This window comes from Microdochium trichocladiopsis (genome assembly GCF_020744255.1).
Source record: "Microdochium trichocladiopsis strain MPI-CAGE-CH-0230 chromosome Unknown B0I36scaffold_1, whole genome shotgun sequence".
Lineage (NCBI taxonomy): Eukaryota > Fungi > Ascomycota > Sordariomycetes > Xylariales > Microdochiaceae > Microdochium > Microdochium trichocladiopsis.
The window spans coordinates 3,403,338-4,422,885 of NW_025763544.1; the positions used below are offsets into that span (position 1 = coordinate 3,403,338).

Here is a 1,019,548-nt window from a genome sequence, read left to right on the forward strand (position 1 = left end):
AGCAGAAATTTGTGCACATTCGCCGTGCTGCCCTAGTCATATTTGTGTGTTCATTTTGTACAATAGAGAACAAAGAGAAGGTGACCCATGCAGTGTAAAAACGGGACGGTAGGAAAAGTCGCTGTGGGACCTCCTCATTCGTTCCCTTCCTCTACCTTTGCGGCTTTTCTGGGTAAACGTAGAGAGAGAGAGAGAGAGAGAGAGAAGAAAAAGACTTAAATTGACTCAATTCTTACACTCCTCATTCGTCATCGCCCCTGAGTGTCCGTGTCGCCGGCGGAGGAGCAGGCGGAGGAGCGGTGGGCGGTTCACTCCCCGTGTCTGAAGGTGGCGTCGGAGGAGCTGGAAAGTCCCCAGGCGCCGGAAGTTTCGCCGGCAGGGGCACCGTCATAGGGCCACGCGGCGCTGCTATCCTGCCCTCGAGCTTCTCGCCGCGGATGACCTTCTCGACCTCCTCCCTGCTGAGCGTCTCGTACTCGACCAGGGCCTTGGCGAGCAGGTCGAGCTCGTTGCGGTGGTCCGTGAGGAGCTTCCGCGCGCGCTCGTACGCCTCGTCGACCGTCCGCTGGACCTCGGCCTCTATTATCGCTCGGGTCTCGCTGCTCAGGGTGTCGTAGCGCGTCGCATACTCCATGTTGCCCAGCCGCGGGGACATGCCTAGCCTGGCAATCATGGTGAACGCCGTGGATGTGGCGCTCTTAAGATCCTACAAGAGTCAAACGGGGGGTTAGTGGGATGGTTCTGGGCACCCTGTAAAACGGCACAAAGTGTATGAAAAAACGTACGGATGAAGCACCGCCAGTGACCTTGCTGGTGCCGTACACAATCTCCTCGGCGAGCTTGCCGCCTAGGGACATGTCAATCATGGCGAGGTAGTTCTGGACAGTGTACGAGTACTTGTCCATCTCTGGCAAGTAAGCCGTGTGACCCAGAGAGGGGCCGCGAGGCAAGACAGTGACTTTGTAGAGGGTGTTGGCGCCGCCCTTGGTGAGCAGGTTGACCAGGGCATGACCGGCCTCGTGGTACGCAGTCATCTCTTTTTCCTCGGGCGTGATGACCATGGTCTTGCGCTCGGCTCCCATGATGACCTTGTCCTTGGCCCAGTCGAAGTCGGCCTTGGAGACAGAGGTGGCCTTGGCCTTGCTAGCATGGACAGCAGCCTGGTTCACAATGTTCTCCAGCTCGGCACCAGACAGGCCAGAAGTGGTTTGCGCAATGGCAGTGAGGTCGACGTCGGTGGCGGCCTTGATCTTGCGGGTGTGGTGCTTGAGAATGGCGAGGCGGCCGCGGACATCAGGGAGCTCAACGCGGACGTGGCGGTCGAAGCGGCCGGGACGAGTCAGAGCCTTGTCGAGCGATTCGGGGAAGTTGGTGGCGCCAATGATGATGACATTGCTGTTCTGGTCGAAACCGTCAAGCTCAGTCAGGAGCTGGTTGAGCGTCTGGCGGACGTAAGAGGCATCGCGGGACTGGCGGCGGCTGCCAATGGCGTCGAGCTCGTCGATGAAGACGATGGCGGGAGACTTTGCCTTTGCGGCAGCAAACAGATCACGGACACGCTTGGCACCCACACCGACGTAGACCTCGTCGAATTCGCTGCCAGACATGTAGAAGAAAGGTACACCAGCTTCGCCAGCAACGGCGCGAGCCAACAATGTCTTACCGGTTCCCGGGGGGCCAACAAGGAGGATACCCTTTGGGAGCTTTCCACCGAGCTGTGAGAACCTTTCCGGGTTACGCAGAAACTCGACCATCTCTTGCAGCTCCTCCTTGGCCTCGTCGGCGCCGTGGACATCAGTGAAGCGTGCCTTTTGCTGCTCGGCCTTGACCTCGGTGTCGCTCTTGGACGCGCCGGGGCCGCCAGGGCGCTTGATGACGCTCATGGCTTCGATGAGCATAGTGAGGACGATGAGACTGAGGTAGGTGAAGAGGCCGAACCAGAGCAGGAACTTGACCCATCTGAAGATGGTGCCACCGATGGTCTCGTCCACCACGACGTGGAGCGGGCCATCCTTTGTGCCGGTGCCCGTGTTGTTCTTGGAGACGGCGAGGGTGGTACCGCGCGAGCGGGCGGCCAGAGCCTGCGTGACGGCCTGAATCTGAGTCGGCGAGTAGTTACCAGGGATGTTGGCGGCCGCATCGTTGATCGCATTGCTGTCGACGCCGTCCTTGGGAGAGACCATGATCAGGGCCTTGTGGTAGGCGTCGGTTGCGGCGGCGTTGGTGGCGAAGCGGCCGGAAGCGTAGCGTTCGACGATGATGGCAGGCATGTTGGCGCGGAGCAGGGCTTGGTAGAAGGCATTCTGGGCGGTGGCGCTGTTGGGATTGCGATTGGCAGCTTCTTCCATGTGGGCGAGGAGATTCCTAGACGTGCCTCCAGTATTGAAGGCTCGCCATTGTCGGAGCTGAGAGTGGAAATGCGAGGCTTGGAATGGTCGAAGAGTGGACGAGGAGGAGAACGATCGCGCGAGGGACAGGTTGCCAAAGGTGAGGTTGTGCGCGGCCGGGGCGGCAGAGAGCAGCTGGCTCCGGTGCGCGCGGGAGAAGGCCGTTCGGATGTCAAAGGCGGCCGTCCTGCCCGATGCAGCAATGGAGCGCGCCGGCAAAGTGAGGGTGTTGACGATGCCCGTGAGGGCCGGTGTTCGGCACGCCATGGCAGCGATTCGGACGAAGCAGCTACCGCAGGCCTCCGCGGAGGTGCAGAACGAGAGGAAGGACTGCGCGCTATCTGAGGTCGGCGCTGCCGAAAGATTGTCGAAGTCTTCGAGGTGTCGAGCAAGTCGAGACGACGGACCGTGATATGGCGATGGCCAGGTGTGAATGTTCGAGATGTGCCGATGCCGATGCGCCAGAAATATACAGGGATCAGATGATCAGGGACGCTGGGCCGGCAGCTGGGTTGGTACGTGGCCAGGCACGCGCGGCAGCCAGAGTGATGGGCCGCAGTGATGTCGATTATGTCGATGCCGGAAAGGTGATGCGGGTAATTAGCACCTCGCCTGGTCAACCACCACTGGCAGTCAGTCAAGAGGGTTGGTTTGTCGTGCCGGGCGGGATGGGCGGACGGGGACGGGGACGACGGGGGTTGGTGGCGTAGGCGGCGACGACGGACGGGTCCAGGCGGCGGTGGAATGACATGGACCCGAGCGTAGGCCCTGCTGCCCCAACATTCCAGGCGCTTCCCCCACCTCACGACGCCATCTGTGGCTGAGGACCCTGCAAGCACTATCTGGTGTACTTGAAACCGCTGCGGATATCGGCACCAGCCAAAAGTCTCCATGTTAGCACATCCTACAGCCGGCACGTTCTGGCAAACATCGTGGGTGGAGGACCAAACCTGGGACAAACATGTAAGTACGCTTACTTCAAGGAGCCATCTCTTTACGGGCAACAGGTCAACAATGAAATCACTCGTCCTTTTTATCGCTGCAGCCAAATAAAGATTGGCCTCATTTGGTTCGCGTTGCAAGCACACATATGTGCATTCGTATTTGCCAGTCGGCGCTTCAGTTCCTTCTGCCCTTGTGATTCCTGCTTCTGACGCGCACCGTTTTATCTGCCGTGCAAGGGCATTTTCCTCCATTTTATCTCCCGTCGCGCGCGTGTTTCTATTATGCTCGCCTTGCAGTCATACAAGCTGAAAATCCGTCTCAGCAGCTTCATACCTGCTTCATTCAAAATCCTGCTGTTATAGCCGTACGAGCTCACGCTGTCGCCTCGCCGTCGCCCTTGGTGAGCCCGCGGCGAATCGCCAGCACATTGTCCACAATCACCGCATCGATGCCCTCCTTGACTTGGCGCTGCATAATATGTCAGTATATCGTATCGAAACAAAAAGCCACCGTAGACTCGTTGCACTACTGTGAGCGGCCGACGTACCTGTACCAGAGTAGGGTCGTTGTTCTCCTTGCCGTAGCTGACACAGACCAGACCGCTCTGCTTCACAACCTTGACCAGCCGGGGGCTATTGACAAATGGCCTCGCCTCGCTCACTATACCCAGTAGGTTCCACCGGCTGGCAAAGCGAATGGCCTCCTGTAGACTGCTGGCGCGGATGTCGCTCACATCACAGGCGCCGGCGTCGGTGAGAAACAGGATGGGTATGCTGGGCTGCTTGAAGGACAGGCACAGGCAGATGTCCGGGTTGAAGCTGCTGAAGAGGATCTGCCGAGGCCCCGACAGGTCGTACACTTTGGCGAGGACCGTGTCGCAGAACTCGTTGAGCTCGATCGCGTACGTGTCCATGTCATGCTCCTCGCTCTCGTAGAGCATGGGGTATTTCATCTCAATGTTGAAGCCCACCTCGTCCGGCACCTTCTTGAACAAGTCCTCGAGTGTCGCAAAGGGTGCCTGGATAAAGTTGCCCTTGGTATTTGCTTTGTAGCCCTTCTGCTTAAAGTCGAGTGTGTACTTCATCCGCTCCTCTAGGCTGGTGCCCTTGGGATGGTCCAGGTTGACGGACATGGAACGTTGTCTTGGCCCTGGCTCATTGCTCCGTAACCTTCTCGTCTCCAAGTTCGTCGGAGCGTCGCCATTGTTATTCGGCCGAGCATTGTCCTGGTTGATATGCAGGAACTGCTCGAGCGTCAGCGTGTGGACTGGTGCGTCAATGCCTGTCTCGCTGACGAGGAAGTCGTGATAGATGACAGGCACATGATCTTTGGTCAGCTGCACGTCAAACTCGACATAATTGGCACCGAGATTGGCCGCGGCAATAAACGAAGGGACCGTGTTCTCGCCGAGTTGCAGCGACTTGCTGGACAGGAAATTCTTGCCCATGCCACGGTGACCAAAGACCATTGTGGTGGAAAGCTTCTTCCAATATGTCTGCTGGGATGTGATCTCCATGTTGGGATGCGAGAACGGTGTGATGACCAAGAAATTGAAATTGACGACGCCAATCACCTCAAAGTTGGCACCCTGAATAGGCACGCAGACGTCGCCCTGCAGATTCATCCTCTTGGTGCCAAGCGTGGGCCGAACAGCAGACAGTAAAGCGACAGCTCTGCCAATTTTGTTCTTCTCGTTTCCAGAGTATGTCGGGACGAGATCAAATAGGAGTTTGACTTTCGAGGGGTCCGCAGTCGAAAAGACAATGGGCTCTGTCGAAATGTTGTCGTGGGTAGGTAGGTCGATAATAACAGGCTCGCCCTGGGCACCCTGAGCAGAGACGACCACAGAGAGTGCTGTATCGAGCTGATTTGTATGCGCCTCGGCAAGAGGGACGCGGTCAAGCTTCACAGGTTCTATGTTCTTGCGAACATCCATGGAGCCCAAGCTGACCATGACCAGACTACTGTCCTTGAGATATCGGTGCCCAAAAGATTTGACTGGCTCAGCAATCCTAGTGCTTCCCTCAGACCTGCGATCCTCAAGAGACGATGTTTCTGGCGGTGAAGATGACGAGCTGGAGCCGTTTGACTCCGCGACAACCTCGAGTGTGGGTTGATAGGGCGCATGAGCTTCCAGCAGGTCAGCAATGTCCAGATGCCCGCGCAATGCCGCATGCTCTTTGGGAGTCCAGCCGAAAGAATCGGCCTTGTTGATGTCTACGCCAGCCTCAACAAGTAGCTTCGCCACTTCCAAATGTCCATCGACAGCCGCAATGTGCATCGGCGTCCAAGAGAACGACTTCTCGGTCAACTCCAGGTTCGTCTTTTGCTCGGGCGAGCCATTGATCAATACCTTGGCGCAGTCCGTGTGGCCGAATCGTGCGGCGATGTGGAGGGCAGTCTCACCCGCCTCGTCCTGCCAGTTCACGTCGACGCCAGCTTCCACTAGCATCTGCACGATCTTGACAGAGTTGCCCTTGGCCGCCATGGCTAGCACGGCACTGGACCTGGTCACGACCCTGCGGCCTCCATGGCGAATATCAATATCGCCTTGCCAATTTTCGCCCTGGAGCAGACACTGCACTGTCAACGGGTGGCCGCCGATGACTGCAAGATGCAGAGGCGCATTGCCCTCCTTGTCCTGCCACTCGAATGCGTCAATGCCATCGTGTACATCGAACAACGACCACTCTTGCATCTTGGCCATCAGAATTTGGCAGACAGTCCTAACACCAGCCTGGGCAGCGTAGTGAAGCGGCATCCGTCCCAAGGAGTCCTTGCTGGCCAGTGACGGGCGCTGCTCCGGCTTGAGACAGCTCAGAAGATATTCGAGCGTTTGTACCAGCTCATCGTCGGTACCGAGAACACCAAAATCAGGCTCGCCAAAGAGGCCATTTGGTAAGGGACCCTGCCCGATGGTCGCGTTCGGCGTTCGGTAGTGGCTGTTGTAATGCGAGCCCACGGGGAAAGGCACACTCGCAGTGTTGTGTTCGACATGCTTGGCAATTGGTGCTTTCGACCGGCCGATGTGGATCACAAGCCGGTGGATGCAGTTGCGCTCGTTCAGGTCCCCGGATTCCTCCAGAGATTTCGCTTCCCCGACAAGATAAGCAATACATGCCTTCGACCTTGACGAGATCGCTCGCTGGAGCAAGTTGAGTAGCACCTCCTGACCTGGTGGGTATGCGCTGGTCAGATCCTCCTTGACAAGTGTCTTCTCCAACGTAGCCGCATCGTCTTGCCGGATTGCAAGCTCCAGACTGTCCAGCACTGCTTGAGGCACGCTCAGCATCGCCTTGGCGGTGACACGCCCAAGTGAGCGCACAGAACGCGCCGACTTCTCAGACACGGAATCGTCAAAGTTCTGCGCATCGGCAAGCATGGACAGCCACTTGTTGATCTCGTTGACCAGGCGTGCTAACGTTACGTCCTTCGCGAACGGCTTAGGGTCCACTTTCGTCATGATGTACCGCTCCTGCGTCGTGCAGTCGGGCAGCTTCTTGTCGAGCTTCTTGGTGATTTTGACGAATCCTCGCCTGTTGATCTCGCCGAACCACTGCAGATTTCGGAGCTGATTCCGGAGCTCCAAAAGAGCGCCCATGAGCTCTTCTACCTCGTGCTCGTCCAGATCGGCGATGACATCCGCACTGCGGCCATATCGATCCTGGAGCAGCTTGAGGCGGCGATGTGCCTCGCCAAATTTTTTGTTGTAGAAAGAGTCGACATCTTCGAGGTTGCGGTCCAAAGCAAAGAAGAATTCTGGCGTGGAGGATTAGGGGATGCTCGTGGCATCGTCTATCGGGACGCAATGTCCCTTCAAAGGGGTGAGCCCACCTGCAAGATCAACTTCCTCCCCTGCTTGCTGTGCTTTTGCGGCTGACTTGATGAGCCTCTTCAGGCCCTTGTAGTCGATATATGAGGCCGACCACTCTGGGACTTGATTCCGAGGAAGACTAGTGCAAGATGTATCAGTGTCTGTGGAGGTGAACCAGGAGCGCGGAGGTGGACGACTTACTTGCGGCCAAATTTCATCTTGACCGGTACTTTGAGATGAATATCCAACAACCACGAACTGCAAATGTACTCCTTTTCTGCGAATACTATTCGACTTGCCAGCACCGCTTGAGTGAAAGCCAGAAAATCAAAAGGGCCGCGATGACGCTTGGAAACAGTTTATTGGGCCAGCAGCAGTCGAATTTTCCTTCAGTCTCGTGAGCTGTGACGGCTCGGCCGGCGTATAAAGCACCCACAAGAATTGTATGGGCTGGTGGGGCCAGCAGGCGGGAAGTGAGATCCGCGTGAGCGGGCTTCAATTTCACGGTGGCGTGTCACGAGGGCTTGCGCTCAGGGCAGAATGTGAGCACCGAGATGAGGCGAGGGGCCCTCCCGTGTTCCGGAATCCGGGGAAGACCCTGGGCGAAGGGGGCTCTGGAGGTGGCGGGTTGCAACTTTGTGCTTTGTGCTTTCTTGTGCAGCCCAGGCTTGGCGGCCGTGTGCGGTGGGTGAGGGTATCGTGACGGGCGGTGGGTGATGTGGCGCTATCTGGATTCAGGGTCTTGCACTGGTCCTCGGAGGGCGGATTGTTATGACAGGCCGGTGGGCAGGATGGAATGCTGGTGACAACCAAGCTCAGGCGCCATTTAGTAGCAGGAGGAACAGGAGACGGAAAGGGGTTGGAGACGAGACGAGGGGTACGTAGGCTGTGGGAAGATGACGAGACGTGAAGCTATCAATCTCTGCAAAAGAATGGATCAAGAGCGACTCAAGATGCATGTCAATCAATGCCCGGCCGCTGTGCGGGAGGTGCCCTCGTGCCCTGACGGGATCGCCGGGCTGGCTGGCCGGCCGAGCATGCATGGGATGCATCAATCAGCACCACCAGCGGGCGGCGAGGGCCCCTGACAAGCCTCCCCGGGCTGCACTATTACCTACTGCGAGCAACAAGAATCAGCCGAGCCGCCACTCTGCTCGCGTACGCTTAATCAAGCCTGTCCTTTCTTTGTCAGGCCGTCGTGGGCGCATTCCAGCTGCTCCACGTGCCATGACGCACTGTCCCCATTGCTGTCCTTGCTCTGTTCAGCCGATCACCCACGCTGGACCCTTGCCCCGTCTGTCTGGCCCGCGTCACCCACGGGTGTCCCTCGTGTCCCTCTTGTCCCTCTTGTCCCTCTCGTCAATCTCCGCACCGGAGAGACTGGCCTCATCACGGCATTGCGTGACTCGAACAGTGTCTGCGAAACTCGGAACTCGACGTCCTCGCCGCCGCCCCAGCTTCACACCGACTCACCTGCGAGCCGGACGGAGCCCACACTTGCAGTTTGCACACTTGCTTGCAACAGCGCTGGCCTTGCTCCGGAAGCAGGGCTCCACACCACCACGGCTGCTAGTGGCCCCCCTCCTGGCGGGCGGCTCTGCACCAGTCGTGGGCGGTCGTGGCTCCAGCTTCAACCTCTGACTGGATGATGTCTCAGAGGCCATCGGGCCGGCCACTTAAACCATTCCAGCTTCATCTTTGGCATACAAGGTTTGCTTTTCAAGCTTATTACCATCACGGAACTTGGTGCTAACACGGTTGAGCTGATCGTTGTGGCCCCGAACTCTATTCTTTTGATGGTATCATCCCTGTGCTGAATACAAGGTCTTCCTGTATGATTCGCCCGGCCGCCATGCCCAAATGCGACCCATCTCATGCTTCGTCAAAATGCACAGCCGCGGAATCTATAAATGCTTGAAAGTATTGTACAATGGATGCACGCGTACGCAATCCGATTTCGAGTATACATCAGGCCGTAGCAGACATCCTGCCCGAGTCTGTGCTCGTCACAATCCGCGTCGAGTCTGACGACTGGTGCAATGGGTCGATATAGAACTTTCTGTGCGTCCCCGCAGACTCTGTTGGTTGAGCCCATGATTTCCTCGGTGGCGGGTTCCATGTCCTCCGAATGTCAAGTCCTATTGGCGACACCTCAATACCTGCGGGTAGAGGTTTCGGTGTGGGATTTGGCTTCAATCTTGACTCCGTTGCTTTGGCCTTGTCAATATGCCCACCAGCGGCTTCTGCCGGCCTCGAGGTCCTGCCTGGAGCCAGGCCTGCTCCCTTTGGCTTTGGGAGCCTCTGTAGATTCATCTTTACTAGAAGCTTCAAAGGTACGTCATTCCAGTCGCTGTACTTCCAAGTCAAGAGTCTGTGCTGCCTTGAACACAAGGAACCATACAGGAGGGCTTTGACAGATCGCAGCCTGTCGGTGAACGAGGCCTGCAGCGTGGCAACTGCATTATCTTGTGGTGTATATGCCTTTGCAGTGGCGAGATGACGTTGTCGCGGGCCGTAGAACCGGGTCAAGTTGCCAATACTCATTGTTCCTGCAATCCCAGCTTGCTTGAAAGCATCGGCTTGTTGGGCATCTGGAAGTCCTGCTACCAAGTCTTCCTTGACTTCTCTGGCAGTCATTGTGTCTCGGAGGAGCACTTGATCAAGGGCATCAGCAAGAACAAGCTGCCGAGCTCTCTCCCGGACCCTAGTCGAATCGAGATCCCCAAATGGGTCAAAGTCGACCCCGGTCTTGTACTTGATCACCAAGTGCTGCACCTGTGAGCTGAGCCGGATGGTCTTGCTGGTCAAATGATCAAAATGTGACTGCACAGCAGACAGCGTCACTGCTCTTTGCCATAGTGTGCTGTTTTGCGACAAGGTGGCACTTGGGGTTATACACTCCAGCGCCACCTCGACCCGGTTCAGGAGGGGCCGGTCAACAGCAAAAGCGTCGAGGATTGCGTCAGCTTCGGATATTGCCTGTCGGGCTTGGAGTTGCAGTCGTCGAGCGAACACCCAAGGCTTGAATCTGGTTGTGAAGTCGACGAAGCCGTCCATGGTGCGCCCGGATTTGTAGATAGTGGTGTCCCAGCTAAGCTCAAGCAGCTGATACAAGTTATCAAAGATGGCTAGCGATAGCGAGGCTGGCGCATCGAGTACGAGCTGTCGGATCATGACGATGAATGTACTAGTATGCTTCGCGATACCTTGGACGAGTTTTCGTGCCGCTTTCGAGTCCAAGGCCCCAACACAATCCCGCAATAACCGAAGTATTGTTTGCGGATCTATCCGCACGTCGTGCCGTATACACTCCACAAATTTCTTGGCTGCGCGATCGGTATCACTGACTTCAAGCCAAGTACGAATTAAGGTATCGTAGCTCAAGCTCGTGGTTGGAGCAGCCTTCAAGTACATGTTGGATCGCCTTTCGACGGGAGCCTGATCATGAAGCCACCCATCGAAAGTCACAGCACTTGGCTCAGGCTCAGACAGCTCAGCGAGATGGAGGGAAGAGCCGGAAACGCCACGCATGCGCTGAGCTATCCTACGCACGCCTCGACGATTATTGGTGCCGCGGAAATGATTCAGAAGGCAGAGCGTAGTCTGTTGCGTATCTGGTCCGGCCGTGTTCTTCAGCACCGTGTCAACGACGCTCTGAGCAAGATCCGGTCGCTCGAGACGGTTGAAACCAGCAATCAGCGTGTTGTATATCGTGATTGAGGGAGGCGCAGTTGACACCAGGAGGTTATAGCATACCCTGGCAACCATCTCCCTCGGAGTTAAAGCGCCGTCCATTGCCGACACGAGGGACTTTCGCAGGTTTGTGCGAACGTCTGCGGACAACTCAGGATTGCCATGGGGGAATTCGTAGCTGGGATATTTGCTGCTGATCCGCGCGCTTTGCAGTTCTTGCCAGACCTGCTGCTCGTGTGCGTCTGCTAGTATAGTTGACTGCACAGTCTGATCCTGCAACCCCATTTTTGCAGGCCGTTCGACCTTGGCCACGAGCGCTTCCACCAAGTCAATGACCGTAGTGGTAACTTGGAGCAACTGATCCGCAGATGTCGGCTCTATCAGCTTGATTCTAGGATCATGGTGCTCGACGGCGACAGCCTTCTCAATCCCTGCCCAGTCGATGCGAGTTTGACCCGAGGTGGTCGTTCTATTAGACTTCCATTGTTCGCCATAGATGGCAGCACACTGCTGAGATATTGTAAGGCCGTGGATTCTGGACAGGAAGTCGGAGCTGATATCGGTTGAGCTTTGGCGGCTGGACGCCGCGGCCGCGGCGCTTTCGGCGAGGGCGGTGGCATTCTGCGCGGTGAGATTGTTGACAGCGGTCCTTGCCTTTTCCAACTTGTCATCGAGGTCCTGCTTGCGGAATTCCTTGTTTTGGGCGTCTATTATGGCAGCGGTACCGAGGATCGTCGTGTAGCAGGCGGTAAAGAGGTCCGTCGCCGTGACCTTGCGGCGCCTTGTGGCGGCTGTCGTTGAGCGGCGAGCTACCGTCTTCGCCGAATGGATGCAGCCTCTGCAGAGGCAAGAGGATTGCCTCTGACCCGTCCGAGACCACATCGCTCGCAGTAGGTTGCCGGCATGTCGCCGCGTGCGCGAGACGGACTGTGGCTACCGGGTTGGTGCGGCTCGAACGCGGTGCCGATGGGTAGTCGGACGGCAGCGTAGTGGCGGTTGTGCGGGCAATTGGATGATGATGGGCACGATAACTCACGTCCAATCCAATGGTTCGATGATTGGCTGCATGGAGCGGTGCGCCCTCCAGAGCTGGCCGCCGTAGGTTGTCGGTGCGGCTCAAGATGGGTACAGTGCCGGGTAGCCCTCCGGCGGGGTTGTAAGCCTCAGTTCGGCGCCACTGAGGATGCATGGGCTGGCCTTGAGCTCCAGCTTCAACTCATTACCAGTCGTCTTCTATCCGGTGCTCCGCCCGTCATTCACTCGGCCCAGCGGCAGGCAAAGAGCTTTCACGCATCCACGATGTTTTCTTTAGCGCTGACAGCCGAGCTGAACGGGTATGTCCCCTCAACGAGCAACGACAACTCGAGCCTGTACTGAAATGGTGTAAATGCTCACTATGACCAGCGTCACCAATCTTCGCCCTCGAGATACAGAAGACAGCCCTTTTTGGTATACGTTCACCGTACAGTGCACGTCATGCCGGGAAACGCATCCTAAGCCTGTGGCCGTCAACAGATTTGTATGCCCCTACCTGTCGCGGCGGACACCTGATCATGCAGACCTGGGAACTCACATTGCTGGCTAGGAAAACAATGAAATGAGCGGCAGCCGCGGGGAGGCCAACTTTGTGTGGAAGTGCAAGAACTGCAAGGTCAGTCTTTATTCAATCCTCCCAAGGGACACAGCCCAGCTCAACTCTTGGTGCACAGCGCGAATCCACTGCCTCGATAAAACTCGGTCCCAAGCCCTATGAGCACGCCGAGCCCCCCACACGGCAGTCTATAATCGAGTTTGACTGCAGAGGCCTCGAGTTCACAGCCTTTGCTCCAGAAGGCGAGTGGCTCGCGGACGCCATAGACTCTGGGACCAAGTTTGAAGGAATTGACTGTCTTGGTGAGGGCGAGTGGTTTGACTATGATGAGAAGGCCAATGAGGAAGTGAGTATCAAAGACCTCAAGTGGGAGATCAGGAGGGCATAGTTGATCTCGCGGGTTTCTACAAATGAGGTCAATTATTGAATAGAAAGCTGCCAGACCAACATCACCACCCAATTGGTACAAGAATCTCATTTCGCTGTGAATGAACCAAAGGCATTTCGATACCTGCTCTGTCTAGCTGTGCTCGTGGTCAATGTTTGTCCTCAGATCCCCGCCATGGCGGCCCACTCGCAGCCTTGTCCCCTGCCTTGGGGAGTGAGCTGTAGCCACTGTCATTCGCCAGCGAGCTCCTTCCATAGCATGCTGGCTCCAGAAAAAATGCAGCCTTGTCCGCCAATTGCTTCCAGGCTGCGCTCAGCACGCCAGCCAAGCAACTCCCACGATCTTGAACGCTGAGCATTTCACCGCAACATTGCAAGACCAGGCAACGGCGAATCTGGCGCGAATCGCACGACACAAACGGAGACGGTCGCCAACCACCCCTGCAGCTCCTCCCGGCCGCACAACATTCAAAGCAGCCCACCCACCCACCGCCCTCGTCGAATCGATCTCGCGACACACCGCGCTGCATAGCGCTTCAATACAGACAACATGAGTTTCATGCCCATAAACCCGCGGCCTATGCTGCAAGACTTGTTCGTCCACCCTCCCCTCCTCAAGATATCATGTCGCCCCCCCCCCCCCCCCCGAAGTCGCCCGCCGAACCTCGCCCGCCGAACCTCGCCCGCCGAACCTCGCAGTGTTCGTCGACAGAGGTCTACCGGGCCCCTTTGCTCAACTCCCTCGCACGAACCTCTGCCTCAAACATTACACTGGCTAACTACTTTCTTCCCTTCGGGAATACAGGGTCAACAAGGACATCGTGGTGCGGCTCAAGTGGGGCGAGACCGAGTACAAGGGCAGACTCGTGAGCATCGACAGCTACATGAACATCCAGCTCACCAACGCGCAAGAGTTCATTGACCAGAAGTTCACGAGCGACCTCGGCCAGATCCTGATTCGGTGTAATAACGTGCTGTGGATCAAGGGCGCGGACGGCAGCGAAGGCGCCGGCGACGTGAGCATGCAGGGTTAAAGACAAAAAAAGGGGCAACGGGCGGAATCCGGACGTGGGAGCCCAACGATATGGGAGCAGACGTCCGGCTCCCTCAACCAACGTTCTTCATGTATCAGCCGGAGGCAGAAAGTCAACCATAGTGAGCCCACATAATGTGAGCTTTGCGGGACACGGGCAATACGACTCGACTCTTTAGCATTCGTCGTCATGATCGAGGAAGAGATCGGGCTGGCGTTGCAGCCATGGCTAGGAGTAGAGACGGCACGAAAAAAAAGCCAGGCTGTTCGACGGATCAGCGCCCCCAAAAGACCTCAGAGGGCCTTGTCGCCTGTCAGCTACAGGTCCCTGCTCATCTAAACCTCGAACCCGCTATGGTCGCACAGGGATACTGTATTTATCTTAGGGTATATCACCACCTGCGATGTTGGTTACAGAAAGCGACCTGCAGGTCAAATCTAGCAAAGAGACAATCACAACCGGGCTGCTGAATTGATCATTGACACCCACATATGGGATTCCGGGCGCACACGTCAGAAGATGGCAATAAGCTGACGAACGATACAAGCACAACCAACTGAGGTCTCACATCGTGCAACTCGATTTTTTCGGTTGCCTGGCAGGCTAACAATACCACTCACGATTGCATGCTCTCTCAAAGACGACGATTCCGTGGCTCAGTGCTTTCTCTTCCACCCTTCTGCTCACATCTTCATGGACATTTGAGACCCGCGCGCCTCATGCCGACCATCATAGTGTCATTCCTGAACTACAGTTTACATCAAGCAAGCGACCTTGCGACTGCTGCACATGTCCGATCCGCCGACCTTGACCCGCTGGCTCTCGCCCACCCACATGTACGCCTCGACCATCCACTCGTACCAGACCTTGGTATCGTCCGTCTGGCGCCACATGCTAACCTCGAGTTCCGAGTCTGGGGGGAAGTATAAGGGCGTCTATGGATCGGATGAGTTAGCAAAGTTGTTGGTTTATTGATGTTTGCAAAGTAGTGACAATGCTCGCAGATCCAGGTAATGAAACTGGCCCTGATCTGAATGGTAGGAAGAGAGGGCTTGAGGCTTGATCGGAACATACTTTGAGAGGGAAGAAGATGGGAAACCAGGAGATCATGTCTTTGCTCTTGCGATCGATTTGTTCAGGCAAGATGCTCAGCTCAACGGGGGTCGGTGTGCCCTGCTCTGCACTGCTGGTGCCGCCGGCCGCCGAGGAGGCAGTCGTGGTGGGCGCGTACAGGACAGATTCGAAGTAGCCCGCCAGGCCGTGGATCACGCCACGGTTCCTGCAGACAAACGTCTGGTGGCAGTACCGCGAGTTGTGGTCGTTGGCGCCCACGCCACCAGCCATGCTGCCGCCACCGCCGCCTACGACGCCGCCGGACCGCCGTGCCTCGACCATGTCCATGGTCACCTGAGGCAAAGGGTGCGCAAATTCCCAGCACTGCTGGAAGCGCGGCCGGTCGGGCACGCCACGCTGGGCAACAAAATCCAGCTGGAAGAGCCGCACAACCCAGGGGGTGTCGAAAGCATTGGCATCGCCCCCGGCTAGACGCTGACTGATGTCGGCGAAGAGGCGTGGCGTCGAGATCGGGCTCAGGTGGGCGGTATAGGTCTTGGGAATAGAGATGCCGTGCTCGGGAGCCAGGACGTGTTGGATGCCATCGAGGCACTCTGGGGAGAGCTCGTTGTCACCGAAGGAGCCCAGGAGCTCAGAGACAAGAATATCGACCTTTCCATACACGGCGGTGTTGTCGTCTGGTGAACCGGAAAGGAGAGGACCTTTCCATGCGCGCATATCAGTCTTCACGACGGTGACTTTGCCGTCCCAAACCTTCTGGTTCTGGCGGAGTAGGTATACATAAGCATTAGGGTTCTTTTCCACCGCATAGACCTGGACAGGGACACCGGTTGTCTTGCTGGCTTGGAGAGCACGGGTGACCAGCGGTCCACGCCCGGAGCCTGCAACCGCAATCACAACGCCGTTAGGGGACGATGTCGGCTTCTTTTGCTCTGACCACTCTCGAAGGGCTTCAACACATGCCATCTCGTACTGGTGATACTTGACAGGGTCACCCTCAAAGACTTCGTAAGTGACAGACTCGAGGTTGTCGGACAGCGGTTGAAGCGGCGATTGAAGCCAGTCTTGGAAGTTGGTGAGGTTGGGTTGCTCGAGATATCCGAACGGCTCTTGCTGTCTCTGCAAATGCTGCAAGTAGGCAGAGTGAGCGTTTTGACCAGACTGCTTGTTCTCGCCCTTTGCTGAATGAGCAGCCGCCTCGGACAGGCTAGGAAAGTCTGAGGACGAAGACACATCCACACTCTCCCCCTCTTGCGGATCAGGCTTGACTTCCGGCCCGACATCACACAGGAGAAAGTACGGCGCATGCTTCAGGCGCATGTACCAGTCGATCATCTCCTGGTGGTTGCGGCTCAAGGAAGGATGGCCAGCCTTGTTGGCCTGGAAGACCTGCGGCGAAAGGGTCAGGTACTGTACGGGCTCTGAGTACCACCTTGACTGCAGCTCCTTTTCGGGTAGCATCTTGGGTAGTCGCAGTGCTTTTGAAGACAACATGTCAGTGACGCAGTTGGCAGAGGATGGTAATAGAGAAGAAACCTGAGCTCACCAACAACCAGTCTGCTGTCATACTCGCAGGTCGTACGGATAACATGCCAAGAATCCCATGTGCTGAAGATGTCAATGCTGTCCTTGGCCGAGCTATTCTGACTGTCGGATTTGCCATCAGATAAGAGGTCGACCTTTTCCTCGAGCCCGGGCTCACGGTACATGGGCAGATGGATGATGATGTTGATCCTGGTGCCGACCAGAAGCGCCTCCTGAATAGCTCTGGCGTACTGGGCGATTCCTTGGCCATTGCCAGCCTTGACGGCATCTGTACGTGGACCAGGGATGATGATGCTCCTCACGCCGCAAAAGTTGGCATATGCAATCTCGAGATTGAGAACCTGACGGGAAATGCTAGACACGACATGGTTCGTGGAGCAGAGGTCCAGCCACGGGCTTGAGTATGCGACGTAGCCGCTGGTGTAGGTGCTGGGGTAGAGAGCAGTGTCATCGCCCGTCAAGGGCGGCACGATGGGATCAGGCCGAGAGCCTGAGCTGGTGCTGGCTTCCAGATCCTTGATGCTGGATGCCACGAGGGCCTTGATGCGCTCGTGGAAGTGCCTGTTGGTGATTGGCGAGGTCACATAGCTGAACTAGAGTGGCGTACTGTGTAAGTCTTGCAGGCCTTGCGAGAGACAAGAATTTGCGTTGGCGCCGTCGCCCACTTACACCCGAGTTGAGGACCTGGCCGTATTGCAGGTCTGTCAGCGGCTCGGCACGGGCAGAATCATGCTGGCCGATATAAAAGACGGGACGAGCTTCGTCGTAGCTCTCAGTGTCTGTCGACATGGCGACGGACGTTCGACTGGCAAAGCAAGTACTTTACGGTGAAGGAGTGCAATGAGTGAGAGTGAAGGTTGCGCAAATGGGTGAGGAGGCTAGCGGCAAGTACATGCAGGGTCTGCCACGCCGCGGGATGGACGTGCAGCCCTGCGAGCTTTTTCACCCGCGGGGTCCAAGCCCAAGGCAACACTTTCATGGCCGCAAGAGAAGAATGCATGTCAGAAGGTGGTCTCTGGCTTCCTCTCGTACTTGGATACTGGTTTACGGCGTTATACTTCTAGAACACCTGCAGTAATTGTGTTTCTGCACCTGCGGGTGCCTGCGTCAAAAGTCGCGACAAATCTGAGCGCGGATACGACCAGTGGCCTTGATTTGCAAGGATGCACTGGGTAGCTCGTTGGGCAAATCTCAAGTCACACGATAGCGAGCTCTGGTTCACGGCCAGAGCTAGCGATATTGATTTCCTCTTTAGTTATTGAGCCGTGCAGCAGGCATTTGCACATGCTGGGTTTGGTCATTGTGAAGGTGCTCAAGAATTATGCTCCCTAGAAAGACTGTGCGAGGTGCTTCGATGATTGGCGTGCCCCGCCATTCTCCGCCAGGAGCTGGCGTCCCTTTTATTTCTGAAGCCACCCCGCGCCCCACGCGGCAGCTCCTGGTTGCGCGCAAGACATCCAGACATCCGCGACAGCATGAATCGGCGCATGGTGGGTGGCCGGCCTCTGCTTCCGGGGTTGCCTGAACCGCAGGCAGTCCTGATTGTGCGACCATTCTGCTGACTCCGAGTCCGCACATACAGCTTACAAAGGCCGAAGAGGCCACGGCCGGCGACGAGGTCGAGGTCCGGCGCGAGGACCAGGACAAGATCAACAAGTTCAGCCGGCTACACCAGCGCGAGCTCAACATCCAGGATGAGCTCAAGGCCAAGATGGTATGTCCCAAGTGCTTTTCCTCACACTGAGGACTGAAATTCGCTTGCCGCTGCGGCCAGCTGAGAGCACCCGAAGACTGACCCTCTGTGTTCGTCGTGAGCAGAAGGAGAAGGAAGAGCTCGACGATGTGACCATGGAGCTCGAGCTCGCAGACGAAGACGACACGGTGCCGTAAGTTGCGACGACAGACGACCAGATACAAACCCGAGACAAAAGAATAGTTGCCGCCCTTGAAGATCGCAGCCAAGCAGACATCCAATAAGACTGACGCGGGCATCCCGGCTCTAGATACAAGATCGGCGACGCGTTCTTCCACGTCAAGGTTGAACAAGCACAGGAGATGCTCTCAACCGCGACGGAGAAGCTGGAAGAGGAGGTTGAGGAGCTAGAGGAGAAGCTCGGCACAACCAAGGAGGAGATGCAGGAGCTCAAGGTACAACTGTACGCGCGCTTTGGCCGCAGCATCAACCTCGAGACATGAGACACCTCGGAAATAAAGGTGTCGCAACAAATGCGAGCGCCAGAGCGGCATGACCAGAGGGACAAACGATGGCGGGATAGCGGGCAAAGTTGCAGCAAAGGTATCCCCGCCGAATAGTCTTCGGAAAGCGTGGGCAGAAATGGCGCCGAGGGCTGTAGGCACCTCAGGCTATCATTTGTATGCTGGGTCGGTCCAGTATACCAGGCATTACTGCTCGAGCTGAGCCGTCCACTTTCATGTACTAGCTAGCATCGAGTCAAGAGGCTACATTATGTGGTTGGAGGCGGCGAGTGCGCACGTCCGTCCGCGGTCAGGAGGCTCTGGTCGTGTAGTTGGGGAGAGTCATGCATTTGATAACTGCGAATTGAAACAGGAACGGACAATGCGATTGTTGTGTTGCACATGGCAGTGCCGTCTCGAACCCATGCCTACGACAACCCAGGAGAATACCCGTGGCCAGCATCTGCGCTAGTGAAGGATGTGGAGATTGAGGGATCTCAAATGCCACCTCGACCCCCGAGAGCTGACGTCATTACACGCGGCACCGCGGGTTTCAACCCCAGCCATCAACACGGCGCCCCTGGCCGTGCTGTAACCCCAGCCCGGGGATCAAGCTTTCCTGGCGTGGCCGCCATTGTATGGCCGGCGTGCCTTGGGGGTAGAGGATGGTGCCTGGCCTCGCCTGGCCACGTCGAGACAAGCCTTGGATCGACAGGGCGGCCGCTAGCCATGCCAGTAACTACTAGCTATGGCGCCAATGACATCAGCTCGAGGCCGGTTTCCTGCTTTCACTGCCTGCGCCTTTTGCGCGCCTTTCTCAATTCGACCAGGCACGTGTCGCACCTGTGGGAGCAGCCTTCTCTTGTTCTCTCCATGATCTGGCTCTCCCAGTCCTGCTCCATTCTTTGCTCCTCATCCCTCTCCGCACTCGTGGTGGCCCGGTCACGCTGCACTCCCGGTTGAGGCATTGCGGTCGCAATCTCACGACTCCACCCGGCATTACTTGACACCATGGCGTTCAAGAACATCGCGGCAGCCCTGCTGCTGGCTCTCGCCGCCCACGGCGCTGTGGCACTCCCCACGGCCACCGACGACGCTGCTCTCGCCCTCATCACAGCGCCGCCAGACCTCAAGGACCGCGCGGTCCTGGATAGAAGACTCAACCTTGACCCCGGTAGCTTCATCGGTAGCGTCCTCAGCGGCCTCGGCAGCGACGTCAGCAGCTTTGTCGCCTCGGGGGTGCCTCAGTACTTCCAAAACTTGCCTGTGGGCGACGATGTCAAGAGCAAGCTTGGCATCAGCGACCAGGACCTCGAGGCGATCCCTACGCAGGTGCTCAACCTACCCAGCTACGCCAACTGGACCGATCAGGGCTGGAACATGCGCGTGCATGGCAACGTGTACAAGCTGCCAAATGTGTCCCAATCCAAAATCGATGACCTGGCAAACGTGTTCCTGATTGACGTCGACATAGACCAGCTGTCTCCGTCGGAGCAGGCTGAGGCCAGGAACGTGACCCGCTCCATCTTTGTGGTCCAGCAGGGAGACGAGCAGGTTACCATGGATTTTGTCACGGACGTCAGTGTGCGGCCAGATGCCAGTGGCGGTGTGATCAACGCCGTAAGTCGCTTGCCAATGATTCGTGCATGGCATGTGGACGAGATGCTAACTTGAAATCCGTATCACAGAAAGGAGGAAACCAGACAATTATCTTGCCGTACAATACAACCGACGAGGGCGATTTTGACGTGTTTGTCCCGCTCAAAAACACCACTGGTCAAACCGGCGGACACTTGCTGCGTGGCAACGAGACAAGCTCGATCCAGGCGTTGAACATGTACGCAAAGGGTACCACCTCTGGCAACGCCACTGCCTACCTGGTCCCGCCCAAGGGATACACAATTGTTTCGGACATCGACGACATCCTGCGAGTCACCAAGATCTATGTGCCAAAGGAAGGGCTGCTCAACTCTTTTGCGCGTCCCTACACCCCTTGGATGAACATGCCCGACATCTATGCCAACTGGTCCGCGTCGATCCCAGACTTCCACTTCCACTACCTGACTACCACTCCCGAGCAAGTCACACGCAACTACATGGACTTCATATACAAGACTTATCCTCTTGGATCGTTTGACACACGCCCGCTCAACTTCTCGGATGTATCGGCCACCCTGTCCATCCGCAAGTTCCTGCTCATCAAGATCCTCCAGACGTTCCCCGAGCGCAAGTTTGTGCTGGTGGGGGACACGACAAACTCGGACATCATGAGAGACTACCCGCAGCTGGCCAAGGACTACCCGAACCAAGTCCAGTGCATCTTCCTGCGCAACACGACCTCCACGGACGACACTGATCTCTTCCCGTACGACACCGCCGGCTTCCAGGGCCTGGACCAGCGCAAGTACATGTTCTTCAACGTGCCCGACCAGCTCAGGAACACCGACATTGTGGGTGGCAACTGCTACAACCCGGCCGTCATCCAGAACGTCACTTTTGGCTATCAGGGCCGCGGGTTCGGCAACACCAAGAACGATGCCGTGTCCCCGCTTGCAGGCCGGACATCTCTCATGGCGCTGGCTGCGCCCGTGATGATGATGCTGATGGTGCTGCTGTAGGGTGTTGGATCGGGAGGGCCTCGGGGTGGGGAACAATGCAAGATTGTGTAATTGGCTTTTGTTGCATTCTTTTCAGAGCAAGTATCATGTATATAATTTCATCGATAAGTGATGTTCCTGTCTGGCTGAGCCAGATTTTCCGTGAAACGGCAATACATGTTTACAGACCAGTACGTCTGAGAAACCCAACGCACGGCAATGATTATCCTACCCGTGCTTTTGGTGTTTTCAAAGCATTGGTCAGAGTATTCGCGGTCGTCATTCAATTCTTGCTGCGTCTACAATAACGCCCCTAGACATGCTCCTCCCAAAGAAAAAGACAGGCCGCTCGCTTGTATCATTTCAATGTCATGTGATTTCCCAAAAAGAAAAACAGCAACGTGCTACCACCACAGAGTGTTCCAACACTCCAAACCCAAGGACAAGGGAGCACTTGGACGAACCAAACCGCCCACACACGGCACTCGAGTGATGCTCTCCACCTAACCATCAGCCACAACCTCCACCGGCACGCAGCGGACAAGCCTCGTGGTCCCACTCCCGCCAATGTGTAGTCCAATGTATGCAACTCTAGTCGGATTGCTCGTCCGCCGAGTCCCAGATGATCGGCGGCGGGCCGTCGTTGTCATCGTCGTGGCCAAGAAGGCTCTCTGGCAACATCAGGCCGGTGGAGTGGAAGTGCGCGGCCGACGACGAGGGCGGGTACGATTGTGTCCGTCCTGACTCCGACTCGGGCTCCTCCTCTTTCCCTGCATCATCTTGCGCACGCGCTGCTGCTACTGTCGTTGTCGTTGTTCTTATTGTTCTGTACTCTTGCGAGTCCTCTTCACCGTCGCCGGCTGGGACGTGGTCGAGGATGCGTGGTAGCACGGGACTGCTGCTACTTATGATGTCGACAACTGTGTGCTCTCCGTGTGCCACGACGGGGCCAGAGGGTTGGCTGCTGCGCTGGCTTTGCCGCCGTGTGCTCCTCCTGGTCCGCCGCTGCCGAGACGGCGTCTCCTTGGACTTTTGCGACTTTTTCGGCGAGGGAGCCGGGCTCGAGAACAACTGGCTGATTGTGGTGGCTTGTGATGTGCGCACCAGGCTGCTGCTAGTAGCTGCATACCTCGCCCGGCTCGGCCGCGGGGTCTGCAGGTCCGAGTCGACCTTATCGCTCGGCGGCAGAGCTGGCTTCGCGAACATGTTTTCTTGATCCTCCTCATCCGGACGAAGCGGCGACGACTTCTCGCGGCCCTCGTGAGCTGGGTCATGCTCAGAGGGCAAGCTTTGGGTCGAGTAGTGTCCCTCGCTTTGGAGCTGCGCCTTGAGCTCCTGGGATTCGGTCAGTGGCTGACTGCTGGCCGGGAACTCTGGATACTGCTGTGTCTCCTCGTCGCTGCCAAACAGCGCGCAGCGCAGGTTGGCCGTCAGTTCCCCGACCACTGCGGGCGGCACGAATGCGTACTTCTGCGGCGCGCCCCTGATCCAGCCTTTGCGTATCATCTCGGCCAGCGGCACGGGATTGTTGAGCTCGTATATCTGGATGAACTCGTATGCGTACTTTGCAAATCTCTTCTTCCCGCTGTTGAACTCTGCGTTGCCCAGGCCCTTCTCGTTCTCGATCTCGCCAGGCGCCTTGGGAGGTCCCAGGATGCACATGTACCTGAGTTCGCTGTGTGGGTTCGTTGCGTAGAGCCAGACCCTAGAGACCTCGGGAGGGATCTTCCAGGCTCGGAACTCATGGTCTTTGGTGCCCTCGATAATGTGCCGCAGGGGCTCGGGGTGTAGTGACACCATGATATCAGAGCGGTCAGTCTGCGGACCCAGCGCTCGGATGTCATCTAGAGGTACACGCTGGCTTTCCATTCCCTGCGTGTACGGTGTGAACTGCGTCTCGTGGTCCTTTGCTGGACCATCCTTTGTGCGCTTTGGGGTGGCCACTTTTGATGTCTGGGCACTGGATTGTGGCAATCGTGGCGCTCGAGGACTTGGGGAACCCGCAGCACGCGGTCGTCTTGGGGTCAAATTCTCATTAGCACGCTTCTGCGGATGCCTGTTCAGGTCATGACTTGAGGTCAAGTTGGATGAGAGCAGTTGAGCTTGCGTCTCCGCCCCAAGGTCACCATAGCAGCTCTCTGGGTCGGCGGTGGCGTCTGAGTCATCCTCCGCTATTGGACATGGTGTCTCGTCTCGTGTGCCACGATCTTCGACCGCCCCCGACACACTTTCTGCCTCGTCGGTGGTATCGTCGAGTTCTTCATCTGAGTCTGGGACTTCCCGTAGCGGCTTGCGGCCAGACGTGTCCCTGGGGGCCTTGGGGGACTTCGGTTTCTTTCTGCCAGGAGTAATGTTCTCCTTGTCGACCTCAAATTCGAAACGCAGTCTCTTGGCCGTACCCGCTCTTGGCGTCATGGCCACCGACAGAGCTGTGGGTGTCGTGGGCGAGCTCTCCAGAGTGGCAAAGGTGTCTTCAACCTGGAGCCTGGGAGTCTTGCGGGCACTTTTCAGAATGGGAGTTGTTTGCGGTCGAAGCGGCGAGGACTTTCGTCGCAGTGGTGACTCGTGCGGCGCAGCTGGATTGTAGCGGAGCAACATCGGTGTCAATGGTGACTGAGACGATGGGATTTCTGTCCTCCTGTCCCTGCCAGACGGCGTGACAAGCTTCGCTGTCTCAGCTTCCAGGTCTGCGGCACGGAGCTGTTCGGGCACCGCTGCTGCCGCTGTCGGTTTGTTCTTCTGTGGCGTCTCCAGAATGAAACCAGCATCTCCTCCGGCCTCCGAGTCTGTGACGTGCCAGCCCTGGTCCAAAGCTTCTTCCGAGTCGTGGTTTGACAAGAATTGTGTCAAGGTCTGAGTGTGAAAGCTGCTTGATGCGCTTCCGGTGGGTGTATCGCCCATGGTCTTACGTCGTTTGGAGTCCCGCTTGCGCTCTGGCGGCTCCAGGCTCTCTCCAGCTGTCACTCTGCGGGCTGACCTGGCCTTCTTGTTGGCCTTTGTTTCCCGCGGTTGCCTGGTCGAGGGAAGCGGCAGCGGCTCGAGTTCTATGAAGTGGTCATCGTCATCCTGGCTGTCTTCCAGCAGCAGCTCGGGTGCAGACCCAGCCGGCGTGCCCACAAAGTCCATTTGCGTCAGCGTCTCCTGCTTGAGGCTGCGAGTTGTGGCCTTTCCGTAGGTTTTGGCGGATCTCTTGCGGCCGGGGAAAAGCTGCTGTTTTGGTGTAGGCCCGGTGGACCGATACACGGTGGGCGGAGCGGAGGACTCCCCGCGCTTATGGGACGGCGGCATGGCGTTTTGATGAGGTCGTCTTGCTCCCAGCTACCATTTGGATTCTGGCTAGTCCAGGCAGGAGGCGCAAGAGCCGTTCAGTGTCGAATAGTGCCGCCTTGTGGGTTGTCCGGGCCAGTGCAATATGCTGGTGTCGTCATGTCCGTTCCTCGTCGCTGCGCTGCCTAACATGGGGGGGACATGCCAAAGTGGGTGGTGGTGGGACGTGGGACGCGCTCCTGTCGCGTCAAGTGCATAATCCATTAAACTCTGTACCCTGTAGGTGCATGTGTGCTCTCCGTGGGGCCCAGACCCGCTCCCGAGCCGCGCCTGGACCCACTCGCTGGCCCGCCCCTCTGCCTGAGCAGGACGGCAATTGAGCACGGCGATACCCGTTATAGCCTATGTACGTGAACCTGCACTTTGACAAAACACACAAAACACGAACCAAAAGAATGAAGGAAAAGTCTGGTGAACCTGGGTGGTGATCGTGTGCGTGCTCATTTCGTGCTATTGTACGCAGAAGCCGGGTCTTTTATGAGCCTGCAACCAGGACCCCGGAGCAGTGACCACCGGGACCCTGTTTCCCCGGAGCTCCTCTGTTGGCTGGGCGCAAAGCCCCCAAAATTGCCGAGGCATCGGGGCCGCATCCACCAACCACCCCCATCCAGCAAACAGGCATGGAAAAATAACAACGAATACAAACTTGGAACCTTTGCCCACTGAGTCAAATATATCGGGAGAGTCAGCAGCCCGCACACACAAGTTTGCCTCGTAGGCACTGTGACACTCCCAGACAGCAGCAGGCCGCACCGAGACCGGGCCATCTGACCAGTCCTGCCGACCCCGTGCCCGGCATCTTGGCGGACGGCGTTTAGTCCCACCGGCACAAAGCTCCACCGAGATACCCGGAGCCTGGGGATCTGGGGTAGCCGGACGGTTGTACTCAAGCTACGCTACTTAAGGTAAACATGCTCACTTTCCCAGGAGAGACGAGATTCTCATACCAGTCCTTCGCCAGTACTGACCCGTACCACCCACAGGCACCAACCAACATCTGCCTGCCTGCCGCCATGGCGTTCCCGTTCCACGTCAAGGAGCACAAGATTGCCTCGCAGCACGTCCGCGAGTTCCCGCGGGCGACGGCCAACTCGCAGGAGGACGTGCTGTGGCTGTCGGTCAAGCAGTACACGCCCGTCGACAACCCGGAGCCGCAGCCCGGCGACGTTACCATCATCGGCGCCCACGCCAACGGCTTCCCCAAGGAGCTCTACGAGGCCCTCTGGGCCGACCTCCACGCCGCCGCCCGCCGCCACGGCTTCCGCATCCGCGGCATCTGGATCGCAGACGTCACCAACCAGGGCGCCAGTGGCGTCGCCAACGAAGCCGCCCTCGGCAACGACCCTTCCTGGCACGACCACCCCCGCGACCTCCTCCACCTCACAAACGTCTTCCGCCACGACATGCCCCGCCCCATCGTCGGCCTCGGCCACTCCTTTGGCGGCAACTGCCTCACCCAGCTCGCCCTCCTCCACCCCCGCCTCCTCACCTCCCTCGTCCTCCTCGACCCCGTCATCACTAAGTTCACAAACAGGAACGCCGGCGCCGGCGTCAGCCCCGCCCGCTCCTCCACCTGGCGCCGCGACCTCTGGCCCTCGCGCCAGGCCGCCGCAGACTCCTTCCGCAAGTCCCCCTTCTACAATGCGTGGGACCCCCGCGTGCTGCAGTCCTGGATCGACCACGCCATCCGCGACACGCCCACCGCTCTGTTCCCCGAGTCCTCCCAAAGCAGCTCAGGCGCCACCCTGACCACGACAAAGCACCAAGAGGTCTTTACCTTCTTCCGGCCCTTGTGGCCCGCCCTATCTCCCGGAGGAGACGGCAACAACAACGGCGATGTGACAATCTCCCGCGCCGAGGCCCCCGACTTTGACGAGGACGGCCAGCAGGGCAAGATCTCCAGGGACGTCAGCTTCCCCTTCTACCGCAGCGAGGGCGGCTGGGTCCTCAAGCGCCTGCCCCACGTCCGGCCCTCGGTGCTCTGGGTCTTCGGCGAGGACAGCGACCTGAGCACCCCAGAGGCCCAGGAGCTCAAGCTCCGCACGACGGGCGTCGGCCCGGGAGGCAGCGGCGGCAAGCCGGCCGGTAAGGTGTCGAGCGTCGTCATGCCCAAGATGGGCCACCTGTTCCCCATGGAGGTCCCCGGTCAGTGCGCAGAGCACGCCGCCGCGTGGATCGGCACCGAGATGGAGGCCTGGCGCGAGCAGGAGCGCAAGTACCACGAGTGGACGAGGCAGGACCTGCGGGCAAAGTCGACGCTCAGCGACGAGTTTGTCAAACGCGTCGGCCCGTTGCCGGCGAGGAATAAGAAGAAACCCGCAGAGACCAGCTCGAAGCTGTGATTTCGATAATATTCACATCGCGGGGACTATTTCATAGATAAAGATTTCATTTGCGGGTACCAGAGAACCTACAGTCAGCGGATATGATTCAGCCAGCACCGTGAAAGCACCTGGTCGACCATCTATACTGCGCTTCATCAAGAGTTGTCCATAGAGAACCAGTCATATTGCCCCCCAGTTGTCAGTCTATCAGTATCCAGGATCAGAATTTGCCGTAACATCTACAAAGGTCGTCCCAAATCATCGATCGGCGCGACTAATAGGAAGCGTCGTCTATTGCCATATTTCCTCATGTATGAGAATCTGGGCGTTGCCCATCTATTGACTAAAGTCCTTCAACCAAGCTGGCACACCCTAAAATGCTTAAACATGCTGCAATACGCAGTGCTGGGCTTAGTTAGACCCGATGCCGTGACAACTGTCCGACTGTCCTGTTGAGCACTCAAAGCACAACTCCATGGAATGTACAACATGCGTATCCATCCTCATTACTTCGTTAAGATGTCTGTGGTTCAACGGAGCCCCAGGTAGCCTCTTCCAGACTCAACACGGGCTTGTCCACTGTTCCTCAAGACAAATGGAAGGCACCCTGACCTTCTCTAGTCGCAGTGAAAAGCTGCTTCCTCATAATCTCGATGCTGCTGTAGTCTGGCAGCTTCAGGTAGTTGACACAGGTCATTACACTCGGAAGATAATCGTCTGATGTGTACGGCGGTTCACTTGGCTTGCAGACGACGGTGAACATTGGTGTGAGACTTCGGAAGCCTGGGAGAAACAGTTAGCCCATCTCTATCATAAAAAGGCGCTTTCCAAAAGGCACTATCATGCTCACCTCCGATCGGAAGTTTAGGGCTGCCAGTCGTGAACTGCAAGAAGTCGCGACGCTCAGCGGGACCCAGTTCACTCATCGTCTGGAGCAAGTTCCTAACGCTCTTGCTATCCATGTTGTAGCCGTGGTCGGCCTTGATCGAGTCCATGAGAGCTGTGCGGTACATGTCAGCTCATATGGCGAGTTGTAGCTGGGGGGTTACACCATGACTTACTCTCGAGCGTCCAATCCTCCTCTACTCGGCCAAACAGGGAGACTAATTCGTCTGGTGTGAAAGCACTCAACGCAGTGTATGGGAAGACCTGGGAGAAGCCTGCACGGAATGCGTCCACTTGAGCCTTGACGCCGCTTCCCAGGGTCATATCGATGACCTTGTCGAGGTAAGTTTCCACATTGTAGATGTCAACTGCTTGACTCGAGCCGCCTGGGATCAACTCAATCTCGGGATAGCCAGGGAGGGTGAAGTCAAGAGCTAAGTCCTCCAATGACACATTGTCAACCATAATCTTCTCCGTGTCGGCGACCTTCTGCGCGGCAGTGCGGTAAAGGTCCTCGTCGATCGCCTTCTTGGCCAAGGCAAACTTCTTAACGAGTTTCAGCGAACTTGCCAACCCAGGATCAACCACCTTGATAGCGCCAAGTGATGGCTTGACACTGGAAGTGTCATCTCCAATGCGGAAGAAAATTGGGTTGAAGTTGATATCAATAATTCTGGAGTCAATCATGGACCTCGCGACGAATTTGCCAAGTGTTTTGAAGAGGTGGATGATGACTGGGTTTTCTTCACACATTGGTCGTGGGAACAGCCCGTTGGGTCCGCCCGCGTATTCTTCGGCGTCGCTCGTATCTGTGTCTCTGAAGAGCTTGAGTTTCTTCTTCGAGAACTCCCTAGATACTGTGGAGTAGAATTCGAGCGTCGGTCCGAGACCGGTCCCGACTTCCTCAAAGTATTCAACCTCGAGAATACTTTGCGATGCTCCGTATAGCTCCATGACCTTCAGTGCTGATTCGAGGATCTTGCCCCGGGAGATGCGGACTTTCTGTCTCTGGAGGCGACCAAGGAACGGACGGTCATCCCGGCGATCTCGACGCGATGTGTCCTCCTGCTGCGCATTCTGCCAACGGCTCATAGACCGTGCATATCCAAACGATGTTGACTGGAGGAACAAGTGACGCGTCTCAAATGGGAAGAGGAACGGGTATAACCTGGCGAGATCCTCACTCCAGCTTGGGAGGCAGTTGCTAGCCACGATCAGTGGTTCTTCCAGCTGGCGATTCAGCTTGGCTGTGAGCTTCGTGTTCACAAACTGCGCAAGAGGCTCCGCGTTGAGTCGCAGTGCTGCCTTGTCCTCCACCAGAACATCATCAAGGTTGGCGTTCAGGCTGTGGAGGATATTAAGCAGGCGAAGGATGGACGCCGTAGTCGGATGGTGTGCCAGCGAAGCCGGCACGCCGTTGATGTCGGCGGAGCCTTCGGAAACGTGTCCAAAGCCGATCGTCTCCGCTGGGGGAGGTCCTGGCACGCGGCGAAACTTGATCGAGTGCACAGCAGACCATGCACTTCGGCTTGAATGGTCGTCGGAAGCTGACGAACTCTTATGAACCGCGCGATAGATTGTGGTCTCATTTGGAATGACTTTATTGTCCAGGCTGAACTCGATGTGCCAATCCTGAGGTATAGCTTGTATCGCAGCCGCGTAGGATTGAGGCCGAGAGGAGGTGGCAGGTGTCGGGGTCTGCTGGCCGCTGGCCCCTTTGTCACGCTGAGAACTGGAAGCGACTGCTGATCCTGTGCGCTGCGGCGGAGGCTTGGAGGAGGTAGTTTGGGCCGGTGTGGGAACACGGGTACCATCTTCATTCATGGCGGTGACTTTGCCTCCCGCGGCAACCTCGACGCTTACAGCCGATGGGTCTGGCATAGGTTCGTCGTCCAGATCTTCGTCCAGCTCGCCGACAATGGCATCAAGCGCAGAGGTATCTGCAAGCTCGGTGTCCTCCTCATCGTCGTCGTCTGACATTTGCTTCTCGTCTGCACACTCGAGTGCGTTCCGCAGATCATCACTATCATCATGAGGTGCTGAAACAGATGGCCGGGAAGAATCAGGCGGGCCAGACGGGTTCCGTCTTGACGATCTGCGAAGTGTCGTCTTGTCCCGCTCGGTGTCGCTCAAGTTAGAGGTCGATGTCTCGGGCTGCGACTTCTTTTGTTTGGATTGCCTGTCAGAGAATGAGCTGCCGCCAAATGGAGGGCCAGCCAACGCAGAGAGAGAGCCCGCACGCTCAGCCAGTCGGCCTGTAGCAGGGAGACCGGCGGAGCTCGCCATGGCTGCCAGTGCTCTTGACAAGCCATCCCGCGGACGAGCAAGACGGGGTCTCTCGAACAAGCTGATTCTTGGACGCAAATAATCATCAAGAGCCTTGAATGTTGCGATTGCATGGATGGAAACCATAATATTGCGGTAGGAGCGGGGAATATCCGACTCGTCATCAGCCACAAGTCGCAGTCTGATCTGTTTTGCCAGCATCGACGCGGCGCTGCTGCGATTGCCGTCAAAGGTGTTTTGATGAACGGTCAAGACCTCGAAATGCTCCGATCGACTCAGAAGATCCTGCAATTTGTGTACGAGGACACTGAACGGTGTGGCGGGCGACTCTGCGGTAGATGTCTTAGGTTTGACGCGAACAGATCGTCCCATGAAGACCTCGAGGAAAGCCGCTCGTGCCGAGTTGGCAAGAGCCTCGTCCGGATTGCTGAAAATCTCTTCCAGGACTCGTACAAGCCCAGATGCAAGCAGTTCAGCACTAGTGACACTCTCCAGCATCTCGGCATCAAAGTGTGAAGCCAACTGCTCAAATAAAGCCAATCCTTCCTCCGGCACAGAGGCATCTCCTGTGGGCTGAAGATAGAATGTCCTGATTCTCGAGGCCAGTTCTTGCAGGTTCGCAAGAATCTTTTGTGCCTTTTCTTTCATCAGTCTGCCCTGCTGCGCCGTTTCGTGGACTTGGAGGAACATCTTTGCCACGTTCGCGATTCTGGACTCCGTCCCAGGTCCATCGGTAGAAAAGATATGGCTAGGCCCGTCGAGAGACATTGTCGAGCCATCGGAGCTGGCTGGCGATCCGGACCCGTCCTCATCGTGATGACCATTGTCCTGGTCATCTTCGATCTTGTCGTCATCGCCTTCATCGTCCTCATCGTCGTGTTCGTCCTCATCCGCTTCTTCCGGAACATGCTCGTCGTCCCTGGAGGTATGTGTCCCAGGGCTTTCTGCTTTGGAGTCGGTCGTATCGTCCGCAGAGTGCATCACTTGGTCCGTGTCAAGGCCGACCGGCTCACTTGAGGCGTTCTTCGAATCCGACTCACGGTGCCCGGCTGCCAACTTAGACACTTCTGCGATGACACCTTCGCGGTAGACCTGATAGCGATAGATATCACCGAGACGGCTGAGGAGTAGCTCCGTGGAGTGTATGGCCGAGACTACCAATGAAGGATGGTCCTGCTGCGACAAAATGGAAGCCAAAAAAGACGCATACGGGACTGACTTGAGCGCGTCCACAAGGATGTCCTGGTCTAGGTTGGAGAGCATCTTCAGCTGTGCAAGGAGAACTTTCTGACGGACGCTTAGATTCACGGTGCTTGAAAAAGCATCCGTCAAAGTTGGGAACAAGATGAGTGCAAAGCGCCGAACCTCATCTTTGCAACCATTCAACAGGTCAAGACGCTTCTCTGCTGAAGTCTTCTTGCGTTGCCCACCCTGAGCCGGCTGGCCTGCTGACTCGGTTTCGGTGCCTGACGCCTGCATATCCTCGGTGTCTCGCATTCTGATTCCTGGCAACAGCTCGCAGATCACATTCAAAGTCTCGATGATCTGTTCACGTGGACGATGGATGAGCGCTTGCATAATGACCACGCTGTCAAGTTTCGAAGCGACATCATCTGTTTCGCTTGGTGGTGAGACGCCCGTCAGGATCTGGTACAGCGTTTCGACAACGTTGAGCTTGAAGAGTTCCGCGGAGAGCCTTGGACTGGACCTGGCTGTGATGGCAAGCACACGAAGAAACTGTGTGTGAATGTTGGCACTGATCAGGTTGGTAGTGCCTGGAACCAGGAGCCGCAAGACAGCTCGGAGGAGGTCTACGCTGACCAACTCCTCGAGCTTGGCAGACTGATACTTGAAGCTCTCGATGATGCGGGTCACGCACAAGGACGCCTGCTCCACAACTCTCTGGTCGCTGCTTCCAAGTACGTTCAGCAAGATCGGCATTACATCTCTTATGACGCCAAACGAGTCTTCTGGGATATTACGACAACAGTTCGCAGCGGTCGTGACAGCCGTGCGTTGTGTGCTGGTCGCGAAGAAGTCGAGATACGAGAGACAGGCTGTAAGCCCACCTTCGCGAACGATGCTGGTAGGGTACTCGACGGAGATCTTCTCCAGCGTGCTCAGAGCTTGCTCAGCCAAATCGATGAACTGAATCTCGAGCAGCTTTTGGCAGAGGACTGGCACCGCCCCGCCGTAGACCACGTTGGCTGTACTGGCGGGTATGGCTTCCATCAGGTTTGCCAAACTTCGACAGGCGAGGAGCATGATTTCCGGGTTCTCTTCGCCCGTGAATTCGTTTGGCTGCATGAGCGTAACCAGCTCCTTGACGAAAGAGTCCGGGGAAAAGTGACCGGAAAGGTTGTCCTCATTCGACACGAGTAGGATTTCAGACAACTCCTGCAAGGCGATCAGCTGAAGCGATGAGTCTCCTTTCTGGCGCAGGTTGTTGAGGATGTCACGAAGTCGGGAGGAGATCCCAGACATCATCCCGGTGAGAGCTCTGAGGGTGCTTGTTAATCCAGCACCTGGCCCGCCAGGACCGCCGAACCCCCCAAAGGGATCATCATCCTCATCCTCATCATCATCCTCGTCGTAGTTGTGTTGTGAATCGTCATCATCTTCTTCGTCCTCTTCATTGTCACTATCATCTGCTGGACGGCTTGGATCTGACGGGTTTTGCGGCTCGTGTGGCACTTCTTGTTCATTCTCGGGTTCCTCTGTTCCCGTCATGGTCGTATCAAAGTCGCTGCTCTGGGCGTGAGTGGAAGAATCCTCTTTTGTGCGTTGTGAAGACATTGCAGTGCTGGTCGACGCGCCTGGATGGAGCAGCTCCGTTAGTTATGCAGATACCGTGGGGAGAAAGAGTGCACTCTGGACGAACCTGCTTGGCGGCTGCCTCTTTTGCTGCGACTCGATTTCCTGCTAGAAGAGGCTGATGGGGTCTGCTCATTTTGTTCCATTCTCAGCGAGAGACGTGACGGGCTTGAGACCTGTTAGCTTGGGACCCGAATCAGGAGAGTTATCATTGTCATAAAGTGCCTTACTCTTCTGGGCTGGACATGTCTGCAGCCGTCTTGCCTTTCTTGGCACGTGGGGCAGATTGGGCAGTACTCGCAGTCGGTGCCTCTGCCGTCGGCTCAGATACTTTTGCCCTCTTGGAGCGGCGCGACGACGACACAGCCTCTTGACCTTCCTGGGCAGGCGGCTTGTCTGGCTGATGAGCAGGAGGTGAGCGTCTTCTTTTCCGACCTGGCGTCGCCTTGCCAAGTGCCGGAACCTCCTCCGCGATGGTACTTATTGCTGGTGTGGGTGTCGACGCTTGCTCGGAAGCAGCCAACGAGGGGTCGGGAGTCGCGGTCTGGCTCGCGGCTTTCCGAGCCGATGAGCGCGTGTGTCTGCTGGGAGGCATGAGTGTTAATACTGGCACACGTCCTGCAGAGATATGAACAAGTCCAAATGGAAGAGGCGATGATGGCCGGTGAGGTGAAGATGAAGTTGCAAGAACGGCGTATATCTGCAACCCGAATGTCGTGGAGTGGTCGAAGTAACCAAAGACATTCCGTTGTCCAGGAGTTGGTTGCGCAAACGGTGTGCTGTTGCAGTTGCTCGGTGTGATGGAGAAAATGACACAGAGGTGTGGTCGGACGATCGAGATTGCCGTGGACCAGGGAAACCAAATGATGTCGGGAGAAACAATATGGCCAAGGAAAGGCACTATGAGAGACGGGCTGTGACCAGTCCGACTTGGATGCCCCGGGCACTGTTCTTCCAGGCTACCTGGTTGCTACCCTGATAACGACCGATATTCTCTGACCTGTGCTGGTGCAAGCGTGGACGTCGGCAAGACAAGGCTATGCCGAGCATGAGGCCTTTGGTCGTACAACGGTGCCTGGCAAGACTTGCAAGACTGCAAAGACGACGGGTGTTTTATTCAAGTGGTTGGCAGCGGCGTGGCCGGGCAAACGCCGATCCAAGATGGCGGCCAGCGAACGGCGAGAGCTGGCTTTGGCTGGGACCAGAGGGACGTCACGTTGAGGCCTTGCGGAGGACGGGTGGAGAGTGCACACAGAAAGCGGTTGCTCCCAGCATATAATGATGGCAGGAGGAGGAGAAGGAGGTGGTGTTGGTGTTGGTGATAAGCATGCGAGCCGGAGACATGAAACCGTACCTTGGGGAGTTTGCAGAAGGAGCAATCGGGGACCGCAGCTTCGCACTCGAGGGCGAGGTCTTGTCGGCGGAGGGAAGGCGCACAGGAGGATCGTGGTGGACGGCCGATCGGGAGCGCTGCGATGGGATTCGGTCTGCCATTTATTACGCCATGGGGCAAGCGGCTGAGCCAGCGTTGGGCAGAGTCGAGATGGGTGGGCCTGCACCACTATCCGTCGTCGTTGTCGTCGTGGTGATTCGCGGTGCGGGATGCTCGAGCGTGTTGCCGGTCGCAGGTGCAGTGTTGAAGCTCTCCTGCTCGCAGAGTGTCGTCAGGCGCTGGACGGGGCAAGTTGGAAGGAGACGGAACCGACAATCAGAAGCGGCAGGGCAGCTCTGTCATGCGGGAGTCGACGTTGGCTGTTATCAGGCTAGTGCTGGGCTCATTATCGGCATGCCAGCCTGGCGGTGCGGGCAGGCGGGCGGGCAGGCAGGCACTTGGTAGGCTGCCTGTGTGGTGTGTGGTGGTGTGTGCTGGCAGAGACGCTGTCATCGGCCCGAGATCGCACGCCATTGGGGCGGCAGTCTGGAGCACCCGTGGTGCCAGCGCCTACGGAGAACCTTGCTCTGGTTCTCACACCAGCCTTGTGCCACACACACCAAATACTCGAGGGAGCATTCTTCGCTATCCCTAGAACTTTCGCGGGCTGGTCTTCTTAATGACAGCATCCTGAACACCACCGGGGTGCCGCGTTGTTCCTTTGTGGACAGCCACTTTGTGCTTGAACGAACCTGGTGGAGTTCCGTCTCTAAGGTCCCTCAGGGTGTCTCGACCCCCCGGCGATGCCTGTGCTGCCCATCCTGGTGGCGTCTTCAAAAGCCCCTGGGCTGCTGAACGACATGGTCTGCGCAGCACTCTGTCTTGCAGCTGACTCTGGCTCGTCAACGATGCGATGGTGCACAAGAAAATCAACAGCAAACTTGGCAGGTAATGTCTTTACGAGGCCTGATTTGTGAGGTCTACTACTGGTCTAAGCTGCTCTTGGCACCCTCGTACTCTCCGAGATCATACTCGTCGGGATACTTGTCTAGATGCTCGCGCAGCTGGCGCATCTGGTCCTTGAGGTCCGGCGTCAGCTCCTCGTAGATGTCCTCAAACATGGTCCGAATCGGGGGCTTCTTCTCGCGCTCCGCCTCGGCAAAGGCCTTGAGCACGTCCCTCCGTATGCTGTCCCGCGCCTCCTTCTCCTTGGCCTCGTCCCAGAAGCCCCTGGCCTCCATGTACTTGCGGAGCCGGGCGATCGGGTTGTCACGGCGCTTCCAGTCCTCGACCTCGACCCGCGCACGGTACGCAAACGAGTCGTCCGACGTGCTGTGGTGGCTGACGCGGTAGCTCATGGCCTCGATGAGAATGGGCTTGCCGCCGTCCTCGAGCGCCATCTCGCGCGCCTTCTTGGTCACCTCGCGCACCGCCCAGATGTCGTTGCCGTCCACGCGCACCGTGTCAATGCCGTACCCGATGCCGCGGCTGGCAATGCCGTCGCCCCGGTACTGCTCCAGTGTCGGCGTCGAGATGGAGTACCCGTTGTTCCGGCAGATGAAGATGACCGGGCACGCCCGTGTCGCGGCAATGTTGAGTGCTGCGTGGAAGTCGCCCTCACTCGCGGCGCCCTCGCCAAAGTACACGACGGCGACCCGCGGCGGCAGCGATGGGTCATTGACGCGCTGCATCTTGAGCCCGTATGCCGCACCCGCGGCATGTGGTATCTGTGTCGCCAGCGGTGACGAGATAGTATGCTGTAGCATTGTTAGAGGCGTGCTCTTGCTGTATACTCTTTTGCTTGGATGAGACCTACTATGTTCAACTCCTTGCTGCCATAGTGCACAGGCATGTTACGACCCTTGCCAGGGTCCTTCTTGTTTGCAAACAGCTGGTTCATGAAGTCTGCCAGCGTGAATCCGCGCTGCGCAAAGACGCCCTGCTCGCGGTACTGGCAGAATATGACGTCCTCCTTGTCCAGCACTGACGCCGAGCCGACGCTGAGCGCCTCCTCGCCCGCCGAGACTATGTAGAAGCTGACTCGGCCCTGGCGCTGGGCGTCGAACATGATGACGTCCATGATGGATATGCTCAGCATGGTCTTGTACAGCTTGATGACCTCCTCCTCGCTGATGTCGGGCTTGAACGACTCGTCCACAATGGCGCCATCCTGGTCCACGACGCGATACGTCGGCATCGCCGGGCTCTCGGCGCTGAGGTGGAACTTGAGGCTGTCGGTGAAGGCGCTCTTGACGGCGCCGGGAAAGGAGACATGGCTCGCGCCTTGCCGCTGGGACACGCTGCTGGCTGCCCTGGCTGCAGTGCGGCACAACGGCGACGGATGTGTGGTTCGTGGGATGTGCGAAGTGGCCAGTCTCCGCAGAGATGCCCGCGACTGGACGCTGGCTTTCATGTTACTGTGGTTGCTGGCCGAAGCTCGTCTGGTCGGTCGGGTCTGACGCACGTCGCTAGGTAGATGGTGGACGTGGCAATTGCAGGTCGGCCAGAAACAAAACCAAATTGAGTGTTGTTGCACGCAAGCTCTGGGCCGGACACTGGTTGTCCCAAGAGGATTGGAGTTGGACGAGACATGGTCGAATGAGCCTTCCGTGGCCGGGCGGCCGGTGCATGCCGAAGCAAAGCGCGGCCGGGGCAGTGGGTTTAGTGCCGATGGTTTCCTTGCCCGGGCGGCGCTAGAGCACCCTGTCAGTGGCTCCTGAGTGAGACCAGCCCACGCCCCCGGATTGTGGAGTGCGGGGTCTCCGGCAGGGGTTTTCCCCCAAATCCTCACCACCAATGTCGACAATACACATGAAGTACTTAAAGACAGCCTCATACAGGAAGCATGCATGTACCAATGTTAGTGAGAGTCGACGCATGGGCGCGGGCATGGCTTGGTATCCCGTTAAATTTCTCATGTATCATACTTGCATCATGCCACTGTTGAGGCCAATGAACCAAAATCTTGAAAATAAAAACACATCAATAAAATAAATCAATTTGTCGTAGAGGCCGGCCGGCCGTTATAATCCAACCATAACTCTCAGGGTTTCCGTCGCCAATTTTCCATGGTGAAAATAGTGTGTCCAACGTCGAATGAACGGCAGCAGTATTCGGCTTGTCCTTCTAGCATTGGCAACCCAAATCGCCGCTGCAAAAGTCCGCTGTGCAGTATAATCCGTCAGTATGAGGACTTTTGTGACTTGAAGTGAAGAGAGAAACACCAGGGGTGGGACGTGAATGTGTTTTATGTGGAATTAATGGGAGGAGAAAGCATGTAAGCAGACAGAAATATATACAAAGAAAGCAAGAAGCACGGATGGGAACCAAAACAAGGCATAGGAAGGAGGGAGGAACAAAAACAAAAGCAATGAAGACAGACAGCCAACTTACTGCACCAAGCATTACACTCCGTGTTTCCCGGGTTGCAATTGCTCTCGTTGCAAACGCTAACGCATTCGGTGCACAAATCGCACTGCGCGTACACTATGGCCGGGGCCATTGCCGCAAAGGTGAGAAGCATCGTCCTAAACTGCATAATGGTTTGCTGGGTTGCGGTCGGTCTGAATTTGAAATTGTGAAAGGTGAAATGGTTTTCTTCAAAAGTTGAGTTCTCGTGCTGAAACTCGGAACGATGAGGCTCGTCAAGTTGACGGTGGATGAGCTGAAATGCAGTTTGCCTGATACGGTTTCTACCACTTATATACTTGTTCCGATCCTCTTTTATGACCACGGGCATGATCAGACATTCCATATACAAAAGGGTCCCATCGCCATGTGGCGATCGTAGCACGGGGATTTGACTCCGGTGCGTGAGCATTGCCCGCTTGCAACTCATGGCCTTCCGCAAACCGACCATGATTTGCTTCAAGAATATCGGCGAGGCCGAACAGGATTCCATGCCAAGGCCTTAGTCTGGCGGCCAGCGTTAATGGCGAAGTCCAGGAACGCCCGAAGCAGGAGTTGTCGGGGATTTGGTCAAGAACTCCACTAGCAAGCGGGCCGAAAAGTCCGTTCCTGTATGGATGGCGCATATGCTCATCCGGAAACTCTGAGTGGCTGATTGCAAAAGTCCCAATCCGTGAGTTTCCTGTTCAAGTGCTGATCTGCGCTCGAGCACTATTGTCGCTCGGTCGCCAGAAGCACATCAGTCGGTCAGGTATGGATGGATATCAGGTTCGCGGTTGTGTAGACTTTATCAGAATCATCGCCGAGACTGAATTGACGAGTTTGGCAGGTGGCGGCAAAGCCGGCAAAGCGCACATTTCACTTTGCCCACCAGATGGACAGCGAATGCCGAGATCGATGGAGAACAGGGATAGTATGAACAGCAAGCTCAAATACCTGTGTCGGCATATATTCATGCTGGAATCAGTGGTAGCCTGCCAGACCAAAGGGGCAATAATGCACAAAGAACTATGAAACCTACACCCAGCTATTTCTAGTCTGGAGAAAGTCCATGCCCCTGGGCAGGCTGGGCTGCCACACAAAACGCAGTATGCACCTTGGATCGGAACCGGCAGCGAGTGTCGTCCAGAAAGGCACTATCACTCTGATCACGTATTTGTACTTCATCGCTGACGTATTTCTAAATTGGTGTCGCTGTAACCTCCGTGAAAGGCAGGTCTCGAATATGGTCTTCCAACTCACACAATGAGAAAAAAGCCAGCAGTTCCGTAGCTATGAAGAGTAAAACCTCTGTCATGTCTCATTCCAACCCAGAAACTCCAAGCCATGCCAAATAAAATTCGTGCCACGACGTTCGACTGCTGACAACCTAACCCAACCCGGTCAGACTCACACTTGATACGGCGTGCCACACAAATCCTCCAACGCCATATGCCGATCAACCCATAAATGAGAAAGAACCCTCAGCCAAACTGACAGCCATGTAACGCCGATTGCCACGTACAATCTTCTCGTACGTGATACTTTAGAAGAATACACTATCGCGAGTCGCTAAACAGTGCAAGAAAATTGGAAGCAAACTGCAATGGTTTGCGGCGCTGCCTATGCCACCTCGGAGGTGGCCAAATCGCGCCCAGCGGCGAGATCTGAAGCGATGCTTTCCCAGATACTCCCGTGCGCCTCTCGGTCCACTGTACCCACACGACTCATTTCGTCAACGACCTCGCGCACCTTCTCTACGAACTCTGGCAGTCCAAGTCCGGCGAGCTTCTCACCAGCTGTGCCGGTGGCCTTGACCTTCTCACTGGCAGAGCTGGCTTGTAGGCGTGCAAGCATGTGGTTGCGCACGCGGGTCAAGAGCAGTTTCAGTACAGGTTCGCGCGGCTCAGCGTTCTCCTTCTTGGCGTCCAAACTTGCCGTCAGGATTTTGAGGACAAGAGCACGAAGGTGTGCCTTGGTGGCTGCGGGCATAGAACGACCAGCTTCGAGTGCGGCCATGATGCCGTCAACAGCGGCTGACACACTCAGACTCTTGGAGTCGTCGGTCATGGCTTCCAGAACCACGAAGATGCGACCGGCCTCGCCTTTCCAAGGAGCGCGCACGTCGCGTTTGAGAATGTTCTTGCATTGAAGCAAGATGGCACCTGCTGTGGCGACACGCAGAGTCTGTAAGCCCAACCGCGATCGGCGTTTCACATCCAGAGCGAAAGGGGCAGGGACTGATTCGACTGTGGCCGAAGGCTGCGTAAACTCGTCGAGGAGCATCTGCCAATAAATCTTGTCTGATGTTGGTCGGGATCGCGGGTGGCTGACGCCCTCAGGGTCGCGCCTGGCGGCCTCGGCGTGAACCTTGTCGTGGGCGGCGCGCCACGACGCCTTTGCTGTTTCCAGAGTAACCTGGCCACTTTCAAGATCCTCGGCGAATCTTTTCGCCTCGTATGAGCTTGCGTGCTCCGCCAGTTTAGGGGTGGCAACCTGCAACATATAGTTGGCGTAATCGTAGAGCATAATGTCTATGATCGCAATCAATGCTTCTAGACGATCCACGACATGCCCATTCCTCATTTTATTGTCGACGAAATCTTTGACCTGCTCATCTCGAACTGGCGCGCAGAGCTTGGGCAAAAGCGAACCCATTGAAGCAAAAAACTTCTCGTACGAAAAGCTGCCAGCTCGGAACTGTCGTTGTGCTACATCGGCGTCCAGTATCTCGCCGATGAATGTGTGCATCGAGTTGCCGGGTCGCACAAGGTGCTGCAGCCGGTCCTTGATGTAGTGGGTCATGATCAAAAGGTAGCGGAACTCCTTCTCTTTGTCGTTCTCGCTCGCTCGCAGATCTTTCAGTAGAGGATCCATACGGAGCTTGTGCTGCTCCTGGAAGTATTCGTATTCGATCCTGTACTCCCGGTTGATGGCAAGCTCGTGTACAATGATTCTGTTTTCAGGGAGGATAGGAGGATAAGCGGGATGGTCGATTGCCTGCTTCAGCACGCGACTGCTGGGCGGTGTCGGAGGTGGCGTCAGCGTCCGCAATTGTGAGGAGACGACATCCGCTGCAGAGGCTTGTGGCTCCATAATGTTGTCACTGTCTGGGGCCTCAGCAATTCTTGGTCGCCTGTCGCCCGCTGTCTTCTTGGCGGCTCTGGCCTTGCGCGCTTTCTGAACTGCCTCGAACACAAGCTTCTTCCCCCTCTGAGGACCTGCCAACTTCTTGATGCGAACCATGAGCTTGATCTGGTTGTCTTGGATGCTTTCGCGGTATGCGGCGGTGACCGCCTCTTCAGTCATGCCTTTGACTGACTCCAGTATCGCATCGAGCTCGACAAATTGCATCAGCATGATCTCGATAAGAGCATCCGAGTCGCGTGCTTTCCAGGCAATAAATGCATTGTGGAATGTCGCATACGCCTCTGGTAGCGCCTCTCGTAGTGCTGGAGGCGGAGTATAGCCGTTCAGCGTCGTCAACCTCGATAGAATGTTTTCAAAGGTAATTAGAAGATCTCGTGCTTTGCCCACCAGATCTTGCAGTTGAGGATTTGCTGAGTCATTTCTTGGAATATATTGACCTTGAGCCGAGCTGTTTTGGGCCCGTTTTTTTTGTTCCTCACCGTCGTTGTTATTCAGTACCTGGTTCGGATGCCCCAAGATCATGAAGGCGCTCAGAAAAGTTCGGACGGCGGCCATATCTTCCACAGACCCGGTGTCCCCTTCTCGCAGCCCACACAACCGCAATATTGATGCCGTTGTCACCAGCACATCTTCTTGAGCAAGAAGCTCAACGACAGCCTCGAAAGAGGTGTCACGGACGCTGTCGATGCTGAGACCGAGCTTGGCAAAGTCGTGCACAACCTTTTGCCGGCGAGTCGCCCGCCACCACCACTGTATTCGAGAGACAGCTGTATTTTCACTGAGAGGAGCAGCATCCTGCTCCTTCACATCAGGCAGCACTTCCAGACTCGGCTTCTTTGCACCAAGACTCTGGCCCCTAGATCGCCTGGCAGCCTGGGACTTGCGCAGGTTCTCGCGGCGTTTTTCAGCTTCGGCGAGGCGCTGTTCCATCTGCTGGCGTAGTTGGTGCAGTTGCTGCTCTCTGAGGTCCTTGATTGCTTCTGCCCGGGATTTCGCCCTTCGGACCTCTTCAGCACAAGACGCAACAATCTCTGCCAGATTCTTCTCGCGTGCTTGCGCTGCTGCTAAGGCTCGTTCTTCCGAGTTGGAACTTTTCTGTGACGATGCTTTTGCCATCGCAGCCCTTAGACGGACCTTCTCTGCGTGCGCCGCTCGGTCAGCCAACCTCGCCTTGCGATCCTCGAGAATAGAGGCTCGGCGAAGCTGCTGCGCAATATATTTGCTTTGGGGTCCATCCTCCTGAGCGAAGTTGATGGAGGATCTTGAGGACGAGATGGAATTTCGTCGCGATGAGGCAGCCGAGTCCTTGCGACGAATCTGTGATGGACGGTAGAATCTGGCGGCAATATGAGGAGGCGGCGTATAGACACGTGGGTTGTGCTCATCCACAACCTCTGTGGCCAAATCGTCCATGGTCGTGTCGATGGCTCCTGGGTCGGGCGAACCCACTGACTCTTCTAAGTTGCGAGCAGGGTCGCTGAGATCGGCAGAAGCACGACGCATGATTGCGGGCAGCGCGAAACAAGTTGATCTTGTCGCTTGCGCAAACGAGTGTTAGTGTTGTAGTAGATAGGCGCGTTGCGCGATCGTAGGAAAACGCGCCCGATAGGCAAAATTGGTTGCTGTCCTCTGTCGGCAGTCTCGGATATGGTCTGAGGAGATCAGAGGTGTTCAGGCGTGCTGTTGGGCGAGACTGGAGTGCTTTGTAGCGAGAGTGCAGGGGCGTGAAGGAGTGACGGCGTTGCGCAGGTGCGGCGACCGAGGCAGGACAGCAGCAACAACTCTAGAATGAAAGGAGGAAGTCGCTGATCCCTGTTGTCGATGTCATGCGTGTTTCAAGCGATGTCCCCGAGCGCGGCTGGTAAGATCTCACGGTGGCCGTGTCGTCCCTATGTCTGCGCGTGTGAGCGGCCGTGCTTCTGTCGTGTCAAGCAGTCTGTAACCGCAGTTGCATGTCTTTGGGTAGGTCGCCAAGCGGGTGTGTTGATCATAAAGAAGGACGAGGCGGTGCAAGTCGCTGGTCGGCGGGTGGGAGGCCGGGCACGTAGTGTCAGCATGTGTCAGGATGACGACTGCGGCTGGTGCATGCGCGTGGAACTAATTGGATCGTCAGACCCGCCAGGCCGAGCCAAGGTCTGCGTCACGGAACTGGCGAGGACAGAAGGTGCAAGGCGAGGCGTTGGCGATGGAATGAGTCGCTCACGCGGCAGCCCACCAAGCTGAGACAGGCGTGTGTGCGCGGCGCAAGCGATCCGATAGGCGGCGGCAGCGGGGAGCACGGGCAGGCACGTCGCTCGCCCCGGGAAGCACATGGAAGTGCCAGGAATAACTGGGACGGGGCCGCCTGCCGGGGGGGTTGGATTGGTAAGGTTCCTGCTCCTGGCCGGGGCTGGCCTAGCCCCAGATTCCAGCCCTTATCCTCCAGCCTTCGATCTCAGATCACCTGGGCAGCTCGACATCGCCTTGGCCATTGACAGCTTCGAGAAGAACCAAGGGGGCTGGGGGGCTACTGCAGGCTCTCACCTGATCGCCCGGGCATGGGGCTGGTCAGGCTGCATTGGCGCATGCACGACAAAGTCAAGTTGCGTCGAGTCCCCTCATGCCCAAGGCTGGAATGTCTGGTGCTGCTCAATCCGGGTCACAAGCCCCGGCTCTGTTGGCGGACTCTTGTGATACTGCGGCACAGGGTCTGGATGACCAGAGAGATCAAGCAACAAACCCAGTACTCAGCGTTTCACAGGCTTTTGCCCATAGCCACTTCCGCTGTTTCACTACCCTACCGCACTAACAACCTTGAAAGGTTTCACGCTCAGGCAACTTCTTAGCCGATGTTGATACAGTGCCAGTTTTCTGGCGGGTGGCTCCACCCTTAACATCAGTGAAGACTTCCCATGCCCCTAGGCTTAAGCCCTGGAGTCACCAAGCCTTACACACAATGCCTCTCACGATCTCTGCTCACACTTCAGCTCTCAGGGCAGTGCCGAAGATCCACAAGGAGTTGTGCGACCATGGAGTCTGGGCATATCTGGGTTTAGGGGGGTTGAGGCAGAACACCCAGCGTGTCAACGCGACAGTTCACTGTGCCGGTGCCTGATCTGTGGGTGGGGCCGTCTGGCGACTTCAAGTTAGTTCACGCGCGTGCCACCGCGTTTCTTCCATCAACGTGCTGCACAAACGCCGTAATTGTCACCGCCAGCGCACTTCAGGACACGCAGGACATTTTCTCTCCAGGCATCAGGCGATTCCGAATGCGGCATGTCTTGTAGCAGCAGCGTATTCTGAAGCACTCGCTGCCGTGCACATTTACACAAGCCAAAGTCAGATTCCGGGACCATGTCCGCTTCTCAGTTCACGGGTTCGTCACACCTTGGTCACATTCAAGATCGGATGGCCCACTGACATAGATCACAACCTCAGAGGCGGACACGATCCGTATCCTGATTGCCACAGACAACCATGTCGGGTATGAGGAGCGGGACCCTATACGAACAGATGACAGCTGGAGGACATTCGACGAGATTATGAACATCGCCCGGACTGAAGATGTAAGGCCGTCTTGTTTCCAGACGAAGACGCCATACTGACACACAGCCGCACCATGGCAGGTAGACATGGTTCTCTTAGCTGGCGATCTCTTTCATGACAACAAGCCGTCACGAAAGTCCATGTATCAGGTCATGCGGTCACTGCGCAAGAACTGCCTGGGCATGAAACCTTGTGAGCTGCAGTTCATGAGCGACGCGAGTGACGTTTTTGATAGCGCCTTCAGCCATGTCAACTATGAAGACCCGGACATCAACATTTCCATCCCCGTCTTTTCAATACACGGTAACCATGACGATCCAAGCGGTGAGGGCAACTATTGCTCACTCGACCTTCTCCAAGTTGCTGGTCTTGTCAACTACTTTGGCCGTGTGCCGGAAGCGGATAACATCGAGGTCAAACCGGTGCTGCTCCAAAAGGGAGGCACGAAACTGGCCCTGTTTGGGCTGAGCAACGTTCGCGATGAGCGCATGTTCCGAACATTCCGAGATCACAGGGTCAAGTGGTTTCGACCAAATGTGCAGTCATCTGACTGGTTCAATCTGTTGGCTGTCCACCAGAACCACCACGCACACACAGCAACTGGCTATCTTCCCGAAAACATGCTGCCAGAGTGGATGGATCTGGTTGTCTGGGGCCACGAGCACGAATGCTTGATTGATCCTGTCCACAACCCGGAGACGGGTTTCCACGTCATGCAGCCTGGCTCGTCAGTAGCGACCTCACTAGTTCCCGGTGAAGCTGTCGCAAAACACGTGGCAATCATGAGTATTGTCGGCAAGGACTTTACAATAGAAAAGCACAGACTCAAGAGCGTTCGGCCGTTTGTTACGCGCGAAATCATCCTGCACAGTGACAAGCGGTTCAAGGGATTGGAAAAACGCAAGGACAACCGTGGGGAGTTGACGCGGAAGTTGATGGAAGTCGTGGAGGAGATGATTGAGGAAGCTAACACAGAGTGGAACTCGATACAGGAAGAGGAGATAGACCCTCGTGAAAGACCTCTGCCGCTTGTGAGGTTGAAAGTCGAATACACTGCGCCTGATGGCGGCCAATTTGACATTGAGAACCCACAGCGGTTCTCGAATCGCTTCAGCAACAAAGTCGCCAACACCAATGATGTGGTCTATTTCTATCGCAAGAAGAAGGTCGCAAGTGAGTATGCATAGTTCTTTTGGCTGGAAGCATGCTGGCTAACCTGATGTGGTCAAACAGAGAACGAGAAAGCTGCCGATGTCGCCGAGGAGATTCTGGCCAACTTGGACCCGGATGAGATCCAAGTGAGCTCCTTAGTCGAAGAGTTTCTTGCTGCACAGTCATTGAAGATCCTGCCCCAAGCACCCTTCGGAGATGCTGTGACGCAATTCGTGACAAAGGACGACAAACATGCTATGGAGCACTTTGTCAGCGAGTCCTTGTCTGGACAAGTCCGGCAAATGCTGTCATTGGAGGACGATGAGGAAGATCTCGAGAATGCCATGACTCTGTTCAAGCAGAAACTTGAGCAGCAGTTCAAGCTCGGCGGCATAAAGCAGAGCAAGATGCGCAGATACAAACCTCAGCCGGATGGCTGGGACTCGGACCTTGACGGTCATTGGCAAGACCAACCAGAAGCGATAGACACGGGTGGCCCAGCACCCACCGTTAGCACGAAGGCGGCTACTACTGCCTCCAGAACCACAACCCGCGGACGGAAGACCACGCAGGTCGTCGATGACGACGATGAGGACATGGACGATGCTGAGTCTGTTGCGCCAGCACCCAAAACGCGTACTAGAGCGCCAGCCGCCAAAAAAGCTGCACCAAAACCCAAAGCTCCGGCAAAGAAACCTGCGGCTAAAGGACGGGGCAAGAAAGCGCAAGTTTTCGAGCAAAGCGACGACGAAGACGAGGACGACGTTTTCATGGATGACGATGATCATGACCCGCCTGTGCCGGCCCCCAAACGGACGACAGCGACCAGAACCACAACGACGCGCTCACAGCCCACACGTGCAGCTGCAACAGCTACAGCCACGAAGACACGGCAGAGCAAGCTCAACTTCTCGTCGCAGAAGGCCACTCAACAAGAGCCCATGGAGATTAGCGATGACGCTATTTCCGACGACCCCTTCGAGTCCATGCCATCAACAAGGTCGCGTGGGCGTTGATGCCGTCATGAGCAACATCACTTGCCACTCAACCATTTCATTACTGCCTTGTTGCCCAATCATAATCTACAACAGCTCTGATCTCAAGGGACGTCTTGTATGGGGGTCTCGAGGTATGACGAGAGCGTATCAGACCGGACGAGAAATGAATATTGGGCGAAACCACCACCAATCTGAGTGCTGCAGGCCATCTTTGCGGATTCGCTGGATATTCAGCCCTGTTCTGTCGAGAACCTCGATGCTTGGTTGGCATCTGGGCTCAGACAACCAGACTGGCCGCAGATTGATTCCTTCTCTGCCAAAGTATTGTTGATGCCACTCTGCCGGCAGAGACAGGGTTTGTGTAGTTCTGCATCATGGATGAAAGTAATAGCTAGATCCCCTCACTAAGCCCGGCAGCGGGCGACCAGGACACCTGCATAAGTGCTTCGGAGTGTTGATGTCCGCCAGACTGTGTGGTGAGTTTATGGATGCTGCAGGGCTTGACGCTAGTGCTCGCATGGCTGTCTGCGACCCACCACCATGACACAGGCAGGGCCAACTCACATGCCTTGGCCCGGCCCGGAGCAGCAGAGCATATTGACTCGCGATGCCCTCATGGCCACCTATGAGGATGAAGAACTCTGTCGGCGGCCTGCGGAGGGTACCGATGGCGCCCTCTGTGCTCTGGCCAGTACTTGCGGCGGCTAGTCGCTGCGCAATTGCGCCTTAGAGATGGACCTGACGTGCCCGTGATTTCACAGCCCTGAGCCGCACTCGAGGCAAGAGTGGGCACTGTCGGCTCCTGGTTCCCCAGTTCTCCATCTTTTTTTCACTCACCTTGGCCAGGGCCAGCCGACCTCGCCCGACTGCCAATCTGCCCTTTATTTGTATCATTGCTCTCCCACTCTCCTCCGCCAGCAAAGCCCGCAGCCTGTGGACAACAGCCTTTCCCGGAGCCTGCTCACGACTGCCCGTGTGCCACGACCTCACAGCATCCGACAGAAGCCGCTCTTGCCGTGCCGTCAGCCTCGGGGGCCCCGCGTATTTCCGCCGAAGAAAGAACTATTGGGGGCTCACGCAAGCCGGTGTCGCAGCGCAGTCCCAGGCAGCCCAAGACCTCGCTCCGTCCCAGCACGATCCGCGCAGCTTTTTGCTCCTTGCTTTTTGCGCACGTGGGCACACCCTACTGCAAATCAACATCACCAGCCCAGCCCAGTCCAGTCCTACGCACAGGAGGCGCTGTCGCACCTGCAGCAGTGTGTGTGCCCGCCCCGTGGTTGGCTGTCGCTGCCGTGAGAACCCTTACTGATTCACCACAGAGTTTTACCCCCCTGCTCGCCTTATCGGTTATATCTGCGCCTTGCCCGACAGCGGCCCCGCGCCCTAGACTCTCTCCTCCATCATGGGCGACATGGCGAACGAGATCAAGCTGCTCTCTGGCTCAAGCCACCCGAGCCTGGCCAAGTCGGTCGCCGACCGGTACGTCGCTGCTTCATCATATTTTCTCGTCACAACACCCCCTGCACAATCCCTGTCCCTGCCCGACTTCCCTGGGGCGCATCAACGTCCAGCATGCTACGCCAAGCATCAATTGCGCCTCGCGGCAGCATCCCGTGATGGTATCACGGCTCTACCATAATAGTCAAATCACGCGATGGCAGAGCTCATTTGGTGCTGTGAATGTGATAGCTTGGACGTGTTTGATTCTGTGTTGCTGACGATGACCATGTATGAGTAGACTGGGTATCGAGATTGCAAAGACCATGAGTTTGAACTACTCCAACCAGGAGACGAGCGTCACGATTGGAGAATCAGTGCGCGACGAAGATGGTATGGCCACGGCCAGGTCCTCTTGAAGCTGTGTTGCGCACTGGCTTCAGGATTCGAGAGCTAACCTGCGTCTGCTCCTGCAGTCTTCATCCTCCAGTCTACCGCGCCAGGTGACATCAACGACGGCCTCATGGAGCTCCTCATCATGATCCACGCCTGCCGCACCGCCTCGGCTCGCAGAATCACAGCCGTCATTCCCAATTTCCCCTACGCCCGACAGGACAAGAAGGACAAGAGTCGTGCCCCGATCTCAGCCAAGCTCATCGCCAACATGCTGCAAACAGCTGGGTGCAACCACGTCATCACCATGGACCTGCACGCTTCTCAGATCCAGGGCTTCTTCAACGTCCCTGTCGACAACCTCTACGCCGAGCCGAGCGTCCTGCGTTGGATCCGCGAGAACCGGGGTGGAGAGGACACTGTCATTGTCAGTCCCGATGCTGGTGGCGCCAAGAGGGCGACTTCTATTGCCGACCGTCTGGATCGTGCTTTCGCCCTGATCCACAAGGAGCGCCCCCGTCCCAACGTTGTCGGCCGCATGGTCCTCGTTGGCGATGTTGTGGACAAGGTCGCCATCCTTGTTGACGACATGGCAGACACATGTGGTACCCTTGCGTAAGTCATCTCTTGTCAAATCCGCTCTAGACCGTGCGCTGACCCTTCCCTATAGCAAGGCGGCTCAGACAGTCAAGGATCACGGCGCCAAAGAGGTCATCGCCATTGTGACGCACGGTATTCTGAGTGGTAGGTCGGCCTCATTACGTGTATGCTGTTCTCTAGGTTAGAGCTAACCGAGACGTCCAGGTGATGCTATCAACATCCTCAACAACAGTGTGCTGAGCCAGATCGTCGTCACCAACACCGTGCCTCTTGGCGACAAGATCAACAAGTGCAAGAAGCTGCGCGTCATTGACGTCTCGCCCACGCTGGCCGAGGCCATCAGAAGAACTCACAACGGAGAGAGTGTCAGGTAAGTCTCCATATATCAGAGTGGCCATGCTTTACGCTACAAGTTACGTACTGACGTGCAATCGAACAGCTTCCTCTTCTCGCACGCTCCGTTATAATCAACGACTACGAGCCGGCGGAGGGGCTTGTGCTCTATAGCCAGTTCGCAGACGGAGTGCGGTTGAAGTGCGAGTTTAGAAGCATTTGGGATACAAATTTGTCAAAGGACGGATCAAAAATTGTGTGTGGGCGAGGAGTTATTATCATCGTTATTGCTTCAAAGGTCTTCACTACCACCATAAACCAAAACATTGCATTTCTTGGGCCGTCAATCGCGTGTGATCGCTGATACTACCAAAATCTGCCTGCTATATATATCTTCACAATATACAAAACGTACATGTCGGAATACCGTCCTGCTGTCGGTTCTGCCGTATCGAGTCTGGAATTGTTACGATGGGGGGGGCCGCAAGTGCGAGAGATGTGCAATCATGAAGCAAGCACTCTCAAAGTTTCGTCCTCTTTTGTTTGAACAGACCTGCAGGCTAACCTACCTGCCGTGGATGAGCCAGCCTCAACGCAAGGGGGCATACCCATCCAGAAATATCAAGTTCATGCAATTATACAATTGCTCCGTAACCATTTATGGAATTATACAACGGGAGAGCTTCATCTTACTCGCGGCGGAAATGTTCATTATTGCACTGTTGCTGGATGTGACAAGAGGTACAAAGCCTTGATCAGCATTCACATAAGTGGTGTCCAGTAAACACGAGCAAGCAGTACGAGACAAAGTATGCGATCATCGGGCCAGTGTGCTTTCTTTCATAAGTTTTTTGTCTTTTTGGAGGGGAGGCCCCCCAGCCTTGGTAGATGAGGAAGGGGGGCCCAGATGTGTTTTGATGTGGTACAAAAGAAGTTCATGGTATCTCTTTCGTATCTGAACTCTTCTTTTCCTGTACCCTCCCCCGAGTTGTTTGAACAAAAAGAAGCTCTTCCTTGCAGCAGGGAGGTGATGATGTGGCCTGCACAGTGTAGGCGCGCTTATGCCCGTCATGCTGCCTCCCGCGCTTGACCTTCTTTTCGTATCTCCGAGAACCCAGTCATGAATTTTTACTCCCAAATGCAAGAACCAGATGATGAAGACACCGACCCAACAACGCCTGTAATAATTTACTTGCGCATAGAGCTGGCACGTCTCTTGCGAGACTCGGCCTTCTGGGCCTTGGCCTCAGAGACACGCTTGGCCAGGATCTGGGCGTACTCGTTCTGTAGGAAGACATGTTAGTCATTGCACTCATGACTAGGCAGGGTGTTGATTTGACGTACAGCCTCATCCTTGACCTTCTCGGCCTGGCGGCGCTTGAGGGCGATCCGGTGGCGCTTGTGCTGGAGGCGCTGAGGAGTGACGAGTCTCTGGATCTTGGGAGCCTTGGTGTAGGCAGCCTTGCCCTCGCCCTTGGGCTGGACCTCACGTCTGATGACGTACTTGCGGACCTATATGATGGGAGAAGAACCCTTATTAATATCTCGTGTGTTTTTCCTTTCGATCGGTGTTGTACGCTCAGACTCTGCTCCGGCATTGCTCGAGTGGGACTCCGAAAGAACCTCATTCTTTCTTCATCCCACACAAGCAACGACCGGGCAGGCGACGACGATTGTTGTACTTACATCGTCATCCTTGCTGAGACCGAAGAAGCGGCGGATCTTGGTGGCACGCTTGGGGCCGAGGCGCTTGGGGTGGACGACGTCGGTCAGGCCGGGGATCTCGTTCTCGCCCTGCTTGACGACGGAGAGGGCAAGGACGGAAAGGTCCATGGCGACGATGCAGCCACGGACGGACTTCCTCTTGCGCTCGCCGGTGCGGCGGGGGCGGTAGCAGGAGTGACCCTCAGAGAGCAGGAGTCTGACACGGGTAGGGTGCATGACACCCTGCTTCATGGGGAAACCCTGCTTGTCGTTGCCGCCGGTGATGCGGAAGATGTAGCCCTTGAACTCATCGCCGAGGTTGTCGCCGGGAACTTCTTGACCCATCTAAACAAGCAAAGGCATGTTAGTTTGTGTTGCATAGAATCGGCCATTGTGCGGATCGATGGAGCGACAGAAGGCGGTAAAGATCGACTATCGACGAAGCCCGACGAACAGGCCAGGCGTCCGTCTCAAATCCTTCCTTGCGCGCGCTTCGTCGGGTGTCTCGAATTCCGTTCTTTTCGGCCGGTGTGGTGCATGTTTTCCCGGAGTGCCGTGGCAACGTACGCGCTTCTCCATGAAGTCACGGAGCTTTCTCTCATCCTCGATCTCGACGAGCTTCTGGCTGCCATTGGCAGGGTAGGAGATGTTCAACTTCATCTCGGCGGTGTTGGGTGGTCGACTGGTCGTTGGGTGTGCTGGGGAAAGAGAAGTCGTAGGAGTCCACCAAAAATCGCAGAACTTCGCAACACTGGGAGATGGGCCATACGGACAGGGGGGGTTTGTGATTTTGCTCGCCTAAAATTTCACGGCCGTGCCTGCCTTGTGTGGACCCATGCGGGAGCCCCTTCCAGGTTGTAGGGTTGGAGCACGGACCAGGCTGGGAGTCTGCTTATCCGCGTCCTTATCAGAGCCAGTCTGGCCAAGCTCCGCACGAGTGCCCGGAGTCTGGCCGCCTCTGATGCTTGACATCGGCGAGTGCTCATCCGCATGGTGTATGCGCAGCAACCATGCAAAGGGCCTATGCTACGCCGGGCTCCTGATCACACATGCTGTCTGTGAAGCGAACTTCTCAAGCTCACCAAGATGGCATCCTCCGTCAAACTCCATCCTCGACCTCTCGAAAAGTCAACCGAGCCGCTGGACCAGTTTCCTTCTGTAATCCAGACGCCAGCAGGCTTGGCTATTCTTGAGCTACAAGGCACAATCAACTTGCCGGAAACTGATGAGTCGGACAGCACCGCAATCCCTATCGGAAGACTTTCATTCCCGGACTACCATCCAGACACCCAGGACAGCTCGGGCACGGCTTGGATGAAGCGGGTGCACCTTTTCATCGGTCAGAATCAACGGCTGACAGGGGAGGTCAAGAAACTGCCCAAGGCAATTGCTATTCTGCGTAAACGGCATTCTCGGGATGATACCCCCATGAAGGATGGTCCCCTAGGGACGGCCAGCGAAGACCTCGAGGTCTTCGAAATTGTAAAGTACAAGCTCATGTTCAGTCACCGGCCTGAGCCAGTCGGCACGTCTTGAGTCCTGTCAAACGCTCACATGACCTTGCCACCACCTGATGACCGCCTCAACCACCACCAGATTGGGGAATGACAGTCACTCATCCGGGTCATGATCGAGACTGGATCAGCGGTATAAGGACATCCGCAATCTTGTCGCCCATCAGGTCATACCCAGCCGCGGAAAAGTGCACGCCGTCTGTATCCCAGTATTTCGAACGATCTGCGCTGCTCATGGTGTGGTACGGAAACTCTTTGTAAAGGTCCAAAGAGGAACTATGTGGTCGTCAGCGTTGCAACGTACACATATGTATGATTTTGGCCCCGCGCGACTGGTTGGGTTGACTTACAAAGCTGCGTGGTCGTAAGACCTGATTGCATCGTTGACCGCTGCTCTTTTGTCGTCAATCTTCTGGATCTTGGCGCGATATTCTGGAATTGTCATAGCCAGGACACGGCTGCCCTCTGCTATGGGAAATTCCCAAACCTGCTTCAGCGCAGCAATGATTGCATCTGCAGGCTTGTTCCAGTTGATATCACTGGCCTCCGGTCAATTATGAAGGCTGTCAAAGCGCGGTAGTCCGGACTCACTTCGATCCACCCAGAATGATTGCCCAGTCGAACGGACGATCAGCGACGGACCCTATTTGCCGTACGCTTCAGCGACTGCGGAACGAAAAGAATGGTCCGGCACAGATGGGGGAATCATACATGCTGCCTCAAGTCGTTCGTCGAAGCCGCCTTGAGTGACTTGATCTCCATGCTTGCCTTCGACCTGGCACTCGATTTCATGGTCCGGGAATGCCTGTTGGAGCCTGGTTCTTAACTTCAGTGCGTATGGGTGTTCCATCCCTGCCGTTGATCCAGCCGTCAACGAGTCGCCAACACAGAGAATGTTCAGAGTTGTCATTTTGCTGTCCGGACCTGTGAACGCAGTTCGATGGATATTGTACCGGAGATGGATACGTGAATTTCATCTCTGATGTTTCAAGAGGAATATATGACCAGTGACTGGGAGTACACAGTGAAGAATGATGGTTTAGTAAGCCGGGAAGTCGCGAGGCCACGCTGCCTAAGCCTCGTGTGCCGAGTTCACCAGTACCAGGACAGAGACTCAGCGGCCAAACTCTGCAGATTGTCTTGAGAAAAAGCCTATGGTGTTGTTCTAAATGCTGACGGAAAGCAACAAACTGGTTCTTGAGTAGAAGGACCCAGACAGAACACCCGGGCTCAAGCGCCAAACAGTGAGGAAACTGCTAAAACCAATCAGAAAGAAAATTATGTCTCCGAATAGCGGCAGATATCATAATCGCCACTGAAAATAAAGTACAGCTAGCCCAATGCCATCCTCGTCATTGTGATTCCCAGCAGTTACGGCATTCCAGCCGGAGCAAACTGAACGTGAGGCCCCGCACCCGACTCCCCCATGCCGGAAATCTTATGTAATCGCGGATCCGTATCCCGAACTCTCCCTCCGACGGCGCGACCACCACCAAATGCAGCAAGCAGCTATTTGTATTGACCATCGAACGCTGCGCGCAACCATCGATAATATCCACGGCCAGGGATCGACATTTCAAGTACCTCACAAGCGCGCTCGTAGGAACCGTCGCAGCCAGCTTTTCAAACACCAGCGCGAGAGGCTTTGCACAGAAAATCACGTCAAGCCCGCACGCATCGGCGTCGCGACATTCCGCCGTCCTGAGATTCACCTGATCCATCCCACAAGACGAGCGGCATCGGCCTGTCGAACATGCAGACCGACAACGCGGACTCGGCCGCCGCGCCGACGGAATCGCAACAGCAGCAGTCACAACCTCCCGCTTCGCAGCAACAGCAGCAGCAAGCATCAACACAGCAGCCCGCAGCGGCTCCTGCCCAGGATGCGGCGGCGCCGCCGCTGCCAGAATCCAAGATGCCCACGCGCAAGGACACGTCTCTGAAGGAATTCCTCAACAAGATGGATGACTACGCGCCTATCGTATGTGGCCCTAACCCCCTCTCCCCCACCTCTTTACCATTGAGCTCGCTTGTCGTCGTCGTCGTCGTCGTCGTCATCGTCGCAGATCCCATGCTGACTTGCTCCCTCTCTCTTTCCGCAACCGCGCAGATCCCCGACGCAGTCACAAACTACTACATGACCAAAGCCGGCCTCCCGCCCCCGCCACACACGGACCCGCGGCTGGCGCGCCTGATTGCGCTCGCCGTGCAGAAGTTTGTCGCCGACGTCGCCGCCGACGCGTACCAGTACAGCCGCATCCGCGCGTCCAACACCAGCACCAACAACCCCATGGGCAACCTCGGCGCGGCCGCGGGCATTCCCATGCCGGGCCAGGCGCCCGGCGGCTCGAGCAAGGACCAAGGCAAAGGCGGGCCGCTGGGTATCCAGCGCGCGGGCTATGGCGGTGGCGGGCAGGGCGGCAGCCAGAACCGGACGGTGCTGACGATGGAGGACCTCGGCATGGCGGTGGGCGAGTATGGCGTGAATGTCAAGAGGAGCGAGTTCTACCGGTGAGGCAAAGGCAGGTGAGCCCTGCAAGGGGCGCCGGCACACCGCTCTGGGTCGCTGGAGTTGTGGACTGGGAGACAGGAGTGCTTTGTCCCCATTATTAGTGGTGTTTTCGTGCGGAATCTGAGCTCCGCGTGTGCTTTTTTGATACGCATTTTCTAAGAGGCTTGCAATCAGGGGTTAGGCGCATATCATGGCGTTTGGGGCCGCATTATGGCATGAATATATCAGAATTAGGAAACCAACGCGTGCTCTCTGTGCCAGACGACGTCCAGGATGATGCGTATGAGCCTCTGCATGCGCTCACGAAAGCAAAACCACGTCTTTACAACAATCTGCGACTGATCCATGTCTTGGCGTCTTTCATTGACTCGTAAATGTACAGTTCCCCCCATTTCTTGTAATGTACAATATCAAACACAAACTTGTCCATGACTTCCTCTCCTCGTCTATTTATTCCAGATGAATGGCCTCCTCGTCCTAGAAAGACAAGATAGTCAGCAAACTGCTCTTTATACCCCCCCCCCCCCCCCCCCGAAAACCACGACCCCATAACAACAAATGAGATGGGAGGGACCGGGAGAAAAAGAAAGACGTACATTGAAAACTCGCCAAGCTTGTGACCGACCATGTCCTCGGTGATGAACACGTCGGTGTAGTCCTTGCCGTTGTGCACCTGGAACTTGAGCCCGACGAAGCTCGGCAAGATCGTGGCCGAGCGGGCCTGCGTGCGTATCGGCTTGGCCTTGACACCTGGCGCGGGGCGGACGATGGGGAGCCTGTTTTCCGTGGCGTATGATGGTTCTTTGTTAGCTGCGTCCGCTTGTCTGGCGCAATTTCTCTTCTGCTTTTCCTGTCGGTTCTCGTGTGCCGCTCGACGTCTCCCTTTACTATCTGATGTGCTGCATTCCCCGTCCGGATTGAAACGGGTCTGGCTCTTGGGACTGTGTTCGACTTGCGTGCGAAGAGGCTTCCAAGAGCTATGCCCCCCAGCTGTGCCTCTGTTGCCACCCATGCAACCCCCTGTGTGGTGCGGAAGTGTTCATCATAGTCGAGAGTCAAAGGGACGAGAGCGAGGCAGATCGAGACCGGGCGAGGTTGAGATCACGAAAGGGTCAGGTCGCATGCTTACGGGACAATGTGAGGGCCTGCAAGATGATTCAACGGATCAGTCAGCCTGCCTCTATATGTTGTGCACCCGCTCGGGCGGTGGTCGGGAGCAGCGATTGACCATGAGGGGGCTCATGACATACCTTTCCAGACCGAACGGCCCTTGAGAAGGCACCGGGTGGGCTGCATCCTGGCCGTGTGCTATGTGTGTAGGCGTGTGCGCGCGCGAGTACGGTGCGGGACGGGTTTGCAACTGGCGATGCGCGGATACCGCGAGTTTGAGGCGGCTGGAGGGGAGGGCGTGGGGGATCGTGCAGTTGTGGTGAGCGGTTCGTTTGGAGGTGTCTTGTGGGATTCGGGCCTGGCGTGGGTAGTGCTGGGGAAATCCAAAAGTTGAAGATCTGGAAGCCGCGCCGAGACCCTCGAAATGGTTTAGCGCGCCGGGGGCCGACCTGTGGTTATGCTCCACCCACTCACATGAAGCTGGAGGATCTCCGAGCTTCTGGCTGCACTGGCTTGGGAATGACTGGACATTTGTACTGGGTTGCAATTCAACGCATGGGTTTCTGCTAATTGCAGCAATCTCTGCAGGTGCTAAATGCAGCGTTGACGTTTAAAACGGATCGCATGCTGCGCCGTGTAAATGGAATGTTCACTAACTATTATAATGTAACCAGAACGCCGTGCGCCCAGTCTAATCGCTGAAGAATGCCACACGCTCCTGATGCTTGGAAAAACACAAAACCTCACAGACAGCCCGCCCAACGACTACTTTGAAGCCTCGCTGCCATCAGGCGAACGATCTGGTGATCTCCTCGTCTCCGTCATCTTCTTCATACGCTCTTCCGCAGCTTTGGCAATGATCTCGCGCCTACTCAAGGCAATGCCGCTGGAGCTTGGCCCAGCTGCCCCGGTCGCCGTGCCTCCGCCCAGGACGAACTCGCCGCCCGTCCAGCCCCCATGGTCGTATGCTATCTCGTCGCTTTCAACGTCTGCAGGCTCGTAAAAGTCGGACCCGGCCACGTTGCGCCCTCCGCTCTTCCAGTCGGCTTTGGCCACCTCGCGCTCAATCTGGTGGCACAGGTCCCAGAAGTTGCGGTCGTGAGGGCTGTGCACATTGTGCGCCAGCTCGTGGCACAAGGTGTTGCGGATCGTCTTGTAGTCTCGGTACCCGTCATAGGCGTCTGTCCGCAGCCGCAGCTCAATAACCTCGCCCTTGTTGCGGTTGAGCCCCAGAATCCGCGTGGTGCCCTCATGGTTCGACTCTGTGTTGGACAAGGGGTCCATCTCGGTAAGGAGGCCAACAGAGAACTTGTGCTTGCGCATGGCGGCCTTGATGCCCGGGTCGGCCTTGAGCCGCTCCAGAAAAGCCAGCGAGCGGCTGGGGTGTGGCAAGTTTGGAAGCGGCCGGAGCTGCATGAAGGTATACGTGCTGTCTTCTTGCGCTCTGGCTGGATCGCGACGGGAGATGAGCTTTGGTGGGTGGCGACGGACCGCGGCCAGATGAGCTTGGCGGGCAGCCGCAGCCGCAGATGCACGGTTCAGGGAGGCGATCTCATCATTTGGGGTGCCCATGAGTGTGATCTTTTTGTTCTCAAGCTGTTTGAGAGACATGTCGTCGGAGAATGGTGCCTTTAGCGTGCCGACCTTTGGGACGAGCAGCTTCTGGTTTTCAACGGGGACGCGGAGGTCATCCTCGATGGCCGCGCACAGGTGCGCTATCGTGGCCGACTCATCAAAGTGTAGAGAATGCTGCTTGCCGCGGTATGTGAAGGAGACGACGACGACGGCATCGCTGTGAGACGCCTCGTGCTCGTGCACCCCCGGGTCTGCCATGGAGTTGACGCTTTGATACTCAAGGGTTGCCGCCTCGCGGATGTCCAGCGGCCAAGTGGTGGCAAGGAAGAACAAGTGGTGGGTGCAGGTTAGCCTCCGAATCGCTCTCGAGTGTCCAGGATGAGAGAGCAGAAGCTGTGGCTTGTGTGTTGGTGGTCTTGTGTGTGTGTGTGTGTGTGATGGGTTACTGGTGATGATCACTGCTCAAGACCCATCCTTGAGAAGAGCATGGCGACCTGTATATAATCGAGGGTAGGGCTGAGAACCACAGCGGCGCCGGCCGGCGCTGCCGTCGAAGCTTCACGATGATGAGGCGAAGGCAGCTTTGTAATACGTCGGATGCCGCCCTGATGACCTGCAGGGCCCCGGCAGGCCCGCCTCTGGTCTGGACAGGGGTCCTTCCCTGCTGACATAATCCGTCTCTGGGAGCTCCACTTGCACCCGCGGACGTCAGGGCTCCACGACTGCCACTTTGAGGCAGTCGAGCAATGGTGGAGCTGTCAAGCCCAAGGAGGGAATGCAGCACTGGTTGGTCAATCGGCGCGTTTCGTGTCCTTTCCGTTCGCCCTCGACACGTTTCTCCCTCTCATTAATCACGTCGCCCCATCCTCCCCGGCTCGAACGAACGACAAGCCAAACAAAGTCTGCGCAGCGCCCGATCCCTCCGAATCTCGACAACCTCGATTCCTCGCCGACTAGCCCTCGCGAGGCACCCGCGTCAGACCGGAGCCACCAGGACAACGACCTTTCTAGTACAAGCTCGAGCTTGCTGGAGCTAAAGCTCCTTCCTCAGACCACACACACAACCTCGCACCAGCTCGACCCCGGGTAAACTGCGTTGCAGTTGGCCTGCACTCTTCGCCGACATGCCGCTCAACGTATTCAGAGTCCTTGGTACGACCATGAACAGGGGGCCATCATACGCAGCAAGGAACAAGAGCTAACGCTGGCTGTGTAGCGGACTTTTCCCATCTCGCGTCCATCTTCATCCTCCTCCACAAGATGACCGAGCTCAATGTATGATACGACACTGTTCACACAAGTCCCTATGTGACAGCGACGAGGACTCCAGCTGACAGTATGATCTAGGGCTGTGCCGGCATCTCATTCAAATCACAAGCCCTCTACCTCGTAGTCTACGTGACGAGATACCTTGGTATGACCGCCCCGATCGTCTAACGGCCCAGCCAGACATGGCTGCAGCTCTTCCTCTCTCTAACAGCACCCAAAACAGATCTGTTCAATACCGACAGCGTATACAACTTTATATTCAAGGTCCTCTTCATCGCCTCGCAGAGCTACATCATCTACCTCATGACGTCCAAGTACAAGCCCACGCACGACCCCGGGCTCGACACCTTCCGCGTGCAGTACCTGGTCGGCGGCGCCGCGATCCTGGCCATCCTCATCCCTTACAAGTACACCATGTCCGAGATCCTCTGGGCCTTCTCCATCTGGCTCGAGTCCGTCGCCATTCTGCCGCAGCTCTTCATGCTCCAGCGCACCGGCGAGGCCGAGACCATCACCACGCACTACCTCTTCGCCCTGGGCATCTACCGCGGCCTCTACATCCCCAACTGGATCTGGCGCTACTTCTCCGAGCCCAACCACAAGATCGATTGGATCGCCATGGTCGCCGGCATCGTCCAGACCATTCTCTACAGTGACTTCTTCTGGATATACTACACAAAGGTCATGAAGGGCAAGAAGTTCAAGCTCCCGGTCTGAAAATGCCTCCGTCTCGAGGAGCCGCACAGGGTTGCAAAAACAACAACAAAAAATTCCTCTCTAGACCGCACAGGGCGTCATTGGAGGGGCACATGCTTTGAGAGGGATCACTATACCATTATTGGAGTTCGTTCTTGGGCATAGGCGGGGAACCAAGCAGGATTTGTCGGGTTTGTTTAATAGATGTCATTTATCATGACTCGCAGAAAAGCACACGTTGTCGGCGCAAAAGGACAACACTGGCCGGAAAAATAATAAAAACCATGTCAAAAAACACCCCATCATGCCTGTTCTCTTTTTCTATGAAACCAGCATCTATCCCGCGCATGATGCACCGTTGGCCAGCAATCCTCGAAAGCATACACGCCACATGCTGAAATAGCGTCCTTGAAGAACACCGTGCGATGAAACAAATCAAAACCGGCGTGTTGAGTAACCATGTGAGAAACAAGATAGATATGATGCGCGAAACTATTGGAAACATTTCGGGGCTGTCCCCGTCCTATCATGTGCCATGCCCTCACACCCCAGAAAATCTCATTGATTGATCCCGTTAGACTGAGTCTTATGTCTATCGATGGCCTGCACTCCTTCGAATAAACTTGCCTTCAGAATAAGTCCAGCGGCCCAGGTAGTTGTGGGATGGATCCGGCCGACTGCCACTTTCTCTCTCGATTGTGGGGGAAACGGGACCTATCTCCGTTCCAAGGTGACCTCGACTAGGCGAAGCCGAAGTATTCGCTACCAGCAGTAATGGCTTTGAGTAGTTGACTGCGGAGCATGTCGTAGCTGTCATACTCGGGCAAATCCAGTTCTATTGTGGGTCAGAAAGTCAGCTTTGCTATTGCGTCAGGTAACTGGAATGGTGGACTTACGGTTGAAGCACGTGTGCGAGCTGGGCAAGCGATCCTTGTTGCCATAGTCACGGTGGATGTTGAAACGGTTGATGCCATTCATGCCTTCAAGCTCCTTGAAGCCGTTCAGCGGCACTTTACTGGTGCCCGTCACAAATTGCAACAGCTTGGCGAGCTCCTCCTTGTCGAAAGAGCGCAGTGCACGCCAGAACCACTGGATCTGCTGTGACGATGGCGTGTAGTTGTGGTACTCGGTGTTACCCTTCCAGTCGTCGACATCAATGTCAGGCAACCCGGAGATAAGGAGCTCCAGTTCCTGCTCGTTGAAGATTGAGATCAAGTCCGCTGGAATGATTTCATGGAAGCCTGTCAAGTTGTGTCAGTTATGCTTTGTGTCACCTTTTTAAAACTGTCCTTGGGCAGAGTGTAATATACCTTTGAGGAATTGCTCCATTTGCTCACGCACAGAAGAGAGTAGCTTGTGCTCAACCACCAGACGCACATACTCCTGCTTGTTCTCTTCCGTGACGGGAATATTGCGACCATTTTCGCGGAGGTCTTCGACACGAGTGACGCCAAACTCGTCAGTCTCGACCGAGAAGGTCTCAGTGATGATATCAGTGATGTCGTTCTCAAGCATCCAAACAAGTGACTTGTAGTAGTCGGGATCGAATGACTCCATATCCTTGACAGACACCGGCTTGCCCAAAATGCGCTTGTAGACAGCACGGCTAAAGTAGCAATCAAGGACTCTTCCCTCGTACAGAGCCTTGCCTATCACGCGCCCAATGAACTTGAAGTACATCAAGTGCTCATCGTTGATACCGCTGAGCTTGTTGGGGTGGAAGGTTGTGCGATCGCTGGAGACCGGAACGAAGAGCGCGTAGTTGGGGTCGAACATCTGTCGCGAGAGGACTTGGAACCACTCTCGAGTAACACCGCCCGCGTCCACACCCTCTTCGCCGTGGAAACGGATGTTGAGCTTGCCAAACTTCATTTCATCGCCACTCTTGAAGTAGAGAGACTTGAAGGAATCCTGGAAGACCTGGTCACGACGAACCTGGAGCTGGAGAGTGGGGAAGATTCGCCCAGCAGGCACTTGACCCTTGTTGTGGACACTGCGAGTGAACCAGCTACGCTTGTTGTCGAACTCCAGGACCTTCGGGTTCTTGACCAGGTTGGAGAAAGTGCCCTTCATCAGCGAAGGATTGTTCCGCACAAGCTCGTTGAGAATTCGGCGATGCTCCTCGGTGAACGTGAAGAACAGGCTCGCAATGTGCGACTCCGGCGGAGGGCTAGTAAGGAGCATTTCCTTGTCTTGACCACTTTGCAACTCAGTCTGCGCATTGTCCTTGCAGACGACCATCAAGGACTCGATTAGTGGCAACAGGATCGTTGCGACGTTGATAAGGTTCTCTCTCTCCCGGATGGCGCTGAGACAAGCGCTGAGCTTTTCCCAGAGTGCGTTGAAGGTGGGATTACGGTAGAGTTCGGAGAGGAGGTCCTGTTTCCGTGCCTGTTCGGCAGAGGCAGAGGCGTCGTTGGCGTCGACGTCGCTCTTCTTTTGGGCAAACAGATGATCAAGCGCCGTGAGAACACGGAGCAGCTTGTTCTGGTCGGAAGCCCCAGGCGAAAACTTGGCCAAGGCTACGCCTTGAATTTCAGTGCCAGAAGTGGCATTCTCAATGTGCGGCAACAGATCGTCGAGATGCTTCACAATCTTTTCGCTTAGCACCTGTGCTTGTTTGGCGAGTTCTTCGCCAAAAACCAGCATGGCACCTGGAACGGCAGACAAGTTCTTGATAGTCGACAGAGTCTCCTTGAACGTCCTTGAACTGCATTCCCTGGCAATGAAGATGTTGATAATGAGGGTCAGGTTCTGGACAGGAATGACAGGGGGGTGCAAGTGCTTCAGCTTCTTCTGCAGTGCCAGCTTCTTCTCGGCAAGCTGGGTGGGATTGTCATCAGCAGTGGACGTGCTGTCGGCCGCCGCAGCTTGGTCAGTAGAGCCAGAGGTACTGACGTGAGGCTGTTCGTTGGCAGGCTCGGAGTCGCCTATGCGTTCTTCGGCATTTCCTCCTTCCTGAACAGCACCTGTCATGGCAGTTGACTGTGCTGCAGGAGCAGGCGTAGCCTCCAACTTCTGAATAGCCGCGATGGCCTCCTTCTTCTTGCGCTCGAGAGCTAGTAGTGGGAAAGTGACTCGGCTCAGCAGCGACGACAAGCTGTCCATGATAGCAGAGCTCTCCATCACCAGATCTCGGTCGAGGAGTGCGAGGAGAGAGTTGATAGCGTACTTATGAGCCTTGGCATCCTTGTTCTTTCCCTTGCGACTCAGTGTGCGCTTCAAGGGTAATGTGGCCGTTTCATGCTCGGTCAGGAAGAGGGAGGGGACGTGGATATTATATTCGGCAAGGTAGCCAAGAAGATCCAGGCATTGCTGGACAATAAGCAGCGGCGATGTCTCCGAGCTCGGGTGGACAGCTTGAGAAGGCGTGAGACCTGTGCCAGAACGCTTTATGCTTTGTGGTGTCTTTGGGTCCTTTTCTTTCGGTTGCTTGGCCTTTATTGAAAGATGCACAAAGCTTCGTTCTACAGCGTCGATGTCGGTGGTCCCGTCTTGCAGAATCTGCAACAGTGTATTGATGACCTCGGATCGGTTGAACCTATTCTCACACACGTCCTTGAAGACATGCTTGAGTGAGCTCTCCAAAGACCCGCCCTTGACATTGATGAACATGAGGCGCAACAAGGTGGCCACGCCGGGTTTGTCAAGCATCTGAACAACCGCCTTGCGCTGATTCTTGTCGCTCTCGGTTTGCCCAGAAGAGGTCGTCTCGCGTGGACGGCTGGAAGATGCGGCTGTCTCGCGGGCACCGGGTTCGGGACGAGCTAGCCGGCGCGCCTGCGCAGCCATCTCGGGTGGCAGCGTATCCATGAGGTCAGCTCCTTGTTCGATGAGAACTTGTTCTCGCAAATCAGGGGGGAGAGTCATGAGAATGCTGGCCGGATCCATGTCCTGCGCCTCGGACAATTGTCCAGGATTGGCAGTGGAGGCTTGTCTTCGGGCTTCCTGGTGCTCACGCCGACGTTGCTCGGCACGCTCCTGTTGAACAATCTCCATGCGTAGCTCGCGTGGGAGTGCATCGAGGAACTCCTGGAATACTTCCGTCTGTTCTCCAGGACCAGGGCCCTCTCGCGCTTGCGCGCGGCGGGTGCTGATGGTCTGAGCAATGACTTCTTCTCGGAATTCTTCAGGTAGAGCCTCAAGATAATCAGCATCGATACCAAGATCTGTGATATCGACCTGTTCTCCCCTAATCGTTGTGTAGACACGTGGTTGGCTTGGCTGGGCACTGCCTTGGATGGCATCAGGGTCATCATGCGTGGTCTCTATGCCTTCCATCGCCTCTACGTCTGACGCGGCGGATGGCTGTTCCGTAGAACCAGATTCCGACTGGACTTGCGCGGCGAGCTCTGCCGCTTCTGCCGCAGCACGCTCACGCTCCTCAGCCTCTTGCTTCTCGCGAATCGCCCTTTCTTCCGCCTCTTTTGCTTCGCGGGCCTTTCGCTCCTCTTCCTCAATCCGCTTCCGCTCCTCTTCCTGCTTGCGGCGGATTTCTGCTTGCTCTCGCTCATGCTTCATGGCTGGTGGTACCAGATGCGACAGAATGATGGGAACTAGGCGAGCTGACTTGTCTGCATGCTGCTGGCCGAAGATCATCTTCACTTCATCGATCCATCTGAGGATTGTGTTCTCGATGGTGAAGGAGCTGGCTTGGCTGGGTTCTTGGAAATGCTCTCTCCTGTCTGGGCGGGCTTCACGGCCGTGGTGGTCAATAGGTAGGTGAACCTCACGAACCTCGCCGCGCGGTCCTTGCGTGATTTGGAAATGCAGAGCGTGCCCGTTCCTGTTGAACGAGAGTGGCAGCGATGATACGAGCTCATTGATGAAGGCCATGGGGTTGTCCAGGTTGGCGGCCCCAAACAAGTTGCCAGGCAGACCCAGGCGCAACAGGTTGGGATTGAAGCCACGATTGGAACCTTCCTGGGCGGCATCTGTTCGACGCAAAAGTGGATTGGTGCCGTCCTCATTGCTTGGTGTACGAGCATCATGCCGATGAACGCGCCCAAAGCCTCGCCCATCCAGGGCAGCAAGCGGGTCACCCCTTGTGCCCATCATGAACGGAATAGGGGGCAGTCCTGGGTTGCGAACGTTATGGCGGTGACGATGGTGAGGGTGGCCACCGAACATGCCGCCGTTGTCGACAACAAAGGTGGTGTCCCATCCTAGGCTCGGAGCGCCCATGTTAGGAGGCGGAGGATCGTTCGGGTAGTCGTCCTCGTACGCATACTCGTCTTCCAGATCTTCATCGACGTCGTCTTCATCGTCCTCTTCCGCGACAAAACGGTCGTTCAGGTCGTCTATCTGGAAATCCTCGTCAATAGCGCGCATGATGTCGCCGATCCTGGGAGCTCCGTCGCCATCCAGCTCGTGGGTATGAGGCTCGTCGAGCTCCTCATCGTGTTCGCCAAAATCCTCCCCGTCAACATCATCTTCGTCCTCCTCGCTGGAACTCTCCCAGCCAGAACCTCCATCGTCCTCAAGCGGGTTACCTTCCTCGTCGACGATTTCGATACGATCCTCGACATCGTCCATGTCGTCAGAGTCTTCTTCGTCATCGTCATCACTATCTTCGTCGTCGTCTTCATCCATGTCGTCGTCCTCGTCATCGTCGTCATCGTCCATGGTTACTTCGACGACACCAAGGTCTCCAGGGAGTCCCTCAATAGGACCCATCCCCGCCATTTCCTCCTCATCTTCATCGTCCTCGCTGACGTCTTCCTCGGGATCTCTGATCTCGTCATCCTCTTCGTCGTACTCCATTTCGTCGTCATATTCGTCGTCGTACATTTCGTCATCCTCTTCTTCATCATCTTCGGAATAGTCGCCCTCCCGAGCTCGGCCAGGCTCGTTGAGACCAAGAGCAGAGTTGCGATAGAGATCAGGTGTCTCTTCACGGTCGTCCTCAATGTCGGATAGAGATGTCGCTGACGCAATCTCATCGTCGAGTATGTCTTGGTTGGGAGGCATGGAGATGATGTTGGAATGGCTGAGCTGAATGGCGGTACTAGTCAAGATACGGAGGACTCGCAAAATATACTTGATCGTCCGTTTGACAGGGGGAAAAGCCAGATCAATGTCCGCAATGGACGTGGTCAGCGCCGAGAGATATCCTTTCTCGTACATGAGACGACGGATCTGAGCCTGAGAGCGGTCAGGCGACTCTAGCGTTGCGCGCGATGGAAGCGGCGTTTCCTTCTCCTTGTCGCCCATCATGACGTACATGACCTCTGCAAGGGCCAGCATCTTGGCGTATCGGGCCTCGAAGGTCTCGCTAGAGAACGAAGCGTCTTTGTAGGCCTTGAGAGTCGTGTCTAGAACGAACTTGCGTACGAATAGGAGGTCTGGCTCTTCATCGTAGTCATACTTATCGCGGCTTCGGTCGATGGGCTTTTCGCCTGTTTTGCTGACCAACGCCACCAAGAGATTCTGCGCCAAGGTGGCAGTCGCATGCTTCTTCTTCAGAACTAGACTGTCAGCGTGCGGGTCTGCCCAGCTACTCGAACAGAGAAGATCATTGAGGAGGTAGTTCAGAGCGTTTGATCGAGGCTTGATAGGCGTGTTTGTCTGCAGCGGGGCGCTTCGCTTGAAGTTGATAAACTCCATCTTTGTTCTGTTGTAGCTTTGGAGAAGCTCCGCCAAGCAGGACAAGAGGAAGCATCGATACACGAAGATGGGGTGTTCATCAGGCTTGAACGCTGGCTTCGTCTTCTTGTCTTTGGCTTCTGAGTTCCGATCACCCCCTTCACTTGAATCGCCAGTTCGGGCTGTGGTGGACACCGCTTTGTCCTCAGCCTGTGTGGGCTCCTTCTGGCCAGACGATGAATCCACGTCATCGACTGCCCGATAGTTTTGCAACTCGCAGAGAAGGAAGTGCACCACGCCATCGGGGTTTTCCAGCACTGGTCGTTTGTCAGTGGTGGACAGTTTTGCATGGTCTGCAATAGACTTGTCTTTATCCTCCGTAGACTGCTTGACGTCCTGGATGGACAAGTCCTCGGTAGCGCGAACAGTTGGAGCGACATCATCCTTGGCCGCATCTGAGCGTGGCTCTTTCAGAGCAATTGGTTGTCGATGGCCCATGCCTGATTCATGCAGATTCCAACGAGGGAGTTTGATGAGCTCGTTTGCAATTTGTATAAACAGCTTGGGTTCCCTGAGCGCGACATGGGACAATGTGCGAACAAAGTTGGTCATCTCAGGGGAGCCACGGCTCCTCGTCTGCTCAAAGAAGGACCGAATCTCACAGCGCATGAATTGCTTGAGTACCTCCTCATCCTCGACGATGTGGCGAAGGACTATAAGCATGTGCGCTGTGATTCGCTTGTCATTGAGGCGCGCGGAGCCCAGTCCACACAACTGCTTCGCCATGACGAAGAGCCTTTGAAGATTGGCTTGTTTGCCCACCACGCGAGCAAAGCTACGGTCGCGCGTCATGATGACAAGAATCCGCAAGACCGACACTGCTAGAGCTTCCTCTTTGCCAATTCGAGGGAGAATAGCCAGAATCGATTCCAGCAAGACTTTGCGGTCATCATTCTTGATGTTCATGTCTTTAGTGGGCCACAGGAGAGGCTCCACTGTGTCACTTTCGCTCGAAGGCGCCTTCCAACTGATCTCAACAGGCTGCTCGTCGTCACTAAGAAGGATCTCGAGTACCAGCAAGATGTAGGGGATCCAAGGCGGTAGCTCTTCAGACGAAGATGAAGCTCGCAATTCCAAGAAGCGTAGAAGATCGCTCACGTTATCCTTCAGCGATCCAACCGTCGCCTTGAAGAAGTCCTTGTCCTGCAGCAGCAGAGAGAGCAGGTGGGCATATGCTGCAATGCTCCGCCCAATGGGCTTGAAGTCATCTTCAGCAGCGAAAGACATTAGAGCGTTAACAAGGGTCTCGCCGATTTCCTGACGGGAAGAGACATCCTCAGAGCCACGCAGGGACGTGACCCGAATCAGTTCCGATATTTCATGCGTTGAATCGGGATGCTCTCGGATCACGTCGAGGCATCTGTCAATAAGGTCTTCCCGTATCTCAGCCCGCGCCTTGTCCAGGTCGTCTCTGCTGGCCGCGGGACGTTCCTTCTGATCTGCCTCACTGACGACAGCTGACGGCGCAGTTTGTGCTCCAGGTCCCGAAACCACAGCAATCGAGCTTGACTCTGGACGTGAAGGAGGAAGTGAAGTGGTCCCTTGTTCAAGGTCAATGCCTGGCAATATCCCAACGTCTCGAAGCTCATCGAGAAAGTCATTTGCTTGATCGATTCGCATCTGGCCGTCATCTCCACCTGATTCGCTTCTAGCTGACGCATCTTCGGTATCCGGCTCGATGTGTGTTGGCGCATCAATTGGAGGAATAGGATTCCGAGGACCTGCCAATCCCGAGGCATGCGCGGTGCAATACTCGGAACTGAGTTGCGCATTGCCGTTGGCCCTGTAGACTGCTTCCTGGACGAGGTCTTCTGGGTGGCCTGTCTCGATGAGCCCACGTATCTCCCCAGCTACCGATGACCAGGGGAATGGCTCAAGTTTCGGCTGGAGGTAAGTGGGCGGAGGATTCTTCTCAGAGCTCCGATACGCGTGATTCTCGGAGTCAGCATCTGAAATTGCGCGCAGGATGTTGATGATCTTTGTGGTCAAATTCGACGCGGAGGTCTTCTCAACGAGCGGAGAATCCCACAATCTTCGTACGGCTGGAAGGATGGCTACACGCAGCTCGACAACTAGGTTGGGTGCGACTTGAGAATCAGGTCGACGATCCGAGCCACCAGTTCGTGGGATGAGGTTGACCTGCTGTACAGAATCCGTGACCACTTTTCCATTGACAAGCAAGGTGTAGAGGTCCAGTATCTTTTTCATGCCAATGGAAGCGAGTCTCGATAATGACGCGTCCTCGGAATCACTTCTGTCCCGGCAGAGGTCGTTGTTGAAGGTGCCGAGCAACTCATTCAGCTTTTCTATGCCCCCGTGTTTCTTGAACGCCACAAGCACAGGAGCAATGATATGGTGCCCAGTCCGTTCCATGTGTCTCGTGTCCAATCGGCGATCTATCAACATCTCATGGACTGTGTGGAGCATGATGATCCAGTATTGGTAATCCTTGGACGGCTTGCCAGGGCCCAGCGAATGCAGTTGCGACAAAATCGTCAGGGCTAGGCGCTCAGCCATCCGGACATGGTGGGCGCGAGTATATGCGTCACGCTCACGTCGGGGAAGCAAGGCCTTGCCGAATGTCTGCAGTAGGGGAAATGCGGTAGGCATGAGAGAATGGAGTAGCCCCCTGATTGTACGGAAGTTTCGATAGCGCGGCGTAGATTGCTCGCTCTTCGAGGCTTCGTGATTCTTCTCACCCGATGCAGAGGCCTGTGACAGGACATCAGGCAAGCCGTTTTCGTCAATGAATGCACTCATCGAGTCACCCCCAGTTATTCCTGGTGTGACAGGAGTCGTCTGATCTGCCGGCTGTGCATCCCTCTTAGCTGACCAGTGTCCAGGCACACAGTTGTTGATCGCCATCTCTTCAAGGATAACGGTCCTCAGCAGCGGACCGATGGATCCAATTAGACGGTCGTAATAATCGAAGACATTGACGGAGTGGAGAGTAATGGTCTGCGCACGAGAGGAATAGGGGTAACACTGGAAAAGCGTTCTGATAAGGGACTGAGCATTCAGAAGTGCCTTGATCAGTTGTGTTCCGCTCTCGACAACTTGCACGTCCGGTTGATCGACCAATACTGGCGCAAAGAAAGAGGTTTCCCCTCCAGAAGCATGCTGGACAACGGGTTCGAGGGCATCCAGAGCTGACTGAGTGCGTCTCAGCAGAGATGGAAGGCCGATGATGGGAGAGGTCTCGATCAGTTGTGAGATACAGACTTGTAGGTGTTTTGAAGCATGAGTATTGCCGAAATCATGCACTAGACTCGGGGCCGTGCTCAAATCTAGGAGCAATTCTATCCCGCCCTTTGAAATCAGTAATGACTTCAAGCTCGGGTTGCCAATGTATGACAACAGGAAGTTGGCCAGGGCGAAGATATATGGCGAAATCGACTCTCGAGGGGAACTAGGGCGCTGCTGGGCCTCCGAATCTGGCATGAGGGCTGGCACGGTTGCATCTGCCATGTCCACATCCGTGTCTTCGCTCGTACCAAGGGCTGTGTCTTTGCCTTTGCCTTGGTCTTCGGCACCCAAAAGCCGCGCACCCCAACCTGCCTCGCCCTTGACAATCGCAAGTTGGGTGACGCGTGCTATCATGTCCAAGACTGCATTTCCAATGGCAGGCCTGAGTGCAGGATGGTGCCGTGCCAGCTCGTCGAACAGACCACCCACACTCTGCGCGAGATCGGCATCGCTAGCAAGCACTCGAACGTGATTGGGACTTTCGAACACTTCGAAGAAGCTGTCAAGAACGCGAGACTGGACAACCAATTTCATGCCAACATTGTTGAGGGAGATGGCGTTGAGCACAGTCGGTATCGTTGTGATCACATCAGTCGACGGAAGGATACTGTGAGCGAGTGCGTCCGTCGACCTGCCCCGGAGAGATTCCCTCGGTGGTGGATGCGGTCGCGGGTCTTCTGCGAGATCGGTCTGTGTCGACTCGGAATCGTCCGATGCGCCTTCCGCAGACTCCGACTCGAGGATATCCGCGCCGGTGACAGCCTTGAGAAAGCTTTTGACAAGACCGGCCTCGGAAACAGCCGCAAAACTCGTTGGGTCGTTGTTGAGAAAGTCGCTTAAAATGGTGACCGCATTCGTCCAAACCAGAGACCCGAACCTCGGTGCCTTTTCAATTATTGATTTGATGCTGGCAAGGAGCGCGGACTGATCCACGAGGTTGCGCAGTAAGCGGTCTGTATTGCCTCCATGGGCGAAGGCATTCGACATGGAGTGATGAATGAACTTCAGCAGGAATTTGAGGTTCTGCTGCTGGTAAAAAGGGATCTCATAGTCCACAACGAGAGACCGGTGGCTTTCGGGGGTACGGTTGCCATTTGTAGCCAGAGTCTCTGCAAGTCGAACCTCGTGGGTCACCAGCTCTGTGATGGCTTCGAGACCGTTCGCGGCCACCAGAGTCTGGAATGACGTTTGTACATTGTATACTAGGCTGTCCAGGAACCCTACCAAAGTCCCATGAGTGCGCTCGGCGACGTTGGACCGCAGATTCAGAATCTCGACGAGAACATCGAGCAATCCTGCCGATATGATCTCTGGTGTACTTCTGGCTGTGTGCGCCATCGCCATTGTGATGTGTAGCGTGAGTGAGAAGAGGTTCTCACGCCATTCGTCCTCGATCGTCCACTGACTGCCAGTGTCGTCCTCTTTCATCTCCGCAACCGCTTTTCGGATCACATAAAGCAGTATGCCGTGGTTGACGGTCGCGTTCAGGGCAGAGAAAATGTCCGGAATCTTGGACGGATATCCTGAGATGGCCTCTAGAAGCGACAGGGCGATGGCTTGCAGGTCGAGCGGGACGACGGTCGCTCCATCCGAAGGAGGATGGATGAGTTCTGCGAGCTGATAGATTAACTGAAATCTGCGTGGCTCATCCTGATCTTGTCGTAGAACCTTCTCGGCGAAGCTGTTTTCCATGTGGATGTAAGCCAGGTTCTGTATAGCAAGTAGGCGAGCTTTGAGCGCAAGTTGCCGAGTCTCCTGTGATACGAGTAGAGCTTTTGCGACGCGGAGACGGTTGAGAAACTCGTAGCTGGCCTCTTTTGGCATGTCATCAGGGGTGCGCTCGAGCAGGCGAAAGATTGGGGTCGAGACGACAGACGATTGCGGGATCTCCAAAGATTTCTGATTTGGGGGGCTTGCTGTGGTGTCATGTCCTCCTTGGGGCGAGCCACTGTTCGATGCGGGACTATCATCCAAAGCAGTCTGGCGAGCCGATCGTGGAGTGGCATGAGAGCCCAGGGCCGAGCTTGATCGTCTCAAGGGGGTTGGCGTGGCCGGCAAAGCCGATGACGAATGCCGACCCTCCGTTATCGCAGGCTGCTGTGGCTCATGTGCGGTGCTTTGCTTGGGATAGTATGTCACCTTGATGTCGCCCCAACCTGCCCAGCGAGCATCCTGCGTGGTGTCGCCGGTGCTCTCTGGCTTGGCGATTGCACAAAGGTCATTTGCATACATGGCTGCAGAATTGCGTCCTGCACCAGCATGTGGCCTGTCCTTGTCCTTGTTCTTGCTTGAAGCTGGTGTGGAGAACGCTACTGGCCCAGTTGCTTTGACGATTGGCGTCTTGACGAAAGGCTGGGCGAGCTGTTGTACTCTATCAAGATCGATGTTGTAGTGGTTGGATAACAGGGCAGAGTGAACCTGACGAGGTGGTATGCCCATTCGCTTGACCGATGCCTGATAGCGCTGTGCTAGCTCCACGCCGACGTGTAGGGCGGCACAGATCAAGTTCAAGTCTGTACTGTTCAGCAGATGGTTGAGAGAAGAGCTGCTGGCATAGATGCTCCTATTTCCGCAATGGTCCAGCAACATTTGCGTGAACTTGAGCACCGCGATAACGAGCTGCACATCGCCGTCTTCGCGATAGCCAAGCGCGGCAAGTGTCTCTGCATCACGGCCCGTTTCGGAACCTATGAGCTGGGTGCCAGCCTTCAGCAAAACCTCGCAGCCAAAATCTCTTGTCTGCGGGCCTTCGTTGAGCTTGTACGTTGTGCAGAACTCATCCAGTATGTCGTCGAACCTGTTGAGCAGGGGTATCCAGTGGTAAAGATCTCCCCGAGGGAATGGCCAGCGGGAGGGGAACGTCTCGAGCAGTTGTGGCAAGGTGCTTAGCGGGCTCGTGGCCGCATTGTCGACAAACTGCTGGAGCCAAGGAGACTGCAGACAAGGACATGGTCAGCGGCAGGGTCATACTTGGGAGCGGGAAAGATGCGGGCAGAGCTTACCAAAGTCTCCTTGTGCTTCGGCTGTATGGTCTTGGTGATCTTGCCCATTGTGAAGACCAGAGCGGCCAGGCCGCAGAAGGACGTGAGGAAAGGCCCCGCGCTCTCTCCAAGTCACAGTCGAAAAGAACTGGATCGATTATGACCTTTGAGCTGCTGCGGGTTTCCGAGGCAGAATACACTGCCTGGACGACGCCAATATATACGGTCTCGCGTCTTGTTGTGGATAGTCGGGTGGTCGTTTGGTGGGTGATGGTTGATAGAGGATCGGAGGATCGGAGGTCAGCTCCAGGAGGCCAGCTAGTCCAGCCTCGCCGGAGGCTGTTGCGTAATGAGGCGAGGGAATCTTCGTGGGAGGAGTCGATCCGACGGGCTGACACCAGAGAGCCTCTGAGCGAGTGCAGGTCGCTGAGGGGTCTCTTGGTAAGAGCTCTTTGGAGAGAGGCGCCAAGCGCTGTGACCGAGAGGGTCGGGCTGTAGAGGTTGGTGGCGCGTGGTCGAGCAGGCAATCAGCGGCGGGTGTCGGACAGCAGCATCGAGTTGTGGCCGCGGTGAGGGACGAGTGGTGGGAAGGTCAGGGCAGAAAGCGGCTCGACGTCTGCGGTCGTTGGCGCCGTTGCTGCCTCGTGTGCCTGTCGCGCGGCCCGCTTCACAGTCTGCAAAGTGCTGCGGACCAGCGAAGATCAAGAGGTCAGTCGTTGCTAGCGAATCGGCAGCCGTGCACAGTGCTGTCAGAGGCGGAGCTTTGGCAGCCCACCACCCGCCGCCTGCGTCAAGGGTGCACCTGGGCAATGACCAGAGCTCGCCGTCCTAGGCTGCTAGGTACCCCACTCAGGCCACCACACAGACGTCACTTGAGCAGTGCTCGGCTGGCTCCTGTCGCCTTAGGTAATCAGATTCATCCACCCCGCGCCAACGGGCTCGGTCGGCTCAAGGTAATAGAGAGAGAGAGAGTCTCACACAAGCGCGCTGAGACAGCGCGGTGCTGGTGTTCCCGCCGAGCTTATTGCAAATTTTGTAATGGGCGGGGTATGGCGAGATGCTCACTGTGAAGAGCTCCGCGGTCTTCGAATCACCGCCGCAGCTGTTAATCTGCTGCTGGTGAGGGCTCTATATAATTGGGCCATTCGACGCTTGCTAGCCACCAATGCGTTTGTGTGCAACAAACATGACGTTTCCAGCTTTCATCATGACCCCTTCGCAGATACTGCATGCTGCGCAAATTGGTGGAAGAGCTGCTTCCGGGTTCTGTCACACCAGCAGGGGAATTCGAAGTCAGCCTTTGCTGCCTTCCCTTTGTTGTCCGTGCCTATGCCTGCAATTATTCCAAGGGTTGCACCACATGCGCCTGCTCTGATGCGTACTTTTAAGGTAAGCACCCACCGAGGCATCACTTAGGCAGCTGGTGATTGATGCCCAGATGACTTTGAGCCCTGTCTTTTATCATCGGGCGGAAAACACATTTCAGGCTCACAAAATTGTCGGCATACTTGGACTCTATATTGTAGGAGACAGATGCTCAATATGCAGGGAAAAGGATTTCTCAAACCCCATGGTAACAACCAGGGAGCCCGCCAGATCCTGGAGAGAACCACGGACTTAGTTCGAAATGGATGACCGCCAGACCGAAGCCACACCGTTGGTTCCACTTAATTTGCAATCACCATCTTTCAAGGTGTTGATTTCCTAGAGCTGTGTCTAAAGCAAAAAAAAAAAATGGTGAAACATGGCATGGCCATAATCGAGCCATTAGAGAGAAACTCACCGTCTTGGTCATTTTTGGTTTTCAAAGCCAGTCATTTAAGAAGCAGAGATCCCCAGAGCTGACTCCTGACGAGCCAGCACAGCCTGGCCTCGTTTCCAAAGTACAGAGGGCTGCCTAAACCTGCTCGTCCCGAAACTCGATAGAATTGTGGCCGCTTTTCACGATTAAGCAGAGCGTAATCGTGCCTCAGAAGACGGCATGATGATGCCCTCATACACTTTTCATGTCGCCAGAGCAGTATATGTGGTTGAATTCTCTTTTTTTTCATCATACCTAGAAGGCTGCATCCGCTACACATTGACCGTAGGCAGTGCTATTGTCTTCGATACTGGCTCTGCAGTATACCTCAGTGCTGTTAAGAGGCCAAGTACGCTCCGCGCGGCCTCAGCTAGAAGAAACCACCAATACTCGATACCACACAACAAAAGGCAAAGGCAGCAAACTACCTAGGCAGGGTTGAACATAAAAGCCCTAGGCGCGGATGGTTTCGGACAAATGAACGGCAACTGCATCCCGCGATGGAGTTATCCAGGTCAAGTCTCGCTCGTTGTTATAAGCATTAACCTCAGCTCAGGCTTGTTGTGAGTCGGTCTGGACTAAACAGATAGTGTCAGCACCAGCTCAGCTGGGTATCACGGGCCCTGCTTGTTCTTCGCAACCGGTGGGTTGATACCAATCATTCGTAGAAAACAGTTGTCCTGGCGTACGCATGTGTGAGGGGCTTGGCGTTGTGTGTATTGAAGGTGGACAGACCCAACAGATCCCCTCGTATTCAGGCACTCTACCGACAACTATTAGCGAACTTCCCGAGTCCGCTCCCTCTGAACCTGACGATTTCTGGTCGAGGAGAGGCAAGGCTGTGCTATTGATGCCGTAATCACATAGATTAACTATCGATGCCCCACGCATCTGAATTATGTCGTTGGATATTGTCATCACGGATCACAATTTGAGGTCTAGGACTGTGGCACATGGATACGCATGCTGGCAGTCGACGCGTTGTTGCTGCTATTCTCCGAAGGCCTGGACGATTCAAACGCATGGTGCGAGAGTACCAAGACCAAGGACGCCACTACGGACCTCGGATTGCCCGTAGACTGCCTTGGTTTGCTGGAACGACAGCGGGCGGCAAGCTGCGGCTCAAGATGCCCCCCACGAGGAAAACAATTCGGGCTTGTTTATCTTCCGCAGTGTGACTAGGCTTATCCTGTATGGCGAGGAGGTGGAAATCTGCTGCCGCGCCTGCGGGACCATACAGGTATTTATCCTGTGAAGTTTGAGATGCATGGTAGCTGCACAACTCTCAGTTCACTCTTTGCTATCTTGCAGGGCAGTGCGCGATGGTGCGCAACTAAGGTCATGGAAGGACAAAGATATTGACTTTTCGAGTATCCCCAGAAGTCTACTTACCTAAGTACTTGGCGTAAGATAGCTGCGTGCTCTTCTTGAGTTGTTGCCTATCAAAGGAATGCAGCCATGTACATCAAACTTGGAAGGCTTCAGCAGCGCATGTCGTCCACTCCAGCAGGGGGAGAGGGTGGGCCCTCGCAGGTCCAGGAGTGGATCCTTGCAAACTTGGTGGACCCATGAGGTGCTGGGAGGTGCTGGGCAAGCACGGACCACTCTACGCGAGGCGCACCTGCCCACAATTCCACCACGCACAATTTTCGATAACCCCGGCGAACTTTTGGACTGCATCCCGCTCTCCCACTCTTCCCATCTCGACCAACCCCAACGACGACAAACGCCAAACTTGCAACTGGTGACCGCCTCCATCAGGTACGTCGGCCCGCAGTGTGCGCACAGATCAGACAGACGACCAGAATTGTACCTTTGTCCCAATAGTCGAAACGCAATCGCGGCCACTCGCCGTGGGACAAGGAAAAGTTTCGGGAATCTGGCGTCTGTATCTGTCCACGCACAAAGATCCCAAAGAACCGCTTTACTACCCGGATAGTCAGAGCTAACCCTTATCCTCTCTCCTCGCTCAGAATCTGCAGCCATGGGTATCTCTCGCGACTCTCGCCACAAGCGCTCCGCCTCCGGTGCCAAGCGCGCCTACTACCGTACGTCCTGAACAAATACATGCCAGCGGGCGATCCCGCAAGGCAAAATACACATACAAATGCTCGAGAATGAATGCCCGAAGCGACTTTCGACTCCTTCAACATGCCGAGCCGATGTTCTCTTGGAAATCTGAGAGTCATGGGTTTTGTGTGTGTCGCTGGTTCGAGGGTCGCTTCGCATTGATCGAAAGCCCGTATGGCCTTCATACTTTGTTATGAATCATACGTTCTGACCTCCTCAACAGGGAAGAAGCGCGCTTTCGAGGCTGGCCGTCAGGAGGCCAACACCCGTATCGGCCCCAAGCGCATCCACACCGTCCGCACTCGTGGTGGCAACCACAAGTACCGTGCCCTCCGTCTCGACTCTGGCAACTTCGCCTGGGCCTCTGAGGGTATCACCCGCAAGACCCGTGTCATCGTTGTCGCCTACCACCCGTCCAACAACGAGCTGGTCCGCACCAACACCCTGACCAAGTCCGCCGTCGTCCAGATCGATGCTGCTCCCTTCCGTCAGTGGTACGAGGCCCACTACGGCCAGCCCATTGGCCGCAGACGCCAGCAGAAGCAGGGCAAGGAGGAGGAGGTTGTCAAGAAGAGCAAGGCCGTCGAGAAGAAGCAGGCCGAGCGCTACCAGGCCCAGGGCAAGGTCGACCCCGTCCTCGAGAAGCAGTTCGAGGCTGGTCGTCTCTACGCCGTGATTGCCTCCAGACCCGGCCAGAGCGGTCGTGCTGACGGCTACATCCTCGAGGGTGAGGAGCTTGCTTTCTACCAGCGCAAGCTCCACAAGTAAGCGTCTCACATAAACGCGGACGTCGCCTACTTGCAGCTCGGGATGTTGTGGGGATGCATTCAGGGGGGGTTGAAACAAGTAAAAATCAAAGACCATTTCAGCACAAGAAGGGAGTTGAAAAATGTCGTGTGTGCTCATCATACCGCTACACAAAACGACGAGCTATGACTACGATGGTTTTACTGCACTGGGAACGATGTTTACGGAATTCTTTGCCTGCTCATTTCGGCATTGGGATATGGGATGGATCCTTTTTTATCTTTTTTTCCAGACAACGTGAGAGATGAAAGAAAAGAGGGTCAAATGTCATGATCAGAAATAAAAACTTTGATCACCACCAACCAAAATGAAGTAGAAGGATTTCTCTACCAATCTCGGGATGAATCAGCCGCATCTATGACGCTTCCTCAATTGTGAATGCTACATCATGGTCGAGTTGACTCTTCCTCCTCGGACCATCACGTCTGCAATGCGTACTTGGCGACACCGCCAGATCGGCCAATAACATTTCCTCAGGAACCTGGAGATAAAATCTTGTCCCGTTAAAGCACGCAAAGATTATTTCCAGTAGCGTGACTTTGAACCGGTCGTGGGACCATGTTGGACCAATCCATGTCACGCAATGTTCCATACTTGATGACGTTAAGAAGCGTGCTTTGGCCTTTATTACACCATATAGATCATCCGCTCCTTTACTGCCGGCCTTCACTCATTTCTCAAAAGCTTCTCTCGCCAAGGCACGGAATTGTAGCACTCCAGTAAGGCAAGTGCGAACCTGTCTTCTTTTGGTCGTTTGTGGTCACGGGCCTTGTGCCTCAAAACTAGGGTATCGCGTCTGCTGATGCATACAAGCAGGCCATATGATCTTAACTCCAGCTCCAAACAATTTAGTCAACTGCGGTGCAACCACCTGTCTATACCTGTCCAGGACCCGCTTAAAGATGCAATGATCAAGTTTGTCGTGGCTGCGTCACAGCATTAGTTTATACAAGAATGGCAACCGCCTCGCCCGGAGTCGGTGTAAGTGTCCTAAGACGGGCAAAAAGCGGAACCAGATCAAGCGAACTGGCGCCGAAGCTCTTGCCACTTCTTCTGCAGCGTTTCGTGCGAAGCGTTGATCTGGAAAATTGAGTTAGTAAAGGCCGCGTTCTTCAGTGTGCTGGGGGTGATGGCTGAGACGAACCTCGGCATATTGCATCTTGGTTTCCACGAGCCTCTCCTCAAGCTCAGCCATTTCTTTCTCGAGCTTCAAGTTCTCCTCGTGGACAGCTTGATTACGCTTCATGAGGTCTGCCCGCTCAGCTTGCCACGCTTGCTCGAGCTCCTCTGGCTGTTTCTCGATGACATTTCGCAGCTCCTTGACTTGTCCTGTGAGGCTCTCGTTGATGTCGGAGAGTTCCTCATTGCGTACTTTTGTCTGCACAAGATCAGTGGCCATGTCCGCAGCTTCACGGTCGCTTGCCTCGAGTCGCTCCTCCAGCTTGCGCATTCGGATCGCTTGGCTCAAGTTCGTGCTTCTCAACTGCTCGAGCTCCTGCTCTTTGTCCTTCTCGATCCGAGTCTTCTCCTCCCATTCGACTGTGTAAGCCTTGAGAAGTTCAGGAGTGATCTTGACCTCACACGCATCTAGGACGAGCTCGTCCGCCCGGTACACCTCCTTATCAATGCTGGAGGAGCTGCTGCCGAAGAATCCGTTCTCGAGGATGCTGCCAGCACTAGGCGCGTGGTCGATGTACACGTCAAAGATCTTGTCCTTGAGGAATGTCGTCAGCTGAGACATGTCAGACATGCTGAGCAGGTTCGTAGCGTTCTTCTGCATGAGGACCAGCCCAAATTTGAGGATCGCGGAAAGACCTTCCGAGAATATGAGATCGTAGATCCGCAGCACAAGCTGCAAAGGGAAGCGGTACGCAAAGAGCGTCAAGAACCACTGCGTGGCATAGAGATGAGGAGTGATACCACGCCGCCGGAGGTGGCAGTACAGCGCAGGCTCGAAATCCTCGAGAAGGCGCTCAAACTGGTAGAGGTGCATGTGCAGGCCAGGCATGTCCTCGACAAAGAGGTCACGAAGCTTGTACTGATTCATGAGCTTGACGAGGATACAGAATGCTTCTTCCTCGGGCATGTTAAAAAGCAGCGGCATTATCAGAAAGTTCATACCCTGCGCGTAGCCGACGGCCTCGTCGAAAAGAGCATACGCCTTGCATACGCCGAAAAGACCCTCCTGGAGTCCTGCGGCTACAGCATGCTTTGAGTAGCTCGTTCGGGTGCCCATATCGCGTTTGATGACCTTCTCCAGCTTCGACAGGGCAGCGGCATCCTCCTGTTGCTTCTTCTTGGTAGCGGCCTGGAGCTTGGCGACAGCCTCCGCTGATTCCGCTGAGGGAGCAGGCGATTTGGCGCCACTAGCGCCCGACACCTCAGAATGAACTGAAGAAGCAGAAGACGCCACTGTGTCTTTCTCGACGTTGAGAGTACCGTTGCTGGAGCCGCTAATAGACGTGCCGTTACTATTCCGGTCCTTCTTTTCGGCGCCTCTTGTTGAGAGCTCCTTGTATACGACTTCCAGCTCTTCGTTCTTGCTCTGAGCCAACACTTGCCATACGACTCCACGGATTACCGTTGGGATTCCTGTTGCAATTGCACGGTTGAGCTCCTCAGGACTCGTCCTAGCCACGGCAGCAGGGCCTTCATAGACAACTGATTGCCACAAGTCCCAATCAACCTGGGCATCGGCAAGAGAAGACGGCCCCGCAGTAATGCCGGAGACAGTGCCCGGGGCAAGTGAAGGATTCGGGCTGGGAGGGATCGGTGACTTCGGCCCGAGGCTAACGTCCAAGCCGCCCTCTGTCGGAGGTCCGCCAACATCAAGCGTGCCTGTCGAGCCCCGATTCGGTGCGAGACCGCCAGACGGATCCTCGTCGCCAACCGCCATAGAGATACCAGCCTCCTCGCGCATGCGTACCATCTTGAACCGGTCCCTGAGGCTATTGCGCTGACGAGGTGCATTGCTGCCACCATCGCCATTGTCTTCTTCTTCCAACTTACTCAGCATCATTTCCGGGTTGCTTGTGAGAGTTGTGATGGAGCTAGCAGTGTTCCTCCTGGGAGAAGACAACGCGGCGGTGGGCGGAGAGACAGCCGCATCCTTCGAGCTTGAGTTCCTGGACATCCAGGAGAACGGGCTTGTGAACTTTCGAGTGGGTGCAGCAGGCTGCGTGCCACCCGGGGCGGTTGGCAGACCTGCCGTGCCGGCAATCCCTGCTTTGGAAGCTGTGTCGTTAGCCGGAGGCGACCAAGGCATCGCCGGCAGAGAGCTTGCGATGTTGCTCAACGATAGCTTCTTCCTGGGCTGTTTCGCAGGCTGCGCGGCCTCTACTTCCGGAACTATGGGCATTGGCCGTCAGCAAGATTGTCCTCCAACAGCCAAAGGGGTTCGCTCCAAGTTTACTGGCAAGTAGCTTACCTGAGACTTGGCTGGGTGTCCGACTATCTGTCGGTGCCTGTGTTGTTGTCGTGGCCGTGTCTTCGAGATCGACGTTGTCCATGGTGGTCGCCGACAGTCGCTTGGACGACCGCTTAGTGTCCGTGACGGTTCCATTGTCCGAACGACCGTCAATATCTACACCTTCAAAGGACTTGTCGTCCTCATCCTCGTCCTCGTCCTCGTCGTCTCTGTCCTCGTCCTTTGGTCCGGATGCGGCCTCTGGCTTGTCCAAGGAGTCTGGTGTGTCGGCCCTTTCTTGGGTGCTCGTGGGCCTGGAAGCCTGTTCCTGGCGTGATGTCTTTGACGGGGTGCGGGTGCGACCAGTCAGTGACCTGACTGAGCTTGTGTCGACGGCATCCTCAAAGGTGTCCTACGGGATAAGTGATTGGTCAGTCAGTGAGCAATATGTAGTGCAACCGGCAAGCCGCAGCAGGGTGGAAGAGAGCAGTGTCTCTGAGGAGTGCCATACGGTGTCCTTGTCGTTGTCTGAGCCAGCAGGCGACGGGGGGCTCTGAGGCCGGCCGCCTGCATCTCGCAGCTCGTCCTGGAGTGACATGACTGCTTGATCTCGTGCGGTGTGCTTGGTGCTCTAAGGGCCGGGCAAGAGAAGTTGCTGGTGGACAAGTGGTCTGGAGAGGCAGGAGACGGTGAGAAGCCAAGGGGTTGTTGTGATCGTGGGCGAGGGAGGCCAAAGGGAGCGGCTCGAGTCGGGAAAGTAGCGGCGCCGGAGAAAGGGTGTCAAGGGCAGGCCATGAAGGCAGCGGAGACGGCTGGCAGGTAGGAGGCAACGGAGGAGCGACCGGTCAAACTTCTGGACCTGCAGGAGTGGCAAGGTGGTGGTGCGAGACGGCTGCAACGAGAGGGCGCTGTCGTGGTTGGGAGAAGGAGTGACTCTGAGGGGGTTGCGTGTTGTTTGGCAGGCGTGAGAGGGAGTGCGTGCAGCGGTATTCACAAAAATGCCCCAAAGGTTGGAGTGCAGTGCAGTGCAGTGTGGCAGCAGCTGGCTTGCTGGCGCATGATGGCGATTAGGGGATCGCTGGAGCAGGGGGTTCACTGGGAAATGGCGGGCACTAGACACGTCGCCCCGGCTAGGTTGAATAACGCTGTGGCATCCCCCGCGCAGGGGTGAGCCTGCCTGGGCTGGGCCGCCCAATCCTGTGCAGTAGCAGCGTCGTTACAGAACCCGTGCACGGCTGGTTGCCCAGGGACAAGGACATGTGCCGACTTTCCAATCTCGTTTCATCCCATCCATCCTTGGACTCGCCGGGTTTGGGCTTTCGTTTCCAGGACATGCCGCAAACAAAAGGTTTGGTGCTGCATATCCCCAGATGTTGACCTCGGGATAATATGTAGAATTACGCACATACGCTGTCATCTTGCCACATGTCCCCCAACCTTCTTAAGGTACTTGAAGAAGCCTTGCGGCCGCAACGTTCCAGTTGTTGCCCGCAAGCTGCAAACAGCCACGAGCGCGAGCCGCACACACTTGCCCCTTCTGCAGGCATGCCGCCCCAGCAACGGGCCAGCTTGCATCTTCCCACAGGCTCGGGAATCCCACAGATCACCATTGAGACCGACGGAACTCTCTGTCCCCAAACTCCAGACCAATGCCACTACCTTCACTGAGCGTGGCTCTCTTGCTCTTCACGTCATCCACCTCTCTTTACCCGCTTGCCTCTAAACCCCCTAGATACTTCTCAAAGTTTTGGTGGTCCTCCCCCAAGCATCGCACGCCAATGAGATTCCCCATGCTCATGACCTACCATACCTGCCTGCTCAACAACACTGCATGTGCTTGTTTGGCGCCCCCGCCCCCCCTGAAGCTAGCTCCGCAACAGGCAACACGCGCGCCTCCAGAGCGTCTGCCCTCGAATTCTCCTCACCCTAAGCCGCAGCTCCCAAAATAACCCGCCCCCTTCTGCAGTTTGGGTTGGACCAATCGGCACGCCGTCTCGACCCCTCCCCTGGCCCTGAAAGCCAACAAGCAAACCAGTGGAGTCCGGATCCCCCCAATGCGGCTCTAAACTCTCAAACATCCAACTACTCGTGGTAGATCAGATCATCTAAAGCAACCTCTCTCGCTCCACAGAACAGCGGATAGGGGAAAGGGAGAGAGAGGGAGAGGAGCAACCACCAGAAACGCACACCGCGCTCAGGTTTTTGAAATTGTTTGCTCTTAGGACAAAATTGCTGCACCCGGCCTGCTCCCTTTCCTGCTCACCCAGGGTACTGGGTCACCCAATTTTCTACATATTAGATGTACCCGCTCGGAGGGACCGGCCAGCTTGTAATATCGAAACGGCACGTGCCAGTGCACCTTGGCGTATTTGAGCAGCGGCCACAGCTTCCCTGCGTTCCAGCCAGGCTGTGTGGACCGGCACTCCGTCCTGTATCATCAGATCGGCTGAACGCAGAGGACCGATCCGGACTTCCGAGCTCAGCGGTCAGTTGTTAAGGAGTGCTCTCGACCCCAGGAACTCGCGAGGCAACCTGTCGATACACGTGTAGACATTCGAGACTTGGTGGCACAGCCATTAATCATATGTGCTTTGCCAGAACAAAGCAAGCTATGAGACACCCCATACCACAAATCATTTGAGGGGAAGGGCTTCCGGAATACAAGCCGTTCATAGTAAATCAACATCAAAAACAATCGCTGGGATGAATACTGCAAAGCGCCCGACCATATGACACGCCTAGTTACACAAGTGCTGCCACTCCGATATCCTGATACTTTTTCCAGAAGTGCATGACGCCATACCTCTGAGCACCGCGGCGTAGTTTCAAGCTCGGCCTGGTACCATACACCATCACGAGCCAATCTCTGAGGACCACACCCAACCATGCTTCCTCGTACCTAACCCCGGATCACAAGGAAATCGCGTACGAGTGAGGCCCATCCAGCCCAGCCATCAAGCTTATCTTGCACTGTCAACTGGTGGCAGGCCGCGGGCAAGGCCCTGACGTGCCATCTGGTCGCCATAGGCCTTGAGCTGTGCCACTGACGGCCAAGTCTTCTCGTCACGGGCATTGATGTCTCTATGCCAAACCTCAGGGCCGCCGGCTGCATTGGTAGTGATACTGCTGTTGAAGCCGGGGCCATCAATGGCACCATCAAGCCTGCGTCCTTGCCCACCCAAAAATGTGTCACTAGGCACGTTTTCGCCAGACGCAATTCGATCTCGAAGACCATCCCATTCATTCTGTTTATGCTCTAGCTTCTCACGAGCTTCTCGGAGCTGAAGATTGGCTTGATCAACTCGCTGAGTCATGTATTCTGCGAAGTTGGTCGGCAAGTACGGCGAATACGACATGCCTGCATGATATAGGCTGTTTTGAATCTTATTCCAGCGTGCTCGCTCCTTCTCCTCGTTGGCGATCCAGGTGTGCGAGTTGGTCCAGCTAGCTGGCTGCCGTGCTTCGTGGTGTTGGAGGGCTTGAGCGCTCGCATCATGGTGGGTGGACGTGGAGAGTCGGCTATGCTGTTGTCCTTGCCACTCCTCTCGCAGCTGGGCTATATTGCCAGTACCACCACGAAGATCTACTGTAAAGCCATGCGTGGCTCTGGACGCTGGTGTTCTCTCTGGAAGAGGCTTGTTACGAGAGGACTTTGGGGCAGCTGGGGAGTAACTCCTTGGTGGTCGACGAGCCATCTCCTCGAGAGAAACCAGGCCGCCAGGCCAGAGCTGGGCGATCAACTTGCTGTGAACGGTCGAAAGAGTCAAGTTGGTCCAGTTCCTGCAATGCGTATGATTATGCAGGAAAGGCTGAGGGTCGCGCGTGGGCGTACAGCCACCGTTCTCGCCTGCGGTGGAACGATAGTCGCTATCGATGTTCAGTTCGATGCTACGTCTCTCCTCGAGTATCCTGGCAGCGCTGTCGAGCGTTTTCTCCGGGGACTTCTTCAGGCCGTGTCTAACGACGCCCTCACGTGCTGCGGTCTCCACGGCTGCACGGAGTAGCTCGAGACGGTCACTATTGCCCTTGCTATCGGCACCGCAGGTTGGGTGACTGCCGCCGTTGCTGCGAAATTTGGTCTCGGACAAGTCTGAGAATTCCATCCTGGGCACGTCTCGGCGGAATATTCTGGTAGTGTCATCTTTGGAGATTGATGAAGCACAGATCTGCCCATGCTCGTCGCCGCCGTTGATGGCTTTGTCCAAAGCTTCGAGGAGACCGTTGCCGCCATGACTGTCTTGATTATGGTGACTGTCCAAATGACCTCCAGAAATTGGCTGGCTGTTCAAAAAGTGCATGCTCGCATTTTCCGGCAAGACGGAACTAGGGTTATGCGCGTGCCAGCTGTGGTCTGGCTTCGTCGGGATTCTGGGCTGTTGCACGGGTACCCCAGATGTTCCGGTGTTGAGCACGGGATGTGCCTGGCTCATGCTGACTTTTGAGTCGTTTGCCGGAGGCTGATGCTGTGTGGACGTCCCCAGACACGAAGCACTGCTTGTGGCACTGGCCACTGCTGGCGCTGTGGCAGGCACTGCAGGCGTCGCAGCTGCCGCCCGTTTGGCCACAGCCGCATATGCCAGAGGCTTCTGTCCAGCTTGGCCAGCTTGTTCCATGGCAGGCAACGATCTCTGGGTCGACTGACCATCTGGTACTGGTACTGAAGGCATCGTCAAGAATGTCGGGGCGGAAGCGTTGGTTTCTCGCGTGTGAACGCTTGTGTCTCGGCTGTCGTCGTCCGTCTTCTTGCCGTTGCTACTGCTATTGTTGCTGCTACTGTTGTTGTACATCTGACTCGACGCATAATCCACTCTGCGAAAAGTGATGCGTGAGTTGGGCGTGATGGGTCGTCTCATGGAGTAACTGGTGCTTGCGTAGTCGTGCTCCGCGATGATGGCGCTCTGGCGAGCTATCATCTCCGAGTACGACAAAGGAGCGCGGTTTGGGTGTGCCGCCATGATGGTGCAAGGTGCTGGTTTTGTTGTGGTCTGCTTGATGTCATGCCTGAGTCGTGCCTTCCTTCTGCCAGGGCGTCAGTTTGTGGTCGTTGTCGCCGTTGGGGTTCGCTGCTTGGCGGTCGATTTCCCCAGGTGGTTTGGCTTACAAGGTGATTGCACAGGGAGAATTGATTCTGCTCCTGTGACTTGGGAAGGTCTTTCGTCGTCGTGAAACCCCCGAGAAATGGCCCAAGGCAGTTCTGAAAGAAAGGCAAACAATTAAACCTCGGACAAGGTGAAGTTGAGACAGGTGTGATTCCGATAGCCACGAGAATGTAGTGCTGTCGATGTTCGTTCGGTCGATGCAAAAAATAAAACCTCCAAAGCGTGGCGTGCGGGTTCCGCTGACTTGATAGTCGTGATTGATGAATGCAGTGTGACCAGAATGTGGATCTTGAAGGGAGACTGCCCAGGATGAACACAACAAACGATTTGGGAGTGATTGTATGACCTTTGGAGGAGGGCCGAAAGGTCTTGATGTTAATTGGAGCTGTTGCTGGAGTAACAAAGACGTGGAAGCAACCATTGTCCGCATTCGTTGAAGGAGTAGCTACAACATTGCCGTGCACCGTCCAGCGATGAATGGCCTCTGATGGGTGCGTGAAGCACTGACCGAGAACGATCAAACCAACGAGCATTATGTTCATATACAAGCGTTCCAACATGCGACGGGTGCTCAGATGATGTTCTGATATGACGAGACCCTGTGCCCTCGCACACACGAGTACCGGACTTGTCATCTCGGCTGACGTATAATCACGAAGTCTTTCGCCTGGTGCGCACCTTGCTGTTGTTCGCTCGCCAGCATGACACGGCCGTCCGGTCCGTTGACCAGGACAAGATCTGGCTCGTCGTCGTCGTCGGTCGCAAGCCAGGACCCGCGCATGTAGTCCTGAGATGCTCTATGCCGGGATCCGGGTCCTTGCACCGGCAGCTCAACGTCGACAGGCCCTGCGGATGTTGCAGGAGTGTACGGTGCCTCCCTGTGCCCATGTAGCAACACGCGGAATGTCGGGATCGATTGCGCTATGATCGTGATGGCGGCCTCCGCAATCGTTGTAATGGTCATTTTGTCTTCGAGACCTGTCGTAGCGTCCTTGGTCAGTCATGCGGATTTCCTGATAGTAAACTAACATCGCGACTCCTACCACTCAAGTCATTCGTTCTTTGAGCATTGAGATAGATTGCTGGTCTGATGACCACCGTAAGGCCCGCTCTGGAAAACGGCATTGTGTTGTCAGTAAGGGGTGCGCCGGGAAGATCACCTCGACCCGGACAAAACCCACAACACTCCAAGACTCATCGCCACACAGATTCCCAGCTTCTCCGCCTTGCGAAGTTTGAGCTTCCATACGATCGACCACGGGAACAATGCAAGCACCATGTCAAGCACGCCGGATATGGCTGTTCAGAGCGGATCGGATCAGTAATCCAGAAGGCCATGATATCACGGGAGCCAGGCTCAACTCACTGATAGCAATACCTAAACCCGCGGAGCGGCTGGCAGCCGATATGCACTCGATAGGAAGCAGAGCCGGCGCTTCCTCCAGACCCTCGTCACAGTGGCGTGCCCAGCCGAGGACCGTGGCGATGGCGTATGCGACATTGAGGACGATGATGGCTGTCCAGAGAAAGATCTTGCTGCCTTTGCCACGCACGAGCCGTAGCAGGCTTATAGCAAATGCTGTCTTGCTCAGAGTCACGGCCACATGTGCGGTCGTCATGATGATATTGTAGAGTACCCGCAGATGCCATCTTATCGAAGTCGGGTCGCGACGACGGTGCAGAGCGGCGCTAGCTACAGCACAGCTAATAAGCAGGGCCACCTGTCACGACGGTTAGTTCCGTGCCAGGGTCAATGCTCGGGGCAGCGGCATGATGGTTTCGGGAGCTTGGGAGCAAGGCTGATCACGTACATTGGAAATGATGAGGATGTAATCGTCCCAACAAATCCGCCTAAGAGTCTTGCAATAGAGACGAAGGCCGAGGCACAGGGTCGCCAGTAGCGTACACGTCCAGATCGAAGCATAAACAGTTGCGACGAGCTGATCGCTCGGTGGCTCCTGGAGTGTCATCGGGAGGTAGCCTGCTTGCCTAGACCCGAGAAGTAAATTTCTAGAAGTGAAAAAAGCTGCAAAGCATCAACGCCCGGCGAGCGTCCACAAAACCGTCATATTCAGCATTGTCTTTTGACGATGAACCCGAGGACAGATACAAATCTCTTTCGGATCCGAGCGAGACATGGAGAAGATAACGGGGCCTGAAGCGAGACTCGGCCACGGACCCAGTTGAGGGTGCCTGCCGCGGATCCTTCATGTCAGCATTGACAGCTCGGACATATACTGCAACCATGGGCAGGCATCTTGAGCTTGTCCTTGTCGATTTGCTCGTACGGACGGAGGATTTGTGCCAGGGCCGCTCCACAGCTTCGGTAGCGAACAAGGTCTCGCCCGATGAAAAGGAGAGCCCTGCGCATGAACCCCCCACGACATCTGGAGACATGGACCCCGGCAACAGTCACCTTCGGGCACCAAACCAGAATATTGAGCCGATAGGCCCCATTTAGAGTACGACACCACTACCTTGACCCAAACCTGGCAGCCTCCAAGATTGTGACCATCGCAGATGCATTCCTGCTCCGCCAAACTCCACCACGCCTGTGGCAGGCTTTCCGTCAGGTTGGTCCATATGTCTTTCATTATCATCCTGGACTGCTGCGGGCGACTTGGCGATTGGACTCCAAATGGCACTGCTGGTCATTATTTTGTCCAAGAAAACAGGCCAAGGCGGCAACCTGATGCCCCTCCGCGAGCTCGAAGCTTCGAGCATTCACCCTCCATCGTCATCGATCAAAAGGTCCTGACCGTCAATGGTCCTCATCTTGGGGCTCGTGCTGTGGATGAGATTCAACGAGCTCCAGAGCTCCCTGGCCCATGATGCCCGCAGAGTATCGCTCCACGAACTTGTCCACAATCGATTTTGGCTGCATGGCCGCTGGTGTCAGCGACCAGACAAACCCGTGCAACTGCTGCCTCCTCCGGTACTCATCCCAGACATCTTCGACCAAGGACCGTGGACCTCCAGCCTCTGCAAGGTCGTCCAGGTACCCCGCCGAGGATGCCACTTTCATGCTTTGTGCGTTCCTCAATGTCCATAGCACCTGTCACAAACTACGCGATGTCGTGCAGGGCCGAATTGATGAACGTGTTGCGGACGTCAGTGTCGCCACGAGCGAGCGTCTGCAGCCGGGCGTCTGTAGTTCTTCAGAGAGCGTGATAGCCAGCAACAACCTGGGCACGGTTCTTTAGATCCTCGTGCACTGGTGGACAGACAGCATCGTCGCCAAAGAAGCACTCTTACCACCTTTCGGGCGTCCAAACGGACTCGAACACCTCGCGAAGGGCTTGAGGCTCGACTTGCTGGCTTCTTTGGCTGGCATGGGCATGCTAGACAATGCTGGGGAAGGTTCATCTCCACGTTGGGCGGTGTGATGTGAGTATAGAAGCCACCCTCGACGCAGTAAATTGCTGATATCTCCAGGGCATGCTTTGAGGAGGGCTGGGTTGAAGCCGCCTTTGACGCAGAGCCTGGCTGGCAGGCTTGCAGACACAATATCACGATCGTAAATGCAGTGCCGTGGATCTCTTTCATGAAATTTGACACCGATTACTTTGTGACTGAGCGCGCTGGTGAATCATTCCGGTGTCAATTCAGGCACCATTAGGGAAAGAGACTCTGCATGGTCGCGGTGATTTTTGGGTTGCCGGGCCGGGGTCGTGTTCTCCTCGTTGTTGACAGCCATGTTGGCTGAGACTTATGAACTGATGTGACTAGAGCTGTGGTTGATGAGCCAGCGCTCGTTGTTGTGTGCGGTGGGAGAGCGGGTGGACGTTGGCGACATCTTGTCACTGTCCACTCTTATAACTGGAGCTGTCACCACGCTCGAGCTGTGATGTTTGGCTCGACGTGACCAATGCCTTTGACAGGTTGGGTGAGATGATTGTACACGGGCAGTACTGTAGGTGCAAGGGCCACAGCCCACCAATCCTGAATGCAGGCTGCAGGCTGACAGATGACAGACAGGTGTGCAGCAAAGACTGGACGACGCTCTTAAGCATAACGGGATTAAAGGTGGCCCACCCCACAGCCACTAGCCTACGTTAGCCTACTTAGCGTACTCTAATGTCAGCGATGATTCCCGACCTCCCTCAGCCGCACGCCATTCGCCAGAGACAACCCTACCCACGCCTTGGCAGCCCCCTCGTGGACCATACACAGCGCTGCTCGCCTGCTGGGCGTCCCAAGATAGACCATGGGCACTGCCCTAGGAACGGGGCCATGCTTGAGTCGGTCGTCCCCTTCAGCCCTCCCAAGGCTGAACGACTGGGCGGGCGATCGATCCCAAGCCCTTCCTGTCAGCCTATTTCTGACCAAGGAGGGCTCCGACGTCTCTTTCCCCGCCCTCGCTGCTCAGTAGGACTCGGCATACCAAGGATACACCAGGTATATTTGAGCACACACGAGTCCTGTCTCGCAGAAGCCCGCCTGTGTATCCCAGTGTCCTTCAAACCCTTTTCCCACCCACTAAAGGACCCCATCAGCCGTCAACATTCATCAGAAGCCGACTCATGGCCGCAGCCCTCTACAACGCAATGGCGCTCCTGGCACCTCGGCAAGACGACGTCGACCCCATGCAGAAGGGAGGCGGCGGCGGCCACTCATCTGGCGGTGGTGGTGGCCACTCCTCGAGTGGTGGCAGCAGCTCTTCTGGGTCGTCTGGAGGCAGTTCTGGCGGCAGCAGTGGAAGTAGCTCTTCTGGGTCGTCATCGAGCGGCCTCGGTAGCGGCAGCAGCAGTGGCAGTAGTAGTGGTGGCAGCAGCAGCTACTATCCCGGCACGGGCCCAAAGGGATCTTCATACCACGGCGGAGGAGCTGGCGGCGCCGGCGGGAGCAGCCTACATTGGTGGCAGATTCTCATCATCGTCTTGGTCATCGTGTGGCTGATCCTCTTCATATTCGCCCTCGTCTACTACACCCGAAAAGGTATGCGTGCGGCTGCTCAGTTCCTCACAAAGAGGGACAAAAAACAGACAACCCCCAATTCATCCAATCCCGAAATGCCATGACTGACCAGACCTGCAAACGCTTCACAGAGAAGAAAACCGGACAGTCGGGCAAAGACCGCGCGCCACGCATCGTGGGCAAGGCGCTGCTCCTGTCCACCGGCCTGATCCTGCTCGTCAAGCTCTGGCAAGCCGTGGCGCGACGATCCGGCAAAGCTGGCGACGGAAGCCGCAGCCTCAGCGGCGGCCGCACCAAGACCGGCCTCGCTGCCCTGCGCGCATTCTCCTTCAAGCCCGCAGACCGCGGCGGCAAGTACAACAAGATGGAAGAAGGCCGGGCCGGCGTGAACGACCACGACGTTGACGACCTTCCCTGGACCGGCGGCGTGTACGACCACCCCAGAGCTTCTGCTACCGCTTCCGCTTCTGCCGGCGCCGGGCCTACTGCTGCTGCTGTAATCAACGAGAAGCGGCCTACTTCCGCAACGCAGGGATCGGGCGGCGCCGACCCAACAACGGCGGCACCAGCAGGTCACGTCCCTCCGTCATCGTCGCGCGTGAGCAGTGTCGTTTCTGACGACGATGACGACGACGACGAAGACGACGATCGCCGGGGAGGGAGGCGCTTCGAGCCTATAAGAAGACCCGCGGCGGCCTCCTCTCGGACCCCCTCGCCCGCAAGACCTCAAGGTGGTGCGGCAGCAGAGTACTACAGCGCAAGCCTGGATGCGTCTAGAAAACCGTAGGCGAGGGTCGTGATTCCTGTAACAGGGGCGGGAGCGGGATAAGGGGAGGGGGGCAAATGGGAAGGAGCCGCGCGGCAATGAGCAGACCGCAAGCATTATCAAGTCGCGACGGCCGCCTCGAATCGAGAAAGTCGTGGGGGGGCTCACATGGCTGATAAATTGGTCCTAGATTACATACTCTTCGATACCCTGGACAATCCTAAACGAGACATGATCCATAGCATTAAAAGACTTTTGCATATGTGAAAGGTGCATTGAGCGGAAAACTAGAGACCCCGATCCAGTCCGTCGGCAACAGTGAAAGGAGATCACACTGAATAGCCGGGTTTCAGATTTGCCTATTTTATGGTTGAACTCTAGGTAGCATACAAAGTCAATCCAGCCATTCCGATTATTCAGTCATTCAACAATAGCATGAATTAGCCGGGCAACCCCGTGAGCAGAGGAGTTGGCATATGTTCAAGAAAAGAAAAAAAGGCTGGTGCTCGCCAATATTCCATATGCAGATGATTATCTACTACTACGCAACAACTTCTTCCGGATGCCAGCCCCATGCCTTGGGAGAACGTGAGGCCGCACCCGCCACCCTTTCTCAGCCCCGCCTTCGATTGTCGAAGTGTAAAAAGACAAGAAGAGCATTCTATGCAGTGTGGCAAAGGACGAAGTGTCTCCACTCCTTTAGCGCACCACGTCAGTTCAATTATGTGCTGTTGCCCGCCTCTTTCCCCTCAAGATGATGGGCCTATCTCAATTCATGATGAGCTGGCGAGGTAGTTGGCAGCCTGTTCACGCCATCAGCACAATGCTTATCCACACCAAGGACATGGATCATAACTCACTCTCTCCAGGTTATAGTCGTACTTCTCAAGAGCCGTGATGGCGTCCTTCCTTGAATACCCCATCGCAGTGAGATCCTTCACTATAGGGTCGTCATGTGTGCCCTCCTCCGTAAGTGCCCTGCCAATCGGGCTGGGTCTTTCGGTAGTGGCAGAAGACAGGTTCTGGGAGGACGACACGGAATCCTCCGTTGTCGTGGCACCTGGTGCTGTAGCGCCAGTGGCGGCCCCGCCCTCCGCCGGCGTGTCAAGGCCCGCAAAGATGGCATCCCAGTCGTGGTTGTCTGCCGCACTCTTGCCCGCGGCTGGCGCAGCAGTGACTGAACCAGAGGAGGCGCCGTTGGGCGCAGTGTTCGAGGGTTGGGACACGCTCCCAAAGTCGTAGCTGCTGTCTGTCCCGAAGGCGTTGGCCGAGTTGCCAAGCTCACTCTTGGGTTGGCTGGGCGGCGGGCTGCTGTCAAATACAGGATTGAAATCGTCGAGGTTGGATCGAGAGATGCTGGCAAAGTCATCCTCAGTCGATCCTTCTTTGGCGTCTTCCAGTCCTTCGAATTCATCGCTCATGTCATCGAACGCACCCTTTGCCACAGCAGGGGCTATAGCTTGGCTTGCGTTCGTGGGCGTCGCGGCGAATGGGTCGGCGTCCTTGGGTGGAGGGAACGCAGGTGATTTTGGAGGCTCGGGGAAGGCGGATAGATCACTTCACCACACATGTATCAGTCATCTACAGGGAGCGGTATGGCCGGTGTTTCACCCGTTAGACTTACCTAGCCGGCAAAGATGATCCTGTGGGCTCCGCAACGAGTTCCGACTTCTTGAGGGCAGGAGACGACGTGGCCACCGAATCAGCCTTCTGTGACCCTGCTGCAGCGGTCGCCGCCGGAGCAACAGGCGAGAAGTCATCCTCGAATCCATTGCCATCATCGCTGCTGTCCGAGTCGTCGTCTTGCTCAAGCTCCGAGATGGGTGGGAATTCAGAATGGAAGTCCTTGGCGGGCTTATCGGGGACTGCCTTGGACGTTGAGCTGCCAAAGCTGGCAAAGGCAGAATCAAAGTCGTCCTTGGCGTTACGAGTGTCATTCATCTGGCCAAAGGGGTCACTGTCCCGGTGGCCAGCAAAAGCTGGGGCCCCTTGTGCTGGCGTCTCAGGGAAAGCGCCTGGGATGCTGTCGCTACGCTCTAGCTCGTCCAACTTGGGTGACGCAGAGTGCAGGCTTGATGCACTGGGAGTAGCATCTGGCTGGGCAGCCGCTGACAAAATGCTTGGTGCATCTTCCGCGCGGCTTGCGGGCGGCGAGACTTGGCGTGACGAGGACAAAGACTCAGTCGCCCCACCAAATGGCAAGAAGCTCGAGTTGAGTTGCTTGGACTCGGGTGGCGCGGGAGGCTCGCCAGTAAGCGTCGCCTGGCGGCTAACAGTCGGTGTAGAGCCTGCCGGGGTGTTAAAGGAGCCGGAGCCTACACTGACAGATGAGTTGCCCGTGTTCTGCTGCTTGAAAGAGGTCGGGGGAGGTGGAGTTGCCGAGGTGCTTCCAGTTGGGACGCTGCCAAAGATGTCATCGAATGATTTGTCGTTGTAAGACTTGGCTGCCGGGGAGGCAAAAGCCCCCATGATATCTGTGCTACCAGTACGTCTGAAAAACGGGTTGTTGGCGCTCGAAGTCGACAATGCCGGACTAGCGATGTGGGCGTGGGCAGGGACGGGCGAGGCAGGGCTGGCTGCACGCGACAACTCCTCGTTGCTTTTTGTTAGATCCTCAACCTCTGCCTTGTGCTTATCGCGCTCGCCTTCGGTCGTCGAAAGCTGCTTCTTGTTGATGGCCACCAGGCCCTTTTGCTGGCGCGCTTCGGACTTGAGCTTCTCGATCTGCGGCTTTAGCTGGGCAATCTCTGCGTTGACAGCGCTGATCCGCTGCTTCAGGCTTGCGTTTTCCTGCTGGTCAGCCTGCAGAGCAGTCTTCAACTCGTGGTGCTGCTTCTGAAGATCCTGGTAGTTCCCGTCAATGGTCACCATCTCGCCTGTCAGCTTGCGAGTCTCTTCGCGGACCGTCTTCAGCTGTTCTTGCAGAGTGGCAACATCAGCAGCCTCTTTCTCGTACAAAACGCGCAGCTGCGCCAGGCGGTCCTCAAAGTTCTTCTTCTGCTGGCTTGCCTGGCTGAACTCGTTCTGCGTGGTGCTACGCTGACCCTGGACCTGCTGCATCTGCTTAGACAGCGAGCTGACTTGGTTGGAGAGGTTGGCAAGCTCAGTCGTCTCATCAGTGAGCTTCTTGCTAATCTCGGGGTCATTGTCACCCAGGAGGTCATCCGATGCCGTGGCGCGGCTGGCAGATCCGGCGGCGGAGCTGCCCGTGTCGTTCGTGGTGAGTGTCCTGCCAAACGAGGAGGATGGCACGAATGGCTTGAAAGTGTTGGAAGTGGTTGCGGCAGACGGTCTGACTGGCGAAGATGGGCCACCGGCAAAGGGGTCCTGCGCAGCAGATCCTCCAGTAGACATGGGCTGCTGGAGCGAAGCAGGGGCTGGCATAGTGTCGAGGTCGAACAGATCGGCAAGTGCCGAGGTAGGCTGTGGTGGCTTCGCTTGCGCGGGCGCGGGTGCGGGTGCGGGCGCTCCAGGTGCATCAAAGGGCGACGCACCCATGCCACCAAGGGGTCGTGCCTGGCTGCGCATCGACGGAGGCACCAGGTTTGGAGGGATTGAAGTGGGAAGAGGTGCATCACGACGGCTGCGGTGCTGTCGGATCAGGTACATCGCCACCGCGAACGTCTCCTTTGTCAGACGACCCTCGGAATTGATGTCCGCCAGATCCCAGATCTGCGCAAGGGCATCTTCGGTGAGCCCGGACTGGCTAAGGAAAGGCACCGCTTCTTCTCCCGTGATGAATCCTTTGTTCGTCTTATCCAAGTCCACGTAGAATTGGTCGAACCTGGCCTTGTCCACGGGCGTGACGAGCCAATCACTTCCTGTGGTCTGCTGGGCAATACCCGTGCCTTGCGGGCTCATTGGAGGACGACCAAGAGGGCTGCTCGTGCGGACTTGTGCGGTGCCGCTGAGCTGGCGAGGGATGGCCGAGATGGTGCCTGTGGGGGCCGGGCTTTGTCTGGCGGCAGTTGGGCGCCTCGTGGCGGCCTCGTAGAGAGCTGCCGGCAGGATCGTAGGAAGACTCCGGAGCGCGCCGCTCTTCATAGAGGTTAGAAGGTGCATGGCGATCACGAATTCGGCCAGCACAAGTGCGCCCCTCTGCTCCGTGTCAGCAAGCTGCCATATGCGCCCAAGAGCTTCGTTGGGCAGGCCCGACTTCTCGAAAATGTTCTTGGCCTGATCACCGGCCAGCATGCTGCCGTTCTGGAGGGGTTGGCGCTCAAAGAGCCCGGCATACTGGGCGACCTTTTCGGGGGTTAGAGGCGGTATTCTGAGTGGACCACCAGTACCCTGTGCTTGTATGGGGGCTGCCGGTGCTTGTGCCGGCGGAGGAAGCCCACCGCCAATGTTGATGCCTTCGAATCGAGGGAGCTGGCCGGGTTGGAAGGCGAGTTCCGTCGTAGGCTCACGGCCGGCCTGGGCATGTCCGATGAGTCGCAGGACGATGCCAAAGCCAACTGGCGTTAGGAAACCGCGATTCTCCTGGTCCGCGATCTGCCAGATCTGTGTGACAACAAACTGGTCAGCAACTTGCGCACTCGGGCCCAATCCAGAGAACTTTCAATCATGCCCGCCCGTCTCCGCGACAACCCGAATAGAATGACTGACCTCTCCCAGGATTCGCGACTCGAGTTTCGTCCTCTCGAAGAACTTGACGGCGATCTCGCCAGTCACGACGCCCACATTATCGGTGTCGGCTTGTCGGAAGAGCTGACCGTATACACGTTTCTCCTCAGGGGTAAGGTTGAGATTCGGCGCTAGAGTCGCAAGCACGTCAGCAAGGTGGTCCTATACCAATTATTCCAGATAGTCCTGATGGCTAGAATAGTCTCGTAGAGCTCAGGGAAGCTCACCCGGATCGGCGGAACCTTCGACAGACATGTTGCGCGGCCGAGCTCACGATGCTGCAGGGTGGGCGCAGAGCTCGGCTGTCAAGCTACAGTGGGGGGGGAAGGCTGTCGATGTGACGTGTTGTAAACGCAGAGTTGGATGGTGTGCTGTCGCTCGAGGTCTGGAAACGGCAGAATGGAAGCTGGAAGTCAGGTTGACCCAGCAGCTCCCCGGGACCACAGTATCGAGGTTGGAGATCGAGACTGGCCGGTGGTGTGTTACGTTCTTGCGCAAGGCTTCGTGATGCTCGGGTCCGCGGTGGCTGGTGTCTACGTCTGGGTACCGGCGAGCTCGCTGTTGGCCCGTCACTGGGATGGGCTTACCTGGCACCAATGCACTGGAGCTGAGCTCGGCACCCTGGCCTGGGTCACTGGCGCCCCAGCGGATCCGCGAGCTCATTTTAGCCCTGGATTGGGGAGTCCAGTTCCCCAGACCCAACCCCTGCAGATTTCACTGCGCTGAGGTCCTGGTTGCTGCACATGCGAAGCTGGCGCCTGCAGCTCGCGCCAGGCAGTGACGGCATCCGCGTCGTTATGTCTCAAAGGGCTGCATGCTCGCCATGCACGAAGGACCTTGTGTTAGCTCCCCGGCCATCGATGAGATATAGAGAGAGTCACACACCTGTATCAGAGGCATCCGTCACGCACAGCAGTGGACTCACAACAGTCGCATCAGCCCGCCGCTACCTTGCCTAAGTCGGGAGGGGGGAACTGAAATGTGATGTGGGCGTCTAATAGCTAAGGTACCTATACTTAGTGTAGCATCGCATGATCACCTCCGTCCCTGTCTTACTGCCGGCCCACGCAGGTGGATAAATACGCGTAGGATTGGTACGAATGGAAATGCCGTCAAAACGAACAGCAGTCTGGACAGCCTGGTTGCAAATTATGTGATAACGTGATTAAAAAGTCCTAAGACAAATCTACAATGCTGCAACAGCTTCCAGTAGGTCCATACTTGCCGTCGCTAGCATACCGGCATCGAAAACAAAGTAAGCATGCCCAGTCTGCAAGGTAATCAACAGCATCCGAGCCCCGCAACAAAGGGGTATAGTTATGACAATAAAAACTCTGGTTGCCAATAAACACAACCCTGCCGCAATCTAGTCTGTCTAGCCCCTGGGGACTCTGCTCCAGTCCTTGCTGACGCTCTAGTACTCGGCCTCGAGGTCACCCTCAGCCTCGAGAGAGTCGGAAGCAACCTCCTCGTAGTCGCGCTCAAGAGCAGCCAAGTCCTCACGAGCCTCGGAGAACTCACCCTCCTCCATACCCTCACCGACGTACCAGTGGACGAAGGCACGCTTGGAGTACATGAGGTCGAACTTGGCGGACAGGGCAGACCAGGCCTCGGCGATGGCAGTGGTGTTGGAAAGCATGCACCTATTGTCATTGATTAGTTGGCAAATCTCGAAGCGGCACAGAAAAGACCAGACTTACACAGCGCGGTCGACCTTGGCAAGATCGCCGTTGGGCACCAGCTGAGGAGGCTGGAAGCAGATACCGAGCTTGAAACCAGTAGGGCACCAGTCGACGAACTGGATGGTGCGCTTGGTCTTGAGGGTAGCGACGGCGGCATGGGCGTCCTTGGGGACGACGTCACCGCGGTACAGCAAGCACGTGGCCATGTACTTGCCGTGGCGGGGGTCGCACTTGACCATCTGGTTGAAGGGCTCGAAGCAGGCCATGGTCATCTCCTGGACCGTGTTGGCCTCGTGAGCAGCCTTGGCGGCCGAGACGATAGGCGAGTAAGCAACCAGAGGGAAGTGGATGCGAGGGTAAGGAACGAGGTTGGTCTGGAACTCGTTCAGGTCGACGTTGAGGGAGCCATCGAACCGCAGGGAAGCGGTAATGGACGAAACGACTGTGGTCTTGTTAGCGAAATAAACGAGGCAACATATTCCGCTGTGTGGACTCACCCTGGGCGATCAGGCGGTTCAGGTTCTCATAGTTGGGGCGCTCGAGGCCGAGGCTGCGACGGCAGATGTCGTAGATGGCCTCGTTGTCGACCATGAAAGAGCAGTCGGAGTGCTCGAGGGTGGTGTGTGTAGTCAGAATAGAGTTGTAGGGCTCGACGACGGAGGTCGCAGTCGAAGGAGCAGGGTAGACGCAGAACTCGAGCTTGCTCTTCTTGCCATAGTCGACCGAGAGGCGCTCCATGAGGAGAGCACCGAAACCAGAGCCGGTACCACCGCCAAAGGAGTGGAAGACGAGGAAACCCTGGAGACCAGAGCAGGAGTCGGCAACTCTGCGCACCTTGTCCATGACCTGGTCGATGAGCTCCTTGCCCACAGTGTAGTGGCCACGAGCATAGTTGTTGGAAGCATCCTCCTTTCCGGTGATCATCTGCTCGGGGTGGAACAGACTGCGGTAGGTACCGGTGCGGACCTCATCGACGACATTTGGCTCCAAATCCGCGTAAATAGTGCGGGGAACGTACTTGCCCTGTCCTGTTTGTGGTCAAGGGTTGGTCAGTAAGCCGTGACGACGCCCATCATGAGCTTCCCAGATGCGAGTTCTTACCGGTCTCGGAGAAGAAGGTGCTGAAGCCGTGGTCGGGGTCAGCGGCCTTGCGCTCTTCGGTCAGGTATCCATCAGGCTAGATTCGAGGCATTAGTCAACATTCTCAAAGAGCTCCTCTTCGGGACGGAGTGTGCCATACCTGGATACCGTGCTCAAGGCAGTAGAGCTACAATCAGGGTCGTAGGGTTAGTTTGTGTGTTCGGCCAAGTGCCATATGTCTCGTGGTTGGTCGGCTGGGAATCACGCAGGTCGCTGGTCCCGGCGGCAACACGAGCAACTGCATCTTTGTCGTGGTCGTCGGTTGGCGTTCGGGGGAAGAACTCACCTCCCAGCAGGCGTTGGCGATCTGGCAACCGGCCTGGCCGACTATGGGGCACGAAAAGGGTCAGTTTCGGGACGCATGAGAACGATGTGTGGTGTGGTGGTGATTTTGAGCGGACGATGCGGTGAAGGGGCCGGGCGACGCGCGCAGGGGAACGAGGGGCGCGGCGGGACAGAGGCAGACATACCGTTGATGCTGATGATCTCACGCATATTGGCGGTACGAGTAGTCGAGATGGCGTTTGTGTGATGCAAAGAGAGGAGCCGGAGAGAGGAGCAGGAGACCGACGCGGAGGACGGAGGTTAAGGAGGACTTGGTCGGGAGAGGTGCGGTCTGGCGAAGAAGGGGTCTGGGCTGTGGAGGTGTGTTGACAGTGCGGCAGGCCGACGTGAAGGGGTCGAGTGTATTTTCCAAATCACTGGTGGGGCGTCAAATGAATGGGCCGTCCGGGGGGTCCAGAGGAGGAGGGGTGCTTGCCCGAATGGAAGTGCTATCTGCACAGCGGCGTGCTCTGTTGAGCTCCCTCGAGCACCAGCCAGTGAGCAGCCGCCACCAGCACGCGATAAACACGCTAGCACCGCTGCCCCTGGTTGCTGTGCACAATTTCCACGGCGGGCAGCTTGTGATCTGCCCGACTGCCTGACTGCGATGCCAGGCACTGCTGTGAATACCCGCCAAGGCAAGGAACAGTCCCAGTCCGGCTCATGTCAGTATATGCACAAGCAAGTTCTGCAGCAGCAGAACGTCGCACATCATTGCACACTTGCACGCCGCCTCCACAGCTGCGCACACCGCGTTCCTGGCAGGCATAGGGAACAGCCAGGCACGCGGTACAACCAAGAGCTAATAATACTAGCTGCACAGCTGATAAACTTTTTGACACGGCTCAAATGTAAACAACCACACCGGCTCTGCAAGGCAACCACTTTTGAGCGCTCAAAACGTAGCAGCAGCAGCAACGCAGGCAGCCATGTACCGTCCAAGGCAAAAGGCACACAGACATCGCACTGTCTGTCAAGGGCAGGCGAAAGTTTGTCCTGCCTGCTCAGTTCACCTCTCATCCCATGTCGATCGATGTCTGCTCACACTACACAGGGAACATTGGTGAGGTAGTCCCGCACCCCTGTCGCGCTGGTTGGTCCGGGAGCTCGCCGTCGCCAAATTGGATACACGGTTCACCTGACCGTCCTTTCAACCCTGGTGACACTGAGCCGTCCGGGGAGCGGCCCGTGGCAGACTCGGTCACATCTACTTCGCCTTCTAGAACAACGGTTGAGTCGCCGAGTCCAGCGTAAGCCTGAGCACCTTGGATACCTACGCTTTTTAGATATTGCAGCCTTTCAAGCGTCATTTGAGCCGTGGAGTGCTTGAACTCAGCAGTCTCAACGGACTTCCTCGGTCAAGTCGCGACCCAGCGGGCCGTTAAGCTCACTCAGCCCCACATGTGCCACGCTTGCCCCTGCTGACTTAGCGTCAGTACCTCAAGCTCAAGGTACAGTAGGAGATGTGCACCCTGCATAAGGCGGCGACAGCTCATCAGCCAAGCCAACATCCGTCACAGCTTGCCTCTCTGATAGTGAATATCAGTCCGCAAGACGACGAATTCTCAACACGCCTAAAGTATGAGCCATTGCCTGCTACAATCTAGAAGCACAATCCCGCCCAGACCTCGGCCCTCCCCTATACTTATCCACACGCCTGCTTCCTGCTGTGCTCGCCAACATGAAGCTCCATCTCCTCTCACTGGCCGCAATCGCTGGTCTCCTCCCGACATTTGTCAATGCAAACACGGAGAAGACAATCTTCCTCGGCCCGCCAACAGTCAACGTCCCGTCCACCAGCCCCACACTAGGGACCCTTGGGCTCGACGTCCTGACGCCAGAGTCCTCCGCCTCGTCCATCATCAGGACTCAGCTTAATGCCTCTTTCCCCCGGAACTCGCCCTACCTAGCATCATTTCCCTCGTCGAGTACAGGCACCAATGCAGACGGCACGGACAACGAGCGTGGCACGACGTCGTGGTTCATATTGGACAACCTGGTCCCGGGCCAGCGGTATGAAGTGAGGGTATGTTGGGCAGCCACTGTAAGTCTTCGCATTTCTTTGCAGATATCCTCCATTTGGGTTCGTTCTCGGGCTTGGCTCCCTCGTGCGAGGGTTCTCGATCAATACACCTGCTCCCAAGATTGCCAAAAACTAAAACTCCCTCGACAAAAAAGCAACCAACCGCCTTCAAGCTGGAAACGTTTCCCATCGACACAGTATTTGACACCCCAGACCTCATCTCGTCACTTTCAACATACTCGTACGCCCGCCACGCCAGCGGCGGCGGCGGCAGCGACAGCGGCAACACGGCAGCAGCTGCTGCTGTAGTCGGCACAGAGACACAGCGCTCCGTTCTGTTCCTCCGCATAGTTGCTGCTGCAGACTACTTCACGCTCGATAAGGCTCTCATGACGCACGTCCCGCCTGTGCGCGTGGACGTCATCCTCGACCCGTTCCTGCTCAACGTTCTCCCGAGGTCCTTGCTGCCCATCGTCGGGTATATCGTTGTTGTGGCGATTAGTTCCTGGTTCCTGGCCAAGTATATCGCCACGACCATTCGTTTCGTGGCTCTGCAACCGGAGCAAGAAAAGAAGACACTATGATAAAAGCAGGCGGAAGGTTCAAATCACGTATATATATTCACCTCGTCATTTACGTCTGCTTCACGTCTAGAAAGCAGGGGATCGTAATCCAAAGCTGCAGCAAAGTCATAACTCATAAGCACCTTAACGACCAACCCCAAGACCATGCCAGTTCCGGCACTTCTGCCTACGCTCTTAAGTTTTTATATTCATGGGTCATATCGACTTCAGGCCTGGCCCGAATCTACCACTGCCCGGGGTATCCGGAATGTCCGTGCGGTGCATGACCGCCGGGTGGAGGCTGCTGGCTGTTCGCGTAGGGGGAGTGGCTTGGGTAGTTGTGTGGACCCTGTTGGTGCTGGGGAGCGCCACCGCTATATCCAGCGTTGTAGCCCTGCTGTGAAGGAGGGTGATACTGCTGCGGCGCGCCGTAGGAGGGTTGGGTCGGTGTGGACGAGCCATATGGCTGAGATTGCGCTGCCGGGACGTCAGCCGGGATCGACGATATCGTGGCCAACATTTACTTACGATAACCGTGAGCAGAACCTTGCGGAGCTCCGGATACGTGCCCATAAGTTGACTGGGGACCACCCGAATGTTGGCCCGGGGGCGGAGGGTACGACGGCGTGCCTTGTTGTCCTGGGGGTGGCGGGTACGACTGAGTAGGCGTCTGGCCGTGAGGCGGTGGGGAGCTGTATGCCGCTGTCGAGGGAGTCGAACCGTGCTGCGTAGTCGAGGCCTGGTATGATGTGGGGGGCGCCGTGCCCGAGTAGGATCCGGACTGCCCAGCCCCTGAATAACCATAGTTCTGGTTCTGTGGAAGGGAGTATCGCCCGTTAGCAATGCAAAGCACGTCTGGGTCTTGGGCTCCAGAATGCTCACAGATGATGAATGATGACCACCAAAGGCATTGACCACCCCTCCAATCAAGCCACCGTGATGAGGCTGGTTTTGCGGCGTGCCGCCATGGTAGTTTTGCGGTTGCGCCGGCTTGTCCTTGCCACCGCCAGAGGAGAAGAGGTTCGAGGCTAACTGGCCGACCAGCTTGCCAGCAGCACCGTTACCACCGCTGCCGCCGTGGCCTCCAGATTGGCCGCCTCCATGTCCACCACCACCAGTGAGTCCTCCTATCAACTGGCCCGCGAGACCTCCCAACCCACCCGAGCCCCCACTGCCGTGAGAGCCGCCTTGTTTGCCGGAGAATTGGTTCATAAGAGTCTGCGTTGCAAAGCTCTGTGCAAGGTTGTCAGCGCATCTGGTCGAGAACTGGGCTCAACAATGTGCCAAGACTTACGCCGAATCCTCTCTCACCAGTCTGTCCTCCAGGGCCGCCTCGAGTGCCGTCTGAGGGCAGCACTGGCTCCATTCTACCGTCGGGGTGCTTGATTGTCTGGGTGCCATCGGGGTGTGTGATAATCTGCTGCTGGTCCGGTGTGCCGTAGGGGTGCTCGTGACCAGGAGCAGGCGTGCCACCAGGAGCCGCGTGGGTGGGAGTCTCCCATTGCGATACGCCCGTGGACAGCTGGACGAAGTAGTATTTTCTCGAGGCACCATCCCACTGGGCGATCCAGCCGGGAGGCAGTTGAGGAGGCTCGTGGTCCGGACCCTCGTTGGGCGACGCAGGACCGGGCATCGCGAAAGCTGTGGAGCTGTGCTGTTGCTACGAGCACAGGGAACAATAGCAAGGCTGCGCGAGGATGGGTGAAGAGCGTGCGTGGGGTGTTGAAGGTGCGCAGGGCGAGCTGGAGGGGTCGATGACGGATTCGGCTAGGAGAGGAGAGGCGGAGAGACAACAGGCGGAATATAGAAGCCCGGCAGCTTCTATATTGCCTCTATCCTGCGATGGCCAGCAGAAGGGGGGGCAAAGTCAGGACGCAGAGGAAGGGTGCAAGCACCAGGCCAAGGGCGGTCCAAGACTGGAGCGAGCAGACTGGTCGAGCAGGGTCGAGTCGAGGCAGGCGGCGGCGGGTGGTTGCGAGTGGAGGGGTCCAGCGAGATAAAGTGCCACCACCATGAACAGGCGCTCCACTCGATGCTGGGAGTGGGTGGGATCAGCCCCGTGAGGTTCTGGCCCGGCTCGATGTGGCCCTCTCTCTTTTTGCACACTCTGCAAAGTCGCAGCATGACAGCAGCAACGGCAACGACCTTGATGCGCAGACCGCCCCTGCCATGCCGGTCTTCCTTTGGCCACCTTGCCTTATGGCGACTTGATATCCCGCGTGAAGCTTCGCTTGAGGAAATTCAATGTCACCACTGGGCACTGCCTCGCGTGGGCAGCTGAACTTAACACCCTCCGTGCCACAGGACATGACATGGCCATCACGAGCCAGCCGCCACCACCAGTCTATCGCTCGCTCGCTCTACGGCCCATCTTGCGCCTCGGCTTGCCCCATGTGGCTTTTTCGGTCCGCCATCACCAGCCACCTTGCCAGCAGTTGAGAAACACGCAGCATCTTGTCAGCCGGCCCTTCAAGGAGAACAGTAGACCACGCGCGATGGGTCCGGGCATGTCGATGGCAAGTGACAGGCACGACTTACGAGGCCGCCATCATGGCGTGGCTGCCCACCAAGTGTCAAGCTGGTAAGCTAGATGAGCCACCATGGGGATGGACGGACCCCTGGTCGGCTGCCTCCACAAGCCACCTCGCTGGAAAGCCGTGCATCTCACCGATCATGGTCCTTCCTTCACTTCAGGTCGTTAGCCCCTCTTGATGTGCAAATTCCAGCGCAGCCTAATTAAGGTACATACTGGGCAAGCATACGCTGGCTCCAGGACATGGCGATTCTTGATATCACGGCCCTGTGCTACAAGCATGCGAATCCGACACCATCCTCAGGGGGGCATGTTGAAGACCGGCCCACTATTATTAGCACGACACATCACAACGCGCGAAGCCAACCACAATACCCGACTCGTCATTCAAACTACTTTGCTCCCATTTCTCTCCACATGTCCAGCCTCACCTCACTCGCCTTTGACCCACCCTTCCTTCTCGTTCTCAGCCTTGCTCTTCTGGCTCCACTCGGGTGGCTCATCGCGACCTTCGTCCTCTGCACGATCCCCCTCCGCCTTGGTCTTGTGCACGCTTGTCGGGTTGTGCTCGGCCGGGCTGTACACCGTGTACAACAGCAGCGGCGTCGGTCCCGTGTTGAGGAACTGGTGCTTTGTGCCCGCGGGCACAATCACGAGGTCTCCCGCCTTCACATTCTGGTCAACGCCCGCGACCTGTGCAACGCCGGTGCCCGAGGTAAACGTGAGGATCTGGTCAACGGTGTGGATCTGCATATCAAAAACGCCGCGTCAGATCTTTCGTCAGTCAAGATCATTCCCGTGCCAGAAGACACGACTTCATGGCTCACACAGGCTCCCTTAAAAACATTGAACAAAAGGTACTGCGCGAGGCACAACTAACCTCTTCTCCAATTTCTCCACCGACGGGAACATTCATCAGCACAAGCTGGCTGTACAAACCCGTCCACAGCACCCGCCGGAAGTCGCCAGACTGCGAGGGTAGTGACCCCTGCATGTCCGGAAAATACACCATCTCATTCTTCGGGCGGTCGCTCGAAGGTCTGTCAAAGTGCGCCATTGTGCGGGCTGTGCTGGCTTGAGAGGCGGGGGCGAAACAACGGTGAGCGGTTCCGTGCCGGTGAGTTGTCGCGGATCCGATGAGTGGTGATGCGCCACGAAATGTCCTTGCTGCTCTCGTGATGATGGATGCGCTCGCAGTAGTGACGATGGCTGTGCGGTACAGGGATTGTATATGAAGCATTTAGAATTACCGTGTTTTCTGATCTAGAACGTTCAGTTCGGCGTCGTGTAGTATAAAGGGAAGTTAGCATCAATAACGGGGGCCACGAAGAAGGAAGCCCATATGCGTCCAAACAATTGGCATTGGACAGTGGTGCATGGCATGCATCATCGTTATATCATCTTTTTTTCCTCCACAGGTTCCCCTCTTTCTTCCATCCGTTGCTGTGCTCTTGTGTGTGTGTGTGCGTGAGTTTGAAAAGTCACGGACGTCATGATGAGGTCTTACACGTCCTGCTTCTACAGGGCGGCCCTTGCATGACGCCGCGCACCGCCGCGCCGTACCCGCCCGCGGGGTTTAGCAGAGGTGTAAGTCGTACATAGTAGCTCTGAGGAACCACGCAGGGTTCAGTGTGTGGAGGAGGATGGGGGGTTACCAGAGGAAACTTAATTGCATGAGGCTTATTACTGACTGATTTGTCCCGAGCTTGCAGGATGCATCTTATTTCTGGAGCGGCCCCTGGACGCTTTCGCTAAGAAACAATAACAAGGACATGTAAGATCCCGAGGTAAGACTCAATGACGGAATCCGAATACTGCAGTTGAATTCATGCAGCAATCCTGAGTTGCAAGTTAGCAAGGCCTCGTTTAACATTGATCAACATGCATATCAGTCCTATGTCATTCCCCAAACGCCATGGCTATGGAAGAAAACAATACTAGAACAACAAGGCAGCCCGGGTGCACCGGGAACATGGCATCCTACCACAACCCCGTCTCGCCTGGAGCTCAAAAATTCAAAAAAAACAATTGCTCACGCTGGTGCCGGCGAAACTGCCCCATTCTCGTCGTTGTCCGCATCTCCTTCAACAGTCTCTGCACCCTCTTCGCCTTCGACATACTCCTCGCCGATTGGATCGTCTGGGATGATTCCGTTCATTCGCTCCCAGACCTCCTTGCGAATCCGGTCATCCTTGGCTTTCCTGGCGCGCTCGACCTCTTCAAACCCACCACTCTTCTTGAGCTTGCCTTCTTCGACAAAGTTGGACAGCTCCTTCTTGAGCGGGTTGGTCATTCGGCCTGCCAGTTCCTTCTGCCGCAGCTTCTCTGCGCGCTCGATCGCCTCAAGTCTGTCCTCGTGGTTTGGCTGCAGGGCTCGGACTTCTCCGAGCACGCCCTCCTTGGCGGCAGACGGGTTTGAGCTGTTGCCGAGGTTGCTCAAGCCCTTAGAGAATTGTCTGCTGGAAGGCGCGCTGTCCTTCATCTGCTCCTTGGTAGCCTGCTCGACAAGGGCGAATGTCTCTGATGCTTTCTCTAGATCGTCCTGCAGATCGACCATGAGATCTTCCATGAGTCTGAGCTCGTCTCTGCCTTGGCAGACATCCTCGAGCTCCTTTTCCCAGATCTTGGTCCAGATGGGCTTCTCCTTCTTCATATAATCGTCCATTCTCTTGAGCTCTGTCGTCAGCTGCGAAATGTCCTTGGACACACTGTCCAACTGGCGAGGAAGGGGTCGGACACCGCGGAGCACAACGTCTTTCCGGAGGTCTTCGACCAGATCCTGCAGGTCATCAACCTTGGTCACAAGGCGATCCGAATCTGCATTCATCTGCTTGCGACCGTTCTTGACATAACCATAGCCGCTATCTCCGTCCGCGCTTGGGACCGAGGCCTTGGCGGCTGCCACCTTGACATTGTCGGCTTTGGTGCGCAAGGTAGACATAGAGCTCTGGACCTCTGTCTGGAAGTTGGAGTATGTTTGTCGGAGGATAGCGAGATCGCGACGCAAGGTCTGGAGCTCGCGCAGCTGACTCGGGTTGAGCTTCCCAGACGAGCCACTGCCGTTGCTCTTGCCACCGTCGATGACCACGGCGGGGGCCGCAGCCATCCGGGCCATTTCTTTCGAAGTCTCCAACTGCTGATCGGAAACCCGTTGAAGAGCTAGCCCTTGATCTGTGACGTTCTGTTTGACTTCGTCCATGGCCTTCTTCAAAGAGCCGAGCCCATCATCAAAGTGCTTCTTGACTTCATCCAAGGCCTCGACATTCAGAGCGAGCACTGTACGGTCCTTGATGTCCGACAGATCCTCCAGCTCATGACGAACGCCCGAGACAGGATCTTGGATGTAAATCTCGGGCAGATCACTGCCATTGAGTGCCGTGTTCCACGAGAACTTCTCGATGAATGCCAGCTGCAAGCGGCCAAGAGTCAGATCCGCATATCCTTCAGGAAGGACAAACTTCTTGACCCTTGACTTGTACTGCAGGAACAGAGTAAGTTCCTTGTCCAGAGGTGGACTCTGTTCAAGTGCAAATGGTCGCCCCTCCTTGGCTGGCGGTGTCTGCACGCGTTGCTGCGGCGGTTGCTGCTGTTCGGGCTCAACGGCTGGGATTGGAGCGCGGGGCCGGCTCGGATCCTTCTTAGGAGAACCAGGAGCAGATGAAGCCGTAATGGGGAACGCATCGTCCAGTGGCCCAGAGAGAGTTGCGCTCGGCTTGTAGCTGTCCGGCGATGGTGCTGGCGGGGACTGAGCCCGCGACTGGCCCAAGTCAGACTGTGCGGAGCTCTCCTCTGAGACTTTGCTTGGTACTCTAACGGGGGAAGGATCGAAGCCATTACGTGACTGGTTGGACTCGTTCCTGTTGTGCTTTAATGCTTCACGGACTTGCACAGCTCGCATGGACTCCCGAACCTCGCCCCTGCCGCGGTTCGGAATAGGCGTGTTCTGTGTTGGCAGCATAGGCACGCCGTTCGCCGGCGCACCCAAGTGCTTGGAAATCTGGTACGCAGAATACCGGCGTGAAGCTCGCCGCTCGAGGTCTCCTCCCCTTTGTAAAGCTGCAAGCGCACTTTGCTGGGACTTTGGTGGTGGCGGTGGTGGTGGGAAGGAGTCGATATCGATGCTACCGTTGGAAGGCCCAGACGGTATCGTGTTGTCGTCCCCAGGATATGGGGGCAATGATGGGATGTTTTGCATCACCGTGCTGTCAATCGACGACGAATTGTCTCTTGGTTGACCTCGACGGCTGGGCGAACTGTTGATTCCAGAAGGGCCGGCCTGGCTCGACGCGCTGTCGCGTTGCGCCGTACCATATCCCTTGTCGATGCCTTCGTTCAGTAGGCTCGTGAGACCGGTATTTGTGCTCCCCACGGTACTGGAGCTCATCGAGCGTCCTACCCCAGAGCCTTCAGCTTCAGGCGACGCGGCGCCATCTCTGTCTTTGCTCTGCTTTTGCCTGAGGCGTTGCTGCTTGCGCTTGAGGCCGTGAAGCAGGTTGATGATGATGTCTCGAATCTTGGGCAAGTACTTCTCTAAGCTTTCGGTACTAGCTTCTTGACTCAGAGTAGACTCGAGAATGTGTCGCAGGGATTCGGGCACGTTGCCGAGGTCTGAAGTGTCCACGTTGATAGCTGTGAAGGCACGGCAGGCCATGTTGAACTCGTATCCTAGCCTGACATAGACATCAGACACCTGTGTGTCCGTGGCAGCGCCACGGGACCACTGCGTAAGGGTTTCGAGCAGCTGCTTGGTCGCGACCAAGAGGTGCGTGACGCTCTTTTCGATCTGGGAAAGCGGCATGTTGGAACCGCCGGATTGCTATTGTGACAGACACCGCAAGTCAGCCTTGAGAGCCTCACGAACTGGTTGCCAGGCTGAGGCGCGAAGGGGCAACAGGTGAATGCGCCAGCAGCCGTGCGGCCAGTAGCACCTGATGACGTGGTCCAAATGTCAACTCACATTCCGCCTCGACGATCCGAGCGATCTCGAGGATGCCGCAGAAGAGCGTGGCTGCATGCCGGCGGGCGACATGGGCCGCGGCGGTAGATTCGAGGGGCCGTCGGGGCCCGGCGAGCGGCGCTGTATGGAGCGCTGCACCGAGTTGGAAGCTTGCATCGTCTGTGCCGTCAGAGAGAGGTGTTCTGGTATGATGTCGGGGTCGGGAGTGTGTGGTCGCGGTCGCTTCGACGCCGCGGTGGTTCTGGCAGGATTGCGCCTCAGAAGTATCGGGTGTTGTCGTGCTCAGAACCTGGCAAGTGTGCCGTCGGGCTGGCAGCGCTGGGTGAGTTGCGGCGGCGTGGTGATGCCCAGGTGGAGCTGGATGGGGGTGGATGTGTGTGTGTGTGTGTGCTCGCCCGTGGCTTTGGCCCAGCGAGGACCCAGGCAGAACTAGGTACAGTAGCCCACACGGGGGGTCCGTGCCTAGTGGACGGCTTCAAGGTTGTCAAGGTGCGGGCTGAGAGGGACAGGGGGATCGACGCCTGGGCTGTCTTTGTAGCACGCGAGCGATGTTGTGCAGCCAACAGAGACACCCTGTCTGTGGATGAGCTATGAATCAACCTTGCACGGGGTGTGTTTCCGCTAGGCCTTATTATGACGGAAGTCGAGGTTTTGCGGTTTGCATACCATAGGGTAGCGTACGTACAAGTATCTTTGCGATTCCGTCGAGTGCTGGTGGGCAGGCAGTTGCACAAGGGCAAGACCGGACCGTGGGGGTGTGGCTGCCTACATGTGATGTCGAGGCTGCATGTCGAGCTGCAGCCCAGATAAGCCTCCGGGGCCCATCACGAGCTTACCCAGTCTCTAGTGCCACCAATCCCACCAGCTGCTCAGACTGACGCTCGTGTTGGTCCAGCCATGTATGTGCCTTGAGCTGCATGAACCCTTCACACGTGCCCCAAACTTATCTTGGGTGCCTCCCTTAAGAAGGCAGTTTGAACCTGCGAGGCTGTCAGGCGGAGCTGAACATGATTGATAGGACACGCAGCATCTTATGGATTCGGTTTATTTCAACCGCATAGCCTCTAGAGGTAACACCTGTGTTTCAATCTTTCAATTTCATAGCCCTTGGAAGTCTGGGGCTCTAAGCGTTCGAGGTTAACAAGTTGAAATAGTGGCAATGTGACGGGGCCGCATTGCCCGCTTGGGCCGGGTATGGACTGTGCATCGGGAACACCTGCGAATCCCCAAGACAACAATCCCTATGCGGAATGAGCAGTGTCTCTCTTTGGTCGACTTCAAGTTTTGCCAATGTTGGACCGCGTCAGCTTCTCTAAGTTTTGCAGACTCTGTCCTAGTCTAATGCCCTTCAGCTCGCATTCGCATGACCTGAGCTCAGAACCGTAGGCACGATCTAAGACGCGGGACTGAGTTTGGCAACCCGACAATAATTAGAACTGTCGGAACGCTCTCGCCTTTTGGATTGCAATGGTCTGGCATCTGTCTGCAACCACCCTCTGAAGGAATGCCCAAGTCGTTTCTCTAGTTCATCTCGTGATATTTCATTCAAGACAACGTTTCCGGGCGTCCCATAGCCACTGTCCAGCACAGCGATCAACTTCACAACTCAGCATGTCGCACAAACCCAAGATCGCCATTATCGGGCTGGCCCTGCAGGCAGTATGCTTGGCAGGCTACTCACTAAGGCAGGCATCCCTGTCGACATCTTTGAAGGCGAGGAGCACATAATACTCGAACACAAGGCGGCACGCTCGATCTTCATGCTGCCACAGGGCTCGCAGCCATGCATGATGCTGGGCTGGTAGCACAGTTCAAGAGCGCTGCTCGACTTGATGCGGATTACTACCGGATGATAGACAAGCAGCAAAGGACATACTTTGCGTTTGGATCCAGCACGGCAAAGGAGAGGCCAGAGATCGATCGCAACGATCTTCGCCGCATCCTGCTCGACAGTTTACCTGTGGGAAGTGTGAGATGGGGTCAGAGACCCCAGAGGATCGATCCTGGGGGCACCCTGGTGTTTCGTGAGCACACCGAGAAAGGCTACGACCTTGTTGTCGGCTGTGAAGGCACATGGAGCAAGACTCGGGACTACGTGACCGACGTTAAACCACATTTTGCCGGTGTCGAGTACACAAAGCTGACTATACGGGATGCGGGGAACACTGCTTCAGACCTCGTCAAGCTTGTCAACAACGGGAACCTCTTTGCGCACAGCGAGGGTCAGTTTCTGTCAGCACAGCAGCTCGGAGACGACAGCCTCTACATTGGCCGGAGCACTACCACATCTCAAGACCGATCACAAAGGAAGGAGGACGAGATCCGAGATCCGGTGGCAAGGAAGAGAGCCATTCTGGACGAGATGCAGGGCTGGTCGGCCCAGCTTCAGCGATCGATTGAGAAAGCCGAGGTCGAAGGTGAGCCAAAGGACTTGTACGTGCTGCCACCCGATCATCGATGGACACATGTCCGCGGCGTCACATTGATTGGTGATGCAGCGCACGTCATGACGCCCTTTGCCGGCGAGGGCGTCAACACGGCGCTGGATGATGCACGGCGGCTTGCTGCGGTCATTATCGGAGCTGTGGGGTCTGGCGGGGTGCCAGGTCTCAGTGGGTATGATGATTCTCCCGGTTGGGTTCGAAGCCGGACTCGAGGTCTATCAGCCGAATGTCCGGACACACCCATCCATCGTCCCTTGCCCCGAGCCACTTCTTAAATCGAGCTTCGAGAAAGCCTACTTCCCTAGACCACTGACTAAGGCCGCCGTGAGCAACATGTATCTGCAGGCTCTCGAGGTTGTTCATTCTGTCAATTGGGGCTGTGGTTTCTTGGAAGAACTCCCAAACCTCGCTAAAGTGAAGGATCATATGTCGCATAGCGGTACTGTCCTGGTCGCCTAGTTTACTTAAGTAGATGGCATTATCGACGAAGCGTACCGTATCGAGCTCGAAGTTGACCCATATGTAACGTGCGCCTTTACCACCGGAGCCATCGTTGCGGAGGACCACGACGTTACGGAAGGCGCGGACGTAGGGCGCCCATTTGCGCGATTCGTGACAGGTATGTAGCACGGCTGGCACCGAGTCGTAGTAGAAGAAGTAGTCGTCCTTCGGGTCCCGCTGTCTTCGCTGCCACGGTCGGTGGGTGATTGTGAGAATCCGTGGGAAAGCGGCAAGTTGCCAGCCTTTGCACCGCAGCTCGAGAGGTAGACGCGGAAAGGCGTGGAAGGCGTTGGCATCGGGCGGTGCCATCGCGGGGATGAACAGACTGGGATCCTTTGGAATGTAGACCCAACAGGAGATTTGCAAAAGAGAGATGTAATAGACGGGCGACAAACAATCCCATGCTGGCAAAACAAGCCTCTCCAGGGCTGGTGAAGAAGTTGTATCTTGCTGGCCGTCTCCGAGTCGAGCGTGCTGATCCTTTCCTGTCAGCGACTGCTGCTCTCCCGCGCCCTGCTAGGCAGATCCTGGCTTCCCCAGAATCGCAGCCGGACGACTGATTGCGTAGTATCCAAGGATATTCTACGTGTAACTTGAGTAAAGCATGTACGAGCCAAGATGGAATCAACTACCAGCCATCGCAAGCATTGGCGAGGCTCTTGGTATTGGTCCAAAAACCGCCTGCAACCAAATACTTAGGCAACGTGCGTTGGTTACGCTCGCCATGCACGCGTTTACAACAAACGGTGATTGTCGAGCAGCATCCGTTGAGGTATGCATGGTGCCTGAAGACATGTAGAAAGGGTGATTCGACAAAACCCAGCACAAATAGTGCTCAACTTCGGTGAGCGCGCATGTGAGACCTGAGACTTTGTGCCATGGATCCATCCCTCCCTTGATGCGACAGTTGTGCTCCCACCGGCATTAATTCATCCCGAGGTCGTCCTTTGCTACTAGGAAGGCCAAAGTTGGCCATACTGTTCCAAGGGCGACCAGAGCGAGCATTTGGTGGTGCGGCACGCGGCGGCCTACCCGGGAGGATTGCACACCCCACAGTTGCAGAGGGACGGACGGCCAGGCCAGGCTGTGCGTGCCCACCGTACAAAGTGCCACTGTAGGAGCTCTCCCCATCACACCCGTCGACGGTGCCCAGGTCAGGTCGTTTGATGGCGCCTGATTGTGCTGCCGCAGTCGTGCGCTCCCCCCCCCCCCGGAAGCTGGAAGGAAGCCCTTTGGGTGGTGGTCCAGTCCCGCCCACTTTTTTATCCGCTGCTGCCCACCCCCCTTGAATCATCGCCTGCCCACGGTTTCTTTGTGCTCCTGCTTGTCAAGAAGGACCATCTGCGACAGCTACACTCTTTGTCCACCGGCTGTCTTCAGGCCTTCTCTTCGACCTTCTCGTTGACTGGAGCAGCGAGCCGCGTCTGCCTTCTTACACCTACCGGCATCCTCCCCCCCTTCGTGCCTCTCTTCGTGCAGTCCAGCCGTCTCCATGTGCTAGCGAGGAGCCTCATCGACGACGCCCACCACCGCCCAGACGGCCACATACGACAATCCGCTCCGCCCGCCTACCGATTCCCTCCCGCCCCCAGCGACTTCCCTCCCACGCCGGGACTGCGAACCGCACCGACCCACGATCGCGGCAGCATCAACTCCCCATTGCGGCCGACATTATATTCTAACAGACGTCGTCTGTGAGCAGACGTCCTTGGGACAGGGTGAGTTCGACCTAGACCCCGTCAATGGCCAGCCAAGCTCCATCGAACAGAGCTCCCACGCTTCCTCCACCTCCCCCCGTCCCACAACGCCAGCTTTCGCCGTCCACGCCAAGCTGCGTTGAAGAAGCTACGATGCTATCACCAACGAGTCACAATGATTTCCGCTGTTCAGACCGACACCATCTATACCCCTGTCAACACTGTTGAATCCCGTTGATCCGCCGTCCATTTTCCTCCTCGCTGACTCACGTGCAACTTGCAGTCAAGACATATAGGGAGCAGCTTGCGAACTGAGCTGGCCAAGAGGCACCGATCATCGAGCCGAGCCGACTCCATTTTCACCAACTACTGCGAGGCTGTGAAATGGTACAAGCGAGGAAGAATCAACCCTCGTCATCGACCAACGGAACCTCAAAGAAGCAGCAGACAGACGCCAGGACAATGGGGGGTAACACGGGAAGAAGTGACCACAAAGCTAATGGTGAGTCTGCTTGCTGGCACCATCCATGTCAATTTTGGAGCTTCGCCGCTGACGACATCTCTGTTGTCCCTGTCATTAGGTAATTCTGCTGCTTTCCGCACCGATAGCGCCATCTCTGGCGGCCGCTTTGGTGCCGAGAGGCAACTGCAGAGATGGGTCCCTGATGATGCCGACACGTTCGACGTGACATTGGAGAGATCCAAGGATGGCGGTCACTGGGACCAATTCGAAGAGAATGAGCGCCGCTTTGGTATCAAGTCGGACTACGACGAGAACATCTATACTACACAAATCAACAGGAGCCATCCTCAACACAAAGAGCGCATGGCGGCTGCGGACAAGAAGGCTCGCGAGATCGAGCGCAGCGCCGCCGCCACAGCCCACGTTGCGGAGGAGCGGATCATGGATTTTGTCGGAGGCGACAACAAAGATGACGAGGAGGACAAGTAAGTGTCTCGTCCACGTCGACTCCTGTGCTCTTGCTAACAGCCGGAACAGATACAGTGGCGTCAAGCGGCAGGACTTTCCTCCTCTGCCTGGCAGCAGAGAAAACAAGTATACTCCTCCAGCTCGTCGCGCGCCCGCCGGCGCCTCGACTGTGAAAGGGGCCCCGGTCGACCCTGCCATCATCTCATCCCAGCTCAAAGCCCCCGCCAAGACGTCGCCTGCACCCAAGGTGGATGAGAGCAAGAGCAAAGTGCCCAAACCCGAGACTGCTCCTGCGCCGATACCGCCCAAGGCTACAGAGGCAAAGCCGGAGCCGAAGGAGGATGCCCAAGCGAAGCCTACCGACGTCAAAGCTGCAACTCAGGCAGCTGTGCCGCTGAAGACTACGCCTGCAGCTGGTCGTACAGTCTCTCCCCAGGGCAAAGAAGCTGCTCCCAGCGCTACCTCTACCGTGGAGAGAGATGTGCTCAAGGAGTTCAAAACATTTGCAAACCAGCAACGCCTCAACGCGGAGAAGGCTCGCAGTACCAAGGCCAAGGCTGACAAAGAGGTTAAACTGACTGAGCTGAAGAAGTTTGCGGACAGCTTCAAGCTGCCCACCTTGGTCCCTGTTGATTTGATCCCGATCATCGCCAAAGACCCTGCGAAGCAACGCGAAATTCAAGAGAAAGCCCAGCGGGACGTTGACCTGATGGCCAAGCGAAAAGCAGACGAGGTCGCTGCGAAAGAGAAGAAGGCCTCCATCAGTAAGGAGACGCCTGCCGCTACTGCTGTTGCAAGTTCGACGGAGCCCGCCAACACTACCACCAACAATGCAAAGCAGCCAGCTCGGGCTTCAGGTGTACCGAGCAATGCTCAGCCACCTGCGGGACAGCAGCCTCGTCACCAGAACAACCGCGCAAGCTATGCCCCTCCTTACAACCAGTACCAGGGTGGGAACCGACCTGGCCCTCCACACATGCAAGGTGGACGTCAGTCGGGCGGCTTGTCTGCGCGTATTCGCAACATGGAGCAGCAAAAGGCTCAACAATCCATGATGCAAGGGGATTTGCGCATGCCTCCCACCGGACCCTCGAACACTGGCGCTCCCGCATACAACCGCCCAATGCCTTCGATGGCTAACCACATGGGCGGCAAGTTGAATCCCAACAGCCATGAGTTCCGACCTAGTCCATTTGCCGCAAGCTTCAGCCCCAATGGGCATCCAAGTGCCACCTCGAGCCCTCGTTCGGGGCCGAACAACGCGCCTGAGGCCCAATCCGCAACTGGTTCTGCTCCGTCTCTCGTTGTCGTCACGAGAAAGAGGAAGGCTGTCGACTCGAAGAAGTGCGTGATCTTGTCCTTTGTCAAGACCGTTGCCCCTCCAGAGAATAAGAACTGGAACGAGAACGATGGACTACGGCCATCCTACGACACACTCCCTACGTGGCGCACAATTGCGGACAACGAGAAGGCCGACTCGACCATGCACATGACCTACAACGAGTACCTAGAGAAGCAGCCTTTCGCGGCCCAGCCCACTCCAAACACTGGCCATGCCATGCCACAGCTGGCGCATCAGCACCAGCTCCCGTTCCATCTGCAGCACGGAGCCCATAACTATGGCCCGCGACACTCCCCGCATGTTCCGCCTGTACAGATGCACGGCGGCCACCATGGCCCTGGAGCGCATGTCCCGTTCAATGGGAGCGACGATCATCGGATGATGCACTCAAACTCTACGCAGTCATACTCGTCACCTAGAATGGGACAGGTGCCAATGGCCCATCCTCCCAACATGAACTCGCCTGGCCAGATGCCATATAACCAGCCTGGTATGCCGCAATTCATGGGTGGTGGGCAGCCTGGAATGAATCAATTCAGTCGCAGCTTCTCCAACAACGGCTCATACATACCCCAGCCAGGGGCTATGGGTGGGCCTATGATGATGCCAGGCCAGTTTATGAACCCACAGGGGATGGTTGGCCCTCCTCAGATGCACATGTACCAGTCTGGACACCCGCAGTTCATCCCACCAGGCTCTGGACCCCCACAGCAAATGCCTGGTGCGAACGGCTACCCGAGCCCCGGCAGACCGTCGGCACCCATGATGGTCCACCAAGGCTCTCAGCAGGGTCAGCAGGTGTACGGAATGAGCCCTGGCATGCATTACCAGCAGCCGGCCTTTGCGCCGCAACAGCAAGGTCCCAGTAAGTTGCCATCAATGCTTCGTCGATTGCCCTGAGGAACTCAAGGACTAACAGACATTAGTGAATCCTTCACGTGGTTACAACAATCAAGGCCCGCAACATTTCGGCACAAGCCCGTCACAGATGCATCATTATGGACCCCAGCGGGGCTCAAATACCAGCTTCAAGAACTCCCCATCTCATAACTCGCCTGGGACACAGAGTGGACAGCCCACACCGCCGGCACAAAGCCGAGCACCGGAGGCTCCTGGAGAGACGAAGTGAGCCATCGCGGCCCAACATATGTAGCGGCTCATCCACAGCGCTCGCGGTTCGACGAAGCGCAATACGATATTGTTACCAAGTTTCAACACGGGCTCGATGCTAGATGTTCTGCCGGCCAGGCTGTACTGCCTAACATAACGAGGATAGCTGCAGCACCTGTCACATACAAGCGCATCAATGTCAAGCGCTGCCCATTCATGGATAGCGGCGGTTCGCTGTATAGACACAGGAGACGTTCAGCACCCCGTTCAAGCCCGCCGGTGCTTGTGTGCTGCGCCGAGCAGCCAGACGCCATGCGACTATGCTATGAACAAACTCATTGATCATTAGTCGAAGATCGACCGGCCCTTGCAGGCAGTGGAGACTGACAGAGCACATAGGAAAGTCATGATGTTTGAACGAGGCGGGTCGTGTTGGATCTGCCGACTTGCTGATATGTGGATAGCTTGGAGTCTGGGTATTTCGCCTCGCCAATCGCCTAGGGCTCCGTTCTGGATGGATACGGCTGGTCTGTGGATGGCGAAGGCGCTGCGAATGAGACGTATGAGCATGGGGGCTTGAGTGGCCCTGACTGTGAAGGCCTGCGAGGTAGTGGCGTAGGGGCCACCAGGCAATCCAAAAAAAGAAAACTAAAAAAAAACTACGCAAAATTGCAACGTCTGTCCATGTGAACAATTCACTTGTGATGATTGAAATACCCTGCCATTTTCGCCAGCATAATATAACAGCCGCATTCACGAGATGTCGGCCAGCTAATAAGCCTGTCACCAGTGAAGGTCACATTGCGCACCTGGAAAGACACATGCGGATCCCAAAACCCAAGGATGGGAAGGTGGGAAAAGAAGCAGCAAAGGCAACCCGAAGGAGGAGGTAACAACCGCTAATGCGTGATATACAAGTATGATGTTGCCATAATTAACCTCACCAACAAAAAAAAATTAAAAAAAGGCCCTCCGACGCGAGTGTGAGCAGGTTTGCTGTATGGGCGCGGGATTGAGACTTTCAACTTTATGCGGAAAGCGAGTATAGCGAAGCACTTGAGCCTGTCCTAGATGATGCCTGTGCTTCTTCTGTTACACATGACATTTACAGCCAGGTACAATCCTTTTTCAATGCAAGTAATTCATCCGCCCTGTTTAAAATAAGCGCTTTTGTGAATTGGCCTCACAGAACTAGTCCGAGCAATCTCGAACACGGCCGATCGAAGGCTGTTCATAATCCCCATGAAGGACTAATGGATCGCTCTGTTCTGTACTCCCTGGTGGGTCCTGGAAGGTTTACTGGCGGACCCGCAGGCAGAGAGCAAAGAAAGTGTATACCTCAGGAGGAGGACCCTGTGGGGATACTTTCCATGCCCGGAATAGTCCTATGTCGAGCTGAGAACGGGTTTCGGTGTATGCACTATTTCTTGGCTGATGGTAAAGCTTTTCCTCGTAGAGGGAACTAGCGGATATCCCTTCGCAACTATATGAATATATCCATACCTATTTATATCTCAAGCAAGTTGGATAAGAGAAGTGCTTGCATGCGAGTGTGCTTGATCGGACCGCCATATCCACATCCTGGAAGGACCATGGTCCGGTTAACAAAGGATTTGTATTTACCCGCTCTGGCGAAAGCTTCTGACAGACAGGTGTGGATCTCCCAGATAGAGAGGTACAGACTCTTTTGCTGTTTTTTTATTATGGCTTTCCTTTTCATTCTTCCTTTGAATCATTCCTCGGCTTACCGCGGCGTCGCTGCTCCATGTAAAATGAACCTCTCGATTTAGCTTAGAGGTCTGGAGAGTCGTCCGGGCTTGGTCTGGACAACCCAGCTGGGCTGATTGAGCAGATGGATCGACCTGGAGCAATGGGACACTGGTGCATCACGGGAACGGGGCGAGGTCTTTTCGTCAAAAGTGAGTTATCAGGTGTGGCCGGGGCGAACCTGGCCCCAGAGGAGAGGGGGGTGTCTCCGAATGCTCTAATATATCCGAAGCCTCTGGTGGCGGAACGGGATGACAAGAATAGACATTTGTTTCGGGACAAAGACAACCCCATGGCGCTTTTGGCAAGTGAGGTGAACGGATTAGGAAATGGTCAAGTCCGAGCAACATGTGTGCAGAAGGATGTTGGCTACATGAACGTCTCTGCGTTTCAGTCTAGTGTGGCTCGACTCCGCGAGAGGCGGCAGGCAGATACTTGTTTCGTTAGCGAGCGATCAAGGCAAGGCAAGGCTGCTGCCATGTGTGTTTCGTTTCGTCGCGCGAAGGAGCAAACCATGTAGAACAAACCATGTTCAGCAAGGCCTGGTTGGACGAAACAAAGAGTCTTTCGGATGGCAGCTGGGCTGCATGCATACGCTAAGTACTGTAACCGCGGGAAGGAAGGAGTCTCACACCTGCAAGCGAGAGGACGAGCAGCGAGCGACCGCTGGACCGTTTCAGGGCCGGACGATCAGCCGAGCTGGTGGGACCCGACAGAGAGGCCTTGGAGTTTGGAGTGGGCGGGCGAGCGAGCCGAGATCTTCAGTCAGTCAGTCTGTCTGTCTGTGCACGCGCTGGTGGTGGTGGGGCGGCGATCATTGACTGAGGCCTTTGTGGACATGCAACGTCGTGCCGGTATTGATTGTGTATTTGGCAAACAGAGGGGAGCGAGAGGAGGCCTCGATGTGACGACAATAGAATACGCAGTATTAATGATGAGTCGAGAGGCAGGCGGGACGGTGCTCAGCCACAGACCACGGGCTGCCTCTGTCATGCGAGCGGTGGAGCGGGACGGGACCTATTCATGTGGTGCAGCAGACCAGGGCTCGCATGACGGCTGTGGCGATGCGGGCAGGCGGCAGCCACAGTCTGGGCCTGGGCCTGGGCCTGTGCCTGCGTGTGCTGGAGGGCTCCCATTCCACTCAGCATCGTTTGTAGAGGCCGGGACAGATGACTAACAGTATGATACTGTGATGGGAACACGAAAAGGTTGCATTCCAGAGGCGGCGTTGAGGAAAAGGAGGGGGGAACCACATTCCTCCCTGGCCACACAGGTCGCCACTTATTGTCCAGCCTCGCCTGCTAAGGGCACGGAAAGTGCTGCCTCGCACAATGTTTCCTCTGCCTCTGCCTCCGCCTCTCCTCTGCTCTGAAGAAAATGTTTGACTGGTTTCGCAGGATGGAGGCACCACCAGCGACGATAGGCCAGCACGGACAAAAGGTTGAAACACGGACGGTGGTTGGGCGTAGCCAATGGGGAGCCAGCATGCCGTTTCTCCTGGCAGGTGGGCCCGTTTCGATGCCAGGCACGGGCCGCTGCTGATTGGCTGCCTGGCCCAAGGTGTGCTTCCTGCCAGGGGCGGGGCGCCTTCTGGCGTGCCTGCCCCGGGGGGGGGGAATGCACCGGCGGATCGACAAGCGCACCTGCCAGTCTCTGCACTGGACACCTTGAGGCAGTCAGTCAGTGAGTTCTGACCTTGAGGCCTGGGATAGGGAGTAAAGTACGCAATCGTGCGAGTCGCATGCAGCCCGCCGATCAGCAGCCGACGTAATGTGACAGCACATCCCAAAGAGGGCTCAACGGACCGACTGTGGCAGACTCTGGCGGAATGGTCCAACGGCTTCTTCGTGTGCGCCGAACATGTGGAACAAGATGTCATGCTGTGGGACGCCAGCAACACGCACCTCCCCAGACCAGGCAGAGCCCAGCAGTGCTCTGCGAGCGGCCTCGCATCTAGAAGCGGCTGTGGACAGACAGGGCCGCATCTCGGCCTGCAAGATTGCATCGTGACACATATGAGGCTCGAATATACAAGGCCTCCTGCGGCGATCGGCCACGGGATACGCGCGGCTTGGCTCGAGGGCAGGGAGCAACCCAGGGCCTTGGTTCGTCTAGAATCCTCGCATTGATCACGCTGCCCTGGGATGGGATCCCCCGCCTTTTTCTCCCGGGCGGCGTCGTCGTCGAGGCGAGGGCGACGAGGGCGAGAGCATCAAGCCAGGGCACCGGCCGCGCATCGACTGGCTGCGAGCGAGCCGCCCGCCCTCCTGCGCCTGCCAAGGCGGCAGTCGCGACCCAGTCGTCGCCCGTGGCGGGGTGGGGCTCTGCAACCTCACTGGTGGAGGTGCCCCTGAGCGCGCAAACCGAGTCGGCCGGTACGTACCCCCCATCCCCACTCCACCCTGCCAGACCAGTCCCTTCACTCCACTCACTTACACGCACACGCACACGCACAAACGTCTTAGTCCCTGCCCAGCTCGACTTATAAAGACGGCCGCCATCAACCTCCCTCACCTGTCGACCGTCTTTTGAGCCATCGCAAACGCATCCGCCCTTTTGTGTCTTTGTTCTTGACGCTTCCTTTCGCCCTCCTTGTAGAGATCCCCCCTCCTTTGCGGATCTCTTTAGCTTCTTTTCTCGTGCCAGCACACACAGACCCCGGTGGTCTCGGCTCTTCATTCCCAGCGGCAGTGCCCCAGCCTCACACAACCACGCCGAACACTAACAGCGAGGCCATTGTTCTCGTCAACCACCAACCACGGCACCCATTCCACACAACGTCACGCCCACCACGTGCTGGAATCTGTTAGCACCCGCCCGCCCGCTGCTTGCTTCTTGGCTCTCGATAAAGAACAGCACACGACTCACTCCTTCTCGTCCGTGTCTCTGATCAGAGCCCTGTCCATCTTTCCCCTCGAGATATCACACATCTCGCCCACGCCAAGACAAAGAACACCTCACTGTCTCTTCACCAACAACTCACCAAAAGGTCACCACTGCAACCATGCACTTCACATCTCTCCTCGTCGCCGCGCTGGCTGGTTCAGCGTACGGCCACATTGCCATTGTCAAGCCGGCTCCTCTCCGCTCAAAGGAGAACCCCAACTCGGGCAACGCCATTGACTACGACATCAACTCACCTCTAGCCGACATGTCCCAGTTCCCCTGCAAGGGTGCCCTCAAGTACCTCGGCCAACCTGAGGGTGCTTCTGTCGAGACCTACGCTCCTGGCGGTTCTTACGACATGGTCATCGGCAACGGCGCTGCTCATAACGGCGGCTCCTGCCAGATCTCCCTCTCTTATGACCAGGGCAAGACTTTTACCGTCATCAAGTCTATTGAGGGTGGCTGCCCCTCGGCTGGCGCTAGCTACAAGTTCACTGTCCCTTCCGACGCCCCCAAGGGTGAGGCTGTCTTCTCCTGGTCCTGGAACAACAAGTCGGGAAACCGCGAGTTCTACCAGAACTGTGCCGTCGTCACCATCGCAGGTGGTGCCCAGAAGCGCTCCGATGAGCTTGTCAGCCGCGACGTTGCCTTCTCTGCCCGTCCTCAGATCTTCGTCTCCAACCTCGGCGGCGAGTACTGCACTCCCGAAGGAGTCGACGTCATCTATCCCAACCCTGGCCCGGATGTCGAGCGCAACACCAACACACCTGGCAACGCCAAGGTCTGCTCCTCCGGCGCTGATGTCCCAGCTGGTGGCTCCGGTGGCGGCAGCAGCGGCGGCGGCAACGGTGGCTCGGCTCCCGCTCCCAGCTCGGCTGCTCCGTCTGCTGGCCCTACCAGTGCTCCTGCTCAGCCTGCCCCTCAGCCTTCTGCAGTCATCCCTCCCGGTGGTGTCTTCATCACTGTTCCCCCTACAGACACTACCACCCCTGAGCCTACCGCCGCCCCTGAGTCTAGCTCGAGTCCTACGACTCTGCAGACTCAGACCTCGGCAGCCAGCTCTTCTGCCGCTCAAAGCTCAGCCGTCGCCTCCGCAACGCCCACGAGCGGCAGCCCGCCTCCTGCTGCCACTTCTAGCGGTGCTGCTGCTCCCGTTCCGTCCGGCGCTCCCCCTGCTGGTGGTGCTAGTGGCGGTCTCACAGGACCTTGCACTGCTGAGGGTGACTGGAACTGCATCGGTGGTTCCAGCTTCCAGCGCTGTGCTTCGGGCGCTTGGTCTGCCGTCATTCCCATGGCTGCCGGAACCAGCTGCCAGCCGGGCGTCTCTGCCAACTTCATTACCAGTCGTCAAGACCTTGGTGCTCTGCGCCGCCGCCGCGTTGGTGTCTGGTACTAGAGCCGTTGAAATCAGCTAGCCTGATTCTCAGCGTTCAAAAAAATTCTTGTACACAATCTCTTGACAAAACGAGGCGGACAGTGGTTGCAGAGGTCTGCGGCGCAGACACACGGGGTCTTCTTGTACATACGATTTTCTCTTTCTTTGCGACTTGTCATCATGATTCTGACACGTCGTTGCCACCCTTTTCCCCGCACAAATGACCAACACCCGAGCATATATGCAGAAAAGCATAGCATTCAACTCTTTCCTTTTCTGTTCTGCATTGGAGACATGAGGAATGGGGACATACTTGTGTGCCCATAGATGAAGCAAATGACAAACTATCGTTTACCGAATTCTTCTACCTGCCCGCAAGAGTTGTAGTGCCTGCTTTTTGAAATCCGTGTTGAATTGATCCCCTCATCGCGACGTCTCAATGATCAATACGACCGAGGGCGTCTTGCCAAACTCATCAACCCGGCTTTCCTTCAAATAATGCAGACGTAAGGTCATATATACCTGCAGGCGTTGTCACCAATGCCCACCACCCATCAGGCAGTCCGAATCCTTTGCGTCCCAATCAATATAAGTGCGGCTGAACAGCGGCTATCCCCGCGCCGTGTGCCAAGTTCTTCATCTCCCATACTTTATGACTTGTCGGTCTGGAACGTCAATTTAATGTTACTCATGTCTTCGCAAAGTTTGCAACGTGCAGGGGCGAACAAAAAGCATATGGCAGCAGAAAGATGCAGCCAGTGTCCTCGCACACCAGAGGGGATAAGAAATAAGGATGGCGTACAGCCTTAGTAGTTGGTTGTCTTCCACTTCTATCACGGTGAGGAAGGAGGTTCAGGCCAAAGTCAGGATAGAGCAAAGGGTGTAATTGAGAAGAAGAAGAAGAAGAAGAAAAAAGGGGTGGTTTCTGTACATCGTCTTTGTTATCTCTCCTCATATTTCTCGTCTTTCCCCTTTCCCCTCTTAAGATCACCGTGAAATCACGTGGTCCTAATGACAACTACTACAACAATGACAGCAACATCAACACCAATAACAGCAACAAAGGCTCTCTTGACCCTCCTCGACATCAACAAACTCGACGGACAAACCAACTTCCAGAAAACCATTAACAGTTCAACCAGACACGTACAAAGGAAAAGCCTCCGCCTCCGGCTGAACGACCACACGTCCGTAGACTCAACCTCCTCCAAACCCGACATTACGCTCCTCCACCGATGCTTGAACAACCCTTCAAAGGACTAGCGCTAGAGTCAAACAACTATTTTTCTCAAGCCCGCCATCTCCGCTGGACAGGGTGGCCCATCATCGGCGCAGGGGCGGCGGGTGGATGCATTGCCGCTGCTGTTGTTGTTGTCTCTGCCGGGGGCGGCATCATTGGGTGCGCGGCGACGGGAGCGGCCGTGGTGTGGACCATGGCCGGCGCCGACGCGGTAGAGCTGCAGGCGGCGGTCTCGGTAACGTGGACCGTCTCAACGACAGTGTGGACCATGGGCGGGACGGTGACGTGGACCGTCTCCTTGACCGTCTGTGGCGGCAGTGTCACATGGACGGTCTCCTTGACCACGGAGGGCGCCTCCGTGATGTGGACGGTTTGTGTGACTGCGACTGGCGCACCGGTCTCCTTCATCGTCACAGTCTGGGGAGGAAGCGTGACGTGAACGGTCTCCTTGACTGTCTCCTTAACTGTCTGTGGAGGCTGAGTAACGTGGACGGTCTGGGTAACGGCGACGGCGGCGCCCGTCTCCTTCATGGTAACCGTGACGTGGACAGTCTCCTTGACAGTCTGAGGGGGTTGAGTGATGTGAACAGTCTGGGTGACTGCAGCGGGAGCAGCGGTCTCCTTCATGGTCACGGTAACGTGAACAGTCTCCTTGACAGTTTGAGGAGGCTGGGTGACGTGAACGGTCTGAGTAACGGCGACGGCGGCGCCCGTCTCCTTCATAGTAACCGTGACGTGGACAGTTTCCTTGACTGTCTGCGGAGGCTGAGTAACGTGGACAGTCTGAGTCACTGCCATGGGCGCGGCAGTCTCCTTCATCGTCACTGTCTGTGGGGGCAGAGTGACATGAACAGTCTGAGTAACGGCGACGGCGGCGCCCGTCTCCTTCATGGTAACCGTGACGTGGACAGTCTCCTTGACAGTTTGAGGAGGCTGAGTAATGTGGACGGTCTGGGTGACTGCGACTGGAGCGGCAGTCTCCTTCATCGTGACTGTCACAGGCGGCAACGTGACGTGAACAGTCTCCTTGACAGTCTGAGGGGCTTGAGTGACGTGCACAGTCTGGGTGACTGCCACGGGCGCGGCAGTCTCCTTCATCGTCACTGTCTGTGGGGGTAGAGTGACGTGAACAGTCTCCTTGACGGTTTGAGTGACAGGGACGGTAACCTGCACCTTTTCGACCTTCGTGACGGGAACGCTGACGGCAACTGTATGCATGACAGTCTCAACCTTGGTGACAGGAACCGTAACCTGTACCTTTTCGACCTTGGTGACAGGAACGCTGACGGCAACCGTGTGCATGATAGTCTCGACCTTGGTAACAGGGACTGTAACCTGCACCTTTTCGACTTTGGTGACCGGTACACTGACATGTACTGTCTCGACTTTGGTGACGGGAACTGTGACCTGTACCTTCTCAACCTTGGTGACGGGAACGCTGACGTGCACAGTCTCGATCTTGGTGACAGGCTTCTCCACAGCCTTGGTGATGGTCATGTGGACGGTTTCGATCTTCGTAACAGGCTTCTCTACAGCCTTGGTGACAGTGACATGTACTGTCTCAACCTTGGTAACGGGCTTCTCAACAGCCTTGGTAACAGTGACATGTACTGTCTCGACCTTGGTGACAGGCTTCTCGACAGACTTGGTTATAGTCATGTGAACTGTTTCCACCTTTGTCTCAACCTTTGTCTCGACCTTTGTCTCGACCTTGGTTACCGGCACGCTGACGTGTACAGTCTCGACTTTGGTGACGGGCTTTTCGACAGGGACTGTGACGTGGACTGTCTGTGTCTCGGCAGATCCCTTCTCTGTGATGGTGTGAACCATTGTCTCGGTAACGTGAACAGTCTCCTTGACAGTCTCCTTCACTGTCTTCACGCCACTCTCGGAAGCGGGAGTCTCGACAACTGGCATAGCGGGTGCAACCATCATTGGTGGTGGCGAGGGAGCGGCTGCGGCGACTGTCACCAGCGCCAGCAACGTGACGGGCAACGCTCTGAAGGAAACCATGGTTCTCGCTTATCTCGTAGTCGTCGTTTTTCTTGTCGTAATCCTGTCCCGTGAGTGGGAAATTTTTGCGCTGGTGAGAACTACTCCTGCTGACAGACCAGGAGCGACGGCTGGAATATCGAGCTTGTCTGTCGAGATGACAGGGCCGCGGGCTTCGAAGCGAATAGTAACAAAACTGATCAATATATCGGAAAACGAGTAGATGCCGGATCTGGTGCTCGTGTCTCTATAGGATCGAAGGGAATGAAGGACAATGGATTAAGAAAAGACCGTGATGGACCAGCACAACACACGAAAGGGAAAGAGAGAAACAGAACACAGTTCTGTGAGAAGAGAAACAAAGACGTCGGTAGAAGGATAGGATGACGCAAAAGGGAAAGAGCATGGGAGAGAGGAAGGAAGAGGAAATGTTTTGACCGACCTGGCCGGGTCTTTTGCAGGCCAGCCGAGAGCCAAGCTCATCGCTAGCCTGCTCGCCTGCTGGCCAAGCCGGGTAGCCGACGATACTCTGCCAGGGAGGCCATGCAAGCACAAGAAACACGAAGAACATCGAACGAGCCCGCAAGGGGGTGTAGCACAGAGTCAGGCATCGCGACAGTCGACGGCGCCGGTTTTCCACGCCCCTGGCAAGCTAGCAACACAGAGAGGGCCTGGTGCCGAGCCCTACCACCAGACTTGGTGGCGACTGGGAGTGAGGCCCAGCGGCACACGGCTGCGTGAAGAGGAATAGTACTGGGGTCCTTGCTGTGACGGGGGTCGCATTGATGCTATCGGGCCAGCGCCCTCCCTGAAGCCTGCTTGCAGGTCAGCCTGGTTCCTCGGATGATGTTTGAGGTCCCCATGCTGCGGGCGATGGTGATATTAGGGAGTTGGGGCTATACTCCGTGTGGAGCCACGGCCTGGGATCGAATGGCCAAGAGCTGGCCGGCCGTTGGGCGACCTCGACGGCGATCCTTGCGGCTCAAAAAGACGGGGTCCAGGGGCTGTTAGGGCCCGGGGTAGTGAGCCAGGGGCCTGGCTCGTCCAGTCTCGGCACGGCAGGGGCCTCCTTTTGTGTTTTGTGGCTCCAGCTCGCTGTCACAGCGTTGATGTGCACGCGAGTCGGGACGAAGACTGCCTACGGCTAGCGTAGGAGACATATTCCAAGCAAAGAGCTGCAATGCATTTTGTCAGCACTGGTTGACCACTTATTTCATCCACCAGGTAACAGTCATGTGCGTGCCGCTCTGGCTGTCATGGTTTCAGGCCCATCTGAAGTGCTCCTTGATAAGGTATCGCGGCTCACTTCAGATGCATTGTGCTCATTGCCCATGGAATGTGCCTTGGGAGGCATACACATTTCATGCTGCATCATGCTGCAAGAGCAGATTGCGCCGCTGCCGTCATCAAGTTAAGCGACGATGCCTGTGTTGGCCAGGGTCGTCGTCGCCATATGGGTTCGTGCAAGGCTTCCTGTGCCGTGGCATGGGCCTGAGTGACGATTTGTTTCTTTTCTCTTTCTTTCTTTTTCGAGTTTTTTCATTTTCGCAGGCTGGTTCTTCTGTATGTGTAGTGCGCAAGGCAGACCACATCGACGTCGCTGTTGCGAGATGGGAGCCCTGGACCGTGAGTTGTAAGCCAGCTGGGCAGCCAGGCGGAGCTGGCAAGGCCCAGAGTTTCACAAGGGGTTCGAAACGGCTTGGCGCGAGGGGCAGCCACGCTCCTGCCTCCGTCACAACACACACCCAGGCACGCCGTCACGGCGCCCACCGCATGGTGACATGGCCTTCTGCGAATGCTTAAGGTTTGGACTGCCTCCTCCCTCACCGACCCGTCGTCGCGGAACTCGAACACTTCAGGTGGCCCAGAGCGAGACCCCCCACGAGGCGGCCGGCTTCTGGACCTGCCGGACTGTAGCCTTGCGCTCATTGGCGGGTTGCTCTCTTTTCCTCCTCCTCGGCTGCCGTTGTTCCCGGTTGTGTCGTTTCCCTTACCCAGGGCTGCGGGGCGCCTTCAAGTATGACCCCATACAGAACAGGTCATCTTTTCTTGCCCCCGCCATGCTGTCGCAGATCTGCACGTTCACGAGTAATGAGAAACATGGCTCTACAGGACCAAGGCACCCACCATCGCGAGGTTTCGGTGCGCCTGCCGATGCAGTGGGCAGTCAACTTGGGCATCGCTCCTCAGCGCACCTTGCCATGGCTTTATATGACATTGCACGCCCTCTTGTCTTGTATATGACCGCGAATCTAGCACCATCTGGCTCATTGTCCAGGGACAACACCAACTGGTGTTACGCCGCTTTCGGCGGCTGCTTTTATCCCCCTCGTCCTCTTCGCTGTCTTACGCTCATCCTTCGCCTGCTGCTCTGCCAGTTCTTTACACGCCAATTCGTGTTCAGATTCATCAGTGGCATCAGTTGGCTTGGAAGCAAGCGGCGAGGCGTCGCTCTGCGCAAAGATGGACCGGTTGTGCTGCCAGACTAGCCACGCCATGCCTTGACACAGACAATCTGCAAGGTCATCAAGCTTGGTAAAGTCGTCCTGTTGCTTGTCGACCGTCTTTTTGACCCGAGCTCTTCCTGCTCTTCCTGGTTGCAGCAGCTGGCTCGTTGTGATAAATGCGTCCTGCACTTTGCGTACTGCGGGCGTCTCTGGTTGAATGATGGCCGGTCGCTTCAGCCATTCTTTGACAAGATACATTCTCTTGGCCTTTATGTCGGTCTTGGAGTCAGGTTCGGGTGTGAAGGCGGGGAAATCCTCTCTTGACATTCCCGCAGCGGCTGCCCTGCCCTTTGTTTGACGGGCTAGCCTTTCCATTTTCTTGTAATACCTCTCCTTTTTGCCTGCTTCCTTCTCGTCCTTGTGGTGTTTCCATTCCGCTAGAGCCTCGGAGTCCTCCTCAACAGATCCCAGCCAGAACTGAGTGGCACGGCCGGGCGGTACCGACATGATGGCTCCCTGCCACTTGCCAGCGGTTATAAGGACTTTGAGCATGGCGTGCAGCATGGCTTCGAGGACATTGACGCGCAGGGTCCATTCCTGGACCTTGGGGCCGGAGAGGGTGCGCGAGCGTTGGCGCTCCATCACAATGTGTGTCGGTTCCATGGGTAAGAGGCGGTTCTGGAGCAGGTCCCAGGTCATAGCAGCCATCCTGTCCGGAGCGAAGCACGCAGTGTCCGCGTCCGAGGCGACCAGCTCGAGCCGTTCCCACGCATGCAAATGGATGGGAACAGGCTGCCGATGGAATGCGGGCTGCTGTGCTTTGCGTGGAGGTATCTGAGACGTGCCAGCGTCGACCGGGCTCATGAGGGCGAAGCCAAAGTTGCGCAGGCCAAGGTCGATGCTGAGGACACGCGGCGCTTGGGTATCTGCCCGCCAGGAAGCACGAGTGTCGGCCAGACGGTCAAGCAGCTCCTGTCGCCTGCCGGTGTGCGGGAGACCGCATGCTGCCAGGACCTGCCTGAGCTGCGGCGCGATCAGCTGGCTGTATGCCACAGGCAGCCCGGGCGGCACTGGAGGCATTGGCCTTGCCTATGGAGAGCGCCGATGGCTGGTTTTTCTCATAGGTCGTGAGAGGACTTGAGGAACTGGCGAATCTTCGAGCTGCGTTGACCTTTGTTGGTACGTTGTTCGCAGAGTGATGTCTCATAACCCGGCACTTGCTGCAACTACGGACGCGGCCAACCAAAAAGAGTGAGGCAGTCCTTCGGGGCCGGCGGGGCCAGTGGAAGGGCCGTCAGTGTCAGTCCAGGAACGGCAGAAAAGTTAGAGCTAACACCCTGCACCTGCCGTTAGTAAGCCCAGGCCAGGCATCATCCAGAAGAAGAGCACGTCATGCGAGGAGCCAGCTGCACCAGACTTCGGCTCAAGATAAGAGCGTTGCCTCCGGTCGTATCCAGACCGAAGCCGCCCTCGGAGAAAAGGAGCAGCTCGTTGACACCAGATAGGACAGGCTTGTGCGTACCATGTTGCTGGATTTAAGAATAGAAGCAACATGGAAGCTGCAAGAATGGCCTCGGCAGCTTGACAAGCATCTCAGAGCGGCCGCTCGAGCAGGTGGTGGTGGTGGTGGTGGTGGATGCCCCTCCGAGGATGCTAGCCATTCATTAGTGAGCATGCACATTGTCGGCTTCGGCCGCCCCGGCTCAAATCCCAACCGCGCCGCGAACAGCGAAGCTCTGTCATCTCGCCCACCCCTCGCCCAGACGTCATCAAGGCTGCATCAAAGCTGCGCTGCCGCCGTATCTTTTTATATGCCCTCCTCCCACGCAGCACAGCTCTGACCCCGCCATAAAACCCGCCTCGCCGCCCCTCTGTTGCCGGCGTCCTGAACCACGAGCTCCACCCATGCCGCCTTTCGCATCGCTCCTCGGCCGGGTTTCTGCAGCTACAGCCGCTTCCTCCTCCGCATCCCCCGCCGTCTCTCGTATCGCCGTCTCACGCCTCTCCTCTGTCTCCAGGCACTTCTCCTCCACCGCCCGCATCATGGCTCCCATCTCTACCGAGACCGACTACCTCGTCATTGGCGGCGGCAGCGGAGGCCTCGCCTCTGCCCGCATGGCCAGTGGCAAGTTTGGTGTAAAGGCCATGATTGTCGAGGCCGGCCGCCTCGGAGGCACTTGCGTCAACGTTGGGTAAGTTTTGAAAACACCTCCCGTGCCCTCAGGGCTTGCGACAGGAGTTGGATTACTGACAATTCCCCATCTCGCTCACCCAGCTGTGTCCCCAAGAAGGTGACCTTTAACGCCGCCGCCATTGCGGAGGCCCTCCACGACTCCAAGGCCTATGGATTCTCGGTCGAGGAGACCAAGCCTTTCGACTTTACCTCGTTCAAGAACAAGCGTGATGCTTACGTCAAGCGCCTCAACGGCATCTACGAGAAGAACCTCACCAATGACAAGGTCGAGTACGTGCACGGCTGGGCGAAGCTGCTGAGCCGCAACGAGGCCGAGATCACCCAGGACGACGGCACCAAGACGACAGTGCGCGCCAAGAAGATCCTCGTCGCCGTCGGTGGCCAGCCCACGCTAGGCCCTTCCGACATCCCCGGCAACGAGCTGGGCATCAACAGCGACGGCTTCTTCGACATTGACAAGCTGCCCAAGAAGGTCGCTCTCGTCGGTGCGGGCTACATCGCCGTCGAGTTCGCGGGCATGTTCAACGCCCTGGGCAGCGAGACGCACCTGTTCTTCCGCCACGAGACGTTCCTGCGCACCTTTGACCCGATCATCCAGGAGGGCGTCACCAACGAGTACGAGCGCCTCGGCGTCAAGCTGCACAAGAACTCGAGCCAGAGCAAGATCGAAAAGGACCCAAGCACGGGCAAGCTCACGATCCACTACAAGGACAGCAACGGCGAGGGCAAGCTCGAGGACGTGGACCACCTGATCTGGGCGATTGGCCGCACCCCCATGACCAAGAACATTGGTCTCGAGGAGGCGGGCGTCAAGCTCGACGAGAAGGGCCACATTGTCGCCGACGACTACCAGAACACCTCTGTCGACAACATCTTTGCCCTCGGCGACGTCTGCGGCAAGGTCGAGCTGACCCCCGTCGCCATCGCCGCCGGCCGCCGGCTCGCGGAGCGCCTGTTCGGCCCCGAGCAGTTCCGCACCAACCGCATCGACTACTCCAACATCCCGTCGGTCGTGTTCGCGCACCCCGAGGTCGGCAGCATTGGCCTCACCGAGCCCCAGGCCATCGAGAAGTACGGCAAGGAGAACCTTACCATCTACAAGACCAACTTCACCGCCATGTACTACGCCATGATGGACCCGGAGGACAAGGGCCCGACAAAGTACAAGCTCATCTGTGCTGGGCCGGAGCAAAAGGTCGTTGGCCTGCACATCATGGGCCTGGGCAGCGGCGAGATGCTGCAGGGCTTTGGTGTTGCTATCAAAATGGGTGCTACCAAGAAGGACTTTGACTCGTGTATAGCGATTCACCCCACGAGTGCTGAGGAGCTCGTCACGCTCAAGTAGATGAGATAAATGTTTAGAATACAGATTAGACATCTTGTGCAAGACATAATGCTCTCCCCCCGTGTGGACATGCTTGGATTGTTGATCTAATTCATTCTTCGATCCGTAACGACATCTGTGGACAGTTATTCCTATGTGAGGCATTGCCTTTCGATGCGACTACTGCCACAATGTATAAGGACGCAACAGTGGACCAAATCAATCATCCCAGTACACATCATAATGGCCCTCCTCTCGTTGTGTGCTCACCCAGTCCTCGCTCGCGAGACCTTTGCTTATCCTTGTGTGCAGGTCGTCACTGTCCTTGTGCCAGTCACAAGCATAGTCGCACGCCGGGACCTCGGTCTCTCCGAAATACTGACATATCATGCGATGCCGACAGGCTGATGTGCTCTCGCAGTACTGCGCGAGGGCCTGCAAGCTGCGCGCGCGCGCCTGGAAATTCGACCCGGCCACCGCACGGTCCCGCATCACCATACTGCTCACGCGGTCCCGGTCCTCGCGAGAGTAGTACAAGAAGCAGTACGCCGCGTTGCCGTCCCGTCCCGCGCGCCCGGCTTCCTGGTAGTACCCTTCAAACGACTTGGGGAGGCGCCAGTGGCATACGAAGCGCACGTTGTCCTTGTCGATGCCCATGCCGAACGCGGTCGTGGCGACGATGATATCGTAGCCGGGTTCGTTGTTCACCCACCTCGCGAGCGTCTGTTCCTTGGCGTCCTTGGACAGCTTTGCGTGAAACGGCTGCGCGCCGATACCTTCCTGGCGGAGGGCGCTCGCGAGATTCTCGCACTCGTCGCGGGATATGGTATAGATGATGCCTGGCACGTTGTCCACCCTCTCGCCTGCAGCCTCGAGCTCAGTTTTTCGCGTTTCCCCGCCTCTGCGCGCATACACCCCGCGAATCCACTTGATGAAGTTGTCGATTCGCATGTCCTCCTCTTCGTCCCTCGTGAACCGTATTTCAAAGTGCAGGTTGGGCCTGTGGGCGGTCATGGTGAAGCTCCTGAGCCTGTCGCCGTCTGCATCGAGTCCAAGTGTGGCGAGCACGTCGTTTCTCACTTGGCTGTTCGCAGTCGCCGTGAGGCACATGATGGGCACATCCGGGAAGGACTGCCTGAACCATGATAGCTTCTTGAAGTCTTTGCGGAAGTCGTGGCCCCATTCAGAAATGCAGTGAGCCTCGTCAATGGCAATCCGTGCGAGTTCCCGCTGCTCGTGCACTATTTTGAGACGGCCACGGAAATGCTCCTGTGCACATAATTCTGGCGTGACATAGAGCAGTCTCGTCCGCGGGTGGCCAGTCTTGAGGTCACCCAGGATCCGATCCCGCTCGTGTTGCGGCGTGTTGCTGTTGAGGGAGCTGGCGTCGATATCAGCAGCTCGCAATGCTTCCACCTGGTTCATCATGAGGCTGAGCAGTGGAGAGATGACGATGGTGATGCCTGGGTCCACCACGGCTGGCAGTTGGAAGCAGAGGCTCTTGCCAAACGACGTGGCAGCCTGTACGAAGACATCCTTGCCATCGAGGGCGGCGCAAATGATTTCGCGCTGATTCGGCCGGAAGGAAGTCTTCTTGAACTGCTGTCGTAGTGTGAAGTCGATGTCAGGGGTGACGAACGAGCTTGAGCGGACTAGTGCAGGCATTCTCTCAAGCCAGGACGTGTTGTCGACCGAGAGAGGGACGTCGAGGCAACGCGCTAGACTGGTCTGGCAGATGTGCAAGAGATCGACAGGTACGCTCTTCTGCAGGTCCAGTGGCTGTGATCTCTCGGGTGGTTGACTGCATGCTCATCGCAGTGACGATGCTGGCATGGCAAGCAGAAAATTCACAGATCTGCTCAATGTCATTGTGCGCTATCGCACAACCATTCTGGTGCCCGCCCCGGCAAGCTGCAATTCTTGTCGAGGTACGATCCTGTTAGGTCTTTGTGTGCATGCTCAAGGTGTTTGCATGCAACGGAACCTCAGAAGTGTGAAGTGAAGTGCAATCGCAGTTGCAACTAGTGGTCGACACCACGGTGGGCAATGATTTTCAGTGGAGCCTCCACAGGGCTGTTGCCGGCCGTCGCCGTGGCGTGCAAGGGTTCCGCGTGGTGATTGCTTTTAAGTTTAGCTAACTGCGTCTCGCCGCCTCTCAAAGTGCGCAGCCTTTTGTTCCTCGCATTTCACGTCTCGCAGCTCAACACCTGCAGAGGCCCGGAGGTCCGGACGGCCGCCATACCTAGCCTGAGCCTGCCGGATCTGGTGTAGTTAGGCGACCTCGCATGCAATTGCTTGAGGAGTGAACCAGAACTGGCACGATAAGCGCTGGCGTGATGATATGCGTGCCTGGTGCCTGAGCTGGGTTAGATAAGGCTGGGACCACCTCGCGGGAAAGTTTCAAGGCCAGTCAATCACGGATCGCCACCCCGAAGTCTCCTCACGTGGCTCGGATCTACAAAACGCAGTGGAAACCTTGGACCCGGCAGGGTGCTCGCAACGACTGCCAGTGTCTGTGGCTGGCCCGCGATTCACGTTTCGCCTTCCTGTCGAGCCCAGCTGCTGCCGCCTCCCAGGTTTCAGGGGAGCAGAGGAGACACAGCCCAGCCAGAGAGGAGCACCGGGAGCCTGCGACGGCGATGGAGCACGCTCGAGATGCGCACCCCCGCCCTGGCCCCCGGCAACGACGCCACGGGAATTCCTGGAATGCCCCCCGAGTGCTTCTAGGGCCGTCTCCTCCCCTCATCCTTGCCAGGCTAAATTGGGCTGGTTCCTGGCGAGCGTGGGCAGCCTCGTGGGCGGCTGGCAACCACCAGCAATGCAGAGTTTGGAATGTGCAGTAGAGCGGCGTTGCACTGAAGTCTGTATCTTAGGCACAGCTTTTCCCGTGCTGCTGCTGCTGCTGCATGCCGCTGTCGTCACGCCACGGCCGGCCTCCCGTCATCGACTCCCCTAGGGTGGCTGCACGTTGTGTCTCCATTCCCCCCATCCACTGGCCTTTGACTGGCGGGGGCTGATCTGCTTGGCAGTCCTTGCATGCTTGTGCCTGCCCGTCAACCGCTCAGGCACGGCGCTGACTGCCCAATCATCCCGCATCGGCCTTGCAGACAGCTGAACACGAGCTTGCGTGCTGCACCGCGTGCCACACTGCGCAGGCGAGACACGAAGGCTCGTCCTCGTCCAGTCGGAGCGCCGTCGGGTTGTGGACAGGGAGAAGAAAGGATGCGGAGTGGCTGGTGCCAGGAGCACCAGCGTGAGACGGACTGGGTGCGCGCGGGCGTTGTTGTTCCTGCCGAGGGCGGGGCAAGGGTCGAGTCCGCCTGTCCCCATCCCCCTTTTGCAGCAAGCCAGCCGCCTGGCCTGCAAGGAAGGTGCACGAGCGACGACTCCACCCCGACCATGCCTGCTGCCAGTGTCGCCAAACACCACGCCTAGCACCTCGGAGCCTGAGACTCGTCCTTGGGCAGGCCCGGTCTTCGGTCAAGGTTGCGAGCTCCTCCGTCTGGCCTGCTTCTCGCCGTCCCCGGTCGCCATCTCGACAGGCATGCATGCTGCAAATTTGTCTCTCTCCCCCCGGAATCATCACCGCCCGCCAGCGCTCTTCCGCGTGCGAATTTCCCCGTCGCCTTCGACCTCCCTGCGCAAACAACTCTGACGGCGCTCGCTCCACCAGCGCCCGTGCTGCGATCGGCCTCCTCGAGTCCAGGCCGGCACACCCTGGCACGTCCATCGCCTTTCCCCCAACGCCGCTCTCTCATTTCGCCCTTTACTTCCGACAGCATCGACTCCATCTCGCCGACTTCCCCTCGGACTAGCCAGCCAGTCATCGCCTTCCCTGCCTGGATTGGCTCTCCTGCCTTGTGTGCTTACCTCCAATCCTCGTTGGAGGCGGCTTTGCAATCCATCACGATCGACGGCCTGATCATTGGTTGGCGGACACCACAGCCTCGAGTCCTAGCACTCGCCAAGGAGCGTGGGAAAATAACTGGCGAACCGTTGACGGGCTTCATCCAGCGTCAACGGAGGACACTCGAATTCGAACCTTCAAGGAACTGCAAACGATCCCCCCCGCGCGCGGGTCCTCCGATTATGCTGCAACCTCGGCGGTAGATCCAGCCTTGACATATTCCGATCGAGTTCATCCGTCGAGTGGCCACGGGGCCTAGCGTCCTCGAGACTGCCTATCATTCTTGTCTTCTCTGGCAGAACGAAGTACTCCTCGACTTGCAGCCGGTTCAGCAATGATGAACGGGGGCATAGGCTCTGCCGGCACGGCGGTCATGCCACCACCGCCTGGCAGAGGGCTTCCGTTGAATCCTTCTCAAACTCGCCGTGTGGCCGCCCCGCCCGCAACCGCGATTCTCGCCCCCCAGTATCCATCCTTTGCGGACAGGCAACATCATCCCCAGAATAGTTCCGCCTCAAACTTGTCGGCGACATCAATCTCGGCGCCGCTCAGCTCGAACCAGGTCATCAATATCGCGAGGGAAGCGATGAACAACGCACTGCTGGACAACGAGAGCCAAGCTGCCGAAGCCAGCGGTGTCAGTAATGAACTGAAACCTGGTATCACAATTGATTTGTCTCGAAGAAATATTCAGGAACTGCCAGAGGGTGTTGTTGATATTATCAAACACGAGTTGGAAAGGTCAGTCAGAGTGCACAATCTACTCCCCGTTGCCTCACGTCCGATCAGTGGGCTAATGTTCAGGCGTCTCCAGGCTAGCACTATCACACAACCGCCTGTCATCATTCCCGGCGAGGTTTGCAGAATGCACAACCCTGCGCTATCTTAACGTTAGAAACAACCAGATCAAGGAGTTTCCTCAACCTGTATGTGTACCACACTCTTCCCAGACTTGTCTTGTGACAAGTTGTTTAGGACTAACAATGCCACTCGTGATGATCCAGTTGTGTGAACTTCGGTCACTGGAAATTCTTGATCTTGGGAGGAACCGTATCCGCGTCCTGCCTCCTGAGATTGCGAAGCTGACATCCCTCAAAGTTCTTGCCGTCCAGCGAAATCGTATAGAAGAGCTTCCACTATGTCTTGCAGACATGGTATCCTTGCAGGTCCTTAAGCTGGACGGTAACAACATCACATTCCCTCCAAGGGAAGTATTTCAGTTTCAAGCGGCAAGCCCACCAAATGACGGGCAGTCGAAGGAGAGCGAGGTCACAGAGCTCGCCATGACAGCTCACCTCAAACGATACCTCAGACAATGTTCACAAAGTCTTAATGAGAAGGAGCGAGAAATCGAGAACGGTGATGACTTTCTCGACACTGGAGATGCCCCACGAGCACCATTGAAACGGGTTGTCAGCGGGCGATTTCCTGTGAAAGTCAGCGGGAGCAGTGATTCTTCTGAACGGCTAGCTCCCTCAACGGCTCGGTTACCTATGGGTCAGGCTCGCCTTCACTCTCGGGGCTTGTCACAGCAGAGCACAACCATACGGAGACCGGGGGTGATGCCTCTGACCATTGGGAATCCCCATGAACGCCTTCGTTCCAACAGCGAAACAATGTTCCACACGCCAAAGCTCGACAGACCCTCTGAGAGACAACGACGCATGGCCATGGCATCAAAACGTGCCAACGACCTCGGCACCTTGGATGAGACGCAGGCCAACAACCGCTTCAGCCACTACCGAGGCCTCAGCCATGGCTCCTCTATGACTGGACATCTCAATCCAGGGAACAACAACGCCATCTCGAGCTTGAACAGCCCTGCAGATCCGCTCCTGCAGAGGCCGTACTACGTGCGGCGGCTATCTGTGCTTCCCGAGCAACGCCGGGAGTCCAAGATGTTTGATCCGATTATAGAGTCTGCAAAGGGCATCCTTTACTCCATCTTTCAGATCCACCCCATGATTCAGCTCTTCACCCGCCTCACTGGCGACGGCACAGCCAGGCGATCAAGCCTCGAAATTGTGTTTTACAACACCAACATGCACGTAGAGGAACTCGAGGTCGAGATCCAGAAGCACGAGGATGCGACAGAGCGCGGTGTCCAAGCCCCGAGGGAGAACGAGAACATCCAGCGCGCGGTGTTGACTCTCGTGAATGCTTACAGTCATATCTGTTCGTTGCTGGTGAACAACATGGACAACATAGTCGACAACGGAGACCCTCGCTACATCCGCACGATGATGATGCTATTATACAACAGCATCATGGAACTGCGTGTGACTGCGAACGAGGCGACCATCGGGCTCTCGTTGCGCGGATCTCAGGACCGTGCTAATGCGCAGGGCTTCGGTGAGACCATCCGACCCATTTACCGGGAAAGCGCAAGTGCAACACCAACTGCAGACAGGCCAGCGGGCGGCCCCCGCTCAAGAACCGGTACGCTTGTTCAACACCCGAGCAGCAACCTGAGAGTTGCCACGGACGTACCGGTGCCGCACGTCCACCTCAACGGACGCATCCCCCAGATAGCATCCGCCACGCCTCGTTCTGGAGAGTCGTTTGCGTCGATTGACAGCCGTTTTGCTGCCGACTTCAACGGCGAGGAACGAATCTTTGACAAGATCTTCCTCTCACTACAAAAGTCCACAGACCTGGTCATGCGCACTCTGCCCAGCTTCAACATGCAATTCAATGCGGCAAAGACCAAGGCGGAAGCCGAGCGGCAGCCAGAGCATATTGTGCAATGTTGGAGGGGTTTGTCGATCAAGTGCACTGTCGCCATCCGAGAGACGGAGATCCTCAAGAACAGACTGTCACGGATCAAACTCAAGGAGCCTGGCATCCGTACAGATCCAGGATTCTGGACTCTGTGTAAGAGTTTCATTGATGCATGGGCCGAATACGGTAGCAAGCTCAAGAGCTCCATGGATCTGGTGCAGCTCTCTCCAGACATCAGAAGTCGTCTCCGCCCCATCCAAGTTGGTGTCAAGGAGACCAACCAGCTCATCATGGCGTCTCCATGGGCAAACCTGTTCCGACAAGCCGGCAGCTACGCAGACCATTCAAACATGTATTCTCCAGTCAGTACCTCGTCTGGCATGGGCATGGGACCTGGTCAGATGCCCATGACTCCACAGAGCGCTGCGTTGGGGCCTGCGGTCCAGGCTACTGTGCCTGCTACACCACAGAGCGCTTCATTCGCGCATGCTTTCAATGGCAACGTGTTTGAGCGAGCCAATGCCTTCATCTCCATGGGAGGATTGACAATGTCACGCTCGGGAACCATGACGAGTGCGTCGTCGCTCTCATTGACGTCGGCGTCGTCCATGTCTTCCATGTACGATGACAGATACGCGGGGCCTGGTCCAAATGGGTTTCAGGGCAGCAGCGTGACATCGATGCCACAGCGATTCCATGGGGGTAGCAAGCCCTCGTTCTAGAAAAGAGATGTACAACCTTTCAATGTGCTCTACGTGGGGGAGCTCAGGGGTTGGGGAATGACCCAGCCAGAACAGAATGGGGAAGTGACTGGCAAATGGTAGATGGCGCTTGGGAGGAGTTCTGGTCTGCTTGTAAAAACACATGGCATGTTTTGTGGGACGACGGCGTCTGGGCACGATTGCTTTGGCTGCTTGTGATGGGATATGGTCTGTACTCTACATGGGTTGCTTTGTTTCCTCAAGGTCGGGCAAAAGCGATAATTGTAATTCGAAACACAGCGGAACAAACGACCGAGATTATTTGATGACAAGCAAGCCTTGCGACTCCGTTGGCATGATTGCGGGAACAGCAGGAGATGCAAGAGTGAACCGGCTCCGTTGCGCTGTGTGACCTGGGCTTGCATGGATCGGCTGCGACTTTTAGAGTTTCGGTAGTTGACTCCGCAGCCTCCGTGGACAATGCTATTGTGTTGTGATAGTGGGGATCTCACGCATGCGCGACGAAGACCGTGGGCTGACTTCACAAAGAACCGAACCCCTCTGAGCCTTGTCTTGACACCTGAGCGGCTTGACGTGCGGAGTGCCTACTTGGATAATATCAACAACTGGCCAACCAACCAGGATAAATCCTCCCCTAGACAGCTCTGGAGCTCCAAAGGGCGCTTGTTCTGTACTAACTTAGGACCAGTAACAACCACCACCATTCCCCGCACGAGCTCTGGACAAAACAAACCACCGCTTCCCATTTCCAACATCTCGTCGAGAACCAGGGCCAACGCTCGCAGCCAACGCCCGAAGGTGATTTCATGTGTCTGTCTCCACTCGTGCAGACTACTACTTCTTCTAGTTACAGTTTAGTCCGGGGATACGCACCTCGGTGGCCTAATAAGCAGTCCATTCGACCACCGCTCGTCCAGCCATGGCGGACGATGCAGCGGCATCAGCAACAGCAGCAGTGTCGGCGACGAGTGCACCACCAAGTGCCGGAGGACGAGCCGCAACGATGGCTGCTGCCGCCGCCGCCGCCGGGTCGCTGCCAGCGGGTCCAGTCTCCAAGGAGGAGGAGAGCATGGCACCTGCTGCTGAACAACAACATCAACCACAGCTGCAGCAAGCGGTGCCTGCGCCGACAGAGGAGCCACAAGAAGACGTGGGGCTGCCGCCGCCGCCGCCGCCACTGAGGGAAGCGCCATCCACAAACAAAGAAGGACCTGGCACAACAACGGCAGCAGATGTCGCAGTCGGCAGCACAAGCCACATCGACGGGACAGCCATAAGCGGAGGAGGAGGAGGAGGAGGAGGAGGAGGAGGAGGAGGAGGAGGAGGAGGAGGAGGAGGAGGAGCCGAGGCGGCGGCGGGCGTCTCGTCGGAGGTTGTCCCCGGTGCGACGGTGGTTGAGGCTGCTGCTGCTGGAGTCAAGCATTCGGCGGCGACGGCGGCGGCGGCTTTTGCTCCTCAAGAGGTCGCGTCACATGGTAGCGGTAGCAACTCGGCACTGACAGGTGAGGTTGATGGAGGTAGTAGTGGTAGTGGTGGTAGTGCTGGTGGGACTGGTGGCCAACACAACCATCCTGTCTTCTCACAACTGCGGTTTACACCAGGACCACTACTACCGCCGGCGGGGCCGCGGAGCTCTGCCTCGGCACCGGCATTCACCAGCAGACCGGGCCCGGCGTCGCCGACATCCCCTTCTTCACTTGCAAGTGGTGGTGCTGGTGGTGGTAGTATCAGCGGCATTGTTCTCGGTCGAGGAAGAGGAGGAAGCCCGCCCTCGTCCATGCCAGGTCCGAGCAACCTCAACCCCCAGCTGTATCACCACCACCACCACCGCCACCAACAGCAACAACAACAACAACAACCGCTCCCCATCCCCCTCACACCGACCCTCCCCTCCTCGTCCTCCGCCAGCCTTCCCACCGCGGAGGCCCGCGACGCTCTGATTGCCGGCATGTCGAACCTGCTCGACCACAAGCTGCAGACGCGCGCGACGCAGCTGCACGCCAACTCGGCGGCCCTGGAGAGGCAGGAGAGGGACGTGAGTCGGGCGACCGAGTCGCTGCGCAGGGAGACGGCCAAGCTGGAGCGCGTGGCCCGGGACGCGGGGAGGAAGGTGAAGGAGCTGGGGAACGTGCAGAACTGGGCAGAGGTGCTGGAGCGGGATCTGCTGGTCATCGAGGAGACTATCCGGCTGGCGAACCGGCCGAGAAGGCCTAGAGGTGGTGGTGGTGGTGGTGGTGATGATGAAGAGGAGTACGCGACCAGTGACGAAGAAGGTAGTGAGCGATGTAGCGACTGCGAGGGGAGCTGCTGCTGGAGCGGAAGTGGAAGCGGGAGCGGCAGCGAGGATGGTGGTGGTCGTGACGATAATGATGATGAGGACAATGACGCTGATAATCGCGAACGGCTGCGAGATCGACCAAGCGGAGGAGATCCTTCCAACGAAAGCTCGTTTCACGTCAGAAGAGGGGGAGGTGGAGGAGGAGTCAAGGTCGAGATTAATGACGATCTGCTGGCAAGTCTCAGCGAGGCGATGCGACTCGACATCTACGGTAAAGACAACGAGAGTAGTCACGGCGACCCGACGGATAGTGCAATGAGCATGGTGTCAACTTCCGAGCAGCAGACAACGCCGTCTCTGCTGGCCGATACGGAGAGAGGAGGATGCTCGCATTCTCCGAGCAGTATCAGCGTTGACAGTCATCTGGATCCGACCTGAGGAATCCTATGGCCATGTCACGAGGGCTCCTACGTGGGCACGATCGAAACGATACACGAAAGACATACGATTTTGTGGCCGCAGCATGCCGCGTACTATTATGATTTCTGTGTTTCTATTTCTTGTCATTTCCAGCGTGCTAGGCAGCAAATGTATGGCAAGCTCTATATGGTACTCCGGTCACTACCTTACCGTAATCTACATGTGAACGTACAGTATTCGAGGCATCGCCAGAACCCCAGAACCCCTGGTCTCTGAGAAGCCAGAGCCAACGTCGTGCTATGGCTTACAAAAGGCCAGGAAGCATAACGGAGCGCTTCTTCTTGTACTGATCACCAAACTGCTTGCGGTAGGCCTTCTCCTTGCCCCAGCCCCAGGTCCACATGTAGTAGATGCCGATGGAGATGAAGAAGATGAGGCTGGGGCTGCGGGTGGCGATGATGATGCCTGCCCACGCAATGACCTCGAACATGTAGTTGGGGCAGGTGACCAGCTGGAAGGTGAAGCCCTGGGGCAGCTTGCGGTCCGTCTCACCAGGCTTGCGCAAGCCCGAGAGGTACTTGTGGATGCGGAAGTTGCCGACCTGGCCGAACACGAAGAGCGCGATGCCCAGATACGTGGTGATGGGGTCCTTGGCGAGCGCCGCGGGGCTGAAGGGCGCGTAAATCTCAAAGGCGCCGAGGAGACCTGCGGCGGACCAGTAGAAAATCGAGTTCCAGAAAATGTTGGCGACGGGCATGGTCGCAGCCGAGAACTTGTGGACAAAGACTGTCTCGTACTCGCGCTTGAGGAAGTGCAGCATGATCATGGCGAAGCCGGCCTTCTGCGCGAACGAGAGCTCGGTGGCAGGCGCGGGGACGTGGCCCTTGAGCAGCGAGTAGAGCGGGGGGTAGATGTAGTTGCGCAGAGCGAGGATCGGGGGGTGGAAGAGCATTGGACCGAGGTACTCCATGATGAAGACGGTGCGCCAAGAGACTTGGGGTCCTGGAGTTGAGGAAATGTTGTTAGCTTGGGAGCTCTCCAAGGGGTTTTGGCCAGAGTGCCATGCTCAGTATAGCAAAAGTTTCGGAACGTACCCATGTCCTTGACAAGAACTTCGCCATGCTTGACGACGGCCTCGAGGCTCGAGAGAGGGGCCTTTCTGTCCTTGAGGGTCTTCTTTGTGGACGGGTCGTAGATGCCTAGGCGATTGTGGTCGGCGATGCCGGCAGCCTTGGCGAGGGCGAGCTTGACATCCTCGACGGTGGCGTCGCTGCCAAGCTCAATGGATGAAGGGAGCTTCTTGATGGGTCTCTTGGGGACTACAAGTCGTGTTGGGACCCTTGTCAGTACTCTTTGCTGCTTGAGCTCTGGACACGGAGGTGTAGCGGTCGAGGATGTACTTACCCCTGTTGGTCACCTTCAAGGAGATTCCGCCCGCCATTGTGGAATAGATTGGAGAGAGAATAGAGCCACACAAAGAAGGCCGCCGTTGGCTTGTGCGACTGGCTGAAGCAGGCTGGATGGATGTAGAGAGGAGTGAAGGTCGAAGAAGGAGGCACAGAGGGGGGGAGCAAGAGGACTGCGCGGCCCCCGAATACTAATATTTGTTAATTATGGCAGGCTGCGGGCAACGTGGGGCTGCTCAACAGCTGCGGGTCGCCCCGATCTGGAAAGAATGGCATTCCGCGCCTGCGCATCTTCGCATCTAATTACGGCCTTGCGCATAGTAATCAGTCAGGGTCTCCGTAGTCCTGGCTGTGCATACGGCATTGTCTTTACGGCTGGGTCTCTATATCTCGATACTCAGTCGGCCGAGAATAAAACCGTAGTTGTCGGAAGCCACTGCAAGACCAAAGCACTGCTCGAGTTGACAGGACAGGCCTTGGTGGAATCTGTTGAGGGCCGCCGGGGCGGGATGGCTCTTAAAAGAGCCTGCTATAATCTGGCCAGTCGGCATCGGAGTAGTGCCTTGCCATCGTCACTTGGCCACAGGGAATTGGCGCCAAGCAGCCCAAGGATGGTGGTGTGCCTGACTAAGGTGCGAAAGAAAGGGAATCCACCTGGGGAATCGCCGAGGCAAGAGGAGAGCAACCTCGGAAAGTCCAGAAGAGGGCAGAGCAATGCCAGGGTACCTAGTGCTCCACAACCCTCCGTGACATGTGAACTCTGGCCAGCCAACACAACACCACAAATTGTTGCGCCAGCACCCTCGAACGACCATCGCGGGCCTCAAGAGTAGACAGGCACATTGACCTTCACCACTGTCTCCATACACATGATCACACTTCGATGCTGTCCCAGCCCTCACTTAACACCAGCAGCAAGGGCAGCCAGCCACAGCCAAGCTGCATCGTGACCATGGCCTGGCACAGGAGGATGTCCTGGCTGGGTCGCCACAAGAATGTGCGACTGACCAGTCGTGTAGTGAGCAACCCGATCTCGAATCTCTGACACAAGCTCTGACAAGACCAGACGGGACACCAGCCTCACAGTCCTGGGACAGCGATGGGGAAAAGAAGCAGCCATCGAGCTCATCACTGCAGTGCCCCCACACCGATGCGCCTTCCGCCCGCGGCTCGGTCCCCGCCGTCCACTCACGGCAGGCCGTACAGTCCCCTACAGTACGCTAGTTAGCCCCGGCCACCCGCCCAAACCGCTCCGCCGGGACGGCGATGCGCGTCTCCAAATGCCACCGCCACCTGCATCCCCCATCATCCATCATCATCGTCGTCGTCGTCGTCGTCAACAACACGGCACCTTCCTTGCGTCACCACAATCCCTCCTCGTCCCCCGGCCAGCCAGCCCTAGCCATGCCTCTGACCATGCTGTGCCAGCCAGCCTGCGCCATGCACTGAGTCCCGGAATCCCGACCGCTCTGCGCCCCCCACGCCTCTCTCCCCCGCCTCTCCCGCAAGCTCGAGTCCTTCCACCAGTCCACCCAGAGTTCCTAGGTAGTGTCGAACATGCCACCACCAAACACACCTGAGGAGGGCTTGCTACCCTCGGGCAACTCCGTCATTGCGCCTGGCACGGCCACCGCCACCTTGGCCCTGCGTCCTATTGTCCGCAGCGAGGTCCCCGCCGCGCCGCTTGTCGATCTTCGGGCCCTCGAGTACGAGGACGTTGTCGACGAGAACCTCCTCTGCCCCATCTGCCACGTCGCCCTCGTCGAGCCCGTCATCACAGCATGCGACCACGTCTTTTGTCATCAATGTCTGGTCCAGGCTCACGCGCTCAACGCCATCTGTCCGGTTGACCGGTCCCCTCTCAAGCTTGCGTCCGACACTCGCCCGGCCCCCAAGATCGTGCACAACCAGCTTGACAACCTCAATGTCCGATGTCCCAACAGCTGTCGAGGTTGCGACCTCGTCGTCGCGCGGTCCCTGGTGGAGAACCATGTGGCGCGCTACTGCGACAAGACCTTGGTGCCCTGTCCTCACACGGCCTGCGATAAGTCTGTCGTCCGCAAGGACACGAGCAAGGGCTGCCTCCACTTTGACGTCGAGTGCGAGTACTGCCAGCAGGTCCAGCAGAAGGCGGACCTGGAGCATCACCAGGACTCGGAATGCCCAAATCGCACCGCCATCTGCAGTCTCTGCGATGCCGAGTTCGTCCGCCACAAGCAGGAGCTGCACATCAAAGAGTGTCCCGAAGCCGAAGCTCCGTGCAAGTACTCTATTTTTGGCTGCGCAAGAATCATGTGCCGTAAGCACATGGATGCGCACGGCCGAGTCTGCGACTATCGTGTGGTCGGACCCTTGGGCGAGCAGATGGCGGAGTTGCGAGCTGAACTCAGGGCTCTCCAGGAGCGAGACCGTCTCAAGGATCGTCGAATCAAGTTTCTCGAGAACCGTGGCTTCTACATGCCGAGTGGCGGCTCTCCAGAAGCCATCTCGGACATGGCCCTGCCTGGGTCATCCACGACTGCCGATTCGGCTCCATATGAGTCGCGCGATCAGTATTTCCTCTCCCTCTTCGAGACCATGGAGTCCAAAGTGGAGCGTTTGTCGTCTGCCCTGACAGAGGTCGAGGCCAGGCACTCCATGATGCTATTCAACGAGACACTCCAGATCAAGGACCAACTTGCCGAAATACGCAGTACTCAAGGCGTGCTTGGCATGCACGTTCGGTGGTTGATGAACTTCCGGCTCCAAGAGCGTGGCAGGGTTGGCAGCACGACACCCGGGGTACCCGAGACTTTTACAGGGAACCACGAGACAACCGCAATCATCATGAACGTCCCCAGGCGTCTGAGCGATACCTACAGAGAAGACGCACCACGGCTGTGAATGAACTGTAGGACTTACACAGCAAGCCGGGTTCACACGGAGGAGAAGGCGTCATCTCCTGCCGCGTGGCCCCACCATCCGGGGGCTGTCAATTCATCGCCACTTAATCCGTACAGTGGCTTTGAAGTTTGGCACGAAACCTAGGACCGCGACGTGCTCAGCTTTGATGACGATTGCCGGTACGGAGGTGTACCAAGCGCTTCGAGTGGTGATGTCGGCAAGTGCATGGACGCTCAAAGTTATCTTGTCTGACGGTGACAAGTAAGGCAGTGGACTATCAGCACGTGCATTTCCACAGCATACACTGATCCATTGGAAAATCTAGCCCGAGTCTCGCCTGTTCAACACTCGTCAGAAAGTGCCCGCAGACTTGCGAGAGGTGTGCCCGGGTGGAGAGGCGACGGAAACATTGTGTCACATGCAGAGGGTATAAACCTCTCAGGTTAGCAGCCTCGAGAAGAGCAAAGAACTGGCGGCACACCACGAGGTCTGCCCATTTCCGCCTCCGATTATCGCATTTGGCGTAAGACCAACAGAGGCACATGAATGGCGGTCCCATAGTTGTGAAGAGCGTGAAACACTTTTCTCAGACTCCATGGCAGACTTCTGGAGCTGTCCCTGACCGAATTCGGTTCAGCTTCACAGTAAGCGTCATGCCAGAGGGTCACGTCCTCAAGGCAAAGCCATGCGTACCATGGCAACCGAGGGAGGTTGCCTCGCTGACCGGCGTCGTGTGCCATTACCTGCGGGAGGTCAGCTGAGCCCTTTGCGATCCCCATATACCATCACTAGCGCCGCGTTCTGCAGCAATGACTACATGCTGCCTTGGCAGAGCATCGGTGCATCAGGACATCGGCTGAGCCGGTGGCACGCGGAGAACCAGCGAGTCGGGAACAATGGGAAAGCTTTATCATCGAAATCAGCTCGAATCGCTCCTCACTTATCCGCAATCAAAGCTTTTTCAGAATTATATATAGATTTAGTTATCTCAACTGACCGAATATTGGCCGCACCTCACGGTCTCCGTTGTCATGCCACTGGGACCCGAAGCTTCGTGTATGTGAAAGCTTGTGCCAACAACGAGGTGATGATGACCTGCAGATCATCCGGAAGTATGACAGCCCCGCCCGCTTAGATAACCACTTCGAGCTTCATTTCACCATGAGCAACTCCGATGATCACAACTCCTCAATTGTGAATCTGCTGACCGACAGCAGTTGCATCAATATAAAGGTTCTGTGGCACCAAAGAGAACCCACGGCATTCATCAGCAGCAAAGAGAATGGAAGAGCTCTTCAAGCAAGCGGTCGCCCGCAACGAGGCGGCCAGAAAGACGTCGGTCCCGTGGCAGCCGGACGTGCCGTACCCGCAGGCATACTACGCTTACAACGCGGCCGCAGGCCAGTGGGAAGCGCAACAGCCCTCGTCGCATACATCATCATCATCAGCACCATCAGCACCACCATCTGATCTTCAAGGTGGAGGACAAACGGGGACATCGTCGTCGCCATCGTCGTCACCGGCGGGACACATCTCCAAGATCGCCCTGTATGCGTGGAACGTAGACTTTATGCTGCCCTTTGCCGAGGCGCGGATGACGGCGGCGCTGGGCCATCTCGAGACTCTCATCTCTCCGACACTATCGGCGGCGGCGGCGGCGGCAGCGGCGCAGACCCCCACAGGAGGAGGAAGAGGCGTCGTCATCTTCCTCCAGGAGTGCACCGAGCCGGACCTGCTCACCATCGCGGGCAACCCCTGGGTGCGGGACAACTTTGTCGTGACCGACCTGGACAACGCGAACTGGGCGTCTGGCTACTACGGGACCACGACGCTCGTGGACAGGAAGCTGGCTGCCGCCGCCGGACTGGCAGCCTGCTTCCGGGTGCACTACTCCAAGACTCGCATGGAGCGCGACGTCTTGTTCGTGGACATAGACATCAGTGGCGGCGGCGGTAACAGCAGCGGCGGGACGAGAGAAGCGGCAAAGATCCTCCGCGTCGGCAACACGCACCTCGAGTCCATGGCCCTGGAACCCGCCTATCGTCCGCCCCAAGTCGAGCTTGCAGCGCGGTATATGAAGGGCGGCGACGGGGCGGCCGGCACCGAGGCCGACAAGACAGTCCACGCGGCGTTGTTAGCTGGCGATTTCAACGCTGTCCAGGAGTTCGACAGGACGCTGCACGCCGACAACGGCCTGAAGGACGCGTATATCGAGCTCGGCGGGAAAGAGGACACCCAAGACGGGTATACGTGGGGACAACAGGCTGCGACGGTGCTGCGGGAACGGTACGGCTGCTCGCGCATGGACAAGGTGTACTTCCATGGCAATGGCCTGCAGCTGAACAAGTTTGAGAGATTCGGCGCGGACGTGGAGCTACAAGATGAAGAGCAGAGAAGGGAACTGGTTGATCTTGGATTCGATAAGCCCTGGATCACTGATCATCTTGGTGTTGTGGCTGAGTTTGACATCGTTGATTAGGCATGCGTTTATAAGGAGTGCAGTAGTATAGCATACCGATTTGCAGCCAAGTCAATCAAGACACCATGCTGGGAGTGAGCCTGATTGGTGGTTATGACATATTGTATTCATCATCGTTTATCATAAAAGTAATGTGGTATCTCGGGCGTTGCGCAAGTGCTCTCCTGGTTCAATACACTTATAGACGCGCTCATGGTGACGTAGACCACTCATTTCCTGATGATTTTTAGCAGCGGCGCGATCCTAGACTTCTTGCTCAGTCCAACTCGGTACTGAGCTGTGCGCTGCAATCCCATGGGCGTGCTTGATTTTGCCACTGGCTTGGCAGAACTCATCTCTCCAGCATCGCCCTCTGGCTTGGGGACTTCCTTGAGTGAGCCGCCCGTATTGACGTCTTTCGTCTCCAGCGCTGTCCGTTTCGGCGATGGCGAATGTCGCTTCTCCTCATCTGCCGATACCCCTGTGCGATTCTTTTGATCGTCGCCCTCGTTCTTTGTGTTCAGCACAGCATTGTCCTGCCCATCCGCACCAGGCTCAGCGACGCTGGCTATTTTAGCTTTGTCCGACTTTTTTGGACGTCCACGTCGTTTCTTTGGTGCTTCAGGCAGCTCGTTGACAATGTCTTCTGACAGACCAGCCTCGAGATTCTGCTCACTGTGTTGCGCGCCTGCTCCGTCCTCGACAACAGTTGCTTCCACTGGCATCTCTGCAGCAGGTGGCTGCTTCTTCTTCCGACCCCTTTTCTTTGGGACGATGGCTACCTCTGGCGTCTTTTCTTCATCCTCGTGCACTTCGACTCGACGCTTGCGACCCATTGCTGAGGTCTGCTCATCGTTATTCGTGAGTGCCAACTCATCCTCTTCGTGCTTTTCATCTGGCTTGCTCTCGTGGCCGTGCGTCTCATCCTTGTTCGGTGACGCGGCTTTCATTCTACGCCGGCTTGGACGAGGTCTGTATGCCTCTTCGGGTTCATCTTTGCCTTGAAATGCCCACATATCATCCGTGCCAGCAAGCTCGTCTTCGTCTTCGTCGTCTGCGGATTTCTTCACTGATTTCCGCTTTTTGCCAGAGCCTCGTATGCTCGAGCGGACCGGCGACGCAAAGCTTGCTTCAGGCCCTGCTTCAGGCAAGTCTGCCTCCAGCTGAGGTAATATACTTGGGCCTTCCTGTGCAAACACGTCTGGGGAGGAAGGAATCTAGGGATGGTCAGGTCAAATCTTACGCATTGATTCTGCGTCAAAAGTTAAGGCCAACTTACATTGATGACCTCATGATCACCTTCGTCCTCAACCACCACACTAGACTCCCAGGGATATCGACCTCCCGATGACGCATATCGACTCGGTGTCGTGTACGCAATCGTCGTGGCCCCACTAGACTTCAATTGCTGGCTGATTGGCGTGCCCTTGGTTGCCTCCACAGTCAAGCTGTTTTGCGGCACACTGACGCGTTGATACTCGAGTTTCTGCATTGTCGTAAGATGGCTTGGGGCGACGTAGAAGCCTTTGGTCGAGTCTCCGAGTGTATCGTGCAGGGACACCCGCTGCCTCTTTGCTTGCGGGAGGCTTAGATGGCCCGTAAGCTCATCATCCACGGAGTCTGTTGTCACTTTTGAGGCGCCCTCAGTCGCATCTTCGCCAATGCTTTCCAAGCTTTCCCTGGCCCGGCGGGTGGTAGTCGTGCGCCGGGTTTCCGATTTCGTTGGCAAGCGCTCTTCGGCTGCCTCGGGGCTGCTTGGAATGTCCCACTCGTCATGTTTCCGCGCCTGAGCAGGTATAGAGCTCGCTGTACTGTCGAAACCCAAAACCACGTGAGGCTGACCAGACGCACTGCTGCTCTCGTCGGCATTCCAGATTCCATTGACCTCTGCGCCATTGCCATTGCCATTGTCATCAGCACCAACACCAACAACTCTCTGCGACTGGCGAACGATATTCTCAATCAGTCGAGATTGCTGGAGCACCTTCTCCTGCTGAGCAGCCGCGATACGTGCAAATACAGACTGGCTCGTCGAGTCGGACGACTGGTCGCCATGGTTTTCGTTCGAGAACGACGAATCTGCCCCTTGCTCTTCTCGCCGTCGCCGCTCCTCTCGACGGGAGCGAGGCCGGTGCTCTGGGCTCAGTGGCTCTGCCTGGGGCGTGCTAAGCGGTGGCTGTGCTACGTCTGGCACTTTCTGTCGCTGTGATGGACTATGATCCCGCTGCCATTCATCTCCTTGCGTTGCTGCGTCATGGGCGATCAGGTCGACCTCCTCATCCTCATCACGCTCATCGTCGTCATCGTCATCTGAATCCGCAACGACCCTGCGGGGATGTGCCATCGTTGCGCGTCAGCCATGCGGGTAATTTAGCTCCTAGTGCCAACAGGTAAAGATCAGAAAAAGAGGAAAACGTCAAGCAAGAGTGGTAATTGATGTAAACGTTCAGGCATTCCGCAATTGTTGGTGGGGGATGATTTGGGTTGGCCACCAGACAAACCCGGAGACGCGTTCCAGCATTACCACGATACGCGACTGGCACCAGCAACCACTTTAGCCAGTGGGTGCCGAAAAGTGGAGACCGGTCTTGGTACTTAAAGCACACAGATGACATAATCAATATTCCACTCATCCGTCTTTGGGCATCATAATTTAGATTGTTGTCTGGCTTGAGCCACATCTCTCTTATTGTGTTCCTAACGATGGGGTATACAGCAAAACTACAAGTATCGGCACGCTCTCAAAGATATTGGGTGAGAGGTTCGATGCGATTACGTGCATGTGCACGAAGGGCTGGCAACGTCATATGCTTGGTGCTTCCCACATAAAGTCAACCCCTAACTCTGCGCCGCTTGGCATCACCAGGCTGCTCGTCGGCATCGTCTTCTGCTGTGCTGGCCTCGCCGCCGGCCAGACTCATACTCCTGCTCTGGCCTGGACCACCCACAGGCGGCGGTGCGTTGCGGTCCACCTCGTTACGTAGATCGCTCAGCAGCTTCTCGACCTCTCCAAACATGCTGCGTGTGTCCTTGACGATGCCGTCCTCGTCAACCTCGTATCCTAGAACGTCCTCGCTCGAATCCTCTGATCCTTCCCGGTGCCGTTTCTTAAAAGCGGGACCAACGCCTCGGTCAGGATCAGGGGCGTACATGATTGCATTGGCAAACATATGAACGAGCTCTCTTTCCAGCTGCGCAATGTTTATGATGCCTCGGGGCGGAACCAGATCTGCCGAGATAGGCAACCAGATGTTCATAGGCGACGTGCTCGGATCAAAATCTGGTAGGGACTGGGCGGCCTGGTTCGCTGCACGAGACCCTTGATTGATAGCCCGTTTGATACCCATCAGGTCCTGTGGCCGGAGCACGATATTACGGTAGCCCGGTGCGTCACGCTCTTTGACAGCGTGGGCAAACATGTTTGCATGACGATGACTGATGACCTGCTCAAGCGCAGATGCACTAACTTTGTGGAAGGAGCGTGTCCACAACACCTGGGTCGCAAGACCAGAACTCCTTTGCGGGGTGACCGCTGGGCTTTCCTCGCGTTTCCGCTTGTTTGTAGCCTTGACCACAGATGCTTGTGATACGGCCTGAGCCGACTGCGGGGTGGCGGTCTCTTCGACCTCCTCCAGCGCCCGCGGTGTCGCCACCTCGGTTTTGATACTCTGAATCGGATCCTCCTGCATCTCGCCTGTGGGGACTGTCTGTTTGACTGCCGGCTGTGACGGAGTCGTTGCTGGAGGCTTGGGTGGGTTCCGAGGCGGGCGTCCACGAGGCTTCGGAGTGACGACGGGTTCGGCCGCCCGCGGGGTGCTTTCTGGCGCCTTGGTTTTTGCCTCCGCAGCTGATACCGATGGCGGCGCTGCTGAAGGAGGTGCTGTGGGTGGCTGCGGTTGGACCGACGGCTGTGGCTTGGGCAGTTGTGCCTTCGGTAGCGGCGGACTAAGCGGCTCGAATGCCGGGCTAGCTGCATCGAAATAGCTCTTCATGTCTTCCATGCGCGGCGTTGCAGGAGTCGGAGTCGTCACCCATTTGGTTCCGTGACCTCGAATGACATGGGCCGGCACTATGGTGCCACCTGGCGTCCTAGGTATCGATGGCGTCCGAGCTGTATGCGGTAGCAACTGCGGCTGCTGTGCGGAAGGCGGGCGTGAACCGCTTGCGAGCTGGGCATGCTGGCTGTAGGGCGAGCCGAAGGACGCCTTGACGGCCGCTTGTTGATGCTGTTGAGGAGTGCTCGGCGTTTGCGGCTGCAGAGGATGATGTGGTCGCCCAGCTTGAGGTCTTTGCATAATCGGGGTGGCCCCAGTCTTGACAGCACTGCCATGAGGGTGGGCGGCCTGTAAAGGCACAGGAGGTCTGACTGGAGTTTGCGCAGCAGCATTCGGACCCTGAGGCGGCACGTAGCGGCCTGGTGTCTGTCCCGGAGCAGGAGACCGAGCATTGGCCTGCGCTCTTTGGAGAGGTCGTCCTGTAGTGTCCAACCCAGCGCCCGCAGGCACATTCTGCGTCGCGGGCGCGGCTTGGCTGGCTACATGGGGTGACGGCTGTACAGATACACCTTGTTGTACATTTCCTTGTACAGGTGGCCGACCTTGCGGAGCAACTTGTCTTGGGGTAGTAGCTGCGAGCGCGACCTGGCCCTGAACCGGATTGACCTGTGGCGGATATCCTGGCGGCTTCGGTGCGCCAGGAACAAAGGCTGGACGTGGAGAGGGTATGGCTGTCTGTTGCGGCGGCTGATAAGGCGGTTCCCACTGCAAAGGTGTCGCCTGCGCTGTACCGGTCTGCGCTGCTTGGCCGGCCTGGCTGATCGCCGGAGATTGGGTTGACGGCGGCGGTACTGCGGCTGGGACTGATGACGTGTCTGACAACGGTGACTTGGATGGTGTAGGGCTCGGCCTTGATGCTTGCGCCTGGGTCTGAGCTGCTTGAGGGTGCTGCAGGACGGGTGATGGACCTGAACTCGGTGGCCGGCCTTTGACCGGTTGTTTGCTGGCATCGAGCCCGGGTCGTGCGTCCGCTGGCTGGCGTGCTGGCCCAGGAGGTGCTGGAGACGGGCTGTTTTGTGCTGACTTGCGATCCAAGGGCGCAATCGGCGCGGGCGCAGGGCTCGAAGTCGCTGCCCGAAGCTTTTGGATTTCTTGGGCTTTCGTGGCAGTAGTCGAAGGCGGAGGAACCGAGGCCGAATACGGCGGAACCTGCCCATTCAGTTTGGTAGGTTGCTGCTCGGTTGCAGCAGCAACCGCGCTGGGTGCAGCCGCCGTTGCATCCTTTCGTAATTGAGGTTGAAGCTCAGTACCATTCCCGACCTTCTCGAGTTCACTAATCTCGCGTTGTATGCCCTCTAGCCGTGCTTCATCCTCCCTAATCTCCTTGACAATCACTTCTCGGTATCGCGCGTACAGCCTCTCTACGAGAAGGGGCAATCGATCGACATATCTGTGTGCATCCTCGAGGGAGGGCAGAGGTGGGCTTTGCAACTTGCGCTTCTTTGAGTTCGGAGAGAGCCCCGCGGCGTTCTTCTCGGCAATCTCGGCTTCGCGCCTCTGCTCGTCACGCAGCAGCCGCAGAGCGAGCTCCTGAAGAGCCTCGGGGCTCAGTCTCGCCGCATCGTAGGTGACTTGCTCGCGGATCAGAGGTGTGTTGCGGAGCTCGTCGGAGATCCGGCCAAAGGCGCCGTTCAGGAAGCCGTGCTTGGGGAGGAGCTGGAACAGGAACAGAGATTCGAGGTTGGTGTATACTGTCGGATTGGTCATGCCCCAAGATCCGCCTCGCCCGTGGTCGAGGGGACCGTCGCGTCGCTGTGCGAGGTGAATGGGCGCCACGGTCTGTTGCTTGCAGTTAGTAGCCTGGCGAGATCTTGCGTCACAATCCGCATCGCTGCCCAGAGAGGAAGTCCATCACATACGGAGATGGTCAGAGACGCGTGCAGCAATGCGCGAGGCACCTGGCTACAGTGGTGACGCGTCTGAGATGATGCGATGCACGGTCGGGTGGGCGATTGTCGCGACAAAGATTTTCGGATGGTTGATGCAGTATTGGAAGCTGCAGGCGCGCTCAATCGCCAGACTCCTGTGAGATTTGGGGTTGCAGCTACCTGGCATCACCCATGACTGGGCGTGGCGGCCTGCCCAGGTGGTGCAGCACGCGTGACTCCACCAGGCTGGTCCGTCCCAAGTAGCGCTTCTGAATGGCTGCATCAGGCTGGAGCAGAACCCGTCCCAATGAAGGGTCGGCTTTCTGGGTTCTGAAAAGGAACGCTATCAGCCAAATATCCAGTGACAGCAGTAAACTATCAAGAGCTGTCAGACGCGCTATGCGAGGTATAACGAATGCGCGACACCAGACAGGCCGGCTGTCGGTTGATTCACAAAAACAGAAACCACGAAAGGTCAATTTGCAAACTGCTTTGAATGTGCAAAGATGTGCCAGCACGACATGGTGGCAGCACGAACCTTGCCGTACCCCAAATTCCCCAGAGCATACAGGCCGTAATCAGTAACGTCTTGTTCAACATCGATCGCTAGGTAGTATGGAGTCGGGATGGTGATCTACGAGACGATCCGCGGACGATACCACAGGTAGTGCACTTGCTCCCCTGCCTATCCCAAATTTAGCGCGGGCTTTACTCCAGACTGGAGAATTCCGCAGGCATTTCTCGATTCTCCGTGGATGCTCACCAGGCTCTGTATGGCATGAGATTTTATGCAAGGAGAAGCACGGCATCAGCTGTGGGTGCTCACTCCTCCATTAGCAACTTGTATCCAATGCAAATGAACTCGATTTGCACGGCACTCGGCTGGGCCACTGGGCAAGGGCCATAAATGACGGGCCCATGTCATGCGAAATGAAGGCGGATCTGGTCAATTGTCGTGTGGATCAAGTGCTCCATTTGGGCAGCATCCTTCGACCCCCGTCGTGGTTTGTGTCGTGAAAAGCTAAGGGATCCTGGGATAGGGGCGAGAAGGGGCTGGCAGTCAGCATCCGTTCTTAAGGTTCTTGACACTGACCAGTCGTGATAATTAAGTATAACCGGACATGAGCGTCTGAAACGAAACATAATGTATTTCATCTGCTTTTGCTATGGTCAGACAGTATTGGTCCCAGGCTCATGAGCAGCGAAGCCGAGGCTTTGTTCTCTGGCACAGGTAAGGGCGATGCCCGTTGGGAATACAGGAATGGCGTAAAATGGAGAGGCCATCTGGGTGCGTTGAACCTCTCTCACAAGCCCCTGAATCAATCAGCCACCCCACATGGAACTCGTGGAGTGACTCGAGGGGACGCTGGCTAGCGTGAGGTCCACTTGTTCTAGCAACGGCCTCTGCTTGCAAACTGAACTGTGGGATACACTCCAGATGCCGTGTGATACATGCCCAGGTTGGAGATTTGACAGCCGAAAAAACGGACTTCGACGAGGGCTTCGAAAGTCGGGAAAGTGGTGCCAGGCTCAGCAAGGGAGGCCGACCAGGAGTCTCTCTCGCCGGCGCGAGCACTGGCATCACACTGTATTGTAGCAATAATCACAATCATGGCTGGCGGTCGCTCCAGCTCGTCTGTGTGGGAGTGCACCGCCGAGGGTGGCACGGTGGGCATCGCAGTTGGGATGAGACTGGCAAGTCATCTGGGGGGCTGCACAGTTCAGCAGGCATGAAGTCATTCGCAGATGCCCGAGCCGTCACCATGCGGATGGCCAGGGTACCCTGATCCATGCACGTCAAGCGCCCGTCAGGCCGGCCACGCTGGTTAAAGCGGCGGTGGTGGTGATCGTTCAGGCGTGCGTGGGAGCCATGGGAACAACCCACGGAGCTGGGACTCGACTCAAGTGATGCAGTGATGATGATCATGCAGGGCTGGAATGCTGCTAAGAGTGGACATCCGCATCTGGAGCATGATCGGCGCAGCCATGGCGGATACCAAAATCATGTCGTGGCTCGCCTGTGGTGGTCAGGGAACATGATGAGAATAATCGTGGAGCCTCGGGAAAGCAAGTGTTGAACCACCAGGTCGAATGCCCCACGAGGCCAGAGGCACACACAACACTCCTTGACCATGAAAAGCCAAGGGTCCTCCCCACCACACCACACCACACCACGCTGCACAAGCGGTGCTTTACACAGTAATGCGCCCCCCCCTAGCCTTATGACAGCCTCGCGTGCGCGCGTGGTACCTGGTCCGCCTGACAGCCCGCTGTCAGTGACCTTGCTTCCCGCGCATAACCTCGCTCATCACAATGGTGCACATGCGTTGATCAGTATGCCCTCCCTCCCTCACCAGGCGGCGGCCCCCCCTCGATGCCCCTGGCTCCCCTCCCCTGCCGCGCTACTCTGCTAATTAATGCTCGTCGGCGCCAGCGCCAGCTTCCCGTCCCTCACCCTAACTACTAATCCCGCCCTAGAGGCTCGTCCCCTAATCATACAACAACGCCGTCCTGCCCACCGCCATCTGCTCGCCGATCGCCGCGCTGCCCTTCCTCGTCCACCTTCTTCCCTCCCTTTTTTCCCAGTCTCCCATCTACTAGCAACCGCTTCCCTCCGGTCTCACGACACCCGCAACCAGCATCCTCCAGCTAGCTTCATCCATTCTCAGCAGCACAGCTCCATATCGCCATCCAACATGAGCTCCTACAACAAGACCGACGCCGAGCTCGACGCCGACTGGCAGCCCAGTGGCCGTCGTCCCCAGTCGTACGTCTCTGCCACGGTCAAGAAACCCGCGCTGCCAGCGGCTCTATGCTAACTCGCAATGGCCCCCCCGATTATAGCACAATAGCTCGCTCCTTTAGTGCGGAGCTCATGGACATCTTCAAGATCGAGAACAGCATCGATGACCTCGACAACCAGGTCAAGACTCGGTTCGTGCGCGTTCTAGGCCCCGGGGTCGCAGACACCGCCATGCTAACGTCTTTTCTTGTCAACGCATATCAGCCAGCAGCAAGTGCGTGGTCATACCAGCGAGCTCGAATCTCTCGAGGCCCGCATCCGCGAGATGGAGGAGCGCCTCAAGAGCGGAGGTGCTGCCGTGCCCATGGGCTCGCCTCGCGGCCAGCGACCAGCCGTCGACGGCGCTTTCCAGACAGCTTCGGCCGACGACGCCCAGAAGACCCAGACGTCACGCCCCAACACTGCCAAGCCAACCCAGCAGCAGCAGCCGCTCCACGGAGGTGCCATGCCCCCTACCCCCACAGCCAGCGAAGGTGAGTTCCTCTTCAGGGACCCCGTGGCGGCGCGTCCCCCAAGGGAGAGATCCCTGACTTGGAAACCGCCTCCCGTCCTGGATTTGAAATGATTTGTGCTAACGCAGCTTCCTCTGGAAGACGGCGGTGACCGCGACCAATAGATTAGCACCACCAGCAAGTTTACATATCCGCCTGTGCTGTCCGGCCCAGCCCACGATTCCTAATGGGTGGACGTTCGCCGCCTCCGCGCAGTTAATGAGTCGCAATCAAGCCAATCGACTGCGTCTAGCCCGGCATCTGTTCTCGCACTGGTAGCCCGGCATTCTTTCATGCACCAATTGCTGTTAGAGCTGCAGAGTTGCTCTTTGTTGGGAGTTCGGATACTCGTGGCGGCGCTCCTAGTGCGAACCCTTGTTGCACGAGTCAGAGTTGCGGTCCGCCATGACGGGCATGGGCGTCCCAGGCATTTCCCAGCATTCAATTTGAGTTTCCGCATTTGTCGTTCTCTCGAGCCGGCAACATCCAAGATATCCCTCGTTCTACCTCGACAACCATACGAATCGACACATCCACGGCCGACACGGCCGCCGTCCGTGGAAAGGCGTTTTACGGCGTTCACATCACTTTGCTTTGGTGGAGTTTTTGGGTTCTTGCAATCCCTCGGTTTCAGGGGCATTTTGACGTGTCCCGGGAGGGGGGCATTGATGATCTGTTTTGGTCCCTTTCCGTAGCTCATTCGAGCGGCAGAAAGCTCGGCAGCTACGCATAACAATCACGCCGAACTATCTAATCTGTTATGCCTCGATCAAGGGAGAGGAATTTCCGAACAGGCATGACAAGTATGTGTGAAGCCGAGAGCTTGCACATGCGTACCAGTAAGGGTTGGGCACGCTGGAGTTCGGTGGGCAGCTAGGACTTAGTATTATCCTGTCTCGTTCAGCTACAGCTTATGACCAATAGACCAATTTAAAGACACAGTCGACGATCATACCGAACGAATCCGCACAAATGTCCATACGATTGCTCCTGCAAAATGGCAAATGCTGGGCGTGCAACATGTTACGTCTTATTTGAAGAAGCTAGCCTGTGGCGCTAGGGTTTGTTATCAGAGTCTAACACTACTCGGAGAGCACTTCGTCACTCCACACACCACGCAGGCAGTGATGAGTATCTGTGTCCCAAAGACGGCTTGCCACCAACATAATCCTGGAGCCTCCCTCCAAGGTTATTCAGGTGTCGCTGACCTGCCGCTGTGGACTGCCATATCGATTTCACGACCCTCGGGTCTGATTGTGCTCAAGAGTCTGTGTCCAAGGGCTTTGGGGCCATGCCAAACTTTTTCTCTCCGATGTCAAATACCGCGAAGCCGCTTTTAAGGTACATGTCTCCAAGAATACCTTGCAGGTCAGTGAATGATCCAAGCGACTGGATGCCGCCGAAGCACTCGTTGTCGCTGAGATGTGCGTAGATGACGTATTCGCCCGGGATTGTAGTTTCGACCTTGTTCCCGTGTGCATCGGAAAGTTCCACAATGTAATCTGGTGGTGTTGTGTCGCATGGAATCGTGTAGGCGTATTCCTTGTTGGAGAATTTCCCCCCCTGGACCAAGTCATAGTACTTCTTAACAGCAGCCTCTGGCGCAAAGAGCAGTGTTGAGCCAGTATCGACGATGACAGGCTTTGGCTTGGCAAACTCATACTTGATGCTGTCACCAGCAATCCTGAAGCCGTGGTAATCAACTGTCCAAAATCCGTCCTTGGTATCCACATCCACATACTTGATTTCGTCCTTGTACAAGTTCTTGTCGATGAAGCCAAAATTGAATGAGCCAGTGCCGTTGTGAACGAAATCGACGGTGAAGAGTGGCTCGGCCATCATTCTAGGCAAGAAATCGATCAGACAAGGTTGTTTGGGCACCATCTGAGCAAGTGAGCTCCATGCAAGACCAACGAGTCCGGACATGGCAGCTGTCTCTGTGAACATGTACGATGCATGCATCGCCGATTCGATCGTCATTCCCTCGATCTTGATATCACCAAAGGCGAACGTGTCTCGATAGCAAATCCCCGACGACGTCGAGAAGTCGCCATACATGATGGACCAGGTGCAGTCATCAATGAGTTCCGCGGTTGTTGACTTGGCAGGATGATACAAGTCTTGTCCGTTGACGTTGCGCTTGTCGGTGTCGGTCGAGAAAACCCAGCTAACAATAACAGTGAGCAACCCGCCTTCAAACGAAAACAAAAACAAGAACATTATAAGAAAGAAAGAAGAAACTGCAATGAAACAGAACGTACGTGTCCGTAGAGCCAGTGTCTAGGTCCAAATATAATGTCTGTGGTGGAGTGCCAATTTGGACCGGAGCGAGCCAGAGAAGATCACCACCGTGGGCTATGGCGGGGATTGATGATTCTGCAGAAGTTGTCAGCTTTCAAAACCTCGTCTGCATCTTAGAATCCAGGTGGCTATCACTGTAAAAGAAACAGTAACTGACCATTGTTGGACACAAACTTGTGAGGGGAGGTTTCCCGCACGATTTCCTGTAGCCGCCCGGGAATGGGGATGTTGTGCTTCCGAAGGGTGCGGTAGTGCTCCCAGTGGGGGTTGCGGACAGAATCAACATTGTGCCTCAAAGGAATCGAGACGGTGCGCTTGCTAATGTTAGCCTCCTCGGCGGCATGGTTCGTGGCTACGAAGCAGGCGACCAGCGTGACCAGCACTGAGAGCAGGCGGCAGAACGACATTGCCGCCCACATATTCAGACTCGTGATGGGACTGGCAACGGGTAGTCGGAGGTTTGTCTTGCGACTTCTAGTCAGCGGAAGCTTCCCGGAATAAACCAGTACGTGTGCGTATATGAGCGACTCGTGATGTATTCCTGAGCGGACGGCTCTTGCTTGGCTCAAGCCTGGGGCTGCTACATGTGTATGTGGCAAACGTGTTGAAGGTGCTTACAGCTATGGCGACAAAATTGGGGGAAGATGATGGAGATGGCGTGAGCAAGGAGCGTTGCGGTTGGAGGGAAGAGACCACGGCGTTCTGCGTTCAAGTGAACAAGACCCAAAGGGAGGGTTGAGGGACCCAACGAAAAAGGCACGGATGAGACGCCTGATGGCAAGAGAAGCCGGTGGGAATAACTTTGGGTTGTCCAGAGTGGGAACACAAGTGATAGCGAGCGGCGTGAGGTTCGATATGAAAATGATTTCATGGTTGTGGCAGGTCCTGACACAACGTTTTATGTACTGGACTTAGCACGCAGGGGCCTTCCTATTCTTTCCAATACTCGTCCATCCAATGCGGCTTCGGTGCCCAGACTGTGCGTCCCGTAAAGTTGAGGCGAAGGCAAGAACGACCATGCCCAGCACACGGCTGCCAAGACGGCAAGAGGCAGGCAAGTGCCGCCTTCGCAGAGAAGACGTTGCCAGACCTGACGCATTGACGCACTTACTGGAAGAAGCGATTGGTCTTTGTTCCGCGCAGAACGTCGGGAGAAGCAGCGTAGAGTACGTACTTGGTGTAGGCTCTCACAACTCAGGTACAAAGTCTGTAGGTGCGTAGCTGATACCCGAAGCGCAGACATACCACGACAGCTGCAGCGTCAACTCGAAACAGATTATCATGGACCAAAACCCGATGACACATCACTTTATGAGGCCTTACATTACAATCGCGAGTATACATGCTCGAGCCAGGCAGCCGTGTCAAGATGTCGTACTACGCTGGCGGGCGAGCCAGGCTGGCCGCATTGCCACCACGTTACTCGGACGGCCCCGGGGTGATTTCTCGTGCGCTTGTACCATGTCACTCCCGGTTACGCTCGTGACACCCGTGGGCGCTACTGAGCAAACACGTTTCTGCATAGGAGTTCTGACACCGACCGGCGTGGCACTGGACCGCATTGATCGAGCAGTGACAAATAAAGGATGTACACCTAGCAGACGATATACCGAGACAGAAACATTGGATGCATAGCTCAGGGACAGAAGAGACATGAGTTCATCGCTAGATATGGTGCTATGCAAAGCCACATGGCCTGTCTATATATGCTAATTTGTTTACAGCTCGTCGTGACTGGGCTTCTCGGCCTCGGCCTCGGCCTCAGTTTCAGCCTCTGCTTTACCATCCTTGTTCTCCGCCTGGAATTGCTTCATTTTCTGCAGGAGCGCCTCCATATCCTCCTTGTTTATCCTCTCGCCCTTGTCGTTGAACTGGAAAAGGTCCTCGGCCTTCAAGTTATCAAAGTCAAGGGTAGGAGCGGAACCCTCACCAGTCGCCGTCTTGGTGCTGGACTTGGTCTTGGACTTCTTGGTGGAACTAGACTTCTTCTTGTTCTTCTTGTCAAAGTTCTTGACGCTCTTCATGGCAAGATCCATGCCGGCCTTCTCAAGCTGCTTGGTCTTCTCGGTAATATCCTTGATCAGGAGGACAGGGTTCGCAGTGTCAGGCAGCTTGTCTTGAGCCGTCAGCTTCTCTTTAAGCCACTTTGCAGTAGACTCAGCCAGCTCAGTGATCTCCTTGAGGTCATCCAGCGTGTAGAGAGGAGGGATGGGACCACGGTCATCAACGACACTGCTTGCTGTAGTGGTCGAGCTGGAAGCATCGCCTTCGGCACTGCTGGCATCTTCCGATGGCGCAGAGGTGACAGTGGACTCTGCCTCGGATGTGCTGGAAGAGCCTACGCTGGCGCTGACAGAGGAAGCATAGGCCTCAGCCTCGGCAATCTTCTCCTTGATGTTCTCAACGAAGGAATTCGTCCTGCTGAGGGCATCCTGCAATTTCTGGACAAGCTGCGGACGCTCGGCCAGCTCGCCCACGCGCTTCTCGATAGGGTTGACAATATCCTTCAACTGCTTCAGGCGCGCGCGGAGCGTGTCATGGGAGGCATCGGCACCGTCTTCGTAGAGCCACTCGCTAGCGTCGTGGGCTTTCTTCTCCAGTAGGGTGCGCTCCTTATCGGTAGAGGCCGCAATAAAGTCCTCCTTCTCGAGCAGGTCGCGAATCTTGTAGGTGAAGCCTTCAAGCTGGTTCAGAGTCTCTTCACGAAGACGACGTGCCCGGTCAGAAGACTCGAATGCCTTGAGGCGATTCTTTGCAGTGGTAAACTCGGTCTTCGACAACTCGGGAGCTCCAGTCTTCTCAAGGGTGAAGTCGACAGGTATCACAACAGTCACCTTCTTCTTGGCTGCCGGGCTGCTCTCGGCAGCAGCCGCGGTTCCAGAAGAAGTCCCAGTAGTGGAGGAGCTCTCGGTGGAGGAGGACTCGGCAGACTCGGCAGACTCTGTGGCCGATTCCGATTCAACGGCCTCGGCCTTTTCACCCTCCTTGAGAGGCTGCTGGTCCTTCTTACCAAAGCCAAAGAGGTTCTTGACACCGTCCATGATGCCTTCCTTCTCGGCGTCGGCCTCGCACTCTACAGCAGCTCTGACAACTTCGACATCGCCGTCAACCATGTTCAGTTTGAGCTGAACCTTGAATTGAATGTCGGCATCGGCGCAGCCATTCTTCTCGATGAGAGACGCGACTGAGTCGGTGAGGTTCTTTGTCGTCATCACCTGCATCTCCTGATCAACAAGGCCAGAGGAAGAGGTCAGTTGTTGGAAGAAGCTGACAGGGAAGTCGGCGTGATTGGCGAAGGTGACTTCCTTGGGTGCAGCACCCAGAAGTGAGCGCTGGTTCCAGAGACGTTGTTGGTTGGGTCGGCCATGAGGGCTGGACCACTTAATGCCAACTGGGTAGAAAGCACCGTCAAATACACGAATCTCCTTGACACGGAAGCTCGGGCTGATCTCGGCAGCTCTGAATCCGGCACCAAAGACAGCAGCTTCGTCAGAGTTGACGTTGCTGCGCAGCTTGTCGGCTCCAGCAATCTTCTCGAGTTGCTTCTGGACGAAAGGAGTCCTAGAGGCGCCACCGTGGAGAATGATAGAGTCAAGCTGCGAGATGTCCAAGTCGGCAGTTTCTAGGGCCTTCTTGATGACTGCATCCACACGCTCAGCATGTGCCTCGGCCAACTTCTCGAAATCGGCACGGGTGATCTTGTACCGGAAATCGATGTCCTCGTAGAGACCCTCGAAGCTCGCCGACGTCTCGGTGTTGGCGCTCAGGACGTGGCGAATCTTCTCAGCATCCTTGACGAGCTTGGCCATGGCTCTGCCATGAGCCTCCACGTCCTTTACAGCAACGCCGACCTTCTTGGCGGCGGGGGACTCGACGAACTTGGCCAGCATATCCTCCACGATCAGGTAGTTAAGAGAGTCACCACCCAGAGTCCTGTCCCAGCCACTGCCCATAACCTGGATTTCCTGGACAGTCTTGTTGAACTTGCCGACGTCCTTCACGACACGGCCTTGGAACTTCATGATTGTGGCCTTGGCCGAGCCAGCACCCATGTCGAACACCATGTGCTGCTCGGGCTTCTGGCCATCGCTGACTGTGGGGAACGTGCGGCTAGTGGCGTAGTTCAGACCAACAGCCAGACCATCGCTAATCAGGGACAGGACCTTGAGACCGACGAGCTCGGCAGCGAGTTCTACAGCCCTCTTCTCCTGGATGGTGAAGAATGGGGGCACAGTGATGACGACTGAGCGAACAGAAGACCCGGAACCAGCCATGTCCTCGGCATTGCGCTGGATGCTCTGCAGCTCCATGGCCAGCAGCTCCTCGATCATCCAGGCCTCCTCCTCTGTGGAAAAGGCCTTGCTCTTGAAAGCGACGGTGCCCCGTGTCTTGTGTGCCTCGACCTGGAGGGCGGGGTGCTTGGCCAGATATTCGGCGGCGATTTCATGGTCTGTGCTGAGGCCGAGGAGAGTCTTAAGGTTGGGATAGACGTCGCCGGGGAAGCGGGCGGAGAGCGCAACGGCATCGGAGCCGTAGGCTCGCTCGGGGTACTCGTCTTTGCCCAGAGCACTTCTGGACGGCTTGAAGGTGACGGCGGAAATTTCTTTGCGGCGCGAGTCCTTGGTGAGGACAATGTCGAGGGGGATACCTGGTTTGACGAGGGCGGCTTTGATGTATTCTGTTCCGAGGTCGATGCCGAGGACGGCAGCTATCGCGGAGACGTTTGTCGAAAAGCCCAGTAGCACGCAGAGCGCTACAGAGCGCAGGGAGAGGGCGGGCACCATCGTGGGCGGCCCTGGACTGGTTCGTGGACGCCGTTTGCGTGTAGTCCTGGCCACAGATGGATGTGATGTAAGTGGCAGAAGAACAACAGCACAGCCGGTGCTGGCCTGGGTGGGATGGCGGGGTGTAGGTATAAGAGGGTCTATGCGGGCGGGTCGGTGAAGCAAGAACCCTGGGGATCTGTCCTCTACGCTTCGCAGAAGCAGCCGGGAAGAGCAATTGGTCTAGCTGTCCCCTTGAGCCAGCCAGAAGGATTCTAAGTCGAGGGCGTGGCTCGCTCTGCTGCGGTGGAGGGCGACGTTCCGTGTGGCAGAGGACCAGCTTCTGAAGAGGACAACTTTCAACGGCCGTGGGCGCCCACTCTTTGACACCACCGCACAGAGCTGACCCCTGCCCGCGCGGTTCAAGCCACTGGCGGACTCCTGATTGGCTCCGCTCAGGCACACCTCTCCCAAAACAGCCACCGCCAGAAATCCTCGTGCTCCAGCAATCATCCGTGCTCACACACGTCATCCAGAACAGATAATTATGCCAGTCATTCAGTCAGCCTGCCTGCGGTCATGCGCGACGGGCACAGAAGGCGCAGCCATCTGCATATTTTTGTTCGGTATATCATCTCCCTCATCCCATATAGTGAACACGTAGCAGCTCCCACTAGCTACAGAACCAATACCCTGGAACGAGACAGCTTGGTCCCTGCTGTTTGCCCCACTGTCTGGTCTCCCTGGCGTCTCTTGTCTTCGCGGTAGTCCTGTTCAGTTGAAGGCTCTCCTCGGCATGTCCTGGGATTTCAGATCAAGTATCCAGGGCACAGTCAGCTGCATCTTGGCAAGTCCAGCGGTGGCCACCATATATTCACCATTGGGAACATTTGCATCCCTGCTGGCCCATTTGGTCTCGGCCTGTCTGCCCAATGTAATGATCGCTTTCATGTATGATATCTCGGATATATGGCCACCAGTATTGCAGAGCTTATGTCTGTACGTGGATTTGTTCCACTTGAATTCCGTGTGCATTCCGCTTGCAGATCAAAACATTCAGAAACATTTGGCCGACGGCAGGGTTGCACTTGGACGACCAATATAGCCCCCTCAAATTAGGATGGGGGACACCACTAAGGACCAGCTGCGGGCGCTGGTCTCCTTCCCCGCATGAATCAACTTCCTGTCCCACGCAACGCACAACATTTTATAAGCCTTCTCCCCTGGAATATATAGATCTCGGGGCGTCTCGCGTCATACTATTCCCTTGGAATCTTGCTGTACCTCGATCACACGGCAACATGAGTGTCGACAACAGGGTAGCTCGGCGGCTCGCGCTGGTGACTGGTGCTTCGGGAGGGTAAGTCCATCTCATCAGGGATCGCCATAGACTCAAACAGAGAGACGATTCCACTGGTGTTATAATCCACATCCGCTTTAAGACTGACAGATTCTCTAGGATCGGTGCTGCTTGTGCTCGGGCATTATGGGAAGAGGGAGCATCCTTGGCACTCACTTATCTCTCACACCAGGAGTCCGTAGATGCGCTCGCAAAGGAGCTTTCCGCAAGCGGTACCGACAACCGTCGGCGTATCACCAAACATAAGGTTGACACGAGTTCCGTGGAGGCCCTCGAGAAGCTCTTTGCCGAGATCAGAGAGCAGCACGGCCAGGACGCGCCAGACATCCTTGTCTCCAACGCGGGATACGGCAAGAGACTTCCCGGCATACTGGACGTCACCTACGACGAATTCGACTTCACGCTTGACGTGAACCTCAAGGCATCTTTTGTGCTTTCCAAGTTGAGCATACCGTACATGGAGGCACAGGGCTGGGGCAGGATCGTGTTTGTCTCTTCTATTGCTGCCATTGGCGGTGGTATCAACGCCTGTCATTAGTAAGTGCTTCTGGAATGTATTTGGGGTTCTGGCAACCACTTGGCAACTCAGCAATGGCTCTTCACTAACACAGTTGGTTCCCTCTCCACAGCGCGGCATCAAAAGCTGGACTCAGCGGCATGATGAAGAACCTCGCCCGCAAGCACGCCAAGTCCGGTATCACGGTTAATGATGTTGCGCCCGCCATGATCGGCGAGACTGGCATGATCCCCAACGCCGAGTTCGTCGTGGGAACATCAGGCGACGTCAGAAACATCCCGGTGGGCCGCCTTGGCACGCCCGAGGAGTGTGCCAACGTGGTTATGATGTTCTGCAAGACCGGCTACTTGACGGGACAGAGCATCTTGCTAAGTGGTGGATTGACATAGATGATTGACACTGCGGCGGGATCTTGCAGCCCACGGCGAGATTGCAGTGCTTGTAAGGGAAAGACCAATGCTGGATTCTAGACAAGACTGGAAAATCCAGTTTGCCTCCAGCTCAGAATGATCCTCTCCGACCGCATCATAGCATTGTAATAACCAGTGTCTTGTGGATTGCCAGGCTCTCAATGGCCCCGCCATCCCCCGCCATTTCTCCAGTGTTTTGGGAGAAGATGTGGAGGAGCCGCAGCAGTTTGACCTAGTTCGATGGCCGGCATATGGTAACTAAACTGCGACGAGCTTTTGCTAAAACTTACAAAAACAAAAGGCAGACTGTACTAGCGTGGAAGGCAATGGGAGAGGGACAAGGCTGTGTTTAAGTACTTGTCGAATTACTTTGCGCCCTGCTGAGTGACTGAGTGGCCAAAGGAGTCACATCCACTCTGGCCCACACGGCAACTGCCGCATTCAGCGGCCACGTCATAAGCTCTGATCACCGCTGCGAAACATAACATGTAAACTGAGGCGACATCGTACACAGGGGAACAACATATTCCTGTCACCAACTCCCGCCAGTACAGAACGTTCTACATAGAACATGGCACTTTCGCGAACTAGACTCTAGTCACTTTGTCCAAGCAGTAAAGCTACCTGAGTACGCAGAGCTTCCAAGACACCGTGGAATCGAGAGCAATCTTTCGCTTTGGGACGCTTTGCAGCCAGAAGGTCCTCCCGCCAACCAGAAGAGCAGGCTCCAGCGGCAGGCGGGATTTTTTAAGAAACCAAAGGAGAAGCCTCATTCTCCTCCTTCCTCCTTCCTCCTCCTCCTCACCATGGGAACACCATTCATATCCCTCCTTGAGCCGACCCGGCTCGCCGACTACGACCGGCTGAAGCCCCACGACCAGCAGCCCGAGTGCGCGCACATACCCAAGGTCTTCTGCGACGCCATGGAGGTCCGCGAGGCGGTGTTTGTCCGGGAGCAAGGGGTCCCGCTCGAGTACGAGCACGACAGCGACGACGCGCGGTCCTGCCACTGGGTCATGTACGCCTCGGTCAACCGGACGACCCAGCAGCAGCAGCACGACCCGGCCACGGGGCAAGTCACGCAGCGCAAGCAGACCGAGACGGATAGCGTGCCGATCGGGACCATGCGCGTCGTGCCGTTCCCGCACCCGCCGCACCCGCCGCACGGAGGGGTCTATGTGGACAATGAGCTCCAGAACGGCCGCGGGGCGAGTGGTGGGGATAGTAACAGCAGCAGCGATGGGAGCGCTGGGAGCGAGGATGCCAAGACTAAAGACGGCTTCCATGAGCAGCAGGCGGCGCTGCAGGTCGGCCAGGACCAAGAGACGACGTACCACGACGGCAAGGAGCCGTACGTCAAGATAGGCCGGGTCGCGGTGGTCAAGGACTTCCGCGGACACAATGTCTCTGCTCAGCTGTGGCGCGCGGCGAGGACGTGGCTCGAGCAGAACCCATCATACTTCAACCCAAGCGTCAGGGAGCTTGGTCTGGACCAGGTCGGCATCTCCGGCACGGACGAGATTCCTGAATGGAAGGGGCTTGTGTGCTGCCATGCCCAGGAGCAGGTTGTCAAGGTCTACGAGAGATGGGGCTTCAAGGTGGATGAAAAAATGGGCAAGTGGACTGAGGAAGGCATCCCGCATGTTGGCATGTTCATGCGTGTGGACGTCAAGAAAGAGAAGCCGATTATAATATGACGTACAACACGTGTACTGGGTATCGATGAGGACTAGCATTACTGGCGGCATACAGGCAGATATTGTTGCCTCCCGAAGAGCTCAAGAAGGCTCAAGCAGATTCTCAGACGTACAGTTGTGAACGACATTCATAATCGAAACCCTTTAGACAGCTGCGAAGGATGTCGCAGATCTCGGTGCATCAAGTCACATATCGAGGCGATCCCCAGTGGTACGTTTTTTGAATGATTTCATTTGCCATTTCTTTTTGCCCATTCCTCGAGCAGAGCCTTTTTCATCGAGCAGCTCTACGTGACTTGTATGCCATGAAACCACATCCCGCCTGAGCCGTAAACGCGCAAATGCAGTAGTAGTAGTAAAATGCCCAGATCGTCCGCGCCGAAGAAACCCCAGAGAGTGTTGTTTGTTGTTTTTGGAATGAACCTTTCTCCATTGCACGCGCAGAGGCGTGCGATGGAGGTTGAGTGTGTTTTTTCTATTGTCAAGAGGTTGAAACCGTTTATCGGTTGCTCTTGGCGACACGCTCCAGCTCGTCCTTCTTCTTGATGGCGTAAGAGTTGCTGCTGCCCTTGGCGGCGTTGATCAGCTCCTCAGCAAGGCACTCGGCGATGGACTTGACGTTGCGGAAAGAAGCCTCGCGAGCACCGGTGGTGAGGAGGGCGATGGCCTGGTTGACTCTGCGGAGGGGCGAAACATCGACGGCCTGTCTGCGGACGGTACCGGCGGAACCGATACGGGTGCTGTCTTCGCGGGGACCGCAGTTGACAATGGCGTCAACAGCAATCTGGATGGGGTTCTGGTCGGTCATCAGGTGGATCTGTGAAGACTGGTTAGCGACGCCATTCGACGATGTTCGGGTCCCACAAAGATGGGGCCGAGTGACTGGTGACAGGCGGGCTTACGATCTCGAAAGCGTGGGCAACGATGCGGACAGCCATGAGCTTCTTGCCGTTGTTGCGGCCGTGCATCATGAGCGAGTTGGTGAGACGCTCAATGATGGGGCAGTTGGCCTTGCGGAAGCGCTTGGCGGCATAGCGACCAGCAGAGTGAGGAACGTAGACCGGCGAGCGGATCTGGATGTAGTCGCTATTCGCAGCAGTCGTGGTTAGCCAGATGTCCCTCGTCGCATCATCTGAGAAGCCTTTCCCCCTTCCCGAAAGAGTCGTCGTGCCGTGCCGTGCCGTGCCAATTTCCTCCGCGTCGTAGCAAACTGCTTCCCCTTTGTCCTCCATTGTCCCGTTTCCTGTCGTCGTTGACTGTGGTGTCTTCGGGAGATGGCTGGCGGCGACAATCTCGATCGGGTTGGCTGAGAAAGATTCAAGGTTGACTTACGTCAGGGAAATGTCACGGATCTCGACATCCTCGTAGCTCCCTGTTGAAATGATTTAGCATGCACTCTCTCCCGATTGATTCGTGTCTTGGTGTTGTGTGCGACGGATCAAAGGTGTTCGATTCCGGGGTGTCGTGGATGCGTGGGCGAACAACGTACATCGGTTGAACAGCTTGATGCTGCCAATCTCGGCAACCACGTCCTTGGGGAGGACCTGGTACTGGGAAGTCTCGACCTCGACGCCGCCGTCAGACATGCTGGGCAATTGTGATAGGGACCTGGGGTTAGTTGTCGTGTGGTGAGGCCGAATACGGTTGCAGCTCGAGTCTTGGAGGGGATATCGCGAGCCTGTACACTGGTGTCCACTAGGGAAGAGATCTTGCGCGCCTCAGAAAAATTTGTGTGTGCCGAGCAAATTGGGGTTTTCCAAAGAAAGTTCCCAGGTTGTGTGTGAGGGAGTGGGGCCTTATCGATTGGAGGTTAGACCGTGCTCAAGTTAAGGTGGATACGCTGAGCACTGTGCCATGCGTCGCGAAGACTCTGGTTTTGGACTGTGACTACGTTAAGGACAGCCCTGGAGACGTCCCAGACTTTGAGTGTCCCGAGGTCCCCCCTCAGGGATGCCTCAGCACTTGGCAGATCAAACACTTCCAAAGTCTCCAAGGTTGGTGTGAGCCCTGGAGTGCTTTACACGTGTTTGCACGCAGCCATGCTATGGATATGTCTTGGTTCGGGTTTTGTCCCTTGATGATACCCCTGATACCTCTAACTTGAATTCCATATGATACGGGCAAGCGGATGAGCAGCCAGTCCTCCATGGCTTACTGGAGGACATCCAAACATGACCTCCTTTCTCAAGGAGACCGTGGTACCAATGAGCAACGGTGACTTGCCTGTGCCCTCCTGTGCTGCGTGCATGGAGGTGATGCGTACTGCGTGTGAGACCCTGACCTGGCGAGCCTGGCTTCGTGAGAGTCCCCTTTTGTATGCTGCTGGGCCTGATTGGCGCGCGGACCCAAGGTTTCCGAGACAGGACCAGTCCCAACACCAATTCTGGGGTAAGCAACGACGCTCATTGGCTGCTTTCCACAGCTCTCCTCCATTCCCAGAGCTCGAGAGACTTGCTCTCTGGCCTTTCCAGACATCTCGTCTTGCACTTGTCAAGAGCTCAATTGCAGCACGAGCGTCGCGTTACTTCCAATTTCCAATATTCACTCGGTCCTCCAGACCCCCCAGGTTCCAATTGCACCAGCTCCCGCTGCTTCGCTGGCAGCACTCCGGCACCCACTCGAGTCCCCGAGGTCTGGTGCACCAGGATCATCCCCGTCATGGCGTCCGTCCGGCAGCGGAGGGGCAACCCAGCAGATCTCCCGCCTCGGCGCGCAGTCGTCGAGGAGCTGTCCACGTCCGAGGACGAGGCCGACACGGCCAACGAGACCCTCGCCCAGACCAAGACCAACGTCGACAACAAGAATGTCCAGCCCAAGAACAAGAAGAAGACAGTCGCCCAGGCCGAGGATGACGAGGACTCGTACAGCCCCTGGCTGGACATTCTACGCGTGCTGTCGTTCCTCTTCCTCGCCTCGTGCGGCCTCAGCTACCTCGTCTCCGGCGGCGAGACCTTCTTCTGGGGCATGAAGAACCCGCCAAAGTACCTCCAGAAACAATACTGGGCCGCGCAATGGGTACGTTCTCCCCCCCCCCAATCACTTCGCTATCTCTCTCTGTCAAGATCACAAAACCGCTGACACAACAGTCTCCCATCCACCAGGCCGGCCCGACATACCTCACCCTCGAAGAGCTAGCGCAGTACAACGGCAAAGACGAGACCAAGCCCCTCTACATCGCCATCAACGGCACAATCTTTGACGTCAGCTCGAACCGCCGCACCTACGGGCCGGGCGGGTCGTACCAGTACTTTGCGGGCACCGACGCCGCGCGGTCCTTTGTGACGGGCTGCTTCGCCACCGACCAGACGGCCGACATGCGCGGCGTCGAGGACATGTTCCTGCCCCTCGATGACCCGGAGGTCGACAGGCACTGGACCCCGTCGCAGCTCGTGGAGCTCAAGAAGCAGGAGCTCGAGGAGGCCCGGAAGCGCGTGCACGACGGCCTCGCCCACTGGGTCGGGTTCTTCGAGAACAGCCCCCGCTACCACAAGGTCGGCTACGTCAAGCGGCCCAAGAACTGGCTCGACAAGGAGCCCCTCAAGCCCTTGTGCGAGGCGGCAGCAAAGGGCCGCAGGAAGAGGACGATTCCTGGGACCGAGTAGAGTACAAAAGGAAAAAGAAAACGTGTAAAAATAAGTTATGAGGGAAGGACAGGATGCATTGTTTTGGTTCCAAGTCAGGCGGCGTGAGGGATGAACACTTCTATTTTCTGCGGAGGACCACCAGGCAAAGGCCTTTCTAGAGGGTTGCATGGATTGGGAATAACACGTTTCTTGGACGAAAGCTAGAGCCAGCCATGCAGTGACAGACACAGGGCGATATCGTCAGCAAGGCACCTCAGTGAACACAGTGACAAGTTCAGCTCCCCAGGGTGCTATCAAGCAGCGAGGGCGTAAAGACACTGATACGCTCACCTGTCAGAGAAGCAACAAACAGCAAATTGTCACATCAAACTTCATTTTGGCACTTTATCTTGGCATCAGCACTACGAAACACTATGCAATAGTCACTAGCTGGCATCATCACGAGGCTTGGAAGAGAAGAAGTATTTCAGAGTCCACGACCGGGTATAAATTAACTCTCTCTCAACTAAGGATATCCAAAAAATAACGAAGAAAAAAAAATACTGAAGAAGAAAGTAGAATGTCGACAAAGGCATAATTACATTGTATACAATGTCTTCGATGCATCTACCGTTTAAATAACCCCCCTTTCATCCCCGCCCCGGTTGATGGTTGAACCGGAACCTCGACACGCACGAGGCGGAGATGGGTTATAAAAAAGAGATCCCCAAGCCCATTAGAAGCCCCACCGCCCATAACTCCTGGTATGATATAAAACATGATGCCCTTTTTTGTTTTGTTCGTGTGACAAATCCCAGAGATGTATGATGAAAAGATCCAGGAAGGGAAAGATGCTTATAGCACGAGGAAGGCGGCGACGAGGGACAGCAGACCCATAGACGCGGAGACGGCGACGACGTTGCCAGCAGCAGGGGCAATGGTGGGAGTGACAACACCGGCAGAGCCACCAACGGGAGTGCCAGCATCGGAGCCGCTGCCGGTACCAGATCCAGATCCGGTTCCAGAACCAGAGCCGGAGCCAGAACCGGAGCCAGATCCAGAACCAGAGCCGGATCCAGTACCAGATCCAGTACCGTTGCCAGCGCCGGAGCCAGCGCCAGGAGTGCCACCGGGACCGTAGTTGGCAGGAGCAGCCTTAGCAAGAGCCTTGTAACCGGCCAGGCTACGAGTAGAGTTGGCAGCAGTGCTGTGGAAGAGGTTAGTCCGAGGATCATGTGAATATTCGTTGTTTGGAAAGGTATAGAAACTCACTTCTCGTTGATGACCATGCTCATGCCGTTCTGGCAGTGCTTGGCTTGCGAGCAGTAGAGCCACATAGGCTTGGTGTCCTTGATGGCGATGGTGTATGTGGGGATGACACCGGCGGACATGCTGGCAGCGACGGCCTGGTATCCAGAGAAGATGCCAGCGATGGAGGAGTTGTGCTCGTTGATGGGGGTGCAAGGGTTGTCAAAGTTGGACTGGACGACACTGTGGTTGCCAGCGCGGAACTGGAACTGGATCATGTCGCCGGCGTTGGCCTTGATGTTGTCGGGCGTGAAGATGATTTCACCCTTGGTGCCAGCGACGGAAACAACGTGGACCATGGCGGGACTCTGGGCGAGAGCAGTGCTGGCGAAGGCAGCGACGAGGAGAGTGGTGAACTGCATCTTGACTGATTTTGCTTTTTGTGACGTTCTTTAAAAACTTCTTTTTCTTCGTTTTCTTTGGATAAAGAGAGAGGGCGTGATGATGAAGACTGAGAATAAAGTCGACAAGAATGAATGGTCTTGTTGAAGCTGTTGGAAAGGCGACTAGCGCTCTGGGTAGGACTAGCCTGTTAGAAGATTAAAGACGGCAAAGAAAGAACCGAAAGAGGAAATGGACGTGGACAACGAGTATGAGGACTGAGGAAGGAAGAGGAGAAGAAACATGTTCACCACAGAGGGGCAGCCATGGCTCATCATATACCCAGGGCCGTTGCCGTGGACATGAGAGCTTCAAGGAGCTGGGCGGCTCCTCGGGGACCCCTGCTCTACCGGCCGGGCCCCCGGTCAGGATGGGGACGGCCGAAGGGGCTTCCGGCAGGGGTCGTCCTCCCAGGCCGGCGAGGGCAGCGCTGAAACACGTTTTGGCTGCCAGAGACTGGCCGCATGTTTGGAAACGAAGCCAGAGTCGTCTCAAGCCCGCAGCAGCTACATGGCGCTGGCTCCTCGTTGCCGGGTTTGCCATGCTAAGTCCAGGCATCCCTCAACGGCTCCGCACCTGGTCATCTCCCATGCCTGGGACTTTGCTGGAATCCCTGGCTTGGCGGTCCATGACCCAGTATACCATGCTGAGAAGGCCCCGTGCCCAGCTATATCAGGCGTCGTCTAAGCCGGGGATTCGAGAAATTGCAGCACCACAGCACCAGGAGTGTAGTCCGCGTGTGAGCCCGTATTATCGTTCTGGCACGTTGCGCTCAACTTCAGGATCCCATCATCATCATAATGCGCCACGGGTTTCTGCTGCAAGGACGAATAAAACTGAGCCTAACGCTTGCACATATGGTGATTTCTCTGACTCGGCAGCACCTCTAGGACCAAACAGAGACAATATTCAACACAGCCACAGGTGAGCGCCGCCCCCTCGGCTGTGGCCTACATCTGGGTTGAGTCAGGGGCCAGTAGTGTCACCGGACGATCCGTATGCCGGCCTCTTGCAAGCTTGGCTTATACAAAGCCAAGTGCCGGAGGGGCGGTGCCGATTCTCAGAGGTGCTGATCAAGGCTGGAGAATGGCCATGTGCCAGCTGGGCAGCTACCGGTGTGGGCCGTGCTGAAGAAGACTCTAGAGCTGTACGCGTAGCCAGGTCGGCGGCAGCGCTACCGAAGCATTACGCAGCCTCGGCCGTGGCCTATGTATGGGCGGTGCTCTTTGCACGGCGAGGCTGGATGGATGCTGGAGTTCTGGTTGACTGCAATGGGAAAGTGGAAAGTGGAAAGTGGAAAGTGGAAAGTGGGAAGTGGGAAGTGCTGGCGCTGGGCCAGGGGAAATGGCGTGTTGTGCTGGGGGGGTTGCTGGAGGCTGAGGAGCCCCAAGAGCGCCCCCAGCCGCAGTGATGCTTCAGGACCAGGCGTGTGCGACGCCTGCAAAACCACTCCGGTTTCACCCCTGGGCCACCCTCCCCTTGACCCAGTGCCCCTGCAACAACACGACAAAGTCCTTTCTGGCTGCAACGTAGCCACTGACAGAGCGTCGGCGTCGTCGTCGCGTCGCCACGGCTCTCACACAAAGGAGCCTCGCTAAAGTGCGTGCATGCAATACTTCAGATTTCATCGCATTCTCCGGGCCACTTTGAAACCCGGAGGCAGCCCACTCGACAGCACCACCGCTTGACATGTTTCCGAGCGCACGCCGGGGTCTGAGATGTTGGGCATGCGGTTTCGATCGGACGTTTCCTGGGGAGCGAGTCACGTAGGCCGAACCTGTGGCCAGCCTGCCGTGTTTCGGACATTGCGAGAAACATGTGGCAGATCCAACCCCAGATCTCCCAACGGTCGTCCAACACAGTCATCTGAAGTGTTGTTCTTTTTTGTCATCGGGCACAGACCACGCCTCATACCATGAGAGTGACAATGGCCCATCTCCATACAACTGCTGTCTGCATTCGGGCGCTGTTCGAGCACACTTCTCGGCCAGTCTTTGTCCCGAATAACGACCCATATGTGTGCCCATCCAGCTATTCAGCTCTTCCTCTCCTCCCCTGATTATGTTCTACAGTTCATCATGGACTGCCATTCGACTCCATGAATGTGAGGGCACAGCGACGAGTTTGTCATGGCAGCCTTATGATTCGAGGTCGTCACAACCTGAAGCACTCGATTGCTTACATCGTCCCAAGGCGATACGCGACAGACTGATGGCCAATTTGGCTTCTCGGGAGGTTGCGAGTGTGCTGAGAAAAGTGACAGCTTTGCCCAACAGCCAACCGCTCTGAGTGTCAACCATGAATAGCTAGCGCTATAGTCATCCCGCTTGCTGTGACATGGTAAGACCTGGCACAGCTGTGAATGAGATAACCAGGCTCCGCTGGTCCTCTTCGCTAGTTGTACAGTGATTGAGGTATCACACTCTGTGTCTGAACAAAGGCAGCAGAATACGATCGCGCTCTACAAGTCCAGCAGGACTTGAGGCGCAATCTTCTCCAAGTCCTCAACCTATATCCAAAGTAAAAGAAGATGAAGTCATCGTCAGCAGGGCCCATATCTTCTCACTCAACATCAAGAATGCAGAGGAAACTCGTCGCAAGGAGTGCAGACAGGACTAACCTCTACGAACCCGGCCTCCTTCTCGACCGCGGCCCGGGCAATGGTCTCCCGCACAAAGATATCCATGTACTTTGCTGCCGCGGCATTTGCGTCTTTGGATATCCGCGTGCCGTTCTTCTCAAAGAACTCGTGCATGATGCGCGTCAGGAGGTCTGGCGGGATCGACTTGGGCGCGTCTTCATCGTCCTCCTCGCCACCATCATCGTCGTCCCCGCCCCCGTCGACGTCCATGCGCTGCCGCTTATGGCTGTTGCTGCTCTGCTTTCCAGACTGCTTCCCGGTGCTGCTCCGGCGTCTGGCTATCGAAGCCGTGTCCTCCTCCGCGAACGGGTCGTCATCATCGTCCTCGTCAAACTCATCGGCATCTGGTTCCGAGCCCGACGCCGCGTCAGAGTCTGGCTGCTGGAGACGGCTCCGGGACCGCACAGGCTGTTTCCCTTTTGCTGTGCTGGATTTTGCTCTGCTTGTGGCTGATGACGCCGCCGATTTCGCGTTTGCCCGTGGTGGCATGGTTATGATTATGTGTGTTTGTTTCTGGCTCGTGGCTGAGCGAATTCTATTGGAGCAGAACGCTGGAAAAGACCGACGTCCCACAATGCGACGCGTCCAAATGGGATGTTCCTCTCAAAAGGTGCCCGCCTGTGATCCAAATTGTCTGGTTGGTTACGTAGTCAAGCTGTTGTTGTTGATGTACTTGACCAGTATTTTGTGGAGAAGCCTCTCGCGGTCCCTGGCGTAGGTAACCTTGGAAGCCTTGCCTCGAGATGTTTGAGTGCAACGACAGCAGGCACAAATGCGGATTTTCGAATGGTGCCCGGCCACAACGCCAAATAGCAAGCGAGTTGACCACAGTCAGAGAGACAGAATATCTATGTCGGCTGCATGGTAAGGCATGTAGGCAATCGTGTATGCCCTGCACAAACATACCCAGGTGAGGCATGAAAACTAACTGTGGTCTGCCAGTGGCGGGCAGGTGGCCCAGTGGAGGCCGTTTTCTTAGGTACAATTTCACAGGAGCTTTCCCCGGAAAAGCTCGTTGCGCAATCAAATCGCGCATGCCAATCGCGTCAGGCAACAAAATGCGCGTAGTTCATCAATGAGCACAAAAACCACATGCACAGAAGGTTGAATGAGATGGAGGTATCGGACGCAGAAAAAGTACATCAAGGGAACTGCCTGGGATCTAAATTACAGCGGAAAAGGCGGGCTGGCCACCAGCCCATACCGCAAATGACGAGCTGTTCCAGAACGCCACGATCGTGTGCCTGTAACAAAGTTCGGCTGCGACTTTTGCGTGCGCACGCCTTTTACCACCCCTGACCATATCTTACTGAGCCGTGCATCACATCGCCACGCCTCCCAAGTCTATTGAGGGATGAGGGTATATGAGGAGTTCGCGTGGTTGAGCTGTTTAGCCCGAGCCACCCTTGAAGGCCTTGCCGAAGAGGATGACCTGGAGCTGATCGTAGATCGACAGGACACCCGCACCGGCGACACCACGGAGGATGTTGGCACCAGCACCCTTGAAGAGGGACTTGACACCCTCCTTGGCAACGATCTGGCGGGCAGCATCGAGAGTACCGTTGTACTTGACGGCCTCACCAGAGGTCATCATCATGCGACGACGGATGGTGTCAAGAGGGTACGAGGCGATACCGGCACCGGTGGTGACGCACCAACCGAGAGCGAAAGAGGCAAGGAAGTTGTTCTGGAGGGAGCCAGTGAGGAGGACGGGCTTGATGGAGTCGTACATGCCGAAGTACAGACCACGGTAGACGACGATACCAGCGACGGAGGGCATGAAGCCACGGTAGAGACCGGCAACACCGTCGGAGGCGAGGGTCTTCTTGTAGACGTCAATCAGACCGTTGAACTGACGGTCGCCACCCTTCTTGGCGTTCTTGGCGTCGTTGGCCAGACGGGTACGGGCGTAGTCAAGGGAGTAGACGAAGAGGAGGGAGGTGGCACCAGCAGCCTGTAAACCCGTTAGTCACTTTCAATCGGTAGCGCATGTGAGATCAACCGAGACTTACACCACCGGAGGCCAAGTTACCGGCCATCCACCACCAGTATCCGTCACGGTCCTTCTTGAAACCGAACATCTGCTTGAACTTGTCACGGAAAGCGAAGTTCAGAGCCTGGGTGGGGAAGTAACGGATGACGTTGGCAGTGTTACCACGCCACAGGGACATGACACCCTCGTCAGCGGCGGTACGGCGGAAGCAGTCAGCAATGCCGTCGTACTTGCGGTCGAGACGACCGGACTTGAGCATCTCATCCTGTTGTCGTTGTCAGTACACTGGGCATGTGATTGGGTGGACATGAATGGCCGGGGCAATGACATACCTGGTTCTGAATCAGGAGCTTGATACGCTCAATGGGGGCAGCGGCGGTCTTCGAGACGGCGGCAGAGACACCACCCACTGTTGTACTTGTTAGCATTCATTCATGTACCGAGTAGCCGTCGTCGCGGAGTGCCCCGCAGTTGCGGTGCGGGAGGCATGCAAATGATGCTCCCTCAGGTATTGAGGCTTGACATACTCAGGAAGTCGGCCATGAAGGGCTGCGAGAACGGAATCATGTTAGCTCTCTGGTATCATGGTTGTTATGTGGTGATGGTGGCATGAGAAAATCCTGATAAGCCCCCCGCGACAACGAAGCCACACAGAACAACCATTGCCAACATTGCGCAAGAGGTCGTCTCCAACGCGAACGTGTCGGCGGAAACTCCCAATTGATGCCATGATTGCTTGCGTAGTGATGCTGGCTGCGATGCCATGGCTTGTCGCTGCGCGAGGCGGTCACGGATGGACGAGGGAATTTCGTGCGTCGGCGGCGGCGAGGTTCGACGGCGCGCGCAGCCGGGAGAGAGCAGACTTACCGGCATGCCCAGAACCTTGGGTTGTTCCGTAGCCATTTTGACTGATGGTTCCGTAGATGCACTTGATCTTTGGAAAGGAAGGGGTGAGTGGAGATGAGGAAGGGAAAGGGAAGAAGGGGAAGACGGCTGCGTGAAGCCAGCGGGTTATAAAAAAAATTGCCTTGGGAGCCGGCCAGCAGCCAAGGCCAGCTCTCCCCCCGAGCCAGGCGTCCAACCAGTGCAGTCGCCCAATTGTTCCGGGGCCCGCCGCTAGCCTGAAAATCTGAAAGGCACACCTCCCCAATCTCACCCAAGTGCCAGCCATCGTGGTTGCCCCGATACCAGGTCACGTGCTGGGTGGGCCGCTGATAGTCTCTCTGTGGACAGCCGCGGCCGCACGCCAGCAAGAAAACGGCGCATGTCCAGGGCCCCATCGCCGTGCTTCCACTCGGCCGGCGGCTACGGGCGCGCGGGCTATTCCCATCGCAGGCCGCCCCTCGTGAGACCGGCGGCAATTACCACACCCAGCCTGGCCCCCTGCGCAAGGCCTGCGGACGTTTTCGGGACGGCTAAGGGGAAGGCGGTGCCCAGGGTGTGTTGCTGCAAGGTCGCCAAAAGCCTGCGCTACGTCTTCAGATGGCGATCCCCGTCCCCTAACCAAGGCACTTGGTGTTTGACAAGGCCTATCCTGCAGCGAGCCTGGCGACGCAACCGTCAGCGGCATCGCCGTCCTCCTCACTTCGACCCTGCTACCAGACTACATCCTACCATGTAAGCTCTCCTGATCGAGTCACACTGGCCATGCGATGCACCGGCAGGAATCTGTCCGCGGTGGCAAGAAGCTGCTCCTCGCTGCCATGGGCCCAGACCCAGAAAACCTGCGATGCACATGCCAGACGTCCGTACCTGTACCTGTACATATGAGGCACAACCACACAGTCCGCAGTACTGTACTCTCCACAGGCTGCTCCTCCAGGCCGAGATTTGCTTGCTGGGGAGCGAGAGAAAACCCACACATTTCGCCCCTCTGCGTGGGCGGTCCCTGGGAAACAGCGAAGAAACCACGCAGCTCGTGCTGCTGCTGCAACTGTATTGCACCCCGCCCTCCTCCCGCCTCGCCCACACTGCTGCAAACCTTGGACGTCTTGATCCGCCTTGACCTTCCGAGCAACAGCACGGCTCGGGGCCGTGCCGTGTCATTCAGGGGCCTGCATGTGCCAGAGAGGCTACTGTGGGCAGAAAGTTAGCCTTCTGTGGTCGCCATGCGCTCCCGCTTGTGCAGGCAGGACCCCACGCCGAGTCCCTGGACTGCCGCTCCTGGTTGACCAATTGGCAATTGGCGAATCTGTCCAGACCCTCGACACTTATCGGCTCGAGATGTGGGGCTCACGGGGCCGCCGCCTCTGATCTCGGCTCTGCGAGCCCGACGGCTTTGGTTGGAGTCGCTTTTACGATTCAGACTCTGCATTACTGCGAAAAGGGGGCATTCCACCGACATATTCGTCGTGGCCATCTATGAGCATGGGGAGAGGGAATCATCCTCATGATGTTACATTTCCTTGACAATGACAACCAATATCCTGCCGTCGCTCACGTTTCCGCCATGAGATGTCACCTCCGCGCCTGAGAAAATGCAGACTTGAAATTTTGGTTGCTGGCATCGACTTCTCAATTAGCAGACCACAAGATCGGGCTCATAAGCATTCATCCTTCAATACAGCCACGTTTTTTCGCCTGTCCAAAGGCCGTTACATCGATTTACGTGCAGGCAGACACGTTTTAATTGCGCTTTCCTCGTGTCTCGTTGATAATCGGCGGTGCAGCCTTTTAATGATTCCCCAGTTCCTCCTATTCATCGTGAGCCACCCGGTTGCATGGTCCGCATCCGTATATCACGCTCGTGGACGTCACCCCGCAGCTCTAGAGGTCAGGCTGCTCGGCAGCATCCGGGGCTGGGCTCTGCCCACCATGATTTCGCCTGGTCCAGACCGGGCTATTGAGTTGAGGATGTAACTATCAGATTATACCAATCAACAAAATTTGAAAGAAATCCCCCACGAAGTCGACCATGCCATCCCACTTCGTGCTCTGGTGGTTGCTAACTTGTGCTCATTACTTGATTGCACGTGTCCATGCGGAGCAAGATAGTCCGGACAACGATCCCGAAAGGCAGAGTCTTGTTTCGATGCTTTTGGACCTGTCCGGAGTCACCGTTGATGGCACAGGGTTTTTTTTTTTCTCTTTTTTTTTTTTTTTTTTTTTTTTTTTTGGGAAGGTATTCCTAAAGCTACAGGCGCCCGACTTATATTCGACGAATGCCTGACAGGCGTTCAGTATTTTTACACCTCGCGATGTTGTCTTTCCGGGCTCTTTTGGCGTACTCCATCCTCGAGGTTGTTCAGAAACGAAACTCACCTCTGGGTGGGCAGTGCAACTCATTCTTCTGAAGTGGGACCTGTGCCTGAAGGCTGTGAACACCATTGCCGGCACACGAGCAAAACAGATGTTGGATAGCTCTTCCCACTTGTAAGTGCTGTACTGTAGGAATCGTATACCACAACATGCTTCTCTGGACAGAGGACGATGAGAAACACCGGATCAGCTTGCTATTAGCCATGTTGAGGAAGGAATGACTGGGAGAGACCACTGCTATAGCAAACTCCTAGCTACAACAACCAGGACAGCCTCAGACTCGTGGTGTTGATGAAACCCCGAGGGTAGCAAGTCAAAGTCAGAGCGCTTGCCATTCAGACTGGAGTTGTCACATAGTGCCTGCTTAGTTATAGCAGTCCAGAATGCGTATTGATTACCCATCCATCCATTGGTCATGCAAATTCACCATCGTCATACGAGCATCGTCCCAACTAGTGTGATTCGTTCGCGAAACGACCAGGGTCTTATATTCTTCTAACCCTATCTGAATGCGTGATGACTCTTCTTTTGGAGTCGTGAAACCGTGAACCAGTCCCAAATGGTACGCCGTAGATCAAATGCCCCCGACACCTGAGAGTCCCTTCCAGGATCCCTCCATAGTCAGCCGACCGTTTCTGCCGATCGACGTTTTATTTCATTTTTTTGCTTTCGTTATGAGATCGTTATGGGACACATTTACTCGGCAGCGGTAACAGCACGAGCTATAATTATTGTTAGCACAAGTCTCGCGGGGACGCTCGGCGGTCCTGGGGTTCTTGTCGACGTACTGTAGATCTTCATCTTGCTGTGTGTAACGACGGGCTTGATCTGGCCCTTCTCCTCGAGGTCCTTGAGGCACCGGCGAGCGAGGGAGCCGTTGATCTTCATGCGGTCAACGAGGGTGGCGACGGTGACGAGGCGGTAGGACTGGACATCCTTGTAGAGCTTCTCAGAGGTGGTCTTGTCGAGCATGACAGCATGCTGGGCCTTGTCCTTGACTATTCGTTGATGGTCGAGTTAGTCTCTGGTTGTGCGGTGGTGGCGAAGTCGGTTCCCTTCAAAACACATCTTGGCGCTCGCAACAAAAGTCCTCCTCCATTGCCGTGGCCGAAGGAAACGTTTCGTCCGAACAGGATGTCTCTCGCATCGTCGCATCGGGTTCCGACATTCGACTTTGTGTTTGGAAAGCATATCAGGACTTACCCTTGCCCTTGGACCACCTAGTGAGTTGCGCGTTAGCATGCTAAAATTGAGGATGGGTACATTGTTGCAGTCTGGCGTGCTGGACCTACTTCTTCTTCTGCTTCTTAGCACCGGTCGACGCGGGAGCCATGTTGACTATGTTCGTATGACGACGAGATAGTCAAAGGGGGGGATTCGTTGGGTGGATGATGGTCGAGGTTGAAGGTTGCAAAGGTCGGCCAGCCAGACTCAGTCCCAATCCATCACCACTTCCCAGAGGGGCCCACCGAGAGCGCACGGCGCATTTTATTTTTTTGTGCAGCCGAAAAATGGAGGCAAGCGACCTCCGTGGTCCGAGCGCCCCTCCACCTAAAGAAAAGTGGATTTTTCGCCCACACGCAGGCCTGTAGTGGGCGGTGGTGCAGCGACGCCCGCGCTTGCAGCCAGCACCCGTCAAACCCCGTCAAATTTCTCGAGTTCTTTTGAAAGACTCCTTGTTGTTGTCCCTTGCCCATTTCTCTCACGACACGCCAATCCTCGTCCTCGTCAATCACCGACAGACATACTAACCACAGTCAAAATGACCAAGCACGCTGCTTCCGGTAAGCACTCGCTCAGTGCCAAGTATGGCTGCAGCATAGCGTCACGTCGACGTTGCTGCTAGACTTCGACATGAGCGCTGACCATTGTGATGTGCAAACTTCAGGCATTGCCTCCTCCCGGCGCAAGTCGCGGAAGGCTCACTTCTCGGCGCCTTCCAGCATCCGCCGCAACATCATGAGCGCTCCTCTCTCCAAGGAGCTTCGTGAGAAGTACAACGTAAGCCGCCAGCCTTCCATCGCTTTGACAATATTCCCTCCAACGAGCCTCTCCTAACATGCTTCGCCCATCCACAGGTCCGCAGCATCCCCATCCGCAAGGACGACGAGGTCACCATTGTCCGTGGCTCCAACAAAGGCCGTGAGGGCAAGGTCACCTCTGTGTACCGTCTCAAGTACGTCATCCACGTCGAGCGTGTCACCCGCGACAAGGCTTCCGGCCAGAGCGTCCCCCTGGGCATCCACCCCAGCAAGGTCGTCGTCACCAAGCTCAAGCTCGACAAGGACCGTGAGAACATCCTTGAGCGCATCAAGGCCGGCCGCGAGCTCCGCGCCAAGACCCAGAAGAAATAAGTGCACTCATCTCACTCTGGATGACACGGCACTTTGAATTTTTCTTTCCGCGGCAACAACAAAACATCGACCTCCTTTGATATCCTTCCGTGGTTCCCTTGCGTCGATATACCAATTACACCATACGACGGGTCAATTGACTGCCCACTGCGGATACCAAGCAACAACAACCAATATATGCTGTCGGTACCAAAGGACGAGTGGACGGGACTGCTCTGATGGTTGACGAGTATACCCGGTCCCCTCATTCCAACAACACAAGGATAAAGAGGAGTTTCGGTACAACACTTTTCTTGGCGTCATATCACGAGGGACACGAAACGAAAAAAGCATACCGGAGAGCCCTTCTGTGGGAAAAGGCTCAGGATGTCCGGTCTCTGGGACTTCATCAGTGGCATGGGATTTTTTGCGTCCGGATTTCTTTCATAGACGCCCGAGTCTCTCTGACCGACACGACTCGACCAACAAAAAAGAGAAAAAAGTTTCATGCACACAATGGCCGTCTTTTCACCTTGAACCTCCTTTGCGGGTGGGAAAAGGTGAAGAGTTACGTTCCATGGGAGGTTCTTCCCGAAGTCTCACTGGCCTGTCTCGTGTCTTCTAGACAGACGAGCAAGCCAATTGCAGTTCCCCCTGTGCCTGTGACTTGACATGTTTCTACCCCATCCCATCATCCCTCCCGAGGTCTCTGCACCAGTCTGATCCCATATCCTCTTGCATTTCCCAACAGACCCGCCAGTAAATCTCCGCGTCAACCACTTAGTCCCATGGTTTTCGAGGTAAACGAATGGCGCAGAGCAAAGCGGCGAGGGTGCACTTATGAATCACCGCTCCTTCGCTCTCGCCTGCAGACTTTCAACCCAAGGCGTCTTGTGACGTTTGTCTGGGATTGGGAGTTTGATGGTGAGGCACATTCTGCAATTCGTCCTGGTGCATGTTTGATGAGCCGCTCAAAATGTGACACCACAGGATTTAGCATTGGGTGTCATTGTGGTGTTAGAACAAATCTAGATATGTTTGAGCTACAAATAGACTTTCTATCAACTCTGCTGCGCCTGATCTCCACGTACAGTATCGATGTGCTAGAAGTGTCTATGCGAACTCGTCGGTTACAACCACCGAAAGACATCATTTCGTGAACACTCGCCAGAATCCACAACATTCCTGGCCGCGTAATACATGCGGGCCGTCCCAATTACAAGATAATGAATTCGCAAGGCCGCGATAACTTTGCTCATGCGTCCACTGATACACTGGTAATACTTGCCAAAATTGTGAGATCAACGACAACAGGCCCTATCTCATCAAGAACCCCAGCCTGTTGATTCACGTCGGGACACGTGATCATGAGGGCGCGAACCGTGGAGGCCTTTAAAGGCAATGGATCAGATGGCACTGGATTGTACACTGTTTGGAGGACAGTTCTCCCCAGTTCTCTCAAATGCCGAATCAGGAATCTCGGACTCCACGGGCTTGTCACCAGACGAGGAGGGACCAAGAGGACTGACGTTTGGGACAGAAGGCATGAGAGATGCAGAAGCATGGCCAGAGTATTGCGGAAGGTATCCCTTAGCTGTAGCTGATGTGATGGTGCCGGGAGTCACATTGCCCCCTGTTGAGCCATTGCGCATCATGCTGTGCCACAAGTCATTAGTCGATCGATTACTACTCGAAACTATCAGTGTCAGCGGAATCTGAGAACGTTCAGCGTGTCATGATCGCTAACCTTGGTCGGTCCAGGACATGCTGGCTATGTCGTGGCGGGAGTGAGGTCGCCTGACTGTCGCTCGTGCTTGTCCGGAGAGCCCGAAGCTTCATGGCATCCTCCCCGGATCTGCTCGTCATGTCCGCAGGAGCAACAATGGGGATGGCATGGCTTAGCTTCCGATTCGCCCTGTGGCGAGATGTAGCGGGAGCATCAGCAAACAGCTGGGAAACGACGGGCACTGTATTTTCGCTTCGCGCCTCTTGAGTTCCTTTTGTACCGTTTGCCGCCTTGAACTCGCCATTGAAAGTTGTGTTGGCGAGGGAGCTGAACTTGACTGGAGAAGGTGGGTAGAAATCCTTTCCGTCGAACTTGGGCAATCCCATGCCTTTGGTTTGACCATTGCCCCAGTAAACCTCGCGGGCACGTTTCTCATCCGGCGTCAGTTCACGCGGATAATTGTACTCGGAGTAGAACGACCGCTCGCTAGGTTTTGCCGAAGTGTGACTGACGCTGCCCACAAGGTAAGGATGGGCCTGTGATAGTTGGTGATCAGGCTCAACGCGGTGTTGTTGTAGCTGTGCTGGTATCTCAGCATACGGCAAGCCCACATCGGGCGAGAATGGCTGGGCCAAAGCTGCATCGCTTGGAAGTGTAGCACTCATTACATCCAATGCATCTGAGGAAGACCTCTGGTCATCGCCCATCCTGATGGAGTTCATGCCACGCACGTGGCCGGATTTGAGTCTATCAAACCTGTGGCTGAGAAGGTCCGCAGATTTGGGCTGACGAAGAAGGTATTTGTTGTCAGCATCGATGGAACTGAATGAGCCGGCATGTGGCTCACTGCCAGACATGCGCACGCTGCGTGAACCCTGGTGTCTCTGGGACATTTGCGAATCATCACCCGTGATAGAAAAGCTCGGCTCAGGCTCTGAAGTTTGCTTCGGATAGTTGATTGCCTCGAACTCTTCCTGAAGCTTCAAGTTCTGCTCAAATTGCGCGATACTGCGGCGGATCTTGCGAGCCTGCTCTTGGGTCCCCTGCTCATCAATCTGATGCTTATTGTACGCGAGTTGATCTTCGTAGTACTTCAAGGACGAGTGCAACGACTCAAGCTGGCGCCTTGTCACGGAGCTGGGCTTGATTGAGCTTAGCGGAGGTGTTGCTATAGGCCGGGTGGGAAGCGTCTGGTGGGTAGCGTTGTTGCCAACGTTTGCGGGCTGCCCATCAGATGGTACGACATAAGGGCCAGCTGGGGTCGGAATGGGCGGAGCAGAAGCTGTGTGAGCCATGTGTACAAAGCCTGGCGGAAGGAATGGGTGACGACCCAGGCCTGGACCAGGGACATACGGGCTCGGCATGAAGCCAGGAAAGGGGGTCCGCGGGTAGACAAGTTGTCCTTGATATACAAATGGTCTTCCAGCTTCACGGTTCTCGGTTGGCAAGACCAGAATGGGTGGCGGGCGGTCCTTCCTGACGCTTCTGTCACCGTCATTCAAGCCGTCTTGACTAGCCACATCGCTGGTACTGTCAAGGCGTCTTGTACCCTGAGACGGCATGGCTTGTGTTGCCGAATGGCCGGCCAAGTTCGGCATGGACACATTGCCATATGCCATGGGAAAGCCGTTTGCGAGATGGTAGAGAGGCACAGGGCTTGGCATAGGAGCCATCATCTGCGGGAAAAGAAATTGTCCGTACATGCTGGGGGCTACCATCACGGGGTGAGCCGCGCCATTGATGCTTTGTTTGTGATTTGGAATACTTTGTCCAGATTGGTCACCGCACTCGGCAGTGGAAGATTCTTTGTCCCATTTCGCGGTTGGAGAGGTCGACGGTCGGGTGTTCGGTACAATACGGCCCCCTGCTGTGACACGGACGTGCGAAGGCGACACGACTGCTTTGTAGAACCTTTTGAAGCCTTCGGACTGCTGAGCAACAAGCCCGGCTGGGGCTGAGATGGGACCGCCGACCGTGAGGTCTGATCCAGCACGGCCACGATATTGCCATCCAGATGAGTCATTTGTTATGTGCGTGGACTTCTTGCCCTTGAAAAGAATCTGCTCGTCACTATCCGTGGACGTCGCCGTGTCTTCTTTTGTGCTGCGTGAGCGACGGCTGTAGCTGGCAAAGGAGTTGTTGAGCAAACTTGCTACAAGGGAGATTCCGACTGTCAGCCAAAAGCACGAGGGGTGAATGTGCCTATTATACTGGTCGTAGGACTCATGGCACCACCGATATGCTTACCGAACTCGGGGTTTCTTGCAATCTTCCCGACGGCACTCTCTGACGTGGCACGAGTTGCGGAGTCACGAAGCTCTAAGAGCTCCGCGCTCGTGTATTTGTGGGATGCCATGGAGACTTTGAGATAGGCGAAGAGGTAGGCGTGGCGTTGAGCTTCTTGGTCGAACCAGGAAATGAGGGTCGGGAAAGCTGGACCCCGGACAGGATCATCGGCCAGGAAGGCGCAAACCACACAGAGTGCGATAGACAGCTGTACAGATCTTCTTGATCGGTGAGTAAGCTTTTGTGCTTCAAGTTGAGAGTTCAAGAAGGCGGGAGCAGAGAGAAGCTGAAAAGGTATGGAGGCGGAGGTGCAATGTGTCTCATTGACCACAGTGATGTGTCTACACTTGCAATGGAATTTGAGGTGATGCCTGATGGCAAGGACCAAGGGGCCCGTGAGCGGAGCGTCGTCCAACTGGGAGTGTCGAAGCTGCTTGTAGAGACGCTTACGAGCTGCCCTGAGTGTCGATGGCATGGCCGGGGGAGTAGCGGCGAAGCTATGCCATGGGTAGGGTTGAAGTGGGTGATGGTGGTTGAGGTTGAGGACGGAAAAGAAGGATTGGGCAGGACGGGTCTAGGGCTTCTCAGGCTTACCAGGAGACGTGGCGTTGAGCAACAGCAGCGAAGACCAAAACAGTAGGCATATAGGATCGCCGTGTGAGTGGTGGACGCCGGTGGTGGTGAGGTCAAGCTGAGAGAGGAGTGGCTGGTGTTGTGGTTGCTCACGGGGGAAGAGGGCGGAGGGTGACGGAGAGCAGTGAGATGCAGGTCGAGAGTAGCAACCTCGCGAGAAGCGGAGCGTGCAAGACTTGAGCCAACCTAGATGAGGTGCTGACAGTCTGCTGGCGCGAGGCAGGAGAGCATTTACATCTGATGGCAAGGAAGGTGCTGCTGGCAGCTGGGGACTGGGAAGGCACGGTCCGGAGGGCGCGAGGTTGCTGCAACAGCTGCAGCTAGCATCGGCCAAGACAAAGACAAGGACAATCTCCCAGCATGTAGCAGCATTTGGGCAGATCGGGAGTGAAGCTGGCTCTACGAATTCTGTCCTGACACTGGTGGATGAGTGGTGCCTCGGGCATCGTCACACAGAACGAGATGATAACCACGGCAACGAGTACACGCCAGCCTCTCAGCGCCGGTTGAGGACCGCTCGCCACGGCTCACATGGCAGCGAGGGCTTCTCTGGGACAAGCAGAGCGGTCGTGGTTGACATAGTGCCAGATCTGACCTTCTGGAGTTGTGGCCTGGCGAGGTGTGAATGATGGTGCATACGATAAGTCGTGCTCCAAGCATTTTATAAGCGCAGGGCAACAAGCTTTGCTTGTGAGCATGTTGGTTATGGGAAGAAGTGAAAACATGGCGGCGTAGTGTAAGTACCTAGCGCATCCATGGACGCCTTGAGACATTGATACAACCATCTCGCCCCCTCGAACCGCTGAGCTCATAACGATGCAGGAGTAAATGCGCCCACGGCTGCCATCTATAGATCGACCTGGTGTTGCTGCAGGTACCTGGCTCAGTTTCACACCCACTCGCCATGTGCCATTGAGAGAGTCCCTGGAAACCTGCCCACTTGGGCAGCCACGGGTGCAGTGATAGGCTGTCCTGGAGCCTGTCCCCAGGCCCCCCCGGCCAAGTTCCCCGCACCCGGAGCACCACCCTCAGAACGTAACTAAGTCCGCCCCGGAGGGGCTCCACGGGTTTCCAATTGTATTGTGCGTTTCCATTCCCTCTTAGTCTCTGGTCCGCCAGCCCCAGATAGAAGACGCACGGATTGGCTTCTGAGTGACGTGGACTATTTACCCTAGGGTAGTGCCGAGCCGCCTCGAGTCCTGAACCTCGGGACAACCCAAAGGAAGCCACTTGCATCCTCGTCCATGTGGTAGCTTGTCCGTAGACGATTACCTAGACCATAGACTTTCCTCTCCAACAAAGACAGAATTGCTCACCTCCCACCCACTGCAGCCTCGCAAGCCTTGAAATATTACCTCAACACTGACTGACCACACTAGAGCTCCACCCAGAGACTCTTGATACTTCGTAGTTGGCTCGTAAGCTACCAGGACCTCTGAGACTGGAGCAGATACTGACACATGAACACCAGAAACACCGAAGGCAACGTTAACACCTCTTTCTGTCCCCCCCAACAATCCCAGAGACGACCGTTCAAGTCTTCAAAAAATGGCCCCCCTCACCCCCCACTGGCACCGCCCTTCGCACCCGGACGTGCAGGAAGTCATCATCCTCGACGACAAGGAGTTCACCACAAAGAGCATCTCGCGGGTCGACCTCCCGCCCTTCGGCCTCCTGGCCAAGATGTCCTACCCGCCATGCACAGAGGCCGACGCGCCGTCGTACGCCAGCGTCCAGAGCGGCAAGGACAAGCACTTCCTGCTCAACAGCGATCTCATGTACATCAACCACTCGTGCGAGCCTAGCCTGGTGCGTGCGTTCGTGTGTGTTCCGATGTCACCGGGATGACCTCTGTTTCCCTCCTCATCATCAGAACCGCTTGCTAGTGGGCCAAGCCCGTGCGTGGACTGACAACCGCCGTATCCGTCCACCTCCACTAGATCTTTGACACGGGCAACTCAAACATCATTGCCGGGCCGAACGGCCTCAAGAAAGGCGAGGAACTCACCGTAAGTCCTCTCTCCACACAATTAATACCACGCATAGTACCTACTCAGTCATCTTGCATGCCGTCATGTTGCCCTGCCACCCGCCTCCTTTATCAAATCACCCTCTTTCTTCACGGCGCCGTGCCCTACCTTTGGCTTCACCTTGTCTGACAATTGGGAGCAAACACCCCCGCCGCCGCCCAGTTCTTCTACCCCTCCACAGAATGGCACATGGCCCAGCCCTTCGACTGCCTGTGCGGCAAGCCGACCTGCCGCGGCCGGATCAGCGGGGCCAAGGACATGAAGCCCGCCCAGCTCGACGGGCTCTGGCTCAACGGGCACATCCGTGAGCTGCTCGAGGAGCAGCAGCAGCAGCAGCAGCAGCAGGCGCAGCCAGCAACAACAACAACTACGACGACGACGAGCAACGGGGTGGTCGTCAGCGAGGACGACGAGACGGCCACCGCCCTCCGCGAGGCCCTGAGCCACGCGGAAAAGGGCGCCGACGCTGCTCGCAGGGCTCTCGACGCTTACATGGCAGCCAGCGTCTCGGCCAAGAGTGCCCTGTCCTCCTCCGGGGCGACGCGGCGCGGGCCGACGTCGCGCGAGCTGAGCGGCGAGATGGGGGGTGATACGAAGCGCGGCGCTGCTGTTGCTGTCTGAGGAAGGAAAGGAAGGGGTTTGTTTTGAGAAAATGGAGGAGCTGGAGAAGTAAGTAGGTGGGTGGAGTTGGCAGAGAGGTGGTGGAGGGGTTGCGTGGATATGTTTTCCATGGATTTGGTCTTTTCTGTTTTGTTTTGGTTTTGTGTGTACTCTGGTTGCGCAGGCCGTCCTAGGATCGACCGAGATCACTGGTCGTCTCTCTGTTGTGTATGCGAACTGTCATATGCGTGGTCCAACACCTCGCGCTTGGTTTGTTATCGATGGCCTTGTCAACCACGGCTTGCTGCTTGACAGACTCTGTTTCGTGCACGAATAAAGAAGAGATATTTATTGGCTGTTTAAAATGTTCGCAGGTGCTCTACTAGCCTCTATATGCACGACAAAAATGCGTCCATTAATGAGCTTCCAAACGCACCGTCAAATACAACACAAAAAACGCCGTGCTGAAAACATTACGGACCCCCAACGCTCTATCTGCTTTCAAGGCTGGGGATCATCCTTCCAGCGATGGGTCCACCCACTCTTTGCACCAGTCTCAGTGTCCCGTCCGACTCCCTCGGCATACTTGCTCTCCTCTTCCTCCCACTTCAGTCTCTCAACTCGGGACCGGGCCATGAAGGCCTTGGTGAACTTCCACGCCTCCGTATCGGCAAGATTCCACGCTTCAATGGCGTTCCTGATACGGATCTCGTTCTTGTCCTTGGTCTTCCTCATCGCGCGAGCCTTCATCAGAAGCTGTAGCTCTCGTTCATCATCGGTCTCAACGTCTTCCGCCGCGGACGCGGACGCAGGCCCCAGAGGGGCTGCGGGTGTCGCCCCTTCCTTGTCATCGGCTCTCTTCTCCGCCTTGGGCTTCTCCTCAGATTTCGCCTTGGGAGTGCTGGCCGTTTCCTGAGCAGCCTCGGTGCCTATATGGAGATCAAAGCCAAACCACCACTCCAAGTCGCGTGGTGTCTCACGCTCGACAGTCAGCCAAATGGAGCTGTAGCGAGTCTGCTTACCTGCCACGGCTTCCTTGAATCTGAGCAGTCGGGCAGAGCTTGACACCTTCTTGCTGAACAAGTCCTTAGACACCGTCTCGAGCCAGAGATCTCGCGGCGATTCCTCTCTTATCCATGTGAGGTTCAAATAAGCACGCTGGCTGTTCAGTGATTGCAGTGTATATGGGTGTGGCACCGTTCCAATGGTGAAGAGGTCAGTTGTGTTGCGATAGGTTGCGGGGGTTGTGATCTTGACAGGCTTCTTGGGAGAACACGGGGTGCATTTCGGCAGGTTTGGCGGGCAAGAATCGGGCATTGGGGTTGTGGGACAGGTTGACAACGACTTCGCCAGGTCTGACGCCGCCTCGACCATTCTCGTAGTGTGTCGAGGCAGGGGCTTCAAGACCGCGATGCCCTTTTTGAAGCTCCGTTGCCATGAATTGTGCAGATGGGCGTTAATAAGACGGTTCAGGCTCTTGAGACCGCTTGCATGATCCGACGCGAGCTCTGCGGCAACCTTGTCATACTTCTGCTCGACAGTCCTGCTGTCGTAGTATGCCACGGCCGCAGGCTGCTTATCTACCTGGAAGTCTGCGGCCTCAACGGCGGCAATAACGTCCTTGACGCCCTTCGTCTTCTTGCTCCGTAACGCCTTGGTCAGCACCTCGGTGACCTGGGCCTTCGGACCCACGAAAAGACGGCTGCTGAGGCCTTCCCATCGAGTCAGCTTGGGAAAATCTCCTCTCCGCATAAAAGATAATAGGGGATCGTGCGAGTCGCCCATCGGGAACAGCCTGTAGTGTGCCAGAATGCCGCCCCGCATGTTCTCCCAGGCCAGCCACCTCATGAGGTCCTTCTTGAATGTCGACTCGACGTCTAAGCGCTGGACCTCGTCATACAGAGGGTTCTTGGTGGCTTCCGCGTCACTCAGGATGACCGGGCGGAAGCCCTGTGACCACCAAGCGCGTCTCCATGTCAGGAGCAGCTCACTCTCCGCCTCCTTGGTCTTGGCATCACGCTGGATGCTCGTATCGTAGTAGCAGTAGATGGCTGGGCGTTCCTGCAGGGGCGGGAGGAGCGATCGGTTCTCATCGAGAGTGATGGATGAGGAGAAAGCGCTCAGCCAGTTCCAATTCGAGTACCAGGACACTCCGTCGTAAGTAGAGTTCTTCTGGACGGGCGGGGCGTGGGCCGGTGGTCGGAACGGCGCGAGGAGACCAGAGGAGAGCGAATTAGGCAGACTCGGAAGCTTCGGTATGCTTGGCAGAGATAGCTTGTGATCGGCGAGAGTCTTGGACAAGCTTGGTGTCGCTGGTATCGAGCCTGGGAGTGTGAAGAAGAGGGAGAAGAGGGCGAAGACGCCGATTGCGATAAGCAACGGAGCCAGCCTCCGGGGAGACAGCCGAGGCATTGGGGCGAAGCGATCGAATCGTCTATCAGAATCGGGTGGTGCTTGCTGGACAAGGAGGTCGGAGCGTGTGTCAAAGTACGAATGATGCCAGATCAGACACACTCTGAAGCCGAAAAGATGGCAAGACGGGGCTGATTAGGAGAGAGGTCCACGAGCACGAAATTGGTTATCGGTCGCTTGAAGGAAGGTATGAGAGAGCGAATGGCGAAGGTAGAAGAGGATTAGGCAATATGCTGGGATCGACCGATCCTTAGATGGGACTACTGGTCATGGCGAACGCAAGGGAGGTGAACAGTGTTGAATCTTTGGTGTTTTCGGACATCACCAAAAGCAGTTGCAAGCACCAGCCCGGCGTACCCGCAGAAACGCCCTGGCATTTGTAGGGGGCTTGAGCTGCCACGCCAGGGCTGAGGGTCCTGCCCGACAGCCCCTGACAGCCAGGAGGCAATGCAGGGGCAGCTTTCACATGCCCTGTGTGATTGGCTCTCTATTAGTAGTAGGGACTCGACTTCTCCTCAATCAATTCCCAAGCAGCATGTCCTGCCTAAACAGCGTCCACAGAGCTCGTACGCAGCAGTTTTGTTTATAGCCTCTCAAAGACCACTTTCAGGTGGGAGGCGTGCTCATGGGTGTGCTGTTCCGAAAACTGTCTTTGGCGAATGCAAGTCAGCAAGCATTCCGTCAGCAATGAGGTTTCTTGAAAGGTGCTGCCCAACCAACGTCTCGGGCCACTGTATGAGAAATGCCTAGAATGTACTTGATCGATGTGAAAAATAGATTAGAGACCCGTGATGAAGCTTGTTCTCGAATCAGTTTTTAGAAGTTGGCTTTTCGTCACAGAATGTGGGCTGGGCCGGCCAGTTCTTGCACGGCAGAGGAGCATACGGGCAGCAGCCTGCAACGAAGGCCCACCGAGGTGGGATGATCTCTTGGTGGTGACATCCCTGCCGCAGAAAGTTGCTGGAGCTAGCAACTTGTCGCAACCACCCATCAAACAACCACCACCCACCGCTTCCTCGTGTCGATCACAACGCAGCACTTTTGACCGCTGGCCGGCTTTCCGTGCAGTCCCTCTCTGTCAGCAGAGACTCATCAGCAATGTTCTCGAGGATAGCACGGCGCAGCCGGGCATTGCCCGCGCTCCGCGGCGGCGCGAGGTGCACCAACAGCAGCGCGCGCAATCACATCCAACTCCAGCACCGCACGCTCGTCTCAGCCCCGAAACCTGGCGATGGGCCGTTGATGGAGAGGCGGGCAGACCGCGAGCTTCCAGGTACATTGATACTTCCTTGCTCTGCTTGTGATACGCCTCTTTGATCATGAGGCCAAGGGCTGCCACGAGGAAGAACGAACACTGACACCATCCCCTCCCTTCCTTGGGATACAGAAATTCCCGGATCTCGCTGGGCCCGCACAATGCCCATCTTCGTCGTCCTAATCGCTGCCGCGAGCATCGCAATCTTCAACTACCAGAAGTCGTCGAGCCCAATCGTCGGCGCGACCATGTATGCGCTGCGGACGAACCAGAAGGCCCGCGACTACCTCGGCGACGAGGTCTACTTCAAGCACCAGATCCCCTGGATCTCGGGCGAGATGAACCAGGTCCGCGGCCGGATAAACATCAGCTTCGCCGTCAAGGGCACGCGGAACACTGGAGTCATGCGGTTCTCAAGTAACCGCCCCACTCCCCGCAGTGCGTTCGAGACGCTCGAGTGGAGTTTGGTCACGTCGGATGGGCAGGTCATTGATCTGCTTGACGGGGAGGATCCGTTCAAGGCAGTAGAAAGTTTCCCCATGGATGAAGAGGAGCTGGAGGCCATCAGGACCAAGGGCTTCCGGCAGGAACTCAGATAATGTGGAACACGCTTTTGAGGATGAGAGTGTGCTTGGCCACACACAGCGACAGAGCTCCTGGGCACAACTTTAGGAAGGGCGTCTTTGCTGTGCTACCGTGCTGATGCCTTTTAGGCGGGTCAAGCAGGGAGAAAGTAAGCGGGATGGACGGTCAGGACTTAGGTCAAAAGGGAAACAATGCCAATTGCGGCAATGCGGCATCCCGCCAGCAAGTCTGATGATATGTGTACAACATGTAAAATATGATACAATACAACACCGCGATGCTCCAGCGGTGGGAGATACCTTGCTAAAAGTAAGATACAGGGTTGACACTTCACGACTCTCACGCTGTAGCCAGCATCTGGTCAAACGCACCCACCCTGCGCATATCCTTGAGCTCCAAGTGCTTTACCCGTGCCTCCTGCAACCTGGCTTCGTGGCCCTCATTCCGCTCCAGCAAGATCCGTCTCGCCTTGGCAATGAATGTCTCGGCCGGCGGGGGCTTCTTGATGGCGTCTGCAATCTTGACAATACAGCCCTTGGGCCCAGCAACATGGCCCTTGACGACCACGATGCCCATCTCGTTGTCCACCTTGAGTACCTCGAGGTTCTGTACCGTCACCCGCTCGTTGCCCATTCGGCCAGGCATCTTCTTGCCTGGGTGCACACGAGAACCACCACCCTGACTGGGACCGTTGGAACCGATAGTGCGGTGGTTCTTGGAGTTACCGTGGGACGCCTCCTGACCGGCGAAACCGTGCCTCTTCATACCACCGGCAAAGCCCATGCCGCGGCTGTTGCTCCGCGCGTCGACGTACTGGCCGACCTTGAACCAGTCGGGCTGGAGCTGCACACCTACGGGCAGCAGACCCTCCTCGCCGCGAACCTTGAACTCTGCGAGGTGGCGCTTGGGCGCGATGCCCTTGGCCTCGTAGTAGCCGAGCTGAGGGGCCGTCACGTTGCCGGGCGTCTTGTGGCCGCAGCCGACCTGCACGGCCCAGTATCCGTTGGTGGCACGGGTCTTGCTGGCGACGACCTGGACCTGGTCGAGCTGGAGGATGGTGCAGGGGATGCGGCGGCCCTGCGCGAACATGGCCGAGACGCCCTTCTTGACGGCGAGGACGCCTGGCCGTAACGGCGTCGACTGGGCAGTGCGGGCGAGGGCGGCGGCCGGGCCTGTCGTCGGGGCGGGAATGCCCGAGGAGACCTGGTTGAAGCGGTTGGGCTTGCTGCGGGGAGGCGCTGTGGCCCAGCCGTACTGCACGCCGCGCTTGGCCGTGCGTGGCAGCAGCGCATGGTGTTCTGTGATGAGGACTCTGGAGGTGACGGGTGTCGAGCAGCTTCGGACGAGTGCCGCTGCCGCCCACCGCGTGGGCAGAGCAGGGGCCATTGTCGGCTGTGAGGCTGCCCTCTGCCTAGTTGCGGCCGCCGGGCGTGATATGGGAGAGCGAGGCGCTTTCTGGATGCCTCTTTGGTTCGGTCGCGGACGCTGCCTAGTGTGAGGCCGGTCGTTGGTGGTTGCTGGTGCCGTGTCGAGATGTCGTGATTGTCGAATTGGCTCGTCTCGTTCAGACCGTCGTTGGCTCGATGTGCACTTGAGCAGCTGCGAAAAAAACAAGGTGGGGCGCTGGTGCAGTTGTCGCAGGAAAGGACGAGTTATGATTGGCTGTACCGCATCCCATAGGCCTGTCCGGCGATTTAGTGCACCAGGCGTGGCACTGACAAGCTTCCGATTCGGTGACAGCCTCAAATATCATCTTCGTTTTGTCGGCTGCACTGACGCTCCTGCCGTCACACGGTCTGCTGTCCCGTAGTCGCTTTTCTCTTTGTATTTCTCATCAATCTTTGCTGCGGAGACACCCCGGGGAGATGGTTTACTACTTCACTTCGACGGTCGTCGACCCTTCGGCGTTTGTCTATGTGGGAAAGGACAAATTTGAGAGTGAGGGGGCCCGTTCGATGTTTGACAGCAACAGGCCAATGCTGACCCGCGACGTATGACCACCGTAGACGAGGAATTGATCAAATATGGCTGGGAAGAAGATGTCTGGTGAGTTGGCTCAATCTAGATACCCACACAGATATCCAAGACATCATGCTCATCGCACTCCAGGGTACGCAATGCTTCATTCTTCGCAAGACGTCTTGCTGCGAGCGCTTTTAGTGAACTGGCAAAATTGTGAACTTGGGAGATTGAATCCGAGCCACTGACGCAGAATTCCTCACACGAATGCAGTTCCACGTAGACAAGTTGTCCAGTGCTCATATTTACCTTCGGCTCCGCGAGGGTGACAGCTGGGACTCGATACCAGCAGACCTGCTCACCGATCTGGCGCAGCTCACAAAAGCCAACTCAATTGAGGGCAACAAGAAGGACAACATTACCATAATTTACACGCCATGGTCGAACCTGAAGAAAGACGGCAGTATGGTCACCGGCCAAGTGAGCTTCCACGACCCTCGCAAGGTCAAGAAGATCCTCGTGGCCCAGCGGGAGAACCCCATCGTCAATCGCCTCAATAAGACCAAGGTCGAGAAGTACCCGGACCTGAAGCAGGAGAAGGACGACCGCTTACGGGAGCTTCGCAAGAGAGATCAGGCTGCACAGCTAGCACGGGTACGTGATCCAACCGTATTCTGCAGTCCACAGCGGTGTTGCATTTCGACTTAGATATGTAGTTTTCACTAACACACGACGGACGATTTTAGAAGAAGGAGGAAGCGAAAATTATGCAGGAGCGTAAGCAAAAGAAGTACCAGAAAGACCACGCATATGACGACCTGTTCACCGAGGAGAACATGGAGGCATCGAGCAACCAAAACCGGGACGAGAACTGGGAGGACGACTTCATGTAGTCACTTTTCCTTGGGTAGACAATGCACTCGATGAAGAAAGACATGACGTTGCTCAGGACTACATAGCTGAGACCCGCGCAAGGCAACCAGACCTGTCCATTATTTCCGATACACGCTCCCGCTCTTTAGACTCCAGGACCTCTTCCGCCAATACCACTGCCCATCTGATTCAGACTCGTCCCCTTGAGCGCATGATCATTGGGATTCGGCGCCGCCTCGTACAAGATCTGGCTCGGCGCCCTGCCAAGCTGCATCCACTCGCCCTTGAACCCCAGGTAGCTGACGCGAGTGACATCCTCGTCGCCGTCCCCAAAGTTGTCCACAAAGAAGAGCGTCAGGCGCTGAACCTTGCCGAACAGCGCGCGCTTCACGGGTAGCTCCTGCACCTGCGACGTCTGCGAGAGCTCAAACTCCTGCGTGGGCCGCAGCTCCTCGGCGGACTCAAAGTCCATGTCGTCGCGGTTGATGAAGACCTTGAGCGTGCGCGGGGCGCTGTCGGACGAGGACGTGCGCAGCATGATGGCGTGGAGCTTGACTTGCCCGGTGAATCTGGAAGCATTGTAAGTGAGCGTATAGCGGCGCATCTTGCTGTGCGTGAATGGTGTTCCAACGACAAAGTGTTTGAATGACATGACAACCGTCACTTTCCAAAAAAGAAAGTGGTCGGTGCACCTGATCAAAGTCGCCTCGAAAACATTTGGCAGGCACTTGAGGTGACAATAACGAAACCTACGTACGGCACAGTCATGAGGATCTGCTCATCGGCATCACTAGCAAGCTCCGGCTCCTCCTGCAGCCGTTCGGCCCAGGTCTTTTGCACAATGGCCCGCCCGGAGCCGGTGGCCTCCTCGTTCATGGTGTTGATGGCGTCGAAGTTGATGTACTGGTACAAATTGTGCTGCAGCGCAGGCGTGATGTCGTCGCTGTGGTCATGCTCGTGGTCGTGGCCATGATCGTGGCCGTGGTCGCCGTGACCAGCGTGCTCGTCATGGCAGTGGGACATGGCGTTGTCTAGGACGAACGATGCCTGTGGGGATTTGAAGGCAGGCAGGCTGATAGCACGTTATCAATCTGTGTCCTCTGGGTTGAGCGGCAGAGCAATGAGATGGAGCAATGCTTCTTGTTGCTGTTGGATGCCTACCATAGTAGTGTAACAATGCGGCTAGATGCGGAGCGACCCAGAAAAGTCGTGACTATGATGCTAAACACAGCTCATGGGTCAACCAAGCAGCCCTCAATATTCCACTGCCACTATAACCAACGTTTTGTTCTCAGCTAATTGATCACTTTTCGGGCCAGATCTCTAGACGCAATTTTCATTTGCAACTAACCACAAACACTAGAGATTTATTGAATTGTGCGTTACTACAGGCAAGCATGCAACTACAGATTCTGTGATCCACCCGCTAGAAACCGCCTTTCCGCTTCGCCTTCTTCTTCGGTCTTTGTGCAAATGGCCCTGATATGGGTTGGGACATCGTCACTGGCTGTGAAAGCCCTTGGGAGAAGCCCTGCGACACATTCTGCGAAGAGTGCTGGCGGACGGGACTTGACTGGACAAAGGAGATCTCCGGCGCCGGCTGAGTAGCAGGCAGGCTGTCGCTCTGCCCTCTGGTCTGCAGCTGCAGCAACGCATCGGCTCGCTGCCGTTTGCGGGTGGCCCTAGCCAGCTTTTTCTCCCTACGCTGCATGCCCTCCGTCATCTCCTTCTCCTTATCAAGGTCAAATACATATTGATGAGGATCTGTCCCGCGCTCCCACAATGTACGAAGCTCCGTGTCTTTGTTGAGCACGAATCTGCCTGATCCTGTGTAGGACCTAATCAGCTTCATTGCAGGGTCCTCCTCGCTCGTGCTCGTGATGGTCTGAGATGGCCTTGGTTCGATCTGCGAGGAGGGAATATCAATCGACGGCTGGCTGGAACTGTCTACTAGGTAACCCCGATGTGACGTGTCAGTCGGCAGAGCCGAGATCTCCCCGGAGTCTTGCTCCTCTGTGTCACCAAGAATGAGTCCAGTTGAAGCAAGATAAAGATCGCACGCCATTTTCCGAAGGGGTTCTTGTGCACTGTAATCTGTCGAATCGCTGGTGGTCTTCGCTGAGTGTTGGACACTGAAGAGATTTTGCAGCTTGTCGACGAGTCCTTGAAGCGTTGCTGAATTCCCTATACTGTGATCCGGGCGCCGTAAACTGAACACTCTCAGCCGCGAGTCTGCACGCTTCAGCAGCTCCATTTCTGTTTCCCAGTCGTCATCCGCTGTTAGCAGATCAGGTGGCGTATCGAAGCTCTCGACCAGTTCAAGACTTAAAGATTTCGTTAGCACAACAAATCCAAGATTGCCAGTGATAATGGGAATACTAACATCGAAGTAGCAGGGAGACTACCCGCTGCCGCTGCGTCCTCGATTTGACCGTGCACAGGATCGAACGGGTTTGACTCGATCCTGCCGCCCATAGTTGGCTCTTTGGCCTTGTCGAGGAGATCGGCCATGGAACCCAAGAATCTGGACAAAGGCAACAACTCTTCGAAGTAACCTTTTGAGTCCGAATCGTGGAGGTCAACGTCTGCCGCACCCATGAGCTGCATTTCGCCATCTGGGATGACAAAGCGTGTCGCCACGCGCCTGCCTGACTTCGTCGTCTCCTTGATTTGTGGTGGTTCTGATTTCAACTTGTCAAAGCCGGGTGGGCCGAGTCCCGCCACCTGCGATTCTGAGACCATCAACAACAACTGCTGGATGTCGTCGTCCTCGCGAGCTTGCATGAGCTGATAAAAACGGACTTGGGCCGTTGCGACCCTTTGGCCGAAAGACTCTTGTGGCTTCTCATCCCCGAACTCTGCTGCCACTGGCTGCAGCCATGCCAAATCGACTCCAGGAAGACAAGGTATGGTTTCACGGCGCCAGTCGATACGCAGCTGGTCTTGCTTTTCCACCCTTAGACACAGGACATCCATGCATTCACTACCACGCGAATACAGCAAGAGAAGGAGCGCCCTCTTGCCTTCGCTTCTGGGACCTGCTGTCACAGACAGGCGGGTGGAGTTGCTGAGGGGACTTCGAAAGTGAGGTATAGAGCTGACAATGAAGCAGCGCTTGTCCGGCTTGGTGAAGTCATGGCCAACTGAGCTGGTGAGGCGCATAACCACGACTGCCCGCGCCGTGAGCAGGCATACACAGCTAGTGTCGTGGCAAGACACATGTACTTCGAGAATCTGATCCGCCGGGTCGCTGCTGAGTACGTTGAGAGAGGGAAGGAAACTCTGTCTGTTGAGGTCAAAGACCTTGACTGTCTTCCTATTGCACAACAACAAGCTCGTTGAATGTGGCGTCGGTGTGAGGATAGATGGTGCTTTTTCGAGTTCATCTTCATAATCAGAGTCGTCGAAACCAGCCATAATGCCATCTGGGGGGCCGACCCATGCGATAGAATGCCAATCAGAATGAGACGAGGGCAAACGCTGCTCTTCCTTTGATTCTTGCTGCTCGACGGAGCCACGATGAGCAATTCTCGGCTTCAACCTCCGATTCACCCTGGTCCGTAAGCCGGGCAAGTCCCAAACCGTCCAGAACCCTTTGTGATCAATGATCGCCAGCTGGGGGTGCTTCGACTTGGTGCCGGAATTGAAAGTGACGTCGCAATGATTACCACCACCGGTCTCTTCTCTGGATATACTGACTACGCAGTTTGGAGTAATCCTTGAGGCGACAGAATCGAGACCAGTCTCGATGTCGGAGCTTGCCTTCCCAATCTCAGGTATGAACAGCCTGGTTTCGGTGTCCCACTGCGCCAGCAGTATGCGCAGGGGATCATATGGCTTCGAGTCAACAACACATTTGAGAGAGCGCACTGGGCCGACTGCTCGGGAATACTCGACCGACGCCGCGATCTCGAGGTCCATGGGACGAATGAATATGTTCTCGTCTGCCGAACACTGCCAACGCTCTTGCCGAAATGTCATAAGGCGAATGATGTTCCTGCCTACGCCAGTGGCTTGGGCCAAGTACGACACGGGTTTCGGTACAGAAGGCTCAGTGAAGTCCATCATCTCGCCGGCTGCGACCAGGCAAAGCGAGTCCGAGTCCTTCTGGGAACCATTGCGTGGACTGTTCACATCGGAGAGCAGCTGATGTATAAGTGCGGTCTCTCCGACTCGCGCCTCTGGATGGTTCTTCAGGAGCCAGCCTTCTTGTCTTTTGCTGACCTGCCATGCGTCCAAGTGTTCATCTTGCGCTGTGCGCTGCGTTGTGGGCGTTCCGGACGGGACAGCCGTGCTCAGCCGCTTGATTGAGAGTCCTGTCCTCGGGTTAGTGACGGCGCTGGCGGTTTGCCTAGCAGGGACTATGGTCTTACCATTTTGTGAATGGTTCCGCGAAGATCGCCAAACGCAATCCTCCGCCTTGGTGACAAGCTCTACAGGCTTGAGTGAAAGACGTCCTGCGTGTCCAAGGTAAGAGTCCCGGGGAAGACGCTGATCAGTCATCCGGGGGACTTGCACTTGACTCTCGGCAGGCAAATCCAGGTTCGCATAGCTTGTTGGAAGACGCCTATGCTACGTATACCAGTCGCATTCGAACAGGGCCAAAAGCTGAAGAAAGGCTCGATTCTAACAGCATGAAGTAAAGCCGTTGCGCCGTTGAGTGCCTGCACTGAGCTGCCCTCGATGAAGCAGCGCAAGGAAAAAGCCATTTGCTCGCAGACTGCCCACCTGGAATGAATTACTTGCGGATGGGTCCGACTCCCCGGACCGTGCACAGCCGCGACTCCACCGCGCACGGCCTTTGCACACTGTACTGTTCCCAGGCCCCCCCGACCCGGCTTTCAAAGTAAACAGTGCAAAGTAAACAATTGGCCATCTGCTCCACCGCATCTCGAGTTGCCCTCTGCCCCACCACCTTTACAAGACGAGATCACAACCAGAACACGACAACGGCGACGAAGACGACGGCGTGGTGTGGGTTCCAACAGCAAGCATTTGACGACGACTGCACACTTCTATTTGCGACTGCGCCCTCATAGCCGTGATTGCCGGAAGCGAAAACCTCGTCACCATGGCGGCATTCGAACCCTCCCTGTCGCAAAGCCTCAGCCGGCCGCCAATGTCTACGGCCGCGCCCTCGATGGCCGACTCGCTGCCAAACATCAACTTCGGCTTTGATGAGCTGCGCGACCGCATGACAAAGTTCACAGCCAGATTTGATACGTTCATCGAGCAAAGCCGAAAGCGTGTCCTCGAGGAGCGCAACCAGTTTCGCATGAACGTCGCAGAGCTTCAAGGTACGGATTGCCCGCCGAAAAAGCCCAGACTGGATGCACTTGCACAAAAGGCAGCACGCTGATTATCTGACTGTGCCATGAAACAGAGGACCAGCGCATGAAGAAGAAGGACATGGAGATCCTCCAGCTCAAGACCAGCACCCACCAGCAGACCGTCTCGAAAGAGGCGGCCGAGAAACGCGAGATGCAAGCGGCCATCGCCTCGCTCACGGAACAGCGCGACAAGAACATGGCCCAGCGCGATGCGCTGAAACAGCAGATCGCCGAGACGCAGAAGGAGATTGACGCCCGCCTGGCGGCGCAGCGTGCACATGCGGCGCGCATCGATGCGCAGGCACGGTTCAACATACCCGAGCTCGATTTCTGGGTGACGAACCTGTGCTTGAGGATCGAGGGTGCCGGGCAGACGGACCGGCTGCGCTTCATCTACTCACATATCGACGAGAAGGATTGGGAGCGCGAGGCGTGGTTCGAGCTGAGCACGGCGTCGAGAGATTACGACGTGAGGCATTGCAGGCCAAAGCTCGAGCGCGAGAAGGTGGAAAGAGTGCTCGAGCGGGTCAACGAGTCCAGAGAGCTGGTGGCGCTGCTGAAGGGGATGCGGGAGCTGTTTGTTGAGGCGATGAAGTCCTGACGGGTCTTGCGAGCGGGAAGGCAATTGCAATCTGCCGAGTCTGATGACCACATGGCGTCGCGGAGTTCTGGGGTATATACCACATCTTTTTAGCGGTGATTGGAGTGAAATTAATCTGCAGCGTATCGTGGTGCGCCACTGCAATTGATCAAGCGTTGTTCGAAATCCCGATTGCCATGATGCCCTCATCGGAGGTGTGATGGGCGCGCAGCTTGAACCATGAATCTTCTTCGTGAATCTGATGTGTGCAAGTAACCATGCACAGAACACCAAATGCGGCTCCGCGCAACCCACATCTGTGCAGGTCCACACCTCACTCGACCATCTCTCTTCATACAATCGCGTCCTTGATTCCCGCGGTGCCAATTCCAGCCATCGTCGCGTTTTTGCACAAAGAGGTTGTGCATAAGCGGGCTCTTGGGTCATAGCGAGTCTTCATCATTAATTGCAACGCGCGACCTGCCCAGACGGACAGCAGGCCGCCAAACACACAACCAACAACACCACCACCATCTTTCCCATAGGAGAAGCAGACCAGCACGATGCAAAAGTCCCAAGTATCTTCCAAGGAGAGTGAGAAGCAAGAGGCGGCCCAGCAGGCCGTCGACATCCTGCACGAGATCTCAACGATCCTCGTAAGTTGCTCTCCTCTCACCCTTTTCAGCCCAAACATTTCCCTCGTCGCTGCGCGCCCCACCAAGACAGACCACGGCCATTCCGCGCTCAGGCAGTGAGGCCGTGTCCGGCAAATTCTGAACACATGCTCCGTCGCACACAAGGCAAGACACAAAACCTTGCGGAGGCGACGAGGCGGACATTGAAACCCAGCCAGAGAAGAAGAGGGAACGAAGGGTGTTGCTGACAATCTTCCCACAACAGAACTGCCACCTCGATCGCCGCACCCTATCCATATGTATCTCTATGATCGAGAATGGCGTCAACCCAGAGGCCTTGGCGGTACGTCCTTTGCTTCGTTTCTTCACTTTCTTTCCCCCCCAAATAGCCCTCAGCCCATTCTGCGCTTGGATCTTGACTTCCGTTTTCCGCCGTCTTTACTTCATCAACATTCCTCCTTGCTTGATCTCAAGCCATGCTCCACCACGTAAACGCTCGGCGAGCTCAGCCAACTGACCGTGCACCTCCCACTTGTGTGTGTGAAAAACAAACAGAACGTCGTGCAGTTCATGAGGAAAGAACTCCAAAAGTCACAGTTCGCCGCCAACGACTCCTCACGAGCAAACGAGGGCGGTAACGCCGGCAGCGGTGGTGGTAGGGCAGAGTGGAAGTAATTTGGTAATCGGGAGTGTTTTATGGTCTCATGCGACACTTTCAAGGCCACACTGCCTGGCATGCTGGTTATGATGAGCTTCGTCTTTGGCGCCCCCTTCTCTCGATTCGTGGTTTGTTTCATGTCAGGCGGGCGTTATCCAGGTGTTCTTTGGTGGCCAGGCTTAGTATGTGTCATGTAGGTTCCTGCCTTGGTTTTCGCTTAGTGTAGTCGATCTGAGATGCAATTTTCTTCACAATGGCAAAACTGCAAGCCCTTGTGCTTATGGACTATATTTTAGCTATGTGTCACCTCTGCGTATAACACTACCAACACCATCGGAAAACATTTCCAACGCCGACGCCCGCTTTCAACCAAATTGAGAATGCAATGCCCACCAGACTGCCTCCCTGTTGTAGATGACAGCCGTTCTTGAACCCATGTACCTCACTATGCTTCCCAGAAACCCTGTGCTCCCGACGAAGCGGCCCAGCCGGATATGTACCAGTATGCAAAATGTTCGAAGCGATGAGATAACGCCGTTGGGACTCATGCCCGTGTCAAATAGCCTGCACCGAGCCCTATCGATGTCCCGGCATGAAGAAACCAAGTCGTGTTCCTTCATCTTCATCTTCATCGTCATCGTCTTCATCATCAAGATTCTCATCGTCGTCATCGGTCTCCTCTTCTGACTCTTCATCAGTGTCATCTGGTGCTTCTTGGTCACCAGCCTCGTCGTCTGATGTTATGCTGCGAGGGATCCGGCTCCACAGTCCCAGCATATCCTCCTCGTCTTCTTCCTCAATATCCATTGGATGGGCGCGACCTAGGTGACGCGCGGCGAAGGCAGTCGGCGACTCTGACCGTGCAAGCCGATTTTGGACGCGACGATCTGTATCGGTCTCGGGGACCGGGGGGCCTGTGTAACTTGAAGAATGGCGGCGTCTTCTGAGCGTTTCTCGAGAGTTGGGGATTTCTACAGGACTGGCAGCAGGTGCGTCGGCAAATGTGACATTATGGACCGCGGTATTGAGAGACGTTGTGGCTGGCGTCTGCATTGCTGCCGGCGCCGGAGTGGAAGTGTCGGTTGACCCAGTGATCTGTAGCTGTGCCGTGTTATAGGACTGACAGACGCCGCATTTGAGGCCAAGCCAGTGATACTGAACAGAGCTTTTCGCAGAACAATCGTTACACAAGACAACGGCTTGCGTGTCCCGGAGCTCCGGGGGCATCGGCTGGGCCGCAATGGCCAGGTCGAGGTTGCGGAATTGTATTTCCATGTTGACAACACTCTTGTTGCAAATGGGACACTTGTACGAAGTGTGCATGTAGTCGTCGAAGCAATTGCGGTGAATGCTGTGTCCACATTTCATGAAGACAACCGGCTTTGGTGACGTGAACATGTACTCGCCGCAGATGGGACAATCACAGTCTGTAGCCCGCTCGAAACACTTGTGATCGTGAACTGTCGAGATGGCGATGCAGGCCACACATCTCTGCTCATCAGGTCAGCAGGCGGATCCCAGTACAACGAGCACCATGGACTTACCTTGCAGTGGAAGAAATCTTTCCCAATGCCTCTTCCCACCCGGCAAATGCCACAATCATCGCAATGATAGACATTCTTGTCGGGGTCATTGTTCCAGAGCTTGCAGACACTACAGTAGTACCTTGCAGCAGACACGCCACAAGCCACGCACACCTCGCCGGCCTTTTGCGCGGTTCCGCAGTACATGCAGAGCATGTTCTTGGTCTCTTTCCGAATCAACTCGTGATCCTCGGCCTCATTATGGCAAAACCGACAAGTGTACCACCGCTCGCAGGTTGAGCATTGGAGCTTAACATTTCGCATGTAGTGCTGGCATCCCAATGGGCGATCGCTTGGATCGTCGTCAGGGCCTGCAGGCACATATGTAGGTCTCGTGTCGTCCTCTGTCAACGTGAACTCTTCCTGTGTGCTGGACTCGCCCAGGACATTCTGCCAAAACTTCAGCGAGTCTAGGGAGCCCCCAGTGATTCGCTGCTGCCACGACGAGCCATCGGTCGATGTCGTTGGTCGTTCTACGGCCGCCAAAAGTTCCGAGCGTGCATTATTCGAGATTTGTGCTTTAGCGTACTTCTCGATAAACAGGCGGTGCATCAGCTGCGCTTTCTCGTTGGCAGGAAGGTCCTGCGCCTGAATTGCGAGAATCCGTCTGCGCAATAGCCCCATTCCGTCATCTTCAGGGATAGGCTTAGGGGCTCTGGGCGACCTTGAGGTGGTGGGCGCTTCCGAAACGTGTTGCACGTCCTCTTCGGTTTCCTCTACAGTCATCGTCCTTGGTTGTGACTCGTTGTCGTGGGCGGCTTCCCTTATGGGCAGGGAAGCTCGCGCTGGCGTATGGTCGAGATCATCCGTAGCGACGGCGCACTCGTCTGCGTGTAACGGGTCATCCATGTCGTCCGAGCTGGCGAGGGTGGCAGATTGAACATGGAAGTATTGTACATCATCGTCCCTCGAGCTTGTGACGTCGGCTGACGAATCTGAAGGACCCAAGTCCTGGGCTGGAAGACCTAAATTGGCCAGCGAGCCAGTGTCGCTGTCCAGACGAGTTTGTCTTTGGGGCCCGGAAATGGTGGGATCCGCCAGCTGGGTGTCGGGGACACCAGAGAGACGACGGGCGTGGCGGATGACGGGATTGACGAGGAAGTCGGCGACCAGAGACGTCATGGGCCCAGCAAGCTCTTGGAATTTGGAGACGTATACTAGATAGGGCTTCTGCTGGGCATTGTTGCTGAGGTGGTTGAGTCGGTGTGCAACGGAGGCGTAGAAACTGGCCCAGGCGGCGGTTGGCGACAGTGGAGGGAGGGCAGCGGCCGCCGAGGTGAAGTGTGAAGTCATGGCCTGGCCTAGGTGGGAGGGAGTGGGCGGGTGGGTGAGGTAACCATCTGCAGCTCGCTAAGCACCGAGCCGGCAGAGCTAGCCAGGGCTGTGGGGATGCGGCCAGCAAGCGTACGTATTTGAGCTTCAGGCGAGGGAGCCAGAGACCGAGGCGTGCGGCCGTGGAATTAGACGCAAAACCACCCTGCAGTGTTTCAATCGCGCAAGATGCCGTGTTTGACTATGGTCTCGGCATACACTTGCTGTCCTGCGTATAAGCCATTCGAATCTCGGATGAGTTGACAGTCGAGGCCGATGTCGAGGGCGTTGGGTCGTTTTCGGGCCTGAAGGGAGCACGCTCTTGAAGGTACCGGAGCAGTGAAAGACTGGACTGGTAACGTTGCGAGGCTACACGAAGCAGCGCACGGGGGCCAGCAGCCGCCCGCAGTATATATGTATGCCGCCATCACATGCTGGCGCGTGACCTCCTAAAGGGGACAGACCAGCTTCGGAGCACTTGACGATCCGCCACACCGGCCTAGGCCTGTCCACTCAGCTGGGTCGGTCCAGTGTTAAGGTGTGAGGCTCATCACTCCACGGCTGCGCCCTGGACCCCCGAGGGCCGCATGTCAGTGGTGCTCGGGCGGCCAGTCATGCCCTGCAGCCACTATACTTTATTCCCAGGATGGCGCCTGCCGCTCAATGCGGGGCTGTGGGGTGACATTTAGGCGCTTCTTCTTCCATTTCGGACTGAAGTCTTAGCTGTTGCCACTGTCCCTGCCCCATGACAGCTTTCGACGGGAGGGCCTCCGCAATCAAGCGATGACTTGCAGACCTCGACAAGATGCCGCCAGTTATGTCATTATTCTCTCCTCGCAAGATTTTTACTGCCCAGGAAAGTGAGGGGGGCTCGGTGTAGAAACAAGCGTTCAAGCTTGACGTTGGCTCTGTGCCCACTCGTGAAATGGTAGCGCGGAATGGCCGCAATCCTTGGCTTCGAGCCTCCACTCAAGATCCACGTCTTTGGGTCGGCTCACCCTTGTGCTGCTTGCCTCCGAAATGAAACAGCATGGCCAACCCTGCCGCAGATGACTACTCTCAGTCAACCTCATCCTGCAAAAGACCGCTCCAAAGACCAGCTACCGGGGTTGCTTCGCTCAGCATTGCCGTTTCACGCATCCAACTCGACTCTGCAACAGTCAGCTGAGTCCACGTCGCGACGTCATCCGCTTTTGATCCGCCACGCCTAGACGAGCCTGAGACACTGTAGTAAGCATCGCGAACACTCCAAGGCGAGCGCCGGCCATCACGGCCTCGTCCCGGGGCACCCGCAATGTCAACCGAGCAGGTGCTACACGCCTACCGGCATCTCTATCGGGGACTCTTGCACGCCGTCCAATTCTCCAAGCCAGCACGCTATGTCGCTCGCGATCGTCTGAGAGTGGCCTTTCGCGAGGAGGGTGCCGTTCTTGAGCCGCGCAGCATCGCCAGAACGCTACGCTTTCTGGAAGCCGCCACCCGGGAGCGCGGCCTCGAGCACAAGGTGCTCAAGAATCTGCTGGCGACACAATTCTTCAGAGCTCAACAAGAGCATCTGACATGGAAGCATGTCAAGCTAAATCAGTCGCTGAAGCACACAAAGTGGGCATCACCTCTCGAAGGACGACAGGAGGGAGCAAACGAAAATTTGGCTAACAACATTGCAGGAACGATCTTACAAACCATTTACACAGTACCGCATTTCGTCACTACGACATGACTGTAGCCATGCTGAACAAGTCTCTCGGGCTATGTCTACGATGAGCAGAATACATTGTTCTCAAGCAGGCAAGACAATACAAAATTTCCCCTTCAAAGCCACAACTCCAGAGGTCATTAGTGAGGTCAGAGTTCATGATTTGATGGACGAGACACAAGAAGAGCCTGGTATACACACAACAATATTGTATCCTGCACTTGCAACAAGTCAATGGTAGCGGATCCCTTCATGAAGATCAGTCTGGAATACTTTGCACACGCGGCCACCGTTTGATGAATCCATTGACTGGTATAGACAATGAATGCGCACTGGGTCTGGCAAGACGGAATTCGACGTAGGCCTGTCCTCAGACCCGCGCGTCTTCGCAGATGCACGCATGCATTCGATCTCGATTCAAAACGACATGACACTATGCTCTCGAAACGCATTGTTTCTAGCCTCCTTACCCTAAGCACACTGTGCATTTGTGATGTGCATCACAAAGACGAATACTTGTCCTCCCGAATCACGAGTGACGTGCACGGAGACACTACCGGCCGAGTCATTTGCTCCGCGACAAAGCTAAAACCATGCCGACTAGGAATGGCGTGTTTTGTGAAGAATGCGCAGGGCGAGAGATTCACATTGAGCGAGTCAGTCTTCAGTGCTCAGTTGAGGGATGATGCGTGCGTCCTTCAACCCAAGACGCCATGTTTGATGTGGTCACGAAGATACATGAAAAATTGAGTGCATATCGGCTCGGATTTGCCGCTGCTTCTCGCGTTCCAGAAACATGATCGACCACGTGGGACTAATCTCACTTGGTCTTGGTTATGCTCTGCAGAGCAAATGCAAGGTTGAAGGCACTTGAGCAGTGGAGACCAACCCGAACGATTGCCAGAATGTTCATCGCGGGCTTTCTGGGGATGTCTTCATCTTTGTGACGCGTGCAGAGCATATGAAAGAAAATAATACTTGATTAAGCACTTGGTGCATCTAGATGCTTGAGATTCTCGGGCGATGATGCGTCCAGAGCTCATCTATGAGCGATGACACCAAAAAATGAATAGAAGGACAACCCTGAGGGGGACGATTTGGGGTGCAGCAAGCTCCAGCTCCAACCCCGCATCCACACAGCTGCTGGAGCAACATGCTTGCTCGAAGCGTCAAGGGCCGGCCACATGGGCACGCTGCTCCAAACCTCTCTCCACCACGCCACCATCATCGCCTCCCAACGCCCAGAAACCTGCCATTGAACCCTCGCCTCGGTACGCTCTGAATGGCACAGCTCAGACTGGCCGCCATTGACGCCACTCTATAGCGACGACGCCGACGACTCTGGTCCTCCTCGGAGGCCACTGTCGGAAGCGCTTCCAGCCCGTATGCGCGCAACACCAGCTCGTTGCCACGCCCGCGTCCCAGTCTAAGGGTCCGCCATGCCAGCAGAGTCCAATGTTCAAGATGTCACCAGCCCGGCCTCACCTCGGACTCGCACCATGCCTCAGCCCAGCACAAACCCAACCACGGCCGCTGGTAGCAGCAGCAGCAGCGCAGCGACAGAGAAGCCCCGACGCTGGGTGAAGCGATACCGGACAGAGGTCTCGGCCAGCTCTGCCAGTGTCCTGTCGACCATCACCGCTTTCCCACTCGACAGCGTAAAGACTCGCCTGCAGACATATCCGTACAAAGGGTTTCTCGACTGCGTCAACACTACATACAAAGCCGAAGGCATGCGAGGTTTCTTCCGAGGTAAGGCTAAGCCCCCAAACCACTCACACCGGGTGACGCTGTCCCCTGCATACGCTCTTTTCGAAGCGCTAGACACTTGACTGATTACAACATTTCCCCCCCCCCGTCTTTCTGTAGGCGTCACCGCTCCACTTGCCAGCGTAACTCTTGTCCGGACCGTGTCTTTCTCGATATACCAGCGCTCCAAGTACACCTACTCCGACTGGATGGGCAAGAACTTGGGTTTCTGTCCCCTCGATCATGTCAACAAAACCGGTGCCTACCCGACACTTGGTACTTTGGCCTGTTTTGGCCTTGCCGGAGCCACAGCAGGCTCCGGGATCACCTTCATTGCCTGTGAGTCGGAGCTTCTGGATGGATCCAAGTGCTGTGCCCATGCTGATTAGGTTAACAAATGATAGGTCCATTCGAATTGACCAAGCTCAGCGCTCAAGTGTCAGTTCTCATGGCCAACCAGAAGAACGCGGATCCAAAACGGCAGGCTATTGCGCTGAGCTACCACAACAAGGGAACATTCCAGACCCTGGCCAACATCGTAAAACATCGAGGAATAAGTGGAATGTACACAGGTCTCAACCTGCATTTGTGTAAGCACCCTTGAATTGGTGGTGCTGGACGTTTGCTGTCGAGACCACGTGCTCACAAAGAACTGCAGTGAGAGACACGCTCGGCACTGGTATATATTTCGCCACATACGAGAGCAGCAAGCAGATTCTCACCACTGTAAGCGGCAAGGACGCCCACAAAAATCCAATCGCAGTCCTGGTTGCTGGCGCGTTATGTGGCATTGTGTCGTGGGCACTGATATGTAAGTACTTCAAGTACCGAAAACGAGGTGCCTCCTATTCACTAGCCCACACTGACGCGTGCCTTTTTCAGACCCAATTGACTCCGTCAAGAGCATATACCAACGCAACGCGCTCATGTACTCACGGAAGGAGAAGGTCCCGCTGCCAAAGATCCGCTGGTTCCGACGAGACATGTATCGGGGCCTCGGAGTGTCAATGGGGCGCTCCGCGGCTGTCAATGCCGTCTTCTTCTCCGCATTCGAGTTCTTCAAGAAGAAGATCAATGCCCTGGAAGACACGGAGCCAGGCCGGAGTCTATGAGGGGGGAGAGAGAAAGGGGGGGGGGCATAAACCCCATTTTATCGCAGCACGACGACGCGGCAGATTGTGCCACTTTATTGTTGTTTTTCATCAGGCGGGCCCCATGACAGGCCGAGAAGCATCATTTTCAGGACCGGCGTTTTTACTATGAGGGATTGTTTTTTTTGGCGAGTGACATCGCGATGCACTCCACCAACGTCTGCGCCCACGCAGTCTACCTTTGGCAGGCGACATGTTTGAAAGGTTCAAGATCGTGTTAGGACAGTCAATGATACCACGACTAGTTGCGAGTTTCTGTTTTGGTCGCGATGACAGCTGTGTTGATGATGCATGTTGTTGATCTACGGCCTCGCAACCCCTATGAGATGGGTGCCAAGAAGGATAGGTATGCCGGGACATGCAGCAAGGGTCTCAATGCACAAACTCTACCTTGGGCATCTCTCGGCAATGCTTGTGCGAAGCAGTAAGACAGCTTCAAGGCTATGGATATACTCCTGGAATTTTCTATCCTTCATGACCGTATGATATTATCGCCTTCTGCGCTGCAAGCTTCTGGAAATTTCAAGAAGCGCATGGACACAAGTATTTCCCGTTGAACGCCTGCTGAGAAACCCCTTTTGAAAAGCCCAATCAACAAGAATGCAGAACGAAACCCAAAACCACAGCGCTACAGAAACCCCAAGCCACATCCTCGGGATTTGCACGCACGCGCACGCATACGCACCCGAAACAGTATATGCAAGTCTCCCTTTCAGTCGCTGCGAAGCATGCTGTCCACGAGATCGCCGAGGGGCCCCCAAAAGTCCTTGCCGCTAGCAAGGTTGTGCTCGTCGATGAAGAGGACGTACTGCTTGAAGCTCGTGTTGAGGTGGGGCTCGAGGCCGAGCTCGCGGATGACCGGGTAGTGGTGGCAGTAGATGTGCGCGTAGACGCGGTACATGCGCTTGAAGATCTGGCGGACGAGGGCCGGGAACGACTTTGGGAACGGCACGCCGATACGGCTGGGCAGGACGGCCTCGTTGTCGATGCTGCTCTGGACCCAGCTCATGAGCTGCTCGATGTAGGCCGGCGCGGTCATCTTGGTCGGCCGCTTGTACGTGTCGTTGTCTTGCCAGAGGTATTCGAACCTAAAAATAAACGACATTTGTGGTTGGCAACTGTCCCGTCGTCTTTGTCTTTTCCCCGGGTCGATTTGTGTAGAGTAGGTTTGTGTGCGGAGGAGCCAAGGTCAAAAATTGCCAAACTTACTCGTCTGTGGCCTTCATCTCCGGGCATGACTGGGGAGAGCAGAACTCTGTGATGGCGCCGTAGATGAGGTTTATCTGGTTGTAGAAGTCGACCATGTTGACGGCAAGCCACTCGTTCTCATCCTCGCCCTCAGGCAACTTGACGACCTTGCGCAGGCTGCCGCCGCCGAGTGTAGCCTCGGCATACTGGCGGAGCTGGTGACTGGAGCTGCCGCCTTTGCCTGGCCTGGAGCGAAACTGATTGCGCCGGGCATTTCTGTTCGTGGACAGCGTGTTAGACGACGAGGTGTACATCGCGGAGGCTGGTCTGGCAGTGGTGTTGGGCAGGGGAAAGGGCCCATTGGGAGCGCGCCCCTGGGTGGTGCGAAAAGACGTACACGGTGGTCATGAACGAGGTCATCTCTGCGGTGAGGGCGGCGACGGCGATGCTGGGCTGACTTGTCTCGGGCTGGGGTCTGTCTCGCGCGCTGCTTGTCGTTGATGGCTCTTGTGTGTCTTGGAGGCGGCTCTGCGATTGAGGTGTTAGCGGGGTGCTGGCTGTCCCACCCGATTGAGCAGACCCTGGTTTCCCCTACGCCCCCTGGCCTTCAAACGCCGAATTGGAGTTACAGGCGGGCATCTGCGGCAACGGCTATGTCACATACCAGGCAGCGATTGGTGTTTTGTGCAGCGGAATTCCAGAGATGCCTCTGCGAGTTGTGGTCGGTGACCCCGTCGGTGGAAAAATGGGCGGGTGTTTTGTTGAAGATTGCCCGTCAATGCGAGCGGGAGGGCTGGCAATGTTTACCTTTGTCTGATGTTGAGCTCGTGCAGCGTTGCCGGGATGCCAGGCAGGTGTGGGGGGTGCCTCACCCTTGCTACCTAAGGCACGGCCCGGCGCTCATCTCGGGCGAGAGAGAGTAGTGTGTCAGGTGTGTGTGTGTGTGTGTGTGTTGAGCCTCTGACATCTGACAGCTCCCCACATTTCCGCAGCCATCATCCGATCAAACCTTGGAGCTCCCAACCGCAGACTCATGCCTAAGGTACCTTAGGCTGCTTACTCACTCAATTGACAGAGGGTTGTGGTTTCTGTGGAAAGTGTGTTCAAACAGACCTTGAATGATCATGGTGTCCAAGAGTGGCTCCTCCAGACGGGCGCACAAACCCTGCCGCTCGACGAAGAGTGTGCGTACGCGTACAAGACACTAAAGAGTGACCATTAGACCAAGCAAGGTAGCTGTTCCCATGCATCCTCCGTTTTCGTCACGTCCTTGACGGGCTTTTTGCAAAGCCGTGCAGCAGGGTGGACTTTTCTAGCAACAATGCTCATCACGATGCCCGTATGTCGACGGCAACACACCCATGACACTGGGCCACGCAACAGGCTCACCTCCCCAGTGCTCGCAGTGCCCAGACTCCTATGACGGCATCATGATCGCGAACCAGACGCGCAAACGTCACAAACCCTCACTCCTTCAGAGTGCCTCCCAAGCGGCCGAGTCATCCGCGTTGGTTGAACGCAAGCGACAGTCATGGTGACGGGCTCGTATATATGCGCTTTTCGCAGAGTTCAAGTCCTCGGTGCCCTTGATGTGGCCTCTCTCTCCCAGTCCACGTTTCTGGGAGCCCTTGGACGCAGCTTACCTCCACGATCACGACCAGCACGAGCGACCGCAAGAGTCGTGGCAGCTTTCACGACAACAACCAGGACAGCAAGGACAGACTCGTCACCAAGCACCATGAAGATTGCCATCACCGGCGCCCGCGGCAGCGTGGGCCGCGAGGTTGTCCGCGTCTGCGCCGAGGCCGGCCACGACACGATCCATATCAACCGGTCGCCCGAGGAGCCAGACGGCACCCCGCGCAGCGAGGTGCGCACGGCCGACGTGGCCGGCGACTACGACGCCTTCGTCAGGGCCCTGAAGGGCTGCGACGCCCTCATCCACCTGGCCGCGCTGCCGGACCCGGTGGGCAAGGCCGATCACGTGGTCTTCAGCAACAACGTCCTCGCGGCCTTCAACGGCTTCCGCGCCGCCGCAGAGGTGGGCATCACGCGCGTGTGCTACGCCAGCTCCGTCAACGCCATCGGCCTCGCCTTTGCCACCCAGCCCCTCAAGTTCCCCTACTTCCCCATCGAGGAGGAATCTTACCCGTGCAACCCGACCGACTCGTACGCGCTGTCCAAGCAGGAGGCCGAGGTCGCGGCCAAGGCATTTGTCAACTGGTTCCCGGGGATGCGCATCGCGTGCATGCGCATCCACAACGTCGGGGCCCGCAAGGACGTTGCAGAAGAGCACGCCAAGGACTGGGAGGGCACCGCGGTCAAGGAGCTCTGGGGCTGGGTCAACCCGACGGCAACGGCCCGGGCGTGCCTCATGTCCGTCTGGGACGACGAGTCGGTGGCCAAGGGCGAGAAGTGGGCGGGCTGCGAGATCTTCAACATTGTCGCCCCGACGACCACGCAGGACGACAAGTCGAGCGAGCAGCTTGCAAAGAAGTACTACCCGGATGCCGAGCTCAGAGGGGATTTCAAGGGGCACCGCGGTTTCTGGGCCACCGACAAGGCCAGGAAGTTGCTGGGGTGGACGCACCATGAGAAGGAGTAGAATGTCGTCTCTTCACTAGGCATAGATGGCGAGCTCACAGTGATGGGAGTTCGAAATTGGCAAAAATCACAAACCTTGCCAATAGTGAGGGCCTGGTCAAGCGAGACTATGAGTTGTGATGTTGTCCTACCTATTATAGTGAAGACCTAACACAGTCGGCTCAATAATTCTGCCCATGGTAATCGAAGTATTCATGGCAGTCTCCACTCTTGCGGCTACCTTGGAGTGTCATAGTTTTGTTGCTATAGGTTTTCGATGCGAGCTGCCCGCGACCAAGACGACATGTACTTGGACGACTAGTCTACACTTGATCAATTGTCAGACATCTCCTTGGAAATGCGAGGCTCCAAACCATCGATGACTCTGGTTACTGCGCCGTTTTCGCGAGATTGTGGGCATTTCACAATATTCTGCCCACAACCCGCCGCTGTACCTGCTTGGAAGCCGCATCTGCTGCAATTCCTAAGCGTACACGTGATGACATATTTCGCCGGTGCGTATCTTGGGCGGCGCATGAGCATGCTGCAGACAGCAATTTCCCCCCAACGGATTATGAGCGAGTCGTTATCCTGCACTCATAGGATGATCTCGCCCATGTTCTCTCCCTCAAACCCGAGAGAGGCGAGCTTCTTGAGCCGTCCCTTCTCGCGGGCCTTCTCGGCCGCTTTCCTCTCCTTGGCGAGCTTCTGCACCGTCTTGAACTCGCCCTTCTCGAAGCCGGCGGGGATGTCGTCGTCCTTGTCGAGGTCAATCTCGCCCAGCAGCAGCACGTTCTCGCCGCGCACAAGGTAGATGCCGTGTGTCTCGTCGGCGTAATATCCTCTGGGCTGGGGGTCGTCGGGCTCCGAGGTGTGCGCAAAGACGCGCTCGACGGTCGACTGGAGGACAAGGTTTGCTGCAAGACGGAACAGAGGTTGAGACAAGTCAGCTAGCTGGGCCTGGCTGGGGGTGGTGGGTGGCAGCAGCGAGAGTGGTGCAAGAAGATGGGTGTCAAAGACCCAGGGGGGACCTACCGAACTGATCCCAGCTTCGTAATATGCCAGTCAACTTGCGGCCGTCGCGGAGGATGACGAGGAGCTTCTCTGGAAGGGATGTACGCGCGTCAGAATTCGTGGTGATTATATGATGACGAGGTGGAATGGCGCGGCCAGGAGTCAGGGAGACTTGCTGTCAGTCAGGTCGAGCAGCTGGGCGGCAGTCGTAAACATCTGGGGAGGCAGCTGCTGCGGTTGAGGCGGCGGCGCGGCGCGGCCAAGGACATGTGGCATGGGACCTCCTCCGGCAGGCGGCGGAGGGCCGTCGTGATGGTGGGATTGCTGGTTGTCCATCGCGGGGCTATATCATTTGGCTGGTGGTTTGTGCTTGATGGGGGACGGCGGCGGCGGGCGTGGCAAGTCTGCGCCAATCCATGTGGCAGCAGCAGCGAGGTGTCGAGGAGCCTAGCTAGCACAGCGCCGAATGATGTGACGAGGCAAATGGATGATGGCCCGACACAGACAGCGCGCCGTGGTGGGCTGGCGGGCTCAACCACGATGGTCTGGAATCGGAGTGGGTCCGCAGGCGGCCTGGAGGTCTGCACTTTCCGCCCGCCATGTTTTTTCCTTTGCTCAATTCTGCTCTTCAGGCGGGAGGCATGCATGTGATCACCACTACGAACTCATTGTTCATAAAACACAAAAACCTGGTTGGTAGGTTTCATCATGGCGCATATTGAGAGCGAAAACCCCGCTACGACACTCCTGATTTCTGCTCGACATCTCCAGCTGGTAATGAATGCGACAGCTCAAGAGGTGCTGGTGGATTATGTAAGCCCACACCTCAGGCCTGGGAACTTTCGAGGTTGCAGCCACGCAGCCATGGGCCAGTCTGTCGGATGCACAATTCTGGACGTGTTTAGCAAGCCCACTCTTCCTGACCTGTCGCTTTCCTCTGGCCCTTGACAACCTACTGACGTTTCGATCTGATATCACTTTGGCGGAACCACCCACCCGGATTGAAGGAGCAGCTTGGCCGAGACTGAGGCAGTCTCGCGGCAGCAGACAGCGACCGCCCTTGGACGTTTCCAGGTGTCATTTCACCGCAGCACCGCCGGGCGTTGTGCTCTCGCACACGGGGCAAAGAGCGGGCTGCTGTCGTTTATCTTGGTGCTGGCTTGGATATTGTTCGAGCTCATGGCGAATTTTGTCACACAAATGAAGCGACAGAGGATCCCAGGCGGTCGGCCTTTTAGGGACTGTTCATTATAAGGCTGAGAGGAAGGCGACGATAATACGGCACGGCACGGAAGTGGTGATGGCCGACAAGTGCGTGCTGCGGATCCCGGAGCCGGAGTGGGGAGGTCGCCTGGCCACTCCGGCAGCGTTCCGGGACTTGACGAAGGCTTGCTTGCGAAGGCCACTCGAGCAGGACTCGTCACACTGCGCGGGCGCCCTCGACGCGTCCGGTAAAGTGCTTGCCCGATGTGACGATGGGAATGCCACGGTGACGGCGAATGGCACCAGGCACGCACGCAAATGTGACTGCTCTGCCGTGACGACGCACCCCTGTCGAGTCTGCGGCTCTGAGAGCTTCACACCCTGGTCCTCACACCTTGCAGCCAGATCCAGGGGCTGCCACCCTCCCAAACAAGCCAGCGGCCACCCAAGACAGGACGGGCCTCGCTGACGACATGCTGCTGCCCGTCGGAGCGAGCCGAGCCAGTGCAGTGCCAATCTCTCAGCTCAGCCTCGAGGGGCCACGCCCACGACTCGAGGCCGTGGAGCCCACCGTCCCTAGCTCCGGACGACGTCGTCCCGGGGGCGGACCCCGGCCCTCCAAGACTGAGGCGGCCGCAACCTAGCAGGCATACTGGAAACACTTCAATCATGCCATGTCCACACCGGACGGCTGGGTGCCATCTTTCCTCCTCCTCCTCCTCCACTGCGCGCAAGACCTGTTGACGGCTCCCTACCAGCGTCGCCTACTTTGTTTCTGTTTACTTCTCTTCACAATCCCGCCGAGTCGTCCCTGGAGGATGCTCGACGTTTTATTGTACTAATTGGCTTTTCTTTCTATTCGTCGCTCGCTTACCACCATTCTATTCTTCACGCCGCTTCACGAACAAACGGTCGTCGCTTTCTACTTTGACTGTCCCTACTTGGACTCAAGCGGCTGGTGTCTCACGCGGGCTCCGCAACCCTCGGCGGCGGTCAGCAGGACAAGGAAGGGCAGGCCTGATGATTCTGGATTATGTTGGCAACAGCGGTATCGCGGTTGAGCGGAGAGGTCTTGCCAGTTCAGCACCGTACATTGTTAAGCACTCGATCAATACCACGGCCGTAACAGGGCTCAAGATGGCCGGGAGCGTCCGCGCAGACGCCGGTTCTGCCACAACAGCACTTCCAGCGGCGGCAGCAGTATGTACTCACACAATCTGTTTCCTTCCAGAGCTGGTCTTGCTTGACCTGGGTGTACTTATAACTAACCCTTACGTTCCTCACGTAGCCGGCACTGAGCGACGAACTGAGTGCCTGCACCTCCATGTCGATGACGACCGCACTCATTATATTACTGGCATCCATCGTTGGGACAGCACTCATCTCATCGACGGCCACATGGGTGTTCTTCCGGCGCCGCTACGCCAGGTATCTGCCGGGAAAGAAGCAGAAGAGAGAAAAGGAGGGAGAACCACCGACTACTCCCGGCTCGCCCCATTGGGAGACCTGGGCTCGCGGCACACCAAAGGAACCCAACGTACCCGACGGGCAGCCCTCAGCGCCTGCTCAACTAGAACTGGCTGTCCAGATCACAGCGGCTCCGCAGTCAGGAAGCGAGACGGATGTCTCGCAATCCTCCCGCCCAGAGTCGGGTGCGCTTCCGCTGCGCAGGCGACCCGAGTATGCCAGTGGGCTGTCGAGCACTTTCATGTTCCCTCGGCGCGAGACCGGGGTCACAGTGACAATCATGAGCGACGCCATTACAAAGAAGAAGAGCGAGCGGAGGAGAAAACTCCAGCGCCGGGAATCACCTGAGATGACGACAACGACCGCCACGATGACCAAGACGAAGACGACGACAGATCCTGCTCCAGAGGAGGCTTCAGAGGCTCCAGAGGCTCCGGCAACTGCTCCGCAGACTCCGGGCATGCCGTCACCCGCCGCCACAGAGAACGCCCTAGATATTGGTTCCACGGAAAGATTGGTTCTCATGCCCGACGAACCGCAGCAGCCCGCCCGCACACGACCGTCACAATCCCGACGAGCACAGAGAGGGAGGGACCGTGCCGCCTCGGGCTCTGCCAGCTCCAGTCAACCTCCTCCTCAGGCGAAATCGGCCATCGAGGCCCTGCGGGAGCGCCTGCAAGCTTCCCACGCCGCGGCCGCTGCTGCCGCTGCTGCGACCACAAGCTCCGAGAGCCGTACGGAACCGCCAGTTTCGATCAGTCGGGCGCCCAGCATTCCAAAGCGGTCATCCATGCGTGCGAGCACCGTCCCGCCGCCAGCAAAGGAAGCAACTGCTAGGACAGCGTCACCTGACGACGAACCCTCCGGGTTCCCTGAGAATAGCATCCACATTCGCAGCCGGCAACAGCCCTTTGCGTCCCTCATCCAGCCACAGCCACAGCCTCGACAGCCGCCGCCAGTCTTACAACGGCCCCAGCAGCGGGAACAGTCGCAAGATCCAGAAAGGCCAGTGACTCGCGACAATGACGAAGATGAGCCCCAACGTCGGCCATCCACCTCTGACACCATGCGCAGCCTGGAGCGGACGGGCTCCAAGCGGACGCCGCGACGTGCTCGCAAGGGCACGCTGGTCATGTTCCCCAAGATCCAAGACGGACCGCCCGCGTCTATCGCGGCGGGACTCTCCATCTCTCTTCCGAGCGGTGGGGTGGGAAAGACGGATCCCACAGCGCCGCAGTCCCTTGAACCATCCGAGCAGCAGCAGGAGCAGGAGCAACAGCAGCAACAACAACAACAACAAGAAGGACAAGAACAAGAACAAGAAGGCCTTGACCAGCGTGGCAGGCAAGACGACGGCCGCGAGGACGCCGTACTGCCTCCACGCAGGTCTTACGGCCCCAACTGGCCGTTCAAGCCAGCGTAGCATAGCATGGGTAGATAGCACAGCGTAATTTCGTGTAATCTCTAAATAATGATGATGACGAAGTTTTTTCTCTTTATACCACAATAAACAAGATCACAGCCGCGTGTTCTTTCTTTTTCGTTTGCCATCTCGGAGATCCCGTGAGCTCATGGGGAAAAAGCCCTTTGGGGTGACTGCGCTGCTAGAGTTTGCGTATTGTAAGATTGCCGTCGTCAAGTTTATAGCTGGCGAAACAGCCTTCTGTCTGCACATCTATTCCAATACGTGAACGTTGTTCCCAGTGCCGCACGTAGTCGTGCTGCTGCAAGTGAGACAAAAGCATCAAGCCTTCTTCTTCCCCGTACGGCAAACCAGGTTGCTACGAATCCTCGCCATTGCAGTGGCTGTTTGCGTACGTAGTGAGCGGTTTGACTTGCTGGTTCACACAAATAGCTGCCAAGGCCGCTCGCGCTTGCAGTGCGATCATGGCTTCAGCATAGCCTTTTGACATTCTTGCACAGTCGATTTCACCAGTGTGTGATTCATGAGAGACAACTCCATGGATGATGCTGTGACCTTTCATCCATCTCGTGTGCTGAAGCAGACTTGCCTGCGCTCGGCCCCTTTGACACTAGATTTCAGTGCAAGCGCACCGATGAGGGTTCGAGGCGCAAGCGCTCGTGTCTTTTTTTGTTTGCGTAGCGATCTAGTCGTAAATGCAATCAAGAAACTACAATTCGGCCATTTGGTGCCAAATAATTCACTTTTCCTGGTGGCCAGAGAGTCATTCCTGCATCTGCATGGTATGGCTACGGCGATGGGCCAGTGACTGCGGTTGGTCTGGGTGGCCGAGCCAGATAGGAACTGCAGGAGCGTCGTAGTGTAAAAGTGTAGGGGTGGTGTTGCCCAGGACGCCAATAACTCCATACCCAAGCCCAGTCTATACAATCCCTTTTTAAAATGCGATGCAGATACGGGCACGTCTGCCTTGACTCCAGGAGCATACTTGAGTCTGTTGAACTCGGTCGCACCTTCATTTTTGGGGGGACCTCTCAAGCATGATTCATGCCCGAACGATTCAAGGCTTCCAGCAGCTCCGGCCGATGCGCCAGAGCCTCTTGGGCCTCTGTGAATGTGAACCATTGCCGCTGCCTCTTGTGCTTCTCGGGCCAGTCCTCCTCTTCTGTGAGCACTGTCACCTGGTAGAAGCGGTACAGCGACTTTGGTGATTCTTTCGAGAGCTTCTTCGGGGGCCGGTTGTCGAGGATGTCGCCAAGGTCGTAATCGATGGTGATTGTGATTCCTGCCTCTTCCCAGGCCTCGCGAGTCGCCGCCTGCATACAGTCTTCATCTGATTCCCAACCGCCCTTGGGCAGCACCCAGCCTTTCCTGCGCGTGGATTGTATGAGCAGAACATAGTATTTGTCCGCCGACAGAGGGACCACACCCGCGACAAGCCGTTCGCCGTTCGAGTTGTAGCCTGGCGTTATGACAGGAGGTCAGTTTGCCACTCGAGCAGTCGGGACAAGCGACGGCGGAACAAGCAGGAGGGAGGCAAGCTACTGGCACAGCCAGGATGCCGTTGGATTTGTGGGAGTAGCCCACTTACGCTGCTTGGCACGCCCAGTCCGGGACTCCATCGACCGACCATTTGATCCTGATGCCATGGTAAGGGGTGGTTTGACGTTGACGAGCGGAGGTACCAGTGGTGAGGCAGAAAGGGTTCGAGACGCCAGGTTTCCAGGGTAAGACGGGAGTGGTCTCGTCTTGGATGGCAGCTCGACGGGGAGTGTGCAGATGGGTTGAAGTCGGCAATTGAGCACTGCGATGGCGTCGAGAACAGAATGCTGTTACCGGCCTTGTAAAGGTGGGAAGGAATGGGATTCTACCGACTAGTAGAGAACAGCATGGTCGTAGAAAGGTAGACTAGGGGATTGCTACGATTATTCGAACCAAAGCTGCGTGGCGGACGGACGGCTCGACGGTGGTTCCTGACCGCGGGACCTGGTGGTAGGTGGTAGTTTCTAGGTGATCCGAGTCTTGTATAAAGTTGGATAGAGGGGCGCACGTGCAGACACGACAGCTAGAGCACCGCTGACGTGACAGAGGCTCCCGAGGAGGCCGACGAGTTGGGGGACGAGGGAGAAAGATGAGGGCAGCGACACAAGCCTTCACCGCGTCGGCCCGGCAGAGTGAGAGCTGGCGAGCAAGAGGAGAGAAAGGCAGGGCAGAGGGGACGCCTCTCGCGGCGAGAGCTGGTGGAGGGGACGGAGGGCGGAACGATGGATGAGGGCATGAGGTGGATCGCAAGGGCACGGAAGCTTAGCGCAGGTCCAGAGGGCCGGCTTAATTTTTTGGCCTGCCCTGCCTGGCCAAGCAAAGCCAGGCGGTGCAAGTGGTGCTATGCTGGGGTGGGCCGCTGCAGCTCCTGCAGCAGCACTTGCAGCTCTCGCAGTCGAATTGCAGGGCAGGGCAAAGCAGGGCGCACACCACGCGGGCGACTCGACTCGAGCCGGCAGGGGCGGGGGGGCCACCACCGTATCGTATCCATGGATGGATGTCTCGAGGGTGTGACGAGTGCGTGCGTGCGTGCCTCGAGGTACCAGAGTCAGGTCCCACAACTCCTGGGGCGGCATTACTTCTGAGCAGTTCCAGGAGGGGGGGCAGATTCTCTGTCGATATCTTTTTCTCGGGCACTCGGACGGTCTTGTGTCTGCCGTGGCACAAACATCTGGCCCCCTCTACCCGACTTCCTGCCGCGTCCAAGAAGTGATGTGCTTAAGTAAGGTTGTCTCCAGTTGTCTTTGAGCATGTCCCAGACCTGTGGGCACTGAGACAGCGCCGCCTGCCCTGGCCGTGTCTGCTGCTGCAGAAAGGTCTGGCAGCCGTTGGACATGCCACTGGCACCTAACCAACAGGCCCTTCACTCACCCAGCCAGACATGACGCTGACAGGAGTTGCACACGTGCGCATCAACACGCCCCCAGGCCTGGGCCTGAGGCTACGACATGGGCAGTGGCGGCATCGCTGAGTTGCCATCGCCGATGCAATGGCTGTTGTCGCTAGACTGCCACTGCATCAAGCGCGTCAAGGAGAACAAGACACGGCCAGCCCCCCACGCCGGCCCATGCACAGGATGGGGGGGAATAGAGGGAGATGCGGTCCCGAGAATGGCACGGCCGGGGAATGCGAAAATCTGCATCTCCAACCCCCCTTTCAGCCTACAAGCCATTTTATGAGTAACAGATTGGACCCCGAATCTGCTGGCTGGCGATCGCCTCGCAGCCCCGCCAAATGCTGCCCCTCTGCTCCGATTGCCGGCGGGCCAGCCAGAGGGCGCCCTCAACATGCGGCTCTACGCTTAAAACCTCGCCCGACTTCTGGAACCCCACCACTGGCGTCTTTGCAACAGCCAGAGACTCTCTCTCTGCCTCCCGACTTCAGCATTGCCCCTTGAGCTAGTCGCCTGATCGCGTGCTCCCGTGGCCTCCCAGCACGACTTGAAAGCGCCCCCAGACACTCGTTCTTGTCCAGAGAACCCTAGGCACCGCTTCCAAACAAACCTCCACCGCCAGCCAAGGCACGCCCGGCGACAAAGCAAGGCCACGATCGGCCCCTTCTCCCCGCGGACGGAACAGCTTCCCGCGGAGCTGCTGGACCAAAACAGCTGGGGCTCCGTGTTACACCGTCGCTGCACGCCGCAAGGCTCTCTCGTCATGGACTCGCCCGGCACCACGCACACGACCCCTGGCGCTGCGCTGTCCTACATCACCCCCATTGGTAGGTTCGCCCTCTAGCTGTCCGCTCGCCCCCATCAAGTCTTCTTTCCGTCCCAGCTCTGTCTCAATTCGCTTTCCCCAGTCTTTGCCTACCCGCCGTCCTGGGCCAACCATTCCCACCCCGTGCAGCAATGGCTGTCTCTTGTTGGCTGGTCAGCGCGACGCGGGCCTTGGCTGACGGCGTCTCACTACCGCCATGTGCTTCCCCATACTCCGCTCGGCTCTACCCGTACGCCATCGTGACTTGTACGGGCCTGACATTGCTCCTTCGATGACCCTGACCAGCCTACCTACTCGCGTCATGTCTTTCCCACGGGCTTTTGGGCGCGGTAGTCTGCATGTCCTCTGCATCAGGCCTACAGCTCGTCTGATGTCCTGTATGGTCGCACAAAACCCAGCCAGCAGGTCATCGTGCTTGTGCCCCCCATGTGTAGTTACATCATGAGGGCCCTCAACAGACGTCGCCGATGCCACTGGACAATGACGGTTTTGTCAGGTGAAGTGTATGTTGCCTCTGTCAGTGTCATGTGTCGAGCCCTATTTGTTGTGACTCAGCTTGCCATGCCTCGAATGATGCGAAGAGCACATGCTCCTCTGTGTAGCTGAAACGCTCCCAAACTAACACAAGGAATAGGCTACAGGCGATCAACGCATTGCGGATACTGCAAGGACAGCAATCGTCCCGATAAGCCAATTCAGATATGTGAGTCGCGATCTTGGCCAGCCTTGCTGCGCGGTTGTCGATCTTGTGAACATTCAGAAAGCCGTCGTGGTGACCTTCAATTCCGCGCAGGCAAATCTTGGAACCCCACACTCCAGGACGTGCTCCATCAGACTGATGGCAGAATACCTGCCCGTCGATCATGCTCCTCTGGAAGATGCAGCAGCAACTGACAGGTCTGGTCGACTTCAGCTCACTCATATTACATCCGGGCACGGTCCCTTGAACCTCACTTATACCAAACTCTGGTAGACCGGTGCTGGAGACGGTCCGGCAATCTGCTGTATCGCCCGAATCAGAAGGACTGCTGCTGCCCGCACTATACAATACGGCTAGATGCAAACGAGTTCAGGCCTTCACGGGACCACCGACAGGCACTGAACCGTTTCAACAAGCATGTACTGGGCGAGAGCTATCTGGCTGACCTGGCCCGCCTCCACCCCAGGTCTCGAGAGGAGGCGAGGCGGCGGGCAACTGAATTTGATCTGCTCGAGAGACTGCACGAGAGCGAGACTTCCCTCACAAAGCAGCCTCCAAGACCTGCCCACTCTCTCACGGTGACGCTGGAGACAAACGAATTTACCGAGGAGAAGTATGAATGCTATGAGAACTACCAGAGGTTAGTACACCATGACAAGCCCGACGATATCAGTCGTGATGGGTTCAAGCGCTTTTTGTGCGACTCGCCACTGCAGACGAGATCGATGAAGTCCCCAACAGGCCAAGAGAGCCCTCTCGGCTCGTATCACCAATGCTACCGCCTCGACGGCAAGCTCGTGGCGGTCGGTGTGCTTGATCTTCTCCCCTCGTGTGTTAGCGGCGTCTATTTTTTCTATCATGATTCCATATCGAAGTGGGCACCGGGCAAGCTGAGCGCGCTGCGAGAGATTGGCCTTGCCCAGGAAAACGGGTACCGGTATTGGTATCCTGGCTACTACATCCACACGTGTCCCAAGATGAAGTACAAAAGAGACTTCAAGCCGCAGACGATACTTGACCCAGAGAGTCTCTCGTGGGTTCCATTCGACGATGAATTCACACGGCATTTCGACGAGCAGGGATATCTCGACTTGTCGAGGCAGCATGAGTCAGCGGACAACTCGGAGTCAGGAATATTGTCTGGGGACGATGGGGCCAGTCAGCCACGCCTGCAGCCTCAGTCCGAGGACGATTTGCCTGAGTTTGACGACGCGTTATTCCGGAGTGATATGCCGGGGTTGACCCCGCTGGCGATGCTGGACATGGAAGTCCTAGACAACCTCATTGTGCAAACCAAGTTCGGCAACCTGGCAGCGGTGGACTTGTTCCGTTGGCAGGACGAGGACATCACCACCACTGGGAGCGAGGCAGGAGAGGACATGACGAGCCCGAAGGTACTGGTTGCAGAGATGGTGGCGATGCTGGGCGAGGATCTGGCTGGGCATGTTTGTCTAGATCTGACCAAGTCATGATTGGTACTGTACTGTAATCCATCCTAGGAGGGAGGTATAGTCATACCAAACACATATCATCTTGGGGAAATTCCGAACCCCTTTATTCTTTGTTTCTGGGTATGAAGCAGAACTAAGCACTATTTGCCCTGCGTGTCTTCTGTCTTAGTCGACCCACAACCACATTTACGCCGTTGCCGCGCCCGCAAGTTTCTTGCTAACAAACCCATCGATCCCCTCGGCAACCTCGGTAGGCATCTCCAGTGGACACCAGTGTCCACAGTCGAGCACCAGCGAGTCAAAATCCGGCAGCATCCCCTTGTCCAGCGGGGTTCCGATCATCTCGGGCCGACAGACGGCGTCCTTGGTGCACGCGATGTAGAACGCGGGCACGTTGACGACGAACCTGTCCGGGGTGAGTTCCTGGATCTCGTCGAGGCGCTGCGTGTCGGCGTGGAACACGCGGTAGTAGTTGACGGGGCCGTCGAACCCGTCGCGCTGGAGGCGCTGCACGAAGCGGTCTCGCACCTCGGCGTTCTGCGCGTAGGGCTTGACGGCCGAGAGGTCTGACGACGAGTCGTCGTCGGTGCTGAGGAGGAACTTCTCGATCGCGCCGGGGACGCAGAAAATGTCCCTCATGCTGTTGTCCCCCTTCAGGTGGGAGCCCAGGTACACCCTGTCGGCGTGCTCTCTCAGGATCTTGGGTCCGCGCTCGGAGGCGAGGAACTCTTGGTACGCCATGATCGGGTACCCAAAGATCTGCTCCATCATCTTGTTGACCTTGGCGAGGTCGAAGGGGTTCTCCGGGTCGGGCAGCATGTAGGCCACGTTGAGCATGACGAGGGCGAGCACGCGCTCCGGGTGCCAGAGATACAGCCGCTGGGCGACGGCCGAGCCCCAGTCGTGGCCGATGGAGACGACCTTGCCGACAGCCTCGGCGTCGAGGATGTCGACGAGGTCGGCGGCAATGTGCTTGAACCGGTATGCCGAAGGGTCGGTGGGCTTCGAGGTCCCCGCGTAGCCGAGCATGTCCGGGACGATGAGGCGGTAGCCCTTGGGTGCGAGCTGGGCGACCACAGCATCCCACATGTAGGCCTCGTCGGGGAAGCCGTGGACCAGGAGCAGGGTGGGCTGGGAGGGGTTGACGGTGGACGGGTCCGAGGTGTAGTACGTGTAGGTCATGCCGCGCGAGTTCTCGGCGATGGTCTTCTTGGTGAGGGACTCCATGGCGGGCGAGCAGGTGCTATCGTGCGGCTGAGATATCAAAGGGTGTGTTTGCGAGGATGCTTGAGGGTCTGGATTGCAAGTGTGGGCACAGTCGAGGTGCGGGCACAAAGGGTTATATGGCGTCCACTGAACAATTGCCGTGGGACCATTGTCACGAGTGGGCATGACATGCACCGCCGAAAGTGCCGGGTGGATCGGGCTTGGAAACTCCCCGCACAGGCGGAACCTCGGCGTGTCAGCTGCGCCGCGCTGGAGCCCGTAGGTGATCTGATCCTTGCTTGCGATAGGCAGAGCCTGTGTCTTCTACCTAATTACACGATTAAGCGAGTGCGAGACAGGAAGCGTACATGCTGAGGACATCAACAAGAACTCAATTGACGTGGATTCCCAAGGCAATTGGCCTGTTCGCATCCACGGGCCACTCGGGGCCAACGATAAGCTGACCGCAGGGTCCAGAGTCCTGGACGGTGCATGGCCAAAGCTGCTGAGTGGCGGCGACAGCTTCGACCGGCCGGGGCTTGGTGGGGTCCCGAGATGTTACCCCACCCGGCGCCGGCCACTTCGGTGCCGTCTAAGGTATGTAGCCTACCTACTCTCACAAGCGTGATACCCGCTGCCCTGGATCCGAACGTCGACGTTCGCCGCAGCCCGTCACGACCTGCAGATGTCTTGAAGACGCCGCGGCGACGGCTGACATGCCTGAATATTGCTCTCAAATTACCTGAGCTGGCAGGCAGTGTCGGTGGCCCAAGAAACCGCCATAGTCAAGGCGCGGTCGCCCCGGACTGGGTCACATCCTTCAGCTCCGAGGACCGGCAGTCCTCTCTGATGACTCCGTCCTAGAACATCCACGGCAGTGGTCGAATTGATTTGGTGCTGCAACGGGACTGCGAGAGCTGCACGCTGCAAGGCAAGGGCAAGGCTGCACTTGCCCCACCACCACCAGGCCCCCACCTTGCGTATGCGCCAATCAGCTTAATCGATAGAGCTAAGCTAAGAATTTCATCCTTGCAGCCTTGCCATACTTTGCCGGGCCTCTGCAGCAACCATCACGTTTGCCAGAATCACTCAGCAAACAGCAGCACGGATCTATAGATAGATCTACATTCACCAGCTCGCCAAGATTAGAGATTTCCCGGCCTGCAGTTGCTTGCGCTTGTTGTTGTCCGCCTCCCGAGCCGCAAAGCAGCCAATTTAACCAAGCAGACCCCGCCGCTCTGAAGGCGCACACCACCCACCACCTTCGCCCGCCATGGCGAGCTCGCAACACCTCCTCCTCTCGCCGGCCGAGCTCGCATACCTCCACAGCTCCCTCAGCCATACCCCGCCAATCAGACCAGACGGCCGCTCAGCGACACAGTTTCGTCCCCTCACCGCCGAAACAGCCATCCTGCCCGGCACAAATGGCAGCGCCAGAGTCTGCTTCGCGGACGGCACAGAGGCCATCGTCGGCGTCAAGGCCGAGGTCGAGCGCACGCCCAGGCGGCATGTGTACACGAACGAGCAGGACGACGGCGCCGATGGTAACGGGGCGACACGGCAGGAAGCAAAAGGCCAGAACGACTGGGTCGAGGTCACCGTCGAGATCCCCGGCCACAGAGACGACGACTCAAGCACGATTTTCCTGTCCACCATGCTCAGCGAGGCGCTGCTCGCCGATGGAGAGCTCACCAAGAAGCTCTGGATAAACCGGCGGTTCCACTGGAAGCTGTACCTTGATGTAAGTTCACCAGGCTGGTGCGGTTGTGGCCGCTTATTTATTTCCCTTGTCAATGTTCCTGGGCTAATTCTTGGGGTTTCTTTCCAATTTCCCCCCAAAACAGATCATACTGATCTCGCCGCCACTTTCATATCCCCTGCCGCTACTCAGCCTGACCACACACCTGGCACTTCTCTCGACACGCCTGCCAAGATTAAAATCCGAGGCCGATGAAGATCCCATGTTTGACGATGACTGGGCGGCTAGCGTGTACCTGTACTCCTCGTCCACCTCCTCGTCGACGGGTTCACCACCACCATCAACACTGCAAAAACCGCCAATCACCCTCCTCGTCATGGCGGTCGGGGACAATATCATCTTCGACCCGTCCAAGGAGGAGCTCGCGGTCGCGGATGCCGCGCTGGCCGTGTCCGTCGTCGAGGCACCATCCAGTGGGTCTACGACGATTACGACAACAGCAGCAGCAGCAGGTGGGGAGAGCATGGACGTTGACGACGACAATGGCAAAAAGAGCGCCGCCGCCGCCGCCAGCACGGGGGTTCCGGCTGCGAGACAGAGAAACCTGAGCCTGCTCGCGGTCCGGACGATAGACCCGCCCTCCCGGCTAACGGGGCCTGGCGTGCCCAACGCCGTCAACGCCGCGGCCTGGGGCCACACCGAGGGTAAGGCAGCGGCGGACGCCACATCCGCGTCGGCCAAGTCTGCCGCCGGCGGGGGTGGTGGAGCCACGGCAAAGGGCAATTACGAGGGCGAGGACGTCGAGGGCGTGTGGAAGGCTCCTAGGGGTGGCGCGCGGGTCGGCGTCCTGGCCGCCATGGTGGCCAAGGTGTTGGAACGGGGCGGCATGGCGGATGAGGTGCTCGACGGCCTTGAGGGTGTTGAGCTGGGCTGAAGATCTGATTTAAAGCACAGCGATCAGGCTCAGGATAATTGCTACAGATTAGAGACGGAGACATCACAAGACGATCACACCCGAGCGTATTAAGCAAGCTCATTCGGGCCCTGTGCCGGACTTGCAGAATCATCGACTTAGAAAGTGACATTTTATTTCTGAGTATGAACCCTTGTTTATAACCCTTTTCTTGAAAGGAAAGAAGAGGGGAGAGGAATTGCTTCTAAGCTGGGTTACAGAAAGCCTGCCGTAGTATCGGTCTATGCATGGTTTCTTGGTATATTTCTCATATGATACATGATTACACATTGTCCCATTTTCTCCTCATCAATAGTTCGGCATGATCGTGTACAACTATATCACTCTGCCCGATGACTGCAGACATACGAGGGCAAAAGAAAATCAGAAGATGCCAAGGAACTTCTTGCGCTTCCCTTCTTCGGTGAACTCGCCCGTCTCTGCCAGCGAGCTTGGGCCGGCCTTGTCAGCCCTAGCTGGCGCTTCTTGCTGCGAGACCGCGTCTGTGGTCGTCGCGGCTTGGCTTTCCACAGCCGCAACATCATCACCAGCAGCTGGAGCAGGAGACTTGGCGGCCCAGGGCGCGACCCCCGACGCGGGCTCCAGGCCGTGCGCCTTGCGGAACTCGTTGCGCTTGGCGACGTCCTCGACCTTTTGGCGACGCTTCTCGGCCGTGATGGCCGACTCGTGCTCCTCGTGCAGCTTGAGCACGTCAATGCACACGCCAATGTACTGGAACGGGTGCCGCGGGAACTCGGAGATGGGCGGCACCATGTCGGCAAACTGCGAGTTGGCCTGGAAGTTTGTGGCGAAAGTATAGATGGCCAGGCTGGACAGCGTGCCCTGTTTTTTTGACAATCATTTTTGTGTTAGCTATGATGCCTCCTGCGGGTTGTGTAATTCATTCTGTGTGCCTTGCAGGGACTCGGCTGCTACTCACCAGGGTGATGAACAGGTGGATGCCCCGGCTGTTGATGAACCAGTGCGACCATGTATTCTCCGGCGGCGGCATGCCCGGGTACTGCTTTGTGCGCTGTGCCTGCACCTCCTCGGCCGTCGGCCCGCCTCCATAGTGCTTCGGCATCGCACGCGGCAGCCTCTTGCCGTGTGACGGCGGTCTGAAGGCATCTGGCTGCTCTAGGATGATCGGGCCAGCCCGGTCAGCCGCCAGGGACGCCGGCAGGGAACCTGACGCATCTGCGGCTGGTGAGGATGTGGGCGCTGCAGTAGTTGCCGGACTTGGTGGCGGGGTTGCTGCCGCTACTGGCCGAGATGTACTCGTCGCTGCAGGAGCAGTCTTGACAGGATTCGCGGGCGAGGAGGCGGCAGGAGACGGCGGCGTGTATGTTGTCTTTGCTGTGACAGGCTTCGTGGTCAGGACTGGCTTGGAGGCTGGCGTCTTTGGTGTAGCTGTAGTTGTCTTCGCCGTGGCCGCAGCTGTCTTGGTGGCTGCCTTGGTTGTGGTCGCTGTCGCCGTCGCCTTTGGCGCAGGCCTTGATGCTGCCTTGGTCGTCGTCGTCGTCGCTTTGGGAGGGGTGGCCTTCGGCGCGGCCTTTGTGGTGATCTTGGCCGTCGTGACCTTTGCTGTGGTGACCTTTGTCGTGGTCTTTGGGGCAGCCTTGCTCACGGGCTTGGCCGCCGCCTTTGGCGCTGAGGCTGTCGTCGCATAGCGGAGGAGAAGCCGAGTCTGTTCTGGCGTGAAAGTCCTGGGAAAGCTGCCAGGTCGACCCGCGGCAGCCCGCCAGGCAGGGCTGCTTTGCGGGAGGAGGAAGCGAGGGATCTGGGCTGATCGAGACGCCATGCTGAGCTGGCTGTGGTCCAGGTGCTGTCGGCCTGAGCCGGTCGGTGCGCAGTTCTTGAGCAACGGCCCCGCGAAGTTTGGCGGGCGAGGGCGGCAGGATCCTGGCTTGGATCTGCGGGCTTAGCGTCACGATGGTGAATTCGGCAGTCACGACGGGGAGAAAAAGTGGCAAGGCAGAAGGCCTTGTCGAGCACTTTTAAAGAACTCCTCGACGCAGAAACTGACTGCTTGGACTCTCTGGGCCGGCCTCAAAGATCAAGAAGGCTCCCTCGACTCATTGGAGCGCGTGGTGCTCGAGAGCCAATGGACGCGTCTCTTTAGATTTTCGGAGCAAGGGTCCAACATTATGCACACAGCACTAAGACACGCCTAGCCAAAATGTGCCTGGGAGCACACCAGCAGATCCCAGAGAAGACGGCACTCGCATGAATCTACAAAGAGGCGCCCAGTCATGCACCAGACAGTATAAGTGGGCGGGAAGGGGAACAAGGACCATACCCGGGGCAGCTGTCTCCTGGCAGCATCTGGAGTGGGTGGCCACATGGTTTGATGTTTCGACGGGATGCAAACGAAACAATCTTGCGGGAACCGTCATGACCGGTTGGTGTCTGGACATGTGCTGGATACAATTATGGATGATACCATAGACTGCAAATCGGGCAAGACAGCCTGTGCTTGAATGAGAAGCAGTCTCTCATGGGTATCAACCATGAAGTTGATGCTCCAGGTCTGCTGGGCAGTCCGGGGCTGTTGGCGTCTCGGCTCCAGGGACGTCACGTTGTAGCCAGGGGACCGACAAGCGCTGAGAATGCCTGCCCACCTCAGTAAATGTGAGCAGACTTGTCGTAGGCCTGTACTGTCTTGCTGCTGCTTCTGCTGTATAGTAGCTGCCGCGACGCCAGATGCCTGGCAGAATGACGCCACAGGGCAGGGCCCTGCCTGCAGTTCCTGTGCGTCACGAGGCCATCACCAGCGACTCGTGCTGTCATGCAGAGCCCAGCCCAGACCAGCCCTGGAGAGTGCAAGAGGCGACAGCGGGCTGCCCCGGACCAAAGGGAGCGTGGCGTGGCGTGGGCGGGCGGTCTGCGCCGGGGAAAACCGCGATGGATTTTCCAGCCCGCCGGTCCCGCCCTGACCATCGACCGATCTGCCATTGGCTCGGCCCATGGCGGGTCGCTGCGCGAGTGGGCGCCGTCCCTCGCTCTTGCCAGGTTGCGCCTGCCCTGTCCAGCGCCGCCCAGGGCCTGCGCTCCCGGCGTCATCGCTGCCACGGCGCAACCCCGAGACCTCCCAAGCGCCCTCCTGGTACCTTGCCGCCCACCCAGCATCGGCGCTGGGGTCCATGTACCTTTTGCTGCCGTGCCTGGTCACGGAAATTCCTGGACGGCGCAAACCTGGAAGGGAGCCTAGGTCAAGTCAGGTCATTGGCCGCTCATCGATGTCAGTCCTTTTTTTATTTCTCGCGCTCACCAGCCGGCCCTCCTCGCACTCCCTTCCTCCTCTTCCCATCCTCTCACCGTCTGTCACCTCTGCACGACGACAACGTCCTCACACCAACGTCTAATACCTAATCCTCTCCACATCCACCACATCAACCGCCACAATGGGATTCAAGGAAGGTCAGTCTCATCCTGCTTCATCCGCACGCAGCGCACTCGCTCCTCCCGTCTTGGTGAACCCGCGCACCACTCGATTCTCTGCCGACACACCTGCATACTTCCTGCGCTGTGTGACTGCACTATCTTTGACGCCGCTGAAGCCTTGGCGACGGGTAATGCCGTGGCCACCGTCCATGATGCCGTCGTGATTCACGCGGTCATCGTGGTACGAGGAACCATACTTGGCCCCCTGCGCCATTTTGCGACGGTCTTTGCGAACCGTGCAGGCCCCATTGGCACCGAGTCGACATGGCAGCATTACCACGAGCCGAGGTTTGCCAGGAAATGTGACAGCAGAGATCGAGAACGGCTCCGACGAGACCTTGCGGAACAGCTCATCCAAACCAGAACGCTAGCTGACTCAATCCAACAGGTGACTCCAAGAAGGGTGCCAACCTCTTCAAGACTCGCTGCGCTCAGTGCCACACCCTCAAGGATGGCGAGGGCAACAAGGTCGGCCCTGCTCTCCACGGTCTCTTCGGCCGCAAGACTGGCTCCGTCGACGGCTTCTCCTACACCGACGCCAACAAGGCCAAGGGTATCACCTGGGACGAGAACACTCTGGTAAGCAACAGTCTTAACAATAACTTGCTACTGTGCAGTGACTGACCGCCTTCGCAGTTCGAGTACCTCGAGAACCCCAAGAAGTACATCCCTGGCACCAAGATGGCCTTCGGTGGTCTCAAGAAGGACAAGGACAGGAACGACCTGATCACGTAAGTCCTTTTGATGCACTCGCCTCTCACAGTGGACGGCTGCTAACAACTCCCTACAGCTTCATGAAGGAGGCTACTGCCTAAACGATTGTTCGACACGACTTGTAACGATAAGAAATGCGTAGAATGGGACCAGCTAGTTCTGTACATATAGAATAGACACTCTGGCGGTGCCCCTGCCTTGCGACCTCATTACGACGCCGCCAGGGTGGGCGTGTGCAACAACAAGCACCACGGCGGATAACGACAGTATTACCTTCGTCTACCTTCGCCGGCGCAAAGAATATCTCCCCTTTTTGTAACCTTTTTGAAAAAGCGGGGAGGTCTGGGCTGGAGTTTTCAAGCGGTGGTTTGGATTCTCGCATTAGATCTGTATACCAATAACGAAACATGTTTCTGCATCGCCGTTAAGGGGCGAAAAAGATCAACATCTTTTCCCAATATCATTGATTGGTTATTTGTGAGATAAACCTATGTGACTTGGTAATGTGTCTCATAGATGGCCTAGAGTATATGCTCTCGAGATAAGCATGCGCGGGCGCCCCGTTTGAGGAAAAGAGCAAACACCGGCAGAGCGCAGTCACGATAAAGTTTGTGACTATCCGCATGGCCTGTCCCTCTAGCGTCCGATGCCATCTCGCGTGGCCTAGGCCTTTCAAGGGTCCAGGATCGGTAAACTCAAAAAGCACGTGCAGGTAACGGCTCATCTTTGGAATATTCTTGACGGAAACTGCATCGTGTCATTTGTATAAACAAATGGTGTATGACTCTTTTCCGTTCCGCTCACGAGAGACAGTGTGATCAGGGCGAAGATGGCTACGACACCATAGGCGAACCATACAGCAGAAGCAAAGATCGCGGGTTTGTTTATTTATTGATTTCTCATGTCCACGTTGCTCCCTTTGCAGTAACCAAAAGGGAATCTGACCACTCAAGTTGTGACGTAATCTGCGCAGTCGAGCCAAGACTCTGACCACACATGACACACTTGACCTCCCAGCTTTTTTACTCCCACCCAGTCTCCTTGAGGTTCCTAAACTTCTCTGCGTGCATATGCGACACGCTCGGCCGTACTCTCTGCAGCGCGGCATCCCAATCCTCCTCGGTGAGCGAGTCCGAGACCGAGGAGCCGCTCTCCTCGCGCTGGACCGAGGCGTTGCCCGCCGCGACGTGCAGGTTGTCCAGGTCGGCGCCGCTGAAGCCGTCGCAGCGCGAGTCGCGCGCCACGCGCTCCAGGAGCTCCATGTTGTTGTAGCTCGGCAGGAGGCGGCGCATGCGCGTCTGCAGGATGTCCACGCGGCCGTCCGGGTCGGGCAGGTCCACAAAGATGTTGGTGCCCAGGCGGCCCGGCCGGAGGATCGCCGGGTCGATCATGTCGGGTCGGTTCGTGGCGCCGACGACGTAGACGCCCGCGCGGCTGCCCATCCCGTCGAGCTCGGTGAGGAGCTGGTTGACCACGCGGGCCGAGGCGTCGACCGAGGTGCCGTCGCGGCGCGGGACGAGGGCGTCGAGCTCGTCGAAGAAGAGGATGCACGGCGCTGACGCGCGCGCGCGGCTGAAGACCTGCCGGACGGACCGCTCGGACTCGCCCACGTACTTGTTGAGAAGCTCGGGGCCCTTGACCGAGATGAAGTTGGCCTTGGATTCGTTGGCGACGGCTTTGGCGAGCAGTGTCTTTCCGCATCCCGGCGGCCCCCACAGGAGAACGCCCGAGGGCGCCTCGAGACCGCGCTTGGCAAACATCTCGGGTTTCTGGATGGGCTTGACGATTGCAAGCTCGAGCTGCTCGCGGACATCGTGGAGCGAGCCCACGTGCGCCCAGGTCGTGTCTGGTATCGTTGTGAAGCCTTCTCGCTTGGAAGATGGCTGTACCTTGGACACCGCGCTCATGATGTACTCCATGGTTAGGATCATCTTGTCCTCAGGTATCAGCGTGCCCTTGGAAGCGGCCAATGACCGAATCAGTCGGATCGGCGCTGATAATTGTTCTTGTTGCTGATCGTCCCCGTCGACGTCCATATCTGTCGATGGTGTTTGTGAAATGATTTCGGACATGAGGTCTCGCATGAGGTCGCTCTGGGCTGTAGAGACGACATCTTTCAGATCGGCTCCGACGAATCCAGGTGTCCTCCGCGCAATCTGCTTGTAGTCCATGCCCTCTACCACTCTGCACTTCTGTAACAGCTTCTTGAGAATGGCCTCTCTCGCCTTCTCATTCGGTATGCCCAAGCTGACTTCCCTGTTGAAACGGCCCGCTCGCCGCAGTGCCGGGTCGATGCTATCCGGCCGATTTGTGGCGGCAATTGTCGCAACCACTTTGCCTCCCATGCTCTCCGGATCCAGATCGTCCATGCATGTCAGCATCTGTGCCACTATCCGCTTCTCCATCTCTCTCTGTGCGTTCTCGCGCTTGCCCATGATCGCGTCAATCTCGTCGATGAAAATCAAGCACGGAGCGAGCTTCTTAGCCTCCTCGTACAGCTCGCGGATCTTCTTCTCTGACTCGCCGGACATGCCAGCGACCAGTGAAGGAGCAGACACCGGAATGAAGGCGACACCGAGATCCGCCGCGAAGGCCTTGGCCAGCATCGTTTTTCCGCATCCAGGAGGCCCGTGGAGGAGCACGCCGCGCGCAGGTTCGATGCCAGCTGCCGCAATCTGGGGGTGGTGCATGGGCAGGGCGATGGTCTCGGCCAGCACCTGGATCGCCTCGTCCATACCGCCCAGATCGACTAGGGAGATGTCCGAGGGCGGGCTGCGGTCCTCCTTGGGCTTCTCGGCCCTCCGGCGCTTCAGCTTCGGCTCGCCATTGGGTTGCCGCTCAGCGGTCGTGGACTCTGCCCCGGTCTCGGTTGCCTGGGCCTCTGGTGACGAGGGCCTTTCCCTCCTCGCTACGTTCCAGTTCTTGGTCATCTGCTTGTTGAGCAGTCGGGAGTAGTCCTTGCCGTCCTGCTTGGCGGGTTCGGCTGATGCCTCCTCGAGCGCGGCCTCCTCGTCCTTCTCGAGACGCTCGGCCTTGCGCAGCCGCAGGACCTTCTCGATGGAGTCCTCCAGCGGTCTCTTCTTCTGCCGGGCTAGGCTCGAGTTTGACCTCTTGATGGCATCGTACACGCCCGATACCGTGAACTTGGGCTGTTTCTTGTTTGTGAGGCCCTCGTTGTCCCTCTCAATCTCGTCCTCGAACTTGCGGATGATCTGGTACACGTCCCGGTCCAGGCCTTGGAGCATTTGGGGCGGCATTACGATCTGCGAGTCTCCAGATGCGGCTTTGCCTCTGGGCTTCTGGCGTGTATGGTGCAGATTGTTCTGATATCTGACAGCCCGGGGTCACGATATCAAGATGTACCTTGCAGGCTGAAGGTGCGAAATAAATTCTGCCAGAACTTTAAAGTGGGTCTTCGATCTGCGACTGCCGTGTTAGTCGAGACTGATTGGAGACGTCACAGAGCTGGTGGCCAACAGTGCTGAGAAGCTCGACATGTAAGCAGCAATGTTGCAACTTGAATTACAGTCATGCTGAAATTATGGCATCTCTTGGAGCTGCAATGATCGACATTCATGACTGGTGACATTGCGCACCCCGTTCTGAGAAGTACTGCAGGTTAGAAGTACCCTATGCAGGATGCACACCTTGGTTAAGCGTAAGTATCTCTGGATGGGCCGGTGCTTTACTCCCAGTTAGCTAGACATCGAAGGCTCTCTGCCAGATTTTCGTGGCAGGATGAGAGAGAACTTGCCATTATTCAAGACACCACAGGTCTTGCCTCAGAAGTGCTGTACAATGTTAGCACAGGGCTATCATGGAGTCCCAACAAAATTGGGGGCATTGGTGTGGGGACTCTTCCCCACCAGGCTGATAGGTTAGCGGCTTGTGCATCCCCTGGCACATGGGAATCCGCGCACCTGACGCACGCCAGAGCATGGCATGCGGGGGGGTTGGCTCCCGGTTCCGATGACGATAGTGGGCACCACCAGCACCACCGCGTGCTCTCCCGCATCTTGAATCCCCAGCTCCGGCTTCAGGGCACTCCCCTCCACGCGACCACCAACTTGAATCTTCTTCGGCCCTACGTTCCAGTTCGAATCGACGACTCCCGTTTCCCCTGTCAAATCCTCTTCACGACTGTCCCCTACCTCAGCTCTGACGACTGCTGAAGCTGTCGCTGTCGCTGTCGGCGTCGTCGTCGTCGCTCCCTGACCAAGCCCCCTCCAGACCATGCCACTGGAGTGGTCGTCGCCAGCAGCAACAGCACGGGCAAGATGGGCAACAACCCCAGCAAAGTGACGGCCCAGGACAAGGCGATCCTCGACCTCAAGATCCAGCGCGACAAGCTGCACCAGTACCAGCGGCGCATCACCGTCCTGACCGACAAGGAGACCGACATTGCGCGGCAGATGCTCGCCGCGGGGGACAAGAAGCGCGCGCTGCTGGCCCTGCGCCGCAAAAAGTACCAGGAGTCGCTCCTCGCCAAGACGGACGCCCAGCTGGACCAGCTCGAGCAGCTCACCCGCAACGTCGAGTTCGCCCTCATACAAAAGGACATTGTGTTTGGCCTGCAGCAGGGCACAAAGGTCCTCCAGGAGATCCACGCCGAGATGGGCGGCATCGAGCACGTAGAGAAGCTCATGGGCGAGACGGCCGACGCGGTGGCGTATCAACAGGTATGGACGCAGATTTCCCCCCATCTGCACCTGGCGTTGGCTGCAGCTCCAGACACACTCCGTTTATAATAACCCTTGAACTGACGTAATGTTACCCCGAAATCCAGGAAGTCAGCGAGATGCTCGGCGGCCGGATATCCAACCAGGACGAGGAGGAAGTCGAGGACGAGCTGGCCGCCCTCGAGGCCGAGGTCAATGGGCCCAGCCCCGTTGCGGTCCTGCCTAATGCGCCAGACACTGTTCTGCCCGCGTCACAGGCTGCCGAAGATGAGCAGCTCGTCAAGGCGAAGCAGAGACAGCCAGAAAGACAAGCCATGCTGGCTTAATATTCATGTGAATTGAGGCACAGCTTTCATTTGTGCCAGAGCGGAAGCATTTATAGATCCCAAGGCGTTTCCCGTTGATTTCTCCTTGCTTCATCATTTCTTTTTTGCTCCTTTGGTGTTTCTCCTTATTATCCTGGGTTGGCTTCGTCCATCGATATATGCATCTATTTCCACAGGCGAGAATAGAGACACATAGGTTGGCGTTCTTTAGTGTCCAACGCTACGAGCACAAGCTAGAAACTGGGTACAATCAAGTGTTGTTCAGGAGACATGGTCTTGATGACAGTCCAGGATATTTTTTTATCATCTACCAGATCCAATCACTCTAGTGCAACGCTGCGTCGTGCTAATCTACAGGTGAAACAGAACGCCATTTCTAAACCACATGCGAAGCAAACAATTACGCCGGGGTATCTCAATGCCATGATTGTTCCAAAGGAAGAAGGTCCCCACGTCAACAACCGCCATTCCCGCAGCTGTCTATATCTTCATCGTCATACTGGACCGCACTCGTGATATCAAGCGGGGAAGTTTGCCGTTGGTTCTTTAGTCGTCTACCCATATCACTTCGCGAGGAACTGAATCGTGGGGCAGGTGCACTGGTTGCAATGCCTGATGTATTTGGACGGGTCGATTCTGCACGGGGACTCGTCCTACATAGAATGGCTCTTGCGCAGGTTGGGTTTCGGATGGGCGAGGCTGAACCATGACGTTCCTGTGGGGACGCAAGCCTTGTCCACTCTGCATCGGCTCGTAGTGGACAATAGAATGACGGCTGTATACGTTTGTCAGTACCAGGATTCGAAAGACGACCCGTGTTCCTATAACTTACGAATCAACATATACAGGACCAGAAGCAGGTCCTGGATGCTCAGGAGCCCGTGCAAAGCCACTCACGGCTTCAGCCTGTAGCTTTTCATACGCCAATGAGCCGTGTCCCTGTGGTACATGGTCGCCAAAGTGATGATCACCGAAATGTGACTTCGTTTCTGCCGTGGAAACTTCTGTGCGGTGCTGCTCGTGTGTAGGGCCCGCGCGGTTGGTATAGGAAGCGAGAACAACTGGCTCGTTCCGTTGCGTCGGTTCGTGGACATATCCTGCTGACGACGCAGACGGCAGATCGTGGTAGCCACGGCGTTCGACGAGGTAATGTCGTTCCGAGTTCATAGCGTGTCCCTGACGCACAGGAACATAGCGGGCACCTTCTCGCTCAATGTAACGGGGTGCATCGTCATTTACGACGATTGGGTTGGCCTGGCTACTAACGAGGCCAGAGCCGAAGTGCTCACGCTCGCCTGAGTGCTGTCCATAATACTCCGTGATGCGTGGTCGCATCGACTCAGTTGTGATGACCGTCCTTGCTGGCTCGCTTTGTTGATACGAGTATCCTGCCGCCACTCGGTCATGGGCAGTATCTGAAGTGGGAAGAGGGACCAACGTAGGTCGAGATGGCCGCTCGTAATCCTCTGGAAAGAAAGTCACTGCCGGGCGATGATCACGGTGGCTTCCATTGTGAGCCGTAAACTGGGGTTGAGTTATAGCAGACGCTGCATGACCGCCGGATGAGTGGTCATCAGGCGGCGGTAATGCGGACTCATGCAGGTGCCCATGCCTTTCCCTTAACGGGTAGAACGCTGGAGGAGGGCCTTGAGGTGAAGCAGGCTCAACGGACGGGACGAGGAGGTCTTGCAAGGCCGTTCTTGAATAAGTCATGAGCGGTTCCTGCTGCGCTCTTGTGACATGGATCGCCCGCGGCGGAGCTCGCTCGGACAGTTGTTCGAACCCTACTGAGGCAGGGACAACCCGCTGCACGAAGAATGGTGCGTCATGCCTGAGCGGGTCAGACTGCGCGATGACAGCATGGCCGGGCTGGTTCGATATCCGGTCAGTATACTCGGCCGGATAGCCACTACGGCCAACCGGTAGGATCGAACTGCTGCTGCCACTGCCCTCCTGACGAAAGGCCTTTGACACTGACGCATCGCCCATCCGAGGGCTGTCCAAGAGTCTGTGCGGAGCTGGGTGCAAAGAAGATAGAGCTCTCTCGTCCGCAATTGCATCAGCTGCGGCAGCGTACCGCTTAAAACGCTGAGCGGCTTTCGCTGCCTTGCGCGCGGTCCTTCTCTCAGACCTTGGAACCATAGCCTTGTGCCTGGGAGGCGTCGCCGGATCGTGGCAATTGAGCATGGCAGGCGCAGGGAAAGGTGCCATCGACGAGGGCTGAGCCGGCCGGGACGGCGTGTGCGAGGTCGATGTCACCATTGGCGAAGCAGCCGCAGATCGGTCGGTAAATCCATAGTCAGGGCTCTGAAGTCCAGAGCTCTCGTCTTCGGAATCGTCGTCAGTGTCAGAGATCTCGATCACTTCTCTCAGGATCTCGTCTAGCTGATCCCTGCCGGTCTCTTCGTCGCCTCGCCATTTGACGATAATGTCGAGACACGGCTTCTCCACAGCTTTCCGGGCATTTGCCCAATCAGTCTCTTTCAGCAGCTCATCATATCTGGTCATCGTGTGGCGGATGTGGGCAAGCGCTGCAAGCTGAACACGTCGAGCCAGTGTCAAGTCTTTTGCCATGCCGACCTTGTACTCGCCATGAAATTTGCCATCCTGTAGAAGTGTCAGTGACCAGGCCGGCAGGATGGCAAGATTGCTAGGGTGCTGAGAAAGTTCACCGAAGCCATTTACCTTCTTAAATGCATGAGCAATGATCTCATGTCTGTCAGTGTTTGGAATTCGTGGGAAGAAGTCTCTCAAGACCGCATCGGCCTGTCTGTTGATCTCGGTCTGGCTTTTTGGAATGGGCTCTGGTTGGCCCGGCAAGCCTGGTACGGAAGGTTGGTAGAGGATCCCTGCGCTCTGGAGGTTTTGCCTGGCTTCATCAACAATAGTCTGTCGAAAGTGGCAACCAACACGGTTCATGTGATGATCGAGAATCGTTGTATCTTTGGAATCCTTGGAAGAGTAAGGTTAGTACCGGAAGACGGCGTGGAAGCGCGAGAGCCCGTACGGATACAATGAAGAAGAGAGCATCTTGCTCCCGAGACAGTTCTTTGCAGGCATTGGTCAACTCGGGATGTCCTGTTGGCACGAACTCAAAACCAGGAGGTGGCTCCCGGTCCGTCAAGATCTGATACACTCGTTAGTTGGCGCGGCCGACTTCGAACGGATTGCTGAGAGAGTACCTCAAAGTCGAGCTTCTTCTTCTTTTCCGTGTTTTGCATCGATTCGTAATAAGACTTGTGCTTGAGCGTGGGAGCTGGGTTCACTGCCGTGAGATTCTGCCAGACGCCGTCTTTGTAGCCTTTGGCTCGCTCATGTTTAGCCCGGCGAGCCTGAGCAGCCAGCATCCGGGGGGCGGCCGGTGCCTTCTTCTTCTCTCTGCCCATCTTTTCACGAGTGATGTCCGGGCCCTACCATGATGGGTCAGAGAAGTATACCCGGTGTCAGGCTGCTCCAGTGGCCAAGCAGAATGAAAGAGAGAGTGGCGGAACAATAAAAGAAACGCAAATTGCTGGGACAGGGAACGAGAGGTCACTTCCTCGGAGCAGAGGCACGCGAGCGGTTTTTGTCCAGGAGAGGAACAGGTCCTGTGGTAGGATGCCACAGTCTGCCCACATGCAGGTCAGCCTGCGTTCCTGGGACCGCGCGATGAAAGCTTTTGTGCCTGTGCTTGACTTGCTGTCTCGGTGGTCGCAGACGACAACACCAGATCACCAACAAGGACACAAGCAGCCAGATAATGCAAGACAGGCCACGGCAGATCCAGGCAAGAAAACTCTCCAGGTTTGGACAAGAAGGAGCGACTGCGCACAGATACTGTGACGGACGACAGACATGCGAGGTCCAGCAGGAGTTGACACGCGCGCAGAGCCAGACGCGACTGCAACAAGAGACGAGTGAGGCCACGCTATTGAGAAGCGCAAACAGGATCTCCGGGCTGTACTCCGTCGTCCGGGGATGGGTGATGATGCCCAACGCAGCACGTGCAGAGGTGGATCTCGCTGTAAAGCTCACGAACTGCTGCACAGGTCGAGGCTGGGGCCAGGGGAGACCGTCCAGAGGGAGGCGCGAGTGGTCTGCTTGACTGTGAGGAAGCGGTCACCAGTGCGCCTTGCAGCAGGTTCAGGATGCTCCCATTCGCGGACGCGGGCGTGAGAAGGCAAACAAGGCAACCTTGGACCCACGGTTGAGCAATGAGAACAGTGGAGAGAGCGTGGTCAGGTATCTCTGGGCCATGGCCTGCAGGGCGTTTGGGCAGCCATGCCGCTGGGTCTGATGTAGGCATATACATAAAACCGCGTTGTGCAGCTGACTGTAAAGCGTGCACAACTCTTGAGCCACATTCTGTGCATCGGGTGTTCTCGCGCTGGCAGCACCGCCACAACGAGGCTTGCGCCTGGGTGCCGCCCGCCTCCATTGCTGTCCTGGGCAGGTTGAGTGCAGCAGCGCTGGCTGCCCGCCCGCCCGCCGAGTCACCTGATCCGCCGGCCCGGAAATTTGTCGAGGCGCTCTGCAAGACGACGCAGGCTAGTCAAACCCGTAGTGAAGCTTGGTCTCTACGAACATCTGCAACCTCTCCTCCGTCCCTCTCCACGCATCTCGACATCCGCCTGCATCGCCATGTTGTCCCGACAAGCCTTCCGCTCGATCAGAGCTGCTGCTCCCAAGCGGGCTATCGCCCCTCGCGCTCCCGTCCGCTCCTATGCCGCCGCCGCCGCTGCTCAGGACGTCAAGCCCCCGATTGCCGTCTTTGGCCTTGACGGCACCTACGCCTCTGCTCTGGTACGCAACCACACTCAACCCGAAAGCAACGTCACGACATGCCACGCGCCAATTCAGCCTACTCAAGTGGCTTCCGAGGGCTTCTTGAGATGGCTCAATTGGCTCTGCAATTGGCCTGCGCGACTTGCTGGTGGGGGGGAGCTAGGATCACGAAAAGCATCATCGTCTAACGCACATGAGTGATTTAGTACACTGCCGCCGTCAAGTCCTCCGCCATCGACCCCACGGCCCGCGCCCTGACCAACCTCGGCCAGGTCCTCGCCAAGGATGCTAAGCTCACCTCCATCCTCAGCACCCCTACTCTCAGCGATGCCGACAAGAGCGCCATTGTCGGCGAGCTGCAGAAGCAGGCCGGCGTCTCGAACGAGACCGTCAAGAACTTCCTCGAGACCCTCGCCGAGAACAACCGCCTCGGCATACTGCCCGGCATCGTCGACAAGTTCAGCCAGATCATGAGCGCCGCCCGCGGCGAGGTCGAGCTGAAGATCACCAGCGCCCAGGTATGCTCCAAAGTCCAGTCACTCGGTTCCAAATGATATTTGGCACACATGCTGACGTCTACTGTTCTCCCCCCAATCAGCAACTCGACAGCAAGACCCTTAGCCGCCTCGAGACCGCCGTCTCCAAGTCCCAGTACGTCGGCGCCGGCAAGAAGCTCAAGGTCACCAACGAGGTCAACCCCGACGTCCTTGGCGGACTTGTCGTCGAGATTGGCGACCGGACGATCGACCTCTCCGTCTCCTCCAAGATCGCCAAGCTCAACAAGCTCCTCACTGACACCCTGTAAATTATCAAACTCCAATATAATCTCTTTTGTACTTTGTCGTCGTGTCCCGAACCAAGGGACGAGGAAAAGCAACCAAGAGCGATGCGGACTGGCGAATGGGGACGTCCTGCGCAGGGATTGGAGACGTACTGTCGGCAGGACCGGAGGAGATGTGAGAGAGGTCTATTTCAAAGGGTGCTCTTTTCTCGTGAGATGCTGCTTCTAGCGAGTTCAGACCAACCGTGTATAGATGTTGTCGAAATATGAAATAGATGATTACTATCCTCGGCACTGCCTTGCTCTATGACGTGCTCGGCCCAACACAATGCCGCTGGGAAACAGGCACACAAGGGAATAGCGGTACCCCGTTGTCGTCTTCCTAGGGTCTAGGGGCAAGAGTCCCGCCTATATCTAGGTTGTCCCGGGGGCCGCGTCCCGAACGTTGCAATTCTTTCCCTCAAATGGTACACCTTGTGCCGCCGACCTCGACTCGGATTTGGTTTTTATCCGTTTCTTTGAGCTCACGTGAACCTGCAACTTCCGCAAACACTATCTCGCACTTTCCACGGTGGTTCTGAGTCGAGTCGCGCTGGTGGTCAGTCGCGACGCAGCGACATTGACCACTGTCGCTCCCAATCCGAACCGAAAAAAGGTACATGCAGTCTGCCTCGAACACCCAGAAGACGTGCGGCAAGAAATACTTGATCCAAACGGTAGTGCTGACAGATCACAGCAGGATTTTGATATTGAGCGGAATGGGCTGATTTCGGATGTTGCACCTTCCCGAGCTGGGCCTTGAATTATCCCAGGCACAACCAGTCATACAAGTCTGTCTGGAAATGCCTCTCTTCTTGATTGTTTGGCCGCTTTCCGCATGTGAGAATCACGGATAACAATTCCTTGGGGCCATTGTCAGGATCTGTGTCGGATTGTATATCTTTTGGGTCTGAACTTTGATCTGAGCGTGTCCTGCTATGCTGGTTTCTATCTACTGTAAATTTGTTTGAGACTGTTTTAAGTATGTATGGCAAGAAGCTCCTTTTATGCTTGCAAGTACTCCCTTTTCCAAAATGCCTCCTCTCCATGATGATGTGGGATACCTAGGAACACACCAACTACTCTAGTCTGAAGCGTGTGCCTCGAACTCGTCGCCAGCAATCATGCCTTCGCGGTCCTGCTTCGACTTGACACGCTCCAGCTGATCCGAGATGTACTGGTGCATGTGCGAGTTGGCCTCCTGCAGCTCGGCCTCGCGCTCTGCCTTTTGTTCGTAGCTCTCGGGCTCATCAACTATGCTCCTAGTCTCATCCTCGTCCTCCACATCAAAATCGCTACGGGCACCAATAGACCTGGCAGTCGACGACCGACGCATGCGCGGCTTCTCTTGCTTAGGGCTATCAAGGTTCACGGATCGGCTGAGCATGTCATCAAAGTAGTGCGACATGCCCACACCTGGCGTCCTGGGAGTCTGAGGGAGACGACAGCTGATTCTGTTGAAACTATTAGCATCGGGCCCTTGTGGATGCGTGGAATGGGATGATACTTACCCCGTATCATGAATCATACGAGCAATCAGTCCGGTCCAGCCACATTGATGTGTAGCTCCGAGTCCGCGGCCAGTGTCGCCGTCGAAGAACTCATGGAACCACATGTGATCCTTCCAGTGAGGGTCAAAGTCCAGCATATCGTTGCCCGCATTGATGCTACGACGGCCATCGTCACCGCGAGCGAACAAGTGTTGTAGACGGTGTTGAATCTCCTCGGAAACATGACCCAAGTGCATGTAGTCACCAGATCCTGTCGGGCACTCAACCTGGAAATCTCGTCCGTAGAAGAGGTAGAAACGCTGGAGCGACTCGACCAGGAGGAAATTCACAGCGAGCCAGATGGGGCCTCGCCAGTTGCTGTTGCCGCCAAAGAGTCCGCTGTCCGAGTCGCCAGGTACGTACCCGACGCAGAATTTCTGGCCGTGAACATCCATAGAGAAGGGGTGCTCCTTGTGGTACCTCGAGAGCGAGCGTATTCCGTGATCGGAAAAGAACTCGTTCTCGTCGAGCATACGCTTCAGAATCTTCTCCAGTCTGTCCTTACTGACCATTGCCAGCAGGATACGGTTGCCTTTACCCCTCTTTCTGATACTGGCCATGTTCCGCTCCGCCAGATCGCAGCGGTTCTCCATAAACCACTCTACCCGCTTCTTGAAAGATGGCAATTTGTTGATAAGCTCCGGCTCCAGCGTCAAAGTCGCGTAGAGCGGAATCAGACCGACCAAGGACCGCACAGGGAGCTGTTGACTCCACGGGCCACCCCAAGAGATGGCGTCGTAGTAGAAGCCATCCTCCTCGTTCCAGAGGGACTTCTCGTCCTTGCTGCCAGCCTTGAAGGTCATGGCGTCGCTAATGAAGATGAAATGCTCAAAGAACTTTGAGGCGATATCCTCATATGTCCGGCGGTGCTTGGCCAGCTCAAGCGCAATGTTGAGCATGCAAAGGCAGTAGAATGCCATCCAGCCAGTGCTGTCAGCCTGTTCGAGGACACCACCAGTGGGGAGAGGCTCGGAACGATTGAAAAGGCCGATGTTGTCGAGTCCCAAGAAGCCACCCTCGAAGACATTCTTGCCGTCCATATCCTTTCGGTTCACCCACCACGTGAAATTGAGAAGCAGCTTCTGGAAAACACGCTCCAGGAAATCAAGATCTTGCCTGCCATAAAGTTTCCGCTCAATCTTGAAGACCCGGAAAGTAGCCCAAGCATGTACCGGGGGGTTGACGTCCGAGAAGTTCCATTCGTAGCTATGTGATAGAATTAGCACGAGCTTTCCCGAGAGACTTTACACTTGACACTTACGCAGGAAGTTGCCCATTAGGGTGAAGGTACCACTCTCTTGTAAAGAGGTCGATCTGCTTCTTGGCAAAGTCGGGATCAATCATGGCCAGAGGAATACAGTGAAAGGCACTGTCCCAAGCGGCGAAGAATGGATACTCCCAGGAATCCGGCATCGAGAGAATGTCGTCAATGTGCAGGTGCTTCCACTGCGCATTTCGGATTGCCTTTCTTTCTGGCGGCGGAGGAGGTTGCGCGGGATCGCCATTGGCCCATTGGTCCCAGATGAACTGGTAGTATTGCTTACACCACATCATGCCGGAAAAAGCCTGACGCTGGATGTTGCGGAGGTCGTCGGTCATGGGCAGAGGGCTGAGGCGGTAGTAGAAGTCGTCGGCTTCTTCACGGCGCTTCTCAATGATGTCGTCGAAAACCTCTTCGTCCAGGTAGTTGTCGTTCTTCTTAGAAAAGCGAAAGCGCACGACTGCCGCAAATGTTAGCTTCAACTGCGAAAGTCACAAGAGTCTGGCTTCCGTAACAACTCACCGGCGCATTCACCGGGCCCGACACCACCCGACTCATTGAACGAGAACCAGGCTGCAGCCTTTGTGCCTGTCTGAGCTGGGTTCACAGCCTCCTTTTTCCCGCCAACGATGTAGTTGTGGAAGGCGTCCTTGACGTACGGAACCTTGTTGGGCTGGTCGTACAAGAATTCGGTGTTGGTGTCATTGTCGGTGAAGATCAGCTCTGGCTGCACATCTTCGCCGCTGGTGCCGACACCTGGGGATGGTGACAAAAGGACATAACGGTCTCCGAGAGAGTGATGGGTCGATTTGGCCATGTTCTCGCCATGAGCGCTGATTGAAGGCTTGCGGTCTTCGGGCTCACGACCCCACGCCCAAGTGTTTCGGAACCAGACGTGAGGAATGATGTGCAATGGGGCTGGGTCGGGGCCTCTGTTCCAGGCAGTGACTCGGAAAAGGATCTCGTCGGGCTCGTCATCGTCCTTGGCGGTCTCAATGAAGATGTCCCAGTAGCGGTCCTCATCGAAGATGCCGGTATCGGTGAGCTGATACTCGGGCTCTTGTTTGCTACGCGAGCCGTTGGTCTTGAGCAGATCTTCGTACGGGAAAGCTTTCTGCGGGTATTTGTAGAGGAATTTCATGTAGGAATGCTGGGCTGTGTCAGTGTGGAGGTCCAAATCCGAGAATCAATCCGAATTGGGCTTACAGTCTGGTCAAAAAATAAGTTAGTTGGTGTTCTCTCATCCGTAATTGTACACAAGAAAGCTTACCGGGGTATTGTCGAGGTGGAAGTGGGCTTCTTTGATGCTCTCGCCATGGTTACCCTGGGGATTTGAGAGCCCGAAAAGCCGCTCTTTCAGGAATGGACTTCAAAAACGATCATGTAAGCACGAGTTCCTCAAGTCTTCACCTGGCCGGGTGACATACTCTTCTTCGTTCCAGAATGCGAATGCAATGTTCTGAAGACCATGTGTGTCGCAGACACCAGCAATGCCATCTTCTCCCCAACGGTATGCGCGAGATCGGGCGTGGTCGTGCGAAAAGTCTGGCAAGCGGACAGCTGTTAAAGAATGATCTGAGGAATCGGAGGATCTCGCATTGTGAAGACTCACGACTCCAAGCATCGCCATCACCGCTGTAGTCCTCTCGAACTATGGTTCAAACGTGGTTGGTTAGTTGAATTGGCCCGTAAACTGGGGATCCAGAAGCCAAGCCTGGCTGTGACCGGAGAAGACAGGCGAGGTCTCACCAGTGGCCCATTGGCGCTCTGCGAGGTAGGAACCCCATTTCTTCCAGTACTTGACGCGGTCGCGATCCTCCTTGAGGCGCTTCTCCTCCTCGGTGAGGAACGTGTGGCCGTCAAAGACAACCATTGCTGCGGCGGCGGCGGAGACTGCGGGCGTGCGTGGGGGTGTGCGGAGTATCCCCAGTGATAGACGCTCGCGGGGTTTTTAGAGCTGTCGGACCGTGCCCTGGGGTGGTAATCGAGCAGCGCGGGCCTGGATTCTAAAGAGAAGAGCCAGAGGGGAAGAGGGCGTCAGGAAGGAGAGGGAAGACGAGCGGGTGGAGGAGGATAGAGCAGACGTCGCACGCTGACACCAGCACACGAGCCTGCGGATGAAATCGTCAGTGGCATGCGTCAGGTACCGGAGCAGGAGCAGCACTGGCAGAGAGGGGCTAGCGGGTGCCTTTCTCGTTCCGGCATGGCCTGGGATCTGCTCGACACAAAGCTTCGGGCGACAAGGGCCTTCCCCCCTTCGGCCAGGAACCGACCTGGCTCTGCGACAACAGCCAATCGACACTCGCTTTCGCTGCACGGCTTGCTATCTCTTCGAGTGTCGCTTGTGCCTGTCAAGAGCATGCCACGACGAATGACAAGAGCTACAATCACAGGATTGCGACCGGCGCCCCGAATCTCCCTTGAGCTCAGAACAAGGTACCCTAGTCGGACACATCTCTTGATCGAGCTCCCAATTCCCTCAAGAGCTTGTCTACACGGCGGTGTTTCCCCTCTCAAGTCTCGCGAGCCCCCCAGGTGCTCTCGCGATATGGAGCAGACCACGACCGGGGGCCGTCAACCAGCAGAATTTCCCCCACCAACCGTGCCCCCCAAGGCGCGGACAGCTACGTCATTATCTTGAGATAGACACGTTCCAGACCGGCCCCCCGGACCAATCCTCAGCCTCCTCCATCACCGATCCCACGTCCGCAATGTCTTACCGCGTTTTTCAGTCTGCACAGAGTTCCTGCGCCATTCGGGTGCTGACCCAGCGACGGTACCTAGCACCAGCCGCAGCCACTAGGAACGCGCCCGCATCAAGTTCAAGAACCATGCAAAGTTCCTGACTGGCCTGGCGCCAACCGAGCCGACGCCATTGTCCTGTCTGCCCAGCAACACCCGCCGCCGCCGCCCCCGGCTCGACGTGCGATCTCCCTTCTGCGTTAAGCTGCATGCATGCATGCAGCCATACATACGACCTCGTGCAAGGTTTCAGACCGCTTGCTCCAATATTTCAAAGCATGGCAGCCACGGTCTACACTTTTTCTAGGCTAGGCAGAACTGATGGTGGAGTGCTGCACTTGAGCTTTGCGAGCAACGGCTCCCAAGTGTCACACTAGCTCCTTTTGTTCCTGTCATGTCATATGTCATTCATCCGTTGCACGCCAGAGTGAACACGACATTCAGTCGGACCTTTTGGTCCCCGCCACCTCTCAGAGCCTGCAGAGCCGCTAGTCTCGGCCATGGGACCAGGCGGTGTCTTGACGCCTCAAAATCTCACAGAGATTCAGAGTGTCCACCACTCTCCTAGGCTCCCCGCTCTGGACTAGAATCAGCGAGCAATGAAACGGGACAATGCAGCTTGTGCAGGGTCTGCTACGGGCCAATCACAGATGAAAACATTCTGGTCAGTCAGGCACGATTGGGTGCAATCTGCAATCCTGATTTGCATGGGTGCCGTCCGCAAAAACAACCATAATGGTATGCATATCTTCATAAGCTGTGTCATGCGATAGAGTCTATACTACTGAGGGTGTATATGGTGAACGCAGGCTATTTCCGGCTGACTATGGTGAGAAGCGGATCATATTATGGCATGTCTCTCTGGAGGGGCAAGGCCCCCCTTCATATGCGTCGTAGCATTGCTGCTCGTAACGGATCTTCTTGTGTCGATTATTTGTTTGAGTGCATGAGAGCGCCTCAAGCTTGTTGCTGAGACTGCTCTGCCGTGTGTCCTTCCGGTGTGATCACCTCCTTACTTACTCATGATGCCCAGGACATCGCTGCCGCACTGCTGTGCAGGGACTTTATTAGCCCGTTCCCATTGCCAGACCAAGCAGGCTAGTGCAGAAATTCTTGAAGAGATTGTGATACGCCTCCTGCCAACTTATTTGGCGAACCAAGGAAACTTCTTCTTCGATGAATCGAGCGCGGCACCTGCAGAGCTTTCAACCTGCATACTACGCTGGTATATTTCCTGTTCATTGTACGCGTTAGTCATCTTCGAGGCGCAGGGTGCACTTCACAAGTCGAAGCTTACCTCCTCATCTGTCGGCATTAGACAGTCCAGGATGAGCTCCCTTGCGGTATCATGCTTGGTCAGATTAGGGTATGGGAAACCCTGGCTCTTCATGATAGGTAGCAGCACTTCGCCCAAAACCTCGAACTTCTTCCAGTTGATCCGGTCACCTTGTGGGCCAACGAAGGTCATGCCACCTTCCTCGGCCGAAACCAGATCCCGTCTATGTAGCGGCATGAATGGAATTCTTGGTAGTGGTGAGTTTTCCCACGCTAACCGGTATGCAAAATGACTCTTCTGCGTACCCATGAGTAGAACGAGTCTCGCAAATCGCTTCTGCACTGCTTCGGAGACCAGCTGCCTTGTCTGCACCAGCCGGTGTACTGCCGCGCCATTGATACCAGCAATGACGGCCGCCAGGCTGTTGTAGTTGTTGAGCTGCCGTAGCTTGAGCGCGATGTTCATGAACTTCTCAAGCATCTGTGCACGATGCTTCGCCTTGTCCCTCATGAGAATAAGGTTAGAAACCCACTGCGCAATGTGGTTGAAATGCGCGATCATGCGGTTGACGTTTCGGGCACTCTTGCACTTTCCCTTTTGTTCTGTGGAAAGGCTCACATGCCGGACAAGGTCCCGTATGCGAATAGACGAGAACATTACCCAGTCGATCTTCGTCAGTTCGTCGGCGATATCGTCGTCGGATGTCTCCATGAGCATATGGTAACGCAGCTTTGTGAGTGGCACGTGATACGTTGGCTCCATTGTCGCAGCCTCCCTTTCGTAGTCCTCAGGAGTGTGGAACTGGAAATGTTGATTCTTGCCAGCAGCATCGGCATCCGTGTAGAGCGACGAGCTTGCAGACGGCCGGCGCTCTGCACCATCGTCCACAGCCAGCGCACCCATGCCGTCCACAACAGACAGGTTGTGAGAAGCCTCCGGACTGATGTATGCCTCATCTCCGTCGTTGGACGGCATCCAGCCGGTCTCATCGTCCTCGAGCACGCTTTGGCTCAGGGTTCGTCTCATCTGCTGTGCTGCCGCTGCAAATATAGGTTCTGTTGAGAGATGCCGGATAAAATCCTCTAGACTTCTCCTCATTCTCGGACGCGCAAAGTCCCCAGGATATGCCGAGACCCACTTCGCCACGACTTCAATGATTCTCAATTGGTTTGAAACCTTGGTCAGGTAGTGAACGGACTTGTCATCTTTGGCTCGGTCCAAACGAGACAGAATAGCCGAGAACAGCATGTTCGGAGTCGAGAATTTGCGATACAGACAATGAAAGACATCCATGAAGTTGCTGTCTGCCCTTGAGAATTTCGGCGCAATCAGTCTATCGACAAGCTCATCGAAGGTCACGCCAGTCTTCTTTGCTGGCTGGTTGAAAACCATCTCGTCATTACGTTGCAGTATCGGAATATCGTCAGAGTATCGTAGTGAATCCGCATCAGAATCCTCGACATCCAAGAAGGAGTTTACATGTCGGGTGCTGTCTAGCCTCACGCCAGGCGAGCGCAGCATGTGAGAGACTGACGGCACGGGAACCTCGTCCACGCTCTCTGTTGACTGGTTTGAGGACTGTGAAGCCAGATATTCGACACGAGGTGATTTTGAAAGGCTGCGATACTCCATGCCTGACGGCAGCGGAATGCCCTTTAACAGTGACATGTCTGAGCTCGCACGACTGTGTCTGCTGTGCTGACTTAATGGACGATTGTTAACAGCTTCAACGGGTGTATCGAGATGAGCCGCAGAAGCAGCTCGGCGGCGCTGCCCTCCAGGTAAATCCGTATTGTCAGGATCTGAACCACCCACTGTTAGCTTCGCACGAACAATGCAGATGCAGTTCAGCTCTGTTGGCTTGGGAGTGCAGGGAGGGAAGTGGCGAGTGAAAAAGCATACCCTGGCGCCCGGCGGAGAGAGCTCGAATTAGAGTAGAAAGTGCGAGTCTCGCACTCTCCGGCTTGTGAGCTGATGTCCCAAAAGTCGCAAGGCAGCTTGGGCATGCAGCTGCAACGGATTCGATCTCCATTTGCCTCTCGTCTTCAGGGCTGTCACACTTAGTGGCAACGAGAACTGTTGGCAGAGATGAATTCACGAGAGCACCTGTGGACGCGGTGTCAGTCAATCCCATGTTCAGAGGGCGTGAGAGCACAATATTTCCTTTCATCGAGCAACGTACTTGAGGTTTGAGGTAGTTCAGCAATGCTGTCGCTGCTGGTGACATCAAAAAGAAGGAGCACCCCGTCAACACGAGGCATGATGGAACCACCAATCTGCTTTGGCCATTTGATCTGCCTCTCCGGGTCAACATCGAAGTATTCGAGGTCCAGCTCGAATAGCAGGACGGCGAACGACATGTTGTCGATCTGAATTCGAGCCGTGGTAGGATGTGGTCCTGGAACACGCGGCAGGGACATTGCCCTCTGAATGAAATGGGACTTGCCCACGCCATTGGAGCCAATTACGGCAATGTTGATTTCCTCCATGTTGTCCGCGGATGGTCTCGCCGGCTAGGTGATCTAGCAAGTGGTTCCTGACACTACCAAGATTGGCGTTTGCTGTTCATAATCCTCAGCGACCGTGTATTCTTCAAGAGCTCTTGCACAGAGAATGCCGATGGCACGAGCTCAAGCTGACATCGCGTTCCAGCTAGCTCAACGTAGTAAGTCGCAAGCAATTCCTCGTTACTTTTGTAGCCTCTGGAATCAAGGTTCTACTCGGTGTCGGCGAAATCAAAGGTTGACACTAGCCCACGTTCGCGTGAGGGATGTCGCCTTAGTATGGCTGAACTTGTGCATGTGCTAATGTGCGAGCCGTCCGAAAATCCTGAGATATTTGATGAGAAGTGTTCTTGAGACACATAGGTCATATGAGCTCAAGATAGGCCGCGTATGTTCGTATGTTCGTTTGTCGCGAACACCAGCACCCAGCTTCAGATGTGAGGTATTCCGCTGTCGTTGCTGGTCTGGCAGAGCCGTCAAAGTATGGACTATATTTGCGCGAGATCCTGGTGATATCTCAGAAGCTGAAATGCTAGGGCTTCGAGTGGATTGAACGGGAGCGGATGATGTCGCAGCGAATTCGGCGGACGTCGTGACGTTGGCGTATCTGGCGCGCACCACCTGGGGAGCTCGGCTGTATTGTTGATAGAGAGAGCAGTAGGTAGAGGAGGCCTTGGTCAGTCGAGAGGCGTGGCGAGGAATGTTTGGCTGGTGGCAGAGTTGGCTAGAGCAGAGCAGAGGCGTCTGGGGAGCGGGAGCGAACTGTCGCAGGTGGAGGTAGCACCGATGAAGCCCACGAGCATGGTCAAAAGAGGGGTCTCAGGGGACTGCAATCGTGGAACGGCGGCGTTGCGAGCTAGGCTCCGGCATGGCGCGTGAGTCCGGTCCAGTCCGGGGCACGTCCAGCATAAGCGGGTCACCACACTGAGCAGTCATTGAGCACGTCCGAACCCATGCCTCAAAGTGGATCCCTAACCCCTGCGCCTGACCAGAGGCACGCTGCAGTGCCCAGTTTGCACTCTTCCACCAACATACTGCTGTTTGGCTCTTATTGGCAATCCTGACAACTCCTCAATCGACTTCAATTGTGAAAACTTGCTGCCGTCAAACATTCCATGCGTATCACTGTGCACGGCGAACGGAATGATGCCTGTGTTTTCAGCTTCATCAACGCCAATCAGCTGAATGGCTGTTTATCAAAGCTTGGCTGGTGCTCGACGTCTACGAAAACATGATGGTGGAAGCACACATGCGGATGCACTTCAACCTAACACCATTATCGAGGTTGCTCGAGGGGCTGAGTAGGATGCACTGGCTGTCCTCGCGCCGCGCAGGGCATTTTGATGCTCAGCATCGGACCTCTCTCAAGTCAAGCCTACTTCAGTGATAAGCAGTACTCATTGAGTCTATTGGCCACCTTCGGACAGGGCACGGTCAGCTACACCAAATCAGAGCCCTGCTTGTTTGCTGAAAACTTTCTTGTTTTTTTTTCTTTCTTTCTTTTTTGTTTTTTTTTTGGAAAAGAGAGCGATATGCCATGGCATCCTGACTGGCACAGACGCGCGGGCAATTTCACCCATTCAGCTGCAACCCAGTGCCATTCGTGGTCTTCTATGGAAATATTCGGCATGCCGTCCCAATGTGAGCTCCGCCTAAATGTATGAAATGTGCCGGACGGAAGCGCGAGAAGCACCATTCAGACATCCCCCATTGGCGGCCGCCTGTGAAAACTGGCCTACGAAGACTCATTGCTTGACCATGCTTACCACTACTTCCAAGTTCGGACGTTGATGCTTCCTGCGGAGTGTCGTGTGAGTGAGGGCAGCTGGGAAAACTAATCTCAAACTGAGCGGGATGAAGAAACCCTCGTGTTACCATGTATGGAAGAGGCGGCCCTTCCCAAGCAGGGACTCGCACGACCGCCCTGCATATATCAAACATCCTGTGCAACAGAACACACATGCACATCAAGAAGAGGGCTCCGCATGGACATTCCGCCTACTATGCTCTCTTTCGCTTTGTTTGGATGTTTTCAAAGATTGCTCATTGCCAGTTTGTACTGGTGGCTCGCCCTTTCCGCAAACAAGAGCACCGCTCCCTCAAAGCAGTTGCCCAGTGGTGGTGCTTCTTTCCTCAGGCCGCCTGCAAGCCGACTGAAAAGCAGCCTTCGGCTGCAGCCCACCACCATGTCCTCTACAACCTCATCATGTGACTCTTCAACCGACGAGGACGTTGTGAGCATGGGACGCACCACCACCAAAGCGACTCCTGTGAAGCGAGTCGAGCTCGACCTCACGTGCGTCTTGAGCTCTGAGCAGCTCATGCATCTGAGCTCGTTGACCAGTGCAATTCTCAACGCCATAGAGGCTCAGACTTGGCAGAGCCTCGATACGCTCGGCCATGGTGTGACGGACAGTTCCGGCATCCAGCCACCAATGGCTATGTGCTTCATGGTTCCCAACCCTCGAAATGATGAGCACAAAGCATCAAACGGCGATGATGAAGTCGGCTCGACAACATCTCAGCAAGTCGTTGGTACGACGCAAGCTGGCATCGGCCCATCTCTCAAGTCCGCTCAACCAGTCGAGCATGCCACATCTAGCTGCTGCAACTCGGAGCAAGAGATACTTGCCGAGTCCGTCCGAGAGTTGCAAAAGGACCTGGCCAGCTACTTCGCCAAGTTTCGAGCTGGTATCGAAAGACGAATTCGAGATATAGTTGTTCGTAACGGAGGCACCCCAGGAGATCCCGGAACTGGCACATTGCTGCGACGTCCTGCAGCTTTCACGAAGCAGCGGTCTGCGCAAGGCAGTTGTAAGTAGGATCACTGGAGCTATGGCTGCTGTCACTACAAACTCACCTCCTTTCTCACGACCCCTTCAGCTTCACATTACTGTATTGTCAAATACACACAGCTGCTCGCTAACTATTAGCAGATCCCAGTGTCACTGAAACCACGCCGCCGTCGTTGCTTGAGCTGTCAGACTATGTGTTGGGGACCGAATATGCAAAACTGTCCTCCTCGAGCCAGTATAAACGCGGCCTCATCCTCCACTGCATGCTTTTATTGGTCCTTGGACTTGAACAGTACGCATCATACTCGAAAGTGTTTCTCGAGCACCTAGCCTCTGCGCTCAAAGTGCCTAAGACCGTACTCGTGGACGATGAGATCAGAATCGCTGCAGGGCTTTCAGAGATTGTCGAGAGCATTCCCGCGGAGGAACTCAACCAAAAGCGACTCGAGGAGTGCACCAAGCCGACCCGAAAATCAAGAGCTGGCAACCTTGATCGATTGGCAGCAGGCCCTACCGCAGCATCCTCCACGCTCGCCCCATGCCTCGCAAAACAAGGTATTGGCAGCATGTTTCTTGGCAGGGCGCGCATTCCGCCAAGCACGGCAGCAGCCTTGCTCGGAAATGTGAATGAGAGCACGGTGGCCGTTGGTACTATCTTTGGCCTGTACGGAGGCCGGCTGGGCGGCAAGGCGATCGATAGTTATGCGAGGGATGTGCAGGACTTTGGCTTGCTTTCCCTGAGGGGAGACACATACTCGGAGCTTCTTGACCCAAAGGACGTTCCTGCTCAACATCGGCGTCTTCGAATGTGTATCGCTGTATCGGGTTGGATCACGGGCGCGACAAGTCCTTTTGGCAATAGCTGGAAGGCAATCGGTGATCGCAACGAGAGCTACACCCTACAATGGGAGATGGACGCTGTCGCCAAAATGGGACTTGCCCTGGAGACAGTCATGAAGAGCAGAGCTTGGAGCCTGGCGCGCAAAGACGCCATCTCTAAGGACGGTTCGTTTTTTGTGTTATTGCCGCTGCTTATCTTGTCATTTTCGAGGCTGACACGTTATACCCTTTACAGTTTTCACATGTCTGAGAGCCTCCTTGTGGCCTGCCAGCCTTATCAAGATCAGCAAGGTCATTGAAAACCCCTGGATCGTCGGGATTGTCCGAGCAGAAAAGGCGGGACAGGTGTTGGCCGAAACATTATTGAACAGAGTACAAGGAGAGAGAGGCGTGAGCCTGGTGGGCTTCAGTCTTGGCGCCCGAGTCATCTACTCCTGTCTCATGTCGCTAGCCGAAAAGCGAGCTTTCGGCCTAGTTCACGATGTCGTCCTCATGGGCTCCCCAATACCGACCGAGATCCGAGTCTGGGCCGCAATCCGGAGTGTTGTCACTGGTCGTGTGATAAATGCTTACTCAAAGGAGGACTTCATCCTCGGGTTCTTGTCTCGAGGCACGAATTGGCAGTATGGAGTTGCCGGTCTCCAAAGCATACAAGGAGTGGCCAATGTCGAAAACATAGATCTCGGTGGTCTCGCAAGCAATCATTTCCGATATCAATGCCTCACGTCTCACATCCTACAGAAGTCAGGTTGGGATGATATGAAGCCTGAGCAAATTGCCTCCGACAAACGGGAGTTCGAGGCACTGCTTGAGTCGGAAAGAATCCTTGATATTGAGCGAGAGGTCGACTTGGACACCGAAGTACGGATGAGTCGTGCAAGCATTGAAGAACGGGAGAAAACCGCTGCTGGCCATCGAAAAGCAGGTCGGGCAGGGCCAAGGAGTAAAGGTCACAGGTCGCGTCGATCAGGACCTTACCATAGCAACGAGAACGGAAGCGTCCCCGAGAGGGAGAAGCCTCAAATTTCTACTCGACTTGACGAAAACCGACCACTCAAGGACGTCCGCGGTGGTGGTTTGCCAGGCAAAAGTCACGGACTCGAGAAGGGAGGTAAGCCTGGACGCTTGAGAGCAAGAGATCTCCCCATCCGCCATGCACAGGGTGGAGGCGCCAAGGTTCATCAAAAGTAGGTCAGTGTCCCCTGCATGCCATACAGCATGGCGGAAAGCGCTGTAATTTCAATGTTTTGCAGCCGTCTTCAGAGCGACAACATCGATGGCCGCGGTCGTATTTCGGACGGCGAATGACCCTTATCTCCAATATCGATGTTTGATCGCAGGCTCCGGTGCTCTCACATAGACGTAGGCGAAAGCACATTTCTACAGCCGTCGAGTTATACATAGCAAACGTATGTAATTAATCCAATATGCCATGAGCTGGGAGTTTGAGACAGGGAGCAGGCGTCGTCACGTCTCGAGCGATCCAGTAGTCTTGACCTTATTGCTTGTCGTTGCAGTTTTCGGTGTCAGAAGCGCCACTGCGCACGACGAAGTATGGCCCCACGGTTTCACTTGCGTTTGCTTGCACATTCCAGTCCTCAACACCAGGTTCCACGGTTGGCGCTCTCTTCCTTCTTGGACGGCGCCCATGACCCACGATATCCTCGTTGCTCAAGGCTTCTTTTAGCTCCTGCAATCCTATGGTCTGCTGCTTGAGTCCCTCGACGGTCTCGTCCCGTATGGATCGTAAAGGTTCAACTCCCGTGGTGTCGACCTGCTGTATTGCACGCACAAAATGCAATTGTGAAGACAACGTCTTGAGCATGTCTTCTTCCTCCGCTGGAGAAGCTGGAGGCGGAAGCGCCGAGAGTCGCAACAGGTGGTGTAGAGTTTTGGAGCTGATCTCGCCGTCATGCAAAGGGTGCGACGAGTCAGACGGGGGCGGCAACAGTGATCTCACCGACCATGTCGGTTTAGAGAGGATTGCGCCAATGGCGCTGTCTCCCCGCTCTGGCAGGGCACTGCTCTTCTTGAAGTTCGAATATGAGAGGTTTCGTTTCGAGTTGCGGTAGCTCGTAGGCGCGAGATGGGGAGAGGCCCTCGGACGCGTCGATCGGCGCAAGGCGAGGCGGCAGAACTGATAGACGCTTGACACCATTGCGGTGTTTTGCATGGGTGCGCTGCCGATATCGACTCGTAGAAGCTGGCGCGATGGGGTGTATATAGAAGATGCCGTTTCGCCAACGCAAGAGATGTCTGGAGTTTCTGGACACCCGGGGAGAAATTCGTCTGGACTAGTGTCTGTTGACAAGTAATGCGAAGTTCGAGGTCCAAGTTGAAGTTCCTGGATGCCCCAGCAGCAAGCAGGCTCCGAGGCTGTCCCCACTTTGCCAGCAAGCAGCGTGCTCACGCAACCCTGGATAGGGCTGGCAGTACTTCTTATGCCACGTTTTCAAGGTGGGCGAGCAAGTACCCCATCCACTTGTTTCAAGTACTGCCTCAGGCTGAAGCTTCTTGTACCCTCCGGGCGGGCTGGCTCAGGTGGTGCAAGTGAGCTGGCTCGCAATTACGTAGGGGCACCAGTGGACGGGCGATAGCTGAGCCACTCACCAACACGTCGCCATCTTCTTTGTAACACCAGGCACCGTCCCGAAGACACCACCTTCCACTTGGACAAGACAACACCAAGTCCTTGTCTCTCTACAACACATTTCGGTCCTCCAACTCCCAGAACCACTGCGCACGATGGCTGGAGATCCCCGTGCGCTGCTCTCCAAGGTGAGGATTACCCCCACCTTTGCCATCCATATCTGCCACGAACCACAATCGTATTCTGACCATACCAACGAAACCAGGCGGACAAGACCATCGCCAGCGCTGGCGGTGGCTTCAGCTTCTTCGGCAACAAGGAGCAGAAGTACCAAGATGCTGCCGACCTCTACATCGAGGCGGCCAACGCCTTTCGCATGCAACATATGAGTATGCCCGCCTCAGATCATGACCGGTAGCATACAGGCAGGCGCAATCAAGACTGACCCTTCCGACCGCGAACAGACCGCGAAGCTGGTATGGCTTTCGAGAAGGCAGCCGCTGTGCAGACAAACAACCTCAAAGAGCCCGATGACGCCGCGAACACATACGTCGACGCCTTCAAGGTCTACCGTAAAGAGAACCCCGAGGATGCGATCCGATGCCTTGACGTGGCTATCAACCAGTACTGCAAGAAGGGCAATTTCCGGCGAGCGGCGCAACACAAGGAGAACATGGGCGAGGTTCTGGAGAACGACATTGGTGACATCAAGAGAGCCCTCGAGGCGTACGAACTGGCCGCTGGCTGGTACGAGGGCGACAACGCCGCAGCGTAAGTCGCATGCTGGATCTCAATTAAGGCCTAGACTTTCTGTGTTTACTCACACAATCGTGCATAGACTTGCGAACAAGCTCTGGCTCAAGGTAGCAGACATTGCTGCACTTGATGAAAACTACCAGAAGGCGATCCAGAACTACGAGAAGGTCGCGAGCGCGGCGATCCAAAACAATCTTATGCGCTTCTCCGTCAAGGACTACTTCCTCAAGGCAGGCATCTGCCACCTCGCGACGGGCGATATGGCCTCGATCAACCGTGCTTTTGAGGTCTACAACGACATGGACCCCACGTTTGGAACTACGCGCGAGGCGTTGCTGCTGCGGGATCTGGCGGCCGCGATCGAGGCGGGTGATCCCGACGGGTTCACAGACAAGCTCTTCCAGTTTGACCAGATGAGCAAGTTGGACAAGTGGAAGACAACACTTCTGCTCAGGATCAAGGGCAAGATCGAGCAACAGGGCGAGGACTTTTCTTAGTTGTCAGTTTGTAGGGAGGTGTCAGGTTGGGAGAGAGAATACATGCGATAGCTTCCTCTAGACACGTTGAGCAGCATGTCACCACGTCGAGCTTATTATTGCCTAACTATAAGTAGATACCATGTCAGACACTGCCCAGGTTCTTCTTGGGCTGCCAAGATCATCCCCGGACAAAGACCTGTGAAGGGAATCCACTGCAATGGGGAGGGAGGCACCACGGAGCAGTGACAAAATCAGTCTCACTGCCTAGAAAGGGCCGTTGGTTGCTGGAATCGCTCCAAGGGTGGTCCTGCTCTCTTTGATCAACCGCACCACGGCATGAGAAACTGCGGGTCCGCCGCTCTCAATAGCCCGAGGCCTCAAGCAGAACGCTTGCGCGCAAGGCGACTTAGTGGGGTGAAGTGCGATAAGATAAGCAAAAAAGTTATGGATAGAGGACCCTCGATTCTGCTGCAAAACAATAGAGAACCTGCCGACTGCTTCCTGTACCCCGTCGTGCAAGCTTTGAAAGTCAGCTCACGACGTTCAAGATGGCTACTTTAGAAGAGAAGCTGGATAAGATTCGGTCGCCGAATCTCCAGAGCCAGCAACAGGTACGATCATCCCGTCTTTGTTTGCCACCAGAGAGAGGTCTGCAGACTGACCATTTCACCGCGAACCCGCAGACCGTCGTCATTTTGAAGGCGGTCGATGAGACCCTCGCCGAAGAAAAAACACAACCCACGTCGACAGCCTACTTTGCGGCCCTTCTCGCCCTGCTTAACCAGTCGATATCGAGCGGTCAAATCAACAAAGACCTCACGCCGTCTGTCGTATATCTGCTCGACGTTGTCACGCCCTTTGCGCCGCAGCCCCTCCTCCGATCAAAATTCACACAGATTCTTACGCTTCTCGCGCCAGTGCTCCTATTGCAGGATGCTGAAGCGCCGCTGCTCAAGCCCTGCATTGGCTGCCTCGAGTCCCTGTTGATTGCTCAGGACTCGGCGGCATGGAAGCTACCTACCAGCGAGATCGGCCCACGCCGGGCTGTCGCCGGATTGTTGCACCTTTCCTTGGACCCTCGGCCGAAGGTGCGGAAGCGGGCGCAAGAGGCGCTGCGCAATGTCCTCAAGAACCCGCCCCCCAGTCCATCGCTAGATCATCCTGCGGCTGATCTGTGTGCGGAGACGGCTATGCGTGGCCTGGTCGACTTGGCGAACAAGTCTGCCGAAGCTCGCAAGCAGAAGAAGAACTCGGGCGGAGAACACGATCCTGCGCTCATTCACGCTCTGCAGCTCGTCAAGACCATTGCCTCCGCCAGCGGCGGCTGGCCAAGCAAGAATATCGAGGCGCTCTGCGAGCTTCTGCTCAGAATTGCCAAGAGCGGCAACGAGCACATGACCATGGCTGTGTTTGACATCTTCGAGATGATCTTCGAGGGCATGGCAGCCAACGAGGTCGCTTCGGCCAAGCTGCCCCGTCTCCTCGAGATCATTTCTGAAATGCGCCCCTCCTCAAACGACACACAGCTTCTGCCTCCCTGGATCGCCATCCTGTCTCGCGGCTACGATGTCTCAGCGCAGATGGAGCCGGAGGACACCTTCCAGAAGCTACCCGAGCTGTTCACCATGATCGCGGGCTTTATGGAGTCATCATCACACAACATTCGTGTATCAGCATCCGAGTGCTTGATCTCATTTATGGCCAACTGTATCCCAGATCAGGTCATTCTTGAGCCTTCGATTTACGACGAGAAGATCCTCGACAAGATCGCCAAGGTTGCAGAGAGCTTCCTGAGCGTCAAGTTTCAGGCTGCATGGATGGAGACCTTCAACGTCCTAGGCGCCATGTTTGACGCTCTGAGGTGGAGGGCGAACCCCATGCTCCTGAATGTTGCCAGGAACGTCGGCGATATCCGTGGCAATGATTCATTCATGGGAAAGAAGGAGGCCGACGAAGTGATCGGCAAAGCTATTCGCGCAATGGGCCCCGAGGCTGTGCTACAAGTCCTGCCGCTCAACCTCAGCAAGCCAGTAAAGGGTGAGCCGGGCAGAGCCTGGATGCTCCCCATCCTCCGCGATTACACCACAAATACCGACCTGCAACACTTCAAGTCTGAATTCGTCCCTCTTAGCCAGGCCATGTTCCAGAGAGTCCTTGACAACGGAGCGGCGGCAAAGACGATGGAAATCAAGATCTACGAGACGCTCGTACACCAAATCTGGTCAGTACTGCCTGGATACTGCGATCTTCCCTTGGATTTGAGCACGGCATTCGATCAATCTTTCGCCGAGATGCTGGCAAACCTGCTCTATCAGCAAGTAGACCTGCGCCTAGACATCTGCCGTGGTCTGAAGACTCTGGTAGAGTCGAACCAGGCAGTTGCCGCCTTGGAAGGCGACGATAACCTCCTCGAGCAGAGCAGGATCTCCCAGAAAGACGCAAAGAAGAACCTTGCCTACCTTGGAGGATTCGCCGGCAACTTGCTTGCTGTTCTGTTCAATGTCTACAGCCAGACCCTGCCCCAATCGAGAGGCCCTATTTTGCAAACCATTAACGCCTACCTGAGCATCACACCGGATGCGGAGCTGGTCGAGACCTTTGACCGTGTCAGCCAGATGCTGTCCGAGTCGTTGACGCAAGCCAGCAACGAAGAAGAAAAGAAGGCCGCGAAGGCCAAGGATTCAGCACCGTCAACAAGTCAGACCCTGATGGACCTGGTCATCACCATGTCGATCTATCTGCCCCGTGAGAGTTTCAGCCCGCTGTTCAACATAGCGGCTCTTATCATTGTCAGAGATGACGATCCGCAGCTGCAGAAGAAGGCTTACAAGCTCATCCCGCGATTGGCCGAATCTGAGACCGGCAAGATCGCACTGCTGGACAGGCACACTGAGCTCCAGGCTCTGCTCTTGTCAAGTGCTGACAAGGTGTCGGTTCCCGCCAGACGTGAGCGTCTTGCTGCTCTTGCGGCACTCGTCCCTTTTATTCCCGACGACGCGTTGCACTTCATTCCGGCCGTCCTTTCCGAGGTGGTCATTTGCTGCAAGGAACATAACGAGCGCGCGAGGATGACTGCTTTCGACCTGCTTGTCTTGATGGGCCAGAGACTAAACGACGCCAAGGGCAACCTCATCGACAACAGCAAAGTACCACACATGTCCGAGGACGCGCCCTCGGTCATCGCCAGCATCGAGGAGTACTTCACAATGGTCAGCGCCGGTCTTGCCGGGAGCACGCCGCACATGATCTCCGCGACAATCACAGCCATCACGCGCATTCTCTATGAGTTCCGCGAGGCTGTGAGCGACGAGGTCCTCAGCGATCTGGTGCAGACCATGGACCTCTTTCTGACTTCGAACAACCGCGAGATTGTCGCGAGTGTCCTCGGTTTCGTCAAGGTGTGCGTCATCAGTCTCCCCGTCGACATGATGCTGCCCAGGCTCCCGTCCATGATCCCCAACCTCATGGTCTGGTCGCACGAGCACAAGGGCCACTTCCGGTCCAAGGTCAAGCACATTCTCGAGAGGCTGGTCCGCCGGTTCGGCTTCGACGCCGTCAACAAGCACTGCCCCGAGGCGGACCGCAAGGTGCTCACCAACATCCGCAAGACCAAGGAGCGCAGCAAGCGGAAGAAGGAGGCGGCCAGGAACGGCGGCGAGGACGGCGAGGACGACGAGCAGGCCGGCGGCAAGCGCCGCAACCGCTTCGAGAGCGAGTACGACGAGGCGCTGTACAGCAGCGACGACTCCGAGGGCTCCGGCGACGACGAGGACGACGAGCACACCCCTCACCGCAAGGCCCAGAAGGGCGGCAGCACATACATCATGGAGGACGAGGACGAGCCCTTGGATCTCCTTGACCGCCGGGCGCTGGCGAGCATCTCGTCGACCAAGCCCGGCAAGCTGCGCAAGTCGGGCCCCGGCGGAAGCAAGACCAAGGCCAAGACGGACCTGGACGGCAAGCTCATCCTGGGCCAGGACAGCGACGAGGATGGCGACGACGCCATGGTCCTCGACACCCCCCGGGAAGGAGGAGAGGAGAGCGGCGTTGGCGCCTATGTCGCTGCTCTGCGCGGCAAGGACGTCGGCCGCAGAGGTCAGCGTGGCCGCCTAAAGTTCTCCAACAGGCGCGGCCGGGGCGGCGATGGCGACGACGAGGACGAGGACGACGGCAACAGCATGGCTGTCGACTCGAAGGACGCGTCGGCCATCAAGTCCCAGCTCGCGAGGAGCCCCAGAGGCGGCAGCAGCGGTCGCGGCGGCGGTGGCGGTTTCCGTGGCGGGCGTGGCAGTGGACCTCCCCGTGGCGGTGGTAGCCGTGGTGGTTTTGGTGGTGGCCGTGGTGGCGGCGGTGGTTTCGGTGGTGGTGGTCGTGGACGTGGGGGCCAGTCTGGCCGCGGAGGCATCTCTGCTGGTCGCCGCGGACTGGGCGAGGACAAGAGGCGGACTTCTGGAGGAGGTCCCGGCGGCAGGGTTGGCAAGCCGCAGTTTGGTTCGAGACGGTAAAGATGCAAAGCAGACTTTGGGCGAGTTTATACCATGACGTAAAAGAAGGACCGAAGGGGGAGAGTGAAAGGGGGGGTTGAGTCCAAATAGAAGAGCTGGTAACTGGCCACACTCCGTTTTCTATACCACTTATATGGGCAGTTTCAGTTTCTTTCATGTGTCGCTTGGAGTTTTACAAATAGATAAAATTGCACGGTTATGATTATGCACGCCATCATCATTCGTAACAGCGCAGGGAGGGCGCACCGGTGACTTATAGCCTTGATACTTGTGTGTGTCTGTCTGTGCTTGAGCTCGTGGTGCTTCATCACATGAGCTTCGTGTCTGTCTACTTGTGAAAGTCTGTATATTTACTCCATCTGGGCTGATTTCGGGGACTAACATGACAAACGACCGCAACGAAAGGGACTGTGTGCAACAAAAATCTTCCGCCACGAAAAAGAAACTTGACTACGCCGCTTAACGCCTTCCTTGGAAATTCGATGATGATGATGATGGGGAAAACATGTCCTGGCCCAAATTAGGCACGGGGATTGATATGAGTGCTTCATTTGAACTTGCTGTAAATGACTGCGAGGATGAGAAGGACGAGAATGGTGATGATGGCAATGGTGATTATCCGATTCGTAGCCATCCTATCAAAACACACCCACACGGCGTCAGCGTGAACAGCTCCTTTAGCAGTAAAGCAAGGTGATATAGGAGTCAAAGGAGAGTGAGTTGGGAGGGGGGGAGGAAAGTCCTACCTACGCGCCATCCCGCGCAACGTCTTGACACTGCGGTCGACATAGCCCTCGCTCTCGTTGAGCATGTCGCTCGTGTGCATGATGCGCTCGCGCTGCTGGTGCAGGTCGGCGAGCGTGTTGGCGCCGATGCTCTCCGTCTCGTTGGCGAGGCGCTGCGACTCGCGCAGGCGCTGAGTGCTGCGGTCCAGGCGGTCCGAGCCGGCCAGCAGCTGCTGCCGCTGCTCGTAGTGCGCATCGTTGCCGCCGGACGGGTTGTCCGTGTACCGGCCGCCGAAGAGCGCGGCGCGGTCGTCGGCGAGGTTGCGCAGCTTGGTCTTGTACTGGTCGACGTCGGTCTCGAAGTTGCGGAAGCGCTGGTTCACCTTGCCGCGCGAGGAGGAAGGGATATTTTGCTTCTCGAGGCGCATTTGGCCGAGCTAGAAAAGAGAAAGAATGGTGTCAGCCTGGGTTGTGCATGTCCACCCTTTGAAAACAGGAGGCAGCGTACCAGTTCGTCGGCCTCCTCGAGGGCGCGCTCGGCCTGGCTGATGGCAGCCTTGCGGGGCTCGCCGTTGAGCTCTGGGATCTGGTCGAGCTTCTGGGTCAGGTCGGCCTGAACAAGCTTGAATTCGGCCTCGTAGCTGCTGAAGAGCTCGGAGCCGGCATCGGTGTCGAGCGGGTTCGCCATGGTTGCGGGTGGCGTGGGCTGCCGTGTAGAAGTGGGCGGCCGGCGCAGAGGTGGATTGCGCTTGTGTGGGATAGGCGACGATTAGGAGCTCGACAGAGGATGCGGCGAGTCGGTCGGTGGTGGTGGTGGTGTTGGTGGTGGTGAATGAGACGAACGGGGAACGGAGGCTGTCGTCGTCGGGGCTGTAAGGATGGGATGCCTGGGCTGAGGCTGGCGTGGGCGGGCCGGCGATGCCACTCAAGCAAGGCAAGGGACATGCAAGTGCACGCTGCACCTGGGCGGGCTCATGCCGCACGCACGCCCGGGCACTACTGTCGCCCTGCCTGCAGGCGGCGGCCCAGCTGGGGTTGCTACGCAGAGCTCGCAGCACAGAGTGCTGTTCAAGGGTGTGTCTAGTTAATTGACAGGAGCAGCGGACCACTCTGCTCGAGCCGATGGCTCTCAGGACTGGCTTCGAATCACTTGCGCAGTGCGGAAGCAGACGTTTCTTCCCGTCATTGTAATGGCGTGGACGACATATGGCTAGCCAGAAATGGCGCTTCAAGTCCATGCCAGTCTCATGGTCACGGTTGCCAACACTTAGGCGAATTGCCAATGAGGCTTTGGACTATCATTACGAGTCATGATCTTGTGCCTGCGTATGCTGAGGCTCTCATGGTCCTGAGGCGACGCAGTACGCAGCGTATGATTGCACATTCGCCATGGAACCAGAGTGAGGTTGCCCTGGAGAGAAAGAGAGAGACAGAGAGCTCGGCGCTGGGATGGTCCGTGCGCATCTCTTTGCACTGTGGCACTCCACCTCCTCGCGACGCCCATAAAATCCTGCACGACCGCTCTGCTGCTTTGGCTTTTCCTCTTCTTTCCCTCTCCATGAAAGTTGAACCACCCCCGGAAGCAGATAATTAGGCTCTGCGTCCTCGATCTCGTCACGGACGCCGAGTTGTATTAGCCGGGCAGACCAACATTGGAGCTTTAAAGAACTGGATATTAGACGGTGCCTCCGGGTGCCGCCCCTGAGTATTTGGTCCCGTTGAGCCTCGACATTTTCTTGCTTCGCCCGTGCCCTTGAATGTGTGGACTACCTACACCGCGCGCTTTGACGCGGCCATCCAGCCAAGGTGGCTGTCGTCGTCGGCCATGGTTGACTGCCGAGTCGTGCTGTGTGCCGTTTCGAGGCTGTCTGTCGCAGCCTCCCTTTGGTGGCGGGCTTGTCCGGCTGGTGTCTCAACAGGGTCCTCGTGGCACCGCAACTCAAATGCGGCTTCGGCCCAGGAACGAGCTCCCTCCATCTCGCGTGCCTGGCGCTTCGGGTCTTTCACAAGTATACGCACGCATTAAGCCGTTCGAGGCCGTTGCCCGTCCACCACCCTGACCTGAGGTGCTCGTGACTCGGCGAGGCTGCTCGGGCACAAAAACGGATGACGAGGGTGGAGCCGGCAGGGGACCTGCTTGGCTTTGCCGAGAAGTTGCCCACCCGCCGCTCTCAACAACCAACAATCCGGGGCTGTCAATGGCGCCTGTCAGTCCAGGAGCTTGCTCAAGTGACCTGCCCCATGGCTCCACGACGCCTGCCTGCTTGCCTCCTCGAGTGACGAGCACATACTTACGTACCTTACACTCCTCTTTCCTTCTGCATCTTTGTCGCCGTCGTCGTCTTCGTAGGAAGAGCACACATCTTTTGTCGTCGTTATCGTTGTTGCTGCATTCTCGAGGCCCCCTCCCGCCTCTCCTCTGTGGTATTTCCACCCTTGCACCAGACCCTCTGTGCTGGATACCGTCTGCACACGCCAGCCACTCGTGCAGCGCCGCAGCCCGCCCGCCGGTGACGTCCTCTCCCATGGCCGACCGAACGCACCTGTAAGTGGCCGCCAGCAGAGCAACTTATGGGCCTCTCTGCAGGCTCCTGCACCACCAGCCATCTCACCGTCACTCCCCTCGCACGAGCCAGGCACACGTTATCTAGACATGCACCTCTCGTTCCTCCTTTCGTCTATGCTTTACAAACAATGGCTAGATGAAGTGGCGGGCTTGCTGTGTGTGGCAGTCCCAAGCCTGCTTGGTGCACACCAAGTGTGCCTTCATGACGCATCACCTGCAACCAGCAACCCTATCCCGCTTTCCTTCCAGCCCGATCTGTCTCACCTTCGCAAACTTCCGCCCGCGGCCCGTCCTGCAGGCCTGTTTCATCATCTTCACATGCCAATCTCCCTGGACGCTCTTGGGTTCTCCATCATGTATAACTGCCCTGGTTGAGGTCATCTCAGCTGCTCCACCGCCTGCCCCCTGTCCCGTTCTTGATATATCCTGCCGGCCAGCAACAGTCTCTTCACGGCTTTCCAAGTCTCCCTACACGTCGTCCCGAATGCCAATGGCCGTGGTTAACGTGATACCCAGGAAGAAGATTGCCATTGTGGGCAGTGGCTCGGCAGGCGTCGCCGCGCTCTGGGCTCTCAACCGCACTCACCACGATGTCTATCTCTACGAGGCCTCTGACCGCCTGGGTGGGCACGTCAACACGGTAGAGTGGAAGCAGGGCAAATTCAGGACTTTGCTCGACACCGGCTTCGTCGTCTTCAACAAGGCTGCATCTCGTTCGTCTTCCTTGGCCTGCTGACCACCACGCCGAGCAGCAGCAGCAGCTAACCTGCGCAACAGCCAATTTCATGAGCTTTCTCAACAAGCTGAGCCTCGGGACAGTACACACTCCTGTAACCTCGAGTGTGTCTAGGGACCGCGGCGCATTCGAATGGGCGGGAGCGGGAGCGGGTTTTAGGGCCATCTTCTCTCAGAGGTTGAACCTACTGTCACTTCGCATGTGGAGGATGCTCTTCGATATAGTGCGGTTCAGCCAGTTTGCGTCGGACCTGCTGAGAGAGGACGATCACCGCAAGGGCAGTGCAAGCTATGACGAGACGATCGGGCAGTATCTGGACCGCGAAGGGTACTCAGACGCCTTCCGCGACGAATATCTGCTGCCCCTCGCGGCCGGTTTGTGGAGTACAAGTCCCGAGAAGTGTGCTTTTGAGCTTCCAGTCGTCATGCTGGTTCGTTACATGTGAGTATCGGTCGCCCGTCAGGCCTACTGTTTCGGCATTCTGACACTGCTGGCAGGTGGAACCATGGCCTCCTCGACGTCTCTGGCAACTCCACTCAATGGGCGACCCTCGAAAACGGCTCGCGATCATATGTGGATGCTGTGCTCAAAGGCTTCCCGCCGAACCACCTGTTCCTGAAAACGGCAGTGAAACACGTCAGCAACACGGATGACGGTCGCGTCAATCTGCACCTGGAAAATGGGCGGACAGACATGTACGATCACGTCATTCTGGCCACGCATGGCGACCAGGCATATCAAATCATCTCGCCCTCGGCTACCGAGGAGGAAAAGTCCATCTTGTCCAGGCTCAAGACGCAGGAGACCATCTGTGTACTTCATGCGGACACATCGCTCATGCCGAAGCGGCGGAGAGCTTGGGCCGCGCTGAACCACTCGACAATGACGTCGCGCTGGTCAAGCAGGGAGATTGAAAAGGTGTCATTGACGTATGACATGAACCAGCTGCAGCGAGTCCCGCGGGAGGCGTTCGGCAATGTATTTGTCACTGTCAATCCGTTGCACGAGCCCAAAGCTGCGTTAGTTCAGGGACGGTGTTCCTATTCGAACCCCGTGTATGACCAGGCGACACTCCGAGCACTCGATCTGTTGCCGAGGATCCAGAACAAGCGCGGAATCAGCTACGTCGGTGCGTGGACTAGACACGGCTTCCACGAGGACGGCTTCACCAGCGGGCTGCACGTGGCCAAGACTCATCTGGGTGCGAGGCTGCCATTTGATCTGATCGACCCGGCATATGTGCGCGGGAGATACCCGCGAATTGGCATCGTGGACTACATCATAAGGATACTCCTTTTGATTGTGCAAGTCTTTGTGATAGACTTGGTGGAGAGAGTGTCACGGAAATATCGGACGACCAAGCCCATGCTGAATGGTCGGGGGAGGCACAAACGAGGTATTAGCGAAAAGCTTGCCTGAACAAAAGCGATAATTATGTTGAATAAGGACCAAGAGAAAGTAGAGGAGCATCTTGACATATTGAATGTGGTTGGATGGTGTATTCTTGTATCTAATTTTTTTTTTTTTTTTTTTTTTGCATCTTGGCATATAGCACTGGAAATGTTGCACAAGCATGGAAGAGCACTCGATTACAAATTTTGAAGCAACCTCGAAGGACGTCTGGTTGCTTGGCGGTGTTGCATCCCTCAATTGGCCTGAGGCTGTTCAGGAACCCCCCCCTGCAACCGTCACTTGTGATGGGCAGGGTCCCGCAAATCCCGGGCGACATGCGGAGCGGGCCCCGCAAAAATATCCAACCAGTCCCCGGTGATGACCTCGACTGAGTGAGTGAGACAGCTCCGTCGAACCACTACATCCTATTACCTCCACAAACCAACAACGCTCGACCGCCCACCACGGGCATAGCACGCACAATTGCAGCACGTATTCTGGAGCGGTAGCCGTAGTACAAGAACCCGGAGCTGCCTAGCTCTCCCGGCAGGTGCCAACGGGGGACACTGGGACCGAATCCTTTTCTCAGCGCTTTTCCACCACCACCACCACCGAAACCAGCCTTCTGAGCGCGGAAAACAAGAACGGCCAGGCGTGTGTGTTTTATGTGCACCGCGCAAACAGGCATACTCAACCCGATATGAACACCGCCGCGTTGACCACGCTGCTCCGGCCGAGCACCACCACCATGCTGCTGTGCAGAGCCTGCTGGCGGAGCTCACGCACCGCCGCCGTCAGCGCAAGTCGGCGGGGTATGGCCACCACCAACATCGGCTCGACGACCAGCAACCCAGCGGGAAGGGCACTCAGGTCTAGAGCTTCTGCTGCTCCGACGGCGACGATGACGACCAAGATCAATACGGCGCGGACGACCAGCCGGGCCAGCAGCGTGCGGAGCGCGAGCACGACTAGCAGCGGCAGCGGCAGCGGAAATACGCCGCCGCCGCCGCCGTCAGGAGGCAAGACTACCATGTCGCGGCAGCAGCAGCAGCACGCGCTGCATGCCGAGTCGATGGAGCGCGTGCGGGCGCACTACAAGATAAAGAACAGGACGACTATGTAGGTTTCTTCCTTTCTCGAGAATTTCCTGTTGGGGCCACGCGCCCGCGTTTGGCTAGACCTACAGAAACACACTCCGCTCAACCTCACCTCGCATGAGCTCTGCCGGGAAGTTGCAAAACGAGAGACCTCATGGAGAGAACTTAACCAAGGGGGAGGTGCTTAATGTGGTCACGGATGGTGTCGCAGCGAGAGAGAGGAGAGAGGGCGGACGCGGGGGGAAAGGGCGCCCATGGCCCCTTTTCTCACATTAGGAGAATCAATACGCGATGGCTAACGTTGGGCGGTTCTGTCGCAACCGGGACAGGTTTTACACGCTGAGCATCATCCTCGGTACCGTTGCGCTGTCCTACGGGTCGGTGCCCTTCTACAAGATGGTATGTTCAACTGGCACAATACGCATAACGGCTCCCTCTATGCCCTCATTGTCTACCCCCACAAAAGATAAATAAGGACGTGACTGAATCTAACCAACCTCTTCCAGATCTGCCAAACAACCGGCTACGGCGGCCAGCCCGTCCGCGCCCCAGGCCACGGCGGCGCCGGCGCAGATCCCAACGACCAGGATTACGACCCGTCGGTGCGCCTGAAGCCCGTGACCTCGGCGCCGCGCATCCGGGTCACCTTCAACGCCTCCGTGTCCGACAGCCTGCCGTGGAAGTTCACCCCGCAGCAGCGCGAGGTCCGCGTGCTGCCCGGGGAGACGGCGCTGGCGTTCTACACGGCGACCAACAAGTCGGACCACGACATCATCGGCGTCGCCACGTACAGCGTCACCCCCGCCCAGACGGCCGCGTACTTTAGCAAGATCCAGTGCTTCTGCTTTGAGGAGCAGCGGCTAAACGCCGGCGAGACGGTCGACATGCCCGTCTTCTTCTACCTGGACCCGGACTTGCTGAACGATCTCAACATGCGGGGCGTCAATGAGGTCACGCTGAGTTATACCTTCTTCAGTATGTCGATTCTGGTCTTTCATTCTTTGTCTCTCATCCATCCATCCTGTCGTCACCCCGCCACACCCCGACCGACCGCCCTTGACTCTAGTGGCATTGCTTCGCCCGCGCTTCGTCTCAGTCTCCTCTGCAAAGGGCTAAGCGCCTCTATCTCCCCGTACCGTATATGCTGACAATATCACTCCACAGAGGCCAAGTACGACAACAACGGCGAGTTCAAGGCCATTCCGATGCCACAGACAGCATAGAATTGTCGTATCATGACGCCTAGCTCGAGAGAGCTCGTGCGGCTGTACACTATATATATAATTGTATCATATGTTGAAAGATAGACTAAGAGTTTCGGCGCCTGCGGGGGTCTGACGATTATTATTGTAGTGTCGTCATGGGGACAATGAAAGACATTCAAGGGGTGGCCGCCGCAACTTTTGCCAGGCACACTGGAAGAAAGAAAAAGAAAAATCCATTCTCGCTATGCTCGCACAGAACGACAAAACTTGCTATATCTGTGATGCCAGCTGCACGGCGAGGGAACTGCTAGACCCGGCTCGGTTCTTCTCGAGGGCCCAGTAGTCTGCTCCTGTGTCGCTTGTCGCTGAGCTACTCTGGCCGCTGGCCCCACACAACGTGTCTGCGTGGTGTTAGTTGGAACTTGATGTCATCACCAGCAATGCTGCTTGCACAACTTACAGACTAAGCCCAATATGAATCTGCAACTCTTCTCTGTCAGCACAAGCAACTCGACTTTGTCTCATCCTTCGAGCAAAAAATCGTCAAGACTCACCGCAGGATCAAGCAACTCCTCCCTGCACCGCGCTAGGAAGAGGTCGACCTCCTCCTCGCTATCCCCTCCCAGTATGAAGAGCCGTTTGCTGATGGCGTCAATGCCCTCGTACAAGTCCTTGCGGGCCATGTACCCCAGTCGCTTCTCCCTCTGGCCCTTCGCCCAGGGCCCAAGTGGGCAGAGAAGCTCCACGTGGTTGACGTCCTGGAAGCCCCTATCCCGCAGACGGTCGGCGTGCTTGGTCGCGGCCATCGAGTCGATCCCCAGCTTTGCGCAGACCTCGCGCACCTTGCGGCCCCAGGTCCACAGCGCAGAGCCCTCGGCCACGCTGTCGTCCGGGCTGTCGAGCGGGATCGAGAACTCTTGCAGCTCCAGGAACCCCCCCGGCTGGAGGACCTTGTATGCCTGGTCGACAAAGTGGTCCCAGTTGGCGATGCCCATGGTCAGGGCGCGGCCGTGGACGTAGTCGAAGCGCTCGTGGAAGGCCCACTCCATGGCGGCGTCGTCCACAAAGAATTCGCAGTTGCTGGGCACCCAGTCGGGCTGGATGGGGCTGAGATCGGTGCCGATGACCTTTACTTTGGGGTGCAGATTCGCAAACTCGATTGCCCAGTCTGTGTTTCTTGTTTAGCTGAGCTGGCGCAAAGAGAGGGCGATGCCGACTCTGTCCAGAGCCTCATCCACACAGAGATTGAATTCAAAAGTGAATGGACATACTCCCCGTGCCAGTGCCGACATCCAGGACATGGGTCAGCCGTGCATCTTTGAGCGGCGCCAGATGATACCGACCGCCAGCGATCTCGATCCAGATGAGATGCTGTAACTCGAGCCGGTCCATTTCTTGCTAGAGCGACCAGGTCAGTCGCTGTCGCGATCGCATAGAGAACTCTACCCAAGAAGTCCACTTGCAACATCGTTTGGCAAATGGTAAGTGCCATTCGCACTCTGATACCGCCGCCCATTTTCGTAGCGGAACTCGTAGCCCTCGCTGCGGAGCGACGTCGTGACGCTTGCATGACTAGTCAGTATGGAAGGTATGTAGCACATGCGGGCTCGCACGCACCGGGGAAAAAACCTACGATGATACCTCTGAGCCCATGGTTGAGTCGTCGTCTGGGTTATCAGAGTCAACGTCCAGGTGATCTATGATCTCCTGCGGCTGCGGCGACCGCGACTCGGCAGCTGTCGAGCCACGAGGTTGGTGGTCGTGGGCCAAGCCGGCACTGTCGGACTCCATGATGTTTTACTTAAGAGCTCGGCTGGGGGAACAAGAAACGAGAGTGGAAGCAGAGAGACAAAGGAGTGACGGCGAAGACAATGAATCTTAGATTGGGGTCCAGACGGTTGAAGCCGGATCGGCTGGCTGGGCAGCCCTCAAGGGAGGAGCTCTACATTGTGCCACTCGTGACAACAACAAGCTTCACCTAGTGGTGAGAGCTAGGGCGACGGCCTGTCTCGCCCGCAGCAACCAATGAGAGAAACACCAGCAGCCTCGAGGACCGGGTTTGAGACAATAGGACGCGGGTTTGGGTGGTCTAGAGCCAGATTGCCTCTGGCAAGGCACCAACCGTGGGCCGCCTCATCTGCCGGCCGCCATGGACCGATCGCCGCCCCCAGGGGGCACATAGGGCTGGCTGCCACGGCTCAACCCTGCTCCACCACCAATCGCGGCGGCTGATCCGTCGTCCTAGCCGGGGTCTTGTGTAGTTCATGCAAAGACTGTGCAGCATGCTAAGCGTCTTCTACGGCTGAGTCTCAATTATTCTCGCGCCCTGTGCAGGATGCAGCTTCCGAGGTCCACAGGTAAGTACCTATGAACTTTATGCAACCATGGAAAGTGCGACTTGCCCGCCCGAGTGCGTGCCTGCCTGGAGGAGGATCCGGCTGGCTCGAGCCCCACCCGTGACGCAATCCAGATTCCCCATACAGTAGTACTGTGCCCCACCACAACGAGCTTCCTCGAGGCTGCAGGGTCCAGCCCCAAGCTACACACTCCCACGTGCTTCAGACAAACAACAAGAGATCCAACCTCACCGCACCTCAAACCACCATCATGGACGTCTCGAGCAGCACAACCGCCCGCCTGCGGCGCACCTTTGCCTATCCCGACGACGCCACAACATCCACCGACGACGACGACTCCCGCGAAGCTCTGGACGAGCAGGAGCAGGAAGACCTCATCCTGACCCTCGCCGAGCAGAACGAGGCCCGCAACGCCCAGTTCACCACCGCCCTCCTCGCGCTACCCGTCCTCGCGACCCTGCCTTACCTTGTCGTCCTGCTCGTCCGCGGCTCAACCCTGTCAGATCGCCTCATCGCCCTCCTGAGCCTCTCCAGCCTCGGATCGACCGCGTACATGCTCCGCACGCAGGCGCCCGGAGTCACAGGGATATGGCACATCGATGCGTGGACGGCGGGGGTCTATTCCTTGTCCTCTCCAACCACCACCACAGCAACAACAACAACAACAACATCGCAACCTTCCTCGTCCGCGGTCTTCGACCCCCGCGACAATAACAGCAATAGCGCTGCCACAACCTCATCGGCAACGGGCCTGGGCCCAGACTACGCCGCCATGGGCGGCCTCGGGTCCGCCGCCCGCCGCAAGCGCAGACGCAGCAGTGCCAGTAGCTTTGGGGTCTGGTTCCCGGCCCAGAGGACGCCGCTCGAGCTGTACCTGCCCTATCTCAACGTGGGCCTGTGCCTGGTGCTCGTGCTCATGAGTGCGGCCAAGGCGTGGGCTAGTGGCGGTGGTGGGAATGGTGGAGGATCTTCATCGCCGTCGTCATCAATGTCTTGGGGCGACTTTGGCCTGGGCAACCTGCCTGCTATCGTCTATGCCGTGGTTCTGGTGTCCAAGGTAGTCATGGGTAGTGTCGACCCGGAGAAGGAATTAAGCGCGCTGAGGTATCAGTATAAGGGTGCATAAGGACCACATGAGCACATCAGCACTTGTTCACTATCAAACACGCTCCCGCGCCTACATTGCGTCGTTGACCAAGATGCTATCCCAATTTATCCAACTCCTGTGTGTCGTGTAGTCTTCTTGTACACATGGCCATCATAAATCGGTCTGGCTCTATACATCTAACGATTCGTTGAAACGCAACACGCCATTGCTCTTGAGGAGTCCATCAATGCCCTTGGGCAGCCTTGGGAACGGATCTGCTAATGGGTGAGGGTCGACTGCCTTTTCACCTGTCTTGTCAACCACCAGCGCGAGTCCATGCGACTTGATGGCGTCAACCAAGGCCGGTACCATGTCCTGTATTACGGTTAGCCTGTGAACAGCACAATTTGTTGCAAAGGGGCAGTTTGTCCATATCGCGCATACCAATAGTCTGGAGCAGCAAATTAGCCCCATAAAGTTGTTGTTCTGTGCGACCCGCACTGCCTCCTTGATCGAGAGCGAGTTGCGTCCGCTGATCTGGATCACACTGGGCGACGGCATGGCCTCCTCGCGGCCTAAGTCGTTGCAGAGAAATACGGGGAAATTGGGCTGCTTCCAGTTGAGAGTCGTGCACAGGGTCGGGTTGTATGAGCTGAAGACGACAGACCGCACCGCCTCGGGCGCCTGCATACGCGCGGATCGCTGTTTGCGCGCGTGGTCAAAAACGATGGCGAGGATCGAGTCGACAAAGACATTAATGTCGGCCGACGGTCCCAACCCAAATGCTTGCTCCTCCCTCTCGGTCGGGTACAGAATCTGGATGTTGACATGCATAGAGTTGGGCAGCTGCGCGAGGGCGTGTTCCAGAGAGACACCGGCCGTTGCGAGGATGCGATAAATGTCGGCGATGCTGTCCCGACCAAATGTGGTCAATTCAGACACCTGGCTTCGGCTGCTATTCGAGGCAGTCACGGTCCCGAACTGCTCGAAGCTCAATCGAGACACGGGTATCTCGACGCCACCGCAGTTGACAGTCCATCTAGGCCAGACTACCGGTACCCCGTCATTCGTGTGCTGCACATTGATCTGGACGAAATCACCGGACAAACTTGATCCAGTGACGAACATGTTCGGCGCCTGGTCCAGCTGGCTTGTGGCTTTCCAGTACGTCTCAAAGTCGGCTATCTCAAGTGGCGTACCCCGGAATGGCTTGATGACTTGTGTGTTGAAGCTTATTTGCCCAATCGCACGTAGGCGAGGATCAAAGAGTGGAAGACAACACCTGCCGGCAGTTTGCATGCGGGCCTTGAAGGTATTCGGCAACGCTACAGTCTTGGCGATGACCTTGGCTCCATATGTCGGAAACACATCAAAATCAAGGGTGAAGCTGTCCAGGTTGTCAACCTGGAATGACACCAGGCGAGTATCCTCCTGGAATGGGAGAATAATGTTCTTGGGGATGAGATCAGCCACTTTGGACGATATCGTGAGGCGTGCCGCAGGATATTTGCTGTCGTGGAAGAAGACGAGTGGCTGCTCTGAACGCTCTTCAAAGGTAAGCTGGACAACGGTCTTGGTGTCCAGGAAGTTGTGACCATAACGACGTAAGGGAATGATTGGCGGTGGCAGCTCCAGGACTGGAATGGCGTCGACGTCGAGAGACATGGGCATCGGCCCATTGCTGGTCATGGGTGTTAGATGTGCCTGCATGGTCAGTGGGCTTCTCGTGACGCCTTTCTGGAAAGGAACGAGTAGCCTCATGCAGGCCAAGTGCCCTTCCCACGCAGCGTAATAGACGGCTGGCAGATCTTTCTCGTCGGCAATGTTGGCGTCCACCCCAACATTCAGGAGCTCTTGCAAGCATGGGACATTGCCCTCACTTGCAGCGTGGAACAATGGCGTCCACCCATACAGTTTGTCGCATTGGTCGAGGTCAGCATTATATTGCTGAAGCAGCCGCAGGAGCTGTGGCGTCTGGCCCGACCTTGCAACGAGGTGCTGTGGGTAAAGGCCTTCAGCATCGGGTAAGATCTTCGCTCCATGCCGGAGTATCAACTCGACGATCTCCACGCTACCATGCTCGCAAGCAAGGTTCAGAGGAATGTGTTCGGCTTCGGAAGCCGGGTCTATCCTCGCTGATGCTGCAAGCAGTCTCTGAACACATGACAGGTGGCCATGAATAATGGAATGTATCAATGGCGTGAAGTTGTCGTGATCGATAAGATCAATAGTCCTAGGATCAGCTGTTTGTTCTGGTTAATTACAGTCATGGTGATCAACTGCCAGTACGGATATCATACCTTCCAACAACTCATTGAGCATATCCAGCCTCCCATGCATACTCGCGTAGTGAAGTGGTACCCTGCCGTAGACATCCGTCCGGTTGACAGCTACCCCGCCAGATACTCCGATGCCAAGGACAAAGTTGTTGCCGTAGATGGTCGCCTGGTGCAGACAATTCCTCTCGTTGATGTCGTCCTCTGACTGTATGTCGACCAAGCCTGTTTGCAGAAGTACTTCAAGCGATGCCTGAGGTGCTTCGTGTATGGCTGCGAGGAAGGTCCTGGTGATTCTCTCCATCAGCGTCATGTCAGTCGTGGACGATGTCGCCGCTGTGCTCTGCATCCGCGTAAGAAGGTCACGCAGAGAATCCAGGTTACCAGTGATGGCAGTGTCGAGCAGCAGAGAATCGACATCGCCCTCGTCGGTGCCGAGCAGATGTTGACTGCTGACAATGTGATCAGGCTTCCCCTCGAAGCTGACATGGTCTCCCTCAGCCCATGCTCCAAGCTCCTGTAAGCTGGTAGTGGCTTGGTCGGAGAGCTCACTGATGACCGTGGCGTTGAAAAAGGGCTGCACCTCAACAGCTCGGGATAGATACAGCTCTTTAGTTTTCGACTTGGATGTCTTGTCCCATTTCTTCAGAATCTTTGAAAAGGCAGTTCCGTTGATTTCCACAAACTGCTGGAGCTTGTTGAGATCATTGGCGAATTGCTGGAATCCTTCTTCGAGTGTGGTGAACTTGGCTGAACGGCGAGATATGCCTTGGCGGGCTTTTAGTACTCTCTTCTTGTCGAGCAATGTTTTCAAGCGAATTTTGAGCTGCGCTTGGGGTTAGCGCCGGATTCTGAGGATGAAACATTTGAAATCATCATCACCAACCTCAGCCTCTTTTTGCAGGTACAGTGCATTGACTTTCTCGAGTTCTCGTTCCTGAGACAGGTTAGTTGAGGCGGACATTCAACGAGCGAATCTAACGAGGGCTTTGTGCCTACTAGTTGGAAAAAGAAAGCTGCTTTGTTGGCTTGTAATGCAGCTTGGGTATCGACTGGTGTGTGCGACCTGTTCGGGTCGAGTTGAGCGTGCAAGACAGGAGTAGCGGAGAGTTTTTTGATGAGCTGTTGCCAGTTCTAGTTAGAGAAGTTCGCAGCCATGACTGCTATGGTAAATATGGGATGTACCTTCTTGAGCGCTTTGTAGTTGACAAAACTGGCAGCATACTCGGGCACTTCAAGCTGCCGCTTCTGGATATGCTTGCCGAACTTCCTGAAGGAGTGTCAGCTACTAACAACAACTCAATGACATGCCCGATGCCAACCAGGTGGATAAGAGAGAGATTTACATGGCGCTCTGAGCTTACGGGCAGTGAGCTTAAGCTGACGGCCAAATTATCCTAGTGTGTGACTTGGCAAGCTCCTGAAATTGCCTTGCAGGTCCTGGGCAATATAGCGATCAGATTAGCTGTCCATGCAATCATGTCGAGAAAGTCTTTGGGTGTATTGTAATGCGCAAGGCAACCGCCATTGGCGGTCATTCGGCTGTGTGGTGATGAACGGAGAGGGCGGGACCATCACGAATGGCGATGAGGCAGTACTTGCGTCTAAGGACCCCAATGCCCGTCGGAGCCCTGGCCAGAGGCGAGTGGTGTGTATCCAGGGAGAGAAGCGTATGGGTTGGGGTCAAGGGACCCTGTTGGACGGACGCACTGCATGTGTGGCCATGCAATGGCAGGTGACTAGAAGGCTTGCGGGTGTTCGACGAATAAGGTGCCGGTGCATGGTGCCGCGCACTTGAGGGCAACCCTGAGGCTTTGACCTTACGGTTCGTTGGCAGGAGTGGGATTGTGTTGCCCAGTACAATGGCGAGGGCCGTGGAAGCTGTAGTGAAGAGTGACCAGAAGAACAATTGGAACTTACAGCTGACAACCTAGCCTCGTCCAAGACTGAGTATTTCGATATACCCAGTTGTAGGGATGAGATGGCGTCTTCGGGCAATGGTTCGTACAGCACCTGACCACGCTTGCCTCTGACGGACGTGCGGGATGTCTCTCTGCGATCCTGGCGAACTGGGCCAGGGGTGTATCAGGACCCGGGAACCTGGAGTGGGCGCTCAGAAAAAGAAGCAAGTGCCGGTGGATGATATAAAAGATACAAGCTACACAGGGCGTGTACTGGTAAGATGTGCCAGCAACGGCTGCCGAGGGGTAGAAGAAATGGGAATGACAGTTGGCCCAAACCCAGGAGAGGTGCTTGTCGTGGGCCGAGAACAGCCACTTTGGTCGAGTTGTCACCGGGCAAAATTGCGTCGGGGGCGACCGATGAGATGGCTGTTGGCGGGGTCTTTGAGGGGAGATCAGAGGCGCCTTGCTTGATCCGCCAGCATCGTGAGTATGAGCAGCGCGAAATCACCCAGTGCCTGGGTCGTCGTGGTGCTTTCCGGCTTGCAGACGGACCATGTGGTCGAGCGGCGTGCCTGTAAAAGACCAATCACAGGCCTTGCTTCCTGGCAGGGTCTGCCTCCGTGACGAGCCAACACCGAAGCACAGCAGACGTTGAAGGCGGCTTGTCGTGTGGCGGCCGCGATCCCGGTGGACAGTTGACATGTACCAGTCCCGCTATGTGCGGCCGGAGTGGTCCCTCGAGGCTGGCGCTGTGATGGCGTCGCGAGTCCCGGTTCGCATGTGCGATGTTTGACAGACCAATGAGATGCCGTAGGTCACCCTCGTGCTCGCTCGACATGTCAATCGGCAACAACTGCGGTCCATGAACCCTGCCCGGGAGCTTTCCCAACTTGGCAAGCGCCCCTCTCTCCGTGGTGCCTTTTTGCAGGGCCCTGCCGCCAGAGCCCCCGGTCCTCCCAGGTAGCCACCAGCAGACTGAGCCGACGGAGCATGGCTCGCTTACACGTACTTGAGACAAAAGCATGATGAGGTAATCGATGAAATGACGTATGCACGAGCTGGCTCATAGTCCATGCGCAGCAATGGACGGTGTATTTCCACAATATAGGCACCGCCTAGATTCTTCACATTCGAGCAAGGTTGAGCATGACACGGTTGGCGCATGTGCTGCAGTGGACAGATGGGGAGCCGAAGCATGCATTAAATGCAAGAAGACCCAGGCACAACCAAAGATGCGACAGTGCTGCAACTACAAACTTGAATCAATCGGCGACTCTGAAGATGTGGTATCGAAAATTCGAAATAGAAAGCCTCCAATCTAGCCGACTTCAGCTCCAGTATCCGCTGCCGGTCCGCGCTCTATCTTGTCGTGCTCTAACCAAAGGCCTTGCTCATTTCTTGTCCTTTGGCTTGCTGTCGACGAGGCTGTCAGCCATGGCATCGGCTGTTGCTTGTTGGAGCCTTTCACTGTCCTCCATCTTGATCCCTTTGTCCTTGGTGTCCTTTTCATCCTCGCTGTCGCCAAGACTAAAGGGATCATTCTCAGTAACCGGGTTGTGCTCCTGCGTAGACAGAGGCTGCCACTTGCTCTGTCTACCAGAAGGCGCGGGAGAGACATTGTCCTTGGGTGGAACTCTGGGGGATGCATCATAGGCATCAATGTCCTCAGCTCCATCCTTAAAAGCAACCTTGCGGCCCTCGGGCCGGGGCGAAACCGACGCAGATGTTCGGTTGACGTTTTGTGTGCTTGATGTCCGGTTCGGAATTGGCGCTATTCCACCTTGGTTAGCACCTGACCTGTCACATCGAGAGCACGCTCATCACTTACTTCCATCGGGGTGAAGTCTGATGCCGGCAAAGTCATCACTCAGAACCTGAGGGTCGGCATCATAGCGATCGTAGTCGTTACTGCGGCGACTTGCCTCGCCTTCTCGCCTTCCGTATGTGCCCATACGATCCTGCTGTCTTGCGCGCTCGTGTTCTGCGGCCTCCTCGTCCATGGCATCGTCAATCTTCTTCTTGATCGAAGTGAACCATGTATTGACTGTCTTTTGAGTCTCCTGGAAGCCTTTGCGCAGGTTGTCGCGGATCACTGGAAGATCGTCATCGAGGAAACTGTGCTCGCGATCGTACATTTCGTTGGGTTTGAGGCCAGTCGCCTGACGACGAGGCGCCTGTCCGCGGCTGGAGGTCCTGGCTTCGTATGCGCCAACGTTGTCATAGTGCTCGGCGAGCTGACGTGCGTATCGCTCATCGGCTTCCAGCTGGCTCACAGCCTCTCCGCGAGCAGGGCGTGGGGGTTGCGGCGGGGGTGCAGGTTCGAAGGACGCTTCTTGCTGAACCGCATCTGGATCGCTCATCCCTAAGGGGGGCGTTAGCAACGCGCTATACAGCCAATACTGACGTGCTGCAATAGTGAGTACATACCAAGCAGAGCATTAAAGGCAGGGTCGATGCGGCCGCCACTGGCGGTCAGGACTGCGCGGATGACGGAAAGGTCGATCGTGGGGAATGCCTCTCTGAGGGTCTGCTCGTTCTTCTGCTGCTGGCTCACGGGCCGCGGTGGCTTGCTTGGTGGCGCCTCGTCCGCCGTTGTCTGAGCCGAGGGCTTGCTGGTCGATCCAGGTTGTGCGTTGTCGTTGTCCAGGGGGACGGTGTCCTGAACATCGTCGTCGTCCATGTCGAATGGTTTTACTGTCGTGGGGGATTCGGGAGTAGATGAGGATTGGGTCGTCTTGGACTACAAGGCACGTGGGTCAGATTGGCGCAACGATGAGGAGTATAGTATTGGAAATGGACAAGAAGCTTGTAGCTCGAGCTCGGGGGTGGTCGAGCCCGTTGCCACAGCAGGACGGAGCCTGGGCGGGTTGGTAGCTCAGGGGTTCCTGGCGCAGGGGACTGACCGCATCGGTGGGCGCAGATGCCGCCATCTCTGGTGCAAAGGTGTGAAGAACACTTGTCTTGGGGGTTTTGTTATGGACAACAACGTCGGTGATGGCCAGAAGAACCTTGGAAGCTTGTCAGTTGCAAGGATAGAGTAAATACGCTTGCTGCCTGTCAGATGATGGCGAGGTCCAGACTCCAAACGTACCCCAGCCCCGCGAGCCCCGCACCGTTCCAGCTTGGTGGCCCGAAGCCTACATACGTACCTTAAAGAGCGGGCGATACATGCAATCAAGAATTTGAGGCACCGACAAAAGCCATGCAGGCAGCCATGCAAGGTGCAGCTACCCTTATTTCACGCAAGTCTCAGTGTGGCCAGCTCCGGGCTCCAGAATACCTCATCCGCGCATCACCCAGCTTGATTGCGTCATCCGGCACCGCCACCAGAGCAGACGTGTAGGCAGGAGCAGGTCTACCTCAAGCACCTGCGGTGGCCTTGAGCTCCCGCTTTGATGACCACGACGACTTCTCCGAGCTGAGGACTCAGAACCATGACTGGCAGGGAGACCTAAGCTCAACACCTGGCTCTCTTGTGACTGTGAGTCTCGGACGGTGACTTCGAGACGGCTCCCGAGCCTGCGAACCAGTCACGTTGGGTCACAGCAAGGAGCTCAGTCAGCCCCACTTTGTGTGCATGTTTCGGCTCAATAGCCACTTCGACAAATTGTAGCTGCATGCAGGCCTCGCCTGTGTTAGTGACAGACTACCATAGTAAGGACGACCAACATGCCAATGACCTGCACCCGTGTCACTTGAGGTCTTGGGCTGGACTGTCGAGGCAAGACGTGTCAACACTGCGAAACAACAGCTCCAAGGACCCACGGGCCTTTCTGTTGGCTTTCCTGTCATGGCGGACTTCGATCTTAATTCGTCCTATATTCCTGCCTTGCACAAACCCTCGGCACTGCTGCCTGTTGCCAAGCATCGGGAGAGCCTGCTGTTCCTCATAGAGACAAATCCAGTCACAATTGTCGTCGGTCAGACTGGCTCCGGCAAGACTACACAGATCCCTCAGTTCCTCGAAGCCGCCGGCTGGTGCAGCGACGGCAAGATCATTGGTATCACACAGGTATGTCCTCTCACAAGCATCCAGCCCAGGCTCGCATTATCCAGGTACTGATCCCTTCTTGCAGCCAAGACGCGTAGCTGCTACTACTGTCGCAGTCCGTGTCGCCGAAGAATATGGCTGCGAACTCGGCAAGCAAGTCGGCTACTCAATCCGCTTCGAAGATGTCACATCAGCAGTAACAAGTATCAAGTTCATGACAGACGGATTGCTGATCCGAGAAGCGCTCGTCGATCCCCTCCTTTCCCGGTATTCCGTGATCATGGTCGATGAAGCCCATGAGAGATCGATAAGCACCGACATACTTCTGGGATTGCTGAAAAAGATTTTACGTCGAAGGCCGGAGCTGCGTATTATCATTAGCAGCGCCACCCTGCAGGCTGACGAGTTCTTGCGCTTCTTTGCTGATGGCGACGCGACTGGAAGCCAACCAGGAGCAATCATCACTTTAGAGGGCAGAACATATCCAATCGATGTGCTATATCTGGAACAAGCCACCGAGGACTATGTAGAGTCTGCGGTTTCTACTGTGTTCCAAATCCACCAAAAAGAAGCTGCTGGTGATATCCTTGTGTTTCTTACTGGCCGCGAGGAGATAGACTCGGCAGTGCAAGCGATTGAAGAGCGATCGGCCCAGCTCTCGCAGGGCTCTAGCAGGATCGTCCCGCTCCCACTCTACGCGGGACTGACCACGGAGCAACAGATGTATGTGTTTGAACCGGCAGCGGCGAACACAAGAAAGGTCATCCTCTCGACGAATATCGCGGAGGCATCAGTCACGATCGACGGCGTCGTCTACGTCGTTGACTGCGGATTCGTCAAGCTTCGTGCCTTCAATCCCCAGACAAGCATTGAGAGCCTGACGGTTACACCGGTATCGAAGGCATCTGCCCAGCAAAGAGCTGGTCGGGCTGGCCGGACCAGACCCGGCAAGTGCTTCCGGCTTTACAGCGAAGATGCTTACCAGTCGCTGCCCGACATCACTGCACCCGAAATCCAACGCTCGAACCTGGCACCTTTCATTCTCCAGCTCAAGGCTCTCGGCATAGACAACGTTGTGCGATTTGATTATTTCACTCCACCGCCAGCAGAACTTATGCTGAGAGCCACTGAACTGCTGTTCTCACTTGGCGCACTCGACGAATATGCCAAACTGACTCGGCCACTAGGCATGCGCATGGCGGAACTTGCCGTCGAACCGATGATGGCGAAAACACTGCTCTCTTCTCCCGCCTTTGGCTGTCTCGAGGAGATGCTGTCTATTGCTGCCATGACGGCTTTAGGCGGCTCTGTGTTCTATGCAGACGGCAATAAAAAGCAGCTAGACGGTGCACGCCGTCGTTTTGCAGCGGAAGAAGGTGACCACTTGACCCTTTTGAATATCTATCAAGCTTTTGTCACCAAGGGCAAAAAGGAGTCCAAATTCTGCCATGAAAATCACCTCAATTACAAGTCTCTGCTGCGCGCTGTGAGCATTCGAGGGCAGCTCCGCCGTTATCTGGAGCGCTTCGGCTTGACAGCCGAGATAGCATCCCAGAATCCTGCAATCCCCAAAGCAGAGTCGATTCGGCGGTGCTTGACAACCGGATTCTTTGCGCATGCGGCGAGAATGCAGCCTGATGGCACATTTCTCAATGTCGCTGGAGGCACAGTGCTATACGCTCACCCCAGCTCTCTCATGTTCAACAGGAAGGCGGACTGGGTCATATTTCACGAGGTCATCGAGTCAGGGAAGAAAACGTTCATCCGAGATGTCACCAAGATTGAGAAAGCATGGCTGTTGGAGTACGCCGCAGACTTCTACCAGCTCAAGACCTAGCTGAGGTAGCCGCAGTACTTGGAGAGTCAGAATCCATGGAGTATGTTCTTGACACGCAATGACTCCAGAGATATCACTACCTGAATCCCATGGTCGTAGGCAACGCCAGTAGCCCTGGTTCCGATTTGCTCAGGATTTCGTCGATCTCGTCGATCTGCCCTTTCATGCATGGACAATCTGTATGACAAGACCCGGGCGACCTTTTGCAAACTTTGATTACACCCAGCCTGCCTTTTTTGAAACCAGGCAACTTCATATCTCGACCATGAGCGAGATTAACCGCTTCTAACTTCAAGACTGGCATTGACCTACGTCACCGCTGCCCACAACTGGATGAGGCCGAGAGCTGTTAATTCAGCCAAACAAGGTACTCGAGTCAGATCCGTCGTAGTTTCCGGAGTCAGCCAGGGTCCGGGCCTGGAACCCGAGCAGGGAACCCATGGAGTACTAACGTGGGGCCATGCCTACAGTATTCTAGGCTAGTACGCGTATGTACTACGTACGTACCTCTGGTCGAGTTGCTGTGGAACTTTCTTGATGGGCCCACGCCAGCCCGGCCCAACTCCACCGGGAGAACATGCACCACCAACTTATTGAAAACCACCAGCTGGCTTGGCTCGCTTCTGTCGTCCCGTAATCTTGGTGGCGATGCCCTCTCTGCTGCACATGACTTTTTGTATGCCCTCCATGCCCATATCGCAGCAGGCGAGAGACAAGACTCACAAGGCGGACTAACCAGATCTCGGGTGCGGCGTGGAAGGCCGGGTGCCATCTTTGAGCAGGGCAGCACCACTTGCGGCAGTCAGCCGTGTTCTGCATAATTACCTACCTACCTAGGTAGACAGGTAGTGGTCTCAAGCGCGCCAGATTTTCCAACAGCACGCGTCTGCTTACTGTCACGATATCGGTTAGGCTGGTGCGACTTCAGACGATGGATGGGCCCTTGTCCGAGGGTGATTACATCGTTCAATTCAATTTGTGTGATCTCCTAGCATATGAAGCGCGTTTCAGATAAATCGAGATTCACCGCTGTGTAAGCGGCTGAGTGCGAAGCCCGATGCTAAATCATCACAACCCGGCATACGTACGCCAACGTAGTAAGTAGCGTGGTATACCTTGACGTTAAGTCCTGCCTCTCCGGCTTCTGAACGCGAACGATGGAAAAACGTATAACACCTTCAGCTCATTATCCATTTATCAAAGAGGAAACACATGGATGTCCTCGCCGCCTGTTCGACGACTCTTAGTATCCTTTGAGTCGAGACACTGCGACTGCGAACGATAGTCCACCACTAACTGTCCACTTGACAACGCCATGCACAAAGAAAAAGAACAAAAAACTCAAGACAAAATAAACATGGCCGGCACAAGCGGGTATGCACGACCGGTGGAGCGAGAGGCTACGCCGTACCCACCAGCAGCACCCGCCCGCCGAGAAGGAAGGGGGTTCTGCCTGTGATGATGGTGGCGCTGCGAGAATTGCTGGCGCCGTCCCGTGGTGGCTGGCTCGCGTGACGGCAGTCGATGTTGTGCAGGTCGACATGCAGACCGGGTATGCACCATTTCTGAAGCTTGTCTTGTGCGTGTGCCACTGATGGGGAGAGATGTCGGGACACGCGCACAATTTCCCGACAATGGCAACAAGACTGGGCACACGGCTGAAGTGACGATGAACAGGTGAAAGGCCTCTAGATCTGGCGATCTGCCAGGGGTAGCAGGGAGAACGGCGATGCTCTGGCAAGTCGAGATGCCTGGACGGTGCGCGGGCAGGGCTGCAATAGGGGGCCGGTGGGACAAAAGTTGGCTGGCGGCCCTTGCTGGCGCACACGCCAAGAGCGGCTGGCCAGGCCTGAGTGGGCGAGGGGCCCTGCTTGGCCAAGCTGTTCCTGCATTAGCCCCGGTGCCTTCGCACATGTTGGCCAGGGGTCCTGGACACCATCGACGCCCAGGTGCTGGACTGTGGCTCGCTGGCTGCGGAAGGCCTTGTCAGCGATCAATGCTGCCCTTACACAGCGTACGGGGCACCTGCTCCTCATCACCGAGCTGTTTATGCAATGAGCAAGTCGTGCCTGCACGGAGACAGATGCCGCCACGACCAAGCCTAATCTGACCCGGACAAGCCAGACAAGCAAGGGAGAGAGGTCTGAGAGGGAAAAAGCTTGTCTGGACTGTCGTTGTCGCTTCGCAGCCGATGGATGCCTCTGCCTTGGACTGGGACACTGTGCTGGGAAACCAGAAGCAGGCCCTTGCCTTCGCGCCCTTTGCGTGAAGCAAGGCAAGCCAGTGAGCATGGCTGCAAAACAGGCCCAGCATCAGAGACGGGCGGCAAGTCACTCACTAGAGCCTTGCAGGCAGGGCTTGCTTGTCAGCCGGGGCCACACACACAATGCTTCGTTGTGGCTGAGGAGCCCAAGTGGGCGATTGTGCCGGACGGATGCTGCGCCGGGGGACCCACCACCCCTCTATTCATTTCCCGCAAGATGAGCTGCTACTGGTCCGTCCCCTGACCCCGGCGCCAGGGCAGCGCGCCCATTCGCAGCAAGACGCATCCTGCCCAGGCACAGGCCCACTGGAGCACCCGCGCCGTTGCTTTGCTTGCTCGCCAGTGCTTGTCTCGATGGCCACTTGCGTGGAGGGTCCCGCAAGAGGAGAGGAGAGGAGAGCTCCCAGTGTCTCCTCCTGTTGCGGTGCCCTTCTCCTGACGGCGGTCTGCGGTCTGCGCGCGCTGGCCCTGGCGCTGGCCCTAGCCCGTTCCTGGCCTGGCCTCGCCGCTTCTTCGCTATCTCAGTCTCGACGCCGCCTCTCCTTCCCTCCTGATTGATCACCTCCAACTCCTTTGACAGCTCTAGTCGCTTTGAAGCAGCCGCAGTCTCGACGACAACCAGGTCATTCGCAGACCAGACTGCCTGCCCCCGAGTTGCAAGCCAACTTCTCGTCACTCCTTTCCCGCATACAGCACTCGTTTATACGCATCCTTGCCGTCGTCGCTCCTTAAGCCACCACAGTCATTACATACATCCTCGCTTCGGTACATACTTCTGGATTCTGGTGCAGGAAGCCGACCCCCTTCTCGACAGGACTCTGGCCCTCTGCTCCTGCTCTCCGCACGATAGAACACCCCATTCGACTCGCCGGTCCAGATCACTGTTCCCGCACTCTTCATGATCATCATCACGACTCCGCTTGTATAGATCATAGAGCCTCCGCTGGAAATCATCGAGCCAGTGTTTAGTCATCACTGCCGAAGCCACACTCCACGATAGGAACTTCTCGTGGACAACAACCACCACCTAATTCTGTCATCGGAAACCGACGACTCCATAATCATGGCTGGCCCTCACCATCACGGTCATGCCCATTTCCACCGGCACGTCGATGCTGGCCATCGGGTCTCAGTCGAGCACGTTGCGAGAGCAGTGCCTGTGACTGAGGCCCGTATGGCAAGCCCGGCTCAGGGCATTGAGCAGCCTACCGGACCGCTCACAGCTCGTGGCGTTGGGGACAAGCCCATCGGTCCCGACGTCACAAATATCGCCATCGCTTGTGGCATCGCGTAAGTTTGAAACGTCTGGCATATGAGCAAACGTGGATGGACGTTGATGACATGCTAATACTCGTGAAGTATCCCTATGGTGCTTGCCATTAGTGTTCTCCTCTTCCTTCATCGTCGGTCGGTCAAGCGACAGCGGTTAGAGGATGCCGACGACAAGTACAAGTCCATGGACTTTGGCCTTGGAGAGGGTGTTGGAGGTTCAAAGAACGGCAAACGCCGAAGCAACTTCTTTGGCAAAGAGAAGGACTCGGCACACAAGACCCAGCTTTCTATGGACATGAACCTCTCGAGCCCTTATCTTCTCCCGCCAACCCTGCAGCACTCGCGCGAATCTCTTGCCAGGTCACTCAACAAGGATGAGAGTGACCCTTACCGACTTGTACCTGATTACGCCAGCGAGGTCGGTTCCATGAGGTCGTTCCCGAACAAACGCCCAGACCGTGGGTCATCCATCTACTCTGGAAAGACTGGTGCTACCCGCCCCAGCACGGACGCGCCGCAGAGCAATTTCCCTCTTCGTCAGAATTCGCTCCCTCCTCCTACATCGCCTTTGCCACAGCTGCCAGCTGCTGCTCAGCGCGCAGAAATCGTTGGCTCCGCCACTGCCCCTGAGCTTCCTGCGAAGAATGAGTTCCGCTTCAACGACGATGAGTCTTCGCGCCCCCAAGGCGCGTCTCAAACTATTCCGGAGGAGGGTGTGCCAGAGATTCAACAGCCTCCTCAAGCTGCTACCAAATCGTCTGCAAGAGTTGTGTCCGGCCAATCGGCGTCCAGCGTCCAGCAGCAATACGAATCTAGAGCTGCGTACGACCGCGAGTCTGGACCCCTGCCTCCTCGCGATCCTTCCCGTGGCCAAGGACTGGGTATCACAGATGCTACGCCGTACCCGAGTGACAACAACATGCCGGTCATTGTGACCGAAACTCAGCCCGCGTCTTCTGGCTTTGACTTCAATCTCAACACATCTTCCCCCCAACTTGGTGGCGGTCTTCGCTCACAGGAGCAGGATGAGGCGTACCCTCAGGAGCACGACTACCCCCACTCTGCTGGTCTCGCTGTTCCGGAGCAGGCCAACAAGCGTCTGTCTGTCGGGTTCCGTCCTCTCCCACCGGATGACTACCTCGAGTCTGAGGATCCTGAGTTCAGAGCCAACAGAATTCGATCGTTCTACAAGGAGTACTTTGATGACTCGATCAAGCAGGACAGCGGTAAGCCACCGCCTTTGCCGAACCAGAATGGCGGACCCGCACATGGTAGTCAGGAACCTGCCTACTATGAGGACTACGACGCCAACTACATGGGTGGCGAGGCGGCTTACTTTGATCCCGAGACCAATGCCTTTGTCATGCCTTATGCCCAGCCCGTCACACGACGAGCCATGACACCGCCCCCGAACAACAGACGCCCTATGCCAGGACCCAGAGGTGGTGGCCCACACCGTGGACCGCCCATGATGCCTGGTGGCGGCCCTGGCCGGCCCAGAGCAGGATCGACCATGTCTGGCGCCATGGGCCGCCCTAGGGCTGGCTCCACGATGTCGGGTGGACGATTTGGACCTAACGGCTCGGGATACATGAGCCCGCGCCCTGGCTCTTCTGCCTCGCAGCAGCGATCTGTCAACGGAGGCAAGCCTCGCAAGCCAATGCCCCCGCCCGCTGCCCTGACGACACTTCCTACTCCCTCAAAGCTCAAGGATGACTCCTTCAGCATCTTCAACGCCGCCGACTTTGCGCCTCCCCCCAACATCAGGGATCAGGCTCGTGGTCGCTCCCAGAGTCCTCTTGGCGAGCGCAGACCTTACCACAGCCCATCAGTGCCTGTGCACTCACCTCTCGTAAGCTCTTACGATGAGGTTGCTGCACTTCCCAGCCCGTAAGTTGAAACTCGATCAAGTTCATGTTGTACTGGTTCGCTAACTAACAATGTGTGTAGGCATCTTCTGCGCAAGTCTAGCACCTTCACCGGATTGGATTTCGCGCCACCTCGCCGGTTCAAGGACCCTGACACGATGAGCGATGCCGGATCGATCCGCTCCAACAACAGTGGCATAAGCTCCAAGAACGCCATCGCTCTTCGGAACGGCGCTGGCCGAGTCAGCCGGCTGCCCGGCGACACTGTCTTCACTCAGCATGAGATGGCCGCGACCCTTAGGCCACAGATGGACATGATCAACAGGTCATAAGCGATTGCCACTACAGAGGAAGGTTGCACACAAGATGTTGTACATATGTCTTTTTGATAGCGCTGCATTGGAAGAGTCTTGTGCCATGGGCTTGTATGGATTGTCATTTTCACGATGGCTCTTCTCGTCATGGCTTGGCACATGCACGATCCATCTTTGGGGGCCCCCTTGGCTGGGCACCACACAAAAGCATCACGACCTAGCGTATTTTACCATTGTCATTTACTGCGCTTTGTCCTTTTCACCCAAAGCCGACAATATTTACGCTTCTCTACAGGGACTCTGCGATTTATTTTTCTGTCGTCACACATGGCATGGCGGGCATCGCTTCAAGTAGCCACTCTTTTTGCGGATAGAGGCGTAGACATGCGTAGTCGTTTTCTGGGTAACTGGTGCACATATACACCTTTATATACATATATATATACACACAGTTCGAATTATAGACAGGAAACAATAGGGACAAGTGAATTTCTTCTCTTTAATCTCCATTTTGCGCGCAGTGCCTCTGGCTGTCTTGTTGGAGATATGGATGTGCTTGGCAGAGGCCGTGTGGGTTCAAGTTGTGCTCCGTGTACGAAGGACTGGCTGACACGTGAATTTCCTTGGTGTTGGGCTAGTCTAGTCAGGCGGCTTCTTCGGCACATGATCGCAGTGAGGTCAGGCGATGGTTCTTCCTCCCTGCTTTTCTTGTTTTCTTTACGGTTGTAACTCATCGGAGACCCTGCTCCGTGGTTCGACCAGGATGTGAGCGTTGCTCAGGGAGAAGATTCATCGTGAATGAATGGGCAGCTTTTGTGTCCACCACTCGCCCTGTCCTGTTCACTTCGCTAGATGTGCGAACAGCAAGATGTGTATTAGTGTGTGTGTGTGTGTGTGTGTGTGTGTGTGCGTATGTGGTGCAAGAGTTGTGCCAATTCAGAGCATATAATTGTATACCCTGGGGTGCAGACGGAGAGTTTTATGTGCTACATTTATATATCTAGCAACCGTTTCTGGTTTGTTCTGTCCCGTAATCCTCTTCTGCGTGCTCGAGGGTGAACACACACTCACCTACCTACTACGTCTTGACGTCCTTGGTAAATGTTCGCTTAGCTTTTGTATCTCCTTCCACGAGCGGGCGTTGTGCGGGTTGGAACACAACGTGATTCACTCACTCAGCCTTGGGATTTTGGAAGTTCAGCAATAGCCCTTCCTGGCGCATGGAGACTAAGGACTGAGGAGAGAACTCCGTGTGCAGTGGTGCCCCCAGCTTGGGAACAAGCTACGCTCATATAAATTCGGTCTCTAACGGGACTGCTTCTGGGTACTCTCTATACATCATGAACAACTCCTGGGCCGACTGGTGAACAGGTAGGAGAAGTTGAAATTCTCTTGGCGATGTGGCAGAGAAACCATTCGCTGAATCCACACTAAATGGAAGCTTTGGTAAAGATGCTTTGATTAAACGTGCTTAGGCACGCGCAAATGAGGAGTTTCTGCAAGTAAGTACGCATGCTTGTATGGGGTTTGACCCACGGTTGGGCACTCAGTCTGTCTAGCTGACTGGGCAAAGCATGGAAAGAGGCATTTTCCATAGCACTACATGAGATCAGGGCGATCTCTTATTACTGACCAGTGCACAGTGTATCGTGGATAAGAAATGCAAGGAATGCCAGTGCCTGCCATTGCTGAGTGCTCACGACCAGCAGATAGTCATCGTCTACTTCATTTCTCTCTCTCCAAAGCTCCAGGAGTGCAAGGACTAGACAACAACGTCCTCTCCTGTATAAGTTAAAGCCCCGGGAATAAGCGAGGTTCCTCATACCAAGCACCCTAAGGTAAGCTGAGATTTGCTTACAGAAACGAAAAATGACAGGTTGCTCCAAGGGCTCGGTTTCCAGCTGTCTCTGCGTTGCTAGTTGTATTGTCAGGTATGCTCTGGACTGTTCAGCATCTTCCAGCTGTGCACCGATCATGCCGGCATCGTTCACCGAGTTTGGAGGCAGCTGAGCATAGGCGAGTAACAAGCAGATAACCTGTGTGAATGATGAGCGGCCGAATTTCGGGTGCAACTCTCGATATCCTGCGAGTATTCTGTGGCCAGACGCAACTTCCATGGTCTCATTGAAACAGCTTTGATAGTCATGGTTGCATTCCCAGTGAAAGTGTGTCATGGTCCTCAAGTGATGATCGTCCCCATAGGACATGTTATATGACCGGCGCTGCCCTGTTTTCTCACACGCGGAGCTTGTATGGTGGCTCTTTCCGTCTGAAACATGGCCCCGTAGCAGGGACTGATGTACGATGCGACCTTGCTTACCCTCCCCCCAGTTGGGATGACGATGACACGACTACGGCCCGTTCAGCAAGCGCAGGGATGACTGGCATCTTTACGGCTGACCGGAGCAATCTGTGCAGTCCCACTTTTCTGCTGACGCTGCAAAGAGCCATCTGGATGCTTTAAACGAGAGTGCAAGGCACGACGAGCCCCGGGTCAGATCTGATTACACCAAGAGAACGAATCGACGTAACAGTGCTGATGGTAGTGTAGAATATCCCACTCTGTACGAAGCCGCATCTTCGTGGCTACTGAACCAGAATCGTTCTTAACAGTTCCTCTCAAAGAAAAGCTTGATTGTCTCCGCTTGCTCAAAGGAGCTGCTGGTCGAGTGTGCGTGACGTGAGCGCCAACCCACTCGACAAGGCCCCAGTTGAGGTTTGGCCGGGGCGGACCACCGAAAAAAGGCAGATCCGTGCATGAAAAAGCGTGATGGCGGTTAATATTAGCCAACACCACAATTTCATTATGGACCGGGTATGCCCGGTCACAAGCCAGTCCTTCGACGTCTGGATCGCCCGCGCGCACAATTGCCCGTGCTTATGGTCTTGACCCTTCCTGGTCAATGCTCGCGCAGGAATTATGTCATTGACGGCCAGCGGCAACCGGCGCGCGGGCGGCGTCACGGGCTGATTCAAGTCATTCGCCATTGGTGTCACCGAATTAACCCAGACAGCTGGTCCCGGCATGTCTGTGCACCTGAACCATTCGTCATTGTGGGCTGGGGGTCTGCGACGGATATGTGACCATTGGGGAGGCGGCTCAGTCCGGGGATCCAGCAGAGGTCTCCAGCCGGGCCGATTTTGAACGGAGTTGGACGGCGAGGAATACGGCTCGTTGTGCAGATTCAGATCAGCGTGCTGCCGATGGGAGACGCCGACGCGCGCTAAGGGTGAAGGCGGCGGGCTATGCGGCTCCGGCTGGGCGGGATGATGAGGACCGAGGCGATGGCGGCTGGGTCATTTTGTGCTTGCCGGAACGAACTTGGGACCTGCATGTATGCCAGATGGATGGATGGATGGGGAAGGAGGGCTCGTATTGGTTGTCCTATTAAGTTAGGCCAGTGAGAAAGCCACCCTTGGGCGGCGGGCCCGGCTGGGCTGTCCAGTTAATTAGTGAGTGCTGTGGAGCGAACTCTGTTTTGGCAGTGTTCCAAATTTGGGCAGCCCGTCGACTCGGCAGGCTTGACTCTGCAAATCCCGTCACGACTGCGCGAGGCCTTTTGTGGACTGGCCGAGAGGAGAATGGCCATCTGTCGTGAATGCTGGTCAGCTGCGGGTGCAGGGAATGGAAGGGATGCATCCTTCCTTCGAGCGGCAGTCTGGAGGAAGGAACTGCGGAACAAGCCCAATTTCGCAGCCTGGGGAGTCACGTGTGCATGCACAGGGACCACACTGTGCAGGGCCTGCGTCGGGACAGACAGCCAACGACCTGCCTCAACGAGCCCCTACGAGCCCCTACTGACTGGGCTGGGCAGGGTCTCCAGGGCGGTTTTGTGGGGTCCGCCTGCGCGGGCGCGGCCATGCTCGCTGCAATCCCGTCCAATCCAGTCCGCCAGTCGGGCACAGTGCCGCTGGCCCCGTTTCGACGCGCTGCTCCTCTCGTGTGCCCGGGTGGTTCCCTCTTGCTCTGATCCTTCGCAGCGGCTCGTGTTGCTCCCAGTGCACATACGCACGCCTCACCGCGCCGGCGCTCTTTGTTCTCCTCTTTTTCCCTCCTCTCTGCTTGTCCAGTGCGCCCCGGTGAGACTTGTCTCAACCACACGACTGCCCGCCTGCCGTCATTGCTGTCGCATCTCTGGCATCTCCATTGTTGATCTCGCCATTGCCCGATCCCTCTGCGCGCCGGGACAACACGAGCCCATCCATCCCCAGCTCTTCTCCTCTCCTGGCCAATCGCCCGCGACACAGCCACCTCCCCGTTTATTACTCACTCACTCGCAGCTGCCGCTCGTCGCCTATCGCTTCCATCTCAAACCATAACTTGTTCAGCCCTCGTGCTCCTCCGTCGACGCGCCGCCATCCCCTCTCCCATTAGCGTTTCTCTCATTGCACCACAGCGCAAAACTCTCTGTCCCTCGCCGCGCCTCTGGTCCACCGGCTCCGGCTCCCGCGAGCTGTCGTTGTTCTCTGTGCGGCAGAGAACCGCTCCCGCCTCTGCTGCTACCCCAGGTACGTTTTGGTGCACATTTGCCTCCCGTCTCTCTTTGCGTCATTCCCTCGAGAGAAACCCTCCTTCCGGCTGCACTCTCCGTGCGCGCGAGACCGTGTGGCTCGAAGGCACAGGTCGATGATGCGATCGCGACCGGGCCGGGCTGCGTAGGGGATCATCGCCACGCCGTGGTGCTCCGATGCTACCTACCTGGCTGCTGCTGCTGCTGCTTGTTGCCACGACCCGGCCATGGGCATGGCAGTGCCTGCGCATAGTGTGTGGGCCAGCCGGCTGCCTTGGTTCCGCTGGCCTCGCATAGCTTTGGCATGGCTCCTCCACCCAGCTGCATGCCAATGCCCACTTGCTCCGTCGATTCGCCCGCACCCGTAACCTTGGCCTTGGCCTGCCCGGTTTTCTCATACATGCCTCGCTGCTGCCGCTGCCTCAAAGAAAACAGCCCTCCCCCATCCTTGGTCCGTATCGGATCATTGCCCGCGGCCCTACATGTCGTGCTTCGCTCTCCATCGCCGCCCTCACTGACATGGCCACATCCAACAGCACGCAGCAATTGTCGCTGACACTCACCTCACCAACGCTGCCGCCGTCATCATCAGACTCACCGTCACCCTCCGACTCCACCCCGTCAGCCCTGGATTCCTCATCCTCGCCCTCACAAGACACGGACACGGCCACGGCCACCTCGCCGTCGTCTCCCGCCGCCACCATGTCTACTCCCGCAAACACGTCGACCCCGGTGATTCCGCCTTCGAGCGATCCCGTCACCAGCCCTTCCAATTCGCCTTCGCAGCCCTCCACTCCTACTGCTGAGCCTACGCCAACTACTACACCACCCACAACGCCAACAACGCCTACTCCCACTCCCACCCCAACTGAGCCATCTACGCAGCCGACTCCCACAACGCCAACCAGCACGCCCGTTGAGCCGTCGAGCACACCGGCACCGACTACGCCCACGACGACCACTCCGACGTCAGTGAGCACCCTCACAACACAGATCACCACCGATGGCAGCACGGTTACCGTCGTCGAAACAAAGACGGCGACCCCGACACCAGATCCGTCGTTGCCATCCACGAGCTCCACTCCGGCTCCGGGGCTTACTCAACCAAACGGAGGCGCTGGTGGCAGCGGGCTGGATCAGAAGGGTGTGATTGCTGTGGCTGTCGTAGTCCCAGTCGTCGGAGTCGCCCTCATCGTAGTTGCGGCCTTGTTCTTCTGGAGACGACGACGTCAGCGTCGTGATGCGGAGGAGGAGAGAAGGAAGGAGGTCGAAGACTACAGCTACAACCCCAACAATGACCCCACGCTCCCAGATGTCGGCAGCTCTGCCGGTGCATACGAGCTCAAGGACGACACTACATCCGGCTATCGCGGCTGGGGCTCGACCACTGTGGGTTCGACAGGACGTAAAGCCTCGACCACCATGTCTGGCGGCGTCGGCGGGGTCGCTTACTCTGATGTTTCACACTCAAGGCGTGATCCCTCGGAAGGCTACTCAGAGGGTCCACTCATGGGCGATGGCTCACGATCACCTGAAGGAGAGATCCTTGGCGCCATGGGCCCTTCTGCTGCCGAGAACCGAAGCAATGTCCACCGTGGACCCTCCAACGCATCGTCTTCTTACAGTGCTGCTGGACGCTCCGATGCGTCAGGCGACAATGCCCCTGGTGTAGCATATGGCAACTACTACGACGGTTACGGGAACCCCTATGGCAACAACGCGTCGGGCCAGCAGGGCCCCGTCGAGGTTCCTGGCCAGCCTGTCATTCGCGACAACCCGGCTCGCCGCAATACTCGCATTGAGAATCCCTCCCATTTCCCGCAACAAAGCGCTGGCATCTCACAAAACTTCTAAGCCACCACACTCGCTGAATGTTCTCTTCGGACGATACCCTTCCAGGCTCGATCGCTCTGGATTTATCCACTTGAACTGCCGATCTTTTCCTCTTTTTACGAATACTGGAGAAGATATCGCAGTCTGCCCCTTCAGGTCGCCAGAGAAAAGATTTATATCTCTCTTCGATATGGCGCAAGCTCACTTAATTTTGAGACGACGAATTCCACGGCTCCCTTTGGTCTCCATGAATGGCATACACGAGCCATTGTATATACCCCACTTTCATAATTCGCATGTAAATAGGTACAAGTAGTTCTTGACATCACGCGCCCATCTGTCAATAAGATTGTCAATTTCTGAAGCGTTCGCACCTCTACGGAAGGGACATTCTCGGGGCCGCACGCACATTCACGTATATAAAGGGTCGTTCGTTACCGATCCGCGACGCTTCACATAGGGACGGCTCCTTGTCCTTCATTTTCTTCCTTATCATTCAGTCTCTCTGGGCATCTTCATATTCCTGGGCAAAAGAAAAAGAAAAAAAAGCAAGATAAAACCCAAGTAATACGAAACAAATACAAATCGAGTTCAAACATAAAGCTAGAGGCTCGTTTGTGGTCCAGCTGCGTGATGACAATATATATCATGGTGCCGTGACTAACAAATACAACTGAGAACTACACAACACAGACAGACAACTGAGTACCCACGAGTGAGTGTATGGAAACAAGCAGCGGGCGTACTTATACCCCTCCCCTCTCTGGTGCTTCAATAATTGCGACAATAAGATGGTTTCGCATCTATACGAAGTTTCAATTTTTATTCATTCTTTGGTGGCGACGTGGTATAGAGTTTGTATGTATGTGTCTGTGCATGTGTCTGGCTTAGACTCCTTGTTTTTATTTTATCGCTCTCCGCCATCATGTGCTGCTGACTGACTGACTGACTGACTGACTGACTGACTGACTGACTAATTGACTAGACGCTCCTTTGCAGTCGTCTTCTTTCAGGAAAACAAATCTGGGAATATTCTGACACAACCACATTCGTCTATCGGTATGAGGCATAGGGACTTGATCGATGTACCTGTACCCTTGTCTTGACAGGGCCAGCTAAGAGTACTCGCTGTGTTTCCACCAGCATGGGAACGAAAGCAGGTCTGTAGGAATGCTAGACCGCAACGGAGCAGTCCAGCAGCCAGACAAAACCCAGCGACCGGCCCATGTATTCAATCGACAACATCCAGTCACCCTTCTATCATAAGCCATACAGATCCCAACCATCAAAGGTGGCCGTGGTGATCTTCTCGCTGGCGTTCATCGTGACCTGACTGGGAGCGAATTCGTTCCGGAACTCCTCATTCAGTCATAGCTCCTCATCCTCAATCTCAGACGGCTTCAGCAAACCGCCAACCTTCGATCTCCGTTCGTGGTCGGCAGCGAGCTTATCCCGCGCCTCTTGCTCCTTCTCGACGACATAGAGCTCGGCGTTGTCGTCGGCGAACTCTTTGAGCGAGATGAGAAAGTCGCGAACCTGGAGACGGAACTTCTCGTACGAGGCATTCATGGTGAAGAGCACCTCAAGGAAGTTGTTGATTTGGCCACTGCAGAAAAAGCAATGTTAGCTTGCACAGGCTTGGGCATAAGGCAGACATGATACATACACTTGAAGGTTGGGGAAGGCGTTGCGTAAGAGACCACCAACGTAGTTAGCGAGGTAGTCCTTGTTGCTCGTTCCGCTTGGTGTTCCATCAGAGTAGACGGGGCCCTGGATCTTTGGTGTCGTGCCGTCCGCAGGGTGGACAAAGTAGAACATGCGCATCAGCAGCATACTCTGTGTCTTGAAACCAGCCTTGTGATCGGGATCGCACAGGACAAAGAAAACGTCCTGCAGAATTGTCGAGAAAAACTGTTGGAAGAACGCGTTGGCGGTCTGCACATCCGTCTTCTCGGCAATATTGGTGACGAGCTCCAAGCACATGTTGAGACCAGCACCTTCAACGTCGCGGTTGTCGTGCTTGCTGGCCCACATACAAGCATCGATGACGAACTTGAACTGGCGGTTGTCAAGCTTGAGCAGTGCCGGGAAGCAGTGCAGGTTGATGGCTCGAAGAAGATTGAAAAACTCCACACGGTGCTCGGGGAACTCGGAGAAGTCCTTGTTGATCATCTCCAACGTGCACTCGAACACGTTCTGCATGATGGTCGGCACTTGGTCCTCCATCAATCCCTGCAAGAAGTCAGTTTTAGGACTCGCGCCAAAGGCAAGGGTACAACACATACCGTGAGTTTCGTGATGACCACGGACATGGCACGAAGAACCTCGGCGTCACGAGCACCGGGGACGTTGCGGTTGTAATCAACCAAGACGGAGTCGAGCAGCTGAGGCACCATTTGTGCCCGCACGGCTTGCAAGTCCTCGGCTTTCTCCACGTAGGTCTCGATCAACTTCAAGATCTCCTTCTTGATGGTTCTCAGGCCGCGAACTTTGGGCATGCGTGGTGCGATTTCACCTGGAACATGTCAGCTGAGTTTGAATGGCTTCGAAGCCAAGTGACAAATTGTCCAACTTACCATCACGAGCGACGGCTTCAGAGATCAGCTGACTCGTAGCACGGTACATTTGCAACATGTCCATGTAGATTCGACCAATCTGCGGGCCGAAGTAGCCACCGATTGACGAGCACGCTGAGACATTCGTCTTCATGATGTTGCCAATGATCTTGATAGTCTCGGCATCCTGAAGGATTTCGGGGTTCTGGGTGGCAGCCCGGATGATTTCATCCCAAGCAGCATTGGGAGCAGACATGAGCTCAGCCAGCAGACGCTCCTGCTGGTGCTTGTTGCCTTGGGCGGCGACCATGTAGCCACAGGCCTCGTAGAATGTGTGAATCTGTTGAGGGGTGAGGTCGCAGGTGATGCGCTGCAAGTTGCGAACAATCTCTTCGATGAAGGGCTCGCTCTCACTAGGCTGCAGAGCCACAAAGTGCCGCCTACACTGCCTCGCAATCTTGATGAAGGTATCGCATGCCATGTCCTGGACGCCTATTCAGATGTCAGTTTCGGCTCGGTGGTGCTGTTTGTGCATCGGAGGGGTGCTTACCTTCGTGGGACTCGTGCATGAACTCGAACAATTTGTTGACAACAGTCTTCAAGAACTTCCAGTGGGCCTTGAGGAATCGCGGGTACTGGCCAACAATGTACATGATGTTGGACGCGACAACGGCCTTGTTGTCTTTGCCACGCTTCATCTCGGTCAAGCCAAGCAAATCCTTGATGACTGTGACGAGGAATCGCTTCTCAGTCTCCTCGTTCATGGCAAGGGAGATCGAGCCGATGGCCCAGCAGAGAACGTTGCAGTTGTGCCATGACCATTCCGAGCCGTCCACCTGCTTCGACAGCTTATCCGTCATGATTTGCTCGGTATCGACCACGTCGAGATGTGTAAGGTACACCAGGCACTCGCGAATTGTCTTGTACAGCTGCACTGTGTCACTCTCCTTGACGAACTCGCGCACAATCTCGCCTTCATCGTTTTCGACAATGAGCACCTCCTCTGGCCGGACCATGTTCTCGATCATGACGACCCGCAGATTCGACAAGACCTCCTTGTACTTGTGCATGCGCAAGTTCGGCATGCTCTCAAGAAGAGCTGGATTGACTGCACCGCTGGTCGAGCCGGCAGCCATCATCAAGGGGTTCATCTCCTGCATTGGTGCTGTCTGCATTTCCTCGTACAGCTCTTGGACAAGCTTGAGCCAGTAGTCCAGGCAGATCTTGAAGATTTCGCGGTCCTCGATTTGCGATATCCGAATAAGGTAGAAATGACCGTGTGTAAGGTAGTCGCGGTTGGGAAGTTTCTCGACAAGCTATAGACATGACCTATCAGTAGCCGCAATGCCAGGACGGGAGCAAAAAGGTCGCAGAAGTACCACGACTCAACTTACGTCAACGTGCGCGCCGAAGGTGTTGCAGAGGAATAGAGCTAGCTGCTGAATAAACTGTTGGTCACGCGAGTTGCTCTGAGGATAGGTGGTCTTGAGATCGAGCTCGAGAGGAATGATGTTGGCGATGACCGAAAGTGTGTCGACAAACATCTTGACGAGCTCCTCGCTGTAGGCATTCGGTTGGCCCGGTCCACCCAAGGCAAGGCCACCGATCTCAGTCAAGACCTGGAGAGTGACGTTGCGGAATTCAGGAACCTCCAAGAAACGTGTGCGGAGCGTCTCGATGAGGTTGGTCTCGAAGATGTAGCCGAGTGGGATCCAGTTGCAGAACTTGAGCAGCGTTTCGAGGGTTGCCTTGACGAGGCTCTCCTGGTCGGCCGTAGTGAGAATCTCCTGGCAAAGCTGGAAGATCTGCGAGAACTCGTTGCACATCGTCGTCTTGAGGTTTCGTGTCTTTGTGGATGTCATCTGTTCGGCAGAATAGTCGAAGACTTCCTCGGAGAGGAGTCGGAGGATGATCATGTTGTTCTCGCATATCGACAGGTTAGATCGGCAGGCGGAGATGATCTCGTTGATGAATGTGGGCCAGTTGTGTGGCCACTCCTGCTTGAGGACGGAGATGAGGACGAGGTTGAGCTTGTTCAGGAGGACGCGCTGGGCTTTCAGTGACTCGGGAGTGTTGGAGCACTGAATGATGTAGTTGACGACAAAGTTGCGGATGCCTGGCATGTGGTAAGTTTGAATGTAAACGTTTGTGAGAAGAGCATGGTCAGTCGGTCGCACCTAAGCACTGATCCCGTGGAAGGACCTTCCATCTCGTCGCGATGACGCTGTCAAGAATCTGAAGACCAAGGACTAATGGTGGCAGCTCAGGTTAGCACAAATGTGAATAGGGAGCAAAGGGGATGCCGGCAGCATGACTTACACTTGGTCTGCTCATATTGGGCCTCGGAGAGGATCTGATCGACGAGGAGCCAGGCGTCGGGGTCCTCCTTGAACTATCAGGCAGAGTACTGTCAGAGAACTGTCCCAGCTATTTGTGCTGAGCTGTGCGCATTGCTCGGGTGAGGAGGACAGCCTACCTGGTTGAGTGCGGTCTGGGCAGCTTTTTGCTAGAAGCGGGGAAGATGCACGGATCAGCAAACGCTTCGTCAAGACCGGCGACAAAAGCTCAAAAAGGGCCAGCAGAAGTGCTGCCGATGATAATCTGGTGAGAGTAGCCATTCGTACCTGTTCACCGCGAGCTTCGTAAAAGGACTTGACCATAAGGTCAAGCTCGGGAATGGTGGGCGCCATGGTGAAGGGCGTCGCTGGTGGCGGGGAACAGTCGAGGTAGAGGACGGGTCGGCTACGCGCCCAGGATGCCCACGGGACAGGCTCTCTTGCGCGGGGTGGGTGAGGGAACTGGGCGATGAGGCCGTGCCGGGAGCTGGTGACCGATAGGAAAGCGAACCGGAGAGATGGTTGCTTGGGGACGAGGCGAGGGCGAGGGGGATGTGCGGAAAAGAGCGAACCGGTCAAGAAGAGATGGCGGAGGCAGTTTGGAGGTGGACAGCCCGCCTCGCGAAGACGCAAAAGGCGGCCGCCGGGCGGGGCGTGGAGCAGGCAGCGTGCGCGGTGGTGGAGTGACTGACAGCTCCTGCTGCTGTAGATGCGGTGGCAGCTCCTCGTTGCTGGGGCGGCCAACAGTACCTTAGGTAGCTGTCTGCAACACGTTGTGCCCACTCCCGCTGCAAGTGCCGCCGCGAGGCACACCTCAGGCCGCCCAGCACCGGCACGCCGGGTGCCACCACCGCCGCCGCGTAGCTTATTAATTTCCAACTTCCCATGCTCCCAGCGCCACCAATCACGCCTCCCCTCGCATGGCTTGGTGTCAAGCTTCGGCTGCTGCGGCCTTGTTTGCCTGGTCTGCACCTTGCCGTCATCTGGTGCTCGACTCCAAGGCCGCCTCTCCGCCCAGCCTACTGGAGACGCCTTTGGTTGAAGCAAACGATTAGTACAATGGGTTTGTCACATCCTGGTCACAACGATGCAAACAATTTTCTCATATGGAATTGGAGATAACCGCTACCGAGGGACCCTTCGATAGTCTCGTTGAAGGTTGCAACACGGAGCCGTTGGAGCCCAGACATGGCCAGAAGCAGCAGCAGCAGCATCATCATGTCACTCTCTCTTCACACACTCTCAAAGTTGGAGAGTCAACACTTGCGAGAACGCAGCCGCAGCGGAGGGGGAGCTCGGGGCAACCTGGAACCTTCTGGTACAGTAGCGTCTTGGCCCTGGCTCAATGTCACCAACCTCAATACCCGCCCAGGTCCAACTCTTACATAAGTCGAGAAGATAGTTCCGGCCTCGAGGTCAAGACTGATGCGAACCGTGTGGGGCGGTGACTGCTGCCGGAGCTGAATCAAACACAGAGCGTACAGTTGCAGCCATCTCTAAGTGGCACCCAACTGTTTACTGCCAACAATGTCGTCTCGGTGTGCATTTGCTATATACTGCGTGTTCTAGAATCTTCGTGTACAGTAATCTGCACGGCCATATAATCTAAAGCCGCCTTGTCTACAACTCGAACTGTGTCATGCGTCTTGAGATATTTGGGACAACGTCTAAACCTTTTGGTAGCCAAGATCGGAAAGACCATCCTTCAGCGCGTTGATAGCCTTCTGGATATCGGTTCGGTTGGGGTCGGTCTGTAGTAGCGTTAGCCAGTGAACATGGTGAGAGTCGCCATTACATGGCTCCAGATACTTATGCTTACCACGCTGACGCCCATGTGTCCAAATCGCACGTACTTGGTGGCAATCTCCTTGTGAATGCCACCAGCAAAGACAACGCCGCTCTTGGCCAGCTTGGGCAGGATATCTGGCGGTGTGATGGCCTCTGGCAGGTAGATAGCAGTCATGGCGTGGGCCTGGTCCTCGGGGCTGGACGCAACCTGCTTGAGGCCCAAGTCGGCAACGGCCTTCTTGATCTGGTCCGAGACTTCCTTATGCCTGGCGAAACGCTCGGACAGAGGCTTGGCGAGGATCTGGGTCAATGACGTGTGGAGTGCGTGGATGAGCTGTGGTGACGGCGTAGCAAAGTACGAAGGCTTCTTAGCCTCGTAGTTTTGCATTACTAGAAAAATGTTGTTAGCCATGCACCGGCCGTGAATCTACTACCGTGTCCACGGCACACTTACTCGGCAGCCAGTTTCTGATGTTCGCAAAGTATGTCGCCGGTGGTGTCTTGCGCGCATTGACGGCAGCAATGGCTCTACCGCTGAACATTGAGATAGACAGGCCGGCAGGACAGCCAATAGCCTTTTGGCTGGCCGTCACGACGCCGTCCAGCTTCCAGTCGTCGAACGCAATCTCTTCACACGCAACACTGCAGACGCCGTCAACGATGACAAGCGTATCCGGAGACACGCTGTTTACAGCTTTGGTGAAGTCCTTGAGCTCGCTGAGGACGCCAGTCGAGGTGTCGACATGGGTCACGGTAATGACCTTGTACTGCTTACTCTTGAGGGCCTTCTCAATCTCAGGGAGCTGAGGGCGGGTACCGACGGCAGTTCCTTTGAGGATATCGACATTGGCCCCGTATGCCTTGAAACAGTCGGCGAAGCCGTCACCAAAGTAGCCGGTGCTCAGGACGAGGACGTTCTCGCCAGGTTCGACCAGGTTGGCAGCCACGATATCCCAACCCAGGGTGCCGGAGCCGGAGAGGATGAAGGGCTGGGCATCGGAAGCGGTAGTCTGGAAGAGCTTGCGGGTCATGGACAAGGTCTCGCCAAAGGTGTTGACGAATCCGGGGCCGACATGTGACTCGGAGTAGTGGCTCATGGACTGGAGGACGGCATCATCGAACTCGATGGGGCCTGGGATGAGCAGGGTGGGGTGCTCGGGCTGGGAAGACATGTTGGAGGCTGTGGTCGTGAAGCTGCGGCCGCCAGGAGATGATGGAGATGGGGAGGAGAGCGACAAGCTTTGAGGACTGCTGCCGGCAAGGTGCTGGCTTAAGAGCATGACGCGGGAGGACGAGGAGGAGGGGTTGGATTGCCGGAGTGGGGCCATTGCCGCACGCAGGAGCGGGCTGCTCCGCAAGATGGAAGCCAGGTTGGCGGCGACGGGGGACACTTGGACCGAGACACGCGGGGGAGGGCGGCAGCAGCCGGCTGAGAGGGTTTGTCCAACCTAGGGCGGCGGGCGGCGGGCGAGCTTGCGGGCTGGGACAGCTGGACGGAGAGCCTCAAGGGACCAGGTTCGACCAAGTCAAGACCAAGGACCAATGAGAGCCGGCGCGGGGGAAGGTGGCAGCCCAATTAGAGTGCAGCCAAGGCAACCTTGGGGCATGCAGAGAAGAAGGTAGCTCTCACAGGGGCGATGGTCGGGGGAGAAAAGTTGGAGATGATGGGATTCACCCGCTCTCGGCGCGACTGAATCCAGAGAGACGTGGCTCGGGCTGGGAAGGCCCTGACTAAGTGCCGGCTCAGCTTCCGGGGGTCGCTTCCGATCTCGCAGGTCTGTCCCCGTCTGTCTCAAAGACGGGGCCAGTGCTCCGCCGGGTCGGTCGTGCAGGATCGACTGGTCCATGCAATGCCGCCGGGACGGCACTCCCCTCCGAGCTTCTGAAGTTGAACCTGTGTGCCAAGCAACAGGTTCGGCGGCAAGTCTCCTTGCCGATAAGCCGCACGCCATAAGAGCACCAGGATCGTTGTTGACAGCGAAAATTCTCCCTCGGTGGTTGGGCAATGGTGTAGAAAGCAAGCTCAAGCGTTGGATCTGAAATTACATTGGTCATGTTGCACTCATCCGATTTCTTCTGGCCTCATGGCGAGCAGTGAAGGGTTGCCCATATATGTCCCTGGAGTTCCATGCCGTTCAGCGGCTGAGCTGATGAGTTGTTGAGGCCGGACGGTGGGATAAGTCCTGCCTGGAGCACCCAGGACTTGATAATACTGGACATCATCTACCTCGAACCAGTCCATATCGCATCCAGAGGTAGACTTCATGCAGCACACACACCAAAGAGACATGCTCAGTCGGCTCCAAACCCGTGGGATTACGGCCTGCTCGCTGGGCTGCACCCTTTCCCGCCTTGGCCGTTGCATGCAGGGGCACCAGAGCTCCCCACAGCTCATTGGGTCTAGCGCGGCGACCTGGGCAATGAGCTCACTCCTCCAACAACGTGAGGGGCCTGCTGCGCCTGCGCATCCTGGACAGCATCATAACTCAGCCCCCTTCAGCACCTAGCTTCCCCAGGTCCGACTCGCCCACAGCCGGCAGAGAGCACATCCGTACCCAAGTGAGATAGCTGCGAGCGACATATCTCCTCCTGTCTTCCTCACCTCAAGGCTGCTCACTCTTCACCGCACTCACACGGTCGCCACGGCAGCTCACTGCACATCCGAAGCCATTGGAGTTACTAGGAGAAGCTTATACGAATCGCCGACAAGATGGCGTTCCTGATTTTGGTCATTGGTGACCTGCACATACCCGACCGTGCCCTCGACATCCCCGCAAAGGTAAGTCAGTCGAGATTTCCCTCCTCACTATCCTGTACGATACAACAGGCGGCCGACGAATGCCCCCAGGTCCATACCTCTTCGCTCTCAAGACAGAGGCCATTACAGTGACGCCATGGGCGCGCATGAGCGCGTCTTGCCAGATTTACATCGCTAACACTCTTTGACTCCCTCCCACCAGTTCAAGAAGCTCCTGACGCCCGGCAAGATCGGCCAGACGCTGTGCCTGGGCAACCTGACCGACAAGCACACATACGAGTACCTGCGGTCGATTTCGCCAGACCTCAAGATCGTAAAGGGCCGCTTCGACGTCGAGGCCTCGTCGCTGCCCATCTCGCAGGTCGTGACTCACGGGTCCCTTCGCATCGGCTTCATCGAGGGCTTCACGCTGGTCTCCAACGAGCCCGACCTCCTCCTCGCCGAGGCGCACAAGCTCGACGTCGACGTCCTCTGCGTCGGCGGTACCCACCGCTTCGACGCGTTCGAGTACATGGACAAGTTCTTCGTCAACCCAGGCTCCGCGACAGGGGCGTACACGACCGGCTGGACGCAGGAAGGGGAGGAGATGGTGCCGAGCTTCTGCTTGATGGACGTAGGTCATTTTGTTTGCCCCCCCCCCCCCCGGGACCGCGCCGCCCTGCATGGCTTGTCTGCAATCGCTCGCATCGATGCGCAAAACTGCGGCGCATAACGAGAGTGGTCAACTAACCCTTTGGGTCTTCACGAATTCTAGGTTCAAGGCATATCACTCACGCTTTACGTCTATCAGCTGCGGAAAGACGCAAGCGGTGTTGAGAATGTGGCGGTGGAGAAAGTGACATATACGAAACCAGTCGAGCCGACGGGGGGCTCATCATAATTGCTTGGGTGGTAGCCCGGGAAGGGCCAGGTGCAGCTTGCCAACGTGTTCAGCACGTTAGTGGGTGTGCACAGACATAGCGAATTGAGCCGTCTTTTTATGCAGACAGTCAGAAGTCGACATGCCACTACATGACGCTTCCCTCCAAGCTAGCACGATCAGGTGCTGCGTCACATACTGTCGAGTGATTGTGAAAAACCATAAAGATTCTGCTTCAGGTATTCCTGGTTGCAAGTCAGACATCGACAGAGCTGGCATGCTTCGTGTTACTTTGGCGATATCTACGCAGCAGCTTCACGAGGGGATAGAGATGAAAATAGTCAAGTAAAGGGTATTCAATGCTACATATAAAACTCAACGCCTAAAAGTCTCTCGAGGAGCATCCTAGTGACTTTTTCGCGGCAGTCGCTGGGGCGAACGCTAATGCAAACAACAGAATAGAGAAACTCGCTTCGTCAGAAATGGAGCGCAAAATGACAAAGTGCGAACCAACGGGTAACGTCGTAAGCGGTCGTGAAGAGTCGTGTCATGTCCAAAAATGCCTCTGCTGCACATATCCCCTTACAACATCATGCTTCTTCGCCGCAAGGCACCGCGGTCCTTCAGCGCGGAATCGGCGGCTTCATTTGAGGACGTGCTGAGGATGCTAGCCTGGCTGTCACCGTCTGTTTGGGAGTCTTGGTCCGACGATCCAAGGCTCATCTTGGACTTCTTGGGGGCTGCCATAGATGCTCTCTTGCGTGCGGCGGCCTTGCCGTCGCTGGCCTTTGCAGATCTTGTGTCGTCGGAACCAGAGTTGGTCGATTCTTCCCCAGGAATCGAGGAGAGGCGCCGCGCTCGCGAGTGCCGACTGCCTCCGGTCTTCTTGGCGACTTCGCGGTCGTGCCCAACATATTTGCCATCGTCCTCGGGGGTGGTGGCCGGGAAGTCATATACGTCTTGTCCGTTCTCTTCCGCGCGCTGAGCACCAGATTTCGTTTTTGATTCCGACATCGACTGCGGCCCGACGGCCCCTTCAGAAGCGCGCATTTTCCTCTCCGTTGCAAGTGAGATAGGTAATCCATCAGCTGCAACCCCCTTCGCCACCTTTGTGGCGAGAGGGCTTGCCGCAATACCAGCAGCCGGGTTTGCATCTGTCGCATCAGTGATGTGGCTTTGTGGGAAGTCCCTCCAAATTTGGCTCTTCTCGGTTGATGCCGAGATCGAAATCGCTCCAAGGGCGGACGGCAGGTCATCTCGCTTCGACTGGCTGTGTCGGCGGATGTTCTTGCCCTCTCCCGAGACAGCGTCAAAAAGTTCCTTCGTCGGTCGTCGCATCTTGTCCCTCAGGTTCGGTTCGGCATAACTGACTGCAGGGCGCGCTCTTCGGCTTGCCCGCGCTGTCTCGCCCAGGCACGATATGTGAGCTGGGGGCGGCGTGTCCTTCGCGTCCTCTCGCGAAGCAGCCGACTCGGGAGAAAACGGCGTGTTCAGATTTGGTTCGGTGTTGAGCAGCGTCGACGAATCAACAGACACACTTACAACCGGCGCTTCGTGAAGGGCTGGGGCTGGGATCTGAATTGGTGTGCTCATTGAAGCGTCTCTCTTGGCTTTCGGTCGTGGCTTGCCAGATTCGGACCATTTCGCATCTGCCTTCGCCTTCGTAATCTCGTCCAAAGCCGCTGGCTTTCCCATCTTCTTTGGAGACTTGAGAGAATCATTGCTGTTCTTCGCGCCCAAGGGTTTTCGCTGGCTTCCGGCGGTCGTAGCGGGCAAGACCTGCGACTTGTTGTCTTTCTTGCCCAGGGGGAGACTCTTAATGGGCCGGCTGGGTTGGCTATTGCCAATGTAAGAATCCTTCAGGCCTGTAGAGTTCAGCAAAGCAGGCGTCGCTTCGAGTGGTTGTTGAGACTCCACGAGCTCTCGCTCCTCGTCTGTCCTGGCTTTCCTCTTCAGTGTCGACTTCGATTCGTCTGCCTCGGCAAGGCGTACAGTGGCGCCAGATTCCGATTTCTTCACGGTGGGACCCGTGATTTGAGAGACACCACGTTCGATCATCTTTGTAACGCTTGGTTCGCCCATGGATTCGTCAACCAAAGCTGCCTCCATCGCGGTCTGGACTGATCGTGTAGGTAGGTCGAGCTTTACGGGGTCCTGCTGCGTGTATCTCGAGGTTGGGGGCGGACCAAGGTCCGGTTCGCTGGTCTCGTCGGTAACGTCGCATAAAGCTAGGATCTCCTCACGACTGTATTGCAGGCTCGCGTCAGTAATCAGCCTACCAGAGCATTGCAACAAGTTCGACGTACTTGAGGGTCCCTCGCGGGCAAGGCTTGTTTTCCCAGATTGGTGCCAGCCTACCCTCTTGGTGGGCGGCATCCTCCATTTCTCGCATCACTTCAGCTGTCGGCTCGCGTCGCTGCCACTGGAACCCGCTGCTCCGCCTAGGGCTGGGCTGCAGTCTTGGCTTCTTGTGTGCGCGTGGCGATCTGTTCCGTGGCAGAGGCTCGCTGCCCAGGCTGGCGAGCATGGTGCCCCATTCGAGGAGCTGCGCCTCCATCTTCTCTTTGATTTCCATCGCATGGTCGGCGATTCGTTGCGCGCTACTCTCGCGAATCTCTGACTCAAGATGCAGTATCCGTCCACGAAGCTGGAGGTTCTCTGATAGCATGCGGGCACACTCGTTCTCCAAGCTACGTATTCTCAGCGACTGGGTAGAATTGATTCGCGCGATGTCTCTATTCTGGCGGAGAAACCTCCGTCGCACTACGCTTATGATCAGCAGGCATACCCAAAGTTGTAGCATTCAAAAGGTGGCAATTTGTCTCATCAAGTGTGGGATCACTTACGTATCTCGAGGCCATCAGGAGCCACGAGAGGCTCGTTGAGGCGCGCCATGGGACGGGTGCGATGAGCGCAGGAATTTCCGGGAGTGATATTGTTCGCAGAAGAGATTGTTCACTTCGGTGGCCTTGTAAGCTGGCGTTCGAAATAGCGAGCTGCAAGCAATGCGCGGGAGTCGTGTCGCTGTGGTTGTTGTGGTGTGAGAATTCACGTGGTGGATCAAGCAAGCGTGACGTTTTGGCCCGCTCCCCAATTTGGGCGCCCCGGTGTTGACACGCCGCTGAAAGTTTTGAGAGGCTGGGCCGTGAAGTCAACAAAGTACCGAAAGAAGTTTAGCGCAGATAGCTCTCCTCTTGGAGGAGCTCGATGTGGGGCTCCAACGAAGGACTTGTGCCGTCATTTGCTGCGAAGGCTTACAGGACCCACCATGCAGTTCAGAGCGACCCGCCGTCACTGCTGCATGCAGGCGTACCCGTTGCTGGCTGAACCCCTCCACGTCACTGTATGCCGCAATACAATCACCCGAGTGCGATTGACAGAACAATCCGACGAAACACTAGCACCTTCATCCGCGTCCAGAAATCCTGCTGTTCGATCGATCGACCCTTGAAAGCAACCCCGGCGCAACTGGTTCGCTCATACGAGCACAACATTATGGCATTCTCATCACGGGCCACGATGTCGGGACATATGCGGTCAGGCTCCGGTGCTGCCCATGCCGGGTCGCAAGGCGGGCAATCAGCGTCGTTAGTGGCGCGGGTCAACGAGAAAAAAGCCGAACTTGAAAGTCTCAAAGAGCTGCGAGATCTTAGTGCGGAAATGGCAACTCAAATGGAGGCCCTGGAGCAGAAGCTGGCAACCCTCTCGGACGGCACGGAAGGTAAGATGTCCAATGTGCTTCTACTCTGGAGTCTTGGCTGATCGAGGCCTTCGAGCAGCAATGGCCACTGTCATGAGCAACTGGCACAATGTCCTCCGTGCTATAAACATGGCGTCAGGTATGTAGTTATAGTCGCATCACCGCGTTGAGCGCGCTGAACTGATGGCCCAATTCGTGATAGCGAAACTACCACAACCCAAAATGAACGACGAAGAAGACGAGGGCGAGCCGAAGGACGAGCAAGAGCCGCTACCGCTTCCGCAGACATTGGTTCGCATCCCGACAGAGCATGCGCCGTCACTACAGGCACATGCCGACGAAGCTCTGGAGAACGAGCACAACACATCGGCGACTTGAGCAATAAGTGTGGTCACCTATTACCTGGTTTAATTGTTGCACGCATGTCTATACGACTTTTGCCCAACACAGAGGGTCCAGCGTCTGCAAGCCTAGCTGGTCATATACGGCGGTCAAACCTGGGTCATGGCCCGGCAATGTTGAATGATGCCGCCGAGCTGAGCGCTTGAAGCGACGCTACACTAACGAAGCCACGACGCGGCCACAAAGATCAGACCCCGAAGAAGCACGTGCAAGGCGAGCAGATGTCCATCTACAACTGTGGCTTGTGAACATGGCTTTTCCGAGGACTTTGAAATGGCAGCTGGAGATGCCGTGGCTCATTCAAAAGCGTCTCCAAGCATCAGACTGGCTCAAGGTCCATGACAAGATGCGGGGTGGGGGACCAGGGGCAAGACGCACGCGTCTCCTCCCGCGCGCAAACGCGTCAGTGCTATCCTAAGGCAATGCGCATATTTGACCTCTCCCCGTCCAGTAAATAATGTTGGAAGCCAACCCGGTGGCTTGTCATGAACGAAACTGGCGCCTATCGCTGTTCACTTTTGGGGAGGCAGTTTCGGAGCTTTTTGGCGCACGACCAGTTGAGGCAGGTGCGCTGCAACCTTCTCGCTCTGCAGCTTCTAGGCCTTGCACCACGTCGCGCCTTTTGTTATTGTCTAGCTCGTGTTGTTGCTATGGGAGCCTTGCATTTGACGCCCCTCACCAGGCTTTCCACAAAACATGCAGTCTACACGTCAACTTGCTCATCATCTCTTGCACGCTACATGTTCATTATCGCAAGTCCTGCTCTAGTCTGCGGAGTACTCTTTTTGTCCATCCATCACGTATAACCACGCCACAGAGCCACCAAAGACCAGAGTGCCTCCACGGCCTGCCAAGGGTCCGCCCATCCCGGCTCCCGAAATTACACGCCAAACCTCAATCAAACCCCCGGCCGACATTGGCACGGCCTAGACCCCTAAGTGAACGGACGGCCCCATATTGACCACTGGTAGCCCTCAAAGGAGAGGCCGTGCTCTCTTGCCATGGCCCTGTCCGTCCACGGCAGGCCTCACTTTGAGATCCATGTTGATCACCACGCCAGCGACACTGACAGCGCCCTTCAAGCCGCTTTCGCTTCTTCTCAAGTAGCTCCCTTGCAAAGCCTCTCGCCAGCGCAATTGCAGAATCGCCATCGTGATGTGCCTTCAGCTACCCACGACCCAGCTTGTTCAGACACGGCTCATGTCATAGCTTCAGACGAAACAGGCACTTTAGGTAGCGGGCATCACTGCAGCATCAAGCCTTCACGGCCTGGGAAACAGCAGCAGCACCGTAGGCCCAACCCAAGATCGTCGAGTGCCCTGGAAACAGTCCCAGAGAACAAGTCAACAAGCTTCGGCGCGCCAGCATTGGAGCTTGAACACGCATATCGGTGCCTTGAACTGCCAGGTAAGCTTCAGGCATTTCCAGCGCCGAACAACACAGCTTGAAGCGGCTGGTTTTGTGTCTAACGCGAGATCCCAGCTCACCTGTTTCCTGGACATCCTGTCCTCACTGCGACTGGCAACATACCATCTGCAGAGTCTCAGCGCCGGAAACATCAGAACGGAGATTTTGAATGGGTTCTGGCCATCAACCAGCCTCCTAATCAATCAGCCACAGAGCCAACAAGGGACCACGATCGTCCCAGGAGGCTTTTGTTGGGCTGTAACTTATACCCACAAGCCCAGAAGCCCAAGTCTGGCATTTCGGAGCCGCAGCGAGTCTTACTGCTCGCGACGCCCTTGGAAGACCAGGAAAACAGTCTCGAGCACGTCAGCCTTGGTGCTGCTCAAGTGGCCGAGATTATGGCCGCCACAGACGCGGAGAACAAGTCGCTGGTATCGTCGCCACTCCAGCAAAGTCAGGCACCGGGCCCGCCAAGGTTTATCATCACTGTCAGTGATGCCGAGGAGAGCCAAGTTAAGGACACAAACGTCGAGGCCTCTGAGCCCGATTCCGTCGCACGCATCGAGGACTCATTCGAGGCTCTCGACAAGTTAGAGGACCAGCTTGAAGCCTTTGACAAAGCAGCCATCTTTAAAAGAGTCACAATCTCGGAGCCACCGGCAAGCAAACCCACGGAACCATTGACTACAACTCCGACAAGAGATGTCCCTGCCTTAAAGCATGGCTCAGCTTCAGTTAGGGTAAAGTCAGTCGCGAAAGCTGGCCAAGGTGGTCTTCGCAAGTCCGTGTCCATGGTGTTTGATTCTCCGAAAGTGAAGAAGGAGGAAAAGCCACTCATTCAGATCGCCTCCAAAGTCTCTCCGGCGCGCCCGCCGAACACCTTGGTAGCGTCAAAACCACTGGTCAAATCAACGAAGCCGCTCACCATCCCCTCCTTTGAGCTCCCTGGTGAAGCCACGGCTCGTCGCCTGAAGGAACAGCGTGAAGCTCGCACTGCAGCTCAATTGGCTGAAGAGGAGGCGTTAAAAGCGTCTGCAAAAAGTGCCACGTTACGTCGTTCCAAATCTGCGAGATTGACCAGCCTACCGACTTTTGAGCTGCCGGGGGAGGCCATATCGCGACGGAAACGTGAAGAACGAGCACGGCAGCTGAAGGCACAAGAAGAGGAAGAGCGTAAGAGACGGGAGTTCAAAGCTAGGCCTGTCGGGCTCGCCACCGTGCCTACATTTGTACCAAGGGACACTGCGGCAAGCCGTGCTCGTCAGCAAATCAAGGGAGCAACCTCTGAGAATGACTCTCTCCGCCCTATCACACAGGTCAACGGCAAACGCAACTCGATCGGGCTAGCCATGTCCGCAAGAGGACCCCTGGAAGCGTCGAGTAATCAAGGCACACCACGAGGACGTGCACTGTCGAGTGAAACGCGGCACAATACTCGCGCAGTCTCACACGCAAGCTCAACTGGGAGCGTTGGACATTCAAGCACGGTTTCAGCCGAGGATATCCAGCAACAGCGGCGCAAGGGTGAAGGCATCTACCGTCGCGATAGCTCTTATGCCAAGGATCGGGAGGTCGAGAAGCGGGAACGAGAAGAGCTGGCCAAAGCTGCACGGGCAGAGGCAGCCGAGCGTTCAAGGCTACAGAGCCGTGAGTGGGCACTCAAGCAGGCTCGCAAGCGTATGACCATCGGTTCTATAAGGGATCTTCAGGCCTGAAGCCAGTTCGATGCTTGTTCGCGTATTTATGTTGGTGCTCTACAAGCCTTGTCACTTTCAACAGTTTTTTCTTTTGTTGGCAGGCGTTCAGATCAGGGAGTTAGTATTATCTGTTTTCCAAAGCACGGCGGCCCTTCCCTTGTGGAGACACCAGCTTCCGGCACGAGTTTCGGTCGGTCGTTGTCTGGTAAGGGTTCACAAAGGGCATGCTTGGGTGTAGGAGTATTGTACAGCCTTTGCTTCCTTATAGCGTTCACTGAGATTTTGGTAGCCAGACAGCAGAGACTGTATACTTTAAACGCGCTTCAAGTTCTTTGTATCATGCGCATGATAGTCGCTGCTGGGTTCCTTGATTTAGACGGGACATGCTCCGAGCTGGAGGCGAGGAAATGGGCAGCTGCCATGATGCTCCGAGGCTGTCCTTCGTTGCCAGGAAAACCCGCAGACTCATGACGATTGATGATATCACGGCATGTGCTTCGATTTGTCGATGGAAACGAAATGATTCCAAGGCGGGCCGGCCGTGTTGCACACCATCAAGTGTATTTGTCACAATTGTCACAGTTGTCCCAATAACGAGCAACCGTGTACCGCTAATTACGCTGAGGCTTGCCGTGAATTGGATACGCTAGGTTCGGAGGAATTTTGAAACTGATTATTTTTTTGGGGATGGAATCAATTTTGCGTGTTAGGACGTATCGATAGTGAATAGAGATACTTGTTGATAGTATTGCGTGGTTGGTTTATTATTATAACACAAATCTGGATCAGGGCTGCCGTGCAGCCTCGAATATAACTTGGGTTAACAAATATCACTTGGGCTAACATGGCATGGTCTTTGAGCTCTCGACTCGACTGGGATGTATGGAGCGGGTTCCTACAGCACTGGAGGAACTATTACAGTATGATAGGTGAGGCCCTTTATGTGCAAGGAAGGGCAGGCGGCTTTGGATAGCACTTCACGACATTTGCGAGACAGGAAATAGGTGCAGGCAAAAGGGATGAAAGGGCACGAGCTTGATTGTGCGACGCGCTTGGGAGGCGGGAGACTGAGCTGAATTCATCGAGACGCGGTTTCTTTTTGGCCGCCTTGATAGAATGGTCTGGCGTGGATGCAAAGATTACAAACACAATGTGTCACCGGATACTGGCGGTTGCGTTGTGCGTGAGTTGGAATACACGAGAGGCCTCATATTGGATTTGGGATTTCAGGCGGCCATCGAGATGCATATTGGCGTGACCAGTCACTGCCGTGAGCCTATTGATGAACGGTAGCTTGTGCTTAAGGTAATAGATATAATGTGAAAGGGATGCATGATTGAACGACCGCCTTGCGGAAGTAACCGCAGGACCAGAGTTTTCTGGCTGCCACTAGCTAGGCGACCCAATATTGTGCTGGTCATGGCCTGTTGTTGTCGTCGTCGTCGTCGTCGTTGTCTGGGTTAATTCAAAGGCATCAGCTGATATGCCGGAGAAACAGTTACTTGGAGGGCTTTTGGTGTCACAATCGTTCCACTGGGCGTGCTGTTCAGCCAGCCACCACGGCAATTTCCACAAACCTGCATGGCATTGCCTTGCCACGGACAGAACAGCATAGTGGGGGCCAGCTATTGAGTCTTTCTGTCCATGATCCGGAATGCAGCAATGCCCGCGGACCACGAGAGACGTACGAGTCTGCGTCGCGGGTATTGGGCTGGTCTACAGAGCATGCCGCAGCAGTCGGAAACCGCCGCCGACGTTTGCCTCTCTCTGGTCGCACGCCACCACCTTTCCAATCACGATAAGGACATGCCTAGTGGTGTAGAGTTTCGTGCGACGGTGGCAACTGTGCTGTGCACGAGCCCGTTTCTGACTGAGCCTCCCTCCCTCCCTCGGACATGTCCCGATCGAGACTCCCACAGCATGCATGACGCAGCAGGCCACAGCCTCTCGAACGCCCTCCAATTCGCCCGTTCCGAGAGTCTGGACTGACCTCTGACTGGCGAGGACAGCTGATACTGTGGTGCGGCACCCTCCCTCGGATTGGTCTTTACCTCACACCCTCCTCCTCCTCGTTCGACTTGTGTGGCTCTGTTTGAGAGGGCAAGTCCTCGTGCCAAACCGGTGGCTAGGTCCCTGGCGGCAAACTCTGGTCCAGATGTGTGCCAAACGCCCAAGGTCTCTCGGGCTGAATGGCTTCCTGTCTCGAGTCTCAAGAATTGGGACGGGCCTAGCCAAGGCCGATTCTAGCCTTTACCATGCGTCCCTCGAAGTGCCAATGGCCGACGTTGTGCACACAAGCGCAATGGCAACATGTCCGAGAGCTCACCTGGGGAGCAAATGCTCCTTTAGACAGTGTCAATACTGCTCACATGTAGAACCACTAGATAGCAGTCTGCCAGTGTCGATCAAGGGTACCAGACTGGCCCAGGCGTCCGCTGCCTTGGCCAGTTCCAAAGGTAAGTCGAGGCGAGTCTTGGATCGCAAATGACTCTCCGACTATCGTTGTTGCACTTGATGAGAATGACCTGGGCTGTGAACATGCCTCGAGGTGGTGCTCAGCCAGGCAAGGATGGCTCTCGTCCGTATGCATTCAGCTGACATGGGAGACATGCACCACACATTCGCCAGTTTGGCCCGATCGGGAAAACGACCTTCGTCGGTAAGGTAAGCCGCCATTAGGTCAGCCCAGTGAGGCCTCAGGCATCCCTGTCACTTGCTTCTGACACGGGTTTGCTGGCCGTTGGTGCAGGTGGCTGTAGAAGTCGCGGCGTGACGCTGAGGCTGGTCCGCGCTAATTACCAGTCTTGTCAAAGCATGGCCAGAGATAATCCACAGGGTTGAATGGCTGATACCTGCTGGCCATAACGGGCACGACGTGGCACTCAAGCGCTCTCTGTTGGACCTTTTGTTTTTGCATCCAACAAGCCGCCAAGGAAGCGCAATGTTCCTAGTGGCAGCAGCCCGCCCGTGGCCAGCTCTTGGGCGTATCCCCTGTCGGCAGGGCCGTCTCTACTGGATTGGCGTCGGCAGAAGAGTTGCGTACTGGGAGTCGTGTCCTGAACCACTCTATGCGCAGGCACCCGGACCTGCTGCAGGGTCATTCATTAAAGTGCAGTTCCTCTTCTACTCCAGTTGGTCCCAACATTCGAACTGGACATCCGCATGATGGCAAAACGGTCGTGCCAAGCAGGGACAACCGAAAGCAGTCAATGAAGAGAATGTGGCAGGTCGACAAGGAGGGTTGCCTGGGCGCTACGCTGGAGAGCAACTCACCCAAGAGCCACCCGGATTCGAGACCTAATATCTCAGCAGTTCAATTTCAACCACCATGTCCCGGTAGCTTTAGCTGCAAATCATCTCGATCGGGAAGGTTGCCGCTCGCGTCACCATCCTGCCTTCACTGTGGAGCGATATTCCAAAGCGTGCTCTGTCTGGCTTCTTGGATCGTGGCAGCCATCTCATGCTGCCGAGCGCCGCCTTGTGAGATGATTCCGAGGGATGCTCCGTTGGCTGAAGCAGCGGAGACAATGACGACGAGGTGTGAGCCAGCTAGGAACTTTGAAGAGGCAGGGCAGGGCAGGGCAGGAAGAAGCAGGCAGGCGATGAGGCACAACGACGCAGAGCAGGTGGAGACGGCGAGACAGTTGCAACGCGGGGGAAGTTGCAGGCCGGCGATTGGGCAATGGGGCGAGGCTTGCTCTATTAGGCCTAGTTGTGCCTGGTCTGGTCCTGCCACGTCAGATCACCCGCCAAAACCTTCCGTGCAGTGCAGGGCCCCCTTCATCGCCAGGGACTGTCTGAAGCACTCGCCCTCAGCAGCCAACATATCACGGACGGCACAGTCAAAACCACAGCACCAGATGCTGGCACGCCTCGGTCTCGGCTGGCAATCGCTACCCTCACCAGCCCTGCTGGCTCTAGTCGGCCACGCCTGTCCATGACAGGGACCCATGTACCCTATCTCCAAGCAGGGAATAGACGGGAGAATCTCACTCAGGCACCCTGCTCTCGAGAGCTACACGTACCCCCTCCTCGTCGTCCTGGTCCATTTTCCGAAATTGTCAATGGGTTGCAAGTCGCCATGGAGCCTCGCCCGCCAAAATTGCCCATTCGGAGCTCCCGCTAGGTACTTTTCTCATTTCAGCATGTCTGGACCAACGACGAGGCCTTCGAGGAGAGTGGCACTTTCAAGTTGAGGCGGGAACAAAAGTTCGTCTTCATCACAGCTAACCAAGCTGGCGCAGCCAACAATGGTTCTGCCAACGCATTGGTTTCGGGCAAGCAACCTGTCTACATGAGCTTGGCACCAGGAGCCCCAAAGTCAACTAGATCTCTATTTGAAACACTGCTAAACTCCTCGGAGTTTGCGGACTATCAAACACTATACGCGTCGGTCTTACTGGAAGCGGCCGATCTCATTATCTCGCGGCGCACAGCTGCGTGCTGTCTTTCGTGCCTGGCTTGGACAGGCATCATCCTTGCACAGTTTCCACTTCCGTGGGGTTGCACCTCTGGCGTCCGTCGAGGTTGTGCATGTGCTGCCCTGCCGACCTTGAAGGTATTCATGGCCACCTCAGTGTGGCTCATTTTGCCACGAGGCAGAAACTACTCGGCGCCGTCTGGTCTACCGTGACGCACGTGGGCTTTGTCTCTCTGAGTGGTGTGGAGCCTATCTTCTCGAGCCAGGGGCCAATGCCGCTCTATCAGTTGCGCATCACCTTGTCTCACCTGCTCACGCACAGCAACAAGGCTGCTGCTTCCTAGCACAGGTTGCTTTGAAATCACATTGGTCTGATCTGTAGAGCCATCTCAAGCCTGCACCAAAGTGCCTTTGCATCTTGCTTGCCAGCCGCGTCCCCTCGGCGGTAATCCTTGGTTAGTAATTGCTGTGAGACGGCCATCTTACTCAGAACCAGAACTGTGGTACTGGCGGCCCACCTGCCATGCAACGTCCCGGTCCTTATCTTTCCAAGCCACTGGGACACGGAACAATGCGAGTTCGCGGGCGATAATAACTGCCTGGGTGGTTGGACCAGAGTCATGATCACATGGGCGACGTTTTCGGTTTGAGGTCGTATTGGGGTCTGAATAAGACCCAAGGCCGGATTGAGGTCGTCATCAGCCGACCCAGCAGCTTGGCTTCTCAGTCATGGGCCATGCGATCCCATGCACCATCCCAGGTCTTACGATTGACAGGGCAAGCGGCATGGCCTTGAGATAACCGGGTCCCGTTTCCACTTTCCTGTTGGACCGCCGATGACGACGGATACGCCGAAAGATTGTGGCTTTGAGCTGCACTGCGAATCCACGACCTCGTTAATCACTGGAGTCCATGACATTCGGATGCTTGACCACGGCTGTTCAGCCGTGATCTAGACAGGGCCGAAAGCTGCCGGATTAGGAAACCGGATACTGCGTCTGTGGCTGGCTCAAAATGACATTGCTTCCAAATGATGGGCTCTCAGGGCCTGAAGACGGAATGAGCGGCGCATTGGTTCCTGCATGCGCGCATGAGCTTGGGCCTGCACACTGACAATTCCAGTCCGGCGCCGATGCTTATTGGGCCGTCGTGGCCTAGGTCCCAGACTACTGACAGGATGCCATCGGTGGGTTTGCCAAAAGAGTATGCGGCTGCATGAACATGCCTTCAACCAGCGGGAACTGCTCACCACCAAGGACCGGGGCCGAATCTTAGCTAGGGCCGTCAGTGACAGGGCTTTGCGTGCCACGGCCGCTTTTGCCTTTTCCTTGTTTAGTCCAGCGTCTTACCTCCGAGCGCTGCAACAGACCTGTCATTGGCCGCTCGATTTACAACTTGAGACATGCAGCTTTGAAGGAAATCGGTGAAGGAGAATAAGAAAGCAGATGAAAGCCAAGAGCCTGCTCAGCCAAAACACGTGCCTGGTCAAAGAAAGACAAGACCTTAACTACGACCACCTCCCAACTCTGCGACACGCAAGCTGCATGCCGCGACACCCTTTGGGGTGCGAAAGTATCCGGCCAGCAATATCTAGATAGGAGTAGCACGGAACCCGACACTACCGATGCCTTTGACATATTGTGCCTGCATGCCGCCATGACGGCATGACCACAGCGGAGCAAGACGGATTGCTGTGTCTCAAAACACGACCGAGAAATCAACCGAGCCACGCCGATCAGCAACGGAAACATGGCATTCCCTGCCCCTTGTGGTCGCCAAGCTGCTTGTGCTGCTGTCTGTCGTTGATTTGGTGCCGTCGACGAGAGGTACACAATTCCCGGAAGCGCCGTTGAATTATTAGCTCGAAACCTTGGGAAGCCGAAAGGTCCGCAGACAATGGTAGAGTTTGGCTGACAGGTAGGCGCCGTATGCTAAAAATAAAAGCCAGATGACGCGTGCCTGGCACCCGCCATCCCGAGGCCTCTGAGTAGCAAGCGCCAGAAGGAGCAGCAAGGTGATGTAAGCAGGTGCCAAGCACAAAGGTTTGGTCCGCGGGCGACTTGGCCGTCTGTTCACCTGAGAGACTAGCGAACGGCCTGGCAGAACAGACCATACGTAGCCTGTCTCAGTCTCGTGTCTTTAACCCCCGCGCGCAGTTTCGAGTCCAGACGTGTCGAAAGACGCCATCCCAGGCTCCGCCAGTTCAATATGTCCCTCGCGTCGGCTCTTGTTTTTCGTCAGCGGCGATGGCAGCATGAATGTCTAAGACAGATGGACGTAGTAATAGCCATTGAAGGGTGAGAAACCGCTTGGTCGCCCCGGCAGGGCAGGGTCGGCCACGTGGGCTGTGCAGTGAGACACGCAGACCCCTTTGAGACTTTTGCATTTCATTGCAGCAGGTCACATAATCAAGAGTTTCTCATCCGCAGAGCCCCACGGGGCCACGTCTTTCCGTCCCGGGCCGTGCGGAGAGAACGGAACTTCCAGCCCTCCGCCCAATGCCCGAGGAGAGATGGGATGTCTGACTTTTGAGCTTTTCGAAGCGGGCGTGATTAGAAATATTGAAACTTAATTGCTCGTCCCCGGCAAGGAGAAATGCAGTCGGGTTCTGGAGCTCGCATTCTCCCGCGCTTCCAGGGACTTGTCCGCGCGCTAGCAGCAGCGAGCTCGGATTCTCTATCACTTCTCAGACCACCACCACCACCACCTTGCATAGCAACCACGTACGTACGTACGTACTTACTGCAAGCCAGAAGAAGCACGCATGCGTGTTGTATGAGGAGATGTGATGTGCAAAGTGCACTCCAAACTAATCATGGACGATCCAACCCCAAACCTCGCCTGGCTTCGCCTGACCTGTCCTCGCCTCCTCCATCCAGCATTTGACACGCCGCCACGCGGCACCGCTGCTGCAGCATTCCAACGGAACTAGGTAACCTAGGGCCCCAGACGCCCGTTCTATTTGACAAGTTGCATGGCTTGCAGCAGCCAACGTGTCAGGCCCAATTAGCGCCTGTCGTGGACGCCGCTAAAATGGCCCATGGCGCGGTCTCGTTCGCTGATCATGGCCCCCCAAGTGCTGGTGCTGTTGTGCCACCACCAGGGGGCTGGCCGGGCAGCGTCAAGCAGAGATGGAAGAGGGCAAGGGTGCCCTTCCCCCCCCGGGCGAGAGAAGCCCGAAAAGGAAACTGGCAAGGATCAGGGTTACGGGAATTACACCAGCATCCTTGTCGCCCAATGGATCAACCTGTAAGTACCTACAGTACACTGCCCCTACATTGCTGCTTGGGGGTGGGAGTACCCTGCAGCGGCGGGAAGGGGGGGCGCTTCGGCACCAATTGCACTCGCTCTTGGAGCTTAGAGAGTCTGGGGGCACGGGGCGCGCGCGCCTGAAGTCCTGGCCAGCCGAGGCTGCGTGATCGTCTGTCCCCTCGGAGGGAAATGCGAGATGTCAAGCTCTGTCGTTGGCGGCTTGCGCGCGAGAATTTGAAGAGTAATCGAAGGGACGCGGGAGCGAATTGCGCGAGACCTTTAGGACAATAGTTGACTAATATATGACGGCAGGGGGTTAAGTTAAAAGCGAGGAAACCAGGCGGAACTTTGGAGGCTTTGGCCATGCCCTGAGGACACCTTGCTCAGGGCCAATGCCCGTCCGCCTGTCCACCGTCCGCTAAAGGGACCTGAAAGGAACTTATCAGGCATTCCTTGGTGGATGGGGAAGCTGTATCATTAATCAACGGCGATCGCCGTGGAGCGAAGCGAGATACAACTCTCTCTCTCTCCCCCCCCGCCCCCCTCTCTCCAACCACGCCTCAACCTTGCTGTCCGTTCCATGAGCTCCGATCAGGGTTGCATTCGTACGAGAGCGGCGTGGTGGTGGATCGATCAATAGGGTTGCAGGAGGTCGAGCGCAATACATACTGACTGGAGGATAAGGATTTGGAGAAATAACCCATCAAAAGCCAGTTTTGCTTGCGCACGACCCACCACCACCACCACCACCACCTCTTCAATTTGCGGAGGATGCCGCGCGAAATGCAACGGCTTTTGCCACAATTACCGCCCAACGGCTCTGGGGCGTGCCTCAGAAGACGCTTGACGACGTGTGGTATGTTCCCCTGGAGGAGGGTTCGCCGACAGGGAGCGATTTGCAGTAGGGATGGCGCGCCACGACAGAAGTGACAAAGCAATGCAAAATATCGAAGTGACGGGCCAATGACAGACCACGGCGCGCTCAACAGATCTGCGACGGTGGTTATGATGGTGTGGTTAAGCAGCAGAAACGATGGGGAACCATGGCCGGCAGTTCCTGCTATGAGACGGCCCCTTCCGTCAGGCAACTGTTGCCTCTTTGTGTACGACGACGACGAAGACGCGAGTTCTCTAATATGATACGTCTCTTTCAAGGGCGCAGACGTATGCAGCATCGTGCTGCCTTGTCTTGGAAAAACCAACGCAGGATGCGTGTCGGAAGCAGTCGTGGGGACAACATCCGGTACATGGAGCACTAGTCGCAAAGGAGGCAACGACTTGCTGTCCCTGAGCTGCATGACGAGGGCTTGGTCCTGCCGTGGAATGCCGCAGGGATATGCAAAGAGGGCCTCGTCGACCTTGTGCACGTCCCGTTGTGCGTAGCAGACGGACGGCGGGCAACTCGCTCAATGTGCAGGCAGGGCAGGGGAGGGCAGCGCGGGCCAGGAAGGCAGGCAAGGTTGTCCGTCCAGAGCAGCACTACAACCAGTGCGAAGAATGGAAGGTCGGAAGCCGGCTCGCACGCTGCGTGCTACGGCATGCTGGAGGGAGCCTGCATGATGCTCATGTCGATACCCGCGAACCATATCGCATAGGTTGGCTCATGACCGTGTCCACTTTCAGGCTGCCTGAAGCAAGGCGCTGGCCGAGCGAACTTTTGAGATTGCCCCCCTTTGACAGTGTAGGCGTTGTCGCAGGCACAACCAGTGCCAGACTCGTCAGACAGGATGCCAGCCAGCACAGGCGATCATTTGTGCTAGCTGCGCGCGGAGTGCTGGAGAGAAGAGACTGCCGCGTGCGGTTCGACCCGACATGAATGTCGCAGGTGAAGCCTTCAACCAGGGTGTGTGATGGCTATGTGCGCCTCGCTGGTGCTTTGCTCGTCATGTTTCTTGCATAGCTTCAGCTTGAGCCTCGCCGGAAACACCAACAAGACAGGGCTGCGACTTGCTGGTCTCTGACGGTTACACAAAACCTCGTCGAGGGCTTGGGCCGTGGAGAAGGCCACAAGCTATCGCATCTCAACAGTAGGAGAGACCCCTGCCCTGGACAGGCTACGAGATACGGTTGGTCCAGACACGCGATACGCCCGAACTGTTCGTGAGCATTGCACATATGCCTGGGCCAAGCCCCGCACGGGTGCGGCCGAGCCGATGATGCTAGTCGTCAATAGCTGGAACACCCGGGCCCTTAGTCGCTGGACTACAGTGATTATTCTCTCGGTCAGCCAATCTAATGCTGCAAGAGACTCGTGCACAAGAAGCCCACGACATGCTGCTTCGCCGAAAGCCCGATGTGAGGACACTGTTGGATAAGGCAGATTCTGCTCGCCTTGTTGGCTTGGCATGCTGGCCGGCTTGTAGCACCTGCTGGCAAACACCAGTCTAGTCTCGGGACCGCGGGCTCGATGGCGACGCAAGGCGGTCCGCGAGACTGCCCGGGCGAAACCCCCCAATGGCAGATGCAGGCGGATTTTCCGTGGGGAAGATGGTATCCCCGGTGGCCAAGGAGACCACCCCGGGCAAGATGTGTACGTGAGCAGAGACGAGCGGCGGGCGGGGGGTGTCGTAAGCCCAGTGAGGCTATTGTTGGTTCGCCCGTGGCTCGCGAGGCCCGGAGAGAGCTGGAGGTTGGAGTGCGCCTGGTGCACGGGCGTGTGATGCAGAGGGGACCCGAAAGAGTCTAGCTCGAGGGCAATCCAGGGTGGGCCGCCCATCTCCGCATCCTTGGTCGCAAGCACGGCCTCCCGCGTGCTTGTGGAGATCTCGGGCTGTTTTGCGAGGGGCAAGCCAGCCAGCCAGCCAGCCAGCCAGCCAGGCCCCTGCTGATATGGAGAGCACAGAGCGACGACGCCAGATTAAAGACGAGCCCCTGGTCTCCTCCATGCGCATCCCTTGCGGACCCGGGCGCTATCGACACCCAAACCTGCAGTCCATGCACGGAGGCGGCCGTGACGCCTCTTGCATCGGGCTGCTCGGATGTGCAGTTCGCCAACCTGCAGTGAGTCGCCTGGTCTGTGACAGCCTCGACCAAAACACGGGCTCCAGGTGACGCTGGTGCTCTTATGCAGGTCTCCCGTCGTCCGCCAATACTGTCTCGGGTGGTTGCCTGTCAGCCATCCTGCTTTTCCGGGGATTGAGCAGCCATGTGTTCGTTCATTGGCCTTCCCCACACTCGATGCTGCAGGTGACACCCTCCACGGCCTTCGTTTTCCCATCTTAAAGTCGGGGTGGTGGCTTGTTGCGAGTGGCTTCGATAAGGCCAACGAAGGGGTGCCTTTCACTTCCTGGTGGGAGAAAGTCTGTGAGCCAAGCCTCCCTGGCCCTCTTGGCTCCATCGAGCGCATCGAGAGATTGCATTGCGTTGACAAGAGGGGAGGGCTTGAGGGGACTTGCCAGGCCTGTCCGTCAGGGTCCCCTCCACAAAGACAAACTTCCCGCACTGGTGCTGAGCGACAGCTCCCTAGCTCGTTCTGCAAGGCACGCGGCCGTGAAGAGCATCCACACTATCCGGCGCGCCGTCGTCCACATGTCCACAGATAGGACCGTTCATGGAGGAAACGGACAGGCAGTGCCTCCTCGTATCATGTAGCTTCGGCATATGAGACGATCAGCAGAGATCTGCTATCATTGCGTGTCCGTGCAGAACGCCGTGCCCTGACGCCCAAGCGATGGCGTGGGATGTGGAGCATCGATGCCAGGCAGGAGATCACGCCGTCGACTATAGGAGCTTTCTACCGCGTGAAACGCCAAAGCCGACAGATTGTCTCACCAAGGATTGGGGCCGATAAGCCAGAGTGGACCTGTCGACACTACACGGAGCGACGTCGACACGATGGATGGCGGCATAGACGCCCCAGATGACCAGGAAGCTAATGGCGGCTAGAGATAAGCTAGAGCCCAAGACAGCGTGCGCTGCTGATTGCAAGCCCACAACGCCGCCGCGCAGGCATAGGAACGGCCGTGTGGGGGAAGGATGTGGTCGGCTGAGGAGGTGCTGCCAACCCCAACCTTGGCCCTATTCCGTCTTGGGATGGATCTCCTGGGCTCAGATGACCTGTCTGTGGGCAACCAAGGCGCACCAAGGCGTCAGGTAGCACGCCACTGTTGCGAAGACCATGCCGTCATGCACATCATCTTGGAGCAGATGGTCGTGATACTGCAAGCGCCCACTTGATTGATATCGGTACTCTATTCCAGCAAGCCGCATGGTGGAGGATGGACCGGGGTCCGCGCAGGTAGGTCGACGAGCCCCCCACGGACTTGATTGTCAATCTCGAGGCCTCTCTGGCAAGTCCGCCACGGCCCGGTGATCAATACTGGGGAGATGGACGGAGCCGTACCTATCTATCATGGCGCAACCGGCGCTGGAGCTGGTCCAACCTGCAGCTGGTCCTGATAAGGGGTACAGACCCTTCCAGGAGGTCTGCATGGGTCCTGAATCGAAGCTGGGGATAATTCCCATGGTCTTGTGCATCGCATTCGCCGTGGGCGGCAGGAGGTTTTGTGCGAATGGCCGTCAAGCTGGCTTGGGGAGGGTGGCATGCATGCCCTTGCTCAGCCAATGTGCCCTCTCCGTTGTGCCAGCCGTCGCTTTGAATGCTGCAGCTTGCATCAATGATGCTAGCCACGACCGCAGGCGGGCCTGAGGAAGGGAGGAAGAGGGTGTCTTGTCTCGGCAGAGGGGCAGATGTGGCATGACCACCAGACTCTCCGGCCAAGAACCCCTCGGGACTCTCCTGCGTATGCCGAAACGGTCGTCGACGAAGCAACTACCAGACTGTGCGGGGGAGTCCGTTGGCGCCGAGTTGTCAAGTGATGATGTGCGCTGCGATCACGGGGTCGAAGCTGTCATTGCGGGAATGGTGAATCACTGCAGGTGGTGGTGGATCATCAATGGCCGTGGCTCCGTCTCTCGCCGGCTGCCGGCGAGCGGGGCGAGCCCCAGTTCCCGCGACCAGGAAAGCACAGAGTGGACACCTGCTGCTCCATGATCGCTCGACGGGCGACAATGGCCTGTTAGCCAGCCCACTTGAGCCCTTGGCAGCCAGGCACTGCTTTCTCGAGTCCCCTTTCTGGGGAACATGCTCAGCTCATGCACGACGAGACTTCAGCACGCAGGCGGACGACCAGATGTGGGATGTGGGCCACCATCGGTTTGGGCAGCAGCAATGGCGAGGCCGCCCGGGCTTGTCCTCCTTGAGGCAGGGCTTGCCCTCTCTATCTCCTCCTGGCTGCGCTTGGCGCTGACAACAATTTTTTTCCTTCGATCTGGGCTGCACATTTCGAGGCTATCTGTGCCCCGTGGCGGGCGAGAAGGGAAGAGTTCAGCTGGGCGAGAGAATAAGCGACAAGGCCATGGGGGGAGGCCCGCAAAGAACGATCTGGACACTGGCGCCCGCGCAGCCCGGGGGGAAGTCAAAAAATCTGCTGGCAACCGTCAAGTCCCGGGCGAGAGCGCTCGCTAGTGCCGGGCACTCCAGATTGTGCCCCGATTGCGACAATGGCGAAAGAGCACACCACATCGCACCATTCGCACCGGAGCGGCCCACCTCGGAAGCGCGGTTTCAAAGACTCACACGTCCTGCCGGCAACGGGCTTGTTGCTTTGCTCGAGGGAGAGTCCAAAGTACACCGTCCAGGAACAAAAGAATGGTTTCACGGATAGGACTTCGCCAATGGCCCAGCGAGGCTGTACCGGGGCGCCAAGGACGATCAGCACAGTTCGAGCAGACCCAAGGCAGGCAGGCAGGCAGGCCACAATGGTGCCAGGGGAGAGCCACGGGGGGCGCACGTCGTAAGCACACACCCACCTGTGCGAGCACTCTGTGTACGACGTGAAGGCGCACGAGTGCGTGCCTTGGCTGGCTGGCTGTGAGCACGACCAAGCCAAGAGGAAGAACAGGGGCCAGTCAGTGTCTTAGCCAGCAGCTCCAATCCTCCTCGGCCCACGCCCCCTTAAGGCCAGCCGTCATGGTGATGGCTGCACAGTGGGAGGTCACAGGGCCGGGGCGGCGTTGGGGAGGGGGTGCTCACCCACTCACTCTTGCTCGCTCGCTCACTCGAGGCACGCCCCCCATCTCAGTTGGGCGTCCCCACTGGCAAGATGACGCTAGACCTGCCGGAGAATACGTACAGGGCCAGCAGAGCCTGCCCATGGGTTGGTGCACCTCGCTGGGCAGAATGGACCCACGTATGACTGTACAGGCAGCAGGTACCTGTGCACGCAAGAATGCACCACTCTTGTACCTTCGCCCACCTCCACAGGGGATCTGCGCATACTGCGCCCGCTCCGTGCACTTATCAATCCCTCCTCGTTCCTCCTCCATATTTGACTCCTGCTCTGCCCGCCTCTCTCGACACTCTCTTCCAGACTTCAAACCTCACCACCGTCCAACTCCAGCCCAAAGCAGCTCTGGCTTCGTGCTCTTCCAAAGTCAAGACTCCCGACACTTGCGTTCGCACACACAACACACACAGCAACCACCAACCACCACCACCAACCAGGCTTACTTCCTCCAGGCTCGTTCTTGACTTTGTCGACAACGACATCGGACAGCTTACAGGCTGCCCCAAGGACTTTGTACCACGTTCAAACACCCACCGCACTTCATCATGTCTGCCGACCTTGCCTGGGAGCACCAGTTCTGCCTGGCCTGCGACAGGCAAACAGAGGGCACAACCTACTGCTCCGAGTCCTGCCGCCTTTCCGACTTTGAGAAGTGCTCGCCTTCCCCATACTCGGCCTCCACTCCCATCTGGTCTTCAAAGTCGCAGTCCAAGGTCTACCTCGCGCCTAGCTTTGACTACACCAACGGTCAGGCCGCCGCCAGGCAATCACAAACCTCGTCAACCCACGTGCTGTCGCCCTCAAGCTCCCACAGCAGCCTCTGCTCTTTGCAGAGCATGTCCTCAACCTCGAGCGACTTGAACAACTTGTCAGACAAGGCGAGGAAACAGCTCCGGGACTACGCGAGCTCGTTTGAGCACTCTCGCGTCCAACGCCGCCGCTCATACTAGGTCTGACAGACCTTGACTGGGCCTGCCCTCGATGGCCGCGCCTCCTTTGCTACCATGATCAACCACCATAACGACCCATACAAAACATCCAATCGTCACGAAACACACACAACTCCCCTTTTCCTCCTTTACCAGCGATCCAACAACGACTCTCCACACCTTTCTACCACCAATCCAACATTCAACAACGCACACTTTATCTCTCTGTGCACTTATTGTACAAGCGGCATTACTCGGAGCACAGCATCACCAAAAAAGTTTCAAGGGGCCTTCAGGGCATAACGGGTTTCAACATTCACACTATTTGCTTTTGATTTTTCCACTTTTGGCTCAGGCGCACGATGGGACGCCCCTCGGACGTGGGGCGTGGTTTTATTGTACTACGACTTGTTGCACAAAGATATCCCTTTTTCTTTCACTATTCACTGCATCGCATACCACAAATCACACAGGATGGCGAGAATGGACTCGGCCAGGAAGAACGAGGAAGGAACCCCATCGGGTTGGCCTTTGGATTACGGTCCTTTGGCTGTGATAACTTGAGCTACCACCTTGTCTCAGCTTTTGACGGCACAACTGCCTTTGCGCTTTAGACCTATTCTTCTGCATAGATACTAGGGCACTGCCACGCCACAATACATACAAGACTTTTGACGCTCACATCAAACGCTTTCTTCTTTGCTTTATGAAAACATTACGGCGATGCGCATGCTTGCTCCATGGTTCCCCGTGCCAGACGCCATTGATCCTCCATTCGGGCGGATCATGAAGTGTCGGCATGGGACCCGCCCAGTGACTGGTTGGTGGCCCACCAAGAGCCGATGTCGTTGTCGAGCGTTTGAGCTTCCCCCAGCAATCAATGCCTCTGAAGCCCCCCCGACACACAGCAGGTCGAGACCACGGGCGACACTAAGTGGCCCACGATCCACACTAGCCTGCCTCACTATCATCAATGCGCATACAAGAGGAGGGAGCCAAAAAAAAAAAAAGGGTCACACTCCTGAACACGTCACATCCGATCGCGCGATCCTTTGCACACAGGATCGGTCCCATCAAAACACATGTAAACTTTTCCCCTTCCATGCCATGCGCCTTGATTTTGCGTACCAAGCAAGCCTCAAGAAAAAGATGTTGGTTCAGCAAGCATTCTGCCTGTGCTGAAGAAAATTTTCCTGCTTCCTGTCCCCTTGCCCTGCTTTGTATGTGTCTCTGTTGTTGGGGTGGTACGTGAACATGGACCCCTCCCTTTTGACTCCAAAAGCTTGGATCAAGCCGCGTCCCTTGCCAAAGGAAAGGACAGCAGCACCCACTACTAAAAAGGACAAGGGAGAAAAACCCGTTAGACTGCACGCACGCTACTTCTCAACAGTAAGAGAGAGGGAAAAAAGTTCGAAACCTCGTTTTGGACACAGACCAGCAGACAGCAGCAGCAGCAGCATGAAAGTGGGCACATTCCGGCCGGAACAGCATCTTCACTTCCCCGGGAGGCCGAGGGCAAACCACAGACAAGGACAGACAGCCAGACAGACGGACCACCTGGCATGGCATGGCATGGCATGGCATGGCATGGCATGGCCCATAATCCGGCGGCGCCGCCGTCCGCCGGAATCCACATCCACTGGCTGCTGGCCATGGACCAGGATAGGAGCAAGCAAGCAAGCAAGCCCTTGCCTGTCGTTCCACGGGCGGGACAGATACGGCTCAGCTCCTGAGGGTCTTCTTTCAGCTCACGCCTCTCCCGCAGACTCCTCGGCGAAAGCGATAGGGAGAAAGGGGATTGTTTTTTTTTTTTCGTCTAAAAATTCCCATGAAGAACAAGATACCCTGCACCATAATCTGGACCCAAGCCAACGAAGGCAGCCAAGTATAGGGTGGAGAAGCATATCGCGCACTCCTTGTCGAGCTTGAATTATCTTGCGAAAGAGAATAAGCGACGCCCCAGTGTCACTTACAACATTCGCCGGAGGGAGGTGACCACCTCCGCCCTCCTCCCTCCCGTTCATCGGCGCAGGACCCTTTGGGAGGTCCTCAGACATGTGTGAGGTACGTTAGGTACGCTACGTACGTACCTATCGGGCGTAGCGTCGTCTGGTACGCAGCCATCGTGAGCTACGACCACGCGCCGCCGTCGGGCGGGTAACTCTGTTCCTGAGAGGATGGAGGGAACGATGGTGATTCGCCTTCGCTTGATGAAGCCAATCCCATGCTTGCAGGACCGTGCAGGCTTGCGCGGGCGGGCGCGCTGGTATGTGCGAGGCGTGCCTAGCAAGCACTAGCTAGCTACTGATGCCACCAGCCAGAGCTTATGCGGCGCGCAGAGCCTCAATCCCATCCCGAGGGCCGTTGTTGGTGCTGGTGTGGTCCGACGAAAGGGGGGTCCGGGATCGCTCGCTCGCTGCTGAAACTCGAGAGAGAGGGCTTGTGCTGTGTAGCACATGCAGTACTTTGATGTGTCTGTCTCCACTACTCGGCCTGGAATCGTCGTCGTTGTTGTTGTCCCCCTTTCGTGTAGATTGCCCCCCCAATGCGAAGTTAGCTGTAAGATATAAAGTATGGGCGGTTTGGTATGGCGCCAATGGAGAGTGATTGGCCCACAGGGTCCCACGGGCGAGTCCGATCGGAGCGCGGCGGAGCCTGGCGCCAAGGGCGGGAAGAGTCACACGTCGCCGCTGATAAACTTGTTTTAAGGTTTTCTCTGATTGACACCAGGTACCGCCTGGCGGGCGAATAGGGCGTGCAGCCTCGGGTTGTTTGTTTTCGAGCCAGGCCGGCCTGGAATCCTCGGGCACACACACACCAGCAATAGCGAAGGAGGAAAAAAAGTCTTCACAGCCTGGTGATCGGCCGAGAAAAGTCGCCCTCGAGGCTCTGCTTGCCAAAACAAAACCACACATCCTGATCCATACCACACACTACTTGGCGGTCCCACCCGCTCGCCGGGTTGAGCCATCCACCCACTCTGTGCTTTGGGAGCTGAGTTGAGCTCCACTGCCCACCACGCGCCAGCCAGCTTTCGGCTCCAGCTTTTTTTTTGTCCTGTGACGCTAGCGTAAGGCAGGCAGCTCTACTGCCTGCACTATGGATGTGCTGGATTCCACACACACACACCACATAACAACCATTGTTGTAATTGTTCCCACCTTGAAAACTGGAGAGCCGGGGAGGTGCCCCGGAGTAGCATCTGGCCCAGTTGCAACCCTCCCCGCCAGCACAGGTTGTTTGGAAGCCCAGACCCGACTGGTCACAGGTCAGGTCAGGCCGGATCCCGGATGCGGAACTTCGGATGTTGGTCGATAAGGCATATGGGAAAAGCTCGCTCCTCGCCCACCACCTATGCTTACATACCTGCATGTGGAAAAGACTGCCACTTGCCCAGCAGCATGCGGCTCTGCGTGGACCCTCTTAACTCCTGTTGGCTATGACCATATTACTACATGGCACACCATACGAGGGAGGCAGTGTGTGTAGGTAATTAAAATGCAAATCTCTATCTGCCCGAGCCGCCCCCCTTCCCGCGCCGTGGTCCCAGCCAGGGACCAACCCGGTCGACCTGGTTTCACGCGCCACGCATCCATACACACAATTTTGCTATTCCTCACTAGAATTATTCGTGTGTATATGCGTCCAGGGAAGGGTCAGCCTCTCGGCCCGTCCTGGCAAAAGCCCAAGGGCAAGGGGACGACGGAGGGCGGTGCGGGATGCGAGGATCAGGGTCCAACCAACCAACCAACCAACCAACCCAACGAACACCATGCCAGAGATCTTTTCTGCGAGGTACCGTCGTGGTGGTGGTGGCGTTGCCTCGCAAGCATCAAAGTTTGCTCATGGCTCCCTCCCTGGGGCCAGCACCTCCTGCTGTTGAGAGAGAGAGTTCGTGTTTGCTTTGCTTTGCCGCCGCTGCATATTTATGCATGACATGCATGCGCGTGCGTCTGGTCTTCGTTGATGCGATGGTGACGTTTGAGAAAAAAGGCTAGCAAGAGGGCTGCTGTCATTTGCGCTGCCACAAGCAGACAACAGCAACAATAACAACAACAGCCTTACCCAGCCAGCTAGAGCCGGTTCTGGAGTGGTCCGAAGCCACTTGGCTGCATTAGCACACACACATACACACACAGAAAAGCTGCCCGTGGTCCCAGCCATTGCCCAATGCTGCTCCTAGCCACGGCCGTGTCTACTTTGCTCGGTGTGGTGGTGTCAGGTGGGACCCCCCCCCCTTTCCACACCGAACGTATTCCCCGTGCCTGGCCGCTGGTATGCGCGCGCCGCTTTGTTGCGTGCGGAAACTGCCTGCTTCCGCGGCCGGTTGTGTCAATGTGCCAAAGCGCAAAGTACATTCGAACTTTTATTCCCCTTTTTTCGCTTTGTGCAGCTAAAGTCACTTTGAGTGCTGGCAGTGGCAGAGTGGGGGGTAGCCGCGGGAATAGACTCCCAACATTTTGTGCGTGTTGTGAGACTGTCGTCGTGTTATTTCTCATCCGCGGCCCGGGGGGGGGGGGGGCATTGCCTGAATGCAGACAATACGAGGGGACAGACTACACAGAAAAAAGTGACACAACTCAATACCCGAAAAAGATCTCACAATGGCCTTCAAAGAAGGGAAACAGAACTTTTAGAAGGAAAAGGTTTTTTCTTCCATCCCTCGCGGCCAAGACATACTCGATCTAGCAAGAATGTGAAACCAGGCACGAAAGGTTAAAACAAAACTGAGGGTGTGGTGCGTACCTGACCTCAGTAAAGTTTCCGGGTGCCTGGCCGGTGGCTGGCTGGGACAAAACTTTGACTTTTTCAGAGGGCTGGTACATTCTTCAGGAATGACGCGCTGCTTGGTGCATACTTTCCCGAGAAAAGAAAAAAAGTGGTTTCTCACTTTGTCTTGCGATCTCCTGAGATTTCTTTGTCTCGGGCGCGAGGAAGAACCAGTTGTGTGAGACATTTCAGGCGGAACCCCCACGCGCTGGCTCTCACCGGGTTCGAGGCAACGGGTGTGTCCCGTATTTCTTGCATCGTGAACGGATTGACGAGAAAAAATTGACGAAAAGAAAAGAAAAGAACACACGGGTCAACGGTCTCTAGTTGCTGCATGCAATGCAATGCCGGTACAGCCAGGCCAGGCGAAAGATGGAATGTACCTGTGTCGTTGTCGTATGTTTCGCACACATTCGACACTCTCTGCCTTGCGACGACGAAACAATGGGACTCCACATTGTCAAATTACGGAGGCGGGTCGGTTCCGTTGTCAAACATGGCCTCATTACGTCGTCGGGTGTCGTCGACTTTTCTGCCGAGGTACGTCACATCCGTGTCTCAGAACGGGTCTGTGGGTTCTCGTTCTCCCCCTCGGGTTTAAAGAGTGTGCATGCATCAACCAAGAAACAACAAAACGACAAATGTACTGGAGCCACGTACTTAATCAATCAATTGTGAAACAAGTCATCCCCACTACACCCATCAACCAGAGCTTCTGCTGCTGCTGATCTTCGGGAAATGGGAACAATGAGCGGAGAATACGTCAGCACTTGCTTCGCGTCGTCGACTGGGTACCTAGGTACACACACCAAGGCCCGCCGGCCGAGACCTGTCCATGTCATGTCATGGCATGTCGTGTTTGCCTGCCCAACTGTCGTCGACGGCAAGAGTTTTCGTGGGCAAGCAAGCAAGGTTCATCATCCAAGACCAAGAATCTCGTCGCAATACGTGTTTTTCGACGACAGGCACTCAAATCAGTATTGATTGGTTGAGGCACATTTTGATGTACACCTTTTGACACATGTGCCTGACGCTAGCATCAATCGCGGGCCGTGTGCATACAGGACGGATCGGAAGATCTGGCCAGGTACCAGCCCTCCGAAAGCACCCTGCAAAACAGGATCTTGAGAGCCTGGAGAAGAAGGGAAAACCCCCAGTTCCACGCATTCTGTACATACTATGTACCTTTGTGCAAAAAGTAGGCTTAGCGTGGATGCGTCCGGCAGCAATCACATGGCGCAGTCCCAGAATCGCTTCCACTCGCTCGGTCGACGGAGCCGAGACGGTCGGGATGGGGGCCATGTTTTAGGTACGATCAACGGCCCCTCCCTGTTATTTTGTGATTTTCCATCTTCCAAATCATCTTGTCCGTCCGTGTGTCTGCGGGAGATGGAACCAGTTTGCAGTGCCCAGTTACGGAGTAGTGTGCAGAGTTGCCCCTGTCTGCTCCCCGTCCACCGTCGTTTTCTCAAACAGGCACGAGCGTGTGCAGAAAATATTCATGCGCCACTTGCCGCGTCGTCCCCTCGGGAGGCCACTACCACCGTACACTAGCACGATCAGGGCGGACGAATCGCCGATTTGGCACGGCGATCTGGGGTTGCAAGGCTTTTCCAAGGGAGCCCGGCGGGGACCACTATTTCCTTCCCGTACGGCACAGTACAATGGGCAATAGGAAGGGGAGAATGAAAAAAAAACCTGGCTTGTCCACAGCGGCTCGTTCCTGGATCGCGTCCGGCAAGTTCGTTCGTTCCGGGCGAGGCTGTGGACAGAATAAACCGGACAGGTGCTGTACAGCATGGATCTACATTGTCCGGTTTATTCTGTCCACAGCCTCGCCGGGATCAGAGAAGGAGAATGGCGTTCCATGGTTTTCGATGGGACCCTGGAAGCGGAGTCATCATGGCAAAAGCTTTTTCTTCTGGCATTTTTACTCATATGGATGGAGCCCTTGCGTATGGATTTTTCACAAGGCTCGTGATCGTGAAACGAGTCTCGCAAGTGGGTTTCTCTGTCTTGCGATGATGACGTCGGCGACCAGTGGCGGCCCTCACTGGTCGTCGTCGCCGTCGCCGTCGTTGTCAAGATCCACCCGGCTGGCTACTGTGCTGGCGGTACCTACCATGAGCAGCCCACAGAGTAAGCATGCAAGGGACTAGCAGTGATGACAGTGGAATGATGCGTGCGTAAGGTGGCCGGTGGATGTGTTCTTTTTTTCTTCTGTTTCGCCCGCACCAATTTCATTTCATAGCTCGCATCGGCCGTGGCCTAAAACATCCGAGCCACAGCGGGACTCTTGGCCGTCCTCGCCACCAGTTGTTGAGGACTGATGTGATGGGTGCAGCGACAGGTGGTGCAAGAGCATCAGATCATCAAGACCTCATCACGTACGTCTCTTTCAAAGGACGACGTGGTGGGCGCACGCGACGCTCTGCGGCGTGAATCGTGCCCTGTTTGTGGCAGGTTTCTCGTACGAGAGATCTGCGCACCCGCTGCCCAAGGCCTTGCTTGGTTCGGAGGTGACTTGGGGTGAGACGCATGCTGCACCACCAAAACCGCAGGCCGGTACTGTGTGCACGGGACAGTGCTGCTGTCGCAGTAAGCGGGCCGCACCGAATTTGGGCACGGGCGGCCATGGGATTGTGTGCATTGCGGATGACGCAATGGCGAGGAAAAGGGCGTCTCGTTGAGCCACACAGTGCCGCGATATACGCCTTAGCCACGGTTCGGGGGCCAAAGGGGTGTGGCTGTTGGAAACAAATGGCCCCCACTGCCGCACAGCGCATCGGTGCATGAGGCACTGTGCCTGCCTAGCGTAGCGTACGCTAAGTTATTTTTCGCACACCTCTGCCGAAGTGTCCCTTGCGAGACAAATCGCGGATCCGGCTCGTCCCCGCCCGGGGCCCGGCAGGTCAACAGGGGCGGCTCCAGTCCAGGCCCGGGCAGCGAAAGCCGGGGCCGTTCCCACCCTTCTCCATATTCTTGCTGGTCTGGTCTTGGGTCGACCATGGCTCGCGGGCATTTCTCCTGCACCGGCGTGGCCTGTCTGTCCAGGCGGCGACTCCGCTATCGTGGGCACCTACGTCGTCCTGACGGCATTTACTGTAGACGCTGTCTGGGGTAAGCTCAACTTGCGCACTCGCCGCTTGTCACCCCATGATCTTGCCACTTTTGGCATCGTGTGGTGCTCGTGGGATCCACAGACGTTTTGCGCAACGCTTGTCGAATGACAGCAGTTGGGCTGGCCTGGCCATGCATTCGGAAACTTCAGGGCCAACAAACCTTGGGCTGCACACAATCTCGTCAGGTAACAGCTCCCGCAGCACTTGCTGGTTCGTCGTCACCCAGGCATTTGCATTCCGAGACCGGGCTTGAGGACCGTGAAGAAAACACTCGGTTCCACGAAACCAAGCACCAGTGATTGCCTTACAGCAGTTGACAGATGTCCAAAACCAAAAAACAAATCGCGCCATCACTCGGCAGTACCGTGCAGGGGCCCTGCCTGCTTCGTTCCAAGGTGCTGTCGCAGACACAATCACGATTAGGTTTTCGCTTGCTGGTACCAGGGAAGGAAGGCAGGATCCGTCCAGGGACCATTAGATCCCTTTGGAAGTCTCGTTGGATGTTCCCTGCGCGGCCGACAAATCAATGTCTGGGACCCCGGCGAGGAGGTTCCGGTGCGGCGCGAGGAACTTTTCGCAATCAATGTGCAGAGCAGGCACGCATCGCCGCTTTGTCTGTCTCGACCCTGCAATTGTACGACAGGCCAGACAGCCCGACACTGGGCCCGAAACCGAGACAACGTTGCCGTCAATCTGGGTACTTCGCATGTTTCCGGAGGGATGCGCAGGATGGCGGCATCCTGCATAACCTCGGGATCTTGGTCAAGGGTTTCCTCATGCACGACATGTATTCTGCTTCAGTCTTTGCCGCCGCACGCTACCTTGGCTCTGCCGCTGGCAAGGAACGGGTTGGGGAGAAAAAAAAAGCCAACGGTCTGGTGCCGTCACAGAGTCATGAGCACTTGAATGCAAGGTTTTCCGCTGTGCCCTCCACACCACCATCCTAGCCATCAAGAACGGCGACTATTGACGACCTAGTGTTAAGGTTGTGCGTTCGCGCGCTGCATCGTTAGTGCAGGACCATCCCCACGGGACAACGGGCCAGCCAATCTGGCTCGCCAGCCACGCAGGCACTCGCCGTTGAGCTGCCCCGTGATTCGTCAATGGCTGACAGAGGTGGGTGCGGGTACGCCCGCAAGACAGAGTTTGACGGGCTGCAGGCTAAGGCCAAGTCCGTTGGAGCTCAACATTCTTCGTCCCATCATGTACCAGCTGCCCAGAACCACGTCGGCACGTCGCCCGCGCCAGCATTGGCGTCAAGTCTAAGCGGTGGTATAGTCGCCCATGGTGGTCACACTTTGCTTTTGGATTCGCTGGTTTGTCGCTCGCGGGGAGGATTTGCGCCTAACACTGCTTGTCGGCGCACGCAGGTGAGCGGCTCGCCGCCCTCGCTGGGCATTCTCTGTCATCAAAAGCCATCAAGCGCAGCGCTGCCTTACTACGCTTTCGCTAGTTCCTTCGGACGCGCCAGCTCGCACCCCTCCTGCAGCCGACAACACTCGCAGGGCGCGATGGTGCGATACTTACCCAGAATCGACATTTCCAGCAACATGCCATGTGTATCCGGCATCCCATGCCGTGCCGAGCAGGCGTGTCCTGCTGATGTATGTCCAGACACGGGCCACTTCAGACTTGGCTCCGCGACGCTATTACGTTTGCAGCACGCAGTTGGGCGTGCAAACATATCTTGAGGGCGCTCTGCTCATCCACGTTGGCGCCCAACTCCTTGGGCGTGCACGCATAGGCATGTCTTCCTCTAATGCAACAGCCCGTCGGCATATGACCAATCTCCGTTGATGGCCCCTTCTCACGATGCATCCGAGGGGAAAATCCTTCATGTGCACTGTGGCATCAAGGGATGCTAGATGTGAAAAAGTTTGCTTGTGCTGATGGTGATGCTGTACGGCATCGCCGATTTCAAACAATGTCTTGGACGACGTGGGGGGGAACGCCTCTTTTTCTTTTTCTTTTTTGGTTTGGCGATCTTTCGCTTCGGAGGTCTTTTGCCGGCTGACTGCATACACTCAAGATGTTTACTCTGCGGGAAGGTCGTATTGTTGAAGAAATTTCTTCGGTTGCGTTGTCTCTGTCCCGGGTTACATGAGATTTTTCGTCTCCGACACGCACATTCCAGTGAGAAAGGTCCCTCGCACGCCCAAATCAGGTACACGCACGGATGATGGCCCCAGTGTGGCGGCGTCTTTGCGAGGACAGCTTGTGGTGGTACCTTGCACGCTCCTGTGCCCAGGGGCTGATGCCGTAATGTACCTAGGTACCCTTGGATGACTCAGCCTGCGCTGGGACAGGACTTCAGGATCTCATACACTGTCTGAATGCGGCGCGCTGCCTGGTCTCCACCACTGTTTGAAGGGCTCATTCGCAAACCCTCTTGACACAGTCATCATCATTCTGTTAGTAAAGGCTTGCGTATGCTCCAAGGTAGAAGAGCAGGCGTGCCTCGAGACGCTCTGCCACGAAGCTCTGACCAGTTAATCTGCTGTACAGGGAGAGCAGAGTCTACGGCAGAGATTTCGTTGAGTCGTTGTTGCCGGAGGTGGTCTTTGCTCGTCCAAGCGTGATTGATGCCCTTGTCCTGTGCCTCACACGCCACGAGGTGACCGCTTTCCGCTCACGTTAATCTGTCGACCGTCACCGTCCCGTTCACAAGGTTAATAGCAGATTGCAATAGCGATCCACAGAGAACGCTTTGGGGTGGTGGACTTTCAATCCAACTCCACCACGGTTGAGGGAAGGGATCGTGCCGCACCTCCACAGCTGAGAATCTGCAGCTCGTGCTTGCTCATGAGGTCTGTTGGTGACGGAGGCACTGTGCCCCTTCAGCCTCAATGGTGTCCGGGGAGCCTCTCCTTTGTTGACACTGGGCAGTGGGCTGCTAACCCGACATTCTTGACAGCTTGGGGCTGGTAGACGGTCGGCGGTGAATGGACGACGGGATTGGCTCTCGAGGCGGTGAAAAGCCACATATCCAGCCTGCACTGCACACCTCTGGGGGTGAGAGTGCTCGAAGCGGGCGTAGCGGTAGCGAGAGGCTGCCAGAAATGGCTTGGGCGTTGGAGTAGGCAAATACATGCACCGGTGATGGAGTTACTGGATCATGATATGGAGGCGATATTGGCCCCGTCGTAGACAAGTTCGCTGACGTGTGGACGGACGGTGGTGCTCTGAACTGTGTTGCTTCTGAGCAAGCTGGGAGATGGAGCCAAAATGGCCGCAACGGAGCAATCGACTTGCAGGAGTGAGTGTCTTGCACGGTCGTGTTTCTTCAGATGTCTTGCCCTGTCGGCGCTCGGCTCGGCCGCCCAGCGAGAGAGGCGCGGATGGTCTCACATTAGCATCCGCATTGTGAATGGGCTGCGGAGCAGTTCCTGCATCTGGATATGGTACCTGTCGCGGACAAAGATCCACAGGGCTTGACAGCTGGAGCGGCTTGTGCGAGCATTTGGAAGCCACGAGCGGGTCGTGCTTGCGGCTATTTGCAAACATTGACGCAGCCAGCCCAGCCCAGAGACCCAGGGCGGTAGGCTGGAAGCGACAGGGCAATGCCTGGAGGACAGGCTTGCTCCACCAGACATCTTCACCGTGAGACCTCACGATATTTGTCATGGCTTGTACCGGTGCGCTCTCACGATACCCCGGGCCCGGGGGGCCACCACGACGGCCAACGCACCCCGTCCAAGAAGGTACAGCCGTTATCAGTCCCCCGGACATGCCCAAATCGCAAGGGAGACCAGGCAGCCCTGTGCCGGCAAGGGAGAGAGAAATTCGCCAGGCTGTGACACGGGCGGGTAGCAGGCCCGCCCGGAAGCGGGGCCGGCGCCGACACGTGGTCGCCAAACATTGCTGGCTTCCACCAACATTCAAGGAATGTCGTGGAATGTCCAGGCCGTAGCGCGGCTGGGGACAGACCGTTCCCCCTTGCGCACGCCCTGCACCACCCAGTCTGGTGGACATCACTTCATGCTCCGTCAGATGGACACCCCCCGGAAACCACAAGCGAGCACCGAGCGGTCAAGTAATATCGGTCAAGGGCATTCTTTCACGGCGGTGGATCCGCAACCCAGGAATTCCAGGCCGGGCAGCCGGGGTCGGTGCAGGTACCAGCAAGCTAATGCCGGCTGCTGACCGGAGCTTCCGGCCTGCCGTGCTCCGCCGCTCTCCGGGCCCGACTCCGGCTGGCCACACGCCACAATACGCTCCTTGCGCATTGCTGCACCGACCTCACACCGCCGACCACAAACTCGAGCCCTTTGGCACTGTGGTAGTCCTTGCCGGTGTGCAGACATGCCTCCCAAGCAGAGGCGTGCCATTGCGGGCGGCCAGGCGTTGCCTTCTGGCTTCCGGGTGCCTGCATGCTTGCAGCAAGCCACTCTACCGTGGGCCTGGTACCGAGCCGTGATATTGCATAACGACTCACCCGGTACTGATTCTACTTTGAAGGTCAAGTACGTGGGGGTCAGGCAATGTGGCTGCGATTGACGGCCGCCAATGGCCAAGCTTCGTTCTCGCAACTGAGAAACAATGCCGAAAGCATGCGCATATGGCAGCTGCTGTCACGGTCCAGACCAATCTGAGACAAGGGCCTCACAATTACACGTGCGGCGGACTGTTCCGTGACAGTTTCTCGAGGGCCACCTGCTCCCTAGGTTGTTCATAGGTACTAATCACCATGCCGACGGACCAGCTAACATGTCGAGGTGTGAGTAATGGAACAAAACAGTGCTCAAGCAGCTCATCACTTCTCAGATTCCAATCCAGTCCGCTACAGCACAGTGGCTCAGCATGGCTGGGGGAGCACCGGCCATGGAACTGGAATGTGCTCCTCGTATGACATGCGTGCATTATGAGCCAACGGGCTGTATCCTCCTGGTCTCGGAGAAGGGTTCTCTTCCCTCTTGACAAATCGGCCTGTTTCAGGGCGATTCTCTCCGCGCCAGCCAGTGAATCAAAATCAAACTCAGAAGCCGGCCAGAAGGGGTCCTGTGCTTGTTTGGAATGTGACAATGCACTCAATCCTCGTGGGGGGGGGGACCCCATCACGCCGGATCTGACTAAGGTTCCTGTGTGCATGTCTCACTTGTATGGCAACTTCCGCAACCACGTTTCGCCGCTGCAAACGCTCGGCTTGGCTTGTACCGAAAATTTGTTTGTATCAACGACTGTCGAGTGTGAGAAGGGCGCTCCAGAGAGGCTTTTCGTCAATAGTGGCGCTACTTGTTGATGAATTGGGAGAACCAGTACGTGCTACATGTCTATTCCTATTCGAGTGCAGGCCCTCGATCGATTGCTCTCACCTGGGGAAATATGGCTGCAACCTCGAATTTGGCTTTGCAATTCTGTCATGAACAACGTGAGAACCTCAAAAAGCTGTGCAGTCGTCGTGATCGAAATGTCCATTTGTACAATCGAATCGGGCCCTGGCGTGGAAAGTGCCTGGTGAAGTGCTCCGTGGATAGCTAGTAAGCAGAAAGAGCTTGCACAGAAACGCAAAGGGGCGGCAAAATTTCGCCTCTATTCCTCAAGGCCGCATGCGGATTCGATGTTTCAATACATGCGCGGACAGCAGGTGGCGGGTTTGATTTTTTTCATGGGGGTTTCTTTTGGTAGAGCATACGGACGCCACGTGTACGCCGCGGATGTACGAGAACGAGATAACCATTGAGTTGGGGGCAATGAATGTGCGAGAAAACCTTGGATTAGAACTTCCGGTGTGAATCATTTCGTTTAAAGAGAATTTGTTGAGGGCTGATTGTGCTTGAGTTCAATCGAGGTACATGTGTCTTTCGAGAGCACAGAGATCCAACGATTTGATGTAAAGTACATGGGCTGGGAGGTGAATCAAGACTTTCCGCTTTCAGGCCACCAGCCGGCTCTCACTTTGGCAGCCCGGGGAAAGGTGCATTAGGAATCTGCTTAACAGCATTGGACTCAGGCTCTGTCGTTGAGCAGCGTCCAGTGAAGGGGCGAGTGACGATGCGTTTGTCCAAAGAATACAGGCGAGACCTACAGCGACACACTTCCACGGGCAGCAGCCACTGCCCGGTTGCCGTCGTAAGATTGGTGCTTGGATGAAAAGCGCAGCATAGGCTTCATAGGCGAGATATCCGTCGCGCGTTGATGAGCCACGGACAGAGGCGAAGTCTCGCCTCAAAGAGGGATTCGCCTGATCAGCACTTCAACCTTACCACGTCTTCTAGTCTATCCAATCCTTCGGTGTAATGTTCAATAGATGCAGGGTTTTGGAACATTGTATGTCGTGGTGCAACATATTCCAAGTCGCTTCCAGACGAGACGGATGGATGGTTTCTATCGAATCTGGAGCTTGACTTGCTTGTTCTTCCTGGAATACTGGCCCTGGGTTCGTGGCCGTCGTAGCTACCATGCTCCTGGATTCTATTCACATGGCCACCAATACATCTTACTCCGCAATACCAAGAAACAGGCCACAGCTGCATGGACGTAGTGACATCAAATCTGGTGATTCCCCAATAACATTCGGAAAGCTATCAGTCTCGCTTACACAGTAAGCAGTTCGCCTCACGCGGCGAAAGCCAGATCCTCAAAGCCCCTCGCAAGCTTGTCCTCGCCCCCGACGCACTCCATCTCGTATTCGAGATCCGGTTGAGCCTCGCGGTACAGGGCATTCTCCTCGCTCGCCATGACAAAGTTGTACCTCGCCTCCTCGTCGCTGATGATGTTCTTGGGGATGCCGTTAGCCGCAGCGGCCTCGACCTGGAGCTGCATGGCGCAGGAGCGGTCCAGGATGCCAAAGAGGAAGCCGGCCTCGTCGACGGTGGCGCCGACCGTGATGAGGCCGTGGTTCATGAGGATGGCGGCCTTGTTGTGCGCGCCCAGGGCGTCGGCAATCTTCTCGCCTTCGTCCTCGCCAAACACGATGCCGCCGTACTGCGCGTACACGGCGTGGTGCTCGTGCAGGAAGCAGATGTCCTGGTTCAGCATCTCGAGCGGGCGGGCAAAGACGCTCCAGGCGCGGCCGGCGTTGCTGTGGGCGTGGCAGATGGCGTGCACGTCGCCGCCGCGCCGCTTGTGCACGGCCGAGTGGATGAGGTAGCCCGCCGAGTTGATGGTCCGGGTGTGCGGCTGGCCGCGCAGGGTCGACACGATCTTGCCCGACTCAATGTCCAGGCAGATCATGTCGCCCGCCGTCAGCATGCCAAAGTGCCGGCCGAGCGGGTTCATCCACATGAGGCCCGGGTGCTCCGGGTCCCGGACCGAGATATGGCCCGACTGGCCCTCGGTGAAGTTGCACCGGGCAAAATACCGGAAGGTGGCCGCCATGTGGACGAGGATGTGCTTGCGGTGCTCCAGGTAGCTGGGGAACGTTGGGATGCCTGTTGGGATTCCGGTCAGCTTAGCGATCCTCGGGTGAGCGAAATGATACAGCCGACAGGCGAGACTTGACACCGCAACTTACCAGGCATGACCACGCCGCCATGGGAGATGGCCTCAAGCGGTGTCTTGTGCGGCATGTGTTTGGAGCCTGGAACCACCTCCCGAGTCGCAGTGGCTGGAGTCTTTGCCACCACAGGAGCGGGTGACGCCTCAGGAGAGATAGCGGAGGGAGCCATGATGAGATGCCTGTGGTTTCAAACCCGGCTCGTGTGTCTGCCCAACGGGGTGAGGTAGTCGACAATGACAACAATCGATGGGCCACTGATAAGCCGCCGGTGGGACGAGGTCGTGACTAGAGCAGGGAGAGAGCGCTCAGCGTGGTTGCTTGTCAATCACCTCGAGATTCAATTACAGAACATGGAGCATACCTCACGGTACTTTAAGTAGGCATGAGATGGCACGATGGGTGGCAACAACAGGGACCCCGCGAGTGGCCTGCTGCCGGCGTCGGCTGCCCCCGACGGCGGCGTTGGAGACGCTGGGCACCGGGTTCCGCGCCGACGACCATCGGAGCCAATCAAGCCGGCCGGAGGGCGCTCTTGTTCAACGCCCTCTCGATACATGCGCGTCGCGCCTTCCACAGTTGCACTTGTCGCCACAGGCAACACTTGGAGGTGGCATCTTGGCTTTTTCCAAGGTTTTTCTGCATACACGGCCAATGGAGGCGGCGATCATGGACGTTCACTGCAGGAGCACCCAGAGATGGCCGCCTCAAGGGTCGCCTTCCCAAAACCTGCACATGTAACCAGCTGGGACGGCGATGCAAGTGAGCTCGGAACGACCCGCTCTCGTTGCAATCCGCTTTGACGTCGACCTGCCGCAATATAGGACATTGGGGAATCTTGAAGCGGAAAGACGAATGTGAGCCCTTGGTGAGTACGTTAGTCTACAGGAACGAACGTGGTGCAAGGCTGCTGCCATCGGGTGCTTGACTGGACTGGACCCCTGGATTGCAGGTGGAGCCAGGGGCTACTTGCCGGGTAGGCCACCCTTCACCACCTGGCAAAACAATTTCGGCGGTGGGATAGGAGCTCCTCCAAAATATTCCAGGCACGCCGCCCCGCCATTTCTCAATAAGCTGCCGGGCAGCCTGGACACTCGCATCTCCCACGACAACGCCATCCCCCGCGAAGTCAAACCCCCTCGCCAGTCTCATCCTCCGAGACGCTTCCGACTCCATAATCACCGATCGGATAGTCACTGTGCCTGCGAGGCTCCGTCAAGATGCAGGCTCCTGTCCTGGTTATGAGTACGCCCTACCCCTCCCGAGCTCTCCTCCTCCCGCGACTTCGTTGTGGGGCATCACGACTGACCACATCTACAGACACCAACGCCGGCGGTGAGAGGCAGACTGGCCGCAAGGCGCAGCTGTCGAACATTGCCGCGGCTAAGACGTACGAACCATCCTGACACGTTACGCCCCCTTCCCGTCCGCGGCGCCTACGCCAGTCACTAATGTTGCCGTGTCTCCTAATAGTGTCTCCGACATCATCCGCTCATGTCTCGGTCCCAAGGCCATGTTGAAGATGCTGCTCGACCCCATGGGCGGTATCGTCCTCACAAACGACGGCCATGCCATTCTCCGAGAGATCGAGGTGTCGCATCCTGCTGCCAAGAGCATGATCGAGCTCAGCAGGACACAGGATGAAGAGGTCGGCGATGGCACGACTTCGGTCATTATCCTTGGTATGTTCCAGCTACGCGGATACCTTCCACAAGCGTGGGTGCCAAACAGAACGTCTAATCTCTATGCTACAGGTGGTGAGATTCTCGCCCAGGCCCTGCCCCAACTCGAGCGCAACATTCACCCTGTCAACATCATCGCCGCCTTCAAGAAGGCCCTGGCCGACGCTCTTGAGATCATCGACGAGATCTCCCTGCCGATCGACATTAATGACGACAAGGCCATGAGCAGCCTCATCTCTTCTTCGATCGGTACCAAGTTTGTATCAAGATGGAACGACCTCATGTGCAAGCTCGCACTCGACGCGGTGCGGACAGTAACGTGGGAGACCCAGAACGGCAAGACCGAGGTCGACATCAAGCGGTACGCGCGCGTGGAAAAGGTTCCCGGTGGCGAGATCGAGGACAGCAGAGTGCTCGACGGAGTCATGCTTAACAAGGACATTACCCACCCGAAGATGCGGAGAAGGATCGAGAACCCCAGGATAGTCCTCCTGGATTGCCCCCTCGAGTATAAGAAGGGAGAGTCGCAAACCAACATTGAGATCTCGAAGGAGGAGGACTGGAACCGCATTCTGCAGATCGAGGAGGAGCAGGTCAAGGCCATGTGCGATGCCATCCTGGCCCTCAAGCCTGATCTTGTCATTACCGAAAAGGGCGTCTCCGATCTGGCCCAGCATTACTTTGTCAAGGCCAACGTCACCGCTCTGCGCCGCGTCAGGAAGACCGACAACAACAGAATAGCCAGAGCGACCGGCGCCACTATTGTCAACCGTGTGGACGACCTGCAGGAGTCCGATGTTGGTACTCAATGCGGCTTGTTCGAGATTGAGAAGATTGGCGACGAGTACTTTAGTTTCCTCACCAAGTGCACCACGCCCAAGGCCTGCACTGTGCTGCTCCGCGGCCCGTCCAAGGATATCCTCAACGAGATCGAGCGGAATCTCCAGGACGCCATGGGTGTTGCCCGGAACGTCCTTTTCCACCCCCGCCTGTCTCCTGGCGGTGGTGCCACAGAAATGGCTTTGGCTGTCCGATTAGGTCAGAAGGCCAAGAGCATCGAGGGTGTTCAGCAGTGGCCGTACAAGGCTGTCGCCGAGGCCTTGGAGGTCATCCCCCGCACACTGATTCAGAACGCCGGTGCTAGCCCCGTAAGAGTGCTCACTGAGCTGCGTGCTAAGCACTCCGAGGGCAAGAGTTCCTGGGGAATCAACGGCGAGACCGGAACCCTGGTCGACATGAAGGACTATGGCATCTGGGAGCCTGAGGCTATTAAGCTGCAGAGCATCAAGACAGCCATCGAGGTGAGTGTCCACTAATTCCCGTCAGCTCTACTCCAAAGCATACTAACATGGTATCCAGGCTGCCTGCCTCCTCCTGAGAGTAGACGACATCTGCCCCGCCAAGAAGGCGCCGCAGATGGGCAACGGCCTGAGCGGTGGCGGTGAAGAGTAAGATGATATGTCATCAGATCGTTGTGAACGTTAGTCAAAAGTGTCATCGGGAAATGGATGGGCCGCATACCCCTGCATCAACGGCTGGTGCACAAGAGCAGCTTCCGACATAGAGAATACAAAAAGAGTAAAACATCCACGTCACGTTACGCATTTTGTGTGATGTTTAGGTGTAGATTGTTGATCTTCTCGGAGCTCAGCTGGGTTATAGCGCAATGGCTTTGCAACTACGGGACGACTTCATGTATAGCTAGCACGCGGGCCCTGCTCCCGTTAGGCCCACCCGTTTGACTCATTAACCTCTTCCTCTAATCGTCCTCAATGACAATCCCTTTCGGCTCTTCCACGCTTGTCGAAACATTTTCGTCGGTCCCGTTCGTGCTTGTGTCTTGCCGCGTCTGACTGTTCCCGTTCTCCGTGCCCAACCGCCGTAGCGCATCGGCTCGAGGAGCTTTGCTGTAGCCCCCACCACCACCACCACCTCCTGCCGTCGTACTTGAGCCGCCGCCGTTCTTCTGCTGCCCACCACCACCACCGCCGGATTTAGCCTTGGCCTTCCTCGCCTTCATCTTCTCTCTCTTCTCGCGGTTCCGCCTCGTCTTGTCGTCATCCTTCTTCTCCATCTCCTCCTTCTTGGCGGCAAACTCCTCGTCCGCCTGCTCCCGCGCGAGCTCCTCGTCCATGACGCGCAGCCGCTCGTACTCGCGCCGCCGCGCGGCCTTGTAGACGTGGAACTCGCCCGAGCCCGCGCCGGCGCTGGAGCCCTGAACGTTGGCGACGATCTCGGGGATGCCCGCGTTGTTAGTCCGCCGCGGGCCCCCACCGCGAGGCTCGGTGGGTATGTGCTGGTCTGGCTTGGCGAAGAGGGCCTCTATGGTCGCGGACTGCGCCGACACGGGCGTCAGGGCGCGCTTCTTGGTCGGCCGCTTGGAGCGCGGGTCTGCCGACGTCGGGATCGATTCGGGGCCTTCGCCGGACATGGCGGGCGAGTGAGCGAGCGCGGGCTGGTGTGTGGTTCTTGATTTGTTGTTGGTAGAGAACAAAGAGTGGTTGGTGGGTGTGGGCGTGGTTGTGGGTGTGAGCACTTGCGGTAGGGTGGCGGCTCGCAGATCCGAGTTAGGCGTGGCAGTCTCGCGTGACTGCGACGTGATGCTCGAGTTTTGATCGTCCGGCCCCGGAGAGAGGGAAGGGCAATTGACAATGCGATCCAAAAAGAAATTATGAATGCGACAATCAATGCACAGACAGGGTCCCCCAGAGTGCGCCGAGGGTATGCTGGAACGAATATGGGGTGCTGGGGCCGCGGGCGTAGAAATGTGTGTGTTCGCGATGCTTGGAGGTCGAGTGTGGTTGGGAATAGCTTCAGAATGCGTTTGGCTGTCGCAAAAGTTCTTGAGCGGCCATGACATGTGCTGCCTGCAGTTTGGCGGCGCGCCAGTCGAGCCAATCACAAGCGAGGTTGCGCTGGCAGGGGGATGCCGCCGCGGTGCTACTTCCGCAAGCGCCTACTGCAACTGTGGAATTCGTCCGTTATACATTCCCATCCATGGTACAGCAGTTGTTTTAGGAGACGACGAGATTGGCTCTTTCACATGTGGATGATGCGACTATTGAAAAATTATTTACTGCATTCATATCTCTATACTCCAAAGAATTTGGACATTTTGGTCTCTGGGCGTAGACGTGAGCTTCAAGGCTATGACAACGTTGGATAGGCAGTTGTGAGACAGGGCGTAATTATCCTACATCCCCCGTCTGATACAGTCAGGTCCAGTCCAGTCTGAGTCGGTTGGCGACATGGGGCCATTTGAGCACCTGGCCGAACCAACTGCAGATTTGCGAGTTGGTGGGATGGCGCGGATGCACTGCGAGATGGGCTCACCAACAGACATTTTGCAGCAGCCAGTCAGAGGCTCCGCATATCGGCCGCCTGGGCAGGGGCAACCCGCCTCCACCAACCTGTCGCCAAGTTGTCAGGATGTCAGGAGGGTCCCCACGCACGCAGCGCTGCGCAACGGAGACCTCGCATTGTGGGCACAGAACACGAGTGGTGCAACGCACATATCCAAGCCTGAGCATTTCAAGGCAGGCAGGCAGGCAGGAGGAGGAGGACCAGAAACAGCATTTGCCTGCTACTGCTGCTGCTTACAGAAGAGCCGTCACTTGCCGGGTGCCACATTCTGTCATCAAACGAAACTCGCGGGGGTTATTTATAAGCACCACGATACACGGCTGTGCCTGGGATGGTGACTCCTTCCAGGGGCACTCTCCCCTCACGACCCCACCCGCGCTGCAATGTGCATGAGCCGGGCATGCCACGATCGTGGGCTGTTCGGGCGGAGTCGAGCTCGTGCCAGCAGTACGAAGCAACGTCTTGGCCAATTCCTCCCTACCCGGACTACGCTGGCGTTGCATGGGCGGCTCCGGGAGCCCGGATCCAGCGCTAAGGCAGCTCTCACGCGTGGTTCGCCACGCCGCAAGCTCCAACCCAGGTCAACTGACTGGTTGGGCTACTGCTCGTTGCCACCAAGCCCTCGATCCCAAAGACTATTTCAAGAGGGCGTTTCCCCGTGGCTGAATGTGCCTGCGCCCTGCACACATACCTCGCTCCAGGCCATATACATCTGGAAACACCAGTTGTGCGATCGGCCACAGGGTTCAACGGCTGTGTGATACGACCCTAACCCGATACCGCAGCCGCAATACAGGGCTCCCACCCACGGCCCCTACTCCTCCCGACAACCACTAATGCCGGCAAGCCCACCAGCGACAACCCCTCCAAACCAGCTCTTGTTTCACGTCGTCACCAAATTTCACAATCAAGAAAAGCTCGCCACATTCCTTCGCTCAAGCTCGCTGCCATCCTCCCGACACATCTATCCAGCCTGAACTCCCGACTGCAAGACACTGCCAGAGACAACTGGAGCACCACCTGCAGAACCCCACGACCAGAAGCGCAACCCAGCAACGCACGACCACGGGCAGGACCAACAAACATCCTCGCAAGCACAATGGGCCGTCCAAGACTCATCATCCTCATTAGACACGCCCAGTCGGAGGGTAACAGTGAGTGACACACTGCGGTCCTGTATCGCTGCCCATCTTAGTCTCCACGGCACTGACTCCAGGACTCCCTCGCAGAAAGCCGTGAAATCCACCAGACTGTCCCTGATCACCGTGTCAAGCTCACCTCCGATGGCTGGATACAAGCCCGCGAAGCCGGCCGCCGGCTCAGGGCCATGCTGCGGCCCGAGGACACCCTGCAGTTCTTCACGTCTCCCTATCGCCGGACCCGAGAGACGACCGAGGGTATCCTGGAGACCCTGACCGCGGACGATCCGGAACCCTCACCCTTCCCTCGCCAGAATATCAAGGTGTACGAAGAGCCCCGCCTGCGGGAGCAAGACTTTGGCAACTTCCAACCATGCAGTGCCGAAATGGAGCGCATGTGGCAGGAGCGCGCAGATTACGGTCACTTCTTCTATCGCATACCGAACGGCGAGAGTGCCGCTGATGCCTACGACCGTGTGTCGGGCTTCAACGAGAGCTTGTGGCGCCAGTTTGGCGAGGACGATTTCCCCAGTGTCTGTGTTTTGGGTGAGTCATACCGGGAGACAAAAAGGCTTAATAGATCTCGTTGAGACAAAATGCTAATCGCACGCCCCAGTCACCCACGGACTCATGTCTCGTGTTTTCCTGATGAAGTGGTACCACCACACTGTCGAGTACTTTGAGGATCTGCGCAATGTCAACCACTGCGAGTTCCTCATCATGAGGAAGATGGAGAGTGGCAGCTACAACCTTGAGACTAAGCTGCGAACCTGGTCGGAGCTGCGACAGGAGCGCGCTGCCTTGAAAGCCAAAGAGGAAGAAGCAGCCGGCACCAAGAAGGACGGCAAGCCCGAGCAGAAGGTGGTTCCGGCACCAACGCCACGAAAATGGGGCGGCTGCCCGCAAGGATGCGCCCATGGTAAACATTTCAAGATTCGCAGAGACTTATTGGAGCTACGACAGTACGATGAGAGCTGCGCGATGCAGGTTAACGCTCACCTCACCACAAACGGCAGCAATGGCCTCTCGACCCGTAGGGCGGGACCTAGGAGGCTCATGCCCAACAACTCGGATGAGGACTCGGACGATCCTCGCGGGCACATCCCGCCAGAGATTGACGTGAGCCGTGCTCGGGACGAGCTCGTATCCTCCCCTGATGGCACGCCGTCGTACATCTCCCTCGAGGACCGGCTGCGCTCCACTCAGACGCCACAGCTCAAGACTCACTACCTGCACGTGGGACGAGATGGTGGCGGTACATACTCGGGCCACGCGAGCGAGGAAGAGATTTCCGAGCGCGAAATCTCTGAAGAGGACGCCCGCAGACGTCTCGCCAGCAAGGTTGAGAGAGCCAAGAACCGCGAGCGGAGTGGTCTCAACGGTACCAAATCGGCAGCACATACGGCACGAGTAGCGCACGCCCCTAGACTGGGTGACGCGCCAAACAATGACGACGGAGCTTCCGATGGCGATGCTTCGGAAGACGAGCTGGCTGCGGTTGAGGAAGAAGAGCGAAGTGTCAGAGGAAGTGTGTACTGAGAAGAGAGCATGAGTGCATGTTTGCGTGCTGGCGCTCCCATATTTTGATTTTCCCGCTATTGCGCACACAGATTGTCAACGAGTCCAAGATACCCCGTTGTTAGAAAGCGTGGCTGGTCACTATTGCGTAGCGCAGGCGCCCCCGCATACGAGCAGTCTGAAAGTCAAAAGGATCGGCAGATAGACTCGACTTGGATGTAGTCTTAGAGGACGGCATACATGAATTCAATGTACTATTTGACTCGGCAGATATCATTGAGCTATAACGGTCAGCTTCTCACCTTGGTGACCGAACGAAACCAGACACTTTGCTTTGGATATTTCTATGCATTAGCGGTTCTCGGTCTTGCAATATTGATCCTGAGGGTACCCCCTCTTCGGCCGGTGAATACCTTAAGGTACGCACGCTAGTTACAGAGCAGATCATGCTCATGCTGAGGAGCTGCCATTAGGCCCGTTGGATGCGCCTCGCGCACACAAAGACGCCTACCATGAGGGACGAACTGAGGTACACAAGACAGCCTTACCGGCGGGTCCCTTGCAGCGCTATAAGCGCTAAAAGGGCCCCACTAGTGGGGATCCCTGCATGTCCTGGGACCCCCTTCTGACTCGCCACTTCACAAGTCCAGGCAGTGCCATCTCTGGACGGAAAGTACGGGCTGGAGGCAGCCCTGGAGCCTGCCGCCAGGCAACGGAACCTGCAAGCCTGTGCCTGGCTCGGGTCCAGATCTTCAGAGTGAGGCCTCGACACTATCGATCCTAGGCAACCATACGCACGGGTCGTTGGCCCCTCGGTGCTCGTCACCAATGCTCCGCCATACTCTGATCCTTGCCTACTCAAACGACCATGTAGCCATGGCCCCGCGGCGGCGTAGCGGGAGGATCACGGCTCGCCGAGGCTATGGCTCATCCGGCGACCCCTGGCTCTTGTCATCCCTGGTGGTCTGATTGGCTACAGAACCGCGATCAACTTGTGTGATGGGCGGTCTTGTCGTCCTGCCGCCAGGCAGCACATCCACTATCCGCAGCAGCCATGCAGCTAGCCGTGGACGCATTCTTGGCTGCCCGACCTCACTCAACGACTGACTGACTGGGCCGGTTCGCAAAGTGGCCGCCTTCCTCAGGGAATGGACGCCTTGCCGCAGCTGGAATGTTCTTCTGCTTTCTGCGTCGTGCCTGTGCATGTCCACGTTGGGGGTTGAGTCACACGCCATGGGCACCCACTTGTCAGCCTGCCCAGTCGGTGCTAGACAAGAAGACCAGAGGCAGCCGGCCGACTCTGGGTTTGTGAAAGACATATGAGGACGCCTTGTTCTTGCCCATCTCCTTCCTCCAACTTTCATGTTCATTGCCCTTTCATGTCACGATCTGGATGAGACTGCGATAACCGCGTTCTTGGCTTTTCTTTTCCACATACGTGCTCTTTCTTCCAAGCAGGCATTGGATTTCCACAGTTCCCTCCGAAGCCACGATACCAGAACATCAATTATACATGTTGCGTGGCCAACGTGGAACACGTGCCACACGGGGCTCACGTGGAACGCGTGGATCACGAGCCTCGCGTGGCTCACGTGGCACACACCATTCTTCACCAGATTCTTGGAAAGAGCCTCGAACGACGTGGACAACAGACACAATGGCGCCTTCAGAGGTGATTGATGAGGTACCATCTGGCACCACTACTCAAAAAGTCACCGGAGGCAAAGTCATTGCCAAGGTCAATGGTGTGAATGGTATCAACGGCCATGCATCAGAGACCGAGAAAGATGAAAAGGATATCACGAGCGCTTCAGATGAGAACAAAGCTGAGGATGCTGCCGAGCAGAAGGAAGAGGATAAGACCATGAAGTGCGAGATCAAGCATCTGGACCGGAGGTACGACGATGACGACGAGCAGTATTACGAGGAGCGCAAGAAGGAGGTCCAGGCGCCCGAGCAGCAGGACTGGTGGGAACTCTACGCTTTCTGCATTGTCCGACACTTCCACGCCAGCGGCGACTACGCATTCACCAAGCTCGTCGTCAACCCGGAGCCGCTCCGCAAGCTCCTTCATGACCTCATCGGTGACTATCCCGGCTTCAACCTGGATCTCGACGACATGCAGATCTCGAGCCCGTACCACTCGCTCTTCCACTACCGCAAGGAGATTGAGGAGGAGGGCCGCAAGCGGTTCGCCGATGACGAGGCGTCGCTGGCCCAGCATGCCCTGCTCATCGACTGGATCAACAAGCACTTTGAGCTAGACATTGCAGCGTACGAGCAGTGCGTTAGTGCCAAGGTCAAGAGCATTGCCTTCGAGCACCTGTGGACCCTCTTCCCCGCCGGCAAGATTGTCCACGCCAAGGTCATGAACCACACTCGCGCCTTCCGCGTCAAGAGCAACTGGTACGATGAGGGTGAGATCCCTGGCCTGGGCGTCAACGTTTCCTACATCGATTACGACGGCGAGCGGCTGGGCACGCGGAGGATGGACCTCTTCCTGCACAAGTACGCCAACCGCCACGAGCTCACCGACCTTGACGTCATGCCGCTCGACCTCGACGACGACGCCGAGAACCTCCGCGCCGAACTTCTCGAGCGCGGCCGCAAGTTTGAGAGCCTCGTCGGCGGACAGCACCTCAGGCAATACAGCGGCCTTGCGATCAAGAAGAAGGAGATGGGTTATGCCCGGTTCGATGTCAGCGGTCGCGTCATGATCGACGTCAAGACGTTCCACCGGCTCGAGGCCAACGATTCTTTCAACGTCAAGGAGCTCCCCTACGACAAGGCTGCCCGTGCGTACCGTCTCGCGCGCAAGGCTGCCAAGGAAAACTTTGTCGAGGGTAGCGCGCGCAGGTTTGACCCGCTGAGTGACGAGGATGCGTGTCTTACCAATTCCACGGTACGCGGATACTCCTTTGCTGTCAAGCGGTTTCTCGAGTTCTATGTAGATCAGCTCAGTGACATTGAGTGGAACGACAACTGCTTCGACCAGCTCGTGCTTGACGAGGGCACCAAAAAGACCGTCCAGGCGCTTGTGTCGAGTCACTCCCGCGACCGAGAGACCTTTGATGATATTGTCAAGGGCAAGGGCCAGGGCCTCGTCTGCGTGCTACACGGTCCACCTGGTGTCGGCAAGACCTTGACCGCGGAATGCGTGGCCGAGTACGTGCGCCGGCCCTTGTTCATGGTGAGCTCGGGCGACCTGGGCTCGACCAGCTCGTCGCTGGACGCCGAGCTGACCAAGATTATGGACATGACTTCGACATGGCGGGCGGTACTACTCATCGACGAGGCTGACATCTTCCTCGAGCGGCGCTCGCTGCACGACCTGCACCGCAACGCCATGGTGTCCGTGTTCCTCCGCGTCCTCGAGTACTATTCGGGTATCCTGTTTCTCACGACCAACCGCGTCAACACATTCGACGAGGCCTTCAAGTCCCGCATCCACATTCCCATCCGCTACACGGATCTGTCAGTGGAGTCGCGTGCGACGATCTGGCGCAACTTTTGCAAGCGCGTGCCCGGCGGCGTCGACATTGACGATAAGGGTATCGCCAAGCTCGCAGAGCACGAGCTCAACGGGCGGCAGATCAAGAACGTGCTCAAGGCGGCCGAGAGCCTGGCCGCATTCGACGGGGTCAAGCTTGACATGAAACAGCTTGAGCAGGTCACCAAGATCCAGGCCGTCTTCGAGAAGGACCTTAACAGTGTCGCGGAGATTGACTACACCGCCCCGGGCTCTTCTCGCAAGGACGCGGACCGGCGCAACATGTTCTTGTAAGGCAATCAGAATAGAGGGGTTTTTATGGGGTAAGAAACAACACAACAGGCGCGGTCAAGCAGTCCCTCCTGGCGGCTGAGTCGTTTCTGGACCGGGTCAGGTTGGGATGTTTGTCCTAGCTTTGTGCTTGCCCCAAAGGTTCACTTGCAAGGTGCACCTCTACGGTCTCATGCCCTGCCATCATCTCTCTTTTTTTTGTGTCTCTTTTACCCTCGTCATCTAGATCACACTAGATCTGCTACGATATCATGGTTCATGTCATGTCTTGCACCCGCCGGCGTCATATTGTTTTCCTTCATAGTTCTGTGGGTTCTTTAGTTTACAAAGCTCTGCTGCGGTCATCAAAGGGCTACATGAGTGGCCGTAGTAGTCCTTTCCTCGCCAGAGAGAATATCTCCCGAGATCAAATGAGACAAGAGTATGAGTGTGTCAAGCTAGCTAGCTATGGTTAGCCTTTCGTCTATTCCCCTCAAGACGACTGAACGCAATCCCGCGACCATTTACGCAGCTCTGTGACTTTCGCCTCACCCTCCCTGTAAAGCTACGCTGGAGGGACATCGCGCAACAAAAAACCCCCGCCTTTTCCCGTCTGGTAGCCATGTCACTCCAGCAAAGTGTTGTGGTCGACGCCTCTCTCCATTGTGACACGCTCGCATACCTACCTATATACACCTATCTCCTTGATGCCATTCATGATGTCCCCTCTTGCCCTCTATGCCAATGCCGAAAGAGAACCCAGTGTGCTGTTCATTAGACACCAGGTGCTTGATAAGCGGTCCTTCAATGGTGTCAACCCACCGCTAGGAACTCTTTCACACCACCAAAACCGTCTAAGTATGCCGTTTCCCGTAGTGTCATGCTGCGACGACCGACACCCATGCCTATTGTTGAGCCCCCAGTAACTGGAAGCTAGAATGTTTGTACAGCGAAAAATGTAAGGTAGATGATGATCCACCATGGAAAATGATCATGACGCCGTGCCTGGCTGTGAAAAAGAAAATGCGAAACAGGTGACGTGCTAATCATGTACACCAATGACTCCAATACGCCGAAATAATGCAAAACCAAACTCCCGTGATCAAGTGCTCCATCATGACCGTGCCGCTGCCCTTTCCCATGCTATTTGCGATGCCACCGATCCCGTCATACCAAAGGCAGAAGCTCATATAAACTTCGACATGGCAGTGCTCAAGTCGACGAAGTCGACCGGCTTCGTGACGTAGTCACTGAACCCGGCCGCAAAACATTTCTCTTGCACATCGGACATGACGTTTGCGGAGAGTGCAATGATCGGAAGCTTCGAGTGGCCCTCCTTTGCTTCCCAAGCTCGGATTTCGCGGCATGCTTGGTAACCGTCCTTCCGAGGCATGTGTAAATCACACTACATACCACTGTCAGTATTGTGTTGTGACGCGTTCCTCATGAGGAAGAATGTTTGGGGACTTACCAAGATTAAAGAGTAGTATCCCGAGCCATGCGAAAACACCTTCTCCGTGCACTCGACACCATCCGCAGCAATTTCAGCGTCAATTCCAACTTTTTTGAGGTAGCGCACCAGGACCTTCTGATTGACGGGATTGTCCTCGACGAGCATTACCCTATAGCCCTTGTTGCCGATTCTCTTTTCGACATCAATGTAATTTTGCTTCTGGCTCTCCACCATTTGTGCCGCGCTAGATCTGTTCAGGTCCACGCTTAGATCGCGTTCATTCGCAGGATCAAAGATGACTGCGAAACGTGATGGCTTGACAGGCTTGTAGACAAACGTGATGCGTTTCTCGTCCAGGAGTTGCTGGTGTGCTGGATCAGATGCCAGCTTGAGAACTGACTGTCTTTGCACAGAGTCTGAGAGCACGAGAACGGAGGTGCGGCCACCTGAGCTTTCAATAATCCGGTCGACAACGCCAATGACTTCTTCAGCGGAACTGAGATTGAGGACGACATGGGTGAATGTTACTGATTCGTGCCCGCCAATCAGCTTCTCCGCATCCGCGCTCGTTTCCACAGCCGTGATCTGGTGCGGCACGTCCTTCGGCAGCGTCATCTCGATATGCTTGGTTGTGGCTTCGCGTGAATGCTTCTGGGCGCAGATCACGAGAATCGAATACATGGGCGGCCTGAAGTGTGGTGGTATCTCTGAGTCGTCTTGTATCGGCGTACCTGGAATCCGCGGCTTCTCGAAGGGCATCTGCAAACGCATCTGCGACAAATCCTGCCCACTCGCCTTTGCAGCTTCGCTAAAGTGTGCTAGTCCTACATGGACCGATGACACACTGGAGCGTGCCGTGCGTGCGGATGACCGCACTGAAGGGTCGGAACTTGCCGACGAGTTGAGAGCTGGCGAGATCGTACCAACGTCGGATCCAGGACTGGCAGTGTTGAAACCATTTAGTGTCTGCTGGAGCAAAAAGGGCCGAAGTGCTTGTGCATGCTTGTCGGCAGCCGGTGTTGCGACGGTTGGCAGCATTGGAGGAGTCCCAATTGTGTTAGGATGGTCTTCTGCACTTGGCAATCCGAACCGAGCGGTAAAGGTAAAAGTCGAGCCTTGCCCCGGAACGGCTGTGCCATTCATCTGGCCACCGTGCAGCTCAACAAGTTGTCGAGAGATAACCAGACCTAAACCACTCCCGCCGTGCTGGCGCGTGCTGCTGCCATCGATCTGACTGAAGGGCTTGAAAATGAGTTCGGCCTCCTCCTTCGTAAAGCCTCGTCCCGTGTCGATTATCGAGAATTCAAGCATGATGCTATCTTCGTCCGAGGTTGCAGAGTCATCGACACACACCCTGCATCGACTGAAGACTTCTCCCTCCGACGTGAACTTGATCGCGTTTCCGATGACATTGAGGAGGACCTGCCGAATGCGGACCTTGTCCCCCTTCACCCATGATGGGACATTCTCTTCCACAATGTAGTTGAGCTCAAGCCGTTTCGCAATCGCCATGGCGGACACCAACTCGTTGACGTCCTCAATGAGAGAGCGGGTGTGAAACCACTCAAACTTGAGCTTCATCATGCCTGCGTCGACCTTGGAGAGGTCTAGAATGTCGTTGATGATCATGAGAAGACTCTTGGCGCTCGTCTGTATGGTGTTGGTGTAATCCCGCTGCTCTTCATTCAGCGTAGTGTCCTGGAGAAAGCTCACCATGCCGGAAATACCAATCAGTGGCGTGCGAATCTCGTGAGACATGTTGCTGAGGAAACGCGCTTTAGACTCCATGGCCTCCTTAAGCTTGGCTTCGAGTAATTTGTGGTCGTTGATATCAGTTGCTGATCCAAAGTATGAGCTGGCGCCGTTCCCAAAGTCGATATTGTCAATCTCCACGCATCGCACGAGGTGCCACCTGTAGTCGCCGGATTTGGAGCGCAGGCGGACTTCTGTTGTGTATGACACGCGACCATCACTATCCGTGGCTACTTTGATGATTCCTTTTCTGACAAGATCGGCAAGGTCGCCAGACTGAAACTCAGGTGTGAGGGTATTGTCGCTGGTGCTGCTGCGCGAAAGACTTGAGAGACCTTCATCTGCCGATTGTGAGCTCTTTCCCGTGGTCTGGCTCGAGCCTGGGCTTGATACATCTGTTTGGAAGAACGACATCTCATTGCGAATGCTTGGTAGGCGGCATTTGGCGAGGTCGTCTGGATGCACGAAGTCCATGAAACCAAGTCCGAGGGTGGCCTCTGAGGTCTGTCCAGTATATGAAAGCCACTGGTCATTCGCAAAGGTGATACCTTCCTGTTCAGTTGCGGTGAAAATGATCTGAGGGATAAGGTTGGCTAGCAAACGATGCTTCGCTTCCGAGGCCTCGACTTCGACTTGACGCACACTTTTGAGCTCTGCAACATGCTGGTCGTGGATGTCCATGTAGGAACCGATGAACTGGACCAGTACGCCGCGCTTGTCTCTCAAAGGAACCGCCCTTGCCTGGTGCCATCGGTAATCGCCAGTGAAACGTCGGAGTCGAATTGTCCGCTCAAACGAGCTACCTGACCGGAGTGAGTCGCTCCAGGCCAGGATGTAGTCATCCCTGTCTTCAGGGTGAAGACTTGCCCATGGGTCGGCCACAAGATCACCGATTGTCTGGCCTCGGTAGAAAAGATACCTGCTGTTGACCCAGACTATTTCTCCTGTTACTGGGAGTGCTACAAAAACATGGACTGGCAGGCTATCCAGCATGATGCTCTTGAGCCGATCTGAGGGCGGCAGCATACTAAACTGCGCCGCGGGCCCTGTTTGCGTGCGAGGGTGGGACGTAGTCGGCTTAGATAGCAGAGAAGCACTAGGGGGCAGAGACTGGAAGGTGGCAGCAAAGTCTGCCCCGTACGAGTGCATCAACGTGTGTTTCTGTCCCGGAGTGCCGACAGTAGTATGACCAGAAGGCCGCAAGAGCTTGTCGTCAGAATCCGGAGCATGGTCCGATTCGCTGTGCGTGCTACTGGGTTCCGCGGAGCTCTTCGATGACGGCCGGGTTGAAGACTTTTCATCTCCGTCACCTCTATTAGCGTCCACGAGGCCAGGCTCATTGACTGCCGGGGTATCAGGGATCTGTCTTAGACTTCCAGACCTCCGATGGGTATGTTCAATGGTGGAGGTCTCCTTCGCCAGACGGCTGCCACGAGACGCAATAGCTTCGTGCGCGGTGTCATCGCCAAGGTTAGCATGTCGCGGGCGAGTATTAAAGTAGCTGTCGCCGGACACCATCCCAGGGCTGACTCCAGCAGTCCGACGTTCTGCTGCAAAGCCGGAAGATTTTGAATCCCAGTTTGGCGTGATGGCGGCAGGCGAGCCCGCAATACTCCTGGACCTAGCCGAGTAATCACTGGGGCTAGTGATGCTGCCTGTGGCAGATAGTTGCGAGTGGTACTGGGAGGACATTGCTTCATAGCTGAAATTGCGTAGCGAGGCAGAATTCTGCAATGGCCTGCCGTCCAGGTCCACACCGCCAAAGCCGGATGTCGTAGGTCGTTTCCGATCCAACCCAAGCACTTCGGTTTCAAGCATAGAGTAATGGCTGCAGAGCGAATATGATGTTGCCAAATGGGGCGCGAGATGCTGCAAGGAATGCCTGAGGTTGGCTGGATACGGGATCACAGGGCTCAGAATAGAAAGAATGGCCACAGGTGGACGGGGCTGATCCTGGGTGTCCTCGGCGGACGTCGGGGATTGCGCTTTGGCGCCACCAGGTCGCGAGGCGTTTCTTTGACCCAGGGCGGCAGAGTTGAGTTTGAATCCTCTCGTAGGCTTGGAGAGCAGGATATGGTGCAACGGGACATGTAACACGGTCCAGGAATTGTCCACGCCAATCGCCTCGGGAGTTTGGATCGCCGTATAATCGTGTGGACTCGCGCCAGGATTGAATGAATCCTCATCAATGACAGCATCTGTGAAGAAAGGGTTCTCTGAAGGATCGGATCGCACGGCAGGCGATGGTGCAGGAGACTGTGACCATGGTGATGGTGGTGTTTGTTCAAATTCTTCGTACTTCGGCGTCGGGGGACGCGGGGCACCACTGTCGATGGACGCGAGAATGTCTGCGATTTTGCTTCTTTCCTGGGGGAGCTTCCTGCCTTTGGCCGTGGTCTGCGAGGCTGTGACGCTGTCGAGGAGAGATGAAAGCTGCGTGCTTGAGTCTGAAGTTGTTTGCTTCCTCAAGCCCTTTTTCGACTCCGACGAGCCGTTCGACCAGCTGGTCCGTGGGCCCTTCTTCTTTTCGTCCTCGAAGGGGTTCAAGTACGGGTAGCTTCGCGTTAGCGCAATCACTTTACCTCGCTCAACCACTCTCGCAATGCCGTTATGATCTATCAATGGATCTGCCTCCAGATCAAGGGCCTGGAGCATGGGGAGTACACGGCCTCTCATGTCTCGGCCCATGAACAATGGAGCTTCCCACGAAGGCATAGGTTGATTCTCTTCTTCGGCGTCATGTTTCTCCAGAGTGCGCTTGTTGAGGGCTGGGTGAGGCGAAGCTGGCCGTGGGGCATTCGTCGTGGGGTAGAAGCTCTTGCTACGAAGTATGGACCCCGGGCGTTGGGGGGCAGGCGATGCTGCCGAGTTTGTATGCGTATCCTGGGCACCTTTCTGCTTCTCATACGACGTAAAAGAATGCCGACTGAACATGCCCGGCCGCACTGGACGATCATTCTTCAGCGGCAGATCCGGGGTCGAAGCTGGCTCCTCCTCGGTGCTCTGTGGTGCGAAGCTAGATCGCCCCATGTAGCCCATGCTGAGCTCATCTTCCTCACTCGCGTTGAACGTGGCTTTCTGGCCCCATGGCACATTCTCTAGATCGGTGTTGTCTGCAGGTATTGACAATGTCACACGCTCCGCTTTAAAGTGCTCCGTCATGATCTGGACCACAGTATTCCACCAAGCATCGAGACCGGGCTCAGCCGCGAGCAGTAATGATAGGTCGTACAGGTTTGGGGACGGGTAGTCGAAATTTGGGTGTGGCTCAGGATGACCAGTGGGCTGGAAGGTCATGACAGAAGCAGGGGTAGAAGGATCCGATCGCAGCTGCTCCTGCAGTAAGAAGTGGCTGGCAAACTGACCTCCAGTCGAATGGAGGAGGGGAGTTTGGGATTGTGGGCTGGCCATCATGGGTCCACGGCCAAGCTTAAGCCCGGTCGAGTTCATCCTGGGAAACGGGTACGATGGGGTTCGAGCCACGAGACCAGGCGTTATGCCGCCTCTGACAGTTGTGTTTGACTCAGTTGATGTTGTCGGTAAGTCATCCGCAGGCGTTGCAGATATAGGCGAAGACTCGATAACGGGCGAGACGCCAGGCGCACGTGCTGTCATGACGTGGGCCTCAGGCGAGCCCTTCAAGCCCTGTTCATGCTGGGAGAGATATCGAGTAAGGCCTTCCTTATAGGCCACCACCGGGTTGCCTATAATATCTGGCGAGCTTTCTGAAATGCTCACCTCCCTGTTCTTTTTCTTGGACCCGTGCTCGGGTGATTGCTTAAGTGACGAGGCGTGCTTGACGGCACTCAACTTGGGTCTAGCGGTGCCAGTCGTTTCCGGGCTACCACCGCCGCGTAGACTGACCAGATTACTGCTGAGGCGGGCACTCAGGCGCTTGAGAGGATTCGGTGATCGTGGCAAGGCGTCCCGAGCCAAGGAGCTTTCCCGCTTCTCATCTATACTGACGCGGGCCGGATCACCGTCCGCCACATATCTGGCATCTGGATTCCCTTCATACTCGCGGCTGCCAAGGACCTCTGGGCCATGTTGGACTGGTGGTCGAGACCTGGAGTCGTCGGGCTGAGTAGGGGCGGTCATCCCTTAGCAAAAGCGCGGCCCCATGCAGCAGCAGCGTTGGGGACTTGTGATGTGAGGGCAGTGATCGGTCTCTGCGTGACTCGGCATGAAAGAAGTGTGTATGCTGTTCTCCGCGGTGTGTGGTCGTGCGCTGGGCGCTTCAACTGGTCGTTTGGAGCGGGTACAACCGTGTCGAGGCAGGAGTCGACGGTGGCGTTTTGGGTGGACGGTGACGACAGTAGTGGTTGCGAGGCCTGGCCGGAGACCTCTGGGCTGAAGAAAGGACGGGCCTGACCGCCGGAAACGCGAGGAAACGAAGCGACAGTGGCGGGCTCAACCTCGTGACGGGCGGGAGGGCAGGCGGGCAGGCAGTCGCGGGAGGCGCAGAGGCGAGCGTGATGCAAAGTGGTGACGGCCTTGTGGGGATGTCACGGCGGGTGTTGGCTGGGGAGAGCAGAGCAAAAGAAACCGGCACCTGGCTGGTGGTGCGTGGTGGTGGGAGCCAGCAAGCCACGAGACTGGGCATGGGCTGGATGGCGATGGGGCGGGCGGGCTGGCGGCGGTGGGCGGGCTGCGAGCGACTGACTACCGGCAAGTGGTGCCTTACGTAGCAGCCCAGCTGGGCCCCTGCTCGCGCGTGCATATGACGTAGCGCCAAGCCTGGCATCAAGGCGTCGCTGGTCAAAGTGGCAGGCATGGCAGGGCATGGCAGGGCACTGGCCACCCGCTTCAACAGGGGCCGGCCATGCAGGCCGGGCCTCCCTTTCTGCTGCTCCCGGGCGCCTTTCCTCAAAACAGACTGTCCATCCTCTCTTGCTCATTCATGCCGGAACCAGATGGCTCGCTCGGTCGCCTGCATCGCAGCTGCGTCTTGTTGTCTTCCTTCCACGCGATGCGCCGCGCCCTTCTCGAAGCGTGCGAGCGTGCAGATCGGCCCCCGCCCGGCCGGCTATCGCTTCCGAGCCGTCACTCCCCAGCACCCGTCTTCACACCAGCCAGAGCGGAGGTCTCGACAAAGCTTGCAGTCGTGCCCCTTGGAGTCACATCTTTCTCCTGGTCTGCATCATTGCTCCGGGTTGCGTTTTCATAGCAGTCCTCATAACGTTCCAATCTCTCATGTACCGTCACGGCCTCTGTAGCTCAACCCGTCTCGAGTCAGCGAAAAGCTGAAGACAGCTGGTTGACATCATAGATTGCTCGCTAATTCGCGCCTCAAACCCTTGCACGTCGACATGGCCACTTGCCGGGGTAACTCTTTACTGTGCGCAATAGGACAAGAACCCGGCGCCAGCTTAAAATTCGCCTGTGGCTTCGGGAGCATGGGAATTGAATGGGAAAAGAGGACCCAGGATTGTGTCCCGCCCTTCTTAAGCAGGGATCAGCCTACGGAGTCCTACACAGTTGCGCAAGCATGGGCTTGGGGGCTACTCTATGGCAACGCAGCCAGCGCTTTGATGAGCTCGTGATTCCAGCCTTGAGTATTGGTTTTGCCATGTCATCTTTGCGACTGTTGTGGCTGGAACCCAAACTCTATCGACCTCTCCATACCATGACCTCCAGGTCGCTGTGATCCACATAGCTGCACTCATCGGCCATGGGGCAGGACATGGGAAACCCCTCTCCGATTGCAGGTTTGCCAGGCCACTGATAGTATTTCCGGGGCAATGTTGTTCTCCGGCCTATTGGCGGTTCGCGGCCCCTTCCACGGTCAAGGGCCCGTATGCAGCAATGGTAAGGACCTCTCAATACCGAAATGAGCTTCGCCTAGAGGACACACGGCAGAAGAACTCTCGTCACTCTTCCTCACAACGTCCCGCAGCTACACATTTTGAGGCGCCTCAAGACAAGGCTGCATCATTTGCGCTGATTCACCGCTCTCCTGGTAAGCGCGCTTAGCTCCGCTCCGAGCGCCCAAGAATTGAGTCGCCCGCCCTACAGGAATTCCATTTGCGTGAGAGGCTGGCTGCACGCTTCAGGTGGTTTTCACGTGGCACGACAGGAATCAGCGCCCTAAAATCCCTAGAGCCCTAAAGCCACACTCACGTGCTCGAAGTTGACCACGAAGAACAGGCATGGTGATTCTCTTCGGGCGCCGAGAGACATGCGGTCTTATGAGTCGGGTCGGGGTTTAGGGATCGTTTTAAACCTCGTGGAGGACGGGCCTAGCGTTGTCAACGCAGCCATTACCGCATTATGACAAAGCAGCTCGGAGCTTGCGCAGGTGGGCGGGGTTCAGAAAAGGAGTTTTACAGCTTGTACTACCATCCATCTATGGATGTCATATGCTTTGCTTGAACATGCGGGCCGATGGTCACGCCGTCTTGGCTCTGGAGTGCTCCGCAACCTGTCAACTTGCCCAGGGCAGTGTTATCGCTTTCTTACGGGGATCGTTGACGGGCCAGCCACCCGTCCCATTTGTGTACTGTAAACGGTGGCCATGCCGATCCATCAGTTGTCCATTTCCTACATCCCGGTCTGAATCGCGATCGGAAATGCACACTCCTATTTCTGCTGCCACGTTCCCGACCACCGGCCGGAGCTACTGGCCCGCCAGGGAAAGCCTGGCTGACATTGCAGCCATCCGATTCGACCACAGTCCCCAGCCACAGCTGTATCCACAGGACACGAAGGGGGGCCATGCATCGCCTGTATGTGTGTCCATGCAAGGTGGCATCATATCGGTGCGTAGATGCAGATGACAGTGACAAATCAGCACAGCAGGTGAGACAGAACCTGAGGGGGAAGGTCCACGAAGGGTACGTACTTAAAGAACTTAAAGTATGGAGTGCTAGAACTGGGTGGTTGTGTTGTGAAGCACACCTCCCAAGCGCGAATCATGAACTTCAGCCTCCGCAAGCTCTTTAGGCGAATGAAAAGACGACACCGGCCCGATTTGCGGTGCAACTGGCACTTCCCTGACTATAACGGTCGCCAATTGGTCTGAATGAGCATCGGATGAGTGGCTGGGAGAGAATGCATCAAGACATCTCATATGCGATTGTCCATGCAGGTAGAAGATCGGTTGTGCCGTGCAACGTCCTTGAGGCTGTGTGACTGGATCAAGAGTAACGCCAACCTGTATGCCCCGATCTCAAGGGCCACTTCCGCAATCCCCGAGTGATTTGCAACCGAGCTTGCCGACCGTTACACGAACCGCTGCACAGAAAACCTACCTCTACGAAGCGACGTGGCGAATCCCCAGCGTGAGGGCGAGGCGTCCTACGCACCCAGGCGACAGCTGCCATAGGACTAGGCTTGTTTGATGGCGCGAGTCAGCAGGCGACGATACGACGTACACATGCTGGATGCCAGTTTGACCGCCGTATACTGTGGGCATTGTTGTTGGACATGTTGTCTGCCAACTTTGGACTGGCTTGGGAATAAGGGACGCTTGTACGTACGACCCCATCGATCGCAACACTCAGATCAAGTCGCATGGGAATGCATAAAAGAATGGCAGATATGAACAGGTCGAAACTGTCGGACGAGGCAGGGAAGCAGTTGATGCTTATCAGCAATTCAGGATCTGCACAAGACAATAGACACAGTTGGATCGCTAAGCGTACCTTGAGGTAGGGAGTATGATTGAGGGCCTTGCCGGCCCCGATTAGCGTAATTTGGTACGCTACGTGAGCGACGCTAGCACCGACAACCGAGAACCGCCATGCCCGCATGCGGCTTTAGCACAGTGGCGTGCCGCGCCTGGGGCCACTGTCAAGGGCTGTGCATACTCTGAACAACCTTAAAAACAGCCCTTGGGGTGTGCCGTGCCGCCCTGCCGGCCCTCTTGTCTCTGGTGACGCAACCTAACTCTATCACAAGCGCAGCTCCCATCCGCCCGAGTGAGGGATGGGACCTGGCCACGTTGGAAGCAGCAGCCTCTCTGACGACAGTCCCGTTCGATGGGTGCAAGGCCATCTGGGGGGCCCGGGGGGGCTGACGCGGCGCTCAGCAAGGAGGAGAGGAGCGCAGGTTGTGATGGACAGTGACCGGACGAGTCAAAGGCCGCAGCGCGGCGAGAGTGGCCCTCTGGAGTGGGCAGAGGCCCCTGGATCGGCATGACTATAGCGTGCCTTGGGGTATTATGCAGGCCCGAAGCGGCAGTTGTGACAGGCCGGGCCTGCACAAGCGCTGCTCTGAGGCCCGTCATCCGGTGCAGATCCGCATTGTGTTTGAAACATCGTGGGACCGGCGCACCACTCTATCTGCTTCACAGCCCTCTCGACTGCAGGCCAATCCCGTCGCCCACAGAGCATTTGCCGGGCGCACAGCACAGCACCGCGGCCCTGTCGCCACGAGGGCTCCGGCGCCGTTTGCTGCAGCCCGTGCCGAGCCAAGATCCAAATGCAGCAGCAGACCGGGTCCTCCCGTGGTCGTCGTACTGTACAACGACTTGCTTGGCGGCTCCATGCTTCTGTACCACATGCCCATCAGGTGAGATGAGGAGGACAAGGCGCTGCCATGGGAAAGCCACAAGCCTTGGTTTAACCCTTGCCCCCCTGGGCATCCTTATAACTTTGTGTCCCTTCCCGCAAAGAAGCAAGAGGACTCAAGTCCTGTCCTGGAACGTGGACTGCGCTGCGAGATACCCAGGGGCAGTTCTCGATCAGAGCTACGTAACCGAGACCTTGGAACCAGTTCACTCCTTCAGACTCTTACTACTTGGCGGATTTCCTCAAGCCACCTTCGCAAACCAAACGGAAGGCTTCAGGCTTTTAAGCTCCGTCAGATACACACCTCGGCCGTCTTGGGACCACGCGATGCTTCTCTCTTAACGTCATTCTACATTCTTTGGGCAATCTTTACCTGCTGTGCAAAACATGCGACTATCACCTTCGCCGCTACAGCCTTGTTGGCATTTGTCTCTCGCATTACTGATCACCATTAGCGTCCCGGGAGTCCATGCAGATGCGCCGATATTGTACGATTACCCTGGCTACAATGCCGCGCAGTACGGCCAAGCACCCAGCCAGACCTTCAAATCCTCAGACATCATCGCGCCACGCCTCCAAGTCAACACATGGGAGCGCGAGCTCGTCGACACATCCCCATACATCTTTCTCGGCCTGTGGAGCCCGCTAGGGGGCAACGCCGGCCCGTATATATACTCGGCCCAAGACCTCAGCCTGGTATACGCCGAGCAGCGGTGGCCGAGCGCGCACAACACCCAGATCCAGAAGTACAAGGGAGAGGACTTTGTCGTGTTTTACCAGGGAGAGCAGCGGGACGGCCACTCATCCGGGACATGCCTGTTTTACGACTCGGCATACCAGGTGCGCCACACCGTCGAGGCTGTCGACTTTCCCGCCAGTAGTGTCGACATGCACGAGTGCCAGGTCACGGATAGCGGCACGGTGCTGATCTCGATATACGAGACGCTGGAGTGGGATACATCGCCCGCGGGTGGCATGACGATCGAGCAAGGTGGCAAGCTGCTGGACAGCTTGTTCCAGGAGGTTGATATCGAGACAGGAGAGCTGGTGTTCCAGTGGCGTGCATCAGACTGGTACCCCCTGACGGACTCGTTCTTCACGTGGGATTTCAACAAGACGGAGGGTTGGGATTTTTCCATCTCAACAGTGTTGAGAAGGTAGTTTATCTCGTCCCCCTCAGCGCAGCCCGTCCGGTACTTTCCTGAAGCTTCGGCCCTAACCCTTTATACAGACAACCGACGGCCACTACCTTGTCTCGGCCCGCCACACCCATACGGTGTCTTATGTCAACGGCACCTCTGGGGAGCCCATCTGGACGCTCGGCGGCAAGCGCAACAGCTTTCAGGATCTCTCGGACGGGCAGGCCACAAACTTTGCCTGGAACCACCACGCGCGCTTCCGCGGCGACCCCCTCGAGGGCACACAGCAGCTGACCCTTTTCGACAACCACAACCTCGACACGGCCGTCGAAGGGCCTGGGTGCAACAACAACGCGAACGGCACGGCGACCACGACGTCCTGCTCGCGTGGCAAACATCTCGAGCTGGACTACGAGCGCATGACGGCAAGGCTCGTCCGGGACTATCTGCACCCGGCAAACCTCGTTTCCGGCGCCATGGGGGGATACTCGGTCGTGCCCAACGGCAACGTGCTCATCGGGTGGGGGCTGAACCCGACCTTTACCGAGCACACCCCCGATGGCAAGTGCGTGCTGGACGTGCAGTACAACATCTGGGATCCCCAAGGCGAAGGGAGGGGCCACTACCGCGCGTTCAAGTCAGACTGGGTCGGGCGGCCGACGTGGCCACCGAGCCTGGCGTGGGAGGGTGCCGGGCCTGAGTCGTCGTCGTCGTCGAGGGTGTTCTTGAGCTGGAACGGGGCGACCGAGGTTGCTTCGTGGCAGATTGTAAGTTCATGCTGGTTTCCCCTCTTCCTTCTCACAGCTTCTTTCTTGGGTCGAGCCTACGTGGTGCTTATCGTGTTATTGGACTGACTTTTGGAGAACAGATTGCGGGCAATTCCACCAGCACCCTCGATATCCCATCCAAGCGCTTCCCGCGCGCGGGCTTCGAGACGACCGTCACCATCAGCGCGGGCGTGAGGTACGGCCAGGCCGTGGCACTGGACAAGGAAGGCGCCGCCCTGGGCTGGACGTCTGTCATCGACCTCGAAACCGGAGAGGTTGTGCCGGAGCCGCAAGTCCAGCTTTGAGGGATCCGTGCGACGAGACGTCTCGAGCTAGAACCACCACAAAGTGTCATCTCGCACGAATCTGGATGATTATGATTCCCCAAGACGGACGGAGGGGGGGTGGGGGAGTTTTCGTGTACATATTTTTTTTCCTTTTGTATATACGGGCCTTTGGAGGGCAGTGAGATAGATACCCACCCTTCTGCGCAAAGCCGGTCCTGGTTGCGCGGGTGTGATAGAAATTAAGACCGAGTCACCTTTTGCACCGTGTTGCCGGTCTTCTACCGTATGCTCGCCGGTAAGGACAGGATGGATTCTGGGTAAGTTCCTGACTTACATACTCGAGACACACAACACACAAAACACAAAGACGCGCGCAGCATATACAAAAAAGGTCTGCCGACGAAACCACGAAAGAAGCGCTCCCGCATGCCATGTACCATTGAGCCAATGAATGGCCAACGCTCATCTTCCTGGCCTCCTCCAGTCCCTCCTAGCTTCACATGCCTTCTAGGAAACCCCCTCTCCAGATCATAATGGCAGCCTCGCTGAGTCTCGCAAACCATCAAAACGATGCCTTTTTTTTTTTTTTCTCTTTTTACCACCAGCGACGGCGCGCCACAGCCCCGCCGCCACGGACGGCGACGGGAGGCGTGGCAGTAGCCGGCGGCGGCGGAGCAGCAGCAGCTGGTGGTGCCGCCGCCGGTGCCGCCGCGTCGGGGACGAAGATGGCAAACTCGCCGTCGAGGTTGGTGACCTTGAGCACTAGCTCGTTCTCGTCCGCCTCGAACTCCTTCTCGCCCACGGCGTCGCCAATCTCAAAGACCCCGAGGGCGTCGTTGAACTTGCCGGTCGCCGTGGTGGTAAGGTCCAGGCCTGCGAGGGCGGGGTCTATTTTCGTGTTGTAAAAAGAGTCCAGACGTCAGTTTTCTATTCTACAGAGAATAGTTGGGGGGTATAAGGGGAGGGGGGGGCGTCTGTTGGTCTGGAAGTGTGATAAAAGGGGAAAGAACTTACTGGTCACGTCAAACTGAAAGTCAATTTTGCCGAGTGTGAGATTGCCACCGCCACCCTGGACCACGACGAGGAACGAGCTCGGGTTCAGCAGCTTGAAGCCCGCTGGAGGCGGCCCGGGGGCCTTGTTCTCGAGGACCGCGAGCTTGCGGGCCGTCTTAGCGGAGAACTCGACTTCAAACTGGCCGACGGTCTATAAGGAGGGAAAACCGAAGATGGGTTCCATTAGTCTATGTGTCCTCGTGTGTGGATCCGGGTCAGGAAGTTGCCATGGGGCACCGTATTTTTCCTGGGGAGTTGTGAGACTTACCGCTGGGAAGAGTGTGTCTTGCTTGAGATCACCACCCTGGAGATCGATGAGCGTGCCAAACGCACCTTTGTTCTCCGCTTCCTCGCCGGCAGCGCCCTCACCAGCACCAGCACCGGCGCCAGCTCCAGCTCCAGCGCCATTGCCAGCACCATTGCCAGGTGCGGTGCCATTGCCAGGTGCGGCGCCAGCATTGCCATTGCCTCTACCTTTCCCCTTGCCGGCATTGCCATTGTCACTGTCGCTGCCGCTGTCGTCCGAGTCGTCGAGGACCTTGACTGCCCGCCTCGCCCGCCGCCGAGTTGCGGCCTGGATGCGGCGAGCACGCAGGGCCGCCTTGGCCTCTGCGTCCATGCCCGCCATTGAGCTACGCGGCAAGGCAATGCCCGAGTGCCGAGAACTCAGTGAACCGGAGGCAACATCCTGGGGCGCTGCCGAGGGGAGGGCAGCAACAAAAGGGGCGATGCTGAGAGCCGCGGCGAGGGTGGAGGAGACACGCATGATTTCGACTTGGGTTTTTTTTCTTGAAGATCGGGGAACCGATATAAGTAAGGACGAAAGGATTGTTAAGAAGGATGGGCAGGCACGCTCTGTGCCGTTGTGAAAAGCGGAAATCTCAAGATGATAATGGCAGCTGGAGTGCGAACGAAGAGAAAGAAAGGGGCCAGCCCAGGAACGAAGAGACGAATGAAAGATGATATTCCTTGTCGTGCTGGGAAGATGGGAATATGGTGAGAATAGTACGGAAGAGCAGGTCTGCTGATGAGAGTTTTATATAACTTCAACCTGCGAACGGTTCCTGGAAGTACCTGTTTCTTCATGATACTAAATGCGTGACTGTTCATGGTCTTGTTTCGCGAGCGATGACTTGAGACTCGGCGCCGACCTTGTACTCGCCTGTGGGACACATTCCATGAATCGAGAGCATCCATACAGGCCTACAAGCTCATCACAGGAGCCGAAGTCTTGGCTGGGCCCGATTTGCGCAGTTCTTGGCAGCAGTTTCATAGAAATGCCGGGGGTTTCCCATGGCATCAGTTTGTTCAGCGGCCGGAGACTTGGGTATGGATCAAGCTATTCCCGTCTCACCTGAAGACGACAGTATCCACGGCCGAGGATGGGTCGACTCTATTCTTGGCATGGGAGCCATCCTGGGGATTGGGCGATCTCCATCCCCTCCACAGGTGTCTTTGGGCCGAACCCTTGGCCATGGCACGCTCGCGCATGACGGCAGTGGTTGTAGTCTGGCAGGTTTGTGTCGCGTGCTCACATGCCTGTTTCGTATGTCACTGATCCAAGTCGTGCCAAGCAGCACTTGGGGTCTAGGACGGCCAGGGCCCTTGTCAACACTCCTTCTTGGCGTCACTACTGTATGCTGCCAACGCCAAGACGCTCCGTTGGAGCCATTCCCGTACGAGAGAAGCCACATGGCCCAGATCCGACGGGCGCCGACATGTAGTACTTGGCATTGGACAAGCCTTCTTGGTACTTGGTAGAAAAGCTTGGTCGATACTGGATCTGTGAACTTGCGTCATCAGCGCCGACAGCCACCAATCAAAGTTCAGATGCAAGGGACTTGGCCTTTTTCAACTTAGACAACGAGCAGTGCTCTTTGGACAAAGATCTCCCACTGGCAAAGATGATGACCTGCACGCAGGTCCCAAGTGCAAGTGTCTAGATGAAGTCAGTGATGTCCACACACAACGCTCCAGCGGCAAGGCGGCACCTCTGTCGTCTGCGTCCACGGCAGGGTCCCGCTGCGTGTTTCAGCAAGAGGCCGCCCTACGCCGGCCCACAAGGCGGAAATAGGCCGGCAACAGTTGATGCTATTTCGAGCTCCACAACTCATTGTCAACGTCAACAATGACTGCGATACCGGCACTTCTCTGTTGTTGGCATTCATTTTATGCAATGCGTAGGGAACACTGAGGCAGCACGTTTTTATTCGAGACAGGTGCATGATTGAACAGGTGCGACCAGAACTGTCCTGAACGAAAGTGGCCACCTTAGAACAGCCCAAAGACTTGTTACTACCTACTGGCCCAGAGCTCTTGACGTCAATTAAAATAATCTCATCTGGCGTACCTGAAGTAGACAAGACTACAGAGCCGAAACGCTCTGAAATGATGATAACAAATCAACTCCCACCGGACCGACGATGATCTGCACCACAAGATTCTCATTCCCCACAACCGCAGTCGACCCCTGCATTCGGCAGCGCCTGAGGTGGGATGAAACCTGCCATAATGACAGACAGCTTCGGATTCCCTGAGTGAGGCTCTCCGCTGATGACAGGCCACCACCACCCCTGGCGCCTCTTCCGAACCGCACTTCCGAAGGTGCGCGCACGACCACTTGCCCCATCGAGCACATGACAACCCTTGTCCACCAACAGCAATTGAAACGACCTGCAACCTGGCGAGCATGTGTTGAAACAAGTTGACGAGGGGCACGCTTGCCGAGTTATCCGGACGCCGCTCACAGCATCAATACTGCCAGCTTCTGTTGTTTGTCCCGCTGTCTTCGATAGCTTTCACTGCGCCGGCGCCCAGTTGTTCGACTATCCAAAGGCAGGACAAGGATAGCGTATGGAAGCTCATTTGTCGTCTTTGGGGGTTGCGGCTGCGGGGATCAAGGCGGGGGATTTGGCGTCTCAGCGCGGCCGCGGCGGGTCCCATGGATACACGCTATTTATGGTCATCTATAACGTACCTTTACCATATTATCTCACCATTCAGAATACGCTACGTTCATCAAGCTGAACAAGCCCAGCAGTGGCAAAGTCGTGTGTTGGAGTTTGCGGGGCAGTGGTATCTTTTCACACTACGAGAAACAAGTTGAAATTGTGCTGAATGAATAGATGGAGGTACATGCTGCATGCTGGACACAATCACGGCCCCGCTGCGAACATCGCGAGGCAGACAAAGGGTGGCCGTCCTACGCACCTCATTGCACCCAGGTATCATTTGCAGCAGCGCTGCCTCATACGATGGCCGGGGAGTATGCTATAGATGTCGCGGCCTTACCTGACATTATTCAGCCTGCGATGGACTTCCTCGACACCTCCTTCTTCCAGACGGGCGACTCGTCACATGTGCCGCCACAGCTACCCTCCCCGGCGTCCATCATCAGCCGTTATGGATACAAGGGCTGCTGTGTCATTTTGATCAAGGATGGGCCTCACTACATGCGCATGGCAATGAAATTTGGCGTAGAGCAGGAGAAAATCAGGCTCGAGGAGGTCCAGACAATGCGGGCTATGAGGCAGCTTCTCCTTTCTCAAGGGCAGGACCAAATCGCAATTCCAGAAGTCTTTGGGTGGAGGCGGCATGAAATGTGGCACCGCCCTCATATTTTCATCTCCATGAGCCTGATTGAAGGCGAGACCCTTCGGAATATATGGTCGTCCCTCACTAGTAAGGACAAGACGGCCATACAACTCAATCTACGGAACTTCGTCTCAACGCTCCGACGTATCGCTCAAGAGAACCCTTAGCAGATCGGCAAGTGCTCAAATACAATCGGTGACAATAATCTACAAAGCAGTTCATGAGCATTTCCTAACAAGTTCTCGATTATTATAGCATCAATTAGTGGAGGTGCAGTCCAGGACAGCTTCTTCCAGCCAGAGCACGCGCGAGGGCCATTCTCGACCACCAAAGCATTCAACGACTGGGTTTTCGCAGCAGCCACGCGCCACCCGCCTGATAAGCCGGACGATCCTATCCAGTTTCTGGAACATGATCACGCACTGCGCGACATGCTTCCAGACGATGGGAAAGTCTACTTTTGTCATGGGGATCTGATTCCCCTCAACAGTATGGTGGCTGGAAGTCCCGGCTGCTACCGGGTTTGCGCCATTGTAGACTGGGAGCAAGCCGGATGGTACCCCGAATACTGGGAGTACTGCAAAATGCACTTTGGAGGCGGATCGGATGATGAGTGGTCTGACGAAAACTGGCCGGCCAAGATTGTCGAGCCTGATGAGGAGGCTAACTGGGCTTTCTCGTACTACTACCAGTGGAAGACTGGCGGTTTGTAGCGGCTTCAGCCCGTTTATCGAGTTACCAGATAGATGGTCATGCGAACATGCACGACGCACTGAGCCGCTAAAATTGGGCGCGTGAAGACCGCATGCATAAAGTAAGCGTAAAGTAAGTACGCTTATGTGACGCGATTAAGGTCGCTACTTTATTGTAAGCATGTTTTTTACCTTATGCTAACAAGGTAAGTGCTGTTCTGCAGTGCCTGTAGGCACAACTCTGTCGGCCAGAACAAACGAGGCTGCCGCAACCTAGTGTCGTACGACGAAGTACTTTGGCTTGTAAACTAGCATGTGTATCGTCACTGGCCCAGCTTCCAGGCCAGGCCTACAGACACGGATGGCAGCGCGGCCGATTGGCCACTGAAACTAGCAGACAAAAGAGCGGCCCGTGAACCGAATAACAGCAACTCGCGGTACTCGAGAGAAGCATGAGCACCCCATTTGCGGTGTAAAGTTACTTAGGGTTCGGTTCTATCAATTATTCCACGTGTTTCCAGGTGTGTCGGGACTATCTCGACGACTGCGAGTACCACAACTCCGTCCCGGTGCCCTGGTTTCGAGGGAGTGATGCCACGTCTTGGCGAAGGACCGAGCAGGCTTCCTCGTCAGAATTCAAGCAACGTCCGATGGCGTACCCTTGTCGGCTTTAGCGAGAATGGCGTGCGCTAACGGCACGATCAGCCTCTCGGCAGGTCGGCTCGCTCCATGGAGTTGCCAGAATGGGGTCCCTTGAACCCTGGTCTGGCCACATGGGGATGTGGTTTAAGGTTTGTGACCCAATTTACCCCCAACGTCGAAGAGCTTAACGCCCCTAAGGCCTGCAACCCGCCGTATCGTCGTGAACCTTGTAGTCCTGGGCGTCAAATAGTCCGTCGAGGGCCGGCTCTGAGGCTGGGATCCTGCGATGTTGCGGACGCACCCCTCGTTGGCTCAAGCTTCCGATCTACAAGACCGAGGGGACAGTGGCGCGCGGGCCGCTCTCTTACCAATCAATATCTTCCAAAATACAAACACCCGAAATCGAACTGGTTCTCTAGTTCCAAATTCTGAGGTCTCGGTCACTGTGTTACAAATATCACTTCAGCCAGCTGACATACCTAGAGGGTTGTTCATGCGCGGGGAATCACGGCGGGTGCATCTAGTTCCACGCGACTACTGCGTATCTTACCCAGTTGGATGATCTGTTTCTTGTCTTTGTCTGAATTGGCATCTTTAAAGGCCGAGTAGAAGGCCGCTTTGCTGATGGGTGAGAGTAAATCTAGACTGGCAGTCCTCAGGGGCAGAGTTTAAGGGCAACGCTCCAATCTTGACTCCCGGCTGCAGGGCAGGCTCATGAATGTTGCATCATCAATACCACATTTGCATTACCGCCATAGGCTGTGACATTGATCACCTCGGAAACGCGAGATGAGGACCGAGGTGGCTAGCTTGCAAGCTCAACGGCGGCGGCGCTCATCTAACGCACCCGGAAGCATCTTTTCCCTCGCCCGATTGCCTCGTGTTCTAGATGAGTTTTTGACGCGGTTGCAGGGGAGCTGACCACAGGCGGCTTGCCTTGGCCGAAACCCTGCATTGCCCAGCCCAGCCGGTTCCATTGTCATGGCTGCCAAAAAGCTTGAAAGGACCTCCGCACCGGTCTCGCTGAGGCCCACGACACGTGCGTCGAAAGTACCAATTGGAGCATCAACATCCGACACCTGACGGTGACCACTGACAGCAACCAGCCTACAGCCTACAGCCCTTCGTCCGCCACCGTGCAGCCGGAGCTGATCGCTAGCAGCCTATGGATTCCGGAGTTAAGAGCACTGACAATCATCTCCGTGGCGAGGGCTGCCTGTCAGTCGTTGTAGCAAGCGGCACTTCTGCCTCGCCACCGAAGGTGGTTCTTGCTGCCGGCTATATTGTCTCTCAGCATAGTTGGCAAATTTGAATACAGTGATCTCGTCTGCGAGATACGGAAAGGGGCTAGTTGATCCTGCCGTTGCGCCCTGAGCGAGGTAGTTGGGGCGGGTCCAGAAGGGCGGGAAGTCGAACATCTCGAATAGCCGATTTTCTCCAAGTTCCACCGCGATGGTTGCAACTTCATTGTTAACCTCTCATTGGCTCGGAACAGTTGCCCAATAGGGAATTTGTCAGATCAGTGGCTGAGAGCTAAGCTTTCAACGACTTGGCCTTCAGAAGCCGGCTTACAACGATGTCTCCATCGGGCAATCGTCTTCACAAGCCTTGCTCTTTGGAGCGAGCTGAACAAATCCGAATAATTGTATCGAGGTCCACTGCTTATGGTGATAGAGTGCGACCTGGTTAGGCAAATAAATTCATGCTTGTCAGACAGAGACATACTGACAACCTGGTCATTGTCGATTTCGTGGATATCTGAGTTTTCTATGTGATCCCACGCTCGGCATCTCTCATAAATTCCCACACTGTTCTCTGAGATAGAAGCTCGGGCGGCAAGCTGACCCCTCTCATCTTCTGGTAGCTGATGAAAAGACGGCTTCTAAGTTTTGTTGCGCTTGGTGGCTCAGCGGCCAGATTCTGCAACCTCGACGCCCACGTCCAGCGGAATGTTAGCCAACCACACCCCAAGTGTGCCACCAAAGCTTGATCGACCTGCGGTATTTGGTGTCGGCATTGTGGAAAAGTTGGATGGCTCTCTAATCCGGCCATAACAATCTTCCCGGTCGTTGAGACGTATGCCTCGTTTACTTCGTGTGACATTGGAGTATAAGAAAGCAGACGGTCCACCAACCTTGGCTACCTGTGTTAAAGGCTTTCCTGCAATCCATATTGCCGAGTGCCACCACAGTGATACTTGAGGCTCCTTCTTATCATTTTCAAACCCTGAGCCATGTATTACAATACCACCCTCGTTGCCTTGCTGCTGTGTCTAACCAGCATAGCCGAAGCGAGGGATTGGCTCAGCCCTGCGTATACCTGGCTTTACCAGTTCCCCCTCCCGATTCCCCCAATCAAGCAGCCAAAATGGTCAGTCTTTCCTGCATACTACGGCGTTGATATTACCACTGTGCTATCATGTTTGTCCACGCTCCCCAGTATCAAAGAGTCTGACCGCCACATATCGGCCACAGGACTACCACACATCCTGTCACAGGGGGCACAATCGAGTATCATGAAATCACTATTCTCCCACTGACTCAACAGGTCTACCCGGGCAAGTCGCCCGCTAAACTTGTTGGGTATGACGGCTACTCCCCAGGTCCTACCTTCAAGATGAACAAGGGTACCGAGGCCGTCGTTCGTTTCATCAACAACTCTACTACAGCAAGCTCTATCCATCTTCACGGGTCTTACTCGGTATGTATAAACGCTACCCTACTACCGCATCTCCTATGATATGGACGTTGCTAACATGCTGATGTTAACAAGTGAGCTCCATGGGACGGTTGGGCCGAAGACCTGACAGGCCCGGGCCGGTACAAGGACTATTACTACCCAAACCACCAGGCGGCCCGCACGCTATGGTATCATGATCACGCCGTCGACCATGTAGGTCACCCCAGTCAATCACCAACCAAGGCGGGAGTGAGAATGTGTTGCTAGGAATATGCTGACGGAGCATAGACGGCCGAGAATGCGTATTTCGGCCAGGCCGGTGTATATGTGCTCCACGACCCTGACGAGCTCGGTCTGGGACTCCCGTCTGGCGATTACGATGTTCCCCTCGTCCTCTCCGCCAAGCAGTATAATTCTGATGGCACGCTCTTCAGCCCTGCCAGCGAGACGACCAGCCTGTACGGCGATGTGATTCACGTCAATGGCCAGCCGTGGCCGTACTTCAAGGTCGAACCTCGCCAGTACCGCTTCCGGTTCCTCGACGCGTCCATATCGCGGTCCTTCTTCCTGTACTTTGAGAGGGACGAGAAGCCTGGCGAGAAGCTCGAGTTCCACGTGATTGGCTCGGACGCCGGGCTTCTCGGCAGCCCGCAGAAGACCAAGGACCTCTACATCTCGATGGCTGAGCGCTACGAGGTTGTGGTGGACTTCTCCCGCTGGAAAGGCGAGAACGTCACCTTGCGTAACACCAGAGGGTTCGCCGCAGACGAGGACTTCCTGCACACCGACAAGGTCATGAAGTTTATTGTCGGCGACAAGCCGTCCGGCTCCGGCGACACCAGCAGCTCCCTTCCGAGCCGTCTCCGCACCATCCCGTACCCTCCTGACAAGTCGGGCATTGACCACTCCTTCAAGTTCGAGCGGACCAACGGGAAGTGGAAGATCAACGGTGTCTCGTTCTCTGACATTAAGAATCGCGTCCTGGCCAAGCCGCAGCGGGGCCGAGTCGAGGTCTGGGAGCTGATAAACGGGGGCGGAGGCTGGTCGCACCCGATTCACATCCACCTTATCGACTTCAAGGTCGTCAAGCGGGTCAACGGCCGTGGCGTGGTCCAGCCTTATGAAGCGGCCGGACTCAAGGACGTCGTGTGGCTCGGACCGAACGAACAGGTGACCGTGGAAGCCTATTATGCCCCCTGGGACGGGGTGTACATGTTCCACTGCCACAACCTGATCCACGAGGACCACGAGATGATGGCCGCATTCAACGTCTCGTACCTGGCCCTTGCTGGATACGACGAGACGCATTATATCGACCCCATGGAGGACCGCTGGCGATCCAGGACACAGAATGTCACTGAGATGCAGGAGCCTTTCATCCGCGCGAAAATCAGGGACATGGCTGCCGAACAGCCTTACAACCACGTCGACGACATAGAGACCGCCCTCATAGGGTACTGGGCGACAGCGTCCACTTCACTGAACGCCCCGGCTGCGACTGGCTCGAGCGGTGGTCCTGGCTAGAGGGATCGTGGTTTGGGATCAGCATTGACGACCAATCATACTGGAATCACACTGATCACGGAGACGGCATGATTACATTACACACTGTCAGAGGGCCGAAATGGCCCGAGGCCGACTACATAATCTCTTTTACACGAGACGTCAACGTCAGCGGGTGCCCAAATATTCCACGCCCCAAGCATGCCTGACAGGAGGAAGACATGCAAGTAGCTGCTCTGAGGTGGGACATATCTCAAGGGTGCAAGTTGAGAGCAATAGAAAGCGGCCTGCCCAGTGTGGTTTGTCGTTCATTACACAGTGATATAGCAGTTTCATTTCGCGACCATGACTATCACACAATGGATGTATCTCATGAAAAGAAGTTGTGACTGGCATTCGCCGATAAAGCTGTGGTACTTAATGTTGATGGCATGTAACATATTTATTGATAGCATGGTGAAGAACCACGTTTATTCGATGTTTATCACAAAGCGTGCATCGGGATGCTCACCCTCCACGAGAACACCACTACAGATCTCCTCTGCTGTGGCTCCGCCCGTTTCGGGCAGAACCGAAAGAATGTTGTGATACTTGCAGTCCTCTTTGACGACGCGCGCTTCTGGGCAGGACTTGTCCCGAAATTTGAACGATCCAATGCGGCGGAATGTCCCTGGCCTGTTGTCAAGCGGCTCCAGTATGATACCTCTCAACTCGAGTTCGTCGTACCACATGTCATTAAAATAATCTTTGTCATCATCATCAAAGTCGTGGACTCCTTCGCGCAGATATCTTCTCCCTATATGCCCGCGAAAAACCGGCAACAAGAATGCACTCGAAAGTCGTGCCTCGATTCTTCGAAATGCCCCGAGAAGTCCCTGAAGATTCAGCCTGTAGAAGATGAATGTGCAGAACCTGCAGCCTTCGAGGGTCGCTGCCTCGACCTCTTGCGTTTCCAGGACCCGCGCAACTCGATGAGCCCGCAACAGATCTCTGGGCAGGCTCGGCCAATGTTCAAGAGGATGCCTGCACTGACGGCATAAACCTGGCTCGACACATGCCGTTGCCCGGAGACTCTGGACATGTGAATTGACTAGATTGTCATCGAGGTGGTCGGACTTGACGGCCCGGACGACGGCCGAGTCTATGCTAGTGGCATCGTCGTCCTCTGCAATATATGCCTGATATCACGCCTCGAGACTAGAGGGCTTCATCTTGACATGGCCCACTTGCTCGGACGAACCCGTAGCTGTGTGTCGGTCAGTGGCACGGATCCCCTGCGCAAACCTTGAAGGGATGACCAGATGCAGTCATCTTGTCCCAAAACCATGCTGAAGGTATTATGACTGTCGGACAAGTGGGATCTTAGCACTGTGACGGCAACGCGTACTCACTGTGTACGGCAGGTCCAGCACGCCCGGACTGACACCCCAGCTTCCCCGCATTGGGATGCGATGCCTGCCTGGCCCCGAGTGGAGCTGCGTGCTTGTCGGGGGCCGGGACAATGGGGCGCGTGCCTGCAGCCCACACGTCACAAGCTCCGAGCTAGTCGAGCACCCAAGCGTTTGACGCATCAAGCTCAGCTCCTGCTCCCCAAGCAACCAAGCTCGCCCGAGCTTCCTCCCAGCACTTGCTCACCCTCTCTTTCTCCCTCCTCAACTCATCCGGCTGGTAGGGGACAGCTTCGGTCTCGTCTCCCATCATAGCAATTCGAATCGCTCGCCGCTTAACCTCACAGTTGTGCCCTTAAACTCCACGTCCCACTACCCACAAGCCCAGCTGGTCTGGCACAGCTCCCCAGTTCAACGCGTCATCCCTGCCCGAGGACCGGCGCTGAAGCCTTGGGCCACACAGGCACCACAATCGATCATCGTACACGACCAGCACGTACCTGGGCCTCATCACCATGTCGGGCAACAACGAGCGGACCCCGCTGCTTCCCAATGAGGCCCCCGAGGCCGGCAACCAGAGCAATGTCGACGACGCGCTCTTGGACGAGCAGGTCAGACAGGCAAGGCGTCGTCGCTGGGTCTCCATCTGTGTCAGCGTGTTGATCATTGTGGCCTTCATCGCCATCCTGATCCTCGCTGGAGGTATGCTAATATCTTCCACCTGGGTATTGCATATACCATCATGAGCCTATACTCATCCTTCGTCCTCTCGTTAGTCTTGGACCGCGGCAAGAAGGGCGGAAATGCAGACGCCGCAGTCCCTCTTTGCACCACCGCCGCTTGCATCCACGCAGCATCCGAGCTACTCTGTAAGTCCAAATAACTCGCTGAAGCCCGTTCGTGCAAGGCTCATCCTGTGTCAGACAACCTCTCTCCCGATTACAAGAATATTGATGCTTGCACCAACTTCGACTCTCTGGTCTGCGACGGATTCAACGCTCGCCATGATATCCCCCAGGACCGAAGCTCCTTTTCCACCGCCTCCCAGATGTCTGATATTGGCCAGACGATCCTCCGCCACATTCTGGAGTCACCCTATCCAGGTCAATCAAAGGTAAAACCACAATCTGGGCAAATTCTGTACTGCAAGAAAACACGCTGACAACAGCTAGCACTCCGCCTTCTCCCCGATGAACCTCGCGCACACGACTGCAAACACGGACGAAGAGAACTTCCGAAAGATGCAAACATCCTTTAGCGCATGTATCAATGAGACTGCGATCGAGAATGTCGGAACCGAGCCTCTTATGGAGCTCATCAAGTCGGTAGCATTACACCTCGAGCTTGTCGATGATGTGGCAGAGGGAGAGCTTGGCCAGCCCATGACAGAAGGCGAGCTTGGGTCTCTTCATCAGACGATCGAGTTCCTGCAGAAAATTGGGGTCGGCTCCTTTGAGCAGCTCTTCATTGGTGCAGATGACAAGGACCCTGTGAGTGCTGTGCGCGATTGTCTGCTTGTCTGGAATCGGAGTCCGCTAACATGTGGTTGATAGGAATTGCTGATTGTTCAAGCATTCCCAGATGGCATCACCCTCCCATCCCCAGAGTACTACAAGGACAAGAACACTTTGGCATCATACCAGAAACTTCTGGAAGAAGTCTTCAGCACTCTACTCCCTCATGAGACTTGGAAGAAGTCTGCATCAGTACTGGCCAAGGCTGTCGTAGAGTTAGAAGTCAAGATTGCTGAAATCACCCCACCTCCGGAAGATCTCCAGGACGTCACAGTACGTATGCCTTGCGAGAAATGATGAGGCTTTTGCTAACAGCGTCTAGAAATACTACAACATCGAAAAGATTGACAAGGTTGGGGAGCTTGGACCTGCGCTGCGGCTTGACAAGGTTGTCAGAGCACTTGCTCCCAAGGACTACAAAGACAGCTCAATGCTGCTGGCCTTCCCAGAGTTTCTGACCAAGACATCCAACTTGATCGCCGACACGCCCAAGAGAGTACTGCAAAGCTACCTCATCTGGAAAGTGATATACAGCTATGCTAGCGCCATCGAGGCACCAGAGGTCAAGCCCATCTCCCGGTTCAATAATGTGCTTAGCGGCAGAGTGAGTAAAATGAGCAGTCACGCTGGACGATTCCATTGCTCACTATTGATGACAGGACCCTGAGACCAAGACGGAAAGGTGGAAGACCTGCCTGCGCCACGTCGACGGAACAATCGGCTGGATCCTCAGTAGATTCTACATCGAGGCAGCATTCTCTGAGGAAGCCAAGAAATTTGGCGATGAAATCATCACCGATATCAAGCACCAGTTCATCTCGAAGCTGAATGGCCTGAGCTGGATGGATGACTCCGTCAAGGAGCTTGCTGTCAACAAGGTCAAGAACATCGATCAGAAGATTGGGTATCCGACTAAGTCACCCAACATCATGGAGCCACCCGCCTTGGCAGACTACTACAAAGATCTTCCCATCTCAGACTCTTTCTTCAAGAACACCCTGAGCAGCGCCAAATGGAGTTCTGACAAGAGCTGGTCGTCGCTGGGCAAACCTGTCGACCACAACGAATGGGGCATGCAGGCTGACATTATTAATGCTTACTACAATCCAGTTGGCAACGAGATTGTCTTCCCCGCGGGCATCATGCAGTTCCCCGTGTTTGATGTCGAGCTTCCCAGCTACCTATCGTATGGTGCCTTCGCTTCTGTTGCGGGACACGAGCTGTCACACGCTTTTGATAGCTCCGGCAGACACTACGACGAGCATGGCAACTTCACAGACTGGTGGACCGAGCGTACTGTCAAGGAATTCACAAAGCGCGCAGACTGTTTCGTTGCTCAATATGGCAATTTCACCGTGGAGGGCAACGACGGGAAGCCGCTCCATGTGAATGGCAAGTTGACACTCGGCGAGAACATTGCCGATGCCGGCGGTGTGGCTGCTGCCTTCGCTGCGTGGAAGCAGCGACAAGACACCCAGCCCGACAAGAATCTCCCGGGGCTGGAGTTCTTCTCGCAAGACCAGCTCTTCTTCATCTTCTATGCCAACTTCTGGTGTGGCAAGATCCGGAAGGAGCAGGCCATCAATTACATCTACACGGATCCCCACTCGCCGGCTTGGGCCCGCATTTTGGGCACGACGGCCAATTCGCGCGAGTTCAGAGAGAGCTTCAACTGTCCCGTCAAGGAGCCGACTTGCGAGTTGTGGTAGAGATGGAATTTATTGTGCCTTGACAAATTGTACGGCACGGGTTTTGGATGCTGTGAGCTGGAATAGTTAATTAGCAGAATGGTCATTCCTTTCTTCTCCAGATTGTTGGTCCTGGATGTATCCTGGCTATAGCCTCGCATGACTGTAAAAAGCATGAAGGTTTCTGCTAACGAATCGTGCTGTACAATTATAACACCGTGTCTGTGCCTGCCGCCTGGTCGTGCCAGCTCAAAGGCGTGATTATGTGAAATGCCTGGCAGCTTTGACTGCGCACTCGCGACCATCGACCATGACGTATCCATAGGTATATCACCGCAAATGTCTCGAGCTCTACCTCACCCTTCGTCGTCCATGCACTTTAGCTCTTGTAACAGGAGTCCTGTTTGCGGCATAACTTTCCATTTTCCCAGCAACTAATCGTTCGTGCCTGCCAAGGGACTTCCCTGCGTGATTACCGCCCCCTTCCTTCCATCCATCCTCCCTCTACTTGATCCTTCTCCTTACCGCCGCACCCCTCTCACTCCTCTCGGCTGACCCGGCCTTCAGCCCACCACAACGCCGCGCTCGTTCCCAGGAACAAGGCCGGCCAGAACACGCCCGCGCGCCGCATCGCCCTGCGGACCTGCGGGGGCTGCGTCTTGAGCACCCGGGCCTCGACCTGCGAATGCCACAGCATCTCGGCGAGGAACCCGCCCGCGCAGATCAGGGGCAGGTTGTGCTTGTTTGTGGTGCCGTGCAGGCGCGCCGCGATGGAGTCTAGTGTCTGTTGGACCTTATTGTTGTTGTTGGCGGTGGTGCTGCTGCTGCTACGGTCAGGTTGGGAGGGTTGGGTTGGGGACGCCGCCATATTTTCTGTATAGATGTGCAGCGTAGGATATTGGTCTCGATCCTTTTAGAGGGTGTGATATGACGTCAGTGCTTGAAAGTTAAGAATTGTTGACACAGAGCCACCACCCCGTGGACGTAGGACAAAGCTGCCCCGTGATCCGCAGTGTGCAAGACGAGCAGGCGGCTGCGCCAAAAGTGAAGCTGAGGCAAAGTGTCTGTTGTTATGTCTACTTGGAGTGCTCGGTGGTTCTCACGTCCTGGATTCCGGAAGAGCCAACCGCGTAATGTACGACCGGTCGTCGTGAGGTGCTTGTTCTGATGGCTCACCGGTTCACGGCTGATGTTTGTGGACGTTCAAGCACTGAATTGAATATGTGCAGGCTGATCGAGGCGTTGTCCAAGTAGTAATTTCCCCGCGTGCGCGCAGCGCATAGTCTTGCTCCAAATTTCCAGCCACCTTGATTGCATCATTACCGAAAAATCTCAAGCCCCTGATGGGAGGTCATCAAATGGCTACACTTACGAACAAGACACACGTCACCGAACGCGGGTCAAGCACAACTTTATAGCGTCGACTTCCCGGACATCGCGGCTCTGTAGCCATGTCTCATGATCTGCCTATTATGAGAAGAAGAAAACAAAAAAGTACCAGTACAGTCCTAATAGACAGTCCTAAACGCCATGCCAACATCCCGACTACGAAGATCAAGCCCTGATCTTCTTTTTATAAAGTCGTCATCATGTAGCCAGCAACCACAATGTGGTCGTATTTTCCAATCCCTCTCGGCCGGGCCCCAGCGCTAGTCCGCACAGCATGGTCCCTGCCTTTTTGCGCTCGTATCGCATGGCGGTACGCGGCGCCGTCTCCGGTGCATTTTTTTTCGGTCTCAGAGGCCCAGCTTCTGCTTCTTGATCCTCGGGTAAATACCAGCGATGACGAGGAGGGCAATCACAATCGCCGCCCACAGCTTGAGACCGAGAACGTTGACGTTGTAGTCAGTCTTGGTGGCCGATGTGACGGCAGCCATGTACAGGAGCAGCAGGCCGTAGCCGCTCATCCGGTGGTACTTCCAGATCGCCTTGGCCTTGGCCTCACCGCCGTAGAGCTGAGGCGCGCCGTACATGGTGAAGCCGACGACGTACTGGAGGATCTGCCAGATTGAGGCGACGATGCCGATGTAGGCGTGCGGGGACTTGAAGTGGGCGCCATTGCTGCGGATCTTGTTGTACTCGATGCTGCCGACGCCGACGATGAATGACGCGAGCGCGAGGAAGTTCAGCCCTGCGTGCAGCTTCTGGCCGACCTTCTTCTGCTCGGCCGTCACGGTCGGCTGGACGATGAGGATACTCTGGATGAGAACGAGCAGCCCAAAGGATTGGGCCAGCGGGTGGACCGAGAAGAGGATGTACGGTGGGTGCAGGAAGACTGCTGCCCACACGGACGCAACGAGCAAAAGACCTCCAGCCTCGGCGACGACACCAGTACCTGAAGAGTACATTAGTTTTGCCATGGTTTTGCAGGCGGGCTGAAGGGAGGCTGCGTTGCACTGCTGGAGATGACGCGAAGGACAAAGTGGGTGTTGTCTCGTGAAGGGAGGAGATGCCGCAGGAATATGCCCTGACACCAGAATGATGCTTTGTTGCGGATGCAGAGCCCCAGCCTTTTGTGGACGGGAAAGGAGACGGGGAGCCGAGGAAAAAGAACAGAGTGGTCTCACCGAGGACAAGATTTTTGGCGATGGAGGCAGCAGGCTTCTGGGAGGCATCGCCGGGCCGACCGAGCAGGGGCTCGCTCTCCTCGTTACCGTGCTCGGCCGGAGGTTGTTGGGGAATTCCAGTCGCGGATGCCATGGTGGCCACTGATTCGTAAGCAGAGCCTGGCGTGGCTGTTGTCAATCAGATATCGAGGATGCAAGGCTGCACCACAGACAGAAAGATGTAGGAGTGAGACGTGTCCACAGGCTGGAGCAGCTCAGAGAGATTGCAGAAGAAGAGCTTCGAGACCGCCGTGCGGATTGACGAGGTGATGCATTATTGTCGCCTGGGTGCTGCTTGCTCCTCGTCAGTTCACCACAAACGCTGTCGATGATGCAAGCCCCGAGAGCCCCTGCAGGCAGGCTCTCTGATAGGCGGCACGAGCTGCCCCGACAGCCCCATGCCGGAGCTTGCAGCGAGCCTATCGCCGAGCAGCAGTTGCTCAGCGGGGTCTTTCCACGCCGTGCCGCGCGCGCCTCCGTCGCCCACATTCCCCGCATTCAGACAACCAGTGCCTCCCGCCTGGCTCTTGTTCGTCGAATCACTATTGGACAGGCCTAAGCACCCGTCCGTTCTGTCAGCCATCCCCGAGTCGATGACGACGCCTTACAGCGAGGGTTACACACTGCGAATCTGGGGACAACAGCATAGGGCCCGGGTGCCGTCATCTGCTAGTCTCTCATGCCCTGGACATTATTGCGACTGTCTAGCAGGAAAAACGAGCTGCGCTTGAGGGAATTGGTGGACAGGCTGTACAGCCATTCCAATCGATGGGGGAATAGCCTGCCTCCACCGTTCGCATTATTTTCAAGCTTTGCTACGATGTACGCGGGTTGAGCGGCTCCTTGTGTGACCCGGACGGCAGCCCGCCGCCGACCTTGGAACATGGCCGAATATAAAAGTCCAGGGAGGACTACTTCTCACAAGCTCTCCCACCTTATCAGCGGTCTCTGGCAAGGGTCCTGAACATGCATGATCACGTAGCGGCTTTGACTAAAGCAGCTCCACCATTGCGGCCCGGAGCTCGCCGATGGTCGTCGTTGCACAACGCCAAGTTATCGCCCACGGCCGGCCAAGCCCCACCATCAGGCCCTCCCAAGGCCGATCCCGCAGGCACAGAGCCGGTGGCCGTTCGAGTCGTGTGCGCCGTGAGCCTTTGGGACCGCAGGAGAGACCGTGATTATTCCCTCTCTGTGACTTGAACAGTACCGACACCTCTAGACCACGATACTTTGAGCACAGCAACAACCCTTCCTCTCACAGTAGTGCATTGAAGCTACCAAGAAGACAGTATGGACCAGATCGAGTATCGGCTGGAGGACGTCAAGGCGACGCGGATAGCGTCCGATGACATTGACAAGACCTTCCGGTCGAGCACCATCGGTGAGTGTGCTGGGCTTCACAGCCAATTCTACCGTCCTTGACTAAATCAATATCGAACAGATCTCATCTCGGGCACGCTCGGTGGTAAGATCCTGGGCTTCTCCGATGAGTGGTTCGCTGAGGCCGCGAACTTGGTGACTCCTACGCCACCTATCCGGCAGCCAGGCAAGATGGTTTACACTGGTGCCTGGTACGACGGCTGGGAGACAAGGAGGCACAATTCCGAGCCATTCGACTGGGTTGTGATCCGTCTCGGTGTTGCCTCTGGCACCGTCGAGGGAGTTGAGGTCGACACTGCCTTCTTCAGCGGCAATCATGCGCCGGCCATCTCCGTCGAAGGCTACTTTGGCTCTGATGATGACGAGGTCTTGTCATGGAAGGGTGGTAAGGGAAAGTGGGAGACGATCTTGGGCATCCAGGAGTGCGGCCCATCGCAGCGTTTCGGATGGAAGCTCAACGAGCCGACCAAGAAGCAGTACACTCACGTCCGGCTCAACATGTATCCCGATGGAGGCATTGCCAGATTCCGCCTGTTTGGACACGCCGTGCCCGTGTTCCCACAGGACGTCAACGCAGTCTTCGATCTGGCGGCGGCTCAGAATGGTGCGGTTGCGGTGTCTTGCAGCGACCAGCATTTCGGTACCAAGGACAACCTGATTCTTCCCGGGCGTGGCAAGGACATGGGCGATGGATGGGAGACGGCGAGATCGCGAGGCAAGGGACATGTCGACTGGGCCATAATTCGTCTGGGAGCCCCAGCGTTCATCCAGAGCTTCATTGTTGATACAGCATTCTTCCGCGGAAACTTCCCGCAGAAGTCGAAGATTGATGCTATCGAGTGGAAGGGTGAGGGCGAACCTCCGGCGGATGCTGAAGGCTGGGTGGAGGTGCTCGAGCCAAGCAAGTGTGGTCCGGATGCGGAGCACCCTTTCCCGAGCTCGGTGACCGACAAGGGGTTCACGCACGTCAAATTGACCATCATCCCAGACGGCGGTGTCAAGCGCCTTCGGGTGCTTGCGAAAAGAGCTGTATAGTTTCTCTTGATCTTGGTAGCCAACGAAGACACACCGTGTGACTGAGACGCATCATCAATGTCCCATGCTCACGTCTTGTGCATGATGTTTTCTGGGCAAGGACTCTCGAAGGGGAAGATGTTCTCACATTCGACCTGACAACGTATCTCGAAGACTGACCGGTTTTGTGCTTCGTCATACTGACACAGACGGGAACGATGATTGCAAGGAGAAGGAGGTTTATTGTGTCTTCTACACAGTGCCGCCGTACAGTGCCGTGTTGTGCACTGTACTACTCCCCAGCATTGCTTGGCTTGGCATGGGTGAACCACCCCCCCTCCGTCATTACGTTTCCACAACGGAGATAGGTCGCACGACCACCCAACCAGTTTTAAAGCACCAGCTACGGCAGACCAGGGGCCTCGACTTCGTTCTTGAAGCATGGTGCCTCGACTGAATCCCACGGACGGCTTGTGAACGTCGCCTCACTCCCCTCCCGCACCATGGACTACAGCGACATTGATAGCGGGGGCTTCGGCGGGGACGATGGTTCCCCAAAGGAGCAGAAGCCAAGGGCCCTGCCGGACGACCTGCCCAAGTCGCTGGATGATCGCAGGAGGATGCCAACAGATCTCGTCCAGGAGACGGAGCTGTACGATGGCTGGCAAGGTACGTAGGGCTCAGATGCGCCCACAGCTCTTGACCTAGAGCTCGAGCTCCGACAGCTCGTAGCTTCGGCTGCGGCCCCTGACCGTATGTCTGGGAATGTCTTACTGACTTGGCTCTTTAGGACAATCGCAATTCCTCACAAGTCCGATTGCTGCGAAACCATTACAGTTCGACAATCTCACTCTCGACGACCCAGACTACGACGAAGATTTGACCTCCCGACGTATGCCAGACAGCGACCAACGGCTGATGGAAATGCTGGCAGCTCAAGCACAGCACCAAGGCACCGCCGAGATGTTCGAGGATGCCGAGGCCGTCGCCAACGATGAGAAGATGCCCGAGGAAGAAAAGAAGAAGATGCTGCAGAAGGCTTTCATCATGGCTGCGAGCAATGGCGATCTGGACCAGGTCAAGAAGATTCTGGGAACCAAGGCCAAGGCGTTTGTCGACATCAACGGGCCAGATGAAGATGGAACGCCGCCCCTGGTGTATGCCAGCTGCTTCGGCCACGAAAATGTCGTACAGGCCTTGGTGGATGCAGGCGTCGACGTGGACAAGCAGGATAGGAACCACTGGAGTGCGCTGATGTGGGCCATGACGAACCGGCACAAAGGCATAGCAAAAGTCCTGCTAGACAACGGAGCATCACCAGACGCCAAGACTTCCTCCGGCCGGACAGCGTTTGACTTTGTAGCACCGGACAGCGAGATGTCATTCTACCTACATGACAATGGCTATGCGATCGGCAGCGCGGGTGTCACTGACGACTTCTATAACCCTGGATTTTCTCAAGATAGGTTTGAGGAGGAAATGGCCGAGAACGAGATCCGACGTCGCATGATGATGGAAAGTGCGCGGGATCTCGAGGTCGATCTCGGCAATGTCGGCATCGACGACCAACCAGAGGTACGTCCCTCCTTCCTTCTGTTATGCCGCAATCTGTGCTTCAACTGACCTTGTACAGCCTGTCGATGAATTTGACGAAGAGGAGCAACAAGAATTCGACTGGACGCGGTGTCTTCATGACCAAATGTTTGTCTTTCAGGAAAGCGAGCTCCCACGGATATTGGACGTCATCATCACCAATATGCAACCACAAAGGTCGCCTTCTCAAAAGCCCGTTCCAGCAAACATGATATTCCTGAGCGCTCGATATGCACATTATCACTCCAGCCGCGAGCTACTCAACAAGCTATTAACCTCGGCCCTGGACAGAATGGCCGACGTAATAGAACTGCACCAGTGGGACATGACGATCCTGGCGTTCTGGATGTCGAACGCTACCTTGCTGCTTCACTACCTGAAGAAGGACACCGGGCTGCTTGAAGTCACTACATCGTTCCAAGCACAGCTGGCGGAGCTTATCAACGAAATCTTCATCCTGGTCGTCCGCGATGCGGAACGGCGACTCGATAAAGTGCTCGACGCGGCAATGCTTGAGCACGAGACAATCCCGGGGCTGGATGATGTCACTTTCCAGCATGAATGGAAACTCTTCAAGAGGAAAAAGGAGGTCGCTGAGGAGCCGCTCGAGAAGCGCTTTCGGCCCCCGTCACCCAAGCGACGTGCGAAACCTGCTCCACGAAACGTCACCTCGCTATTATCATCAACGCTATTCGTGCTCGACTTGTATGATATCCATTCCTACATCACGTCGCAGATAATATCGCAACTCTTGTACTGGCTCGGAGCGGAGCTGTTCAACCGCATCATAAACAATCGGAAGTACCTGGCAAGGACGAAAGCCATGCAAATCAGGATGAACGTCTCCGTGCTGGAAGAGTGGGCCAGGACGAACAATCGAAAGCCGGAGCACTTTGAAAGGGGAGAAATGAACGCGACAGGGGAGACGACCATAGACGCAGCACGTAAGCATCTAGCCCCAGTAATCCAGCTGCTGCAGTGGCTGCAGGTCTTTTCCTCTCTCGATCCAGACGACATGGGAGCACTTGTGGCCACCCTGCAGCAGCTCAAGCGTGTCAGTCCTCAACAGCTTATCTTTGCGGCAAAAAACTATCGGCCGGAAGTGGGGGAGAAGGGACTGCCGAAGAGTGCTTTGAAATATCTCAAGGGTCTGGAGCAGGAGGTCGCCACAAGAAGGGATCGGAGGAGGGAGGCTTCTCCTATGCCTGATAGCACCCCCGCGACGCCGATCAAGAAAAGCCAGAGCAGTAGTGGAGGCCAGGACGCGGCCGGGGGAGCAGAAACGAGCGGTGCACAAGGCACACCAGGTGGCGGCGCAGCTAATGCGCAGGAAGACGACGAGGACCTGCCGGTCGGGATCAACCACGACCCTGCAGTCATGCTGCCGTTCTCGCTGCCTTCGGTCACGGACATGCTCGTCTCATATGGTGCCGGCTTTGGCGGCGTCAACAGGGAGAGGGAGCGTAAGTACATCCCCACCATCCCGCCGGAGTTTTTGGACAAGCTCGAGCTGGGCGGTGGCAACAACAACCACAAGCCAATGTTCCAAGAAAAGGACTGGGAGAATGAGGAGGTGTGAGACGGCCCGGCGCCACTCGCGCCTGGACTCGGCAGACTGAAAAGGGAGGGCGCCAAGGCGGGGCCATTGCATAGAGGCCGCCATGACCCTCCTGATGACTTTTTGCCGGTTCGTTCCTATTTCTGCGCGTTCGAAGAACCAGTTCGGCACTTTTGTTTTAATGACCATGTCGAGTCTGGGTTGCCATCCGCCATGGCAGGGCATTGGAGTGACACGCAGATTGAGACGACTCGAGGGGGCAAATCGGATGAGGGAAAGACGCATGTTTGCATCATGGCGGGATTCAGTTTATAGCAACATAGCGGTGTGGGACGGATCGCCACAATCTGGGCGCCGTTGCTAGATAGAGCTGAGCAGATATCCGAGCGTTCAAGTAACACTGCATTCCAACCTCAAGCAGACCAGCGACAAGCCCGTGGCAGGCAAGATCAGATTATAACTATTCTAGTGCTCGCGCGACATGGCATGTGTATCGTGCGAAGACTGTAGGATGCCTCATTCTCTCGGAAAGGTGAGAAAGAATAGCGAAACGCACTGTTGGCAAGGATCGGTAAGGGATGGCTGAGGAGTCTCCAAAATCGAAAGCCACGAGATGTCCTGCAGCTTCACGTATCAGGCAGAAACAACAAAAAAAGAAAGCATGTATCTGCATGCAGCTGAGCAACCCTTTTGAACTCGCCATGCACGCCCGGTTTCGTCATCAGCACCCTTTCGGGACATGGGAAGACGGAATATGGCCGAGCATGGGGCAGTCGCAAGGCGAACGACAATAGCTACGACAGCAAGTGTTCGTTGACATCGCCTTGTCCTTTTCCACGTCTGCCTGATGCGGGCCGTGCCGGAGGGAGGAGCAAGACGGGTTGAGCATGGCTCTTTTCCTGTCTCTGAGAAGTCCTATGCTCGGAAGAGGAGCACAGAGAACTCCGCTCGTGTCGCCAGTGTCCGCTCGCCATGCTCTCCCATATCACTACTGCCTAGCGTATCTACGGCAGAATCGCAAAAGCGATTTTGCCAGCCGGGCGGCCCGGGCGGCGGCCTGCTGCTTGCGCAGTTGCACCACATTGCAATATGTGCGTCGTGGCATGCCATGCCCTGCTGGGGACGGATACCAGAGCAAGAAAGGATGTTCTCGTCGTTGGAAGCAAAGCTGTCAAGCGATCACATATTCAAATGTATCAGAATGGGCTCGTTCTGTCCACCAAATGGGAACACGACAGGAGCACATGTTTGTAAACCACGTGCTAGATGCAGCCGCTCTGCGTCCTTTTGTTCCGTCGAAACGTCGCAAATCCACAGGTCGTGAGCGATCGTGTTTCTAGACATGTCCGGTACATTGTCTGTCCTATCGAGAACGTGAGAAAATGTGAGTGAGCATGCCCGACCAACCCGCAATCACAGACCTGACAAATTATTGCCTTATTCCGCCAATAGAATAAGGACAGTGTCACCTTTCAGGTCAAATCTGACAAGAACGGAACGTGTTCCATTTTCTGCAATGAGGCAAATACATGACAGTTGAGTGGCGCCCGCACCGAGCATGTGAGATAACCCTCGCTTGTGGGGGTGCAGATCTGCAGACTGACTGTCCTTGACGAAGGCAACTGGGTCACGATCAGCTAGCCATGTGCAGGAAATCGACCGAGACGGTTGAGGTGTTTGGAGACCGAAGAGCATGCCAAGCGATGGTCGTGGCCGCATGAGAAGCGACCTCCTCCGTGCTGCAGTTGAGTTCCCGTTCTGTTGATGCGGGCACGGCACGCCCGGCCGCATCCTGCAACCTGGTCGAGTCTCCACGAGGCGAAGAGCCTGCTGGATCTGATTTTTGGCGTCAAACAGTCAATATCGCAGGCTGGCCGCATATTGGGCCCCCCTCCACCGGAAGCTTTGAGCTCGGCCACTCTTCAAGGGTGTCGTGTTGCTCGACCTCCCAAGTCTCATGTCTGCTCAGGATTCTACAGGCGTACTCTGGACGCATGCCTCTTTAGCGAAAGAGTTGGATGCATGATCGCCTTCTGCAAGAAAAGACTGCCCCTTCACGCCCTAGAGCTGTCTTCCGGTAGCCTTCGATCGCGCCTCACGCGTGGGTGCTTCTGACCTAGGATTGTGTACAGTACGGCGAGCAAGATGAGACTGACTTTTGCTAGGGTTGGTGTATGGAGCACCAAACAAAAGTCAGCTACACGTGAACGATGTGCGTGTATCACGAGACTCAAGCCATTGCAGAGGCCATTGCCATACTTACACCCGTATCCCCCTCCTGCCACACACTTACACACCCACGGAGCTCGCGCATACGCAAGGTTGAGTCATCCTCCACCTCCCTTGTTGTCGGGGATGGGCTCATGCGCGTACATCCTCCTTTTTGTGTACGTGTTGGCATGGGGTGAGCAGGCACAAGCGCCGAAGCCGCGGAGATATAGATAGTCTGTGTAATTGTCAAGGACAAGCCCGAAAACCACCGAAGTGGGCTTCTTGCCTCCATCCCAATCCGGGCCGCAGGAATTCGCATGCTCGAGACACTCGAACCTCACTCATACTCGATATCAGAATCGTCTCCGCAGGGTTGGTGTGGAATGACGAGGAGTCATGCAACCGCCTCGACAATCCTTTTTCGGTGAAATGCTCGCATCTGATAGGCCATTGTGGCCCACTCGGCCACTTCTTCTTTATATCGACTGTGAGGCGTGGTCATGGATGCACAACATATTCGACGTCTACGTGAAAGACTGGTCGTGTCCAATCCGCTTCTTCGCTGGTGCTGCGACCTACGGCTCCGAGGATGTAAACTGCAGTAAAGGACTGTCGCCAGGTCTTCTATCACACATGCTGCCACTGATGCAGCCACTTGCCTGCCACCAGCGACATTCGGTCGTGCTCGATTCGGACTCAGCCTCTCTGTCGGTGCATGAAAAGTCCTGGATGGCTGGTTCCTGCGGAGCGAGGTCTGACTCGGCTCTGTGGGCTCGTGGTGTGTAGCGCGCGCTACCCGGTGCGGATATCACGGCCGCAAGGACATCTGCAGCTGGGATCTGTGTCCCAAGGAGTGCTTTGGCCTGTAGTAGGCGCCATGATGTCGCCGTTTTTTCTCGAAAGGAATCGAAGGCACGGAGCCGCCTGGACTGCAGTATGGCAAGCGTAACGCCGGGCCGGGGAAGTTGAACTCCGTGAAAGGGTCAGTATGTATCACCACCGCTCGCATGGACAGCCGGCCGGGCAGGACTGCCCCCTGTTGCTGGGGCAAGGGTACTGACTGGGAGTGGGTCAGCGCGAGTGATTAGTTGGCAGGCTCATGAGGACCAAGTCCGGGTCGCGCAACTGCAGGCGGACAGAGGAGGCAGCAACGGCGCTCGGGGTCAAGAGGCGAGAATGGACGGCGAGACTTGGTTGAAAGAAGGAGGAGGATGAAAATGACGTGGCAGTGCATTCTGCAGGAGAACCCACCAAACAACCTTGGAAGGCAGGCGAGGCAGGCCTGGGTCGGCCGGGCACTCCTATCATGTCTGGCTGTCTTGCCAACTCACTGTGCATCACGCACGCCGACTCGCGCTGGTGGCCAATTGAAGGCGGCTGCATCCCCGGCGCACAGCTTCTTTTCCCAGGCGACCCTGCCGATTCTTGCCAATTGACCAATCGTCACTCGCGACGCCGTCTTTCCCCAGCTCCTTCCACGCCCCTTCCCTTCTTCTCTGCCTCGGGTCTAGGTACCTCTGGCTGTTTGTCCCCGCCACCGGGGTGCGATGAACATCTCCAGGGTCTTGTATAACATCCCAGGGCACTGGTATCGCCCAAGTCACTCGCAAGAGCTGCTTGAGCGAGCCCCCGACGCGACCCCAGCCCCTGGTCTGCCCAGCACTAGTATCAAGCGGTTACCAGTCGGCGACTCTCGTCCCTTGTCGAGCTTGCCCGGGACCGCCTCCCGTGATCGGCCCCAGCTGCGGAGGCCCAGGCCAGCCGCCGGCTTGACACTGTCCCGCGCAGACAAGACAAGCCAACCCCGCCAGCTCTTCGCGAAGGCGCATGCAACAAAACAATGGCAGGGCAGAGCTAGAGCTCGGGTTAGAGTTCTCGCCAGGCTAGCGCGCGGCCGCTGTCATATGTCTGACTGATCCCACGGTAGCCGGCACAGACACACGTGAGCTCAGCGTCTACCGCCGGCTCTGGTGGTGACAACAGGGGCACATCATACCCGGACCGAACTAGCGTGGGTCTGTTGTTGCCGTTGCCGCCCGGTGCTGCTGCCGCTGCTTCTGCTGCTGTTGCAGCGCCTCCTGCTATCATCGAGGTAGAGGCAGAGGCGCCCTATGCTGCTGACGGGTCGCCAGCCAGCCAGTCGCCCAGGCCGCCGGCGGCAAGCAGGCTGGTAGGCATGATGGAACTGGTGGAGATGGCGAGCACCCAGCAGTCCAAGTCTGGCTACGTACCATGGCCATGGCCCATGTCTGTCTGGAGGCGCCTGCAGCTGCAGGTTGCAACGGCTCTGCCTCTCAGGTCGAACCCAGTGCCGCCCACATTGCTGCCTTTCTGGGAAAGCGCTACCTCATTGAACAATGACATTCATGAATAATGTACAATCCCCGAGGACATGGGCCGGCCAGCCCACACGGCTGCAGGCCCCTCTTGACCTCATCTCTGCTGCATTAGCCCGGGGGCAACTTTTGGGGCAATGGGTCGTTCCTCGCTCACGATCAGCGAGCGGTTCCATTTCCACCCTGGGTACCGTGCAGATACAACGCGCCGCCCTGGCCGGCTGGCCGGCCTCCCTGTTGTTGCTGTGTGTTTTTTTCTTCTCTTGTTTATCGCTGCTCGCTGGATGCGGAAGCAGGAGGGCCATCCCGCCTCCGCCAGCAGCCGCCGCCCTCGGTCGTCTCTCATCCACTTGGCCGGGAATATCTGCCTGTGCCGGGGTTTGGCTTGCTCATCAGAACCGGCACCAGAGGTTGTCGCGGACCAATCGCCGGCCGCAGGCTAGAGGCGCCGGGCTAGACTTTTGACAAACCAGCGACCTAGGATTCCTGCGGTGCCGCATCATCGGCCTGCCGTAGATTGCACTTTATTTTATTTTATTTTCGGCGCGCGGCGGGGCGTAAATCTTTGTGTGCCCATGGCAAAGTGGCCGCGAGGACTGGCCGCAGGCCCCGTTGGCCACCATGCCCGTGCAGCAGCAGCCCAGGCAGGGCCGGCTGCCAGCCCTTTTGCGAACGGGATGGCACGCCTCTGGCCATGCAGCGGCGGGCTCTCGTGCCATTGCGAAGCAGATCATCCATGCTGCTCCTGGTGGAGATGCAGAGGCGTGCCGCTCCCACTGGAGCCAGCACAGCAGGATGGGCAACACGCCGGCCGAGCCCCTCCCACCAGTGCCAGTGCCTGCCCCTCTGGCTGGCCGCACCGCTGGGAGCCTCACCTCGCGCCAGCCGTTGCGCCGGCACCTCTTGCCATTGATGCTCGCGCGTTTCCTGTCGTCGTCTCGTCTCGTGTCGAGGAGATGGCTATATCCCTGCTCCGCACTAGCATCTCATAAAGACACATGGCTCGCCTTTGATGGTTTCGCTTTTCTGCACGGCGGCCCTAGAGTCTCTCTGCATCCGTCCTTCCTCCACCTCCCCATCACCGCCTCGCTAGCCTTCCCACCACCTCTTCTGCCTTTTTCTTGCCTGCCCTCGTCCGTCGAGCTCGTCCTCACGCCTCGCCCTGCTGTCATCCTGCCCCTTCCACGTCACCTCCGCCGTTGGGCTCGACTGCATACCCGGATAACTCACGATCTCGCCTGCCGGACCCCTTGTCCCTTGGCCTCATCGTTTGCCACTTGCAACCTTCGTCTGGGCTTCGGTCTGCTGTGTTGACCTGCTTCCCGGCACGGTCTGCATCTCTCATCGCCCGAGCTGCAGTATAGCACAGCCGCCCTGTTCGAACTAATACCACTTGTGCACATCGGAAAGTCTGCCCAAGATGTCCCACGGCTTCTGTAAGTGCAACAACCCATGTACCGTCAGCATGCACACAAGGTCTTTGCTCCAGCAATGTGCAACCAAGACAGCCTCGACGAAAAAGGAAGCAATAATTATTCCTCCCGAACAAACGTGGCTGACTCTTTGACTTCTGCAACACAGATATCCAGTACCTCGAGAGTAAGTCTTGATCACTTTTCCACTCAACTCCGGCCACCATCTTTGGTCTCAAGCACGGGCCGGATGCACGGATCTGGCGAGGGGGGCTGCCACGTTGTGTGTGCACCACCACCTTCCGCCGCCGCCAGCTCTGCGAACCACCCCTGCATGATGAGCGTGGTGTGCAGATGGCGGGTGCGATCCCCGACCCACGGCCGGTGTGCCTGGGCTAGCCACGAAACGAGGCCCGGATCTGGAACCATGCCACACGTTCGCATGCGAGCAGTATCCTTCCGGGGAGGTTCTTGCCTGCTGGCTGGGCTCGGGTGGCGGCCTGGATGCGCCGCACCCTCCTTCCGGTCACCTCTTGCGTGCTGAAGAAGTGGAATAATGCCTGCTGTTGCAGGTATTTCCGCATTGAGCTTGTCAGGCGCTAACGACGGGAAACCACAGGTCTTTGCAAGCGCCGGGGTTGGGTTGACCCCACGTACGAATGTTACCAGGAGCCCCGGGGTTACGCGTGCCTCGTCCTCGTCAATGGACGCGAGTACCAGACCGACAACCTCTACGAGTCGGGCAGCCTCGCTCAGGAGAACGCTGCTATGCGAGCTTTCATGGTCTGCCGTAACTTCTCGGTCAACGGCGGCATGCTTGCCCGAAACGGAATTGTTCAGGGCATGCCGGCCACCGAGTCTGGCGGCAAGCGTAGAAAGTCGTCTCGCCATGTTACATCGTCGAGCCACAGCCACGGCCACCGCGAGTCCCGTCACCACCGGTCCGGCCATCACTCGAGCAGCAGCTCCACTGCCTCGTTTGAATAGATGGCAGATGTGCCCTTTGGAGACGTGATTGGTCAGGCCGATTCTTCTCACCGGCTATTGAGCTTACACCCTGCTGCGGCACCCCATCTCGCACAGCGCAGGTCAACACAACATATTTGGACAACGGCGGCACAGTGATTTTTCTAAACTACACACACGACGAAGCTTCACAGCTTACTTACCAGGAGCTCACATCCTGACTCCTCGGGCGCAAACTTCAATGCATAGCGATTTGGACAACCAAGCAAACATTATAAATAAATACAACAAACCGGTGGTTGATAGGGCGGAAGCGGGAGGAGGTCCACGACCGGACGAGAAGGAGGGGAAAGAGTTTTCGAGGAGACGGGCAATGCCAAAGGGCATGATGCCCAAAAATGCATAAACGGACACGACATCTTACGACCCCCTTACGATATGAATTAACGACTCTTATGATCAAAAGAAATTTTCAGTACTTCACGACACGTCCTTTCGTTCTACATGTGGGCAAACATTCTGGTTTTTCTTTCTTTCACTCCTCCCTGTGATCGACAATGTCGTCACAAGGCTCGGGTGTCTTGGCACAGCCTCGGTTCTTGATACGACGCTGGGCCGGGAGCGCTGCGACCCCATCGGCCCTCTTGTTTGCATTACGCTGCCGGGGTCATCCCGAATGGATGGAGGTTTTGGGGGCAGCTGAGCCTCATCACAGTCCTAGAATGGCAACAGCACCACCTGTTCTCCACCAAAATAGTGTGGGTTGCACGACCTGTCAACCACGACATCCCAGCTCTGCATACTTAGTGGCTGCTTCACAGGGCGCCACTACCGGCAGGAGGACCCATGACCTGCTGTTGCTTTCCGTTGGCTGACATCAGTGCATCAATTTCCCGGTGGCACCCACTGCAGGATGGGGCACCTTGCTTGCCGACAAGAAAGTTGATGACGCAGCGCTTCATGTTTAAGACGGTGTACCTTGTGGCGTGGCCCGGCTGGACTAGTCACGCAAAGACATGGTCATTGTCAGACCCGTCCAAGGAGAAAGTGGGCATGTCCTTCTCGGGTTCAGTCGCTTTGATATCCATGGGGAAACCTCTTGATGCCTACGCAACAGTCAAGTCTCGAAGGTACAGCAGCTGATTTGTTGGCGGCAAGAGAGTTTCTTCACGACTTTCTTCCTTCCTTGAGAATGCAGAACTTTCCTACGAATTTGACCAATCGGCTCTCTGCCCTTCCACCTGTGCTGGTTCTCGTGTGTGATAATCATTTTGAAGCTCTGGCACGGAGCTCCCGCTTACGTATGTCCCTCGCCGTTACCGCCTTGTTTTAGGATGTTTGGGGGCGCGTCTTCCAAGGCAACCAATCAGCCAGCGTTCTTCGACCCGGGCCAGAGAGAAGAGAGCCCGCATGCTTCGAGAAGTCCTATCCGCGGCGACAAAAGTGGTACCTTGCGGCCCAATGAGGACGAGACTCACAGGGTCGGGTGGCAGCATGTAGGCGCAGGTGTGACTTGCATCACGAACCCTACCTGCCTGTGTGTGCCAAGTCCAGCCGGCCAGTCACATTGGCAGCCGCTTTCTCCCAGTGCCGTGTCGGGTTGCCAGCCAGCCAACCAAGCCAAAAGCCCGAGCCCAAGATCCCGGACACGGCACAGACAGCACACGAGCAATTAAGCTAGCTAGCAATGTAACGAAACACCTGCCGGCCGCCGAGTCATGGTGCGTAGGGTGCAGATGGCCGCATCCCTCCCTCGGTCCATGCCAACTCGAAGCGTTTTGGGGGGCCAATGCGGGAAAAAGCGAGGAAATGTTATCGGGACGCCGTTTCGTGGGGCTGCATCACTGAATTCTAGTCAAGCCGCGAATGGACCGCGGGAGCGAGAACTTAATCAGTCACCCAGCCAGCGAAACCGGCGCAACCATGACGCTGCAAATCTCCTCTACCAGAAGCTTGCAAATCCGGTCACCGTATACGTAACTTACACGAGATTAAAAAGCCCAACTTGATCCAGAGGTCCGACCAGCGCTTGAGGTGGGACTGATTGATTGGTGCGCCGCTGATGGAACTTGAGAGGCTCGCCGATGTCAAAGTTCAGGCGCTTTTTGGTTCTCTTCCATGATTTTCATCTTGGCCGGTGTCTGCTCAGAGGTCAAGAGTCGCTCATCAGGCTCTGCTTGCGAAACGACGGGTGCCGAGCGCGGCCAATAGGCTACTCCGCGACCACGGTCCCTCGCTCAGCCTCTGGGCTGTTGACGATATCCCTGGTCGGGTTGCGAGCTGTGTCTGGGCCAATGGGATTCCACAGCCAGCTTCTGGAAGGGCAGTCCGGCCAGGGTTCAGGGATCTGGTTGAAGATCGCTAGCAGGGGTTTTGTCATGGTGGTGGGCCGCCGGGGTGCCAGACCAATGAGACTCTTGCAACGGCCGTAAGTGTGCTGCTGGCCGGGGGGGGGGGGGGGCCGCGAGGCGGGGTTTGAAGTTGTTGTTGTTGCTGCGATGCTTGGACTTCCGTCAAGTCCCGGCGAGTGTGGACGACGACGAAGGAGCAAGACGACCGGCGGGCAAGTGCTTGCGCGCTCCATTGTCTCATGGCTTCTGGCTCACGACGCAGCGCCCACAAAGCCTCACCACGTCAGAAGTGCAGTAGCACGGAGGGGGGCCGACGACGTCGGAGCTGTCACGAGGTCTGAGACAGCGGCTACACTGTTTTGGGCGAGGTGGGCGACCCCCACGAGCAAATAGGATCCGAGACATGGCCTCTTGGGCGGCTTTACCACAGAGTTACGATGCTCTAACCACGCGGCACAGCCAATCAGCTGCGCGAGCAACGCCTCCGTCACCAATGGCCAAAAGTCTGAGGCATCCGTCACATCACGAACCAGCAAGCTCCTTGTTAGTGCCGACGATGTGGTGCCCGCAACATGATTCCCGCTTGCTTGTTAAGTCGTCACCCGTCATCGCCGAATCTGCCCGCCTCGTCGGCCCAACCAACAGAGCGCAACAACCCCTCCTCCTCCTCCTCGGGTCGCCTTCTCTGGCTCCGCTGCGACCGGCTGATCTGCATCAGTACCAAAGACCTCGCACCCGTCCCGCCACAGTGGACTCATCCCTAGCGTTGCCAACGTGTTTCTGCGTCTCGAGCTTGCTGCAGCCAGCCAACCACGGCCCAGAGCGGGACAAGCTCTCGGCCAATTGAGAAAAAGAGAAGCAAGGGGCAGAGAGGGGGGGGGATGTTGAATCAGACTCGTGGTGCAGCACCATGCGTCATGCAGGCCACCTCATGCATGTCTCTTCTGCACGTGGTGCAGAGGGACGAGGGACAAGACACACACACCATCAACCATCACCAAAACCACAACCACAACCACCATAGCCCCACCATGCATAAGTGCACGCTATTCCCTGCAGGCAAGGTGTGCCACCTCAACGCCCGCACGACAAATGCCCGAGAGAAAAACGACAACACAAGTGGCGCTATTTCAGGCCCGTTGACCGCGCGTTTTCATGTGCCATGGACTTTTAGGCGTCCAGCTCCTTCTCCTCATCCCCGATCTCGATGTCGGACCCTCTTCTCAGTATTTCAGAGCACATGAAGGTATTCACCACGTCTACTACAGAAAGGTACCAAGACATTCGCTAAAGATGCACTCACCTCAACCCGGCAGAAGTGACACGACTGCCCTACCATCCATCAAGTTGACCTCATCTCATCTGAGAATCGGCACTATATCAAGCTCCCTATGACTTACCAACGCGGACACACTCTCTCTCTTGACCGCCACGCCACGCTGCGGGCCTGCAGCAAGCATCGTGACAGTGCAACATCCCAACGCGGACCCCAGCGCGCCATCCATGCAGTACCACCAACCCCGCCCCCCATCCCCTCGTCGTCTTTCGGACCCTCTCGATTGAATTTTTAAAAAACAAAAAAGGCTTTCAGATTAATTGACCAATCGCGATGCATTCTAATCCTTGCTGGGCAGAATCGCAAGCGCGACGAAAGGGGAGAGGGGAACCAGAGAGCAAGCCAGCACAGGCCTGCTACTCAGAGAGAGCCTGTGTGATGAACCGCGGCCGCCCTGCCCTTGGGGAGGAAGCTTGACCCGAGGGGCTGGGTCCGCGCACCACACCCGACCTTTCCCCTTCCACCTGTTGAAGCCATCGGCAAGAGACGGGGGCGGCCCAAGGGGAAGTGGCTAGTGCAGGGCGGACTCACAATGGTCTCGCAACAGAAAATTACATAAATGCAGATGCAAGATGGGGAGTTGGCATATGGCGCTTCCCCTACAGGTGTGTGCATTGTGGGCAGTCAGCTTTTCTCTACATAGATCGGCCGCCGTGCTTTGGAACGGCACTTCTCTCGCAGAGGCCCGCCACAGCCACCACGCCACGCGAGAGGGGGGCTTGCTGCTGCCGGCCAGCGTGGAGAGAGAGCCGGCGGAGGGATTGTGGCCCACCCGATTGTGGTGTTGAGCCCGCGGCACATGCTGGCTGCATTGGTCCGAGCCTAAAGAGGCAATCTTCTAGAACCCGAGCTCCGGGGTTTGTCCGTCCGGCGCACTTCTTTCGAGAGGCACCACCAATTAGGTACAGATGCTGCTTGATGCCGCGCGGTTGCCCATGAGATAGGCGTCGAGACCGGTTTTTGACAACTGCGGCGCTGCCGCCGCTGCTACCACCAAGCCTCACAAAGTATTTTGACTTACCTCAAGTAAGTAAGAGACTGCAGAGATATAGGCCCTGCGCTGGCTAGCAGACCCAACTTGTGTTGACTTGCTTTCACCATGGCATGCCCCCAACCAGTAACGGAGAGATGTGGTCCACCAGCTTCTTGGGGGGTTCGATTTCAATAATTATTTCAGACAAGGTAAAACAAGGAGAAAAAAAAGAATCAAGAGCTGAGCACTGCGCGCGGAGATTCCCACCTGTCTGTGTCTCTATCTTCTCTGGAGTCCAAAATTAAGGCTGTTCTGGTAATGCAGAAATAGGTGTGGACAAAACTTGCCTAGAATCGGAGTTAAACGGCATAAGCCCGTGTTCGAGATATCTGCTTTATGTTTTGTTCTGGAAAAGCAGAGCACTTCCGAAGTCGTGCTCGTGAATTGTCACAGCTGCTTCGTCATGTTAGCTTTAAGCGAGGATTCTCTGGGTAACGCCGATTGAGCGGCAGGATAGCATGGGGTGTGTCCTTGTATCGGAGCCGTATGGGCGAGGATGGGCGCACACTTACACACACACACACACACAGAGAGAGAGAGAGAGAGAGAGAGAGAGAGAGAGAGAGAGAGGATAGTTGAACGGAAGTTTGAGCGAGGTTTTAGTTCGCTCGTGTTGGGTTTCAGAGCAACAGGACAAAAAGAAAACGTGCTTCGTTCCTTATCAAAGTAGACTTCGCTGTGCCGTCTAATCCAATTTCTTCAAAGAAATCAACGGAAAAAAGAAATTAGACCCCAATAGTGAATTGTCGCTTGGGATTCTTGCCCATGGAACCTGGACTGACTTGTCCACACGCTTGGAAACCGAGAGGCCAAAGCAGTCAGAGAGAGAGCAACAAGCCCCCCAAGAGCGACAGAATCTGGACAGCAGACGGGGAAGAACAAGAAGAAGGCTTACACTGGCATATCCAAACCTGTGTATCAGTGGGTATCGTCAATAAAAGCTGTCTTGGACTCCGGCTCAAGTCCATACACGGCGTTTATCCTCCGCATCTCTGACTTCAGGTCACGTAGCGTGGCGGCTTGCTCGCGGAGCAAGAAAATTGATAAACGAAGAGAGTATGGTGTGTGTTGCATATAGGAGTCAAATTGTTTACGTTCCTTCCACTCAACAATACAATCTAAGTTTTTCTTTTTGTTTCTTTTTTGGACTAGCCAAGGTCACTCCAGGAAGGACACTCTTGGTGTTGTTGGAGACATCGGAAAAGCTCGTGGAGAGAACCTGCTGGCCGGTTGTGCGACCTCTGTGCAGTAGCATTGAGGTCCAAATCAGTCTGATGAGATTGGGAAAGGGGAGCACCACATTCAATTTCCCGTCCGTGAAAGTAGATCTCACCGATTTTCCCTGTTTGCCCCTTGCCATTGTAGAAAAGACTTGGAAGTCAAGACGCGTGGCGAGGCAAGCAAGAGCAGTGTAGCAGGCGGGGGGACCAAAGTCCTTGGTGGTTGGGACTGCTTACCGCGGGACCTTGAAACACCTTTTGTACAATCTCGCACGCGGCCGTCAGCACATCATGAGATAGCAAGTAGCAAGGCACGCTGGTCAGAACTTCCTAGAAGGTAGGGGTAGTCTGTGACGACCGTTCGCACGGTGATGGTCTGAAGGTCGGCGTTTGATGTTCAACGAGTCCTGTGCTCCATTCATGGCCTTTGAGTGACAACACTGAATGAGCATGTCACATGGCGGGAAAACAAGTATCTTCTCATAAGTAGTCCAACCAACTTATACGGAGTTGCTGCAGCTAGATAAGCCATCATCTCCAAGTCGACTTATGGCACTAGACAGTGGCGATGGTCAGACAGCGCGGCAGTGGCATGTTTGGGATTATTCGGCAGGAACGTGCTGCAACGGAGACGAAACGCTGGAATTCGATCCTCTTGACTCAGTGGCTATAGCAGGGACTTTTGTAAGCATTGACATAGCCTGCAGTGACCTCTCACTTCTCCCTGAGCAATAACGAGTACTACCGACCGACCGAGAAAAGGTAGTTATATATGCCGGGTTTCTTGAACAGGAGCTCCGCTATCCGTTTCCCCGTTTTCACTGCCGGCTCACGCTGATTCAGTACGTCGTGCAAGCAGGTGGTACTTGTTGATGACGGCGGATGTCTCTTGGGGAGGTTGTTGCTCATGTCAACGGTGACAGGCCCTATTTGCTGAGAGTAGGCCAGACCCGCGATGAAGGGGACATATCGAACCGCCATCTCTGCAAGGAGGACCCTATTTAGTCGAGCAGTTACCAGGACTGGTCCTAGTATGTGATGCGGCCTGTACCTTTTAGGCAGTGCCGCAGCACCATTGCGGACGCATCATCTCTGCACCCTCTTCTTTCAAGTCTTTCTGGGACATTATATTATCGCTGCAGGGTAGTGCATGTGTCCACAGGCTTAGAACATGTATCTGGTGACTCGGACGAATGGCTACACAAAGCATGGGAGTATGAGTGCCTCTCATGGGTAACGCCGTGCAAGCATCACGGCATCGTCATTGCGAGATTACTGGCGACATGTCCCGGTGAGGCGAGAACGCCTTACTTGTCCTCGGCGGCCAGGCCAGCGCATTGCACATGATGGCGGAGCAAATGCGCCGCAGTCATGACCGAGCCAATCGAACCGCGTCTTCCATGAACTATTGGTAAAGAAGTCGCTGCCGCCAAATGACAAACTCGTACGGGCGTTGCGGCAGAACCCTGGAAGCACACCACTATGAAGCCTCAAAATCGACGTGTAAATATGCAAGTGTGTATGCGCGTGTGTGTGCCTCGCGGTGAGATACTGCCAGCCAGGTTCATGAAGTGTGGCTGAACTTCGTGTTTCCAGGCTGACCGAGGCTGAGCGATGCGGTCTTGCAGCTCACGTGGTTTCGAAGTTGCGCTTATGCACGTCCAACGAACGAGAAAGCTGTGGGTTCGCCTCGTCTGAGATTGGCGCAAGGCCCCCCGTGGCAAGATGACCCTGCTGATTGGCCCAGGGGAGGCCCCTTTCCCGAAGGCATAGCAGGCTCGTGGTAAAGGAGCCAGGAACCAGGGAAGCCGCTCTGCCTTGGGAGCAGTGACTTGGGCCAAGGATTGGGCTCAATGCAGTCAGTCTCGCATGCAGTGTTTCGACCGCAGTCAAGATGACTCAAACGGCCCATGGGTCCATTCTTGAATCCCTTGGTCACCAGCACCGTTGCGCAGGAGGCGGACAACGGCCAGCACGCATTTGTAAAAACGACAGCTCTCGAAGGTTGGATACCTTGAATCCATGGGCCGACCCCCCTGGCTGGCAAAGAGCTGGAGGGCAGGGCCGTGGTTTTTCTAGAAGCCCGGCGGGGCAAGAGCGCCATGGCCGTGGCCAGCAGGCGAGGAGGATCTGTGCACGGCCAAGCACACGCCGCGCGGCCGATCCTGGAGCAGCGGGAGCAGGCCGGGACGGAGGTGGGCGGAGACGGGTTGTCAGGAGGAGCCCGGCACGCTCGCTCTGCAATTTCGGGGCAGCCAGGGTGGAAATTTGACGTCTGGCAACCGTAGGACCACTCGATGGTCACAAGCTCTGCCAGTCAAGGGTGCTGGACAGCCCACGAATGATCGTGCGGTCCTCGGTGTGCTGATCTGTCCACGTCCGGGTTTGGAATGGCAGGACGATGAATGGGCGAGGCAAGGGAGATAATTAGATGGCCTCCTCCTGAAGAGCACTGCACGCGCCTCGGTGGACCAGCAAAAGGTCTCGGACTGGAAGCCGCGGCGGGAAACCTGCGATTGCTGGGTGGCATACCAAGTACGTTACATAGTACCTACCTTAGGTACTAACAGCCCGTGGCTCCCACGGCGGTGGCCGGCTGGCGTGCATGAATGCCACTTGGTCGACATAATACGAGTCTGGCCGATTCGTGAAGCCTGACACGAGCATTGCACCGTGGCCTCTTTGAGCCAGGGCGCTGATTAGTCCCCTGGCGGCCCGCGGGCCCCACCCGGCCGCGGCGCTCTCACAAACAAGATGCCCCTTTCCTGGTGCGCATCGTGGGAGACTGGACGCTGTGCGTGCCTGGCGGGGACGGGACTCCCACCACCACCCACACTGGACAAAGGCACTCGCACTCACCGACCGACCTACCATAGTACCTGCCTGCCTGCGTGCCTGCCTTGCTTGCATGGCACCTGCCTGTCTGCCCTGCTATTGCGCCTTCCCGCCTCAGCCTCCATCCAAGCTTCCAAGCTTCTTCTTTTCTGCCAGGCCGCCCTGCTTCACGCACTTCTCCATTCTCCCTCTCCTCCCTCTCCCACCCACTTTCGTCCTCCGTGACAACATAACCTCCCACCACCCGCGCCTTATATCACCATCTCGTCGTCCCCGACACAGCGCAGGTCTCCGCTGTCTACACTCGCTTGACTCCGCCTGCTTCGCACCAACCAACAACACCCCTTTACGCCAAACCACCCCCCCAAACCCACACATCATGAAGGGTAAGCTTGTTCTCTCAAGGCCACCATTGCGACTCCTACCGGCTCTTCCCCAGCAGCCCCAAAGAAGAACATGTTCACTAACACGCCGCCTCGCATACAGCCCTCATTCTCGTCGGTGGCTTCGGCACCCGCCTCCGGCCCCTCGTACGTTTCTCGACCTGCTGCTCTCGACAGCTTCAGAACGCCGCCAGCTGATCAGTTGTCTCTACAGACCCTTACCATGCCCAAGCCGCTGGTCGAGTTCGCCAACAAGCCCATGATCATGCACCAGATTGAGGCTCTGGCCAAGGTCGGCGTCACGGATGTCGTCCTCGCTGTCAACTACCGCCCCGAGATCATGGAGCGCGTGCTTAAGGAGGTTCGTCAGCCAACTAGCCTGCTGCACAGTTTCCCAATGGTTTGAGTCCTTGTGTGTACTGACCAGTCACAACTCAATAGTACGAGGCGTCGTGTGGTGTCAAGATTCACTTCTCTCTCGAGCCCGAGCCTCTCGGCACGGCCGGTCCCCTGAAGCTGGCTGAGGATATCCTTGCCAAGGATGACTCGCCCTTTTTCGTCCTCAACTCGGACGTCACCTGCGAGTTCCCGTTCCAGGACCTCATTGACTTCCACAACTCCCACGGCGACGAGGGTACGATTGTCGTTACCAAGGTCGAGGAGCCGTCCAAGTACGGTGTCATTGTGCACAAGCCTAACCACGCTTCCCGCATCGATCGTTTCGTCGAGAAGCCCGTCGAGTTCGTTGGCAACCGCATCAACGCCGGTCTCTACATGCTCAACACTTCCGTCCTTAGCCGCATCGAGAAGAACAAGCCCACGTCGATCGAGCAGGAGACTTTCCCCGCCATTGTTCGGGACGGCAAGCTCCACTCTTTCGACCTGGAGGGATTCTGGATGGACGTTGGCCAGCCCAAGGATTTCTTGACTGGCACTTGCCTCTACCTCTCGTCTCTGGCCAAGAAGGGCTCCAAGCTCCTGGCGTCGCCAAGCGAGAACTACGTGTACGGTGGCAACGTCATGGTTGACGAGACGGCCAAGATTGGCAAGAACTGCCGCATTGGTCCCAACGTCGTCATCGGCAAGAACGTCGTCATTGGCGATGGTGTCCGCCTGCAGCGCTGCACTTTGCTGCCGGGCTCCAAGGTCAAGGACCACGCCTGGATCAAGAGCACAATTGTAGGCTGGAACAGCACTGTCGGCAAGTGGGCTCGTCTCGAGAACGTCACCGTTCTTGGCGACGACGTGACGATTGGCGACGAGATTTATGTCAACGGTGGCAGTGTCTTGCCCCACAAGAGCATCAAGGCCAACGTTGACGTTCCTGCTATCATCATGTAGAGAGTCCAAGAGCTGGCACAGCTACACCACGCAGGTCGTCAATCGATCTTTGCCATATATTACGGGATTGCGCTCCAGCTGTGTTGGGGCCGCGCCCAAATTTTACAGCCCTTTGGCATCATAATACGCCAAATCCAGAAATCTCGACCAGACGAATACTCCACTTCACCAATTCAGCAAAACAGTCACACCTAATATAATCAACAAAATTCTTGGGTCACCCACTGGGTATGGCATTCATGGCGGCAGCCTGAGCGCCGCGTCGATCCGCATTGTTCCGTGCGGTTTCAAGGCTCTCGATGGGGGCTGCAGGGCGGGTGACCTGCTCGCATAGAGATCTACGCCCAGGGACAGCATAAGCGATGGCCGGTAGCGTCAAAAGGACATTGACGAACACACGAGGATTATGAGCGGGGAAAAATAAAAAGAAAGTCTGAGCACCAATCTTGAATGGGCATTGTGGCATACAGCAGGAGTCATGGTGATGCATGTCGGAGTTCACATTGGGCTGCTGCGGATTCTCACTACTTTACGTAGATGTTGTACTACAAAATGGCGCTGATTTTCAAGACACTCGTGAATGTGGCGTTCTCTGCGGCGAGCGTGCCCTGGATGTGAACTTTTGTCTGCTTAGGTGTGCTGTGATTCACGAAGTCTGCTCTCCTTGCGTCCATGCGGGGCGGACGAGAGACACGGGACAAGGCTTCACTGAACAAGTGTATTCTAGGCACGGAAGATACTTGTTCAGCCATGTGATGATGCCTAAAGGATCACACGTCTGGCACTCTCTTCTTGCATGCAGCGTGCAGCACTTGCATGACAGATGGCATGCAAGCCATCCGGGTTGCGGCCAATTCCGACTGAGTACAATGTGTGACCTGCGACACAAGTGGCCCCCGCCTTGACCAAAACTTGCGGTTCACGCGTTGATAAGCAGAGGGTTGATATATCTCGATGGATTTGTATTATTGGTATAACGTAATCCACAAGTGGGTGAATCACACAAGTGGATGAATCAGTTATCGGGTACTCGTACGACAATGTATAAGTCAATTCAACCATAACGCCTCAAATCAATTCAAACTATTCGGAATCCTCTTCTTCAGAGGCAGATATAACTTTCTGACACGTACGAGCATTATGCCCGGGCTCGCCGCAGACGCCACATCGTCGCGCGCGCGTTTCGGGCCTCCTCGTACGACCACTATTCTGACTCGTTTCCGCCATTAACTGCTGCGTCGCATCGATTTGAGCCTTCAAATCCTTTGCCTGATCAATCGTGAGGGACCCTCCTTTCTGTAGCTGCTTTCTTTTCGTACGACGACGGCGGCTGAGGCGGTCGTTTGCATCTCGAAGTTCGGCGATATCATGGCGCATAAGGTCCTGCTCGTGTGCCATCATCGCCATCCCTTTATGAAGCTGCTTAAGGCTTACGACTATAGACGACGGTGAGCTATTCTGGTGTCGTACGATGCGATTTTTGAGATACTCCGTCTGCGATTCGGCCTCAATCGGGTTATTCGGCGTCTTTGAGACCCAGGGGGGTGGTAGTCCAGCAGAACCTGGTGGTGTCGGCGTACGAAGCTTTATATCTAGCTGTGAAATTACATAGTCCGGGTCGTACGGTACTAGGCCTGTCGCTCTAAAGCCTGCCTGGATGTTTGATTTGGTCATTGCAGTGTCGTACGCCTTATAAAAGGCTGGGAGGAAGTCCTCCTTTGAAACGTGGGTTACGTGCGCCCGCATTAGACCTTCGATTTCTTTACCGTACGCCCGTTTCAGAGGTCCAAAACACCCAACATCGAGAGGCTGGAGCTTATGCGACGAATGAGCAGGCATACAGAGCGTAACAATATTCTGTTCCTTGCAGTAGAGCTCGAAATCGACGGAATGGTGGCTCTCGTGGCCGTCGAGGATAAGGAGGCGGTGGGTACCCTTCGTACGACTCTTTGTATGGAAATCAAAGTGTTTTACCCATTCTAGGCCTCTCTCGTTCGTCGTCCAACCGTTTTCTGAAAGCGCGATTACCCAGTTGGCCGGTAGAGGGCTATTCGCGGTCCAGGAGTCGAGGTGGACCTTCCCGGCGAAGATAATGTACGGCGGGATTGAATAGCCGTACGACGCGATACCCTGGATTACTGTAACCCATTCCAGATTGCCTTGTTGTACGGCTCTTGGCCTCCCGCGTCGATCGGAGGTCGTAACGACAGTTTCGGCGGAGATTTTACCCATCGCGAAGCCCGTTTCGTCGAAGTTGTAGATATCGTCATCGTGGATCCCGTATTTCGCGATTATGTTTTGTACGAGCTCAAACCACGCGCGATACCCGTCTGGATCTTCGCAGAGGACTCTCTGGTAGTCGATTCTTCGATTAAAACGCGTACGGAGCTCTGATCGTCGTCGTACGAAGTTTGAGGCCCAGTTTGTTCCGACGCGTGGCGCGTCGCGCACGCGGAGGAGTCGATCCGCCATTTCTCGAACACCACCTAACCGCGGTGGAAACGATCGCGAATCTAGGTCGATTATATATCGTACGATACTGTCCTCTTCGTACGAGGTCAATTTCTGGCAAGGTGGTCGGATATCTTGTTGCGCAGGTCGGCCGTGTTGTCGACGTTGGAGGGTTGAGAAGGATACATTATAGATCTGTGCAGCCTTTCGTACGCTCAATTCTGGGTTCGATTGAAGCGCATTTAGCGCGAGAACTAAATCGCTTTTATTTGATTGTCGTACCATAATTATTGGTGGAGAAAAGGGGGAAAGAAGACAGCCTGTACGAAAGTGGCGGGGGACTGATTCATCCACTTGTGTGATTCACCCACTTGTGGATTACGTTAGAGTATTTACGTATCATCATTAATTGTATCCTGCCGGCCCAAATCAGGCCCACAAGCCCGTAGCTCCAACCAAAAGTATCAATATGAAGAAAAAGCTCGCGAGCCGGGACGCGAGCCTGCACTTCCAGAACGCCGCCTGCTATGCTGTGCAATGAACACGCTTGTACGCCTTTTTGTGCCACTGCTAAATCATGCCTCTGTCTCACACCCTCACCTGCTTGCTGGACTGCTCAAGACGGTGAGACACCCTCGACGCCACTGTCAGCCTCCATATCGTCCTCATACTCCTCCTTGTCGCAATCTTCGTCGTCCTGCACCCAACCACGGCTCATCTCTACACCGCGCTCCCAAGCCTTGTACATGCGCCGGACCGTGCGCTTGTCCATCTCGGGCTGGAAGACGCGGCGGCCCTCCTTGGACCCGATGATGCTCGAAATCTCGTCAAATGACTTCCAGCATCCGGGGACGGCCAAGGCGGCCGCGACGGCCGCGCCGAGAGCGGTGGTCTCATGCATGGCCGGCCGCTCGACAATGGTGTTGCTAATGTCGGCTTGGGTCTGCATGGTGATGTCTGAGTTGGACATGCCGCCATCGACGGCAAGGGACTCGAGCTTATGACCTGAGTCCTTCTCCATGGCCTCTAGAATGGCACGCGTCTGGAAGCAGGTGGCCTCCAGCGTCGCACGGGCGATGTGTCCCTTCTGCGTGTGATGAGTGATGCCAACTATATGTCCAGTTAGTCGAGCCGCCACTTCAATGCGTGTAGCAATGAGGGGGGGGGGTCAAAACTCACAAAGTGTGCCACGGGCATCATCGATCCAGTAGGGCGCAAAAAGGCCACTGAAGGCAGTGACGAAGACGACACCGCCATTATCCGGCACTGATGCAGCGAGCTCCGATACCTTCTTGCTGTCCCGGAGGAAGCCAAGATTGTCCATGAGAAATTTCACACCGGAACCACCAACAGCGATGCTGCCTTCCAAGGCGTAACCAGGGGCCTCGCCGAGGTTGGGGAAATCGTAAGCCACAGTGGCGAGAAGCCCCGACTTGGAGATGACCGGCTTGTCTCCAACGTGGCAGAGAAGGAAACAACCGGTACCATACGTGTTTTTGGCTCTGCCTGGGTAGAAACCGCACTGGCCGACGAGTGCACTGGACTGGTCACCTAGGCACCCCGTGATTCTTGTGCCTGCCAGAACACCCTCGGCAATGCAGCCAAAAGCGTGCGGGTCAGAGGAAGGTACGATTTCTGGGAGAGCGACTTTTTCCCGGTCGAGACCGAAGAAGGAGAGGAGCTCGTCGTCGTATTTCCGGGTGTGAATGTTCATGAACATGGTCCGGCTAGCATTTGTGCTGTCTGTGACGAAAACGTTCTTCTCCTTGCTGTTTAGACGGTAGATGAGCCATGTATCAACGGTGCCAAAGGCGAGCCGACCCTCGTCGTAAGCGCTCTTGACCGCCTCATGGTGGCGCAGGAGCCACAAAAGCTTGACACTCGAAGGATATGTGCTGAGAGGGAGACCACAGAGCTCTTTCAGCTTGTCAGCACCAGGCCTAGCCTTGAGCTCGCGCACAAGGCCCTTGGTACGGGTATCAGGCCAAACCACAGCTCGGCAGAGAGGCTCGCCAGTGTTCTTGTCCCAGCAGACAGTCGTTTCCCTCTGGTTGGTGATACCCACAGACTTGATCTGAGAGGGCGAATAACCCAGCTCAGTGAAACGTTTCGTTGCCTCCTCAATACATGTCTGAACTGAGGCAAGCAGTTCCTCGGGATCATGCTCGTGCCATCTGTGACCAGAGTAAAAGTCAGCGCTGGTGATCCAAAAGCCAAGCGTGTAAGTTGAATATTCATGTCGACTTACCCCGAGACTGGATAGTGGTTCTCAAACTCGATTTGGTGGCTGGCAACGGGGTCGACGTCTTTGTTGAAGATGAGGAAGCGTGACGAGGTGGTTCCCTGGTCGATGCTGCCAACAAACCATTCTTCTTCGTTTTGCGCCGGGGTGTGCTCCATTGTGCGAGCACGCTTGCGTTCACGGACCTCTCCCATGGGGGTGTTGTGTGATTTGTCTACAGGGGGCGGCGCGAGGAAGCGCGGGATGTGTTTCCACCTGTAGCTGTGAGAGGGGGCGCGAGGCAAGCCGGCGTGATCCTAGAGGCGACGGCGTGGCTGATGTTGTGGATGGTGGTGTAAGACCAGTCGGCAGCGAGCTTGCGACGGGTGCAGGCGAGCTATGTTGGACTGGGAGTGGTGGTGGTGGTGGTGATGGTGAAGATTGTGGTATTGGTGGCACTGTTGGCTCTGATATGTGTATGGCAGGGTGTTGAGGTGTCTATGGGACGGAGGGTATGTGAAGAGAGGGCAGGAGGAGAGGGAAGCAGACCGAGGGAGCGACGTGGTTTTTGGGAAGCCGCGGGAGAAGGAGGAGGAAAGCGGGGGGAGTGAGAAGGGGGAGCGTGGCATGCCGGGCCTAGAGCCAGGAGCAGGAGCGGCACCGGAGGAGGAGGAGGACGGCAACGACGAGAGAGAGAGCAGAGGACGGGGTGTCCGGAGTAGGCAACACAGCGCTGGGGATGCTGGCGGACGGGACAGCCAGGCAAGCTCAGGAGCTCCGGTGCGCGGCGTGCAGGCAGGGCAGGGCAGGGCAGGGGAGGGGAGGCAGAGCAGCGCACTGTCCTTGGCCGGCTGGCGCAATCCCAATAGTGTGCGGTGGTTGAGCAATGGAATAATTGCCTTTGGGCTGGGGTTTCGTTGCTTGTGACCTCGAGCGAGTGGCAGCCGGGGGCCCCACGGGGGCTATTCCTGGCCCCAGCGCCGAGCACTGCCAGAAGCGATGAAAGGTCTGCAGGTCAAGTGCGCAGGTGCAGCTGGGGCGCGTGTGGGGGAGCCCTGCCGTGGGGACTGCCTTCCCTGCCACTGCGTGCGGCAACATTCCCCGGCTCCATACCTGTCCCTACCCTAAGGCACGGTAAAAACGCACATGCGCCTGTTGACCCGCGTCCACGGCCCACGGCCCACGGCCCAGGCCCAGACTCTGCCTCGCTGCTCGCGCTCTGCATCGATCGCCCATCGCCACGCTCGCCCGTTCTTGCCAGTAAGCCAGCCATGGATGGCCATCACACAATCCCATCGCAAGTCATCCATCACACTGTCATGGCTGTCCCATCTCCCCTGGGCGTAGCCTCATGCCCGCAACCAATCTGCGCCGTGCCTGCCTGCGACGCCATGGCTTTCCGCCTATCAGTGGCCGAGTTGACAGCCCTCTCCAGCGCCGCGATCTAGATCCCTCGCCAGCAGAGTGGTGGAATCTGTCTGGCCGAAAATTACCCCGGCTCCCTGCCCGCCAGCAATGTGATCGGCATTCACTGCCTCCCCCAAAACCCCACCCGCCCGTGGCCAGAACGCGCAACCCGGCCAGCTCCCGCCCACAGCACACACAAGGGCTTCTTCGCCTATTTGCCTGCCCGTCGCCAAATTCCTCCGCGTCCCGCACAGACTTTGCCAGACATCAGACCGTCCCAATGCAAATTCCGAATCCGCATGCAGGCTGTCCTGCTGGGTCTGCAAGGTACAGACACGCGGCCGAACGTGCGGCTCTGCCTTCCCTTGTGCACGGAGCACTGTGCCTGGCCGGCTGGAGTGGGGGGAAGCGCGGACAGTCTATCGTGGATGTCCCGTCGTTCGAGGGTCTGACCTGTCCTCTGCGGCCGTTCTGGTCCGGAATGTGGTTCCAGACAGTGGGTAAATGCCCGAAGATCGTCAGGCAGCGCCTAATAGGCATCGGTGTGCGGAGACCACATTGTTTGGGGCCCCATGGCATTTGCGGGTTTGTCCAGACGGCCGCAGGTGATCGTGATGCCGGACAGAGCGGCGGCCTTAGTCAGGTGTGATGCTGATACCCACGGGGGTGGAGACGGCGATGCGTGGTGTTGGCTGCTGCCGTGATGGCCGATCCGGATGACGCCGCAGGATGTGAGCACGGCCCGGCCTTGACGTCGGTGCTCCACGGACGGGCCGCCGGCCTGGCATCGCCATGACGACAAGCCGGCGGGTGGCACAATCACACTCCAGCCCTATTGCACGTCCTCCGTATGTCATGGTGAAGTAAGCAGGTCCAGTGCATTATGCGTCGCCGTTGCCGCATGTCGCAGGGCTCGTCCGTTATCTCGATCCGCGGTTCCAAGTGGCTGTGCTCGTCTCGTGGCATGGGTCTCGCGGGCGTCTGTGTGCCAATGGCTGACGTCTTGTGTGAAGGCATGAAACAAGTCGCGGCCCACGGAGTGCCGGGCGTGCCTGTCACCACCACGACTGATGTCAAGAGACTGCTGGAGGCGGGCTGCGTCACATTTACCTTGGCTAAGATAGCGTTGATAGCAGAGCCAGCAGCAGTGCGCTCAGTTGCCCGCACTTCCCCAAGCCAAGGGAGCAAACCCCCCCACGGCAAACACCCAGCGCACATGCCTGCCCCACTACGTCAACCTGCCACTTCGGCACAGCTCCGTCACAACCCGGCGACCCTGCCGATTTCGAGCTTCACCTCCCGCACCCTTCTTGCGTCAACCACTCCAGACAGCTGCCCTCTCGCCTCACCGCCTGCCTGGTGAGTCTTGCTCTGTCACCACCAAATCCTCCAGCAACTAGTCTCTGCCAGCATACGTCCCCAGACAGGCTCTTTTTCGAAGCTTCCCCGTCCATCCACTTGCCCACCATCCACCAGGCCTCCACCATGACTTCATTCGACTTCTCCTCGCTCAAGCTGGTCGACCTCAACCAGCCGAGCCTCTACAGTACGGCCACCACCTGCCTGACTGTCTCTTAGTACTGAAGCCCAGGCTAATATGCAATTCTCTGTCAGTTTCCGCGGCTGCAATCGCGTTCAACCCCCTCTTCTGGAAGTACGTCCACTCAAACAATACCCCTCATCCCCAAGCTGCCGCCCGTATAGCGCTGACCCGTAACTTAGCATTGTTGCTCGCCAAGGTGAGCTGCAGCCAGCAGTGACAACTGGATTGTGAATCCACCCGCTGACCATACCCTCTTGCCCTTTCGCAGAGTACAACAACAAGCTTCTCACCAAGCTCTTTGGCGGACGCTCGCAAACCGCCTGCTATGCCCTCGCCGCTACCATCTTCTCCCTCGGCCTCCTGCGCGACTTCCTCTACGAGCGCGCCCTGCGCGACCAGCCCGTATACCCACTACTTGACACCCCCGAGGTGAAATGGCTCGCTTACGGACTTTTCGCGAGCGGCAACCTCCTCGTGATCTCGTCGACGTGGCAGCTCGGCATCACCGGCACATTCCTGGGTGATTACTTCGGCATCCTCATGGACAGCATCGTGACTGGCTTCCCCTTCAACATCACTGACGCGCCCATGTACAATGGCTCCACCTGCTCGTTCCTCGGTACTGCTCTCTACTTTGGCAAGCCCGCCGGCATCCTCTTGACCGCGTGGGTGTTCATCGTCTACCAGATCGCCCTGAGCTATGAGAATCCTTTCACGGCCGGCATCTACGCCAAGCGTGACAAGGAACGGGCCGCCGGCAAGATCGAGGGCAAGAAGTCGCAATAATACGGTCCACATGTGACTGTCGAGCACGACTTCATGCTTCATCTCTCAAGTAGGAGATTCCTCATCTCGTCCCCAACACAGATGAGGCAACTACCATCAGAGACGGAGTAGGCGAAATTACCGAACGCCGCTACAGGCGAGTCAACAACGGTGCGGGCCGAATGGCTTACGCGGTTCTACCATCACCTTTATCACATTGTGCGCGTTCTGAAGAAGGCTCGGCCGGTCCACCGATGACGCAAAGTTCCCCTTTATTTAGTGGAGTCCATCTTTCACCTCATCGAGTTCCCACAGAAGACGACGACAACGACGACGACTAACGAACACACCTCGGAGAGGTGCCTACCGTGTCTGCATTTGTTTTGGGCTTCGATCCCCACGGATTAGAAGGCCCAATTATTGCAATTTAAAATATGAAGAGGAGGAAGGTGTTGGTGGAGTGATTTGTGCGGTTCGCTTTTCTTCTTCTGTCATGGAGCGTCAAAAAAGATACCAAGTTCAACACTGGAGCGTTCATTTGAATTTTATCCATATCACTTCAACTCTAGATCAAAATTATATTCATACTTCCCAAAACTTGGACACAGTATTACAGGCAATGTGATGAACGGCAGATCCCTCTTGTCGCAAGAAGTGCAACACATCTCATGTCCTTCAACAGACCCGTTCACATTGACAAGAAATATGTCTGTTGTCCACGACCCAGAGGAATGTGAAACCCGGAGTGGACGCTCCTACTGCACAAAAACCTTGATTCTTTAATCCTACTCCTCTTCCTCTTCCTCCTCGTCATCATCATCAGCTTCCTCCTCTTCCTCACTCACAGGAGGGACCCAGAACAAGACTCCTTCCTTGTCGCTCTTCATTCCCTCGGTTGGGATAATCCTGAGCACTTTCTGGAAGTACTTGTCGCGCACGACGAGCGAGGGGCGCACCCACGTGCCCCGGACGAGCGGCAGGAGGCGGTACGTGACGACCCGCCGGGCGATTGGCAACACGTTGAGCGTTGTCGTCTTGGCTCCGGAAAAGGCAAAGTCGTCGCTGAGGTCCATTGTCAGGCCGAATGTGAGGAAGTGCGAGGACGGGTTCTCAACTATGATCTCGAGCAGGACGAGGGGTGGGTCAGACAGGTGGGAGGCCGTGGGCGGAAGTGGTGGTGAGGATGGCGATGTCGGGATGGGTGGGGGTGAGGGGGACGTGTATGTCACGCGAGCGAGGACCCGAGGTTCGGAGACTGTCACAAAAAACCGTGGTAGCGGCAGCGTGGTGGTGTTGCGCGGTCCAGCGGCGCCCGAGGCGTCAATGCGGTGCCAGTCAATCGCGAAGGAGAGGTCTGCGGTCGACGGCGCGCGGTCGTCGAGGCTAAGCTTCTGCGCGATGATGTCAAATGATGCTTCCTCTATAGTCTTGGGGCTGACAATGATGTTCGCCTTCCTTGCAGCTTCGTCCCTTGATGCCGTGCAGACCGCGCCTCCTTGCGTTGCGATGACATTCATGCTCAAATTGGATACCTGAAGATCTTCGGCTGCAAAGGACGCGTAGCGGGTCATCAGAGACCATCGCTGTGCGAGGCCGAGAGGCCTGCCCACATGCTCTGCATCCTCAGTGATCTCCTGTACCGCCTCGTAATCAAACAAGCTAGGCCACTCCGTGTGTACCTTGGGCAGTAGGTCAAAGTTGGCTTCAAACGGCGTGACAACATCCAATAGGAACGTCGCATGCTGCGTGATAGGTGTTGCCGGATCTGACACCAAGTAGTACAGGACTTTGGCTGCGATCTCGACCGTCGTCGGGTGGTCAATAGAATCAAAAGCGATGAACACCGTCGCCATGGCGGACTTCCCGACTCGCCCGACTGGCACATTGCTGACACGACCAGCATCTGCGCTGAAAGTCTTTGAGGCATCCCTGGTCGCATCGGCTTGGACACTAAAAGTCGGCACGACTTGGCCGACGACTGACAAGTCCAGCTTTGCGTCGGCATCGGCATCCTCTGCATTGTGGAGCTGGATCTCGAGTCTGATGGCCTCGTCTGTATAATATTGCTGTATTAATTTGATGAAGCGAAGCTCCATCTTGGGTGGCCTCGGAAGAACGTGCACGTGCTGCGCATTGACTCTCAGGGCCTTTTTCGAAGACAGATTGGAATGCCATAGGCCCACAGTAGTATCCTCAGGTAAGGCCATTGAGTAATTGAGCGCAAACGCGTCATTATCAACGGTAACACGGACGTCGGTTGCCCTCGCATCCCCTGGTTCACGCAGAGGTATGTCCATTTCGAACACCAATATCTGTCCAGGGGCAATTGTGAGGCAACCATGGCCGTGCAGCAGCATGGATGATTTTACTTGTGATGTAGTAGAATCAGACTCAGACTTAGAGTCCTCTTCCTCGTCGATCTCCTTTTCTGTTAGCGAAATGTGTCTAACATGCAGTTTCGCGTTGTTGCTGTGCGCAACATCGCTGCCTTCTTCGTGTTCCAGTTCAATACTCCGTAGGCTACCGTCAAAGTCAATCTTGAGAGAGGTCAAGGTGACGGGAGCGGAGGTGCTGAAGGCGTTGGATCTGATCGCAACTTGGGCCGCACAAGGTTGACCTGCCTTGGCCTCCGCGTGTTTGAAAGCAAACGAGGCAGTGAGGAAGGATGATACCACCTCGTCCGTTATCGTGATGGTGGGTTTGCCGATTTCACTAAAGGTCGGCCCATCCAGAGATCGAGCAATATCGTACTGCCAGCCGTGCCTTTTGGAGAACGCTGAACACATCAAGTCAGCCGAGGGCCCGAACACTCTTTCGTGAGGCTGTACGGGAGAGGGAAAACATACACTGATCCATCAATTCCCAATCAATGGCCACGACCAGATCCCCTTGGCCCAGCTGTACGGCGGCGGCGCGCAAAGTCCAACCTAGTGTCTCCGTGATGTCTCGCCAGCTTTCTTTGCGGAAAGACATGTCTCTCCACAAGGGCGTCAAGAGCTCGGATATTTGCTTCCATGCCTTCATGTTTTCCAGCTCCCAGCAACTTTCGAGAACGACTTCGGCAGCAAGTCTATTCTGCCGCCGCTTCTGGTACTCGTTCCGAGCCATCGTAAGCAGGTTGAAAATAAGTTGGGCATGGTCTACCCCAGCGCCTGTTATAGGGTACTCCTCGTATGGCTCTGGGCACATGTACAAGTCATATCGATGAGACTTGCTTGCTGTGGTCTTTGTGAGCGATGGCGAAGGTGGTTGGCGATCGTCCTCCGGTATACTTCGGGCTAGCCTGCGGCGTTCGACAAGGTATCGCGCGGCTCGGCGATACCAATAGCCAGCATGATGTAGTTGTTCCCAAGGCTGCAGTCGGTCAGCAGACATGTTCTGTTCTGGAGCTCTGAGGATTTCACCCGATGCTGGGTCGAGCTCGGGGAATTTCGCCTTTTCAATCAGTTGCGCCATCACGACCGTCCAGCGTGACTCAAATGCTTTCCAGCCGTAGTTTTGGATCCCTCGGCCGTATTGCTCCAGCAGGTGGGCTATCCTGTCATGATGTATTTGCCAGCGTCGCACAGCGGTCGTACTCTGGCCCTGCCAGAGATGGCAGCGTAGAATGCGGATAGCAATCACATCCGCAAGCTGCCTTGCATCATTGAACTTGGTGCTCCAGCTTGGGATGGCGCCAAGGATGTCAGAGCTGAGGACTGTCTCGTATGCTTGTTCGTACGACCGGATGGCAACATCCATCTCCTGGCGGAACTCTGCAAACACAGCAGTCTTGAAGTCATACCGCACATTCCAGCCTTGCAAGGACAAGGTGTGCGAGGTCGTTGTGGGTGGCACAGTCGGCGGCGGCACTATACCGCGACTCTTCTTTTTCCGGACTCGCCGGCTAAGATCGCGATAGTACTCGCACGCCTGTTCGAAGACAGCTCCGAGGACATTGTCAAGAGCCGTCTCTAGCTCTGCCTCGCTCCTTTGAGTCGGAAGCACGAACAGGGATGCCTTTGGGTCTAGACCCGTGCCCTTCTTGATGTTCTCCAGTCTCTCTTGAAACTGCCCCATCGAAGCCGGGGTCTGATCGCTCAGAATGACGACGGCAAGGCGGGACTTATAGCCCGACTGTGCAAGGGAGTTCTTCAATGCATTGATATCAGTCTTCAGCTGGTTGTCGTGCAGGGTTGCCAGGGTTGGGTCTCGGGTAAGCTGGTAGAAGCAGAGGCACACACTCGGAATGAGATCCTGGTGCTTGCTCAACCATCTTGAATCAATGAGCCCATCTGGATAGAGCGTAGATCCTGGACTGAGAGGCGAGAAGGGCGAGTGTAGAGTGGCGGAACCCGAGGGTGGCTCGACGTCGGCTGGCAGTGTCGCCTGGCGTGGCGGAAGATGGAGCTCCTGCCCGTACGGTGAAGTTAGTTGGATGTTCACATTGCAGCAAAGTCGAGTCCGGGGATACGTACTCGACCTATCGTCTTGACCTTGAACCTGTATTTTCGCGCTCCATCGCCAGGGTTCCACGGAAGATGGGATGCATCTATTGACTGGATATAGTGCAGGATAGACTTGGCTTCACGTGTCTCGATGGGAGGCGCCTCGGATTTGATCGTCACGCTGTTGTCGTGTAACTCGCCAGCACGCGACAATTGCTTGGCGGCCGCCGAGGTCAGGCCAGACACGGCCAGCAGAGGGATATCGTGGGCTAGACATGCTGTCGGGTAGTCGTCCATGTCCGTTAGCAGAACGGCAAGCGCCAGCACAGCAGCCAGTGGCCGCTGCACTCTTGCACTCTTCCGACCTGGGCTGCTGGCGCGCTAGAGCTGGCGCATGAGTGTTGTGCTGCGTGTGGAAGCCCTTCTGGCTGTCCGGGGGGAGTTCCCTGTGATGGTAATGTCGTTGTTGCTTGCCGGCTGGTGGTGTGAAGGGGGTCTCAGCCATCGCAGAGCTTCCCACCATCTCGACGGCAGCTCTAGCCTGCAGCCAGCTCCAAGCCCCGCCATCGGGGGGTATGCCGCTGTCAGATGCGCCGAGGGCCATACTTGACCCATAGGGCCCTTCCAAGCAAGCATCCTACAAGGCATGCTAGGCTTCTACTCAACTCTTCGAGACTTATCAACTCGATTTTCAGGGTACATGTTCGAGTGACAGTAGTCCTCTACCAGCAAGTCTTGTTCCAAGAGCAATATCGTGTTCTCTTTTTTGGCGACTGAGCATCAACTACACTGCGGGACTGCATGGGCTTAAAGGCGCTCAAAAGTCGTGCAAACGCACGCAAGTAAACATGCACTCGTTCTCGGTACCAGGGCCTCTTTTGGGAGTAGCCACCAGCAAGGTGAGCAGTAGACCACCGCGATGCGACCAAGCTGGAGAGCATTCTCACCGTGGGAGGCTGGACTGGAGCTCCGTGGTTCCTGGCTACAGCTATCGATAAGGTTACCTCTGGACCCAGCTCGTGCTTGGCCTGCCAGACAACCAAATGACGCCCGCCCACGGGAGCGCCCTGGGTGGGAGCCGCTTCCGCGCCGGTTCAGAGCAGACAGCCAGCCAGTCAGCCAGTCCGCCTCCAGCCTGTGTGTGACCCTGTCCCGTCCCGTCTGCGGAGCACAACGCACGCTGCCGCGCATCTTGCCTAGCTCTTCCTTTCTCGACTCCTCCTCCTCCTCCTCCTCCTCCTCCTCCGCAACCCGGCCTGGCCGTCCTCTTCCAGTGGCGTCTGCGTTGGCCACTCGACATTGTCTCGTGCTTCACGCGCCCAGTCTTTCGTATCGCTTTCCCGCTTGTGCACCAAAGGTCTGCCTCGGTGCTGTCGCAGCGCACCCACTGCCCTCTCTACTCGATCCCGCACCTTTCGCGACCGACACCAAGGTGACGCACTTTGACGAGCACAATCGCCGCAACGAGCATTTGCCGGTCCCACAGCTTTCACGATCCATTATTGCGAAAACTCTCCTTGAACAGCGACCACGATCTGCCAGAACCTTTGTCTACCACTTCTCAGGATGGCGTCGCAAGCAGTCTTGTTCGCAGAGACCATCATGGCCATGAAAAAGGCCAAGAAAAGAAGGGCATACGGTAGGGCAGCTTCGGCCCTGGCACAACACTCTGGGGATCGACCGCTGACTTATATTTGCAGAGTCCGAGTCCGACTCGGAGATTGAGCATCATGGCAATCGTGGCCAGAAGTTCAAGAAGCGCTCGAGATTTGTGCACGAGGGACAGCTGGCTCCTCCGTCCGGCCCTGAAATGTACAGAGAGGTACGTCAGATCCGACACCTGAGGTCATCACTCTGTCTTGCACTGGAATCACTAACGTCGCGAGAATCCAAAACAGATTATCAATCATGCCGGCTACCGACGTGCCATCATCAGCCGCAACATGCCCCTCTACGATGACGACGGATACGAGATCGACAGCGAGGAAGACGATGATCGCATACAAGACCTGCTTGACGAAGCCGCCGAGTTTGATCCATACGCCACAGTCCGTCTGGAAAGTCAGTGGCGCATCGCAAATACCACACAAAGACACACGTGCTGACCTTGTTGCCTGCGTAGACATCCTCGCACCTCTCACTGCCGTTACCGACCTGCCCTCCCACACGACACTATCGCGACCATACACCTCAAAGACCTTGACGGAGCTCACAACCCAAGGCTGCAACATCATGCACAAAGAGAACGCGGCCCTGTGGAAGATCAAGCACTTGCAGACAAGGCTGATTGGCGACCATACTTGGGTGCCGTGTGAAGCAATGCTTGGCGACAACGACATTGACCTGTTTCGGCACGAGTACCCGGAGGCAACCGTGGACGCGAAGAGCTCTATACAACTAGAAACGACCGGCACAAAGAATGGCGTCGCGAGCGATAGTGGCAACCACGACGGAGTCGAGAAACCCAAACAAGTGAATGGCTCCATTGAAGAGAAGGATACAGAAGATACCACAATGGCTGATGCCGATGACTCTGCCCAGAACAAGGGGACAGTCAATGGAATTGAGAAACCTAATGACACCGACGAAGTAATGAATGATTCCGTCACAGAATCAGAAGCCGACAAGAGACCACCACAGAAGAAACCGGATGGTCATTCGGAGAATACACAAACAGTCGAGCCTCACACAAAGGCAGATGTCACAGTCAATGGCGCGGCGTCGACATCCGCGCGAGGCGACGAAGTCGGCTCGTCAATCGGCCGTCCGGCAACCCCAGACAGTCTCGGCCAGTTCGACATCCACCCATTCTTTCTTGCCCCGCCGTCAGCGCGGCCGGACCGAGACCTGGGCATACCTGAGGCGGAAGCCGAGGACGTTCGCAGGCTGTTGCAGCTCTACGTACAGAAGCAAGAAGAAGTCTGTCGGGGGGCCAAACGCCTGTACCATGGGCTTCTGCGAGCCGAGCGGATGCGCAAGACGGTGCTCCAGTGGGCCAAGTACGAGGCGCATGTCGGCCCCAACGGCGACATGTCGGACGGCGAGGATTGGTATGACAAGGAAGAGTGGGGTCTCGAGGACGATCTCAAGAAAGGCCAGGACGAGGAGGAAGAAGACACCACACAGCCGGCGAAGAAGAGAACGAGGACGCATCGGTAGTAGTCACAAGCATGATGACAAGTTTCACGGGAACGGCGTACTGGCGAGGTTGTTTGTTTGGTTGCGTTATTAGGATTTCTTTCTTTTCCCTGATCTCCATCTCATTTCGTATGAAGCAGCATCTGATTTGAGCTGTCTCTACCTTCGCCTCTGCTATAACCCATTGCTATTGGTACCCAGAGCCACCTCATCCGCCTCCATAGAATACCCGAGCAAAAGCGAGCAACAATGTCCATTGACTCCAGACACGAGCGACCACAAAATCCTCTTCAGACCGAGCAATTGCGTAGTGAAGCAGCATATCCACAAAATAGAGCTTTTCATGGAGATCCTCTAATGATAGCTTACAAGGGTATATATAATGACCTCAGTTCCTGGGTATAGCAAAGTCGATATCCGTGGAAGTTGTCCAAATTGGACGTCCACCAATAATTGGGCCCCTTCTAAATGCGCCATAAACTGATCCAACGACAAAAAGTTCGCGGCTAGAGGCGCTGTCTCGAACCAGAGCGAGTACTTGGCACCGTTGTCGCTTGTAGAAGCCGATCGCGGCGAGCTTCCTCTGATCGTGCGTGGCGTTTATCCCGCCCTCGCTGGGACGAGACTGGCGTGGAGAAAAAGGTTGTGGTATGTCCATGGTTCTGCTCGCCACGTGGTGAGTAGGGCGGGTGCAACGCGTCGGCTGCTCGCCGCGAGGGTGCGGGCTCCAAGGTGTGCGAGGGGTGATGTTAGCCCGAGCCGCTGTCAGGAATGCGGCTTCTGTTACCCGAGTGCTGTTTGGGTATGCCCGACTGGCCGAAAGTCCGTTGTGGATGGGAATATATAAGAACACGGGGTGACGTCCTGATGTCTGAGAGCGTGTCTTCGACTAGACCGCGCCTCTTGCAAACTCGTGAGGGTTGGCACATACGCCAAGCAAGGCTACTCCATCTGGCCCTAGACAGCTGTGCTTTGTATGCCAACACATCTGCGCCAGCAGGTACCCAAAGCAAGAGATCGATATTGTTTGGAAACCCCACAGTCTGCCAGCACGAAGCGAAAAGACCCTTTTCCTCAAACAGATTCTTCTCTGCAAACGCGGCGCTGTATCATAGCCCGGATACCCCTAGTATATGTACTCGTAGACAAGAACCAAAACATGCCATTCATCTATGCGATGCCAGAATGGTCTCATGGGTCTTTGGTAGGTGGTGGCATCCTATACTTTGCCGTGTCAAAGTACATTTCGTCGTCGAGCGGAGAAGAAGCACTGAGGTCTCTGACCATTTCGTGGCCATTCGTCTTTTCTGTGATCAAGGTCTTCTGCACGTCCGACTTATCAGTGCTGCCACTGCCGTTGTCGCTATGAATGCTGCTCGTTTGTGCCGAGTCTTGCTTGTCAACAGTTATGCGGTCGATAACGGTATCACTAAGGATGCTGCTCTCACTCGGCTTGGGTTGAGATGGCCCAAACGATATTGGTGGCTGGCGATCCTTGTCGCTGGGAGAGCGACGGCGCCGTCGGCTCCCAAGCCAGTAAAAGAGGCATGCCACCGCAATCACGACGACAAGACCACCCACGACAGAGCCGGCAATGATTGGTGCTAGGGCAATACTCGCGGGCGCTGATGCTACTGAAGCGTCTGGGATATAGGACTGAACTACGGACATGACTCCTGAGGACGAGGAATCCACACTAGTGGTGATGACCGTAGATGTAGCCGCGCCTGCGATCACGGAACTTGGTGTGGTGCCGGAGGCCAGGTCGACGGCGTTGAGCAGGGTGGGTTCGCGGAAGCTGCATTTAGTCTGAATGTCGTCAAAGCACTTCTGCCTTGCAGCGTCGTCGGCGGCGGCATTGTAGCAGCGTGAGAAAGCCTCCTGGCATATGTGTGTGGGTATGGTACGGGCCCAGTCGGTCATATTTGGTTTGATGTTTGGTTGTCCCTGAACCCAATTGCATTCGCAGCTGTAGTACAAGGACACGTTGTCGCAGCTATTCACCGGGGCGTGGTTGAATCCGCATAGTGTAATGCAGGTCTGTTGCTGATCGTCACACCATGCAACTAGGGCATGTCAGCACCTCGTCTCAACGGGACGCACGACAGCCGCGATGGAGGTGGGCGCCAAGGCAACACTTACTGCGTTTGTCACTTTCAATCTTGTCGCTGTCGATGCCGAAACTGTAGAGCACGGCGTGCACGGGGGGCCACGGGGCAAAGGCCGCGAGGAGGAGAGCAGCGACTGTGATGTGCGCCATCGAGGTGGGCTGTGTGAGAGCGAGAGCGCCCTCGCAGTAGAAGCAGAAGAGTGGAAAGGCCCAAGGGCACTTTAGCAGCTTGCAACGACGAGACTTGGGGATGAGGCAGCGGGCGACGATGGTAATGATGCTTCACATGGCGCTGATGATGGCGACCTGGCTGTGGATAGGTGGAGGTGAGGAGCCAAGCGGCCGCGGGAGAGGAGCAATTCGTCTCGTAGGCAGGCAGGCAGGCAGGCAGAGAGTCCAGGCTGACATAGCAAAGTGCCATTGTCACGATAGGGAGCAGGAATCTGACGGGGGCCGGCGCGTGGTGCCGTGAGTGGCTGGAGGGGGAGCGTGCCACAGGGGTTTGATGAACGCATCGAGGGATACGGGCCCCGGCGTGCTGGTGCCAAGCCTGCTGCGCCTTTGTCGCGCCAATAAGGGCAGAGGCGGGCTCGCTGTCAGCTTGCCAGGCTCCAGTCAGCAGCACAACCGCGATGGTCTCGGACGGCTGGCTGGACCATGGATTCAGGTGGACAGTATGTCGTGCAAGCGGCGATCCAGAGAAGCATAGTGCGCTGATGGCAAGAAGACTTGAGGATTCACTGGAGCTGCGAGGTGCTATGCCATAGATGGCTTCGAGACCACCCGCGCAGCTCGACCCGAGCGCCAGCGAGCTTGTGACCAACAGTAGAGCAGGGTAGGGCACACACGGAACGTTACGCGACGGCATGGGTTTTGCGAGCCATGGCTACTTTGCCTGAGTTGGTGGCGCAGCATCATCGTATGGCTATGCGGGGACAGCCATCAATGCCTGCTCAGCAAGTGGCCATCCGCACATGAGGGTTTCACGATGGGAAATTGTGGTGGGCAGCACTCCAGTCATGGAGTCGCTGAGGTCATGGATCGAGCGTGGACAAAGTAAGCCTGGCTGACTGGGCTCCGAGTCCGAGATCGTCCAGCTGTCATGGCGCCTTGCCTGGCATGGAATGCGTTGATCGGTCAGCCGCACCCAGGTCCCCACCTACTGGGCATATGTACTTGCCTTAGAAATTAGACTAGGCCCGATCATGTCCGTCGCCTCGGAAGGTGTGCCAAACGTGGTAGACCATCTCGCTATCTCCATCTCCAGGCGTGCATACAGCACCACTCCGCATTCGCATCTCTGCCCTGCCGGGAATCCCAGTCAGACGCCGCCGTCGGCACAGAGCCTCGCCTGCGAGGGCTTTCAGTGTTCCACGTGCTGAGGATTACACTACACCACTGCCCACTGGCGCGGCCTATCCTTTCGCCGACCACAGCGAGGGAAGCATGCAGCTACTCGGAGCTAGCCGACCTCCTGCACCCGCTTGTCTCCACAGCCCATTAAATCCGCTCGCCCCAGTGGCGCACGCCCGATGATGCATATGGGCTTCGCGCCGTACCATAACTCCGGCCTGGCACTTGAGTGCGAAGTTTGTTTTCCATGACGGGGCCGCAAAGAGAGCCAGTTGGCTCCGGGCTCGATGCCTCGGACTCGCACACTTTCCTTAAGTCCCTCGGCCAGGACTCGCTGTCCGGGCCGTCGTGGTGCCTGTCCAAGCTTCCCATCTCTTGACTTATAACGTCTCGTTACCCGCCCATCCTTTCCTGAACCGACCTGGATCGCCATGAACTCCTTCTTAGCTCGAGCTCTGCACGCTCTGCACAGACGAACAACAACACAGCCTTATATCCTCAAAGCTTCCCTGACAACGGCAACCACAGCCACCCTGACCATGGCCGTCTACAGCTCGACCATTGCCCAACATACCACTGGTGGGACCGACAGTGATGATGCCAAGTCCCACCACGTCAAGAACTGTTTTGGGAGGACCACCAAGTTCAGGAACCCACATCCGTCTGCCAAAGAGATCAACTTTACCGACATCTTGTCGGTCATGACGTAAGCCGTCCTCTCCATGTCTCGGCTGCCGTTGTTGTTTGCCATGTTTCTTGTCGCTGAAAATCTTCGTCGTATCCCGCAGTGGTCGCCTTACCGGCAAGTATAAGTGGCCTACGCCCAAGTTGGAGGACGGGCTACTCAATGTTGTCGAACCAAAATTTCTCGAGAGCCGCACTGGCTCAACACAGCTGCGGGCTACCTGGCTGGGACACGCATGCTACTATGTCGAGTTCCCATCGGGTCTCCGGGTGCTCTTCGATCCCGTCTTTGAAGACCATTGTGCCCCTGTCAAGTCCCAGGGTCTCAAGCGGTACACGCCGCCGCCATGCGAGCTTTCCGCTCTACCGCATGTCGATGCCGTCCTGATCAGCCACTCTCACTACGACCACTTGTCGTATTCCTCCGTCCTCGAGGTCCAGAAGCACCATCCTAATGCCCACTTCTTCGTCGGCCTTGGTCTTGAGAAATGGTTCAAGGCAAGCGGCATCGAGAATGTCACCGAGCTAGATTGGTGGGATGGCGTCGACCTCAAGCTCGACCCGCAGTCGCCAAAGAAGAATGCGAACGTGGAGGATAGCCACAGCAGTGATGCCAACGCCGAACCGATCACTGCCAGAATATCCTGTCTGCCGTGCCAGCACGGATCGGGGCGCGGCATGCTTGATCAAAACACGACGCTGTGGTGTAGCTGGGCCGTGTCATCTGGTGGCTCCTCTGACGAGGTGCCATCCAAGTCGGTGTGGTTCGGAGGCGATACGGGATACCGGACTGTCTATAAAATGGCTGAAGGCGAGGACGACTATGGTCCTGAGCACCAGGATCTGCCGCGCTGCCCGCAGTTCAAGCAGATCGGCGAGAAGTTTGGCTCGTTCGACCTCGGCCTGATCCCTATCGGAGCATATGCCCCGCGCGAGGTCTTCTCGCCGGTGCACGCAAACCCCTTTGATGCCGTCGAGATCTTCAGGGACACAAACTGCAAGAGGGCCATGGCCATCCATTGGGGAACCTGGGTCTTGACCCCTGAGGAGCCTCTCGAGCCACCGAAGTTGCTGAAAGAAGCCCTTCGTCGCAGAGGTATTGCCGAGACAGGCGTTTTTGACGTCTGCGATGTTGGCGAGAGCAGGTCGTTCTAGGTGATTGCATACTGATCAGCGGTTGCTTTTGTTGCCTTTGTTTAGCGTCATTCCGAGCATGTATACCCTGGCTATAGTATAGAGGCTTTCTGCAACGTCTGAATGGATTGGCGAACGCGCCTTCTTTGAGTGTCCTGGTGAGAGGAGTCTGGAGACAATTGTATCAAATAATTGTGTGTGAAACAAAGCCGCTTTGTCTAGCCAGGTCACATCAAGTTGATCATACCTGTGAGGATTTTTCCGGCGCTTGCTTGCTCGACCTTTCTAGCACGGTTTCATAAATATTTGCCTGTGGTGCCTGTCTTTTATCGAGAACTGTGCCGTGGTCGCCATCAACAAGCCCAGCCAAGATGGCGGTTGAGTTGGTCCAGGGTCCCACCTAAATTCTGAGCTGGAGCGCCTCAAAAGAGCCGATATGCGGTTTCGAGGTCTTCTCACTCAACGCCAGCCCCACTCCGCGCTCTGGACCGAGACGCACACTCATCATCGAGCTCGATCGATCTTCCCATGACGACGATGCAGCCGTGCGAGCCAGCTGATTCGAGGGATCCGTTGCGACATCTTGGGCCGGTTTATATTTGACCATCCCATTCAGCCTTCCTCCCGATTGGACGGTACTCATTTGGAGCATGGCCTGTCATGTCGGATCCCACAGCAGAATTACTGGTGAGAGAGATCCTGCCCCTCCGCCTCTGAGTGCGCTGCGCCGCCTGAATCATATGATTACCTTGCGAGGTTCATGCCATGAGTACACACGACACTCAACCTACTCTTCCTTGTCTTAAAAATCTTGTGCATGCCGTGCGCCCCCCTCATGTATCTTGCTGACCTTCACCACGACAGGCCGAGCTTCGCTCTCTCCTCGATGAGACCACAATCTTGTCCATCGCAGGGGACTATGACCTTACGGACCCTACGCAGTTCGCCGCGGTCCGCGACGTGCTGCTCACCATTGCCAAGGACGTGCCCCTCGAAGAGGCGTCAGGGTTCAACCCAAGCGGTCTCGGGCCCGAGGAGGAGGGGGGCCTGGACGAATTTCAAAACCGCGGCGACGATGCCCACGGCCACGGTGGTGGTGGTGGTGGAAGAGCCGGTGGTGCGGCGAGGTCGGGGACCAGCGAGAGCGACCTGAAGAGCAACGACGGCCTGACTACCGCATCCACGGCCACGACGACGGAGGGCATGGGCGCGCTGTCGCTGGGTTCTTCAGCTTCTTCGCCCAGGACGAGATCGTCACCTGCGTCGAGGGGTGGGGATACTCCTGGGGTTCTGTACGTCGGCGGCATCTTTGATGGGCTCACCGAGTCCGAGAAGGAGCAGCAGCTCGCCGAGATGTTCACGTCGTTGAAGCCCGTAGACGTGAGACTGGCGCTCAAGAAAGCTGGGGGTAATGCAAGTGCAGCTATCGACTCGCTTCTGAACCTCCAGTGGCTGGAGCAGACAGGCCAACGAGTCAAGGGCGTCGAAGGGTTTTATCTGTCGGATGAGGATAGACTGGGCAGTGGCACCGGCACGGCCAAGAGGAAAAAGCAGGGCAAGAGGAAAGGGCAAAAGAAGCAGCTTGGAAAAGGTGGCGCTAGTCGTAGCGAGCCTCACTCGCCGCGATCCCCGGGGTCGCCGGCTGAAGAGGACGTCATGGACGATGAGCAGCATGATGGTACGTGGACATGCTTTGTTCGTGGGAGAGTCCAAAAGGAAATACTGACGGTCTCTGCGTTGCAGCCAACATCGCATTCATCGCAGAGAAGCTGAACCAGCCGGCGTCAGATGTTACGAATATTTACTACCGGCATGGCAACTCCAGTGGCGCGACAATTGTTGAGATCCTGGACAACTTCCTCAGACTCGGGCTGACGTCGTCAGATCAGTCGTTGTTGCAAGACGTTCACGAGCAGAGCACCAAATATCCCTGGATCCCCCGCGAGTACATCGGGGCCTCCATCGAGATCAGCCCTTCCTACGAGTTTGCGATCGCCGTGATCAACGTGCTGGGAGGCTTCTTTGAGAAGCCGGCATACATGAAGTACAATGTTGCGTACAGTGTCGTTGCCTCGGACAAGGACACAGAGTTCGACTCGGTGAACAGCAAAAACGGCTCAAAGTCGGGTTTGAGCCAGCGCGGGAAGACCATCGATTTGAGACCAAGCCCGCTGCCTCAGACACGGCTGCCAACAACTCTGCAGAAGGCGACGGCAAATACATCCCTCCTGGCCGCGGCCAAGGACCACTCATATGCCTCCGCCTCGTCAGCTTTCCGCAAAGGCCGCTCAGATCCTCTGTTCCGACAAGCGGCGGGCTACTATGCCGAGCGGGCGCGCGAGCAGGCCACAAACCACCGCCAGGCCATCAGCGTGGAGACGAATATGCTCGTCGACCAGCAGAGCACGCGCGGGATGGTGGACCTGCACGGCGCGACGGTGCAGGACGGCGTCGAGATTGCGCTCGACCGGTGCTGGCGGTGGTGGGACGGCCTCAACGGCGAAGACCGCGCGCGGCAGGCCAAGGAAGGGTTCGTCGTCGTCACGGGGCTCGGCAGGCACACTACCGACGGGCGCTCGCGGCTGCGGACAAATGTGTTCAAGGCGCTTGTTGCGGACGGGTGGAAGGCCGAGGTGCTCACGGGTGCGTATCTGGTTACTGGCCGACGACGGTAACCTTGGCAAGCAACTTCACATGGGGATGATTATCTTGGCGGGCTCATGTTTGGACACCGATGTCTTGGAAGAGGAGTCTGATGCATTACAAGGCGATCTGTTTTTTGAGTGTTGCGTGCTTGTGGGATGAACGGATTCGAGGGTTTTAGATATTCACGGCATTTTGAAAGGGAATGAATTGTTTGTTCATACATTGAAGCAAAGTTGAGATGCAGAAAGAGAGGCAGTTACGATGACAGTCACTGGACATGATCTTGACTTCAGCTTGCACCAACACTTCCTGTCAACGAGCTCATGTAAGAAGACGAAATGCTGGAGGTTGGAGCTCTCGGCGTCCGAACCAGCAGCAACTGCTTGCTGATGCAGGGACATAGGGCTCGTTGAGCCCGGGAATGCAAGCCCGGAGAGGTCGGGTGGGTGGTGGAGGCGAGCAGGGACCTGGAGGACGCTGCGCGGGAGGAAAACTGTGGAGGATCTGGAGCTTAGCGTCGACGTGGTGGAGTACGCCCTGGCACGCAGTCACTTGACACAGGAACCCGCCCCGGGCAACGGGCGCCCTGACTGGACGGCGGCTCTGGGTGATGACGCAGGGTGCAGCGGGCAAGCTCCCGTTGCTGGAGCTTACCTGCCGGTGCCTGCCTGCCTGCCTGCCTGCCTGCCTGCCACACCTGCGCAATCTGCTGGTCACCACCACACGACTCGCCTCCGACCATCCGACCCGGCGAGCTACACAAGTCGCCGTGCGGTTTCTCCATCACTCTGGGGTTTCCCCATCTCTTCCACCATCGAATTCTCATCCTCTCCAAAGCTTGCGACAGGTCAAGCTTGAACCTACTGCCGCTGTCGTACCCTCCCGCTGGTGCTGTCGCTCTTGTAGCGCCGACCCACGATAAGAGCAACACACGACACCATCGGCCTGGTTCCGGGTCATTCCCACCATGACACGCCTCGCGCACATAGCGGCGGCGGCGTCCTCGCTCCTGGCCGTCGCGCAGGGCGTCCTTGCTGGCGACGATGCCCTCACGCCAAAGCACGAGGCTGGCCGCTGTGCCATGCGCGGCCACTGCGGCAGCAAGAGCTTCTTTGGCAAACCGTTGCCCTGTCTCGACAACGGCCTCGCCGAGAAGCCAGACGACGATTTCGCGCGCGATCTAGCAGAGCTGTGCGGTCCTAAGTGGCTAGACACGAATGTGTGCTGTACCAGAGACCAGGTATGTCGGGGTCCTTGCCAATCGGCGAAGGTGTGTTCTCCGCTCGACATCCAATACTGATAGGCATTTGCTTTGTCCAGTTTGATGCTCTCAAGTCGCAGATGGCTGTGCCCAGCCAAATCCTCGGCGCCTGCCCGGCTTGCAAGGACAACTTCTACAACCTCTTCTGCACATTCAGCTGTTCACCCGACCAGTCGCTATTCATCAATGTGACCAACACCTTGGTCAAGAATGGCAAGACCATGATCACGGAGCTCGACCAGCTCATCTCCAAGGACTATGGCGAGGGCTTCTTCGACAGTTGCAAGAACGTCAAGTTCGGCGCCTCCAACGACAAGGCCATCAATATTATCGGAAACGGTGCAACAAACTACACCAGCCTGCTCAAGTTCCTGGGCGACGAGAAGCCCATCGGCTCTCCTTTCCAGATCAATTTTCCGACATCGTACCCAGACCCGAGCATGAGACCACTCGAGATGAAGCCGAAGCAATGCAATGACGAAGACCCCAACTTCCGCTGCTCCTGCGTAGACTGTCCGGCGGTCTGCCCAAAGCTGCCTGATGTTGAGGACGCCGGCTCATGCCATGTCGGTGTTCTTCCTTGTCTCTCCTTCGCTTCCATCTTTACCTACAGTGTTTTGCTGTTCTCCCTGGTCTTGGCGATTGGCGGCCACGTCGCGTGGCGTAAGCACGCACAACGCCGCAACGAGCGCCTGCATTTGCTTCATGGCGTTGAGCCCAGCGACGATGAGGATGAGGGTGACCTTGTCCGCAACCCTGCCATGTACGACAGGCCACAGAAGCACTACAGAGTCAATACCTGGTGTGACAAGGCTTTCAGCAAGCTCGGCCACGTCTGCGCCAGGTTCCCTGGCATCACGATCTTCGCCAGTCTCCTCCTCGTTGTCGTCCTCAGCGTCGGATGGGTCAAGTTTGACGTCGAGAAGGAGCCCGCCAGGTTATGGGTCAGCCCGGCGTCCAATGCTGCTCAGGAGAAGGCATATTTCGATGAGAACTTCGGCCCTTTCTACCGTGTCGATAAGGCGTTCCTTGTGAACGACACTGGTGGTCCGGTTCTCAGTTACGAAACCCTCAAATGGTGGTCATCGCTCGAAGATGAAGTACGACAGCTTACGGGAAAGAGCTTTGGCACGAAGTTCACGGATGTTTGCTTCAAGCCGACTGGCTCAGCCTGTGTCGTGCAATCTCCCACGGTCTACTTTGACGGCACAAAGCACTGGAAGGACCACTTTCAGGATTGCGCCGAAGGTCCCGTCATGTGCCGCCCAGACTTTGGCCAACCGATTGAGCCCAACATGATTCTTGGAGGCTACAAGAGCCTCGACACAGTTACCGAGGCACCTGCCATGACTGTGACGTGGGTCGTCAGCAACCATCTCGAAGGCAGCACCGAGCTTGCTCACGCCATGGACTGGGAGGCGTCTTTGCGCGACCGTCTCCTGCTTGCGCAGAAGGAAGCCGAGAAGCGGGGTCTTCGCTTATCTTTCAGCACCGAGATCAGTCTCGAGCATGAGCTCAACAAGTCCACAAACACGGATGCCACCATCGTTGCTATCAGTTACCTGGTCATGTTTATCTATGCTTCCTTGGCTCTGGGCTCAACCAGCATCAGTTTCACGGAGCTCATCAAGAACCCTGCCCTTGGTCTGGTTCGGAGCAAGTTCACGCTGGGATTTGTGGGCATTCTCATTGTCCTCATGTCCATCACCTCATCCATTGGACTGTTCTCGTGGTGTGGCATCAAGGCCACTCTCATCATTGCCGAGGTCATCCCCTTCATTGTGCTGGCTGTTGGTGTGGACAACATCTTCTTGATCGTTCATGAGTTTGAGCGTGTCAACTTGAGCCACCCCGATGCCATGGTCGAAGAGAGGATATCCAAGGCACTTGGGCGTATGGGCCCGTCCATCCTCTTCTCTGGAATCACGGAGACCGTCTCTTTTGCGCTGGGAGCCTTTGTTGGTATGCCGGCTGTGCGCAACTTCGCAATCTACGCGGCTGGTGCTGTATTCATCAACGCTATCCTGCAGATGACCCTCTTCATCTCGATTCTATCGTATAACCAGATCCGTATCGAGGATAACCGCGCAGACTGCTTTCCCTGCGTCCAAATCAAAGCCGCCCGCGTCCACCTGGGCAGCAGCAATGGCCACAGCGGCCCTCGAGGCTACGACGTTCCCGAGGAGAGCTTGCTGCAGCAATTCATTCGGAAGTACTACGCTCCTGCACTGCTGGGTCGCAAGGTCAAGGTCCTGGTTGTGACAGTCTTCGTCGGTCTACTTGCCGCCGGGATTGCTCTTATTCCATACGTCAAGCTCGGACTGGATCAGCGCGTGGCTCTCCCAGATGATTCGTACCTCATTGACTACTTCAACGACATGTACAAGTATCTCGACACTGGCCCGCCTGTCTACTTTGTGGCGAAGGATGCCAATGCGACGCAGCGAATCTATCAACAGGACATGTGCTCGCGCTTCTCCACATGCGATCAGTACTCCCTGACCAACATCCTGGAGCAGGAGCGGAAGCGGCCCGAAGTTTCGTATATTGCTTCGCCAACCGCCAGCTGGATCGACGACTTCTTCCAGTGGCTGAACCCCGAGTTTGATGAGTGCTGCAAGGCTGGTCCGAGACACACCTGCTTTGAGAACCGCGACCCAGCGTGGAATGTGACGCTGTACGGCATGCCTGAGGGTGAGGAGTTTGTCCACTACGTGCAGAAGTGGCTGGTTGCTCCGACCAACGAGAATTGCCCGCTTGCTGGCCAGGCAGCATACGGCCAGGCAGTGGTCGTCGACGTGGAGAAGAATGGAGTCCCTGCCAGCCATTTCCGCACAATGCACAAGCCTCTTCGCAGTCAGGATGACTTCATCAAGGCGTACCTCGCTGCACGTCGCATCGCGAACGATATCACGGAGAAGACGGGCATGGAGGTGTTCCCCTACAGCGTATTCTACGTCTTCTTTGATCAGTACGCCAATATTGTCAGCCTGACGGCCACCTTGCTTGGTTCTGCAGTCGCCATCATCTTTGCCGTGTCAACGGTCTTGCTCGGCTCGGTACTCACCGCTCTCGTGGTGACCATCACGGTGGTGATGACTGTCATCGACATTATCGGCGCCATGGCCGTTTTTGACGTGTCACTGAACGCCGTGTCGCTGGTCAACCTGATCATCTGCGTCGGTATCAGCGTCGAGTTCTGCGCACACATTGCCCGGGCCTTCATGTTCCCGTCCGGGTCCGTCATGGAGCGTGCTAGGAATCGCTTCCGTGGCCGCGACGCGCGGGCGTGGACGGCGCTAGTCAACGTCGGCGGGTCCGTGTTCAGCGGCATCACCGTGACGAAGCTGCTCGGCGTCTTCGTGCTGGCCTTTACCAAGTCCAAGATCTTTGAGATCTACTACTTCCGCGTGTGGCTCGCGCTTGTCGTGTTTGCGGCTACGCATGCGCTAATCTTCCTTCCCGTTGCGCTGTCGCTGGCCGGTGGCGATGGGTACGTCGACCCTGAGAGCGAAGGCGGGCTCGTGGAGGATCTGGCGAGTCGGAGATACCGGGCGCTCGTGCCGGACGATGCAAGTGACTCGGACGAATACGACGAGTGATGTGGCAACAGCGTTGGATTATGAATGATCGGCTTAACAGGAAAGAAATGGAAAGGGCGAGGGCGAGATATCGCTAGGACACACGAGACTTTTGGAGAGGTGGATTCAAGATGTGGATTGCATAATGTAACGTACACAGCATATCATAGCTCGAGCGAGCCAAGTATCTTTCTTTCTGTCTGCTCACATCTGGGATCACGAACATGCAAAATGATATATACCGGTCTGTACGACATGAGTCTATGTGGTGATGTTGAACCTACACCTAGAGGACACCTGGCGGCATCTGGACAGTGGATTGGCGCCTCACCTTGAAAGCGCTGTCCGCTGTCCTGGCCGACCGAGACGGGAAGATAGGCGTAAGTATCCCTTGCAAGTATGCAAAGTGTTATAGTGTGATTTGTAACAGATATCTCGCTGAGCGGTCTCGAATATGTCGCTGAGATGTGTGTGTGTGTGTGCGCAGAGAGGTCCTTGCACGCACACGTTGGAGTGAGAGAGAATAGGCGCCGCGACCCCCGGAGACTGTCCGTTGGGGAAACTCCGTGCTGTGTAACGTTTCCCCCCTTGCATCCATTATTCATGTCTGTCTGCCAGGGGAAGGGTCACTTTGGCCTGCTTTGCCTGCCTCTCACCACGTGATTCACATGGCACAACAGCAACGGGGAAAGCGGTAAAGTCAACCAGATGTGCCAAGTCGCTGTGGCCAATACAACGACTGACGTCGACGTTTTGAAGAGTGGGCTGCTGGCTACCTAGTCGAAGAAGAAGAAGAAGAAGAAGCGTGTGTGTCAGTTGGCGGGCATGGGTTGTTTGGCATGGGTGCCGGAAGGAATTCCGTGTGCCTTGTATCCGTGTCGGAAGCCGTGTTTTGCCAAGCCCGCGCGCGTGTGCGGTGGGTTTCTTTTGCTGCTCAGGTTGGGACGGGTGCATCTGGGTGGGTTGTGGGACCACCAAACCACCAAGACGGGGGGGCTGTGACTTTCGGGATTTGGATATTGGACAGGGCCGAGTCAGGCACATCCTGGTCAAGGGCAATGTACGATACGGCGTCATTACTAACAGCCATCGTGGAAAGAAAGGGAGAGGAGGAGACGTTCTACAGGTGGATCTTTAACAGAGAGAGTATGGGATCTTGTCCGGCCGACTGCCGCTCAGGGCTTGTTGCAATGCCGCGCGAGTTGTGAATGAATGGTGTCCTGGCAGTTAGTAATAGGATGGTGCCGTGGGAACGAATACCTAAGGGCAGGAGTGACCCCGTGCATTGACTGTGATCATGGACCGGTTGTGCGTGTGCGTATGTGTGCTGCTGACTGAGATCTGGACTGGCCCCGGAGAGGTAACATGACGCCAGGCAGCCAGCAGTCAGCAGGCGGCATCTCGATGCTCACGATCCGCAGGTGCAGTACTGGACCTCGTGCATCAGAATGTCACTTGCGACAGTGAGATGCCCGCCGCCCAGTTCGGAATGTTCCGCGAATGGGTACTCGGCCGGCGCGCCCTGGTCCTGGCGTCGGGGCCATCGAGCGATGAAGCCCGGAGTGCTGCTAATTATGTGCGCCCTCGGGTCTATGCGAGGGAGTCTGCCTGGGACCGGCGGAGCGGCGGATCGTGCAGAAACGGCGAGGGGAAAAGCAAAGTCGGGAGAGGCAGGGGTGCAGAGCCGCATCGCGATGGCCGACATCGTGGGGGGCCAGTTATGCTGGAATGGCGGCCGTGGCGAGCCTCATTAGCAGGCCTGTTTGGGCGCCAGTGGACTGCAAGCAGCCGCCGGCATGGTCGAGAATCGGCTCGATGCGAGTCTTGGCGGGAAGTGGTTGATGCGTTTATTATGCCCACCTTTGGAAACTGCATTTCTTTGCAATGGGGAGAGCCAGCCAGCACAGCACTGACATGGACTGGGTGGGCTCAAGAGTTTGGAGTGGGTCTGCCGCTGTGGAATGCAGGGCTGGGATTGGCCTGATCCGCAGCATCGGAAACCGCATCTAGGGATCGATGGGCAGACGATGGCGATCCAGGGTCCTCCTCTGCAGCCACACGCCGTCCCCGATCCCACCGCGATGCCAAGCACTCTCCACCATCGCAGCCCATCGGCCAGGGTTCTCTCCATCTCCCGCCCTCTGCCATCACGATGAGCCGCCATCGCGATGTGCTTGCTAGTTGTGTGTCTAGACTTTCCACGATGCAGCAGCGTCTCGCCTTGACCTTCTGAACAGCATACAGGCAGCCCCAGCAGCGGCCCTGGATCCGGGGAGAGCTCAACCATCCATCGCCAGCATCCAGGCCGGCCAGCTGCATCCGCAAGTCAACGGCACTACGCTACTGCCCAATCAGGGTGGGGACTGCGCTCTGCAGACGTACGTCGTGGTGACGTGTGGTACTTTTGCTCCGGGGGGACCTCTGCGCAAACTGTCATGTACCTAGCCCGGTGCAGCCGGGGTCCTCCTTCTCACCCGGGGATGCATTTCTCGATCGACAGACCCCTCGACCTCGCCCTCGATCTCCAGGCACGATTTTGCCCATCGCCAGGCTCCCCCAAATCTGCCAATTCCCCCTCGCCTCAAATCGCGATCCTGCCTGCCGAGGCCATGGCAATCCCCGGCCCCTCTGCCATCCTGCAACACCGTTCGTACCTCGTCATCCGACCGATGCGCCTTGTCCTCCACAAACAGCGGCCCGTAGTCCACTTCACCTCAAGCTCCTGAGCCTCGCCGGACCAAGACCACCGCCTGGCCATCTCTGTCATCCCAAACCCTTGCTGCGTGCGAACGGCAAGGACCCCGCCAGGCACGCCAAACGCCCGCCTGCCATCGACAACCTTCGCGGCCATCTCTGCCTCGCCCAGACCCTCCTCGTACCACCAGCTACGTAGGCGTCCAGGGCGCCTGCCAGCACAACCTTGTCTTCCCTGCTTCTCCTCGCCATAGCCGGAGCTTGATCTCCATCTCCTGACGCACCACCCTAGCCCTTGTCATCTCGAAGCTTGATGCTGCCCGACTAGCCTCGCTCACATATTCGGTTAACGAGAACGTCCACTTAACACTGGCTTTGCCTGCTTGCCTTGGGAGTTGTCATATAAGCAGCTACTCTTTGTACTGCCGTCTCTCGCCTACAGCACGCAAGACGGCCTCTGATATACCACGATACTTCGACCTTTTTATCCGCCTTGCTCTACGCAAACACATCATGTCGACCATGAACCCCTGGGAAGATCGAGCCCTTCAAGTATGTCGCTTCTACGTATGACAAGTCATAATGTCAACCATCTTGGCCTTCGTGGCTACGTCTATCTTTGAAGCTTCTGGTGGACGATCACTAATGAGTGCCTTGCAGTACTACTTTCCCACGCCCACGGAGCCATCACCTGTCGATGTCAGCAACTCGCCACGAACAGTCCCCGCCGAAGATGACAAGGTCCATGACCGCATCATCTATCCTGGCATCTACTCGGCCAGTGGCTTTGATGTCATGGGTGTTCTTGTATGTACTTTCAGGAAGCTTGGTATTGTCGATCTTTGTACTAACGACGTCCTGTAGTGGCGTCTTGCGCAACGCCCAAATCCTGTCGTTGATATTGGCTACGTAGACGCCTCGTGCGCCTTTGTCGTCTGTGACATGCATCAGCCAGACTGCCCCATCATATACGCGTCGGACCCTTTCACGCACTTAACTGGGTACTCGAAACGTGAAATCCTCGGACAGAACTGCCGCTTCCTCCAGGCTCCTGGCGGCTCCGTGGTGAGAGCATCACCCCGGCAATATGTCGACAAGGCCATGGTCAACTACATGCGCCACGCCGTCGAGCATTTTGCTGAGATTAGTGTCGAGCTCATCAACTTCCGCAAGAACGGCCAGCCATTCGTCAACATCTTGACGCTGATTCCAGTCTCCTTCGGCGGTCCGACTCCGGAATACTTCGTTGGTTTTTCGGTCGAGAAGGAGCAAGGCTGGTAGTCGTGTGCTTTGCAATCCAGTTTGACCGTTCGACAACTCTTGCCAATTCGTCTTTCCCTCATTTCCAGAACTTTTGACATTCAGCCATTGGCGTTACAGCGATTCCAAGATAACTCAACAACACCACGCATTCTGGCAACGGTTTGGCCACGGGCATGGGCATGCATATTTGCTTTCAGGCATACACTACGATACCCACTCTCCCGAGTCAACAATTTGATTTTCCACACAGCAAAGGGCGTTTTACACGACGGAGTTCGGTCTTTATATTTGACAGGCATGGAACACTTTTCGGGAAACATGGAATCCAGGCATATCGATACGCCGAGAAGCACAGCGATATTTCTCTTGCCCAAATTGCGCCACAGACTTGTACGTGGTTCGCGTGTACGGACGGCAATTGTTTTTCTTCAGTTGCTCATAGTTCTACGCAGTCAGATGGCGGGTACGTTTCAAAGCATCACGCATGCAAGTTTCGATGGCACACTATAGTTAAAGATTAACGTGGAGGATGGCGATAACTATACAATCTTCACACAGCCGACATCGGCCATGCCCTTTCGCACCTCCTCTTGACAAGTCAATGTTTCTTTGAGACCATGAGTCCTCTCATGAGGCAACCATATATATCTTGAGGCGTCAAAGTGGTTACCGAACCACGCTGTGCATAACTGAGGCTGTCGAATAGCGCATACCATGTCGACGACTATATGTCGTGGTTGTGTTGTCTTCGAAAACCACGACTTCAATTGTTATTATCCAAGTGGCGTGGCGTGCAGCGCGGCAGGTCCATTCACGAGGGAGTTGCGAGATCTTTAAATAACTATATTGCTCTATCTACACGACTGATGCTGCCATTCCTGGTACTATTAAATTACGATGACGCCTGGTCCTCTCCCTCCGCTTCTTCCTCCTGTCCCCCGTGATTCCTCCAGAGGTGTAAAACGCTGCCCGTCGTCGTCGGTCCTGCTGATTTGGAAGTCCCCATACTTGTGGCGGCTTGCCTGGAAGGGAGTTGACAATTTTGACGCTTTTTTATCCGGCCCTAACTTGCGCAGCACGCACGCTGTACCGGCTATGGGTGTTTTGGCTTGCGAGTTTGTCCACCCATCGTCATGGGTATGATGTGCCGGATGTCCGATTGCGTGTTTGCCAGGGAGTTGATTTTCCAGACTTCATCTATGGGGGTTGTTGCCTTTGCTTCCCGCCCCGAATCCTGCTGGTTTTTCTTGCAAACACCAATCATCACTTACGAGGGTATGGCCTCCCCTGTTCCGGTTCGCGTCTCGACTTGCCGGAGCGCCCCTCCCTCCCTCGCTCTCTCTGTCAATCAACATCGTCGGGCTCCGCACAAGTCTCTCTTCTCTCATAGTTGGCTCTTATTGGCAGATGGCCAGGATGTGGTCGTTCTCATGTTGTACTGAGCCCTCGGCAATCGCCTTTTGTCGGCCCAGCTTGCGAAAACCGTATGTATGAGTCGCTGTTGAACGTGCGCGTAAGCCCAGCATTACGAAGGTCGTTATCGTGCAATTGCGGAGGGTAACCCAGGATTGCTCCGGGCGGCGATGCCCGCAATCCCCAGAGAGCCACGCTTCTTAGACAAATCGATGTAGAAGTCCGTTGTCGCCGTGAGGCTGCCACGTGGTGTCGTGCTATCCGTGTAATGCGTATGATGCGCAGGGTTATCCTCTGCCTGCTTGGGGTAGCCCTTGTCGTTTAGTGGCTGTAGGCACCATGTTTTTGTAGCGGACGCATGGATGTCTTGATATTGTCTTGACAGCTGCCTGGCTTCTCGTTGTCGTAATTATACATGCGCGCCTGGTTGTGTTCAGATGACGGCCAATCGTGGTGAACAATGTCGGTCTCTTCAAAGACCAAATATCGTATCTGCAGAGGAAAATCGGCTAGTGCGTTGCCGGTGCGGCCCAGGTGCCCTACGAGCTGTCTAGTTTGGTCGGCCAGGTTTGCGACAGTCTTTGTCAAAGATTCTGCCCACCATTTCCGGAGCGCGATAGGCTTTGGCTGTAATTGAGGATCTCCTGTTCGGACAGTGAGCTTCTTGGCGAAGCTACAACTGAATCCTAGCTCAAGATTCAAAGGTCGCACCCTCGGCTGGCACGCCCAATGTCCCAAGCTTGTCGTCCAACCACTTTGCCAGCTCTTCTGCATGCCGGCGCATCAGTACCACCCCCGTGGCGCCCACACTGCCCAGCGTTGTCGTGCTCGGCGCGGCGCTGTGCACGCTGGCTACCTCGGCGGGCGAGCCTATCGTCGGGGTCGGGTGCTCGCTGTGCAGTGGTGTTTGCAGGTGCTGCCCGTGCCGTTGCTGCCGCTGGCCTGCGTATTCCCCCGACACCGAGGCGGCCGCGGCCTCCGGCGTCGGCCCTATGCACACGAACAGCAGGCCGCACTTGAGCTGGCGCAAGACGACCAGCGCCCCGGCCATCTGCAATGTCAGCGCGCTCGGGGTCGGATCCCGGCTCCCCTGGGAATGGTCGGCTTGTTGAGACGCAGGGAGTGCGTCGGCGATGGAGCTGCTAGTCTCTGGCGTCGCGTAGGTCGCCCAGAGCGAGGCGGCGACGGTACATTGCGTGCGAAGGGTGCTCACAGGCAGGGTGGAGGCGTGCGCGAGGAGCTTGCCAGCCAGCGTGGTGAGCAGCGCAGTGTGGACCTGGGCGTTGAGGTTGGTGTGCAGAAACGCCGTGAGGCGCTTCGTGAGGAGGAGCGGCGGCGTCGGGGATGATACAGACATCTTTGGCGTCGCTGTGCTGTTGAGCAAGAGGGCCTGGTCGGAAGCGGCTCGTCCGGGTCGTGCGGTCGGCTCGTCAACGGGCTGCAGGGTGGCTGGCGGCGTGCTGCTCCTTGCCTATCTGTGGCTGTCTCGTCCAATTGAGCCTTGGGAGATCCTCCTCACCTGCCGTGCCAAAGTCTAGGAAGCTGGGTGGTGAGCGCGTAGCAAGTGGCGCCCTGGTTGTCGCAAACGAGCTTGGGTGCTTGGGAGCCAAGTAGAGCTTCCCAATATGTCTCGACGTTCTGCAGTGGAGGTTAGGCTGTCCAACGACGCTGGAAAAGTGGAACCCCAACCCACGTAATCGTTCATCGTGGAAGTGGCCCAAGCTTTGTACCTGAAGGCTGCATATTGGCAGGCTGTCTCTCTCCCAGAGGCCATGGAGTCTGCGGGTTCAAACTCAAGTCAGTCGGCCCATCGATAGTCGCAGTCTACTGCTAATTACTGCTCTCTGGCATGGTTGAGAAGCCACGTGACCGTAGTCAGACCGCGCAAATGCCCCGTGTTCAATTCAACGCCAAAGTCTATAAAGAGATCGCGTTTAAAAAGCAGAGAAATACAGCTGGTCCGGAGAGTGAGAGCTCCTCCCTGAGGCATACGCTATCTCTGAGGCGCAAGCCCACGAGTGATGCTGTCCTTCAGATCAATGTTCACGTCTGTGCTGCCAATCAATTCGGACGACTGCTGGTGCCGGTGGGCGACGATGTGCAGCTGGCCGCGTCAACGGCTACGATAAGGCAAGCCACGTAATTTCAGCAAAGCGTCTCCAACTGCACCATGTGACGGGCGGTGGCCGGCGATGGGTGCTCCGCAGGCGCCGCGTCGCCTGCTTGCCCGGAAGCAGAAAGCCGGAGCGGCGATGCCAAGGCACGGCGGCCAGTGATCCCCCACAGGGGCAGCTCGTAGCCCTGGCCGCTCATGGGCAAGGCTGGCCGTCCCAAGGGCCTCGAAATTGGACAATGGCAGCCTGCGCATTGTGTTGGGGTCGTCATGCTGTGGGCTTCGGGAGATTGTTGCCAGCGCACCGTCAGGGCCGGCACGCGCTGCGCACTCTATGGGGAAAGAGGTTGTGCAACCGCCAGAGGTAGATTGACCCTGTCCACGGCGCCTCGAGAATAGACGGAGGGTCAAGCACGCGATGGCCATGGCGACAGTTGCCGTCAAAGGCGAATTTTGCGGCCCTTTGCGGGTCCTACTGAGAAAGCGCGCTTGCAGGGAGACACTGACGACCTTTGGAGCTGGCTGGTCGAATTGCAAGTGCAGACACAGGATCTCATCGGCAGAAACGGATGCAGAGGCCTTACGCAGAAGGAGCAAGTCAGCAGGCGTGGCCTCGGACCCCTGCCGCTGCGCCAGGCACGCAGCCACTCAGAGAGCGCGTCGCGGCCGCCCTCAAACGAACCCCTGGCCCCTCGGGCGTTCAGGGGCTCGAGGGGCTCTTGCGCCTTGCCCGTTCAGGCACATGGCTTCTCGAGGCGCCCCACCCGCCCCCAGACTTCAAACTCCCTCTCGTCCACTATCGGGCGCAAGGGCTGACAGCACCAGGGCCACCTCGTGCGGCCTCCTGCCTCTCCTCTTATCACTCCCGGCCACTCGTCTCGTGGTCAGCAGGCGCCTGCGTCCCCGTCCTCGTCCATTTCACTTAATCACTCATTCGGCTCAAGGGCAACCTCTCCAAGCACATCACCAACACCCCATCCTGACTGCTCGCTTCTGTACCTGCGAACGAGCCTGTCGTCCACTCCCTTACCGTCTCTCTCAGTCCCTCTCTCATCGCCGTGTCACAAGTGACTAGAGTCGCGAGACGTACGCCCGTGCTCGCAGATCAAACAGACCCCTCTCGCGATTGGGTGATCCAGGAAACAATCCTGCCCAGGCCAGGACCTCATACAATAGCCTGCACGCAAGCCCCTCGTCCCACATCTGAGACTTGGGCCGGCCATAGCAACCTCGCCTTAACGCAGTCGATCAAACCCGACCGCCCTCGCCCTCGTTACTGTCCTTTCCTTTTCCCATCTCAGGTCTCCGCCACTCCACCGTCACCGCCGTCATCCCTGTGCCGGCGACACACGGTCCCGTGCAGACGAGCGAGTCACGCTGTCGGCTTTCACCCGTAGGCCGAGCTTACTTGATCTGCACTCGGTCGCCTTCCTTTGCGGCCTTGCGACTTGCCTCGCTCTTCTCCTCCTGCCTGGCAACTTCACCAAAGGTGATCTCTTGTCGCAATTACGGTAGCTTCGCAGGCGAGCACCAATTACGCTTTTTGACGGCCGGACCGCTCAAACGACACTCATTCAAACCACCGACGACATACTTGACGAAAGCGCCTTTTATTTCTATTTTTTTTTGACGATGATCGCAACCGCAGTCTGCTTTTGAACCATTCGGAAATCTCGCTCTGTGAAGTCCCGAAGCGTGGACACGGCCATCTTGGGCATTAGTGTACAACAGGGCTGACAGCACGTTACGGCGATTTGCACACGGAGAACCTCAGCATGGGTTGCTTTGGTGGTCGTGCTCCCGTGCAGCCTCGTCCCGAGCAGACATGGGACGCCATTGTACGTCTTGCATCCATAAATGGAGGGTCAACTTGGAATGACCGGGTTTAGTCGCTGACAATCTTCTCCTTTAGACCTTGAAAGATTTCAAGTCAAAGTCCTTCTGGAATGGCACGGCCTTCGCATATCTCTACTTTTCCGTCATCTTGTCCATCGCAGTCTACGGCGTCGATATTTTTACGGCAGTCAACCTGCTCGCCTTTGACACCTGGTCTTCTCAGATCAAGCCTGTGATTGACAGGAACATTTCGAAATGGGTCTTCTCCATATGTATCATCCTGTCTGTCGTGAACCTTATCTACGAGTTCATCGTTGCGGTTCGTGTCATTCGGAGAGGTAACGTGGCGGAATGCTATCTCGACAACCTGGCTGTCAGAATGGAGAGTCTTCGATGGGGCAAAGGGCAAGGGTGGCGGCGCTTCCTTGTCTTCTCCGCATTGACCAAATCCAAGAAAGGTGCCGAGTACATTGCTCTTTTCACATATTTCAGCTTCCAGTGTAAGTCCACACAAGCTCATCTCTAGACCAGGAGTTCGACTGCACGATCCTGCCGTCAGAGCGCATGGAGCTAATGATTCCTCCGGCCGTAGCTTGGTTCCGCGTTATTTTCTGCTCTGGGCCTCGTCAGGTGATAAACGCGACAACGCTGTACTCTGTGTACAACGCAAAGCTTAATCCCACGGATCTCTCCAGCGTGGAGAGCACTCTTGAGACCTTCTTTGCAAAGCTCCGCCTGCTGTACATCGAGAACAACATGCAGGCTGTCATACTGTCGGGTATGCTGTTCACCCTGGTCATCTGGGTATTCACGACCCTCTTCCTAATCATGGCCGTTCTATTCCACATCTTCTTTCTTTGGCACTGGATCCCCAAGGGCGACGGTGGCCTGCAGGGCTACTGTGAACGCAAAATCAACAAGCGGTTGTTGAAGATCGTGTCCAAGAAGATGAACAAGGCTATTATGAGAGAGGAGGAACGCCAGCGGAAGGCAGACGCCAAGGCTCTCAAGGCTGGCACTCAGCCACCAGTTACTCGCCAAGCAACGCTCCCGCAGTTCCTGGACGAAGGCAGCGACGACAAGCTGCCGCAAATGCCTTCAATGACACGGAAAAACACCATGACGACGCTGCCTCAGTACCAGTCACGCGCGCCGTCACCGAGTATCGAGATGAATTCGATGGACCAGAAGAAACCGTACCCTCTGAACCGCAATGGCACAACCACCACGGTCTCCTCAGGCTATGCAGGATCTGTAGCCAGCGCCCGCACGCCACTCGTGGGTGCAGCGGCCCAGATGGGCCGCTCTGCTTCGCCAACACCGTCCATCCCGCAGCTTCCTCCCAATGCAGCTTACGGCAATTATCCACCGCCCAGGCCATCGACAGCAAACTCGAACAGGACGGGTGGCCCAAGCGTTGTATCTGAATGGGAGGACCCTTACATGGCTCGATCTGCATCGCCTGCGCCGACTTTGCCAATTCTGCCTCCTGTCGCAGGCGTCAACAACTATCCGCCGCCAGCGCGTACTGGCACCTCTCACTCGATGCGGGGCCCGGGTCCCGCCCCCAGTGTCATGTCGGAATGGGACATGCCAGGCAGGGCACCGAGCGTTGCACCAAGCGTCGCGAGGTCATACGCAACTGCCCCCTCCACCTTTGCAGGGGCAGAGCCCATGGCCCCTTTCCCGCCCAGGATTACCTCCCCAGCTCCCTCGGCCAATGGTGATCCATACGGTCGGCCAATGCCCCGAGCTGTGGCACAACTTTCTGGTCGGCCTGGCATGCCTGGCCCGCCCGGGAGGTTCATGCCAGAGGACCAGCGAAGCATGATGGAGGGTCGAGCAAGCCCAGCGCCATCGTCCATCTACTCCGAGGCACCTGGGATGGCGGCGCCGGGTGCGAGATACAACGGACCGGGGTACCCCCCTCCGGCCCGGAGCAACACTGCTGGCCCCATGCGGCCGGGATACGGTCCTGTGCCCACGCCACAGCGCAACATGACGGCGCCCATGCCTCCGAGGTTACCACTTGACCCGTATAGTAGGCAGGGCACGCCTGGCGGCGCGCAGTCTGCGTACTCTGCCTATGACGACGATGTGGAGAGTCAGAGGGGACAGCGATGGTGACGGAATTTTGTTTGAGATTTAGAGCAGGCCATAATTGTATTCTGAAATGTAAACCCAAAGAGAACCGTACACGCATCCACCTTGATGACCTGCTGGAGCCATGGTGACATGCAACATGAGTTTACCCAGCCCACGGGGTTTGGGAGGGGGCATAGCCCGATGATTCCACCTTGGCAGCATTGTGTAATCGTGTAGTTCAATATACGGTAGTTTGTACGCGCCCTGTTATGGACTGCAAACGCCGAGGAGAACCTCCATCTACCATGCGTGGCTGACGCCAGCCCCTCCATTGCGTGGGAGTTCGGGGTCTGCTTTGGTGATTTCAATCGCCCGTTCGGCTCTCGTTGTTTGGAAAACTGTAAGCGGCATTAGCATCGCTCTCCGATAGACATATTGGCCCCTCCTTCAGCCTTACAAATGCGGGGGGGAAATGGCACAAGTGGGGGCTCCGGTGGAGCTCTCCCACACGGCAGGCGCATGGTGCTTACTTGATCCCACGGAATCTTGGGGATTGGGTTGATTGACTGACTGGAAAACAAGCACTCAGGTCTCGAGTCTGTTGGGAGTTTTAAATGTCTGGCATCGGCTCATCATCTGCTCATTTCCACATCGGCTCTGGACTTGACAGTCTTCAACTACGAGACCGCCTTGCCGCTCTTGCTCAAGTGTAGAGAGGAATACATAAAGCAGATTTATCCATACCGGCCTTGCAACCCAGACTCCAAGGTCGCTGGCATATCTCCATCACTCCTTAGGCATCCAGAAGAGAAACGACCTTAGCCAGAGAGCGAGGAGACCGTGGAACCCCCACGAACCAGCACGAACAAAAACTTCCAGTCACGGGGGAAAACAGCCGAGTGTGTAGACGACAGTCAACAAAGTCAGCACTTTCACAACAGAAACTCAAGGAAAACACCTAGCATCCACAGGAAAACCCCATCATCATGGCCCCGACACTCCTCCAAGAGCCGTCCCACGCGGGACGTGCTACTAGCAACAACGACAATGACCCAGACTTCAACCCGGCATTGCCCTGGCATGCCGGCGAGCAGGAGATGCACCGCCTCATGCGGCTCCCGCCGCGTTCACAGAATCCGACGTCGCAGGGCCTGCCCGCGCGGTATGGCTTCCGGATCACGGCGTCTCCCTTGGTAGCTCTGGGGACGCTGGATGACGATGGAAGACCCTGGGTCACCTTGGCGGGAGACGAGGCCGGGTTTGCGAGGCCCGTCGCGGAGGGGGTGCTGGCGATGAAGGCGGTCATGGATGTCACTGGTGCGGATCCCGTTGTGAAGGAGCTCCTGACTGCCTGGAGTGACGAGGACGGGGAGCAAAAGGGGGAGAGTGCGGGAGCAGGCGAGAAGAGGAAGATTGTTCCGGACAAGATTGTGCGGCCGCCAGATGGTGGGAAGATCATGGCTGGCTTGTCGATTGATCCGGAAACTAGGGATCGGGTCAAGTTTGCTGGGAGGATGATTGTCGGGTCGATGACGGGGTACAGACATCCCGAAGGGAAGAACGATGGCGACCATGAGAATGCCCCTGCACTCGCCGGCGAGGTGCAGATTGGATTCAACATCCTTGAAACTGTGGGCAACTGCCCTAAGTACATCAACAAGAAGCACATCACGCCGCACATCCCTTCACCAAAGGTAGCCTACGAGGCAAGCCAGCAGGGAGAAGGGGCTGGCGTGGCACTTCCGCAAGAGGCCATCGAGCTGGTCGACAAGGCCGATATGTTCTTCATCGCGTCCAAGCACGGCGTGGAGAGCATGGATGTCAACCACCGTGGCGGCGCGCCGGGCTTCATGAGAGTCCTCAAGACGACGAGCCAAGCCGGCGGCAAGCCGGCCACCACGCTGATATATCCTGAGTTCTCGGGCAACAACCTGTACCAAACACTCGGCAACCTGCGCCGCGATCCGCAGGTAGGCATCTGCGTGCCCGATTATGACACGGGGGACGTGCTCTATGTCACTGGCACCGCAGAGGTGCTCATCGGCGACAGGGCTGCTGCGTATCTGCCGCGCACAAAGCTTGCGGTCAAGGTCGACATCGACGCTGCACGGCTTGTCAAGAGCGGTCTCGGTTTCCGTGGCAGCCCCATCGACCACAGCCCGTACAACCCCACGGTCAAATACCTGAAGACAGAGAAGCCCGACGTTGCCGCCACAGCAGAGGCAACGACGGGTGGCATTGCTGTGGCTACGCTCAAGACGCGCGAGCAGATCACGGACACGGTGGCAAGGTATACATTTGCTCTGTCCCTGACGGAAACCCAGAGGAAGACTCGGGCGAGATTGGAGCCGTGGGAACCGGGGCAGTACATCACACTGGACTTTTCCGAGGAGCTGGATCACGGCTATCGGCACATGGCCGATGACGACCCACAGAGCCTAAATGACGACTACGTTCGCAGCTTCACGATTAGTGCACCGATCAAGAAGCCGGCAACAACAGAGAGCTCGCTCGAGCCGGAGGAATTTGAGATCACGATACGCCGCCATGGTCCTGTCACGGCACTGCTGTCTCGGTGGAACCTTGCGGTGCCGCTGCAGGTACCCGTGCTCGGGTTTGGTGGCGACAAGGAGTTCAGGATGCTTGTTTCTGAAGACGATGGGGCCAGTCAGAGTCTGGCCGTCAAGGATCGCATCTTCTTGGCCCAAGGCGTCGGCATCACGCCACTCATGGCTCAAGCACCCGGGGTGATCGAGTCGATGGCTCAATCCAGACTCGAGGGCAAGCTGAAGCTTCTCTGGAGTCTGCGCGCAGACGACATGCTTCTTGCCCGGGACGTGCTCGGTCGTACGCCGGGCCTCGCTGAACTCACCACGCTGTTTGTGACTGGGAAGGTTCGTGGTGGTCAGTATGGGGCGGCTGCGGAGGCAGCGCAGAAGGAGGTCGAGGACATGGGGGCCAAGATTATCAGCCGGAGAATTGGCAAGGACGACATCCTCACCGTTGGCGAAAAGGGCCGGCGCAAGTACTATGCCTGCATGTCTGGGGTCATGAGAAAAGCCTTGCTCGAGTGGATGGCGGAGGAGGACCTTGTTGTCGAGAGCTTTGATTACTGATTTAAGAACCGGGGGCGTGTTGGAGCGGATCGACGACACGCGGGGACAGACAAGCCGCACCAAGCTATCGTGTGAACCTTATGAATTAATGAATGAATGTACCTTGTAGTCGAGGACAAGTCGTTGGACAAAGATCGTCGAGCTTGTGCCGTGCATGAGGTCCCCTGTAGAAAACCACTTCCGAGGCCGACTGGGCAAGAGCGGGCCCGCCCCCAGGCGGGAATAGAGTGCCGATCACCGCCGGGCTAGAGTCTGAGCGGCAGGCATTGTACTGAACTGCTCCGGGCTAGCAGCACGCGGCACTTGTGCAGCACGGACGGACGGAACGTGGATGGAGAATGAAGCTCAACTCTAGCTTGTCGATGCGCCTTTGTTCCCTTGGAGCGGAGATGCGGGATAGAAAAGGACTGAGCACTTGACCAAAACGAGAATAGGGGTCCGGGGATACAACCGCGGCGAGAGCGGCGGGCTTGAGTCACATTGAAACAGGGAGTGCGACGATGAGGTTCCACTACCAAGACAACGTTTGGTCCGCTGGGCGACGGCGCCTGAGGCGCTCGGGCAGAGGTCGGCGCGCCGACAGCGGGCAGGCTGGCCAGCCGGGCTGTGCCGCCGGGGCAGCTGCCTCAGCGTCGTCAGCCAGTGGCTGCCGCTACTGCATGTGTTTTTCCCGCACTGCGCACCAAGGGCAGCGCTATCCTATCCACGTCTGGGATCCCCGCCCCACGCTTAGACTAGAGTAGAGGCACCCGAGCCGGCCTGCCTGGCCCAGACAGAGGGGCCGGCTACTTCTTTCAATTCTCGCCCTTCTTCGACAAGAGTTGACTTTGACTAAACAATCACACACACACACACGCACACGTAAACGCTACACACTACACGCTACGCCCACGATCGCCTTGCTTACAGTCTCACATCGCACACAGTATTGCCAACGACGCCGCCGCCGCCCCTCTGTTCACATCCCAGCTCTCGTCGCCGGGGGCTCACGGATTCACAATGACGACGCACGCCACCGGCCCTGCGCAACTTCCCATCTCGAACATGGACCTCGACAGCTACAGATTCCCCTCGCACAGGCTGCGCCTGAGGCAGACAGACTCAAATCGCGTGCCCCTCGTCCTCGTCGCCTGCGGCAGTTTCTCTCCAATGTAGGTCATCGCACATCACACCAACATGCACTCTTCAGCAATGGCCGGCCCTGCCGGATGAGTCCACATGCATGCACCTTACATGCAGCACCACTACTCGGACCGCCGTTCGTCAGCCTCGGGACAAACCAAACCACTATTACGCGGGCCAGCAGGCACTATTTCAAGCAGGGTTTCCATTCAGAAGACTGATGCTCGTCTCTAGCACATATCTCCACCTGCGCATGTTTGAGATGGCCAACGACTATGCTCGGATAAACACAAACTTCGAGGTTGTGGGTGGCTATTTATCACCCGTCTCGGACGCCTACAAGAAGGCTGGCTTGGCTTCTTCCCACCACAGGTGAGCTTTCTTCTCTCGAGGTACATATCGACATGTTTGCGACAGTCAATGCTAACATCATCACCCGTCATCAGACTGCGCATGTGCGAGCTCGCCACAGAAGAAACTTCAAATTGGCTCATGGTCGACCCGTGGGAGGCTATTCAGCCGGCCTACATGCCCACTGCTCGCGTGCTCGATCACTTCGAGCACGAGATCAACGGTGTCCATGGCGGCGTTCTGAGTGAGGACGGCACCCACCGCAAGCCGGCCAAGATCATGCTGCTTGCCGGCGCTGATCTGATCGGTACCATGTCTGCACCTGGTGTGTGGGCCGAGAAAGATCTCGACCACATTCTTGGCAACTTCGGCGCTGTACGTGAATCCACCTTGCATTCTCTTAGGCTTTCGACTGACCACCTGCCAGATGATCGTCGAACGCAGCGGCACAGATATGGATGAGGCCCTGGCCAGTCTTAAACAGTGGGAAGACAACATCTACGTCATCCACCAGATGATACAAAACGATGTCAGCAGCACAAAGATTCGGCTCTTCCTCAAGAGGGACATGAGCATCCAGTACCTGATCCCGGAGCCAGTCATCCGTTACATTGAGCAGAACCGGTTGTACATGGACGAAGACAACGCCAAGTCGAAGGAGAAGCAAGCAGCAGGAAACTAGATGCAACCCCGTCTTCTGCATCAACTCACAGCGCCGACCATGCTTATCCCCACCTCCAATGTCGAACCACGCCGTCTTAGCCACGCGCGTCGCCTGGTCTCGAGTACTTGAGACTGTGTTCGGATTGGGCATCACCTTTTGCAGCACGGAATCGAACCAAATTACCAAGTTCCCACAGGTGGAAGCAAGGCTTTTCGAGGCGTTTATACGGGACTCGAGCGCCTAGTTCCGCAAAACGCTTCTCAGAACTGGGCATCGACATCTGGCTCAATCCCCTGTAGGGCTAGAACGACTCCTCAATTGCGCCATTAGCGACCGCCGAGGACCGGGGAGGGGCATCGGCTTTTGCTGCGGCACCCGTAGTGAGCAGCCCCACTACAGAAGTGCGAAGGCTGACCAAGCGGCTCTACCCCATGCCACCGCCAGCTTGCCAGGAAGCACCAGCATCAGAGCTGGCTGATCTGCCTGCCTCTGTGCAGGCCTCAGCTGCAATCATTTCTTACGAGCGATTAATTTTTTCTACTATTTTTTACCTGCCGCCAATCACTAGTGGTGAGCACATTTTTGGTTATGCACGACGTAGACGAGGATATCCAGACACTACAAGAATAAAAGAAAGCACGGGTGACGTATGACAAGCGTCGCGTATGACATTTCCCATCGCAAACACAGATCCTACAGGCTTCGGCCACTAATCTTGTGTATGTACACTACGTCACTGGGCACCTGGGCAAGCTTAGATCTGGGCCTCCTAAACCGTTGTTCTGGGGAGCTTGACACGACACTGCCGAGAGCGCCACTGCACAACGGTGGTCGTCTGCAGGTACTTCTGAAGGATTCTCTGACGGGAATTATACCCTTGCAAGCCAACTTTTATTTGCCGTTTTGACAGACACATGATGCAATCACGCAGGACAAGCCGGCCAAGGTGATACGGCAGTGGGCGCATCGAGTGTGTCCTGCCAAGACCTCGAAATGCAGGGTCGTACAGCACCACCACCACCAGCTGGGTGTCCAGATGCTGTGTACCACGCCGCTCACTAGAAACAAAAACGTTCGAGTGAAGCCGTGGTGGCTACGCGGTGTGGTACAGAGAACTGCAGCAGCTGATGGAGGAGCCATGTGACTGTCCACTCCGCTCCTGTGCTCCGTTCAGCAGCCGCGATATCAAAAAGAAGACAGCACTGGCGTGCAGGGGCCCGGACAAGTATTGCTTACCTACGTAGGTACTTACTCAAGCTTGCGATTGCCGCTGCCTATTTGACAGAGGCCCATACTTTGACGTTTACTGTGAGGCTAAGATATGGACCTCTTTATGAGGATTGCCTCTTAGCCAACCTTGAGCATCATGGGCCGATCCATGACTAAGGAAGGGGCGGGGCAAGCGATCCACGTCACACGAGCATTGGGAGACACTCCACTCTCGACAGCTGGCGATTGCGTCTTCGACACCGGCAGCTGGCCCCACCCGCTGAGCTGCCCGCGTGCTCACCCACGGCGCACCTCTGCTGCCTTCCCTTAGCTCTCGCCATGTCCGCCACTGATTCGCCCGTTCACCTTACAAGCTCCTGACCCAGTCCGTCCGGCCTAATGCGTCAGGACGCAACAGCCAGCCTCTCTAGCTTGGGCGTTTTTAGCCACCAAAACGGCCGCGCTTGCATAAGGCAGGGAGAGGGCCTGTTGCCGACCTCAGTTATCGGTCATGCGTGTCAAGTCGACGTTGGGATGAGCAGGTGATCTGTACCGCAGCGCCCCTCTGTGACTGCCACAACGCAACGCCATCTACTGCTCTAAAACCTCATACTGGCTCATCTGAAACCACGACTCGCGAGATATTTCGCTATCATTCTATACGCATGGAGCCGCCTCGCCGCCATCTCGCCTAGACCGCACGATTCGGAGATCCTGCTGCCTGTTCTCAGATCAAGGACCACAACGTTCTATCGTCTTCCATGTGATCCTCCGTATCATAATTAATCATCTGCGCGCATACACCCCTTCCAAGATGGTCGACACGGGACCATGGCTGCCACCTCGCGGTGAGCCGTTACAGCAACGCTCTCACCGAACCCCGCAACACCAACCAGCCGGTGATCGCCCTCGATCACCACTCCCAGTGCCAGATATGCAGCAGGACATGTTCTTTGACAACGATGACGAAGCTTTGGCGTATGGTTTCGAAGATCATGAGCCCAGTCTGTCCAGCATCATGATGGCGGACAGCCATGGCAGCAGCGATCTGGATCTCGGCATGCCTGACACCCGCCGTGGCTCGATACCCCTGCGTCCACCGGTGCAACAGTCTCCGCGACTGCCTGAAGCGCGACAGAAGCAACGGCCTCCTGCAGTTAGCCGTGATCCCAAGGAAGAGCTGTATCGCCCTGGCAAGTCGGAAGCAACCGCACGTGACAAGAGCAGTCGTGGTGCTTCTGAAGCCCGGATCCCTAAGCGAAAGAGTGCTCCTCCGCCACGGCCAGCATATACTATGAACCATAGTGATGATGAATTCTGCGGCGATGAAGACGATGATGGAGCTGGCATCGTGGATATCGACTCTGCACGGCTGCCACGAAACCCGGATGAAAGCCAGCAGGACCTCGCCGAGCGCATCAATCAGCTGACCCGGACCATCAACGCCAACGCCCAGCTCTGCCTCGAGACCTCGCGTAAGATGGTCGCCCTCGCGCAGGAGAACAAGCACCTCGCTTATGAGGCAGGTGCGCAGCTCGACACATACGTGCTGCAGCCGGCGCTCAAGCTCGGCCAGGCGCTGAGAACGTATTGTCCTGGTGTGGATGAGGGCGTGCAAGCGCTGTGGGAGTATGAGGCGCAGATCAGGAAGAGGGTTATCAACGGGCTGAATGGTCGAGATGCCCTGTTTCAGACTGGAGCTGTGGGCGGGAGGCAGGGCAAAGAGGTTGATCGACTGAAGAACCGGCTCATCGAACAGGATGCTCTGCTGAGGGACTCCAGCCAGCATATTCGAAAGCTCATGAACGAGAGGGACAGGCTGAGGCGCAAGCTCGAGAATGGCTACCAGAACGGAGACTCAGGGGCTGGCGGGGAGGGACCAGCACGCCCAAGCTACCGCGATCTGGACGATGTCGTGAAGCAAGCACAGGCCGGACCAGCTGGACGAGCGCAACACCAACGAACACCGAGTCACGCCGAGGACGCACAACTTGCAGAACAGCTTGGAGAGTTACGCATGTTGGTAGACAGGCTGCCCGTGCTTAATGTGAGTAATTACGGGAGCAAAGTCGACGGCCATGATGTTTCTGACATTTACTCGCAGGATGTACCGTCAAGTAATGATACACAAGCTGGGCATAGCGCCTCTACGCATCTGAAAGCTGATCAGGACGATGAAGAGGATTGGACGCTGTTGTAGGGCGGTGATGTGCGGTGTAGGGAAGCAATACGACTAGTATATAGATATGAGACGTTAAACACACAAGACCATGGCCATCTTGCTTCGACTTGGTCTGTCCAACACTTGCAAGACACTTCCCCGACAAATTTGTCTGCTGCTCAGGTCGGCTTTATTATGACACTGGACCTGATGTGGGCAGCGACCGGCCAGATATCCCCAAGCGCATACTTGATGAATTGCAGCTACGATTGCACGTTGCGCATTCCGACGTCTTTAAGAGCGCTGTTCTGCGCAGAATCCGGCTCAAGCATCAGGAAGTCTACGTGCCGAAAAGTTCCGGGCGGCATTTCGTGGTCTGTAGATCAGACATGCCTGGCATCTTGGGCGTCGCTCCTTCCGTGGCTTGACAGCGACTTCCTCCCAACGTCAGACGATCCTACCAAGCACCCCTCTGCTTTATGTCGCTGCCACTCGATGGTCCCCCTCCTCGAGCACTTCTAACGTTCATCCTCGCTGTTCCTGTCCCAAGCCACACGCGCGTGGCTTCTACATGAAGCAGGTTCAACCGCAATGCATCACTCAGCGCAAGCCTCCTACGACACTTTTTAAAGAACACACTCATTCTACTGTGTGCAAGAGAGATTCTGCAGCCTCCTTCAGTCAAGTTGCTTCTTCCATGAGTTCTGAGCCTACCTCGAGTTTCACATAACACCCGGTTCACCCCAACGTGTCACTTAATGCCTTGCCCTCTCTGAGAACGGCATCATGTCATCCAGCCGTCCGCCTAGTCCTGGCGGTGAGCAGCCCCAGGGACTGCATCACAGTAGTTCACCACGGCATGCGGTCACCGAGGCAGTGATCATGATTCCCAACAAGCGAGAACTACAGGAGGCCGACACCCAAGGCAGTCAGCAACTGGCACCACCATCTCCTGCTGGGTGTTCGCGGGCCACAGTCCTAGGACGCTTCCGTTTACCCACGAACCACTTGGAAGAGGAGGTGATTGGTGATTTCACATTCGCACGAGCCCCCAAAACAAAACCAGTGAACTATGGATCGGCTACAAAGACCGTCCCCTTCATCCAGGAGAACATCGCCGGCATGGAAGACGGCGCTTTTCGAGGGATGAGTGCTCTCAAAAGTTCTGTCAACGACGAGGTCCCGCATATTGAGATTCCCAAGACGACAACCGGCACGCCTCCATCAGGACAGGGGGACGCACGATCGTCTGCGCAGGACAACATCCTCAGCCATGGCAGACTCTCGCGCTCGCCCCAGCAGCCTGTATATGCGGAAGCCATCAATACAAGCGCAGCACCACCATCGGTCGATATTGATCGTGAGATGATCTCAGGTGACCATACTGACAACAAAGCTGAAGATGTCGAAAACGTCATCCGCGCTGCTGCGAGCAAGAGAGCTGCACCTCATGGTATTCAAGCACTATCGTCTCACCCCTTTCGCACCTCGGAAGAGCCTCCCGACCCTACACCCTCTAGCATTGGCAAGAAAGAGAGTACAAAACAAAGGGCTACGCCAGCCATGACTGGGTCGCGACAGAAGACCAGGCGCCTTGACAGAGCTACGGCAAGTCAGATCAAAGTACGACTCCCACAGGCAGGAGAGAAAGGCTGTGCTCTAGTACCTAGCCAGATCATACAACCGCATCATCCCGCTGGTGGTGATTTGAGCTTTCAATCACCGCGAGGTTCTGTCACGAAACCCAAGGATACGAGATCTCAGACAAAGAGAGCTTCGCGCCCCCCAACTCTTGACGGAACACCTATACGACGCCCTGGATCACAGACTTCAAACACATCCAGGCGGCGAGCTGAGCATTCCAACCAAGTACATGAAATGTCCAGCCCATCTTTGTCTGAGCGGAACGTCTTCTTTAGTGACTTCAAGAACACATTCAACAGACTTTCTGTCTACGAGCACCACCTCATGAAGCGACAGGAAACCAAATTAGTGGGGCTTCGGGATGAAATCGCAAAACGTGACGTGATGCTTCACAGGAGCAGCGAGCAGGTTGAGCAGCAGGTTCGCACGATTCAACATCTGGAAGAAGAGAAGTTTGACCTGGAGAACGAAAAATCCGTGTTGCAGGGTTCGACCACCAAGATTGCTGAGCGCTTGTCCCACCTGAAGGACAAATATCAGATTCTCAAGAACCATGCCAACGAAGCGTTGAAGGAACAACAGGCTTTCCAAAAGCAAACTAATATCATGGTTCAGAAGGCCACCTCAACCATGAGGGAAGAACTGGAGGAATATCGCAATCAACGTGCTTTGGATCTCGAGGAAGCCGAACGCATCCGAGCAAGCTTCCAGGACAGAGTTCTCGTAGCCCTCCGCGAGGCTCGTGAGCATTGCCGAGGACGTAGGTCTTCTCGTAATATATTGGAACTAGGAACCCTGCTAACTATCTGTGCCAGTCGATGAGCAGGTGCAGTGGCTTGAGACCCAGCTTGTCGCCAGCAAGGAGGAGACTGTCCGAGAGAGGGCCGTTTCCTCCTCCCTTGAAGAACAGCTACGGAAATCAAAGGAGGAGAACGACGCAACCCTACAACAACTGATTAAAGAGAGCCAAGAAATTATTGCAGAACTTTCACAAGTGAGAGACCATGAGCTCTTGGAGCATGGCGAGCTCGTGGAGCAGAGTGCAAAGTAAGTATATATCACGCAATCTTGACACCGAACTCGGCTGACAATAGTCAGACTCGACAAAATCGCGGGCTTGCTCGTCGATCAAGGTTCGGTACTTGATGAGGACAATATGACGCACGACAGTCTTAAGACTGTGCTCAACGACGCTTTATCACGGTACGCCACAGATTTGCAATGCACACCGCCGTTGTCATCCTTTACTGACATCATATGAAGGCTCTCCGCTGATCTACAAAGTGCTGCCACTTCACTCAAAGCTGGAATATTGAAGAATATGCCAAAACCATCCAATCAAATTGAAACTATCGAATTGATGTGCCAAGACATTCTGGCGCGTTTCGGTGCTGCACAGGAGAGCTATTTCTGGCAACAAAAGCTCCAAGACGCTGAAAATGTGGTCTTTATGCATGAGGGGATCATCGAGGAACTCCAGCGCCAGCTTGCAGAAAGTAACGAGGTTGTGTTTAATCAATGGCAAGAGAACCAAAGCTTGCAAGAGACTATGTGGTCCTACGAATACGAGGCTGCAAATCTGTCGGAAATGCGGGAGGCACTTGGAACACTCACAAGCCAACTCACAGGTCAGGAAATGACACTGCGAGAGAAGGAGAATTCGATTGAGAACCAAGCAGAGGAGATTGCAGAATTACAGAGCCAGCTTGCCAGGCAGGCGACTTCAGTTCAGAGCAGCGAACAGCGCCTTCTAAAGGAAGAGGAATCGCATCAACAGTACAGACATACTATTTGTGGACAGCTGGCAGTACTTGAGGGAAAGTTGGCAGACGCTGAGAAGCTTGCGGCCGAAAAAGACCTCGTGTGCAAGCGCAAGGATGAAAGCCTCGACACACTGAACAGTGAACTAGCTACGGAGAAAGGACGGTCCCGGGCCATGGAGGAACAGCTCGAAAAGGCACACAGGAAATTTGAGCAGCACAATCGAGCACTTCATGAGCAGCAGGCGCAGCGTCTACTCGAAGCCGTCAACAACTCGACTGAAAAGGCTGAGGCGGAGCGTACAGAACTGCTGAAGAAGCTCAAAGCCGCGAATTTGGCCAACGAGAAGCTGCAGCAGGAGCTGTCTGGACGCTCTCGGGAACTTCAACAGCTGGAGGATCAGAAGCGGACCGAAGACCTCGAGCGGGAAGAGGCAGATCAGCGAGCCAGGGCGCGAGAGGAGGAGCGTCAGAAGGCCTTGGACGATGCGACCACCAAGTTGGGTATCGTTGAGGTCGAACGAGCCGATCTAAAGGAGCAGCTGCGAACTGCCGATCAGAACAACAAGAAGCTTGGCGAAGAATTGTCTGGCGCCCAAAGTGCCAGCGAGGTCTCTGGCGTTCGAGTAAGACAACTTGAAATCAGTCTTCAGGAGCTGTCCAGCGAGAAAGAACAACTGCAAGAGCTGCATGAGGTCGCTGTGGCAAATGCTGCAATGCTTCAGCAGGCACTTATCGAAGCTGAGCGCGCTGCCGAAGCTGATGAAAGTGCTCGTGACAAAACCGCAAGTGCGGAATTGTCAGCGGCCCTGAAGGTGGCCAACGATTCTTTGATGGCTTTCCGAACTTCTCAGGACAGTCGCGAAAAGCTCCAGACAAGTCTTGAGGAATTTTCGGGCGGCCGGCTTGCAAGTGCGAAATGGTTGCAGAGTCTGAGCCGACTTCAGAACGACAAATCATCAACCATTGAGCTTGGCGAGCAGTTGGAAAAGGTGCTCAGGGTACATGAGGTGCTGCTGCAATTCTGGGAGAGACACGACAAGACTGTTTTCGAGGTCTCTCAGAATGTGGAATCATCCCTTGCGCCCGCGCCTGGCTTCATACCAATTGCGCCGGTCTCCAATGCCGCCACTTCTAACAACGTGGATCATGAGAGGCGCGTATCCATCAAGTCTCCTGCAGTTCTTGAAGGCGTCGACATGCCAATATCTGTTGAGCAGGAAAGATTGACAAGAAGAGGCTTGGTTGTGCCGAGATCCATCATGAAACTTCAGTCGCAGATCTCTGAGAACCCCATTGCCGATAGTCAGGCAGACGATTCGATGCAAGCCCACGAGCTCGAAATACCTGACTCTCAAGTCGTGGTTCAACCTGTCGCACCGCGTGCCAATCTTCGGCGCCCTGTTGTGCACACAATGTACAATCGGAGGGTGAGCTCTTCGAGCACGGGCACGGAAATACAACCTCTGGAAGCGCAAAACACAGGAAGTAGTGCAGCTCGCGAGGGCCAAAGTCATACAACACTACATGACCTAGCGCCGCGTCAAGGAAGTCTGTCGACTGGCCGAATGCATGCCCGGAACACTCGAAAGGCCGGCCCCGGAAGTGACGACCCGCAACGCAAGCGGCTCAAACTGTCGCGTTCGATGTCACAGTATTTCTCCCAGCCATCGGAAGCTGAGTCGCAGTCCTCCACCATCTCTGCACTCTCAAGCCAAGAGCGACGGGGAGGCCCGATAGAGCGCAAGTCGTCCCGGGTCATCACTTACTCGCAACAGACCGCGCTTCGGGCATGAGATGAGCATCGAATTTGAGGGGATGAAATGATGGCGACATAGACATAGAGAGGCAAGATTGCAGGGACCTCTCGAATGTCGTTTACTCGATAGGTGTATGGTTACCACTCTGACTAGCTTAATGACCTGAATTGCTCACGAAGCACATGGTACATGAACAGTTGCGGTGGAAACCTCATTTTTGGCGCCTCTGCTGTTCAGGCACCACATCGCCACAGTGCACACGTCTGCGATGAAGCAGAACACACACCGAGCCTCATGTATGCTAGAAAATCGAGACTGCGTTGCTTTATTGCTTATGGTCTACCTCCCGTCACTCGTGAAGGTCGTGGGATCTTGGTGATCTGATATGGTACAGATGGTGTACAGGTATGTGATATGAATGCTGCTCAAGCTTTGAAGAGCTGGCACTGCTCAGTAGCTGTTGGGTGGGTGGTGTGCCTCGGCGGCGCTTATTTGGCTCGAGATGCAATGCAGTGAAGATGTTTGCACTTCGGCAGGACGGTAGGGTATATAATGAGGATGCTCGAAGGGTGGCGCCGATCAACCTTTTCGCTTCTGTTCGAGGAAGAGCACCTTTTTCCGCACTACACATTTCCGATCCGACGTCAGCAACCAACCAAGTCTCCCCCTCTAATGCCATTTGATTTGCGCTGCTTATGAACGGGGTTGGAGACATGCGTACCTATCGGGTCGTACTTGAGCATGCTCATTGGTTTCGAGGTCCGGGGCCGGGTGAACTGGTAGAAGAAGCCCGTCATGGCCATGGAGATGAGGCGCACGGGGATCATGCGGGATTTCTCTGTTGACGAGGATCAAGAATTAGCCGGATAGGCCCTTCCTGGAAGGGGTTTCTCGAGATGTCTATTCTGTGTGTCGGGGTGGTCTCGTGGAGGTGTTTGTCGTTCTCGCGTGTAAACTTCTTTCTCTCGGCTAGGGGGTCGGAGGGGCCGGTGCAATATGGTGTGAGGTGCGTTCTTACGTTTCTTCGCCATGGCTACGGCCTGTGGAAGGTGGTCGCACGCGGGGTGTTGAGCGAGGGAGCTGTCGTCGGGTCTCGCAGGCTCGACAAGCAGCAGCAGCAGCAGCAGATCTTCAATTGTCGTTTGTTGCCCTCTGGCGAGTGGTCCGCCACTGGGGTCCTTGAGCCTGGCTGGGCCCAGGAGCCAATAGGATGGACTACTTGTGACTTTTAGGCGGGTACTGAAAAGTGTGGCTTGCGCGTGTGGTGGTTTGGAGGAATGCGCCACAGCTTCGATGGGCCGCCCTCCTCGCTGGGTCTCTTCTGTTTGAGTTGTCGAGTTTACAACTAGTGTACTTGCATCTCATTACAATAAGCGATTTTCCTCGGTCGAGATGGATCACATTGCCGCTGCGACGCTTTGCAACGGCCCATTCCACTTCTCACTAGCATAGGCGTAGTTCCATGACTTGACAGTCGGAACAACACTGCTTGATGCAGTGGGCCAGCGGGATCGGCTGTGGATTGTGTGTCATGGGGCTGGGGTTCGCTGCACGGCTCGCAAACTCCTGCACTTGTTAGAGCCAGACACCCATGGTCATAAGCAATGCTGCCTGCTGTGCAAGTGGAGAGACGGTGGCATCGATGCTGGACCCTGAATCGAATATGACTGCAGCTGGGCCCGAGCCCGCGGGCTCCGATGCAAGGTCCGCCAGCAGATAAGACAAGCTTTCGACCAGCTGCAGACAGAGAGAGAGCGCGGTTAGTGGACGGACGGGTGGACATGCCCAACTAGGGCAAGCAGTGCTCCTGCTGGGTGACTCGACCCCAAGGGACGAAAGGACCCCTCAGCGGCTAGGCCTTGATTGACTTGCAGGGCGCGGAGAGGGAGCCATTCGTGTGCTACCAGATAGTCATCAGGCCCTTTGCTCCCAGTCAGCCCTGCGGAACGATGCCGATTCGTGGAGATCAGCCTGTGTCCCGACGCATGCCAGATATCTGCACTGCTGCAGACTGTTGTTGAACAAGTATATATTCCACGGAGGGAGGCTCGACACAGAGCCCTCCAGACCAGTCACCATCCTACTTCCTATCGCCGTCTTGTCTTAGTGGTGTCTTGAAGACTGCCATACAACTGCTCCGTCAAGATGCCGTCCGTCAGCCTCGAGTACCCCACAAAGCCCTTCAGCAAGGTCAACAGATATGACTCTCGAGGTACCCCATTCCCATTGTTTTACCCTCCCTTCGTGCTCCAACAAACAACATGCTGATGTCGTCTGCACAGCCAGCTACTCCCTTGAGACGATCCACCAGATCATCAACTCGTGCCCCATCCTCCATGTCTCCTTCACCACCCCAGACTCGCCGTTCCCCATGATGCTGCCCATGATTGGGCAGATGGGCTCCTTTGACCGGCCCAGCGCCGACACCGGCGACGTGCTCGACCTGTACCTGCACGGCTACGTCTCCTCGCGCATCATGAACCTGACACGGCAAGGGGGCGACGACAGTGGCGGCACAAAAACAGAGGGTGGCGGCATGCCCCTGACGATTGGCGCGAGCCACGTCGACGGCCTGGTGCTCGCGCTGACGCCCAACAGCCACAGCTACAACTACCGCTCGGCCGTGTTGTTCGGGCACGCGACGCTCGTGACGGAGCTCGACGAGAAAAACTACGCCATGGAGCTCATCACCAACAGCGTGGTGCGCGACCGCTGGCGCAACAGCCGCGTGCCCCCCAACAAGGCCGAGATGGGCAGCACCAGCATCCTGCGCGTCAAGGTCGCCGCCGGAAGCGCGAAAATTCGCACGGGCATGCCCAGCGACGAGAAGGCCGACCTGGCCGACGAGGCCCTCCTGGACCGCGTCTGGACCGGCGTCATCCCCGTGCAGCTGAGCATGGGCGAGCCGCTCCCGGGGCCGTACAACCGGGTCGAGAAGCTGCCAGCTTATCTGGAGGAGGGGAGGAGGGACTTTAATGCCTGGAATGAGGAGGCCGCTGTCGAGGCGGCGAACAAGGCCATGGCCCCGAAGGCCAAGTCCGAGGAGACATGATAATAAGAGTGAGTGTCAGAAGCACAGCTACAAGAGGGTTTACATTATCTATTTCAGAAAAAAGAGAAAAAGAAAGGAAGAAAGAAAACCCCGTCACCCTTGGTGGGGGTTGGACTGTGCCTCTGCTCATGCCCGATTCGTGGATGGCTTCATCTCGGGTACAGGTGCCAATGCATGGCAGGGGGTGCCGGACCAAGAGCTCCCGGCGTGATCCGCAACCCACCCCTGGTGCCCGATATCGACAACCCTATCGTGCAGGCAATGACGTAGTTCTGTCAACATCACGACGGCAGTGATTTGTGAACCAAGCCGATGCCCTGGGGCTTGTAGTTGGATTCCTGCATCTCGGAAGTCTTGTTCTCGTCGATGTGGTGTTTGCGTGCACAATACCTTGGCGGTCACTTTGCAGGCCGTTTTCCGCTTGTCTCGACTTTGATCCACAACCTTCGTCAGATTCGCTAACAAAGGAGTCAGTCCCGCACCAACCTGATTCGAGAAAGGCGAATAAGTTCAGAAAACACCAATTTTGAGGAAAAGTCAGGGTTGGCGGCATCATGCCACAGACACGGCACGACGCAACCTCCCACAGCACAAGCACCACCACCACCACCAGCGTGCCCCGTCTGCCAGCGAGCCTCAGACTCAGACTACACTACTTCCCCCTGGTCGCCGGCACGGTCTGGTTCGCAACCCTGACGACACTCCTCCTGCGCTGGGTGTTCCTGGGCCGGCCCAGATACCCCGAGCAAGCCAACCCCGACGTGCCGTTCATTAGCGACATTGCTGCCCAGACCCTGAAGCCCGTCTTCATCGTGGGCTGTGCCGTCACGGGCGTCTTCTTCTTCGGCACGGTGTTTGGTGTAAGCCATGTCCGGTGCTCGCCGGACCTGTACAGGGTCGAGGGGGGCTCGCTTACACATTATCGTGATGATGCCACTGATGAGGAAAATCCTCAAGACCGCGGTGCCCTTGTGACTACCAAGCCAGCCAGCCCTGGAGAGAGGAAGAAGAAGGAGACCAGCGTGGCAACCACGACCATTGTCAGCTTCTTCGCCCAGCTCACGGGGTTCACCGCCGCCTTGAGCCTCTGCCTCCTCAGCGTCTTCGACACGGTCGACTACTCGGTCCAGCACCACTACCTGCTCATGGTGACCTTTGCCGGGCTGTGGCTCAGCGCGGCGCTCACCACGGCCCTGTGGCGGGATCAGCTCTGGTTTACGGGCCCGCCGGGGCTTGCTGGGTTGAGAAAGTGGTGAGTTCCCCTGTTCTCGGTTCCTACGTGTGCATGCATGAAAAATAATCAAATGACTTGTGTTGCTGAAAGAAACTTCTTTCTGGCGTTACTGCTCCCAAGCTTCCTCGTCCACACAAGATACATCACACCATATGTTGGTGTCGTGTCTGCCTGTGCTTGAGACTAACATAATAACAAAACCAAAAACCCAGGGTGACAATCAACGCCATCCTCGTCGTGGTCCAGCTCGTCGTAGGCGTCCTCTTCGTCGCGCTCATGTACGCCCAGGAGCACCGCTGGGCGGGCTACTGCGAGTGGACGCTCACGTACCTCGGCGCGTTCTGGCTGCTGTCCTTTGTGGGCTTTGTTCGGTACGTCCTCTCTCGCGTCCCCGCCTCGTCTTCTCTTTCGTCATGCAAGTCCTGTGGTTCTGCAGCTCTTTCAACCACACACACATACACCCTTTTGGTCCTCCGCCTGTCATGCAATAATATTCATCACCGCGTGGTTGAGAGAGGTTGGTTCACGTTTTTTTTTTAATCGGAGACGTGTGCTGACTTTTCCCTGGCGTCTACTTATTTGGTAGGGTCCGCGAAGACGAGAAGAATGAAGCTGTTGAGAGTGTGGAAGCTGAAAGACAGCCATTGCTTGGTGCTTGAAACACCTTGAACCGCACTGGTGTGTACGGCTCTCGTCTGGAGACCATGGTCCCAATGCTCGCGAAGGGATGAGCAGTGGATATATAACGGGAATCCATACTCTCCATGCCAGGCGTCATGCGAGAGCGTACATATTATAGGAGATTATAGAATACAGTGCAATGCTATGCTATATAGTACAATGTCGTGTTCTCGTACAAGTTCGTTTGGTGTCCAGACAGCACCGCCGCGGGTGCGAGTACAGGAACCAAAGACAAGGTCCACGTCCTGACCACGCCCGCCCAAAGTTCGCTGAATAGCCAGACCTGAGGCACTCACGTCTCTCTCGTAGCTCAAATCTCGACGTCGGAACACTCGTCATGCGTGTTCGAGTGGGAAGCACAGCTCCCCGCCGCCCCTTCCAGCGTGCACGGTTTACCGCCGAGGATCTCGTAATCCCCATCAAGCAATACATCCCGGACGCGCCGCAGCTCCGCGTCAGGCGGGCTCAACTTGGCCAACCCGATCACCGCGTTGAGCACCATCCTGTGCTGCTGGGCCTGGTACGTGACCGCGCTCCGGACCTGCTCGCGCTCTTCTCCCGGAAATGATGCCGTCGCTGTCGCTGCCGCTGCCGCCGCCGCCGCCGCCGCCGCCTCCACGGTGTCCTTGCCGCTGCCGCCGGCGTTCCAGAACACTCGGAACCCAGAAATTGGTACATCCTGGTCGTCGTCGTCGCCGCCGCCGCTGCCCCTCGCAGGCTGCTGCGGCGCCGTGAGGCACTTCTCGAGCAGGAAGGGCATGGATATTATCACGGATGCGTCGTCGTCTTCGTCTTCACGTTGCTGTTGCGAGCTCAGTGTCGGGCTGGGCATGAGCAAGATCTCCTGCGCCTGGTAGTGGCGGCCCCTTGGTGGTGGTGGTGGTGAAGCGGCCCCATCGTCTGGTGATGGGTCTGCCGTCTCCCCCCGCGTGCCGGGGGCTCGTGTCGTCGAGGACGGGACACAGGCCGTCATGACGACGCCATAGCTGCGCAGGGGCGGTTGCTGGATGAGCATCCGCCGCCAGGACGCTTCTGGCCTGGCAAACGCATGCTTGCGGGAAGTAATGTGCGGCGACGCAGGGAATGGGGTCGCGTTTAGAGCCGAGGCGTCCTTGCTTCTGGAAATGGGTTGTTGTAGCGGCAGGTCAGGCTGCTGATGCTTGTGCTGGTGTTTGTGCTGGTTGTGGAGCTGCTGGAAGCAGAAGGGGAATGTGTCGACGAGGAGCTGGTTGAAGAGCGGTGCTGAGGGTGGTATCGAGGCGTCGGGCTGGAGAAACAGAGCCTTTTGTAGGCCAGGGGAGGTCTTGATGAGGCTGTGCCATGTTGTGCTTGTGCGCTGGGCCGCCACGAGCAGAGTGCGCGTGTCCAGGTGTAGCAGTATGGCTTCCAGGAGCTCTGGGATGGCGAGGGCTGTGTCCATGGTGTCAAAATGGACGAACCCGACGACTGGACAGAGGGGATGGCTCCTTTTACGATGTTGTGTCGAGATACACTCCAGAAACCCCCAATCACTTGGCGCCGTGGATATATATATAGTTGATAGAGCTTGCGCCAAAGGGTCAAGTATGCCGTGGGCTTGCAGACCGACTTGCAATGCGTGGTTCCTGTTTCATCCAGGCTCGTAAGACGTCTCTCATTGTGCCATGGGTGATGTGCCACCGGCTAAATAATGTACTGGCCAGCACCAGTACTGAAGCGATCAGAGATCACGATGACTGCATGTCTACGTGCCTGCCCAGAATTGCCAGATTCGGGCAGAGCAAGCCCAACATGACGGGCTCCACCAAGACACGTCAAGCGCAAGGGTCTTCCCCAGTTTTCCACCACGGCGGCCCGGAGGCGCATCCCACGGGCCAAATGGTCCGCCCCTGCCTGCTTCCTGCCTGCCAACTTTTTTGGACACGGGCAACAAGCTGAGCAACATCAGTGAATGTCGCCCGTGCATCTCTCACATGCAGTTTCAAGTGCTGGTCTACGTAGTATTGGCCAGGACCGGGCAGGCTGGACCAGACGCGCAATGATAGGACTGCCATCCCGGCACAACGAGCAAGGGAAGGGGCAACTGACAAGACACCCCCAGCATCATAGGTGCGCGTCTCATCCCCATCTCAGCACTGATCTGATTCCGCCGTTGCCGTCATGTGCACTCGCAAAAGCCAATGTGTGAGCCGCGTGGGAGGGCATCGAGGGGGCGTGGCATTACGTCATTGTGTCCCAGCTGTCTGGGATTGGCGTGCACTGATAGGCGCAACTGCCCCAACCGGGAAGGAGCCGCGTGCTCGCGGTTTTCTGGGACGCTGATCGCACAATCGCACAATCCCATACATCCATCATCATCCTTCAATATGTGCTCGGCATCTCTGGGCCGGCCGCCCGCACAACATCTTGGGTCATCGAGCACGCATGGGACTTGCAGCTATGTACCTAGCAGGCGCTTCCTGGCGCTCCTGCATTGGCTTGTCCTTGGGGACAGGCAAAGCCGTCTCAAACCACACTGGGCTGGTTAGTTATCAGTCCAGCACGACATTCAGGCGTTCTTTTGCTTTTTCCCGTATAACACAATCGAAAGCTCACGGAAACCCCGCTGAGAATCGCTGTAAGTACTGCAAACCAACACGTAAGGCGCATGAGACGGGTTGGGTCATACTTGCAACATGCTCTTGATGTTGAATCTTGAAATCTTGATCAGAATTACTTTTTGCATGCTTTGTCCTCCTTTTTCACCACCCCAATTGCGCACACCTGCCGTGTTCCGGTCCCACGCCTTACGGCTCTCCCCAGATCTCGTCGGCAATCTGGCGCACGAGACCGAGCTTCTTCTTCTGGTCGTCCACCGACAGCGGGTAGCCCGTCTCGTGCGTGCTGAAGCCGCACTGGGGGCTGATGCACACGCTCTTCAGCGCCTGCTCGCGGGACTCGCCGCGGCCCTCGGCCACAAAGTCGGCGGCCTTGAGGATGCGCTCCTTGGTGGCCTCCTTGTCCTCGAGCTCGCGCAGCTTGGTGCTGATGGCGCCGACGACGACGAACTTGTCCTTGGGCAGGAACTTGAGGGGCTCGAAGCCGCCCGCGCGCTCCGTGTCGTACTCGAGGTAGAAGGTGTCGAGCTCGAGGTCCTGGAACAGCTTCTTGGCAATCACGTCGTAGCCGCCCTCGGCAAAGTGGCGGCCACCGATAAAGTTGCCGCGGCACAGGTGGATGCCCGTGTGGAAGTCGGCGGGCAGGCCGCGGACAGAGTCGTTGTAGAGCTTGATGTAGGCGTCGAGCAGGTCGTCGACGGTGCCAATGTTGTCCTGGTCGGCGGCCCAGCCGTCGCGGAACTTGTCGCTGCAGAAGTAGGCCATGCCCGGGTCGTCAAACTGCACGTTGCGCAGGCCGGCGTCGTACAGCATCTTGAGCTCCGCGTTGTACATCTTGGCCACGTCGGCAAAGTACTCGGCGTCGCTGGCGTACGCCTCGGGCGTGTAGGCGCGGCCCTGCTTGTAGCGCATGTGGAACCAGGCCGGGGTGATGACGGTGAGCTTGATGTTGGGCCACTCGCTCTCGGGCAGCGCGGCCTGGACGAGCTTGAGCTCGTGCAGGTTGGACACCGACTTGGCCCGGTCGTGGCTCAGCTTGGTCTTTGCGATGACCGACTCGCCGGGCATGACGTGGCGGTCCTTCTCGATGAGGCTGACGACGTCCGGGTGGTAGAGGCGGAACATGGACGCGTCGGCCTCCTGCAGCGCCGTCGTGCCCTCAAACTCGTCCCACATCTGGCCCCAGAAGCGCGTCCGGTTGAACTCGCCCGAGTTGACGGCCTTGAAGCCGGCCTCGCGCTGCAGGGCCACGACATCGGCGACGGCCTGCTTCTCGACAGCGGGGAGGCCGGCCTCCTCGGCCGACACGCCCTTGTCCCGGATGTTGGCCCGGATCTCAAGCAGGTTGTCCGGCCGCAGGAGCGAGCCCATGTGCTCAGCCCGGAATGGCGCCATTGCGGAATATGGTTCAAGCGAGCTGCTGCCCGTCCGTTCACGCCATTATTAGCCATCGGCTCTCTGTGACACAAAAAGGATGACGCTGACTGGTGGGGGTGGAGCTGTGTGGTGTGTCTTGCCGAGGCACCTTGCTGGCCATGTGGGAGGAGGGTCTTGGTGCAGCAGCATGCATGATTCGAGATTGAGACATACCTTGATAACGTGGTGATATGGGGGAGGGCTAGGTTTGGTGGCCAGGGAACACTCCGAGTGACGGGAGCTAGTTTCTCGAGGAAGGGTAAAGGAGGCTTGCAATCTGCTTCGTGCTCACAAACAGCGGAAAGAGAAGAAACGGCACAGAAGTGGGAGCGCTCCTGCCTGCCCCTCACCCACTCACTCACTCGCTCATCTCCTCGGACCCTTACTCCACCTTGACTTTGACTCTCTCCCCTCTCTTTCCCCTCTCCGGGCCTCTCCAACTGGTTCCCCTCTCTTCTGGCGGTGAAATTACAATGGCCGACCCGCCAAAAGAGTCGCAAATCTGCACACCTGGGACCAGACTCCGCTCATGCCTCCCCCCTCTCAGGCGCCTGCTTTCCGTCGGAGCCTTTGTCCAGATGAGGTCAGGGTTCCGCCAGGCTGGGCCGTGATTGGGTGCATTGTTTCCGACAGTGGAAGTAAGCCCTGCTGCGAGACTACGTTAGCCTACTCGACGAACGGACTGGGCAAAGTGCCCGATCCGAGAACCACTCAGTGGAGCCCGAGACATAGACCCTCGCTTTTTATGCATGCTTGCTGCATGTTGCTTGCAGGATGCAGCACACACACACACACACATGGCCATCTGGCAGGGGTTCTTGTTCTGTGGCAAAATGCGGGGGTGCCACTGGGTGCTACTGCACATTCCAGGCCTTCTCTTCCACACACCTCCCCCTCATCTTGGCGTGTTAATGCTCTGGGCACGAATGGGCCAGTCCCACTCGACAACTCCTCCTTGGTTTGCAAAGATATACGACGCTCAGTTCTAACGCGAGGGACGAAAAAGATGTAGAAGATATAGAAGATAATGGGGCTTGGGCAGTTGTGATGCTCGAAATTCCCATCCATAATTTCACCAACGGGAGGACGCGAAACGGTCACGTCACGCAGTGCGACACACTCGAAAACCAAAAGTGCGAGTTCATCAGATCGTATTAAAAATCTATGCAGACACCGTTTGAGAAAAGATATTTATATGTATAAAGAACCATGTGTCTCGCAGACGGCGCTTCACTTCAAAACCACTGCAACCACCCACACCACGTCTTCAGAACATCCCACCCTTGGCGGGCATGATTACGCTAAGAAAGGTCTAATACCACATCTGCCGCTTAGAAGAGAGCGAGTATGGCACCGGCGACGGCCAGGACGAGGCCGCTGGCGACCTGCTTAGAGGCACCGGCCGTGGGGATGGGAGTCTCCACGGGGTAGGAGACGGTTGGGTACGGGGCAGGCTTGGTCGGGTAGCCGCCGCCGCCGGTAGGGCCGACTGGGTAGGTGCTCATGGTGGAAGGGCTGCAGGTGGTGGTACCGTTCTGGACCGGAGGGACCGGCATCGAAGGGTAGTACGGCGCTGTCGGGTAGGCAGGCGTCGTCGAAGGGTGCTCGACGGGGTAGGTCTCGGTGGCAGACTCAACCGGGTACTCCTCAGTGATAGGCTTGACGGGGTATCCCTCGGTGGTAGGCTTGACGGGGTACTCCTCAGTGGTGGCGGACGACTGGACAGCGCTCGACGTGGGGTAGGGAGTGCTGGAAGGCGCAGCGGTAGGGAAGCTCGAGGTCGGGTACGCGACGTAAGTCGGAGGGTGGAAGGTGCTGACCGACGAGCAGGGCACGGGCGTGACGTGGGTGACGACAGCGGACGTCGTGGTGGGCGCGGCAGTGGCCGTTGTAGGGTGAGGGTGTATATCGGTGATGGTAGCACCGACCGGGCAGATGGTCGTGTAGGTCGTGGTGTGGACAAGAGTGGTCTCGCCCTGGTACTGGCCGGGGCAGTTGGGCACGCTGGCAGCACAGCTGGTCACGGTGTAGGTGGCAGTCTGGGTGACGGTGGAAATGACGTGTCCGGCAGGAATCGTGATGTCCGAGGTAGGGAAGCCCGAGTGCTCGCTGGCAGAGCCGGTGACACTGGCAGAGATGGTAGCAGTGGCAGTTCCAGTGACAATACCAGTGGCAATACCGGTACCGATCTCAACCAGCTCCGTAGCACTGCCGGTGACCGAGCCGCTGCCGGAACGAGTAAACACGGGGACAGAGGGCGCGCCAGTGGTGGCACAGTGAGTGGCCGTGGGAGCCTCGAGCAGGGCAGTCGAGATGGTAGGGGCCAGGTGGATGCGGGCAAGGTTCTCAACGCTGACGTCCAGGCCGACAATGGCACCGACGTTCAGGCCGTAGCTGTCGTAGGGAACCGGGCAAGACTGGTCGGGGCAGAAGAGACCGACGTATTCGACCAAGTTGACAAACACGGCAAGCTCCAGACCGGCACCGATCTCGGGGACGAAGTCGAGGATGGGCAGGATATCGCCAGCATCAACGTCGACGCCCGCGTCCAGCTCGACACGGAGACGCAGAGTGGCGTGCAGCTCGGTGCAGCCGACACGAACCTCGATCGGGAGGACAGCAACCTCGAGACCGGTGAAGGCAGCGCTGAGAATCTCGCCAGACAGGATGTTGGTGGAGAGCACCGCCTCGTCGACAAGCTCAATCTCGACTCCGGCAGAAACGTCAATGGCGGCCGAGAGGCCGAGGACCAGGTCGAGGTAGATGGAAGCACCGAGGTTGAGGCCAAGGAACGGCAGGTCCACAACCGGGGCAGCAATGAGGTTGACTGCAATCGAAGTAGCATCGCTAGCGCTGATGTCAAGGTCGAGCTTGGCCTCAATATCGGTGATGGACAGCTTGAGCGCGGGAACGACGTGCTCCAGAGAGATGGAGGCCTCGATGTTACCACGAGTGTAGCAGTCGTGGCAGATGACGGAGATGTCGAGATCCTCCTTGACAGCAACAAGGTCACCAACAACGGGGTTGGCCAAAACACCAGCAGCAAGCACCTGGCCAGAGAGGTCCTGGTCAAGGTTGACGCTGGCAGAGATGGGCTTGGCAAGGTGAGTCAGGCCGGAAAGGTCAAGACCAAGACCAGTCCGCTGCTCGACCGAGTTGGCCGAAGCCAGGCTGGAGGCCATGGCCACGGCCACGGCGCTCTGGGGAGCGAAACGCATTATGAAAGAGTGTGGATTAAGAACGATTAATGAGAGGACTGGAGTAGCTATCGTATAGACTACTTCCAAAGGATGTAAAGAGTGACTGTGTCGAGAAGGTATCTCCAGAGCGCGTGGTGAGACTAACAAAGGAATCAGCAGCCCACCAGGCTGGATACTGCCTTCTTATAAGTCATCTCCTGGTACGCGAGCATGATCACTAATGGGGGGCAGACTGTCTCCTCAGGATGCCTGATAGGGGTAGGCGGGACGCGTTAGTGATGGACATGAGATGGAGACAGCCCTGGAAACGTACCGCTTTGGACGTCTCCCGTTGTGCCTGTTCCCCGTCCGGTCCCATCTTCGGAAGCAGGACCCAATGATCCCCGTCAAAGACGCTGCCGGGGCCGCAGTCAGAATGAACTGGCCACGACATATCCCGGAGCCGTGCCTTGTCTGCGACTTCGACTGTCCCGATCTCGCTTTTTGTTCACATCCAATACCCTGCTCCAAGGTTGGATGTCACGCGGTGCAAATGCCGTTTCATAGACAATGTTCTATTCTCCGCTTAGTAGTGTGATTGTGACAGTGTTTCCAGACTCGAAGTGGGCGGAGAAATGGCCGATCGAGATAGCAAGTCAAGCCAGCAGCGGTGGACCGCCCAGAAACGCGGAAGTGTAGGCACGCGCAATATTCATCCTCGTCCCGTGCTGTATGAACCGCTTGTTGGTGGAGTCTCGTGGGCGCTAGGACCTGTGACAGTTCCGAGGGTACCTGAGCTAGCGGCATTTGACCCTGGCTCGCGTGCGCCTCAACCGTCCTGCATCCACGGGAGCACCGTGGCAAAGGCCCAGTTCATTGGCTCTGACCTGACAGACGGGCTGCCCAACCAACTCCTGGATTCATTGTACAAATCAGGAATCCTCTGGAAACCTTGGCTTAGAGCATGTTCCTAATGGAGAGACCGGCCACATGTTCCTCGAGTTCTGAATGAGCAGTCTACGTAGGCTTCAACGCTGGCCGCTGAATCTCGATGTCCCGGGGACCACAAGACACGTGCGAGAGACACACTAGAGAACAGCCACTCTCAACGGCGTGATCGTGCTCGGATCAAAGCGGCGGCCCCCCGTCTATGAGCATCATTGGCATGCGACGAGGCAGCCCTGCACTAACTGTCAAAACGGAGTGCCGAAAAAGGACCCTGGTCCCTAAGCTACGCGAGTCTCCTAACCCCAGTGGCGCTAAGCTTGGCTTCGAAATGCCGATCAGCAGTGAGCCTCTTGGCAGCATGCTTGACCAATGGTTCACCGCCTTGAAAGGGTCGCTGGCACGGCCGCTCGCACGGCCGCTCGCACGTATTTTGCTGGCTATCGTCCTCGTCGCGCCCAGTCCTGACCGTGTGATCAAGCCTGTCTAATCACGCTAGTTGGCCGATAGTGTCGAACGTGTTCAGGCGGGCACCGACACCCATAGCGGCACATGGGCACTACTGTAGTGTGCGAGGCTTCCGAGGAACACCGATACACATCCGGCGACTTCTCGAATCTTGGACGGAAGCAATCCATGTCAACTGCATCGCCTCGGGGTAGAGAGTAATCCTTGATAGAAGGATTGCGGAGGTCGTGTCAGAAGTCTCAATAGGGATAGATCAACCCATCGTGATCAGCCTGATCGACTTTCTTGGGATTGCGCAGACGTCATGTTTGCCAAATCTCGTAGGGGTATCCTGAGTGTCAGCACAGGGGATGAGAGATTGGAAACAGTCACTTCTGACACTGTCGCTACTCTGCCATGTGGCACCATGTCCGCACGGCAGCTATTCCCACTAGCGTGTCAGGGCGGCCCATGTCCAAGAGTGGACCTGGGACTTGTCGATCTTCTCATCGTCAGGTCACGCACAACTCCGGCAGGACTATGTAGACAGGCACCGTATGAACGGGGGGGAGGATTAGTGTACGACTGATGGAGCAAGGGTCTCGACAGGCCGGCCGTCTGTAATGCAACAGCTACTCTGAGCCACATCAGTAACTGGCATCATCAAGTGGCAGTCAAAAGTCTGTCTGAGATGCATGCAACCAAGTTTGACAACTGCATTTTCACCTTGAACGATTGCGGGCGGCAATACGGCTTGAGGCGTGAGGTCTTGTACAGCCTGCAGTACTTACTTCCAGCTTTGATTGTAACGCGTTCTTTGGCTTTGCGGAATGCGGTTGTAGATAAATATATCTAAGCGTGTATGGCCCTAGGTCCCGCTCTCATCTTGAAGAACGACTCGCAGAGGCTCAGCGGTTCTATTCAAGGTGCACAAGCCATCCGTCTCCCAAGGCTGCTCCTGTCTCACTCAAGCCTCCCCACAAAACAACCGTTCGTGTACTGGCTATTGGACAACTGGCAAAGCACGTCCGGGGCTCCGGACGTGGTTCATTCGTGCTGGCCGTTTGGTCGCTGCTTGCACGCGGCTCGACTTTGCACCAAGTCAAGTTTCCGGTATGCGCACCAAGCTTCTCTCTGATCTGGTCCTTGATCTTGGCTGGCTTGATAGCATTCGCCAGATCGGTCGACGCCTTCATTTCAGGCTCGCTGGAGGGAACCTGGAATGTCCACATGTCGTCCCAAATCGCATCTCCGGCCTCCAGAGCAGGGCCATCCGATGTGCCTTCTGCACGCTTTAGTTTGTTGCCAAACATGTAGAGGAGAAAGTTGCGGCCATAGCCCGTGCTAACAGGCAAGAAGCCTGCATTCGTCCTTGGCCCCGGGCCCGGCGTGAGGGGATTCGTGGGAAAGGAGGTGCTGTGCCATGTTGGCGGCTCGGGCGAGTATAGCTCGATAGGGAGCGAGTACATTACGCTGCTGAGATTGTCACTGGCAGCAACGAGATACAGCGTGTCGGATGCAGTCGCAGCACTGCTGGTGGCAACAGGAGCGCTTGGCAACGCGTTCCAGGTCTTTGTGAAGGTGTTGAAATACCAAACGTCGCGCAAAGGTGCACCGCCCTTGTCTCGCCCTCCATATAAGACCAGGTTATTGTCATGCGCCAGAAGTATGCCCTCGCTGCGGCTCGGGGGAATTCTCTCGGGATGCATTTCGGGCTTGAGAATCCGCCACTTGAGCGCCTGGGTGTCAAACTCCCACAAGACACTGCTGTCATCAACCAAATTGCCGGCCTTGTCGCATCCGCCGTACACGACCAAGTTCTTGCCCACGGCACAAGCCGAGTGCTTTGTGCGTGCGGCTGGAGTCGGGCTCGTCTCCTCGCTGGATAACGCAGGCACTGCCTGGTACTCTGGTACGCCGTTCTCTGCGGGTGAGAAGCACAAGATGTGGATCTCGTTGCCGGCGAGCTCTCCTGAGCCAATCTGCCCGCCAAATATGTATGCCCTATTTCCCAGGGCAGTGAGAGTATGGTTCGATCGTGCAAGTGATGCCCTGTGGATGTTTAGTTAGCTTTGGGGACACGTTGATCAAACATGAGGACAAACTGACCTGGATGTCTCAGGGATGGCTGCGCCGAATTGCTCGAATGAGGCTCGCACGGGCATGGTGGGCTTAGCTACCGCGTAACCTGCGGCGCCAGCTTGTACCGAAGTGCTCACGACCTCCTCTGCTGCCCAGAGGCCAGCCACGACTTCTGCCATGTTGAGTGATGTGAAGCGTGCTTGCAGGCGTGAGTTTTAGGAGGGGAATATGTGGTCCGGCTCAAGACTGCTGTTGGCAACTGTGAGGCTCGAAACAGTCTTTTGTCGAAAATGATGAGCACAGATGGACAGAGGATAAGGCGTCGAGGATAATGCATCTGAACAGTGGCCCGTCAGCAGGAAGGTGCTCGCGCCCGTGCGATGACGTAGGCAAGCAAGGAATATGGGATGACGCAGAGGGGCTGCACAGTGCCAATAGGCCTTTAGACGGCTCGCAACATTGCACAAGAGATTCGTTTTGATTTCGCCCAAAGGCAAACTGATCAAGCCTGTGAGCATCGCGAGAACGCAAACGACATCCACGGTCCCTAGACAGGCGGAAAGCAGAATCACCAGGTGGATGGGGGTAGACAAACGCGCCGTGGTCGGCACCCACCGAAGGCAGGGCCAGGCCTGCGCGCGACTTCCTAAAAGAGAACCGTCAAGGCGCCGTGGGCCAATCAGCTTGCCCCAAACGAGCTCAGCTCGTACAGGTGCCACGACGGCCACGAGATGACAATCTCCCAGATGAGATGAAGGCCCTCCATTCCTGAGAACGGCAAATCGATCAAGTCCTGGATTTGCCTGCCGGGCTGCAAACACAGCCACCAGCCACGGCCTTTTGAGGTCTGAGGAGGACAAAGAATTGCGCAACTGCCTCTGGCGGCCGCTGGGTGGGTCTCCCCCCGTTTTGGCGCATTTCGAGATTCGCCCGCTCGGCTCCCCAGAAGCTGCACGGCTGAGAACAGCCTCGGCCGGTCTGCCTTTGCCCCTCGTTCCGCGTTGCGGTGCCATGCAGCAGCTTCCCCCACCCGGCAAAGCCAGGTTCACCCACGAGGAAGACCGTCGCGTCCGCCAGCATGGGCCATTCAAGCACCACTTTCGTCGAATTTGTCTTGGTGAGACATCGCTGGGACCCACGGAACCCGGAGCTCGCCTTCTAATAATCGACAGTGTCATCAAGCCTGCGAAGTGTGGTAATACTGACTACTATAACCTGGTCTGCTACACATGACAACGTGCGCCTAAGACCCACCTCTACCCCGGCATCATGGCAGACGACAACATCACCAAGGACCTGTGTCAGTTTGTGGTCGACGCCACCTACGAGCAGCTCACCAGCCGCGAGATCAACAAGCTCAAGGATCTCGTGGCCGATCTCATCGGCATAGCAGCCGGCGCAGCTGGTGTCTGCGACTCGAGCGAGCCCTTCCTTAAGGCTGTCGTCGCTCTCGGCGGCCAGTCGGGCAACTCGACTGTCTTCACCAAGGGCAACAAGTTTACTCCGCAGCATGCCGCCATGCTGAATGCCGCTTTCGCTCACTCCTTCGACTTTGACGACACGCACGCCCCTTCCATCCTACATCCAGGGGCCACCGCGATCCCCGCTGCCCTAGCCCAGGCAGAACTGTCCGGAGCAGATGGCAAGCTGCTGCTACTTGGCATAGCGGTCGGCTACGAAGTCACGTGTCGCATCGGCAGGGCGTTGAATTATGGCGGCTACACGCGAGGCTTCCACAACACTGCCACTGCTGGCATCTTTGGTGCCGTCTCTGCGATTGCCAAGATCAAGGGCCTTTCTGTCATTGAAGTCAACAATGCTTTTGGTCTGGCCCTGTCAAAGGCTGCCGGGTCGATGCAGTTTCTTGATAATGGCTCGTGGAACAAGCGACTACACCCTGGCTTTGCCGTCCACGATGCCTTTGTCGTCACTGCTCTAGCCGAGGCCGGCGTTTTGGGCGCTACCCATCCGATCGAGGGCAAGTACGGCGCCTTACATTCCTACTCGGCGACTTCGACGGCAAAAGGTCTGACAGACGGGCTGGGCTCCGAATGGATCTTCGCCGCAACAGCCATGAAGCCGTTCCCCGCCTGCCGGATGACGCACTCGGCCATCGAGGCTGTCGCGGGACTTGCCAAGGAATCCACCGGCAAGACGCCTGAGCACATCAAGGTCGAGCTGTCTCCTGGCTGTTACCCTATCGTTGGCCCACCAGACAAGAACCGTATCCATCCTGTGACCATTGTCGATGGGCAATTTAGCATGCACTATCAGGTCGCCATCTCATGGATCTACGGCATGGAGATTGGCTGGCGGATGTACGAAGAGGCGCAGATGAAGAGCCCCGAGGTGTCGGCGCTGTGTGACAAGGTCGAGGTTGTCATCAATCCAAGTGTGCGAGACCTGGAGGCGCGGCTGACCTTTACTTGGGCGGACGGCACGACGACAAACATCGGCCAGGTCTATCCTAAGGGCGAAGATGAACACCCTTTCTCCAAGGAGGACGTGCACAAAAAGTTTCTCAGCATGGTCGAGCCTGTGTACAGCTCGGAGGTGTCCAAGTCCATTCTGGACACCATTGAGAAAATTGACGACTTGACGACTGCGGATCTTGTCAAATTGCTTTGAGGAGGGAATGTTGAATCACCTGACTTTTCTTTTCCTTGGGTGGTTAAGCGGGACACATTTGAGGCCCGAGGGCCACACAACAACTATAGTATTGTCAGACTACCACCAAAGATTGGTTTAGATCAACGTAATCCACAAGTAACCCGCCAATACAAGTGACCCGCCAACTTTGAAGGCACTCGTACGACAATGTGTAAGATAATTCAACCATAACGCCTTAAATCAATTGAAACTATGAGGAATCCTCTTCTTCAGAGGTAGATACAACTTTCTGACACGTACGAGCATTATGGCCAGGCTCGCCGCAGACGCCACATCGTCGCGCGCGCGTTTCGGGCCTCCTCGTACGACCACTATTCTGACTCGTTTCCGCCATTAACTGCTGCGTCGCATCGATTTGAGCCTTCAAATCCTTTGCCTGATTAATCGTGAGGGACCCTCCTTTCTGTAGCTGCTTTCTTTTCGTACGACGACGGCGGCTGAGGCGGTCGTTTGCATCTCGAAGTTCGGCGAGCTCTTGGCGCATAAGGTCCTGCTCGTGTACCATCATCATGACTCCTTTTCTCAGCTGCCGTACGCTCTCAACAATGGACGACGGTGAGCTATTCTGGTGTCGTACGATGCGATTTTCAATATACTTCGTCTGCGATTCGGTCTCAATTGGGTTGTTCGGCGTCTTTGAAACCCATAGGGGTGGTAGTCCAGCAGAGGAACCTGGCGGTGTCGGCGTATGAAACTTCATATCTAGCTGCGAAATCACATAATTCGGGTCGTACGGTACTAGGCCTGTCGCTCTGAAGCCTGCCTGGATGTTTGATTTGGTCATTGCAGCGTCGTACGCCTTATAAAAGGCTGGGAGGAAGTCCTCCTTTGAAACGTAGGTTACGTGCGCCCGCATTAGACCTTCAATTTCTTTACCATACGCCCGTTTCAGAGGTCCAAAACACCCAACATCGAGAGGCTGGAGCTTATGCGACGAATGAGCAGGCATACAGAGGGTAACAATATTCTGTTCCTTGCAGTAGAGCTCGAAATCGACGGAATGGTGGCTCTCGTGGCCGTCGAGGATAAGGAGGCGGTGGGTACCCTTCGTACGACTCTTTGTATGGAAATCGAAGTGTTTTACCCATTCTAGGCCTCTCTCGTTCGTCGTCCAACCGTTTTCTGAAAGCGCGATTACCCAGTCGGCCGGTAGAGGGCTATTCGCGGTCCAGGAGTCGAGGTGGACCTTCCCGGCGAAGATAATGTACGGCGGGATTGAATAGCCGTACGACGCGATACCCTGGATTACTGTAACCCATTCCTGATTGCCTTGTTGTACGGCTCTTGGCCTCCCGCGTCGATCGGAGGTCGTAACGACAGTTTCGGTGGAGATCTTGCCTATCGCGAAGCCCGTTTCGTCGAAGTTATAGATATCGTCATCGTGGATCCCGTATTTCGCGATTATGTTTCGTACGAGCTCAAACCACGCGCGATACGCGTCTGGATCTTCGCAGAGGACCCTCTGGTAGTCGATTCTTCGATTAAAACGCGTACGGAGCTCAGGTCGTCGTCGTACGAAGTTCGAGGCCCAGTTCGTTCCGACGCGTGGCGCGTCGCGTACGGCAAGGAGTCGATCCGCCATTTCTCGAACACCACTAAGTCGCGGTGGAAACGAACGCGAATCTAGGTCGATTACGTATCGTACGATGCTATCCTCTTCGTACGAAGTTAATTTCTGGCAGGGTGGTCGTACGTCTTGTTTTCGCTGTGCGCCACGGTGTCGGTCCCGGAGCGTCGTACGAGGTACATTATAGATCTGTGCAGCCTTGAGTATGCTTAATTTTGGGTCTGATCGAAGCGCATTTAGCGCTAGAATAATGTCGGCTTCGTTTGATTGCTGTGGCATAATTATTGGTGGAGAAGAAGAGGAAAGAAGATAGCTTGTACGAGAGGACAGGAAAATTGGCGGGTCACTTGTATTGGCGGGTCACTTGTGGATTACGTTAATTAAATATACATATGCACGACGGTGGCGGAATTCACTCCATCTGGTAAAATCATAATCTCTAGGGTTGTAAACACACCCTCAATGTTTGCCATAACAACTCGAAGCCGCAGTGTTCGCAGTATTTCCCAATCATCAGCCTACGTCAGAGTCGGGAATGAACCAGATATGTGTGTGTATAGTTCGTTTATTCATTCATGCTAATTAAATGCACAACTTTTCCCCGACTTCCCAAGACCCAGCATGGAATGCAATCTACTCGCGGACAAACAGACCAGCCATACCCATACCAGTGCCGACACACATGCTCACGACACCAACCTCGCCGCCGGTGCGGCCCAGGCCGTGGAGCAGCGTGCTGGTCATGCGAGCGCCGGTCGCGCCGAGCGGGTGGCCAAGGGCAATGGCGCCGCCGTCCGGGTTGATCTTGTCCATGTCGCCCTCGAGGCCGAGCTCACGGATGCAGTAGAGGGCCTGGCTGGCGAACGCCTCGTTGATCTCCCACCGGTCGACGTCCTTGTTCTCGAGCCCGAGGCGGCCCAGCAGGGCGGGGATCGCGAGGGCCGGGCCGATGCCCATCTCGTCCGGGTTGCACCCGACGGTGACGGCGCCGACAAACTTGCCAATGATGCTCGACGTCAGGCCCAGCTCGGTGGCGGTGCTGCGGCGCATGAGCAGCGTGGCCGCAGCGCCGTCGCTGACCTGCGACGAGTTGCCCGCGGTGCTCGTGCCGTCGGCCTTGAAGGCGGGCTTGAGCTTGGCGAGCGCCTCGGCCGTGACGCTGGCCCGGACGCCGTCGTCCTTGGTCACCGTGATTTTCTTCTCCTCGCCGACCTTGTTCCCCTGCTTGTCGACCTCCTGGAACCGCGTGTGCACGGGGACAATCTGCGAGTCGAACCAGCCGTTGTCCTGCGCGCGGGCGGCCCGCCGGTGGCTCTCGAGCGCGAGCGCGTCCTGGTCCGCCCGCCCGACGCCGTACCGCTGCGCGACGTTCTCGCTCGTCAGGCCCATGGGCATGATGCAGTCCCGGGCCGTCTGCTCGGGGCTCTCGCGCAGCTCGGGCCACAGGTCCACGGGGATCGCGCGGCTGCCGTAGTTGCGCGTCATGCTCTCCATGCCCGCGCCGATGCCCGCGCTGATCATGCCCGTCTTGATCTGCGCCGACACGGCCGCGATGGCCTGCAGGCTCGAGCTGCACGCCCGGTTCACCGTGTACAGCGACGTGGCGTGCGTGTCGTACCCGGCCACGTGGTTGAGCGCCATCCGCGCCGCCTTGCTGCCGCCCAGCTCCGAGAGCACCACGCCCACCGCCACGTCCTCGATCACCTTGGGGTCCAGCTTCGGGTTGGCCTTGAGCGTCGCCCCCAGCACGCTCGCCAGCAGCTCCTCCGGGTACGCGTCCTTGAGCTGGCCCCGGTTCGAGCGGCAGACGGGCGTGCGCAGCGAGGAGAGGATCACCGTGTCGGTCGGGGCCTTGGCCAGGACGGCGGCGAGGCCCTTTGGTAAAGACGCCATGTTTTTGTTCTTGTGTGTTGAGAGGTTTGGGGTGGTTTTGGCGGGTGCTGGGTCGAGTTATTCGTCCGAGGTGGTGGCGAAGGGGCCTCTTGAGAGAGCTGAAGAATGACACGAGCTGTGTAGCTTGTGAAAGGAACTGTGGGCGAGAAGCTTTCGAGTCTTGCGGGTGTTTCGCTTCCGCCAGAGGAATACGGAGCAGCTAGGTGAGGGTCACGACAGTGAAAGAAGAGGAAGTTGGAGAAAGAATCACACGATCGGAACTGTGTCCTGCCCAGTGAGTGATGAAACCCGGGAGCGATCCGGAGCCTCCCCCGTCTGGCCGTTGTCGCAGCCCGCCGCAGCAGTGGGCGATTCAATCCCCGACCGCGGAGTGGGGCAGCCGGCACTTGCTGGGGCGGGATTGCACTTATCCCCCTCTCTGCTTCACCCCGGAAGGCGAGCACGGCAACTCACCCGAAGCGACACCCGGCGAGCCGACTCGTCCTCGTCCTCGTCCGGGGCCCCAGTTCCACGCTTGCGCACTGGCTCTGCACTAGTGGCTGTACTCGGGGCATAATCGACCCGGTCTCAACCGACCGTTCCATCTGTGGTCTTGCCTGTGAGGTGCATGAGCGTAAATGGCTGTCGCTGGCAGTCTGGAGATTGGGCAGGATCCATGCTGTGTTGTCATATCTCATTCAAGCCGTTAATGGCGTCGCGCTAGGCATAGTCCGCTACTATCTACATAGTGTATGCATCGACAGCACGCCTCAAGATATTCCTGCATATATCTCGGGCGTGGCCGCTTTGTCGCGTAGCCAGCCGTGTCTCCCGCATAACAAGTCCAGTGTCCGAGGGGTGCAATCCATGCATGCGCAATGTCCAATCGTTCACAATCCAACTCATCAACTCCTCAGTACCGAATCCCCAATCCAACCCGTCGCGCATCAAAGTCCTTCTCCTGTCTGCCGTCACTACCGTACCGCACCTTCTTGGGTGGGCTCGACTGGACTTCTCGACGTGCTGCGGCGTCATCCTCGTTGACATGCTTCCGCTTCTCCACAACAAGTCCTGGTTTGTTGACACCCGCGAACAGCTTTGACTGTAGCTTCAACGACTTCTCCCCGGGCAAAGGCGTTCCGTCACGGGACCCCGGCGTCGAGCCTGCAATATCAAAACTCTCTCTCGGGTCACGCCGCAGCATTTCGGATGCGGCCTGGCTGGCCTGGCTCTCGTAGACATCCTCCTCCTCCACGTCGCGACGAGACCCTCGTGACCCCTGCGACATGTACGACTGCGTGGCTGCAGCTACGGATTCCAGGGCGGCTCTGGCGAGAACCTCGTTGTCTTCTGCCGAGATGGTGCTTTCCCGGCTCTTCCGTGCGCGCTTGCGGGTCGGGGTACGAGGTACGACAACTGGGTCATGAGTAAGTCCGTACCTGGCGGGGGGTTCAGTGTGTGGGACGAGGTCAATAGAAGGCAACAGGCTCGAGTAGTCACCGCGTACACGTCCATTAGGCGTAGTGGGCAGCGAAGATAGAGATTGGACACCGCGCGTGTGTTTGGGTAACATCTGAGGTCTTGGTCGATGTCCCGACACAGGCGTAGACGGCGCGCTGTTGTTGTCGTGGCTCAGTGCCTGGAGCAGAGCAGCGAAGCCAGCCTGACTTTGATCACCTCCGTGGTGGCCGTCTTTGTGACTAGACTTGGGAGTCTGCCTAGGCGTGGCACGTGCAGGTTGTTGAGGTGTCGCCACTGTCGCCAACTTGGGGGTCAATGCGCCATGGAAGGCGCCGCCCGGGCTGCAAAGCATGTGGAAGTGTTCGCGGTTCTCGCGGATGCGTGTCAGAAGCATGTCGCGCTCATCAATGAGGCTGACGATCTCATCCTCCTTCTGCTGGATGACTTTCTTGGCAGTCTTGACGCGCTTCTTGAGGACATCATTGTCTTCAATCAGGGCCTCGTAGCAGCCCTTGAGGTGGATGTACTTTGCATGCGTAGACTCTGCCGCGGCACTGAGGTCGCGCCTGGCTTGGCGCGCATCCTCCGCCACGCGGAGGGCGTCGACCTCACGTCGTATCATGTCATGCTCCACTGCGGCCCTCTTTGCGTCTTCCTCCGCTTGCATGCTAAGCAAGTTGTACTGGAGCTTGTGGTGAGCCGTCTCCATCTTCTGCCTTGCGTTCTCCGCCAGGCACGCTTGGAACATCACTCGAAGCTGTTCGATGTCGGCATCGGCGATCTGCTCAGCTGACGGCGGCGAGTATTCTGTAGCGGCCGCAGTGCTGTCCCGGCGGCCTGCCGTATGGTTTGCAGTTGTCAAAGGAGGAGAGAAAATGCTGGCACGTTGAGAGCTGACGTAGCCTAGTGGCTGTCCAGCCAAGGGGCCTGCGTTACTTTGAGGGACTTGCGAGGATGGGGGCGGTGTGAGCGACGACGGGATGATTCGTGATTGCGAAGCCGTCAGGCGGTCGTCGTTGGGCTCGGACTTGAGTGAGGCGGCTGGCTCAATGGGGGAGCCTGGTGCTTCGGTCGAGGCGATTGTGTTTTGCGACGACACTGGCGCACCATTGACTGGCGGTGTTGCCGGCCTGCGATTGCCCATGGCAGCCTCGTGAGAGGTCGGCGAGGCCTTGTCCGTGTCGGCTGACATGGCGGGCGCAACGGTGGGAAGCCTGAGAGGCCTGGATTCTGCGACGGATTGGGACGCGGTCGTGGTGGGAGCTGAATGTAGGCAAGTCGCACAACCGCTGTGCGAGTCACAGTCGAACTTGTGCTGAGACACACTGATGATGACGACGATGCTGCTAGGCGTGCTGCGGGCAGTGAGACTTCCTTAGCAGCCAGGTCCGTCGTGGATTGGGGAGTCGGTGGTCAACGATGCGCAGGCTGGAGGTTGGTGATGAGCTAATGGTGGTGGCCGGGGCTGGCTGCGGGACAGGGCGAAAATTGGGCAGGCTGGCTGTGGTTGGTTGCTACGGGCACGGCCCAGCCTCGACGCTGGCAGAGGCTGCACTGAGCTTCCAAGGTTGGCCTGGAGTCTGGAGAGCTCCTCCAAACCCTGTGCGCCCCCACCTTTGCTGGCGGCTGCAAACAGAATCTTGGACTCAGCATTCCAACCTCTTTTCAGTGCCTCAAGCTCAGGGTTTCTCCTGGCAACTCTGAATGTCTCCGCGTTCAGATGCTGTCCCATCGGAGCAGGGAGTCGACTTCGCCCATATGCGAGAGGCTCAGACTCCAAGACCCTCCCAAGGGGGACCTGTTCAGTTGGTGGGCAGTACTACCATGCTCATCACGCCTCAAGACCTGGACAAATCAGGGAGGATCTTCTGCACCAAGCACAAAGACGCCATCCTGATGTGATGAGATGAGATAAGTCCTTGCATGGGAAAGCGGAGGGCAGGGCCACCCCTGGGCATATCCAAAGACTTTTAAGATTTGCGGCAGATTAGCACGCTCTTATCACTGGGTGACTGCCGAAGCTTTGACCTTCATCCTGAGAGATCAGCTCGAAGGGGGTTGTTGGCACCACCAGCGTACAAATCCAGTGCCATGAACTCTTCGCCATTTGGTGTAGGGCTTGATCCAAATGGCGATCATGAACATGGCACTCTCAGAGATGTCCCGTAGGCTGGCTACGCTGCTTGCACAACCACTCGTTGTATAGGTTGCCCGGACGATGCCGATAGCACTGCAATTGGCCAGCGATGTTTACTCGTCAGCGGTGGTTGTCAACTCTGACAGCTTAGCACCTCCACTAAGAGCCAGACAGCTCAAGGGGTCGCCTCGGTGGTGGTGTGTTCCCTGCAGCTCAGGTGCGCCAGCGACGGCCCCGCGCGGGCTAACGTCCCCTAGGCTTGCCACTGGGCACTTTTAGTTCACTATCCCTACCCTCAAAACAATAATTGCATTCGCGTCTAGCAATGGCCGTGGACTGTTTTGTTGCTTTTGCTTGCCATATCACTTTCGCCTTACTCCCACCCTTTGGCTGACTTTGAATCGCGACCTGGGGGAACGAACCTACCATCCATGGGTACGCATATACATCGAACGCTCGTTCCTGTCATGTGAGATACTTGGAATCGCCATCTTGCGCACCCATTGCGACACACAACTCCCCAACTCGAACGTACCAGTCCTTCCGTACAAAAGAAATCATGGACGACCGCAGATCCGGCATCCCCAAGCCGAGCGGGCTTCCGCGAGCCTCGTCGCGCCTGCCAATGCCTCGAGCCACATCCACGTCGTCCCAGCCGCCCGCTCCGAAGACATTGCGAACATCGACATCCTTCACGTCATTGGAAACGACGTTGACGACAAGCACGAGTACGAACACGAACACCACAAAAAATCCGAGACTGCGCGCCATGCCATCGCGTGACCGCCTGTCGGCCACGGCCACGGTACGGAAGACAGCAGGCTCGAATATTGCAGCCGGCAGCCTGAGCGGACAAAGAACCTCCATGGGCCCACCAAGCACAGTTAGGAGCTCGACCCAGTACAACGGCTCTGCCTTGCCATCGAGATCTGTGACGAGGTCAGCGTCTCAAACTTTCGACCCCCACGATAGTTATGGCAGGCGCCAGGCCTCAAGCTCGCGGCAGTCAACGTCCGATGCTCGTGCAGGCCAAATATCCTCCAACGACGAGAATGCGGGCTATGAGCAGGACCGCCACAGCCCTGTAGATTTGGAGTCGGCCGCGAGCCCTGTAAGACGTGACTCGCCAGAGGGAGATCATGACACGACCATTGCCACACCGAAGCGGACGCCCAGACTATCCCTCGCCGAGCGCACAATGGAAACTCTTTCGCAGCTTCCCTCATCCCCTGCTGTTGGGCGGCGGACAAGCAACTTCTTTGACGGTGAAAGCAATGGGAGGACACCGTCGAGGGGAGCAAGGTCACGCTCTCGGGCCGGCAGTGCGAGCTCACGGCCTGGCTCGAGCTACAGAGCTGAAAGCTCGAATTCGCTGTTTGGTCGACCCCCAAGTCGCCCAGGGTCGAGTTCGGGCCAGCCGGACAATCTGGTCACATCGTTCAGGGCTTCGACGTCGTCCTTCAAGCCTCCATTGCCCACAGTGAAAGGTACACCGTCGAAACGGACAAGTATAGGAGGTGTTTTTGAATCGCCCCGAACGCCAGGAACGGGTCAGACGGGTGCCCGGTACGGCCAGTTCGGCTTGCGGAAAATGCCATCACAAAGCACATTGCCGACCGCCACAGACTCTCGTCTTGCCGCCCCTTCTCCATCTACGGAGCATACAACGACAAAATATGGGTCCAAAACCGTCAGTGGCCGGCCGCTCAAGCAGAGAGCTTCAGCTATAGGTCTATTCAAGAAGCCGGCTCTTCCATCCTCAAGTGGCACAACGGTGGCATCAAGCAAAGCGGATGCAGACACCGTGGGGGCCTCAACCAGGTCCTCGGTTGCGTCCACAGAAGATCACAACTTGTCTAGTGTGTCACCATCTTCGACCGCTCCGACAGTTGAGTCTGTTGAAGACGCCGCCATTAATAACAGCAAGAAGTCATCAGCAGCACTGAGGGACCAGATTGCGAAGGCAAAGGCGGCTAGGCGGGCTGCCAGTCGCCAGGTTTCATCCACGTCACAGCCGCCTCTCAAGAGCCCGCTTGTGCCCACGGACACTTCATTTGACTTTGGTCTGAGTGATGACCCCTTTGGACTCAACAAGCTCGAGGATGCTGGTCGCAAGGTCATGCAGAACCGAATCAGTACCGCACGCACAACGGGCCGTCTAAACATCGCAGCGATGAGCCTGAAGCAAATACCAGACGAGGTGCTCAAGATGTATGACCTTGATAATGTCAACGGCCAAAGCGCATCATGGGCCGAGTGCGTCGACCTGACCAGGTTCGTGGCAGCGGATAACGAGCTGGAGACTCTTGAGGAGGCACTGTTCCCGGATGTCGACCCCAGTAGCTTTGTGGATGATGATGACTACCAAGGACATCAGTTTGGAGGTCTTGAAGCGTTGGATTTACATGGGAATATGCTCATAGGCTTGCCCATGGGGCTACGGCGCCTGCAAGTTCTGACTACACTCAACTTGGTAGGTGATGTTTGACCGCCGGAAATCAAGCATCTGCTAACTCCATCACAGTCACAAAATAAGCTTACCAACGGCTGCTTGGAGATCATCTCACAGATTGTGCCTCTGCGCGACCTGAAGCTTGGGAACAATCTCCTTTATGGCCAGCTGGATGACACAGTTACGGCCCTTGAAAACCTCGAAAGTCTAGATTTACATGGCAACAACATCACTGCGTTACCGAAGAACATGGACCGCTTGCGGCGGCTGCGCATTCTGAACGTCAACGAGAACGACCTCACACGGTTGCCATTTGACGTGTTGTCAGAGCTTCCGCTGTCGACATTGTCTGCCCGCAGGAACAAGCTAAGCGGCACTCTGGTTGACCCCGAGGTTGAGATCATGCGGTCTCTGCAGATACTCGACGTTGCAATGAATCAGCTCACTGCGCTGACCGCCTCGCAAATCATCGAGCTCCCGGTGCTTCACCAGCTGACAATCTCAATGAATCGCATCCAGTCTCTTCCAGATATCGGCTCGTGGAAGAGTCTGTTGACCATTCATGCCGATGAAAACCTCATTACCGAGTTCCCACAGGGCTTTCTGAAGCTCGGAAACCTTCGCCATGTTGACTTCACGAGCAATGATATCCGTGTCGTCCCTGCCGAGATATCACAAATGAGCAAGCTCGACATGCTCCGCATCGCCGGCAATCCTTTACGAGAGAAGAAGTTCGCGTCATTCAGCACAGAAGAGCTGAAGACGGTCCTGGCTGCGAGATTGGCGCCACAGGAGGAGGAACTTCCAAACAGCGTCGACGATCTGGGCGGCTTGACAGACTACATGGATGGGGGGGCATCACAGGCGACTCAAGCCGAGCCCGCTGCCCAAAGGCAGGACCGTGCAGACTCTGATTCCGAGGATTTTGCGACGCCACCAACCTCGGCACACAACTCGCCATTGCGCCAGCGTTCTAACACTGCTACTGCTATGTCCTGGCCTGTGAAGCAAGGCGGGGTCCTTGATAGGTCGGCCACGCAGTCATCATCTCTGCACCCCGTTGTGTGCTCAAAGCTGGCAGCACAGGAGACTATTCGAGATATCCGTCTCCACAACAACACATTCACCAGCATCCCTTCATCCTTGTCATTCTTTGCTGACACGCTCACGAGCCTCTCGATTTCACACAATGAGCTGGTTGGTGAGGGCTACATCGGCCCAGATGTCCTCGACCTGACGGCGCTCACGGAGCTCAACATGTCCTCCAACAGAATCACCAGCGTGACGCCGCTTACAACGCTGCTGCGCGCACCCAACTTGGCAAAACTAGACCTGTCCCGCAATCGGATTACAACGCTACCAGTGATGCGGGAGTTCTTCCCCAGCCTGACCATCCTGCTCATCAACGATAACCACCTTGAGGATCTCAGCGATGCATCTATCAAGGGGTTAAAGATTGTTGACGCGCGAAACAACGACATTGCACACCTGAATCCGCGAATCGGCCTACTCGGTGGTTCGGGAGGTCTGGAGCGGCTGGAGGTCACTGGAAACCGCTTCCGCGTGCCCAGATGGAATATCCTGGACCTTGGCACAGAGGCAACACTGCGCTGGCTCCGGGGGCGAGTGCCCGTGGCGGAGATTGCAGAGTGGAAGACTAAGGCAGGAGAGTCTAGGGAGGACTTTGAGCTTTGAGAGAGGTGTGGGGAGGTTGTGTTTCTTTCAAGTCTTTTTTATCTGACCGCTGTATGCATTAGCTATGGCGTCCTGGTCTCTTTCTTTTTTGTTCCGGCCGGAGCTGGCGCGGGTGGTTTTGGTATAGAGAATGTATGGCGCGAGGAGCGGCATACAACAAAATTATGCGCGAGGTTTCCCCTCAACTTTGTATATGCATGAATGACAGGTGCTTAAGCAAAGCACCAGTCAGTCATCAAGACAGTTGTATGGTGTCGTCTTGTACACAGCTTCTGTCGTCCTTGTTGGCAGTGTCTAGTCCGCTTGGACCACTGCATGCCCTGCGGATGTCGTGCAGAACTCGCTTCCATCCCTACAGCACGGCTGTAGACTAATTCCAAATTATATCCAGCAAACCACTAGTATTCAATTTGGACGCCAGAAGGTCGAGCGGTGCCCGGTGCTCAGGGAGAAGACGTGCAGAATAGCAAGGTCACCCTGGCAAACCTCATCTTGTCTGTGGCGGGGGCGGTGCGTTTCGAGCATGGCCAGGGTTTTGGTGACGGGTTTCCACAAGTTGAGATTATGCGAGTTGTCGTTGGCTTGTGTGAAGAGATTGCCTTCACGTACGTCAGCGATCACCCCGCAGACTAAATATTATGTATGCTGAACCCGCACACGATCGAGCGTTGAATCAAGCACTGCGAGTTTGACGTTCTGCTGATACATGATGACAGTCGCAGCCGAGGAAGAAATGTCGCGCTGCTCCACCCAAGCTTCTGGGTTCGTCCCAAGTTCGGCAGCAGCAAAGGGGCCCAGGATCGAGGGCCAGGCCCTTGTATGTCCAGTACTGCGATGACCCACCACCCACGCCATCGTCTCCAACGGTACAAGTTCAGCGGCGGACCCTGTTGCTGGATCGGCTGCGAGCTATCGCGCTTTGGGGATGCTTTTCGCGGGCTTTGCTCCACGTCTGTTCAACCTGGCAGAGCAATGAGTGCTCTGCCCGCCATTTATACTGACCCATACCGAAGCCCTCATTCGGCAAGAACCCTTTGGCAGGCCCTCGAAATCGGCTGGTTCGAATGATCGTTCGATCGACGTCAATGGCGAGCTGTCAACCAAGCGACAGTTGTGTCAACGGCGTTGTTGCATTGGCACGCTACCGGGGCATCGGGGGCAGTTGGACTCCACTGCGTTCCGGCCGCCAGTCCAAGCCTGGTCTGGCGTGGTCTGGCGTGTCGGGGTCATACAAACAACCCTCGACAACCCCCGAGGAACCCCAGTTACTGACAACGGTCCCCTAGCCATTTCCATCTTCTGGACAAGGGGCATCCAGTGATCCAGCACTCGCTGACAGCAAGCCATATCGGATCTTGCCTCTGGACCTTCCTCCCATTCCGCCAGGGCCGATCTCAATCTCAAATCTGCACCGAGGCTTGCGGCAACCCACCCGAAGCCACGTTCCCTCCCTGCCCGCTCCAACACGGGCCAGCCCAAAAAGCGAACATCGTGATGAGGCAGGACTGGATTCGACATGCAAGGGCCAGGATTCTGGACAACGACTGGCAGACTCGTTGGCCAGACGGGAGTGCTTCCGACCCCACGAGCTTGTCAAATCCCCTAGCTCTGACAGGCTGGACGGGACCGCAACTTTGCGTCGTCACCTCCATTCTTCATTCCAGGGGCGGAGAGGTTCTTCTCTTACAAGACAAGTTCGTTGCCTGTCTTGGGGTCTTGATCTGCAATGGGAGCGGCCTCTCCGGGGTAAACTGACGACTAATACTACGCTCTTTCTCGACTTGTTTCTCGGCTTTGGTTCATCCCAGAGACACTGGTTCCTCCTACACACTCTCTTTACTTCGGCCCTCACCTCTAGTCACTCATTTCTTTCTCCACCCGGTTTGCCATTCAAAGCCAGCACACGGTAGTTATTTAGCTCAGCCACGATGAAGGTGACCGGATCCAGCCTCATCTCGGTGCTCTCCCTGGCTGCCAGCACAGCCGATGCCTTCCCCTCGCTTCTCCCGGGCGGCCAGTCGGACGCAATCCTCGCGCAATGGCAGAAGCTCCAGGCCGAGCTCGGCGGCGGCGGCCAGAGCACGTCCGGTCCGCAGGCTAGATTCGCGAGGGACCCTCTGAACATGCCCGTCGAGGTCCACGGCTTGCACGAGTTCGTCCCGCCCGACTTTTCTCGCGGCGACCAGCGCGGTCCTTGCCCAGGCCTGAACGCTCTCGCCAACCACGGGTACATCAACCGCAAGGGCGTCACGTCGCTGGCCGAGGTCGTCCCGGCCATCAACCAGGTCTTCGGCATGGGCCTCGACCTGGGCTTCCTGCTGGCCACCATTGGCGTCGTCTTCACGGGCAACCCGCTCAGCCTGAACCCAGGCTTCTCCATTGGCGACTCCTCCTCGGCCAGCCAGAACCTGTTGGGTAATCTTTTCGGCCTGCTCGGCAAGCCCCGCGGCCTCTCGGGCTCGCACAATATCATCGAGGCCGACTCATCAAACACCCGCAACGACCTGTACCTGACGGGCGACGCCTCGAGCCTGGACATGGACGTCTTCAGGGGCTTTGTCGACATGCTTCCCGAAGGCAGCAACTTGGACATTGATGCCATGGCCCAGCGTGCCGAGAACCGCTTCCACGAGTCCATCGCCAGCAACCCCAACTTCTACTATGGCCCTATCACGGGCTCCATGCTGCGGAACGCGGCGTGTGCCTTCACCACGCGCTTCTTCAGCAACCACAGCGCTGAGAATCCCGGTGGTTTCCTGGGTAAGTCCGATCCTGGAAGATGAAAGAGGGAGAACGAAGAAAGCTGCCGCTTGGGTTGTGGAGAGCATTTTGCGGGATGGGAGTAGCCAAAAATGCTGACCAGAAATCACATCCACATAGACAAGAAGATTGCCCAGTCTTTCCTCGGCGTCACCGAGCAGAACGGCGTCATGACCTACCAGCGCGGCTGGGAGCGCATTCCCGAGAACTGGTACCGCCGCCCCGTCGACTACAGCGTGCTCGAGATGAACTTGGACCTCGTAGGCATGATGGTGAAGCACCCGGCCATCGCGTCCATCGGCGGCAACATGGGCAAGGTCAACTCGTTCGCCGCCGTCGACCTGAGCGACATCTCTGGCGGGCTTCTCAACACCGCCATGCTGCTCGAGGACAACAACCTTCTGTGCTTTGTGTTTGAGCTGGTCAAGACCTTGGCGCCCAACTCGCTGTCCAGTGTCTTCAAGCTCATCGACCTGCCCCTGCAGGTTCTCACCAGTGCCATCAACCTCAGGCTGCTCGACCTTGCCTGCCCGGCTTTCGCTGATCTCAAGAAGGATGGGTCTGGACTTGACAAGATTGTTGAAAACATTGACGACTTCCTTCACACTCTTCCTGGAGCTAGAGGGCTGAACTAGGCAGGATTATATGGTGGCGTCTCGACTGAAGATGATGGACTTTATCAACAGGACCACCAACTAATGTAATTGTCGAAGTAGGCTAGAACATGTCAGCCCCAATATTTCGCTAGTGACCTCGTTTTCTTGGACAATGGAAATTGCGCTTGAAACATCAATGACGGGATACAGAACAAAAAATGAGAACAGAGCAGTTGTGAATACAGAGAAAACCCAGAAAAGAAGAAAGAAAAAAAAACCCGAGCTTTCCCTAGCTCTCTCTCTCTCTACATGAGATATAAAGGTAGGCAGGAGCGGCAAAAGTGAAGGTCGCCCGAAGGGGGTCTCGAACCCCCAGCCTTCGGATTACAGGCCCTCGGAAGGGGTAGTTGTAAAAGTCCGACGCTCTGACCAATTGAGCTACCCGGGCCAGGTTTGTTACAGGTGATCTGCGAAATCGGAAGCGCTTATTGCATCCCATATCCAGCTCACGGCAAGGCGGGATCTCTGCTGGCAATTGCAACACATTCCCACATGTAAGTCTTGTGAAGTTGCTGACCAGCGAAGCTCTCGCAACTGCAATTTCGTGGCCCTGGCTATGAACACGCAGGGAACAAGATTGCTTCCCAGGCGCTGCTCTCGGCTTGGGAGGCGTCACTTGTTGCAAGGCCTGCGAAGCCGCTGGGTTTGAGATGGGGATCTGCTCGTCTTGGTGTGGTATTTTGGACATGATGTGTACAGGTTACGATACTGGTTGGCAACATGGCAATGGTTAACAAAGATAGTTGGACAACCGACTCGTGGGTGATAGTGATTGGAAGCCGAGGCATGGTCAGCTTGAGAGTCATTCTACATGCACCACCAGTCTGAATCTCTCTATGAAGTGTGCAACGCGGCCCTCGAGGTTGTAACTTCCATTTGCATCGTTGGGCCCAGAGCACCTTCCTCGCCGGAAGTCTACCATTTGGTCGCCTGGGGGGGTTCGAGTCCTGCGCTTGGCAAAGGGGAATGAATGGCTGGCTCATGATTGGGAAGTCCGTCACATGTTTCCGGGCCTCCATTAGGCTGATGCATCCGCGCCTTCAATGCCTGCCGGCAGCCGATGACGATGAGATGCAAGCTCGACAGCTGCTGGCTGGCTGCATGCCTATTGGGCACTGACTCGGCCTGCAGGTGGGCTTGCATTGCTTGTCCAAGTCACTCGTCCGCAGAACCTCGCCCCGAAGCGACTTTGCGCCGGGGGCTCCACCAAGAGGACAAGGAATGGAGCCCCAAAGCTCCAAAGTCGACCGATCGAACACCACCAAAATTTATCTCCTGAGGCGATCAGCCTCCGCACTGCAAAAGCACGCACGCCCGCCCTCTACGGACCACAGCCCGACCTCGCCGCTCCGTCCCACGAGCACGATTGACAGTGCCGCAGCTGACTCGGCCTACGTCGACTGACCCCTTCGACCGGCACTGCCGCCCTAGAGCAACACAACCAGCGCCCGCCACAACGTGTGGCCTGTCCCTCCAAAATGGCTGCCGACAAGACGCCGCGGACAGTGGCAGACGCTACACGCTTCACGTCCAACACGCCACATGCAAACACAAAATCGTCGCCATCTTCGACGGCCGCCGCCAGCTCGAAGCCCCCGAGCTCTCGTCTTCCCCCACCCGGCATGCCTAAAACGGCAGTACCAGAGTCATTAGATGAGCGCGTTCGCAGGTTGCGGGCTGCACATCTTGCCGCCCGCCAAGCCGAAGTCAGCAAGCTCGACAAGGTCATCAACTCCTCACGACGATACTTTGATGCCGCTCATCGCTTCACCGTTGTTAGCCTCATCGCGTTTAGTGGTACGTCTTTCCAGATCAGGCAAATATAAGTCGCCAAACCCCAGCCTTCTTCCACCCGCTAGGCTCCAAAACTTCCATGACAAAGTAAGGTCGTTGCGACTAACAACCATCTCTAGGTGTGGCGTTGATGGTTACTGTGTACGCGACATTCGACATGATGTACTATAACCGGCAGCGACGCAACGAGTTCTTTGCGCTTCAGAAGCAATTCGCTGACGACAGTCTCGAGGCTGCTCGTCTGGCTTACATGACGGGTAAGGCCACCGAGGAACAAATCGCGCTCGTCGAGGAGGCAACAGCCAAGGCCAGAGAGTCAGGCACGGAGCTCCCGGCGCTTCTATCTGCCCCGAAGCAGGCCAAGTCCGCCGGCTGGGCCAAGGTGATGAGTCCAAGGGAGGAGGGCGGAGATATTGAGACGGCAGAGCGGTCAGTATGGCCAGGGGAGTCAATGACAGAGAGCAGCCTTTCTGCGAGGAGCGAGGTTGAGCAGCCAACCAAGAAGGGCTGGTCCGCGTGGCTATTTGAGGGCCTGAAGAAGGAGGAAGTCAGAGATGACGATCTCACGTCCGCGTCGTCCGATCCCCGGTCTACTTCTGCCTCCCGCACGATAAGCTCGGCGCAGCACAGCATCGTCGACTCCGCAAAGGCTGCGTTTGAGACGGAAAAGGAGAACCAGAGACATGGCGGGCCTCTGGACAGAGTCGGCACCACGGACACGAACACCGGCAGTACTAAGAAGGGCTGGCTCTGGTAGTGGGCAACTTCAAAATATGCGTGCTGACCACACGGCAATGAGTCTTGTGTTGACGGCTTGGTCAGGGCCCCAGCGGTTTGCGACAACACGGGAGTTGGGACTCTGTCCAGTTGTACTATCCGACCGGAATGCCTTCGCCGTTCCCAGAACCAGTGTACACTAAAATCTGCCTATCGCGGTAGATCACCAGTCTGCTTCATGAGGCGGCCTTTTCGGCAGCGGGAACAGCCCATTGGATTACCACGACGAAACGAGCTTGCACACACTCTGGCGTCACTCGATCCAGAATCACCGCCCGGCTCTTCACGGTGATGCTCAGGGTTGGACGCCGGGCAACAGTGGCAATGACGAGAGAGGAGAGCATCTGTGCACGCCGTGCACATGTGAGTGTATATGTATCAAGATATGTAGCTAGAGATGGTTCCGGGTGCATAAAAAACCAGGCGTATTGGGTTCCGAAATATAATCCATTTTGCAAAAGCACTTACTTACTAGCCCTCCAAAGAATATGACCAAGCTTGAAAGAAGCCTGTGCACTCTGTCAGCTGCCGGCCCGCAATGGGCATCCTCGCCATCGTCCCATGCTGTCTGATCACATTTCATATGCTGACTGCTCACATAAACACTTCGGTCTCAAGCGGGAATACTATCATGACATCATACCTACATATCTGGCTGCCGGAGTTCGTGTGCCATGTCCACTACTAAAGCTCTTTCACACAAGCTATCCTCATCGCGGGTCACCATTACGATGCCACCAGACTACAAAACCCACAGGCCGTAGCTGCTGCTGATACGTCAAAGTCATTCTTTTCGCACATGGCCCATAGGGGAAGGCAATAAGTTCTTCATTCGCAATCTTGACAAGTCGCTATATGGCCTCATGATACTGTGAGGCTCTGGGATCGTGAGTAAACGGGCGTACTTCGTTTAAAGTAATGTGCAAGACTGCAGGCCGTCTCTGTGTATGTGTCCTTTCTTGGTCCCAGTTCTCTCAGCGAGGATGCCATTCTTCGGGCATTTGAAAAAACAAAACATGAAAAGCAGACTGGGCGTCGCTCGCCCATCAAAGCAACGCCATGTAGGAAACAAGGTAAATCAAAATCGCTAAGAACATGATCCAACGCCAAAGAGGAAATGATGTGTGCCTGAAATGGCCGGTTTATGCGCATGTGCTCGCTGGTGCATGTGAGAGAGTCGACGAGAGTAAGTCTGCGTGCTTGGATATGTGATGAACTGCGCCAGATAGAAATCTAAGGATCGTGGTGAGGGTATATGTCCGGTGCGAACCATGGAAATGAACGCTCAAAGAACGAATGAGAGTGGTTGAGACGATTAGTGGTTAGGCCGCAGGGGTAAAGCCTAGCAGCAGCAATGAGCAATGGGCTTAACCAAGGGCGGTGGTGGCAGATGCACCATAGTATTTCCAGTGGACTGTGAATCGCAGGACATGATGCCAAGACGACCAAGTGCTGGCTGGTATGAACAACATTAGGGGAGAGTCAGGCTATTAGAGAACGGCATGGTCGCGAACGACTCGTTCTGCCTTAAGACACAATGATGTGATTGAAATGGCCAGGGATCTTCAGGCGGCACTTTTCGCAGTCCGCTCGGTAGCCTATACTGAAGGACTTTTTCATGCCAGGTTGACCTGCGGTCCACGAGCTCAGGGTGTGCTTGCTCCTGCAGTGTCCGAACTTGCCACGGGGAGATGGCGAGGCTGGCGCCGAGGAGGGGGAGCCACCGTCGGCATCGGACATTCCAGCGTCCATATCGGTGTGATGCTGCTGTGGTGTGTGGATGTTGGGATGAAGAACCATGCCGCCGGTCGGGATTATCGAGTCTGGAGCGTGCGGCAGATATGGCCGTTGTGGCGCCGAGTCGTCGTCCCAATCCATTCCTGGCGTCATCGGAGCATCCTCTGTCCCCAGTTCACTAATTGGGGAGGGAAGACGACGGTCCTGCGCAATGGACCACTCGGCTCCTGGAAGCGATCGTGGAACCGATGCGTCCGCGGTATGGCGATGCTCGCAGAAGCCCTCGTCTAGGTCGGGCAGAGTCGGCCGTTGGCTCGCCCACATGTTGCCCTTCACCTGGGCGGCGAACTCGGGATACATGGGAGTTGGCATCCTGCCGGCATTGGCAGCATCGACAAGGGGGTAAGAGCCATTGTCGACCATCATTCCCATGTCAACGTCCATGGCAGGGCCCATCTCATCAGAGTCGGAGTTTGCTGGCGTGAGGCGAGTCGGCGCCATTGACTCTGACGATAGATTCGTCGGGTCAGACCATCGTTTATGTGGTGGTGACATGCGCAACGGTAGTGACTGGATGCGTTTCTGTAGACGATAAATAAGTCAGTATGACACATTTGATATGTATTATGATGATTGATGTGAGCGCGGCTCAAGTAATATGCTCACATTACGGTGCTGTGTAGGACTGGCGAGGCCGTCCATCATCGGGTCGACCTCATCATCCCTCTGCCGTTTTCGGGCGGCCCAGTCCTGATCCATGTCGGCCAGAGCGACGTCTAGCTGCGCGCAGCAAAAGCCGTGGAGGGTCGTGCTACAGAGCGAGAAGAGACATGCACAAAAGAGACGGCTGGCTGAAGGAGAGTGGGACTGAACAAGGCCGCTTCTGTGATTAGCGAACCACACTGGCTGTATGTCGATGCGTGAGGTGTGTGGTGTTGCGAAGGTATGCGAGAGCGGAAGCTGGCGAGAATGACGCGGGGGCAGGCGGTGATATTTTTGGGGATCGGAGGCCAGGCAGGAGCTGGCAGTGCAGAGCAACCAAGGCAGCGAGGGAGACAGGCTCAGCAGGCTGGGGCCGAGGAATGGCGGGGGTTGTGCCTTCCAGAAGGAGGGTCTCCTGCTGGGCGGGTTTGCGTGGAGGTGGCAGGGAGACTAACTGAGGCACGAGCTGTCAAGGGGTGGTCCCTCCCATCCCTCTCTGTGACGGCACCTGGATGAGCAACCAACGGTCGACTTGGCGCTCCCGAGGTCAGCTTCACTTTTCACGAAGACTGACAGCCGCAGCGACGGCTACATTCGGCGACCTGACACGGGGACATTGCAAGACCGCACGGAACCCCCAGAGACGGGCCGCCTGTTTCGTTGTGTTGGGAATCAACAACACGCCGCGTCCTCTTGCTGCGCAGCTGAGCCGTGCGGTAAACACCAGCCGCGAAAAGTCCACGCCAGGCCAGACACAAGGGAGAAAGTGGCCGGGCCCGGGGAAACGGCACCACTCATCCCGACCACGAGACTCCCAAGGGCCGCCTATCGAAGATGTGGGTTCTGCGCCAGGGGTCTGGTTAAGCTAGCTCATCCTAGTGCTGAACCACAGGATCGGTCCTGGCCCACCGGGTCCTTCGTGAACCATCACGGTCATGTCCCTTGCCAGGAGAAAAACACGATGAGGCGCGTGTCAGGAGGGCGGCGCAACCTTCTACGACAAGACGCTTGACGCCTGAGAAGCAAATAACCCCCGCAACTGAGAAAGCGGTTGAACTAGCCAGCTTGTCACGACGTGGGCAATCAGCAGGTACGATGACGGAGAGACCGACGATGGGAGCAGTCCCAGTCATACGAGGTGGGGAATAGCGGATGTGCTGTGGCAGTGTCAAAAACCTCTGGGGCTAAGCAGCATCGAAACAAATGCTCCAGCGACACTTCACAACATCAAGAAACCTCCAGCACGGGCTCGCCCATTCAGCCTATACTCCTGAGACGACTCATAGTGCGACCCTGTCTACGTCAGCCTGGCCTCTTGATGTGCTCGACATCCACAGCGACATCATATGGTGGCTGCCAAGTCAGCGTGGCTGGGGATCGGCCTCTTGCCCCGGTTTCTGACGCTGCACATGTGTGTGACCCCAGCCAGCTCCTCCTGGGCCCAGTCAACCCAAAAGCTCCGCTGCAGCTCAGTTTCGCATGCAGGGACTCGGTCATCCACACTCGACAGCAAGAGCGGTGGACGAAACAAGAACCTTGAGCATCTTTACACACCAAAGTGTTCGCGTGAGTCCGTGCTTTGTGAAACGAAATCCACATGTGCAGAAGCCTCGCGGGATTGCGATGTCGCGCCAATCATTCGCAGATTGCCCTTGCGTCATGGTCATTGTGAAGGCATCCACCGTCGCATCAGTACCAGAGTTCTGCAGTGGGGCACAAACCAGGAGTTCGGGTGCGAGGTTCGGCGAGTGGAGGCGGCTATATGGCTTCAGTCCTCTTACAGAATAACATGTGTTCAGATGGTACCGCTGTTCGGGAGAAGATATGACGATGTTGCGGCGTGCGGCATCCGTTTCACAAGTGCTTCAGCACATGCCTGCAAGGGATACTGTTTCTGGTGCGACGCAAAACAGCCCCTACTGCCCCATCCGCCACACGGTCATCATGGCCGGCAATGGTTATCCCGGACCAGGTGGCTTGTCGCCGCTGGTCAGCGACCGTAAAAGCCCCGATATCAATGTTTTCTCTAGGAGAGCTTTGTGACACAGTAGCATCCTGGCATTGGTGAGCGTCGATGTCGGTGTCGTAGCTCTGGTTCCGTTTCTTCGGAGCTTAGATCTGTAACAGCCCCATTCGCCGAGGAAGAGTTCCATATCTCCTCGAAAATGAGGGGTCATAACAGCGTAACTGGAAAGTGACACTTTGAGATGTGGACAACTCGCAACGCCAAGGTACTGATTACTTGGCTTCCATGTCTCATCGGTCGTTCTCGAGGTCAAACATCATCAGCTCGAGCGCTCGTCCAGATCGTATCGACGAAAGCACGCGACCATGGAGTTTATTCATTCCGTGCACCAGACGTCTCTGCAAGAGCCAGCAGCGCTTCTGCTTCAACACATCGAGTTTGTCGAATAACGCAGAGACCAACGAGCGTGCGTTGTCGAGATTCACATGTAAACACACGGTTATTTCACAAGCGGCAGGAACGAGCCAGCCAGACAGCGTTGGAGAGGTGGAGCCATTCCAGAGCTTATCTTATCGCACGCCGCTGCTCCTGCAAGCGTGCTTTGGGAGAATGCACAGACCACCTGCCGTAGGGTTAGCCCTCCGAATTAATTTTGCTCGTTTGGCCAAATCCTCTGTGTGGGACCCGCCCGGTGCCAGGTCGTTCGCTTGTTGCGGCGCCTGGCAGGAAATTTCGTATCGTGCCTCAATTCTAGGTGAGAGAGCCGCCTTTCGACAATTCCCGTGACAGCCTCCTCTTCACAACCAGCATCACCACCCTTGGTCGCAAGCAGTCACAATGGTACGTTCGATATGCCGTCACCACGAAAAAGCACGCGGCGATGATCGACGTCGCCGCGCTGCCCCCGAAATCCCGGCCGTGTTGGAAGTGGAAGATGGCGAGGAGACATCGAATTGGTTGCTGACGAGCACCTCTACATACAGGCGATCAAGCACAACAACCAGATCCAGAAGAACCGTACGTCGATAAACCACCCAGCGATCATCAGCCTCGCACCCTCCGAGCACCTGTCGCTATTTCCGACCTCGCTTGCAAAAGCACGAATTTCTGGGAACGCTGGACGAGAAGGGCTAATATTTGAAGCACAGACTTCCGCAAGGATTGGCAGCGTCGGGTTCGATGCCACTTCGACCAGCCCACCAAGAAGATTCACCGCCGTGAGGTTCGCAAGGCCAAGGCTGCTGCCCTCGCTCCCCGGCCCGTCGACAAGCTGAGACCTATCGTCCGATGCCCCACGATCAAGTACAACCGCCGCGTCCGTGCCGGTCGGGGTTTCTCCCTCGCTGAGCTCAAGGTACATATCCGCCCAACCCATCGACACCGGAGCCGCCCCCCGACCCAAATGAATTGGATCAAGGTGGCGCGCTCTCGGATATGCTAGGGACACGAATCTAACAATTACTAGGCTGCCGGTATCCCCAAGCTTGTCGCTCCCACCATCGGTATTGCCGTTGACCCCCGCCGCGCCAACCTGTCCGAGGAGTCTCTCGCCGCCAACGTCGAGCGCCTCAAGGCCTACAAGGCCCGCCTTATCGTCTTCCCCCGCAAGGCCGGCAAGCCCAAGGCTGGTGACAGCAAGGACATCGACGCCAAGGACGTCGTCTCCTCTTCTAACGCTGCCCTGCCCTTCGCCCCCGTCGCCGAGGCCCACAGCGTCATCAAGAAGAGCGATCTGCCCAAGGCCTACGAGGGCGGTGCCTACACACTGCTCCGCAAGACGAGAAGCGAGAAGCGGAACCAGGGTGCTCGCGAGAAGCGCGCCCGGGACGCCGCCGAGGCCGAGGCCAACAAGAAATAGACGACGTCAACGACATGAAGAGGATGAACGGGGACGGTGGTGGCACGGCTGCGTGATGTCGGGCGGTCATCAGCAGTGGCGGCCACCACACAGAGGAAAAAAGCCTTACGGGGAATGCACGGGAGTACGGACGGCATCTTTAGGGTTCTGCTTTCGTTTTAAAGGGTCGTGTATTGTTGCGTGCATATGCGTGCTGATCGCCCCACGAAGAGAAGGGGGTCGCGGCCGCCAGCACCATCAAGAAGAGAGATATAAAAGACCTGGTGATGTCCACATGCCTTGTTTCTGGCGTCACCTCTCTCGGCACAAAGGCGAAGCATCATCATTGCATCTCTCGGTTTGCTCTAGGTCGTTCTCAATGGAAAAAACGGATGAACAAAGACAAAAAATCATGAAACCAAAATCTTTCATCTCGCTACATGCTGTGAAAGCCACGTCGGTCATCATAGGGACCATGTTCTGCATTATGAGCTCGTTCGTTTACGCCAAATGCTATATGCTAACCTCGATCAGACGATGACTCAAGACTTTAACAGCTCCGGCGTATCCTTGACAATCTTTCCCAACACATCAGCCACGACTGGTGACCCAAAACCCTGCAGCCCAACCTGCTTCACCAGCTCATGCACCAGCACGATGCCGTTCTCCCTGTCGACCTTTGCCAACCCAGCCGCCGCCTGCGCCCCAACCTGCTGCGGCTCAAGCTCGAGCTTGACCCCTGGCGCTGTGATTGCGGGATCTGTCGTCCCGTGCTCGTCCGTCTCGGAGTGGACATGCGTGGTCACCCCTGTTTGACCCGTCCCTTGCCCAGTGATGGCGGTGGCCGCCGTGTTATTCAACTCGTCTTCTTTCCCCTCGACGGCATTCTCTCCCGTGATGGTCCGCGTCAGCTCGCTCAGGAACTCGTACCGCCCAACCACCGACCCAGCCAGAAACTTGGCGCCGGCGTCGGACCGCGCCACGAGCGCGAGGACGAACCACAGCTCCGAGCGCAGCGTGGGGAACTTGCTCTGCGCCGCGAGGTGCAGGATGATCTTGACCAGGCCCTGGCCGTGGAGCTCGTAGAATGCGTGCAGGAGGTGAGATGACGGCGGCGGTGGTGGTTGTGCTGTCCCTTCTGCGGGAGGGGTGGACAAGCTTAGCGACGAGAGCAAGCTGGGTAGTTCTGTGTCGGGAGAGTGCAGCACACGACACACGGCAAGGGCAGCTCGTGCGGCTTCCATCTTGGTAGGTTCCTGGTCGGAGTCCTTGAAGGCGGTGAGTAGGGAGGTGAACTTGGTCTTTCCTTTGTCCGTCAGCCCACCACCAGGAGCTTGCAGTATCCGCCTCACGTTCGCCGGGCATTGCACGAGGAGCAGTCTCGTCAGCGAGACGGCAGCGAACTGGACTTGAGGCTGCACAGTGAGCCCCCAGAGCCGCGGGAGGGCGCCGCCATCGTCGAGGAGGCCGGCCTCGCCCAGGACAGCCTTGTTGCCTGCGGGGATGGCCAGGTTCTTGAGGAAGCTCAGGCTCGAGTGCAGCAGCTGCGCGTCGGTCGTGGCCTGGTCGGCGAGGAGCACCGCCAGGGGCTTGTGGACTTGCAGTGACGGGTCCTGGACCAACTTTGTGCACACGGCATCGGAGCGAGCGAGGTTGCCCAGTGCGAGACTTGCCGCGGTTGCCTTGGCGGCGGTTGGGCCTGAAGGGTCTGGCGAGAGCCATGTGGTGAGGGTCTGGATCACTTCGCTGTCTAGGGGATAGGTTGACGCAAAGACATCATGAGCGGATAAGTCCGCGATCGCCTGGACAAACACGGACTGCACCTTTTTCAGGCGTTCTTGCTCGTCGGGCTCGGGCCCGGACGGGCCAAGGTCGTCTGTGACCACAGTGAAGGCCTTGAGCAGGAGGGAAATTGCGCCGGGAGTCTGGACGAAGGAGTCCTGGAACTGCTGATGGGAAAGATAGGTGAGCGCGACTGGTGTGGGACCCAAGAAGTCCTCGAGGTCGCCAGCATCCGACGACTCGAGGGCCAGCTTAAGCAGGACGTATGGCGTTGCTGGATGAACAAAGTTGGATTCTGGCTCCTGGGTTGAGAGCTCCTCCAAGAGCCTGAAGATGATGGAGAAGAACGGACGGGCCTGATCAAGTCGTGGGCCCGAGAGAATGGTGATGAGTTCCGGATTCAGCCCGGCCAGGTATGCCGCTTTCTGAGATGGCTCTGTCATGTAGTTAGTCGAGATGTTGCTGGGTTTCTGCATAACAAGCACAGACATACCATGGTCATTGCAGAGATTGTTGAGTACCACCAGCACAATAGGCAGCATGGCATCCTGGACGAGGAGAGCTACAAGCTTGGGCAGCACACCGGCATCTATGACCCTCTGACGGTTGGCATTTGTATCTGCGCAGGCATTTCCGGTGAGCCGCAGAATCTGCAGGATGAGTGAAGGCCGTAGAGCCTCCTCCGTGGCGAGCAGAGAGAGGAAGAAGTTGAGAATGCCAGAGTCGCCCAGAGGCTCTCGCCATATCTCTGCGATTGTAAGTCAGCAAAGCTTTCCAGACAACAGCTCTCCCTTGTTCAGCATACCTTTGCGACTTCCATCAGCGATAGCCTGTGCAGCTTCGTCGAGTCTCAACGAGCCCGACTGCCAGAGCGTTTCGACATAGCTGAGAACTGGCTTCAGTAGGGTGACTCTGTCAGAAAGGCCCTCGCTATGCTCATCGGCGGCGACAGGGGCAGTCTGCCTGTCCACATCGACCTCGGCACCGGCAAAGAGGCGTTCAATGTCCTCGGGCGTCATTCTGAAGTCTTTGCAGACGCCGTGTCATTCATGTCAAGTGGACAGTTGGTTGAGGTCGGTGTGGTGCGTGATTGGTGGAGCATCCTGGCCGGACGATCCGCCGCCAGGCGTGGACCCCTCCCTCCGAAGGCGTAGTCTTGCAGCATCCTCACATGGAGGATTGGTAATCCCGGCTCACCATATCCAAGTGTACTTGCTGTTTTGATATTTCATGGTCGCGGGCATGGCCTTGTTTGGTTGTCCAGTGGAAACTTGGCAATGGGATGTTTCGGTTTACCTGCCACACAATTACACACCGCCAGGGAATCATAAATGGCATCTTGCAGAATAAAATATGAAAAATCAAGGAAAAGAAAAAGGCGAGAAAAGGGAACCAAGTGACAGGCTCAACGAAAGCCCGGGCAGTATTTCAATCTCCAGGTCGAGCGATCACGAGACTAGAGTTGATTCTGGTTTTATCCGTGCTTGAATTGCACACTCTTTATCGTCGAGAGCATCAGAAATCTGGGCATGCCAGTTTATCGTTGAGTTTGTACCAAATGGGAAAGCCGCATATTACACTGGCCAACAGAACAGATGCTTTCCAATGACCTAGAACTAACTGAATGGAATTTCATCAAACACGAACTCATGTAAAATTAGATGGTGATCCCAGCTTCTTGCTCTTGAGATGCCCCCGCCTCGTCTTATTGCTGCTGTATCACATGCACAATGAAGCCAGAATTTTGTGCCATCAGCCATGAAGTGTATACATCGTCAACAACAATACAAGACACACAACTGCAGGACGGGGTATAAACTGTGTCAAACGGAATGCGCCGCTGATGGGGATGACTGTAGGAAAACTGCCGCTGACCCCAGCAGTCAGGGAGATGCCGGTGCCGTGAGGGGAGCTAGAGTTGCTCCAGGGGCCTGCAGATGAACGAAGGGAATTTGGTTGGTCAGTGTCAACATCTCAACTTCCTGCTTGTAGGCAGGAAACTTACTCGTTACGGTCACCGTGATGCAGTCCGAAGTACTGGCAAGACCAGAGTACGCAGTCTGCGTACGAAAGGTCGTGGTTGTCAGAGTGTTTGTATTCGTGAGCGTGAGAGGTGGGAGAGTGCTTGGTTCTGGAGTGGACGATTCCAAATCGCCATACGCGTTGTCAACTACCGAGACTGTCACAGTCACCGCGAGGGTCGAAACGACTGTCTCTGTGGTGGTGCTGGGGACGCACTCTGACGCCAAGATCTCGACGTTGCCGCCAAAGTGGACAGGATCATCCAGGGACCAGGCTGATCCGGCAAGCCCGAGGACGGAAGTAAAGGTGGCGAGACGGACAAGTGCCATTCTGATGGTGTTTCAGTGAAAGAGAGATTGGGAACGAGTGACTTGGGCTGGTGACTACAATTACTTTGATAGAACCAAGAGGGAACTCCGACAGTGCTCACAAGGAGAAGACATCACTCCTTTATAGAGTCAAGCTCCTTTTCTGTTTGGCCATGTCATACCGTACGAGGGCACGACTTTCTTTACATGACTTATTCTCATTGTCATCCACGCTGGTGTGGCACCCGAAATTCCGCGGACCATGCTTTGTGTTCTTCACCCGAGCGGGATTCCGGCTGGTGGCACTCCTGGGCTTTGTCACTATGATGAAGTCGAGGTGACACAGAAACGATGTCGGAGATTGCAGGCTCATTTTCGGGTATCTGCTTGCTGGGCTGATGGTAGTCGCCTCTTGATCCTGGGGTTCGCGCTCACACGATACACGATACACGATACACTTGCTCATCCTTGACCAGGCGACACGATCGCAGGAGACATCGTCTACTCAAACCCTGTCTGCCAGCCTTAGTAGCGGCGGCTTTCGACGTTTTGGCATACAGCCGCTCCGCAGACTGAAGGGGAAGCCTTTCTTCCATGAACCTGAAGGCCCGTGCGGAGTATACACACCATTACTCCTTGATGGAACTGTTCATGCGACTCGTCGAACATGTGCTTTCAGCCATCCAGGCGTTGACATCCAAATGTGGGAATGTGAGCCAACAGCCCCACTTTACCGAGTCCAGGGTTCGAGGCGCGCTTTTGGCCCAAACACTCCATCTTCAAACGAAGCCTGAGCCGTCCACGCACATCGTAAAACAAAAAAACCGCATTCATCCCGTAGAGAAATGGCAGGGCTTCATTTTAATATAAATCAAAAAAGCAAAAAAGAAGATCCAGCTGAGCTGGAGGTCCTTAGACCGACACCTGCAGGATTCGAACCTGCGCTCCCGAGGGAAATGCCTAACCGCATTGGGACTAGCGTAGTAATCTCAATAGCAGGGCATCGCGTTAACCACTCCGCCAAAGTGCCAATTCCTGGTGTTGATCACCGGGATTTGGTGGTTGTTGAAGATCTGGCCAGCTATTGCACATTATACATGCACATGATGAGCCACCCCAAATTCCCCTAGGTCTTTCAGACGCGCCTGCGAAACCGTGTCTGGATCAAGCCGGACCTACCCCTGGCTCGCCTGCCGCCATCATCTGTCACCACTCTCACGACGCCCTCTCTCCTGTGTCGACAACGCCAATTCGTCGCAGTCACTCCTTCTTGCAAGACCGAGGCGCACATTTCGAGTTTAGTCCCAGTCCTATTTTCTCCACGCTCCCGCATACAATCACAACCATGACGCGCGCCCAGCAAACCATTTCCATCGGCCTCCTCGTCACTTCTGTATGTTCACCATCCCTGACCTGGACGGAGATCTGCCAAGCTGCAGCACAAATGCCGATACAACAATGACGCTCGCTAACCCCATTGAATCCGTAGCTTTACCTGGCTCTCTTCCTGCAGCTTATTCCTCTTCCCGAGCTCGTCCAGACCGAGATCGTCCCTGTTGTAGGTGCCCCTTACGACGACCTGCCCCTCCAAGAATACCAAGCACCAGAATAGCTCTCCCGCCCATTCGAAGGAAGCAAAAAAGAACGCCAATGCAGAGCCATTCGTGCTGCGGCAACTTCAATCCCGCGGTCACCAGCGGAACATTACCCTCAAGCAATCTGTCCAGGAATCTTTACCGCTAACATCTTGTTTTCTGTCCACGCCAACAGCTCCCCTTCTGGGCCCTCGTCTCCTTTGGCGCGTACCTCCTCTTCCGCCTCGGCTTCAACGTCATGACCTTCAACGATGTTCCCGAGGCCTACAATGAGCTCATGAGCGAGATCGATCTCGCCAAGACGGACCTCCGCCGCCTGGGCGTCGAGGTGGATTAAATCCGGCAAGAGCGATAATATTTGGGGCTAAGTGACTGGGAGGGAGGGTTCGCGACGCAAGTTCCCTGGCTGCACTGCCAGGGACACGACGGCACACCAGGAATAGAGAATTGCTAGATGGAAGGTTTGTCATGGACGGGTCAAGGCAGAGGGCATGGTCGTCAGCAGTGAAACGTCTTATGGCATGGCAAGATCGCCCAGCCAGTGCCCGAGCTACGAGGGCAGGGCCAGGGCTGCCTGTGTCTTCAAAGGAGCTTTAGATAATACAACAAGCCCTTGACACCACAATTTGTGCGCAGTGGATATGGCAAATGTGGTAGAAGCGCATGACGATCGCGAATATTCCAAAGTGGAACGCCTTCGGAATACTGGCAAGCTAGAGACACAATCCAGTAACACAACATGGGTATCATGTCCTTATATTTTATGAAATGCCATTATCCAAGTCTACTTCCAGCCGTCGCCCACGAGCAGAGCCACGACTGTCTGGACTGCATCCAATGGATCCACCTTGTCTCCAACGAGCTTGTCGAAGATCCCCGGAATTTTATCTAGCTTGGCATTGGAATCTTGCTCGTGCCCTGCAGTGCGAATGCGTCAGTGACTCATAAACATAGAGACGATGCCAACTAGAATGTAGACAAGAACTTACATGCCGGCGGCGTCTCAACCTGCAAACCCATTTTGCTCTGCCCTTCTCCTGTCCAGTCGAATTCAATGGTCCACAAAATGCGTATACTCGGCATAACGTCGTCATCGGGACCGGTAAAGGGTCCCGCAATCCTCAGATCATAGCTGGTCTGGCCCATGCGTGGTAAGAGTTGAGCCTTCGTGTATCGTCCTCGCCTCTCGGCCTCGTCGTTCTCGTTCTCGCTGTCTTCGTCGTCCGAGTCTTGGTGCCGACGCTTCCGCTTCTTTCCTGTCCGTACGGCCGCCACGGATTTGGCGATGCCCTCTTTTGTGCCCAGTTTCTGCTCAACAGCACACCAGAAGTGTGCGCGTTTCGTCGCAAGTCGTACCCATTCGCCCATTGACCAGGTGATAACGCTCAAGTTCCTTGTCAATGCGCTGCTACGGATGTGGCTGCTGCTCCGATCATGCTTGTTGTCGACAATGCTGCGGACAAATGGCCCCAGCTCACTTGCAGCGGCTGGCTCGAGCCGAGAGACGTCAATGTCCGTAATTGAAAGCTTTTTAGTGTTGACGGTAAAGTCAAGCTTTGCGGCGAAAAGACCGGGCGGCGTCGAGGATATGGAAATATTGTGTTTCTGCATGATTGTGCTGTCGCCTGTGTTGCTCTGCACGTTTCGAGGTATGACGCTGACCGAAGACCGGAATGCAAGATTGGAGAACAGCTGGAGGTACGGAAGCTCTTCCTCGGCATTCATAGCCACGGGATAGTGAGAGACTGGCGGCTCCTCTTTTTCCTCCTGAGCATTTGCCTCTGTCGTCGTAGGCAGCATCAATGGCAGGTTAGCGCCAAAAGGCAGCAGCGCAATGGGGTTCATCGCTGTCTCAAGCCACTCCTCTGTGGCACTGGGCGGCGCCTTCTCTTCCGCAGGGAGAGCACTACGGCTGAGCACGTCTATCAAGTTATCAATATTACTGAATGTCTCGAGAGCTGGCCTGGTCGTTTGTGACTGATGTGATCGATACAGCCGCTCGCTTTCCTTGTTGAGCACAGCTAGATCACGCTTGAGGCTCGCAATCTCGTCGAGGAGCGAGTCCCTCGTTCCTCGTACGCTTGCGAAAGAATCTTCGTCTTTGACCTTCCGGGCTTTGTGAGGGCGCCTCAGGGTCTCAGCTTTGACAATGTGTTTTCTTCCTTCGCCCAGCCGTGAGTTCTTCGCAGCCGTTGGCGAGGGCGGCTCTGCTTGTGCTTCCGGAACCTGGAGCGGCGGCTGTTTCAGTGGCGAGCTCTTGATGCGTTCAGACAGCGCCCTGTGCCGCTTCGCGCGCTTGGATGGCGAACTGTGTATGCCGCTAGGAGAACTGACGACAGCCGCAGGATCAGCCAGACCGGCTTGGGTTGGGGTTGGGGGCAGCTCTGGCTCTTCGCGGTCCACGCGCGGCAGCACGCCTGGTGGTGGCGATCGTCTCAAGCCTCGTCGTTGGAAAGGGTCTATTAGGTCGTCGTCTTCTTGCGCCCGTGGTGGGAATGGCCGTGGCGATGGCCGATCGAGAGGCTTTCCATTCTGTCCAGCTCTTCCCGCGATGGCTCGCGCTGTCGCATTCTTGGGACGGCCATCTTGAGGCCCACGTCTTTCCGCGTCGTGGTTTCCAGCACTCCGCTCGCTGCTTGGTCCGTTTGGGTCGGAGGCGAGGGGGTCTTCGTCGTCGTCGCCTGGAGCCCGCTGTCTCTGCGCACTGCGTCGCTTAATGACATCTGGGTTGGAGCGACTCAGGCTTGCCTTCGTGGGCGAGGCAAAGGATGGGCGTCGTGGCTTGCTAGCCGGTTTATTGCCTTCACCAGCATCTGGCGCGGCATCGCGGCCATCTGCCATCGTGTTGAAAGTTCGAGTTGTTAGTCCAAGGGCGAGTAATTATCCATTGTGTTCGCAGCATCGGTGCAAGGAAAACATGCAGATTTCCGGGATCGAAAAGTCGCCTTGGAGCCGGTGCGCTGAATTGTTAAGCTTCCTTGTCGCGAGCTGGTGGATGGATCGTGGGGTTGTGTAGAAACGCGTGCCCAGTGGTGAGGGACGCGTCGCAATCGACCTGGGTGTCTCCTTAGTGGTGCTTAATCCTGTGCAAGCACCCCGACCAGCAAGTGCTGTCACCTCAAACGCCCGCAACTTCTACAATTCTGGCACATGGTAGACCATGCTCTTGCTCAAGATTCACAATGTGACAGACAGCCATCATTTCACAATCATTTGTCGTTTGCACGCGTCATAAAGTTGGGGTGCTTGACGGCGCATCCTTCGACGGTCTTCACAGGCAGCCCTCCAGCGCTGTACCCTAGGAATTCTAGCGCCATCTGGTGGGGCCGATTGCAGAGAGTCTTGCCGCTGGCCCGATGACGTTGAAGCCGCTGCGGGTCAATCCCTCAACTCGACTCTGCCGATCAGAAGCAGCGCTTCTTTGCCAACCTTCTCACCACCGCCACCACCACCAAGCAGAGAGGTGACCTCGCCGGCCGACAGCGCACGCCCGCCTGAATACGCTGCAAATTCCCTTGTGAAATCTTAGCATAACTGCGAAGATGGCCTTTACAGCTCGACCAATCCTGCGGGCCGCTGCCCGCCCGGTTCGTGGTCTGCACCAGGCCCGTCACGCACAACAGGGCTTCTTCTCCACCACGACGTCCCAGCAGAAGCTGCCTGGCGGCACTCCTGGCGAAACGAAGGACCCAAGCGAGCAGAAGACGCCTCTCGGCCCCTACTACGAGTCGATGCTCATCGACCCCCAGCCGATTCCCAAGACCAAGCCTGAGGCGCCCCCAGCCTCTTCGCCCAACGCCCCTCGCTCCACCTCGACATCCTCTTCGTCAGCGACCGGCAAGGCCAAAGCAGACGCTTCCAAGAAGACTACCACAGAGGCAGGTCGACTTCCTACAGACCCAGACCCCGTACCAGCACCGCCATCTCCAATACAGCCACCACTCTCTGCTTCTGCTCCTCCCGCTGCTTCTTCCTCCTCCTCCTCCACCACTGCTGCGAGCGAGCCTTCTCTTTCTTCCAAACCCTCCTCGCCAATCACGTTCGGCACAAAACTAGGCGGTCCCGCTAACGAGGCCGCCCGCGCAGAGCGCCTGAAAGCCCTGCGGCTCAGCCAGGGCACGCTGATAGCCGGTATTCGCGTGCCCCCGCGGCCCGATGAGCCGGACAACTGCTGCATGAGCGGTTGCGTCAACTGTGTGTGGGATCGTTATAGAGACGACATGGAGGAGTGGGCGGCGATATCGATGCGGGCAGAGGCCGCGCTGCAGGCACAGCGGAGCCAGGGCGCGCCCAGCGAGCTTGGCAAAGTCAGCGCGGTCAAGGGGATGCCTTCTGTCAGCAGAGTTGGCGAGGCGGTCAGCATGGACGACGACGGAGGTGGCTCTGACACCAACTGGGTCGACCCTCTGGCTGGTGCCAAGGCAGGCGATTCCAAGCTCGCTAAGGACTTTTGGGACGACGAGCTTTACAAGAACGTGCCTGTGGGGATCAGGGAGTTTATGAAGCAGGAGAAGAGGTTAAAAGAGAAGCATGCGCGGGAAGGCACTCGTGGTGGTTAGCTAGCGTACGTGAGCAATTATAATCACTGAACCGCGAATCCTCCAAAGCCCGGAGTGACCAGTCTCCAACGTGCCAAGCGTTGTCCACAGCAACAAGGCTAGTCTTAAGCGTTCATGGAGGACCGAGGTATTATATCATATGATGTGTATTGGAAAGCAGACGACCTCTATAGTGTGTATATCTCATATCCTCGTCGCCAGAGAATCCTGGATGCCACCACGCTTTTTGATAACACCGGAAATGCAGTCCCACTTTATCTCGCACGACCCTCATCTAAAGATTCCCTTTGATCTTTCTCTCTCTCTTTCTCTATCTCTCCGTGCCTTCTTATTCCATTGCATCAGAAATGAATGAACCACGCAAGCTCTCTTCTACGAGCTGCTGGTCTTCTTCTGCTTCTGCTCGGCCGAGAGGCGGTCGTGCTCCTCAATGTCGGTGGCCTCCCAGGGGTAGCAGATCCAGACGTCGCCGACAGTCTGGGCGGCGAGGTACTTGTTCTGCTCCATGTCGGCGGGGAGGGTGCCCTTCTTGGGCTTGTCCTTGTTCTGGAGAGTTGCAGAAGAAAAAATTGTCAGCCATGCGGTTTCGAAACCAGGATAAGCCACGAGCGAGACCGTTCAATATATCATCCCCCACCCCCTTCAGCATTTCGCGTGATCCGCAAACTCATGGGGCTCGGTGCAAAAAAATGGGACGCCACCCGGGCAACCCGCCGTGGTAGCTGGTCCTGGTCAAGTTGCACATTGAAGCAGACGGCTGTAGAGAAGAACAACCAAAAAAGAAAAACCTAGTACTCACGTGCAGAACAAAGATGCTGAACTCGGTCTTCTCTCCGCCCTTGCCCAGCTTCTCGCTGACGGCCGCGACGTCCTTCTCGAGCTCCTTGACGGCGTACTCGAGGGTGGTGCGGGTGTCGTCGACCTCGTCGACAATGAGGATGCGCTTGCCGACGAGGTTCTCCATGCCGCCCAGGGACGTGAAGTCGAGCCACTGGGTGCGCGTGACCTTTGTGCCGATCTGGTCGACGGCGCCGGTCGTGGCGTTGGCCTCGTGGGCGATGGGCAGCTCCTCGTACAGCGACAGGCCGATCGCCTGGATGGGGATGTTGGGCTGCCCCTGCTGCTTGAGGAAGGATCGCAGGATGCGCGCGGGGACATAGCCGCCGCCACCGATGGCGATCATGAGCTGCGGCTTGAAGGACTCGAGCATGCGAGGAGCGGACTCCTGGCACAGCCTGTGGACCTAGATGGACGGAGAGAACGAGTCATCGTGTCAGCTTTGGGCCGAGATTCTGTGGGTGAATGACGCGGAAAGCGTGGAGAGGCGTGGATGTCGAGGGCCGCGGCGGAGTGAGGAGGCTGCATAGCACGGCAGAACCAATAAAGGCCTGCCATGGCCATCTGTGCTTCCTTATACGGCCATAGATTATCGAGACGGGGGGCCTGGGGCGTCCTGCCCACCATGAGGCTCGGACGACTCCGTGGGCGCGCCGGGAGGAGGCATCGCGGGGCAGGTGCTTACATCGTTGTAAGTGACGTAAAGCTTCTCCACCATTTTGACGGTGTCGTGCGAAAGATGAGCAGGGGTTGCGGGGAAGAAGAGAGGCTGGAGAGCTGGAGAGAGCGGTTGTGTTACACGGAACAGAAAGCTCTTGTCTGCGAGGGGTCGGAGGTCGTCGTGGGCGGTTGCCAAGGGGAGGAGAAGGAAAGGAAAAGAGAAGCAACCAGCAAGAAAAAAAAAAGAGGGCCGTGACATGAGGCGAGCACGCCGAGTGACTGACTCCCTGCCTGGCGGGCCGTCCAGGCCCTGCTGTTTAGGCTCCCAGCGCCCCAGGCACTGGCTCGCGCTGGATCGCAGGTCGTTTATGGGCCGCCGCCTTTGACGGGTCCTTCCTCCGGCCCGGGGGCATTAGAGCGCAGTGCTCTGTCAAGAAAAATTTCAGTGGGGTTCCCTCGACCTCAGAGGCAGCGCCGGCGACGTTGGCGGCGGTCTCCGGCGTTGCATGTGCCTACTACTCGTACGGGGGTCCCGTCCGATCGCCACGCTGGCAATGTGCTTCTCTGCCCCTCCGTGGTCTTCGTCTCTTTGACACAACCTGGCCTGCTGCACAGAATGACATGCACATGACTTGCGCGTGTACCGACGTAGCGTCCGAGTTGAACATGGCATGACGTTGCTATCGCAGCCGTCTTGTTGCCTGCGAAATCTGTGAAGTCAGACGAACATGTCGATGCGGGGTGACTTCCTTTTTCTGCGCATAGGGGAGACAAGCGGGGGCACGGCTTTGCAGCAGCCAGGTTTCCGGGGTCCCTGCCCGGCCCGTGTCCTGATTGGCGGCAGTCGTGCCACCCACTCATGCATTAGGCAAGTGCTCAAGCAGGCTGCATCAAGGACCACCCAGAAGTTGTAGGTACCATAACCATATCTCTGCAATAACAAGCTGCTGGGGCCGGGGCGAAACAACGAGGAATGGATTTGAAATATCGAACTACAGCTACAGTACTCGCGATTCGCCAACCTTTCAACACTCCAAGCAAGAGCCCAGGTCTATTTGAGGCTGACCGTGTGAAGTTTGTCGACATTCCTACTGCCACTGTCCGAACCCTTTGTGGCCTCGTAAGCACGCCGGTAGACGCCGATGCCCTGGCTGAAGGACAGCCGCTTGTCTTGCCATCCAGTAGCTGCCCGAATCTTGCTGCTGTCGACCCACTGACTATACCCAAAGATATTTGCGAGGTGCCCAGGAGTCTCTGAAGTCTCACCGACACACAACACCTTTTCCGCGATACTGTAATCACGAGCAAGCGCTTGGACGACCTGGTCAGTGGTCTCGAAAGAGCTCGACGATATGTTGAAGCACTGTCCCGCAATAGCGTTGCGGCCCGAATGTTCTGCGAGCGCGAGATAGGCTTCCGCACAATCGTCAACATGCAATGCGTGCATGATACTGCGCCCTTCGAGAGGGACCTCAATCTTTCCTGAACGATCGAGACCGCTGCCTTTGCTGGCCAACTCTTCGGCAAATTGGAACGCTGCCCCGTAGAAGCTACTGTTGTAGCCGTAGACGTTGGTAGGCCGAAGCAGTACGGCATCGAATATGTCAGAGTGGCTGAAGATTTTCTGGCTATATTCCGTCCGCGGAGCCAGGAATCCCTCGGTCATTAGCGGCGACTCCTCCGTATGAGGTCTAAGATCTGGCGCGTCGCTCAAAGCGCCCACACCATAGTCTTTGCAGCCGCTCGACCAGAGGACCAGAGGCTTGGTGCCATTAGAGCTACTGATGCTCGCAAGCGCACGGAAGAATTGGGTTACACTCGTGTAGTGCGAGACATAGTCGGGCCACTGCTCCGAGCAGCCAATGATGACGTCCAGCTTTACAGTTTGGGCCAAAAGATCTTTGAGCCAAGGGTATCGTTGCAGGAGTTCGTCGGTGTTGGAGGGATCCGATGCCCCGGAGTCCTGGAGAGTGGCTGATCCAAGTAGAGGAATGACCTCTTGAGCTGCAAGAGACTGGGCAGCCTCGGGTTGTCTGACAAGCCCGAAGACGCACCACCCTGCACGAACAAAGGCCTTGCAGACGGCATTGCCAATATAACCTGAGATTGTTGTCAGTCATCTTCAAGGCTGAAGGGTGTGTAAGTGGTGGTAATACGTACCGTTGGCGCCGGTCACGAGAACTGATTTTCGAGACTGTGACGATGCCATTTTGACAAGCTGTAGTTAATGAAGAATGCTACACCACCATGACCAAAGGCCCGTCGTAGTCTTTTATAAGAAACACGCTGTTGAAGTCGACCGTTCCGATATCGACGTGTTGAAAATCACGGGCCGACTATCGCGGGCGCGGGTCAATGCTCCATCCGGGCTTGGTCAGCTGCCGATGCGGGTCCGCAAGCCGACGGATAGGTATCCATTCTTAATACCCACCTGCGTCCCAGGATGTTATCATCTTGTCCATTCAAGTATGTTTCCACCAAAGAAATCTTCCATAAGTGGGAAAATTGGTTGCTCCGGCATCTCAAAATTGGGCATGACGGGCTGGCCAGCAAGGTGTTGTGCATGATACTCCTCATTCCGATACTGAGGTGGGCCCATGGAGCCAGCTGGGCGTTCAGCAGGAGTTATGGGACTGGCTCTGGACGGCGATCGAAGAGCAGTTTGATGGGTGGGGTGAGGAGGTGCAAGTCCTTGCGATGCACGCATCTTACCGTGTATGCGGGCGTCGAACTTGCGTTTGGCAAGCTCACCGTAACGGTACGACCAAGTCTTGCCAGGCGTGGACTTGCTCCATTCGTTGACACGGTTGATAAAGTCGAGCGTCTTTGCGTCGGAGATCTTTGACTGCGACTCGTCATACTGGGCCAAGACAAATGCACAGTAGCCGATGCAAAGGCAGATGCAAGTGGGGACGGCATCAGCAAGGAAAGGCGGTGCTTCCAGGAATGCCTGGAGCACAAGCATTGCATACTTGCAGATGTTGGTGCGTAGCTGGTCTTCCTGCTCATTCGTCGAGCCGTGGCGCGTTTCGGGGTCGTTGTTCTCATCAGGTACGCTGTTGGCACCACTGCCCCCATTGTAGTCGGAAAGGAAGATTTGGGATCGGAGTCCCGTTCCAGTTTCCTCCAGGCATCGCACGGCAAGAATCAGACACGCGGCATGATAACCAACTTTCAACATGGACGACGTAGGCAAAACTAGACCCGGTTAGCGCTGCGTAGTGCAGCTGTGCAAGCATACATCTAGACTTACCCAGAAGGTGGTTCCACTTCTGCTTCCATGCCAGGAACTCTTCACATTCGCTGCCATCGAGAACATAAGTCTGGGAGGTCAACTTTTCATGAAGACAAGAGTACAGCAAGATCTCGGCGACGAGCATGCCATCCTGCATTGTTGCGTGGTAGAATGTGAGCAGGATGTTGCACTGGTTCACGTAGGCGGGTGGGATGATGGAGGGTCTTCCGGTTGTTGCAGCCCATCTGGAATTCGTTAGCACAGACAGATTGTGGGCGAGGGGTGGTGACTGACTGCAAGTGGTGGAGACAAATTGTTGACCACAGATGGATGGCTTTGTGGTCGTCCACTGTGGATTTCCCTCGCTTGATTCGGCCAACGATCTTCGAAAAGCTAACGCAGAGCATAGCCTGTTTTGCACAGTAGCCGGTGAGAAGCCAACTGTCTATGTATTCCGTGCCGGACTGCGACAAGTTAACTAGGTGTTCCTCGGTGAAGGGATAATGGTGATCTCACGCTATTCGGAGCATTGCCGCTGTCACTCATGAGCAGCATGGCGTTAATCTCTTCCAGAGTGAGCGGACTCGAGATGAGCGCCTGCCCTAAACTGACACGTGCTTGCTCATTGACCTGCCGGTGCAGTTCAGAGCCGAGCAATTCGTTCCGATATGCCATACCGTGGAGACAACAGACTGTGTGCAAGAAAGTGGAAACCTTCCTGGTCTCGCGAGGCTGCACAAGGTCTTCATGTCCACACGCGATCAAGGAGGATGCTTGATATCGGAAAAAGCTGGGACGGATTGCAGTCGTCAGCACCGAAGAGTGAAAGAGGTCTCGAAAACCCAACTTACAGCTGAATGAACTCCCGGGCCGTAGCCTCATCGAGCAATTGCAGTTGCACAAGATCGAGGTTGACATGCTCGAAAATCCTCCGATAGCCTTTGCTGACCTGCTCGCTAATCTCACGCAACACTACGATCGGCGCGGACTGAGTGCCGTGGTCTGCAGGTCGAGAGAAATACTCAGGCATGCCTTCCGACCCTGAGTCTGGGGATCGGCTGCGGGCAGTCCGGGCAGATCCTTCTTGCTGGATCTGACGGTCTGCAGATGCTCGAGCCGAGCTCTGGAGATCTCTAAGCATAGACTTGATCTCGGACAGAGACTCCTCATGGCGTTCTAGTCTGGACAGGTTTGTGACAGGGTCAGCGTCAAATGCGTCAAATGCAAGTCACTTGCACAAAGAGCCTTACCTCTCTTCCACTGTGGTCTTTGGCGGGCCGGACTTGGCATTGTATGTCGCGACTATATTCTCGCCCTTGAGAGAGCACTCGAGCCTGTGTTGGGTGGTCAGATATAGTCACATATCCGAAAAGGTTATTGCGACTGCCAATTGTTGGTCGAGGGGGGAGCATAGATCTGATCGCATGCCAGATCTGCCGAATGAAGACAGCTGTGATTCGCCCGACCCGTGGCGTGTCTGTCCAATTGACAGGGGCAAGGCAGTGCTGCACATAGCATGGTGGTTCCATTCGTGATGCATCACAAGACATACCGCAGTGTCTGGCATCGGTGGCACCCGGGCGCGCCAGGATCGTACTCGCACCGGCATTTTAGCTTTTGGCATGACAGGCAAGAGAACGCTCGCCTCCTACGCTTCTGGTCCGGAGCCTTTGGTGGCAATGGCCCGAGTTCATCGCTGTTGCGACGCTTGATGGGATTCTGCGTGGCCGGGGACATCGAAGCGCTGGCCGGGCTGTCATCGTCGGTTGGGCGTGGTGCAGGACGAGAAGCCGGGGAAGGACCCATAACGCGGAGCAGGTGCTGGCCTTTGACAGGCTTGGGAGAGGTGGGCGACGGTTCGTGGGTGAAGCAACGCGCGCAACCGGCGGTCATCGACGTGGTGGATGCGACCTGCGATCTGGAGTTGTTGGAGGAAGAGTTCGTCAGCCCGGACGTGTCTCAGGTGGGTCCGCCGTTTCCCGACGGATCCTCCTCGGCTCCCGTCCAACAAGACCAGGCAGCCGCACCCCTTACGTAAGGCGACCTTTGAAGGAGGTGCCTGTGCCTGTTGAGGGTTTGTACATCTTCTACAGTCTCGCCAAGAACAACAACATCGCACGCTCCGTGGTCGCCATCATTAATCGTCAATGAACCTATATCTACACGAAGTACCAAAATACAGGAGAGCCGAAAATCCATTGGAACGCAAAGAAACCCACATAACGCCAGCAAAACACAAAGCAAGGAGGATCCCGACTGGATTCTTGCTGGCAGCCTGAATGGAGAAGTCAGGCGACCAACAATATCTCTTGCCACATCCCCGGTTTGCAGGACTCTCATGGCAATGCAGCGTCCTACGCCTCCGCGATAGCATGGTGAATGATGCCTGTCTGGTGCATCATCGCCGGCCGGGCCACTTCTTGGCCGTGCTCTTCTTGCTGCGTCCATCGGGGCTTCGGCGAATGTCCACGGCGAGGCCTTTCTCAATGTCCTCTGGTCGCAGCCTAGGTGTCGGAGGAACATCGTCTAGTCGCATCCGGCCTCTCGAAGCTTTGCCAGAACCTTCTTTGACAGACTTGGGGAATTCGGACCTTCTTGGGGTCAGTGCCGTGACAACCTTCCTGGCAGACCGGCGCATCTTCTCTCGCAGCTTCCACTCCTTCTTCTTGGTCAAATAGAAGAGCACCGCCATGGCGACTAATCAGCTGTGGTTAGCGCTATTTCCGACACACATATGCCGACGACTCCGTGGCCTACTTACTGCCCAGAACAGCCACAACCGAGACGACGACTATGATCGCAATGATGGCCGTTGGAGAGATCTGTGCGCCAGAAAAGCTACCTCCAGAGGCGCCTGCCGCATTGTCGACCTGACCACCAGCATTGACTGAGCCCGCGCTGTTGTCTGTGGCGCCCGCCTCCGTTGCCAATGGGAACGGGTTGACGGTGCTTGAAGCCATCCTAGAGGCTGTTGGTGATTGTCCAGATGTTTGAGCTTTCCCAAATATTGTTTGCACTACGTAACAGCACAAGTGCCGGAGTTATGGCGGGCCGGTGTTGCTTTTGACTTGTTGTGCGCAGAACCGAAATGAGAAGAAGAAAGCGTCAGCGTAATCTATGGCAACGCAGCGGTTCGCATGAGTATATGAGTTGCAGACCCGACCCCTCGGGCGGCTCCTGACAAAGTCTTGGGGCTCTCCAGAGCCACGGGCTATGACTGCCCATCCGTGGGGATGCATGCCGGGTGTATGGCTTTGTCACGGCAATTGTCTGGCCTGCAACAGGGGTCTGCCATGCTGATCACAGAGACCCTAAGGCGCTCGCCCACCCTCGCCATTGGGTACTGCAGAGAAAACTGCCCAAGCCTCTCGTGACGGCTTGAACGTCGTCGCAACCGTCCATGCTTCCCATTGGCTGTGGTGTTTGTCGAAGCGCCGGGCCCAAGGGCGCTTTCACACTTACCCCTGACGCCGCTGGCCAATCACCTCTACAGGACCGGGATCTTGAGCTGTGCCTGCAACTTTCGCTTGGCGGCAACACACATCCCCATCACGGCGCCTCCCTCTTAGCAACAGAGCTTGTCACATCTGCCGCCCGGCCACAGGTGCGTCAGGGGGGAAAACGGTCTTAGTTAGTGCGAAAACTGCGGTGCGGAGGCACATGCAGAACACCACACATGGCTCTGCACCAAGCTATCACACTTTTTGGTCACTATCACCAGCCATTCATCGCGGAGCGTGACATTGGCAGAGACACGATGCAGAGATACGATCAATGGGGACAACATCGGACTATCTAATGGAGTAGCTAAGTGACAAGTAGGACCGTGCGGAAGACTTTGAGGTACCATTTTAGGTGGAGTCACTTGTCGAATTCGACTTGTTCTGGTCTACAACACTTGTCTTACATTCAAATACTTATGACCACACATCCGCCCCTGGTTGCTCCCTGATCGATCGCTCAGTTGGGAGGAGCCTGCAGAATACCCTGGCAATCAAGAACCAGCGAGCGAAACCATGCCAGTCTTTGTGGTCGCTTACAAGCACGCTCCCAGCTTAGAGGGCGGAGGGCATATAACAGCCACAGCTAAGTGAAACGGCGGCCACGCTAAAGGTGCAATGGTCAGAGATAGCCGCCCGTCCACGACACCACGGGCGTATGCACACCACACACCTTCGCACCAATATTATCATATAACGGCTGATCATATAGACCGAGGAGAAAAAGCACCTAGTAGGTGTGACAATGTGATGTGAACCTGCCGTCGGCTTTTTGGCCCCCTTCCCACCCCCCAACCTCAGAATGGGCGGTCTGGTGAGGACATGGCTCCTTATGCATGGCACTGGCCTTGTTGCAGCTGGCAAAGCACGGCGAAGGAATTACTCACTTACGAGTGTCCAGGTTGCACAACTTGAGTGGGGCCTCGAAAACACCCACTGACATGTCATAGCAAGGCGTTTAACATTCTTCAAGAGAGATGTGTCTTGACAGCAACAAGATACGACTAGCACGGAAAGAAACTCAAATATGTGAGTAGTGATGATGACCAAAGCAATGGTAATGATGATTTTGATGATCTCTTATCCCACAAAACGCCGTGCTGATGAATTGTATGCTATGTACAAAATCTTCTCCAACTAGACCTATCCCTCAGATAGAAGGGGTCACGATAACCAGAAGCAGTGCAATGAGCACACTGATGCGCCAACCAGTAGCACGAGGGCTGGGCCGCGCGCGCGCGCACGCAATTGACACCGGACAAGCCCCCTGATCTCCCTCCTTCATGCCCCTTAATACCGGCGGAACGTGTTTCCACTCGCGCTGCGCCTCTGCTTGTCCTTGAAGCGCCTGTCGTTGGCCGGCGCCTGGGCGTCATCGCCACTGTCCGCATCGTCGTTTTGTTGCTGCTGGCGCGACTTCTTCGGCTTGGGCTCGGGGAGGAACGTGACGGACCGCTCACCGACAATGTCGCCCTTTTGTTTGTTCGCGCGGCCCGGCTTCTGGGCTCGCGAGCCGAGCGCCGTGTCCTTGGCATGGCGATCTCCGCGGTTCGCCGAGGAGGATACCTGCATTGTAATGCCGTCGCTCTTGGTGCTTGCTGCCTTCTTGTTCTTCTTGGGTGCTGCTTCGGCTTCGCTCCCGGCGTCGTCCATGCTCTCGTCGTCATCGTCTGAGCCATCATCCTCATCAGAAGTATCTTGAGGCGGTAGGATGTTCCGGCCTGTCTCAGCGTCGACCCTCGTACTGGGATTGAGCACCTGGAACTCGCGGCTCGTCTCATCGACGCGGAACTCCTCGTCCTCGAACAGGCGGCCGAAACGGTCGTCGCCAAAGAGGCCGGCCTTGTCATCCACCACGGCGCGCTTCTCCTGCTTCTTGAGCAGCTTGTCGACAAGCTTCTGGTTGACCTTGACCTTCTTCTTGGCGCCGCGGATGCGGCTGGAGCGCTCCTTCTCAATCTTCTCCTTGACGCGCTTCGCGCGCTCCTCCTCCCAGGCGTACGGGTTGGCGATGAGGCTGGCCTGCTCGTACAGCTTGGAGGCCACGAAGAAGCCGTGCATGTACGGCCGCAGCAGGTTTGTCTTGCCAATGAGGTGGTCCATGCTGAGCGCCTTGAGCTCCGCGAGCGTGAGGAACTTGTAGTTGTCGTACGTCTCCGTGCGCACCTCCTCGGCCATCTCCTCGACCATGTTGTCGAGGAAGCCGCACCAGCGCGGGGCCGGGCCCAGCTGCGGGATGAAGAAGGCGTGCTGCTGCTTGCCCTCGTTGGCCGTCATGATCATGCCGCTGTTCTTGCACCATGCCACGTCGTTGATGTCGACGAGTGGCTCTACTGAAGTCCATGTCTCGCCGTCGTGCTCGTCCCATAGCTTGATCATCTGCTTGTCCGCAGAGAGGACCTTCTTCTCTTGTGACGCCGTCGTCAGGTGGATGAGGTTCTTGACTGCGTAGCCCGCACCGTGGTCCTTGGTCAACAGTGGCACCGGACTGCGCAGATCAAAGATCTTGATCAGGCCTTGGGAGGTACCCGTGGCCAGCGACAATCCCGACGGGTTGAAGTCCAGGGCGGTGATCTCCCCTTCTTGCCCTCCCAAGATGGCGACTCTTGACTTTGACCGAGGATCCCAGCACTCTATTGTCCCTATTGACGTGCCGAACGCGAGCAGGTTGTGGCTCCTCTCGGCGATCGTGCCGCAGTTGACCGCGCCCACCCCGATGCTGCCTTGCAGGCCGCCAACGTCAACGCCGTCATCCTTGCCGACGTCGACCGAGTATGATTTCATGAATCTGCCGACTTCGAGATTGAGGCGGAAGACCTCTCCGCTGCCGTCGGCGTCCAGGCCGACTGAAGGGATCAGAGCCTCGGCCGAGTGCCGATCGTACACGAGGTCGCGTCCGTATCGTGGCAGGCGCAGCTTGTAGTGACATCCGCCCGGGTTGTGCATCTCTATGCTTCGGTCTGACTGGAGGTGTAGCGATTTCGAGCAGTCGGCGGAGAGGAGCTGGAAGGAGGTGTTCTATAGTCCACACCAGAACATTGTTAGCTGTCATGCGCAATAGTGGGAGTGACCCCTTTCTCAAAGTATGCCAGACACTCACAAGGGCATTGGTGTGCCGGGCGTAAGAGAGCGACAGGTGCGGCGTGTAGTGCACGTGCATCTGCGGCTTGTACGTGCCCGTCGACATGATCCAGTCGCCATCCTCGGAGATGCGGATGCACTGGCTGGCCTCCTCAAACTCAAAGTCCTGCAGCAGCTCGACGCGGTTTTGGTACTCTGGGTCGTTCTTCAGACTGCGCTTCCTCCGCCGGGCGAGCCAGTCGGGCAGCGGTCTCGACGTAGATGCGCCGGCGATTGTGTAGACGGCGACATCGCCCTGGTTCGTGACCTTCATGGTCGCCGCTGCTTTCCGTGAAAGCGCTCTTGATTGTGTCAGTTGGGACTCGGTCGCTTGCTCCAGTATATGGGCTGTGTGGGAGCTTGAGCGCCTTCGAATAAGCCGCAGGTCTTTCTGGCAAGCTCTTTTGCGATGATGTGCCCACGGCGGACTGGCGATCGCGAAGCACGACCAGGCGCAGGCCCGGAGTCAAAGAAAATAAATTTTGGCGGGGCGATAAGAAACCGCGTTGATAAGAGCGCGTGAATGGTATCTCTCTCGCACTACAACAACCACTCTCGCACTCCCTGATGGTCTAAGTCCAGCCCGATATTCAGCCATACCTGTACCCAAAAGTGGCTTTGTTCGCCAAGCCATAATGGTCTCTAACAATGGCCAGCGTAAAATTCAAACCACTGAGCTGCCCATAATTGGAGGATTTATCTGCTGCAAAGGTCGTGACCTCTGCTGGTTTTTTGGTTGGGTCGGGGTGCCGGTCTCCACCTTTCCCGCATCATGACGACGCCTGCTTCCGCGATGCGGGATTGGACTGCGAACCCTCAAAAGGGAAGTTGCACAGTGTCTGGGCTGCCGAGGTCTTTCCCTTCCAGCACGGCTATCTAGAGTGTTCAGATGACCTCATCATGCCAAGTCGCTCCAATTCCACATGTCGAAGCCCTCCGAGAGTTCTGGGGCAGTTGCACGACAGTGGTAAAAAGCCAATCAATCGAATGCTATGATCCAAGGCAACGTCAATCACTACGTGGTCCCGTGTCATAGCAGACACCGCCATTACTCCTCTTTCCTGCATGCTTCATCAACACGTGTTGAGCTTCATTCCAGCGCAGCGGCCGATCGCCCTGGTTCCAGCAGCGTAAAGCCCATGCCGGGTCAAAGTGCGCCCGCTTGATTTCAAATCGTCGTCCAAGGTGAACCTCGATCCTCATCCTTTCCACAATGTAATACCAGTACACCGCAGTAGCTTTGTAAGGGAATTGGGTCACATATCTAGTTCCACCCTCAAACCCCTCCGAGACCCGGGTGTGCTTTTCTCCATTGATGAGACCATCATGATATATAACGCTAGACACTATGAGCCAATCCTCTTGTTGGGTTCGCCTCTCGTCCTCATATAAACGCTTCAGCTCATTACCAGCCCTCACAAGACCCATCACACGGGTTCCCACTTACACGTGCCTCCCACCACACCACCACCACCACCATCCTACATATCACCAACGTCACCGCCAGCTCTGTGATCGAGCAGACCACACATCAGCCAAGATGACGTCCACTATGCGCGCCCTCGTCACAACCGAGGACCACAAGGCCACCGTCAAGGAGATCCCCAAGCCTACTCCCGGCGAGGGCGAGATCCTCGTAAAAGTGCACTACGCCGCCCAGAACCCCACGGACTGGAAGGGCGTCGCCAGCGCTCCGCCCGGGGTGATTGTGGGCTGCGACTTTGCCGGCACCGTCGCCTCGCCCTCGTCCCGGTGGCGCGAGGGCCAGCGGGTGGCGGGCTTCGTGTTTGGCAACAACCCGTCTCCCAAGCGTGGTGCGTACGCAGAGTACCTGGTCATCGAGGAGACCCTGGTCTTCCCGATCCCGAACTCCATCTCGTTCGCCGAGGCCGCCACGGTGCCCTTGCCCCTCGCGACCGCAAGCCAGGCGCTCTTCCAGCGCCTCGGCCTCCCCGAGCCCAGCAAGCCCGCAAAGTCGGCGTTCCCCGTGCTCGTCAACGGCGGGACCTCTTCCGTGGGCAAGTACGCCGTGCAGCTGTGCAAGCTGGGCGGCCTGTACGTCATCGCCACGGGCTCTCGCAAGAACCACGACCTGCTGACCTCGCTTGGCGTTGACGCCGTCGTGGACTATGCGGACGACAACTGGCCTGAGAAGGTGCGCGAGCTGTCCCACGACAACCTCCAGCATGCATTTGACTGTATCTCGGAGGAGAACACGACGCCCAAGGTTGCCCAAGCGCTAAGCTCCACCAAGGGAGGTCATGTGCTATGCATCCTGCCGCGCAAGACGTCTGAGCTGCCGCAGGATCTGCAGAGAAAGGTCAAGGTCGAGTCGACGATTGTGTACACCGTGTTTGGCAGGCCCATCAAGTACGGAACCTTTGATAACTGCAGTGACAAGGACCCTCGGCCGCAGGACAAGGCGCACTGGGAGAAGGTGCTCTCTGAGGTGCCGGAGTGGCTGGAGTCTGGCAAGCTCAAGCCGAACCGGGTCAAGGAGGCCGGCGGGCTGGACGATGTACTGGAGGGCTTCAAGCTGCATCAGGAGGGTCGTGTCAGTGCCGAGAAGCTCGTGTACAAGATTGCGTAGGAGGTTTACATACACTTCATAGCTAGTGTCTCACGGCGAGAAAATAACGAGATTAATGAGCAATACTGGAGGGTTAAGACTTCCCATGAGCTGGAGGCCTCATGTGGGGGTTCTTCCTTCATATTGATCAATCTGCGTGTGATGATGTGCATGAATGCGTTGAGACAGGAGAAGCAGAACCAGGGGGCCCCATTTGGCCTCGAGAACTTTGTAGCAATGGCGTGATGTGCTTCGTGAAACCATCCTCCATCCTTCAGCAATTGTACCCCATTACGAAGCCGTTTTTGTCGTCCTGTTTGAACAGCACATCGCCCAGTCCATTGATCGAGTTGATCCTGACATGCAGATATATTGCTTCGGCACACGGTACCGTCCCTGCAGTATGGTTCACAGCACTGGGCGTGTCATTCCAGAACGTGAAGTCTGGGGATAACTCCAGTGCCGTCGATGCGGACGACAAGGGTTCAATGACGCCGTAATTGACTGTGACCTCTTCTTCCTCATCCGTCCCACAGTCTGGGGGAGAAGGAAACTCGTAAAAGGCCTTGACCTTGGTTGATCCATTCTCCTCGACTGTGAACTCGCGCTCAGCGGTCACGGCCTGGATCCAGCCTAGTGTGCAGACCTTGGCGTCTGCCGGGATGCCTTTGAACACGACAACCTGCTCGCGCTCCTCCCGGTCGGAGAGGTTCTGTATGTCAATGTAGCTTGTGGACGGCTCTGACTTGTCTGGGGTGTCGGGATAGATATTGTATGTGACCGGTGCAGTGACGCGGCCTGGTGCCGTACAGGAAGTTTGTCTGGGGCTCATGATAGATTTGTCCGGGAGGCTGGCTGGAGCTGCCAGAGCCATGCTGGCGAGGCAGACTATTAATGCCCCTGTGTAGCGCATCGAAGGCATCTTAGTGTTTCTGTGCGGTGGTTAGAGATACAGCTGGTCCTTGGAATTGATACCCGAGGCGTGGACTGAGGTTGTGGCAGTACGGCTGGAAGGGAACCCCGCTAGATGCTGAATCAAACCAGAGTCGCAAAGGGAGATGCACGGCGGTCAACAATTGATGCGGTCTGCCTCGAGTGAGTGATGAACAACGCAAGGGACGTCATGGATTGACAAATGGGAGGCATCTCCTTTTATGTATCTTGACTGTCGATCTTTCCCAACCGCATCCAAGGGCAAGTCTGTGTCACATTTGGTTCAAGTTCGTTGATGCCGCCCGCAGTGGATTTGAATGTGTTTCCCAAACCTGCTCAGCCACTTTGATCTCACCGTGTCTCACTGTAGCACCGACAACGTGTCGCGCTCTTCCATCTGCGTGGTACAAGCTATTTTGAGGCTACTTCCGTCACCACTATTGCGGGATAGCAGTAGACTGCTTGTCTGCCGGGAAGTTTCCGGAAGCGTTGCCGGCCATGGCACACGGCCGGTAATTCTTTTTGTCAACTTGCACAGATTGTAGCTATGCAGAGAATGAGCACAACACTGGCAGGTTGTACCAGAACGACACGAGGCAACGGCTGCCATATGGGTCGCGCAAAAGCCGGCGAAGCAGGGGCACCCACGGCACCTGGCAGCCTTGGCATCGTGCTATTCCTTGCTTAGCCTTGGCCTCGAAGTTCTGCAGGTAGATGATTGCTCCACTGCCCAGTCAGGTTTGCTTTGTTGTGCCTCGACGAGATGGTCACTGTTGCACTGTGCAGCTTGATCAGTATTCCGTCTGGTCAAACTGTATTGAGGCGGTCAGGAGAGCCCATGTTGCTGCTGCCAAGCGGTTACATAGTACGTGAGTTGGCAAGCAACTGCCGAAGACGTGTTCCATGCCTGCAAGGTACTCGGCTGTGCTGGCACAGACGTCCCTGAAGCCAATATCGTCATTCGCCGTGAGGATTGCCTTGCCGGTTTGGGCCGAGCATTCCTCACGGGACCGTTGCCGTTACCGCTTGGCGGCAGCACCGCGGAAGCCCTCCGGTTTCGTCTGACATTTGAGTTCTTTGCGACGCGGGCTCGGGAGCGAGAAGTTCCTCGAGTGGCACTGATTTGCAGCCCTCTGTCCATTGTGCCAGCGTGGGTGTGAGGGGCGAGTTGGAAGAACCTTTGGAAAGCTTGGACAGGACGGGGCTCGAGCAGCGGCCTGGCCACATCGCCAAGACACACTGGACATGGGCAGGCACGACCCCTCAACCAGCCATGATAAGCCAGGCATCGTGCATGCTCTTGCAATGCGCAACTGCTGACGAAGAAGACATTTGCCGACACTCGCGACACTCGCTTGGGGCAGGCGTGCCTGGGGCAACTTCAACGCCTTCGGCACGCCAGCCCAAGATCTGCACATCAACTCTATCCCCATTCTTCAGCTCGCCTAGTCCTTTGACAGTCGAGCTTGTCTCCATACGGCGCCCGATGCGACATACCCCAGCCTTTGGGGCGCCGCCGATGCAGTTTGCTCGGGACGTAACCTTCCGGCTGGGCCAGGTCCCCGTCCTCGCAAACTGCCGAGTCCCCACCAATCGACATGGCCGCGCTCCTGGATCCTGTCAACATGACACTCCCTCTAATTCCCTGGCGCCAGGAACCGTGGGCTCCAATTAATCATCACCGAATTCCACCTGGCAATAGGCACTTTCCCGATCCCGTTTATCTCTACGGGCACCGCTCATTGCAGGACAACCCCTGGTCCATCCGTCTCCAAGACAGAATCCCTGATGCCAGGTCTCAAGGTCACATTCCATGGTCTGCAATGGCAGTCGCTCACTCGTGACCCATGTCAGGAACCGATTTGACAAGATTGACAGCCCGACCCTGGCTCGCGGCTCACGCCGTGACTGGAGGGATAACATCCTCCGGACACATGCCGGGCCACCACACGGGGCCCTGGGCGAGAGCCTCCCGGGGTCGCTTCTATCCTGCAATCAGAATGTGCTCCGATCAATCTATACTCTGACACGAGCGACTCATGTTCATCTCCGCCGAACTAGCTCGCGGGGCCAAGCCCAAACAAACATGCAGGTCATTTTCTCCAAAGCAAGAATATGCCAGGCCCGGAGAATTTCATGTATATAAGTCTCACGACAACCGCCTGCGTCAAGAGCATGAAGAGATAGTTCAGGCAGGCACTTCGTCTCGGATCTACTCCCACGCTCCACTTGACCCAGCACCTTTAGCATTCTGCTTGTCCATCTTTGACTTCCCTTCAGAGTACAAAACAACCAGTCAATATGCGTTCCGCTGTCCAGTCTGTGGTTGTGGCCCTAGCCCTGGCCATCTCCTCGGTCAATGGCGCTGCCACCACGACTCTGCCCGCTTCCAAGGGTGCCGTTGCCACCAATGCTCCCATCAAGGTCAGCGGCTCCTTTGACGGTGGCATGAAGAAGTACGACCGTTCACGTGAGTCACTCCCGCTTCGCCATCTCTCCGGCATTGCGAGAGGAAAACGACTAATTCTGTCGACACATAGCTGCTGTTTGCCAGGGCCAGAGCGAGACCGGCGAGAAGGATGCCATGTTCATTCTCGAGGCCGGTGCCACTCTTTCCAACGTCATCATCGGTGCTGGCCAGGCAGAGGGTGTCCACTGCAAGGGCACCTGCACGCTCAACAACGTCTGGTGGGCTGACGTTTGTGAGGACGCCATGTAAGTATCGGCTCGATTCGCCTCATTCTCTCTGGCTCCCTCCCGACTCGAACAGAACATCAGTCGTCTAATACGTCCTTTCCCTCGCCCAGCACTCTCAAGCAGTCCTCGGGAACATCCTACATCAACGGTGGCGGCGCCTTCAAGGCCTCCGACAAGGTCGTCCAGTTCAACGGCTTCGGAACCGTCCAGATCAAGGACTTCTTCGCCAACGACTACGGCAAGCTCGTCCGCAGCTGCGGCAACTGCAAGGAGAACGGCAAGGCCCGCAACGTCGTCATCTCGGGTGTCGTCGCCAAGAGCGGCGGCGTCCTCTGCGGCATCAACACCAACTACGGCGACACCTGCACAATTACCAACTCGTGCCAGAACAGCGGCAAGTCGTGCGACCGCTACACCGGCAACAACTCCGGCGCTGAGCCGCCCAAGATTGGCTCCGGCCCTGACGGCAAGTACTGCAAGGCCACTGGCTTCACTAGCAGCTGCTAAGCTGTTGGTAATCTGCATGGGACAAGACTCCCTATGGTGATCCTGAAAGGAGTCGCTAGAGAGATCCAGAAGGCCCGAAGAGATGCTTGACACGATAACGATGAGAGATGTCTGTTGCCAACGAGACATGTTCAAGTACATATTTATTGGCGTGCTGGGAATATTGTCCAGAAGAGTACTATCTGACTTGTATACTGTACCAATTCTTCTCATGGCGTGCCCGTGTCCGCACCTGAACTTGCTGCACGATTTGACAAGGCAACATCAGTGTTCAAAGACCTCTCAGCCCCGCTAACTCAAGACGGCGGCCCAGCAACCCGCACAGGATGCGCCTCCGTGTTCCACACCCATTCATTGGCACCGTCAGCACTGATCTGCCAGGGCTGCTCGGGATCAGCCTGGATCAGATAGCTGTACTTGAGCACCTCGGCGAACCAGAAGCTCTCTTGGAAATCCGTGAACCCGCCGCCGCCCTCGGCGTTGACGTCTTGGATCGAGCTGTACCCGACGCCCGCGGCCGTGGTCTTGTTGATGGCGAGGAACGCCTCCCACGCCCAGTCCTGGTACTTGACATCCCCCGTGGCGCGGTATGCATAGTAGAAGCTCTCGATGACCTCGGGCCGCAGGACGTAGTCGCTGCTCTGGATCCAGAATCCCGCGCGGTCGTAGAAGTCGGCCTGGTCCGCGGGCGGGTCCGGATTGTTGGGCGCGTCGGCGGGCAGGGACGAGTCCTTCCAGCGGAAGGACTCCGGGCCGATCTGAGTGAGCGTCGCGGTGTAGGTCTCGTGGCATGCCGCGGCGAGGCTCAGACCAAAGTCGATGTACTTTTGGGACTTGAGGGTCAAGCCGCCGAGGATGAAATTCCCGCCATCGAAACAGGCCACTTTTTATACATATATGTATGAGCTCGAGATTCCTCATAGCTGTCCAAAGGGATAGTGGATGTACTTACAGTGTGAGGATACAAGGTTGAGATCATCCCGGCCGTTATATGCCGCAAGGAATGTGAGGTTTGTACGACTGGTTGGGTGGGAAGCCAGATATTGGATGGACGAGTCGGCAGCGGCGATCCAGCGGTCCATGTAGAAGGCATATTTGTCTGAGTCGTACAGGTACATCTTTACAAGATACTCGTAGAAGCTGTCGGTGCCGCCATTCCAGCCACCCGCGGAGTCGGCAAAGGTGCCATTAGAGATGAAGACGTTCGTCCCAATCAAGCCCGGCCACGGCTCGCCGACCTCGGGGTTCAATGGGTTGAGCAGGTAGTCCTCGGCCTTCTGCACGAGCTCATGATACTTTGGGTCGCCTGTCAGGTCGCTGAGGCGCGTCCACTCGATGATGAGAGTGCCAATGGTGGCGATTCCATTGGTGGTCTCGTCAGATAGCTGCGTGCGGTTCGGATAGATGTACAACGTGTTGTGAGGCACGCCGCTGTTGGTATCAAAGGCATCGCTCAGTATATCCGCAAGGCGTTTCGCCGAGTCGAGAACCAGGTCGACGTTGAAATCGCCCGCCAAATCAGCGAGAGGACCTTTGAGAAAATCATATCCTGGCGGATTTCAGCACGCAAGCATTTTTTGTTCGACAGCACAAGGCACTTACCGGAAAGAAGGCCGCCGAGGTAGCGAATGGTCGTCTCAAAGACAGAAACGCCCTCGCGGCCCGCTGCCGTCTTGTGCCAGTCGATGTTCGCAATGTGTTCCAGAACTTGCTGCACCACCTCGGCCTTGCCCATGACCAAGGCTGTGGAAAGGGCATCGACAGCACTGGCGCCCCAGCCGTTTCTGCCATTGAAAACGGTTCAATACTGTGTCAAAAGTTACAAGGCTTGTTCATGGGTCAAGAACGGACCTGTCATCCTCAAATGTCTTGGAGATCGGCTTCAGCGTGTCGTGCGGGAACGCGAACTCGTAGTATCCATCCCACGACCGCTGAAATGTGGCCTTCACCGCATCGGCCCTGTCGGGATGAGCCTGGTAGGACGGGCCCGCGAGGACAGTGGTAGCTGCGGTGAGAGCCGCGGTGGCGGCTGTGACAACGAAACGTGACACCATTTTGACGTGACACCTCCTTCCGCACAGCAAGATGGATCCGGCAAAAAGCTATGTCTAGACCTGAGGCTTCGGGCGGGTAGGTAAAGCACTGGAGCTACATGGCGTAGGCGAATTCCATTTTATATAAGTCCAGTCAAGGAGCAGGTGTGAGCACTAGCTCCCCTCGTGACTGCGCCTACCCTTTGAAGATGACCATGGAAGTGACTCGACCTGCAGCAACCTGCTAGCTTATGATCTCATCCCTGCCCTTCTGGGAAAAAGGTCAATACACGATCAGCCAAACGGATGCTGCGACGCAGAGGTACCGTGCCTGCACCAAGACATTGAGGCGGTTGCCCACACCAGACGAGGACAAAGCAAGGGCACTCCAAGATGGAGAAGGAAGGATCGGCAGGTCGTAGTGCATATACCTGGCCATGGGACTTTTTGCTGGGGCATGTGCTCCTCCCTCTTTGGAACAAGGTCTGACGAATTATTGCGTCCTCGGGATTTAGTGAGCGAGGGTGTCTGCCGATCCACGGCTAGCCAGCGGCGATCCGGGGACATCTGACCAGGGAACTCCAAGGCATGACCCGACGCGGAAGCCTGTCGTTATTGGCAGTGGCCGGCTGCCTCTGCGAGTCATCCCGTATAGGAACGTGCCTGGAGCACGTCAGGGCATGGTGCAGAACACATGCGCTGTGTGCGTGGCCACGAGCAGGATGGGCGGGTGCGCAACAATGGTCAATTGTTGTGGCAGGCGAGGAGTGGTGACTTTGCCCACACATGCGCTGATCACTTGCCCAGTCGAGGCTCATAAGGCGGGATGGCTTGTCGCTAATGCGCGGCACGCAGCTTAACACAACCCCAATATCGACGATGGCAGGCAATGGCACCATATACACTTCACCTGGCTGACTGCACTAAAGAAAGCTTCGCATTCAAAAAAATGGGTTGTTCATTGTTGAAAGTTTCGCGGATTACAAGATCCATCCGTCATATTGCGGGGAATTTGCTATCCTGGTGCTGCAAGTCAGGCTCATTGTGGGAGTGAGTCGTGGGCATGTGCCTTGCACTGATGACATGTCGATCTTTCGCGGGGTAGGTCGCGAATGCTTGCAGGATACTGGACCGTACGCCCTTGGCACAATGGTACGCCAGAAGGGCCGATACCTCTGTCATCCTCGTAAGTACAACCTTAAGAGCCTCTCCGGCCCCTGGCTGCAGAATCACCGCACAATCAACATGGCGCATTTGCAAGCTACTGACAAGGTCCATGCTGAACAAAGATGAGGCTGCGACAAGCAAAGCCCTCGGCGAAACAGCATAGTTCCTCAGTCTAGATGTCGTCCAATAACGACCAATGGTTCCGTTCTCGGACAACGTGACGTGATGAGCGCCATTTCAGAGACCAGAGGATGGTCATCCTGGCGAGTGCATGGGTGCCAGCGTCGCATCGTATTCTCCTCGCGACGGAGTTGCGGGGAAGCCTATACACAACGTGCTGCCACACGGGTCGGTACTTCAGTCCCTGTCCCGCTGATGCATTGCGCCTCTGGCCGTGGATGGAAATCGAAGTCACACGGGTAGTCAAGCAGCCACTCGTTAGGATCCAATAGTGTGGCCAGGCTTATACAGGACCGAGTGCATCTGGAGGGCTACGAATTGGCGCGGAGCTCATGTTCTTGGGTGTATCAACTGGGAAAGCCAGCGCAGCATTAAATCATGAACCGCAGAGGAAGCTCACCCGCCTTGCCTCAGTCGAGCTAGAGCAGCAGCCACGCCGTCATTCAACTGGTCCTCCGAAGGTGGTTTTGCGGAAGCTGTCGTTGCCGGCCTGTCCTGCTCGACGGTCTTCATGGATTCCGCAATCGCTGCAGCTATCGCCGCCTCGTCGTCTTGATCATCATCCTCGTCAGGGTCCCAGATATGATGCTGAGCCGGCTTGTCGGACGCCTGGGTGTTCTCTCTGGTCACCGCTCTGGACAGAGCCTGATTCTTTGCTGCGATGGCTCTTGGCATGTCGCGCAAGGGCACGGTGCTGAGAGGAACTGCCACATCCATCGTAGAGCTGTCGCCACGCTCAAGAGTCCGTTTTGCCGCCCTTTCCACTCGGAAGGGTTCTGCTACGACACTGCACCACTTGTTGACTTTCTTCTCACCCCAGCCGCCGATCACGGAAACCTGTTCGGGGTCCGCATTGACTGCGTTCTTCAGGCTACCAAATGCGCTGACCAGCGAGATTGAATCGGCCTTGTTGATACCGCGGGGAACGGTCACAAACTCAACAAGTCGTTCCGCATATCCAGTCGCTTGCTGGCCTTTGATGGCGGCGAAATTGGCATGCTCGTAGGACTTGTACAGTTCCAGATATCGTGCGGCTTCCGCGGCCGACCAGCACAGGATGACGGTGACGTTGTTGATGAGAGAGGTCTTGGAGAGTTCCCGTAACGAATCCTCGTGATTCTGTATATCGACCATGGTCAGGACAATCCGAAGATTGTATCTGCCCTGGAGGTTTCGTATGCGTGTGTATATGTACTCGGGGTGCAGCCGGTGGTATTTGAGACTGAGGAACAGGGCGCATGTCGTCTGGCCCAGGCCATAGTCGGCAGGAATGTCGCTGTATTCCCAGGCTACAGAACGGAGCGAGGCCAGCACGGGATTGCCCTTTTGCCGTGGAGAGACTAGGATCGAGGATCCGGAAGACCGCTGGGGCAGGGCCTGTGGTGTTGGCTGGACAATCTTGGCTGCTCCATTGGCCGAGGCACTGGTGGGAGGCGCGCGGTCGAGCCGCTGTGGTGTCGGCTGCTGGATGCGTTGGGGCGTGGGCTGCTGGATTCGAGGCTGTGATGGTGCCTGGCTGGAGCCTGTCGCTGGCGCAGAGGAGGCTAGGGCAGACAGGAAGTCGGCGTCTGCCCCAAAGTCATCGTCGTCCATGGTCGCCGCCTAGCGAATCGCATGGTCTGCTTATCGCCGTGCTCAGGGCAAGCTCAGGAAGAGCGTCTCGTGTCGCGGTGCGAGTGGTGTTGGAGGGCAGGAGGCATCTGAGGAAGTCGTTGCCTGAAATGCTCAGGGAAGACGTCACTGTGATCCTCGCCCCACCAACGCCGCCCAGACTACGTCCCCTTTGCACCATGGAGCCAAGACCGTGCATCTTTCTACGCCTACAAACTATGAACACTTTCACATACGATCTTGATGCTGGATACTCGAGATTATCCCTAAAATATCGCAACCATCACTTGTCATCTGTGCGACCTCAAAAACATAGCCCTACAACAGGTGCTGTATTCGGTCACGTATTGGTGTGTCGCGGCCCTTGGGCCACTTTTGGTGAGAGGTGCCAGCGCTCCCTGACATGCTCATTAATAACGGCCGAACGGTAGCCATACAAAGATCCAAGCTCCAGTGGACCTTTTACTTCGAGAACGTTTCGACACCTGTGCACAGCGCCGTCCGTGTGCGCTCCTATTAGCCTCTTAATCAAGCGCAGCAGGGGTTTTCAGGGCCGACGGGGCAGGGGCTCCGTGTTTCAATGATTGGTCTTGCACCCCTGCTTTGTTTGACATCGCACCACTTGTCATGAGCACGACAACTTTGTCCTTTCACTTTGCTTGACTGCTTTGGAATTCCAAGTCGTCAACATTGATCATATTTGACCTCTGTCGTGGACTCTTTGGCTGGTCCCAGAGCCTCCCACGCGCCTTGGTTGCTTGTTTGAGGCCTTTGGATAAGCCCTCTTGAAATCCATTGCTCCACCAACCTCTGTTCCTGGCCGAACACCACCACCACCACCACCCAGCCATGGCACCAAAACAGCAAGGCAAGCAGAGGCTCCCGCCGACGACGGCGGCAGCCAAGAACCAGGCCGAGCAGGAACTGGCCGCCCTCATGCGCAAAGGCCAGGGCGACAACCTTCCGGCCAAAATCATCAGCCAGGCCGGCGTGTACCTGAGGGCGGCCATCCTCATCTCGCTCATGGCCATCTCGGCAAACGTGTCCCGCCTCGCCTTGTCGCCAGTATACGGGCAGATCCCGGCCTCAATCTACCATGATTATGTCGTCTGGGCCTTCCTCTTTGTCGGATGGGCTACCAACGTCGTGCTGAAGCGGGTGCTGCCCTTCAAGACGATGGCCCTGATACCCGTGATTGCATGGTACAGCCCCATGGTCCAGACGTATCTCTTTCGCCTGAGCAGCACCCTCTCCATCAAGTACGGTCCCATCGTCACCGAGGCTCTCACTGTCGGCCCTCTTTTGTCTCTCGGCGCCGCTTATGTCGCCGACATTCTTGAGGAGGCAGACATGAGCGCTCTCCCTCAGACTGTCGCCGATGCGATCCCGGGCATGGGCGGGTTCGCCGTATTCCGCCTCAACGAGGCCATCATGGGACAACAGCTGTCTTTACAGATGGGGCGGTCTCTGATGCAGAGCCGGATGGGTATGCAGTTCGTGCTGGCTTCTGTGTACAGCCTGATGTCCCGCTCCAAACTGCTCCTCTGGGTCATTCCTGCTGTGCTTCACGCCGGCATCTTCAACCCGCATATCCCGTCGCCCACCGCAAACAACAACCTCAACACCACGTTGAGCGCGCAGGGCTGGTCGCTTCTTGACAGGTGGGAGTCAATCACTGGCTACGTGTCCGTGATCGAAAGCCACAAGGACGGGTACCGCCTGCTCAGGTGTGACCACAGCCTCCTTGGTGGCGAGTGGAAGAATCTCCCAAAGACGATTGTCGGCGAGCCGGTCTATAGTGTATTCACACAGCTTGAAGCAGTTCGTCTGGTGGAGAACCCAAAGAAGGTCCCTGACCACCAAGCCAAGGCGCTGAACATGTAAGTTGCTATTGCTCCTCCAGGCAGGTCTTGATGGCTGACGCAATCCAAGCGGTCTCGGAATTGGCACGACCCCCTCGGCCTTGATTGCGCATGGGATCGACACCACGATTGTCGAAATCGACCCTATTGTGTATGACTTTGCCGTCAAGTACTTCGACTTGCCAGCAGATCACACGGCAGTCATCGAGGATGCCATCAGCTGGGGCAAGAAGAACATCGTAACCCTCGCAGGACACTTTGACTACATCATTCATGATGTCTTTACTGGTGGCGCAGAACCCATTGATCTCTTTACGGAGGAGTTCTTGGAAACTCTTCGGGCATTGCTGAGCCCCTCTGGTGTGATTGCAATTGTAAGTCTCTCCGTCCGTGCCGAATCTACGGGGCTAACATATGGACAGAACTTTGCTGGCGACTTCACGCTACCGTCCCTGAGCATCGTGGCCAAGACGGTCAAGACTGTGTTTCCGTCTTGCCGCATCTTCCGAGAGATGGAAGCCCCGCCCAGGGAGACTGTAGAAAAGGAAGGCCGAGACTTTGACAACGTCATCATCTTCTGCACCAAGACCGTAGGCGCCATCACGTTCCGCCAGCCGACCGAAGCCGATTTCCTGAAGAGCTACTCTCGGAGGAACTATCTCCTGCCAAAGCACGAAGTCCCCGATTCTGCGTTCATGAGTGGCGAGAAGATTGGCATCCTGCGGCACAACGAGACGTCGATCCTGGCCGCGTCACACGATACCAGTGCGGTTGGCCACTGGAAGATCATGCGGAAGGTGCTGCCAGACTCGATCTGGGAGAACTGGTAGAGCGATGCAAAGGGGAGGAGGGTTTGGGTTCTGCCAGCGAATTTTGGGACATTGGGGTTTCCGATAGAAAACCGCCAAGCTCAATTGGGAACAGGAGAGGCATATCGTTTGAATAGACAGCCATGAGCACAACAAAAATTTGACTACGAAACCTGCCACGGGCCCTGGCCACAGCAAGAGAAGAAGACCTTTGCACTGCCCCGGCATGACGACGGCTTTCTTGTGGATAAAGTGGGAAGGGGGACCCTAGCACCGCAAACCGAAAATGGGACTGAAGGCGGAGTTGCCTAATCTGTCAATTTAGGCTTTCTCTCCGTGTAAGGTCTATGCGCATGTAAGTGGAGGTAATGGCCCAACGACCCGCGGCTACAACCGCAGCAATAAAGCCCGACCTAGCATGTTTACCCCGACTCTTGAACAACAGCAAGGTGGAGTCGGTGCGGGGAAAGTTCTTGGGTGCTGGCTGGCCGGAGGACGAAAGAGGAGGAGGAGAATGATGAAGATGAGGAGGTGAATGGCGATTTCGGAGGTAGTGCGGGTTCTCTCTGGCCCTGACTTCAATGTTTTTTTATTTACTTATTGGTTGACCTGAATCGGGCTTAGAGGCCGTGCTCGCCTGATCCTCCACCACGTGTTTAGAAAGAGGAAGAGGACGAGAATTGCGGATTTCTAAGACTACTCCAGGAGCCCTCAACATCCGTGCAGCAATCGAGCTCGCCGGGCCACTGATCTTGGAAGTCGAGTTGCGCTCTCCTGAGTCGGAGCGAACTTTCTACGGTACCCTTCAAGCCTGGGTTTGACTCAATCGCCCAATCCGGAAAACAACAACGCCGACGAGAATGGCATTCCTCTCCGGTCTCACGGCATCCCTGTGCCGCTTCGAGGCTATGCCCCTAATTATTCTCCGGAAGACACCTTCTCTAAGAGCCCCATTGTCATTACTTAGCACGGCTCGCCGCGTCTCTACACCAGGGCCGAGACCGCTGAGACACGACACCACGCCAAAGGGAGCAGCAGCAAAAAGATCCTTCGCAACAAGCAGTGCCCTCTGCTCCAATACCCGGCAGTCCGTCCCCGACGGGCGTACCGCGATCGTGACCGGCTCGAGCAGGGGCATCGGCAAGGCCATTGCTCTCCGGCTCGCTTCGGACGGGTACAGTGTCTGCGTGCACGACGTGCCTGCCAACAAGGCCGGGTGCGAGGAGGTCGTCGATGAGATCAGGCGGATGGATGGCGGTGGCGGCGAGAAGCGGAAGGCGTGTTATGCCCTTGCCGACGTGTCGAGGCGTGCAGAGGTCGATGCGCTGATCAAGACGAGTGTTGAGCAGCTCGGACCGCTGGATGTCATGTAAGTGCTGAAAGGAACGGCATGCATGCTGTTCAAAAAAACGAAGCTGTTGCTAGAAATCACGCTGACCTGTTCATGCCGATGCTAACAAAAAAAAAAAGGGTCGCCAACGCCGGCATAGCACAAGTCAAGCCCGTCCTCGACATCACAGAGGCTGACCTGGAGCGCATGTTCCGCGTCAACGTGCTCGGGCTGCACAACACCTACGCCGCCGCGGCGAGGCAGATGATTGCCCAGAAGAGCTGCAGGCCGGACCGGCCGGGCAAGATCATTGGCGCGGCCTCGATCGCGGCGTTCAAGCCCACGCCCTTGCTCTCGCACTACACCGCGAGCAAGTTCGCTGTGCGCGGGCTGACCCAGGGTTTTGCCGTCGAGCTGGCGCCGCACAACATCACGGTCAACGCGTACGCCCCGGGTATCGTGGGCACGGCGATGTGGGATCTGATTGACGCCGAGATGGCCAGGCAGCATGGCGTTGCGAAGGGCGAGGTGCTCAAGAAGATGGTGCATGACAACACCGCGCTGGGCAGGGTCAGTGTGGTTGAAGATGTGGCCAGGCTTGTCAGTTTCCTGGCGAGCTCTGATAGCGATTTTGTGACGGGCCAAACTCAGGTTGTCGATGGCGGCATCGTCTATACATAGTCATTCGAGTAGCCAAAGGAGCGCTACGTGGGAAACCCCAGGAGGGACCGCTCGTTTCATGGATGGTCACTGGGTCTTTGTGTGTCGCCGACGACGGCACCACGACCAATGTCTACCCAGATAGGACAGTGGTCACTCGGTCCCCTGTCTCTAGGGTGGTCGCAGATATCAGCACCAATGATGCTGTGTCCAAGCGATCTTGAGGCGACGATCAAGTCGACCCTGTCACAGCAGGTTCCCCATTCTTTCGTCCTGGAGTGCCAACTGTACTTTCTCAAGTTGCCGTGGATGTATCGAAATGTATCAATAGCTTTCAGTCCCTTGACATCGGCCGTGAATCCTTGGGCCTCCGCGAGATTGCCATCTTTCTTGCCCGGCAGCTCATTCATACGATATCGAGCTGCTACTACGCTCGACGAATCTGGCGGCAGGACTTTGCTGGCGAAGAACTTTTGGTTAAAGTCAGCCCTGTTCAAGACGTGCTGATGAGGCGACGTGCGCAGATTCGGGTAGCCGTCGATGCGCTCCCGTGCGATGTTGAGATCGCCGGCAATCACGACAGAAAAGCCCCTTGATTCGAGGCGATGAGCCTCTTGCAGAAGTTCAGTGTGCATGGCCAGTTTACGGTCGTGACGGGTACCGATCACCGCACCGGTGTGAGTCGAGTGGTATGGATTGAATGTGCCGTTGACCGCGTAGATGTTGATGATGGCAAGCTTGAGCGGGCCTCGGCTATCATCTTTGCCGACGGTGGACGGCTTATGCTCCGAAGAAGAAGAGGAAGAACCAATGTTAGTGGGCACAGAGACGTCCAACGCGTGCGTCTCGATAATCTGCACCCGTCCTTCTCTGTCCAACGGCGGCTCACGAATGCAACTAACCACATCCTGCATAAAGTCCTGCCGCAGGATTGCACACACACCATACACCTTCCCGCCAAAACCTCTGGCGTTATGCGGGTCAGAAGGCAGCACAAAGTGTACCTCATATCGTGGACCACCGTCAGCCAGGAGTGTGCCCAGTGGAGGCCGCCCGGAGCTGACGTGGTTCGGCAATTTTTGCATCGAGGCCGGGCCTCCTTCAAGGGAAGACCCATCGTTGGCCGCCACTCGGACGGCGCTCATCGTCTTCTCATCCCCCGGCTTGATCTTGATCTCCTGCAATAAGAGGACCTCCGGCCAGTGCTGTCGTCTCAGAGCATCTCGTAAGGACGGCCTGCTTTCCTTGGAAGGGTCACCCTGCAAATAATCAGTAAATTGTGACGGTAGAATGTCTGCCAATCCTTGAGTACATACAGGAAACTTGCCATCAATTTGGCTGTCACCGGGGCTGTGTTGTCTCTTCCTGGATCTCGCGGTGATTGATGACTGGAAGAATGAGTGTAATGTCTTTTGCAAGTAACCTTGCACGAAAGGCTGGATGCCATTGATGTTCCATGCCACGATGCGAATCCCGGTCCCTCGATTGGGCTTTTGAAGAATGCTTGTAGAGGACGGGTTCGTGGAATCACTGGGTGTTGTTCTATTTGGTGACTCTCGCTTTCTGCGCTTGAGTGGCGGCGGGGAAATGCGGCCGTATTGTGCTGCCGTCATGATTTCGAAATTCACAAGCGTAAACGGGAGCGCTAGAGGCCGTCAGCTGCACTTGCGCCGACGTGGTTGCGCCATCGATACATGTTGTTCCATGAAACAGCTGGGTAGAATGAGTCCTCGAGCATCTGCTCTGCGCGGAGAAACACCATCCACTTATGGCGTCATCGTCTACGGACATAGGCACAGCTGCGAATCGTCCGAGTTTGGCACGAAATGACACCGCAGAGCAGGCAAGCACGATTCAAATTACCCAGTCACAAGCCATTGAGGATACACAGTTACTTTGATGGAAGATGATACATTGGTAACAGAGCTGATAAATTCTCTATGTATGACTTTTAGTCCGTAGTTCTCAGCGAGATAGAACAAGGTTCAACATCTGGAATCCACCAAGTTAGCAGACATTCCATGAAGCGTTTGCAAGAAAATGTGGCTTCAGATTCCATTTCAGTTATAATAATAGTGCCTTGTCAAAGGCGGTATCAGCAATGCTATGACGAGCTATGTTGACCGTCGTGATAAATTAAATCATCACATGGAATTCGGGCTGCGCAGGGACAAACAGGAGAGAAATGTCCTTACCATAGTGCAATGCGGCAGTGAGATCTCACGGTCAAGTCATGCAATTGGCAAGAATCTGCCTGCGCGACGCAACAAGATATGCTCACAAGACAAACTGATCATCGAAGCACAATCAGACAGGACTAGACTCTTCAAGGCCGTGAGGCTCTGACATATGCTTGTCAATTGTTTTCGTCAGATCATCATATTGGCTTCGATGAGCAGTCTGCTGGACAGACAGCTTTGTCGAGAGTGCCTCCTTTGTGCAGGAGAATGTCATCAAGTCACAGGCTAAAATCACTGTTTGCGGTCAGCGAAAATCCTCAGAAGAAAGTGTAAACAAGTCCAAGTGAGGGCATTCGTATCAGTTATGCATGAATGGTATAAGTAAAAAGGTTGTCTCCAACGGTGAACCCGAATCAGACTCGTCATCTAGATGTTCATCAGACGAAAGAGGGGAGAGTGTAGTGTACACAAGAGCGACCAAAGAAAAAATTCTTACCATTGAGCATCATCCAGGCACTTTTCGATACTACCTTGTCAACGAACGCTTGCGCGTCGGGTCGTAGACCTTCTACAGACAACCAAGTCAGCTTGCGTTGAGCAGAGCTTCGTGCAAAATCATATGGTGTCGGATGTGTGATCAGTGGGCGAGGTTTTCTAGGCCTGCCACAAAGAGGCATATCGACTCATGTGTTTTTATTTCGGAGCCCAGTGCCGCTTCATCATTTCGAGGTGATTCGAAAAGGAGGGGTGGTCGGGGATGGCATACCATTCAATACGGTTGGCCCGTGGTGCTCTGAACATGTCTCCGTCAGTGATTGGTTTCAATCGTAGATGCAAGACAATGTGGATGTTGAGGTATTGTATCAGATACAGCCAGTTTTTTTCGTCAAGAGCAGTTGCCTCAGACGGTAATTTCCAGCTGTGCCGAGGCACAGAAGTGATCATCATGGAAAGGGGAGGGCGGGTGCGGATTGAGAGCGCGTGCTGGCGGTGACTTACCGATGAGGAGCACCACGAGGGTACCACACTGGCATCAAGCAGAGCTCAGTGTGGCGCGGGCGCAAGCCCGACTAGCCGGGAAGGCAACAAACATCGTAAACTGTGAAGATACGTTAGCGCTCGACTCAGGAGACGGGACTGGCGTTGCGAAAAGCGTGTCGTGTGCCATGCAATCAGACTGACATGCACCTAGTTTCACTTCGAAAGATCAAAGACTCTAGTTTGTTTGCGGTTTTGCGGTTGTCATCAGATAGGAGAGGGGGTGAGGGCAGGATGAAGCACGAGTGTGCAACTTACCATTGATCACGCATGCATCGCGTGGAGGTGATTGCTGCTGCTGGAAGCAGGATGCAAAGATGCAGGTTGGAAGAAGCAGTGAGGACGGAAGGAGGAAATTTCAATGGATCGTCAAAGAAAAGGCAGCAGCTCGAGTGGAGCTCCGCGCCAGAGTCGGCCCGCGCAAGGAAAAAAGCTGCTGGCACAAGAGGTGGTGCGTGCACGTTGGCTGGACACTGACTGGGATGAGCCACTCGTGGCTGAGGTCGAGTCAAGCACTCTAGGACCTCCAGACCTCAGCCACACTTGAGATCACTTGGCTTCCAAGGTTGGCTCTGTCGTGGATTGCACCGACTGCTCGGGGCCCCGCCTTTGCCAATCATGCTCCCGCGCGTGATGGGGACCCGGCTGGCGGGGTATCAAGGGGCCGAAGGGGGGGGCTGATCCGAAAAGCTAGGGGAGCAAGATGGCATTCTGCCGATGCACAATTGGCACAGCACGAATGCCCCCTCCGGCTGCCCTTTTCTACAAGTGCAGACTTGCTACTGCCGGCGGAAATATCCTTGGCTGGGTCTGCTGCTCCTCAGACAGCCGCAGCCAATTGATCAAGTCGAGCTTGCATACGGCCTGCAGGCACGCTCGGAAGAACTCTCGTGGAACCCCAGTGACGTAAGGCCCAGGCCCGCCGCGACTTCACCCGCATCACCGAGGGGGTCGGCTTCGAGGGCGCGCCGCCGCGTTCTCGTGACCCGGGAAATCCTCTTTGCGGCGCCCCTCGGCCACGACACCTCGGCCGGCTTCCCTCGGGCCATCACTGGACTGCAGTGCTGGCGCCGTCCAAAGTTGGAGACCACGATGCTTTCCCCAATCCTCTGCCCCGGGAACCGTGTAAGCCGATCCGTGCATGCTCGTCGAGCCTGGACCCTCCACGGTGCCAGCACGGCGCTCACGGACTAGCTTTCAGCCCCCGCAATGACAACACGAACCCAATCCCCGTGACGGAGCACAGCTGCTAAACGCTCTTCCCTTCCATCCTCTTCTCATCCTGTTTACCCTCTTAAACACTCCCATTGTCCCTCGTGAGACCCAATCTCGACCTCTTTTCTCCTTGTGTGTGTTGTGCTCGCCACCCGTGATACCCCTCGACAACCCTCTATCCACACAGACGCATACACACCCACTTACACAATGGCCTCGGACCCCAGCAGCCAGAATGCCACCCAGGCGGCTGGCATCAGCACCGACATTGTGACGCTCACCCGCTTCCTGACCGAGGAGCAGGTCAAGGTCAGGGAAGCGACGGGAGACTTCACGCTGCTGTGCCACGCGCTGCAGTTCTCGTTCAAGGCCATCTCGCACTACATCCGCCGGGCCACACTCGTCAACCTCACCGGGCTCGCGGGCCAGAGCAACGCCACGGGCGACGACGTCAAGAAGCTCGACGTCATTGGCAACGACCTCTTCATCGCCGCCATGAAGTCCTCGGGCAAGTGCGCGCTGCTCGTCTCGGAGGAGGAGGAGGAGATCATCTACTTCAAGACACCCCAGGGCTCGGCCCGGTACGCGGTCGCCTGCGACCCGATCGACGGCAGCTCCAACCTGGACGCGGGCGTCTCGGTCGGCACCATCTTCGGCATCCACCGCCTCGCCGAGGGCTCGCAGGGCACCAAGGAGGACATCCTCAAGCCCGGCACCGAGCTCGTCGCCGCGGGCTTCACCATGTACGGCGCCTCGGCGCAGCTCGTCCTCACCATGAAGGGCGGCGGCGTCAACGGCTTCACCCTCGACAACTCGTTTGGCGAGTTCATCCTCACCCACCCGGACATGCGCATCCCCAAGTCCCGCGCCATCTACTCGGTCAACGAGGGCAACTCACTCTACTGGGAGGAGCACACAAAGGAGTACTTCAACTCGCTCAAGTTCCCGCAGGGCGGCTCCGGGAAGCCCTACAGCGCCAGGTACATCGGCAGCATGGTTGCCGACGCCTACCGCACCCTCCTCTACGGCGGCATCTTTGCGTACCCGGCCGACAAGAAGAGCCCCAAGGGCAAGCTGCGGATTCTGTACGAGTGTGCCCCCATGGCCATGGTCTTCGAGAATGGTGAGTTTTTTTTTTTGTTCTGTGGGAGTGGTCTCTTCTTCTTTCCCACCTTTCAGATATTCCGTGTGCAAATGTTTTTTGAATAAACATTTTTGCTGACATTTCGGATTTCCCTCTTCTCTATAGCTGGTGGCCAGGCCGTCGACAGCAAAATGGCGCGCATGCTCGAGGTCGTCCCCGAACACATCCACGACCGTGCAGGTATTTTCCTGGGCAGCTACGACGAGGTCGAGAAGGTCAAGTCGTTCTACAAGTGAGATTGTCGCAATCGGGAGGCAGCGCGGTAGTGCGGAACCCAGCCAGGTAAATGGGGAAAACTTTGGCTTTACTTATGCATATGTTCATAACGGGCAATTAAAAAAATAGTAAAATACACCTAGGCAGGTTCAATTTTGGGCCATTTCCAATTGAGGACGCCGTAGTAGTGCTATGTGACCAAGGTATGGATGCAAGAAGGGGTGAGACCGCGTTGATTCTCAGTCAGGTTTGGAGTGCTTCCTGGTCTTTCGGCCTGAAAGAATTTTGTAATGTGGTACGACAATAACTCTAGTCATGTCGGCCTGTGCCAAGATTATGCATTATTACCAATTCTACAAGCCAATTCTACAAGATCTTTTATATGGTACATGTTGCCTACATGAGTAGAGCGGCGGCACAAGCGGCTGCAACCACTGAGCCAATATCGCCCTTGCTGACCCCACCCCGCGTGGCAGCATTCGAGGGCGTCGCCGTGGCAGTGAACACACCCGTCAACTGCGCAGTGGTAGTCGCCGTCATCACGACTGTAGTAGCAGGTATGCTCGTCGTGGGCGACTGTGTGACCAAGGCGCCATTAACAAAGGTCGCCTTGCCGTTGATAATGGCACTCTGCTCCTGGTCGTTGCAGCTCCCGGCAATGTTGCGTATGTAGCATGTTGGATCGGGGCTTGCGGGCAAGTCCATTGCGCTCGATGCGCTGCTATCGCCCGTTGTGTTGTACGATGACAAGTTGATCTGTGCCCCTGTGGATACACTCGTGCCATAGATGATCCGGGCAAAGATCTCAAAGGCTGTGTTGGGCTGGTAAGCAGGCACAAAATGTCCCGCCTGATAGACACGGCTGAATGAAAGGTTGCCGAATTGGCGGACAACTCCGCCGATGTATGTGTCGTTAACAATTATGGGGGCATAGCCGGCCTTGGCAAAGGGCGCATATGCCGGGACTGATTCTGCAACTGCCAGCGAGACAGCTTCGCCGCCGTACCAGTTGCAGACGTAGTCTCGATCGCCGTACATAAACCCTACTCGAATGCCACTAGCGAGTAGGTTCGCCAATTTTGGGACCATGGCTTCCCTCTCAAAGTCGCCTGTGTTTACATATGCCGAGTACACGGCCATATTGGTCTCTGTGTAATTGAGCCGAGTGCCCATAGCCTCTTGGACATTAGGCGTGTTTAGATAGTCGATGTACTGACTAGAAGGAAAAGAGTCTGGAAGCAGAGCAGCAATGTCGTAAACGCTTCGGCCTGAGTCGCTATACGGCAGAATTACATCCTCGTTGCAAGTGCTGTAAGCTTTGGCACAGAGCTGATTGACGTCTGGGACTGTTCCGGAATTCGTCGGGTCCAGGACCAGGACAGTGCTTCGACATTGCGTGATCAGATCCCGGCACCCGCCATCGGCATAAAAGCTCGCGTTCGCCATCTGTGCCCGGACGGAATTGATGGCGGCAAGGCCGTAGCTGTTCTTTGTTGCCATGATGGGGTAGTACGGCCCTTGGATGAGGTCGTCAACGCAGCCATTCACGATCCCCAAAGCCTTCAGCTCAATGCTGGTGGTAGAGTTTGTGACTGTGCTGTTTGGTTGCAGCGCATTCAGCTTCTGCCATTTCTCAGCAAATGCCGGACCGTACTTGCCGCCATAGCTTTCAGCAAACAAGTTGACACCCAGTGTGTTGCCAGCGGGTGGCCGATACTGTGGGAACGTGCTTAGGAAGCCCTGTAGCATATGCCATATGGCCGTCGCGGATGTTTGCGTGGTGTTGGACGTGTGCAAAGGGTTCTGGGAGCTGAACGTGCCGTTCAGAAACACGTTTGCGGGGAGCGAGTTTGGTCGTGTTGTGGCTGGTATTGCGATTCGGTTCGTCATCAGATCGAGCGAGCCCGCGGTGGCTTCATCGTACGAGAAGCCGACTTGGTTCGGCTGGTCGACAAAGAGCATGTTGGACGCCCTGTCCCAGCCCCATTCTCTCGCTGCTGTCGTCAATCTGCTGGTGCCGTTCTCGATTACTTCGCAAGGGCCGTTTTCGTTGAATAGCCCAAACATGGAGCTGGAGCCCGGCCCGCCATTGAGCCAGACGGTCAGGGTGGATGACGCTTTGGCGTCTCGCCCTTCGATGAACCAGAAGAACGTGTTGGTCGGGTAGTCACCGGGGATGCTGACCCAGCCGGTGTACTGCTGCTGTGAGTCAAAGGCAGTCTTGCAGGCGCCCTCGGGGACCTTGTAGCTGATTGAGATTGTCGGATCACTAGGAGAAGCGATTGTCGTGAGATTGAGATGCTCGGGCGTGGAGTCGGGAAACTGTGCCTCTATGGGTCGTGCCAGGTGCGCAAGGCATGCTGCAGCTGCGACGAAGACCCTTTGAGGGCCGTGGAGTCGCATCCTCGATTGGACCTGCGCCTCATGCTTCACGGGCAAGGAGCGTGCAGAAGGAAATAGGCGCTGGCCTGCAGTGCCGTCGGAGAAGTGAGGGTAATGGCGAGCTGAAAGGTTGAGACGGCCCCAGCCGTGCGTGTTTGCACAAAGAAGAAAAGTTGGCGTGTTGGCTCTGCCTTACGGTACAATGACGCGCGTCAGCCAAGCATGCATGCCGCATGCCGCATGCTCATAAGGCTCTTTCCGGGGCTGCCAGCCTCGACACCAAACGCCCTGTACCCAACTGCACAATGCTTGCTTGCTTGGGGCTGTGCCCTTGCATTGCCGTTGCACTAAATGTCCCTGGGCCGCACTACTTTAGCTCATTGGCCCGTCTCTGCGGCTGAGGACCGATCGACTTCTGGTGTCAGTCAACTCGACTCAAAAGGGGACAGGCTTCCGCTTCGTTGCTGAACACAAACAATGCAAGCCTGATAAGATACCTGGCTCTGTGCCTGTGGCATTGCCTGCGGTTGCATTGTCCTGTCCCTGTTGCGCAACCGCTCGTCTGCGTCGCCATGGGCTACGACGAAGATGGCCACAACGAACTGGCCTCGGATGTCATTACGTACGTCGGTGTCCCGCTGGCCGTGCTGGGCGTCCTGCCCATCCTCTACAACACCATTGCGACCCTGGCCGCGCTGTCCAAGATCAAACGCATGCTCCGGCACAGCAAGCTGAAAGCCTTGACTCGAAGCGACATTGTCAACCGGGTCATAGAGGTCGAACTGCCCCGATATGCTGTCCAGCCATGGGATCGCTTCGACCATCGTAACGAGTACTGGCAGCTGTCCAGGCAGCCCAGCCAGATACCCGGGGGCACGTGGACCACCTTCAACTGGCGGACAAACATGATCGGCATCAAGACCCAGCGTGTCGAGTATGCCGACCAGCTGCGCCAGCCCCAGGTCGAGGTGGCTTTGGACCAGTTGGTCGCTTACCTGCTTGATCTTGGCGCAATCCCGGATCCCCATGGCTGGAAGCTGCTCAGATCGACTGGTCTGTGGACTCCGATGGGTACTGCGCTCATGACCTCTCCGGATGGCCAACAAAGAGCTTTGACCATTGGCCCTCTGGACGATTCTGACGGGCACCTGTCTCTCAAGGTTGAGTGGTCATCCTCGTGGACGACCCGGGATTTTGCATCCCTGCCGCCATACTGGGTCAAGCTCCCGGCGCCACCGCCAAAGCGGCCCAAGACAAGCAATACGGGTGAAGCGTCAACATCTCAAAGTACTCATGAGCAGGATGAGCAGGATCAACATGGACTGGCACAAGCAAAGATCAAGGCAGGCTCAGTACGAGAGTCCTTGGACTCCGTGCAGAAGGATATCGACAAGACCAAGGCGTATCCCATCACTTGTGAGATCTCGAGCAACGGCCTGATGGCTGCTCTCAGCCAGCCAGAGATGCCGTTCACGTCCACCGCGAATCTTGAAAGTCTGTACGCCAACCATCTCCGAATCAGCCACACGGCAACCAACGGTGTGTGGTTCGCCAGCACTGCCACGGCTTATGGCACTTCGTCTCAGACGATCCTTTGGAACTACAAGATTCCCGACGACATCCTCAACTTTGCTCGTCGTGACACGGTGCCATGCGGCATCCTCGTACTCCTGGACATTGTTGATTTGGCAGACACCCCCGAGTGGGCTACTGCTTACGATAACGGACTGGAGCGGCACGAGCTCTTCGTGAGGCGGACGTCGGAGCAGCGTGCCGCAATGGCTGCGGAGGCCAGAATGTCGCCGGCCGAGCGGCAGATCGCTGCCTCGAACCGACAACGCAGGGAGATGGAGCAACGGATGAACGATAGTGAGTCTCTTCAAACACCATTGGACACCACACAGGTATATACGTACTGACATGCCGGCACTGTCAGTGAGGGACGAGCAACGACAAGCACAGCAGCGCCGGGACGCACGCTTCCTGGAGGCCCTGCAGAGCCCCAAGTGGGAAACGGGGCTGGTGGCGGACCGCTGCCTTAAAGTTCTGAAGCGGCGCTCCCTCTTCGAGGAGGATGTGGAACTCCGCGACGCTGCCGGCATGATACTCCATCGCATGGTGCTCGACGGAGAGTTCACGACCTCGATGGTCAAGATTCTTGATCTGTGGAAGGCATGGGCGGACAACGGCGGCATGCGCAGGTCTGACTATGAGGCGATTTCCGGTTCGATCGAGATTTTCGCGCAGGCGACGCTCATGGTGGCCATGATCAAAGGCACTGTGACGGCTCATGAAGGCACGCTGTCGATGGACCTGCAGGAATGCATGCGGATGTGGAAGATGGTGAGGTTAGGATAAATTCAGTATTGAAAGAGAAAGCCTTGCAGAAACATGTCCTGGACTGGCCTTAACCACGAGCATGGAACGGACTGAATGCAACCATTCAACCGCACGTCTTATGTGTTTGTACCAAAGTCATCTACGCAGTCCCCCTTCTCCGCCTTGGCCCCCTCCTTTTCTACGCCGACGACTCCGCACCAGCAGCAGCCGCCGCCGCCGCCTTCTTCTCCATCAGCTCGCGGACTTTGGTGAAGTGCTCGACGGTGTACTTTGAGTCGACAAACTCGTAGAACTTGACGAGCTTCTCGTGCGCCTCGTCAAAGTGGAGGAGCAGCATGTACTCGTTGGCGTAGGGTCCCACGGGGGTGTCGGCGGTGCTCTGGGCCCAGACGCTGACCTTGTTGTGGACGGGGTCCTCGACCACCTCGTTGATGGTGACGTGGAAGTTTGTGAAGGCCGACATGAAGCCGCCGAGGTACTTTGAGTACTCGTCGTTCTTCATCTCGGGACGTCCGAGGGACCCTATTTTTTGTGGGAATGTGGTACTTCTGTTAGCAGTGTTCTGAACTCTCTTGCTATCCCCTGCGTCTCGGAAGGGGGGCATGTCCAGGTGCTCAATGGTACTGCTAGCCATGATTGCTTGCTGGCGTGAGTTGGGATTAATGATTTTGACATACGAGGAAGGACCTGGGTAATGCACTCGGGAGCCCGGATGGCCATGATCTTGTCCAGATCCCAGCTGTTGTAAGCCTCGACTACTCCCGTGGTAGCCTTGAGAAGGCGAGACTGGCTGACTTCGACGGAACCCATGATGGTGAATGGGGTTTGTGTGCTCGCAACAGAGTATCGTTTAAGTGACAAGATGTACTGAATGTGACGAGGCTCGAACACAAGGCAGCGTCTGGTGTTCGAGAATATTGAAGCTTAAGTTGATGGACTCGAGCCAAGAAGTATTTGGATCCATAGATCGCGGACGCCAGCACCTTTTTAAACAGATCTAGATCGCCCCGGCCACCGTCGTCCCCAGGAGACGCCGCCTTCTCCATATCCCTCCTGACGCCACCTTCTCTGTGCCCTCTGACGCCACCTTTGACCCTCCTTCAGGATAGCTATCGTGTACGGCCGAGAGCTGGTCCCCGGGACCCCTGTCCTCGTGCCTGCCGGAACATGACTTGCCCGCCTGCCGGAACTTTGCCGCCAATCCCGGCACGGAGGACTAGGCGTCGTAATGGAGGGCACCGTTTTCCAAGAAAGTGGGAAACAGTTGGAGCAGAGCAGGGTCCTTTCATGCATATGCAGAGCCATCACGAATCCACAAGAATCTGGCCAGCTGCGTCACCTTGTCACCTGCCCAAGAAGAATCCTTCATTTGCTCCACATTGATCTTGCAACTTGTTCGGGTGGCTTTGCGGAACGGACCCGGGGGGGAAGGGGTTTCGTGGATCGTCCAGCGGGCCAGATCGATTGGGAGCGTGGCCAAGGACAGGCTAGAAGCACGCTAGACGAGAGCCTCGGCATTTCTTTTACTGACAAGGAGCTGCGGTGAACAATACCAAGATGTCGGCTCACTTCCCCCAAACGCAGGATGCAGTAGAGATGCAAGGGACCGTTGGAGATAACGGGAGGCCACCGCATGCCAAGCGACTGACATGACCAACGTCCGATTGCTCTCATGCTGAAGATGTAGGAAACTGGCCCCGTCCCCCGAAGGACAGGATGAATCGTCTCAATTCCATGTGCGAGTCGAATACCCCTCATTGTGTCGATGCGGCAGACCCATGGACCTCCAAGGTTGCGACTCATGACTTAGACGTTGCCTAGGATTCTTCAGCATGGCACCAGCCCCACTCCGAGCATGGCGTCAGACCCGCAATTCGATACCGCTCGACCGGGATCCAACACCAGCCCTCGACCAGTCAGCTCGTACGGGTGCCAGCCAGGAGGCAGTAGATAGATGGAGGATTGGTCAAGGATGAATAAGTCATCCTCGGGCACACAAGCAGTGCTTCCAGTCTGCGACTGACGACAGCCAGGCCAGACCATGCACGGATGTCGACCCGACTCGTCCAGCGCTATACGTGCTTCTTAGATGGCGCAAGACTTGGGAAATGTCGTGGAGTTGGGCATATTCTGGACAGCTCCAGAGTCGTGCAACAAGGAACAAAGGCGATAATTACGACCCTACACCAGCGTGGTTGGACTCGCGCGGGGACAATGGCCCCACAGACGACTGCTCAGCGGTCATGCCGCTCAAGGTTGCGTTCTGTGGCGTTCTGTGGAGAGTGTTGGCCGCGGTGATTGAGCATGCGGTATCCTGCACAACGCGCGATACGCGACGGGCCCAACATGCCAGACCGACGGGTTGCCATTGCAAAGCCGCCAATCAGCAACAGCCAACTTCTTTCCCGACGGCTTGTGGTCTGATATGCAAGAGTCCATTTCCGTACAACAGAAGCTTGGCTCTCGGATGAGGCTCTGCCAAATAGACCCTGGCAGAAATTCTCATCTACCATCTTGCCTTCTGGCAGACGACTCTCGTATTGGTCATTGAAATAAGCCCGAGATAAGTCTGGTATAGGGCGATTACGACCTTGAGCCGTCCCTGAGAAGTCCAGCACAATTATCGCTGGATATGGTGATACTGTGCGAGACATACTGTATTGCCACCATATAGCGCCGGTCGTTAGCCGTGCGATTATGGCCGCGCACGGTACCGAGACATGCCTCCTGAAATGGTGCCAAGAAATTGGATGCGTGGAGCTGTCCCGGTGGCAGGAGTGCATCACGACGGACCCTCACTGACGGCCACGAATCCCGCATCGTGGACCAGCTCGACGAGCAACAGTCGCAGCCCGCAGAGCTGCCGTCAACACAGTGTCAGCCACAGCTTGTCAGCTTCGAGCTCGATAGCAGCACAGCCCGCACATTGACGACCCGACGACGCCACGATAGCTTTTCGAGCTGACGCAACTACGCCCCTCAAACCTCCGCGGCTCCATGCCAAACACGACCGCAGTGCGAAGATGCTCATAGAGCCCCCGACACCCTCGCACGTTCTTCCGCATGCCGCTTGACCTGGTGCGGATGTCGACCACCTGATCGCCTCTTCCGTTCGCTGCCATGGACCACCCGCCGCCCCGACCGAGCGCCTTCAGCGCGGGCGGCAACACCTCCGGCATGTCGGCACGAGCCGAGCGGTTCGAGGAGGAGAAGCGCCGGATCATCGAGAGCTGCTTCAGCAAGAAAGACCCAGTCGACAACTCGCTCCTCGAAACCTACATCACACACATTCGCATCCTCGAGTTCTCAACACACCCCACTTCCCCGCCGCCCCCAGAAGCGCGGACGCCCCAGACAGAGAAACCTCGCGTGATCATTGTCGCCGTGCGCAAGTCGGGCCGCGTGCGCATGCACAAGTCCAAGGAGAATGCAAACGGTACCTTTTCTATCGGCAAGACCTGGGACCTCAACGACATGACGGCCATCGAATCGTTCACAGACCCCAATGGCGATCCGCAGCTGCGCAGCTGGGCCGGCGATGTTGGCTTCATTGTCAACCTGGGGAAGCCGTACTACTGGCAGGCGCAGACGGACAAGGAGAAGAAGTTCTTCATTGCCAGTCTGATCAAGATCTATGGCAAATACACGGGTGGCAATGTGCCCGAGCTCCGTGGGTTCGATCCTAAGGAGAACGACCAGGTCCTCGGAGCCCGCCGGGCACAACCGCCTCCGCCGCTCGCTGCAGCCCAGCGAACACAACCGAGCACGATCGGGTCTCGTCCACCTTCACGTCCCGAGCCTACGCCAGGTACTTCGCAGAATCCCAAGATGGCCCCACCATTATCGGCTGGAGGACTGCCTCAAAATAACGACATTAGGCCTTACCGACCGAGTCCTCCACCGCTCCGCAACCTGGCTCCACCAAACGGCTCAGCAACAGACTTGAGTATTGACTCGGGGAGCAGGTCAGGAAGCAGGCCACCCCCAGACCTGAGGAGAGTGGCGGCCAGCAACAAAAGCCAGGACTCCGTGGCGACATCAATCATGTCAAATGCGAGGAGTGAGGACACATCAAGTCTTCCCCCTCGGTCTAGAGGCGGAATGTCTGGCCCAGGGGCCTTTGGAAGATTCGGCGATCCAGGGAGCCAATCTTCGACTCCTCCACAGATGCCATCGCAAACACCTGGTCAGCTTGACCTGCCGGATAGGAGGAGACCGCCGATGGATCCCGCACGATCTCAAGGCCAGCCCGACAGCGATCTTGTGCCTGCTCCTTTGATGAGCCCAGGGAACCGACGTGAACCTCGCGAGCCTCCCCCTCGAAGTACGGAGCGCATGAGGCAGAACTCCCTCAGTCAGCGATCCGACACCAGCTCTGTCAGAGACAGGTCTGCCCTCCCACCAGCTGCTGGTCCACCGCCCTCCAGTCCAGTGCCACCAACGCCTGAGCCCCCGAAAACACCGACCCCAGTCCAACCAGCAGAGCCAGCACCTCTGGCGATCTCTAAGCCCGCGCTCGAAGAGCCGAAACCATTAGCCACAACGGAGCCAGCACCGCCACAAACAGATGGCTCGGCACCGGAAACGCCCGCCGATGAAGAGCGGCCGGGGTTGGGCCCCATGATCAAGGCGAAGATGTCCAAGAACGACCTTGCAGGATCCATGTGGAAGGCGGCCGCTGCAGTGTCTGCATTTAAACCACGAGCCGGCGGTGCTGCCGAGAGACTGAGGAAGGCTGCCGAGCTGGCTAAAGCCGGTGAGACCGAGCCGGATGGGATCACTGGAGTGGTCCCTGCTCCGCCTCGGCCGGTTGCGACTCCCGAGCCTGCCCGGCCTGAAACTCCCAAGGAACAGCCAGCCAAGAGATCTTCGAATGTGGTGCCGGAAGTGAAGATTACGGTGCCCAACGCGAGCCGCCCATCAAGTATACAAGCTGCGCCAAAAGAGTCTCAGCTTGGCACGCTGGAAGTACAGACGAAAGAAGATCGTAATCGCCGGGTGGCTGCTGGCAATGATGCCAAGTATTTCACCGCTCTTGGGGTGGACACCAGCCTCCTCGCCGAAGCGTCTTTCGAGTTTGCCAAGTGGCTGGACCACTTTGGATGGATTCCCGGGGAGCAGATGCGCAGCCGGAGCTTCGACGAGATGAAGCTCGACATTGATCGTGAGATTAGCAAGGCCCAAGCTGGTGGCTGGGTTGCCCGTTTTGAACCAGATGACGATCGCGTCGATGTTATCAAGACCGGGCTAGATGTTGCCATTGCGGAGTGTGAGGAGCTGGATAACCTGCTTACGCTGTATAGCGTCGAGCTCTCTGTAAGTTCATGTCTGCTGTGTAGCATTGGCATTCCGACTAATCTTCGCAGACACTTTCGGACGACATTGCCTATATCGAAGCCCAGGGACAAGGCTTGCAAGTACAGGCGTCAAACCAGAAGCTGCTCCGAAAAGAGCTGGAGTCTCTGCTGGACACTTGTGCCATCACTAGTGATGATCTGCGAGCGTTAGCGGTTGCGTCGCTCGATAGCACAGGTGGACTCGAAGATATCGAGCAGGCCCTGGTCACGCTTTACAAAGCTATGATGAAGATCGACCCGTCGTTGACCGCCGCAGGGCCACGGAAGAGCGAAGACATGAGCAACCCCGACCAGCCTGCCGGCCTGGGCACCGATTACGGCAAGATGCGCATCGTGCAAGAGAAGAAGCAGATGTATATCTCTGAGAGTTCCCAATTTCTCATGAAGCTGGAGCCGTTCATGAGCCGCCAGTTCGACCGTGCTGCGCAGGAGGTCAAGTCCGCAATTGAAGGATCTCTCACCAAGAAGGGCGACCCTCGCCGGCACGATGTCGGCAGAGAGGGGTTGTGGAAGTACAGCCCACTGATCTTGTATGCCAGAGAGATGGATCTGCAAGGCTGGAACCGAATGCTTCAGGTCTACCAGGAGAAGAACTTCCCACTATACAGATCTGAGTGCAAGGATCTTGTCGATTCATGGAAGCGAAACATCAAGAAGATGACCGGGGAAGAGGTAGAACTGCTCTTCACAGCGCAGGTTGAGAAGCAGCACGAGAGCACCATGACCGCAGCCCGCAAGCTCACGGTGAAGCGCAGCCAGACGCTCGCCAAATCGCTACGATCTCCGCTTGGCGATGGCGATCGCAAGAAGGACAAGGGCGGGGACAATCGCAGCGCGCCCTACGAAGTGTTCGCTGGCATTGTCGACGATGTTCTGCCGCTGGTTGAGATTGAGCAGAACTTCATTGTTGACTTTTTCCATGCCACAACGCTGGAGACTGCAGACTTCCCCGATCTGGTAGCGGCCATGAAGCCTCGCGATAGAAGAGGCGGTGACCTGAAGCGGCACCGGCTCATGGAGCCTGATCGAGAGCTGGCGAGGAGAGTGACCCGGGCCATGGAAGTCATCTTCTCGTTCCTCGAGCAAGACCTTCAGAATACAGTAGCCTGGGTGCTCTCACAGGATCCTTTGTAAGTATCGAGGCCGTGTTTTTGGGGCGCGGCAATATGCTGACTTCTGGCACAGACAAGGTGTTGGTGTTTTGGCGGTGCTGGAGCGGAAGCAAACAGAAATGGTACAGTCGAACCAAGACTTTCTGAACACGGTACTGCAGAAGCTCCACAGCGGACTCGAGTCGCGGTTCAACAAGTTTGTGGAGGAGCAGATCCGCGCCATCGAAGAAACCAAGGTCAAGATCAAGAAGCGGAAGGGGGTGATTGCATTCATGCGCGTATTCCCGCACTTCTCTACCGCGATTGAGAATATGCTGGCCAGCGCCGACGCACACTCTGGCGTGCGGCGGATGGTAGACAAGGAGTACGACCGCATCATCAAATCCATGTTCGACTCGCTCAAGTTTATCGCTCGCGAGAACCCAGCCACATTGACGAGCAGCGGCGCGGACCCGGAAGACAAGGAGGCGCTCAATTTCCATATTCTCCTGATTGAGAACATGAACCACTTCCTGGACGAGGTGGACACGAGAGGTCTCGAGATCCTCGAGGAGTGGAAGGAAGCGGCCAACAGCGAGCTGAGTGAGCACATGTCGCTGTACCTCAACGCCGTCATGCGCCGCCCTCTTGGCAAGCTGCTCGAGTTCCTCGAGAACGTCGAAGCACAGATTGCGTCTGGCAAGTCGACGGGTATCATCGCAGCGCTGCCCAGCAACTCAAAGGCCACGTTTGACAAGGTCCTCAGCAACTACGACGGCAAAGAGGTGCGCAAGGGCATCGAGGCACTGCGCAAGCGTGTCGACAAGCACTTTAGCGCCGACGAAGAGCACGAGGGCGGTGGCAGTAGTGGGCTCCCCAGCATGCCGGGCTCTACGAGCACCTTGTCGACAGTCACGTCTTCGTCTGCCAGGAGTGGCGCTGGTGGCGGCGTGCTTGTGCAGCGGGTGCTCAAGGAGTGCGAGAAGTTCTACGGCGACGTGGAGCTGCGGATCAGCAACATCACCACGACGGTGTATGGAGGGGATGTCTTGTTTGAGTGGCCCAGGCAGGAAGTCAAGGCTGCGTTTGCGGCCAAGTAAGGGGCATGTTAGAAAAGACATGATGGTAGTGTCTCTGGGTGGGAGAGCGAGACTGGTTGTATATATTGACACAACATATATCTGTTGCCGTGGCGTGGCAGATTGTGTGAATGAAGAGAAGGGCACAGTGCCTTTGACGAATTCTAAAAACAGACTGCACAGGACCGGAACGCTTGCCAGGAATGGATTCAGGTCTTCACCCTCCTCGGACAAGAAAAAACTGGCATGCATCTATTCTACAATCCCCCCTTCCCCCTCAGACGGTCATCTGCGCCCGCTCGTCCACAGCCATGTACTTCTCCAGGATGTCCTTGACCCTGTCCAGCGGCAAGCCGTCAATCTTGCGGCCCTTGTGCCCGATCATGGTCTCCCCCATGCACAGGACATTGTAGATGGCCTCCTCGGTGGCCTCGGCGGCGGCCTCGAACAGGCCATTGATGGTGGTGTCGTCGACCATCTTGACGCCCTTGCCGTCCTCGCCCTCGAGCACGGTGGCCCTGAAAGGGTCCAGGGCCCTGCGGGTCATGCTGTACGACTGGACGGGGATCTCGTTGCCCGTGCTGAAGGCCAAAAAGATGTCCCCCGAAGGGTTGTGCCCTTGGCCGCCCACGCGGGCGAGACCCACGGTGGCCCGCTTGGCGAGGCGCTGCAGCTGGATCGGCGAGAGGGGCGCGTCGGTGGCCAGCACGACAATGATGGAGCCGTCCTTGCGGTCCTTTTCCGACTCGAGAGCGGCCTGGCGCGCGGCCTCGTCGGCGTCGGCGGCGGCCTTGGCGGCCATCTCGGCAGCCAGGATCCGGCCCACGGGGTAGCCCGCGATGCGCAGGTTGCGGGGCCGGCCGTAGTTGGCCTGGACCAGGGCCGCGACGGTGTAGGTGGTCTCTCCGTCGTTCTCCTTGTCGTTCTCTTTTCCTCCATCTCCGGTTGTGGTGGTGGTGGTTCGCTTGGAAGCGAGCGGATCGAGGCCAGGGACCAGGCGGGACGCGCTGCCCGTGCCGCCCTTGAACATGTGGCAGATCATGCCGGTGCCGCCGCCCGTGGCGCCCTCGGGCACGGCCGCGGCCGAGACGTTCTCGAGGCCGTGGACAATGTGGTGCGGTTGCACGGCAAACGTGGACAGGTCGTTGAGGTACCCGTCAAAGGTCTCGCCGACGACGGGGAGGAGGAACCAGTCCACATCGGCCGGTTCTTGCTGCGCAGCACCGCCGTCCTTGGCGGCCGCCGCGGCAGCGTTGAGGGTCTTGATGGTGTACTCGTAGATGCCCTGGTACGCGGCGCCGACGGAGAAGGAGTTTGTGAGGACGATGGGGGAGTGGAGGAGCCCCGTCTCTTCGATCCAGTGGGAGCCGGTGAACTCGCCGGAGCCGTTGAAGCGGAAGATGCCGGCGTGGCAGGCCGAGTGGAACCAGTTGTCGCGCGGCAGGATGCAGGTGACGCCCGTGTGGACGGCGCGGCCGGTGCCCGTGTCAGTGCTCGGGTCGTCCGAGTGGATGGACTGCACGTGCACCTTGACCCCCGGGACGTCGGTGATGGAGTTGAGCGGGCCCGGAGCCCAGTCGCCGAGCCGGAGGTCCGGGACGAGCTCGCGGAGGCGCATCCGGGGCTGGGCAGCAGTCGGTGGTGCGCCGCCGCTGGTGGTGGTGGAGGGGGCAGTGGACATGGCTGAGAGATGCGCTTGAACTAGCCGGCGGGGGAAGAACCAAAGTCAATGGGGCAAGCAGTGCAGTGTTGCCGAGACAAAAGCCTGGCAATCTGGCTTGGTAGAAAGAATAAGGCTCGGTACAGGCTCAGGATAGCACGTATATATGCACTTGTGGTTGTGTTTGGCTTGTGCTTTGTAATGGTAGGCCATTGTGGTGATGGACCTGCATTTGGAGATCATCCTCGCAGTGACTCACGCCGGACGGGTGGACAAAGGCAACCCACTAAGAAAAAAAAAAGTCACTGCATTGTAGGCTGTCTAGGGTCAAAACCTGCATGGCGACGGCGGAGCACAACTGGGGAATGTTGACAACCGCCGAAAGGAGAGGACGGAGTCCGACTTGCACATTTGACACTGACTGACTATGCCCGAACTCCGTACGAGCTCAATTGGGGTGCTGGAGCTGACGGGGTGGGATCCCATCCCATGAGATGGACCTGGCATGGCAGCCCCTCATCAGGGTCTTGTGCCGGAAGGACTGGCCAATCGTGCAATGACCCTGTTTGTCAGCCTGCGTTCGATGCTAGTCGAACATGCCGGCAGGGCCTCAACTCCAGAATCATGCACTTGAGCGGCTCTAGTGGCAGCTGGTGATGACCTCAAGTTAGGCCCTCCTCTCTTGACCATCGGCAGAGCAGCGCCTGCTCCATTAGCGAGCTTGGTGCGGGGAAGCGGTGCGCTCAGGCCTGAAGGGGCAGAAGCTCTACTGGAGCAAGTGCCCCAGCTTCCCCACACCCCTTCTGTGATTTTGTGGGGTTAAGAGGGGACAAGCCCCGGACTGCTCGCCGAGCGGCCACCTCCGCACTCGTCGTTCCGCCCTCGCTTTGTGAAGCTCGAGCTAACGCCTCTTGGCTCCTCGTCACCACTTCCACCTCTCGTCTCTTTTCCAACCCGTGCCTCCCTTCTGAGTGTCTGCCTGCACGCTCCGACTTCGACACCCACCGAGTGCCACGAAGTCCACTCAGCGAACATCCTCCTTCATCTCCTGCTACCACCGCCTGCCCATCATGGTTGCAGCTGTTCGCGTGGCGCCCACGGTATGATGCTCTTCTCGTTCGTTCTGCAGACACACCTACAGAGCCCTGATCGTCCTCACGGACTACACTAACAACTGCTTCACCCAACAGGCCGCCTCGAGAGCCGCCAGCCTGCTCCGGACCGTCCAGTACACACACCCGCCCTCGTGTCCCTGCCACTCCAACCCGGGCCACCACCACCACCATGCAAAGCCCCAGGTCGAGTCGTATGCCCGCCGCGCCGGCCAGCGTGCCTTTGCCTCTCCCATGGACCCGTCAAAGCAAAAGGAGTACGCCTTTGAGATGGCCGCCTCGTCCATCCGCTTCGGCCCAGGCGTCACCCAGGAGGTCGGCATGGACCTCAAGAACATGCAGGCCAAGCGCGTCTGCGTCGTGACCGACTCGACTGTCGCCAAGCTCACCGCCATTGCCCAGGTCAAGGAGGCCCTGACCCGCGAGGGCATCGAGTTCACCATCTTTGACAAGGTCCGCGTCGAGCCCAAAGACAGCTCGTAAGTGAATTTTTCCCTGCTGCCGCTTCCAGAAAACGGGGCCGTCCCGCTCATGCACCCGTCACCACCACAGCATCAAAGAAGCAATTGCCTTCTCCAAGCCCTACCAGCCAGACGCCTACCTCGCCGTGGGCGGCGGGTCCGTCATCGACACGGCCAAGCTGATGAACCTGTACACCGAGTACCCGGACGCCGACTTTCTCGACTTTGTCAACGCGCCGCTGGGCAAAGGGCGGCCCGTCGACAAGAAGCTCAAGCCGCTCATCGCGATCCCCACGACGGCGGGGACGGGCAGCGAGACGACCGGCACCGCCATCTTCGACCTCGTGGCCAAGCGGGCCAAGACGGGCGTCGCGCACCGCAACCTCAAGCCCACGCTGGGCATCTGCGACCCCCTGAACACGCGCACCATGCCCTCGGCAGTCAAGGCGAGCTCCGGGCTCGACGTGCTGTGCCACTCGCTCGAGTCGTGGACCGCGATCCCCTTCAACGAGCGCACCCCTCGCCCGACCAACCCGATCCTGCGCCCCGCGTACCAGGGTGCCAACCCCATCAGCGACATCTTCTCGCTCAGCGCCCTGCGGTCCACGGTCAAGTACCTGCCCCGCGCGGTGCGGGACCCGGACGACTTCGAGGCCCAGAGCGAGATGCTGCTCGCCGCGACCCTCGCGGGCGTCGGGTTCGGCAACGCGGGCGTGCACCTCTGCCACGGCATGTCGTACCCCATCTCGGGCCAGAACCCAGGATACCAGCACGCCGGCTACGCCGTGCCATTCCCCATCATCCCGCACGGCGTATCCGTCGCCGTCTCGGCCCCCGCAGTGTTCCGCTTCACCGCGGCGTCAAACCCAGACCGGCACCTCGCGGCCGCCGAGGCGTTCGGGGTCGACATTAGCAACGTGAAGCGCGAGGACGCGGGCGCGGTGCTGGCCGACGCCATCACAGAGTTCCTCGAAGAGCTGGGCGACCAGCCTAAGGGGCTCAAGGACCTGGGTTTTACGGGGGAGCACATCGACGCGCTGGTCGAGGGCACGATCCCCCAGCAGAGGGTGCTCATGCTGGCTCCGGGACTGGATGCCGAGCTGCAGAGGGAGAAGGACCAGCTGAGGGGGCTTTTTGAGGATGCCATGACGCATTAGAAGACAACGGAGAAAACGCTGGTAGGTATGTGGTGGTGGTGGTGGTGGTGGTGATGATGCTGGTGTAAATGACCTGCTTGCGATCGAGCGAGCGAGTGAGATTAGGCTGCGCTGAGGGAGAGCTTTCTCTTCTTCGTCAAAGGACCTAGACTTGGAGGGCTTGAAAAGGGACAGCCATTGCGAAGGGGATGTACATTCAAGGGAGGGCGGGCATCTTCACAGTTCGGAAGAGAGAAAAAATGTGAGGGAGTGATTGTACATAATCGACACACATTCTGCTTGAGGATATGCGTGGACCCTGACTTGGGTGTCCTCGTCCTGCGCTGTTCTCTTACCCAATGATCATCGCGTGCTTGTCATGAGCGCTTGATCTCTCGTGATAACAAGCGCTGTCTCGGCCTGTGCACAGTCTCTGTGAGTATAAAGGAGAACGGACAGTTCGACCAAAGGGCGACTGTCGCACGTCATCAGCCGCTCACCTCCCATGCGCAATTAGTTGTCTGCATAGTACACATGAAGAACGGTGGACAGGAATCAACACTGCGCAGGCATAATAGCGCTCGGCGTCATATCATTAAAATCAGAGCTATCATAAACACCACCACCTCCTCCTCCTTCAACAGCAATTGTGTCAAACAACCACCCCGGGATATTCGCTAAGATGAACAAGAACCAGCACGCTGAGGCCACAGCGCCAACGGGAGACGACCATGCTACTGGTGAATAAGCCATGGGCAATCAAACGCTCTTGGCGGACAGAAGCAGTGCCACCAGTAGACGTCGAGCCTCATTCCAGCACAAATGTAGGCAGGACAAGACCACCTGTCTTGACGACAGGTTGATTGCCTTGCCAAAGAAACAAACTCCTCGACGTGTCTGGCATTTAGAGGCTGGCGGACGAGCTGTCGGCAATCTTCTCGGTGACGTGGCCGTCGCTCTGGACAACGACCTTGTCGACCTTGAGAGAGGCCTTGACGGGGTTCTTCTGGTCGTAGACCCACTCGAGCTGCTCGAGGGTGCGGCCCTGGGACTCGACACTGTTCAAGGGTAAATACTTTGTAAGCATGTGCTTGTGCAGAGCAAGGAGAAGAAGTTTGTTGCAAGCCACACTTACCAGAAGAGGTACCACATGAGAGACTCAAAGCAGTCCCATGCGACAAAGACAAAAATGTAGCGGTGCTTGATGTTGTTCAAGGCGATGGGGCCGGCGAACAGGTTGATGAAACTGATCGAGTTGACAATCATGCCGGATGCGGCCAGACCCTTGGCTCTGATGGTCGTTTCGAGAGCCTCGGCGGGAATGACACCCTGGAGAGGCGTGTATGTGAAGGAGAAGATGAAGTTGAAGAGGAAGTAGGCGGCAAGGGCACCTTGGCCGTCTGTGGTAACAACTCGTTAGTTTCGCACTGGAAGGGGGTAAAGCTCTTCAAATACCACGAGACTACTCACAGGAGAGAAGGATCGGGCTTTGCATGGATATGGTTTCGGCAAGGCCACCGTTGGCAGCCAGAGTCACTGCGCAGATGAATGTACCAATAACCAGGACCTTGCGCCGAGGCATCCTGTCTGTAAGGCACACTGCGATACCAGCTCCAATAGCAGAAATGACGCTGTTGAGAATGTTGTATCCAAGCTGAGCGTCGACTGTCTCGACGCCAATCAATTTGAAGATGGTCGCGTTGAAGTAGCCAAGACCATTGCCCGAAAACTGGCCGAAAACGGAGATCATGAGGACCTGAGCCATTCTCCAGCGGCCAGCGTGGGAGAAAAACAAGGGCTTGTCTGTGTTGTTGATGCAAGTGTCAGTTTGCTGAATATGCTCAGGCGGCCTTTCCGGGACCCAACTCACAGTTCAGAGGCTCCTTGTCCACACCATCCTGGCGAATACCCTCCTTCATCTCCTCGATCTCGAGCATGACAAGGCGCGAGTCAGTGCGGCCGTTTCCGTGGTACTTGGCCAGGAACGCGGCGGCCTCTTCCTCGCGGCCGTTGGCCAGGAGCCAGCGAGGCGACTCGGGAATAAACCAGACACTAGTCATGACGAGAACGCACGCGAAACACTGCATGGCCAAGGGAATCTGCCACGAGAGGTTGTTGTCGAGCTTGTTGCAGCCGTAAGTGACCGCAGCGGCAGGGATCGAACCGCCGAACCAGCCACAGTTGTAGAAACCTAATGGCCACGATTGTAAGCATCCGTTCACCATGGGGACGCCCAAGAAACTTACCGACGGCACGACCGCGCCAGTGAGGAGGGGAGATCTCCACAGCGTACTAGAATCCAGAGTTCCGAGTCAGCAAATATCCCCTGCAGGTGAATTTCGGGAGGTCCACGCAGTATCTTGATCACCGAAATTCCTGGAGCTTGTCGTATGGCGCGGACTTACGGCGGGCGCTCCAACGGTCATGATGGCGATACCACCTCCGAGGATGAAGCGGGCAACAACGATCTGGGCGAGGGTCATGGAGGTCGAGGCAACAATAGCGCCAAGGATGATGACAGCACCACCAACGAACATTCTGCGACCACAAATGTTAGTCCAAACGCAACCCAGCCGGATATGTATGGGAGTTCTGCAAGTCAGGTTTGGCATGACAGAACGCGACGCAACCCTAACACTACAGTGTAAGAAGTATGAGATGCTAACTTACGTCATTCTGCGTCCAAACTTGTCGGAAAGCATCGCAGCGAAAGGCGAGCAAACAATGGCACCACTATGTGTCATAAAGTCAGCGCTTCATGTTGACACTGAGGAATACATCACCCGGATGGTCTGTACGCACACCGTGTAGAGGGACATGATCAGCGATGTCTTGATGGGATAATTTTCGATCTCGTAGACCTTCTCAAACTTGGGCATGGCGATGATACCAGTCATGAGAGAGCCATCGTAGCCGTTGGCGCAAGCACAGCAGAAGGCCACGAAGATGGAGACTGGGCGTTTTGTCAGTGACTGAGGCGCTGTTGTTGTGTCTCTGTGGGGGAAGAGACATACAGTAGAGGTGGATGGACTCTTTGCTCCAGCGAGCAATGGGGGATTCCTGGATGGCAGCGAATAGCTCGGCCTATAGTCATTTGTTTCAGCATTATGGCAACACCAGCTCGTCCGCCATTCGCCTGGAGCTGTCGTGGGCAAGCCTCTTGGATAGAGCTCGCTTCTGCGTCTGATGTCAGAGACGCAGAGAGCATTACTTACATTGTGGACCGTCTTGGCCTTGGCACCCTCCTGCTGCGCGGTCTTGCCCGTGCCTTCGGCCACAATGACACGTGCGTGCAGATCATCGTGCACGCCAATGGTGTCGACGTTCTGAACCGACTTGGATTCCGCCATGATGGAGACGGGCGTGTCGTCACAGGTCAAGGCTCCAGCTGATGAGCTCCAAGTGTCGTGCACTGCTGAGGCACGATGACGGCCGTGCTGGTGAGTGTCGGTCGATCTGTGGGTGCTACGGACAACCTGCTGGTCAACATTCCGTCTTGAGAAAGGGGGTCCCACAGCCTTCTTATCACAGGGTGAGATTCTCTATGCACTCCAACTTTTCCCCAACCCTTACCCCGACTTCTAAGGACGGGCTCACGCGTCTGACTGGACTTGAAGTGGGACTGGAACGACGGGCCGCCTTCCTCCGTGAGAGCAGATTGGGACGCCAAGGACCACTGCACAACACGGTCCAACCCTGGATCTGCTTTGATTGGAGGTGGACAGCACGGGCATTGCAGGGCAGGGTCCCGAGCGCTCACCCGAAACATCCTGGCTTGCAACTGGCCCAGAGGGCAAGCATATGCAGTATTGTGTCGGAATTCCTTCTGTCCTCTCCCGGAGGGAGAGCTCCCTTGTGCCACCACAAACAAGGGTCCTCGGCCAGGGGTGAGAGAACATGACAATCTCGCCAATACCTATGCGGCTTGGCGGGCGCGCAACAGTCCATCTCAACACCCGATCGGAGTGGCTCACTGTCTGTGCCGGTCCCGCAAGCCTCGTCTCACAATACGGCATGGCAAGTCTACGCAAGCATGGCGCGTTTTCAACCACCCGGCCAATGTTGTGGTCTTGTTGACCTGCGTGATCGGCCGAGCCGGACCCTGGCCATTGGCGCAAACTCGGCTGAAGAGGGGGCCGCGTTATCCTGCCCTGCCCTGCCCTGCATCCGCTCAAGGGGCCACTTGACAGCCATGGAGTCTCGGGCGTGGAGTTGCCCCAGGATTTAGTGCCCCCGTCCCTCCGCGCTTGCGGTTGTCTCCGCCGAGGAGCCGCTCCACCTGAACGAGGTTTCCACACATACGATCCCAGCTACACCATGCATCATCACATAACGGGTTGCAACCGAATATTCTTTGGCTGGATTGAACCACAGAATATGCAAGCCTCAGCTCAGCTCTTTTGTGGGCCGATTGGACTTTATCAGGTGGTCCGGAATTGAGGCATCGTCGAGCCGGCCTGCAGCATCCTGATTGCCCCCTCGAGTTCTTGGTGCACGTGCGGATCCTCACTCATGCCTGGCCTAGCTGCAGCCCATTCGATATTCTCGTCGTAGTCAATGTGACTGTGTAGTCCACATCAGATGACGACCCAGATGCTCGGTACCTTGGCAATCTTCGTGGCGTATTGAGCTTGTCTGCCGATTTTCGCACATCTTTGTCTAGATTAAAGTCCTTTTGCTTTCGATGTCGATCGTTCCTCGAGGTTCCCACAATACTCCAGCGGAACAGTGGGCAGAGTATGAACCGGTCATGGCCCTGATTTTCATGCCGTGCACGGCGCGAAGCATAGAGATGTACTGGCGAGCCATACGAAGGAGTGTGGCAAGTGCTTGTGAGCGGCCAATAGATGGGCTTGCATCGCATGCTTTGACAAGCCTGCAAGGGTGCACGCTCAGCCGTGGCAACCATGTTACGGCACGATCGTGACAGGGTGGACGTGGGCCAGGTTGGAAGTTTTGGATTAGTGTGGGGAACCCGAGTACATGCGAGGCCAGGATATGATCTCAAGATTATTTGGCCTGCGACCACAGACTGGAGAACCAGTGTCGACCGATTTGAGGAGGCGATATATGAAGACACCGTTTCGTGCGCATCAAGCCCTGGACTTGGCACATCGATCAGCCTGGCCATGCATGCATGTGCGAAAGTGGTAACGGCGAGCGCGCGCAGGCGTGGTGGCGGCACGCCGAATCGACGTTCAACTATGCCCATTGTCCCCAAATTATGTGCATGAAATGCGAGAGACGGGATGGACCATGCATGTTTCTTTGGGGTCAATATTGGCAGACCCTATTGCTGGTCAAACTTGGCCCGTTGGTTGTCCCTGAGAGCCAGGGGGCCGCATGGCAGATTGCAAGGCCGGCCTGTGCGGGCAGAGGGAGATTTGACACGGCAATTGTCGACACCGCAGCACCAAATCGGCAAGTCACACCCAGCCCAGATATATCTCCTGATGTAGCTACATTCGAGTTGCGTTAGTTCCATGGCGGGGAGGCACGAAAACTTGGTGGTTGCCAGAGCTGACGACGCCGTGGTGGCTATTTCTGGACTGCGTGTTCTCGGGGGCTGCCTTTGACATTGTGGGCCTTCCTCGGGCTGATGGCCACGACCCGAATTTCAGATGGACAACAGGCCGATGCGGTCGATGCAATGGGTGCCCGGGTTGTGCTGGTGCTGCTGGGCTCGTTCGCTAAAGCGGAAACCAGAAGCCTCGAGCCGGGCAGGCGGTGGCTGCTACAGGATCGCGAAGGACAGCCAGTCGTCGTTCCGAGCACCTGGGCCGGGCCTGGGACGAGCCTGGCCTCGATCGCGTTCTGGGGCGCGCCGTGAGGGATGGGGAATGCTTGTCGTGGTGGGCTGGATGGGTTGCGTAGATGCGAGGGTGGTTGTGCGGGCCGAAGCTCCGTGCGTCAGCGCCCTGGGGACAGAGGGCCTGAGTGTGCGTGCAAGATAGGCACAAGCCACACCAAGCTCTTGGCCTCCTTCCTCGAATGTGGCGCATGCGGTCGTCGTATAGTCCCCATCTGCGTGGTCCTCGCTGGTTCACCCGCCAAAAGCAACAATTGAGCGGTTGTCTTTCGCCCGACTCTTCTGCCGAATGACGCCAAGATGATAGTGGCGAACCGCCATTTGTCGCCAATCCAAGTCACTGGCGGATAGAAACTTTCAACACGCCCCCGGAATGTCGAGCCGCACAACCACAGTCTTTCTCTCGTTCTTGCTCCTGCCCGTCCTGCAAACTGCCAAGGTCTCGGTTGAAGCCACCCATGACTGCCAGGAGCCCACACACAAGGAAGAAATGGAGATGAGCAGATTTGGCGCGCACACTTGCACAAGGGCGGTGGCTTGCGGCACAGAATTCCGATCACGGTGCTAACATTGCTTCACAGATCTTTGCAAGCCAGGGTGAAAGGGAATTCAATGGCATTGGGGAAACCCTTATGTCTATCTTATTTTGTCCCTCTACACGCTTAAACCTTGCCCCCCAGCGCATACAGATCCCCAAACCTGCTGCCCTCGGTTTGCACAAGCTCTCTCGGCCTCCCGACCTCGGCTACCAAGCCCCGATCCATCACAACGACCCGGTCAAAGTCCATAATCATGTCCAGATGATGGCTCACCGCAACTACTGTGTACGACCGGAACTCGTGGCTGATGATCTCCTGCATCGTCTTCTCCGTGTCCTGATCGACACTGGAGCTCACCTCGTCGAGAAGAAGGACTCCACCATCTGTCGATGTGAGCGAACCATCGGTCTGCTTCGCCGAGAAGTCGTTGATACCCAGCCGACGGGCACGTACCCGTCGTCTCAGAACAGCTCGGGCTAGGGAAAAGAGCTGCCGCTGGCCCTGGCTGAAGGCCTCTGCCGTCATGCCAGCTTCCAGGCCGCCGTGCTCGCTCACAAAAGTCCACAGCCCCACCGTTTCCAGGACAGACTGCGCATCGGCAGCGGTTCCGGCACCCAGTGGGTCGATGTTGTCGAGAAAGCTCGTGCCATCAGGCAAGAAGACTGTGTCCTGGGGCACAGAGATGATGCACTGCCGCAAGACCTGCCTGTCCAGTGTGGCCACATCGACGCCGTCGATCCGTACGCCATCGTTGGTCTCGGGAGTCGGGTCAAGCAGCTTAAGCAAGAGTGCAATCAGCGACGACTTTCCGCTGCCGGTTCGTCCGCAGATTGCCACCTTCTCGCCAGGCTTAATCTCTAGAGTCACCTCGCGCAGAGCCAGATTTGGCGTTTCATCTGGCGAATCGGTGCCGTAAGATGCAGAAACATTGTCCAAGGTGATCGCGCCTCTTGGAGGCCACGCCTCATCTGGGCGGACATCCTCGCCATCGCGATCCTCGGGCTTGACGGTAGCAAAAGCCCGCAAGCGAGCAATTGCGCCAATCGATGTCTCAAACATGGTCCAGAACTGCACGAGGACCATGAGGTTTTCCGAGAACATCATGATGGTGATGAGTGATGCGCCCGTGAACCCGGCGCTGGAGCGCACCGTAACTGCCAGGCCCACAAGGATGAGAGCGAGACCCATCACTACGAGATGCAACACAAGCTCCAGCCAGTGCTGGATCATCATGAGCAGGTAAGCAGGCCGCTGAGAAGTGTTAAGCAGATTGGAGTTTTTGGCGCGGTCGTCTTGGACCTGCCCGTGGGCGCGCAAGGTGACGAGCCCCTTTGTCGTGTCCAAGAAGTGCGTGTACAGCGGACTCTTCGCCTCAAGGTCGAGGATACGCAGCTGTCTCGAAGTACGCAAGTAGAACTTCTGCACGATGTAGATGAGTGCCAGCAAGAACGGGTAGCCGGCCGCCAGGTACGGCGAGGAGATGCACATGACTACAGCCTGTCCGACTGCCGTGAAAGCGGTGGCGACAAAGTTCATCAGCGACATGGGCAGCTGCGTGTCAATAATGTTGAGATCCTGTGAGAACAAGTTCGTCGTGACACCCTGATCCGTCGTCGTGAAGTACCGCAGGGGCGCATGGACCAGTGTGTGAAGGGCCTCGTGGTGAAGATACTTGCCCGACCTTCGCACGCCGACGATGAAGACCGCGTAGCATTGACCCAGGAGCGCGATGAGCCCGAGCATCTGGAAGAGTGCGTACAAGCCAACCCAGTAGCCCATGGCGTGGGCAGGCTGGGCACTTGCCGAGTCCTGCGTCCACAGCGAGAGCCAGACGGGTGGGAAGGAGCTGAAACCGCCGAACATGATGCTGAAGAAGATGAATGCGATGGAGACGATGCTGCCGAGACTTGCAGCGTAGTGCTTGTACACCGTCTTGTCGCCCGTCTGCCGCGCCTTCTGTTCCATGTCGTTCTCCGAGACAGTCGACTTGACCTTGGTAAGAAGCGCCCCCTTGGCGGCAGCCTCTGTTGCACCAGCACTCGGCGATGTTACCGGTCTCGTGATATCACTCGAGGCCAGCGATGCCGCCGACGATGACGACGATAGCGAGGAGGCACTCTTGACCTGCAAGCTGCGCACATAGCCCTGCGCCGCATCCAGCTCCGCAAACGAGCCCTGCTCGACAACCGTCCCGTCGGCACCGAGCGCGACGACGTGCTGAGAGAACGGCAGATGGCGGACCGAGTGCGTGCACAGCACCACCGTGGCGCCGCGCCGCGCAAGCAACCCGCCTCCTCCTCCACTGCCCTTCCCTTCTTCCTCGGTCCCCGTCATTCCCGCGGGCGCAAACACGCGCTGGAAGACCTGGTCCTCGGTGTCCGCGTCCAAGCCGCTAAACACGTCGTCCAGGACCAACAGGTCGGTGTGTAGGTACAGCGCGCGGGCGAGCGCGACGCGCTGCTTCTGCCCGCCGCTCAGTGTGATGCCGTTGCTGCCGACGTTGGTCTCGTCGCGCAGGGGCAGGGTGTCGAGGTCGACCTCGAGCATCGTGGCGCTGACCACCTCTGCGTAGCGCGCCGCGTCGAACGGGGCGAAGCCGACAATGTTCTCGCGGACCGTGGCGTTGGACAGGAACGGCGTCTGCTCGCAGAAGCCCGTCCGGGCCCCGTGGGCGCTGCTGGAGAACGTCACGGAGCCGCCAGTGCTGAAGGGCATCTCGCCCAGCAGGGCCTTGCACAGGGTCGACTTGCCCGAGGCGATGGGGCCGACGACCATGGTCAGCCCGCTCCGGGGGACGCGCATGGAGATGTTCTTCAGGGCCATGGTGTCCTTGTCCCAGCCGAAGCTGGCGTTCTCGACGACGATGGCTGCGGTGTCGGCTGCTGCGGTGGTGCTGGGGATGGCCTTTTCATCTGTTGGGACTACTTCTGGACCTTTCTTCTCGCTGGTATACTCCAGGGCGGGAAAGCGTCTGTAGTCTTCCCTTTCCTCCTTCTCGAGGAACGTCTGGATCCGCTCCATGCACGCGGCCGCCGAGACGATCTGCGGGAGGAACTGGAAGAGCACTGAGAAGGGCTGCGTCAAGAGCGTAATGTACGCGAGCGACGTGAACAGCTGTGCCGGGCCATAGCTCCCGCCGGCGAGCGCAAAAGTCAGGAACGGCGCCACGGTGATCGGGGTGTAGGCCAGGATGGCTGAGGCGGTGCCGAGGGAGCGGTAGCGGGACCCCGAGGCGAGCTCGTCGGTGCGGAGCTTCTGGACGTACTCGGCGATGGGCACGGCGAGCCCAGAGATCTTGAGGTTCTTCATGGCCGCGATGACGGTCGAGGTCAGGCCCACGCGCTTCTGCACGCCCGCCATCCACGCCTTCTGCGAGGGGCCCGTGTACCGCACCAGGATGGACATGAAGCCCGCGCAGATCATGACCGCCACGAGCGGAACCACGAACGCGGCGCCGAGCTTGGTGTAGAGCAGCCAGCTCGCGAGGCCCGTCTCGATCAGGCACGCCCAGAGCTCGTGGAGCATCCTTAGCCCCATGGTGATGCGCTCAATGTCGGCGCTCATCAGCGTCAGCGCGGCGCCGTCGTCCCCCGTCGTGATGCGCACCGCCGTCGCGTGCTTGTAGATGGAGCTGACCAGGCACGACCGCAGCGCCGCCAGCATGCGGAACTGGAAGTACCAGTAGAAGGCCGTCGAGATGGAGATGCCAAAGTACACCAGGCCGCTGGCGCCGATCAGGCCGTACCCTTGCTGCTTCGAGTTGCCGTCCTCGGGGCTGGAGAGGTGCGAGAGCAGGGCCTCGATGAAGAGCGGCTGGCAGAAGGTGAAGGCCGTCATGGCCAGGCGGAACGGGATCGGGAGGAGCAGGTAGGTGCCTAGGCTGCGGCAGAGGACGCGGATCAGCCCGTACTTCTGGCCGCGCATCTCTTCGATCTTTAGATGCGGTCGGAGCATCTCCTGGGCGTGGTCCGCCGCGAGCTTGCGGTCCAGGGAGTAGAGGTCGGGGATCTGCAGGATCTTGCCATAGCCGAGCAAGAAGAGCTTGTTGAGCCAGAAGAATACCCCGAGACTATACATCCCGCTCGTCTCCTCGGGACTGCAGTCCCTCATGTCCTCCTTTGCCCATCGCGACTTCTGCTGTGCCTCTAGGAAGAGCACGGCGACCTTGACGGCGAGTGTGGTGGAGAAAACCGACGCGTATGCACGTTCGCTGGACGTGATGGATGCCAGCCAGAGTGTGCGGGCCTGGGCAATGTCAAGCACGACTGTGGTGAAGACGTACGCACTGAGAACGACCGATGGCCGGACGGACCTCGCGTGGTCTAGTGTCGACAGCAGGATCATGCATAGCGCCGCGGACAAACGCAGGACGGAGGCGGCAATGGCGGCGGCCGACGCAGGGAACGGGTAGAGGCCCGCCAGCACGAGGAGCGCGAGCTCGAACACCGCGTACAGTACAATGGCAGCCTAGTATTGGATGAGAAAAAGTTAGCAAGCTTCATCGAGCTTGGTTTGGTTGTGGAGACGTTATAGAACGTACCAGCTTCGCATATTGGAAGCGCGACCCGGCGATAACGATCGGTCTCCGCCGCAAGAGGAATATCCGCCATGTGGCAACGAGGATGTATATAGACGCCGGCAAGATCGAGAAGAAGAGCTGCTCGAATTTGACGGTGAAGTCAAAGTCATCTCGACAGCCCCGGACCTGGGGACCCAAGGAAAGGTCGCTTGCGCAGGCGGAGAACGACATTGTCGAGACACGGGCAGTGGCTAACCGCTTGGGACAATCTTGTCAGTGCTCACAGAGAGCCTGCAGTATGCAGCGTGCCGTTTGTCGCTGTTGCCGCGTTCTGGTTGTTGAGGGGAACAGGGACTATGCGGTGGCCATGGCGTTGCTTGAAGACTTTTGGGACCTGGACACGGGAAAGAATATATCTTTCTGGGACCCCAAGAGTCAGAGGAGTCGTGAAATGTGACGACAGGGGACCCCATGCTGCATGCTGACAGGCGGGTGTGCTGGGATTCGCTGCCATTGTCGGCATAGGCTGTTGCGGTCTGGAAGCTGGTAGTGATGGCGGGCCGCTGGGATCGGACTGGAGCAGCGGAGTTCGGACTGGAAAGGTCGGAATGGAAAGGGCAGGGGTTTGGGCTCGTTTGGGCACGCCGGCCAAGGCACCAGCAAGCAAGCTTATCTCTAGCTCCGACGCCGCCCAGAGTGGATGCCTTGCCGGCAATCAGATCTGGACCCCTTTCGCGTGAATGCGGCTCTGCTGCCATTCGTCTCTTTGTTGATGCCTGGGCTGGTCTACGCGGCTCCTGCACGAGCACAGAAGGAGTTGCATGGTCGGCATCTTGTTCCATGCGTCACACGCGTCGTGGTTGCGTAAGTTGGACCCGACGCAATGGAGGCACCAACCCGATCATACTAATCCCCAGGGGAGGCTGAATGACGACAACGGAACGCGAATACCCTATCTGTAGACAGGGCTATTGGCTGTTGGCTCCCTTTCAATGACACCTTGGTTTTAAGCAATTGCCTGACAACAGTGATCTTCATGGGCAGCATGCTCAGCAACAGACTGCGACACCGACCTCTGCACCTTGTGGGCACTTGCGTCAGACGGAACTACTATCGAATCTTGTTGATGCGAGTCCATCTGCATGGAGCATGTGTCTCGCATAGCCTTATTATACGCTCCAAACCCGCCACGCAAGCCGGCACTTGTTGAGTCACAGCGACAACCAGCTAGCGTCACTTCATTAGGTCTACACTGCCAGGACAGCAACACGTACAGAACAGAGGTGGAGCACCTTTTGGACAAGACTACAGTACTCACCGAGGAGGACTCCCTGGAGACTCTACTGCTTGCTACCACGTCGCGCCCCCCAATACGAGGCGCACGAAATACTTGATCATAGGTCCGCTGTGCTCGAGCCAAACAGGTCAAGTAGCTGACTAATGTTCCGACTTGTCCCGCCCGAGACGTTTTTATACTCACGCAGAGAACTGCCGAGGAACACTTCCTTCTTCGTCGTCTGAGGAAATGGCGCTGTCAAGCGAATCCAGCGTGAGAAGGTGCATCCCATCGATGTCTTCTGATGAATTTTATCCGCAGGGTTATACCAGTACTTTGATCTGTTACATCAAAGCCGGTGTCATTGTGACATTTACTCGATTTGCCTTCGCGACAGTGAAACTCCATGTGCTCACTGTGCGTGGTAGAGACGTCATCAAGTTATAGGATTGAAAGCCCAGTGAAGACTGTTACTGCAGTATAAACTTCTCCGTGCTGCAGCGGACCGTGCTGATGACTCAGTGTTGGCTCTCGTCAGCTTGGAAATGCTTCCCCCGAACTGCAGCGGAGCTGACATAATGCGGCAGGGGGTGGAGTCGGGAGTTTTGGTGAGCCATGGGAGAAGAGACGTCATTTAGTCAGGGTCACGCAGCCTTCGGCACTTGAATCTCGGAGGTTTAGAAATCATGCGGCTTTAATGGTTCTACGGCCGTCGCGGAATATGACATTGTAGCTGGTCGCGTGTCTGCAATCCTGACCAGAACAGCGGCTATGTCAGTATATATTGGCGCAGTTCGAGGACTGCATAGCTCAGATGTTCAGACATCGTAAACTATCGCAATCAGGATCAACACAAGCTGATAAGCTTGATACCCAGAGCCATTGAATTGTTCATTCATCACCACAAGCACCAATATGGACAAGTCCGCTTCTTCATGGGCCATCACACCTCCCTCGTCATTCAAAGCCTCCCTCGCGATCACGCACATCGGCAGTGCCACTACCCTCATCACCATCACTGCCAAGAATGGCGCCAAGAATGGCAACAAGACAACCTTCCTCACCGATCCCATCTTCTCCCCGGCCGGCACAGCCTTCCCAGTAACTGCTGACTTCTCACTGGTCGTGCAAATCGACCCTGCCCTTTCGCTCTCCAATCTTCCGCCCATCGACGCCGTCCTGCTCAGCCACGAAGACCACCCCGACCATATCGACGCTCCCAGCAGGCAACTCCTCCACGGCCGACAAGTGTTCACCACGCCTGATGGGGCTGCGGTAATCGGCCAAGGCAGAGACCGCGGCGGATTGTGGGGTCTCAGGCCCTGGGAAAGCGTAACAGCCTCGATCGGCGGCAGCGAGTTTACCATCACGGGGACGCCATGCGAGCACCTCCCTGGAGGCGAAGTGACGGGCTTTGTTATTACCACGTCAGACTTTGGCGAAGATGAGCAAGGACGGCCTCACGCGGTCTGGTTCTCGGGGGATACATTGTATCTACCCGAAGCGCACCGCCAGCTGAAGGACAAGTACAATATCTTGGTGGCCATTGTCAACCTGGGCGGCGTCATGATTGACTGGCCGCCGCCGCTGCCAGCCGCGTCTCAGCCGACAACCGCACCCAGCACTGTCGATGTCGACCCTGCCACCGAGAGTGAGCCTGGCAAACTGCAGACCACAATGGACGGGAAGCAGGCGGCACAGCTGTGCAAGGACTTGGAGGTCAGTGTGCTCGTGCCGGTGCACTATGAAGGGTGGCTTCACTACACGCAGTCCAAGGAGAGCCTGGTCAAGGATCTCGAGGACGAGGGCGTGGCAGGACGGGTTTGCTGGCTGCCTGGAGGTGGAGAGGCGAGACGGGTCATATGAACGAGCAGGCCGGGAGTACAGGAACAGAGAACCACTGGCACTCGGCGTTCCTGCTATCACATGTCTCGAGCCGGATCGAAACGTAATATATCATCGCTCTCACTGTACATTGTTCACTAATGCAAGCTTGAAAAGGAGTCCACAAATGCGGCAGGAAAACCCCTGCTGTGCATACAAACTACCAAGCTCTGACGTGCTGATTGTTCACCATTCACATCACAATGATTGTGCGTATCCTTAGGGTTCTGTGTGGATCTTTTGTGAACCTATCTGAGGTGATCCCATCGTTGTTTATCTCCAAACAGGCCAAGTGTTGTCCTACAGTTTTCACCAAAAGCCACCATGTCCAACATCACTCCTATCTCGCTGCGTCTTTGCCAAGAATAACGGCGCCAATGCTGAAGATCATCACCTAAGCTTTCCAGAGATGCCAACTATTTGTTCAACGAACCAGCAGCTTGCAATTATGGCAAACCAGATTTTCTCAAAGTTCTGAAGCTCTCCAAAGCTGGCGAAATAGTATCCCCCCCACAAGAATGCCAGAGAAAGGCCGCTCAGACACGATCCTCCAAGCTTAACGGCGCTTGTCGCCATTCTCCTGCTTCTTCTTCTTGACAATCCAGAGCTTCAAGACAAACTGCTCTCGGGAGTCCCGGGTCGCCTCGGACTCCTGGGGCTCATTCTCCTCCTGTTCTTCACGGATGAGCTCCAAGACGTGCAAGACCGGCCACTCCACTCTTCGGCCGGCAGTCTTGTTTAGGGTGGGAGGCTTGTTCTGGCTCCACAGGCGGCCCTCTCTGTAGCGGCGCTCGAAGCCGTCGTGGGTCGAGTCCCAAAGATCCGCGCCGTACTCGAACTGCGAGTCGATCGTGTCTGCATCTCTGTGGTACTGGCTGCCGAAAAAAGGCCAGGCGTGGTCGGCGTGAGCCCAGCCAGAATCGTTGGTGAAGCTGGCATTGTTCACGTCCAAGTCGTTGTAATAGTAGTCGGCGTTGCCGTCGCCGTCGCTCTCGCGGCCAGGATTCGCCAGGATACCGTTGTTCGTCACGTCGTCATTGGCATCATCCATGCTGGGCAGGGGAAGCTGGCTGTGTGAAGCGCTGCGGGCGATCATGTTGCTCTGAGTGGCGGGATTAACGGCGCTGCTCTGGCTGTTTGAGAAGCTGAAGCTGCGAGATATGCGCGTGGTAATGTCGCCCTCGACGACATCTGTGTCTGGGCTTGGGAGCTGGCCAGCCGATGCGTTGTTGGTGGGTGTAGCAGTGTGCTGGCTGGCTGAGTCGCTGTCGTCGCCAACGTGGACCTGTGCGGCGATGGTTGCAGCGGATGCCGCTGCGGCGGTATTGCCGTTCGCGATGTCGCCTTGGCTGTCAGTGCCTGGGTTCTCAGCGGTGTCGATGCTGTTTTCAACGACATTGCTGTTCTCGACGACGAAGTTGCTGGGCTGGACGTTGTTGAGCACAGGCAACGGGATGCTGTGGCCGGTGCTACCCGCAGGGAAGTCACCGCTGGAAGAGACCGACTCGGTTTGAACGCTCGTACGTCGAGCTGCGAGCTCGCTCTGTCTCGAGCGATTCACGCCAATGGTGGTCTGCGGAAATGGCAAACGGCCAGGTGCATTCTGTGCCGCCGCACTGACGCTGCCACCTCCCTGGGCAGAGCCACTGCTGGTGTGGAAGGTAGTCATCTCATACGCCTCGCCGCCGGTATTGCCAATCATGTACTCATCAATACCAGGGAGCTGCTGACTTGGTCCGATGGAACCAGCCGAAGGGGGCGTGGCAAAGTCGTGCTGCGGGACAGGTGGAGGACTAGGACTGCTCTCTCTCTCCCAGGGTCGTATTCGGTACAGGTCACGGGCAATGTCCCGGCTACCTACCTCATCGTAGTCACCATTGTCCTGGCTGCCATCATCGGAATTGTCACTGTCGTAATCGTTGGAGGGGCCATAGAATCCGGTGGACACATTGCCATTGCGACGTGACAAAGGGCCAGGAGGTGTACGCGGACCGTCGCTGAGGTCGGAACCACCAACAATAGATTCAGGAGGCTGGGGGCCAAAGACTCTTCCCAGGGGGCCAGCGCCGACAATCGGATTGTGGTCCTGCGAAGAACCAGTTGGTCGAGGGCCAGTGACGCTGCTACCAGAGCCGCTAGCACCAACATTACTATCCGCCATAGTCAGACGGTGAGCAAACCGGTGAGGGCGCTCATTTTCGCCGCCGCTGTTGGCCGCCTGGGGGTCCCATGAAGGCAGATCATCATGACCAGGTCCTGCGGGACCTTGATCATCATCATCAGGTGGTTTGGGACCTTGATAGCCCTGATCGTAATAGCCGCCATGACCGCCGTCGTCACTCTCCAGGGATTGGCGGAGACCACAGTCGTCAGGACCAGATTCCTCGAGATCGTGACGGCCGTTGTCATTGCCGTTGTTGCTCGCCTGGGGGGTGAATGGAGGCAAATTACCATGACCGGGTCTGACGGAAGCGGGAGCGGGAGCGGGAACTTGATAGCCCTGATCGAAAGAGCCACCGTCACCACCGTCGTTGCTCGCCGATGGGCTTTGGGCAAGCGAATCACCAGCACCAGTTCCTCCGAGATCGTAATAGCCGCCGTCACTGACGTGGTTGCTGGCGGGCACATGGGTCTGGATGCTCAAGAAAGAGCCTCCATTCGTGGGGCCGGCGAGATTGCTACCACCCATGTCCTGAGGGGTTTGGCACCAGGATGTTGTGTGCCGTGCACCATGGCCGCTGGGGGCAGAAGAAGGCGCGCCATCTCTGTTTTCGAGAGGCTGATTCTGCTGCGGACGCGGCGCCGTGATGCTGGGGCCCACGCGGCTGCTCTGAGCCGAGCTGTAATCGTTGTTGACAATAGCGTTGATGCTACCGAAGTAAGGCTGACGGGGGTCAGTGGAACGCGGTCCAGTAATGCCGAAACCAAAACTGCTGTTCTGGGTGGGATTGATGGGGGCATGGTCAATGGCGTTGGTCCGGGCTGGTCCAGCAGGACGAGGGGCGGCGAGACGCAGACCAGTAGGACGCGGGCCAGCGATGCTGCGACCGAAGCTACCATTCTGAGCGGAGTTGAAGCTTCTGATAGGGGCATTGCTTGTGGCAGTAGTAGTGGACTGATGCGGGCCACTGGGACGCTGTCCCGTCACAGGAGAAACACGACTGCCAGTCTGCGCTGAATTGCTGTTGTTTCTGGCGAAGGCATTGCCACCATAGCCGGCTTGGCGTAAGTTGAGATATGGAGAAGGACCGTTGTACCGGCCAGGGATCTCCCTATAGCGCGATGGGGCATTTCTATAGCTTCTGGGACCTCCTTCATTGCTGCCTTGGCTCAAGGCGTCTCTGCCGCCTCCAGGATTATCGCCATTGTTGCCACGAGGTTGGTCGTGATTGTTAGGGTTGACGGCACGACCATGTCGGCTGGCCTCCTAGGGCGACGACATGATTTGCTTCAGGTCCCGGTAGTGAGTAGGGATATCATAGAGGCTTCGGCGTTGTTCCTCGCGTGCTGCTCTAGCAGCAAGTTGCGCCTGACTGAAGATGCCGAGAGTGTCACCCAGGGATTCCATGGTGGTGCGGACATGGTGTCGAATGGCGCGGCAGTACTGAAAAAAAGTGCCGGCCTGGTTGCGAGGCTGGCCGTATCTATCCTCAAGCCTGTTACGCTCATCCTCGAGCTCGCTGTCGTAGATCATAGAGCGAGACTGGGGGGTGCTGGTAGTGCTAGTGGGAATGTAGTCCCGTGGCACCGTGGGACGAGAGCTGTGAGAAGGGCCAAGGGGAACCGCGATTGTGAGATTATCAGTAGAGCTGTAGGCGTCTCCAGGAAGCTCGCTATTGGAAGAGGCATCCGACTCGTCAAAGCCATCAGATTCTCCTGCATGTTGGGCTTCAACACTGGCTCCTGAGGTTGGGGGGATGGGTTGTAGACCTTGGGTAAAATCCTGTGCCTCACCCTCAGGAAGGTCACTGGACAAGAGACAGTCACTTGCCTCACGGACGAGGTTGTCGTCTGTTACGGCGACTTCCTTTTCCTTGCCTTTGCCTTTATCGGCCATGACGACGCGAGTGAAGCGTGGTCGTCTCTAGACCTTCTACGAGGCTGCCTGAACGACGAGTTTTTCACTCGTGAGGATGCTCGTGATGTGAGCTTGAGGGGTAAGTTGCGACGGCAAAGTGCGAATGAGAGGAATGAATGGTTCGTGCAATGCTAGAGAACCGCAAGATTGACGAGGCTATGGACATTCTCAAGTCTGCGGTGAAGGGACGAGTTTTTCGCTTCAGGCAGACATGATGAGAATGTGAGTTTGTAAAGGTGAAAAGAGGGGTTGCTCGAGAGACGAGGGGAGTTTTGTACGTGCCTTGACTGGACGCGTTGCGCGAGGACCGGCACCAGGGCAACGCCTCGTGGCAACCTGGGAAACTCGTTGAGGCGTGTTCACAATGGGGGCTTTTAATAAAATTCCCGGCTCCAGCAGCATTCACCGGACTGCGTCTTAAGCAGTTCTCCCATGTAGCACGTGCTCTTCTCATTGATTTGGCAGCAATAGACTTTTTCCAATGCCCTCATTGACGGCGTAAGAAAATGTCATCCAGGTCGTCGTGCACCATGTGCCAACGACGCCAAAACAGCTATAGTGCCCCAACGCGACGTAGTGCACGACACTATGACGACAATTAGAACCCGCCTTGAATACGGACAACCCCAACACCTGCTGCAGTAGTAAAGACAAGATGAGACCGCCACCGAAGGCGAGAGCCATCATTCAGATACAGGCGTGAACGACTTTCCGAGCGTCGCCAGAGATCCAAGAGGGGGTCCCACGACATGACCGCACCGTAAGATAGCCCCGATGCGCATTGGGAAGAGCGGCACAACTCGCAACATGCAACAAGGAACGCATATGGTAATATTGTATCTTCGACGACGGCATCGGCATGCCGGGGGAGTCATCGATATTGCGCAGGTGAAGATCTGAGTAACAGGTCGCGAAACGCCCCTTCCGTTTTCGTCAAAGGCGCATTGCGTGAAACTGACGACGAAGTGTTCCTGCAGGCACTCGGCAACCTTAATAGCAACTCAAGACACGTACCGGGCTCGCGAGGCACTTGCCATGCAAACGCCGTTGTTCCCGCAATCAGCCGCAGCAACACGCCGGAAACCCCCCCTCCCTAAGCCCGGGCCAGAAGGCTATGACGAGACCATGACCACCGAGCACGAGCACTCGGCTCCTGTCCATCAATAGGACGGTCGCTCGTGCAAGGACCGGCCCTCATGGGGACTCCGCACTGGGGCCGCCTCACTTTCGCATGCCAACAAGCGCATCCTAGTGCCCAGATGCCCGTTCCTGAATGAGAGGGCTGGGCTGGCTCTAGATCCAGGCACACAATGACCAAGGTTGGCCCTAGCTTTCGACTAGCCGCCGAGCGAAATATATGGGACGATGCTAGGCCCACAGAATTCCTCTGCGAAGCTTCACTGCTGCTGCAAGAAGTGCGTGTGGAAATGCTCACTGTCCTGTTTGATGGGCAGAAATCAGTCGGTCTTGTTGCACGGCATTGTTGCATCATAGAGAAAGGCCAGCCACGTCCTTTGGAGTTGGGCTGGATTGGGCGCGGTACAACAAAGTAAGCTGCAGCGAGGGCGATAAGAGGCCTGGACAGATAGAACACCTCGCTGATCGAGGTGCACAACATTTGATTCAATCGATTCACGGCGTTTTGACAATGGCTCTCAGGATCGGGGAGCAAGTGTGGGCCGGAACCACGGAGCAAGGACCAGGTGTTGAGGAAAATTTGATGGCCGACAAGGACCCTTGCTGAGGGACTCAGCCCGTCAAGAGACAGCGTCAAGCCACGGAGCCCGCCCGCAGCCAGCACGGGCTCGAGCCATCTCACTGCACTGACGTCACACCTCTGAAAGGGCTGGTGGTGCTGGAGACGGAGGCAACGCCAAACCAAAATGTGTCAAGACCGCGCGGTGGTGATTGTCCTTGTGGTGTGGAAAGTGTAGGCCAGCTCTCGTGGATCAGCAACAGTCCCCTGGGTGCCAAATCGCCTGCGCACCCATGTATGGGAATTATTGAGGGCCGACAAAGGTCGTGGGCCATCTCAGGTTTGATGCCCTGCCCAGCACATGAACAGGCAGTGTGATGTGGTGGGAAGGGGGGTCTCAGCCCCCCACCCTCGAACAAGAGAACAAATGCAGGTGTGACCTCATCCCACATGACACCACCTGGGCCACGCCGCCAGACATCTGGCCATTGTCCAGGCCGTTGTGAAGTTAGCGTCGGGGCTAGTAAATGATCCTGGCGGCCACGTCGGCACCCGAAAGATGCCCAATCGCAGCAGACCAGGATACCCCGGATTGCTCAGGTTCTGCTCGAGGCAGCCGCCGGCCAGGGCGTCCATGGCGAGACGGGCGCCGGGCACAGGGTTCTGCCACCATCTTTGCTGTTACAGGTGCGGGCTGGCTCCTGAGCTCTTGTGTGCCCGCCGTCCACAGTCGGGCGCGATGGCCGCGATGGCTTCCTCTTTGAGCCATCTTTGGTGGATGTCGGTTCCTGGCCCGAACATGGAGATCAGGGGCAATGATGGCAAATTGGGCTTCGTCGGGCTGGGATTCTGCCTGTTGCCGAGCGCCGGAGCGGATGCCATGCGGCCCGGTCGGCGCGATATATAAAGTTGACGTCTTGACGATGATGCCGCGATCATGATGGTGTTCTGGCTCCCGTGAGGGCTCTTGACGAAAAGAACTAAAAAGACTGCCACAGATGCTCCTCTCTGTCGCAGCAGCCTTCCTTTGACCGCCAGCAGAAGACAACAACCCGACGGGCAGGACCGCACGCACGCACAACGCATAATACGAAGGGTAACGACTGGCACACACCTGCCAGCATCACGTCGCGTGCCCCTCCCACCGTGCACACCGCAAAGGCTTCCATCTGCCTAGCCGAAGCCGTGGCCAGAATGCCCTGTGACCGGGGCTGGGAAAAGAAGAAAAGGCCAAAAACCGGGAACAGGCCTGACCCTGGACGGAGCCAGTACGGACACGCCATTTGCCAAAACGGACCCTCCTGGCTGCGGCGACTGCTGTCTAGCACCAGAGCCCATCCCTGTCGCCGCCCCGTTTCGCTGCGACGACTGCCTCCATCCAGCCGTGCTGGCGTTTCGCTAGCATTATCCCCCCTCCTACCGGTGTCGTCATCAGCCAAGCTGCTGGCCCCCCCACCACGTTTCCTCGCTCCCTCCATTGTCTTCAACTACCGGCTTTCTCCTCCTTCCTGCTGATCTCGATTGTGCCGCATCACACCTTTTGCATCCCAAGTTCGACGACCCGAACTCTCCTCCCAGGAGCTCGTTCCGAACCCTCCAACCAGCCCTGTTCGAGCTCATCCACACACCATCTCACTCGACACACCCAGCACACGTCGACCACTCCTCTAGCCGTCATGGCCTACAGATCAAGCGACAACGACCTCGCCTACGGCGAGCGTTGGGACCGCGACCGCTTCGCCTCCGAGAGGGACCGTGACCGCCGCCAGCAGAGCAGAGGCCCTATGCCATACTGGGACCGCGACCGCCGGCGGCAAGAGTCTCCCGACGGCGTCCGCTTCCAGTCTCGCGGGCCCCCTGGACCTCCACCTCCCCGGCCGTGGGAGGACGACTACCCCGTGCGCGACCGCCGCTACTACGAGGACGACGGCCCGCCCCGCCGCCGCCGCTCTCCGGACTTTGAGCGCATGCCTGAGAGAGAGCAGCGCGGCCCTTCGCCTCCGCGCAGGCCGACCCGCATGATCCGCCGCCAGTCCTCTCTTGACACGTACGACCGCAAGCCGGTCCCTCGCTTCTTCGAGAGGGAGAGAGAGGAGTACGGCCCTCCAGCGCGCCGTGGGGATGTCCGCCCCGAGTACCGCCCAGACCCATACCAGCCCATTCCTCTCCCCAGATCGCGCGCCCTGCCGCCCCCGCGGACGTATGCCGAGCGTGACTACGAGGAGATCAAGATCCAGGAGCCCGACCGGTACGGCAACGATGAGTACCACCCTTACCCGGAGCGGGTAACGGAGAGAGAGATTGTCCGCTCCACCCGCAGACGGGACCGCAGCGGCTCCCGGACGAGCCGCCGGACGGCCCGGTCGCACAAGAGCAGCGCGCGGAGCAGCTCCCGGACATCGACCACATCCAGCAGCTCCAGCAGCAGCTCCAGCACCAGCGGCGGCACGACCGTCACTGTCAAGAGCGAATATCCGAAGAAGGGCAAGACCAGGATCCCCGCGCGCCTCGTGTCGAAGCGGGCCATTATCGATCTCGGATATCCTTACACTGAGGAGGTATGAGCAGGTTTTCTTTTTTTAAGACGCACAATGTTGCGTCTCTTTTTAGGCACCCCAAAGCTAAACAAAAACATAATGTCTGCAGGGCGGCACAATCATCGTCCAGAAGGCCCTCGGCCAACAAAACATTGATGACCTGCTCAAGCTCAGCGAGGACTACAAAAAGTCCGAGCACGAGGTCATTGCTGCCCGCTCTGTCGCCGGCCACGTCGTCGAGGAGCGCAAGGAGGAGATTTTTACCATTCCTCCCCCGCCACCGGCCGCGCCAGTCGTGGCAGCTCCCGTCGTGGCAGCGCCAGTCGTTGTCCCGGCGGCACCGGCTCCTGCCTCCTCCGTCTCAGAGGAGGTGTTCAGGGAGACCAAGATTGTGCGCGAGGTCTCGCCGGCCCGGACGTCCAGGAGCTACTCGACGTCCACGACGAGCCGGACGCCGCTCATCATCGACGGCGCCGAGCCCGACTACGGCTACGACTACGGCCAGGTTGCCATCGTCGGGGACCGCCGCCGGACCGACCGGGAGATCAAGTACGAGATTGCCAGGCTCGAGGCGGAGCGCGACCTCATGCGCTCGGACCACCACCACCATCACCACCACCACGGCCGGCACCGCAGCCACAGTCAGAGCTACGGCCGCGACGTGGTCCGCGCCGAGCGGCTGCCCACGGGCGAGCTGGTGCTGTACGAGGAGGAGGTCGTCAAGGTCGAGGAGCCGCGGCGCGGAGTGCGCATCGAGAAGGACAAGAAAGGTAGGATGTCCATCAGCGTGCCCAAGAACCGCAGATGAAGGTGCGCGCTTCTTATTCGCCCTCGTTGCGAAGTCCCCCTCCCATTCCCAAAACTTTGTCAGCAACGGCAGCAGAAAATGCTAACATTTTGTTTTCCACAAACGAGCAGGTCCTCCACCTGGACTCATGCGCGCTATGCTCGCTACCCTGACCTAGTTTGCACCAATTACACGGCGGCTGTATTGGCGTTTTTTGGAAGAGATAATTTTGCTGGATATGGGACGGGCGTGCAGTTTATTGCCGAAGGCTGCTTTTTTCACACACACGTTGAGTGTTGCTGCTTACTACACAGTGGCACTTTCTTTTCTCTCTCGGATTCGGATACATATATACATATTTGTGTGGGTGAAAACCAGCGGGATGGCTACATTTTATTAACGACATTATGACCACAAATAAACTCAAAAATGCAACCAACCAACCACTTGCCCTCTTTCTGATTTGTGATATCTTTGATGCGGACACTTGTTTGTTAAGATCCGCCTTTGCAGGACATAGTCTAATTCGGCTTGGAGTGACAGCGACCCAGACAGATCTGGATGATTCCATCTGGTTATTCCCCTAAAAGGATACAAACGAGTTGACCCTTGAGCTGGCGAGTCAAGCCAAAATATCCAGAAACAAAAAGCAAGGTACTTACTTGTTTGCAAACCTGTCCATCCCGGACTGTCACCCCGCGAGACAGGCCCATAAAGGTTTCTTGTTCGTGCTATGTGGACAGAGTGTGTCCTGTGTAGGTGGGTCGCCACTTGTCACAGACCCTACAGTTTGTGTCAAAGTCGTTTCATACTGAAGAGAAAACCGCTTTCGTTTCTTGCGCAGCAACTTCAACTTTATAATCACGGCAGCAGATCGAGCAGTAGATGGGGAGAAATTACAAAATCAGTGTGCCTTACACGCCATTGCCATGCTTGAACAAATTATCTAAAATCTTGCTGCCAAAAAAAACTCGTCGCGATGCACCTCAGACTGAAACTAAGGAGCCAGAAATGACCCCCAAAGCCGCAGATCTGAAGGCTCTCATCCACAATGCGGGAAAAATCGAGTATTTGCAACATGGGATCCCATAACCTCCGTGAGAATCTCTAGACGCACACACCATCCACGTTACTCGTCCTAGTGCTGCCCGCCCCTCGTACAGTTGAATCAAACCCATGGGTGTGCACTTAGTACGCGCCACGGAGCTCGGCGTCGGCGACACGGCGGCGCTGGCTGAAGCCACGGGCGTTGTTGCGGCCGTTGCCCTGGCCGTTGTTCTGGCCACCGCGACCCTGGCCACGTCCTTGGCCGTTGCCCTGGCCGTTGCCACCAGCGGCACGAGTAGGCTGGGCAGCAGCGGCAGAAGTAGCGCTAGCAATAACAGTGGCGGCGTTGCCGCCGAGCTGGACGCTCAGGGTCTGGACGGGAGCAGCCAGGCTGACGAGGGTGGAGGTCTTGGCGTTGAGGATGTCCTCGACCTTCTTGAGGTTGGCAAGGCCCTCCTTGCTACCAGCAACAACGTTGGCAGCGACGGCAGCCTCGAAGTCAGCCTGGTCGTCAGCAACCTGCTTAGCAACGGCCTCAACACCAATGGCAGTGTCGACGGTGGCAGCAGTGTTGGCAGACGGGGTGTTGTCGGTCTGCTGGACGGGGAAGCAGCCACCAAAGGGACCGGCCTGAGCGTTGTTGCGGCAGCGGACAGTGCAGACGTTGCCGGCAGAGGCTAGGGAGGATGTCAGCCAGGGGTTTCTTCGTTCATGCAGATGCAAGATGACTTACAGCCAACGCAGTTGAACTTGTCAGGCATCACGACGGTGATGTTGAAATCCTGGGTGCGGGCCTGGGAGAAGCCGTTGACGCCAGGGACGTTGTCGAGGACGGTCAGGTTCTGGCTGATGACACCGTTGTTGCCAGCCTCGATGAGGTCGCAGGCATAGGGACCGGCGCCATCGGCGTTGACCTGGTGGATGGTGACCTGGACCTTGGAGCCGGCCTTGACCTGGGTGACCTGCTTGGCGGCAAGGGCGTTCTCGGTGTTCTCGCCAATGTCGATGTTGCCGGTCAGCTCGGTGCGGCCGCACTCGTTGACAACGTTGTTCTTGATCTCCTGGTCGCGGATGATGGTGGTGTCCTGCTGGCAGGGGTTGATGGAAGTGCAGTTCCGGGCAATGTCCAAGCTGACTATATGGCGCAGAAGAGGTTGTCAGTCAGTAAAGGGCTTCTCGCCAATATGTGATGGTGTGGTTCTGGACTCACCCTGGAAGCCGATCGAGGCAGGCGAGCCGGCATCACCTTGGGCATTGAGAAGGACGCCGTGGGCCTGGGCGAGGGCCACGAGGGCGGCGGTGGAAAGGAGGGAGGCGAAAGAAGGCATGTTGGCGACGGCTGGCGTGCAAGAAAAAGGGGGGCAACTTGGCAAGGCGTACAAGAAAGGAAAGTGACCAGCACTGAAGTGGAAACGAAGGAGGGAGGACGAGAAAGGAAAGAGGCTTCACAGAGGCACGACCGAGATGGATGAGGAGGAGGACAACATTGGCAAAGGGCACAGCGTATGGCGGATTGTCTTTATAACGGCGGCCGGGTGGGCATCGTCCATCGTCATGGTGGAGAGCGGCGGCGTGCAGATGGGCAGCAGGGTGGCATCGTGGAGTGGACACGGCAACCTCGAACAGCATCTGTCGCAAGCGGGTGGGCTCAGCAGAGGGCGACAGAGTCTTGGCGAGAGACGAAGCTGGCCATGGGATGAGGTTGGTGGAGAACACGACAATGGATGGACGTTGTTGGTGCAAGTGCTAGGTGGTGGACGGGGAGAGCCGTTTGCAGGCAGGCAGGGCCCCCCCCCCGGTGTAGCAGCAGACGGAATCCTCCGATTCGCCAGAGGGCAGGCAGGATTATGTCAGCCAGGATAAGGGCCTTGCAAGTGCCTGCTCAAGTGCTGTCGCTGCACAGGACAATCCAAACCACCAACCAGGGGCCACACGATGGGTGAAACGGCTGCATCCACTTGCGCACCGAGCAATGTCTGGGACCCCTGGGCCTTCTCGCTCGAAACGGGCCAGATGGAGATTGTTTGGCCCACCATCGTCCCATCCTGTGCCCACCGCCCGCCGCGCCTCGCGCCATGCCCTGTTTCGCCTGCCCGTCCTCGCCTCGCCCTTCTGCGCCAGCACGCGCCCGTCTGGCCGATCCTCATGCTCGACATGAGGCTAAACATCTGGTGGCTCACATATGCTTATTTTAGGCTCCGCCTTCATCGACGTTAGACTTTGGCTGCCGCCCGACGCGTGTCGGCTCTTTCGGATCACCCCAAGTCTGCAGAGCCCTGTGCCAAACTTTTGTTCCGACGAGGTCGAGCAGTGCTTGGATCAAGCCAAAGAATCCCAAACCCGCAGTCGATATCTCTTTCTTGGTTGGACAGAAAGGGGTGCGAAACCCTTCGACGACGCCATTCGGCAGCTCCCGATCTTGGCAGTTGCTTGCCTCGTGCATGGTGCCTTGGCGTGCCGGCTTTGCCATCATCATGACTCCTGCTGCTCGCGCATTCCCGCGCAGACGCCTTTGGTCGTTGACTCGGGGAGGGCAGACTGGACGAACCCCTGTGGTCAATCCTTGGCTGGAGCCAACAGCCACCCCTGGACACCCCCTTGCGACAGCATCACACACCAACACAGAACAAAACACGCTCGTCGTCAGGGGCTTTTCGTTCAGTCAGCCTGTCATGCGCCGCCTTGCAACACTTGGCAAACACTGTCGCGTCATGGTCTGCCTTCTCGAAGCACCATCTCGTATTATGCCGCATCCCGCCCTGACAGGAAACAGCCCGGGCCTAAGCTCTTGGCCACGCGGCGTGGCACCACCACCATCACAAGCTAGCGATGCATGGCAGCGCTCATAAACGGATATTAAGCACAGACATAACTGATCCACGACTCTGATCAAGTAGGTAGGCGCGGCATTATTCCCTGATGATGGCTTGCTTTGCATCGGAATATCCGCTTTATAAGCCCATCTCCGCCATAATTAGCAGCGTAGCATCACCGCTCAATCCGACGGGGCGACGGGACATTGACCCAGCGGATCACCCAAGGCCATCCAATCTCCCAGAAAATTCCCACACGCTATTTGGTCCCTTCTCGTGATGCCGAAAGCCGAGCACATATATCCATTTATCCAGGGTCTCGTATGGGGGCAGTCAACGGCGCTGCCAGATTGGGCAGGAAACCTGGCACACGGCCTGTTGCGTGTGGCGTTTCATCGGTTTTGCGCCACCTTTGGTTTCATGCTCGGGGTGGCCCTGGCTTAATCCTGGTTCACCTTTGCACGCGGACCCATTCCCGCGTTTCTGCGCAATGCCACTTTGGGTAAAACCGAAGACGACGGAAGTAAATCCGGCAGAGCTGAGCGCCCGAAAAATGCCGGATGCCTTGCCGCGCCCGTGGCGTGTTCATGCATGCTTGAAGTATATGTATGCTGCCCACCCAGGATCGAATACGCGTTGATTCTTTCCACTCGCTTTTTCTAGAGCGTCGGCCAAGCGTCCGCCGCTTGCTCAAAGGAGCCCCTCCGCAAACGCAGAAGCAGGACGGTAGTATACCGATGTCAGTCGCACCTACCGCAACGTGGCGCCCAGCCGTCCTACTCAGCTTGGTCACGCCAGAACACGATGAGAGACACCAAACGACAAAACACGCAAGTATGAAATGACAACGAACAATCTAAAAGAGCTGCAATTCTGTTCTTCACCGCGGGAAAGCCCTCAGGAATACCAACGCGAGCTCATGGAAAGTCCTCACAAACCTGGCCCTGGCGTCTTGGATACGGTTGGGCCACTCTGTGGCGCTTATCGTGACCTCGACGTTGTTGTTACCTGCTCGACTAGTATGGACTCCCGCCGAGGCGGCAAGTCAAATGTTTGACATGAATTTTGTGACGAAGTCCTCAGGATATTGTAAGAACTTCGTCCCAGTGCATGCACATATCTGAGTCACGTGGCGACCTGAGCGGAATTCTCCTGGGCATCTTGGTTACGCCTTCTACCCCTGATATCTGAGGGCTGCATTACTTCATCGGTCTCCCATTTTGAGATGTGCTTTCTGAAGTGGTATTATTGTCGAAAAGCGCCCCATGCCTAGTCTATTGTGTCCTCTGTGCTCTAATCCAGCTCGACTGCTGATATGGCTTCTTCAATGAACGTCTCGTCGGGTTTTGACGACGGATCCACCGCGCTCATCGTCGTCGCCACGGGGCTCCCTCTCCCGTCAGACATCCAATCACTCGCCTCGCCACTCTCGCTCGCGCCTGCTTCGGAGTCTGTGTCTGGTGGTGTGGGGATGTCGCCCGGCTTGGGTGCCGCCGCCGACTTGTGTCGCTTGAGCATGCAGGTCTCGACCGTGATGCCGGGGCCAAACGCGCAGCCCACGATGAAGTCGCGCACTCTGCCCTCTGGAGCAACCGCGTCCATGTCCTTCTGCCGCAAGCGGTCGAGGACGCTGAATATCGTGGCCGAACTCGAGTTGCCGTGGTTCATGTACACGTCATAGCTGGCGCGCATGTGCTCGGAGGATATGGCCATGGTCTTCTCGGCGCCGGTGAGGATCGTGGCGCCCCCGGGATGCATGGCCCAGTCAAAGTCCGCGGGCGTGGAATAGTCAGGTGGCAGTTGCGGCGAGTTGTCTACGAGCTTGGCAAAGCTCGAGGCGAGAGTCTGCATTGCCAGCTTGGGCACGTTCGGTGTAAGCACGACCTTCCACCCCAGCGGATCGACCTGGAACCCCAGGTCATCTTGCGAGTCTGGGAGGGTCTCGTGCTGCCACCCGAGCAGTGTGTACACGGGCTCGGGGTCTTCTCCGTCCCCTCCCAGGCCGTTGCTCAAGATCGAGGCGCTGGCGCAGTCGGAGAACAGGCACGCGCCGATCCTCGTCTCCTGGAGCTCGTGGATGCTGTCCAGCTCGCTGCGCGCCAGCGTCGTGCTGACCTCAAGCGCTATGCACAAGACACGCGCCGGCTTCCGCCTGAACGTGTGGCCCAGGGCGAGGTTCGCCGACGTGCGCAGCACCGCCAGCCCACCCGAGCACCCGATGCCGTGCAGGAGGACCTTTTCGACCGAGTGCGAGAGCCCGAGCTCCTTTGCGACGTAGTGGTCGAAGCCCGGGTTGGCGCTGTCTGTGCACGTCGTCGACACGACATGGGTGATGTCCGCCGGGCCCAGGTTCGCCTCGGCCAGGGCCTTGCGGGCCGCCTCGACCGCCAGGGGCACGCCGTCGGACATGAAGACCTCGTGCAGCTGGGCTATTGACGGGGCGGTGGGCTGGTTGACAAGCGGGTGTTCTGCGGTGCCGATCGACGAGCGCTTCTCGATGCCGGTCATCTGGTTTATACCGATGACTTTGCGCATGCTAGAAGAGGCCACTTGTGTTGGTCAACGTGACCCTTCGTCCGTCGTGAAAGGGACCAGGCTTAGTGATAAGACCTACGAGGGCGAGTCTGGATAGTATGTCCTCGCAAGCTTGCCCAGCTCGTCGGGCGTGAGGGAGTAGGGCGGATATTGGACCCCCAGCCCGAGGATCGAGAGCTGGAGGTTTCCAAGCTCTGCCGGTAGCGCCATGTCTGTGGTTGTGCCGAAGGCGACGAGGCGTGGTCCTGCAGTAGAAAGTGATTTCTTCGTGTGTGTGTTAAGGGGGGAGGAGACTCAGTAGCCCTTAGCTGGTCCATAAAAGATTCGAGGGGGAGGAAGAATGAGGGGGCGTGCCTGCTTCTGGACTCTAGCACGAAGCGTGTTGAGTTTTGAGGCGTGGCCATGTGAAGAATTGAGTTTGGTGGTGCTTCTTTGGTTTTCTAGGTTGTGTCGACGAAGCATGTGGACGCACAAGGACCTCAGGGCATGCACGTTGCCGTCACCGTCCATGGCGGCGGCACGAGCAGTGAGACAGCCCTGATCAACCATGGCAGGGCAAATCGATCGTATCTGTGTGGGAGCAAATGGTCCGCCACAATGGACGGGTATGTGGTCATCATGGCGTGAATTTGCAAGGAGGCTGCCCTTTTACCTGGCCATGCGCAATCTGGAATTGCCATGGTCGCGCGGGGCGCAAAGAGCCAAAAGTCGATGGCCATGACAGTAGTGTCCTGTGCTGGCGTGGCGCCGTGGCGTGGTGATGTCTCCATGACGTTTGCATCGTGGGTGCGGGTCAGGCCAGTGTTTCTGCCGTATCGCGTGCGTAGCGTCGTGACACGCGGCTGGGCCGAGGCTGTTTCAACCACAAAACCTTGGAACAGCCGTTCCTTGGGTCATGATGATTCACCTTCTGCAGCTCGGCGGAACATCCACCCCGCGTCCAGAATGTGATCCATCTGCTGTAGCACGAGGCGAACCAGCGGGAACAACCGGCGCTATCAACGAGGTCCAGTCCGGCTCCGGCGTGTGTTTGCTGATTGGACCACTCCCCAGTCGACATATATCTGGATCTGATCTCGTTTGGCGGACGCTGATTCGTCCGTCGCGCAGATCACGGAGCCGTCTCGGCCCAGGGCCCCTGAGCGCCGCCACGGTCAATCGGCCATTTATATTTGAGCACTCTTGGCAGCACTTCCGCCACCATTTTGCAACCACGGATTCGACACAGTGGCTCAGCTGCATCTTGAAATGCACTAGTCCCTCTGATATAACCCCAAGTGTCATGAATATTCCCTCAACGCGCCAGACGTGGTCATCCACCAGATATCATCAACACGAAAATAGAGCTCGCCGGTTTTGCCATTATTCGCCCACCTGTCGACAATAATCCGTGCCGCGGGCAGTTTGTGGACGCCATGATCGACTACACCTTCTGGAGACTGCCCTTCCTCCTGCACATCACCATCGAGTCTGCCGCAGTCTTTCTCTTCACCTGCCGGCCGGAATCGCAGCTCAGTACTAAGGAATGCTCAGTGGAGGCGCGGCTAGTGCTCAGGCAGTACGGCGCCCTCCTCGCATCCAGCAATCTGATTTGCCTTGGCACGATCCTTCAACCCTACTCCTCGTCGTTGACTCGACAGATCGCACTGGCACTCGTGGTTTATCATGTGTTTCCCTGCCATCGTGCTTGGTTCAGGCTACAGGCCGGCCACGAAGGCAAGAAGGGCGCTGGCGAACGAAGGGTACCTTTTCTGGCAAGACCAGACCTGCATCTGGTGTTGCACGTAGCCTGTTGTGCGGCTTTTGCTGCTGTTGGCATTTTCTGAACTGAATCAGGCAGCTAAAAATTTGGACATTCCTGGTTTGTGCGAATTTCGTGCTTGTAATTCTAGATCCCAATAGACGTGCGGAGTAACATTTTTGATAGTTGTTGAATTTGGCTGGATCCGCCGCGTGATTATTCCTCCCACGGCAGTTGCGACCGACCCTCACAGCAGCCTCACAGAACACCTTGGAACCATCTTTGCCAGGGCAGCTGTTGCACCCCATCCTGGACTTCAAGCACAACACCTTTCAGAAGGATCCGTCTGAACCAAGAAGTCTGCCATCCCGACAAGCACAGTCGTCAGCCGTATTGAACAGACTTCGTCGTAAACATTCACGATGCGTTCTTTCCAGGTCCGTCTGAATAAACAGCGCGTCTTCCAGCAATGTGTTGCCAAAACTGACAATCGCATCACAGGTGCTCATCGTCGCCTTGATGAGCATCCTAAGCCTCGCCGTCGACACGGCCAGCGCCACGCTTGGCCTCGGCGACATCGTGTCGGCCGATGGCCATACAAACGACGCCGCTGCGCTTCACGCACGTGCCCATGTCATGGCTCGTGCAAAATCAAACGCGATGCTGTTTGGCGTGCCAGTCTCGCGAATGAACAGCATCACGACTGCGGACACTGTCAACGCGAGCGACCCGATCACATCCGGCGCCAAAGTCTTTGCATCCGACGCTAGTCTCAATCTCGGCACCATCAAGAGCATGGACAATCTCGCCACCGCAAAGCCACACCCTCAAGACAACGACGCCGCCGTTAACAGTCTCGATCCCGTTGAGTATGACGACCCAGGCTACCGCGTCAAATGCGTTCAGCCTGACGACCCTGCGAATGACCCCGACGGCGCGACCCACGAAGACTACAAGGAGGCGTTTGAGTGCTGGTTCTATCATCGTACCCGCTGCTTCGGCGGCGTGCTCACCTCGCCCGACCCTACATGTCAGCACGACTGTAGCTGCCAGCGCAACGACTTGGTCAGCTACCACCTCGACAAAAAAGGCAATCATGGCGCCGGACTTTCTGGTGTGTGTGTCGTGTTGCCTGTGCCGGAGTACAGTCCCAAAGATGGTGGCTGTGTTTGAGGACCCGATGTTGGGCCCGATGTTGGACCAGATGATCGAGCTGAGTCAGGGAGAACGGAAACCTCACACCATGTTCTTTGTGCAGCCATGGGCAAGATCACAAACAGTTGTGGGACTGGACACGACAAGAAGTCTACTTGTCCCGTCTAGAGTTGTCTTACCTGGCCCGGATCCCTGTTCATTTTGCACGGCGAGTTCGGAACTCCAGTGGAGCAGACACAAAGACGATGCATAAAATAGTAATCAAGTGACCAGCATCTAAGTGATGGAGAAAACACCCAAGACGTAATTGCGTGGTCGCTATGGGTTTCAGTATGGTGATCGTCAGATGGGTTCGTTTCTCATATGCAGTTCCATGCACGGCTGACAAGATCCAGCAGGCGAGGCCACAGCCGGTGCCATCGATTGCAGGAACAGACGACGAGACGAGTGACTCGGCCGAGAAGGACCCATGTCAGGCCACGAGATTATCCCTATAGTCCTGCACCAAAGTAGTAATAATAGCCCGTTACACCTGGAAAAAACAGAAATCAGCTTTCTCGCCCCCGGCCTCAGCAGCATGGAAGACAATATGATTATAGATATGTAGGGCTGACGTGAGAGAACGATGAGCGAGGAGGAGAGGGGAGAGCTCGGACCTGGTCACCAGCAGACAGCCCTGGGTGATTCCGCTGTCCATGCCCCAGACAACCTGCGTGGGCCCGGCAGGCCCTTGGTCGGTCCGGCGGCGCGAAACAATAGATACCCCAAGACAGTCGGGTGACAGGCCGACAGCGCCAGGCAGCAGTTGACCTGGGGTTGGGGAGAAAGTCGAAGCGCACGAACGACTGCAAGATGACTGAGCCCGACCTTGGCTGCACCGCGGCTGCACCGCGACTGCGTGCACAGCGTATTGATCCGCCCAGCTATAGAACGACGTCATCGTCACATGCTGTTGTTGCTGTTGAAGACAGAAAGTATCTTGCCTTGTTTTTCAGTATGCAGCCTCCGGGGTTTGGTGCATAAGGAACTTATTGCCCATAGACCTTGTTGCCTGTTCAGTATACCTTACTGAATCAGGCCTGCTAGAGCGGGCTAGTTTTCTCACCATGGCCGAAAATAGTATCTCTTTCAGGTCTAATGAGAGGGAGGCCGCACCGCGACCAGGCATTTCTTAATTAAAACAGATCAGGCAATCTGTGCAAGTTCGGACAAGCGTACCAGCCACGCACAACAGATTGGGGCTTAGGTATAGTTTCGCTGGGTGTGGGTGGGGATCTGCGTGATAAGCAGGTGCAATTGGTCAGCGGGTTCCAAGTCGGGAAGGCTTACGTGACCGCTCTTTTCTTTTTTTCTCTTCCTTTTTTGTCCGTGTCCCTGGTCCCTGGTCAATTAGTTGCTGACAGGCGTGCGCGTGCCAGTCAGTCACAGGGCTGAAGAACCTGGTATAGTGGTGTGTGTGCGCGCGTGTGCGCGCGGGTTCAGCCTTTTTTGGAGCCGGGCTGCTGCCAAGAACGATTCCGCCCGGCCGGCCCCAATGCGCGGCTATGCACATGCACGATGCAGTCAGATTTAGATGCAAGGCACACACAGACACATACGCATACACATACATGCAAACGCGTCTAGCTGATGCAGCCTGCGCTGATGGGGGGCACAGTCTTCATTGCGAGGGCATTTTCTACTTCACTTCAGTGGTGCACTTTGTCAATGTCATCCTCAATTGCGCCCCCGGAAGAAGCGCAAATTACCAGAGATAAGGACCCGTGCCGATGGATGCCGAGGGAAACCACCGGGTCAGGCGGCTTCTGTCGTTCGATTTCTGGTGACGCGGGCCCACAGGACCCTGGTGATACGGCCATGGGAGCCCTTGGTCCTCAGCCAGGCCAATTATACTCGACCCAGGTGACATCGCGCTTAAACCATAGGATCGGGACCCCCCTTACTGTCAACAAGAGGGGCCCGATATGCCAGCCTTCCTTCAGGGCTCAGCCACATATCTCTTTTTAGCGACTCCGCCCATTTGGGCAATATCTACGTAATCATGTGCCAAAGATATCGTGCACAGGCTGGGAACCCATGAACCCATGAGCAGCAGTATCCAAGAAAGTGCAGACTCAAAAACGTGTAACTCTGCAGCCTAGGAGAGGAGGCCGCCGCTTGCAACTAAGCGAGGGGCCGCGCACACGTGGCAGGCCGGCTCCCACGAGACCACCACGACCGCCCAGCCCAGTAATGCCAACCAGCCAGCCAGCGCCCGCCCTCGGCCCCCAAGAGTGCGGGCTTGTGATGTCAGTTGAATAGCACGAAGGACTCTATTTTCAGCCTCTTTCGGGGCCTTTGGGGTCTAGCGCGCGCTCGCTCCACCCATGTCTACCAGAGAGCACTTACATCACAATGGGCGGCTGGTTCCTGAAGGTTTGGTAAGGATTCCTCCACATCCGCAAGGCCCCCCCTCCATCCATCCATCCCAAAAAGACCAACCGGGTTTCGCGCAGGGCCTAGTCCGGACCTGGGGTTACTATAGGTCGCTGAATTGGGCCTCTCTCGAAAGTGTCATTACGGAGTTTGCCATTGCTTCTGGCCGTGGTTAGTCGTTCCGCAAACTTTCGTTTCCTAGCCGGGGTTCCAGGCAGCAGGATGTTTCTTTTGTTGAGGTCGACACCTGGTGGGTGAACTTTAACACGGAAGTATACCTCGAGCTATTTCTGTTTATATAGAACCAGGAGATGGCATGTTGTCTTGATAACAAGGAAATTGCAACAGATCCAAGACCAGCACCAAAGACGCAAATCTGCAGGGCCACACAGAGATACTCATAATCAAGGGGCGTTACAACTAACGACTCGAGGGCTCACGACTAAAGACTCGGCGTCAAGGAAAAAGCGTCGGCCGCCCTGTCTGAGACAGACTCGCTTGATTCAGCCATCTCCGCCCACAGCCATTTCCGCTCACAATTAGAAACAAAGCATAATACACACCCGCCCGCCACAATGAGCGAGGTCTACTATGTCCGGTCGTCCATCTACTCGAATACTCAGACATTCCAGGTCTGGCGGACACCGCCGGCACTCTGGATCCCCAATATCCCTGCGCCTTCGTCCTCGAGGACTTCTAGCCTCGACGTCGACGCCGGCGGACCAGGCCACTATCTGACCGGCGGCGGGTTCATTCGGCATGGAGAGGCAGTATACATGGTCATAGCGCCAGACATGGCCGCGTTCGGGTGGCGGACATGCATTGCCCACGAGATGAAGAAGCACCGCCGTTCCCACAAAGACGGTTCATCGTCGTCGTCATCGAGCCGGACAAGCACAAAACGCAGGGACACGGGCAAGACCGCCCATCGCGCTTCCCAACAACAGTCATCAAACCAGCACTCTGCGTGCCAGGAGCTGTACGACTACCACGAGACGACCCGCGCCCAACAGCAAGAGACGCTGCGGTACCAGGCCTCGGGCACCCCGGAAATAATCGGCGTGCTCGGCCACCTGGTCCATTTCTCCTCGCAGCACGGCTTCGCGCTAGTCATGCTCGACCCGGCGGGGATGTACCTTCTCGAAGAGATGACTGCGGCCACCACCACCACCACCGTGGTCGGCAGCGATCACCATGGCACGGGTGGCCACCATGATGAGAGCGACGACGGCACAGCAGCAGTGGCGTTGGTATCAATCTTATCTCAGGCAGTCCCGCTCGGGGACCTGCGCGGGGCCATCGACGACCCGGAGATCACGGACTTTGTCGAGTTCAGCACGGCGAGCGGGGAGGAGGACACGGGCCTTGTGGGCGGGGTGCTGGAGTACTGCTTCGCCTCGGCTGTTCCTTCTCGTCACGGCACAGGATCATCAAAGAGGGGGGCTAGCAGCAACAGCAGCAGCAGCAGCAGGGGAATTGGCAGTTCCAGGTCGACAGGGGATGATGAGGAGCAGACCATGACGACGAGACTGCTGGTGGTGACGCCGTCGAGCTATACCGCCACTTCTGCGGATTGCGGGCTCTCGGTGCGAAGGTCCGTTGCCTCCGAGCGGCCCTTGTTGCTGGGGCAGGTGGTCGGCCTGGTGGGGGGAGATGAGATTGTCATCAGTCATGACGACGAGGATGTCGGCGGCGGCGGCATGGTGATGGTGGGGAGTGCGGCTGCTGGAGGAGAAAGGCAGCTTGCCGGCATGCTGGTCCTGCCACTTGTGGGGTTCGCGGAAGAGATGGAAAAGGTGATCAGCAAGGGGCGGTTCAATCTGCTGTAGATAGCACCCAAGATAGGCATCCCCTCTTTGATTAAATGTACGATTCGACCCTCCGCTAGAGTGGGTGACGACCCTTGTGTCCCACAGGAAGAAACTATTTGCTGGGGACTTTGCATATCCAGGCCCCGTTATCAACCTGTCAGGCTGGCGGCGGCTGCGCTCCTGAGTCGTGGCCGGGTAGCATATCGCTATGCCCCTCCCTTGATCTCGAGACGGAGCCACCCAATCTGCTGTGTCCTTGATTCGGAGATGGGGAGGCAAGCCAATATCATATCAGACACGTGGGAGGGTGTCGAGTGGGAACTTTGGCATCTCCACATGGTATCCTGGGTGGGGGTGTTCGCGGATCCATACGCGCAGCCAGGGACCAGGAGGAAGGATCCTGGTGCATACATGACCGAGGTAGTCAGTCACCACGACATGGCGCTCACCAAACTCGCCCTTTGCCAGCCCGCATGAATCGTGGCGTTGCAATCTCTCTGGACGGAGTCCTGTCAGTTGATTGTGCCTACCCATTCCGTCCACGTGCAGCCAGCCACTCGACGCCTCCCCCAGGGTTGGATGCTGGACTCTTCAGCACGCAGTGCCCAAACAGAGAGCCGCCTTGAAGATGTAGTCTGTCTGAGAGACCGGGGTCCGTGTTTCATGAGCCCGGCCCGTTCTCCACTAGTATGGGGGACCAACTCCCGACACTAGCACCAGCACGGTTCTCGCCCGGCAGGCCTTGGGGCGATTGCGTTAAGAGCCTGCTCAGATCTTGCCGCGGGTCGGCTGGGCTGGCACAGGGTATCCGGCCAGATCAATTGATCGCCACGCTCCAGCCCCCCGCGTGGCGTCGCGATGTACTTGCCCAAACCGTGTTGGAGGGCCGATCATGTGATGAATGATGGTGTGTGCAAGAATGAGGGGGGGGGGAGATGAGTGATTGAGTGTGTGTAAGTGTCCCCGAGTATGACTTTTGATATACCGGCACCGGTGATTTGGGAGAGCGGAGTCCATGTCGTCCAGATACGCCGTACGCGGAATGGGTACGGAGCCAGCCCGGGTCATATTGGACTGTGCTATAGGTTGTAATTAGAGTGTAGTTGCGATGTTGTAGGCTGCTGCCCATTCAACGTCTGCCGGTCACACTGCAGCACATCTGCCTGCCTGCCTGCGGGCAACACGGCGGCCACCCACGTGGCATGGAGCCGACGGCGCGGCTCTCAACAGCTCCAAGAGGCCAGCTGGGGACTCGTCTTGGCGGGGGCACCGATTGAGCATCGTGAAACATGGGCAGGTCTGGCCCGTGTGGCGGTGCGCTGTGCCAGCCTGCCACCATGCCTGCCTCGCGGGTCGCGTCGGAGCCAAGTGTCAAACCCTTGCTCCACGCGGCACGACATCCCGCCCATCATCGTCATCTGACAGCTGTCGTGACCCCCCCTTGATGGAGGGATTGTTCCGCCCCGTGGCGGAGGCGGCCAGTGCACCGACTTGCGCAAGAGGGCATCGCGGGACTGGACTGCAGAACGCGTGGGGTCGTACGAGGAAGGACAAGCATCCACCCATGCCGCCGCGTGCCTTGCCTTGCTTTGCCTTGCGGAGGTGGGAGAGTCTGTCACATCTCACAGTGCTCCAGCCGATCTGTTTGCGATTGCACACAAGGTTGCAGTGGGAGCAGTGTCGATCAACCACGAACCCCAGGTGCCTTGCAGATGGTGTGGGCGAGAGGATGCCGTCGGCACTTTGAAACCTGCAGAGTCGTGGCTTCCAGGGCTGGGGGCGAGTCGTGACTCAGCACGCAGTGCTCGATACATGTAGGCGTATCTAAGGCAATATGCAAAAGTACGTACCTAGATCCCCAGGTGCCCGGGCTATGAGTCGTGCGCAAAGAGCCGCAGCGTTGCCGGGGAGGGACACCACAGGCACAACCTGCAACCTCCCGTTCCGCGCCCTCCCATCGACACGGCCTTCTCCAGCTCCCCTCGACCACGAAGTAAGCTCTTCGGCCCCTTCAGCCCAGCCCCTCCTCAACGGCCTCCTCATCGCCCCGCCCATCCTCCCTTGATGTGCCGCCTCGGAAGCCAAATCGTTCCTCTCAGCCTTGGCCTCTGCCCCACGCATCGCGTGCTCGACCAGGGACCCCTTCACCGCAAACAAAACAATCCCTGGACCAGCCCAGGACCCGTGCTCCATCAAAAAGGCCCCTGGACCCCCACGATGCGCGCAATCCCGTTGTATCCACCAGCTCGCACAAAAACCGTTGCGACTATGCCCTTTTCGATCGGCGCGATGGGTCATGGTTCCCCATCGCGGCCCCAGGCGATGACCATGTTGACACTCGGCTCTTGCAGTCCCGCCTCTTCGTTTCCTGGACTCTCCCGCTCAAAGTGTTCCGCTTCTCCTCCGCTCCCGGAAAATATGTCGGCCTCGTGCCCCCACGGATCTCAGGTAGGCAAACCCATATAGAGGAGACATGATCGCGTCAACAACTTGCTTGCTTCTCTTGTATCTATCTCCTCAACCCAACGCTGCCAGTGCAGCACGACTTACGAAAGGAGCTGGTCCCGATTCACGAAACTATACGACTCGGAGCGTGGTACACTTCCATTCATCATCAGCGGCCAGGGTTGAGCGCGAGCAGCTCAATAGTTTCAACGTCTACCGTCATCACAACTCGAACAGCCTGGGAGACCGGTATTACACAGGCCACCATGGCGTCCGCGCCAACCCCCCCTCCTCCGCCCCCTGGCGGCTTCGAATCACCAATCCCAGTCGAGGTCCAGGGCCAGACCGTCATGATTGTCACATCGACCGTAGCCATCTTGATTCCTATGCTGCTGGTCGGCCTGAGGTTCTATGCCAAGAGAATAGTCGGCAAGGGACACGAGTGGAGTGACTACTGTATTGTGATTGCGTTAGTATGTATCTAATCACTATCTCGCCGCAGACGATCAGGACATTTTCTGATATGTTGTCGCCCAAAGTTTTTCAATTTCGGTCTTCAGATCACAGGCTGGCTGCTTGTTCTCAAAGGAGGGCTGGGCTTTCCTATACTTGATGTCATGGAAAGATTCGGACCTGATGTTGCAAAGTTCTTCTATCAGGTAAGTGACGCCGTGCCTGGCCACAATGACCGTGGCAGCAGCTGACCTCCCCCGCCCCTAGGCTCTCGTTGCCTACACCATACTATGGAACTTCACCACATTGTTCGGAAAGCTGTCTATGCTTCTGCTATTCACAAGCATCATTCCCGTGCGGAACATGGTCATTCCGGCACGCGCGGCGATGCTCTTTCTTGTCTTGGCCCACGGGACATGGGTGATCATGCAGTTCGTCATCTGTCGTCCTTTTGCCCGCATCTATGACAGTTCCATTCCTGGCCAGTGCGACTCGCAGAAGCTGTACTACTTCCTGATGGGACTGATCAACATCTTTCTGGATGTGGTCATCCTGGTCCTTCCCATGCCCTTCATCTATAAGCTACGGCTGCCGTGGAGCAAGAAGGCCATGCTCTTTGCCATTTTTGCCGTCGGCTCGATGTGAGTGTCACCCTGTTTTCTGAGCTGCGAATTCCACATTCCGGGAATGGACATTGCTGACCAATCTTCTTCCGCACAGAACCTGCGCCATCGCCATCTACAGACAAGCCGTCCTCCCAGAGCTGACGTTTGAAGATCTGACGGGCACCGGCCTCATGGCCACCGTGTTCTCGGGCCTGGAGCCCGCCATTGCCATTGCGCTCGCGTGTGTCCCATACCTGCGGCCCTTGTTCCCCAGGACCTCGTCTGCAGAGTACGGCAGCCAACAATACGCGCTTCCTTACTCGTCACCGAGGAGGGCCGGGTCCGACAAGGCATGGCCCGCCAAGCGCGGCGTGCCTGGTGGTGGGATGGATGACTGCGCGGAGACGGTCAGGGACACTTCGTCAGAGCTGCACTTGAAGATGGTCGAGACGGAGCGGGGACGTGCGTTGACCACAAAGGAGAGCGGCGGGGCTAGAGAGGATCAGGCTTCACGGTCCAGCAGCGGTGGCATTTGGGTCACCAGGGTCATTCGGATCGAGAGGAAGTGGGAACAGGCGCCAAAGGTATAACTGGCGCGGATTGATGATGGTGGCGGTGGCGAGTTCTACACTTTAATTATATAAAGCTTCAATATTATATCCTCTAGCTAGCTTGCGCGGTGCTGTAACGCCATGAGCTTTGCGACTCCATGGTGTAGAGCATGTTGTCTGATGTGACAGCAGGCCGGCAAACAAGGCTCTCGTCCTATAGTGGCTGGCCTCAGTATTGTCTTGGCATGGCGCACCTGGTGCGGCGGACATCGAAGGCAGGTATGGTCCTACACACGAGTATGCCAAGGCATTCGTAAACTACGGCCTGCCGACTGAGCAGTTCTGATCCCCCATTGGTATGAACTCAGTGAGGCCTGCGTGAACAGAGCATTCTTCCATGGTGCATAGTCCGGACTTCAGAGATTCAGCCCTCGCTTTGGCCACCCACAGAGGCGGTTGAGCACATTACCACACTCAACTTCGCCCAACCTTCTGAGACCCATCATCCACCACGCAGCTGCCTTGTGGGCTCACAGCACATACTATTATATTGCAGAGCCTCCATATTGCGGACAAAGCTATACCACAGCGTCTACAAGCCCATCTCATCGCAATCTCACCATCACCACCACCCAATCACACACACACAAACACACACACGCACACCCACAAAAGCCTACCAGAATCCAGCACAATCAACATGTCGTCCAACACTGTGAGCCAGAAGGACCTTGAGATGCTCGCCACCGTCTGGAAGACCCTGAAGGAGCCTCCGCAGGTTAGTTCTACCCCCCCTCCCCCCTTCCCCTTCCACTGTTGCCTCCATCGTCGCGAAAACGGCCACGCGGCTCGTCGACCCTCATGACGTGCATTTTTGTGCCAAGAATTGAACATGATCTCACTCACTAACGCGCACGCGCACGCTCGCTCGCCAGGTCGACTTCGAGGCGTTGGTGGACGCGGGCTACTACAAGAATGCCAAGTCTGCCCGCGCCAGCTTTGACAATTTCAAGAAGCGCGTCTTCGGAGCCGAGCACCAGGCTGGCGGCAGCAACAACAATCACGCCGTCACGACCACCGACAACGGCAGCGGCAACGGCAGCGGCAACGGCAGCGGCAACACTGCCACCAACAAGAAGAAAAAGGCGGCGGCAGCAACTACTCCTGTGGCGCGCAAGCGCAAGGCTAACAAGGCCAAGTCTTCTGCCGAGGAAGCTGCCGATGATGAGGAAGAGGAGAAGCCCAGCAAGAAGGGCAAGCATGAGGCCATAGAGGATGGTGCTGACGCTGAGGACAGCGAGGTCTAAGATGGTTGGACGGGCCTTTTGTCTTTTCCAGGCTTCACTCCAGAGTTGATGAATTATGGTCTAAATGGCGGCCGTCTTGGCGAGAGATTGAGAGAGCGCATGGTTTCCAAAGAACAATGGAGGACTACGGGGTGGAAGTAGTTGGCAATCATCCAGCTCGCGAGGCACATCTCATGAGAGCTTAGCAACGGAAAGCGAATCATAGAAAGCAATAAATGCGTCCAGCATTATGAATCAGGCTTTCATTTCATGCCAAAGCCCAGGTCCATTGTCTGTCTCCGTGAAATCATCCTGCCGAAACTGCCAACCTGTCCACCTTGCATTTCGTCTTCCTCGACATCGAAACTCGTTCCTCCCTGTTCACACTGCCTCTCTCCACTCCTCACAACCAAAAAGCTCATCCTATATCAACATTGCCGTTGTGCAGCACGTTGCGAATCACGAGCCATCAAACGACCAGTTCTCACCCACACACAATCAACGCAGAGCCTTGCGACTTGCTAGGATGTCCGACAACAGCAAGCTCACCCCCTCGAGCCGTGACCTAGAGGTCGTCTTCGCGGCCTTCCAGTGCCTCAAGACACCTCCCGCCGTGAGTACTATCATCATCGCCATCGCCATCATCATCTTCATCGTCAACTTCAACTTCATCGAGGAAGTCGAGACGGGCGTGACCACGCCGGGTCCCGCAAAAGATTCATCACCTCCATCTCACCACTTACACCCGGCCCCACTAAACCTCACATCACCCCGTCACCAACTTCACCATGGAGAATGCCTCCCGATTCAAGATGTGTGCATAAAATCGTCGATAAAGAAGTACCGCTGACCAAGAGGGAAAAAAACATGATGCCCACAGATTGACGCAGAAAAGCTAGCCGCCACGGGCCTCTTCAAGAACGCAGCCTCCGCGACCTCTGCGTTCAGCCAACTCCGCAAGCGCCTCTTCCCCAAGGACGGCACGGTCGTGCTGGCCAGCCCGGGCGCCGCGACTTCGGGAAAGAAGGCCACCGCCACCGCCGATGGTGACACTGCTGCCACAGGCCAGACTACTGCATCAGGCTCGCGGAAGCGCGGCAAGGCCAAGGTTGTCGTTGCCCTGAGCGCCAAGCAGGAAGATAGCAGCGGCAGTGGTGACGATGATAAGGACGAGGTGACAGGTAGCGAGGGGCCCGAGGAGCTGGTGAAGACTCAAGTACATAGGGACAATGGCGGCGGTCGTCCACGTGTGATCCAAACCAGGTCTAAAGTTCGCCTCCTGTCTGGTTACTTGCACGCGTCTGGCTTTTCCCACCACTATGCTGGAATGAGACGGCCAGCCAGAACCTACTGTGCCGTTTCCGATATCAATGTCACGAATCTCGTAATTGAGTCTGCATATCGCTGCAGACAGGTGGTCTGAGACGACAAAAAATCGTTGAGCGATAAGTCTGGAGGCTCACGGGCATCTTAAGGCTTCAGCAGTCATGCTGCGATAACACCAGCAGATATCGCTGACCTTGGGCGTGGTGATATACGGAAAGATAGGCAGGGGCGTCGGATCAGGCTGCCAACAAAATTCTCTGCAGCGGCCCATGCTGAGACCACAGGCGGCGCGTTATGCATGCACAATCTCCATTGCTGACAGACTAGGCGCCCCGCGACACCTGACTATACTCAAGGGCCACGTGATCTGACCAAAACTCTAAGATGGACATCAGCCAAACTACTCCGCGACCAGTCTAGCTGGACGAGTATAAGAAGACGTTGAGCCTTTGTATTTCCACATTGTGCCCTGAAGAAGACTGAGCAGGAACTATTGCGTTGCATCATTCGATGAGAGCGAAGGGACGTGCTGATGCAGGTGACAGGTCGAGTCCGCCTGGGCTGTGCCATGCAGGCCGGTGGCGCAGTCAGCCTCACGCGGTTGCGGTTGCATTTGTTGGTTGGCATCGCAGGGGTACCATCTTATTATCTACGGCACTCCCCGCTCTTGTCCAGGCGCACTGCCTCTCCCAAATGTCTACGCTTTGTTTAGCCGAAGGAGCGCCAAGAGCTGGCGCTCCAGCTCAGAACTTGACGCCCCCGAGGTCCGGCTACCTTCATGACTTCTGATCGTCAATCCCCGCGCTAGTTGAAAGCGAGCTACTTGCCCAAAGCCACCTTCCCAAGCGCATAGAGTAGTGCGCTGCGCTCATGGCGACCCTCTCACGTTCTGAAGGTGAGCTCCAAGGTCTCCCTGGCGATGACCACGGAATTGGATCGGTCGGCTGACGGTCACAAGCCATTGAACGGCTCTTTGAAAGTGTCCTGGCCGCCTTCGCCGACATCGACGCTTTTTCTGGACAATCTGCACCCAGCATCTTTCCAGTGTACGCACACGACCAGGAGATAGATCTCAACCAAGGACAGCCACGGGTGCAAGCATACAGTGAAACCGTCAAGCTCCTCATCAAATGGCTACGGCGAATTCGAAGCAGGACGCGATCAGACCAGCATCCTATGCCGCTGTTCGACCATGACCATCGCGCTCGAGGCTACGACGCCTGTAGAGACATACTCGACAACCAGTTTTGTCTTCTCCCAAAGGAGGAGGAGGAGGACCAAATGTTGAGTGGATCGAAGCGCGTTGACTGTGTCATGATTTGTGGATCACCGCTCCTCGAGAGCTATCGTCGAGATCCGTTCGCGTCGAGGTACATAGCTGATGTCCAGACAGCGTACAATTGGTCTCAGGACAGAAGTGATGAAGGTTTGCGTGCTGCCATCCTACGCCACGGTTTGGCCCCCACAATCCGCTCTGCTTCATTCCATCATGTTCTTACCGAGCTAGCATTCGTGGAGCTACGACAACGACGGAGCCCTGACACACGCGGCATGGTGCTCGTATCTCTCGACGACAGCTCAATGGATTACCTAGGCTTCACCGAGGCGACAAATCTTCGGCTGAAGATCCAGTCTCCGTTGTCGACGGACGATCTTCATAAACGGTTTCTCAAACTTCTGCGCCTCCTCTTCACCAACAAACATGCGGCACTCGAAGTCTTTGAGAAAGCATACGACGATGTACGGGCTCAAGTCGACCAAGCCCACATCCACATGATGCAAACTGAGTTGGAGGTACTGATACATGCGGCCCTCGCGCATGCTCGCCGTCAGCTCAAACGCCACGAGGATGCCGAGCTTCGAGACATTATGCGGAGGCAGCAGCTCTTGGAAGCCCAGGCAGGGCTCACTTGGCTCGAACAAGACCGCACTGATCTTCTCGGAAAGCTTTCCACAATCCCATACCGAGACCACAAGGACAGAATCCAGGCCCGAGTGCCAGGGACGTGTAGATGGTTCACCGATCACCCGACATTCCTTCGATGGAGAGCTGGTGAAGGTTCGCCGCTGCTGTGGGTATCAGCATTACCTGGATGCGGCAAGTCTGTGCTGCTCAAGTATCTCGTCGATGACTTTCTCAACGTCCCGAACAGCGTCATATGTTACTTCTTCTTCAAGGACGACTCCGAAGTCCAGAAGTCTGCGATCAATGCGCTAAAATGCTTGCTGCACCAGATCTTGATCAAGCGTCGCGACTTACTGAATAAAGAGCTTCTGAAAAAGTTCGCAGAGGACCAGCAACTGTCGGAATCATTCACAGGCTTATGGGCTGCGATACTAGAAGTCACTGGAGCTGTTCACACAGGCGAAGTGGTTTTCGTCCTTGACGCCTTGGATGAGTGTCAGAGCGCTGAACGCGCGATCCTGATCAGGCATTTGGTCGGGTGGAACGACAACAGGTCTGCTCCGAACAGGCTCAAAATACTTATCTCAAGTCGACTGTACACCGATATCGACCGCGGGTTCTATCATGTCAAGGCCCAGATACACCTTGCCGGAGAAAACGACAGGGAAATCGAGCAGATCTCCAAGGAAATCGACTTGGTTATCACCGCGAGGCTGCATGATGTAGCAGTACCCCTTCAACTGGATGAGCCAGGACGAAAAATCCTGCAGCAGGCATTAAGCGAGATTCCACAAAAGACCTACCTCTGGGTATATCTCGTGCTCGAGGAGCTTGAGAAGACACTCGAGACTGACGCCCGAGCTCTGCAAGAGATAGTCAAAACGCTCCCGAAGCGTGTTGAAGACGTCTACGAAAAAATGCTGAGCAGGATCGGACACCCGCACAGGGTCAAAAAGATGTTCTCTATCCTCCTCGCTGCCGCCGAGCCACTGAATCTGCTGCAGTTGTCCCAGGCATGGGCTATTGTGCCAGAAACGAAGCATTACCAGAAATTGAACGTACTGTCTGAAGCCCAAATCACAAGTCTAGTGGGAGCAATTTGTGGGCTGCTTGTCATTGTCGTCGACAAAAAGGTCTACTTCCTACACCAAACCGCCAGAGAATTTCTACTTTCTTCTACACCAGCGGGTCGGAACAGCCCAAACAACAACCCTTCCTGGAAAGAGAGCATTGTGCTTGCAGAGGCACAACTTGGCTTGACGCGGACGTTGCTGAATTATTTGAGGTTGCCTGATATACCAGCACGTTCCGCCAGGGCCGCCGGGCAGCTGTCCAATCCACCAGACCTGGCAATTTACTGTGCTAAAAATTTGTTACAGCACTTGCAGGATACAGCACCACTCCTTGACCTCGCCGACCTGGAGCAGTTTGAGCTGATATGGAGAGACCGTATGACTGTCTTGGAGCAGCTGTTCCCTGTGTTCTTCCCCATAAATTCATCGCACCTGATCTTGGCGGCTTGGGTAGGATCCTCGCACCTTGTACGAGTGCTGCTCTCTGAAGCACATTTGCAACTCGACCTCGAAGACCCTTACGTCAAACGGACAGCATTGCACTGGGCGATCCGGAGCGGCCATGGCCACATTGCGCTGTTGCTTATAGACGCTGGCGCCGATTTCAGCGGGGCAGATTTGAACAGAGTGACCGCCTTCACTGCGGCCTGCGAGAGTTGTCAACTGGAGGTGGTGAGGAAGATGCTAGACAGTGACTCCACCCTTGTAGACCAAACTGATGACTATGGTCGTACGCCCTTATTTAATGCTATATGGGCGTATGGCGACTTTGTCGCAGACATGTTTCTCGAACATGGCGCGGATCCGCGCTTACAATTGGACACTGGCATACGATTGGATGAGAGTTCTCCTTTTCATCACCTGCTCACCGAATGTCTTGGCTGGGAGGAGCTATTGGATACCTTGATTGCTAGGGGAGCTGATGTCAACGAGACGGACTATGAAGAGTACACAGCATTTGATATGGCAGCAATGAGTGGCTATATCGAGGCGGTACCACTGCTACTGCGGTACGGCGCCACAATCAGCAGGCACGAGGGAGCCCAAGCTCTGGCATGTCTCCTCGGGCAAGTGGATGTGTTGCAATCGTTCCTCGACGAAGATGTCGAGGCTCTTTGGAAAGAAGGGAGTGATTTCTGCGAACCTCTCCTGTGGCTTGCTGCTCGAGGTGGTCACATTGAAGCGGTACGGCTTCTCATGACAAGGGGAGGAGAAGCCTACGTTGCGAGGGAGATCCAGCACTCGGACTATAAACACGGACGGCCACAGATCATGCAGATACTGAAGGCCGAACAGGCACGGTTTCTAGCCGGAAGAGCCAACAATTAGTCTCTTCTCCTCGGGCAAGCAAGAGCCCACGTCAAGCATTGTTAGGCCGGAATACGGGAGGACAAAGGGAAGAGGAAGTAGTCGTTGAGCTGCTGTGTATATATGGCGCCTTGGAGTGATGTCAAGACGACAAGAGTTATGCGATGCTTGAGCACAGGCAAACTACAAATTCCGTGGTTCAGATCGGCACCAGTAATCTCGGTGGAGTGACTTGCCAGCACCGGGGACGCTGGTTATTCAGAATGACACGTTGGATAACAGAGTGAGTTGTTCACGCCCTTTGGTGTTTTGCTAGCGTCTCGGGTCATTCCATGTCCTGTTCTATTGTATTCCGGCGTGGACGATCGATCATTTGAAGTGTTCTAGAAGAATCAATATCCATATGTCCCGCCATTCGAGAGGGATGAAAGTGCTATTCGATTTTACGTCCTGACCTCACGCGCACCAACTCGTTGACCGGACCAATCGGCCATTCCGCACAGTCAAAGATTGACCGGCTCATTTCCAAGCATGCACTCTGGTCCCATGCTACCTTTTCCTCGGTCGCCCTTCTCATCCAGCGTGTGAATAATACGCCTTCTCATGCATAGTGACTTGGTTAGGGCTCAAGCTCATCACTGCCTTCTGGCTACCGGCACTCTCAAGCTCCATTGCAGCCACGCTCTCCTCTTATTTGTACGTATTTCTGGGATTGGTGGGTTCAGCAAGAACGAGATTCCTCAGATGTGACCTGAGCGCAGAACAGGCATGTGCATAGCTTACTGCATTCTCAATCACCCGACTCAAGTGAGGCTCTGTGGAGCTGCAGTGTCCTTTGTCATATGACAGCACAATGCCTCACAAGGGGAATGGGGGGCGAATTTTCATACTGGGAGTCTCTCTCTCTGTTTTTGGAAGTCCTAGGCACCATGCTCGCGAGAAGAGCGGCTCTTTGCCCCGGAGACGCGGAACAGCAGCACAAGGGCGTGGTCGAGATCTTGGACGGGGGTGCTGGATCTGAATTGGTCAGCCGGGTTGCCAAAAGCGGTATTCCCCCATGGGGAGGCGAGGACTGTCTAGGCTCTAACATTTCTAGAGTTAGTGCCAATAATCTGCCGAATGGACACTAAACTGCCTAGTCTGCCCCCAACTGTGGTCGGGGACGTTTTGTCACGTGGCGAAGTGCCCGATCGCGGATCCGGGACTAGGGCTTGGTGAGCACGATTTCCAAAGAAGCTCACTCATACCCGAAAGAAGGTGAGGTCTTTGCCGTTGGGGATATCTGCAGGACGAACGGGTTCTCAAAAGATGCTCAGAGATTGCGAAGGTACGGCGACCGACTGATGAAGCAAAGGGAAGCGCGGAAGCCGAGGATGCCCCATGAAGAGGTGTGCATACACCAAGCAAGGTTCCCGCGGCGTGCGCCGAAAGTTCCGCGTGCGGGGTAGCAGTTAGTGCTTGTGTTTGTGTATGTGTGTCGTCTTCTTGTTGCCTGGCGATTGTGCAACATAAGCCGTTTGGGTTCCGGTGCCGGGCTCTGGCAGCCGATCTGGCCTATCTCTGCTGTAGGTGTGACTGGACAGTCTTGTGCGAGCCCTTTGCTGGTCCTCGTCACACGCAGTGCTCGCTAGAAGGCAGGCAGGGTCATTTACGCGTGCAACCCTGTGTGGCCTGAGGCACCCCCCTGTGGAGAGCGGAAGTCTCCGCTGCAGACGCGAGCAAGTGGGTCTGCGGGGAAAGGCCCGCCTGCCTCGGCAGCCCCACTTCTGCACTGGGGCCAGAACGAATCGGCACCCTCGCAACCTGGGGGTCTTCGTCATGTGCACAAGGTACAAGGTCAGCACTCTATTTGCACAGACAGACACAGACCGCAGTGGTCAATGGTTTCAACACTGGGATCGGGTATTGGGATCACTGCTGCTTGGGGTCTGTTTATCAATCTGTCTGTCTGTCTGTCTCAGGCGAACCCTGCACAATGCTGGCGGCAACGCCCTGCAGGGTGCTTACAGCCCGAGGCATGCGCCAAGCACCGCCTTGTCACACAGTCGCAGTGCAGGCGGGCGCTGCCTATCGCCCCGGTGCGGTACAAGAGGGCCTTTGCTGCCAGACGGTGGGCCGCCCACCTATCCGCCTGCTCACATTTGTGTAGGCGTCTACCCTCGGCCAGAAGTGGAAGTTGGAGCCTCTTTCCTCGTGGGGACCAGACGCGGATGGCGGACCCTGACGGGAGGCTCAACCAGAGGTTAGATGACGACCGTCGCATCAAGACCACCAGGACAGGAGAATTGGAGGCGAGGACGGAGGGTGTGTCTTGCCAAGCAGCCGAGATCGACAGGACCCCAGCCGGGGCCCGTGTCGCCATTGCGGGGAGAAAGCTGCGAGTTCCGCAATCGGGAAAGCCTGCTCGCGTCACAGGCGAGGCCACTCACTGCCGGGCTATGATGCGGCTGATTCGCCAACCTGCAGCCATTCGGTGGGCGCTGCGCAGCCTGTCGCCACGCCCTCTTTGTGGTGGTGTTTGGTTGGAGAGGGAGAGACACGAGGCACCTTTGCGAGTGGGGAGGGGGATTAGTGATGAAGAGGAGATGCGCACCTCCCATGTGCTCGTCGTTAGTAGTACAGTACCACCACATCCCCCAGGCTGATCAACACGACCCTGGGCCTGCACCTGGTTCTTCTGGTCTCTCAATCCTCTGGAAGCATCTCTTTCTTGTAGATACTGCTTCTCTCTTCCGTCATCCTTCACGCATCTGAAACAGCAGACTGGATAAGACATTCTTCTCATCCCCATCTACACACATTCACGAGGCATCCCTTGCCAGCTAGTCTAGCCGCCCTTTGGAATTTCTTCGCATGGTCATCTCTCCCAAAAGTAGCACCAACACCACCGCCACCATGGGCTCCGTCCCAAACACCACCGTCGACATGCCTGCGGAGCATCTCGACACCCTCATCGTCGGGGCCGGCATCTCCGGCATCAACACTGCCTACCGCCTCCAGTCACGCCTTCCCTCCGCCGACTATGCCATCCTCGAGTCCCGCGACGCCATTGGCGGCACCTGGGACTTCTGGAAGTACCCCGGCATCCGCTCAGACTCGGACCTCCACACCTTTGGCTTCGCCTGGGAGCCCTGGCCCTACGAGAACCCCGTCGCCGAGGCCGACCTCATCCTCGGCTACATGAACAAGTGCGCCTCGAAGTACGGCATCGACAAGCACATCCGCTTCCAGCACAGAGTCCTCTCCGCCGACTGGTCCACCAACGAGCAGCGCTGGACCGTCATCGCCGACCACCAGGGCCAGCGCAGGAAGTTCGTCACGCGCTTCTTCGTCCTCGGCACCGGCTACTACAACTACTACAAGCCTCTCGACGCCATCATCCCCGGCATCGACAACTTCAAGGGCAAAGTCATCCACGCCCAGTTCTGGCCAAAGGAGTACGACTACACGGGCAAGCGCGTCATCATCATCGGCAGCGGCGCCGCCGCAATCACCATCCTCCCTGCCATGGTCAAGGACGGCGCCGGCAAGGTCACCATGCTCCAGCGCAGCCCCTCCTACGTCTTCTCGGTCGTCAACAGCGATCGGGCCCCCTTCTGGGTCCGCAAGTTCCTCCCGCTCCGCGTCGTCACCACCTGGGAGCGCATGTTCCACCGCATCGTGCCCTTCCTGGTCGTGCTCTACTGCCACGCCTACCCACAGCATGCCCGCCGCTATATCATCGGCCTGGCCAAGAAGCAGCTGCCCAAGCGGCTCAACTGGGACCCGCACTTCAACCCAAAGTACACGCCCTGGCAGCAGCGCATGTGCATGGCGCCCGACGGCGACTTCTACCAGTGCCTGCAAGACCCCAACAAGGCCGAAGTCGTCACGGGCGTGATCAAGACGGTCACCGAGACGGGCATCGAGCTCAAGGAGGGCAGCGCGGGGATAGACGACACCAAGCCCCAGCACCTCGAGGCCGATGTCATCGTGGCCGCCACGGGCCTCAACATGAACTTTGGCGGATTCGTCGACGTCCGCGTCGACGGCGACAAGGTCGACTGGTCAAAGAAGTTTGTCTGGAACGGCTGCATGATCGAGGGCGTGCCCAACATGTTCTTCATGTTTGGCTACGTCAACGCCTCGTGGACCCTGGGCGCCGACGACTCCGCCAGCATCATGGTGCGCGTGAGGCAGTACCTCGACAAGCGCGGCACGCAGACGGCCTGTCCGCGTATGTCCAGGGGCACTGACACCAGCGAGCCGCTCAAGATGTGGCAGCTCTCGTCGACGTATGTCCAAGCTGCTGGCGACAAGTTCCCCAGGTACCTGAAGCAGGCGCCGTGGCGGCCCAAGACGAATCCTATAATGGATTACTCACATGCCAATTATGGGAATGTGACGAACGGGCTGCACTTGATGGGTTGAAGAGGTATGGGGCAGGTAATATGAATACAAAATACACGATATCATTCGAAGTCGACGATTTCACAACTGTGCCCCCAACTCCGTCCGAGAAAGAACAGCAAAACAAAATGAATGTTTATCAGTGACGCGCATGACATCAGCCTCGCGATGTCTATAATTGCTAGTTGTTGGTTGATGGACCAGCCGAGCATGTTCCTTTAGGGAGAAGAGCAGGGTTTCTGCCTGGCGAGGTGAACCATCATAACAAGGACCTGGGTTGTTGACGGGAGCAAGAAGAGTGCTGGAATCAGCCCGAATGGCCAAGATTCATTTCCTGTTCTCCGAGATCCATCTGCCTGAGAAGCCTTGCTGGACGAAAATGGAAGAATGGTCAGCAGATGCAAGGATGCTCGTATACCAGCTCTGGGAACACGAAGATCTCCAAGTGGGACAAAAGCATATGCACAGAGTCCGAAGTGCAGGTGAGCAGGTTGGGGATTTTCATGTATTGTAGTGTTGTTATTCAAGAGGAGACTTAGGTTTCTAGCTATATGTGCACGATGGTCAGGTAACGGTGCGTGCCCCGCTTCGACAGAATTTGGCTCGCAGATAGCAGACTAAGCTGTGCAGACCAAGTTGTGTAGTGGTGGTCAATAGAATGCGCCAACGGAATATGAGATCTCAAATGGAGCGTGATTATCACAGCCCTGGCCGATGCGAAAAGTTATGAAATCTTGGCATTTGCATAAGATATGCCAGCACAGCCACCACTTTTGCGTACGTTGCATGAGGCTCCCTGCAAGGCGGCTTTTCAGCTCTCCAAGGCTCGCGCACCAGGCTCTGGCACCGGCCCTGTGAACTTCGCGATTTGTTTGACAACCTGCAATTGAACTTGTCGGTATTCATGCCAGATCCCGAAGTCCCTGTACCATTGTCACGACCTGGGACTACCCCTTGACCTTGAGGCCGGGTTGAGACAGGCCAGATGCGTATGGCCACCTCCCAGAACCATGTCGACCAAGCGCCGCCCGTCGTGCAGCCGCGACGAAGGCGATATTAGGCTGGCAAAGCGCCCCGCTGGTCCTGCAAATCCTGGTGCACCCGAGACAGGGCTGGACCAAGCCGCTCGCCCAAGACTGTCACATGAAGACTACACAATCGCCTGGATCTGCGCCCTGCACCTCGAACTCGCGGCCTCGAGACTCATGCTCGACGAAGAGCACCCCGCACTCGGCGCTTACGAGGATGACCACAACGTCTACGTGCTCGGGAGGATCGCGGCGCACAATGTCGTGATGACTGCGTTGCCGGTCGTCTACGGCAAAGTTAACGCTGCTCTCGTAGCGACTCACTTGAGGCGCACCTTTCCCAACATCAGAGCGACTTTGATGGTGGGGATTGGTGGCGGCGCCCCTAGCGAGGCCGACTTGTACTTGGGCGATGTGGTAGTCGGTACCAGAGTTATGGAGTACGACCTCGGCAAGGCGATGGGTGATGGCCTGTTCGAGATCACGGCGAAAGACAAGCACCCGTCCTCGCTGCTTCGGGGCGCGGTCACAAACCTCAGATCTAAGCACGGCTTGGAAAAGTGGTCGCCCAGAGCACAAGAACTGCTCCGAACACGACTATCGCAGTATTGCCGTCCGACACAACCCGATCGACTCTTCCAGGCCAGTTATTCACACCCTACGGACACGAAGACTTGCGATGAGTGCGATTCCACGCGGCTACAGACCAGGCGACGGAGGGTCACAGAGAATTTCCATGTTCACTATGGAGGTGTCGCCTCAGGAGACAGTGTGAACAAGGATGCCCAGAAGCGAGACGCTGTCGGTCGGAAGCTCGATATTATCTGCTTCGAGATGGAAGCTGCGGGGATGATGGATAGTCTACAGTGCCTCCCGATCCGAGGTATATGCGATTACTCAGACTCGCATAAGAACAAGGAGTGGCAAGAATACGCGGCGGCAACGGCGGCGTCTTACGCCAGGGAGCTCCTCGAGACGATACCAGTGGTTGTCGCCAGTAAACCATCAACAACTCACAACGGAGACTTCATCCCAGAAGATGTTGAGACACACCCGGTAGCTGTCGACAGAAGGCAAGCTTTCATGGAGCTCCTCGACTTTCCGCAGAGCAATATCCGCAAGGATGCGATACGACCAGAGCAGGGAAAGACTTGCCGGTGGTTCTTGGCTCACCCCAAGTACGTCTTCTGGACGGATCTGAGTCGGAACACGGAGACGAGCTCGCTCTTGTGGCTGCGCGGCAAGGCTGGAGCGGGCAAGTCGACTCTCATCAAGTTTTTGTACTTGGAGTCGAAGAGGAAACAAAAAGACGCCACGGTCATATCGTTCTTCTTCAACGCCAGGGGTGACACTCTTGAGAAGTCAATCGCTGGAATGTATCGCTCAATCTTGTGGCAAGTCCTGACCCTCCTCCCAGACTTGCAGTCAGTCTTGGGCGACCCCGAAATCGACCCAGCCAAGTATGAGCTAGCTTGTCCAGATCTCGACTCTTTGAAGAACCTTCTGACTAGCGCCGTTACGAAGCTGGGGAACCGACCCCTTCTCTGCTTTATCGACGCCCTTGACGAATGCAACGAAGAAGATGCGCGAGATATAGTCGACTATTTCGAGAGCCTCGTGGAGACAGCACAAGAGGAAGGCATCAAGCTTCGCGTCGCCTTCTCGAGCCGGCCGTACCCATACATCCACATAGAGGAGAGTTGCCTTATCACCCTAGAGAACGAGGCCGGCCACGCGCAAGACTTGGCCCAGTACGTCAAGAAATGCTTAAAAGTCCCGGCGAAGCCGCGTGCAGAACTCGAAGGCAGAATCCTGGAGAAGGCATCTGGGGTGTTTATGTGGGTTGTGCTAGTTGTAGGGATCCTCAACAAAGAAGCAAGCCGTGGGGGTTTGGCACTTCGGAAGAGACTACTGGAGATCCCGCCTACGCTCAGCCAGCTTTTCAAGGACATCCTTACGCGAGACCAGGAGCGCCCACAAGAGCTACGGCGCTGCATTTTGTGGGTCTTGTGCGCGAAGCGACCCTTAAGTCCTGGAGAGTTTTGCCACGCCATGTGGGCAGGAGGCCTAGCGACAGGCGACGTAGACGACGAGATCCCGGACGCTACGGACGACGAGTCGATTGTCGTGCTGGCTACTAGTACATCAAAGGGTCTCGTCGAGATTGTGAGTACCAAGAAGAAGCAGGCGACTGTACAGTTCATTCACGAATCTGTGCGCGACTTCCTGGTCAAGGGCAGAGGTCTCCAGGAGTTATGGCCCGACCTTGGCTTTGACTGGGAGGGGACAAGTCATGAATTGCTTCGAAGTGATTGCGAAGCTTATCTCAGGCGCTGGCGTGTTTTGTCTGCCAGCTCGGGAGGTGACAGCACAGTAGCTGTCCCCGGAACAGAGACCGCGAGCGACATCAACGGTGATCATTTTGAAAATGATCTTCCCCCCCAGGACCCATCAAGGCAGTCAAGTCCGGACAGAACAATCGCCAAATCCCATCCGCCGAGGCCGCACGAGTCGTTGGTGCTTATGGAGTACGCGACGCAAAGCATCCTGCTGCACGCTGACGAAGCGGCGCCTTCCACATCGCAGAAGGATTTCCTCGTCCGCTTCTTTGGCCAATTCGACGCCCCGACACTGGACCTTTACCAGCCTGTCAAAGCAAGACGATTTGGGAAATACCCGAGTCCCCTGCAGATCCTGGCCACTCTTGGGACAAGTAAACTAATCAGACTACACCGCGAGACAATCGACTCGATCAGCGACAGTTCCGAGCATAGAACCTATCATCCACTCTTGATAGCAATGTCAAGGGGCCACAAGGATACAGTCGCCGCCCTTTTGGGCCTGTCAACAATCATTCATGAAGGCGTCGACCCGATGGAGGGCCTCCAGGTCGGGGCCAACTTCAAGCACTTTTATAGGCGATCGCCGATGACCTGGGCAGCACAACAAGGACGGTGTGCGCTCATAAGCCTGTTAGCTGCGAACGGAGTCTCGGTGCAGGAGAAGGATGCTTTGGGGCTCACGCCACTCGAACGAGCCACGGAAGAAGGACGTGTACAAGCACTGCGTGTGCTGGTAGGTCTTGGCGTCTCTGACACTGACTTATGGAAGGCTATATCGTCTGTCGTAAGAAGTGCTGATGAGGGCACTGCAATGTTTCTTTTGAGACACTTGGAAGGCTGGCAGATCCGGTTGGTGAGTTATCGGCGCGACTCAGGCATGTGGCTATTCCATGCGGCCAGACGAGGGTTCGTAGATGCTGTCCGCCTGCTTCTCCAGCACGGTGCAGTGGACAGAGACAGAAATGCCAGTGCTATCGCCGCCGCGGCACAAGACGGGCATTTACAGGTGGTGGGGCTTCTCGCAAACAGCGGCGCCAGCTTGGAAACCGTGGGTGGCTGGTACGGGTGGACCGCATTGATGAACGCCTCTGCGCGGGGCCACCTGAGCGTTGTGGAATTCCTCATCGGTCGTGGCGCAAACTTGCACATTACGAATCGGGACGGAGAGAGTGCACTACACTTGGCTGTCCAGAACGGGCACGATCTGATCGCACAGCGTCTCCGGCGCGCTCTCGACATCCAGGCGAATGAGGAAGGCAATCAACCAAGTAAGTAGGAAGATACTTAGGAAAGCACTGCCGATCTACGGGCAGCACTTACTAGCCAGGTAATCTCAAGGCGAAGGCTGAGCTTTGGCCTGGCTGAAATGGAGGAGGTACCAAGTCACTCCGGCAAGGTGCTTACTATATATTTCTGGAATCAAGTGTCGTTTGGATCGCCAAGCGAACTCTAAAGAGATGAGTGTTGCGTGTCACACAGGCGTTGACAACGAACCGGGGGCGTTGTGCTTGGTCGTTTGCCGTGAAAAGTGGGCCGAACTGGTGTGCAACTCGAGTTGAAAGAACCTGGCAAACCAGCAGCATAGAGGGCTGTAACGTTGCCGTCGAGGAGAGCTCAAGCGATCCACGAGCCATGGCCGCCAGTCACCGGAGCACTTGTGGTTGCTGCATGCCTTATCATCTCCACCTTCGCCAACTTACTTCAACACGTCGATTGTATCTGATCTAAAGTATCTACCCAGACGTTTTGCAATGAGAAGGCGAGCACGACGAGACTGGCGTCATGAGAGAGCACCAAATCAGTGTCTCCTCCCTTCCAATTGCAGCTCTCCGAGTTCAAAATGACCCCAGTAGTACGTGCCTGTGCCATTCCTATGTGTCCTTTCCAGTCCATCCTTGCTCCATTCTTGCCTGGCGCGAGCGCTCCAAGTCCCTTGGCCTTCAAGCCGGCCTTGTTTCTTGCTTGCAACGCTTGGGATGCTGTGTTTTCCACCATTGGCAATTCCATGAAAGCATCTTACGGCAGTAGCACTGCTGTGTAATCACTGTTGGTCCAACTGAGTGACTCCTGATCCTCTGGCTGCGGTGCCAGATTTTCGGATGACCCCATTCATGATCCGGCTGATGACCTGGTCCTTGCCCTGGGTCGAGAGCTTCGAGTCCAGGTCGCTGTTGCCGGCGATGATCTTGACCCCGATGACCTGGCCCTTCTGCCCCGGGCCGAATACACGCGAAACCTGCTTCTCCTGCAGCTCAGAGAACCACGGCTCGGTCTGGATCACAATTGACGCGCAGGTGAGATTGGGCCAGGACTACCCGCGCCGGCGGTGATCAGGATCGGGCGGCTGGGACTCGCGGACTCGAAGGCAGCTTGCACCCCAGGTCTCTTGTGGCTGGGCGCGGATCCATCATACCTTAGCGCTGTGACGCCTTTGAACTTCAGCCTGGCATTGATGATGTCTAAGAACTTCAAGCATCGGGAGAATATGATGATCTTAGAAGATGGGCGTTTCTGGCGCAGTGAATCATACACGCGCATGAGCTCCCGCAGGCGAGGAGAGCTGTCGTCCAGCTGTCGTTCTATACAAGCGTCCAGGCGGTCAAGCCACATATCTCTGTCGCTCATTGATTCGTCGGCGTCCGTGGAGGGGATAACTTTATCATCAGCCATGATAGAGGAGAGGGTGAGAAGCTGCGCCTCGATGAGGATACCGACTGTGTTTTCCTGGTTCTTGCCCAGATCGGAGCACCGCTGTAGCGGCATGGAACTTCTTCAACTTGGCCTTGACTTCCTTTGCAACATTCTTCGGGAGTCCAAACGCCGAGTGAGTCAGAGCGCAAGGCGTAGATCGAGAACCTTGGACGGCCGACCTATCATGGATGCACAGAGGAACTTGGAGAGCATCCTGAAGCTTGCTGCTGATGGACGCTTTGTGTCCTCCCCGAGTCGTCTCCCAGGAAGGCGCGAACGAACGCTTCCTTATCCACCGCGAAGTGACCAGAAAGCAAGCTCACAAGCCCGGCGATGTCCCACCAGCGGTTCGTCATAGGGGTGCCAGTCAGGATGACTACTGCCTCGTAGCACAACGCCTTGATCGCCTGGTGCCGCTTGCCTTCGTCTTTGTTGATCACATGCGCTTCGTCGAGTATCAGGCGCTTGATAGGCAGGTTCAGCTTCTGCCAGAGCCTGGTGTGGAAGGTTGACAGTGGTCGGCGGGGCCTCTCGTTCTCGGGCATGCCCTCGTCAACCCAGTCCTGCAGTACGGTGGGGAACTCATTTCTCGTGCGGTAAGAGTACTCAATGATTTCATACGAGGTGATGATGACATCGACATGCAAGGCGTGAAGTTGGTGAGCTGTCAATGCCGTTGTTGATTCTACCACATAGACTGACAGCTCATGACCCTGACCATGTGTTAGCTACTCTGACGTGGTCACTAGGGGCATCTCGTGTGAACCTACATTCTGGAAGGCTTCATTCACTGCGAGGCGCCATTGGGGTACCAGTGTCGCGGGACAGACCACCATCGAAAAGCCAGGCAGTGCGCGGACTTCGGCCATGACCATGATGACCTGAAGAGTCTTTCCAAGGCCCATCTCATCGGTGAGGATGGCCCCTTGGATGCAAAGTTGCACAGGAACTACATCTGGGCCGCACCCTGCCTTTGACCCTCTCAAACTCTGACCCTCCGGGGACGCGGTTGTCGAGCGGTAGGCGGCAGGCCTCATCATGCATGAAGATCTTTGGGGTCCACTTGCTCTTGGTCACGATCATGGCTGAGGCGACTGGGGTGCAGTGGATGTCACCTTGCTCTCAGTCCCTGGTGATCTGCTCAAGGGTGCGCTCGGTCTGCATGCAGTCGTGTAGGTCGACCGGCTCATCAAGATTGCGGAAATCGGGCTTCTCATTGTTCTCAAAAACCTTGAGCTCCCGCTTCACCGGACACATGCGACCGATATCACCAGCCTCGAGGCCAACGTCAGCATGGTCACAAGCTGACTGGTCTGCCTGCACATTGGACGTGGACACAACCATGAAGCGTGGTGTCGCTAACTCGGTGGCGGCGGGTGTCTTGGCCTCGTCGTCAGCTGCATCCCCGAAGTCGCCTCCGCAGACGATCGGCGAATGCAGACCTTTCAGAATGGACACGTTGACCGCGACCTCTTGGAGCTGCATCAGCGTGCCAAGAGTGAGACAGACGCTCGTCTTGCCAGTGCCGGGGGAAGGCTCCCAAAGAGAGTATACCATGCTCAGAACTGGTGACAGCCGGGCTCATAACCGTTGGACTGACCAGGAGCGAGGGGAGACCGAACCAACGGGCCGTGCTGTGGCGACCTCGGTGCTTCAAGGATGACGAGTAAGGCGCACGCCAAATTGAGGCCGAGGCTGCTGCGTCGGCAGTCTCGTCGGCGAGGACGCCGCCCTTGAATGGCGAGGTACAGAGATGGCTCATCTAAGCTGCGCCTTTTTTCTGCCAGGGACGTATGGCTGGTGGGTCATGTTGCGAGCGGCAGCGAGCACCTCGGCATCGTCAAGGCATCCTAGGTATTCTGTCAGTCATTACTCTTGCAGTTATGACAGTGTTTGGCTCCACACCTACAATTTTCGCCTCCCAGTCCCGCCAAAAATAGTCCCCCTTGGAGTGGATGGTGCCATGCTCGTCGATGATGTGTGTGTGCCACAAAATGTCGGCCTCTGACCCTGTCGAGTACTTGCCGAGTGTCTGCTGCTCCTCCTCTCTTTGCGCGATCCATTCGCGTCTGCCCTGGTACATGCTCTCTTCGCTTGCCGTGCCGGTGTCGAAAACTCCGGGGCCTATATGCGGGCCAAAGTCCAGACACTCATCGAGGCCTTTCCATGTGAGATTGATGGGGATGCTCATGAGTTCAGCGCAGATGCCTCCAACATCACGTTTACTGAGGGTTGTCTGGTGTTTCTTTGCAGCTGTTGGGGCGTCAGGCTCTTTGCCGGATGCATCCTTGGCTCTGCCTGTCTCCGCCATCTAGTTGACCCAATTAGCGCTCAACACTTGCATGCTATAAGTAGTGGTAGGATCCCTACCTCAACATCTGTGCCGCGCAGATAACTTGCCAGTCGGCGAGCTGGGCAAGATGTGGCGTTGCACATGGGATAGTCGGTGAAGTGATCTTCGACCTAGACAGAGCGTCCAGTCCAGTCTTGGGAGGCACAGGACGTGGTCAGCTTGGAGTTTTCATTGTTCAGGGATGGACAAAACACCCAAGTGCCTGCACTTACCACTGGGCAACTGTCATGCTGCGACCTTTGTATATCTGGCTTCAGTGCAAGCATGATGGCTGCAACGCCGCTGTTCCAAGAGTGGAAGCGTCGGTCTCGGCTGGTCTGGTAGTTCCGGAAGTGGTGCCGGTAGAGAACCTGTCGACCACTGATTGGGAATGGCTGACACATGCCTTCATTGCCCGGGCATGCAAGCACATGTAGATGGAGCGCACTACGAGCATGCGCGTAGTCGTCACGCATCTCTACGACGACGGGAAGGGGGAGGTCGCTCGCGGTGTCGGCCTTCAGTCCGCTGGCCGGTTTCAGTGCCAACGCCTGTGCCCTTTGTCTTCATCTGCGTCCATGCATGCAGGAACGGGTAGAACGTGAATTGCACGACGAGAAGCAGCGTGCCATGGATTGACGGTGAAACAAAGCGTTGCTCAGATTGAGAAAGAGGCCATGAAGCCTGGCTCATAACCAGAGGTCTGTTGGGTAAGGATGAAGGAGTTTGAGGGCGGAGAGATGGTGGTAAGGATAAAGCTTAGAGAGTGTGTGAGGGGAAGGTGATGCTCTTGTGGTTGTATGTGATGGAGGTTTGCGAGAGATGTTGGTAATGGAAGTTTGTAATGGATGGATGTTGATAATGGATGTTTGTAGCGGATGTATCTGATGGGTGTTTGTGATGGATGCTGGGAAGAGATGTTGCCCAAGATCTGGAGGGGACGAGGGTTAATATACGAGTCGTGGGATATGTGGTCAATGTGCTCCCGGGACGACTGACCATTGTCTGAGATTTTGCATTGGCTGTGTCAGTTGTGCCAGTGAGGCAGCTATAAGATCACTGATGACGCGGTCTCATGGGTCTGAATCAGGCAGTGTGAAGACGGCAAGGTCAAACGAACCTCCAGGTGGCCGGCAAGGCGTCCCCAGTGGAAGCGCTCAACCGGAGTGGCATCCTGACAGGCATCGGCAGTGTTCATTCAGCAGAGGCTTGCAGCCCGCCCTTGAATTGAATCAGGCACCGAAGAAGGAGGAGATGGATGAGTGCAAAACGATGAATGCAGTGTCTGGAAGAGGCTCGATCCGCCACAGAGGCTACGAAGGCCAAGAACTCCTAGCTGGCCTGGCTGACTTTGGCGAGCGTTGCGGCACCAAACAGAGGATGACCCGCAAAGGCAGCAATGACCAACTCTCGGGTGCAAACGAGGTGAAACATCCTGAGGCTGCAATCAGCTGTTGATGAAACCATGAATCACTGCGGATTCTGAGGGGCAGTGTTCTCGCAAGGCACCTCAAGGCTCAATGCGCTTCAGTGTACGCGGCCTGCCAGGCACCTACAGCCATGCGCGTCCCACTGGCCTGGCCTTCTCAAGGGCACTCACGTGCATCTGCATTTGTGGTCTTTGAATGCCACATTCTACATTGAGCGGGGAATTGTTGTGCCTGTCGCTTCGAGACATGGTTGACCAAAGTGACAAGGTCATCGAGTGACACTTGAGTAGAACACATGCTGTAGTTTGGCGAGTTGAGAGATAAGCAAGTGGTGGCAGGCCCAGACCTCGACGAGATGCCCATAGCAGCTTGTCGCTGTCCTCTGCGGGCAAGTCTGGAATCACGTTGAAGCGAGGCGACAACAGGATGCCCCAGCAAATGAAGCTCCTGCACCCACGAGCGCACCACCTTTGGGTGAGCCCGACTACTTTCACTGGCCTAGACTGGACTCTTGAGTGGTTGTCCGATCCTGCTCACCAGAGCTTTACCTCAGGCATATGCTGAGTGCGGTCTTGCCCCAGCCCTCTGCTAAACCTTTGCCGCTGGGACTCAACTGGTCACTTGATGCACTCCTTGTTCTTGCACACTCAATATAGTGACGCTGTTTATTCTCAACCCAACCCTGCAACCATCTTCCGACAGGTCTTCGCAACTCGGCTAAGACTTTCAGCGAGTGCTTCCATCTAGGACTTCGTTGCACTTGTTGTAGACAGTCCTTTGACCAGCTGCCCTATCGCACCTCAACAACCGCAGCGCCGAAGCATCCTCACAAGACCGCCACCATGCCTCCCAAAGCTGTCAACACCACTGCCCGTGACCTCGAGCTACTCGTGCTCGCATGGCAGAGTCTCAAGACCACTCCTCAGGTGAGCCATTACTGGATTCCACTCGCCACGTTCACAACAGCCTCGCGGATCTTCATTGTCTATTGACGTCTGCTTCGCAACCCAACATCCCACCCGCGGACTCGTGCAATCCTGTCAACCCCATTGATTCACTGTGCTCTTCGCCGCCTGTAACTGTCCTCCATGTGGGCATTCCCGTTTGGCTCTTCACCACGCCCTCTTCCTGGCCTCTTCTCGCCCCCACCCCCATACATCTACTCACAACTCGCACTCAACGACTAACATGCCTTCCCTCCCCTCACAAAACAGGTCGATTACGAACTCTTCGCCCAGAAGGCTGGATACAAGAACGCAGCAACCGCAACGACTCAGTTCAACACGCTCAAGAAGAAGCTCTTCGCCCTCGCAGCCCCTGCTGACGCATCCACCACCGGCGCAGGAGGCGGTGGTGGTGCCGGCCCGACTTCTAGCCCTTCGACCCCCAATTCTACTCGCAAGACCGCAGCAGGTGGAGGCGGCGCTGCGGGCACTCCGGGCTCGAAGAAGCGTGGCGGAGGCACGCGCAAGGCAGCGGGCAAAGCTGTTGCTGCCACTGCTGCTGCTGGCGACACCGACGGGGATGACGACGAGGCAGTGCCCGAGACGCCGAGCAAGAAGCACAAGACTTCTACCACCGCTAATCTCAAGGCTGAAGATCGCAATGGAGGCGAAGCAGGTGACAATGAAGTCTAGCGTTCGAGTTGCCCGCTGCTGCTCAAGGGCAAACAAAGCCGGACTGATACAGGTCATGACTTGGAGCAAGGGATGAGCTATGCGTCATGTCAAAAAGCGATCTTTTCCATTTGATCTTGGCATCCTGGGATCGGGTTTGTGAACGAGGTGCTGCTCATCAGTACCTTCGTCAAGTTCAAGGGTTCATGGAGCTTTAGTTAGCATAGCAACCTTGTGTTCTTGATATGAATGCCTTGCACGTCTCTGCAAAAGCCATTCAGCATGAATGAATACAGACAAACAGTCTATTTAATCGAGAACAAGAAGAGCGCCATCCCCCGCGTGCAGGTTTATCTACTCCCCAGCACATAGTTCATGAACACTATCCAAGCCGTAAATGTGGTATATGCGGGCATCCTTCAAGCATCCATGGCCGCAGCGGCTTTGTGATGTGGCCTCCATCCAGTTGAAAAGTCCATCTTGCATTCCTGCGTTCCTCCACAAGCAGACAACGGCCACTGATCCTCATATGGTGGTGTTTCGGCGTAGTCAGCCTAACCACGAGTAACGTCGGGGTTTCTTTGTCATATCCGTCATCTTGGGCATTTGGGACCTGATGCGACAGCATCGGCCAGAGGGCGCAATCGTTTGCGCATGAGTCTTGAACGTTCAAGAGCAGCGGTGCCACCCTTGGCACAGAGGTTCATGGCAGAGAGATTGTTGTCGAAGTTCAGTACGCATACGAGAGGCGGCCCAACAGCAAGCTTGCGGACCCCGAGGAGAGGTGGGCGGGTGATCTTAACCTCAAGAAAGCTTGGTAGAAAACCAGACCTGCCGCGAATTTCGGATCCAGGCTCAGGTTCAGCCTGCCTATGATCGTGGGACTTCGCCGGAACGGAGCCGTGTCCGTTGTGATTGTTGGGATGAGGCACATTGGAGAAGCACGGAAACTACAAGACAAGGGATGAGCACAAAGTGGAACGTATTGAGAATTAAAAGAGAAAAAGCGTGAGAATTCACCAATTAGTCTACTAGCCATGTCAGAGCTGGAAAGAATGTGGCTTGCGGAGTTGTGACAAATGATAATGTGGGGACAGGGCAAGGTGTTGCGATTTCGCTGCCACTGGCACCTTAACGTTGAGGTTGGCGGCATCAAATCATCGACAATGTCACTCTGTCATGTAAAGCAGGGAAGTTGAGAGGATCATCGTTCGCATTGTATCTTGACAACTGCAAGTTGACCAGTGAAGAACAATATGGTGACGGCTTGAACTGCCTTCCCAGGGCCGCCCACAACTTCTCATGCACCTTGCACCGACTCTTAGGACTAGGATCGCGATAATTACATACTTCATGACTTGCAAGCCCCGATTCCCACTTTCAAACTCCCGCCTGCCAAGACTGCCACCTGATTCCCGTGAAGAACGAGCATGCCAAGAGCTGTTACAGTGTCCCAGTGAACCACGCATCTTCTGCGCCAAAGCGCTATGAATCTGGTGCTCTTGGCAATAGTTTCTGTGGAGCTCGTGTGTCCCTCGAAGTTTGACTCATCTTGAACCTTGAAGGTTTTTACCAGAAGGGAGAGGCGTTGGGCTGCAGTAAACCCTGAGACAGGCACACGACAGTCATGGCAGGCTCCGCCATGACCGAGAAGGAATTCTCCTCAAGGGCTTGACATGTTTGTGCATCAACCGAGCCGAAGTCGCGACTCGACTAGCTTTGAAGCCTGAGGTCTGGGGAGATGATAGGGCGCGCGAATGTGAAAATGCAAACACTGTGTATGCGACTCATATTGTTTGACATGGAGCAAGAAGACGCTACGTGGACAACCCATCCGCATCGGCCTCAGCTGATCTCGAATGGACAGGCTCATACTGTCTCGTGGAACAAGCGTCGGGTGCGTTCATTGAGTGCAAGCAGAATGTCTGGCACGACCTATTCGATCTCTCACATCCGTGGGTGCATAGGTTGATTGTTACTTGTGTCACTGTACCGTGAGAGACAGGCGCGATCAGCATGCATAGCTCACGTGGAGTTGCCGCTTCCGAGAGAGCCAAGCGTGCCGTGAATGTTGTCAGCACCGGACAAGTCTTGACTGAGATGGTGGCTGTAGATGTGTCCATGGTCGGACTTCTTTTAGCGGTGCTCGCCATCGTGATCACATGGTACACAGACGGACTCATCGTCAGAGGTGGTGACGACGCTGATAGTGTCCGCTCGCGGCGGAGCGGTCGTACCCTGGACGGAGCTGCCATGGGCATGCTGTTGTGATCCACGGAACTCGTGGCGGTCGGACTGGTTGTAGGAAATCATGCGGCCCACTGAAAACGGACTCACAACAGCCGGAGCGGACCAGGCGCGATGCGGCTGAGGTCTGGAGTGATTGATCTTGTGGGACAAGCTGTCAGAGTCGTTGTCGTTGGGGGCTGGTGGACGACGAAACACAACGTGGTCATCTCTGGACCTGGATGAGTGGCTGCCTCGTCATCGCCATCGAAGCCCGGCTGCTCCACGAGTTGTGCATCTGGCAACGAGTAAGTGTGGTCTGACTTATAGCAAAAGGGGTTGCTTTGGCAGGCAATCTCGCACTACGAATAGGCGTCACCTTTCTCAGAATAGTCGCTGAGCAGATCCAGGTACTTCATCTCGACATCGGAGGACTTCCCATCGGTCGATGCCTGTCGAATCCTGGATGCATTTGTCTCCCGAGTCGTCAAGGTCGCCATGTTCAATAAGGATCGTGCCGTGTACGAACATGTTGCCGTTACGGTCTGTGGAGTGAGGGGCGTCATTGGTTAAGGCGGACAGGGCTGGCTGTTCTGATTCGGGGGTTTGATGGGCCCAGCCATGACCAAACTCGAGATGCACGCGTCTTGTTGAGCTGATGTGTTACTCTGGGGAACGCGGGTCTGCGCTGGCGATTGGAAGGGTCTGGTGAAGCGTGCCCGCGTAGACTGAACCTTGAGCAGGTGTTGCGCTGGGGCCGACCGTGGTGATGACTGTCAGAGGCGGGACAGTAACTGGGATGTGGAGTGAGGAGCCACTTGATGGCCCAAAACGAGGAGTGACTAGGAGGTCCCAAGCCGTAACACTCTAGAGCAGGCACGCGGTAATTGTGGCAGGCGCGATGCAAGTCTAAAAAATGCAGATCGTCAGTAGTCTTGTCGAACTCAGCCTGGCGAAGGTGATCTCATGCTCACCCATGATCAAAGACGAAACTCAACATAGTACGACCGAGCAGAAGAATATCTACTCAGCGAAATGATGATGATAAATGCAGTCAACGGAAATTCCGAAGAATTGATGTTGGGTAGTTGGGTTTTTCACCAGAGATCCGGCACTTCTCTGGTACAGTCGCATTGCCTTTTAGCGATGTGCCGTGGTCGATCGGGTGTGCGGACCCGTTGCCGACTGCATAGTATCATCTTTTCGCTCCCCATGCTTCCAGTGGCACCGTTGTGTTGGTGGTGGCGATGCCTGAGGTGGCGATGCCCAAGGTGGAGTGATTGTGGTGTGGGGGTTGAGTGTGAAGGGGGTTAAGGTGCGCCACTCCTTTAAGGTCCCAAGGTCCAGAGGTCCAGAAGCAAAACATCAGAGTGCACGACGATGTCACTCGCCTCTTTGCTGCGTGTTGATGGACTCCCGAGCGACAGGGATCCAGCTATTGAGTTGATCCTTGGGGCTGGACGCTTGACAAGAGCCGGAGACCAAGAGAGGCCACCTTGGCGTGCAAACTTGCATGCGTAGAAGTCATTGGCCCAAACAAGACTCGTGGCTTCGCAGTTGATGATCAGCTCGCAATCAGAGTTGATGACTTGGGGCTTTGGGAGTGAGGCAACAACGGTGCTCCTGCTCGCTTTACTCGTGTAGAACAGCCGCGACATGCAGACCAACAAAGCTGTGGGAACGGACAGGCAGGCGGAGAGACAGTAAGCCGGGATCTGCCATGGTGATTTGTGTATTTTTCGGCATGAGAACCTGGATTGACATCATGGAGGTGACCCTGCCACTGGGATCATCGACATGGGGGTGCTTCTTGGCGACTGGAAACCCATGTGGAGACTGTCAGTCATCCGAAGAAATGAGGGAGCTGCTGGAAGGGATGTTTACTCACGGCAGTCTTGGTTCCAGAGGAGTATGTTGTGAAACCAATCCTTGGAATAGGCACTCAAGGAAACTTCGGCAGATGTGACCGTGTGATCTGTGGAGAGGCGGATGACTGACGGGTCCTGGAGTTGACGGTTTGTGCTTTTGCCGATGCCGAGTGCTGACGAAGCGACCTCTGCAGGATGAGAAAGAGAGGACTGCGGAGGCATTCAGCGTGGGTGTGTGTCCAGAAGGATGGTGAGCTCTTTGGGCTGTAAAAGCCACGAAGGATTCTGATTAGGAAGAGACGTGTCTGCTGGCGGCTGGGAGTGGTGCTCAAGTACCATGGAGACAGCGTGTTGTGTCGAGTGAACAGAATTGGCTTGGCCCTGTCTAAGGAACATTATAAAAATAATTGGAATGATATGAGGTGTTGTAAGGGAAGGCATAAGATGTGATGTGCGTGTGATGCGTGCGTGAAGTTGTCAACGGGAGATTCAGAAGAACCAAGAAGTGGTGGAATGGTTTTTTCACAGGGGCGGCGTGACCTCCCCCGAGCAGTCACTCCTCACCGAGGTGAAGAGTGCCGCAGATACTGAGGCGTCACGAGCCTTTGTTGACAGACATCTCGCGAACAACACAAGGTGGTGATGATGTTGTCGGTGAGGGAGGAAGGCATGTCGGGTTGCGTGCACCAGCTTGCAAAGCCCAAGTGCAAGCGTGCATGGGTGGTTGTTTGGCTCCACTCGCGTTGCAGCTCCACAAGCTGAGTCAGCCAAGTGCCATGCACGAAAGATAAGGGTGATGGCTGGCTGTTTCACGATCTGCACCTGCCACTGCCCAGAGAGGAAGCTTGACCTCGACTGTGCCTGAGGCCGTGTGCTTGGCATTTTGCCATCTTCTTCACTCGTTCTTGGGGTGTTTACCCGTCGCCGCCGCCGCCGCCCGCCCACCATGGCCAAGTCAAGGCCAGTGCCTCATGCCACTCCTTCACCTCGCCGGTTGTCTACCTGCTGGCTCGGAATACTGGCCGCCACATCTGTCGCATTGCTCACCGTCGCGATGCTGTCAACCCAGACCTTTACCTCCGGGCTGCTCCTATGGCTGTCGCCAACCCTTGCAGCAACAATTGGTCGCGAAACTTATCCAGTCGGCCTCCCCTTTGTCATCAACACCTGGGGTGGCCCCTTCACTGCAGCGACAGATGCTGCATTCCTCTCCCTGCTGGACGCCAACACGTCAGCGCTCGATGCTGTCGAGATCGGGTGCGCAAAATGTGAGGCGAATCAATGCGACGGCACAGTTGGCTTTGGCGGCTCGCCCGACGAGAATTGCGAGACGACGCTCGACGCCATGATCATGGACGGCACGACAATGAAATCTGGCGCTGTGGCCGGTCTTCGACGGATTAAGAACGTCATCAGCGTCGCCAGGCACGTGCTTGAGCACACAACCCACACACTCCTCGCCGGTGACCTGGCCACCGAATTCGCGGTGGCCAATGGCTTCCCCGAGGAGGACCTTTCCACCGAGGCATCCAGGGAGAAGTGCGAGGCCTGGCGCGCTGCAGGGTGCCAGCCAAACTATCGCCTTAATGTGACGCCTGATCCAGCGGCTTCCTGCGGGCCGTACACACCCATGGGCCTTGACTCGCTGAGTCCTGCATACGCAGGCTTGATTGAAGCCCGTGGTCGCCCTGTCGGACACGACACAATCTCCATGATCACAATAGACTCGCGAGGAATCATGGCAGCGGGCACGTCGACGAATGGCGCGAGCTACAAAGTGCCTGGGAGGGTTGGCGATGGGCCTATTACGGGTAGTGGCTCGTACGTGGATGGCGAGGTCGGTGGCTGTGGCGCCACAGGTGACGGGGACATCATGATGCGGTTCCTGCCCTGCTACCAAGCCGTTGAAAACCTCCGCAACGGCATGACTCCAACTGCCGCTGCCGAGGACGCTGTGCGCCGGATGGTCCGCAAGTACCCGCAGGTTTCGAGCGGGGTGGTGGTCGTCAACAGTAAGGGCGAGCATGGCGGTGCAGGTTCAGGATGGACGTTCACGTACGCTTACCGGAGCGCGGGCATGGATGAGACGGCGGTCGTGAGCGTGCCGCCTGTCGACGCTGCGCGAGCACACCTATGAGCACTAGCGATCTATGGTCAACGTGGGAAACACATGTTGTTGTACTTCACCTCACCCCCAGACCCTGTAGAGAGTGAGAGTAGCTCGATCATCCAACAACGATTCTATCAACCCCATGCGTGTGCGCTGACGTGTTCATGTGATTCATCGAAGCCATTCTCGCTTGCGAGGCCTTCTGCCGCCGCACGCCTGCAGCAGCGGCTCCACTGCCACTGCCATGTTGAAGCGACGTTCTAGCCGCAAGCCCGGCGGTGCGGATTTCCCAACGCAAGTAGCATTTCACGTCGGCTCTTGGCTCGACTCCAGCGGCTTAAACAGAACAGAGACCCGTTTTACTGGCTCTCGGCTCTCGGCCCATCACTGCAGCGGCTGAACATTCCCAGGGCCGCCGTCTCTGTCTTTTCCCTGGCTCCGGGCATTTGGACCGGCGGAAGTTCGTCATCGTCCTGCACCTGGATCGAAGGGTCTTCGAAGACTGAACCGAGAGGCTGACGGGATCACAACCTACTGCTGAGGTCTGATGTTGTCCTGCACGCTCACCAGCAAGGGCAGCTGGGCCGTCCCTGCCGAGAAGCATCTGAGCTCAAATGACTGATGCTCTTCGCTTGGCATCTGTGGAAGGACGCGCCCTCTTGCTTGTTTGTGTTGGTCTCGCATTGATTTGGTTTCCAACGCCAGATCAGAAGAAGTGCCTGGGGCGGTGCTGGAGACGAAGCAGCTGTAATATTGGGTGAGTCACCAGGTCGGAAGAAGCTGGCAATAAGGGCCGGAGCTGTTGGAGTTGGACTCCGCAGTGGCAGCCGCGCCAGTCGTGAACTGCGGTCTGTTTTCTCTTGATCTTAGGCGCATCCACAGGAGACTCCCTCTTGCGAGCAGGTTCAATCCTCAGGGCCTGGTTTTCGCAGTCCCGCGCGGCTGGCGACATCAAGAGAGCGGTATCCTGCGTTTGGGCTCAGATTGAGTGACATGGGAACAGGCTGCAACTGCCTCGTTTCGGGAGCCTGAGGCACTGCAGATGCGAGTTGTGGGTTGCGCCTAACACAGCTCCCTCTGCCCGCTCAAGGCACGCACGACCGTTCCATGCAATGTGCCCAGGGGTAACGGCCACCACATGGAATCGAACAGATTCCCTGATATTGACGGAGAGTGTGATGACGATCATGGTCCGGTGCGAGAACGCCGTGAAAACATCGCCTACAGTAAGAAGTCCAAGCAGACCAAGCGCAGCAACTGTGACATGGCCAGTCCCGCAGATACTGCCACATCGACCCGGAACGAGACAGTTGCAAGTTGCTCCCATGTCACCCTAGCTGAGCCCAACCGAGGCGACAACGACCAGAAGAATTTGATCCGACGTCGTGCCCAGAAAGAGGACGCACACGACTCTGTATCATGCGCCGATGCATCAAATGCAGCCTCCCCAGCTCGTGACGTGACAGCAGCAGCCGCCACGCCCCAGATGCCCCTCTGCCCCGAGCCGCAGCGACCACCACAACCTCGTTTCTGCGCTCAAAGGCGACCAACGACCGCCCCGCGGCTCTTGGCAAGTGTCGCCACTCGAAATTGGACGACCATATCCCAGATACTCACGAAAATAGTGATGGTGATTATGATCCGGCACAGGAACCCCGCGAGAAAGTCGCGCAACGCAAGAAGCCCAAGCAGACCAAGCGCAAGTAGTGCAGATTCGTTGTTTTTACGGGTCATGGATCGGGAGAGATCGCGCGCACGACAACACTCGCACTCCAAATGAAATAGCCATATGTGTCGTTATATGGTGAGACCGTCAAAACAAAACAGATCACTACTAGCTAGAACAGAAACATCAACAATGCACAAGATTATTATCATTTATTGACGCTATTTCACCACGAGATAATCTAGATTGTACTGCTACGGTAAAGGCAGCCAGTTGGCGCCATGAACTAGCGGAAATGCAATGCTTGCGAACTTGTCTGTCGCGCGGTTGTTGGTCGTGTCACATTTTATGAGCCAATGTTTGCCAAGATGCTGTGTATGCACGTGCGAAGTCGTAATTCGAATACTGCAATGATCCCGTAGTGGCGTGCCGGCCTTGGCCACTGCTGGCTGAGGATGGTTGTGGCCCTTGAGCATTGCCTTAAGACCTGGAGTCCTGGAGAATGGCGAATCGTATGAAGTGAGGGCCACCTGCGGGCTCGTGAGTTCGTTGGGGTTTATGATGCTGTGCAGCAAAGGGCCCACTTAAAGATCCCGTGGAGTGTCTGACTAAGCAGGCCGAGCTCCTCGCAGGCATATATCATGGCACTCTGAAGGGGTATTTCTCCAAGAATCAATATCCCCTTGCTTGGGTGGAAGTCGACTATTTCAATAGCAAGCTGTGTTCGAAATCGTACTCTCGGAGCACCATCTCGTCAAAGTAGCACGGTTTGTTTCCCAACCTGAGTCTCCAAAGTTATTCATGCCACATTGCAGGACGGCGATCTCAACTTCTTTGCATTTCAATGGCTTTGTCGATACTGGGACGCTATTTCTAGCGTGCCACATTTTTATATTCATTGTTGAAGTATATACCAGAATATTTCCTCGAAAGAAAAAACCTCGAAAGGCAAACGACTGTGAAAGCGAGCGACTTAAAACGCGGATAGGAAAGATGAAGAGGGAGCAGAGGTCTCAATGATGGAAGGAAGCAATGAAGAAGTGAAGCCAGATGAAGACTTCACTTCCGTCAGATTGCCTGCCCCGAGAGCTGCTAAGCAGCCAGACAAGAAGGGGAGGGGACCTCTCATTTCTGGAGTCCGTTTCTTGTCCGCACCGCCTAAGGACGCAGTGCATGCTGTTCTTGTAGCAAGTCCTTAGTCGTACCAGCCACCGAGGCGCTGGGAAACGTCGCTGACGTACTCGGGAGTGGCGCCAAGTGGGTCGCTCAGATCGTTCCAGTTGACCTGGCCGCTGTTGTACTCGCGCAGAGCAGGGTACACGCACCAAGCCTCCCAACCGTTGCCACCCCAGTTGTCCAGGTTGCCCCTGAAGTGAGCAGTGCCGCCCATGATCATCTCCGTAGTCCACTCCTGCGGGAGGTTGGTCTGGCCCGGGAAACCGGCGCAGCCTGAGCACTGCATGAGGCCGGCTGTCGGGATGCCCTGGTACGAGTAGGTGGTGCGCACGCCGACGTACCCGTGCGATTCCTGCATAATAATGACCAAGATCACCCTTGGATCGACGCTGTATTGATTAGAGGCCTCCCAGATAGCAACGTTGATGCGGCCGACATCGTCCCAGGTCGAGCCCGTCAGCCTGATCATGTCATCGTTACGCTGCCACTAAACCACAAGAGAACTCAGGTCAGTATACTGGCATCGTCAACCAGCATTCGAAGGTGGAAAACTGCTTACAAGGTCCTCCCAGCCGAGCCAGTTGGTCGGGTAGTTGTACCAAGGACCGGAGTACCACTGCGGTGCTGACATGATGGAGACACCAGTCTTTTCGGAGACACGGCTCTCACTGGCGACAGTGGTCTCGTTAGAGGCCACTCCCTCGCGAGGAGCAATGACGGCCGCGGTTGTAAGCGATGCCGTTGCGGCGAGGGCGAGAATGGCATTTTTGATGAAGGCCATTTTGGACGGTTGAAGTACTCTTGAATGTCGTGAGGGTAAAGGGAGTGTAGACAAAGGAGTATGCCAGGTCTTTCCGTGAAGCGTCGAGGGCGTATGCGGTCTGGGCTTGCAACTGTGAGAGGAGGTCGTCTGCTGATCTCTTGAGCCTGGAGGAGAAAAGACTGGACAAGACCGAGGAAGATCAAGCAAGTTATATACAAGATGCCCTACTCATATTTGGGGATCGAGCCGAAGGGTTGCCGGCGTTCCACTTTCAGCCGTTTCCAGCGCATGATGCCTTGACTACAGTTCTGATGCTGGTGCAGAGCCTTACAACAGTCCTAGGTCAGATGTTGAATTCTCGGCATGCACGAGCGCCCGGCAGATGATGATTGGAGGCTCTGCGGACTGGGGAAACGTGCAGGCGGGTAATACCGACGTAGCAGCGACACCTTCTATTTCGGCCTTGCACCTTTCAGTCGTTCAGATGAACCAACCAGATTGATTTATTGCCTCTACGGAATGGCCCGCCTCCCCTGCCTCCCGGTCTATTGCAATCTTGCGAAGCGGCGCACCAACTTAGCAAGGCTGCATGCCACCTACCATGAACGGCAATTGGCCCATGTCGCCATGCCACCCTAGGCCACCCCTGGCCGTCAGGTACCATCTCCTGACTCGCTAAAGTGCTCGATACATAGTTGCTGGCGCCAGCCTCATTACCGCCAGGTTCTTGGCATCGACTCTCTGGCGTCAGCTTTTCATAAGTGCCGAGGGTGCTTTACCAAAAGCGGAACTCTCAGCGAATTCCCTCTTTACAAATCTGCTCTGCAGCATGGTCATGGAGGACATCTGACCCCCAATCGCTCGGCTTGTGAAAGATCTGGCCATCTTCTTTATTCTATTTTAGGAGCAGCGCAAATGCGGGGGCACATCGTGGCCAGATGTGCGACAGGGGTGCTGTCCTGCACGTGCTCAGCTCAATTCGGCAGACATGACGGTTACACGGGTCCCAGGAAACGTTGCTGGTGAGTTTGTCTTGACGGGCAAACCCACTACTTCTGCAACAGCATCCGCAAAGAATATAATGGCGTCCCATCAAGTGGCTCGGAATATCCATCGACTAAATAGCCTATTTTGCGAATACTGACGAGGTAATCTTGCCATCCTCATCCCACTTTGAATTAATACTTCATTACCACCGGCTTCCAAGGTCACCACTGCAACCAGTTGTCGCATCCGCTAGGACGTCGCATTTCGGTATTTACAGGACAACTGTGCCAAGTTCAATAAGCTACTTGCTTTCGGCGGTGAGGTGACTTATTCAGCGTGCCCAGTTGATGGTTGCAGTATCTGCATCATGCAAATCTGACGCCATGCTTAAACGCCAAGACACATGTCTCGCGCTGACTCAAAATAGCCATACCATACTGAGAGCGAGAGCTTATTGACTCTGCGGTCTAAAGGATGCAGCCTCTCACATTTGCGGTCATTTCGCACTGCTGGAGAGCCGAGTCTTTCATGGTCTCGTCTCTCAAGTGTGGAGTGGCAGGCTCCCCTGCCTAGTGCACTAGCACCACAACCCTTCCTAGATGAGAGCAATCGGCCCGAGCGTGGTGTCAGACGATGCTTGTGGGCCGACTGACCCTGTGATCTGGCATGCAACCATTCGGCTGCTCAACGGTATCTCCCAGTCCACATCACAAGGCCCAAGCTCCCGCTCCCGCTTCGCGTCCGCCACAGACAGCATGCCTGGTCACAGCTGAACTGTCGTTTGTCCTGGTACGTGCTCAAAAGCAGGCGAAGGGTGTTGGGGAGAACAAAATCTGGAGCATGCCTCACACTCGTCCTTCGGAAGGCCTTTACCGTTCACAAGAAGCTTCGCAAACGCCATCTGCACCTCCGATCATACAAACAGTGCCTCTGCCGCAGACGCCAGAGTCAGGTAAGACTTGGGAAGTATCATTTCAATTCTGGTCCGTATACTCGCTACTACTTGTGCTTGCTCCTCCCTTGTGACCTGATCCCTAGCCTATGCCACCAGATCGACATCCGTTCTGCGGACTGACCTTCATGGCTCAATCAAGGCCAAGTCAAGCAACACCTCCCTCTTCTCGTTGACTTGGATGTGTTTAAAGTATCGCTCACAGTGATAGCTAGCTCAGTGTCAGCGGCCGTGACCTCCGCAAACTCTTGCAGCCACCTCGAGAAGGACTGCTCAGAGTCTCTATACTCACCTCCAGTACGCCGTGCCCGTGGCTAGTCGATGACATCCACGCACATACTCGCGCATGTCCTCGTTGAACTTCTCGTCCGAATCGCTCCACGGCAGCCTGGCCTCAGCCTCGACACAGATGTCGTAGTGCTTGCGGATGAGATCGAGGACCCTGTTCACGGCACTGTGCAGGGACATGTTGTCGTGGGCCATAAATAGGGTGACAAGGTTTTCGACTAAGACGAGGTCAGTTCTCTATAAACGGGGCACGTGATCTTGGGTAGTCGCAAAATAGCAGGTAGCTCGACATACGCTGTCCCACCCTCTGTTTGGCATGACATGGTCAGCACCTGGTCTTATCGATGTGGGACGATCGGGGAACTCACAAACTCCTTCTGAAGTGACAAAATCTCGTTGAGAAGAACAGTCAACCTGGTGCATTCCTGGATGATGGACTCCATGGCCTCATGTCTGTTCAGGGAGTGGTCAGCACCACGCATTCTACCTCCAAAGGCAGGTCAGCCCCCTTTTATGTATATACCTCCGTACCCACTCGGGGAGCTCAAACTGCATGGCATATTCGTTCTGGGTGATGCTGGGAATCACACCGACATCGTCACTACGCATCTGGAAGTGCTCCCAGGGATTGGGCAGGTCTTCGGCCTGGCGGACATCCTGCTGCTTCGCCACACCATTGATGTAGTCGTGCAGCTCGCTGCGGAAGCGCTCCACGGTCACCGGGCCCATGCCGGCGCGCAGATCTCTGAGGATGGGGTAGAACATCTCTACCGTGCCGCGGGAGCCGGCTGGTGGTTCGTAGTTGGGGTTGGGGCCGAGGCAGTCGTCAACGCACTGGTTTGTCTCCTTGCAGCACTGAAGAGTGCCTTCTTTGTCCTCGGTGAGCTCACCGCCTGTGTCGATCTCGTCGTCCCAAAAGAAGATCTAACCGGGCAATTGTTCAGTTAGTCGCATGCCTCGATAGGACGTGCAGAGGTCTTTTGATTATACCCAGTAGAGGAACTGCGTCAACGGGAGCATCTTGTCCCGCGTACAGTGTGGGTAGTATACGGCAGTGAGTAAAGTATAGTTTCCCCGTGCTCGATGCTTGGCCTTCTTGTGCTCAGCAACCTTGACACTGAAGAGAGATGTCGATGTGGTCAGAAAATGCAACATATGAAGTGGTGGCGGTGTTGAACAGAGAGCTCATACGTCTTCAGCCACTCGTCTATCTCTTCATTGACGGCATCGATGTCGGGCTGCAGCTCGCTTGGCCATGCCGGCATCAGTGAGAGGATATCGGGCACGAGGATTCGCTGGCCGGCCGCACGCTTTACCACGTTCTTGCGCGAGTCGATGGGCTCGATGGCATCGGCGTGGCCATGCTTGGCAAGATAGTCTATGTCTGGAGCCATGTTGATGAAATGGGAAGCAAGATTTTCGGAACAGTGTAACTGTCACTCTGATAGGTGTCGCAATAAAGGCTACAAAAGGAGAGAGGCGGAAAGTAACCCAAGCGGCAAGCGGCCAAGTATATAACTCTATACTCATGGCATTATCGGGGACTCGGCTTCATGACTGGGATCCCCTTGAGGACCTCCGCGACGTCAGCCACATGATGTAACATGGCCTTTCTGTCAATAGGACTTCTGCCAGTACCCCTTCAAAGTACGAGAGAGCTCCAGCGGCACGCGAGCTGGCTAAATCCTTTTGCGGTATGTTGCATGCAGATCAGCCTAGCATATCTCGCAGCTGAACTATTGATGACTTGGGAGCCGAAAGCTGGCCCGGTGTCGGTGCTCTGGCAACAGCTTTGACTCAAGGACTGCCAATTGAGTACAGGACGACTACTCAGATTACCCCTGTTTCACCAGGCTTACTCAAGCTAAGGCAGTCTAGTTCTATTGCATTTGATAGTATCTGGATGTACATATTTCTTTTGATCACGACTCCTTATCCGCTAGTCTCGAAAGCGATGGTCCCAAGATGTTTTGTGGGCTGGATTTGGCATATTTGGAATTTGAGCTACCGTTCTTACTCATCCACTAACAGCAGCTGCCAAAGATGACATGGTGTAAACACGACACGCCTATCTGCTGCATATCATGACCGGGTTGCTGCATGTCAGCAATAGTGATGACAAATTTCATTGGTGGTATTTACCATTCGCCGCTAGCCCCTACCCCTGCGTACAGTCTTTGAGGATCCGGGGACCTCCAAACAAGGTCCCCGGATCCGGTGGCGCCACGGGTTCTTTCGGATTGAAATCATGTGGCGCTATCCGGTATGGCTATTGGATGTAAGACGAAGGAACCATCGTATTCTGCGTGATGTGCCGTTATCTACATTTGGTTTGCATTCTCTGCAACGCCAGACGCATATGAAAGTCGGGTAGATCCCCCAGAAAGCATTGACCTAATCCAGGATTAATTCCGTGGTTGGCATAAGATCTTTTCGTCGTTCGTCCACAAAATACCCCGACCTCGGGCTTTAGATCCTGGCTGCACTCCCGCCGACATGTTATCTTGCCCTGCATGCTTCAGTTACGAGTATGCACAACTATCTAGCGAGACCTGATAACAATGTAACGTAACCCTTCTCGCGAAGCTGCCGTTGTGCCCTGCACACGAGACGCCATCACTTCGGTGGCGATCCATTTTACGAGATGGGGGTCACTGCCGCTGCCTGCATGAACAGCAACCAATTGATACTAGGCTCTGCATGCCGCAGATCCGCCAGGATATTCATGTAGTGCTGTCAGGCCGCGTCTCCAAAAGTCCTTGCATGAGAAAGCCTACGAAACGTGAGATGGCCGAGGCAATTCCCCATTCTCGCCGCCGAGCGAACTCGTCTTCCCTGGGCCATGCAGATCAAGGCAGCATCGTATTGCCTACCAACCATGCCTCCTTGAGAATAGCCCTTGATACGCAACGCGTACAGCTCCATGGGTGAAATGATCATATCCGATACTGGCTGAACCCCCTCCCCGCCCCCCTGCCCATGCCCCGTAACGATGACGAATAGACAGTCCAGGTATACCTGCCTAAACCGTGGAGGTTGGCCACCCCACCAGCGTATCAGTCGTAACGCTGCAATGGTGAAGAGCCATAGACGTGGCATTCCAGTCAGTCCTCTGATTCTGGTCCTGACAGTGTATGCATCTGACCATCGCGGCACGAAGCTAATATTCAGCCCAGATGGTGTCCAACCTGTCTGGGCGATTGTATTGTGTATATTACGCAATAAACTATTGAGTGATAAAAGGTCCTTCTAGAGCTAAACAAGAGACAGCTTGTTCTCAAGCAGTTGCACCTGAAGTCTGTGCCTACTTCTTCTCAATCCGCTTGAATAGCACGACCGCGCTCGGGTCAGCCATCACGTTGACCTCAAACATGAAGTTTTTGGGCCTCTCCTTGAGTCCGTCCGCAAACTTGATGTCATAGTTTGACAAGATGTGTGCCAGCACCAGTTTGATTTGCTGGCCTGCGAACCACCGCCCTGGGCACGCATCATTGCCATAGCCAAACTGCATGCTGTCATAAGTGGGACTGACGAACTGAAACTTGTGCGAGTTCTCCTCCGGGTTGTTTTCCGTGCGGAGCTTGTAAAAGCGAAATCCGTCAAAGGCGTGTGGGTCGCCCCATTCGGCGGGCGTCTCGTCAAGGACGTTCGTGTTGACCTGCGCTATTGTCCCAGCGGGGATGTGGAAACCGTCCGAGAGCGTGATTGGGACCATGGCCTTGCGCTGGAAGGTGGCTGTTGTTGTTTTAGGAGCTTGGTCAGTCTTCTTCCGCTTATACATGGCATTTAAAGAGTGTGACCTACCGACTGAAGGAGGGGAGTGTCGCTGAGACTCTTTCATGAACGAGTCAAGCTTCCGAAGCGCAGTTAGGGTCTGCTTCTTCAAGACCGGACTTCCTTCCTCCGCTCTGACTGCCGCAATCTCCTGCCTCAATGGCTCGACGTACTCGGGATGGGCGGCCAGGTCGTACAGAGCGTGAATGATGGCCAGCCTCGTCGTGTGAATTGCGGCGGTGGCGGTCAACATCTGGAGGTTCGCCAGCTCCTTGTCGTCAAAGCTCGTATCGCCAGTCTTCTTGGCGCGGTCAAACATCCACTGGATCATGTCGTTTCGGGGCACGGCGACTCCCGCGCGCTCCTCATCACGACGCCTCCGCAGCTCTGGGGCGAGAAGATCTCGTGCCCGTTGGTGGTCGCCATGTATCCGCCTCATTTCTGGAACAAACCACTGCGCGACTGGCCGCAGCCATGGCGACCACTGCTTGAGCTTCTCTCCTCCAGTCATTACATCTAGGGCAAACTTGGTGCTGCATTCGAGCCACTCGTCATTTCGGCACAGTGGTGCGCCAACGAAAATGCGTGCGCTTGCCTGGGCAACGACCCGGAGAAGCTGTTCGTGGAGGTCGATAGGCGTCCAATCTAAAAGGGGGGATATGTTTAGCAAGTCTGATCAATAGAGCTGGCACGGAATGTCAGCGCGTGATCTTACCATCGCACGGGAGGAATTGTGTATCGAAGCAAAGCCGGATTTCCTCCTCCACATCACCCACAAACAGACCCAAGTTGCGGTTTAGGTCCATCTTGATGGCCCCCAGCATTATATCGCTCTCGTGGTCAATCGTCGTGTAGTTGCCGATGTGTCGCTGAGACTGTCAGCCTCTCGAACTGCTAAGTCAAGTATCGTTACTCACATCCGCCAGCGCCTTCATCCCACTCGCCTCGTGGCGCTTGTACTTCTTGAGGTCGTGTGCATATCTCCGGGGCAGGAAGAGCCTCGGGCCGTCGGGCGTAGCCACTTGGAAGATTTCGTTGCGGAACTGCAACGGATTGACTGTTAGTTCCCCGTTCAGTATCGAGAGCAGCTTTTCCTTAGCCCGCGACTTGCCTTTTCGTACCCCTCCTGCAATACGACGTCTGCCTCCCGCACGTATCTGAGCTTGAGAGCATTGATGTCCGCATCCTCACCTCCAACAAGGGGGACTTTGAATTCATCAGGCCTGGACAGCTTTTTTACCAGGACAATGCCCAGGGCCAAGGAGAGCGTCGCTGCGCCCGAGGCAAGCACAATCTGATTATGAGAGAGCTCCATACTGAAGTCGACGAGAGGCAGTATAACGCGGTCCAAATTTTTGGCAAGCAGGCAGAGTCGAGGGCGGCGTCTTGGAATGACGCAGTAGACCTTTCAATTGAACTAATGGTCGGCACCGCGCCGGAGGTCCCTGGATTGGTCCATTTCACGTGGATGCGCCGCATACTATCGGAGCATGGGAGCACGCGTTTGCTGACATCACAAGATCCCTGTCTGACAGATTGGCAAGCTCTGATAAGCTGCAGTTGTGTAACGTCACATCTCACCACAGGATGTGGGATGACACGACACTCGACTGCGGGCGATATGCCTTGGCGACCTTACAACCCACCATGCTGCAAGCCTGGCAGGGATTGGAAGGCCCACTCGCCGGGCCGCGAACGGGCGAAAGACCCTGAGTAAGGGACACAGGGTCTGCTTCCCCGACCACCGGCCGGGGTTGGTGCATGAAGAAATGCAAGAAAGAGGGTCTTGTACGCTGATCATGCCCAAGTATACGAGGGATGATGATCGGGTATTTCAAATGACTGGCCAGCTCTGTGCATTAGGTCTTCCTCGGGGATTCCTTCAGGAAGACCCCGACAGGGGCGCAATCCGGAAGTGATCTTCCATCGTGACAGTTTCTTTTGGGGGAGTCTGTACCAAGGCAAGGTCCAATCGTCAGCTCTAAGCACGATAGGTTGTCGTGTGAATGTGGAGACATCTTGTGAAGCGGCGTTGGCGATGTGCATGCGGCACAGTTCAGTCATCTGACCGAGGTGGCAGATAGTGCTACTGATGGGCCTGACAGGGTTCTTGGTTCAAGCCGGTTTTCCCTGATGACTTCGGCATTGACGAATGTGGTCTCCAGAATGAACTTACCTCCTACTATTTGTCATTTTCTATTTGTCATTCATCGTCATCTCTGGGATCATCATCGCCATCATATCATTAACATTTTCACGCCGCCCACCATATCATTATCACTCTCAAGAACCATGGCACCGTCAGCCATCCAACCACCACCCGCTCTTGACGCCCGTCGTGAAGTGACCAAACTCACCAAAGAACCGCTGCCCGCAGGGCTGGTTCGTATCCCCCCTTCAAAGCTCGATCTCCGCTCCGACGATGAGATCGCAGCGCTCCTGCAAACCCGCCGGCCCATCGTCTCGGACAAGAATGTCTGGGCATTCTGGCACACGGGCTTCCAGGCGATGCAGCCCTGGAACAGACGCAACATCATCAACTGGACTCGCCGCCTCGGGCCGGAATGGACAGTCCACGTAGTCGACCGCGTGGACGGGTCGCCCACAAACATCTTCAACTACGTCGACAAGTCGCCGCAGTGGTTCCCGCGCGCGTTCCTCGAGAACACGATGGACGGGCCGAGCGTGGGCCCGCACTCGGGCGATCTCGTGCGGCTGCCCCTGCTCTGGCTGTACGGGGGCGTCTGGATGGACGCCGGCACGCTGCTGTTCCGACACATCGAGGACATTTGCTGGCGGGAGATTGAGGATCCGGCCAGCCCGTACGAGATGGCCGGGTTCATCATCGAGATGCGGCCCGAGATCGACACCATGCTCAACGGCTTCATCGCGACGAAGCGGCACAACGACTTTGTCAGGAAGTGGCACGAGATCTACCTTGAGCTGTGGCGTGGCGAGAATCAGGAAGGAGGAGGAGGCCACAAGACCAACGCCGCCGGCTTCCACAAGCACCCCCTCCTTGCCCACCTGCCGCTGCTCAAGCCGCCAGTCGACAAGCTCAACTGCCCAGACTTGAACGTCATGACCGAGGCGTTTAATGACTACCTCGCCCACTTCTTGTGCTTCGAGAGACTTCGTACTCTCGTCGACGATGGCAAGGACGCCAGTGGACAAGACAAGTTCGATGGGCCAGAGTACTACGCCAAGAAAATGTGGTTCGCCCCTGCAATGCAGGAGCTCTGGGCCTTCCAGCAGCAAACTGGGTGGTCAGGCACGCGGCAATTCGAGCTCCTCAACACACACCGAGACAATAAAGCCCAGGAGAAGGACGACCTGTGGACCCAGGCAGAGTCGTTCGTGCACGAGGCCCTCGCCAACACGGCGACCATGAAGCTCTCCCACGGCCCCGCGGGCGCACTGGACTCGTTCCTCGCGGACCTGTGGGACTCGGAGGAGCATCAGGACAAGGATATCGCCGAGGGCACGTTTGCGGCGTACTTGCGCTATGGCAGTGTATGTGTTCACCCCCGACCCCCTGACTTCCGCTTTTTCTCTTGCCCTCATCTGCTCTTAATCCCCTTTTGATTCAGCCCTACTGGGTGACACCAGGTGCAAGATATTTGCTGATATTTGTTTCGTGGTGGCGTGCTACAGGTCCACTATGATCAGATCAGGGTCATTGAGCCGGTTAAGCCGAGAACTGCAGGGGAATATACCTTGCACGCAGGTTATCTCGAGCCCAAGACAATGTGAAGATGAGGGATGGCATTGATGCATGGGTAGAGATTGATTCTGGCGCAGGGACGAGATAGTTCACTTCTGTTGATGTGATCTTTAATACAGCCCAAAGTACCTAGAAAATGCACCGCGCTGGAGCGCCGTTGACGCAGACGTGCTGTTTCCCAATGCTGCTGAACTTGAGACCAGACATATGCTAGACAATATACATCTACATGAAGACCCCAAGCGGCACCTGCTTCACCTAATCAGGGCGCTCAACGAGTCAGGATGGGGCTTGTGGGCGACGCAACCACTAAACTTCTCCTCTCCTCACCGAGGTACTTCCGCCTCACCCTGTTCTTCCACTGGTCCAGTGTGATCCACCTCTCCTCGCCCGCCTTTCCCTCTATATCTGGTAATGGCACACTGCCCCGGGGCATCCCTATGTAGATGCTCGGAACCCATTTGGGAATCGCAAAGAGGGTATGCTCACGATCGCAACGCATTGTCTTGGTCTTAGGCAGCTCGCCCTTTTTCAGCTTCGCGTAGCATGTCTCGCAGAGCTTAACCACGCCGACACAGTCCGCGCAAGTGTGCAGTACCTCCTGGTCCTCCACGATCCACTTCTTGCCGCAGGATGCGCAGTCAACGAACCAGTCGGGCTTGGTAGGGCCAGTGTAACTTGGTTCGGTGCCGGCGTTCGACGCGTCTGGCGAGTTCGGCAGCTGCGGCATCGACGAGTCTGTATTTACGTGCAGGATTCCCTGAGCAGGGGCCGATGTGCGCCGCGACACGTGCATTGGCGTCTCTGAAGAGGCGGTCGATCCATTGGTATTGGTCCGTGTGGGGAGCTGTCGGCGCTTGTCCATCTTGGTATTGTCGGCATGTCCGTTTGTGCGCGGGTCGATAGGCTCGGTGCGGTGGCGGTATAGAGTGCTGCTTTCAAAGCTGTCCTGGCCGTAGAAACTGCTCTCACGCGAGGAGTACGGCGTGGGCTCCGAGTAGGCTTGACTTGGCAACTCTGAACTGGCCCACCCCTCACGAGCAGATTTCCACTGCTCCCATGACTGCAGGGCTTGTGCCTGAAGAGAGTTGCGGAGGTTGTAGACAATGCGGGTGTTCTCGCGGTCCTCAACCGTAGTCAAAATCCGTGACAAAACCCAGAAGGCAATGTCGTCATTGTCCTCGTCCTCATCCGATAATAGCTCGAGACTGGAACGAATGATGCGGTGGAGCCAGTATGTCGACAACTTTGTGCTTGTACTGCGCTTCGTATGATACCGTATGAGGCAGCAGACAGGTACTATGATGGACCATATATCGTATTGATGATCCGTCTCCGGGGTAAGGCCAGCGAGACGTGCGCCATACGTCTCAGCTTCGGTTTCCGACATGGTCGAAGGCGGGGTCAAGGCCAATTCCAGATAAGCAAGAGCCAAGGATCCAGTCATCGCGCTGACAGAGTCCTTCGGCAGATAGTCGTCAGGATGCTCCTTGACCATCGCCAAGGCGTCGCTGCGGATGCTCAAAATCTTCTCCTTGTGCTGCTCGCCAGCAGCAGCTTCGAGGACCTTGGCGAATGCATCCTGTACGACAAATAGAAGGCTCGTCGCGTCTCTCTTCTCCCCGAGATCGATACTGATGGTGAAGAAGACCTCCACAACATCCCAACGCTGTGTAGCGTCTGCGGCCTTGGCGAGGAAGTTTTCGCCCGATTTCGTAAGTGCAACCATGAACTCGTTGACAAGCTCATCATACCACGCTTCCCAAGACTCCTTCGCATTGTTCAGGGCTTCCACAAACGCTATGATAGCATCCCACGCTGCACGTTGCTGATAGTTCTCGAGGATGGTTACATAGTCCCGGAAATGCGTATAGTCGTACTGCAGACTCTCGCGGTGGACTTTCGCGGCCAATGCCGCATCCTCGCCTAGATCCCACAGCCGATCGCCGAGCTCCAGAGTGGTTCGTGCCAGCAGGGACGAGTTGGCATGGTCACTCAGCCATGAGGGTGAACGTGAACGTGCGATATCCATGTCCTTCTTGGCCCTCTTCAGCAGTGTGATTGCCTCCTCGTTTGAGGTAGAGGTCTGACTGGCGATGAAATGGCATGCGTGCCAGTTCTGTGGGTTGAGCCTGATGGCTTCACGTGCTCGCTTCTGATATTCCTCAGTATTGCCCTTGGTCAGTTGAAAGATGGCGAGGGCTGCATGAATCTGCCATAACGATTGCTGTTTCGAATCATCCTTGGAGCTCTGCAGTTCCGTTGCGCACCAAGCCTCAATCTCTAGGACTTCTTCAAGCGTGAAAGACTCGCCCTCGAACGGCTTGAACATAGCAGAGTCTTCCAGGACGTAGTCGTGTCGGGAGTCTGTCATCATTTTCGATTTCTCCGGGTCACACTGGTGCGTCTTGGTTAGCCAGTAGGATTTCCACGTCGCTTTGCAGTACTTACCCGTGCTAGATAGCCGCGGATGAACCAATGGCCTGCCAAAATTTGGCGTTTGGTGAACTCCATACGCCGATAGAGGTGCTTGGCCATGCGTATCGCGGCTGGACGCAAGATGACCATGTGCAGATCTTTGACATCGGCATTTCGCACGGCTGTGATAAAGTCCTCCCCCGGAGGACTCGTCACCGCGCTAATGACACTGCTGTCTTTGAACCACCGCTTGAGTTCTTCCATGCCGTATCCGTGTAGCGTGTAGAGCCATTCACTTCGAACGTCCCTCAGCGTTGCACCTTCGCCATGTCTCCATGTTTCCATGCTAACATTGAGATCAAAGGGCCACAAGAAAGTGTCGATACCGTAATCGTCCGTGAAAAGCTTCGCAAGCAGCACGCCGGCAGAAGCCTTCAGCTCCCGGCTTGCCAGTGATAGATCTGTCTCCTTCATATGGTCTAGCAACCACCAGCACGCATAGTATCGGAGTTCAACATTGAGCTTCAGCCCGGGATCTGTGAGGAGTGTGAGGCATGTTATGGTGATGCGCAGGTGGGAATTATGCGGGTCAATGTGAACGCCCTCGCGCGTTCCGCCACCGACTTTATCATTGAAGAACTTTTCAAAGTCAAATCGGTCGTAGAGCTCGGTCGGGCACACGTTGTGGAGGAAGTGGCGGACGATGTTGATCTCTGTCTCAGCAACGCGGCCAGTGGTGGCAGGGATGTCTGTCCGGTGGCCAACCTCATAGTCGTCATACTCGGGAATGAAAGGCACATAGTCAATAGAGCGCCAGTCGACATTTCCGGAGTCTGTGATGGTGAAGAGCGAATACTTCTCGACGAGCTTCTGAGCTAGAGGGAGAAGAGATATGCCGTATCGAGACTGCGTATTTCCCAGGGGGCTGCTGGATCGGGTCCCGCTATCAACAGGCGACGCTATCCCCAGGCCACTCCCAAGGCCCAATCCCGATAGTTTCGGAGATTGTGTGTAGCCTTTGGGAGAGTTGGCAAATCGGCCAACGCTGGCAACCGTCGGTGTTGAGTTGGAATTGCGGCGAGAACGATGGTGCTTGACAGAAAGCAGAGCTTCCATCTGGTCAACTGAGAACCATTGGCGCCCTGCTTCAATCCAGTACATGATCTCATTGATCTCCTGGATCTCCTTGGGCGTTCTTGTGGTATTGAGGCGCCGAATCTCTGCCTGTATCAGGTCATCACGCGTTTGACCGGCCTGCTTGAGGATGTCGGTGATGTCGTCCACAAGGTCAACAGTAGATAGCTTGTTGAGGCTGTTGTTCAACTTGATGAAATCACCTTGGCACTCTTTTTGAAGGGTTCTGAGGATGGTCTTGCGCCAACTGTCTATTCCAGGACGCCTTTCAGCGTCTCGCGTTATTGGCATCTTGTCCATGCGATCGACAATGTACTTTTGCACATCATCCTCGTTGAGTTCCCGAATAGGAATCATGCCGAAATTGAGTGACAAGGACTTTCTGAGGAAGCCGCTGACCGTGGCTGGCCGGGCGTTGATAAAGATGCGCATCTTCTTGTTATCGGGCACCTCGGACAGGGTTTCTAGGAGCGGCAGTAGCTTCTGGATCTCTTCGTCCACTCCGTCGATGAAAAGATAGAAGGTGGTGTCGGGGTTGAGCCGCTCTTTATTGTTTACGAACAGCTTTCGCCATTGGTCCACAGAATTGGTGAAATCAGCGTGCCGGTCCATAAGTTGCATGAAGGACTTGGTCATTGCTTCGTAGGCCGTGGCGATTTGCCACAAGAGTGTGCGTGTGACGACTTCCAGCAAGGTCCCAATGTCCTCATCGTCCTCCTTTCGCCTATCGGCCTCGGGGAAGTAGTACGCGCAGACCACCCTTGATGTCGGTCCAGGCTGATCTGCCGTGAGAAATGACCGGAGGATGTTCGCCATCAAGGATGTTTTCCCGGAACCGCTATCACCCTGTGTGACAAGCATGTAGTGTCGGGGGTTCTCGGAAGCCAGCCAGTCTTTGAAAGGAGCATAGTTGGAAACCCACTTGCCCGTGCCGTCAACCAGGCTGTTCTTCCTGTTGTCATAGGACTTTCGCCAGTATGGGACTGGCTCCTTGTTGCTTCCGAGTGAGGTTTCTGGAAATCCGAGCCTCGCCACAATCGCTCGTCGCCAATTCTTCATCTCCTCGTCTCGCCGCTGCTTGCGCTGCCCTTCCAGCAGTATGTCCAATCTCCCGGCACTGTCCTGCACTATTCGCCATGTCTGTGCGTTCACGAGGAGTGTTTCTTTGCCGTTGAGCCGATCCATCATGTCGAGCAGATCCTGGATGCCATTATCGTTGAGGAACAACTGCCTCGTGAAAGCAAAAAGCCTTGCATGTTTCTTGCGAAGTTGTATGGTCTTGGCGCACACCTCGACAAACAGCCGGAGGTTTTGGCAAGCCAAGCAGGCAAGTCTGGTGTCCATCTTGTCCTTATAATATGTGAGACGCTCCAGAAATTCTGTGCATTTCTCGAGAAGCTCGGCCAGGTTCTCAAACATGCCCTCATATCCCTGCCAAGCCTGAATGACAAACGTCAGTGCATTAAAGCACATCTGTGAAGGTCCAAACACCTGTGAACAGTTAGCCGGAGGTCGTCTGTTTGAGCGGAGTTAGGTGATCAGGACTAACTTCAGAGGCACCATCGGCGATCATCCCGCCGACTGTTTGGATGCATTGCAACGTTTTGCCGGTTACATCTTTGAGCCATGCAAACTTGTCTGCCGCTTTCTTCGCGGCTTTCTCCGTCGCAACCTTGTCGAGTGTGAGCAGGACATCATCAATGTCAAGCTTTTTGAGATTGGACGGGTTGCCGCCAGCCAGTATGAGAACCTGCTCCTTGAGGTCTCGCCACACGTTCTCGAGCTCCTTCCGTTCCAGTGTGGACGTCGTGTTTGGCGTGCTTGGGGTGGCTGAGAAGCCCGTTCCGGCCCGGGATAGTTGCATATGCGCCATGGCAGGCCCTGGCGTCTGTTGAGTGGCGCGCCGAGTTGACCTATGCTACAGGCAAGACGGCCTGCAGATTGTTTGAGCAGCCAGGGCAGGAGGGTGTGGAGGTGAAGGAGAGCCTTGAATTGTACGTGGATGCCAATACATAGATGTTTTGCTCGCCGTCAACGACAATGGACCACAGTGCTCCCAGAAGCTCGGTGGCGACCCAAACGCCTTTTTTTCACAACGGAAGAGGCTCCTTGGCGCCTCGCGTGGAGCGGTGTGGCGGGATATATAGGAAAATATGCATGTCAGACTGGCTAGGACCCCGGAGCCTGCCAGAGGATCCGCCCCAGGGGGCCGCCTCAAACATCGTCGTTCGCCCCACGCAACGCAACGCACGGCAAGGCTGCGGCTGTGGCTGCAGCTGGAGCAGCGAAGCAGAACAGCTCAGCCTCTGACGGGGGAAGCTTGACGACTCGAATGGGTGGCCAGGCCAGCCAGACACTCCAGGCATACGGCAACCAGTGATCAGGCTACCCTATTGTAGACAAGAACTGCAGTAGGCTCCCAGCCACACATAATTAGTGGCGTAGAGCTCTGGGACGGACCGATCCTCATGGGCTATGCCCGGCGCGTGATGGGGGATCGACCACCAGGAGAAAGGAGGGTGGTGCAAGCGGCTGGGTACTCCAAGTGCGCAGCCTCAAACACCTGCAGTTGGCCCGATGCATAGCCTTGGGGGGAAAACTCTTCGTTGGTGTTCTGTGCCGTTTCTGGGTGTCGGGTATCGCACCCTTTGTCAGGGATCTGTTGCACAGCCCTGTCGACTTCCAACAGAGCCTGAGCTAGGGCCTGATGGGGGCTGATGTTGCGTGCCGTGGTGCCGGCGGCTCAAGGCTGGGTTCGAGGCGGGGATGCCCTGGGGAGGGCCTGGCAGAAGTGCTGTTGCTGAGACTGGTCTCGTCGATCGACACAGGGGGCTCAGCAACGGGTTGGCACATTGCCGAGCCTTGTCGCTGTCATTCTGGATGGCCATTGTCGAAAGCTTTGCCATGACTACGCTAACGTAGATTGCGCCGGTCAGTAACGGGACGGAGGGTTTGGTTGTTTGGTGCATGAGGTGAAATGTGCACGTGGGAGACAATGGGCATCGTGTGGCAGGTGCGGGGCGTTACTGCTTGAAGTCTACGCCTGCAATCACACCTGCACTCTGAGGGCGTGAGGTGTCTTCCAGTGCTGCAGGGGCCACAGGGCGCTTAGCTTCATTGCCAGCCACAACTTCAATCACAGCGCAGCGTCTACGCAGCACACAATCGATGTCCAATCACTATGGTTATTCTCGTCTCATTGCCACATGATTGAATGATTGACTGACTGATAGTCATGAATTGTTCTCAGCATGAACATTAGCTACCATAACGTAGCCACGACCATAGACAGATCCAACCGCCTGAGCATCATTCGCCGTGCCAACACACTCTCTCACCAGCAAGACCTCCCCCCACAAATGCGTCCTTCGCTCGTCCACGAATCCAAAGTCTCCCTCAGCGTCCGTTTCTGTGCCAGGATCAGGGATACCATCTCCAATTGGGATGCTTCCACTCAAGACTCTCAATCTCGGCCTCCGACAGTCCGCGAAGCTGCTCCTCGGCATCCCGCCCGTCCCGCTTCTTGTTGTCACGGTGCATCCACAGCAGCGCGGCTGTGCTGACTAGCAGAATCAAGCCGCTGGCCCCCAGGTTGATGCCATTACCAATCTTGAAGTCGGGCTTGTCCCAGGGAAGATAGGTCCACGTGGCAATCAGGCCTCCAATGTTGCCGCCCATCATGTTGATGGCCAGACTCATGCTGCGAGACGTGTCGCTAGACACCATGGCCGCCGCCTGTGCGTTTGTCAGCGTCCCGACCGCGAAACAGCTGCTGGCCGTCAGAAACGTGGCAGCGTAGCGAGCCGTCGGGTTGTTGGTCGCCAGAAACATGATGTATCCCGCCATAACCATCGGCGTCGAGGCAACAATGAAGATCTGTCGTTTGTCGAGTCGCCAGGCCATCAGAGGAAGCAGCAGCTCAAAGAAAGCGCCAACCACGAACGGGGGCACGGTGTACAGCTGCTTCTGGACTGTGCTGAAGGTCGGGTAGATTGTGCCAACGATCGTCGGGGTGAAGAAGGCCAGGCCCTGGACGGTGATGTTGTTGAGAAGGAACGTAAACGCGGTCGCAAGGACTATCGACATCCAGACGTCAGCAGTATTCCAGGAACTCAGCGCGGGCTGGTACCTACTCATCGGGTTCCAGAAACCCAGCCACAGCTTTTGCTTGCCCATTTTGTCAAGCACCTTGGACTGTGCTACACGCTCGGACTGGACGCGAGAAACCGCCAAGGCCTTCTCTTCCTCGTTCAGCCATCTTGCAGTCTCTGGCCGATCGGTCAGGGTGAAGAAGGCGATGATGGCGAGCCCGATCGTGATGATGCCCTCAATGGCAAAGATCATGCGCCAGGACCGGAGAGTTCCAAAGTGGTCCAGGCTCAAGATGCCCGAGGCCAGCAGTCCTCCAAAGGCACCGGCCAGGGGCGCCATGACGATGAAGAGCGACAGCCGGAACGCAAGCTCGCCACGGCGGTACCATCGGGAGAGGTAATACGATATGCAGGGCATCATGCCGGCCTCGAAGATGCCCAGGACAAAGCGCACACCGCACGCCTCGCTCAAAGTGTGCACAAACGCCGTGCCAACCGAGACAACGCCAAAGGCGAGAGTGAGGAATGGAATGAACCGTCCAGGCCCAATCCATTTGCACGCGATAGTGGACGGGATTTCGAAGAGAATGTACTACGCGGTGTCAGTGGACACTACTGCGGCTGCTCGAATGTAATTTCCAGGCGGGCTCTCGCACGTACCGAAATGTAGAAGATGGACAGCAGCGTGTTGTAGTCGTATCCTGTCATGCCCAGGTCCTGCTCAAGGCCAGCCAATCGAGCGTTGCCTTTTGAGTTGAATATTGTCAGTAGCTGGGGGGATACGGCGGATTCGTGGTGTGCATTCGCTCACCAATATTGGCTCTGTCGATGAAGCAAAACAGGTACAGGAACGATACGATGGGCACGATGGCCCAGTCAATCTTAGTGCGCAGGCGACGCTCGGCATCTCTGTTGCTGCTGTAGCTGCATGCGCGTGTTGTTGTCAGCCATCCTCCCCAACCAGCCTGCGATCGGTCTCGAAGGAACACAAGCTCACCTGTCCACGGCCCCGGTTCCTCGCTCTGCTGAGCTGTGCTCGTCCAGCACGTCGGAAATCTTCTCAGGAGTCGACGTCATGATTGCAACTGTGATCTTCGCCTGCGGATGGAGGGATGGCAGTTTCCAAAGACAGGAGGATGATGCGGACGAGGCAGCTTCTTTTGAAGTAACCTGGGCGCAAGGAACAGGGCGGAAGAGCGTTGAACCGCGGTGTAACCCCAGACAGCCACTCGCCGCCCCACGAGATCAGCATGGCATGCATGCCTGTGATAGCGACCCAAACACGCACGGAGCGTTCAAGAGGCCAAATGAATCTCCGCTCGTGGAACAGGGGTCACAGAAGTGCCGAGCACATTCGGCCGGGTCTGTGATTGCAGAATGGCCCTGGGACAACTGAGAGACCGCATTTGTCCCATTGTCCCCCTTACTAGAGTGTAACCCGGCACTAGTTGGGATCGCGTTGACGGGCGGAGGATGATTGTTCCCTTCGCCAATGCTCAAGTCCTTCCCACAATGTGTGGGGACCCCGCGTTCTCTCAGCCTCCCTAAGACAAGCCTGGTCACGCCAAGATGCCCGGGACACACTCAGCCAATGTCCTAGTCGCGATTTCATCACAGGTGTCACCACTACTTCTCGTTTTGTTGCCAAATAAGCCCAGTTAGTTTCGATATTCACTCCCGCCTTCAATTCGGGAGTTTTTTAACTTTCCCTCTCGACACATCACAATGACGGGCAATTCGTTCGTGTCTAAGTGGACATGTTCCCCATCCCCTTAACGAGCACGCTGGGGTGTGTGGTCCACGGCGGGATCTCCGCACTCCGGGGCCGCCACCCCCCTGGCTCCCGCGCCCCCCATGAATGGCGTTCGATCGCCCTCTTCTTGTGCGGAGTAGCAGCGATACAGCCGCGGGCTGCGACGCTCGCGGTATGGTTCGCCGGCAGTTGGGCTCGGCAATGCTTGGAGCCTGCACGCTCAACTTTTTTTTTTGTGTAGGTGCCCCTGCTTGAATTTCACGCTTGTGGTGCCTTGCTTTATGCTTGATGTTATGCTTGGAACTTTGTTGCTTCAGACAGGCCAGAAACTTTCTCCTCAAGGGTCTCGAGATTACGCAATTGATGAATCTGGCGGTCGCCTGGCTTCAAATGCAAGATGTACGAGTCCGCTCCCACAGAAAGACTGAATGGTACCCTGCAAATGCATGAAGCATCGACCAAGTCCACATATCTGCACAAGCCAGCCAAGGCGATAGGGGGCCAGATCATCGTCAAGACACGGCCCACGTAGTATCGGGCCGGGAGGAAAATGCCGTTATGGGTCTGCGTATCACGGTTGTATGTCGGCCGGTTGTTGAAACGCATGCTGTTTTTTTATCTTTGTTGACTCGGCCCAATCAGTAATTCCACGAGGCAAGATAGCTTTGATGATCGCCGGCAGCGCTGCAGTTGCGTTGCAGTGCATGCAGGTCCATGCATCCCATGAACAGTGCGCCTGGCATGGCACGGCTGTATTTCGGACGCTGGCAGGGCAGCACAGGACAAGACAGGCCAGGACAGGACAGTAAAGTATGCTGCATCTCGTGCGAGTTATGAAAGCACTTCTTTTGCTGCTTGCACGTCCAGAGGCTGACAGGTTGCAGGTTTGCAGAGGGCCGGAAAGCTAGAAAGGTTACAGGGCATCGTCCTCTGTCCTGCCTATTGGGGCAGTTGATGCACTGCGCGCGGGCCCTCAGATACCGCTTTGTATGTAACGGAGACACCGGGATATGGAACTTTAGGATGCAACTTGGGTATCATGCCGCGACTGATCTCGAACAGCAATATGTGTCCGATCAGCTTCCATCGGGACCCCCGAGCTCCTTGTACAGTGTCATCAGCGGCTGCCCGGCCACATCCTGCTCGAGCTGCTGCTGCAACTCGTCCTGCACAGACAGCGAATGTTCTGACTGGTGGCCGCCGCCGCCGCCGTGTTGGGCAGCAGCAGCAGCAGCAGGACTAGGATGCTCCTCCAGCTCTGGCTCGTGGACTTGATGTCCCTGTGGCGCATCCTGGTGATGCGAGTTATGCTCCTGTCCCGACATCATACTGGCCATCGACACATCCTCTTCGCCATTCCCCACGCCACCGCCGGCGCCGCCACCACTGCCACCACTAGCACCGCATTCTTCCTCGTAGACGGCGGAGAAAAACTCGTCATCCTCATCAGCGCCCCTCCGCCTCTTCCTCTTGAGCCTGCTGACCTCTGCGTCCTTCCAATCGAGCACCTCTACGTGCGGCCACCGCCGCTGCCAGTGCACAATCCACTGCTTGCCCAGCTTCTTCTTGTTGTTGTTCACCGCCCCAGCGGCACCGGCGGCGTGCTGCTGTTGCTGCTGCTGCTGCTGCTTCTGCATGACCCGCTCCGCGAGGTCGTACAACTCGTCCTTGGTCGGGGGCAGGCCCAGCGCGCCCTGCGCGACCGCCCAGTCCGCGAGCAGGCTCTCCTGGCGCAGCGTGAGCCGCGACATCTCCCCCTTGAGGCTCTTGGGCTCGCGGCCCCGGGCGCGCGAGTTGAGATTGCTGGGCGGCACGCCGTAGCGCTTCGCCGCGTCGGCGACGGTCGCGGCGCCGGACTGCACGGCCTCTACTGCCTGGGCCATCTCGTCCTCGGTCCAGGTGTACCGCGTCGACGGGGTGGGGATGTGCTGCTGCTGCTGCTGCTGAGGGTGCTGCTGTGACTGTGGCTGGAGGGCCAGCCCCGCGACGGCTTGTTGCGAGAGCGGTGTCGTCGTGCTATTTGCGGTGTCATTGTTGACGGCATGCCCGGCGGTGGCGGTGTCGTCGCGACGCCGGGTGATGATGACAGGAGCCGTGGCGGCGCCTGGCACTGAAGACGCAGCAGAAGAAGCGGGCCTGGGCTTGGACGGCGGCGGCCGTCGATCTGCTACACGTTCCGCGAGGGTCGTCTTGGGCACGCCGTACGCGTTGGACGCCTTGCGCAGCGACATGCCCTTCTCCAGGATGGCGTGGACGGCGAGCTTGAGGTTCTCCTCGCTGTAGACGCGGTATTTGGTCTTGCGCTGCGGGCCGGTCCGGGCCTCTGGGCCTGGACGTCGGTGGTCTGTTGGCACTGCATCTAGTGCGCTGCTGTTGCTGTCCACGCCCATGCTTTGTGAGTGTGGTGTGTCGATGTTTGGGTCGATCAACATTGGCCCTGCTGATGTCGTGGCAGACTCAGTGCCAGAGAAGGCTTGAGCAATTGCTGGAGCTGCTGTTGTATCATGGGTGGCAGCAAGCTCGTCTCGTCTCATCGACGGGTCGACACCATGCTCGGGCGGGAAGCTATCATGATATGCTGGGACTTCAAAACCTGATGCCATGCCCGAGGGCGGGTGTTGGAGCAGGGGCGCGTCCATGGCCCAGACAGGCTTGATGAAGCTGATGGACACGGTCTGAACCGACCTCACGCTGGTGGCAATTCTCTGCGCGCCCGGGAGGATGGCCTCTGGAGGCCGGGACCCCAGCTGTTGCTTCTCTGGGGGCTGTGAGTGAAGCCGGAGAGGTCGTGTAAGTGGGAGTCGTGGTGTCCCAATTCCGTCCAGAAGGCTTCTGTCCGGAAGGGTTGCGAGAGATGAGCAAAATGCGTGAAAGGTGTCCCAAAATTGGAAATGGCGAGTTGTTGACAGTCCCTTGAAGTGGGGCCCAACGCAGCCAACCAGAGTTGAGCACGAGCATGGCATGAGAGGTACGATTGACTGTAGAGGAGGTCAAGATCTCTGGGCGCAACTGCAAGGACCTGGGCGCTCGCCTTTCGCAATACCGATAAAATAACACAAGGAGCCGCAAACTAGGCTATGCTGATCGTTATTTCGTGGCGCGCAATGCAACCTGCAGCTCGTCTAGCCAAACCCATATGTCGTTTTGAACACCTGCAGTCATGTAGAAGGCCCTCTATGATTCCCGCTCGGCACCCAATGTCCCCTCCTGTATCCACCCGAGCGGATACGCCACAGTTGTTTTCGTTATATATATACATATACACTACGAGGGCCGGCAATCTCGCAAAGCCCCCAGCATGTTTGTGCGGACCTGGAATGCCTGTCCATCTCGCACAAGACACAATAGCCTCTCCCAGTCTTCAAGTCAAAGACTTGGCCAGAGTGCCGGTTCCCCTAGAGCTGAAGATACCCATGATGCCGAAGCCCGCATAGAAGAGCATCAGAGGATACGCCACGAGGCCCCTCATGCCGCGCATCCTTCCGACAGCGCAGAACATAGCACTGGCGCTGGTCGTGCACCAGATGATCGCTGCCGTGGTGAGCAGGTAGCCAAAGATTCCGTCCATTGGCACGACGATGCCAACCAAGCTGATCATTACCAGAGGCAACAGGCAGTATCCCAGAACACTCGCGCTTCGCACAAAAGTCAAGGTGCTGTTCATGTGATCCTTGTGGTCATCGCTTCCGCCACTGCTGGGGTCCCCCGGGTAGCCAGGACCTGCCGAGTATGGCGGTACAGCATGCGCCGCTTGGGCCGCAGTTGACCCATCTGGAGACATCAAGGACAGAATTGTATGCAATCCAATCGAGCCAACCAGTCCCAGACCATAGATATAGCCGAAATGCACCTTGCCGCTGAAGAGCAGGAAAGTGCCGAACATGAGGAAGAAGAGGATAGGGCCTGCAAGGTCGGAGTCGTCCATGATGTGTTGGTCTATCCGCGCGAATGGGTTGAGGACGGCTAATGTCTGTACTCGGTCAGCACAAAACCGTGGGCACTGACCCGGAGTTACGGCAGCTCACCTTTCTTTGGATGTGGTCAAAGTTGACTCCCAGCTCCTCAAGCAGCGGTGGCTCGCCATCGTAGCCTTCCGTGGAGAAGGCAGCTAACCAGCCTGTCCGGAGGCCACCCTGCTCGCCCATGCGCCCACTGACACCAGGAGGAGCGCCAAAGCCACCGAAACTTGCCTGGCCGGCAGGAGGGGAACCATAGCCATAACCTCCTTGCTGAGCCGCGCCGTGCGCGCCGGGCACTCCGGGTGAATATGTTGACGGGTAGAACTGGAGGTTGGAGTCGCCGGCCCCTTGGAATTGGTTCGGCCCACCGTAGTACTGCGCCATGATCTGCGGCGCCCTTCGCTTTCCGTCGTCGACAGCAGGGTACGTGAAGAGGTTATTTCGAGTATGTGCTGGCGGTCGAGATGATCGTAGAGGGGGGATGCGAGTAGAGGACCCAGTACAAGCACCCTGATGAGTGATAGTGGGTTCTTCCAAAGGAGTCGTGCCAGGAGGACTCCCTCAAGCGGTTCCGGATAGGCAACAGCGATCTATAATCGGCGCGGTAGGGTGGTGGGCTGCCCAGTGATGTCGTCGGAATTGTGTCTCGCAGACAGGACAGCTTAAGCTTGCCCACCCAGCTCCGTGCTCAGGGAAGTGGCCAGCAGTTGCTTCGTCACTTGGTGGGGTCCCATTTGCCTACCCGGTAATGGGGCCTTGGCCGCCCTGTGCCGCCGCACGAGGGAGAACAGCGGTGGCACCTTCCGCACGCACATGTTCTGTGCTAGGCTTACCCGGGCTTAGCGCAAGCGGAACGGATCCAAAGATTCTCGCCAACATTCAAGTCCCAGGCGAGAATCGGCAGACCTCAGCACCTCTCCCCACGACGACGACGACGACGACAACGACTACGACGACGACGACAACGACTACGACGACGACGTACAGCTTCGCTGCTGGCCAACACAAAACATGGTGCGTACAGTACATTCCCGCTCTCCTTGTGTCCCTTCCTACCTATCTGCAGCCACAGGCAGTCCCTGTCTTGCATGTCCACCTCATCTACACAACTAACATCGGGTTCCCCCCTCCACAGGCACACCGTCTCATCACCCAAGTCGTCCTTATTGGCGGCCGCGTGCTCGGCCGCGCCTTCACAGAAGCGTACAAGCAGGCGCAGGCATCATCGAACTACCAGCGCGCGCAGGCCAAGCTCAACCCGAATGCCGTCTCCGCCCGCGCCAGCCTGTCGAGCGGCATGACGCTCGGCGAGGCGTGCCAGATCCTCAACGTCAAGCCCCCGCAGAACGGCCAGACCAACATGGAGGAGGTCATGTCGCGGTTCAAGGCGCTCTTTGACGCCAACGACCCGCAGAAGGGCGGCAGCTTCTACCTCCAGAGCAAGGTCCTCCGCGCTAGGGAGAGGATAGAGGCAGAGGTGCGGCCGGCGATGGAGAAGGCCGCGCAGGAGGCCGAGGTCAAGGAGGGGTGGAAGCCAAAGGTGTACAAGGACAGGTAGTCGAGGTGGAAGCACAGCCGATCCCGAAGCCACCCAGGCGAGACGAATCGACCCTCGGAGATCACACAGTCAAGGTTGTCAGCTGTTTTCAACGACTTGACAGAGCGCCGCCACGACGACACACCAGCATGGAGCCACATAGGCGCCCCCAAATCGATCCGATCCATACCGACGGCTCAACATATTTTCATCACACCACTCTACATTCCCAGTCAACTTGGACGTGGGCAGCCGGTCTCCACGACGCAGTCGTGCCTTGCTGCAACAGCTTTGATCATGACTGCTTGAGCACTCCGCGCACACACACACACACATACGACACTATTCTAGACAAAATCTCGATTCCTTTAGCGCCAGAGGCGGAGACCTCTTGTACGATGTACCTGTATGAAAAGAAACGGTAGAGGCACTGTTGAGAGCGAAGCGCAGGGCCATGGAATAGCTTTGAGCAGGCAGTGCTCTTTGGATTTTACAGCATGGCCATGCACATATCACACAATACAACCACTGTATATTATTCACGCCTGGATCATTACCGTGTTAGTTGGAAGATGCTGCGTGTTTGATATTAGAGGCCACACTCTCAAGTCGGCGCAAAAGCCACCCCGGTCAGTTATTCATGAGTATCTTGTGTGGCATCGTGCCCTTGAATATCTACCAAGGCAGCACATCGCCATTGTAGAAGACCATGTTGCCCCCAACGACCTCGCGGTCCAGCGGTCCGCCAAGCACACTGACCATGCCGTCACAGGCGACCGCAAAGTCTACCAGGTACGCGCTCGCCGCCTCGAGCGTCAGGCCGAGCCCCTCGATCCCGGCTTTCCCCAGGTCCGTCTCGACGAGCCCCGGGACCAGGGAGATGCACGTCAGCCAGGAGCCCTCCTCCGCGGCGATGCGCTTGGTCAGCCAGCCCGCGGCTGCTTTGGAGGTTCCGTACGCCGCGTTGGGCAAGGGGAGCTGGTTTCTGCGTGGGGGGGTTTTTTCAATGATGTTAGTCTGGGACTGCGTGCGAACTTGAGAAGACAGGGTGTGGCGGGAACCAAGGCAAGCGCCCAAGCAGAACAGTTGGACCAAGGGCCCGTCAAGAACACTTGGCTTTGAAAAAAGGACGGGCTCAGAGGGAAAGAGAAACACAGAGAGAGAGAACACGCACGCAATTGAAGCCGCGGTGGTGCCCATTGGAGCAAAGATGGGCGTCCCCTTGGACTCCTTGAGCAGCGGCCTTGTGGCCTGGAACACGCTCACCAGGCCGTACACGTTGGTCCGGATGTGCGCGTCAATGTCGGCGATCTTGACGTCCGCGACAGCCGGCCAGATGTACGAGATGCCCGCGTTGGCAATGACAATGTCGAGATACTCGATCCCGTGCTTCGTCTTGAGCTCGGCGACGGCGGCCGCGGCGTCGGTCTCCGAGTCGGCGTCGATCTTGACGATGATGAGCTTGCTGCCGGCGCCCTTGGGTAGCTGTTCCAGGGAAGTAGAGGATGGGCTTGACGGGTCGCGGTTTGCGGCGATGACGGTGTGGTTTGGCTTCAGCAGGTAGCGCTCGAGCAGGCCTCTTCCGAGGCCGCGGCTGGCGCCGGTGATGAGGACGTTGGTGGACGCAGACATGGTGCTGAAGTGTCTGTATGGGTGGGTTCTCTTTGGATCGATGAGGTGTAGTCCTGTTCTGTAGTCTAATGCCTTCTCGTATCTTTCATTCACGACGGGAAAGCACATTTATATACTTTCCCATGAGTCGTTCCGCCATATTCAACAGAACTGGCGAAGACCGCTGTGGGATTTCCAAGACGGTATTCCAACTCTTGGCGGCCATGGGTAACACAATGCCGGCTGGCTGAGCGTGAATTGTCGAGCATGAAGTTGGTAAGCTGCTTACAGAGGTGCCAGTTACATAACAGTTTGGCAAGGTAGTGTTCTTGCGCCGTTCTGAAATGTGTTGGTGTTTGATGTGGAATACACGTATCCGGGTTCCGGCTGTCAACTAGTGGCCAATGGCATAACGCTGGATACGCGTATTGGACCCTGGCTGGCGCTGGAGGGTCCTTGGCTGTCCCGCCCCCCTCGAAAAGCCAGGGACAAATGCCTGATCGCAACCCACGAGGCTCATAGTAAACGCCTCGTGATGATCCATTTCTAAGCACAGATATCTCGCATTGGGATGACAAATTCAAAGGCTGCATCGCGGCGCGGACCTCGTCCACGTGGAAGGGCTGTGACGGTGCGAAATGGACCGGGGCTTTGGCAACCAGGTCAAGTGAATAGGCTACATACACGTGCCTTCACTTGGAGATTGCTTGTGCAGCCAGAACACTTCGAGCGGGTGATAACTGCAACTGCTGTTCGGGCCACTCGAGCCATTTGGCCCAATATTCCCCAAGATGCATCTTGATGCATCGAAAGAGACGTGAGCCTGCATCTCCGACACACCAAAAGTCTCGACCTCGGTGAAGCAGCACGGAAAAGTGCGCGAGAACGACGAGGGCTTCGGGCCTGCGCCGGGCCACCAGCTCATTGTATTCTGGTGTCGCTCGAGTCGGCCATTCCTGCGCGATAATGACCCAGCGGCCATGCTGGTGGCCACTCTCAAACATGTCGATGAGGGCATCGATGGCCACGCGAAGCACTTCTCGCGAGGCAGCCGTCACATCGGAGATGTCTAGGAGCGCCAGCAGCTGGGAGCACTCGCTGCTGCGACGTTCTGCAGCCCTGGCTGACGCCGAAAGATCTCTCTTGGACACGTCCCACATGCGCACGTCGCACCCGACGCGCTCGCTGACTTGGTCCCAAATCGGTGTGGCAATCTTGCGGATGCCCTGCAGCAGCTTGAAGTAATGCGTAAACTGATCCAGTCCAAGCGTTGGGTTGGCCCAAGTGGCATCCTCTATCTGGGTGAGGTCGTACAGCACGTGCAATCCCAGAAACGAGGCAAAAGTGAAAGCCGCCATGGCCTTGTCACTTGGGATGCCGGCGTCTGCAGTCTCGGCCGTGAAGAGAGCAACAGCACGGGTCTGCAGGCTGGTTGCCTCAAGATGGTAGGCTTGCCGTGCCTGGGCGTCTGTCAAGGTGCTGGCCTTGTGGGCGGCAGCGATGGCGAGGACCTGGTCCATGACATAGCGGCTAGCAAACCCCTCGACGAGGGCAAGCTGGCAGGCATCATACATGAGCGTGTTGTAGATCTGCATGTCGTTGGCCATGTGGTGCTCAAAGTGATGCATGAGCTCTAGGTGCCTCAAGGTGAAGTGCTTTTGGTGAGCATCAGGACCGCTGGTGGGATCGGGGGACGGGGAAGCGGAAGAGGCATTGTACGGTTCGGATGAGCTGGCAGCAGTCAGATCGCGATGCTGTGAATGCGGTTGCGCTGGACGTGATGCGCCGGAGGACAGAAACGAGCAGGAGCGTTGTGCGCGGGTGCAGTTGAGGCAGGCCGGGCGGCTCTCGTCACATCTCATGTGCCGCTTCTTGCACTCGCTGCAGCCAAGCCGGGACTTGCGGTGGGATCTGCGCATCTATAATCAAAGGCGGCTTGTCGTGCGCACAGCAAGACGCACTCCATTTGCAGCATGTCATGATCATGATGGAAGTTGAGAAAGCGGGACGGCTGCCTGCGTTTCCGCAGCAGTGGCAGGCCCCAGTGGGCTGCTGCGGTGCTTGCCACAGTGCTCGTTCTGGCGGGGGTTCACCCCAGCCCAGCCTATGGCAAACGCCGCATAAGTGCATCCCCGTCACGCACCTCAGTAAGCCTACCATTTCATGCGACAGGCTACCATCTCGGAGTGCCTTTCATTTGTTTGTTTTGTTTCTTTTTGTTCTATCTTCTTCTTCTTCTAAATCTTCTTCTTCTTCGGAAGCTGCAGGCAGAGCTCATCTCATCGGGTGCGCACGCATCGCCCTTCACCTCTCCCCCACCCGTGGAACATGGTCTTGTCGCCAAACATCTTGTCCACCGTATAAACCTCGATGGTGAAGATCGTCTTGGAGATGATCTCGAGCAACTTCTCCGACTGGGTCGCGTTCTGCTCCAGAATCGCCTCCTTGTCAATGTCCAACGTGGAGAACTCACAGATCTGCAGCCAGTCTGGACACGGCAGCTCTGCTCCGTCTCCCGATGACCACCACCCGTGGTCCAGCTTGTATCGCGTGCTGCGCAGGAACCCGCCAAACTTGGTCATCATGGGGTTGTGCTGTGTCCGCGCCGGTCAGCACTTGACATCATCATGCCTGTCTCTGGAAGTGGACTCACGTACCGCTTTGTAATAGAACTCGTCAAACTCCTCTTGTGCAACCTCGGCCCGGAAGTCCCAGGTCACTATCAACAGGCACCTGGTCTTCTCTGCATGCGAATCCGCGGCGGCCAATGGCCCCTCTCCCACGTCAGCGCTTGCAGCCCTTGAAGGAGGTAGCGTCCTGTCTGGCAACATACCCATCGTCGTCTCGCCTGCAGGCTCATAGGAGCTCAGGATGTTGTAGAACCGGCAGTCAAAATCGGCCAGGTCCATGTACTGACCACCGCCTGGCAGGAATTTGCTCTTCCCGGGCATGCCCTCGTCGACTTCGGGTGTGTGGAGGTAGCTGAGGTCGTCCATGACGAAAATGCAGAGGGTCGGCCACTCCTCACTCTGGTCTCTGGCTGTCGACCTCATGGCACTGCGGATGCCTTTTAAGCCAACCATTGCCGGCAGCATTTCGGTGTCGTACCAGCTGAGAAACGTCGGCCAGCTCAGCAGATCGCGCTTTTTTATCTTGGACCCGACCCAGAGAAGCCCCGGCCCCTTGAGATCCTTCAATCTCGGATTCGTCTCCGACAGCGTCATGGTCCTGTCGGCCGAGATTGCCATGATTCCGCTTCGTTGCCCGGTCTTCCGTGAGGACTTTTGGGGAAAGTGGAAGAAGCCTACACCCTGGTGAGCTCACTTTCTGGGACGACTCGAACGTGGACCCAACGTAAGGCGAGGTCAACGCAGACCAAATACGGGTCAAATCAGGTGAAAAGGAGGCTGCAGGTGTTCGGCAGACTAGCCCCCTTCGAGCTGGCGATGCACCTCTGGTGCAGAACCCTGAATCCCCCTAGAGCTGTTTCGCCCACGAGCTTGCGGAGCGACCGCGCAAGGGGTTGCCTTCCCCAGCACACACACGGCCACCCCCCGTTGTGGGGCAGATCAGCACTGCTGGCATGCTGGCCATTTGGCAGGCTTCCAAGGTGAATGACTAGCCAGACTTGATCTCCAATCTAGATACTGTGAGGGGTATGAAGACAACTTGAAGGCCGTTCAATCTGCTTTCAGCCATTGAGCTCATCATTGGCCACCTGGCAGTCTGCGGCACCCGGATTGTTCTACAAGCAATTTGCCGTGCTGCTGTGCACAAGGTTCTCTGGTGGTCTGCCACTTTATCGGAGCCAGGTGATTATTCACAGGGCAGATCCCTTCCAAAGCTACTCCAGCATGCCGCTAGGGATTGGTGGCACGGCGCCGTGGCTGGCAGGCTGGCGTGGTCCCTCAGACTACTCCATCCAGCACACCCTCTGTCACGATGTCAACGAGACACCACCACCTCGAAGTGCAATCCGTCAAAACCTTAAATACGCCTGCCCCAACTGTTACACGTCAATCAAGCTCCGGCTGGTTCCCTGAGGCTTGGCTGGGCAATGTATCAAGATCAGCGTCCCAGCTGGAACAACAAGGTTGGTTTGATCCAATTCCCCACACAACACACGGCAAAACACGGCCCTCCAAGGAGAAGCTCACTCATGTGCCGTGCCACGTCTTCGCAGGACACGAGAGCAACGTGGGGTGCTCCGCGGCCCCCACACACTCCCCTCCCCGGCTTTGCATGGTGGCAGATCCGGTATGGCCAACAGATACAGTTGATGCAGATACTTCCGCAACGAACGAATCATTTCGCCAGCGAACAACCAGGGATTCCCCTGCGATCACAGACTTTGCCGCTCAAATCATGAATGCCCTCTGCTGTCGCGTGAGACGCCAGCCGTGGGCTGTATCAGAAGCTCACTCGAATTGCATATGACGACTGTCCGAAACTGATCCAGTGCCCTAGGCTCTCTTTGAGCACCCTTCTACAACTCGTTGTAGCCGTCAAGAGGGCAATCTAGTTGTCAGTTAATTCACCATAGAATGTCTGATCTCATCATCAATCCGGCTCCCTTGAAAGATGAAGCACAGGAAGAGGAACGGGGTAAGTCATATCCTTGTACGCAGGCAAAATCCGACGTTCCTGCCCTTACTAGGTTAAGAACTAGAGCAGACGGGCCATAGCGGGTGTTACACATGGCCTCACTCGCCGCTATGTGCCACAAACTAGCGCGAGACTGATGCATCAGTATACGGCGAGGCCTGCAACTACGATGCAGGATATCTAACGTGCCACCTACAACAGTCGGTATTATTTTGCCACAGCCAGAAACTGCGCGAGACCTGAGATGATGTAATAATGGCGAATGCGCAGAGGAGCGGCCTCAGTCTGGAAATCTTCGTTACTAACGTCAAACCTTTGAATGTTTAGCCGGAGCAGACCGCCATGCACTTGTTTATGCAACCAATCAGGGTGCCAAGTATGTAATAGGTCGTTTTGAACTTTGAAAGAGGCGCTTCAGGCGTTGTGACTAAAATACATCAAGATGTGCTTGAACGAGCAAGCTCGCTTCGAAGCCTGTGTGCAGGAAGCCGAGGTCTCGCAGACAACGTCAATTCCTGGATCAAACCCCTGAGCTTCTTTTTTCTGATGCATCATATCTAGCATTCTGACGGGAGGAGACTGATTCTTTCCTTCTGCGCACCTCAGCAGAGCAACAGCGAGAAGTACCTACCTTGGGCACCATACTAATTCGTGCCTCTCTTGTGTCATACAGACTTCGGAATGCCGTCACTAAATTCATAAGTTTGACCTCTTGTCCTTACGATCGTGTTCAAAACAAGACGAATGTTCCATCAACAGTCTAGGTGTCCTTTTCTATCCTCTTCCACTTTCACCAAGATTGCAAGAGCAAACGATGCTCACCATCGCTGCTCGTATACGTTGGGGAGACACTAGCTCAACAGCGGCTGTCGTATTTTGGTCGATCCGATAAAGACGGAATCCTACCTCATTTAGGGCTGATGGATTACGGCTATTATGAAATAGTTCACGATGACGTGAAGTGGAAGACAGGGATTGAAAATAGCGGTAAGCGGTTCTGTGCTGACAAGCAGGTCGTATGGAGCCCTGCCTGTAACCCCAGTGCTTGCAACCAACATCGTACGACACTTGTATGCAGCCGAGACGCTATCATCTGCACGGTGGATTCGTGCGTTGCCGTGTTCCAAAACAAGAAGCCTGCGCGATACGACAGTTGCAACGAAACCCTACCCACTCCTACGCAAACGAGGTTTGCGGGAACTGCACACCCTCTTACCCCTGCAAGCTGCCGTGAATGTAATGCAACAACGACAACTTCTGTACGCGCGACACATGCGGCCCATGCACCAACAACGCCTCGGACCCGAACTCGTATGCAGGGGACATGCGTGGGACCTCGAATCTGCACCATCCCTGTATCTTCTTGCTGGACTTGATCTTACCTCACCATACGGGGTCCTGACTCTTGGCTTCACACAGCCCCCTTTCGAGTCAAGTATGCATGGGCCGTCTTGAAAAGCATTAAGCACGCCAACTTAACCCCTCTTTTGGACGACTTTGAAACCATTCAACAACTACATCGCGGACGACATGTTGAGACTATCGAACAGGGCAGCTTCCACTGCTAGTTGGACGTGGCGGGCGGTAGCCGTCAGGGCCGCAGCCAGTAGTCTGTCGGCCCCGGTGTTATCCACCACGCGCACACGCTGCGGCTCTAAAACCCCAATGTCCATGCGTTATTCGACAGTCACTGCGGCTTCGATTCCGACAACAGCAGTACCTGATAAGCCTCGCGCAGAGGTGTTGAAGATCGTCAAGGGTCAGGAGTTACGCATTCCGGACATCGAGAAGCTGTTCGACGGCTGGCAACGACTCGTGAGCCCTCACAGGAGCTCAGTCACGAACGTCGTCAATGAAATCGTGCAAAAGTACGTCAGGACTTGGAATATCCATGTGTGCCCATTTCCCGATAGATCAGTCTGGTTTGCTGACGACGGGGACATGGCAATGCAGGTACGCGGTCTCGCCAAAGATCAGGCACAGGCTTACGAACAACAACCTGGACCTGCTGGTGGCGACTTGGTTTCCGCTCGCCTCGCCAGAGAGGCTCGCGGAGCTGGCCCAGTTCGTGTGCTGGATGTTCATCATTGATGACGAGATTGACAGCATAAAGCAGGCCAACGTCAGCATCGAAGAGTTCAAACACCTCTGGAGCGAGGCGCTGCGGGTCATCAGCGAGAGCTGCGGCTTGCATGGTCACGAGGTGGGAGCAAAGTTCGAGCCCAGCAAGTACCAGTCAGCCGAGACCTTTCGGCCATTTGGGGAACTGTTGATGACCCGGTATTCATTTGGTAAGTGCAGGGCAACCCATCAGCCTCTGAGTCGTGCCATCAGAAGTGGCAGAAAAAAAGAAATAATTCCAAGACTGCCCAATTCTGACTATTGTATACTTCTTCCTGCAATGTGTAGACCAACGGCAAAGATTTTGGGACGAATTGGAAACAACGGCAAATGCATATATCCAGGAGTACGGATTTACCAAACTCGACTGGGTACCAGACTATGAGGCCTATTGCGCCGGCCGGTACGGAACCTCCTGCATGGCGCAGAATCTTTCAATGTTTGAGTAAGTCACCGGGGCGACGTCTAGGTCTTGATAGAGGCAAATGCTGATGCGATTCCGAAGGTACTCCAATGAGTCAAACATCCCACAGGAGCTCATGGAGTCTCCGGAGCTGAAGTCGCTTTGGAAACAGACGACTGATCTTCTTTGGATGTGAGTGCATGCTTACTTCAGATACTGTCATGTCCCGAAGGGCGGCGAATTAACGCAAGGCCAAGCACCAACGACATTGTTTCTTTCAAGAAGGAGATTGTAGGTGGTTCCAGACTGCGTACTTCTGTGTTTGATTCTGCTGGGCTAACTATGACTTCTCTGGTTCAAGGCCGACGACTTCGTCGACAACATGATCGTCATAGCTGCCAAGCCAGATTATCATCTCCAGAGCGGCTTAGACCACTGCATTCGACAGTTGACTAGTGCCATATCAAAGGTGGATGAAGCAGCTCGGGTCCTCGAGGCCAAGTATCCCATTCAGAAGACAGAAAGTGGCTCTGCCAGCAACGGAACAGTTGCAAGGGATATCCAGAACTTTGTTGCCTGCTGCCGCAACATTTCCGCGGGCATGTGCACCTGGAGGTACCTCACCCTGTTCCCCTCCCCTGCGTGACCACATGTTTTCTTGTTCTGGCAGTGCTATTCGCACAAAATGCTGATGGCCGGTCTCCAGTTTGTTGACACCAAGGTATGGCGTTCTAAAGAGTCTGCGATCTGCTGATGGAAGCATCACGTTCACTGCTGGAGAAGCTGTACCAATCTGAACATGCCAAAATCGGGGGTAAATGTCAAAGGATACATGCCAGAATGGTTGTTGAGCACATCCCTCTGGCCTATGGCTAGACATTATATCTCAGTAAGCGCCGGCCAGACATTGATGGCTTCAACGGTCCCGGACGAGAGACGAGACCCCGGACAGAATCATACACGAAGACCTTGTTCCCGCATGATCAGGGGATACCGCGACTATCCTCTTTTGTGAAATGCTTGAAAATCAGGTTGTCACAATCTTTGCTGAGATCAGCCGTGGATCACGCAAGCTGCCGATCTCAGCGTAGATCAATCCGACTTTCACTACCACATCTGATGCTTTTTGTCTCGATCACGAGCCTTGATTTGCCTACCATGGGGCCCTGGACGCAAGCTGCAATTTAGTCTCTGATGCAGGCCTCCAATTTCTTGGAAGCGCATCGAGTCGCGGAGCAGTTGATGTACCCCACCGTCGTGTGTACACCGTCGAGTGTCCCCTGTATAGGGTGAAGGCGTCCTATACTATGACAAAGAACTCCTGTTTGGGTCCAGTATGAGCAGTGTGATGCACTTTTGGCTTCATGCCATGCCCCTGTGTCCGACTGCCGGGCTTTGATGGGCAAGTAGACGCGCCTGGAAGAACCGGACCAATGCGTGACGATATTCCCAGCCGTATTCAGTCAAGATTTGGGCCAAGCCGAAGCAAGTGCCATTGAAGTGTGTGAGACGGCGGCCTTGGCGAGGTCTTCGACTCTCTTGGTAAAGCTTGAACGATGGCGCAACCGGGCAAGGACCCGGGGACAGAGCCAGTACTGCAACGTGAGCCGACGCCTGATCCTGCGCACAAGGATAAATGCAGCAAAGGCATCGAGATCGCTTGTAGGGAGTGAGTCAGCTATTGCCCCAAAAAGTCCTGATCAGGTTATTCTCTAGCACAGCCGGCCATGCCAAGACCGGGGGCGGTACAACTTGTTGTTAAGCACACAGTGAAAAACTGTGCGCGCACATGATTGGTACTAGGGACTGATATTGGGGACCGAGAACCTCGAGTCACCAACAGACCACTATGGATTGGCCTTCAACCTGTCACAAAGGCAAGTTGAAGACTGCAGGCTGTAGCCTATAAAACAACGATGCCTGGCCTCCTGATTTCACTTTCAAACCTCGGAAGCAGCACTCCCTCTTATCGTCCCACACAGAGCACATCTCGACTTCGTTTCCCATCATGATTGCCTTCGGCGCCGATTCAAAAGCGCTTCTCGCTGCGGCGGCGGCCCTGGCTTGTGCACGCCTTGTCGCAGCCAGTCCTTTTCCGACTGCGACTGCTGCTCCACGTGCGTTGAGGCCCAGGGACGAAACCCCCCAGCTTCCCTTTGACCCAAACACCACGCCTGACTGCAGCTGGTGGTGGGACAATGATGGATCCATTGCCTGCGCGGACATGCCAGAGGAATGGGGGATCAGCCGGCAAGACTTCCTCGCCTGGGTAAGCTAACCTCCTACCTTAACAATAATGCCATCCGGAGGGCTGTTTCCCACGTCCGTTGAGCCCTGACACCGAGGCAGAACCCGTCCATCACAGCTACTTGTGGCAACTACATTACTGGCCGATCGTACTGCGTGGAGGCCCCCTCTGTCACGCCTCCCGAGGGGCCATCCAGCCAGTCTTCCACCACCACCACCGCCACCACTACTGCAAGCCCGACAGGCCCTACCAACGGCATTGAGACGCCACAGCCGATCCAGCCAGGCATGACGCAGGATTGCGACCGCTTCTACTTTGTCAAGCTTGGGGACACGTGTGCTGGCATTGCCTCGCAGTTTGGCATCAGCCAGCAGCAGTTCCAGCAGTGGAACCCTGCGGTCGGCTCGACATGCACCGGCATCTGGGCCGACACGTATGCCTGCGTCCATGTCGTTGGCCTGCAGACGTCGAAGACGACGTCCAAGCCGACAACGACGTCCACGCCTGGCAACGGGATCCAGACGCCGCAGCCAACACAGCCGCAGATTGTCAGCAACTGCGACAAGTTCGTGCTGGTCCAGGCCGGTGAGACATGCGCCACCATTGCCGCCAAGAACGGCATCACGGAGCAGCAGTTTGCCGCCTGGAACCCGTCTGTCGGATCGACGTGCACGGGGTTATGGGCCAATGCGTATGCCTGTGTGCACATCATCGGCCTGGCCACCACAACAAAGGCAACCTCGACGACAAGCGCCGGCAACGGCATTCAGACGCCACAGCCGACGCAGCCGTCGATGGTCACAAACTGCGCAAAGTTCCACAAGGTCTCCAGCGGCCAGACCTGCGCGCGGATCGCCGCCGACGCCGGCATCACCGTCTCGCGGCTGCGCACCTGGAACAAGTCGCTCAGCGCGGCATGCACGGAGCTCTGGGCCAACGCCTACGTCTGCATCGGCACCATCGGCTTCGCGCCGTCGACCAAGGCGACGTGCTCGACCTCAGACAAGACCTGGGGCGACAACAAGGCCGCCGCGGTCAGCAACGTGGCCAAGTGGTGTGACGGCAACTCGAACACGGACGGCAGCGGCGGCTTCGCCACAGGCCAGACAAAGTACGGCTGCTACAACGCGCCCTACGGGACCAACAAGATTGAGTTCTGGGCGCGCAACGATTTTACCATCGGCACCAGCCTGTCCGTCGCCAAGTGCAACGACATTGTCAAGGTTCCCATTAACAGCTGTGCGCGCGGCGGCACAGCCGTACAGGAAGGCTGGTGGGTCAAGTAAGTGCCCAAAACGAGCTCCTTCATGAAAGGTCCCGTGTGTGGATAAAAGTCGGCTAATCTTGCTCACGACATATCTAGGGCCCTTATCACGGCAGGCAAGTGTTAGGCATGATCAGCAAGTCCGTGATTGCAAAGGCTGCTGGCACATGGGGCATCTACGCAGGTGCGACGGGCTGGGGTTATGTTGTGGACTGCCTGTCTGCTGTTTTATTTTTTTTCATTCCCGTAAGGACATGGTTGCCACATGCGCATAGATGCCGTCACAGGCGGTTTGCAAGGTGTACCCATCACTCTGTCGTAAATCAACTTCTGTGGGCCACCGTCAATGCCTGACTTTTTGAGCTGGAAGTCTAACGTTGCAGCGCTTTGGCTAAAGTAGCGATTGACTTGCCGCTTCCGCTCTAATTAAGGACTATATAGGTACTTCGAAGGGCGCTAGGATAGCATGCGACGCCTTTGTATCGGAGTCTTATGGGCTCATAGAGGATATTCGACCGTAATTGTTGAGACGTGATTGATTCCAGTGGATTGGAAGTCCTACCACTCAGCCACTTAGCGGGACGACCAAGGTTCCGTGGCCCTATTACAGACCTGAGGCGAGCTGGAAATGTCTTGAGGCAATCCCTACCCAGGCAAGGGCAATCTTGGTAGCCTGTGAGTTCTGACATCACTCAAGGGCTATCCGTGTTCTCGTTGGTCATTGGGTATGTGAGGAGCGGCCGCAATGGATGGTCATGGTCAGGCCAAGAGAGGGGTTTCCGCACGTGTGCTCGGCATCTTCCGTCGCTTTTCTCCTGGAAGGAACTTGATATTTGTCTAAAGGCTTGGAGGTCCGGCGTAGAGAATCCTGTGCTCGATGTGGCCTACCAGGAATCAGCTCTGGCCAGCCCTAGGTCGTCATGTGGATGTCTAATGTCATACCAGTCAGTTCCTGCCTCATGCGGCATCCTGTAGTAGGATTCGCTTCCCTGTCCAGTCCATGCTTACCATTGCTACAACCATGCGGGTGCTTACACACACCGAGCCGTACCGTACCCCTGACACCCCCAGCTTACCCTCCACAGGGCACTAGACAGCCCAAAGATCAAATTGGGATGCCCTGTACGGTCCTTTGCATCTGATTCGCTGCCAGCGCCCACTAGGTCCCGAATGCGAGTGATGGTATTTTCCAAGCGTGTCTTTCAGCCCTATCCGCTGCCCTGCCATTTCGCTAGCCTCCTTTCCAGTTGGAAGGAATCCTTGCTCATAACCTTGCACGGCTGTCAGCTGGGCACAGAGCAGGGCTATGCTAGCGTCTCGGCCACTCTCCTGCCCAAACGGGAGCCAACCCACGCCAGGAGTGGTCGAAAATCGATCTGCGTGTAAGTCCTATCTGGCTTGCTCGAATTCAGCAGCATCCAGGCCGAGGGATGGCGAAATTTTTGTAAGTACTGCACAGTGCAATGAAGCAGGATTTTGATCAGCCTGAACGCCAGGAAGTATTGGGAGATCAAGGCACTGAAGATGATCTTTGCCGTTCATGATCTCGGGCGTCCCAAAAGGTATAAAACATAGAGTCACTGAGCTAGGTTTCCTGATGAAGTTGCCGTCTCCATGCTCGGGCATCCTGATCATTACTTGCATTCGGCCCGCAAAGGGGCGACGTCCAGCTTCGTTGTACCTCATCAGCACCAATAGCATGTCGTCGAGCGCCGCCACAGCACCTACATTGGGTGCATGGCTTCAGCTCTTGCTGTTGGCTGTGCCCCTATCAAGCGCCCAGACCCTGTCGCAATTTGAGCAATTTCAGAACTTGGCAAAGCCTTGTCCGGGGGCTCGCAAGTCTGGAGTGCCGCCAAGCAACTGGACTTTTTACCACGACATCGACAGTCTCTCGGTCTGCGCCGAACCAGTTCTACTTGACTACAACCTTTACACGGATCTCCTAACGGAAGGGGCGCACCTCACAATCAGAGCGTGCACTCTGGGTGATGCCGCTAGCGAGGCCAACTTCCTCGCCAACGATGCCTCAGTTGGCGCCCTAGGTCTCAGTGACTTGGGCCAGGTTGCTCGCAGAAGCAATACGTCCTTTCGTAACATTACGTGTGGAGGCGGGACGTCCGCAGAAAACAAGGCGGCAGTGACGATTTCGTCGTGGCAGCAGAATGATTCTACGCCACCCTTCAGCGACATGCCCGGCGAGTATTTACTCCAGGGCCTATCATACCTCGGAACATACATGAAGCAGCAAGACGCAAGCTGTGACAAAACTATCTCGTCCTCAACTTTCAAGCAAGCGAGGAAGTGGATCGCGGATTGCGTAGAGAACCATCCACACTGTCGCAATTAACATCGTGCTCTCAGACGAGACTTCCGGCCGAGCAGGCTTCTTCGCTTGAGTGAAGGCTCAGAAGTTGTCGTTCTGCGCGAATTCGAAGACTCTGCAAACGAAACGCCGGTTTATATGACTCTCAGCCATTGTTGGGGCCACAGCATGCCTTACCGATTGACAACGGCAAACCACTCGCAGCTTCTCAAAGTGGGCGCCCCTCTGGCCGAGCTTGGGGCCACGTTCCAAGATGCTGTTAAGATTGCGCTTGAGCTAGGGGTAGGCTATCTCTGGATTGACAGCTTGTGCATCATCCAGGACTCCACAGAGGACTGGATGACGCAGTCCGTCCAAATGCAACAAATATACAGCTCCTCCTTCTGTAAAACGTACGGCGATACAACAAGTCAGCGCCGCACATATAATGTTCATCCGGCGGCTTATCCGATACCACGGCCGCTGACTAAGTAGGGCCCTTCTCGGTGCTTGGATTGCTCCCGCCGTTAGGGCACGGCCCGTCCGGCACTTGTTTGGTCTGCAGTATGCATAGCTCTGTTAGCGGGATGCATGCGCCAAGATATCCTCCGACCCTTCGACATGACCGATGTGTGCCCGTGAGTGAAATTTCAGAAACGCGTCATTGTCGTTGTCAGACAACTCTTGGCTCTTGCTGTACGTGGAGGAGAAGCAGCCAATGTCACGAGGAAGCATCTTCGACGTCAGACTCAAGCTGGAACGCCTCTCGCAGAAAGTTGTCTGGGTCATCGTCTACATGCTGATACAAGCACATTGTTGAATTTATAAGCCACAAGACCTGCATTGGATCAGGTTGGTCGACTGAAGCCTTCTTGGGGGTCATGGAAAGCAATTAAAAACTTCTAATTACCCAGTATGCTACACAACACTCACCCAAACATCAATCCAGGAATACTTAAAGATTGGGGAAACCTTGGCTTGGCCATCCCCGAGAAATTGGACGGCTCGAGCTGTCAAGTCCCCTCATGTCGAATACGAAGCATCATCGGACGGGAAGTAAGCACAACCTGCGCGCTCTGGACTGCTATAAAGTTGATGAGCGTGTCAGCAGTCGCATTGGGACGTCCCCCGACCTATAGCTCACGAACTCTTGTCACCAGCTGTCGCCACCTCGCATCCGGTGAGGAAGCCAAATTCAACAATCACGCTTGGCCGATATGCAGGGAGTGTCCCCGCCACACGTAGCGGGGGTCCAGGTTGGCTATGTCTCCTGCTGCAGTACTTGCATTGAGGCATTCCGAGTTTCAATCGTTCTGCTGGCGACCAGAATAATCCCGACCTTCAATTCTTGCGCTAAACGATGCTCTCTACCCCGCACGCAAGCCAGCCTGTCCTGCATAGAGTTTACAGAGCTACATCCTGGTACATGCAACCATCCTACACCTCATATGATGCTCGGCGGTGTATGATGAACTTGTCCCAATCCTAGGGCCGCACACATTCAGCGCAACACAGCCGCAAACGCGTCAGCTTACATATTACTGCACTTGGATGTCTTCGCAGTCGAACGAGGCAAAGACGCCATCCTGGACTTCGCTTTTCCTGAGAGCTGGTCATCCAGGAGTTTTGTGAATCGCATTAGCACTTTTCGGCCTGTTCGGAAGGGCTGGGCATCTTTTGGAGCACGGCACGGTGCCGAGAGGCCAGATGATGTGGGCATCGATGGGACATGTAATACTCCCAAAACACGACAACAAGAATAATAACATCAGCGACCGTGGGACAGGCCAACAGCCAAAGAAGTGCGATACACATGGATTCAAGCACGTGGCGCGCACAAACCGAATGTATGACACCAAAGCGACCCACCCCTCCAATCCAACAACACGTGTGCCAACTGCTGCCGGGCCACCCCTATGCCCCGGACCACCCACTCACACCGACAAACAATCAAGAACATTTTCCAAACCCGCCCTGACACCCAGCACCGCAGTGATCGCCCGAGTCACCGCACCATCCATACTGCGAACAACAGTCCCCGAGCCCCGAGCCCAGACATATGTACCCCTTATCGCCACCACACGACCCGTCCGGGCTGATCTTGTCCGAGTTCGCGGCACACCCGGAGCTGAACCCAGTCTGACACCCCGCGCCGCAGTGACCGGCCGTGTCGCCGCACCAAGACGAACTGGAGCAGCAGGAGCCGAAGCTGGATCCCGCGCAGGTGTACTTGTTTGTGCCGCTGCAGGTGCCGTCCTTGCTGACGACGAGGGGGTTACCCGTCGGTGTGGAAGACGGGGCGGATGAAGTCGATGGACCTGCCGAAGAAGCAGAAGTAGTGCCTGACGCTGTTGTTGTCGTCGGCCGGCCAATGCCCGTAGCGCTGGGCGGGAGACCCGAGCCGCCCTTGACCATGACGCAAACGTTGTAGCCCGCCTTGAGGCCCGCACATGTCGACCCCGTGCCGGCTACCGACGGGTTCCACTTGTAAAAGTCGCTCAGTGCGATCCCCTTGCTCCTGGCAATGGACTCGCAGGAGTCGAGTGACGAGACGAGCCACAGGTCACTACAGTCTGCAGCGAGCCCGCTCTGCGTCGGGGCTTCGACGGGTGGCGCGGTCGGCGAGGGGCCGGCACTCGTGCGCGTGGTGGGCGTGCCGGGCACGCCGACGCAGTAGTACGTGTCGTCACGGATGCCGCTGCAGGTGCTGTCCACCGACGGGTTCCAGGACACAAAGTCGGTCTGGCTGAAGCGGCCAAACATGTCGGTAATCAGCTTACAGTCGTCGCCGTTAGTCGCCTGGTACCAGGCCACGCAGTTAGCTGTGCTGTCGCCGGGGGTATTGCCTGGCCGGGTCGACACGGTGGGAGGGGCCGGCAGGGCGTCGCCCAAGCTGCCTGCCCAGACACAATAGTAGACGCCAGTCCACAGGCCGTCGCAATTACCGTTGAGCACGGGGTTCCATTGGAAGAACTGGCTGCGGCTCATCAGGGGGTTCTTGGCCAGGACGTTATCGCACCGGTCACCAGCCTTTGCAAAGTGCCACGACACGCAGTCGCTGGGCATGGGTCCGTGGCTGGGCACCGGCGTGAAGTCCGGCAGCTGGGACGTGACTGTGTCCGTGTACGACGAGCTACCCGTGGGGATGACAACGGGGGTTTCTGGGTTGTTGAAGACGATGGAGGCCTGCTTTTGAGGCTGCAGGTGGATGCACACCCACCAGCCGAGCTGGAGGCCCGAGCAGTCGTCCATGAGGCTGGGATTCCAGTCCAGCAAGTCGTCCATGTCCATGCGGTAGCGATTGCGGATCGACTGGCACGTCTCGCCGCCACTGACAAGGTGCCAGTCGTTGCAATTGCCGGGCTGGCCTGTCTGCGTACGGCTGGGTGGGAAGCTGGTCTCCGCAGACGTGGACGTGATCTTCCAGCTTGTGACGGGGTGGGCGATCGTGTAGGGGTCTGTATTGCTCGTCGGTGTGGGCGGCTTGGTCGAGGACTTGCTCGCTGTGGATGAGCTTGTCGAGGATTTGCTTGTCGTGGATGGCCTGGTAGTGGGCAATGTCGGGTCGACGCCTACGCAGTACGCATAGTCGGGAAGAAAGTTGCTCGCACAAGTCGTGGGGACATCCGGATTCCATGCAAAGAATTGCTGGGCCGTGATACCGGCCGCTGAGTACGCAGAGTAGCAGCCCTCTCCGCTGACGGCGATATGCCACTTGTTGCAATTGGCAGCCACATTGGGAAGTGTCTTGATTCCCCCTGACGGAGGGGACGGCTGCTGGGTGGAAGGGGCCGTCGACGATGACTTGCTCGTCGTGGACGACTTGGTTATGGATATGGAAGGGTCGATGCCGACGCAGTAGCTGTAGTCTGGGAGATAGTTGCTCGCGCAGGTCGTGGGGACATCCGGATTCCACGCAAAGAATTGCTGGGCTGTGATGCCGGCCGCTGAGTACGCAGAGTAGCAGCCCTCTCCGCTGACGGCAATGTGCCACTTGTTGCAGTTGGCAGCAATGTTTGGGAGCGTCTTGATGCCCTGTGCAAGCGCGAGCCTGCTTTGCATCAAAGCAAAGACGACGGCAGCGGTCGACAGCATAGTACGAGCCATTGTGAACGTTGTGGTTGCTGTTGTGAACAGCTCACCAGCATCGAGGAAGGGACAAGAAAGCTGCCCAGGTAGACAATATCAGAGAGGCGGCGTCGAGACCCTGACAGGCTTGCCACTCTTGTCCCGTCTGGCTCCAACACCGGCTCGGACCGGATGTCGTGATGGTCAAGCCTGAAGGAAAATCACAGCGCCGAGAACTAGTGCTGACGACCAGGGATTGAAACCCATACCGCGAAAGCGGTGAAAGCTGATGGTCTTCAGCACCCCTACGATGGCACGGTCACTGTTGCTACAAGCGGAAGGAACAATTTCGCTATAGGATATTCACGCTAATACCCGCGCGATGGCTTTGGTCACACCAGAAAGCGCCCCTGCAAGGACTATTACCGGACAGGTATGTAGACCTGCATCCGGGCCGAAAAGAGCCAAATTTTCAGAAAACCAGCACACCGTTGACATGATACTGTGCGACAGGGGTGCCATGGTTCTAGACTACCCCTGATGGGCGGGCCCGCGGCTATATAGCCTGTACGCTTTTCTGGGGTCGAGAACGGGCCTCGGCCGACCACCCTTGGAGGCCATCCTGAACCCCCCTGCACGCCATACATGGCAGGCGGTCTGGGTGAGGACGGGATTGGAACACAGCAATGTCCGTCGAGTGTTCCTGATGTGCGACCTCACGGGAGATGGATCGCTCCCCAGAACTCCTCTTGGTTTGGTTCCCAGATTGAGCTGCGTCCTTCCAGCATTTTCTCTACGCCAGTTAATCATTGCTAAACTGCCACACTTACAGGATCATGGCACTGATGGCAGCGATGCTTCTCAAGTTGTTAGTCGTCTTCTGTTGGCTGTCCACTGGCATCGACGCCAGTGGCAGAGGCTTCCAGCCTGCGCTGAGAGCACCTGGGCCCGGCCCCAGCCTGCGCTCCAACAGCACCCACGCTCACGGACCGAACAAGCGCTTCGCCTCATTCGAACCCGGTTCAAACAATAACCTGTGGCCGGGTCGCACGATCACCTTCAGCACCGAGAATTTAAAGGACGTGATCAATGCCGCGACGCAGCTTAGGAGAGCACAAGCTCTCTGGACAGCGAATGGGCTACCAGATGACTTCCAAGTGGAATACATCTCAAGGACGGAATGTGAAAAACGTGAGTCCTTTACTCGGGTGCTGCCCCGTTCCCTATGATGGAGAGCTTCTATCTATCATCACAATGTTGTTCTTTCAGGCTGACCAAGGTGCTGCTCTGACCCGGCTAGGACGATCCACATGCCTCATGGTCAAGTACGTCAGCAAGGGAGGCTTCTCGTCAAACGTCGGCATGCCGCCAGTGGACAGCAAGGGGGACTCGGACTACAAGGGTCCCGTGATGACGCTGCTGACGGAAGATGCTGAAGGGAGGCGTGCGCTCAACGACAACCCCAGTGGAGACAAGCTCAACGTCGTCATTGCCCACGAGCTCGGGCACGCCTGGGGCCTGATTCACGAGCACGCAAATCCCGTCTACTGGAAGAGGCTGTACCACAACGATGAGCGCTGGGACGGCAACGCGTTTTGGAGCCCCAACTTTGTCTGCACCAATATTCCTGGCTACAGTGCCGCCAAGGGCAGGGCCCAGAAACTCATCGATGCGCCGGGTTCCAAGTTCAAGACCCTCAGCGCAGAAGACATATGCGTCAACTGGGGCCTTGCCAAGGCGGCAGATTTCGCCGCGTCCGACTTCTTGCCAGGGAGAACCAAGATCTGGGCGGACAGAATAGACAAGGCCCAGGCTCAGGAAGAAGATGTCGATTGGGACTCGATCATGATGTACTCCACGTTTCATCTTGGTCCGAACAACGGAGTCCTGTACAAGCCTTTCCAAGAAGACACGATCCCGGAGCGCACCAAGCCGTCGCAGCGCGACATTGCGGGTCTCATCGCCCTGTACGAGGCCGGATACAAGCGTGAGGCGCGGGGCCCGTTGCACAACGAGCAGGACAGCGCCGAGCTCAGCGAGTTTCGCAAGCTGACCTGCGGCTAGGCCGTACCTTGGACTGAGCAGCTCCGTCTTGGTTCCTTCGGGAGACTAGGGGTTGGGTTTTCTTTGGGGTTGGGGGTTGGGGCGGGGGTCGTTCTTACGGTGGGGGTTGGTCTGAGATCTTGTATGTAGCTCAAGGGGGCGCATCGCTTCAATATGAAGGTGTTTGTATAACTCCCGGGGTGGCATTATATCGAAGCCACAGGTAGTGACTGGTCAATATTATATATCTCGATTTTAAGTACAGTCTTGGGTATGTTACTCTGTGACTCGCCCCTCGCCCGTGATATAATAAGTTTCACTATGAGCACTAGACACGGATCTGAGCGCGATGTTCTGTACGTGAGATACACCAGTTGCCAATTTCAAATCGAGACTATCTCTTAAGTCCATGTCTAGGCTCTCCACCAACTCTTTATGCAGCAGTGGTTCAAGGGCTGTCTGCTGGAATCAAACCGTTCGACAGTAGAAGAATTGCAGTTTGCATTCTCGATCGCCTGCTCCACCAGCCTCATGTAGACCCAATCAAGTACTCCACATTGCGGGTCTGCATGTCCCACTCCGTCTCGAACGGCATTACCATACTCTTGTTGCGCTTGATGTTGGCGCCCAGGGCCTCGATCAGAGTGCCATCGTCTAGGTCGATGGCCCAAACCATAGTCCTGTCACGGCCAGTGCTGCATTAGCGCTACACATTCTCATAACAAGGACTAGGAAAGGAAGGGGAATACGGAGAGGAATATAACAAGCAAGCGAGACAAAGACTTACCCTCCAAGGCATCTCTCATTAGCATGATCAATCTTGAGCTTGAGCGTCTCGGCATCGTCCCAGCTGACCCACTGCCGATCACCCCAGGTGGCAATCTTGCAGGCGGCGACCGGGTCGAACGTGACTGTCGCGCCCCTGTTCTCAACAATGTCGTGGATCTCGGCGGCAGACAACACACCGGCGGTGTCCGTGCACGTGCCGTTCGCGGCACCGGACGCAAAGGGGCAGCCTGCGGCCATGCAGTTGGCGTCCTTCATCGTGAAGCCTGCAATCGTGCGGAGAATGGTGAGTATTTGATATTCGTCTGCGGAGGAAATGGGTAAGAAAAGCGGAGAGAGCTTACTGCGTCCATAGAAGCCCAGGCCCATAACCACTCTGTCCGGGTTGACGTTATTACGCCACAGCAGGTTCAAGCCCAAGTCAATCTCCGTCAGGTTAGTGTGCGCGTAGGCGAAAGAACCGATGGAGTGGACCGTGCTGTCCCAGACACCGTCTGCATATCGTGGTGGTGTTAGCGCATGAGTTGCAGAGAAGCAGCTGATCAGACGCACGGATATCATAAGTCATAATGTTGAACCAGTCGAGGTATGGCTCCAGCTCCTTGAGGTTGAAGCCGCGGAGGTACCAATACGATGCTGGCTAGAATTGGTGAACGAGCTGGCGTTAGCTGAGACTGTACCCTGCAAACCCAAAAACAAGTGATGGCTGGTTGGTGATTACATACCAGCGTCATCGTTATGCCCCATGCGCGTCCTGAGCTGTTCAGACGCTCGCGCAGCCTCCGGCAAAACGTTACATAATTATCGAAATCTTCGGGGATACCACCGCGGTCCTCAGCCATCGGGTACTCCCAATCGAGGTCAACGCCGTCGAAGCCATTATTAGTCATAAAGGTAAGGAGAGACTCGAAGAATACATCCTGCGCAGCTGTCGACTTAGCCAGGTCTGAGAACGTGGTTCGGTACGGACCAGGGTCGTTCATGGCCCAACCACCAATGGCGATCCAGACTTGAAGTCCAGGCTGGCCGGCTTTGAGCGCAGTAACGCGCTTATAGCGGGCCGCCGTCCCCTCGTCCATGGGCGCGATGCGGAACGTGTTGGGGTCGATGAGGGCAAAGGCAAAGTTGATATGCGTGTACCAGCCTAGGGGGATGTCCTCGGGCTCCATGTCTGTTCGGGGCAGATTACGCAGAGTCAGCTTGAACATGCCAAAGAAATCGATATCTATCACATTGAGCAACTTACTGCCGCAAGGTCTCTTATAGTTCCAGCCCTCGTAGTACCCGATAGTGCGCTTGTCGGAGCTGGAACCGCTGCACTTGGGGTTTGGCACAGTCTTGCCATCGCAGAAGTCTGCCGTCGTCCCGCAGAAGCCAAACCTGCCCGCGAGTGTCAATCTCGACGAATATTCGTATGGTCAGATGAATCCACTTACTTTGAGCAGCAGACGTTGAGAGGGCAGGTCGATGCATTGGACCACTGCATTCCCCAGCCCGGGTCGCACTCGCTCTTCTCATTGCACTGGCCGGTACAGTCTTTGCCGCAGTAGTCGGGGCCCATGCCACAGACACCATTGCCCTCATCGTCACTAGGAAAAGGTTAGTACACAGATAATGCCTTTGCGACCACCACCTCAACAGGGCTTTACATACAGCGGGCCGCAGCAACCAAGTTTGCATGGCTTGGCCTTGCTGCAGGTGTAGTCTGGCTTCTCGCCGTCTTCTGCGGCTATCGCAAACCCTGTCTGCTCGACAACGTCGGCGAACAAGAGACCATCATCGCCATCGGCGAGGACATGCGAGGCCCCTAGGAAGACACCAAGCAGGAGAGCTGCGAGGGATAACTGCTTCTGCGACTTCATCGTGGTGCAAATGTGAGTGAAAGCTTTTGCTCGCTAGTTGTCGTTGCTGGCTGATCAACAGCAAGACTGCAATACCAAAACAAGATGAAGGATAGCAGCAGAGTCAAGGCAGGACATCCACGACTGAAGCAGAACTTGCAGAGCCAATCTCCATGGGATACGGGTTGACCCCTCAGTCGAGGCCATTACAGCTTGTCATCATGGCAGAATTCTGCCGGATCTTTTTCTGCCGCTCCGATCCCTGACAGGGGCCCTGCATGCATCCTTTGAGACCCCGGAGCTGACATGCACCCCATTGCTAGAAGCTGCATTACCCCTGCAGGATGCACAAGCCACGAACCAGCAGGGGGCCGGGAGTATTCCTCCGTCATACCGGACAACTCGTCCAGGTCTGAAAATACCGCCTAAACTATGAGTCAATGGCACGACAGCGGGGAAAGTCTGACCACTCCTACGAATGCTAGCCTGAGGAAAATCTGGTGGTTTCTCAGGAGGCGAGACGACCGTTGCAGCCGGAAGGATATTAAGCGGTCCGACTGCGGGTCAATTAATCTTCTCCTCAAAAGACCAGACTAGACCCTATCCCCTGTAATATGCTTATGAGTCTTACTTTAGCTTGCCGCTGGTGATGCGTTCAACGTCCGCCACTGCCTGAAGCTGGGTCATAGGCGCTCGAGCCAAACATCCCCATAGGTTCACGCGATCACATGCCGTAATGATGCTTGTTGATCCCGAGTATGTACCCACAGTTGCCCCTTGTTCTGGACCCTGCAGTCGACGGCGCTTGTCGTTATTCCAGCCACCAAGTATGTCAGCAAAGCCGAGAAGGCTGTTCCAGTGACAATAGCGGCCCACCTATTTACCCCTAGCATGATTAGCGGGGCTCCTCGGCAATTGTAACAGGCTATCAGCACAGACCGAAGCATTACAATGAGGATACATCCAATGTGTAGAACTTCTCTTTTGCCGCGACATAATCACGCTCAACGATACTGCACGAGACTTGTCGTCTCGTTGGACAATATTCTACATTTTTACCGGCAAAAGGGGTCACTGTAGCCCTCTCGGCTCCGACGGCATAGCGGCTGACGGCTTCCTCGTATACCCGGATAGCCTTTGATCCTGGTCGCAATGGCTCTGCCGTGTTGCGTTGCACTAGAAAAAGGGCGCTAAACCAGGATGTCCAACACACACTGTACGCATATTGTTCGCCATTGGGCAAGCTGACACGAGCCGCAGCCTGGGCCATTCCATGGCGCCGAGTTGTACATGAGACCAGGCATCCTGCCAGGGGCCGACGTGGCAGAAACTGGTCGGCTGGTTGGCCGGACCACAGCTCCGGGTCTTGACCGGCGCTTTATCGCCTTGGCCCGAAGCTTGTTCCCACACTCGTCGCCTTTGTCCGATTGCCATAAGCAGCTAATATACCCAAAGCAGACGAGTACTGCCACTATTGCCGAACCCCGACAGGTGCCCCTGCGTCGCAAAGATCTCCCGAGCATGGTCAGCTCGGTGCAGGGATGCGTCGGCCCTAAATGCTTATTTGCTCCACCGAGAGAAGGCTAATATCCTGGCATCACGTCCGTATATCCGCGGATGATGGGCAGACCGCTTCAACCGACGAATGCCGCGTCGACGAGCGCAGAAAGCAGGCCTACACTGAAGGCACTTTTCAGGGTTTTTCTTCTTCCCAGTCCTGCCCCGTCTTGCCGTCTGCTTTGCTTCCTCGGCGACCAGCAACAACACATGCATCTCAGTTGAGCTGATTCTCACCAGACTCGACGATCATCATGTTGAGCCAAACTGCTCTGAGTCTCCTCGCGTGGAGCTCAGTGCTCAGCTTGGGCTCCTCGTACATCCTCCCTCACGGCGCCGGCAAACAAGTGCTGGACACCCTCATGAAGCGAGCCACCGACCCGACCGAACTCGACTGGGTCAAGAACGTACTTGTAGTCGGAGACAGCTACACGGCCGCGATCGGTGCAGGCACGCCCTTGGGAGGTTTTCCGACCAACGACTGGTCGTGCGCGCGTTATGACCAAGGCTACCCGACTGTACTCAAAGACAAGATCGGGCCGAGCATCAAGAAGTTTGTGTACAAGGCATGCAGCGGAGATCGTTCTGAGGGCATCTATAAGCAAGTCACTGATGTGACCGATTCTGACTTCAACCTGGCTCTACTGACGGCTGGTGGAAATGATCTGTGTTTGGTACGTTTTGATTGCATGGCTACCAAATCCGTCGAGGCAACTTGCTCCCATGTGTGCACACAAGCGATGGCTAACCTGCGCGCGTTGCTGAATAGGCTGGCATGATCAAAGCCTGTGTTTTGGTGCCGTAAGTGGAACTACCATGCCACTACCAGACTGCGACGGCCGAAATATCATTGACTGGAGCAACATGAGCTAACACTGCCGGGGCGCAATCTCTACAGATTTGACGGTGACGCAGTCTGCGACACGGTCATCAAGAAGGCCGAGGAGAACATCAAGACCATTCTTAAGCCCAACATCAAGTCTATCCTGCTCAAGCTCAATGACCGGATGGCCAAGGACAGCGTAGTGGTAATGCTTGGCTATGCGCAGTTCTTCAACACGGACAACGAGGACGTGTGCACCAAGAACCAGGACTGGACACAGGCCATCCCCTTTATGAACTTCTGGGGCAAGAAGGGCATCCCGCTAGACATTGCCCTCCGCAAGCGCCTCAATAACCTCGTCATCGGCATCAACGACGCGACCAAGGAGGTTATACGTGATGTGCGGGACAACGGAAATGTCAAGTACAAGTTGAAGTAAGTCTGCTCTGGTTTTCCCTCTCATTAATCCTCCGCCCATGCTGACGCTTTTCTCGCCACCTCACAGATACGCCGACTGGGACAAGTGGGCCTATCAGGTGGTTCGCGGCCAGTACTGTGATCCCCAGGGCGACGGCACTTACCCCGACGCGAAGCAGCCCGATCTGCACTTTTTCAAGCCAGACACCAAGATCCCTCGTAAGTCCCTGCCATGTTTAGCCCCCTGGCCTGTCGATGACGACGCGCCCTTGCCCACAAGCTGACGCTCGTTGCAGCCTGGCAAAGCGAACTCCGCAAACGCGCAATGGACGCGTACAACGAAACCAGTATGGAGGAGGTCCACGCGCACATCATCTATGACTCTATCCTGTACAACTCGCCCGATCCCCGCGCAGCGGCGCTGCACGCGCTGGACCCCCGGGACGCACCGTCGCCCCCAGGCTGTCCTGGCGACGGGACCATCGCCTCCAAACTCAGCCTGCCCGACGTCTGGGCCAAGTGGTTCCACCCCAACGAGAAAGGCCACATGACCATGGCCTCGTTCGCCATGGACGCCATTGTCAAGGGCCGCGCTGAGGTCCTGGGCCAGGGTGAGACTTGCAATATCCGCAAAGACGAGTTCAAGTGCTGGTCGGCCGACGGGTCCAGGGGATACGTCCACCCTAAAGTCATGGACGGCAACTTCCGCGACTTTTGCAGCACGCTCGACGCGCCCAAGAACGAGATCAACTGGAAGCGGTCCAAGACGTACCAGACAGGCACACCAGACGAGGCGACCGTCTCTCTCGAGCTGGATAACGGCGTGGGCTCCTTTGATAAGGAGCTCTGCCTTAACTCGTTCAATAAGATTGTTAACGGGTGCGACGAGAAGACGGCCGACAACCCTATGATCTGGAAGTCTGGCGGTAAGTGGGTGCGCGGCGACTACACGTACCGCATCGACGTTAAGCGCTCGAACCGCAAGTGGCCGTACTACAAGGAGCCCATAGGCGACTGCAGGAGCGAGTACAAGTTCGTCCTCAACTCCATCTTCATCCACGGCGGCGGCTGGGCGACCGCCGACTTTGGCCAGGACACGCTCAAGAAGCGCGCGGGCGCGTGCATCGGGTCCACCCCGACGTCGTGGAAGTTCTGGTACTACGACCAGCCGGACAAGGACGGCTACGAGTGGGCCGCCAGCTTTAACACGCCCGTCTTCACCCGCTCTCGGTGCTTCGACAATGACAAGGTGCCCAACGAGTCGGGCGGGCATGTCGGCGGCTGTGGTGGAACTGGCTAGATGGGGCAGAGGGCGGATGAGACAAGGTCCTGCCCCTTGCGATGGTGTGGGCACTCCTCGTAATCAGCTTCACACTGTCGATATGAAAATGCAACTTCCTGGCCCTTATGTTTTCGAAAATTTGAGATGAGACGCCTTCTCTTGCTTACGTGGTTGTTCTGTCAGGAATATCCGCGAAAGATTCTGAAGACGTGTCGCGGTTCGCTTCTCACGGCTATCCAGTTGCATATGCGTGGCTTCGCTGACCATTGACTGACAATCTTGCTACAAGGGGATACTTTCGCCCTTGGTCACTCCTGGGTAAGGCCAGCGCTCATTCGATCAGCTCATATCGTCGATCGCATGACAGCCAGCAATGCGGGAAACCCATGCCGCCCCGTGGGGCCCAAGGAATTCCGCGCCGAGGCGGTGAAACCAGAAGTGCACATTCAGCGAACTGAAGCCAGGTTATGCTCAGTCGCAAATATGAAATAATTTCGCTTAATCCCTCATCCTCATCTGCTCTTATGCGTGACACTCACCGCAACACACTTCAAGAAGACCACTCGCTAGCTGTCTCGTTGAATTGTGTAGGTCTAGCTACGACGCCCTTCTGCAAAGACACTACAGCGCATACGAGGCCGCTGACTTGACCGCAATTCCCTTCTGCTACAGGAAGTCGAGATCATTCAAACCCGCTTCCTCGCCTGGTCGACCCTGCAACAGGAATCCGCATCTCAAGCGGGATGACTCCGCTGTCTCCAGTTGTGTGAACTGCTGACAGCGAACCAGACTCAGATTGCCTGGGAATGCGACCAGCTTCTCGCCACGGAGCGATTTCCGCTAGGACTAGGCCACCTTATTGGCTTGGAGATCGTATATCGGACCCTTCGTGCTCCTCTCGACGGCCAGCTGCGCATCAGCCAGGAAGAAAGCATTCCCGGCCGCGCACTGGTCGAACTGTGGTGACCGGTCGTGGGTGTCTACAGCAATTTGCGCATTTCCCGATGGTCTGACCGCCTGATCGCTCTTGCTGGTGCTGGAAAACATCTGCAAGACCACCTCGGCTGGGAATATGAGGCTGGCATGTATATGACCAATATTACCTCTCAGCTCACGTGGCGCCTGGAGGAGAAGAGCATGAAGACGCAACTGAGGGACCCCGAGAGGAGAAACAGGACGGCTAGTCGGCCGTTGCCACACCTGGCCCCGACCTGGTCATGGCTGTCTATAGACGGCCCGGTCACATTCATGCCGCAGTGGGGCATAGTCAAGTTCAGTGACAACGTACAGCACATGGATACAATTAGACGAGTAAGTCCATACAAGTGGGAAACAAAGCGCAGATTGCCCAGCATGCGACTGCCGCTAACGTGTGCCACGGGAGCACATATCACCCGAGCGTTGGATCCTTCCAGAGGATCTGAAAGAAGTACCACTATGCCGGTTACGGAGCTTGGAGCGCGGACAGTCACGAGAGGAGAGCTTGGGGCTGCTGAGTACCTCTGCTCTTCAGATGATTGGCTATCTGATTCCGGTCACATTGAAAAGCTCTGCCGATGTCATCGAGTGGTGCGACAAAAACAGGAATTCCAGCCATGATGGTGTGGCTAGGAGGACGAAATGTGTTCCATTTCCAGTCCCCTTCGATGATTCAGTGAAGGGATCCCAAGAACTTGCGTCACTTGCGTCACTTGGACACGAAGATCCGAACCACAAAACGAAGCCGTGTAAGCAAGATGTCTTCGAGATGGTGGTTGGTTGGGACCTTGTTGAGGAGTGCGATCCACTTGGCGAGCTGTTTCTTATGCCCGTGCACGAGCTGCTGGACCATCAACCCCGGGACATTTTCGAGATGTATACATATCGCAACGTCCATGGATTGTTGTTAACACGCTCTCGTGGCGGCGGCGGCTCGGCCACCAATCGGTTTGTAAGACGAGGTATTTTCAAGCTCGCGAGCTCGAAGCCGTATTTCGCCAGCTTCTGGCATGCAGCAATACGACTCGAACCGATTCCCGGGGTGCCACTGGTTGCAGACGACGGGGTACAGTGGCCTATGTTTTTATAGAAGGAAGGTGTTTCTGATTACAAGCAGGACTACGTGGGCATCCACAAACAGGACGGAAAGATGCAGTACCAGTTTGACCTCGTGTAATCAGTCAGTATATACCCATTGGTTTTGCACTGTGAATGACTTAGATTAGACCAGCAAAGTGGCTGTCATGGTTGAGGGACCTCCCAAAGCTCAAGTGGCTGCAAGCATTTGAACGACTTTCATGGAGAATGCGGGGACAGAAGTTCTGACGACCAGCAGCACGTCGCACCTGGGTTCGAATTCTTTGGGTTGATTGATCAGACACTATCTCAAATTAGAGCGACAGGCATATGCAGAACGAAGAGGAGCTACAGGTCTGAGGCGGCTACGTTTTGTTTTCAGTCCATGTTTCATGCTCTTCTCCTGCCGTCTAGGCGGCTCCATTCGGGGAAGCTCTTCTGTACCACGTCTATGCGCTCTGAGAAAGCATCTTACGCCCACACCGCTTGTCTAGTAAGTGTGGCCCGCAACGGCTGTCTGTGCACCGCAATTTTAAGGCTCTCGAGAAAGTTGTATTTAGCCACATCAATGTGGCTGTACTGCTTGGCTATTCAGCAGGGTTCCACTGCAATCTTGGACGACCATTGGAGGGTTCTCGGTCCGTTCTCTACATGGTCCTTGCCAAGAGCCACTGCGGCCGAGTGCCTTGCACAAGGATCCAGGGATAGCAGCGGTGCATGCCAGCATTTTCCCCACAGAATTAGCTCTTTACAGCAACACTACCAAATTAGGCAGATCCCGCCTTGCCTACGTTAGCGTATGAAATATTTTTACCGCGGGAAATCAAGCGTTTGCGGAAGGAGGGTATGGCAAAACCTCCTTGGCATAATCAGGCCAGGAGCAATGCCCCTCTGTGCACGAGCAACAACTATGTTTAGGCACGCCAGCCATTTGTCGAGCTGCGGACAACATATGCCAATGCTTGGCAGGCCCCAGAAGTAGTGGGCGAGCACATAGACAACAAGACTACATGCTAGCCAGAAAGGGCGGGCACACCCGAGACTAAAGCACCAGGTATACGAATGTTTCTGTGCAGGTGAGGACCTTGAGCCAGATCGAAATGTATATAAGCCCAGAATATCCCAAGCCACAAGCACCTTTGCTCGCTCAAACTACTCAGATCTGTACCACAACATCCTCTCAAAAAAGAAAAATGCACACAATCACTCTCCGAAGTGCTACGGCACTTATCACGACGTTCTTTGCTCTGTTCCCCGGCCCCGCGCAGGCCAACTTCGACATCTACAGAACCCAGATCTACTGGGGTAACAGACCGTCTATCTCGTGGCAGTTCTGGGAGGCCGAGGCGCCCAACGACTGCAACAAGCTCATCGCGCAGGGTTTGAGGGACGACATCAGCGGCAAAGACCCCCTAGACGTGCTCTGGAGCGTTTCGTGCCAGGGCAGTGGCTGCGCTGAATCCACTCCGCCTGGGGACATCGACGTGCTGAAGTTGAAGCTCAGTCCTAATCCGCTTTTGTACTGGAGTGAGTTTTGTCTCTCTTCTTCAAACACGCTGAATTAGCTTTTGTTGCCCGGGACAGGGTCTTTTCAGCTTGGTGTAACACGCGTGGTTGTGCTGTAGGCTAACGCTGGCGTCTTGCGCAAATATAGCACTGTACAAGGACCGCAACTGGTCCATGATTGGTCGTAAGTGGCAACCCTTTTCGTCCACGTCGCAACCTGAATCCCTGTTGACACTGAAAAGAGGACGGCAACTCCTACGGAGACTGCATGGTATTTCCTCATGGCGATGTAGACTGCTGGTATGGCCCGTACCACATCCGATCGCGGCGCAAGTTTCGCTGCCTCACCCGGTTTACGGCGGACAATATCAACAAAGGCACCATGCCGAGTAAGCGTGCTGAGATCGAGGGGGAGCCGCAAGGTCAGGAGCAGGAGCAGAGAGGGCGATCGCTCACGTTTGAGGAGCTGATTGCGAAGCAGTTCGGGACGAGCCCTTCGGGCTTGGTGCCCAAGGCTTATACTGCATAGAAGGTTGGTCGTGGCTCATTCACCAACGTGAGGAGCGTCGCTTCGGGGCATCGCACGAATTCTTCGATGGCTTCAGCATCAAAAGCGATAGCAGCATTTACTGTATGAAATGTCATTATAGATTCTTCCCTTCATAGCCCAGGTTCTATTTCGTGATTGACAAACAGCACTGGGTCTGCAGACGTTCCCCCCCTTCTGCGCCGCTATATTTGCCCGGCAAAGTCCTACACCTTCATACCGGAACCGCATCCCGATCATTGCGACTTGTCCCATTCCTTTTGCTCACGCAAAAAGTCCTCCTTTAGCCTTTGATACACCTCGTCCCGCTTACACCGTTCCCACACCTTCTTGAACACCAGACTCGCCTCCTCCTTCTCTGCTTTGCCCTGGTGGTTCTCACTCCTGGGCAGCTCCTCGCGCGACGTGGTGCCCTTCTTGTACTTGCGCCCGCCCGCGTGGTTCGCGTACCTCTTGGCCCGCGTCATGCCCATCTGGATAAACTTGCGCGCCATGTCCATGCCCACAAAGTCCCCCTCGGCGCCGAACTGCCGGAACTCCCGCCACAGGGCCGCGGAGCTCGTGACGGCGATGGGCACCGTGCGGAAGCGCCAGAGCGGCAGGAGGAAGGACTTGTAGGGCTCAAAGGTGAGCACGCCTTGCTCGCCGCGGGCGATGCGGTAGCTCATGCGGACTGTGTGGGGGACGGTCTTGATGAGCGGCTGGGAAGATGGCATGGCGGCCGTGTCGTGTTTGACATGTGGCCCTGGCTCTGGGGGCGGGGATTCCTGCTTCGGTGTTGTTGACTCTTGTCTGGGCTTGTCCGTACTACTGTCCCGCGGTGGTGGTTGTGGTGGATGAGTCCCATCCTTTGGCTTGGGGCTCTTGCGCCGCGTGGCTTCACGTGCCGATTTGGTCGACGCTGCGCGCGTCTTTGGCGCCATCGATGCCCCTTCGTAACTTCTTAGAAAAAGCCGGCGTTATGCAGTTTTGTTTTGATCTCCGTTCTTTATCTCATTTCACAATCAGCGTGGTTTATTCGTCGGGGTCTGCTAAGGGTTGGTCTTGGTGTGCTATGGTGGATGTGGTGATGTCATGGGTGGTTGTCGCACGTGGCAGACAGACACTGACCGCTAAGCCGCTCCTATGAATTTGATGCCCGTGACACATGCCAGCAGTATCTCGGAAAACCACGATCACTCATCACTTATCATATTCTGCAAAGAAAGTCACGGGCTTATTATTCTCGGCACACACCAACATCATGGCTCCTGCACCTATAGCTTTCTATACATCTAAATATTGGGATTATGCGGAACAGGCTCGAAGGCGAGTTGCGAGGCCTGCTCGGGATGACTGCTAAAGGGAGATCTAATGCTAGTGAAATATCAGGTACACGATCGAACGTTTGTCCAATGAGCTCTTTACAAAATCCTCTTGACCGAGAAAGGGTTCGGCGTAAAAGTCCCGTTCGGGTCCGCCTTGCCTCTAGCACGCCCGATCCGCTCGTACACCTCCTTGCTGTCGTAGTACTTGCGCCAGATCTTCTCGTCGCCCAGGTCCCAGTCATACGAGCCCCACAGCGTCGCGCGCTCGGCGTTCTTGCTGAAGGAGCTGTCCGGCCCGGTCATGACCTCGTCGTTCTTTGCCTGCCACGCCTCCGCCATGGCTTTGGCCTTGGGGTTCGGCTCGTAAAAGCAGTCGAGCACCTGCGTGATCCTAGAGTCCCGCCAGGCATAGCTCGTGCCGTTGTCCTTGTTGGCGCGGAATTGCGAGTGCTTGCCGCCGTAGACCTGGATCTGCGCGACGAGCTTGTTGCTAAGGTACTGCTCGTAGTCGTCGTCTCCTTCGTTCGAGTCGAGAAAGTGCTTCTCGTTGTAGATGAGGTCGATACGGTCCACCACCGCGTCGACCCAGTTGTCCTTGACGAGCGTCTTTGAGGCGGTCGTGTACGCGCGCTTGACGTACGGCAGCTCAAACTCGCGCTCCTTGTCCATGATCCACTTTCCCGACATCTGCGCCATGTCCTCGTCGAACTCGGAGAAGAGCAGCGACTCGTTGCCGAAGAAGCCCTTGAGCTCGCGGAACTTTTCGAACCACGCCTCGACGGACTCGTCGTACTTGTCTGTCGGAGAGGTCGGGCACCACGAGGCGTACAGGATGATGCTCGCGGGGAAGCTGCCGTTCAGCCAGGTCAGGAACTCGTCGGCAAAGTGCTGCTTGATCTTGTCCTGGATCTTCTCCCAAACATGCGCGTCCCGGAGGGTGGGGAAGAGGTATGTGATGGGGAACTCTGTGCTCATGACGCTCACGCAGAGGTCAAAGCCTCGTGGCACGGAGTCGTCATCAGCCATCTCGGCAACAAAGTTGAGCAGCCGCCGCAGAATGGGCTCCGAATATATCCAGAGCGCCTTGATTCCGTGGGGGCCTTTGAAGCCGTTGGGACCGGCCACGGTGCCCATGTAGTGCGAGGCCTGGTAGACTTCCAGTGTGTAGTGGGTGATGATGCCAAAGTTTCCTGGGCTGCCGCCGCAGATGGAAAAGAAGAGCTCCGGGTCAGATTCCTTGGTGATGTCGCGGATCACGCCGTCGTGGCAGATCATGCGAATTGTCCGGATGTGGTCGCCAAACAGGCCGAAGCCGCGGCCCATCTGGCCAACGCCACCCGTCTGTCCGTGTCCGCCGATGCATACCGATGCACACTGGCCATGGGGCACAAAGAGGCCGTTGTGTGTGAGGTACTCGTTGAAGTCTTTGAGCTTGTTGCTGACTCCAGCATAGACAAGTGTCCGCCCAGCATCGAGCTTGTTAGTTGGCTCGATGACCATGAGGTCCTTGTATGTGCTACCGAGGTCGAGCTGGATGTTCTTGCCGCTGGTTGACGATGCGCCACTGTACTGGTGGCCGCCAGACTTGATGGCCACGGCGACATTGTTCTCGACGGCCCAGCGGAGCGCCCTGATTACATCCTCGTCGTCTTTGGGCTGGATGATGGCGCTGGGGTGCATGTCATGCTCCTCGCCGTGCGAGGATGTTGCGTATTGCTCGTTGAAGAATGCATAGTCGCGTTTCTCGGCTGCCGTGCCGTCACGCAGATACTGCATGCCCTGGACGCCTTGGATGCGGACCATTGTGAAGATGTGAAGGGAAAAGCAGAAATGATTTCGAAATGGACTGTAAATTACCCCTGGATGGAGGGAGATGAGAGTGACTGGCTAGACACATGTAAATGCATCCAACCGCTCTACGGGTCCAGGTCTGGCTTTTTGTAGCCAGCACCAGGCACAGGCAGCCAGGCAGGCTTCACGTCATTTGCCTGACACACGCTGAAGGCAGGGTCGCGGCCCAGTTCAGCCTTACGGGGCTTATGCATCGGTTTGGTCGGGTTCGGTGAACGCCGATGGCGTCGTGAGGGCGCTGACTGACCACAGGTGCCGGGACGGGAGCACTACCCACATGCCGTGACGGGAAGAAATATGACACCAAGTACCAGGATTGGGCGTCCCAGGCCAGTGAGATCAGACGATTGGTCCCCGATCCAAGGGAGTGGCGGCCGCTCGGCAGAGCCCGCTGCGCCGGGAGGCCATGTTGACCGCAGGGCTGCCTTGGTGTTTCTCCACATCCTTGGGGGCCAAGGACCCTTTGCCTGGGTCTCCGCAGCCAAATTGGAGGCAAGAGCAGGCTTCTGCACCTGGGCGGGCACATTGGGGCTGTGTGCCTGTTGCTTTGCAGCGACATGGTTGGCCGCGCTGTGCTATGGCGACCAACACTGCTCAGCCGCACCTGACATGTAGGGGACGTTGCAGATTGGACAAGGCAGTCAGCCAGGATTGTGTCGTCTGCTTTTACGGTTTCGTAAGGGCTGTTTGGTCACTGAAGAAACACCGTAAGTGCGGTACTCCCAAGAGCCGGCTTCCTTAGTGCTTCGGTAAGCGGAGCGGCGCAGCACAGGTGGCGCCATCCCTCTGACTGGTCCTCGAACGACTTTTTGATCTCTCCGCACAAGAACATGTCATCATGGTTGCGACCATCGGCCTGGAGCGTCTCACTCTTCCATAAAGGCACTGTTGCCAGAAGACTTGACAAACCTGGGGAAAACCGTTGTGCTGGCCTTTAAGGACACGCGAGGGGATTATTAGAACCGATGTCCGGCCCAAAATAATAAAAACCGCGTGTAAGCGTGGGTGCATTCCTCGGCGGCTAGGCAGGCGACCTGTCCTCTCTGTCACAATATTACCAAGTCGTCGAGTCACAGACCGGCACTTTGTCGCTGCATGGCCTAGGCACGTGGAACACCCGCCTTTTGCCTGCATAGCCGGTAGGCTGCCTCGAGCGTCCGACTGGGGCGGCTGGGGAGCAAATGTAGAATCGCAGCAGCCGGGGGCTGTGGCGGAACGCGCTTCCGTGCTGTTCCCCACCAGTGAGGCTTTTCAGTCTGACCAAAATCTCACTCACTTATTGGGGCATAGTGCAGGCTATACAAGTGTATGCGAAAGAGCACATCTACAACGAACATCACGACAAAATCCCATCGTTTCAGATCTTCGGCGTCCTTATCGCACACAAGAATCCTCATAGCATTTGAAGACCATCCCTACACCTTGGCACCATGACGCGTAGACCATGGCCGTCCCAGCCCCCAAAAGACCCTGGCAAGTTCTCCGCACCGGGACGGCTGCTCATTGGCGCAACTTGTACGAATCCGCCTTGATTGCGCTGGTTTGAGCTTACCTGTTTATACTCGTGTGGGTTTGGCTGCATGGCTCGCGGGGGTCGTCGTCCGCTCTCACAACCTCCTCTCGCCCTCGCCACACCTCTGAATACAGGCGTCTGGCATAACCGCCTAACTGCCAGTACCCACGCTGGAGAGCCACGACCGCCATGACGGATCTTGCAGCGCCCGGCGAGCTCGCCGTGCAACCGCACTTCTCATTCTTTCAAGCTCTGCGGCACGGAGCCATCGCGTGGTCCGTCAAGGGCCTCGTCAACTCCATGCTGACCTTCAGACAGCTGTCGCAATGGTGGAACAAAGGCCCCAACGTGCCCGACATGGTCAAGACATATCCGTGCCGGCCATCGTTGCCCATTAGGTACTTTCTCTACAAGACATCTGTCCCCCCAGGGGGTTTTTCGCGTGCTCAGAACCGCCACTAACCCAGCATAAAACCTAAGAATCTTCTTCCCCAAGGGTTACGAGCGCAACAGCAACACCAAGCTGCCCACGCTCTTCATGGTCCACGGCGGCGGCTTCCTCGTCGGGGACCCGTCCGACGACGACCTCGTGAACCGGCGCTTCGCCGACACGCACGGCTTCCTGGTCATCGAGCTCAACTACCGCAAGGGCCCCGGCTCCCCGTTCCCCGTCGGGCTGCGCGACCTCGAGGCGATCCTCATCGCGCTGTACAGCGACCTCAACGCCAGGGAGGACATCCCGGCCACGGAGCGCCTGCCCATCGACCAGGGCCGCGTCGCCATCAGCGGCTTCTCCGCGGGCGCCTGCATCGCCCTGGGCGCGTGCCAGCTGCCCTCGATCCAGGAGAAGGTGCGCTTCTCCGCCGTGATCCCCGTGTACCCCGTCGTCGACCAGAGCATCAAGCCCGGCGAGCGCGCGCTGCGGCGCCACTACAAGACCACCTTTCCGGGGCTGCGGGGGAACCCGACGGACCTGCTGGCCCGGTTGTCGCCGTACTTTGTGTGGAGCTACCTCCCCTACGGCCAGGACCTGCGCGACCCGCTGCTCTCGCCCGCGTACGCGGCGCGCGAGGAGCTGCCCAGGGGTGTGTTCGTGGTCGGGGCCGAGCTCGACCAGCTGTGTCACGAGGGCTGGCGGCTCGCGTGCAGGCTCGGGGGTAAGAGGGTGCCGCCTGACTCCGCGGAGGAGAAGCCCGGCCAGGAGATGCCTGCCGCGGAAGCGGGCAAGTTGATCATGGGCAACGGGGACGAGAGGTTCTACTGGGAGAATGACGAGGAGGTGCAAGGGGTGAAGAAGTCGGTCCGGTGGTTGCTGATCCCCGACGCTGTGCACGGGTTCAACCTGATCCCGCCGAGTATGCATGCTGATCCCGGGGCTGTGGAGGATGCCAAGTCCAAGGCGATTGCGTATGAGAAGGTCGTGGCGGAGTGGTTGGTCAATGTGATCTGGAAGAAATGAGGCATCCTCGTTCTAAGCAAGCAATGATTATTTTCGTACTCTAGGTTCTCAAGCAAGCCTTCATCTTCTTGTCTACAAACATTCAGGAGTTTGAGGAAACTGGATGTGGCTATCTCAAATATTAGAGTCTATTATTGCGGGCATTCATGGGACCGTCTGGCCGCAAGCGCCTGAGTAGCAAGGTGTTTCATCGTCTTATTTATGTTTCTTGTAGAAATTGGATCCTCCTCAATCCTTTCCCATCCGTGTCTTTTCACAGCGCCTTGATATAAATAGGCTCATACGACGAACCCGCCCTTCCAAAATCCCAGGACGACGAGCTGCCAGGATAGACCCGCATCGAACTCAAAGAGGTGACAATCACTCTGATGCCGTTGCCCTCCTTGCTGATCGTGGCGTTGCGGATGTCGAGAAGCATGGCGAAGATAGCCCACAGAGCGCCCACAGCGGCAAGCTTGAGAATGGTGTCGAGCGCATGGTAGACGCGGTTTGAGCTGGAACTTGACGTCTTCTCGGCCATGGTGGATGTCGTTGGGGGTATTTTTCAATATATGTTTGGGTTGTCCTGCGCGTGGTAGGCGGTGTTGACAGGTGTTCTTGCTTGGGAACGGCTTGATTTTCGTGATTCAACCGATGTGAATAGCTTGGAATGCGCTTAGTTTTCGAGACTCGAGTGATAATGGTGGGAGTATTCTGGGGGCCTCCTAGAAGGCTCCCCTTTTGATTTATGTCACCCCAGAGACGACCTTAGCGAGCTCAGGATCTCCCTTGCCAAGGTACGGCTGAAGTAGCCGCACCACAACGCCAAGCCGTAAGCGTGCGTCTGCCCAGTGGGGAAGCAAGAAGAAGCAAGCATCGCTCCAGTAGCAACAGGGAAGGACCCTGCCGCTGGTTCCGATGAGGTCTTTCAGATCGGCAGTGCTTTGCTCCTGTTTGGCAGACGCGAACCTCGTTGGTTCAAATGCTCCGCCGTCTAGAGTTGGGACCGGTCCTTGGCGCACGGGCGATCGAGCGTTTCAGCCACAAATCAGAGACCTGTCCGTAGAAGGCTAGAATAAACAAGCCCCCTAATTACCTTCATTATACTCGGCCGGGATGTCAAAGGTGGAATCTGCACTTTGCCACCATCTCAACAAGGAATAACCAGCGACGACCCTATGACGCAACGTCTTCATGCCGTCACTACGTAGCTGAATATTCCATAGGCATTCCCCAGTCCCAGTCTAGCACGCTTTGCAAGCTGCGGATCTATCTGGCACTTTGCCTGTACTCTGTTAGTCAATAATCCCAGGAGTGGGTGGGAGAACGCCACCGATGGGTCTAGCGCGAATCATCATCCCTCGTGCAACAGCAGGTACAGATCTAAGCTTTGACAGCCCTGGATAAGCGTAATTTGCTCGTTGAATAATCTGCTGAAGCTGGATCGTGTAGATACGAGATCCGACACGAGCGCCTTCCATTCACATCGCCTGGCGAATAACACGCCAACTTGGGCTTGGTCTTTGTGAGTGAGGCTTGCGCGAATGCAGGAGGCACGCATCTCACACCGGCGAACCCGCTTGATGCTCGATGGGTGATTGGCAAACCGCAATATGGCCAGTTGTGACGACCTAAAGAAATTCAACTGAATCTGTCTGCCGGCACGGGGAGACCAACTTCACCTGCCTAGTACTGCCCAGCAGGCTACAATGTGGAACATGATGGTCGACTACAGCATTTAAGGCGAGCCGCTTTTCAGTCCTGTTTTATAATCTTCGACAAGCAGCTCTCCGTCTAGTCAGGGCCAGACTTTCGATCAAGGCTGTCAAAGGTGCTCCTGTCGCCTGCGGAGCTTCGCTGTTGATTGGGTCGCTTCAGTCTATATGTGCTGTCGCAGACAGACAAACAGATGAAAAGACAAACAGCAAAAGGGCGTAATAATGCCACATATTGGAGCGACTGGCAGCAGAGTTTCCTCGCGGATTCCAGGAACAGGAAACTCCTTGCAGGAAACCATCCAATTCTAGAACGCAGAGACAAACAAGAAGCGCATGACGATACAGCCTCTCTTTCTCTCTGTCTCTTTCTCTCTGTCTCTCTTGCGGGGGGCAAGTCCATAAGCCTAAACTGCCCAGGCCACTGGCCTCAAAGGGTGTCGAGGACAATAAGCTTGCGGCGACACACAACACAGTAGTCGTCAGCACGGTTTGGAACTGGGCCTACCAGCGCGCCCCCGCAGACGACGGTATTTGGCCTCGTGCTTCAGAGGACAGACAATATAAGGGCGGGAATGGTTGGACAAGCGCACGCGTAGTCAGTGATGGACAGAGAGAGATTGGGGGGGGGCAAGAGATGGTCAAACACGGGGCTTCCAACCGAGGCGCATCCGCGGATTGCTTGGATGAAATGCTAAATCATCAGCATTCTAGCCCTATCAAGGACCAGCTAGCACAATATTCACGAATAGAACAAAGCAACTGACTCGTCAGAATGTGTAAAAACCTCATATAAAAAGAGTTCACCGATATCGCGGGTCACACTTGACGTCAAGAGCATGCGGAAACGAGGAGGGGGGCCTTGTCGAAGCGAAACTAGATTATATATTAAAAGGAGTGTACTCGTTCTAACCCTGTCGACCGTTTATATATTCGTTCGCACGCCATGTGCTGTGCGTATGTATATATGCATACATATATATGTACGTATGTGTGTGGGTGTGTATATAGATATATATATATATCGCCACTCGCTCAAGCGCACCCAATTAAGATCTCCTTCCCCCCCTTCCACGTCTTCGCCCGATCAAGCGAGAAAAGAACTGCGGACCAAGGCGGCCACAGCAAGGCCATCAGACATAAAAAGAAGAGCGGACATTTCCTCGGTATTACGAAACAAAAAGACGAAAAAAAAAACGGGAGAAAGACTATGCCATACCAATATGCAGGCTCGATTACTCGCTCGCTCGATCATGATGCATCGTCTCTGCACTCTCGTCATCGTGTCGCGCTCTCTGGCTCTCTCTCTCTCGGATATGCTTTCTGGAGCTCCCGTGGGGTCAAGGAGAAGGGGAGGATTGCTGTTCGGCGAGCAAGAGGCAGCTGGCCCCTTTCACTATCCTCGGAAAAATGCCAACTGATGATTTGAGACCACCTCGCTCAATTTACAAAGCAAAAACCAGGGCGCTCAGGCCAGAGGCGACCAGGGCCCAAGCGGCGCCCGAGAGGCGCGCGGCCGCGTTGGGCGGCGGCGTGCTCGAGGGACTGACGTTGCCCTGGACTGGGTCTGTCGGGGTCGGGGTGGTGGAGGCGGGAGGCGCCGTGGTCGAGCCCGAGCTCTGACCGGGTGTCGAGGACGACGCGGGGCTGCTGCTCGTGGCCGCTGACGAGGACGCCTTGTCGGTCGAGGACGACGTGGGCTTGTCGGTCGTGGTGGCGGCGACGACGGCGGTGCTCTTGGTCCAGTCGGGGCTCATGGTGACGCCGCCGCTGGGCGTCTCGGTGCCAATCGTGGCGTAGTCCTGGACGGTGCCCGAGACGGACGTGGGGATGGCCGTGACGAAGCTGCCGCCCGTGTCCAGCTGGGCCTTCTTCTGCACCCACTGGGCAAAGTCGCCAGTCAGGCGGGCAAAGTAGGACAGGTGGTCCGCGACGACGGCGCCGTCCTTGAGGGACTTGTTGCCGCAGATGGGGTCCGTCTCGATGCACTCGTCGCGCAGGATGTCGGCCCAGCCGTCGAGAGCGGCCTTCTGGTCGCCCGTGCGGGGGAACATGCCAGACATGCCGGAACCGGTGCCGGTGTTGAAGGGCTCGCCGCCAGTGTGGCGGACGTTACCCGAAACGAGGACGGCAGCGACTGGGAACAGAAAGAAAAAAAGGTCAGCAATCGCTGCCAAGAGGCAAATAAAGTCTTGTAGAAGCGAAAGGTTGGCGTACTCATGTTGCCCGGCGCGTTTTCTCTGCTCAACGGAGGCGCAGAAGGCTGGACGCAGCCATTGTAGAATGTGCCACCCGCACCGGCGAGGATGTCGGTGATGACCTGGGCGCCGACCGAGTAGCCACCGAGAACGAGCTTGGACTTGGGACACCGGCTGGCGTAGGCGGCAAGCTGTGTGTGGCCGGCAATGACGCCGTCGTAGACAATCTGGCAGTAGAGGTCCGTGTAGCGGGCCGAGTAGAGGAGGTCCTCGTAGTCGCAGCTGTCGACGCCCTTGCAGATGGCGGCAACGAGGTCGCCCTGGCGGCCCGGGTAGGGCTCGTTGTTGCCGCGGGCGAGGAAGATGTGGACGTCGGAGCATTCCGCAGCGGCCCGGCGGGGCTCGTGTGAGTTGTTGTTTGCAATGTGTACGGCAGAGGCCCCCGCCGACGCGGCGAGCAGGGCGGCGGCTGCGGCCGCCCGTGTGCTGGCCCTCATGGTCACCATGGCTCCGAGAATTATGTGTGTTTGCCGCTGCTCGTCGTGCTGGAGAATACAACCGAAGAATATGCAAATGTCGTCGGGCAGGAGGAGAAGACGGAGGAGGAGAAGAAGACGGGCGGGAAACGACAGTACTTGGTAGCGAGGCCCAAGAGAGAGACAAGAGGTCGCCAGAGAGGAAGACGAACGGCATCACGGACCAACAGTGGGCGGCAGTGCGGACAATTATGGAAACGGGCGAGGGATGTGTCTGGAGGCGGGCAGGGTGTGTGTGCCGGGGTGCCCCTGGCCGCAAACACGAGATCCGAGGCCGACCCTGGTGGAGCACTGCGCGGCCTCTTGCGCACTCGCCGCCCATCCAGGCAGGCATCTCAGCCATCACGAGAGAAATCGGCGGGGCCTGTCTGGCGTCCAGGTGTTGCTATCATGGCCTAGGGAAGTCGCCGGCACACCAGCGCGCACGCTGCCAACCGCCACAATGGCCCCTGCCCCTGGCTAGACTATCCCCCACACCCACTGTCCAGCTGCCTTCTAGCACTCTTTGGGCCAAGCTGACGCCCGTGGCCGCCCCCTTAGCTCCGGTGCCATGCACGCAATAGTCCAAAGAAACCCGCCGAGGCGCGCGCCAGCCTCGCACAATAGGAATGGCCGCTCGCTATCATGATCGGTGGCGCCTGTTCGCCGATCTGATGACGACTCTCGAGCCTCTCTCCTCCCCGAAAAACCACCCCGAAAAATTCGACAACAAAAAAACCGGCCGCCCCGGTCGAGTGATAGGCGCAGAGCCCCAAGCGGCCCTCTGTCTCTCCGTTGGTGCCGCCGTTGCCCTTGGCTGCTGTCAGCAGCGACAAGCCCACAGATAGCAGTACGCTAGGCTGATCGCCATTTTTGTGATTGCGTCCGCCCGTCGGTCCCCTGTCTGTTCCGCATTTTCCTTTATCATCTGCCCCGTGCGCCCGACATGCAGCTCATCCATCGTCCTCGGCTATCTTGTTGCGATTGGCGTGGCATGCGCAAGCCAGAAGCCACACGACGACTGTACGTCGCAATTGACGTGCCCGAGATTTGAGTCGGTGCAAGTAAGTCCTCGGGCAGGTGGTGCATGAACTTGCAAGCCACCTGTGCAAGCCTCCATGCAAGGCACGTCGACGGCACTCTTTGTTCCCGGCCAGGCTCCTGCCCAGGATGGCCCTCCCCATGCGACCTTGCTTGGGTACTCCTTAATGCGGACATGGTTCTTCATTATCTGGGGGCCCTGCTGATCGGGGGTTCATGGTGGCCTGTCAGGGGGTCGGATCAGGGCGGCTGCATCCAAGTCATCATTGCCAAGCACGCTCGTCGCCGCATGCCAACAGGTCTTGAGGATTCCTGCCTCATCTGGCTCCTCCATAGATACAACGTGACCTGGCCCTCCATGTAGACCAATATCCTGATCCTGGCTCAGATCGCTTCCTCTCGATCCTGCTAGCCTCCAAAGGAACTTTTCCTCCTCGCCGGCGCCATCATCCCACTGCCCGGAACCTGATTGTGAGCTCACGGGGGCGCGGACCCCGTAAACAAGAACTCCATTGTCGTTGCAGGTGTGTTTCCGTGTCCAACTGACGCAACCGGACCACGAAGCATGAGTCAATCCATGGAAGCTCCCACATACGACGCAGACCCAGTTATGTCACTAGGCCCGACATGACAAGCCAAGTTTAGTGGTATAATGATGTCAAATGTGGGCGCGCGGTCAAAGCACGGGCGCGTGCCCACTGTTGCAGCACCACCACCAACAACCACGACGTGTTTCGGGCGCACTGCGTCATGCCTTCGGCTTCTTTGCTACTTCCACACACTTAGCGACCCCTGACCAGGCTCGGTTTTGTTTCGTCTCCGTACCGAACGACCGAGTCTCATCGTGAAATGGTCAGATTTTCCTCTTCACCAGCCCTTTGAAAAAGTCAAAGCTGTTCTCGTCGCTCTGCAGCGCCCACATTTTGCCGGTCGGCTTGTCGTCCCGATTTAATTCTTGCGCCATGAGCATGCCCCAATCGCGTGTAATGCCAACAATTCTGGCTTTCGCGCCAGCCTCCTGCTCGAGCGTGACGACCTGGTTCCCATGCAGCCAGCTGTCGTAGTAAGCGCCCTCCATCTCCCGGGTGAAGCCCTGCCGGACGAAATCCTTGTACAGCACTTCCATCTTTGAAATGAGCCCGGCAAGCAGCCTCTCAATGCTGAAAGGTGGCAAGTGCTTCGGCAACAGCGCATCGAGAGACGTAGTTGGCCGGCCGTTCGTCGTATTCAGTCCGATACCAAGGACAACCTGATAGTTGCCCGAGGAATATGCACAATTGGCAAGTATGCCACCGATCTTGACATATGAACGGGTCTTGGAGGTGTCCCGCGGATCAGCCGCATAGATATCGTTTGGCCACTTGAGCTTGACGGGAAGGTTCTCGTATCCTCTGCCGTACGACTTAATAGCCTGGATCACGGCAATCGCAGAGAGGTACTGTATGAAGACGATGGGTCGAGTCGCGGCAATCTGCGCCGGGTGGTTGATGACCACGGAGAACAGGAGAGAGCCAGGAGGAGCGATCCACACGTTGCTGCCGCGGCCTCGGGCAGCGACCGATGTTGTGGCTGTAAAAGTGAATCCGGACGGTAGTTTCGACAGCAGGCTGTTGTTCTTCTCGAGGAGGGTGTTGGTACTGGTAACCACTTCGCCGTATAAAAGATGATCCCCCCAGCTTTCAGACTTGGGGTCCTTCCTCCTAGCATCTCGAAGACCGGAAAAGTATGCTGCGTGGTTGAAGTATGGCGTTTCCTTGGGTTCGGGCCAAGCCTCGTCATGAATCACCACGTTCTTCACTATGGTGCTGTAATCTATCGTGCCCTGCTCGCTGGCGTCGACGGTCCCTGCGGTAGGCTGTATGGCGGTGGGCAAGGCTTGCTTCAGGCCGTTGACAGACCATCGCGTGTGGTGTTTCTCGAGATGGAAGGTATCTTGCTCGCCCTTGATGAAGTCTTCACCGTCCTCTCGAGAAATAATGTCGTCAAAGGTGCACACCAGATCGTCCACGTCCGGGCTGTTGATGCATGATAAGTGGAGTTTCGAGAGCGACGGGGTACTTGAAGTGCTTTGGCTTACTTCTAGGCCCAACTTTGTCAAGCAGGCCTTGAGAAAGTCGGTTCTTGTTTGATCAGACTCTCGAATCTCGGCGATCAGCGTGTCGTACCCGGGAATGCTATGCTGCGGGCTCAGATTGACCGCAGAGAATTCTGGATGGGGGCCAGTCAAGATGGCGGAGCCCAGGCCGACCTTGCTGAAGACAATTGCAGCCTTGTCCTGGCCACCGTCCACGTCGATATCGTCGCCGTACGTGGCAAGCACCTCGACATCTGCTCCTTCAGCCGGCGTTACGAAAACGGAGCCGCCATTGAAGTACGAGGTGAATTCATCCGGCACGGCTCCAGCGCTCTTGAAGGCGTCCTTGTTGGTCAGAATGCGGACGGCGCGTGCGCCTTTTTCGCTCTGGTACTGGAAGCCCTTAAAGGCACCCCCACGTGCGGTGCCGGGATAAAAGGCAAGCTCTCTGGAGCCGACGACCTCGAGGTGCTTGTCGCCCACCTCAAACTCGCATCTCTTGCTGCCGTAGTAGCCGCCCGCACAGAATCCCAGGTATGCACCGCCTTTGCGGACATACTGCTTGATGACGGAGTTGCCATGCCCGTTGAGCACCTTGCAGTAGCCGAGGTCGGCCCCGCCAGGGAAGACGAGGAGGGCGCAGGTCGATGTCCAGGGCTCTTTGAGGATGGCGGTCTCGGTGATGGGGATGACGGCGTAGTTTGGCGAGAGCAGGCGCCGCAGCGAGAAGAGGGCGTGCTTGACAGACTCGACGGTGCTGCCCGTGCCCGTGTAGACGAGCACGTTGAGCTTGCGGGCAGCCATGGTAGCACGGGACGAGCTTTAGCGGGGTTGGGACCTGGCCTTGCGGTCGCAGGGAATGGCCACAGACAACACGCAGAGGTTAATTGACGGTTGTCTGCCTACACCAAGTAGCTTGATGCTGACGACATTGGTGGCCTTTTGCAAGAGCTTGGGGAGGTGTCTGGTTTTGAGAATCGCGGGTTTTTGCGTAGGCGGTCCCATTGAGGTGTGTGTTGGGGCGGAGGAGCTCACCAACTTTGGCTGCTGAGTGTGCTTTCCACTCCTAGCCGAAAGTAGCCTCGAGCTCTCTTCAACCACCCGAGGCTGGTCTGAAACCTGCAGGACCCGACCAGGCAATTCAGTCCAACAACATACCTTATTAGACTGCTCAATCCGGAGCGCAGCACAGCTCCTTTCTGTGGTGACAATGTCCAAGGACGAGAGCGACGCCAGCCAGAGTGCTACGCAAGACGACGATGAGCCAGACGAGTGGTTTGTACCCCGGGCGGCGTGAGGGGCGCCCGCCATCACACACCCACAGCATGGACTGACACGGGCCGCACCGGCACAGGGACAAGCGCATCTTCAGCACCGGCTGTGCCGACGAGAATGCGAAACTGACCGACTGCTACTTTGACAAGAAGGACTGGCGGCAGTGCACGCAGGAGGCAAGTCTTTCCACGATCGGGGCTGCTGCCTGGATTCGAGCTGACGGCAGACCGCTGGCTCCGGTTACGGAATGCAGATGGCCACGTTCAAGGAGTGCTGGAAGAGGCACAACAATGACCAGAGGACTTCGACAAAAGACGCATGAGCATAGTCCACAGCATCACTGCTGCAGGATTGGTTCAACTTGTAGATTATGTTGTACATCATTACATTTCGACCCGCAAATGCCACTGGCAAGTTTCCCATTTAACAACAGAGGCGGAATCGCGCCTGCGCCACAGGCTTCACGAATTTGATGTTTGAGTGAGAATACCGCTAGGTTTATCATGCTACTGGTAATCATGGGCATTTTCACTTTCACGCATGCTTTGCTCTCAGGTCATCGAGAAATTCAACCTCGGCGTGTTGCATGACCATGACGCACCGCCCTTATCGCACCTTCAACACGCCTTATCGCAGCCCTCCAAGCTCCGGGCTAGCGAGAACTTGCACTCCGCCAGACCAGTAGCATCACGAACCCTTGGTCTTCTTGTCAAAACGCGGCCTTCCTCACGAAAAAAGCTTTGAATAGCTTGACTGCACTACCGAACCTTTGAACAGATCTCAGCCACAACATCAGAATGATAATATCAAGGACGATGCAGCCCCTCCGTGCTGCCGCCGCCCGCTCGGCAACCCGGGCGCAACTCCGCCACGCCACTACGGCCACCAAGCCTCGAGCATATCCCGTGGCATCGACAGCAGCCTCCAAGACCACAGCGACGCCCTCCTCAGCGGCAAAGACCACAGCAGCTGCCTCCAAGGCCGCCACCCCAGCAGCGACCGCCGGCAAGCTCGCCCGCACCCCGCTCGCCCAGACGACCGGCCAACACATCCCCGATGCGCCGGGCTTCGGCACCCCGTCCACGCTCACGGGTGCCCCTCCACTCGCCCATCTCGAGGGAACCAACGGCAGCAGCACCGCCGAGGCGGGTGCGATAGACGCCGCCCAGCAACAGAACGGCGGCGACGCGATCGACTGGTCCTCGTCATACCACGGCCTCGGCACAAACGCCTTCCCCGTCGAGACGTCACGCATCCTCATGGCCCCGATCGACCCGGAGGACGTCGAGGTCAAGCCCGACGGCATCATATACCTGCCCGAGATCAAGTACCGGCGGATCCTGAACAACGCCTTTGGGCCGGGCGCGTGGGGCCTGGCGCCACGGGGCCAGCTCATGGTCCAGGAGCGGTTGGTGACGAGAGAATACGCGCTGGTTGTGCATGGGCGGTAAGTTTTCTCCCTGTCCCCTTCCTTCCGTCTGTCTCTCTTTCTTCCTTGTACTCTACTGTTGCTGCGCTGTGGCGGTGGCCCGCTCAAACCTCCCCCCCCTCCTTCTCCCGGAAACCGTGCTGACCATTGTTCTTGAAACCAAAAACAGATTCGTAGCCCAAGCCCGCGGCGAGCAGCAATACTTCTCCGACGACGGCGTCTCGACCGCCGCGGAAGGGTGCAAGTCGAACGCGCTCATGCGCTGCTGCAAGGACCTGGGCATCGCGTCGGAGCTCTGGGACCCGCGCTTCATCCGGGCGTTCATGAAGTCCCACGCCCAGCAGGTCTGGGTCGAGCACGCGACCACCAAGAAGAAGCGCCAGATCTGGCTGCGCAAGGACGACGAGGTCCGGTACCCGTACAAGAAGAGTGTCGGTGGGGCTGCTGCTTTCGCGTGAAAGGAAGAAGAAAGGAACGACGTGTAAACTTGGGCGGGACTGGCGAATGGGAAAGAGGTTGGGTGTAGATTAACTGGAACAGGGCTTGGTTTATGGAGACCGGTCATGCCACTGTACGATGAGAAGAAGAGATTCCTTGGCCGTCTTGGACGCTGGCCAATACATTCATATAGCATGGAAGTCTGGCACCCGCTGGGCCAGGCTTCCAGAAAGACCAGACTAGATCTGCTTTGTACCATAATCACAAGGGAAGGAAATACCACTTTTTGGAATACGCAATGGTTGTTACGCTGTCTGGCGCAATTGCGGGGGCAGCACGTTTGCAAGTTCACTGCAAGATGGCGGCATAGGGAAGATATATCATTGTAAGTGCTGCTTGTTACAATCAACTCAATGCAGCCATCACGAAAGACGGAGCTGCTCAAAGTCGCCGGAACTCCAAAAACGCATAACAGCCAAAATCGTGTGCGAACACAATGATGTCCACCTACTTCTGAAACCCTGAGCTCCGGCCAGCACCATCGTCATCAGCCTTTGGCGTCGCGGGGCCGGTAGTCGTCGTTCCGAAACCGAGGAAGCTCCACGCCTTGCTAGTCACGCCGGGCGTCTCGTCGCCGTCGGCCAGCTGCGCCGCGCGCCGCCGCATGCCGTTCTCGTCCTCGGCACCGCTCTCGGCGTCAATCTTCTCAAAGTCGACCTCGCTGCGTGACTTGCTCAGGCCGCTCCAGACACTGCCGCCGCTGGGTGGGCGCGAAGCCTCGTTGTCTGGCGTGGTGCCGTCGAGGCTGATGCTGCTGGGCCGCAGGTCGCCTCCGCGGGCGTATCCGCCGCGGCTCTTCTCGATTTCGGCGGCTTCCTTGTCGAGCGCGCCCAACACGAAGTTCAGACGCTCCCGCTGCGCCGCGATAAATGTTATCTTCTCCTGCGCGTCACGGATGTTCTGCGGGATCAAGGTGCTGCTCTGGCCGCCAGCACCTCTTGCCGCCGCACTGGTGCTACTGCTCGACCCGCCGGTAGCGCTCCCGGCCGCCGCGCTGACTGCGCCAGCCAGCAAGTTGTAGAAGTCGTGTCCGGCGCTGCCGGCATTGTTCGCAGCCCAGCGCGCCGCAGGCACGCTGAACCTAGCAAGCAGAGCCTGTGTGTAGCCCTGTGGGGCCTCACTTGCGCGCCGCTGGTCCTCCTGGGCCACCTCGGATGGTGCGAGCCCGAGCACGCGGGTCCTGAACAGCTCGATCGCCTGCTTTAGATATGCCAGGCCGGCTTCCTTGAGTCTGTCGTGGGCGTTCGCGATAAATTCTTCGATGGCCGACTCGTTCTCTTCGAGGTACGGGTGGAGGTAGGTCTCGTAGATTTGCCGGGCGCCTTGTGTCTGCGGCAGGACGAGATACAGCAGGAAGAAGAGGCGTATGTACGCGTAGAAGGGGACCCAGGCGAGGATGAACTCGGTCCAGGACTCAAACAGCACGACACATGACAAGACGGACCAGTACATGAGCCATGGTGTAAGCTGGGCCGGGTCGGATGTCTTGAGGGCCTTGTAGGATGCGAAGAGCGGGAAGAGGAAAGAGGCGATGGAGCTGCAGTCGACGCACACCTGTCAGCGTGCCTCTGTCGCAGCCCGAAGACCAAGCGGCATTGCAGGGAAAGACTCACGAGAGGAAGTTTGGCAGGATGTCAAACATAATGACGACGGGGCGCCTTGCGGCTAGACTTGGGCCACAAGGTACGAGTTTCGCTGTCGGTATTGCTCACGTCGTTCCGGGGGGCTGGGGTTGAATTGTGGACTCTACGAGATGTAGTCTAGGTCTTTTGCAATCACAGTGCTGGCGGCAGGTATCTAGGGAGCATCGGTTGGAGGTGAGAGGATGAAGCCGGGCGGAATGTCGCAAAGCGCTCTAGAGATTAACCCAACCCAAACGGCGCGACAAAGCAGGTCAAGTGCTGGAGCTGGCCGAGGAGGCGGATCAAGTTGCTGGAGGCCGAAGGTTGAAGCTAGGGGAGTGGTCTTGGAGCCTAGAGGCGCAACCGCTCAGAGACGCCTGCACGCGCTGCTTGGTGGATGGTGGGGATGACGTCGGGACTGGCAGGCCGTGACCCAGTGCGTTGCTTGTTTTGGTTCGCGGGGGGCCTCAGGAGTGATGGTTTCGGCGGCTCGAGCGGGACAAGGGAGACAAAGAGGACAAGGCTTTTCCAGACTCGGTGCTCCGTCGGCCAGAGATGCTAGGGCAGAGGAGTCGGCTTGCGGCGGCCTTTGGGGCAGAGGCGATACGCAGGAATGCTGCTGAGGGCGGATGGTCGAGGCTGGCGGGGTCATCAGCCCGCACGTGTGACGTGTGCCTGCGCGCAGAGACGTCGCGTGGGGTCCGAGGCTCCAGCTGGTCACCCGCAGGCCAAACGCTCCACAGGGGTCCGGTCCCGTGCTGTCCGCCTGCCGTGCCCACTTCCTTAATTGACTGATTGCTGACAGTGGGCAGACAGGCAGGGATCCTCCGCTTGGATGGGGGGCACGGCGATGGAAGGATGCCAGCTGAGGTTAGGGTTGTTGTGGACAGGAAGTCTCTGGCTCGACAATTGAAGGGCTGATCAGGACCCTGTGTTGCTGTTCTCTTGCTGCTCCAACTTGCCCATATTAGACGGTCTGGCCGTCGACGACAGAGTTGCAATTGGCCAGGGTCGGCTGTCAACTGCCTGGATTAGTCAGCACATTCAACGTCAGCTCTACAAGCATTCTCCCAAAAGGTGACGATATATCAATGGCTGTAGAGGGATGATCTGAGTCCATGTCGATCTATCATCTTCCACGTGTCCTCTCTCAGGCCAACCTTCCTTCACGTAGGGCCACACTATCTGGCAAAGTACATAATCTGGCCTGTTTCGAGGCCCAAATGCTGCTGCCTACTCGGGTCCGTCTATCAACATCCAGAGCTCCTTGGCAGAGCTTGCCGAGCACTTCTTTCGTGTCTCTTGCGTTCTCCCCTCAAGGCATCATGGAGTTACGCGAATCAAGCCAAATTGTATGGTACAGTCGACGAACCGAAACCCTGAAATCGGGCCATGGGCCTGGCTTTGTGCACAAGCACGATTCCAGACCACCGATCTGGCAACTTCAGGTCATCTTTTGAACAAACTTGACATGTTCCCTTGAGAGATGGAGGATTAAGTGCAGAATGAGAATTAAATTATATTATCCGTTTGTGAAAAAAATGCGACAAATGGGGAATACATGTGTTGGCGTGACAAGGTGTTTCCGGACTTCAAGGGAAACCTACGACGGCCGTGGCAGTCAAGAAATCCCGCCAGCCTTTGTGCGCAAGCAGAGATGCGAGATGTTGCCTTCACCAATACTATCGGGCCTGAGTACCACTATATGACCTTTGCCAATATGTCCCACCACGAGTGACAGATCCCTCCGAACGAGATCAACAGAATGGCCGGTTGGAGCTGATAGAATCGGTACAGAAGTCGAGGTTGGCGCGATAGTTCATGTAGCCGATGAACGGGGTCAGGCCATTGTTGTTGGCCCATGTTCCGGGGACGTACCAGCCACATTTGTTTGTAATCTTCTGGAAAATATCCGTCTGGCCGTCACGGCGGGAGGCAGGAACCAGAAGCCAGTTCAAGTTGCACTCGAACGCCACGACACTTCCCCGAATGGAATACCAGGCCAGTCCTGGGCGGATCAGGTTGTCACAATCCCATGAACCGTAGCAGTTGTCGGACTGGACCTTCAAGTCCTCGACAGCTGCATCGCAGTCGCCATGGTGCATGCTCAAGCCGCACCCGCACCAGTAGGTGGCTCCCGGGTTCTGACGAGCTTCCAGCTGTGCTTCTGGCTGTGGATCCGAAGCAACGGCCTCATAGTATCGTGCTATCTCTTCAGGGGTAGCCGGGCCGCGAATGAGCTCATGGACCTGTTTGGATCTCTTGTCAATACGAAGGATGAGTCGAGCTTGCTTTGAGCATGGAATAGCTACCTCGTGGCCGGTCTCATTGAAATAGGCAGCGTAGAATCCATCCGTCAGATTAGCGGGGAGCTTGAAGCCTCGTCCTTGAAGTGAGGTCTCTTGGGCTGCTGGAGCCGCGAGGACGGCCTTCAAGAGAAGTGCTGGAAACGTGATGGCTGAATACCGCATGATTGTGTATAGGGTGAAATACGGGAGCTGAATAGGTGTATTGGTAGCAGATGGTGGGCGATGGAGCACAGGAATTCATGTTCTCGTAACGAAGGAAACGGTCATACTTATAGAAATGAAGTATCTCTACTAGTTGACTCGACCTGCTGCGGTTCTGAGCGAAGTTAATTTCCAGCTCAGAACGTTTCCGTCTCCCGGCCTCATTATGGTGCGATCTCAGAGCGCTCTCATCTCCCGACCTCATTCATGGCGTGATCTCAACCACCTTGAGCAAGGACTTCACTGGTCTCCTGCCGTGGTTGGCTTGGTTTTGTGGCTTGTTGGTTGACAATGTGTTCTTGGCAATGCGGTGATTCCTGCAACGACAACGACAAGCCCGTGAGCAACAATTTGTGGAGATTGGATTCATGGAGAAGGAATAGACAATATGAGCTCTGGTAGGTTATGTGTTGGTTGGTTGCAGAACTTTTGGCTTGGCAAGTGTGCCGGTGGCTGAAGGCTTGCCGGGATTGCGGCATCTCGAACAGGGGGCCGAGTCAAGTGCCACAATAAGCGACCGCCTGTACGGACATGTTGTGCCCGGAATAACCACGTATGGAGGCACCGTCATCAATCCGATCAAGTTGTGCCCAGGTCAAGAGGTCGTGGACGGGTCAGTCTTCAATATTAATCAGTGGGCAAATGATTTTGCAATAGCTGCCACAATGCTTCATAGATAAGCTGTAGAGAGCAATTGACATGAGCGGCACGCTACCGAAATCAAATTCTTTTTATGCGGAGGCTAGGATATCCGTTCCATATGTCCTAAGTGTTGGCTTGCTCGAACCATATGCACGACGCAACGGGGACTGGGTCAAAACCGCATCGTGCATCTGGTTCGAGCAAGCTCGTGACCATCAAGCGCCTTTCAGCAACACAAGTCCATAGCCTGACCCAGACTTAAGCAGAGAAAACGCAGACCGTCATTCATTAATCAGACGTTTGACTGAAGAGCAAACCAAGGCAAGACAATGATCCAAGGCAAAGAACGACTTCAACGATATGGCATAGTAGTCATGAACTGGACACCTGTAGAATCGAGCGGACAACCATTTGAGAATGATAAAGATTCCAATTAGGTAGCTATGGGTATAGGTAATGAAGGCCAGTCTTCCCCACGCACCTAGCCAAGATCTAGGCCGTCACGCGGGCAAGGATATCGACGAGGATGCCAGAATGGGTATTCTAGCACTGTCCAGCTGGGCAGGCAATGGTGCTGCCAACCACGGAACCACCGACACCTCCGAGGGTTAGGGCAGCGTTGATGACACCGCCGAGACCCTCACCAGCGATCATACCAGCAGCAATGGCGTAGCAGTAGGCTGAGAGAACTTATGTTAGTATTGATCCGCGTCGAGCTATGAAAAAGGGCAAACTTACTCTCAAAGTGTTGGGGCCACTTCTTGAGCCAGATGTGCGAGATGATGGCACCCATGCACATGGCAGTTGAGTAGTGGGTGGCAGGCAGCACGAAGGCGACACCAATGGCCATCCAGTTGGGGAGCCAGTTGCGGTACTTCTCACGTTCACCGATGAGGAAGGTGCGCTTGATATAGACCTGGATGACACACCAGATACCGAGGGCGATGGAGAAGTAACCAGACGACGACGGGATGGGGATCTGGGGGAGAGTGACGGCCTCGGCAACGGCTCTCCAGGCAGTGACAGAAGGAACATCAAAGGGGCACTCATCTGCCTCAGCATCCAGAATGCAGGGGTAGGCCTTTGCAAACAGGACGAAAATGCCAGGAGCCAAGAACATGGCGATGAAGGTACCCGCAGCCTGCGCATACCATTGGAGCTTGGGAGGCGTGCGAAGGAGGAAACCAACACGGAAGTCACTGACGAGACCGGCAGACATATCCGCACCAGCCGAGGCAACGGCACCGGCCAGCAAGTTAATGGTGAGGGCAGGGTCTCTCGCCAGGCCCATGCCGTGGGTAACACCACCAAAGACAAGCTGGGAGGCCTTGGCTGAAGCAGTGAGGGGAGTGACGTCGGTGACTGCACCGCCGTGGATGGACATGAATGCAAAAATGACACCCAGAAGAGAGGCAAGGAGAGCGAGTCCGGCGTTGGCGTGGTATTGAACCTCGAAGATAATCATGGTAACAGCCAGGACGGCAACAATACCAGTGGACCAGATCCAGCCGGGAACCTGCTGGTCGGGAGTGGCGAAATCCTCGGTGATGGCACTGCGGTCGTTCTCGAGAGCAGCCTGCTTCTCGAGCCACGGGCTCGACTTGCCGCGCTTGGCCATGGTCTTGTGGAGGCTGCCGGCCATACTGGTCCAACCATACTTGGCTCCAAACCAGAGAATTCTCCAGTTGAAGACGAACTCAGCCATGGAGTAGCAGAGCAGGACCATGACACCCGGCCACAGGAACCAGTATCGAGGGCTGGGAACGTAACCCGGCTTGCTCATACCAGACATGCTGTTGTAGCTAGTGAAGCGCTCCCAGCCCGGCTCGTCAGGGGCACGAGGCTTGCCAACGCAAACACCTGTGTAGACCAGAAGAGGGCCAGCGAAACCCCAGGCAAAGAAACTGCCGATGAAGTAAGAGATACCGACGTTCAGGCCGACCAGGAAGCCGGAGCCAATGAACGCAGGGGTCCACTCAATGAACCAGCCCCAGTTCTCAGCAAGGATGGCAGCGTTGTTGTAGTTGCCCCAGATGAAGAACCAGGTGAAGATGTGCCAATCCCACAAAATGCCAAGAGCGTAATCGGAGACGACACGCAGCACAAAGGCGATGAGGAAAGCGACGCCAAGAGCCTTGATCTTCCTGATGGCGTCCTCAGCACCACTGCCAACAGCGTGCATGGAGCGGATGGTGAAGGCGGTGGCGGTGGCGGATGGGAAGACAAGCTTGAGCTCGCGAGCCACGTTAATGATGAAGAACTTGCGGAGAGGCGTGCCAAAGAAGAGACCGAAGAAGGAGCCGACAAGAGTCATGGTCAGGATCCGGCCGAAATCATCGGCAACGTTTTTCGAAAGCAGGTTAAGCTGGTACATGGCGGGAAGAGCAGCGACGAAGAGACCAGAGAGACCACCGGCACCAGCGGCGGCGGCCTGGATGATGCTGTTCTCCTGAGGGCCGAAAGGCCCACCAAGCAGGGGTGTGTTGTGCGGCAAGGCTGTCGAGAGGAACTTGACGATACCATATCCGAAGCTGCAGGAGTACACTGATTAGCCGTGGTTTAGGTCAAGCATTTGATAACGCCGCACTTACATGGCACCAAACATGGAAGCACCGAAGGTGAAACCGGTCTTCAAGCCGAGGTAGACATTGGAGGCGTTGACCAGAGAGCCAAGAACGATACCGACCATAACGGCACGGAAGGTCAACGGCATTGGCTCCTCGGGAATGCCGGGAAGGGTAGCGAGGGGCGCATAGATGTCCTCGAGCTCGAACTTCTCCTCGAGAGAGGGCTTCTCAGGGTCCTCGGGGACAAGGTGGGAGGCCGGAATGGTGTAGCTAGCCTCCTTGTCGGTGGCCGCCGTATCGGCGGTGACCGGGTTGGCGTCGGTGAGGTGGACGGTGGTCGTCATCGTAGCTGCTATTGAGACTACTCAACAGGTCGACTGTGGGAAAGACGATGAGAAGCTCGAGCACCAAGAAGACGTCCGTGAGACGAAGGAGCGGGACGGGCTAGATATATGCGTTGCTGGTGCGGCCGATCAGGGTAGCACAGAGTTGCGAGTCGCGTTCGTGCGGGCTTGACTCTACGCAGTAACGCAGACACGCCTGTCATTGCACATTGCAACCTGAGCAGCGGCATGTCGAGGCCGATATCAGTCGCCTCCACCCGATGCTGGGACAAGAGGACCCCTGGGTAATGTATAGACGGGCTTGGCAGACTGGGGTGTGTCGTGGCGAGAGCCAATGGCAGGCACGGCGTCTGATGGAGAGATGGCAAAGTGGGTGGTGATGCAGGTCGAGGCCCTTGGACTGGAGAGGCAGGTAGCCAGGGCGGGCCTGCCCGGCGAGGAAAGGGCTCCGCCGGTCGCGTGGGCGCGCAGGCGACGTTGGCGATGCTCGTCTTATCGGGGGGCTTGCGCGCCGGCCTTGGCGGTCTGGGGTTGCCCCTGCCGTGCTCCTTGCTGCACTCTCCCCACCACCATGCGCAAGCCCCACCCCTCAGATACCAACCTTCGCATCCAAGACGACAACCACCCACCACCACCTCCCTCACATGCACCACGCCCACGAGCATTCCACGGGCTAGGCTAGGCCCAAACGACACGAGCCCCTGGTTCGCAACTGATCGGCTCCCTCACGGCCGCTGCTACAACAATGGAACGCAATCCATCGTCTCGCCTCCTCTGCAAACCCCTACCACGCCGCGGATCTCTTGCTCGGCCCGTCCGATACTTTGATGGGTGGCACACATGGAGACGGATCATCCAAGACCGCACACTATTATCATGATCATGATTTGTGCCGGACCGCTTTCATCCGCCACGCCGTTCCTGCGATCAAGATCTGGCTCCTTCCAGCGCTAATGCGACTGATGCACAACCTCACCAACTTGGACAGGCGGTTGTCTCGCGCGCCTTGGCACAATTTCTGCGCATCTCCGCTGCCTCTGTGTTGCTCGCAGCAGTTCAGGCACGCTTCATGCACCTCCCACGTTGGGCGAAGCATTGCACATTAGAGGCACGAGGCAGTGGGCCTGCCTATGCCAGACGCCAGCCGCCGAGACAGCAACCTGACAAGACAAGCCTTGCTGGTTTATTGCGCAGTATATCGCAGCACTACTAACTGGGCTGCTGAGAGCCTATCTGTGTATCAGGCCCGGATCAGCTCTCGGGAGCGCTCGAGAACGGCATGGCACGATTGCGGATACACCTAATTCGGAAGGTGAATAGGGTGTGGCGTGCATGGGGTCCGCCGCCCCAGAAGCTACCGGTAGTGGTTCCAGGACGTTGTCAGTCGCCACAGCTCCCCGTTAGCGCCAGGCAAGTCCAGGAAATCCTCCGCTGAAGCGCCTGAGGAGCCAAGGACAATCAAGCAGTGCAGAGCGCTAACAATTAAGAGCGGGCTTGGCCTTACTGACCAGGGGGGTCCAGTTGGACCCCCCATGTTGGGGGTTCCGATGGCTCCTTTGACAAGCCACGAAGGAGCCCTCGTAGAGCATGTGCCGTTTATCCACCTGACACTGCTGGACAGCCTGATCGCCACAGTTCAGGACACACAGCGTCAAGCAGCTGTCACGCAGATCAGCCGCATATGCTACCCTGTGCGTCCCTCTGATACAACGTGCGAAGCAAAAGCGAGCAGCCGGTACGGCCAAATCGATTCTGCGCGCAGTTCTTGGCCACAACCAAGCATTTGCCAATGCTTGGAAGTGGCTGAACTCTGACAGGGTTTACACCTGTTGCTGCTCTCAATATTTGCCAGACAACCACAAGACGTTGTACAGGTTGATGCTACTGCAAGATCCCACCCTGAACCTCCATGTCGACTCTCAGACAACGGCCACATCATGTCAGCCATGAAAATAAACGATGTACAAAACAGTGCAGCTGATCAAGAATGGCTGGGCAGAGCCCTGCCAATGGGCTCTGCCTTGTCTTGGGTTTGAGGTCCTTTCAGGCAAGGCAAGCACCCCTGGGAGAATTATATCTAGAGTTGACTCGCTCGTGAACAGTTCGAGGGGAGTTGCCTCGTATTGGCTCGACGCCAGTCACTTTCCAGGCGTTGGCATTGTTCCTCTGTGATGCACCGGCAGGGCCACCGCCCGCATGCACCAGGCGTAGAGGCTGAAATTAGTCATTTCAGTACCCATGCCCTGTCGACAAGATAGCACCAGGGATCCCCGGATTCCACACTCTCGCCTGGCAATGCACACTGACTGGCTGGCCTTAGACATGGCCCCTCCACGCTTCAACGTGCCGAGTCAACTACAAGCAAGCGAAGCTCATGAATTTCAAGTTACACCTTTTTAAGCCTTGGCGACCGCTCCCTTGTACATGGCTACAAATGTGCCTCGAAACCCATGCTGTTTCGATCTCGTGACCACAACGCCATTGACACATGGATATGTCGATGAAGACGGAGACCAATCACTCAACCCTCGAATGGACTGCCACTAAACCTCCTCCAGCAGGAGCAAGGCCACGCTTCGCAGGCTGTTGTCAGGAAAGGACTGCCCGCGATTGCCAAGCAGCGCCCAGCTGTGCCAACCTGTGGTCCATGCTATGGTCCTTGGTCTCCATGGCCCTTGCGATCACATGCTGGTTGAAGGCGTCAGCACTTCGCTGGACATGCTATCTTTGGTGCTATGCCCCTGGCTGACGGCTTGATAGTTTCCCCAGATCATGCTACAGTGCCATCTACGACTCGGATCTATGACATAGGCTTGAACCATACCTGAACGCTGCCACTGAGCTGTAACTCCTTCGAATAGAGTGCACCTCCTCATCACGCATAGCTGCACATGCGGATCCCGTCTCTTCCAGACTTGGGACTGCAGCACGAGCTCGACCCAGCAAAGCACACATCGTATGCCCACGACTGCCTCCAGCAACCTCGGTATGTTGGAACTTGAGCACGTATTCCATGCGACGACCTATCTGGCCAGGGCTCGAGCTGAACATGCGATGTACCCCTCCGCGCAGATCCGCCCGCACGGGGCGATGTGACTTTTGCAGGCCACAGCCCGGCAAGTCGTGCGGTGGCCCTGGTGGCGTGCCAAGCCGTCGCCAAGATGCTGCCAAGCACGACGGTCTGCCGCCACTGCTCTTATCAAATGATGGGTGGGCTGGCATTTTTTGCGCACCCCAATCTAGCATCAACCCCAGACGACCGGCGAACAGCAGTCTGCAATTGTCAAGTCCAACTCGACCCTGCGATCAATGGGCAACGGCCCGCCGTCGTGGAATGCCAGCAGCACGCAATGGCCGCCCCAAATTGTACTAGCCTCACCTGCCAGAGCTGGGATGGCCCCACGATGCCGGAGCCGAGTCTCGTCAGCTTCATGGACAACCACCGACGAACACCGCTTGACCGGCGGCACGCCCTATTGCATGTGTCGCGCCCTTTGTCCTCATCCCCGGGTCTCGTCCGCCGGTCATCGCTGTCACGATGCAGTCGGCTGGGCACAGGACCCGTCGGCGGGTGGACTGGGCCCCGCTGCTGAGTCGAGAGAATCAGTCACACAAACGTTGGTCGGCAGAACCAACAAGCGCAGTGGTGACCCGATCAAGCAGGCCGGCAGCTCCTCCGTTATTGGCTCAGACACAACCTTACGAGGATGAATCGTTCTGCGGAGGCGTTCTTGACCAATATAGCCGACCAATAGTCTTGTCGGGACTGTCGAGCACACTTCATCTTGATATCACCACCAACTCGGCCGCGCCTGTTTGCAGACACGACCAACCCATTCATCTCATCTATCCCCTTGCGACCATGCGATAAGCAGCATGCGCCGTATCGATGCCACCAGGGTCGGAATGGATGGGGCCAGCCCTCCCACTATTCAGGGATTCAACCACCCAAGATCCACAGATTGTGCCCTATGTGCCAGGTGCCTGGTCAGGTCCGAATGGCCAAGGCGGTCCAGTATCGTCCAGCCCGGCCGGGGTGCTTCCAGGGTCGCCGCATGGCAGAGCCTGGACATGTCCGTTGCCACTCCATCCTGGCATCGATGGACATGGCGGTTGCGTCTATCCGGAACCTCGGGTCTTTTCTCGTGCTTCTGGAACCATTTCCACTACCTCCACAAAAGCAGCCGCAAAAAACATGTGCAAGTCGAATCTGGTCGGCCAGCTTTGTAGATGCATCGGAGGCCCTTCGGGATCAGCCGAGACAGCCTAACCTCGCCACGTATGACTGCTTGACTACTCGGGTCATCGACGGGGATTTTCGTCCGGCTTATCAGGTCTCCGATGGTTAGTGATAATTGAGCAAGACCATCGGCGATGCAGGGCTGTACGACATGGCGAGATGTCACCTTGGCGCTGTCTTGATTATGTGTGAGTTGCTGATCAGACAAGTCGCCCGTTGCGACGGCGGCTGTCTCCGTGGCTGGTTATGGTATTGAGGGTCGTCTGTGTTGGTCGAATGGCTGGCTGGTTCGGCTGGTTGGTCCACAAGCGAGGATTGTCTTGCAGCCAGCCAACATCGAGATGGCCGAGTTATCATGATGTCGCACTTGCAGTTCCACCCGCGCAAATTGTCTCCTCCTAAGCAATGAGCAGATAAGACGCCACGCTTATTCCTGTGGCCGGCCGGCGTGCCTCTGATAGAGGGACCGGAAGCGGTTGTGACGGCAAGATCTTGGTCCGATCAGTACTGCAGAGCAGCTCGTGCAACCAGATGCAGGCAGGCCACCTCTGCATTGGCCAATGGCAGTTGGTGAGATATCCTGCCTGGCTGCTTACGGCCTCCCTGCCTGACTGCATGTGTGCGCGTGTGCGTTGCAACTGAGCTTGGCACTTCCGGCTTGACCAAGAAGGCTGGGCAGAGCAGGGCTGGGCAGAGCAGGGCAGGGCAGGGCAAGTGCTTGTCTGGCCGTTTGTTATCCGCCGCCTTCATTCCGTGACGCCGTCACGTACTGACTGACTACCTGCTGCTTCCTTTGCCAAGCGTGCTCGCAGTCGACGAAGCCTGAGCCCCGTCAAGGGACGCTGACTGCAGCTTGATCCTTTCGCTGTCCTACCTCTGGGAAAGCTTATCATTGTCACAATCTTGTCTTTCACCTTCGGCAAGATGCAGCTCTGCCGCCCGACGGAATTCTACGTGTTTGCTGGCGCTGGCTGTTTCGCGGGCCGGGAGCACATTGTGTCCCGATTGTAGCGCTGTCATCTCACATGTCCGTCCATTCTCTCTTCCATGTCATGCAACTACAGGACAATGGTCACGCGCCCCGCGTGTTTGCTTCATCAGATCTGGTCAGACCATGATCCGTGCTTGCTGCGACGCACACGAAGTGTGTACACTTCGTACGGCATGGCATGTTCTCACCCTCTGCTCTCTCTCTCTCTCCCTGGCGTTTACGCGTCTTTCCCCCCCGCACGCCACCGCCGGCTGCCGCCAAGAGGTTGCATTCGCAAACATGAAAGGTGACATGGCCCGCCGTGTGGCGTATGGCGTGACCGCGGACAATGCGACGGCAGGGAAAGCCACACAGTTGCAATCAATCGTTGGTTTGTATCGCGATACCTGCGACGAGGCAACCCGGGCTTTTCAGCGGCTCTGTCTTGATGATGTGATGTCATCTTCTCTGCGTTGCAGCGCTATTGGCGATAACAGAGGGAGGTTTGGCCGGGATGCTGCTATCTCATGTACGCGAGGCAATAGATCGAGATTGCCCAAGTGCAGTGGTAGGTACGTTGGTAGCTTAGTGAATTAGAGGCACTGCAGGTGTCATTATGGCTTGCCACGAGGGTCGTCTGCCGGGTAAAGTTTCGCACAGCGATTGGGCAATCGAAGGGCATCTGAGGGCATATTCGTTCGCGGTGAATTGCGATACCAACTCTTGGTCTTGTCGTTTCGGATGTGTGAATTGAAACAACCGGCTTTAGGGGTGTGGTTGTCGTGAGCTTTTCTGTGCCTCTTGGCGAGCGAGACGGGGAGGCACAGGGAGCCGAAGGTGAAGGTTTCTCGCGAGCCAGAAAGTCTTGCCAGGTTGTTCGTGAGAACATCCTCGTTCTCTTGTTCACGCACTGGCATAAGTTAATTTCATGATATGCCTGTCTGAGAGCCTGGGATAAGAGTCAATCTCCCCACGGGACGACTGGCAAAGGCTGATATCAACGTATCTGGGTTTGCACCATTTCTCAATTTCAACCAGAAATGCTGATTACTGGAGAATATTTTGAAACTCCAGACTATTCCTTGTTTTCCCTTCCCTTTCTCTGTTTCCCTCCTATTGTTTCCTTTTCTTTGGCGACATCTCACAAGCAATCACCTGGCTGTGAAAACAACCAAACCTCCTGCCTAGAAATTGAAATAAAATTTGTGCACAATATTTCCGCACGTTGAGAAACCCTCGCTCGACGTTGATCGCGCGCAAATTTTATTCATATGATTACACATGTCACTCGGCACATTGTCTCTCCACCCACTGTGTTGTGCACCTGCCACTCTGACTGCTCCGCGCCAATCTCATCTTTTGGTTAGCAACAAAAACCCACAAACTGGACAGACGAGCTGGTGGGTTTGTTACACTGACAGGCGACTGAGCATGACTCTGCTTAGACCAGGACAAAAGAGACCCTTCCCCTCCCCCCTCTTGAGAAGGTTCTCGAATTGCGTCTGAGACGAGAACTCTTGCGCTTCTCAGGGAAACACCTTTTCTTTTTGGTCTACATTCTCCACCATGGGCTGATGTTGGAAACAGAGACGGAAAGACCGAGGTCAACTCCTCATGCTGGCCAAGAACACGCATGGACAGATATCGTTAACTAGGGACGAAACGGACGGAGTCAAACCACCCCATGATCAGAACTCCTTCATGAGATGATCTCGAGTCAGAGTCTTCATTCAATTCATGCAAAGCAAAGAAGAGCGTGGGGAAGCAACCCCAGAGAGAAAGAACATTTCTTCCTCTGCGACTTTCGAACCCGGTCAAACCCCACCGTTTCAGCCTTCAAGTCATGCTCTTTCTCGTGAGTGGGGGTCTATCTCGTCTTAGTCTTTTGGATGCCAACAGACCAGAGAGCCACACGCGCGTCGCTGCCCCGGACCCCTTGCCCAATCGCAACATGTCGGTTCCTAACATCAAGTGTGGATTGCTTGTAAAGAAAAGAGCAGGGTCGCTTATCAGGAGGGGCATTTCCAAGAGTCCGCAAAGGCAGCCGTGTCTGTCCGCACTTGGAAACCTGCAAGGATCTTTGCGGTGTTGTTGTTGTTGTACGAATGAACGTTTACCCTGTTTGCTTTTCCATCATCTCGGTCTTCTTCTCTGGAGAAGTCAGGCGTGTTGCGGCACTGCGCATTGGGGTGGCAGTGACGCCGACGCGGCTACACTCATTGTCCTCACGATCGTATAATCTGCTCTTGTTCCGGCACACTCACCCGGACTTTTGGCACGGCGAACGACGCTCTCTGGTGTCGTCGTCTGGCCGAGTTCATTTGAGATGGAACGATGAATTGCGTGAGATGTAAGTATTTACAGGATAGTCCCGGTGTCCCGGTTGACATCCATAAACGGAATCTATTTTCGCCGATATTTCCCGATGAAAATACATCAGGAGCAGGTTCCTGACATAGATGCTGCTCTTCACGGGGTAAATTCATCAGCGCCGACTCGCTCGAAACGGCCAAAAAAATGGCAGTAAACAGCATAAAGCAGCTCGCCACTCCAGAGTGAACGAGACGGCATTTCCGCGTCCCTGAGGCAGCCCCACGCAACGGCCAACCAGCCACTGGCGACGAGTGCTGCGTGAAAAAACGAGAGCCGATCCAAGCTGACTTGGCTTTGCTCATCACCCAGCATTGTTGCATTTGCGACGCTCCATGAGTGCTGGAAGAAACATCTCAGGCTATCTGCAGACATGTGGCATTGTGTTGATCAGACGGATCCGCAACGGCAACGTTCACGTGGACGTCACCACTCTGCGGGGAACGTCGCATTGATGCTTCGGATGAGGCGACAGTTGCTGTGTCAAGATGGTAGAAATCACGTCGATCCGTAGTGTTGTGGATCTGGAAGCCTCGAACCCCCTCTGCCTTGAGGTCCGGTCGCTTCGTATGGCCCAGCCAATGGCCATGCGTTGGCACCGCGGCCTTGCGCACTCCGAGCAGCATAAGAGCCAAGGATAGAATTGCTCAGGGTATGCTCGATGCTCGTCTGTTTGTGGGGGAACAGAGTTCGTGCCGTGGTCCAAGATGCTAGCAAGCGGGAGAGATGCAAGGCACAATTGGCGTGGGGTCGGCATCTATGCAATGCCTTCGCGGCGTTAGGTGCGGGTGACGATTGTTGCCTAGCGGCTGGAATGGGTCAGGATATGCCTGTTGTCATCCCACCAACTTTCACGTTACAGACTGGCCAAGCTCTGGGCTCTTCATCGCAAGATTGCCTGTCCTCAGAATACCGGGTCCAGAGATTTGCCCACAACGAAAAGCATGAGATGAAACCTAGACGAATGTCACCCTGAGCCAGGCGAAATGTCGCCTCCGGCTATGTGATGCAGCGTTACGATCAGGACGTGCCGTACCAAGCGCAGAACACCACTGTATTACGCTCACAGCAATTGCAATTGCAATTGCAATTGGAAAATTGGACTGGTCGAGACAGCTTCGCAGTCCCGACGTCGTGCAGAAAAGTGAGCGGATGTGTGCACCGGGACCACGATGAAACGGCCCAACCGGCACGGAGGCGTCCTGGCGAGTCAAGACGTCAGTGCCGGGAGGAATCATTGGGACAGTCTGAAACCCCTCAGCTGTTCGGCACCACCGCCACGAAACCTGGGGTTCACTGGCCGATTGGCCGTTGCTCGTCTCCCTGGCCGTCCCTTGACTCTGACTGCTTATGTTCCCGAGAGCGCATTCCAATGTGATTTTGCGTCACGCTGAAGAAGAGCATCCAAGATCATTTCCCTGTGAGAGCCGAGAAATGCCACCACGCACCTGCGATTGGCTGCCTCGCGCGACGACCGTCATGTCTGCGCGACCAGCGCCCCGCCCAACATGAAACGTCGAGGCAGGGGGCATGGCGCCTTTCTTATTTGCCCGAGCGTGGGTCGCCCATGTGCCGTAGGCCGCGCCTCTGGCGTGTGCGACTCCGCATGGTGCACTCGCTGGGCGCTGTGACTGGTCGGTCAGCGCGGAGGCGTGCCTGACTAACGTAGCCGGCAAAGCAACGGGAGCTCAGAGGAACACAATCTTCAGGGATCGACAGGGGGCCCCCTTGTTGGCGCTGTCTGGCAGGAGCCCCTGCAGATCGCTCGCTCGCTCGCTCGCTTGGCGGCGATCCGACTGCCTCTGTGCCGCAGGACAGGCATGTCTCGACGTCGGCTGTACCATCTATTCTGGACTGTGGTTGCCGTTGCCTGCTGGCTGCTGATGATTTCGCTGGTAGCACGAGAAGCGGTGGATTCTTGCGATTCTGAGCTGGAGCGAAGCTTGCGAGGAGGGGGCAGCTGAGGTTATATTGCATGTCGCATTGATTATGACACTGGGGAGCAAGAGGGCAGTGGAGGCGCAGCGTCGAAAAGCCAGGAGGCCATGGCCGATGATGACTGGTGGAACAAGGACCTTTCGCCGTTCTTGCGTGCCTGACCGAGTCGTGATTGTTTCGTGGCGGGCCTGTATGGCACGAGGCAGGCCGTGTGTTGCTGTTTCTGACTCTGCGGGAGTGGCTGCCACGAGCAACGAGAGACATTTTCGGCACGGGCAGGCCGTGCCGGGAAGGCCCCTGGCCGGGTTGGAGTGAACCTTGACGAGGTTGACGTCGGTGGGTTTGTGAACAGAGGGCAAGGCTGGCTGGCGGGTGGGTGGTGGTGCACATCCATGCCATGGCTGGCTGGCCAAGGCCGATCAGTTCAATGCGAGCGGCCTCTGCTTAATAACTGGCCAGGGCGCTCCGCCACCCCACGCCGCATGCACTTCCTGCGCTCCTTCCCTCTCATCTAAGTGACACGGCTGCTGCGGTCTGTTTTTTCCATTTGTTTCAACCCGCACCGCCTATATCCTCATCCACACCTTCCAAGGCGCGAGACAGCTGGTCCTCTCGTGCCATCCCTTCTTTGTTTCCTCGATCGTCATCTCCACAGGTTTATCCTGTCCTGTCAGCCGGCTGCTCCACGCACCTCACTCTCCTTCCTGGTGAAGCCGTCACTCAACCTGGTGTTGTGACATTTCTCGCCCCAGCCAGAGCAGCAGCGGCAGCAAGAACCACACGCTCCTTCACGATCAAAACTTGACACCGCGAAACAATGGCTGGCCTATTCGACGGTTTACTGCCCGGCCTTGGCCTCGGCGGTGGCAACAACAACAATAACGACAACAACGCACCTGTCACCGCTCCGGCCAAGGGTGAGGACAACGACAACAACAACTCTGGTGGTGGACTCTTGGATGACCTCCTTGGACCCATCGGCGGCGGCGGCGACAACGAGAGCAGTAACACTCCCAAGCCCACAACAACAGCTGGTGTAGGCGCACCTCCTCCGCCCTTGACGCAGACTCGGCCGACCACGAACACGAACACCGCTACCTCAGCGACAACCCGGCCTACAACCGTACAGACAAGCGCGCAACCAACGACTCCCACAAGCAAGCCTACCACAGCAACGACTCCTACTGTCGTGTCAAAACCACCCACGACGATGCTGACGATCCCTTCGCCCACGACAACAGCGCAAGAGACTACGGCGACGGATCTCACGACGCCTGCGCCTGAGGTTTCTTCCACCAGCGAGCCGGCATCCCAGACCACGGCCTCACTGCCGGCCTCTGGGACTGCCGCCCCCGTCACGAATGGCAGCCAAGACACCGTCGCTGGCCTGCCAAAGATGACGGTCATCGGCATTGCTGCCGGTGTGGGCGGTCTCATCTTCCTCCTCATCATTGTCTTCATGGTCCGCAGGACACTGCGCAGCCGCCGTGAGGGCAACAGACAGGTCCTCGAGCGGCTTGACTTGACCATCGGCACAAGCGAGGGCGCTGTTGCCGGCGGCAAGCCCGCCATGTCACGAAGCATGGAGGATCTCAACCGCAGCTGGAACGCTGGTCTTGAGCAGTACCACCAGCCGCCCAGGTCACAAGTGGACGCCAAGGGTCTAGGATACTCGATGTAGGCGGTTGTGACGGGTTGTCTCGAAGACAAGCATGAAAGTCGTTGATGACGCTTGCCGTATATCGTTTGGGATGTCAGGATATCTGGAACGGGGTCATGTACCAACAATTATTTTGCTTTCTTGGGACAAGAGGTTATCAACACTCACTTTTTTCATTTCTCATTTGGCACGAAAACCTTCTGCCGGGAGCTTTCGCCACGGCGGAAGTCCTAGGTCTGAAAGAAATGACCGTGTCTGCGCAGCCTGGGCTTGCTGCACCACGACAGAGACGACAACTCCCTTACCCAGGGCACGAACACCAGCGTCCCGCGTCGGAAAAAACGGCATGATACCCCCTTCACGAACAAGAGGATGACCAAGGTGGTCCACCTGGGCCGACGCACCCGCACCATGCGTCAACTACATATATCCACGGGCATACATATACATATATATCAGGCACCAGTGGACGGCGCTATTAAGCATATTGTTTTATTTTATTTTCTTAGCTAGGCTATCTGACTGGCACGGCTTTGGTAAGCTACGTCGTGGCGACGAATATATATCTTGAAATACTGGTTCATCTCATCAATCTTTCCACCACGTGACAAGGTGTGTGTATGCATGTGCCAAGGCTTTGAACACGAAAGAAGGGGAAGGATGGGGCTCTGGATTCGCGGACAAATCCATCCCGTCTTTCGTCTTTGCTGGCTTGCCAGTGCCCGTCCCCACTGCTGGTCCTTATCCATTGAGCTTCGCAATCTCTAGGTCTTCGATCACGTTCCTGACACCACTACGTGCGTGCCTCTCCATCCACCACAGCAATATGCGCACAACCAGTAGGCACAAGAGCGAATGTTTTCCGCCATTATTGTGTGTGTGATCCGTCATTTCTCTGCTCCTCCTCATCTGCACGTTGCATCCAGAATGCCTGAGCCTTCTGGACGTCGTGCTCCGCCAAAGGGGTTGACTGTCTCACATCATGACACAACCTCGTGGGTGAACAAAAGCACCCTCATGATGATGACTGGGCCGTTTGTGCAACCCAAAGAAAAGTGGTAAATTTCAATCTATAATCATTCTTTTTGTATATCCTAGCCGGTCATAAACCCCTCAAACGCCGTCTCATGCTTTATGCGCCGCCGCTCATTTTTCCCACAATCTAACAAAACAAAATAAAGAACAGGATCACTGTCACCACCGCTACAAGTCGCCCTTCCGCACAACACTGACAGTCTCCTGCCTGACCTCAGCCGCAGCAGCCGCAGCAGCTGAAGAACCCTTAGTGATGTTGCACGACAAGTCCTTCATCCTGCCGTGCCGATCGCACGGCGCGAACCGCCACCAGTCGCGGTGCACCCACCAGGCGACATTCCGGAGCAGCCAGACCAGGACGGCTGGCGCGGGCGGGAAGCCCCTGTGCAGCCCGCCTTCGTAGTCGACGTCGTGGGTGGCTATGACGCACGCGGCGCCCTTGAACAGTCCCAGGGTCTGCATGTGCTTGGCCCCTTCGTCCGAGAACTCCTTGTACATGCCCGCGAGCTTGTCTGCGTGCTCGCGCAGGGCGAGCAGCGTGGGGATCTCGTCGGCGAGGTGCTGCCTCAGGACGGCGCCGAACGAGTCGATCATGCCGACGATCTTGTCGCCGTCGTAGGCAGAGGGGTTCTGCAGGCAGCGCTGCACGTACGCGTCGAGCTCGTCGACCCCGCGCTCGAACTGGGCGTGCTGGGCAACGTTGCCGTCCATGATGCCCTTGATCCCCGTGCGGGCCTCAAGCATCGGGAAGAAGAGCTCCTCCTCGCCCGTGTGGTGCACGTGCAGGCCCCGGTACCACTGGTGGGCAAAGTTGAGGAAGGCGTGCTGGTCTGCTGGGGTGCGGATGTGTGGTGCTTGTAGGTAAATGGCGTTGAGGCCACGGATGAGGAAGTTGTGGACGCAGGCCATCTCGGTGGCCAGGACCGTGAACTCGTCAGGCTAACGATGATGGCGATGTTGGTGGTTAGCTTGTGGGGGATGATCACGAAGAACAACGATTGCGAGGAAACAGTTTGCTCACCTTTTCGCCCTTGGCCAGTATCACCATGGGTGTTGGGATTGGCGCGAACGGCCGGTCGGCAAAGACTGGTGCCATCGTGATAGGATATTTGATGAAACAGGAGTGATGTTTCACTCCTTTGCCGTGGTACTAGTGAAGAAGTGTTGGAAGTAATGTGAATTCAAGTCGCAAAGCCCGAATCAGCCGCCTCAAAGATGGTGTGCACTATATCGGGTGGGAGATTCTTGAAGCCTCACGACGGAGAAGCTGGACATATTTATATCTGGTAGCCAGGGGGCTCTGTTCTATCCCAAGATTCGGGCAGCATACTCTCTTCGATATGCATTCTCATCATCGGCCCGGTCTCACGAACGACTTTCTCGGGCCTGTCTTCTCTCATTGGCAGCCTGCTGCCTCGTTGTGGTTGCTGGCTGTGATGCTAGATGGTTGTGGCTCATAGTTGGTCTTTCAGCTGGTTCAGCCACGCTGAACACTGACGCCGTGTTGTGTGGTTGTAAGCATGCCAGTTAGACTCAGACATGGCGCCGCTAGAGAAGCATCACAGAACATTCTGAAGCTGGCACTGGTGCCAAGCCTCAGCCTCGATGTTTAGTGCCTGTCCCTATTTGTAGCGCCGGAGAACGCCTAGAGACAGAACAGCCACAGGGCTGAAGCACAGAGCGATTGCGCATGTGACGTGCAACTCGGTGCCGCGCAAAATTGACCCACGTCCGGAGCCGAGTGTCCGGCCTGAAAACGTGGTTGATGGCGTCTTTCACAACCACCCTACGCTTTGACAGACGGCTTGCATTGTTGCTTCAGATAGAGTTTCATCTAGGTGAGCTCCGTTGGTCCCCTTCGTGGGAGATACGATAGCGCGAGACTGGGCGGTCGTGGAGATGGACATGCTCAGTTTGTAATGAGGTTCCGTCTTTGAGAGTTTGCCCGTCTCAAAGAGGTCCTCCATGCTGTCTTGTCGTGTTTCGCGGACGGCGTGCTCTGTGATGGTGGCAGGACTGTGGCAGTGACTCAGCCCAGGCGCCGCGGCACGAGGCAAGGGCTGCATGCGGCAAGACGAAGAGACAAAACCGCCCTTTCGAATATGCTTCCAGAAGCTATTCGTGTCTTGGTGGCTGCCACGTCTCAGCCGCAGTGCTGGAAGCTTGATTGTAACATGCCAACCGTCCACGCTGCACCACTATTAGAAATGGCGGCCATCGCCGGAGGTGAGTCAGGCGGGTGCATCGCTGGCGCAGCGTGTGTGATTGTCGGTGGCCATGCCTGGTCGACTCGGCCCGGACGCCTCACATATCTGGACCGGCCTTGAGATGCAAGCCTGTACACGCCGTCCGTTTGCATCGTGTTGGTAGTGCTCGCCACGGCTGGGCCATGCTACGCGTAGGCTTGGAAATCAGGTATGTGATGCAAGTGATTGGCAGGAGCCAGGACAGGCGGCGGCCCAACGCCACGAACGTGGAACGGTTGTCTGGTCGGAGCGGGATATCTGGAGGCGCTGGTAGTCTGTCATGGTGGAAAGGATGAGGTAGGGCACGGAGGTGCTGATGCAAGGCGGTAAAGGGAAGAGTTTGGAGGTTCTGAGCTGTGAACAAGCGGGACGCCATCAGAGCCGGTCGCAGCTTCCCAGGATTATTGGTGCCAAGCCAGAGCTCCCTCCGAACAACGGCGGGCAGCACTGGCACGTGGCACGACTACTTATACAGTGCTCTAGATACCTCTTGTGACGAATTGGAGGGCCAGCAGTTTGCAGTTGCAGTGCCATATCGTGTTAAATTCCGTCCATCCTACGGAGGCGTGGAAACATGCTTCGTCATGCAAATTGCTGTCTCTCCTGTTGGAGCCCGGAGCTCAGTGCGCCGGTGACTGCCGCCCTTGAGAAATCGCCACGGCCGAGCAGTCACGAACAACTCAACACGAAGGGTCCCGGTCATCCGCATTGAACCATCGATGATCGTTAGTGATGGAGCTTTGTTCAGGTGTCTCGCCAGCGCTCGAGGATGTTACTCAGCCACCATGTCGTAGTGCAGCAGGGCCTCCGCTCTCGGGAGACCCCCGTCTTCCCCACATCACTACAGACCCCGGACAACAAATCCCGGTCCTGGCCAAACTTCACCACAGACAAGCTGCTGGCACGGGCACATCCTGGGGCCAATGAGTGAATGAGAGAACACGATAGATGCCATGAAGACCGTGATGGACCGACCACAACCTTGTCGTCGCTGGGCCATTGTCGCTGCCGCCATTCGAGAGTGGTCGGTCCCCAACGTTTATGAGTGTGTTGTGCCAGGGTTCCCCGCAGGCCAGGGAGAGCCCTGGAGAGTCCACGGGTGCCTTAGTGGTGATGTGGGACCGGTGGAGTTGGAGCCACAGCGGCATCCTCCCCCATTGCTGGCGGCACTTGCACCTGCTGCTGGCCATGACACAACGCCTGCATTGCCTCCCCATCCATTCATCAGCACGACTTGCTTCTCCGAGACAATAACCCTTCCAGCAGAACCCGCTAGTGCCTCATTTGGAAATTTAGCCGCTGCGGGGTTCAAGTCGGGCACCATGTTCGCTCCCCCGCATCCTCGCACGGCAGCGTGGGTGTCGACCCTCACCAGGCATATCGGCCGGGACGGGTGCTCATGGAAGCCCCTCGTAGACAGCCCCTTGGCCTTAATGTACATTCATCTCTATCGGACGGCTGGGCGGAACAAGCCGCGTCCCAGCCATATTTGAGCACTCTGGCACTCCTCTCATCTTTTCTCCCCTTCTTGCAACAACTCTCCTTTTAGGTATCTGCCACCCCATTTCTCCTCCAAGTGTGCCAGCTTAACATTGTTTCGCCCATCCAAAACACCCAGCTGGCAAAGAACAATAAGAACTTGCTTGCTGGCACTGCTCAATTCAACTCCTAAGCCCTTGCACAATGGGGTCTAACAGTGGCGATCTCGTTGATATCCTGCCCGCAGACGAGCGGAGGGAGCCCGGATCGGCCAACCTCAAGGTGGCCAAGTACCCGGCCCCGGCGGACATTGCAGGCGACGACCCGGCCAAGGAAGCAGAGTCCATCATCGCCAGCCTCAACCAGGCCCTCGCGGCCAGGGACTACAATGCCGTGTCGCAGCTCTTCCACGACGACTCGTACTGGCGCGACCACCTCGCCCTCACCTGGGAGTTCCGCACCCTCGACAACCCCAGCAAGATTGCCGACCTCCTCAGCAAGGAGTGCCGGCTGGTCCAGGTCGAGCTGGACACATCTGCCGCACACAAGGCGCCACAGGTCGCGTCGATTGACGCGCTCGGCACGGTCAAGGGCGTCGTCTTCTTCACCACGTTCACCACGACGCTCGGGTCTGGGCAGGGCTTCGTGCGGCTGGCCAAGGTTGGAGGCAAGTGGAAGTTCTACACCTTCTTCACGACTCTGAAGAAGCTCAAAGACGTGGACGAGCCGCGGGCCGCCAAGAGACCTGTGGGCCACGGCCATGGTCCCGACAAACCAGAGAAGAACTGGAAAGAGCTCCGCGACCAGGAGCAGAGTTATGAAGGGTCCGAACCTGCCGTACTCATTATCGGTAAGTCCTTTCTTATTACAGGTGGCCAAAGTTCCCACACGAAGACCCAAACTGACACTCCCCTCAGGAGCCGGACAAGGTGGCCTGTCGCTGGCTGCACGGCTGAAGATGCAGAATGTCGACGCACTCATCGTCGACAGGCAGAAGAGGGTAGGCGACAACTGGAGGAACCGATACCGGCGCCTTGTCCTGCACGACCCGGTGTGGCTCGACCACCTGCCCTACGTCAACTTTCCGGACCACTGGCCCATCTACACGCCCAAGGACAAGCTGGGCGACTTCTTCGAGGCCTACGTCAACCTGCTGGAGCTTAACGTGTGGCTCGAGACGGAACTGGTCTCGTCGGAATGGGACGACGCGAAGCAGCAGTGGACCGTCACGGTCGAGCGCACGCTCGGAGACCAAAAGACCAGGCGCACGTTTCACCCGCGGCACGTCGTGCAGGCGACAGGCCACTCTGGCAAGAAGAACTTCCCAACGATCAAGGGCATGGAGACGTTCGAGGGCCCGTTGTGCCACAGCTCCGATTTCCGCGGGGCCGCGCCCAACTCGCAAGGGAAGCGGGCGATCGTGGTCGGGTCGTGCAACTCGGGCCACGATATTGCGCAGGACTTTTACGACAACGGGTACGATGTGATGATGGTGCAGCGGTCGAGCACGCTCGTCGTGTCGACCAAGAACATCTCGGACATCTTCCTGTATCCCTTGTACTCGGAGGTGGGGCCGCCAGTCGAGGACGCGGACATGATGTTTATTGGCACGCCGTGGCCGCTGCACAAGGCGCTCAACGTCGAGGCCACCAGGATCTCGTTTGAGGCGGACCGGCCGATGCTCGAGGGCCTGACGAAGGCCGGGTTCAAGCTGGACAAGGGACCGGACGGGGCGGGGTTATTCTACAAGTACTTCCAGCGCGGAGGCGGCTACTACATCGACGTGGGCACGAGCCAGGTCATTGCGGACGGGGGCATCAGGATGAAGAGCGGGACAGAGCCGAGCGAGATCACGGCCCGGGGGATCCGGTTTGCGGACGGGGAGGATCTCGAGGCGGACGAGATAGTGTTTGCGACGGGGTACCAGAACATGCGGACGCAGGCGCGGGCCATGTTTGGGGACAGGCTGGGCGACAAGGTCGGGGACGTCTGGGGCCTGAGCGAGGAGGGCGAGTTCCGGACCATGTGGCAGCGCAGCGGACACCCGGGGTTCTGGTTCATGGGCGGCAACCTGGTGCTGTGCCGGTACCACTCGCAGCTGCTGGCGCTGCAGATCAAGGCGCTCGAGGAGGGGATCGCGACGTACGACAAGGTGTAGCAGCCTGTGAGGGATAGTCTATTGGCAGGACTTGGCACTCTTGGGCCAATGTGTGTGGACCTTGTTGCTGTGCTCAAAAGAGGTGTGTGACTTGATGTGTTGTGGGCGAATGGGTGTCCGCCAAAGTAAAGTAGCCTCTCATGGCTGCCGCCAGGTCGTCAGCACCTTAATCGGACTGGACCCTTGCGCGCTCTTGCATGTGTGCCTCGGCTGCAACCTTGAGCTGGAGCATTACGCCCGCCCGCTCGCCACATTGCAGGCAGCCGATCAATCTTTGCTGAAGATCAGTGCAACTGCGGGGAGCCGGACAGATTGCTCGTCCCGACGACGAGGGCGTGACGTAGTCGACTGCCTGTTGAGGTCCAGCGAGAGTCTTGACTGAGACTCTGGGCCGAGATGCAGTAGTAGAGCCGCTGTACTGCTGCACTGGCGACACTCATTTCTCAAACCCACGAAACCGTGCATTCCCCACCGTCAACCTCACTCCAACATCACAGAGCTGTGCCAGATCGACGAGCATCCCCAACGCACATTGAAAAGTGCTCCATCTCGTGCCAATCCCATTGCGCCTCCCGCCCAACAGCATCCTGCACCATCTCATCAGCTAAAACATACTTGAGCAGGGGCAGCTTGGCTCAGCACCACAGCCCCAAAACAATGCACATCCCGCTCAACCCCCTCGAGGCCCTGCGCATCGTCGCCTCGCAGTTCGCGCGCCTGCCCTACCCGACGCACGACTTCACGGGCCAGACCATCATCGTGACGGGCGCCAACACGGGCCTCGGCCTCGAGGCCGCGCGGCACTTTGTCCGGCTCAACGCCTCCCGGGTGATTCTCGCCGTGCGCGACCCGGCCAAGGGCGCCGCCGCGGCCGAGTCCATCGCCGTGTCCACGGGCCGCCCCGGGGTCGCCCAGGTCTGGGACCTCGACCTCTCGCGGCGGGCCAGCGTCGAGGCGTTCGCGGCCCGCGTCAACACCAGCGGCGAGCTGGACCGCGTGGACCGCGTGGTCGAGAACGCGGGCGTGCTGACCAAGAAGTTCGCCATGGATCCCGACCGCGTGTGCGAGCAGACCATCACGGTCAACGTGGTCAACACGCTGTACCTGGGCCTGCTGCTGCTGCCGAAGCTGAGGGAAACGTCGGTCAAGTTTGCGGATGAGACGACGGGGGCAAGCAAGCCTCGGGAGACGGTGCTGACCTTTGTAGGCTCGTTTGTGCACTTCCTCACGTGGTTCCCCGAGCGCAGGCATCCGAGCCACGCCGGCGTGTTTGAAGGGCTCGCGGATAAGGAAAAGGCGCGCATGTTTGATCGGTACAACGTCTCCAAGATGATGGAGCTGCTCCTGGTGCGCGAGCTGGCCGGGCACGTCTCCGCCCGGGAGGAGAAAGACCCCGCCGGCGCCGGGAGGGTCACCGTATCGGTGGTCAATCCGGGCTGGGTCATCACCGATCTCCAGCGCGAAGGGGTCGGCTTGCTCATGGCGCTCGGCAGGAGGTTCGTTGCCAGGGACACGGAGCTCGGGAGCCGCACGCTCGTGCACGCCGCGCAGGGCGGGCGGGAGACGCATGGGCAGTTCCTTTCGGATTGCCGGGTGGATCAGTAAGTCCTTTTTCTTGTCCTTCGGTTGGGATAAATGTTGTCAAAGAGATGAGTACTGACGATTTCTTCAGAGCATCGGGATGGGTCAGGAGTGCCGACGGCCAGGCCACGCAGAAGAAGCTCTGGGCAGAGCTGATGGAAATGCTCGAGCGGACGAACCCGGATGTCAGGAACGCTCTGTGATCGAGGCGGTGGCTTCAACGTGGATGTTTGACCAGCTCGGGTCGGATGTTTGAGAGCAACTCGGCTGCGAAAAATCAATAATACCCTTTGCTTCTGCGACGCGGCTCTGGTCACTCGGAGCTCTCTCAACACATTGCGACGTTGTGATGCCTGATCTTGACTCCCTTCGTGTTGCATTTCATGCTGTCAAATATCCCCATGGGCACAACACATGGGCGTCTCTCAACTTTTTAGAGAATGTCAATTGATACTTGCACTCCAGTCTGATTTGGTTTCGTACAGCAAAAGAACAAACAACAAGGTACGCCCGCAACCACCGTAAAAGTAGTACAATAAACAACCTACAACAGAAACAGCCAGCACTTCCTCCGGCCAAATACTTCTCCTTCACTAGTTAGTGTCCGTTTGTGCCCTGACAGCAGGCGCCATTCGTCCCCTCCGCCGGCGCCGGCGCTCCAAACGCCAACCGGCTCAACTTGTCCCGCGCATCAACCAACCCATCCACAATCGCACCCACAACGCCGCCGCCCTGGCCCCCAGACTCGGCAGCCGCAGCAGCAGCCTTCTTCTGCGCGGCGACCTGGCTCGGCGTGGCGGCGTAGCTCGGGGGCACGTCCATGACGGGGTTGTTGGCGAAGAAGTTCCTGGGCCGGAGCAGCAGGGTGATGGGCTCGACGGGCATGACGGGGAAGTCCTCGGGCGCGGGGAAGTGGGTGACGCCAAAGGTGTGCCAGAGCACCACGTCCGTGTTGTCGATGGCCTCGGTGCCGTCGCCGATCCACTCGGGCAGGCCGAGCGAGGGCTCGCCCGAGGTCTGCGGGACGTGGCGGCCTGCGGGCCAGAGCTGGTCGTCGCGGTCTGTTCGAAGCGGAGAAATGAATCTCTTTTGTCAGTGAAATTTCCTTTTTTGTCTTCTTCGGGTTTGTGTCTTCAGAGGGGATGTCTTGATGAAAAGAGCAAGAGAGAGAGGCGAGGCGAGACGAGCCGAGGAGATGGAAAACTCACACTTGGTCACATGCACCGCGTGCCTGGCAAACCCGGCCCGCTTCCACACCAGCCCTCCTTCCTTGGGCAGCAGGCCCGGGACCTCCCTGCTCACGAGCTTGTAGCTGACGGGCTTGCCGCTGTACGGGTGCAGCTTGCTCGGGTTGCACATGTCCCACGTGCGGCTGGTGCTGCCGTCGTAGTCGGTCTTGGACTCGCCCGTGGTCTTGAACACGGTGCGCCGCGCCGAGAAGGCGTTGCCGTAGAAGTTCTCGGGGGAACCCACGGGGGCGCTCGAGGCGACCGCGTCGCACACGGCGATGCTGTTGTTGTGCCCGTCGATCTGCGGGTCGATGCGCAGGCAGAACAGGTGCTGGTGGTTGTGGGCGTTGACGCCTGGATTACACAGACACACACGAGGATTAGATATCAGGTTGGGAGCACAGGAGGGAAAGGGGTCCCAATAGGAAAAAAGGAAGGAGACGAACCTGGATAGACCTGTGTGCCCCAGCCGTTGGTGTCCTCGCCGGGGTTCATCGAGTAAGTGTTGAGGATGCCTGTGAGCTTGATCTCGGGCTGGATGGTGCCGTCTTGCTGTGTGGGTGTCAGTAGTCTGCCCTGTATCCATCCGTCATTGTGTTCACTCCACTTGTAAAACTTACGTGGAAAATCCACTGTTCATGACAAAAAAAATCGTCAGCAGGTTACTTCCAATATTATCACATGGGCGCACATATCCGAGACCACATACCTGAATGGCGTACTCATAGTTGGCCGCAGTGAAGATCTGCTGGACGATGAGCTTGCGCGCGCGCGTCACAATGGTCGAGTCGTCGCGGAAGTCGCTGTGCTTGAACAGGATGCCGGCGTCCTCCTCGTGGATGCACACGGCGTTCTTGATGGTCCGGATGCTGCCGTCGCGGGCCGGGAAGTCGGCGTCCAGGTAGTGGATGGAGCCCTTGCAGTCGCAGCCCAGGGTCAGGCTGTTGGTCATGTAGCCCGCGCCGTACTCGCCCAGGTCGAAGGCGTGCTTGCGCTGGTGCGGGTGCTCCGGGTTGCCGCTTTATTTTGTTGTTAGCGTGTTTCCGTCCTGCTCTTTCCCGGGGCAAAGCAGAATCGGAGGGGAATAGAGAAAGATAAACTCACTAAGGGACGACCATCTCGGCAAGGGACAGACGATAGAAAATGGGCCGCTCATTGCCCTTGTCGTTGTACGTGATGTTATTGAGCACGATGCCCTCGCGGTAGTTGAAGCCAATGTGGAACTTCCAGTTCTGCCACTCAATCTCGCGGCCCTTCATCTCAAAGGAGACACCCTCGGGCTGTGTGATGTTGATGGGCTTGAGGTTCTTGCGGTAGCCGCCGGCCTTCTCGACGGCGGCAGTTGTGTAGTTGACGGGGGCGGCCGTGCTCAGGGGCCGGCGGATCTTGGGGATGTCGATGGCGACGATGGCCTGCTTCTCGGCGTCGTAGATGGGGCAGAAGTCGAGCGGGTACTGGTACTGGCAGTCGTCGACGTGCGGGCGGTAGTACATGAGGGCCTGCTGCAGCCGGATCTTGCTGCCGTGCCGCTCGTCGTAGCCAATCGTCCACGGGTCGCAGTACACCTTGTCCATGTCCTCCTCGGCGATGCCGCTGATCTTGCACTGCTCAATGACCTTGGGGTCCTTGCGGCAGACATACTCGACTGCCTGCAGCTCCTCCATGGTGATCTGGGGCAAGTGTGGTCAGCGCTGGTGTTTTTTTCCCCCACGAGAGAACGGGTGAGGGACTGTCTGAGGACGACTCACGATTGGCTGCAGACCGTCGAGCAGCTCCCACTTGGTGATCTTGCCCGAGGCCAGGTCGACGAGGCCATCATAAACCTTGCCGCCCGGTGCGATGACAACGGTGTCTGCGATTCTCAGCGGCCGGGGGGCGTTTTCGGGGTCGGCGAGCCATACAGTCATCTCGGCCTTGCGCGGCTCGTGGAGGGAGACGACATTGAAGAAGACATCGCCGTGGGCCTTCTTGACAATGGCGATGGCTGCCTCGATCTCACTCTGCGAGAGGGGATCAAAAGGGTGGGGGAGAGGGCTTGCGACGGAAGAACCCATCGTGACAAGCGGGGAGGTGGCGTGTCTTGTTACAGGTAAGTGAGGGAGCTTGCTTGAGTTTTAGATCTCTGTGAACCATGGGTCGATGGACTTGGCTAGGTTCAGATCAGGGGATGGGGTGCAGATGGTGTCAATAATGGCATCGAATATCTTCTACAACATCGTGAGGGGTCAGACAGGACGGCACAAAGCATATATATCCATTGCTGGTGGTGGCAAGGCGTGGCCGTGAGATATTGGGCAGCTGTTCAATTGGCCCGCAAGTGGTTCGACACCACATTGCTATCGAGCTCGGCGATTCAGCTGCCCTCGCCGCTGCTCCAGAGATAAGCAAGACCCCGCGAGCGAGCTCCGTTTCGGCTGCTAATTGTCCTGGTCACGGTTTCTGATAACCTTTCCGAACTCGTCAAGCCCATCCCCCACCAGCTCTCGGGTGAGATAAGAATCTACAATGTCATTGATAAGAGGCAAACCGACCTGCTGGAAGCAAGTTTGCGGGGTTGACAAAGTGTGGGGAGCTGTTAATTGAGCTCGGCGCCGGTGCTGGCGGGCGCCGAGACCGGATGTTTTAACCAGATTAGGGCAAGTTATGCGGCCGCGTCGCCGTGTTGTCCACGCTGCGGAATACTCAGAACCACCAAATGGCCATTCCGCGGATTCCGAGCACTATTCCGTAGAATGTCTCGAACACACCATCACATGGACCCAATGTTAGGGACTGCTGCTGAAAGGCACACCAGACTTTAATAGGGCCCTGCTGCACCACTTGGGCCAGTTTGTGACGTCATCAGACCTCATTTGCATGCTTCCGCCACCCAGTAGTTCTGCACTTCACCAGTATACTGAGGTTATTCTAGTGCACCTATACTTCAAGCTGCCTGAACTTGAGCTCTACGAGTCTGCAAATAGGCCACGCCAAGGGTGCGGGAGCTGTGATCAGCTGGCATTTTTGGTAACTTGGATCTGAGAGTTTGGCAGGGGAGCCAATGCAAGAATATTGTGTGGATCGCAGACCAAGTGTGGCATAGGCAAGACTACAAGGCTGGCCGGACTTCAGCCTGGGGACTGTAGTACACAAAACTTGCAACGTCGAACCAGAACACAACTTACTTTCCCCATCCGAGGGATGGTATCTGGCGGCACTAGCCCTATGACGACGCATAACCGCAGTCGAAACAGTGATCGGCATATTTTCAAAAACCCTATAATCCGTTGGATTTCTTGATCAGTAGATCCCCTCTAGGCTGGCACGTGGGACTTGGTTGGGGCAAAGCATCATCACTAGTGGGAGTATTACAGAACCCTTCGGTCGGCGCTGTTTGCACTGGTTTCGGTATCGGGCGGTCCTGTTGTGCCAAAGGCGAATTTTTAAGCCGGTTTGGCACGAAAATTCGTGGCAGAGTCCACGCGACTTTCGCTGTGCGCTATAGCGTTGAACGAGCCGCGCAACTAAGCCGGCCCTCTGTGCCGTGCGCAGACTCGATCTCGGCTTGGCCTTTGAAACCCAAGCCTGCCGCTATGTAATTCGCTTGGACTAAGACGATGCATTTTCTGAGAATAGCTAAATAGCCCAGGCCGCTCCATTCATGGTTGCCGGGATTGCTTGGGTTGAGAAGCGCAGCGAGCCGCGTATCTTCCCGTCAGGAGTGGCTATTATGTCGACCGAGCGCCCACACAGATATTCGGGGCTCCCTTACACTCTACGCGGTTGACTTGCACTCGCAGTGCTGATGACACTATCCACTTGAACACCCTCTGAAGTTGGACAAAAGTGCCGGCGCGTGGGCGACCCGAGAACCAACGTCAGAGCAAAGTGGACTTCTGGAAGACAAAGCCCGGAATCGTCGTATATATCCTCTTCCCTTATCACATAGCCGGGTCCATGGCAGCTGGGTTGGGTCGATCTGAGTTCTGCCCACCCTCTGGGCCTGAGCACCTTCGCTTGTTACCTGGTATTGCAGACTATATCGCAGGAACATCTCGTTTCATCACACGGAAGGGCTTCAGCCGCCGGGCTCGGCGATTATGATGGTGCATGGTACGATGGCGTTTTGCATGCACGTTTTATGCTGTACGCCTTATCCGGCAGCATTGGTGTTCCGAAGTATATTCAAGGTAAGGCGTATTTTAGCAAGACGCCGTATCGGAGAATCCGACAGCACATTTGTTGCCTGTGATGAGGAAGATGGAAGTTGGGGGCCTATCGGCAGAGAAATCCGCGGTAATTGCTGTTCCAATAATCCTGGTCTTTTTTCTCAAACCTGCACCGGCGGAAAGTCCTGCTCTCATCTGCGTCTTAACACAAACATCGGATGATCAATCAGCGGCGGCCGCAGCCCTGTGGAGAAGCCGCTTCCGCACGCCCAGCCAGTGGTAGCCCCAAAGGCCAACATGCCCGTCCATGAAGCTGAGTCTGAAAGGAGCCTCGGGATCCGCTACCTGGCTTCCCCTGGGTCCCGAGCAGGCTTGGAAGAGGGCTCTGTCGGCGGGCTCACCGGGCCGTGGGTGGAAGATCTCCTCGTAGGCCGCTCGCAGCGGCTGCGTCTCGAGGTAGGCGCCGACCTCGCGGACAAAGTCGGCAACGGTGATGATGCTCTGGCCACCACCAACCTGGGTGCGCGGGGTTGTGCGATCTATGACAAGGGGCGCGGGTCTCTGGCCCATGAGACATGAGTCTTGCCACCAGTCGTGATCGTCGATTGTGGCAATGTGAACAATCATCCTGGAGCGGGGAGGGTGCGTTGTGGGCAGGCCAGCAATTGCGTGAACGGGCTCAAGTGCATCGTTAAAAAGCGGTTGCCACTGCATCGGTCTGTCTTCCGTGAGATTCTCGACGGCGAGCACCCTAATGTTGGACAGGGGCTCCCACAGGGGCCAGTTGAGGCGCGCAAAGAGGTCATGCTTAAAGGCCTTTGGCTGAGGATTGCCCTGAGAGCTTTGCCGCACATTGTGGCTGGCGCGGCTCAGGGGTGCATACCTGGCGACGAAGTCTGGTTCGACGCCGCTGGGGTGTGGGTTCGCATCGTCTTGCATGCTGCTCGTCTTGCCCGCCGGCAATTTTTGGCGCGAGGGTCGCTGGTCAGGTACGTCCTGGGATGTCAAAGGTGTTGTTGGTTGGGATGGTGAGTTTGGCGAGTGCTAGTGATGGGGAGCCGGCCGTCTGATAGCCTTGAACCAACATGCATGCCAAGTAATCCACATATGCACGTTCCTCTGGAATCTGTCAGTGACAGCTGCACAGTTTCCAAATTCTGGCAAGGGCCTGGTCAGGGTGGGATGGTCGTCAGCTTTTTTTCCCATTCCCCCTTGCGAGCAGCCAGCCTCGCCAGAACCCGGATGTCCTTAACGGGCAGTTTGTAATATCAACCATGATCACACGAGTTTTAATGTATTGTTTTGAGTGCTTGAAGTATCTCTGGAAGCGGACATCGTTGCCTGAGGTAAACTATTTCTACGATCTCGCGCCATCCTCGAGCCATTCTCTGAGTCAATTCTTCCTTTCTGCCCTGCCATCTAGAAAAATACCCATGACCTCACGCAACAGCATCACGTCATTAGACACCGCAACGTCTGATTACTTTCCACATCATTAGTGTTTAGTTGAGATAGTCTAAATATAGAATGTTTTTCTCACAACTGAGCGACCAAAAAACGACTCAGGGGTATTATGTCCAAGAAAGCAACGCTTGATGATACACCGCCATTTCGGGACCAACGCCATGATCCCAGGTGCTGTCCAATATATGTACAACGTGAGACCACTTTCATGTCCGCGTCAGAGGCAGGACCTTGGAGATCTCGGTCAGGCTGTTGAGGTTCTTGACGCCGAGCATGCTCATGCGGAAGTAGGAGGAGGCGTAGGCCTGTGACCAAAAAAAAAAAAGGGTTGTTAGCCTGCTGGGTGCTCTTATTACGACTATAAACCCCCGCTGTCTCTCCATCCATATCACACACTGGGGATATATGTTTTTTAAGAAAAAGTGAAAAAGAACTTACCAGCGCCCACGTGGGCTTGCCCAGCTTGCCCGCAAAGATGGCCCACTGGATCTTGGTCTTTGAGTAGACGGCGAGGTTCTTGTCGCTCTGGAAGACAAACACGTCGGTGGCGGTGGGGCCGTCGTTGTCGGTGCCGTCGGCCTCTTCCGGATCAGCGGTCTTTGTGGCGTTGCGCGAGATGCCCCTGGCGGCGTCGAGTGTCTCCGAGTAGAAGCTGGTGTCCCAGTAGTGCGGCGTCGAGTCCTGGGCGGCGCCGGCGCGGCTGGGGTCGACGAAGCGCTGCTTGGAGGCCGTGTGAGCGCCGACGAGGGCGACGAGGTCGGTGGCGGTGAACGTCTTTGCGGCGAAGAGGTCGATGAGGGACTGCGCGTCGGCGTGGACCGAGGGCAGCTTGCCGTCCGGGGCCGGCTTGGAGCTGTCGGGGCGGCCGACAAAGGTCCGGATCCGGGGCCCGTCTGGGCACGCGACGACGCCGACGTTGGCGCCGAGCTGGATGATGTCGGCCATGCCCGCGCCGTAGGGCTTGTACTTGGTGTACCAGCCCATCGTGGTCGAGCCGATGGTCTCGAGGCCAAAGTTCTCGGGCCGGCTCAGCTCCCCGGCGAGCAGGATCGACCCGTCGGCGCCCCCGTTGGGCGACTTGCGGTCCCAGGAGCCCGCGTCGTGGAAGCCCAGCCGGATCGCGCCCCGCGCGAGGTCGGTGCACCCTTCCGAGTCGGCAAAGACGGCGTACATCTCGTCCGCCAGGTACTTCCACATGCACAGCTTGTCCTTCTTGCAGGCGTCGGAGCCAAGGGCGCCGGGCGCCTTGTACTGCGTCTTGTCGGCGACGGCAATGCCAAACCCCTGCAGGATGCCCTTGATCGCCTGGCCCGCGGGCGAGTACGCGCCCGAGATGAGATCGCCAATCAGCTCGATCGAGCGGCCCTTGAGCATCTCGTCACGGGCCTCGATCTCCTCCATGACCTTGCCCATGCCGGGGTAGGCGAGGGTGCCGGCGGCACTGGCCAGGGAGACTAGTGTTGTTGAGAGTCTCATTCTGGATGTTTTTATGTTTGTGTGTATATGCGTGTGAGAGAGAAAGGAAGGACGGGGGGTTTGCTGCCAAAGCGATGGTGAAGACGAAGCAGGATAGCTGTCGATTCTGACGGGTGTGCCGGTAAGCGATACAACACCTGAACGAGAGTTGGATACGCCGAGGTCGTTATGGACTAACAGCACAGTGCTCTGCTGCTCTGCCGCTGAGATGATGATCTGCAAGAATGACAAGCTTCACACCATCATGTCAAGGACGAGGGACACGGTCATCTTTATATCCTCCGCGGCCTGGCAAAGGAAAAACTACAGACGGCGCTCAACAACCCGCAGGTCTAGAGCGCCGAGGTGCAAGCCCATCCCCCCGACTGCAGACTAATTCCCGGGGTGCTCAAGTGCCTGCGAAGCAACGACCGCCGAGAGGCCGAGCCTCGCGATGGCTAACCAGGTCAAGCAGTGTCGTGACCCGGGCCGTGCCACGCCAGCACGAAAAGGGAAGGGTCGAGAGCTCTTCCCGAGGCGGGTGACAACGCATGAGCACAGCCGGAGCAGGGCCTAGGGTCCAGACAGACGCCGTGTCTTCCTAGCTGAGCTGCTGGCTGCCCAATGTGGTAATCACCGAGACGACGTGCATGTGGTCCGGCTCCCGGCCCTGGACACTAAGAACCGCAGTCGTCGGTAAACTAACGGCTGGCTCCGACCGTTGCCCCGGGTCTTTCGAGGGTTGCAAAGGCCCCCAACGGCCGTCTCTGAGCGTTAGCCATTGTCTTTTGGGCGAGACTAGGTCACGAGCGGCCGAAAACTGGCTTCTAGCACGGACTAAAACAAAGTATCAGGCAATAAAGCACGTGCCCGGCCACGCGCGTGGAGCAAAAGATCCTGGAAAAGAACGAACACAAAGGCGGGCTAGGCGGTCGAGGCAAACTTTCCTCCGCGACATGGCCCTCGCTTATTCCAGGACCAAGGGATCCGAGCCGGCGCTTCCAGGCCACCGGGCCAAGCCTACACCAGATTTGTGCTCCCCACCTTCGAGGCCCCGTCAAACTGCTTGTACGAGCTGCGGGCATAAAAGAGGCACAGTGACGTGCAGCGGTCGCCTGTTCAGTTCTAGTCTCGGCTGCCACTGGGCGGGGTGGGCCAATAAGAGGACCGCACGTCCCATCACGGCCTCATTTTGGGTTTGCCGCGATCGCCGGTGCTATACCCAATATGCGGCTCCAGCTGGGGCCGCCTAGGCCCCCAACAGCGCAGCCCATCCACCCGCTTATTGTCTTGGCAGACGAGGAAAAGGGCGAGTGGCTCACCCAGAACCGACGGCAAGTCTAGACCCGTCAGGACTTTCTGCAGGCGATAAACTTTGCCCCCCTGGTACGAGCTGAAAGGCGAGTTTTGGCACAAAGCTGAGGCTGAGATTGAGGAGGCGCTTTCTGTTGCTCCCCAACACGCGAGCAACAAGAAAAAGACCACATGGGCGCGCGCGTGGACCCTCCAAAAAGCCACATGGACAGGTAACAAGCATTTTCCTAAATCATGCCATGTGGCGCACGTCCCGAGTGATGCCATTTCCACCTCGTGCCATTGGCCACGGCTAGATTATGGTGAGGCTTTCCGGAGTTCTCTGAAGGAGCAGGCAAGCCATTCCGTAGAAGATCTGGAGACCAGGTAAGCTTATCAGAGAGGCTTCGCTACAAGAGTGACGGCAGAGAGAGACCTGCAGGAGTCTGGCCTGGTCCGGAAAGCCCGTCCATAAAGCAATGGATCCCTGTCTTTTGCAGTCAAAAGATCGTGAGTGGAGCGGGCGGGATGCTCAGGTGCCGGACAGGGGGGCCGCCAATGGCCATTTGCCGCGATCTGCAAGCTGGTGCAGATTGCTTAGACTGAGACAAGCAGCCTGTCGACGCTCAGCTTAAGCAACACTCTGTGCATGCAGCGCTGCAGTGTGCCTGGCGAGAGTGGACCAACAAGGCCTAGCATAACGTTGTTCCGCTTCTTTGACTCAGACAAAAGTACCGGGAACTTTTCGCTAGTTGCAGCTGAGTCAAGGGCGACTTTGGGAGGGTCTAGGTGAATGTCTTATACTTGCTCTTGAAGCCTCATGGACCACATGCTCATACCCGTGCCTTTTTATAGGCAAGAGGGTGATTTGGTGAAAAAGGTCTGACAGAGGCCCGGCCCCAGCGGAATAGCGACAATTTGGAAGAAATAGATCCATCCATCCATGCTGTTCCTTGCTCAAAAAGTGCACCTCCGAATGAACATGCCCGATGCGACATTGCGTTGCATCCCGTCGGCACCCCTGGCCAGATCGTAGACAAGGATGAGACATGGGCCGGCGGCCCGCGCGAGGATCATGCCAGGGTTCAGCCCTGCATTGACCACGTCATGAGCCCATTACTACCAGATAATAAATCATTGCACGATTGCTGTAATAGTGATTTGTTTGTTTGTTCATATGCTCTCCTCACAGCACGGACCAGGCTATAACAGTGCCGAGTTCCGCCGCGGGCGTGGGCAGCGACAGGTGCGGGCAATACGTGTATCAATCAATAGCGCTCCATTGCCAGGGACAGAAGACAGGGTTACCCTTGGGAGTTGAGCTCAGACAAAAAGACGTGGCAGCTTGTGTTTTCTTTTTGCCCCGTCGCCGTGGCATGAACGGAAGTTGGTCGCGAGGTCTCATCGGACATATAAAATGCAGCTGCCTTTCTATTCTTGGACACGCAAAAAGTCCCTGCTTTGCATGATGGCGCGCCTGTGGACACTGAGAGAGGCCGGTGGTTCTAGACCGCACCTCCCAGCGAAAGTGGGCTGGTGTGTCTTGAAATGTGCATTGCATCAATGATACGAGGTAACATCGCTGACGGGAGAGACCCGTGTGTGTGAAGTCGTGCATGATGATGTCTCGCGGAGCCTCAAATGCGCTGTTTGCGTTATTCGGTGAGGCCAGACGCTCGGGCGGCGTCTCCTCAACAGCAGATCCTGCCTGCACAGGATTTTCTTTCTATACCACAGTTAAGAGACTGTGTGACTTGTCCGCGGTGATCGATACCGACAACACAGGGAGAGTCGAGGACCGTCTGTGAGTATCGTGTCTCGTCGTTTAGCCCTTGGGCCAGATGCCGCACAGTGGCCCACGTCGCACTCACCATTCGTCCAGCCAGACAGAATTTGATCCATGTCGAGCTACAGAGTCACAACAGCATGTTACTCAGACAGACCTTATGTGGCTGTGACCCCATCTCGGCTTGCTTTTGCTGCGTGGGTGCTTGCTTGGGGTCCCATGTGTGCCTGGCGCACACCGCCACGGGCGAAAACAGCGCTTATGAGCAATTTTGCCATGGGTGATTGAATGGCACATTGTGGCTGGCTGGGCGGCGAGTGTAAGTCAAGTCAGCGCCTGTGTGGCTTGTTAATCATTGGTAGGTACCCGCGATATCGCGTGGTCGCAACGGGGTCATGTCGCGATGCGGAGACGTCTGCATGCCGAGATGCCTCAGAAAATCATCTTCCCCCATACACGCATAATCAGTATACTCGGATGAAAAAAAAAGCCCCGGCGCTGGCATCAAAGTATACTCTGTCTGCCCATGCCTAGTATGGATGACAGCCAACAGAAAACCTAGGGAAGCTCGGGAGCTGGGGGGCCATTTTTGCCAGATCGGGCACCTCGGTAGTGGGTGACAGGGGTGGGGTGATCCCCCATTACGTCATGGAGCGTACCCGCCGCCGTCAGCTGGGCTTCTTGTTCCTCGGCCCCTCCGGACACTCGCGCAACGACAACCAGGCAGTTCCTTTGGATATGCTGCAAAAGGTCAACCATTAGTTCTCAGTGATCACGACCCACGAGCGCGCACCTCTTCTTGTCTTCGGTTGACTGGCGTGGGTCCCGCTACAGACATACCCCTCCCTCTGCGTCCCCGCCGCCAGCATTCCTTCTCGTCTTGCTCTGGTTCAGAGACCCCGGGCCGACCACAAAGCTCACCTCGGGCACACCTCGCGACTCTCACACACACACACACACAAACACAGCCTCGACAATGTCCGCTCTCATCCCGCCTCCGACGTCCGTCTCCCAGGCTGCTCTGGCCGCGACAATGCTGCTGGCCGCGTGGCTGACTTTCGTCGGCGTCACGCCTCCACACGTCCCTCCCTCCGATGACGATAACGACGGCGACAACGACGACGACAATGAAAAGACTGCGAAGCATTCCACATCCTCCTCTGCCGCTGGCTCGGGCAGCAGCGCCAAGACTGCTGTCAAAGCCCAGCAGCAGAAGCAGAAGCAGCAGCAGCAGGCGCCCCCCGACGACACGATCCGCGCAATCCAGCTCACCACCCGCCGGGGCCCCAGCATCGTCTTCAGCCACATCGCCTTCCTGGCGTCGTACGCCGCGTTCCTCGCGTACAACTACGACCCGGCGACAAACACCCTGCCGGGCATCTCGGGCGCGACAACGGCCTGGGCCGCGCCCTACTGCCACCTCAACAATGACAACAACGGTAACAACGGTAACAACAGCAGCAGCGGCAACAGCTTGCAGCCAGCACTCCTGACATGGTCGCCCCACACGATCCTCCCGCTCCTCAGCATCATCCTCATCGGCGCACCCTTGCGGCTGATCCCCTACTCCACGCTCGCCAAGAACTTCACCTTCGCCCTCACGGAGCCCGACAAGCTCGTGACGAGCGGGATATACAGCCTGGTCCAGCACCCCAGCTACACGGGGCTCGCGGCCCTCTTCTTTGGTAACTCGGTCCTGTACTACCGCTACGACACACCCCTCGCCGCGTGCTGGTGCCCGCCAGAGTGGTATCCCTGGATCAAGATGCTCGCCGTGGGGTTCGTGTGGCCGACATTTGTCGCCGCGGGCTTCTTTGGGATCAGCGTACGCGTCCGGCAGGAGGAGCGCATGCTCAAGGCCAAATTCGGCAAGGAGTGGGAGCAGTGGAACTCGCGCACTGCTAGATTCATCCCTTATCTGTTCTAGACCTGAGATGATGTCCAAAACGAGTAATGTCACAAACATCAATAAACACAGATTTTGCTTGGATTATGTCACTGGTAAATCGGCATTGTGATCTTGCCTAACTTGCGGATTGACGACGGAAAGCCCCAAGGTTCACCATGGTATCAACAGTGTTCAACCCTGGTGCTTTCTGCAGACCCTATTCTGCGCTTTGAGCGACTGAAATGCATTGTCGAGAATCTCCTGAAGCAGATCTTGACTTGAAGGCCGGTCTGATCCATGGCTTCGCATGGGCACTTGGTCCGAGTTCTTAGGAGCAAGCGCTGCTTGACGGAGACTCTCGGGCGTCTGGTCGATCATTGGCAGGAAGCTGTAGCGCCTCAGCACATTCAGCACTTTGGATCCTGTCGCAACTTGATGCTGCCGCTCACTTGTGAGATCCGCCTCCTCCTCGGGACCCTCATTTGTGGCACCAACAGTCGTGAAACTTGGTCCACCTTGCTCTCCACGTTCCACTCGACGCTGACCAAATAGCAGAGCCAGTGGCCCGGCCGAAGGTCCAGAATCACAACCCCTTAGCCTTTTGCCAAAGGCAAGCCCATTTTTGGCATTGCTGGCGTGTACATGTGCATCAATACCAACACTGTGTAAGGGCGGACTGGTTGGGGATTGAGTAGGTGTTGGACACTTGTCTCGATATTCGTCACTTTGGCCGCCTGGCGATAAAGTCGTTGCAGGATCTGCCGTGCTTGCTGGAGGAATTGCATTGATGCTGACACTTTCAGGAGATCTTGCACTGTCGAGACTGCTGTGATGTCCCTCAATAACCTTCAGGCTTCTGAGCAGATGCTCACTAATGCTGCTTGGAGAAGTGGCCTCCGCCACTCTACCCGATGTTGTATCACCACCTGGGGAAGGCGGACTGTCAGTCCCGCGGTGGGCGACTTCCAGAGCAAGCTCGGAGACTTTTCTGGTTGGAATTTCGACAGCATCGCGACTCATAGCAGCACTGCAAAATGGTTCATGGAGGCTCCATTCAATCTCTGTCACACTCTGCCGTGATACGATGGTTGCTTTGTCAGGGCTGTCGCGCAACTTGACAGGCTTGTCAATCGTTGAGCAGGACCCGAAGGACGGACCCACGGAACTGAATGTCATCGCCGGAGGCGCAGTTTGTCCGAGCGAGTGGCCCATGGTCGGCTTGATTTTCCTTCTGAGATCTAAGGGTTCATACCTCAGATTGCTCATTCCTGTAATGACAATCTCTAATATTATTGCAACGTCGGTAACATTGACCAAGTACAACTCGCGCTGGTCGCCCCAAGGGCCACTTCTAGTGTCTTTGGGCGGAGTGTTCTCGTTCCTTAAACACGCATCACCCATCATGGTAGTGTATGGGTACCGGCGAGTGGCGAGGTAGTCTCGGATTCGTTCGACAATGACTTCGGCATTCTCGTCATCTGTGTATTCTATTGCAGAAGGGCTGCTAGTCATTGTGCCGACCGCTTGGTCCTTTCGGAATGACTTCTCCGGCTGAGTACCCGCGGCCGAGGTCGTTTCCGCGCTATTGGACGAGGGCGCGTGCGGGACTTGGTGTAAAGGGCATGTCACGTCTAGGAAGGAGGCCCCTTCAAACTGAGTCTGACCGAGGGGATCTATCGTGTCGTGGGCGGAGTCTCTGCGGGCTCGATCTCCCTTGAGTAGTCGCCGAAGGACTTTGAAGGGAAGATGGTCGTGGGCAGACTCATGTTTGTGACTCCAAGGGGTGGTGAACCTCTGTCGCCAGCTGTCCGCCGAAGCTGTGCCAGTTGTGTCTGCGAGCGGATGGCTAACTTCGCAAACCGGGACCAAAGGCTCATGATGCGGTTTTGCATGATCTGGATTCTGCAGCGTGGCCTTGACTGGGTCAATGCTGGTATGACGGGTCTGTGGTGCGCTGAAGAACTCTTCGTCCTCGAGATCATGTATGGAGAAGCGTGTTGTTGGCTGAGGCAATTCAGGAAGTGGTGCCATCGTGTTAGGGTAAATGGTTTAAGGCAGGAAAGGACCCCTGTCATCAACTTAGGGCGGTAATTCAAGACAAAGTCGATGCTACAAGGAAATATGATACTTATGCGGTTGGGATAGATACAGACGTGAGCAGTAAAAGGCGGAAAGCTCGTCGAAGCCTTCTCGTGCTGAACGACACCAGGGTCTTGGGCACCAGCAGTTCACTCGGCAACCGTGACCTAGCTGACTGGGAAAGAACAGCCTTGGCGCGGATCCGTATCTTGAGCAGGCACGATATTGGAAGCGGCGCTTGTCCTTCCTCTCCACATCCTCCATGCCTTGGAATGGGAGTGATGCAAAAGTTTCTTGCGTCGGATGGCATTTTAATTGGTAGTATCGCCTATGTGGAACTTCTTGACTACATCAGCCTCGCCCCTTTTCAGGGCATTTCCGTGCGCATCCCACAACGCCCTCTCCTTGTAGGTGACGTTGCCATCCCAGTCAACCAAGATGATGGTCTGTCGCTGTGTGCCATACGCGCCCTGCAAAAAGGCTTCTTTCGGCTCTAGGTCGTCCCCGTCCTTGCTCTCGTCGTCTTCCGGAGCCGTCTCAAACTGCGGCAGGTTTTCTTCTCGTCCCCTTCGTTTTGCATCTTCCATGCACTTCTGGCTCTCTTGGTTGTTGAAGGGAGGAATAAAAATGGATGTCCTCAAGAGGTCCCGAAACTCGGCCAGTGTCCTATCAGGATCTCGCGGCATCGTATCGTGGTCGAGCACGGAGAACAGGTTTTCTGTCAGAGTGTCCTCGTCCCAATCCTGTTTGACCGCCTCATTGATTGTGTTCTCCATAAGCTCCTCGCCGAGGTTGACTTTTGGCCACGTGCTGGCCGACGAATAGATGGTGTTACTGAGTGAGACGGTCGTGCCTCGGGTGCCGCAGATGCGGGGGACCTGGTCTACACTGTCGCACCGGTTCGACAAAATGGACGCCGCTCTCATGCCTTTCGCTTCCGACATGCCGCGGAGATCCCCGCAGATCAAGGAGAAGCCTCCGACTCCTTTAAAGGTGCCGCTGGTCATGACTCGGGGCACGAAGTCGTCCAGGCTTTCTGATGGAGGTGCGCCGAGCCACTCATTGACAATGACGCCACGGCTCATGACGGTGCCCAGAGACTTGTCCGGATCGTCGAGGGCCGATTCGCGGAAGTTGGTGAGGACTGCAAAGCGACCGTCTTGGTTGAAGCCCATCCAGGTGCCACGCTCCCGGCGATAGAGGTCGCGTGACGAGAGAATGCGGTTGCCGGAAGGGCCATGGGTCCACCAGTATGGCTGGGTCGTTGGCCGGAGGACGTACTCATCGCGGTTGTCAATGATGATGAGGGCGTACCGCGGATGCGCCGTGCTGAGGAGGACAATACACATGATGCTGGCGGCCAGCAGGGGGCGATTTGGCTCCGTGTGTTGTCGCGATGTGGATGGCAAGTCGAAGAGGGCTTGAAGCACGCGACACCTGACGACGGCCAATGTGAATCCCTCGGTCGGGCCTCAACTTTCTTGGGGACAGGGGTGGGCTTGGGCGTCGAAGATGTCGATGAGATGCGTCCGCTGTCGCAGGGGCGCGGCTCGATGCACGCTGGATGCACGCGGGATGCAGGAACGGTGTCGCCAACACCACTTGCAGGACGACACGTCACCGAGCTGTACCGCCTGGGGGAGCGAGTCTGGGTCCTGCGATGCTCTGACCGCTTTCTGCGAGAGGCTTGGAAGAGGCGGCAGGGACCGGCAAGCGCACTTGGGACTCGACCTGGTGATGGGACTGCGGCTTCCACTTGTCGATGTCACGCCTGATGCGGAGGAGATGGCAATTGCAGAGCTTGGGGTTGTCCGGCGCCGGCGCCGGCACGGATGGGGCTCTGGCGGGGTGGCCTGGCGCCGGCTGATGTCATTTTTAGTTACCATCTTAGGGTCGCCCCAGGCACTTCTCTGGCACGTCCACCACAGGTTTCTCGCCGTCTTATGTCCATGGGCTTGGGTTGGCCACAGCATCCATTGGCATCGCCGGAGAAGTGTGTTTGTGTCCGCCCATACCGTTCCCAGGGCCCTGACCTTGTGGTGATTGATCGGCCTCACCTTTTCAGCCGGGCTGCCCCAACGCCAGGATCGCCCCTCAGCCGCTTGGGGCCCTCATGGCACTGCCGCGCCGTGGCAATAGCCAGGCCGCTGCCACATCGGAGTCCATAACATGGCGGGACGACTGCCAGGATACGCTGACATGGCCTGGAAGCAGTTGAATCTGACCATCATCATTCTGGCTCAGAGTGAGTCACCAGAAAACACACTGCGGCACCTCCAGAATTAGCCGATGATCCGCACTAGGCAACCGTCGATTCTCAAGCCTGGACTTGCATAAAGGTTCCACAGAAGCCACCATTTCGCGGTTCTCGGGCTCTGATCCTCATTTCCAAAGGCGATCGAACCATGCACATCTAATTGAGATACCCCGGACAAGGATAAACACCCTCACAACTTCAACATGTCTGCCAAAACTCAGTCACGATGGATCCCCCACGCACAATCCAAACCCCTCGGGGCACTATCGTCGAGCTGGCCCTACCCGAGCATGAACACGAGATTCTCGAGTCAGGAACCACTCAGGAGCGAATAAATGCGATTTCCTACCAGCCAATTGACTTTTCCCAGACGGACCTGCCCGAGTACCACCCGTTCTTCGCCCTGGTCCTGGACAATGTCTTCTCCGAAGAAGAATGCGCCATGATTCGGGCTCTGCCAGAGGATCACTGGGCTCCCCTGGTCCAGGGAAACGCCTTCCGAGAGGTTGATCGCACGCTCGTTCTTAACACGCAGGTGGCGGACGTCTTGTATGCGCGGATCCGACCACACTTGGAGAAAGCCGGTGTCACTCGCCTCCGCAAAGCTGGCCGACACCAAGCGCCGGCATCCGGCGCAAACGCAGCAGCAGGAGCAGAAGCATCGACGGAACCTGTCAGGCAGATCTCTTCTCCCGCACAAGACTGGTCCGAGGGCATTGCGGGCGCGAGCAACCTCAAGGCCGGCCAGGGTCGGCACAAGGCGACCTGGGACATGTACGCGGCCAACGAGAGGCTCAGCTTCCTGCGCTACGGGCCAGGCATGCACCACGACCGGCACTGCGACCAGGTCTTTTCGCGGCCGGGTACAGACAAGGAGGACAAGAGCTTCCTGACGTGCCAGGTCTATCTAAGCGACAGGCCTGCTGCCGAGGCTGGCACGGCGGACGCGGGAGGTACGACTCGCTTTTGGGGTCCGCCTGGGTCATCTTTCGAGCGGCGGTTTGTCGATGTTGTCCCCAGGGCTGGCCGTGTGCTTGTCTTCCAGCAGCGGATGCTGTGGCATTCGGGACAGCCAGTAAATGCTGGGCTCAAGTACGCGATGAGGACGGATCTGATGTACCAGAGATCCTTTACATGAGCAATTGTCAGAGACGGATTCCTGGCAGGCAGGCGGACAGGCTGGTACACAATACTTGATCTCATTTCGGATCCCATTCCGGGTCTCTTCCCTACGCGTTGCTATTTCTGAGACTACATGAATTGAGTTCAGGTTTTGCTCGGCCTGTTTCACTGCCACTGCACAATGGCGATGCAATCTTTTGCCATGGTCCTCGCATGCCCTATGTTTTGAGGATGGCATAGACTGCTGCCGGCCATCTTGTATCTCGTGCAGTGTGCAAGAATGAATGGAAGGTCGGGTTTCGTGAGATGCAAGCGTGGAAGGCATCGTCTGGGTCACGCCTGCCACTTCACCGGTGTCCCAAGGCTCATGTTCCTGGCAGAGCAACAATCCTCCACTAGCACTCGCCCATCAAGGGCATCTGAGCAATGTTGGTCCTAATCGATGCCTCAGACACTTACTTGTAAGCATCCCAGCGCTGCGCAATGCAGCACGCGGGGCCGTCCTCAAACGCGATGGCAGACCTTCAGATGCCTTACAGGCTACGCCAGGCAGAGCTTCACTGTGTTCGCTTCACCTCCGAGACTCTTCAAATCCCCTCTGGCTCCGTGATTCGTCATGAGAAGACATGGACTAGCCGCCGCATCTCGGCAAGTTACACCACTGACGAACCACTGACAAGCCATCCAACGACCGAATTCCAACCCGTATCCGCCACGAGTTCGCCAGCTACAACACTGCCACGGAGATCCCGATTCCAGCCATCCATCAACATGCCTGCTGGTGCTGCTACTGCTGCTATTGCTGATGTTAGACGTGATGCCCTTGCGCAACGAGCTTATCACCAGGGCGACACTGCGCAAGCACGAGGTCCGCTTTTGGAGCGGCCTTACAATGCTGCAGCAACCAGACGCCCTTTTCTTCGTACGCCACCTCCCCTTCCTCCTCAGCTCTCCATCCTGGACGAAAATCTGTCGCCTGTCTACAGGAGCGAAGTGGCCATGAATCACAGAGACAGCCTCGAGCTTCCCGCTACCAAGATGCTTCCCAAACTCGTCCAGGACGAAGGTGATCCACAGGAATCACCAACACCCCGATCAAGAGCACGGACTGGTATCCCGCGGGCTAGAACCCTCAATGTGCTCTCAAACCTGACGGCGTCCATGTCCCGCACGTCCATCGGCCTTGCAACCAGGAATAGCCAACGCAAGTTGTCTAGGTCGTCAAGAAACACGTCAGGCTCATCTACAACTACGCAAAATAGTCTACTACCTCCTCTAGGTCCTGCTGGCGGCAGCATGGCGTCGGGACTCGCCATCTCGATCCCCAACGCGAGCTTTGAGGATCATGGTGTTCCTGAGACACCACATCGGGACCCAAGACACATCTACACGGCACAGAGCTCAGAATATTGGTCAGGCCGTTTCATGGCACTCAACGATCGCTTCATGAGTGAGAGCTTGCCAGAGGAGATGTCTTCGTCACCAAGGCTGTGCGAGTCCACAGAACTGCAAGACTCACCGGCAGAGTCAGCCACAGACTCACTGACCGAGCTAGCGCCGTCCACGGATCATTCTTTCGATGCCCAGCGACACCGAGGATGTGATCCATGGATTTCATCAGGACCTCTTAGAACCACATCACTGATCTCTCACCCGGGCACGATGCCAAAACTGCACAATGATCACAGGCTCACATTGGAGGAGCCACAGGTACAATATGACCGGAGCAGCGACATTTCAGAGGCACGCAGCCGAAGGCGAAACTTTTCTCGCGTGGCTGCACTGGAGGACGAAGACGAGCGCTTCAAGCGAGTGTTCCACTACCTCGAAGGCATGTGCAAGACATCTGAAGCACGCAAGAGCCTATATACTTATCAGCAGGTATTTGCTCGAAGGATGAACAAGGAGCATCTCCTGCCATCAGGCAGAAGCATGGAGGACCGCGGATGGGTTGGACGCCTCCTCAGCAGCAGCTCCAGCGTCGGCAAGGGATTCGTCCATGCGAGCTCTTTCAGCCGTCGAAAGCGCAACAGTCTGATTGTGTGATCATACCCAAGATGTGGACAATATCGAGTACTCTGTTGTGCTCCCCTGTGTATGAGATATGATGTTATTTTACATGGTGCCGTTGTTGGCCTTGGAATAGGGCGGGGCATTGTAAGAAGTAACGTTTAAATAGCTTCACCCGGGGGCCCAGGAGGCAGTTCAGAGTTTGTAGCGCTTACGAAAACTACACCATGTAGAGACTAGGGCGGATCACATGTCTCTTTTTACCTTTCAATGATCCAAGCACATGTTAAACCCAGTAAGAAAGTCGTGGACGAGGTCAATGTGAAGTGTGATACTTTCTTTTTTGTTTCTAAGGCCGGCATCCGGTGGATTGGTTCTCATTGAACCAAGCCTAAGGCAAGGTTGCCAGATTGTGCATACCACCGATGAGCTTTCAGCCCAGCTTGACCCTCAGGTTTCTGTCTATTTGACACTGAGAGGGATCTCACAGTCAGCCAGGAGTCTGACGACGAATCCTCTCTACGTTCGATCGGCACCGCCACCACCACCACCACCACCTGGGCAGCAGTGATTTTTTCATGCGTGAATTTTCCCTTACGTCAAAGTCCAACCCCCCATTCCCCGTTCCCTTACCACTCACGCTCCATTGGCACCGCCGCCGCCGCCGCCGCCCTGTTCCTCGGCCTTGACCTTCTTCCTGGCCTTCATGAAATCCTTAATCTGGTCAGTCTTGTTGGCAAAGAAGACGCCGCGCTTGTCGTTGCGCCAAGACACGACGCCAATGTCGTCGGCAAAGTTGCAGATCTCGAGGTAGTCCTTGTAGTTGTCAAAGTCCTTGAACAGGTAGCCCGTGGTGGTGAGCATGCGCTCCGTGTCGAGCTGCCACAGGCGGATCTGGTCGACCACGACGGGCGGGAGGAGGGGCTTGTTGTTGGTCGCCGACACGCGGTGCATCTGCTCGTGCGCGTGCGTCGCCAGGTAGCTGATGATCTGGTCGGCCGTGATGCCCATGTCGACCGCCCTCCGCACGCTGCCCCGCGTCAGGTGGCCCGAGACGAGGCCCTTGAAGCGGAACTTGAGGTCCGAGAAGAGCGCCAGGACGGCGATCTGCAGCGGCGACTGGATGTACGCGTACAGCCGGAAGTTGGTCTCGAGGATGATGGCGTTGCGGTCTTGGGACTCGCCCAGCCCGGGCGCCGGGCTGTCACCGCCGTTGGCACCCCCGCTGGCTCCGCTGCTCTTCTTGCTGCTGCTGCCGCCGCCTGCCGTGGCCGCTGCGAAGCCTGCGCTGACGGAGCGCAAGCTCGTCTCGCTGCTCGTCAGGGTCGTGGCGAGCCGGGTCGGGAAGAACTGGGACGGGTTGCCGTGGGGGATGTAGATGAGCCCAAAGTCTGCGAGATTCGGCAGGAGATCTCGCCGTGCCGGGGTCAGCGCAGCGGTGCTGTATGCCCTCCCCAGTTCCAAGGACGAGAGCAGGAAGAAGAATGACAGCATGTCGGGCCCTTCCAGGCCGATGCTGTCGGCGCCTGCCTTCTTCTTAGCATGGTCATTCGCGCGGTCGACAGCAGTGAGCCATAGCAGCAACAGTGTCCAGACTTGTGCATTCGCCTCCTGCAGCAGGAAAGTGAAGCCCTCCTGTGTGATGTTGACGCTTGCGCCGGGCTTCTGCTCCACCAGGTTTCCGTTCAACAGGAGGTCCTTGACAGACTGCTTGGGCCCTGTCGAGCCTCGACCTCCGCCGCCGGAGCCGACACTGTTGACTACGAAGTGTAATATGTCGTCCCATTTCCGCCGCGCGTATTTGTCTAGAAATGCGATGTCGATCTCGGGTGGCACCGGTTGTGTTGAGGGGACGCCGAACGAGTTGTGGTCGCCACCGCCCTCGAGGGCCAGTCGCAGGCTGTTTCGGAAGTTTGGAGAGAGGGTGATGTGATGTGGTGTGTCTCGTGATATTATGTGGAGGGTTCGTAGCGCTGATATGGCCTGATCTTTTTCTCGTTTCGCCGAGGGCCTGATCCAGATTTCGAGGTCAGAAAGTAGGAATGGCGCCGGCATGTACAGAATTGCCATGACAATCGTCTTGGCTATTGTCGCGACGAAAGAGTCAGCAGGCGTTCATGGGTTGGATGCAGGAGGAGGCTCAGAGCGTCTTGGGAGGGCCGGAATTGGTGTCTTGACGGTGGGCAGCGTACCGAGATGAGGAAGCATGCGACGGAAGATGGCGAAGACGGTGGAGGGCTGCTGGTAGAGGCGCTGGAAGGTTGTGCCCCGCAGCTGCTCGAGATACTGCGAGAGCGAGTTTGAGGCGTTGGCCGACATGGCGGCAGAGGCGACGTCGGGTCACGCGCAGCCTGGTGATGCTATATCATGGTCGAGGAAGAAAGGATGCGAGGCGGGAGGTCGCGGCACGGTCGCGGACGCCGGCGTTAGGAGACGCGGCAGTTGTGATATCCCCACAGCAAGGTTGGTGTTGCGATTTGGGCTGCCTATGTGGACATGTGTGTCGTGTGGAAGCTCGAATGGATGGCGTGAATCAGACGGAGGAAAGTGACAATGGTGAGGCTCTACATGTGCGCGCGATGACGACGAGCAAGGATTGCTCACAGCTCCAGGCAGGGCCCACTGGAGGTCCGGCTTGCATGCGCTAGACCGCTGTGCCAGGTATGCTCCACCTTTACTGTCCGGCACCTGCCTGCCCTCAGCCCAGGCCTCCCCATGAGCAACAGGCTGACGACAGCTTTGCCGAGTCCTTGACAAGGCCCCGTCGGGGTTTCTCAGGCGTGGTCTCTGAGGACAAGCGATTGTTGACTCCTGTGGTAATCAATTCGCTGAGCAAATTATGTAGTGTAAGCACGCTCGGGCAGCCGTCTCTGCCGGTTTTCGTTCCTGCTATCGCAGCCCAGCACAACCTCGGCCCATTCAGTGTAAGTGCGTTTCCCGCTGCCCTAATGCTCGACATGTTGTGATATTAGGCCTGTGGAAACATCAGTCGTTGCAGACTGCACAAGCGTCTCGCATGACCTGGAGAGCTAAGCCTAGGCAAAAAGTTGGGGAAGGCACCAGAGCAGGGATCTCGGCCTCCACCAGGCTCTGTCCATTGCGGGGAATACATCATCAACCTTGAAGGACCAGAGAACCAGACACGACGTCTGACAATCTGTCATTTCGCAAAGCTCGCGCAAGACCAAAAATTTTGCTTTTTGGTTGATAGATCATCACCTGCACATACGTCGCTGTCTCTATATAAATCAGCAGCCGACAATCTCCCCAGAGCCTCCCTCATCCATTACCTCTAAGACCTCGTTGGTGCAACTTCGTTGTGTCAGCCATGGCTGGACCTCGGCTCATCCCCATCATCGTCGGTGTGGGCGACGTCTGCAATAAGTCGCTCCAGGTCGCCGACGCCTTCGAGCCCGCCGAGCTCATGACCAGGGCCATCAATGCGGCACTCAAAGACTCTGGAATCGCCAAGCACGACTTCACAGCACAACTCGACAGCATCTCGGTGGTGCCGCCCTGGACGTGGCCCTATCCGGATCTTCCTGGGCTACTGGCGCAGAAACTGGGGTCAAGTCCTAGCCACAAGGATATTGGCAAGTATCATGGGGGAAACCAGCCAGCCCTTCTGTGCGACGAGGCTGCGCGCCGTGTTGCCACCGGCCAGGCTCGCCTCGCAGTCGTCACTGGTGGTGAAGCTTTGGCATCCCGTAAGTGGATCAGCGTATCCCAACAAAAATCAAGACTGACGCAGTTTCATGGTCTCCTTATTCAGTGGCAGCTTGTCAGAAGGCCGGCAAGTTCCCACCGCCTGGATGGGCGACTCCCGACCCGTCTTCAAGCACAATCAGTGCCAGCGATAGCTCGAGACTGGGACAGAGTCAGTTTGCACATATCCATGACCCTGTGGATTGTTGCAGCTGGAAGCTGACTTGGAGACATGGCAACAGGTATTGGCGGTCGTCATTCTGTCGGACTCCCCCTTCACGTGTACCCCATGTACGAGAACGGCTTCCGCAGCCATGAAGGGCAGACTTTTGCCGAAAACACGAGCGAGTCTGCCGATATGTACGCCGCGTTTGACGCGATAGCCTGCAAGCAGCCTTACAGCTGGCGATCCGGAGCATCGCCAAAGACTGCGAGTGACATTGGCACCCCGACACCCAAGAATCGCATGATCTGCATGCCTTGTAAGTGCTCGTGCCTAGGTCTTTGTGCACGTAGGGCATGCTGACCATAATCCTGCAAGACCCCCTGCTGATGAACGCGTTCAACACTGTCAATTTGTCCGGAGCCTGCATCTTGACCTCCACTGAACATGCACGAAAGCTTGGTATCCCCGAGGAGAAGTGGGTGTACATCTTGGGCGGCGCTGGGACAAGTGATAGCAGCCAGTGTAAGTCATGATCACAGCATGCTCTCATCCATGGCAGATAAGATTGACGCTCTCCGTGGCTCCCAGTTTGGGATCGACCCAACTACTTCTCCAGTCCTGCACTCACCCAGTCCATTGATGCTGCCCTCGAGGCCTCTGGCATCACGAAGAATGACATTGACTGTTTCGACATTTATTCGTAGGTGCACTAGGGGAGACTTGACCTCAATTCCGGCTCACGCCTGGACTAAATGATGTAGCTGACTTGTACTACAGTTGCTTTCCAATTGTGCCCAAGCTGGCATGTAAGCATCTCGGCCTGAGTGTCACACGGCCGGAGAAGCCCATCACGGTGCTCGGCGGCTTGACGTCCTTTGGCGGCGCCGGCAACAACTATTCCATGCACGTAAGTAGGGCTTGAGCAGATCGGGGGCATGAGGACCCGAGCTCCCATGCATGGAAATGGCAGACTAACAGCGCGCTACCGACTTTAGGCCATAACCGAGATGACTCGTCTGATCCGCAAGAGTGAAGTCAAGACGGGGTTGATTCTGGCCAATGGCGGCATGCTGACGTATCAACATGCTCTTTGTTTGTCCAAGGGCGCTCGCAGAGAGGCCTCCCCTTACCCGTCGAAGAATCCCCTGCCAGAGTTCAGCAAGGGTGTCATCGCTCCGCCTGTGTCGGAGAAGCCGCAAGGCCGGGCAATTATCGAGGTGCGTGCTCCAGATCTCGCCTGTCCTCGGAAGGAGCAAGGCTAACACAAAGGTCCATAGACATACACGGTCGACTTTGACCGACAGGGCAAGCCGAACCAGGGATTTATTGTTGGGCGCCTCGAGTCTGGAGACAGAGCTCGTTTTGTGGCAAATCACGGGGACGACTCAACGCTGGCCAGACTCACGGACATGACACGCGAGCCAATCGGATGCCGTGGCCTGGTCAAGCAGGGCGAGGACGGCAGGAACTTGTTTTTCGTCGACCAAGATGGCAAGCTGTGAGACAGGGCACTCGGAGTGGAAGTGTTTACGATGGGGTTGCGGATCTCATGATCCGAGGTGCCGGAGGTTGAACCACGAACCACGAGGGGAGCAGCGGGCTTGTTGCTGTCAGGCAGTATCTTGACATGAAGAATAAACAAATTCCAGCGACCTGTGACATGGTTGGCTGTCTTGTCCGCCAGGCACCAGCCCTACCAGGGGGTGCAGGTCCCCATGCAGGTCCCCGAGCGGAATCTCGAGCGGCTCCCTAGCTGGCGCCTGTTGGCGCCATTGTTTTACCACTAGAGTCCCTGTGACAACCAGAGGCCTCCGTGACGGCTCCATGCGGCAGGATACTGCCAGGCAGCCATATTCCCCTTCCGTCGGAGGACTCAATATGCGCCACCCGATACAATTGGTATGGACACAGACTTCAAGTTACCCCGATGAGAGCCATTAAATCGAGCTCAATGCCGCCCTGTGGGTTTCAAACAACAGTCCCACCACCTCTCCAAGCATCACCGCTGAACGAGTAATCACATCAAATTGGACCGCGCCATTCCCCAAGTTGACGCTCCTCATACCGGATCCCTTGCCCATCTATTCCCCCTCCCCCTCCTCTGCCTCCTCAGCACAACGCAACGCAAGTACCAGCACACAATGGCATCCCCGAGCAACGACAACCCTGCCGCGACCACTCCGGCACCCGACCCCGCCTCCGCCTCCGCTTCCGCATCCGCCACTGCTGGCACTGCCGCCGCCAAGCCGGCACCGCCCTCGGAAGAGGCGGACCCCACCTTCCGGCACTACACGCCGCAGGACGGCCTGGTCTACGCCCAGCACCGGCAGGACTACCACGCGACGCTGTACGGCTTGGTCCTCGAGCACCACGCGGCCACGGGCGGACAGTTCGGCACGCTGCTCGACGTCGGCTGCGGGCCGGGCATCGCCGCGCGGGCGCTGGCGCCGCGCTTCGAGGCGGCCTGGGGGCTCGACCCTTCCGAGGGCATGATTGGTGCTGCGAGGGAGATTGGCGGCGATACCGGCGGCACGGCAGGAGCAGCGCGACCGATCCGCTTCGAGGTCGCCGACGCCGAGGAGCTCGCCGTCGTGCCGGCCGGGAGCGTCGACCTGATCGTCTCGGCCGCCGCGGCGCACTGGTTCGACATGCCGCGCTTCTGGCGGGCCGCGGGGCGGGTGCTGAAGCCCGGCGGCACCGTGGCCCTCTGGGTCGGCGGCGCGATCCGGCCGGACGCCGACTTCCTCCCCGACCAGGTGGTCGCCGGGGAGATCCAGGCGGCCGTGGACGAGTTCGACGCCGAGGTGGACGCGTTCCTGATGCCCGGGAACCGGCTGTGCGTGGGGCTGTACCGAGACCTGGGCATGCCGTGGGATGACGGCCGCCACCCCCGGACAGACTCCAGTGCCGGTGCCGGTGCCGGTGCCGGTGAGGGTGAGGGTGGTCAAGATGCCGGCGAGGTGTTTGACAAGGAGACGTTCCGCCGGGTGGAGTGGGGCACCCAGACTCCCGGGTCTCTCCCGATGGCCGAGTTCCTGGCCAACGGCGGGCGCGAGGTCCCGCTCGACGCGCTCGAGATGGTGCTCGGCACCGCGAGCTACGTGACGCGCTGGCGCGAGGCCAACGCCCACCTCGCGGGCACCGGCGCGGACGTGGTCAAGAAGTTCCGCGCCAAGGTGCAGGCGGCGCTCGAGAGGGCCGGCCTGCCGGCGGATCGGATCAGAGGTGGGATGCTGGGAGTGCTCTTGCTGGTCAAGAAGAAGGCGACCTTGGAGTGAAGGATATCAAATGGACAATCTAGGTTGTTGGCGGTGAAAGAGCAGGGCCCCTCCCCCCTGTGGGATTTGTAATGTTTAATATTGTAACCTAGTAGCGCATGTGAGAAGCAAGATGAAAGCATGAGGTTTCATGACGGCGACAAAGATGGTGTCGAAGCTCGACCCCGTTTCCTCTGCTTTGTTAATCACGCATAGGCTTGTCATGGTCAAAGAGTGTAATACATTGGAAAACAAATATACTGGTTCAGTCAAATGTGACTAACATCGTTTATTCAACAAGCAAGATCTATCATGTTCTCGGCTCTATTGCGTATGCTTGTTCTTATCGTGATCAGATTGCCTCAGCGCCAGTTGGTTTCACACAACCCCTGTAACGCGGTCTATGTTCTTTATACCATCCCGTAGGTTGTGCTTCCTGTGTGTACAAGTCCTTGTGGTCGCATCTCTTTACAATCCCCTTTTTGTGCAGAATCCATCCAAGACCAGACTGGCCGTGTAATCGTGTACGCCGGTCTTCCTGGCTAAAAGAAAATGTAGACATTGAGCGAGGTTGAGGATATCGCAAAGCTCCGATTTCGGGCTAGGAAGGTGCTTCGACTGCCCTGGCCCACAAGGTCCCGAATAATCGTAATGTCGATGCCACTTGTGTGGAGCATTGATGAGGGTTCGCTGGTAGTGATGCCAACTGGAGGCAGGGTTGGCAGCGACCAAAGCCGAAAGCAAGTCCTTACCGTCCTTGGCGGCTCGTTGTGCAAACAACCGGTGTGGACTGAGAAACTGCAGCAGCAGCAGCAGCCAGGCCGGGATGAGCGCACGAATTTCGTACCACGTTTCGGCGTGCAGCCCGTCGTACAGAGTCGCGTACCGGACGTTGCCATCGTACAGTCTTTACGACTCGAGTCTTTCCGGTACAGCGGGTGGTTCCACAAAGACTTTTCCCTGAGCACGTGCCTACCAGAAACTCCCACGTGAAAGCTCTCCGAGGTGCTGGAACCACGGCTAGGGGTTGTCGTCAAGAATCAGGCCTGGCCGGAAGCCCGTCCTGCTGACGTGAAAAGTCTAAAATGTCGCGCCGCCGAGTGCCGGATCTCGTCAGCACGTGCTCTTGTGTGTCGCGTGTGTGAGCGTTCAAAAAGTCAAGAGCTGAGGCTGGGCTGACGAGTGCGGTCCGCACGGTGGCGTCCGCCACCCAAGATGATGACGACAGCACGTGCACGGAGACCTGCTCTACCAAATGCTGACAGCCGTCGCATTGTCTGGCGGTCGTGTAAGATTGTGGTGATCCAATCCCACCAAGACTTTCAGTGCAAATTTGCCATACTTAGCACGACGTGTCTCGTCTCGAGTGGGTTACCCGACCTGTGCGAGATGGCGAAGAAAAGCCAGTCATCAGACAAGCCCTCACGGCCACTCCATGGTCCACATCGAGGCGGCGCTCGCGACGCTCTCGGGGTGCCATCTCGGCCCGTCAGCAAAGAAGACGGCCTGCCTCGCGATGGTGTGCAGGACTTGCTTGGCCTGCATCAGGCCCACGTGGGCTCCGCCTGGCGCCACGGTGGTGCCAGGAATGCTCGCCCGCGAGTACTGCTGCAGCGGCGTCGGTGTGGGCGTGTTGGACTGGGAGGTGCTGCTGCTGTTGCTGCCGCCGCCGGCCGTGTTGTGGTTCGTGTAGCCGCCGTCGTGGCTGCTCCCGGGCAGGGCCATGGCTCCGCTCCGCAGCGCGGCCTCGAGGTCCGGAAACCCGGGCCCGAGCATGTGCCGGAGTTGTTCCTCGACGGCGAGGGCCGGGATGTAAGCGGCGGGGTCGAGACCGGCAAGCGTCGTGCTGTTGCTCATCAGGGACTCCATGGAACCCAGGGGTCCGGCCCCCACGTGGTGCTGCGGAGTGGGTGGTGTGACGGACGACATGCCGCTCATCCCGTCAAATGCGGTGCTGGCAGAGCTGCTGCTGCTCCCCATGGATCGATCTCGAAGCAGGCCCGGGGCGGATGCTGTTGGTGTTGTTGGCCGTGGTTGGCGAGGTGGTGTTGTGAAGGTGCCTCGCCTGGTCGCACCGAGGCGGCTCGCTGCTTGCGAAAGGCTAGGCGCCGGTACAGGTGATCCTTTACAACTGCCGTGGACTGGGGGTTTGTGGCATCAATATGGAAGAGGTTGTAGACTGTGCCCAGCGTCTCTGGGGAGTGGGCAGGGTATGACGTGTCGAGCGTCCTCAGTACCTGCCACGCGTAGCCCAGCGTGGCCCAGTATACCTGACCTGCGATCGTATAGGCTCTGGGCCCAAGATATGGCATGATGTCCTCGGGCGCCTGGGCCTGGAGTATCGCGGTGGCGTGTTCTTGGCGCGGTGGACTGCTCCGAGAGGGCAGATACGGCTGTATCGACTGGTCAAACGGCATCATGTCAGGACTCTTTCCCCTGGGAGGGATCTCTGCGTAACCCTGCGAGTAGACAGTTGAGAAGCTGGGCGCATGCGCCGGGCGCAGCCCATTGATGGGTGCCGCATTCATGTGAGCCACGGGCGGCGCGAAGAGATCCGCGTGGCTGTTCACGTAGCCCTGGTTGTGTGAAGGGTCGAATCCATACAGACTGTTGCTGCCCAGGCCAGGCTGTGAAGTGTCAATGTGAGGCGACCTCAGCTCGAGCGGCGCAGGCCATGCCGAAGCGCCCTGGCCAAGCGGAGGATACGAGCTGCTGAGAGGCTGGGCAGAAGACGGCCGAGGGCTTTGTGTTGTCACACTGCCGTGCTCAAAGTCGTCGTCGGCCTGTTGCGCCGGTGAGCTTTCATGGGCTGCGCCACTGGGGTTAAGCTCTGCGATCCGGCAGGCTTCCGTAATGGCGTCCTTGAGCTCCCTCTGGCTCCTGTACGCCGCCGTGCTTATGGTTGAGATGGCATCTTTGAGTTTCGCATTCTCGTCCTTGAGAATGCGGATCATGTCAATCTGGCGCTGACGAAACGCTCGTTGGGCAAGCTTGCCGCGTTCTCGACGGACCTGGGAACAGTGGCCACATCATGGCGGTCGTTAGCCTTGGTGCAGACAATACCACGGCCGGTACAATCTGTGTCGATCAATCAAAGCGAGCACGGATACACACCGACGACATTTCAAGATGTAGTCGGGGTACCTTGGGTAGATGTTGGACGAAGACGGGTGGGTAGTAGCCAGGGGTGTGTCAAGATGTGTGCAAAGACGACATACCGAGATCTCATCGGAAGCAGGTTCCGTGGCTCCACTGGTGCTGCCTCGAGTTTCGGACCCGTGTCCGCCGTCAGGCATTGTTGTCCCCCGCCTCCGGCTCGAGGCTGTTGGTGCTGTTGGACGCCTCGACGTCTTGGGGGTGGTTCCGTTGCTGCTGGTAATGATTGTCTTCTCGTCGAAACCGCCCACCGACCCTCCATCGAAGCTGTCTTGGGAGTCACTTGGGGGGGAAATGGGGTAGGCAAGCTTGCTGTGCGCAGAAAGAGAGCTAAAAAGGCTGTCTGAGGCCCGGTGCTGTAGTGCCGGCATGGGGGAATGGGCAGCAAGGGAAAATGGGGTCGGGGCGCTGGTCTGTCGGCTCGCTGGCTGGTAGATAGAGCCGGGAGATCGTCATTCCCCGTGGGCGGCAGACGGTGGATCTTGGCGAAGAGGAAAGCACGACGGCGTGCTGCTTGTCTTGTCTAGTATTTCGGTGCCCTGTGCCACGGGTGCGTTTTTTCTCAGCACGGCGATGGTTCTGGGTCGGGGGATGGCTCTGTGATAAAAGCTGCGGCGTGGTCTGACCTCTTGACCCGACTATCACCAATAGGTATGTCTGGCTGCCGGGAGTCTCGACAGGGGTCCGCTTGTAGAAGAAGCTGTCGTATGCGGAATCCTGGCGCCGGCCCCGCATGGGTAGATCTGGCGTGTGCCTTTATCCGTGTCTCGTTGCCCGAATCGTCGTCCAAGTTACTTCATCATGGGGGCCCACCTGCCGTTCGGTCAATTACCACAAGCCAGAACGAATGCTGGTGTGGCTCGAACCTAATCCCAAGCGTGGTATTGACAACGGCTGGCCGTGCTGCGTTCGCAGGGACTGGCTCATAAACACCCCCCCGAGGCACAAGAGGGATCATGGGAGTGGCAGCGGGCTATTTTCAGGACCTTGTCAAAAGATCGGGGGGTCATGCCGCACACGAGGAGCAGCATAAGGGACCCCAGGACGAGTGGATAGACGCAAGGAGGGGCTTACTCATGTCATGGATGGCCCGTGACAAGGCAGAACGGTCGCCTATGGCCTCCATGTTCCCGAGAAACTGGGACGGCGCTGACGCCATCGCGTAACGGTGCCGGCAAAGGGAGGGTGGGCACGGCTGCGGTGGCCACCCGCTCCTCGCAGTCCGCGAGGGAGACAATACCCCTGATTAGCCACTGACGATGCCAAAGAAAGTTTGGCTGGAATTCGTGGCAGCCTTTGGCCTAATTATTTGGAATATGCCCGGGCTGCTGAGGGTTGCAATCCTGCCCTGCAGCTATGTCAGGGCTCGAGAGTCAGGCAGAGCATATTTCAAGCCACGGCTTCTTCGCGCTGGAGCGGCCGGTCTCAAAGTCGACCCCCGAGTGTGGCTTTAGTGCTGAGCACAAGGGCCTCCTCAATAGCGCTAAGCCTCGTACCGCGCGCCCAATGTGGCAAATGATGCCGAACCGCATACAATCAGGCAGGTCCGGGATTGAACACGAGAAATGTCCGTCATTGAGCACGCGAGAGCATTCCCCGATCTTGATTTGCTGTCGTGGTGGTTTTCCTTCTCTTCAAACTCTACGAATCCGGTTGTCCTCGCCGCGTCAGTACGCGCAAAATTAGCTCATATCAATCCTGAGATGCCTCATGGAGGGGGCGGAAATGAGCTGATTAACGAGCTCCCGTTACAGAATGGCCCTTTTTCCGAACAGAGCATCTCTCGCGGAGGATCGGTGATGTGGTTGCGTTTCGCATTGATTGGCGATCGGGCCCAGTGCTGTCAACCATCACAAGGGGCTCTATAGGAACACCTTCCTGTCAGCCCTAACGGAGCTTTTTACTTCAGCAACTTGCAGATATCCTAGTCACTTCGGCTCGGAGGATTACGTCTGTGGTAACTAAAATCGGCTAACGGCTCTTCGTAATACAGTTGCGACCGAGTGCAGCTCATTCTATATCATTTGTTGGAGCCTGGGCCTTCGAAGGCAGCGTTTGGATTTCCAACAACCAAGACAAGAGTGCGCTTCGAGAAGCAACGAAGGCAAGTAGCGTGCTTTCTCGTACTGGTAGGGGTTTCAGGCGTCGTCTCGGTCCGATACACAAGACACCAGAGAGTCACCCCATGGAAACTTCCGTGCCGCCACCAGTAGCTAGGCAATTTACATTATTGCGTTTTGGGCAATTCCTGGCGGAGTGCTCTTTGTTACCAGCAAGAATGGCATGCACACCAAGGAGGATTCGTCAAAGCTTTTTCGAGACGCTGGCGAGCTTGCATCGAGGCGTTGGCCAGCTGGATATACCCTTATGCAGCATGGGAGCTCCCGCAGACTCCCCTGACATTGTGGTATGTCACTATTGAGAGTCGCCCAGTACTATTGACGCTGGCGCTCCCCACACTAACCTTGAGCAGGTAATGCCCCAGGGGGCCGGCCAATGGTGGCGCCTGCGCAAGGAAGCTTCTCACGAGGTTAGCCCCTGTCACATACAGCCAAGACAACAAATCCTATCTGAACACGCCGGAACGACCGCGAACAGATCCACGTGCGATTTTTTGGCTGGGGATCATGCGGTCATGGTATCTTTGAACTGCGGAGGCGCGGACTCTTAGCTCGCTCTCGACGGAACCACTGCCGTGCAAATCCAGCCTGCTGGAATCATTTGTGGCGCAGACAGCAGTGCCCCTCTCACCTCGACTAGCCGTGTTGATACAAGCCTGCCGTGCCGGTGCCCGAGCTCGGATTACCGGACGAGGTTCCAGGCTCGTTCTTCCCACTTTTCCTCAAGGTTGTGAAGCGCTATGATCTACGCCATCCCTGAGCGCTCTAACCTGGACAAGGGGGATGTCCTCGTAACCACCGTGACCGCTGTGACCACTGCCCAAGAACGAGCGCCCCAGCACAGAATTGCAGGGTAATTGCAGTTCATCCTTTGCGTGAAGCTTAATACCCGCCGGTCCTTTCCCCCACAATGCCCAGGAATCGGCGATTGTTGTGTGGCTCGTTTCTGCTGCCCACACGAGTGGTGTTCGAGAGGGACCCTGTCGCCCTGAATCGTGAGATCTAGATACACCGCTTGCGGACTTGCATTCTACCGCCACCCTATCTATGTGGTACTTGGACATTGCCGTTTGGCATTGGACAGCTTGGCAGGTCACGGAGACATGGCTGTTCCACGCTCCGCCGCGTGGTGTGGCTCCAGCCTTGGCCTGAAAGGCGCACTGCAGCCAGTCACATCATGTCCCAAATACTTGGTTTTCCATGGCCAAAAGGGAATAGGCCATGATTTGGCGCCTTTGGTTTTTGCGCATGCATCGGAGGGCGCATCACCAGGGGAGGCTTGAGGCCGCAGTGATCGCCGAATGCAGCCTAACAAGGGAGAATGCTCACAACCCTGGGACCTTGCTGCATCAGGAGGTCAGGAACGATTGCCGTTGGCAGGTCAGGGAGCCGCTCAGGTTCAAAGCGGGAGTGTGGTGTCGTTAATGCCCGCTAGTGAGCCTTGAGGGTAACAACGAACTGGCAGGCTCTCGGGAATTCCCTTGTGGGCACCTGCGACTGGCAGACCCAGCAGGAAGCCCAGCCGCTGGCCAGGTGATCGACGTCATGGAAGCCACATGGCCAAGCAGTCTGCGAGGCGGGCACGGAGAAGATTCCAACCGCAGATGTCCTTCTGGGGTGGTGTGGAACCAGTTCCGCGGAGCTTCGTCGATGTCGGCCCACGGGCATTCCACAGGCATACGCACGGACCGACACCATGCTGCTATGGAAGAGAAACGACCATAGCCCGTGACCAGCTAGCCGTACATCAAAAACCCTCATATGTGTGCGGACACGTCTCCGGCGGAAATCCTGACCGCGAAGGTTCTCCAGATAGAGACAGCCACGAAGAACGGTACGCACTCTCATGCACACGTGGACGGACGCACCAGCACTGTTGTGGCTCTTTTGCTAGGGAAACGGACCGTTGACCGCACAGAGGGTCTCCATCTGGCAAGCAATCTTTTGCCCAAGGGGGCTGGCACTATTAGCGATGCTAGAGATCCTCGCCTTGCCTCTTTCAGGCGCTTTAGCCCCTTGGGCCGGCACATGTTCGTTTGGGCCAGCCCACTTAGGCGCCGGTCCAGATCGTCCTGGCCAAACCTTGTTCACCTGAATCAGAGACATTCGTGCCCGTGCGGCACTGCTTCCCCTGCGCTTCTCTGCTTTGGACTACCGAGGGCGGCCACATGGCCTGGTGAGGAGCCGGTACGGAGAAGGGAAGTGTCGTCCACGCCAAGAACCGGCGCAAGTTCCCATGCAACTGCCGGGAGGGTGGCTTCCAACGATCTTTGTACCCTTTCCCATAGAGCCAACGGCTGCATACGTGTTGCAATTGCCGACTCGCTCTGGCTTGCGGGTATTGCGGATAAGCGACCAACCAACCAGCTGTGGAGGGTGCTGCCGAGAATCACCTTCGTCACTCACCCCTGGCTCTGGAGAGACTATACTCGTCGCCCTCTGCCGCGCCTTGTCGCCCCCATCCCCTACCCCCTTGAACCGCCTCCATCTGCGTTCCTGCCCGACCGTCTGAAAGAATGGCGCCGTCTAGAAAGCTTCCAGGGCCTTCTGCGCCCGGGCTAGCGGCAGCGCTAAAACACTCTCGGCAGCAATTCCGTGTCGATGCAGGAGCCTTGTTACGCCCTGTAATGATGCCCACTTTCCGGCCCGTTAAGCGCACCCTTCGTTCCATAACTGGCCCACACACTTTGCACTCGACTTCACGCCGATGCACATTCATGGGTCAGGGGTGGGATGGGGAGGAGCATTCTCCAGGCGTTCGTTTTCACATCTTTGCGGGGCAATACAATGGTGGTCTAACGACTATAGCTGTGTTCACTGGCTTTGCACGACGATAGCCCCTGCGCCAGGTGCGTCAAAATGCCAACCCCTAATTGCATGTCTCGTGCCTTGGGGCTTGAGTATTTATCCGACAATTTCACCGGGGCACTTTCTCGTTTGCCTATCGAGGATGCTAGGCAGCGAGTCGAAATCACCCCTCCCCAGCTCCCGGCACCACCCGATGCAAGGAGGCCACTACACGTTGGACGAAAGCTTAATCCAAGCCACTGTTTCTTCCCTGCCTACGTAAGCGGATACCAGTGCATATTGCAGCTCCATGTTGGTTGGACCTCAGATGAGGTGACACTACGTCAGTGCGCGAGAAACCATGCATCTCGGAGGGGGGGCTGGAACGCGTTCTATAGCGCACTTTGCCGCGGAAAAGGTTGTCCTGCCGGCGGCTGCGACGTCGTATGACTTTCTTCAGATTCGCCAATGACGCCACAGGGGTCCATGTGTGAGCTTGCCAGATCCTGGCTCAATATTGCAATCAAGGGAGGCGCAGGGGTTTCGCTGAATTCGGCCGAGCGACCGTTTGATGGTGGTCGAGTAGGGCCCTACTCCCACTCTAATCCACCTGGCTGTACCTTTGCTTGAGCATGGTCACTATCATTGGCTACATTTTTGTATTGTGATAGAAAGCCCGCAGGTGGCAAAAGTGTCGACGCCAAAATCAGACTGGAATGTTTACATGTACAAATTAATTTGACAGTCACTTATGTTACTCTGTTTACACAGTACGTACATCGCCAATCCGTGAGACTCCTGATTGCTGCCTGACTGCCTGTCTGCCTGCCTGCCTGCCTGCCTGCCAGTCGCAAGTGCGTCGTCATCACCTTTGTAGCGGCTCCAAAGACCATTCTTCCGAACGTCTGCCTTGTCACGCAGGCGAATGGTGTATCGCACATGCGGCACCAAGCCCCATTCCTTGCAAACGGTCCCGTCACCAGTTCCCAGGAATGCCACTCACGGAAGGTCGATGATACTCTCGCCGGCCCTGGGCTCTGGAACTGGCTGGAAAGCTGGGATTGAGTCTTGTCGGATACTTGGGCTGCCTCTTCGGGTCGTGGATGAGGTCTCGCTTGGCTCTGTATACACGGGGATTCATGCGCCTTGATGGCTTGATGAGTCATGGGATCATTACTGGCGGTCGTTGGAGCGAGACAGCTTCTGAACGGTGGGTTGACGGACGATGCTGCTCTCAGTAGCTGCAATGCTATGCTTCGAGTGTTCGGCGGTCTTGTTGGTGCTGCAAGTATCCATATCATTGGTGAGGACGGGTTCCTTAAGATACTGATTAGATTAGAGCTCTCGGGCTTTGTCTTCTTAGCAGTCTTTGCACCATCCCTGACGGGATTCGAAGCCTCCATTGCTTTTTCTGCTACTTCCTCGCGGCGCTTACCGTTATACTTCTTGATCCAGGCTGTACGGGTGGCCGCAATCCCTTTATTGGAGCAACGGAGCACATGGGCATACATAGAATCTGCATTCGTGGTTTATTTCTTGTTACTTGTGGGGTATATGTGGTTGTTATGTGGGAGTTGGTAATCCGCCACGACCAAAACCACGAATGGATAGTGGTCTGGCTATGGCGGCTTGATATTTTGCCCGATGACCCCGCTTTGACATTTCAATTCCAATACCTGGTCTTGACTCGTAAAGCCAATAGTTGATTGCTATTGTGTGAATATATTTGCAAATGCTTGGGGTGTGCAAATCTATCCCGCGAATGTGAGATGACGTATCTCTGCGGTCCTCGGTAAGTTTTGTACTCTGAGTTGTGTTGCTTTCTGAACTTTCTGCTCTCTGCGTGATGTTACTATCAACGACGAAGGCGATTTCCGTGAATCGAGGACCATCTCCAACTACTTTCCCTCTGTCTCGAGCACTGGCTCTACCTTTCAAGTGGGCCATATTCTTCTTACAACTAATGGGAAGCTCTATGTAGACACCCTTACAGCACTGTCGAGGATCTTATAGTCGAGTATTATACGATGGAAGACATGAGTGACTATAAGCGTCCTAGGACCAGAGGACCTTTGTGCTTGTCCTCGAAATTGGCTTGAACCTAGGCATCGACTTCGGATTAGGTTTGACTACACCGCTACTGTTCACCACGTGTATCATGTCGACGTTTCGAAGAAATCCGCAACACTAGAGTCCATTGTGTTTAGGATGTACCGGAGATATCACATGCCACGCTTTCCAAACAAAGCCGTGTACCGGATCCAAAGCCATATTCTGTACAAAGATGGGGGTGCTCAATGGATGTAACAGTGTTCATGTCGTTTGTCCAGGTTTCGCACGAATAGATAATTCCACGCCACAATTGGTATATTTCTGCACATTCACGGAGGCAGAAACGGGAATATTAGAGGATTTTGATCAAAATCGACATTGAAAACGATTAGACAAACAACAAGCCCATGTCACTCCCAGACCCTTCCAAGGCCGGTCAAGGTAAGCCAGATTTCCATCATCCCCCCCGGACAACGCTCCCGCATCAGGACAGGGCCCTTATCGCTTCCACTGGCCCGCGTTCTCGACGCCCTTGCTCACGCTCGTCGCGCCGTCCTGCACGCCGTTGCCCAGCGCGCTGATGGCGTCGCCCACGGGCTTGCCCGCGCTGCCCGTCGTGCTAGTGATGGTCTCGCCGACGCCCCGGCCCGCGGCTCCCGTCACGTTGCCGACGGTCCTGCCCACGCCGCCGACCGCGTTGCCCAGCGTGCTCGTGACGAACTTGGCGGCGCCGGTGACGCCCTGGTTCTGAGAGTTGTCGAGAGGCATTTTTGCTTTTGGTTTTTCCCTCGTGTGATGTGTGCACTTGTGCTTTTTGTGGTTGTTCTACAGGGAGTGGTGTTTTGAGTTTCTGCTAGGTGTGCTGGTAGCTTGGTGGGTTAGTCGTTATGCTATGCTAGGCGGGCCAGGCCGGCGCCAGGAGCTCGGGCACAACTCACAACCTCGCCTTTTCAGTTGTGTGACTGTGTGATAGTAAATTTGCTGGGGAATTTGTGACTTCTGTTAGCTGCAATGAGGGTTCTTTATATGCCCGTCCCCCAATGCCATGTAAGCACAGCACACATAGTCCGAGAGCTGTGCTCACCAATAACTCTGGACCTTGTGACGTCATCGGGGTCTCGCCCTGACACCACTCCCATCCTTCGGCGACGTCACTCAGCCACACCCCTCACGCCGAAATCAGGGTCAAGCCATACGCTCTCCAATGGATGAATGGCGGTGCAACCCTCTCCACACAAAGGTTAGAGTGCCTATAGCAGGGCGTGATATAGCTCGCAATCATGTTTCGGCACAGCTTGGCGGGCCGTACATATTGCGATCTGGTTGCCTCACATTTACAGCAGACGTACCGAATGTGTTTCCAAAGGACACGTGAAAACAACTCGAGGCTCCGTGATTGACAGATCGGATTGGGACCTTTTAATCGATTGTATTATCTCAAGGTCCATGAGAGATGTAGCAGTAACACGCCATCCCAACAACATGTGCATAATCCACATGTGTCAGGGCCCTTAGCTCAAGACTCATCACTGCAGCATCTGCTGCAACGCGTTGACCCTGTACGACTCGCTGCGCTCCATCAGGTCCCGGTGGCTGCCCTTATCCAGCACCTTGCCGTCCTCGATCATGAAGATGAGGTCGGCCTTCTGCACGGTGTGCAGGCGATGCGTAATGGCCACCACGGTGATGCCCCTCGCAATCCGCTCCAGTCCGACCTGCAGCGCCTTCTCGCTCTCTGCATCGAGGGCACTGGTGCTCTCATCCAGAAGCAGGAGGCCCGGCTTGCGCACCAGAGCGCGAGCGATCGCCAAGCGCTGACGTTGCCCTCCAGACAGACGCATGCCGTTAGGTCCGCACTCGGTGTCGTAGCCCTGCGGCAGGGCAGCAATGGTGTCGTGGATGTTGGCAGTCTTGCACGCCTCCTCAATCTCTTCGTCAGTAGCATCATGTCCTGGTCGGGCGCCCAGGCCTACATTGAAGCGGATGCTGCCGCTGAACAGCGCGCTGTCCTGAGGGACCACGGCGATGTCGTCTCTGTACGCGGTGTTGCCGTCGCCCCGGCGCGTGGAGATATTGAGTCCGTTGATCTCGATTGATCCGCTTGAAGGAAGATACAGTCGCTGCATCAGGCCCATAACGGTGGACTTGCCAGCACCTGACGGTCCAACGAGCCCAACAAACTGGCCGGCAGACACGTTGAACGACATGCCCTGCAGGATCTTGTGCTGGGGCCTTGAGGGGTAGGCAAAGTGAACGTCGCGGAATGCGATGTTGAGTCCCACGCTCTTGCCGGCGCTGATTGTGTCCTTAGCTGTGGTCTTCATGGCTTCAACGTCTTGGCGTAGTTTCCCGCTCTCGCGCTTCTCCTCGCCATCCTTGCCAATCTGGATGATGTGCGGCAGCTTGATGTCATCCACACCACCCTCGTTACCCATATTGATCAAGCTCATGGCTCTCGTGGCGGCCCCTTGTGCACGGGAGAACTCGGGCGCCAGTGTGAACATGTAACCCCAGAGCTGGGCGCTCACCAGCATCGAGACCTGCACCACGAAGAACTGTGTCTGCGTGTACTCGCCCTTCATGATGAGCTGAGAGCCCCACCAGTACGACAGCGCGTATATGAAGAAGCCCGTGCTGTTCGAAATGCTCAGATAGATGCAAGTATGCAAGCCTTGCTTGATCATGTCGGTTCTGGGGGACTTCAGCGCCCGACGGTAGTCCTCGACCACCTGGTCTTCGAGAGAGAAACTGGCGATTGTCTTGATCTGGTTAACGGCCTCGACAGTGATGCCAATGGCCTTGACGTATGCCGTATGGCTCTTCTCCATATAGCTATGCGTTGCACGAAGCTGCAACGCGCCTGCGAGGAGAAGAATGGGCACCATGGACAGACAAACCAAAGCAATCTTCCAAGCGTAGGCGTGCGCAACGATGATAGCAACCAGGAAGTTGACTAGGACGGACAGGATCGTGGCAATAATGCTGCCACTAAATGCTGCCAGAGCAGCACCGTCTTTGGTAATGTAGCCCAGAAGGACTGCGGGATTGCGCCCCTCGGAATTGTGCCACTCGACAGGTTGCTCGACCAGCTTCTTGAAGTTGAGCACTCGAATCCGGTAGACAAGATCCTCGGACACACGCCCGAAGGCGGTCCAGCTGCCGACGTTCGCGAAGAACTCGACAACAGCAAGCATGAACATCAGCCCTCCATAGAAGAAACCCAACTGAGTGACCTCGGCAGCGGTAGACACACAGGCACTGAGAGAGCTCACAGTGTAGCCGAAGATGAGGCCCATGGCGGTGTAAGTGCAGCCAACGATAAATACAGCTGGCAGGGCAACTGCCAACCACTTGTAGTTAGGTCTGATCAGCTTGTGCATGCCAGCAGAAACGATTCCCTTCGGCAGTTCTTGACCAACGCTAACCGATGCTGTCTTCATCTCTGGCGTTTCCTCCTCGGGCAATGTAGCGACATCCCCTTTCTCCTCCGTGGTCGGACCTGCAAGACTATCCTTCTCGATATCACGGCTCAAGGATCCGATCTCGCTATTGGCCAGGGATGAGGACTCGGAAAATTCGCCGGAATCAATGCCCTGCAGGTTGACAAGGCGCGCAAATGCACCGCCCTGTTCTAGTAGCGCATCATATGTGCCCTCTTCCACCACAGATCCTTCATGGAAGACGACGATCTTGTCTGCATGTTTGATCGTGGACAGGCGGTGTGCGATTGAGATGACGGTGCGGCCAATGGCAACACGGTCGATGGCCGCCTGAATACGCTTCTCAGAAGCTTGGTCGAGGGATGCACTGGCCTCATCGAGGACCAGGATCTTGGGGTCGCGGATGAGTGCTCGGGCCAGGGCGATGCGCTGGCGCTGGCCACCGCTAACGAGCTTGCCTGCAGTTCCCACTTGAGTGCTGTAGCCGTGATCAAGACCGGTAATGAAAGCCAGATCGGCAAGCTCGCTAGCATGCTTGACCAACTCCGCAATCTTGGCGATCAGGCCTCCTCGCCGAGCGGCCTCCTCCATGATATCTTTGCCAGCGTCTGCGACCAATTGCTCAAGATCAGGACTGCCAACAATGTTTCGGAGGTCTTGGTGCTCTGGGTGAGGCGAGTTGACCAGGCCGATGGCTATATTCTCAAAGATCGACCGGTCGAGCAGCGCTGCTTCCTGCTGCACCAAACTCAGGAAGCCTCGCACGTTGCGGACGTTGAGAGCGGTGATGTCAGACCCATCCATGAGGATCGTACCACTGCTTGGGTTGTACAGTCGATCTAGCAGGGCAGCCACCGTCGACTTGCCACTTCCTGACTGACCGACTATAGCAGTGTGCTTGCCGGCTTCCAGAATCAGACTGACATTCTTCAGTGCTGGCTGGTCAGGTCTCGAAGGGTAAGCAAAGCCGACATTACGGAATTCGACAGTGCCTGGAGTCTCCCAGCTGAGCTTGTTGCCGTCTTCTGTCACTCCATCAATGGCCGATACGTGCTGCATGTCCTCGCAGAGCCGATCATATGCTGCGGATGCAGCGCCGAAAATCGGGAAAAGGGGTGCGAGACCACCCATGATGATGCAAGCTGATGTCTATTGTTAGTCCAAACGCGGGAATATGAAGGACATGATGAGAACACTACGCACCATCAACCATGAGGAACACGACCGTGTACACTTGACCAACCGTCGCATCGCCATTGCCATTGATGGCATCTGCAACGATCCGACTGCCCTGCCAGTAGGCCAAGGCGTTGGAGCTGTAGGCAATAAAGTAGAGCAAACCAGCTTGCCCGCCAGCCACGATAGCCTTGTTGATGCCAAACTTGCGAGCGAGGGCAATCTGCTTCGCAAACTTTTGTTCGAGTCGAGGTCCGGCGCCAAAGGATTGGACAATGGGGATATTGTTCAAGGCCTCGGAGGCGATCGAGCTTGCCACTCCAAACGCGGCAGTGCTCTTGGCATTATACTTTTTGAAAAAGTAGCTGCCAGCCAATGTAAGCGCGAGGAACGCCGGCAGCAAAGAGATGAGGATGCCGGCAAGGACCGCGTGCTTGATGAAGGCGACAATGTAGGCTGTGGTGAAGAAGCTTACTTGGCCCAACAGTCTTCCGACCTTCTCGTTCGTCCCCGAGTCTATTGCGGCAAAGTCGTCGTTAAGGCGGGCGCTGACCTGACCAGCATGCTTGTCGTCGAAGAAACTGGGCTCTTGCCGCAGCAAGGCGCGGAAGTAGCGGTCGCGCAATCGCTGTGTCAGACGCTGAGCCTGTATGTTCCAACACACCGAGTAGACGTAGATGAGGACGAATTGAGCGGCAGCTATGTAGCAGATCTTGATGACGGTCTGGTTGATGACATCTTCGTACTCGTAGGGGTTTGCGTTGCCTGTCTCGGCAATGCACGTGGCACCGTTGAGGTTGTCGACAAGCTGGCCGAAGAGAATCACTAGGAGCGGGAAAGGAACACCAGCTGCTATTGCTGCGAGCGTACCGACGACAATGATGGTGATGTCGAACCAGCCAGGGTGGGTGAGGAGGATAAGCCTGAAGAAGCTAAGGAAGGGGCGCTTCTTGCTGTCTTTGGCGCTATTGGCGACCAGCGGGACAGGATTGCTCGCAGCCATGACGACAGCAGGCAAGGACGGTGTCGACTTGCTTGTGCTGCTGGGTTTTGTCGTCAGTGATCAAGAGACTGAGGGGAGGTGATTGTGGCCTCATTGCCCGCTGCGAGCATGGAAGAGGAGAGAGGGAGGAAGAACAGGAGGCAGCATGGTGCCAACAATGTAACGGCGTCTCTGCAGGATCGGCGTCGGCACTTGCCAGGCGGCCGGCGACGAAATGACCCGATGTCGGGTGCTGATCCCTGAAGATCTGATAAAAGTTTTGCTGCCAGGAGGATCAGATAACTCATTATAGTGGGGCCCCGCAATTGCCCAATACAGTTCAGCTTGCACGGTGCCCGCGAGGTTGTTTTGCCTCTTGGAAGAGTGAGATCTGCATTCACGGATATTGGATGTAGCGCTTCAAAAACAGACCTTTTGAGTTTGCTGGACTTGAGATGCTGAGGGAGGTTCCCGTCAGGTGTCTGTGAAAGGCACGGAGGCATAAAGCGCACAGAGAACACCTGGCGGATACGCTATAGGTATCGCGACAAAGGGACCGCAAAGTCCTCGGCCGGACATGGTGCCTCTTTTCTCTGCAGTGCGCGTGGCTGATTTCTTCAGTTGTGCCATGACTGCCACAACCTTCTAGCAGATTGATTCTTTGGAGCTGTCCGGACGCACTCCTGTTGGATGGCCAGGGATCCCCACTTCACAAAGGCCAGCGACAGAATGGCACTAGAGCCTGAATGAGAGATGCATTTGCCAATGTCCGCGGATCCTGGGCCTGTCTATAGCCGAAGCAAACTCTGAAATTGAAAATGCAGTTCGCACGTCCGGAACGTGGAACTCGAAAGTGTCTCCAAATAGTTATGTGAAAGCCACAATTACATGCGAAGCCATCCTATGGACAGAATGGACGCCAAGAAGCGAAGCAAACCTCCAAGAAGGCCTCAACAAGTTCGGCACCTGGAAGACGAGAACAGGAGGCATGTGGTCTTTATGCGCGCTCGGAGATTTTCCGTATCGGCGAGGAAAGCGAACCTCCCGGCACCCGTCCGAGCTGGCTTGCGAGGCGCATACGCAATGCATGCAGGGTCCCCGACGCTGCCCCTCTTCTGCAGCTTAGGTGCCCGAGACGGGCCACCGCCGACATGCTATCGCGTGACTCATCCGACGCAATCAGGCACTACTAGCTGACGGAATGGGTTCAAGGCAGTCAAACGATTGCGAGACGTTGTCGACCTGCCATAAGCAGTAACGCTGTGTTTCCTAAGTAGATCCTCCCCAATGACTCAATCATCCCAATCAATTTGCAAACTTCCCCAGAGCGGTCAATTCTTTCCGTCCTGCAATTAACCAGAGAAACATCTCCCTGGTATAGTCGCGGTCAATAGCCGCTTTGAGAAGACGACGTTATAGCACTTGTCCTCAGATACATGCACGATGGCAGCAAACGCAAAACAACCCGCCGTCATCACCACGGTATCGGGCTTCGACCCTACGCCCCCGGCCCTACAGCCAGCAAGCACCACCACCACCACCACTGCTCCCCTTCCTGTAACTCCTCCACAGCGCAAGGTCAAAGTCAGGACAACGCTCCCCTTCTCGCCGCTGCCACCCCTGGCCACCCGGCAGCCCCTTGAGACCGAGCGCCTCAGGCTGGTCCCCATCACGCAGGACCTGCTGCCCGACTACCACTGGATCCGCACGCAGCCCGAGTACATGGTCAACTCGCGCCAGGGCCGGCCGGACCGGGACCTGGCCGAGACGCAGAAGTGGATGGACCGGTTCGTCCCGCCGGGCGACCAGCACACGTACACCTTTGCCATCAAGATGAAGAAGGAGCCTTCTGCGGCGGCGGCGGCGGCCGAGGGTGAGGAGGCGGCCTTTGAGAGCAGAGCGATTGGCATGATGGGGATCGTCCGCATGAACCGCGGGACCGGGTGGCCGGAGATCGGCTACGGGATCAACAACACGCATCATGGCAGGGGGTACGCGACGGAGCTCCTGCGCGAGGTGCTCAAGTTCTGGTGGTCCCTCCCGAGAGAGGAGGTCGTCGTCGAGATGGATGCCAAGTACGTGTTTGGGACGGCGGAGGATGGTGATGGTGGGCATGCAGCAGACAAGGCAGACGGTATTGTCGTGGACATGCCGGAGCGGGTCATGGCGATTGCCGACGTCACCAACCTGCCGAGCCTTAGGGTGATGGAGAAGGTCGGCTTCACACAGTTTGCGAGTTTCGTCTTTGAGGATGATGATCCGCCGTTGCCGGTGGTTGCGTCTTGGCTTCTCCGGCCGGCCTGAGCTCTACGTCTAGCGGTCTGCGTCCCTTGCCCAGGGGGGAGGGGGATAACAGCATCCCGAGAGACTATTTCCAAGCAAGACATCGAGGCGCACATAATCAGCCAAGCAAGCTCACCGCTCTCGCTTGTCACGTCAGAAGTATAGACAAAAAGAGTACTCTGAGTGGCACGAGGAGATGTAGCTGGGGAGTTTCAAGGTTTCTGCATACGTTTCGATGTCTAACAGAAGTGCTATCAGCTGGAAACACCCTTTGGGACCAATATACTGCCAGTAGTCCAATCACAAGTTCCTAGGTCTCGACCCACGAAACCGATCTGGGACATGTGATACTCTATGTGAACCTGCCTTTTATCTGTTATGCCAGCGATCTGAGATCATCCTGCCGACTGTGGTCATCAATACCAGGAGACCCCAGTAGTCCAGGTCCTAACCTTGAAGAAATGATCACATACTTCCAAGGTTACTTTGCAAGTACCTAAGTAGCCATGAATTGGCACAGTGCTGATAGTTGATGAAGCCAAGTGGGGACGCTTAGACACGGACGAACTAACCGGCAGCCTCGGCATCCGGAGCTGTCTGTCACAATTCCGGACACTCCACAGTGTGGCTCGTGGCGGTACGTGGACAGTCTCCAGCATCGCGGCGCATAACTTGAGGTGTTTCGAGTACTTGTCGGCGCATAGAACCCAAAAGCCCCGAACCTTGGAAAATATCTCCATGCGAGCCGTCAACGGCGACCATGCGGCGGTACAAGAAAATCGTGGCCGGCTCACAGTGGTCTTGCTTGTGGCTGTCAGCCTCCTGGCCGTGGCCGTGCTGCAGACCTAAGCGCAGCGCGTACCCGAGGCCCGGCCCCTGGATTTGACAGGCCAGGCTTGTAGGGTCCACAAAAAGGGTCCCCAGCTCAACACCAAGCAGAGGATCAATTGTACGCAGCAAAAACCATCATGGACGCTAGCATAAAAGAACAAACAATCCCCACAGAACAGCCAGTTGCCAGTGTACCAAAACACCACACTGACTTGGCTTCATCCCACTTGCCCCTTACTCACAGCCCAACTTTCTCACCATTGCCTCTCCCGGGACTTTCTGGAAGGCGCCGCCTCCACAAGGACTGGGCCACTTTTGCTCTCTGCCTCCCGAGGGTAATTTGGCACGTGCATGAAGCCGAGCATTACATAAGCACAACCACGTTGCTGTCCAGCCCACGCTGAGTCATCATCAGCATCTCAATCGCCCTTCACCACGTCGGTGCACATCTACAGCGCGTGCCGGCGACGAGCATGGCCTTGATGATGGCTAGGCCAGGGCCAGCTGCCTCCATGGTCCGCTCAAGCTTCGCTGTCTGTCTTCGCGCCTATCCTTCCTCACCAACGTGGTCAAGGTCAATCACCCCGGTCCTGCCCCAAGGACAACATGTACGCTCCTCACAACATCATCATATATATGCGCAACAACAAAGATGGAGCTCTCATTCTCCCCTGGGCGCCTCCACATCCGCCGCTTCGTCCCGCAAGAAGGTGACCACGGGCACAATTCGCTCGCTCTACAAGAAAGGCGAGCCAATCACCGTCATGACGGCGCACGACTTCCCCAGTGCGCACGTTGCTGATGCTGCAGGCATGGACATGATCTTGGTCGGAGACAGCCTGGCCATGGTTGCCTTGGGTATGGAGGATACGAGCGAGGTCATGGTCGATGAGATGTTGCTACACTGCAAGTCGGTAGCACGGGCGACCAAGGCTGCTTTCACCGTGAGTGGTTCATCTGCCTCGTAATCCCTGCCCCGACAACAGCCAGGCCCTGGACAACCAACTGACGAGACTTGTCCAGGTTGGTGATCTACCAATGGGCTCTTATGAGATTTCGCCAGAGCAGGCCCTGGCGACTGCCATTCGCTTCGTCAAGGAAGGTCGTGTACAGGGCATCAAGCTCGAGGGAGGCAAGGAGATGGCCCCGACGATCAAGAAGATCACGCAGGCCGGAATTCCTGTTCTTGCGCACATAGGGCTCACCCCGCAGCGGCAGAATGCGCTCGGTGGCTTCCGTGTGCAAGGAAAGACGTCGAGCGGCGCAATGAAGGTTCTCGAGGATGCCCTCGCCGTGCAAGAGGCTGGCTGCTTCGCCATGGTCGTTGAGGCTGTGCCAGCAGAGATAGCGACCGTCATCACCAACAAGCTGTCGGTGCCCACTATTGGCATTGGTGCCGGCAACGGGTGCTCCGGACAGGTTCTTGTGCAGGTCGACATGCTGGGCAACTTTCCGCCTGGAAGGTTCCTGCCGAAGTTCGTCAAGAAGTATGGAGACGTCTGGGGCGAAAGTCTGCGTGCCATCGAGGCATACCGGGACGAGGTCAAGGATCGATCGTACCCGGCGTCCGAGCATACTTACCCCATTGCGAAAGAGGAGGTTGAAGCATTTGCCAAGGCAGTCGAGAATATCTGAGCGCGACATGGCTTTCATTTCCTAGGCGTCGGCGAGTGAGCCGAGCTCTTGAGGGTGCTAGCGAAAAGCATTCGAGGCCAAGCTAGAGTCGTGGGAGTCCAGGGGACAAGCAGCGTTGTCCCTGGGTAGAGAGGACAGTTGTGAACAAACTGGCATGATCAACCGAAAGCAGGCGTTATTGAATAGACCACGATCAACTGTCCGTTGGAATCTTTGAAACACTGTGGAACACATCAGCGCGTTGTTTGGACTTTTTGTTGAGCCAAAGCATCCATCAAGCATTTAACACGGGCGAGCCCCCGTGCCTAATCACGCCCGGCTCGAAGCTTACCCTGTGAAGATTCCCCACGATCTCGTCAAGAGCTGGCGCAAAGGCGCTGTTCACATACAGGAACAGCCCCTCTGTGGGCGCCAGACGGAGTGCTTTGCGGAGGTGCACTACGACGGCCTCGAACTTCTGGTTGGCGCTGATCTTGCGGACACTGTTGCGAGCGAGCTGCGGGGCACCGCCGACTGGCTTGAAGCGCACGACGACTTTGTCTTGGTCAAAACCACCGGCCGTGGCGAGTGCGGCGCTGGCGTCTTGAGGCAGTGCGGTGAGAACCACCGACGCCGCCATGGTCAAGGGGATTTCCGGCGAGGCTGGGCGGCCATCACCGTTGTCGTCGTCGTCAGCATCGATGGGGGTTGAGGGCGATGTTCCGCGCTCGGGGACGTCTGGGTACTCCATGTCGAGGTGTCGGAGCAGGCTGGTGAGACGAGTCGCGTTGGGTGGGAGCTGGCTCTCTCTTTGAGCCTGGTCCCAGAGCAGAACTACGTCGAGGCGATGACACGTTGTCAAGCTGGCCTTGAGGTGCTCATCTGTGGCAGTTGTGGCAGGCTCCGACATGTGGATCGTCGTCACTGCTGCGCTACGCTGTTGGTGGGGCATGCCAGCACAGTCTGTAGGGCCGTGTGCAGACGGTCAGTGCTCATCACGCACCGCGGGAAACGGCATGAGGAATCTTTAATTGTCGCACCCATTCATGCCAAAGATCAACAGTTACTCAAAGCGTATGTAGGCACAACTTTTGATCTGCGAATTCGTGCTCGTGCTTTCCGTCTTGCATGGTGGCACGCAAGATCCGGCGAGCAGAGACAAGCTCTGCTTGCCTCAGGGGGTGCACTCGGGCAATGGGCCCGGTCCAGTGGCTCCCAGGTGTCTCAGTGCCACAAGCTCATCCATGGATGGTTCTAAAGCTTCTGTACCTGGGACCGTCAGCATGCTAATTGACCACCGGCCCAGCAGTGAAACAAGCCAAGCCTGCACAGGTCAGCGTCGGCGATGTTAGCGCGTTCAGCTCTCAGCTGGTCCAGATGCCAGCCAATGTTTGGTGTTTAACGCCCGTTGGAAACCTTATGTAGAAAGCTGTGCATGCGACTGAAGGCTCAGGAGATGGGCCAGAGACTTTCACTTTGTTCTCGCCATCGCGATGCCGCGGGCCCGGTCGCACGATATCTGCGCTGAGCCCATCAGACCTCGGTACCAAAAATATGAAGGAAAAACCCCAGGATCTGAGCCGGCAGCGGCCCTTTTGTTCGAGGTAGTGATGATCGTCACACTGGCCTGCCACTTCAAGGCAAACAAGCAAGGTATTTCGATGAGCGGCAGCATAGCATGGGGCGTCCTTGTATTGGAGCCTTGGTTACGGGCTCAGACAGGCCACGAGATACCCACTGCGTAGCCGGCTCCGGCATCTTACGTGCCGACATACAGGGGAGCCGCCCTGCTGCTGGCGGGTCCGTGGGTCTGCTCTGCCAGCTCGCCGGCCTCTAAAGTCGCCCGTTGCACTTGGCCAAGCGTCAGGCAAGGACGCACACATGGTATGCAACTCTAACGCAGTTAACTCTAAATCCTTGCACGTTGCGGCCAACGTGCCGTCTGATGGCCCAGACGACGACCAACACGCAAGCCTTGGCCCGACGACTGCAGTGACAGCGGCCTTGGGGCAGACAGCCTCGCAAGCACCCAATCATGATGGGCAGCCTGAACGCTGGCGCTGACGGACCTGGGGCGGCGCCACAAGCATGGGAAGGCCCATGCGGCTCCCCAGGCTGCGGCACGACTCGCGTGTCACCATGCATGCTTCCGCCCGTGTTCCTGTCCAATGCCCTGCCAGGAGATCCCGGCCAGCTGCGAGGATTTGTGAACACCGTCAGCCCGGTGTGGGCCAACCTTGGATGGCGACCCTGGGCCAGACAGGCCACACATGCGATCGATGCTCGGCAGATGACCAGTCGGGCACCGTCAACGAGATTACCGATGGTGGCTGGCCCTCCCATCCTCCATCCACCAGCAGCTTGCTACGCGCGGCGTGTAGATCTCAACCCCCAGCCAAGGCCGCCCCTTTCTCTCCGTGATGGGCCCTCTGCCCTGCCAGGCTCCATGTGCAAGCAAGCAGACAAGGAAGGAGCCGGCAAGGCTAAGTACTCGGCAGTTGACATGACGAAATTATTCTCCTTGGCTCCGCACGGAGGAGCATGGTGCGGCGGGTACGTAGCCCCTCGATGCTGCGTCCCCTCCGGTGCCCATGCGTCTGGCTGACCATATGAGGCATGCCCATGTCCTTTGGTTTGTCTGTTGTTTCACGCCGCGTAATGACGAGTTCCTGACCATTCTTCACTACTTCCTGTCGTCGTACGGCAGTCCGCCGCCGCCAATCCGGCACAGATTCCGAGCAACGACATGTGAGCCAGTCGTGGCAACATCCTCACCCATACTTCACCAGCCATGATAGCAGCGCCGGCAAGAAGCCGGCCCCTGGTCATCGTCATCGTTACGACGATTGCAGTCCTCCTTCTCTACGCCCTCCTCACCGAGACGCAATACGTCACGTCGGCACCAAAGCTCTCGTCGACGCTCGGCGACTTCCACCAGGGCTACGCGCCAGATCCCAATGCCTGGCTCGGCAGCACGACCGAGCCCAACACGAGATTTACATACAAGACAAGGAGCGGCTGGACCTTTGTCCCAGAGCGCGACGAGAGAAACCTGGGCCTGAGCGAGGAACAATGCAAGGCTGCATTTCCTCTGCAGTACTACGAGATAGACCGTGCCCGCGAGTGGCACGCGGCCCGAGGTGGCATCAATGAGAGCCAGATCGCTCTGTGGAGGACAGAGCCTGACAAGGCCCATGGACAGCTTCGCCTGCTCATTTACGATGGCGATCTGTATGTTGTCGGCGAGAAACAGGGCGTCGTCGACCGCACGCGATACCTGGACGGTGCCGCCATGATCTACCGTGCCATCACCGCCATTCCTGACCCGCGCGTCCTTCCCAACATTGAGTTCACGCTCGACCGCATGGACCATCCCAACCCGGAGCCCGTGCGGCCAGGCCGTATCGCCTGGGGCTGGACACGACACAGGTCCGACAACGACACATGGGTCATGCCCGATTTCAACGGCTGGGCCTCGTCGTCATGGGACACTGTGGGTGGATATCGCACCTTCCGGGAGAAGACGAAGAAGTTCCTCACGCCATTTTCGGAGAAGACACAAAAGGCCCTGTGGAGAGGCCAGATCAACGTGGGACAGAAGGTCAGCGTGGTGCGCAGCAAGCTCCTCGAGGCGGCCAAGAACAAGACCTGGAGCGACGTCGACCAGATCCGCTGGGAAAACGGCAACAAGGGCGTGGTGGCCATGGAGGAGCACTGCTCGTGGCAGTACCTCATCCATACCGAAGGAAACTCGTGGAGTGGCCGGCTGCGCAACCTTGTCAACTGCAACTCGGCCATCATCATCCACACGCCACTCGAGTACACGGCCCATTTCTACTCGGTCCTCAAGTCTGCTGGGCCAAGTCAGGTATGTCACCTCTCTCACACACATCTCGAGCTGCAAAGCACAATAAACACTGACATGGAAACGACAAACGACAGAATTACATTGCCGCCAAGAGCGACTGGTCAGACCTCGACGAGCTCATGACCTACTACCTCGCGTACCCCGCCGAGGCGGCCAAGATTGCCGACGAGACGAAACGCACCCTGCGCGACCGCTACATGACGCCGGCGGCCGAGGCGTGCTACATCCGGCAGATGATCCACGAGTGGGCCAAGGTCCAGAACTACGAGCCAGAGTTGTACAAGCTGACGGAGGACGGCAAGGAGCGGATGCGCGGCAAGAGCTGGGAGCGCTTCGCGTTCCTGTCGCCGCCTCGTTTCGACATACCGCCGCCGCCGAACGACTACTTCTTCAAGTCGGACAAGGTAGACTTTGAAGATTGATAGAGCACTTCCCGATCTTTTTTGTGATCGTTTAATAGAGAAATCGAAAACCGAATCTTGATGCAAGCCGTTCAGAATGCGTCATGCTGTGAAAGTGCACACCGCCCTATCATGATGGCCTGAAACACCTCGTGGGGGACGAACATGCCAGCACGCGCTGCACTTCGCATCATACATGATGAGCACATGGACGACCATCGTGGTGGCTGTGGTGCTGTGATTTGACATACCTTTGTTTGCCTTGTGTGTCTTGTTTGTGCGGCGGACTGGCCACTGTCACACGAGCACGGACAAATTCCACCTGCTTTCGCTACCTGGTTGTGTTCCCGTTGCCGGTCGTTGGATCCGCCGGTCTGCTGACCTCGGGAGCTGTGAAGATTCAAATGTACCAAGATCTCGCCAATGTGACTTGTGCAAGGCCTGAGCGCGTGAAGTGTTTCTTTTTTTTTGGTCTATTCCGCTGCATGCTACAATATTATCTCGCTGATTATATGCTATAGATTGGCAACATGAGATGAGATGCTCATAGCATTACTCATCGGCGCATCTTTTCTCACTCAACCGCAAGTTCCCGCAGCCTCGCATCCAGCCTGGCAAAGAACTTCTCGGCAAACTGCTTCTCCACGACGCCATCTTGCCATGTGCAGGCCAGGAACAAGCCCTGACCTTTCACCGCGACGGGGCTGACCATGAACACGCCCCCCGTGACCATGGCGCCCACCGTGAACCACGACTTGTCGATGGTCCAATTGTTGCCGCTGGTACCGTCGCCGCCGTTAATCACGCCAATGTTGCTCAAAGCCCACGCGAAATGCCGCGGCTTCTTGGCGCTGGCGCTGTGCTGGGCTCGCCAGTCGCCCACCAGAGCCATCAGGCCAGCCTGGTCGTTCTTGACGCCGAGGTCCATCCGGGCTTGCAGATCACGCTTGATTTGTGCTGCGGCTCTCCACACTACAGCTTTGGTGGCATCGGTAAGCTGGACACCTGAAGGATCATCTGAGGCGTCGGTCTTGCGGATCTCAGCAACTATGTCAGGGCCAAACTTGTGGTCCAGGGATGTAACATAGTTGGCCATGGTTCGGCTAGGTTCAAAGCCTGGATAACCCGGGGGACTGGGCTTGAGGAAGCGCCGGAAGTTCAGAGCGGTGCCTGCCTCGAAATAATCTGGTGGTGGCACAGTGCCTGTTGTTGCTGTGCCGGCAGGAAACAGAGGGGCCATGGACGACAGGCACAGAGCATGAAGTAAGGCAGTGAGCGTGACACCGCCGCCTGCCTGTTTGCGGCAGAGCGCAAGGACTCTGCTGAGGGCGGGCCCGTCAAGTGGGTGCGAGCGCAGCGTGTGCGTCTTGTACGGCTCCTCCACGCAGGGCGCCCACAACGTGCCATGAGAATTTGTCGAGACTGCAGGGTCAGCAGCAGTCTTCTTGGCAGGCTTGAGCTCCTTCCAAGCCGTCTTGACTGTGAAGCCGGGCGTGACTGGCAGCTTTGTGACGTCATGTAGATTGGGAGTGAAGTTCTTCTTGTTGAGCGGGTAGGCGGCCAAGTCGAGCACATGGCCCTCTAGAGGAAGCTGGATGTCATCCTTCGCGGCTGACGCGACCTTGTTGAGGTTGCCGAGGAGTGTCTCGTGGAAGATTTTGCCACCCATGCCGTCAAAGTTGGCGTGGTTCCAAGAGAAGACAACCTCGACAAAGGGCTCGAGGCCGCTGGCGGGTGCCGCGGTGCCGTCTACAGCGGAAAGATTTCCGGGGCTCGAAATGCGACGGCGCAACAGCGTCATTCGCCAACCGGGCTTGGTGGCAAGCTCTGTGAACTGGGTGTCATGGTGGTGGTCGATGAGCGCCTGCAGCTTGGTCTCGTAGTCTTGCTCAGAGGTGCAATCGAGCGTCTGCCAGTCCATGTGGGCAGCAAGGTCTACCGAGGGGATGCGGGCCCAGATGGGCTTCTTTGAGGTGTCATCGATGATGCCGACGCGGAGCACTGGGTGGTCTAGGACGGTGCGGGCGACGGCATGCTCAAAGACGGTCCTGAGCTGCTGCTCGGAGAGACCTGGGGAGCTCGGGACGGCATAGCGGCAGGCGATGACGACGGCGATGAGATGGCGGAGGGTGTGCCAGGCCGAGTGGTAGACGTCGCTGTGAGGCGGGTTGTTAGCCGGAGTGGTGGTGTCCCATGCAATGGGTGCTGGCTTACAGGTGTCCCAGCTTGCGGATGACTGCTGGGCGGCCAGTGGCTGTGGCGGCGGCGGCCATGCTGGTGGTGGCCCTGGGGGGGGGGGGGGGGGGGGGGCAAGCGATCAGCTTCCGTGCGTGCGGTGCTGCTGCCACGTGGAGTGGAGACGAGCCGAGACAACGAACGGCCTGTGGTGTGGAGACGCTGGCAAGATACGTAACTTTGGAAGAATATCGGATGAGCGTGTCGTCGCGGCAGTCAAACTCTAACGCTCTTGAATAATATTGATCTCATCCTGGATTCAGACGACAGATTGACGCTGCTTTATGTTGCCCTCCGGCCCCCGGTCAGCACCACGGGCGGCGCAAAGGAGACCGCGGAGGCCGTTGCGTACGTACCCTAGCGAGCGTACCTTTGTGGACTTTTGTCGTTCCAGGATCCTCGGGCTCCATCTTGGCCCGTCGGGCCAGCATCAGGCTGGTTCGTTCCACGATCCTACCAAGAGGAGCACCCGAGCTGTCTGTCATGTCATCCCCGCACAGACCGGCACACTGCCACAATTAACAACTCGTGCATTCAGGGTGAGCCTTACGAGCACCCATGCCTCTCCCTGGCACAACCACTCTACAAAACACACCATGTACTCGTACTCTCGGCACCCGTCTCGGGACCGGGCCTCTGTGGGCAAGCCCTCGCCTAGGTGTCAATTTCTCGATCTTGCCACTACATAGTACCTACAGCCTGCAGCTGCCGTACGGCACCTCCCGCGTCAGATCTTCTCGCCATTGAAGATCTTCTGGTCGCCGTGCGCCTTGTTGAGCGCCGCAGTGCCAAGCACATAGTCATCGCAGTTGGCAAAGATCTTCTTTGTCCACTCCGTCGTCGTCAGCCGCTGCAGCTCGGGCACGTCCACCTCGCCCGTCTCAAACTCGTGCAGCGCAAACCACTCGGGCAGCCGCGCCGGCCCTGGCGCTGTGTCGTTGCTGCCCGCCAGGCCCTTGAAGGCCCGAGACGTCTCGCTGTTGCGGCCCCAGACGAGCTTGTAACGAGTCGACCGCAGGTAACCTGGGGCCGCGGCCAGCTGGGGCAGGTGCTGCAAGGTCCTGGTCAGCGGCCTATCTGTCTCATGCATATGTATCGTGCACACAACCAACTCACCTCGTCGCGGTACCAGTTGTTCAGATCTTCGCTCGGGTACCCTTCCTTGAGGGCAAAGTGCACAAGGAAGACGCTCCTCGTGTGCCCAGGCCCCTTGTTGGTCGGGTCAAACACCTGCACGAGGCTGTAGTACCGCACGTCAAAGTCGACCAGGTCATAGACGAGCTTCGACCCGGGCAGCATCTCGCTGGTGACGGCAATCTTGGCGAACTCGGGGGTCAGCAAGAAGCCAAGGTCCTGCAGCGGGTACACGTGTAGGTACGGCCTGGCCCGGTCCTCCTTGGGTTTCGCGCGGGCGGCCTCGTCGATGAAGCGGATCGCCGACGTGATGCCGCTCGTGGCCAGGATCTCGGGGATGTGGTCCTCGTCGTACCACTTCAGCAGAGTCGGTTCGTCGAGCAAGTCGCTGGTGATGCGCGAGTGCACGTACAATAGGCCCTTGCCAGACATATCTGTGGGAGGTGTGGCCATCTTGAGCTGTAGTGACTGTCCTGCAGCAAGAGAGGAGTTGACCTGGTGAAGTTACAAGGTGAACGAAGCAAAAGGATGCCTTGATTCCGTGTAGGTAAGCTCGTCTTATGTGTGTTTGTGTGGTCTACCAACACTGCAAACAGGTTGGGATATGCAAAGTATGTTGTCAGACCCGTGAGCTTAAGAGAGCCTTGGAGGACCGCGGCCGGGTACATTTGGCCATGCCTGATATGCTCCATGCATTGAGTTCATCATGAAACGTGGGCAGCGGATGTCTTTAGCCTTAACGCCGATCTCGCCAGTCCACCCCGTAGTGCGAATGCTGGATGCGGGGGCGGCCCAAGGTTGGAGTCCCGCCCGCAAGCTGGGCATGACGATGCATTTGAGTTTGGTCCCGCCATTCATGGAGAACAACGAGATCAGCTTGCGCTGTGCTGTGCTTTGCCGTGCTGAGCCCAATGAGTGGTCCGTTTGGAATTTCTCGAAAGCAGGGCTGTCGGATCGCGTATCTGCATGGTCCTTCGGCGTTAAGCCCTCCCTGCGAGCTTCCCTGTGCAAGGCTCTTGGAGCCTATCACCGACATATGATTATGCTGGGCAGATACGTTTGTGGCAAAGACTCACATGCTGAAGGAACCACCAGGCTTGACCGGGTTAGTCACTCGTTACGAGGATAAACTTTTTACACCCATCAACCAATCATCGAGCTGTTATTGTTGAAAAGCGCATAATGCACAGCTTGGTGGTAAGCAGATCTAGCTCACCCTGAAATGCCGTTGCCACGACAAGACATTATCAAGGCAGCCTCGCAAAAAGAATATCAGCGTTCTACAAGCCTTGTCCGTGATATCCTGGGCATTCCCACAGCAGGCTACCCAAATCATTTGACCGATCCAGACAAGCCCTCGCTCGAGGGTCGCCAAAGGACAATGAGGACCAAAATGCACCTGTGTCTTCTCAGCCAGGCCCGCAACTCAAGCAATCCTCTTCCCAATCCCGGGACCTTTCTTCCCCGTCACTGCGGTCTGGAGCCAAGCATCGATGCGGTCCCTGGTAGCCTCCGTGGTCACTTCTGCGCGCCGTGCCTCGAGCTGGCGGGCCTCCTCTGCTTCTTCGGCAATGATCTTTGCCTGGCTGTCCGCTTCACCATCGGCATCGGCAAGACCTTCTTCTTCGTTTTCTTCTCCTCCTGCTCCGTGGATCGCTGGTTCTGGCTCCGACGGGGCTTCATTGCCGGGCTGATGGGTGTTCTCGTCGGGCTTATTGTTCTTGTCGTTGTCGTCGCTGCTTCGGGTGTTGTTCACCGGTACATCGATGTCCTGGTCTCCCCCTCCACCGCCCAACTTGGCTCCGCCGTCTTCCTGCTTGTCTGACTCAAGAACAGCGGCAATGCAAGTATCGCACAAGACCTCGTCTCCTTTGTCATCACCCGCACCTGTACCAGCAGCAGCAGCAGCAGCAGGAGCGGCGCCATCCACCACAAGCACGACGTCTTCGTCGTTACCTTCCTCCTCCTTCTCTCCTTCCTTTACTTTCTTGTTCACTGTCCCGCCTTCTCTCTGCGTGCTCTCGCCGGCCCCGTTGTTGGAGGGAGAAGACAGAGTCTTCTTGCGCTTCTTGCACAGCAGACCGCCCAGCTGGGCATCCGGGCAGGGCTGGATCTCGACTAGTCCCGTGGTCGGGACGAAGCCGCCGCAGCGGGCGCAGGGCCGGCCTCGGAGCTCTTTAGTGCACATGTTTCTGGGCGTCCTCAATGCTTGACACGGAAGCGGGACCAAAAAGAGAAAATAAAGGGCAGTACTGTGAAGATGAGCCTCGTGTTGTGCTCAAGTTGGGGGGATGGGGGGGGGGATGGAGGCTGGACTGAGAGGTGCTACTGCTGGGGGCTGTGGTCCTGGAAGAGTAAGGGTTTGTCCGCGTCGAGCTCGAATGTCGTGATGTTCTGCAGATTTGTCGTCCAGGGGCTGGGCCGTTGGCAGTTCTGGTCCGTCGGTTGTGCGGGCTACTCTCTCGGGCCCTCGTGGGTGTCTGTTTGTGTTATGGATGACGAGGCTCGTTTCTTTTGCTCTGAGACTCTAGTTGGCAAGTGTGAATAGAACTGTGAGAACTCAAGTCTCTCGTAGGGAGCGATTGAGACTAATATACGACGACCAGCATGCCTTCAACACAGAGAGAGAGAGGCGGGCTGGCCTGGCCTGGCCTGGCCGGGCTTGTGTGGAATCAGGCTCTTCACTTCCCCTGGGCCTATTGGAACTCACTCGCTTCTCATTCCTCCGGCAATTTGTAGTGCCTGGCGTCTTCTGGTCCCCTCTAACCTCTCCTCCCACTCTCTCGCCTCGTCCGTTTCTTTGATCAGCCTGGCGCTCAGGTTCCAATCGTTTGCATACCGTCAAGCATACTACTCCTGCTGCGATCAGGTGTGCCTTGTCCACGCCAGGCAGGAGAAGCTGTTGGCAGTTGCTCCTGCTGACCAAACGATACTGGCAATGCAATGGATATATCTGCCACGGGAGGCTGTGGCCGGCTTGGACGAGGCAGGAGTGGCGGTGGGAGTGTGGGGTGGGTGCAGTCTATAGTCTTGTTCGTTGTTACTATTTTCCCGGCAGTCAAACGCTCGGCTTGGACTGACTGGCTAGATCTCAATTGGGGCCGTTTTGAAGGTGGTGAAGTTTCGTGTGTGCTCACCAGGACCTCTTGAACAGGGGAACGATGTTCGAACCGTGTTTTGTAAGTAAACACTATTTCTGCACTCAATCCCTGGTACGGTCTACAGGTAAAACAACGCCCTGTTTGATAAAGTATCACGGATGGAAGTCGCAGATCCAAACGTGCCGTTCGCCGTGAGCAGAACCCGTGTTCGAGTGTTGGGAAAGCCATCAACAATACCGATGGCTGTCAAATCGAGGACGGGCCACACTTGGAGTATTGTCGAAGTAGCATATAGTCGCCAATCGTGCAAGTTATAGTCGGCTGGTCACGCGTCCGATGGCTGCACGGAGAGTAGTGCTAAACTGCGCGGTATATCAGCTCAAGATCCCGCCAGGCACTATCTTGCAAGCCATCGTTGACTCCATCAAATTGTAGATTATTTCTGTCCAATATTTGCTGCGGAGCAAGGCCTCAGTCTTCAAATTGCGTAAAAAGTTATCATGCTCGCGAAAATACAGGCGAGATCAGCCAAGGTAGGTTAATCTGCGAAATACCGCCTACTAGCAATACCATCCCTCAATGAATGTGCAAGAACTGTACGAAAAGAAAAATGGTCCACGGGCTCTCGTTGCCTGCCTGCCCTCGATGAAGTTCACCAAACCATCCGTCTTTTGTTGCAAGTCCCCTAACTCCTGCCGTGCTTGCCCCCAAAACGCCTAGAATGTATGACAAAGCGATGCCTCACAAGACTTGGTCACGACGCTGTACAAACCGCAACCACTGCTTTTGTTTTTTGCTGAGGTTGGTGTGTCAGACACAAGACAACAAACCGCACCAACCGCATCAATTCTTCTTGGTCCGCCCCCGTTTGGCGAGGAATTTACTGCGGCCACCAACACTGTCCCAGTACTCCTTCAGCAAGTCGGGCGCGATTTGCTGGAGCTTGGCCTCGCCCTCCCAGCTCGTGTTGCCCTTTGTGGCGGGATAGCCAACCCACTGGACCTCGAGCACAAAGCCTCCGCGGGGCTTCTTTTCGTGGTTGAGAATGCGGAAGACGTGATATACCTCGGTCATGGTCTGGAAGAGGGTCTCTGTCCGGCCCCCAGCCTTCTTCCAATAGCTATAAAGCAGCTCACTCGCTCCGTCCTGGATCTCCTGCTCTGGCTCCCAGGTGGCCTGCTCCGCGGGCTCGCCTGCCCAGTGAACCAGCAAGTCTACGCTGTCATCTTCTAGCATCTTGTGGTCAAGGAGCGCCTGCACCTCTGCAATTTCCGCCTCTCCGCCGGCTTCCGCCTTGACACTTTCTTGCGCCGCCTCGGGAGCTGCTGATGACTTGGGACCTGTCTCTTTCGGTGGGAGATGTGAGTTCACGGGGCTCGAGCTGGGCACTTCGGTTTTTTCGTTTATCGGCGGGCTAAAGAGATCTGCAGTGACGCGCAGCGGCGGGTCAGACGACCGTCTGATAGGAAAGTCACGGGGCAGCTTGAGAGTCTACTCACCGGCGGTTCCGCCCATGTCGGCTACAGGGACAGCAGCAATGACCGAGCCATGATCGTGCGGGCCTGGTTGTTGCAGGCGCACAGCATCAGGAGCTAGCGCGCGCTCGAGGTTTGCGGGCGCATCTACGCGAGGGTCGACGTCTCGTGAAATGTCGTTCTGGGCTGCGCTTAGGCGGTAGCGACGCTCTAGGATGCGAGGTCAGTAACACGGGTCGCCGCGACGGGCTCGCCGCCCGCGCGCGCGCGGTGCAAGGGTTTTGCAACCTACTAATCTTGCTACCGCTGGCTGTTACGGAGCCGGGGCCAATTGATCGGCGCGCCTTGCCGCTCTCGGGTGTGCTCGCTGCGAGGCCGTCTGCGAAAGGAGGGCACAATGCCTGTCAGTCACTACATGCGCATGAGGAGGAAGAAGACGGAGAGAGACACACCTTGTAGGTCGTCTGTGACGTCGTAAATGTCTGACTTGCGCTTGGTGCCGCGCGACTCTGAATCTGAGGAGGGGACCATCTTGTCGGATGGCTCTTCCGAGGCGGGTTTCCTAGGGGAGAGGGCCTTGGATATCGTGTCGGTCCAGCTTGAGATGATGCCCGACATTGTCAGTCGAGCGCTCGGGGCGTGACGCGGGACCGGGGAAGGAGGAGCTGAGGTGAGCTGCGGGTGGTGCGAGAATGTGGAGGAGGGAGGCGGTCTCTGGCGTAATTGGGTCGTGGGAGGCAGGAGACGACGGGTGCAGTAGTAGCATGCAGGATCTTGCGGGAGGAGGGGAGGGGGGATCCAGAGAGGTGTGTGTGTGTGTGTGTGTGTGCCAATGCTGACAGGGAGAGTTGGAGTCGGCGGAGGAGGTGGAAGACTGGACTGACCGACAGACTGACAGACTGACTGGAGGTGGTGCTGCTGGGCGCGGGATAAGATGCGAGTGATGCGCAGCTGAGATGGACCGGCGCAACACGACCCGGCCACCAGCAGCAGCCGGAAATGACGCCGCCTTTACGACCGGGTGGGCGGTGGTGGAATGCAGCGAGCCACCCACTTCTTGCCTGCCGGGAATCTCTGCGGACAGTGTGCATTCACAAAGTCGCGTCGCCATACACTGTACGCGCCTGCCGAGTCGAGCTCGCTCGCTGCTGTCGTGGTGGTGGTCGTGGCTGCTGGAGAGGGCCGGAAGTATCCCAGAGACAAGACTCTTTTCATGCAGCACGAGGCACTTTGAGACATGGAAGAGACAAGATCTGGCCGCGCGAGTTTTTCCACGAAATTTTCACACTGAGAAGGTACGGGCGTAGCAACGCCTGGGCCACGGCAAAGGGCCTGCAGAGTGCTCAAAGCATGCAATTGCCCGTGTTGGCAGGAGGGAGCAAACAACACTCGGCGGTCCATGCTTGCGTCCAGGCTCTATATTTAGCACAGAGCATTCTCGACGACGAGGCTGAGCACGAGAGTCTACCACGACGTGAGCACTGGGCAGCTGGTCTGTTTGTTGTGTGTGCCTCGCTCCCTGGCCATCGCAATGCTCGTGGAAAGCAATCACGGGCACCAGCAGACCTCGCCGCTCCAACACAAAGGGTAGAGCCAATCACTAACAGCGACTTCAACAATTTTGATAAACAAAACTCATACCAGAAACAAAAGAAGAGAAAAAAAAACATTACTTCAAAGGTATAGGCCGCCTTCCCAACGCCTAACCCCATTCCGAGCATTGCCAACAAGCCAGTCCCAGCCAGCATCAAAAAGTTCCAGCGTCCATCGGAACAAGTTCATCAAGTCTTGCATCAGTACCAGCGACAACACAATCATTCACTCCTGACCAGGTCCTCCTTGCCGGTAAGCAACGTCGAGTCCGCACCCACAACTCTTCCTCCTACTGCTGCCCATCCCGCAGCCCCGAACCCGGCTGCTGCAGCCCGGTGGCCTGAGCATAGGCGATCCATTGCTGACACTGTTGCTTATACTGGCTCTGCTCGCTGGCGCTTATGAGGGCCTTCTGCGCGTTGGCCTGCTCCAGGAAGTTGATGCCCATCCCGCCCTCAATGTGCCACGCGATATGGCAGTGCATCAGCCACGCGCCCGGGTTGTCGGTGAAGAACGCCAGCACCAGCCACCCGTTCGCCGGCGCCATCGTCACATCCCGCCTGGTTGGGTTCTGGGTCTTCAGCGAGCCCTTGTCCCGCGCATACACAAAAGGCCCCGCGTTCTTGCCCGACACCCCCAGCACAAAGAAGTCGTGCCCGTGCAGGTGGATCGGGTGGTCCAGCAGGTTGTTGTTGTTGATGATCCAGTACGTCCACGCGTCCTTCTGCGGCACCCTGACAATGTTGAGCGCGGGCGGGAACTGTGTCTGCCCCGCCAGCACGTAGTCGACAATCGGCTTCTTCCAGTCGACGACCAGCGACGTATTGTCGATCCTCCACAGGATGTTGTGTGTTGTTGCCGAGACTACAAAGTCCATGGGCAGCTCGCTGTCCTTGTTGGCCTTGAACTTGTCCAGCGGCACATTCTTGCTCACGACCGGCGCGTAATTGATCAGATCCTGGCAGCCCAGATTTGGCGGGCTTGCTCCCCGAACCGTCGGGGTCTTCTTCGGCGCGCCCTTGTACCGCACTATGGCTGCCGGGAAAGGATTGCGTGACCTTCCGCACCTGTTGGCCGCCGGGAGGGTCACATTCATCCAGTAGTTGTCGACCTTTTGATCCGCCTCGATGATGACGTCTGCTCTCTGGCCGATGCCCAGGAACAGGTTTTGCACCTTCTTGGGCTTGACCGGGGTAAAGTCTGTCGCGATGACCTTCATTGAGTGGCCGTTGATCGAGAGCTGGAAGTTGTGCTCGACAGAGGGGTTGATCAGCCGGAGCAGGTGCTTCTTCCCCGGCGTCAGGGTGATGACCGAGTAGGCGCCGCCGCTTCCGCCAGGGTTGATGTTCTTGCCATTGAACATGACGTTGTCGCTGGGAGGAGGCGGGCCCTTGGCAGCAACCTGGTACAGCTGCTCGACGGTCTGGTAGTAGTAGTCGCTAATGGGATACGCGCCAAGGTTGATGTCGTAGTTGGCCGAGGCTGGGCCGTAGACGACGACGGAGCCCCAGACGCCATTTCCATACTGCGACGAATAGTGGCTGTGGTACCACGAGGTGCCGTACTGCTCGGCCCGGAAGGTATAAGTGCTGGACGCGCCGGGCTTGATCGGGCACTCGGTAACGCCGGGGACACCATCGTTGATGTTGTTCTCAAGCATGCGGAAGCCGTGCCAGTGAATGCCTGTGCCCTGGTTGGGGAGCTTGTTGACGACCGTTACCTGGAAGGTGTCGCCCCAGTTGCCCCGGAGCGTGGGCCCGGGAAACTTGCCGTTGATGAGCAGGACCGAGGGTTTGACCACGCCGTCAGGGCCCTTCCAGTTGTAAGCCTGCTCAATGGTCCACCAATACTGTGTAGGAACAAGGTTGAAATTAGCTTCTTGTCAGCGTCAGCGACTGGCAGATGAGAAATATGTACCTTCCGGACTTGGCCGTTTGGCGTCTTTTTCATGTAGTTGGTGTTGATGTCGAAACCCGGAGACCAGCATTGCCGATTATTCGGGCGGTTGCATATACCGGCAACTTGTGCCGTCATATCATCGGTTCCAGGGTCGCCGGCGACACTGACATCGTCAATGCCGGCCACAGCGATGCCGGGAGCAGCTGAGCCCGCCGCAGTCGGCTGCGGTGCCGGAGAATTTGCGGCGGCCACGAAGGCCGCCGACACGGCCTGCGCGGCAGCCTGGTCGATGTCGTCGCTCTGTGCAGCAGGAGCAGGCGACGCGCTTGCAAGCGGCCCAACAATCAAGAGCGCGCGCAGCGCGATGGCTGTGAAAGCGGCGTTGGGCATCATCATGCTCTCTGTACGATCTGCAGGACGAGGAAGATGGAGGGAGACACTGGAAGACTTTTGTCAATCAGTTTTACCGTGCCGTAGTACTTCTGGTCCTGCTGTGCATGGACTTGGGCGAAGACGGCTCCTCTGCATGTCCAACACGGAACGGCCAGATGAATCCCTTTTATCTCTCTGCTCCCCCTGCTCGCATGCGTCCCGGCGGACGTGGTAATGACTTATACTTTCAGCCATCTATCGCCACTTTTCAATGTCAACAGTTGCGGCTGAAAGGGTCCCGACAGCCACCGCTGGCGCTCATCCGGGACGTTGAATCGTTGCAAAAGAAAAACGTATATCGTGCCAGGCGCTGACGAACCGCTGGGCGAGCCGAAGGACGGGGACCACGGTCCGCGGGGGCGGAATCTAGCGGGAGCCGCCGTGGCCGTCGCCGGGCCTTAGTGTCCGACCAGGGATGTCAGAGTTTCGGACGTGACTCCGTGGGTGTGCAGTCTCGGTGCATTGAGTTTGCCAGGCCAACGGGGCTCAACGCCGCTCACCACGGCTTGTGGCGCGGGAAAACTCCAAGAATCACGTCTACGTTGCAGGCCGCTAGTCTTAGCTTGGAGTCAGTCCGGGGTAGGGACTTGCGCTTGCGGTAATGTTCCCAAGGACTCGGGACGCCAAAACCTTGTCGACCACAAAGAGGTTGCCAGGCAACAGGGCCGGGCGGAACGTAAACTTTCTATTGCCCAGAAATCCCACGGGGACCTGGGCCCGTGGGATTTCTGGGCATGAAAAAGTTCTTACACATCATGCGAGCCAAGAACCCGACAGCTTTCGATCTTGGCTGTCTGAAGCCGTTCGCCAATGCGTTCGACTATCCTGGTGCCGACCTCGAATTGTAATGAGAAAGTTGGGGCCTGACAGAACCAAAATCTGTATTGGGATCGCAAGGCAAAGCTCGAATCCGATAGGTGCTCCCCGTAGCTATGTTGCCAGATGTGGAAGCCTACACAATTTAGCCACTGAGATGCTGCCGAGATGTGTGTGGGCTGTGAGCCGTGTCAGCGCATCGTGTCTTGGCGGGATGCGGCGCGGAAGCACATGATGTGAAAGCCTGACGCCATTTCTCAGGTGTCTCGGGAGCCGACAAGTCTGAATGCACGCCTCAATTTCAGGGCAATGGCCCGATCAGGTCTCGCGTCATTGTCTGTTGGGAATAGTAAGAGTGTCATTCATGCAGGCACACGGGAGCCAGCCGTGCGACCCTCGGCGCTAAGCATTTAGCAGTGTTCGCTTCCGGCCAGAAAAGGATGTGTCATGCCATGTTCAGTGCTCGGGAATGGCCAGCCGCATCAGCCATTGTGTCCGTTAGTCACCACATCCTCGTGTCCTTGTTGAGTCGGATCGATACCACTCCGTCCGAAAACCTGCGTGTCACATCCTTGCAGAACAAGGGGGGAGGGGTCTTGGCAGCCAACTTCTGGCGTGCCAAGTGTGCTCGTCCCGAAGCTGGTATCCCCGTGATGAACCTTGTAACGGGCTCGGCAGCTCACATAGCTCTGGCTAGTCATCGCTGATCCGGCGCCAGGAACTCTATTTCGGCTTCTTGGGTCGGTCTGCTCAGAGCGCGCTGCCAGCCCAGAGAGCAAGAATGGCATTGGCAAGTTCCTTTACTCTAGGCAAATGCCTGAGCTTTTCAAGTAGAGTGTCGCCGGGTCTCCAGTTTGATGGTCAAGCGGACGCTTCCTCGACGGGTTTGCAATTTTGGCATGATTGTGCCTGTATCGGCTGGGCGCTGCTCGATGCATTGTCGTCATATCAGGCAAAGCTTCAGCCGTTGAGTATAGTAAGATAGATGAAGTGTATATAGCGCACGTGATGAGCCATCTGGGCACGAGGTCACCTGCAGTGCAACTCATGGTGGATCCGGTCCTTTGATGCTGCACGAGGTCACAGGCTCTGAAATCATCTTGCTTTGGAAGATTGGGGCGACTTGATCGACGTGTGACATTTCTGAAGCAGCGAGCAACGTCATGGGAGGTGCCAGCCCGCCACTTCGGGCCTGCGCGTGGGCTGTCAACCTGTCGCGGTCCGAAGCACTAGGCCACCACAAGATCCTTTTACGAGCGCATCCTATTACGAGCGTATCGTCTGGGGCTACATTGGGCAAAGTCGCGGCTAAGCGGGGCCCAACTCAGCCAGTGCTTCCACATTCAGCTGAAGGGCTGAAAAAGAGTTCAGAACGGGTACGAACTCTACTTCGTGCAGGTGCAGGAATGCATCTACCAACTCCTCAAGGCAGTGACAGGTCCATGACTGGAAACAACCTTTAAGAGCGCCAAGCCCTTCCTCCCAAACCGACATACTGTGCTCCATCCGCTATTGACAATGATTATTGGTCGACTTAGGATCTCTTGCTGGAGAAGCGAATCAGCGTGATTCGGAGCTCGGCGCCATCACACTCATCCGCCCGACTGGGGCACCTTGGCAGACCTATCCCTTGCGATGACTCCTCCACAATTTGGTATCATCAAGAAATGTAACACTCCACAGCACAGTCCTAGTAGAGATTGCCCCTTCGCTACGGGGGAAGCAACGATAATCTCACCTTAGCAACTTGTAGCTGCGGAGACGCGAGAGTGCCTGTCACTTCTGTGCCACGTGTTTGACGTATCATCAACAGCACCTCGGCTCAACTGGATTGCGCCCCTCGGTGCCTGTCCAGACATCTGCAGGGTCTTCCTTCTATAGGAAGGAGAGGTTACGAGCAGCAAGCAGGACCAGGCATCCTATTCGCCCATAGCAAGGTGTCAGGGTGCCACAAAGGGCATGACTTACACGCCTCGTTGGGGAAATCATTCGAGTATGAACAAAACTATGGGTCACATATCACGGCGTAGTGTTGTGCAATCAGAGCTCTCCCGCTTAGCCACATAGCGTCAGGGCGTTGGGGCGCAGCAACCATCACGGTAACCGTACAACTCCGCGCCCAATAACCTGCCTCCGCATCGACAAGGATGGCACATCATCGACTAATCATGCTCCTTGCTCGCTAGTATCCGGAGGAATCCTAGCACGCGTATGCGTCGACAGTGTCTCTTCGCGTCGCTTGCGAACTTCGTGATCGCAGAGTCCTAGTCCACAAGGTGACACGATGGAGGTGCTTGGGACCGCGCCGAAAACTATAAAGGGACGAGGTTGAGCAGGCCATTGCGCATCACTGCTTGCCTAGCACTCAATCTAGAGCAGAGATTCCTATCACTTGCGACCGTAGGAAACCGACACTTAGGATACAATTCGAAAAATTCTCTTCGTGCCCATCATGTCCCCCCAACTCTCTGCGCCGTTTCTTGCTGCATTTCTGGCGACGCACGCACAGGCTTGCATTCACTTTTGGGGATCAACAACGAAGGTTCCATACCCTGGAACCTCTGGCTGGGAGTACAATTACCAGATCGAGGACAACGGAGAGAGAGTCTGCGATGGTATAGCTGGATTCCACGATGGACGATGATGGGCTCATTGCAAGGAAGGTACGTGTTAATTGATATTATATGCTGCCCGTCGGATAGGGGAACGGCCTGGGTCCAAAGAAGCTAACAATCTGGCTCCTCAAGGTGTTGCGTTGTCATTCACAATGGAGGGCAGGCATGTCTGATACCATGCCCACGGGACTGATTTCGAGTGGGACCAGTACGTCAGGGACTGGAGTTTCTGCTGCTTGGGAGCTTGTGAGGATAAAGGGCCCAAGTGGAAGTGTCACGACCATGAGTGGAACACCTGGATGTTCTGCTGATGGGAGAATGATGAGGTCGTTGTCGATTGCGTGGCACTCGGCCAATCTCCTGCCCTCGCATTTTGTCTGTGTTGCGTCTGACCCGCAGGACGTACAACCGGGGTTCGCGAGGTTACTGGCCTGCCAATTCCTCTGAGCTGTCGTTGTAGCTGGAGAGCAGCCGCACTCGCGGAGAATTATCATGAGCTATATGGTGACGTTTCTCCTCAAGATTGTCTCGTGTTTCTACACCAGGCTGCTTATAGCTGTGTAGAGCACAGGTGAAATCCGGCGATGCACATCTAGAAAATAGGGAGTTATCTACTTGCACGACGGCTAGTGTGGCTTGGTAGTGATGACCTGCCAAGTTTAACAATTGTCCACAAGAGCAGGGATAGTCATACCTTGTTGCCGCGGAAGCAATGTACAGTCCTTCGATAACTGTCAACTGAAGACAGCGATTGTTCGCGTCTCTAGCATCAAGTGTCATGACTATAGTGGCCTGGCAGGGCGCTTGCTCGGCACTATAGTGCAAGACTGCACGACTAGTGCAACTATGGCACTTGTTTGCAGCTCAAGCGCATGGTCTGCACCACAACTCCTTCCCGTCGCCATGCCCGCAAGGACCGAGTCGTCTCGTGAGATATGAATAGTGTATGTCGTGCAAATAATGCCATGGCGTGGAGATTGAAAAGTATCACCATCCAGAAGAAATCTCTGGCCGTTCCGACCTGGCACTGATCCCAGCTCAGACCTTTGGAGTTTTGATGGATCAAGCGTCAGAGCATCACGAATTTCGGTCCCTGTTAATCTCAATAAATGCTAGTTCGACAGAGTCGACATCGAATTTGTTGCTGAAGGCTTGGAAATACCAAGACTTTGGAGGAGTAGAGGAGAAAAAGTGTGAGCTTCAGCCCCTGGGTGACGAGACTGCGCACGAGTTGAGAATTTGGATATCTTGGACTGCAAGCATGAGGCCCTGATTCTGGTTCTGAGATTGACCGCAGGCACTGTTGTTAGGCCGTCACGTGTAAGTGTGTTTAGTGCGGCTGACGAACTGCCCATCCGGCCAGTCGCATATAGTCCGAGTGGTTTATCCAGGCGAATGTAACCCAAGTACAGCTTACCACACGAGATCTACTGATTTCTGATGGGTATAATAGCCATGGGATCCCATCGTGACGGCAACAAATCGCGAGCCTCAGCCGGGGATTTACCCCAGAGGCTGAATTGTGACAAAAGAGCTTGTTGCAGTGTGACGTTTCGGTTGCCAAGCTGGGTAAAGTGCACGACAGCAGTCCTACGGGCCGGGGCGGTCCAGCAGATGGGAGGAAAGGCTTGTGACGGAGGGAAGAGATCCGCGGTTTGTTTCATCCTGTCATTATTGGAAGTGGGCCAGGGTGAACCTTCAATGCGGCAACTGCCGTGGTGGGGAGGCCTGGCTAGCGTATGCAGGTTCCTAGGCGGCCGCATCTTTATAGAATTGAGGTGCCGACCGAGTAGGCAGACGCGGTTCCTCAGACGGGCAAAAGATCTCTCCATTTGGTCAGGTGGCTGATTACCCCGGAGTGAGGATGCAGCTGCTGGATGGGCATCGAGGTGTTTTGCCACCACCCTGTAGACATCCATGGATACCTTACAAACCAAGCAAGGTACGCTATACGCTATACTGTCAAGATGGGCCAGGGGGGCCCCCCGCAAGAGCTGCCGAAACGGGCAGAACGGAGTCAAAACGAGCCAAACAACGGCTGGAATCGAGACGACGGCGTCTCGCCCTCCGCAACTACCCACCGGCTAAAATGGCTGGCAACCCTGCCCCAATCACGACGAGACACTCGCGCGGCGCAGTCCACCGCGCGGGCAATGCCCTTTCGGAGCCTGGCCGGCCTCCTTCCAGCTTAGACACGTGGAGAAAAGGAAGCCGTGGAATATTCCAACCAATGCCCACCCCTGCTTAATCTCCGCTGCACGTCCCTCGGCTGCGTCCTGCCACTGAGCCTCACGAAACACGAAACGGGCAGCATGGCAAGGCCCCAACCGGGCGGCTCCTTATAAGGGTCGTCCCAGCACGCCGCTCTTGACAAAGAAGCTCCTCCTCATCATCGGCCGCCTGTCAACCACCAAGGAACCCGACCGACAGCCTCGACAAGGCTCTCTCGTCCGCAGCCATGTATACCAAGTCTCTTCTCCTCGCAGCTCTTCCGGCTACCGTGCTGGCCCAAAGCCCCGTCTATGGCCAGTGTAAGTGGACACTCATAAGATTGTTACCTGTGTAAATGTACTGACGCGTTCTCATCAATCTAGGCGGTGGTCAGGGCTGGACCGGTCCAACGACCTGTGTCTCTGGCTCAACCTGTGTTGTCAGCAAGTGAGTGACCTAGTGACCCAGACCTAGTTGTCCTTGTCTCTTGTCACAACAGCACCGATGTGCTAACCTCACAAAATTAGCCAATGGTACTCGCAATGTCTTCCCGGCGGCTCGGGAGGCGGCGGCGGTGGCGGCAGCCCGACCAACACCCCGACACCCACGCCTACCAATGGTGGCGGTAACGGAGGTGGTGGTGGCAGTACCGCCAGTGGCCTGGACGGCAAGTTCAAGGCCAAGGGCAAGCTGTACTTTGGCACCGAGATCGACCACTACCATCTCAACAAGGCCCAGATCACCAACATTGTCAAGGCCCAGTTTGGCCAGGTCACCTGTGAGAACAGCATGAAGTGGGATGCCACCGAGCGTAAGTTTTCCACCCTTTTCACTTTCCCTTGGAGATACTGACTATGAGTCTCGGATAGCTTCTCGCGGCTCCTTCAGCTTCGGCAACGCCGACGCCGTGGTCAACTTTGCCCAGGCCAACGGCAAGCTGGTGCGCGGCCACACGCTGCTGTGGCACTCGCAGCTGCCGACGTGGGTGCAAAACATCAACGACCGCAACACGCTGACGACGGTCATCCAGAACCACGTCACGAGCCTGGTGACGCGGTACAAGGGCAAGATCGTGCAGTGGGACGTGGTCAACGAGATCTTTGCCGAGGACGGCAGCCTGCGCAACAGCGTCTTCAGCCGCGTGCTGGGCGAGGACTTTGTCGGCATCGCTTTCCGCGCCGCCCGCGCGGCAGACCCCAATGCCAAGCTCTACATCAACGACTACAACCTCGACATTGCCAACTACGCCAAGGTCACGACGGGAATGGTCGCCCACGTCAACAAGTGGATCTCGCAGGGCATCCCCATTGACGGCATCGGCTCGCAGGCCCACCTTGCCGCTCCCGGTGGCTGGAACCCGGCCTCGGGCGTGCCCAACGCGCTCAAGGCCCTCGCCGCCGCCAACGTCAAGGAGGTTGCCATCACCGAGCTCGACATTGCCGGCGCCTCGGCCAACGACTACGTCACCGTCATGAACGCCTGCCTCCAGGTCTCCAAGTGCGTCGGCATCACCGTCTGGGGCGTCAGCGACGCCGACAGCTGGCGGCCCAACGACAACCCGCTCCTCTACGACCGCAACTACTCGCCCAAGGCTGCCTTCACCGCTCTCGTCAACGCCTTGTAAATAAGGCGGCCGAGTGGTGCTTCGTCTCTCTCACTCTCCAGGTGGAGGAGAGGAAAGAAAGTCTCATGGCTGGAGCATTGTCTGTCAGTCTGGGAACTTTGAACCGGTACAAGGCTCTTGTGTCCGCTTGAGCTCTTGTTATATCTAGTCCATTGATTTCTTATTAGTACATATTTTTTTTCCATCTCAGTACACATCAAGCTATACATTCATTATCTCGTTTGCTTGGTCTTGTTTTCGCCACGTGAGTTCTGCAACCTGCTCCACGTGCTATGGCGGTGTTGCACAAGTTGCTCGGAACGTGATTTCAGTCGCATGCCCCCCTAGATTCACAAATCGCGACCATCTCGGACGGGTAAGTTTTAAAAATAGTCTGAAATTATGCCCAGGCGGCCTCTGCCCTGATTATGTATCCGGCCATGGGACCCTTTTACTCTGCCCTCTCCCTTCCGACACGCTGTGCTTCTTGCTTTTCTTCGCGAATCTGACTAAGGCTTCCTTGCCGTCTACCTTGCCCCCCAGCCTAGATGTGCAAGAACAGGTCTGCCGAGCCCTTGGGATCTGTAACGACATTCTTGAGCGCCAGGTCGACAATCCTGGCCCTGACCTGCGCCGGTGTCTGAGCGCCCTCCTTGCCCAGCAGGTACGCGGCGACGCCGGCGACGTGCGGCGCGGCCTCGGAGGTGCCAGAGCTGGTATAGGTGGCTGAGTTGGAGGTCGAGTCGGCGGTCAAGATCTGGACGCCGGGGCTAAAGATGTCGACGTCGACGCCGTAGTTGGAGAAGCTGGCGCGGCGGTAGCTGCTGTCGGCGGCGCCGACGGTGATGACGTTGGGCTGGTTGGCCGGGGACGAGGAGCTCGCGTCCCTGCCCTCGTTGCCGGCCGCGACGGCGACGGTGATGCCCGCGTCCACCATGGCCTGGACGGCGTTGTTCATGGTCGCCGAGTTCGAGCCGCCGAGCGACATGTTGGCGACGCTCTTGTTGGCGCGGCCTTTGGCTTTCACGTCGTTGACGGCCCACTGGATCCCCGCGAGCACCGACGAGGTGCTGCCAGTCTCGCCGTCCATGACCTGCACGTCGACCAGCGTCACCTTCTTGGCCACGCCGTAGGTCACGCCGCCGACAATGGCGGCCACGAGGGTGCCGTGGTGCCGGTCGGTCGAGCGGCCGGTGCTGTAGCCCGCGACGGCGCGGCCCTGGAACTCGTTGTGCGTGAGCAGGATGCCGCTGTCGATCACGTAGGCGAAGATCCCGGAGCCGGCAGTCGAGTCGTAGTTGTAGGGGGCGTTGGCGGCATAGCCCTTGGGGTTGGAGATGGCCGACAGGCCCCACGGCGGGCTCGTCTGGGTGTCGGAGAGGCGGATAATCTTGTCCTCCTCGACGCGCAGGACCTGCAGAGGTTTGCGGCGTAACGTTAGCGAGACGCGGAAACAAAGATACACGTTGTTGTTGTTGTTATTGCAGGCATTATGATGATGACGATGACGGGCTTACACTGGAGTTGGCCCTGATGACTGCTAGTGTCTCGTCATCAAAGGAGCCCGCATAGGCGTGGAAGCCGGGGATGTCAAACTTGTTCTCGACGCCCACGGTGTCGCCGCCTCTCTTGCGGAGGCCCTCACGGTGCACATCCGACACCCAGCGGGTGTGCAGCTCCAGCTCGTGGCCGACTTCGGGCCGGAGGGTGACAATGTACTGTCCCGGGATGACGTCGCTCACGGCGGGGGTAGGGAGGGCGTTGGCAACACCCAGAAGGGCGAGCGCGAGGCGGAGGGACTTGTAGGCCATGGCTGCTGGGGGGTTGTAACGAATGTGGTTGGCGAGTTGTGCCTGGGAGAGAAGGGAGAGGCAGACTCTAGGAATTGGGATCCCCGTCGGGCGCTGAGGACAGCAGATATATACATGATCTCGACTTCGAATTCTCCCTATTAGCACAAGCACTGCCGAGATGCCGTCATCTAGGCAGGCACTGCGGCATATGAGACGAAATCAATGGCCTTGGCCTCATGCCTTGTAGGATTGACTGGGGGCTTGCCGTTATGCTTCATGCGGATCCCGTCAGGACCCCTGCTCAGGTACGCCTGGAGACCCTGCCCAGCGTGCTCAGCCCCTTGCTCCCCCGGCCGGCACCACGACCAGCAGCGTCCACCTTCCCCTTAGGGGGTCTTGAGAGCACGTGGAGCGCAACGCTGTCATTTCGGGGCCCTCGTGTCCCGCCCTGCCCCCCAGGCCAGCGGGATGGCGAAGGAAGATGCCAAGTCTGCACCGTTGGGCACGACGTGCGCAGTTGCCTTTCGCGGCGAAAAGTTGGTTGGGTTCAACAAAACAATCAACTGATGCCGAGTTATCCTTCCCAATGTGGGAATCTGGGATTGAGAGTGAGTCGTGAACTGCACATGGCTCGTGGTAACGTGTCCTTGCAAGGACAAAGGCACAAGCCAGACTACCTACTTTAGAACGTACGCACCTGACTTGTGCTGGCTGTCCTCCTCGGCCACCAGACTAGCATCATCGCTGGCCGTGTAAGTGCCGCCGGCAGACCCTGCGAATCCGGCATGGCCAGAGAATGCTGCCTCTGTCATGGCTGGTCGGCCTTGGGACGCACGCCTGGTTGGTTCCGGATCGGCCGTACGGAGCGGAGCCCGGGCTCCAGTCTATCCAGAGTGGCGGGGAGGGCCGATGTTCGGGGCTCCGCACACGGATTCATCCAACCCCCAACCATCAGCATCCCATTGTTGAAAGAGAGTGCCGTTTCCCCCTTCCCCCCTCCGCCCGCCACGTGGCCTGGCCTTCTCCATTCCAACAGTGTCTGGTCAGTCACGAGTAGCCTGCTCTCGTAAACGAACCTAGAATATGCCCAGCGCTATCTTCCACAACGGGCGCTTCTTCACGGCGGACCGTGGCGGCGCCAACCACGCCTTTGCCTCGTGCGCCGTCGTCGACACGGACACGGGGCTCATCACGCACGTCGGCCACGAGGGCGACAGCGAGGTGCTCGCCCTCACCAGCAACAACAACAACCACAACAACAACAACCAGACAGGCGGCCATGGCGGCGTCACGCGGCACGACCTGGCCGGCCATGTCGTCCTCCCGGGCTTCATCGACGGGCACATGCACCTGCTCATGATGGGCCAGTCCCTGCAGAAGTGCGGGCTGGAGCACTGCAAGAGCCTCGCCGACATCCGGGCCACCATTGCCGCCTTTGCAGCGGCGAACCCGGGCCTGCCGCGCATCATGTGCAAGGGCTGGATGCACTCGATGACGGACGGCCAGGCGCTGGCGAGCATGCTCGACGACCTGGACCCGCGGCCCATCTTTATCGACTCCAAGGACCTGCACTCGGCCTGGTGCAACACGGCGGCGCTCGCGGAGCTGGGCGTGCTGGAGGACATGCCGGACCCGGAGGGCGGCAAGATCCACCGCGACGCAGCGACGGGGCGGGCGTCCGGGTACCTGACCGAGTCGGCGGCCGTCGTCATAGTGTGGCCGCACGTGGCCAAGGTGGCGAGCACGCAGCAGAAGCTCGACGCCATCCGGGCGGCCGTGGACGCGTACAACGCGGCGGGCTACACGGGGCTCGTCGAGATGGCCATGGACGAGAACGCGTGGGAGGCGCTGCAGCTGCTGCGCCGCACGACCCTCGCCGAGACCGGCCAGCCGCTGCCGATGCGCTTCGCCGTGCACTGGCTCATCACGCCCACAAAGACCGAGGCCGCCAACCTCGCCCAGGTCGACCGCGCCATCGCCCTCGCCCGCGAGTACAGCGCCGCCGCCAGCCCGGACTGCCGCGTCGTCGGCATCAAGATCATCTGCGACGGCATCGTCGACGGCTGCACCGCCGCCCTCACCCAGCCCTACGCCGGCCCCCACGCCGGTGCCGACTGCGCGCCCATCTGGTCCCCCGCCGAGCTCGCCCCCGTCGTCCGCAAGGCCGACGCCGCCGGTCTGCAGTGCGCCCTCCACGCCATTGGCGACCTGGCCATCCGCAACGCCATCGACGCCCTCGAGCACCACGCCACCCCGGGCCGCCGCCACCGCATCGAGCACCTCGAGCTCGCCTCCGCCGCCGACGCCGCCCGCCTCGGCCGCCTCGGCATCACCGCCTCCATCCAGCCCGTCCACGCAGACCCGGCCATCCTGCGCGCCTGGCCCGCCCTGCTCGGACACGAGCGCTGCGGCCGCGCCTTTGCCTACAAGGACTTTGCCGACTCGGGTGCCGTCCTGGCCCTCGGCTCCGACGCGCCTACCGCCCCGCACGCCCCCATGCGCAACCTCTACACGGCCACCACCCGCCGCTCCGCCCGCGAGCCAGACCTCGAGGACACGGTCAACCCGCACTTCGCCCTCGACCTGGCCGCCGCCGTGAGCGCCGCCACCGCCGGGAGCGCCTACAGCTGCTTCGCCGACGCCTGGGCGGGCACCATAACCCCGGGCAAGTCGGCAGACTTTGCCGTCGTCGACATGCACTGGGACAAGGACAAGCTGCTCGGCTCCAGGGTCGTGCAGACGTGGTTCAAGGGCGGCAAGGTCTTTGATGTTCAACAACAACAACAACAACAACAACAATAAGGCGGCGGTGGCCGCGGCCGGGGCGGGCAGTAGACTGTTTTTGTTTTTTTTGGTGCAACACAAGATTCACATTTCGTCTGAGGGTGCCCCCCCCCCCCAGGTCATTATGTCATGGTTATGGATATGGGCGAGAGCTTATTGTACTGCTGCCATTGGCAACCCCGTAGACTGTGAAATCGAAATCAAAAGCCAGTGTCGACTCCTTGTCGTGTCAAATCGAGAGAGAATAAGTCCGTTGGCGCATTGCATTGCTGGTGGTGCATAAGAGCATCGTTCGGACCATGGCCGAGTTTCCAGGACGCCTCAGGGAGCACTTTGCACCCCGACAAAACCGCTGTGACTGGAATACGGCTGTTGTTTGATACAGCCCCTCAGGCAGGTGTAGAAGAATGGCTAGGACGACAAAAATGCATCCACGACAGCCGTGAGAAGCCGCAGCTCTACATCAGTGCAAGGCCTGCTGCAAATGCCATGAGCGTGTGGACACAGAACAACTATCCCACCAAGCGATTCACAGCCAGGGGGCAAACCGTGAACGGAACTTCAAGGCAATAACGCCCTGCTTGGCACTCTGACTCGTGAGAGGAGAACCCCCGCGAGATTGTCTCTATCAATGTCTTGGCTCAATGGCGATCGGATCATATTCTGCGACGTCCGCGACTCTGGCCTCACGGCAAACGTCCGTCCGTAAGCTTGAATCCGCAGGAAGCACTGTGTGGCAGAGGTGGAGCACGCCTTGTGGTCAAGCATGCGGAGCTCTGTTCTCGGAGCCGCTTGCTGCCCATGGGGATGAGGAAAATGAGGGGAAGGCTAGCAAGGGGGCATTGGTCAAAAGGCTCCGGTGTGGGTATCTTGGGGACCACAGCCATATCAATCATTGGTGACACTGATTCCACCCATTGCAGACAGAGCTACCGCAACACACTGAAAGGGCGCGCGCCGGCTTGGCTAAAGCACCAAGCGGCAACACAAGAATCTCCGAAGCCAAGCAACCGGCCCTGTATCCCCTCCTCTTTGTGACAACCTTACCACTGCCGAGCCGCTGGGCGTTTGTAGATTTTTTTTGCATAGTGAAAAGTCGCAGGCTTGGCGCGCTTGGGGACAGCCGCGCGTAAGGGTAGTGCCCTGTGATTGTCGGCTCGGACGTTCGGTGATCACGGATTTGTACCCTTCCATCCTGTTCTAGGTCCTCAAGGAATAGGTGGCTTGACAGCAGCGACCTGCCAGGTTCACCACGACAACGGTGAACTTTGCTACGACTGACCCCTCGTTGCAGGGCAGGGCAGTACTGTCTAAGCTGTGCTATTTGGTTCGTGCCTGCGTAGCCAGCCGACTGCCATGTCCTGTGTCGGCGCGCGATCCCAATTCTCAACAACTAGGCGGTATCTCTGAGGTTGAAGCTCGCAGCTCATCGCTGCGGGGTGCCAATCCGGGGGAAATTGCCTTTGATACATCTGGCCTCCAGGGTTCTCCGCACAATTGTGGGCAAATACGGCACGTTGACTCTAATCAAGATATGCTCGTGGAGTTCCTTGCGGCGGTGGACCGTCCCCAGACTTTTTCTGCGCTCCTGCTCAAACCTCAAGGGCCAATGCGCTGGCACTTTAAAATCGACTGTGTGTCGGATCATGGACTCCATGAGAGCGGGACACGACGGCGTCGGGGCCAGGGGTTGGTGCCCTGGTACAGGCACCGCAAGTGGCTCCGCTTCGGAAGTTGACCGCACGCGCTTGGCTTCAGCAGTCGCACATTGCCAAGTCGTCCGTCTTATCAGCGACTTCTTGTGGTCCTCGTCCAAGACTCGCAATGTTCCTCTCGTGCAGTGTTGGCAAGCTTGGAACTTGTCTTGATTGGCGGTCCACCAGAGGATTGCCCAGAAGAGTGCAGATTGGTTGGTGCAGGATGTATTCGTAGGTATTCCCCACCCACATCACACATTCAGGCCTTGACCTCCCATTTCCAGCAGAGCGCATCCTGGGCAAGCGCTCGGCTGTGTTGGCATGATCCTGTCGCACAGAACACGCTCTTTGTGGATGGATTTGTGCGCAAGCCACGTTCTCGAACAATGTAGGAAACCACCCGGGGGTATGCGGCCGTGTCCAGGGTCCAGGGACACTTCGGACAAGACCCCGAAGGTCGGGGCAGGCCGCCACGCCGTGGACGGGCACGGGGCGTGCGGTCGAGGCAGCCCGGAGGCAGTCGGCGGTGACACGGCCGTGCGGGGCTGGTGGTCCGGAGCTGGAGGCAGAGAACGACTGGAATAAACCCCCCGCCTGGCTGTGGCCAAAAGCCAGCAAGGCACAGTCAAGAGAGCCAAGGCGCCGGTGATGGAGAGCCTTGGTGTTCCTTGATTTACGAGATGCTGGCGACATCGACAAATGCCCAGCAGACGCCAAGCCGCTCAGGCACTTGGCGGACGAGGCCATCCAGCATATGTGGTGGATTGCAGGCAGTCGGACCACTGGACGGCCGCGCAGCGTGCATGCACCGCCCCGAAGCCCCACTGCTCGGCGCTGGGCAAGACCTGGGGACTGCCCTCAGAGGCAAGGCCGGCCTGGCCACGTTTCTCGACTCCTTGTCAGCGTGTGCTGATAGGACGGCGGGGAACGTGTCTTTGGTTGTATTGTACTTGAGCTGGATTGTGCTATGTCGGATCGAATCAAGTGAGTCTTTGGCCACTGTGGTTTGTTGTGAAACAGCGCCGGCTCAGCGACCAACCAAGGCTGCATGCATGTCTACGCTTCGGACCTGCGTGTGTTTGTTGGCCCCGGCTCGCACGGGATGTCACTTCTGGGACCAGATGACAGGACCTCTGAAGCGTTGATGGTCAGCCAGTCAGCGCAGCGCAGAGCAGAGCAAAGCAGAGCAGAGCCCTTACAAGGTCATGACAGAGCCGGAGGAGGCCTACGCCAAGGGGCGGCCCCGCTGGAGCACAAGCAGGCGTAGTAGCATGGCCCGAGGTGATGGCGAGGTGATGGGCAGAGGAGGTGATGACCGCGCCGAGAATGTGTGCAAGCAACGGGCCAGTCTTGGAAGGCACGCGGGCGACATGCCAAGTCGACAACTTTGTTGCGTGCAGGGGAGGAGGTGCTTGGCGGCAGAGGGCCCGGCAGGGCACATGACTGGATTATGGCAGCATCCGCACAGTGTACTCGTGCGGGCGTCACTGAGCCAGCTGCACCTCAGCGCAACTCAGTGCGGCTCAGTGCAGCTCCCGTCCATTGTCACTCACAGTCAGACAGATGCGGCCGAGTGGGGGACCGCTCGCCTCCTCTGGCTCCTCCCACCAGCGCCTTCCAAGGTTGCCCCGGGTGCCCCAGGATTGTCCGTCCCCGGGTATATCTAGCCCGCCCCCCTCCGTCTCTGGCCTGCCGCTTTCCCCGAGGAGAAGAGCCACGATCCATTTTTGGACCATCCTACAAAGCACTCCGCTGCTACTTCAACTCACGTGAATGGGTATTGAGATTGATATTCCTGTCGAGGAGTCGACTGAACCTCCTATACGTGGCTATACCAATGCCACAAACTCCAACCCCCCTGGGCCCATAAACCAGGCGGACGCACACTCCTCCCCCTCCGCAGGTCTCGAACCTGGTCGCCAGCACCGCTCCACCGTCTCCTCGGCCGCCCCGACCCTCATCGGAACCTCGAGTGAGAATGAGAAGTCCCCGCTGCCCTTCGTCGCAGCAGTGCCCCCAGAAGCCGTAGCTGCCGTCGTCAGCAACGAGCCTCACACCCGCAGCCCCGCCGAGCTCGAGGCGCTCCTCAAGACCAGCATCCAGCATGGCCTCACCAGCAGTGACGCGGCTCGTCGCCTGGAGGACGATGGCCCCAACAAGGTTGAGGGAGCTAAGGGCCTATCCCTGTGGACGATTCTCGTGAGGCAGGTCTCCAACGCTCTGACCATGGTCCTCTTTATCGTCATGGCTCTGTCTTTTGCCATCCAGGACTTTATCGAGGGCGCCGTCATTGCCGCCGTCATCCTCCTCAACATCGTCGTTGGCCTCGTCCAAGACTACCGCGCTGAGCAGACCATCCAGTCTCTCTTCGCCCTCTCCGCCCCTACCTGCAAGGTCATTCGCGACGGTCAGATCGAGTCCATCAAGGCCGAACACCTCGTCAAGGGTGACATTGTCCTCCTCAACGTTGGCGGCATTGTCCCCGCGGACCTGCGCCTCGTCGATGGGCTCAACCTCTCCACCGACGAAGCCCTGCTCACCGGAGAGTCCCTCCCTATCAGCAAGCATGCCGACGCTCTCCTGTCCGAGGCCGATGTGCCTCTGGGTGATCGCATCAACATGCTCTACTCGGCCAGCACCATCACTCGCGGTCGCGGTACTGGTATCGTCACCGCCACTGCGATGAACACCGAGGTTGGCAAGATTGCAGAAATGCTTCGTGCTCATCCCAAGGTCGCCGAGAACAAGTCCACTGTCGGCAGAGCTCTTCACAGATTCAAGGAGACCGGTCGCAGCATCCTTGGCCTGGTGGGCACTCCCCTTCAAGTCAAGCTCAGCAAGTTTGCTCTGCTCCTCTTCGCCCTTGCTATCCTGCTCTGCATCATTGTCTTCTCTGCCTCCAAGTTCAACGTCACCTCGGACGTGCTCATCTACGGCATCTGCGTCGGTGTTGCCGTCATCCCCGAGTCTCTCATCGCCGTCCTCACCATCTCCATGGCTGTTGGCACAAAGGCCATGGCTCGCGGCAACGTCATTGTCCGCAAGCTCTCGGCTCTCGAGGCCGTAGGTGGCGTCACCAACATCTGCTCCGACAAGACTGGTACCTTGACCCAAGGCAAGATGATTACCCGCAAGGTCTGGCTCAACAACGGCCTCGGCGCCACTGTTGAGGGTTGCACCAACCCCTTCGACCCGACCAGCGGAGTTGTCACTTGGGATGGCGAGGTTGCCGATGAGTCCAAGGGCACGAAGACCATATCACGCCTCCCTCCTGACGCACGCGCGTTTGTCCAGTGTCTCGCACTCTGTAACAATGCCGTCGTCACTGATGGTAAATCTGGTGTGGCGGATGATACAGCCGAGACCTCTACAGTGTCAAGCGCCGGCGCTGTCAAATGGTCTGCTGTTGGTGAGCCTACCGAAATCGCGCTCTCCGTGTTCGGCCTGCGCTTTGGCATGAGCAAGGCCACTGTCTCCCAGGCACATGATACCAGGCTTGTCGCCGAGCACCCGTTCGATTCAAGCTGCAAGCGTATGTCTGTTGTCTATACCTCTGTCGGCTCTAGCAACTACGACGTCTACACCAAGGGTGCTCTCGAGGCAGTTCTCCCTCTTCTTGACGCTTCGGAGGCTACCAAAGCCGAGTTCACCGCCAAGGCCGAGTCCCTTGCCGCCCAAGGCCTCAGGGTCTTATGTATTGCCCACAAGTCTGTCCCGGCCAACGACAAGCTGAAGGAGGAGCGTGAGGCTGCCGAGTGCAACCTCACCGCCCTCGGACTGGCTGGTCTTTATGATCCTCCTCGACTCGAGACTGCCGGCGCTGTGCAGAAGTGCAAGGTCGCCGGCATCCGGGTCCACATGCTTACTGGTGACCACATCAAGACCGCCACAGCCATTGCCCACGAGGTCGGCATCCTTTCGCCTGACATGACAGCGGCAGAAGCTGTCAGCGCCACGATGCCGGCCGCGGCTTTTGATGCCCTGACCGACGCCCAAATCGACGCTATGGACAAGCTCCCGCTTGTTCTCGCTCGCTGCAGTCCTTCTACCAAGGTCCGCATGGTCGAGGCCATGCACCGTCGTGGCGCATTCTGTGTCATGACTGGTGATGGAGTCAACGACTCACCTGCGCTCAAGAAGTCTGATGTCGGTATTGCCATGGGTCTCAACGGAAGCGATGTGGCAAAGGAGGCTGCGGACATGGTCCTCACAGATGACAACTTCTCCTCCATCGTCACGGCTGTGGAGGAGGGTCGCCGCCTGTTCGACAATATCCAGAAGTTCCTTCTCCATCTACTCGTTTCCAACATCGCCCAGGTCTTCCTCCTCTTGATTGGTCTAGCTTTCAAGGACGCGCAGAACCTTTCTGTGTTCCCCTTGTCACCCATTGAAATTCTGTGGGCCAATCTCATCACCTCATCCTTCCTCGCTCTCGGTCTTGGTCTTGAGGAGGCCCAGCCCGACATCATGTTGCGCAAGCCCCACTCTCTCCGCGTCGGCGTCTTCACCAAGGAGATCATTATGGACAAGATGGCCTACGGTACCTTTATGGGTGCCCTATGTATCGCCGCCTTTGTCTCGGTCACCTACACGCCCACTCCCGACCCGCTGCGCCTAGGTAGCGACTGCAACTCGGGCTACAACGAGACCTGCGAGGTTGTTTTCCGCGCGCGCGCCACCACCTACTCTGTGCTTAGCTTCCTCCTGCTCTTTACTGCGTGGGAGGTCAAGCACTTTACTCGATCGCTCTTCAACATGTACCCCGAGCGCTGGACTGGTCCGCTGTCTGTCTTCAAGACGGTCTACTGCTCCAACCGCTTTCTATTTGGTGCTGTTGTCGCGGGCTTCGTCATCACGTTTCCAGTGGTGTATTTGCCTGTTGTCAACCACATCGTCTTCAAGCACACGGCCATCACCTGGGAGTGGGGTGTGGTCTTTGCCTGCGTTGTCGTCTACATTGCTCTCATTGAGCTATGGAAGGCCGGCAAGAGACGCTTTGGCGTCGGCACCATCGTCTACGGAAACGCTGCTCCTGCTCACGATGTCTAAGCCCACTGCGGGCTGGTTCACCTGTGCCGTCTGGCTCGATATATGAAGAGAACGGGACAAAAGTTTGGAGTTGATTCCTGACCCGTGTCGTCTATAAGATACCGGTCCTAAATTACCTTTCGTGCCTGCGCAGATTGTGTTTGACACAGCAGACGTTTCATCTTTTCGTCTTGGTTCCATTCCTGCCGAGTGATCAAGTAGCTCCGGCAGAGGTTCTGAGCAGTTCGAGTCCATAGGACCAATATTAACTACAGTCACTCGTTACGTGTAATCTGTCTCTGTCGTTGGGAAGTGCATCTCGTGTACTCGGCGTATCCTTCGAGGTGCGGCAGCCACTAATGGAGACGCTGCGACGTGAGTGCGAAGCATGATGAGCCATCAATCTGTCGTCATACTGGCTACGGAGAGGTCAGTGCGTGGTGATGCCGGCAAGATGGTGGTGACCAGCAGTTGCGAAAGCCGTGCGACAGAATTGGTTCGGATGATAAGTGAGCCGGCCGTGCCTGCCATGATGAAACCTCTCAATCGTAGCAACTTGTGCCTATCGTCGAATGCCCAACGCGATGGATTGGGGTCGTTGTTGACGTGCAAGTCTGTAGTCGGGGTTTCTGCGGCATGGGCAACAGCTTAAGTTGAGGTGAGAGGTAAGACAGGGAGGGATTCCCGCTGGGCACACCCCTTCATTCTTCGAAGATGCCTGGCCTGATGCATGGTACCTTGACGCAGCCTCGATGCGCCAAAGTGCGGAGGCAGGCATGCTCCTCGCTAGTATAGCCAGCTCTTCCAGAGCGAGTGACAACGACGATATTGTGCATCGTTTGGTACGGTGGACACAGAGTTGTGCTTGGTCAGCAATCAGCAAACAAGCCAATGTGCAACCCAGCGTGGATGACCAGGAAGTGAGCTGCAGCTTCTTGGCCCCGGATTACAAGACATTTCCTGCACAAGCAGCTTCACACTTTTTTTCACGGGCACGCAATCTGAGAAACCCGCTGAACTAATAAGACACATGCGGTATGTTTGCAACAGTATCTGGGCGGTAGGACGGGCCGTTGAGAACAAACTTTAAGGTGACTTTAAGGATGAAAGGCAAAAAGACAAGAACACGACAGGGATGGGGACAAGAAGGCGGGTGGCGCACCCTCCTCGTTTACAGGACCAAGGACACCAGGACACCAGGACACCATGGCAGGCCCCGTTCTGCAGTGACAGGAATCTAGACCCGGGGAGACTCAGCCTGGCGGGCGGCAAGAAGGCACCCTTTCAGCTACCTTAAGCTACCCTAGGGCCGACGGCTGACCTGGAGCCGCCCCCAGTGCAGCCCGCCTGCCACTCTCTATTATCCCTCTGCTGCCCTTCTTCCTGGCTGACTTGTTCATCCTGTGTCTTGCATCGCTTTTCTTGCTCCAACGAAAGACGATATATCACGCGCATGAGCGAGTACTTCCAGTCAGCCGGCCCCTGAGTGGCGTTCCTGCAGTGAGCCCCGGGGACATTTTTGTGTCACGCAGATCCTGCAGCAGCCTGCACAGCACTGCACGGCAGACACCACACAAGCTTTCCTTGGCTGTGATCGACCACTGATCAGTACCACCAACAAAGACCCAAACCCCCGTTCCCAAGCCTTGGCTTGCGTTGAACACGGATACAACGACAATAGTGATCCAGTCTACCTTGCGGCATCTCAAGGGGTCTAGGGACAGAGTGTCATATCTCCATACTAATCACTGCACCTCTGCACCTCTGCACCTCTGCACCTCTGCACCTCTGCACACTCACGCACACAGAGGCAAGGGCGCCAACAAAACCGTGCCAAACCAGGCATTTCATTTTCCGAAACAAGTGTGTCCAGCTACGAATCGATATCAGGCGACAGGAAGAAGCCAGATCCGTAATGATATTCATCATCTTCTTCATCCTTCTAGCCGCTGCCTCGTCGAGCAAGGTCGCCAAGCGGCTGCTGCGGGCCTCGAGCTCTGCGGCTCCAAGAGGGCCGTGGTATGTCGGACATCAGAAGGGATACCGGCCTTGAGCGAGCGAGAGAGAGAGAGAGAGAGAGAGAGAGAGAGAGAGAGAGAGAGAGAGAGAGAGATCCGCCGGGGATATAACCGCATCTTCGCCCTGAGACAATCCCAAAGACGGAACAGTTCTGGAAAATCGGTTTCACGTCGAAAGGGGCCCTCGAGTCCGTATGGCTGCGCCACTTCCTTTGCGGCGGCAGCGGCTGCTACACTTCTTTTTGGAGCCCATTGGAACGAAACACTGTCACAGGCTTGCTGCCTGTCAGACCGCAAAACGGTCCTGCAGTATTGACGGAGCAATGTCACAGTGCAGCAGCTGGCGCCCTTTGCGTCGCTGAGGTTATCCGCAGGATGCAATGGCCATGGGTGTTCCGTCCTCCTTTCTCGGCTTGTCGGCCCTAAGCTCGTCACGGAGTTTCGTCCGTGGCATGTCCCATTCCGCAAAGACGGAAGACCGGACAGCTAGAGAGAAACCTGGCGACTTCAGACACGGCGCTGCCCCAAAGCTCAACATCAGCATAAATGGCCAGGGTACAACATCTCTCTGGTTGGGCCTGATTTGCCTCCCCTCCAGGGGGTGAAGGGGAGCTATCTCCTGGCTGGAGCACCGCAGAATGATTTAGGGAGCCCTCGCTTGCTGCCCAAACTTGCGACAGCGACCAGGAAGACAGGTATCCGGCATTACCAGTGGACTGTTCCCCTCTTCCCTCCACCGTACCTTTTCCATGCTGCTACACGCTCGAGCAGCGCGAGCAGGGCAAACCGTGCGCGGCGCAAAGCAGGAGATCTCCTCACGGCCACGCTCAACTGTATGCTCGAGGAGATGTGACCAGAGATCAACCCCGCAACGCTGTGCTCTTGGGCAGGGATTGCAACATTCGCCGCCTTGTGGAACACGGCCCGTGTCCCTAATTCGGTCAGGGACCAGTACAGACAAGAAAAGGCAAAGGCATGAACGCCATCTACTAGCTGGCACGATTGATGGGGCATGGAAGTACAACTGTGAGGCTTGCAGTCCTGTGTAGCAATGTAAACTACCACAAGTGATCTGAAGCCACTCAGACCGCGCTGGAGCGACAATTGCCAGGCCAAATGTTGACAATGGCCTATAACCCAGCAGGATCAGGAGAAAAGACAGATGAGCATGTGGGAAAGCATTTTTGTTGGCCGACTCTAGGCGGTGAATCTACTTTTGTCTATAGTACAGCGTCAACCACCAAAAAAAATCAAGATGGCAACTATTTACAGCAAAGCCTGCCAAGTACATGTCATATCAGTAGTCTACAAGAAGTTGATGCCGACGCCAACCTGCAGTCCCTTGCGGCCTTCCTCGCCTCTCCTCAGAACAAGCGGTAGACTGAAGTTGAGCTCAAACCGGGCCACAGGGTGTGCATACACGAGGCCGACACCGGCGGCCAAGGTAGGGAGACCCGTCATTATGTCCTTTGTCGCATTGGTGATGCCCTTGGAGACGGTCGAGGCGCTCATGACCTGTGACGAGCCAGAATCCTTGGACGACTTGGATTTGGACTTGAGAGCGACCGAGCGCCCACCGTTCGCAAACAGTTGTATCCGGAAAGGAGAGTCTGCGCCGACACGTGGCAGTGGTACCAGCATGTTGACGCTTCCAGCGGCATAGACGTCGCCACCGAGCGCATCGCCTCCGTCTCGGGGTCCGAGGCCGCCAAGAGAGAATCCACGCACGTCTGTTGGTCCGCCCAGTGCGAAGCGGTCATTGATACGACTGGGAAGTGCGCCGTTCAGACCGTAGGAAAGTGGCAGAGGGTACAGCATGCCAGCCTTGAACCCGGCTCCAATAGAAACGCCAGAGAACCCCTTTACCCCCGGGATCGGCACAGGCACGGCACCACCAAGCTCGACCTCACTCTTGGAGAAGGCAACGTCACCACCAAGAGGACCCCAGCCGGCGAGTTCTGATACAGTCTTGACCAAATATCCACTTTGAGGAAGCATGGCGTTGCCCCTGCGATCTCTCGTGAAAATGTACGAGAGGGCGTTCTTGACGGAATCTCCGGCATCAGCACGCACGCTGGGGCTTGCATTGGCACTGAGTCCAGTAAGCTGCCTCCACGAGCCTGCAAAGCCGACCTGGTGCTGGTCGCCCAGCGGGCTCAGCCAGTTGAGCTTGATGCCGGCACCTTTCAACACTTCTTCGTGGCTGGCCCATGGTTTTTGTGTAGCGCTAGCTAGTCCCTCCAGGCTGATTCGCATGTTGGGGTTGCTCTGCACCGGTGCCGCCAGCTCCGCGCTGTAGGCCGACCGAGTTCTGGTGCCGGCGGCCGCGTTGAGAGTCAGCGTCTCCGCGCCACCAAGGATGTTTCGCCACAGCAATGAACCGTAGGCCGAGCCTTCGGTGTTTCCGAGATCGGTTCCTGTCTTGAGGAGGAAGCGTGACTTCTCGCGGACGGCCAGCGAGACCTCGAGATCAGTAGGCGTGGTTGATGGGTCGACTTGGGAGGGTTGTGACAGGTGCACCATGATGTTGGGATGGAATATGTCTACACAGAATTCCCACTATTAGTGCATACTCATGCTCCTTGCCTCGGGGGGAGGTCATACCAAACTTTTGCAGCTTCTGGACAGCTTCGCCGACTTGCTCGAGCATTGTGGCCATGGTGAAATCGGCCTGGCGGCTGCCGGTCACAATCGGCTCGAAGATGGGGTCGAGAAAGTCCTTTCTTGTATTTTTGGCGCCATGGATCTGTACGGAGGATATGGTCACGGGGAGAGTTTGGTTGGACGAGAGCTGGGCGAGATATCTTAGTCGGCTGGTCGACCTTCAAATTCTAGAAGCTGGCGCGGGCGGAACTTACTATGTTGGCGAGACGTTGCTCGGACGAGGCCTCGGGCCCAGGGGATGGGGAACGATGCTCGACAGCTGACTTTTCTCTGCGGAGCATGTTTTCAAAGAGCTATCAAGAGGCACAGAATTCAGTACTGTTGTTCCTGCTGCTGCTGAAGCGATGCTTGGGCTGGGGAGTGGTGGCGGGGCTCACGTCGTCGCCTCCGGTAGAGGCATTGCTCGCCATGGTGGACACGCGAGCTACCAGGAGCTCACAGCAGTGACGGGGCAGGCTGGTCTGGAGGTTTTCTGGCAATGGTCGCCAAGGGCTGGTTTGGGAGCCTGGTGCGCAAGAATGACGATTTGGACGCAGACACCGCTCAAACAGCTTGTGGTGAAGCTGGGCGGCAGCGATCGGAAACAACCGCCAACTCGGGCTGGAGCTTTGCCATGGACGGAGCTAGAGCTACGTCGGCGAGTCTGGTCTTGGCGCCCTTTATCTGGGCCTCCCTTGTCGGTCGGGGCCCACCTTCACCTTGCGGCCCAAGGGACCAAGTGGGCCTCAGCCTAAGGTACTTGGATGATGTCCACGGGTAGTTGAAGGGACCATGCCCAGGTGTACCTGATGGGTATGTGGCTGACTTTTGGTCCAGATTGTGGCGCACGCTGACGCTCATGTGGCGCATGGGGACCGTTTGTCAATCTGCATTCTGCTTTATATCGGAGATGGGCATCTCGTGATTAGGAACAAGTGGTCTCCAAAGCGCGGTCTACTGAAGTATCATATTGTATATTTCTAAACATCTGCAGCACCCCAGTCGTCATTTGAGGTACCCTTCTGTGCAACGATACATCAACCGCAACTGCAGTCCTGAAGCCCACATCAGATCCTCGCAGCCAATCAGCATCGGCAGCTTGTACCAACGCTAGCGCGAGCCTCGCAGACCAGCCCAGCCCTGGGAGCCCACGGTCGCCTCTCGCTCTGCGCCCCATTCCCAGCCAGGGTCGTCATCAGTCACTCATCCGGCGTGCATGCGACGCTCCCAACCTTGGCCGAATCCAACCTCCGGAACACACCTTTAGACATCACCGCTGCTCGCACACGACCAAATTCCACCAGCGGATCCCGCCGCATCGTCCTGGCTTTCGCTGCGTCCGTCTACAGTCGCTTCAGTCGCACAACAGCCCGACATCCACTACTTCATCTCGACAACCCTTTTCGAACCACACACAACCACTCGTCATCTCCGAACCCATCGATCGCAGACCTCACGCAAGCCCTGGCCTTTGGTGCCGTGGTGCCGCCTGTCCTCCGTTACCTCCTGCAGAGTTCTGAGACATCGCCCGTTCAGTCACCACGATGGCTAGCAAGGCTGCTCACAAGCGTGTACGTACCTCCCGCAGCTACTCATGATTCACCTGTCGGTGGTTCGGATGACCACAACGCCCACGGCTTGGGGCTTCGGTGCTGGATTGCAAGACTTCCCATGCTAACCACTTCTTCTCAGTTGACGCGCGAGTACAAGGCAATTACCGAGAACCCGCCGCCGTACATTCAAGCTCACCCCTCAGACTCCAACATCCTTGAGTAAGCAGAACCCGAATTGCAAACAAAGTGCAGGATGCGGTGCTAACTTTGGCTGGCCTCAAGATGGCATTATATAATCACAGGACCTGAGAACACCCCTTACCACAACGGCCAATACTGGGGAACGCTGGTTTTCCCTCCCAACTACCCGTTCGCTCCGCCCGCCATCCGCATGCATACCCCATCCGGTCGCTTTCAGCAATCGACGCGGCTGTGCTTGTCCATCTCCGACTTCCACCCGAAATCGTTCAACCCAGCTTGGGAGGTGTCGACCATCCTCATTGGACTCTTGTCATTCATGACATCGGAGGAGATGACAACAGGCTCAATATCAAACACTGCGGCCGAGCGGCGGTTCCTGGCTGCGCGCTCGCGATGGTGGAACTCGACCGGCGGCGGCTCACACCTGAAGAACCCCCAGGCTAAGGGCAACGTCAAGGCCGGAGACGGTGGCGCGAAGTTCAAGTCCGAATGGCCAGAGGTAGACAAGGAGAACTGGGACTGGATGAAGGAGAACAAGATCGACCCCGCGAATGGGGCTCGGATGGGAGGTTCGCCTTGCGCTCCGCAACTAGCGGTACCCGCAAGCAGTGGCGCGCAGACACAGGCAGTCGTAGACGCGGTGGTCCAGAGGCGAGATGCTGGTGCTGGTTGGGTGAGTCGCAATCGGCTCCTCCTATTTGGAGGCGCCATCTTCGTGTACGTCATGATTGCAAGACTTCTTGGAGATGGTGAACGGGCGTGATGGCCGCATAGCGCCGGTTCGTCCAGGAGCCCGTTGGGCCCTTCGCGTCATATTTTTCTTGATAACGGGCTGGAGCTGGAGCGCATGTGCTTCGTCCTAGCTGTTCAGCCGTACATAGACCTTCTTCTGGCTGGCTTGCCTGTAGTTAGCGTTTCGTCCCTCCACGATGGTGCGATTTAAAGTATTGATGCCATGGTAAACAATCCCAATTGTCTTATATCGAGTGCTCCCATCTTGTATGTCCCGGCGTTTGTTCGTGAAGCAGGCTGTCTTTGTCACCTGGTAAGCGTAGGCTTGACGAATGCTCGCCGTTGTGCCGGCGCGGCCGCGCAGGAACACACGACCGGTTTGCACCGCAGATCCCGAAGCAGGTTGGCGCTGTTCAAATGACCAACTGCTTGGTAGGCACACGCAATACTGTCCGTCCGAGAGTAGGCATGCACGTCGCTTGCAAACCCACCGCGCCTTCCTCTCGTCCATCGTGCAACGACCAAACGAGCTCCTTCTTTCTTTCTCCCTGACCACCCACACCACTCCTGGGCGTTCTGCACAACCCTCGCCACTCAGCAAACTTCAGTCTGGGTGTTTCTGGCAGCTAGCCGAATGAACCTTTCTCGTGTACTCATCACTTCAAAAACTGAACGACTCCAACTGTTCGACCATCCACCTTCCTCGTTCACGGCACACAGCCCGTTAATACTGCCACTCCTTCCGCTTCGGGCCACATTCACCAGTGCCTCCCAGTGTTTAAGACTTGTCTTTCTGTCTACCGCATCCCGTGCGTCGTTTATGGTGCTCTATTTATGAGGTACGTACCTGAGGCTGCCACCAAATTGTCGCCCAACGGTTGACTTCACATCTCCTTCACCTACGCTTCACAACCAACGAAAATCAGAGAGGTCCTAATGTCTTCCACAGTATCCCCACACCATTGTAGTCTCGTCTGAGCAGCAACTTCGTCACGACATCGCCCTACGTCTCTCGTCAGGCAACGACAAAAGTCGCATTGCGATCGCGCAGTAATACAATGACGGGCACGCAGGTTACTATTTCCGATGGCTCTCAGGCGCAGAAAGCCAGCAAAACTGCGAGCAAGAAGAAGTCTGGTCACAATGAGTCGTCGCCGGGGGTTTCACTTTCCATTCCCTCTGTCAAGTCGGGATTCGTGTCCTCAAACAGCCCAATCCGCACAGAACAGGCAGCGGATGCGAACTTCTCGGCACTCCACGGCAGCAAACAGTCGTACAACTCTGGAGACATGATTCATGTTGTCGTTGGTGGAGCAGAGATCGTGGCTTCCAGCTCTGCCATGATGCTGGCTTCGCCTGTTTGGGGTGCAATGCTGGCGGACAGCTTCAAGCTTACGGAAAGGCAGACTGGGTTAACAATAATCAAGCTTGATGGGGACGCCAAGGCAATCACTCTGCTCCTCGACATTGTCCACTATCGCTTCGCAGAGGTCCCCAGTACTACGAGTTTGTCAGAGCTCTATCAGCTCTCGCTCACGATAGCTCAGTACAAGTGCGAACCATTGATCCACCCATGGGCTCGTACTTGGCTTGGGCTTCTCAACCTGAACTCGGCAAATTTCGTATCCGAGAAGGACTCCCATAAGGCGCTATGGATTGCCTACACCCTCGGCGACGAAGAATTGTACAAGACCATGCTGAAGACACTGATTCTGAGCCTCAGCCGCAACTCAGATGGTGACCTTTCCATCGAAGCAAGTATCAAGTTGACGGATATGGTGCTTCCCGTTGCACTACTTGGTAAGAAGCCCCATCAGATGAGCTTTCTGCGTGGGAACAAGACACTAACATGTGGAGCAGACATCATCTGCGAGACCAGAATGGTGCTACTCGACACGCTTCTCACAGGGATCTCAAAGGCCATCAACCCAGACTCCGCTATCGAGATCTGCCGTGTTGGCAAGGATGAAGACCAGTGTGAAGCCATCGTCATAGGCTCGGTCATGAAGCAGCTCAGGCGCCACAAGCTGTTCCCAGAACTCCCCAAGGCTGTTGACTACAAAGGCAGCGTCCAAGCGCTTGCTGCCACAATCAAGTCCATCAAGTCGCTTACCTTTGTTGGCCAGAACCCCGTGCCGCATCAGAGCCACGACGGTTGCAAGCTCGGTCTGGATGACATGGCTGACAGCGTTCTGGCAGAGCTTCCGCTTGTCATTACCGACGAGCACCAGGAGCATTTGTATTTGCAGGGACGGAAGTCTGGCATCATCACAGCACCCCAGACTGCCGAGGTCAAGCCTGCAGTCCAGCAACAGGTGGAGCATGAAGGCCTAATTAGCACTGTCCACTCCAGCCCATGCGCGTCCGAGCGCGAGACTTCTCCATCGAAGCCAGCGGAGAGTGTTGAAGAGGCGTCCATCGTTCGCTCGGCAGTCGTGAACGATGACGTTGTGGCGGACACTAACAAGACAAGTGAGTTTCCGGCCTGGTAAGCCATACGGCGCAGCGTGTATGGAATGTCTCTGCGCGCTTCGAAGGGACTGAGCGACAGGATTGGCCATGAACAATGGACCATCCGCGAGTTGAATGGGGAAAGCATGTGTTTGCGTGTAAGATGTACTGTAAGAAGCGAAGGATGCCGGGCGTACGCAACCCTTCTTGAAAGGGAGCACGTTTGCATCAATGTGTGAGAACGTGCAACTAGGAGCGATTGCCTCTTGCGTTAGGCACAAACTGTAATGTAGTCGAGAAAGCAGCAAAACATGCAGCCTGTGGAAAGCAGATTCTCGCCCCTGTGCTGCTTCAACTGTGCAAGTTCAATGCATGTACCAAGCCAATAGTGGACATTGAGGCATGAGGCTGGATGTGGATGCCGCCGAGTGGAGTTCGGTCCGCACATGGCATGATTCGTCCCTTAGACGCCGCATCAGTTGTTCCCACCTGGTTAATGTTGCGGTGAACACTGCCAGACTTTACGATGAAGAGAAACTGTGCGGACCATGTCAAGAAGTCGCGTGACCCCCATCACCGTGGTGCCAACTTATCCAGCATGTTTGACCGCCTCACAAATACCTTGTTTCGTCATTATCGCACGAACATGTAGGCAGGGTTCTCTTCCATGTGACCCACGGGACTCGTCCTTGTCCCTGCACCTCTGTCTGTCCGTGGTCAACGGCGCTGCACCTACAAGGATTAAAAGGTCGAGGCGGTGGCCTGGTGGGGACTCTTTCTGGGGGCCGGGTGTGCGGAGGAGTGCTGACAAGAATCGGGCCAAGCTGCCGCCGCCGCCCTCCGAGGGCTGTTCTCGTCCACGTGGGGTTGCTGCCTTAGGTACTTTCTAAAGGGGAAAGAGAGGTCCAGATTTACGCCAGTATGGCCTGCGTGAGTGGAGTGGCAGTGACCACTGGTTGCTTTGTGCTGATCGACTACTTTCAGCTAGACGCACGTTGTGATGCATACCGTCTTGAGAGGCGTCATAATGGCGGCACTCCATGGCAAGACTTGACAGAAAGGGAGCGTAGGCATATCCGCATCCTTGGAGGCAGCGCAACTACCGAGACACGGCTCACGCAGAAATCGCTCATCGCGGTGTAGCAGGGGTTTGGGTTTCCTTCTCTACGGCGTCATATCGAGCATGAAGCAGAGCGGCTGGGGAGCCAATACAGGAGCAGCACCAGGATCCAGCTGCATGGGTGGCGGACATGGGGGTGGTTATCTCTTTTCAATTTAGGAAAGCCGGGCTGCAGTCCCTCGTGGCTCAGGCAGGCTTCCGATGCATGGAAGACGTACGTCGGTGCCTGTGAGGAGTCTCCCTGTGAGGAGTCATCGAGGCGTGGAAGGACGAGGATCCTTGGGCCAATGTATGCCCACTGCTTTAGGCGCGCTTAGAGGGCCGAGGGCGGCTGGGGGAGGCCGTCGATGGATGTCGTTGGTGTGAGCCAGGGCCCCGGGAGCGGTGGAGTGGGCCCTTGGCGATCCGCCACGCAAGTGATTGGCCTGCCGGCCACCAAAGTCGACCAATCCGGTATTTCAGAGGCCATGCAGTCTGCTGATTGGGCCTGCATCCCTGCAGCCTCTCTTGCGGTCCGCCGCGCACGACAACCCACTGGTTCGGCCTCGGGTTGGTGAGGCAGAGTCACGCTGCCGGGGCGCCATGTTGTTGGTTGCTGTGATATGACGATGACCGCAAAGGCAATGCAGTCGCCGTGCTGCCATTGGCAATGGCAAGGATCGCCAGTCCAGCCTCTGACCCTCCCCCGATGCTCCGGCAACCCTAGCCAAATCGGCGTAGATTCTGTCGTTCACCCTCCCTATTTCGTCAGCTTCTGTGCCTCTGCCGTCCCCAAATGCATGCCACATGACTCTTCCTGGCACGTCCTGCTATCTCCGGAGCCATCTCGGAAGCTATCTCGCACCCCCGATCCATGTCATGTCGGCCTAGCGGCTGTACCTGATATTCCCTTTCCCCCCCGCGCGCTCCCCGGGTCTAAGCTCGAGGGTCCGGTCTTGTTCTTCCCTCAATCGCAAACCCCTTTCTAACTAACAACGACGACTACACCGTCCGGAGACGTGTCCGGGTACATCGTGGGATCCTGAGGCGATATCGTCCATCCCCTCTCGACACCACACCTCGAAGCAAGTCGTCTTGCCGAAACTGATGAACTGCGACATATGCCGAGTTGCGACTGCTCGCTCATACGCGGATCGCAATCACAATGATGAACACTGGCTATGAGCTCGCTTGCGCCATGTGGGCCATGACGGCCCTCTCCCTCTCTCTCGTGGCCCTCAGGCTCTACACCCGAATCGTGGTTGTCAAGTTCGTCGGCGCCGAGGACTACATGTATGCCTGCACAGGGGTGAGTGACCCCCAGACTAGGCCATCGCCAGGCCGAACTGTTCTCATCGTTTGTTACTCGTTGCTGACTGCAAAGCTTCGTGTTACTTTAGGTCTTCTTGTTGTGTTTCACAATTGGTATCCAGATGTCTGTTCGCCATGGTCTAGGACAGGACTTTTGGAAATTATCCTTGGACGACTCGTCACAGGCCATCTTCTGGTCCTATGTTGCCAATAGCTTTGCTATCATTGGCAATGCCATGGCAAAGCTTTCGATGGGTCTCTTTCTGCTCCGGGTTGTCCAGGTTACTTGGCACAAGGTCGCGCTTTGGATGGCAGTCATCATCACGACCGCCACTTCGATCGCTCTCACCGTCATGCTCTGGAATCAGACAACACCGGTCAAAGCAAGTTGGGATGTTCTCAGGACGCCCGGGATCTGGCGGGTCAATATCCAGCCGACTAGTGTGGGCTTAGGAGGTGAGAACTTCCGGGCGACCGCCAAACATCTTCAGCCACTTGTGGTTGCTAACGTCATTTCACAGTCTGGTCCAGCATATGCGACTTCTTCTTCGCGATATTTCCTTGGCTCTTCATATGGTCCTTGCGCATGTCCCGTAGGGAAAAGATCATGCTCGCGGGTGGCATGAGCGTTGGAGTTGTGTAAGCTAACCTCGTCCCCCCCCCCCGAATAACTCATCGTGGCGGTTCTTACTGATGGTTCTCTAACTTGATCGGCAGTGCTGGTGCTTGCGGTATCACAAGAACGGTTGTCTTATCTCGCCTGAATGTTTTCAACTATACGCGTAAGTCAACACGGCCTTTTGAATATGTTCGGTGTCGGCTTCGTTGATATTGACCTCATGACGTGATGCAGTCAACTTTGTGCCGTATTTTGCTTGGGCTGCGGCCGAGATTGCCGTGGCTATGGTGTGCATCGGCGTGCCAACATTGAGACCGCTGTATCTCAAGACACGCGGTTTGACGATAGGTAGTGGCTACGGCCGCCACCAGAGTCGTGCAAGCAGCACATTGCCTCAGTTTGAGATTGTCGAGAAGGAACCGAAGCACAAGCGGATCGTGAGCGGCAGTATCAGCAGTCCGGTTCTGTTGTCGACCACCAATCTTGCCACAAACTTCATGGCGCCCATCCACTCTAATATCCAGCCAAACAAGATTGGATCGCCACCGCGTCTCTCTGAGTCATCCATTGCGCCAAGTTGGCCGGCGCCTACGAGGCTCTCGAGCTCTCCGAGAGCCAGCATTGACCACGTACAGTCGAGAATCTCAGACGAGTCCAGAGACCACGTCGTTATTGCAAGGGAGCACCCTCAGACACCATCATCAGCATATGGCCAGTGGGTGCTGCCAAGGTTGCCTCCAAGGAGTGACAGTCTACGCAGCCACGTGGCGCGGCCGCCCACGGCCAGTAGCCTCCAAAGCGCCGGTGAGGGCGTCATTTGGGTTCGCAATGAGGTAGTAGTCGAGAAAGATATGGCGCCGGAGTGGCCTTTGAGGTAATGTCCCGGCTGGCCAGGGGCGGAGACGAGGAGGTTGTGTAGGCAAAATTTCTAGACCTGGTTCCAGGTAGAAGCCAAGGGAGCGATCCCGACTGCACTAATACCGGAGGCAATAATGCCACCAAAGGACAAAAGGGAGTTACGAGATACCCCGCCAGCCATCCTGGCGATAGGAGAGTTTGGAGGTTAGACTCAGGCCGGTGTCCTTGGAAGAACACAGATGGGCCATGCTGACGCAAGTCGCCACAGTTTTTCCAACTTTCTTTTTTCTTTCTTGACAGTAATGAGACTCGTGCAGATGATAACCGCGCGTGAAGCAAACAGTGTCAATCTGACGGCGACAGCGGAAACAAACGCTTGCTGACAGTCGGGTGGAGGCGATGTAGTGAGATGCAGCGGACCGAGGCGGGCGCAGGTGCAGGTGGTGCCTGGCCGTGCGGCCCGCCAGGTGGCAGCCGCGCATCCGGCGCGTGTCGATCCCAGCAGCTCTGGGGAGCTGCAGCCTGCAATGCCTGTTGGGAAATCTCTGACGCGGGCTCGGCCACGGGCCTGAACTGCCAACGCTCAACGCCTGCCTGGGGCGTCAAGTACAGCTGCCAATTGACAGCTCAGGCACACGTGCTTTCCCACGGACGAGAACCCGGAGCCGATCGCTCATGCCGGCAGTGGCAGGGCTTGGTGCTCAGTTCTAGCCTTGAGGTACGTACTCTGCGTGGCAGGGGCCCAGGTCCAGCCGTCGACAAATCTTTGCGGCTCTTTGAGCTTCCACCCCGTCCAAAATTCAATCGCGGCCCTCACCCCACATTTCCAGCTCGCCGGCCTCCATCCACAGCTGCCCACCCGCATCGGCCCAACTCTCCCCAAGCTTCCGCAGCTTCGCCCGCCCGTCGAGCCGCAGACCGACAGCAGCCACGACGACGGCATCGGCTACGACCCTCTTCCTCTCGACCCTTGGCCGCCGGCAGCCACGGGCACCGCTCGCCTCCTCGTCGACAGCGCCAGATCACGTCCCACGACCTGCCGCCATTCCGTCTCTCTCGACACGCAAACACCCATCTGCCACCATCGAGCGACCACGACCAACCCTTCGTCAACTGGGCCCCTCCATCCCGGCGCCCTCACCACTCCGCCAGCTCGACTCCTTCCTGCGCACAGCCGTCCCTGTACTATCACCACTCGCGCCGAGCGACAGCTGACTTGCCTGTGGCATGCCTTCAGCATCCCCAACGACATCGCCGTTCCTTGGCTGAAGCGCGCTTCGCTTACTCCTGGTACACCTACCGTCGTCACGATCATACGCACGCCAGTCCCTGCAGGCAAACCGGTCGAGCTACCATCTCACTCGGGCCCTCCCACCGCCTGTTCCTAGCGGCTAGCACAGATGCTGGACCTGCCAACTGGAGCTTCATCACTCTCCCGGTCCTCTGTTGCATCCTTCATCACCACCCGCTCACGATCCGAACTCTGCCCACCATGGCTCCTGCGAAGGCGCCTCTTGCGAAGGCTGCGTCGAGCCACACCAAGACTCCATCACTCAGCTCGCGGTCCGTGGTGCCTGCCATTCCTCTTGCGATGATGCCCAAGAAGACGAACAAAACTTCCAGTCCTGCAACTGCCAATGCCGCCTCAGCCACCTCGCTTGATGCTGCTTTGATTGACCGGAAACCCAGCGCCCCAGCCAAAACCTCACGGACACGGTCTCCAACCAAATCGCGAGCCAATGGCGTCAATGGAACGAACTTAGCAAGTGAGGAATCCGGCAAGCTTCATGTCCCGGAGGGATCCGGCACCGTACCCTACCAGGATGGCAGCCAAGTCAACGGAGCAGGCAAAACACCATCAGAAGATGCAACGCCACAGCCAACCCCGCAAGTGTCTACACCTCGGGACACTCGGGCTTTGGCCGACGGTTCTGCTCTCAACAATGGCGAAGCGCCGAAGCCTTCTTCGTCTCAAGGTAAGCATCGCAATCTCTACTACACAGACAATTCGTGATCAATCCAGGTCGCTGACTTGAGTTACCTCGAGCCAGATCGTACTGCCAGTACTTTACGACAAGTGACGAGCGCGCCTCCGAACGGCCGATATCCGACTGTCGAGGCAGCATATTCTCTGGAACATGCTGCTGTTGGATCTTCGACCTCAACCACGCATACGATTGATCCTGAGATTCCCAACTTTCGTCAAATGCATCACTCGCGCCTAAGCAACGGAGGTGATATCATGTTTGGAGGCTTTCCGGGCTCACACACCCCCTCTCCTGTTCCCTTGCCCTTGGGGTCAGCTGGGTTTGCTCCCCCGCCGCATCCGCCCATGAATGGCGGAGTGCCTCCGGTCTACCGTGGACCAGAACACGGCCATTCAAGCTCCATCCACAGTGGCCCTTCAGTACCTGTTCGACCTGACAGTATACCTGGCGCAGCTACACTGGACGGCTATGGCCAGGTTCAGGTGCCCATGCCGCAAGCTCACGGCGAGACGTTCAGCTCCAATGCCGCGCGCTACGCTCCGCCAACACCCCTGAGTTACCACGGATCACACAATTCTGTTGACACCATGAACAATGTTGAGGTGGGCGCTCCATTTGTGCCAGCTCCTGGTTTGCCACGTGCGGCAGCGAACCAGTCAATTGCGCCGCATCACCCAGTGCCACCATTTCCACCGTTCATGTTGCCAAATATGTACAGCGACAGGTCTCTTGTTGCGGAAGATCAGTTGGTGGGAAGCATTGACTACTTTCGCGCTCAGTTTGGTAACACTGAGATGTCTGATTGCATAGTTGAACTTACTTACGCTGACGGGCGCCACCCTCCGGTCAAGCTTCCGGGTCACAAGATCATCATTTGCCGCAGCCCCCCACTGAAGCGACAGGTGATGATGGCGCTTCGCCACTCTTCGGCACCCAGCGTCATCACCATCCCCACGGAAGACAAGTTCATGCGCTCTGACGCCTGGTGGATGGCTGTACAGCGATTGTACCTCCACCCACTTCTCGATCTGCCACCATTGAGTGGAACTGCCCAGAACGGTGACTTCGCTGGGGATCATGGAGATCGCTTCGAGTTCTGCTTGGGGTATGCGGCAGCGGGTCATCTTCTCAAGCTCCACGATGTTTTGCTTCGTGGAGTGCAGATGGCGTCTGGTCTGCTCAACTGGAACACCGTCGAGATCGCGCTAGCATTTGTCCTCCAGAACACCCGCCAGCGCCACACGGATTACAATCCTGAACCAGATGGCTCGCATCGATCTTTCGTCGAGGTAGAATATGGCTATGGCCCGGAGACACGGATTCTCATGGACGCCATCATCAGTTTCCTGGTAGCCGCGTTTCCGCCGAACTTTGAGCTCGACACGACCGTGTCTGACCCGACGTCTTATGCGCGAATTCCTCAGCTCCCTAGTCTATCCACAATCAGCTCGCCAGTCGACAACAACGCTCCAGCAATTGCGCGAGGCTCGAATGCTCAGCATCGGTCTAAGCCGTCTCGTCTTGGTAACATCAAATTTGGGGATTTGCCTTCTACGGAGACTCGTGAAGTGCAGAGTTCGCACTCTCAGCCTCCTCCATCCTCGTCGATACTTTCGCGTATCTTGCTCAACATTCCATTCGACGAGCTCCGTGCAGTGCTTTCTTATGGCCACAACGGCAATGGCAGTTGGAAGAGTGCTCAGAGCCGTGCACGCGCGATTCCGAGCGTTGTTGCCGCCAGGGAGGCGAGACGTCTGCGAGCCCTTGAATTCATCCGGAGCGGGTCATTTCCTGAAGCCAGACCGATCCAGGAGCGTTTGTCAGCCAATCGTCGTTACGCAATCGTCGAGCCTTGGGACGTACTCAACTGGACCGAGCTGCCTACCGTCAATGAAAGCAACGAACCAGTTAGTCTTGCACGCAACTGGCAGCCGACCTTTTCCACTGGTGTGCAGTCTGGACAACTCCCTATATCCAAGGTCGCCCAGTCCATGGTATAGGAGTATCTGCTGTTTGCGTCACACGACAGCACTAGTCGCCACGTATGGAACAGCGTAGGACACCGTCGCAAGGCGCACTGCGGGAGTGGTACACGTTTGCGCACTTCGCAGGCTTTGGGTTCTTCTTTTCTTCGCTGTTTGCCGGTTTAGGGTTGGCTTGGTATCGTTTTCTGCGGCATTGCGATAGGTGTTCATATTTTGCGGGACTGTTTCAGTATTTGGATTCCCCAAATTGGCCGGGTACTATCGGATCGTATCGACGCTGCTTGTGCCGAGCTTCCGTGGACGCCATTCCATATTTATATCCACAAAAGAGTTGTGTACAATATTCATAAAAATCGGAGAGAAAGGGGTGGTCGGGTAGGCTCTGGACAAAGGCCGGGTAATGCATCTAGGCGACACCAAGTCGCGGGTCAAGGGTGTTTGCGGTTAACAAAACGTCAAATAGCATGGGCATGCATGCACATGCTATTCGACGACCTAGCGTGCTTCCGTTTCATCGCTGTGCCGTCACGTCTCAATAAAAATTGTACACCTTCACTTTTGTCCTGCGTGATATTCTGTCCCCAGCGAGGCCGGCTGGAGGTTTGCAGCCTTGACGCTCATCCACCAATCACAGGTAATTGTGGGTTCGTCCATTTTTAATAGTGCAGGCCGTCTCGTGCCTCTCAGTGGGCTTCACTTTCCCTCGGGCATCGTCGACACCCACACTTCCGACACGCGGTGAATCTAGCAGCCCGCAAGGCAGAAGGATACAACCCTGCGCACACGATGTCTGACGCGAATGCCACCACGCCACGGGTATTTATTGCCCGCCACGGTAAGCCTATCAATCTTCCACTCGGGCGGTGTGTCTTCGCGCCAGTTCAAAGCTGCAACGCAAGTGCCCGGACTCTTTGACTTTATGACAAAGGCGGCACGACGACGCCGACGGATTTGCAAGCCCTTGTTTGTCGTCCTTCTGCTTTCGCTCTCCGGTCAATTGTCCACACAAGACCCCTCCATTATGAGTCCCGATCCCCAGACTTACTGACACCAAATCTTCTCACGATCGGGACGAGCGTCATAGGAGAGACGGAGTGGACTATATCCGGCCAGTGCACGGGCAACACGGCAGACATCCCCCTTACTGCTCGAGGCGAGGACCAAGTCCGGGCCACGGCAGCCCTGCTCGTGGGGGCGGGAAAGCTGATCGACCCGGCGAGGCTGGCGCGGGTGTTTTGCAGTCCCAGACAGAGGGCCGTGCGGACCATGGAGCTGCTCCTGGGTGAGGAGGATGCTGCTGCTGCTCGGGCCAGCGCGAGCAAGGGTGATCGGACTGAACATGCCAGCAGGGTCGTGCTCACCGAGGACATCCGCGAGTGGGACTATGGCGCTTACGAGGGGCTGCGACCAGGTGAGATTGCGGAGCGAAGGCGCAGCCAGGGTAAGGGCAAGTGGGATATCTGGGTCGATGGATGCGAGGATGGAGAGTGAGTTTCTGCGTCGAGCTGTTGTCGGTTTGGGGTCTCCCCCCGCGTCCTGAAGCGAGGAAAGCTGACTGTGTCCTGGATCACAGGAGGCCCGACCAGGTGGAAGCCCGTTTAGACCGCCTTATCGCCGAGATCAAGGCGATCCAGGCTCCGGTGATACATGGTGGGCCAGCCCCTGATGTGTTGATTGTAAGTCACCCACAGAGCACGTGTCCCGGATCGCATTCTCATTATCGGAATATCACGGCTGGGATTGGGCCCCTGGCAGTGTGTGTATGCTGACATGGAGGTCTGCCAAAGGTGGCCCATGGCCATATCCTGCGAGCTTTTGTCAAACGGTGGCTGCGGTTCCCAATGAACTTTGCCTTTGCGCAGATGATGGAACCCGGGGCCATTGGCATTCTAAGCTATGCCCACCATAACATTGAAGAGCCGGCTCTCCTGGTTGGGATGGGGTTTCCAGCAAGTTCTTGAGCTATTGTGATACCACATTGCTGCGCAAGGCTTGAGCTGGCAACCTATACACCAATTCAAATGGGGCGGGGGTATAGTCGGCCGCGGTCAGACGGTCCGCAGGGCTGCATCCGCTCGAGTGGATGCGCTATCTATATGCAAATGCACATATCATTATCTCTGGCTGTGTTGCGAGTCCTCTGTTCCTCAAACGGTTTCGCAAAATCGTGCCGTCAATGGGAAGCAGCGGTCGGCACTGAGTAGAGGGCAGGCATTAAGTCAGGCATGTTCTCGCACACGTCTTGGTTCCAAACACACAAGTTCTTCGGAGTCGCCTCAGTGGGATATCTCATCCGTGTATGCCACACTGGTCAGCATCGTCCACCTCACCCTGTATTGTCAGCAGATCCGAGGCGCCACCAAACCTGCGCTGCGACAGTCTGTATTGGGTCGCCAGTGGCACCCTGCGCTTCTTACCTATGGTGGCAGTACTATTGGAACTGGCCAACCACGACTCCGCTGATGAAGCAGCGCTCCGAGGCGATCCGGCCAATGACTAATCGTCGTGGAATGACACCGAAAACTGGTTAGACCCAAAGACTCGATGTAGTGGAACTCTGTTGTGTCTGGCGCGCCGGGCTTACGGCGCTCTATGACTGAGCTGACCCCAGCAGGGAGGCCAGTTGAGATTTCGCGTGCGCAGAACGAGCAACTTTGGAACTGCTTGGTTGCTTAGCAAATTGGCAGGTTTTGTTTCTTTGTGGCGCCGCTTCGGCCCGGACCCTGTCCGTCGGTGACACGCGTGAAGTGCACAGCATCATTGCCCCGTGCCACCTCCAGTATACTCTCGCCACCACCACTGACTACCAGCAGCCACTTCGCACTACACTAGTGGTCCCACCACCCCCGGCCAGGCAGTTGGCGCGTCGTGGCCCGTAAGCAAGTATCACAAGCCGGCAGTTTCGCCCCAGGCGTCCTGAAATAGAGACGCGCCAGGCATCAAGGTCGGACCTGTTTCTGGTTGGCGTGCCAGGCAAGACTTGTACCCCAGGTTGACGGGGACGCCCATCCCACGTCGTTGCTGCCGGTTGGCATTCGTGTCTTGACCTTACAAATCACTCTGTTATACCTAGGGGCCAGGGAAGAGTCCAGGGGTGGCGATGTACTGCCAGGCCGGAGACATCGGACTCCGTGTGGAGAGTCGTCTCAAGAGTGGAGTGGTTGTCACAGGAGCCCGATATACGTACATAAGTACTTTGTTTATCCGGAAGGGTCCAGCTTGCAGCCCGAGGTATCGCCGCCCATCTAGCCCGTAAATACGGGCACGCTTAAGCAGGGCAAAGGCTTGACTTGCTGACATGAAGCCACACCCATCCCATCCGCTGGTGCCGGCCGGCCAATGGCCTTGGACCTGCGACAACCCCAGGAGCCAAAACCGTCAGCACTTAACTCCGTTGGTCGCCGGCCGTCGCGGCCCCGGACCGCCAACCGCACCAGACCCGCGATTAAGAGGGGCCAAAAATTGGCCGCAACAGCATGCCCTTGGACGCGGGTCTAAAACAGGGCACTTTTACTGGGAGGAGCTCGGGATTGTCGTTGCTGCGGAACCGTCCGGTTCGTTTAGGGCTGACCGCATTACGTAGCTCATGGTCAGAGTCTCACCGCAACAGAGGGGCCTAGCCATATAAGTCACAGCTAAGTGCTCGCAACCGCCTTGCTCTTTTTTTTGGCTGTAGTTTTCGTGTAGACTCTAGGCATTCGAAAATCTTGCCCAGCATTTCAGTCCCCACGAGAACATACTATAGCCGGTCCAAGGAGCGTCATCGGCAGACAAATTACTATAGCCATCCATCATGAGTGGTCAACCCTGGCACCAGCAGCCCGACCTGCACACCTATGCTCCGCACCGGTCGACTCTTCTCTCACATCCCGGAAATCTCCAGCAGGCGCTTAAGGATGCCCAAGCAGACCCGGGCAAGGCCCTCTTTGGCGTGGCCCAGGGCATACCCAGTGTGTTTGTCACAAAGGTATGCCTCATGAGCCAGACATGCACAATCCCGAACTCCAAAAACACTGACCACAACGCCTTGTGTGCCCGTCTTATAGGTCATCGCCTCTGCCAAGCCAGATTTCATCTGGATAGATGTGGAACACGGCATCTGGAACCGCCTGGCCCTCTACGAGTGAGTCAGGACGACTTGCCTCAAAGCGCTGTTGCTTTCACTGCCCCCGGCATCCTCGGGCCCATCAGATGGTGTTTTGGCAGAATGGAACCAACTAATCAAAAAACAGTGCCATCCAAGCCGCCCAACACCACTCCGAGGGCAAGACCCTCGTCCTCGTCCGCGTGCCCAAGCATGACGAGATCAGCTTGACCACCGCACTGGACGCCGGCGCGGCTGGCATTGTGATCCCGCACTGCGAGAGCGCCGACGAGGTGAGGAAGATGGTCAAGGAGATGTACTTCCGTGAGTGCTCCCCCCCCCCTTTTCCCCCGCCTGGACGGTTTCAGAGCTTTGGCCCGGAGAGTGTGCCCTTTCATCCATGACTGACAGAAGCCGTTTTTTTCTCTTGCCATGCTCAGCACCCATCGGCGCCCGCTCCTTCAGCCCCTGGACTTTCGCGCCGGGAGTCAATGACCAGTCGCTTTACCCCGGGGACTCGTTCAACACCAAGACAGCCAACAACCACGTCGTCCTGATCCCGCAGATCGAATCGGTCAAGGGCGTCGAGAACGCAGACGAGATTGCCAGCGTCGAGCATGTCGGCGGGCTCATGTTCGGTCCCGGAGATTTCATGGCCGATGCCGGGGTCCCCCTCACCTTGGAGGGTCCCCCGCACCCTGTATTGATTGATGCCATGACCAAGTTCGCCATGGCTGGTGCTAAGGCGGGCGTGCCGCTCTTCGGGTATGTTCCTAGGTCCCTTTCGACGTGTTTTTTTTTCGTGTTTTGGAGTGGTGGTGCACGAGCTGACTGTCGATGTGTCTGTGAATAGTGCCGCCCAAAAGCCTGGCCAGATCCCCATGTTGCTCGAACAAGGATACCGCCTCATCGCCGTAGCCTTTGACGTATGGGCCCTTGCAGGCCTCATAGCCGGGAAGCTCAAGGAAGGTCGTGAGGACGCTGCTGAGATGTCGGCCAAGTTGAAGGCCGCCGGCAATGGTGATGCTGCGACCAGTGGCGAGGAGAAGGAGGTCGCCCTGAACGGCAAGGCTTGAGCTCACAGAATGAGCTGCGCTCGATGACCGACGCTGCTGTCGAATAAAGTAGATGTTTCTCTCATCGTGCTGAATATTAGAGCCATAGAGATGTCTTTCTTTTGCCATCAAGTCATGAATGCCAAAGCGTGGTTCTGATACAACATCATATACAGAGACTGTCTGCTGCAAAAACAAATGATATCGAACCTCTTCACACCACGCCAGTAAGAGTGCACGAACTGCACCCTCCATCGAAACGCGAAACCTGAACGCCTAGCATGAGATGATAATAACAACGAGGCCGCAAAACCCACCAAAAATAGAGCATCAGGCTTGCCTAGTCGTCCTTGGAACGATCTCCATCTTTCTCGTCCTCTTCATCCTCGAAACCCCAATCTCGGTAGTCGGTGCCCTGGAGCCAACTCACCCCCTTGCGCCAAGACGCCTCACGGATGGCTGCAGCATCTCGTTCGTAGACAGCTCCCGTGACGGCTAAAGCAAGGACGAAAACCCACACGTCGCCTCCACGCATGGCTTTCCACCACCGACGCTTGACACCAACCTTCCACAAAGAGTCGACACTGGCACGGGCTGTGTACATGAACATGCCGTGGCCGCTCTTGCGCTCGATAAAGGCCCAGAGGCCGGCGAGGAAGCCACCCAGGAAAAACCGTTGCGTGGCGAAGAAGTTGCGTGGGAACCAGTTCTGGAAGAAGCAGATGCTAGCCCAGAATGTTGATAGTGAGCCAGTGACAAATGTGGACATGCGTAGAGACTTTGCGAGCAGCTTGTTGATCAGGTATAGCGGCGAGTTGTACAACAGCTTGAACTTTGGCAGCATCATCAGCGAGTAGAACAACAGGACGACACGGCCGATGCGAGGCAGTGTCTGTGCCCAGAAGGTAAGTGTCGTGCGCGCACATGACGGATCCGAGGGGTGCAGCGTGGCACAACTGAGCGAGGTAATGAGGGGATGCGCTTGGGCCGTGAGCGGTGCGAGTGCCACAAGCGAAGCAGGGAGTGTCTGCTGACCGGGAAACATGGCAGGAGACACGAACGAGCTGCAGGATGGGTCAGTGAGACAAGGACGGCAAGTGTTTCGAGAAACAGGGAGAAAATGCTTACGGCCATTTGAGCTTGGCCATTTCTGCGAGGTTGTCTGCAACCCCGGCTGGGTCCAGCCACTGCATGCTAGCAGGCAGGTTTGCGGGAGCCTCGTGCAGATATGTGGAACTGCCCTTGAATAGCAGGGCCAGAAGGGGCGCCGGCGCGCAGTCGCGATCAAAGATGGCGGCATGGAGTAACTGGCCAAAGGCCAGTGGCTGCAGCATCCAGCTCCCCCACCACCAAGGCCGCTCATTCTTGATGAGACCCTTGCCACCAGCGCGGGCTCTGAAACCCCAGATGGTGCCGTCGCCTTCCAGCATGTTCCAGCCGAACTCCAGTGCTCTGAAGATTGTGTAAATGGCAACCGACAAGCGGAACTGGCTCGATGGGTAGACACCGAGCGCCAGGCCCGCCAGACTGGCACCGACAGCGGGGGCGATTGGCGAGGTGAGCGCTTGCGCCGTGCGCGGGTTCCGCTGCCTGAATGGCATGGCTGACGGGTCGAGGAGGTGGGCACGCAAGCGGCTAAGGAAGCGGAACAGCAGGCGATAGAGCAGCAAAATTGTCGAGAGAGACAAGGACAAGCGCATTGTTGCCGATCTATAGAATGGCTCCTTGGATTTTGAGGCCACAGCACTGCGAAGTAGATGTCAGTCTACGAGAAACGGCGCCTTCTGAGGCAACCCTCCATGCTCACGTACCTCTGTCCTCCTTTGATGCGAGCCATCAGGACTTCGTAGGCCTTCATGCCGACATTGGTGACGATGAAGACGCGTAGGGCATGCCGAACCGCGCGGGCGTTGTAGGTGTCACCCGCGGCCGTCGGCTCACCTGCCTTTGGCCTGGCTCCCTTGGACTTGTCGGAGCCCCTCGGCTGGGGTAGGTCGTGGGACGCCTCACTCGAGGAGCGGCGTCCAGAGCTGCCGTCCATGTATTTCTCCATTGCGGTAGGGGATGGGACCTTGCGACGCAGCACGCGGGAACGCGAGAGGACAAACTTGTGCAGCTTCTCATATTCGCGCGAGGTGATTGTGTAGCGCAGGGCGTTGCGCAGGATCGGGTCGGCGGCAGGGGAGGGCTTCGACTTTGAGCCTGCCCGTGGCCTGGAGAAGCTGTCCGAAGACGACAGATTGCCAGGACCACTCGCTGACGGGGCAGCCATGACGGTGGTGGTGGTGGTGGTGGTGATGTTCAGGAGGAGCGCGTGGTCGACATGGATGGCGCAAACGAAGTCGGCTGCGGCCTGCGGCGGGATCACTGGAGGCGCAGGATCAGGGGATTAGACGCGACAGCCTCGAACGCAAGGGCAGCATCGAAGAGGCCTGGCGATGTTGCTGGCGATGGCGACGGGCGACGGACGACTGGAGGCGGCAGTGGTTGCCGCGTGTGGGGGTGGGCGGGCAGGCGCGATGAGATAAGACGGGAGTCGAAGCTGACGAGCGGGCGTGCTTGGGCGAGGAATGGCCTGGCCTGGCTGACGCATTGGGAGCCAGCAGGCCAGAAACAGCAAGTTCCTCGGCTGGCCGCCCGCTTAGGAGCCCGGCGGCCGGCACTGCATCGCGACCAGGCTCGCACATGCCAGCCAGCTCCGCATCCCTGCCCGTCCAATCTCCGGCCCACCATCCATAAAGCAAGGCAAAGCACTGACGGGCTGATCGCCCTTCCGTCTCATGCTCGCCTGCTCTCCAGAGCTTTGCTCTCTGCACAGGCATCCTCTTGTGGGCGTGCATCTCACTTTCCACCTTCGCCCTGCACCTCTACGAGGAAAGGGGGGTCTTCTTCGCACCGAGGGCTGGCACGGCAGCATCCTCGTTGCTCCCTGCCTTACGCAGTAAGGTACCCTGCCTTGTTCATGCGACTGGCCCGCTGGTGTCTTCCCCAGCTTCCACTCTGGAGCCGGCCCAGGATCTCGGGTGGGGCACAAACACACTTTTTTGGCTCCATCACGGCCACCCGCAATCTCCTTTCTCCAGAGCTCATCATGCAGCAGCACCCGCCTCTCTGGCATCCTCCGTAGCCTCGAGAGTCAATGGAGGTGTGCACATTGAGCCGTGGCCGTCTTTTGGAAGCATGTGAACAAGGCACAATTCTGCCTGGACGGGCTTGGCGAGTCATGCGATAGAGTGCTATACTACTACAGTGTCCAATAATTAGCCTATTCCCCAGCTTGAACCTCAATATCGGGCACATCCCATTTCTGTGGCGGTCTGGCGAACCCTCCGCAAGCCATCTCCGAGCATGCTCGGCGACCTCTGAACATACAGCCCTGGCTACAAGAGCAAGACTGCACGATCCTTTGCAATCCATGGGAGAGTCGCGCTGTATTATCAGACCTCAGGCGCAATTCGTCCAGGTGAAGAGCAGAGGGAAAAGTTGAACGCTCGGCTGAACCACGCTGGCAGACCTATTGCATGTCGCGCAGCCTGGAACCACGAAAAGAGCCCGCTTCTTAATGGAGCGTTCATTGTGCCATACGGATAAAACGTCACATTGCATCATTCGGGATAATTGGAGTGTTGAGAGGCATTGAGGGGCTGGTCGGGTGGTTATAGTCCGATGACAACCTTCGTGGACCTCACTCCTGCACAAGTATGTCCATTATGAGTGCATATCCATCCTTATGGTGTGATGGAGTAGCTGTGACGATAATTCTGCTGCATGTGTATATTGGGCTCATATTGGGTTTTGCCGGACGAGGTTTGAGAGGGCTCGGCGTGCGCATTATATAGCTCGCGTGTGTTCAATCAAGATAACAAACGATCTGCAGGGTGCATGGAACACTGTCTTCCATTTATCGGGGCTTGTCGCGCCATTATAAAGGGCGAAATCGTCGTCGTCGTTCGTATCCCTTCACCCGTGAGGCTTAATGCGAAACTTAGGATGCACCCCTTCTGCCAGGAAGCCACAAAGGCAAACATTATATCAACAGAAGAATGCGCCAGACTAGAACGGTGGAGCCATTCAGGTCAAGGCACAACTCAGAACAGCAGACATGAGAGCCACCAACCTGTCACCAATACTGTATTGTACGAGCACCGAAGAGTCGCCGCCAGCGTATCGCAAGCCTGACGAATTGCCCACACATTGGCCCAGCAGTACGTGCTGTGGTCTTACTTGCCCCTGTTTGATACTTTATACAAGTCTCTTCATCTGGGCGTCCATAAGTTTGTCCGAAAAAAGATGGCGCTAATCCTCTATACTAAGTAGATATGTGACAGGATAGCATGGCAGCACTTGATCAATCTATTCGTCATTGTGGTTTGAAAGATCCTCGCGTGGGGCCTGATTTAGAGCAAGGACGCCTGTGACGTTCCGAGCCGGCACTGTATTTTTAGGTGACTTGTTCAATACTTCCCCAGCCAACCCGGGCCTACCGCGATATCTCAGTGCTCTGACTCGATAGGTATCAAGATGACTGTTCGAGAAGGAGGCTGGAGATATGACTGCATGATTCCAAATAGGCGTCCTCCTGGACGTATCAGGCTGCAATGAGGAGCTCCCTACAATATAGCCGTTCAGTCGAACACAGTGTGCGTGGCAACTCACGCCGCTCCATGGGCAGCGCGATACAGATGTTCTTTGCGTCTATGGGCAGCAGCTTCGCGTCCACCACGTTCATACAAAAGAAGTATCCGAAACATCCGACTGGTTTCTGGTGTGCGGTTGGAACGCAGTTGCTGTTGACCGGGCTTGTGGTGTTGATTACATGCCACTTTAGGCGGAATCGACTAGCCGATGAAGTCGGGCTGGTGTTTTAAGGCGATCTTAGTTACAGACACGAGTTGTAGTCGGAGAAGGGCTCGCATGGTCGAGAGCTTTTGCGGCCGAGTTGTTGTACTGAATGGTATTGTTGAGGCTAGCAGGTGAAGCTCTGCATGTTCTAGACGATATCACAACAATCGATCGATAGTTGTACGTGAACGAAGCCCAATATTCTTAAGTGTATCGTGTACGGGCGACGGAATTGAGTGCAAGTATAAAACATAACCGCAGGTGGCAGCTTACTACAAATGATAGGTAGCGAAGCGCACGAGTGTATAGGGAAAAGCTCGCGAGTGTAATGGAGAACGGAGGTGACCATAGACTGGCCACATCGGATTCGTATGCAGGCCGCAGATCCTGACTCGAGCAACTCGAGGAAGCATCTGCCAAAGCCGCGACACCAGCAGAACCCCAGAGTCCACGGCCAGAAAATCCTTATCGAGAATCATCTGACATTTGCCACGAAACCGACTGATCTCAAGCGCGTTTCAGGCCCGGATCGAATGCAATACCTCTCGAATGCCAGTTTGCACATGCGCCAAGAAATATTATGAGCTAGGTACGTAAACCGCCGGAGCTCCTAGGAGATTTTGGGCGCTGAGCACAGGACTTTGAAGAGCCTGCTTGGGGACCTCCGACAGAGCTCGGGAGCAGCCGCCTCCAAGCTCTCCCGGCAATCGCGAGCGGGAGGGGATGATGCAGCCACATCTTGAAGGTCCGAGGGGCTGCCCAGCTCAGAGTTATCAGCCGCATCGGAACGATAGCCCCGGCTCTTACTGCCGACTAGGTACTGGGAGGGTGAATCGTTGATCTCCTGCTGCGCATCGTACGATAGATTGGCCGCCCCCCCCTTTCCTCGCTTTCGGAGCCCGCCAGCATCCTCTTACAGCACAATAGTAAGTCGTGAGATACCATGTGATCAGGGGGACTACACAAGGCGCCTCGGGCATCATGATTACATGGTTGCTATGGAGCCAAACGCTAGTTTCAGGCCGATGCCATACTTCAGGATCGTTAAGCATTCCCGTTGGCGGAAGTTATCACTGACTGGATAGGCTGTTCTTGTAAAGTGCCCGCGAGATAGACTCTTGACAATGCCTATGGTGCCATGTTTCATGTCCAAGTTGACGCGTGGTATCGTTTCCCAGCGGGGGCCAAGTCGATATCGAACTTGCACCTCAGCGCGTGATGCGGTCTACGTCGGGAGACTGGCTGACCCTCGTGATTCGACATTCAGGGGGATCATCTACCATGCACGAGGGAGAAGTCACCGGTTAATGAGACATGGTGCGATCAGGCTCATGAAACTGCTATGCGATTTGTGAAGAGTCTGCGAAAATGTGGCGGTGGATTATAGCTGGCTTTGACTATCAACATGAGTCGTGATCTCTACGATGTGTGCAAGCTGGATGAATTCTTCTCGCACAAAGAATCGGGAATGGTGGATTTCGAGGCAGAAGCCAGAGTCTCTGACCTCCACGTATTGGGCTTGCAGGTTCACAGAATGAAGCTTTTCGCGGATTGTAGCTCGAAGCACGCCCGAGCACGCCTGTGTGCTATCGCAAGCCTACCTTGGAGAATGTGTGAAGCACGTGTCATTTGTGATTTGCTAGACACTGCAGCGAGTCGTGACCTCAACGTTGGGAACGTCATACTGATCTCGGCAAGCGCTCTCGGCACAACCCGAAGAATGCAAAGTCTTCCCCGGATGGTGCAGTCATCTCGTGTGTGGGGTCTGAAAGCTGTGAGACAGGCCTGTGTTGACTCATCTGGGAACAGCTCAACATGTTGCATTGAACGCTGGCCATCAACACCGACGGAGACCGTTAGTGGTCTGAAGATCCTCCGCAGAGCACCAGCGAGGTGTCGCAACTTGTGCGCATGTGTTGAGGAGCTCAGTGTGACAATTTTAGCCCAGTGATTGCTCATGCACCAATGACATTTTGAGACACGCCAAGGGTGCATCAGCGAGCACTTTAGAGGGGGGAATTGGGTGGTGCCATTTTCTGATGGATGTCGTCCGAGCCGGGTCTTCAGTGGCCGGCCGCTCCACGCATCGTCGAGATGAGGGCGCGTTAGGGAGGGTCGCCGGACAGCGACGGCCGGCCGAACGGGAGCCTTGCGAAGGAATATAGCGGAGGCTTTTCCGGCCCCTGCCGGCCAGCTGGAAGAGGAACGCAGTCCACCTGGAGTGATCTGAGCAGGCATGACCCTCCCAGTGTAACCTGGCCGCCATGGTGCCGTCGGAACCGCCAAACCATCTCGTTTCGCGGCAGGGCTGAGGCACCGAACACGCGGCCTGTCACTGGCCACTCTCGTGTCCACTGGGCAAGGGCAAAGACGAGACCGAAGGCTTAACATGGGTTACGATGAGCCGGCGGAGACCGACGTCGGGCAATGTCATTACACCGTGTGCCAGGAAGCCACGGTGCAGACTGTCCTTTGAACCAAAAGTCAAGATGGTTTGCATCCGGGACAAGTCGGGAGGTTAGTAGGCTGACGTACGGAACCAGATGTGGGCAAATGAGCTCGAACTTCGGCCCGTGGCTTTTTTCACGTTCACGAGCTATGAGGCTGATGCTCGGCGGGTAAGTAATGATGATGGTGCAGATGGTTTGTTTGATTTCAATGTCTTGTACACCAGATCGAATCGAATCATCCCAAAGCGATTTGATCTGTCTCGCGGAATTACCAAAAACCAGACAGTGGCTTATGGCTTGTGTGCATTGAGCACACGACGCTCTGGTCTAGATGTTTTGATCAAGTCGCTTGCTGGCGGCCGAGGCGAGTAAAAGTGCGTCGCCGTGCGTCGCCAAGATCACCACCCTAGGTCATGGCACGAGCCAAAGGCTGCTGGGGAAACTGGCCCGTCTTTCCGCTCCGCCAAGGAGTCGACCATGTGCTGCAGAGACAGGAAGCTGTTGCCGAGGGCGAGGTCCATTGAGGCTAGCGGACGCAAATCTGGCAGCACGACAGCGGGGAACTAGAACAGCACTAGAAGGCACTTTTCCTGTCGGTCTGTACATGAAGGCCACGAGACAGGTGGAACCCGGGGTCCTTGGGCCGACCGAAACATTTTGCCTTTGCAGGTCCCGGGCATCATGCTGACGTCGGCACATTGATAAACTTGCCCCAGGAGGGATGTTGCTCTCCCGTACAGACTGCCACCGAGCAGTCTGCTCAATATCGTGACTACCTACCATGGAGCCCGTCTCTACATGTCGAACACCTCAGCTCGGAGTGGATGTAAGGAAAGTGAGGAAAGATCATGATGAGCTGTCGTCAGTGGGGTGCTGGCTAGCAAGCGAGGGTGTGTGTCGAGAATCTCTGCCTGGGGATGGTCGACTTGAAAGGCACGTTGGTGGTGGGAAGGAGGTGAGGTGGGCGTGGAGGAGGCAATAGCGGAGGGGTGCATGGAGTAGACGAGGCTGAAGTGGGGGATGCCACGCTGCAAGGGAGAAGCCGCCTTGGCAAGGGTTGGAAGGGTCCGCGGCAACGGTGGCTACCAATCAGAGGGGCGCCTGGGGCAGTGGGCGGGGCTGCTCATACGATTTGGGGCGCCAGCCTTGCAGATGGCCTGATCTGGCCGGCGCCGGCCCCTCGAGCCCTGCCTGGTCAGGCCACTTCGACTCCTCCCTCATGCGACTTTGCATCTGCGCTGGCCAGCCCTCCTCCTTGACCTCCCACTGCAGGCAACTGTGCGTGCCTGTGACACAGCGTCCATGGCACGAGCCAGGCGCAACGTTTGCCCGCGCGAGGACCAACGGAACTCGCAGCAATGGAAATCAATCATGATCACGGGTCTCGGATCGCTGCCACGGCCGCCCACGCCAACGGCTTCCGATGGCAGCACTGCTGCGCTCTGCATGCTCCTGTGCGCTCTCGCGCTGCGCAGTGCTGCAACCATGGGCCGATGCCACCGTCCCGCCGCGGGCCCTGGCCTCCGGGCGCTGCTCGTGCGTGCCCAGCATCCGTGACACTGCACACACACGCGAGACAGCACCGCTCCGCACCGCTGTTTCCTCGCCGTCCTTGACTGACCCGATCCGGGAACATCCTTTCCCCCCTCAACAACAGCAACAACTGTACCGCCAATTACCCCTAGGAAGCGACCCTCGTCCAGCGACTACGCTAACGTCCTGCCACCTGCTCCCGGCATAGCCTGCCTTCGTTGCCATTGATATTTACTCGGCCACTGTCCACCACCACCTCCGTCATCGACCTCCCACTCGACTCCCCATCTGCCATCATCAAACGATCTTCCATCTGCCCATCTCGCCCGCCACACCATCTGCCCACCCAAGGGCCTCTATAGCACAGCACCTACCCAGAGTCTCGCAGAGACAACAACCAGGACGCCCCTTGGACGACCTCCACCCCCCGCCATGGACCCAAGTGTCATGCAAGGCATTGACGCTTTCCAGCCTTCCGCCCACGACGCAGCTGCCAGCTCCCCCGACCAGCCTGCCGCCGCTGTCAAGCCCCAGCACCTTTCAAAGAAACGCAAGTGTGCCGAGCCCAAGCCGCCCTCGGCTCAAGACCTGTCTGCCCTCGATTGCTCCGATTACTGGCTCCGCTTTGACAGCGACACCGAGAGCATCACCTACCCCCAGGACAACGAAACCTCCTCCTCTTCCCAAGCCGCCGCGCAGTCGCGCAGGTAAGTCTGATACGAGATATCAAAGGTCTGGTCATTGGGTGATTACCCCCCACCCCGCGCCTGGTGCCGGCGCTCGAGCTGCCTTGCTGACCGAGTCCTCTCTACAGCTTCTTCAACGCCTTCACGCCCAACCTGCGCGGCGGTCTAGCCTACCCAGGCGACTTTGGCTTGAGCAGGCGCTCGCCATCCAACGACTTACTCGACGACAGTCCACTGGACAACGCTTTGTCAGAAGAGGAAGATATCTTTTCCGCCCTGGCACTGGACGAGGAACTCCGGAGGACAGAAGCTGCACCCATCCCCAACGACGTACCCCCACGGGAGACTTTGTACTCTACTCCGCTGAGCTGGGAGCCGCCGCAACCAGGTGTGCGCATGGAGAGCTACATCAACATGAATCCAGCCTTCAACAACCCCGAGCAGCGCCGTCTCCTCGCCATTGCCATGGGGACTGGCCAAGCCTTCTCACCCGACGGCACCAGGCCAGATGCGATCATGGATTTCAACTTCGACGACATCACACACAGCCCCGCGAGCACGAATGCACGACCACGGAGACCACAGCCTCCAACGAGAACCGACTCATCCGAGAAGCAGAAGATGAAGCCCAAGAGCAGCGAGAGAGCGGCCCATAACGACATTGAGCGCAAGTATCGGACCAACCTCAAGGATCGGATATCCGAGTTGCGTGATGCTGTACCCTCACTCAGGGCCATTCCAGAAGACCCAGATGACGACTCTGGGGCAGCTGCATCTCGCTCAACACCCAAAGTCAGCAAGGTGAGCCACGGCTCTTTCACTTCTTCATGACCAACTATTGTGACTAACAATATCACACAGGGTACGATCCTGACCAAGGCTACAGAGTACATTCATCAGCTCGAGCGCCGCAATCGATCCATGGAGAAGAAGCATGAAGAGCTCTGCCGGAGACTGCAAGCATTTGAGCAGCTGGTTGGTGCAACACCTTCGGGTCCAACTTGGCAACCCCAAGGCTACGGCACCGCCGTTTTCAACCCCAGAGCATTCCCATGAGCAACAAGGAGGCACGCATTTGGCAAGCCTATCAACCAACGATCACAAACCAATCAACCTTACCACATCCTCCCGAAACGAATCAGCCTACACATTCATCAAAACTTCGCACTCTCATGATTTATGACCACCATACTGCTTTGCATGAGGGAGCGAATCCGCCAAACCCAAGAATGGGCGCGGTCCTTCTAGATTGGCGTTCTGGTTTGTTTTTCGGCATGGGAAAGGGATATACCAATACAACACACCAATTTCAGCGGTCAAGATGACTTCTGAACCATGCTAGCACGCATGGCTCTATGCACAATTGCACAATTGCACGTGCACACATACACATACACACACACACACATACGGCGTTCACTGGGAGGTTTCAGAATTATCGATTGGGCAAAAAAAGAAAAGTCGACTCCAATTCACTCTCCACACATACTTACCTAATCGCACTCGTCAGGGACCACCGTGTACTGATCTGTTGGTTCGCCTGGCTTCTTACACTCCGTCTCCGCGCATTTCGTCGGCGTCGAGGAAATAGGTTCACCTCGATCCCCTGTATCATACCATAGTTTAAGCAGTCTCAAACAACGCCTCTCATAGGCTCGTCATATGACGTGAGGGTTTTCTTCGCCAGATCCTGGAATGATGTGCATGCTGGCGTAGGTCTCGCCGCACCTGAGGAGTGGCGGATATTTGTGTCCAAGGTGTCGGGTCAGAAATGTGAATTCTACAGCATCTCTAGCAATCATGCAAGTTCAAAGTGAGATAAAGGTGCCTCTTTGTGCCCTTGTTTCCTAAGAGTAGGATATATAGCTATTCTACAATCATGACAAGTTCCACATGTCATGTCCTACGCCATACCGCTTTCACGTTGGTTATTGCATCTAGTGTTGCTATATGACACTCGTGTCACCATGACGTGCCCTTCAACTTCGGAGTGCCTCGATGTCGTCGACCTCCTTGACAGCCTCCGTGGTAAGGATAAGAGGGTTCTCCTCACCAACGCAGACACTGTCTTCGATCCGGACCCCCAAGCCGCGGAATGCAGGCGGGAACCGGTCGTCGTCGGGGACGTAAATGCCTGGCTCGATAGTGACACAGTGACCCTCACGCAGCACCTCGCCCCTCGAATAGCCTGGGGTGTCATGTACGTCGAGACCAATGTAGTGCCCAACATGGTGCGGGAACAAAACGCTCATTTCATTGCCTTTGAGCTGGAAGCCCAGGGCCTGGAGCTGGTCCCGTAGGGCTGTGTCGGTAATGTGGTGGATCTTGTCGAGCGTCATGTTGGCGCTCGCGCGGCACAGAGACACCGATGCACGCTGTGCTTTGAGGACGGCGTTATATAGGTCCTTTTGCGCAGGAGAGAATTTGCCCGATGCTGGCCACGTTCGAGTGATGTCGGTGATATATGTGCCGTATTCGCCACCAGAGTCGACCAGGATGAACTCGTCATCATTGAGTATTCCGTTATTCAGAACGTAGTGGATGAGCAGTGCCTTTGGGCCTCCAGCAATGACGGGGATATAGGCATGACCGTCAAGGCCTCTGGTCTGGTACTGGTAGTCGAGGAATGCCGCAAGGTCTTTCTCATATTCCCAGTGCTGGCTCATGGCTGCGGTCAAGGCACGCCCCGACTCCTGTCCGGCATGGCGCATGTTGGCAATCTCGGCCGGCGACTTGATGGCTCGTAGAGCATTGACATGCTGTCTCAGGGCGGCAGTTGGAATATTGTCTGCAGCGGCGCGCACAACGTTCCCAAGTTTTGTCGGGACTCCAGACTTGGTCAACTCGGCATCGGTGTAGATCTTGGTAACTCCATTGAGCACATCAGGCAAGACAGCCTCGATCTTGGCGATATCGGCAACCTCGTCGGCATTCCACACGTCCCTAGCTGCGTCCAGTCCGCTCCAAGGGCCCGTCCATTGTTCAGCTTTTGGGTTTTTTGGCCGGCAGAAGAGGTGAAAGACGTAGTCGTCCGCGGCGGGCCCCTCTTTGCGCAGGACAGCGAGTGAGTCAGGCTCGGAGAATCCTGTGAGGTAAAGAAAATTCGATTCTTGGCGGAAGGCATGAAAAACGGCGCCAGAGCGGTAGGTTACGGCGGCGGATGGGAGAAGGACGGCCGAGTTTGACGGAAGGTTGCGGCACAGGGCAGCACGGCGTTCATGGTATTCCTGCGCAGAGATGCCGGGCGTCAGCTCGCCAGGGCGTAGAAGATGCGGATGTGTCTCATGGACAGGCTGACCGAAGAGGAGCTCTGAGGCTGAGACTGTCGCTCTTGAGGCGTAGGATCTAGGACAAGCCGATGTCGGTGGGTGAGGGAGGCGCCGTGGTCGAGCTGGCGAGGCTGAGCCGAACCAAAGGGCCTGCCGAAGGGGTGAAGAGGCTGAGAGGGCCGGCCTCAAGAGCCTCGCGGACAAGGACGGTGACATGGCAGCAGAGGGTAGAAGATCTTATCGTTGGCAGGCACGAGAGCTTGCCATGGTGGCCCGTGGAGGAGCAGGTCGCGAGGGTAGGTAGTGGTGACTGACGTACTTGCACGGAGCGAATTGTGCTAGCATCGGACGGAGATCGAGTGACAGGGGCAGCTGGAAGGTGGTCGATTTCAGCCGTCTGTGATTGGTCGCAGTTCCGTTACCCCAGTTTTAAGCTTCGCTCGTTTGAAAACCAGGACGGCTGATGTCGTCAAGCTCCTCCAGGGCTGGATCAAGAGCTGTCAGATGCTTCGATCATGCAGAGTCCTGCATGTTTCCATTGGCGAGCCGCTCCATACTTTCCGGATGCCAGGGCGCTGGGACACAAATACCAAAGAAAGCGCAGTGAGTCTCTGAAATATGGTTTTGCCGTGCCGCCATCACCGGCTCCGGACCAATCAAGCAGGCAAGCGAGCAGCCGTGCAAGATTTCAAGACAAGGTTGCCACGCGACGAGCCAGAGCAAAGGACCTCTTCGTGCAGACCACGGACAATGGCTCATTGCCTCGGGTCACACCATGAGTGCAGTGCGCGGCTGTCTGGTGATGTGGGCTCGGCAATTTCGAAGCCGCCTTTTGTCCCGCTAACAAAAACAAGCTGCCAGTTTGGGAAATGACGACAGACATGGGCCGTTGCCGTGCGTGAGGGCGGCTCTGCCCGTCGGCATGAGCACGCTGTGGCCTCCACAGTACATGCCATAGGAGTTGGTGCCTTCATGCCGTGCTGGACATGAGGAACCCGACCAATCCGTTGCACCTGAAGTGCTGGTCTTGACATCTGCGGCCAGACCCCAGCAGGGCATGAGCATCGTGGCGGTCCTGACATAGATGTGAGCTCATATGAGGGCGCTGCGCATACCGTGGCTGGCCTGAGCGTCGGTGTGGGCGGGGAGTGGGTGGTGCACTCTGATGCAAGGGAAGAGCGTGTTTTCAGTGGAGCTCGGCTGCGTTGCTGTGGCCCGTCGCGTCAAGTCGAGCCTGCTTACCTGAGCCTCGCCTGAGAGGCCCGGCCGGCCCCCGCAGACACGTTCTCGCACCAAAAGCTCTCCGGTCCCGTCTTCTGCCACTCACTCCAAGTCGTGTCTGCCACCGTTCCAGCTCATCGACCTCTTCCTCTCGACCAGACTGCTCGTCCCATTCCGCCTCTGTGCGCAGATCAGGCCTCACGAGATTCTCCCCCGTCTTTCACTGACTCTTTCCCGAACACTGAAGAGCTCCGCGGCCCCCACGGCGACCGCAACCGCGCCCATCTGCTCGCCGTTTGCCCAGGCCTCGACGCGGTCCCCCCCGACACGCTCGGCACGTGCTGCATCTGCTGCCATTGCGTGCACGAACGCCCGGCCCAGCCACCAGTGAGCACCCACAGTGCCCGCTCCACCACAAGCTCCATCGCAGCTCGCCCCACAGCATCAACATCAACAACATCAAAACACCAGCACTTCTTATCCTCCAACTGCTAGGCCGCTCTGTCTGCCGGAAGCCCGCCTATCTGCCTGCCTGGATCATGATACAATAGCGCTGGTCCTTGCCGCCCCCGATCCGTACATGGCAGCAGTAGCTCTTTCTCCCTCTCCTGTCCATCCATCCCTCTCCCGGCCGACTGCCGCCATGTCTGGCCGACGCGTGCTCCCCCTCCAGACAAACATCAACGCCGCCAACTCGCCTCTTCGGCCCTCGGCCGCTGCTGCTAGCCATGCCGCAGCGGCCGGGATGCCTCTCAAGCCTCGCCGCACCTTACCACAGCCTGTGGCCGCACACCGTGACCACAACCGCGACGCTCAAGACACTTACGCTGAGCAGCCTCCCGCAAAGAAGCAGATCGTAGAGAATGTGGCTCCCTCTCGACTTCTCAAATCACCCTCTCAACAATCCCGCGCCACCTCGAGAAGCCAGCCTGTATTCCAGCAACGCACGAATGCCACCACGTATCGCTCCAAGGTCGACCTTGAGCGAACACGCCCGCAGCATGCCTCCCAACAGCTTCACCAGCAGATTGCGGCAGCTACCAATGTTTCTGCCGTCGAGCAGAATAGCCGACAAGCTGATAAGAGCGTCGAAGACTTTCGTAACTGGCAAAAACATCATAGAGCCAAGTTTCCAAAAATGGTCTTCTTTTTTGATCACATTCCCACAGAAGCCCGTCACAAATTGGCCAAGCAGATAAGTCAGCTAGGCTCGGTAAGTTGTCACGAGACCTGCTCTTTTCCACAGCCCTACTCGCCTTGGTGGAAAGGTTGACTGACCCGATTGGAATGTCATCACAATAGCGCGAGGAAAAATTCTTCTCGATTGAGATCACCCATGTCATCACTACCCGGTCAATTCCCACGGATAAGGGCATTATTGCTAGAGACAGCAATGACGGTCTTGGGAACGTGGACAAAGACGACACGCACATGGACCAAGAACACGAACAACTACAGACGATCGATCCCAAAAAGCTGAGCAGACCTTCGGAGATACCAGTCAAGCGGAAGCTCTTCGACGCCGAACTACGCAGCCGCCAGATTCAGCCTCAAATCCAGCAAGATGTGTTGAGAGTGATGCCGAAGCGTAACACCGATATTCTGCTCCGAGCTCGAGAAATGGGCAAGAAGATATGGTCCTTGGACAAGTTGCAACGAATGCTGCCACTCCTCTTGGAACAAGATCCATATGTGAGCATGCAAATGACCTATGGTAGTCGCACGCAGGCACACGAGTCCCGTGCATCACAGGATCGAAATCTGCTGCAACTGCTCCACAATGAGCGCGTAAACGGGCCGTCTGACCGTGACCCTACAGTCGCTGCGCGGGAACTGCACTACTTCAAGGGTCCATATTTGTACATCTACGACATGGATGAGAAGCAGAAGCCGATCATGGTCAGGGAGTATGAGAAGGTGGCCGATAAGGCGGACGGGGACTGGCCGCAGTTTCGCACCGCAGCAGTTGGTCGATGCCCATTCGTCGAGGATTACGACCATCGGGAAGCCAGACATCACCGACCAAAGCCTGCCGCTGCCGCTGCTGCCTCTCGACCTGCTGTCGAGGTCAAGAAGCCTGTCATACAGCCTCCTGAAGTCCAGCCTTCCAAGCCTATCACAGGCAAGCGCACTTTGAGCGAAATGGAGCAAAGTCACAGTCGCAATTCGAGCGTCGCGTCGATCGAAGTCGCCCAGAGTCTGGCCAGCAAGAGGCCTGATTCGCGCGGCAATGCTTTCACAAGTCGTGCTGCAGCTGGACGACTCTTTGGTGGTGAGCCGGTAGCTTCTGGTCTGCAACCGTCCAACATCACGTCTGCCATCCGCTCGCAGATGATATCGTCAACTGCAGCCACTCCAGGCGTGATTACTGGGTTGAGCAAAGAAGTGCATGGCCTGCAACGACAGGTGCTCAAACGGAACAGCACAGCCACTTCTCAGGATTTCAGTTCGCGTCGTGCTGCAGAGGCCGCTCTGCGGGAGGAAACGGGCAACAAGCGCCCATCGACTCTGGCACGCACATCCAGCAAAAAGCTCGACCAGGTCGACGAAGCATTTATTGGCAAGGGTGACGACAGTGAAATCAGTCGAGCCATGGCTCAACCAGAGAAGCGCCCCTTGCCTAAGCCCAAAAAGCGTGAACTCAAGCCTGGCTACTGCGAAAATTGTGTGGAGAAGTACAATGATTTTGACGAGGTTAGTGTGGCACCATTTGCAACTGACAGGGAAGCTTCAGAAGACTAATCTGTTTCTCAACAGCATATCGTCAGCAGAAAGCACCGTAGATTCGCAGACGACGACCGCAACTGGGTGGAGCTTGACGAGTTGCTGGCTCAACTACAACGTGTTCCAAAGCACGTCCCATTCCAACCGCGCGCTGTCTCCTTCACAGATGATGATGAGCAGTGCTGAGTCGAGGGGAGTGCAAGATCAGGAACATTCTGCTTACGTCACGGGCTCAATCAACAGTTCAACCATTCCGGGCACAACCAACGACATTCACCCACCTCAATTATCGGCCTCCACCGAGCGAACGAAATTTGAGATCCATTCGACGACATCTGCAGTGCGATGATACCCTTCAACCTTGTTTATTGATATAACAAAAATACATTCTCGATTTCCATGATTACCCCTATGCATGCCCAGCGCAGTCGGCTGCATCTGAAGGGCGGCACATGGCATTGCAACGGAGTTCCTAGCATACAGCATGGCTTCATTTTCCAGCACTCCTTTACATCATTTTGCTATTTTTACCTTTGTTGCCTGGAAATCGTTGGTTGGGGGTTGGTTAGGCCCACCAAAGCAGGCTCTCTTGTATCAAGCATTAGTCGGACGCAAAGTCCTTTGAGATGCACAATCGGTATGGCGTGGTTGCGACGAGCAACAGAGCACGGCGGGCAAATGCGGACGTGGCGGCTATTTGGAACGCTCTGAGACGGGTGTGGTTACCTCATTTGATTCATCAGGCGCAATATGGCAAACAGTCAGGGCGTAACAGCTTCACATTGTGTGTTGCATGTGGGAGATTAGGTGCACAAGGATATGTCGACTTCGGTCATCGAAAGCACATTCACTCGAGAGGTCTCATACGCAAATGCAATAAACTTGTGTCTCCCTACAACTATCAAGCCGCGCCTTGCAAGGCCTTTTATGCTCCTTTTGTGAATGATCTGTTAATACCCCCCTTTTCAACCTACACTTGCAGTTGCCGAGCTGGGCACCCTCTCATAGACACCAAGTTAACGAGTGATCAACACACGAGGAACACACATTGTTTGCCCCATCGTAGCATGCAAAATTTCGTCACTGCCCTAAGTGCCAGCCAGAGTTCATCCTCTGTGGGCATTGTCTACTCAAACTTTCCAAGAACGCTTCATAATGCTTTACAATTACACTCTCGATCACATACGACCATAGGATCAAGAAAATTGAGGGTCCCGTCCGCTCCCCTGTACACAAGCTTGATACCGCCGGATCAGTAGTTGGGTCGGTGACGACCAGCGAATCCCCGGTGTTGTATGTTTTTGCTACTTCCAATTTTCTTTTTACCGACTTGATATTATGTTTGTGAGCCGTGTCGTTTGTTTAGGGTAACACTTGCTTGACTTGTCTGTTGGCAAAGAAGCAGATTCAACATGGAAAACGATGAATATTGAGGGTTGGTCGAGCAAATCGACGCGCTTTTTCCTTCGTTGGGGGGGGTGGGGTTGAGGGCTGCCTTTGTGCCAAGTTCCGTGCACCAACTTTCCATCTTGCAAGCTGAAGACTGAATATGTGGTGGACCACGGCCCAGCGGTTGTCGACTCGACCTTGGCAACTGGAGTTCGCTCGTAGTTGTCAAGGGAAGCCCCCATGAAAGACGAAACGGATAGGTTGCGGTGGATGCCTCTCATCTCGTGCCGGGTAAGTCACTCTGAGCGTGGCTCAACATAAGCTGGAGAATGGCTGCTCGTCACCTGCGAACGAATTCCCGGCCGACCTGGGATTTGTACATCTCGTAGCCTGATGAGCCCATGGAAGATCGCGGGGCAGTTGATGTTTCTATGTTGCGTTGTGAGAAAACTAACCCGTCGTGCAGAGTTCGGACCCAGCTGGACCAGGGGAGCGGGGCTGGAGGTGGAGCCCGAAGTCTGGGTCGCGGAACCGGATCGCGCCGTTGTCAGGCCCAAGATAGTTAAAATACATCCCCTGGACAATAGCATTCAATCATTCTTGACGAGTGAATGAGCTTCTGGTACAAGCAGGACATGGAAAATAAATGTAGTGTCTCCTTTATAAGCACGGACATCGCTGTCCCGGCTGCACTTTGCCGCATCTGTGCAAAATGTCTTGGGACTCAGCAAAGATCAGGCCCTGGATGTGGCTGGTTCCATCTACACCATCCGATGTTCCATATGGGTTCCAGCACGCGTATTTCGTGCACGCAGCCGCATCTTGTCGAGGATGTCTGCCCTGGCGCCTCGCAGCTCATGGACATGGCCTCGAATTCCGACGATGTCGAACCGATGGTGTGTGGCATCCCCGGCGTCCGCTGCAGAGACGACGGAACTTTTGTTCCGCCCGGCTTTAGTGAACAATGCTGGCGACAGGGGTCACTGGTTGAGCTGTTGTCCATTTGTTGCTTGGGACTGACTGTTGCAAGGGATACGTCCAGGGCTAGTCAGCCATGGAGGACGGTCTATCTACGTCATTCTGAGGTAAGTAGCAAGGCCTGTGCGTTGAGAAGAGGCAGAAGTCAGGGTCCAAGTGGGGCGATCTCGAGAAGTGCTGAGCGTCGCTGCGATCACGACACTGATCACTTGCAACATACTTCGCAGGCGACAGCTTCGTGGAATGGAGGAGGACCAGGGCCTCGGGCCACCCGCCCATGTGCCTTGTGACGGCTGCCGATCGCTCTTAAGAACTTTGCCATCCCGCTTTGCGATTACCGCCGTCCCAGATTCCCATGGCGAGCTGCTCCACGCCCCACGACTCGGTCCAGCCCTGGCATTTTGGCCATCGTCCTCTACCTAGGTAGCTGTTCAGAACCAGCCTCGTGCTCCTGTCCATGCTCCCGCTGGCCGGGTAGTTCCTCGACTCTCCACGATTCCAGATCCGACGGCCGATGATGCCTCTGCTTGCACAACTTCCCTTTGAGCTTCGCCATCTCATCATTGCTCGCATCGCCACCGACAACCAGCACCAGCGTCACGTGCTCCCAGCCCTCGCATCTGTGTCCGCCGAGTGGCAGACTGCCATAGAGGCCTTCACCTTTGCCCGCATCCATCTCATCCCAGAACGCCTCGATACCTTTGCCAGCATAGTTGTTGGCAGCCGTCGTGCTCGGCTCAGAGTCCTGTCCCTCCATGTCCCTCTCGACCCGTATCCGTCTCGCCTCAACGACGACAAGGAACTGCCAGATGCACGCAAGCACACGTCTGCCACCGTCATCAAGCCACTTGAGCGTCTTTTCGACATTCTCCACGATTGGCCTCAGCCCCCACCTCTTCATCGAGTATGCTTGCTGCTCTCGGTCGACTCCGTGAGCGATACGGCCAGAGATGAGAAATGGGATCACACGGGCTTGACGCACCGAGCTCGCAGTAGCCCGCTCAAGCTCGAACGGGTGCCCATGACCCTGCAGCCCAACAGTTTAATCCACAGCATCAGATGTACGGGGCGCCACTTGCAGCCAACGTCTCTCCTTGCCATAGGGTCCCGGTGCACCGTCCTAGACACATTGGATGTCGAGCTCAATCACGACTCGTCTAGTGACAGAGACGAGAAACAAAGAGCTGGTCAGTGAGGCTAAACCCCCTCCCCCGAGAAGCAAAACCCAGTATTTTGATGATTTGCTAACAACTGCTCTTCCTTCTGCAGTCTTTGCTGGCAGCCTTGAGCTGCAAACGCCCCGCATACGACATCTTCACCTTCGTCGCCCAAAGGCCCTTCCAGGATCCAACATTGCTCCGCGGCGGCAGCCCTGGTCGGCTTTCTACTCTGGGTTGAGGCGCTTTAGTCAGCAGTGCGAGTCGCTTGTGTTTGATGATTGCGTATATGCTCTCGAGTTCTTCGCTCCCTTTCTGCGAGAAACGGCTGCCTCGGATCAGGACATACCCCATTGGGCCGGCCTCAGAGCCTTGCACGCCCGCAATTCGTACATGCTGCGAAAACCATATCTCCGCGTCAAGCACCGGTCCCACGCCCTCACGGCGGTACACAAGCTCTTCCTGGCCCTGGGTCAAGCTGTCAAGCACATGCCGAGTTTGGAAAAAGCTCGCTTGTCCCTATGCATCTTGTCCAACGTGGGAATGGAGTGGATTACACTAACATACATGTACGCCGCCGGCGTTGCCAAATTGGCGATCAAGGGGATCACGCCCAGCAAGATTGCCACTGATGCGTGGGGCAAATCTGTCGTCATGTCTCGTGGTTGCATTCTGGACATCACGATAGATCCTAGGGATGCGGGCATGTCCTGAAACAGCAAGCACATGAATGACCGACACATTCCAATTGAGGCTGGGCTTCTCACATCTAGACATGCCTGCACGGTGATGGGTACCCCGTATCACGACGCCAAATGATTCGGAGAGACTACAGAATTACACGAGGCACACATCTCTTTTTATCGGGCTTCCCCTTTCCGTATCGCCGCGATCAAGGGTTTCCCGATACGGTGGAGACTCTTATGGCTTTTGGAGTCAACATCACGAGAGCACTCGTACTCTATGGGTTTCACAAGGCGCCTCGACTCCCATGCGGCTGAGGCGGTGCAGAAACAATGCGGACAGCAGATACGAGATGAAGGCAGTGGTCGCACTGCTCTATGCTCTTGTTCTGTACCACATTGCTTCTCTGGGGTGGGGGACGACAGCACGCAGGACCCCAGGCACACCAGAACACACATCCGTTTTGCTACAGAAGCCAGTTACACGATATGGGATAACTGCAAACTTGGTTGGGAACTCACATAGAATGTGAGCGGTCCTTGTCTCACGTGTACGAAAATCTCAAAAGCAATACCGGCATCGGCATAGAGGAGATAAACTGTTTTCGATTGTCATGCTTGACTTGATAGCAAAGCAGCTGATTTGTACATCGGCGCACGAAAGCTCTAGCATCCAGCCGTTGATGGCTTCTTCATCTGTCCTGTCCGGCTGCATCCATTGTTGTTCCACACACGTAACTCCTGGGTAATGAACAGGTTTCCTGCTCCTAGACAAGGCCCCTGTTGGTTGATCGTACGATACATGTATGTGCCTGAGCTGGAACATCCTTGGCGTCTTCTCGAACATTGTGTGCCACGTAACACAGCGAACTGGTATACAGGAGCCCGCATTTGCAGGTGTCAATGGTGAGACAAACCAACCCGAGGAGGAATCTCTGAACGGGACCTCGTCCATGTGCAGAGACTCATTCGACAAGAACGACCCCCTCGAGTCCTGACGCATGTCGCAAGCACTCTACCCGGCTTGTAGACATTTCACTGTGCCTGTTGGCCGGCGCCCACAAACCGCAGATAGACACCCTTCCAGCATCTCGCATCATCGAGGTGCGGTTTCGCGCTGCAGTGTTCATCCTGAGCCCTTGTCATTTTGACGTCTACCAGATGCAGTATGTGTCGGTGTGTCCTGCACCTTTTCAGCACTGCTCTACAACCCTACGGTGATTAGAATGTGAAGACTCTAGCTCCCAGCTTCAACCATGTGCCGATGCAGCCTGGACATGACTGCCTCTAAGTAGTGCAGTCATGTTCATGCCTCACACCACGCTCTCGTTACAGGTAGCACGTGCATCTTGTTCCAAAATGCATGTTGGGCATGCTGTGATTGTGAACATCTGCATGAGCTCGGACTTTCTTTTTCGTCGGTTTTCCGGCCTATCAGGCAACAACGGTACTTTCTATGACCTCTCGATGTTTCCCTGCACCACATCATATATGGCTGAAGGCGACCTGACGCAATTCAATTTCCATCCACCCTTTTCCTTCTCGCGGGTCGTCGCAAATATTGCTTTTAAGATCATTTACCCAGAGCGTGATCTGTTGACCCCACGCGCCTCCACCGCAAAATGTTGTTTGATACAGCACATATCCTCGGCATTCTCTTGATTATCCTCAACCAAACTTCTGCTCGAGAGTGCGATACTCCACTTGCACCAGAACAATATGTCGGTACTCCTTTCGATCATGCCCTGCCGCGGTCGGCTTCTTCAGAGGTCACGTTCTTCAAAATCAAGGATCCAACGGGCGAATTCCTCTGCGACTCAGAAGACGCGAGAGCAGATCTGAGCCTGCTCAATTACATGTCGCTCAACAAGGACGGCGAACGCCCTGACCCCAAGAAGCTCATGCGCGCCGTCATCGCTGTCCACGGCTGGAACCGAGATCCCTGGAATTACCATGCAGCGCTGCTGCTGGCGTTGGCGAAAGCAGAGGCTCAAGACCCGGCCAAAAGCCTTGGCACAGTGGCCGTCATAGCGCCATATTTCCCGAATGGGGACGACAAAGGCATCGGCTACCCATGGGACGAAGACGGAGAGAGTGTTGCCGATAGAGCATACTCGCCGGCACTGGTCTGGTGGGCGTCGGCGTGGTCGGCAGGAGCAGTAAACAACTACCCGCCGGAGACAAAGACTGTCTCTTCCTTTGCCGTCTTGGACCAGATTGTGCAGTACTTTGGCAACCTGGAGCGGTTTCCGAATATGAGACAGATCATCGTCGCTGGTCATTCGCTCGGCGGCCAGACAGTCCAGCGATATGTGGCGGTCGGCAAGACCAGGCAGGAGCTTGGCGTCACAGTCCCCGTAGACTACTGGATCGGCGACCCAAACTCATTCGTCTGGCTTAACGAGACCCGGCCCTTTCCTGTTGATGCCTGCTCCGACTTCGACAACTATCGAGAAGGGTTCACGGGCTATGAAGCTTATGGCGCCGAGCACACGGGACAGCCGATGAACTACAATCTCGAACTCGTCAGCCAGGGCAGCGAAGCCATCATCAAGAACTTTCAGGACAAGCCGGTCCACTGGGCGCGGGCGACGCGCGACCTCGGCGACCACCCTGATGACGGGTGCGGGCCTTACACGCAGGGCAAGGATCGCAACGAGCGCTTCTTTGCGTTCATCCGGCAGTTCCCTCCGAGCTGTACGTCGCAGTCTGCAGAGGCCTGTGACACTGTAGATTTCGTGGATGCGTCGCACGATGCACCTGCGCTGTTTGCTGACGAGTCTGGCTTGGCAAGGCTGTTTCATGACAACTTCTACGGAAGGGGGCAGTATGCTCCTGATTATGGTCACCCGAGGCAGATGGGTTTCGATGACCCGCGCCCAGATGGTGGAAGACTAGGTGAGCCTCTGTTGGGGGCCGACGAGGGGGTCTATGCTGGACAGATGAAACATCGGGGGTGCTGGTCTGATGTTGATCGAGCTCAGACGGAGCGCACTCTGAGCGAGCTTGTGTATGATGGACCAGAAAATACCCGGGCATTCTGTACTGCAACTTGTGCTGAGAGCTGGTTCAAGATTGCTGCGGTAAGCGGAAGTCGTTGCTATTGCGGAAATCAGCTTGACCGGCAGGCGGTCGAAGTTCCGCCGTCTTCGTGCACGACAAAGTGTCCTGGGGATGCGGCCCAGGTTTGCGGAGGAGATACCCGACTGAATGTGTTCGGCCAGGACGCCTTTGTGTAGGCATCAGAGTTGTGCATGTATGGAGCGTGAAATATACATCCGTGGGTGAAAGCGAGCACAAGCTACAAAGGCATAGTGGCCGACAACCCGCAGGACAAATAGGTCAAGGAGGGTCCGTGACGTAGCAAGTAGAATCTTGTATAAATAATGAGGACGATTTCATGCAGACACGATCTCGGGTAGAGAATAATCTACCACCACCTTTTCGGTATCTCTGGTAACATTTCCGTATAAGCGTACAACCCGCCTCCGGACGAGCCATAATAAAATGTTCCCTGTCTCTCGTAGACTGGCTGGCCTGTGCCGGCGTCTGTTCGTACGCTCAGATCTGCCGTCGAGTCGGTCGACCGTATCCTGCGCACGTCAGGGGGCCGCTCATTCCAGGCGACCGAAGTTGCCTCGGCGAGGGGCATCTCGTCATCGCCGAGTGAGATCTGGTGCTCGAGCTCAATTACCCGCTTCCCAGTGGCGTAGTGCGCAGCAGTCTCCCAGAGGTTTTCCCTCGCTACGCTAAGGGTCCGCAGCAACGAGAGGGCGCGGAGCCGCGTCGCGAGGCAGCGGCACTTGAGCACGATGAAGTAGAGACCTGGCGTATAGCCCATCTCAAAGGTGAATCTGGGCCGCTCTGTTGTTGCGCCGTCGGAATCCCTGCTGTGGCTGCTGCTGCTGCTGCTGCTGTCGTCAGTGTCACTGGCGTCACTGTCTTCTCGCCCCATGGTGAGAAGCTCAATCTTGGTTGCTTCGTCAACGAGCTCTCGAAAGACGTGGATATACTGGTCGTACATCATCTCGTCGTCCTTGAAGGTCGTCTCAACCCATACACGGGCGCTGCCAGCCATGAAGCGCATGTGGGCGCTAGTTCTGGCGTTTGTCCTTGGACTGGCAGGATTCCCGCGCATCGCCGCGAAGCTGGCATGCCACTGCTTGAGGCGCCGCATGAGATCGAGCTGCTCGTCGAGGATTGCCTGGGGGATAGGTAGGGAGGCATAGTTTGGCGTGTTGGGGCGGTTGATCATGCCGTAGCGCAGGAGATGGATGGCGCGGTTTATGATGCCGTCGAGGTGGAGCTGGGCGTCACTCAGGTCGGCAAAGGAGAACGGGATAGGGTCGTCGAGCTCGGTCATACGGGGGAAGTCTGGCTGGCCGAAGAAAAAGGGCATGATGTTGATGCGGCGGAATATGGGGGACAGGTACCGGCGGGCCCAGGGATATGTCTTCTCGACATGAGAAAGGATGAGGGTGCCATGTCGGCAATGGGCGCTGGCGGCGGGCTTGTTGCCCTGGAGGACCTCGATACAGGTGAAGAGGATGCAGACGAGGAGGGCGAGGGGCTCGTTGCGCATGGCGCGTAGCTTGCGGATAGCGGCATTGTAGTGGTGGAGGGCGAAAGGGTTGTCGGCGAGCTGGGGCCGGGTGGTGGTGAGGGCGGTGGGCTGGTCATGGAGAGCGCTGATGGCGACGAGGGAGTGGCGGACAGCAGGCTCAAAGTGTGAGAACTGCATGACTAGGTGCGTCCAGAAGTACGGGTCGAGGTGGCCGGCCAGCACGGGGCTCAAGTCCTCGGTGAAGCGCTGGATGGCCCGGAGCTCGGCCGCATCGTCGACGCCCTGGAACGCCGTCCGGGGCCGGTACCACAGCGTCCCGGTCGGCGGCGGGCTCGCCTCGGCGTACCCGTCGCATTTGCGCCCCGTGCTGGTGCACCGCTGGCAGCTCGGCTTGCCTTCATCGCACTTGATCTTGCGGACCCTGCTTCGGGGCAGTGGCGAGGCGGGAATCAGCCTTTGTCTCTTTGGCCAGGCCAAGGCTTGTGGGTGGTCGGGAGAGGGACAAAGACTCACTTGCAGGTCAGGCACCCGGTCCGGACCTTGCGGGACCCCTTCCGAGCCATTGGGCGGCGGTCTGCCGGATACTCGCGAGACGGAGCGAGGTGAAGCCCGCTAATGAGGTTGGCGTCGACTTACTCCGACAGGCTGTTCCGGTACAACACAGTCGAGCACGGCTTGGCTGCTAAGCTGCTGGTGTAGTCGGGCAGACTGGATGATGTCTCCAGGGAAAACCGAGGTTGGCGCATCGACATGCCAGCCCGAGGGTGCCGGGACAAGATGTATGGACACAGACATGGTGATGGAACCATGGAGCCAAAGTGCCATGCATGCCCTCGGTGCCTGCCAGGGCCGTCCAGGGAAGCCTCGCAGGCCATGTGTGGCTGTGGGGGAGGCGGGACGACCGGATAAGGCTGAACCTCCAAATATGCACTGGTGCGCCACCCATGCACCATGTCAGCATCCACCCGCACCATGCAGCACTCTGGGGCGCATCAATGTACACGTAGGGGAGGATCAGGCTCTCTTGGCCAGGCCAGGCCAATCACCACATGCTGGATTGGCACAAACCAAGGACCTAGTCGAACTTGATGAGGTTCCCATGGCCCACTACCACTCATTATCCTCCTCTGCTATTGATCAGGACCTCACACGCTGTCGTCCATTCTCTCTGTGCTGACACGCGGCTATTTATAAGCCAGGACCATCCCCAGCTGCAAAGATCTACGCAGTAATAGACACTCGGCCCAATCGCATCTTCGCCCCCCTGTCCAGGCACCCAGCAAAACCTTAACAGTCCTGGTCGTTTGCCACAGACCCTCGCGAGCTCGCTGCGTCAACTCAAGGGCGCAGCCCGGCAGGCAACCAATACGGAGCAGGGCCGCGTTGTACTCCGCAGTTCTCATCCCCTGGCCCCTTCGCGGTTAAAGCCCACACAACCGCCTGGGCATCATCAGACTGATGGGCTTGTAGCGAGATCAATCCATACCTAGGCAATGAAGGCGGGCCGTAATGTCAGTTGCAGGCTATGCAGAAGAGCCGAGCGGTGCAATACATCGCACCTGTTTCACAGACCACTCTGGACTGTAGCAGACACACGTATCATGGAGTGGCAATGCGCTTCATACTTCGCCATGTCGGGACGGTCAGTACCAGGTTGACGTTGCCGGCCTCCGACATTCTAGCAGATCAATGTGATGTTTCATGCCGGTGGGAAATGCAACTCTTGCTCCCAAGCCGCATCTCCAGCAAGGGGGTGTTGACCAGTTCTGAACAGGCTGGCGACCCCTCTAGTCATTCGATGCAAGCTCCAAGTCTATAATTATCTCTTCAAAGTGCAGAACTTCGGGGAGAAGTCCCTATTTGCCGCCCGTGTGTTTCTAGGGCGGAATACCTTTGAGGCCACATTTCGAATGCACACTAATGATGAAGGGCCTTAGTGGGCAAAGGCGTCGGTCGTGGTTTCAAGAAGTTTCCAGAGACCGGCGTCATTGGACATGCCAGTGCTGCTAGGTACAGCCCCAGCCGCTTGATATGACCCGGTGGTCCTGAAACGCGCACGACATTTACCAGCGCCTGATAGCCCGCAATGCCGAATTTCAGACCATTGCTGATACAAGGATTCACCGGCAAGCGGGCTGTCTCAGCCACAAACAAGCCTGCACCCTCGCGGGCGCTCACGCGTCGAGTTGACCCAAAGCAAAGTCTGAAAAGGGGGCGGTTGGCCGTTTTCTGTTTTATGCGTATGAGAAGGTAATACAAATTCCCGATAAAGCAGACCTTCGAGTGAAATCATGCACCAGGAGGGTCATAAACGTATCTCACATCAACCTCATCAGGAGTCCACCCCTGGCTATGATGAACTGGGCCTTCCTATAAGGGACGCAGAAATTCACCATTGGGACTGTAGTCTCCACGGAATATGACCTGGACTTTTTCCCCTGCACCTTTATGATCGACTCAATTTTCATGCCTAGCTTGAAGGCTTGAAGTCAACCTAGATCTGCGAGACCGGCTCCGGAGTGAGCACAACCGGGAAGTAGTTTTGGATGATCATGCTCTGACCTGTACGACAAGCTTTATCAGCACACGAGCCTTATATGATTGTAAGTCGGAGTCACCACAACTTACCATCATACCAGGAGATTGCCCAGCCACCAATCTTGGGAATGGCGACCCAGCATCCTCCGTTGTAATCCTCCATGATGTTGTCCCCTGCTACCGAGAAGGAGTAGGCATCAATGTCCTGGCTGGTTGTGTCGCGCACGCGATCGATCTGGACAAGGGGCCGAAGACCAGAAGTGCCATTGAGAGCAAGGACTTGGTCGCCAGGACCGCCGGATGGGAAGATGTGCATGACGATCTGCTGCTCGAGCTCGCTGGGGGTGATGTAGACCTGAACTGGAACTGATGCGGCATCTTGCAGACCCACTGCATCGTCGCTGACAGTGAGAAGTCTGCCTGCGAGCTCAGGGTTGCGGCTTATGACAGGCAGTCAGTACGTGAATCCAAGCGTTTACAGCAGGTTGTTGCATGGAGTCCTTGACGAACCTGTTGACACGAATGTTGACGAGATCATTGCCCTCCTTCATCTCTGTCGGCCGAGCCAAACCACCGGTGGCCAGAGCCATGAGATTGGCGATGAGGATACAGAGCTGCATGGTGCTAGATGGATGACGATCTTGAGTCGTCGGGACGCCCTGTAGTCTGTGATGTGCAGAGTCGAGGACTGTGGCACAATTGTTCTGGCTGTACGTGTGGAAGGGCTTTTCAAGCTCTCTCCCAGGGTTGATTGGGAAAATCCTGATCAGGCAGTATTGTGGTGGTCACCGTGGTGATGAGAGCTTTGGCGCCGCCTACCAGAGCTATTTGGCGACTGGCCGCGGGGACTTTGAGGCCTGATGCGGACTTCCGCCCAACATGTATATCTGGATCATTCTGAACGTATTCATCTTTCAGCATCATAGAGATTCATCACGTTCTTCGACACAGATCACAAGACGCGATGACATCTGGATTGCGAGGAAGGCATGGCACGATTGGTAGGACGGTATGATGTGGCACGGGATTCAACACCTTCGAGGAGTTGCATCAGGGTTGGATCCACGAAAGCCGCGCGCGGTCATGGTAGATGGCAGCTTCAGACATGAAGCGATCTCGAGCCAGCATTTGCGTGATGCTGCGTGGCTTGGCCCAGGTGCGAAAGGAGGGCGATGGCAGGCGGCAGGTGTGCTTGCACAAACAAGTGGGTCGTGTGTGAGGCTGGGTGGCTGCATTGTGTAACTGGACAAGCCAGGCCGGCCAGCAGTCACGTCTAAGTGTTTCGTCGGCAATGTCTCAGATGGCCTGTCTCGCCAGCACAATGCTGCAGCACGCCCACCCGCCATCTGCGTCACCGGCTCTCTGCTGGACGGCACGCAGGCATGTGCGAGCCGCGCGATGGCACCTGTCCCCGCCCCCATCCATGGGACTACCGAGGGCAGCCCAGAGGGCTTCTAGCCGCGCTTGGGCGAGGCGCTGGCGCTTGACTGGCGGCCTTGACCGCCAATCGAGTGCGCCGAGGGCTCTGCCGCGGCTTGACGAGGCCAGGGTTGGTGCCGTTTCCACGGCATGTGAAGACGTACATGGTGCTGCAGGAGGACCTCGTCGCGGCCTATCGGGGTGGCCTCGAATGTCTCTTGGGTCCTGCCCGGTATCCTGTCTCGTGTCTCTTGGCTGTCGCGCGCCCGCCCCATTGTCGCTGGCCCGCGTGGCCGAGCAAGTGATGCCAATAATGGGCTTTGTCTAGTGCAGGCAAAGCGGCCAACCACAACGGCGCCCGCACGCATCGGGTGGCCTCGTGCCTCTGCGACATCGGGGCATCTCTGTGCACGCCGCCCGCGGCGCGCTGCCACTGGCCAGTCACTGACAGCAAGCCATCCCGCCCTGCAGCCGGCCGGGTCCCCGTCTGGCTTCCATGTATGTCTTGTCTTGACTTGTCTTGACCCGTCGTGGACTGCGTCAAGCATTGCCAACTTCAGACGATCACAAGGGCACCCCCGTCCCGTCCTTTGCACGTGAAAGACACGGGCTTTCAACACCTCGCCTCTCTCTCTCCAGGCCTTCGATGGGCCGATATAGTCCTCAGCATTTTCCCCTCCTCTTCCCGCCATGGTGCTTCCTCGCACGTCTCTCTGCCAGCCCCCATCTTCCAGTGACCGCACCAAGGTTGCCCATGCCTTTGCCGCCCCAAAGTTCAGGAACAGCACCTCGTTGAGTCGGCTGTACCCGCACCCCCACCACCGCTAGCGAGCCGGCTAGCAAAAAAACCACCTTCTCGTGGGGTGCTCCCCCAGCCAGTGGGGTCACGATACCCTCATGGGACAGCCCGTCGGCCTGACCGCTCTTTGACGACAACCACGACCACAACAATAACGTTTGCCGTAGCGACACCAACAGACAACGGCGATCAACAGATCACGTCTGCAGTTTGGCCGCCATCTCCCGTCATCTCTGATCGGCCGTCACCGGGCCGTCTCCAAGCTCCGATCGGGCCACTTACAACACGCCCAAGCTCATCCGCTCAACAAGGCCCGTGAACACGCATGGTTAAAGACCAGCTATCCAGTTTTGTACCCACTTGGCCTGCATCAACACGCCCTCGCTTGGTTCCTGGCCGCTCCTTTGGCAGACCGCAACTCGCTCCATTGGTCACCCGGTCCCAGGTCCATTCACCGCGACTCAATCTAGCAAAACCCTATAACTGCCTCCTCGCCCCTGCTGCTCGCAGACAACGCACAATCCCGACAAAACAGCCATTTTTCCACTTCTGCTCTGTCGCCTCTCCTGGCTCGGGCCCGTCCCACTCGAGTTCGTCCGTGGTCATGTAATTGTTCTTTTCTCGAAAGTGTGCAGCTTTCTTTTCTTCTCATGCAGCAATCACAGCCAATCGTATCATTACATGATCACGCTGCATCATGTCTCGGCTGGCTCACCTAAGTGCACGCCACGACCCTTGCCGTTCGGCGTCTCCCGTCAGTATTGCCGCCTCGGATACCACATATCACAGCTTCCAAGACATTGAGCTCTACGCCCCCAAATCTCCACCTGCGTCTACGGACCTGCGGGTGATCAAGCCCATGCCCACACGGGGTCCGGAACGATATACAGATCCCGTGCCCATGCGTCGGCAGGACTCAGGCTACGCATCAATCCCGTCAGGGTCAAAGTCGGGCAGTTCTCATGGCTCGTCACGCCGTCGAAGATCGACAGCGTCCAGCCACTCCTCTCACACCAAGGTCCAAACCCGGCCAGCAATTCATCGTGCCTCAAAGTCAACGCCCAGCCCGCACAATGCCCCGGCTCTGGGGCACACCATACATCGTACCCGATCACAACAGCACCAGCGACACTCGTACTACCACTTCCCGAGTCTCGAGGGCATTCCCGGATCACAGCCAGAACCAGAGCCTATGGAGGATGTGCCCATGTACACCCCACCACCCCAGACGACCCACTATTGGACCAGTGACCATACTCGTCGCCTGGAGTATGCCGCTATCGACGCAGCTAGCCGGGGGGTAAAGGGATGGGTTCTCCGGCATATGGTCCCCGACTGCTTCGTGCCAAAGTCGAATCGGCGGCTGACTTTTGATGACGACACTGGCAGCGTGCGACGCTATCGCCTTGAGCTGGAATGTGATGAGCAAGCAGAGAAGCAAGACAAACCACGCAAGAGGAGATTCGGCTGGCTGTTTGGTCGGTGAATCCGAACCGCAGTACTGCTCGACGAGGAATGAAGTAATGGGTCCGGTGTGAAGACGACATGATGGTAATTTTTCTTCCCTCCCTCCTTTCAACGTGCATGGATGCCTGGCGTTTTTTGATACCTTCATTTCATAAGCACCGCGATGGTTATCATCCTAGCAACCAACTTCAAAACGTGGCTGCGAATAGCGACTTGACTTTTAGGTGTTTTTTGTCTTTGAGCGGGAGCGTTCTGAGCATGGTTGAGAGCCTTGAGATTGAATATCGGCAATACCACGAGAGAAGGGACAGGATATCGTTGATTTTGCCCATTACCTTTTGCTTTCGCTTTATCGCAGCTTTGCATAATCATTTATATCACATATATACTTCAATCAACATATCAATGGCAATCCGCACGCATGACTACACAGTTTACTGCGATATGGTCTCAAGACATTACCCTTAGCGGTTGTCCTAAAATTCTGGCTGAGCCCTCGTTGGTCAACCAGAACCGGCCCGATTTGCTGGCTCAGACCAAAACCGGGCCTTTAAGCTAGCTCTGTGAGTCCCATCGCAGCCTTCTCTGTCTTCTTGGGACGAAACGCGGAAGTGCGGCGTAATGGTTATCTGAAGCCATACGCTTCCAGAGCGTGAGAAACTCAGGGAGACCTACCCTGCAGGAGGTTTTGGAATGAGTTCGATGGCATGACTAACAGTACTCGGCAGTCTATCGTCATTAGTATGCAGTGCGATTCGGCTTTCGATGACCAGTGCCAACGTCTAGTCTGTAAAGCATGACATCGTATGCCTCAATTTATTGATGTGGATAGACCGCAGGCAAGCACGCCTCTCATGTAACGCCTGACTTGTTGTCAAGGTCGTTGCAAGTTGCAGGCCACCACATAACATACGTGCGCGTCAGACAGAGAGTGTGGGCACCCAAAATACGATGGGTCGTTGATGGACAAAGTTCTGCATGCAATGCACAAACTATGTCAAGTCCGTTGAGTATCGGCCCGGGCAAGGTTCTTTTCTATGGGATGCGGCCGGACTCAGTCCCAGTGGCCAGCTTCGAGCGGTTTTGTCTTGGCCAAGTAGTTGAATAGTACTTCTTACTCCTTGCAGTTTAGAGCATTCCTTGTACTCGGAAACTTCGGTGGGGTCAGCTTTTTACTTCTGTTGCTTAGATGCGGCGATGTCTATTGCCCGTCAGCGGGTTGTGGATGGACATACAAGAAACATCCGTTGCATTGATTATACGCAACGGTGCTGACATCATTCGGTTGGGCATGGCCAATTCCGGACACAAATCGACGGCTGAACTAAATTTCAGCAAGATTTGCCTGGTCACAAATTGTGCAGCAAGCCTGGTTGCTGCACGTTACTAACGCCCCGGAGATAGGATGATCCCCAGAGAGCTCGCGACCACGTCGCAGGAGACCTTTGACTGATGAGACCATGAGCGGAACCTGGAGGCACGAAATGAAGGAGCCTGTAGCTCACTTCACTACAAAATTCGATCCGGATGTGTGAGTCCACGTAAGTTTTCAGCACGGGCTCGAGGCCGTCATGAGATGCCTGACTACAACCTTTTAGACTTCGTGAACGTGGAGACCATGTGTGCTTGATAGGTGTCTCAGAAAGGTCAACTGGACTGACTGGCTTGAGCAGTGAGGAGCAGCTAGTAGCGAGTGCAGCACGAGCCTTCAGGCGAAGGTATATGAACTATTCGTCCTGCAGTTCTAGTGCTCGATATTTGCGACGGCGATCCCAAGAATCGCATCTGCCATCCGCCCAAAACCCCGCAGCAAGCGCGGGCAAGCTAAGGGTGCGCTGCAGGTGTTGATCGGTGGCGACATCCACGAAGGTCACAACACGGCCGAGGGGGTTCAAGTCAAATGTGATGGGTGCTTCCCCAGTCCGGTGCAGAGTAGTTTTCAACTACTCGAGGCTACGCAAGCTTGTTTCTCCTCACAAGGCAAAATGGCACTTGACGTCAATGGGAAGCTGCAAGGTGGGGCTAGCAAGATCCCATTTAACGGCGCAGATCGTGAGACAAGTCATTTGCGCGTTGCCTCCTCAGCCGCACATGGATGAACCTAGGTCGCGGGCTAAGGTGTTTCGACCGCCAGCGGTCGGCGAGGTGATTGGCCCGGGGTTGGAGATCCCCTAATGTGCGGCGTCAAAACTGTTCTTGACCTTCGAAAAAGGTGGCAGTCAGTGCATTCTGACCTCTTGCTCGCTCGTAGGCCACCTTGGGATCAGAGGCACAGGACCATGCAACAAGGCATGCACAAGGCAAAATGCATACAGAGATCTACAGAAGACGTGACATCTCGCAGTCGGTTCCGCTGTTTGTTGCACCGCGTCGGAAGCAGCTGAGCGTGTTGGGCTGTGCTGTTGGACTGAACATCAGAACGTGCCAAGCGTAAGGCGGGGAAGTTGGAAGCGTTGCGTGCAGCTCGCTAGAAGAAGCTTGTTGCGTGCATGGAGATGTGCACGTGTACGTTCCTTGCTGAGAATGGAAAGTCGGGCGCAGAATCCAGCATTGATCCGCTGTGGCAGGCAGGGCAAGTTGAGCATGAGGCAGCCGCGGGGGGTTGGGTTCTGGTCTGGGTAGGTGGCGGACGTTTCGGCCAGGAGGGTGTGATCGGCGAGCAGGGCGGAGGCCGGGCCCTGCTGGTAACGGACGGACTAGACGGATCGGCCTGATCGTCCGTCACGGTCGGAGTGGGCAGCAGTAAATGCCAGTCGCCGCCCGGCGATGATTGGCCGCCCCGGCCCCTTTCCCCGCTTCCTACTGCCGTGGCTGGCTGGGCTGGCTTTGAAAGGCCAGCAGCACAGGCAGGATGGGAACTGCCCTCGAGGACAACAAGCGCACGACCAGGCCGTACCACGGGGCCACGGCGCAAGTCATGCGACTGCGACTGGGCGTGACAGAGAGGTGGACGGCCACGAGCCTACCGGCCCAGTGGGGCCCGGCAGCCAGGTCCCGCAGCCGGCCAGGCCAGACCAGACCAGACCATTGCGACGAGGAGGGCCAGGCGGCAGAGGACACGATCGGGGACTTTGGGCCACAAGAGACATGAGACGAGAGGCGTGCGGGTCACAGCCGAGCAATGCAGGGTCCAGCCGGTGGGCGCCGGGGGGAGCTGGTTGCGGAGTTGGGAAGGTGTTCCGTGCAGAGATTGTGTTGAGAGGGCGATCGACAGTGGCGGCGCCAGCGATTACGTCTGTGGCCGGCGGGTTACCACGCCAAGAGCGACAAGTGCCGCTGGGTAACAGCAAATGGCACAACCTTGCAGCTGCCTGGCTGCCTCCGGCCCCACCTGCCTGCAAGGGTAGCAGAAAGACTGCCAGAACGACAGTCACACAATGCCTCCCAGCGGCGTCTGACGCCTTGCCGATACGCGACCCAAGATCGCCGCCCTCCTTGCGCTTGGCCGTGCTGTGCCACGGTACATACTGTCCCACGCCCTCTTGTCCTTAGACTTTGCCCTATCAACGGCCGCCGCCTGATCATCACCCTTCTTGCCCTCCTAGGCCCCGGCTCGTCCTGTCGCCTCCGTCAACGCCTGTCACACAATAGGTCACCTTAGCTACTGGTCATCCTAGCAAAGTCCGTCACAGCATGTCCACAACAAAAATGGCTGCCCGCGGCCACTCGCCCGTTTTGCGACATCTTCCGTTGCCCTCTCTCCCCTTTCAGTCTCTTTCCGCCCTGCGCAGCCGTAGCAGCCCCATTGCCAGCAGCCTCGACTCCAGACGCTCAAAATCTCCCAACCACAGCATGTCAACGAGCAACACCCAACTGTCCTGGCCCCGTCTTGACACCAATAGCCCCGGCTGAGCACTGGCCTTGACCAATGCCATCAGCCCCGAGTCCCCGTCTCTGGTCCCCAGATTCGGGCCTACGCGCCGCTCCCGCCTACGACGGCCTCCCCCTGCCGCCGGCGCCTCCTCTTCCTCCTCCTCCTTCACTACCTCGTTCTTCTGCTCCCTCTCGCGCCGCTAGCTGCGAGTGCTGCATATCCGGAAACGGCGCCGACTCTCCTCGTGGTCACACTCGGCTTCCCGGCCTGGCTGCCATGTTACCCACCAAGCCGTCCTCCCCTGAGCTCCAGCAGCACTCGCGCCCACCGCCGCCGCCGTCTCACCACTTTCACAATCGTCAGGGACAACAGCATCAACTACATCGCCATCGCCACAATCCTCAGCACCACCTGCAGCATGGGACTTCGAGCCCGGCCCCCCGGCCTCTGTCCCCTCCTTCCTCCGCAACGACCACGACAGGTCCCCAGGCGATACCACGGCCACCTCTGCTCACCACTTCGGGACAGTCCTCACAGGGACAGCAGCCTCCTCTGCCGCACTCCCCTGCGCCAACTCCGGTGACAGCCCCCGTGTCGGCCGTGACTGCATCTCCCTCATCTACTTCGCCGAACTCAGCTTTCAGCTCGGCCCCTGTCTCCGCTTCTACTACCGCGCTGCCCATGGCTCCAAGGTCCGCAGGTTCCAAGCGTCCAGCCGCGGCCGATCTCCAACGCAGTGTCAGTACTGCTCCGCCCCTCAAACGTCCAGCAACCAGCAGCACAGTACCTCTACCCGCCTCCACTATTAAAGGTTCCGGTTCTCCCTCTCCCGCACCTGCGATCATTTACCATGAGTACATGCGACAGCTTCCTGCCTCTACTGCTTTACCACAGGTCATGTCTACGTCTGCCACTACGACTAGCATACCACTTCTACCTGTGCCGTCCGCCGCCATGATGCACCAACCTTTGACCGCCGACCAGCTACAGGGGAAGAGTTCCGAGCAGCTCATTCATGCTGTTCTCCAACTTCAGTCACAACACCATCAATACGTCGCACACATATCGACGCAATACCAGAACATCAGTCAGCAGCTTGCGGAGCTGCGTGGCAGTCTGCATGCTTTTTATAGTGGTCAAGCTGCCTGCCACCAAGCTGCAGCATCCGTAGGTCACTAGCCCAAGGAACACTGCCCTTGTGCCGCTGGGCCAATCTACTAACCGGCTTTGAATCTCAGGCTATATCCCCCAGTTCGGCCCTCACTATCAGCACTCCCCGCGATCCTTTCAGCAGTAGTCGACAGACGACTGCGCCAGTTTTACCAGCAGTCCCGCAGCAACCACCAACTGCACCACAACAGGCTCCGGCATCAGGCCATTACCACCAGCGACCATCAACGTCACATTCCCGTAGTGGCTCGCAGAGACTACCGCCCCTGTCACCTACCACAGAAGCAGGCGTACTTCCCCGGCCCCCTGGGCAAGGTTCGGCCACTTCCAGTGGCCCCCCAACCTACGAATACCGCACTGTCGCGACAGTAGAGGAAGTTTGGAGAGAATACAAAGAAGGTATCGACGGCCAGCCAGCGATCGAGGATCTTGATGCGAGCTGGGGTTCACGCTGGCGTCCCGAACCTCGCGGTCGTACATGGTACTCGAGGCGAAAGGTCATTTGGGACAAGATTAAGGAATACATGAGTGATGGTTTGGACGAATCGGCCGCGGTACGAGAGGTGGAGAAACTGCGTGACGGGGGCACTATCAACAAGCTGATTCGACTCCTGCAAGACGAGCGCAAGGACCGTGGCTTAGATGATAGTCTTCTTGCCTAAGTACCAGCCAGCATTTCAGCATCAAGAGCGAAGGATTCCGGGGCCCGTCTGCCACTTTTGGACTTGTTATTTTTCACTTTCTACTGCGCACGAGCTGCAATGATACCATGGCGAGCATGAATTTTAAAACACTACTGGCAACTTGGAATGCTGGCCAGAAACTCTCTGCTGGGCTGATCAGGGGCTTACGAATATGGCATGAGTGCCAAGCCTGACCTCCAGAAGCTGTCTGAGGACAAGTGATGAGCGGAGCAAAAGCTGCGGGGACCCGGCACGGAGCCCGGCCCCACTTGTCGGTTTCGGACGGGGACCTCTGGCTTAGCGTCAACGGCTGCCCCAGTGGGTGTCTATCGAGCCCGTGCATGTGGCAGCCCCACTTCCCCTGGCTTTTGGTGGAGCCTCTTCCCATGCATATGAAAAGCACGGTGAAACCGCTCTGGTTGCAAAACTCCGCCGGGCAGTGCGACAACGCGGGGAGGCAGGCACCTCCAACAAAGGATCTGATTTTATTTGATAGCGACATCGTAACTCCGCCGTGTCCCGTGTGGGCCTGTCGATGGCTTCTATTTGCAACCACGTGCGTGGCAAACAAAAATGTGAAACACAACCGACCCGCGTATGGCCTTTCCCACTTCCGTGACCACTTCTTGACCAGAACACCCAACAGGAACGCCGGATCCCCTCCCTCCCCGAATGCCTGAACAGATCGGCAGCGCGAGCGACCACGTGGCATTCCTATTTTTATTGCCAAGTTGCCGTTGTACTGCTCATTCACAGCTGGCAGGGTTGCCGCACTACATGCAGAAAACTCATGTGACCTTGTCATAAGTAACTGCGGATCCAGTTCGGCAGACTTGGAAAATGTCTTCCCACGTCATCAGAGGCCCACGTGCACGGGACAAGCACCTACGTTCCCGGTCTATTCGTTGTCACTGGCCGATAATGGCGAGCCAGGGAGGCTGAGCCCCCTCGTACATGGAGAAAATACGCTCTGATTGTCATCCATGGCCCAGCCGCTCGGGACCGAAACTTCTCGGTCCGCATGACTTTTCTAAAGTGGCTGGCTCATGACCAAGCTGGGATCTGAGTGAGCGAGTAGAGCCTCGTCCCGTGAAGTACTACAAGCACGCCTGTTACTCACAGTATAATGCCTCTTTCTTGACGGAATGCAAACTTCATGGCAGTCTAGCGCTCGTCCGATGTGGCTATCTATTGTCTAATGGTAGCGGGTTGATACCTAAGGTACGCACCTCAATCTAGTGGGCACGACTAGACCAGGCTTCCAACGATTGGCATCTGTCCTGGGTTGGCTTGGACACGGAACGACGGGTAGTTTTAGATCCACAAGAGGTCTGTGGACCCCGGAAGCGCCTGCCGATGCCCGGCATTACGACTATGCCTTTCACTCTGTCTGCAGTACCCTTGTATCATGCAAATATGGACAGGTTTGGCAGGCTGCATCCTGCACGGAACCTTTGGGGCCAAACTGTATTTTCGAAGGTCCACGTGGTGGCCCCGTACTTGCGAATGTCCTCGGCTCCGAGGTTCCGCCCCGAGTTTTGGTCGCTTACACAACCGTTTTCCCCGACTTCATAGCGTTGATAGGTCGGGCGCAAGTCGGGCGCAAGTCGTTCGAGCCACCCGAACAATAATAGGTTGTCCCATTCGGAATGAGATGTGCCCCGCCCTCTTGGGATCGAGAAGCCGTGTCGTTCGCAGGGTTCTGGCCACGATGCTTGGATGTAAGCACCCACTTGCCTCTCACAGTTTGTGTGCAAGTAGATACCGAAGTGAGGAGGCCACGTTAGTCACATCCTCCGGAGCTGATCATTGGGTTTCTAGTTCACACCACTAGGCGATTTTTTATTTCGGACAATTCTCTTGATATTTTCTGGAATTAACATTTCGAGTCTCTGGCTGCTGATGACTCCGCCATATTGAAGCTCTAAGTGTAGCGCTTGACGAAGATCCAATCATGGGCTTTCTAGACCTTGCGACTGGCTAGAGACTGCCATTGCCGAGAACAAGTCGCTCAAGACACCAATGAGTACGCGGCCAGTATGGCAAATGTACTCAGATGGCCCTATCTGCGCGGGCACGATTGTCACGATAGCGTTTCTCCTTCGCAGCGGTCTTCCTTCTCCTTCGCCATTTACGATTGAGGTCGCCCCGGTTCTCCCAGAAATGTTTTTGGAAGTCAGAGGTGGGCGCAGGTCTCACGCTGGTGGCCACTGTTAATGGATGATCGCCCTCGGCGTCAAGCATGTCCAGGTCGAGTTCAGCTGCGCGGTCAGCTTCGTCGACATCTTCCCCGCCTTCTGAATCCTCTCCCTCATCCTCTTCATCTACAGTCTCTTGGGTTGACCAGGGGGGAAATGTCCGGTTTGGGTGAGCCGTATCTGGAGTTGGAGCAGCACTACGCATAGTCCTGAACTCGAAATCGCGTTCTGTGAAAGGTGTCATAGGCACTTGCAAAGTCTGCAGTGTTGTTGTTGCGTCCTCTTCCTCGATGTCGTCATTATTGTCATTGTCGAAGAAACTGAACCCTTTCGACTCCTGGGCGTTCGGTGTGGACGCACCGCCTTGGGGTCGCTTATAAAGGGCTTCCAGGGGATGCACCTTGGCAGGCGCGGGCGTCGCTGGTGGGATTTTGATGGTGAGATTATTAACGGACCCAGAAGATCTCGGCCTTGCGTTTTCTGGCTTTTGGGCTGATGTTGCACTTGCCTCACACAAGTCCAGCATTCGTGGAGTGATCCTGTCTCTGGGTTGCACTGCCTTGGAATCTGTTGTATCCTGCTCAGAAGCAGAGCTGTCTGAGTCTTCACCTTCCGAGCTGGTAGTGTTGTCATCTGGATCATCCCTGGGTGCATCTGCCTCGCCGTCGGTTGTCTGTGGTTCTTCGTCTTCGGAAGAGGAGGAGTCGTCACTGGTCGTGTCATCTAATGTTTGGACTGGCATGGCCACCTTGACACGATTCTCCTTCTTCGCCCGCTTGGATTTTGCTGGGATGATACCAGCTGTAGGTGGCCGAGTGCTCTTGGCACTCTCCACCACGGCGCCATTACTATCCACCCAGCCCTTGCCATCTTCAAAGGTGACAGCCTCAGCCACTGATTTGACAGAGGAGTTGACCTTGAGAAACGAAGGGAACTTGGTGGACTTTTCAAATTCGTGTATAATGGCGTCGCGTTCTGTTCGGCGCTTCTTCTTCTTGGGCGCAGTCGAAGCCTCTTCGCCCTCGTGCTGTGGCTCCACTACTGGCACAGGCTCAGATTTGGACGGCAGACGGGCCTTGAACAGGCATTCGGGCGCGTCTGTAAACTTGGACTTCTTCGTTTCGCCCTTCTTCGTCTTTTTTATGCTGACCATGCCATCCTTCTTGTCCTTCTTACCCTCCTTGGACTTCCCTGATCTCTCGCGCTTTTTCTGAATCATCTCGGCTTCGCTTGTCGTCCAGCCTCGTTTGATTTTACGCCCCTGTATCTCGGTACCGGCAATTACGCCTTGCTCTCTCTTGCGCTTCCTCAGGCCACGAGCACTGGCTACGGCAGTGCTTTCCTTGGTGCTGACTGGCGATGGTTTCTGGGCAATCGGCCGGGCAGTTTCGATCCGGAGCTTGTGACCTCGGAGGACTGCACTGTTGAGCTTCTTCCTGAGGCGTTCTGCGTCGCCAGTGGGAAGCTCGATGAAGCCGTAGGGCTTATCAGGGAAAGTCTGGAGAGTGTGGTAGGAGATGTTGCGGGCGAGCGGCCGAACAGAGGATGGCACGACGACAGAGAACAGCGACTCATCAAAGGGTGTGATGTGCAGCCTGGTGTAAGAAGCGGGCTCGTCGGCTTGTTCGACGAGCATGGTGCTCGCTGGGAGAGCGGAGGGACCGGTCGATGCGATGCGATGCGATGCGAAGGGTGTGTGCGCGCGCGCGACAACTGACAAAATGATTGTCGACTTTTTTGCGGGCGGGCTGCAAGGAGATCGACATGCCGAAGCAATGTGTGGGTCTGAGCGGCGCGGCGGCCAGAATTATGCATCAATGCAGCATTGCCCCAACAGGCCCATCCGTTCCTGCATCGTCATGCCGAAGCTGTCCATTGTCCGGCAGCATCCGACACGGCTCCGGCGTGATTCATGAATATTCACGACAGTCTCCAGCCAGCGACACCTGCTTTTCACAATGGCGACCAAACTTGGCCCGACCCGATTTGTACGATCGGTATGATGTCTGTCTTTGGCTTTGGTGTCATTCCCGGGCTTGGATTCCTTGTCTGATATGCACACACCTTTTCCACAGGTCCTTAAGTCTTTTATGGCACAGTCGGGCCTAGAGCCTAGGTTCGTTCGACCTGGCCATCATCCATGATTTCATCTAGACGGATTAGACTGACCGAAGGCTGCGTGCAAAGATTGCTCGGACCTCAGGTATGCCTCCTCATTGACTTCACCAGCAGCCGAGATGCTGACCATGCTCAGCTCCGTGTCCTCAGTGCATCCAAGGGACAGGTCGACTTTGAGCTGGAAATCACCAAGGATCACACCGTTAGTCTGCAAATTAAAACCTCACACCACAAGACACGAGTAATGAACACTCTCCTTTGAACAGAACCGCCTCAAAATCCTGCATGGCGGTACCATCGCCAGCATGGTCGATCTCGGAGGCTCATTGGCGGTAGCATCGATGGGCCTGTATGCCACCGGTGTTTCGACTGACCTCAATGGTAAACAAAGACCAACCTCCAGTTAGCTGCCAAACACATTGCGTGGATATGTGATACTGACTCGTGTTTGCCAGTCACATATCTCAATAGTGGTGGCAAAGTAGGAGACAAGATCCTGGCCACGGCGACGTGTGAAAAGTGTACGCTCTTATAATCCTACACCATTCAGCTGTAAGTTGCAGCTGCTTCTCTGTGCTGACCATATCCGCGCAGTTGGGAAGAGTTTGGCATACACGACAATCACCTTCAGGAACAGCAAGGGCGAGCTCGCAGCCCGCGGAAGTCACACAAAGTAAGCCACATCTAGCTCCATGATTCATCTAGCTACGAATCCTTTGCTAAAGCCATTCATAGGTACATTGTTCAGGCATGGAAATCACAAGGCGAGGAGCTCTTCGTTGTACCTGAAGGCGCCGAGGTAGACGAAGATGTGGACTAGGCATTCCAGCACGACCAACCACCCCCCAGTCGATTTTGCCCAATAGAAGAAAAGGTGGTTCTACCCGAGAGAATGCCTTTGGATTCGGTGACTGTCATATCTAGTTGAGCAAGACCAGTCAGAGAGAACGTCGACATGAGCAGACATTGAGCCGAGTCTTTGACTAGCCATGACCAACAGCCTACTCAGCTCGGTATCGCGATACCCAGTTACAGAGCTGTCATGGTACCAAATGCGTCGACCTAACCTCGTAGATGTCCCCATAGAATGAACGGTCTATTTCTAACGTTGTCAGCCTTCATCGACTGATTCTGTCGGCGTGTTGGCGGGAATCATTCACTGGCTAGGGCATCAAGACACGTGCCAGCACCAGTTGTGATCCAATGTTGTGATGCCATCTGAGAAATCATTGCTTCATGGGGCAACCTAGCTTATTTTCCTGGATATACGTGGCCCCACAGGGACTTCTGGACTGACCTTCGCGCCAAATTACCGTGAGCTGTGTGCCAAAGGCCGCACTCTCTGCGACCACTATCTTCCTCGCAGGCCATGACTTCCTTCCGGAGCCTTTAGGATATGTCACAAGAATTAAGCTGCTTTCATGTCGGTAGATGCTCTAATGTTTCTGGCTCCGTGATCACCAGACTACGCGTGCTTCGCAAAATGCTCACCTCGTACTTCGTCGCATATTCTGGTCGTGGCGTTTATTGCTACTAGCAGCTGTATAGAGGCCCTACCGTCGAAGGTGGCTGAGCTGATCAACTGAGTAGCCGTAAAGTCGACCATGTCACGATAGATTGGGTTCGAAGCAAGAGATTGATACCTCGTGAATAAGAAGACACGAACGTCAAGGGGGGTTGGGAAACTACATTCTCTGGTCCGTCACACAGCATCTTGGACAATTAGCACGATTGTGGGAAAGGTTCCGACTTTGGTTGCATGTCTGATCCATAAAATTTGTGCTTTCGTGACCTTTTAGAGGGTTATGAGCAAGTCCCGATTGTTGAATACATCCTGGTCCATGTTACGTGCAAGAGAAACATGGCACATGGTCCCATTAGGGAGAATTACCGTGACCTTGGTCTCGACTTGATTTTCATACATGTCTTCACTATTGTTCTGACATTGGGAATACTTTCTCGATACCCCCAGTCGCCGTTAGGTGGGTTTGTCAGAGTGGTTCATGAACATCGGCGCCGCATACCGAACACCCAATTCTGGCACCATGTGTAGTCTCAAGCGTGTGATCTGCGGTACTGAGCATCTCAAACTCTAGACTTGAGGCAGAGGGTCAAGTCGGGTGAATGATTGTGCTCGGCTCACTTGTTGTTGATACGTCTTAACCTCAGACTTCGCCACGGAGAGTGGCACAAGACATATTTTGGTCATTATGGTTAATTTTGTCGAACCTGTGGGGAAGCATACGACCTCATTTGCACACACGGACTGACCTTACATGTGTATGTCACTCTTCTTCCCGCGAAGGGGCGGGGGTGAGGGCAGCGAGATTTTATGGTAGCTCTTGATTCCAGCAGTATGGATCTGGCCACGCTGGCCGGACACCCACGGGTGTCGCCAGCCACCGAATCAAGCGAAAGCCACTGAGGATCATTCCTCCAGTTCACCATTTTGTGTTGTAACTGGGCAACAGGGAGGACGTTCACGGCAACAAGCAGATCCTCGAAGCTATCTACTGGAAGGGTGATGGATGCGCACACCGGTTTTGTACTGGTGCGAAAGGCGGCCATGCGTGAAGAGTCACTAGGAGAAAGTATCGCAGACAGCATTAAAGTTGGAGTACGGCAATGAGAGTTCCGCATATCTGTGATTGAGTTGATGTAGAGTTGCGCTTCTCAGGTCGGCGTTGTACGTAAACTACCAGTGCCTCGCCCGCGACATCCATCTTATCATGAACCACTCGGAAGTGCCATTTTCAAATCCCCCAAACTGACCGGTGCCCACAATTCGCACCAGCCTGGTATCATGAATGCGCCATTATCCCCATCATCAAAATGTCGAATGCGTCGTGTCTATGTGGCGAAAGCATCGACGACATGCTTATTTGCAGCCGGAGCAAGAGCAGCTAGAGCCGCAGTTGCTGCACGGAATGACGTTAGTGCAAGTTCAACTTTTCGCGGAAAGGGCATGGAGCGGGGTCCTCTGAGCGACGACATACCAGGAGGAGGCACCGGAGCAGCCGCAGTCACCCTTCATTTTGGCGGTTTGGTTGTAGGAGGGGTTTGCTTGAAGCAGGTAGTTGATATATGTAGTATGTTGTTGGAAGGACAAGTGATGAGAGTGTGTGATGGGACGAAGATAGAAGTCAGGTCTTCAGTGGAAGGGAGATGGTTATATATGCGCGGAGGGCACAGCCGTGACTGCGGTGTTTGTGCGTGAATCGCTGATGCCGGAAGCGGGCGGGTGAGGGGAGAGGGTGCCAAGCGATCTAGAGGGGTGAAGGTTCCGCCACTCACACCACTCGCCGCCGTGGGGCCTGAGGCCATTACCAAGGAGCCAACTCAGGGTCCTGCTGGATGCCCCGCACCGCGCTCTTTGTGCGTGCCTCTGACCCAACAGCTGACCAGGCGGCCGTTGCCACATGGTTGCAGTCTGATGCAGCCACCACGCCTTGCCGCCGTCACGCACATTTCCCGCTCGCCGCCTTGCCCACTTGCCAAGAATGCCTAGCCGTCAGCGCCTTGCCTCTGATCAGCTCAAACGATTCTGAGAGCCATCCCTATGGTCAAGACCATCCCGATCACTCAGATCACGATAACCTGCCAATGATCAGGACCAGGGAACCGTGTAACCCCTGTTGATAAACCGTGGGGACCGCTGCTCGGCAGTCCTGCCTATTTCAATCTTCCACCGGACGTGGGCCGCCGTCCTGAGTAACCTCTCCGAAACGCTCCTGCGCAGAAAACCACCCGTCCTGGTCGACTCTCGATTACCGACCCCACTCCCGCCGGTCGCCGTCAGGATCGGTCGTGCCGCGGGCTGCGACCGGCCACGGATCTCTGAGAGCCACTTGCCTTATCGCGAATGACTGTACTCTGCCTGGCCGAACTCGGACGGCCGTTGCGAGCACGCTATGAGATAATTACTGCTCGGCCAACCTCAGGATGCATTTCCGTAGAAGCCACTGTTTGGATGTGACCAAGTCAAGGCGCATCGTCATCGCTCACTCCAGTCCTGCCGTGTCCCTCCGTCCAGAAACGTGGCTTCCGCCTCCCACGCTCGAGAATGGCTTCGCGTCCCGAGCCGGTGCTGACTCCGGGCCACACCATAACGGCCATCGAAACCCCAGAACAGCTCTCCCTGCACCTCCCCTCTTTGAGGAAGCTTCTCCAGTTCCACGTTAATGATGATCCGTCCATGTCTTCCATCGGCTTCCGTGCTCCCCTGGCCGATGACGAGGCCGACAAGTTCTGGCTCGGCATCTCCGACCGCCTCAGGGACGAAGCGGCTGGTCTGATCCAACGATCATATTTCCTATTCGTTCTGACTGCACCAGACAGTACAGAAGTCTTGGCCACAGCTGCGCTTGCCGTCGTCAATAAGCCTACCCATGCGCATCGTGCCGAAATTGTCAAAGTCCTTGTCCACCCATCCCAGCAGCGCAAGGGATTGGGCCAGGCCATCATGCAGCATGTGGAGGACTTCGCCAAGGTCCAGCTGCGGCGCGAGGTTCTTACACTGGACACGGCCACGGAGCTGCCAGCCATGCATTTCTACCGCCGCCTGGGTTGGAAAGAGTGGGGCACTTGTCCTGAGTATGCCGATTTTGCAGACGGCAGGCGAGGCGATGCAACATTCTTTGTCAAGATCGTGCGCGACCCTTGAGTGGGTAGTCACACCGCACGAATCATCTCTCAGAAACTTGCGCTCGTCACTTTGTAGGGTTTGTCCTTCAACCTGACGATCCAGGCAGAGTCAGATATAAACTGAATGTAACGCTAGCAACACGGCATGCAAGAATGGATCTGGCGATGGGGGAAACGGGGCAGAGGCATTTGGAATAGTGCGAGGCACAGCTATCGAATCTATAGAGTATGCTGGACATAATGTACATTGTCGCATTTTGAGGACCATTTCTCTACCTCTGTTCACAGCTTGGCACGACCAGCCTGTAGTGCAGCGCCATCCTCCTCTGTAAATGGCACATATTTGTCTCCCTTGCCCAAGTTGTCAACCCAGAACAGCGGATCGCCTTCGACCTTGGAGTGGTCGATGCCAGCGTTGCGAAGAGGTGCCTTGTCCTGCTTGTTGTTGTGTGTAGCAGAACGCTTCTTGATGTGTCGAAGGAAAAGAGGCACCGCATACTTGGGGAGCTGGCTGCGTGCATGTCTATTTGATGATCGTCAATCAGCTGTGTGGACCGTACAGAGGGCCAGCATCTCAGATACTTACCTCAGGAGACCTGTAAAGTCAATGTCTGTGACAGAGTCATCCAGGAAGATGGACGCCATTCCGGCTTTACCGTCATGGTTTGGCAAAGAAACACCATAAACAACAGCCTCGCTGACCCCGGGGTACTGTCCTAGCACCTGAGCAACCTCTGCCGTGGAGACATTTTCACCCTTCCAGCGGAATGTGTCGCCTAGTCGATCCATGAAGAACCAGCGTCCCTCGCTATCGCGCCGGAGTGCGTCGCCAGTACGGTAATACTTGTCACCCCGCTTGAACACATCATGCACAAACTTGCCCTCCGTAGCCTCTGTATTCCCATAGTACCCACCAAACATTGGTGCCAAGGGCGTACCCTGGGCAACGAGGATCTCGCCGCCGGCCTCGGGAGGGACGCGCTTGACAAAGCCGGTTTTTGGGTCCCGCACGAGATCACCCGTATCCGGGTTGATCTCGACGGGCACATATGTATCACGGAACCTGCGGCGATAGAGCCAGCCGTGGTGTCCCACAGCGTGAGCCCGGAAATCGCCACGGCACCTGTTGTCAAACGAAAGGACGCCTTCGGTGCTGTTGAAGAATTCAAACACTGTTGTGATGCCGAACCTGTCGCGGAATGCTTTCCAGACGTCGGGCCGCAGGCCATTGCCATAGATGCCATGTACCTTGTGGCTCTTGTCAAGCGGCGAAGGAGGGGCAGCCAAAAGGTATCGCAGTGTCTCGCCGACATATGCAAACCACGTGGCTTCCGAAGTGCGGATGTCATCCCAAAAGCCCGATGCGCTGAATTTCGGAGCGATGAGCAGTGTCTGACCTGTAAGCAGCTGGGTCATGCCGCTGATGCCTCCTGTGCCGTGATACATTGGCATGCAGACGTAATACCGCTGCCCATCGCCCTGCACGATGGAAAAGCCGCATTCGCGGCTGACACCTGCAGTGGTGCCGGCCATCATAGGAATAACACCAGCTTTGGGCAAGCCGGTTGTTCCACTAGTGTAAAGCAGTCCAAAAGGTGAGGTTGGCGTGATCGCAGCCCGCAACTCGTCGGGCGGGCGCTCCGTGCTTGTCCTGTGGAGCTCTGGCAAAACTTCACCAAGCTGAATGATTTCGATATTCTGCTCGCTGAGCTCGGGTCGTACAGCTTCGAGCCGCTGCAGTAAGTCTGGGCGGCCATCTGCAAGGATGAGGTTACTCCCCGCAACGTTCAGACAGTGCAGAAGGGCCTGGTTCGTAAGATTGTGGTTGATCAAGGCTGGGGCGGCGCCAATGGCCCAGAGTCCCAACCAGGCTAATGCAAAGTCCGGGCTGTTGTCCATGAAGAGAGCAACGAGATGGCCAGGCCCAATGCCCCGGCTTCGGAAGAAGTTCCCATACTGGTGAACACGATTGTAAGCCTCTGCATAGGTGTAGCAGCCCTTCCGTGACCATATGCACTGCTGATCGGGTGCGGCAAGTGCGCTTCTCTCAAAGGCATAGTAGGCCGAAAGTTGCTTCTTGCGCACTGACAAGAGTGAGGATCAGCGGACGAACGAGGCAGACGCAAACGGGGACCAGTGGAGATGCTCATACTCAGCTGGGCGATGCGCGCCTTGCCTCTGTTGCGAGCACGCAGGTCGTGCAGGTCTTGACGGAGATGCAGCTTCGCGTCGAGATAGGCGGCAGCGACCGCCGTCGCGCCTACTGATGCTGCTGTGCACAGGAAAGCTGTCAATACCAATCCTGCTTGAGAACCATATACGGAGGCGCCCCGGACTCACCGATGGTGGCAGCCATGATAAGCGGCCCCGGGTATTATAGGCCCTGGTGTGTTTTCAGCCTGTTGCCAGCGTTGATGCTCCGAGGGAGATGTGCTTGGAAGGAAGGTCGGATGCAGTAGATATGAGGGTGTGGAAACTCAGGAGGCCCTGGCAGGGACCACTTGCGAGCTAGAATCCGGGGTAGAAAGGTGGGGCCCAAGGGACAACTTTACGCCGGACCCGGCGCGGCACCCGGCTCAGGCAAAAAAGCCCCCGGCAACATCCCTTTTCCCAGCTCCGTAGCCCGACGCCGTAAGGTGCGGGTGCCGGTTCTCCAGCCGACCACGCCTGCACATTGCCTGCCGGCGCTCCGTCTTTGCCAACACCTCGGTATTTTGGCTGTGCTACAGTATGCACAAGCCGCCTCGAGTGCACATATATCTCTCGTGACAGCTTCCTGGCTTTTGACCTAAATAGGGTCTGCACGGCGGTCATATGCACGTGTGGTCTAGATGGATAGACCCAGTCAGTCACGAGGCCTGTGGCGCATTTCGTAGCTATGTCTCGAGCCCAATCGCCATAGGGGAGCCCCAACGCACACTCGACCAGCTCCACGTTGATCTACTCACAGCTAGGTCACTTCTTTGCGACTTTCAGTATCTTGGACGCCCAAAGCAAGCATTGGTCGGGCTTGATCTTGCACGCCATGATCTAGTATGTGAGCAGAGAATTCCAGTAGTAGGCCAGCAAATGACGCATCCTTGGTGCTCATATCAGCAGATGAACACCCTCGTGCTGGTTGATTCGAGATGGAAATGTGGGTTTTTGGGCGATAGGCTGGTGATTTCCTTCCTCTACCGGCTTGTAGACCTGCATGCTTGTTGTAGCGCATGGCTGTGCATCTTGCTACTGAGTCCCACCTATACTGCCAATATCTCGACACTGAGCCTCTCCAGGTCTCCGATTGTTTCACACCACCCGGCCCCATACAGCCTCTCACCCAGTCTCCTTCCACAGTTTGTTCTGCTGCCTTCGCCAGCAAAACCACTCTCAAGAGCCGGGTGGTCGCATGGACATCTGCTGGACTTTCGTCTTAGTTGCAATCGTGTTCTACGTGATCTCCTACACTCAGCACGGTCATGGCATGCACAGCTGACTCAAACACGCGCTGCGATTATGCGAGGATGCCATACTACCTGGGGTGGATTCTTCGGACAATCATAATTCTAGGATATGGGTCATGCATACACACGCATAGCAAACCGGGCAGTTACAGTAGACCATAGAAAACCATTCGATGGATCCGCTGACAACTTTTTATATTTTCAACACTTCCCAAGTACTTACTGAGCGATGTCGTATGAATATATAATCATAATCTTGCCTGTCTACGATTCATGTCAGCACGCTTGTATACGGCTGTTAGCGGGACCTGCATTGGGACTACTTGGCATCTGGTTGAGTGGATGAGCACTGTGACCAGATCCAACGGCAGCAAGACCATGCTTCCAGGCCATGGCCTATATGGGCATTAATGCTTTGGCATTATAATTTTGTCTTTCGCACCCGTTCCTCATTGGACCCGTACCGGACGAGATCTAGGGCTTCATCCATGACAACATCGAGTAAAGAGAATGCTGCTTCACACAACTGATGGTGAGTGACAACCCTTTTCCCGTTAAGCATAATACCATGCTTCTTGCCTATTGAGTTCCATGAATTGATATCGACTGCAGACGCGTTGAGATCGAGCCATACCATGTTGGTTTCGGCATCACGGAGCAGGCGACCTCCGCGATTGGTCCAGGCTTGTGCAACTCGTTGAGCCATGAGATGGCTTTTGATCAAATGAGGCTGGGTACACACTATGCCCCCACCGAAGTGCTCGAAAACGGACTGTCTCGCAGCTGCGGCCAAGATGCCTGCCTGACGCATGCCGCCGCCAAGGCCTTTCCGGATTCTTTTCAGGGCCGTGATTGCACGACGAGAACCGACCACCATGGCACCCATTGGTGCTGCTAGATTCTTGCTGAAGTCTAGGGTTGTCAGGTGTGCACATTGAGCGAAGTCTCTCAACGTTCCTGCGCCCGTGCCGACAGCTTCCCACAGACGGGCTCCGTCCAGGTGCACAAGAATTCCACGGTCATCCGCCCATGCCTTGATCATCCTCATATCAGATAGCGGTATGATGTTGCCTGAGGTTGTGTTCTCCAGACTGATGACACGTGTCGGACACTTGTGAACGTCATCAGTCCAAATCGCATGCTTCCGAATATCATCGAGCGTGAGGTGACGGCCGTTCACAGGGCGGACGGCCTGAATAGCGGCCCCTGACAAGAACGAAGCTGCCCCAGCTTCCCAGTGTATAATATGGGAATGGGCGTCAGTGAGGATTGAGTGAGGAGGCTGATATAGAAGGCTGCGGAGAGCCAGCTGGTTTGCCATTGTCCCTGTGATGACGAATGCTGCGGCCTCGTGGCCACACCGCGCTGCCATATCGTTCTCGAATTCTGCGGTTGTCGTATCCTCGTTATACACATCGTCGTTGAGAGTCGCACACGCGATAGCCGCAAGAGTAGCGCGCGAAGGTGTGGTCACAACATCGCCTGCCAACCCGAAATTTAAAAATGTCAGCCTCTGTGTTGGAAGACAAAGCTGCGCTGTCAAGCATACTTCTGAAATCAAACGCGGCTCCGGTCTTCTCTGGGTTACCCCAGGCTATTGACGAGTAGTCTGTTGTCCTGGCCATGATGCACCTGACGTTTGCATACAATTGATAAGAGCTGCATCCACAATTAACGACTACATGGTGGTATTTAACTCTCCAGTGCCGACCAACACAAGGCTACGATCCCAGGCCTTCCGAACACGAACGCAAATGCAACCCGCACGGATCATGATCTGATCGGGCTCAATGGAGTACAACTCTCTAACTTGCCCCTCATAGGCACCCCCTGCCCTGCCCCCCTCCCCTCTCCCCTCTCCCCAAGGTTGTGCTGATGTGAGATGAAGGGGAATGCTTCGTCCGAATGATTTGATGCACATATAGCAAGGCCACAGTGACAAAGCACGCGAAGATACGACCTATGTGGCCGACTAGCTTGTCTGACTGCATGTATCGAGACCCACTGACGACGACCTTCGCATACATACCTCGACCATGGCGGCCTAACTTTAGGTCGCTTGACCTGCACTCCCTGCCGCCAAGGGCAAATCGGACACTTTTCTGCGGTGCATTTTGTCAACCCTTCTAGCACAATAGCCTATCTTGGTTGACTCGATCACGGCTGTCACAATTGGGAATTACCCGGCGGTAGTACGAAAAGGGCAGGTCGATATATCAAGGTGTCAAGTCAGAGCATAGTGCCATTCACGGGCCGATTCTTCTTTTTTTGGCTATGAGGCATTGCTTGAAGGTTCGTCCGACTTTGTATGCTGCTAATTTTTCGTTCGTGGCCAGGGCAAGGCTATGGGTGTGGGCGAGTAAAATACTTTGATGGCTCGAGCTGAAACCAAGGTGGACATCACGGCCGGACAATGTCAAGGTGACCACCTGATTGCGAACTGTTGGTCTGACTGAACCTACCGGATGGAAGCTGAATTCTCTGAAGCATTCTGATACCAATGCCCGTTAAAGTTATCCAGCGAGACGATTCGAATACCAACCTCAATGTTGCCTATTCTGGCACAAGTCAACGGTCTTTGGGACTGACGTGCTGTATGCAATGTCAGCTGACAACAGCACGACCCCGGATGTGTGCAGCCCTCTCGCAGGTCCAAAATAGACTATATACGAGGCAACAGGACCAATAGCGGCAGTTCGCCCAAGATTTTATTGCCCACGAGCCGTGTGTCATGGCCACTGAAAGGGCTGTGTATCCGACAGAAGTTCGCCTTCCCAACCAAGCTGTGATGCGATCACTTCGGCAGACGCACTACGGTGTTAAGGAGGGTGGCAGAAACGGTGATATCGACACATAAGGCTGGCTATCGCACCATGAACTGCTGATTTATTCCTCTAAAGTAGCACAGGTGCATGACCACCGCGACCATCACTATCCGAGGCCATCTGTATCTGGAAGCCACACTTCTCAACCTCCTGCGCGACCCAGTGAGTTGTCTCGCAACAATGATGGCGAAAGCTGCAGTAACAAGAATAAACGAGGCCGTGGACAACGATTCACAAGTCCTTGCTTCGTTTGGACTCTGCCGGGATGGAAACGGCCTTATATGCTGGACTACTGACAGCCATGACCATCCCCGCAAATGGAACGCCCGCACGAAGATTTACACAATATCACTCATCATACTGTTGGAGTTATTCACGTGTGTCTCATCTAACCTACTCGGCGTGGAGATGCTAATGGCCCGTCTGAAAGGACTGTCATCAGCACCACCGGGGTAAGCCGAGGGCCATGACTCTTTACGGCGACCTGATACACCTAGCAAACGCCAGTGCTGACTGCGTCTGGTAGGCTGCTGTGGCCCACGAAGCTGGACCTAGTTACGGATTAGGAGAAATGCAAGCACTTGTTGCATTCGTTTCAATGTAAGGCAGAACACTCGGCCAAACACTGCCGCGGAAACGCATTTCGCTGACAGCAAAGCACCGACTAGGTATCAATTCGGCCAAGCCGTCGGCGGCTATCTGATCCCACCGGTATCTGAGCTCGCTGGTCGGTGGTGGCCGTACTTTCTCTCGACCATGGTGTTCAGCGCGTTCTGCCTCGTGATCCCACTGGGGAATCATGTAGCTGCGGTCTACGCTGGGCGTTTTGCGACGGGTCTGGCATCAGCTGTGCCATCGGTGGTCATCGCCGGAAGCATCGAGGACCTGTTTAACAGCCGGGAGCGGGTGTGGGCAGTGATCTGCTGGAACTCGATGACGACGATTGCGCTGTGCCTGGGGCCTATCTATGCTGCTCACATCATACCTTCTGCTGGCTGGCAGTGGGTGTACTACAGCGCGAGCATCTGTACGCTAGTCATGTCTCTAGCACTGCTTCTCATGAAGGAGAGTCGGCCGAGTGTCATCCTGGGTCGCAAGATCCGCGTGCTGCGCAAAACAACAACGTTGGCTGATCTGCGCTGGACCAACGCAGACTTGGCGCAGGACTGGAGAGCATGGGGCAGGCTCGTGCTGGTCCGCCCGATGCATATACTTATGACGGAGCCATTGGTGATGCTGGTAGCCATTACGTCGGGGCTGTCCTGGAGCGTGGTGTACCTCTTCACCGAGTCGGTCGTGCGCGTCTACAGCTCGATGGGCCTTGGCGACTCGGAGTCGTCGCTGGCTTTCTTGTCCCTGGCAGCCGGCGTGCTGGTGACGCTTGCTCCCCGGTTCGCAGACACGAGGAGGATTGAGAGCCTGCAGGCCGCAGGGAAACACATTGAACCGTAAGCGCAAACGCCCTCGGCGGGAAGAATACGAGCTAACTACAAGTATTGTCAAACCCGGGACAACAGTGAGGACAAGATGCAGGGCTTCGCGTATGCGGCGCCAGCGCTGACGGGCGGGCTTGTGTGGTTCGCATGGAGCGTCCCGCCAGCCGCAGTAGGCGTGCACTGGGTGGTGCCAACTCTGAGCCTGGTACCTATCGGGTATGCAGTCAATGAGACGGCGCATGCGCTGAGCGGGTTCCTGGCCGACTCATATGTGCTGTACAGCGCGTCCGTCTTCTCGGGGCTGGCGTTGGCTCGGGCCGTCATCTCGGGCGTGATGCCTCTGGTGGCCCATGAGCTGTACGTCCGCCTCGATGCCAACCAGGCAGGGTCCGTTATCGCAGCCCTGTCACTTGTCTTTGCTGCCGCGGCCGTCGTATTCCTGCGCTGTAGCAAGGCCCTGCGGCGCCGCAGCCCGTTTGCCACCTACAGCATAGCCATGCACGAGGCCACACAGGTAGAGCTGGACTGATGAGGGTGTGGAAAGCGTTCATTCACGCGGCAATGGGATCAGCCTGAACTGTGCGTGCATCTGTGGTGGAGCTGGCCGCTCGGGGGCCCCGAGTTCCCGTTGTCTGACACGTCTGACAGGGCAGGCGGCCAATCGCTGTACATCCGTAGCTAGTCAGGCATGGCAACCACTGGAAGTCAAAGGGGGACACCCAGAAGTACTGTATTATAATCTCACAACTCGGTTTCGTACGCTACTCTCCATGCGCCTGGGAATGCATCACAAGAGCATCCCAGCACTTCGCCAACTGTCCTCTGACCATCTGCCCGAGCGCGTCGCCTGCTGCCACCATCGCCATGGAACCCCAGTGCTCGATCGTCACCAACGCCCTCGCTTGCACCATTTGCGGCAAGCCCTTCACAAGTAGTTCGTGCTGCCTTGCCGTGTTTACCCCTGCGCGGCCTGCTTGCTGACTGCCTGAGCAGCTCCGGCATACAAGCGACATGTCAACTATTGCTCGCAGGCCCAGAAGCGGCCTCGTAAGCGCATGCGGTCTTGCCTCGCCTGCAGCGCTGCCAAGCACAAGTGCTCGTTCGGCCACCCGTGCACACGCTGCGCGGCGCGAGCCATCGCTTGCCACTACCAACAGCGTGGCTTGCCAGTATCAGGGGCAACAACACCACCACCTACTGGGTCTGACCTGATCTCGCCCATTACAATCCAGCACAGTCATGGGCCTGGAGCACAGCGTCTCCAAAGCACGGTCTTGGAACCAGACCTGGCGTGGAGAAAGGCGGAGATTCTCCCTGCTGATGAAGTTACCGCCATGGCCAGGCTTGCATTCCAGGAAATCAGCTATGACGAACTCAAGACTTTCTACGATGCCCTTATGAAAAACGAGAATGTGTCCAGCACCGCTTTCATCATGATGGGCACCCTCCTGCCTGGCATGTCTTCTGCAGCAAGCTGCACCATTCGGGGCTTCAGCCCTAATTCAACCAGTGCCTCACTAAAGGTCGAGGATCTCGTACTTCCAGGCCGGATCATGCCGCATTGTACGCCGCAGCTTTCGATCGACGATGGGAATCTTCTGAAGCGACGTGCTGCCTTGCACAGCCTGACTCGGAACCAGATCCCAGGAAATGGCTACAGGCTACCGCCCACTCTACAGCCTCGCCACAATGTGCGGCCATTGGATTTGGTACGCCATGATGCCATCTTCTACAGCAGCAGCAGAGGCATCGTGGAGTGCCTGCGATCCTACCCATTCATGATGACGCGACGCAAGTCGTTTCCGCCCATCATTCACCAATATTGCGATTCTGTTGCCACTCTGCCAGAGGCTCTCTCGCAGTGTGCCGAAATTGCGAGGCTGTTCATCCAGTCTCCCCAAGGCGAGCGGCAGGAGGTCTGGGCCAAGATCAGTGCCCAGCAAGCCATTTTTCGTGCCAATATTGACATCTCGTCCAAAATGGACATTGTCAGCCAGATCCAGGCAGATTTGATCTATGTACTGATGCGTGCCCTGGACGACCAATCGCCAAGCCTTGTCATCGGCTTAGAAGATTTAGAAGTTCACCAGGTACGCTATCCTCGTCCGGGCCGCATTTCCTGGCAGCCTCACCCCTCCGCGTTCCATGATTGACCAAATGCAACCAGCTACTTGCCATAAAATCGATAAACCTGATCGAGTTCGAAAGCATCTTGCTCCTGATGAACCCGTGGCGTGATACCTCGTGGGCCGAATGGGTTTACGACGAAACGCGTCGCAGGTGAGTGCATGCCCACAGATTTTACTCTTGATGTACTGACGTGAGACTGTTACAAACACAGACTGGCATGCTTGTGGTTCATCATCAGCCGTGTCGTGGACATCCGTCACGGGGTATGGTGCCCGGGACTTCAAGGATGCCGAGACATGCCCCTCCCTGCGCCCAAAGCACTATGGGAAGCGAGAAGCGAGGCGGAGTGGCGCGAGGAGCGTCGAGAAATTGAGGCGCGGTCTGGCTCGATGCTGACGACCATTGGTGATCTCCTGGACGCCCGCGAGGCTGGAACCGCTGGCCAGCGTGCGCTTTCGATGTGGTATGCCGAATGTGACAGCTTTGGTCACCTTCTTCGGCTAGCAGTGTCTCTGATATGAGCTACGCACAAACCGCCACTGCGCCTAATGCCCTGTCGTGGTGGTGGTATGCAGTAAACTTAGTGGCAGCTGTGCGGGCAAGTGCTTAATCCGCCACGGGTGACGTCGGAGTGTTGCTGCCGCTTCCCATGAAGCCCCACCACAATCACCGCGCGCCGGCCCCTGTGGCTCCCATGAACACCCGAAACCACCCGGACCACGGATCCGGGCCCCGTACATATTGTCTCGGCCATGTTGATGTCAACACATGCCTTTAAGACCTGCCCGTCGACCGCCAACTACACCAAGATTACCCGTGATCAGGGCACAGCAACAATGAGCAATGCGATCCAGAGTTCCGGGCCCGCCGCGCGGCTCTTGCGGACTTCCTACACCGCGGCGCCTCGGCATCTGCGTTTGAGGGCACCATCGGCTCAGCACAGCACATGGTTGACGCAGTCCCTTCATCGTCGCCATCTGCGCACATCGGCCCCGTGTCGTACCGACGGTGTTTTCCGTGGTCTCATTGACGATCGGCTGCCGACACCGTGGATCGAGGCTTTCAAAGCGCAGCAACAGGGCAAGGCCCCAAACAGCAGCCAGGACAATGAAGTGTCGCGAGAGCGAGACCTCTCTCCGAAACGGATGAAGGACAGCTACCACCGCGTCGTGCTGCCATTGGGCCAGGATCCGTGGCTGTCTGACTCGTACATCAACTCAAGCGGCCACATCCGGCTCGGGACCATCCTCATGGACCTCGACGCGCTCTCTGGTATCGTCGTCTACAAACACACCGGCCCCGGCGTCACCACCGTCACTGCGGCTCTCGACAGAGTCACCATCGCCCGCCCCCTGACTGAAATCTGCGATCTAGAGTACAGCGGCCAGGTGACCTACGCTACAGGCCGCAGCAGTGTCGAGATCACCTGCAAGGTTGCCAAGGCCAGACCTGACAACGAGCCCAGCAAGCCCGAAGATGTGCTGCTTACTTGTACCTTCACTATGGTCGCCCTCGATCCTGCCACTAGGAAGCCCACAAACATCCCGCGTCTCATATGCGAAACCCCGGAAGAGGAGCAGATTTTTCAGCAGGGCGAGGCCAAATCTCAGGCTAAGAAGGAGGCAGCTCGAATATCCCTCCTTGAGACAGAGCCCAACGACGACGAGTCCAAGCTCGTCCACAACATCTGGCGCCGCCAGGTTGCCTATCACGATCCAAACAACCCGATTCGCCAACCTTCCAACGTCATCGCCATGTCCAAGACACAAATCTCTGATGCCTCCATCATGCAGCCGCAATATAGAAATCGCCATCAAACCATGATTTTTGGGGGATTTCATATGAAGCAGACTTTTGAGCTCGCATTTTGCTGTGCGGCCTCCTTCGCCCACGCCCGGCCTACCTTCATAAGCGCGGACCCGTGTACTTTTCGCAACCCTGTCCCCGTTGGCTCGGTCCTCTATCTCACTGCCACCATTGTCTACACGGATCCACCATTGATCGACCTGGACGGATCCGAGGGCAAGCAAGCGGACCCAGAGAACCCAATGACCCGGGTTCACGTGCGAGTGGATAGCAAAGTCCGCGACGTCGAGCATGGCGTTGCCAAGCCTACGGGACAATTCAACTACACCTTCTCGGTACCTAAGGACGTCAAGGTATTGCCACATACGTATCAGGAGTTCATGATGTATGTGGATGCCCGGCGAAGAGTGTGCTTGGGTGACGTGCAGCATCGCCAAGACAGCACGCAGTCCAAGGAGGAGCGCGAAGGTGTGGCGTCTGATGGCAATATCATGGGCTGAAGAAGCCCCGTACCTGACATCGCCAATGTAGCAAGAGTTTCGCATGCATGCCGTCACGGGGAAAGTTCTCCTTCTTCTTCCTAATTCTCCAATCTGAACTCAAACGAAGTCTTGGCTTCCGCTGGTGTTTCTCAACACTGCACGGACAGAGTCAACCACAGGGTGATCTCAGCTGCGCACACAATTTTAGAGTCGTAACATTATACTCATCCGCCGCAACGGCAAGCGCGACACTTCTAGTACACTGGCCCCGGACGCTTGCTGATGAAACCCTGCCAGTCTTCAAAGTGGTTTGCACGAGAGGAAAGCTGGCGTGGACATTCAACGGTTCCCACTCGCTTTCACGCTCCATTGGGAGAAGTCACCAGGGCTACAGACACGTAAGAGACGCATTCAATCCGACGGGGTGTATTCACTGATACCAAGAAAGCGCCTCCCCCCCCCCCCCCCCCCCAAAAAAAAAGGCGGGGAAATGAGGTATATTTACATGTATGGTACATATCTTTTCGCGCGCCGGCAGTGACTTCAATTGACAATACCGTGCATCCGCGAGACGATGAGAACTATACTCCGCCATTGTGACGTTGGATTTCCCTGTTCTTGTCCGCAAAGCCATGTCCGTCGAGTGGCAGATCTCGCTTCTTGAGCTCCTCTTCGATTACCTTGAAGCGGCCCAGTGACTTGTCCTTATCGCCTCGAGTGATTCTCTTGGCCGCAAACGTGATATTGGGCACACTGAAAAGCTCTGGCCGACGGACCTCGATTTCTTGTGCCAACGTTTGTGCCTTTGGCGGTTGCTGAACGATAGTCAAGACGGAGCGAGCACTTACAACGCTACCAAAGTTGATGTCTGGCACGCGTTGGCCCGTCAGTTGGAAAAATCGCTTAAGCACCTGCTCATTGGAAGTAGAGTCTAGTTAGCATTCATTTGACACAAGTGCAACGACGGACGATAGACAAGGAAGACAGATTGGTAACTTACAGCGAATTTGATGCCGTCATCGGGGAGCGCTATTGAATCCCAAAAGGAATCGTCCACCTTGTCGGCTTCCGACAATAATGACTTTCCGCTCGGGGGCACACAGGCGGAGGTCTCCAAGATCTGCAGGTCGGCTAGGACAGCCTGCACGTCGCCGGTGAAGTCGCCTTCCGGGCCCACGGTGACAGACAGAGCATGCCGTTGCTGCTCGAGACCACCAACGGGCCATGAGCTGACCATAAGACTTTCCAGCCCCGCTTTACGCAATGCAAAAGCCTCGACTACAGCACGGCGAAGAGCAAGGCGTAAAGCTGCAGGCTCTGAGATCTTCCGCCGTGGCTTGAAGCTGGCGAAGGTCTGCTTGTAATTTTCCGATTTATCCCACCAGCCACCGAGGCCTCCAATCGTTTCGAGACCATCCGCGACAGTGGCAGGGACATACGTCGGGTCGGATACAGCTTCTGGCTGCTCAGCTTGCGAGGGCACGGGCGGTGACCGATAATGTGTATTATCCAGCGGGGCAAGCACGTCGGCGCCTACTGCCGCATCGTGGTCCGGCGCCAGGCTCTTGGGCAAGCTGTCCTCGTTGTGCCTAGCAGATGTCGTAGAGACGAAGCGTACGGAGGCCGGCTGCGCCGTATAGAGGCAATCGGTCGTGCGCCGTGTCGATGTGCGAGCGCGCGGAGAAGACAGTGCCTGCCGTGAAGCTGGCGTGCCCGCTATCGTGGATTGTGTTGTCGGGATGATGCCAGCAAGTTGGCCAACGGCCTGCCGGATCGGTGCTATGCGTCGCATAGCGGAGGCTGTACGGTGATCGAGGTTATCAGAGCGGCCGCGTGGTTGCTAGCGGTGGTTAGGAATTCCGAGTCAACGGGCCGACTTTGACTATGCCTTTTTTTTCTTGAGGGTGCGCGTGCAGCTAGATCGCCCGCCCAGGTACGTTGGAGACTCGGGCCTCTGAGGTCCACATGTACTTCAAGAGTCCCGAGGATTGGGAGGGCACGAGCCACACAGGCAGAGACCTCTCTCCACTAGGTAGACCACAAGCCACACCAAAGTACCTCCCCTGGGATCGACGAGTACCTACGTGTAGGTACCCCGAATGCTGGTAGCCGCCGCTGGACGCTCTCCTGGCATACTACCCAGATCGCAGCCAGCTCCCTGAACATCACAGCGGCTGGGCCCTGGCCACCTGCGCCTGCGCAAACACACAAGTCCGTCCAACCACCACCATGCCGCGCGCCAGCAACGGGATTTGGCTGCTGCTCCTGGCCCTGCTGGCTCTTTGTTCATCTTTGGCACAGGCAGGTGAGTCAATAAATGGTCCTGTCGACTCTGTGCGCATCCGGCATAGTTCCCTCTCGCTGGCAAGTTCCATGACTGACACGGCCGTTCGCCTCAGCTGCGCCTACGTTCTGCAAATGCACCTGCTTCAAGAACAGCACCCTCATCCAACTCGGACCCGAGTCTTCGTCGTCATCAACCTCCCGTAGCACCCACCTGCAGGCCGAAGCCGAATACCTTCCCGAGCGCTCTGCCTCTGCCTCGTGCACCCAGTGCACCCGTGCCTTCTGCTTGTCCCACAATCTTCCAATCTGCAAGGACGCCGAGGAGAGCGACACAGTCGCGACATGCTTTCAGCGGGACAGCCGCAAGGACGAGATTATCGTTTGGGCCTTCATCCTCGGTACAACTGGCCTTCTTGCATGGGCTGCCGTCAAGAGGCTCTCTGAGTACCGTGATGCGAAAAAGGGAACGTCACCATCAGGAACTGTTCCCTCTCGGCCCATCGCAGGAGACGCCGGTGGCTCAAGTAGCCAGAATCGTGGCGCGTACGCGCCCCTAGACGACGCCGAGTCTCGCAGCATGGGGATACGATGATGGTGACACGATGTGCGCTGTTTAGCTACCGGCCTCCGTCGCTGCAGATAGAGACGCACTTTCTGGGAGATGAAATCATCAATTGTATTGCTTATACTATCTTTACATCTCCACCTATCTGGTTGCAAGCAATCAGGAGCTGTTCTCATCGATCGTGATGGTGATGTCCCCTACCAATCCACATGAAACCAAAGATATCCCACCCTAGAACGCCTCGTTATCGTTTTTGCCGCTCAAGATGACAGAAGATTGATCCTGAAACACAAACTTTTGGGGTCTGAAAAAAATGGACAGGGGCAGAGTGGGCAGGTCTACTCCGTTTGGAGTGCCATCTACAATGCCTTTGCTTGGCGAGACACCTAGTCCTCCTCCAGGAGCGTGGCCTTGTGGTCGGCAACATTGCTGTCGACAGCACCATTCTTCTGTCTGCGCGCACGCACGGCATCAGCAAGGTCGTCCAAGACAGTGACGGTGGTCTCCCAATCGATGCATGCGTCGGTGATGCTGACGCCGGGCTTAAGAGCAGAGCGGCCCTCGGCTGGGACCTTCTGGTTGCCCTCGTTGATGTTGGACTCAATCATGACACCGATGATGGCAGACTCGCCATCGCGGAGCTGGGCGCCAATGTCGGCAGCCACCTTTGGCTGGTTCTTGTGGTCCTTGTTGGAGTTGCCGTGTGAACAGTCAATCATGATGGCCATCTTTTGGCCCTTCTTGGCAAGGACCTCCTTGGCGCCCTTGACGCTCTCGCGGTCATAGTTTGTGCCACGCGTGCCGCCACGGAGGATGACAAAGCCGTGCTCGTTGCCAGCGGTGCGGGTGATGGCGGCAAGGCCCTGCTTGGTGACACCCATGAAGTGGTGGCGGGCGGCAGCGGCGCCAATGGCGTCAATGGCAACGCCGAGGCTGCCGTCGGTACCGTTCTTGAAGCCGATGGGGAACGAAAGGCCGGAGGCTAGCTCGCGGTGCAGCTGAGACTCGGTGGTGCGGGCGCCAATGGCACCGACAGAGATGAAGTCGGCCAGGAACTGTGGGGAGATGGTGTCGAGCATCTCGCTCGCAATGGGCATGCCAGCGTTGGTGAGATCCGCAAACATCTGGCGTGAGAGACGCAGACCCTTGTTGATCTGGAAGCTGTTGTCAATGTCCGGGTCGTTGATGAGGCCCTTCCAGCCAACAGTCGTGCGAGGCTTCTCGAGATAAGCGCGCATGACGATGCAGAGGTCTTCGGAGAGGCGGTCCGCCACCGCCTTGAGACGGTTCATGTAGTCTGTGGCCATGGCAGGATCGTGGATCGAGCAGGGACCGACGATGACAAGCAGGCGGTCACTGCGCCCCATGATGATGTCGGCCGCATCGCGGCGGCCCTTGACGACGGTTTCCAGAGATGCAGACGAGATGGGGATCTCCGACATGAGCAGCGCAGGAGGGATCAAGGGGTCCTGGCCAAGGACACGGGTATCGTCAGCCCGGAGGGGCGCCAAATCGACTCCTGGCATGGTGCGGGTAGTGAGGATATGTCGGTTGTGAGTCACTGCAGTCTTTTAGGCGGCGGGTGAAAAATGAGGGCACGACTCTTTGTGCGCAGAGGAAACGAAGCTGACAAGCAGGATCCGGAGCGCGTGTGGCATAAATACAAGGCGTGGCTGGATGGGAGTGAGAAGCAGTTCAAACGTGTGTGTGCCTGGCGAGACCCGGTGTTGTGCTGGGGCAGACTCACAGGAGGCCGATCCCGGCTGGAGCAACAAAAAAAATCAAGGGCCCATCCCTCCACGCATGACGAACGGCACGCCAGCCAGGAACGCGGGGCTCCCTGCCGATAGTTGGCCAACGCACCGACTAGCTTGGTTCACTCGAGCCGCACGCTGTTCATCGGGGAAACAAGGCCCTTGAGATGCTGATCCTATATATTCGATTGCAACTGATCTGGTGACAGGAATGGTGCCTAGACACAGTCGTCGGTGCGGCTCTCATCCAGGACAGAGAGGCGACATTCTTGGTCATGACACTTTGACGAGGCGCCGGCCTGGGCAAGGTGGGGTTCGCACTCAGGCATGCATCATTGTGGGCTGCAACGGAGAATGCCAGGCCATCCCCCTTGATCCTTGCTACCACTCACGCACGGCACATTCATCATCAACACTCCACGTGCTGCCTTACTCGCAGCGACCGTAGCAGCCACCAAAGCACAAAGTCAAAAGAACAAACAGGTCGACCGCCCAATCAAGATCCTGCAGTTGCCTTCACCGCTCCCGCCCGGGCACGGCTCTTGCGCTGCACAGCATCTGCATCAAAGAGCTCAAGTGCTGCCCAGCACGAGCCAGTGCCCAACCGTCCAACACATGCTGCAGTGGCACAAGTCTCGCGTAGTTGGCCAGCGGCCCTTGGCCTTAGCGTTGGTGTCTATGTGGAGACATTAGGCTGTCTAGGTCCGCATATCCTCAGACACAACTTCCGTCATGTTGCCACGTCCAGTTTGCAGTGTCCAGAGTCTCGGCAGCACACTGACAGGACTACCTAGGTACCTTGATAGCAATACCCACAAGCCCCGTCCCGGCTTATGTAATACACATACACTCATACAATCATCACAACACACCACGACCCGCAGTCAAAAATCTTCACGATAATCAACCACAACATTTTCCAGCAGGTCTGCTTGAAGAGCAAAAGGAATGCTGTGAATGTAAGTCGAACACACGACCTTGCCCGTAATCGTGCGTTTCGGTGTAGTCAGTCCCGCAAAGTTGGTGATGGAGGGGCGTCGCAACCTCCAGAGACTTTGTAGATGTTCCACTTTGAACCGACACAGCTCCTCTGCGGTGTACTATAAAGTGTGCCCATGTCTGCTGTCCACACCAAGCTTGCAAATGTTGCTCTCCAGTATCGCAAGTTGGTACTTACCAGTCACATCAGCAAGACGGGAACCTCCAGAAAAAAAGCAACGGTATACCAACTGCAGGACGGGACTGCGGCTACTTTGGAGACGTTCCAACAAAGTACCATCTTAGTCAACAGACAACTCTTCCCATACGAGCGAACTCGAGGCCTACCTAGTTGGTTTCTCATTACTTCACCACCAGAGACGCACGTACACCAAGGGGCTCTAACAGGGATGTAGCAAGCTCGACCAGGACTCGTGCAATGCAAAAAGTAAATCACGAGTGTTCTCCCATGCTTGGATTATGCGGTGACCGTGGATCGAACACGGGGCCTTCAGATAAATAGTTACCAAAGTATTGACTTCAGTCTGACGCTCTCCCAGCTGAGCTATCCCCGCAGGCTTGTGATTGGTGGAGGAAACTGACAACTTCGATTTGGTTATATCGCGACGAGCGCACTCAGCACGACAACTACTGATTATCACGATGGACCCGTTAGGTGCTACCATACATGTCTGTTATATTCGTAAGAACCGAGGTGCCGGATTCGACTTGACGCTCTCTCAACTGAGCTCTCCCCGCTTGTGGATGTTGAAAATGTTGCTTGAGATTTATCCAAGCTCTGAAGTGCACCGCAGGATGCACGAGCACATTATCCTTGCGAAGATTGATGCATCGGGTGCAAGCTGACCAGAGTCTAAGGAGGCGAGAACATTGCATCTTGAAAAAGGGAGATGTCCTATAGGATGGGCCTCACGCCAACTGTATGGACGATATCTCACCTGACACCTGCTACTCCCAAATAAACTTGAATGTAATTGCTCTTCTCTTTGCTGGTGTCGGTGGGAGGCAACTGCCCATTGAAATTGCGACGAAGGTCACATGGTGGACACCGATACTTGCTGAGGGTTTAGACACCCATCACTTCCGGACCACAGCGTCATTGGAGTGGGATCGACGCCATAAATGGTTGGCCTGACCCTCTTGGTATGTGTATGAGCAAGTCAAGGAACTCGACTGCATATTGCTTATCGAGTGCTCGTTTCACTAAGGGATGGCGGTCGCCTTCCCAACTCCAATATGTCACTACATAATAGCTTCATGTCACAGCACCCCAATGGAAGGGCTATGTCAGCGCATGCATTCTCAGCGGTTTCACAGGAGCCTCACTTGAGCGGCGATTTCACATGCGGCACACCCCGTTTGGCAGTTTCGTGGTCGCCACAACAAGCAGTTCTGGCGGAGTACGATCAAGCCCGAATATTGTCTCATGGCGCCATCCGTCCAGGCCAGCAACGTAAGCATCGTAGCTGGCCACCCGACTCTCACCAGAGAGCTCAAGTCATGGTCCATTTCAACGATGGCATCCTGGATATCCCAAGCCCCACGGTTCTTAGCTCCATGGCCACGTCGTAGCAGTGTACTCAGCAAGGAATCCTCAGCACTCCTCGATGCAAGTGCTCCCAATTTGTGATGGCTTGTCATTGACCTTTGGAATGACTGCAAAATGCTAACTACGGGCACGCGGCCAAAATGATGAGATGACATTCCCTGATCATCTGACCAGTCCTTGGTTGGCGCCTGCCTTCACAACCTCCCTCGAAACAACAATGTATATCGTGACCTCACGATCAGTCCTGAATTTTGCGATTCGCATACGGGAAAGCCGGAACCTCTTTTCCACTTGACAAGTCTATAAACCCTTCGTCCTGTACCTCTAGCCAAGGCCTATGCTACCTCTTGTAGATCATCCACTTCTAGGTCGTTCTCGTTTGCTGGCAGCTTTTTGTAGACCCGAGGCCAACTTCTGTCCGAACCAGTTGCAGTAGGATAATCGCGTCCTTCGACAGGTGCCAAACCACTGTGCCGAGTGGAGCATCCTTTGAGAGTTCTGTGACCACTTGTTTGTCTGTCATAGCGCTTCCTAACTTGTCTGCTGTAACGTCACCCTCTCTGGTTGGCTGCTTCGCCAATCGTGCAAGTGATACCCCATGTGCCGATACCAGGATTTGGTTCTTTCGCATCGACTTTGGCTCTATTAGTTTCAAATCTATCTATTCGGTAGGCCTTGAGTTTACAATGGCTTGGCCGCTCGCGTTGTATGGTCCCTGCTTCACTTTTGCCCGAGCTCCCAAACCCTTCTGGATTTTCTGTATGGCATCCAAATCACCGGCTTCTTTTGAGGATCTCTGGTAACTTAGACTGGGCCTTTACCATTGCATATGTGAGCACCTGGCGATAATGTGCCAAGTCCAACGATAATCCCGGCGCTTTGAACATAACGCTGCGATATCCCACTTGCCAGGTGTCGAGCGCCCCCAGCGCTGCCAGCTCCCATTACTCGTCATACGTGCATAGAAGCCAACCAGGCAGAAGTCGGTAACCTCGAATAGCAGAGTCCGCCGTTGCACATGGACTGAGCCATCACCTAAGCATCGTCTCGTCTGTTATCATTCGTGAAGTCAGCAAGCAACCTGTGCTGATAACACTATATAAGTGCAATTCTGCCTGGCTATCTCAGCCCATACGAGATGCAACCGCATGAGAACGTCCCCAGAGCACGGAAGCATACTGGCAAGACCTGGAACATATGAATGCGTGTATTCGGTAGTACGTTACTCCACTGCAGAGGAGCAAGTATATGTAATGCCTCGGCTGCCTCTCGTACAAAGACCGCCAACAGTTCCCGGGGAGGTTAAACATCCTTACCTGTGCATTATATCCCAACGACCCCGACGACCTCTTCAAGGCATGCCTTGTTGTGAGATGTTCCAGCTGGAATGGCTTTTCACTTTTCATCTCCGAGCATCCATCAATAGCCCAAGGATTGTGCTTGGGCGACAGAGGCGGACGGGCTTGGTGTTTCTTTCGTAAGCTACACCATATGATAATCGCTGGCGAGCTGCACCAATCCTAAGGCAGCATGGTTCTGTCCAAAGATAGCCTCGTGCCTCTTCCGCCCGTACCATTACCACTCGCTAATGCGCCCAGTCACTTACTTCTCCATGTAGCGCAATACCCTACGGCCTCCCGTCACGAATTCGTTGTCAGCGCGCAAATCAAGCTTGGGTCGTGGGGTCTGCTCTCTCGGGATATGGAGCGATCATGAGCCCGTAGCTGGCTTCCGAGAATGTCTCATCAAGTTTTGTTGCTGCCAATACCAACAATAAATGGTGCAACTACCAAACTGGGAGAGGTTGACGGTATCGACCATACTCGGACTAACGCGGATTGGGCATAAGTACGAATATGTTTCCCTCACTACCTGCAGGTTGTTCGTTGCATCCCCCATGTGCAGTCTGCCTACATAAGGTGATCGTAATTTGCATACGAGTCTTATCATCGTCAAATGACAATAGCACAAATCCCATTAAGTCGCTGTGGATGGAAGAAAGTGTAAGGTCGACACAATGAAAGCCAACTGGGCTCACGTGCTAAAAATACATATGGAGCATACGATGTCGAAGGTGAAAGTAAGCTAGCAAGCCTGGAGCAGTTGTCAAGAACTTCGTAAGCTTTAGACACTTAGCAGGATACTTCTGTATACGTTATGGTACGATTTGAGACTTCTCCGTCACAACAAACCAGCCCTATCTCAAGACAAAGTTATGTTCTTTCCATCTACATATATAGGTGGCTGGACGAGCGGAGCGAAATTAAGGTTTGGAAGATTTGGAGTCTTTGGTGCACGTGGGTTTCACAGTACACTGTGTTTGAAGGGGCTCATGGAGTTCTGATACGCGGCCCTTACGGGTTTTGCTCCCTTGTCTTCAGATTCCAAGGGTACAGCAAATGTACTTTTGAATCCTAGTTTCGCGTAGGGGCCTAGCTCGACCGGAAAAGATTTTGCGAGGAATACTTTCGCCGTAGGTGGTGACTACGGCATTTGTGTTTAAGGGGGCTTGCTGCGCTGCTGACGGCGCGGGGTCGATTATTTTTGAGACACCAAATCACGGCTCCTGGCAGAATTTTCAGTACCGACGGGGCACGACTTCTACCTGTGACCCGTAGATTTGTATATTTCGAAAATTGAAACATGGTATATGATTGGCCATATATTATGACCGGAAGACGAGAACAAAATCAGATATGAGAAGGCAGGAAACAGACTGTGTTCACCCCACCTGCAATTCCCTTCATTAATTCACGTGCTCAATCTGCTTCGTTACTGGAGAAAGCTAAGATATGGAGTATTGCATGCAAGTCGGTTGGGGGACAGACTGTACTGGTGTCATGGCTTATGAAAATGACACGGACGCCCAGGTCTCTCGTCTTTGCATCTGTGTCACTGCTTGGAAGATGTGAGTTCTCTCCCGCTTAAAGCTTTGCTAGTCAGTTTGTTAATAAGAACTCCATAAGTTATCAACCTGGAACTCCTGCTTATATTAATCTGGATTTTCGTGAATAAGCAGAAGGCTGTGCGCTGCACTCCTCCTTGTTGTATTACCTACTCTGGCTATGTATACTGAGATACTATATATAGACTGTCCTACCAAGAATAGTGATAGTCAATTACGTTGTGCTAGAAGCTAAAGCGACCATGCCGGAATATTGTGCATGGGGGGTGGTTACCATAGAGTAACGAATTCTAATATTACCATTTCTATATTGCCCGACTCGCGCGCTAGTGCTCTAGCTAGTGCTTTCTTGTACGTTGCTCTTTATATTGCGCTGTAATTTCATTCATTGTCTGCGTCAATAGCTCCGTAGACGCTGTTTGACTGTCCATTATGATAATACATAAAGGCGACCGGCAAAGCTACTCGGGCAGGTGGAAAGTCCGAACTGCCGATGGATTTTACCGTGGTACAAGACATTTCAAGAAATGAAACGAGTTCCGTAGCACTGATCGGTTGTTTTCGTCGTGTATTGAGTCGCTGTGTGAGATGCTGAAAACATAGAAACGAGACGCTACAATGGTTTCGAATGATCTTCTGCTGGCAGCTAACATAATTCTCGCCATCATCTTGACTGTTTGACAGTAGGTCTAATATCAGGAGGACCTTAACTCAGCCGTGTACAAAGTATCCTTGGCGTCAAGGCGCTGGCAATTGGTTAGATCTACTTCATTAAGCATCTTTATAATAGTTGTATACTTGGGTTAGTTGTATACTTGGGCTTTTCTTTCAAGTTGCTCTGACCACGGGTGTATTGTAGCTTTAAGTCAATGTTTAACAGGATGCACTCAACAAGTGGTCTAATAACAATAAGGAACGAAGGCACGCTGAATGACAGTGGACATGTTCTCGGACCTGTGCAGAATTTCCTTTGGAAAGACTCTGTTAAGCCGCTAACTACTAAAGAGCGCTCCGTCGTATCAGAGGCTGAGAAGAAGGCTTGTTTTTTGTGAGCTAGACGTGCTGACTACACTCACTACATTACGGCAATTTTGCTTCCCCCGGACGTCTCATCCCCGGTTCGTTCTGGGCACATACTCCCTCCGTCTAAGACCAAACTCGGGGCAGCGCAATTTATGGCAGAACAGCCACAGCCCTATATAAAGACTATTTTCCCGCTGTCCCGCAATGAGTTAATCTGATCCCACTGGTTCGCTTCCCTGTGACGAACTCCTGGAATTTTGTCAAACCAGTACGCTTCATTAAATAGTAATGTTTTTTCGGAGTCGTTAGGATGACTAGCCTGTTCTGTATTCGGATGCGTATCCATGCAGACGGGTCTCTAGCTGACACCCTAGCATCACGTTTGATTGATTCTTAGGGGCTGAGGCGCCAATTGTTCGGCAGTTTGGCAGAAGACCCCTTAGTGGATTGGCAGCTTCAAATGTTGCGATCGTTTGTAGCCATCTGACCCGATAACATTGCTTTGTTATCATAAGGTACGAAAGTCCCCGACAGGTCGTTATGTATCTGGATTTTCTCAAATGCTATCACTCCGTACCATGCAGTTGACCATGAACCTTGGAAATCCTACCCTTATTGTCTGCATAGTGGAAATTCGTCTGCGAGATGAGTAGACGGGTTTAGAGGTTAGTCAAGATAAACGAACTCCTGACCCCTCGTCACAGTTCGGAATGCACTGTCAAAATCAAGCTGGGTGCGATGGTTGATTGGTTTTTGATGGGGGCATTTTCTGTTATCATCAGCACATGACATCTTTCGCTGTCATAGAATTCAGCCGTCATGGGTATAATCTCGCAATGCTCGAGGGGATTGGCGGGTGCTGATAACATGACCCCATTAGAAGCGGTCTCCCTCTACTGCGTGTTTAAATAGAATTGAAGAGAACTACTAGGATGGCAATCGGTTAGTTAGCATGAAGATAGTCGTGCTGGAAAATATAGTTACGTACCACCAAGCCACAGATGTTCGCTGTCAGGCTTAACAAGATGTAACTGAAAGGATACACGGCGGCGTTGAGGCGATAGTGAATAGCAACTGCTGACGTATCATATAGATCATGGATTACTATTAGTACCATTTGTACTCGTTGCCTATTCAGGTTTCGCGAGCCTAGAAATACATCGGACTGTAAACCATTCCGGAGCACGATGGGAAAAATATGCTAGGTGGTTTCGTCGTGCATAATAAATAGCTAGCTCTCGCTAGCCAGACGCTCTTTGGGTAAAATCAGCTACCCTCTCCGGCTCTACGCCAGAATGGTTCGCAGGAAAGTGCGACTCTGAGGTGCGAACTCTCTTCGTCAAAGTAGCGCGGACGCGGCTGTGGCGACGCTTCTCAGCCGTAGGCCATCGTGTATGTCGGTCGGTATTGGTCTCTGGGGCAATTAGCGATAGGGGCTGCAGTACCCTACAAATACACGGCGGCATTATTGTCGCCGTTATGATTCCTTCCCTCTTTCTTGAAAGGCATTATCAAATCAAAAGTGTTACATGTCAGCCGCGTCGACATCGCGCCACTCCAGCGCCGCTCCAGCGCCGTTACCGAGGGTCTCGTGCTGCCCGACCCCAATAATACATTGGGCCATCTTCCACGACCATATATATGAGCGAGATCAGACTATATAAATAGGCTGATAAGTGGTCGTCAGACTACTTCAGTATCTTAGCACTTAACGTTATTAGGACTGGGGGCATGGAACAGATAGCATATTGTACCAGATAGGACGCAGCGGTCAATTCGTTAGTTAACAAGTTGATATTCAATAGAATCCGACTGCGCACGTAAGCCAGAGTCACTCTAAGAATAGAACGACGACCAAACTACAGGAACTTGTATGATATCAATTCCCGGGTTTCTTTGCGAGCTAGGAAGAAACGTATGCGCGATGCCCTTACCTCTTTCCAGTTTTATGTGGAGCATAGAAGAGTGCAACTACGCTGCCCCTACTCTGATATTGAAAATCACGTCAACCTATTGAAGAACTCCCCTAGGCAAAGCCTATTGACTGCAAAGATAGTAGTGATAGAAAAAATCTGGCCACATGTGATGTCGTACTTTGTATTAGTTGAGCTTTTGTAAACAACGTCCTGTATTTGGATGTTTGCATCTCGTTCCACGAAAAAGACTCAGTCGATCCCAATTCATACACAAGGGCTGTGAAACTAATTTATTAGTATTCTCCCAATGATGAACTGATCTTCGTTCGGCAATTTTGTCCAGCACAATATCAACTAGACTTCAAGCTCTTGAAGACGTTCATGAATGAAGTGCTACGAACTTTGAATCGAAGTCTGGATTATTCTGATCTGAGAATTTCACAAGACAGTCCCATTTGACAGCTTGTTCGCGTTTAAGCGTAGGTGCGGAATGAAAGACTAATCTCAGCGTGTGCAATAGTCAAGTTCCAAAAGATAGAAGCCGGGCTTCGCCCTAGACTATGTACTGTCTGCCCAAATCATTTAGTTGATATTGTGTAATAAGTTACATACATTAATTTAAATTACAATCAAGTAAGTAGACTGGTTCAAGTTTCTCGGGCACTTACCCACATCTGAGCAGTAGATAAATAGCACTTGGGAAGATAATACTCCTATGCTATTTGATAAAGGTTATGTCACTTTGGCCGGAGATCCACAGTCAAACTAAAAATTTAAGCCTCGATTGAAACCGTGGCAATGAAGAGAATATATCAGAATTCTGTTCTACATTCTACAGACCGCTCAGTTATGGTCTCTAGGTTATGCTGGTTGAAGGGGAGTAGGGAGAACCATGAAATGCATACTAACAACTGCCAAGCTCGCTACATGAATGTCTAACTCGCATTAGAGATCCTCTACTTATTCCGTGAAAATGAGAAAATCCACCGGGGGACAGGCTCCACTAGTTTAGAAAGTGTAATTCTACTCCGCTAGGTCAGCTAGATAATATCGTCACGAATTGCTATAGGCAGCGTACCCATCGCTGCTGTTGCTGCTGCTGTTGCTGTGGCTGCGAACGAAGTCAGCGCGAAGCCCTCGACGACGACGCTGGAACGGCGCGACATCGGCGCGGCCGACGAAGAACGCTTACAGGTTGACGATGGCTTGAAGGAGGAGAGAAGGAATCACGACGACGACGACAATGCCGCCGTCGATATGTAGGGTGCTGCAGCACCTGCCACTGGTTGCCCCGGATACTGAGGCCGACTTACACGACGACCTCCGGAAAGAGAGCGCCGACAGCGATGCGCCCGCGCAGCGCCGACGAAGCGCACACGCCCCTAGGAATCGCATATGCCCAGGAACCGCATAGGCTCGAAGGTGTGAAGGAAGGCGACCAACCTCACCCAAAGAACGTCTGGCTGGTGAGAGCCATTCGTGATACGCGACGGAACCACGCAACGCAGGCGCCGCTTAGGCGTACCGAATACGTAGCGTATATTTTTCATCCGGCTTAGGCACGGTTTATTATACGATAGATTTGTAGGCTCGCGAAACCGAATAGGTAACGCGTACTAATAATAATAATAATAATGCTATAGGCAGAGATCGTATTCTCTCGGCCGTCCGCCAGAAGCACTGTTGGTAGCTGCAACGAACGCGCTAAGGCTCAATTAGGCAATCAAACACTATTGTTTAGTTTTCCATCGCTCTGTTCGTCAGAGAAACGAGCTCAGTACTTCCGAAATGCTTCTTAGTGGTACTTACTCTCCGCTCTAGCTTATTCTTCCTCTGATATTTCAATAATCGTTAGAAATAGTAGCATGCTTTATTGATTGAGACATAATGATATTCAGCGTATATAGTAGCAATATTGAAAATCAAGGGACAGATAGCTCGGTTTTGGTCTAGTAAACATCGTATGTAATAGACAGTTCCGACGACATATTGAAAATGATCGTTAGGTCTGAGGCTATCGATCCAATTTTGTACATCACATGACCAAAACGGCTGAAGGCAATATGATGATATAGCAGTGAAATTGGCCACCGAGAGATGAGCTGAAACATGTGCACACGGCGTAATGGAGGAACACATCTTGTCCGCTCATTACTCTCGCGGACTCGGATGGTCGCATATAGAGCGCAGCGACATACGTTTGAGGCTGAACACATATATAATATGAGTTCTGGTATGCTGAGGAGAACAGATAACAAGTGAGAGTACGTGTCACAGACAAAATGCACTACATGATAATAGTACTACTGGCTTTCGTGGCTCGTTGGGAGTCAGAGTGCTTGTCTTGAGAAATAGGCGGCAAGAGCCCAAATCAGGTGTAACGATATGCCGCTGTGCAAACAAGGTCGACCCCAAAATACATATGTGTTATGTACATAGTATCTTAAAAATAAACTTGTCCTGATGGCCAAAATATGCGACTTGCAAGTGTTACAATCCAACTTTAGTCCATCTTAAGTGTACTTTGAAGGGCAAATTGAGAACAGACCCAGTAGAAGTATCCTCGCTTAAGAAGAGTCCGGAGAAGGGAATACTTCAAGAAATAACCTTCATGTCAGTTTTGTGAGATGGTGGTATTGAGTCCTGAGGTTCACAAATTCGAGACTAAGCTAAGATGGCCCTGACGTAAACATAGCGAGGTGCCTATTAGACTGCTAGGCCCGGACCTATGTTCCCATATGACCATTGTCCCCAGGTTTCTGTGAATGAACGTCCTTTTAACGCTACTGCCTGCCCTCCAGAGTGGACTGCGCATGTTCCACAAACACGTCAGCATGTTTTCTATATTAGTGGATATGGAATACGTTAAAGTAAGTCAATGGCTCCATTTCCTACTTAGTTTACAGCGAGCAGGTTCATTAGATCCCCTTTCTATATCCTCAAGTTGACAGCGTAATCTCCACGTTCGCTCTCGACGAAGTGCGTTTATACCAGAAGGTGATGATGCCTCCTTATCTAGCTAACACTTCAATCATGTTGCAAGCATATTCCATCTCCTCTACGACACGGGTAGCTCATGCTGTATGAGAAAATCAGAAGAAAGAAAGGGAAGATTCCATGCCTCTAAAGAGTTGGAGAACTGTAACAAGAAATTAGCTTGCTTCGTCAAGAGAGAGCAAGTGTTTGAGCAAGTTTGCAATCTTACGCTGCCGGTTTAAGTGGTAACGAACACCTGACTGATGAAATCCTCTGTAGTAGGTGAATTCGTCGTCAGCATCCGCATAATGATACCCTCCTCCCATCGTGTTGCAGCTCCCCTACGATTGCGGACCCCTTCCTTCCTCATGTTTTGACATAAAAGCATCGAACAAAAAAAAAACCGGTCCAAATCATGGATGAAGTTTCAATATAGAACTGGCGGGGTCGTGCGTTTGAACACGCCAGCTATCCGGACCTGAATTTAGGCTCTTGGACATCTCAAGAACACTGTAAACAGAAATGGCGAAGTTAGTCTTGATCATCTGAGATGCCTGGTCACAAATGCCTCTGAATACTTCGTAGGTAGAAGCGGTGTAAAATCAAAGGGACAGTGAGTGGTAAGCAGTTTCTATTATCTCAAAATTCATTCAACTTGTTACCCTTCCGATTCCCCCTCGACTGCGCGAGAAGGATAGCCGTGTGTTGTTGTTCTGGCTTATTTATAAGATAAAGAGAATAAGACAGAGAGCCATCTTAACGTACGATTTATATCGCTTGTGCTTGGTGTGAATATCGTCTAGTTTACGGATACTATGTATAGTGAAGCTGAGCAGGATGGCGCCATTGTGCCCGTAATGCTCTCTTCAAGATAGTATGGCTCTGGCCAAGAGGCGTCGTATCAAGAAAGTCTTGGTTCCGCCATAATCAAGTAGCGAGGGACAATTATGACTCGGGCCACTATGTACACCCTGACGAGCCGAAGTCGTACGCTTCCACCTATTTGGACGCTAAGATATGTAATGTCAAACAGCATACGCGGGACCACGTAGACTTTCCAAGTATGGTAGCCTTCATGGAGGTCCTAACGGGAATGGGTCCAACAGCATGGCATATATAAACTTGATATGGAGTGCTAAGAAAATTTTACTTTGACCGCGGCCGCATCCATGCAGTTGATCTTTTACATTGACTTGAACGCGTATTGACTACTTATTTTTCGCAAAGCCACAAATGCTCCTCAGCCATAGCTGTACTATATGTCACGTATATCCCAGCGGCATTCTTGGCTCTGCGACTGTGGTCGTTCAATACCTGGGTATTCGGCGACAAGTCTGTCTTTGCTCACTGTTGACTCTTTGTATACTAGGATTTGCCCTCGATGAAAGGTTTTAGATACAGCTCACAGCGACCATCAGTTTATGTGCCAGGCGACTTCGAGTGATTTTTGTGCGCTCTCTTTTCTTACTGCCCAAGCTCTAGGAAAAATCATGTATGATATTCAACAGATGGGGAGGCCAGCTTGGGCAGAGGTGGGATCATGTTGCGAACAGGATATCAATTCATGTGTTTGACAACTTCTCATATATATATATAAGCAAAAACATTTGAATGAATTCTTCATGACTCAGCCAGCGCTATAGCGAAAGCTATTGTTAGGCAAGTTTGATCATCTTCGCGATATCTCATAGTTCTGCGGCATGTTCAAATATCAAGCAAGCATCATGATACTTAGCCAGGACTAGTAGATAGGATTTCTTTTTGATTCAATATTAGACGTTACTGGTGGATTTGTGACGAACGAGGTGCAGCCCATCCAGCAATTCAAATCTATTTGTGTCAGAGAGCTGAGCCAAGTAGTCGCCTAATTGAGTCGTATAAGACTATTGTCTTCCTTTTATAGTAAAAAGTCCTGAGATTTCCAGCCGGCGTAACGAGGTCAGTAGCTCAATCGTCGTATGGCCTGCTTGTAGTAAGAGCAGAGTTCTTGAAAGACTGCACATAAAACGGAGCGAATATGAGGAAGCTTGTGGCAATATGAAGTGCAGCGGTGTGAATCCCATTGCTACTTGCAAGTGACTGTCACCATTCATTCTCCATAGACTGAAAAGCCTGCTGCTCCGAGAGATTGGATTATTACAAGAACGTATCTCTACGTCGCATTTTTGAGTTCTAGGTATTGTCTTCCTTCCACACGCGAGATTAGACCGTTCAGCCCACCTTGATACGTCATCCTTACCGGGCCTTTGCGGTCGTACCTCTCTAGCCTCATGATGCAGCACGGGAGGGACGACTGAACATCTCCTATGCGTCAATTGGTACCTGAGGACGCTATCTTATGCAGAATGTCTCCAGGGGTTGTTCACGATATCGGTACCAGTTGAACCCATATAGGCAACACGAGTGCGCATATATTATATATAAGTATATATCAGCGGTGTGCTAGCATCGTGCTGGCACTTGCCATGCTTCAAAGGAGCTATGCTGGTTGAAGTTTCAAGCATCGTGCTACATAAACAGCTCTATACCCTATTTGTCATTAAAAATGATATGCTTCGCCTTGCGTCACACTTGACCATTCGTCATGGCATACAGCCATCCATCCATATACAGAGCCCGTGTTCCGACGCCGCCTTTAAAGCCCTTCATCCGGCGTCAGCAGTACTCCAAATCGAGCCTGTCACATAGATGGTATGACATCTGTTTCTGCTTGCAAATGTGGCTACAGGGACCCTCTGAGCGTACGTGCCAAACGTATAACATACTGAAGTAGGTATACATGAAAATGGTGTGCGCGGACATTGACTCCACTGTACGGGTTTTAAATCACCCAGCACGATATATTGCAGTTCCAAATCTACAACGCCCCTGCTCATAGCTGCCTGGCATTCATCTCAAAACTCGTAGCGCGAAAATCTGCCGGGGTGGACGCAAAACAAACGTTGGCCGGGGCTTTTCTACATGTATATACCTGCTGGCCGTGGCCGGGGATGTCTCAATTGCGACACAAGAAAGGAGGGAGTCATGCTTCCATTGATGGGAAATGGTGGGGAATCCTGGCTTCGCTCGGATGTCGAGTGACCAAGCGGGTTGGCTAACATTGCTAAAATTCCGGGTAGCTAGCGCTGCAACATTGCCCGAGCAGCCTCTTGCTTCTCGACGTGGTATGGAGATTGGACAGGCGCCTTACGAACAGTATGACAGCCGCCAAGGATGCAAGTGACTAGGGCATGGTAATACTCGATCCTAGCCACCATGCGCGAACAGGATGGGTATTCGAAGTATTCAGGCGAGGCAGGTCAGCCCTGCCAGTTGCCGAGCACACAAAATCCTGCGCGTGGCAATCCACTTGACTGACAAGCGAGAGAAGGACGCAGAATGCGGGACGGTGTGTGGGACGCCTGGAGAGGCCACTAGAAAGCTTAGCACGGTTAAGCCTTTACATGAACAGAATGGTGGTGTCAGGGGGGAAGGCGTGGCCAAAAAGTGGAGGGCAGGAAAAATCGACAAATGCCTCATAATGTGTTTGCATGGACGCGGACGCCGTGTCTAGTTGGTGTGATGGCGGTAGTGATTTGTCAGACGGTAGAACAGACCTGGTGATGCAGGCAGGGTCTACGCTGTGCGCGTGAGGAGTCTGCACTCTGGCTTTGTCAGACAGACACCAAGAGTGTCTGGCTTGCGGGCCTGAGGCCGTCGCTCGTAGTGAGCACCGTGATTGGGCGTCGCGCCTGTTGGTGCCGCCGCTCCCCAACTATGACCAACTAGGACGGCACTGACACGCTTGAACCAAGAGCCTCGTCAGCTCTCAGCCCGGCGCATTAGAGAACGGCCTGGAGAGTCCCAGAGCAGCATCATTGAGATGACCTGAGAGTTAATGAGGCGGCCTGGCCTGGGGAGCGGGGGCAGCTGGGCAGGGCAGGTGACGACGAGCCCACCGACCCCGCCAGAAGTAGTGCAGCCGCCTTTGAGGCGGCCACTGAAGACCTAGGTACCTTGAGGTACGTACCTTGGTACAAAGGCACTCGAGTACGTACACGCCCGATCGAGGCCGCTCCAGGGCTGTCCCCGCCCGCCGCCACGCCCTGCGCAAAGACGGCGATTAAATGCCTCCTCTCCTGGCCTGCGCAGCCCTCCTCCTCCCACCTGCCTCTGCTGCCACACACCCTGCGCACCGCCGGTCCCATCGCCATTTTGCCTTCTCCGTCCTCGTCGCCAGTACTCTCGGGCTGCTGCCCACCGGCGACCGCTCGCCAGCTCGCCTCGAGAATGTCGCCCGCCGCCGACAATGCTCCCTCGTCCACAAATTCCAAGCAGTCCTCGATCCGGTCCGTCGACGTCGCCTCGTCAAAGTCACCCGTCCTCGCGCCTCAACATGGCTCCGCCGCCGTCCCCGCTGTCGACAGCCTCTCTCGGCTTCCAGAGAAGGCGTCTATCAAGGACCGCCTGACACGCATGTTCTCACAGAAGGAGGACCTCCCTCGATCCGCCCCTTTGTCTGCAGATTCAGCTGCTACCTCGAAGCGCTCAACTCCCTCTGCTACACCTTCCACAGCTAACGGCGCGACTACCCCGCCAAAGCCCGTCGCGCCCGCCCGGAAACCCTCCACGACTGACGCGCCAGCGTCATCCCGCACTGCGACAAGCCAGCGCTACATTGTCAATCCAGATGTCCCCGGTGGCCACGAGCACCACTTGAAGGGCGCCAAGCGGCAGGAGAAGCTCTCCGACATGTGGAAGTCACTTCTTGGCAAGAAGCACGAAGACACGCCAGCTGCCGATCTCTCGCTCGTTTCCAACTGGGTCGATACGATCAAGCAGGAGAAAGAAGCCATCGCCAACGACCGCAAGGGAGGACCCAATGCGTCAACCACTCTCGTTGAGAAGTACGGCAAGTGTCAAGAGGTTGTTGGTCGCGGCGCTTTCGGCATCGTCCGCATCTCTCATAAGAAGCTCGGCAACGGCGAGAAGCTTTTTGCGGTCAAGGAGTTCCGCCGCCGCCCTGAAGAAACAGAAAAGAAGTACAGCAAGCGCCTGACCGCAGAGTTCTGCATCTCGTCGTCATTACGTCATCCCAATGTTATCCATACGCTTGATCTTCTCAAGGATCAGAAGGGCGACTATTGCGAGGTGATGGAATTTTGTTCCGGCGGGGATCTCTATACTCTTGTCCTCGCTGCTGGCAAGCTCGAGGTACTGGAGGCAGACTGCTATTTCAAGCAGATGATGCGCGGGGTTGAGTATATGCACGAGATGGGAGTTGCTCATCGTGATCTCAAGCCTGAAAATCTTCTCCTCACTGCCCATGGTGCGCTCAAGATCACCGATTTCGGCAATGGAGAATGTTTCCGCATGGCTTGGGAGAACGACGCACACATGGTCACTGGCCTTTGTGGATCCGCCCCGTATATCGCCCCCGAGGAATATGTCGATCGCGAGTTTGATGCCCGGGCTGTTGATGTCTGGGCGTGTGGCGTCATTTACATGGCAATGCGAACCGGCAGGCATCTATGGCGTGTCGCGAGAAAGGACGAGGACGAGTTCTATGAACGGTATCTCGAAGGTCGTCGTGATGAAGAGGGTTATGGCCCCATCGAGTCCCTGCACAGGGTATGTTTTCATCTCCCTTGATCTTGGAGGATGGTCATGGTTGCACTTCCGCCGGATTCCGCCCTTGACTTCAAGACTTTGCTTGTGCTGACATGTTACACTATAGGCACGCTGCCGCAACGTGATTTATTCCATCTTGGATCCTAATCCCTCTCGGCGTATTACCGCGTCGCAAGTCCTCAAATCTGAGTGGGGCCGTGAGATCAAGCTTTGTAAGGCGGGCGAAGAGGGATTGTAGTCGAGGCTTGGTTGGTGGCAGGAGTTTAGGCTCTGCCAGGACTGAGGGGGTCGAAGTTACTCCTTCGCCTCCCGTCATTTCCTATTTTACCTTCGCCTTATATGGCCCGTAGCATGACGATACCACGACACTTCTTGCGCGACTTGCGAGCGACAAGGAACAACGACTGGGTTGGGGAAACATGGCTAGGATTCATTGCAAGGAGTTTGGCGTCGTACCATTCGTTCAGATTTGCGCTTTTTCTCTTCGTATCCATATACTATTATTCTAGACAGTCCAGACTGTGGTTATTTTTGGCTCAATACTGCCGGTGAACACGATCGGCCTGAGTACGGACTTTACAGAGTAGCATCCATGCACACAATGATAGAAGACATGCCGGTGGAATGGAGAAGCCTACGTGCGGCGACCATCAAGAGTGCTGCGGGCGGGATACAACATGCACATGGGTATTGCGAATAATTCATCCTGCGCGGCAGGTTTCATAACCCAGAGGAGTGATCAAGACTATAAACTACTCTATACATATAGCTTCGGCTGGAAGCTCGGGTGGGTGGTGGCATCGAAAGGAACGCATTGGAGCAGGATCTGGAGTCATGGCCTTGAGCAATATCTCACCCGAGCAATTGACACCTGGAAGGCGTTCATGTTTCCGGTGTTTCGCCACATGAGGAGCCTCAAATAGCCAAGCTAGAGTTTGATCACGTTCTGCTACACTACAAGCATAGCAGCAGCCCATGTAGTTCAATAAGGTCAGATCAGCTCTAGAAAACCCTTAGGGTGTATATTATCTACACATCCCATTTAAGGTATGCATCAGCACCTTCGCTGTCGCACCAAGGTGATATCCTGCCTTTCATCCCCTACGGGGCCATAAACTCATCTGTCCCCGGTCGTACTGAATGCGCTCCTGTTCCACGGCCTCTATTGTTCCCGCTCAGAAATATCATACGAAGCACCATGCCAAGTACTTATCACGACAGCCGAAGGAGTGCCCATGCTCCTGATCCACCCATCCCGGAGGCCATTAATAGCAGCCCGGTTGATTTACACTTTGTCTCACTGCCCTTCTCTTCTGCCCCAGAACGGCAGATTTAGTGACCCTCGGCTGATATCACTGGCCACCTCATCCTTGACAGTTAGCAACATTGCTGCTCACGATCCGCTCGGATAGAGTGGTGTTTATTATGCCCCGTGATAATAGATGACAGAAGGACAGAGACCTAGCCCCCCTGCGGGTAAGCTTTTGCTCATAGTCGGCTATGATGATACAATATCGAGAGCTTCAAGGATCATTTCATTGCCCCATCCAAGCCAGACCTCGGTGCAGGCAAGGTTGGCACCATAGACGAATACTCACTTCTGGAGCCCCGTCACTGCGACTTGCTTGAGGGATGATGTTTAACTCGACTCAGCACATTTCTGCCGTTGCTATGTGTCTCCAACAAAGGCTATATGTTGCTTCATGCATTTTAATGATACGGGACTCTTCTTCTGTATCTGAGGGATCTTGTACGATGTACAGTGGAGCTGAGTCGCCTATCCACATTCTGATTCTGATTCAGTCGAGAACATTCTCACTACCATGGTCTGAGTGGCCGGCCAATGGCTGCGACTCTATCTCAACTCGCATGACCTGCCTTCAACTTGATTGACATGCCCAGTAGAGCTGAATCACACTGGAGTCTAGATTTTCTCTATACGTACCTAGATACTGAAACTACAAGTACTTCTCCTTTTAGCTAGCCACTACCTATAGTGAGTTCGACAACGAGTTCGACCACGAGTTCGGCAACGACTCGATTTTCTGGATCACCTACGAGGACATGCTGGAGAATTTCCAGCACGTCGATCGCACTCGCCTTTTCAAGGACAAGGACTGGAGGATGCGCCAGCGCTGGATTGGCGTTGAGGCCCCGTGGAAGCCACAGTGGAACGAGAAGTTCACATCACGCTCACCAAGGAGCCTCCCCTCGTCATTGTCTCCAGCAGCTGGATGGTCGCTACTTCAAGGGCCATCGTCCCATACCGAAGGGCTCGAATAGTACCATTAGCATGGCGCCATTGAGGACAAGAAGTGGCATGCGCGAGCCACACCACATTCGGGCGGAAAGGCCGTGAAAGTCGCGGTGAGGTCGAAGTGTTGGACAAGGCTCCATTAAGCCTTCTCATTGTCTCCAACTGTCTAGAAGCATGGAAGCCCACGATGGTAAATCATCAGCACACCGACGAGCATCGTCCCATGTCAATTTGTCAACCAGGGACAAATCCTTCCGTGGACAGCGAGGTCGTTCTGCCATGTATTCAGTTTATCTAGAACCCCTCCCCAATGCCTTGCCTGATGAAGACAGGTCTTCTATCATCAGACGCGGCAGATCAACTGCGAGTTGGGTAATCGTTGCGCGCTTGCCAATTGCTGGACCAAGGGCTCGCGTGCAAAATAGAAGCTAGCTCCTAGAAGCGGCGTTGCAATGGTCGAAGTCGGAGACGCCAGCGAACCCCCTTTTCTTATGTGTCAAGATATATTCCATGAACCTTTTAGTTCAACTTCCGCTAACCATTACGCCCCCACAACTCCAATGCCAGATGAACCATGTGCATTTTCAGAATTACCACCCCCGAAGCACCCCAATGACCCCTAAAAAACCATCCGCATGACAAGCCCAACGCCAGAAACCCCTTGAAAGAGCCAAGCAGCAAAATATAATGTAACAGGACTGATTGACACCAGAACATACGAATGAGAGCCTATTCGTCAAGCAGGAAAATTTACCCCATGTTCAGAAGAAAGCGATTGACATAAAGGGAGGCGGCGAAGTGCCATGTACAACCGAATACATGCCAACTCGAAGTAGTTCAACTCGGTGCTCATGAATGGAAGAGATCCCACGCTCGTTCGCAGAGCTGGAGGAACTCCTCTCGCTTCTGCCGTTGAGTTTCTGGGCTGTCACGGCCGGCGCCAAAAGGACCCCGTCTCGTAGCAGACCTGCCATGCCCAAGTGGCGGACTGGCACCGTCTTCGTACTCGGCACGTGTGCGGCGTTTGCCCATTCCATGGCCAGCATCATGGGCGGCGCTGGACCGTGGTGACGGTGGGGTTGGTGGTTGGTGGCCGGTGTAGTGTACAAGCTTGGGCAGGAGCTCTGGGCGTCCACCAGAAATCTCGTGTTGTGCCTCCTCAGCTGACTTGTACTCCCTTGGCCGCGCCGATTGTGGGCCTTGTGAGTGATGCGCAGGGGGCAGACCAGGCGAGGCCATCGGCGCATGGCTGGCTCCCGGGTGTAGTTGGCGCGAGCCGTTGGAATCCTGAGGTACAGGAAGCCCTGATCCAAAGACATCGGAAATGGGGGGCAAGCGGTTGGCAGTCTGGTGGGCTGGGTTGTGTTGAATGTGTGAAGCATTGGACAGGTGGGCTGGCTGCTGAAGTAGATGTCTGCTGAGCGGATGCGGGTTGTTGCGTCCGGTGAAGGTCTGGCCCAGAGGGGCGGATTGGATGACACGCTCATTGGCAAATTGCTCATGCGATGGCGCGACGATGCTAAGGCCTGCTGGGGCCTTGTTGCGACGGGACATGCCTGGGGTTTTGGCGGCAAACTGATTCGGATCGGAGTCCTTGGCACTGTCGAGCGAGTCGCCTTTGCCCGACTGCTGCTGAAGTCTAGCCTCGATGATCCGACGCTGCTGTTCACGCACATTCAGACTTTGCTGAAGATGTTCCTGCATGACAGGATCCTGGGTCATGAAACCGGGCGATAAGCAAGCCAAGCCGACTTCCTGAATACCGAGCGAGTCGCGAGCGCCCAGGGCGGGGCGGGCAGTGGCCGCACCGGAGCCGACATTACCCTTGGACAAGTCAAGCTTCCGCGGACGATGGCGTGTGGACGGCAGAACTGGCGATCTCGGTTCCTTTTTGACCACAATTCTGGGACCGGGCAACGCGCTTCGGGAGCTGCTTTGACTTGGGGTCAGGAATTTCCACTAAAGGCAGGAGGACCATGTAACAATACTAATCAGACTTACGCGCTGGGTGGAGATGACTTTGGTGCTTGGGCGGTTCTGGTCGGGCTACGACTGCCAGAAAGACGAGCTGGCCGAGGAGCAATGGGGTTGGGTGTGTTTGACGAGGCCGGAGTGTTGGCGGAGAGGCGCTGCGCAGCGGGCGAGGTGGAGGCGGCATGCGCAGGATGGTCGGCGCTGTGGTGAGGCGGGTTGGAGGGCGGCGCGAGCTCTGTAAAGGTGCGCCTGTCAAGGGCGGCCGGGGAGGGAGCCATGGCGACAGCAGCACTCATGATTTGAAGTCGGAAAGAAAAGCAGCAGGGAACGCGAGGCCCGTGAAGATGCTGGTGGAGGTGATGATCTGCCCAGGCCGCTTGTAGGAGCTAGCAAGAGCGTGATTTGGACGTGTGTAATGGCGCGAAGGTGGGCGGCGAGGCCAGGTTGCCTGCGGGCAGGCGAGCAGGTTGGACGACGTAGCGAAGCGAGCGAGGCGGGGCGGACGTTAAGAACGTCGATGCGTGCTGACGCTGTTGGAAGGGCAGGAAAAAAAAAAACGAAGAGGCCACGCGATAGACGGGTGGGAGGGGAAAACAAAGAGAGGGTTAGAGGCGACGGAGGAGTGCTTGACGAAAAGAGGTTGTCGGGGGTGCTGGGCGGGAGGACGGGCGGCCGAGGGATGAAAGTGGAAGTAGTGGTGGTGGTGGTGGTGGTGGTGGTGAGAGTAGCGTTGGGATGGGGCGGGCGCGGGCTGTTACAGAGTGAGCAGGGGCGTGCGGCAGGACATGTGGAATGAGCCAGGGGTGCGGCCGGCCCATGTCTCGAGGGACCCGACCATCAAACTGTCAGACCCGCAGACCCTCGCCTTCCAGGTCGGGTTGCTTCTTTCTCCTGCTCCTCCCTGCTGCCCCTGCCGCCAGCATTGGACGCCATGCTCGTGAAGCACGCCTGCGGCGGCCATTGCTGCCGTGGTCGTTCTGCCGGCCCGTTGCCTGACAGAGGCAGCACCCGAGGCATTCATCGACCGAGTCAATGCCCTGCCTCCAAGCCCGAGTCCCGTACCGATCTCTGGTCCAGCCTGGCCGTGAGCGCAACGAGCTGCACGAGCACGCGTTGCGAGTGTCGCGCGAGCGTGCGTGGCGATTGGTCGGCGAGTGCTCGACAGCCGCCGCGGGCGCCCCACTCGTCGACATCTTGCCCAATCACTACCCCTTCTGCTCAGGTGAATTCAGGTGGCTCCTCCCATTGTCACAGCAGGATGGTTTGACGGCTATTCACCTGGCACCTCCAGCCTGTTAATTAATTCTGCCGTCTTCGCTAACGAGCAGTGGGTTCTTCGTGTCCACTGCCTGTCTGGCTGCTGTCAGTCTCACAACGGAGATACGCGTGCACCTGGCGGGCAGCGCTGGCGCCAGAGGCTTGAGTGCCTGGCAACACAGCTTTGCGCGGACGACACTTGAAACATTGGATCGACACTCGTCCCATTGGGCCGTCGCGCGCCTCGCCCGATCAGACCCGCCCGTCAGTGACTGGCGGCCCTCGAATTCCCCGCCAGCACCAACAAGACACCATTGTGCCTTCGGCCAGAAAGACTGTGTGCCTGTTCAGCTCGAATCCTGGAATCCTTACCTGGGCGGGTCTGCGTTCTTGGTGGCAAGTGCTGGCTGATCAATCACAAGGCCATCACGCTAAATTCTGATGTGCGCATTTGACCTGGAAGCCTCAGCTCCTCCACCCAAGGCCCACGATGGGGAATCCCAGCCCTGAGCGACCCGCACATGAAACACTCGAGGTGCAATCTGGTGCATGGCCAGCCGCATCCCTAGCGAACCATTGGCGGGTGGCCTGCCAGCCTCTGTGAGTCACCCATCATCCTCTTGCAGGTCGCTGGTTCCAACATCCAGGCAAACTACATGTACTCATCAAGTCTGTGTTTAACCTGTAGCTAGCCAGTCCTCGGAAGTCTTCAAGGCTGCTCTATGACCAGTGAGCAGGTTTGCGACAGAGTTCCCCAAAGCACAGCTTACACACGGCAGGCCCTACCTGCCACGTTTTCTCCCAGGATCCGCGCCGCTTAGCAGTCCGTGCTAACCTGTCACTGTGACAGACCGCACGAGTTCGTGTCAACTCTGTCGCATCCCAACCTGCCCACCTTAGCTAGCTGAGACAGCTAGCCTCTGCTTCCGCGAGTCAACCACGTCGTGAGACTCGACTGGGACTGTCGGGCACAGCAATCGTTAATTGTTGTGCTGGGGTGTGCCTTGTGGTGCGATTTCAGATCCAGCAGGAGCATGACGATCAAATAGCCTCACCTCAACTTGGCACCAGCATGGGGCCAAGTCATCACCCCACCGCTCTGCGACCAGGCATTGCGGTCCCCTGGCGTCGCTGATATATAGAGATGGCAATCGATGCCATAACAACACAGATAATCAACCTGTTGGATGCATCGTGACTTTTATTAGTGGCCAGCCCCGCCAACGCGGCAGGTGCCAGCCGCACTATTGCACGCAGCAAAGAGGCGAATGCCAGAGCATTCACTATGGTAGACTGGTCAACGTCATCAGGCCACCATCTTCTATCGCTTTTGAATCTATCTGCTACTGTATGAAGCAAACGAGCAAATCTTCGCAGGTAACGAACCAGCACAGCGAGGGAGGGTTGGTTACGTGGGGGTGTTGAGGGTCACAAAATGCGTTGCTTATGCGCATGCATACTAGCCGTGCTGGAGGGTCTAGAGCCGAGAACACGGCGGCTCCGCCATCCGCCGCGGCGAGCAGAGGACACGCAAAGGTATTCATTGTTTGCTTATCGACTTGGCCCTGTGCTTTGCGTGCTTTGATGCGAATGTGAACGTGCCGCCGAGTGGCGTGGGAGATGGACAAAATCCCTAGAATCTCAGGGGCTTTAGCCGTTCAGAGGTTTTTGTCACTACCTTAGTAGGGATACAGCCAGGAATGGTAACATGACAATCAAAGAGCAGCAGCGCGTGGCAAACCGACGCTCTCGGACAAACGCAATCTGCTCTCCACGGCTCGCATGAAGCCGTGTCCTGAGCTCACTGCATAATGATAGTGAAATGCTTGTTGGCAGTAGTTGGACTGCATCCGTCCCCAAGCTCTTGGTGGTGACTCGAGCTCACTATGGAGGTGTTGTGCCTTGACACGTGAAAGGACGCAGCTGACTTATGCCTGCGAGTGAGTGATGGAGTCCTCGGGGTCTAGTCTGCCAGCTGCAAGCCAGCTGGGCCCCGACCCCCGGAAAAAAGTTCTGGCCGCAGCAGGCTTATCGCCATTTTTATCGTCATAGGTGCATCTCCAGAATCCCGCCGGATTTCAAGAAGTCGGCAACCACTTCAGTTCTAGAAAAGGACACTTCAAATCACAATTCTGAGAAACACCGTTCAGTAGCCGGGTGACACCGTTGTACCTATACAATCCCAATCTTGCCCGCAAACCGCGCAAAAAGGGCTACAAGCAGCAGCATTGCAGCATCAGCCAGTCAGCAGTACCTGGAAGACCCCACTAGCGAAACAGATCAGGCACGGCATCCTTGGTACTACAACTGTCAGCAAATATGCCGGGAAGGACGAAAGCTCGCGCCGAGCCCGCGGCCGACGCCGCTATGGAGGATGTACCGTCCTCGGCTCAGAAGGCGCATGAAGTTGTGGAGGACGGCGATGACGCCATGGTCGACTCCGCTGACGGACAAGAAGAGGAGGAGGAGGAGGAGGAGCTGCCGAAGGTTAAGATCGTACGTGCAACCATCCAGGAGCATCACCAAATGATGGCTCTTCCGCTGACTTGCTTGGTAGCTGCCCGGCTCCTCAGACACGGCCGCCTCGTTCGAGTTCGAGAAGGAGAGTCACACGCTGGGCAATGCTCTTCGTTACATCATCATGAAGAAGTACGTGCATGCTTGTCCAGAGCTCATACCAAGGACAGAAATACTAACGAAATTCATTCACAGCCCCGATGTTGAGTTCTGTGCCTACGCTATCCCGCATCCTTCTGAGCAGAAGATGAATCTGAGAATCCAGACGTACAGTGAGTACGGGGTGTGACTTGGAGTTCTCAAAAAGCGATCAAAAACTGACAATGGTCTGCAGATGACTACAAGGCCACAGACGCGCTCAAGAAGGGTTTGCAGGATCTGGAAGATCTCTGCGATGTTGTCTCTGACGAGTTCTGGACTCGGCGAAATGAGTTCAACGAAAAGAACGGCATCCTGCGTGACTAACCCGGAATCACGATGACGCAAGAAGAGTGTGGTTCGGCGCAGTCTGGTAGAATGGCGCGTGGCAGCGCTTTCACATCGCTCCCAATGGTGTTACAGGAGTTCTTTAATAGATGGGCGCGTTACTAGGAACATCGATAGGCTTTCTCGACCGTGTGGTTATTGTATCGCGAAAGACCTAGACTGCTATGTACAATGATCAATGTTTTCATGATGCCCGCGTTCATCGTATAATTCTAGTTCCGGCCCTATACAGTGCTACATGTCAGCTTGGGCTCGCAACTACATTTGAATAGAGCCTGAAACACGGCTTACCTCAAGGAAACCCTTCATAAAGGTGTTGGGAAGCCGTTCGGTGCCGCGGAAGCTCTCCTCGGGAAAGTATGACATAACATGGGTGAGCTGTTTCCAGTAGTTCATCATTTCCTATAACAAATATCTGTAAGCAGCCGCCTCGATCAATCGAACAGAGCCTCAGTCGTAGCACATTATCCTCGTGGCAATCTTTGCTTCGCGGAACCACAGGCCACCACTCTTTCGACCTCTTCTTTCACGCCAAGCTGTCATCCACCTCTCCTCAATCAAACCTGGTGCATACTGACCTGGTATTCGGCATTGTTTTGCATGAGCAGAACATCGACGACCGGGAGTTTGTTGACGTATCTGTGGCGCTCAAACTCTTGCCGCATCCGTGTGCGCATAACCGAGACAGGTAAAGGAACGGAGTAAAGCTGTTGGATCTCGGGTGCCTAGGATTGTTGTGATAGTGATGCGCGTGAGCTTCTGCGTGTCCTGCAAGGTAGAGTATCGATCATATCGCCGTGGATATACGTGACGGGGAGGGAAGGTCGGCTGGGTAACATACAGCTCGGATCCATTCTCTGTAGGCAGAGAGGACTCGCCGCCGGGCATCGTTCCAATTGGCAGCTACGGAAGGATTAGCCACATATATGTAGAGAGATCGGAGGTGCATGAACTGACAGGTGCGCGTGGTGCGCGCGAATTGGGTTGGTGTTACCGCCATGATGATGGGTGATCTGCTGCTGCTGCTACGTCGTCGTCTTCAGGCCAGCGAGGAGGGACGAGCTGTTTGAATGCGTGATGCTGGAGGTGGGCTCAGGTAGGGAGCGGGTCAGGGCCTGTGTAGCCACGCCGGAAGCCAGGCTGTGTGGCTTGTGCGTCCAGTGTCCTTGGAGCAGCCCTTCCAGGGAGCAAGTGGGGAGCAGCCGACGACGACTGGACTTGGATTGTTACGTCAGCACGGCTCAGCGTCGTACTGCCTCGAGCTGTTGATTCGCGCTACGCGGTTCACATCTCTGGCCCCACCACAGACTTGCAACTTCCAAGAGCTTTTCACGATCGTCTCGTAACCTCACATCGAACTACAACACGACGGCCCAGCCGTAAGACTTGTGCTCAAGACAAAGTCTTTGATCAGGCGACCAACGCCACGTCACAGTAGCACCCCTTGCTCCCGCTCCACCGACTTGGGATACCCATAAGACATGCCCGCCATCCGAACACATGCGTCACGAAACAAGAAACCGCCGGCAGGCTTTGACAACATACGCGATGATCTTGAAGTCTTCAACATCAAGATGAAGGATGCTCAGAATGCGCCGAATAACAACGTGGCCAAGTCGCAGGCGACGTGGCCCATCTTCCAAATCGCCCATCAACGCAGCCGTTATGTATACGAGCTTTATTACGAGAAGGAAGCGATCAGCAAGCAGCTCTATGACTGGCTGTTGAAGAATGGCTACGCCGATGCCATGCTGATTGCGAAATGGAAGAAGCAGGGCTACGAAAAGGTACAGTCGTCCTTGATATCCAGTCCATAACACCTCTGGCATTTCATGCTAATCGGGCGGTTTAATGTTACAGCTATGCTGTTTACGGTGTATCCAGACGAAAGAGACCAACTTCCAGTCGACTTGTATATGCAGGGTGCCAAAGGCCCAAATGAAGGACGAAGGCGATATCCAGTGCGCAAGCTGCGGGTGTCGAGGATGTGCCTCGAGTGATTGAGGCGGCCTTTATGGCAGAATACGAGATACCCATTGTTGCTTCTTGTTTTTGCGTGGCGTTCGTGGTTACATGGGCATAGAAATCGCGGTGCATAGCATGATACAGGCATACAGTAATGACGACCGGGACGACCGCTAGGCGGGCTTGGGAACATGTCGAGCTTGCAGCTCTGTCGAGTCGACGTTGCGTGGTCCGTAGTGCATGCCAGAGGCGCCGTGCGGTCGTCCTCGGGGGGAATTGCTTGCCAAGCAGAGCGAACGGGATTATTGAGTTGCCAGCAGTTTTGCCTGGCGTCCAAGGGGTGCCCATCATCAAAAGTACTTTTCTCTGGGCCATGACAAGTCGAGTTGACCACATTTCGCAGAAGCCTAGACACCGGTTGCACATGAATCTCGTAGACATTCCTATGACATATTGCTGTATGTCGCCGAAGACAGTAGTTTCCTCAAGCTGCATGTGGCAGGCCCTCATCTTTTCGCGAAGCCCGACCTCTTCCCTGATCGGCCAAAACGTATGCTTGTAGGAACGAACTGGAGAGAGGACATTGCTCCAGTGAGGTCTTCCATATCGTGGTCGGACTGCTCTACAGGATCTGTTCTAGGCTCCTCGCCATCACGGCTGGCTTGGGAATATGGTTTCCCACTCGGGCTTCGACCAGGTGCTGCTGAAGCGAGGGTGCTATTTGCGCCTGAAGACTTCCGTCGATGATGACCAGGACCTAGCAGGAGTGATGATCTGCCATCAACGCCCTCTTTCGTCACAGCGAAGAAGTAGTTCTTGGGGAACATGTGTTTGTCAATGGCGTGCAAGCGACGCTTCTGTGGCGTTCTGCATTTTCGACTACAGTCCTCGGCGAAGCAAGAATACTACCACGGCCACAAGGGTTCGTCCCGTTGATCATGTTAGCGTGCCTTAACGTCACTTTGTCCATGTGTCACCAGTGCTCAACGAAGCCCGAAACGAAATCGCCGCATTGTAGAGGAAAAAGTAGCGCAAGCCTCCGAACGGGCTACTCACAGTGTGTTCTCCCTTATCCCTCCTAACAGCAGCGAATGGGTCGTGGCATTCCTCGAAATGAAGTCCCAGGTAGTGGGCAGACGGCAGGTTCTTGTGGCACTCAGCGCATCTGTAAACATGCTCCTTGCTGTAATGAGCCTCGTAGTCTCCATATGAACGAAACGCTAGAGGCTCCTTGTGTGGGGGCAGAGTGCATCGCATTTCAGTGCTTGCACCTGAGGACGAGCCTGAGTTGGCCAAGCCGACAATCTTGCGAGCCGAACCTGAAGCTTCGGTAGCTTCGCTAAGCTCAGGTGGGCGGTGTTCGTCCTGAGGACTACGTGAGCGTTTCATCCCTAGTATCGCCCGGGCGGAGCGCGATCCAGCGCGAGGGCGGGGTTGGCTTGACAAAGCAAAACTAACACGGAGGACTCAAAAATCGGGCAAGGATGATGATTACGACTCAATGGGCGGTGTTGCCAGTGGTTGGTTTGAGGCCGATCGGACTCGGGATCAACGATGCTTGCTGACAATGGGCAAGCGTCGGATGGAGTGCAAGACGCCCAAGAAATGGCGACAGCTACGGTTCCAGTTGTGCAGGTTGGGAGTTTGTGTTGACGTGCGGCCTTCGTGATAAAGCAGATGCGGCCAAGGTCGCAGATCAGGAACAACGAGACTGGAGCAGGCCTCTGTGATGGCAAAGCTGGTCAGGAGCTGTGCCTGGGTGCGAGCAGGGCCATGTGGCGGTGTCGTCAAGAGTGGACTCTGAGTTGGCACGGTTGGAGACAGAGCAAGGGCCCCAGATGCGGAGGCAGTCCGGGCCTTAGCATGGCAGCGCTGGCAGGAAGAAGACCCTGAGCTGTCTTCAGCGTCACTGTAGCGTGGCCGCCTGCCTGTGCAGACTGGTCTTGTGTCAAGACCTCACCACTGAATGTGGCCATCGAAGTTGCCGTCATGGCCAACATTGTGGGGTGGGTTGCGCACCAGGCGAGGGGCAACGGATGGAGCCAGTGGTGCCAGTCCACACCCACCCAACCTTGGGCGCTGGCAGGTCCCTGGATTTTCTTTGTCGATAGTGCTACATAATAGCTGTGCCCCATTTCGTCAGGCCGCCTGCCTGTCGCACGCACAAGCGACAGCCTTGGATCCTCGAAGCGCTTCCTCCAGAGGATTCTTCCAGCGCATCACCACTGCTGCCGTCGCGCCTACCGTCAACCCTGTCGCAAAACGCTTGCGCATCCTGTCGCCGCGCCTTGCTGCGCATTGCTCAGGGTAGCTCTTCACCCACGCGCCCCAAGGACGCTGCAAGACGTAGAAACTCGATCGGCCTTTATTGTCGATCCTCCTTGACAGCCCGTCGCCAATGTTCGAGGCGGCCACTCTCCACCACGCCCGCCTAGATCTCGCCTGCCTCCTGAATAATGGGTCGCTCTTGCCTCCGCGAGTGCAGCCAGACCGTGTGTGATCTCGAGCTTGAGCTCTGAGCCCTTCTGCCGGGTTTGCTCCCGAGGTCCTGTCTCGGCACTCGCCATGGATGTGCCCACCGCGCGCTCCATGGCGCGCGCAAGTTGGGGGTAATGCCACAGCCATGGCCTTCGCCAGCTCTCTTATCCGGCCTGTTCCGAGCTGACCTAGCTCCAGTGACGTCCAGAAAACCCGGGCAAGCCTGCACGCACAGGTCACGGACGTGAGGAAGGAACGCGGCAACGCAACCTACATGGCCATGTTCGACGGCATTGAGCAGAAGCTTTCGCAGTACGTCGCTCCGGGCCCACCTGCGGCTCTCTTTCTATGCTGACTTGACCTCGTCGTTGCCGAAGACTGCGCCTGGCCTGCATGCAAGTCATATTCCATGACTTTGAGTATGCCGCTGATAAGAAAGCCGAGCACACCCTCTGGCAAGCCCACACCTCGGTCAACAGTGAGTATCGCCGAGTCGTGGGCCGTCTCTGTGGCCAGAGCCAGGTCGTCCAGAAGCGGAAGCTCGAGAGGATGTACAAGGACTTTCTGAAAACTTCGCAGTCGTTCTATTGTGGCTACATTCAACGCCTTGCCAGCCGTTTCTTCATCCCGGAACTTTGCCAGGCTGCGCAAAGGCTGAATGTTCAGCCGACCGATATGCCGTCTCGTGATGCCTCGGTCCCCGATCCGGTGCGCAAGCTCGTCACGAGCTCCTGCCAAAGAAGTCTTGTTCATCTCGGTGACCTCTCAAGGTATCGCTGTCAAATTTCGGACAAGTCCACAAAGACTAGCTTCGACACGGCCCTGGCATACTATGGGCTTGCGAACTCCGTAGACCCGGACAACGGGTCTGCACACCACCAGATGGCGGTGCTCTACCAGCTTCATGCCCAACACTTTGAGATAGTCTATCACTTCCACCGGGCCATCGCTATAGCAAAACCTCACGAGCTTGGGCTTGGCAATCTGGAAAGGGAGTATCGTGGCCTGCAGCACCCTACACCAGCTGCCCAGGCGGGGGCTCCTGCTGACGCGATGGTATCTTGGTTTGTACGTCTTCATGGGTTCTACTTCCATGGAGAGCCGTTTTCGCAACAGGCCGAGCTCGAAACCGAAGTGCTGCATAGGTCTGAGCAGGCTTATAAAGCACAGAACCCCAACCACGTTCTGCTCCGAATGGCACTGATCAACATCGCTGCCTACGAGATCGCAACCAGTAAAGTCAAAGGTCAGCCATGTGCGGAACATTCCATTAGGACGACTTGCTAACGAGCCGTGGTTGCAGAGTCGTGGACTTTGACCGCATCCCGCACCTGCCAGTTTCTCCTTCGCTGGACAATCCGCAGCATTGCTCTACTTTTGCGGCTGGTCAAGGCTGAATTTCTTGACAGCCGGGCCACATTGCCAACTTCGGTCATCTCAACTGGCAGCGATGAGTCGCCGATGTCCTCCAGCGCACTGTTCACGAGCCACCTTGCCCTCCTCCGCATGTATATCGCATGGATTTACACTGTTCGTTCAGATATTGTGGAGTATCGTGCGTTTTTAGAGCCTCACGCCAGTGATGTATATCGCCTGCTCGCCGATTCACTGACCCTTTTCAATGAATACGTCGACCAATTCAGCGATACACTCAAGTCAGCGTATCTCCTGCCCGAGGATGTCGAGGCCATCGGCTTGCGGCCGCTCGAGGATCGCAGGCTCCCGCTGTTTTTCCACGTCCTCGAAGAAAGTGACACCCGAACGTACAAAAAGTTCAAGGTCCGCAAACAGCGCAAGGAAGAATTGGGGGCCAACCACAGTGTGCAAACGGAGACGGTGTGGCGAATCCGGGACATAGTCTACTGCGGCATCCTTCTTGCTGGTAGCACGCACTTTCCGGTCTCGATCACAGCCATTCAGCGTCCCGACGGACGCACAACCGAGGGTTGGGTTTTTACAGATGAAAATCCAGCCGCCTCATACATTACTGAGATCGAAATGTCTCGTATGCTTAGGCGACTGGAGTTGCCCAATTCTAAAATCATACACGACCAACAGGGTACTCGGCCGGTTCAGACGCAGTCCGCGACCCGCGCTCTGACCCCTACGAATGCTGTGTCGCCTGGAACACTGCTGTCGGACAAGCAGATCGCCGCCCACCCTACGAACGACGCCACCCACAGCGAACGCATCTCTGCCCAACCCAATGCGAACAAAGCAACGAGCGCTGTTGGCGACTCTGAACTCAACCAGGACAGCGAAATGCTCGACATGGTCAACAAATTGCTCGATCCCGCTGACGACGGATCGTCGAAGCACAGCAGCGCCTTTCATGAAAGTAGCTATGGTATGAACACTTCTACGGCCAATGACATATTTGGTCACATTGGACATAGCTCGGATCAGCCGTCTCCTGTTGCAAAGCAAATCCCGAATCTACCGTGGGAATACTTCTACAATGCCAGCTGGAACGAGCCCAGCACACAGGCTCGAGGGCAGGCAATCATAGACAGGTCATACGTTCCGCGCTCTTCCGTTGGGAGTCGTGACGATATGCGCGAAAGCCTCGGTGGAGTCACCGGCCAAGTCCCGGGCGTTGGTGTCCGCAATGACCGTCGCTCCGCATTTGACAAAGTGGGTGAGGGTGCCGCATCTCCTCGTCAGTCACAATCGCAAAATCGTGGAGTCGAAAGATTTTCCCTCCAGCCACAGCATGAGAGCTCAAGACATGCCGTCCTTGAATCTTTAGCTCAAGCTTTGTACGCACAACACGGTTTACCTCCGGGCAGCCCCAGCGCCGGGTTGGCACCAGGTCTTGCACAAACAGTTTCGGGCGCCGCACCCCCTCGGCGGGCTATCGCTGCAGATCGTTCCGGCCAGACTGGTGGCTGGCCAGCTGCGCCCCGGTATGGCTCAGAGGGTTCATCGTTGCAGCAAATGACGCCACTGAAGACATATACACCAGCTCCAGGATCTAAGGCTATCTCAATTTCGCCGAACTCTAACGCGCATAGATCAGACTATGGTCTGGTCAGTGAGGGTCGCGGGCCGTATCTTGACCCAGGTCAGGGGATCACGCAAACGCCTGGGCCGCAATCACGTCATATTGGTCCGCTTAGCACTGGTTCAGCGCAAAGGCCTGCTTCGGCCTTCGGCCTTGCCAATACTGGTCACCCCGGCTCTCAAGTGTCACAAGAGTGGGATCATTTGGGCTCAATGGACCCATCTGTGATTTTCTCGCACCCCAGCAGCCTGTTCGGCGGCACGCCCGATGCCGTTTCGGCAAATAGAGCTCAGATCCGTGCTCATTCTCGAGGCAATATTTTACTTTCCGGAATCCCTGCGTCGGCAGAAAGCTTAGAGCTAAGCAGGTCCTTGGAGATCCAGCGCTTATCTCACCAAGGATCAGGGGATGTAGGGAACTGCAACATCTAGCTACCGAACCCGCTCTTCCAGCGTCAATGCTAATTTAGATCACACAAGTGGACAATGGTCAGATGTAATTCTCGGGATTTTGTAAATTGATGGCTTTCGATGCGGTAAAAGAACATGGCCAAGATTACTGAATCGATAGGCCGGGTTGTTGAAACACTTTTTCCTCAGTCCTTGTTGATTGTCTATATAATTCCTTGCAAAACGCCCAAACCCCTCTACTTGAACTTCAGTCATTCCAACATGCCGAGCTCTTGCGCAATGTTGTCGACAACCCGTTGAAGGGCCATACTCAGCTTGCCCTCACACCGCTAACCAAATGTTGGTCTTTCACGCTGTGGCCTTGTAGGTCTTCTTGGGGAAGGGGTATCTGTTACATAGTCAGCAATCATGATGCTGGGAGCAGTGGGGATCGACTAGGCCTTGCATAGTTGGATGTGAAAATGAGTGACTTACGAGGGTCCCAGCTCCTGGATGCTCAACCTAGCAAGCCATTGTCCCATGTCAACGGCGGTCTCGAGAGATTTGCCCTCAACCAGGCCAGCAACGAAACCACCGGCGAAAGCATCGCCAGCACCATTGGTGTCATTGATATCCTCGCTGGCGATGGCGTGCACAGGGTACTCCTTGACTTCGTCGCTGCCTTGAATAGCTACAAGCGTCGGCTCGGTACCCTGAGTTACGACGACAATACGAGGCCGCGAGGTATTGGCTTTGGGCAGGTTCGCGATGCTCTTGGCAATGGCTTTGATATCAGTCTTGGACTCGAGTTCATGGCTCTCAGCGTAAGCTGCAGCCTCACTCTCGTTGCAGATGACATAGTCCCAGAACTTGGCACTCTGATCCACGGGATCCTTGAAGAACTGGGGAATGAATGGGGCGCTGAGGTTGACAATGAAGATCTTGTTGTTGTCGGCAGCCTCCTGACCAAGGGTCATGATGGCGGGAACACAGACCGTGTAGTGGTATCCGCCAACATAGTAGAACTGGGCATTTTTGACAAGAGGCCAAATCTCGGGGGACTTGAGGTGGTCAAGATCATAGTGGTTGGCAGCAGCGAGGTCAGTGCACAAGCTGCGGTTGTGGCCGGTAATGACGACGCCACAACGACCGGTGGGCTCATTGGGATCGACACGGTACTCGACACGGAGGCCAGCCTGCTTCACAGCATCCTTGAGGATGGCGGCGTACTTGTCGTCACCGACACCGCCAAGGTAGACGACGCTGTTGGGTTTGAGGATATAGCTGGCGCCACGAGCAGTGTTCTGCGCAGCACCGCCGGCAATCAGCTTCGCATCGTAGTTGTTCAGGAGGTCCTCATAAAGGCCCTTGTGCTTGTCTTCGGCAAGAATAGCGTCGTTGGCCTTGAGGTCGTACTTGTCGAGGAGTTCCTGCGTTCCCACAGCCTGGATATCTGCGGAGACGCGTAACTTGTCAGTATGTCACCCTCAAACCGTGACGCAGAAGGAACTTAAGAACACGTACCCAGGAGGGGGTTCTCAAGACAAAGGAGGGTGAAATCGCTGGAGGAGGCCATGGTCAATTATTGTAGAAATAAGTGGTGAGAAAATGGGGAAAGTGAGTAATGGAAGCAGGTAGCACTATGCTATTGTAAAGACAAGCCAGCCAAAGTTCACAGAGCGAGTGGCGTTGGTGGGGGGCCTAGCAAGGGACCGCACGGAATTCTCAATGGTGGTGGGGGAATGGGAAGGGGCGGGCGGGTTTCTGCCATGACGAACCCTTTGGCGCCATTGTGCTGCTGGCCATCCCCACACCGCCAACACCTGATGGATCGTGTTACAGCAAACAAGTCTAGATCTAGAGCACATTCGTCTCGAATGAACTTCTGATTTCACTCAAAGCATGATAATGAAGAGGGACTCTGGGCAACAAGTACTGTGTGCCCCTTGCTTTCCATGCCATCCATGCACAGCTGAAGCCTTCGGGTGGCGGACAAGGTTACACAACGCTCATGTTCCGAAATCTACCAGGCATCAGTCCCTCGCAAAACAAGAACGCCGCCGTGGCGCTGAATCTGTAGGCTCATGTAACCAGTGCGCCGAGCAGCACGCTCCGGGTATGGCCAGCTAATCAGACACTTGCCCTTGTGCTTGTGCTCTGAGCTGAACTGCACCAAGAAAATAACATGCATCATGCCACTTGAACCGACGACGAAAGCATTCATACCGGGTACCTCCCATTGAGTCTATCTTGTGTCGACCCACCAGTACCTGAGTAATGCAAAGTGCAAATGAAGTAAACTCCAGCCCGCCTAGATGAACCATGACCACGGCAAACGACTTTTTACTCCTTCGTCTTCTGGGTACCACGCAGCAGACCTGTCCGTCTGGCAGCGATGAGACCCGCCTTTTGACCCTGAGCAGCGTATCTCGAAATGGTAGAAGCTTTACCAATGTGTTGGTGGTTACCCTAAGTTGAGATGCGTCAGCGTTCCGTTCGGTGCCAAGCCCGTCCTTTAGTGCATTCTCCGCAGCTTCGCCATCTGCATGCAGCGCGTCCTCCAGGATAGATCCATAACTTACACCACCGTGAGGGTGATCGACGGGGTTCATGGCAACACCGCGAGTCTTGGGCCAGCTGTTGCGCTTGACGGCGAACTTGTGCTTGGCGCGCGAGGCCTTGAGCAGGGGCTTGTCGGTACGGCCACCGCCAGCAACGATGCCGATCATGCCGCGGGCACTGCTGGGGACGACCTTCTTGGCGCCGGAGGGGAGCTTGATGCGGGTCTTGCCCTCGTCGGGGTTGTGGCCGACAACAGTGATGTAGTTACCGGAAGTGCGGCCAAGGACACCGCGGTCACCAGCACGCTCCTCGACGTTGGAGACGACGGTACCCTCAGGCATTGAGCCAAGAGGAAGGACGTTGCCGACAGTCAGGGCGGCGTTCTTGCCGGCGTAGATGAACTGGCCGGTGTACATGCCCTCGTTGGCAATGAAGGTCTCGGTGTGCTGCTTGAACTTGTAGGGGTCGCGGAAGGAGACCTTGGCCAGCGGGGCACCACGGCCAGGCTCGTGGACGATCTGCTTGATCACACCCCGGATGTATCCATGGCGCTCGGCGTAGTCGAGGGTCCGGAACTTGGCGGGAGCCTTGCGAAGGCGGGTGTTGGCGGCTAGAAGATATCGATGGTAAGCCAGACTGCGCATCAACGAGCTCGCACACGTTTCCCAGCGTTGCCGCAAAGTCTCTTCATCGTGATCCTCAATCTTCCTTTTCCCCTCTTCGACAAGACTTCATGTTCCAGCCCAGAGGCATCCTCTTCCGGGTGAGTCCATGACTCTCCTCCCCATTCCAGATCCCCTGTCGATATGGTCGAGACGTGGCGGCTGCGTGCGAAGCGGAGGCGTAGTGGAAAGGCCATCGGGTTCAACTTACTGAAGATACCGCCGTTACCCTTTCTCTGGTTACGAATCTACAAGACGGCATTGAAATCAGCATCGGGAGCGCGCAGAGGAGTCGAAATCGCTTCAATCGGAATTCGTCGAGAACATACCACGCGACCCATGGTGTCGGCCTAGTCGTGACGGGTTGTTGTGTGGTGGTTGGTATCCGCGGACTGTCTGGTATGGGAGTGTTCAAGGCGCAGGTGCAATGACACCCAGAAATTCCGTGTATTTTTTGCTCGGTCGCAGCCCGGTTTGTGTGTCGGACCCTAGCGAAAAACAGAAACTTGCAGTCCCGTGGTGGGGCTGCAAGAGGTGGCCCAAGCTTTCATTGACAAGCCAGCGCCACCACATACTCCAGCCACAGTGACACCAGCCACACGGATCAGTCAGCAGATCTGCTGGGGATGGGCCCCCACCTTCTTTGTCAGCCAAGTGGCCTTGGGCACCTGGGCAGGTCCGAATGTCAATTGAACGTTCTGAAGCTGACTTGGGGAGCATAGTAGCATTGTCTGGCTCCACCTTCGAATGATAAGGCACTGGCCCGGCGCCGGCGCGTCTCTCTGACGAATTGCTCTCCGACCGCGATCCTAGAAGCCAACCTTGGAATGGTCGTGACCACGTCGCTTGTAACCACCATCACAACCTTGGAATCAAACTCAACAGCACAACTTCCAGACAGCGCACCACCCCAACCGAGTCCTTCTCAGCTTCAATCACTTTGTCCGCCACTCAGGTCACCTCAGGTCACCAGCTTGTCGACACTACCCAGGATGGCCGCGCCCAGGCACGCTGTCGAGTTTGACAAGATCATCGACGCCGGTTCGTAACCCACGACCTTGATGCATTTTGGTGCTGCCAAACCCAGACCCTGATTATCCATAGGCCGAGAACGGAAAAAGAACGAGGCACTCGCTGCGCGCATCTTCAATCGCGACTCGGCTCGCCGTTCCAGCACACCAGCTAGGACATCCAGCCCTGGCGCTGGTTCCCTCGCCAGCCGCGTGGGTGTCAAGAAAGTATGTTCACTGTCCGGTGCGATTCTCCCAGGCATCTCTAGTGCTTGGGAATCTGCAGCGCTTCTTCGAGTACTGACCAATTTGGCCCCAACAGCGAGGATCGTCAACAGTTCGCACTCCTACCGGCAACATCAATGGTGAATGGGCGCATGATCTACACAAGGCCCACGAGACACCTAAGCAATCGGCGCCAGCGACCAATTCACTGGCCGCCAGGATACATGCACCTGGCACGGCCGCCCCGAAAGCGACAACCCAACCTCGACAGAACCGTGCTTCCAAGCTTGCTGATGCCTACAGCCGTACACAAGCACATGCTTACCCACCACCCGGTCTCCAGCAAGGCCAGGGCATAACCATTCGGGGCCTCGCTGGGCCGTTTGCAATCATGGCCCAGAACTTCGCCCCAGGAACGACGGCTGCCGACATCGAGAGTGCCATGACCCCCGTGGGGGGTCTCATCACGACATGCCGCTTGATCAAAACACATCCCATCGTTATTGCCGAGATTGTTTTCGAGAGCAAAGAAGGCGCGGAACGTGTGATTCAAACCTTCAACAACCAGACTGTCAGTACTTGCTCCCTTGCGCATGCATCTGCATCACGTGCCAATGATCTTCAGAGTCAGCGATTTCCCCGACTAACACTGTTATGTGCAGGCCGATGGTAGGACGTTGCATGTATACTCAAAACCAGGTGCCTCGTACCACCCAGCCCCTGGCGCCGTACCTGCTGGGCCTCGCTCGTCACGCATGAATGGCAGCATTATCGATGGCTCTATGGGCTTCGATGATTCGATGGACACAAGCGAAGCATACAACTCGAGGCCGACAAAGCAGGGCACGAGCGGGTCCGCTGGTACGAACAAAGGACTGTACAGCGACTCTATCGTACGGGACAACAGTAGGAACAGCGACATAGCGGGCTCGAGAAGAGGTAGGGGTTTCAAGCCGCGAGGCGGCGCAGGGAGGTGACCTTGAGATGCCAGAATACGCCAAAACCACAGGATGGGACTAGTTATTTGGTGGGCATTTTCTTTACACATAGACCCGGGCGGGATTCTGTCTGGTGGATCCTGGGCCTCGGCTGCTCCATAACTAGTAGATTCTACAACAGACGTTTCGAGATTGTCGTTACTACTGCATTATGAGGGATACCCATCATGTCAAACAGTCCTCTGGCAACGCACAATGCGCGAGCTTTACAACCTTTGTCCGACGTACAGATTCGGCCTCGTGTGTTCACGTGGTGCTTTGTTGTCGTCCTTCTTGGTGAGCGAGCTATGTTCATTCATACATACCGGACCTCCAGCCTATGCAAATGCTAGTTTCGAACAGCAACCACTTTATGTGAATGTTCCACCCCTTTTCAAAGCACTTGAGAAATCTCCAGATTGCCATCCCACGTGCCCTCAAACCAGGATACGTAAGAAAGCTACGGATACACAGAGGTGACAAGTTCCGCTTCTACAGTCTCCCGGCCGCTCCAGCTTTACATCTGATCTATCATCTTGCCTGCTTCTTTTCAGGCAGTGATCTCTGGTCAAAGCCCAGCAGTTTCCGTTCGGGGAGCGCCTTGCTCCACGTCCCCACGTCACCAGGAAATCTTCTTTCGTCCGCCGAGCGACGCAGGCTATAGCGCAATGCGCATAGTAGAGTGTTTCAATGGAGGGGCTTCTTGTGGGCGTCGCGAACTGCCATGGCTGTTCCGACCAATGTGTGGTCTGCCAACCTATGAAGACACCGGTGCGTTCAAGTGCCAAGGTAACCATGCTGTCCTCAATGCCATGGGTTTTGCCCATTGTACCCCTCCTCCAAAGTTCGTTCTTCAAGGTTCCGGATGAAATCTCTGTTGCCCCTTGCGCCGCCTCGTTGTGCCCTACTATCCCTCCTACCAGCAACTCTACTAGCACCTTGATCTCCCAATCCGAGCCCACTTTCTGACGGGGGAGGATAGTATGCTGGGCTTGGCTGGAGTCGTATAGGCTGGCTCGGGTCCAGATGACTAGCAACTCTCTGTATGGCTGCCGGGATACCGCTTTGCTGCTGATCCATGGTGGAGGCGCGCTGTCGTCCAGCTCGTACAGTAGCCTGCTGATAGAGGTTTGGTTGAGGAGCTCCCGAGTAATTGGCAGCCGGCATCTGAGCAGGTGGTGGATTCATGCCCATCTGCCCATACGAAGGCTGTTGAGCTCCGTATGCTGGAGGGGCTCCCGAATGACTTGCGCTTGGTGAGTACATGCCGTTGTTGGAATACACGGGGTTCTGCGCATGGGGCGAGGCCGGATACTGATTCGGCTGCATAGCATAGGCGCTTTGCTGCACGGCAGCCTGGGCTTGAGCCTGGGCTGCCTGCGCCCTTTGCTTGCTAAGCTCGGCAGCTTGCTGTTGCTGCTGTGTGCCGGGCGCCGGAGTGCGGTTCAGTGAACTGGACTTCAGATTCATGGGAGGGACGAAAGGCCCAGTATATTTCTGCTGTGTGATGAAGGGGTGCAGCTTGGCTTGTTGTGGAGACCACCTTTCCAATGGACTAATGGTGAGCAAGCCCCGAACAAAATCGATGAATGCCACTCGATTGTTCATTTCTGAAAGGATAAAAGAGTCCTGGTTAAGATACTTGTGCTGCGGGCCGCAAGTGGAATGGAAAGCTTACCTCGTTCAATCTCGCTTTGTTTCATGTTCTTCCGTGGCATGGGGTAAGACTTGATGATCTCCGGGAGAGTACTGGCCTGGAAATACTTCTTGCTTGGTTGTTCCTTGGTACCACGCTCTCTTGAATACTGCTCCATGCTCTTCAAGTGATACGTTTTGCGGCCAAATTCGTCTTGCCTTTTCTCGAAGAAATCGCCAGACTGCTTGCCAACCTCAATCATCCAGTTTGGAGGATTGCCAAGCATCTCATTGATTCTTGACACCTGGTTGTATTCGGAGGAGCCGGGAAAGAGGGGAAGGCCCAAGAACAGCTCAACCACGATACAGCCCAAGGACCACATGTCAATCGCTGACGAGTATGGCAATCCGAGCAGGACTTCTGGGGAGCGGTAAAAGCGTGACTGGATATATGTGTAGACAGTCTGACGTTCGTCACAGGCGGATCCAAAATCAATGATTTTGATAATGGGGCTTTCCAGATTTTTCAGGAGGATGTTTTCGGGCTTGAGATCGCAATGTATGAGACGTGCTTTGTTGAGGAGCGCAAGGCCATTGAGCAATTGCTGTGCAAAGACGCGGACAAGGGTCGTGCTAAGACCGCGGAACTGGTTCTGTTTGATGAGTTCGTAAAGGTTGACGCTGAGCAGCTCGAAGACCAAGCAAAGGTGCTGGCGGTGGATGAATGTGTCCTTGAGCCTCAGCAAATGATGGTCATCGTTCTTGTCCAGTTTTGTGTTCAACTATGGCCTGATGTCAGTTCAACGACGACAATTCTGTTGGAATTGAGGCGCACTCACCAGGTCGAGAACAGAGACCTCCATCATGCTTTGATTGAAATACGCGGTACGATTCTTGATGACTTTGACAGCCACGACCTCTTGGGTTTTGAGGTTCTGACATTTGACAACTTGGCCGAAAGTGCCCTGACCAAGGACATCGAGGATAAGATAACGATTTCTGTCTTTGTAAGAATATGATTGCCCAATTGGTGGGTAGGCGGATTCGTGAATATGACGTACTTGTGACCGGCTTCCTCCGAGCCAAGAATATCGTTCACGTAGAGTATATAGTCGCTATCTTCATTGTCGTAACCATCATTCTTGGTACCCTTGCTTGGCTTCGTCAAAACCCGTCGGGGGTTGCGGGACGATTCGTATTTGAAGTTGGGGTTGCAGATGCGATACGTCGAAGGTAGATGGCACGTCAGCGCTTGCAACGGCTATGGCCAAGATTGTTAGCTTCAACATCTTCGTACTCAACAGCGCCCAGAATTTGGGCGTACACTTATGAACCCTCCCTCTGGGTTGGCGCGGCGAAAGGGAGGTTGTGAGTTGACCCGCGGCCTCAACTCGGAGATAGCGCCGACTTTTTTGAATTGAGGCACCGGGCGCTTCTCCGGAGGCGGCTGCATCACATGCCGACTGGAATTAAGGTCCTTCATAAAGCTGCCGTCGAGTCCTCCCGAATTCATGATGGAGGAGAAGCTATCTTGATTACCAGAATAAGGAGACAAAGGGGGGAGTTGGGGAGCCTGGCGACTGCCATAGTAAGGGCTCTGCGCCGGATATTCTGCACGTGTGGGGGATTGCCGTTGGCTGAGTGGTGTTGAGTATTGGGCCTGGCTCGCAACACCCTTCTGGCCGTACGGCGAGTTGGGTGATAGAACCTCCATGGGCGAATATCTTTGTGCAGCAGCAGAAGGCTCCTGCGGTGAATGGAGTGTCGAAGCGCGGCTGCTCGATGAGTGAGATTGATGGTGTGGTCGGATAGGGTACTTTGTGGCGCCGTAAGGGTCGTGCGCGTCGTGCATTGGAACGTCACCGTTGCCGTCGCGGGGCTGTGATGCTGTGGTACTGTTTGGTGAAGAGAGAGGATTGCCAACAGTTTGGTACTGGTCGTACTTGTAACCAGAAGAGGCCTGTTGGCTGTAGTCGCGCCCAGGAGTGCCTTGGTTGCTGGCGTTGTACCGCCTGGACCCGCCTGCAGGATCTTGATAGCTCTGCCACTGATCCATGACGGACTATTGTGACTGACAGATTATGTGGGAGAAGACAGGCACCAGTAGCGGAACAGGAACGATGGTGGAGTTGACACGCAACGGGTGTTAGTAGCTGTGCTGTAGGGTGTCAAGAGCCAGGCCTGTCGTGGCTGGCGGGACGGGGCGCAGGCTGCGGGGGCGGCCTTTTGCTACCGTTGCTGTCCTCGAACAAAGGTGTGCAGCTGGTGACTCGCACGAGGAGTACGGCCTCGCCGAGAGGGTGCCCCAGACTTGTGAATGGTGTTGAGCGGCAGCTGTTTTGAAGCGCGAGAGTGGCAGTGAGTCGAACCAGAAGTCGTCGGAAGGCTGCGACGGGACCGTGGGGAAGGGCGGGAGAGCTTCCAAGGATTTGGCGCGACCTGGAGGCAGGCCTCTGGACGCGAGGTGAGGCGGCGCGGAGCAGGGCACAGGTGGCCGGAATGGCGAGGTGGTTGAGGGCGCGAATAGGCTACGAATTCATGGTTGAGAGCTGATGATGACAAGAAGGAGCCACAGCTTGAGTGCCAGTGGGAAGATGAGGCAGTTGGGCTGGCTGGGTACACAGGGTGGACGCGACCAGGCTTAACTTGGCTGGGCCAAAGGCGGGAAGAGGGGCAGCAAGTACGCTGCGGGTGGAGGAGGAGAGGCGGCGGCAGCAGCTGAGGGTGGAAGGAGGATAATCCCGTCAGAGCTAGTGTGGAGGAGACGACCGAGTAGGGGAGGGGAGGGGGCTTAGTTAGGGCCGCAGCGTGTAGCCTCAATCAAGCTTACCCAGGACCTGTTCCTGGCGACTCGAAGAAAAGTTCTCAAGGATGACGACGGGTGACTGTGAGTGTCGCGATCATCACGCAGGGTGCGGACTGCCAACATGTGTCGTGTTGGATGCATCCATGTTGCTGACATACACCACGGACCATCAATGGCAGCGGGAGCTGGAAGCGCCCGTGCATGGACTTATCTGCCCCGTCAGGCCTGCTGCCCACGAGCAGGGGGTAGACCTTGAGACGGGCTCCAGCACACTTGAGGATGCAACGAATGCAATCAGGGTGGACGCTTGCAGCGCTTCATGCACCTGGGACAGCGGCTGTCGAGGCAGCCCCCAGAAACACCCTCCAGCTGTGTTTCCTGCCAAGCCAACTGACGGTCTTTTGTATTGAGACATTGACTTTGCGCCCAATCGTCCTGACCCAGCGGCCATTCCCCAGGGTTGCTTCGCCCGACTGGGCGAACTCCAGTCAGATGGTCCGTGTCATGGGCGATTCAGACGACATTAGACTAGCCTGTCCTGCCGGCCGGTTGGGCATTGCTCTGTCGCAACCCAACTCCTATGACGCCAGGGGCAGTGGAACCTTGAAGCCCATGAATCTTGGAATGCCGAGCTGCGAGTGGTCACCATGCCAAAGGCCAGCGATGGATGTGGGATGTGCCAATTCTCTGAAAGCGCCAGCTGTATCTGCGCCATCCAAAGCGGGCGATAGATCGTTGTCGCGGTTGCACTTCTCCATCACCTGCTCTGGTTGGGCAGCGAGCATCATCAGAACCAGGCATGCATCGTGCTGGCACAAGTCAGCTCAGCAGGGCCGGCGCGACTCGGTCACAATGGCACGGCAGCATTTATGCATGCTTCCGCACCTCTAACCACGCGTAGATCGAAACTAGCAGACTATGGCCTGCCCGCTTTCTAATAGTATATGGAAGAAAGTAGCAGCGTCATCTCAACGCCGGTGCAATGCACGGCATGCATGATATTCCCGAGCCGTTACGCTTCGCTGAATTGCCCAAATACGCCATTTTGGTAGTGCCAGGCTGATGCGCTGGGGCGCAATGCTTTGGCATCTCAGCACTCCTACTGACTTTGCCACCAGCCGAAATCGAAATGCACAGCCAAGCGACGGATCAATGCAGACCGAAATTGAAATCAAAAACGCTTATGAGTTGTACGACACCGGTAAGGACAAACCCTGCTGCACTGAGACACTGGGGATAAGCGTCCCAAGCGCGATATGGCGGATCATATGCCGACCATGGGACAAAACAAACGAGACGAAGTGCTGATACTCAGATTCTGGGAGGAATGGCCGGCTTTAACGGTCGACAAGGGTGTCAAGTTCATAATACGTGACATATACGAAGGAGGAGAACAGTGATCAGAAAGCAGACGCTCCGAGAGGTATCAAGAAGGAACGAGACAGAATGAGAAAATAATGGAGAGTTTCTGAACTTTTTGGCAAGGACATGATATCAGAGGGGGGCACGCAGCCAAGACCCCGGAAATGAGATAGGCTGATGTGTCAGAATCCAAACTCAGAATGCGAAAGAAAACGTCCCAGATGAGAAAAGACGGGCGCGGCTTGATTGGGCATGCAATCATCTCCCGTCGTGTAAGCGCCGACCACATCTCCAAGAAGGATGTCCAGTATGGGTGATGAGTTGTGAGTCTGAGGGCGATGCTGGTGTCAAATCTGAATTGTATCGTAGACGTCGTGACATGATAACCTGTGTAGTCCGCGCGACCTTGTCATGTTGATGCCAATGGCCAGACGCCTAGCCCTGGTACCCACTATATCCGTTGTTGAAGTTCTGGTTTGGGGCAGGGCTCCATTGTTGGTTGGGCGGCTGGCCACGACCATACCCACCAGCACTGGGTGGACCACCATATCCCATGGCCTGGGCCCCGTAGCCAGCTGGTGACTGGGCTGGCGGGCCTCCAAAGCCTTGCTGCTGACCTCCGTATTGACCTGCGCACACGACACATTGTTAGTGATCTTGTATTCCGCCTCAGTAAGCAGAGACCGAAACCGCTTACCGCCATACTGGGGGACGAAGGTGGTAGGCGTACCGGGGTACGCCGAAGTGGGTTGAGCACTCTGGGGGCTGAAAGCCTGCTGGTTGGGATCAAACCCTCCTGCAGCGTTGGGTGTCTTGTCCTTGCCCCACTGTCCAAGTGATGCAGCAATATCAGTATACAGAGTCGCCGTACGCGCAGGACAGATTGGACTTACACTGCACTTTAGAGGTCGACCGTTGACCTGGTAGCCATTCAACTGACAAATCGCCATGGCGGCGTTCTCGTGGCTGTCCATCTTGATAAAGGCAAAACCACGATCGGCCTGGAAACGAGATTCGATCACGTAACCGAAGTTCTGGAACAGTGGGACCAGATCTTGAGCAGTCGTGTACGGCGTGAGATTCCCAACGTAGCAAGTGGTCTGCCATGCCGGAGTCTGGCTGACAATCATGTCATAGCTTTGGACGCCGTGCGTTGGGAAATGATGGTGGCCGTAAGGCGTGGTCGGCGTCATGCCCATAGCAGACATGGCCTGTTGTTGAGCAATGGAAGGCTGGCCTTTCTGGTTGGCCCAGTTGCAGCGTATGGCACGAGAACCTAGCCACTCGCCGTCCATGGAGCTCAGTGCCTTCTCGGCGTCGCTTCGGTCCCGGAAGGCTACGAAACCATAACCACGCGTTCGCCCAGTCTTCATGTCCCACATGACACGGGCTTCCGAAATGGTGCCAAACGCCGAAAATGCTTGGAGGAGTATGTCGTCGTTGACCTCGTTGGACAAGTCGCCGACGAAGATGTGGAAGTGCCCGGAGGTGTCCTCCTTGTTGGTCGTGTTGGACTGGTACGCCCAGTTGACGCGAATTTCCTGTTCATCAAGGCTGTCAGCCGCCTAGCAGCGGGTGAGCCAGGTGTTGCGACCTACAGATTGGTGGACGCGGCGCCCATTCAGGGTAGCCATGGCACGCTCGGCGGCACCAGGGTCATCGTATTCCACGAAGCCATAGTTGTATCCTTTGGCCTGAAATAGCTACTGCGTCAGTACTTGTTCCATCGTCGACCATAATGAAAGTCCCACGGAGGTCCCGCGGCAGGCCACTCCAAAGCACGTACGTTCTTGTCGGGAATGATCTTGACGTTCTGCACATGACCCGTGGTCTCGAATATCTGACGCAAGACGTCCTCGGTGACGCGCGGGTCCAAGCCGCCGACATAAAGCGCTCGCTTGTTAGGCTCGGGCGCGGCACGACGGGCGAATGCAGCTGCACTCGTAGGCGAGAGAACTCCTGGATCGACGGCAGACAGCGGCGAGGTGATAGCAGTCGGGATAGGGTTGGTGTTGGGCGGGATATGTAGAGGCGGGGGTGGCATGTGGCCTGGGTTTCCCTGGCCATTCTGGCCGCTCTCGAAGCCCGGAGCACCAGAGCCGGTCTGAGCCGGATTCATCTGCGCGCCAGTCGAGCCGGGGCCGTTGTCGGACATGGTTTTGATTCGCAGCAAGCAGTCGTGGAAATCGGGCTGGTGAGAAGGAGGACTGGAGCTCGTTGCGGTGCAACTTGGAGCTCGAGGTGGGGACAGGCGGATTAGGGGAAGCTCAGCGCGGGGTGCCTGAACGGTTCACGGATGTCTCAGGGTCCTACTATTCTGACGAAGGTGCGGTCAGCACAGCTAGCGTCGCATTTGCGCTCAAACGGCAGCGCGCAGTGGAATCTGTCGCATTTGCAGGCAGGAAGCTGCAGCAGTCGCAGCGGGGTACGTCAAACTGAATTGCGCAGGGCATGCGACAGGACTCGGGCCAGAGAGGGTTTGCGGCTTGGGGAGCAGGCTGTACGTACTGGAACGGATGCAGGCTGCACTTGGAAGCGTCCGAGCTGACCAGGTTGCGATTTGAGGCCAGGAAGCTCTGGGTGTCGTGCGTCGGAACAGCAGGACTGGCAATGTTGGACGGCGCCAGGAGGGGGATGCTGTTTGGGATGTGATAAGAAACAGGAAGGGAAGCACGGGCCGGCAATGGCAAAGAGCAAGGAGATGAGACAAGGAAAAAAAGGGAGCAGGTCGCACAGTGGACAAGTACCCCGGACAGCCCGTATCAGAACAACAAGAGGATGTGCAGCAGGGAGTGTGAGGATCTTGGGGGATTAGAGGCAGTTATTATAACACAATGTCGACCCAAGGTGAGCTGAGGACAGAACAGCAACGCTGAGCCTGCGGGGTCAGGCGTAGCCGCGCCATTGTCTGCGGGCTCCTTTTGAACGCAATCAACCACGGGCTGGCCTATCAGGGGCCAATGCCCATCACGCCGAGGTGTGACAAACATGACTGTCCATGTGGGCGCAACTCGCCCATTGGCAATCCCACTGCGCCGGCGCACCTGCGCGCCTTGGCCGGAGGAGTCCCTCCACACTGGCCACGATCCAGGGCAGAGTAGTTATGTTGCTGCCCACGAAAGATCAGCTCCAGCTCGAAAAGAGCAAGCCGCCACTCCTCGAAGCTCGCAGGTGCTGGCAGGGTGGTCGTCCATGCGGTGCTGGAGTGGGTCGCGTCCAAGGCTCATCCCCAGCTCGCAGTTTGCAGGTCCACTGGCAGTGCTCTTGCTTGACGTGCGCCGCATGTGGGCTCCACCTGGAATGCCTTCGTTCAACGACATCCGTCCAGCGACCCCGGCCTGCTGTGGCCATCACGTCCTTCCTGCCCAGGCCACCAATTCTGCATCCAATCGGTCGTGCGCCTCCTTGGCATAACCAGAAGCCTCGCGTTGAATGTCTTTCTCTGGCCCTGCAGCCACCCTCTCTACATTAGCCATCTGGGTACGCTAAGCAGCCGAGATGGCACCGTCCAGAGCAGAGCCTCTGTCTGTCCTTAATTCGACGCTCGCAGAAGTCGTAAGTGCTACAACCGTTCATGCTGCGTGGGACATTACGACTGACCTTTCCCAGCTTGTACAAACGGGCAAGGCTCTCAAGGTCAGCGCTAGAGATGACCAAGGCAGCGTCTCTGGTGCGAGCGGCGCGATTCGTCACCGATCCCAAGAAGCCCTCAGGGCTTACCACTTTGCCCTTGACGAGCTTGAAGGCGAGATTGTAAGTCAAGCTCTCCAGCAATCGGAGCGTCCTCTCGTCTCAACGATATCTAACCTCGGTGCAGCTTCAAGCGAAAGCCGCCCTCCTGCGCGATCTCGCCAAATTACAAGCTGCACGCGCCCCTCCTCCATCGCTCACACCTCCGCCAGAGCCTCAACGAGCACCAGCTCAGCAGGTGAAGCACGAGCCAGCTACTGCCGTCGCTGTGATGGAGGCTCCCATGCTTGAACTGCCTTCCACAGCAGCACATACCATCGCTCACCAGCCGTTCGCCATGGAACCAGCGAGCAATCCTGTGGCTCCGTTCCCAGACATGGGGTCGGATATGTCGTCCGGCATCCTGACTTTGACAGACAAGGGGACCAAGTCTGCACAGAGATTACCCACGGCTGCAGTGCAAAGCAGCTCAGTTGCTACACCCCCACTCAAATCCGAGGCCGCCGTCTCGCCAAATACTGTTGTTGGCACACAGCTCGCTGCAGACAACACGGCACACCCGACAAGCTTGCCAACAAACTCCAAAGCAGCTGTTGCTGCGAACGGAGATGTACAGGTCCCTCATCTGCTCGATATATCAGCTGATGGCACCGTCGGAGGCCACGGCGGCAGCAATGATGCCCCCGAGTTCACGAATATGCAGTTTTCACTCGACACGTCGGCTGCAGGCTTGCAAAACGCACCTCCTGCGCCCATGCCAGCCTTCGACATGGCTAGTTTTGCCACTAATGAGCCACCTGGAGACTTTTCGAATGAAGTGAACTTTGAACCAATGGGCAACGAGATAGGCATGAACATTCCCACAACCATGACTAAAGAATCGCAGAACGAGACCAGAAATCTGGAAGACGTGTTCGATCTTGACGGAGGGGCGGACAGCATGGATCTTGACTTGGATCTGGGCAACGGCACAGTTAATGACAGTACATTCGATGACCTGTTTCTTGATACGGGCGACAATACTGGCATGGGTCAGTTTGATAACGCCTTTTTCGGGCTCGATTAAGCATGAGATCAAATGCAAGCCAAGGGAACTCCAAAGACAGCGCCTCTGCCACTTTTCAAAGCGTAGGCTTGCGGTCTTCCAAAACAGCGTCGAGTTCCACTCGGTCCCAACGACTTTCCTGCAGCGGCACTTATGCACCAAGCAACCGTCCTACGAACTGATACATGACAAGGCGTGCGTCAAACTCAAGATGGTAGAATGTGTGTGTATATTATAAGAGGCTCTATCGGAAGCACTAACAGTCGTGTGTAGCCGTAGCCGAATCGCGCCTTCGTGATCTGTGCCGTCCATATATCATGGCCCTTGAGTGACCGCAAACATTGGGCCAAGAAGTTCGCCAATCTTAGGGTTGCGCGCTCCTGTCCAGTCTGCATTCATATATCCCCAGGAGTCATCGTATTCAATGATGCCCTCCCGGATATAGTATGTGCCCTGGAGAGCCCAGATCGCCCATTCCATGTCATTACTCAGTGCGTATTGCTTCAGGCAGTCGAAATAACGGCCGTCCTTGTCCGAAAGACCATCGGCCCGAGATCCTCCGGTCATTCCAAAGCCAAATTCGGAAAGGATTAGCGGCGCTGTGTACGGCTTGCCTTGCTCCAAGACAAACCCATCGAAGAAACCATACTGGTTTTGGAGGAAGTTGCAGTCATCGAAGTTGACCGAGAAGGTTACGGTGAAGCTGTATGCGTGCCATTCCCAGACATGCTTGTTTTTCCAAGCCGAAAAATCCAAGTTACTCTTCTTGATGTGCACCAAGTCGGTCGACGATTGCGTGCCGCCAATCAGGATCAGTGCATCTGGGTTCGATCCGTGGATGCGCAAGGCGGCTTGTGTTGCGAAGTTATACCAGTCCGACCTGCCATTCGTCCAGCCTTGCAGAAGCCACTCTCGTATTTCGTTTCGAATACCCATGCCTACGACGCCTGGTTGCGACGCGGACCACTTGGCCATTGCCTCGAGTCCGTCCAGCCATTCTTTCGTTTTGAAATAGCGACTGTTACCAGAGTTGTACCCGAAGCCTTCGTCCCACCAACCATTGCCATCGTCGATGTTACCTATATCAAACGATGATTAGATCACGGGTTGGCTTGTCGCGGATTGCAGTGTATCGTCACCACGGATCGACGCCCGGAGACAACAAAGATGCACTTACAACACCAACTCGCCCTACTGACATGGTTGTCGAGGATAGTCATGATACCCCTTTCCCAGAGTGCACCGATGGCGGCTTCAAATACATCTCGAGTTGTGGCATCAACTAAGGTCGGATTGGCCTGTGCGACACGATCGAAGAGTCCCATGGTCTGGTCGACACTCACGCCCGCTGCGCCAGCCGCTGCACGGAACGAGTCCGAGACTTTTATGTTTGGACTGAGAGCATGATCAATCGAGTAGGTCATGCGAACGCAGTTGAAACCCTGCGACTGGACGAAGTCGGCAATGAAACCGATCGACTGTTTGTGTAAACCTTCGGGGGTGTTGGTCTCCATGTGAGCGGCCCAGTTGATACACCTCAACTTGACCCTGTGGCCTTCAGCGTCGAGGATCCATCGACTCGACGTGCTCAGTGGCAGAGGTGTCAACGCAAAAGACGCTGTCGAGAACAGCGCAAGTCCCAATAAGGGTTTCATTTCGAATATTTGGTAGGCCGCCGTGAGTCTTCCCTATGTTTTCGAAAAATAAAATAAAAGGATAATGCCAGGAGGACAGGCGGATACTCATCTACCACCACTCAGTACAATGAGATTGGCGTTGGCACAGGCTATTGCCAGTACTCGACAGAGCTCAGCATAGAAGAGCGGATGCCTCTTTGGAGCCATGCTAGCGAAGCCTGGCATGGGGCGACCGGCTCTCTTAAAGGAACGTCGACCCCTAATAGATCAGACGACCTATACCTCCAACGCCTCATGTGGCCAACGGTATTCGGCGCCTGTGAAGCACTGCAAGGGCCCTCGAATTCAACGTGCCCATCGGCATGCCGACCGTTGGTCATCAGCTGCCACTCGGAAAAGACCCCAAGTAGTGTGAGCGGTCTTGGCTGTGTGGTTGCAAAGCCGAGGCTACATTGGCGAGAACATACACCATGCAGAAAGCTCCATCCCTGAACCACCTCCACCGCAGCTCTAGGGGCAGACCTCAGAACTCGCTCCTCACTCGTTGACTGCCGAATGAATATGTTCTGTAAGTACGGGTCGAGTGCTGGAAGAGGCAGTTACGACAAGGGGGCACTGGCAAGCGAGGCTGTGGACAGAATAAACCGCACAGGTGCTGTTCAGTGTGGATCTACATTGCCCGGTTTATTCTGTCCACAGCCTCGGTAAGCATAGCAATGATCTACGCGCCGCCCCGGCGATCAGGAACGGCAGGGACTTGCTCCAAGTGTTGATGTGGCTACATCCAACTTCTCATTGGAAGCTGCATGGGCAGTTTGGGGCATTGTGGCGCTCCCTATAATTCGGCAGGGAGACCAAAGAGGGAAAAGCACCTGGCGAGGCCTGTGAGAGCCAGGGTCCTTTGCTTGTGAGCGAATGATCAGGGGCCTGCCGGGCCTTGTGATCTCCCGTCGTGTGATTGGTCACGCCGAGCAACACGCGTAGCGAATCACCTTGATACGACCTGCTGCAGCCCTCACAAGATCATACAAACCCGTGCTCGCCACCAAGCGTTGCATTCTCTCGATGGAGGACCGAGCTCTAAAGACTGCATGATTTGGCTCAACATGCTTCTTGGCAAATCGGCACTCCCATGTGAGCGTGTCATGTTCAGAGTCAAGCTCACCGAACGACCCACCAGGCCCCCCCAGCAGCTTGTCAAAAGAGGTGAGCGAGAAGCGGCCTCTTCGCCTTTACACCGTCTCAAATGCCCGCGTGTATTGGGAGGTCGGAAGCGATTGTCATACAAGATACGAGCAGGGAAGCCCCGGCCTGCGTGTGGGCGATTCCCCTTTCTTAGAGTAGATTCATATCTAGAGTATCTCGCAGGCACATCGCTTAGTGGTCGACGGTATGGGAGGGTGATGGTACTGCTTCTGCATCTATTCTTCTGCCAGACTAGCCAATCACTGTGCATTATCACAAGTTGCAATGCTACTCTCCATCGCGTACAGTTAACGCTTCTTGCACTTACACAAACCGGCCCGATGAAGGACTGAGAGTTGAACTGGATCTTAGCTCGAAAGTCCAGGCCAAGGCCCAACACGACCACTCGGGCAGGACTGATCGACCTCCGTCTGATAAGTGCGTACCCAGTACCCATGCATCGTGAAGAACGAGATGGACCCCCTCCCTTCTTTCCCCGAGAGTCGGCATTTCATTCTAGCTGTACACACAAGATTATCGACTGTGACGCATGCGAACAGGGGGTTTGGCTTCAGACTCAAGTTTGCCACTATACTATTGCATGTTGCACATGCCTCGTGCGACAGGATACACTCAGAGCGAACTAAGGTCGAAGGATGAGTATAATTTACGTCACAAATGGTACAGAATTTCGTAAATTATTTTTGCGCGTGTTCCTCATCTCCCCCGGAGGAGGACCGCCCCGCTGCCCTGCCAGATATGACCACCAGACCTAAGGACGCTGGCGCAAGTCACGAAAAAAAATAAGAGTGCACAAGCCTCATCCAACCGACGGTACCGAGAGTGGTCAATAGGCAAAGAATAGTCTGGAAATATGTTTTGATCGTGCATAAAGTGTGTATCATCGTTATCATCAATGTCCCGCAGTGGACGAGGAAGTACAAGGTATTATCTGCGTATTCGTTATTGCCATGATATAGGGCAACATGATCTCGTGGTGACGATCGTGGCTGCTAGCTGCCAGTCTTGAGGAGAGAAAGACACACCCAAAGAATCATTTGGCAAGCGCACAGTATCGAGGGTGCATAAAGAAATCCATGTCGTGTCGACCCAAAAGGATATGGGTGATTGGAGACACCCCAGTGCCTGGTTTGTCTCGCAGGCCGGAAGCCGTTTATGTCGTCGGCGCAGCTGATGTGGCTGCCGTCGCAGCGGCACGCGCTTCCAGCTCCTTCCTCTTGTTGAGTATGCTCTTGAATGCACCGAGACATTGAACAAGGCTCTCTTCCTCATGAGCACAGAGCCGATAGCTTTTCTCGTCGGTGATGATCTGCATGCAGTGTGTCTTTGTCTTGCTCACGGGATCGATGTCAACAGTGTTGACTATAACCGAGAGAGGTAGAATGAAATATGCCGTGTACTCGGATTCGTCTTTGTAGAGAATGAGGTTCCGAGGTCGCAGGACAGCCCAGCAATCCTTCCATTGCCGTACGCCGCGCTTGCCCTTGAGAAACCATAGCCAGCCTTGCCAAACGACTCTGTCGGGGTCTTGATCGCCGTTGAGCCCACTAACCTGGCTCAAGTTCCTATTCCCGAGAACAGGTCGATTGAGTGAGCCTGGATCCAGCCGGATGCCAGACGTGGAGAAAGAGCCCACTGCCAGATTCTCCGCAGAGGCGCCAAACATACGCTGTGCCTCTGCATCCGAGAAATCAGAATGTGATGCCATTTCGGTGCCAGACATGCCGCTGGGCTCTAGTGGATGGGATGCGCGGCGAGCCGAGTGTGGTGCAAGATTCGGCCTCCTCGCCTCAAGAGGTTCGGGAGAGCTTGATGCGAAGCGATCGAACTCGGGGCGCTGAGGAGGCGTGTTTTCAGACCCCCCAGCGAGCATGCTTGTTGGCGCAAAAGACTGACGTCGAACAATGGGACTCGCGAGAAACATTTCTTCTTCCTCCTCCTCAATGCGTGCGTCCTGCCGTATTAGATCGATCCATTCTTGAGCATCTGCGGCAGTCCTGGCTTCAAAGTGGTAGTTCTTTGCAGGTGAGTAGAGGCCAAATAGGTTCTGTCTTTTTTGTTTGGGATCTCGGAGCATTGTAACAGCGGAAAGATCTGTCAGATAGATCTTGTGGCGGAGCTTGCTTTCCGAATCTGACTTGTAGATGGACAACGTATTCGGTCGGAGAACAAGGTATACAGTCTTCCAGGCCTGTTCAAGATCATGACTTGGTCAGTCTATGATTGTCTTCATCACACATTCCAAGGATTCGAATGGGGCAGTAGGGACAAGGGACAGGGGACAAGCGGGCACGATCCTCACTGACTTTGGTCTTCTGTGTGCGACGCTGGACATAGCCAGCCTTGATTACTCGGTCAAATTCGAAGCTGCCGTTTTGATTGACTGGGCTTGTGATTGGAACCGCGAGCTGTGCTTGCGAGGGCGGCGGCATGTTTTGGATGGAGGCTGAGGCAAGGGGAATATCGATCTTGGCCCCTCGGATGGGCAACGCCGAGCCCGGTGCCACAGTCACTGGGCGAACAGAGGTTTCAGCCATGATTCTGTCGGGCTCTGACGACTTCAAAGGGCCAGTAATGAGCAAGGGGAACGTGTGCTGCTCGGCTGGCTGCTGTTGTAGTAACATGTGATAGCTGGAGGCTGCCGAGGTGCGGCGAACCAGGCGACGGTGATCATTCGTAGAAGAAAACGCCTGAGAGCATCAGAATTTTGACAGGAGCACAATGAGCTGGAGCGTGATATAGCGATGCCGTTGGGACAGCCACAGACGACCCCTGGAATGCAGAATGTTGCGGGGTCTTTTGGCGCAAGGCGAGAATCTTGCGACCAATGAAGTGGCGGGATCGGTGAACGACGGCGCTGTATTTGAGTCAGAAATCGTGCTTGTTGAGACTGGAGTCGAGAGTAGCGGGCAAGTCGGGCAGTGAAGCAGGCAAAGTTGGTCGGGCGCGGAGCGACCGCGAAAGAGGACGTGTCGCGAGAATAAAGAGGGTGGTCGGCGTTGTCGCAAGCGTGGACAGACCCCTGACAGGAACGCTTTGATCGACTCGGCGACAGGTCGGCAGCGAGCCGTTGTAGGTCCAGGGGCCCCCGGCTCGACGCTGGGGTGGGGAGGCTGGCAGCAGGCGGTGGACCAGGTCGCAAGTGGAGGAGAGACGCCGGCGGAGCAAGAGGTCGAGAGGCCGTGTCGCTGGCAAAGGGCTGTGGTTGTATCGTGACGACAACGAGGGGGGAAGAGGCAGAGCGGGGATGCTGTTGTGGTGTGGTGTGTCGGGGTCGATGGTGGAGGGCTTCGAAAGGGAAGAAGCCAGTTTTGGGTTGATTGACCCAGCGGTTCCGGGGACGGGCAGCTCGCAGGCTTGGATGACGACAAACCTTAAAGGGCGCCGACAAGACAAGGCACAGAGTTTATGCCCGCCTCGAGCAGGGAGCCAGCCGCTCGGTCGCTTGTTCTGGCGGGTCCCTGGCGAGGGTTTGGCGCGGGTGCCAGAAATGCCAGCCTGCAGCAGCAGCCCATTTCCAGGCCGCCTACCAACCAAGCTGAGGCTGTCGACAACGTTACGCGCCGTGGAGCTACATATACGGAGTATGGTACTGACCATGACGAGACTCGCGTCTTTTGACACCGGTTGATACCATTCGGGCGCCGCGGCCTCGCTGCACAGCCCCCGGGGCCGCGTTTCAGTCCCAGATGCCGCAGCTGGCTGTCAAGCTTTGTCTCATGCGAGGCCGCGCCTCCGCCAGTCGAACACATACCATAGTACACGTGCTGGTGCACTGCACTCTGACAAAAGCTTGGTTGGCCCTGGCTGTCCACAAGTGGGACGAGACGAGACAGACAGATACAGTCCGCTACACGGTACCGCCGCACAGTGCTGGCGCCTTCGCTGCCCAGGCCAGGCACGCTCCCACGTCACACACCACCTGGCCAGCATCATGCTCCCAAGGTCCCAACGTCAGCTGCTGCTGTCACTGCCACACCCGCACAAGACCTGCCAGGTCCCGTGCCGCATGCCCAGCTGCCCTGCCTGCCTGCCTGCCTGTCTGCCTGCCCAAAGGGCCTGGTGATCCGGCGTGCCGATCGTCCACTGCGCGTCAGCTCCGGCTGCCATCGGACTCTTCCTCCGCTCCACCTTCTCCGCACGACGCCCGACCTACTTCAAAGCTTCCGCCTCGCCGGCTCCGCTCTCTCGATCCCTCAACCTCCTCCACCAGCTGCAACCCTGCCCAGCCTGCCCGTGACTTTAGATGACCTCGCCATTGCCCAGCCACCCCGTCTCTGCGGACCGCCTTGGCGCGTCTCCAAGCCGAGCATCTCTCGGGGCCGCGGCGCACGCCTCTGACGACCACGATGATACCATCGTCGGCAGCACCGAGCACTCGCCGTTGCTCTCGCCTGCGGGTGCCGAGCACGACTTCCACATCCATGACCACTCTGCGGGCGGCCACATCCCGTTTCAGGACCAGTCCCAGACAACCAAGAGTGTCTGGTACCTTGTAGCCCTCACCATCAGCATTGGTGGGCTCCAGGTCGCCTGGGCCTGCGAGCTGTCCAATGGCTCGCCCTATCTCCTCTCTCTCGGCATCAGCAAGTCTCTGATGGCTCTTGTTTGGATCGCCGGGCCTCTGACTGGAACCTTTGTCCAGCCCTATGTCGGCATGCTGAGCGACAACTGCCGTATCTCTTGGGGTCGCCGCAAGCCTTTCATGCTTGGTGGTGCTGCTGCCACAACATTCTGTTTGCTCTTCCTCCCCTGGACCAAGGAGATAGTGGGCGGTGTGCTTGGTCTTCTGGGTGCCGATGCGTCCTCTGACGGCGTCAAGGTTGTGATCATGGTTGTTGCCGTCGTCATGATCTATGTCTTGGACATTGCCGTCAACACAGGTGTGCTTCTAATCTCTGCGACCCACCCTTTCGAATTGTGGTTGCAACTAACACCTGCTCTAGTTCAAGCATCGATACGGGCATTCATCTGCGACTGTGCACCGTCTCATCAGCAGGGCAAGTCTCTATGCAGGACAAACTATGCTGTGTTGCAGCGCTGACCAGCATTTAGAAGCCGCAAATTCGATGGCAAGCCGTCTTGTCGGTATCGGCAACATCATTGGTTATCTCGCAGGATATATCAAGCTTACTGACTACCTCGGATTTCTCGGGCACACTCAATTTCAAATCTTATCGGCTATCGCTTCAGTCTGTCTTTGCTCGACGGTCATATTCAGTGTCATTGTCATCCCGGAGAGAGATCCGCGCCTCGATGGGCCAAAAATGGCCAACCAATCTGGCATCATCGATTTCTTCCGCAGCATATTCGCTGCTATCAAGCGACTGCCACCACAAATCACAAAAGTTTGTGTTGTCCAGTTCTGCGGCTGGATCGGATTCTTCCCCATGCTGTTCTATACATCGGCCTACATTGGCGACGTCTATGTACAGCCATATCTTGAGGAAAACCCTAACATGACCCCCAGCGAATTGGATGAGCTATACGAAAAAGCAACGCGTGTCGGCACTTTTGCACTCCTCATCTTCGCCATTACAAGCTTGCTTACCAATTTGCTGCTTCCTTTCTTCATCGACCCTACCTACGATAACAATCCAACCCTCGGTAAATCCACACCCCAATCGCCAGTGCTAACGACCAATGACGAAGGGCTGCAGAAGTGGCTTGCTCCCCTCGTCATTCCTGGCTTTACCCTTCGCCGCGCGTGGATGTATTCAAACATCCTGTTCGCCATCGCTATGACTTGTACATTGTTTGCGCGCTCAGTCGGCATGGCGACTGTACTCATCGGCCTGGTCGGCATCACGTGGGCTCTTACGCTCTGGGCGCCATGGGCCATCATTAGCGCAGAAATCAGCCGACGTGAAGTCATCGCAAGGGCACGAAAGCAGCGTCTCTCGGCTCTGTCGCAACGTACCATCGCCGGGCCCTCCAGCTCCACGGAGAGCATTTCGGACGACGATGAAAGAGAGCAGGCCGAACCCGAACCAGATAAAGCTGGTGTGATCTTAGGTATTCACAACATGGCCATCGCAGCGCCGCAATTCATCTCGACGTTTGGATCTAGTATTATTTTCCGCTTTGCGCAAAAGCCACGAGGCGTACCTGGTGACCACAGCATCTCTATCGTTTTCGCCCTCGGCGGTTTCTTCGTGCTGGCTGCGGCATGGTTCATCCACAAGATACAAGAGAGCTCGCCCCTCCCAGCGGATGTCATCTCCGTCGCGGAAGAGGGACATCTGACACAGCAGTCAGGCAACAACGGTGGGTTGTCGGACAAGAGCAGGGACGGGCCTCGCGGCAGCATGGATAGAGCATCGCTGGCTAGAAGCTCCAGCTTCTCTGGGGTGGAATACTAAAAGCCGAGATGGTATTAGAAGGAGGTTGGCATGGCTGAACAGCCTTTTGTGGCAGCCTCAAGATACCCTGAGCTGATTGCTCTGGCTTGTTCAGCAAGCCATCAAGTTCAGTGACCTTGCTGAGAATTTGATTGGCAGTACAACGCGAAGTCCACGTTCCGCGATTGTGGTGAACCGAGCAATGACACGTTCACTATGGTCGATGTCGATAGTGAGAGTCGAATAGCACGCCTGGTAGTAGCTGCCACGCTTCAAGGTGCGGTTCATTCCGTTCTGACTACAAATGCTTGGTCTGGGTTCAGGACTTCAAGACATAGCCTACATGAGTTGAGAGTGAACAATAATTATCATTAACATTATCTACATGACGAACAATGTGATACCCAGCGGATCACGCACCAGTTGTTTGCGCATGAGGACCCAGCGATAATGGGCGGTAGAACTCATACCATGTCAGATCCCTCCCTATGCTCCGACGGTTTCGTTGCCTCAGTAATTGACGAACTCCTGCACAATCTCCACGGCCTGGCATGTCGGGTTGTTCGGGGGCAGCGTCGTTGCGAAGCCGACAGACTGGTAGTAGTATCCCGAAAAGTACTGCCAGCACACGAACCAGCTCTTATAGTCGTAACTCCCCGTCGTAGGCTGGACGCCGGGCTGGAATGTTGAGGAGTCGACGTAGGCGTAGGTAAAGAGCTTGTTGCCGTCATCCTTGTCGAAGCCGACCAAGGTGCCGTCTTGAAACCCAAAGAGCGGTGCGGCAACGTTGCTATTCGGCGAGTACTGGAACGTCATGGGCTGCTCGGCGAACGGGGTCGTGGGGTTGATCTGCACGGGGAGGCGCCAGAAGAGAATGCCTGCGGGGGAGCCGTTGTCGAGCTGTGGCGAGCCTGTCGTGTTGAAGTAGTACTCGTACGAGGCCGCTTTATCCGCGGTGGGCTTGCCGCCAGGGCTATAGCAGAGACCCTCGATGGCGGCTCCGGCGTGGCAAGCGGAGACATAGCCTAAAAACACGTGTAATTAGTCACCTGCTGAAGCCAACACGGCGGTGACGGCCAAGATGGAGATTAACACGTACCATCTAGATCACTTCCACTGCCCTTGATGTGCAGATAGAAAGGACCTGACTGATCGGCATCCTGCTGGGCAACAACGACACCGCTGAAGGCAAAGGCCAGGGCAGCGAGGCCAGTGGCGATTCTCATCATGTTGTGTAGTGTAGGAATCTGTCGGGAAGGGGATGGATTTGGGCAGATGTCTTGGCTGGGAATATGTGGTTGTAAAAGTGTGGTTGGAATTACTGTGGTGATTGATGCCCAGACGGCCAAGAAGACGAGTCTGCAGCCGATATTTTATATACAGCCGGGCCAGGAGTTGCGCCTCCGCGGGCCTAATTCAACATGGATGCTCAAGTGGACGATGAGCGTTGGCAGACTACGCTAGGCCGTGTCACGTCACTGACACCGGACCCATTGTGGACAGACACGGGAGTGGCGCTGCTAGTGGCGCCTGCGGGGACGCCTTAGCGCCGCTGGGGGCGGGCGGGGGACCTGCTTTGGACGCTCGCTCAAGCCCTAGACCAGCCAGGTCTCATGGTCAAACTCCAGTAATCTGCCTCCCAGACAGCGATTCTTTGGTTCACTTTGCCATGTCAACCCCAAGCATCTCCAACACGACCTCGTATTCTGCAGCCTCCAGTGCCCCGAGTCGCCCTGCAAGTACATGCGGCCTCGCCCCTCGTGTTGTTACCAGCCTCTGCAGCGCCGACCCCAGCATCGTTTGCGCCAGTCCAACGGCAGCACCCGCCGCTATGCCCCCCAATGACGCACGCCTCGACCAGTGAGGTGCTTTATTTCGAAAGGTCGCGGGTGCGTCAGGTGAGACCTTCTCGTATCGTGGGATCTTACATCGTCCATCGGTCTGTCCTGGGTGACTGGCTGACACTTGGAGTTGTGTACAGTCTTGTCTGTGATAATGGCGCTTGGCCGTGCTAGCCGGCTGATCCAAATCTTAGTGTGATGATCCTTGACTGTTCCACCGTCGTGCCGCCGAGGCCAAGTTCCAGCGGTGCAATGCAAGGCCAAAATTCACAGTCGCAGCCCGCCAGTCTAGATGTCAACTGGTATTCATGGCGGCCGGGCGCCTACTTGCGACTTGCACCTTGGAGAAACCCTTATCGTCATATTCGCAATTGTTCCGGGCCCAAGAGGGCTACTTCCCTACTGGTCGGGAGAAGTGCAGCCGGAATCGCCTGCAAAGCTTTCGGCAGACCCGGCCAATGCTACACAACAACTGACGTGCGATTCGTCCGCCCGGACATCTATGTGCTTACGAGCTTCAACCACGAATGTAACGTTCTTCGACCCAGCACCTGTCTCACCGCTCGAGAAGGCCGATCCAGCACCAATCGACACCGCACCAATCGACACCGCGCCTTTGCGTTGTTGAACTTGAGAATGCCGTGGTGGTGCCGTCCAAGGGATAGGTTCGTCACCATTGACCATTTATCTGGTCCTTCAGATCGGGGAAGTGTCCGTGTCGATGCATCATCAATACATGCTCTCTGGGCGACACTTTGCCGAACCTCTCATGGCGCCGCATTTTCGAGGCTACCGGTGTACCCTTAACCCCTGGCAGCACAATTCGGACATATGATTCCGCATGGGATGTCAGAGAGTTGCAGCATGACACAAGCTAGTGTGGTTACCCAAAAACACCTGGGACCATAGGGCAAATCATTTCACGACTCAATCCATTCAATATTGGCAACCTGTTTACCTAGGCACGGTTACAAGTACCCCTCAGCATCTTTGGAGCTTTCAATCACGCTCTCGGGCGGCTCATAACCTTGCGCGGCAATGCTACCTGGCACGCTCTCAGGCGTGTAGTACTCGTCGCCAGGGAACTTAGTATGGCCCTGACCCGTCTTGCTTGCCATGTTGATGTTGCTGAACTCCTTTCCTTGCTGCATCACGTCGGTCTGGGCCTGGGCAGCGGAGCCCTCCAGACCACTTGAACCAGTGTTGCGATTACCGCGGCGATCTGCCGGGTCCAGCTCGTCGTTGCCGCCAAAATCGCGCTCCTGCCGGGCCAGCTTGTCCTCGGGTCCGCCGCGGCCTTCGAAGTGCTCGCCGCGAGTTTCTCTGGTAAATGAATGCGTGTCAATACTTTCTGGAATGTTCGGCGAACATGGAGGATCTGCGGTGTAATATAGAAACCCTCCAAGACTGCTACTTATGCATACCTGCCGCGAACATCGACGTCACCACCTTCCTCGACAGGAATCTTGCGATTGTAGCCAGCATTGGTCTTCAGATCATCGCCATATTCAACCTTGGCACCGGGAAACTTGCGCTCGACGCTCGTGTCGACACCCGCGTCGTCGTTTGATGACTGCTTGCCCGCTCCAGTCTTGGCTTGGTAGGTGTTGAGGTCACGCTCGGCTTGCTCCGCAATGTTTCGAAACTCCTCAGATGTTGGGGCCATTGTGGGCAGAGCTCTCTGCTGGTTCTGTGTGTTCTTTGCGCTCGGCTTTTGGAACACTGGATATAGAATGGAAAGACTTATGTGTCTAAATCAAGACAGTCGTAACTCGTAGCTCAGTGTATGTCGTTGTTGGTGCAGATAGAGGTTCGTAACTGGAAACAAACAGAGCAAACGATCATTCAGCGATAGCGGTCTTCAGGCATATAAATACCAGCCAACGTTGGTTTGGGTAGTCATTCAACCTTGCAAGTGGTAAGAAGCTGCAAATGCGCCTTGACGTCAAATAGCATAATCGTGATCTCATCCGCGGCGATGAAATCATCACCTCCAGTTTTGTTATCTGATAGCCTCGTTGCAGCAGTGCTCCACTAGCTGGAGCTGCATGACCAGTAAATGTCTCCAAGCGGAACAATTATCGAATGATGGCCAATTATCACTGCTAGGAATTGGCTGTAATGGAGACTTGGTGTATTGCAGGCTTGAAAAACAACTTTCAATCCCTCTGCTTGGAAGGAGTGGAAGCCAGGGCCGAGCCGCAACATGGCTGTCAGGCATCATGCATTTATCCTAACCTCTGGCGCTCTCCATGCTTTACGCGGCGAAGAGAACAGAGCTCGAGCGTGATACAGAGAGACTGTAGCCATGAGCGATCTTGGATGAGCTTGGTCGACGACTAATCCTGCTGGCGCTTGACGGCCTTCTTCTTCCCCCGCCACTCTAGCACAAAAGAGTCGCCTGGCTGCTGAGAATTTCAGACATCTACAGACAGGGTGCTTGCATATGCATAGGCGATGATCCGACTGATATCAACACGGAAAAAGGAATATTCCGCCAACACGGCCATGTTTGCCCCGAGGCGCCAAGGAGAATTGAGACCGGCTCGAACACCCTGAGCTCCTGTGGCGTTCAGTCCTCTGTAAGCCTCAGGATGCCACATCGGGCGATCTGAAAAGTGGAAGCGACAGTGCGCTGCGTTGACGAATGACTTTGGACCGGAAATTCCTCCTTACTCATGGTCGATTTGAGCAGTCGGCATCGTCTGCTTTCAGCTGGGCCTTTCAGACCGCCCTAGTATTGGATCACAGCGGCCAGACAACTGGGCGCGTCGTTGCGGAGGCAATGGTCCGAGACAGTACGCTGTCCAATACGCAGGTGGGGCCGGCAGCGGTAAGCCGTGAGCACAACTGGCGCGAGCCTCCACTGCCAGAACGTCACACCCACGCAGCGGTGGTTGACGGTGACCTCTACCTTGAGGCACAGGGCCCCGAACGACGTGTAAGTCCCTCATGATCGACCTCGGCTTTCGGCGAGGCCCCTCGACGGTCGAGCCGCCTGTCACCCAGCGATGCTATCGACCGCCATGCGTCATTGGCCCCGGAGTTAGCACTTTCTGAACCAGAAGGCGTGGGACTCGTGACCGCTCTAAGGCTCGACCATAAGCGCGATCTCCTGCTGAAAATTTAAGAGGACTTGGCTCTGTGTAGTCCAAGACGCCTCTGAGGCTGCCACGGTGCCCCGACATGGTAAATATTAGCGTTCCCATACGTCTGGGAGCTCTGCAGCATATGTCTTTCGGAAGAGCTCATGCAGCGGGTGTGCTCCGCCCCGCTTCCCGGGTGAGACTATTGTCAAAGTCCGCTCGGGCGTGCTGCTCATGCCTGCTCTCAGCACATGGCCTGTATTGTTGTCACCGGCCGCCACGGAATATGAGCCGCTATTCCCAGGCTGAACTGCAATATTGTCGGGCTGTGGATGCCATGGCTGCTGCACGAGCTTGGAGGTGTCGACAGGGATGTGCCCTGACCACGGCGCAAGGGTTGGCATTTGAGGTTGCTGCAATCAAGCGCGTCAATGTCTCAACATTCACGGTCATGCACGAGGGGAGGAAGAGCATTGTCTTCTCCGCTTATACCAAATCAGGTCAGTCCAGGAACGGCCGACGAGAATCGCGTGGTTATGTCTGAGTGTGGTAACACTCCAGTTGCCACAACACGTGATGCTTGCTCGCCCACCGCGCTGGTAGCAGCTTCTCACCTAGACAATGTCTTGGTCGACTGTGCAGTGCCAGGAGAGACTGGCCCGTTCGTCTTCTGAAGACTGGGGTCAGAACTGAGGCCGAGAAGGTCGGCGGCGGCGGCTGATGACGGCGCCTGGCATCGGGGATTTGATGCGCCTGGGCGGAGCAGGAAGAACCGGGTCCTCGGTTCCAGGAGAGCGTGCGCGGGACGATGCTGACAGTGACGAGTGGTCGCGGTTGGGTTCTTCGAGATTGCCACGCCGGAGCAAATGCTTGAATAGGCGACGTATGGGTGGTGCCTGGGCCTTCTCGAAATGACCCCTCGGGCGGGCCACTGGCGCGCTCGAGTCGCGATGCGCCGCCATCCAAGTACCGGCAGCATCGGCTGGTCTTGCCCTCTGGGCACCAAACCCTGGCATGTCTGTCGGCGCCGTCCTTTGCGAAGAGCCTCTGTCAGGTCCACCTGAATGTCCAGTGGATTCCAGGCTGGCTCAATGGACGATCGCCCGGATATCACCACTGCATTCTGTGCCGGTGCTACCCAACATCCCGGATGGAAGGCTTTCAGAAGCAACGCGCCGGCGGCCCCAACATCAGCGCCAACGCCACGGCGGCCAGAGAGACTATTAGACGCAGTGGCTTCGACGTAGTTCACGCAGGTGTGCAGTATGCACTGATCAACTGTCCAGGCAGGGCATGCAGGCACCAAGCAGGGTGTCAGGCAGGGCTCTAGAGGGAGGTGCCCTTGGTGCGCTCAGGAAGCTCACCTGGGCAGTTGCGCTGGCCAATCGTTCCTGCAGCGCACCGTGGCTTCATGCCCGACCTGCTTTATACACCCTGGCTGTGATGGATCCTCGCCTGCTCGACCTGCCTGGGGTGCCCCGGATCCCAACCATCGAGTCTCCCACAGTCCCAGACATGGGAGCCTTCCCACCTCCACCACCGTCTCCCTTCCGCGCACCGCACTCCAGCCGCATGGTCCAGCGCCAGCCAGCCCGGCCAGCGCCGCCAGGAGCCGCCCAGGGTTCGCAGATGCTCAGCCGGAGCAAACATGGGAGCTTCATGTTTTACGCTCGCCGCCCGCCGCTGCGCATGCCTCTCTCGAGACATCTTCTCCGCCCCTCTGTCTCTCGCTGCCACGTTGTTGTGCCCGCGCCGCGAGCCCTCACGGCTGCTTTCCTCAAGGGAGGGCCTGCCACCGCCCATTGCCCTTCCCGGGCTCCGCTGTCTCAGCCCGTCGTTGCTTTTTCGGCCTGCAGCTCACGGGCCTGCTCCTTAGCACTTTCAACTTATCTCTGGCTTGTCGACTCCTCGGTCTGACGACCACCCATTAAGATTATGCAACAAGGTTCATCGCTACCCATATAACCACCCTCTGTCCGGCTCCTCTCGACCCAGCGACCCTTGAACAGCCTTGCCCGTAGCCTTCTGGGACCCTGGAAGCCTCGGCCGCATGCAACTCATTACCACCTGTGAGACGGGGTACTCCATCCTTCGCTTGGCCACAGACCGCGCATCCTGACAAAAGTCGCCCTGTGAAAACGTTTGGTCAGCAAGCAAAAACGAGATCGATACTCGACGACACAAGATTGCCAGCGGCCGCAACTCACGCTCGCGCGAAAGGCCATGAGCAGACGTCATGCCACAGGCGCACAATACGTGGAGCGCGGAGGCTGGCATCCCGCCGCCGTATGCGCAACCTCAATATCATGACCAGAACCCGCAATCTTTCCATGAGGCGTATCCTTCGTCATCTCCCATCCCCTCAGGCACACCGCCCTCGTCGTATATACGTGAACGAGAACGCGTGCAAAGGACAGACAGTACTGTTGCACCATTGCCACACATCGGCCATGGTCTTCCGCCCGTCTATGCTCACTCAGGTGCAACAGTTGCCCCTTCGGCAACGAGGAGTCCAATACTTCACCCGCAGCCCACACACGGAGGGTTTGAGGCAGTTCATCCACGATCATCTTCTACACAGCAGGATGCAAAGCTTGCAGGAGAGCAGCCTCGCGGTTATGAGTCCGCAGCATCAGATTCTCATAGCCAAAGTCGTCCGAGCATTCTGGATCAGTCGCCAATCGCGCACTCTAGTGGCTATCATTATCCGTCCGCGGTTGAGAGACGTCTGTCTACGGGGAACTTTACAAGTTCGATGCAGCCGCCGAATTGGTCGCCTGGGGGCATGGCGCCACCTCTCCGCACCGCGCCATCCCACGACGCTGTTGCTACGACGTCCACGCGACACCCGCTAGGAGACCAACCCCGAGACATGGCTCCGGGAGGCTCAATGGCTCGAGGTGGCCGAACTCTGGCCATGGTGGCCAAGTACAGGATTTGTGTTCGGCAGCATCCTGTAGCAGCCCGATCGTGTGGTTTCGGTGAAAGAGACCGCCGAGTGATCGATCCACCACCGATAATACAGGTATTGATAGACGACCCCCAGATTCCAGATCCAGAACGCCAGCGTATCTTGAGATATCCCTGGGGTGTTATGCACTGCACGATATGGTCCGAGGATGGCCAACGCGACTGCTCAGGGATGCAGGACGATTTCCGCACAAACAAGAGATTGATGGGCACGCCAGTCTCGTCACCATTCGTAGGCTTCGATGACAAAGGAGAAGAGGGTTGCTTCTACTGCTTCCCCGATTTGTCAGTGCGCACACCAGGGGCGTTCCGGCTGCACTTCTCACTTGCCATTCTTGATCCATCGATGCAGAAGAATGTGCCCGTGGTTGCTGGGGTCATGAGCGATGTATTCAGAGTGTACAATGCCAAAGACTTCCCAGGGATGCAGGCCAGCACAGCGCTCACAAAGACCCTGAAGAAGCAGGGCTGCTTGATTTCCATCAAAAAGGGCAAGGAGCACACTGGCGCCCCGCGGTTATTGGACAGTGGCGATGAAGACGAGGATGAGGACGGCGGCGGCGGACCGTTCGCCCGACCAACCAAGAAGTACCGCACATGACGGCAAACGACCATCGCCCTTGACCGTGTCGCGCTTGCCACCAGCCTTACGCCATTTACGAGTTATGACTGTATTCTTTAGTGTTGGTGATTGCGAAGTGAACGTTCGCGCTGGACCAAATTCGACTCGTCGAGGAACCTCCACAATTCATGGCTTCTAGAGTTCCGACAGTGGGAGGCTCGCGCCAGGATTGGGCAGACAGCTCGAGGCAGGAAGTAAAACAGGGACCATGTAGATAATGTCAAAAGCAGTCTGTCCTCGCTCTGTGCTTGACCAGCGACCGCGCGAAGCGTGTGGGTATCTTCTGTGGCTGGCACAATGTCAAGACGAGGATCGAGTCTAGCCGCTTGCAAAGGGGCTGCACCGAAGGTCCCTCGACTTGGCCCCAGTATGTGCGAGGCGATCAGCCATGTTGTACGCGTGGGCAGGCCTTGGAGGGCATACGGATATATGCGTACGGGCTGCAAATGGGCAGGCACTGAGCAGGGTGGCGGGTTTATTCGAATAGACCATTCGTTTCGCAGCAGCAACGGGAGGAGAGCATGTTGCGCTTGGACCCTATCGCTGTCTGATATGCGCGTATTGCGGCTCAACAACGCGTGCGATAAGGCCATGACGGGGCGCCAACAACTTGGAAAGGGAAAAGCCGGGTGGGTGTGCCCCAACATTGACAGGATTGTTTTCAAGGTGAGCGATTTGGACGCCGGTGCAGCTGAGGACTGAAGTAGCGCAACACCCAACGATCTATGAGCGGGTACTTGAGTGAGGCCGTGGTGGGGCGCTAGGTCGGGTGCCAGACCTCGTCGAGCTGTCCACAGGTGGAGCTCCCAGGGCTGGCATAGGGGTTACTCAGGTCACTCAAGGCAGAGATAGTGCCGGACAGTACCTGTGGACTTGCCAGCGCCGCCCGCCTCTCTGCAAATTGGGCCCATACTTGTCAATTGGGACCCGGCGATTTTTCTCTCTCAACCTCCCAGGACAAGCTCGCCGCAGCTCCCCTTCAACGTCGCCGCCCTCTACCGCAGAGCTGCCCACCCGTGTGGCCATCACCATTCCTTCGTCGCCGACTCGTATCGCTCCTGCAGTTGCCGCACACAATCAGGCACCGCCAGCAACGCCATCATGTTCTCGCGTGCCCTCAGAGCCCCAAGGGCTGCTGCGCCCTTCCGCGCCGCCATCGCCCGCCGCCCAGCGGCTCTGCGCACCGTCACCACCAACGCCGCCTCGTCCCACGCCGAAAAGGCCGACGTCCCCGATGCCGACGACAAGCCTTTCCAGGTGACCCTCAGCGATGAGAGCTTCGAGACCTACGAGCTCGACCCCCCTTCGTACACCATGGATGTCACCAAGAAGGAGCTCAAGCAAATGTACTACGACATGGTCGTCACCAGGTATGAGCTCCTGCAACTGCAAACACATGAGTTCGTGCCCGACTTCTGACACTTCAACTCTCACAATAGGCAAATGGAGATGGCCGCCGACAGACTGTACAAGGAGAAGAAGATCCGCGGTTTCTGCCACTTGTCCACTGGCCAAGAGGCTGTCGCTGTTGGTATTGAGCACGCTCTGACCAAGGAGGACGATATCATCACCGCCTACCGCTGCCACGGTTTTGCGCTCATGCGTGGTGGCTCTGTTCGTTCCATTATCGGCGAGCTTCTCGGTCGCCGTGAGGGTATCGCCTACGGCAAAGGCGGTTCTATGCACATGTTCACCAAGGGCTTCTATGGAGGCAACGGTATCGTCGGTGCTCAAGTGCCCGTCGGCGCCGGCCTTGCCTTTGCCCACAAGTACATGGGCCGCAAGAACACCACTGTCATTCTTTACGGTGACGGTGCTAGCAACCAGGGTCAGGTCTTTGAGGCTTTCAACATGGCCAAGCTCTGGGGTATCCCTGCCCTGTTCGGCTGCGAGAGTATGTGCTTCTGTTCCGTTAATGTCTGACATGTTCGCGTGCTATTCCCACTCTTGCTAACACTCACTGCGCTTCAGACAACAAGTACGGTATGGGTACCGCTGCTGCCCGCTCGTCCGCTCTCACCGATTACTACAAGCGTGGACAGTACATCCCTGGCCTCAAGGTCAACGGCATGGACGTCCTCGCCGTCAAGGCTGCCGTCAAGGCCGCCAAGGAGTGGGCTGTCAGCGGCAATGGTCCTCTGGTTCTCGAGTACGTCACCTACAGGTACGGCGGCCACTCCATGTCCGACCCCGGCACCACCTACCGTACCCGCGAGGAGATCCAGCGCATGCGGTCTACCAACGACCCCATTGCCGGTCTCAAGCAGAAGATTATCGACTGGGGCGTCTGCGCCGAGGACGAGCTCAAGGGCATCGACAAGGAGGCCCGCAAGCACGTCAACGAGGAGGTTGCCATCGCCGAGGCCATGGCCATCCCTGAGACCACCCCTCAAATCCTCTTCGAGGACATTTACGTCCGTGGTACTGAGCCTCAGTACATGCGCGGCCGCACGACTGACGAGGACTACTACTTCTCCAAGTGAGGAGGAGGATAGTCCCCGCAGGTCGAAGAGGCATAAAAGACTGTATGAAGTGGATGGGACAATGTGCATCTGAAAGCATGGTTGCGGGAATCAAACTGGCGTTTCACTCTTCTATGTCTGTAGTATACCGTAGACGGGTCTGGCTCAAAGGGAAAGTCCCAACAGGAAGATTTTTAATATGACACATGAACTCAAGATCGTAGCTCTCGAGGCGCTGTAAAGTGGTTGTGTCCAGCTCACCCATTCCTTGACATTTGCAATTTTCCAACGGGACCTGGGCTGGCTCTCATCTGCTGTCGCCTGTCTCATACCAGGCTCGCACCGAATAGACTGTGACGCCTAGTAGTGTTCCAAAGACGACTATGTGTGCCCTGTCATAGCTGAAAGGCTGGCAGACTGTCTGACGGAACTCGTCGAGGTCTCTGCGTCAATAAAAGTCTGATGCCGTCATGTCCAAAATGAATGCTAGCTGTTTCCCCGACGCTCGACTTCCCCATTAAATTGATCACTGCCACACGGTGGTGGCGATCTCAAGCCCGGCGGGTATGTGGACAGCATCAGAGGGAAATAAAAACGGACGTGAGCAGGCAGTGACTGAATTTTATTTATTTTCTATAGCCAACAAGACCGGCAACCCAAGCCTGTTTTTTCTCGACCCCATTCAATGCTGTTCATACATTTACACTTCATCCTTGCCGCTCGGGGCACAAACGCTCTCATCTCTTCGCAGTCCAGCTCCCGAGCCATCTCGACCCCTGAGCGACTTTTGCCACGCTCTCCAGTACAACCCGCACCCGACCCTCCGGATCCCTGAACCTGTGGCCTTCGAACTCGACGAAGAATATGTACTGGAATGGCTCGACCTGGCTAGGTCGCGAGTTGATGCTCGTCAGATTCAGCCCGCCCGTGCGGAAGCAGTCGAGCACTCCCGCGAGAGCACCTGGTGAGCGGTGCGGCACGGTAAAGGAGACGAGCGACTTTGTGGCTGGGAGGCGGGTCGTGTTGGTACCCTCGTCGTGGTGTTGAACTGGCAAGGACACTGTCGATGGCGCCGAGGGCGAATCGTCACCAGCGTCCTGCCGCTGCTCAGCGTGCTTAGTCAGGACAAAGAACCTCGTGGTGTTGTCCTCGCGATCCTCAATGTTTGCCGCGAGGACGTCAGTCCCCGTGAGCTGGGCGGCGACGGCACTGCTGATGGCGGCGCTGGTGCCCGTGGTGTCATCCCGCGCGAGCTCGGCAGCACGGCTGGTCGAGCTGCAGTCGATGGTCTCGATGCCGCGCAGATATGCGTTCAGAAAGCGCGTACATTGTCCAAACGCTTGCGGATGGCTGTAGATACGCTGGATGTGGGAGAGAGGATGAAGCGGCCTCACTCGCGGCTGCTCCGGATTTGGCTGCTCCTGGGTTGGTGTGCATTGGCCCGAAGCCGGCACAGAACTCGTCGCCATCGCCGCCGCCGCCGCCGCCTTGGGCACGGGCAGACTGTTGGCTGGCGTTTGAGCAGGGCTGGCGATATGACCTACTAGGCAATGGTGGACGTCCTGATATATCTCGCCACAGACAGATATGTCTGGATAGACATTGGACCTGTCGGCAAAGTGATCAAGGGTGAAGACGACCGAGCCGTTGGTCGAGTTCTCAAATGGGGCGACACCGTACTCTGCGTTTCCGGACTGTGTGGCGTCAAAGACATCTATCCCAGATGGTGAGCAAGACCGAGCTCCCAAGCATAGGGCCACCACGAAATTGATCGCCTCTTGCTTCACTGTGGAATCACCTTCGTGGACATACCTTGTATCGTGACGACTGGCACGAGCTCATACTGATCGGGGGGAAAGGTCTGCAGCGTCGCCTACAGAGCAAACTGACATCAGAGGTGCACAAGAGACAGCAGGCGCGCGGAGCATGATATTGCACAGGTGGGCCGAGACGTACCTGGTGACTATACGAGGCAATGGGCCCCAGAAAGCACACCACCGGCTTCTTCACCCTAGTATCTGGCTGTTCTGCAGCCATTGCTTACACTTCGGGCCCCGGCTGCCGTATGGTGGTCCAACTGACTCGGGCGTGCGAGACACAGCTGAGTTGCGCCGTGGGAATCGCAGTTGGAAAGAGATCCCCTTCGCTCAGATGATGAAGTGCCTCTCGAATTGCTGCCAGCTTCCTACCGGCCAAGCTCGAAGCAAGGTGTTCTGGCTTGTTGTGGAATGTGGCGGGCTTCAAAGCGGCGGGTTCCGTTTGGTTTCGCGGGGTTCTAAGACCTTTTCTGCACGCCGGTCCTCCCCGGCCACGGCCCACCTCCGGCGCCGGCCACGAGTATCATACACACTGAGCTCCAAGGTACAAGGCCACGTCATATGGATACTTTCCAATGCTGTCAGCAGGCGATTCGTGCACTACACATCTCTCAGTCGAGTCTGCAATGGCGATAGTAGCTCCTGCAGCGAACAGGAGCCCCATATCGTGTTCAAACTACGCTACAATTTTGGCTGACTACCTGGACGGGATATGTACCAGCAAAGACCATCGCTCCCACCCTCACTTATACTCTCTTCTGTACTCGCCTGCCTCAGCCCTATGATGGCTACTGCTTCCTACGGTCTTCAACGTGCATGGAGACCCATGGTGGTACCCTGGCGAGCATGGTGTCAGTATGTGGAAGCGGTAAAGGCAATCAACATGGCTTCGTATTGGACGCTTACCCCTTTTCCGTGTCGCAAGTCAACTCAAGCGGTCATCATAGAGCGAAGCGGGCTTGGCGCCGCGACCTGTCGTGCGGTGTGCGCAGAGTTGGCAGGGCCGGTCTTCGCGAGGCGGCGCTCGGTGAAGGTCGGCGACGCAGACTTCCCGCCCAGCGTCACGGGTTGGGCGGGGGCTTGCGCATGGTGGCGCTCCGGATCGTCATGCTCGACAGGCGCCTTATTTGACTGGCTTGCTTGAGCTGGTCCCCCGCTCGAGAGGGACTCCTCAAGCTGTCAATCATCGTAATAGTCGTCATCGTCGTCTTCGAGATCGTTTAGTTGTTCAAAGTTGACCTTGTATCGCAGGATGCCGCCGATACCACCAAAGCCCTTGACGAACTGGTTGCCCTCAGTCGAACGATCCGACACGAACTCAAGGTTCGTACCAAAGTCCTTGTAGTGCTCAGCGATCCACTCAATGAACGAGTCCTGGGAGATGAGCTCCATCTCCTGGCCAGTCTCCTTGTCCATGAACATGGCGCGGTCCCCTGACTCTTGGGCCTTGGTGAGATGCAGGAGAACCTCGTTGCCGTTGCTGTCCTTCAGTTTCCAGCGTGTAATCTCAAGATTCTCGTAAACGATCAAAGTCTCAACTGCACCGAGCTCCAGAGCCTTGAGTGTATCGTCGATACCATAGCAGATCTTGCCAGTATCCTGACTGATCTCTTCAAAGTACTTGCCGATGAGCTTCTTCTCTTGGATGAACTTGACGTTACCAAGCGTCTCAGAAGACAACTCGATGGCCTGATTGAATCCGTTCTCACCCCCATACGACACATCGACAACTTTAATAACCTTAGTGGCAAGACGGTTGTCGAACATGTCGGAAGCATTGAGGTCATTCTTGAAGTCAGCAGAACCAGCCAAGATAATACCGGCGACGTTGACCTTGTCGTTGGTGATGAAGTTCTGCACAGCTAGCTCGGCGACCTTGCGGACATAGTTGTGACGCTTTTCTTCTCTGAGACGGGCGAAACGCAGAGCAGACTGTCCACCACGACCGTGCTTCTTCGGCAGGTCGACAGAGAACTTATGCACGATGTCACGGGTGTTGCCGCTCAAGGTACCGAACAGGGCGCCGTTGCCGTCCATGACGATGAATCCGAATCTCTGGTCCGATTCGAGCAGCTCGGAAAGAGCCTCGGTGTGGAACTTGTTGTCGCAAAGGTAAAGAGAGGTATTGATTGGCTTGAACGGCTCAAAGTCAATGTTGACCTTGCGTTCCTTGCCCTCAGACGTCAAGATTTCACCACAGTAAACGACTAGCCCGTTGGGAGGGACCTTGTTGTATAGCTTGAGCCTCTGCTGGGTCGAAGTGATGGCTGACAGCACGGACTGTCTGTTGACACGGGACTTGATGTTGGACGCAGTACCCTAAGCCCGTTTAGTTAGCCTGGGGTTTTGATCGTGAGGAGGGCGGAGGCCACGTGTATGGCGGGTGACGTACGTATTCTTCAGCCAACATCTTCGCGATCCGGGAAATCTGATCCTTGGGGGCTTTACTGTCGTGTCAGCTCGCGTCTCATGGATCCCCACAGGTATGACCGATATCGAAACCTCGTGGTGGAGGGGTAGTGGGGCTTACGGATGACGAGGGAAATCATGCTGGTGCCATTTCCGCGTGCTGCCTCGAGGCGCTTCACGAGCTTCTTGACCTTCCAAATCTCAATCTAGGCAGCCAAACTTGTGATCAGTAACATAGTCTAAAAGGTTGACCTGCTGTGGCATGGAGTGAGGTAGCTGCCTGGTGCTCGTGGAGGACGGCGTGGCCCTACGAAGGTGACATGTGGGAATTTTTCGAGTCTGGTGGGGGAGTGTGCTTGATGGGAGGGGGCAACGGCGGGACATACGTTCTTCTCGGCCTCGTTGCCCTGATCTTTGTCGGCCATGATGGCGGCGTGCTCGTGGCAGAAATGGAGACGTATGCGATGGCGGGCTCGGCTGTCTGCCTGCAAACCTCAGAGGGAGTTGTGGAATGACAGCAGGATTTGTACCAGAACACGGGGTGGTGGAGGTGCAGGTGCGAATAGTGGTGCTGGTGGGAGAAAAGGTCGGACGAGTGATTGGGCCTAAGCGGGCAAAAATTCACATGGGCCAGGTCGCATCGCCAACCAGTTGCCGTTCACTACCAAAATGCGGTGGGGCAGCTGGACCTCAGAACATGCAAAATGCCAGTGGCGGCATGCACCCGGATGCTGGATCGTTCGTGCCTCTGGCTCAGTCCTTTCCATGAAGCATGCCGCCTCAAGAGCCGCTCACAGCAGCACTGGCTGCGGCCTGCTACGATTATTGCAAAGTTGCTTCTGTGGCTCAGCTAGGCATCAAACGCCTCCTGCAGGTTGCCCACACCACACTGGGCACTTGGATCGTGAAGGTCGCCTCGCGGGGGTGCAGATGACGTGTGGTGGGGCGACGCCCGATTCAAGACAGGCACTGCGTACGTAGACACTCAGAGACGCAGTGGCAACTCGGGGACATGCTCCAGACACAGGGATTCGAACTGGCTCTGGTGGTTTACTTGAACACCAATCTTCTATTGTCATCTGCCTCGGAGCGTCATGGCCGAGTCCTTCTCGGGTGTGGAAGGAACAGATTGGACACGCACGCAAACACTCCAAGGCAGTATGCGTCGGTGGCAAGTCGAGTCTGTGCTCGGTACGCTCTGTCCAGCATATCGAACGGCAAGATTCTGCCTCTCAAGAAGTCGACGGTAATATGCGACGTGTCCCAACCTCTCACTGTCGACATGCTCCATGCAAAGACTGGCGTACCAGCCACCGAGCCAAGATCAGATGCCTCTCGGTACGTACTTTGAGTACTGAAGTATTCTCGGACCGACCCGCAACGTGGACGGCTCTGGCGCTGCTCTCCATCTTTGCACAATTTGTCGCACCAGACCTTCTGTGCAACCTTGGAAGGCGGCCCTGGTGTGGCGCCCAGGTGCCTTGTCGCGTCCGCCCCGCGTTGTCGCGCATGGTCGTGGCCAACAACCTTACAGCGCACCACAGTGCCTCGACTCTTCTGCATCATCCTTCCGGTCGCCTCGCGCCAACAGGCTTTTCTTTGTGAAACATGGTGAGCGTGTCTTTGCAGAGTGGCCTTGACCTACAGCAGCACTCGCCCCTCCCAGGCAAAAGTCCTCCGCGGTTGCAGGAGGGTTGTGCTTGGCCAACCATGCCATTTGTTGCAAGTGCGCTGTCCCACAGAATCGACAATCCCACACCACGAGGCCTGGATCATTCCAAGGTTGTGCTGTTGGCAGCTTCTGAACGCAGTTACCGCCACCTCGGCCACCACCATTGAGGCGCGCTGCTGGCTGCCCAGCCGAGAACCCATGGACGATGACGACAAAGCTCACCATGCGATGAAGCTCAGCGGAGTTTGACCTCGCAGCTACGCACAGCCATTATCATCTTATCTTTTCTCGACGAAGCCCAATCGCGCCGGCGCCGCTGCGGTCACCTCAGCAATAGCCATGAACGACTTACTTGTGCGGAGAGATTATGGCTGGATTGACTGAGCTGAGTGGATCCAGTGCGTGCAGCGGTGTGGAATGGTCATCTGTCGCATCGTCTACTTCACACAATCACTTCGTTCTGCCACTTGCCGATGAGACAAGCGTCAGCATCTCTTGCCATGCTTCTAGAGCCTATAGCTAACGCGCATGGACACAGAGACCGTGAATGGAAGCTGGGCCCCCCGGAACCCTCTCCGCCCTGCAGAAGGCAACGGCCTTTTCTTTCTTCCGATGGCCAGAGCACATATGCCTCTTGTGTCCGTCGTGCTGCTTGCGAAACAGATAGAGCAAGCGCAGCACAGTTTCAGCAGTTTTGTGGCCATGCTGAAGTCCTCGCAGCCCAGCGCTGACCGCGGACTCTTGCTGTGTCGTTTAAGAAACTCCCCGAGAGCCACTGTTGATGGACAGGTCAGGCATACTTGTGGTGGTGGCCTAATACGCTCCCTAAGGTCTGTCGTCTAGGGCCTCTCACGAAACCCATGTCAGGAATTACTGTCCGTGAAGGCTCGGAACTTGTTGTATGCAAGCAAAGGTTGTGGAAAGCTAGGGGGGCTTCTTCTTGCGAGCATGGACTAGCCAAAGTGACCATGGTGCTTCAAACCAGCCTCTTAAGATAGACGTGCATTGCCGCTGCCCTGGTTGTCTGGAGCGAGTGGGCAATTTGAGGTAGGCGGAGACCTAGTGCGTGCCAACCTTTGTCGTTGACGTTGCTCTGTCCACCGCGCCCCCAATCCACTTCCATTAAGCCACACAACTTCCAGCGCCCCATACCATAGGAAACTACGCGTCTTGGTGTGCACGTTTTCTCATCTTGTTCTTGTTCGAGACGTAAAGCTCGCGCAGGGGCATTCCTCCTGCCTTACAGGCTTGCATCCTCATCCTTGACACCTAACGACACCCCTCCGACACGCCACCGACATTTCACCTTCATCTCGCGCGTTCACCAGAGCATTGTCCTCGACCAACAACGCCGACGACACGCGCAAGCCTACACACCGGCACAATGAGCGACGACGATTCTAGTGACCTCTCGTCCCTCTCGTCCCTCTCGCCTGCCCCGCCTGACGAAGAGAGCGATGTTGAACTCAAGCGCGAGCAGGGGATCTTGAAATTCTTCCATAAGGTGCCCAAGGATGCGAAGCCAAAGAAGACCTTCAAAGCAGTGACTAAACAGAGGACACCATCGCCACCGCCGCCGCGAAGATCACCTTCGCCCCCTCATGACTATGTTCTGGCAGACAATCCGGACATCGCGGTACGTCCCCTGGTCGTGCGCGTGGCGCGCGAAGCATTTACACGTCGCGTCTCTCGAGACAACCAAAACGCTGATGCAGTGCTGGCAGTTTCTCGTCATGTTCCGAAGCCGCTTCAACGAGGCACTTCCCAAGTCATTAGCCAATTTCGGACCCCAAGAGCTCGAACGCGACATCACGGAGACGATACCGGGCGAACGCGTCGAACACTTCCTCTGCTCGATTTTGGGTCTGCTTCTCAATCGCAAACAGGATGTCAAGTATGGATCCTCTCCTCAACACGCCAAGATTGTCCCGCTGGGAGCCGCTACTGACTGCAGCGCGTCAGGCCTGGTCATTATAACCGAGCCCTAGAAGATGCTATTTCCACGCACAAAAGTCAATGGGCCAAAGACTGGGAGGAGAAGAACCCACTAGCCGGTGGCCAGAGTTTTGCCTCTATGACCCCTACTGAACGAGTAAGCGTTGTTTGACCCTGCAGCCATGAAAGGAGACAAGCTAACATAAATCCCGCACAACAAAGCTCACGCTGCTTCGAACTCTTGTCGTCTGGACCCTTGCGTCCTCGGACGTGGTCAAAGGAATAATCAACCAGTCCTACAAGCAGAACCGACACGAAGACGACCTCAACCAGCCGCTCTCTGTCCAGCCATGGGGTTCTGACAGCGACCGACGACGATACTTCCTCATTGAGGGGTTGGACGACACTGCCTTCCGGGTCTACCGCGAGAGCAACCCTGCCGGCTTCAACCGGACCTGGTGGAGTGTTGCAGGCACTATAGATGAGCTCAGTGCGCTGGCCGAGAAGCTTGAGACCAAGGATGGCGGACCAAGGGCAAAGAAGCTCGCGCAGCGAATGCTTGCGGCTGTGCCCCGGTTCGAGGCGACAGAGGAGAAGAGAAAGAGACGCGAATATCGATTAATGCGGAAGGAGCAGTTCAAGCGGCCAGAGCCCGGCTTTTCGATGTACGAAGGCCGGACGAGGGGCAAGCGGATGAAGTATACCTACTCTGACGACGAGGATTTCATGTCTGATTCGACCAACCGGCGGTCTACGCGGCATACAGGCACACATACGCCTGCAGAGCCTGCCGGTCCAGTGACCACCGCCAGTGGTCGCCAGGTCAAGGCCCCCTCGCGCATGACGGTCGACGCATCCAACAACATTGTCACAACTGGGGACGACGACTCGTTCATGGGCATGGCTGAAGGCACAGGAGCTCCGAATGGCCGCCCAAGAAGGTCCACTACGAATCGTCAATCATCAGCCAATGGCTGGGATGACGAGGATGAAGATCCTAGCGAGCCAGATCTGGGGGATGACGAAGGAGACGATCACGTTCCAGACGAGTCAGAAGACGACGAAGATGAAGAGGATTTTGACGGGGATGAGGAGATGGCTGATGATGATCTTGAGGATAGCCCAAAGAGCCTTGTCGTGAAGCTCAAAGTGCCTGACAAAAACGGAAAAGAGGCTGCTGCCGAGGCGCCTCACTCTGATGGCGTCCAGAAGACACCGGACAACAATGGGCAGAGAAGAGCGGAGGCTGATGCGACAAGGATGGATCAAGGCCACCGTGGTAGCCGAGCGACTCCGGATCCATCTGATGATGTCGAGGCGAAGAAGCAGCTCGATGGGGAAGGGCAGCAACCGCCTCTCACGCCCGCTTCGAACTCGACTTTGCCTACGTCGCTAGCTTTCCGGGGCAGCCCGGAGAAGACGCATTAAGTGGGCGCTACCTACCTCCAACAATGACGACGCTATTTCACGATGTCGGAGCGATACGTATTTGAGTAGTGGACTGAGGCCGCATCTGTGAAGGACAACTTATGGCTGCCCAACTGGTGGCTCGGTCATTGAGTGATGAGCTGTAAACAGTGTAGTTTACCGGTGTGTAGCGCGAGATATGTGCGCCTGCGAGTCGACCTGGAGGAGGATGCCAGTGACAATGTGTGTTATGAACGCAAAAAACACAAACTACTTGCTGGCCGCGACGTTGCCAGAGATCAAATTGGTCATTTCTCAGTGCGGAATGGGTGTCTTTTGGTGCCTCGCCCTTCGTGACTAGCGAGTGGTTCTGCGAGAGTTGCAAACAATGGTCTGGAACTGCGTCATTGGCCTCGCCGTGCTCTCGCTGTGACTCTTGCATCCCCGAGAATGGGTGGGCCAAGAGTCTCCCAGCACCCGCCAAGACGGAAGCAACTCATCGGGTGTGCTGGCATTGATCCAGCTAAAATTTGATAAATAGCTAACCCTTCGTAGCCAAGCGATACATGTACAAATAATATCCAGCGGCCCTCGAGCTTGGCTCTTCACTGCGCCATGATCATCACCGTCATCTCCTCGACCTCTGTCTTGAATCCGCAGGCACTGGCCAGTTGTTGACCTGGTACCACCACCTGCGTAACCTGGCGCCATACGAACTGCCGCTGATCTGAGCAGTACGGTTCCAATGCTGCCAGCCGCAGATGGCGAGGTTGTAGAGCACGCCTTGGGTAAAGGGCATGATCATCTGTGTGGGAATAGGGAGGCGGTGGTGTCAGCAAGAGGTCAGTGTAATTTGGGTTTATTCAGGACAGGAGATCTGCGGCTTACGGCCGCTCCCACTGAAGGAAACGAGCGTGACCGAGAGCTGGCTCACCTGGTCTCTGAACGTGATCCACGCGATGCCTTGCCACGACTGTGCCTTGGAGATGCTGTTGAGGTAGCTCTGCTCGAAGCGCAGGTCGGGCATGGGGGGGAAGTCTGTCCTGCGGGCGCGGGGGCGGAGAACGCTTAGGGGGATGTCGTCGTCATCGTCGTCGTCGTCGTCCGAGTAGCCCTCGACGTCGTCGTAGTCTTCGGACAGCAGGTCGCTCTTGCTGGCGGCCGAATGCAGGCTGATGGGCACTTTTGCGGACGCGGCGGTCGAGGGGTTCAGGTCGTGGCGCGGCGACGGGTTGCGCTGGATGTGTGCCGTCTGGACCGTCTCGGCGATCTGGGTAGGGATGCTTGCAGCCATCACGGCGGCGGAGCTGGCAGCAGCGGGAGCTGCGAGGAGGAGCTTGCGGTGACTCTTTCGGCAGCTATGGCTGTGACCGTGCCGGTCTGCCCAATGTGGCTCTCACCAATGTAGAAATGATGGGGGGTTTCGGGTGTCTCGCACGTTGGTATTCCTCCGTTTCGATGGCTGGCTGTGGTGGTGTCAATCGATGTAGACGGTGGGCAGAAAGATGGTCGATGTGGTCTGCCTATGCCGACGACGGCACGCCTGCATGGTGGGTCCCAAGATCGGAGGTCCTTAAACACGCCCGTAGTTTGACGTAGCTCCAGCTCAGCGCCTATACACAAGCGAGCAGTGTCTGGACCATTGGCCACACATTTCGCAGCCTCGTGGCCGATTATAGTTTTCCAGAGCCAGGCTGGGGTCTACCTAGGGAATAATCCGTGGCAATGTCAAGATCTCGTCCACAAACGCAAGGCGGCGCTGTCAGGGAATCCACATCCCTGCTCCTGGGAACATTTTCCAGAGTATGGTCATTCAGAAGGTCGTTACTCGATCCATGTATAGTACATCGCCACGCCACACGAGGGTATAAGTATCAAGTATCGTACATCGCTGTGTCCCCTTTAACCGCCCACCACACAGCTGTGTGTGTCAGCCAATCAACTGATTCTGCATCTTACAGCTCCGTCACTCGGCCATTGCCCAGAACTCCTCCTTGGACTGAATTTGGCCTTGACGAAGCGGCGCCTTGTCTCTGCTGCCGCCTGCTTGACCTCGTCTTGGGGATCTCGCTTCTCGGGAAGACGGCCTCCTCGCCCGATGGCTCCCCCTTTCAGACCTTCTGAACGGTGCCGGCTCGGACTCGTCCCAAGATACGCTTTGAGGCCGGCGAGGGTTTGTTGCTTCCGATTCTCCTTCGCCGTGCTGGGGTTTCTCGAAGTTGATTTGATGCATGCCAGAGTAGTATTTGCCTTTGCGTTCGCTGAAACCATGCGGTTTTGCGTCATTTCCCGCTGGCGTCTGCATGTTTTGCGGCATTGTATCCTCGGCGCCTGCGTCTTGCTCATCATCCTCCATCTCCATGGCTTTCCTATCAAAAGCCGGGTCTCGCTTTAGACGCTCTTCAAAGTAGGCCACAACAAGGCGGTTGAGTTGGTTGCGCAATGGCTTGATGGCCTCAGAGACCTTCTCAGGTACCATATCGTCAAAGATGAGCCTATCGTATGCTGCGATCATCTTCCGAGACAGAGCGACGAGATCGCCCAGAATTGTGGCCTTTTGTAGCCATTCTTTCGAGTCGGCAATTTGGTCGAGCTGCAAACCATCAATGTGTTTCCGAATAATGGCGTGCGGCTCTTGTAGATTGTCGAGGGCAGCGCCAAGCTGCCGTCCGTGGGCATATTTTGCCTTCTGATCAAATTGCCCGGCCTTGTTCTCAAACTGCCTCTTGCAAGCATAAGCCACTCGTAAATAGGTCTGCATGGCGGTTAGATCAGGAAGCACGAGCTTCGTCTTCATGGCGTTCAAAGCCCGTGTCGCATTAGCGAAAGCATGCTGGTTGAGACAATCGCGAAGGCAAGCTTTCATCACTGCACGAACATGCTTGCTTTGTGTCATCTCTGCGGGTAACTTTTCCAAGGCATTGGCCGCACTGGTGCTGTTCTTGCCCCTTGAGAAAGCATGGAGAAGAGCAATCCAGTTTTGAGCGTCAGGCACCACACCGTGTCCTTGGACAAAAGCATCCCAATAACGCAATGAGGCTGAAGTTTCGCCAGTGTCGGCGAGCGTCTCAAGGACAAGAGAAAGGGAGTTGTTGCCGGGGTGCGCGAATCCCATCGAAGAACTCAGGGAAGTCTTCTTTGACTGTGGTTGGGAGAGTGCTACGACACTCTTCGAGATCGGGACTCCAGATGGCATAGCTGCACCTGCAGGTCGCATGGGGGAGAGGCCTTCCACCTGTGGTTTGACAGATATTTGCATGGTCTGTTCAATCAATTCGGGGATGGACTTCCGGTCCGAGCGGTCCCCAAGCAAGAGAAGGCGGCCCATTGCACAAACTAACGCTTCGTCGATGACGATTGCACCAGCTCTCCAGCGATCTATGACTTCGCGCCATATTGTCTTGGCTCGTTGTAGGGCTTCTTTTGTCGCCGCTTCCTCTGCACTCCGCAGCTGCTCATCTGCGCTAGCTTGCCTTCGACTTCCCACCAGAGGGGCACGGAGGCCGTTGAGGATGATCGTATACGTCTGACCATTGGGAGATCTCATGGAATCATTGGCCGTCTCAACGATCATAAATAGCGACTCGAGGTCGCCAGCGGCTGCGCAGACTTTGAGGACAGCGTTGAGATGGATGATATTCGGTTGAACACGCTCTCTGGTGAGCATTGACTGATACAACTTGACAGCCTCACTAACGGCCGTTTTTGGGTGCTGCGACTGTGCGAAGCCGCGGAAGAGTATGGTGAAAGTTTGCGCGTTCGGGACCTGAGCACGCTTTTTCATCTCTTGGAAGAGCTTGAGTGCTTCTCGAAGTTTCTGGTTTTTAAGCGCATAATCGATCAGGTGGTTCCAGCTCACGACGAGCTGAGCATACTTGCTTGCCGCTCTTGTGAAAGTTTGTGCATCATCAAGGCGATCTTTGGATAGCAACATAGCGACATGCTGAGCCGCACGGAGAGGATCGGGCGCCGCGGGGGTGCCGTCCTCGCTTCTGGTCATCCATGGGAGGGCTAGGCTTTTCTTTTTCGTTTTCGCGACTGGACTTGGGCTCGAAATTGAGGGTTGATCTGCCTCGGGCGTTTCCCTCCCCGATGTTCGTTGTCTCCTGCATGGTTGACTTGAGAAACATCTCAAAGCTTGCGTGTGCTGTGGGACACCATGGCGAGACAGGAAGTTGTGCGCCCGAGCCGGTGAAGCGATGATATTTATCGAGAGGCAGATTGCTTTACGGTGCCTTGCAGCTTGTGCGAGCATGGTCGGGGGGCCTTGCTGGCCTATGAGCGCTGCTGTTGCGTCAGCAAACTTGCGACAGTACTGAAGCAAGAATCGATGTCTATTGCGGGCTGTAGGCAGTCGTTTTCGTAGCTCGTGTTTCGGTATCTTTGGTATCGCACTCGAGTGGTTGAAGAGTGTGCATCGTCCTTTGAATATGAGATTCCAGAACATTTCCAGTAGAGTCGAGCTGGGGCGATCCTGGACTCTATCTTATCGCTAGAACCACGCCCAGCGTAGGGGGTGTCTCGTTCTGCTAAAGTGGTGGGGCTCAGGAGACTCGGACACACGCCCAGGACGCGTCCTGACGCGAGTTTTGTCTACGCTTGAGCAGATACGCGTGCTAGTGCCTCGAATGTTCACTAAAACGTCCCCAGTCAGGGCCGCCAATGCCATACAGCACCCCTCGCTCCCACGCCGCAACTCCAACCACAACAACAACAACAAGACGCTACAAGGTCTCCGAGAAGACCCAGACAGAGTATTCGTGCATGTCTGCACCGCCAAAGTTTCCCGACAACTGCCGTATCCATTTGGAAATGAGATAACCACGCCTTGACGTCAAACAGCCTTCACGTCCCTCCAGCAAGCCTTTCAAGTCCGCAGGGGATTTTCGCCGCCAATATGTCGAAAGCGGCTAACAAACGCAACAAGTTCGCCGAGCTCCGGGCTCTACGTGCCTCGGGAAAGAAGGCGTTTGACTCGTACGAGGTCGCGCAAGAGAACGCCCTGTATGAAGAAGTTGACGAGAATGAATACAAGAAGATTGTCCGTGATCGGCTAAACCAGGACGACTTCGTCGTGGATGACAATGGCGAGGGCTATGCCGATGATGGGCGAGAGGAATGGGACAGGGTGCATACTTACGGCACCGATTCGGAGGAAGAGGAGGACCATTTACCTACTGGCAAAACCCGCAAATCAGGTTAGTTGCATCGCCATCCGCACTTCCATACAGCCACGCTCCAAAAACAGAATGGCTCACCAGCTCTCCACGCAGATAAACGCCAACGAGAAGCCGACAAAGCAAAGCGAGATGCCGATGATCGCGATATTAGTGCATACTTCACAAAAGGGCAAAACACAGCACAAACCAAGCCCAAGGCCATCAAGACTGAAGACGACGAGCGCTTCCTGGCAGACCTGCTGGGTGAGGTCGACGCAAACGTCCCCTCCGCTGCCGCTCGTACTTCGAAACGTCAAAGATCCCCTGAACGCCAGCGGGCGAGAGTGCGCTCACCCATACGCGAGACACGCCTTCCACTCAACAAGAAAGCGCGTTTGAGCGAAGAACCATCGCCGCCAAGGCCACAACCAGCCGTCAACAATGACGGCGACGATTTTACTCGATTGACTGATCCCCAGTCCCCGGGCCTGGATATCGTTATGAGTGATCCCGCTCCGCTCCCATCATCTCCAGTGACGAAAGCCGTCGCTCGCAAGACTCAGATAAAAGCCGAGCCCAAGGATGACGAAGAAGATGAAGAAATGCTGGAAGTTGCGCACATGGGTGCGATCAAGACGACCAGCGTCAACCTCTCCGCATCTCGGCCCATCAAGAAGATTCTCAAGGCAGAACCATACCCCACGCCCGCCAGCAGCTCACCGGCAAAGTTGGTAGACACCGAGACAGTGGATGCATCTTCTTGGAATGAGCTCACCAGCAAGTTATCGGTGGCGAGCAGCTCCCCTGCCCAGACCAGAAGTGTTGGGAAGATTGATTACAAGGATGCCGTTGAGGAAGATGGCAGTCTGTCCATGTTTTGGACAGATTATGTGGAAGTCAACGGCTCACTATGCCTGTTCGGCAAAGTTCTCAACAAGAAGTCAAACACCTACGTCAGTTGTTGTGTCAAGGTTGACAACATCCTGCGGAAATTGTACTTTCTGCCACGCAGAAGCCGCGTTGTCAACGGCCATGAGACCAGCGATGAGATTGGCATGAGCGAAGTCTACCAAGAAGTCGATGAAATCATGACAAGCATGAAGGTCAAGATGCACAAGATCAAAGCGTGCTCCAGACGATACGCCTTCGAACTTGCCGACATTCCAAAGCAAGCACAGTACCTCAAACTTCTATATCCGTACACCGCCCAGCCACTATCGGCGGAGATCAAGGGCGAGACGTTCTCGCATGTATTTGGCACCAACACATCCTTGTTCGAACAGTTCGTTCTTTGGAAGAACGTCATGGGGCCTTGCTGGCTCAAAATCCAAGATGCGGATTTCGGCAGCTTCAAGAACGCCTCCCACGCCAAATTAGAGGTGCTTTGTGACCATCCCAACATGATCTCGGTAATGAGCGAGTCGGACAACTTGGATACCCCTCCCTTGACCATCATGAGTCTAGCGATGCGGACTTCATTCAACGCCAAGGACAACAAACAAGAGATTCTCGCGATCAGTGCTCGAATTTACGAGAACGTTCTTTTGTCGGACACGACTCCAGCAGACAAACTTCCTTCTCGTACATTTACGCTGATGAAGCCCAATGGCACACAATTTCCGTTAGGGTTTGAGAAACTCGCCACGACCAGGAACAAGGGTTTAATCAAGCTCATGAAGCAGGAATCCGAGATTCTGTCCTTCTTCCTGGCTCAAGTGGATGTGGTCGACCCGGACGTCATCCTGGGCCATCAGCTAGAAGGCGTCGACTACAGTATCCTGCTCAACCGGCTATACGAGAGGAAGACCCCGCAGTGGTCCCGGTTGGGTCGTCTTCGAAGATCTGCATGGCCTTCATCCCTAGGCAAAACTGGCGGCAACGTTTTTGCTGAGCGTCAAGTCATGGCCGGTCGATTGCTTTGCGACCTAGCCAATGACGCCGGAAAGTCAGTCATGTTCAAGTGCCAGTCTTGGAGCTTGACCGAAATGTGCAGCCTGTACTTGGGTGAAAATAATCGTCGACGGGACGTGGATAATGATGTGGCACTTAAGACATGGGCCACCGAGAAGGGTGGGCTGATGGACTACATCACTCACATGGAAGCGGACACATACTTCATTGCGGCTCTCGCATTGAGCACGCAGATTCTCCCGCTCACAAAAGTCTTGACGAATCTCGCCGGCAATTCTTGGGCACGCACGCTGACGGGCACACGTGCAGAACGCAACGAGTACATTCTGCTGCATGAATTCCACCGGAATAAGTATATCTGTCCCGACAAGCAGCCTTTCAAGGGCCGCCTGAAGTTGGAGGAGGAGAACAACGATGAAGAAGCGACTTCCGCGAAGAAGAAGGATAAGTACAAGGGTGGTCTCGTCTTCGAGCCTGAGAAAGGTCTTTATGACAAATTTGTACTTGTCATGGACTTCAATTCCCTGTATCCATCCATCATTCAAGAGTACAATATTTGCTTCACGACCGTGGAGCGGTCTAATCTGGTAAGTCGTTTCCAAAAGGACTGCTCGATACGAGAAGCTGACTAGCATAGGCGGACGACGAGGACACTGTGCCTGAAGTTCCTCAAGAACAGGGCCAAGGCATATTGCCGAAGCTGATTGCAACTCTAGTCAGTCGTCGAAGACAGGTCAAGTCATTAATGAAGGATAAGAGCGCAACCCCAGAACAGCTCGCCACTTGGGATATCAAGCAACTTGCTCTTAAGCTGACGGCCAACTCCATGTATGGTTGTCTCGGATACACCAAGTCTCGCTTCTACGCCCGCCCTCTTGCCGTGCTCACCACCTACAAAGGCCGTGAGATTCTACGCAGCACGAAAGAGCTTGCTGAGTCAAGGTCATTGCAAGTCATCTACGGTGACACCGATTCGGTCATGATCAATGCGAATGTTGAGTCAGTCGCCGACGCCCTCAAAGTCGGCACGGAGTTCAAGAAGGCCGTCAATGAACGCTACCGCTTACTTGAAATCGACATCGATAATGTTTTCCGGAGGATCCTGCTCCAAGCCAAGAAGAAATATGCGGCTATCAACCTCGTAGAGGTGCCTGGAGGCAAGTTCATCGAGAAAATGGAGGTCAAGGGTCTCGACATGAAGCGGAGAGAGTACTGCGCTTTGTCGAAAGATATCTCTTCTCGCATCCTGAACGAGATTTTGTCAGGCGATGAGACCGAGTTGTCCGTGCAGCGAATCCACGAATACTTGCGCGAAATCTCGGGCAAGATGCGCGAAAACGCCGTGCCAATCCAGAAGTACATCATTTACACCCAACTCGGAAAGTCGCCCAAGGAATACCCCAATGCGGATTCCATGCCGCAAGTGCAAGTTGCGCTCAGAGACATTGCACGAGGCAAGAATGTACGCAAGGGGGATGTCATTTCCTACGTTGTGACTGGCGACAGCAAGGAGACGTCGCAGCCTGTTGCGAAGAGGGCGTACACGCCTCAAGATGTCATGAAAACGGATTCGGAGCTCAAGGTCGACGTTGAGTGGTACCTCGGCAAGCAAATCTTCCCTCCCGTGGAACGTCTGTGCGCCAACATAACTGGCACATCCACGTCCCAGCTCGCGGAACAACTTGGTCTTGATATACGTCGGTACGCAAGCAACCCTTCGTCTGGTCAAAATGGAAACCAGGACTTCAAGGTTCATCCTCTAGAGTCTCAGGTTCCAGATGAAGTACGTTTCGCTGAGTGTGCACGACTCTCTTTGCGGTGCCGCAAGTGCAAGACTTCGGCGCCTTTTGAGGGTATCTTGTCCTCCGGTCAGCGCACAACCGCACAAGGCATCACCTGCGGAGCATGCTCTGCTCTCATTCCAAACCTGAGCATCGTCGCCCAGGTCGACCATGCCATCAGAATACAGTCCGCCCGCTATTACGAGGGCTGGTTGTGCTGTGATGAACCGCAATGTGGCGCTCGCACTCGCCAGATGAGTGTGTACGGCACAAAGTGCCTTGGTCCACAAGGCCGTGCTGCTGGCTGCCTCGGGCGTATGCGATATGAAGTTGGCGAGCGAGAAGCTTACAATCAACTACTGTACTTTGCGTCCATCTTCGATGTCGAGAAGGCCAAGCTCAAAGCCTCCTCTGGAGCAACGGGCCTGGGAGGCGATGGCAATGCGGGGGCCCTGAGTGCTGCACAGCGTGAGCAAGTCCTGGCACTCGTCGAGCACAACCGCGTACGCTTTGGCACCGTGAAGGGTGTGGTCGATAAGTATTTGGACAAATGCGGTCGCCAATGGGTGCAGATGGACAATTTGTTTGGAAAGCTGGGGTTCACGGCAGTATGAACAAGGAAATTCTGGGCTTCGACTATAGCGAAGTGGCGTTTGGTGGTTGCTTTTGATACGGTTCACATGCTTATTGAGGTTCTGACTGCAACCGCTATTCTAGGCTATGAATGTTGTGAAGATGAATATGAACATGATAGCAAGCCGCCATGGCTATTCGCACGCAAAAGTTAATCATGGGGATGGATATGAAACCGGCGTGACAGCGTGACAGCAATCCAAACCACGGTGTAAGTGCGCAGGTGGGCCAGCTCGTTGATGTATCCCGAGCCCCTATTTATGGGGTTTCCGCCTCATTTCACATATCACGCGCACCAGTGCTCCTGCTGTTAGCATCGACTAAAGCCCAATGCGGATGTCCGTTCTCTCGCCTTCTGGGCAACGTCAGAATTGCCTCTGATATATCTTCAACAATTCACTTGCACCTCAGATGGAAATTATGGACTGACATTGGGAGGTTTGTAGGAGGGGACGAAGACGAAGCCCCAGGAATGAGTGTGATGCGTCAAAGCTCCAGCCTAACAGCACAGACGATTTACGTTCTGCTGAGCACACTCGCGCTACATGCATCGCACATGCAGCAAGTCAAAGTAGAGAAAATTCGTTACGAGTCAATTAATCGTGTCGGATGTGCCACATACCACTACGTGAGCCGTGGCTCTGGCACGGGGTCTATGTACTTTGACACACATGTGGTCAGAAAGTCAGGTATGTCAACCCTCCTTCCCTCCACGATCCTTGACCAGGATTGCTCCGTGAATGAGAGCCAATGATCCCCTGTTCCTTGCCAAACCTTCCTTCGTGCCCCACGGGTAGGTGTCCCAAACCAACTCCATGCGAGCAACCGAAGGCAAACGTGGCGTGAAGGACCGGAATCAGAAAGAGAGAAAACGAGGAACGCCAAGATATTGCCAAATGCAGATCGTGAACAAAAGGCGATAACTTTTCCTCCACATGATGCGTACCACTGTGTGGGATGTTTATGGTCAGCCGAGACCGGTAGATGCTCGTATCGCGTCCAGGAAGTCCCGGGGGTGTTCGAGTGTTTGCCACCAGGGACTATGAAAGCTCCGTCATCCGCGGACGAAAACACCAAGGTATTTTGACTGAGACGTCTTTCTAGCGGCAAGCCGTAGGAAAATCTATTTCGATGAGGTATCATGCATAGTAAAGGAAAGCCTGTAAACTTTTTGCAAGGCTTCTTTTCAGAACCCTCAAACCCTGAAATGCAAATGCGGCCGTCTGTAGGACACGCCAAACGATGCCACGCTGACCGAAGCGCAAGAATAAGAGGCCAGGATCAAGAGGTGCGGATCTAGCTGCTCTCCTTCCCGCCGGCAGCCTCGGGAGCTACTTTAGCCAAGGCGGGGGAAGCGGCAGTCGAGGGAGGCGATGTCGGGTGTTCCGTATCCAGACCAGCCAAAGCCCTGTCAATGAACTGTCAGCAAACTGCACGGAAACATCATTTGCAGAAGAAAGCGTCAACTTACTCGAAGGCATTGGTGCTCTTCTGCGTGACAGGGGGAGTGCCGTTGCGCGAAGACGCGGCAGAGTCCTCGTTGCCCCGTGTCATGGCTGATCCCAACCTTCTGCCGCTGTTGCTCCGGGAGTTCAGCATAGAGTTCATGGGACCCAAGGTCATGCCGGAACTCGAAGTACGGTTGGCACCACCCTTCAAGCGCCGTAGGTCGTCCATGCCAATTTGGTTCGGGGCCGTTTGCGGGAAGCCGGAAGAATAGCCTCTGGCGTCGCCACGTCCAAGTTGAGGTCGACCAGGACCACCACGCGTGTTGGAGCGAGCTGCCTCAGCAGCCTTCGCGGCAGCCGCGGCCTCTGCCTCGGCGCGGACCTCCTCCAGTGTCTTCGGACCCTTGTTGGCCTCTTTGGAGTGCCAATTGGCCCTGCGGAGATCGACAATGTCCATGAGCATGAACTTCAGACGGCTGTTGATCTCCGGATGATCGATCATGCCCTGGATACGAACAAAGTAAACATCCATCATGACACGACCCTTCTCGGTTGCGTCGAGGTTGCCACCGATTGTACGAAGAAGCTTGGAGAGGGACTCAATCTCAGCCTCGTCGGGCACACCGTTGTAGTCGACGAGCTTCTTGACACATTCGTGCATGATGCGCTCAGTCAGCATACCAAGCTTATAGAGCTCACCGATGAACTGAACAAGACCCAGACCACGGCGCTTCAACGCTGCCGCAATATAGTACTCATCGGACAGCATGGCGGCTTCCATTGACTTTTTGTCACCATCAGTCTCCTTAGGCTCAGGGAGGTTGGTCTTCCAGCCGCGCTCGAACTCTTCCTGACATCTGTTGAGCAAGTATTTTCTGAACAGATTGCCACCACTGACGACCTGACCTTGGCGGTCGATGATGCTTTCGTCGCGGATTTCTGGGCTCATAGTCTCCAGCATGCGCTTACAGAACTTGGCATACATGGAAGCCCAGTGGGCCTCATCTGTGGCCTTCTCGAAGGTGAGCTGGATGACCTGTCGCAGTGTCCTGCCATCCGTCTCCTCCTTCGACTGCGCAGCAATGGTGAGGATTTGGTCCGAGATCTTGTCAAAGTTCTCTGGGGTCATCTTGTTCAAGGCGGCCTTGACCTTGCGTTGCACCATGGCGGGATCCATAAGCTCGCCCTCCTTCACCGCGCTAGCGGCAATTGGCTTGCCGATGCTTGTGGGCTTCCAGCCAGTGGAGGAAAGCGTAAGTGCCTCAATAGGTTTACCAGCAGTGAGCGGCATGGTCTTAGCTGCCTGAGCTTCCTGCTTATGGTTGTGTTGCTTGCTCGGGTTGCGGCCACCGCCCTTGCTTCCTTGCCTACCGCTGTGCGATCCCATCGAGCCGGAACCAGAACGACCCGACATGGAGCTGGGGAATGCGCCACCCGGTCGCTGGAAGCTTTGCATAGGACCCGGGACTGGTGGTCGGGGCATGGTTCCTGAGGTCATAGCCAAACGCTGCTCGGAGGTAGTGCCGGGAGGTAGCGTGCGTGCTGGCTGAGGAAATCCTCCCATCGGGAAGCCAAGGCCACCCTTGCTGGGCTGCCGTCCAGAGCCAGCAGGCGTTCTGGCAGAGGCAGAACGGCCGCCGTCTCCATCGCCAATGAGCGTCTTGACTTGCTGATTGAAGTCCAGAGACGGCTGCTCAGTGAACACGCTCTTGAATTGCAAAAGGAAAGAAGGATCGTATTTGAAGGAAGTACCCTTGCGAGAAACTGCAGCGTTCAATGCTGGGTTCGGGGACTGGATACCAGCAGGGTATATGTCCGTCTTGATGGTATCCAGAAGTCTCGCAGTCTTGAGCGACTGTAAAGCAGCACTGGGCTGTGGGGGCTCGATCGAGTTCGTTTTCAGAGGAGCCAGGTTGAGTGCAGCAGGTTTGTTGCCACGCCCAACAGGCCCAGGCTTGGCTGTTGCTGCCGGGGTCGACTTGTCGTCAATGGAGAGCTTGGCAAGCTTGTCCGCAGCCTCGTCAGTCGAAGGCTCGCTAGGCTTGTCAGCGTCACCCTTGAGCAGGGCGTGCACATCGACCGAGCCTTGAGCCCGGCGCTTGGCCTCTCGCTCTTCTTCAAGACGCTCCATCTCAGCCTCCGCGTCACGCAACTTTTGGTCGTTGGCTGCGGCGTTGGCCTTGCGCTCCTCTTCCTCCTTCTTCTTCTTCTCTTCATCCTCGACCTTACGCTTGGCACGACGTTCCTCCTCCTCGGCCTCGCGCTTCGCGTCGGCCTCTTCCATCTCGCGGATGATGCGCTCGAGCTCTTCTTCCTCAGTCTCCTCAGCCTTGGCGGGCTCTTTGGCAGCAGGTTCAGGCTCTTCCTTCTTGGCAGCGTCGGCTTTGGCCTTCTCCTCCTCCGCGACCCGGGCGGCTTCTTCAGCCTTGGCTTTCTCCTCAGCCGCGGCCTTCTCGGCGGCAGCTTCTGCCTCCTTGGCCTTGGCAGCTTCTTCATCCTTGGCCTTATCAGCCATGGCCGCTTGCTTCATCTTCTCCTTGAACTCGTTGCGCACTTCCTCGGCAGTCTTTGTCGTGCCAGTGCTCTCAGTGCGAGCATGGCTGGGTGCCTTGGAAGCAGTCACAGGAGGCGGAGGAGTCGACGCTACTACCGGAGGAGTCTTCGACTGTTGCGTGCTGGGCGCTGGCGAAGCTGGGGCCTTGAGGTGTGCGAGATCCACAGTCTCACCTTGAGGGTTCTTGATAATAAGAGCGGCACTCTTCTTGGGTGGGCGTGTGAACTGCTGCGGCGATGACACGATCGCCGGCTTGATCTGGGCATGGTGCATCTGAGGGGTGCCTTGGCTAGGCGGGGGACCCTGGCTTGCGCTTGAAGCGGGCCGGTGCTCATGTGTAGATACCTGAGAACCCTGTCGGGACATAGGCTGGCCTCCAGGCGGGTTGTAAGGACCCTGCCCATAAGGTTGCTGGAAAGCGGGCGCAGGCGAGCCCTGTCCGTGCATCATGGGATAGCCTGGGTATCCTCCCATCTGCATCGTACCGCGCATGTTAGGATCGTAGTAGGGCGCCTGATAGTAATTCTGCTTGGTAGCTGTCAGCATTCTGTCAAAGTTGCCACTCTCTGGTGAAAGGTCAAGCTCAATCTTGTTAGAGTATGGTAGAAGTGGTTGCTGAGCCGGCATGAAAACCTCATGGAAGCGCTCAGGTAGGTTTCGAGTACTCTCACGATGCAGGACCGCTCGGTCCTGACATCTGTCCAGATTGTTGGCGGCATCCCAACGCTTGTCAGAGTGCGCAACGTATGGCACTGGATCCGCATGATGCCAGGTCGCTGGATCATCCCGGTAATGCGAACGATCAGGCCCACGTTTCAGAGGCTTTTTCTTGCCACTTCGGACATGTTTGTACTGACGCGAGAATTGAGAGGAAAGGGAGGGGGGAATTACTTGAGGTACTTGAGTCGGGCCCATCGGCGGGGGCGGGTAGTAGAAGCCGGGCATGTTGTTCGGCGGGACATTCGGAGGCTGTTGGTGAGGCATGGCAGGGTTCATCGCGGGGCTTCTGTGTGCTTGAGGCGGAGTCCCGAAAGGAGGCTGCTGGCGGTTGCCAGGGTTGAAGTTCGGCGGCATGCCACCGCGACCCTGGCTCGGAGCACCACGGCCGAAGTTTGGTCCCGGAGGATAGCCCATGTTAGGTTGGTTGTAGCTGTTAAAGTTGCCACGGCCACGACCAGCGCCAGGGAAACCACCACGGCCCATGCCAGGCTGGGGCGGGATCTGTTGCGAAGCCATGTCATTGTGGCTGTGGCTAGAGCTTCGGCGCATGTGGGGTGAGGCGTGAGATGCAAGGGCGTTGGGGTCCTGCGAAGCAGAAGCTGTCCGCATGTGTGGTCGCTGCGAGAGTTACGTCAGTAAAGGACAACAATAGAAGGGGAAACCGGCGACCGTTTAGGTCGGAGGCGATGCTGAAGAGGTAGAGGTGGACAACGCTCTCAAGAAACAACCAAGCGCAGTACTTACATCTCCCTCTCCGCCGAAGCTACCAAATGTCATCGCACTGCCAGGAGGGGCACCGGAAGGAGGACGGCCACCGCCGGTTGCAGACGGCTGAGGAATTGGAGATGGGGAGTTTTGGGGCGATGTGACACGGGGGTTGCCACCAGGGATGGCGATCGGAGCAGAACCAGGCTGCGGCGAGCTGTGGGACGCAGCGGGAGAGTCCTGGAAGCCGAACTGAATATTCTTGGGAGCCGATGCGCCACTAGGGCCGTTGGAGAGGGTTACCGATGGCTTGCGAGCGTGAGATTCGCCGTTGGCACTGGAAGTGCCGTGGGCAACGGCAGGGGTTGCCGTAGGGACGGAGGGGACAGCAGGCATGATGGATGGCCGGCCGTTCAGAGGCGTGTTGGAAGACGACTTTGCATGTTGTGGCACAGCGGCAGAAGATTCGGTTGCCACGACAGGCGTCGACACTGGCTTCTTGGCTGCTCCGGCAGCAGAAGCGTAGGACGGCGTGGCGGGGTTGATGGCAGAGCTACTGGGCACGGGAGCTGAGTTCTGCTGGCTGAAGGCGGACGTCATATGTGTCTCGAGACAAGCGAGTCGGGACAGTTGGACGAGAGCACGAACAAGACAGGTCGAATGTCAAATCCGAGTCTGCTCAAAGGAGACTGTTCGCTGGGACGGACAGTCGAAGTATTAAAAGAACACGAGGGGGTGGCGCCGACGAGCGCAAAGAGACCGACGTGCGAAAGAATCGAATCGAAACGGTTGATTAAAAGAGCGTCGTCGCGGGATCCGTGGTGTCCTGGCGGAGGCACAGCTCGGTCAGACAGATGGGGAGAGGAGCTGGGTCGCGGAAGTCACTGTGGGCGGCAGAGACTGGGCGAGGCGAGGCGGTCTTCTCTCGAACGCAGAGGTGCACGGCGAGGAGACTGATGAATCCGTCCTTGATGGCGAGGATCAAGGGGAGGGGTTCGGAGGCGCGGGTTGACCTTCAGAAGACGTGGTTCTGAGGTCGTCACTCGGATGGGTGGTGGTGATGGTGGGAAGGGAGGAAAAGTGGACTACGGCCTGGAGGCGTAAATTTTTTTCTGTGCAGGCAGGGTGCGGTGCGCCTCGCTGTGTGCGAGCGTGGGAGAGAGAGGGCGGCGGTGGTGGGTGGGTGGGTGGGTGAGTGAGCGGCAGCGGGAGAACGAGGGACGGCCAGGGTGAGCGCGGCAGCACTGGGCTTGCCCTTGGTGAGCAACAGCCCAACGTGCAGCCAGGTCAGTTAGCGTAAAGTGGGAGGCGGCGTGTGGGTGTGGATGATGGGGCACCAGCAATTGTGGGACCCAGCCAGCCAGCCGGCCGTGGAAGCAGTAGTGCTGGACGTGGGCGGTCTCTCAGAACAAGAAATGATGATTCGATTGCTCACTGTCTGCCTGCCTGCCTGCCTGCCTGCCTGCCAGTGCTACGGCACATCGGACGTGGCCAGCAAGGAAGGCCCAGTGCTGTTGTTGGCCCTCGGATAGTTATGACTTGAGAATCCAACTTCAAGGCACACGCAAACCAGGCACCCAAAACACTTCGCGATCCCAAAGTAAGCGTAGAAAATATGACCACCTTTTCTTCCACACTCGCCACATGTCTGCCGGCGCCATAACCCAACTCGCTCCTCAATCACGCCCGTCCAAAGCAACAGCACTGGAGCCCCTCCGCCGACGGTGGCCTTGCAGCGCTCGACCATCAGAATGTAGAATGCGATGGTAATCTGGTGGCCTCGGCCCTTGATAATACCCCTATGTTCAATGCCTACTCCCTGACTTCCAAGGTTGGGGAAGGGCACGTTCCCATTTTCCCGGGTTCCCCCAAGCAACACCACTCCTGGCTGTGATTGTCGCAATCAGTCTGGCCCTCGTGTTGGTCAGGGCTGAGATTGCCTGGCTCGACTCGCGTTTGACACGCGCAGGACTGCACGTGGCAACTGTAATAAGCCCAAGACGGCCCCGCCGTGTTTGCCCCGAGCCGCATCAGCCTCGACCAGGAGACAGACACTTGCTTGGGAGCCTAGAAACAACTTCCGTCCCTCAAATTGCCAGTGAGACACGGACGACCTCGTGCGCCGCACGCCAATCTGCTGCGCCCACGCGTGCCACCATCTTTGGGCACTTGAGACCCCGTGCCCGACTAACCTTGGCTCACTTGGGGTCTCACAATTCTGGAAGTCCGGAAGCCTGCCGCGGGCTGTTACGCCGCTTGCTAATTAATGCTGATAAGGGCCTAGCATTGCTGGCCCGGCAATTTCCCACAAAGGTGTATTTGCGTTGCTCACTCGCCACTTCCATCCCTATCTGTGAGCTGGGCACGCGAGCGTGCTGTTGGGCATGACGGCAAAGTGTCCGTGATGTCGCGTCAGTTGAGTCAAGCTCCACGCACATCCGCCCAGGAAAGTCTGGACAACTCTAAGCAGCTAGGCGAGCTGTGCCAGGATTGGATCCATCCCTCCCTGCCATATCGGACGTCCACAGCGCTAAATCACAATGACTCAACAAGGCCAGAGGTGATTGGCTCTGCCCCCCAATGACGTTGCTTGGTGATTGGCCTGGGCGAATGCCATCCACGGCTTGGTGCCGTTGGGCAAATTCGGTGGTCCCCAGCCGCAAGTGGCGGCAAACTGGCATCGACTTTTGAGTACGCGACAAGCATCAGGGACTGCCCGCACGCCTCACTAGAGGGCATTGAAACACCAATTCAATCTATTTTGGGTTGAGATTTTGTGACCAAGAATACGAAGAACGTCAAATCCATCCTTATGGGATGGTGCTGTCGGAACACACGGACTCATCATTAGTCGGCTTTAAGCTGCTCAACTCCGGGCATGGGCAAACTCGCATGACGGTGGCTGTCGATGACCATCGTAACACCTACGCTGAGTAGATGGACAGGACAGTCAGGGCGAGACTCCCAAGAGAGTAGTCACAGCTGACTTCCATGCTGACCTCTGTTGAGTCATACAGGCGTGGCTGATGCGGCTTGCTCTTTCACCCAGGCGAAGGGCCTTGCTTGCAATCTCGTTCCTATTCATTGGCAGAGTAAGAAGCCTTGGGGCACTTTGGCATAATGGGGAAAATGCCCAGCTGTTGGTCATGAACGTTTCTCGATCTGGCCTGGCAAGTCACTCTCCGCCATACTCTGGTACACGCGACGAAACAAGTTTATCATCCTGTCCGCAGCTGGGCTTTGCACTTTCTTCGAGTCCCCCTCTTTATGCAGGATGATATCAGTACCCATGCAACCGAAGCCCCTCGCAACTTCGACAGAGGCTGCAGCCCCATTCTTCAAGAGCCATGCATCTGGGATTCTGCAACAATCGCCCTTTCGCTACACCTGGCGCTCTGAGTGGCTAGTCAGCTGGCCCTGTGAATCCTAATTTACGTATGGGACCGCTATAACCACTCAGCGCATTAGCCTGGGTTCCAACTACAACCCTGATATGACTGATTTGTTTCCCACATCTGATATACTCGCTGCACTTTTTGTAGCCTTTCCCACGTTGCACTTTAGACAGTCCGATTCTGCTGCCAACACCAGCAGAACAACGACCCCGCACAGAAAAACCTCCAAGACCTGGTCTCAGTGACGTGCTTACTTGTATGGACCTTTGCACTACATTACAAGGTAGCAAGGCGAACTCCCGACATCCCGTCTTCCACAGCGATTCTTCTCTTCGCTGGAAGCCGCCCCAGCCAGCCCACGTCAAACACAATCAGCTCTCCAAGCATCGCCAGCACCATTCCATGTTTGCACGAGTTGCTCTGTCTGCCCCACTCACCAAATCCTCGCCTTCTGGGCTTCAGGGTCTAAACCCTTGAGGGCTCCCCATCACGCTTCCAGCGACGTACCCACTTTCCTTTTTCTTTCGCGATTTCCCCACCTCATGATCATGATTTAGTACAAGCACGTCTAAGTTCAACAAATGGTATCCGAATTGGTGTAGTGGCTAACATTTGACGCTCTCATCTCCTGCCTGTGTATGACTCAGTACATCCGGCTGAAATGTCCCGTCAAGCCCGGGGTTCGATTCCCCGATTCGGAGATGGAAACTTTCTTCTCTTTTGCCGTTCTATCATCTCCTGCCGTGGAAGGGAGGCGAGTGGTTTTTTTCCCCGCCTCGTGCCGCCCTGTCTATTTCCCCTCCTTGTATTTCCAGTTCACTGGTTGGTACTCTTGGGCGTTCATAGCCTGGTCCATTTCTCACATAAAGCCTCGGGTGGTCAGCCCGTTTGCGATTTGTTAACCATGATCGAAAGAGTGCATGGCTGACTTTTCTAAGTGATGTGGAGTTTGCAACTGCCTTGCAGCGTCTTTATATTTTCGTTGCAAGTAAAGGTATGCCGACCGCAAGACGCTTTCCAAAGCCCAACTTGGCTATCACGCTTGAGACGCTGGCGGTTCTTGAGCCTCGCCAGAATCGTGTGGCGTCTCATCTGCCACTGGCGCTGCCTCGCTTTCGCCCATCGTGGCGTCTTCCTCAGTCCCATTCGGAACGGCGCCGATCTCATCGACGCCATTCGCACCGTCACTGGCCTCCACCGTGGTACCGTAGATGAACGCCTCCAGCTCCTTGGCCGCGTCTTCCGTGCTTGCGTGACTTATCACCATATCATAGAATCCTTCCGTCTTCGAGTGCTCCACATCTGTCTGGGCGGCTTTCACGAGTCCCTGTATTCTTGTGTCGTCGTCAATACCACCCGTCTTGATGAGGCTCTCCAGATCTTCGACATTCGAGGGCGCCACGAATACGTAGCGAGCTCGATAGCCCATGTCTTTTGCATTGCTTGCGCGCTAGACAGCAAACACTTGGTCAGTCGTCTTGACGCGGCATGTGTTGGCGGGATATGCTGCACTTACCTCTCGGTCCAGCTCAATTATGGGCACCTTGCTGGCCTCCATGAGAGCGTCGGCAAGCTTCCGGTTGGTCCCGTACTCGTGCCCATCGCGGCTTATTGTTTCCAGAAAATAATCGCCATCGAGAATCTGGTTGAACGCCTTCATGTCGACAAAGTGGAAGTCCTTGCCGTGCACCTCGCCCTCCAGTGCACTTCTTGTGGTGTGTTGCACGACCCGTTCAAAGACGCCCCTCTTCAGCTCCATGAGGTGGCTTGTTAGAGCTGCAGAGTCAAGTCCTTGGGGCACGACAATGATAACAGGTTGACTGTCTTCAGGCAACGGATCCTTCTCCTCGTCCTCATTGGCGTCTCTCCCTTCTAGAGACTGCAGATCTTCGAATATGGCGTCAACTTTTTGCCACTCTTCCACATGATCCAGGTTCGCGAGCTTCTCCCGTCGGGCTAGGCGGAACGCTCTCCAGGTCTTGCTGGCTTTGAGCTCCAGAACATCTGCCTTCTCTTTTTCGGAGCTTGCGAAGCTAAGATCGAGATCGTCTGATGCGATCTTATCCCTGAATTTATCCAGGTCAGGCAGTTTCCACCTTGCTGCATCTTTCAGTCTCTCCAAGGCCGCCTCGCCATCTTCCTCCTGAAGGAAGTTCAAATCGAGAGCACCCATCGGTGTTGGTCGAAGTCGTTTGTTCGTAGCCAGTCTCCGTGCACCGTCCATGGCCTCGCGAAACTCTGTCGGGGTGACTGCAGGACGCTCAATGGGAGGGCAACTCTCAATTTTCCAGCGCACCCATCCTTTGTCTCGGGAAAGCACGCTTTCGACGACTCGGAAGAAGAAGTAACCGTCCGGTCCGGCCTGCAAATAGCTAGTAATGCGTTCCTTCATGGCTCGAACCCATTTTGCCTGGTACAGCTATTAGTGAGAATAGATCGGAGCGCAGGGATTGACGTTCTGCTTACGTCTTCCTCTCCGAGGGTGTGGTCTGCATAGACTACAGATTTATTTGGCGCCTTGATTCCAGAAATCTTTGCCTTTGCTTGTGGTGTGAGAGAAGCCAGAAACTCCATGACAATCAGAGCTTGAATTAGAATATGCCGTCGGAAATAAAGATCGCCAATCTGAAAAGGTCAGTCATTGACATTAGCCAAGAGGATGATGCTGGCGACACGAACCTCCAAATCGAAAAGATCTCTACTAGTCAGATATTTCGGGTTGTAAGTGCTACCGTCTCTTTCTTCTGCCGATTCTGGATGTTTCCGCTTCTGTGCCATTGTTCTGGTCTCATCTGACGATTTTGTGGATCGTTGCATCTTGTCGACTGTTTCGAAGGCTGTGAGGGTGGTTCCTAAAGCGGCCTGAAACTTTGCGAACTCGGCCGTGTCGAATAGTGTCAAAGGCTGACTGAAGTGATGCTGTAACGACCAGAATACCGGGTAGAGGCCGTCTGTGTCAAGGGGCTTCTCAGAAGCGGGCTTGTTCTTTGCATCGAATGAGACTGCCTTCGGCCCTGGCTTTACAGATTCCCTATCCTCCTTCTCTGTCTGGTTATCGGAACTGGGTTCATCCACTTCCATCTCGTCGTTGGCGAGTCCGTTCTTCTCGGGTATAGCCTCGTAGGCCGTGACATTGTCGACATGATATTCTCCCCGTAGGTTGACAGAACTGCGGTCTCCGAGGGAGAAACTCTGAAACATGAAGATAAACACTCGTCCGCAGAAGGCTGCGTCCTCGGCGCGGGACAGCCTCCGCAGCAGCTCATTGCAGGTTCTGAGTATCACAAGATGCTTCTGTTTGAGGTTTTTGGCTATTATGCGCTCCCTGCGCGATTCGAGGTAGTCGAATATCCTCCGGCACCCATCAATGGTCTGTGCATCCAGAAGCTCCTCCACGAGCCAGCAAAGCAGTGCAGGGTCGCATTGTTCGTTATCGGAGAGGACGCACAGAATGTCGAAAAAGTTCCAGACTTGCACGAACTCAGGAGCGTCTATCTGGGTGTTTGCCTTCCGACCTCGGACAGTTAGCATCTGGTGACAGGAAAAGAGGATTGGGCGTGCCGGAGACAGTGGAACTCACAACGAGACTGCTGAACAGATTGCGTGCTGCTGTCTCAACAATGGCGAACTGGCGAGCCTTGTCCGATGATGATGCGACAGAATCCGAGTCTGCAAAGATTTGTGGCAGAGCTGCCAGTAGGCCTTCAAAGTTGCTCTCTGTCAACGCCGGCTCGATCGAGGTCGACGGTTTGACAAGCCGGGCGTGCGCGAGTGCCTCGTTCAGGAGCGTGGCGACGCTCGAGACCTGCGCGACCCTAGGCTCGCTGTCGATTGCAGAAGGCATGGCGGCAGGCTCCGTGCAGGCAGGCTCTCCGGCAAGCTCTCCTCAAAGGCGCGTTGAGGGCCGGCGAGGAAGGTGTGGGCTCATGGGCACAACTGAGACGAGCGGCGTGATGTGGAATCCGAAGCAAGGCGGTGCATGAAGGCTTGTGTCGTCTGGCCCGAGGAACGCAAGGGCTTTGTTGTTTGCTCCAACGGCTTGTGCTCGCAGAAGTGTGTGGTCGTGTTGCCCGGAAGTGTGACCTGGAAATGAAAACACTTGACTCCCTGGAGGTGCTGCTTGCTATGGCAATGCGCTGCGCTTGCGACAACGCTCGGCTCGCACCCACGCGCGTCCGATAAGCGTCCGATAAGCATCACGCCGTGTAAGTCGAGATCCGGAGAATCCCACACCGGGCATCATGAGTTGGTCTCGACCACGAATGAATGAAAAGGCCAGACTTGCAAGAGCCCAAGTGATACCACCGCGAGATGGGTGCCATCGTGTTCCCGGGCCGCGTAGGCTTTTCCAGGGGCGTTTGCTTCACATGATGGTGCAATGACAGCCACGTCCTCTACGTTTTCTGCATTGGAGGATTAAGCCCAAGCCCCCTCGGCTCGGGGGTAATGACACGGACAGACTTCAATGGCAAAATTCAACCAGGACTGGTTTCAGCAAGAACACTGCGTGGATATGAAGTTGGGGTCAAAATGCTCTGCGCGGAGTGGCCATTTGATGTTATGCAACTAACCGGCACGGACCTCAGATTGTCGTCCAGCGCTAGCTCCAAGGACTGCTGGAGCTCACTGAGCACGCGCCTCAAGCTCCACGAAAAAACACTGGGCATACAGGCGCCAGTAGAGTGCACTTACATGGTGCGGCATCACACTTCTCGGGCCACCATATTCGAGTCGCAACACCAGCCTGAACGACGCGCCACGACCCATACGTTGTTTGCAGTGCCTGGCGTCTGCAAACATCGCGCAACTGGGCCTCTCGGTGTATGTTCAATTCATTGTGCGACTGCGCCGAACCTGGACAACGCTCGAACACGAACACGCCCATGCGGTAGCCCTCGGTTTCTACCCAGTCGTCCTCCCCCCGTGGAACTGGCAGCACCCTGCTCCGTCTCGATCTCTCGATACACAGTATTCGCGCATGCGACATGCCCACCGTTAAGCGCCTGCGGAGTGGTGCCGCCTCCAAATCCCACGATGCTCCTGCTGCCTCGAATAGCCGCCCAACCGTCGCCGACCTCGAGGGCGAGAACGACTTTGCCAAGCTCGCCAACAAGCATTGGCTGAAGCCGAGCAAATCGACGGCAAAGACAAAAGTCAAGAATGATGTGGTGAACAAGGATATCTGGGCAGTTCTGGAGAAAGACTCTTTCCCCTACAAATCCCTTGTCACCTTGGAAGGACTACAGACACTCGAAAGTTACCTCTGGCCTGGCTATTCAGAAGACGCATCCAACAATCACGTCCTTCTTCTCGCGCTTTTAACAAATGTCAAGGCGCGTGAGCGTCTGGCGACGTGGTCGCTCTTCGAGTCGCGCCCAATAGACTTCAGCAGTCTCTTTCGACGCATATTATCCCTCTGCCTGGACGGATCACTTTCTGTGGTGTTGCGCACACACCTCGTCTGCTTCATCATCCATGCCTTCCAAAGCCTTGATCTGGCAAGTGTCCGCAAGGAATGCGCGCCTCTTGTGTCTATCGCAATCTGGCACAATATTTCGACCGAAACGAAGCGGGATGCACTCATCAACCAGACTGCCCAAACGAAGAAGGCATGGAAGGCTTCCGGCAAGCGATATGATTCTTCGGACGACACGTCGAAAGCGCGGCTGCGGTTTGAGCGGTCCTGGCTGTACACATTGACTCTCGATTTCTTGAAGATGGTCCACAAAGGGAATGCCAGTCCTGAGACCTTGTTATACTGCCAACGATTCCTCGAATTCATGTCCGACTTGTTGAGTCAGCTTCCCACGAGGCGATATGTCAATGCTCTGTTCAAGGACCTTCACGCGCTGCCACTCTTGAAGCTGTCGCCATTATACAATGATGAATCCAATGGGCTTATCAGGGAACAGTACGGACTGTTCAGCCATTACATGTATTTCCCCGTGGACGACCAAACTGGAGCCCAATTCAACTTGTCCGAGACTTACGGCCGACACTGCGCGGAGCTTGCGAAGCTCCAGCGCGCTGCATTACGGCACTTCAAGGACAAGCTCACAGTGCTTGCACTCTCAAACTATGCCGCAATCGACAAGCGCTCTGAGCTCGCAAGTTTGCTCGCGCCGCTTACCGACGCTGAACTTGTGGAGCTCGCTCGGGTACTCCAGCTAAGGACAGAGTTTCCACAGTCGGTCGCAATTTCCGTGAATCGAGTCGTTCTGATGGAGGTCCTCCTGTCCACATTTGAGAAGCGTGCTCCATTCCAGGAGAGTGCTCGGCAGCTGAGCATTTTACCGACGGAAGAAGATCTCTATGCCTCGAGCATCCTACGAGCGGATGAATATGATGGCTCTCAGCCACTAGCTTTGCCGAAATTGAAGTTACAGTACTTGTCCGTGGGTGACTTCCTGTGGAGAGCATTCGTTCTCTACAGGTGCGAAGCGTTCTACGGTATTCGAAAAGACATCGACAGTGCTCTGAAGCGCCTGCGGCCGGAATCGAAACGAAGTGGAGAGACCACTTTCTCCGGATTCTCCAGGATGGCGCTGCCCATCCAGAAGCCTTCTATCGTCGAAGTTGTGCCCGCACTCGTTGGCGAGGACATTCCTTCAGCCGTGCGAGCTGAGATCAGCCTTGATGTTCGCCGACTCGCGGAAAATGTGCGGCGGGACTGGGACACCCTGCGTCCTGACGACGTAGTCTTTCTTGTGGCTGTAGATGCCTCGTCACAGAGGTCGGTCTCAAGTAACACGGCTCGGTATACATCAGAGGCGCAAAAGCTTGGTCTCGTTTCTGTTCGCGCAGCCGAGGTGATAGAGGTCATGGATGACAAAGGAAAGCAGATTCGCGATCCATCAGCCTACTACAACGGCCAAAGCCGCTCACACTCCCGACGCATCCAGCTCAAACTCGATGCGGCGACGTTTTTGCACGACCAGGAGCGCACAGCCAGAGGGAAACCGGATGTCTACGAACGAATCAATCTTGTTGTGCGAAGAAGTGGCCGTGAGAACAATTTCAAGCCCGTCTTGGACTCAATCCGCAGCCTAGTCTTGTCTGAAGTCCCACTAGCATCCTGGCTTCACGAGAACTTCCTGGGCTATGGCGATCCCGCCGGTGCGACCTACAAGCATCTGGCCAACAAGGTTTCAAGAATTGATTTTCGAGACACCTTCCTTGATTGGCAGCATCTTATCGAGGGACTGCCAGGCAAGACCATTGAGCCAAGTGAGGACATGTCTGGGAGTTTTGGCCCGCCTTATGTCCTCGAATCTGTGGACATACCCGTAGAAGAGTCCACTCCAAAGCCGTCCCGAAAGAGGAGGAGGGACGTAGAGCCTCCAGCCCTTACTGTTGAAGCTCAGAACTACAAGGTCTCCACCTACAAGCCACCGAACACTGGACCTTACCCCATCGACGCTCCCAGGCTCAACTCTGTACGATTTACCCCGGCACAGATTGATGCTATTATGTCAGGATCACAACCTGGCTTAACGGTGGTAGTCGGGCCTCCAGGCACGGGAAAGACAGACGTGGCGACACAAATCATCAACAACATCTACCACAACTTCCCTGAGCAACGAACGCTCTTGATTGCACACTCAAATCAGGCCCTCAATCAATTATTCGCCAAGATTGTAGCCCTTGACATTGACGAGAGACACTTGCTTCGTCTAGGGCATGGGGAAGAGGAGTTGAGCACAGAATCGAGCTTCAGCAAGCACGGCCGTGTGGAATCGTTTTTGGAAATCCGTGACAGGTACCTTCGAGAAGTCAACCGGCTTGCGGCAAGCATTGGTGCTCCAGGGGCTCATGGAAACTCGGCCGAGACCGCAGGTTATTTCAACTCTGTCTACATTCGGCCTGCCTGGACCAAATTCACGGAAGCCACCCAGGCTGTTGACGTCACACCAGCCACGATCGTCGATGTCTTTCCATTCACCACCTACTTCTCGGACGCGCCCCAGCCTCTCTTCCCCTTGGACGGCGACCGAGACACAATTCTGGATATTGCTAACGGCTGCTACCATCACATCTCCAAGATGTTTTCTGAGCTCGAAGACGTGTTGCCGTTCGAGATTCTGCGCCGAGACCGCGACAAGGCCAACTACTTGCTCACCAACGAAGCTAGGATCGTAGCCATGACTTCGACACATGCCGCGATGCGGAGAAGCGAGATTGCGTCACTGGGCTTCCACTACGATAATGTGGTCATGGAGGAAGCCGCACAGATTACGGAGGTTGAGAATTTCATTCCTCTCGCCATGCAGAAACCCAAAGACGGGCAGATGGCATTGCAGCGCGTGGTCTTGTGCGGTGATCACTACCAGAACTCGCCAGTCATCCAGAGTCTTGCCTTCCGCCACTATGCGAACTTGGAGCAGTCGCTGTTTTCGCGGTTCGTCCGCTTGGGTATACCGGTCATCACGCTCGATCAGCAAGGTCGTGCCAGGCCGTCGATTGCAGCACTCTATCAGTGGAGGTACCCGAACCTGGGAAATCTCCCGCATGTGGAAAATGCAGAGGAGTTCAAGGCCGCCAATGCTGGCTTCAAGTACGACTACCAATTCATCAATGTGCCTGACTACAAAGGAAAGGGCGAGACGGAGCCAACGCCGCACTTCATCCAAAACCTGGGCGAGGCGGAATACGCCGTCGCCATCTACCAGTACATGCGACTTTTGGGCTACCCAGCCTCCAAGGTCAGCATATTGGCGACTTATGCAGGTCAGCGTGCCCTCATCAAGGACGTCCTCAACCACAGATGTGCGAAGAATCCCATCTTCGGTTTGCCCAAGATCGTAACGACCGTCGACAGGTACCAAGGCGAACAGAACGACTGTAGGTTCAACAGCTCCCCCTCATATCAAGTCCCTGATCAAAAATTCACAGGTCGATGACTAACTCACAACCTTTTTTGCCAGATGTCATCCTGTCCATGACACGCACATCCCGCGTCGGATACCTCCGCGACGTGCGGCGTCTCACGGTCGCTCTTTCTCGCGCCCGACTGGGCCTGTACATCCTCGGCCGCCGCGAGATCTTCGAGGCGTGTTACGAACTCCGGCCAGCTTTCGACCTGCTGCTCCAGCGTCCCGACAAGCTGGCTCTGGTCACGGGGGAAATGTTCCCCACTCAGCGTCCGCACGCGCCGCTCGAGGATGCCGCCTCCTCCTCCTCCTCGGACGCCGT

General features: G+C 56.4%; 363 protein-coding genes and 4 non-coding genes across 367 annotated transcripts in view; 190 read left to right on the plus strand and 177 right to left on the minus strand.

Moving 5' to 3' along the window:
* Window positions 1–241: 241 nt before the first annotated feature.
* Window positions 242–2,654, minus strand: B0I36DRAFT_234088 (cell division protease ftsH; the record flags this gene model as incomplete). The annotated part of the gene is made up of 2 exons (XM_046149271.1): window positions 242–706; window positions 786–2,654. 2 exons carry the CDS (start codon window positions 2,652–2,654, stop codon window positions 242–244), a joined length of 2,334 nt encoding a protein of 777 aa, XP_046018707.1.
* A 968-nt stretch (window positions 2,655–3,622) lies between these two features.
* B0I36DRAFT_13488 (glycerophosphodiesterase GDE1) lies at window positions 3,623–7,477 on the minus strand. Its single transcript, XM_046148276.1, has 4 exons — window positions 7,348–7,477; window positions 7,167–7,285; window positions 3,880–7,091; window positions 3,623–3,800 (listed from the first exon to the last, which is right to left on the minus strand). Exons 1-4 carry the CDS (start codon window positions 7,362–7,364, stop codon window positions 3,705–3,707), a joined length of 3,444 nt encoding a protein of 1,147 aa, XP_046018708.1. The 5' UTR covers window positions 7,365–7,477; the 3' UTR covers window positions 3,623–3,704.
* Window positions 7,478–8,898: 1,421 nt separating this feature from the next.
* B0I36DRAFT_311178 (uncharacterized protein) lies at window positions 8,899–11,896 on the minus strand. The gene has a single exon (XM_046152336.1). The coding sequence runs from the start codon at window positions 11,719–11,721 to the stop codon at window positions 9,115–9,117; it is 2,607 nt and encodes an 868-aa protein (XP_046018709.1). The 5' UTR covers window positions 11,722–11,896; the 3' UTR covers window positions 8,899–9,114.
* A 128-nt stretch (window positions 11,897–12,024) lies between these two features.
* On the plus strand, window positions 12,025–12,925 carry B0I36DRAFT_311181 (uncharacterized protein). The gene is made up of 4 exons (XM_046152337.1): window positions 12,025–12,173; window positions 12,244–12,358; window positions 12,425–12,490; window positions 12,549–12,925. The coding sequence occupies exons 1-4, from the start codon at window positions 12,139–12,141 to the stop codon at window positions 12,816–12,818; spliced, it is 486 nt and encodes a 161-aa protein (XP_046018710.1). The 5' UTR covers window positions 12,025–12,138; the 3' UTR covers window positions 12,819–12,925.
* Window positions 12,926–13,367: 442 nt separating this feature from the next.
* Window positions 13,368–13,851, plus strand: B0I36DRAFT_233155 (uncharacterized protein; the record flags this gene model as incomplete). The annotated part of the gene is made up of 2 exons (XM_046149209.1): window positions 13,368–13,411; window positions 13,623–13,851. 2 exons carry the CDS (start codon window positions 13,368–13,370, stop codon window positions 13,849–13,851), a joined length of 273 nt encoding a protein of 90 aa, XP_046018711.1.
* A 755-nt stretch (window positions 13,852–14,606) lies between these two features.
* B0I36DRAFT_234677 (protein arginine N-methyltransferase) lies at window positions 14,607–17,259 on the minus strand (the record flags this gene model as incomplete). Its single annotated transcript, XM_046149338.1, has 4 exons — window positions 14,607–14,786; window positions 14,926–16,403; window positions 16,472–17,063; window positions 17,140–17,259. 4 exons carry the CDS (start codon window positions 17,257–17,259, stop codon window positions 14,607–14,609), a joined length of 2,370 nt encoding a protein of 789 aa, XP_046018712.1.
* Window positions 17,260–17,887: 628 nt separating this feature from the next.
* B0I36DRAFT_311188 (Gim complex component GIM3-like protein) lies at window positions 17,888–19,129 on the plus strand. Its single transcript, XM_046152338.1, has 4 exons — window positions 17,888–17,960; window positions 18,053–18,184; window positions 18,289–18,356; window positions 18,474–19,129. Exons 1-4 carry the CDS (start codon window positions 17,946–17,948, stop codon window positions 18,664–18,666), a joined length of 408 nt encoding a protein of 135 aa, XP_046018713.1. The 5' UTR covers window positions 17,888–17,945; the 3' UTR covers window positions 18,667–19,129.
* A 548-nt stretch (window positions 19,130–19,677) lies between these two features.
* On the plus strand, window positions 19,678–21,284 carry B0I36DRAFT_344364 (uncharacterized protein; the record flags this gene model as incomplete). Its single annotated transcript, XM_046156252.1, has 2 exons — window positions 19,678–20,286; window positions 20,355–21,284. 2 exons carry the CDS (start codon window positions 19,678–19,680, stop codon window positions 21,282–21,284), a joined length of 1,539 nt encoding a protein of 512 aa, XP_046018714.1.
* A 570-nt stretch (window positions 21,285–21,854) lies between these two features.
* Window positions 21,855–24,551, minus strand: B0I36DRAFT_344365 (uncharacterized protein; the record flags this gene model as incomplete). The annotated part of the gene is made up of 1 exon (XM_046156253.1): window positions 21,855–24,551. One exon carries the CDS (start codon window positions 24,549–24,551, stop codon window positions 21,855–21,857), a length of 2,697 nt encoding a protein of 898 aa, XP_046018715.1.
* An 866-nt stretch (window positions 24,552–25,417) lies between these two features.
* On the plus strand, window positions 25,418–27,161 carry B0I36DRAFT_13576 (Alpha/beta hydrolase family-domain-containing protein). The gene is made up of 2 exons (XM_046148283.1): window positions 25,418–25,495; window positions 25,574–27,161. The coding sequence occupies exon 2, from the start codon at window positions 25,604–25,606 to the stop codon at window positions 26,930–26,932; it is 1,329 nt and encodes a 442-aa protein (XP_046018716.1). The 5' UTR covers window positions 25,418–25,495; window positions 25,574–25,603; the 3' UTR covers window positions 26,933–27,161.
* A 339-nt stretch (window positions 27,162–27,500) lies between these two features.
* On the minus strand, window positions 27,501–32,815 carry B0I36DRAFT_233247 (HECT-domain-containing protein; the record flags this gene model as incomplete). Its single annotated transcript, XM_046149218.1, has 3 exons — window positions 27,501–27,697; window positions 27,765–27,914; window positions 27,976–32,815. The coding sequence occupies 3 exons, from the start codon at window positions 32,813–32,815 to the stop codon at window positions 27,501–27,503; spliced, it is 5,187 nt and encodes a 1,728-aa protein (XP_046018717.1).
* A 2,389-nt stretch (window positions 32,816–35,204) lies between these two features.
* On the minus strand, window positions 35,205–36,832 carry B0I36DRAFT_311195 (thiamine diphosphate-binding protein). The gene is made up of 2 exons (XM_046152339.1): window positions 36,088–36,832; window positions 35,205–36,028 (listed from the first exon to the last, which is right to left on the minus strand). The coding sequence occupies exons 1-2, from the start codon at window positions 36,682–36,684 to the stop codon at window positions 35,255–35,257; spliced, it is 1,371 nt and encodes a 456-aa protein (XP_046018718.1). The 5' UTR covers window positions 36,685–36,832; the 3' UTR covers window positions 35,205–35,254.
* A 244-nt stretch (window positions 36,833–37,076) lies between these two features.
* On the minus strand, window positions 37,077–38,225 carry B0I36DRAFT_311196 (uncharacterized protein). Its single transcript, XM_046152340.1, has 2 exons — window positions 37,665–38,225; window positions 37,077–37,435 (listed from the first exon to the last, which is right to left on the minus strand). Exons 1-2 carry the CDS (start codon window positions 38,170–38,172, stop codon window positions 37,398–37,400), a joined length of 546 nt encoding a protein of 181 aa, XP_046018719.1. The 5' UTR covers window positions 38,173–38,225; the 3' UTR covers window positions 37,077–37,397.
* A 1,056-nt stretch (window positions 38,226–39,281) lies between these two features.
* Window positions 39,282–42,311, minus strand: B0I36DRAFT_234052 (IQ calmodulin-binding domain-containing family protein; the record flags this gene model as incomplete). Its single annotated transcript, XM_046149268.1, has 1 exon — window positions 39,282–42,311. The coding sequence occupies one exon, from the start codon at window positions 42,309–42,311 to the stop codon at window positions 39,282–39,284; it is 3,030 nt and encodes a 1,009-aa protein (XP_046018720.1).
* A 1,830-nt stretch (window positions 42,312–44,141) lies between these two features.
* On the plus strand, window positions 44,142–46,501 carry B0I36DRAFT_357934 (Metallo-dependent phosphatase-like protein; the record flags this gene model as incomplete). The annotated part of the gene is made up of 4 exons (XM_046157875.1): window positions 44,142–44,163; window positions 44,226–44,353; window positions 44,414–45,506; window positions 45,567–46,501. The coding sequence occupies 4 exons, from the start codon at window positions 44,142–44,144 to the stop codon at window positions 46,499–46,501; spliced, it is 2,178 nt and encodes a 725-aa protein (XP_046018721.1).
* Window positions 46,502–47,885: 1,384 nt separating this feature from the next.
* B0I36DRAFT_371220 (ribose-phosphate pyrophosphokinase 3) lies at window positions 47,886–49,380 on the plus strand (the record flags this gene model as incomplete). Its single annotated transcript, XM_046159996.1, has 6 exons — window positions 47,886–47,962; window positions 48,222–48,313; window positions 48,397–48,928; window positions 48,984–49,057; window positions 49,118–49,283; window positions 49,353–49,380. 6 exons carry the CDS (start codon window positions 47,886–47,888, stop codon window positions 49,378–49,380), a joined length of 969 nt encoding a protein of 322 aa, XP_046018722.1.
* A 625-nt stretch (window positions 49,381–50,005) lies between these two features.
* Window positions 50,006–51,697, minus strand: B0I36DRAFT_311207 (ribosomal protein S6e). Its single transcript, XM_046152341.1, has 4 exons — window positions 51,518–51,697; window positions 50,933–51,295; window positions 50,591–50,758; window positions 50,006–50,530 (listed from the first exon to the last, which is right to left on the minus strand). The coding sequence occupies exons 1-4, from the start codon at window positions 51,608–51,610 to the stop codon at window positions 50,435–50,437; spliced, it is 720 nt and encodes a 239-aa protein (XP_046018723.1). The 5' UTR covers window positions 51,611–51,697; the 3' UTR covers window positions 50,006–50,434.
* A 339-nt stretch (window positions 51,698–52,036) lies between these two features.
* On the plus strand, window positions 52,037–52,486 carry B0I36DRAFT_357937 (chromosome transmission fidelity protein 8; the record flags this gene model as incomplete). Its single annotated transcript, XM_046157876.1, has 1 exon — window positions 52,037–52,486. The coding sequence occupies one exon, from the start codon at window positions 52,037–52,039 to the stop codon at window positions 52,484–52,486; it is 450 nt and encodes a 149-aa protein (XP_046018724.1).
* An 88-nt stretch (window positions 52,487–52,574) lies between these two features.
* On the minus strand, window positions 52,575–53,374 carry B0I36DRAFT_357938 (SGNH hydrolase-type esterase domain-containing protein; the record flags this gene model as incomplete). The annotated part of the gene is made up of 4 exons (XM_046157877.1): window positions 52,575–52,740; window positions 52,815–53,003; window positions 53,056–53,107; window positions 53,176–53,374. The coding sequence occupies 4 exons, from the start codon at window positions 53,372–53,374 to the stop codon at window positions 52,575–52,577; spliced, it is 606 nt and encodes a 201-aa protein (XP_046018725.1).
* Window positions 53,375–53,962: 588 nt separating this feature from the next.
* Window positions 53,963–55,219, plus strand: B0I36DRAFT_311213 (transcription initiation factor TFIID 23-30kDa subunit-domain-containing protein). The gene is made up of 2 exons (XM_046152342.1): window positions 53,963–54,445; window positions 54,575–55,219. The coding sequence occupies exons 1-2, from the start codon at window positions 54,218–54,220 to the stop codon at window positions 54,977–54,979; spliced, it is 633 nt and encodes a 210-aa protein (XP_046018726.1). The 5' UTR covers window positions 53,963–54,217; the 3' UTR covers window positions 54,980–55,219.
* Window positions 55,220–56,462, minus strand: B0I36DRAFT_311217 (uncharacterized protein; the record flags this gene model as incomplete). Its single annotated transcript, XM_046152343.1, has 4 exons — window positions 56,227–56,462; window positions 56,106–56,121; window positions 55,573–55,752; window positions 55,220–55,453 (listed from the first exon to the last, which is right to left on the minus strand). Coding segments are annotated over exons 1-4 (269 nt in total), but the record flags the coding sequence as incomplete, so codon positions are not given.
* Window positions 56,463–56,689: 227 nt separating this feature from the next.
* Window positions 56,690–58,218, minus strand: B0I36DRAFT_311218 (WLM domain-containing protein). The gene has a single exon (XM_046152344.1). It carries the CDS (start codon window positions 57,917–57,919, stop codon window positions 56,852–56,854), a length of 1,068 nt encoding a protein of 355 aa, XP_046018728.1. The 5' UTR covers window positions 57,920–58,218; the 3' UTR covers window positions 56,690–56,851.
* A 196-nt stretch (window positions 58,219–58,414) lies between these two features.
* B0I36DRAFT_311219 (putative HDEL sequence binding protein) lies at window positions 58,415–59,919 on the plus strand. The gene is made up of 4 exons (XM_046152345.1): window positions 58,415–58,813; window positions 58,878–58,936; window positions 59,009–59,075; window positions 59,154–59,919. The coding sequence occupies exons 1-4, from the start codon at window positions 58,786–58,788 to the stop codon at window positions 59,645–59,647; spliced, it is 648 nt and encodes a 215-aa protein (XP_046018729.1). The 5' UTR covers window positions 58,415–58,785; the 3' UTR covers window positions 59,648–59,919.
* Window positions 59,920–72,865, minus strand: B0I36DRAFT_260057 (uncharacterized protein). Its single transcript, XM_046151113.1, has 4 exons — window positions 72,520–72,865; window positions 60,937–72,451; window positions 60,523–60,867; window positions 59,920–60,461 (listed from the first exon to the last, which is right to left on the minus strand). The coding sequence occupies exons 1-4, from the start codon at window positions 72,565–72,567 to the stop codon at window positions 60,367–60,369; spliced, it is 12,003 nt and encodes a 4,000-aa protein (XP_046018730.1). The 5' UTR covers window positions 72,568–72,865; the 3' UTR covers window positions 59,920–60,366.
* Window positions 72,866–76,037: 3,172 nt separating this feature from the next.
* Window positions 76,038–77,509, plus strand: B0I36DRAFT_311231 (40S ribosomal protein S8-B). Its single transcript, XM_046152346.1, has 2 exons — window positions 76,038–76,347; window positions 76,593–77,509. The coding sequence occupies exons 1-2, from the start codon at window positions 76,284–76,286 to the stop codon at window positions 77,135–77,137; spliced, it is 609 nt and encodes a 202-aa protein (XP_046018731.1). The 5' UTR covers window positions 76,038–76,283; the 3' UTR covers window positions 77,138–77,509.
* Window positions 77,510–77,980: 471 nt separating this feature from the next.
* On the minus strand, window positions 77,981–81,271 carry B0I36DRAFT_13794 (rab-GTPase-TBC domain-containing protein). The gene is made up of 4 exons (XM_046148318.1): window positions 81,094–81,271; window positions 80,604–80,994; window positions 78,321–80,524; window positions 77,981–78,256 (listed from the first exon to the last, which is right to left on the minus strand). The coding sequence occupies exons 1-4, from the start codon at window positions 81,178–81,180 to the stop codon at window positions 78,194–78,196; spliced, it is 2,745 nt and encodes a 914-aa protein (XP_046018732.1). The 5' UTR covers window positions 81,181–81,271; the 3' UTR covers window positions 77,981–78,193.
* Window positions 81,272–83,149: 1,878 nt separating this feature from the next.
* Window positions 83,150–85,601, minus strand: B0I36DRAFT_311234 (uncharacterized protein). The gene has a single exon (XM_046152347.1). The coding sequence runs from the start codon at window positions 85,535–85,537 to the stop codon at window positions 83,543–83,545; it is 1,995 nt and encodes a 664-aa protein (XP_046018733.1). The 5' UTR covers window positions 85,538–85,601; the 3' UTR covers window positions 83,150–83,542.
* A 975-nt stretch (window positions 85,602–86,576) lies between these two features.
* B0I36DRAFT_13841 (uncharacterized protein) lies at window positions 86,577–87,333 on the minus strand. Its single transcript, XM_046148329.1, has 2 exons — window positions 87,048–87,333; window positions 86,577–86,980 (listed from the first exon to the last, which is right to left on the minus strand). The coding sequence occupies exons 1-2, from the start codon at window positions 87,298–87,300 to the stop codon at window positions 86,838–86,840; spliced, it is 396 nt and encodes a 131-aa protein (XP_046018734.1). The 5' UTR covers window positions 87,301–87,333; the 3' UTR covers window positions 86,577–86,837.
* A 2,407-nt stretch (window positions 87,334–89,740) lies between these two features.
* B0I36DRAFT_311240 (uncharacterized protein) lies at window positions 89,741–91,606 on the plus strand. The gene is made up of 2 exons (XM_046152348.1): window positions 89,741–90,619; window positions 90,730–91,606. Exons 1-2 carry the CDS (start codon window positions 90,205–90,207, stop codon window positions 91,383–91,385), a joined length of 1,071 nt encoding a protein of 356 aa, XP_046018735.1. The 5' UTR covers window positions 89,741–90,204; the 3' UTR covers window positions 91,386–91,606.
* A 39-nt stretch (window positions 91,607–91,645) lies between these two features.
* B0I36DRAFT_311243 (uncharacterized protein) lies at window positions 91,646–96,532 on the minus strand. Its single transcript, XM_046152349.1, has 5 exons — window positions 96,218–96,532; window positions 95,973–96,121; window positions 92,989–95,867; window positions 92,225–92,921; window positions 91,646–92,167 (listed from the first exon to the last, which is right to left on the minus strand). The coding sequence occupies exons 1-5, from the start codon at window positions 96,243–96,245 to the stop codon at window positions 92,138–92,140; spliced, it is 3,783 nt and encodes a 1,260-aa protein (XP_046018736.1). The 5' UTR covers window positions 96,246–96,532; the 3' UTR covers window positions 91,646–92,137.
* Window positions 96,533–97,404: 872 nt separating this feature from the next.
* On the minus strand, window positions 97,405–99,307 carry B0I36DRAFT_371228 (tubulin alpha-1 subunit; the record flags this gene model as incomplete). The annotated part of the gene is made up of 7 exons (XM_046159997.1): window positions 97,405–97,633; window positions 97,691–98,114; window positions 98,170–98,700; window positions 98,774–98,849; window positions 98,913–98,939; window positions 99,099–99,139; window positions 99,283–99,307. The coding sequence occupies 7 exons, from the start codon at window positions 99,305–99,307 to the stop codon at window positions 97,405–97,407; spliced, it is 1,353 nt and encodes a 450-aa protein (XP_046018737.1).
* Window positions 99,308–100,669: 1,362 nt separating this feature from the next.
* Window positions 100,670–101,841, plus strand: B0I36DRAFT_13933 (uncharacterized protein). Its single transcript, XM_046148345.1, has 2 exons — window positions 100,670–101,180; window positions 101,315–101,841. The coding sequence occupies exons 1-2, from the start codon at window positions 100,818–100,820 to the stop codon at window positions 101,741–101,743; spliced, it is 792 nt and encodes a 263-aa protein (XP_046018738.1). The 5' UTR covers window positions 100,670–100,817; the 3' UTR covers window positions 101,744–101,841.
* Window positions 101,832–103,449, minus strand: B0I36DRAFT_13910 (uncharacterized protein). Its single transcript, XM_046148340.1, has 4 exons — window positions 103,017–103,449; window positions 102,605–102,955; window positions 102,251–102,536; window positions 101,832–102,199 (listed from the first exon to the last, which is right to left on the minus strand). The coding sequence occupies exons 1-4, from the start codon at window positions 103,353–103,355 to the stop codon at window positions 101,967–101,969; spliced, it is 1,209 nt and encodes a 402-aa protein (XP_046018739.1). The 5' UTR covers window positions 103,356–103,449; the 3' UTR covers window positions 101,832–101,966.
* A 1,238-nt stretch (window positions 103,450–104,687) lies between these two features.
* B0I36DRAFT_234044 (cupin domain-containing protein) lies at window positions 104,688–105,312 on the minus strand (the record flags this gene model as incomplete). The annotated part of the gene is made up of 2 exons (XM_046149267.1): window positions 104,688–105,002; window positions 105,136–105,312. The coding sequence occupies 2 exons, from the start codon at window positions 105,310–105,312 to the stop codon at window positions 104,688–104,690; spliced, it is 492 nt and encodes a 163-aa protein (XP_046018740.1).
* A 975-nt stretch (window positions 105,313–106,287) lies between these two features.
* B0I36DRAFT_234246 (actin interacting protein 3-domain-containing protein) lies at window positions 106,288–109,368 on the minus strand (the record flags this gene model as incomplete). The annotated part of the gene is made up of 2 exons (XM_046149288.1): window positions 106,288–109,071; window positions 109,213–109,368. The coding sequence occupies 2 exons, from the start codon at window positions 109,366–109,368 to the stop codon at window positions 106,288–106,290; spliced, it is 2,940 nt and encodes a 979-aa protein (XP_046018741.1).
* Window positions 109,369–110,995: 1,627 nt separating this feature from the next.
* B0I36DRAFT_357955 (uncharacterized protein) lies at window positions 110,996–111,931 on the plus strand (the record flags this gene model as incomplete). Its single annotated transcript, XM_046157878.1, has 1 exon — window positions 110,996–111,931. The coding sequence occupies one exon, from the start codon at window positions 110,996–110,998 to the stop codon at window positions 111,929–111,931; it is 936 nt and encodes a 311-aa protein (XP_046018742.1).
* A 134-nt stretch (window positions 111,932–112,065) lies between these two features.
* Window positions 112,066–112,466, minus strand: B0I36DRAFT_357956 (uncharacterized protein; the record flags this gene model as incomplete). Its single annotated transcript, XM_046157879.1, has 2 exons — window positions 112,066–112,098; window positions 112,152–112,466. 2 exons carry the CDS (start codon window positions 112,464–112,466, stop codon window positions 112,066–112,068), a joined length of 348 nt encoding a protein of 115 aa, XP_046018743.1.
* Window positions 112,467–114,316: 1,850 nt separating this feature from the next.
* Window positions 114,317–117,256, plus strand: B0I36DRAFT_357957 (uncharacterized protein; the record flags this gene model as incomplete). The annotated part of the gene is made up of 4 exons (XM_046157880.1): window positions 114,317–114,356; window positions 114,436–114,802; window positions 114,855–116,992; window positions 117,054–117,256. The coding sequence occupies 4 exons, from the start codon at window positions 114,317–114,319 to the stop codon at window positions 117,254–117,256; spliced, it is 2,748 nt and encodes a 915-aa protein (XP_046018744.1).
* Window positions 117,257–122,008: 4,752 nt separating this feature from the next.
* B0I36DRAFT_233613 (extracellular protein) lies at window positions 122,009–122,638 on the plus strand (the record flags this gene model as incomplete). The annotated part of the gene is made up of 1 exon (XM_046149241.1): window positions 122,009–122,638. A coding segment is annotated over one exon (630 nt), but the record flags the coding sequence as incomplete, so codon positions are not given.
* A 1,461-nt stretch (window positions 122,639–124,099) lies between these two features.
* Window positions 124,100–125,089, minus strand: B0I36DRAFT_311271 (uncharacterized protein). The gene has a single exon (XM_046152350.1). It carries the CDS (start codon window positions 125,034–125,036, stop codon window positions 124,554–124,556), a length of 483 nt encoding a protein of 160 aa, XP_046018746.1. The 5' UTR covers window positions 125,037–125,089; the 3' UTR covers window positions 124,100–124,553.
* Window positions 125,090–125,240: 151 nt separating this feature from the next.
* Window positions 125,241–126,368, plus strand: B0I36DRAFT_311272 (uncharacterized protein). Its single transcript, XM_046152351.1, has one exon. The coding sequence runs from the start codon at window positions 125,722–125,724 to the stop codon at window positions 126,166–126,168; it is 447 nt and encodes a 148-aa protein (XP_046018747.1). The 5' UTR covers window positions 125,241–125,721; the 3' UTR covers window positions 126,169–126,368.
* A 1,331-nt stretch (window positions 126,369–127,699) lies between these two features.
* Window positions 127,700–128,532, plus strand: B0I36DRAFT_14094 (uncharacterized protein). The gene has a single exon (XM_046148363.1). It carries the CDS (start codon window positions 127,731–127,733, stop codon window positions 128,298–128,300), a length of 570 nt encoding a protein of 189 aa, XP_046018748.1. The 5' UTR covers window positions 127,700–127,730; the 3' UTR covers window positions 128,301–128,532.
* Window positions 128,533–128,764: 232 nt separating this feature from the next.
* B0I36DRAFT_357960 (mitochondrial resolvase Ydc2) lies at window positions 128,765–130,024 on the minus strand (the record flags this gene model as incomplete). The annotated part of the gene is made up of 1 exon (XM_046157881.1): window positions 128,765–130,024. One exon carries the CDS (start codon window positions 130,022–130,024, stop codon window positions 128,765–128,767), a length of 1,260 nt encoding a protein of 419 aa, XP_046018749.1.
* A 642-nt stretch (window positions 130,025–130,666) lies between these two features.
* B0I36DRAFT_311275 (putative glutathione reductase) lies at window positions 130,667–132,537 on the plus strand. Its single transcript, XM_046152352.1, has 2 exons — window positions 130,667–131,136; window positions 131,220–132,537. Exons 1-2 carry the CDS (start codon window positions 130,850–130,852, stop codon window positions 132,481–132,483), a joined length of 1,551 nt encoding a protein of 516 aa, XP_046018750.1. The 5' UTR covers window positions 130,667–130,849; the 3' UTR covers window positions 132,484–132,537.
* A 1-nt stretch (window position 132,538) lies between these two features.
* On the minus strand, window positions 132,539–134,563 carry B0I36DRAFT_281254 (RecQ family ATP-dependent DNA helicase). Its single transcript, XM_046151486.1, has one exon. It carries the CDS (start codon window positions 134,125–134,127, stop codon window positions 132,682–132,684), a length of 1,446 nt encoding a protein of 481 aa, XP_046018751.1. The 5' UTR covers window positions 134,128–134,563; the 3' UTR covers window positions 132,539–132,681.
* A 2,179-nt stretch (window positions 134,564–136,742) lies between these two features.
* Window positions 136,743–139,812, plus strand: B0I36DRAFT_234114 (RAM signaling pathway protein-domain-containing protein; the record flags this gene model as incomplete). Its single annotated transcript, XM_046149277.1, has 3 exons — window positions 136,743–137,110; window positions 137,184–137,295; window positions 137,374–139,812. 3 exons carry the CDS (start codon window positions 136,743–136,745, stop codon window positions 139,810–139,812), a joined length of 2,919 nt encoding a protein of 972 aa, XP_046018752.1.
* A 919-nt stretch (window positions 139,813–140,731) lies between these two features.
* B0I36DRAFT_357964 (uncharacterized protein) lies at window positions 140,732–142,528 on the plus strand (the record flags this gene model as incomplete). Its single annotated transcript, XM_046157882.1, has 1 exon — window positions 140,732–142,528. The coding sequence occupies one exon, from the start codon at window positions 140,732–140,734 to the stop codon at window positions 142,526–142,528; it is 1,797 nt and encodes a 598-aa protein (XP_046018753.1).
* A 143-nt stretch (window positions 142,529–142,671) lies between these two features.
* Window positions 142,672–144,066, minus strand: B0I36DRAFT_14129 (3-oxo-5-alpha-steroid 4-dehydrogenase-domain-containing protein). Its single transcript, XM_046148372.1, has 3 exons — window positions 143,915–144,066; window positions 143,605–143,829; window positions 142,672–143,512 (listed from the first exon to the last, which is right to left on the minus strand). The coding sequence occupies exons 1-3, from the start codon at window positions 143,949–143,951 to the stop codon at window positions 142,815–142,817; spliced, it is 960 nt and encodes a 319-aa protein (XP_046018754.1). The 5' UTR covers window positions 143,952–144,066; the 3' UTR covers window positions 142,672–142,814.
* A 3,075-nt stretch (window positions 144,067–147,141) lies between these two features.
* Window positions 147,142–148,014, plus strand: B0I36DRAFT_14155 (uncharacterized protein). The gene has a single exon (XM_046148378.1). It carries the CDS (start codon window positions 147,485–147,487, stop codon window positions 147,932–147,934), a length of 450 nt encoding a protein of 149 aa, XP_046018755.1. The 5' UTR covers window positions 147,142–147,484; the 3' UTR covers window positions 147,935–148,014.
* Window positions 148,015–148,081: 67 nt separating this feature from the next.
* B0I36DRAFT_235191 (uncharacterized protein) lies at window positions 148,082–149,278 on the plus strand (the record flags this gene model as incomplete). Its single annotated transcript, XM_046149381.1, has 2 exons — window positions 148,082–148,739; window positions 148,779–149,278. The coding sequence occupies 2 exons, from the start codon at window positions 148,082–148,084 to the stop codon at window positions 149,276–149,278; spliced, it is 1,158 nt and encodes a 385-aa protein (XP_046018756.1).
* Window positions 149,279–149,487: 209 nt separating this feature from the next.
* On the minus strand, window positions 149,488–151,601 carry B0I36DRAFT_344399 (uncharacterized protein; the record flags this gene model as incomplete). The annotated part of the gene is made up of 2 exons (XM_046156254.1): window positions 149,488–150,474; window positions 150,537–151,601. 2 exons carry the CDS (start codon window positions 151,599–151,601, stop codon window positions 149,488–149,490), a joined length of 2,052 nt encoding a protein of 683 aa, XP_046018757.1.
* Window positions 151,602–157,876: 6,275 nt separating this feature from the next.
* On the plus strand, window positions 157,877–158,599 carry B0I36DRAFT_357970 (uncharacterized protein; the record flags this gene model as incomplete). The annotated part of the gene is made up of 4 exons (XM_046157883.1): window positions 157,877–157,947; window positions 158,025–158,114; window positions 158,188–158,456; window positions 158,577–158,599. The coding sequence occupies 4 exons, from the start codon at window positions 157,877–157,879 to the stop codon at window positions 158,597–158,599; spliced, it is 453 nt and encodes a 150-aa protein (XP_046018758.1).
* Window positions 158,600–159,734: 1,135 nt separating this feature from the next.
* Window positions 159,735–161,194, minus strand: B0I36DRAFT_344402 (secreted aspartic proteinase precursor; the record flags this gene model as incomplete). Its single annotated transcript, XM_046156255.1, has 3 exons — window positions 159,735–160,641; window positions 160,736–160,829; window positions 160,933–161,194. The coding sequence occupies 3 exons, from the start codon at window positions 161,192–161,194 to the stop codon at window positions 159,735–159,737; spliced, it is 1,263 nt and encodes a 420-aa protein (XP_046018759.1).
* Window positions 161,195–162,348: 1,154 nt separating this feature from the next.
* B0I36DRAFT_311292 (Hsp70 protein-domain-containing protein) lies at window positions 162,349–165,866 on the minus strand. The gene has a single exon (XM_046152353.1). It carries the CDS (start codon window positions 165,557–165,559, stop codon window positions 162,494–162,496), a length of 3,066 nt encoding a protein of 1,021 aa, XP_046018760.1. The 5' UTR covers window positions 165,560–165,866; the 3' UTR covers window positions 162,349–162,493.
* Window positions 165,867–166,563: 697 nt separating this feature from the next.
* On the plus strand, window positions 166,564–168,222 carry B0I36DRAFT_260100 (3-oxoacyl-reductase). The gene is made up of 3 exons (XM_046151114.1): window positions 166,564–166,898; window positions 166,998–167,435; window positions 167,528–168,222. Exons 1-3 carry the CDS (start codon window positions 166,840–166,842, stop codon window positions 167,802–167,804), a joined length of 774 nt encoding a protein of 257 aa, XP_046018761.1. The 5' UTR covers window positions 166,564–166,839; the 3' UTR covers window positions 167,805–168,222.
* Window positions 168,223–169,795, plus strand: B0I36DRAFT_311295 (uncharacterized protein). Its single transcript, XM_046152354.1, has one exon. The coding sequence runs from the start codon at window positions 168,632–168,634 to the stop codon at window positions 169,520–169,522; it is 891 nt and encodes a 296-aa protein (XP_046018762.1). The 5' UTR covers window positions 168,223–168,631; the 3' UTR covers window positions 169,523–169,795.
* Window positions 169,772–171,302, minus strand: B0I36DRAFT_14205 (ribosomal protein S7 domain-containing protein). Its single transcript, XM_046148386.1, has 4 exons — window positions 171,012–171,302; window positions 170,855–170,894; window positions 170,425–170,608; window positions 169,772–170,339 (listed from the first exon to the last, which is right to left on the minus strand). The coding sequence occupies exons 1-4, from the start codon at window positions 171,106–171,108 to the stop codon at window positions 170,022–170,024; spliced, it is 639 nt and encodes a 212-aa protein (XP_046018763.1). The 5' UTR covers window positions 171,109–171,302; the 3' UTR covers window positions 169,772–170,021.
* A 585-nt stretch (window positions 171,303–171,887) lies between these two features.
* B0I36DRAFT_260107 (uncharacterized protein) lies at window positions 171,888–173,594 on the plus strand. The gene is made up of 2 exons (XM_046151115.1): window positions 171,888–172,537; window positions 172,624–173,594. The coding sequence occupies exons 1-2, from the start codon at window positions 172,181–172,183 to the stop codon at window positions 173,122–173,124; spliced, it is 858 nt and encodes a 285-aa protein (XP_046018764.1). The 5' UTR covers window positions 171,888–172,180; the 3' UTR covers window positions 173,125–173,594.
* Window positions 173,569–174,989, minus strand: B0I36DRAFT_311301 (uncharacterized protein). Its single transcript, XM_046152355.1, has 2 exons — window positions 174,358–174,989; window positions 173,569–174,292 (listed from the first exon to the last, which is right to left on the minus strand). Exons 1-2 carry the CDS (start codon window positions 174,753–174,755, stop codon window positions 173,941–173,943), a joined length of 750 nt encoding a protein of 249 aa, XP_046018765.1. The 5' UTR covers window positions 174,756–174,989; the 3' UTR covers window positions 173,569–173,940.
* B0I36DRAFT_311305 (uncharacterized protein) lies at window positions 174,990–176,069 on the plus strand. The gene has a single exon (XM_046152356.1). The coding sequence runs from the start codon at window positions 175,145–175,147 to the stop codon at window positions 175,700–175,702; it is 558 nt and encodes a 185-aa protein (XP_046018766.1). The 5' UTR covers window positions 174,990–175,144; the 3' UTR covers window positions 175,703–176,069.
* Window positions 176,070–177,235: 1,166 nt separating this feature from the next.
* On the minus strand, window positions 177,236–177,904 carry B0I36DRAFT_344409 (CENP-S associating centromere protein X-domain-containing protein; the record flags this gene model as incomplete). The annotated part of the gene is made up of 2 exons (XM_046156256.1): window positions 177,236–177,283; window positions 177,395–177,904. The coding sequence occupies 2 exons, from the start codon at window positions 177,902–177,904 to the stop codon at window positions 177,236–177,238; spliced, it is 558 nt and encodes a 185-aa protein (XP_046018767.1).
* A 901-nt stretch (window positions 177,905–178,805) lies between these two features.
* Window positions 178,806–180,311, minus strand: B0I36DRAFT_234309 (mitochondrial carrier domain-containing protein; the record flags this gene model as incomplete). Its single annotated transcript, XM_046149296.1, has 5 exons — window positions 178,806–179,369; window positions 179,428–179,673; window positions 179,741–179,817; window positions 179,936–179,957; window positions 180,276–180,311. The coding sequence occupies 5 exons, from the start codon at window positions 180,309–180,311 to the stop codon at window positions 178,806–178,808; spliced, it is 945 nt and encodes a 314-aa protein (XP_046018768.1).
* Window positions 180,312–183,362: 3,051 nt separating this feature from the next.
* Window positions 183,363–183,999, minus strand: B0I36DRAFT_357980 (ribosomal protein S25; the record flags this gene model as incomplete). The annotated part of the gene is made up of 4 exons (XM_046157884.1): window positions 183,363–183,388; window positions 183,455–183,664; window positions 183,870–183,886; window positions 183,959–183,999. The coding sequence occupies 4 exons, from the start codon at window positions 183,997–183,999 to the stop codon at window positions 183,363–183,365; spliced, it is 294 nt and encodes a 97-aa protein (XP_046018769.1).
* A 429-nt stretch (window positions 184,000–184,428) lies between these two features.
* B0I36DRAFT_357981 (putative ribosomal protein L26) lies at window positions 184,429–185,020 on the plus strand (the record flags this gene model as incomplete). The annotated part of the gene is made up of 3 exons (XM_046157885.1): window positions 184,429–184,450; window positions 184,555–184,667; window positions 184,745–185,020. The coding sequence occupies 3 exons, from the start codon at window positions 184,429–184,431 to the stop codon at window positions 185,018–185,020; spliced, it is 411 nt and encodes a 136-aa protein (XP_046018770.1).
* Window positions 185,021–186,359: 1,339 nt separating this feature from the next.
* On the minus strand, window positions 186,360–189,081 carry B0I36DRAFT_379633 (uncharacterized protein; the record flags this gene model as incomplete). The annotated part of the gene is made up of 3 exons (XM_046160777.1): window positions 186,360–186,685; window positions 186,747–188,877; window positions 188,973–189,081. 3 exons carry the CDS (start codon window positions 189,079–189,081, stop codon window positions 186,406–186,408), a joined length of 2,520 nt encoding a protein of 839 aa, XP_046018771.1. The 3' UTR covers window positions 186,360–186,405.
* Window positions 189,082–190,749: 1,668 nt separating this feature from the next.
* Window positions 190,750–192,599, plus strand: B0I36DRAFT_379634 (uncharacterized protein). Its single transcript, XM_046160778.1, has 4 exons — window positions 190,750–191,062; window positions 191,116–191,453; window positions 191,585–191,653; window positions 191,837–192,599. Exons 2-4 carry the CDS (start codon window positions 191,193–191,195, stop codon window positions 192,293–192,295), a joined length of 789 nt encoding a protein of 262 aa, XP_046018772.1. The 5' UTR covers window positions 190,750–191,062; window positions 191,116–191,192; the 3' UTR covers window positions 192,296–192,599.
* B0I36DRAFT_311323 (uncharacterized protein) lies at window positions 192,600–195,031 on the minus strand. The gene has a single exon (XM_046152357.1). The coding sequence runs from the start codon at window positions 194,684–194,686 to the stop codon at window positions 192,776–192,778; it is 1,911 nt and encodes a 636-aa protein (XP_046018773.1). The 5' UTR covers window positions 194,687–195,031; the 3' UTR covers window positions 192,600–192,775.
* A 624-nt stretch (window positions 195,032–195,655) lies between these two features.
* Window positions 195,656–196,703, plus strand: B0I36DRAFT_14520 (cytochrome oxidase assembly). The gene is made up of 2 exons (XM_046148431.1): window positions 195,656–195,959; window positions 196,074–196,703. The coding sequence occupies exons 1-2, from the start codon at window positions 195,785–195,787 to the stop codon at window positions 196,538–196,540; spliced, it is 642 nt and encodes a 213-aa protein (XP_046018774.1). The 5' UTR covers window positions 195,656–195,784; the 3' UTR covers window positions 196,541–196,703.
* A 162-nt stretch (window positions 196,704–196,865) lies between these two features.
* On the minus strand, window positions 196,866–200,381 carry B0I36DRAFT_234159 (60S ribosomal protein L3; the record flags this gene model as incomplete). Its single annotated transcript, XM_046149281.1, is given in 5 exon segments — window positions 196,866–197,838; window positions 197,850–198,105; window positions 198,795–198,842; window positions 199,518–199,927; window positions 200,116–200,381. The coding sequence occupies 5 exon segments, from the start codon at window positions 200,379–200,381 to the stop codon at window positions 196,866–196,868; spliced, it is 1,953 nt and encodes a 650-aa protein (XP_046018775.1).
* A 403-nt stretch (window positions 200,382–200,784) lies between these two features.
* B0I36DRAFT_357989 (RNA polymerase I-specific transcription-initiation factor-domain-containing protein) lies at window positions 200,785–203,861 on the minus strand (the record flags this gene model as incomplete). Its single annotated transcript, XM_046157886.1, has 3 exons — window positions 200,785–201,682; window positions 201,742–203,674; window positions 203,732–203,861. The coding sequence occupies 3 exons, from the start codon at window positions 203,859–203,861 to the stop codon at window positions 200,785–200,787; spliced, it is 2,961 nt and encodes a 986-aa protein (XP_046018776.1).
* A 398-nt stretch (window positions 203,862–204,259) lies between these two features.
* Window positions 204,260–205,453, plus strand: B0I36DRAFT_379639 (chromosome segregation protein Spc25-domain-containing protein). Its single transcript, XM_046160779.1, has 2 exons — window positions 204,260–204,655; window positions 204,742–205,453. Exons 1-2 carry the CDS (start codon window positions 204,430–204,432, stop codon window positions 205,287–205,289), a joined length of 774 nt encoding a protein of 257 aa, XP_046018777.1. The 5' UTR covers window positions 204,260–204,429; the 3' UTR covers window positions 205,290–205,453.
* A 147-nt stretch (window positions 205,454–205,600) lies between these two features.
* On the plus strand, window positions 205,601–206,832 carry B0I36DRAFT_311334 (mitotic-spindle organizing gamma-tubulin ring associated-domain-containing protein). Its single transcript, XM_046152358.1, has 3 exons — window positions 205,601–205,924; window positions 206,169–206,246; window positions 206,459–206,832. The coding sequence occupies exons 1-3, from the start codon at window positions 205,832–205,834 to the stop codon at window positions 206,576–206,578; spliced, it is 291 nt and encodes a 96-aa protein (XP_046018778.1). The 5' UTR covers window positions 205,601–205,831; the 3' UTR covers window positions 206,579–206,832.
* Window positions 206,833–207,137: 305 nt separating this feature from the next.
* Window positions 207,138–208,870, minus strand: B0I36DRAFT_234381 (zinc-ribbon-domain-containing protein; the record flags this gene model as incomplete). The annotated part of the gene is made up of 2 exons (XM_046149303.1): window positions 207,138–208,052; window positions 208,106–208,870. The coding sequence occupies 2 exons, from the start codon at window positions 208,868–208,870 to the stop codon at window positions 207,138–207,140; spliced, it is 1,680 nt and encodes a 559-aa protein (XP_046018779.1).
* A 1,604-nt stretch (window positions 208,871–210,474) lies between these two features.
* B0I36DRAFT_311337 (uncharacterized protein) lies at window positions 210,475–211,623 on the plus strand. Its single transcript, XM_046152359.1, has one exon. The coding sequence runs from the start codon at window positions 210,750–210,752 to the stop codon at window positions 211,173–211,175; it is 426 nt and encodes a 141-aa protein (XP_046018780.1). The 5' UTR covers window positions 210,475–210,749; the 3' UTR covers window positions 211,176–211,623.
* A 701-nt stretch (window positions 211,624–212,324) lies between these two features.
* On the plus strand, window positions 212,325–214,302 carry B0I36DRAFT_311339 (mitochondrial carrier domain-containing protein). The gene is made up of 5 exons (XM_046152360.1): window positions 212,325–212,903; window positions 213,021–213,239; window positions 213,305–213,490; window positions 213,559–213,711; window positions 213,783–214,302. The coding sequence occupies exons 1-5, from the start codon at window positions 212,591–212,593 to the stop codon at window positions 214,010–214,012; spliced, it is 1,101 nt and encodes a 366-aa protein (XP_046018781.1). The 5' UTR covers window positions 212,325–212,590; the 3' UTR covers window positions 214,013–214,302.
* Window positions 214,303–214,329: 27 nt separating this feature from the next.
* B0I36DRAFT_311341 (putative maintenance of ploidy protein mob1) lies at window positions 214,330–216,025 on the minus strand. The gene is made up of 4 exons (XM_046152361.1): window positions 215,904–216,025; window positions 215,637–215,767; window positions 215,261–215,515; window positions 214,330–215,139 (listed from the first exon to the last, which is right to left on the minus strand). The coding sequence occupies exons 2-4, from the start codon at window positions 215,657–215,659 to the stop codon at window positions 214,764–214,766; spliced, it is 654 nt and encodes a 217-aa protein (XP_046018782.1). The 5' UTR covers window positions 215,660–215,767; window positions 215,904–216,025; the 3' UTR covers window positions 214,330–214,763.
* Window positions 216,026–216,977: 952 nt separating this feature from the next.
* On the plus strand, window positions 216,978–217,844 carry B0I36DRAFT_232611 (putative UDP-galactose 4-epimerase; the record flags this gene model as incomplete). The annotated part of the gene is made up of 1 exon (XM_046149155.1): window positions 216,978–217,844. The coding sequence occupies one exon, from the start codon at window positions 216,978–216,980 to the stop codon at window positions 217,842–217,844; it is 867 nt and encodes a 288-aa protein (XP_046018783.1).
* A 468-nt stretch (window positions 217,845–218,312) lies between these two features.
* B0I36DRAFT_14657 (uncharacterized protein) lies at window positions 218,313–219,334 on the minus strand. The gene is made up of 3 exons (XM_046148451.1): window positions 219,013–219,334; window positions 218,858–218,926; window positions 218,313–218,739 (listed from the first exon to the last, which is right to left on the minus strand). Exons 1-3 carry the CDS (start codon window positions 219,170–219,172, stop codon window positions 218,420–218,422), a joined length of 549 nt encoding a protein of 182 aa, XP_046018784.1. The 5' UTR covers window positions 219,173–219,334; the 3' UTR covers window positions 218,313–218,419.
* A 1,315-nt stretch (window positions 219,335–220,649) lies between these two features.
* Window positions 220,650–223,034, plus strand: B0I36DRAFT_427105 (uncharacterized protein). Its single transcript, XM_046162415.1, has 2 exons — window positions 220,650–221,239; window positions 221,328–223,034. The coding sequence occupies exons 1-2, from the start codon at window positions 221,060–221,062 to the stop codon at window positions 222,927–222,929; spliced, it is 1,782 nt and encodes a 593-aa protein (XP_046018785.1). The 5' UTR covers window positions 220,650–221,059; the 3' UTR covers window positions 222,930–223,034.
* Window positions 223,035–223,960: 926 nt separating this feature from the next.
* Window positions 223,961–224,575, minus strand: B0I36DRAFT_357999 (NUDIX domain-containing protein; the record flags this gene model as incomplete). The annotated part of the gene is made up of 2 exons (XM_046157887.1): window positions 223,961–224,388; window positions 224,518–224,575. 2 exons carry the CDS (start codon window positions 224,573–224,575, stop codon window positions 223,961–223,963), a joined length of 486 nt encoding a protein of 161 aa, XP_046018786.1.
* Window positions 224,576–225,614: 1,039 nt separating this feature from the next.
* On the plus strand, window positions 225,615–226,495 carry B0I36DRAFT_14742 (uncharacterized protein). Its single transcript, XM_046148469.1, has 2 exons — window positions 225,615–225,690; window positions 225,896–226,495. The coding sequence occupies exon 2, from the start codon at window positions 225,958–225,960 to the stop codon at window positions 226,363–226,365; it is 408 nt and encodes a 135-aa protein (XP_046018787.1). The 5' UTR covers window positions 225,615–225,690; window positions 225,896–225,957; the 3' UTR covers window positions 226,366–226,495.
* B0I36DRAFT_311352 (arginine-tRNA-protein transferase) lies at window positions 226,325–228,951 on the plus strand. The gene is made up of 3 exons (XM_046152362.1): window positions 226,325–226,688; window positions 227,322–227,390; window positions 227,601–228,951. Exons 1-3 carry the CDS (start codon window positions 226,625–226,627, stop codon window positions 228,857–228,859), a joined length of 1,392 nt encoding a protein of 463 aa, XP_046018788.1. The 5' UTR covers window positions 226,325–226,624; the 3' UTR covers window positions 228,860–228,951.
* Window positions 228,952–230,324, minus strand: B0I36DRAFT_311354 (Alpha/Beta hydrolase protein). The gene has a single exon (XM_046152363.1). It carries the CDS (start codon window positions 230,228–230,230, stop codon window positions 229,025–229,027), a length of 1,206 nt encoding a protein of 401 aa, XP_046018789.1. The 5' UTR covers window positions 230,231–230,324; the 3' UTR covers window positions 228,952–229,024.
* A 993-nt stretch (window positions 230,325–231,317) lies between these two features.
* On the plus strand, window positions 231,318–232,677 carry B0I36DRAFT_232666 (ribosomal protein S5 domain 2-type protein; the record flags this gene model as incomplete). The annotated part of the gene is made up of 2 exons (XM_046149160.1): window positions 231,318–231,785; window positions 231,889–232,677. 2 exons carry the CDS (start codon window positions 231,318–231,320, stop codon window positions 232,675–232,677), a joined length of 1,257 nt encoding a protein of 418 aa, XP_046018790.1.
* A 402-nt stretch (window positions 232,678–233,079) lies between these two features.
* Window positions 233,080–234,496, minus strand: B0I36DRAFT_344431 (uncharacterized protein; the record flags this gene model as incomplete). The annotated part of the gene is made up of 2 exons (XM_046156257.1): window positions 233,080–233,538; window positions 233,636–234,496. 2 exons carry the CDS (start codon window positions 234,494–234,496, stop codon window positions 233,080–233,082), a joined length of 1,320 nt encoding a protein of 439 aa, XP_046018791.1.
* A 1,443-nt stretch (window positions 234,497–235,939) lies between these two features.
* On the plus strand, window positions 235,940–237,311 carry B0I36DRAFT_311362 (cytochrome c). The gene is made up of 4 exons (XM_046152364.1): window positions 235,940–236,115; window positions 236,528–236,718; window positions 236,776–236,870; window positions 236,930–237,311. The coding sequence occupies exons 1-4, from the start codon at window positions 236,100–236,102 to the stop codon at window positions 236,952–236,954; spliced, it is 327 nt and encodes a 108-aa protein (XP_046018792.1). The 5' UTR covers window positions 235,940–236,099; the 3' UTR covers window positions 236,955–237,311.
* Window positions 237,312–237,503: 192 nt separating this feature from the next.
* B0I36DRAFT_311364 (P-loop containing nucleoside triphosphate hydrolase protein) lies at window positions 237,504–239,421 on the minus strand. The gene has a single exon (XM_046152365.1). It carries the CDS (start codon window positions 239,382–239,384, stop codon window positions 237,876–237,878), a length of 1,509 nt encoding a protein of 502 aa, XP_046018793.1. The 5' UTR covers window positions 239,385–239,421; the 3' UTR covers window positions 237,504–237,875.
* Window positions 239,422–240,868: 1,447 nt separating this feature from the next.
* Window positions 240,869–242,131, plus strand: B0I36DRAFT_379654 (charged multivesicular body protein 6). Its single transcript, XM_046160780.1, has 2 exons — window positions 240,869–241,532; window positions 241,640–242,131. The coding sequence occupies exons 1-2, from the start codon at window positions 241,131–241,133 to the stop codon at window positions 241,856–241,858; spliced, it is 621 nt and encodes a 206-aa protein (XP_046018794.1). The 5' UTR covers window positions 240,869–241,130; the 3' UTR covers window positions 241,859–242,131.
* A 380-nt stretch (window positions 242,132–242,511) lies between these two features.
* Window positions 242,512–245,244, minus strand: B0I36DRAFT_358007 (uncharacterized protein; the record flags this gene model as incomplete). The annotated part of the gene is made up of 6 exons (XM_046157888.1): window positions 242,512–242,633; window positions 242,691–242,721; window positions 242,807–244,465; window positions 244,544–244,810; window positions 244,872–244,985; window positions 245,041–245,244. 6 exons carry the CDS (start codon window positions 245,242–245,244, stop codon window positions 242,512–242,514), a joined length of 2,397 nt encoding a protein of 798 aa, XP_046018795.1.
* Window positions 245,245–246,368: 1,124 nt separating this feature from the next.
* On the plus strand, window positions 246,369–247,778 carry B0I36DRAFT_311369 (ATP synthase delta subunit-domain-containing protein). The gene is made up of 3 exons (XM_046152366.1): window positions 246,369–246,640; window positions 246,829–247,140; window positions 247,221–247,778. Exons 1-3 carry the CDS (start codon window positions 246,479–246,481, stop codon window positions 247,425–247,427), a joined length of 681 nt encoding a protein of 226 aa, XP_046018796.1. The 5' UTR covers window positions 246,369–246,478; the 3' UTR covers window positions 247,428–247,778.
* Window positions 247,779–248,311: 533 nt separating this feature from the next.
* B0I36DRAFT_379657 (family 63 glycoside hydrolase) lies at window positions 248,312–252,348 on the minus strand. Its single transcript, XM_046160781.1, has 8 exons — window positions 252,003–252,348; window positions 251,866–251,904; window positions 251,681–251,798; window positions 251,521–251,620; window positions 250,776–251,403; window positions 250,254–250,713; window positions 248,954–250,198; window positions 248,312–248,896 (listed from the first exon to the last, which is right to left on the minus strand). The coding sequence occupies exons 1-8, from the start codon at window positions 252,124–252,126 to the stop codon at window positions 248,527–248,529; spliced, it is 3,084 nt and encodes a 1,027-aa protein (XP_046018797.1). The 5' UTR covers window positions 252,127–252,348; the 3' UTR covers window positions 248,312–248,526.
* Window positions 252,349–254,139: 1,791 nt separating this feature from the next.
* B0I36DRAFT_371269 (ras guanine nucleotide exchange factor domain-containing protein) lies at window positions 254,140–256,760 on the minus strand (the record flags this gene model as incomplete). The annotated part of the gene is made up of 4 exons (XM_046159999.1): window positions 254,140–254,229; window positions 254,293–256,073; window positions 256,174–256,377; window positions 256,454–256,760. 4 exons carry the CDS (start codon window positions 256,758–256,760, stop codon window positions 254,140–254,142), a joined length of 2,382 nt encoding a protein of 793 aa, XP_046018798.1.
* A 3,049-nt stretch (window positions 256,761–259,809) lies between these two features.
* On the plus strand, window positions 259,810–261,202 carry B0I36DRAFT_213239 (uncharacterized protein; the record flags this gene model as incomplete). The annotated part of the gene is made up of 2 exons (XM_046148943.1): window positions 259,810–260,575; window positions 260,646–261,202. Coding segments are annotated over 2 exons (1,323 nt in total), but the record flags the coding sequence as incomplete, so codon positions are not given.
* Window positions 261,203–261,754: 552 nt separating this feature from the next.
* On the minus strand, window positions 261,755–262,755 carry B0I36DRAFT_14869 (uncharacterized protein). The gene has a single exon (XM_046148481.1). The coding sequence runs from the start codon at window positions 262,581–262,583 to the stop codon at window positions 261,909–261,911; it is 675 nt and encodes a 224-aa protein (XP_046018800.1). The 5' UTR covers window positions 262,584–262,755; the 3' UTR covers window positions 261,755–261,908.
* Window positions 262,756–262,912: 157 nt separating this feature from the next.
* B0I36DRAFT_311377 (alpha-soluble NSF attachment protein) lies at window positions 262,913–264,685 on the plus strand. The gene is made up of 4 exons (XM_046152367.1): window positions 262,913–263,188; window positions 263,266–263,389; window positions 263,465–263,771; window positions 263,839–264,685. The coding sequence occupies exons 1-4, from the start codon at window positions 263,156–263,158 to the stop codon at window positions 264,251–264,253; spliced, it is 879 nt and encodes a 292-aa protein (XP_046018801.1). The 5' UTR covers window positions 262,913–263,155; the 3' UTR covers window positions 264,254–264,685.
* Window positions 264,686–264,783: 98 nt separating this feature from the next.
* Window positions 264,784–268,740, plus strand: B0I36DRAFT_232581 (NUC173 domain-containing protein; the record flags this gene model as incomplete). Its single annotated transcript, XM_046149152.1, has 2 exons — window positions 264,784–264,846; window positions 264,919–268,740. 2 exons carry the CDS (start codon window positions 264,784–264,786, stop codon window positions 268,738–268,740), a joined length of 3,885 nt encoding a protein of 1,294 aa, XP_046018802.1.
* Window positions 268,741–268,933: 193 nt separating this feature from the next.
* On the minus strand, window positions 268,934–270,334 carry B0I36DRAFT_311381 (vesicle transport v-SNARE protein). Its single transcript, XM_046152368.1, has 3 exons — window positions 269,974–270,334; window positions 269,491–269,902; window positions 268,934–269,375 (listed from the first exon to the last, which is right to left on the minus strand). Exons 1-3 carry the CDS (start codon window positions 270,151–270,153, stop codon window positions 269,356–269,358), a joined length of 612 nt encoding a protein of 203 aa, XP_046018803.1. The 5' UTR covers window positions 270,154–270,334; the 3' UTR covers window positions 268,934–269,355.
* A 1,365-nt stretch (window positions 270,335–271,699) lies between these two features.
* On the plus strand, window positions 271,700–274,281 carry B0I36DRAFT_311385 (NAD/FAD-binding-like protein). Its single transcript, XM_046152369.1, has 4 exons — window positions 271,700–272,010; window positions 272,548–272,744; window positions 272,809–273,208; window positions 273,265–274,281. Exons 1-4 carry the CDS (start codon window positions 271,991–271,993, stop codon window positions 274,184–274,186), a joined length of 1,539 nt encoding a protein of 512 aa, XP_046018804.1. The 5' UTR covers window positions 271,700–271,990; the 3' UTR covers window positions 274,187–274,281.
* Window positions 274,282–274,859: 578 nt separating this feature from the next.
* Window positions 274,860–275,282, plus strand: B0I36DRAFT_358016 (uncharacterized protein; the record flags this gene model as incomplete). The annotated part of the gene is made up of 1 exon (XM_046157889.1): window positions 274,860–275,282. One exon carries the CDS (start codon window positions 274,860–274,862, stop codon window positions 275,280–275,282), a length of 423 nt encoding a protein of 140 aa, XP_046018805.1.
* Window positions 275,283–275,288: 6 nt separating this feature from the next.
* B0I36DRAFT_14950 (cytochrome c oxidase assembly protein CtaG/Cox11-domain-containing protein) lies at window positions 275,289–276,707 on the plus strand. Its single transcript, XM_046148489.1, has 3 exons — window positions 275,289–275,655; window positions 275,763–276,231; window positions 276,421–276,707. Exons 1-3 carry the CDS (start codon window positions 275,548–275,550, stop codon window positions 276,477–276,479), a joined length of 636 nt encoding a protein of 211 aa, XP_046018806.1. The 5' UTR covers window positions 275,289–275,547; the 3' UTR covers window positions 276,480–276,707.
* On the minus strand, window positions 276,618–278,369 carry B0I36DRAFT_14931 (S-adenosyl-L-methionine-dependent methyltransferase). Its single transcript, XM_046148488.1, has 6 exons — window positions 278,095–278,369; window positions 277,925–278,024; window positions 277,733–277,859; window positions 277,016–277,629; window positions 276,922–276,941; window positions 276,618–276,862 (listed from the first exon to the last, which is right to left on the minus strand). The coding sequence occupies exons 1-6, from the start codon at window positions 278,250–278,252 to the stop codon at window positions 276,832–276,834; spliced, it is 1,050 nt and encodes a 349-aa protein (XP_046018807.1). The 5' UTR covers window positions 278,253–278,369; the 3' UTR covers window positions 276,618–276,831.
* A 699-nt stretch (window positions 278,370–279,068) lies between these two features.
* On the plus strand, window positions 279,069–279,944 carry B0I36DRAFT_358019 (uncharacterized protein; the record flags this gene model as incomplete). Its single annotated transcript, XM_046157890.1, has 1 exon — window positions 279,069–279,944. One exon carries the CDS (start codon window positions 279,069–279,071, stop codon window positions 279,942–279,944), a length of 876 nt encoding a protein of 291 aa, XP_046018808.1.
* A 150-nt stretch (window positions 279,945–280,094) lies between these two features.
* Window positions 280,095–283,896, minus strand: B0I36DRAFT_358020 (ankyrin repeat protein nuc-2; the record flags this gene model as incomplete). The annotated part of the gene is made up of 7 exons (XM_046157891.1): window positions 280,095–280,280; window positions 280,350–282,148; window positions 282,206–283,007; window positions 283,068–283,118; window positions 283,181–283,303; window positions 283,367–283,451; window positions 283,892–283,896. 7 exons carry the CDS (start codon window positions 283,894–283,896, stop codon window positions 280,095–280,097), a joined length of 3,051 nt encoding a protein of 1,016 aa, XP_046018809.1.
* Window positions 283,897–285,476: 1,580 nt separating this feature from the next.
* B0I36DRAFT_371265 (uncharacterized protein) lies at window positions 285,477–286,765 on the minus strand (the record flags this gene model as incomplete). Its single annotated transcript, XM_046159998.1, has 3 exons — window positions 285,477–285,856; window positions 285,914–286,447; window positions 286,513–286,765. The coding sequence occupies 3 exons, from the start codon at window positions 286,763–286,765 to the stop codon at window positions 285,477–285,479; spliced, it is 1,167 nt and encodes a 388-aa protein (XP_046018810.1).
* A 929-nt stretch (window positions 286,766–287,694) lies between these two features.
* Window positions 287,695–290,073, plus strand: B0I36DRAFT_260184 (P-loop containing nucleoside triphosphate hydrolase protein). Its single transcript, XM_046151116.1, has 2 exons — window positions 287,695–288,097; window positions 288,162–290,073. Exons 1-2 carry the CDS (start codon window positions 287,876–287,878, stop codon window positions 289,911–289,913), a joined length of 1,974 nt encoding a protein of 657 aa, XP_046018811.1. The 5' UTR covers window positions 287,695–287,875; the 3' UTR covers window positions 289,914–290,073.
* Window positions 290,074–292,987: 2,914 nt separating this feature from the next.
* Window positions 292,988–295,868, plus strand: B0I36DRAFT_14991 (uncharacterized protein). The gene is made up of 3 exons (XM_046148497.1): window positions 292,988–293,466; window positions 293,536–295,338; window positions 295,399–295,868. The coding sequence occupies exons 1-3, from the start codon at window positions 293,240–293,242 to the stop codon at window positions 295,646–295,648; spliced, it is 2,280 nt and encodes a 759-aa protein (XP_046018812.1). The 5' UTR covers window positions 292,988–293,239; the 3' UTR covers window positions 295,649–295,868.
* A 1,222-nt stretch (window positions 295,869–297,090) lies between these two features.
* On the minus strand, window positions 297,091–298,026 carry B0I36DRAFT_15007 (uncharacterized protein). Its single transcript, XM_046148498.1, has one exon. It carries the CDS (start codon window positions 297,835–297,837, stop codon window positions 297,256–297,258), a length of 582 nt encoding a protein of 193 aa, XP_046018813.1. The 5' UTR covers window positions 297,838–298,026; the 3' UTR covers window positions 297,091–297,255.
* A 2,634-nt stretch (window positions 298,027–300,660) lies between these two features.
* Window positions 300,661–301,995, plus strand: B0I36DRAFT_344450 (uncharacterized protein; the record flags this gene model as incomplete). Its single annotated transcript, XM_046156258.1, has 1 exon — window positions 300,661–301,995. One exon carries the CDS (start codon window positions 300,661–300,663, stop codon window positions 301,993–301,995), a length of 1,335 nt encoding a protein of 444 aa, XP_046018814.1.
* Window positions 301,996–302,925: 930 nt separating this feature from the next.
* Window positions 302,926–307,560, minus strand: B0I36DRAFT_260187 (CRM1 C terminal-domain-containing protein). The gene is made up of 10 exons (XM_046151117.1): window positions 307,154–307,560; window positions 307,006–307,035; window positions 306,849–306,921; window positions 306,707–306,778; window positions 305,924–306,645; window positions 305,080–305,845; window positions 304,551–305,021; window positions 304,260–304,489; window positions 303,641–304,206; window positions 302,926–303,580 (listed from the first exon to the last, which is right to left on the minus strand). Exons 1-10 carry the CDS (start codon window positions 307,217–307,219, stop codon window positions 303,343–303,345), a joined length of 3,234 nt encoding a protein of 1,077 aa, XP_046018815.1. The 5' UTR covers window positions 307,220–307,560; the 3' UTR covers window positions 302,926–303,342.
* A 972-nt stretch (window positions 307,561–308,532) lies between these two features.
* B0I36DRAFT_232586 (alanine-glyoxylate aminotransferase) lies at window positions 308,533–309,825 on the minus strand (the record flags this gene model as incomplete). The annotated part of the gene is made up of 3 exons (XM_046149153.1): window positions 308,533–308,616; window positions 308,685–309,043; window positions 309,108–309,825. The coding sequence occupies 3 exons, from the start codon at window positions 309,823–309,825 to the stop codon at window positions 308,533–308,535; spliced, it is 1,161 nt and encodes a 386-aa protein (XP_046018816.1).
* An 864-nt stretch (window positions 309,826–310,689) lies between these two features.
* Window positions 310,690–310,976, minus strand: B0I36DRAFT_311414 (uncharacterized protein). The gene has a single exon (XM_046152370.1). It carries the CDS (start codon window positions 310,941–310,943, stop codon window positions 310,716–310,718), a length of 228 nt encoding a protein of 75 aa, XP_046018817.1. The 5' UTR covers window positions 310,944–310,976; the 3' UTR covers window positions 310,690–310,715.
* A 123-nt stretch (window positions 310,977–311,099) lies between these two features.
* Window positions 311,100–312,610, plus strand: B0I36DRAFT_311415 (Metallo-dependent phosphatase-like protein). Its single transcript, XM_046152371.1, has 3 exons — window positions 311,100–311,432; window positions 311,614–312,024; window positions 312,166–312,610. Exons 1-3 carry the CDS (start codon window positions 311,364–311,366, stop codon window positions 312,289–312,291), a joined length of 606 nt encoding a protein of 201 aa, XP_046018818.1. The 5' UTR covers window positions 311,100–311,363; the 3' UTR covers window positions 312,292–312,610.
* B0I36DRAFT_379675 (uncharacterized protein) lies at window positions 312,611–315,310 on the minus strand. Its single transcript, XM_046160782.1, has 3 exons — window positions 315,117–315,310; window positions 314,577–315,033; window positions 312,611–314,515 (listed from the first exon to the last, which is right to left on the minus strand). Exons 1-3 carry the CDS (start codon window positions 315,163–315,165, stop codon window positions 312,853–312,855), a joined length of 2,169 nt encoding a protein of 722 aa, XP_046018819.1. The 5' UTR covers window positions 315,166–315,310; the 3' UTR covers window positions 312,611–312,852.
* Window positions 315,311–315,789: 479 nt separating this feature from the next.
* On the plus strand, window positions 315,790–316,348 carry B0I36DRAFT_358029 (DASH complex subunit Dad2-domain-containing protein; the record flags this gene model as incomplete). The annotated part of the gene is made up of 3 exons (XM_046157892.1): window positions 315,790–315,991; window positions 316,050–316,109; window positions 316,173–316,348. 3 exons carry the CDS (start codon window positions 315,790–315,792, stop codon window positions 316,346–316,348), a joined length of 438 nt encoding a protein of 145 aa, XP_046018820.1.
* A 928-nt stretch (window positions 316,349–317,276) lies between these two features.
* B0I36DRAFT_15122 (uncharacterized protein) lies at window positions 317,277–319,677 on the plus strand. The gene is made up of 2 exons (XM_046148515.1): window positions 317,277–317,779; window positions 317,855–319,677. The coding sequence occupies exons 1-2, from the start codon at window positions 317,374–317,376 to the stop codon at window positions 319,492–319,494; spliced, it is 2,046 nt and encodes a 681-aa protein (XP_046018821.1). The 5' UTR covers window positions 317,277–317,373; the 3' UTR covers window positions 319,495–319,677.
* Window positions 319,678–322,904: 3,227 nt separating this feature from the next.
* On the plus strand, window positions 322,905–323,717 carry B0I36DRAFT_311424 (uncharacterized protein). The gene has a single exon (XM_046152372.1). It carries the CDS (start codon window positions 322,962–322,964, stop codon window positions 323,415–323,417), a length of 456 nt encoding a protein of 151 aa, XP_046018822.1. The 5' UTR covers window positions 322,905–322,961; the 3' UTR covers window positions 323,418–323,717.
* Window positions 323,718–327,610: 3,893 nt separating this feature from the next.
* B0I36DRAFT_15147 (uncharacterized protein) lies at window positions 327,611–328,507 on the minus strand. Its single transcript, XM_046148521.1, has one exon. It carries the CDS (start codon window positions 328,444–328,446, stop codon window positions 327,709–327,711), a length of 738 nt encoding a protein of 245 aa, XP_046018823.1. The 5' UTR covers window positions 328,447–328,507; the 3' UTR covers window positions 327,611–327,708.
* A 444-nt stretch (window positions 328,508–328,951) lies between these two features.
* B0I36DRAFT_15154 (uncharacterized protein) lies at window positions 328,952–329,910 on the minus strand. The gene has a single exon (XM_046148523.1). The coding sequence runs from the start codon at window positions 329,862–329,864 to the stop codon at window positions 329,160–329,162; it is 705 nt and encodes a 234-aa protein (XP_046018824.1). The 5' UTR covers window positions 329,865–329,910; the 3' UTR covers window positions 328,952–329,159.
* A 3-nt stretch (window positions 329,911–329,913) lies between these two features.
* On the minus strand, window positions 329,914–330,569 carry B0I36DRAFT_311430 (uncharacterized protein). The gene has a single exon (XM_046152373.1). The coding sequence runs from the start codon at window positions 330,492–330,494 to the stop codon at window positions 330,006–330,008; it is 489 nt and encodes a 162-aa protein (XP_046018825.1). The 5' UTR covers window positions 330,495–330,569; the 3' UTR covers window positions 329,914–330,005.
* Window positions 330,570–330,868: 299 nt separating this feature from the next.
* B0I36DRAFT_344458 (uncharacterized protein) lies at window positions 330,869–331,624 on the minus strand (the record flags this gene model as incomplete). The annotated part of the gene is made up of 2 exons (XM_046156259.1): window positions 330,869–331,040; window positions 331,491–331,624. 2 exons carry the CDS (start codon window positions 331,622–331,624, stop codon window positions 330,869–330,871), a joined length of 306 nt encoding a protein of 101 aa, XP_046018826.1.
* Window positions 331,625–333,761: 2,137 nt separating this feature from the next.
* Window positions 333,762–334,166, plus strand: B0I36DRAFT_358032 (uncharacterized protein; the record flags this gene model as incomplete). Its single annotated transcript, XM_046157893.1, has 1 exon — window positions 333,762–334,166. One exon carries the CDS (start codon window positions 333,762–333,764, stop codon window positions 334,164–334,166), a length of 405 nt encoding a protein of 134 aa, XP_046018827.1.
* A 3,604-nt stretch (window positions 334,167–337,770) lies between these two features.
* B0I36DRAFT_427137 (uncharacterized protein) lies at window positions 337,771–339,237 on the minus strand (the record flags this gene model as incomplete). Its single annotated transcript, XM_046162416.1, has 3 exons — window positions 338,892–339,237; window positions 338,211–338,254; window positions 337,771–337,967 (listed from the first exon to the last, which is right to left on the minus strand). Coding segments are annotated over exons 1-3 (450 nt in total), but the record flags the coding sequence as incomplete, so codon positions are not given.
* A 3,009-nt stretch (window positions 339,238–342,246) lies between these two features.
* B0I36DRAFT_311438 (uncharacterized protein) lies at window positions 342,247–343,072 on the plus strand (the record flags this gene model as incomplete). Its single annotated transcript, XM_046152374.1, has 1 exon — window positions 342,247–343,072. A coding segment is annotated over exon 1 (578 nt), but the record flags the coding sequence as incomplete, so codon positions are not given.
* Window positions 343,073–345,142: 2,070 nt separating this feature from the next.
* B0I36DRAFT_391608 (uncharacterized protein) lies at window positions 345,143–345,735 on the minus strand (the record flags this gene model as incomplete). The annotated part of the gene is made up of 1 exon (XM_046161418.1): window positions 345,143–345,735. Exon 1 carries the CDS (start codon window positions 345,659–345,661, stop codon window positions 345,143–345,145), a length of 519 nt encoding a protein of 172 aa, XP_046018830.1. The 5' UTR covers window positions 345,662–345,735.
* A 2,857-nt stretch (window positions 345,736–348,592) lies between these two features.
* On the minus strand, window positions 348,593–349,545 carry B0I36DRAFT_235046 (class II aldolase; the record flags this gene model as incomplete). The annotated part of the gene is made up of 2 exons (XM_046149371.1): window positions 348,593–349,407; window positions 349,491–349,545. The coding sequence occupies 2 exons, from the start codon at window positions 349,543–349,545 to the stop codon at window positions 348,593–348,595; spliced, it is 870 nt and encodes a 289-aa protein (XP_046018831.1).
* A 984-nt stretch (window positions 349,546–350,529) lies between these two features.
* B0I36DRAFT_15215 (T-complex protein 1 subunit gamma) lies at window positions 350,530–352,760 on the plus strand. Its single transcript, XM_046148531.1, has 5 exons — window positions 350,530–350,717; window positions 350,793–350,862; window positions 350,946–351,154; window positions 351,227–352,455; window positions 352,514–352,760. The coding sequence occupies exons 1-5, from the start codon at window positions 350,693–350,695 to the stop codon at window positions 352,604–352,606; spliced, it is 1,626 nt and encodes a 541-aa protein (XP_046018832.1). The 5' UTR covers window positions 350,530–350,692; the 3' UTR covers window positions 352,607–352,760.
* A 153-nt stretch (window positions 352,761–352,913) lies between these two features.
* B0I36DRAFT_358036 (uncharacterized protein) lies at window positions 352,914–353,585 on the minus strand (the record flags this gene model as incomplete). Its single annotated transcript, XM_046157894.1, has 1 exon — window positions 352,914–353,585. The coding sequence occupies one exon, from the start codon at window positions 353,583–353,585 to the stop codon at window positions 352,914–352,916; it is 672 nt and encodes a 223-aa protein (XP_046018833.1).
* Window positions 353,586–355,616: 2,031 nt separating this feature from the next.
* B0I36DRAFT_232877 (histidine phosphatase superfamily) lies at window positions 355,617–357,195 on the plus strand (the record flags this gene model as incomplete). The annotated part of the gene is made up of 3 exons (XM_046149182.1): window positions 355,617–355,671; window positions 355,747–356,202; window positions 356,273–357,195. 3 exons carry the CDS (start codon window positions 355,617–355,619, stop codon window positions 357,193–357,195), a joined length of 1,434 nt encoding a protein of 477 aa, XP_046018834.1.
* Window positions 357,196–358,831: 1,636 nt separating this feature from the next.
* On the plus strand, window positions 358,832–360,958 carry B0I36DRAFT_235466 (P-loop containing nucleoside triphosphate hydrolase protein; the record flags this gene model as incomplete). The annotated part of the gene is made up of 1 exon (XM_046149398.1): window positions 358,832–360,958. The coding sequence occupies one exon, from the start codon at window positions 358,832–358,834 to the stop codon at window positions 360,956–360,958; it is 2,127 nt and encodes a 708-aa protein (XP_046018835.1).
* A 1,162-nt stretch (window positions 360,959–362,120) lies between these two features.
* On the minus strand, window positions 362,121–368,237 carry B0I36DRAFT_344466 (uncharacterized protein; the record flags this gene model as incomplete). The annotated part of the gene is made up of 2 exons (XM_046156260.1): window positions 362,121–362,339; window positions 362,406–368,237. 2 exons carry the CDS (start codon window positions 368,235–368,237, stop codon window positions 362,121–362,123), a joined length of 6,051 nt encoding a protein of 2,016 aa, XP_046018836.1.
* Window positions 368,238–369,059: 822 nt separating this feature from the next.
* B0I36DRAFT_311454 (uncharacterized protein) lies at window positions 369,060–369,355 on the plus strand (the record flags this gene model as incomplete). Its single annotated transcript, XM_046152375.1, has 1 exon — window positions 369,060–369,355. A coding segment is annotated over one exon (296 nt), but the record flags the coding sequence as incomplete, so codon positions are not given.
* A 3,681-nt stretch (window positions 369,356–373,036) lies between these two features.
* On the plus strand, window positions 373,037–374,860 carry B0I36DRAFT_358040 (ASST-domain-containing protein; the record flags this gene model as incomplete). The annotated part of the gene is made up of 3 exons (XM_046157895.1): window positions 373,037–373,795; window positions 373,881–374,555; window positions 374,657–374,860. 3 exons carry the CDS (start codon window positions 373,037–373,039, stop codon window positions 374,858–374,860), a joined length of 1,638 nt encoding a protein of 545 aa, XP_046018838.1.
* A 179-nt stretch (window positions 374,861–375,039) lies between these two features.
* Window positions 375,040–376,901, minus strand: B0I36DRAFT_15291 (uncharacterized protein). The gene is made up of 3 exons (XM_046148544.1): window positions 376,164–376,901; window positions 375,857–376,046; window positions 375,040–375,730 (listed from the first exon to the last, which is right to left on the minus strand). The coding sequence occupies exons 1-3, from the start codon at window positions 376,659–376,661 to the stop codon at window positions 375,438–375,440; spliced, it is 981 nt and encodes a 326-aa protein (XP_046018839.1). The 5' UTR covers window positions 376,662–376,901; the 3' UTR covers window positions 375,040–375,437.
* A 2,028-nt stretch (window positions 376,902–378,929) lies between these two features.
* Window positions 378,930–379,829, plus strand: B0I36DRAFT_15309 (uncharacterized protein). The gene is made up of 2 exons (XM_046148548.1): window positions 378,930–379,663; window positions 379,745–379,829. Exon 1 carries the CDS (start codon window positions 379,021–379,023, stop codon window positions 379,654–379,656), a length of 636 nt encoding a protein of 211 aa, XP_046018840.1. The 5' UTR covers window positions 378,930–379,020; the 3' UTR covers window positions 379,657–379,663; window positions 379,745–379,829.
* A 3,227-nt stretch (window positions 379,830–383,056) lies between these two features.
* Window positions 383,057–385,026, plus strand: B0I36DRAFT_391631 (Cupredoxin; the record flags this gene model as incomplete). The annotated part of the gene is made up of 4 exons (XM_046161419.1): window positions 383,057–383,193; window positions 383,298–383,527; window positions 383,600–383,715; window positions 383,791–385,026. The coding sequence occupies 4 exons, from the start codon at window positions 383,057–383,059 to the stop codon at window positions 385,024–385,026; spliced, it is 1,719 nt and encodes a 572-aa protein (XP_046018841.1).
* Window positions 385,027–385,461: 435 nt separating this feature from the next.
* B0I36DRAFT_15315 (uncharacterized protein) lies at window positions 385,462–386,320 on the plus strand. Its single transcript, XM_046148551.1, has one exon. It carries the CDS (start codon window positions 385,509–385,511, stop codon window positions 386,043–386,045), a length of 537 nt encoding a protein of 178 aa, XP_046018842.1. The 5' UTR covers window positions 385,462–385,508; the 3' UTR covers window positions 386,046–386,320.
* Window positions 386,321–386,908: 588 nt separating this feature from the next.
* On the plus strand, window positions 386,909–389,616 carry B0I36DRAFT_371284 (endothelin-converting enzyme; the record flags this gene model as incomplete). The annotated part of the gene is made up of 7 exons (XM_046160000.1): window positions 386,909–387,095; window positions 387,170–387,262; window positions 387,317–387,507; window positions 387,566–387,883; window positions 387,947–388,180; window positions 388,230–388,511; window positions 388,567–389,616. The coding sequence occupies 7 exons, from the start codon at window positions 386,909–386,911 to the stop codon at window positions 389,614–389,616; spliced, it is 2,355 nt and encodes a 784-aa protein (XP_046018843.1).
* Window positions 389,617–390,993: 1,377 nt separating this feature from the next.
* Window positions 390,994–392,497, minus strand: B0I36DRAFT_15317 (eukaryotic cytochrome b561-domain-containing protein). Its single transcript, XM_046148552.1, has 2 exons — window positions 392,163–392,497; window positions 390,994–391,930 (listed from the first exon to the last, which is right to left on the minus strand). The coding sequence occupies exons 1-2, from the start codon at window positions 392,293–392,295 to the stop codon at window positions 391,332–391,334; spliced, it is 732 nt and encodes a 243-aa protein (XP_046018844.1). The 5' UTR covers window positions 392,296–392,497; the 3' UTR covers window positions 390,994–391,331.
* Window positions 392,498–393,156: 659 nt separating this feature from the next.
* On the plus strand, window positions 393,157–393,840 carry B0I36DRAFT_311471 (uncharacterized protein). Its single transcript, XM_046152376.1, has one exon. The coding sequence runs from the start codon at window positions 393,168–393,170 to the stop codon at window positions 393,399–393,401; it is 234 nt and encodes a 77-aa protein (XP_046018845.1). The 5' UTR covers window positions 393,157–393,167; the 3' UTR covers window positions 393,402–393,840.
* On the plus strand, window positions 393,157–398,167 carry B0I36DRAFT_419749 (uncharacterized protein). Its single transcript, XM_046162137.1, is given in 17 exon segments — window positions 393,157–393,582; window positions 393,643–394,361; window positions 394,422–394,610; window positions 395,036–395,264; window positions 395,386–396,170; window positions 396,229–396,300; window positions 396,310–396,489; window positions 396,508–396,591; window positions 396,616–396,732; window positions 396,745–396,989; window positions 397,002–397,046; window positions 397,056–397,132; window positions 397,145–397,149; window positions 397,159–397,215; window positions 397,231–397,242; window positions 397,258–397,435; window positions 397,487–398,167. Coding segments are annotated over 17 exon segments (3,366 nt in total). The 5' UTR covers window positions 393,157–393,491; the 3' UTR covers window positions 397,768–398,167.
* A 1-nt stretch (window position 398,168) lies between these two features.
* On the plus strand, window positions 398,169–399,387 carry B0I36DRAFT_311475 (uncharacterized protein). Its single transcript, XM_046152377.1, has 3 exons — window positions 398,169–399,130; window positions 399,199–399,306; window positions 399,365–399,387. The coding sequence occupies exon 1, from the start codon at window positions 398,594–398,596 to the stop codon at window positions 399,068–399,070; it is 477 nt and encodes a 158-aa protein (XP_046018847.1). The 5' UTR covers window positions 398,169–398,593; the 3' UTR covers window positions 399,071–399,130; window positions 399,199–399,306; window positions 399,365–399,387.
* B0I36DRAFT_15397 (uncharacterized protein) lies at window positions 399,297–400,213 on the plus strand. The gene is made up of 3 exons (XM_046148570.1): window positions 399,297–399,304; window positions 399,361–399,847; window positions 399,912–400,213. Exons 2-3 carry the CDS (start codon window positions 399,511–399,513, stop codon window positions 400,070–400,072), a joined length of 498 nt encoding a protein of 165 aa, XP_046018848.1. The 5' UTR covers window positions 399,297–399,304; window positions 399,361–399,510; the 3' UTR covers window positions 400,073–400,213.
* Window positions 400,214–401,263: 1,050 nt separating this feature from the next.
* Window positions 401,264–402,331, plus strand: B0I36DRAFT_344475 (uncharacterized protein; the record flags this gene model as incomplete). The annotated part of the gene is made up of 2 exons (XM_046156261.1): window positions 401,264–401,468; window positions 401,910–402,331. 2 exons carry the CDS (start codon window positions 401,264–401,266, stop codon window positions 402,329–402,331), a joined length of 627 nt encoding a protein of 208 aa, XP_046018849.1.
* A 1,046-nt stretch (window positions 402,332–403,377) lies between these two features.
* Window positions 403,378–404,942, plus strand: B0I36DRAFT_15414 (uncharacterized protein). The gene is made up of 3 exons (XM_046148575.1): window positions 403,378–403,729; window positions 403,875–403,892; window positions 404,325–404,942. Exons 1-3 carry the CDS (start codon window positions 403,714–403,716, stop codon window positions 404,690–404,692), a joined length of 402 nt encoding a protein of 133 aa, XP_046018850.1. The 5' UTR covers window positions 403,378–403,713; the 3' UTR covers window positions 404,693–404,942.
* Window positions 404,943–408,121: 3,179 nt separating this feature from the next.
* B0I36DRAFT_15453 (uncharacterized protein) lies at window positions 408,122–408,567 on the plus strand. The gene has a single exon (XM_046148579.1). It carries the CDS (start codon window positions 408,178–408,180, stop codon window positions 408,415–408,417), a length of 240 nt encoding a protein of 79 aa, XP_046018851.1. The 5' UTR covers window positions 408,122–408,177; the 3' UTR covers window positions 408,418–408,567.
* Window positions 408,568–413,825: 5,258 nt separating this feature from the next.
* Window positions 413,826–415,170, plus strand: B0I36DRAFT_358048 (mannose-1-phosphate guanyltransferase; the record flags this gene model as incomplete). The annotated part of the gene is made up of 4 exons (XM_046157896.1): window positions 413,826–413,832; window positions 413,933–413,976; window positions 414,044–414,190; window positions 414,271–415,170. The coding sequence occupies 4 exons, from the start codon at window positions 413,826–413,828 to the stop codon at window positions 415,168–415,170; spliced, it is 1,098 nt and encodes a 365-aa protein (XP_046018852.1).
* A 3,067-nt stretch (window positions 415,171–418,237) lies between these two features.
* On the minus strand, window positions 418,238–420,021 carry B0I36DRAFT_358049 (uncharacterized protein; the record flags this gene model as incomplete). The annotated part of the gene is made up of 3 exons (XM_046157897.1): window positions 418,238–418,731; window positions 418,801–419,795; window positions 419,870–420,021. The coding sequence occupies 3 exons, from the start codon at window positions 420,019–420,021 to the stop codon at window positions 418,238–418,240; spliced, it is 1,641 nt and encodes a 546-aa protein (XP_046018853.1).
* Window positions 420,022–420,778: 757 nt separating this feature from the next.
* B0I36DRAFT_311512 (uncharacterized protein) lies at window positions 420,779–421,351 on the minus strand. Its single transcript, XM_046152378.1, has one exon. It carries the CDS (start codon window positions 421,113–421,115, stop codon window positions 420,858–420,860), a length of 258 nt encoding a protein of 85 aa, XP_046018854.1. The 5' UTR covers window positions 421,116–421,351; the 3' UTR covers window positions 420,779–420,857.
* Window positions 421,352–422,734: 1,383 nt separating this feature from the next.
* Window positions 422,735–423,578, plus strand: B0I36DRAFT_358050 (phospholipid methyltransferase; the record flags this gene model as incomplete). The annotated part of the gene is made up of 4 exons (XM_046157898.1): window positions 422,735–422,795; window positions 422,864–422,903; window positions 422,972–422,988; window positions 423,061–423,578. 4 exons carry the CDS (start codon window positions 422,735–422,737, stop codon window positions 423,576–423,578), a joined length of 636 nt encoding a protein of 211 aa, XP_046018855.1.
* A 403-nt stretch (window positions 423,579–423,981) lies between these two features.
* B0I36DRAFT_15539 (Gryzun, putative trafficking through golgi-domain-containing protein) lies at window positions 423,982–428,461 on the minus strand. Its single transcript, XM_046148588.1, has 3 exons — window positions 428,015–428,461; window positions 426,404–427,949; window positions 423,982–426,333 (listed from the first exon to the last, which is right to left on the minus strand). The coding sequence occupies exons 1-3, from the start codon at window positions 428,279–428,281 to the stop codon at window positions 424,343–424,345; spliced, it is 3,804 nt and encodes a 1,267-aa protein (XP_046018856.1). The 5' UTR covers window positions 428,282–428,461; the 3' UTR covers window positions 423,982–424,342.
* A 1,125-nt stretch (window positions 428,462–429,586) lies between these two features.
* On the plus strand, window positions 429,587–431,143 carry B0I36DRAFT_344481 (RXT2-like protein; the record flags this gene model as incomplete). The annotated part of the gene is made up of 4 exons (XM_046156262.1): window positions 429,587–429,623; window positions 429,685–429,806; window positions 429,883–430,045; window positions 430,107–431,143. The coding sequence occupies 4 exons, from the start codon at window positions 429,587–429,589 to the stop codon at window positions 431,141–431,143; spliced, it is 1,359 nt and encodes a 452-aa protein (XP_046018857.1).
* Window positions 431,144–432,313: 1,170 nt separating this feature from the next.
* On the minus strand, window positions 432,314–433,382 carry B0I36DRAFT_344482 (uncharacterized protein; the record flags this gene model as incomplete). Its single annotated transcript, XM_046156263.1, has 2 exons — window positions 432,314–433,188; window positions 433,265–433,382. 2 exons carry the CDS (start codon window positions 433,380–433,382, stop codon window positions 432,314–432,316), a joined length of 993 nt encoding a protein of 330 aa, XP_046018858.1.
* A 1,742-nt stretch (window positions 433,383–435,124) lies between these two features.
* Window positions 435,125–436,424, plus strand: B0I36DRAFT_234819 (beta-lactamase superfamily domain-containing protein; the record flags this gene model as incomplete). The annotated part of the gene is made up of 2 exons (XM_046149346.1): window positions 435,125–435,291; window positions 435,374–436,424. The coding sequence occupies 2 exons, from the start codon at window positions 435,125–435,127 to the stop codon at window positions 436,422–436,424; spliced, it is 1,218 nt and encodes a 405-aa protein (XP_046018859.1).
* Window positions 436,425–436,748: 324 nt separating this feature from the next.
* Window positions 436,749–439,316, plus strand: B0I36DRAFT_311521 (uncharacterized protein). Its single transcript, XM_046152379.1, has 3 exons — window positions 436,749–437,090; window positions 437,268–438,081; window positions 438,147–439,316. The coding sequence occupies exons 1-3, from the start codon at window positions 437,064–437,066 to the stop codon at window positions 439,076–439,078; spliced, it is 1,773 nt and encodes a 590-aa protein (XP_046018860.1). The 5' UTR covers window positions 436,749–437,063; the 3' UTR covers window positions 439,079–439,316.
* Window positions 439,317–439,763: 447 nt separating this feature from the next.
* Window positions 439,764–444,139, plus strand: B0I36DRAFT_260235 (sterol-sensing domain of SREBP cleavage-activation-domain-containing protein). Its single transcript, XM_046151118.1, has 2 exons — window positions 439,764–440,289; window positions 440,370–444,139. The coding sequence occupies exons 1-2, from the start codon at window positions 440,017–440,019 to the stop codon at window positions 443,910–443,912; spliced, it is 3,816 nt and encodes a 1,271-aa protein (XP_046018861.1). The 5' UTR covers window positions 439,764–440,016; the 3' UTR covers window positions 443,913–444,139.
* A 2,968-nt stretch (window positions 444,140–447,107) lies between these two features.
* On the plus strand, window positions 447,108–447,866 carry B0I36DRAFT_371297 (vivid PAS protein VVD; the record flags this gene model as incomplete). The annotated part of the gene is made up of 3 exons (XM_046160001.1): window positions 447,108–447,141; window positions 447,211–447,392; window positions 447,450–447,866. 3 exons carry the CDS (start codon window positions 447,108–447,110, stop codon window positions 447,864–447,866), a joined length of 633 nt encoding a protein of 210 aa, XP_046018862.1.
* Window positions 447,867–449,952: 2,086 nt separating this feature from the next.
* Window positions 449,953–450,618, minus strand: B0I36DRAFT_358058 (uncharacterized protein; the record flags this gene model as incomplete). The annotated part of the gene is made up of 1 exon (XM_046157899.1): window positions 449,953–450,618. The coding sequence occupies one exon, from the start codon at window positions 450,616–450,618 to the stop codon at window positions 449,953–449,955; it is 666 nt and encodes a 221-aa protein (XP_046018863.1).
* Window positions 450,619–453,149: 2,531 nt separating this feature from the next.
* Window positions 453,150–455,337, plus strand: B0I36DRAFT_344488 (uncharacterized protein; the record flags this gene model as incomplete). The annotated part of the gene is made up of 3 exons (XM_046156264.1): window positions 453,150–453,212; window positions 453,287–453,710; window positions 453,737–455,337. The coding sequence occupies 3 exons, from the start codon at window positions 453,150–453,152 to the stop codon at window positions 455,335–455,337; spliced, it is 2,088 nt and encodes a 695-aa protein (XP_046018864.1).
* Window positions 455,338–456,281: 944 nt separating this feature from the next.
* On the plus strand, window positions 456,282–458,411 carry B0I36DRAFT_233115 (uncharacterized protein; the record flags this gene model as incomplete). Its single annotated transcript, XM_046149204.1, has 2 exons — window positions 456,282–456,681; window positions 456,739–458,411. 2 exons carry the CDS (start codon window positions 456,282–456,284, stop codon window positions 458,409–458,411), a joined length of 2,073 nt encoding a protein of 690 aa, XP_046018865.1.
* A 699-nt stretch (window positions 458,412–459,110) lies between these two features.
* Window positions 459,111–460,604, plus strand: B0I36DRAFT_15687 (uncharacterized protein). Its single transcript, XM_046148609.1, has 4 exons — window positions 459,111–459,562; window positions 459,768–459,905; window positions 459,980–460,259; window positions 460,312–460,604. The coding sequence occupies exons 1-4, from the start codon at window positions 459,411–459,413 to the stop codon at window positions 460,564–460,566; spliced, it is 825 nt and encodes a 274-aa protein (XP_046018866.1). The 5' UTR covers window positions 459,111–459,410; the 3' UTR covers window positions 460,567–460,604.
* A 1,534-nt stretch (window positions 460,605–462,138) lies between these two features.
* Window positions 462,139–464,095, plus strand: B0I36DRAFT_311539 (uncharacterized protein). Its single transcript, XM_046152380.1, has 2 exons — window positions 462,139–463,804; window positions 463,862–464,095. Exons 1-2 carry the CDS (start codon window positions 462,572–462,574, stop codon window positions 463,955–463,957), a joined length of 1,329 nt encoding a protein of 442 aa, XP_046018867.1. The 5' UTR covers window positions 462,139–462,571; the 3' UTR covers window positions 463,958–464,095.
* Window positions 464,096–466,949: 2,854 nt separating this feature from the next.
* On the plus strand, window positions 466,950–469,376 carry B0I36DRAFT_15747 (uncharacterized protein). The gene has a single exon (XM_046148612.1). The coding sequence runs from the start codon at window positions 467,013–467,015 to the stop codon at window positions 469,116–469,118; it is 2,106 nt and encodes a 701-aa protein (XP_046018868.1). The 5' UTR covers window positions 466,950–467,012; the 3' UTR covers window positions 469,119–469,376.
* A 285-nt stretch (window positions 469,377–469,661) lies between these two features.
* B0I36DRAFT_358064 (uncharacterized protein) lies at window positions 469,662–470,113 on the minus strand (the record flags this gene model as incomplete). Its single annotated transcript, XM_046157900.1, has 3 exons — window positions 469,662–469,705; window positions 469,804–469,920; window positions 470,101–470,113. The coding sequence occupies 3 exons, from the start codon at window positions 470,111–470,113 to the stop codon at window positions 469,662–469,664; spliced, it is 174 nt and encodes a 57-aa protein (XP_046018869.1).
* Window positions 470,114–471,227: 1,114 nt separating this feature from the next.
* Window positions 471,228–472,134, plus strand: B0I36DRAFT_234977 (uncharacterized protein; the record flags this gene model as incomplete). The annotated part of the gene is made up of 2 exons (XM_046149366.1): window positions 471,228–471,294; window positions 471,365–472,134. The coding sequence occupies 2 exons, from the start codon at window positions 471,228–471,230 to the stop codon at window positions 472,132–472,134; spliced, it is 837 nt and encodes a 278-aa protein (XP_046018870.1).
* Window positions 472,135–472,688: 554 nt separating this feature from the next.
* Window positions 472,689–474,027, plus strand: B0I36DRAFT_358066 (Frag1/DRAM/Sfk1; the record flags this gene model as incomplete). Its single annotated transcript, XM_046157901.1, has 3 exons — window positions 472,689–473,386; window positions 473,581–473,739; window positions 473,955–474,027. 3 exons carry the CDS (start codon window positions 472,689–472,691, stop codon window positions 474,025–474,027), a joined length of 930 nt encoding a protein of 309 aa, XP_046018871.1.
* A 332-nt stretch (window positions 474,028–474,359) lies between these two features.
* B0I36DRAFT_379707 (uncharacterized protein) lies at window positions 474,360–475,506 on the minus strand (the record flags this gene model as incomplete). Its single annotated transcript, XM_046160783.1, has 1 exon — window positions 474,360–475,506. The coding sequence occupies exon 1, from the start codon at window positions 475,467–475,469 to the stop codon at window positions 474,360–474,362; it is 1,110 nt and encodes a 369-aa protein (XP_046018872.1). The 5' UTR covers window positions 475,470–475,506.
* Window positions 475,507–476,442: 936 nt separating this feature from the next.
* Window positions 476,443–478,350, minus strand: B0I36DRAFT_311548 (uncharacterized protein). Its single transcript, XM_046152381.1, has 2 exons — window positions 478,216–478,350; window positions 476,443–478,042 (listed from the first exon to the last, which is right to left on the minus strand). Exon 2 carries the CDS (start codon window positions 478,018–478,020, stop codon window positions 476,815–476,817), a length of 1,206 nt encoding a protein of 401 aa, XP_046018873.1. The 5' UTR covers window positions 478,021–478,042; window positions 478,216–478,350; the 3' UTR covers window positions 476,443–476,814.
* Window positions 478,351–479,256: 906 nt separating this feature from the next.
* Window positions 479,257–481,459, minus strand: B0I36DRAFT_391675 (uncharacterized protein). The gene has a single exon (XM_046161420.1). It carries the CDS (start codon window positions 481,257–481,259, stop codon window positions 479,373–479,375), a length of 1,887 nt encoding a protein of 628 aa, XP_046018874.1. The 5' UTR covers window positions 481,260–481,459; the 3' UTR covers window positions 479,257–479,372.
* A 1,974-nt stretch (window positions 481,460–483,433) lies between these two features.
* B0I36DRAFT_379710 (uncharacterized protein) lies at window positions 483,434–484,981 on the minus strand. Its single transcript, XM_046160784.1, has 2 exons — window positions 484,722–484,981; window positions 483,434–484,664 (listed from the first exon to the last, which is right to left on the minus strand). Exons 1-2 carry the CDS (start codon window positions 484,871–484,873, stop codon window positions 483,530–483,532), a joined length of 1,287 nt encoding a protein of 428 aa, XP_046018875.1. The 5' UTR covers window positions 484,874–484,981; the 3' UTR covers window positions 483,434–483,529.
* An 824-nt stretch (window positions 484,982–485,805) lies between these two features.
* Window positions 485,806–487,614, plus strand: B0I36DRAFT_311556 (2-methylcitrate dehydratase). The gene has a single exon (XM_046152382.1). The coding sequence runs from the start codon at window positions 485,964–485,966 to the stop codon at window positions 487,320–487,322; it is 1,359 nt and encodes a 452-aa protein (XP_046018876.1). The 5' UTR covers window positions 485,806–485,963; the 3' UTR covers window positions 487,323–487,614.
* A 1,950-nt stretch (window positions 487,615–489,564) lies between these two features.
* On the minus strand, window positions 489,565–490,824 carry B0I36DRAFT_234635 (Thiolase, N-terminal domain-containing protein; the record flags this gene model as incomplete). Its single annotated transcript, XM_046149334.1, has 1 exon — window positions 489,565–490,824. One exon carries the CDS (start codon window positions 490,822–490,824, stop codon window positions 489,565–489,567), a length of 1,260 nt encoding a protein of 419 aa, XP_046018877.1.
* A 604-nt stretch (window positions 490,825–491,428) lies between these two features.
* B0I36DRAFT_311577 (uncharacterized protein) lies at window positions 491,429–493,693 on the minus strand. Its single transcript, XM_046152383.1, has one exon. The coding sequence runs from the start codon at window positions 493,454–493,456 to the stop codon at window positions 491,717–491,719; it is 1,740 nt and encodes a 579-aa protein (XP_046018878.1). The 5' UTR covers window positions 493,457–493,693; the 3' UTR covers window positions 491,429–491,716.
* A 1,573-nt stretch (window positions 493,694–495,266) lies between these two features.
* Window positions 495,267–498,548, plus strand: B0I36DRAFT_235717 (uncharacterized protein; the record flags this gene model as incomplete). Its single annotated transcript, XM_046149419.1, has 2 exons — window positions 495,267–496,874; window positions 496,926–498,548. The coding sequence occupies 2 exons, from the start codon at window positions 495,267–495,269 to the stop codon at window positions 498,546–498,548; spliced, it is 3,231 nt and encodes a 1,076-aa protein (XP_046018879.1).
* A 2,123-nt stretch (window positions 498,549–500,671) lies between these two features.
* On the plus strand, window positions 500,672–501,943 carry B0I36DRAFT_234553 (Chloroperoxidase; the record flags this gene model as incomplete). The annotated part of the gene is made up of 2 exons (XM_046149325.1): window positions 500,672–501,308; window positions 501,429–501,943. The coding sequence occupies 2 exons, from the start codon at window positions 500,672–500,674 to the stop codon at window positions 501,941–501,943; spliced, it is 1,152 nt and encodes a 383-aa protein (XP_046018880.1).
* A 310-nt stretch (window positions 501,944–502,253) lies between these two features.
* On the minus strand, window positions 502,254–502,352 carry B0I36DRAFT_t20. The gene has a single exon. It is a non-coding gene; the product is annotated as a tRNA-Lys (tRNA).
* A 1,090-nt stretch (window positions 502,353–503,442) lies between these two features.
* On the plus strand, window positions 503,443–504,515 carry B0I36DRAFT_344503 (uncharacterized protein; the record flags this gene model as incomplete). Its single annotated transcript, XM_046156265.1, has 2 exons — window positions 503,443–503,761; window positions 503,878–504,515. 2 exons carry the CDS (start codon window positions 503,443–503,445, stop codon window positions 504,513–504,515), a joined length of 957 nt encoding a protein of 318 aa, XP_046018881.1.
* A 1,547-nt stretch (window positions 504,516–506,062) lies between these two features.
* Window positions 506,063–507,031, minus strand: B0I36DRAFT_358077 (uncharacterized protein; the record flags this gene model as incomplete). The annotated part of the gene is made up of 2 exons (XM_046157902.1): window positions 506,063–506,854; window positions 506,939–507,031. The coding sequence occupies 2 exons, from the start codon at window positions 507,029–507,031 to the stop codon at window positions 506,063–506,065; spliced, it is 885 nt and encodes a 294-aa protein (XP_046018882.1).
* A 2,574-nt stretch (window positions 507,032–509,605) lies between these two features.
* B0I36DRAFT_311585 (ribosomal protein L13e) lies at window positions 509,606–511,201 on the plus strand. The gene is made up of 4 exons (XM_046152384.1): window positions 509,606–509,780; window positions 509,924–509,957; window positions 510,089–510,294; window positions 510,406–511,201. Exons 1-4 carry the CDS (start codon window positions 509,778–509,780, stop codon window positions 510,796–510,798), a joined length of 636 nt encoding a protein of 211 aa, XP_046018883.1. The 5' UTR covers window positions 509,606–509,777; the 3' UTR covers window positions 510,799–511,201.
* B0I36DRAFT_311587 (uncharacterized protein) lies at window positions 511,188–513,637 on the minus strand. Its single transcript, XM_046152385.1, has 3 exons — window positions 513,365–513,637; window positions 513,053–513,307; window positions 511,188–512,995 (listed from the first exon to the last, which is right to left on the minus strand). The coding sequence occupies exons 1-3, from the start codon at window positions 513,576–513,578 to the stop codon at window positions 511,320–511,322; spliced, it is 2,145 nt and encodes a 714-aa protein (XP_046018884.1). The 5' UTR covers window positions 513,579–513,637; the 3' UTR covers window positions 511,188–511,319.
* An 805-nt stretch (window positions 513,638–514,442) lies between these two features.
* B0I36DRAFT_344507 (uncharacterized protein) lies at window positions 514,443–514,910 on the minus strand (the record flags this gene model as incomplete). Its single annotated transcript, XM_046156266.1, has 1 exon — window positions 514,443–514,910. One exon carries the CDS (start codon window positions 514,908–514,910, stop codon window positions 514,443–514,445), a length of 468 nt encoding a protein of 155 aa, XP_046018885.1.
* Window positions 514,911–515,807: 897 nt separating this feature from the next.
* On the minus strand, window positions 515,808–515,919 carry B0I36DRAFT_t19. The gene has a single exon. It is a non-coding gene; the product is annotated as a tRNA-Ser (tRNA).
* Window positions 515,920–516,087: 168 nt separating this feature from the next.
* On the plus strand, window positions 516,088–517,220 carry B0I36DRAFT_311590 (Dolichyl-phosphate-mannosyl transferase). The gene is made up of 3 exons (XM_046152386.1): window positions 516,088–516,282; window positions 516,379–516,447; window positions 516,660–517,220. Exons 1-3 carry the CDS (start codon window positions 516,235–516,237, stop codon window positions 516,819–516,821), a joined length of 279 nt encoding a protein of 92 aa, XP_046018886.1. The 5' UTR covers window positions 516,088–516,234; the 3' UTR covers window positions 516,822–517,220.
* On the minus strand, window positions 517,221–519,702 carry B0I36DRAFT_311592 (uncharacterized protein). Its single transcript, XM_046152387.1, has 2 exons — window positions 517,474–519,702; window positions 517,221–517,402 (listed from the first exon to the last, which is right to left on the minus strand). Exons 1-2 carry the CDS (start codon window positions 519,323–519,325, stop codon window positions 517,269–517,271), a joined length of 1,986 nt encoding a protein of 661 aa, XP_046018887.1. The 5' UTR covers window positions 519,326–519,702; the 3' UTR covers window positions 517,221–517,268.
* Window positions 519,703–519,913: 211 nt separating this feature from the next.
* B0I36DRAFT_311595 (oxidoreductase-like protein) lies at window positions 519,914–521,243 on the plus strand. The gene has a single exon (XM_046152388.1). The coding sequence runs from the start codon at window positions 520,027–520,029 to the stop codon at window positions 521,041–521,043; it is 1,017 nt and encodes a 338-aa protein (XP_046018888.1). The 5' UTR covers window positions 519,914–520,026; the 3' UTR covers window positions 521,044–521,243.
* A 172-nt stretch (window positions 521,244–521,415) lies between these two features.
* B0I36DRAFT_232833 (phosphoribosyltransferase-like protein) lies at window positions 521,416–522,598 on the minus strand (the record flags this gene model as incomplete). Its single annotated transcript, XM_046149177.1, has 3 exons — window positions 521,416–521,589; window positions 521,843–522,286; window positions 522,566–522,598. 3 exons carry the CDS (start codon window positions 522,596–522,598, stop codon window positions 521,416–521,418), a joined length of 651 nt encoding a protein of 216 aa, XP_046018889.1.
* A 993-nt stretch (window positions 522,599–523,591) lies between these two features.
* B0I36DRAFT_371308 (uncharacterized protein) lies at window positions 523,592–524,749 on the minus strand (the record flags this gene model as incomplete). Its single annotated transcript, XM_046160002.1, has 2 exons — window positions 523,592–524,640; window positions 524,701–524,749. The coding sequence occupies 2 exons, from the start codon at window positions 524,747–524,749 to the stop codon at window positions 523,592–523,594; spliced, it is 1,098 nt and encodes a 365-aa protein (XP_046018890.1).
* Window positions 524,750–524,869: 120 nt separating this feature from the next.
* On the minus strand, window positions 524,870–527,837 carry B0I36DRAFT_15970 (uncharacterized protein). Its single transcript, XM_046148644.1, has 7 exons — window positions 527,328–527,837; window positions 527,026–527,109; window positions 526,627–526,956; window positions 526,292–526,565; window positions 526,070–526,239; window positions 525,794–526,020; window positions 524,870–525,738 (listed from the first exon to the last, which is right to left on the minus strand). Exons 1-7 carry the CDS (start codon window positions 527,666–527,668, stop codon window positions 524,990–524,992), a joined length of 2,175 nt encoding a protein of 724 aa, XP_046018891.1. The 5' UTR covers window positions 527,669–527,837; the 3' UTR covers window positions 524,870–524,989.
* Window positions 527,838–528,173: 336 nt separating this feature from the next.
* Window positions 528,174–528,735, minus strand: B0I36DRAFT_344513 (uncharacterized protein; the record flags this gene model as incomplete). Its single annotated transcript, XM_046156267.1, has 2 exons — window positions 528,174–528,472; window positions 528,537–528,735. The coding sequence occupies 2 exons, from the start codon at window positions 528,733–528,735 to the stop codon at window positions 528,174–528,176; spliced, it is 498 nt and encodes a 165-aa protein (XP_046018892.1).
* A 1,573-nt stretch (window positions 528,736–530,308) lies between these two features.
* On the minus strand, window positions 530,309–532,835 carry B0I36DRAFT_311607 (WD repeat protein). The gene is made up of 2 exons (XM_046152390.1): window positions 532,376–532,835; window positions 530,309–532,293 (listed from the first exon to the last, which is right to left on the minus strand). Exons 1-2 carry the CDS (start codon window positions 532,667–532,669, stop codon window positions 530,566–530,568), a joined length of 2,022 nt encoding a protein of 673 aa, XP_046018893.1. The 5' UTR covers window positions 532,670–532,835; the 3' UTR covers window positions 530,309–530,565.
* A 787-nt stretch (window positions 532,836–533,622) lies between these two features.
* Window positions 533,623–535,105, plus strand: B0I36DRAFT_311608 (chaperonin 10-like protein). The gene has a single exon (XM_046152391.1). The coding sequence runs from the start codon at window positions 533,744–533,746 to the stop codon at window positions 534,983–534,985; it is 1,242 nt and encodes a 413-aa protein (XP_046018894.1). The 5' UTR covers window positions 533,623–533,743; the 3' UTR covers window positions 534,986–535,105.
* A 6-nt stretch (window positions 535,106–535,111) lies between these two features.
* On the minus strand, window positions 535,112–535,838 carry B0I36DRAFT_379727 (uncharacterized protein; the record flags this gene model as incomplete). The annotated part of the gene is made up of 1 exon (XM_046160785.1): window positions 535,112–535,838. The coding sequence occupies one exon, from the start codon at window positions 535,836–535,838 to the stop codon at window positions 535,239–535,241; it is 600 nt and encodes a 199-aa protein (XP_046018895.1). The 3' UTR covers window positions 535,112–535,238.
* Window positions 535,839–537,285: 1,447 nt separating this feature from the next.
* Window positions 537,286–537,759, plus strand: B0I36DRAFT_311610 (uncharacterized protein). The gene has a single exon (XM_046152392.1). It carries the CDS (start codon window positions 537,496–537,498, stop codon window positions 537,739–537,741), a length of 246 nt encoding a protein of 81 aa, XP_046018896.1. The 5' UTR covers window positions 537,286–537,495; the 3' UTR covers window positions 537,742–537,759.
* A 64-nt stretch (window positions 537,760–537,823) lies between these two features.
* On the plus strand, window positions 537,824–539,226 carry B0I36DRAFT_427188 (pectate lyase). Its single transcript, XM_046162417.1, has 3 exons — window positions 537,824–538,367; window positions 538,438–538,612; window positions 538,705–539,226. The coding sequence occupies exons 1-3, from the start codon at window positions 538,199–538,201 to the stop codon at window positions 539,099–539,101; spliced, it is 741 nt and encodes a 246-aa protein (XP_046018897.1). The 5' UTR covers window positions 537,824–538,198; the 3' UTR covers window positions 539,102–539,226.
* On the minus strand, window positions 539,227–541,281 carry B0I36DRAFT_311614 (putative 1,2-alpha-mannosidase). Its single transcript, XM_046152393.1, has 4 exons — window positions 540,953–541,281; window positions 540,704–540,885; window positions 540,054–540,650; window positions 539,227–539,984 (listed from the first exon to the last, which is right to left on the minus strand). The coding sequence occupies exons 1-4, from the start codon at window positions 541,153–541,155 to the stop codon at window positions 539,398–539,400; spliced, it is 1,569 nt and encodes a 522-aa protein (XP_046018898.1). The 5' UTR covers window positions 541,156–541,281; the 3' UTR covers window positions 539,227–539,397.
* A 1,596-nt stretch (window positions 541,282–542,877) lies between these two features.
* On the minus strand, window positions 542,878–544,074 carry B0I36DRAFT_235330 (restriction endonuclease type II-like protein; the record flags this gene model as incomplete). The annotated part of the gene is made up of 1 exon (XM_046149391.1): window positions 542,878–544,074. The coding sequence occupies one exon, from the start codon at window positions 544,072–544,074 to the stop codon at window positions 542,878–542,880; it is 1,197 nt and encodes a 398-aa protein (XP_046018899.1).
* A 652-nt stretch (window positions 544,075–544,726) lies between these two features.
* B0I36DRAFT_16049 (spermine/spermidine synthase) lies at window positions 544,727–547,204 on the plus strand. Its single transcript, XM_046148650.1, has 2 exons — window positions 544,727–545,972; window positions 546,025–547,204. Exons 1-2 carry the CDS (start codon window positions 544,942–544,944, stop codon window positions 546,782–546,784), a joined length of 1,791 nt encoding a protein of 596 aa, XP_046018900.1. The 5' UTR covers window positions 544,727–544,941; the 3' UTR covers window positions 546,785–547,204.
* Window positions 547,205–547,671: 467 nt separating this feature from the next.
* Window positions 547,672–548,774, plus strand: B0I36DRAFT_232703 (acetoin reductase; the record flags this gene model as incomplete). The annotated part of the gene is made up of 2 exons (XM_046149163.1): window positions 547,672–548,132; window positions 548,234–548,774. The coding sequence occupies 2 exons, from the start codon at window positions 547,672–547,674 to the stop codon at window positions 548,772–548,774; spliced, it is 1,002 nt and encodes a 333-aa protein (XP_046018901.1).
* A 56-nt stretch (window positions 548,775–548,830) lies between these two features.
* On the minus strand, window positions 548,831–550,366 carry B0I36DRAFT_379733 (Endonuclease/exonuclease/phosphatase; the record flags this gene model as incomplete). The annotated part of the gene is made up of 2 exons (XM_046160786.1): window positions 548,831–550,012; window positions 550,070–550,366. The coding sequence occupies 2 exons, from the start codon at window positions 550,364–550,366 to the stop codon at window positions 548,831–548,833; spliced, it is 1,479 nt and encodes a 492-aa protein (XP_046018902.1).
* Window positions 550,367–551,060: 694 nt separating this feature from the next.
* B0I36DRAFT_344522 (uncharacterized protein) lies at window positions 551,061–552,232 on the minus strand (the record flags this gene model as incomplete). The annotated part of the gene is made up of 5 exons (XM_046156268.1): window positions 551,061–551,218; window positions 551,430–551,593; window positions 551,700–551,852; window positions 551,933–552,003; window positions 552,230–552,232. 5 exons carry the CDS (start codon window positions 552,230–552,232, stop codon window positions 551,061–551,063), a joined length of 549 nt encoding a protein of 182 aa, XP_046018903.1.
* Window positions 552,233–552,590: 358 nt separating this feature from the next.
* On the plus strand, window positions 552,591–553,471 carry B0I36DRAFT_16139 (uncharacterized protein). The gene is made up of 2 exons (XM_046148667.1): window positions 552,591–553,318; window positions 553,414–553,471. Exon 1 carries the CDS (start codon window positions 552,689–552,691, stop codon window positions 553,163–553,165), a length of 477 nt encoding a protein of 158 aa, XP_046018904.1. The 5' UTR covers window positions 552,591–552,688; the 3' UTR covers window positions 553,166–553,318; window positions 553,414–553,471.
* On the plus strand, window positions 553,397–554,566 carry B0I36DRAFT_235162 (fructose-1,6-bisphosphatase; the record flags this gene model as incomplete). The annotated part of the gene is made up of 2 exons (XM_046149376.1): window positions 553,397–554,309; window positions 554,436–554,566. 2 exons carry the CDS (start codon window positions 553,397–553,399, stop codon window positions 554,564–554,566), a joined length of 1,044 nt encoding a protein of 347 aa, XP_046018905.1.
* A 155-nt stretch (window positions 554,567–554,721) lies between these two features.
* On the minus strand, window positions 554,722–557,107 carry B0I36DRAFT_311635 (Alpha/Beta hydrolase protein). Its single transcript, XM_046152394.1, has one exon. The coding sequence runs from the start codon at window positions 556,947–556,949 to the stop codon at window positions 554,943–554,945; it is 2,007 nt and encodes a 668-aa protein (XP_046018906.1). The 5' UTR covers window positions 556,950–557,107; the 3' UTR covers window positions 554,722–554,942.
* Window positions 557,108–557,500: 393 nt separating this feature from the next.
* On the plus strand, window positions 557,501–559,286 carry B0I36DRAFT_344525 (uncharacterized protein; the record flags this gene model as incomplete). The annotated part of the gene is made up of 2 exons (XM_046156269.1): window positions 557,501–558,797; window positions 558,865–559,286. The coding sequence occupies 2 exons, from the start codon at window positions 557,501–557,503 to the stop codon at window positions 559,284–559,286; spliced, it is 1,719 nt and encodes a 572-aa protein (XP_046018907.1).
* A 49-nt stretch (window positions 559,287–559,335) lies between these two features.
* Window positions 559,336–560,166, minus strand: B0I36DRAFT_16186 (uncharacterized protein). The gene is made up of 3 exons (XM_046148672.1): window positions 559,946–560,166; window positions 559,489–559,790; window positions 559,336–559,420 (listed from the first exon to the last, which is right to left on the minus strand). Exons 1-3 carry the CDS (start codon window positions 560,076–560,078, stop codon window positions 559,385–559,387), a joined length of 471 nt encoding a protein of 156 aa, XP_046018908.1. The 5' UTR covers window positions 560,079–560,166; the 3' UTR covers window positions 559,336–559,384.
* A 2,279-nt stretch (window positions 560,167–562,445) lies between these two features.
* Window positions 562,446–566,816, plus strand: B0I36DRAFT_232823 (exocyst complex component Sec3-domain-containing protein; the record flags this gene model as incomplete). The annotated part of the gene is made up of 3 exons (XM_046149175.1): window positions 562,446–564,584; window positions 564,635–565,755; window positions 565,811–566,816. 3 exons carry the CDS (start codon window positions 562,446–562,448, stop codon window positions 566,814–566,816), a joined length of 4,266 nt encoding a protein of 1,421 aa, XP_046018909.1.
* A 256-nt stretch (window positions 566,817–567,072) lies between these two features.
* B0I36DRAFT_232920 (peptidase family T4 protein) lies at window positions 567,073–568,476 on the minus strand (the record flags this gene model as incomplete). Its single annotated transcript, XM_046149188.1, has 2 exons — window positions 567,073–567,720; window positions 567,790–568,476. The coding sequence occupies 2 exons, from the start codon at window positions 568,474–568,476 to the stop codon at window positions 567,073–567,075; spliced, it is 1,335 nt and encodes a 444-aa protein (XP_046018910.1).
* Window positions 568,477–569,525: 1,049 nt separating this feature from the next.
* On the plus strand, window positions 569,526–571,185 carry B0I36DRAFT_358100 (iron-containing alcohol dehydrogenase-domain containing protein; the record flags this gene model as incomplete). Its single annotated transcript, XM_046157903.1, has 3 exons — window positions 569,526–569,555; window positions 569,646–570,046; window positions 570,120–571,185. 3 exons carry the CDS (start codon window positions 569,526–569,528, stop codon window positions 571,183–571,185), a joined length of 1,497 nt encoding a protein of 498 aa, XP_046018911.1.
* A 525-nt stretch (window positions 571,186–571,710) lies between these two features.
* B0I36DRAFT_379740 (lactose permease) lies at window positions 571,711–574,641 on the minus strand. Its single transcript, XM_046160787.1, has 10 exons — window positions 574,380–574,641; window positions 574,179–574,248; window positions 573,967–574,117; window positions 573,835–573,897; window positions 573,570–573,702; window positions 573,411–573,456; window positions 573,035–573,355; window positions 572,635–572,967; window positions 572,300–572,564; window positions 571,711–572,222 (listed from the first exon to the last, which is right to left on the minus strand). The coding sequence occupies exons 1-10, from the start codon at window positions 574,512–574,514 to the stop codon at window positions 572,069–572,071; spliced, it is 1,671 nt and encodes a 556-aa protein (XP_046018912.1). The 5' UTR covers window positions 574,515–574,641; the 3' UTR covers window positions 571,711–572,068.
* A 2,919-nt stretch (window positions 574,642–577,560) lies between these two features.
* Window positions 577,561–582,396, minus strand: B0I36DRAFT_379741 (P-loop containing nucleoside triphosphate hydrolase protein). The gene is made up of 2 exons (XM_046160788.1): window positions 582,053–582,396; window positions 577,561–581,979 (listed from the first exon to the last, which is right to left on the minus strand). The coding sequence occupies exons 1-2, from the start codon at window positions 582,260–582,262 to the stop codon at window positions 577,636–577,638; spliced, it is 4,554 nt and encodes a 1,517-aa protein (XP_046018913.1). The 5' UTR covers window positions 582,263–582,396; the 3' UTR covers window positions 577,561–577,635.
* A 1,581-nt stretch (window positions 582,397–583,977) lies between these two features.
* On the plus strand, window positions 583,978–585,296 carry B0I36DRAFT_281493 (beta-lactamase superfamily domain-containing protein). The gene has a single exon (XM_046151488.1). The coding sequence runs from the start codon at window positions 584,223–584,225 to the stop codon at window positions 585,171–585,173; it is 951 nt and encodes a 316-aa protein (XP_046018914.1). The 5' UTR covers window positions 583,978–584,222; the 3' UTR covers window positions 585,174–585,296.
* Window positions 585,297–585,416: 120 nt separating this feature from the next.
* B0I36DRAFT_427200 (uncharacterized protein) lies at window positions 585,417–589,248 on the minus strand (the record flags this gene model as incomplete). The annotated part of the gene is made up of 2 exons (XM_046162418.1): window positions 585,417–588,610; window positions 588,632–589,248. The coding sequence occupies 2 exons, from the start codon at window positions 589,246–589,248 to the stop codon at window positions 585,748–585,750; spliced, it is 3,480 nt and encodes a 1,159-aa protein (XP_046018915.1). The 3' UTR covers window positions 585,417–585,747.
* Window positions 589,249–590,077: 829 nt separating this feature from the next.
* On the minus strand, window positions 590,078–591,318 carry B0I36DRAFT_311655 (uncharacterized protein). The gene has a single exon (XM_046152395.1). The coding sequence runs from the start codon at window positions 590,885–590,887 to the stop codon at window positions 590,363–590,365; it is 525 nt and encodes a 174-aa protein (XP_046018916.1). The 5' UTR covers window positions 590,888–591,318; the 3' UTR covers window positions 590,078–590,362.
* A 1,117-nt stretch (window positions 591,319–592,435) lies between these two features.
* B0I36DRAFT_311657 (uncharacterized protein) lies at window positions 592,436–594,740 on the plus strand. The gene is made up of 3 exons (XM_046152396.1): window positions 592,436–593,523; window positions 593,612–594,272; window positions 594,421–594,740. Exons 1-3 carry the CDS (start codon window positions 592,642–592,644, stop codon window positions 594,465–594,467), a joined length of 1,590 nt encoding a protein of 529 aa, XP_046018917.1. The 5' UTR covers window positions 592,436–592,641; the 3' UTR covers window positions 594,468–594,740.
* A 737-nt stretch (window positions 594,741–595,477) lies between these two features.
* B0I36DRAFT_234412 (uncharacterized protein) lies at window positions 595,478–596,664 on the minus strand (the record flags this gene model as incomplete). Its single annotated transcript, XM_046149305.1, has 3 exons — window positions 595,478–596,013; window positions 596,070–596,471; window positions 596,547–596,664. The coding sequence occupies 3 exons, from the start codon at window positions 596,662–596,664 to the stop codon at window positions 595,478–595,480; spliced, it is 1,056 nt and encodes a 351-aa protein (XP_046018918.1).
* A 903-nt stretch (window positions 596,665–597,567) lies between these two features.
* Window positions 597,568–598,571, plus strand: B0I36DRAFT_311662 (uncharacterized protein). The gene has a single exon (XM_046152397.1). It carries the CDS (start codon window positions 597,778–597,780, stop codon window positions 598,183–598,185), a length of 408 nt encoding a protein of 135 aa, XP_046018919.1. The 5' UTR covers window positions 597,568–597,777; the 3' UTR covers window positions 598,186–598,571.
* Window positions 598,572–599,442: 871 nt separating this feature from the next.
* B0I36DRAFT_358107 (chalcone and stilbene synthase domain-containing protein) lies at window positions 599,443–600,894 on the minus strand (the record flags this gene model as incomplete). The annotated part of the gene is made up of 2 exons (XM_046157904.1): window positions 599,443–600,685; window positions 600,764–600,894. The coding sequence occupies 2 exons, from the start codon at window positions 600,892–600,894 to the stop codon at window positions 599,443–599,445; spliced, it is 1,374 nt and encodes a 457-aa protein (XP_046018920.1).
* A 974-nt stretch (window positions 600,895–601,868) lies between these two features.
* B0I36DRAFT_311664 (uncharacterized protein) lies at window positions 601,869–602,538 on the plus strand. The gene has a single exon (XM_046152398.1). It carries the CDS (start codon window positions 602,100–602,102, stop codon window positions 602,508–602,510), a length of 411 nt encoding a protein of 136 aa, XP_046018921.1. The 5' UTR covers window positions 601,869–602,099; the 3' UTR covers window positions 602,511–602,538.
* Window positions 602,539–602,847: 309 nt separating this feature from the next.
* Window positions 602,848–603,598, plus strand: B0I36DRAFT_358108 (uncharacterized protein; the record flags this gene model as incomplete). The annotated part of the gene is made up of 2 exons (XM_046157905.1): window positions 602,848–602,862; window positions 602,927–603,598. The coding sequence occupies 2 exons, from the start codon at window positions 602,848–602,850 to the stop codon at window positions 603,596–603,598; spliced, it is 687 nt and encodes a 228-aa protein (XP_046018922.1).
* Window positions 603,599–606,230: 2,632 nt separating this feature from the next.
* On the plus strand, window positions 606,231–607,879 carry B0I36DRAFT_391718 (uncharacterized protein). The gene has a single exon (XM_046161421.1). The coding sequence runs from the start codon at window positions 606,571–606,573 to the stop codon at window positions 607,822–607,824; it is 1,254 nt and encodes a 417-aa protein (XP_046018923.1). The 5' UTR covers window positions 606,231–606,570; the 3' UTR covers window positions 607,825–607,879.
* A 2,638-nt stretch (window positions 607,880–610,517) lies between these two features.
* Window positions 610,518–611,899, plus strand: B0I36DRAFT_358110 (uncharacterized protein; the record flags this gene model as incomplete). The annotated part of the gene is made up of 4 exons (XM_046157906.1): window positions 610,518–610,724; window positions 610,791–610,910; window positions 610,972–611,345; window positions 611,425–611,899. 4 exons carry the CDS (start codon window positions 610,518–610,520, stop codon window positions 611,897–611,899), a joined length of 1,176 nt encoding a protein of 391 aa, XP_046018924.1.
* Window positions 611,900–612,560: 661 nt separating this feature from the next.
* B0I36DRAFT_358111 (uncharacterized protein) lies at window positions 612,561–613,167 on the plus strand (the record flags this gene model as incomplete). The annotated part of the gene is made up of 2 exons (XM_046157907.1): window positions 612,561–612,638; window positions 612,796–613,167. 2 exons carry the CDS (start codon window positions 612,561–612,563, stop codon window positions 613,165–613,167), a joined length of 450 nt encoding a protein of 149 aa, XP_046018925.1.
* A 505-nt stretch (window positions 613,168–613,672) lies between these two features.
* On the plus strand, window positions 613,673–614,569 carry B0I36DRAFT_344540 (uncharacterized protein; the record flags this gene model as incomplete). Its single annotated transcript, XM_046156270.1, has 2 exons — window positions 613,673–613,759; window positions 614,027–614,569. 2 exons carry the CDS (start codon window positions 613,673–613,675, stop codon window positions 614,567–614,569), a joined length of 630 nt encoding a protein of 209 aa, XP_046018926.1.
* A 1,400-nt stretch (window positions 614,570–615,969) lies between these two features.
* Window positions 615,970–618,957, plus strand: B0I36DRAFT_311671 (uncharacterized protein). The gene has a single exon (XM_046152399.1). The coding sequence runs from the start codon at window positions 616,024–616,026 to the stop codon at window positions 618,778–618,780; it is 2,757 nt and encodes a 918-aa protein (XP_046018927.1). The 5' UTR covers window positions 615,970–616,023; the 3' UTR covers window positions 618,781–618,957.
* Window positions 618,958–620,775: 1,818 nt separating this feature from the next.
* On the plus strand, window positions 620,776–621,317 carry B0I36DRAFT_311675 (uncharacterized protein). The gene has a single exon (XM_046152400.1). It carries the CDS (start codon window positions 621,007–621,009, stop codon window positions 621,199–621,201), a length of 195 nt encoding a protein of 64 aa, XP_046018928.1. The 5' UTR covers window positions 620,776–621,006; the 3' UTR covers window positions 621,202–621,317.
* Window positions 621,318–621,684: 367 nt separating this feature from the next.
* Window positions 621,685–623,169, plus strand: B0I36DRAFT_233435 (uncharacterized protein; the record flags this gene model as incomplete). The annotated part of the gene is made up of 1 exon (XM_046149230.1): window positions 621,685–623,169. The coding sequence occupies one exon, from the start codon at window positions 621,685–621,687 to the stop codon at window positions 623,167–623,169; it is 1,485 nt and encodes a 494-aa protein (XP_046018929.1).
* A 295-nt stretch (window positions 623,170–623,464) lies between these two features.
* B0I36DRAFT_371329 (uncharacterized protein) lies at window positions 623,465–627,794 on the plus strand (the record flags this gene model as incomplete). The annotated part of the gene is given in 15 exon segments (XM_046160003.1): window positions 623,465–623,630; window positions 624,298–624,600; window positions 624,610–624,701; window positions 624,723–624,896; window positions 624,906–624,977; window positions 624,990–625,059; window positions 625,078–625,160; window positions 625,284–625,574; window positions 625,602–625,691; window positions 625,701–625,875; window positions 625,894–625,949; window positions 625,962–626,180; window positions 626,196–626,258; window positions 626,271–626,521; window positions 626,651–627,794. Coding segments are annotated over 15 exon segments (3,249 nt in total).
* A 765-nt stretch (window positions 627,795–628,559) lies between these two features.
* Window positions 628,560–630,084, minus strand: B0I36DRAFT_358114 (SNF2 family N-terminal domain-containing protein; the record flags this gene model as incomplete). Its single annotated transcript, XM_046157908.1, has 4 exons — window positions 628,560–628,829; window positions 628,895–629,269; window positions 629,533–629,922; window positions 629,980–630,084. The coding sequence occupies 4 exons, from the start codon at window positions 630,082–630,084 to the stop codon at window positions 628,560–628,562; spliced, it is 1,140 nt and encodes a 379-aa protein (XP_046018931.1).
* Window positions 630,085–630,331: 247 nt separating this feature from the next.
* B0I36DRAFT_358115 (uncharacterized protein) lies at window positions 630,332–631,828 on the minus strand (the record flags this gene model as incomplete). Its single annotated transcript, XM_046157909.1, has 5 exons — window positions 630,332–630,745; window positions 630,810–630,941; window positions 631,119–631,520; window positions 631,580–631,672; window positions 631,775–631,828. 5 exons carry the CDS (start codon window positions 631,826–631,828, stop codon window positions 630,332–630,334), a joined length of 1,095 nt encoding a protein of 364 aa, XP_046018932.1.
* Window positions 631,829–633,813: 1,985 nt separating this feature from the next.
* B0I36DRAFT_358116 (uncharacterized protein) lies at window positions 633,814–634,608 on the plus strand (the record flags this gene model as incomplete). The annotated part of the gene is made up of 2 exons (XM_046157910.1): window positions 633,814–633,897; window positions 634,186–634,608. The coding sequence occupies 2 exons, from the start codon at window positions 633,814–633,816 to the stop codon at window positions 634,606–634,608; spliced, it is 507 nt and encodes a 168-aa protein (XP_046018933.1).
* Window positions 634,609–639,523: 4,915 nt separating this feature from the next.
* B0I36DRAFT_311681 (asparaginase-domain-containing protein) lies at window positions 639,524–640,933 on the plus strand. Its single transcript, XM_046152401.1, has one exon. The coding sequence runs from the start codon at window positions 639,628–639,630 to the stop codon at window positions 640,816–640,818; it is 1,191 nt and encodes a 396-aa protein (XP_046018934.1). The 5' UTR covers window positions 639,524–639,627; the 3' UTR covers window positions 640,819–640,933.
* Window positions 640,934–641,929: 996 nt separating this feature from the next.
* B0I36DRAFT_344546 (uncharacterized protein) lies at window positions 641,930–642,498 on the plus strand (the record flags this gene model as incomplete). Its single annotated transcript, XM_046156271.1, has 2 exons — window positions 641,930–642,250; window positions 642,334–642,498. The coding sequence occupies 2 exons, from the start codon at window positions 641,930–641,932 to the stop codon at window positions 642,496–642,498; spliced, it is 486 nt and encodes a 161-aa protein (XP_046018935.1).
* A 1,066-nt stretch (window positions 642,499–643,564) lies between these two features.
* On the minus strand, window positions 643,565–644,791 carry B0I36DRAFT_16407 (uncharacterized protein). The gene is made up of 2 exons (XM_046148701.1): window positions 644,193–644,791; window positions 643,565–644,120 (listed from the first exon to the last, which is right to left on the minus strand). The coding sequence occupies exons 1-2, from the start codon at window positions 644,412–644,414 to the stop codon at window positions 643,653–643,655; spliced, it is 690 nt and encodes a 229-aa protein (XP_046018936.1). The 5' UTR covers window positions 644,415–644,791; the 3' UTR covers window positions 643,565–643,652.
* A 1,311-nt stretch (window positions 644,792–646,102) lies between these two features.
* B0I36DRAFT_260337 (terpene synthase) lies at window positions 646,103–648,196 on the minus strand. Its single transcript, XM_046151120.1, has 7 exons — window positions 647,815–648,196; window positions 647,614–647,740; window positions 647,147–647,547; window positions 646,992–647,076; window positions 646,918–646,930; window positions 646,628–646,841; window positions 646,103–646,546 (listed from the first exon to the last, which is right to left on the minus strand). The coding sequence occupies exons 1-7, from the start codon at window positions 648,015–648,017 to the stop codon at window positions 646,462–646,464; spliced, it is 1,128 nt and encodes a 375-aa protein (XP_046018937.1). The 5' UTR covers window positions 648,018–648,196; the 3' UTR covers window positions 646,103–646,461.
* A 1,588-nt stretch (window positions 648,197–649,784) lies between these two features.
* On the minus strand, window positions 649,785–651,820 carry B0I36DRAFT_427212 (cytochrome P450). The gene is made up of 5 exons (XM_046162419.1): window positions 651,509–651,820; window positions 651,315–651,440; window positions 651,113–651,266; window positions 650,428–651,042; window positions 649,785–650,358 (listed from the first exon to the last, which is right to left on the minus strand). Exons 1-5 carry the CDS (start codon window positions 651,710–651,712, stop codon window positions 649,928–649,930), a joined length of 1,530 nt encoding a protein of 509 aa, XP_046018938.1. The 5' UTR covers window positions 651,713–651,820; the 3' UTR covers window positions 649,785–649,927.
* An 869-nt stretch (window positions 651,821–652,689) lies between these two features.
* On the plus strand, window positions 652,690–654,150 carry B0I36DRAFT_358121 (glycosyltransferase; the record flags this gene model as incomplete). Its single annotated transcript, XM_046157911.1, has 2 exons — window positions 652,690–653,910; window positions 654,052–654,150. The coding sequence occupies 2 exons, from the start codon at window positions 652,690–652,692 to the stop codon at window positions 654,148–654,150; spliced, it is 1,320 nt and encodes a 439-aa protein (XP_046018939.1).
* A 37-nt stretch (window positions 654,151–654,187) lies between these two features.
* B0I36DRAFT_16446 (uncharacterized protein) lies at window positions 654,188–659,748 on the minus strand. Its single transcript, XM_046148706.1, has 3 exons — window positions 659,223–659,748; window positions 656,573–659,164; window positions 654,188–656,519 (listed from the first exon to the last, which is right to left on the minus strand). The coding sequence occupies exons 1-3, from the start codon at window positions 659,544–659,546 to the stop codon at window positions 654,393–654,395; spliced, it is 5,043 nt and encodes a 1,680-aa protein (XP_046018940.1). The 5' UTR covers window positions 659,547–659,748; the 3' UTR covers window positions 654,188–654,392.
* Window positions 659,749–661,093: 1,345 nt separating this feature from the next.
* B0I36DRAFT_358123 (major facilitator superfamily domain-containing protein) lies at window positions 661,094–662,841 on the minus strand (the record flags this gene model as incomplete). The annotated part of the gene is made up of 5 exons (XM_046157912.1): window positions 661,094–661,749; window positions 661,807–662,356; window positions 662,425–662,510; window positions 662,576–662,688; window positions 662,762–662,841. 5 exons carry the CDS (start codon window positions 662,839–662,841, stop codon window positions 661,094–661,096), a joined length of 1,485 nt encoding a protein of 494 aa, XP_046018941.1.
* Window positions 662,842–663,649: 808 nt separating this feature from the next.
* On the minus strand, window positions 663,650–664,072 carry B0I36DRAFT_16467 (uncharacterized protein). Its single transcript, XM_046148709.1, has one exon. The coding sequence runs from the start codon at window positions 664,025–664,027 to the stop codon at window positions 663,809–663,811; it is 219 nt and encodes a 72-aa protein (XP_046018942.1). The 5' UTR covers window positions 664,028–664,072; the 3' UTR covers window positions 663,650–663,808.
* Window positions 664,073–666,465: 2,393 nt separating this feature from the next.
* Window positions 666,466–668,161, minus strand: B0I36DRAFT_281522 (golgi membrane protein-like protein). The gene is made up of 2 exons (XM_046151489.1): window positions 667,543–668,161; window positions 666,466–667,487 (listed from the first exon to the last, which is right to left on the minus strand). Exons 1-2 carry the CDS (start codon window positions 667,858–667,860, stop codon window positions 666,879–666,881), a joined length of 927 nt encoding a protein of 308 aa, XP_046018943.1. The 5' UTR covers window positions 667,861–668,161; the 3' UTR covers window positions 666,466–666,878.
* B0I36DRAFT_358125 (Pam16-domain-containing protein) lies at window positions 667,941–669,034 on the plus strand (the record flags this gene model as incomplete). Its single annotated transcript, XM_046157913.1, has 3 exons — window positions 667,941–667,946; window positions 668,320–668,490; window positions 668,612–669,034. 3 exons carry the CDS (start codon window positions 667,941–667,943, stop codon window positions 669,032–669,034), a joined length of 600 nt encoding a protein of 199 aa, XP_046018944.1.
* A 654-nt stretch (window positions 669,035–669,688) lies between these two features.
* Window positions 669,689–670,645, minus strand: B0I36DRAFT_344555 (uncharacterized protein; the record flags this gene model as incomplete). The annotated part of the gene is made up of 1 exon (XM_046156272.1): window positions 669,689–670,645. The coding sequence occupies one exon, from the start codon at window positions 670,643–670,645 to the stop codon at window positions 669,689–669,691; it is 957 nt and encodes a 318-aa protein (XP_046018945.1).
* A 390-nt stretch (window positions 670,646–671,035) lies between these two features.
* Window positions 671,036–672,588, minus strand: B0I36DRAFT_16487 (uncharacterized protein). Its single transcript, XM_046148713.1, has one exon. It carries the CDS (start codon window positions 672,541–672,543, stop codon window positions 671,317–671,319), a length of 1,227 nt encoding a protein of 408 aa, XP_046018946.1. The 5' UTR covers window positions 672,544–672,588; the 3' UTR covers window positions 671,036–671,316.
* Window positions 672,589–672,795: 207 nt separating this feature from the next.
* On the minus strand, window positions 672,796–674,207 carry B0I36DRAFT_16502 (uncharacterized protein). Its single transcript, XM_046148714.1, has 2 exons — window positions 673,282–674,207; window positions 672,796–673,218 (listed from the first exon to the last, which is right to left on the minus strand). Exons 1-2 carry the CDS (start codon window positions 673,870–673,872, stop codon window positions 672,904–672,906), a joined length of 906 nt encoding a protein of 301 aa, XP_046018947.1. The 5' UTR covers window positions 673,873–674,207; the 3' UTR covers window positions 672,796–672,903.
* Window positions 674,208–676,658: 2,451 nt separating this feature from the next.
* B0I36DRAFT_16565 (isoprenoid synthase domain-containing protein) lies at window positions 676,659–678,093 on the plus strand. The gene is made up of 4 exons (XM_046148721.1): window positions 676,659–677,097; window positions 677,183–677,520; window positions 677,639–677,795; window positions 677,856–678,093. Exons 1-4 carry the CDS (start codon window positions 676,760–676,762, stop codon window positions 677,947–677,949), a joined length of 927 nt encoding a protein of 308 aa, XP_046018948.1. The 5' UTR covers window positions 676,659–676,759; the 3' UTR covers window positions 677,950–678,093.
* Window positions 678,027–678,785, plus strand: B0I36DRAFT_16550 (uncharacterized protein). Its single transcript, XM_046148720.1, has 3 exons — window positions 678,027–678,044; window positions 678,115–678,368; window positions 678,460–678,785. Exons 2-3 carry the CDS (start codon window positions 678,136–678,138, stop codon window positions 678,548–678,550), a joined length of 324 nt encoding a protein of 107 aa, XP_046018949.1. The 5' UTR covers window positions 678,027–678,044; window positions 678,115–678,135; the 3' UTR covers window positions 678,551–678,785.
* A 1,158-nt stretch (window positions 678,786–679,943) lies between these two features.
* On the plus strand, window positions 679,944–681,666 carry B0I36DRAFT_379762 (uncharacterized protein). The gene is made up of 3 exons (XM_046160789.1): window positions 679,944–680,022; window positions 680,103–681,283; window positions 681,365–681,666. The coding sequence occupies exons 1-3, from the start codon at window positions 679,978–679,980 to the stop codon at window positions 681,390–681,392; spliced, it is 1,254 nt and encodes a 417-aa protein (XP_046018950.1). The 5' UTR covers window positions 679,944–679,977; the 3' UTR covers window positions 681,393–681,666.
* Window positions 681,667–682,964: 1,298 nt separating this feature from the next.
* B0I36DRAFT_391741 (heterokaryon incompatibility protein-domain-containing protein) lies at window positions 682,965–684,390 on the plus strand (the record flags this gene model as incomplete). The annotated part of the gene is made up of 3 exons (XM_046161422.1): window positions 682,965–683,467; window positions 683,630–684,000; window positions 684,248–684,390. 3 exons carry the CDS (start codon window positions 682,965–682,967, stop codon window positions 684,388–684,390), a joined length of 1,017 nt encoding a protein of 338 aa, XP_046018951.1.
* Window positions 684,391–685,108: 718 nt separating this feature from the next.
* B0I36DRAFT_371337 (uncharacterized protein) lies at window positions 685,109–687,677 on the minus strand (the record flags this gene model as incomplete). Its single annotated transcript, XM_046160004.1, has 2 exons — window positions 685,109–685,179; window positions 685,850–687,677. The coding sequence occupies 2 exons, from the start codon at window positions 687,675–687,677 to the stop codon at window positions 685,109–685,111; spliced, it is 1,899 nt and encodes a 632-aa protein (XP_046018952.1).
* A 797-nt stretch (window positions 687,678–688,474) lies between these two features.
* Window positions 688,475–689,702, plus strand: B0I36DRAFT_344561 (uncharacterized protein; the record flags this gene model as incomplete). The annotated part of the gene is made up of 2 exons (XM_046156273.1): window positions 688,475–688,829; window positions 688,939–689,702. 2 exons carry the CDS (start codon window positions 688,475–688,477, stop codon window positions 689,700–689,702), a joined length of 1,119 nt encoding a protein of 372 aa, XP_046018953.1.
* Window positions 689,703–689,786: 84 nt separating this feature from the next.
* Window positions 689,787–692,492, minus strand: B0I36DRAFT_311720 (chitinase). Its single transcript, XM_046152402.1, has 8 exons — window positions 692,121–692,492; window positions 691,904–692,056; window positions 691,714–691,847; window positions 691,193–691,638; window positions 691,020–691,107; window positions 690,812–690,961; window positions 690,469–690,733; window positions 689,787–690,361 (listed from the first exon to the last, which is right to left on the minus strand). Exons 1-8 carry the CDS (start codon window positions 692,327–692,329, stop codon window positions 690,211–690,213), a joined length of 1,596 nt encoding a protein of 531 aa, XP_046018954.1. The 5' UTR covers window positions 692,330–692,492; the 3' UTR covers window positions 689,787–690,210.
* Window positions 692,493–693,745: 1,253 nt separating this feature from the next.
* Window positions 693,746–696,867, plus strand: B0I36DRAFT_311722 (SGNH hydrolase-type esterase domain-containing protein). The gene is made up of 5 exons (XM_046152403.1): window positions 693,746–694,539; window positions 694,635–694,666; window positions 694,764–695,123; window positions 695,194–695,324; window positions 695,402–696,867. Exons 1-5 carry the CDS (start codon window positions 694,120–694,122, stop codon window positions 696,403–696,405), a joined length of 1,947 nt encoding a protein of 648 aa, XP_046018955.1. The 5' UTR covers window positions 693,746–694,119; the 3' UTR covers window positions 696,406–696,867.
* A 768-nt stretch (window positions 696,868–697,635) lies between these two features.
* B0I36DRAFT_344564 (uncharacterized protein) lies at window positions 697,636–698,542 on the plus strand (the record flags this gene model as incomplete). Its single annotated transcript, XM_046156274.1, has 3 exons — window positions 697,636–697,698; window positions 697,901–698,317; window positions 698,456–698,542. 3 exons carry the CDS (start codon window positions 697,636–697,638, stop codon window positions 698,540–698,542), a joined length of 567 nt encoding a protein of 188 aa, XP_046018956.1.
* Window positions 698,543–699,306: 764 nt separating this feature from the next.
* Window positions 699,307–700,644, plus strand: B0I36DRAFT_311727 (uncharacterized protein). Its single transcript, XM_046152404.1, has 3 exons — window positions 699,307–699,969; window positions 700,097–700,132; window positions 700,191–700,644. Exons 1-3 carry the CDS (start codon window positions 699,543–699,545, stop codon window positions 700,475–700,477), a joined length of 750 nt encoding a protein of 249 aa, XP_046018957.1. The 5' UTR covers window positions 699,307–699,542; the 3' UTR covers window positions 700,478–700,644.
* Window positions 700,645–700,731: 87 nt separating this feature from the next.
* On the minus strand, window positions 700,732–701,211 carry B0I36DRAFT_344566 (uncharacterized protein; the record flags this gene model as incomplete). The annotated part of the gene is made up of 1 exon (XM_046156275.1): window positions 700,732–701,211. The coding sequence occupies one exon, from the start codon at window positions 701,209–701,211 to the stop codon at window positions 700,732–700,734; it is 480 nt and encodes a 159-aa protein (XP_046018958.1).
* Window positions 701,212–701,703: 492 nt separating this feature from the next.
* Window positions 701,704–703,984, minus strand: B0I36DRAFT_311732 (uncharacterized protein). The gene has a single exon (XM_046152405.1). The coding sequence runs from the start codon at window positions 703,603–703,605 to the stop codon at window positions 701,899–701,901; it is 1,707 nt and encodes a 568-aa protein (XP_046018959.1). The 5' UTR covers window positions 703,606–703,984; the 3' UTR covers window positions 701,704–701,898.
* Window positions 703,985–705,355: 1,371 nt separating this feature from the next.
* Window positions 705,356–706,625, plus strand: B0I36DRAFT_344568 (Alpha/Beta hydrolase protein; the record flags this gene model as incomplete). Its single annotated transcript, XM_046156276.1, has 2 exons — window positions 705,356–705,564; window positions 705,647–706,625. The coding sequence occupies 2 exons, from the start codon at window positions 705,356–705,358 to the stop codon at window positions 706,623–706,625; spliced, it is 1,188 nt and encodes a 395-aa protein (XP_046018960.1).
* Window positions 706,626–706,665: 40 nt separating this feature from the next.
* On the minus strand, window positions 706,666–707,145 carry B0I36DRAFT_358137 (uncharacterized protein; the record flags this gene model as incomplete). Its single annotated transcript, XM_046157914.1, has 2 exons — window positions 706,666–706,697; window positions 706,917–707,145. The coding sequence occupies 2 exons, from the start codon at window positions 707,143–707,145 to the stop codon at window positions 706,666–706,668; spliced, it is 261 nt and encodes an 86-aa protein (XP_046018961.1).
* A 2,619-nt stretch (window positions 707,146–709,764) lies between these two features.
* Window positions 709,765–711,023, minus strand: B0I36DRAFT_358138 (Alpha/Beta hydrolase protein; the record flags this gene model as incomplete). Its single annotated transcript, XM_046157915.1, has 2 exons — window positions 709,765–710,456; window positions 710,537–711,023. 2 exons carry the CDS (start codon window positions 711,021–711,023, stop codon window positions 709,765–709,767), a joined length of 1,179 nt encoding a protein of 392 aa, XP_046018962.1.
* Window positions 711,024–712,926: 1,903 nt separating this feature from the next.
* Window positions 712,927–714,951, minus strand: B0I36DRAFT_344570 (biotin-protein ligase; the record flags this gene model as incomplete). Its single annotated transcript, XM_046156277.1, has 1 exon — window positions 712,927–714,951. The coding sequence occupies one exon, from the start codon at window positions 714,949–714,951 to the stop codon at window positions 712,927–712,929; it is 2,025 nt and encodes a 674-aa protein (XP_046018963.1).
* A 203-nt stretch (window positions 714,952–715,154) lies between these two features.
* On the plus strand, window positions 715,155–715,989 carry B0I36DRAFT_16728 (uncharacterized protein). Its single transcript, XM_046148741.1, has 2 exons — window positions 715,155–715,422; window positions 715,502–715,989. Exons 1-2 carry the CDS (start codon window positions 715,358–715,360, stop codon window positions 715,893–715,895), a joined length of 459 nt encoding a protein of 152 aa, XP_046018964.1. The 5' UTR covers window positions 715,155–715,357; the 3' UTR covers window positions 715,896–715,989.
* Window positions 715,990–716,237: 248 nt separating this feature from the next.
* Window positions 716,238–717,309, plus strand: B0I36DRAFT_344571 (mitochondrial genome maintenance MGM101-domain-containing protein; the record flags this gene model as incomplete). Its single annotated transcript, XM_046156278.1, has 2 exons — window positions 716,238–716,869; window positions 717,021–717,309. The coding sequence occupies 2 exons, from the start codon at window positions 716,238–716,240 to the stop codon at window positions 717,307–717,309; spliced, it is 921 nt and encodes a 306-aa protein (XP_046018965.1).
* A 342-nt stretch (window positions 717,310–717,651) lies between these two features.
* Window positions 717,652–718,985, minus strand: B0I36DRAFT_311744 (TB2/DP1, HVA22 family-domain-containing protein). Its single transcript, XM_046152406.1, has one exon. The coding sequence runs from the start codon at window positions 718,799–718,801 to the stop codon at window positions 717,797–717,799; it is 1,005 nt and encodes a 334-aa protein (XP_046018966.1). The 5' UTR covers window positions 718,802–718,985; the 3' UTR covers window positions 717,652–717,796.
* Window positions 718,986–720,728: 1,743 nt separating this feature from the next.
* On the minus strand, window positions 720,729–721,442 carry B0I36DRAFT_358142 (uncharacterized protein; the record flags this gene model as incomplete). The annotated part of the gene is made up of 2 exons (XM_046157916.1): window positions 720,729–721,220; window positions 721,284–721,442. The coding sequence occupies 2 exons, from the start codon at window positions 721,440–721,442 to the stop codon at window positions 720,729–720,731; spliced, it is 651 nt and encodes a 216-aa protein (XP_046018967.1).
* A 1,317-nt stretch (window positions 721,443–722,759) lies between these two features.
* On the minus strand, window positions 722,760–725,250 carry B0I36DRAFT_311750 (OPT oligopeptide transporter protein-domain-containing protein). The gene is made up of 2 exons (XM_046152407.1): window positions 724,715–725,250; window positions 722,760–724,654 (listed from the first exon to the last, which is right to left on the minus strand). Exons 1-2 carry the CDS (start codon window positions 725,032–725,034, stop codon window positions 722,764–722,766), a joined length of 2,211 nt encoding a protein of 736 aa, XP_046018968.1. The 5' UTR covers window positions 725,035–725,250; the 3' UTR covers window positions 722,760–722,763.
* Window positions 725,251–727,992: 2,742 nt separating this feature from the next.
* On the plus strand, window positions 727,993–728,834 carry B0I36DRAFT_391757 (uncharacterized protein; the record flags this gene model as incomplete). The annotated part of the gene is made up of 2 exons (XM_046161423.1): window positions 727,993–728,040; window positions 728,278–728,834. The coding sequence occupies 2 exons, from the start codon at window positions 727,993–727,995 to the stop codon at window positions 728,743–728,745; spliced, it is 516 nt and encodes a 171-aa protein (XP_046018969.1). The 3' UTR covers window positions 728,746–728,834.
* B0I36DRAFT_16805 (uncharacterized protein) lies at window positions 728,835–729,412 on the plus strand. Its single transcript, XM_046148743.1, has one exon. The coding sequence runs from the start codon at window positions 728,924–728,926 to the stop codon at window positions 729,302–729,304; it is 381 nt and encodes a 126-aa protein (XP_046018970.1). The 5' UTR covers window positions 728,835–728,923; the 3' UTR covers window positions 729,305–729,412.
* A 960-nt stretch (window positions 729,413–730,372) lies between these two features.
* B0I36DRAFT_311754 (uncharacterized protein) lies at window positions 730,373–730,927 on the plus strand. The gene has a single exon (XM_046152408.1). The coding sequence runs from the start codon at window positions 730,389–730,391 to the stop codon at window positions 730,839–730,841; it is 453 nt and encodes a 150-aa protein (XP_046018971.1). The 5' UTR covers window positions 730,373–730,388; the 3' UTR covers window positions 730,842–730,927.
* A 1,242-nt stretch (window positions 730,928–732,169) lies between these two features.
* Window positions 732,170–733,321, minus strand: B0I36DRAFT_311755 (uncharacterized protein). Its single transcript, XM_046152409.1, has one exon. The coding sequence runs from the start codon at window positions 732,935–732,937 to the stop codon at window positions 732,470–732,472; it is 468 nt and encodes a 155-aa protein (XP_046018972.1). The 5' UTR covers window positions 732,938–733,321; the 3' UTR covers window positions 732,170–732,469.
* A 1,726-nt stretch (window positions 733,322–735,047) lies between these two features.
* On the plus strand, window positions 735,048–736,338 carry B0I36DRAFT_16817 (uncharacterized protein). The gene has a single exon (XM_046148744.1). It carries the CDS (start codon window positions 735,370–735,372, stop codon window positions 736,231–736,233), a length of 864 nt encoding a protein of 287 aa, XP_046018973.1. The 5' UTR covers window positions 735,048–735,369; the 3' UTR covers window positions 736,234–736,338.
* Window positions 736,339–737,415: 1,077 nt separating this feature from the next.
* B0I36DRAFT_358146 (hemerythrin HHE cation binding domain-containing protein) lies at window positions 737,416–738,343 on the minus strand (the record flags this gene model as incomplete). Its single annotated transcript, XM_046157917.1, has 2 exons — window positions 737,416–738,186; window positions 738,269–738,343. 2 exons carry the CDS (start codon window positions 738,341–738,343, stop codon window positions 737,416–737,418), a joined length of 846 nt encoding a protein of 281 aa, XP_046018974.1.
* A 2,833-nt stretch (window positions 738,344–741,176) lies between these two features.
* B0I36DRAFT_233063 (flavin-binding monooxygenase-like protein) lies at window positions 741,177–743,130 on the plus strand (the record flags this gene model as incomplete). Its single annotated transcript, XM_046149201.1, has 2 exons — window positions 741,177–741,822; window positions 741,890–743,130. 2 exons carry the CDS (start codon window positions 741,177–741,179, stop codon window positions 743,128–743,130), a joined length of 1,887 nt encoding a protein of 628 aa, XP_046018975.1.
* Window positions 743,131–743,417: 287 nt separating this feature from the next.
* On the plus strand, window positions 743,418–745,138 carry B0I36DRAFT_260386 (uncharacterized protein). Its single transcript, XM_046151121.1, has 2 exons — window positions 743,418–744,731; window positions 744,803–745,138. The coding sequence occupies exons 1-2, from the start codon at window positions 743,788–743,790 to the stop codon at window positions 744,912–744,914; spliced, it is 1,056 nt and encodes a 351-aa protein (XP_046018976.1). The 5' UTR covers window positions 743,418–743,787; the 3' UTR covers window positions 744,915–745,138.
* A 170-nt stretch (window positions 745,139–745,308) lies between these two features.
* On the minus strand, window positions 745,309–747,994 carry B0I36DRAFT_358149 (copper amine oxidase; the record flags this gene model as incomplete). The annotated part of the gene is made up of 7 exons (XM_046157918.1): window positions 745,309–745,772; window positions 745,920–746,294; window positions 746,387–746,492; window positions 746,561–746,572; window positions 746,650–746,959; window positions 747,045–747,610; window positions 747,689–747,994. 7 exons carry the CDS (start codon window positions 747,992–747,994, stop codon window positions 745,309–745,311), a joined length of 2,139 nt encoding a protein of 712 aa, XP_046018977.1.
* Window positions 747,995–750,310: 2,316 nt separating this feature from the next.
* B0I36DRAFT_358150 (uncharacterized protein) lies at window positions 750,311–751,027 on the minus strand (the record flags this gene model as incomplete). The annotated part of the gene is made up of 1 exon (XM_046157919.1): window positions 750,311–751,027. The coding sequence occupies one exon, from the start codon at window positions 751,025–751,027 to the stop codon at window positions 750,311–750,313; it is 717 nt and encodes a 238-aa protein (XP_046018978.1).
* Window positions 751,028–751,758: 731 nt separating this feature from the next.
* B0I36DRAFT_344582 (heme peroxidase) lies at window positions 751,759–753,028 on the minus strand (the record flags this gene model as incomplete). The annotated part of the gene is made up of 2 exons (XM_046156279.1): window positions 751,759–751,857; window positions 751,991–753,028. 2 exons carry the CDS (start codon window positions 753,026–753,028, stop codon window positions 751,759–751,761), a joined length of 1,137 nt encoding a protein of 378 aa, XP_046018979.1.
* A 3,778-nt stretch (window positions 753,029–756,806) lies between these two features.
* Window positions 756,807–758,077, plus strand: B0I36DRAFT_311764 (uncharacterized protein). The gene has a single exon (XM_046152410.1). The coding sequence runs from the start codon at window positions 757,063–757,065 to the stop codon at window positions 758,011–758,013; it is 951 nt and encodes a 316-aa protein (XP_046018980.1). The 5' UTR covers window positions 756,807–757,062; the 3' UTR covers window positions 758,014–758,077.
* Window positions 758,078–758,166: 89 nt separating this feature from the next.
* Window positions 758,167–760,005, minus strand: B0I36DRAFT_358153 (uncharacterized protein; the record flags this gene model as incomplete). The annotated part of the gene is made up of 2 exons (XM_046157920.1): window positions 758,167–758,605; window positions 759,227–760,005. The coding sequence occupies 2 exons, from the start codon at window positions 760,003–760,005 to the stop codon at window positions 758,167–758,169; spliced, it is 1,218 nt and encodes a 405-aa protein (XP_046018981.1).
* A 246-nt stretch (window positions 760,006–760,251) lies between these two features.
* Window positions 760,252–761,822, minus strand: B0I36DRAFT_311765 (NRDE protein-domain-containing protein). The gene has a single exon (XM_046152411.1). It carries the CDS (start codon window positions 761,400–761,402, stop codon window positions 760,365–760,367), a length of 1,038 nt encoding a protein of 345 aa, XP_046018982.1. The 5' UTR covers window positions 761,403–761,822; the 3' UTR covers window positions 760,252–760,364.
* Window positions 761,823–762,379: 557 nt separating this feature from the next.
* Window positions 762,380–763,642, plus strand: B0I36DRAFT_16859 (uncharacterized protein). Its single transcript, XM_046148745.1, has one exon. The coding sequence runs from the start codon at window positions 762,537–762,539 to the stop codon at window positions 763,446–763,448; it is 912 nt and encodes a 303-aa protein (XP_046018983.1). The 5' UTR covers window positions 762,380–762,536; the 3' UTR covers window positions 763,449–763,642.
* Window positions 763,643–764,342: 700 nt separating this feature from the next.
* On the plus strand, window positions 764,343–765,738 carry B0I36DRAFT_311767 (uncharacterized protein). Its single transcript, XM_046152412.1, has one exon. The coding sequence runs from the start codon at window positions 764,432–764,434 to the stop codon at window positions 765,476–765,478; it is 1,047 nt and encodes a 348-aa protein (XP_046018984.1). The 5' UTR covers window positions 764,343–764,431; the 3' UTR covers window positions 765,479–765,738.
* A 5-nt stretch (window positions 765,739–765,743) lies between these two features.
* Window positions 765,744–767,981, minus strand: B0I36DRAFT_260394 (transcription factor tfb2-like protein). Its single transcript, XM_046151122.1, has 2 exons — window positions 767,635–767,981; window positions 765,744–767,526 (listed from the first exon to the last, which is right to left on the minus strand). Exons 1-2 carry the CDS (start codon window positions 767,759–767,761, stop codon window positions 766,079–766,081), a joined length of 1,575 nt encoding a protein of 524 aa, XP_046018985.1. The 5' UTR covers window positions 767,762–767,981; the 3' UTR covers window positions 765,744–766,078.
* A 590-nt stretch (window positions 767,982–768,571) lies between these two features.
* B0I36DRAFT_281570 (thiolase) lies at window positions 768,572–771,217 on the plus strand. Its single transcript, XM_046151490.1, has 8 exons — window positions 768,572–769,149; window positions 769,215–769,319; window positions 769,390–769,629; window positions 769,689–769,835; window positions 769,902–770,013; window positions 770,091–770,220; window positions 770,309–770,530; window positions 770,591–771,217. The coding sequence occupies exons 1-8, from the start codon at window positions 768,771–768,773 to the stop codon at window positions 770,813–770,815; spliced, it is 1,560 nt and encodes a 519-aa protein (XP_046018986.1). The 5' UTR covers window positions 768,572–768,770; the 3' UTR covers window positions 770,816–771,217.
* A 534-nt stretch (window positions 771,218–771,751) lies between these two features.
* B0I36DRAFT_311771 (uncharacterized protein) lies at window positions 771,752–772,844 on the plus strand. Its single transcript, XM_046152413.1, has one exon. The coding sequence runs from the start codon at window positions 771,803–771,805 to the stop codon at window positions 772,589–772,591; it is 789 nt and encodes a 262-aa protein (XP_046018987.1). The 5' UTR covers window positions 771,752–771,802; the 3' UTR covers window positions 772,592–772,844.
* A 1,660-nt stretch (window positions 772,845–774,504) lies between these two features.
* On the minus strand, window positions 774,505–775,866 carry B0I36DRAFT_358161 (uncharacterized protein; the record flags this gene model as incomplete). The annotated part of the gene is made up of 2 exons (XM_046157921.1): window positions 774,505–775,581; window positions 775,789–775,866. 2 exons carry the CDS (start codon window positions 775,864–775,866, stop codon window positions 774,505–774,507), a joined length of 1,155 nt encoding a protein of 384 aa, XP_046018988.1.
* Window positions 775,867–782,885: 7,019 nt separating this feature from the next.
* On the minus strand, window positions 782,886–783,939 carry B0I36DRAFT_311778 (uncharacterized protein). The gene is made up of 2 exons (XM_046152414.1): window positions 783,624–783,939; window positions 782,886–783,547 (listed from the first exon to the last, which is right to left on the minus strand). Exon 2 carries the CDS (start codon window positions 783,451–783,453, stop codon window positions 783,184–783,186), a length of 270 nt encoding a protein of 89 aa, XP_046018989.1. The 5' UTR covers window positions 783,454–783,547; window positions 783,624–783,939; the 3' UTR covers window positions 782,886–783,183.
* Window positions 783,940–784,093: 154 nt separating this feature from the next.
* On the minus strand, window positions 784,094–788,396 carry B0I36DRAFT_281574 (leptomycin B resistance protein pmd1). Its single transcript, XM_046151491.1, has 2 exons — window positions 787,329–788,396; window positions 784,094–787,267 (listed from the first exon to the last, which is right to left on the minus strand). Exons 1-2 carry the CDS (start codon window positions 788,302–788,304, stop codon window positions 784,212–784,214), a joined length of 4,032 nt encoding a protein of 1,343 aa, XP_046018990.1. The 5' UTR covers window positions 788,305–788,396; the 3' UTR covers window positions 784,094–784,211.
* A 1,150-nt stretch (window positions 788,397–789,546) lies between these two features.
* B0I36DRAFT_311782 (GNAT domain-containing protein) lies at window positions 789,547–790,902 on the plus strand. Its single transcript, XM_046152415.1, has one exon. It carries the CDS (start codon window positions 789,727–789,729, stop codon window positions 790,585–790,587), a length of 861 nt encoding a protein of 286 aa, XP_046018991.1. The 5' UTR covers window positions 789,547–789,726; the 3' UTR covers window positions 790,588–790,902.
* A 185-nt stretch (window positions 790,903–791,087) lies between these two features.
* Window positions 791,088–791,497, minus strand: B0I36DRAFT_311783 (uncharacterized protein). Its single transcript, XM_046152416.1, has one exon. The coding sequence runs from the start codon at window positions 791,326–791,328 to the stop codon at window positions 791,167–791,169; it is 162 nt and encodes a 53-aa protein (XP_046018992.1). The 5' UTR covers window positions 791,329–791,497; the 3' UTR covers window positions 791,088–791,166.
* Window positions 791,498–791,909: 412 nt separating this feature from the next.
* B0I36DRAFT_232878 (ketopantoate hydroxymethyltransferase-domain-containing protein) lies at window positions 791,910–793,619 on the plus strand (the record flags this gene model as incomplete). The annotated part of the gene is made up of 4 exons (XM_046149183.1): window positions 791,910–792,341; window positions 792,421–793,017; window positions 793,115–793,206; window positions 793,454–793,619. The coding sequence occupies 4 exons, from the start codon at window positions 791,910–791,912 to the stop codon at window positions 793,617–793,619; spliced, it is 1,287 nt and encodes a 428-aa protein (XP_046018993.1).
* A 2,183-nt stretch (window positions 793,620–795,802) lies between these two features.
* On the plus strand, window positions 795,803–797,301 carry B0I36DRAFT_344596 (glycosyl transferase family 90-domain-containing protein; the record flags this gene model as incomplete). Its single annotated transcript, XM_046156280.1, has 2 exons — window positions 795,803–796,879; window positions 796,954–797,301. 2 exons carry the CDS (start codon window positions 795,803–795,805, stop codon window positions 797,299–797,301), a joined length of 1,425 nt encoding a protein of 474 aa, XP_046018994.1.
* Window positions 797,302–797,723: 422 nt separating this feature from the next.
* On the minus strand, window positions 797,724–799,553 carry B0I36DRAFT_427254 (uncharacterized protein; the record flags this gene model as incomplete). Its single annotated transcript, XM_046162420.1, has 2 exons — window positions 797,724–799,436; window positions 799,495–799,553. 2 exons carry the CDS (start codon window positions 799,551–799,553, stop codon window positions 797,855–797,857), a joined length of 1,641 nt encoding a protein of 546 aa, XP_046018995.1. The 3' UTR covers window positions 797,724–797,854.
* A 326-nt stretch (window positions 799,554–799,879) lies between these two features.
* Window positions 799,880–801,322, minus strand: B0I36DRAFT_379798 (uncharacterized protein). The gene is made up of 2 exons (XM_046160790.1): window positions 800,632–801,322; window positions 799,880–800,566 (listed from the first exon to the last, which is right to left on the minus strand). The coding sequence occupies exons 1-2, from the start codon at window positions 801,100–801,102 to the stop codon at window positions 800,243–800,245; spliced, it is 795 nt and encodes a 264-aa protein (XP_046018996.1). The 5' UTR covers window positions 801,103–801,322; the 3' UTR covers window positions 799,880–800,242.
* Window positions 801,323–801,843: 521 nt separating this feature from the next.
* Window positions 801,844–802,480, plus strand: B0I36DRAFT_311790 (uncharacterized protein). The gene has a single exon (XM_046152417.1). It carries the CDS (start codon window positions 801,872–801,874, stop codon window positions 802,472–802,474), a length of 603 nt encoding a protein of 200 aa, XP_046018997.1. The 5' UTR covers window positions 801,844–801,871; the 3' UTR covers window positions 802,475–802,480.
* A 2,113-nt stretch (window positions 802,481–804,593) lies between these two features.
* Window positions 804,594–805,843, minus strand: B0I36DRAFT_358170 (uncharacterized protein; the record flags this gene model as incomplete). The annotated part of the gene is made up of 4 exons (XM_046157922.1): window positions 804,594–805,174; window positions 805,250–805,435; window positions 805,518–805,604; window positions 805,678–805,843. 4 exons carry the CDS (start codon window positions 805,841–805,843, stop codon window positions 804,594–804,596), a joined length of 1,020 nt encoding a protein of 339 aa, XP_046018998.1.
* Window positions 805,844–807,107: 1,264 nt separating this feature from the next.
* Window positions 807,108–808,852, minus strand: B0I36DRAFT_234110 (laccase; the record flags this gene model as incomplete). The annotated part of the gene is made up of 2 exons (XM_046149276.1): window positions 807,108–808,667; window positions 808,736–808,852. 2 exons carry the CDS (start codon window positions 808,850–808,852, stop codon window positions 807,108–807,110), a joined length of 1,677 nt encoding a protein of 558 aa, XP_046018999.1.
* Window positions 808,853–814,894: 6,042 nt separating this feature from the next.
* B0I36DRAFT_427259 (putative endoglucanase type F) lies at window positions 814,895–816,639 on the plus strand. Its single transcript, XM_046162421.1, has 4 exons — window positions 814,895–815,111; window positions 815,175–815,238; window positions 815,319–815,602; window positions 815,661–816,639. Exons 1-4 carry the CDS (start codon window positions 815,039–815,041, stop codon window positions 816,413–816,415), a joined length of 1,176 nt encoding a protein of 391 aa, XP_046019000.1. The 5' UTR covers window positions 814,895–815,038; the 3' UTR covers window positions 816,416–816,639.
* Window positions 816,640–816,938: 299 nt separating this feature from the next.
* Window positions 816,939–818,205, minus strand: B0I36DRAFT_233452 (peptidase S8/S53 domain-containing protein; the record flags this gene model as incomplete). The annotated part of the gene is made up of 2 exons (XM_046149231.1): window positions 816,939–817,808; window positions 817,912–818,205. 2 exons carry the CDS (start codon window positions 818,203–818,205, stop codon window positions 816,939–816,941), a joined length of 1,164 nt encoding a protein of 387 aa, XP_046019001.1.
* A 1,065-nt stretch (window positions 818,206–819,270) lies between these two features.
* Window positions 819,271–820,989, plus strand: B0I36DRAFT_371359 (amidohydrolase 3; the record flags this gene model as incomplete). Its single annotated transcript, XM_046160005.1, has 2 exons — window positions 819,271–819,408; window positions 819,457–820,989. 2 exons carry the CDS (start codon window positions 819,271–819,273, stop codon window positions 820,987–820,989), a joined length of 1,671 nt encoding a protein of 556 aa, XP_046019002.1.
* Window positions 820,990–824,352: 3,363 nt separating this feature from the next.
* On the plus strand, window positions 824,353–827,717 carry B0I36DRAFT_281587 (uncharacterized protein; the record flags this gene model as incomplete). The annotated part of the gene is made up of 3 exons (XM_046151492.1): window positions 824,353–824,603; window positions 824,718–825,999; window positions 826,042–827,717. The coding sequence occupies exons 1-3, from the start codon at window positions 824,442–824,444 to the stop codon at window positions 827,715–827,717; spliced, it is 3,120 nt and encodes a 1,039-aa protein (XP_046019003.1). The 5' UTR covers window positions 824,353–824,441.
* A 3,302-nt stretch (window positions 827,718–831,019) lies between these two features.
* Window positions 831,020–832,659, minus strand: B0I36DRAFT_371369 (surface antigen-domain-containing protein; the record flags this gene model as incomplete). The annotated part of the gene is made up of 3 exons (XM_046160007.1): window positions 831,020–832,257; window positions 832,319–832,505; window positions 832,573–832,659. 3 exons carry the CDS (start codon window positions 832,657–832,659, stop codon window positions 831,020–831,022), a joined length of 1,512 nt encoding a protein of 503 aa, XP_046019004.1.
* Window positions 832,660–833,576: 917 nt separating this feature from the next.
* Window positions 833,577–835,105, plus strand: B0I36DRAFT_311811 (ubiquitin-conjugating enzyme/RWD-like protein). The gene is made up of 3 exons (XM_046152418.1): window positions 833,577–833,928; window positions 834,050–834,129; window positions 834,193–835,105. Exons 1-3 carry the CDS (start codon window positions 833,902–833,904, stop codon window positions 834,872–834,874), a joined length of 789 nt encoding a protein of 262 aa, XP_046019005.1. The 5' UTR covers window positions 833,577–833,901; the 3' UTR covers window positions 834,875–835,105.
* Window positions 835,106–835,901: 796 nt separating this feature from the next.
* B0I36DRAFT_358178 (uncharacterized protein) lies at window positions 835,902–837,335 on the plus strand (the record flags this gene model as incomplete). The annotated part of the gene is made up of 2 exons (XM_046157923.1): window positions 835,902–836,643; window positions 836,704–837,335. 2 exons carry the CDS (start codon window positions 835,902–835,904, stop codon window positions 837,333–837,335), a joined length of 1,374 nt encoding a protein of 457 aa, XP_046019006.1.
* A 2,226-nt stretch (window positions 837,336–839,561) lies between these two features.
* Window positions 839,562–841,201, plus strand: B0I36DRAFT_234103 (uncharacterized protein; the record flags this gene model as incomplete). The annotated part of the gene is made up of 5 exons (XM_046149274.1): window positions 839,562–839,702; window positions 839,794–840,160; window positions 840,226–840,343; window positions 840,422–840,486; window positions 840,558–841,201. The coding sequence occupies 5 exons, from the start codon at window positions 839,562–839,564 to the stop codon at window positions 841,199–841,201; spliced, it is 1,335 nt and encodes a 444-aa protein (XP_046019007.1).
* Window positions 841,202–845,940: 4,739 nt separating this feature from the next.
* B0I36DRAFT_371363 (phosphoglycerate mutase) lies at window positions 845,941–847,115 on the plus strand (the record flags this gene model as incomplete). The annotated part of the gene is made up of 4 exons (XM_046160006.1): window positions 845,941–845,989; window positions 846,239–846,641; window positions 846,728–846,830; window positions 846,942–847,115. The coding sequence occupies 4 exons, from the start codon at window positions 845,941–845,943 to the stop codon at window positions 847,113–847,115; spliced, it is 729 nt and encodes a 242-aa protein (XP_046019008.1).
* A 1,832-nt stretch (window positions 847,116–848,947) lies between these two features.
* On the plus strand, window positions 848,948–850,230 carry B0I36DRAFT_216962 (Pyruvate/Phosphoenolpyruvate kinase-like domain-containing protein; the record flags this gene model as incomplete). The annotated part of the gene is made up of 5 exons (XM_046148979.1): window positions 848,948–849,121; window positions 849,201–849,277; window positions 849,387–849,562; window positions 849,679–850,003; window positions 850,092–850,230. Coding segments are annotated over 5 exons (891 nt in total), but the record flags the coding sequence as incomplete, so codon positions are not given.
* Window positions 850,231–850,633: 403 nt separating this feature from the next.
* On the minus strand, window positions 850,634–852,565 carry B0I36DRAFT_358182 (uncharacterized protein; the record flags this gene model as incomplete). The annotated part of the gene is made up of 3 exons (XM_046157924.1): window positions 850,634–851,357; window positions 851,422–852,039; window positions 852,105–852,565. 3 exons carry the CDS (start codon window positions 852,563–852,565, stop codon window positions 850,634–850,636), a joined length of 1,803 nt encoding a protein of 600 aa, XP_046019010.1.
* Window positions 852,566–853,086: 521 nt separating this feature from the next.
* Window positions 853,087–854,079, minus strand: B0I36DRAFT_311828 (uncharacterized protein). Its single transcript, XM_046152419.1, has one exon. The coding sequence runs from the start codon at window positions 853,708–853,710 to the stop codon at window positions 853,228–853,230; it is 483 nt and encodes a 160-aa protein (XP_046019011.1). The 5' UTR covers window positions 853,711–854,079; the 3' UTR covers window positions 853,087–853,227.
* A 1,974-nt stretch (window positions 854,080–856,053) lies between these two features.
* B0I36DRAFT_427269 (uncharacterized protein) lies at window positions 856,054–857,181 on the plus strand. Its single transcript, XM_046162422.1, has one exon. It carries the CDS (start codon window positions 856,541–856,543, stop codon window positions 857,084–857,086), a length of 546 nt encoding a protein of 181 aa, XP_046019012.1. The 5' UTR covers window positions 856,054–856,540; the 3' UTR covers window positions 857,087–857,181.
* Window positions 857,182–858,862: 1,681 nt separating this feature from the next.
* B0I36DRAFT_17321 (uncharacterized protein) lies at window positions 858,863–859,438 on the plus strand. The gene has a single exon (XM_046148747.1). It carries the CDS (start codon window positions 859,009–859,011, stop codon window positions 859,324–859,326), a length of 318 nt encoding a protein of 105 aa, XP_046019013.1. The 5' UTR covers window positions 858,863–859,008; the 3' UTR covers window positions 859,327–859,438.
* On the plus strand, window positions 859,439–861,010 carry B0I36DRAFT_17329 (uncharacterized protein). Its single transcript, XM_046148748.1, has 3 exons — window positions 859,439–859,825; window positions 859,933–860,605; window positions 860,666–861,010. The coding sequence occupies exons 1-3, from the start codon at window positions 859,551–859,553 to the stop codon at window positions 860,858–860,860; spliced, it is 1,143 nt and encodes a 380-aa protein (XP_046019014.1). The 5' UTR covers window positions 859,439–859,550; the 3' UTR covers window positions 860,861–861,010.
* Window positions 861,011–861,613: 603 nt separating this feature from the next.
* B0I36DRAFT_311839 (peptidase M24, structural domain-containing protein) lies at window positions 861,614–863,437 on the minus strand. Its single transcript, XM_046152420.1, has one exon. The coding sequence runs from the start codon at window positions 863,287–863,289 to the stop codon at window positions 861,784–861,786; it is 1,506 nt and encodes a 501-aa protein (XP_046019015.1). The 5' UTR covers window positions 863,290–863,437; the 3' UTR covers window positions 861,614–861,783.
* Window positions 863,438–864,937: 1,500 nt separating this feature from the next.
* Window positions 864,938–867,204, plus strand: B0I36DRAFT_344616 (Dfp1/Him1, central region-domain-containing protein; the record flags this gene model as incomplete). Its single annotated transcript, XM_046156281.1, has 3 exons — window positions 864,938–865,507; window positions 865,597–866,988; window positions 867,052–867,204. 3 exons carry the CDS (start codon window positions 864,938–864,940, stop codon window positions 867,202–867,204), a joined length of 2,115 nt encoding a protein of 704 aa, XP_046019016.1.
* Window positions 867,205–867,340: 136 nt separating this feature from the next.
* Window positions 867,341–868,308, plus strand: B0I36DRAFT_17411 (uncharacterized protein). Its single transcript, XM_046148749.1, has one exon. The coding sequence runs from the start codon at window positions 867,645–867,647 to the stop codon at window positions 868,275–868,277; it is 633 nt and encodes a 210-aa protein (XP_046019017.1). The 5' UTR covers window positions 867,341–867,644; the 3' UTR covers window positions 868,278–868,308.
* On the minus strand, window positions 868,198–869,270 carry B0I36DRAFT_311842 (uncharacterized protein). The gene is made up of 2 exons (XM_046152421.1): window positions 868,874–869,270; window positions 868,198–868,698 (listed from the first exon to the last, which is right to left on the minus strand). The coding sequence occupies exons 1-2, from the start codon at window positions 868,978–868,980 to the stop codon at window positions 868,341–868,343; spliced, it is 465 nt and encodes a 154-aa protein (XP_046019018.1). The 5' UTR covers window positions 868,981–869,270; the 3' UTR covers window positions 868,198–868,340.
* A 401-nt stretch (window positions 869,271–869,671) lies between these two features.
* Window positions 869,672–870,844, plus strand: B0I36DRAFT_17434 (uncharacterized protein). The gene is made up of 2 exons (XM_046148750.1): window positions 869,672–870,576; window positions 870,655–870,844. Exons 1-2 carry the CDS (start codon window positions 869,900–869,902, stop codon window positions 870,671–870,673), a joined length of 696 nt encoding a protein of 231 aa, XP_046019019.1. The 5' UTR covers window positions 869,672–869,899; the 3' UTR covers window positions 870,674–870,844.
* A 2,003-nt stretch (window positions 870,845–872,847) lies between these two features.
* Window positions 872,848–874,464, plus strand: B0I36DRAFT_344618 (uncharacterized protein; the record flags this gene model as incomplete). Its single annotated transcript, XM_046156282.1, has 1 exon — window positions 872,848–874,464. One exon carries the CDS (start codon window positions 872,848–872,850, stop codon window positions 874,462–874,464), a length of 1,617 nt encoding a protein of 538 aa, XP_046019020.1.
* Window positions 874,465–874,574: 110 nt separating this feature from the next.
* B0I36DRAFT_311845 (uncharacterized protein) lies at window positions 874,575–876,585 on the minus strand. Its single transcript, XM_046152422.1, has 2 exons — window positions 876,303–876,585; window positions 874,575–876,210 (listed from the first exon to the last, which is right to left on the minus strand). The coding sequence occupies exons 1-2, from the start codon at window positions 876,350–876,352 to the stop codon at window positions 874,656–874,658; spliced, it is 1,605 nt and encodes a 534-aa protein (XP_046019021.1). The 5' UTR covers window positions 876,353–876,585; the 3' UTR covers window positions 874,575–874,655.
* A 1,639-nt stretch (window positions 876,586–878,224) lies between these two features.
* B0I36DRAFT_17453 (uncharacterized protein) lies at window positions 878,225–879,142 on the minus strand. The gene is made up of 3 exons (XM_046148751.1): window positions 878,838–879,142; window positions 878,418–878,767; window positions 878,225–878,351 (listed from the first exon to the last, which is right to left on the minus strand). The coding sequence occupies exons 1-3, from the start codon at window positions 878,945–878,947 to the stop codon at window positions 878,284–878,286; spliced, it is 528 nt and encodes a 175-aa protein (XP_046019022.1). The 5' UTR covers window positions 878,948–879,142; the 3' UTR covers window positions 878,225–878,283.
* A 2,100-nt stretch (window positions 879,143–881,242) lies between these two features.
* Window positions 881,243–882,031, plus strand: B0I36DRAFT_344621 (uncharacterized protein; the record flags this gene model as incomplete). Its single annotated transcript, XM_046156283.1, has 1 exon — window positions 881,243–882,031. The coding sequence occupies one exon, from the start codon at window positions 881,243–881,245 to the stop codon at window positions 882,029–882,031; it is 789 nt and encodes a 262-aa protein (XP_046019023.1).
* Window positions 882,032–885,429: 3,398 nt separating this feature from the next.
* Window positions 885,430–887,861, plus strand: B0I36DRAFT_311851 (transcriptional activator of glycolytic enzymes-domain-containing protein). Its single transcript, XM_046152423.1, has 2 exons — window positions 885,430–886,993; window positions 887,065–887,861. The coding sequence occupies exons 1-2, from the start codon at window positions 885,881–885,883 to the stop codon at window positions 887,656–887,658; spliced, it is 1,707 nt and encodes a 568-aa protein (XP_046019024.1). The 5' UTR covers window positions 885,430–885,880; the 3' UTR covers window positions 887,659–887,861.
* A 1,612-nt stretch (window positions 887,862–889,473) lies between these two features.
* On the minus strand, window positions 889,474–891,605 carry B0I36DRAFT_311852 (uncharacterized protein). The gene has a single exon (XM_046152424.1). The coding sequence runs from the start codon at window positions 891,511–891,513 to the stop codon at window positions 889,732–889,734; it is 1,782 nt and encodes a 593-aa protein (XP_046019025.1). The 5' UTR covers window positions 891,514–891,605; the 3' UTR covers window positions 889,474–889,731.
* A 112-nt stretch (window positions 891,606–891,717) lies between these two features.
* On the plus strand, window positions 891,718–893,113 carry B0I36DRAFT_311857 (HotDog domain-containing protein). The gene is made up of 8 exons (XM_046152425.1): window positions 891,718–891,874; window positions 891,953–891,993; window positions 892,065–892,080; window positions 892,132–892,197; window positions 892,262–892,376; window positions 892,451–892,516; window positions 892,590–892,668; window positions 892,731–893,113. The coding sequence occupies exons 1-8, from the start codon at window positions 891,836–891,838 to the stop codon at window positions 892,813–892,815; spliced, it is 507 nt and encodes a 168-aa protein (XP_046019026.1). The 5' UTR covers window positions 891,718–891,835; the 3' UTR covers window positions 892,816–893,113.
* Window positions 893,114–895,931: 2,818 nt separating this feature from the next.
* On the plus strand, window positions 895,932–896,877 carry B0I36DRAFT_311861 (acyl-CoA N-acyltransferase). The gene has a single exon (XM_046152426.1). It carries the CDS (start codon window positions 896,059–896,061, stop codon window positions 896,656–896,658), a length of 600 nt encoding a protein of 199 aa, XP_046019027.1. The 5' UTR covers window positions 895,932–896,058; the 3' UTR covers window positions 896,659–896,877.
* B0I36DRAFT_260448 (uncharacterized protein) lies at window positions 896,878–899,081 on the minus strand. Its single transcript, XM_046151123.1, has 4 exons — window positions 898,980–899,081; window positions 898,792–898,911; window positions 897,226–898,723; window positions 896,878–897,162 (listed from the first exon to the last, which is right to left on the minus strand). The coding sequence occupies exons 1-4, from the start codon at window positions 898,993–898,995 to the stop codon at window positions 896,922–896,924; spliced, it is 1,875 nt and encodes a 624-aa protein (XP_046019028.1). The 5' UTR covers window positions 898,996–899,081; the 3' UTR covers window positions 896,878–896,921.
* A 1,256-nt stretch (window positions 899,082–900,337) lies between these two features.
* On the minus strand, window positions 900,338–901,861 carry B0I36DRAFT_311863 (beta-eliminating lyase). The gene is made up of 2 exons (XM_046152427.1): window positions 901,632–901,861; window positions 900,338–901,564 (listed from the first exon to the last, which is right to left on the minus strand). The coding sequence occupies exons 1-2, from the start codon at window positions 901,705–901,707 to the stop codon at window positions 900,504–900,506; spliced, it is 1,137 nt and encodes a 378-aa protein (XP_046019029.1). The 5' UTR covers window positions 901,708–901,861; the 3' UTR covers window positions 900,338–900,503.
* A 98-nt stretch (window positions 901,862–901,959) lies between these two features.
* On the plus strand, window positions 901,960–902,524 carry B0I36DRAFT_311864 (uncharacterized protein). Its single transcript, XM_046152428.1, has one exon. The coding sequence runs from the start codon at window positions 902,045–902,047 to the stop codon at window positions 902,210–902,212; it is 168 nt and encodes a 55-aa protein (XP_046019030.1). The 5' UTR covers window positions 901,960–902,044; the 3' UTR covers window positions 902,213–902,524.
* A 566-nt stretch (window positions 902,525–903,090) lies between these two features.
* B0I36DRAFT_371374 (major facilitator superfamily transporter) lies at window positions 903,091–904,872 on the plus strand (the record flags this gene model as incomplete). Its single annotated transcript, XM_046160008.1, has 5 exons — window positions 903,091–903,284; window positions 903,338–903,359; window positions 903,434–903,507; window positions 903,576–904,355; window positions 904,425–904,872. The coding sequence occupies 5 exons, from the start codon at window positions 903,091–903,093 to the stop codon at window positions 904,870–904,872; spliced, it is 1,518 nt and encodes a 505-aa protein (XP_046019031.1).
* A 255-nt stretch (window positions 904,873–905,127) lies between these two features.
* Window positions 905,128–907,244, plus strand: B0I36DRAFT_379824 (uncharacterized protein). The gene is made up of 4 exons (XM_046160791.1): window positions 905,128–905,277; window positions 905,337–906,433; window positions 906,511–906,623; window positions 906,685–907,244. Exons 1-4 carry the CDS (start codon window positions 905,208–905,210, stop codon window positions 906,992–906,994), a joined length of 1,590 nt encoding a protein of 529 aa, XP_046019032.1. The 5' UTR covers window positions 905,128–905,207; the 3' UTR covers window positions 906,995–907,244.
* On the plus strand, window positions 907,245–909,233 carry B0I36DRAFT_311870 (HotDog domain-containing protein). Its single transcript, XM_046152429.1, has one exon. The coding sequence runs from the start codon at window positions 907,310–907,312 to the stop codon at window positions 908,777–908,779; it is 1,470 nt and encodes a 489-aa protein (XP_046019033.1). The 5' UTR covers window positions 907,245–907,309; the 3' UTR covers window positions 908,780–909,233.
* On the minus strand, window positions 909,234–910,679 carry B0I36DRAFT_311871 (uncharacterized protein). The gene is made up of 2 exons (XM_046152430.1): window positions 909,762–910,679; window positions 909,234–909,672 (listed from the first exon to the last, which is right to left on the minus strand). Exons 1-2 carry the CDS (start codon window positions 910,551–910,553, stop codon window positions 909,343–909,345), a joined length of 1,122 nt encoding a protein of 373 aa, XP_046019034.1. The 5' UTR covers window positions 910,554–910,679; the 3' UTR covers window positions 909,234–909,342.
* Window positions 910,680–910,799: 120 nt separating this feature from the next.
* B0I36DRAFT_311873 (uncharacterized protein) lies at window positions 910,800–911,767 on the plus strand. The gene is made up of 2 exons (XM_046152431.1): window positions 910,800–911,066; window positions 911,161–911,767. Exons 1-2 carry the CDS (start codon window positions 910,991–910,993, stop codon window positions 911,637–911,639), a joined length of 555 nt encoding a protein of 184 aa, XP_046019035.1. The 5' UTR covers window positions 910,800–910,990; the 3' UTR covers window positions 911,640–911,767.
* B0I36DRAFT_311876 (uncharacterized protein) lies at window positions 911,699–913,386 on the minus strand. Its single transcript, XM_046152432.1, has one exon. It carries the CDS (start codon window positions 913,136–913,138, stop codon window positions 911,999–912,001), a length of 1,140 nt encoding a protein of 379 aa, XP_046019036.1. The 5' UTR covers window positions 913,139–913,386; the 3' UTR covers window positions 911,699–911,998.
* A 1,439-nt stretch (window positions 913,387–914,825) lies between these two features.
* B0I36DRAFT_t18 lies at window positions 914,826–914,919 on the minus strand. The gene has a single exon. It is a non-coding gene; the product is annotated as a tRNA-Phe (tRNA).
* A 682-nt stretch (window positions 914,920–915,601) lies between these two features.
* Window positions 915,602–915,937, plus strand: B0I36DRAFT_344631 (uncharacterized protein; the record flags this gene model as incomplete). The annotated part of the gene is made up of 1 exon (XM_046156284.1): window positions 915,602–915,937. The coding sequence occupies one exon, from the start codon at window positions 915,602–915,604 to the stop codon at window positions 915,935–915,937; it is 336 nt and encodes a 111-aa protein (XP_046019037.1).
* A 12,948-nt stretch (window positions 915,938–928,885) lies between these two features.
* Window positions 928,886–932,627, plus strand: B0I36DRAFT_379829 (kinase-like domain-containing protein; the record flags this gene model as incomplete). The annotated part of the gene is made up of 3 exons (XM_046160792.1): window positions 928,886–930,344; window positions 930,451–930,556; window positions 932,329–932,627. The coding sequence occupies exons 1-3, from the start codon at window positions 929,004–929,006 to the stop codon at window positions 932,625–932,627; spliced, it is 1,746 nt and encodes a 581-aa protein (XP_046019038.1). The 5' UTR covers window positions 928,886–929,003.
* An 823-nt stretch (window positions 932,628–933,450) lies between these two features.
* B0I36DRAFT_358202 (uncharacterized protein) lies at window positions 933,451–934,853 on the minus strand (the record flags this gene model as incomplete). Its single annotated transcript, XM_046157925.1, has 2 exons — window positions 933,451–934,531; window positions 934,603–934,853. 2 exons carry the CDS (start codon window positions 934,851–934,853, stop codon window positions 933,451–933,453), a joined length of 1,332 nt encoding a protein of 443 aa, XP_046019039.1.
* A 3,298-nt stretch (window positions 934,854–938,151) lies between these two features.
* B0I36DRAFT_344635 (DNA-directed RNA polymerase) lies at window positions 938,152–938,814 on the plus strand (the record flags this gene model as incomplete). The annotated part of the gene is made up of 4 exons (XM_046156285.1): window positions 938,152–938,319; window positions 938,390–938,481; window positions 938,545–938,621; window positions 938,684–938,814. The coding sequence occupies 4 exons, from the start codon at window positions 938,152–938,154 to the stop codon at window positions 938,812–938,814; spliced, it is 468 nt and encodes a 155-aa protein (XP_046019040.1).
* Window positions 938,815–939,047: 233 nt separating this feature from the next.
* B0I36DRAFT_358204 (complex 1 protein) lies at window positions 939,048–939,835 on the minus strand (the record flags this gene model as incomplete). The annotated part of the gene is made up of 5 exons (XM_046157926.1): window positions 939,048–939,059; window positions 939,127–939,237; window positions 939,414–939,560; window positions 939,677–939,738; window positions 939,793–939,835. The coding sequence occupies 5 exons, from the start codon at window positions 939,833–939,835 to the stop codon at window positions 939,048–939,050; spliced, it is 375 nt and encodes a 124-aa protein (XP_046019041.1).
* A 311-nt stretch (window positions 939,836–940,146) lies between these two features.
* Window positions 940,147–941,219, plus strand: B0I36DRAFT_311894 (cell cycle control protein cwf14). The gene is made up of 2 exons (XM_046152433.1): window positions 940,147–940,622; window positions 940,696–941,219. Exons 1-2 carry the CDS (start codon window positions 940,317–940,319, stop codon window positions 940,837–940,839), a joined length of 450 nt encoding a protein of 149 aa, XP_046019042.1. The 5' UTR covers window positions 940,147–940,316; the 3' UTR covers window positions 940,840–941,219.
* A 1-nt stretch (window position 941,220) lies between these two features.
* On the minus strand, window positions 941,221–943,074 carry B0I36DRAFT_427292 (uncharacterized protein; the record flags this gene model as incomplete). Its single annotated transcript, XM_046162423.1, has 4 exons — window positions 941,221–941,705; window positions 941,857–942,165; window positions 942,367–942,728; window positions 942,966–943,074. The coding sequence occupies 4 exons, from the start codon at window positions 943,072–943,074 to the stop codon at window positions 941,307–941,309; spliced, it is 1,179 nt and encodes a 392-aa protein (XP_046019043.1). The 3' UTR covers window positions 941,221–941,306.
* B0I36DRAFT_379833 (uncharacterized protein) lies at window positions 942,961–945,995 on the plus strand (the record flags this gene model as incomplete). Its single annotated transcript, XM_046160793.1, has 5 exons — window positions 942,961–943,409; window positions 943,477–943,590; window positions 943,656–944,524; window positions 944,582–945,916; window positions 945,985–945,995. Exons 1-5 carry the CDS (start codon window positions 943,366–943,368, stop codon window positions 945,993–945,995), a joined length of 2,373 nt encoding a protein of 790 aa, XP_046019044.1. The 5' UTR covers window positions 942,961–943,365.
* Window positions 945,996–946,876: 881 nt separating this feature from the next.
* Window positions 946,877–948,401, minus strand: B0I36DRAFT_17820 (pfkB family carbohydrate kinase). Its single transcript, XM_046148752.1, has 3 exons — window positions 948,196–948,401; window positions 947,167–948,124; window positions 946,877–947,080 (listed from the first exon to the last, which is right to left on the minus strand). The coding sequence occupies exons 1-3, from the start codon at window positions 948,245–948,247 to the stop codon at window positions 947,041–947,043; spliced, it is 1,050 nt and encodes a 349-aa protein (XP_046019045.1). The 5' UTR covers window positions 948,248–948,401; the 3' UTR covers window positions 946,877–947,040.
* A 98-nt stretch (window positions 948,402–948,499) lies between these two features.
* B0I36DRAFT_281654 (translation protein SH3-like domain-containing protein) lies at window positions 948,500–950,360 on the minus strand. The gene is made up of 3 exons (XM_046151493.1): window positions 950,225–950,360; window positions 950,107–950,143; window positions 948,500–949,843 (listed from the first exon to the last, which is right to left on the minus strand). Exons 1-3 carry the CDS (start codon window positions 950,234–950,236, stop codon window positions 948,798–948,800), a joined length of 1,095 nt encoding a protein of 364 aa, XP_046019046.1. The 5' UTR covers window positions 950,237–950,360; the 3' UTR covers window positions 948,500–948,797.
* A 237-nt stretch (window positions 950,361–950,597) lies between these two features.
* Window positions 950,598–952,297, plus strand: B0I36DRAFT_17867 (uncharacterized protein). The gene is made up of 4 exons (XM_046148753.1): window positions 950,598–950,936; window positions 951,000–951,133; window positions 951,228–951,701; window positions 951,793–952,297. Exons 1-4 carry the CDS (start codon window positions 950,723–950,725, stop codon window positions 952,105–952,107), a joined length of 1,137 nt encoding a protein of 378 aa, XP_046019047.1. The 5' UTR covers window positions 950,598–950,722; the 3' UTR covers window positions 952,108–952,297.
* A 544-nt stretch (window positions 952,298–952,841) lies between these two features.
* B0I36DRAFT_17878 (kinase-like domain-containing protein) lies at window positions 952,842–956,165 on the minus strand. The gene is made up of 5 exons (XM_046148754.1): window positions 955,067–956,165; window positions 954,804–955,003; window positions 954,582–954,741; window positions 953,786–954,524; window positions 952,842–953,717 (listed from the first exon to the last, which is right to left on the minus strand). Exons 1-5 carry the CDS (start codon window positions 955,796–955,798, stop codon window positions 952,912–952,914), a joined length of 2,637 nt encoding a protein of 878 aa, XP_046019048.1. The 5' UTR covers window positions 955,799–956,165; the 3' UTR covers window positions 952,842–952,911.
* A 2,180-nt stretch (window positions 956,166–958,345) lies between these two features.
* On the minus strand, window positions 958,346–960,065 carry B0I36DRAFT_371383 (RNA recognition domain-containing protein; the record flags this gene model as incomplete). The annotated part of the gene is made up of 5 exons (XM_046160009.1): window positions 958,346–958,539; window positions 958,608–958,737; window positions 958,804–959,451; window positions 959,509–959,604; window positions 959,697–960,065. The coding sequence occupies 5 exons, from the start codon at window positions 960,063–960,065 to the stop codon at window positions 958,346–958,348; spliced, it is 1,437 nt and encodes a 478-aa protein (XP_046019049.1).
* Window positions 960,066–961,408: 1,343 nt separating this feature from the next.
* Window positions 961,409–962,666, plus strand: B0I36DRAFT_358210 (uncharacterized protein; the record flags this gene model as incomplete). Its single annotated transcript, XM_046157927.1, has 3 exons — window positions 961,409–961,465; window positions 961,520–961,663; window positions 961,728–962,666. The coding sequence occupies 3 exons, from the start codon at window positions 961,409–961,411 to the stop codon at window positions 962,664–962,666; spliced, it is 1,140 nt and encodes a 379-aa protein (XP_046019050.1).
* A 294-nt stretch (window positions 962,667–962,960) lies between these two features.
* On the minus strand, window positions 962,961–964,300 carry B0I36DRAFT_234756 (glycoside hydrolase family 5 protein; the record flags this gene model as incomplete). Its single annotated transcript, XM_046149342.1, has 2 exons — window positions 962,961–963,724; window positions 963,823–964,300. The coding sequence occupies 2 exons, from the start codon at window positions 964,298–964,300 to the stop codon at window positions 962,961–962,963; spliced, it is 1,242 nt and encodes a 413-aa protein (XP_046019051.1).
* Window positions 964,301–965,095: 795 nt separating this feature from the next.
* On the minus strand, window positions 965,096–966,024 carry B0I36DRAFT_18008 (uncharacterized protein). The gene has a single exon (XM_046148755.1). It carries the CDS (start codon window positions 965,922–965,924, stop codon window positions 965,298–965,300), a length of 627 nt encoding a protein of 208 aa, XP_046019052.1. The 5' UTR covers window positions 965,925–966,024; the 3' UTR covers window positions 965,096–965,297.
* Window positions 966,025–966,641: 617 nt separating this feature from the next.
* On the minus strand, window positions 966,642–968,025 carry B0I36DRAFT_358212 (PH domain-containing protein; the record flags this gene model as incomplete). Its single annotated transcript, XM_046157928.1, has 2 exons — window positions 966,642–967,679; window positions 967,795–968,025. The coding sequence occupies 2 exons, from the start codon at window positions 968,023–968,025 to the stop codon at window positions 966,642–966,644; spliced, it is 1,269 nt and encodes a 422-aa protein (XP_046019053.1).
* Window positions 968,026–969,263: 1,238 nt separating this feature from the next.
* Window positions 969,264–971,850, plus strand: B0I36DRAFT_281669 (uncharacterized protein; the record flags this gene model as incomplete). Its single annotated transcript, XM_046151494.1, has 3 exons — window positions 969,264–970,371; window positions 970,435–970,492; window positions 970,527–971,850. Exons 1-3 carry the CDS (start codon window positions 969,735–969,737, stop codon window positions 971,848–971,850), a joined length of 2,019 nt encoding a protein of 672 aa, XP_046019054.1. The 5' UTR covers window positions 969,264–969,734.
* A 322-nt stretch (window positions 971,851–972,172) lies between these two features.
* Window positions 972,173–973,250, minus strand: B0I36DRAFT_311921 (uncharacterized protein). The gene is made up of 2 exons (XM_046152434.1): window positions 972,929–973,250; window positions 972,173–972,854 (listed from the first exon to the last, which is right to left on the minus strand). The coding sequence occupies exons 1-2, from the start codon at window positions 973,056–973,058 to the stop codon at window positions 972,340–972,342; spliced, it is 645 nt and encodes a 214-aa protein (XP_046019055.1). The 5' UTR covers window positions 973,059–973,250; the 3' UTR covers window positions 972,173–972,339.
* Window positions 973,251–973,781: 531 nt separating this feature from the next.
* On the plus strand, window positions 973,782–974,632 carry B0I36DRAFT_18035 (uncharacterized protein). The gene has a single exon (XM_046148756.1). The coding sequence runs from the start codon at window positions 973,869–973,871 to the stop codon at window positions 974,475–974,477; it is 609 nt and encodes a 202-aa protein (XP_046019056.1). The 5' UTR covers window positions 973,782–973,868; the 3' UTR covers window positions 974,478–974,632.
* Window positions 974,633–974,638: 6 nt separating this feature from the next.
* B0I36DRAFT_344649 (uncharacterized protein) lies at window positions 974,639–975,336 on the minus strand (the record flags this gene model as incomplete). The annotated part of the gene is made up of 2 exons (XM_046156286.1): window positions 974,639–974,993; window positions 975,095–975,336. The coding sequence occupies 2 exons, from the start codon at window positions 975,334–975,336 to the stop codon at window positions 974,639–974,641; spliced, it is 597 nt and encodes a 198-aa protein (XP_046019057.1).
* A 4,361-nt stretch (window positions 975,337–979,697) lies between these two features.
* Window positions 979,698–980,216, plus strand: B0I36DRAFT_210151 (velvet factor; the record flags this gene model as incomplete). The annotated part of the gene is made up of 1 exon (XM_046148895.1): window positions 979,698–980,216. A coding segment is annotated over one exon (519 nt), but the record flags the coding sequence as incomplete, so codon positions are not given.
* A 979-nt stretch (window positions 980,217–981,195) lies between these two features.
* B0I36DRAFT_281674 (dehydrogenase E1 component-domain-containing protein) lies at window positions 981,196–983,115 on the plus strand. The gene is made up of 3 exons (XM_046151495.1): window positions 981,196–981,718; window positions 981,788–982,254; window positions 982,320–983,115. The coding sequence occupies exons 1-3, from the start codon at window positions 981,450–981,452 to the stop codon at window positions 982,829–982,831; spliced, it is 1,248 nt and encodes a 415-aa protein (XP_046019059.1). The 5' UTR covers window positions 981,196–981,449; the 3' UTR covers window positions 982,832–983,115.
* Window positions 983,116–983,547: 432 nt separating this feature from the next.
* On the minus strand, window positions 983,548–984,847 carry B0I36DRAFT_358218 (PDT domain-containing protein; the record flags this gene model as incomplete). Its single annotated transcript, XM_046157929.1, has 3 exons — window positions 983,548–984,524; window positions 984,623–984,683; window positions 984,767–984,847. The coding sequence occupies 3 exons, from the start codon at window positions 984,845–984,847 to the stop codon at window positions 983,548–983,550; spliced, it is 1,119 nt and encodes a 372-aa protein (XP_046019060.1).
* Window positions 984,848–985,806: 959 nt separating this feature from the next.
* On the minus strand, window positions 985,807–987,461 carry B0I36DRAFT_235171 (eukaryotic peptide chain release factor subunit 1; the record flags this gene model as incomplete). Its single annotated transcript, XM_046149377.1, has 4 exons — window positions 985,807–986,946; window positions 987,020–987,069; window positions 987,158–987,242; window positions 987,423–987,461. The coding sequence occupies 4 exons, from the start codon at window positions 987,459–987,461 to the stop codon at window positions 985,807–985,809; spliced, it is 1,314 nt and encodes a 437-aa protein (XP_046019061.1).
* A 485-nt stretch (window positions 987,462–987,946) lies between these two features.
* On the plus strand, window positions 987,947–989,562 carry B0I36DRAFT_18155 (uncharacterized protein). The gene is made up of 2 exons (XM_046148758.1): window positions 987,947–988,374; window positions 989,247–989,562. The coding sequence occupies exons 1-2, from the start codon at window positions 988,049–988,051 to the stop codon at window positions 989,437–989,439; spliced, it is 519 nt and encodes a 172-aa protein (XP_046019062.1). The 5' UTR covers window positions 987,947–988,048; the 3' UTR covers window positions 989,440–989,562.
* A 530-nt stretch (window positions 989,563–990,092) lies between these two features.
* On the plus strand, window positions 990,093–992,071 carry B0I36DRAFT_233345 (uncharacterized protein; the record flags this gene model as incomplete). The annotated part of the gene is made up of 4 exons (XM_046149225.1): window positions 990,093–990,344; window positions 990,433–990,602; window positions 990,671–990,800; window positions 990,866–992,071. 4 exons carry the CDS (start codon window positions 990,093–990,095, stop codon window positions 992,069–992,071), a joined length of 1,758 nt encoding a protein of 585 aa, XP_046019063.1.
* A 514-nt stretch (window positions 992,072–992,585) lies between these two features.
* On the minus strand, window positions 992,586–993,458 carry B0I36DRAFT_18111 (uncharacterized protein). The gene is made up of 2 exons (XM_046148757.1): window positions 992,985–993,458; window positions 992,586–992,855 (listed from the first exon to the last, which is right to left on the minus strand). Exons 1-2 carry the CDS (start codon window positions 993,342–993,344, stop codon window positions 992,679–992,681), a joined length of 537 nt encoding a protein of 178 aa, XP_046019064.1. The 5' UTR covers window positions 993,345–993,458; the 3' UTR covers window positions 992,586–992,678.
* A 251-nt stretch (window positions 993,459–993,709) lies between these two features.
* Window positions 993,710–996,463, minus strand: B0I36DRAFT_311939 (uncharacterized protein). The gene has a single exon (XM_046152435.1). It carries the CDS (start codon window positions 996,303–996,305, stop codon window positions 994,017–994,019), a length of 2,289 nt encoding a protein of 762 aa, XP_046019065.1. The 5' UTR covers window positions 996,306–996,463; the 3' UTR covers window positions 993,710–994,016.
* A 245-nt stretch (window positions 996,464–996,708) lies between these two features.
* B0I36DRAFT_311940 (DNA polymerase) lies at window positions 996,709–1,001,737 on the plus strand. The gene is made up of 3 exons (XM_046152436.1): window positions 996,709–997,248; window positions 997,324–999,707; window positions 999,758–1,001,737. The coding sequence occupies exons 1-3, from the start codon at window positions 996,948–996,950 to the stop codon at window positions 1,001,513–1,001,515; spliced, it is 4,443 nt and encodes a 1,480-aa protein (XP_046019066.1). The 5' UTR covers window positions 996,709–996,947; the 3' UTR covers window positions 1,001,516–1,001,737.
* A 1,093-nt stretch (window positions 1,001,738–1,002,830) lies between these two features.
* On the minus strand, window positions 1,002,831–1,005,983 carry B0I36DRAFT_234723 (uncharacterized protein; the record flags this gene model as incomplete). Its single annotated transcript, XM_046149341.1, has 2 exons — window positions 1,002,831–1,002,942; window positions 1,003,006–1,005,983. The coding sequence occupies 2 exons, from the start codon at window positions 1,005,981–1,005,983 to the stop codon at window positions 1,002,831–1,002,833; spliced, it is 3,090 nt and encodes a 1,029-aa protein (XP_046019067.1).
* Window positions 1,005,984–1,010,942: 4,959 nt separating this feature from the next.
* B0I36DRAFT_311946 (THO complex subunit 1 transcription elongation factor-domain-containing protein) lies at window positions 1,010,943–1,014,468 on the minus strand. The gene is made up of 5 exons (XM_046152437.1): window positions 1,013,937–1,014,468; window positions 1,013,036–1,013,863; window positions 1,012,823–1,012,981; window positions 1,011,873–1,012,766; window positions 1,010,943–1,011,806 (listed from the first exon to the last, which is right to left on the minus strand). The coding sequence occupies exons 1-5, from the start codon at window positions 1,014,198–1,014,200 to the stop codon at window positions 1,011,393–1,011,395; spliced, it is 2,559 nt and encodes an 852-aa protein (XP_046019068.1). The 5' UTR covers window positions 1,014,201–1,014,468; the 3' UTR covers window positions 1,010,943–1,011,392.
* B0I36DRAFT_t11 lies at window positions 1,010,944–1,011,057 on the plus strand. The gene has a single exon. It is a non-coding gene; the product is annotated as a tRNA-Glu (tRNA).
* Window positions 1,014,469–1,015,172: 704 nt separating the features above from the next.
* The window catches only part of B0I36DRAFT_260520 (uncharacterized protein), a 4,914-nt gene continuing 538 nt past the window's right edge, over window positions 1,015,173–1,019,548 (plus strand). Inside the window, exons 1-2 of the mRNA XM_046151124.1 lie at window positions 1,015,173–1,019,197; window positions 1,019,281–1,019,548. The exon at window positions 1,019,281–1,019,548 is cut by the window's right edge and continues 538 nt beyond it. Coding sequence (XP_046019069.1) covers window positions 1,015,342–1,019,197; window positions 1,019,281–1,019,548 — 4,124 coding nt within the window. The 5' untranslated portion in view covers window positions 1,015,173–1,015,341. The remainder of the gene's footprint in view (window positions 1,019,198–1,019,280) is intronic.

Excerpts from the sequence above, each read along its gene's own strand:
- B0I36DRAFT_13488 (XM_046148276.1), bottom strand. Across the intron at positions 7,092-7,166 it reads GGAGGAAGTTGATCTTGCAG|AATTCTTCTTTGCTTTGGAC; the intron begins GTGGGCTCACCC and ends CCTCCACGCCAG. Across the intron at positions 3,801-3,879 it reads ACGACCCTACTCTGGTACAG|CGCCAAGTCAAGGAGGGCAT; the intron begins GTACGTCGGCCG and ends CATATTATGCAG.
- B0I36DRAFT_311178 (XM_046152336.1), bottom strand. The coding sequence starts at position 11,721 with ATGTGGTCTCGGACGGGTCAGAGGCAATCCTCTTGCCTCTGCAGAGGC.
- B0I36DRAFT_311181 (XM_046152337.1), top strand. The coding sequence starts at position 12,139 with ATGTTTTCTTTAGCGCTGACAGCCGAGCTGAACGG. Across the intron at positions 12,359-12,424 it reads CTGTGGCCGTCAACAGATTT|GAAAACAATGAAATGAGCGG; the intron begins GTATGCCCCTAC and ends ATTGCTGGCTAG. Across the intron at positions 12,491-12,548 it reads GGAAGTGCAAGAACTGCAAG|CGCGAATCCACTGCCTCGAT; the intron begins GTCAGTCTTTAT and ends CTTGGTGCACAG.
- B0I36DRAFT_311188 (XM_046152338.1), top strand. Across the intron at positions 18,185-18,288 it reads ATGAGCTCAAGGCCAAGATG|AAGGAGAAGGAAGAGCTCGA; the intron begins GTATGTCCCAAG and ends CGTCGTGAGCAG. Across the intron at positions 18,357-18,473 it reads GACGAAGACGACACGGTGCC|ATACAAGATCGGCGACGCGT; the intron begins GTAAGTTGCGAC and ends TCCCGGCTCTAG.
- B0I36DRAFT_13576 (XM_046148283.1), top strand. The coding sequence starts at position 25,604 with ATGGCGTTCCCGTTCCACGTCAAGGAGCACAAGATTGCCTCGCAGCAC.
- B0I36DRAFT_311195 (XM_046152339.1), bottom strand. The coding sequence starts at position 36,684 with ATGAAAGCCAGCGTCCAGTCGCGGGCATCTCTGCGGAGACTGGCCACT. Across the intron at positions 36,029-36,087 it reads GCAGCAAGGAGTTGAACATA|CATACTATCTCGTCACCGCT; the intron begins GTAGGTCTCATC and ends ACAATGCTACAG.
- B0I36DRAFT_311196 (XM_046152340.1), bottom strand. The coding sequence starts at position 38,172 with ATGGAATCCTGTTCGGCCTCGCCGATATTCTTGAAGCAAATCATGGTC. Across the intron at positions 37,436-37,664 it reads GGAGTGTAATGCTTGGTGCA|CGGACTTTTGCAGCGGCGAT; the intron begins GTAAGTTGGCTG and ends TATACTGCACAG.
- B0I36DRAFT_311207 (XM_046152341.1), bottom strand. The coding sequence starts at position 51,610 with ATGAAGTTGAACATCTCCTACCCTGCCAATGGCAGCCAGAAGCTCGTC. Across the intron at positions 51,296-51,517 it reads GTGACTTCATGGAGAAGCGC|ATGGGTCAAGAAGTTCCCGG; the intron begins GTACGTTGCCAC and ends TTGCTTGTTTAG. Across the intron at positions 50,531-50,590 it reads AGAAGGTCAAGGATGAGGCT|AACGAGTACGCCCAGATCCT; the intron begins GTACGTCAAATC and ends GTCTTCCTACAG.
- B0I36DRAFT_311213 (XM_046152342.1), top strand. The coding sequence starts at position 54,218 with ATGCAGACCGACAACGCGGACTCGGCCGCCGCGCCGACGGAATCGCAA. Across the intron at positions 54,446-54,574 it reads TGGATGACTACGCGCCTATC|ATCCCCGACGCAGTCACAAA; the intron begins GTATGTGGCCCT and ends GCAACCGCGCAG.
- B0I36DRAFT_311218 (XM_046152344.1), bottom strand. The coding sequence starts at position 57,919 with ATGGCAGACCCGGGGGTGCACGAGCACGAGGCGTCTCACAGCGATGCC.
- B0I36DRAFT_311219 (XM_046152345.1), top strand. The coding sequence starts at position 58,786 with ATGCCGCTCAACGTATTCAGAGTCCTTG. Across the intron at positions 58,814-58,877 it reads CAACGTATTCAGAGTCCTTG|CGGACTTTTCCCATCTCGCG; the intron begins GTACGACCATGA and ends CTGGCTGTGTAG. Across the intron at positions 58,937-59,008 it reads ACAAGATGACCGAGCTCAAT|GGCTGTGCCGGCATCTCATT; the intron begins GTATGATACGAC and ends AGTATGATCTAG.
- B0I36DRAFT_260057 (XM_046151113.1), bottom strand. The coding sequence starts at position 72,567 with ATGGGCAAGATCACCAAGACCATACAGCCGAAGCACAAGGAGACTTTG. Across the intron at positions 72,452-72,519 it reads CGAAGCACAAGGAGACTTTG|TCTCCTTGGCTCCAGCAGTT; the intron begins GTAAGCTCTGCC and ends CCTTGTCTGCAG. Across the intron at positions 60,868-60,936 it reads AATGGAGCAATTCCTCAAAG|GCTTCCATGAAATCATTCCA; the intron begins GTATATTACACT and ends ACAACTTGACAG.
- B0I36DRAFT_311231 (XM_046152346.1), top strand. The coding sequence starts at position 76,284 with ATGGGTATCTCTCGCGACTCTCGCCACAAGCGCTCCGCCTCCGGTGCC. Across the intron at positions 76,348-76,592 it reads TGCCAAGCGCGCCTACTACC|GGAAGAAGCGCGCTTTCGAG; the intron begins GTACGTCCTGAA and ends CCTCCTCAACAG.
- B0I36DRAFT_13794 (XM_046148318.1), bottom strand. The coding sequence starts at position 81,180 with ATGTCACTCCAGGACGAGCTGCGAGATGCAGGCGGCCGGCCTCAGAGC. Across the intron at positions 80,995-81,093 it reads CAGACAACGACAAGGACACC|GACACCTTTGAGGATGCCGT; the intron begins GTATGGCACTCC and ends CTTATCCCGTAG. Across the intron at positions 80,525-80,603 it reads GACACCCAGCCAAGTCTCAG|TTCCGGAAGTAGAGGCCGCG; the intron begins GTAAGCTACTTG and ends CAATGCCCATAG.
- B0I36DRAFT_311234 (XM_046152347.1), bottom strand. The coding sequence starts at position 85,537 with ATGGCGGCACACCCAAACCGCGCTCCTTTGTCGTACTCGGAGATGATA.
- B0I36DRAFT_13841 (XM_046148329.1), bottom strand. The coding sequence starts at position 87,300 with ATGACGACCGCACATGTGGCCGTGACTCTGAGCAAGACAGCATTTGCT. Across the intron at positions 86,981-87,047 it reads GGGTTTAGGTATTGCTATCA|CCATATCCGGCGTGCTTGAC; the intron begins GTGAGTTGAGCC and ends CGCTCTGAACAG.
- B0I36DRAFT_311240 (XM_046152348.1), top strand. The coding sequence starts at position 90,205 with ATGGCCGCAGCCCTCTACAACGCAATGGCGCTCCTGGCACCTCGGCAA. Across the intron at positions 90,620-90,729 it reads CGTCTACTACACCCGAAAAG|AGAAGAAAACCGGACAGTCG; the intron begins GTATGCGTGCGG and ends AACGCTTCACAG.
- B0I36DRAFT_311243 (XM_046152349.1), bottom strand. The coding sequence starts at position 96,245 with ATGTCTGTCGAAGGTTCCGCCGATCCGG. Across the intron at positions 96,122-96,217 it reads CGAAGGTTCCGCCGATCCGG|CGCCGAATCTCAACCTTACC; the intron begins GTGAGCTTCCCT and ends TTGCGACTCTAG. Across the intron at positions 92,922-92,988 it reads GGATCATCTTTGCCGGCTAG|TGATCTATCCGCCTTCCCCG; the intron begins GTAAGTCTAACG and ends TGTGTGGTGAAG.
- B0I36DRAFT_13933 (XM_046148345.1), top strand. The coding sequence starts at position 100,818 with ATGAAGCTCCATCTCCTCTCACTGGCCGCAATCGCTGGTCTCCTCCCG. Across the intron at positions 101,181-101,314 it reads GGGTATGTTGGGCAGCCACT|CAACCAACCGCCTTCAAGCT; the intron begins GTAAGTCTTCGC and ends TCGACAAAAAAG.
- B0I36DRAFT_13910 (XM_046148340.1), bottom strand. The coding sequence starts at position 103,355 with ATGCCCGGTCCTGCGTCGCCCAACGAGGGTCCGGACCACGAGCCTCCT. Across the intron at positions 102,956-103,016 it reads CTGGTGAGAGAGGATTCGGC|AGCTTTGCAACGCAGACTCT; the intron begins GTAAGTCTTGGC and ends AACCTTGCACAG. Across the intron at positions 102,200-102,250 it reads AGGTTCTGCTCACGGTTATC|CGCAATCTCAGCCATATGGC; the intron begins GTAAGTAAATGT and ends ACGTCCCGGCAG.
- B0I36DRAFT_311271 (XM_046152350.1), bottom strand. The coding sequence starts at position 125,036 with ATGAAGGAGACGGGCGCCGCCGTCGCCGTTACCCAGACCGTCCACGTT.
- B0I36DRAFT_311272 (XM_046152351.1), top strand. The coding sequence starts at position 125,722 with ATGACAGTCTCAACCTTGGTGACAGGAACCGTAACCTGTACCTTTTCG.
- B0I36DRAFT_14094 (XM_046148363.1), top strand. The coding sequence starts at position 127,731 with ATGTGCGTGCCGCTCTGGCTGTCATGGTTTCAGGCCCATCTGAAGTGC.
- B0I36DRAFT_311275 (XM_046152352.1), top strand. The coding sequence starts at position 130,850 with ATGCCGCCTTTCGCATCGCTCCTCGGCCGGGTTTCTGCAGCTACAGCC. Across the intron at positions 131,137-131,219 it reads GGCACTTGCGTCAACGTTGG|CTGTGTCCCCAAGAAGGTGA; the intron begins GTAAGTTTTGAA and ends TCGCTCACCCAG.
- B0I36DRAFT_281254 (XM_046151486.1), bottom strand. The coding sequence starts at position 134,127 with ATGCCTGCACTAGTCCGCTCAAGCTCGTTCGTCACCCCTGACATCGAC.
- B0I36DRAFT_14129 (XM_046148372.1), bottom strand. The coding sequence starts at position 143,951 with ATGGCGGGCGGAATCTCCTTGAAGGTGACCAACAGGG. Across the intron at positions 143,830-143,914 it reads CTTGAAGGTGACCAACAGGG|TCCCCAAGAGACCCATCAAG; the intron begins GTAAGTACATCC and ends CACGACTTGTAG. Across the intron at positions 143,513-143,604 it reads AGTTCTTGTCAAGGACATGG|GACCCCAAGTCTCTTGGCGC; the intron begins GTACGTTCCGAA and ends CCTCAACTCCAG.
- B0I36DRAFT_14155 (XM_046148378.1), top strand. The coding sequence starts at position 147,485 with ATGCGTACCATGGCAACCGAGGGAGGTTGCCTCGCTGACCGGCGTCGT.
- B0I36DRAFT_311292 (XM_046152353.1), bottom strand. The coding sequence starts at position 165,559 with ATGGTGCCCGCCCTCTCCCTGCGCTCTGTAGCGCTCTGCGTGCTACTG.
- B0I36DRAFT_260100 (XM_046151114.1), top strand. The coding sequence starts at position 166,840 with ATGAGTGTCGACAACAGGGTAGCTCGGCGGCTCGCGCTGGTGACTGGT. Across the intron at positions 166,899-166,997 it reads GTGACTGGTGCTTCGGGAGG|GATCGGTGCTGCTTGTGCTC; the intron begins GTAAGTCCATCT and ends CAGATTCTCTAG. Across the intron at positions 167,436-167,527 it reads GGTATCAACGCCTGTCATTA|CGCGGCATCAAAAGCTGGAC; the intron begins GTAAGTGCTTCT and ends CCCTCTCCACAG.
- B0I36DRAFT_311295 (XM_046152354.1), top strand. The coding sequence starts at position 168,632 with ATGGGAACACCATTCATATCCCTCCTTGAGCCGACCCGGCTCGCCGAC.
- B0I36DRAFT_14205 (XM_046148386.1), bottom strand. The coding sequence starts at position 171,108 with ATGTCTGACGGCGGCGTCGAGGTCGAGACTTCCCAGTACCAGGTCCTC. Across the intron at positions 170,895-171,011 it reads CATCAAGCTGTTCAACCGAT|GGAGCTACGAGGATGTCGAG; the intron begins GTACGTTGTTCG and ends TCATTTCAACAG. Across the intron at positions 170,340-170,424 it reads TTGCCCACGCTTTCGAGATC|ATCCACCTGATGACCGACCA; the intron begins GTAAGCCCGCCT and ends CAGTCTTCACAG.
- B0I36DRAFT_260107 (XM_046151115.1), top strand. The coding sequence starts at position 172,181 with ATGGCGTCCGTCCGGCAGCGGAGGGGCAACCCAGCAGATCTCCCGCCT. Across the intron at positions 172,538-172,623 it reads AATACTGGGCCGCGCAATGG|GCCGGCCCGACATACCTCAC; the intron begins GTACGTTCTCCC and ends CCCATCCACCAG.
- B0I36DRAFT_311301 (XM_046152355.1), bottom strand. The coding sequence starts at position 174,755 with ATGCAGTTCACCACTCTCCTCGTCGCTGCCTTCGCCAGCACTGCTCTC. Across the intron at positions 174,293-174,357 it reads AGCATGGTCATCAACGAGAA|CACTGCTGCCAACTCTACTC; the intron begins GTGAGTTTCTAT and ends CCTCTTCCACAG.
- B0I36DRAFT_311305 (XM_046152356.1), top strand. The coding sequence starts at position 175,145 with ATGGGGACGGCCGAAGGGGCTTCCGGCAGGGGTCGTCCTCCCAGGCCG.
- B0I36DRAFT_379634 (XM_046160778.1), top strand. The coding sequence starts at position 191,193 with ATGGCCCCCCTCACCCCCCACTGGCACCGCCCTTCGCACCCGGACGTG. Across the intron at positions 191,454-191,584 it reads ACTCGTGCGAGCCTAGCCTG|ATCTTTGACACGGGCAACTC; the intron begins GTGCGTGCGTTC and ends CACCTCCACTAG. Across the intron at positions 191,654-191,836 it reads AGAAAGGCGAGGAACTCACC|TTCTTCTACCCCTCCACAGA; the intron begins GTAAGTCCTCTC and ends GCCGCCGCCCAG.
- B0I36DRAFT_311323 (XM_046152357.1), bottom strand. The coding sequence starts at position 194,686 with ATGCCTCGGCTGTCTCCCCGGAGGCTGGCTCCGTTGCTTATCGCAATC.
- B0I36DRAFT_14520 (XM_046148431.1), top strand. The coding sequence starts at position 195,785 with ATGTTCTCGAGGATAGCACGGCGCAGCCGGGCATTGCCCGCGCTCCGC. Across the intron at positions 195,960-196,073 it reads GGCAGACCGCGAGCTTCCAG|AAATTCCCGGATCTCGCTGG; the intron begins GTACATTGATAC and ends CTTGGGATACAG.
- B0I36DRAFT_379639 (XM_046160779.1), top strand. The coding sequence starts at position 204,430 with ATGGCGGCATTCGAACCCTCCCTGTCGCAAAGCCTCAGCCGGCCGCCA. Across the intron at positions 204,656-204,741 it reads GAACGTCGCAGAGCTTCAAG|AGGACCAGCGCATGAAGAAG; the intron begins GTACGGATTGCC and ends GCCATGAAACAG.
- B0I36DRAFT_311334 (XM_046152358.1), top strand. The coding sequence starts at position 205,832 with ATGCAAAAGTCCCAAGTATCTTCCAAGGAGAGTGAGAAGCAAGAGGCG. Across the intron at positions 205,925-206,168 it reads ACGAGATCTCAACGATCCTC|AACTGCCACCTCGATCGCCG; the intron begins GTAAGTTGCTCT and ends TTCCCACAACAG. Across the intron at positions 206,247-206,458 it reads TCAACCCAGAGGCCTTGGCG|AACGTCGTGCAGTTCATGAG; the intron begins GTACGTCCTTTG and ends AAAAACAAACAG.
- B0I36DRAFT_311337 (XM_046152359.1), top strand. The coding sequence starts at position 210,750 with ATGTCAACCGAGCAGGTGCTACACGCCTACCGGCATCTCTATCGGGGA.
- B0I36DRAFT_311339 (XM_046152360.1), top strand. The coding sequence starts at position 212,591 with ATGCCAGCAGAGTCCAATGTTCAAGATGTCACCAGCCCGGCCTCACCT. Across the intron at positions 212,904-213,020 it reads CATGCGAGGTTTCTTCCGAG|GCGTCACCGCTCCACTTGCC; the intron begins GTAAGGCTAAGC and ends GTCTTTCTGTAG. Across the intron at positions 213,240-213,304 it reads CGGGATCACCTTCATTGCCT|GTCCATTCGAATTGACCAAG; the intron begins GTGAGTCGGAGC and ends AACAAATGATAG.
- B0I36DRAFT_311341 (XM_046152361.1), bottom strand. The coding sequence starts at position 215,659 with ATGACCTCGTTCATGACCACCGT. Across the intron at positions 215,516-215,636 it reads ACCTCGTTCATGACCACCGT|AAATGCCCGGCGCAATCAGT; the intron begins GTACGTCTTTTC and ends GTCCACGAACAG. Across the intron at positions 215,140-215,260 it reads GAGATGAAGGCCACAGACGA|GTTCGAATACCTCTGGCAAG; the intron begins GTAAGTTTGGCA and ends GTTTATTTTTAG.
- B0I36DRAFT_14657 (XM_046148451.1), bottom strand. The coding sequence starts at position 219,172 with ATGGACAACCAGCAATCCCACCATCACGACGGCCCTCCGCCGCCTGCC. Across the intron at positions 218,927-219,012 it reads GCTGCTCGACCTGACTGACA|AGAAGCTCCTCGTCATCCTC; the intron begins GCAAGTCTCCCT and ends CATCCCTTCCAG. Across the intron at positions 218,740-218,857 it reads ACGAAGCTGGGATCAGTTCG|CAAACCTTGTCCTCCAGTCG; the intron begins GTAGGTCCCCCC and ends TCCGTCTTGCAG.
- B0I36DRAFT_427105 (XM_046162415.1), top strand. The coding sequence starts at position 221,060 with ATGATTCTGGATTATGTTGGCAACAGCGGTATCGCGGTTGAGCGGAGA. Across the intron at positions 221,240-221,327 it reads CACTTCCAGCGGCGGCAGCA|CCGGCACTGAGCGACGAACT; the intron begins GTATGTACTCAC and ends TTCCTCACGTAG.
- B0I36DRAFT_14742 (XM_046148469.1), top strand. The coding sequence starts at position 225,958 with ATGGCTGTTGTCGCTAGACTGCCACTGCATCAAGCGCGTCAAGGAGAA.
- B0I36DRAFT_311352 (XM_046152362.1), top strand. The coding sequence starts at position 226,625 with ATGGACTCGCCCGGCACCACGCACACGACCCCTGGCGCTGCGCTGTCC. Across the intron at positions 226,689-227,321 it reads GTCCTACATCACCCCCATTG|GCTACAGGCGATCAACGCAT; the intron begins GTAGGTTCGCCC and ends CACAAGGAATAG. Across the intron at positions 227,391-227,600 it reads CGATAAGCCAATTCAGATAT|CTCACTCATATTACATCCGG; the intron begins GTGAGTCGCGAT and ends GGTCGACTTCAG.
- B0I36DRAFT_311354 (XM_046152363.1), bottom strand. The coding sequence starts at position 230,230 with ATGCCCACTCGTGACAATGGTCCCACGGCAATTGTTCAGTGGACGCCA.
- B0I36DRAFT_311362 (XM_046152364.1), top strand. Across the intron at positions 236,719-236,775 it reads CCTGGGACGAGAACACTCTG|TTCGAGTACCTCGAGAACCC; the intron begins GTAAGCAACAGT and ends CCGCCTTCGCAG. Across the intron at positions 236,871-236,929 it reads GACAGGAACGACCTGATCAC|CTTCATGAAGGAGGCTACTG; the intron begins GTAAGTCCTTTT and ends AACTCCCTACAG.
- B0I36DRAFT_311364 (XM_046152365.1), bottom strand. The coding sequence starts at position 239,384 with ATGTCCGGCGAGTCAGAGAAGAAGATCCGCGAGCTGTACGAGGAGGCT.
- B0I36DRAFT_379654 (XM_046160780.1), top strand. The coding sequence starts at position 241,131 with ATGGGCAACAACCCCAGCAAAGTGACGGCCCAGGACAAGGCGATCCTC. Across the intron at positions 241,533-241,639 it reads ACGCGGTGGCGTATCAACAG|GAAGTCAGCGAGATGCTCGG; the intron begins GTATGGACGCAG and ends CCCGAAATCCAG.
- B0I36DRAFT_311369 (XM_046152366.1), top strand. The coding sequence starts at position 246,479 with ATGTTGTCCCGACAAGCCTTCCGCTCGATCAGAGCTGCTGCTCCCAAG. Across the intron at positions 246,641-246,828 it reads GCACCTACGCCTCTGCTCTG|TACACTGCCGCCGTCAAGTC; the intron begins GTACGCAACCAC and ends TGAGTGATTTAG. Across the intron at positions 247,141-247,220 it reads TGAAGATCACCAGCGCCCAG|CAACTCGACAGCAAGACCCT; the intron begins GTATGCTCCAAA and ends CCCCCCAATCAG.
- B0I36DRAFT_379657 (XM_046160781.1), bottom strand. The coding sequence starts at position 252,126 with ATGGTTGTCTTTGACGGCCACACGTTCCTCACCGAGGAGGAGAAGCGC. Across the intron at positions 251,799-251,865 it reads TGATGGCGATGCTTGGAGTC|ACTTTTCGCACGACCACGCC; the intron begins GTGAGTCTTCAC and ends TCCGCTTGCCAG. Across the intron at positions 250,199-250,253 it reads CCTAATGGGCAACTTCCTGC|CTACGAATGGAACTTCTCGG; the intron begins GTAAGTGTCAAG and ends TCTATCACATAG.
- B0I36DRAFT_14869 (XM_046148481.1), bottom strand. The coding sequence starts at position 262,583 with ATGCAAAACACCGCAATGGTGTCAAGCGTCTATCAGTTCTGCCGCCTC.
- B0I36DRAFT_311377 (XM_046152367.1), top strand. The coding sequence starts at position 263,156 with ATGGCTGGAGATCCCCGTGCGCTGCTCTCCAAG. Across the intron at positions 263,390-263,464 it reads CTTTCGCATGCAACATATGA|ACCGCGAAGCTGGTATGGCT; the intron begins GTATGCCCGCCT and ends GACCGCGAACAG. Across the intron at positions 263,772-263,838 it reads GAGGGCGACAACGCCGCAGC|ACTTGCGAACAAGCTCTGGC; the intron begins GTAAGTCGCATG and ends AATCGTGCATAG.
- B0I36DRAFT_311381 (XM_046152368.1), bottom strand. The coding sequence starts at position 270,153 with ATGGCGAACCCGCTCGACACCGATGCCGGCTCCGAGCTCTTCAGCAGC. Across the intron at positions 269,903-269,973 it reads TCGAGGAGGCCGACGAACTG|CTCGGCCAAATGCGCCTCGA; the intron begins GTACGCTGCCTC and ends TCTCTTTTCTAG. Across the intron at positions 269,376-269,490 it reads GACGTTGCGCGGGATGGCGC|GATGGCTACGAATCGGATAA; the intron begins GTAGGTAGGACT and ends GTGTTTTGATAG.
- B0I36DRAFT_311385 (XM_046152369.1), top strand. The coding sequence starts at position 271,991 with ATGGCCGACCGAACGCACCT. Across the intron at positions 272,011-272,547 it reads ATGGCCGACCGAACGCACCT|GAAGAAGATTGCCATTGTGG; the intron begins GTAAGTGGCCGC and ends CGTGATACCCAG. Across the intron at positions 272,745-272,808 it reads CTTCAACAAGGCTGCATCTC|CCAATTTCATGAGCTTTCTC; the intron begins GTTCGTCTTCCT and ends CCTGCGCAACAG.
- B0I36DRAFT_14950 (XM_046148489.1), top strand. The coding sequence starts at position 275,548 with ATGGCTAACGTTGGGCGGTTCTGTCGCAACCGGGACAGGTTTTACACG. Across the intron at positions 275,656-275,762 it reads CGGTGCCCTTCTACAAGATG|ATCTGCCAAACAACCGGCTA; the intron begins GTATGTTCAACT and ends AACCTCTTCCAG. Across the intron at positions 276,232-276,420 it reads GCTGAGTTATACCTTCTTCA|AGGCCAAGTACGACAACAAC; the intron begins GTATGTCGATTC and ends ATCACTCCACAG.
- B0I36DRAFT_14931 (XM_046148488.1), bottom strand. The coding sequence starts at position 278,252 with ATGGAGTCCGACAGTGCCGGCTTGGCCCACGACCACCAACCTCGTGGC. Across the intron at positions 277,630-277,732 it reads TGTCGGCACTGGCACGGGGA|ACTGGGCAATCGAGTTTGCG; the intron begins GTATGTCCATTC and ends CAAGAAACACAG. Across the intron at positions 276,942-277,015 it reads AGGAGTTGCTTGATCCTGCG|ATTCATATTGGGCTTAGTCT; the intron begins GTGAGTCTTGAC and ends GAAGAGTTGCAG.
- B0I36DRAFT_260184 (XM_046151116.1), top strand. The coding sequence starts at position 287,876 with ATGGCGGACTTCGATCTTAATTCGTCCTATATTCCTGCCTTGCACAAA. Across the intron at positions 288,098-288,161 it reads AGATCATTGGTATCACACAG|CCAAGACGCGTAGCTGCTAC; the intron begins GTATGTCCTCTC and ends CCCTTCTTGCAG.
- B0I36DRAFT_14991 (XM_046148497.1), top strand. The coding sequence starts at position 293,240 with ATGGCTGGCCCTCACCATCACGGTCATGCCCATTTCCACCGGCACGTC. Across the intron at positions 293,467-293,535 it reads GCCATCGCTTGTGGCATCGC|TATCCCTATGGTGCTTGCCA; the intron begins GTAAGTTTGAAA and ends ATACTCGTGAAG. Across the intron at positions 295,339-295,398 it reads GTTGCTGCACTTCCCAGCCC|GCATCTTCTGCGCAAGTCTA; the intron begins GTAAGTTGAAAC and ends CAATGTGTGTAG.
- B0I36DRAFT_15007 (XM_046148498.1), bottom strand. The coding sequence starts at position 297,837 with ATGTCCTATGGGGACGATCATCACTTGAGGACCATGACACACTTTCAC.
- B0I36DRAFT_260187 (XM_046151117.1), bottom strand. The coding sequence starts at position 307,219 with ATGGCGCCCACCATTCCCGAGCTTGACCTTATGGTCAAGTCCTTTTAC. Across the intron at positions 305,846-305,923 it reads CCTTCGGCGCGCACGTTGAC|CTTGTCGAGAAACTTCCCAA; the intron begins GTAAGTTGAGTC and ends TCATGTCTATAG. Across the intron at positions 304,490-304,550 it reads TGAAGCCGTCGCTCGTGATG|GTGAAATCGCACCACGCATG; the intron begins GTAAGTTGGACA and ends GACATGTTCCAG.
- B0I36DRAFT_311414 (XM_046152370.1), bottom strand. The coding sequence starts at position 310,943 with ATGTCTCTTTGGTGTGTGTGCTGCATGAAGTCTACCTCTGGATGCGAT.
- B0I36DRAFT_311415 (XM_046152371.1), top strand. The coding sequence starts at position 311,364 with ATGGCGTTCCTGATTTTGGTCATTGGTGACCTGCACATACCCGACCGT. Across the intron at positions 311,433-311,613 it reads CCCTCGACATCCCCGCAAAG|TTCAAGAAGCTCCTGACGCC; the intron begins GTAAGTCAGTCG and ends CCCTCCCACCAG. Across the intron at positions 312,025-312,165 it reads CGAGCTTCTGCTTGATGGAC|GTTCAAGGCATATCACTCAC; the intron begins GTAGGTCATTTT and ends CACGAATTCTAG.
- B0I36DRAFT_379675 (XM_046160782.1), bottom strand. The coding sequence starts at position 315,165 with ATGGCGCGCCTCAACGAGCCTCTCGTGGCTCCTGATGGCCTCGAGATA. Across the intron at positions 315,034-315,116 it reads TCCTGATGGCCTCGAGATAC|TGCGACGGAGGTTTCTCCGC; the intron begins GTAAGTGATCCC and ends TCATAAGCGTAG. Across the intron at positions 314,516-314,576 it reads TGCCCGCGAGGGACCCTCAA|TCGTGAGGAGATCCTAGCTT; the intron begins GTACGTCGAACT and ends CCTGCAATACAG.
- B0I36DRAFT_15122 (XM_046148515.1), top strand. The coding sequence starts at position 317,374 with ATGGCCCTGTCCGTCCACGGCAGGCCTCACTTTGAGATCCATGTTGAT. Across the intron at positions 317,780-317,854 it reads TCGGTGCCTTGAACTGCCAG|CTCACCTGTTTCCTGGACAT; the intron begins GTAAGCTTCAGG and ends GCGAGATCCCAG.
- B0I36DRAFT_311424 (XM_046152372.1), top strand. The coding sequence starts at position 322,962 with ATGATTCCGAGGGATGCTCCGTTGGCTGAAGCAGCGGAGACAATGACG.
- B0I36DRAFT_15147 (XM_046148521.1), bottom strand. The coding sequence starts at position 328,446 with ATGCAGCTCAGGGACAGCAAGTCGTTGCCTCCTTTGCGACTAGTGCTC.
- B0I36DRAFT_15154 (XM_046148523.1), bottom strand. The coding sequence starts at position 329,864 with ATGGGCGGCCCACCCTGGATTGCCCTCGAGCTAGACTCTTTCGGGTCC.
- B0I36DRAFT_311430 (XM_046152373.1), bottom strand. The coding sequence starts at position 330,494 with ATGCGCTCGATGGAGCCAAGAGGGCCAGGGAGGCTTGGCTCACAGACT.
- B0I36DRAFT_15215 (XM_046148531.1), top strand. The coding sequence starts at position 350,693 with ATGCAGGCTCCTGTCCTGGTTATGA. Across the intron at positions 351,155-351,226 it reads GACTTCGGTCATTATCCTTG|GTGGTGAGATTCTCGCCCAG; the intron begins GTATGTTCCAGC and ends TCTATGCTACAG. Across the intron at positions 352,456-352,513 it reads GCATCAAGACAGCCATCGAG|GCTGCCTGCCTCCTCCTGAG; the intron begins GTGAGTGTCCAC and ends CATGGTATCCAG.
- B0I36DRAFT_15291 (XM_046148544.1), bottom strand. The coding sequence starts at position 376,661 with ATGCGTGTCTCCTCCACCCTCGCCGCGGCTCTCAGCATCGCCCCTTTT. Across the intron at positions 376,047-376,163 it reads AAGACACACTCTTCCCAGCG|ACCGTCGGCCAGTTTGAAGT; the intron begins GTAAGTCTCACA and ends CCCTCCTTATAG. Across the intron at positions 375,731-375,856 it reads CTTTCAGTTTGACGTGACCA|ACCCCGCCCTCGCAGGCCTG; the intron begins GTAAGTTCTTTC and ends ACACGAAAATAG.
- B0I36DRAFT_15309 (XM_046148548.1), top strand. The coding sequence starts at position 379,021 with ATGGAGGTACATGCTGCATGCTGGACACAATCACGGCCCCGCTGCGAA.
- B0I36DRAFT_15315 (XM_046148551.1), top strand. The coding sequence starts at position 385,509 with ATGCTCACCCTCCACGAGAACACCACTACAGATCTCCTCTGCTGTGGC.
- B0I36DRAFT_15317 (XM_046148552.1), bottom strand. The coding sequence starts at position 392,295 with ATGGCATCCGCGACTGGAATTCCCCAACAACCTCCGGCCGAGCACGGT. Across the intron at positions 391,931-392,162 it reads CGCCAAAAATCTTGTCCTCG|GTACTGGTGTCGTCGCCGAG; the intron begins GTGAGACCACTC and ends TGTACTCTTCAG.
- B0I36DRAFT_311471 (XM_046152376.1), top strand. The coding sequence starts at position 393,168 with ATGCATGATCACGTAGCGGCTTTGACTAAAGCAGCTCCACCATTGCGG.
- B0I36DRAFT_311475 (XM_046152377.1), top strand. The coding sequence starts at position 398,594 with ATGCGGGCCGTGCCGGAGGGAGGAGCAAGACGGGTTGAGCATGGCTCT.
- B0I36DRAFT_15397 (XM_046148570.1), top strand. The coding sequence starts at position 399,511 with ATGCGGGCACGGCACGCCCGGCCGCATCCTGCAACCTGGTCGAGTCTC. Across the intron at positions 399,848-399,911 it reads CCTTCGATCGCGCCTCACGC|GGTTGGTGTATGGAGCACCA; the intron begins GTGGGTGCTTCT and ends GACTTTTGCTAG.
- B0I36DRAFT_15453 (XM_046148579.1), top strand. The coding sequence starts at position 408,178 with ATGTGCCATGGACTTTTAGGCGTCCAGCTCCTTCTCCTCATCCCCGAT.
- B0I36DRAFT_311512 (XM_046152378.1), bottom strand. The coding sequence starts at position 421,115 with ATGGCTGGCTTACTGGCAAGAACGGGCGAGCGTGGCGATGGGCGATCG.
- B0I36DRAFT_15539 (XM_046148588.1), bottom strand. The coding sequence starts at position 428,281 with ATGGACGACTACCCGACAGCATGTCTAGCCCACGATATCCCTCTGCTG. Across the intron at positions 427,950-428,014 it reads AGGTCAAGACGATAGGTCGA|GAGCTCCATCTTCCGCCACG; the intron begins GTACGTATCCCC and ends CCGTACGGGCAG. Across the intron at positions 426,334-426,403 it reads TTGGGAATTGATGGATCAGT|CGTTCTCCAAAAGGCACGGC; the intron begins GTATGTTTTCCC and ends TGATGTGTTCAG.
- B0I36DRAFT_311521 (XM_046152379.1), top strand. The coding sequence starts at position 437,064 with ATGTCGGATCCCACAGCAGAATTACTG. Across the intron at positions 437,091-437,267 it reads ATCCCACAGCAGAATTACTG|GCCGAGCTTCGCTCTCTCCT; the intron begins GTGAGAGAGATC and ends TCACCACGACAG. Across the intron at positions 438,082-438,146 it reads GGACGATGAGCAGCATGATG|CCAACATCGCATTCATCGCA; the intron begins GTACGTGGACAT and ends TCTGCGTTGCAG.
- B0I36DRAFT_260235 (XM_046151118.1), top strand. The coding sequence starts at position 440,017 with ATGACACGCCTCGCGCACATAGCGGCGGCGGCGTCCTCGCTCCTGGCC. Across the intron at positions 440,290-440,369 it reads TGTGCTGTACCAGAGACCAG|TTTGATGCTCTCAAGTCGCA; the intron begins GTATGTCGGGGT and ends TGCTTTGTCCAG.
- B0I36DRAFT_15687 (XM_046148609.1), top strand. The coding sequence starts at position 459,411 with ATGACGACGCACGCCACCGGCCCTGCGCAACTTCCCATCTCGAACATG. Across the intron at positions 459,563-459,767 it reads TGCGGCAGTTTCTCTCCAAT|CACATATCTCCACCTGCGCA; the intron begins GTAGGTCATCGC and ends GCTCGTCTCTAG. Across the intron at positions 459,906-459,979 it reads TTGGCTTCTTCCCACCACAG|ACTGCGCATGTGCGAGCTCG; the intron begins GTGAGCTTTCTT and ends ACCCGTCATCAG.
- B0I36DRAFT_311539 (XM_046152380.1), top strand. The coding sequence starts at position 462,572 with ATGGTCGACACGGGACCATGGCTGCCACCTCGCGGTGAGCCGTTACAG. Across the intron at positions 463,805-463,861 it reads ACAGGCTGCCCGTGCTTAAT|GATGTACCGTCAAGTAATGA; the intron begins GTGAGTAATTAC and ends ATTTACTCGCAG.
- B0I36DRAFT_15747 (XM_046148612.1), top strand. The coding sequence starts at position 467,013 with ATGCATGAGGGGATCATCGAGGAACTCCAGCGCCAGCTTGCAGAAAGT.
- B0I36DRAFT_311548 (XM_046152381.1), bottom strand. The coding sequence starts at position 478,020 with ATGGCGCCATTCCGGGCTGAGCACATGGGCTCGCTCCTGCGGCCGGAC.
- B0I36DRAFT_391675 (XM_046161420.1), bottom strand. The coding sequence starts at position 481,259 with ATGCGTTTCGCTCCCCAGAGCGCCGTGGCCGTGGCCATGGCCTCCAGC.
- B0I36DRAFT_379710 (XM_046160784.1), bottom strand. The coding sequence starts at position 484,873 with ATGGCAGAAGTCGTGGCTGGCCTCTGGGCAGCAGAGGAGGTCGTGAGC. Across the intron at positions 484,665-484,721 it reads GCCATCCCTGAGACATCCAG|GGCATCACTTGCACGATCGA; the intron begins GTCAGTTTGTCC and ends AAACATCCACAG.
- B0I36DRAFT_311556 (XM_046152382.1), top strand. The coding sequence starts at position 485,964 with ATGGCAGACGACAACATCACCAAGGACCTGTGTCAGTTTGTGGTCGAC.
- B0I36DRAFT_311577 (XM_046152383.1), bottom strand. The coding sequence starts at position 493,456 with ATGTCAGCCGACACGGACAAGGCCTCGCCGACCTCTCACGAGGCTGCC.
- B0I36DRAFT_311585 (XM_046152384.1), top strand. Across the intron at positions 509,958-510,088 it reads CAACCAGATCCAGAAGAACC|ACTTCCGCAAGGATTGGCAG; the intron begins GTACGTCGATAA and ends TTTGAAGCACAG. Across the intron at positions 510,295-510,405 it reads TCTCCCTCGCTGAGCTCAAG|GCTGCCGGTATCCCCAAGCT; the intron begins GTACATATCCGC and ends AACAATTACTAG.
- B0I36DRAFT_311587 (XM_046152385.1), bottom strand. The coding sequence starts at position 513,578 with ATGACGCCCGAGGACATTGAACGCCTCTTTGCCGGTGCCGAGGTCGAT. Across the intron at positions 513,308-513,364 it reads CGCTGATGGAAGTCGCAAAG|AGATATGGCGAGAGCCTCTG; the intron begins GTATGCTGAACA and ends TTACAATCGCAG. Across the intron at positions 512,996-513,052 it reads CAATCTCTGCAATGACCATG|AGCCATCTCAGAAAGCGGCA; the intron begins GTATGTCTGTGC and ends ACTACATGACAG.
- B0I36DRAFT_311590 (XM_046152386.1), top strand. The coding sequence starts at position 516,235 with ATGACGCGCGCCCAGCAAACCATTTCCATCGGCCTCCTCGTCACTTCT. Across the intron at positions 516,283-516,378 it reads TCGGCCTCCTCGTCACTTCT|CTTTACCTGGCTCTCTTCCT; the intron begins GTATGTTCACCA and ends TTGAATCCGTAG. Across the intron at positions 516,448-516,659 it reads AGACCGAGATCGTCCCTGTT|CTCCCCTTCTGGGCCCTCGT; the intron begins GTAGGTGCCCCT and ends CCACGCCAACAG.
- B0I36DRAFT_311592 (XM_046152387.1), bottom strand. The coding sequence starts at position 519,325 with ATGGCAGATGGCCGCGATGCCGCGCCAGATGCTGGTGAAGGCAATAAA. Across the intron at positions 517,403-517,473 it reads GGTTGAGACGCCGCCGGCAT|GGCACGAGCAAGATTCCAAT; the intron begins GTAAGTTCTTGT and ends TTCGCACTGCAG.
- B0I36DRAFT_311595 (XM_046152388.1), top strand. The coding sequence starts at position 520,027 with ATGGCCTTTACAGCTCGACCAATCCTGCGGGCCGCTGCCCGCCCGGTT.
- B0I36DRAFT_15970 (XM_046148644.1), bottom strand. The coding sequence starts at position 527,668 with ATGACCGCCGGTTGCGCGCGTTGCTTCACCCACGAACCGTCGCCCACC. Across the intron at positions 526,566-526,626 it reads GCCCGGGAGTTCATTCAGCT|CTTTTTCCGATATCAAGCAT; the intron begins GTAAGTTGGGTT and ends AATCCGTCCCAG. Across the intron at positions 526,240-526,291 it reads GCGGCAATGCTCCGAATAGC|TCCGGCACGGAATACATAGA; the intron begins GTGAGATCACCA and ends AACTTGTCGCAG.
- B0I36DRAFT_311607 (XM_046152390.1), bottom strand. The coding sequence starts at position 532,669 with ATGAAGGTCACGAACCAGGGCGATGTCGCCGTCTACACAATCGCCGGC. Across the intron at positions 532,294-532,375 it reads CCCGGCACACCAATGCCCTT|AACACCTCCTTCCAGCTCCT; the intron begins GTGAGTGTCTGG and ends TGTGGACTATAG.
- B0I36DRAFT_311608 (XM_046152391.1), top strand. The coding sequence starts at position 533,744 with ATGAGCCAATCCTCTTGTTGGGTTCGCCTCTCGTCCTCATATAAACGC.
- B0I36DRAFT_311610 (XM_046152392.1), top strand. The coding sequence starts at position 537,496 with ATGGCCGCGCTCCTGGATCCTGTCAACATGACACTCCCTCTAATTCCC.
- B0I36DRAFT_427188 (XM_046162417.1), top strand. The coding sequence starts at position 538,199 with ATGCGTTCCGCTGTCCAGTCTGTGGTTGTGGCCCTAGCCCTGGCCATC. Across the intron at positions 538,368-538,437 it reads GAAGAAGTACGACCGTTCAC|CTGCTGTTTGCCAGGGCCAG; the intron begins GTGAGTCACTCC and ends GTCGACACATAG. Across the intron at positions 538,613-538,704 it reads GACGTTTGTGAGGACGCCAT|CACTCTCAAGCAGTCCTCGG; the intron begins GTAAGTATCGGC and ends TCCCTCGCCCAG.
- B0I36DRAFT_311614 (XM_046152393.1), bottom strand. The coding sequence starts at position 541,155 with ATGGTGTCACGTTTCGTTGTCACAGCCGCCACCGCGGCTCTCACCGCA. Across the intron at positions 540,651-540,703 it reads CCTCGGCGGCCTTCTTTCCG|GATATGATTTTCTCAAAGGT; the intron begins GTAAGTGCCTTG and ends GAAATCCGCCAG. Across the intron at positions 539,985-540,053 it reads CAACCTTGTATCCTCACACT|TGGCCTGTTTCGATGGCGGG; the intron begins GTAAGTACATCC and ends ATGTATAAAAAG.
- B0I36DRAFT_16049 (XM_046148650.1), top strand. The coding sequence starts at position 544,942 with ATGGCACCAAAACAGCAAGGCAAGCAGAGGCTCCCGCCGACGACGGCG. Across the intron at positions 545,973-546,024 it reads CAAGCCAAGGCGCTGAACAT|CGGTCTCGGAATTGGCACGA; the intron begins GTAAGTTGCTAT and ends ACGCAATCCAAG.
- B0I36DRAFT_16139 (XM_046148667.1), top strand. The coding sequence starts at position 552,689 with ATGCACAATTGGCACAGCACGAATGCCCCCTCCGGCTGCCCTTTTCTA.
- B0I36DRAFT_311635 (XM_046152394.1), bottom strand. The coding sequence starts at position 556,949 with ATGCGACTCCACGGCCCTCAAAGGGTCTTCGTCGCAGCTGCAGCATGC.
- B0I36DRAFT_16186 (XM_046148672.1), bottom strand. The coding sequence starts at position 560,078 with ATGGGTTCCGTCGAAGTCAGCCAGTCTCGCCTTCTCAAGGCTACCACG. Across the intron at positions 559,791-559,945 it reads CATTACCCAGGTCCTTCCTC|GGTCCCTCGGACGTCCCGAG; the intron begins GTATGTCAAAAT and ends CACAAAAAATAG. Across the intron at positions 559,421-559,488 it reads GCGAGCTGATGGAGAAGAAG|GGGGACTGCGTAGATGACTT; the intron begins GCGGCGGCGGCG and ends AAGGCGGAGAAG.
- B0I36DRAFT_379740 (XM_046160787.1), bottom strand. The coding sequence starts at position 574,514 with ATGGCGGAATCCAAGTCGGTTCAGAACGTCGACACCATTGGCGTGCAC. Across the intron at positions 573,703-573,834 it reads AAGTTTGGACGCAGAATGAC|AATGTTCGTTGGTGGTGCTG; the intron begins GTAAGTTAGCAT and ends TTGTGGTCGCAG. Across the intron at positions 572,565-572,634 it reads AAGCCCGATCCTTCTCTCCT|ACGGCCAAGGTGCCCTTGCC; the intron begins GTGAGTAGTCTC and ends TTGTTACCACAG.
- B0I36DRAFT_379741 (XM_046160788.1), bottom strand. The coding sequence starts at position 582,262 with ATGTCGTTCTCCGCCTGCGCAAGCGACCTTTCCTTGGGTCCCCAGGTC. Across the intron at positions 581,980-582,052 it reads GCTTCCAATATGCGAAGCTG|GCTGCCATTGTACTGTACGC; the intron begins GTACGTTCTATA and ends ATCCAATACTAG.
- B0I36DRAFT_281493 (XM_046151488.1), top strand. The coding sequence starts at position 584,223 with ATGGACAAGTCCGCTTCTTCATGGGCCATCACACCTCCCTCGTCATTC.
- B0I36DRAFT_311655 (XM_046152395.1), bottom strand. The coding sequence starts at position 590,887 with ATGTTGTGCACCTCGATCAGCGAGGTGTTCTATCTGTCCAGGCCTCTT.
- B0I36DRAFT_311657 (XM_046152396.1), top strand. The coding sequence starts at position 592,642 with ATGGCCTACAGATCAAGCGACAACGACCTCGCCTACGGCGAGCGTTGG. Across the intron at positions 593,524-593,611 it reads GATATCCTTACACTGAGGAG|GGCGGCACAATCATCGTCCA; the intron begins GTATGAGCAGGT and ends TAATGTCTGCAG. Across the intron at positions 594,273-594,420 it reads CATCGAGAAGGACAAGAAAG|GTCCTCCACCTGGACTCATG; the intron begins GTAGGATGTCCA and ends ACAAACGAGCAG.
- B0I36DRAFT_311662 (XM_046152397.1), top strand. The coding sequence starts at position 597,778 with ATGGTGCCTTGGCGTGCCGGCTTTGCCATCATCATGACTCCTGCTGCT.
- B0I36DRAFT_311664 (XM_046152398.1), top strand. The coding sequence starts at position 602,100 with ATGATCGACTACACCTTCTGGAGACTGCCCTTCCTCCTGCACATCACC.
- B0I36DRAFT_391718 (XM_046161421.1), top strand. The coding sequence starts at position 606,571 with ATGAGCGAGGTCTACTATGTCCGGTCGTCCATCTACTCGAATACTCAG.
- B0I36DRAFT_311671 (XM_046152399.1), top strand. The coding sequence starts at position 616,024 with ATGGTGCTCGTATCTCTCGACGACAGCTCAATGGATTACCTAGGCTTC.
- B0I36DRAFT_311675 (XM_046152400.1), top strand. The coding sequence starts at position 621,007 with ATGACGACCGTCGCATCAAGACCACCAGGACAGGAGAATTGGAGGCGA.
- B0I36DRAFT_311681 (XM_046152401.1), top strand. The coding sequence starts at position 639,628 with ATGGCCAAGTCAAGGCCAGTGCCTCATGCCACTCCTTCACCTCGCCGG.
- B0I36DRAFT_16407 (XM_046148701.1), bottom strand. The coding sequence starts at position 644,414 with ATGGCCTTCATCAAAAATGCCATTCTCGCCCTCGCCGCAACGGCATCG. Across the intron at positions 644,121-644,192 it reads GGCTCGGCTGGGAGGACCTT|TGGCAGCGTAACGATGACAT; the intron begins GTAAGCAGTTTT and ends CTTGTGGTTTAG.
- B0I36DRAFT_260337 (XM_046151120.1), bottom strand. The coding sequence starts at position 648,017 with ATGGCTCCAGACATAGACTATCTTGCCAAGCATGGCCACGCCGATGCC. Across the intron at positions 647,741-647,814 it reads ATAGACGAGTGGCTGAAGAC|TGTCAAGGTTGCTGAGCACA; the intron begins GTATGAGCTCTC and ends ATCTCTCTTCAG. Across the intron at positions 646,547-646,627 it reads ACGGGCACGGCGTACTGGAG|CTATCACTGTGAGCGATACT; the intron begins GTGAGTATAGAG and ends ACACTGAGCTAG.
- B0I36DRAFT_427212 (XM_046162419.1), bottom strand. The coding sequence starts at position 651,712 with ATGGAGCTCTCTCATAATCAGATTGTGCTTGCCTCGGGCGCAGCGACG. Across the intron at positions 651,441-651,508 it reads TGCAGGAGGGGTACGAAAAG|TTCCGCAACGAAATCTTCCA; the intron begins GCAAGTCGCGGG and ends AATCCGTTGCAG. Across the intron at positions 651,043-651,112 it reads ACAATTCCTCCCGTGCGATG|ATTGGACGCCTATCGACCTC; the intron begins GTAAGATCACGC and ends CCCCCCTTTTAG.
- B0I36DRAFT_16446 (XM_046148706.1), bottom strand. The coding sequence starts at position 659,546 with ATGGCGCATATGCAACTATCCCGGGCCGGAACGGGCTTCTCAGCCACC. Across the intron at positions 659,165-659,222 it reads TCGCCGATGGTGCCTCTGAA|GTGTTTGGACCTTCACAGAT; the intron begins GTTAGTCCTGAT and ends AACTGTTCACAG. Across the intron at positions 656,520-656,572 it reads TCCGCGGCTATCTAGCACGG|TGTGACCCGGAGAAATCGAA; the intron begins GTAAGTACTGCA and ends AAGACGCACCAG.
- B0I36DRAFT_16467 (XM_046148709.1), bottom strand. The coding sequence starts at position 664,027 with ATGATCTGGCCCCCTATCGCCTTGGCTGGCTTGTGCAGATATGTGGAC.
- B0I36DRAFT_281522 (XM_046151489.1), bottom strand. The coding sequence starts at position 667,860 with ATGGCGCAGTACTACGGTGGGCCGAACCAATTCCAAGGGGCCGGCGAC. Across the intron at positions 667,488-667,542 it reads TTGACCACATCCAAAGAAAG|ACATTAGCCGTCCTCAACCC; the intron begins GTGAGCTGCCGT and ends GACCGAGTACAG.
- B0I36DRAFT_16487 (XM_046148713.1), bottom strand. The coding sequence starts at position 672,543 with ATGCGCAGATCCCACCGCAAGTCCCGGCTTGGCTGCAGCGAGTGCAAG.
- B0I36DRAFT_16502 (XM_046148714.1), bottom strand. The coding sequence starts at position 673,872 with ATGGCAATCTCGGCCGACAGGACCATGACGCTGTCGGAGACGAATCCG. Across the intron at positions 673,219-673,281 it reads ACGAGTTCTATTACAAAGCG|CACAACCCCATGATGACCAA; the intron begins GTACGTGAGTCC and ends GCGCGGACACAG.
- B0I36DRAFT_16565 (XM_046148721.1), top strand. The coding sequence starts at position 676,760 with ATGTTGAGACTATCGAACAGGGCAGCTTCCACTGCTAGTTGGACGTGG. Across the intron at positions 677,521-677,638 it reads GATGACCCGGTATTCATTTG|ACCAACGGCAAAGATTTTGG; the intron begins GTAAGTGCAGGG and ends TGCAATGTGTAG. Across the intron at positions 677,796-677,855 it reads CAGAATCTTTCAATGTTTGA|GTACTCCAATGAGTCAAACA; the intron begins GTAAGTCACCGG and ends GCGATTCCGAAG.
- B0I36DRAFT_16550 (XM_046148720.1), top strand. The coding sequence starts at position 678,136 with ATGATCGTCATAGCTGCCAAGCCAGATTATCATCTCCAGAGCGGCTTA. Across the intron at positions 678,369-678,459 it reads GCGGGCATGTGCACCTGGAG|TTTGTTGACACCAAGGTATG; the intron begins GTACCTCACCCT and ends GCCGGTCTCCAG.
- B0I36DRAFT_379762 (XM_046160789.1), top strand. The coding sequence starts at position 679,978 with ATGCCAGAGGAATGGGGGATCAGCCGGCAAGACTTCCTCGCCTGG. Across the intron at positions 680,023-680,102 it reads GGCAAGACTTCCTCGCCTGG|AACCCGTCCATCACAGCTAC; the intron begins GTAAGCTAACCT and ends ACACCGAGGCAG. Across the intron at positions 681,284-681,364 it reads CAGGAAGGCTGGTGGGTCAA|GGCCCTTATCACGGCAGGCA; the intron begins GTAAGTGCCCAA and ends CGACATATCTAG.
- B0I36DRAFT_311720 (XM_046152402.1), bottom strand. The coding sequence starts at position 692,329 with ATGAAGTCGCAGAAGCAGTTATCCCTCGCAGCTCTCCTGCTTGGTGTC. Across the intron at positions 691,848-691,903 it reads CTCAACGTCTGCTGCTCAAA|GTTTGGCTTCTGCGGGACGA; the intron begins GTAAGTGGATTC and ends ACTCGCGGGCAG. Across the intron at positions 690,734-690,811 it reads CCTGGGCTTCTATGGACGCA|GCTTCACGATGAAGGACGCC; the intron begins GTAAGCTCTCTC and ends GCACGATTGCAG.
- B0I36DRAFT_311722 (XM_046152403.1), top strand. The coding sequence starts at position 694,120 with ATGTTGAGCCAAACTGCTCTGAGTCTCCTCGCGTGGAGCTCAGTGCTC. Across the intron at positions 694,540-694,634 it reads GTGGAAATGATCTGTGTTTG|GCTGGCATGATCAAAGCCTG; the intron begins GTACGTTTTGAT and ends GTTGCTGAATAG. Across the intron at positions 694,667-694,763 it reads AAAGCCTGTGTTTTGGTGCC|ATTTGACGGTGACGCAGTCT; the intron begins GTAAGTGGAACT and ends CAATCTCTACAG.
- B0I36DRAFT_311727 (XM_046152404.1), top strand. The coding sequence starts at position 699,543 with ATGTATATAAGCCCAGAATATCCCAAGCCACAAGCACCTTTGCTCGCT. Across the intron at positions 699,970-700,096 it reads TAATCCGCTTTTGTACTGGA|CACTGTACAAGGACCGCAAC; the intron begins GTGAGTTTTGTC and ends GCGCAAATATAG. Across the intron at positions 700,133-700,190 it reads CAACTGGTCCATGATTGGTC|AGGACGGCAACTCCTACGGA; the intron begins GTAAGTGGCAAC and ends GACACTGAAAAG.
- B0I36DRAFT_311732 (XM_046152405.1), bottom strand. The coding sequence starts at position 703,605 with ATGGTCCGCATCCAAGGCGTCCAGGGCATGCAGTATCTGCGTGACGGC.
- B0I36DRAFT_16728 (XM_046148741.1), top strand. The coding sequence starts at position 715,358 with ATGTCCAAGGACGAGAGCGACGCCAGCCAGAGTGCTACGCAAGACGAC. Across the intron at positions 715,423-715,501 it reads GACGATGAGCCAGACGAGTG|GGACAAGCGCATCTTCAGCA; the intron begins GTTTGTACCCCG and ends GCACCGGCACAG.
- B0I36DRAFT_311744 (XM_046152406.1), bottom strand. The coding sequence starts at position 718,801 with ATGTACTGGTCCGTCTTGTCATGTGTCGTGCTGTTTGAGTCCTGGACC.
- B0I36DRAFT_311750 (XM_046152407.1), bottom strand. The coding sequence starts at position 725,034 with ATGACGACCACCGTCCACCTCACCGACGCCAACCCGGTCACCGCCGAT. Across the intron at positions 724,655-724,714 it reads GCTTCCATGTTTGGTGCCAT|CTTCGGATATGGTATCGTCA; the intron begins GTAAGTGCGGCG and ends GTACTCCTGCAG.
- B0I36DRAFT_16805 (XM_046148743.1), top strand. The coding sequence starts at position 728,924 with ATGCCACCAGGGTCGGAATGGATGGGGCCAGCCCTCCCACTATTCAGG.
- B0I36DRAFT_311754 (XM_046152408.1), top strand. The coding sequence starts at position 730,389 with ATGATCCGTGCTTGCTGCGACGCACACGAAGTGTGTACACTTCGTACG.
- B0I36DRAFT_311755 (XM_046152409.1), bottom strand. The coding sequence starts at position 732,937 with ATGCAACAATGCTGGGTGATGAGCAAAGCCAAGTCAGCTTGGATCGGC.
- B0I36DRAFT_16817 (XM_046148744.1), top strand. The coding sequence starts at position 735,370 with ATGGCTGGCCTATTCGACGGTTTACTGCCCGGCCTTGGCCTCGGCGGT.
- B0I36DRAFT_260386 (XM_046151121.1), top strand. The coding sequence starts at position 743,788 with ATGCACATCCCGCTCAACCCCCTCGAGGCCCTGCGCATCGTCGCCTCG. Across the intron at positions 744,732-744,802 it reads TCGGATTGCCGGGTGGATCA|AGCATCGGGATGGGTCAGGA; the intron begins GTAAGTCCTTTT and ends CGATTTCTTCAG.
- B0I36DRAFT_311764 (XM_046152410.1), top strand. The coding sequence starts at position 757,063 with ATGTCCGCTCTCATCCCGCCTCCGACGTCCGTCTCCCAGGCTGCTCTG.
- B0I36DRAFT_311765 (XM_046152411.1), bottom strand. The coding sequence starts at position 761,402 with ATGTGTATTGTCCTCCTCAGCACGGCGCATCCGCGGTACGCCCTCATC.
- B0I36DRAFT_16859 (XM_046148745.1), top strand. The coding sequence starts at position 762,537 with ATGGATCCCCCACGCACAATCCAAACCCCTCGGGGCACTATCGTCGAG.
- B0I36DRAFT_311767 (XM_046152412.1), top strand. The coding sequence starts at position 764,432 with ATGAATCACAGAGACAGCCTCGAGCTTCCCGCTACCAAGATGCTTCCC.
- B0I36DRAFT_260394 (XM_046151122.1), bottom strand. The coding sequence starts at position 767,761 with ATGTCGGCCAACGCCTCAAACTCGCTCTCGCAGTATCTCGAGCAGCTG. Across the intron at positions 767,527-767,634 it reads TCGCATGCTTCCTCATCTCG|CCAAGACGATTGTCATGGCA; the intron begins GTACGCTGCCCA and ends TCGCGACAATAG.
- B0I36DRAFT_281570 (XM_046151490.1), top strand. The coding sequence starts at position 768,771 with ATGGCTGGACCTCGGCTCATCCCCATCATCGTCGGTGTGGGCGACGTC. Across the intron at positions 769,630-769,688 it reads TCGCATGATCTGCATGCCTT|ACCCCCTGCTGATGAACGCG; the intron begins GTAAGTGCTCGT and ends TAATCCTGCAAG. Across the intron at positions 770,531-770,590 it reads AAGGCCGGGCAATTATCGAG|ACATACACGGTCGACTTTGA; the intron begins GTGCGTGCTCCA and ends AAAGGTCCATAG.
- B0I36DRAFT_311771 (XM_046152413.1), top strand. The coding sequence starts at position 771,803 with ATGATTGGTGCTGCGAGGGAGATTGGCGGCGATACCGGCGGCACGGCA.
- B0I36DRAFT_311778 (XM_046152414.1), bottom strand. The coding sequence starts at position 783,453 with ATGCCTCTCGACAACTCTCAGAACCAGGGCGTCACCGGCGCCGCCAAG.
- B0I36DRAFT_281574 (XM_046151491.1), bottom strand. The coding sequence starts at position 788,304 with ATGGCTGCGAGCAATCCTGTCCCGCTGGTCGCCAATAGCGCCAAAGAC. Across the intron at positions 787,268-787,328 it reads CGTGTTCCTCATGGTTGATG|CTTGCATCATCATGGGTGGT; the intron begins GTGCGTAGTGTT and ends AATAGACATCAG.
- B0I36DRAFT_311782 (XM_046152415.1), top strand. The coding sequence starts at position 789,727 with ATGGCAGCAAACGCAAAACAACCCGCCGTCATCACCACGGTATCGGGC.
- B0I36DRAFT_311783 (XM_046152416.1), bottom strand. The coding sequence starts at position 791,328 with ATGGTCGCCGTTGACGGCTCGCATGGAGATATTTTCCAAGGTTCGGGG.
- B0I36DRAFT_379798 (XM_046160790.1), bottom strand. The coding sequence starts at position 801,102 with ATGGCCACACCTCCCACAGATATGTCTGGCAAGGGCCTATTGTACGTG. Across the intron at positions 800,567-800,631 it reads ACAACTGGTACCGCGACGAG|CACCTGCCCCAGCTGGCCGC; the intron begins GTGAGTTGGTTG and ends AGGACCTTGCAG.
- B0I36DRAFT_311790 (XM_046152417.1), top strand. The coding sequence starts at position 801,872 with ATGCCGTTGCCACGACAAGACATTATCAAGGCAGCCTCGCAAAAAGAA.
- B0I36DRAFT_427259 (XM_046162421.1), top strand. The coding sequence starts at position 815,039 with ATGTATACCAAGTCTCTTCTCCTCGCAGCTCTTCCGGCTACCGTGCTG. Across the intron at positions 815,112-815,174 it reads AAGCCCCGTCTATGGCCAGT|GCGGTGGTCAGGGCTGGACC; the intron begins GTAAGTGGACAC and ends TCATCAATCTAG. Across the intron at positions 815,239-815,318 it reads TCAACCTGTGTTGTCAGCAA|CCAATGGTACTCGCAATGTC; the intron begins GTGAGTGACCTA and ends TCACAAAATTAG.
- B0I36DRAFT_311811 (XM_046152418.1), top strand. The coding sequence starts at position 833,902 with ATGGCTAGCAAGGCTGCTCACAAGCGT. Across the intron at positions 833,929-834,049 it reads GCAAGGCTGCTCACAAGCGT|TTGACGCGCGAGTACAAGGC; the intron begins GTACGTACCTCC and ends ACTTCTTCTCAG. Across the intron at positions 834,130-834,192 it reads TCAGACTCCAACATCCTTGA|ATGGCATTATATAATCACAG; the intron begins GTAAGCAGAACC and ends GCTGGCCTCAAG.
- B0I36DRAFT_311828 (XM_046152419.1), bottom strand. The coding sequence starts at position 853,710 with ATGGATTGCAAAGGATCGTGCAGTCTTGCTCTTGTAGCCAGGGCTGTA.
- B0I36DRAFT_427269 (XM_046162422.1), top strand. The coding sequence starts at position 856,541 with ATGAGTCGTGATCTCTACGATGTGTGCAAGCTGGATGAATTCTTCTCG.
- B0I36DRAFT_17321 (XM_046148747.1), top strand. The coding sequence starts at position 859,009 with ATGGCAGCACTGCTGCGCTCTGCATGCTCCTGTGCGCTCTCGCGCTGC.
- B0I36DRAFT_17329 (XM_046148748.1), top strand. The coding sequence starts at position 859,551 with ATGGACCCAAGTGTCATGCAAGGCATTGACGCTTTCCAGCCTTCCGCC. Across the intron at positions 859,826-859,932 it reads GCCGCCGCGCAGTCGCGCAG|CTTCTTCAACGCCTTCACGC; the intron begins GTAAGTCTGATA and ends TCCTCTCTACAG. Across the intron at positions 860,606-860,665 it reads CAACACCCAAAGTCAGCAAG|GGTACGATCCTGACCAAGGC; the intron begins GTGAGCCACGGC and ends AATATCACACAG.
- B0I36DRAFT_311839 (XM_046152420.1), bottom strand. The coding sequence starts at position 863,289 with ATGTCACCGTCCTTGTCCGCGAGGCTCTTGAGGCCGGCCCTCTCAGCC.
- B0I36DRAFT_17411 (XM_046148749.1), top strand. The coding sequence starts at position 867,645 with ATGCACAATCGGTATGGCGTGGTTGCGACGAGCAACAGAGCACGGCGG.
- B0I36DRAFT_311842 (XM_046152421.1), bottom strand. The coding sequence starts at position 868,980 with ATGTATTTTAACTATCTTGGGCCTGACAACGGCGCGATCCGGTTCCGC. Across the intron at positions 868,699-868,873 it reads GGTCCAGCTGGGTCCGAACT|CCGGCACGAGATGAGAGGCA; the intron begins CTGCACGACGGG and ends AGAGTGACTTAC.
- B0I36DRAFT_17434 (XM_046148750.1), top strand. The coding sequence starts at position 869,900 with ATGATGCCTCTGCTTGCACAACTTCCCTTTGAGCTTCGCCATCTCATC.
- B0I36DRAFT_311845 (XM_046152422.1), bottom strand. The coding sequence starts at position 876,352 with ATGGCTCGGAAGGGGTCCCGCAAGGTCCGGACCGGGTGCCTGACCTGC. Across the intron at positions 876,211-876,302 it reads ACCGGGTGCCTGACCTGCAA|GGTCCGCAAGATCAAGTGCG; the intron begins GTGAGTCTTTGT and ends GCCCCGAAGCAG.
- B0I36DRAFT_17453 (XM_046148751.1), bottom strand. The coding sequence starts at position 878,947 with ATGCAGCTCTGTATCCTCATCGCCAATCTCATGGCTCTGGCCACCGGT. Across the intron at positions 878,768-878,837 it reads GTCAACATTCGTGTCAACAG|CCGCAACCCTGAGCTCGCAG; the intron begins GTTCGTCAAGGA and ends GCCTGTCATAAG. Across the intron at positions 878,352-878,417 it reads GGCAATCTCCTGGTATGATG|GTCAGAGCATGATCATCCAA; the intron begins GTAAGTTGTGGT and ends CTTGTCGTACAG.
- B0I36DRAFT_311851 (XM_046152423.1), top strand. The coding sequence starts at position 885,881 with ATGCCATCAGCCCCGAGTCCCCGTCTCTGGTCCCCAGATTCGGGCCTA. Across the intron at positions 886,994-887,064 it reads GCCACCAAGCTGCAGCATCC|GCTATATCCCCCAGTTCGGC; the intron begins GTAGGTCACTAG and ends TTTGAATCTCAG.
- B0I36DRAFT_311852 (XM_046152424.1), bottom strand. The coding sequence starts at position 891,513 with ATGCTCGTCGAACAAGCCGACGAGCCCGCTTCTTACACCAGGCTGCAC.
- B0I36DRAFT_311857 (XM_046152425.1), top strand. The coding sequence starts at position 891,836 with ATGGCGACCAAACTTGGCCCGACCCGATTTGTACGATCG. Across the intron at positions 891,875-891,952 it reads CGACCCGATTTGTACGATCG|GTCCTTAAGTCTTTTATGGC; the intron begins GTATGATGTCTG and ends CCTTTTCCACAG. Across the intron at positions 892,517-892,589 it reads CACGGCGACGTGTGAAAAGT|TTGGGAAGAGTTTGGCATAC; the intron begins GTACGCTCTTAT and ends ATATCCGCGCAG.
- B0I36DRAFT_311861 (XM_046152426.1), top strand. The coding sequence starts at position 896,059 with ATGGCTTCGCGTCCCGAGCCGGTGCTGACTCCGGGCCACACCATAACG.
- B0I36DRAFT_260448 (XM_046151123.1), bottom strand. Across the intron at positions 898,724-898,791 it reads GGCGCGCATCGCCCAGCTGA|TGCGCAAGAAGCAACTTTCG; the intron begins GTATGAGCATCT and ends CACTCTTGTCAG. Across the intron at positions 897,163-897,225 it reads GACTTTACAGGTCTCCTGAG|ACATGCACGCAGCCAGCTCC; the intron begins GTAAGTATCTGA and ends ATCATCAAATAG.
- B0I36DRAFT_311863 (XM_046152427.1), bottom strand. The coding sequence starts at position 901,707 with ATGGCCAGGACAACAGACTACTCGTCAATAGCCTGGGGTAACCCAGAG. Across the intron at positions 901,565-901,631 it reads AGCCGCGTTTGATTTCAGAA|GCGATGTTGTGACCACACCT; the intron begins GTATGCTTGACA and ends TCGGGTTGGCAG.
- B0I36DRAFT_311864 (XM_046152428.1), top strand. The coding sequence starts at position 902,045 with ATGTGGCCGACTAGCTTGTCTGACTGCATGTATCGAGACCCACTGACG.
- B0I36DRAFT_379824 (XM_046160791.1), top strand. The coding sequence starts at position 905,208 with ATGGAACCCCAGTGCTCGATCGTCACCAACGCCCTCGCTTGCACCATT. Across the intron at positions 905,278-905,336 it reads CGGCAAGCCCTTCACAAGTA|CTCCGGCATACAAGCGACAT; the intron begins GTTCGTGCTGCC and ends CTGCCTGAGCAG. Across the intron at positions 906,624-906,684 it reads TACGACGAAACGCGTCGCAG|ACTGGCATGCTTGTGGTTCA; the intron begins GTGAGTGCATGC and ends TTACAAACACAG.
- B0I36DRAFT_311870 (XM_046152429.1), top strand. The coding sequence starts at position 907,310 with ATGAGCAATGCGATCCAGAGTTCCGGGCCCGCCGCGCGGCTCTTGCGG.
- B0I36DRAFT_311871 (XM_046152430.1), bottom strand. The coding sequence starts at position 910,553 with ATGCGACGCATAGCACCGATCCGGCAGGCCGTTGGCCAACTTGCTGGC. Across the intron at positions 909,673-909,761 it reads ATGACGGCATCAAATTCGCT|GTGCTTAAGCGATTTTTCCA; the intron begins GTAAGTTACCAA and ends TCCAATGAGCAG.
- B0I36DRAFT_311873 (XM_046152431.1), top strand. The coding sequence starts at position 910,991 with ATGCCGCGCGCCAGCAACGGGATTTGGCTGCTGCTCCTGGCCCTGCTG. Across the intron at positions 911,067-911,160 it reads TTCATCTTTGGCACAGGCAG|CTGCGCCTACGTTCTGCAAA; the intron begins GTGAGTCAATAA and ends CGTTCGCCTCAG.
- B0I36DRAFT_311876 (XM_046152432.1), bottom strand. The coding sequence starts at position 913,138 with ATGCCAGGAGTCGATTTGGCGCCCCTCCGGGCTGACGATACCCGTGTC.
- B0I36DRAFT_311894 (XM_046152433.1), top strand. The coding sequence starts at position 940,317 with ATGCCCGCCATCCGAACACATGCGTCACGAAACAAGAAACCGCCGGCA. Across the intron at positions 940,623-940,695 it reads AGAAGCAGGGCTACGAAAAG|CTATGCTGTTTACGGTGTAT; the intron begins GTACAGTCGTCC and ends TTAATGTTACAG.
- B0I36DRAFT_17820 (XM_046148752.1), bottom strand. The coding sequence starts at position 948,247 with ATGGCCTCCTCCAGCGATTTCACCCTCCTTTGTCTTGAGAACCCCCTC. Across the intron at positions 948,125-948,195 it reads TCTTGAGAACCCCCTCCTGG|ATATCCAGGCTGTGGGAACG; the intron begins GTACGTGTTCTT and ends GCGTCTCCGCAG. Across the intron at positions 947,081-947,166 it reads ATCCAGGAGCTGGGACCCTC|ATACCCCTTCCCCAAGAAGA; the intron begins GTAAGTCACTCA and ends ACTATGTAACAG.
- B0I36DRAFT_281654 (XM_046151493.1), bottom strand. Across the intron at positions 949,844-950,106 it reads GGGTAACGGCGGTATCTTCA|CCGCCAACACCCGCCTTCGC; the intron begins GTAAGTTGAACC and ends GATATCTTCTAG.
- B0I36DRAFT_17867 (XM_046148753.1), top strand. The coding sequence starts at position 950,723 with ATGGTCGTGACCACGTCGCTTGTAACCACCATCACAACCTTGGAATCA. Across the intron at positions 950,937-950,999 it reads TGACAAGATCATCGACGCCG|GCCGAGAACGGAAAAAGAAC; the intron begins GTTCGTAACCCA and ends GATTATCCATAG. Across the intron at positions 951,134-951,227 it reads GCCGCGTGGGTGTCAAGAAA|CGAGGATCGTCAACAGTTCG; the intron begins GTATGTTCACTG and ends TGGCCCCAACAG.
- B0I36DRAFT_17878 (XM_046148754.1), bottom strand. The coding sequence starts at position 955,798 with ATGGATCAGTGGCAGAGCTATCAAGATCCTGCAGGCGGGTCCAGGCGG. Across the intron at positions 955,004-955,066 it reads CAGAGGGAGGGTTCATAAGT|CCGTTGCAAGCGCTGACGTG; the intron begins GTACGCCCAAAT and ends TCTTGGCCATAG. Across the intron at positions 954,742-954,803 it reads TCGGAGGAAGCCGGTCACAA|AAATCGTTATCTTATCCTCG; the intron begins GTACGTCATATT and ends TTACAAAGACAG.
- B0I36DRAFT_18008 (XM_046148755.1), bottom strand. The coding sequence starts at position 965,924 with ATGGGTACTGGGTACGCACTTATCAGACGGAGGTCGATCAGTCCTGCC.
- B0I36DRAFT_311921 (XM_046152434.1), bottom strand. The coding sequence starts at position 973,058 with ATGATGAGAATCGCCACTGGCCTCGCTGCCCTGGCCTTTGCCTTCAGC. Across the intron at positions 972,855-972,928 it reads CAGTGGAAGTGATCTAGATG|GCTATGTCTCCGCTTGCCAC; the intron begins GTACGTGTTAAT and ends ACGTGTTTTTAG.
- B0I36DRAFT_18035 (XM_046148756.1), top strand. The coding sequence starts at position 973,869 with ATGATCCTTGACTGTTCCACCGTCGTGCCGCCGAGGCCAAGTTCCAGC.
- B0I36DRAFT_281674 (XM_046151495.1), top strand. The coding sequence starts at position 981,450 with ATGTTCTCGCGTGCCCTCAGAGCCCCAAGGGCTGCTGCGCCCTTCCGC. Across the intron at positions 981,719-981,787 it reads TACGACATGGTCGTCACCAG|GCAAATGGAGATGGCCGCCG; the intron begins GTATGAGCTCCT and ends CTCTCACAATAG. Across the intron at positions 982,255-982,319 it reads CTGCGAGAGTATGTGCTTCT|ACAACAAGTACGGTATGGGT; the intron begins GTTCCGTTAATG and ends ACTGCGCTTCAG.
- B0I36DRAFT_18155 (XM_046148758.1), top strand. The coding sequence starts at position 988,049 with ATGCTCCAGACACAGGGATTCGAACTGGCTCTGGTGGTTTACTTGAAC. Across the intron at positions 988,375-989,246 it reads CCAAGATCAGATGCCTCTCG|AGACCGTGAATGGAAGCTGG; the intron begins GTACGTACTTTG and ends GCATGGACACAG.
- B0I36DRAFT_18111 (XM_046148757.1), bottom strand. The coding sequence starts at position 993,344 with ATGGCTGCAAGCATCCCTACCCAGATCGCCGAGACGGTCCAGACGGCA. Across the intron at positions 992,856-992,984 it reads GGATCACGTTCAGAGACCAG|ATGATCATGCCCTTTACCCA; the intron begins GTGAGCCAGCTC and ends ATTCCCACACAG.
- B0I36DRAFT_311939 (XM_046152435.1), bottom strand. The coding sequence starts at position 996,305 with ATGCTCGCACAAGCTGCAAGGCACCGTAAAGCAATCTGCCTCTCGATA.
- B0I36DRAFT_311940 (XM_046152436.1), top strand. The coding sequence starts at position 996,948 with ATGTCGAAAGCGGCTAACAAACGCAACAAGTTCGCCGAGCTCCGGGCT. Across the intron at positions 997,249-997,323 it reads TGGCAAAACCCGCAAATCAG|ATAAACGCCAACGAGAAGCC; the intron begins GTTAGTTGCATC and ends CTCTCCACGCAG. Across the intron at positions 999,708-999,757 it reads CCGTGGAGCGGTCTAATCTG|GCGGACGACGAGGACACTGT; the intron begins GTAAGTCGTTTC and ends TGACTAGCATAG.
- B0I36DRAFT_311946 (XM_046152437.1), bottom strand. The coding sequence starts at position 1,014,200 with ATGCCTTCTGCAATCGACAGCGAGCCTAGGGTCGCGCAGGTCTCGAGC. Across the intron at positions 1,012,982-1,013,035 it reads GAGATCTTTTCGATTTGGAG|ATTGGCGATCTTTATTTCCG; the intron begins GTTCGTGTCGCC and ends TGACCTTTTCAG. Across the intron at positions 1,012,767-1,012,822 it reads ACACCCTCGGAGAGGAAGAC|GCAAAATGGGTTCGAGCCAT; the intron begins GTAAGCAGAACG and ends TAGCTGTACCAG.